The sequence below is a fragment of the Triturus cristatus genome, chromosome 10 (genome assembly GCF_964204655.1).
Source record: "Triturus cristatus chromosome 10, aTriCri1.1, whole genome shotgun sequence".
Lineage (NCBI taxonomy): Eukaryota > Metazoa > Chordata > Amphibia > Caudata > Salamandridae > Triturus > Triturus cristatus.
The window spans coordinates 46,634,581-47,788,013 of NC_140593.1; positions in this window are offsets into that span (position 1 = coordinate 46,634,581).

Consider the following 1,153,433-nt stretch of genomic DNA (forward strand, 5'->3'; position numbering starts at 1 on the left):
CCTGACCCAAGCCCTGAAAACTACCTCCAGCCCTGCCCACTTACCTCTCCGCATCTACTGGCTCTCTTCCTGGCATGTTCTTCCTGCTTCCACCCAGCAGCAGCTAGACCGTGCTCTGCCTTAACCACGCATATTTGTGGTTAAGGCAAATGTGGTTACGCTTGCGATGTCGGAACATGGGTGGCTGAGGCCTTGGTATTACGACTTTCCCACCATGGACACACACACATACACATATTCATGCCGGCACCATGGGCAAAACATACATAAACAGACTTATTTCAGCACCATTGACACACATATACAGACTCATTTCAACACCATGGAAGCTAAGACATAAACATATTCATATCAGCAACATGGACATACACAGACACATACAGATTCATTTCAGCACAATGGATGCTGTAGGAAACCATCTCTCTGTGCAGTGTACCAAAATGAAGTACACTGTGTAGAGAGTGCGAGAAATCCCCAAAAGGCAGGTAGAAAAGTAGATAATACTAACTCTTTTTATGGTAGTGTGGGAGAGTAGTTGGGCTCATCAGAGGGTAGTGTTAAGCATTCGTTGTACCCACAGAGGCAATAAATGAGACACGCACTAAAAAAAAATCCAAGACCGATTTGCAAAAATAATGTTGATTTTAACATAATTTTGAATAACATAAACCCAGTTCTAAGGTAAGTACTTTCAAGATAAATTTTGCCAAGTTTGATATATATATATATCACTTCAATGCGCAAATACGCACCATAGGAAACAATAGCTTAAAGCTGAAAAATGCATAGAAATTCAGGCAATGCTTTCACAAAGTTCACCTTCTCAAATTAGGTCGATGTCGTGACCAGGTCCATAGTTCGAGAGCATCCTGGATTGACCAGGAGGAGAGTGATGAGGGTCTTGGAAGCTGGTGTGCAAAGACGAAGGGAGCTGCTTGAAAACCCACTAGGCCGAATGATATTGCTGAAATCCTTTGTATTGAAATGATCCAAAATAAATTCAGTAATTCATATTGATATATTACCAATAGGCCGAATTATGTTATCAGAACTTTGACATTAAGAATATTAGGTATGAATTTGGTAATTCGTTGGGCAACCGATATTTGAAAACCAAATGGGCATCATTACAATATGTGCATCCTTTATTGCACTTTAAATAGACAGTATAGTGTCCAGATGTCGCAGAAGGTCCATCGTGAAAAATAATTGCTACTGTTAGGAAAGTTTTTCCTGATATTAATAGTTGACTTGCTACACAATTTTTTATTAAACTTTCCAATTTTCTTCCATCTGCTCTACAACGTTGTATCATTAAAATAATATATTGTCCAAATCTTTCTCTAAATAATGTTGATAACATTTCTGATTTGCAGTGTCTACACTCTATATTTTGATTAGCTGATTTAACTAATTTGTTAAAAGACACTGTTTTACAATCTGGTATTGTCAAATATATGAATCTTTCAGTGTCTATCTTAGTGGTAGAGGTAAATGTACAATTTTCACATTCATGTTTCCATGTATAACAAAGTCCAAACAGATTTTCAATTTGTATTCCTTCATCTTCCAATACTGCAAGCATATACATGTGAAATTCCTGAGCATCTTGTTGCACATTCTGTGTAAATTGCAAAGAACCAGAACATATATCCAGAAAATTCCGAATACCAGAAATACTTTGGATTTTAGTTTTATCAGTTCTCAATTTTTCAAAAATAGATTGCAACAATGAACAAAACCTTTTTTCTCGATTCTCCATAATTTGCTGACATCCACCGCTACATTAGCATAGTAGTTGATACCTGAACTATTTTCTAACTGATATCCAACAATCTCTTCAACACTGTCCCTTTTCTTTTTGTTTGGAATCTCAACATTGTCTTGATTTTTTTTCTTCTTTCCAACTTTACTACAGAGATTCTCATATCTTCATTTTCGACCTACTACACACTTTTCATATACAGGATATTCACCTAAACTGGGAGCATACAGTCTTCTTAACCGATTATACTCTCTTACACAATTTGCATCTGCACTCATTTTTCTCTCATCAAAAGCAATCAAATACAATCCAGATAAAGTTCTGACTCGGGACAATGCAACATATGCCATACCCTCTTTAAACACGATACTTCCAATGTTTACCAAAGCACTGTCTACACTTAAACTTTGAGATTTATGAATGGTCACCGCATATACTAAAGAAAGAGGAAACTGTTTTGTATGAACATACAAATCTTTAACAAGCAAAAAAGGAACAGAACAACGAGCAATCTGTTTTACTTCTTCAATCTGATCAAATTTGATCTTCGAAAATTCAATCCATTTACTGAACCTTTTTCCACATCCAAATTACGCCGTAAAATTACCCGACAGTTTTCACATACATATAAATTCTTTTCTAAACCAGCAGTTTTAGATATAGATTTTTCCAAAGAATCCAATGTTGTTTTTAATTTTTCCAACAAAATATTAGTAATTCCTTTGTGCTCTATTTTATCGATGGCTTCCATTTTTATTATTTGTTGTTTTTCCAGCTTTATAAGTTTTTCATTGAATGTAGAACACTCTTGCAGTGATGGCATTAGGCAGATTATAGATTTATTTTCTCAAATATTTTTGTATATTATTCTCGGAGCAACATTTCCATTAGGAAACACGTTTGTAAGTAGTCAACTTTGCAAAGCTTCTTTGCCATGTTCTGTCAATACACCAATTCTTATATCTTGAAGAATCCTTCCATAATCTTCATCACATGCTTGTCGCATATTATTAATAAGTTCTTTGTATTCAAATTATGACCAAATGTTCACGTTTCCAACACTTCCCAAAGACTTTCTGGTGTCTTCATGCACAAGTGTTTTAAATACTGGTTGCTTTTTACAGGAGTAAGTTGCAGTAGATCACCAAAAACTATCACATGTTTTCCTCCAAATAAGACATCGTATTCAGTTTTTAAAATTTGCTGCATTCTTAAATGCACAAAGGCAAACATTAAGTTTGAGACCACGCTCACCTCATCAATAATCAGAAGTTTCATTTTCTTTAGCACTCTTGAAACTTCATAACAAGCTTCTCCAGATAGCTTGTGATATTCCAATTTGTTTTCATGTTCAACAGGTAGCATTAGTAAGCGATGTAATGTAATCCCTTTAATGTTGTGTGCTGCTAACCCAGTTGGAGTGGTTACAACACAAGATAAATGTGATTCAGTGGTTTTCTGTAGATAACTGGTCAAAACTTTAATTAAGAAATGTTTTCCTATACCAGCTTGACCACTGATATACATTTGAATAGGTTTAAAAGATGTACATGTGCATTCTTTTTTTCATGAAGAAAACCATGGTCGATCTGTTGCCTCACTTGCTGATATATTTCTTTCTGTTCAATATTTAGTTGTTCTTCCAAGTTTCCTAAGTCCATAATATCATGTTGAGCTTTTGATGCATTGCTGTTTCCACTTCACTCATAGCGATTGCTGCTCCATTTTCAAGAATTGGTTATCCTAGTGGATCTTGACTTAGTGGAGCAGAACTTTGATTGTCTTAGGAACTATCTCTAGCAATCTCAGCTGCAATAGTAGCTTCCTGATCAATTTCTTCATTCAACATTTCGAGATAAAGTGGAAAAACTGAGCATTCAATGCTATCTTTGAATTACTGACAGAAACTCAACGCCAAAAATATTGACGTCAAAAATATCGGAGCAAAAATATGGATGTCAAGAATATCGAAGTCCCATCTACATTATGGTAAGTACAAAAATATCGAGAAAAAATATTGTTGTCAAAAATATCATTGAAAATATCTTTTTTTTTTAATATTAAAAATTAATGTAAAATAAAGTAAATGATACATATATTTAAAATAAACATAGTTAAAGATATGTTTAAAATGATAAGTAATACATATAATGTAAACAAATAAACATATATATACAAAATATAATATATATACTTACTTAATAATATTTACAATTATCTATTGTAATAACTTATAAATTGTTAAAAAACATTTTATAAATTAAAAATACATACATACACATACAACAATAATATATATAAAAATATAACAAATTCAATTAAAAAAAAACAACTTATACACTACATTAACTAAAACAGTAAATATTAGATAGCTTAGGGGTAAAAATTACTATTCCAACTCCAGAGAGTGCAACAGTAGGGAAAGTGTTGGATAGCTTAGGGGTTAAAATTACTATTGCAACTCCAGAGAGTGCAACAGTAGGGAAAGTGTTGGATTGCGTAGGGGTAAAAATTACTATTCCAACTCCAGAGAGTGCAACAGTAGGGACAGTGTTGTCTAGGTGGTTACAGGACTGCATGGATAGTGCACATGTGATTGTAGCACTGCATGTGTAAGTGCCTGGGTCATTGCATGCGTACATGGATAGCAGTAGGATACTTAGAGTGCTACAAGGAGAGTGCATGGTGAATTTATAAGTCCTTGGGTTGTGGCAGACTGATTGGATAAGGACATGGGACTGGCTGGGTAATTGGAGAAGTGCATAGGTAGTAACATGGAGATTACTAAACTGTATAGGTAGCACTCAAAGGACTATAAAAGTGCATGAGTTAGTGCCTGGGTAATTGCATGAGTACATGTGTACTGACTGAATGATTGGAGTACTGCAAGGAGAGTGCATGGTGAATTTCTAAGTGCTTGGGTTTTGGCAGAGTGATTGGATTAGTGCATGTTACTGCCTGGATGATTGGAGGAGTGCACGGGGAGTGACAGTGTGATTGCTGGACTGGATGGGTACTACCTGGGTAATTGGAGGAATGAATCAGTAGTGTATAGGTGGTTACAGGACTGCATTGATAGTGCACATGTGATTGTAGCACTGCAGGTGTTAGTCCCTGGGTCATTGCATGAGTACATGGATAGCGACAGGATACTGCAGGGGGGGTGCATGGTGAATTTATGAAGGCTTGGGTTCTGGCAGAGTGATTAGATAAGGACATGGGACTGGCTGGGTAATTAGAGAAATACATAGGTAGTAACAGGGAGATTAGTAAACTGTATAGGTACCACTCCAAGGATTGGAGAAGTGCATGACCTACTGCCTGGGTCATTCCATGAGTACATGAGTAGCAAGTGGATGATTAGAATGCTGCAAGGAGAGTGCATGGTGAATTTATAAGTGCTTGTGTTTTGGCAAAGTGATTAAATAATGACATGGCAGAGTGATTAAAAGAGTCCACAGGGAGTGACAGGGGGATTGCTGGACTGCATGTGTAGTGCTTTGGAAATGTTACCTCTGCATGAGTTAGTGCATGAGTCATTGCATGAATGCATGGGTAGTGCTTGGATACTAACTGGGTATAGAGTCAGTAAATCATTTCTCATGTACTTATAAAATCACATATTCACTACCTTTCCACTCCTGTAATCAGTCAGGCACATCTCCATAATTCAGTAAAAATACATACAACTATATAAATACAATCTGAACACATACACGAATCAATACATACTATCTAGTTAAGTAGATAACTACAATATACCAGAAAGAGTCAAATGTGGTGGTTAACTTTCGAGCTACAGCATGACCATGACATCTAGAAATATGCGACATCATCAAACTATACCCCTCAACAGACTTAAGAAAGAAGACTAATAAACAACACCTTTTATGAGCATTTCTAAAACCATTGTATCTAAAATTATGTGGCATCATTCAACTATACCTTAGCTAAAATGACAAAAAGAAGCATAATTAACAACACCTTATTTCACCATTCTATATTAAAACATATGGCATCATTTAACTTTAACTTCTGTACAAATTAATAACAAAAACGTAATTATTAACACATTATATGATCATCTTTCAAAACAGTACACTTGTGCTACATTTGACCAAACTATCTATAATTATGCAGTATCATTAAACTATACCTTTGTAGAAAGAACAAAAAATTATGACTAATAAACTACACTTTATATGAACATCTTTGATAATGCACATTTGTAGTGCATGTTCAACCAGCTATCCAAAAATAAGAGGCATCATTCAGCTATACCTTTGAACAGACTTAAAATTACATATATTACTGTACAGACTGTTTTTTAAACAAACTTCAAGTACAATAAAAACAATTTCGTTATACATCTCTACATTTAATAATATATTTCAAACATCACAGTTTTACAATAATGTCAAATCTTTTTTAAATAAACATCAAAAATACATAACTCACCTAGCAAATAAATCTGTGGAATGAAAAATCTCACACACTCAGACAGGATTTTCTTTTACACGCAGTCAACATAAATCAACAGACTCTGCAAGGTGAAATCAGTAATGGCAAGATTTCCCTCTCTTTTTCCATACAAATACAAATAAGCAACAAATGACATTGCTTCCCAGAGATTTTCAAATTGTAAAACACATTTCCATTGGTCACAAATAATATCCCTTATCAAATGACTTCTTCACCCCTTCTGCTTAATGTCAGTTTCCATAGCAACAGGTCATGCAACATTCAGCTTAACTGACAGGTAATAAGTTCACCACACAATGTTGCAAATAAGAACAGCAGGTGTGGTTGCCTTTGCAAAACATGACCTTATCTTTCTGCTGTACCTTTTAAACATTTTTTACTAACACATAAGAAACTTGCTTTTTAAGCAAAGTAAAATGCACCCTATTTTTGAATGTACAATGTTCTGAAACAGCCAATCAAATCTCTACTTTCTTTAAAACAGAATCTTGTCCACCATTTTAGATATCTCTCATTCTACCAACTGACTACCTCAGCTACAGACATCTTGGGCCCGATTCACAGAACTAACTTAAGACAAAATCCTAAACTTACTACCATTTTGGTATTCACAGAAGGCACTTACTCATTTTGGTATTCACAGAAGGCACTTACTCATTTCGGTATTCACAGAAGTTAGGAGTCCTAACTTTAAGACTCCTAAATGCCTTCTGTGAATACCGAAAGTCTTAAAATTAGGATTTTTCGCAGTTTAGTAGTAGTATAGTTAGGACTCCTAACTTTAGGACTCCTAAATTCCTTCTGTGAATACCGAAAGTCTTAAAATTAGGATTTTTCTCAATTTAGTAGTCCTAAGTTTAGATTTAGGACTACTAAATTGAGAAAAATCATAATTTTAAGAATTTCGGTATTCACAGAAGGCATTTAGGAGTCCTAAAGTTAGGAGTCCTAACTATACTACTACTAAACTGAGAAAAATCCTAATTTTAGGACTTTCGGTAGTCACAGAAGGCATTTAGGAGTCCTAAAGTTAGGAGTCCTAAATTTAGGACTACTAAATTGAGAAAAATCCTAATTTTAAGAATTTCGGTATTCACAGAATTCATTTAGCAGTCCTAAAGTTAGGAGTCCTAACTATACTACTACTAAACTGAGAAAAATCCTAATTTTAAGACTTTCGGTATTCACAGAAGGCATTTAGGAGTCCTAAAGTTAGGAGTCCTAACTTCTGTTAATACCGAAATGAGTAAGTGCCTTCTGTGAATACCAAAATGAGTAAGTGCCTTCTGTGAATACCAAAACGGTAGTAAGTTTAGGATTTTGTCTTAAGTTAGTTCTGTGAATCGGGCCCCTTTTCATTACCTACACTCATCACTTTAAGATGCTTTCAGTGTGGATTGTTGGGCACAGCTATGTTTTCTGGTGCAAAAGGTATGCTGAACACAGAGGTATTTACAAAAACCTAGCTTTGCAAAATGTAGACATTAAATGGATTGGACAGAGAGGATTAAAGTGGCACCAATTGATGCCTGTGGTTAAAACCTTTTTGCATCTCCAACTCCCTGACCTCATGATTGTGCACTGTGGTGGCAATGACCTAGGCACATTGACCGGGGTAGGTCTGGAACTGCTAATGAAGGACACCTTTGCACAATTGATGTTGCTTTTTCCCCAAACTGCCTTTGTATACTCTAACATATGCCAAAGACAGAAATGGAAGTGGTCTAATCAATTTTGTCCTCAGATTGAGAAAGCTAGAAAGAATGATAATAAAGCTGTTTCTGCTTACCTCACAGACCAAAGAATGGTATCCATATATAACAACAATATGCATTTCCATATGGAGGGCATCTACAGTAGTCAGGGAGTACACTTCACTGATGAATGGAACAGAGTGTTTTTTAACAACCTAAAGCTCTGCATCCGCACTTACATGTACCTGCAAGAAACTCATATTGAGTGCCACACACCCATCGCGTTCACACTAGGGGGCCGCGCTGTGCGCCGCGCACCCATCGCATTCACACTAGAGGGCCGCGCTGAGCCCCGCGCACCCATCACATTCACACTAGGGGGCCACGCTGAGCGCCGCACACCCATCGCATTTACACTAGGGGGCAGCGCACCTATCACATTCACACCACAGCACCGCGCACCCATCGCGTTCACACCAGGGGGCCGCACTGAGTGCCGCACACCCATCGCGTTCACACGCGCTAGGGTCACAACTCCAATTTTTTTTTTAAGCTGTCCACTTCTAATAATTTACATTCGCCCTGAGGACCCCATCCCTCAGGGCATGCCCAATTTTTTATTTTATTTTAATAAAAGAGGAGAGGGGACTGCCACCCCCCTCCCGGGCCATTTTGGGCACCAGGGACCCCATCCCCCGGGACCTGGCCTCATGGTTAGGGACCATGGGGGGAGCCCCAATGCCCCCACGGTCCTGCCGGCTCTCCGTCTCCTGTGGAAGCCGGCATTGCTTTTCCACACAGAGAGCTGCTGACATGCAGCTCCCCGTGTGGAAAAGCAATCTGCTTTGGATTTTGAAAGCGAGAGCAGGAAACCTGCTCTCGCTTTCAAAATCCAAGGCGGAGCCGCACGGTTGCTGCCCTGCCATAGCAAACAGCAGTGTCCCCGGGGTGGGCACCCGGTGCACTGCAGGAGCAGGCCCTGGGGGGTGGCGGTCCCCAGGGCCATCAAGGACTCCAGGAGGGGGGCTACGCGGCCCTCCTCCCTACTATTGCACAGCCCTGGGGAATGGTGGTCCCCGGGGCTTGGGGGTCTGTAATGGACCCCCACTTTTGCATGATTAGAGCCCCAGGGAGGTGGCGGTCCCCGGGGCATGTGTGTTTTTTTAAACAGCCCCAGGGGGCCATGTGACCCACACCAATATTTTAAAAAAGCCCCGGGGAGTGGTGGTCCCCAGGGTTGGGGGGCATTGGAGGCCCCCACACATTAAAACACAAGCCCCAGGGGTGGCGGTCCCCAGGGCTGCGGGGCAAACGCAGGCCCCTGCTAAGGAATTTATGGTGCCCCCAGGACCTGGCCGACCCGGGGGCTTTTTTTAAACGAAGCACGAGAGCCTGCGCTTTGTTTTTTTAAAAATGTTGGCGGGATTCGCGACCCCAGCGTGAATTCTGGCAATTTTTTTTTTTTTTTTTAATTCTTTTTTTGGCCCTAGGGGTCCTTGTGAGACCCCCTGAGCAGGCCTAGGGGATCAGGGTCTTTATACCCTGACCCCTTTTCTTGTTTTTCACCTTTGTTTCACTGTTTTCTAGCGACTCGGTTCTACCGAGTCACAAGATGGCTGCCAACACTTCCTAGTTTGGAGTGTTGGCAGCCAATAACAGTTAAGCTCGTGGTCAGGAGGGTTCAAAAACCCACTGCGTCTCTAGATATCAAGGGCCATATGTAGGAAGCCCAATACCGGTCGGGAACGGACGATTTTCGGTAAAAATCCCGTTACCGACCGGTATTCAGGCTTTTGGTATGTAGGGGGCACATTTCAGGATTCGGTAATTTACCCAATCGGTAAAATTACCGAATCGGTAATTTTACCGATTCGGTAAATACCGAATCCTGAAATGAGATGTAGGGGGAGTGTGTGGCTGTTGTGTGGATTCGTTATTTACCACCAACTAAAAGTTGGTGGTAAATGACGAATGGCTTTGAAAAAGCAATTGTTTTGCACTTAGAAGTGTGCAATGTGGCAGACATACATGCCCTTAGGGCATGTATGTGTGCCACATGTGCACGCATGCAGGAATCAGGGGTGCAACAGGGTGTCACTGTGACACCCTGGCACCCTTGATTGTGCTCCCCCCATTACCGAATCGGTATTTACCGATTCGGTAATGGTAACTGGCTTCCCATTGATTCCTATGGGCCTCCTGGCCCATAGGAATCAAAGGGAAGCCAGTTACCATTACCGAATCGGTAAATACCGATTCTAAAATACCGACCCATTCCGAATCGGTAAATATTACCGATGGATTACCTACATAGCATTTACCACTTCATAAATACCGAATCGGTAAAATTCGGTATTTATGAAGTGGTAAATGTTAGGCCACCTACATATGGCTCCAAGTCTTTTATTTTTTTAATTTCTCAGCAACTACTGAATGGATTTACACCATTTAAAAAATAGGTCGCTTTCTGAACCAAGCACTACCTTTTTGCCAAATTTGGTGTAATTCCGTTGAGCAGTTCAGGCTGTAGCCTTGGCTAAAGTTTCCTATGGGAAATTGATTTTCCAACTTTTATTTTTTGAATTTCTCAGGAACTACTGAATGGATTTACACCATTTAACAAAAAGGTCTCTTTCTGAACCAAGGGCTACCTTTTTTGCCAAATTTGGTTTAATTCCATTCAGCAGTTCAGGCTGTAGCTGTGTCTAAAGTTTCCTCTGGAAAATTACATGGGGAAAACATGTTTTGGGACCCCCTTTTTTCTAGGCCCCCATTTGGCGAATCACCCCGAAACATTCAAGACAGGAGCTGACCGGAGCTGATCACAAGTTTTGAAAAGTTGGCGAAGATTCGCCAACCGGCGCTAAAGTTATTGGAAAAACAAAAAACGCTTTTCCTATGGAAACTAGATCCTACCTATAACTACCTACTGGCGACCGCCAGTAGGTAATATATATAGGAATGTTAGTGCACCAAATAAACAGAGTGAATTGAGGACACTACAACTCCCAGAAAGCCTGAACACTGTCTCATTGGATCAGGCCCAATGGGGGCGTGTCATTATTTGCAACATTACAAAATGGGGGAGAGTGACCACCATAGCACACACCTTTCGCCAAAGCCTTTGATAAAGAGAATCCTCGAAATGCATCAGGCTCGCGTAAGGCTGTTCTATTTTTACTGGCTTGATGAACTCTGCCCATACCTGTGATTAAAAGGCTGGTAACCTTTCATTTCAGCTTGAGTGCTTCTCTAGGGTGGGTTACCTGTGTGTTTGAATATATTACCTACTGGCGGTCGCCAGTAGGTATTTATACTTAGAACCTAGTTTCCATAGGAAAATAATTTTTTGATTTGCTAATAACTTTGGAGTCGTTTGACGAATCTTTGTGAAATTCTCCCCAAACAAATTCTATCCAGGTCAGCTCTGATCCCGACAGTTTGGGGGTGATTCGTCAAGCGGGGGCTGAGAAAAAAGGGGGGTCCCAAAACGCATTTTCCCCATGCTAATTTCCATAGGAAATTTTGCGACGAGCTACAGCTGGAACTGCTGAACGGAATTACCCCAAATTTGGCAGAAAGGTAGAGTTTGGTTGCGACCTTTTTTTAAAATGGTGTAAATCCGTTCAGTAGTTTTTGAGAAATTAGAAAAATAAAAATTTCCATATCTGGACGGAGCTTACGTGCCGTGCACGAGCTTCACTGTGATTGGCTGCCGACACTCCAAACCAGGAAGTGTTGGCAGCCATCTTGTGACACAGTAGAAGCGAGTCTCCAGAAAACAGAGAAACAAAGATCTAAAACAAGAGAAGGGGGCAGTGTAGAAACACCCTGACCCCCTAGGTCTGCTGAGGGGGTCCCAAAAGGAGCCCCAGTGCCCAAAAAAAGCATTTTTAATGAAAAAAAAAATCGGCGCAATTGGCTCTGGGGTCACGGGTTCCCGCATTTTATTTAATGAGATTCCTGGGTGGGCATTTGTTAAAAAGTTTAGCAGGGCTTGCTGGGGCTACGGGGGCCCGCTGTGGTCCCCGCAGCTCCGCGGCTTCAGTCATGTTGGGCGGGGTGTTGTGCGGCTCCCCTCTTGGAGGCCTGCATGTGCTTATGACTTTGGCGTCGTTTGACGAAGGTTTACAAAATTATCCAAAAAGTATTCTTTTTTGATCAGCTCCTATATTGAAAGTTTGGGGGTTATTGGTCTAGTTGGGTTGAGAAAAAAGGGGGTCGCAAAACGTGTTTTATCCATGCAATTTCCACACGAAACTTTAGAGAACACTACAGGTGAAACTGCTTAACGGAATTACGCCAAATTTAGCAGGGAGAAAGGTGATGGTTCAGAAAGCACGCTTTTGTTTAAATGGTGTAAATCTGTTCAGTAGTTTTGGGGAAATATCAATATTTAAAGATATTGACCTTTTAGAATTCTGACCTCTGATTGGCTGAGGAGTTACGAGCACGAGCTTGCGGCTGATTGGCTGTGAACCATTAAAACTAGGAAGTGTTGGCAGCCATTTTGTGATTCAGTCCGTCAGCTCGCATTTGTCCATGTAGAAGCCATCAGGTTCGTAGCTTCACCTCTGCGAGGCAACACTGGTATCTGTGTCTGTGTGAGAAACCCATTTCACGCTGCCTCTCCCTACATCAGCAGGTTGCAGCTATGTCTTTACAAGCCAGTGTGTCGGCTCGGAGCTCTGTGAGTCAGTCTGTCGGCACAATCCGCTACACTACTGAAACCCCACTGCACTACCCTAAATCCTAAAACACTATTTCCAGCACGAACCTTCAAACACTACACAAACAAACTGCACTACTCTAAATCCTAAAACACTACCCGCAGCACAATCCACTATAGTACACAAACACCACTGTACTACCCTAAACCATAAAACAGTACCAGTCCGTCGGCTCGCAGCTGTGCATCTGCGAGCTGTCAGGCCCGCAGCTGTACATGTGCGAGCCAGTCCGTAAGGTCATAGCTGTGTCGCTGCTAGTAGGGCAGTTGGCCCGTTGCTGTCCCTTTGCGAGTTAGACCCGAGCTCTCCCTCTGTGAGCCAGCACGCTGCTGTGGGTTTGCGAGCGGATGGCCCGTAGTTCTCCTTGTGCGAGGTGAGCCCACAGGCTGCAGCTCTCCCTCTGTGAGCCTGCTCGATGGCCCGCAGGTCTCCCTGTTGTAGCCGGATCGCAGCTGTCAGTCTGCGAACTGATATTGGGATTATAAGGCGGCTCTAAAAAGAGCCCTTTTGTTTATTAGTTGGAGCTACATATAAGTGCGGATGCACAGCTTCAGGTTATTTAGAAAAACTCGATTTCCCTGATCTGTGAAGTGTACTCCATCACTTCTGTAGGTATGAGCCATATCAAAACGTATGTTGTTGTTGTAGATGGACCCCATTCTATGGTCTCTGAGGTATGCAGACACAGCTTTGTTAACATTCTTCCTAGATTTTTCAATCTAAGGACAAAATTGGTTTGACCATTTCCACTTCTGTCTTTGGCATATATTGGAATATACAAAGACAGTTTGAGGGAAAAGCAACACCAGTTGTCTAAAGGTGTCCTTCATAAGGATTTCCAAACCTACCCCAGTCAATGTGCCTAGGTCGTTTCCACCAAAGGTGCACAATCATGAGGTCAGGGTGTTGGAGATGCAAACAGGTTTTAACCAAAGGCAACAATTGGTGCCACTTTAATCCTCTCTGCAAACCATTTAATGTCCACATTTTGTAAACCTAGGTCTAAGTCAATACGTCTCTGTTCTGCATGCCTCTTGCACCAGAAAACATAGCAATGTCCTACGATCCATGCTAGCATTTTGAAGGTATGGATGGGAGGTATGGATAGATGTCTAGCTCATGCAGTCCATTCGTAGAATAAGAGATATGTTTAAAGATGGGGAACTACTTTTTTTCCCATACAAAACGAAAACTGATTGGGAGATGAAAAGTATTGTTTTTTAAAAGTAGGGTGCACATTCGTTTTGTGGAAAAGCATCTTTGAGATTGGTTAAGAAAAAGCAGTTTAAACGTGGAGTACATATCATAGGATAAAATTTGCTCAACTCAATCACACCTGCTACTTGCATTTGGAAGGCACTGGTCAAACTTAAAAGAATCGTGAACTTTTAACCTGCATGTGCCGTTAAATGTTTGAGAAAATGTTGCAAAAAAATATCGTTAGGTTTAAAAAAATTGATGAACTTTTAACCTGCGCGTGTTGTAGAATGTTATAGAAAGTTTGTTGATAGAATACGTTGCACTTCTGACTTCTATGTGTCCTTAAATATTTAAAAAACTGTTTATATGAAAAAATTCAAAAATATCCAATGGAGAGAAGTTTTGCAATCTAAAAGAATCAAGGAACTATTCTAATTTGTTCTTTACATGTATTTATGTGTGGAGCAACAAAATTACAGACAAAACAGCACCAGGAAGAGGAACAAGCAGGGAGTGGGGGGACAGAGGGAGATGGGCACAATGGCACACATGCACAATTAAGTACAGCACAACTACAGACAAACCATGGCCAAAATGAAACACAGCAAAAAGGAGCACAAGTCACACAACCCGCCAACATCACACCACTGAACAAGCACAGAAGTGAAAACCACACTCCCTGAAAGGGAGAAGGGTGAACAAAACCTCATATGAAGGGACATCTCACACACAATGCAGCACATTCACTTAGGAAGAAGAGCACACCAACATCCAACTAGGCCTGGGCGGTAAATTCCGTTCCGCTCGCGGAATTTGCGGAATTTTGGTAGTTACGCTTTCCGCGGATAACGCGAAATTGCCCAAAATTCTGCTTTCCGCGACTTCGCGAAATTTTTTCTTGTTCGCGTTCTCAATATGCGTGTTCGCGAGATATTTCTCCCCGAGCACGCAAACAGCAACAGTGAACAGGAAAAAAGCATCGCGAACAAGCAATTCCGCGTGTTCGCGGAATTTCTGCATGTTCGCGGAGATTTTTTACCGTTTCGCGGAGATTTGCGTAACGCGATTACGCAAATTCCGCCCACCCCTACATCCAACACAATGTTGTCCAAACACAAACATTCGCACAATCGAACACAGGACACAAATGCACTCACCTGTGGCGGATAAACGTCCAAAAGCGTCAGTATGAAACAGGCACATGAGAACGCATGAGTACAAACCCACAGTCTGGATGGGGTAGCAATTAACGTATGGTAGGCAGCCAGAGAGTCTGTGACACACAAATTGGCATACAAATGAAGACACAACACATTTGGAGACAATTGAAAATGTGGAAACGTTTATATAAAAAAGTGCGTGTCAGTACGGCCAAGAGTAGTGCCACGATATGCAGACAAATGCAGCAGCATGCCTGAATAAGGAACGTAGGAAAACATCCACGATCACCTTGGGGTAGTTCATCACCAACACACGTCAGTGTCAAGCAGCGTTGGTTGTCCGCGCCTCGGACATGAGTCGATGCCTATGCAGCCACGTCCACTGTCGTCTTGGGACAAGCATGACCCCCTATACTACCCAAACACCACTGCACTACCCTAAACCCTAAAACACGACCCCCTACACTACATAAACACCACTGCACTACCCTAAACCCTAAACACTACCCCAACACGATCCCCTACACTACACAAAAACCACTGCACTACCCTAAACCCTAAAACACTACCCCTACATTGTACAAGCACAACTGCACTACCCTAAACCCTAAAGCACTACCCCCAGCATGACCCCCTACACTACACAAACACCACTGCACTACCCTAAACCCTAAAACACTACCCCCAGCATGACCCCCTACACTACCCAAACACCACTGAACTACCCTAAAACATGACCCCCTACACTACACAAACACCACTGCACTACCCTAAACCCTAAAACACTACCCCCAGCATGATCCCCTACACTACCCAAACACCACTGCACTACCCTAAAACACGACCCCCTATACTACCCAAACACCACTACAATACCCTAAACCCTAAATCTTCCCCAGCATGACAACCTACACTACCAAAAACCACTGCACTACCCTAAACACTAAAACATAACCCCAGCACGACTCCCTACACTATCCAAACACCACTTAACTACCCTAAACCCTAAAACACTACCCCAGCATAACCCCCTACACTACACAAACACCACTCCTCTACACTAAACCCTGAAACACTACCCACCCCCAGCATGACCCCCTACACTACCCAAACACCACATCACTACCCTAAACCCTAAAACATTACCACCAGCACAACCCCCTACACTACCCAAACACCACTGCACTACCCTAAACCCTAAATCACTATCCCCAGCATGACCCCCTACACTACACAAACACCACTGCACTACCGTAAACCCTAAAACACTACCCCCTACATCACACAAACACACTGCACTACCCTAAACCCTAAAACACTACCACCAGCACGACCCCCTACACTTCCCAAACACCACTGTGCTACCTGAAACCCTAAATCTACCACCAGCATGACCCCTACACTACCCAAACACCACTGCACTACCCTAAACCCTAAAACACTAACCGCAACACGACTCCCTACACTACCCAAACACCACTGCACTATCCTAAACACTAAAACACTACCCCAGCACGACCCCCTACACTACCCAAACACCACTGCACTACCCTAAACCCTAAAGCACTACCCCCAGCATGACCCCTACACTACACAAACACCACTACACTAAACCCTAAAACACTACCCCCAACACGACCCCCTACACTACCCAAACACCACTGCAGTATCCTAAACCCTAAATCTACCCCGAGCATGACCCCTACACTACACAAACACCACTACACTAAACCCTAAATCACTACCCCCAACACGACCCCCTACACTACCCAAATACCACTGCACCACCCTAACCCTAAAACACTACCCCCAGCATGACCGCCTACACTACCCAAACACCAGTGTACTACCCTAAACCATAAAACACGACACTCTACACTACCCAAACACCACTGCACTACCCTAAACCCTAAACCCTAAATCTACCCCCAGCATGACCCCTACACCACTCAAAAATCACTGCACTTCCCTAAACCCTAACACTCTACCCCCAACACGACCCCCTTCACTACCAGAACACCACTGCACTGCCCTAAAACCTAAAACTCTACCCCCAGCATGACCCCCTACACTACGTGAACACCACTGCACTGCCCTAAACCCTAAAACTCTACCTCCAGCACGACCCCCTACACCTCCCGAGCACCACTACAGTGCCCTAAACCCTAAAACTCTACCCCCAGCACGACCCCTACACTACCCGAACACAACTGCACTGCCCTAAACCCTAAAACACTACCCCAGCATGACCCCTACACTACACAAACACCACTGCACTACCCTATACCCTAAATCTTCCCCCAGCACGACCCTCTACACTACCCAAACACCACTGCACTACCCTAAACCCTAAAACACCACCCCCAGCACGACCCCCGACACTACCCAAACACCACTGCACTACCCTTAAAACATGACCCCTACACTACACAAACACCACTGCACTTCCCTAAACCCTAAAACACTACCCCCAGCACAATCCCCTATACCACCCAAACACCACTGCACTACCCTAAGCCCTAAAACACTACCCCCAGCATGACCCCCTACACTACCCAAACACCACTACACTATCCTAAAACACAACCACCTACACTACACAAACACCACTGCACTACCCAAAAACCCTAAAACACTACCCCCAGCACGACCCCCTACACCACACAAATACCACTGCACTACCCTAAACCCTAAAACACTACCCCCTGCACGACCCCCTACAATACACAAACACCACTGCACTACCCTAAACCCTAAATCTACCACCAGCACGACCCCCTACACTACACAAACACCACTGCACTACCCTAAACCCTAAAACACTACCCCCGGCACGACCCCCTACACCACCCAAACACCACTGCACTTCCCTAAACCCTAAAACACTACCCCCAGCATGACCCCCTACACTACACAAATACCACTGCACTACCCTAAACCCTAAAACACTACCCCCTACACTACACAAACACTACTGCACTACCCTAAACCCTAAAACACTACCTCCAGCACGACCCCCTACACTACACAAACACCACTGCACTACCCTAAACCCTATAGCACTACCCCAAGCATGACCACCTACACTACCCAAACACCACTGCACTACCCTAAAATCTAAAACACCACCCCCAGCACGACCCCCTACACTACCCAAACACCACTGCACTACCCTAAACCCTATAGCACTACCCCCAGCATGACCCCCTACACTACTCAAACACCACTGCACTACCCAAAACCCTAAAACACTTACCCCCAGCATGATCCCCTACACTACACAAACACCACTGCACTACCCTAAACCCTATAGCACTACACCCAGCATGACCCCCTACACTACTCAAACACCACTGCACTACCCTAAACCCTAAAACACTTACCCCCAGCATGACCCCCTACACTACACAATCACCACTGCACTACCCTAAACCCTAAAACACTACCCCCAGCACGACCCCCTACACTACTCAAGCACTACTACACTACCCTAAACCCTAAAACACTACCACCAGCACGACCCCCTACACTTCCCAAACACCACTGCACTACCCTAAACCCTAAAACACTACCCCCAGCACGACTCCTTGTACTACACAAACACCACTGCACTTCCCTAAAATCTACATCTACCTCCAGCATGACCCCCTACACTACTCAAACACCACTGCACTACCCTAAACCCTAAAACACTTACCCCCAGCACGACCCCTACACTACACAATCACCACTGCACTACCCTAAACCCTAAAACACTACCCCAGCACGACCCCTACACTACCCAAACACCACTGCACTACCCTAAACCCTAAATCTACCACCAGCACGACCCCCTACACTACACAAACACCACTGCACTACCCTAAACCCTAAAACACTACCCCCGGCAAGACCCCCTACACCACCCAAACACCACTGCACTTCCCTAAACCCTAAAACACTACCCCCAGCATGACCCCCTACACTACACAAATACCACTGCACTACCCTAAACCCTAAAACATTACCCCCTACACTACACAAACACTACTGCACTACCCTAAACCCTAAAACACTACCTCCAGCACGACTCCCTACACTACACAAACACCACTGCACTACCCTAAACCCTATAGCACTACCCCCAGCATGACCACCCACACTACCCAAACACCACTGCACTACCCTAAAATCTAAAACACCACCCCCAGCCGACCCCCTACACTACCCAAACACCACTGCACTACCCTAAACCCTATAGCACTACTCCCAGCATGACCCCCTACACTACTCAAACACCACTGCACTACCCAAAACCCTAAAACACTTACCCCCAGCATGATCCCCTACACTACACAAACACCACTGCACTACCCTAAACCCTATAGCACTACACCCAGCATGACCCCCTACACTACTCAAACAACACTGCACCACCCTAAACCCTAAAACACTTACCCCCAGCACGACCCCCTACACTACACAATCACCACTGCACTACCCTAAACCCTAAAACACCACCCCCAGCACGACCCCCTACACTACCCAAGCACCACTACACTACCCTAAACCCTAAAACACTACCCCCAGCACGACCCCCTACACTTCCCAAACACCACTGCACTACCCTAAACCCTAAAACACTACCCCCAGCACGACTCCTTGTACTACACAAACACCACTGCACTTCCCTAAAACCTACATCTACCCCCAGCATGACCCCCTACACTACTCAAACACCACTGCACTACCCTAAACCCTAAAACACTTACCCCCAGCACGACCCCCTACACTACACAATCACCACTGCACTACCCTAAACCCTAAAACACTACCCCAGCACGACTCCCTACACTACCCAATCACCACTGCACCACCCTAAACCCTAAAACACTACCCCCAGCACGACCCCTACACTACCCAAACACCACTGCACTACCCTAAACCCTAGAAAAGTAACCCCCACCCAATGCCCAATCCCCCTTACCTCTCACTCCTCATGGTTCCTCTCTCCTCGTGGTTCCTGCTTCACGTCGTCTCTGAGGGGTGGTGCACATCATTGTGAGGAAACGGAACAGCCTCTGTTTCCTTACAACAACGTGGATCGTCTACATTTTTTTAGAACGCATGGTCATTTACCATACATACTTTTACACTGAAAGTCGTTGTAAAGGCATGCGTGGTAAATGACCATGCGTTCTAAAAAATGAGTAGTAATGACTTCATGATGTACAACGCATGCGTGGTAATGCATGCGTTGTAATGGTATCGCAAAGTAAAAAAGTAGTTGTAACTTCTGTTTACTGATCGAAGCTAGTCCCTGTTCTTCAGTGAGTCATTTATTTGATAAATTAGGAGGAAGGAATGTGTTTTCTTTACCGAAAAGTAGATTCCCGGCTGTTGTATTGTGAAAGTGTCTACGTGGCCTGGTCTCACTTCCGGTGAGAGAGTGGAAGAGTCTGTTTGAATCTGTTGTTGGACGGGGCCGGCGCAACACGTCATCAGAAAACACAGCTAGTGGAAAGCGTCCTCTCCGTAGTGTGGAGCAGTGCCATAAGAAGTCAACGAGTGTGCGTCCCACTGCAGTATGACCGTACTGCGTGACCCATGTGCCGCCTCCAGGGTACGGGAGGCAGAAGCGGCATACATCGCAGGTCCTCTTGAAGACCGTTGTAGCAATAATTCTACATTTTGGAACGAGGGCATTTTAACCTCGTTGTTCCTGCCAGATACAAAGAGAAGATCCTGTGTTATTCAGTGCCCTCATTACCTTTTTTGTGGGTAGTGGTGCTTGTCATTTCGCTGCCACGCCGGTGCACACGACTGGGCTCCCCACCTCGTGTGCCATCTGCAAGTCCTCTGCCCTCGGATCACTGGTTTCAGTTTCTGGAGTGGCAACATAAACAGTTGCTCTCAAAGGACTAGCCTGAACACTTAGGTGAATATCCCCTGCGCCAGCATTCCGCAGAAATTCTTTCCTAGCTCTCCCACATCGGCGAGGAGGTCATAATAGCACGGCTCTGCCCGCGACACCGTTTGACGTCATTGGAGCCATAGGAGGACCTCGTCGGCGTGCTGACGTCAGTTCTACCCATTTTGTCTGTGCCACCGAGGCAAACAGGCGGACCGACACATTTTCACATGTATACATAGTATACTAAATATATATATATATATATTACCTACTGGCGGTCGCCAGTAGGTATTTATAGTTAGGACCTTGTTTCTATTCAAAAAGTGTTTTTTCTTTAACTTTGGCGCCGGTTGACAAATCTTTGCGAAATTTTCAAAACGTTGGTCCCGTTCCAGTCAGCTCCTGTCCTGAATGTTTCGGGGTGATTCGCCAAGCGGGGGGCCGAGAAAAAAGGGGGGTCCCAAAACGCATTTTCTCCATGTTATTTCCCATAGGAAACTTTAGACACAACTACAGCCCGAACTGCTGAACGGAAGTACACCAAATTTGGCAAAAAGTTAGCCCTTGGTTCAGAAAGAGACCTTTTTAGGTCGAGGACCGCCGGTCTGCCGAAGGCAGAACCGGAAGTCGGAGATTTAATGACTTGGAGAAGAGGGGCTTGAACCCGCCCCTCTTCACCCCTGTTCTCCATTGGCTGGCCTCTTCAATGCTGGCCAGCCATTGGAGAAGAGGTCCCGTCACTCCGATCAGGCCCCGTCCTTTTCGGATCAGTGGGCGTGTTTTTTGCAGAAAGTCTAATGATCTCCTCCAGCCAATGGCAAGAGGAGATAACAGCAAAACACGCCCCCGAATCCGAAAACGACGCTGCGTTTCTCCGAGGCATTTCTGCTCTGCCTTGGAGAAAGGCAGTGGTGTGCTTGCCTTTTGCTCTGCCTCGTTTTTATGTATATACAGCTTCCTACTGCTGGAACTCGATCCTGAACGTATTGGAACCTTTACACGAGCACCAGTGCACGGGTAAATTAAATGATGGGTGGCATTTTAATATCACAGCGGAGCTAGGAGGTGTAATGTGCGTTATCTGAAAGGTAGATATTATCACAGAAACAAAATTCGAATTCTACATATTGTACAAATGTCACCATGGATTAAAACACCAAGGATGCTCCCAAAAGCATAAGTAAGCCAGGCTTTCCAAAATATCTGATACTATCTGATGATTGGTTGTTGCGACTGAACGACGACAGGCATCACTCCGTTTTCTAAAAGACCACGAACATACATGAAAAATACCACTTTTAGTCGGAGATTCACCACAGTAAACACGCTGAAAGGTGTGCATTCTGCTGCCAAATGTTATGCAGGGAGAACCAGAGAGCAATGGATGGGTTAGTGCACGTAAATCCGCTATGTCACGAACACGTATAACGACCTCATTGCGCGCAGCATATGTTCATTAATAGCGGCGGGCTGTTTGAGAGCACGAGATAGGCTACTCGGGATCCTGCTTGACGGCGGCCCGGGCCTGCGGTGCAACAGACAACATACAGGGTGTTTGCTAATGGAAAGGCAGGAGGTAGCTGTGCAGAGCGACACTTTGCAAGGACCGCTGGCTCCACGACACGGAGAGACTGCATCGGGCCAAATAGCGATATCTTACAGCAAACAATGCAACGAAAACATGCTTGGATCGGGGAAGCCGATGGTTACCTCAAACAAGCACGAGCAGCGCAACAAAGGTGACTCGTTAAGGGGCGTTGCGGCGGGCTGTTTGTGAGCACGAGATAAGCCACTCGGGAGCCTGCGTGACGGGGGCCCGGGCCCTGTGGGCCCGCGCAGCAGCTTGTCAGCAGAAAGCGTGCTCATGTACCAGTCCGGATGGGCAGGCCTAAAGGAGACAGGTAGGGAGCCAAAAAGTCACTTAGACAACGGGGCCAGGAGTTACGGGCACCACTTTCCCCGTCATGTCCCTCCACGGTGAACACGATTGACCCCCTCTGGGTGATGCATCCATTCAGGGACTGAACCAAGAGACAGAAAACAGAGTCGCCGCGGAACCACCATGTCAAGCACCGGGTAGAGCTTGGATGCCCGCCTGGGGCGAATGGATGCCATGCTGCGGGACCCTGCCAGCCAAGTCAATACCGACTGTCTGCTGGTAAGTGACCGGGTGGAGTGCATACCCAGCCGGGTGGTGGGCGGAGGATCCGGAGGGGGGGCAGGGGCGGCACAGAATATGGGCTGCACAGACCTGTACTTGCAGCTGACATCGGCCAGTGGGTTTGCAAAGTGAAGTTTGTCCCCGGCCGCAGTCGGGCTGCTTTCAATGTTTACTTTGCGTTAAGGTGGTGGGCTCAGGCGACCCCTCACTTTGGCGCTGCGCCAACTGTCAGTGCCCCTCCGGAGCGGCCCAGTGGGTTCCCAGGCCGGCCCGCTGGATGACAGCTCCTGCACGGTGCCGCCCGGGGTGTGACAGGGCGAGTCTGGCACCTGCGGGCGGGGACTGTTTACCTGCCCCCAAGCCGTGCTGCAGCTAGTGGTAGCACCTATCGGGCTCTCCCATCGACTCGACGTGAGTTCTGTGTCTGCTGCTTATTTGGACTGTAATTATCAAACCGATCATTGTTTCTGCATAAAATTAACCTAAAAGGAAACAGTCCTCGCTAACCCCCTCCAACAAGCATTTACAATGCAATGGTCTCGGCATTGGTAAAGTTAGAGCTATTGGCATTGCTCATGACATTATTTTTGTTTATGTTTTTGTTTTTAAAACATTTAAAGAAACGGCATTGTCATGAGCAATGCCAATAGCTCTAACTTTAACAATGCCGAGACCGTTGCATTGTAAATGCTTGTTTTTAAATTGTGTGAATATGTTCAGTAGTTGCTGAGAAATTAAAAATATAAGAGCCAAAAAATCTATTTCCAATAGGAAACTTTATGCAACGAAACAGCCGAAACTACTAAACGAATTTACCCCAAATTTGGCAAAAAGGTACTGCTTGGCTCAGAAAGCAACCTTTTTAAAAATGGTGTAAATCCGTTCAGTAGTTGCTGAGAAAATCAAAAATAAAAGTTTCGATATTTAGAGGCACGGAGGATCCGCTCACCCTCCCGATCACGAGCTTCATTCTAATTGGCTGTCAACACTTAAAAACCAGGAAGTGTTGGCAGCCATCTTGTGCCGCGGTAGAACCGAAGCACAAGAAATCAGTAGAACAATCGTGAAAAAAAAGAAAAGGGGGCAGGGTAGAAACACCCTGACCGCCTAGGCCTGCTTAGGGGGTCCTACCCCCAGGGCCAAAAAAAGTATATATTTTTTTAAACCGCGGGATGCGCGGAGTATCCGCACATGCGGACGCGAAAATAAAAAAAACAAAGCACGGGCTCCGCACTTCGTTATTAATTAGCCCCCGGGTGGGCCAAGTACCGGGGGCATCTCAAAAATATATTTGGAGGGGCCCAGGGGGACCCCCGCAGCCCCAAGGACCACTACCCCCAGGGCTTGTATTTTAAATGGTTGGGGGCCTCCAAGGCCCCCCAAGCCCCGGGGACTGCCACCCCCGGGGCTTTTCTAAAATATTTGCGGGAGCTCACGCCCCCCCGCAGCCCCAGGGACCGCCATCCCCAGGGCTGTGTAAAAAAAAAAAACTACCTGTGTGGGGGGGCTCGAGCCCCCCCCACACGCCCCAGGGACCGCCACCTCCCTGGGGAACTAAGTATGCAAATTTGGGGATCCGTTACGGACCCCCGAGCCCCGGGACCACCACCTCCCCGGGGCTTTGCTAATGTTGGGATGGGGGACGCGCGGCACCCCTCCTGGAGCCAGTGATGGTCCTGGGGACTGCCACCCCCCAGGGCCGGCTCCTGCAGTGTCCCGGGGTCCCCACCCCTGGGACACTGCTGTTTGCAATGACAGGGCGGGAGCCTCGCAGCTCCCGCCCTGTCAATGCAAACTCTGGTTTGGGTTTTGAAAGCGAGAGCAGGAAACCTGCTCTCGCTTTCAAAATCCAAACCACATTGCTTTTCCACATGGGGAGCTGCATCTTAGCAGCTCCCATGTGGAAAAGCAATGCCGGCTCCCGCAGGAGGCGGGGAGCCGGCGGGACCGTGGGGGAATTGTGGACTCCCCTATGGTCCCCAACTAGAGGCCAGGCCCCGGGGATGGGGTCCCAGGGGCCATAAATGGCCTGAGGAGGGGGGCCACGCAGCCCCCCTCCAATAATTTGATATTTTTTAGAAACATGGCCATGCTCCAGGGGATAGGGTCCCCGGGGCCGAATATTGCCTCGGGAGGGGGCCTCGCGGCCCCCTTCCAATTTTTTAAAATAAAAAAACCAATTATTTGCAATGCAATCGGTCTCGCCTTTGGGCCCTAATATGTATTTAGCTATGTGGCACATTAGCCTGGGTTCTGAAACATCTACTGTTCTTTAACACGGAGGGGAAGAAAGCACCAAACTGCGTGACACGCTAGGTATGGGAACACATGGAGAGAAATATTGCCTTTCAGCGGTAAATGGTATAGTCCAAAGCTCTGTTTTTAATATAAATTCAGGGCCTTGGGTGGTAATATCACTGAAAACAAAAGACACACAATTGATGGACGGAATGCAGAACAAATCAAAACATTCACCCCCAGTCAAGAGATCTGGGTTAAATCCATCATTCTTTGCTCACCATGCCACCCCAGTTTAGACCTGGCCATATGCAAATCAGTCTTGACCCTGTGCCTCATGGGAACAGTCCAGCCCGAACTGCCAAGCCAGGTCCTCCCTGGACCAGAAACAAGCATCCTAGGACCGGTTCGGGGTTTCACCCCTCTTCAGCCAGGATAGCTTGATTCCAGTGGCACAGTGAGCCCAGCACTCACGTCTGAGCATACCTGGCACACTTAGGGCGAGAAAGCAAAAGACACACAATTGATGGACAGAATGCAGAACAAATCAAAACATTCACCCCCAGTCAAGAGATCTGGGTTAAATCCATCATTCTTTGCTCACCATGCCACCCCAGTTTAGACTTGGCCATATGCAAATCAGTCTTGACCCTGTGCCTCATGGGAACAGTCCAGCCCTGCCAAGCCAGGTCCTCCCTGGACCGGAAACAAGCATCCTAGGACCGGTAGCAACAAACTGTACAATTAATACTTTCAATCAAAATGGTTCATTGCTCATAAAAGGGGAGCAAAAGGTGCTCTAAAATCACTATAAAACCTCAAGAGAGAGAATGCAATTATACCCAAAAGCTCTACCACACTGAGGGTAGCATGGGAAAATAGAACATCTAAACAACTGTTGCAAAACCCTCCAGGAGATTTCGCAGATGAAACCTTCCTTTCAATGTCGGAGAGAGAACCCTTCTCTGAGGGTGACTCTGAGGCAGAGATAGTCAAGAAGCATTGTTGTGAATCCTACTGGCTACTCCACTGAACTGGGACCCTGCAGCATCGGGGCTAAAGCCTCACCAGCAGCTACTCATCGACGGACCTCAAGAGCACGGACAATTCATCGACCTTAAACTGATCATGACATTCATGCAGCGACATCAAAAGAAAACACGCAGTAATATTTGAAACTTTATTGCTGAAAGTTTGAGAAACTGAAGACATTCAAGACTTCCTGAAACTGAACACTGCATCACAGACAGCCATAGACACAGAAGTTCTTTCAGCCCGAATTTGGTTTCAAAGTGAAAGAGAAGATCTTTACAACTGGCAAAGGAGGAATAATGTGCAAGTCTTTGCCATAAAAGGAGGAAGTGACAAAGGAGACACTCAGCGGCTTTATAAGTTTATGGCAGGATTGTTAGCTAAAGCTGTTTGGGTTCTAAAAGAGAATAACTTCACAAAATGAATTTAGAGCGCACATAGCATCCCACTGCAATCCTTCAAAGACACTTCTACACCTCACCCGTGTACTGTTAATGTCCTGCACTGTGGCCTGCTCGAGCTTCTGTGCAGGAAAGCGGCTCTCACAATTCAACAGGAGTAGACGACAGAACGTCTCACATGCCGCTGGCATGTGAGAGGGGTGACTGAAACCTTTAAAGCTAACCATGTAGAGGTAGTTGTACAGGAGCGACTAGACTAAAAGTGATGTATAAAGCCCAAGCGACTTTTTGCTTAATCTGAGCTGGCAACAACCGAAAAGGATAGAAAAAGGCCAAACAGAGCAGGCCAGGTGTGGAGTGACAGAAACGAGAAAGTATTGACAAGGAGCGATAGTCTCTTCTGTCAAGACTAATCCAACATGACTCTATAGTTGCACCGTAAATGCATCTCCCGCAAGTACAAAATACCGACCAGAACGACATTCTTAGATTTAGATGGAAGTCTTCGATAAAGTGAATTTCCAAGCCAATTTAAATACAGAGGGCAGAATGAGAGTGGTAATGCAGGGTTGCTATATGAAGGAAAGCGGGGTGCAGATGGGCCTCAGTGGCTGCAGGAGCTCCAGGAAAGGGCCACACACTGAGAGCAGGGGAAAAGGATGGGGGGGGGGGCGGGGTAGCTTTCAGAGAGCATGACGGTGCAGGAGAAGAGCAATGGGCACAAAATCAGCAAAATAATTTACATATTTGATAATATATATCTACTTTGTAATGACAAGCTTACTTCACTTAAATTAGATGTTGACTTGAAATAAGAAAGACAAATATCACTGATGACATATGTGTCTTTCTGAAAAAAAAAATATTTGTAATATATGTATAGCTAAAAATTAATGGAAGAAGACATGGGTAAATAACTGTCTAAATACAGTGATGTAATATCTGACGTCATCAGCAGAGGATTGCGGTCGCGTGAGTTATAGTTGCCTGCACTAACTATAACGGGGGAATTTCAATGGTTTTTCACGAGTGAAATGTCCAGCTAACTATAACATGTGTGAAACCTATGGTTTGTTAAGTGAATTTGCAAGGTTTTTTAAATGCTAATTCCTAACTATAACGTGTGTGAAACCTATGTTTTTTTCAGTGAATATATATATATATATATATATATATTCACTGAAAAAACCATAGGTTTCAGGGGTGTTATAGTTAGCTGGACTTTTCACTTGTACAAAACCATTGAAATTCCCCCGTTATAGTTAGTTCAGCTAACTATAACTCGCGCGCCCGCAATGCACTGCTGATGACGTCACATATTATATCACTCATGACATGGTCAGTGACATCACTCATGACATCACTGATGACATCTCAAATGACATCACTGATGACATCACTGATGACATCATCCAGTGAATGTGTGTTTTTCTGAAAATTAAATATGTTTTATATATGTATATCTCAAGGTCGAGGGAAGAATAAATGGGTATATAAGTGTCTAAATGGATGATTTGTTTTTGAAAAATTGATTGTGTAACTGACTGATTAAGTGTATCATAGTGAATACATGGCTTAGTGAGTAATGTTTAAATATGTAAATATCTGTATCAGTCTCATTTTGTGTATAAGTGGCTGCATGGGTTGGTGAGTAGCTACATGGGTGTCTATATAGGTTATTAGTTGGTTTTTTGAGTATCAGTCTGAGTGTCTGCGTGGTTCGGTGGGGGGGTATTACGTAGTGCATAGGTGCATGAATGAGTGACTCACTGTTTGTATGTGTTGAACACAGCATGTGTGCAGGACTGTATGGGTGGACGAGTGTGTGTATGGGTGTGTTAGTGAGTGAATGACTGTCTCAATAGTGTGTTTATGAGTACCTACATATGTTTTAAACTAGTATATGTGACTATTGGTGTATATATGTGAGTATATGTGAGAGTGAGAGATTGAAAGAGTTCCTGTATGAATAAGTATGTGTTTCTATAAGTGATTGTTAAAAAGACTAAGTATGTGTACGTTTCCGTAGAAGTAAGTGTGGTGGTGTGTGTATAACTGTATATGCAAGTAAATGTATGTTTGATTCTTTATTAGCATGAGTGACTATGTGTGTGAGTAACTCTATGGATGAGTGGCATTGTGTAACAGGATGTATAGGTGTATGAGTACATATGATGAGTGAGTACATGTATGAGTGACTGTATAGGACTGTTGGTGAATGAGTGGATGTGTATGTGGATCTTAGAATTACTGAAGAGGTTGTTGTAACTGGTATTGGTATGTCCATTGTTTTGAAAATTTTTGTCTCTATTTTTGAATGTGTGTATCAAAGGTTATATTAGGGTGAGAGGAGGTCTGCCACTCTATCACAAGGATGATGTCATCAGTGATGTCATCAGTGATGTCATTTGAGATGTCATCAGTGATGTCATGAGTGATGTCACTGACCATGTCATGAGTGATATAATATGTGACGTCATCAGCAGTGCATTGCGGGCGCGCGAGTTATAGTTAGCTGAACTAACTATAACGGGGGAATTTCAATGGTTTTGTACAAGTGAAAAGTCCAGCTAACTATAACACCCCTGAAACCTATGGTTTTTTCAGTGAATTTCTGAGGTTTTTTAAATGCTAATTCCTAACTATAACGTCCCTGAAACCTATGGTTTTTTCTGTGAATTTCAAAGGTTTTTTAAATGCTAATTTCTAACTATGCCTACAGAGATAGGACATGTGAAGAAAGAAGAAAAAATGCACAGAAAGAAACAAAAGAAGTGCAGAAAGAAGCAACAGAAGTCCTCAAATACGAAGATAAGTGCAGGAAGAAGGATAACGTGCAGAAAGAACAAAAAGAAGAGCAGAAAGAAGCCTTGTTGCAAAATCATCCTGTACCCTCAACTTTTTCAGACGGATACTGGTGGTAACTGAGTCTGACTAACCAGTCCTAGAGCCAGTGCTATGTTAAAAGACACTTAGAATACAGTGAAAACACCTACATACATTAGGGAACATTATGCGTTGGGGTCCCCCTGTGATTAGCATGACCTCCTCTGTAAGCCCCTAGTATATAATAGGGCATGGGGATTAAAACTACCTCTTAAAACAGGCCACAGGGCGTTTTTGCACACGTTAACTCAGGCCCCGTCCCCACCCTTCACCACTGTGTAAACACGCCCTGTGTCCGTTTTTAGTTGGGAGATTAAGTTCATTTGAATCCTGAGGGTCTCTAGGGTCCAACTAGCCCACTAGGTACCTCCAGTAAGTGCCACAGAGCTGCGTTGCAGAGAGGTGTAAAAAGTGGCACGGCCTGGACCACCTCTCTGCAATGCAGCTCAGTGGCGCTTACTGGAAGCACTTGGTGGGCTAGTTAGCCCCCAGGGTCCCTCAGTATTGAATGGAAATTATATCCCCAATTTAAAACGTGCCATAGTGCGTGTTTGCACACGTCACCTCAGGCCCCGTCCCCTCCCTTCACCACTGTGTAAACGCGCCCTGTGGCTGTCCTAAGTTGAGAGATTAAGTCCCCTTGAATCCTAAGGGTCCCTAGGGTCAAACTAGACCACTAGGTACCTCCAGTAAGCGCCACAGAGCTGCGTTGCAGAGAGGTGTAAAAAGGGGCTTGGCCTCAGAACACCTGTCTGCAGCGCAGCTCCCTGGCGCATACTGGAGATGCCTGTTGGGGGCGCATTTGCAGAGTGCTGCACGGAGGGGGCATGGCCTCCGGCACGATGCCAGTCTTTTATTTATTTTAATTTTTTAAGAAGGGGGGCTGTGTGGTTCCCCTTCTTATTCTAATTTATTGGCCCTGATGACCCCATCCCCCAGGGCCTGTCTCCTAATTATATTTTTTTGACCCCAATCCCCAGGGCCGGCCACTGTTTTTTGTTATTTTTTAAAAATATATATTTATAGACACACCTAGGACATGCTGGACAAACCGTACGTACCTATCACCATGACGATTTGCGTGATATTCATTAAAAGGCGACTATGTATGCAATGAATCCACGTGGAATGTATTTACACCACTAGTGAAGCTCTGACATGTCTGATGCCCTACCGTGCCTAATCCCGGTATACACCCTTGTCGTTTATTTATACAAACATGGATAGCTATTGACGGGCACATTTAATACACATGCACACCAAGCCATTCAAAGGGGATTCGACAAAAATTCGACCAAAACTATGCAAGAAACCCCCCTCACGGTTAATAAAACACACATCCACTGCCGGATGTGTAATACTTTTTATTTTACTCTCTGGAAATGGGACGAACATCACTTGAGAGTCACAGCGCGCTCCTGACAGAGCCCAATGCTGTGTTACACCCACCATTGCCTGCCGAGTGCCACACACCTCTGTGTTGTATTCCACTAGCTAGTGCATATGCTATGACACTCTCTAGCCCATGTGCACTGTAACACCACCCCGTGAATATGTCATGCCACACTTGTCTTCGCATGGGTTATATTGCCCTATCAAACGTGCCTTCCTCGATGCCTATGTTATAACGCACAGTGCTATGCCATACATATTACAATCTGGGATCCATATCTTTGTCACAGTGCATATGCAACGTTACACTCCCCAGCACATATTTTATATTACAACTTTAGAGACTAGTTAGGTTACACAACACTGCCCTGTGCATATTACACTCCAAGGCGCATATCGCATAGCACGCGCTAGTGCCTGTGCTATCTCGCGCTCTCCAATGAATCTGTCATTGCACACAATGTATTGCATATTATATTTCACGCCCAGTTCATCTTATATCACACTTTTTGGTGCATAGTTTATACCATGCACTATATCTAGTTTTCATTTTCAATCGTGCTCTCAGGACTATGTTCTATATAACACTGTGTTCACCTACCCTTTTCACGGGCATTACATTTTGCGATAGGGGGTGGAGGGTCAGGGGGTGTTTCTGCCAAGTGAGCCCGGAGTCACAGTCACAAACGTCCTCTTCTTCCTGAATAAAAGTGAGATTATGCTGCATACTTGTTCATATTTTAAGTAGTTCGCACAGACACAATGTTTTAAAAACAATAAAGTTCCTAATACCCGCCTTCTCTGAACAGTTAGCTTGCTGCCCCATCCCCCTCCTCCCTATCCTCTGTTGTGTGAATCCATGGACTAGCCTCCTCCCTCGTGCCATGCATAGTCTGATGTGCTGCCACTTCCCTCAATTTAGTATGATGTACCAGTCCACTCCTCCTGCCCTCCATTGCCCAATTCTATGCCCCATCATTGACCTCCTGCTTAAACTCTGTGCTTAGCTTGCTGCCCCTATTCTCCTTCCCCCTGCCCTCCGATGTCTTTGTGCATGCCCCTGCTCCATCCTTTTTGCCCACCATGTCCCATGGACCTGCCACTCCTATCTACTCTGAGTGTTCTGTTGAGCTGCCACTCCCCTCCCACCTGCCTAGCATTGTCAGATGACTGTATGGGTATGCTCAGACGTGAGTCCCTTGCTCACTTTGCCACTGGATTCAAGCAAGCCTGGCTGAAGACGGCTGAAATGCCAGAAACCGGTCCTAGGAAGCTTGTTCCCGGTCCAGGGAAGACATGGCTTGGCAGTTCGGGCTGGACTGTTCCCATGAGGCACAGGGTCAGACTGATTTGCATATGGCCACGTCTGAACTGGGGTGGCAGAGTGGGCTAAAGAACGGTGATGGATTAAACCCAGATCAGTTGACTGGGGGTGAGTGCTTGCAATGTTCAACACTCCGTCCATCATTTCCTTTGGTTTTTGCTTTGTAACCTGTCCCTGCCACCTCCACCCTGCCTGTCCACATGCCATGCCCCTATCCTCTTCCTCCTGTCCTACATGGTCCATTGTACTGCCACACCCTTCTGCCCTCCCTGGTCTGTTGTGCTGCAACTGCTCCTCCTGCCTGCCCCGTGTGGTCTGTTGTGAGGCCCCTTCCCCTGAACTTTCTTGTCTGTGCACAGGTCCTGACCCTCCCTTCTATCCTCCATCGTCCTTTGTGCATGCCCCTGCACCCTCCTTCTTGCCCATCATAGCCATTGTGCTGCCACTAACCCTCCCACTTGCCATGCATGGTCTTCTGTGCTGCCATGGCCCCTCCCACCTTCCCTGTGTGGTCAGTTAGCTGCCCCTGACCCCCTCCCACCTCACCTTCCCTCCATGGTCTGTGTGTATGCCATCACAGTCTCACTGTTGCTCTTCATGGTGTGTCTTGCTTCTAGTGCCCATCCTGCCTGACCTCCATGGCTATCTTGCTGCTCCTGCCCTGCCCCCTTGCCCCCAGCCCTCTGTTTACATGTGCATACCCCTACTCTTTCCCATCTGTTCTCTGTTGTCCATGTGCATGGTCCTGTCCCCTCCCTCTTGCTTTCTATGGATTGTTGTGCTGCACTCCCGTCCCGCATGCGCTGTGTGGTGTATTGTGCTGCTGCAAACCCTGATGCCTGCCCTGTAGGGTCAGTTTGGTGCACCTTTCCCCTTTGAGTTACATTGAAAAAGAGGAGATTGTAGACAGGAGACAGATCAAATAAAGCCCATTTGAGCTTAAAAACATTGGACGTTTCCTGGCTGAATCGGGTCTGTTGGCATGTATAGTTGTACTACCATTGCCTCTTCCTTCTGCCCACAATGGTCTATTACATTGCCACAGCCTCTCTTGCAAGTCCTGTATTGTTGGTTTGTTGCCCCTGCCCCCCTTTCCACTGCCCTCCATAGTCTGTTGTGCTTCCACGGCCCTTCCTGCCTGCTCAGTGTGGTTAAATTGTTGCCTTTGCACCCTCCTACCTGCCTTCAATTTTCAGAGTCCGTGCCCCTGGCCTCTGCCTCTCAACAGTATCCTAATGAACAACTAGATTGCTAACATTCTATATTTATTACAAAAGTGTGGAACGCCTGACATCATCTTGATGTAATCAAAACTGTAATACCTAGAGCATTTCCTTTAGAGATTACATATATGAGAGGGTCTTATTGGCATCAAAATTATGGTTAGTGCTCTAAAAGACTAAAATAAGGACATATTTTCTGAGTTTTCAAATAGCGACAAAGCACTTTTAAATTATTTGTTAAATTTATGTTTTTTTATCCAGTTGACCACTTGATTGCATGTTGCACTTAGGGGAGAGGATGTGGTGTTACTTCCAGAACTGCAGACTTTGCAACTGGGGAACCAGGTTGAAGTTTCTGCTTCAGCTCGACATTTTGTGATTCTGGTCAAATCACTTAGTCTCCCCCATGTCTACAACCAAAATGAATTTGTTCTTGTGTGATGTAACCAATGCTCATGTAAAGCACTCCAATACCTGACAAGTCTGCACTATATAACACTGCAAAAACACAAAATAATAAGTGTTTTGCACACTTCTGTCATTGGGCTATATTTGGGCTACATCTGGGTGATTTTGGGCTACATTTGGGCTCTTTTGTCTCCGGTGGCCATCTTGGGAGATTTATTTGTTATGAAGTTTCCTAATTTCCTCATGTACTGCAGTCTCCTCGGTAGGAAATGCTTTCAGTTTTTTACTTTGATTCCATCATGAAGGTATTCAGATATGTCACACATTTGCCATAAATTCTGAATGTTAGCACTCTAGTTGCTCATTAGATCACTGTAGTAAAACTACTGTTCACCATGGAAGTCTGCTCCTGGTATTAAAAGTGCATGTTTCAGTCTGCATGTCAGAATATTTTAATGAAATAGAAGAGGATTTGAGAAGTCACTCAAAATATGCCCTCATTTTCTTTCTTCAGCATTAATCATAATTTCTATGGCAAAATGAACCCAATCATTGTGTTCTTTTTTAAATTAAATGTTTTAAGTGTTACCAGTTTATTCCAATCAAGATGGCTTCAGGTGTGCCATACTTTTGTCATAATGAAGACAATAAGCGCTCTAGTTGTTTTTAAGAACATTCTGGGACATTCTGTCATTGGGCTATACTTGGGCTACATCTGGGTGATATTTGGGCTACATTTGGGCTCTTTTGTCTCTGGTGGCCATCTTGGGAGACTTATTTGTTATGAAGTTTCCTAATTTCCTCATTTACTGCAGTCTCCTCAGTAGGAAATACTTTCAGTTTTTTACTTTGATTCCATCAAGAAGGCATTCAGATGTGTCACACATTTGCCATACATTCAGAATGTTAGCACTCTTTTTGCTCATTAGATCACTGTAGTAAACCTACTGCTCACCAGGGGAAACTGCTGCTGGTATTGAAAGTGCATGTTTCAGTCTGCATGTCAGAATTTTTAAATGAAATAGAAGAGGATTTGAGAAGTCACTCAAAATGTGCCCTAATTTTTCTTTCTGCAGCACTAATCATACTTTTTATGGAAAAATGAACCCCCTCATTTTGTTCCTTTTTAAATTAAATGTTTTAAGAGTTACCACTTTAATCCAAGCAAGATGGCTTCAGGTGTGCCATATGTTTATCAAAAGTAGGACTGTTAGCGCTCTAGTTGTTATTTGGAACACTCTGGGAAGCTGCAGTAGAACACAAAGGAATCAACTGACAGTCTCTGCCCTTGTTGGATGTACATGTTTTACTGAGAATGTCAGACTTCATTCTCACATGACTGAGAAAGATAATGTGAATTTACAGAAAATAAGCTCTCAGTTTAGCTTACAGATCACCTTCCAAACCTCTGTGATAAAAGCATGAGAAAATATTTTTCTCTCAATCATGATATCCCAGCAGAAGGCTTTTTCACATGGTGAAATCACCTTAGAACATACCACAATTCCTAAAATGAGTATGGTACCATCAACAAATGATTTATAATGTAACTAAAGTCTTAAAACCTTCTATTAACTGCAATGCTTTTTAATGAGGTGCTATCATGTATATTGGTCCCAAGATGGCTGCCAACACTTCTTGGATGAAGTGCTGACAGCCAATCAGATCTCAGGATGAGATGTGTGGTTAGGCTCCGCCCACATATATATATGCTTTTAAATGCTATTTTCTCAGGAAATACTGAACAGATTTACACCAGACCTACGAAAGGCACTTCCTTGACCTTATGGCTACCTCTCTGCCAAATTTCAAGTAATTCTGTTCAGCCGTTCGGGCTGTAGCTGTGTCTAAAGGTCCTATGGAAAAATGCATGGGGAAAACGTGTTTTGGGACCCCCCTTTTTTCTCGGCCCCCGCTTGACGAATCCCCCCGAGACTTTCAGGGAAGGAGCGGAGCGGAGCGCCCCACCTATTTTGAAAATTTCACGAAGATTCGTCAATCGGCGCCAAAGTTATTCCAAATAGAATGTTGCGGATTTCCTATGGAAACACGGTCCTAACTATAACTATCTACTGGCGACCGCCAGTAGATAATATATTACCTACTGGCGGTCGCCAGTAGGTAGTTATAGTTAGGACCCCTTTTCCATAGGAAAACCTCAACATTCTATTTTGAATAACTTTGGCGCCGGTCGATGAATCCTCGCGAATTTCTCAAAATAGGTGGGGCGCTACGCTCCGCTCCTACCCTGAAAGTCTCGGGGGGATTCGTCAAGCGGGGGCTGAGATAAAAGGGGGGTCCCAAAACGCGTTTTTCCCATGCATTTTTCCATAGGACCTTTAGAACGAGCTACAGCCCGAACGGCTGAACAGAATTACTAGAAATTTGGTAGAGAGGTAGTCCCTAGGTCAAGGAAGTGCCTTTTGTAGGTTTGGTGTAAATCTGTTCAGTAGATTCTGAGAAAATAGCCTTTAAATCAATATATATATCTGAGCCCGCTTACGGTACGCTTACCGTACGCTTACCGTAAGCGTACGGTGGCGTGCGCGAGCGCGATTCTGATTGGCTCTTAGATCTTAGTAAACATTCGAATCGGCCGAAACCAGGAAGCGGCGTCCGCCATTTTGTCTCTCGCACTGAGTGTTGTTTATCAAACATGATGGCCAAAAACATGTTACTGGGCTGTTATGACAACTCCCTCCCACATAGTCATGTTGAGGGAGTCCCCAAACATCCCCCAAGAGCAAAAACGGTTTTATTTTTTTTTCGGCAATTTCGCCGAGTACGCTTACCGTACGCTTACCGTAAGCGTACGGTAAAAAAAATAAAATAAAAAAAACACTATCCACACTTACCCCACCCCCTGTGCTTTTGGTGGCCGTAGGCCACCAAATGTACAGGGCTTATTAATAGGTAAAAAAAACTAAATTTTGACAACATGAAATTATAAAATCGAAATAAAAAAAACACTATCCACATTGACCCCACCCCCTGTGCTTTTGGTGGCCGAAGGCCACCAAATGTACAGGGCTTATTAAAGTTGATAAAAACCGTGCACGGAACAAACTGCGTTAAGTGGGCGCGCACGCCTCGAATGGCGTAAAGTAACTTAGCATTTAAAAAACCGTACAAATTCACTGAAAAAACCATAGGTTTCACACATGTTATAGTTAGCGGAAATTTTACTGATAAAAAACCAGTGAAATTGCCCCGTTATAGTTAGTGCTGGCAACTATAACTCACGCGACCGCAATCTTCTGCTGATGACATATGTGTCTTTATGAAAAAAAAATATTTGTAATATATGTATAGCTAAAAATGTATGGAAGAAGACATGGGCAAATAAGTGTCTAAATACAGTATTAGCATCAGCAGAGGATTGCGGTCGCGTGAGTTATAGTTGCCAGCACTAACTATAACGGGGCAATTTCACTGGTTTTTTATCAGTAAAATTTCCGCTAACTATAACATGTGTGAAACCTATGGTTTTTTCAGTGAATATATATATATATATATATATATATATATATATATATGTATATATATATATATTCACTAAAAAACCATAGGTTTCACACATGTTATAGTTAGCTGGGAATTTTCCTCGTGAAAAACCAATGAAATTCCCCCGTTATAGTTAGTGCAGGCAACTATAACTCACGCGACCGTAATCCGCTGCTGATGACGTCAGATATTACATCACTGTATTTACACATTTATATACCCATGTCTTCTTCCTCTTTTTTTTAGCTATACATATATATTTTTTTTTTTTCAGAAAGACACATATGTCATCAGTGATGTAATATCTGACGTCATCAGCAGCGGATTACGGTCGCGTGAGTTCTAGTTGCCTGCATTAACTATAACGGGGGAATTTCATTGGTTTTTCACGAGGAAAATGCCCAGCTAACTATAACATGTGTTAAACCTATGGTTTTTTAATTGAATTTGCAAGGTTTTTTAAATGCTAATTCCTAACTATAACGTGTGTGAAACCTATGGTTTTTTCAGTGAATTTGTACGTTTTTTTAAATGCTAATTTACTTTACGCCATTCGTGCGCGCACGGTGCGCTTCGCGCACGGTGCGCGCACGGTGGTGGGCACGTGGTGCCCTTTGCGCACCACGCGCTCACTTCACGCAGTTCGTTCCGTGCGCGCACGGTGAGCACGCGGTGCACTTTGCGCACTGCGCGCCCACTTTACGCAGTTAGTGCCGTGCACGCACGGTGCACTTTGCGCACCGTGCACGCACGGGGGCACGCAGTGCGCTACGCGCACCGCGCGCCCACGTTACGCTTAATGGGCCATGTACGCACGGTGCGCTTTGCGCACCGTCCGCACAAGGAGGACACATGATACGCTTTGTTGTTAAGGGTTTTGGCATAAACTGTTATGTCTTTTTATGCCATGCACTCACACTGCGGTGCGCGCAGCGTGCGCACACGGGGGGACTGACATGGCAATTTTATTTTAAAGCATTTACACCATGCACGCACGCTGCGCTAACATCGCGGAATTTTTTTAAGTTCTATAGTACGCGCACGCTTCACGCACTCGGCGATTTACCGAAAAAATGTAAATTTTTTTATTTGCCCTTGGGGGACCTCCTGGGACCCCTTGACCCCTGCTAGGGGGTCAGGAACTGTCCAGCGTGCCCCCTTTACATGTTTTTCTCCTTTGTGTTTCACCCCCCTCTCAGTGCGAGAGACAAAATGGCGGCCGACACTTCCTGGTTTCGACCGATTCGAATGTTTACTAAGATGTAACAACCAATCAGAAGTGCGCTCGCGGACGGCCGAGTGCGCGCACCCTGCGTACACGCTGCGCGCGTATAGATATATATATTGATTTAAATGCTATTTTCTCAGAAAATACTGAACAGATTTACACCAAACCTGCAAAAGGCACCAAATGGACCTTATGGCTACCTCTCTGCCAAATTTCACGTAATTCTGTTCAGCCGTTCGGGCTGTAGCTGCGACTAAAGTCCCTATGGAAAAATCCATGGGGAAAACGTGTTTTGGGACCCCCCCTTTTTCTCGGCCCCCGCTTGATGAATCACCCCAAGACTTTCAGGGTAGGAGCGGAGCGGAGCGCCCCATTAGTTTTGAAAATTTCGCGAAGATTCGTCAATCGGCGCCAAAGTTATTCAAAATAGAATTTTGAGATTTTCTATGGAAACTCGGTCCTAACTATAACTATCTACTGGCGACCGCCAGTAGATAATATATATATATATATATATATATATATATATATATATATATATATATATATATATATATATATATTTTTTGTAAAAACATTTTTTATTGTTTTCTCAACAACACAACTCCCCAGGGCCCCCGAGGGTACCAACAGGTCACAAAAGAGTATCATATGAGTCCGACTACACAATTATACGATGACATAAATACTCTTCCCTTGTGGGACCCCCCCCCCCTCCACCCTTGTCAGTGTGCCCCCTACCCCTAGTCTTCCATATGCATAACCAATAAAGGCATAAAGAAATAGCAACAGATCAAGCATTTCTCACTATTAAAGCATACGCATGATTAAGACATATTAAAAACATTCATGCCAAACAGTAAATTCATCTTTTTGGTATAAACAGGTGGACAATGGGGAGGCGGGTGGGACAGTGAGGAATCCACAGGCAGATACTGTATCCACCAGAAAAAGCATTACCAAAGGTAAGTAACTTGTTCTTCTGATGGATACTTCTGCCTGTGGACTCCTCACCTTTTGAATAGAATCCCCAAGCCGTACCTCACTCGGAGGAGGGTGTCCACCTGACTAGACCAAAAAATCTTGCAAAACAGATCGAGCAAAATGACAATCCCTCCTAACCTCCGAATCTAATAATAATCTAATAATTTTTTGGCGAAATTATATTGAAAATAATACTTTAAAAATACTTTTATTAATAAATGTAGACAAACACTTAAAGGAAAACTTTTATTTATAATTAATTTAAAGATATATCATACTTTACAAATTACGCCGAAGTCACGACCCCAGCGCAACTTTTCAAAATGGCTACCGGAATGTGCGCAGCCATTGTGTAGGGTGCGCGAAGGGTGCGCGACTTCTGTATAATATAAAAAAAAAGAATGAATATAGTTTTCCTGACCAAAAATTAATCACAATTTTTTAAAATATATTTATATGAATATATATATATATATATATATATATATATATATATATATATATACACACATATATATATATATATATATATATATATATATATAATAAAAAAACATAGGAATTAGGTACATTAGACTTACACATTTGCATTTAAAAACCTTTGAAATTCACTGAAAAAAACATATTTTTCAGGCACGTTATAGTTAGAAATTAGCATTTAAAAAAACCATAGAAATTCACTGAAAAAACTGTTATAGTTAGAAATTTGCATTTAAAAAATATAGAAATTCACTGAAACAAACATAGGTTTTAGGAACGTTATAGTTAGTTGGACATTTCACTTGTACAAAACCATAGAAATTCCGGCGTTGTAGTTAGTTCAGCTAACTATAACTCGCGCCCCCGCAATGCACTGCTGATAACATCACATATTACATCATTCATGACATGGTCAGTGACATCATTGATGACATCTCAAATGACATCACTGATGACATCATCCACGTGAAAATCTGATGCACCTCCTCACACCTGAACATCACCTTTGATACACCCACTCTAAAATACAGACCACCATTTTCGAAAAAATAGACACATCAATACCAGTTACTAAATAAGCACTGACTGATTCCTAGGTCTACACACACATCCACTCATTCACCCATACAGTCACTCATACATGCAGTCACTCATAAATACAACACTATCAAATGCACTCATATAACTATATAGACACTCACACACTGCCACATATTCAGAGTTACTCACACACCTAGTCAGTCATGCAAAGAATCAATCATACTTCCATTTACTCACCTATACAGTTATACAGACACCACCTCACTTATTCATACAGATATTGACTACGGGTGGGCGGAATTTGCAAAAGTGCCTTTCGCAAAATATCGCGAAACGGCAAAAAATCTCTGCGATCACGCGAAATTTCACGTGATCGTGGAGATTTTTGTGTACTGATTAAGGCTTTACTGAATTTGACCTTCAACTCGGGCATCTGCTTTATTTATATCTGTAAGACTTACAGATATAAATAAAGCAGGTGCCCGAGTTGAAGGTCAAATACTATAAGTGCTTCCTGTTGGGGTTTAATTTTTGTGACAGGAGCATCGTGCCAGAATGAATCCTGCCCTGCCTTCATATTTATCCAAGAAGATGCCACCGTTTTTTGCAATACCTCTACTCAACTGGAGTACTTTCTACTGGCTAATCAGTAAGTGCTATGCTACCTCGTTGGGTAAATGTATAGTGCTTTTCCTACACTACAGCTGCGTACAGGTCCAGAAGAGTTGTCTACAGCGACCATGCCACAGCGCCGACGGGAGCCGGGGTCCCCCGAGTGAGCTGTCCATCATAGTGGGGGAAAGGGCGGGAAAACGTTGCACACAGCTGGTGTGTGGGCCGTTGCCAGACTGGCGGGGCTTCCATGCAGTTCACATGCCTCTTGTTTATAAAGGGCCAGAGACCGATCAGAGCAGCAGATGAGGAGTCAGAACCTCCTGGTGTCAGGAACTACACGGGGATTGCGCTCGAGAAACTCATGGGTGCACAGAGCTTCATCAAGGATTACAGCAAATTGTTGACGGTAGATATGGGGAGAAAGCACACCTGCCGAGCCTCCACTGTGTGCTGATTAATGCGTTACTGAAAGTGACCTTAAACTTGGGCACCTGCTTTATTTATATCTGTAAGACTTACAGATAGAAATAAAGCAGGTGCCCGAGTTGAAGGTCAAATATTATAAGTGTTTCCTGTTGGGGTTTAATTTTTGTGACAGGAGCATCGTGCCAGAATGAATCCTGTTCTGCATATTTATTCAAGAAGATGCCACCGTTTTGTGCGTGCAATACCTCTACTCAACTCCAATATTGCATTACAGCGCATTTTTATACAATTGTATTGTAATAAAATGCTATTTTTATTACCACAATCCAATATGACTGGTAGAATGTGCTCTAAAATGTACTACGTGCAACAGTATTTCCTGGTTCAGTACCAAGGTAGTACTGAAGCAGTGTGTTGAAAAGTCTTGAATTGCTGCCATTTAATGTGGGTCACGTTTCTCGCTAGCTTCCCCCGCCTTTTTTTTTGACCCGCCTGACCTCGGTTCTGTGCCATACCAATGACGGATATTACCAGCAGCACAAACAATGGCTGCTTTGGAACGTGAAAGTGATTCGCTCACTACATTAAGCAGCACAGAACAAGGCGGTGTTAACGAGGGGATGTGGCCATGCGTTTCTGTAATTGCAAAGGACTACATTATGAATTACTCACAGCAGAACAGGCCGGCTGAATACGTCCTTGTCATTGTCCACCCCTTGAATTGTGAAATATGTGGTCCCGTCATCGCCCCTCCATGGCCCTATTCAAAAGCAGTTCATTTCATGGATGGGTTTTAACTAGGGTGGGCGACAATTTCCGTTCCCTCGCGGATCGCGGAAGTTTTGACATTTTCGCGTTCCGCGCAGAACGTGAAAATGTCGAATTTTCACAATTTACGTGAGCGGAACAGAAATTGTTACCCACCCTTAATACTGACACATAATTACTCTCTTATAAAATCACTGATACAAATACACACTCATCCATGCATCCATACTCACAATTACTGACTCTCACATATAGTTATTTATATACACCATCACTCACATATACTGCCTTTTACATATGTAGTTACTTGCACATGTACCATTGAGATATCCATTCACTCACCAACACACCCATATACACACTCACCCACCCATACAGCTGTTTACACATGCACTCTTGAAGCCATACACCCAGTGAATCAACCACTCACACATCTATGCACAGAGTCACACACCTCCCACCCACCCACACACACACTCAAGCAGCCATACAAATACTCAGGCAAGCAATCAATAACCCATATAGACACTAATGCAGCTACTCACCAACCCATGCAGCAGCTTACACAACAACAGACTGACTGATACAGACTTTAAACAGTTTAGTCGCTAACCCATGCATTCAGTAAGAAGCATTTAATCACTCACTTATACAGTCAGTCACATACCTACTAAAGCCTCCATACAGACACTTATACATCCAGTCATTCTTCAATACAGCTTGGCATATATATAAAACAAATTTAAACTTTACCGAAACACACAGTCATTGGATGATGTCATCAGTGATGTCATTAGAGATGTTACTGACCATGTCATGAATGATGCAATATGTGACGTCATCAGCGGTGTATTGTGGGGGCGCATGTTATAGTTAGCTGAACTATTTGCATATGCATATGGCTGTGTCCAAACAGGGGTGGCGTAGTGGGCAAAATAATGATGGATTTAACCCAGATCTCTTGACTGGGGAGAATTTTTGAATCATTCAGCATTCCGTCCATCATTTGTTGCAGTTACACTTTTCGCCCTAAGTGGGATGGGTATGCCCAGACGTGGGTCCCTTACTCACTGTGCCACTGGATTCAAGCTAGTCTGGCTGAAGAAGGGTTACATACCCTGAAACTGGTCCCAGGATGCTTGTATCCAATCCAGGGAGGACCTGGCTTGGCAGTTTGGTCTGGACTGTTCCCATGAGTCACAGGGTCAAGATTGATTTGCATATGGCTGGGTCCAAACTGGGGTGGCGTAGTGGGCAAAAGAACGATGGATTTAACCCAGATCTCTTGACTTGGGGAGAATCGTTGATTCATTAAGCATTCCGGCCATCATTTGTTGCAGTTACACTTTTTGCCCTAAGAGGGATGGGTATGCCCAGACATGGGTCCCTTGCTCACTGTGCCACTGGATTCAAGCTAGTCTGGCTGAAGAAGGGTGAAATACCCTGAATCCGGTCCCAGGATGCTTGTTTCCGTTCCAAGGAGGACCTGGCTTGGTAGTTTGGTCTGGACTGTTCCCATGAGACACAGGGTCAAGACTGATTTGAAGATGGCTGGGTCCAAACTGGGGTGGCGTAGTGGGCAAAAGAACGATGGATTTAACCCAGATCTCTTGACTGGGAGAGAATGTTTGAATCATTCAGCATTCCGGCCATCATTTGTTGCAGTTACACTTTTCGCCCTAAGAGGGATGGGTATGCCCAGACGTGGGTCCCTTGCTCACTGTGCCACTGGATTCAAGCTAGTCTGGCTGAAGAAGGGTGACATACCCTGAAACTGGTCCCAGGATGCTTGTATCCAATCCAGGGAGGACCTGGCTTGGCAGTTTGGTCTGGACTGTTCCCATGAGTCACAGGGTCAAGACTGATTTGCGTATGGCTGGGTCCAAACTGGGGTGGCGTAGTGGGCAAAAGAGCGATGGATTTAACCCAGATCTCTTGACTGGGGGAGAATGTTTGAATCATTCAGCATTCCGTCCATCATTTGTTGCAGTTACACTTTTCGCTTTAAGTGGGATGGGTATGCCCAGACGTGCGTCCCTTGCTCACTGTGCCACTGGATTCAAGCTAGCCTGGCTGAAGAAGGGTGGCATACCCTGAAACCGGTCCCAGAATGCTTGTTTCTGATTCAGGGAGGACCTGGCTTGGCAGTTTGGTCTCGACTGTCCCATGAGGCATAGGGTCAAGACTGATTTGCATATGGCTGGGTCCAAAATGAGGTGGCGTAGTGGGCAAAAGAACGATGGATTTAATCCAGATCTCTTGACTGGGGGAGAATGTTTGAATCATTCAGCATTCCGTCCATCATTTGTTTCAGTTACACTTTTCGCCCTAAGTGGGATTGGTATGCCAAGACGTGGGCCCCTTGCTCACTGTGCCACTGGATTCAAGCTAGCCTGGCTGAAGAAGGGTGACATACCCTTAAACCGGTTCTAGGATTCTTGTTTCCGATCCAGGGAGGACCTGGCTTGGCAGTTTGGTCTGGACTGTTCCCATGAGGCACAGGGTCAAGACTGATTTGCATGTGGCTGGGTCCAAACTGGGATGGCGTAGTGGGCAAAAGAATGATGGATTTAACCCAGATCTCTTGACTGGGGGAGAATGTTTGAATCATTCAGCATTCCGTCCATCATTTGTTGCAGTTATCTTCCAATAAAAACAATCATATTGTGTCGGCCCCAGTAAAAACTGTAATAAAAGAACATCATTGTAAAATACAAACATGTGCAAAATTTTGACAAAATACAGTACCAGTTAACCTCAGTAATCAAGTCGAATCCGTCAAGATTTTCTAAAGTGCTTGCACAAACAGTTGCAAGTAAAGTGCATTATGTAAACTTTGATTACAAAAAGTGTTGAGTGCTTAAATTATTATATAAAGTGCTAGTGCGATAAAACCCCTAGTGTTCAAAAACTACAAGAGCTAAAAAATGAATGACTTGATATTAAAAACGACTGTGTTATCGATTGGCCGGGCAGCTATTTCCAAGTTGTTACCGTGTGCCGAGGACAATAATTATGTAAATACATGTTGTCTTCGCCCCTGGTGGTGTCCATAGCCTTTTACCTTATGAACCACTGACTATAACTATAATATTTGAGTTCTTTGGGATTCGATTTATGTGTTTCCCCAAACTGCAGTGCCACCAGGAATGTCTGATCTTGTTTTTTGATGGCTATAATATGTTGCAGTATCCTCTTGTGCCCCTGTAGTTTGGTGCTTCCCACACACCTTAAATCACAAGGGCACTCGAGTACATAGACGACATACTCTGTCTTGCAAGTTGGAGCCTTGTTGATGCTCCTGGCTTCCAAAGGGTGTAACATAGGTTGTTCTATTGGATCCATGCTGGCAGGCTTTACAGGATTTACATTTAAAGAACCCTTTTCTTTGCGCCAGCCATGTACTGGCTGTTTTGCTGTCAGGTTTGTTCTGCACCAGGTAATCTTTCATGGAGGGCGCTCTAATGTGGGTGGTGGCTAATTGGCTGATAACAAGTGGCCTATCGTAGGGTCATTCAAAACAATTGGTCAATTTCTGCGAAGGATTTGGTTTATTGCTTTTTCTTGTTTGCTGTACCCAAATATTATTCTGAATGTTTCTCCTCCTGTTTCTTGCCTGTTGCTGGCTTCCATAGGTGCCTGAATCTGTACCTGGTGTTTGGAGTTCTTGAGTAAGTCCTCCCTGTGTAATGCCTGATTCTTGGTGATGTCTGTATTGATACATTTGTTGATGTACCCTCTCTCAAGAAAGTTTACTTTGCTTGCTTGTTGTGCTAACCTTAAATCTTGTTGGTTACTGCAAATTCTGGTTAGGTTGATCATTTCCCCATAAGGGATTCTTTGTATGAGGTGCCATGGATGTGCACTGGCTGAGTGACAGAGTTGCCGGCAGTGGGTTTTCTATATACCCTTGTTTCAATCTTGCCCTCTTTTATGTATACCTGGACATCCAGAAATGTTACTGTTTCTGCGCTAATATTGGCCGTAAATTGCAGATTAATGTCATTTTTATTAAGACCCTCTATGAAACTTTGTGCAACTGACAAGGTCCCTTGACAAATTAGAAACAGGTCATCAATAAATCTTACCACAGTTTTACATTGTTATGCAGTATGAATTCAAAAGATTTTCGTAGGACCAACTCCTCCCACCAACCCAAGTGTAGGCAAGCGTAGCTGGGGGAGACGCTGGCCCCCATTGCTTCACCACGTAACTGCTGGTATATATATACACACAAACACAGCGGAGAAAGCCCTATGCACTATGTAGATATAGACAATGCGGACTCTGTACTTATAGACGCAGTGGGGAGAGCCCTGTGTATTATGTAAATATAGACACAGCGGGAGTGCCTTGTGCACTATGTACATGTAGACACAGAGGGGAGAGCCCTATGCACGATGTACATATACATGCAGCAGGAAAGCCCTATGCACTATTTACAAATAGGCAGAGAGGGAATACCCGAGCACACATGGGAGTGCCCATGCACACACTATATACATATAGAGACAACTGAGAGAGCTCTATGCACTGTACATATAGACACAGAGGGGCAAGCCATGTGTACTATGCACACATAGACACAACGGGGAGAGCCCACGCTTACACTGCGTACATATAGACACAGCGGGTAGAGCCCAATGTACATATAGACACAGCAGGAAGTTCCCTCTCCACTATGTGTATATAGACAGAGTGGTAGAGCCCATGCACATACTACGTACATATAGACACAGCATGTAGAGCCTACATATACACTATATACATAAAGACACTGCAGGGCTAGCCCTGTGCACTCTGTACATATATACACAGTGGGGAGAGCCCTATGTACTGTACATATAGACAGAGCAGGCAGAACCCTATGCACTACATATATATAAACACAGCGGGGAGAGACCTATGCATGACGTATATATAGACACACTGGGGAGAGCCATGTGCACTATGTACATATAGACACAGCAGCCAGAGCACTATGCACTACATATCTATAGACACAGTGGGGATATATATATATATATATATTACCTACTGGCTGTCGCCAGTAGGCAGTTATAGTTAGGACCTATTTTCCATAGGAAATCCGCAACTTTCTATTCCCAATAAGTCTGGTGCCGGCTGACGAATCTTCGCGAAATTTTCGAAACCTTTGGCCAGCTCTGGTCCCCTCCTATCCTGAAAGTTTCGTGGTGATTCGTCAAGCGGGGGCTGAGAAAAAAGGGGGGTCCCAAAACGCATTTTCCCCATGCAATTCCCCTTAGGACCTGTTGACGCAGCTACGGCCCGAACTGCTGAACGGAATTACACCAAATTTGGCAAAGAGGTAGTCCTTAGTTCAGACTCGTGCCTTTTGCATAAATGGTGTAAATCCGTTCAGTAGTTCCTGAGAAAATTAGACTAAAAAAGATAGATATATCTATTGCCTCGGAGGATCCGCGCACCCTCCCCGCACCCTAAGCGCACCCTCTGCGAACCGAGCGTGCACCCTCCCGATCACGTGCTGAATGCTAATTGGCTGTCAAGTGTCTGTCTACATTCGAAACCAGGAACTGTTGGCAGCCATTTTGTGCCTTGGTAGAAGCGAGGCTGATTAAGTAAGGGAAATAAGTGTGTGAAAGATGTAAAGGGGGCAGGGTAGAAATACTCTGACCCTCTAGTGTTGCGTAGGGGTTCCCAGAAGGACACCCTGGGGACCCTTTTTTTTTTTTTTTTAAACGGCGAAATGCGCGCAGGGTGTGCGGATCGGGTCGGAAAAAAAAAAATACCCAAAGCGCGGGCATACGCGCTTTGTTAATAATTAGCCCCCGGATGGGCCAAATCCCGGGGGCAAAATCTTTATAAATTAATGGGGGAGGGGGGCTGCGTGGCCCCTCTCCTGGAGCCCTCGAGGGCCCTGGGGACCGCCACCCCCCAGGGCTGGCTCCTACAGTGTCCTGGGGTGCCCACCCCCAGGACACAGTTGTTTGCTATGAGAGGGCGGGAGTCTCCCGTCCTCCCATAGCAAACTTCATTAGAATTTTGAAAGAGAGAGCAGGGAAACATTCTCTCTCTTTCAAAATCCAAACGATATTGCTTTTCCACATGGGGAGCTGCATGTCAGCAGCTCCCCATTTGGAAAAGCAATGGCGGCTCCCGAAGGACACGGGGAGCCGGATTTGACCGTGGGGGCGTTGGGGCTCCCCCCACGGTCTCCAACGTTTTTTTATAAGCCCCGGGGGATGGGGTCCCCGGGGATAATAAAAATTAGTGATAGGTGTTATTTTTTTTTTACGGTAAAATTAGGAGTCGCGCATCCTAACGCGTTGGGTGCACGATTTCTCTCGCGCTGGGTGCGCGGTTCCTAACGCGTTGGGTGCGTGAATCCAAGGAAATAGGAAAAAAAATAATAATAAAATATTGAAAATATAGTTTAAAAAATATTTTTAAAAATATTTAAAACATTTGTTTACAAAAATTACTTTTTTTTTAAAACATTAAAAACAAATAATATTTTTTAATTTTTAAAAGAATTAATTGTAAAAATAAGTTTAACGAATGCTGAGAAAAAAGTATTTTAAAAAAACATAATTAAAGGAATTGACACACTGAATTAGAAAAATTTAGAAATCCAATGAAAATCATTAAACATCATAGATTTAGAGATAAGTTATAGATAGGAATTAGCATTTAAAAAACCTTTGAAATTCACTGAAAAAACCATAGGTTTCATGCACTTTATAGTTAGGAATTGGCATTTAAAAAACCTTAGAAATTCACTGAAAAAAACATAGGTTTCAGGGGCGTTATAGTTAGCTGGACATTTCCCTCGTACAAAACCCTAGAAATGTCCCTGTTATAGTTAGTTCAGCTAACTATAACTCGCGCCCCCGCAATGCACTGCTGATGACGTCACATATTACATCACTCATGACATGGTCAGTGACATCACTGATAACATCACTGATGACATCTCGCGTTTTCCCCATGCAATTTTCCATAGGGACCTTTAGTCCAAGGTACAGCCCGAACGGCTGAACAGAATTACTTGACATTTGGCAGAGAGGTAGTCCTCAGCTCAGGGAAGTGCCTTTTGCAGGTCTGGTGTCAATCTGTTCAGTAGTTCCTGAGAAAATCAAAAGTAAAATCATATATATATGTGGGCGGAGCCTAACCACACATCTCATCCTGAGATCTGATTGGCTGTCAGCACTTCATCCAAGAAGTGTTGGCAGCCATCTTGGGACCAATATACATGATAGCACCTCATTAAAAAGCATTGCAGTTAATAGAAGGTTTTAAGACTTTAGTAACATTATAAATCATTTGTTGATGGTACCATACTCATTTTAGGAATTGTGGTATGTTCTAAGGTGATTTCACCATGTGAAAAAGCCTTCTGCTGGGATATCATGATTGAGAGAAAAATATTTTCTCATGCTTTTCCCACAGAGGTTTGGAAGGTGATCTATAAGCTAAACTTAGAGCTTATTTTCTGTAAATTCACATTATCTTTCTCAGTCATGTGAGAATGAAGTCTGACATTCTCAGTAAAACATGTACATCCAACAAGGGCAGAGACTGTCAGTTGATTCCTTTGTGTTCTACTGCAGCTTCCCAGAATGTTCCAAAGAACAACTAGAGCGCTAACAGTCCTACTTATGATAAACGTATGGTACACCTGAAGCCATCTTGCTTGGATTAAAGTGGTAACTCTTAAAACATTTAATTTAAAAAGGAACAAAATGAGGGGGTTCATTTTTCCATAACAAGTATGATTAGTGCTGCAGAAAGAAAAACTAGGGCACATTTTGACTTCTGAAATCCTCTTTTATTTCATTAAAAAATTCTGACATGCAGACTGAAACATGCACTTTCAATACCAGCAGCAGTTTTCCCTGGTGAGCAGTAGCTTTACTACAGTGATCTAATGAGCAAAAAGAGTGCTAACATTCTGAATTTATGGCAAATGTGTGACACATCTGAATGCCTTCTTGATGGAATCAAAGTAACAAAACTGAAAGTATTTCCTACTGAGGAGACTGCAGTAAATGAGGAAATTAGGAAACTTCATAACAAATAAGTCTCCCAAGATGGCCACCAGAGACAAAAGAGCCCAAATGTAGCCCAAATATCACCCAGATGTAGCCCAAGTATAGCCCAATGACAGAATGTCCCAGAGTGTTCTTAAAAACAACTAGAGCGCTTACTGTCTTCATTATGACAAAAGTATGGCACACCTGAAGCCATCTTGATTGGAATAAACTGGTAACATCCTCTTCTATTTCATTAAAAAATTCTGACATGCAGACTGAAACATGCACTTTTAATACCAAGAGCAGACTTCCATGGTGAACAGTAGTTTTACTACAGTGATCTAATGAGCAACTAGAGTGCTAACTTTCAGAATTTAGGGCAAATGTGTGACATATCTGAATACCTTCATGATGGAATCAAAGTAAAAAACTGAAAGCATTTCCTACTGAGGAGACTGCAGTACATGAGGAAATTAGGAAACTTCACAACAAATAAATCTCCCAAGATGGCCACCGGAGACAAAAGAGCCCAAATGTAGCCCAAAATCACCCAGATGTAGCCCAAATATAGCCCAATGACAGAAGTGTGCAAAACACTTATTATTTTGTGTTTTTGCAGTGTTATATAGTGCAGACTTGTCAGGTATTGGAGTGCTTTACATGAGCATTGGTTACATCACACAAGAACAAATTCATTTTGGTTGTAGACATGGGGAGACTAAGTGATTTTACCAGAATCACAGAATGTCGAGCTGAAGTAGAAACTCCAACCTGGTTCCCCAGTTGCAAAGTCTGCAGTTCTGGAAGTAACACCACATCCTCTCCCCTAAGTGCAACATTTAATCAAGTGGTCAACTAGATAAAAAAACATAAAGATAACAAATAATTTAAAAGTGCTTTGTCGCTATTTGAAAACTCAGAAAATATGTCCTTATTTTAGTCTTTTAGAGCACTAACCATAATTTTGATGCCAATAAGAGCCTCTCATATATGTAATTTCTAAAGGAAATGCTCTAGGTATTACAGTTTTGATTACATCAAGATGACGTCAGGCGTTCCACACTTTTGTAATAAATATAGAATGTTAGCAATCTAGTTGTTCATTAGGATACTGTTGAGAGGCAGAGGCCAGGGGCACGGACTCTGAAAATTGAAGGCAGGTAGGAGGGTGCAAAGGCAACAATTTAACCACACTGAGCAGGCAGGAATGGCCGTGGCAGCACAACAGACTATGGAGTGCAGTGGAAAGGGGGGCAGGGGCAACAAACTAACAATACAGGACTTGCAAGAGAGGCTGTGGCAATGTAATAGACCATTGTGGGCAGAAGGAAGAGGCAATGGTAGTACAACCATACGTGCCAACAGACCCGATTCAGCCAGGAAACGTCCAATGTTTTTAAGCTCAAATGGGCTTTATTTGATCTGTCTCCTGTCTACAATCTCCTCTTTTTCAATGTAACTCAAAGGGGAAAATCAATACCCCAGTGTTTTTTCAAAATCTCCCTCTTATCAAGTTCAAAATGTTCGCAAGTATGGTACATTGGATCATGGAAGGAAATGGGGTAGGGACATGGACTTGGATAACAGAGGACAGGAGGGACATGGAGAGGTGCACCAAACTGACCCTGCAGGGCAGGCATCAGGGTTTGCAGCAGCACAATACACCACACAGGGCATGCGGGACGGAAGTGCAGCACAACAATCCATAGAAAGCAAGAGGGAGGGGACAGGACCATGCACATGGACAACAGAGAACAGAGGGGCAATTGATTGTGTAACTGACTGATTAAGTGTATCATAGTGAATACATGGCTTAGTGAGTAATGTTTAAATATGTAAATATCTGTATCAGTCTCTCACTTTGTGTATAAGTGGCTGCATGGGTTGGTGAGTAGCTACATGGGTGTCTATATAGGGTATTAGTTGTTTTTTTGAGTATCAGTCTGAGTGTCTGCATGGTTCGGTGGGGGGTATTACGTAGTGCATAGGTGCATGAATGAGTGACTCACTGTTTGTATGTGTTGAAGACAGCATGTGTGCAGGACTGTATGGGTGGATGAGTGTGTTTTTGGGTGTGTTAGTGAGTGAATGACTGTCTCAATAGTGTCTTTATGAGTAACTACATATGTTTATGTGACTATTGGTGTATATAAGTGAGTATATGTGAGAGTGAGAGATTGAAAGAGTTCCTGTATGAATAAGTATGTGTTTCTATAAGTGATTGTTTAAAAGACTAAGGGCCTCATGTAGGTAAATAAAAATTACCGATTCTTAAATACCGAACCGTACCGAATCGGTATTTAAGAATCGGTAAGTTATATGTAGGTAAAAATTCGGTAATAATTACCGAATCGGTAACATTCGGTAATCAAGAATCGGAATTTACCGAATCGGTAAATACCGAGGTGGTATTTACCGAATCGGGAAAAAAAATCACATGACTGGATGAAACAGCCAATCCTGTGCAACCACACCCCACCCAACCAGGAAGTGGCCACACCCAGGCAGGTGCACACAATTAACAGACTCTGGAGAGGCTTGGAGTGCAGAGGAGAGGCAGGGAGCCAGTGCCTGTTTGTGCAGCAAAAAAACATCATGTCGATGCAGAGGACAGTGAGAGATGGAGGGGAAAGGAGGAGGAAGATGAAATTCAGCCCCAAGGAACTCCAGGTGCTGGTGGAGGAGGTGGTGAAGCAGCACCAGAAGCTGTTTGGGAGGCAGTCCCTGCAAGTGCCTGAGGCTGAAAAGCGCAATATTTGGCTGGCCATCCAGGCGCAGGTCAATGCTGTGGGAGTGACCCACAGGGACATAGAGGTCCTCAAAAAGCGCTGGTATGACCTGAGGATTGTAACCAAGAGGAAGATGGGGGAAATCCAGAAGGAGGCCAGCCAGACTGGAGGTGGAACCAACAGGGCACCTGCCCTCACCGAACTGGAGGAGCTGGTGGGGGCCACAATCGAGAATGAGAGCGTCGTAGGCCTTGGGGATGCTGACAGCTCTGGCAGAGCCGCCACCCAACAAGGTAAGACGAATGCACAGCAATGTAGCCCCCCCTACCCCTATCCCACATCCCCCATTGTGAAATGAGTATCCCACTCCAGTCCATGTGTTAGTGCAGACAGGCAATGCATTCTGGGAGATGTAGTCAGGGAAACCCCAACCATGAAGTAAATGGCACAGGACAACAAGGCATGTTACACACATTAGCCAAAAGCAGGCAGAGGACAAATTTAGAGTGTAACATGATTTTATTGTGATGTTTGCAATGCAGCCCTTCAGGTACACTGAGCCGATGTTGCATTTCTGTCCACAGATGTGACATCGCGCAGGACAGGACATGCTGCAGGAGAGAGGGCACCCCGGCCACACAGATCAGCTCTGGCCAGCACAAGTTCAGCCCAGGGAGCAGTGCCACAGGCAGCCGCACCACTAACACAGGCAGCCTCGCCTCAACCAGAGCCAGCCTCACCTCAACCAGAGCCAGCCTCACCTCAACCAGAGCCAGCATCACCTCACCCAGAGCCAGCATCGCCACTCATGTTTGAGTCACCGGCCACATCACCGCCTGCATGTGTGAGAACGAGGAGGCGTGCTGCCGCCAGGCTGCGAGCCTTAGACACCTCGTCTGACGACAGCAGGGGCCCTGAGCAAATTACTATGCCCCAGGATGGGAGCCATGCCACTGTGCCCTACACCTCACAGGCAGAACAGACGGGTGCAAGAGGGCGCCGCAGGTCGCGTGTCCAGAGTCCACCAGCAAACATTGACAGCCATGGTGTCTTCTCGGGGCTCGAGGGCCAAATGTTAAAACAACAGCGCCTGCAAACAAAGGCAGTCATGTCAGTCTAGAGGCAGATGCGGTGCATGAAATCTACATTAGTCAACATGGACAATAACAAATGTTAAAATGCTTTATTTCGACAGTTAGTCATAAAAGCACAACAATACAACACATAACGCACAATAAATAAGACATAATACAATACAGTTACAAGATAAAATAATTATTAAATTCCATATACTGTCGGATATCTAAAAGTTATTAAAAAAGGATATTACTGTAACAGCTGTTTCCTTGCAGATCTTATCCTCCAAGCCCAACCCAAAAATTTAGCTAAACAGCAGGCAAAGAAGGGACGAGCGTCAGAGTGCAATATGCGTAAAGCTTCCAAGTATGATCTTGTACGTAGGCTCCTACATAAAGGCTTGAGCCATCTCGACCTAGGCACAGAATAAGCATGGCACTCGAACAACAGATGAGCTATGGACTCGACCCTTAAATTACAAAAGGGACAGTAAGGGACAGTTTGGTATGGAGGTTTCCAGGTAGACGTAAAAAGACCTAGGGGAAGAACACCCACCCTGAATTTAAAGTATAATGCTCTATCACCTGGGTTGGAGATTGCATCCAAATAAGGTTCTCTGAAAGGGATCTCCTTAACTAACAAAAACTGGGCGACAGATTTGCAATGATTGGGGTTACACAACCTCTCATTATCCACCCAGAGCCAATAGATCTTCTTGAGCATTTGTTTTGAGGGTGCTGTTCTATTGACCCAAGCATCTCCTAAACCCAGGTCATAGAGAAGTCGCTTAACCTCCCTGAGCCAGATTACCTTATGCCAACCGGATGAGGATAAGATTTCGCTCAGGGCATCTGCGTAACTACTCAATTCAGGGACATTCCATATCCTGGCCCATAATAAAAGGGGACGTAGCCTGGCTTGCTCGCTGATTGAGCGTGTGCCTGCGTCAAACAGGAGGGGAATTGTGGGGGTACTGTGGGGTAATTTCATAAGGTCTTTATGAAAGTTGTTTTCAAGGTGTGTCAAAATGTCAACTCTTTGTATACCCCATAATTCCGCACCATACAGAGCTGCACTCACCACCCTTGCCCTGTATATATCAAGAAGTGCCCCAATCGGTTTTAAAGCTGAGGCACGTTGTTCCTTGAGCAGGGCCCCTGTGACCCTCTGGTGGGTCAAGAACACCTTTTGGTGGTGCGCCTTCCAGCTCATATTGGCACATAGACGGATACCTAGATAGTCAAATTCGTTGACTCTATCAAGGGGAACAGAGTCCAGGGAAGGAGGAACAGCCGCTTTCCTGGGAGGGTGAAGAACAAGGAATTTGGTCTTGCTTATATTTATGGACAGGCCCTTGGTATCACAAAAGGCCTTAAAACTAGAAAGCAACTTTTGGATACCTGCTGGTGACTTTGAGATTAGGAGGGTATCATCCGCAAAAAGGAGCGTAGGTACTTTTCTGCCAGCCAAGGATGGTGCGTCTGACGGCTGTTGGAGCAGATGCTCCACCACTCCGTTAACATAAAGAGAAAACAGAGTGGGGGCAAGCACACATCCCTGGTGGACGCCCCTATCTACGGAGATACGAGATGTTTTCTCCCCCTGGGTACCCCACCTAATCTGGGCAAAGTTGCTTTCGTGAAACTTTATAAGCAAGGCCAACAAATAGGGAGGTAAACCCAACCTACCTAAGACATTCCACAGTTGGACTCATGGGACCAGGTCGAAGGCAGTTCGCAAGTCTATAAAGACTAAATACAAGCTGCCCCCACCCAGCACAACCACTTTCCAATATATCATTAGAAGGCGAAACGTCTGCTCGATGGTACCCATTCCTGATCTAAAACCTGCCTGGAAGTCTGACAGAACCTGATTTTCTTCAATCCACTGCAGGATCCTACCTAGTACCACTTTGCCCGCAACCTTTTGTGTAGAATCAAGCAAGCTAATAGGACGATAATTAGCTGGGTCGTCCCGACAACCTTTTTTGAAAATAGGGACGACCTCAGCACCCCTCCATGAGTCAGGGAGAGAACCTCCCGACACAACCTCATTCAAAAGTGATGCAATTAACCTACTCCAGGATAATGGGTATTTCTTCAGCAAGTCACCCGGGATTCCGTCCGGTCCGGCAGCCTTGTTAGAAACAATACAACTAATTGCCCTTGCAACTTCCTCAGTGCTGAAGGGGCAGGGATTAATGGAGATCTCAGCTGATAAGCTGGCGAGAAGGCCCATGTTAGGATGGGGTACCCCACTTTGGGCAGAGTAGAGTTTAGAGAAGTGGGCAAACCAAAGATCGCCAGGAATATTGCAGGTAAGCAGGGAATCAAAAGGTTTGTCCCTAGCTCTCAGCAGCTCCCAGAACCCCTTGGAGTCTTTCCTGGAGCTTGCCTCCACTAAATCCCACCAAAAACTATAATCATGGGCCTCCTTTGCCTCTGCCATAACTTTTTTATAGCGTTTCCTCGCCCATCTAATGCTGCCTGCATCCTTACTTTTCACTGCAGAAATAAGTTCCCCCTTTGCGGCCCGACATTTAGAGGAATACCACTTGTTTCTTGCCCTCGGAGCACTTTTCGCAGAAACATTCGCGCTGGGTTGGGGTATAATAAACAAATCACTTAACAGCGCAATGGTTTCTGTGAATAATGATGAAACAGATTGGCTGGTGGTACCCAGGGCTTCAAGGCGCGTGCCCGATGCTGCCATAGTGGTCCCTGCCTGTGCCATCCTTTCCTCATCCGCTGCTACTTTAGCCCACTTTAGGCGCCTGCCACAGCGCGAAGGAGCAAGCTCATGGGAGGTTTTCCACTTGTAGGGGAACTCAGCTGTGTTCCCAGCCTGCCAGGGGGAAATCAATGTTAAGGAGAGAGGGTTGTGGTCGCTATCGCAAGACGCAATAACCTCCATATCGTAATGGAGTGACCACAAATTATAATTCAACAGAACATAATCTATTCTAGAAGTGTGTCCCATCCTGTTATAGGTGTGCGCACCCAAAGGATCCGATTTGGATCGACCATTAGATGATCTTAGGTCATATTCCATACAGAGAGCATTGATGTCTACCGCGCTCTGGGACCATTTAGGAATCGGGTCTAGGGTCAGGGTGGGAATGCCTCTCCTTATATCCTCATCCCAGGTATCCAAAATATCCTCCCTGGCCAATGGCTCGAAACAGCAATTAAAGTCGCCTGCGAGAAGAATATAATAATCAATACAGCAGGCGGATAGATCGTTACTTAATCCTGTGGAGGATAGAGTAGAAGACCCGCCCCTAGCCCCCCTTAAGTAGAGGTTAAAGACCTCCAGCTTCCTGCCCCCTGGGCATAGGATGGATATCCTCTGGAGATCAGGAGAATGCGTAGGCTTTTGGGTTACACTTAAACCTAGAGCAATATTAACCCATATAAGAAGGCCACCCGACGGGCGGCCTTTACGTCCATATTGAAGGGAGGCTGGAACAAAGTAGGTCGTAAAGCCCACTCGGTGCTTAGGTTCAAGGCACCACGTTTCCTGCAAAAGACAGATGTTATAAGGGTCCAAAAAGGCATTCCATTCAGGGATTTCAAAGTTACGGGCGAGCCCTGCTACATTCCAACTTATAATCTTTAGCAAAGGGACGTCAGGGGTAATCTCCCTTGGAGGATTATCTAGTGTGGCCAGAATGGACGCAGGTCCTACCCCCTCCGCAGTAGATCTGTTTAGCCTAGGTAGTGGCTCAAACTGGTGGTGATAGGGTGCTATTGCTACATCAGACAACCTCCTGATTGATGAAACATTTTGAATTGGCAAAACATTCTGAATTGGAGGCAAGGGGATCGTACAAGATGGATTCAGTTGATCCCCTACTACTTGGGAGTCGGAAATACATGGCGTATACAAACTCTCCTCTATAGGTAAAACAAAAGACGTTCCCTCTAGACTAAGGGGGCTAACAACCGAAGGAACAGACACTACAAGAGAAGAGTCGTTGTGCCCCAAGACCTGTAATAAGGGGACCTGGGGAACCGGTTGGCATACGAGTCAATCTACCTCCTCAAGCCCAGCAAACCGATTCGAGGTGGAGAAACCATACCAATTTATACATGGATCTTGAACTTTTTTGGGATGGCTCCTCCGGTTATGGTGGTGTACAACAGACCAATTCTCTTCCCGTGTGTATCTAGGACACGGAGGGTAAAAAAAGGGCAATGGCCTTGGTGTAACAAGAGAACCTTCACCAGTAGGCCAGGAGCAGATGTAATGTGCCGTGTGAGGGTCCTCAAAGGTCACCACTATACAGTCCCCGGGACTAGATTTCTTTGAGGGGCCCACCCAGGGGGTTCTGCGTACCATCAAGATTCTACTTCTCTGTCCAATAGGGATTGGTCTATTCACGTTAAGCCAATGAATTGTCTTGTTCTTCAGAGACTCATAGTTCTCATGAAGGCCACTTCCTAACTCGGGGACACCCGTCAGCACAACCACATGATCATTGGCCTCTGGAGGGAGATCAATGTAACCCCCTCTAAAGTTGTTCTTAGCAGGAGGGCTCTTAGATGAATGTAACGCCACTTCGCTAGGAGGGGGCCTACGCGGTGCACCAACTTTGGATTTAGCTAATAGTTGAGGGATAGGACGCTTTAGAGCCTTAGGTATGGAGGCGGTGTTAGTAGGATCCACACCCACAGTCCCTGATGTAGGAATCAAACGTGCAGTGGCGGGGACAGGAAGGGAGGTTTGCGGGACTTGAGGGGTTAAACCATGAGGGGGTGGCTCAACAGCAGGAAAACCCTGGTTTTCTAGACTTCTCAGGCCGAGAGTGGCCAGAGCAATGATGCTCTTTTCCATCTCGAGCAGATTATTCTCAATACGTGAGAGTCTAAGATCGAGAGGAGTAAGAAGTTTTTTGAGGGTTTCCCAAACTAAACCTATGAATTCTCCTTCATTACTTTCCCCATTCTCTACATATAGGCCCTCAACCTCAATCTCTGGCTCCGTGACCGTAGAGGCAGTCAAGGGAGCAGAGACTGGACCCTCTTTAGCTCCCACATGATGTGGTTGTTCCCTGGGCACACGCCCTTCTATAGAATTTAATACCGGAGCACTAGTCAAATTCGGGTATTGTGCAACCACAATTTTGGCCTTCTTGCGACCGTAAGCAGACCGGGAGGTGCATCTTTTTTTGGGTTGATATTTTTTACTAATAGAGCGCCTGAGTGGAAACATAGCAGGGGTAGAATTGTTAGAACTAACATCCTGCTTAAAAGGCGTATTAAGAGAATTCATTGCACTATCCTGAGTCAGTGGCTCTAAAGTGGGGGGTAATGTGGGGAGAACCGGGGTGTGATGAACATCAACCTGTGCAACTACACAATGGGGGATAGGTGGGCGCACCGGGGTAACCGCAGTAGCTATATGGCCTAGGGAAGATTTTTTTGACTGATCAATTACCTGGGACAGTCTCCTAGCGGATGCCAGTTCCAGGGAAACTCGAGTCTGGAGTTTAGAAATCTCATAGTCTATGGCTGTGTTAGTACGAGTAATAAAATCGTCCATAGGACCAATGATTGAGGGGCCGCCATTTGCGGCCTTGCTCCGTGTTTGCCTTGTAGACATAGCTTGGTAAACACAACAACGGCAACCCCCTGACTAGACTGTGGGTAAAAAATAGTAACTAATTAACAAATAAGGAGCAACAGAACTGTTAAAATGATATACAAAAGAGGGTAGCCCCGACCTGACCTCACTGACCTCGAACGGCCTCAAACGGCCCGCTCTTTGCCCGGTCTTAGCCCCGTACATTAGTCAACATGGACAATAACATCAGCACAATGGCAGCGGGCATTCGGGACATGTCCCAGTCAATCCAGCAGTTGTGCAGCAAATTAGATGCTGACATCGAAGCACGGCGCCGGGAACGCCAGAGAAGGGACACTACCACCAGGGCACTCAACCGTCTGGCAACTGCCACTTCTCTACTCTGCCGGCGCTCTGTGTCGATGCAGGAGGGCCTGACACACTGCTGCAGCGACGTGTCTCGGGGGATGGTGCAGGTGACAAGTGCACTAGAGGTGCTATTAACAAGTCAGGCGGCCACAACTGCTGCAGGGGATGCTGCGGAGAGCATCGACTCCAGCAGCAGGAGCAGCATCACACCCCCCGTCCCAGAAGCACGCAGGAGCAGCAGGCGGCTTGGGGTTGGCTGTAGTGAGGAAGCTCAATCCGTGCCATCCCACACTGCAGCGCGTATGCGCAAACATTGATGCAGCCCTGCGTAGCCAATTCCCAATGGGTGACGTAACCCTGGACTTACTCCTTGTAAATATGCTATGTTGCCAGATTGGCTTGATCTTGTTTTCATGGCGTAGTGCCGCATTAAAACTACGTCATGACATACCACAACTGGCTGTGTCCCCTTACTTACTCAGAAATAGTTGCATGTGATCTCTGCCCGTCTCTCTCTCCCATCTATTGCAGTTGGCACTCCAGCTGCGTTGCCCTCTGGCTGGCCTGACTCTTCCTCGTTGTCCTCAAAATCTGTTATTTCCACCTCTGTTCCTCTCTTCGTGGCAAGGTTGTGCAGCATTGCACAAGTGGCAATGATCTTGCAGCAGTTGATCAGTGTGTACTGGCGTGCGCCTCCGCTCTTGTGGAGGCAGCGGAACCTGCTTTTCAGTAGTCCAAACGTGCGCTCCACCACATTGCGTGTAGATTTATGTGCCACGTTATATCGTCTCTCACTCTGGGTTGATGGGTGTAGGTAGGGAGTGAGGATGAATGACCGGCAGGCATATGCACTGTCGCCTAGGTGAGTAAAAGGGAACCATCAGTCACATGCCTCTATACACTATGATTTGCAGGTTTCATGGGGCGTCACTGTTACTTACCTAGCAGGTATCCCTCTCCAAGTTCTCCGGCAATCAGTCGTGTGTAGATCCCACTGTTCTGGAAGATGTAAGAGTCGTGGGTGCTCCCAGGAAACTTCGCTACAATATCAGTGATGATGATCCCTGCATCACAGATCACCTGCACATTGATGGAGTGGGTGGACTTTCTGTTCCTGTAGATGTGCTCAGTGTCAGCTGGTGGGCAGATTGGGATGTGTGTGCCATCAATACAGCCAATGACATGGGGGAACTGTGCCATGTGATAAAAGTCAGTTTTAGTTTTCTGCAGTTCAGCCTGTGTGTTTGGGAAGCTGATGTAGTGGTGCATTCTCTGCCTCATGGCATCCAGGAACTTCCTGAAGAAACGGGACAGGCAACTCTGGGATACACCGCCCACCGCAGCTATCACCCCCTAGTAACTGCCAGATGCCAGTAGATGTAGGCTGCAGAGCACCTGCACATGTGGTGGTATGGCATGCGCCCTTCTTGTTGGCTGGTCCAGGAGTGGGTGCAGGTCCCTTATCAGGTCCATGATGGTTTGGGGGTGTAGCCTGTACCTTTCATGTATCTCTGCATCAGTCAGTTGGAAGAGTGTGATGCGCTGTCTGTAGATGCGTTCCTCCCATCTCCAAATCCTCAGACCTGCTGCCTGTAGACGTAGGCGCCTTGCAATGACATACAGAGCGGCCATGTTGTCCACGCTGTTGCATTTTGGGATTGCTTATATGGTCTGTTGATGGTTACCACCTGCTTTCACTCAGTGTTAATTACCGACTCTTAATTACCGAATTTCATGGATTTCTTAATTACCGATTTTTCCTACATGTCATTTTCAGTTTTACCACTTCATATTTACCACTTCATATTTACCGATTCATATTTACCACTTCATATTTACCGAATCGGTAAATATGTATTCGGTAAATATGAATCGGTATTTTAGAATTCGGTAATTATGAATCAGTATTTACCGCTTCATATTTAACGAAAACTTGTTTTTGGCCTCCTACATCTCACTTGTCTAAATACCGGTCGGTAACGGCATATTTACCGAAAATCGGCTGTTACCGACCGGTATTTGGCTACCTACATGAGGCCCTAAGTATGTGTAAGTTTCCGTAGAAGTAAGTGTGGTGGTGTATGTATAACTGTATATGCAAGTAAATGTATGTTTGATTCTTTATTAGCATGAGTGACTATGTGTGTGAGTAACTCTATGGATGAGTGGCATTGTGTAACAGGATGTATAGGTGTATGAGTACATATGATGAGTGAGTACATGTATGAGTGACTGTATAGGACTGTTGGATGTGTATGTTGATCTTAGAATTACTGAAGAGGTTGTTGTAACTGGTATCGGTATGTCCATTGTTTTGAAAATTTTTGTCTCTATTTTTGAATGTGTGCATCAAAGGTTATATTAGGGTGAGAGGAGGTCTGCCACTCTATCACAAGGATGATGTCATCAGTGATGTCATCAGTGATGTCATTTGAGATGTCATCAGTGATGTCATGAGTGATGTCACTGACCATGTCATGAGTGGTGTAATATGTGACGTCATCAGCAGTGCATTGCGGGCGTGCGAGTTATAGTTAGCTGAACTAACTATAACGGGGGAATTTCAATGGTTTTGTACAAGTGAAAAGTCCAGCTAACTATAACACCCCTGAAACCTATGTTTTTTTCAGTGAATATATATATATATATATATATATATACACTGAAATTATAGGTTTCAGGGGCATATATTCACTGAAAAAACCATATGTTTCAGGGGCATTATAGTTGGCTGGACCAATCGTTTTTTCGGTGAATATATATATATATATATATATATATATATATATATATATATATATATATATATATATACACATATGCCACAAGGAATCGCCTCACCAAAAGCACAACGTATAAGCGCAAGAGACGAACACGGACCCAAAGTAAGTGCTAGTGGTTTTTATTTTATCCAAAACCCAAAAGCTGCCATGACGCGTTTCGGCCTTCCAGAGGCCTTGATCACATGACACTGTCTCGGGAAGCCTGAGCTTTTAAAGTGCAAGTGCAAAGGTTGATCATGACATCATCACAATGAACATAGAAGACAGAATATGTAAAATACATCTGTGCAAATACGCAAGCAATTATAAGCATTTTTTCATATTGTCATTCTTTCTCTAATAAATTCTTTGTGCCAACCAATGAAAGTCAAATACAAAGACATGTGCACCGGCCAAAGAAAGTTAAATGGCTAATGAGACGATATGTGCAGCAAAATCAATCCAATGTATTAACCAACAAATTTTAGTTTGTATAGGTTTCACTGACGGAGGTCCATTTAGATATATTGATAATGAATATCACATGGACCCCCTAATTTATGTGTGCACACGACAAAGGCGTGATAAAAAAGCCTAAAATAGGAACATTCCATCAATGGTATATCTTGTTGCGTGTGATTGGCAAAGGCATCCTAGGTTAACAATTGCCTGCACGAATAGACAGAAATAACTGGATCAATCCGGTTATAATTATTCGCAATCTTGCCTCATACCCATTAAGTCAAAAGGAAAGAATTATAAAAACCATGCATGTGTGAAAATGTACAAAGTGATGGTCTGATCATTATAAAAAGAATACAAAATTATTCTGTGTGATAGTGCTCACTAGTGTAGAGGAGGAAACATAAAAGAAAAACGACAACATTGTAAAACATGTGACAGACAGATGGACATAGCTGTCATTATAATCAATATACTCAGGAGGAAAATTTCTTATTCATGTTGAAAATTAAAGATTAAAGATTAAAGATTGAAAATATGCAACCCAGAATACGTCAGCAATAGAAAGCAAACAAGAGCTGTTATAGCCAGGTATAAAAGTCCTCGCTCGAATTCAACCCATTGGGTACCTTGGAGTCTAGCTCAAGAATGTACCTTGTCTCCAATCTTCTGAGCATGGCTTCCCTATCACGCCTAAGTGGAGGTATTGTGTCGATGACAAAGTAGCTGAGGTCCTCTAGGTTACTGTTGTGTTTTTCACCGAAATGCCTGGCTACTGGGTAAGAAACATCATGATTAATGATGGCCCTCATGTGCTGGAGTATACGTTTGTGTGCCTGCAACTTGGTGCTCCCAACATATTGCAGGCCACACGTACACTCCAGCACATAAACTGCAAAATCGGTCTTGCAAGTGAGTTTTTTAGAGATTCTGAAGGGAGTACTGGAGAATGGAGAAATGTAGTTTGACGTACTTTTACCTAAGGAACAAGCCTTGCAAGTGGAGCATTTAATGAATCCCTTGCTGGCCTGTAGCCAATTGCCTGTATTGCTCTTGAGCTCTGGACTGCTTTTGACCAGCATGTTGCTCATAGAACGAGCCTTGCGAAAAGTGATGGTGGGGTTCTTCGCTACACTGTTGCCAATCACAGGGTCTAGTTGAATCAACGACCAATTCTTCTTGATGATTTTGCGCAAGTTATTGTGCTGGCGACTATAGGTTACAATTAGTCTAGGTGTGTCATCTTGGACTAGTGCTGAGCTGGGGGTGCTCTCAAGGCTCAAACTAGTGGTATTAATACCCAGAATCTGATCCCTGACTAGAGCCCTAGTCCGGGATATAGCCTTTTCAATAATAGTTGGAGAATAACCCCTGGCGAGGAACCTGAGCTTGCTGTGTTCCTGAGCAACCCTGCAGTGTTCATCAGTACTACAGATCCGTTTTATGCGCAGCATCTCCCCGTAGGGGATGCTGCGTATAAGATGGTTGGGGTGGTGGCTATGTGCATGCAACACGGTGTTGCCCGCAGTTGCTTTGCGAAACATATATATATATTGAAAGAAAAGGTTGCCCTTGCTCGGGGCAGAACAACCGATGAGTATTGCACTTCTTTTATTGGAGGTTGTAGCACAGTGCACAGGAAATATTCAGAACTCTTCTCACCACCTAACGCGTTTCGGGCTGTCGCCCTTGCTCACAGGTGTTCTTCGAGGTGATTGGGAACAGTGCGCAGCCATCTTTAGAAAGTCCTCATATGCCCGCCCACATGGGCGTGTCGCTAGTGCTCAAGAATTATGGTACTTGTAGTCCGCAGCACCGCATCCCAAGTGGGGTTCTACTTCACCTCATATTAAAATTGTCATAAAGCCCATGTGGGTTGATGAATGGCTCACCGCACAGCCTGCCACTCATAAATATCCTCCAACAATGGCCCCATCGTCCAAAAATGATGACTCGCCCTCGGCGTCAACTCAGGTCCGCTTCTGCTGCGGCGGTGCTCCCCCACAGCTGGACAGGCCGTAAATATTGAAAGAAAAGGTTGCCCATGCTCGGGGCAGCACACCCGATGAGTATTGCACTTCTTTTATTGGAGGTTGTAGCAAGGTGCACAGGAAACATTCAGAACTCTTCTCACCACCTAACGCGTTTCGGGCTGTCGCCCTTGCTCACAGGTGTTCTTCGAGGTGATTGGAAACAGTGCGCGGCCATCTTTACAAGTCCTCATATGCCCGCCCACATGGGCGTGTCACTAGTGCTCAAGAATTATGGTATCCCCAGATGCTTAAGGAGTGGGCAGAAACCAATTTGGAATCTTCCCAAAAATTAGTGACGCTGCTAGTAAAATATGCCGAGTCAGACCGTCTTAAGCTACAGACACAAATAGACACTTTGAATGTCGAAATAGCGGACATGGATCAGAAAACGGAATCTGAAAAATTAAGAGAGGAAATGCAGTTACGTTTAAAGAAAGAAGAAGATAAGATCAGAGAACGTAAAACCTACAAATATCACCGCGACAAAGCCGATTATGAATGCGGTCGCATTTTCACTTTCGCAAAAAAAATACGAAAATATGAAAATTTCTAAATTCAATTAGGATTCGCAAACAAGATCCATGAATCATAAAGGAACACATCAAGTTGCCTCATCAACATCAGACCTAAGTTCCGCAATTGAGAGTGAAACAGAGGCAGATATTCGTGATAAAAGAGTCCCAGTATCCATATCTCTTGCGGAGGAGCTTGATTTTTTAGTCGAAGAGAGAAAACAAACACTCCGACCAAAAAGAAAACCGCAGCAAACAACAACAAACAAACAATCAAGCGCAGAGAAAGGAGAAGGGCAAAGCAAAGGAGACACGTCCAGGCGGTATCAAACTCGCAGGTGGAATCGGAAATAGATGACGTCCCAGTTCACACGCAGAACATCACAGTGACCAACCTAACATCATTGGCCCTCAATACCGCCGAGCTACAATTACTATCACTGGGACTCTCATATTGCCCAGAAAGCTCTTTCAATTATGTGGCGACCAGAATTGATGTATATAAAACCATTCGCAAATTGAAACTTAGAAAATACCACCTGTTGAAAGGAACCAAACCTAAAAGTACTACATCAACATCGCCTTTGCGTAGTGAATTCCCCCAAATCCACGGCCTAACAAATGAGGACATGCCACTACTCCAAGATATGCAATCATTGGCCGCATGCACTGGTACTCAAGACGAAGTAACAACTATAAACATTGCAGAAGCTGAAAAACTAAGAAGCTTATCTAAGTTTAAACCACGCTCAGTCTTTGTACCCATCATGCCAAGGAATGCTATAGATGTTTACCACGAGCAAATAATCTTGGGCTTAAAAAATCTGAACGTAAAGATCAACAAACTAAATCATGAGCCCAGCAACACCAAAAAACGTAAACACAACATAAAATACAATCAACTCATGAAAAAGCTGTCTAACAATCAAGACATTGTGATAAGAAATGCCGACAAGGGTGGAAATCTAGTAATTTGGTCCAAGGAAGACTACAACACGGAAGCGCTCAGCCAACTCTCAGACACTAAATGCTATCGCAGAAGCGATCCCTTAAAACTTAAGATGACTTATGAGAGTTACTACAGCAAACTGATGGCGTGGAGAAGCATGGGGCTCATCAACAAAGAGGAATATGGTTTCCTACGAAATAATACTCCTACCACCCCTGAAATTTACTTCATACCCAAATTACACAAAAACCCAAATAAACCTCCAGGGCGCCCTATTATTTCAGCAAAAAATAGTCTAACAGAAAACACGTCTCAATACATTGACTATTTTTTACAAGAATACGTACAGGCACTTCCTTCATACCTTAGAGACACTGGGGATTTTTTAACCAAAATCTACAATTTCAAGTGGAAAGAAGGGTACCTACTAATAACAATGGACATCACAGCTTTATATACAAGCATCAATCACTTAGATGGTTTGAAAGCAGTCCAGCATTATCTAGACAAGAGAGCACCTATCTACAAAGCTCATAGTAAGATGCTCATAGACATGATTGATTTTTGTTTACACAACAATTTATTTTTATTTCAGAACAATGTCTACCAGCAATTACGAGGAGTGGCAATGGGCGCGAGCTTTTCACCAAGCTACGCCTGCCTCCACATGGGGTGGTGGGAAGAGTATATTCTACACAGAAACTTTTCGGACATTCTTAACAACAATGTAAAATGTTGGTGGCGATACATTGATGATTTGTTTTTAATATGGGATGGAACTGAGTTGGAGGCTAAATCTTTTGTTGAGAAGCTCAATACAAACAATATTAATCTAAATTTCACATACGACATCAGTGCCTCAAAAGTAAATTTTTTTAGATGTTGAAATTTACATACAAAATTGTAATATTGAAACAAAAATCCATCGCAAACCTACGGCGGTCAACTCAGTCCTCCACGCCAACAGCCAACACCCCAAACATTTGGTTTATAGCATTCCCTATGGCGAAATGATTCGGTTAAAGAGAATCTGTAGCACAAAAGAGGAACTATTAAAAGCACAACACAATAGCCGCTTAAGGTTCCTCAAACCTGACTACTCTAAAAAATGCATAGAAGCAGCTATCACCAAATGCGCAAAGATTGACAGAACAGCTCTCCTTAAAATCAACTCTAACGAACCACCAATCTCCACTCCAAACCCCACACTTTGCTCCGAAAATGAAGAATTTCGGATGATATTGAGATATAGTAGACAAAACGCTGAAATTAACAAAATTGTACAGAGTAGTTGGCCTTTGATTAGAAATGACCCCATTTTAGGCCCCACTGTCCCTGCTAAACTGTCCATTACCAACAGAAGGGCACCAAACATGCGCGACAAACTGGTACAGAATAATCCAACGATTAAATCCAAAGGTAGCTGGCTCAATCAGCGAAAGGGCTTCTTTAAATGCAGCAGTTGTAAAGCCTGCCAATGTGGGGTCAACACACTAACATACAAAACTGCATTTAGTGATTATGAACACACTATTAATAAAGCCCTTTTCTGCAAAACTGAATGTGTTGTGTACGTCCTGGAGTGCCCCTGCAAGCTGAGGTACGTGGGAAGTACCAAGCTGCAGGGACACAAAAGGATATTACAACACATTCGAGCAATTACAAATAAAGACCCTACATACCCGGTGGCTCGCCATTTTGCTGAGCACCATCACTCTAATCCTAAACTTCTTAAATACTTCATAATCGGCAGTGTGCCATTAAATAAACGGGGCGGCAACAGAGAGAAGATTTTTAGACAATTGGAGACTCGCTATATTTTAGAACTTGACTCCAAGAGCCCCAATGGCCTGAATGCAAATGAAGACATGTATACCTATCTATAAAATGGATTAATATACATGGCAAATATACTGCAGCACCCCAAAACCATATAACTTTATCTCCTTTGATATATCTCTGTAACACAACATATTAGTGGTTCACAACAGACACTTCCTGTTGTACTTCAGCCGAGTTGACCTTTGTCCTGGCACAGATGATATTTCAATTCAGGACATTGTAATACAAGCGGCCTCACCATCTTATGAAGTCCCAAAAGTTGCAGGATATCCTAATTGTTTATCCAGCTTTTAAAATACATATAATTTTATGGTTACATTTGGGTGTATTTTATTTAACTTTTTTGTTGAAAGGCTTTTACCATTAAATTAGATAACCTACGCCCACCTTTGCACTTATCTTTCACACTATTTTCTTTTTTCTTTTTTTCACTCACTTAAAAATTGTTTTTAAACCCGGGGGCTATTAACTGATCTCATTGGAAAAACACATAAATACCATTTTATATTGATAAATTCACACATACAGAGATAAAAAGACACAAATATGGTATTTAAACCGAAATTGTGCAGCTATAACACAAGGATATCCAAACAAAAGTTGAGATTAACATATATATAGTATTATCCACTTTTTATCCTTTTTATAGTATCTCTGATATTTTAACAAAACCTATATTCGTTTTTTTAATATTGATATGTGTGATAAATGCTATTTATACATATTTATCTATTTATTTATTTATGTACTCTATGCATTTATGAATATGTGATTTTCAACTGGTGTGATTTATTGCTATTTTGCACACATGTACGGCTGTATATGTATGGTTTCCTTGAGATCACGGTATTTTACCGAGATGTGCTTCAACTAGCCCCGCACGCAAATTGTTAATCATGCACTATCAGCACTGTCACTTTAATCTAAAACGGAAACTGTAAGTTAGCAAAAAGAGAAAAAAAGCGGAAAAAACTTGTATTTAAATGATCAGGTGACTTCATGGCGTGTCATGTGATCAAGGCTCCACGGAGTCGAAACGCGTCATGGCTGGCTTACCTCGAATGTAATAAACAATCATCACGACCATCAAACTGTGGTCCGTGCTCCTTTCTGTGAACTTGCGGGCGCTTTCCGAAGCGGTGGCGTAGGAGTGCTCTGGATATATATATATATATATATATATATATATATATTCGACAATCCAGTTCAAGCAATTATTGAAGAGGCGCTGACTGTATAAACACTGCGCACTTCAGGGCACGGTAGAGCGGACCTAGCGCTCACGTGACCCGAGCACCGGCTGCCTTCGCCGCTGGACACGCCCCCCGTGAGGCCACGCCCACTTCCCGCCTTTAAAAGCGCTGATTTGCGAGCGCTCGGTGTGAAGCTAAGACTCCTGAGGCGGAAGCCGGGAGAGGTTGTATTTTTGCTTATTGCACTGAATTTTAAAAAAACTCACCTTTTAAATTGTGATAAACCTGTATAAACACTGCGCACTTCAGGGCACGGTAGAGCGGACCTAGCGCTCACGTGACCCGAGCACCGGCTGCCTTCGCCGCTGGACACGCCCCCCGTGAGGCCACGCCCACTTCCCGCCTTTAAAAGCGCTGATTTGCGAGCGCTCGGTGTGAAGCTAAGACTCCTGAGGCGGAAGCCGGGAGAGGTTGTATTTTTGCTTATTGCACTGAATTTTAAAAAAAACTCACCTTTTAAATTGTGATAAACCTGTATAAACACTGCGCACTTCAGGGCACGGTAGAGCGGACCTAGCGCTCACGTGACCCGAGCACCGGCTGCCTTCGCCGCTGGACACGCCCCCCGTGAGGCCACGCCCACTTCCCGCCTTTAAAAGCGCTGATTTGCGAGCGCTCGGTGTGAAGCTAAGACTCCTGAGGCGGAAGCCGGGAGAGGTTGTATTTTTGCTTATTGCACTGAATTTTAAAAAAACTCACCTTTTAAATTGTGATAAACCTGTATAAACACTGCGCACTTCAGGGCACGGTAGAGCGGACCTAGCGCTCACGTGACCCGAGCACCGGCTGCCTTCGCCGCTGGACACGCCCCCCGTGAGGCCACGCCCACTTCCCGCCTTACGGCCCCACAAATATGTGTAACTTCAGAACGCGCAGCGGGCGAGCGCAGCGGGCGCGCCGTTGGCGCGCCGAAGGCGCGCCTAAGGCAAGCCCGTCTGCGCCCGTCTGCGACCTGCCGGGACCCGGGGCCACAAAACTTGGATCTCATGATATCCATAGTGGGACTTACAGCTCGGCGGCCCTACACAGTATAGGTAGGATTGTCACTTCTCAGTGCCCCCACACTTTTGCGCCGTTAGAACTACCCGCCCGTTGTCCAGGGTGCAAGCACTCATTCCGCAAACCCCCGTTAGCCACAACACAAACGTACCGCATGTACATGTTAAACTGCCGCTCCTTGCCCAAACACAGTACACAGATTGCCATGCTGCTTGAAGAACATAAGCCTGACGCGGTATTTCTGACAGAAACGTGGCTCACTGTCCACTCTGTACCAGACGTAGTTCAAGCCTTACCCGCAGGATATTATATCCTTAGAGCAGATAGACCGTTAGGGAGAGGCGGAGGTCTGGCGATCATTCTGAAGAGCCAGTACCGATGTCATACCACAGCAGAGACTACTATTCCTGAATGTGAGAGCATAGCCTTCTGCATAGAGTTTAACGCCAACAACACTTTCTCTGGTACCTTGATATACCGCCCCCCGGAACCTGTAAAAGAGTTTCATAGGTCTCTTCCTGAGACCATAGCGGGAAGAATTCTCTCTGCCGCCAACTACACGATCTTAGGAGACCTTAATCTCCATTTTAACTCCCCCTCAGACCACATTGCTCAGGACTTACTAGATGATCTGGAAGCCCTCCAATTGTCCCAACTGGTTGCTGCCCCGACCCATGAAAAAGGAAATTTACTCGACCCCATATTCAGTAACTGTCCGGATTTAATTGCCGATCAACCCATCCCTCTCCCATGGTCGGACCATTTTTTGGTCCCTTTTACCTGGGTCAAACACAAAACCCCCCAGCTCCCTCCTCAAGTTTCCTCTAGGAGGAACTGGTCCAAACTTCCTTTGGAGTCCTGGCTGCTCAAACTAGACTCCACCCTCCCTTCACCTGGCCCAGATCCTAATGTGGCCAACTCCCACTACGAAAACTGGATCACCCATTCGTTAGACTCGATCCTCCCGATTCGCAAATCCGCGTCTAATAGATTACAGAAATCTGCCCCCTGGTTTTCTGACTCTCTAAAACAACTAAAACGCCTCTGCAGGCAACGAGAGCGAGCCTGGTGCCTAGATTTCCTCCCAGACAAAAAGGCCTCCTATAAAGAGGCGATCAAAGTCTATAAAGAAGGGATCAAAACGGCCCAGTCAACTTATTATTCTGAGAGAATTTTAGAAGCTAAATCTAAACCTAAGGAAATTTTCCAGATCATAAAACACTGTTCCATCGCCAATACGGCACCCCCATCCAACAAAACCAAGGATCAATGCAACGAGCTTGCGGATTTTTTTCATAATAAAGTCACAAAAATGTACTCCACCTTCCCCACCTCAGACATAACTCTGGATATACTTCACTCTTCCCCCCCTAAAGCACTTCGGCACCCAGATCAGCCTTCCCTTGAGCATTTTGCTCCTCTGGACCTTGACACTCTAAGCAAGGTGGCACGACAAGTAAAATCTGGCTCCCCCCGTGATCCCGCCCCTCCAGAAATTCTATTGCAGGCAAGCCCAGCCACTCTGCCTGTCATCCGGGATCTTTTAAATACTTCTATTTCCGCATGCTCAGTCCCCACAGTGTAGAAGCAGGCCATGGTACGGGCGCTGCTGAAGAAGCCCAGCCTGGACCCAAACGACTATTCCAACTACCGTCCCATTTCACTTCTCCCTTGGACCAGCAAGGTGTTAGAGAAGCATATAAACGCGCAGCTAGTCCAGTTTTTGGAGGACCACTCCCTACTACACACATCCCAGACAGGCTTTAGACCAAAGCATGGGACCGAAACCGCCTTGCTAGCCGTCACCGAAGAAACTCGAAGGATACTGGACCAGGGAGGATCAGTGGCAGTGATCCTCCTTGATCTAAGTGCCGCCTTCGATACGGTCAGCTATACCACTCTGCTTGACCGTCTCCATAACATCGGAGTTTCAGGTGACGCTTTAAGGTGGTTCGATTCCTTTTTGTCTGGGAGGTCGTTTCAGATCTTCGACGGAGAGATGGTGTCCTCAAGTAAACCTCTGAGCTGCGGAGTACCACAGGGCTCTTCTCTGAGCCCTGTATTGTTCAACATATACATGAGGCCGCTGGCGGGTGTTGTCGAACCATATGGCATTAAAATTGTGTCATATGCCGACGACACCCAGCTTGTGGTCTCGTTGGCCACGAAGAACAATAGGCATTCCGCAGCCGACCTCCTGAACTGCCTGGTGGACGTCAAGGGATGGATGACCAACTCCTCCCTAAAACTAAACGGTGATAAGACGGAGCTTCTGCTCCTAGGCCCTACCTCTCCCGTATCCTTCACTTCTCTGTGGCCCAGCGTTCTGGGCTCCCCTCCCACCCCCAAGGACAGTGTCAAAAGCCTGGGGGTGTGGCTGGATAATAAACTCTCCTTCTCTACTCAGGCCAAAAAACTGTCTTCCACCTGCTTTGGCCTACTTAGGATCTTGAGGAAGGTTCTCCCGCTACTCCCCTTAGAGGCTAAAAAGGTGGCGGTACAAGGCCTCATCCAGTCTCGTCTGGATTCGAACAATGCCTTATATGTAGGGGCACCGGAGATAACCCTCCGAAAACTGCAGGTCGTTCAAAATTGTGCAGCCCGCACATTGCTAGAAATCCCGCGCACTCACTCAGCCAGACCTGCTCTGAAAACCCTTCACTGGCTGCCAGTGAGGCAGAGAGTTACCTTCAAGGCGCTGTGCTTGGCGCACCACGCCTTCTGGAAAACAGCCCCAGCCATAAACTCCGACCTTATCATTCCTTATCAACCTAACAGGAACCTTCGGTCGACGGAGGCGTTCCTTGCTGTTGTTCCCAGAGTGAAGCGAGCCAGGTCAGGGGGCAGGCTGTTCTCCTTGAACACCGCTAAACTCTGGAATGCCCTCCCAATCTCACTCCGATCCAACCCTGACCTCCTCTCATTTCGTAAAAATTTAAAGACCCTATTGTTTGCCAAATCCGACTCCTCCTAGTTTGCCTCTAGTTCACTCTCTGCTTCTATTCAGCGCTTGGACGCTTTCGGGCAGCAATCGCGCTTAACAAGTACTGTTACAATTACAATTACAATTACAATTACTCCGTGGGAGATTCCGTCAAGAAAAATGTTTATTCACGGAAAAAAACATAGGTTTCAAAGACTTTATAGTTAGTTGGACATTTAACTCATATAAAACCAGAGAAATTCGCCCGTTATAGCTAGTTGATCTAACTATAACTTGCGCGCCCGCAATGCATTGGTAATGATGTTACATATTACATCACTCATGACATGGTCAGTGACATCACTCATGACATCACTGATGACATCTCAAATGACATCACTGATGACATCACTGATGACATCATCCAATGAATGTGTGTTTCTGTAAAGTTTAAATATTTTTCATATATATCTATGCCAAGGTGTATTGAAGAATGAGTGGATTTACAAGTGCCTGAATGGATTATTTAGTAGGTGCGTGACTGACTGTATAAGTGAGTAATTTAACGTGTCTTACTGAATGCATGGGATAGTGACTAAACTATGTCAAAGTCTGTATTAGTGTCTCAGTTGGTGTATAAGTGGCTGTATAGGTTGGTGAGTAGCTACATGAGTGGCTATATGGGTTATTGATTTGTTGTCTGAGTATCTGTATGGGTGCCTGAGTCTCTGTGTGGGTGGGTGGGGGGTGTGTGACTCTATGCTTAGATGTCTGAGTGGATGATTCACTGGTTGTATGAATTCAAAAGTGTATCTGGGAAGGGCTGTATGGGTGAGTTAGTGTGTGTATGGGTGTGTTAGTGAGTGAATGAATGTCTCAGTGGTATATGTGTGAGTAACTACATATGTTTTAAGGCAGTATATGTGAGTGTTGGAGTATATAAATGACTATACTTGAGAGTAAGTTATTTGAAGAGTGGGTGTATAAATGCGTGTCTGCTTGTATCAGTGATTGTATAAGACAGTAAGTATGTGTTAGTATATGCATAAATAAGTGATGTGGTGTGTGTATACATAACAGAGTTGGTGTATATAACTTTATACATGAGTACATGGGTATGTGCTTGATTCTTTGCATGACTGACTAGGTGTGTGAGTAACTCTATGGATGAGTGGCAGAGTGTGATTGTATGTATTGGTTTATGAGTGCATATTATAGTACTGTATTGATGAGTAACTGCATGTATAAGAGACTGGATGTGAGTGTAGACCTAGGAAATAGTGGGTGGTATGTAGTATCTGGCATTGTTGTGTGTATGGTTTCAAAAATAATAGTCTGTATTTTAGAGTGCGTGTATCAAAGTTTATACTAGGACATAAGTATGTGCATCAGATTATCACGTGGATTATGTCATCAGTGATGTAATCAGTGATGTTATTTGAGATGTCATCAGTGATGTCATCAGTGATGTCACTGACTATGTCATGAGTGATGTAATATGTGATGTCATCATCAGTGCATTGCGGGAGCGCGAGTTATAGTCTGCTCAACTAACTATAACAGGTGAATTTCTCTGGTTTTAAATGAGTCAAATGTCATTTCAGTGATTGAAGATACTGCGGACACAGCGCCGCACCTACCTGGGCTCCGGAAAGCAGCCTGCACATCCCTCTGGCCGTGAGCTTTCCCCGCCGCCTCCTACCACCCGAGGCCGCAGTTGGGTGAAAACTACAGGCCCCAGCATCCCTCTCCGCCACGCCTACATCCGCCGGACAACGCGCCCGGAGGCGCTACTTAGAACGAGGCTCCCTCGGTGAAGCGGGGGGACATTTCAGTGATTGAAGATACTGCGGACACAGCGCCGCACCTACCTGGGCTCCGGAAAGCAGCCTGCACATCCCTCTGGCCGTGAGCTTTCCCCGCCGCCTCCTACCACCCGAGGCCGCAGTTGGGTGAAAACTACAGGCCCCAGCATCCCTCTCCGCCACGCCTACATCCGCCGGACAACGCGCCCGGAGGCGCTACTTAGAACGAGGCTCCCTCCGCGTCGCGGGACGCGCGCGGGCGGCGCCGGGCTGAGCCCGGGCAGAGGGCGGGCCGTCTGTGGCCGTCAGAGGCCGAAGGAGGTCAGGTCGGGCCACCCCCCTTGGATGGACAAAGGACATGTAACGTATTGAGTAACATTTGGGTATTAGTTTCAAACCTCTGATTGTGTTAACTGTGCCTGCAAGTTAAAATAGTATTTTTACATCTCCATCAATCATGGTTAAGCGGGGAGCTGAAGTACTAGCTGATTCAGCTCGGAACACCATTGATACCTACTTAGTAAAAGCAGTTAGTGCTCTTACCGAAGAGATAGATCGGACAGAAAAAAGATTATCCATGAGTTCAAGTACACTACTGCCAATTAATCAAGGTAATCCCAGTGATAACTCTCCTCACAATACTGAAATACTCACTGCTTCAATTACTTTGGAAAGAGATGACTTAAATGCTAGTAGTCAATCAAAACTTTCGAATACCCCCAGATTGTCTGTTACAGAAGATAGCCCTGCCCCGTTAAAATCACCATTGGTTAATCAAAAAGGGGGGCGGAATAAACCCACAGGACAGAACATCAGACTGAAGAAAAAGTTTAAACAACTTCCTAACATTGAGCACAAGATTATAACACGCACAAGGGCTAAACAAACTTTACTGGAAACCCCTAGTATGGAAGCAATTCTTGAAAAATTAGTGGAGCTTATCAGGCCACTACATGAAAAAGTGGATAATTTAGCCAGAGAGATCCATAAATTGCAAGGATCCATTGACAAAATTGGGAAGCGTGACCTACAAACAATAGGTGTAGAAATACCCGCTATACCAGAGGGTACTGCTGTCGGGAAAGTCGTTGTAACTAATGTGCTTACAACTAAATCACCCATTAATCAACCTCGGGGTATCTTAACCACAAGTTTGCAGATACCTTCAGAAAGGAACCTACCAGTAAAAACGAATCAGAGAGGGCAGCCTAACATAACAACGTCACCTATAGAACAAACTCGTAAGGTCAAGGAAGCAAATATGTTTCCATTAAACACCAATAACCCCCCTCCCTGCATTAATTTACCACCAGAATGCAGTGCGTATGTAGCAGTGCTGGCTAACATCCCTAAATTAAAAAATGGCCAAGTGGAGAACCATGATCAACTGAAGAATAAAACCCTCCACTGGTTGTCTACTAATTGTAACTACCCTATGGAAGGGGCCAGTCAGATTAATCTAGTACAGAGAGTGGGATGGATAGGCCCCCTTAGAAAAAACTTCGAGGGAGATTGCATTATAATTAATTTTAAATCTTGTCAGTGGGCCAAAAATACACTTTTAAATGCGCCACCACCATCAACACGGGAATTTAACATCACATTATTACCATTAGGCTATTTTTACAGGTATTTAATGGAATTTACCCACCCATGTAACATTGACTCTGTAAACTCCCTGAGACCTTGTCAGAAATTTCGTATCCCTACATATAATAGATTTCAGGTTTTTGACTCCTTGGAGGATATTGATTGACATACTCTGCCAAAATCCTTAACACAGGTTATTCTTCCACTAAATTCTAGATTACGCACTGGTTTTTATACACGGATAGGAGTAAGGGGATACGATAAACAAGTTACATGTGCTTTGCCTAGTAAAGCAGTGGTTGTTCAATCGTCCTCCTTACCTAAATTTAATACAGTGGAAGTTGATAGTGTGATCGCTGGAGCCCAACGGATTTCGACTACAACCATGCCCCCCATGATCCCTTTTTAAATCCAGATTTCTGGAGGAGCCTAGCGCGCAACCAAGATGGCCGCGTAGGTGCGAGGCTCCCGAGGACCTCCGCAACCTCCTACGTTTATCCTGTCTTCATCCTGCATTGGTTGAGGGGACTGTGTCGGGGAGCCTGAGCCGAGGTGGTACCCGTTTTCCGTTTTTGAATCGGACCCCGGGTGCCGGGGTGAGCACCGACTGAAGTTTGCAGCCTACTTCCCTCCTGACCCCGGATTCGAGTTTGGGGGTAACCCAGTGGCGAAGTGAACAACAACGGCGGGCTGGGCCTGGCGAGTTGCGCACCCCGCACTTTCACTTTCGCTTTTGACTCCCCTCGCCGTCATCGCAGGTGGGATTACGGCGTTTCTTTGTGTTGGGGTGGCCTCGCTGGGAGACCCTGCCTGCCTGCCTGCGGTGGCCCGCTCTGCCGTCCTGGGGTGACCCCCGGGGCTCTCGGCCTTGATTGATTGCTTGCTCTCCACTGCGTACCTGGTGAGGTCGCGAGCCACACGACGATGGCCACGAAGCAGGAAGGGGATCGGTTGAAGGCCAAGTCTACCCGGCGTGGCACCGCGCATCAGGCCAACATTATGGACCGCTACACCCTCCCGAAGGGGTCTCCCGGCGGATCGCACAAGTCCTCCGAGTGCCCCTCGGATGCCCCGGATTTGCCTGCGGATCTGACTTTGCAGGATGTTATGCGCGCCATTGCTGAGATGAAGACCTCAGTGGGCCAGCAATTCGACACCTTGGCACATAAACTCGACGCGGTCCTCATCGATGTCAACCTTGTTAGAGCCGATCTCTCTAAGACGAATGAACGGGTTGACTCATTGGCCCACACCGCGTCGGGCCTCACGACTGAGGTAGCGGCCCTTCAGACGGAGGTGCATCGACTCCGTCAGGCAAGTGCGCTCCTGGATCGGCGCCTGGAGGACTCCGAGAGCAGGGCCCGGAGGAACAATATCCGCATTATTGGAGTGCCCGAGGGACGGGAGGAGTCGGCGGCGGATCTCTTTGTGGAGGACCTGATCTCTACCCATCTCCAGCCTAAGGGGCTGAGTAAATTCTTTGCGGTGGAGAGGGCCCATAGAGTTCCCGGAGGCAGGCCGAAGGTCGGAGCCCCTCCTTGGCCTCTTATTGCCCGTATTTTTAACTTTCGGGACAGGGATGCGATTCTGCAAGCTTCCAGACTGCAACCCTGGAAAACAGGGAGGTGAACTTTTATCCTGACTTCACGCAGGCAGTCCAGAATCAGAGACTGAGCTTCCTGGGTGTCAAGCGGCGGCTTCGGGACATGAACCTAAAATATGCCATGCTCTTCCCGGCCAGGCTGCGGGTGGAGGCGGATGGTCGCACTCACTTCTTTGACCGTCCTGACATGGCCGGGGACTGGCTGGACACTTTGACTGGGGGACATGGTCGGGATGGGGGGGGGGGCGACGGGAGGTGATCGCTCACCGGACCGGGTCTGAGGTACTGACACCGTGGCTCAACCCGGGTGATGCCACTTTTGGCCATGCTGAGGGTCTTTTGCCTATTGTGCCTTGTTTCCCCTCCATGGGAGGTTGTGCTGGGTCTCGAGGGGGTTCTCCCTCCTCCTCTAGGGGGTCTTAGTAGTTCCATTTATAAAGGGGCGACAGGCACACTGCAAGTTGGGGGGGCTGTTTGGGCTCATGCAGGGGTGCAGGGAGGGGGGAGTTTTGTTGGGGCTGTTGGGTTGGGGTTGGGTATTGTTTATTTGTACCACAAGGCAGATGTATTGTTGTGCTACTTCTACAGTGCTCCCTGGGGGGAGATGGCTCGATTTCGGTCATGATGGGGGGTAGGGGACTGAGTCTTTTGTCCTGGAATGTCAATGGACTGGGGGACAGGATAAAACGGGGTGTGGTCCTGCAGTTTTTAAAACGTATTTCTCCCGATATAGTATTTCTGCAGGAAACGCACCTCATTGGAAATTCCTTTTGTGCTATGAATAGACGGGGCTATCGCCTTATAGCCCACTCGGGCTTCACCTCTGGTTCGAGGGGCGTGGGAATTATGGTTAAAACTTCGCTCCCGTTTGAGATGGATGAGGTGTTCCACGATGACAGGGGACGATATACGGCTCTGGTGGGTAGATTGGAGGGTAGAGTGATTGTTTTAGTTTCTGTTTACGTACCGCCAGGGTTGCAAACAACTACTTTCGCTGATCTGGGACGCCTCCTCCTTGGCCTTCCGGAGGGGATTCTAGTGGTTGGGGGAGATTTTAACGCTGTAGTTTCCGGTACTGAGGACCGTCACCCTCCTAGAGATCTCCCCCGTGCCCAAGCGTGGCTTTCCGGCCTCTTGGATACATTGGGGCTGGTGGATTGTTGGCGGCTGAAACACCCTACGCAGATTCAGTACACCTTTCATTCCGGGGCTCATGGCAGTCTTTCTAGGCTTGATTATGTTCTGATGCCAGCGGCACAGGCGGGGAGGGTTGGGGACGTACGACATTTGGCGCGGGGTATTTTGGACCACTCCCCGCTCCTGCTGCATTTCGATATTGTCCCGAGGGGTGAGGGGAGGGTGGTCCCGATCAATCCCTGGTACCTGCGTGACCCCACAATTCACGCAGATTTGGTTAAATCTCTGGAGCGGTATTTTGAAGATAATGTGGGGTCTGTATTGTCTGCGGTCTCGCTGTGGGAGGCGTTTAAGACGGTAATCCGGGGGGAGGCCCTGTCCCTCATTTCCCATTCCCGGAGGCGCGGGCGGGAGGAGGTGACCCGTATTGAAACTGAGATAACTGAATTGGAGGGTGATCTGGAGTGTGGGGTAACGGATGATAAACTGCATGCTCTCCGACTCAAACAGGCGGACTACAAGGCCCTAGTCACGGAGGCAGCCAGGGGCCTGAGTAGAGAGCAACAAGGGCGAATGTATGATGTGGGTGATAAGGCTGGTAAATTGATTGCGTGGCTGGATAAAAAGGAGAGAGCGAGTCGAGTTGTCCCGTCCATTGAGAGACTGGATGGTGTGTGTGTCACTGAGCCGGAGGAAATTGTTGAATGTTTCGCTGAGTATTTCCGTGGGGTGTATTCCCCGGTATCTTCCCGTTCGGAAGAAGATTCCCATGACCTGCTTAAAGACATTGCGCTGCCTTCCCTTTCGGAAGAGGATAAAGTGTCGTTGGATGCCGCCCCTACATCTGAGGAGATTGCCCTCGCCATACGGTCGGTCACTTCCGGCAAGGCCCTGGGTCCTAATGGCCTTCCCATCGAATTGTACAAGCTGCGACCGGATACGCTGGCGCCACATCTTCGCGCTATGTTCCTCGCGGCCCGTTCGGCGGGCTCCCTCCCGCTGGACCAGCGTCTGGCCACTATCGGGGTTATTCATAAGGAGGGGAGGCCGCGGGATCGGGTCACGTCCTACAGGCCCATTTCTCTGTTGAATGCGGAGCCCAAAATTCTCGCCAAGGTGCTGGCTAATCGGCTGGTTAGCGTGGTGTGCGATCTGATTCACCAGGACCAGTCCGGCTTTATCCCTCACCGCAACACCGCGCTTAATCTGCGGCGTTTGCATGGGGTGCTCGCGCGGGTCCCGTTCATGCGAGAGCCGGCCATTTTGGCGTCCTTGGACGCCACTATGGCGTTCGACACGCTTGAATGGCCATATATTTGGTCGATGCTGGCGAAGTTTGGTTTTGGCCCGGGATTCATTGGCTGGGAGAAACTGTTATACTCCGGACCTCTGGCGCTGGTGGTGGTGAACGGTAGAGTGTCGGCTCCGTTTGAGCTGGGCAGGGGTACGCGGCAGGGCTGCCCGCTGTCGCTGCTCCTCTTCGCGCTTGCCTTGGAGCCCCTGGCGGAGTGGCTGCGGTGGGAGCCTTCCATTCGTGGTCTCCGTTGGACCCCTGAGTATGAGGATCGCGTATCTCTTTACGCGGATGATATCCTTTTATACCTTGCTTCCCCGCGTAAATCGCTGATTGTATTAGTGGATGTTTTGCATTCCTTTGGCCGTAATTCTGGCCTAGTCATCAACTGGGCTAAATCCTGTGTGTATGTCCTCTCCGGGGAGACTCCTATCCTGCCGCGGGGCTGCCCTATCTAGGTCGCCTCGCAGGGATTTAAATACCTGGGTATCTTCATTACCCTGGATGCTGAGGCCCGATATAAACGAAATATGCTCCCCCCCTCCAGCGCCTGAAGGAGGACGTGGCGCGTTGGAGGCGCCTGCCGCTCTCGTCGCTTGGCCGTGCGGCATTGTTTAAGATGATGTCGCTGCCACGTTTCCTATATGCTTTACAGAACACGATGGATGTTGTCCCGGCGCGCTACTTTCGCGAGGTAGAGAGTTTGCAGCGCCAACTATTCTGGGATGGGAGACCGCGTATCGCCCTTGCGAAGCTGACACTCCCGTGGTATGACGGGGGGTCGCCCTCCCAGACATCAGACGGTACTACTGGGCCTCCCAGCTGTCCGCGATAAACCACGGCCTTTACGGGCCTGCTTTAAACCCGGCCTTTGAGATGGATAAACTATTACTGCCAGGTGGTGACTACAATCGGGCGCTTTATTCTCGATCGCTCGACGCGCGTCTGACGGGCCCTACGCGGTTCATGATACGGGTGTGGCACGCGGCAAACTTGGCGATGGGGTGGAAGGATCGCTTGACCCGGGCGACGCCACTGTATGCCTCTGAGCGGCTGGGCTCCCTGTGGACCTCGAAGGGTTTTGAGAAGTGGGACATGATAGGCATCAGCAGGGTGGGCGATCTCTGGACGAGGGGGGGATTCAAGACATTCGATGTGCTGCAGACGGAATTCCAGTTGCATGACAGAGAGTACTTTCGATATCTACAGGTCCTTCACGCGCTGGTCTCCGTATTCCCGGATGTTGCCTCCATCCCGGAGTACTCCCCTCTGGAAGATAGAGTGCTAGATGGGCATGTGCCGGATGGCACGATTTCCTTGATTTATAAAAAGCTCATCAATGATCGCTCGGGACTGTTGACTAGCCTTCGTGAGGCGTGGGTCGCCGATGGATTGGAGCTGGACGACGAGGACTGGGTGTCTGCGGTGGCCTCCCCGAAAGAGGTGGCCATACCGGCCCGCCTTCGCTTCGTCCAGCTCAAAATACTCCATAGGGTCTATGTTACGGGGCCGGGTTTGCTGCGTATGGGATATTCCGTGGATGGGTTGTGTAAGCGTGGGTGTGGTTCAGTGGGGACCTTCGTCCATATTTTGTGGGAATGTCCGGAGGTGGCGCGATTCTGGCGTGGTGTGCATGCGGTGTTGCGGGCGGTCACACATGTGCCGCTGCTCCCTGAGGCGAGGAGGTGTCTGCTAAATGTGTGGGAGCCGACTGATTACTCAGTGCCGCAGACGTGGTGGGTGACTGGGCTATATGGTGGCAAAGCGTGACATAGCGCAACTGTGGGGTTCCCAGAGGGCGCCTACGGTCTCGGCATGGAAGGACAACATGGATTGGTGTATGTTTCGGGAAAAAGTGGTGTATGTCGCGAGAGGTAAGCCTGGGAAATGGGTGAAAGTGTGGGGCCCCTGGAACTCCTACCGTGGCGGAATTTGTACCCCGCCGCTGACGCCTGAACTGGCACTGGCCCCGTCTCCCTAGTCTCCTTGTCTCTTTGGTTCTGGGTACGGAGTCCGCTTTGTCTCCGCTCTGGCCTGTCCCCCCCCGCTTTTCCTGTGTATCGGTAGGGTCCTCCCCGGGGGAGCGCATATTGCTGCTTCGATTTTTTTGCTTGCTTGTGGATTTGTTTGCTATTTCTTACATAAAAATGGAACCGCCATCTGGGGGGTCCGGACGGTGTGGCCGCCAATGTCTTTTCTTTCCAACTCCTGTGATCTCTCTCTCGCTGCAGCGTGTGTTTCTCACTTGTATTCTATGTTCTTATCGTTTGCTAGCGGCCGGCCCGAAGGTTGTAGGCCCATCTTTGTAACTCTTTTGACTTCTGTAATAAAGGTTTAAAAAAAAAAAAAAAAAAAAATCCAGATTTCTCCCCTGAAGATCCATCAAACGATTGTATAGTTGCTAACTGTGACTCAAATACAGGTTACAGTGTCGTTACATGGAATATTGCAGGATTGAATAGAAAATTGGGCTCCCCTTTCTGGAGGGATTTTATTAATATAGGGTATGACATAATATGTCTCCAGGAAACCTGGTGCGAAGAACCCATCTTTATCGAGGGCTATTTAGCACACAGCTTGAATGCGGTGAGCTCAATTGCTGGCAGAGCCAAAGGAGGCCTTTTGATTTTAATATCAACTAAATTAAATTCCTGTAAAATTAAAAGTTGTGTATCAGTGGACGTTTATTCTCAGGTATTATGCCTAGAGTTTGACAAAGGTAAAGATTTGCTACTGATTAATTTCTACAATAATGTATTCACTGCTGACAGAGGTAAAATTTTGACCCAGCTAGAAAAGGAAATTGAGAGGACCCAGGCATTATCAGGTCACCAGTCGATTATACTCTGGTTAGGTGATTTCAACATAAGCCCCTGCCCATTTGCCACGAGTAACTTATGTGGATTAAGAAGGGAATGTGGATATATGGAGGAAACCGATTGTTTACACTTCCCACATTGTGCATATGGCACGGCCCTAAATACGATGCTAGCCAAGTTTGACTTGGATATGTTAAGTTGCACGAAAAATAGTGCAAATACAAATTGCCCAACTTTCACTGGAAGAGGTGCTAATTCCTACATTGACCACATTTTACTTTCTAATGATAGTGCTTATTCTAATTTGTGTGTTAATGAGCAAACTTTAAGCGATCATAATAGCATCTCTTTATCACTGTATTGTTGGGGTAATAAACATACGGATGCCAATAATTGTATTAATCATGTCGAGGCAGTAAGACCTAATGGGTTTAGGATCAAATGGACAAAGATTGTCCCACACAAATTGCTGGAGGAGGTATTAAGAAAATGTAATAAGGAGGTAAATTATTGTCTTGGTGATGAGGTGCATTCGCATATTGTACTCAATCACCTACTTACAATTAATGAAACAATCGATAACCTACTCACGAAAACATATAAGGGGAAAAAAGAAACCAACGCGGGCTGGTTTGACCAAAGCTGTACTCAGGCTCTTCATGCCTTAAAACAAGCTTTGAGCTCTAAACCCCGAAATCCCACAACTATTAAAAACTGTCGCGTTGATTATAAAACATCACTTATTAAGAGGAAAAGAGCTCTACAAGAGGAGGCCTGGAATAACCTCAATCTGGCGGCAGATACAAACGATAGTAAACTATACTGGGATACCATAAATAGTCCCTTTCTGAAAAACGACATAGTGCCTGAAATAACCTCCCATGTAGACTGTAAATCGTGGATGCATCACTTTTTAAACATTTTTAATCCGGATAGGTTAGTTTTAGATTCCCCTCAGGAAAATGACTATACTTGGCCAAGATTACCCCTGGTTATTAGTCTGGACGAGGTCTACGAGGGTCTAAGCAACAGTAAAGGTGGCAAAGCACCTGGCCCGGATGGGGTCCCGCTGGATTTATATAAATCCGAGTTACATCTGTGGGCCCCCATTCTGACCAGATTTTTCAATGCAACAGTGGAGGGCCAGATACCAATTTCTTGGGGCCAGTCTATAATTATTCCCCTTTTTACGAAAGGCTCCAAGTCTGAGGCAAGCAACTATCGCCCCATCTCCCTACTGGACGCGTCCATAAAAATCATGAGTAGAATAATTTTAAAAAGACTTGAGACCTGGGCCAAGGATAATTCGATTATATCAAAGGCACAATATGGATTTAGAAAAGGTCTGGGGACGTTGGAGCAGTGCGTTAATCTTGACCTCCTTATACATAAATATACTGTTGCAAAGGATGGCAATCTGTTCCTCTGTTTCGCAGACCTGAGTAGTGCCTTTGATCTTGTAGACCACAATATTCTATGGGACATCCTGTTAGAACTCGGTGCCCCCAAAGAGTGTGTATATTTTTTGGCACGGCTTTACTCTGGTCTTTCATGTAAAAGTTCGTTATGGTCCTCAGGGGGAATGTACACCCTTTTTTAAAGTTGCTAGAGGGATTCGTCAGGGTTGCGTCTTGGCACCGTTTTTATTCTCTTTATTTATTAATCAAATTGACTCAATTTTAAGAAATTGCCTTCAGATGCCCCTATGATTGACGGAAGTGTTACCCCAATTTTATTATATACAGATGACGCTGTTCTTTTATCACGAACACAGAATGGTTTACAACGTCTTATAGATAGATTCGTGCTATTTATTAATGACAGGAAACTGGTAGTCAATAAAACTAAGACTTTTGCTATGACCTGTGGAAAGAAGGTGAAATCAAAATCCACCTTCTATATTGATAAAGACAAGATACAATTGGTCAACAGTTTCTGTTATTTGGGGATATCATTCTCTGGAGACGGGAAATGGACCAAAGAAGACGAGAACGTGAGATTGAAGATGAACAGAAATACCAGTAGTATTTTTAGATTTGCAGCTAAATTATGGCAAAGGAGGATAAAAGATATGCTGGCTATCTACAAAGCTAGGTGCATTTCATCAGCATTGTACGGGGCATGTGTATGGGGCCACCATCCTGTTAATCTTTTACAGAATGATGAAAATAAGTTTTTGAAGAAATTGTTATGCGCCCCCCCCTCAGTTCCAAATTTGCTAACTCACATGGAAGCCGGTATCGACTTCATTATGGACCTAGCTGCATTACACCCATTATTACTCTGGCGTTCCATTTGGTCTAAAACAGAGACAATATTTACACAAACAATTATTAAAGACTGTTGAACCTCGATAATTTATCACGTATACCATGGCTGAGCTATATTTATTATTGGTTTAATCTTCTATTTGATTGCAATATCCGTCTGAACCCAGAAGCAGCCGCACTGATACCAAAGAAAGAGATAAAACTAAAGTTTCTAGCATATAAGAACGCGGCTAGAGAGAGTCAGTCCAGTAACTTAATAACTGTTGCTTCCTACCTTGGTTTGAACCTAAGGAGAGGTTTTCAGACATATCTTGCGACTGTGACTTATAATTCTCACCGATTTGTCCTAACCCGCTTAAGGCTGGGGATTGTGCACCATTTAGTCTCATTCCCGCACATGAAGATTAAACCCAATACACTGTGTCCTTGTGATAACATTTCAAAACAAAGCTGCTGTCACTTTTTATTGTTCTGTAAATTTTATTGTGATTTTAGGAAGTTTTACCTTAAACCTATCTTTTTAAAATATAAGGTTCGGTCCACCAAATCTGCAATGAAGCTTTTAATATCTTTGGAAAGCCCTGATATCTGTTTTTTTGTGGCATTATATGTGCTAAAATGTATAAATATTAGGAAGTCTATAGTTTGCTCTGTTTAGCTCTAATCATCCTATGTACTTTGAACATTTATGTATCGCTCAGACTTTTTTTATGTACTTTTAAAGTTCGAGATGATTCTGGATATACATCGCATTGCTGTTATTGTTTTTATACATAGCACTTTTTGCATATTTATAACGCACTAGACACTTTATGCGGAATCTGCATCTTGCCAAATAGTACTGAAGATGTTTTGTTAGCAACTCCCAAGCTTAATTCTGAACTGTTTAAGGAAGCACACTGCACTTTAATAATGACCTTTTCACACAGTCTTCTGTAATGTTCAGCGTATAAGATACTTTAGTTTGCTATGTATTTTATGTGTTTTATGTTTTTCGTTCTGCTTATATGGTTGTATCTTTCATACCGAATAAAGCTTTTGAACTTGAACTTGAGTCAAATGTCCAACTAACTATAACGTCTCTGAAACCTATGTTTTTTCAGTGAATATAGATATATATATATATATATTTATTATAGACAGAGTGGGGAGAGCCCTGTGCTCTATGTGCATATGAGAGCCTCAAGCACTCTGTACATATATAGACACATCAGGCAGAGCCCTATGCACTATGTATATATATTGAAACAGCAGGGAGAGCATTGTGCACTACATATATATAGACACAGTGGGAGAACCCTGTGCACTGCATATATATAGACACAGTGGGGAGAGCCCTAAGCACTATGTACATATAAACACAGCAGCCAGAGCCCTATGCACTATGTACATATAGACACAGCAGCCAGAGCCCTATGCACTATGTACATATAGACACAGCGGGGAGAACCCTGTGATCTATGTGGATATAGACACAGCGGGTAGAGCCCTAAGCACTATGTACATATACTCAAAGTGATAGAGTCCATGCACATCCTATGTACATAGACACAGCGGTAAGAGGCCCACACATACACTATGTACATGTTGACATAGCAGGAGAGCCCTCTGCACTATTTGCATATTGACACAGTAGGGAGAGTCCTGTGCACTGTACATTTAGACACAGCGGGGAGAGCCCTATGCACTACGTACATATAGACACAGCACGGGAGAGCCCTGTGCACTATGTACATATAGACACAGAGGGGAGAACCCTGTGTACTGTACCTATAGACAGAGCAGGCAGCACCCTATGCACTACATATATATAAACACAGTGGGGAGAGACCTACGCATGATGTATATATAGACACAGTGGGAGAGCACTGTGCACTGTGTACATATAGACACAGTAGCCAGAGCTCTAAGCACTACGTATATATAGACACAGTGGGGAGACCCATATGCACTACGTATATGTAGACACAACACAGAGAGCCCTGTGTACTGTGTAGATATAGACACAGCGGGGATAGCCCTGTGCTCTATCTGCATATAGACACAGTGGGTAGAACCCTAAGCACTATGTACATATACACACAGTGATAGAGCCCATACACATCCTATATACATAGACACAGTGGGAAGAGCCCGCACATACACTATGTACATATTGACATAGAAGGGAGAGCCCTGTGCACTATTTGCATATTGATACAGTAGGGAGAGTCCTGTGCACTGTACATATAGACACAGCAGGCAGAGCACTATGCACTACGTACATATAGGCACAGCAGGGAGAGCACTGTGCACTACGTATATTTAGACACAGAGGAGAGAACCCTGTGCACTATGTATATATAGAAACAGTGGGGAGAGCCCTGTGTACTATGTACATATAGACACAGCGGATAGAGCCCTAAGCACTATGTACATATATAGACACAGCAGGCAGAGCCCTATGCACTACGTATATATATATATATAGACACAGCGGGGAGAGCGCTGTGCACTACGTATAATATAGACACAGAAGGAGAACCCTGTGCACTAGGTATATATAGACACAGTGTGGAGAGCACTAAGCACTATGTACATATAGACACAGCAGCCAGAGCCCTATGCATTATGTATATATAGACACAGCGGGGAGAACCCTCTGCACCACGTATATATGGACACAGCAGGGAGAACCCTGTGCACCATATACATATAGTCACTGTGAGTAGAGCCCTATAAACTATGTACATATAGACACAGCAGCCATAGCCCTATGCACTACGTTTATATAGACACAGAGGGGAGAACCCTGTGCACTACAAATACATAGACACAGTGGGGAGAGCCCTGTGTACTATGTAAGTATAGACACAGTGAGTAGAGACCTAAGCACTATGTACATATAGACACAGCAGCCAGAGCCCTATGCACTACATATATAGACACTACAGGGAGAGCCCTGTGCACTGCATTCATATAGACACAGCAGGCAGAACCCTGTGCATTATGTACATACAAACACAGTGGGGAGAGCCCTGTGCACTACGTATATATAGACACAGCAGACAGAGTCCTATGCACAACGTATTTATAGACTCAATGGGGGAGCCGTATGGACTACGTATATATAGACACAGCAGCCAGACCCCTCATGCACTGCGTATATAGAGACACATTAGAGAGAGCCATATGCACTACGTATATATATATATATATAGACACAGCAGCCAGAGCCCTATGCACTCCATCTATATAGAAACAGTGGTGAGAGCCCTGTGCACTATGTACATATAAATACAGCAGGGATAGCCCTGTGCACTATGTGCATATAGACAGCCATTAGAACCCTAAGCACTATGTACATATATACAAAGTGATAGAGCCCTGTGCACTATATATATATAAAAACAGCGGGAAAAGCCCTATGCACTACATATATATAAAAACAGTGAGAAAAGCCCTCTGCACTACATATATATATATAGACACACTGGGGAGAGTCCTGTGCACTATGTACATATAGACACAGTGGGGAGAGTCTGTGCACTACGTGTCAATAACAGTGAAGATAATCGTCATCAACAAACTATTATCATTAATTAGGTGTTGTTAAATATTTATGTTTTTGTAATTTTGTTAGTCTTGTGAACAATTTTGTATAATATTTATTGTTATAACCCTTTCTTTTCTGAATATTTATGTCTCATGTCTTTGTATAGTTTTGTATTAACAAAATATGTAATCATTTTGATAAAAAAAAAAAAAAAGAAATAGAAAAATTATTTATTCACCAAAAAAAACCATTTGAAAAGCAAAAATTTAAATAAAAAAAGAGGAAAACTTATATTATGTGTAAGTCGATGATTGGTTTTGTCAAATTATTGTTACATAATAGCATTATTTGTATTAGAAATTAAGGGTTCTTTTTGTTTATGGTTGGTTCACTCTTCGTATGCACACCTGTACTATCATTATTTCTCCCTAATTTTACCTATTACACCACGTACATATAGCCACAGTGGGGAGAGCCCTGTGCACTATGTATATATAGACACAGTGGAGAGAGCCCTGGGCTCTATGTACATATGGACAGAGCAGGGAGAGTCTTGTGCACTATGTACATATAGACACAGCTGGGAGAGCCCTGTGCACTGTGTATATATAGACACAGCGGGGAGAGCCCTGTGCAGTGTGTATATATAGACACAGTGGAGAGAGCCCTGGGCTCTATGTACATATGGACCCAGTGGGGAGAGACCTGACCACTATGTACATATAGGAACAGCAGACACAGCCCTGTGCACTATGTAAATATAGACACAGCAGACAGAGCTGTGTGCACTATTTACATATAGACACAGTGGGGAGAACACTATGCACTATGTACATATAGACACAGCATGGAGAGCCATGTGCATAATGTACATATAAACACAGCAGTCAGAGCCCAGTGCACTATGTATATATAGGCACAGTGGGGAGAACCCTGTGCACTATGGACATATAGACACAGAGGGGATAGCCAAGTGCACCATGTGAATACAGACACAGCAGGGAGGGTCCTGTGCACTATGTACATATACACACAGTGATAGAGCCCACACACATCCAATGTACATACACACAGTAGGGAGAGCACTGTGCACTACGCACATATAGACACAGCAGCCAGAGCCCTGTGCACCATGTACATATAGACACATATAGACACAGTGGGGAGAGCCCTGTGCACCATGTACATATAGACACAGTGGGGAGAGCCCTGTGCACCATGTACATATAGACACAGTGGGGAGAGCCCTGTGTCCTATGTACATATAGACACAGTGAGGAGAGCATTGTGCACTATGTACATATAGACACAGTGGGGAGAGCCCTGTGCACTGTGTATTTATAAACGCAGCAGGGAGGTGCACGGGTCCTACGTCCACGCAGACACCGAGGGATGCGCCCTGTGCTCCAGGCACGTATAGACACGCTCGTACACATATAGTCCCTCTCGTGCACCGTGCACCTATGGCCCTATAGGCTCTCATTAGCAGGGCCTCCTTTGTTCCTGTTTTCCACGAAGCGGAAAGCACATTTTCATAACAGGCCTTGGCCGAGCGGAGCTATGAAACTTTAATGAAGTCTGGAGGCTGAGTGCAGCCCGGGGGGGCTTTCAGAGCATCTCACACAGCATTAGCTGGGCGCCCCCCTCCCCCTGCACTGCTTGTCCCCGCCCCCTCCCGCTTGGATCCCCCTTCGGCATGTACTGCCCCCTCCCTGCCGCTCTGTGATTACCACATCGCTGCCTCTCCACACCCATCCCTCAGCAACAGGACTGTTTACCCCCCACGTACTGCCCCCAGTCCTGCTGCACTGCCCGTCCCACCCCTACAGCACTGCCTGAGGCCTCCTACACTGCCTGCCCCACTCCTAGGGCACTGCCCCAGTCCTCCTGCCCTGCCGTTCCACCCCTATGACACTGCCCCAGTCCTCCCGCCCGGCCGTTCAACCCCGACGGCACTGCCCCAGTCCTCCCGCCCTGCCGTTCCACCCCGACTGCACTGCCCCAGTCCTCCCGCCCTGCCGTTCCACCCCTACAACACTGCCCCAGTGCTCCTGCCCGTCCCACCCCTACAGCACTGCCTGAGGCCTCCTACACTGCCTGCCCCACTCCCACGGCACTGCCCCGGTCCTCCCGCCCTGCTGTTCCACCCCTACGGCACTGCCCCACTCCTCCCGCCCTGCTGTTCCACCCCGACGGCACTGCCCTAGTCCTCCCACCTTGCCGTTCCACCCCTATGACACTGCCTCAGTCCTCCTGCCCGTCCCACCCCTACGTACTTCCCCAGTTCTCAGGCCAGCTTCACTGCTCGTCTTGCCCCCACAGCACTGCCCCAGTCCTCCCGCCCTGCTGTTCCACCCCTACGGCACTGCCCCAGTCCTCCCGCTGCCCCAGTCCTCCCGCCCTGCTATTCCATCCCTATGGCGAGCAAGCAAAAGACACACAATTGATGGACGGAATGCAGAACAAATCAAAACATTCACCCCCAGTCAAGAGATCTGGGTTAAATCCATCACTCTTTTGCTCACCATGCCACCCCAGTTTAGACCTGGCCATATGCAAATCAGTCTGACCCTGTGCCTCATGGGAACAGTCCAGCCCTGCCAAGCCAGGTCCTCCCTAGACTGGAAACAAGCATCCTAGGACCAGTTTCAGGGTTTCACCCCTCATCAGCCAGGATAGCTTGACTCTGGTGGAATGGAGAGCACGGACTCACGTCTGGGCATACACGTCCCACTCGGGGTGACAAATGCAAAAAGAACAATTGATGGACAAAATGCAAAACTATCATACATTCACCCCCAGTACACAGATCTAAAGGGCCTAAATCCATTGTGTTTTTTGCTCACCATGCTAGGCACAGATTCCCAGCGCCGCCTGCCCACACCTGTCCCAACCTCTGCCTGACACTTACATTTACAGCACTGCCCCTCCGCACAGCTCCTCGGCGTCGCCTGCCCGAACCCGCCCCAATGCACTGCCAGCCCCTGAAAGCTACAGCACTGTCCCATATACACAGCTCCCCGCGCCGCCTGCCCACACCTCTACCAACCCTATAGTCCTGCCTCCTCACTGCCCCCACAGCACTGTCCATCACCTCTGCCCGCTCACACTGCCTGCCCACTCACACTACCTGCCCAAATGACCCCCATCCCAACAGTACTGCCCGCTCACAGACTCAACGCACCGGTCCTTAAACCCCCCTCAGCCCACCTGTGCCTTCATGTACTTCAGTGCCGCCCAGCAGTGGGGGTTAACCTCCAGGGCCGAGGCCCAGGGCGTCACAATTCCAAGGGGCGCATGGAGATGTGGGCACGTGGAGCTGTGTGAGCTGTGGGCGCGTGGAGCTGTGTGAGTTGTGGGCGCGTGGAGCTGTGTGAGCTCTGTGCACGTGGAGCTGTGTGAGCTGTGGGCGCGTGGAGCTGTGTGAGCTGTGAACGGTGGATCTGTGTGAGTTGTGGGCACGTGGAGCTGTGTGAGCTGTGGGCTCGTGGAGCTGTGTGAGCTGTGGGCGCGTGGAGCTGTGTGAGATGTGGGCGTGTGGAGCTGTGTGAGATGTGGGTGCACAGAGCTGTGTGAGCTGTGGGCGGTGGAGCTGTGTGAGCTGTGGGCTCGTGGAGCTGTGTGAGCTGTGGGCGCGGGGAGCTGTGTGAGCTGTTGCCGCGTGGAGCTGTGTGAGCTGTGAACGGTGGAGCTGTGTGAGCTGTGGGCGCATGGAGCTGTGTGAGCTGTGGGCTCATGTAGCTGTGAGCACGTGGAGCTGTGTGAGCTGTGGGCGCCTGGAGCTGTGTGAGCTGTGGGCGCATGGAGCTGTGCGAGCTGTGGGCTCATGGAGCTGTGTGAGCTGTGGGCACATGGAGCTGTGTGAGATGTGGGCGCGTGGAGCTGTGTGAGATGTGGGCGCACGGAGCTGTGTGAGCTGTGGGCGGTGGAGCTGTGTGAGTTGTGGGCTCGTGGAACTGTGTGAGCTGTGGGCGCGTGGAGCTGTGTGAGCTGTTGGTGCGTGGAGCTGTGTGAGCTGTAAACGGTGGAGCTGTGTGAGCTGTGGGCGCATGGAGCTGTGTGAGCTGTGGGCTCATGTAGCTGTGAGCACGAGGAGCTGTGTGAGCTGTGGGTGTCTGGAGCTGTGTGAGCTGTAGGCGCATGGAGCTGTGAGAGCTGTGGGCGCATGGAGCTGTGTGTGCTGTGGACACATGGAGCTGTGCTAGCTGTGGGCGTATGGAACTGTGTGAGCTGTGGGCGCATAGAGCTGTGGGAGCATGGAGCTGTGTGAGCTGTGGGCTCACGGAGCTGTGCGAGCTGTGGGCGCACGGAACTGTGTGCATTCAGGTTATGCCAACAGCAGCGCCCTCGCTCCAGCCTTGTCCGTGTAGATGTCCGCTCGGTTCTGCTTCTCTTTGATTTGAGAGTTTAAAGAGGCTTTACTCCTTCATCATCATAACGTGGGTGATTCTTTTAACACCCCTTTAGCCCCCTTCCCTGCCCTTCATTCGCCCTCTGACCCCTGCTGGCACACATCAGCCCTCTTCTATGTGAGGTATCTCTGCTATCCCTGGTTGAGGTGAGATGGGGAGGGCCGGGGGTGAGGGGTGTTTGTGTTCAGGGCCAGACCCTGCTCCTCCAGGTACTGACCAGTGAACACAGAACCCCCCTCCCTCCCTCCCCCCCACCCTTGCTGCCTCGTTTAAGTCACTACCGCCAGCAAGGGCACCACCTTCCTCTCAGCCCAGGGCGCTATCTTAGCAAAGGCCGGTTTGGTCACCTCCATGCCCTTCCTTGCCCCGGGTGCCCCCGCCATGTTCACCCGTACTGCCGAGCCGTAGGGTGGCACCTCTATGTGCGTCAGTGATGCCCAGCCCGGAGAGGGGGGGTCACCTTCATGCCCTCCCATCCCCCAGGGTACCCGTCTATGTGCTTCAGTGCTGCCCAGCCCGGGAGGGGAGTTACGCCCACTCTCTCCCATGCCCCTCCAGGGGCCCCTCCATGCTCTCCCGTTCCGCCAGAGTGCCCACTCCATGTGCGTCAGTGCTGCACCGCGGGGGGGGGGTCACCTCCATGCTCGTCCTTGCCCCACGGTTGCCCCTCCAAACCCTTCCGTGCTTCCAGGCCGCACCGTGCAGTGCGCGGCGGGGGCGGCACCCTCTTCCAGAGGAGCGCGGGGGCTCCGGAGGGGCTGGGGGAGACAGGTGGTGCTCCCTCCACACACAGCCCGTCCGCCCTCGCACAGCCCGCTAGTATTAAAAGTTTTAAATGCAGCGATGCAATATTTATCACCTGAGATAATAAAAGCAGCCGGCATTTGTGAGGCACAAACTCGAGGAGCGGCCGGGAAGCCTGCGGTGGGGCTCTCGCCTGCGGGGACCGGGCCCGGGAGCCAGGGGCTGGGATCGGAGGTGCCCGGGTATCCGCACAGGTGAGCGGACAGAGGCTCTCCGCCTGCGGGGACCGGGCCCGGGAGCCAGGGGCTGGGATCGGAGGTGCCCGGGTATCCGCACAGGTGAGCGGGCAGAGGCTCTCCGCCTGCGGGGACCTGGCCCGGGAGCCAGGGGCTGGGATCGGAGGTGCCCGGGTATCCGCACAGGTGAGCGGGCAGAGGCTCTCCGCCTGCGGGGCCCGGGACCGGGAGCCAGGGGCTGGGATCGGAGGTGCCCGGGTATCCGCACAGGTGAGCGGACAGAGGCTCTCCGCCTGCGGGGACCGGGCCCGGGAGCCAGGGGCTGGGATCGGAGGTGCCCGGGTATCCGCACAGGTGAGCGGGCAGAGGCTCTCCGCCTGCGGGGACCTGGCCCGGGAGCCAGGGGCTGGGATCGGAGGTGCCCGGGTATCCGCACAGGTGAGCGGGCAGAGGCTCTCCGCCTGCGGGGCCCGGGACCGGGAGCCAGGGGCTGGGATCGGAGGTGCCCGGGTATCCGCACAGGTGAGCGGGCAGAGCAGGTGAGGGCTGCTGGGGACTGACTGCGAGCAATGGGAAGACAGGGGCTGACACCAGAGGTACCCGGGTATCCGCACAGGTGAGCGTGAGCGGGCACAGCAGGTGAGGGCTGCTGGGGAGTTGGGGGGGGGGGCTGACTGTGAGGACTAGGGAGACAGGGGCTGACACCAGAGGTACCCTGGTATCCGCACAGGTGAGCGTGAGCGGGCACAGCAGGTGAGGGCTGCTGGGGGGTTGGGGGGGGGCTGACTGTGAGGACTAGGGAGACAGGGGTACCCGGGTATCCGCACAGGTGAACAGGCAGAGCAGGTGAGGGCTGCTGGGGGGGGGGGGGGGGAGGGTCTGACTGCGGGGACTGCAGAGACAGGGGCTGAGACAGGAGGTACCCGGGTATCCGCACAGGTGAGCGGGCAGAGCAGAGACGGGACTGGAACCAGAGGGTCCCGGGTATCCGCACAGGTGAACAGGTAGAGCAGGTGAGGGCTGCTCGGATTGGCGCTCCTGAAAGGTGTGTGTAGGGGGTGTACCAGCCCGGTGAGGCAGATGACATTTTGTGACTAATACGGACCTGAGGGGGGGGGGGGGAGGGGTGCCTGTGGGGGTGGTTCCAGCACAGTGTGGTAAAGGGTATTATCTGAACAATAACAACCAGCTAATGGGAGGGGCTGCTTTTAAAGGAATCAGAAATATCTGTGTGTTACCCCTGACCATACAGGCCGGAGGTGCTGTCGGCGGAGCAAAAAACAGATGAACAAGAGGGGTGGAGTGGGGGGGGGGAATCATATCAGCCTTTATTAACAGGGCGTTAACCAAATAATAGTGACTCGATATACGGAGGAGGCTGTCTTATGTAGAAATCAGAAACATGCTAGTGGCAGAGTCAGAGAGGAGCTGCACTCGAAGGGCGGGGGAGTAAGAGGGTGACAGACAGTATGTGGTAAACCGACATTACCGAATAGTAGTGACCCGAAGATCAGAGGATGGGCTGTTTAAGTATACATCAGAACCAGCAGCGTGTCACCCCGGGGAGCAGTGTGGTGCTGGTGGCAGAGCAGGGACGGTCTGTTCAGGGCGTGGCTTAAGAAGAGTCGAACTGCATGTTGTAAAAAGTGCATTATTCGAATAGGGGCGATTTGACGAGAGAGGGAGGGCCGATTAAAAAAAAAAAAAAGAAATGTATGTGTGTGCATATGTGTGTGCATGCGTGTGTTTGTGTGCATGTGTGTGAGTTTGTTTGTGTGTGTGTGTTTGTGTGTGCATGTGTGTGTGTGTTTGTGTGTCTCCCCCAGTAAACAGGTTGGTGCTGGCGGCAGAGCAGGTGTAGTCTACCCTACGGGCGTGGGGGCTGGGCGGGCTCTACAAAATGAGTTATCCGAATAATTTCGACCTGATAATATCGATCTCAATCTGCGAGTTTGTTTCTTCGTGAAAGATGAAAGGCGGAGTATAGACACTGCGAGAGGAATGACAGAGACAGACACTGCCTGCCAGGGTCCCAGAGAGGAGTGCTGGGGTGCGTTGGTCCAGCGTTACTCGTGAGTTCACCATGAACGCGAATGGGTGTGAGTGCTGCTGTGTGTTGTGGCAGTAGGTGTGCGCTAGTGCAAATGTGCCAATATGAAGCAGTGTGTGTGCCTTAGTGATGTTTGTTAGTGTGTGTCTGCTGGCGGTGTGTGATTACTGGTTTAAGCAGGGCAGTTGTGCGAGAGAGAGGCTCTGTGTGGTACTGTTAAAGAGTGTGATTGTGCGTGGTTGCCGAGGAAGTGGTTGTTAGAGTGCGTGAGATTGCGCGTGTATATTGCAGTGGGTGTGCCTTGGTGGTGTTTGCTAGTGTGTGTTTGGTGGTGGTGTGTGATTAGTGGTGCAAGCATGGCAGTTGTGCGAGAGAGTTACTGTGTGTGATACTGTTAAAGTGTGTATGGTTGCCGAGGCAGTGGTTGGTAGAGTGCGTGAGATTGTGCGGGTATATTGCAGTGTGTGTGCCTTGCTGGTGTTTGCTAGTGTGTGTTTGGTGGTGGTGTGTGATTAGTGGTGCAAGCAGGGCAGTTGTGCGCGAGGCTATGCCGAGAGAGAGAGTGCGTGCACGTGTGTGTGGTGGGCCGAGGCCTTTGCATGCTCCCAGTTCTGCTGAGAGACGGGAACGCGGCCCTCCCCTGACTAAACATGGACGAGCCAACATATGACAGGGCGAGCCGAGCCGAGCCCGAACCGACCCAAGTGCCTCCTAAAAACTTCGAGCCATAATCAAAATGGAACATTTGTTTATAAATTAATGTACGTTTATAACCAAAGTACATCCTTTACACCTGCCAGGAATCCACATGCCTCAGCCCACCCACACCAGCAGACAACCCAACCGTGAGCGCAGAGATCAACACATTTGTAAAACCCACTCCAGAGGAAGGAAGTGGGCATTCTAAGGCACACCTTGTATTGGACTTTTGTGCACACACACAAACACGACTGTTTGTGGAAATTAACACACTCCTTCTGACCCCTACCACCCAGGAAATGGCCAGAGACTTACTCCAGCGCAGGGCTAGCGCAGCGTCCCTTCCAGGGTGGGGAGGGGCACCGATCACCCCCATATTTGCTGGGCTTGCCCCGTGGGAACCATCTTTTCTCCATGTTAAATGGCTGGAGGGACCGGACTCCATCTGTGCCGAGTTCCCCACTGTGGAGAACTACATGGGGAACAGGAGTCCCCTGGAAAGGCCGCCTGACCGCTGCAGAGTAGATCTGGAAACCTGCGTTTGACACAGCTTTCGAGGCACCCTCCAGGGAACAACGGAGAATAGGGGTGACTTTGAAAAGGACATTCAGGCAGCGATCTGCTCCCCTACCTTTGAGATTGTTTGTGTAAATCAAATGAGCCCCTATACAGTGAGCTCTTCTCGATTCAAACACATGTCAATAAATACGCACCGCACACAAATATAGCTTTAAATATTGTACACTTAAAATGCACAGAGATATATTATCTATCTATCTATCTATCTATCTATCTATCTATCTATCTATCTATCTATCTGTCTGTCTGTCTGTCTGCCTGCCTGCCTGCCTGCCTGCCTGCCTGCCTGCCTGCCTGCCTGCCTGCCTGCCTGCCTGCCTGCCTGCCTGCCTGCCTGCCTGCCTGCCTGCCTGCCTGCCTGCCTGCCTGCCTGCCTGCCTGCCTGCCTGCCTGCCTGCCTGCCTGCCTGCCTGCCTGCCTGCCTGCCTGCCTGCCTGCCTGCCTGCCTGCCTGCCTGCCTGCCTATCTATCTATCTATCTATCTATCTATCTATCTATCTATCTATCTATCTATCTATCTATCTATCTATCGTGCTACAATACAGTGGCGGATACTGTTATAAATCCACTTTGGTGCAGTATACTTTGGTACACCGGAGGGGAATACAGTGTAATTGGGTATACTAGAGTGGTGTGCACAGCAATGGCATACAGCAGAGCGGTGTAGAGTGGAGTTATGTACAGTGGACTGGCATACACTGAAGTCGGATGCAGTACAGTGGTGTTTACTGCAGTGGCATAGACTGTAGTGGCATACAGTGCAGTGGTATACAGAGGGATAGCATAGAGTGGAGTGTGGAAAAGTGGAGTTACATCCTGTAAATATTGTAGAGTGTATTTACGGAGACTGTAGTGGTGTACAGTGGAATGCTATAGAGTGGATTGTTGTATATTATAGGGGAATACAGTGGAATATCTTATACTAAAATAGCATACAGTTGAGTGGCGTGCAGTGGAGAGCGGTAGAGTGGTGTGGGGTAAACTGGAATAGCGTACACTGGAGTGGGACACAGTGGGGTGCCGTACAGTGGAGTGGCATACAGTTGAATGGTGTACAGTGAGCTTAAGTAGAGCCTAATGTCGTACAGTGTAGAGTTGTAAAGTACAATTGCAAGAAGTGGCGTATATTGGCGTATATTGTAGTGCCTTATAGTGTGGTGGTGCAGAGTGGAGCAGCATGTGATACAGTGGTGTACAGTGAAATAGAGTACAGTGCAATGGTGCCTATTGAAGTTACCTAAAGTGTGGCACCAGACAGCGGAGCAGCATCCAATGAAGTAGTGTTTACTGTAATAACGTAGTCTTGAGATGTACATTGGAGGGGCATATAGTGAAATAGTGTACAATTCAATAATAATAATTATATTACATGATATAAGCATAGAGTCCAATGATGTACACTGAAGTGGTGTTTAGTGGAGCGGCACTGAATGCAGATTTGTTAAGTGAAATAGCATACAGTACACTGTGGTACACTGCAGTCGTGTATACTGCATTTGATTTTAGTCAAATTGAGCGCCACAGAGTGGAGTAGCGTATACTTGAATAGCATACACTCCAGTACTGTATGACAAAGTGGGACACAGTGCATTAGCATATAATGGAATAGTGTACAGCAGAGTTGCGTACAATGGAATAGCACACAGTTGCGCCCAGTACAGTGAGGAGTTGGCCAGTAAACTGGAACAGAAGTGTAATAAAATACAGTCTTACCAGTATAATAGCATAGAGTACAGTGGTGTAGACTAGTGGAGTTGGGTGGAGTAGAGTGGAGTAGCGAATTGTGGATTAGCATGGAATTTATGGTGTAAATTGGAGTGGCATAAATTGGAGTGGCATACTGTAAATAGCGTAGAATGCAGTGGCATAAAGTCAACACTTATGCACTGGAATGGTGTAAAGTGGAGTGTGTAATTAAAATGAAAGGTACCGTAAAATTATGTGAAAATATGTGAATGTCATGTCTAAAAAATTTGAATTTTATTATCTAAATGTTAATTTTATGGATGTATATTTAAATAGTGTAAGTATGTGTAAACTTATACAGTCTGTGAAACGTAGTTATAAATCGTGCTATAGTGTACCATGCAAAGTTCACAGTACACCACAGTGCATGGGGCTTAGAACTGGTGATATGATTGGTTGATGGCTGTGTTTACCAAAGGTAGAACTCAGTCATGTGTATTTATGAGAAATTTGCATTATTGTATGGTCAGAGTTTGGCTGACTTTTGTGTTAGGATGTTAAATATAGTTAGTAATTAAGTTTTAATATAGTTAACAACCTATTACAACCTTCATGAGATAGTAATAGGTTAATGTTTTTGTTTTGAAAATTGTATATATTATCGATCTACTGATTAAAACAAATAAATACTGTAATAACTTTGCATCATTTGAGGAATTTCTGCACATTTTAGCAGACTTCTTTCCATGCTTTAATCCAGGAAGCAGATAAAGTTTTGCAGAGTTGGCTGACAGGGATGTGAAGTTAAAACCTGCGTAAATCAAATGTAATTAAAATAAACTTTTACATTTTGCATTGAGCGAAAACTGGGAGTCATATTTTGATTAAATTTGGTAGGATTACATATTATTGTTTGCACATGTTTATTTTTGTTGAGCGGGTATGTAATGTAATCATTTTGATTGTTTTAATGTATTTAAAGTTAGTGATATTTGTTATGTTGGTATTTTTGTGAAATGTGGAGGTATTTCGCGGTGGTACCATGGTACATAGTTATCACAAATCATTAGCTGATAAGGTAATCATTGGCTTTACAAAAATGTTGTTTTAGGAACACATTCCCTGTGTTGTGCATTACGCTTTCTTATGTAGGTAAGTATTAGGTTTGGTATTTTTTTTCCTAACTATTACCACTTTAGCAAAGTGCTAATAGGTATAGAAAAATATTTATATGTTTCTAAAAAAAAATTAAAAAAATTACGAAGTAGTGCAGGTGTACTGTAGTACCCAAATATTTTTCTAAGGTTAACATTTTGTTTATATATTTTTCTATATTTTTATACCCGTGTACGGTGAACTATGATTTTTTTTAAGTCGCATGGTAATTATTACTGATTAATGAGCGACTCCAAGCCCTTTTGTGTGCATATTTAAATACATAAACATTGAAAAAAAACACTTTAGCTTATGAAATCATTAAAATACAGTGTCTTATAGTGTATTTCCATTTTTTTCTCAATACTGCGGTGCTCCTGATTAAAAAAACAAAATTTATATTTAAACTTTTAAATATTTTCCTACCTATTACCATTTTACTAAAGGGGTAATAGGCATTGGAAAAATAACAAACCTAATACTTGACTACAATGAATATCAAAACTCAGAACACAGGGAAACTCAAGGTAAAAACAAGATGGCTGCCTTTAACTTTTGTAAAGGCAGTCATTAGCCAATCAGCTTATGACTTGTCATCAATATATACCTCCGGAGTACCACAGTACTACCGCAGCCACAGATATACCAAGACTAAAACTACTTAAAACTTATTAAATATTTACCCTACTTACCTGTAGTACCCCACAGAATCATCTATGCACCATAATATATAATCCTTTAAAATGTCATCAAAATTAGGGGTGGGCGGAATTTGCGTAGTCGCGTTACGCAAATCTCCGCGAAATGGTTAAAAACTCCGCGAACACGCAGAAATTCCGCGAACACGCGGAATTGCTTGTTCGCGATGCTTTTTTCCTGTTCGCGACCGCTGTTTGCGTGCTCGGGGAGAAATATCTCGCGAACACGCATTTTGAGATCGCGAACAAGCAAAAATTCCACGAAGCCGCGGAAAGCAGAATTTTTGGCAATTCCGCGTTCTCCGCGGAACGCGAAATTACCTAAATTTTGCAAATTACGCGAAAGGAACGGAATTTACTGCCCAGGCCTAATCAAAATCCGACTGATGGGGTTCGTGTTATGCAAAATTCAAAAGTCTATGTAAAATACATTTGATTTTACACCCGCATTGGGACCCCTTTTTTTTTCTTTCCACCCCTTGAAAAAATTCTATAATACTTTTAAGACTCCAAGAATTAAACAGGGGTACCAAATCTGCAAAGTTTTACTGACATTTGCCAAACAGGTGCAAAGTGATTAAGGGAGAAAACCTTCTATCCCTTGTCACCCTAGCTATAACTACAGAGTGGCTACTGCTATACTGAAATATATATATATATATATATATTCCATCAAATGCCACCAATCTTTGCCGAACTCCTTTCGTGATGGGTGCCTCCTACGTGCGTGTGGCATGCACAAATTTAAATAAGTCAACAAGGGGTCCCTCCTTCAGGAACACCACCGGAGCACTCTTGGGTTTTCAAATTACTTTTATTACACCAAGCATGACGCGTTTCGTCTGCCTAGACTTTTTCAAATGCTGTTTGGTGAAACACGACCTGTGGCACCCAGGTGTTTAAATGCCTCATTAGGCTTCCCCTGCACAATGTTCAGCAAGAGAGGACTACTCTTTCGACATGATCTCCTCTCTTTCTTTTTCGCCGCCATCTTTTTGTGTCTATTCCTTTCATCACAGTCCCATAGTGCCTAATGAGGCATTTAAACACCTGGGTGCCACAGGACTTTTTCACCAAACAGCATTTGAAAAAGTCTTGGCAGACGAAACGCGTCATGCTTGGTGTAATAAAAGTAATTTGAAAACCCAAGAGTGCTCCGGTGGTGTTCCCGAAGGAGGGACCCCTTGTTGGCTTTTTTAAATTCGTGCATGCCACACGCACGTAGGAGTCACCCGTCACGAAAGGAGTTCAGCAAAGATTGGTGGCATTTGATGGAATTGCAAATTGAATCTGCTTGAACCGCCGCGGCCAAATGAACGACAGTATCTGCTAACTAAATGTTGGGACATGACTTCATGGAAGAGTGCGGATTACTGAAACCAACACTCTCAGGTACAATTGAAACGGCAGTAAAGTGGCTGACGAAAGGGTTTGTGAGATTGCAACTTCAAACATTGAGGCTCCAAAAGACACACTGCACAGTAGGTCAGTGACAGTGTGATCTGCGAGGTATTTCCCATTACCAAATGGAGGTGTACTACACAACTCTGACTATTTTGAAAATAAAAAATACCACTATGGGACTGTGATAAAAGGAATAGACACTCAAAGATGGCGGCGAAAAAGAAAGAGAGGAGATCATGTCGAAAGTGTAGTCCTCTCTTGCTGAACATTGTGCAGGGGAAGCCTAATGAGGCATTTAAACACCTCGGTGCCACAGGTCTTTTTTCACCAAACAGCATTTGAAAAAGTCTTGGCAGACGAAACGCGTCATGCTTGGTGTAATAAAAGTAATTTGAAAACCCAAGTGTGCTCCGGTGGTGTTCCTGAAGGAGGGACCCCTTGTTGGCTTATATATATATATATATATAAATATATATATATTATCTACTGGCGGTCGCCAGTAGATAGTTATAGTTAGGACCGTGTTTCCATAGGAAATCTCAAAATTCTATTTTGAATAACTTTGGCGCTGGTTGACGAATCTTCGTGAAATTTTCCAACCTAATGGGGCGCTCCGCTCGGCTCCCACCCTGAAAGTCTCGGGGGGATTCGTCAAGCGGGGGCTGAGAAAAAAGGGGGGTCCCAAAACGTGTTTTCCCCATGCATTTTCCCTTAGGACCTTTAGTCGAAGGTACAGCCCGAACGGCTGAACAGAATTACTTGAAATTTGGCAGAGAGGTAGTCCTCAGGTCAGGGATGTGTCTTTTGCATATATGGAGTCAATCTGTTCAGCAGTTCCTGAGAAAATTGCAGTTAAAAGCACATAAATATCTATAGCCGCGCACCGTGCGCGCACCGTGCGCGCACCCTAACGTGCGCAAGCGTAATTCTGATTGGTTGTTACATGTCAGTCAACGTTCGAATCGGTCAAAATCAGGAAGTGTCGGCCGCCATTTTGTTTGTTTTCAGTGCGAGAGTGGAAAAGGAAGGTGGCGAACGTGAAAAGGGGGCAGGGTAGAGAGTTCCTGACCCCCTAGCCTTGGTCAGGGGTCCCTGAATGACCCCGAAGGCAGAAAAAAAGATTACATTTTTTTTTTTAATCGCGGAGGTGCGCGCACGGTGCGCGCACGGTGAAAAACCATAAAAATATCAAATAAAAAATTTTAATACGTAGTTTATTGGAAAATAAATATATAAAAATAAATTATAATACATACATAACTTAGCATTTAAAAAACCGTACAAATTCACTGAAAAAACCATAGGTTTCACACACGTTATAGTTAAGAATTAGCATTTAAATAACCTTGCAAATTCACTTAAAAAACCATAGGTTTCACACATGTTATAGTTAGGTGGATATTTCACTCGTAAAAAACCAATGAAATTCCCTAATTATAGTTAGTTGAGATAACTATAACTCGCGCGACTGCCACTCTATCACAAGGATGATGTCATCAGTGATGTCATCAGTGATGCCACTGACCATGTCATGAGTGATGTAATATGTGACATCATGAGCAGAGGATTGCGGGCGCGCAAGTTATAGTTATCTCAACTAACTATAACGGGGGAATTTCATTGGTTTTTTACGAGTGAAATATCCACCTAACTATAACATGTGTGAAACCTATGGTTTTTTAAGTGAATATATATATATATATATAACAAAGAGTTACCCACGTGGCCGGCACTCACGGGCAGATAGGATAAAGACTCTTGTCAGGCTAGCATTGATCAGCGTCACCACCTCTTGTGCGCTGATCCGACATGTTTCGGGAACAATCCCTTCCTCACGGATCATCAAAGAGTCAATGCGGCAGGCAAAAGGGCTACACAGAGTCCAACTTTTATTTCATTAAATTTACACAAACAGGAAGTCTGTCTCAAGTGAGCCAAAAAAGTATTATGGGACAAGTAGTCCATTGAGGTAAGTAACTCCCAAGTGGGATGTCTGCCACAGAGCAACTTGAAGCAAAAAGGTATTTAAAAGAAGGAGCATGAGCACTGCTGAAGCCGTTTACAAGGTAGACTCCTGGCCACCGGTACCGCTACCCTGTCAAGTGAAACAGGAGTGGCTCCGCAAGGATCTCACAGCGGTGCCATACTGTGGCCGGGTGAGAGCCATACATTACTGAAACAAAGAGTTACCCACATGGCCGGTACTCATGGGCAGATAGGATAAAGACTCTTGTCAGGCTAGCAATGATCAGCGTCGCCCCCTCTTTATGGCTGCTCCTCAAATGAAATTAAGAAATTTACTTGCACTAATCTTGTGGTCCGTGCTCCATTGTTCGTGATAAGGGCGTCGCATGACATGTGGAGTGCCTTTGATGTATATATATATTACCTACTGGCGGTCCCCAGTAGGTAGTTATAGTTAGGACCTAGTTACCATAGGAAAATTGTAACATTCTTTTCCCAATAACTTTGATGCCTGATGACAAATCTTCTTGAAATTTTTAAAACTGGTGGGGCACTCCGGTCAGCTCCTATCCTGAAAGTTTCGGGGTGATTCGTCAAGCGGGGGTTGAGAAAAAAGTGGCGTCCCAAAACGCGTTTTCTCCATGTTATTTCCCATAGGAAATTTTGGAACAGGCTACAGCCCGAACTGCTAAACGGAATTACACCAAATTTAGAAAAAAGGTAGCCCTTGGCTCAGAAAGAGACTTTTTTTTTAAATGGTGTAAATCCGTTCAGTAATTCCTGAGAAAATCGAAAAATAGAGTTCAAAAAATCAATTTTCCATAGGAAAGTTTAGACATGGTTATAGCAAAGACTGCTGAACGGAATTACACCAAATTTGGCAAAAAGGTACTGCTTGGCTTAGGAAGCAACAGTGTAAACAATGGTGTAAATGCGTTCAGTAGTTTTTGAGAAATTAAGAAATAAAGATAGTGATATCTATGGCCGCGGTGGTTCCGCGCACCCGCCCGACCACAAGCTTCATGCTAAATGGCTGTCAACACTCCAAACCATTAAGCGTTGGCAGCCATCCTGTGCCTCGGTAGAACCGAGGCACAAGAAAACAGAAAAATAAACGCGAAAAACAAGAAAAGGGGGCAGGGTAGAAACACCCTGACCCCCTAGGCCTGCTCAGGGGATCCCACAAGGACCCCCAGGGCCGAAAAAAGTATTACAAAAAAAAAAAAATCGTTGAGATTCACGCTCCCAGGGCGAATTTCGGCCAACATTTTTTTAAAAATCAAGCCCGCGCTTCATTTAATTAAAGCCCCCGGGTGGGCCAGGTTCCGGGGGCATGCGAAAAAATATGTGGGGTGTCCCCAATTCCCCCCACACTGCCCCGGGGACCACCACCCCTGGGGCTTTTTATAATTATTTGTGGGGGGCTCACGGCCCCCCGCAGCCCTGGGGACTGCCACCCCCGGGACTTTCTTTATGTGTGGGGGCCTCCAAGGCCCCCCAAGCCCCAGGGACCACCACCCCCAGGGCTTTTATTAATTATGTTGCAGGGGGGCTCACGCCCCCCTGCTGCCCCAGGAACCGCCACCCCCGGGGCATTTAAAAAAAAACATATAGCTGTGTAGTGGGGGCTCGAGCCTCCCCACACGCCCCAGGGTCCGCCACTTCCCCGGGGCACTAATTATGTAAATTTGGGGGTCCATTACCACCACCTCCCCGGGGCTTTGCCAATGTAATGGGAGGGGGGCCACGCGGCCCCCTCCTGGAGCTTGTGATAGCCCTGGGGACTGCCACCCCCCGGGCCGGCTCCTGCTGTGTCCCAGGGTGCCCACCCCCAGGACATTGCTGTTTGCTATGGCAGTGCGGGAGCCTCGCGGCTCCCGCCCTGTCATAGCAAACTCTGGTTTGGTTTTTGGAAGAGAGAGCAGGGAACCTGCTCTCTCTTCCAAAAACCAAACCAGATTGCTTGTCCACACGGAGAGCTACATCTTAGCAGCTCCCCGTGTGGAAAAGCAATGCCGGCTCCCGCAGGAGGCGGGGATCCGGCGGGACTGTGGGGTAATTGGGGACTCCCCATGGTCCCCAACGATGTGGCCAGGCCCCGGGGGATGGGGTCCCTGGGGCCAGATCTAGCCAGGGAGTGGGGCTACGTGGCCCCCCTCCCACATAATAAAAAATATATATATATATATTTTTTTTTTTTTAAACTGCAAAGGCAGGCCCCGGGGGATGGGGTCCCCAGGGCCATAAATGGCCTCGGGAGGGGGGCCACGCAGCCCCCCTCCAAATTTAAAAAAACAAAAAAACAAAACCACTAGCCATGGCCCGGGGGATGGGGTCCCCGGGACCAAATATGGCCTCGGGAGGGGAGCCACGCGGCCCCTTCCGTTTTAATAAAAAAAACTAAAAGGGGTCAGGCCTTGGGGGATGGGGTCCCCAGGGCCCATAAAATAGAAAAGGAAGGGGGGCCACACAGCCCCCCTTCTTAAAAAAAAAAAACACGCGATCGTCCCAGTGGCGCATTTTAAGTTGGGGAATTAATTCCCCTTCAATACTGGTGGTCCCTGGGGGCCAACTAGCCCACCAGGAGCCTCCAGTAAGCGCCACAGGGCTGCGTTGCAGAGAGGTGGTCCAGGCCATGCCCCTTTTAATACCTCTATGCAATGTAGCTCTGTGGCGCTTACTGGAGGTACATGTTGGACTAGTTGGCCCCAAGGGACCCTTAGGATTCAAGGGGACTTAATCCTCCAACTTAAAACGTGCCACAGGGCGTGTCTGCACAGTGGTGAAGGGAGGGGGTGGGGCCTAATGTGACATATGTGCAAACAGGCCCTGTGGCGCGTTTTACGGTGGGGAATGAATTCACTTTCAATCCTGAGGGCCCCTGGGGCCAACTAGCCCACCAGGTACCTACAGTAAGCGCCAGAGGCCTGCGTTGCAGAGAGGTGGTCCAGCCACGCCCCTTTTTACACCCCTCTGCAATGCAGCTCTGTGGTGCTTACTGGAGATACCTCGTGGGCTAGTTGGACCCCAGGGACCCTCAGTATTCAAGGGGACTTAATCCCCCAACTTAAAACGTGCCATAGGCATGTTTGATCAGTGGTGAAGGGAGGGTGCGGGGCCTGAGGCGATGTGTGCAAACACGCCCTGTGGCACGTATTCAGTTGGGGAATTAATTCCTCTTCAATCCTGAGGGCCCCTGGGGACCAACTAGCTCACAAGGTGCTTCCAGTAACCACCACTGCGCTGCGTTGCAGAGAGGTGGTCCAGGCCATGCCCCTTTTTACACCTCTCTGCAACGTAGCTCTGTGGCGCTTACTGGAGGTATCTGGTTGGCTAGTTGGACCCCAGGGACCATCAGGATTGAAGGGGAGTTAATCTCCCAACTTAAAGCGGCCACGTAGCGCGTTTTAAGAGGTAGTTTTAATTGCCCTGCCCTATTATGTACTAGGGACTTACAGAGGAGATCATGCTAATCACAGGGGTACCCCAACGCATAGTGTTCCCTAGTTTATGTTGGTGTTTTCACTGTATTCTAAGAGTCTTTTAGCATAGCACTGGCTCTAGGCCTGGTTAGTCAGAGTCAGTTATCACCAGTACCCATTTGAAAAAGTTGTGGGCACAGGATGATTTTGGAACAATGCCTCTTTCTGCTCCTCTGTTGGTTCTTTCTGCACGTCTTGCTTCTTCCTGCACTTTTCTTCGTCTTTGTGCGCTTCTGTTGCTTCTTTCTGCATTTCTTTTGCTTCTTTCTGTGCGTTTTTTCATCTTTCTTCACATGTCCTACCTCTGTAGGCATAGTTAGAAATTAGCATTTAAAAAACCTTTGAAATTCACTGAAAAAACCATAGGTTTCAGGCACGTTATAGTTAGTAATTAGCATTTAAAAAACCTTAGAAATTCACTGAAAAAAACATAGGTTTTAGGGAAAGTTATAGTTAGTTGGACATTGCACTCGTACAAAACCCGTGAAATTCCCCCGTTAAAGTTAGTTCGGGTAACTATAACTCGCGCCCCCGCAATGCACTGCTGATGACGTCACATAGTACATCACTCATGACATCATCCAGTGACTGTGTGTTTCTGTAAAGTTTAAATATGTTTAATATATATAGGGAAAGACGTATTGAAGAATGAGTGGGTATCTAAGTGTCTGAATGGATGATTTAGTAGGTGCGTGACTGACTCTATAAGTGAGTGATTAAACGTATCTTGCTGAATGCATGGGTTAGTGACTAAACTGTGTGAATGTCTGTATCCATCTGTCTGTTGATGTGTAAGCGACTACATGGGTTTGTGAATAGCTGCATGAGTGTCTATATGGGTTATTGATTGGTTGTCTGAGTATCTGTATGGGTGCCTGAGTGATTATATGGGTGGGGTGTGTGTGACTCTGTGCATAGATGTGTGAGTGGGTGATTCCATGGGTGCATGGTTGCAAGAGTGCATCTGTGATGGACTGTATGGGTGGGTGAGTGTGTGTATGGGTGTGTTAGTGAGTGAATGTTCTTCTCAGTGGTACATGTGTGAGTAACTACATATGTGAAAGGCAGTATATGTGTGTGTTGGAGTATAGAAATGGCTATAAGTGAGAGTGTGTGATTGTGATTGTGAGAGTGGCTGTATGGATGAGTGTGTGCTTGTATCAGTGGTTGTATGAGAGCGTAAGAATGTGCTAGTATTTGTATGAGTGATTGAGCTGGTGTGTGTATAACTGTACAGGTGAGTAAATGGCAGTGTGATTAATTATTTGCATGACTGACTAGGTGTGTGAGTACCACTATGGATGAGTGGTGGTGTGTGAGTGTTTATATAGGTGTATGAGTGCATATGATAGTCCTGTACTGAGTGACCATAAGTATGAGTGACTGTACGGGTGAGTGAGTGGATGTGTGTGTAAACCTAAGAATCGTTGAGTGTGTATGTAGTTATTGCTGTTGGAGTGTCTATGGTTTTGAGAATGGCAGTCTGTAATTTAGAGTGGGTGTGTCAAAGGTTATATTAGGGTGTGATAAGATGCATCATATTATCACATGGATGATGTCATCAGTGATGTCATCAGTGATGTCATTTGAGATGTCATCAGTGATGTCATCAGTGATGTCACTGACCATGCCATGAGTGATGTAATATGTGACATCATCAGCAGTGCTTTGTGGGGGCACGAGTTATAGTTAGCTGAACTACATAAAACAGGGGAATTTCACAGGTTTTGTACGAGTGCAATGTCCAACTAACTATAACTTTCCCTAAAACCTATGTTTTTTTATGTGAATTTCTAAGGTTTTTTAAATGCTAATTTCTAACTATAACGTGCCTTTAGTGAATATATATATATATATGCATGTATGTATGTGTATATATATGTATGTATGTGTATATAAACCAGGCCAGTGAGCAAGGGAACTTTACCTGAAACGCGTTTGGCAAGTGGTGTAAGATCACGCTGGGAGAGCTTTTGCTGGCATTGTTGCTGTCTCCCAATAAAGAAGGCTTAAACGTAAGTTGTGTGTGGCCCCTCAATGCTTGTGAGCACCGGTCTGCTCTGACCGTGGGGAGCCGAACTGCAGACAGCAGCAGGTCCGTCCTGCTTGGAAAAAAGTTCCAGCGCACAAGAGGAAAGACGTGACCACATTGGAGGGATGGAAATGAGCAGCAATTCTGCTTTGCCCCAACAGCAATTCATTGTTATTTTATTTTGGAAGGGAAATTACAGCAGCATCCAGCATGGTGACAACGAACTATAAAGACCAAGATGCAAAGCTGCAACACGCCTACTAAAGGCGGGACTGATGGCTTACAATCGCGAGTGCAATTTCATTCACAGCAGCTGTTCCCCCCGACACCAGGCCAGTGAGCAAGAAAACTTTACCTGAAACGCATTTGGCAAGTGGTGTAAGATCACGCTGGGAGGGCTTTTGCTGGCATTGTTGCTGTCTCCCAATAAAGAAGGTTTAAACGCACGTCGTGTGTGGCCCCTCAATGCTTGTGAGCACCTTCGTTTGAAATATATATATATATATATATATATCACCACAATTTCCTCTTTTTGAGAAAGAATCCACATGCACTCACGGGCAATTTTATGGCACGCTCCTCGATTTAATTTAAGCAGCAACATTCTCCAACCACCTGCAAGAACCCAACGCATTTCAGTCTGCCCTCAGACCTTGCTCACGGGTAGCCAGCGCTTCAATTGCAATTCTATTTAAATGAATCACATGACATTATGTCACATCCTGTTTTTCTAGTGCTTGGTCTTCTGGTAGATGTAGTTTCTTAAACATTTATAAACAATAACAGTGAGTGAACGTGAACAAACTGTGCAAACAAAATCCGTGATAATGACGTAAAGATACTGTGTATATTACATCAATTGTCGTTTGTACGATGTACTATTATTATTATGCTGTCACCCAGTAGAGTGGACAAGAAGGGAAGGAGCCAATACAAAGGGTGAGTTTACGTAGGTGGTTTATTGAGGCAAGTGTAAACAGAGTATAGCAGTCCAGTTAGCTCCTATCCTGGTCTTCCTTCATGCAGGTTTCCCCCTTCTTCCCCGATTCCTCGGCGCTCTCCGGTATTCCTCATGGGCGGCAACGGAGGTGAAATCATAAACAAAACAAAAAGAGAACAGGGCTTTAGGTGGACGCTCACGGAGACTATTTCTGTTTAGGGAAGGGAGTGCGGGGATTGCCAGCTCACCAAGGACCGCCACCAAGAGTGATATGTCATAACCTTATTTCCCTAAGGCGAAACAACCCTAGGCAGTCATGCTCCTCCCCCTCCCCCTGGATAGCCCTTCCGCAATTCACCTGCTTCCCCCTTGAAACGAGAAAAGCCCCCGGATCCTCCTGCGTACCTGGGGTAGCCACACTTCTCCTGAAGTGTGGCTGGGCGATGCGTGGTGGACTCGGCCTCCTGGCCCTTCTCCTGACGGTTCGGCTCTGCTCCCGGTGTCCTTTCCATCGTCCCCGGTGTGCTCCCGTCTCCTCCTCTCTTCCGGCTTCTCGTTCGACTCTCCTTCATTGTCCACGGCTTCCGCGCTGGCGTCTTCCGGCTCGTCCCTCTTCAGAGACGTTGAGGCTCGGGATAGGTTGACAAAGGCCGACATCACGGGGGCAAACTCCGCCTCCTCAGAGTCCGCGTCTTCTTTAAAGGGCCAGTCCTGATTCTGCAACAAAGATAGAGAGTCACTTTCCCTATCTGTGTCATGAGCTCCGTCGAATCCGTCACAAATCTCCCCCCTAAGCTTTCTCCGATCGGGAGAAAGAGGGTAACGAGACAGGAAGTCAGCATTGGTCTGATCGGTACCCTTCCGATGGTGAACCGAAAAATTGTAAGGCTGGAGAGAGAGAAACCAGCGCAATATTCGATTGTTCCGGCCCTTGTTGTGGTGTAACCAGGTGAGGGGAGCATGGTCCGTAAAAAGAGTGAAATGCCGACCCTCCAAATAATATCGAAGCTTCTCAATGCCCCACTTCACAGCCAAGCATTCTTTTTCGATCGTGGGGTAGGCTGTCTCTCTGGGATACAACTTACGGCTCAAGAAGAGTATGGGCCGTTCATTATGGTCCGCATCCAATTGGGAGAGGACAGCCCCTAGGCCAACCCCAGAGGCGTCGGTTTGTAAAAAGAAAGGCTAAGTGAAATCCGGGGTCATCAGCACGGGGGCTGATGTTATAGCGCTTTTAAGGGCTTGGAAAGCGGTGGAGGCCCCGGGAGTTGGAGCCTTTAGATGGATGGTCGTGGAAGTGTTTTTCTTTAGGAGATCTGTCAGAGGGGCGGACAGAGTGGCGAAATGGGGGATGAACCGCCGATAGTACCCCACCAACCCCAAAAAGGCTCTTAGATCCCTTCTAGTGGCGGGGAAGGGCTGGGACTGTATGGCTCTCACTGTTTCTTGTTGAGGGGTTATGTGACCGTCGCCTAACATGTATCCTAGGTATTTCACCTCTGTAAAGGCTATTCGGGATTTCTTTGCGTTTATGTGCAGGTTTGCATTGTGCAAGGCCGTGAGGACCTGTTCTAGATGGTGTAGGTGTTCAGACCAACTAGGACTAAAATCACTATATCGTCTAAATATGCTGAGGCATATTTGTGGTGGGGGGCCAGGACAGTATTCATGAGACATTGAAAGGTTGCTGGGGCTCCATGCAACCCGAAAGGCAGGACGGTAAATTGAAAAAGACCATCTGGTGTTATGAAAGCGGTCTTTTCCTGATCTTTCTGATGAAGGGGAACTTGCCAATATCCCTTGGTGAGGTTGATTGTTGTTATGTAGCGGGCCTCACCAAGGCGTTCGATTAGCTCGTCTACCCTTGGTAGGGGGTACCCGTCTTGTTTTGACACCCTGTTGACTGCCCTGAAGTCTATCCAAAATCTAGTCGTGCCGTCTGGTTGGGGGACTAGAACAACGGGAGAGGACCAGTTACTCGTCGAGGGTACTATAATACCTGCTTTCAACATCTGTTCGACTTCCTTTCTTATAGTCAAACGGCGGGCTTCAGGTATTCGGTACGGTTTTTGTTTTATTACTACTCCTTCTACAGTAGGAATAGAATGGACAGCCAAGGTGGTGCAGCCTGGCTGATCTGAAAATATCAGGCTGTGGTTCATAATAACTGTTAACAATTCTTCTCTCATGGTTTCTGTGAGATCAAGGTTTATAACAGTGTTCCCTACTGTGTGAGATATAGGTGTATGGATAGGAAAAGCGGTGGCTACAGGCTGGGTAGAGCAGGGAGGAGGACCTAACCACTTTTTAAGGATATTGATGTGGTATATTTGAGATCTAGAAGGAGTCAATTGTACCTCGTAAGTGGTTTTCCCGATAGTCCGCTTTATTTGATATGGGCCTTGCCACTCCTTTCTCAGTTTGTGAGTCGAGGAGGGTAGGAGAACAAGGGCCCAATCACCCACATCTAGGTGCCTCCATTTTTTTCCTTTGTCATAAAAATGTTTTTGTTTTTGTTGGGCCTTTTCTAGGGTTTCCTGTGACAGAATTCTAAGTTTGTGTAGTCTGGTTTTCAATTGATTAGCATAGTCAAGCAAGTCCTGGGCATCCTGCGCCCCTTCCTTTTCCCAACTATCCCTCGTGATTTCCAGGAGTGTACGGGGTTTCCGACCGAACAGGAGCTTGAATGGGGAGGCCCCCAGACTGCTTTGGACCTGGCTTCGTAGCACAAACAATGCTAAAGGAAGGAGTTGATCCCATTGTTTCCCATCCCTGGTTAGTAGTTTCCTTAGGGTTGTTTTTATAGAACCATTGTAACGTTCTACCAGCCCGTCGGTTTGAGGGTGGTAAACCGATGTGCGAAGATGTTTTATGTGTAACAACCCACAGATTTGCTTCATCAATCGGGAGACAAAGGGTGTGCCTTGGTGTTAGACCTGTCAGCCCTTTGGGTGGTCCCTCCTCATCATTATTTATTTTGTCCCACTTTTGCCTTAAACCCTGTTTGAATTTTTCCTTTTTGGGAACCACCAGACTTTTTCGTGTTGCTGCAGATTCAGGGAGCCATTTTAGCTACCCCTGAAACTTCTGTCTGAGGGCCTGGAGCACAAAATGGTGGCCACCTGTGACATCACCAGCATCCACTGGAACCTGCTAGCACCTTCCAGAACATTCCAGAACCCTGTGACAGTTGGAGGCGGTTTAGAATGTTGGGAAGCTAAGACAGAGAGTTGGCAGTTGGAGCTGGCAGTTGGCACCTGACTGGTGAAGAGTGAGCAGCAGAAACCTGAAGGAGGAAGGAGTGAGGCAGCAGGGGTGGAAACTTGTGCCTGGAGTGGGGTCCATAAACCCACCCTTGATACTAGTCCCTACTGACTGAGCCCAGCCTGGAGCCCTGTGTGGGAAGAAGCCAGAAAAACCATCCTAAGGACCTGGACAGCAGGAACAGGCCTTAGAAACAGAGAACAGCAAGATCCTGACCTGGAAACTGGTTTCCCTGGAGTCCGACGTCGAGTAGCCTGAGACCTGGAGCCCGAGGTGGAGAAGCGGCGCTGACTGGAAAAGCAGACGTCGTACCCGGAGCCGCCGGAGGTCGAGAGAGGGCGCCGTCAGAGGTCGTGAGGAGTACCAGAGGTCGAGGAGGAAGTCACCCGAGGTCGAGTGAGCGGCGTCATCGGAGGAGTGAAGTCCGCCCTCCGGAGTCGTCGGAGACCGAGGTGAAGTGTAACGGAGGTCGGGAGTGAGGATCGCACTCCGGAGTCGCCGGAACCTGTGAGAATCGTGCCGGAGGTCGGGAGTGGAGGTCGCACTCCGGAGTCGCCGGAAACCTAAGGAGAGGAGCACCGGAGGTCGGGAGTGAGGATCGCACTCCGGAGCCGCCGGAAGTCGACATCGAGCCAAGGCCGGCCGACGTCATCGAATCCGAGGTCGCCATCGGACCGGAGCCGCCCGAGGTCGACATCGAGTAAAGACTGCCCGACGCCATCGAATCGGAGGTCGAGATCGAGCAGAGGCCGCCGACATCGAACCGGAGCCGCCTACCGGTGTCGTCAAAGAACTGACATTGTGCCGAGGCCGCCGACATCAAACTGGAACCGCCTCACGGCGTCGACACGACTCCAGCGGTGTCGGAGCATCAGAAAAAGGGCAGTAAGTGGAGTAGAGGGCGCCTAAGGCCCTGTGGAGACCTGAGAGACTGCTCTAAGGGGCTAGGGAGGTGCTGGAACCAACCTGACTGTGCCAGGGGTGAGCTGGGACTAATCTAGAGAAGTTGTGTGGAGGGAGAGAGCCAGGTCTCTGGTATTCCCCCCTTGATCTACCTCAGTTTAGGCCTCAGCCTTGTCCAAGCCAGGGAGTAGACACCCCCAAGCCTTCCACATCCCCACAAGCTGTGCCTGGGCCAAATCAGCCCTTAGGAATTCAAAAGTGAACTAATTCTATGAGTGTCACTGTCAGCTTTTAAGTATTTATTAGGGGCACTGTATTTATTGTATTTAACCTATTTATTGCTTCACTGTATTTATTGGTCCACAGTATTTATTGATGCACAATATTTATTGGTTTACAGTATTTATTGCCTCAGAATATTTAATTGCCTGTATGTATTGCACTTTTATTTATGCCTTCAGTATTTATGATCACCCCTATTTATTGAATCATTAAGCCAGTATTTATTTGACCCGCCCTATTTAAAAAGCTTGTATATTGTGATTGTTATTTATTTTATCCAATCAGCAACTAAGAGAAAAAGAAGATAAAGAAAGATATTTTCATAATTTTTACGGTGTAGAGTCGTTTTTGGAACGGATGCACGCATGGTTATTGTTTGGGTATGTCGTATGCTTAGCACGGAGCCTGATTCCTGACCACTCGAGCCAAGCTACCACAGTGTGTCCGGAAGACCACCACCACCCTTCCAGGGTGGGAGTGGTTTTCTAACATAAATTGGTGTTCAGTGGTGGGATAGAGCTGTGCCTACGTATACTCAACAATAACTGTGGGTAGTCCATAGGCCTACACCGGGAGTTTTCTCAAAGCGGCCTTCCTAATTGTGGGTTTTTGTTTTTTCCAAATTTACTCTGGTGGTGGGAGGAGGTATTATTAAAGGTACCCCCCTGCATAGTTACTGCCCAAAACCTGTCCTCTAACCTGAGTGGGCGAGATGGAGTTTGTACTAGAAAATCTAGAAACGTACACTGTGGCCCAACTCAGGGAGTTTTGCCAGCGGGAGGGGGTGTACTGTCCCCCAGGAGCAAAGAAGGGTGCACTCCAAACCAGCTTAAGGGCTTGGGGGGAGGCACGACGGGAAAGCAAGGCTGAGGAGGAAGACAGGGAGGGAGAGCCTGACCCCGAGGGGGCTGAGATGTACCAACCTGAGGTGGGGAACCTGTCAGCGGGGCCCAGAACCATTTCCAGGAAGGGCAGCAGTGCCTCTAGCGGTGGCTTGTCTGAAGTGGAGTTAACAGACCGGAGGGAGAAAAGACAGCTCACATGGGACTTAGCAAGGCTGGAGAAGGAGAAGGAGGAGCAGAGGATGGCCCATGAATTACGACTGAAAGAAATAGATCTTCAGATCCTGAGAATCGGGGCACAACCTGTTCCTAATGGTGGCAGCCAAACCCAAGAGATCACCAGGGAACCTAAACCCTACCTGCCAAAGGACATAGTAGCTAGCTATGGGGCGGGTGACGATATCGCCAAGTGGCTAGCAGCCTATGAGGTCTCGTTAAGGGCCCATGGGGTTCCAGAGAAGTACTGGGAGGGGGATTGTACAAGTACATGCCTCCAGCTGGTAGGGATGCTTTATTGGCCCTCGAAGAGGATGAGCAGACCCACTACCCCACCATGAAACTGGCGCTCATAAGGAAGTTTGGACTAACACCCGAAAAGTACCGACAGAAGTTTAGGGGTAGTCACAAACTGGCACACAGAATTGGGTGGACTTCCTGGACTATGCAAAGAAGGCACTGGAAGGTTGGATTCAGGGCAGTGAAGTGAGGAACTACGAGGGGTTGTTTGACCTAGTACTGAAGGAACACCTGCTCGAGAAATGTTTCCCTGAACTGCGGCAACACCTGGTGGATAGCAAGCTGACCAGTCCCCGGAAGCTTGCTGAGGAGGCGGACATTTGGGCTAGTACCCGGGTGTCCACAAGGGGGACTGGAGGGGATACTCAAAAGGCCGGACAGGGCGCCCCCCAGAAGAAAGAGGGAGGGGAAAAGAAAAAGGAGTTCTCCAAAGGCCCCCAAAGTAACTTCCAAGGGAAGGGAACAGGATTCACCCCTAGGGCTAACCCACCCAGAAACCCTAATCCTGGCCAGAGTCAGCAGCCAAGGGTTGTCCATTGCTATGAGTGCGGTGGCGTTGGACACTATAAAGGAGATCCGAAGTGCTTGAAACGACCACCCCCTCCCACTGGAGGAAAGACCCCCGGAGTAGCTAGTGTAGTGCTCGGGGAGGAGATGCCCTTAACTAAGGGAAGGGAGTGGGCGGGTGTCACTTTAGTGTCCCTGGGAGAACGGGAGATGGTTCCTAAGATCCAGGTGCCCGCAAATACCGCAAAGTATGGGCAGTGGGTCACCATCAACGGCCAAAGAGGGGAGGCTCTGAGAGACACAGGAGCCAGTATGACTATGGTGCGTAGCCAACTGGTGTCTCCCGAGCAGGTAATTCCCGATGTACTCCACCCAGCCACGATGGCTGACGGCAGAACAGGCCACTATCCAGTGGCCGAGGTTCCCTTTGAATGGGGGGGGGTTGCAGGTTCACTTCGAGTTGCCGTAAGCCCTGCCGTGCCAGTTGATTGTCTGCTGGGGAATGACATGGAGCACAACGCTTGGAAGGAGGTGGAATACCGGACTCACACCGAGATGCTGGGTACACCTGATTGGGCCTGTGTTAGCACAAGGTCCGCGACTACCCGAAGAGGGAGTTCATTTCGGCTGGAGCCTGGAACAAAGGCCCAGCCAGCTGCCAGTCAAGGGAAGAACCGAGGACAGGAGGAGCCTGCCTCGGCGTCCCCACCCCGTAGGACGGATAGGCCACCGGAGGTGGTGGACCAGGAGTCTGCGGTGGGGGACGTTACCAACCTGGAGGACCTACCCATCCCGGCCGAGTGGCACGTGGAGGGAGGCCCGTCCAGGGAGGAATTCTGCCAGGGCCAGAGGGAGTGCCCTACCCTTGAGGGGCTGAGGCGACAGGCCGAAGCCCAGGCAGCAGGGAACGTTGAAGGGAACTACAGTGTTTACTGGGAGGATGGCCTCCTCTACAGTGAACCCAAGGCACCCCTACATGGATCGTCACGAGCCTTGGTAGTTCCTCAACGTTATCGAGCCTTCCTTCTGGAGTTGGCTCACGAGATACCATTGGCAGGACACCTGGGGCAAGACAAGACCTTCGCCCGTCTTGTCCCACACTTTTATTGGCCTCAGATGAAAGTGTCGTCCGATACCTACTGCCGGACATGTGTGTCTTGCCAAGCCAGTGGGAAAACAGGGGTGAAGCTGAAAGCTCCCCTGGAACCACTTCCTGTCGTTAGCACCCCCTTTGAAAGGGTGGGCATCGACATTGTGGGTCCGTTAGATCCACCAACTACAGCTGGTCACAGGTTTATCCTGGTTCTGGTGGATCATGCCACACGGTACCCAGAGGCAATACCTCTGAGGACCATAACAGCACCTGTTGTGGCTAGGGCCCTGATGGGAATCTTTACCCGAGTGGGTTTTCCAAAGGAAGTTGTGTCCGACAGGGGGACCAACTTCATGTCAGCGTATATGCGGGCGATGTGGAAGGAGTGTGGAGTGACATACCGGTTCATCACTCCTTACCACCCCCAGACCAATGGTCTGGTGGAGAGGTTTAACAAAACCTTGAAGGGCATGATCAGAAGTCTGCCTGAAAGCCTGCGGAGGAAATGAGACGTCCTCCTACCCTGTTTACTTTTTTCCTACAGGGAAGTGCCACAGAAGGGAGTGGGCTTCAGCCCCTTCGAGCTTCTGTATGGGCACCCTGTACGTGGACCTCTCAACCTGGTGAGAGACGGATGGGAAAGAACTCCCAGAAAGCTTCCCCAGGATGTGGTGAGCTACATGCTGGCCTTCCGGAGCCAAATGGCTAAGTTGTGGAAGCAAGCTTCTGACAACTTGGAAGCCAGCCAAGCAGTGATGAAGGCGTGGTATGACCACAATGCTCACCCGGTGGAGTTGGAGCCTGGCCAGAAGGTGTGGGTGATCGAACCAGGAGAGCTTAGTGCCCTCCAGGATCGCTGGTCAGGACCCTTTGAGGTGTTGGAGAAGAAGGGTAAGGCTACCTACTTGGTGGACCTGAAGACCCCTCGTCAGCCCCTGCGGGTGCTGCATGCCAACCGCCTCAAACCCCACCACGAGAGGCCCGAAGTCATCTTGATGATGGTGACTGACGGAGGAGAGGACGTGGAAAGCGAGCCTCTCCCGGATCTGTTTGCGTCTCAAGAGAAGGATGGGTCGGTGGAGGGAGTGATTCTCTCCCCATCTCTAATTCCTGAACAGCAGGAGGACTGTCGCCAGGTCCTGGGGCAGTACTCCTCGTTGTTCTCCCTTGTCCCAGGTAGGACTCACCTGTGCGTCCATGACGTGGACACAGGAGACAGCCCACCTGTGAAGTCCAAGATCTACCGGATGTCAGACAAGGTGAAGGCCAGCATTCATAGTGAAGTCACTAAGATGCTGGAGCTAGGAGTGATCGAACCTTCTAGCAGCCCCTGGTCCAGTCCGGTGGTGTTAGTACCAAAAGCTGCACCACCGGGTGCCCAACCAGAACTGAGGTTCTGTGTGGACTATCGGGGACTGAATTCAGTAACCAAAACTGATGCTCATCCGATCCCTAGGGCGGATGAATTGATTGACCGGCTGGGAGCTGCCCAATATCTAAGTACCTTTGACCTTACTTCTGGGTACTGGCAGATCTCTTTGACTGATGGAGCAAGGGAAAGGTCAGCCTTCTCCACGCCCAATGGCCACTACCAGTTCTGTGTGATGCCCTTTGGGCTCAAGAACGCACCTGCCACGTTTCAGCGCCTGGTAAACCAGATCCTCACCGGAATGGAGAGTTTCTCTGCTGCTTATCTGGATGACATAGCCGTCTTCAGTAACAGCTGGGAGGATCACTTGCGTCACCTGCAAGCTGTTCTCCAGGCCCTGAGACAAGCTGGATTGACGATCAAGGCCAGCAAGTGCCAGATCGGGCAGGGGTCGGTAGTGTACCTTGGACACTTGGTGGGTAGGGGAGCGGTGCAACCCCTCCAGGCGAAGATCGAGGCCATCATGGCCTGGGAACCCCCCAAGACACAGACTGAGGTCCGAGCATTTTTGGGCCTCACGGGATACTACCGTCGCTTCGTGAAGGGATACGGTACCATCGTAGCCCCCCTCACGGAGCTCACGTCCAAGAAACAACCTCGACGGGTAGTCTGGACGGAGGCTTGTCAGCAAGCCTTTGAGAGATTGAAGAAAGCCATGTGCGAGGCCCCGGTCTTAAGGGCCCCAGACTTTTCCAAGGAGTTCATTGTCCAGACAGATGCATCAGAACATAGCATTGGGGCAGTGTTATCGCAACTCAACGAAGAGGGTCTGGATCAACCCGTGGTCTTCCTATCCCGGAGACTACTTCCCAGGGAACAGAAGTGGAGTGCAATAGAGCGTGAAGCCTTTGCAGTGGTATGGGCTCTGAAGAAGTTGCGGCCATACCTGTTTGGCTCTCACTTCCTAGTTCAGACCGACCCCAGACCCCTTCGTTGGCTGATGCAAATGAAGGGGGAGAATCCCAAGTTGTTGAGGTGGTCTATTTCCCTACAGGGAATGGACTTTCAGGTGGAACATCGGCCTGGAGTGGACCACGCCAATGCAGACGGTCTCTCAAGGTATTTCCGCCTTAGTGATGAGAACTCCCAAGGGGTTGGGTAGCTCTCCCCACTTTCAGCTGGGGGGGACGCGTGTTAGACCTGTCAACCCTTTGGGTGGTCCCTCCTCATCATTATTTATTCTGTCCCACTTTTGCCTCAAACCCTGTTTGAATTTTTCCTTTTTGGGAACCACCAGACTTTTTCGTGTTGCTGCAGATTCAGGGAGCCATTTTAGCTACCCCTGAAACTTCTGTCTGAGGGCCTGGAGCACAAAATGGTGGCCACCTGTGACATCACCAGCATCCACTGGAACCTGCTAGCACCTTCCAGAACATTCCAGAACCCTGTGACAGTTGGAGGCGGTTTAGAATGTTGGGAAGCTAAGACAGAGAGTTGGCAGTTGGAGCTGGCAGTTGGCACCTGACTGGTGAAGAGTGAGCAGCAGAAACCTGAAGGAGGAAGGAGTGAGGCAGCAGGGGTGGAAACTTGTGCCTGGAGTGGGGTCCATAAACCCACCCTTGATACTAGTCCCTACTGACTGAGCCCAGCCTGGAGCCCTGTGTGGGAAGAAGCCAGAAAAACCATCCTAAGGACCTGGACAGCAGGAACAGGCCTTAGAAACAGAGAACAGCAAGATCCTGACCTGGAAACTGGTTTCCCTGGAGTCCGACGTCGAGTAGCCTGAGACCTGGAGCCCGAGGTGGAGAAGCGGCGCTGACTGGAAAAGCAGACGTCGTACCCGGAGCCGCCGAAGGTCGAGAGAGGGCGCCGTCAGAGGTCGTGAGGAGTACCAGAGGTCGAGGAGGAAGTCACCCGAGGTCGAGTGAGCGGCGTCATCGGAGGAGTGAAGTCCGCCCTCCGGAGTCGTCGGAGACCGAGGTGAAGTGTAACGGAGGTCGGGAGTGAGGATCGCACTCCGGAGTCGCCGGAACCTGTGAGAATCGTGCCGGAGGTCGGGAGTGGAGGTCGCACTCCGGAGTCGCCGGAAACCTAAGGAGAGGAGCACCGGAGGTCGGGAGTGAGGATCGCACTCCGGAGCCGCCGGAAGTCGACATCGAGCCAAGGCCGGCCGACGTCATCGAATCCGAGGTCGCCATCGGACCGGAGCCGCCCGAGGTCGACATCGAGTAAAGACTGCCCGACGCCATCGAATCGGAGGTCGAGATCGAGCCGAGGCCGCCGACATCGAACCGGAGCCGCCTACCGGCGTCGTCAAAGAACTGACATTGTGCCGAGGCCGCCGACATCGAACTGGAACCGCCTCACGGCGTCGACACGACTCCAGCGGCGTCGGAGCATCAGAAAAAGGGCAGTAAGTGGAGTAGAGGGCGCCTAAGGCCCTGTGGAGACCTGAGAGACTGCTCTAAGGGGCTAGGGAGGTGCTGGAACCAACCTGACTGTGCCAGGGGTGAGCTGGGACTAATCTAGAGAAGTTGTGTGGAGGGAGAGAGCCAGGTCTCTGGTATTCCCCCCTTGATCTACCTCAGTTTAGGCCTCAGCCTTGTCCAAGCCAGGGAGTAGACACCCCCAAGCCTTCCACATCCCCACAAGCTGTGCCTGGGCCAAATCAGCCCTTAGGAATTCAAAAGTGAACTAATTCTATGAGTGTCACTGTCAGCTTTTAAGTATTTATTAGGGGCACTGTATTTATTGTATTTAACCTATTTATTGCTTCACTGTATTTATTGGTCCACAGTATTTATTGATGCACAATATTTATTGGTTTACAGTATTTATTGCCTCAGAATATTTAATTGCCTGTATGTATTGCACTTTTATTTATGCCTTCAGTATTTATGATCACCCCTATTTATTGAATCATTAAGCCAGTATTTATTTGACCCGCCCTATTTAAAAAGCTTGTATATTGTGATTGTTATTTATTTTATCCAATCAGCAACTAAGAGAAAAAGAAGATAAAGAAAGATATTTTCATAATTTTTACGGTGTAGAGTCGTTTTTGGAACGGATGCACGCATGGTTATTGTTTGGGTATGTCGTATGCTTAGCACGGAGCCTGATTCCTGACCACTCGAGCCAAGCTACCACAGTGTGTCCGGAAGACCACCACCACCCTTCCAGGGTGGGAGTGGTTTTCTAACATAAATTGGTGTTCAGTGGTGGGATAGAGCTGTGCCTACGTATACTCAACAATAACTGTGGGTAGTCCATAGGCCTACACCGGGAGTTTTCTCAAAGCGGCCTTCCTAATTGTGGGTTTTTGTTTTTTCCAAATTTACTCTGGTGGTGGGAGGAGGTATTATTAAAGGTACCCCCCTGCATAGTTACTGCCCAAAACCTGTCCTCTAACCTGAGTGGGCGAGATGGAGTTTGTACTAGAAAATCTAGAAACGTACACTGTGGCCCAACTCAGGGAGTTTTGCCAGCGGGAGGGGGTGTACTGTCCCCCAGGAGCAAAGAAGGGTGCACTCCAAACCAGCTTAAGGGCTTGGGGGGAGGCACGACGGGAAAGCAAGGCTGAGGAGGAAGACAGGGAGGGAGAGCCTGACCCCGAGGGGGCTGAGATGTACCAACCTGAGGTGGGGAACCTGTCAGCGGGGCCCAGAACCATTTCCAGGAAGGGCAGCAGTGCCTCTAGCGGTGGCTTGTCTGAAGTGGAGTTAACAGACCGGAGGGAGAAAAGACAGCTCACATGGGACTTAGCAAGGCTGGAGAAGGAGAAGGAGGAGCAGAGGATGGCCCATGAATTACGACTGAAAGAAATAGATCTTCAGATCCTGAGAATCGGGGCACAACCTGTTCCTAATGGTGGCAGCCAAACCCAAGAGATCACCAGGGAACCTAAACCCTACCTGCCAAAGGACATAGTAGCTAGCTATGGGGCGGGTGACGATATCGCCAAGTGGCTAGCAGCCTATGAGGTCTCGTTAAGGGCCCATGGGGTTCCAGAGAAGTACTGGGGAGGGGGATTGTACAAGTACATGCCTCCAGCTGGTAGGGATGCTTTATTGGCCCTCGAAGAGGATGAGCAGACCCACTACCCCACCATGAAACTGGCGCTCATAAGGAAGTTTGGACTAACACCCGAAAAGTACCGACAGAAGTTTAGGGGTAGTCACAAACTGGCACACAGAATTGGGTGGACTTCCTGGACTATGCAAAGAAGGCACTGGAAGGTTGGATTCAGGGCAGTGAAGTGAGGAACTACGAGGGGTTGTTTGACCTAGTACTGAAGGAACACCTGCTCGAGAAATGTTTCCCTGAACTGCGGCAACACCTGGTGGATAGCAAGCTGACCAGTCCCCGGAAGCTTGCTGAGGAGGCGGACATTTGGGCTAGTACCCGGGTGTCCACAAGGGGGACTGGAGGGGATACTCAAAAGGCCGGATAGGGCGCCCCCCAGAAGAAAGAGGGAGGGGAAAAGAAAAAGGAGTTCTCCAAAGGCCCCCAAAGTAACTTCCAAGGGAAGGGAACAGGATTCACCCCTAGGGCTAACCCACCCAGAAACCCTAATCCTGGCCAGAGTCAGCAGCCAAGGGTTGTCCATTGCTATGAGTGCGGTGGCGTTGGACACTATAAAGGAGATCCGAAGTGCTTGAAACGACCACCCCCTCCCACTGGAGGAAAGACCCCCGGAGTAGCTAGTGTAGTGCTCGGGGAGGAGATGCCCTTAACTAAGGGAAGGGAGTGGGCGGGTGTCACTTTAGTGTCCCTGGGAGAACGGGAGATGGTTCCTAAGATCCAGGTGCCCGCAAATACCGCAAAGTATGGGCAGTGGGTCACCATCAACGGCCAAAGAGGGGAGGCTCTGAGAGACACAGGAGCCAGTATGACTATGGTGCGTAGCCAACTGGTGTCTCCCGAGCAGGTAATTCCCGATGTACTCCACCCAGCCGCGATGGCTGACGGCAGAACAGGCCACTATCCAGTGGCCGAGGTTCCCTTTGAATGGGGGGGGGTTGCAGGTTCACTTCGAGTTGCCGTAAGCCCTGCCGTGCCAGTTGATTGTCTGCTGGGGAATGACATGGAGCACAACGCTTGGAAGGAGGTGGAATACCGGACTCACACCGAGATGCTGGGTACACCTGATTGGGCCTGTGTTAGCACAAGGTCCGCGACTACCCGAAGAGGGAGTTCATTTCGGCTGGAGCCTGGAACAAAGGCCCAGCCAGCTGCCAGTCAAGGGAAGAACCGAGGACAGGAGGAGCCTGCCTCGGCGTCCCCACCCCGTAGGACGGATAGGCCACCGGAGGTGGTGGACCAGGAGTCTGCGGTGGGGGACGTTACCAACCTGGAGGACCTACCCATCCCGGCCGAGTGGCACGTGGAGGGAGGCCCGTCCAGGGAGGAATTCTGCCAGGGCCAGAGGGAGTGCCCTACCCTTGAGGGGCTGAGGCGACAGGCCGAAGCCCAGGCAGCAGGGAACGTTGAAGGGAACTACAGTGTTTACTGGGAGGATGGCCTCCTCTACAGTGAACCCAAGGCACCCCTACATGGATCGTCACGAGCCTTGGTAGTTCCTCAACGTTATCGAGCCTTCCTTCTGGAGTTGGCTCACGAGATACCATTGGCAGGACACCTGGGGCAAGACAAGACCTTCGCCCGTCTTGTCCCACACTTTTATTGGCCTCAGATGAAAGTGTCGTCCGATACCTACTGCCGGACATGTGTGTCTTGCCAAGCCAGTGGGAAAACAGGGGTGAAACTGAAAGCTCCCCTGGAACCACTTCCTGTCGTTAGCACCCCCTTTGAAAGGGTGGGCATCGACATTGTGGGTCCGTTAGATCCACCAACTACAGCTGGTCACAGGTTTATCCTGGTTCTGGTGGATCATGCCACACGGTACCCAGAGGCAATACCTCTGAGGACCATAACAGCTAGGCCTGGGTGGTAAATTCCGTTCCGCTCGCGGAATTTGCGGAATTTCGGTAATTTCGCGTTCCGCGGAGAACGCGAAATTGCCCAAAATTCTGCTTTCCGCGATTTCGCGAAATTATTTCTTGTTCGCGTTCTCAAAATGCGTGTTCGCGAGATAATTCTCCCCGAGCACGCAAACAGCAACTGTGACTAGGAAAAAAGCATCGCGAACAAGCAATTACGCGTGTTCGCGGAATTTCTGCATGTTCGCGGACATTTTTTACCGTTTCGCGGAGATTTGCGTAACGCGATTACGCAAATTCCGCCCACCCCTAATAACAGCACCTGTTGTGGCTAGGGCCCTGATGGGAATCTTTACCCGAGTGGGTTTTCCCAAGGAAGTTGTGTCCGACAGGGGGACCAACTTCATGTCAGCGTATATGCGGGCGATGTGGAAGGAGTGTGGAGTGACATACCGGTTCACCACTCCTTACCACCCCCAGACCAATGGTCTGGTGGAGAGGTTTAACAAAACCTTGAAGGGCATGATCAGAAGTCTGCCTGAAAGCCTGCGGAGGAAATGGGACGTCCTCCTACCCTGTTTACTTTTTTCCTACAGGGAAGTGCCACAGAAGGGAGTGGGCTTCAGCCCCTTCGAGCTTCTGTATGGGCACCCTGTACGTGGACCTCTCAACCTGGTGAGAGACGGATGGGAAAGAACTCCCAGAAAGCTTCCCCAGGATGTGGTGAGCTACATGCTGGCCTTCCGGAGCCAAATGGCTAAGTTGTGGAAGCAAGCTTCTGACAACTTGGAAGCCAGCCAAGCAGTGATGAAGGCGTGGTATGACCACAATGCTCACCCGGTGGAGTTGGAGCCTGGCCAGAAGGTGTGGGTGATCGAACAAGGAGAGCTTAGTGCCCTCCAGGATCGCTGGTCAGGACCCTTTGAGGTGTTGGAGAAGAAGGGTAAGGCTACCTACTTGGTGGACCTGAAGACCCCTCGTCAGCCCCTGCGGGTGCTGCATGCCAACCGCCTCAAACCCCACCACGAGAGGCCCGAAGTCATCTTGATGATGGTGACTGACGGAGGAGAGGACGTGGAAAGCGAGCCTCTCCCGGATCTGTTTGCGTCTCAAGAGAAGGATGGGTCGGTGGAGGGAGTGATTCTCTCCCCATCTCTAACTCCTGAACAGCAGGAGGACTGTCGCCAGGTCCTGGGGCAGTACTCCTCGTTGTTCTCCCTTGTCCCAGGTAGGACTCACCTGTGCGTCCATGACGTGGACACAGGAGACAGCCCACCTGTGAAGTCCAAGATCTACCGGATGTCAGACAAGGTGAAGGCCAGCATTCATAGTGAAGTCACTAAGATGCTGGAGCTAGGAGTGATCGAACCTTCTAGCAGCCCCTGGTCCAGTCCGGTAGTGTTAGTACCAAAAGCTGCACCACCGGGTGCCCAACCAGAACTGAGGTTCTGTGTGGACTATCGGGGACTGAATTCAGTAACCAAAACTGATGCTCATCCGATCCCTAGGGCGGATGAATTGATTGACCGGCTGGGAGCTGCCCAATATCTAAGTACCTTTGACCTTACTTCTGGGTACTGGCAGATCTCTTTGACTGATGGAGCAAGGGAAAGGTCAGCCTTCTCCACGCCCAATGGCCACTACCAGTTCTGTGTGATGCCCTTTGGGCTCAAGAACGCACCTGCCACGTTTCAGCGCCTGGTAAACCAGATCCTCACCGGAATGGAGAGTTTCTCTGCTGCTTATCTGGATGACATAGCCGTCTTCAGTAACAGCTGGGAGGATCACTTGCGTCACCTGCAAGCTGTTCTCCAGGCCCTGAGACAAGCTGGATTGACGATCAAGGCCAGCAAGTGCCAGATCGGGCAGGGGTCGGTAGTGTACCTTGGACACTTGGTGGGTAGGGGAGCGGTGCAACCCCTCCAGGCGAAGATCGAGGCCATCATGGCCTGGGAACCCCCCAAGACACAGACTGAGGTCCGAGCATTTTTGGGCCTCACGGGATACTACCGTCGCTTCGTGAAGGGATACGGTACCATCGTAGCCCCCCTCACGGAGCTCACGTCCAAGAAACAACCTCGACGGGTAGTCTGGACGGAGGCTTGTCAGCAAGCCTTTGAGAGATTGAAGAAAGCCATGTGCGAGGCCCCGGTCTTAAGGGCCCCAGACGTTTCCAAGGAGTTCATTGTCCAGACAGATGCATCAGAACATGGCATTGGGGCAGTGTTATCGCAACTCAACGAAGAGGGTCTGGATCAACCCGTGGTCTTCCTATCCCGGAGACTACTTCCCAGGGAACAGAAGTGGAGTGCAATAGAGCGTGAAGCCTTTGCAGTGGTATGGGCTCTGAAGAAGTTGCGGCCATACCTGTTTGGCTCTCACTTCCTAGTTCAGACCGACCCCAGACCCCTTCGTTGGCTGATGCAAATGAAGGGGGAGAATCCCAAGTTGTTGAGGTGGTCTATTTCCCTACAGGGAATGGACTTTCAGGTGGAACATCGGCCTGGAGTGGACCACGCCAATGCAGACGGTCTCTCAAGGTATTTCCGCCTTAGTGATGAGAACTCCCAAGGGGTTGGGTAGCTCTCCCCACTTTCAGCTGGGGGGGACGCGTGTTAGACCTGTCAGCCCTTTGGGTGGTCCCTCCTCATCATTATTTATTTTGTCCCACTTTTGCCTCAAACCCTGTTTGAATTTTTCCTTTTTGGGAACCACCAGACTTTTTCGTGTTGCTGCAGATTCAGGGAGCCATTTTAGCTACCCCTGAAACTTCTGTCTGAGGGCCTGGAGCACAAAATGGTGGCCACCTGTGACATCACCAGCATCCACTGGAACCTGCTAGCACCTTCCAGAACATTCCAGAACCCTGTGACAGTTGGAGGCGGTTTAGAATGTTGGGAAGCTAAGACAGAGAGTTGGCAGTTGGAGCTGGCAGTTGGCACCTGACTGGTGAAGAGTGAGCAGCAGAAACCTGAAGGAGGAAGGAGTGAGGCAGCAGGGGTGGAAACTTGTGCCTGGAGTGGGGTCCATAAACCCACCCTTGATACTAGTCCCTACTGACTGAGCCCAGCCTGGAGCCCTGTGTGGGAAGAAGCCAGAAAAACCATCCTAAGGACCTGGACAGCAGGAACAGGCCTTAGAAACAGAGAACAGCAAGATCCTGACCTGGAAACTGGTTTCCCTGGAGTCCGACGTCGAGTAGCCTGAGACCTGGAGCCCGAGGTGGAGAAGCGGCGCTGACTGGAAAAGCAGACGTCGTACCCGGAGCCGCCGGAGGTCGAGAGAGGGCGCCGTCAGAGGTCGTGAGGAGTACCAGAGGTCGAGGAGGAAGTCACCCGAGGTCGAGTGAGCGGCGTCATCGGAGGAGTGAAGTCCGCCCTCCGGAGTCGTCGGAGACCGAGGTGAAGTGTAACGGAGGTCGGGAGTGAGGATCGCACTCCGGAGTCGCCGGAACCTGTGAGAATCGTGCCGGAGGTCGGGAGTGGAGGTCGCACTCCGGAGTCGCCGGAAACCTAAGGAGAGGAGCACCGGAGGTCGGGAGTGAGGATCGCACTCCGGAGCCGCCGGAAGTCGACATCGAGCCAAGGCCGGCCGACGTCATCGAATCCGAGGTCGCCATCGGACCGGAGCCGCCCGAGGTCGACATCGAGTAAAGACTGCCCGACGCCATCGAATCGGAGGTCGAGATCGAGCCGAGGCCGCCGACATCGAACCGGAGCCGCCTACCGGCGTCGTCAAAGAACTGACATTGTGCCGAGGCCGCCGACATCGAACTGGAACCGCCTCACGGCGTCGACACGACTCCAGCGGCGTCGGAGCATCAGAAAAAGGGCAGTAAGTGGAGTAGAGGGCGCCTAAGGCCCTGTGGAGACCTGAGAGACTGCTCTAAGGGGCTAGGGAGGTGCTGGAACCAACCTGACTGTGCCAGGGGTGAGCTGGGACTAATCTAGAGAAGTTGTGTGGAGGGAGAGAGCCAGGTCTCTGGTATTCCCCCCTTGATCTACCTCAGTTTAGGCCTCAGCCTTGTCCAAGCCAGGGAGTAGACACCCCCAAGCCTTCCACATCCCCACAAGCTGTGCCTGGGCCAAATCAGCCCTTAGGAATTCAAAAGTGAACTAATTCTATGAGTGTCACTGTCAGCTTTTAAGTATTTATTAGGGGCACTGTATTTATTGTATTTAACCTATTTATTGCTTCACTGTATTTATTGGTCCACAGTATTTATTGATGCACAATATTTATTGGTTTACAGTATTTATTGCCTCAGAATATTTAATTGCCTGTATGTATTGCACTTTTATTTATGCCTTCAGTATTTATGATCACCCCTATTTATTGAATCATTAAGCCAGTATTTATTTGACCCGCCCTATTTAAAAAGCTTGTATATTGTGATTGTTATTTATTTTATCCAATCAGCAACTAAGAGAAAAAGAAGATAAAGAAAGATATTTTCATAATTTTTACGGTGTAGAGTCGTTTTTGGAACGGATGCACGCATGGTTATTGTTTGGGTATGTCGTATGCTTAGCACGGAGCCTGATTCCTGACCACTCGAGCCAAGCTACCACAGTGTGTCCGGAAGACCACCACCACCCTTCCAGGGTGGGAGTGGTTTTCTAACATAAATTGGTGTTCAGTGGTGGGATAGAGCTGTGCCTACGTATACTCAACAATAACTGTGGGTAGTCCATAGGCCTACACCGGGAGTTTTCTCAAAGCGGCCTTCCTAATTGTGGGTTTTTGTTTTTTCCAAATTTACTCTGGTGGTGGGAGGAGGTATTATTAAAGGTACCCCCCTGCATAGTTACTGCCCAAAACCTGTCCTCTAACCTGAGTGGGCGAGATGGAGTTTGTACTAGAAAATCTAGAAACGTACACTGTGGCCCAACTCAGGGAGTTTTGCCAGCGGGAGGGGGTGTACTGTCCCCCAGGAGCAAAGAAGGGTGCACTCCAAACCAGCTTAAGGGCTTGGGGGGAGGCACGACGGGAAAGCAAGGCTGAGGAGGAAGACAGGGAGGGAGAGCCTGACCCCGAGGGGGCTGAGATGTACCAACCTGAGGTGGGGAACCTGTCAGCGGGGCCCAGAACCATTTCCAGGAAGGGCAGCAGTGCCTCTAGCGGTGGCTTGTCTGAAGTGGAGTTAACAGACCGGAGGGAGAAAAGACAGCTCACATGGGACTTAGCAAGGCTGGAGAAGGAGAAGGAGGAGCAGAGGATGGCCCATGAATTACGACTGAAAGAAATAGATCTTCAGATCCTGAGAATCGGGGCACAACCTGTTCCTAATGGTGGCAGCCAAACCCAAGAGATCACCAGGGAACCTAAACCCTACCTGCCAAAGGACATAGTAGCTAGCTATGGGGCGGGTGACGATATCGCCAAGTGGCTAGCAGCCTATGAGGTCTCGTTAAGGGCCCATGGGGTTCCAGAGAAGTACTGGGGAGGGGGATTGTACAAGTACATGCCTCCAGCTGGTAGGGATGCTTTATTGGCCCTCGAAGAGGATGAGCAGACCCACTACCCCACCATGAAACTGGCGCTCATAAGGAAGTTTGGACTAACACCCGAAAAGTACCGACAGAAGTTTAGGGGTAGTCACAAACTGGCACACAGAATTGGGTGGACTTCCTGGACTATGCAAAGAAGGCACTGGAAGGTTGGATTCAGGGCAGTGAAGTGAGGAACTACGAGGGGTTGTTTGACCTAGTACTGAAGGAACACCTGCTCGAGAAATGTTTCCCTGAACTGCGGCAACACCTGGTGGATAGCAAGCTGACCAGTCCCCGGAAGCTTGCTGAGGAGGCGGACATTTGGGCTAGTACCCGGGTGTCCACAAGGGGGACTGGAGGGGATACTCAAAAGGCCGGATAGGGCGCCCCCCAGAAGAAAGAGGGAGGGGAAAAGAAAAAGGAGTTCTCCAAAGGCCCCCAAAGTAACTTCCAAGGGAAGGGAACAGGATTCACCCCTAGGGCTAACCCACCCAGAAACCCTAATCCTGGCCAGAGTCAGCAGCCAAGGGTTGTCCATTGCTATGAGTGCGGTGGCGTTGGACACTATAAAGGAGATCCGAAGTGCTTGAAACGACCACCCCCTCCCACTGGAGGAAAGACCCCCGGAGTAGCTAGTGTAGTGCTCGGGGAGGAGATGCCCTTAACTAAGGGAAGGGAGTGGGCGGGTGTCACTTTAGTGTCCCTGGGAGAACGGGAGATGGTTCCTAAGATCCAGGTGCCCGCAAATACCGCAAAGTATGGGCAGTGGGTCACCATCAACGGCCAAAGAGGGGAGGCTCTGAGAGACACAGGAGCCAGTATGACTATGGTGCGTAGCCAACTGGTGTCTCCCGAGCAGGTAATTCCCGATGTACTCCACCCAGCCGCGATGGCTGACGGCAGAACAGGCCACTATCCAGTGGCCGAGGTTCCCTTTGAATGGGGGGGGGTTGCAGGTTCACTTCGAGTTGCCGTAAGCCCTGCCGTGCCAGTTGATTGTCTGCTGGGGAATGACATGGAGCACAACGCTTGGAAGGAGGTGGAATACCGGACTCACACCGAGATGCTGGGTACACCTGATTGGGCCTGTGTTAGCACAAGGTCCGCGACTACCCGAAGAGGGAGTTCATTTCGGCTGGAGCCTGGAACAAAGGCCCAGCCAGCTGCCAGTCAAGGGAAGAACCGAGGACAGGAGGAGCCTGCCTCGGCGTCCCCACCCCGTAGGACGGATAGGCCACCGGAGGTGGTGGACCAGGAGTCTGCGGTGGGGGACGTTACCAACCTGGAGGACCTACCCATCCCGGCCGAGTGGCACGTGGAGGGAGGCCCGTCCAGGGAGGAATTCTGCCAGGGCCAGAGGGAGTGCCCTACCCTTGAGGGGCTGAGGCGACAGGCCGAAGCCCAGGCAGCAGGGAACGTTGAAGGGAACTACAGTGTTTACTGGGAGGATGGCCTCCTCTACAGTGAACCCAAGGCACCCCTACATGGATCGTCACGAGCCTTGGTAGTTCCTCAACGTTATCGAGCCTTCCTTCTGGAGTTGGCTCACGAGATACCATTGGCAGGACACCTGGGGCAAGACAAGACCTTCGCCCGTCTTGTCCCACACTTTTATTGGCCTCAGATGAAAGTGTCGTCCGATACCTACTGCCGGACATGTGTGTCTTGCCAAGCCAGTGGGAAAACAGGGGTGAAACTGAAAGCTCCCCTGGAACCACTTCCTGTCGTTAGCACCCCCTTTGAAAGGGTGGGCATCGACATTGTGGGTCCGTTAGATCCACCAACTACAGCTGGTCACAGGTTTATCCTGGTTCTGGTGGATCATGCCACACGGTACCCAGAGGCAATACCTCTGAGGACCATAACAGCTAGGCCTGGGTGGTAAATTCCGTTCCGCTCGCGGAATTTGCGGAATTTCGGTAATTTCGCGTTCCGCGGAGAACGCGAAATTGCCCAAAATTCTGCTTTCCGCGATTTCGCGAAATTATTTCTTGTTCGCGTTCTCAAAATGCGTGTTCGCGAGATAATTCTCCCCGAGCACGCAAACAGCAACTGTGACTAGGAAAAAAGCATCGCGAACAAGCAATTACGCGTGTTCGCGGAATTTCTGCATGTTCGCGGACATTTTTTACCGTTTCGCGGAGATTTGCGTAACGCGATTACGCAAATTCCGCCCACCCCTAATAACAGCACCTGTTGTGGCTAGGGCCCTGATGGGAATCTTTACCCGAGTGGGTTTTCCCAAGGAAGTTGTGTCCGACAGGGGGACCAACTTCATGTCAGCGTATATGCGGGCGATGTGGAAGGAGTGTGGAGTGACATACCGGTTCACCACTCCTTACCACCCCCAGACCAATGGTCTGGTGGAGAGGTTTAACAAAACCTTGAAGGGCATGATCAGAAGTCTGCCTGAAAGCCTGCGGAGGAAATGGGACGTCCTCCTACCCTGTTTACTTTTTTCCTACAGGGAAGTGCCACAGAAGGGAGTGGGCTTCAGCCCCTTCGAGCTTCTGTATGGGCACCCTGTACGTGGACCTCTCAACCTGGTGAGAGACGGATGGGAAAGAACTCCCAGAAAGCTTCCCCAGGATGTGGTGAGCTACATGCTGGCCTTCCGGAGCCAAATGGCTAAGTTGTGGAAGCAAGCTTCTGACAACTTGGAAGCCAGCCAAGCAGTGATGAAGGCGTGGTATGACCACAATGCTCACCCGGTGGAGTTGGAGCCTGGCCAGAAGGTGTGGGTGATCGAACAAGGAGAGCTTAGTGCCCTCCAGGATCGCTGGTCAGGACCCTTTGAGGTGTTGGAGAAGAAGGGTAAGGCTACCTACTTGGTGGACCTGAAGACCCCTCGTCAGCCCCTGCGGGTGCTGCATGCCAACCGCCTCAAACCCCACCACGAGAGGCCCGAAGTCATCTTGATGATGGTGACTGACGGAGGAGAGGACGTGGAAAGCGAGCCTCTCCCGGATCTGTTTGCGTCTCAAGAGAAGAATGGGTCGGTGGAGGGAGTGATTCTCTCCCCATCTCTAACTCCTGAACAGCAGGAGGACTGTCGCCAGGTCCTGGGGCAGTACTCCTCGTTGTTCTCCCTTGTCCCAGGTAGGACTCACCTGTGCGTCCATGACGTGGACACAGGAGACAGCCCACCTGTGAAGTCCAAGATCTACCGGATGTCAGACAAGGTGAAGGCCAGCATTCATAGTGAAGTCACTAAGATGCTGGAGCTAGGAGTGATCGAACCTTCTAGCAGCCCCTGGTCCAGTCCGGTAGTGTTAGTACCAAAAGCTGCACCACCGGGTGCCCAACCAGAACTGAGGTTCTGTGTGGACTATCGGGGACTGAATTCAGTAACCAAAACTGATGCTCATCCGATCCCTAGGGCGGATGAATTGATTGACCGGCTGGGAGCTGCCCAATATCTAAGTACCTTTGACCTTACTTCTGGGTACTGGCAGATCTCTTTGACTGATGGAGCAAGGGAAAGGTCAGCCTTCTCCACGCCCAATGGCCACTACCAGTTCTGTGTGATGCCCTTTGGGCTCAAGAACGCACCTGCCACGTTTCAGCGCCTGGTAAACCAGATCCTCACCGGAATGGAGAGTTTCTCTGCTGCTTATCTGGATGACATAGCCGTCTTCAGTAACAGCTGGGAGGATCACTTGCGTCACCTGCAAGCTGTTCTCCAGGCCCTGAGACAAGCTGGATTGACGATCAAGGCCAGCAAGTGCCAGATCGGGCAGGGGTCGGTAGTGTACCTTGGACACTTGGTGGGTAGGGGAGCGGTGCAACCCCTCCAGGCGAAGATCGAGGCCATCATGGCCTGGGAACCCCCCAAGACACAGACTGAGGTCCGAGCATTTTTGGGCCTCACGGGATACTACCGTCGCTTCGTGAAGGGATACGGTACCATCGTAGCCCCCCTCACGGAGCTCACGTCCAAGAAACAACCTCGACGGGTAGTCTGGACGGAGGCTTGTCAGCAAGCCTTTGAGAGATTGAAGAAAGCCATGTGCGAGGCCCCGGTCTTAAGGGCCCCAGACGTTTCCAAGGAGTTCATTGTCCAGACAGATGCATCAGAACATGGCATTGGGGCAGTGTTATCGCAACTCAACGAAGAGGGTCTGGATCAACCCGTGGTCTTCCTATCCCGGAGACTACTTCCCAGGGAACAGAAGTGGAGTGCAATAGAGCGTGAAGCCTTTGCAGTGGTATGGGCTCTGAAGAAGTTGCGGCCATACCTGTTTGGCTCTCACTTCCTAGTTCAGACCGACCCCAGACCCCTTCGTTGGCTGATGCAAATGAAGGGGGAGAATCCCAAGTTGTTGAGGTGGTCTATTTCCCTACAGGGAATGGACTTTCAGGTGGAACATCGGCCTGGAGTGGACCACGCCAATGCAGACGGTCTCTCAAGGTATTTCCGCCTTAGTGATGAGAACTCCCAAGGGGTTGGGTAGCTCTCCCCACTTTCAGCTGGGGGGGACGCGTGTTAGACCTGTCAGCCCTTTGGGTGGTCCCTCCTCATCATTATTTATTTTGTCCCACTTTTGCCTCAAACCCTGTTTGAATTTTTCCTTTTTGGGAACCACCAGACTTTTTCGTGTTGCTGCAGATTCAGGGAGCCATTTTAGCTACCCCTGAAACTTCTGTCTGAGGGCCTGGAGCACAAAATGGTGGCCACCTGTGACATCACCAGCATCCACTGGAACCTGCTAGCACCTTCCAGAACATTCCAGAACCCTGTGACAGTTGGAGGCGGTTTAGAATGTTGGGAAGCTAAGACAGAGAGTTGGCAGTTGGAGCTGGCAGTTGGCACCTGACTGGTGAAGAGTGAGCAGCAGAAACCTGAAGGAGGAAGGAGTGAGGCAGCAGGGGTGGAAACTTGTGCCTGGAGTGGGGTCCATAAACCCACCCTTGATACTAGTCCCTACTGACTGAGCCCAGCCTGGAGCCCTGTGTGGGAAGAAGCCAGAAAAACCATCCTAAGGACCTGGACAGCAGGAACAGGCCTTAGAAACAGAGAACAGCAAGATCCTGACCTGGAAACTGGTTTCCCTGGAGTCCGACGTCGAGTAGCCTGAGACCTGGAGCCCGAGGTGGAGAAGCGGCGCTGACTGGAAAAGCAGACGTCGTACCCGGAGCCGCCGGAGGTCGAGAGAGGGCGCCGTCAGAGGTCGTGAGGAGTACCAGAGGTCGAGGAGGAAGTCACCCGAGGTCGAGTGAGCGGCGTCATCGGAGGAGTGAAGTCCGCCCTCCGGAGTCGTCGGAGACCGAGGTGAAGTGTAACGGAGGTCGGGAGTGAGGATCGCACTCCGGAGTCGCCGGAACCTGTGAGAATCGTGCCGGAGGTCGGGAGTGGAGGTCGCACTCCGGAGTCGCCGGAAACCTAAGGAGAGGAGCACCGGAGGTCGGGAGTGAGGATCGCACTCCGGAGCCGCCGGAAGTCGACATCGAGCCAAGGCCGGCCGACGTCATCGAATCCGAGGTCGCCATCGGACCGGAGCCGCCCGAGGTCGACATCGAGTAAAGACTGCCCGACGCCATCGAATCGGAGGTCGAGATCGAGCCGAGGCCGCCGACATCGAACCGGAGCCGCCTACCGGCGTCGTCAAAGAACTGACATTGTGCCGAGGCCGCCGACATCGAACTGGAACCGCCTCACGGCGTCGACACGACTCCAGCGGCGTCGGAGCATCAGAAAAAGGGCAGTAAGTGGAGTAGAGGGCGCCTAAGGCCCTGTGGAGACCTGAGAGACTGCTCTAAGGAGCTAGGGAGGTGCTGGAACCAACCTGACTGTGCCAGGGGTGAGCTGGGACTAATCTAGAGAAGTTGTGTGGAGGGAGAGAGCCAGGTCTCTGGTATTCCCCCCTTGATCTACCTCAGTTTAGGCCTCAGCCTTGTCCAAGCCAGGGAGTAGACACCCCCAAGCCTTCCACATCCCCACAAGCTGTGCCTGGGCCAAATCAGCCCTTAGGAATTCAAAAGTGAACTAATTCTATGAGTGTCACTGTCAGCTTTTAAGTATTTATTAGGGGCACTGTATTTATTGTATTTAACCTATTTATTGCTTCACTGTATTTATTGGTCCACAGTATTTATTGATGCACAATATTTATTGGTTTACAGTATTTATTGCCTCAGAATATTTAATTGCCTGTATGTATTGCACTTTTATTTATGCCTTCAGTATTTATGATCACCCCTATTTATTGAATCATTAAGCCAGTATTTATTTGACCCGCCCTATTTAAAAAGCTTGTATATTGTGATTGTTATTTATTTTATCCAATCAGCAACTAAGAGAAAAAGAAGATAAAGAAAGATATTTTCATAATTTTTACGGTGTAGAGTCGTTTTTGGAACGGATGCACGCATGGTTATTGTTTGGGTATGTCGTATGCTTAGCACGGAGCCTGATTCCTGACCACTCGAGCCAAGCTACCACAGTGTGTCCGGAAGACCACCACCACCCTTCCAGGGTGGGAGTGTATTTCCAACACTTGGTCTGTGACCAATTCCCTTGGGAACCCCATTCTGGAGAAAAGCTCCAGTAGATGTTGGGCTATTGCTGCTGATGTGGCGGCTTTTAATGGAAATGCTTCCGGATACCGGGTAGCGTAGTCCACCACCACCATGACATATTGGTAACCTCGTGTTGATTTCGGGAGGGACCCACTATGTCTACCCCTACCCTGTCAAACGGTCTCCCAATAATGGGCATGGGTACCAAAGGAACCCTAGTGGGTAAATAAGGGTTCCGTTTCTGGCAGATACTACATTCCTGGCAATATTTCTTAACTTGTGCATATATCCCTGGCCCAAAAAAATTTCGGGTAATAGACTCAGTAGTTGTTTCGGTACCCGAATGGCCAGCCAATAAGTGTGCATGAGCGAAAAACATGATTTGGTCCCTGAATTCAGTAGGCACTATCAGTTGAGGGTGGGCCTTTTCACTCCCTATTCTATACAGGAGCCCTTTTTCCTCAATAAAACAAGGGTAGTTCAAGTTCCTTTTGTTTTTATTATTCTGAGCGTCCTGCCAGGCGGGAACAAGATTGGCATCATTTAACTGGGCAATTCTGAAGTGTGTGTCGGTGGCCCATGGTTCGGTTATTAGGAGTCCTGCCTTGGGAAGCCCTGCCTCCGTGAGAGCTTTGGCCATAAGATGCGAAAAGCAGGGGTTATCTGTTCCTATAATAAGGGATTCTGGTAGCTCTGTCAGAACTCCCAACTCACATAGTGCCTCGTCCCCCTGTGTGGTAGTGATGGTTACTCTAGCTATAGGATAACTTTTGACGTCCCCGTGTACACATCGTATCCCAACCTTGCGCCCTGGCAATAGAGATGATGGGTGGACCAGGTTTTCTTTTACTACAGAATGTCGACACCCTGAATCCAATAGAGCCCTAATGGGAGTGTTATTTAGAAGAAGTCTTACATAAAAGGTGGGTCCTGTTTCGTGAGCATAGAGGAGGGTTCGGGGCACATATCCTACATCCATGGGTTCTTCCTCCCCCTTTTCTTTTCTTTTCCGGCAGTATCGGGATACATGTCCCCACTCGCCACACTCATAACATTGCGGCCCCGTTGCCATCGGGCTCTCGGGTTTAAGGATTCTGAGTCGTGGGGGAATGTCATGGAGGGCCTTCAAGCTCTTTTTCTCGGGTTTCATAAGAGAGGGGGGTTTGTTCGGTTTGTCTAGTTCTTTAGGTGTATATGTTGATTGGGCCAGAGAGTAGGAATTAGCCATCTCAATGGCATGTTCTAGTGTCAGTCCCGCATGTTGCCTGAGCCACCTTTGGGTTCCATAGGGCAAAGCTTTTAGAAACTGCTCTAGATACACCTTGTTCATAACATCTTCCATTGATGATTCTAAAGGCTTCAGCCATCTGTCAGCAGCGTCTTTGAGTTTAAAGAAGAGAGTCCTTGGCGTGTCTCCTGGGGTGCCCCTTTCCTGGCGGAACCTCAGTCTATGACTTTCATCATCCACCCCCCAACCTGTCTAACACAAACTGCTTAATGTGTCCATAAGTACCGGTCCCATCTCTGTTAGCGAGTTGGTAAGCGGCTTGGGCTTCGCCCGTCAGCAGGGGGGCTAAATAGAATGGCCACCTCTCTCCAGGCCATGCGCTGGCCCTAGAGGCTCTCTCGAAATTCCAAAAGAATGTTAGTGGGTCATCTCCTGGTATATACTTCTGAAGCGGAACCACCGCGCCTGGGGGAGCGGCAGACCTTGTTTGGCTTATGGTGGCCAGAAACTGGGTTTGAGCTTCAGCCAATTTCGATAGGCTGTCGGCTTGCGTCTGGATGGCGGTGGAGAAGGTTATCCTGTCTTGGTCTGCTTGATTTGTGGACTGTTCGACAGCCCATTCCAGTTTGGCTTGTCCTTCCCTCATTTGAGTTAGCAGGTTCTCCATTTTGGACTTAACGTAGCACTCCTATCTGGCTCGCCACTTGTCACCCAGTAGAGTGGACAAGAAGGGAAGGAGCCAATACAAAGGGTGAGTTTACGTAGGTGGTTTATTGAGGCAAGTGTAAACAGAGTATAGCAGTCCAGTTAGCTCCTATCCGGGTCTTCCTTCATGCAGGTTTCCCCCTTCTTCCCCGATTCCTCGGCGCTCTCTGGTATTCCTCACGGGCGGCAATGGAGGTGAAATCATAAACAAAACAAAAAGAGAACAGGGCTTTAGGTGGACGCTCACGGACACTATTTCTGTTTAGGGAAGGGAGTGCGGGGATTGCCAGCTCACCAAGGACCGCCACCAAGAGTGATATGCCATAACCTTATTTCCCTAAGGCGAAACAACCCTAGGCAGTCATGCTCCTCACCCTCCCCCTGGATAGCCCTTCCGCAATTCACCCGCTTCCCCCTTGAAACGAGAAAAGCCCCCGGATCCTCCTGCGTACCTGGGGTAGCCACACTTCTCCTGAAGTGTGGCTGGGCGATGCGTGGTGGACTCGGCCTCCTGGCCCTTCTCCTGACGGTTCGGCTCTGCTCCCGGTGTCCTTTCCGTCGTCCCCGGTGTGCTCCCGTTTCCTCCTCTCTTCCGGCTTCTCGTTCGACTCTCCTTCGTTGTCCATGGCTTCCGCGCTGGCGTCTTCCGGCTTGTCCCTCTTCAGAGACGTTGAGGCTCGGGATAGGTTGACAAAGGACGACGTCACGGGGGCAAACTCCGCCTCCTCAGAGTCCGCGTCTTCTTTAAAGGGCCAGTCCTGATTCTGCAACAAAGATAGAGGGTCACTTTCCCTATCTGTGTCATGAGCTCCGTCGAATCCGTCACATATGCATTGGCTTTTTAATCATCAACTATGTTGTATCCTGCCCTCTAGTAGGCATACCTCACAAATCAATTCTTTTTTAATATGTTCTAGTATAATACCAATAACTCTATCATTTTGCCCTCTAGTGGGCTTTTGAGGAGGTGACTTGTCAACATTATTGCGTATTTAAGTCCATCGCAGTAACCAGTGATGTGCATGTGTGATTAAAACCAAATTCCAAAGTTCCTTTATACTTTTGTTACCAAAACCTGTGTATAGAGAAAAAGCCTTAATCAATACATTTTCGGGAACCAGGTTCCCATATTTTCATTTTTTTTCATTTTGTGTCCAGTTTTTAAGAGACTTGCACTCATATGCTTCATTTACAATTTATCTTCTGATATCATTACAGGTGGGACTACATCTCCTCATCCTTGTTGAGGCCAAAAGGAACCAGGGTCCTGAAAGATAGAATATGACGTGATTCCCTTTGTCTTAAGGTCTTTTCTCGATTGGCACCTCTCACATGGCAATCGACCATTCCCACGGCATAAAATGTTATTTTCTTCCAGTCCCCTTCATGACATTTCTCCATGTGTTCAGCCACAGCATAACTTCGATCCTTGTTCACCGGGGCCCTTACATACTCCAGTATTTGTTTTTTGAGTTCACAAACAGTGCTCCCTGTGTACTTCAGTTTGCAGGGGCACTCAATGATGTAAATCACAAACTGACTTTTACAGTTTATTAGTTGATTAATTCTCCATTTCTTACGGTTTGCCATTGTTATTTCCTTCGTATTAAGTGCAATTTGACACACTTTACATGTTGAGCATTTAAGGAAACCCTTTACATTCATCCACGTTTTCTGTTATTTTGTGCCGAAGTGACTATGAACTAGTTCTTTTAGATTTCTTGCTCTCCTGTACGTAATTTTTGGATGACTTCCGACAATGTTTGCCATTGTTCTATCCAAAAATAAGATGTTCCAATTTTTACGAAGGATGTTTTCAATTTGTTTTGACTCCGTTGAGAAGGTTGTAATTAGTCTTATTGTGTCTTTGTCTTCGTGGGGCTGTTTCTGTTTTATTATTTCAGACCTTGATTGTTTTTCAGTTCTTTCAAGACAAGCTTTTAATACATTTTTGTTGTATTTTCTGTTTTTAAATCTGAGCATTGATTGTTTGCTATGTTTTTTCCATTCGTGGTCTTCCGGGCATATCCGTCTTATCCTCAATAGCTCACCATATGGTATATTTCTAATCAAAGAGGATTGGTGGAAACTTTCTGCATGCAATGTTGCATTGCTTGCTGTTGCTTTCCGATGTAGAGTGGTGTGTACTTTATTTTCCACAATGTAAATTTCAGTGTCCAGGAATACCACTTGAGTTTCGCTGATGTTATACGTGAACTGTAGGTTGGTGTTTGTATTGTTGAGGATATCAAAGTAAGTTTTGAATTCTTCCATAGAGCCATCCCAGATGATTAAAAGATCACCTATGTACCTGAACCAAGATATTATTCTTTTCAACATACTGATCACTGTTGGAATTCTATGCCACCTTTTGCTTCCACCAACCCATTGTCAAACACGCATAACTAGGACTAAACGAAAAACCCATCGCAGTCCCGTCCTTTTGTAAAAAGATCTCATCTCCAAACATAAAAACATTTTGTGTCAAGCATACCCCAATCATCTCCATTACCATTGCATTGTGGTCGGCAAATTGCATGTTACGATCCTTGAGAAAATATTCACAAGCTGTCATTCCGATTGTGTTTTCAATGTTGGTATATAACGAAATCACATCCATTGTGATCAATTTATAAGTTGATTCCCAATTTAATCCTTGTACAATCCTTAGAAGGTCGCTCGTGTCTCTTAGTTAAGATGTTAAACCTTTAACATATGGTAATAAATACCCATCCACAAAATTGGCGATTGGCTCCAGCAATGACCCCTTCGCTGAGATGATTGGTTTCCCTGGTGGTCTTTTGGGGTGGTTGTGTATCTTTGGGAGAAAATAAATTGTTGCAGTGATAGGATGGTCGGTCGTGAGATACTTTTTCTCATCATGGTCTATTAGTCTCTTTTCCCACCATTGTTGTATTTTTTTGTCCAGATTTTCCTTATATAGCAATGTTGGATTTTCTTTGAGCTTTTCGTAATGTCTTATGTCCTTTAGTTGTGAGTAGGCTTCCTTGACATAAAACTCCTTATCCTGGATGATAATATTGCCCCCTTTGTCCGCCATTTTTATTACAATTTCATTGTCAGATTTTAACGTCTTAAGGGCATTACGTTCTCCCGCTGTCAAATTGAACTTCTTTTTCTGTTTCTTTTTGAGTTGGTATAAGTCCTTTATTACTGCTTCATGGAATATTTCAATTTTATTTCCAGTTGGCATTTGTGGGTAATATTTTGATTTAGGTCTGGTTCCTTACCCCAGTTGGGTACAGTACATCTCCAATTCCTTTGGTTGCTCATTTCCCGCCAGGTTGAGTTCCATCAGTGTTACAAAGGGATCTGCATCCGCCACTTTGAGGTCCATTGTAGGTGCTTCTTTATGTTTCCTTGAGTCATTCAAATCAGGACTTTTATGGAAGGTTTTTGCCAGCTTTAGTTTTCTGATATACTTGTATATGTCCATCCGTGTTTGAGCCAGGTCCATTTTATTTGTAGGGCAAAAGGATAGGCCTCATTGTAGAACTCGAGTCTCAGTTTCTGATATAGTCCTTTTGGACAAATTAACAACTTCCAGTTCTTGAATACTTTCTAGGTCTTCCCAGCCCTCTTCTGTCTTATGCTTCTTGTCCAAGTTCCTGTTTTTTTGGGGTCTGTTGAGCCGCTTGCCTCTTCTAGTTTGTTTCCTTTTGGGCGGCCTCTTCCCCTGCCCCTTCCATTGTTTATTCCTGGTTGTGCCCCCATTCTCTTCTCCCAGTTCCGTTGTTGGAGGGCCAACCTCATTTCTCCTAAAAAAATCACATTTTGGACGTGCCCCACCTTGTTCCCCTTAATTTTCACTGGCTTCAGTAGATGTCAGAGATGACAAACTTCCAGATGCATTTGTGGCTAGATCTAGTTTGTCTTGTTGTTTGAATAGGTCGAATTTTCTTGCATATGTAAATATGCGTCCCTCTTGATAATCCTACTTGTCCCTCTGAAATTTAGTTTGTTTTTGTAATTGTACTGATTCCTCATGTCTTTCGATCTGATTTTCCAGTTCTTGTTTGAATTTACAGATCCGAAGTTAGTTCAATTTTTTTTAGCTCCTTCTCCAGTTCCCTTAATTGTGCTGTTGTTCTATCCAATGCAATTGTGATGTGCTTAATCAGAATCTCCATTAAGCCCATTGAAGATCGGAGGATGTGCTCTCACCCGCTCATGGAGCAAATCATTACTTGTATCTTGACGATTTGGCATCAGATTAATACGTAATCCCCTGGGGACTCTTTTGACCTCTAGATATTTTTTCAATGAGGTGACTTCCCACCATTTGTTTATTTCTTTTCTTGATAATCTTTCCCATGTTCTTAATTTGCTTCTAATGTCAATATTGCGTGGTGCTATTTGTGCTCCATCTCCTCAACGTGAGACACTCTGTTCCTCAAAGAAAGTATTTATTATTTCACTTCTTTTGGCCTCTCTTTTCTCCATACTTGTGCTGGTTGGTATTAGAGTTGCTATTATTTATATATATTCCCGTTATTTCCATTCCATTAGCTTGCTGTTCAAATTTATTATTGTTTTATTTTGCCTGTTTCCCTGCAAAACACGCTTCGCTTAGTTAAACAGAATCAGTCTGGGGCACATTTGTTTGTGCCACTTATAATCACTGTAGCGCGTTTGCTCTATGAAAAATCAACCGGCCCCTGACAGACAAGACTTTCTAATACAATTGAAACAATGTTGTCTCTCGCACTCACCTAATCGTAGGCTTTCAATTTCTCCTCTGTCCTCTGGCTTTGTGTTCAGTGTCCCCCTCCTTTCAGCTTCCGTGCGATATGATTCAGTGTTTGTAATCCGGCCAGCATTCACCGATGCCGATCCTTCTTAAATCCACACACAAAAGACTTGTTCTTGTGGCATTTACGGCGCTCTGTAACGGTGCGGTCCATGGAAATGGACCGCACCATTACAGAGCACCGTAAATGCCGCAAGAACGAGCCTTTTGTGTGTGGATATGTATATATATATATATATATATATATATATATATATATATAAGTCAAGTGGTCTGGTTTTCGCTGGTCTCTGCTGTGGCGGATTTCTTTTGTTTCCAAGTGATTGGATGAACCAGTATCCACCTCCAGGTCCGGGAGAAGAGAAGGCGGTGTTGGAGTTATTACTCCACACTGGGTGGTATGGACCGCCATTCCTACCCCCGCCGGATGGATTCCTGAACCTTTGGGGGTTGATGCGGATGGGGACCCAGGGGGACGCTTTGTTTCCAGTACTTTGAAAGCAGGAAATTGGTCTTGGTGACATCGTGGTGCCCTGCATTCCGCGCAATCATTGGATTTTCCACCCCTTACCTACCTGGATAAACAACAGCATTCTGGGAACTGTGGTTCACAGTCACCGTGTGAGCTGCAGCAGGTGAGCGAAAGGCAATTGCCTTGGGGGTGGAGCGGATCGCAACCAATCATCTTGTGGCAGGACATTGAAATGCACGAAGTCAGTCACACCTCCTGAATACTGTTGGCGCTGAGGAAGGATGTTCCAGCCGAAATGCATTCGCCGTTGTACTTTTGAATAAAGATGCCCCCGTGGTCTCCCCTACTGTGGCCTCTTCTCTTTCTTTAGAGGAGTTTACGGTGATATATATATATATATATATATATATATATATATATATATATATATATATATATATATATATATATATATATATATCTCAGAAACAGCTGCTTCTCGCCTTCGCAGAATTTTCCATCAGCAAAGCAGACACAGACCCCTAATTGTGTGCTTAAGTTCGCAATTCGACTGCCATTACGCGTTTCAGTCCCGAACGGACCTTGATCACATGACAACGCTGTGAATGTCAGCAGACCATTTAAAGTGCTACATTTTACCACGTGATGGGTGAGATACAATAGAACTAGAAAAAATACTCCTCAGCCCAAAAAGCATACGTTATAGTCTCACTTGGTCACATTAGAAGAAATTCTTTATTGTTTAGTAAACGGTAAGACATTGAATACCATCTCTCTTAATTAAAAAAACTAAATCTAAAATCCTTAAATAATTCATTCATAATAGATCATTTTGGTTAAAAAATAGCCTGTATAAACATTTCTAATTCAATAAATAATTAATTAATATATTCAATTTTGATAACAAAAGTAAAAATACTCATCAAAATTTAAAAGGTTTCCTAAAAGAAGGCATATTTTCCTGAGAGACCTAGGGGCCGATTCCGATCCTGGAAAAACCGGGTACGAATCGTCGGACGGAGCGTTTTTTCCGTCCGACTCGTACCCGGGAAAAATACCTTACAAACATGCAAGTACGATTCGTACGGAAACACCATTTCCGTACGAATCGTAAAAAACACCGACCGGCATAAAAATACCCACAATTCGGATCCGGGACACCGCGGACGCGACATTCGCACGGAGTCAGGCAGCGTTTTACGGATCAGCAAGTACGATTCGTACCCACAGCACTTCGCACTGCAAAAATTTTACGGGACCCAAAAAGTGCCGGAAAAGCTAAGTACGCCGCGATGCACGACGAAAAGGGGGCCTGGTATGCACCGTACCCCCATCCCTGTACGTCTGCACCATACCCCCAGCCCCCATGTACGCACCGTACCCCAGCACCCATACATGTACGCGCCGTACCCCACCTCCGTACCACAGCCCCGTACCTGTATGCACCGCATGTACGGTGCGTACCCCCCGTAGGTACGGTGCTTACCCCCACTCCGTGTAGGTACGGAGCGTACCCCCGTAGGTACGGAGCGTACCCCCACCCCATGTAGGTACGGAGCGTAACCCCACCCCGTGTAGGTACAGAGCGTACCCCCACCTCGTGTAGGTACGGAGCATACCCCCACCCTGTGTAGGTATGGAGCGTACCCCCACCCCCCGTATGTACGGTGCGTACCCCCAGCACTATGCGCTGGGGGTACGCACTGTACATGCGGGGGGTGGGGGTACGCTCCGTACCTACACGGGGTGGGGGTACGCTCCGTACCTACGGGGGGTACGCTCCGTACCTACACGGGGTGGGGGTACGCTCCGTACATACAGGGGTGGGGGTACGCTCCGTACCTACATGGGGTGGGGGTATGCTCCATACTTACAGGGGTGGGTGTACGCTCCGTAGCTACGGGGGGTACGCTCCGTACATGCGGTGCATACAGGTACCGGGCTGTGGTACGGAGGTGGGGTACGGTGCGTACACGTATGGGTGCTGGGGTACGGTGCGTACATGGGGAGGGGCTGGGGGTACGGCGCGTACATGGGGGGGTGGGCTGGGGGGGTGTTCGGCGCGTATACAGGCACATGTTTGGACGTCTCCATGGTTGCTATGGGAGTTCGCTCCGTACGGTGTTTTTTCCATACGGTTGTGCATTCAGACGGACGGGACGGATCGTACTTGCGCGCTCGGACTTAGTTTACGATTCATACGTAAAACTGTCCGGGGACGTGTCGGACACTTTTTCCGACCCGAGGACATGTCGGGGAATTTTCCCAATGCGATTCGTATGGATTTTTTTACATGCGAATCGTACTTGCCAGTTTGTACGGGACTTGTACGATTCGTACGTAAAAAAATCCAGATACGATTCGTACGGGGAATATTTTTAACGGATCGGAATCGGCACCCTAATGTAAAGGTATTAACATGTAAACAATTCTGGGATCAATCCCCAATTTGACATAATGCAGTGTTAGCATAAATGCATTATATATATGTCTTGGACTGAATTAGAATAATGCAAAATTCTGTTCTATTGAGAAAAGGGCTGTGTGCTACCTGAAAATACCCCCATCTTTCTACTCATCGTAGATGAATAAAAACAAGTGTTGATTAATAAAGTGCAATAAGTGTAGCTTGTTAAAAAAACAGAATATTGACTGGTTAAAGTGGTTTGGCAGCCTTCAATAAAGTCATAAGTATTTTTCCCATATATTGCCATTTTATTTTTAAGTGCATATCCGTTATATTAGAAAGCAATTAGTTTAAAAATAGATATGGGAAGACTAGAGAAAGTAAAATGACATGGTACTGATCTGAAAAATCATAAAGATAATAGCTTTATGTTATTGCGTGAAAAAAGGTTGCGCGATGTCAGGGGATGGGCAGGACATGTTTACAAACAGGTGTATAAATCTTCTGTATTGTTTAATCCTCCTGGTGATTTACTATTTAAGTTGAGAATGTAACGAGTCTCAAGTTTTCTAAGCTGATAGTCCCTGTCGCCCCCACTTTTGGTTTTAGGTATGGCATCGATTACAAAATACGAAAAATCTTTTAAAACGTTTTCGTGAACTTCTCGAAAATGCCTGGCGACTGGGTAGGTAGGGTCACAGTTATTTATAGCCCTAATATGTTGCAAAATTCTTTTGCTAACCGGCAGCTTCGTGCTTCCTATGTACCTGAGTTGGCATGTACATTCTAGCACGTATACTGCATATTCGGTTTTGCAATGGAGGGGTTTGTTGATTTTGATCTCCTTGTTGCAAAATGCAGTGTAAGAGCCCTTTCTGTTATTGCCATATTGACATGCCTTACATGTCTTACATTTAGTAAAACCATTTGGAACGGTCAACCAATTACTAGTATTGGATGATTCTGGTCTGAAGGAGACTAGACTGTTGTACATAGAGGGCTCTCTTTTGTAAGTAATGCTGGGTTTAGTTGGAAGCTCGTGTCCTATCACTGGGTCATTTTTAACAGTGACCCAATTTCTATGTATGATCTTTTTTATAGCTTTCTCTTGAGCATTGTAGGTGATAATAAGTCTCAACTCATCGAGGTTTTCATTTTTTGTTTGCGGCACTGTTTTGGCTTTTTTGGGAATTAATAGATCATTTCTTTCCAGATTTTGTGTTTTATTTATAGCCCCTTGTATGATGTTAATAGGGTACCCCCTGGATAAGAATCTCATCTTGCTTTTGTGTTGAGCTATAGTTAGGTCTTCTGGGTTGCTGCAAATTCTTTTGAGATGCAGCATTTCCCCATAAGGGATGCTGCGTACTAGGTGTCGAGGGTGAAAATTGGATAAATGTAGTACAGCATTACCGGCAGTCTCCTTTCTGTACAGCCTAGTTTCAAGATTATAAAAATATATAATATATCTGTTTTGCTGACAGTCATGTGCTCATTATTGTTAGATCCCAGCACAAGGATTTTACGATATAACTTGTCATATAAATAGAAAAAAGACTGCACCATAATGTTAACAATATAGTCAGGTCCATAGTATTTTGTCTATGTCTACTATCCCACGTGGTGAACACAAAGCATACTTTAAAAAATGGTGGAATATGTACTGACGATCTGTGAGCAAGGGCAACCGCCCGAAACGCGTCAGATTTCTTGCAACTCTTCAAATAAATAACATCTTGCCTTATTTTTGGGATTCGTGGTGTCTCTGTTCGCCGAGGAGGAGGTGCAGGGACATCGTGGCTGATTCATATATATATATATATATATATATATATATATATATATATATATATATATATATATATTACCTACTGGCGGTCGCCAGTAGGTAGTTATAGTTAGGACCCTGTTTCCATAGGAAATCCGCAACATTCTATTTTGAATAACTTTGGCGCCGGTCGACGAATCCTCGCGAATTTCTCAAAATAGGTGGGGCGCTACGCTCCGCTCCTACCCTGAAAGTCTCGGGGGGATTCGTCAAGCGGGGGCTGAGATAAAAGGGGGGTCCCAAAACGCGTTTTTCCCATGCATTTTTCCATAGGACCTTTAGACAGGGCTACAGCCCGAACGGCTGAACAGAATTACTAGAAATTTGGCAGAGAGGTAGTCCTCAGGTCAAGGAAGTGCCTTTTGTAGGTTTGGTGTAAATCTGTTCAGTAGATTCTGAGAAAATAGCCATTAAATCAATATATATATCTGAGCCAGCTTACGGTACGCTTACCGTAAGCTTACCGTACGCGTACGGTGGCGTGCGCGAGCGCGATTCTGATTGGCTGTTAGATCTTAGTAAACATTCGAATCGGCCAAAACCAGGAAGCGGCGGCCGCCATTTTGTGTATTTCACTCCGGTAAAAAAGAGTGATATCTTGAAAAGGGGGCAAGGGAGAGAGTTACAGACCCCCTAACATTTGTAAGGGGGTCAAAGAAGGACAGAAAAGTACAAAGAAAACATTTATTGATTTTAAAAAAAAATCGCGGGGTACGCGTACGGTAAGCTTACGGTAAGCGTACGGTAAAAAAAAAAAAAAGAAATGAAATTCAGATTTAAGTGTTTAGATATTAGGGGGCTCTAAAAAGAGCCGTTGTGTTTATGAAGTGATTTTTTAGTGGTACCTACAAGTAAGTACCGATGCAGAGTCTAAGGTTCAAGAGGAAGACTCTGTTCCCTTCATCATTAAAGTGCACACCATCTCCTCTATAAATGTCTTGCATGTCATAACGCAAGTTGTTGTGGTAAATGGAACCCATACCATAGTCACGGAGGAAAGCAGAAACAGATTTGTTGACGTGCTTTCTTGCTTTGTCAATCTGCGGACAGAAATGATTGGACCAGTTCCATTTTTGCCTTTGGCATATGTTAGAAAACACAAAGGCAGTTTTAGAGAAAAGTGAAAACAGTTGTGCAAAGGTGTCCTTCATAAGCATTTCCAGACCTACCCCAGTCAAAGTGCCTAGGTCATTGCCACCACAGTGCACTATTATGAGGTCAGGGTGTTGGATTTGCATGAAGGATTTCACCAATGGCATCAATTGGTGCCACTTTAACCCTCTCTGACCAATCCATTTAATGTCTACATTTGGCAAAGCAAGGTCTCTCACCATACCTGTTTTCTCTGCAAACTTTTCACTCCAGAAGACATAGCTGTGCCCTACAATCCACACTGTGAACATCTTCAAAGGAGAACTGGATGCACTCAGGAGGTGTCTTTCAGTAGAATGGCAATATGAAAAGAAAGACAGTTTGGAAATGGAGGCATACATATTTTTAAAAAAAAAAAAAAGAACTGATTGGCTGTTTCATACCATTCTAGAATAAAAACTAGGCTGTATGTGTAAATTAATAGAAGCATGTTTTGTATTGGTACAGAAAAATGTGTTACCAAAGAACAGTACTATGGATTTGCTGTTAGGTTTGAAAAGTCAAGCACTCTTGCTCTGTGGAATTGAAACATTGTTTGGCGAACTTCTGACCTGACTCCACACAGCAGTGTTCCATGAGCTGTTGCTATGGTAGCAGGCAGAAGTCAAGTTGGGGGAAGGGTACTAGGCAGAAGTCAAGTTGGGGGAAGGGTACTTTTGGAAAAGGGTTGGTTTTCAACCAATAGAAATGTGTGATTACATTTGAAAAAAAGGGGGAAGCACTGAGATTTGAAACTTACATGTATATGTGTGGAAAAATAGAGGGAAACTTTGCCATTATCTGGTTCTGCTGAGAGGAGAGAGGTGTAGAGAACAGAGATCCTGGCTCTGATAATCTGCTGTTTGAGTGCCACATTTCTTTCACAACTAACTAATTTTAAAGGTGAGTTTAGAGTTTGAGAGGAGATGTATATGGTAAATTAAGAAATGAATAATAGAAATGTAATTCTTTTTGTTGAAGTTGTGTTTATTATTTTCTGTTTTGGGAGAAATTTAAATGTGAGGAACATGTAAAATAATATGGACTATGTTTTCACGATAAATTAAGGTGTATTGGTATAAAAAAAGAATAGTTTAAGGGTTTGCGGTTGGACTCAGTAATGCAAATACATTCAGCATCACTAAGGCTGGTTGCCCTTGCTGGAGTGTAGGCAGTCACCCAGGATACACATGGTGGTGGTCTGAAAAAGCAGTCTGGACATGGGCTTTTTAAAAAATCTGAAAAGTGGATTCATAATGTGTCAGTCTGTAAAAGTGATTATCACTTGCCAAAAAAAAGAGCAGTAAGTGTGCTTTCAAATTGGCAAACAAATTTCGTTTTGTGACTAATGTGAAAACATGACTCTGTGTGCAAATAGGAATTACAGGCAGAGATTTATTGCGTTTTGCTCTGGTGATTTCACAGTTGCATTAGTAGGAAAAAGGGGGAGCGATTTTTTGGTGCAGAAGCAGACTCTTAGCACACACCCAGCTCCTTTCCATGTATAATCATGCACAGTATTTACAAGCGAGTGGGGTTTGAGGTTTCAGTCTGTAATGCAAATACATTCAGCATCACTAAGGCTGGTTGCCCTTGCTGGAGTGTAGGCAGTCACCCAGGATACACATGGTGGTGGTCTGAAAAAGCAGTCTGGACATGGGCTTTTTAAAAATTCTGAAAAGTGGATTCATAATGTGTCAGTCTGTAAAAGTGATTATCACTTGCCAAAAAAAAAGAGCAGTAAGTGTGCTTTCAAATTGGCAAAGAAATTTCGTTTTGTGACTAATGTGAAAACATGACTCTGTGTGCAAATAGGAATTAATGGCAGAGATTTATTGCGTTTTGCTCTGGTGATTTCACAGTTGCATTAGTAGGAAAAAGGGGGAGCGATTTTTTGGTGCAGAAGCAGACTCTTAGCACACACCCAGCTCCTTTCCATGTATAATCATGCACAGTATTTACAAGCGAGTGGGGTTTGAGGTTTCAGTCTGTAATGCAAATACATTCAGCATCACTAAGGCTGGTTGCCCTTGCTGGAGTGTAGGCAGTCACCCAGAATACACATGGTGGTGGTCTGAAAAAGCAGTCTGGACATGGGCTTTTTAAAAAATCTGAAAAGTGGATTCATAATGTGTCAGTCTGTAAAAGTGATTATCACTTGCCAAAAAAAAAGAGCAGTAAGTGTGCTTTCAAATTGGCAAAGAAATTTCGTTTTGTAACTAATGTGAAAACATGACTCTGTGTGCAAATAGGAATTAATGGCAGAGATTTATTGCGTTTTGCTCTGGTGATTTCACAGTTGCATTAGTAGGAAAAAGGGGGAGCGATTTTTTGGTGCAGAAGCAGACTCTTAGCACACACCCAGCTCCTTTCCATGTATAATCATGCACAGTATTTACAAGCGAGTGGGGTTTGAGGTTTCAGTCTGTAATGCAAATACATTCAGCATCACTAAGGCTGGTTGCCCTTGCTGGAGTGTAGGCAGTCACCCAGGATACACATGGTGGTGGTCTGAAAAAGCAGTCTGGACATGGGCTTTTTAAAAAATCTGAAAAGTGGATTCATAATGTGTCAGTCTGTAAAAGTGATTATCACTTGCCAAAAAAAGAGTAATAAGTGTGCTTTCAAATTGGCAAAGAAATTTCGTTTTCTGCCTAATATCAAACCATGACTCTTTAAAAATTTTTTAGAAAAATATGTAAATATGTGTACTGTATTATAAAATGTTGTATTAAATATTAATACTTTTTTCTTTTTTTTCAGATTGAGATAAAAAAAATTCGAAAACTAGAACCATTTTTAAAGCAATTAAAATTAAATTTAAATTAATAAATATTTTTTTGAGTGGGTATGGTAAGTCAAAAATGTCATGGTCCCTTTTTTCCACTTCTCTACAATCACATTTTCAATTTTTAATTGTAGTCTCTCAAGGATCTTGTAATGTGATAATTGATTTTTAGTGTTTTTTTAAAAAAAAAAAAAAAAAATACGCGCACCGTACGCGTACGGTAAAAAAAAAAAAAAAAAGTTTTAAAAAACATATATAAAAAAAAGATGAAATATAAGGTTGGCTCTTAAAAGAGCCGTTGTGTTCATGCAGGGACAGAGGAAAGAAAGATTGGGAAAATTAGTCTCTGCGACAAGTGTGCTGATCTATTTTGAGGTTCACTAGGGAAACACTGGTCTCCCTATGACAAATTAGATCATGACAAGAGGCGCATCGAATATCAACCCTCAGAAATCTAGGGTTAATTTCCAGAGGGCCAGCAAAAGGAGATGCTCCCCCCACAGATGAAGGGCTCACCTGACCTGCAGAAGAAGGACTCGGCACTGCAGATGATGGTCCAGGCTGAGCTGCTGTGGATGTGCTTGGTTGACTTACTGAAGGGTTACCTCCAGTAAGTCGAGCATGTGTCCTTTTGTGTACATCCTTGAGGTGCCTCATCATGGTATGATTCCCAAAGGAATACTTCCTGTCAGGATTACCTCTTGAAAGTACACGCTGACACAGCTTGCAAGTCACTAAGGGTGCATTTACCTTTTGCTGGCCTTCAGGAAAAGTAAAATAATCCCATACATAAGAGGTCTTTTGTTTCCTCGCTCTCTGCCTCAAGGTAGTGCTGCTAGTGCTAGCCTCACTCTCAGAAGGGCTCTGCTGTTCTGCCATCGTATCACAAAGACAACCCAGCTCCTTCTCCTAAGGGATCACAAGCAGAAATGAGGGGAATGGGTGTGGTGTAGGAGAGTTCTAGAACTGAAAGTAGTTTCAACCAATCAAAAGTTGTGTTTCATGATCACATGACCTACCGTACGCTTACGGTACGCTTACGGTGCGCTTACGGCAAAAAGTACGCATGCGCGTAAAAAAGACACGCGCTTGCGCGCATGCGCTTAACAGTCACTCCCCGACACTTCCGCGTAACGTGCGCGTGTAGCGTACACGCGTACACGTCCCGCGCAGAGTACGCGCGGCTACGCAAATTGCGTAAATATACGCAAACAGCGTAGATAAATTACGGACGAAGCGTAAACCGTATGCTTACCGTAAGCTTACGGTACGCGTACTAAAAAAAAAAAAAAAAAAAAAGGAAATGTATTGCTAATAAATTGTACATGTTTATTTTATAAAATATATTAAAAAAAACATATTATAGAATTTTAAAAATTTAACCATAGTCTTTAAAAAAGGATAGAAAATTTAAATAAAAATATGTAAAAAAAAATTGAAGAAAAAAAAAAAAATTTGCATTTAAAAAACCTTGCAAATTCACTGAAAAAACCATGGGTTTCACACACGTTATAGTTAGGAATTAGCATTTAAAAAACCTTGCAAATTCACTGAAAAAACCATGGGTTTCACACACGTTATAGTTAGGAATTAGCATTTAAAAAACCTTAGAAATTCAATGAAAAAACCAAAGGTTTCACACATGTTATAGTTAGCTGGACATTTCACTCGTAAAAAACCAATGAAATTCCCCCGTTATAGTTAGTTCAGCTAACTATAACTCGCGCGCCCGCAATGCACTACTGATGACGTCACATATTACATCAGTCATGACATGGTCAGTGACATCACTCATGACATCACTGATGACATCTCAAATGACATCACTGATGACATTATCCTTGTGACAGAGTGGTAGACCTCCTCTCACCCTAATATAACCTTTGATACAAACATTCAAAAATAGACACTAAAATTTTCAAAACAATGGACATACCAATAACAGTTACAACAACCTATTCAGTAATTCTAAGATCCACATACACATCCACTCATCCACCAACAATCCTATACAGTCACTCATACATGTACTCACACATCATATGTACTCATACACCTAAACATCCTGTAACACAATCCCACTCATCCATAGAGTTACTCACACACATAGTCACTCATGCTAATAAAGAAACAAACATCCATTTACTTGCATATACAGTTATACACACACCAGCACACTTACTTTAACAGAAACTTACACATACTTAGTCTTTTTAACAATCACTTATAGAAACACATACTTATTCATACAGGAACTCTTCCAATCTCTCACTCTCACATATACTCACTTATAAACAACAATAGTCACATATACTAGTTTAAAACCTATGTAGTTACTTATGAAGACACTATTGAGACAGTCATTCACTCAATAACACACCCATGCACACACTCATCCACCCATACAGTCCTGCACACATGCTGACTTCAACACATTCAAACAGTGAGTCACTCATTCATGCACCTATGCACTACGTAATACCCCCCACTGCACCATGAAGATACTCAGACTGATACTCAAAAAACCAACTAATAACCTATATAGACACCCATGTAGCTACTCACCAACCCATGCAGCCACTTATACACAAAGTGAGAGACTGATACAGGTATTTACACATTTAAACATTACTCACTAAGCCATGTATTCACTAAGATACACTTAATCAGTCAGTTATACAATCAACTTTTCAGAAACAAATCATCAATTTAGACACTTATATACTCATTTATTCTTCCATCGACCTTGAGATATACATATATAAAACATATTTAATTTTCAGAAAAACACACATTCACTGGATGATGTCATCAGTGATGTCATTTGAGATGTCATCAGTGATGTCATGAGTGATGTCACTGACCATGTCATGAGTGATGTAATATGTGACGTCATCAGTAGTGCATTGCGGGCGCGCGAGTTATAGTTAGCTGAACTAACTATAACGGGGGAATTTCATTGGTTTTTTACGAGTGAAATGTCCAGCTAACTATAACATGTGTGAAACCTTTGGTTTTTTCATTGAATATATATATAGATAGATAGATAGATCTATGTGTATATATATAAATATATGGGTGGGTGCGTGTATGAGTGTCTTAGTGGATCTGTGAGTGAGTGCATGAGTCTCTCAGTGGGTCTATGAATGTCAGCGTGGGTGTCTGAGTGGTTCTATCAGTGGGTGTGTGGATCTATGAATGCGACTGTGTGTTAGTACATGAGTCTCTGAGTGTATAACTAACTGGGTCCATAAGTCTGTGAGTGGGTCTGGGAGTGGCTGTAGGAGACTCTGAGTGGGTCCGTGTGTGGATGTATGAGTGTCTTAAAGGGTCTGTGAGTGAGATCATGAGTCTCTGAGTAGGTGAGTGAATGGGTGCATGCATCAGTGTCTGAGTGGGTCTGTCACTGGGAGGGGAAGTGTCTGAGTGGGTCTGTGAGTGGATGCATGAGCTTTGACTAGGTGAGTGAGTGGGTGCGTGTATATCTGTGTAAGTCCATGAATGGGTGTGTGAGTATATGACTTTGTGACTAAGTGCATAAGTCTCTGAGAGGTCCTGCGACTGAGGGTTGGAGTGACTGTATGGGTGTGAGTGGGTTTATGACTGTCTGAATGGAGCTATAAGTGGGTATATGTGTTTCTCAGTGGGTCTGTGAGAACGTACATGAGTGTGTGAGTGGGTCTGTAAGTGAGTGCATGGGTCTCTGAATGGGTCTGTACATGGATGCATGACTCTCAGAGTTAGGCTGTAAGTGGGTACATGAGTATCTGAGTGGATCTAGGAGCGGGTACATGACTGCCCAGATGGGTCTGTGAGTGGTTGTAATAGTCACTAAGTGGGCATGAGACTGTGCGCTTAAGTCTATGAGTGGGTCTCTAAGTAGGTGAATGAGTCTGAGTGGGTCTGCACATGGATGCATCACTCTCTGAGTGAGTCTGTAAGTGGGTGCAAGAGTACCTGAATGGATATGTGAGTGGGTGCATGAGTATTTGAGTGGGTATGTGACTGAATCTATAAGGGTGTGAGTGGGTATGTGAATGGGTGTATAATTGTCTGAGTGAGTTTGTGAGTGCATACATGAGTGTGTGACTGTGACCAGCGAGTGTGTACAAATATTTTTCAATATGTATTTTCACCAATATTTGCAATGTCGTCACGATAGTTGTGATCTCCCCACGACGGTACACAGAGGGCTGTGCTGGCGATCACAGTGCCATTGCAAATATCGCACGCAATTAAAAAAAATCCATTTTGGACACATAACTTGTGTCACTAACACACCCATTTCTCAAACATGGGGTCAGAGTATCTCCAATCTAACCCCTTATATGGGCTTTCACACAAATTTTCACCCCTGGGAACCGTTCCCAGACTATAAAATGGTGGGTGCAACTTTCTGTTGAGGTTGCGTCCAGCCAATCAGAGCTTTCACTTTGGCACGCGCATTCTCAAATTATTAGTAAATTATTACAAAACCATTGTGAAACATCTATGGACAGAGATATATCTATAATTTTCAGCTTAAATTCCTCAAAAACTACTGGACAGATTTGCACCACATAATAAAAAGCACAACCTGCGTAACATCTACAATTCTGCCACATTTGGTGTGATGCTGTCCAGTGGTTCGGGCTGTAGGTTCGACAACGCGTTCCAACGGGAAATAACATTACAAACACACCCTTTGTTTGCTCCACAATTTCTCTGTCCCCTCTGCACGAAGCATCCCCAAACATTCCACGGCAACCAGAACCTACTTTGGCACTTTTTTGGGAAAATTTCTTGAAGATTGGTCAAACAATGCCAAAATTATAGCCAAGTCAAAAAATGGAAACTAGGTCCTAACTATAACTATCTACTGGCATATATATATAGCCCAGTTGAAGGCTCAAGCTGAAATGCGTAGGCTTCTCTTTTGGGGTGTTGCTGAGACATTTGTTCACATGTAATAATAAAATAATAAAATTCACCGAGCATTTGGACCTGGCGCTACGCGCTGTCGTTTTTATGGATATGAGGGAAAGTGCTACTGGACTAACCTGAGTGTATATATATGCACTAGACATTAATTGCCTTTGAAAACACATTATAAAGGTGGTTAGACAGCAGTGACCCACAAGGGTTATTATTGACACTGCCAGTCCCATAATGCAATGGTCTCTCACTTGAACATGATCATTGAAATAAAAGAGGGGGATATATATACTGATGCGTGTGCTTCCAGAAGAAACTCGTCAGACAGAGAGGATTACAGGAGGAAGAAGGTCAATGGCAGCGGCTCTTGCACACGAGCCTTTACCTACCTGAGAGTGCAGTTCCATCGAGGGGCAACTCTTAATTTGTGTGTGTGTGTGTATATATATATATAGATGTTCTCTGACACCCTCCCGGGTACAAGCAATGCAACGGAGCCTTTACCGGGTAAAACAAATACAAATAATTCTGTAAGGGACTTGTTTAGAAAACTTGAGAAAAAAAAAATGAAATCTGAAATGAGCAAATGGTGGGAATCTAAGTCGCTACAAGGATATATTGATGTGAACAGGATACCTAGAGGCTTACGCATATTAATGGCACCGAGTTACGAGGAACCCAATCCTGAACTAATGAAAGAATGGGCGGAATGCAACCTAGAATCTTCTAGGAAACTGACTTTGATTCTAATTAAATACGCAGACATTGACAGAGCCAAGCTCCTGAGTGAAATAGATGAAATAAACGAGGAGTTGGAAAAACATGAACATAAGGATGAGCAAAACAAACTCAGGAATGAAATGATAATTCGCTTACAAAAAGAGGAGGAAAAAATCAAAACCAGGAAAGCATTTAAATTTCAGAGAGACAGAACGGATTATGAGTTGGGCCAAATCTTCACTTTTGCCAAGCGCTATGACGCAATGAGAAGGTCGAAATTTCACAATGTAGACAGAGTAGCACCAATGTCTAAACGCAACGAGGGCCAATACAATCCAAGGCTAAATACCCCCCAATCGGAAGTCAGCTCAGGGGGAAGTAGCGAATTTGAATCCGAGATGCGTAACCCCACAACGGCGGGGGCCAATCCCAGACCATCCCCAGGAGAAGAACTCAATTTTTTATGCCAGGAACGCAGACAAACTCTGCGTCCAAGACCTCCAACAAGTCAAGTACCTCCAACTACAAACGGCGGCAGAGGCGTAAGGCCAGCAACAAACGAGCAAAAACCAACAAGAAGGAGAGGACGGGGATACTGGAGGAACAAATAATAATGGATGAACAAGTAGAAAATACCATCATCAATTTGTCTAATGTTATGTTGAGGAAACAAGAAACCAACATACTAAGACTTGGCCTCTCGTATGCGCCACAAAACAACTTTGATTACGCAGCAACCAGACTGAATTTATATAAAGGGGTACGAAAATTGAAATTGAAAAAACATTTTCTTGTCAACACACATAATCAAGCAACTAACAAACAAGCTCCTACAACTGAGATCAGACAAGTGACAACGACTTTGACACAATCTGATGCACCCCTTCTACAAGTTTTGGAAGATTTAAACGACGAAAGCAATCATATAAACCAAACGTCGAAAGTGAGCCCATTCAAACCTAAGTCTTCCTTCAATCCAATAATGATTTGTGATTCCATCGATATTTTTCATGAAGCAGCAATCACACAATTAAAGGAACTACACAAAAGGATACAATCCAAAACCAGACATTACAACAAAGTAGATCAACAATATCGATTATTAACTTCTAAATTGCAGAAAAACAAGGAGATTGTAATCCGCAATAGCGATAAGGGCGGCAACATTGTAATATGGCCAATAACCTTATATAACAAAGAAGCATATAAACAACTTAATGATTGTGACTGCTACACAAGGATCACTACTGGTAATATGAAAATTACACACAAGGAATTCCATCATAAGCTCGTCAAATGGAATAATGCGAAATTGATCAGCAATGATGAATTCAAATTTTTAAAACATGACAATCCAACAACACCGACCATCTATTTTATTCCAAAGATTCACAAGAACTACAATGAGCCTCCTGGAAGACCAATAATCAGTGCTAAAAGTAGTCTGATGGAAAACACAACAAGATATATAGACTATTACTTACAAGAGCATGTACAGAGTCTACCTTCCTATGTAAAGGACACTAGTGACTTCCTTAGAAAAATTTCGAACTTTGAATGGCAAGAGGATTACTTACTGATGGCTTTGGATGTAACCTCTCTATACACCAGCATTGAACATACAGATGGGTTAACAGCAATACAACATTATCTAGCACAGAGATCCACACAACATCTAGAACACAGCAAAATGCTTGTGGAAATGATTGAGTTTTGTCTGCGCAATAACACCTTTATGTTTAATAGCCAGCTATACCAGCAAACCAGAGGGGTAGCTATGGGGGCCAGCTTTTCACCGAGCTACGCTTGTCTGCACATGGGCAGATGGGAAGAGCTGGTCCTCAAAGAGGAATTTAGTGATATTTTCATGAACAATGTTAAAATTTGGCTCAGATACATTGATGATTTGTTTATAGTTTGGCACGGTACATCACAACAAGCAAATGAGTTTATTCAGAATGTCAATGTTAGTTAATAACATGAATTTGCACTTCACCGCCACAGTCAGTCCATCTCAGATTGAATTCCTAGATACCCAAGTCTACATCAGTAAAAACAAAATTGAAACCCGATTATATAGGAAAAAGACAGCGGGTAATTCCACCCTTCATGCGTCCAGTGCGCATCCCAAGCACCTTATCAATAGCATCCCCTATGGGGAAATGCTACGCATAAGGCGCATATGTAGTAATGATCAGGACCTCAAGGTGGCACAGGATGAAAGTAAGAACCGCTTCTTGCAACGTGGGTACAAAAACAGTGTTATTGACAATGCGATTAAAAAATCTATGGCCTGGAGCAGGCAGGAAGCTATCAAGGATAAAAAAATTGATGATAAATCTTTTGATAAATCTAGGATATCCAATCCTGACAATATGACCCAAAACAATACAGACAGTACAAATTCGAAAGAAGAATTCCGACTGATTATCCAATATAGTCAACAACACACAAGTTTAAATCAAATTATTCAGCGATATTGGCCATTGGCACTCAGTGACCCAGTAATAGGACCCCTGCTCCCGCAGAGGGTGTCCATTACTTACAGTAAAGCGCCCTCAATGAGGGACAAACTAGTCCACACAAGTCATGAAGTGATCAACAACAGTAGCTGGATACAATCGGTCAAAGGATTCTCTAGATGTAAAACAGGCAAGGCATGCATTCAGGGAGTCAATACCAGCACATACAAAACCCCTTTCAGCGATCACAACTACACTGTCTCTAAATTCTTAACATGCAAGACAGAGTACGCTGTTTATGTCCTCTCATGCCCATGTAATTTACAGTACATAGGCAGCACAAAATTACCTGTCTTTAAACGCATCCTCCAGCATCTAAGAGCTATCACAAATCAGGATAATACGTACCCCGTTACACGCCATTTCAGGGAACAACATAAATCTGACAACCATTTCCTCAAATATTTTGTCATAGATTCAATTCCACCAAGAAGGAGAGGGGGTGACCGTGAAAATAAATTAAGAAAACTTGAAACACGGTACATCCTACAACTGGACACTAAGCATCCTGCAGGTCTTAATGCCACGGAGGACATGTATACTTGTCTGATCTAAAACAACACACTTGCAGACAGTAGAAGTCAATCAGATGCAGCCCTATCTCTTAAATACCTACTACAATTCGGTTTCGTTTTTAGAGTTTTTATCATTGGTCATTTACCTTTTATCAACAAATCCTCTCATGTCTTTTTAAAAATACGATATTTTACTATTTTATAATGTATTTTTATTGACATCTTGTAAATTAAAGTTTTATTGTATTTACTTTGGTTATAACATAATTGTTTTTAGTGGCACCTATCTAGGTGAGAGATTATGTAGATAGGTCGATAGATATAATTTCAAGGTTAAATCACCTTTTTATTTATTCGTTGGCATATTTTGCACACACTAAATTGCACTGACATGTATGCACTTTACAGGTGCGGTCGGTTCACCTTGAATGAATATTGCTATACCTGGCAGTTGATCAAGGTCTCTATCCATCAGTAACACAAGACAGAGGATTTGCATAAAAGATATGACCATAATTGAAAACGACTGTATTATTAACAATGAATGTAATTATTACTAGAATACAGGTATAGGTATTTCACAAGTACACACAATTTTCTTTTATATCTTTATCCTATACGAGATTGTAACAACTTAAGGCATGCTCTGAATCCCGCCTCATGTAAAGATGACAAATCATTTCTTAAAATAGCACAATGAGGTCCAAATCATAATATATTATCTATAAGAACTCCTGAAATCCAGTTTAGTCCCATAAATTACTGAAATTTGATTTATTTATTTATTAGGCTACATTTGCACACATATTGCACTTTACACATTGCACTTTTACAGAAACAATTATCATATGTTTTTATTGTTTTTGTTTTTAATTCATGTACCACGAACTATGTATTTGCGTGTTATCAAAAAACAGACATATCCACATCATATGTTTATACTCAGACAAGCATGGGCAAATAATGGACATTATGAACAAAATGATGATATTTCACCTAGATGTACTAATTGGACTAATATGACCAAGTGAAAACGAAAGCAAATAAAAGGGCATTAAAATGCACCTTTGGCAGTAAAATTGCATCAAATGTTTAAATGTTTAAATATCATTTAGATATTATACAAGTTTCACACAATACGTACAAGGTCAAGCTTTTTTCTATGTCCATTCAAAATCTAAAACGTCATGCTTGTCACGTGGTCATGTTTTCACTTGCATTTGCACTTTAAAAGGGAGTTACCTCCATTAGGCCACTGTATTTGTGATCAAGGCTCTGGTGAGCCGAAACGCGTTATGGCGACAATGGAATAAAAGAATACTTTGCACAAATTTCGGGTCTGTGTCCATCCTTCGGGAGAACCATCTGGGAAGAGTCAGCGGAGGAACACTCGCAATATATATATATATATATATATATATATATATATATATATATATATATTCACCGAAAAAACCATAGGTTTCAGGGGCGTTATAGTTAGCTGGACTTTTCACTCGTACAAAACCATTGAAATTCCCCCGTTATAGTTAGTTCAGCTAACAATAACTCGCGCGCCCGCAATGCACTGCTGATGACGTCACATATTACATCACTCATGACATGGTCAGTGACATCACTCATGACATCACTGATCACATCACTGATGTCATCATCCAGTGAATGTGTGTTTTTCTGAAAATTACATATGTTTTATATATGTATATCTCAAGGTCGATGGAAGAATAAATGGGTATATAAGTGTCTAAATGGATGATTTGTTTTTGAAAAATTAATTGTATAACTGACTGATTAAGTGTATCTTAGTGAATACATGGCTTAGTGAGTAATGTTTAAATATGTAAATATCTGTATCAGTCTCTCACTTTGTGTATAAGTGACTGCATGGGTTGGTGAGTAGCTACATGAGTGTCTATATAGGTTATTAGTTGGTTTTTGAGTATCAATATAAGTGTCTGATGTCTGTATGGTTCGGTGGGGGGTATTACGTAGTGCATAGGTGCATGAATGAGTGACTCACTGTTTGTATGTGTTGAAGACAAAATGTGTGCAGGACTGTATGGGTGGATGAGTGTGTGCATGGGTGTGTTAGTGAGTGAATGACTGTCTCAATAGTGTCTCTATGAGTAACTACATATGTTTTAAACTAGTATATGTGACTATTGGTGTATATAAGTGAGTATATTTGAGAGTGAGAGATTGAAAGAGTTCCTGTATGAATAAGTATGTGTTTATATAAGTGATTGTTTAAAAGACTAAGTATGTGTAAGTTTCTGTAGAAGTAAGTGTGGTGGTGTGTGTATAACTGTATATGCAGGTAAACGGATGTTTGATTCTTTATTAGCATGAGTGACTATGTGTGTGAGTATCTCTATGGATGAGTGGCGTTGTGTAACAGGATGTATAGGTGTATGAGTACATATGATGAGTGAGTACATGTATGAGTGACTGTATAGGACTGTTGGTGAATGAGTGGATGTGGATGTGGATCTTACAATTACTGAGTAGGTTGTTGTAACTGGTATTGGTATGTCCACTATTTTGAACATTTTAATTTCTATTTTTGAATGTGTGTATCAAAGGTTAGATTAGGGGGAGAGGAGGTCTGCCACTCTATCACAAGGATGATGTCATCAGTGATCTCATCAGTGATGTCATGAGTGATGTCACTGACCATGTCATGAGTGATGTAATATGTGACGTCATCAGCAGTGCATTGCGGGCGCGCGAGTTATAGTTAGCTGAACTAACTATAACGGGGGAATTTCAATGGTTTTGTACGAGTGAAAAGTCCAGCTAACTATAACGCCCCTGAAACCTATGGTTTTTTCAGTGAATTTCTAAGGTTTTTTAAATGCTAATTCCTAGCTATAACGTGCCTGAAACCTATGGTTTTTTCAGTGAATTTCAAAGGTTTTTTAAATGCTAATTTCTAGCTATGTCTACAGAGATAGGACATGTGAAGAAAGAAGGAAAAACGCACAGAAAGAAAAAAAAGAAATGCAGAAAGAAGCAACAGAAGTCCTCAAAGACGAAGAAAAGTGCAGGAAGAAGTATAACGTGCAGAAAGAACAAACAGAAGAGCAGAAACAAGCCTTGTTGCAAAATCATCCTGTACCCTCAACTTTTTCAGACGGATACTGGTGGTAACTGAGTCTGACTAACCAGTCCTAGAGCCAGTGCTATGTTAAAAGACACTCGGAATACAGTGAAAACACCTACATACACTAGGGCACACTATGCGTTGGGGTCCCCCTGTGATTAACATGACCTCCTCTGTAAGCCCCTAGTATATAATAGGGCAGGGGATTAAAACTACCTCTTAAAACTCACCACAGGGCGTGTTTGAACACGTCACCTCATGCCCCATCCCCTCCCTTCCCCACTGTGTAAACACGCCCTGTAGCCGTTTTAAGTTGGGAGATTAAGTCCCCTTGAATCCTGAGGGTCCCTAGGGTCCAACTAGACCACTAGGTACCTCCAGTAAGCGCCACAGAGCTGCGTTGCAGAGAGGTGTAAAAAGTGGCACGGCCTGCACCACCTCTCTGCAACGCAGAGCAGTGGTGCTTACTGGAAGCACCTGGTGGGCTAGTTGGACCCCAGGGTCCCTCAGGATTGAAAGGGAATTATTTCCCCAACTTAAAAACGCGCCACAGGGCGTGTTTGCACACGTCACCTCAGGCCCCGTCCCCTCCCTTCACCACTGTGTAAACGCGCCCTGTGGCCGTTCTGAGTTGAGACATTAAGTCCCCTTGAATCCTAAGGGTCCCTAGGGTCAAACTAGCCCACTAGGTACCTCCGGTAAGTGCCACAGAGCTGCGTTGTATGGAGGTGTAAAAAGGGGCGTGGTCTCAGAACACCTGTCTGCAACGCAGCTCCCTGGCACATACTGGAGATACCTGTTGGGCTAGTTGGCCCTCAGGGACCCTCAGTATTGAAGGGGAACTAATTCCTCAACTTACAACTGGCCAGGGGGCGCGTTTGCAGAGTGCTGCAAGGAGGGGGCGTGGCCTCCGGCGCGATGACGGTCTTTTAATTTTTTTAGAAGGAGTGCTGTGTGGCCCCCTTTCTTTTTCTAATTTATTAGCCCTGGGGACCCCATCCCCCAGGGCCTGCACCCTAATTTTTTTTTAGAAAAAAATTAATTTGGCCCTCCCAAGGCCCCCGGGTCATGGCCTATTTTTTTTTTTTTTATTCTTTAGGAGGCGGGCTGTGTTGCCCCCCTCCTCAGGCCACTTATGGCCCCGGGGACCCCATCCCCGGGGCCGGCCATTGATTTTTAATATTTTTTAAAAATATATATTTATAGAAACACCTAGGACATGCTGGACAAACCGTATGTACCTATCACCATGACGATTTGCGTGATATTCATTAAAAGGCGACTATGCATACAATGAATCCACGTAGAATGTATTCACACCGCTAGTGAAGCTCTGACATGTCTGACACCCTACCGTGCCTAATCCCGGCGCCCCCGCTGGTGGGTACTCTCCAAGTAGACATCCTTGTCGTTTATTTATACAAACATGGGTAGCTATTGACAGGCACCTTTAATACACATGCACACCAAGCCATTCAAAGGGGATTCGACAAAAATTCGACCAAACTATGCAAGAAACCCCCTCACGGTTAATAAAACACACATCCACCGCCGGATGTTGTAATACTTTTTATTTTACTCTCTGGAAAGGAGACAAACCTCACTTGAGAGTCACAGCGTGCTCCTGGCTGAGCCCAATGCTGTGTTACACCCACCAGTGCCCGCCGAGTGCCACACACCTCTGTGTTGTATTCCACCAGCTAGTGCGTATGCTATGACACTCTCTAGCCCATGTGCACTGTAACACCACCCCGTGAATATGTCATGCCACACTTGCCTTCGCACGGGTTATATTGCCCCATCTAACGTGCCTTCCTCAATGCCTATGTTAAAAGCACAGCGCTATGCCATACATATTATAATCTGGGATCCATATCTTTGTCACAGTGCATATGCAATGTTACACTACCCAGCACATATTTTATCTTACAACTTTAGAGACTACTTAGGTTATACAACACTGCCCTGTGCATATTACACTCCAAGGTGCATATCACATAGCAAGCGCTAGTGCCTGTGCTATCTCGCGCTCTCCAATGAATCTGTCATTGCGCACAATGTATTGCATATATTATCTTTCAAGGCCCGGTTCATCTTATATCACACTTTTTGGTGCATAGTTTATACCATATACTATATCTAGTTTTCATTTTCAATCGTGCTCTCAGGACTATGTTCTATATAACACTGCGTCCACCTACCCTTTTCACGGGCATTACATTTTGCGATGGGGGGTGGAGGGTCAGGGGATATTTCTGCCAAGTGAGCCCGGAGTCACAGTCCCAAACGTCCTCTTCTTCCTGAATAAAAGTGAGATTATGCTGCATACTTGTTCATATTTTAAGTAGTTCGCACAGACACACATTTTAAAAACAATAAAGTTCCTAATAGCCACCTTCTATGACCAGTTAGCTTGCTGCCCCATCCACCTCCTCCCTATCCTCTGTTGTCTGAATCCATGGACTAGCCTCCTCCCTCCTGCAATGCATGGTCTGATGTGCTGCCACTGCCCTCCATTTAGCATGATGTACCAGTCCACTCCTCCTGCCCTCCATTGCCCAATTCTATGGCCCATCATTGACCTCCTGCTTAGCCTCTGTGCTTAGCTTGCTGCCCCTATTCTCCTTCCCCCTGCCCTCCGATGTCTTTGTGCATGCCCCTGCTCCATCCTTTTTGACCACCATGTTCCATGGACCTGCCACTCCTATCTACTCTGAGTGTTCTGTTGAGCTCCCCTCCCACCTGCCTAGCATTGTCAGATGACTGTAACCTGTCCCTGCCACCTCCAGCCTGCCTGTCCACATGCCATGCCCCTATCCCCTTCCTCCTGTCCTCCATTGTCCATTTTACTGCCACACCCTTCTGCCCTCCCTGGTCTGTTGTGCTGCAACTGCTCCTCCTGCCTGCCCCACGCGGTCTGTTGTGAGGCCCCTTCCCCTGAACTCTCTTGTCTGTGCCCAGGTCCTGACCCTCCTTTCTATCCTCCATGCTCCTTTGTGCATGCCCCTGCACCCTCCTTCTTGCCCATCATAGCCATTGTGCTGCCACTTACCCTCCCGCTTGCCATGCATGGTCTTCTGTGCTGCCATGGCCCCTCCCACCTTCCCTGTGTGGTCAGCGAGCTGCTCCTGACCCCCTCCCACCTTCCCTCCATGGTCTGTGTGTATGCCATCATAGTCTCACTGTTGCTCTCCATGGTGTGTCTTGTTTCTAGTGCCCATCCTGCCTGACCTCCATGGTCATCTTGCTGCTCCTGCCCTGCCCCCTTGCCCTCAGCCCTCTGTTTCCATGTGCAGACCCCTATTCCCTCCCTCCTGGCTTGTCGGTTCCATTGTAATGCCCCTGATCCGTCCCTCCTGCCCTTTATGGTCTGTTATGCTGCAGCTTTCTCTCCTGTCTGTCCATTATGGTCAGCTAGCTACCATTGCCTCTTTCCCCTCTGTTGTCTGTTGTCCATGTGCATGGTCCTGTCCCCTCCCTATTGCTTTCTATGGATTGTTGTGCTGCACTCCCGTCCTGCATGCCCTGTGTGGTGTATTGTGCTGCTGCAAACCCTGATGCCTGCCCTGCAGGGTCAGTTTGGTGCACCTCTCAATGTCCCTCCTGTCCTCTGTTATCCGAGTCCATGCCCCTACCCCAATTCCTCCTGCCTACCATGATCCAATGTACCATACTTGCGAACAGTTTGAACTTGGTAAGAGGGAGATTTTGAAATAAAACTGGGGTATTGATTTTCCCCTTTGAGTTACATTGAAAAAGAGAAGATTGTAGACAGGAAACAGATCAAGTAAAGCCCATTTGAGCTTAAAAACATTGGGCGTTTCCTGGCTGAAACGGGTCTGTTGGCATGTATGGTTGTATGACCGCTGCCTCTTCCTTCTGCCCACAATGGTCTATTATATTGCCACAGCCTCTCTTGCCAGTCCTGTATTGTTGGTTTGTTGCCCCTGCCCCCCTTTCCACTGCCCTCCATAGTCTGTTGTGCTGCCACTGCCCTTCCTGCCTGCCTAGTGTGGTCAGATTGTTGCCTCTGCACTCTCCTACCTGCCTTCAATTTTCAGAGTCCGTGCCCCTGACCTCTGCCTCTCAACAGTATCCCAATGAACAACTAGATTGCTAACATTCTATATTTATTACAAAAGTGTGGAATGCCTGACGTCATCTTGATGTAATCAAAACTGTAATGCCTAGAGCATTTCCTTTAGAAATTACATATATGAGAGGGTCTTATTTGCATCAAAATTATGGTTAGTGCTCTAAAAAACTAAAATGAGGACATATTTTCTGAGTTTTCAAATAGCGACAAAGAACTTTTAAATTATTTGTATTCTTAGTTTTTTTATCCAGTTGACCACTTGATTAAATGTTGCATCCAAGGGGAGAGGGTGTGGTTTACTTCCAGAGCTGCAGACTTTGCAACTGGGGAACCAGGTTGGAGTTTCTGCTTCAGCTCAACATTCTGTGATTCTGGTCAAATCACTTAATCTCCCCATGTCTACTCTACAACCAAAATGAATTTGATCTTGTGTGATGTAACCGATGCTCATATAAAGCACTCCAATACCTGACAAGTCTGCACTATATAAAACTGCAAATACACAAAAAATAAGTGTTTTGCACACTTCTGTCATTGGGCTACATTTGGGCTACATCTGGGTGATATTTGGGCTACATTTGGGCTACATTTGGGCTCTTTTGTCTCTGGTGGCCATTTTAGGAGATTTATTTGTTATGAAGTTTCCTAATTTCCTCATTTACTGCAGTCTCCTCAGTAGGAAATGCTTTCAGTTTTTTACTTTGATTCCATCAAGAAGGTATTCAGATATGTCACACATTTGCCATAAATTCTGAATGTTAGCACTCTAGTTGCTCATTAGATCACTGTAGTAAAGCTACTGCTCACCACAGAAGTCTGCTGCTAGTATTAGAAGTGCATGTTTCAGTCTGCATATCAGAATTTTTTAATGAAATAGAAGAGGATTTGAGAAGTCACTCAAAATGTGCCCTAATTTTTCTTTCTTCAGAACTAATCATAATTTCTATGGCAAAATGAACCCCCTCATTGTGTTCCTTTTTAAATTAAATGTTTTAAGTGTTACCAGTTTATTCCAATCAAGATGGCTTCAGGTGTGCCATACTTTTGTCATAAGTAAGACAGTAAGCGCTCTAGTGGTTCTTAAGAACACTCTGGGACATTCTGTCATTGGGCTATACTTGGGCTACATCTGGGTGATATTTGGGCTACATTTGGGCTCTTTTGTCTCTGGTGGCCATCTTGGGAGATTTATTTGTTATGAAGTTTCCTAATTTCCTCATTTACTACAGTCTCCTCAGTAGGAAATACTTTCAGTTTTTTACTTTGATTCCAACAAGAAGACATTCAGATGTGTCACACATTTTCTATGAATTCTGAATGTTAGCAGTCTAGTTGATCATTAGATCACTGTAGTAAAGCTACTGCTCACCAGGCAAGTCTGCTGCTGGTATTCAAAGTGCATGTTTCAGTCTGCATGTCAGAATTTTTTTATGATATAAAAGAGGATTTCAGAAGTCAAAATGTGCCCTAGTTTATCTTTCTGCAGCACTAATCATAATTTGTATGGCAAAATGAACCCCCTCATTTTGTTCCTTTGTAAATTAAATGTTTTAAGTGTTACCACTTTATTCCAATCAAGATGGCTTCAGGTGTGCCATACTTTTGTCATAAGTAAGACTGTTAGCGCTCTAGTTGTTCTTTAGAGCACTCTGGGAAGCTGCAGTAGAACACAAAGGAATCAACTGACAGTCTCTGCCCTTGTTGGATGTACATGTTTTACTGAGAATGTCAGACTTCATTCTTACATGACTGAGAAAGATAATGTGAATTTACAGAAAATATGCTCTCAGTTTAGCTTATAGATCACCTTCCAAACCTCTGTGGGAAAAGCATGAGAAAATAGTTTTCTCTCAAACATGGTTCATGATATCACAGCAGAAGGCTTTTTCACATGGTAAGATCACCTTAGAACACACCACAATTCCTAAAATGAGTATGGTACCATCAACAAATGATTTATAATGTAACTAAAGTCTTAAAACCTTCTATTAACTGCAATGCTTTTTAATGAGGTGCTATCATGTATATTGGTCCCAAGATGGCAGCCAACACTTCTTGGATGAAGTACTGACAGCCAATCAGATCTCACGATGAGATGTGTCGTTAGGCTCCGCCTAGATATGTATGTGATTTTACTTTTGATTTTCTCAGGAACTACTGAACAGATTGACACCATATATGCAAAAGGCACATCCCTGAGCTGAGGACTACCTCTCTGCCAAATTTCAAGTAATTCTGTTCAGCCGTTCGGGCTGTACCTTGGACTAAAGGTCCCTATGGAAAATTGCATGGGAAAAACGCGTTTTGGGACCCCCCTTTTTTCTCAGCCCCCGCTTGACGAATCCCCCCAAGACTTTCAGGGTAGGAGCGGAGCGGAGCGCCCCACCTACTTTGAAAATTTCGCGAGGATTCGTCAACCAGCGCCAAAGTTATTCCAAATAGAATGTTGCGGATTTCCTATGGAAACACGGTCCTAACTATAACTATCTACTGGCGACCGCCAGTAGATAATATATATATATATATATCATGAGACAAATCCTCCCTTTGAAAGGACAAACGGAGCACACTCCCGAAAGGTTTTCTCAGCATTTATTCATCATCCATGAGACCTTGAACCGTGACCAAGGTCTCATGGAGGCCGAATCGCGTTGGTTTGGAACTGTGGATTAACCCGTGTTCTATGATTTGGATGATTAATAAATGCTGAAAAAACCTTTCGGGAGTGCGCTCCGTTTGTCCTTTCAAACGGAGCATTTGTTTCATAATAATTCACAGCTGGGCTCAGTCGAGGAGCAGTGCACCGCACTAAAGAGCGCCGCCAATTGCAGCGAAAACTGAGCCTTGTTTGTTGAAATATATATATGTATTTTGCTATGATAAAAAACAAAAGTTAGTGGGTGGGACATTATAGTTAGTATAGTTAGGCTGACATTTCACTCATACAAAATCACAGCAATTCAGCAGTTATAATTACCTAAGCTAACTATAATTGTTGCCCCCACAATGCACTGCTTATGACCTCACATATTACATAACTCATGACATGGTCAGTGACATCACTCATGATATCACTGATATCTGAAATGAAATTACTAATGACATTTAAAATAACATCACTGATGACATCATCCAGTATTTGTGAGTGTTTTCTAAAAGTTAATATGTGTTAAACATAAAGAGTAAGATAAATGGCTAAGGGAGTGCCTGTATGGGTCAGTGAATGGGTGAGTAAGTGGGGTATAGAAGAGTTAGTGGGTATGTGAGAGACTATACATGAGTAAGTGGGTGTAAGAGTTTTTGCATGGGTGAGTGAATGGGTGTGTCAGTGGGAGTATGGGTAAGTCAGTGGCTGTGCGAGTAACTGTATGGGTAAGTGAGTGGACATGTAAGTGAGTGTAATGGTGAATGAAGTGCTGAATGAGTGACTGTATGAGTGAGAGTACTGGTGTATCAGTGACTGCACATGGTGAATGAGAGGGTACATTAGTGGGTGACTGAGCAGATACATAAGTGCCTGTATGGGTGAGTGAGAGGGTACATGAGTGGCTGTATGGCTGCATGAATGGGTGTGTAAGTGAGTATATGGGTGAGTGGGTGTGTCAGTGGCTGTATGGGTGAGTACATGGGTGTGTGTGTGGTTGTATGGGTGAGTAAGTGAGTGTACAAGAGGTTGTATGGAAGATTATGTGCTTGTTTCAGTAATTGTATAGGTGCGTGAGTACATTTGTTACTGTATGTATGAGTGAACAGGTATATGAGTAACTTTATGGGTGAGCGAGTGGCTGTGTGAGTTAGTAGGTGTGTGAATAGCTGTATAGGTAATGGATGCAGTGTGTGAGTGGCTTTATAGTTTGTGTGTGGGTGTGTAAGTTCCTATGTCTTTATGACTAGAAGTGGTAGTGGCTGTATTAGTCAGTGAGTAGGTGCATGAGTGGCTGCATATGTGAGTTAGTGGTTGCATTAGTAGCTGCATAGATAAGCAGATGTGTGAGTGCCTCTATGGATCAGTGAGTAGGGGTGTTGGTGTTTGTATGGGTCTGTGAATGGGTATGTTAGTGGTTCTGTGGGTGTGTGACATTTCCTAACTATAACATCCCTGTAACCTTTGTTTTTATGCAAATTTCTAAGGTTTTTTTAAAATGTTGTTTTCTAACTGAAACTTCTATCCTTTGAGAGTCAGTGTTTGAATGAGTGCATGAGTGTTCTAAGTGGGTGTGTGGGTGTCTCAATGGGTGAGTGACTGGGTGTGTAAGTGTCTGAGTGGGTCTGGGTGTACCTGCATAAGTGTCTCACTGGGTGTGCGAGTGTCTGACTGGGTCTGTGAGTGAGTGCATTAGTGAGTGGGTGCATGAGTGTCTGAGTGGTTCTGTGAGTGGGTGCATGAGTCTCTGAGTGGGTCTGTGAGTGGATGCATGACTGTCTAAGTGGATATGTGAGTGAGTGTCTGAGTGGGTATGTGAGTGGGAGCATGAGTGTCTGAGTGGGTCTGTGAGTGGGTGCATGAGTATCTGAGTGCGTCTGTGAATGGCTAAGTGGGTCTGTGAGTGGCCACACCACCTTTGAATGGTGGTGGGGGCTTCACAGCCCCCCTTTCTACGCCGATTAGGCCCCAGGGATCCCATCCCCGGGGCCCAACCACAATTCAATAGTGAAGACGGACCACTCTGACCCGCTCCCTGGGCTGTTTTCATCACGAGAACCACATCCCCTGGGACCCGCCAATAAAAAACGTGGGTGGGGGGCCACATGACCCTCCTTCCTGTGCAATTAAAGCCCTGGTGACCCCATCTCCCAGACCCCAGCCTTAAATCAATGGATGAGAGGAGATCCATGACTCCACTCCCTGATCCAATTATGGCCCCAGGGACCCCAACCCCTTGGGTCCGGCCTTTTAAAATATATTTTCAAAAGGGGAGGGGGGCTGTGAGGCCCCCCTCCCTGACCCAATTTAGGAACTGGGTACCCCACCCCCCAGACCCAGCTGGACTAGGTTCGAGCCCCTTACGGGTGCGATTGCACACACCCAACCTGCGACAGTGGGCACCTTGCCGTTAGCACTATGTGCGTAAGCACACAGACACAGGCCTGTCATGGCAGGCCTGACCGAGGTGTTAGAACACCTGGGGATGCAGGTATGAACTCACCCGCCTGCAATGGCAGACCGGGCACCTAAAAAACAAAAAGGAACCGGGGTAGATCCCATGCAAGATGCACAGCCATGGATGCATCAAATGAAGCAAAGTCTCTATTTTAATCCTCTGTTTTGTTTTTTTTACTTGTTAATCCGTCACTTTTTCAACCATTTACTCTGTGTTTTCAATTCATTTTATACATCCAACTTCCCTTGAAAGGGTCTTTTATAAAGCACAAAAGAGTACAGCGTTTCCACAAGTTGCATAATATGTTTTAAAAATCCAATGCATTTTGGGAATTGTTCCCTTCGTCAGGGATATCTAAAATACAAATAAATCAAAAAAGACAATCTGTATCATCATCCCACTCCTCACCCGATTACCATTACCAGTGTTTTATGTTGTGCCAACAATATTTTTGCAAACTATATTAAGGAGTTCTATATTGTTAAAATCAGTATTACTTACCTTTAAATCAATATGTTTGACAACAATATTCCTGTACACAATATTACTTGTATGACGATATTTCAAACTCAATATTTATGTTTGACGATATTTAATTTTTGATATTTTGTCTGAATACCATGCAAAATTCCAGGAATTACATGCATTAGGCAGTGTGATGCAAATTTCTCCCGGGCCTACGTAAAGGCAGTAGAAGTAGACCTAGTGCCTGATTTCATGTATGGCGGTGTGGGCGTGGACCACCATGCCGGCGGCCCACCCCCACACCGCCAAACTCGCTCACCAACCACCCGCCAGATTAGGAGTTTTCTCCTGGTCTGGCAGGCGGTCCTTTAGTGGCCGCAGGCGGTGAGCCTTAGAAAGGCATTGCAATGGGAACGCAAAAGAAGGTTCCTGCACGGCATGGACTGTTAAGTCTGTGTCATGCCGGACCTGGGGCTGCATGCATATGGGGGCATACCCTGCATGCATCCCCTGGCCCTGAGGCAACAGGGGGCCCATCTCCCCCACATGAGTTTTCCCAAAACGGTGATCAGTGAGCCATATTACGTAATGGCAACCATAATATATAATTTTCTATGACAGCCAGCCAATCACAGTAAGGTGGGATTCTCAAATCTGCAGTCGGATTTGCGAATCTACAATAGACTCCAGGAGATAAAGCTCCCTAATCCACTGGTACGCCTTTATCCTTTTGAATGGATTCAGAAATCCTCTTTGTGATCTGTGGAGGATTCACAGAGGATCCATAGAAGAATAGTCCAATCTCTCTAAAATGGAACCTCTTCATGCCTAGACTGGAATACTTTTTAAAAGTTATTTCCTTGAAAGCTACTGAATAGATTTACACCAAACCATTCAAAGGCACTTCATAAGTAAAGTTCATTTTTCAGGTCAGTTTTAGTGTCATTCTGTTCAGCTGTTTTTCAGCATCAAGTAGTAAAGAATCCTTAAAATGGAAAATGTTTATTTTGGTTCCCCCATATTTTTCCCCTAGTTGACGAGTCTACATTCAACTTCACAAGAACACAAAACAAAAAATGCCTTTTCAGTGGAAGGTCGGACCTAGCCATAACCACACACATTCTATCGCTGCTGGTGTAACATATCGGGGTTCAGGCGGTAATGAACCCCTCCGCCTGTTGCTGCCCTGTTGGCTCTTTGGGAGTTGGAGCCCACACCCCGAGGGTCATAATCGGGTTCATAGCATCTTCTAATTCGGTAAAGATTTAGGAAAGTCCCTCTGGCCTTGGGTTTGAGGGTGAAATCTAAACATTGGCACAGCATAAGAGAGCACAACTCTTAAAGATGTTTGGCTTTGCAGCCATAATCTAAAGTTGTGTTGAGTTTTGGAGAGTGAAGGCGCCCCAAAAAGTTGCACAATAAACCTTTTTCAAAGAATAAACCTGACCAAATGGTATATTTCTCTAGTAGCCCAGTTCTGCTCCTGGTCAAAAAGCCAGGTGGCTGTGTGCTGAGCTCCTGATGTCACTGTGTCATTACTGCGTGGCCAGATGTGTCTGTTTGGCTGGATGCGTCTGTTTGGCTGGATGTGTCTGCTTGGCTGGATGTGTCTACGTGGCCGAAGAGTCTGTTTGGTCAGATGTATCTTATAGTTGGATGTGTCTGCGTGGCCAGATGAGTCTCTTTGGCCGGATGCGTCTGCTTGGCCAGATGCGTCTGCATGGTCAGATGTGTCTGCTTGGCCAGATGTGTCTGCTTGGCCGGATGCGTCTGTTTGGCCGGATGTGTCTGCATGGCCAGATGTGCCTGTTTGGCTGGATGTGTCTGTTTGGCTTGATGTGTCTGCTTGGCCAGATGTGTCTGTTTGGCCATATGTGTCTGCTGGCCTGATGTGTCTGCATGGCCAGATCTGTCTGTTTGGCCGTATGCGTCTGTTTGGCGGTATGTGTCTGTTTGGCCGGATGTGTCTGTTTGGCCGGATGTGTCTGTTAGGCTGGATGTGTCTGCATGGCCAGATGTGCCTGTTTGGCTGAATGTGTCTGTTTGGCTTGATGTGTCTGCTTGGCCAGATGTGTCTGTTTGGCCAGATGTGTCTGCGTGGCCAGATGTGTCTGCGTGGCCGGATGTGTCTTCATGGCCAGATGTGTCTGTTTGGCCAGATGTGTCCGCATGGCCAGATGTGTCTGTTTGGCCAGATGTGTCTGCATGGCCGGATATGTCTGTTTGGCCGGATGTGTCTGCTTGGCCGGATGTGTTTGCATGGACGGATGTGTCTGCGTGGCCAGATGTGTCTGCGTGGCTGGATGTGTCTTCATGGCCAGATGTGTCTGTTTGGCCAGATGTGCCTGTTTGGCTGGATGTGTCTGTTTGGCTGGATGTGTCTGTTTGGCTTGATGTGTCTGCTTGGCCAGATGTGTCTGTTTGGCCAGATGTGTCTGCTGGCCTGATGTGTCTGCATGGCCAGATCTGTCTGTTTGGCCGTATTTGTCTGTTTGGCGGTATGTGTCTGTTTGGCCGGATGTGTCTGTTTGGCTGGATGTGTCTGCATGGCCAGATGTGCCTGTTTGGCTGGATGTGTCTGTTTGGCTTGCGTGTCTGCTTGGCCAGATGTATCTGTTTGGCCAGATGTCTCTGCGTGGCCAGATGTGTCTGCGTGGCCGGATGTGTCTTCATGGCCAGATGTGTCTGTTTGGCCAGATGTGTCCGCATAGCCAGATGTGTCTGTTTGGCCAGATGTGTCCGGCCAGATGTGTCTGCTGGCCTGATGTATCTGCATGGCCAGATGTGTCTGCTTGGTCAGATGTGTCTGCGTGGCCAGATGTGTATGTGTGACCAGATGTGTCTGTTTGGCCAGATGTGTCTGTTTGGCCAGATGTGTCTGGCCAGATGTGTCTGCATGGCCGGATATTCTGTTTGGCCGGATGTGTCTGCTTGGCCGGATGTGTCTGCATGGACGGATGTGTCTGTTTGGCTTGATGTGTCTGCTTGGCCAGATGTGTCTGTTTGGCCAGATGTGTCTGCTGGCCTGATGTGTCTGCATGGCCAGATCTGTCTGTTTGGCCGTATGTGTCTGTTTGGCGGTATGTGTCTGTTTGGCCGGATGTGTCTGTTTGGCTGGATGTGTCTGCATGGCCAGATGTGCCTGTTTGGCTGGATGTGTCTGTTTGGCTTGCGTGTCTGCTTGGCCAGATGTATCTGTTTGGCCAGATGTCTCTGCGTGGCCAGATGTGTCTGCGTGGCCGGATGTGTCTTCATGGCCAGATGTGTCTGTTTGGCCAGATGTGTCCGCATAGCCAGATGTGTCTGTTTGGCCAGATGTGTCTGGCCAGATGTGTCTGCTGGCCTGATGTATCTGCATGGCCAGATGTGTCTGCTTGGTCAGATGTGTCTGCGTGGCCAGATGTGTCTGTGTGACCAGATGTGTCTGTTTGGCCAGATGTGTCTGTTTGGCCAGATGTGTCTGGCCAGATGTGTCTGCATGGCCGGATATTCTGTTTGGCCGGATGTGTCTGCTTGGCCGGATGTGTCTGCATGGACGGATGTGTCTGCATGGTCGGATGTGTCTGCATGGCCGGATGTGTCTGCATGGCCGGATGGGTCTGCTTGGCCGGATGTGTCTGCTTGGCCGGATGGGTCTGTTTGGCCGGATGTGTCACTTTGGCTGGCTTAAGCTAGACCTGCTCAGGGTGGACATTGCACAGAGACTTTTCTAGGGCACTTGGATGGCCTGCTGACCCTCTTACCCCCTGAGGGTGTGCTTTAGTTCTTTCCTGAAGAGGAGAGCATTCACTAGAGCTTCTGTGGCCAAGGAGGTGTATCAGAAAACAACACAGCTGCAGCCACTCCACATAGGCTATTTAAAAAATAAAAACTTTTGAACTTGAAAGTTAAAAAATTGCACACATAGATGCTTTGTTCCTGCACTAGAGAAAGAAATGACATAACATGTGTGCTGGTGATGGGCCCAGACCCACGTGGGCAGCTTGGAGCTGGATCCAAGACCCCGCCTCCTTTGTAGTGCAGTGCCTGGCAGCTGCTACCATTCTCAGGCCACTATAAGACCACCCCTTGGGATGGGAGGTCCATGTAAGACCACCCCCCGGGATGGGAGGTCCATGTAAGACCACTCCTTTGGGATGGGAGATTCATGTAAGACCACCCCTTGGGATGGGAGGTCCATGTAAGACCGCCCCTGGGATGGGAGGTCCATCTAAGACCCATGTAAGACTACCCATCGGGATGGGAGGTCTATGTAAGACCACCCCTTGGGATGGGCGGTCCATGTAAGACCACCCCTTGGGATGGGAGGTACATGTAAGACCACCCCTTGGGATGGGAGGTCCATGGGTGGGGACGGACAGCGTGCACTTCACACCTGCAAGCAGACCCACTATAAGCATTGGGATCCTGTGGGCAGCCCACGGAGGGGCAGTCAGGGTCATCCTTCTCAGGTCCAGGCTTTCTGTGAGTCTCGCACTCCTGCAGCCAACATCTAGTTGTCAATTTCTAAAGCAAAACTGCCTTCTTTATCCAAGAGGAGACAGGTGACGACGCCTCTTCCACCTGATGACCAACATGTGGCTCTGCCATGTTTCTACTTCCCCTACAGGATATTTACTCTGAAGTTAGAAACAAGCCCTCCTCCTGTGAAGGTCCTGCTTCTTCCTTTACACGTCTGACCTGCCTGCCAGTGCGTGGGGATTGGATGGGGTGGTCTGACACGCTCCCGTCATTCCCGCTAAGGGCAGCCTTGAGGGGCAGTAGACACACTCTGATGCCTGCTCAGGAAATACATCCAACCATAGGCAGCCCTGCGGGGAAGAACTAACCTTCACCTGGGGCACAGCAGGGTAACTTCACCCCCCTGTGAAAAGGACGAAGGTTCTCGACTTCTCCCAGCTTTGCTAGCAGGGTTTGAACTTCACTACGCTTCCAGAGTACTGAATGCCCACAGAAATGCTACGAGCAGCATCTGCCAGGACACACCTTGACGGAAATTAAAAATACAACTACATACAACTTGGGGAGAGGATGTAGCCTTACGGCCAGAGCGATCGACCTCAAAGCTGAGGAACCGGGTTTGAGTCTCGGCAACGACGCTCAACATCCTGTGATTCTGGACTAATCACTTTATCTCCCCGTGCCTAACAAAAATGAATGTGTTCATCTATAACGAAACTGGTGCTCATGTAAAGCGCTCTGATACCTGATGTCTCGGTTCTAGTTCACGCTATATAAAACTATTTTTTTTAAAACAACAAAAAAAACTAACAGATCATCTCTGCTCAAAGTCCTACAAAGTGAGGCAACCTCCAACCTACAGGCCAGAGACGACCCTTGCACGCCTTAGACCCACCCCTCCAGGAGAAACAAGTGCACCTGTGTCACCGCTCCCCTTTCACCAAAAAAACCTGAACCAGCTGGATGTGAAACCATGTGAGTACCGGCACTTTTTTATTCTAAGAGGGAGAGTACCGGCACTTCTCAAGAGAAATGCTATACTTTTAATTGGAGAGTACCGGCACTTCTCAGAAACAAGCAGGTACTCTGGTGCAGAGTACCTGCATTTCTATTTTTCCATTTAAAGCACTGGAAACCACAGACTCAAAAAATAGACCACCAAAACCGTGACCACCCTAAAGATGCCGACTGCAGCCTGGATGTATTGCCATCATAAAGCACTTGACCCTAAATATTCTGGCACTGAATTAAACGGCCCTAAAGGAGGTGGGAATGCAGTTTGGTTGGATATAGGATTAAATGTAGTTTGAATTTTCTAGGGAGGTGTTTGTGTCAGCCTCAAGACATATAATACAACATAGCACGTAACATTAGATAACATGACACACATAACATGCAGCATGACATAAAACATAGCAGACTATAACACCACAAGAAAACACCTATAACATATGATAGTAGAACACATATTACAAACACGAAATATAAGATATCCCACATAACATTGCTGGCTAGGTCCTCGTCTGGCAGTGCACCAAGGGCCCTGCCCTCCCCGTTCAGGCCAGGAATGCCTCCGCTCTCCTGTCCTCCTTGGGATATCCCTACAAGCTGCTCCTTGAGAACCCCTGAAGCCATGAGCCTGGGGGAGTGAAGCCCCCCGAACCCCCAATCTTCAGGCGGCACCTTCTTTCCATCTGTGTATTGATCTCCGTCGCGTGCCTCTTCCCTCACGCACCGTCCAACCAGCGACTGCGGCTTCTGTTCTCCCATCCCCTCTTATCCAATCCCAGACCGTCTTCTCTCCTCCAGCCGCTCCCCTCATCCCCTCTTATCCAATCCCAGACCGTCTCCTCTCCTCCACCCGCCCCCCCCCCCCTCAGTATCCCTTCCAAGCATCACCTGTGCTCCTCGACGCAGCCTGTAATGAGCCCACTGTGTTTTTATGTCAGCTCAACCTGCCGTCATATAAATAATGTACCGGGGTATTATACAAACATGCCAATATGTTTGTCTTCGCTTGTGAAGGCTGCACCCTGCCCCAGAGCCCTCCGGGTGAAGTGTGTGCTTTAGAAAACAACTGTAAACAGCCTCCTTTAGAAAAGGGCACATCAGAGGCTGACTCACACTTTTACTAAAAGCAAGAAAAACAGAGAATCTCCCCAAATGAGTCTGTTTGTAAAAGAAGCAGAAAAAACTCGCGAGACCACCTGGGAAATGCAGATAAAGACACAAAGCAAAGCAAATCGGCGCAGATTGACAGACAGAACGCCTTCACCAGTGGAATAGATAATGAATGAAGAACAACAAAGTCTGACTGCTGGGGAACCCCCTTTTTCTTCAGCTCTAAATTGATGAAGCGCCCTGAAACTGCCCAGGAAGCAGCTGAGGGGGATGATGCTTTTTGTGGAAATTTTTGTGAAGATTTGTCAAACTGAACCAAAGTTATTAGCTAAATACAAAAAAAGTCTTCCTTTGGAAACTAAAATATAACTATACATAGAATGTCTCTCACTCACACTCTCTCTCTCTATATATATATAATGTCACTCGATTTCTCTTACCGCAAGAAGGACACAATACCACAGGCCCGACGCTGGTGGAGCAGTGATTTCTTTAGTCTCATCTAGGGTCGCGGACCCAGCACGTTTCGGCTCATCTTCCGAAGCCTTGCTCATGGTTGGGAGCCATTTTCAAAAGTCAACTCTTAACATACTGCACAAGTCTAGATATAAAAGAAAGGTGTACAACATAGGAGGTCTTTCGAATTTCAAAACATGATTTTCAAGAATCAATTATAAATTCAAACTTTCAAAATTTGTACCAAAAAATACACATAACTGATGTGTTAGTTATGGGTGGGCAGAACTCGCACAGTTCCACTCTGTGGAATTAGCAGAGTTACATAAAACTCTGCGAGATCCTGCTAAGTCCCGCCAATGGGCATAAAATCTGCAGCTTGTGCATCTCGTGCCACAATTGTGTGCCAGTAGCGCTCGCGGCACTGAAAATCATCTCAAACGGCACCATGAGTTGTGCAAGATCCCGCGGCCATTCAAGTTGATTCTGCTGCAGCTCAAGTAGAAAATCAACCTGAGCGGCAGCAATTCTACTCAGTGGCAGCCCTCTTACCTTTACCGTTCACAGCAGCCCGTGTTAGACAATCACGCTAGCTCGTGGGGCATTCTCTGGAGCCTCGCAGGAGAAAGATTTTGCCAGGAGATGATTGGTAAAATTTGGCCAGAACTCCAAGCTTTTTTTTGGGTTGAGTTTTATATAGTTCGAACTCAACCCGTAGGTATCAGAGTGCTTTACATGAGCACCAGTTGTGTTACAGATGGGCACATTCATTTTTGCAGGCAGGGGGAGATTAAGTGATTTGCTCAGAATCTCAGGATGTTGAGCCTCCCTGTCCAGACTCGAACTCATTTCCTCAGCCTGAGGTCTACCGCTCTAGCAGTGATCAAACCCACAAACGGAGAGCTTGTTTTTGAAAAAAAATTATCCCCTACACCCTGCGAGTTTTTTCCCTCTGGATTTGAGTCATTGCTTTTTTTTCTGTCCCGCACTGCCTGCCAGGTTTTCCTGGTAGTGATGGACACATAAAAGGGACCTCACCCCATCCATCGGCTGAGCCAAAGGGCCTCCACTGATGGAAAGCTAACCGGTCCACCCTTCTCTTAGTGAGGCGGGCAGACCAAAGCTTTGGTGGAGAGGGTATTTAATTGCCAAATTCTAAATCAGCCCTTTTGTTGATAAGAAAAACATCTTAAAAGAATTCTAAGTTTGACATGGGGGAAAATGCAGGCTAACACGGGACCTCGAAACATGATGATTTGTTTCGGTCCACGCGCCTCTCTCACTGCACAGTCATGTACTCACTGAAGCCGGCGAAGCCGAACCTTCAGAACCTTCAGAACCGGCAGAGAGAAGATTACAATAAGAGGCAACAAAAACCACGAGGCAGCGAGCTACTCCAGCGCCTTGAGACCCTCACAGGTGATTTGCCAGGCTTTATAAAACCCTGATTGAATGATTGATTGATTGAAGAAGCATGCTTGCCCATGAAGTCTAGTAGGACTAAAAACAAAGGGCTTTTACAACACTTTTAGCTGATAAAAACAAAGAGCTGAGAGTCCAGAAGAGAACCACTAGAGATTTAACAGACTCATCTGGAAGAGGTGCAGGTCCCAATTGTAGGGGGCAGAAAGGGTTTATCCAGACCCCTGTACAGTCACCCTGCTATGAGGCATGATTGAAAGACGTATGGCATGATAGTCATAACCTGTCCTCTGTGAGTCACTCTGACAGGCATGGACATAAGAGTTATGGAAAGATATTAATACCCTCCCCCTGTAAGTCACTCTGCTAAGCGGCATGACTAAAAGAGGTACAGAATGATAGTCAACCCCTACCCCCTGCAAGTTACTCAAAGAGGCATGCCTGAAAGAGGTATGGAATGATATTCATGCCCTACCCCCTGTAAGTTACACAAAGAGGCATGCCTGAAAGAGGTATGGAATGATATTCATGCCCTACCCCCTGCAAGTTACTCAAAGAGGCATGCCTGAAAGAGGTATGGAATGATATTCATGCCCTACCCCCTGTAAGTCACTCAAAGAGGCATGCCTGAAATAGTTATGGAATGATATTAATACCTTACCTTCTGTAAGTCACTCTATGAGACATGACCAAAAGAGGTATGGAATGATATTCATACCGTGCCCCCAGTAAGTCACTCTAAGGGACATGGCCGCAAGAGGTATGGAATGATATTCATACCGTGCCCCCTGTAAGTCACTGTAATACACATGGCCGTAAGATGTATGGAATGATATTGCTATCCTGCCCCAACGTGGTTACTCTAAGAGGCATGGCCAAAAGAGGTATGGAATGATATTCATACCTTACCCCCTGTAAGTCACTCTAAGTAACATGGCCATAAGAGGTATGGAATTATATCCACACCCTACCCCCTGTACAGTCACTCTAAGGGGCATGGCCTTGAGAGGGATGGAATAATAGTGCTATCCTGACCCTGCAAGGTCACTATAAGAGACAAGGCCATAAGAGGTATAGAATGATATCCATACCCTACCCCGGTACAGTCGCTTTAGGAGGCGTGACCGTAAGAGGTATGAAATGCTATTGCTATCCTGCCCCGGCATGGTCACTCTGCTGTGAGGTATGATTTAGAGGTGGAGAGAACTGGGTGTAACATTGTTACTTGCCCTGGTACAACCACTCTAAGAGGCATGACTGAAAGAGGTATGGAACTATATTCATACCCTACCTCTTGTAAGGAACTCTAAGAGGCTTGACTGAAAGAAGTATGGAACGATATTCATACCCTAACTCTTGTGAGTCACTCTAATAGGCATGACTGAAAGAGGTATGGAATGATATTCATACCCTAGCCCCTGTAAGTCATTCTTAGAGACATGACTGAAGGAGGTATGGAATGATATTTATACCCTTCCCCCTGTAAGTCACTCTAAGACACATGGCCGTCAGCGGTACGAAATGATATTGCTAACCTGCCCCGGCAAGGTCACTCTGCTGTGAGGTATGATTGTGAGTTGGGGAGAACGGGGCGTGACATCTTTAACTGCCCCGGTACAGTCACTCCTCGTGATCTCAGTGAGAGGCGTGGGGTGACATCATGGACTATCACACTCCGCAATGACACAAGACTGTAGGGAGGGAGCGACCTCACAAGCTGCCCTGTACAGGTATTCTGCAATGAGATACCATCATAAGCATTACATCCGTACCCTACCCACTCACCCCCCATGGATTCATCCTGCCACAGACCCCGCCTCTCTCAGCCATGACAGCCTCCCCTCAGCTGCACCCGGACTCAGCCCTGCAGAGCAGCTCTTCTGCACCTGCAGCTCTATCCAACACCACCTGAGGCAGCACCCGGGGCAGGTGCCCTCAGAGTTTCAGTTGCCACCTTACAGAGGCAATGTAACATAGCGCTGCGAGCCAACAGACGCGCGGCGGACGGAGCTGCAGTGTAACATGTGCCACTTAGAACAACTCCGGGGCAGACAGAGCTGCAGTGTAACATGTGCCACTCAATACAACTCCGGGGCAGACAGAGCTGCAGTGCAACATGTGTCACTAAATACACAAATCTCTGTGGCTGACAGAGCTGCAGTGTAACATGTGTCACTTAATACACAAATCTCTGTGGCAGACAGAGCTGCAGTGCAACATGTGTCACTTAATACACAAATCTCTGTGGCTGACAGAGCTGCAGTGTAACATGTGTCACTTAATACACAAATCTCTGTGGCAGACAGAGCTGCAGTGCAACATGTGTCACTTAATACACAAATCTCTGTGGCAGACAGAGCTGCAGTGTAACATGTGTCACTTAATACACAAATCTCTGTGGCTGACAGAGCTGCAGTGTAACATGTGTCACTTAATACACAAATCTCTGTGGCAGACAGAGCTTCAGTGTAACATGTGTCACTTAATACACAAATCTCTGTGGCTGACAGAGCTGCAGTGTAACATGTGTCACTTAATACACAAATCTCTGTGGCAGACAGAGCTGCAGTGTAACATGTGTCACTTAATACACAAATCTGTGAGGCAGACAGAGCTGCAGTGTAACATGTGTCACTTAATACACAAATCTCTGTGGCAGACAGAGCTGCAGTGTAACATGTGTCACTTAGTACATACAACTCCATGGCGGACAGAGCTGCAGTGTAACATGTGTCACTTAATACACAAAACTCTATGTCAGACAGAGCTGCAGTGCAACATGTGCCACTCAATACAACTCCGGGGCAGACAGAGCTGCAGTGCAACATGTGTCACTAAATACACAAATCTCTGTGGCAGACAGAGCTGCAGTGTAACATGTGTCATTTAATACACACAACTCCAAGGCAGACAGAGATACAGTGTAACATGTGTCACTTAATACTACTTCGAGGCAGAGAGGGCAGCAGTGCAACATGTGTCACTTAATACACAAATCTCTGTGGCAGACAGAGCTGCAGTGTAACATGTGTCACTTAATACACAAATCTCTGTGGCAGACAGAGCTGCAGTGTAACATGTGTCACTTAATACATAAAACTCTGTGGCAGACAGAGATACAGTGCAACATGTGTCACTTAATACACAAATCTCTGTGGCAGACAGAGCTGCAGTGTAACATGTGTCATTTAATACACACAATTCCTTGGCAGACAGAGATACGTTGTAACATGTGTCACTTAATAAAACTTCGTGGCAGAGAGGGCAGCAGTGTAACATGTGTCACTTAATACAACTTCATGGCAGACAGAGACACAGTGTAACATGTGTCACTTAATACAACTTTGTGGCAGAGAGGGCTGCAGTGTAACGTGTGTCACTTAATACAACTCCATGGCACAGAGAGCTGCAGTGTAACATGTGCCACTTAATACAACTCCGTGGCAGACAGAGATACATTAAGTGTAACATGTGTCACTTAATTCACACAACCCCGTGACAAACAGAGATACAGTGCAACATATGTCACTTAATACATAAAACTCTGTGGCAGACAGAGATACAGTGCAACATGTGTCACTTAATACACAAATTTCTGTGGCAGACAGAGCTGCAGTGTAACATGTGTAATTTAATACACACAACTCCGAGGCAGACAGAGATACAGTGTAACATGTGTCACTTAATACAACTCCGGGGCAGACAGAGCTGCAGTGCAACATGTGTCACTTAATACACAAATCTCTGTGGCAGACAGAGCTGCAGTGTAACATGTGTCATTTAATACACACAACTCCTTGGCAGACAGAGATACGGTGTAACATGTGTCACTTAATACAACTTCATGGCAGAGAGGGCAGCAGTGTAACATGTGTCACTTAATACAACTCCATGGCAGACAGAGATACAGTGTAACATGTGTCACTTAATACAACTTTGTGGCAGAGAGGGCAGCAGTGTAACATGTGTCACTTAATACAACTTTGTGGCAGAGAGGGCTGCAGTGTAACATGTGTCACTTAATACAACTCCATGGCACACAGAGCTGCAGTGTAACATGTGCCACTTAATACAACTCCGTGGCAGACAGAGATAAATCAAGTGTAACATGTGTCACTTAATACACACAACCCCGTGACAAACAGAGATACAGTGCAACATGTGTCACTTAATACATAAAACTCGGTGGCAGACAGAGATACAGTGTAACATGTGTCACCAAGTACAGACAACTCCATTGCAGACAGAGCCACAGTGTAACATGTGTCCTTTAATAAACACAACTCCGTGGCAGACTGAGATACAGTGTAACATGCATCGCCCAGTACACACAACTCCATGGATTCATCCTGCCACAGACCCCGCCTCTCTCAGCCATGACAGCCTCCCCTCAGCTCCACCCCGTTTCAGTTACCACCTTACAGGGGCAGTGTAACATAGCGCTGCGAGCCAACAGCCGAGCGGCGGACGGAGCTACAGTCTAACATGTGTCACTTAATACAACTCCGTGGCAGACAGAGCTGCAGTGTAACATGTGTCACTTAATACAACTCCGTGGCAGACAGAGCTGCAGTGTAACATGTGTCACTAAATACACACAACTCCGTGGCAGACCGAGATACAGTGTAACATGCGTCACCCAGTACACACAACTCCAATGGATTCATCCTGCCACAGACCCCGCCTCTCTCAGCCATGACAGCCTTCCCTCAGCTCCACCCGGACTCAGCCCTTCAGAGCAGCTCTTCTGCACCTGCAGGTCTATCTGTGGGGTTATCACCTGGGGCAGGTGCGCTCAGAGTTTCAGTTACTGCCTAACAGGAACAGTGTAACATAGTGCTGCTTGCCAACAGCCACGTGGTGAACGGAGTTGCAGTGTAACATGTGTCACTTAGTACACACAACTCCGTGGAAGACAGAGCTGCAGTGTAACATGTGTCTCCTAATACAACTCCGTGGCAGACAGAGCTGCAGTGTAACATGTGCCACTTCATACAACTCCGTGACAGACAGAGCTGCAGTTTAACATGTGTCATGTAATACAACTCCATTGCAGACAGACTTGCAGTGTAACATATGTAAGTTAATACGACTCTGTGGCAGACCGAGCTCCAGTGTAATGTGTCACTTAGAACACACAACTCCGTGGCAGACAGAGCTGCAGTGTAACGTGTAACTTAGAACACACAACTCCGTGGCAGACAGAGATGCAGTGTAACATGTGTCACATAATACACACAACTCTGTGGCATACAGAGATACAGTGTAACATGTGTCACTTAGTACATACAACTCCAAGGAAGACAGAGCTGAATTGTAACATGTGCCACTTAATACAACTCCTTGGCAGAGAGAGTTGCAGTGTAACATGTGTCACTTAATACAACTCCGTGGCAAACAGGGCTGCTTTGTAATATGTGTGTCTTAATACAACTCCGTGGCAGATAGAGCTGCAGTTTAACATGTGTCACTTAATTCAACTCCGTGGCAGACAGAGGTGCAGTGTTAAAATATGTGACTTAATACAACTCCATGGCATACAGAGAGACAGTGTAACATGTGTCACTTAATGCACACAATTCCGTGACAAACAGATACAGTTTAACATGTGTCACTTAATTTACACAACTCCGTGGCAGACAGAGATACAGTGCAACATGTGTCACCCAGTGCACGCAACTCCATGGCAGACAGAGCCACTATGTAACATGTGTCATTTAATACACACAACTCTGTGGCAGACTGAGATACAGTGTAACATGTGTCACCCAGTACACACAACTCCATGGATTCATCCTGCCACAGACCCCGCCTCTCTCAGCCATGACAGCCTTCCCTCAGCTCCACCCGGACTCAGCCCTGCAGAGCAGCTCTTCTGCACCTGCAGGTCTATCTGTGGGGATATCACCTGGGGCAGGTGCGCGCAGAGTTTCAGTTACCACCTTACTGGGACAGTGTAACATAGCGCTGCATGCCAACAGCCGAGCGGCGGACGGAGCTACAGTCTAACATGTGTCACTTAATACAACTCCGTGGCAGACAGAGCTGCAGTGTAACATCTGTCACTTAAAACACAAAACTCTGTGACAGACAGAGATGCAGTGTAACATGTGTCACTTAGTACATACAACTCCGTGGCGGACTCCGCTTCAGTGTAACATCTGTCACTTAATACACAAAACTCCGTGGCAGACAGAGCTGCATTGTAACATGTGTCACTTAATACAACTCCGTGGCAGACAGAGTTGCAGTGTAACGTGTCACATAATACAACTCCGTGGCAGACAAAGTTGCAGTGTAGCATGTGTCGCTAAATACAACTCCATGGCAGACAGAGCCACAGCGTAATATGTGTCAATTAATACACACAACTCTGTGGCAGACCGAGATACAGTGTAACGTGCGTCACCCAGTACACACAACTCCATGGTAGACAGAGCTGCATTGTAACATGTGTCACTTAATACAACTCCGTGGCAGACAGAGTTGCAGTGTAAAGTGTCACGTAATACAACTCCGTGGCAGACAGAGTTTCAGTGTATAATGTGTCACTTAATACAACTACTTGGCAGACAGAGCTGCAGTGTAACATGTGCCACTGAATAAAACTCTGTGGCAGACAGAGCTGTAGTGTAACATCTGTCACTCAATACACAAAACTCTGTGACAGACAGAGCTGCGGTGTAACATGTTTCACTTAGTACATACAACTCCATGGCGGACAGAGCTGCAGTGTAACATGTGTCACTTAATACACAAAACTCTGTGTCAGACAGAGCTGCAGTGTAACATATGTCACTTAATACAACTCTGTGGCAGACAGAGCTGCAGTGTAACATGTGCCACTCAATACACTCCATGGCAGATAGAGCTGCCGTGTAACATGTGTCACTTAATACAATTCCGTGGCAGACAGAGTTGCAGTGTAACATGTGTCACTTAATACAACTCCGTGGCAGACAGAGCTGCAGTGTAGCATGTGTCACTTAATACCAATCTTCGGCAGACAGATATACAGTGTAACATGTGTCACTTAGTACACACAACTCCGTGACAAACAGAGATACAGTGTAACATGTGTCTCCCAGTATACGCAACTCCATGGCAGGCAGAGCCACAGTGTAACAGGTGTCATTTATTACACACAACTCTGTGGCAGACAGAGATACATTGTAACATGTGTCACCCAGTACACGCAACTCCATGGCAGACAGAGACACAGAGTAACATTTGTAATTTAATACACACAACTCCGTGACAGACCGAGATACAGTGTAACATGAGTCACCCAGTACACACAACTCCATGGAAACAGAGATACAGTGGTGACATGTGTCACTTAATGCACACAACTCCATGACAGACAGAGCCACAGTGTAACATGTGTCAGCCAGTACACACAACTCCATGGTAGACAGAGCTGCATTGTACCATGTGTCACTTAATACAACTCTGTGGCAGACAGAGTTGCAGTGTAAAGTGTCACGTAATACAACTCCGTGGCAGACAGAGTTTCAGTGTATAATGTGTCACTTAATACAACTACTTGGCAGACAGAGCTGCAGTGTAACATGTGCCACTGAATAAAACTCCGTGGCAGACAGAGCTGTAGTGTAACATCTGTCACTCAATACACAAAACCCTGTGACAGACAGAGCTGCAGTGTAACATGTGTCACTTAGTACATACAACTCCATGGCGGACAGAGCTGCAGTGTAACATGTGTCACTTAATACACAAAACTCTATGTCAGACAGAGCTGCAGTGTAACATATGTCACTTAATACAACTCTGTGGCAGACAGAGCTGCAGTGTAACATGTGCCACTCAATACACTCCATGGCAGATAGAGCTGCCGTGTAACATGTGTCACTTAATACAATTCCGTGGCAGACAGAGTTGCAGTGTAACATGTGTCACTTAACACAACTCCGTGGCAGACAGAGCTGCAGTGTAGCATGTGTCACTTAATACCAATCTTCGGCAGACAGATATACAGTGTAACATGTGTCACTTAGTACACACAACTCCGTGACAAACAGAGATACAGTGTAACATGTGTCACCCAGTACACGCAACTCCATGGCAGGCAGAGCCACAGTGTAACAGGTGTCATTTATTACACACAACTCTGTGGCAGACAGAGATACATTGTAACATGTGTCACCCAGTACACGCAACTCCATGGCAGACAGAGACACAGTGTAACATTTGTAATTTAATACACACAACTCCGTGACAGACCGAGATACAGTGTAACATGAGTCACCCAGTACACACAACTCCATGGAAACAGAGATACAGTGGTGACATGTGTCACTTAATGCACACAACTCCATGACAGACAGAGCCACAGTGTAACATGTGTACACACAACTCTGTGGCTAATAATCTAGTGCCTTTACCCGTACCTATACCAACCACTTATAACCTAGTACCTCTACCTAAACCCATTAGAACCCCTACTATTACTTTAGTGCCTTCAACCTTACCTAAGGCAACCAGTACCCCTATCTATACCCTAGTGTCTTTACCCTTACCCAAGGCCACTATCACCCCTACCTATACTCTAGGATCTCTACTCTTACCTAGGCCCACCAAAATCCCTACTAATACCCTAGTGGTTTTAACCTTACATAAGACCACCAATACCCTTACCTATATCCTAGTACCTCTACCCCTTACTGACGGCCACCAGTACCCCTATTTATACTCAATTACCTCTACCGAAGCCCACAAGTACCTCTACTAATACCCTACTGCTTTTACCTTTACCTAAGCCCACCAGTACCCTGGCCCGTACCATAGTGCGTCTACAATTGACTATGCCCACCAGTACCCTACATATACTATATTACCTCTACCGAAGCCCACTAGTACCCCTACTAATACCCTATTGCTTGTGCCCTTACCTAAGCCCTCTAGTACCCCTACATACACCCAAGTACCTCTATCCTTACCTCAGCCCACTAGCACACCTGCCAATACCCTAGTACCTCTTCCCTTATCTAAGCCCACATGTACCCCTGCCTGTACCCTGGTACCCCTTTCCTTATCTAAGCACACATGCATCCCTACCTATACCCAAGTTCCTCTTCCCTCATCTAAGCCCACATGTACCCCTGCCTATACGCCAGTACCTCTTCCCTTATCTTAGCCCACTTTTACCCCTGCCCATACCATAGTACCTCTTCCCTTATCTAAGCCCACATGTACCCCTGCCTATACCCTGGTACCTCTTTCCTTATCTAAGCCCACATGTACCCCTGCCTTTACCCTAGTACCTCTTCCCTTATCTAAGCCCACATTTACCCCTGCCTATCCCCTAGTACCTCTACGCTTATCTGAACATTACCAAAGCCTTCTAGTACCCCTAGTTATTTCCTGCTACCGCTACCCTTACCTAAGCCCACCAGTACCAATACCAATACCATCGTACCTTTACCCTCACCTATACCAACCAGCATCCCTAGCTATACCCTCGCACTGGTACCATTACTTAAGCCCACCAGTAGTCCTACTACTCCACTACTGTGTTTGCCCATATCTAAGACCCCAATACCCCTACCTCTATCCTAACAACTCTACCATAACACACATCCACCAGCACACCTACTTATACCATCGTACGTCTGCCACTACCTAAGCCCACCTGTACGGCTACCTATACCCTGAACCTCTAGCCTTACCTATGCCTATTAGTATCCCTACTAATATTCTAGTGCCTTTACCATTGCTAAGCCCACCCGTATCCCAGTCGTTATTCTAGTACCTCTACTCCTACCTACATCCACCAATACCCCTACACATATCCTAGTACCTCTACCCTTACCTATGTCTCAGTGGTATCCTTACCTATACCCAGTACCTCTACCCTTACGTATGTCACAGTGGTATCCTTACCTATACCCAGTACCTTTACCCTTACCTATGTCACAGCGGTATCCTTACCTATACACAGTACCTTTACCCTTATCTATGTCACAGCGGTATCCTTACCTATACCCAGTACCTCTACCCCTACCTATGTCACAGCGGTATCCTTATCTATAGCCAGTACCTCTACCCGCTTACCTATGTCACAGCGGTATGCTTACCTATACCCAGTACCTTTACCCTCTTACCTATGTCACAGCTGTATCCTTACCTCTACCCAGTACCTTTACCCTTACCTATGTCACAGCTGAATCCTTATCTATACCCAGTACCTTTACCCTTACCTATGTCACAGCGGTATCCTTACCTTTACCCAGTACCTCTACCCTTACCTGTATCACAACGGTATCCTGACCTATAGCCAGTACCTTTACCCTTACCTATCTCACAGTGGTATCATTACCTATACCCAGTACCTCTACCCCCTTACCTATGTCACAGCGGTATCCTTACCTATACCCAGTACCTTTACCCCCTTACCTATGTCACAGCGGTATCCTTACCTATACCCAGTACCTTTACCCTTACCTATGTCACAGCGGTATCCTTACCTATACCCAGTACCTTTACCCTTACCTATGTCACAGTGGTATCCTTACCTATACCCAGTACCTTTACCCTTACCTATGTCACAGTGGTATCCTTACCTATACCCAGTACCTTTACCCTTACCTATGTCACAGCGGTATCCTTACCTATACCCAGTACCTCTACCCTTACTTTTATCACAACGGTATCCTTACCTATAGCCAGTACCTTTTCCCTTGCCTATGTCACAGCGGTATCCTTACCTTTACCCAGTACCTCTACCCTTACTTTTATCACAACGGTATCCTTACCTATAGCCAGTACCTTTACCCTTGCCTATGTCACAGCGGTATCCTTACCTTTACCCAGTACCTCTACCCTTACTTTTATCACAACGGTATCCTTACCTATAGCCAGTACCTTTACCCTTACCTTTATCACAACGGTATCCTTACCTATACCCAGTACCTTTACCCATACCTATGTCACAGTGGTATCCTTACCTACCTATATCCAGTACCTTTACCCTTACCTAAGCCCACCGGTTCCACCAGTACTCTCACCTACTCCCTAGTACCTCTACTCTTACTTAAGCCCGCCCATTGCCTTGACTGAGACAGACAAACACCAGACCCCCCCCCCCCCCCCCCAGGGAGTGGCGGCTCACAGCAGAGCCTGAATGTGAGGGGTGGGTGCAGGACTCCAGGCTTCTATAGGGCAATGGTGACCCTATTAATCTGTCCATATGAGCACAGACATGGAGCCCTGCTGAGAGTGACCCCCCCACCCCCGGTGACTGACATGTAGCTTGAGAGGGAGGGGCCTGAATACCTGCCTTTCATTGGAGCGATTCTTCTTCTCCAAAGAAATATTTGAAGGAAAACAGGGTCAAATGGAAGTTTCCACAGTACAATATTTGCGGAAATTGGCTGAAATAGCCAGAATTTTTGAAGGGGCAGTAAATAAAAAAAGCCATCTGTTTGGAGATGTGTGACGTCAAGCGCTACCCACCTGTTAATATCTGCCCACTGCATCGAGATAATCCAGGAACCAGGGACAGGGACCTGTTAATATCTGCCCACTGCAGTGAGATAATGCAGGAACCTGGGACAGGGACCTGTTAATATCTGCCCACTGCATCGAGATAATCCAGGAACCAGGGACAGGGACCTGTTAATATCTGCCCACTGCAGTGAGATAATGCAGGAACCTGGGACAGGGACCTGTTAATATCTGCCCACTGCAGTGAGATAATGCAGGAACCTGGGACATGGACCTGTTAATATCTGCCCACTGAATCGAGATAATCCAGGAACCAGGGACAGGGACCTGTTAATATCTGCCCACTGCAGTGAGATAATGCAGGAACCTGGGACAGGGACCTGTTAATATCTGCCCACTGCAGTGAGATAATGCAGGAACCTGGGACATGGACCTGTTAATATCTGCCCACTGCAGTGAGATAATGCAGGAACCTGGGACAGGGACCTGTTAATATCTGCCCACTGCAGTGAGATAATGCAGGAACCTGGGACATGGGCCTGTTAATATCTGCCCACTGCTGTGAGATAATGCAGGAACCTGGGACATGCACCTGTTAATATCTGCCCACTGCAGTGAGATAATGCAGGAACCTGGGACAGGGACCTGTTAATATCTGCCCACTGCAGTGAGATAATGCAGGAACCTGGGACATGGGCCTGTTAATATCTGCCCACTGCAGTGAGATAATACAGGAACCTGGGACAGGGACCTGTTAATATCTGCCCACTGCAGTGAGATAATGCAGGAACCTGGGACAGGGACCTGTTAATATCTGCCCACTGCAGTGAGATAATGCAGGAACCTGGGACAGGGACCTGTTAATATCTGCCCACTGCAGTGAGATAATGCAGGAACCTGGGACATGGGCCTGTTAATATCTGCCCACTGCAGTGAGATAATGCAGGAACCTGGGACATGCACCTGTTAATATCTGCCCACTGCAGTGAGATAATGCAGGAACCTGGGACATGCACCAGTTAATATCTGCCCACTGCAGTGAGATAATGCAGGAACCTGGGACATGCACCTGTTAATATCTGCCCACTGCAGTGAGATAATGCAGGAACCTGGGACACAGACCTGTTAATATCTGCCCACTGCAGTGAGATAATGCAGGAACCTGGGACATGCACCTGTTAATATTTGCCCACTGCAGTGAGATAATGCCAGAACCTGGGACACAGACCTGTTAATATCTGCCCACTGCAGTGAGATAATGCAGGAACCTGGGACAGGGACCTGTTAATATCCGCCCACTGCAAGGAGATAATGCAGGAACCTGGGTCAGGGACCTGTTAATGTGACGTCTGCCCACTGCAGTGAGATAATGCAGGAACCTGGGACATGCACCTGTTAATATCTGCCCACTGCAGTGAGATAATGCAAGAACCTGGGACATGCACCTGTTAATATCTGCCCACTGCAGTGAGATAATGCAGGAACCTGGGACATGCACCTGTTAATATCTGCCCACTGTAGTGAGATAATGCAGGAACCTGGTACAGGGACCTGTTAATATCTGCCCACTGCAGTGAGATAATGCAGGATCCTGGGACACGGGCCTGTTAATATCTGCCCACTGCAGTGAGATAATGCAGGAACCTGGGACAGGGACCTGTTAATGTGACGTCTGCCCACTGCAGTGAGATAATGCAGGAACCTGGGACAGGGACCTGTTAAAATCTGCCCACTGCAGTGAGATAATGCAGGAACCTGGGACAGGGACCTGTTAATATCTGCCCACTGCATCGAGATAATGCAGGAACCTGGGACAGGGGCCTGTTAATATCTGCCCACTGCAGTCAGATAATGAAGGAACCTGGGACACAGACCTGTTAATATCTGCCCACTGCAGTGAGATAATGCAGTTACCTGGGACAGGGACCTGTTAATATCTGCCCACTGCAGTGAGATAATGCAGGAACCTGGGACACGGACCTGTTAATGTCTGCCCACTGCAGTGAGATAATGCAGGAACCTGGGACATGCACCTGTTAATATCTGCCCACTGCAGTGAGATAATGCAGGAACCTGGGACATGCACCTGTTAATATCTGCCCACTGCAGTGAGATAATGCAGGAACCTGGGACATGCACCTGTTAATATCTGCCCACTGCTGTGAGATAATGCAGGAACCTGGTACAGGGACCTGTTAATATCTGCCCACTGCAGTGAGATAATGCAGGATCCTGGGACACGGGCCTGTTAATATCTGCCCACTGCAGTGAGATGTGTCAGGAACCTGGGACATGGACCTGTTAATATCTGCCCACTGCAGTGAGATAATGCAGGATCCTGGGACACGGGCCTGTTAATATCTGCCCACTGCAGTGAGATAATGCAGGAACCTGCGACAGGGACCTGTTAATGTGACGTCTGCCCACTGCAGTGAGATAATGCAGGAACCTGGGACAGGGACCTGTTAATATCTGCCCACTGCAGTGAGATAATGCAGGATCCTGGGACACGGGCCTGTTAATATCTGCCCACTGCAGTGAGATAATGCAGGAACCTGGGACAGGGACCTGTTAATGTGACGTCTGCCCACTGCAGTGAGATAATGCAGGAACCTGGGACAGGGACCTGTTAATATCTGCCCACTGCAGTGAGATAATGCAGGAACCTGGGACACGGACCTGTTAATGTCTGCCCACTGCAGTGAGATAATGCAGGAACCTGGGACATGCACCTGTTAATATCTGCCCACTGCTGTGAGATAATGCAGGAACCTGGGACATGCACCTGTTAATATCTGCCCACTGCAGTGAGATAATGCAGGATCCTGGGACACGGGCCTGTTAATATCTGCCCACTGCTGTGAGATAATGCAGGATCCTGGGACATGCACCTGTTAATATCTGCCCACTGCAGTGAGATAATGCAAGAACCTGGGACATGCACCTGTTAATATCTGCCCACTGCTGTGAGATAATGCAGGAACCTGGGACATGCACCTGTTAATATCTGCCCACTGCAGTGAGATAATGCAGGATCCTGGGACACGGGCCTGTTAATATCTGCCCACTGCAGTGAGATAATGCAGGAACCTGGGACAGGGACCTGTTAATGTGACGTCTGCCCACTGCAGTGAGATAATGCAGGAACCTGGGACAGGGACCTGTTAATATCTGCCCACTGCAGTGAGATAATGCAGGAACCTGGGACAGGGACCTGTTAATATCTGCCTACTGCATCGAGATAATCCAGGAACCTGGGACAGGGGCCTGTTAATATCTGCCCACTGCAATGAGATAATGCAGGATCCTGGGACACGGGCCTGTTAATATCTGCCCACTGCAGTCAGATAATGCAGGATCCTGGGACATGGGCCTGTTAATATCTGCCCACTGCTGTGAGATAATGCAGGAACCTGGGACATGCACCTGTTAATATCTGCCCACTGCAGTGAGATAATGCAGGAACCTGGGACAGGGACCTGTTAATATCTGCCCACTGCAGTGAGATAATGCAGGAACCTGGGACACAGACCTGTTAATATCTGCCCACTGCATCGAGATAATCCAGGAACCAGGGACAGGGACCTGTTAATATCTGCCCACTGCAGTGAGATAATGCAGGATCCTGGGACACGGACCTGTTAATGTTTGCCCACTGCCGTCAGATAATGAAGGAACCTGGGACATGGACCTGTTAATATCTGCCCACTGCAGTGAGATAATGCAGGATCCTGGGACACGGGCCTGTTAATATCTGCCCACTGCAGTGAGATAATGCAGGAACCTGGGACAGGGACCTGTTAATATCTGCCCACTGCAGTGAGATGTGTCAGGAACCTGGGACATGGACCTGTTAATATCTGCCCACTGCAGTGAGATAATGCAGGAACCTGGGACACGGACCTGTTAATGTCTGCCCACTGCAGTGAGATAATGCAGGAACCTGGGACAGGGACCTGTTAATATCTGCCCACTGCAGTGAGATGTGTCAGGAACCTGGGACATGGACCTGTTAATATCTGCCCACTGCTGTGAGGTAATGCAGGAACCTGGGACATGCACCTGTTAATATCTGCCCACTGCAGTGGGATAATGCAGGATCCTGGGACACGGGCCTGTTAATATCTGCCCACTGCAGTGAGATAATGCAGGAACCTGGGACAGGGACCTGTTAATATCTGCCCACTGCAGTGAGATAATGCAGGATCCTGGGACACGGGCCTGTTAATGTCTGCCCACTGCAGTGAGATAATGCAGGAACCTGGGACGTGGACCTGTTAATATCTGCCCACTGCAGTGAGATGTGGCAGGAACCTGGGACAGGGACCTGTTAATATCTGCCCACTGCAGTGAGATAATGCAGGAACCTGAGACAGGGACCTGTTAATATCTGCCCACTGCAGTGAGATAATGCAGGAACCTGAGACAGGGACCTGTTAATATCTGCCCACTGCAGTGAGATAATGCAGGAACCTGGGACACAGGCCTGTTAATATCTTCCCACTGCATCGAGATAATCCAGGAACCTGGGAGAGGGACACTGTTAATATCTGCCCACTGCAGTGAGATAATGCAGGATCCTGGGACACGGGCCTGTTAATATCTGCCCACTGCAGTGATATAATGCAGGATCCTTGGACATGGAGTTGTTAATATCTGCCCACTGCAGTGAGATAATGCAGGAACCTGGGACAGGGACCTGTTAATATCTGCCCACTGCAGTGAGATAATGCAGGAACCTCGGACACGGACCTGTTAATATCTGCCCACTGCAGTGAGATAATGCAGGAACCTGGGACATGCACCTGTTAATATCTGCCCACTGCTGTGAGATAATGCAGGAACCTGGGACATGCACCTGTTAATATCTGCCCACTGCAGTGAGATAATGCAGGAACCTGGGACAGGGACCTGTTAATATCTGCCCACTGCAGTGAGATGTGGCAGGAAACTGGGACACGGACCTGTTAATATTTGCCCATTGCAGTGAGAGGTAGCAGGAGGGTGTCATGGGGGGCTCCTCATCTGCTCCTTGCAGTGAGACATAGAAAGAAGATATCACAGGGGGGCTCCATGTCTGCTCCTTGCAGTGAGACAGGGCAGGAAGGTGGGACAGGGGCATCCATATCTGCCCCTTGCAGTGAGATGTGGCAGGAAGGTGGGACAGGGGCCTCCACATCTGCTCCTTGCAGTGAGATAGGGCAGGAAGGTGGGCAGGGGCCTCCATATCTGCCCCTTGCAGTGAGATGTGGCAGAAAGATGTCACAGGGGCCTCAATTTCTGCCCTTTGCAGTGAGATGTGGCAGGGAGATGTCACAGGGGCCTCCACATCTGCCCAATGCAGTGGGATGAGGCAGGAAGACTCCACAGGGGCCTCCATATCTGTCCCTTGCAGTGAGATGTGCCAGGGAGATGTCACAGGGGCCTCCATATCTGCCCTTTGCAGTGAGATGTGGCAGAGAGATGTCACAGGGGCCTCCACATCCGCCCAATGCAGTGAGAGAAGGCAGGAAGATGTCACAGGGAACTCCATTTCTGCCCCTTGCTGTGAGACCTGGCAGTAAAAACTCCAATGGGTAAAAGCTGAGGTGTGACATTCTGGAGTGAAACAGGTAATATTTCCACACATTTCTTCCAAGAAACAACTGAACACCCTATGTATTTCAGACAGGCACAACTCTAACAATGCAACCTCTCTCAGCCCATCATTCATCTAAATATATATGCTGCACTTTTCTTCGCCTCATCTCCCCTCCTGCCTCTGACATCCTGAATGTTGCCAAGAATGGCCAAAATGTGTGCGCTGGGGGCCATCATTAAGCCATGGGTAGGCAGAGAGTTGCCAAGAACGCCCACTAAAAGACAGACTTAGAGTTATATTTTCGAGGCGACAGCGCCACCAGAGCGTCACTTTTAGCGATGTTTAGGTGGCGTTATGCCCTTCTCCATATTTACAAAGCAGCGTAAAGCCAGTTTTTGTGGCCTAATGCCACCTTGTAAATACGGCCCCTTTACACTCATCACTTTGCGTGAAAGGGGTGTGCAATGGGTGTTGCTGTGGCCGTTCCACCTCAACACCCATTGCTTTTGACGCTGTCCTAGATGTACAAGGATGTGTAAATCTGAGTCAGTGCCACCAACTAATGCCATGCAAGAGCAGGCGTAAAAATGGCGCAACAAGGAGAAATACTTTTATTTCTCCTCGTTTTTGCTTTTTCTATGCAGTGCTACATTCTGCAGCACACATAGAAAGAGCAAAACACCATTAATGATTGTTTATGTGCAGGAAGGTGTGTCTTGTTCCTGCACATAAACAATCATTAAATAATGGTGATTTGCTACCTCTGTATGTGCTGCATTCTGCAGCACAATTAGAAGTAACAAATCACCATTATGGATTGTTTATGTGCAGGAAGGGACACCTTCCTGCACATAAACAATAATTCCCTGCAACTCAGACACCCTTGTACTATGGTGCAAGGGGGCCTGCATTGGTGCTAGGCAGCTAAATTTGGCGCCAGCATAGAGAGAATGCAGGGGTGCGCCATGTTGTTGTAAATACGGCACATCCCTGCGCTTTGGAAATGTTGCAGCATAGTTTACTAAGAAGATAGGATATACCAGAATGAGTCCAAGAATGCCAGCATATGTTAAGAATGGATCACTCTTATGCCATGTGTAGCAGTAATGGTGCCCCTTCAACCCTCAGTGTGTCCTGGATGGACCATGTTTGTGCCAGGAACAGTCAACATGTCACCAAGAATGTGTCAATGCCAGAGTGGTACGCACCATCATGGAGCAGCTGTCATGACTGACCTGATGATTGTCCCACGTCTCCTTCATCAGCAGATGAGGGATGAGTCGAGGGAGGCGTGCGGCCGAGGATGAGTGGTTCTTGAACCACCCCTCACTCGAGCAAAGGCTATTTTACCTGCACCCTGTATTAGCCATTGGTGATTACCAAGGAAGATGGCCCATGGTCAGTCAGGCCCCAGCTTCGCCTAGGAGCTCCTATGATTGGTGGATGGAATGAGGTGGGGCGCGTAGCCACAGTGCCCATCTTCCTGCGCTCCAGCAGTACCGGCAACATGGTGCTGCATGAATGGCAAACACTGGGCTTGGCCCAGAGTGACCCTTGTTTTATGGTGTTTGTGGTCTCACAGCAGAGTTGCAACCTTTGGTCTCCATTGGCTCAGTGCCCGTCCGCCCAGCTGTGACTCAACACATCCAGTTTAGGAGCTCCTGCAGAGAGCACCAGCAGGCTCAATTCTCTTCCTTTAATAATGGGGCACCTCTGTAATACATCACTTCCTCTTAGCTGAGAGGGCAGAATGACGTTGCCCATCCACGGGCTCTTTACCTGAACCTAATGCAGGATTGCCGAAGGTCTGTGAAGGCATCTCTAGATGGGGTGGGCAGTAAACTCAGCTCCACCGGCAGAGTTCAAAGAGTTTTGCCTACTCCGCTCTCTGGGCTCCGCCTGAAACGCGGAGTTCCAGAAAAATATACATTAGTTTAAGTTGTTGAGCGAAAGCAACAAAATTGAACGTTAGGACGAGTCTCGGCACGATTTCTGAACGCGGGCGGTTGCGGCGGATTGCTACTGTTCGTGTTTAGAAAGCTGCAGTTCGAGTAGAAAATCTACTGGAGCGGCAGAAAGAATCAGCGACCTCTAGCGCACTGCGTGGCGTCCTTCGCACTCATTTTACAGCATGGAAAAAGCTCCCAGTGCGACAAATCAGCGCGGCATGCTGAAATTCAGCCACTCGCGGAACGCCGCGGAATCTGGCAGAGTTTTTATAAAACTCCACGGAATTCCACGGAGTGAAACTCCTTGAGTTCAGCCCACCCCTAATCTCCAGACATTCATGCCTCCAAGTACTCGCCTCCTGTTATAAGATTCCCAGAGGGAAGTAGGAGGGAGTCACTTTCTCTCTTTACTGAGAGCTTATAAGCAGTTTTGAAAAAAGTATATAATTTTATAAAAGACAGATTAGGCTAGGCCAGGCAAAGATTCTGGCTGGCATAATCTCATGTCATTTAGGTAATTTACACTTGTTGTGAGAAATTTCTGAAATTATGCTATTACACCCCGTCGCATAATCATGGGCCATTCACAACAAAAATGTAGATCGAGCACACAAGACCAATGAGAATGAACAGAACGTGAGCAGCTGCTGTTTACGGCGCCTGTGTTTTTTAACTTCTTTTTTAACCACCAAATACGGCGAGGTTGCCTTTCATCTTAAAATATAGACCAAAAAGTCGGTTTTGCTTTCTAAGCAATTATTTGTAATTTGTCATTTTTCAGAAATTTCGTGTAATTACCCCAAAAAAATGTATATGAATTTCACACACCCCTAATTAAAAGACACAGGGGGATATATACAATGAAGTGGCGGAGCGTGTCGTTAGCCTCCTTGGCTTAACAACCCGCTCTGCCACATCTGAAACGCAAGGCTGCACCATATTTACAAGAATGTGGTGCAGCCCTGCGTTTCCCCCGCGATGGCGCTAAGTTTAACAACTTAGTGCCAACGCAGGCACCCTTCCACCAGAGTGCAAGGGTGTCTGCGTGCAGGGTAGGATTGTTTATGTATAGGGAGATGCCCCTTCCTGCACACAAACAATCCTAAAATGCCAGTTTGTAATTTATGTGTGTGCTGCTTCATGCAGCACACATGCAAGTTACAAAATAGAATTTTTTAAAAAGGTTTCTTTATGTACAGGAAGAGGCACCTTCCTGTACATAAAGAAACCGTGGCATTTTTCTTTTTCCATGTGTGCTGCACAAGGCAGCACACATGGAAAAAGAAACAAGCATTTACAATGCAATGGTCTCGGCAATATTATAGGTAGAGCTATTGGTATTGCTCATTATTTTTTTATCATTTTTGTATCCCTAAATAAATGGCATTGTCATTTCTATTGGCATTAGTTTTTTTTTGCATATATGATACCTATTGCATTAGCAGAGAGAGAGTGAGACAGTGAGATAGAGAGAGAGAGTGAGGTATTGAAATAGAGAGTGAGGTAGTGAGAGAGAGTGAGGTAGATAGAGAGTGAGGTAGTGAGATAGAGAGTGAGGTAGATAGAGAGTGAGGTAGTGAGATAGAGAGTGAGGTAGATAGAGAGTGAGGTAGTGAGATAGAGAGTGAGGTAGATAGAGAGTGAGGTAGTGAGATAGAGAGTGAGGTAGATTGAGAGTGAGGTAGTGAGATAGAGAGTGAGGTAGATAGAGAGTGAGGTAGTGAGATATAGAGTGAGGTAGATAGAGAGTGAGGTAGTGAGATAGAGAGTGAGGTAGATAGAGAGTGAGGTAGTGAGATAGAGAGTGAGGTAGATTGAGAGTGAGGTAGTGAGATAGAGAGTGAGGTAGATAGAGAGTGAGGTAGTGAGATATAGAGTGAGGTAGATAGAGAGTGAGGTAGTGAGATAGAGAGTGAGGTAGATAGAGAGTGAGGTAGTGAGATAGAGGTAGATAGAGAGTGAGGTAGTGAGGGAGAGGGATGTTGTGAGGTAGTGATATATAAGCATAGAGTGATGTGGGGATGTAGTGAGATAGAGAGAGAGGTACATGCACCAGAGTGAGACAGAAATAGATAACACTCTGTCGCGGCAGCGCTCTAAAGAAGTCACGAGCGAGAGAATACGCCTTCAGGCGTTTTACTTCAGCGACCAGCAAATGAATGAGCAAAGCTGCTCTTCCCATGCTACACTCACCTCCTCTCACTCTTTTTCCCCGGCTCTCTCTCTAGTCTACCGCAATGCAATAGGTCTTGCAATTACGCGACTTTGAGCTATTGGCATTGTAAATCACAATGCCTTTTATGTTTTGGTTTTTAAAGCATAATTAAAAGGCATTGTCATTTACACAATGCCAATAGCTTAAACACGCGTAAATGCGAGACCGATTTCAATGCAAATGCGTGTTTTGGCAAGCAGGTGTTGCACGAGACACCTTCTCGCACCAGCCCCTCCTGATGTACCAGGGACCGCGCGCCTCTTGTTAGTAAAGATTCGTAACACGGGGCCCTTAACTCTTGACTTGCCTGCAGTGTGTAATGAAAAGAGCTTTTGTACGTGTTAGTCATACAGCGTGTGATATCAGTGCAAATGAAAGGGGCAGTCCACGCTCGGACGGCCCTTTGTCGGATTGGAGTCTCAGATTTCCCTTGTTCTGCTCAAACTGCTCTTGGCGCCAGTTACACCGAGGACGACAGAAGAGCTGTGGTGGATTCCTTTGCTCCGGCGAAACATTTCATAAGCCACTCTTCTTTTACTACATGTGCACGAAGCCTTTTCCAACCCATCTGCTCCTGGTGCTTTGTCTGGAGGACCACTACATTCACGCAGTTCAAAGTGCCGGCACTTATTTCATTTGGAAGGGCCAGTACTTGCACCTTTCAGCACGGATGCAATAAGTATAATGTGAAAAGCTTAAGAGGCAAACCCGTCACAAAAGGTAAAGCAGGTACCAACAAGAGCGAGAAAGAGAGCAGTGGGCGTCTGGTCGTGGATTTTAGACTAACAGCCTTTGTATGAGTCGACGTTTAAGTGCACCGGCCGCCGACTTGTGACCACAGTTTCGGGCACCGGCACTCTTCCGTTCGCAAATTAAGCACTGCCAGTACTTACTAGCAGCCAGGTACAGTAAGAACCTGCAGTTTTATTGTTACATTTCAATCGCTGCATATAGGGAAGTAACGAGGGTATTTTATATCGCTGCCGTGTGTCCCTGTTCCTGGGAAAGTACTCAATCTGCGGTGGGTAATACAGAGCAGTAAGTATCAGTCCGTGGGTGTTGTGTACAGATAGAGGAGACAGGTCACTCTGATGGGGGTTCGGAAGAGCTGGTGTGCAGGCAGGAGTTCTTAGGATTCACAACTTCTGTGTTTTATCTCCTACTCAGGGCAGCAGCAAGCGTGCAATGCACAAAACTCTCACACGCATGTGTGAATGATACATCGGTGTCACCATGGTGACATCACATCCTGTCCAGCTGCTTTGCCCAAATACAGCTCTCGCACACTCCTCTCCAAACAGTTTTCAATGCCGCCCGAGTCACAGCTCCCAACTAGGGCCCAAGACAACCACGACACACACCCGAGTCCAAATAAAACATGCCCGTGCCCTGAAGCAGAGCCCCCTCACTCCCAACCCAAACAGAACACTCTCACACCTAAACGCAAGCAGTGCGCATGCGACGGTGCCAAAAGACAGCTCTCTCAGAGACACAACTGAGCACAACTCTCCCACACACCAGTACCTAAATCACCATGGTCTTATCGCCATGCCCAAACACAACTCGGGCACACCAGTGCCCACAAGCAAGCCTCTTACACAGCACTGTCGTGTGTGACCAACTTGACACTCGCGGAGCCATGCGCCGCTTGTGCATGGGCTGTCACAGCCGTCCTCACCGTGCAACACACTCATCCGCGTGCACAGACCCAACGCCCCCACTCCAGCCTCCTTTGGAACATCCAGTGACACACGACAACCACGCACAAACACAAGCAGGCACTGCCGCGCCCAGAAAACACCCTCGCAGCCACACAGCCATGGTGAACACACAATACTACTGAAAACACTCTTTTTCACTGTGATCCACCCAGACCTTGAAGGCAAGTGCTATAAACAGGCATCCGTCGAGCCCTGCTAGTTAACGGGGAATGGGCTGCAGTCACTGGGTCCGAAGCTCAGCTTCACCAGCTGATCTCTAAGGTGACGTGAAAAGGGCCCAACGTAGGTCAAATATCCATTCGGTGGGGTGGCCCGTGTCAGCGTGCAGCGAGAAGCTTTTGTGGTGGACGGCCAAAAACGAGTTACGAGCCCCTGCCCCAAAGAATTTTGTTTCAATCCCAGCTTCACCAAACTGTGTGACCCTGGGCAGTTGTCACGGTAATACGAAAAACAAGCGCTGTTGATAATCAAATAGTCGCATAGCGCTTTACCATTCAAGCTTCTAAGCGCTGAAAGTGACGATATTAGTAGCCAATTGCATTGCTTTCATCGGGCTCAGACAAATAAAATGCGGAGTCTCTTCAGGTTCCTCACACATCTCGGACGCAAGTGCACAGCTCGCTGTGCTACCTCCCGTCAAGCTCTTGGCCTTCCAGTGGGGACGTCCGTCAGGCCTTAGAAATCGCTGAGAATGTAACTCCAATTATATGAACAATGTGTCAGGGAAGTGTGATGGGGCAAGGGGAGAGGACAGGCACACCACTGCCTTTCTCCGAGGCGAAGAAGAAATGCCTCGGAGAAACGCAGTGGCGGTTTCAGATTCGGGGGCGTGTTTCTTTTTCTCTCCTCTTGCCATTGGCTGGAGGAGAGAAAAACATGCCTGAGAAAGGTCGTGGCTAGAAAGTGGAAAGAACAGCAAGGAACACGCCCCCGAATCTGGAAAAGACGGAGCCTATTTGGAGGGACGGCTCTCTCCTCCAATGGCTGGCCTCCGTTTAGAAAGCCAGCCAATGGAGGAGAAGCTAAAAGAGAGGCGGGCTAAATAGCCACTCTAAAAAACATTGAATCTCCGACTTCCGGTTCTGCCTTCGGCAGACCGGTAGTCCTCGACCTAAAAATGAGGAGAAATAACACATTTCTCCTCGTTTTGCCAACTTAAGACCAGGGTTTTCCTGGTCTTAATTTTGGCGCTGCCTCCTATCTACGCCATCCTTGTACATGGAGGGCAGTGCAAATACAACGGGTGTTGTGGTGGAACGCCCACCACAACACCCACTGCGCGCCCCTTTTCATGCTGAACATAGCGTGAAAGGGTGCCTTACGTACAAGGGAGTGTTAAGCCACGTTAAGTGGCTTAACGCTGCCTTGTACATATGCCACACACTTATTCAAAAATAAAATGGAGTTATATATTCATCAATTACAATTTTTTTAATGAATTAGGTACTTTCTTTTTTTATTGGAGATTGGACCGTAACATGTATGGTGTAAAACCTCTTTTATTTACCTCCCCTTTCCCACTGCTGAATAATTTAAAAGGCCATTCCATACATTGGACAGCTCGTGTGCAGTCCTGAGCGGTGCTGTCTTGTAGGGTTAGCAAATATGCCAACCGGCCTATGGAATGAATGCAATATGAACCCCTGCCTTCAGTCACTGAACTCTTATGGACATGAATCCTGGGCCGACACAAAGAGAATGTGTGCGTGTCCCTGGAAACTGCAGGCAGCCTTCAGTGCAACAGAGTCCAGCAGCTTTTTTTTATCAAAACAATGGCGGCAACATTGTAGACACTTGTTTCGTTTACTCGGAGTCAATGGTGTTGTTATAAATCCCCCGGATTGCATATGTTTGGGGGCCACAGACACCCCAGCTTGGTCCTCGACTATAGTTTGAGGTCAGGTCGTGGTTAAAGTTCTGGGACTTAATGACGGGTTTCACTGACGCTTTAAATTCACAGGTGCACACATTGTCATGAGCGCATAATGCAGAGCGATCACGGTGACGAAGTAACTTAACCGAGCAGAATCTCCTCCCAGAGCAGTGACCGGAAGGATAGCGCCTGCCTCTGGCCTTCTGTTTACAGTCTCCCGGAAGTCACCACGGGACACTCTCACGGTTGCTGTAGAGCAGCGGTTCATTCATGGGTTGGACTCCAAACCACATGATTTAGAAACCTTCTCCTCTAGGTCACTTCCTGCAGCTCAGTGACGTCACTCTTGTCCTGAGCTCTGACATTTAGAGGATGTCAAGGGCTGGAGACAGCTATAGGTCGCTGCCTCTGAGACTAATGTTTACATTAAAATGGATTTGTGTCTGCTTGGTTCTTGTGTCTGGACTCATTCTTGGCCTCCTTCTGAATCCCTACTCGGATCTAACAATGACCCCTGGCAAAACACAATGTTTGTGTGGCAAAGGGGCTCTGTATGCCGGATTGTTTCAAGGCGGAGGAGCCAACCTTCCATCAGGGCAGCTCTGTGGTCACCTTAGAATCCACCGTTGGCCTCCAGGGACCGCACACCCTTCTCCTAAAGGAACGGAGGAGGTAAGACAATTGCGTGAAACAGTATGTCCGTCTACACGGGGTTGTCTTGCTCACAACGTCTTGGCAGTAGACCTGCCCCAGCCTGAGGACACTCCAGGATGGACCGTCGAGCAACGCCTCTTCCCGGGCCCTGGGACCTGGAGTCTCCCTGTCTCACAGTCAGGAATCCTCAACACACCCCTTCCTTCTGGCTCCAAGACGGATCACTGACATAATATCGACTACAAAAATATAGACTTACAAAAATATCGATGCAAAAATATAGAATACCAAAATATCGAAGTCCTATCTCCAAACAGGAAATTACACAAATATCGAATCCAAAATATCGTTGTAAATAATATAGTTAGTCAAAATATCGAATTTTTTAAATGTTTTAAAAGTAATGTTAAATTAATGAAATAATACATATAATTACCTGACACATACTTAAAAATACTTAAATAACAGTAAACTTAATGAATATTTAAAGTAAGTAAAAAAAAAAAATTAATACATATATCTTAACGTGATATTAATTAAAAATATTCAATATTTTCTGTGTAGGATAGCGGGCGCGTAAAATTTACTATTACCACTCCAGTAAGTGCAATAGTAGGGAAAGCGTTGGATAGCGGGAGGGTAAAAATTACTATTCCCACTCCAGAGAGTGCAATAATAGGGAAAACATTGGATAGCGTAGGGGTAATAATTACTATTCCTACTGCAGAGAGTGCAACAGTAGGGAAAGCGTTGGATAGCGAGAGGGTAACATTTACTATTCCCACTCCAGTGAGTGCAACAGTAGGGAAAGCGTTGGATAGCGTAGGGGTAAAAATTACTATTCCCACTCCAGAGAGTGCAACAGTAGGGAAAGCGTTGGATAGCGGGAGGGTAACATTTACTATTCCCACTCCAGTGAGTGCAACAGTAGGGAAAGCGTTGGATAGCGTAGGGGTAAAAATTACTATTCCCACTCCAGAGAGTGCAACAGTAGGGAAAGCGTTGGATAGCGGGAGGGTAAAAATTACTATTCCCACTCCAGAGAGTGCAACAGTAGGGAAAGCGTTGGATAGCGGGAGGGTAACATTTACTATTCCCACTCCAGTGAGTGCAACAGTAGGGAAAGCGTTGGATAGCATAGGGGTAAAAATTACTATTCCCACTCCAGAGAGTGCAACAGTAGGGAAAGCGTTGGATAGCGGGAGGGTAACATTTACTATTCCCACTCCAGTGAGTGCAACAGTAGGGAAAGCGTTGGATAGCGTAGGGGTAAACATTACTATTCCCACTCCAGAGAGTGCAACAGTAGGGAAAGCGTTGGATAGCGGGAGTGTCAAATTTACTATTCCCACTCCAGTGACTGCAACAGTAGGGAAAGCGTTGGATAGCGGTAGGGTAAAAATTACTATTCCCACTCCAGAGAGTGCAACAGTAGGGAAAGCATTGGATAGCGTAGGGGTAAAAATTACTATTCCCACTCCAGAGAGTGCAACAGTAGGGAAAGCGTTGGATAGGGGGAGGGTCAAATTTACTATTCCCACTCCAGTGACTGCAACAGTAGGGAAAGCGTTGGATAGCGGTAGGGTAAAAATTACTATTCCCACTCCAGAGAGTGCAACAGTAGGGAAAGCGTTGGATAGCGTAGCGGTAAAAATTACTATTCCCACTCCAGAGAGTGCAACAGTAGGGAAAGGGTTGGATAGCGGGAGGGTCAAATTTACTATTCCCACTCCAGTGAGTGCAACACTAGAGAAAGCGTTGGATAGCGGTAGGGTAAAAATTAATATTCCCACTCCAGAGAATGCAACAGTAGGGAAAGTGTTGGATAGCGGGAGGGTAAAAATTAATATTCCCACTCCAGAGAGTGCAATAATAGGGAAAGTATTGGATAGCGTAGGAGTAAAAATTACTATTCCCACTCAAGTAAGTGCAATAGTAGAGAAAATAATAAATGTATTTTTTTTTTTAATTAATTAATTATTAATACAAAAACAAGTATTACAATTAATTACCAATCACACAAGAATTGAATATTTATAAATACCAATAAATTTGTGTTTAATTAATTAACTATTAATAATTAATTAACAAACAATTGTTTTTCAATAACAAACATTAATAAATGCAAATAATACCAATTAATAATTAATTTATAATATATTAATTAAGGATATACACAAATTATTTAAATAATTATTTTTTTCCAATTATATTACTTCCCACCATATTCCCCTATAAACACAGTACCCGCTACAAATATTAATTGAATACAATTAACATAATTATCAATTAAACTATTAATACTAATTAATTACCAATTAATACTAATTATTTACCAATTAATAATTAATCAACAACCAATTAATTTGCAAAACCAATTAATAATTAACTAATAACAATTAAATTACTTCCCACCCTATTCCCCTATAAACCCACAACCCGCTACAGAAGTAAAACGCAAAATTAAATTAAAGATATATTAATTAACAATATACACAAATAAATTAAATACTTATTTATTTACAATTATATTACTTGCCACCATATTCCCCTATAAACACACTGCCCGCTACAAATATTAAATGAATACAATTAACATAATTATCAATTAAACAATTAATACAAATTAATTACCAATTAATACTAATTATTTACCAATTAATAATTCATCAACAACCAATTAATTTTCAATACCAATTAATAATTAACTAATAACAATTAAATTACTTCCCACCCTATTCCCCTATAAACCCACAACCCGCTACAGAAGTAAAACGCAAAATTAAATTAAAAATAATTAATAATTCCTATAAATTATTATTTAATAATCTATAATTAAATTACTTCCCACCCTATTCCCCTATAAACCCACAACCCGCTACAGAAGTAAAACGCAAAATTAAATTAAAAATAATTAATAATTCCTATAAATTATTATTTAATGTACTATAATTAAATTACTTCCCACCCTACTCCCCTATAAACCCACAACCCGCTACGGAATTAAATTACAAAAAAAGAAAAAAACATAAAATTCATTAATTTAAAAATATTCTAACATACATTCCAATATTAATACATACTTTTAACACATATACTAACACTTAAAACACTATAAAAAATTCGATATTTTTAACAACTATATTATGACTGTCGATATTACTTACTTCTATATTATTGCAATCGATATTTCTTACCTGTTTTTCGATATTCTTCACCACTATATTTTTGCAAGTCGATATTCTGTCCATTCGATATTAAAAACTCGATATTCTGGCTACTCGATATTTTTTTTTCGATATTATGTCTAGTTACCCTCCAAGACATGAGTGTTCTGAGAGGAAACGCTCTTCTGTCCAAGGAGTAGGAGCAAAACTAAGAAACTGGCAGACACTGTCAAGATTTCATGGGCATTTAATATACCTGATCAGAAGAAACAGGGGCTGAACATCTCCATGTTCCATGTGTGAGAAATGTCACCAGTTCTTTTATGCACAAAACCCACAAAAAGGTGTGTAAACATACATCTAATCATAGTACAGAAAATGTGATTTCTTCACTATTATGGACAAATACAAGGTGTGTTGCTGATGAGAGGATACAAGTGTTACGCAAGCATTGAGCGTCTAGCCAATCATAGTGAAACAACACCTCATGGTGCAGGCATGATGCGGATGGCGACAGGTAATAATGTCTACATATTCTAATGGCAGGGATCATCAAATGTCTTTCCTGTATATGACCATAGATTGACGCATTCCTTGTTCGAAAAGTATGGCATCAACTTGTTACGGGGGATTGTACATCTTGTAATATTTCAATGTGTAAGCTGAAAGAAGGACATAAGTTCAACCTTAGGTATATTACTAGTTCCACACGTGCCACAGACCAGACCTTATCATCATCACAGGACAAGACTACAAGAACAGAATGGACTCCATACTAAATAAAACAGGATTCCAGATCCCCTCCTCTGGTGATCAATGATGACACGGTGTCCGTAATTCTCCTGGCACTGCCCCGTAACAATCAATGTTTAGGTCTATATATTATGTCCGATATATGTGCTACTGCTCGCTTATTACTATTGCTGGGTCTCCTCATGGCCAGTCCATGACTGCATAGTGTACCGCTGTTTGTAAGAATTCCTGTCTACTACATGTGGCCACGATGATAACAGTAATGTTCATTCACATATGCATCTATTAAAAGCATATCTGCTGTCAGTTTAAACCATATTTGTATGATATGGGGAACCTATAACTTTCCTCGAGGGGGCTGAAGTGCTGCCGGGGGCATATGTACCCTTTGCATATGTACCCATCGCATATGTACCCATCGCATATCTACCTATCGCATATGTACCCTTTGCATATGTCCCCATTGCATATGTACCCATCACTTATGTAACCATCACATATGTTCACACCTGTTTTATTTCTAAATTAGGGAAACCAGTCCTTATGTGTGATGGGCCGGTTCACTGATGAAATATCGAAGTAAAAATATAGAATGCAAGGGGGGGCGCTAGGTGGCGCCAGACCAAGATGGCCGCACCTTCGTGAGGCTCTGGCAACCTGGCCCATATATCCGGCATTTATTAGCGCTTCACACACTCCCTGTGCGCTACAAAGATCAGCCTGCGTTGAGGGAGGAGACCGTCACCCTCGTTGCGAGTTTCAGCCCGATTGGTGGTGAGACGGCGGTGCTGTGGCCTTGAGTGACTGGCGGGGAACTGAGCTGTGGTCTCCCCTGGAGCGGGTTGCCGGGCGCTGACTCTGCACGAGACCGGGGCGGCCATGAGGGACGAGGCCGCGGGCTGCCGGCGGCGCGCTTGCTGCCTGAGTGCGGAGCCGCTCTGGACCCGGCTGGAGATTGATCGTACGACGCACCCGGGAGCCGGTGTGATCAGACGTGAGCCGTGCAATCCTGGTGAAGATGGTGGCTGCACTGTCCTCCTGGCCCACCGAGCATCATAGCGGGGCTGCAGCGCATCCTGGGGGTCGTGCCTCCCGTGCGGATGAGGGGCCCTCCGAGAGCTCTGTAGCGGGCTTTGTCTGCGATCAATGGGAGAGAGGGTCACGTCGGTGGAGACCCGGTGAGTGCGTCATCACCCCTAGCACTGCTGGCACTTACCTCCTGGCGCGCCCCCTCCGCTTCCTGAGGTGCTGAGCATCATGGGGCATATCCCCCAGGACCCCCGCTGGATGGCGGCGACGCCTCCCTGGCCGCTGTGTGGCTCCTGGTGTGCCTAATCTTCGGGGCACGGTATACTTCTGGGGGACCGCGCTGAGGCGCTGTGGATGGCTTGGGGTGCTCTCTGGTGCAGCGGGGTGCTGTTTGCGTGCTCCTCACCTCTTCATGATCCTGCAGTCATAATCCGGCGCCCCGCAGTACCCTGGGCGCCCCCCCTACAACCTTCGCATTCTTTCAAGCTGCCTCCCCCTCCGATGGTTGGAAACCTACTGGACTTTGAGAGGAGTGGGGGAGAAGTGGTGGCGGACGTTGGGCCTCTACTACATGCGGTGTGATTAGCGTGGTTTGGCGCGGGCAAGCTGAGGCGGCCGCCCCGGGGATCGCTGGCTCTGCCGTGGCCTGTGGTTGGGAGATGCCCCTGTTCTCCCTCTGATCGGGTGTTGGCATGCTCTAATTGGTCCCATTGTGATTGCGGGGGGGGCCACCGGAGTGTTGTTAGACGAGGACCGGCGCACGCCTCTGCAATTGATACCCCCTGAGAGAGGCGGACAACTGATAACGCACGACCACCCCACCAAATAGGGTGTCCTGACGGGTCGGAACTGGCCTGCCGAAATGGGGAAGACAGACGGTCGGCAACAGCGGCTACACTTTGAATCTAAGAAAGCGGGCACTCGCTCTGTGGCCGAGGGGCCCCCCAGACAGGAGTTGGAGCCGTCGCCCGCTCCGGCGGCGAGCCCGGAAAATGAGGTCAAAGAGATGCTGAAAGTGCTGCAACAGAGTATGAACGGTCTGTCGGGGAAAATGGACACGATAAATAACAGGCTCGACTTTCTCGTGTTAAAAGTGGACAAGCACGAAGAACAACTGAAAGAGGTGGAGCAGCACATTTCTGATAATGAGGACCGCACAGGTACCATGGACAAGCAAATGGCACAGATGGACCGCCTCCTAAAAGTGATAGCGGCAAAGAACGAGGACTTAGAGGCCCGTAGCCGCCTGAACAACATACGCCTCACTGGGATCCCGGAGAGCACCAATACTGGACGGATGGAAGATTATGTGGGGAGGCTCCTCGTGACGACGTTTGGTGCAGATGCATTCTCGTTCCATCTGATTGTGGAATGGGCCCACAGATCGCTTGGTCCTCGGCCGCCGCCGGGCGGGCCGCCTCGACCTATTGTGGCACGCATACCTAATTATAGGGACCGCGATGTGGCCCTGAGGAGGGTGAGAGAGCAGCAAAACTTGCAGTTTGAGGGTACTGCGTTCTCTATATTCCAAGACTTCACCATGGCTGTTCAGGAGTCGCAACGGAAATTTGCGGCTGTCAAACAAAATCTGCGCAAGGCCGGCGTTGAATACGCCCTTCTTTACCCCGCAAAATTGCGCATCAGGCACCAGGAGCGCACGATCCTGTGCATGACCCCTCAGCAGGCGGAGGACTTCCTTAAGACTCTGCGGCGCCGCTCGCCCGGCCGGGCAGCAGGCGAGGTGGGATCGCCTCCCCCTTCGCCTGCTCCTGAGGCGCAGGGGGGGAGTGAGCATCTTTACTCCTTTGCATTGGCGTTGCCTCCGCTGCTGGACTGACTGTTACATGGAGGCCAGAGGTGAGAAGGTGATGAGGGGATGGTATTGCAGACTCCTAAATGTATAAAATTGGTCTACCCCTCTCCATGGTGTACAGGCGGGAAGAGGATAGCTGCGTACAATCCTTCTGAATACTAGTATGGATGATCCCCTAGCGCTCACCCGCCTGCGAAATAGATGGGATAAGGGAAATGTGTGAATCTTGTTATAATGCCAGGCCCCCTCCCAACACTCCCTCTCCAGGCTCCTGCCTTGTTGGCGGGTATTAGACCACCAAGAGGGAGAGAGGAAGGGAGGGATCTCTGGGTCCACAGGCGCCCCCACCATGGGCAGTCCCCTACAGGGTAGGAATGTTCTTGATCTACAGTTGACCCAAATGTTGAGGTCGCTAGGGTGTTGGGGTGGGGTGGGACATATTGATACCGGCACGGTTGGGGTGCTGTTGTGGGAGGGAGGGGGCACAGTGCTTGGTTTGTTAGTATCTTTGAGGAGAGGGTGGACGGGGGGGCGAACTCAGAAACAGCTCAGGCAACTACGGATGTTGGAGACCATGATATTCAGGGTACCTATTCACATGGGCTGGGGACGACACTGGGTGTTTGGCCTCTATGTTGTAATCCATTGGGCATTTACATCACTGTATGCACGCACGCCCTGCATTGACCAAATTGATCTTGCTGACCTGGAATGTGAGAGGGCTGGGTGACCCCCGAAAGCGGCGTCAGATCCTTTCATACCTTGATAGGAACCACGTCAATATAGCGCTCCTCCAGGAAACACACGTGGATCCTAGGGACACCCCGAAGTTTGGGAGCAGATGGGCCTCAGAGCGAGTGTTCTTGTCCTATTCCACATACGCCAGGGGCACTGTGATCCTCATAAAACGTGGCACCCCGTTTGTGTGTGCGGGAATGAAGAGTGGTAGGGATGGGAGGAGTTGTATGATGTGGGGCACGCAGTCTGTTGTGCTGGTGAATTGCTATGGTCCAAACACTGACGACCCAGACTTTTTACACTCGCTCTGGGGACAGATCACGGGGGTGGGGGCCACACATGTGTTGTGGGCTGGGGACTTTAATACCGTAAGTGACCCCCAGACGGACAGATCCGGTGCGCTCCCACACCATTATACCCGTAGTCAGGCGGCGATGGCTGGGCTCCTCGCACATGAGGGACTTACCGACCTCTGGCGATACACTCACCCGGCGGGACGAGAAGGTACTTATTACTCAACGGTGCATGCGGCATGGTCAAGGCTGGACTACTGGCTGAGGTCCAGGGGGTTGTGCCACTGGGTTTGTGCGGTGGACTACCTTGCACGCACTTTTTCCGATCACTCGCCAGTGTGCCTCACACTGGAGATACCGAACCTTGTTGTCACTCCCAGAAGCTGGTGACTGGTCCCTGGGGCACTTCTTGATGAGGTGTTCAAAACCAAGCTAGAGGAGGAGATAGTGGATTTCATGACCCGCAACAAGGGGACAGTGGCACAGGTGGGCACGCTGTGGGAGGCCTTCAAGGTCACAATCAGGGGCACTTGTATGGAGAAGAGCTTTGGAGATTTGAGGGACATGGGCGATGTCTTAGACTGCTCGAGGGTCAACTAAAAGTTCTGGAGGCTGACATCTGGCGTGAGAACTCGGGGGAGGGGAGGGCTAAATTGCGCGACACCATTACTGACTACACTTCCACAGCTGACCGGGAGGCGAGGTTTAGGGGGCAATATGTTACTGCCAGACGATATGGCGAGGGGGGCAGGCCAGGGCGCGCTCTGGCCCGCGACATTAGACGACCACGGTACACCAATTATGTGCTGGAAATAGAGGATGCGCAGGGGGATAGACACAGAGATGGCTTAGAGATTCTGAATACGTTTACTGCATTCTACGAATCACTGTATATGACCAAAGGGGTGAATACGGCGGATTTTGCTGCCTTCTTTTGGGACATAACCTTGGGGTATCTTAGTGGGAGGCAAAGGGAGTTTCTTGCTGCCCCATTTATGCTAGAGGAGATTCGAGACGCAATCGCCCAGTTGCCCGCGGGGAAGGCGCCCGGCTCCGATGGCCTGCCGGCTGACTTCTATAAATTATATATTGACCAGCTTGCACCGGTGTTGCTAGAGGTCTACTCGGAGGCGCTGGAGGCGCAGGTATTGCCCGCCACAATGAGGGAGGCCCTTATCATATCTCTGTTGAAGCCTGGGAAACCCCCTGACAAGTGTGATTCCTACAGGCCCTTATCGTTAATTAATGTAGACATTAAAATCTTAACTAAAATGATAGCGAATCAATTGAATCTCCTCACGGATAAGCTGGTGTTTCCGGACCAGGCAGGTTTCATCCCTGGGAGAGCGACGTCTCATAATTTGCGCACTCTCTTCTCTATCATGTATCAGGTTGCCCCGCACCTCCCCTTGGCTGCCGTTTTTTTGGACGCCACGAAGGCGTTCGATTCGATTGAGTGGGATTATCTCCACGCGGTCCTGCGCAACATGGGGTTCCCGGTGGGCTTCTCTGCCTTGATACGGTTGCTGTATACCGCACCAGTGGTTAAAGTAATGATAAATGGACACACCTCCACCGCCATACCACTCTCCTGGGGTGCCAGACAGGGGTGTCCGCTGTCGCCACTGTTATTCGCGCTTGCTGTGGAACCATTGGCGGCGCGGGTGCGGCAGTATCACCGGGACAAGGCGCTCAGCTGCCCCTTGCGTCCTATACTCATTTCACTCTACGCGGACGACATGACCCTCTACGTAAAAGACCCTCAGACTAATTTAAATCCGCTGCTGAGGGAGTTTGTACGGTTCGGGGGACTCTCGGGTATTCACATTAATTGGGCTAAGCCCAGATTTTCCCGCTTACTTCGGCCGTATCGCGTTTTGTGAGAAGTTGGCCTGGTATATGATGTTCACTAGTTAAAGTGACCACCTTGTACCATGCCAAGCAACCCTTATGGTGTGGTTGTAAGTCAACCTTTTCGGACTAGCTGCCCTAGTGGTAGCGTAGGCTAAGCAGTCTTTGAGGCTAAACTTGTGAAGCGTGTTAAGCCAGCTGTTTTACCAAATGCAACCCCCTTTTATACCATTGAAAGGACACCACACAGATATATATTCAAAATATATATGTATTTATTTCTCAAAGTAACCCCTAGTCTCTTTATGAGCACAGGAGCACAAATCGTCAAACAAGATTACAGTAGAATACACAGAAGTTGCACTTTATATGGATAGGCCCTGGTGGCCACTCGAACCATATACTAAAATAGTGGTATAAGTACCACGAACAGAAAAGGGAAAAGGCCTAGGGCCTCTAAAATCGCTGGGCCTACAAGGAGCTAACTTCAGTTAGTGACCAGGAGGTCCACGAGTGGCGTGTGCAGAGCAAATAGTCACACGCGTGCTCCCATAGGTTTCAATGGGTGCGTAAAAAGTACAAAGTTACTGCAAAGAGGATCTTCCGGATGGACTAGGAACTCAAGATTTGGAACACAGGCACTAGAGATGTAATACTACACTTGGGCACAGGTGTGCCAGCTTTACCTCACCCACAGGAAGCGGGTGCATAGGCCTCGAAGTGCGTCGGGTTTCTTCTATCTGTTCCGTGGAGCTTGTAGACAAAGATGCTGCAGGCGGTCGGTCCGGGAGAGATGCAGTGGATCCAAGAGTGGATCGGAGATGTTGAAGACCTGTAAGCAGAGGGGACAGTGTTCACAGTCACTAGCCAGTAACCAGCGTGGCACCAGGTGGGTACCAGGCAATGTCGGGTGCAAACAGGAAGAAAGGTGTAGCTTGTCTCTGCAGCCACGTGGTCCCTGGAGGTCGACGACGTCCAGGAGTCGGTTCACGAGCTGTCCCACGCAGGCTCTCGCTGTCGGCGGTGTCGGCGACTTGATCGAAGCAAACAAGCCTTGGCAAAAGCAATTGTTGTAGGAGATGAAATAAGCTGATTGTTCTGACCAGCAAGGTCAGAGGGACTGCTCCTTTGGAGGGGAGCAAGGGCCAGTCTGGAGCAACCAGACCAGCGGTGTATTTTGTAGAGTTCGTCGCCAAGATGGCTACTAGCCAGCGGGCCAGCAACCGGTTAGGCGCGTCGAGTGGCAAAATGCAGAAGGGCCCCACGCAGATCGTGGAGATGCTGGAGGGCTCACCTTTGGTGCAGATGCTGCTCGGGTGTTGGGCTTCTCAGATCCCAAAGCACAACTTGGAGGGAGCCTCGGTTGTTGCACTTGTCAGCTTGTCGTAGTCGTTCCAAGATGGCTGGCTCCACGTGTCTCGGTGCCTCCACGGGTCTCCTCTTTTCAGGGACTGTGGATCGGGCGGTGAGAGGTCTGGAGGTCCAGGTCTTGTCAGTCTCTGGGCTCGGGCTCCGGCGGGAGGCGGCGGCAAAGCAGACGTTGATTCGCTGGATGGTGCTTGCGTTAGCAAGGTGGTCACTCCATGACCACAGGGGAGATGGCTTCAGTCCTCTGTGCAGCAGAGCGTTGAAGTTCCCGTCTTCTTCTTAGTGTTAAGTTGATTCCAGGATGTCTGAAGTCTTAGGACACAGCTCCTACCTTTAAGCGGATTCTAGGGGCCGGACTACCTGCTAGGTCCCTCCCTATGGGTGGGACCAGGAAGGGGGGTGGTTACACCCCCAATCCTTTGTCCAGCTCGCCCCAGGCCCGGGACTGGTGTGCCCCAGGACCGGTTTGAACTGGCATATGCACCGAGGCTCCTTGTGAGCCACAGGCATGTCTGGTTTCTTTCAAGCCCTACCTGACCAATACACAAAATCCTGTCTGGGGTGGTGCACGCACCTCCCCTGGCAGGAAACCCTTTGTCCACACCTCCCAAGCTGGAAGGACTCCCAGCAGCAGGAGGGCAGACTTGTGTCTGTGGTGGCAGCATCCATTTTGTGGAGCTGAGGCTATGTCTGATTTTACCCGGGTTTCAGGTACTGTACATGTCGTGTCCCTCTAGAAGGGTGGAATGCTAACCCCGTCGCCAGAATTGGCGAGGGGGTTAGTATTCCAATTCGTATGACACCTTACTCGACATGTTTTGATAAAGCCAAACCAAAGATAGCATTTAACCGCGAGGTTCATAATGCACTTAAGAGTATATGGTATGACGATATCTGGAAACAGTAGAAGGAAGTTGTTCCGACCACTGCAGACAGGCTCAGCTCATGCCAGAGCACCATCTCACATGGAACCAAGCACTCTACCTTCAGGATTGTTAAGGCCTGCCATAGGAGTGACTTATAGGTTACCAGGTGTCCCATTTAAGGTTAGGTATAGGTATACTACACCTAAGTAAGAGGTGATTACACCAACTTACCCCAGCTGAGTGATCAGCCAGTTGTGTCAAATTGTTAGGCCAAGCCAGGGGTGGCACAATACATGCTTCAGCCCCTGGTAGGCCTTGGGTACACCTATGCCCTGGGTACCCATGGTACACTGTACAGGGGCTGATAAGGTGATCCCTCCCAATTGGGTATGTACCTAGGGTACATGGAGTCCATTTTGCAGACAGAGCAGATAGCCTGAGAGCCTAAATGGCAGGATCTCAGGCCAACTAAGTCGAAAAACCAGCTAGACACTAGGCAAAAATTTGGGGGTAACCATAGTCAGATATCCACCTTCCTACACAACCCCCCCCCCAAACGAAGGGAGATACGGCTGACCTTGACCAGGTAAGCCTATATTGCCCAAGTGGCCATATAAGGAGGAACCAGCACTGGCATGGTTACCCCCTGTCTCATGGTCCACTAAGCAACCCCTCACCCTAAGGGTATCAGAGGGTCTCCACCATAGGGAATCTCTACCTTTGGTGTGTCTTGGCAAAGTAAAAGGCTGGTGTTGAGATGGAGTACTGAAGTGAGTGTCCTCAAAGTGAGGCCTCAGCTTCCTCCAATCATCCTCCACCATGGATGCCTTTCTTTCCTTAACTGAGTTGCACTGTGCTCTCAGGGTCAGCCTCTGGCTACCTAAAGCTAGAGGCTGGGTCCCTTTTGTGGGCTTACTGGAGGGACAGGTCAGGTCTGGGGTCCTAAGGTTCCATGTTTGCCTGTGCCCAACAGAATCCCTCTGGGGGAGGTCCCTAACTACCTGTAAAGGAGATCCCTCAGGAATGTTTTTACCCATCACCTGGCTAGGACTACTAGCCAGGCAATCCTCATTCTTTTGATGGGGGGGTTCTTGTGGACAGGGGCCCTCTGGGGGTCCACTGGCCTCCCTGACCTCTGCAGCCCTGGGCTGACTGAGGCAGGGTAGAGAGAGGCAGGCTACCTGCACCAGACTGGGTCCCACCTTGGAAGGGGCCACTGACATCAGAGGCTCTGCCAGGCCAGGCCTGGCTACCTCTGGGGCAGTTCCTTCACAAGGGGTGAGGTCAGCTCCCTGAGGAGGCTGACTTTTTCCTAATGTCTGGGGAGAGGGAGACTTTTCTTCCTCCCCACTACTCTCTGTTTGTGTGGAGTGATCCATAGTTTCAGGCTTCACTACACCTATGTCAGTCTGAGTATAGGCTGAGACCATTACAGCCTTGCCAACCTTTTCAGGGGGGCACTCAGTTTGTGTTTGAGCTGTGACTTTCACAGCTCTGCCAGTCTCTACAGGGAAGTCTGTCTGTGCCTGGGCTGTGTCTACCACTGCCCTTCCAACCTTTCCAGGGAGGAAATCTATTTGGACAGGGGTTGTGAATGGCACAACCCCACTACCCTTTTGTGAAAGGCCTACCATTTTAGAATGGGTGTCTTGTTCAACTCCAGCCCAGGCTGAGAGTTCTAAGTCATTCCCTAGTAAGCAGTCCACAGGCAAGGTTGGGGACACTGCCACCCTTTTAGGGCCAGTGACACCTCCCCAGCTGAGACATACCTCTGCCATGGGATGACTGTTCTGTTTGCCATCAATGTTAGTCACCTGGTAGGAGAAACCAGGCAAAAGCTGCTCAGAGGGAACTAGCCAATGGGCCACCATTGTGATGCTAGCTCCAGTGTCTCTGTAGGCCTCAGCTTTGGTACCATTGATGTAGGGCTCCTGTCTGTACCTACCCAAAGTGTTGGGACAGGCAGTGAAGTTGGCAAACCCCATGCCACCATCACAGACAAGAGTAGTTGCTGTAGGGGAATTGGCTAAGCCAGGGTCCCCCTGTGTTCCCCAAGTGAACCCACCCAGATTTCTGGGGGCACTCCCACCACCTGGGGGATTACTGCTGACAGTAATAGGTGGTGTGACAGGAGTAATTGGAGGAACAGTTTTGTTTTTAGCCCTTGGGCAACCGCTGTCAGTTTTCCAATGCCCAGGAGTTTTACACTCATGGCAGTAGGGCTTTTTAGCTGTGGTAGAGGAGGGAGCTTGGGACCCACCACCCTGTGTGGAGTTTTGGGGCCCTGAGGAAGATTTCTCTTTTGCTTTATCCCCACCCTTCTCTTGAGGCTTGGTGGTATCTTTCTTTTGGTCACCACCCTGGTTTTTAGGCCTGATCCTGGTCCTGACCCATTTATCTGCCCTCTTTCCCAATTCTTGGGGAGAGGTCAAATCTGAGTCTACCAGGTGTTGATGGAGAAGCTGGTTTTGACAATTACTTAAAATCTGCTCTCTCATCATCAAATTATACAATCCTGTAAAATCAGATACCTTACTTCCCAGCAACCAACCCTCCAAAGCCTTAGTTGCACATTCAATGTATTCAGACCAGTCCTGAGTCTGTGTCTTTTGGGTGTCTCTGAACATTAACCTGTACTGTTCAGTGGTTAAGCCTAACCCATCAACTAGGACACTCTTCAGGACTCTGTAGTTTCTGACATCCTCTTCTCTAACAGTGAGGAGTCTGTCTCTGCCTCTTCCTTCAAAGGAGAGCCAGAGGATTGCTGCCCACTGGTCTTCAGGAACCTGCTGTACTTTGCAGGCTCTCTCAAGAGCAGTTATCCACTTGTGGATGTCATCCCCACTTTTGTAGGGGGGCACAACCTTAGACAGGTTCCTATTATCAAAGACCCTATCTTTGTCCTTAGGGACAATGCTGCCACCAGTGGGTATAGACCCACTCTCTCTAGGTTGCCTAGCCTTGTTCAGTTTTTCTTCCATCAGGGCTACTTCTAGCTCCTGCTTCCTGATCCTCAACTGGGCTTCCTGCATTCTGGCCTCATGTTCCCTCCTCTGAGGGGTGGTCATCCTTTTCCTGGAGTGACCTTGAGAGCCTCTACAGCCATGAGAAGCATTGGATTCACCTGAGCGATTCCTTTGCCTCCCAAGCCCTGTGTTAAGTCCACTGGGGAGATCCAATGGGGTAAACCCACTGTCAGTCCCCAATAGCCTTAGTTTAGCTGGGCCAAGTATAACACTTGGCACTGGGCTAGTTCTCCCTTCATCCTCACTCACATCTGTATACCCCTCACTTTCCTCCCCTGTAGTATGATTCTCATCTAAGGGATGGCTATTGGAACTGGGTACCTCTGTAGCATCTTCAGAAGGGGGGCCTCCTGTTCCTGACCCTAAGGGGGCTAACTGGGAAGCGTTCCTGAGTTCTCTCTGATTCTCATCATTTTGCAAGAGTTCTCTGAGCTCAGCAGAGGTAGGGTTCTTGGGCTGTTTAAGGCCTCTAAGAGTTGCCAAATGCCTGAGCTCATTCTGATTAGGGGTAGCAAAGCTGGATGGTGCCCTCTGGGGGTCACTCTCAACAGAGATGGGTACAGTGGGCCCCTCTGCCCCAGCCATTGCTCTTAAGTGTGGGTGGATGTGTTGCAATCTACCTACACTTGGGTTTACCTACTAAACCTATCTAGTAGTTGTAGTCAGGGTGTGCTACTCCCTTTGCTCTACAACAACTAAGTTCAGTAGAACTTATGTATATCTAATCTTGTTCTATATGTACCTACAGGTACCTATGTGATCTTTCAATTGGTAACCAAGAGATTACAATGGTAAAACACAGCAAGCTCAAATCCAACCGCTGCTCACCAATGTGAGAAGTTGGCCTGGTATATGATGTTCACTAGTTAAAGTGACCACCTTGTACCATGCCAAGCAACCCTTATGGTGTGGTTGTAAGTCAACCTTTTCGGACTAGCTGCCCTAGTGGTAGCGTAGGCTAAGCAGTCTTTGAGGCTAAACTCGTGAAGCGTGTTAAGCCAGCTGTTTTACCAAATGCAACCCCCTTTTATACCAATGAAAGGACACCACACAGATATATATTCAAAATATATATGTATTTATTTCTCAAAGTAACCCCTAGTCTCTTTATGAGCACAGGAGCACAAATCGTCAAACAAGATTACAGTAGAATACACAGAAGTTGCACTTTATATGGATAGGCCCTGGTGGCCACTCGAACCATATACTAAAATAGTGGTATAAGTACCACGAACAGAAAAGGGAAAAGGCCTAGGGCCTCTAGAATCGCTGGGCCTACAAGGAGCTAACTTCAGTTAGTGACCAGGAGGTCCACGGGTGGCGTGTGCAGAGCAAATAGTCACACGCGTTGTTGGAAGGCGGACCCCGAGGAGTCGGTGAGACCACCAAGGGGGGCCCTCGCACTGCACGAAGTAGCCGAGCGCTGCCGAGAAGTCTCCTGAGAGATCCTTCTCCTATCACGTACTAGCACAGTAACACCACCACACCGGACTCAAGGAGGTTGTCTCAAGACAAGCAATTCTTTATCATCAATAAAAGGTTACGAGTTCAATATTTACACGAAGGGATGGAGGGATCCACCAAAAGTCTCAATGTCTCTTTGGAAGGGTAGGGGTAGCGGGACAGTCTTTGGCAGGAATGTGGTACGAGGGTACCTGGGGCCCAGTTCTTATCCTCAAGCTGGAGGACCTCCGATCTCGGAGGGGTCGAGCCGCGACGGCGTCAGCAGGGCTCTGGCGTACAGTTCGTGGAGAGCCGCGATTCAATCAGCAGGGCTCTCAAGATGGTTTCTGCTCAGCTCGAGCCGCGACGTCGTCAGCAGGGCTCCGAGGAAGGTCTCAGCGAGGTGGGGCCGCGACGGCGTCTGCAGGGCTCCGATGTTCCAGGTGGTTCAGGAAAGGTTCACAAGAGGGAGCCGCGACGCAGTCAGCAGGGCTCGTGATGGTTCCGACAAGAGTTCTTCTCCGTAGGGTCAGCCGCGATTCGATCAGCAGGGCTCTCGACTCCGGGATACAACTGCCGAGCTGTGGTGGGGTCGCCCCAGATATAGGTCTGGAGCCCTTTGATGTCCGGACCCTTGCGCCCGAGGGGGCGGAGTGGCCGGGTGGAGGTGGCCAGACGCCCAGCAGGAGAGGCGCCAGGCCCATGGGAGTTTGCAGGGCGATCACACCTCGAGAGGGGAGGACAGTTGGGGGTCCCAACGATACCGTCCTCCGCCGGGGGCGATGAATGGTTCCTGCGGCACCCCCTGGCCAGTCCGTGGTGCCTCGAGGTCGGGGCTTCGCTGGGGTCGAGGCCGGGTTGAGCGGGGTCGCGCCGGCTGGTGTACGGGGTGACGTAGATGCCAACAAGATGGCGGAGCCATGAGGAGCATGCGACCACGTGCAGTTCCAGGTGAAGGGCCTTGGAGCAGTTCAGACGGGTGGCCCGTGAAGGCCGGGGCGGGGAACGGCCACAGTCCAGGGGGGTTAAGGACCACGCCACGAGGCCGGGTCCAACAGGCGTCCCCCCCAGCCGAAGGCATGGAGAGTCACCCATCTCCTTGGGGATTCTCCTCGTCAAGGCGGAAGAAGCGGGACAGGCCGTCGGCGTTGGCGTGGTCATTGCCGGGCCGGTATTCGACGTCAAAGTCCATCCCTTGTAGCGAGATGGACCATCGCAGCAGTTTGGGGTTCTCGCCCCGCATTCGCATTAACCATTGCAAGGGCCGGTGGTCGGTCTGGACCCGGAAGTGGGCGCCAAAGAGGTAGGGCCGGAGCTTCTTGAGGGCCCACACCACAGCGAAGGCCTCGCGCTCAATAGTGCTCCAGCGTTGCTCCCGGGGCAGTAGTCGCCGGCTGATGAAGGCCACTGGTCGGTCGAGCCCCTTTTCGTCAGTTTGGGAGAGAACGGCCCCGATCCCATACTCGGAGGCGTCCGTCTGTACCACGAACTCCTTCTGGTAGTCCGGGGCCTGCAGCACCGGAGCAGTACACATGGCCGTTTTGAGGGTGTCGAAGGCTGTTTGGCAGCGGGGTGTCCAGTGTACCTTCTTGGGCTGCTTTTTGGACGTTAACTCTGTGAGGGGGCCGACAATGCTCCCATAGTCCCGGATAAACCGTCGGTAGTATCCGGTGAGGCCCAGGAAGGCCCGGACAGCGGTCTGGGTAGTGGGGGGTTCCCAGGTCTGGATGGCATCTATCTTTGCTTGGAGGGGGGCCACCTGCCCGCTCCCCACTTGATGGCCCAGGTAGGTCACGGATCCGTGGCCGATTTGGCATTTGCTGGCCTTGATTGTGAGCCCGGCCCGCTGGAGGGCGGCCAGGACGGCCTTTAGGTGGAGGAGGTGCTCGGCCCAGTGGTTGCTGTACACGGCAATGTCATCTAAGTAGGCCGCGCTGAAGGCCTCAAGCCCGGCCAAAACTTTGTTCACCAGTCGCTGGAAGGTGGCCGGGGCGTTCTTCATTCCGAAGGGCATCACCCGAAAGTGGTAATGCCCATCCGGAGTCGAAAAGGCGGATCTTTCTTGGGCGCCGGGGGTGAGCTGGATTTGCCAGTACCCGGCGGTGAGGTCCAGCGTGCTCAGGTAGCGAGCGGCCCCTAGGCGGTCGATGAGTTCGTCGGCCCGGGGTATCGGGTGTGCGTCCGTCTTGGTTACTACATTCAGGGCTCGGTAGTCCACGCAGAATCGCAACTCCGGGGGGTGGCCGGGAGCTGCGGCCTTGGGCACCAGGACGACAGGGCTGGCCCACGGGCTGTCGGAAGGCTCGATGACCCCCAGGGCCAGCATCTTCGCTACTTCGGCCTGGATGCAGGCCCGCACTCGGTCAGGCACCCGGTAGGCTCTGTGTCGTATGGGGGGGTTCTCCCCGGTGTCGACGTCGTGGACGCACCAGTGGGTCACCCCCGGGGTGAGAGAGAAGAGGGCTGCGTAGTCCCGCAGTAATCGCTGGCAGTCGTTGCGCTGTTCCGGGGTCAGGGACGAGGCGAGTTGGACCCCTTCGATCGATCCATCGTGAATGTCGGCTTGCAAGAGGTCGGGCAGGGGCTCGGAGTCGTCCTCGCCCCCCTCGTCGGTCGCCAGCAGCAGGCTCAGTTCGGTCCGGGCGAAGTGGGGTTTTAGCCTGTTAGCATGTAGGACCCGGAGGGGGTTCCGGGGGGACTCCAGATCGACCAAGTAGGTGACGGGACTTTTCTTCTCCACCACCTTGAAGGGCCCGGTCCACTTGTCCTGGAGGGCGCCGGGTTCGACCGGGGCCATGACCCATACTTTCTGACCTGGCTCGAATTCTACAGTAGAAGTGTTGCGATCGTACCACCGCTTCATGTCCTCCTGGCTGGCCTCGAGGTTGGCTTCGGCGAGGGCTCGGAACTTGCGGGTCTGGTTTCGGAGGGTCAGGAGGTATCGGTAGACGTCAGGAGGGGCGCCTCGGGGCTTCATCTCCCAGCCCTCCTTGACCAGACTGAGCGGTCCGCGGACCGGGTGTCCATACAATAGTTCAAACGGGCTGAACCCCAGGGACTTCTGCGGGACCTCCCGATAGGCGAACAGGAGGCAGGGCAGCAGGACATCCCATTTCCGCCTGAGTGGTTCTTCCAGGCCCTGGATCATCCCTTTCAATGTTCGGTTGAATCGCTCAACCAGTCCGTTCCCCTGAGGGTGATATGGGGTCGTGAACTTGTATGTGACCCCGCACTGTTGCCACAGGGACCGCATGTACCTGGAGATAAAGTTCGTGCCGCGGTCGCTCACCACTTCGCTGGGGAATCCCACTCGGGAGAAGATCCCCATCAAGGCCCGGCCTACCACAGGGGCCGTTATGGTTCTGAGCGGGACCGCCTCCGGGTACCTGGTGGCGTGGTCCACGAGGACCAGGATGAAGCGGTGGCCCAGGGCGGTTTGGGGGTCCAGGGGTCCCACAATGTCGATTCCGACCCGTTCAAACGGGGTGCTGACGGCGGGAAAGGGCTGGAGGGGGGCCTTGACCCGACCCCCCGTCTTTCCGCTGGCTTGGCAGGTCTGGCAGGACCGGCAGTGGTTGTCCACATCTCTCCGCATCCGGGGCCAGTAGAAGTGGGTCACCAGACGACTGTACGTTTTGTCTTGCCCCAAGTGTCCGGCGAGGGGCACATCATGGGCCAGGTTGAGAAGAAACTCCCGGAAGCGGAGGGGGACCACCAACACGCGGCTGGCCCCGAGTTCTGCTACTTTCTGTTCACTGTACAACAGGCCCTCGGCCCAGTAGATCCAGTGGGTGCCGGTCTGGTCACCGTTGGCTTGCGCGGTCGCCTGCTGCCGGACCCCTTCGAGAGAGGGACAGGACTGTTGCTCTTGCTGGAACTGCTCTCGGGTGGGGCCCCCTTCGTGTTGCCATTGCGTTCGCTCTGGTAGGGCGCTCGGAGAAGTCATCTCTTCGGGGGAGGATTCGCTGGACCCAGGGTCGGTGTCCGCCTCCTCCTCGCTGCTGGTGGGAGGGGGTGTGAGCCCCTCGGGTTGGGCGGTCCCGGAGGTCGAGGATGAGCGGGGGGCCTGGGCGGTCATGGACCGGGAGATGGCGCAGGCCCAATCAGCCAGTCCCAACATTCGGAGGTGCTCTCGTCGTTCTACTTGAGCCCAGGGGGAACTCTCCAAGTCGTTCCCCAGGAGGCAGTCGACCGGGGCGTCGTCGCGCACTGTCACCTTCAGCAGGCCCGTCACCCCTCCCCACTCGAAGGGGACCAGGGCCATCTGGCATAGGCTTTCACTGTTGTCGGCCGTCCGGACAGGGCACAGCACATTCGGTAGAATCTGTTCAGGGGTCACCAGGTGGCAGCGGACAGCAGTGATACTGGCGCCGGTGTCGCGAAGGGCTTCGGCCCGTTGTCCGTTGACCGTGACCTGCTGCCGGTACTTCTGGGTGTTGGTTGGGATGGGGGTGCAGGGTACCATCTCCCGGCTACCCAGGCAGACCAGGGACATGGCTGCCGGCTCCCACTCAGTGTTTTCTCGGTCGAGGGCCTCTTCTTCCTCTTCTCCTCCCCCCAAGGCGGCGGCTGTCAGCTGCCGGGGCGGGGGCCCGCCGGCCCCGTTTCTTCGGTTCAGAGGGCAGGCCGGGTCGCTGGCAAAGTGTCCGGTTTGTTGGCAGCCATAGCAGGTCACTGGTGGCCGTGGTCCGGGTCGGGCCGGGCCCACCCTTCGTGCTAGGCTCGGGGAGAGATGTGGCTGCGGTGGCCCTCGAGGGGGGCTCCTGGGGGCCCCAGCGGGAGGGTCTCGGTTCCTGTTCGGCCCTCCCCCCCCACCGCGCTGGCGTGGGGGTCCGTTGGGGTTCCTCTGGTACTCCCCCATTGAGCTCCGGGGGACCCGGGAGTTGACCCATCGATCGGCCTCGACGGCCAGTTTCCGCGGGTCGGTCATTTTGCTGTCGAGGAGGTGCTGTCTCAGCTCCACGAAGCAATTGTTGGAAAGATGTTCCCACACGATGAGGTCGACCAGCTGCCCGTAGGTGGTTACTTTGCTGCCTTTGATCCACCCTTCTAGGGCCCGACTAAAAAAGTCCACATATTCCACCCATGTGGTACCCGGGATTTTCTTGCAGTCTCGGAACCGCTGGCGGTACATCTCCGCTGTTAGCCCGTAGCGGGTGAGCAGGGCCTCCTTCATGTGATCGTAGGAGGTCATCACTTCCTCCGGTAGCTGGAGCAGCGTGTCCCGCCCTTCACTCAGGAATCGCCCCCACAGGCCTGCGCCCCAGTCTTTTCGGGGCACTCGATGGGAGGTCATGGCCACCTCATAGGCCTTGAACCATTGTTGGATATCGTCATTTTTGTAATACTCCTTGACGACCTCCTTCGGGATATGTACTTTGGCCTCGGCAGGCGGTAGAGTGTCTCTCGTACTGGGGGTGTTGGTCCCTCCGTTCTTGGCCTTGATCTCGAGCTCCTTGAGGCTGCGCTCGTGCTCAAGGGTGAGCTTCTTTTCCTCCAACTCCCGGTGTCGTCTCTTCTCTTCTATCTCTTCTTGAAGGCGTAGCTGCTCGAGGGCCAGTTTCTTTTCTGCCAGCTGGAGTTCGCCGTCCAGTCGCAGTCGGGCGAGCTCTAGCTCGTGGCTCCGGACCTTTTCCCGCTCTCGTATTTCTTCTTCGGAGAGGCCGGTTTCTAGGCTCTTTCGTCCTCCGGTTGCCGGGGTCAGTGCGGTTGCTGTGGTCTCCGTCAGGGGCAAGGGCCCTTCTTCCTGGGAGGGGCCTGCCCTGGCCTCCAGCCATGTCCTCAGAGCTTTCTGCATCTCTTCCTTGGTACCGAGGCTGGTGGTTGCAATGCCTTTGTCTCTGCAGAACTGTTTTAATTCTTTGTGCGTATATTCTTCCAGCCGTTCGGGCTGGAACTCCATTGTCGCGTTGTTTTCCTGGCTGCTCATGATGCTATTCGTTTGGATGGGTAGCTAGTGGGTACTGGCTGGTACGTACTGCGTTCGGCTCGGATCCCGTCGCTGGCCACCAAATGTTGGAAGGCGGACCCCGAGGAGTCGGTGAGACCACCAAGGGGGGCCCTCGCACTGCACGAAGTAGCCGAGCGCTGCCGAGAAGTCTCCTGAGAGATCCTTCTCCTATCACGTACTAGCACAGTAACACCACCACACCGGACTCAAGGAGGTTGTCTCAAGACAAGCAATTCTTTATCATCAATAAAAGGTTACGAGTTCAATATTTACACGAAGGGATCGAGGGATCCACCAAAAGTCTCAATGTCTCTTTGGAAGGGTAGGGGTAGCGGGACAGTCTTTGGCAGGAATGTGGTACGAGGGTACCTGGGGCCCAGTTCTTATCCTCAAGCTGGAGGACCTCCGATCTCGGAGGGGTCGAGCCGCGACGGCGTCAGCAGGGCTCTGGCGTACAGTTCGTGGAGAGCCGCGATTCAATCAGCAGGGCTCTCAAGATGGTTTCTGCTCAGCTCGAGCCGCGACGTTGTCAGCAGGGCTCCGAGGAAGGTCTCAGCGAGGTGGGGCCGCGACGGCGTCTGCAGGGCTCCGATGTTCCAGGTGGTTCAGGAAAGGTTCACAAGAGGGAGCCGCGACGCAGTCAGCAGGGCTCGTGATGGTTCCGACAAGAGTTCTTCTCCGTAGGGTCAGCCGCGATTCGATCAGCAGGGCTCTCGACTCCGGGATACAACTGCCGAGCTGTGGTGGGGTCGCCCCAGATATAGGTCTGGAGCCCTTTGATGTCCGGACCCTTGCGCCCGAGGGGGCGGAGTGGCCGGGTGGAGGTGGCCAGACGCCCAGCAGGAGAGGCGCCAGGCCCATGGGAGTTTGCAGGGCGATCACACCTCGAGAGGGGAGGACAGTTGGGGGTCCCAACGATACCGTCCTCCGCCGGGGGCGATGAATGGTTCCTGCGGCACCCCCTGGCCAGTCCGTGGTGCCTCGAGGTCGGGGCTTCGCTGGGGTCGAGGCCGGGTTGAGCGGGGTCGCGCCGGCTGGTGTACGGGGTGACGTAGATGCCAACAAGATGGCGGAGCCATGAGGAGCATGCGACCACGTGCAGTTCCAGGTGAAGGGCCTTGGAGCAGTTCAGACGGGTGGCCCGTGAAGGCCGGGGCGGGGAACGGCCACAGTCCAGGGGGGTTAAGGACCACGCCACGAGGCCGGGTCCAACACGCGTGCTCCCATAGGTTTCAATGGGTGCGTAAAAAGTACAAAGTTACTGCAAAGAGGATCTTCCGGATGGACTAGGAACTCAAGATTTGGAACACAGGCACTAGAGATGTAATACTACACTTGGGCACAGGTGTGCCAGCTTTACCTCACCCACAGGAAGCGGGTGCATAGGCCTCGAAGTGCGTCGGGTTTCTTCTATCTGTTCCGTGGAGCTTGTAGACAAAGATGCTGCAGGCGGTCGGTCTGGGAGAGATGCAGTGGATCCAAGAGTGGATCGGAGATGTTGAAGACCTGTAAGCAGAGGGGACAGTGTTCACAGTCACTAGCCAGTGACCAGCGTGGCACCAGGTGGGTACCAGGCAATGTCGGGTGCAAACAGGAAGAAAGGTGTAGCTTGTCTCTGCAGCCACGTGGTCCCTGGAGGTCGACGACGTCCAGGAGTCGGTTCACGAGCTGTCCCACGCAGGCTCTCGCTGTCGGCGGTGTCGGCGACTTGATCGAAGCAAACAAGCCTTGGCAAAAGCAATTGTTGTCGGAGATGAAATAAGCTGATTGTTCTGACCAGCAAGGTCAGAGGGACTGCTCCTTTGGAGGGGAGCAAGGGCCAGTCTGGAGCAACCAGACCAGCGGTGTATTTTGTAGAGTTCGTCGCCAAGATGGCTACTAGCCAGCGGGCCAGCAACCGGTTAGGCGCGTCGAGTGGCAAAATGCAGAAGGGCCCCACGCAGATCGTGGAGATGCTGGAGGGCTCACCTTTGGTGCAGATGCTGCTCGGGTGTTGGGCTTCTCAGATCCCAAAGCACAACTTGGAGAGAGCCTCGGTTGTTGCACTTGTCAGCTTGTCGTAGTCGTTCCAAGATGGCTGGCTCCACGTGTCTCGGTGCCTCCACGTGTCTCCTCTTTTCAGGGACTGTGGATCGAGCGGTGAGAGGTCTGGAGGTCCAGGTCTTGTCAGTCTCTGGGCTTGGGCTCCGGCGGGAGGCAGCGGCAAAGCAGATGTTGATTCGCTGGATGGTGCTTGCGTTAGCAAGGTGGTCACTCCCTGACCACAGGGGAGATTGGCTTCAGTCCTCTGTGCAGCAGAGCGTCGAAGTTCCCGTCTTCTTCTTAGTGTTAAGTTGATTCCAGGATGTCTGAAGTCTTAGGACACAGCTCCTACCTTTAAGCGGATTCTAGGGGCCGGACTACCTGCTAGGTCCCTCCCTATGGGTGGGACCAGGAAGGGGGGTGGTTACACCCCCAATCCTTTGTCCAGCTCGCCCTAGGCCCGGGACTGGTGTGCCCCAGGACCGGTTTGAACTGGCATATGCACCGAGGCTCCTTGTGAGCCACAGGCATGTCTGGTTTCTTTCAAGCCCTACCTGACCAATACACAAAATCCTGTCTGGGGTGGTGCACGCACCTCCCCTGGCAGGAAACCCTTTGTCCACACCTCCCAAGCTGGAAGGACTCCTAGCAGCAGGAGGGCAGACTTGTGTCTGTGGTGGCAGCATCCATTTTGTGGAGCTGAGGCTATGTCTGATTTTACCCGGGTTTCAGGTACTGTACATGTCGTGTCCCTCTAGAAGGGTGGAATGCTAACCCCGTCACCAGAATTGGCGAGGGGTTAGTATTCCAATTCGTATGACACCTTACTCGACATGTTTTGATAAAGCCAAACCAAAGATAGCATTTAACCGCGAGGTTCATAATGCACTTAAGAGTATATGGTATGACGATATCTGGAAACAGTAGAAGGAAGTTGTTCCGACCACTGCAGACAGGCTCAGCTCATGCCAGAGCACCATCTCACATGGAACCAAGCACTCTGCCTTCAGGATTGTTAAGGCCTGCCATAGGAGTGACTTATAGGTTACCAGGTGTCCCATTTAAGGTTAGGTATAGGTATACTACACCTAAGTAAGAGGTGATTACACCAACTTACCCCAGCTGAGTGATCAGCCAGTTGTGTCAAATTGTTAGGCCAAGCCAGGGGTGGCACAATACATGCTTCAGCCCCTGGTAGGCCTTGGGTACACCTATGCCCTGGGTACCCATGGTACACTGTACAGGGGCTGATAAGGTGATCCCTCCCAATTGGGTATGTACCTAGGGTACATGGAGTCCATTTTGCAGAGAGAGCAGATAGCCTGAGAGCCTGAATGGCAGGATCTCAGGCCAACTAAGTCGAAAAACCAGCTAGACACTAGGCAAAAATTTGGGGGTAACCATAGTCAGATATCCACCTTCCTACACGTTTCCATACTGACTTTCCGTTAGAGTGGTGCGATTCTACCGTAAGGTACCTTGGGGTGCAGATCTCTGCGGATCGGGAGGAACTCATGAGAGACAATTATAGGCGGGCGTTAGAGGCAATGAAAGACACTATTACACGCTGGATTGCCTTACCTCTGTCCCTTGCGGACAGAATATCCCTGATCAAAATGGTGATCCTGCCGAAAATCCTTTACTTCTTCACGAATATCCCCTATTATCCGGGAAGGGTGTTTTTTGCTGCCCTGCGCACTGAACTCTTGCGGCTGGTGTGGGGAGGGAAGCATGCCCGTATCAAGTGGGATGTTCTGGCTCGACCATATGTGGCAGTTGGCTTAGACCTGCCCAATTTTGAATTGTATTATCAGTGCGCCCAGGCTCATTATGCGCACTATTGGACGAGCGGTCCGCGGTACACGGCGCATGTGGCCACGGAGCATTGGCTTGCTGACCCCGTACCGCTGGCTGGGGGGTTGTGGCGGCACACCTCCTGTCGAGAGCGCAGCCCCGACACGGTGGAATGCACGGGGCGCGCTTGGGAGTGGATTGTGTAACAGACGGGAGTGCCTTTGTTGTACTCCCCGCTGCTCCTGCTCGTGTAACATCCCCGCATGCCTCTTTTGCAGGAGGGAGTTTTTAACGTACTGAGGCAGCATAGAGGGCTACATACGTGGGGGGACCTATATAGGGACGGTAGATTCTTCACGTTGCAACAGCTTTGCTCTGACCCTCCACCCACCACAATAGAAACCTTCCTGTACATCAGGCTCCGAGCTGGAGTTCAGGCCATCACTCCGGACTATCTGTTAGAACCGGCGACATCGCCCCAGTTACATGCAGTGATGCGGGCTGCGACTGCCTCTCACCTGGTGTCGGCCCTATACTGGTCAATATACTCTGGGACGGAATATGCGCAATGTGCTGCGCGCGGCAAATGGGAGGAGGAGCTGGGACAACCATTGACTGATCGTGACTGGCTCTTTAGCTGCAAACAGACGAAGCAGGTGGCCGCTAACAGCAGGCTCCGTGTTACGCACTATAAGTTCATTCAACGTTACTACTACACCCCCGTGAAACTGCATCGGTTTGGGCTGAGGGAGGACACTAGGTGCGACAGATGCGGGGCTGTGGATGCGGACATGCTGCATCTGGCGTGGGCATGCCCCTCTGTGTATGATTTTTGGTCTCTGGTATTTGACGTGGTTGGGAAAATGATTGATACCCCTCTGTCGCCGGCCCCACAAATGGGTATTTTGGGATGTACGGAGAGAATTCCGGCTTCTCATAGACAATACGCCTCTTTTTGTCTTCTCCTGGCCAAGCGTAAAGTGGCCTGCAGATGGGGGAGGGGACGTGCTCCTAAGTTCAAGAGCTGGCTGGAGGATCTGATACGCTGGCAGGAAGAACTAACTTTATATGCGGACCTTCTGCCGGCAGCCTCCAAACCCAAGGACATGTGGGACCCTTTAAGAGGGTACCTGCTTCGGACCCCTCAGACACGGAGTACTGCTGCTCCTACTACATGTTGAGCTGACTGAGCGCCGGGGCCGTTTGGGATGGGGGGTGGAGGTGCGGGGCCCCTGCCGCCGGGTCCCTTCTGCTTGTGCGGACAGTTTGGGCCCCTGTGGCCTAATATTGGTATAGGAGTGTGTAACTGGCATGGGTGCGGTTGTGCCGGGGGCATGGCCTCTGGGCGCGTATGTTGGCGGGGGTTTGGACCCAGTGTGGGTGTGACAATTGTATCCCTCCTCAATGGTCTAGTGTATTTATTTTTATATATATATAATGTGGTGCCACTGATTGGTTTTTTTTGTTTTTTTTTAGCTGATATTCGTGTTGCATGGTGTTGTTCTGACTATATGCTTTCATGCGGTCGGCCCTGTTGGGTTGTAGGCGGCATGCTGTGTCCACACTACAAACTGTGATGCTATATAATTAACGGATATTGCTGCCGGCCCAGGTGGGGTTGTAGGCGAAAAAACGGCTGTGTCAGCATTGCTGTTCTTTTTTTTAATAAAGGTTTTAAAAAAAAATAAAAAATTATAGAATGCAAAAATATCGACTCCCTATACTTAAACAGGTAAGTACAAAAATATTGAATCCAAAAAATCGATGGAAAAAATATCGATTTTTAAATATATATAAAATAAAATACAATGTATTAAATATATTAAATATTAATATTATTTTTAACAAAACAAGTTAAATTTAACATACATTTTAACTAAATATTACAAATGAACGTAATTTAAGAAAATATAAAGACACAAACATAATAATTTATACATATACATATATTTACTTAAAAATAATTTATTAACAGTTATCTGTATTTAAAAATAACCATTTTATAAGTAATACAAAATGTAACTATTATAAAAAAAATTGCAACGTACATTTCACAGTACAATAAATACAACAGTAGGGAAAATGTTGGATAGCGGAGGGGTAAAAATGACTATTCCCTCTCCAAGGAGAGCAACAGTAGGGAAAGTATTGGATAGCGGAGGGGTAAAAATTACTATTCCCACTCCAGTGAGTCCAACAGTAGGGAAAGTGTTGGATAGCGGAGGGGTGAAAATTACTATTCCCTCTCCAGTGAGTCCAACAGTAGGGAAAGTGTTGGATAGCGGAGGGGTAAAAATTACTATTCCCACTCCAGTGAGTCCAACAGTAGGGAAAGTGTTGGATAGCGGAGGGGTAAAAATTACTATTACCTCTCCAGTGAGTTCAACAATAGGGAAAGTGTTGGATAGCAGAGGGGTGAAAATTACTATTCCCACTCCTGTGAGTCCAACAGTAGGGAAAGTATTGGATAGGGGGGGGGTAAAAATTACTATTCCCTCTCCAGTGAGTTCAACAATAGGGAAAGTGTTGGATAGCGGAGGGGTGAAAATCACTATTCCCACTCCTGTGAGTGCAAGAGTAGGGAAAGTGATGGATAGCGGAGGGGTAAAAATTACTATTCCAACTCCAAAGAGTGCAACAGTAGGGAAAGTATTGGATAGCGGAGGGGTAAAATTTACTGTTCCCACTCCAGTGAGTGCAACAGTAGAGAAAGTGTTGGATAGCGGAGGGAAATAATTTATTATTCCCACTCCAGTGATTGCAACAGTAGGGAAAGTGTAGGATAGCGGATAAACAAAAATTGATAATAAGATTTAAACAATTGAAATTTTTTAATTAATCCCAAAAATAAATGAAGAATAGTTTTAAATTATGATTAAATATATTAAATATTAACATTAAGGTGCCGATTCCGATCCGGTAAAAATAATTTGCGTACGACCCGCATCCGTATTTTTTTACGTACGAGTCGCACAAGTACCGTACAAACTGGCAAGTACAAATGGGACGTGAAAAATAACTACGAATAGTGTTGGGAGAAGTCTACGAGCGTGCGTCGGAAAGTGTCCACGTCCGAATATCGTCTGGAAAAGTGTACAAAAGTGATGCGGACAGTTCAACTTACAAATCGTAAAACACAAGTCCGAGCGCGCAAGTACGATCCCGACCGCCCGTCCGAATAAACAATCGCACGTAAAAAGGCCCGTACGGAGCCAACGCCGAAGCACACATGTACACGGGTAAACTCATGCCCGTGTACGAGCCGCACACCCCCCCCAATATGTTTGCACCGTACACCACCCTGTCCGCACTGTACCCCCAGCCCCCCACTGCATTTACTTGCCGCACACCAACACCGTACCCCAGCACCCCCACACAGCATCGCGAATGTAAGGATCGTACCTACGCGAAAAAGACACATACAGAACCAGGACAGTGGAAAACAGCACAAGGTGGGCCAAAGCGACTCGCACAAAAACACAAAACACGTCTACACGACAAAATACAACTCAATGACTGACCTGCCACATCCAAACTGGCCAACAGAGGCCCCAAACACAACCACCTCTTATAACATACCCACCAAAATTCAAACACAGCCACACCCACTAATTGACCAATAAAAAGGGCCCCCACACACAAACCATGAGCCCTTGCAACAGACCTACTGCGGACAGAGCTCACACACAAAACACCCCACATAACTCAAACCTTAGCTACACCGCCACTCACACACCTCCACACAACCTCACCCACAAACATCCCCCTCTTCACATTCACACACACACACATTCACACCCACACACCCACAACCGCCCACACCCACACCCCACACCATGCCCACAGACAAGAATCCAAAGATCACTACAGCGGAGCTGGAGCTCCTCGTCAACAAAGTCATCAGAGTCGAGCCACAGCTGTTTGGAACAATGGTCAGACAGACCAGCATAGCTGAAAAATCTGCCATGTGGCAGAGGATCGTCGACAAGGTGAATGCTGTTGCGCCCGTTCGAAGGACCAGGCATGAATGCCAAGCCAGGTGGTACGATCTGCGCAGGGCGGTCAAGAGGAAGATGAATGAAGAACATGCCCAGACCAACATCACTGGAGGAGGGCCGCCCTGCAGACCCGTACACTACCATCCCTGGGAGGATAAGGTGATGGCCATGCTACCGCCGGTGGGACTACACGGAGTGGAAGGAGTCGCAGAGCCTGGTGAGTACACAAACAACTCACGTAACATGGGGGGAATGGCATCCACAACCCAACAACAACAAATGCACGCAACTACCCCCAAGCACTCACCGCACACAACCACACTCAATAACCACGCCCATGCCATGAACGTCACCATCAGCCCTTCACAACTCAAGGCAAGGCCATGTCCAAGGCCACAACAACCACAACCACAAGACTGGATGTCCGGGAGGCTGGGAGGATGGGCCCCACACAACACATCGTCAAAATGAGCCGCAGACAACAATGCCCTCAGCCCATATGGCATAGGGACATACCCATGAACAATGCACAGGGACTGGCAAACTACTAACAAGGTCGCTGACACTGGGCCCTGCTGTATGCAGCACAAGGCCCTCCTGGGACCGCTGTACACTCAAACACCAACTCCAGAAGCACAGGTATCTAGCACAGGAACTCACACACACTGTCATGCCAGCATACACCATGAGGGGACACACACATCACCTGGGAGACCCAATGACAACTCACACTACACACAACAGCACGCCCGGTAACACCCCCACCCCCCTAACACAAGCACACACCCCCGGGGCAGGCAACGGAATCACACATTCCCACAATGGACATGTGACCCAACAAGACCAATCCAGAGCCAAGTGAGCATCAGAGCCAGGCGGGCAACTAGAGGCAATTTCCGGCGGGGGGGGGCAGGAAAATATTTTGGGGGGGGCTAAATCCTCCAGCCATAGGCAGAGTGGCTGTAAGAAGGGGTGAAAACACAACAAAAGCCTCATTAACGAGTAAATGGTCTTCCAAAGACCTGTGAAGTACTCGGGTCTGGCTGCAATTAGACAGACGCCAGCCCGCGAGGCTGTCTCAGCCGGGCTGACACATATGAGGGGGGCGGTGAGCCCAATGGGTGTTGCGCGCCTGATCAGAGCCAACTATCTACAGGTCACACACTCAGGAGAACATCCCAAACTGTCCCCCGCAACATACCCATCCCCAAGTGGACACTGAGAGGAATGCTAGGGACATCCAACTACCTGGGGGAACTGTGTCAACTTGAATATGCATGAAACATGGATGTGGCATGAAACAGCATTAACATTGTCTCTCTCTCACACACAGGGCAACGTCGACGATCTCCCCCCAACACTGGGGGGGAAGAATCACAGTCCCAGGCACCGCGTGAAGATGATCCCACCGGCAGCGACGACTCTCACCACTCCGTGGATGACCCCGACCAACCTGGACCCTCTGGTGTACAAGCACCTGCAGCACCTGCGTCAGGTACATCTGTGCCAACCACCACCCCCATTCCCGCCACATCCCAGGACACACCAGGGATCCCTGCTCGCACTGAACAACACAGCCAGTCTGACCAGGAGGGACAAGGTTCTGCGGGCACCTAGGAGGAGGCAGGCAACCCTGCAAATGCCAACCCTCAGGGGTCCCGTAGACCCGATGTTCCCACAAGGGCAGGCCAGGCTCAAGTGGGCAGGGGTGGTGGGAGTGGAGGCAGGCAGAGGCACGAACCTGACCAGCCAGCTCAGGAGCCCGGTATTGCACACATACGCAACATCCTGGACTCATACCGGCGTGACACCAGAGGCATGGACCAGGTCGTGTCCAGACTTTCCGGTGTGCAAGGGACCCTCGATGAGATTAAGAACCTGCAGGTCGAGCATCATGCCAGTCATCAACAACACCAAGGACGGATGGAGGCACGACTGGCTGAGCTCCTGGCGGTGCACAGGGACGTGAGCCAATCACTCCGGCAGATCGCCCAAAGTCTGGCAAACCCTCCCTGTGCCACCAGGCGTAGACCAGCACCAGACACAGGGAGGGTCCCCGGAGGAAGGTGGGTCGTCCACGTAAAAGATCGTGAGAGTCAGCGGACCATCGCCATCTCCCAGGTCACCTGGCCTGGCACCTGGCCCTCTGGCGCAACTGCAGCACCTCAATGACATTCTCTGCCACATGGACTTGCTGGTCACAGTCTGACCAATGATGACCAACACTGTGGTCTGGACTCTGATGACTTCCAATGCCAAGGATGCCATCTCCCCCAGTTAACTTTGGATTCTATTCCCCCGGTAGAGCACCTTCGCACATCTACCAAAAGACTCACCACCCCCAAAATAAATTCACATTGTACTGCACATGAAACGTTGCTGTCATTTTGCATTATTCTACGACAAATGTGTGTGGAAATGTCTAACCATGCCTGAGTGTTGATGAACCAACTCCGCCCATCCATCCTCTGGGAACAGAGTCTGGTACAGGACACACATGGGTCACAGGTATCATGCAATGTAGGCATGGAGCACAACACTCACCTGTGATGGCCTCTGGCTGCTGAGGGGGGGCTTGCTAAACTGTGCGGACAGACCTATTTGGGAGATCATCATCAAGGCGTAGAGGACATGGCCCATGTGGAGGTACCCGGGGAGGGATTCCCAGGTATGTGTGGCCAGGTGGGAGAACAATGTCCTGTATGCTGGAGTACGGTGGATGTGAAGAACGGTGGCCAGGGCAAGGTTGGATGCACGGAGATGGACCAACGGGTTCTAGGATGACAGACGTACAAGGTTGGTGTGGGGTCGGGTTTGTGGACTGCCTCCTGAGTGTGGGTGGGGAGTGTGGAGGTCATCCTGCAGCAGACAGTGATCCATTGCAGCTATCTATGGTGGACGGTGAGGTGGCTGGGGCGCAGGGTGTTGAAGCTGAGGTGTGCAGATGCCCCCTGGAAGTGAACCAGTTTCTTTGGAGTTTGGATGTACTTGCTCCGTAAAGGGCAGGGCAGTATATGAGATGGATGTCGTAATGGACCTGGGGGATGGTCTGTCGTAACTTGGAGTGGATCATGTGCATGACGCAGAGGGCGTTACAGCTAGGCCTGGGCGGTAAATTCCGTTCCGTTCTCGGAATTTGAGGAATTTGGGTAATTTCGCGTTCTGCGGAGAACGCGAAATTGCCCAAAATTCCTGTTTCCGCGACTTTGCGAAATTTTTGCTTGTTCGCGTTCTCAAAATGCGTGTTTGCGAGATATTTCTCCCCGAGCACGCAAACAGCGATTGTGAACAGGAAAAAAGCATCGCGAACAAGCAATTCCGCGTGTTCGCGGAATTTCTGCGTGTTCGCGGAGATTTTTTATCGTTTCGCGGAGATTTGCGTAACGCGATTACGCAAATTCCGCCCACCCCTAGTTACAGCATGAGGTACAGATGCAGTGGACTAGCATGGCATATGTGTGACGAGCCAAACATGATGTACAACATCTTGTGTGTGTGGCCACTGGGTGCCTGTGCAGGGCCTGCAGCATCAGGCGCCATCTCCCTGCCAAATGGCCCATTTTACACAAAAAGACTAGGATGTCAGAAGGACAACTGCAACAGGCGCGTGTGTAAAGTGAGGAGTGTCCAGTGTCACATGGCACACCCAGAGACAATGCATGCACAATCACCAAAGAACCATTACACCGGATCAGGAAACTGAAGGCCGACCTGCGCACTGGAGACACACCCTGAGCAACTGGTGATGGCCCATTGTGTGGTTGACCTCGCTAAAAAACATACACAACCATGTACTACATGCCCAATAGGGAGCCTAATCCATGAACAACTGCATGCATGTCGCTAAACTACACATGGACTCCTATGCATTATCTACAGCAAGTATGCCAGAGATGCCGCATGCCAAGTGGCAAGAGACCAGCATTGACAGAGACGAGGCACCTTGGAATATGACGAACACCTTTATTACTCAGCCTCACATTAATGGAATTGCATCCATTGGAACAGAATCATAGGTCATTCGGTTGAACATGTGTGACCCACACTGGACACCCCCTGCAACACACAGATGTGGTAAATCCTACTGAGCTGGCACACAAGTGAAGGGGTTGAGCCTCACACCCCTTGCTGCACACGGCGAGTCTACAATTCCACATTGAGCCTCATATGGGGATGTCCCACACCATGTCCAGCATGACCATCCCGTATGTTCCTGAGGGACGTTAGACACACATTGATGCCTTCATCATAATCCACAATCCATGACAGATGACTGTCAGGAAGGGTGACTATCAATTCATGGGAGCCATGCAACACGTCACGTGGCCCATGGTGAGTCAACATGTATGCATGGTAACACAACATGCACAGGAGCAGTCCCCACATATCACAAACATGTACCACCCACAAAACGCCTTGCTGCACTCCTTACCCAAAAAGACTTTTCACCATCTCTGTGCATGTAACTGATCCAGCACACGTTGCAATACTCATGAGGAATAGCAGGAGTGCAATGATGACATGAGCAGACGACAGCTGCAGGAACCTGGGGAGGACAGACACACAACAAGTCAGCGAGGAGCTAGTAATCCGCAGACATGTACATGCACTCTACAGGATTGATGTTGTCACCATGGAAATAATGATTTTTGTGTTCCTGCACAAATATGGGGAATGACATTAGCACTTGTATGACACATGAGAACAGAACCTCCAAGTCACTTGGCACACAGTCAGCTCGACACACACATTGCAACACATGCCACACAAGGCACTAAGCGTGCACACTCAGACACAGGGACTCACCATCATGAGAAGAAGTTGCGGATCAGCTGACTCCGGATGTTCTCATCCTCATCCTCATCCTCACTTGCCCCATGCCGAAGCCCTTCATCCTCCACGGGTGGATGATCTTGCTCATCAGGATCCAGGATGAGTGGCACGGCCTTCTCCACTGCCATGTTGTGCAGCATGCAGCACACAAGGAAGATTTTGCAGACCTTCACCGGGGCATATGGGAGGGCGCCGCTGGTCTCGTGGAGGCACCGGAATCTGCTCTTCAGGAGTCCAAACGTCCTCTCAATCACACGCCTCGTCTGCCCATGGGTGTCATTGTACCGGTGTTCTGTGGCTTTACTGTGGTTGCGGAGAGGTGTCATCAGCCATGGCATGTTGGGATAGCCAGCGTCCCCTACATGGAAACATCATGGACAGAAGTGGGTCAGGAAAAGCAGTAAGATATGAAGAAACGGCTAAATACAGGACTAACAGATTATACCCACCAACAAGACATGCACGTTCGTTGCGCAGCTGCAGCATCATTTCAGGCACCCTGCTACGCCTCATGATGTAGGCATCGTGTGCTGATCCTGGAAAACGGGAACAGACATGGGATATCATCATGTTAGCAAGACATACCACAAGGGCATTGATGGAGTGGTAATGCTTGCGGTTACTGAAGGCTACCTCCTGTGCGTGTGGTGGCACCAAAGCCACATGTGTCCCATCAATGGCCCCAATGACATGGGGCATCCCTCCCAGGGCATAGAACTCACCCTCGACGCCTGTCAACTGCTCACGAGTTGGAAACGTTATGAATTCATCCAGGTGTACCAACATGGCCTCTAACACATCATGCAGGACACGGCTGAACATGGTCTGGGACATGCCACCTACATCAGCTATGGTCAATTGAAACGTACCCGTGGCAAAGAAATGTAGGGCTGCCATCACCTTCATCTTGGGGGTCAGTGCAGTAGGATACCTGTGTAGCAGTTGGAGGTGTGGCTCGAGCCTTGTGGTCAAGTCGTCAATCAATGGTTGGGAGAAGCGGTAGTGGCGTATACAGTCACGTTCCCTCATGGCAGCCAAGTCTGGCATTGGTCGGGGGAGAGGTGGTGCCCTGCAGAAATTTGGAAGGAATAACGAAGATTGAGTACAGCACCACACTACTGACAATGGACTGAGCACATTTTCAACAGCCACTACACATATCCTACATACAGAGTCTGTACTGTGCAATGCATCCAGGACACGAATGCCAACCAGGTAACACCCCTAACAACGGTCAGCTACACACGTGGGTGCGCAAGGTTAACATGACATGCCATGGAACTAGCTGTGGGCCAGTGTAAGTGAAGAGGCTGACGCATTACAGGAGTGACAGACATCCACATATGTGCATAAGAAGAATGTATTATCACACAGACCGGTTGCGGGACACTAGAGGCACAGGTCGCATGTCCTTGAAAGAGGACAGTCCACACACCTTGCCATGAAGGGGTACATGTCAGGTATGATGACACACACATTGAGACTACGCAGATATGTCCTTGTCTCGCAAGTCCATGTGCGATGCATACATACACCCGTTACGTCTGTTTCCACATGTGGCCTGGTGTGCGTAATAGTGTGCCATGCCCATCGACACGCACACACATGTTGGATGCAGCAAATGCAGATGCATGTCACGGAACTAATACAGCTAGCTCATGGGAACACATGACACTCACATGACATAGTCACAGCGTGCAACGCCGGTAGTTACATGTGAGGTGTCATTATCCGTGTCCCTGGCATCGGGGGACAGTTGTGGGTGTAGGTGACTGTGCCATGCCAGTGATGCAGTGCTCGACTGTCCCCAGTGAGTAGCTCCTCTGTATCGATTTAGGACAAGTAATTTTCTGTTGTGTCATGCTCCCCATTGTTTCCCAGTGGCATGGTGGGTAAACCAACTGTGTGGTGCAGGGCCTACATATGTTTGTAGTATTGTAGATGTCACTCATGTTGCCGTTCATGCTATGCGCTGTGTCCTATGTAGATTGGACTCATGTGTCATATGTATACAGGTGTCTGGTCATTTCCTGTCTCTTCACCTTGGCCACAGCATCGTCGGGGAAACCGAGGGAGACACTGGCACGGACATGGGGGAGGTAGCCAGCACCGGGGCCACCAGTGCTGGGGAGTCTGGCGCAGCAAGTGGCACGGAGGCCGAGGGGAGTCAGGCGGAAGACCTGTCCAGTCCCAACACCGACTATGACGCTGACGGGTCCGAGGGTGAGCTCCCAGAGGGGGTGGAGGCTGCTCCCAGAGCTGAAAGCAGCACTCCATCTCTCGCCGCACGCTCCATTCTCACCACCGCCCTCCCAGTTGCTCGGGTCCCTTGTGTCCATGGTAGGCGACAACAGGTGTGTGAGAGACGGCAAGGAGGTGTATTTAAGAGGTGAAGGGTGCACTTCCACTCCGGATCATTCTGTGGTGTGTAGGCACATTCAATTGCATGGTGCTTGTTACATGCACGCTTATGATGTAGGTTGTATTCTGTAAGGGATTCGTGTGCCAGTCATGACCCCGTCTTGTGCGCTGCTTGCTAACGGTAATTATGTGCTATTCAATGCTGAAGCTTGCTGTGGGATGCTTCCGGCAATTCCTGACATCGTGACTGTATCACTACGAATGGTTTTCTGTCATTACGACCTTTTCCCACCCCCACATGGCCGGCTGGATGTATCCATCTGGCCTTCCATTCCAAACCTTGAAAGCGGAGCTCAACAAGATGAGCAGTATAAGGGCTGCATTGTCTCAAAAACAAGTCATGTTGACTTCATCCCGAGAAACATTTGGCCTTCACGTAGATCACACGCGCACAGAGGTGCAAGCGCTTTTTAACACTGATCTCCCACTACATATTTGGGACTCGGATTCAGACTATCTTTCATGCCTCGTCAACGAGTGGCCTGGCTGTTTTTTTCTACATTGTGGGCTCCGGCCTCGTGACCTCCTTCCAAACTCTGTTTGGTGTTATCCCCGCATTTCATCATTCGATTTTGTTTACCGTCTTCGGAGGTGTCCCTTTGCTTCTCGCCCTCGTAGCTGGGGTGCCATAATTGATCTGCGTATTACGCTGTGGCTTCACAACTTGCGTTGCAAGACAGCATGCACCGGCTGCTCCATCTTCAGAACATGATGCTTGAATTCTACGGCACTCTGCCGCTGGCGACCTTAAGCAGTGCCTATGGATTGTCCTTCCGGTTTCCTTTCTTTACCTGCGTGCAACCTGTCTTTCATTGCCTAGATTGTCCATTCGAATGGGCTCTGGATTTGTGCCTGTCTAACTCGGTGGCTCCTGACCCGGATTTTGATCGACTGATGAGCCCCTTAGTGGCACATGAGTTGGACTGTTCTGGTGTCAGTGTCATGGCCTGTGCTGCTGCACATGGAGTCCTAGGGAATTGGGACATCAGAACGGCAGCAAATGAATTCTTATCCAGAAGTTATCTTGATGTCCCCACCTGTTGTCCACAAATTGTGCTGGATGGCCCGATTGTTGAGGAACACGTGTGTTCTTTCCCCCTGCTGAACTGGATGGCAGACAATTTTTCGGGACGTGCAGATGATTTCCTCTTGGAAGCTGTTGCAACTTATAGTGCCTATGCCTTGATGGATTGACTTTAGCCCTGCTCATTTCATGGTGCATCCGTCGATGTGATATTTTTCTACCCTTTTACATGGTTACTTGCCCTTCAACATCGTTCATAATTGACATTTCTTTTCTGACTTTTTCGCTTCCCTCCTATGGACTTCCAGTTCATGCCCTTGGTTCCGTTCTATCAAACTTGGACTCTGCGTTCTCGAATTTGCGCCCCTAGTGGTTAGTGGTACAAACAAGGGGGGTGTAGTGACGATTCCTATCTCCCTATGTACAATGCTAAGTTGGCACCACCGCATTAGTTGTCAGTAAGCCATCTTGCCACTTTTTCTGCTTTTGCACGCGACACTGTGGTTGCGTGTTATTACTTTTGAAATGCCTACTCGAGTTTACTTCACATGTGGACTGTGTGTTGATTGACATCTTTCACAGTGAGCAGTGAGCTTGTACTGTACATTGTGTACACACACAGTCAGGGTGACTAGACGGTGCATGTTGTTGTGTGCAGGTTGATCGTCCCACTAGTTAGCCATTACATGCACGCAGCTGCAGATACCTGATAGACGAGTGCTTGCCATATTGCAGTGCAGCACGTTTTCGTTTCATTGTGATGGAGGACTTTTGCAGGAGATGGGACTAGATGATACCGTGATGTGATTCCACTGAGCTGATCTGTACGGTGGGGGGTCCCCCGTTCTAGCTTAGGGACCTTCTATTAGTCGAATGATACTACTATTAGTTTACTGGCGACAGGAAGGTTGCTGTTTCCACTGTCAGTTTCTTATGATTGCTCCTTTCAATGTCTATGATATCGTAACAATGCTGATGTTTCTGGCCTTAACCATTTGTCTGCTTATGTTGGCCACGGTCCTGCATCTTAGGACGCGAGGTTCATTGAATGTACTCATTAAACTTTACCTTGTCTGTGTCTATTCTGTTGTGGACTGATCTGTGAATCATGACGAACAGGTATGTCTGATTCCCACCATTCCTGAGGATGTTGTAAGTCGCTTGTTCTGGCTTGTCTATACATTGGGACCGCCGAGCCCAACCTCGGATGTCGAATGGGACACTTAGCTAGTCGGATGTGGGGTTCTGGGTTCTGAGTGGAGTTTGTGGTACACCAAACATGTCTCCTTCGTGCCAGGCACCGCACCCCCTGCCCCTGTCTCCCCTGCTGCCATCAATGCAGAGTCTGTGGACATTCATCGCCAGTTGCAGGGTGCCCGGACGTCGCAGCTGCGTGTCCTCCATGGCCACACCAGACTGCTGACACGGATGGTGTCGTACATGGAGGGCATGTAATCAGCGATGTCTGACCACCGGATGTTGCTGAGGTCCATGGACTCGTCACTGACGGCAGCGGTGGGCCTCCTGCAGCGCTCCATCCACCCCCTACCCCGGCACCATCCGCACTTCCCACTCCCATGCCTGTCCCATGCACACCCAGACGTCCCCATGCACGCACCCCACCGGACACAGGCAGCACACAACCAGGGAAGGCCAAGCGCACACCTCCTGTCACGCACACACAGGGGGGTGAAGGCACAGGCACTGGGTCGGGGGGCAAACAGCAGCCTCGCTGTCACAGTAGGAGTCCGCATTCCTCATGACACACTACCTCCAATACCACTCATCCTTGGCTCTCTTGCCCAACAGTCAGACAGACTCTCCTTCATGGCCCCCCTTCTGTGGATGATATGGTACAGTGTACTGTGCAGGCGAGCCTGGAGAGAGGCGTCCCTACGTGTCCCCCCTCCCGGGACTTCGCATCTGGTGTGGCCTATGTTGAATGGTGTCCTGTGGCTACTTTTCTTCGAGATGCTGAATGTGGTTGTTATTTTATCCTTTGCACACTATTTCTATTCTGGTATTGCTGCTGGTGCTGCTGCTCCCTGAGTTGGGGTAGTGATGATGTGTTGGGTGTCTGGTATATGTTGTTGTGTTTTGCTCATGGGGTGGACCCTGGTATCTGCATGCCGTCACAAGGTGTCTGCATATATTCGTAGGTCATGTTAGCTCTTCCTGCATGGTGACATTGTCCCAAGGTGTGTTCCTTCCTCTGTGGCACCTGTCATCTTCCCTGCAGGGTGTTTCCCAATTGTTGTGCTGAGCTGTGTCAACATTGCCTAGGTGTGTGACACATCCCTTCGACTTTGGCCATGCATGCTCTGCAATGTCTCCACCTGCATCGTTTGTGGCATCCTTGGTGGGCACTGTACTTGTGTATGGCGTATATTGACATGACTTCATGTGGACATTTTCCCTTTTCCGCACTTTGCATGTGTGTACTCCCTTCCTCACACACATGTGTTACATGTTCTGCAGGGTATTTGGGCACCTGCCAGACAATTGTGGGCATTGTATCTGTGTGTACTCCACCCTTTCACTTCCATGGGGGGCGACGGCTTGTTGGCTGCCCCGGCACCTGTAAATTCCAATCATTCGTGGAATGTGGCTTACAGTGTGTGCTCCCTTTGGCTCTCTTTGTTTGGTGGTGTTTGACATGAGGGTGCAGTCTTGTGGCATGATCTCAGTGTGTGTATTGTGTTGCCTCTGCCAGGGGTGGGTATGCCTGTGTAATTTGTCCTCACACCCACATGTGGTGTGTCATGCAGTGGGGGTAGGACGACCATCCTCCTGGGAGTGGGACACTGCTGTCAGTGATGTGTTGTTATGGCACTATCATGATTGTCCTAAGTTAGGGATGCGTACATTCACCCATGGAGCTGTGGTCATCTGATAATGATGTACACCCCCCCATGTCTCTGTCCACTGCTGGGGGACCCCTCATATGTCTGGGCAATGCTGGGAGTGATGGGCACCCACCCCTCATATGTCTGGGCACTGCTGGTAGTGATAGGCACCCACCCCTCATATGTCTGGGCACTGCTGGGAGTCCTCTGCACCCACCCCTCATATGTCTGGGTACTGCTGGGAGTCCTCTGCACCCACCCCTCATATGTCTGGGCACTGCTGGTAGTCCTCAGGACCCACCCCTCATATGTCTGGGCAATGCTGGGAGTGATGGGCACCCACCCCTCATATGTCTGGGCACTGCTGGGAGTGATAGGCACACACCCCTATGTATCTGTCCACTGTCGTGGTACGAGCCGTGCCCATGCGCTGATAGCCTGGGTGGGGCCCGTACTCCTAGGGCACCCCAACTTTGAGGGTGCGGCCCGTACCCATGCCTTTGGGACGTGGGTACAGGCTGTACTGGCGTAGTTAGTGTGACGTTGGGGTGGGCGTGGTATGTGCCGTGCCCACGCGCTGATAGCCTGGGTGGGGCCCGTACTCCTAGGGCACCCCAACTTTGGGGGTGCGGCCCGTACCCATGCCTTTGGGACGTGGGTACAGGCCGTACTGGCGTAGTTGGTGTGACGTGGGGGTGGGCGTGGTATGTGCCGTGCCCACGTGCTGATAGCCTGGGTGGGGCCCGTACTCCTAGGGCACCCCAACTTTGGGGGTGCGGCCCGTACCCATGCCTTTGGGACGTGGGTACAGGCCGTACCGGCGTAGTTGGTGTGACATAGGGGCGGGCGTGGTATGTGCCGTGCCCACGCGCTGATAGCCTGGGTGGGGCCCGTACTCCTAGGGCTCCCCAACTTTGGGGGTGCGGCCCGTACCCATGCCTTTGGGACGAAGGGTACAGGCCGTACCGGCGTAGTTGGTGTGATGTAGGGGTGGGCGTGGTATGTGCCGTGCCCACGCGCTGATAGCCTGTGTGGGGCCCGTACTCCTAGGGCACCCCAACTTTGGGGGTGCGGCCCGTACCCATGCCTTTGGGACGTGGGTACAGGCCGTACCGGCGTAGTTGGTGTGACGTAGGGGTGGGCGTGGTATGTGCCGTGCCCACGCGCTGATAGCCTGGGTGGGGCCCGTACTCCTAGGGCACCCCAACTTTGGGGGTGCGGCCCGTACCCATGCCTTTGGGACATGGGTACAGGCCGTACCGGCGTAGTTGGTTTGACGTAGGGGTGGGCGTGGTATGTGCCGTACCACCATTGTGGTGGTGACGGGTACGCGTCCACGTCCACTTCCGTTGTGGCGGGACGTGGGATTGGTGGACACGCCCCCCGAAGTGACCAGTCCATGGTGGTAATTGCTGTGCATGATGTTGTAGTTATTTGTGGGGTGTGGGTTATGTTTCCTGGCCCTTGCACACACACACACACCCCTTTGCCCCTGGGGGTTGTTCTGACCTTCTGCGGCGTCTGCGTTGGTTTCTGTATACAAAGTGGTAGGCTATGAGGGCTGGGATGACGCGTAGGTTGGGGTCCATCGCTGTCCCTGGCGTGCCGGGGCTCCTTGTTTGCGTTGTCCTCACTTTCCCGGCAGTTTTTGGCTCCCGTAAAAACTGCTGCGTGCGGAGTGACGTCCGCACGAATCGTACTTGCTGGTCCGTGAAACGCTGCCTGACTCCGTCCGGACGTCGCATGTGCGCCGTCCCGGTAGGGATTTGTATGTAACAATTTTGCCGGTCGGTGTTTTTTCCGACTCGGACGGTGTTGGTATTTCTGTGCAAATCGTACTTGCGAGTTTGTAAGATGTTTTTCCCGGGTACCAGTCGGACGGGAAAAACACTGCGTCCGACCATTCGTACCCGGGTTTTACAGGATCGGAATCGACACCTAAATATATTAATTAGATATAACAAAAAGGTACAACTATTATTAAATACATTTATAATCAATATATATTTAAAATAAGCAAATATTAACAAACAAAAAAAAGATTAAAAACATAAATGTATTAATTTTATTTCCTAACCTATATAAAAAAAAACATTTTTATTTACATTAATTTCCGTAATTAACATAATTAATAATGATTTACAAATTATTAATAATAACAAAGATAATAAGCAGTCATTGGATACGCATTCTTTAACACTATACTATGCAAAACACACACCTAAAATAAATGATACAATTACCATAAGTAATTAGTAATTAATTAATTTTTAATAATTAACAAATAATTATTAATTCATCAATTAAAAATAAATTACTTCCCACCATTCCCAACATTTTCATCTATAAAAACCACAACACACACCTAAAAATAATTACACAATGAGTGTAATTAATTGCCAAACAATTCGTTAAAATTAATTAACAACAAATTATTAAATAATTAATAAAAACATTATTTACATATTTAACAAATCTCAATTGAACAAATATTAATAAATACAAATTAATCAATGAATGTACTGCAATGAAATTACTTCCGACCCTATTACCCTATAAACCCACAACCCGCTATGGAACTAAAAATGCAAAATTCAAACAAAAAAGATTGACTAACTACTAAAATTTTAACACATATAATAAAAATACAAACAATTCTTATATAAACAATACATGCATCACACACATATCAAATATATACTAAAATACATGACATTAATAAAAAATCGATATTTTTAACATCTATATTTTTGCATACAATATTAAACACTTCAATATTTTTTACATCGATATTAAACAGTTTGACATTTTTTACATCGAAATTACTTACCCAAAATCGATATTCTACAGCACGATATTTTTTCTTTCGATATTCTTGACCAACTATATTTTTACCACGATATTTGTGCATATCGATATTTTTACAGCGATATTCTGACTGCACCAGCAGTAGGCTCTGTCCTCTGTACACCACTGCATAACTTTGAAAGAATAAGGTGTGTTGAAACATGACATCTAATTTGTACACGAGGATAACAATTTTCTCTTTCTCTCGTGACTGCTTGACGTGACATTTGCAACATAAAACGTCTCCAATTATACTTGTTAAGGAATAGGAAGTGAAAGAATTAGAAAAACAATTCGCCATCACCGTGAATAGCCAATCATAGTATCATATTCATATACTTCTATTTCTCAATCACAAAACCCTTTTTTATCCTCCTTCCTTACCTTTCCCACCTCTCCACTCTGATCCCATCACAGACCAACTCCATCAGTGAAGCTGGGAGGAAGCAAAAGTTGAGGCAAGGACCACACTGATGACATATCGAAGATCCAAGGGCACCCAAGCAAGAGTGTGTGGGCCTTCCTTCCAGACAGCACAACTCTGCTCACATGGATTAATAGAACCAAAGAGAAGGTTTGTATTTTGTTATGATTGAAGCTGTGTAAAGTGGAGCCTGCAATGTGCGGACCGCGGCGTTATCTGCACACTTCGCAGTTTGGACCATGAGTAGATGGAAGGAGAGAAGAAGCAGGAAGCTGAGACAACATCAGGGGTTGAGAGGTTGGGAAGGAGAGAGGTTCTAAAGAGGAAGGCTAATGGAGGACCTGGAGAGTAGGGGGGAGGAAGTGGAAGGGGTGACATTGTTGGGGGAGCTTGAAGTCTTCGATGTGTGAAGAGGAGGGCTCAGAGAAGGGGTGGAGAGATGAGGCTCTGGAGAGAGAAACACATCAAAGTGTAGAGTAAGCAGGAGAAAGAGGATGCGCTATGAGCTGGGAATAGACAGAGTCAGGGGTGTCTTAAAAGTCAGTGAAAAGATAGGTCAGGTGGAGGTGATGGAAGAGGGACAGCATAGACCAAGCCTGGCACGGAGGAGGCAGCAGGACGTCACAGGCATAGAAGAAGATACAGGATGGACACGGAAGAGGCAGCGGGATGTCACAGGCATAGAGGGAGATACAGGGTAGACAAGGAAGAGGCAGCGGTATGTCACAGGCATAGAGGGAGATACAGGATGGACACGGAAGAGGCAGCGGGATGTCACAGGCACAGAATGAGATACAGGACGGACACGGAAGAGGCAGCGGTATGTCACAGGCATAGAGGGAGATACAGGGTAGACAAGGAAGAGGCAGCGGTATGTCACAGGCATAGAAGAAGATACAGGATGGACACAGAAGAGGCAGCAGGGTGTCCCAGGCATAGAGTGAGATACAGGATGGACACGGAAGAGGCAGCGGGATGTCACAGGCACAGAATGAGATACAGGACGGACACGGAAGAGGCAGCGGTATGTCACAGGCATAGAGGGAGATACAGGGTAGACAAGGAAGAGGCAGCGGTATGTCACAGGCATAGAGGGAGATACAGGGTGGACACGGAAGAGGCAGCGGAATGTCACAGGCACAGAATGAGATACAGGATGGACACGGAACAGGCAGCAGGGTGTCCCAGGCATAGAGTGAGATACAGGCTAGACACGGAAGAGGCAGTGGGATGTCACAGGCACAGAATGAGATATAGGATGGACACGGAAGAGGCAGGCGCTGTCCCAAGCATAGGAAGAGATACAGGATCGAAATAGAAGAGGAAGAAGGGTGTCCAAGGCATTGAATGAGATATAGGATGGACACGGAAGACGCAGCAGGGTGTCCTAGTCACAGAATGAGATACAGGATGGACATGGACATTGCAGAGGGGTGTAACAGGCATAGAATGTGATACAGGATGTACACAGAAGAGGAAGCGGGATGTCCCAAGCATAGAATGAGATACAGGGTGGACAGGATGAGGCAGCGGGATGTCACGGGCACAGAATGAGACACAGGATGGACACAGAAGAGGCAGCGGGATGTCACAGGAATAGAATGAGATACAGGACGGACACGGAGGAGGCGGTGGGATTTCCCTCGCATAGAATGAGATACAGGATGGACACGGAAGAGTTGGAGGGATGTCACAGGCATAGAATGAGACACAGGATGGACACAGAAGTGGCATCAGAAAGTCACAGGCATAGAACGAGATACAGGATGGACATGGAAGAGACAGATGGATGTCCTAAGCAAAGAATGAGATACAGGATGGAAGAGCAAGAGGGGGATAGTACGAAGAGAGCCTCACACGAAAGAGAGGAACTTAGCTGCAGAAAAGACTTGGTGGATTAGTTAGTTTAGGTAAAGTTCAGCCAGACATGTTCCAGTTTTCTTCTGAATGACAACAAGGTTTCGGAGAGTCTAATCTTCGTTGGAGAAGAGTCCCGGAGTGTGATCGACTCCCTAAAGCAGGGTCGCTTTGCCGCTTCCCATGTGTTGCTTTGGACTCAACAGATCTTGGCTTCCACCAGGCAGTTTCAGGCTTGTGGTGGGTGAGGGTTTGTAGTAACACAAGCCAGCATGAACTTTCTTCTGCTTCGAGTGGGAGCCAGTGCAGGTCTTTGGGAGTGATGTGATGGGACATGTTGCGGCTGTGGTGGTGGTGTGCGCCGGATGAGTTTGCAGCAGTGCACCAGCGCGTTGATGGGTTCTAAGGCAGATACAGGAATGGCAGCGGAGCCGCCTTCCCAGGGTCCAGATTGAAAGGGCCAGTGATTGTACAACCAGTGAGGAGCTTTTGGCTTGAAGGACAATTTTGAGTTTTTGATGATACAAAAACGTGGGCTTTGCATGAAGTTTGCTCAATGTTGTAAGTCAGAGATGGATGTGAATCATTTCTCATGCGTAAAAATGTCACTTGCAACTGTAGCCCCGTGGCGACTGAGATTAGAGGATCACGCGTCATCGGCGTTCGATGTTTAATCCGATTGGATCCACTTCTGCCAGGGTTAGTGTGAGGAGCTTGGGGAATAACCAGTCTTGAGTTCCCTAAGACCGCCAGTGGTAGACACCGCCTCTGAGGATGAGATTAGGGGATTTACTTATCTTTGGAGGCTTTTGTTTGAAGTGACGTGGATAGCGCAGCACCACCATGGGAGGCCAGGAGCAGAATGCCTACATTACAAGGGTACGGGGCGTGGCATGGAGGGAGAGAGCCATTATCAATGGCCAGCGTTCAGTCCAGGGTTTGAAGCGAGTCATACACTGAAGGGGCAGAGACTGGTAGCGGCACACATAGAAATCACCATATACTTGAACCAGGAGACACGGGAAGAGTTTAGAGGGCAGCAAGGAAAAGAGAAATGTGAGGGGCGAGCGGGTGGATAGACTTGAGAAAAGCAACAAACAAAATGAAAAACAGAAGAGTCACCCGTGCAGAAACAAGCGAGGCGAGACATAAACAGAACCGGGAAGAACAAAACGCCTGAATGGAGGCAGTGGATGGAGAGCCAGGGACAGTCAGGTGAGCGGGGCAGGACATCAGGTGAGCTGTCAGTCAGGAGAATGGAGTGAATGCTCAAATTCTTTCAATATTATCGACTTGAAACACCAAACCTTTCTTCATACTAACTCAGTGAAGAGTTCAAGAAGAGTTCAAGGTTTGGAGCAGAAGAAGAACAAGGAGGAGTGGTGTGTGGAGGAGCGATGCTGGTGATGCCGGAAGACGCAGTGTCAAGGTTTGGGATGTCGGATTTAGGACATTTCTTGCATTTTCTTCCTAAATCTCAAAGAGACACCGATAGCAGAGAGCCTGGCATGGGGGAGGGACGAGACTGAGGGAGAACACTGGGGACCTCTGCTTAATACAATGTCACAACCTCCTTTGTATTCGGGGTGAATAATGGATAAAGATGGGGGGAATGTGGAGGACAAGCAGACAAAACAGTGAAGGGCTCCGGTCTGCCGGAAGCTTAAAAGGCATGAACAAAACACACAGCTGAAGGAGCCCAGACCACACCTGTGAGGGCGAGGGCGGTGGGGGCTCCTGCTATAAGGAAAGAAACATCCGTCTGGTATGGACTCACTGCGGTCATGCTGCCTGCTCGGATGAACCAGCGATATTCGAGGAGGCATTACACCAAATCCGATCACTGTTGAAATGTTTTTTGAATACCCTGACACAGTGGTAGCCTGCAGCCCCCAAGAAAAGAAGCACACAACATAGAACATTCAGCAAAACATGCTCGTGAGATGCAAACGTGTCCCCTGCGTGGCTCTGGTTGGCGCGTGCCCTCGCCTCCAGGTCAACATACACATTCTGCAGCTTCGGTGACTTTGCTCACACAGTGATCATGCTGTAAGCTGAGGGGCTCCTGTATACATACTCGTTTAGTTGTCATGTATTTTAGCCTGAGGTTCCAACTGCCCGTTTCTACTGAGTGCCTGGTGGGTCTATGGTCATTCTGCGGCGCTGCTGTGGCTACTTTGCATTAAACGGACTTTAAGCGTCGAGACCTGGTGCGTTTTATTTGGGGATGGTGTAGAAAGGGAAAGGGCAGGAGGACGCTTGATCGAACTCCACAGGTTGACCCCCAGCACCAGAGGTAGAGGCAAAGTCTCTTTGGGGGACCTGCAGTGGGGGAGGGCCACGCCCAGAACCTGGCGATCGCCTCAAAGGAGCATGAAACAAACCAACATTTTAGGTCAAGTTTGAGGGGCGGATTTACAATCACTGGAACACGCCTGCGTATTAGCAGGGCTGCACCAGTTATTTTGTGTGACGTAAAAAAACCCTTGCGCCACCATGGATGCGCCGTATTTTCAATGCGGCGCACCATGGCGCAAGGATAGACAGATGCGTGACGCAACTGTCGGTATAAGAGTGACCCAGTGCTGGAGTCATGCCGCAAGCGCGACGCAACTCCAGCACTGCTAAGGGGCGGCCTATACTTGCTGAGCTGCGTCGCTCCTTACGCCTTCTACAAGCAGGAGTAAGATTTTGACACAGAGGGGTCGTAAGCGTGACCCAGGGAAATCTTGTAGATTTCACCGCGTCACTTTTACAAGGCTTCCTTGCGACGGAACGCCCACCCTGCATACATTATACCTGACGCAGGTATAATGTAGCGCAGGGCTTTACAACGTGACGCATCTCTCTAGATGCGTCACCTTGTAAATATGTTGTATAGTGACGCATTGTTTACAATGCCGCTGCGTCAACAGTGTCGTAAAGATGTCGCAAGGGGCTTGCAAATCTGCCCCTAAGTCTGTTTACCATATATGTGTTGCTTGCTTACACAGCTTATCTTGTTTGAAACCAAATGTGTTGTAAAACAACAGTGCGCACAATTGTCGTCTTGGTAGGGCATGTTGGGGCAAAAAAAAGAAAATGGTTGGGAAGGGGGTGCTGGGAGGGAGGGCTGGGAGGGCTGGTTGGGAAGGGAGGGCTGGGAGGGCTGGGGGGGCTGGGAGGGCTGGTTGGGAAGGGAGGGCTGGGAGGGCTGGGAGGGCTGGCAGGGCTGGGAGGGCTGGCAGGGCTGAGAGGGCTGGGAGGGCTGGGAGGGCTGGGAGGGCTGGGTGGGCTGGTTGGGAAGGGAGGGCTGGGAGGGCTGGGAGGGCTGGCAGGGCTGGGAGGGCTGGGAGGGCTGGCAGGGCTGGGAGGGCTGGGAGGGCTGGGAGGGCTGGGAGGGACAAACGCAGAATGAGAACGAGCGCGAACCAATGATACAGAGGAAGCGGGCTCTAGAAATGGTGCCCTAGTGATGACGAGAGGCGGGAGGAAGGATGACTTGAGAGAGAAGAGACCCTCTGACCCAGCCCCCTGAACGCCATCATGAGACCCTTCAGCTGTAGAGTGACGGCACGTCGAATGCAAGGGGGTCTTTGGGTACCTTCCCCCTCCCCACGTGACTGACGGGAATCCCATCCCACTAATGCAAAAGGTGATTATTAGACAACTTTATCAATTTCGTCCGGATAAGCAGATATTGGATCCCTCACATTCAGTCTTTAGGGCCGCGCATAGTAAAGGGTCAGCTCTTGCAGCAGTCACAGGTCCATCAGGGTTTCCCTTGATAAGGGCTGTGCAGTGACCTCCACTTTCCATTTAGTTTCATCCATGGGATGGGCTGTGGGCACAAGGCCTGCCAACCCTTCTTCCTTTACCCAAGTGTGAGCAGATTACAAGAAATCATTATGGGGGTCACACAATCTCAATTTAGCAAGCCCCCACTTAAAGGGCCTCCTGCCTATTCTATGTATACACAATATGGTAAATGCACGGCCGCCCCTCATCCAGTGACAGGAGGAGGGGCACAAACGCAAGCATGAGTCCTACATCTGGAGCATGATAGACGCTCAGGAGAAGTTGGAATACCCAATCAGCCACCTTAGGGACAGGGCAGGGCTTGCGCTTCACACCCTCCCTTCCCCAAGGTCAGTAAACAACAAGAGGAGAAGAAGGAAAGCGAAGATCTGAAGGAGAAGGATTTATTCTACGTATTCCTGATGCCGGCCGATTGGGCGAGGGATGTAGATGGAGTTGTACCCGGAAACGGAGGGCACTTGCAGGACCGCCGGCAGCTGGAGCGCAAGGGGTTAATGCGTAAGCAAACAACACAAGAACTAGGAGTGTGTGAAGCTGTGTACATTTCTTTTGCGTAATTAGGTAAAATTTCAGCAAAATTCCCCATAACTTTATAAAATGCAAATCGGTCACTGCAGTTATATTTGAGCATGAAATGCATCCTTCCATCAATTTGTAAAGGGAGGACGCGTTCCAACAAAAGCACCACGAGCAAGTGCCACCCGCCATCTGTTGCTCCCATGCGTTCACCGTACACTTTTACCACAAATGGCACCAATTGTGGTAAATTTGTAACATGAATGGCGCATAATGACACAAATTGGCATAAAGAAGTAATTTAGAGAATTTCACCCAACAAGCATTGAGCAAAATTCTCAGACAAACTTCCTAGGTAGGGATATCCTCTCAAATACAATTGTATCATGTTTTGTACCCTATATGGGGTGTTCTTGAATATTCCTCGAAGACTAGAGAGTAAGGTACTTGCATTATTATGTGATAGCTTTAGTTGCCCAAGGTGGGTAAAACCAATGGCTACAGGTTTGTGGAAGATCCTAGGGCTATTAATAATTAGACTAGTTCCTCTGGGGGCTACAACCGCCTCTCTGAGAGGGAGGAGCTCAGGGATGTTTTGAATAGTTAGTAGGATATTCTAAATCCACATATGAAGAGACAGCTGTGTGAATGAGGGCGCAGCGCAAAGAAACAAAAAGGTGGTGAAAGTGAAGTTAAAACTGGCTAAGGAGCGTAAAAATGATACTTTATTTGGATATGCCCCCTGCCAGGATTAAAAAACAGTGCACCAGCGGTATGGATTTAAACCGCAACGGTGAGATAGAAAGTGATGGTCAACATGTTTCGGCCGTAAACCTATATTTAGGTGAGGCTTTCATCAGGACCTATGATGCTGCTGCTGGATAAGTGTAAGTGATACAACAAAAAAGGATACAAGGACAAAAACCGTTCTTAATCTGTCTGTTCCATAGGGAAGAATTACCTATAATCAAAGAGGAGAATCCAAACACAATTGATTAAAACAGGTAATTATAAGCATATAACACAAGTAGATAACTAGTTCTGTAAAGTAAAACAAAAATGCCTTACCCGCCACTTGTGGGTAAGCAACCACACCTCTACCTGGCGACAGCTCAGGAAAAGGCGCACCGCTCTGTAAAAAACGGTGTGTCGAGTCATTAACATCATGTCCCATCCATAGCCAAAGGTTTATGATAATAATATCAATATCCCAGATGGGCATGTGTTGTGGAGCAAATTTAAAACAAGGGAGACACAGGGAACACATACTATTATACATGAAACGCAAAATTTGTCAAAGGAGCCCTATCTTATAACTCAGAATAGAGTCTAGAGGACTCCATTGTGAAAATGATCGCGGGCAGACAGAAAGAAGGTCAACCTCACGGGTAAGGGGCTTAGATTGTAACAAGGATATTCATATACCCCTTAAAGTAAACCCAACTCAGAAAGCAGGTTAAGAATACGTAACCTTATTGCTAAAAGAATAGCAGCAAACCTACAAGCCAATGCCCAAAGATCAAAATAGACAGATGCAGGTCAGAAAGTACCGTAGCAAGCCTATAACTGACTATGAAACCAAGTATCTGAGAACACCGGTATATTAGAAACTAGTAAGCAAGGCAAGAAGAGCATTGGGGAAACACTCACCTCTCCGTCGGTACGCCGGCACGAAATGAGCCTGTGCCCGGAGGTGAGCGTTAACCGGATACAGCCTTCTTTTATGGTGCAACGAGAGCGGTTAATTGGCTCCAGGTGAACACAAGTACATCGCAAGCTGACGTCTGCGCATCTGTCAGCTCAGAACACTAATTCCCCATGCATGCGTGCTCGGAAATAGTGTAAATAAGCCTTGGAAAAATCTCAACACTTGATTGCTTTCGCAAAAATGTAATGAATGGTGCGAGCACAATCGAATGCAAACAGCACCTCACTCAGTAGCTAAATGGCAAAAAAAGGGGAAATAAGGCGTAAATAAACGTTGGCCCATCTAGCGCTGTAACGGCGCGCATGCGTCTAAGTAAGACGCGTGCCTAAGGTAACGCGCCTGCGCGTGAATGAAACACGCGCCCAAGGCAACTGTGATACACCTTCTGATAGCGCCTGCGCAGACTAGGATACGACAGCTCACACGCTGGCACAGCTAAGCAGCCCCTAGATATGAAGCCAAATCAACACTGCCCAAACATCACATACAGTTAAGTTGACAGAGAAAATAAAAAATCAACAGTACTGTAGTGAAGACTGCATAGCACAAAAAAAGCTCTTGTGTGCTGCCCTTTAAGTAAAAGTATCTGCCTTCAGAAACATATATGTGTCTCAGTGCACACATAATACTTTGTATAATGTACGATCAAAGGTATGAGTGTGCACCTGGTATCAACAAAACGTAGAGAACAGAGTGTGCCCAGGTCACAAGAAATACCTAAAGGGAAGGTGCGGCACCAACTAACTTCAAAGAGCCAAAACCACAAAGTCTCTTCAGGGGTACCAGTGTCAATCTAACAAAGTTCATTAGGTGAACCTGATCAAGGCTAGAACAGACCGATGTGTAAGTATAATGAAGGGTTTAGGGACATCAATATTACAGTGAGACCCATGGAATCTCATCATTCAGGCCTCCAATATCGGTCTGCAGTTTATGGACCCACCATTGTTCTCGTCTGAACTAGGCCTGGGCGGCAAATTCCGTTCCGCTCGCGGAATTTGCGGAATTTGCGTAATTTCGCGTTCCGCGGAGAACGCGAAATTGCTCAAAAGTCTGCTTTCCGCGATTTCGCGAAATTTTTGCTTGTTCGCGTTCTCAAATTGCATGTTCGCGAGATAATTCTCCTCGAGCACGCAAACAGCAATTGCGAACAGGAAAAAAGCATCGCGAACAAGCAATTCCGCGTGTTCGCGGAATTTCTGCGTGTTCGCGGAGATTTTTTACCGTTTCGCGGAGATTTGCGTAACGCAATTACGCAAATTCCGCCCACCCCTAGTCTGAACAAATAAGTTGTAAAGTCAGTGATGTGGGGTGAGATTAACGGTCTTTCTAAAACTGTCCACTTCAGGTCTTGTGAACCGTGCTGGACTGAGAGGAAATGCTTGGTTAGTTTAGTCGAGGACTTTCTGCACCTAATGGTGGGTCCATAAACTGCAGACCGATATTTAAAACATGGCCTTTAATATAACCTTTTCCTGAATGCCAGGCTGAGATATACCTCTTGCCTCTTCCTCCTCATTAAAGCTGTTAGGGCTGAGATACTTCATACATAGTGAGCTGTGTTTTGTGCTATACTAAAACGCTATAACACAACATAACATTTCTTTGATCAACACATATTCTTAACAAATTATCCCTCTTCTGGGCAATAACGATTGCACTCAACCACTCTGTTGCTTCCACATGTTCGCACACACCATTATTCAAAAACTTGTCCACTTGCTCCTTGTTCTATGGTAGTGATGGGTATCAGCCGCATTATGTGTACTACTGGTTCCACAATATGCAGCACAGTTCTACGATACCTTGAATCAACACTATTCACAGTTAAGTTAGATGTTTACATCCCAAAAGAGTAATTCCTTTCTTTGCTACATATACCTCTCCTACAATTTGCCTACCATTAAACTTGATCCTTCATACTTTGTAATGCCATGTGGGAATGGGAACTGACCCAAAACCATTCAAATTAATATCTAATAGCTTCAAATCCTCATACTTCCTCTTCATTCACTCCTAAAAGGCTTCAGGTGACGACTGTTTACACTGACCCTGAATCAGCCATGGCTTGATCAACAGTTCGAAAGAAGGTGGAGGCCCTTCATCTTCACTATCTTCATCAATTAATTAATCTCTAAGCTCACTGTCCATATTTAGATTTGTAAAGCATTAACATCACACCATGTTCTATATTCACATCTAATAGACATAGCTTAGAAGATTCACACTTTTCATGCACCTTAATTAAGCTTCAAATCCACCACTGTGGCAGACTTTTGCAAAATCCCCCCTGGCTGGAAAGGTCATCTACACCTCTACCCTGAGTGCCACACCTGTACTGATGTCTGGATCCCTAATGCTGCGTTGTTTTGCTGTAGGCAAACACGGATAATGCATGTGCACCATAACATGTGTCACTGGAGTGAGGCCTACTCATTCAAAGTTCTGCTGCTGTGTGCTTAACTCACCTTTGGTTTACATCTGTTTGGTGTGTTGTGATGCACAGTGCAAGAGTGATGTATGTGCGCTGGGTGTATGTGTGTCTGAGAAGGGCACACTACAGGGATAATGCAGTACTGTGCAGTTTGTGTACATTAAATGCATGTGCTGGGTGTATGTGTGCCTATGAATGGTACAATACATGAAGGATATAATGATGTGCAGTGCGTGCATGATAAATGCAATTGCTGGATGTATGTGTGTCTGTGAGTGGTACAATACACGAAGGATACATTGCTGTGCAGTGCATGTTAAATAAGTGCATATACTGGGTGCATGTGAGCCAATGAATGGTATAGCACATGGCAGACTATTACTTCCATTTTGGAAGTGCCTGGCCGGCATGGTGAAACATAAGTAGAGGAGGTAGAGGAATCCTCCAAGACAGATTTGCGTATTGTTAAATTCCTGTGCGCTGGGTGGGGCACACTGGAGAAGCCAAGCGTTCCCCGTATACTTCAAAGAATGCTCTCTTATTCAGAGAGAGATCACAAGGAATGGGTCTGGGCACTTCTCAGGAAGGAGATGCGGCTGATAAGAGAATCATTAAGAGTAACCGTTGGGTGGGCAGATGAGCGGGCACTTCAAAAGGAAGCATACCCCCAACATAAACTTCAAATACTAGCATTCTAAAATCATATTTGGTGTCTGGAAAAATTGTCAACTGTCAAGCAACTAAACGGGCTGTGCAAGGAGGAAAAGCTTTGCAAGATTCCTTCCTGTGGCCAGGACTGGAGGCCGGGCCTGATAGTCACCCAGGGAATCCACGGCCATCTGCCCTGGAGCACTAGCACCTTCCTGCTTGCCAAGACCACTGTGCCCTGTGAGGAAGAGGAGAGCGTTGCAGAGAGTGAGGTCCTGTGGGGAAACCTGCCAAGTGGATTCCCTGAGTGAGGTGTGAGGAAATGGCTGTTGCACCGATTGGGTAATTGCCCGTGTGTAGGATAGAGTCAGTGACCCCTATATGCCAGGGGAGGACCACCGTGAAGAGAGCCATGGAAATCGCTGTACCAGCTCGGGCTGGAGTCTGTATGCAGTGAGGCATCGGCCACCCTACATGCCAGGATGGGCCGCCTCAATGTGAACTACCATCATCATTGTGCCGATCGGACCGCAGCCGGTGTGCAGTGAGGGCTCAGGATCCCATATGCCAGGAAGGGCCACTGTGGATGGATATCTACCTGGAGTGGCCGTACCTAGGGGTGGGTGGAACTTGTGGACTTTCACTCCATGGAATTCCGCAGTTACAGAAAAACTGTATGAGATTCTGTGGAGTTCTGCTCCGCCATACACCACACTCGTCAAACACCCCTTCACCATCCATCAAACCTCAGAGTAACACCCTTGCACATCACAGCGACAGCTGTATCACCCAAAAGCCTTCACCCAACAACACAGGAAGCTATGGATGCCTACAAAATGAGCACACACTTCCTAAAACTCTTGGGGTGCTGCTGTGGTCTATGTATCCCCGACGTGAGTATTAGGCTCAGGCTGCTCAGGAGAAGATACACAATGGGGGTTCAAGAAGGGGCAGGTACACCACTCACCTAACTGTGGCACAGGGAGGCGCAAAGAGGAAGTAGGCATCAGAGGGAGGGGCACAAATGGGGCAGGGAAAGGGAGGTTCAACCTGCTGCTGTTGCTCTGCGCTGTGTGACAGCAGGAGTCACTAAACCTAAAGACAAACTTGATGTGCGACTGCTAAGCCACCCCCACGGTGAGGTGTCCCGGAATTCGCTGTTCTACCCTTCTGGTTTATTATCCAGAGAGATGAGCACAGCACAGCCAAGTGGAGAGCGGGGAAGCTGGGGATATCATGAGTTGACTCACAAGTCATACGACAGGTGAGCACAAGCAATACACAAAAGCAAAGCTACTTCAAACTATGACTGAGTCACACTACTGAACGCATCAGCAACACAATGTCCCTTGTCTAAGAGTTCAAGATTTACATGCCAGTATTTTCCAAAGATATTGATTCAGGAACTTCACACCACCTTCTCTCTACTGAGGGTCAGACCAAAAAGGCAGGAGGAGCCGTTAGGAACCTTAGGTTTGCTGTGGGAGCTGACCGCAAGTGAGGAAATTCAGGGGTCAGCGAGTGTATCCCCCCTGGGCCGAATGCAGTGAACTCACTTGAACCAGTCGCTGCTAAACTGGCACCCACCGAAGGGGTGTGCTCAGGATCTCTGGACACCTCGATTCTGCAGGTGTGGGCAAGACTGAATTCAGTTTGGGAAAAAGGGGGTGGTGATGGACAGAGTTTCTGAATGATGCAGAATACTCTTACCAAGTCAAGAGATCATGGTTTTAATCCATCACCGTTTTTTAGCTCACTGCACCATCCCAGCTCAGAACCTGGCTACATGCAAATTAGTCTGTACCTGTCCCAGTGCATGATGGGAACAGGGCAAACCAAACTACCAAGCCAATTCTTATACTGGGAAGGAAACAAGCTTCCGGGGACCGGTTTCTGGCATCACAGCCTTCGTCGGCCCGGCTTGCCTGAATCCTGATGGTGCAATGAGCAAGGGACTCACGTCTGAGCATACCCTCCTACACTGAGTGTGGATAAAATCGATTTGGGAAAAAGGGGGTGGTGATGGACAGAGTTTCTGAATGATGCAGAATACTCTTACCAAGTCAAGAGATCATGGTTTTAATCCATCACCGTTTTTTAGCTCACTGCACCATCCCAGCTCAGAACCTGGCTACATGCAAATTAGTCTGTACCTGTCCCAGTGCATGATGGAAACAGGGCAAACCAAACTACCAAGCCAATTCTTATACTGGGAAGGAAACAAGCTTCCGGGGACCGGTTTCTGGCATCACAGCCTTCGTCGGCCCGGCTTGCCTGAATCCTGATGGTGCAATGAGCAAGGGACTCACGTCTGAGCATACCCTCCCACACTGAGTGTGGATAAAATCGATTTGGGAAAAAGGGGGTGGTGATGGACAGAGTTTCTGAATGATGCAGAATACTCTTACCAAGTCAAGAGATCATGGTTTTAATCCATCACCGTTTTTTAGCTCACTGCACCATCCCAGCTCAGAACCTGGCTACATGCAAATTAGTCTGTACCTGTCCCAGTGCATGATGGGAACAGGGCAAACCAAACTACCAAGCCAATTCTTATACTGGGAAGGAAACAAGCTTCCGGGGACCGGTTTCTGGCATCACAGCCTTCGTCGGCCCGGCTTGCCTGAATCCTGATGGTGCAATGAGCAAGGGACTCACGTCTGAGCATACCCTCCCACACTGAGTGTGGATAAAATCGATTTGGGAAAAAGGGGGTGGTGATGGACAGAGTTTCTGAATGATGCAGAATACTCTTACCAAGTCAAGAGATCATGGTTTTAATCCATCACCGTTTTTTAGCTCACTGCACCATCCCAGCTCAGAACCTGGCTACATGCAAATTAGTCTGTACCTGTCCCAGTGCATGATGGAAACAGGGCAAACCAAACTACCAAGCCAATTCTTATACTGGGAAGGAAACAAGCTTCCGGGGACCGGTTTCTGGCATCACAGCCTTCGCCGGCCCGGCTTGCCTGAATCCTGATGGTGCAATGAGCAAGGGACTCACGTCTGAGCATACCCTCCCACACTGAGTGTGGATAAAATCGATTTGGGAAAAAGGGGGTGGTGATGGACAGAGTTTCTGAATGATGCAGAATACTCTTACCAAGTCAAGAGATCATGGTTTTAATCCATCACCGTTTTTTAGCTCACTGCACCATCCCAGCTCAGAACCTGGCTACATGCAAATTAGTCTGTACCTGTCCCAGTGCATGATGGGAACAGGGCAAACCAAACTACCAAGCCAATTCTTATACTGGGAAGGAAACAAGCTTCCGGGGACCGGTTTCTGGCATCACAGCCTTCGTCGGCCCGGCTTGCCTGAATCCTGATGGTGCAATGAGCAAGGGACTCACGTCTGAGCATACCCTCCCACACTGAGTGTGGATAAAATCGATTTGGGAAAAAGGGGGTGGTGATGGACAGAGTTTCTGAATGATGCAGAATACTCTTACCAAGTCAAGAGATCATGGTTTTAATCCATCACCGTTTTTTAGCTCACTGCACCATCCCAGCTCAGAACCTGGCTACATGCAAATTAGTCTGTACCTGTCCCAGTGCATGATGGGAACAGGGCAAACCAAACTACCAAGCCAATTCTTATACTGGGAAGGAAACAAGCTTCCGGGGACCGGTTTCTGGCATCACAGCCTTCGTCGGCCCGGCTTGCCTGAATCCTGATGGTGCAATGAGCAAGGGACTCACGTCTGAGCATACCCTCCCACACTGAGTGTGGATAAAATCGATTTGGGAAAAAGGGGGTGGTGATGGACAGAGTTTCTGAATGATGCAGAATACTCTTACCAAGTCAAGAGATCATGGTTTTAATCCATCACCGTTTTTTAGCTCACTGCACCATCCCAGCTCAGAACCTGGCTACATGCAAATTAGTCTGTACCTGTCCCAGTGCATGATGGGAACAGGGCAAACCAAACTACCAAGCCAATTCTTATACTGGGAAGGAAACAAGCTTCCGGGGACCGGTTTCTGGCATCACAGCCTTCGTCGGCCCGGCTTGCCTGAATCCTGATGGTGCAATGAGCAAGGGACTCACGTCTGAGCATACCCTCCCACACTGAGTGTGGATAAAATCGATTTGGGAAAAAGGGGGTGGTGATGGACAGAGTTTCTGAATGATGCAGAATACTCTTACCAAGTCAAGAGATCATGGTTTTAATCCATCACCGTTTTTTAGCTCACTGCACCATCCCAGCTCAGAACCTGGCTACATGCAAATTAGTCTGTACCTGTCCCAGTGCATGATGGGAACAGGGCAAACCAAACTACCAAGCCAATTCTTATACTGGGAAGGAAACAAGCTTCCGGGGACCGGTTTCTGGCATCACAGCCTTCGTCGGCCCGGATTGCCTGAATCCTGATGGTGCAATGAGCAAGGGACTCACGTCTGAGCATACCCTCCCACACTGAGTGTGGATAAAATCGATTTGGGAAAAAGGGGGTGGTGATGGACAGAGTTTCTGAATGATGCAGAATACTCTTACCAAGTCAAGAGATCATGGTTTTAATCCATCACCGTTTTTTAGCTCACTGCGCCATCCCAGCTCAGAACCTGGCTACATGCAAATTAGTCTGTACCTGTCCCAGTGCATGATGGGAACAGGGCAAACCAAACTACCAAGCCAATTCTTATACTGGGAAGGAAACAAGCTTCCGGGGACCGGTTTCTGGCATCACAGCCTTCGTCGGCCCGGCTTGCCTGAATCCTGATGGTGCAATGAGCAAGGGACTCACGTCTGAGCATACCCTCACACACTGAGTGTGGATAAAATCGATTTGGGAAAAAGGGGGTGGTGATGGACAGAGTTTCTGAATGATGCAGAATACTCTTACCAAGTCAAGAGATCATGGTTTTAATCCATCACCGTTTTTTAGCTCACTGCACCATCCCAGCTCAGAACCTGGCTACATGCAAATTAGTCTGTACCTGTCCCAGTGCATGATGGGAACAGGGCAAACCAAACTACCAAGCCAATTCTTATACTGGGAAGGAAACAAGCTTCCGGGGACCGGTTTCTGGCATCACAGCCAGGTTCTGAGCTGGGATGGTGCAGTGAGCTAAAAAACGGTGATGGATTAAAACCATGATCTCTTGACTCAGGATTCAGGCAAGCCGGGCCGACGAAGGCTGTGATGCCAGAAACCGGTCCCCGGAACGTTGTTTCCTTCCCAGTATAAGAATTGGCTTGGTAGTTTGGTAAGAGTATTCTGCATCATTCAGAAACTCTGTCCATCACCACCCCCTTTTTTCCCAAATCAAGACTGAATTCAGGCCAGTCACCCCAGGGAACTGACTTGCTAGATAGAGCTGCAGCGCCAGAACACCTTTGACTTTGATACAGAGTCAAACTGGACTCTTGGGACTCTGACTACTGGACGTGTCCTAGATGTTGTCTATAGTGAATGAATGCAGGTAAGTGCCTCTTTTACATGGTTAGCACCAACCTTTTGCCTGATGCCTGATGTGATTTCAAACTGGAAGTGCACTGGGTCCCTGCTAACCAGGTCCCCAGTGGCAGATCTCTTTCCCAAAAACACTGTACCACGAGTCGCACAACTTTAGCTACCCCTGTAAGTTCCTACTAGTAAGTGGTACCCCTGGTATCCAGTGCATGGGTACTGAGGAGGGTCCTATGCAGCTGCAGCACTGGTTGTGCCACCCCAGGCCCCCCTCACCAAGGCTATGCACTCTGCCATCGCAAGCTATGTGTCTTGGTACAGGAAAATCTGAAGAGTCGACATGGCATAGAGCCCTGTGTGCCAGGGCAACTGTACACTGCATAAGATGTAGCCAAGTCACCCCTACTGCAGGCCTTTAGCCCTAAGGCAGGGTGCACTATATCCTGTGTGTTGGCATTTCAGCATGAGCAGATATGCCCCTTCAATATATTTTCATTATGTGATGCTGTAAGTGAACAGGAAGCCACAAAGGTTGCATGGGTTGAATACTTGTCATCAGGAGTTTCCTGGCTCCATGATGGCTTCTTTGATTTCTAAGATGTGTGGTACCACTGGTGCCAGTGTTAGATTCATTAATACATTCTCAGAGGGAACCCTTTTAGGGGAACCCGTGAGAACTAACCAAACACTATTGGGGTCTCTGGCCAGTTTTCACCAGCCTGCAACCACCAGACATGTTTCTGACCTCATAGAGCCAGTGCTCTCAGAGGGCAGAAACAATACCTGCTGTGGGTGGAGGTGCCTCACACCTTCTCCAGGACAGGATGGCCTTCACGTATGGGAAGCTTCAAAGGAAATTCACCCTTTGAAATCCTACGAAGGAACCCCAGATAGTGGTGGAGGCCAAGCCCCCTTTTCTGCTCCACTTTTGGTGAAAGCAAAGGCAGCAAAATTAGTTAGATGATGATGTGGGTCCCCTCTCAGCCTGCTCCACACCTAGGGTGGGGCAGGCATGGTGGACCCCTCTCCCAAAATTCAATCTTCTTGAGATGGTGAGAAAACCTCCAATCAGGGCTGGGGTAGTGCATCTTTGCACAGGAAGAGGTCACTAGAGGGTGTAGACACCCTAAAGGCCGATGTCCCACTGGCTATTACCTGTCTCCCCCTGTAAAAACTCCAAATTCAGAATTTAGGTGGCTCCCCAGGACCTGAAACTCAGAGTCATCGGACCAAAGAAGAAGAAAAAGGTGCCAAACCCTGCTAGCTGCTCCAAGGACTCAACAATCGCTGCCTTCTGTGTCGTCCTGAACCTGCAAGGACTCCAAGAGCCCCAGAGCTTCAACAACCTTCGAGAAATACAAGTCCTGGGCATTTACTTTATTAAAACGTGTATATAGTTTAATTTTACAGAAAATGTAATAAGTAATTATTTTGTCTATTTGCAAAAAAGCACATGAAATCCTCAAGATATTCTAAATGCACATGACCGTTCAATGAAAATGTATTTATAAATTAGGAGATAAAAGAAGGAAGATTCCTCAAACCAAACCAGTCATCATTTACCAAATGTTTAACCCCATCGAGCGAGGCGCAGATGGATACATTTGTCAGGTGTGACATCAGTGTGTTCAAACCTTTCCAGTAGAATAACTTGTTTTGTGATTTGTTCGCTCCTTGAATTCTTCTAGTTGTCTGACTCTCTTCTGACTCGAAACGTCGATAACGTTGTGAAGTTCGATGGTGCCCGGAATACTGACGAACGACGTTATCTACAACCCCCCCCCCCCCCCCCAAGTTCAGAGTCAATGCACCTTTCTGTTCCCAATTACTCATTTCTTCATGTTGATCACTGCGCCTCCTGTGTTGTGTTTCTGCATGTCCCTTCTTTTCTTTTGTGTTTGAGTCACTCTTTCTCCATGTCTCCTCTGCGGCGTCCCCTCTTACTTCCACGGTGGTTTCTGCTCCGAGAGTCGTAGGACAAAAAAAAACCTAAAAGAGGTTTAAAGGAAATCAGTGCCTTTGTTTACACTCATCGGCCGATTTGCAAATAGATCTAGAGCGAAAATTCGAAAGAAAAAGAAAATACGTTTGAATGTTGCATCTTCCGGTCAACGTCCTGCACTGGGTTACAACAGGGGAGTAACGCAAAATGACGGGGACCCCCCTGCAGAATGGGTACCACATCCTTCCACCAGTGCATATTTACTCTACACACTGTAGTTTTAAAAGTGTTGGAGTGAAAGTACAGATTTTTCTGATTAAGACAAAACCACCCAAAACAAGAGCGAAATTCAAATGTGTGCCTTGCACACGTGTCGAAAAACAATACAGAAAAGGAGCCAGGCTGAGCCATCCAGCATCCGGCGCTGTAAAAGCGTGCTTAGACAGTTGGAGAATGGTAGAGTCAATGAACATGGTCATTTTGAGATGAATTTTATTACAAATTACTTATATTTTTAACAAGATGTTGTGAAGATGAAACAAAAAAAACTTAGCATTTCTTGCAGAATGACTTGACAACATATGTTGGTGCAAAACTTTTTTGTTACATGTTAGAACTTAAAAAAGTGTGACATAGATCCCTAATAATATGTAGATTTGAATATATGGAAACGATTTTGACCAAATGCTTTAAAAAAGTGTATTACACGTTGCTATTTTATAAATGTAGTAGTAGACCATAATCACAGTTGTGCATTTATGTGAATTAATTAAACATTATAGTGTGCTTATATATGATATATTTGAGTGATTTTATAATGTCTTTTCACATAAATTAGGAGTTTTACACTAAATGAAATATGAGTTTAAAGATGCTTGAATGAACTTTTCTCTACAGGCTGCCTCTTTCCATGGCCTGACGCAATGACCTTTGACACGTTTCCAAATGTTGATCATCGTTCTGATCATGTCACATTCCCTAAAGGACAAACTGGACACTTTCCCTCAATTCTCTTCTGTGTGGATTCCATGAGAACCGAACATTCTGATGTGTCCGTGGACAAGGCAACAATGTTAAAGTCTTTTATGACAAACCTGTGAGGATGCAATGTACTGTCTTTACTCATAAATCCTATGGGAAAACTTCCTGGGGTCTCAATGTGTCCCTGCTAAAGGGAAGAGTGACCACATGGGGTCACTCCACAGTGGACTGACAACGACGCCGTGATGACAGATACACACCATGAAGGCTGTTGGATTGAGGCGTGCGCCGGGCTCCTCTGCTTCCTCGGTCTTGGCTGCCACAGGACTCTTTGGCCACACTCTTGGGCACCGTGGCTGTTACCATTGTTCCGTCACTTCCTTGACTCTATTCTGCTTGCCGCATACTATCTTATGTTCCTATTGCCTTATGTCTTATGCTAAAGAACTTACTTGCTGGGCTATTTGGAGCTGTCTGGTGAGACTCTAGACCTGAACCTTTGATAAATGCTCCGTTTCCTCTACTTACGGACTTTGCCCTGGTGGACTTTCACTCGAATCCTGTGTCCCTGTGAGAGATTTCTAATTGAACCATTCTGTTCCCTTGGAAACCATCATTTGCATTCTTTGATTTCATTTACTTTGGTTCTGATTACTATGTCGGGCGGACCTCAACCGACCGACCATCGGTTGCAGTCCGCACGACATCTACCCCTGCGGTCTGCCCAAAGCTTTATGATGCGGCGGGCCGCTGCATTGAGCAGAGGGACCATCCGCTACTGTTCCTATGGGCTCACAGAGCCCATCGGAGCATCAGAAAGAGTCACAATCCGATAATGGCGTTTGAGCCAGGCTCTGCCATCGGGATTATGATGTCACTTTCCGACAGCCTTTGTGGTCGGCCTTTCCAACATAGAAAGGCTGTCGGAAAGTGACTTGGGGGGCCCTAGGAGGGCCCCCGTTCCCCCGAGGCTCCGCTATGGGGCACCTATGATGCCTCAGTAAACATCCCTGCACTGTGTGGCAGGCACCTCATGGTACCTGCCACACGGTGATGCGATGTTCCCAAACATCCATTTTTCAATGGCAGCTTGTGCTGCGGGCCTTTTCTGTCCGCCGCACAAGCTGCCATTGAAAGATGAATGTTTGCGTGGTTTCATCCAAATTGTGCGGTCAGAACCGCTGACCTATGGTCGGTGGCTCCAATCCGCAACGGAGTCAGGCGGATGCAAGTCCTCCCTATATCGTAATCAGGCCCTAAATGTTTAAAATATTTCTGCATGCATTAGTATTCAATTATAGATTTGCTAAAGATGCTACTTACTTGTATTAATTTTGAATTTCTAATACAGTAATTCATTTATTTAAAAAAAAACATTTGAGTTATTTATCTGAGATTAAAGTTCTTTCTTTGAAACTCTGCTTGGGAATTGGCTACCAATTAATGGGTAGGCCTAGATTCCACCCTTTACTATGACATAGAAAGATCCATCAGAAGTCCAATGCCTCTGTGGTAAGCTAAATCAAGAAAAGATTTATAATTCAGCACTCCTATGGGCCCGCTGCTATCAATAAGAGGGTCTTTTAAATCTTAACTTGCCCCCCAGGGGTCTCCAGGCGCTGGGGTTCTGTGAGCCTCTGTTGGGTGGATGTGGTGGTTGAAGAGCCAGGTCTTGAGCTTCTTTCTGAAGTCCTCCAGAGAGGGGGAGGTGCGCAGGTGGAAGGGGATGTCGTTCCATGACTTGGCAGCGGGTTTGATGGATGCTCGGGATGTGGGCCAGGGTGAGGGTGGAGGAGGTGGACTACCTGTTTTTGTTTAAAAGTGCTTCTGTTGCCACAATAGCAATGTGCTACTGTATGTCAAGTGCGAGCAATATTCCTACTCTTCATATATACATTACTTGGTCTCTTCTCCACTGTACTACTCCAGTATTGTCTGAGCTGATATCTTGTACCAGTCACATAGGACATTGGTAAAAACAAGGACGCGTATACTTACATAGGCCCTAATAAGGATGTTGGTCGGAGTTGCCTCCATCTGATATCCCTGCGATTTTGGAACTGACAGACCTTGGCTCGTTGGACCGAAACCGCAATTGTGATGCGACTGCACCTAGTGTGGTTGCAGACTCCCATTTTCCTATGGACTTGTGCAGCGGTCAGAAACCGGCTGCAGCACAAGCTTACGTAGAGATAACGGGAGTCACTGTAATTCCCTGCACAGTGTGGCAGGCACCTAATGGTGCCTGCCACACGGTCCAGCGATTTACGGGGGGGCACCTATGGGCACCATAGGTGCCTCCTCAGCCCCCAACTGGAGGCAGCGGTTGAAGGGGACCCCTGCGAGGGGCCCCCAAAGTCTCACTGCGACAGGCTCTAACTGTCGGAAAGTCTGACATGGAAAGCCTGTCGGAAAGACATCATAATCTCGGGTGGCAGAAACGCCATCCGGAAGGAATTATATTCAGTTTCCGACTGGCCCACAGGCTCCTTGAGCCCATCGGAAGCCATCCAGATTGATCGGCCAGTTTGAATTCCGACCGCTGTAATCATAACATGGCAGTCGACATTCAAACCAAGGATGTCGGTTGGTAATCCTCCGATGAGCGTTCGGAGGATTACCGACCGACATCCTATTTAGGGCCATAGTGTCAATACAGTACTCCAAAAGCCTGAGTTCGAGTTTTGCGGATGGGTTACTCTGTCACAAACATCACTGATATCCTGTCTGCCTTATTACAAGTGTGTTAGCAAATAATGCACTTGTAATAAGGCGGACGGGTGACGAGCACTTTATTAGAAATGCATTAAGTTAAAATGGACTTGTGATACAACTGTGGCATATCCGCCACGTCGGGACAGAGTAACCCGTCCACCAGACTTTAAATCAGGCCCTAAGACTGTAAGCCGTTGTTCATCATCGGCAGGGGCCTTTGCTCCATGTCAGGGATGCTCTTTGTTTGCCTATTAGTGCCAGTGCTATGAACCGCCTGGTGATCACCAGTACCTCTTGGACATAACTGAATAACATATGTGCCGTTTCGACCATCATATGTATATCCCTAAATTTATAACTCCTAGGCATGTCCATAAAGGTGTATAAATCTCAAAGCATTTCTGCATGCAGAGCTGTGACCACATATAAATATCTGCATGCGGACCTCTCACTAGATATACATAGCAGCACACAAAGCTATGACCAAACACACATCTCCACACACAGAGCTGTGACCAGATACACATCTCCGCATGCAGAGCTGTGACCAGATACACATCTTCACATGCAGAGCTGTGACCAGATACACATCTTCACATGCAGAGCTGTGACCGGATACACATCTTCACATGCAGAGCTGGGACCAGATACACATCTCTACATGCAGAGCTGTGACTATATACACATCTCCACATGCAGAGCTGTGACCAGATACACATCTTCACATGCGGAGCTGGGACCAGATACACATCTCCACATGCAGAGCTGTGACCAGATACACATCTTCACATGCAGAGCTGGGACCAGATACACATCTCCACATGCAGAGCTGTGACCAGATACACATCTTCACATGCAGAGCTGTAACCAGATACACATCTCCTCATGCAGAGCTGTGACCAGATACACATCTTCGCATGCAGAGCTGGGACCAGATACACATCTCCACATGCAGAGCTGTGATCGTATATATGTCTCCACATGCAGAGCTGTGACCGGATACGCATGTCCACAGGCAGAGTTGTGACCACTGACCCTGGTTTAGGGTTTCGAAACGGGTAGAAGTAAAGGAAGGTAAGAGTATTTAGGGTTCAGGTGTGGTTAGATGTGAAGGGATTTAAAGGTGCTTTAGTGTTCAGGGCTATGTAATGTAAACGGAGGTAAGAGGTTTTAGGGTTCAGGAGTGGGTAGAGATAAAGGAAGGTAAGGAGTTCTTGCAACAAAATGTAGTATGAATAAGCAATATATTTTTTCAAAGACTAGCGCTGCATAGTTACTTTACATTGTGGTACATTACTAGGCGCTGTAAAAGTAAGCATGGTAACGAACGTGTTGAAATGTACCACGATGTAAATACTTTTGAAGGAACGTCTGGTATTCAGAATCATTTCTGCATGCAGCTTTGTGACCCTATATGCATTTCTGAGTACAGAGTTGTGACTAGATACACATCTCCGCGTGCAGAGCTGTGACCCGACATAAGTTTCTGCGTGCATGTAGCCTCAAATATCCATGCACAGTTACCTTTTTATGTTTCTCTGCAGGGGAAGCGGTTTTCCTCATGGACACTAATACTCCAGGGCAGTCTGGGAAGTTTCCCCTTCATTTCCACTGTGCAGTTGGTCTCCATTTCCAGGGTGAAAACTGACAGCTACAGGTTTACCACATGGGAATCTATAAATACTGGGACACTTGGCAACCTTTACAGGTGGGCTCATGAAGGACCCTCACATCTACCCCCGAGGGTACATTTGAGATACTCAGATATTGCAAAAATGTCTTCAAATTTATATACATGAAATCCCACCTTTAAGAGTAAAATCAGGAATCCGGAATGGAATGTTGCATTTGACAGCTATATATATTTTTGATGCAAATAAGTAGGGATTAAGTGTGTAACAAAAGACTGAGACTGCAACTCTGCTCACCTCAAATGTCTGTTTTTTAGCAGGGTTTTTAAGCAGAGGACTGGCACAGTGGTGTCCATGCCAAGCTTGAAAGTGGTAAGGCCTTCTACCACTGCAGGTAGAACTTTACAGCTTTCCATTGTCAAAATACAATCCAGGCCATCCTGGAATGAATAACGACCCCTGACACGGGTTTCGCTCTATTTAGAGCTCACCAGGGAGGCCTAGCTTTGTAGTTCAGTGTGGATTGAGCTACGCTAATCTTATGCCTTAAATCGCTGCTGTAAAACAGAAATTTGGGGTGAGCTAAGTGTTGCTGCTGTTGTACAGTGCTCCACAGATAGGAGCTGCTCTCTGCCTAAACTTGAGACCTACTCTTAGCGGCATATTTACAAGCCCCTATCGCCACCAGAACGTCACTTTTAGTGATGTTGTGGTGGCGATAGGGGCTTTTTCTTATTTAAAAGGCAACATCAAGCCACTTAACGTGGCTTAACGCCGCCTTGTGAATAAGGCCCCCTTTCATGCTATGCTTAGCGTGAAAGGGGAGGGCACTGGGTGTTGCAAAGGTCGTTCCACCGCGACACCCATTGGTTTTGACACCGCCCCATATTTACAAGTGTGGCGTAGATATGGGGCAGCGTTAAGACCCAAAATAACCTGGTCTTACCCTGGCAAAACGAGGAGAAATGCTTTATATCTCCTCGTTTCTATGTGTGCTGCGTTGTGCAGCACACATAGAAACAGCAACACGCCATGCATGATTGTTTATGTGCAGGAAGGTGCCCCTTCCTGCACATTAACAATCATTTTAAAAATGACGAGTTGCAACTTCTATGTGTTGAAATTCCAAAACGCCATGTATGGTTGTTTATGCGCAGGAATGGACACCTTCCTGCACATAAACAATCATTCCAACAACGCAGGCATCCTTGCACAATGGACAAAGGGTGCCTGCGTTGGAGCTAGGCAGCTGCAATTAGCGCCAGCGCAGGGGGGAAATGCAGGGTGCACTGTACTGTTGTAAATACGGCGCATCCCTGCGTTTTCAAAGATGGCGGACAGCGGCGTTAAGTGTAGAAAGCTAACACCGGTGACAATGCCCCTTAGTTCCTTGTTTCCTTAAATGCTTGAATATAACTATAAAAGCATGCTATTTTAACATTTATTTTACTAAGTATGCTGTTCACTGTTTTTAACAAACATAATAAAACATGACACGTTTCTCATAAACATATTATTTGTATGTTTGCATTTAATAGAACATGAAAAAGTAGACATTATTATAATATATTTTACTTTGAAAAGTCGTTTAATTGACGTGGCATTGCTCATATATATATTGTGTATACATTTGATCGACATTGCTCTATGGTGTATTTCTGTATTATACATTTGGGTGATCTGGGTGTATATATATATCTGTATATATATGTGTATATATGCGGGTGATCTGGGTGTATATATATATCTGTATATATATATGTGTATATATGCGGGTGATCTGGGTGTATATATATATCTGTATATATATATGTGTAAATATGCGGGTGATCTGGGTGTTCGCATTTTTCTCTCGCACAGAATGCTCTGCCTGCAGTGCCCGCGTGAGTGGTGATCCGGGCCCCCTGCTCGAGGCCACAGATGGGCCCCCGTGAGTGAGACGTCGCTGGGCTTCGCTCCTCCAGGGCAGCTTTCTGCCTGGGCTCGAGTCCCCTCGCCCGTGAGAACCTAATGGCCGCATCAGGGGCCTCGTTTCTGGGGCTTCACTTCTGTCTCGGCGCGCCCCCGCTCCTCAGGGGGGCCGTTTAAAGCCGGGGCGGGGGCAGGCAGGGTGACTAATTGAACATATTGTTATGTCCGGTACCGGACGGATAGTGACAGCGGTATGCAGGCGGGTAGCAGATGCTCCGGGATCCGGAGCAATGAAAATAACACACACCTACGCTTGCTAATGCGCTTCGGTGCACTGACCCGGATCATCCGGTCCAGCCCCCATTTATTTGTTTAGGCCCTTCCGGGTCACAGACGGGACCACCCTCGCGTAGGCGTGGGGGTGTTCCCTTGAACATAACATTCCTCCTTTATCATGGCACAACAAACGAAAACACAATACCGCTTGGCAGAATGCTCCAGTTCAAAAATGAGAGAGAGAGAGAGAGAGAGAGAGAGAGAGAGAGAGAGAGAGAGAGAGAGAGAGAGAGAGAGAGAGAGAGAGAGAGAGAGAGAGAGAGAGAGAGAGAGAGAGAGAGAATATAGAGAGAGAGGGAGAGAGGGAAGAGTAGAGAAACAAAAGGAAAATGGGAAAACATTGCATTACTGTTCTCTAGTCCATTACAAAACCTCTCAGTCGAGACGACACCGTTGGATTGGCTCTAAGATGATATCTGTGTCCACCTCGACCTTCACTCGCTCCTCTCCGGCTTTCTGCTCCAGCCGCCCCTGGCGAATGTTCCACAACTGCCCCAGGCAGAGGGGGGGCTGGCCCTGGTGACTCACTCTCCTCGTCAATATCGTCGCCCGTCGGATCGCCACCCTCAGGCTCTGGCACCACCTCCCGGGGTGGGGCCGGGCACCGGTATTTTTTGAATTGGGAAATGTTCCTGGTGACTGTCTCATGGCCCCTCTGGGCAGTGACCATCGTGCCCTTAACTGTCTGGACCACCCAGGGCTCCGGTTCGAACGGAAGGGAGAACTTCCCTCGTGGATGTCGATTTCTCACCAGCACCCGTTCGCCAGCCACCAACACACTGCTCCTGGCATGGCGCCTCTGGGACATTCGGTCGTTCTTGGCCCGCCTCTGTTGGAGGCGTACGGATACTTGACGATACGCAGGCAAAGACGGTGTCACTTGGGGAAAAACATCATTCAGCACCCGTTGATTGCACAGAGAACCAGGGCTGGCCATGGTGGTTGAGTGAGGCGTAAGTCTGTATTCCTTCACGAAGTTGTACAGGGCGCACTCCATGTTCTGCTCTCGAGACATAGCTATCCGGAGCACTTTGTTCAGGGTGCGCATGAAACGCTCGGCCTCACCATTAGCCTGTGGCCACCGTGGTGTGATCTTTACATGACGGATGCCTCTTGATCGGAGGTATTCAGAGAACTCATGGCTGGCGAACGGCGGGCCGTTGTCCGTACGTAGCTCCTTGATTAGCCCATGGCTGGCCATGATTTTCTCGAATCGAGGTATGGTGTTGCTCGCCGTGATGGAGTCCAGTACCTCAACCTCAGGGTATTTTGAGAAATCGTCAATGACGACAAGCATGTGTCGGCCATCGGGTAGGCTCCCAAAGTCGGCACTCGCCCGGTGCCACGGGTGAGGAGGGATATCTTCCGTCACGATTGGGGCCGGCGGATCTGCTGGGCCTACCGCTTGGCAGAGTGCGCAAGACCGGACAGTCCTCTCCACCACACTGTCCAGATCAGGGAACCACACCTTGCTCCTCAGACGGGACTTTGTCTTGACTACCCCTTGGTGCGCAATGTGAGCTAAGTCCACCACTCGCTGTTGTAAGGACCTGGGGATAACCAGACGCGTGCCTCTCATCAGACAACCCTCGGGGGACACGGCCAATTCAGACCGGACGTTGTGAAGAGCCCTTAACGCCAGTTGTGCATCATCCGTGCGGTGCGTTAGGTTCTCCAACAGGGAGTGCCACCTTCCTGATCCAATCGCGGAGATCACCAACTCCCAGCAGTCATCCTGTTTGGTCGCCTCCAGGATGTCCTCGAGCCTGATGGGCAGGGGTCGGGAGCGTTCCACCACCAACCTGACATACTCCTCCGTCTCCTGCGCTTCAGATTCTTCTTCTCGGGTAACTGGCCGGGCATGCCTGGAGAGGAAGTCTGCAGGATTTTGCGTCCCCGGGCGGTAGACCACTTTGAATTGATATTCCTGCAGCTGCAGGATCCACTTTTCGATTCTTGGGGGTGGTTTAGACGACACGCCCATGAAGAGAGGAATCAGCGGTTTGTGATCAGTATGGACCGTGAACGGCTGCCCATAGAGGTAGAGGTGGAAGTGGCGACACCCCCAATGTATCGCAATCGCCTCCTTTTCTATGTGGGAGTACCGTTGCTCAGTGTCTGTCAGGGCCCGGCTCGCGTAGGCAACCGGGGCCCACTCCCCGTCCAGTTGCTTCTGGGACAATACAGCACCCAAACCGATGGGACTGGCATCCACCGACAGTTCAGACTCCCGGGTGGGGTCAAAGTACGCTAGGGTGGTTTCGGCGGACAGAGCATGTTTGGTGTCTTGAAAAGCCTTCTCTTGACTGGGGCCCCATTCCCAGGTTGCGGCGTTCTTGGTGAGGTCCCGTAGAGGTGCTGTTAGATTCGTGAGATTCCGGATGAAGCGACCACAGTAGGTGACCATGCCCAGGAAGCTTCTCACTCCGGTGACTGTGGTCGGGGCTGGAGCCGTCTGGATGTCTCGAACCTTGGCCGGGTCGGGCGACACTCCTTGTTGCGAAAAGTGATAGCCAAAGAACGCTATCTCCTTTTTCAGGAACTCGCACTTCTCGCGATGTAGCGTGAGACCACTGTCCTGGAGTCTCCGGAACACGCATCGTAGGCAGTTCATGTGTTCCTCCAGAGTCGGTGCATGTACAAGAATGTCATCACTGACGTTTATGACTCCACTGAGGCCAGCCAACACCCCTCTGATGGTGTCCTGAAACACTTCCGCCGCGCTGGACACCCCGAAACTGAGGCGCTTGTAGCGGCGCAGGCCCACATGGGTGGAGAAAGTGGTTATGGCTCTTGACTCGGGGTCCAGCAGGAGTTGATGGTAGCCCGCCCGAAGGTCCATCTTCGAGAACCAGCGCGATCCGCTGACCTCCGCAACGATGTCGTCGACAGTGGGCGTCAGATGGCGTTCCCGCTTGATGGCGTGGTTCGGCAGACGCATGTCCACGCATATCCGGACTTCACCTGGTTGCTTTGGTTTCCGGGCAATCACAATGGGGGAGACCCAAGGGGTTGGTCCGTCCACTTTCTCGATGATGTCAGCGGCCTCCAATTTCCTTAGTTCCTCTTCCACCTTGGGCCGCAGATGAAACGCTACTCTCCGATGCTTGAGAGCAACCGGTTGCACTGATTGGTCTATGTGCAGCCGCACCAGGTGGTCCTTCAGGCATCCAATGCCGTTGAACAGGTCCCGAAATTCTTCCACCAATGACTCGACATCCTCCCGGTGCACAGCGAACGCAAAAACCACCAGTTGCAGGTGTTCCGCCGTACGACAGCCCAACAGCATTCCCGTACCCTCCTTGGTGACGTACACCTTGGTACGGACGGAGTTGATCTCGTGAGCAATGTCGGTGGTGAAAACGCCTACCACAGTGAGTGGTGTGCCGGAGCCATAAGCAAACACCTGTATGGACGTTAGCTTCAGGACGGGCTGAGTTGGGAAGGATTTCAGCATGGACTGGGCCATTATGTTGATGGACGCACCTGTGTCGATCAGCACCGGCGTTAGATGCCCTGCAATCTTGACGTGACACTTCGGTGCCCTCCGTCTCGGGCATCCATCAGGCTGTAGAGCGTGAATTACATGGACCGTGCCTTCGTCCTCATCGTCATCCATGTCGTCTTCCTCAGTTTCGGGCGGAGGGGCATCCACCGCATTGACCTGCCGACTTTGTTGCCGCTGACGTCCCGCCGATCGGCACACTTTGGCTAGATGGTTCAGGCGACGACATGCCGAACATCTTTTCCCTTGCGCCGGGCATACACCTTGGTGTGGGTACGAGCCTCCGCACATGTAGCAGGTGCGGGATGATGGTGGTGGAGTTCCGTGGTCCGGCTTCTTTTTAGACGCTTTCTTCGGGGTAGTCGCCACCACCGCGTTGACTGGCTCTGTTTTTACCTGACGTTGGAGGGCCGTTTCCATATGTGCGGCTCGCACTTTGGACAACTCCTTAGACCGGCCCATGGTGAGGATATCTGTCATGGAGATCCCGGGCAGTTCGAGGACTCTTTCTCTCAGCTTCACGGACGAACAGCCTTGGATGAATTGCGCCCGCAATTCGTCATCAGTGTCCGGTAGAGTACAGGTGATTGCCAGTTCTTTCAGACGAGCATAGAAGGTGTCAACAGACTCCTCGGGTTGTTGCCTTGCTTGGCGCAGGAGAAAACGTTCGTAATCTGGATTCGCTAAGGGCTCAAAATGTGCGGTCAGGGCCGCCTTGAGTGTGGCATAGGTGAAGGGAGGACCGGTTTCCACCACGGACTTGGCCAAACGGTGAATTGCAGCACCACCCAGATGCAGGAGCATGGGCCGATGGCGTTCAGGCTTGAGGCCGACTGCGGCAAAATAATTCTCCAGGCGCTCCAGCCACTCTTTCCACTTGGCCGCCTGGGCGGAAGGCGGGCCATCCACAACGAACGCTTCCACCGGGGACACCGTCGTCATCTCGGCGCTGACTGGTGGATGCAGATTTTAAGAACGTCAGATGAGGCGCTTCAGGGGTTAGACACAGCCACAGCGGCCAAAACGCAGTACTTCTGGCGCAGGCCGCGGTAAAATTCGGCCTCCAGGCACCCAGCAGCCAGGCCACAGGGACCAGGCGTCGAGCGTCGATGAAGCGCACACCACGTGGCACCAGGCGGCAGCAGGTAAGACCCCCGGGAAGGAATCAGCAGCCACGGGCCCCCTCCGTCTCACAGCAGCCTCAAAACGCCACCCCGAAGCCACCACCACAGCCAGCAAAACCCCCGCAGGGACACAGACAGGCACTGACCGGGAGGGGCAAACTGCAGGTGTGCGTCCTCCACAGCAGCTCACGAGGGTGCAGAACCAGGCAGCAGGCCGGTCGAAGGGGGCGTGTCCTCCTGAGCAGCGCACGATGGTGCAGACCAGGCAGCAGGCCGGTCGATGAAGGGCGCTCCCACGCGCAGGATGGCAGCTGTGACGCGGGCCGGGGACCGGGAGACAGCAGGAAGGCGGCCGGGACAGGCCGCGCGTAGACGCACGTGCGTGTGAAGATGAGCGCTCCGTGTGGCGGCCGCCACCGGAGCGGGTCAGGCAGCGAGGATCCAGCCGTCGAAGGAGCGAGAGTCCGGAAGAGACCCCCTCGTCGCCAGTTGTTATGTCCGGTACCGGACGGATAGTGACAGCGGTATGCAGGCGGGTAGCAGATGCTCCGGGATCCGGAGCAATGAAAATAACACACACCTACGCTTGCTAATGCGCTTCGGTGCACTGACCCGGATCATCCGGTCCAGCCCCCATTTATTTGTTTAGGCCCTTCCGGGTCACAGACGGGACCACCCTCGCGTAGGCGTGGGGGTGTTCCCTTGAACATAACACATATGTTGCTTCAGCAGGTCACAGCAATAGTCATTCACCAGTCACTGGTGCCGGAGGGACAGCGCTTGGAAATCTGGTGGGGGTGAGGGGTGCCCCCAGGCTGCGCCCCCTCCCCTGCTCGCTGCCCAGAAGCATATTTTACACCTTTCGCACACACGATAACAAGGGGAAAGTCAGCGCTAGAAATGGAAACTGTGTTTTCTGGGAACTGAAGATCAGAGCGCGAGAGTGACAGGAGGGGCGGGCCTAAGCGGCCGTGGGCGGGGCAAAGGGAAAAAAGCAGACAGCGGATAGGAGGACTGGATGCAATGCTTGAGAATACCCAATGAAGCCATTGCATCGGTACTGGCACCTCGTTGAGGGCTGCTGCATTTAAAGTCTCAGTGCCAGCACTTCTCAGCAGGGCTACTGTACTAGTAATGGACAGTGACAGTATTTCTCACCAAGACTGCTGTACTAGTGATTGGCAGTACCAGCACTTCTCAGCAGGGCTGCTGTACTAGTAGTTGACAGTGCCCGTTCTTCTCAGCAGGGTTGCTGTACTAGTGATTGGTAGTCCCAGCACTTCTCAGCAGGGCTGCTGTACTGGTAATAGACAGTGCTTGCATTTCTCGGAAGGGCTGCTGTACTGGTAATTGACAGTGACAGCACTTCTCAGCAGGGTTGCTGTACTAGTGATTTGCAGTACCAGCACTTCTCAGCAGAGCTGCTATACTTCCTATGGACAGGACCAGCATCTCTTGCCAGGGCTATTATACTAGTAGTGGACGGTGCCAGCACTTCTTGCCAGGGCTGCTGTACTAGTAATTGACAGTGCCAGCACTTCTTGCCAGGGCTGCTGTACTGGTAATTTACAGTGCCAGTACTTCTTGCCAGGGCTGCTGTACTGGTAATTTACAGTGCCAGCACTTCTTGCCAGGGCTGCTGTACTGGCAATTTACAGTGCCAGCACTTCTTGCCAGGGCTGCTGTACTGGTAATTGACAGTTCCAGCACTTCTTGCCAGGGCTGCTGTACTGGTAATTTACAGTGCCAGCACTTCTTGCCAGGGCTGCTGTACTGGTAATTTACAGTGCCAGCACTTCTTGCCAGGGCTGCTGTACTAGTAATTGACGGTGCCAGTGCTGGAGTGGGGTTTTCTTTAAAAATCGTATACCCTCTCCATTTTTGTATGTTTAGATTAATAAAATTAATTAATTAATAGTAATTATACTGATGGTTTGCAGTGTGAATTAATCAACATTACTAATATAAGAAATACACGTGGGATTTGCATTTGCATGGCCTAATTATTAACGTAAACTAAGTGTGTACGCATATTAATATTAGATATTAAGAAATTACATGATTATATGTTGCTTTCGTGTTGTATCTGTAATTTGTGCTTTATTAATGTGAATATAACCCGCATTAAGTGTTGCTTCTGCTACATAAATACATACACATATGGGTATTAGTAAGGGGATAACAGATTATTAGTCATTTCTATGTATTAATTACATTTTTGTGTTTCTTTGCTTAAGTTGACCATTTGGTGGCCACAAAATGGCCGACGTCCCTGTTAGACGAGAACAACTCCATTATGAGCATCTCTGGGTGAAGTGCGCATGCGTCGCCATCAGCTGCCGCGGCCTTTACATGACCCCGACTCAACTGTGACAACCAAGGCTATTTCCCGGGCTTTCGGCCAAGCTGCTCTGAAAGAAACAATTAAAAGATACTATTGCGGGGATTGGAACTATATCTAAAGACACATTATATGTATGGGAAAGAAGTCGAACTTTTCCCAACGGACCAATCAAACTTGTTCAAAATATTAAATGTTACACTTTGGAATGTAAATTCACTATAAAAATGGTAGAATAGAGAGGCTTAAAAAGTTGATTTTCCCGAGGCTTACAAGCGGTCGAGACCCTTCAGAAGATTTTCGATTTCCTGACGTTATGCTGACAGAGAGGACGGTGACACTGCAGGACAGCTGTTTCCCAAAGACTCTGACAGTATGAACTGATGACCAAGATTTTGACTTAGAGGGCGACTTTAGCCAGAATAGGTAACTATGGTAATCTATTTGCTTGATTAAAACCCAGAGACTCGAATTTGAATTATTTAGATAAAATTTAATATTCATTATAAGAACTGTGTGGGTCATTATTAATTGAGGAAATGTATTTATGTAAATAATGTTATAGATCACTGCAACCTGCAACTAGTAGATCCATGGCCTATTCATAGGAGGAGTACTAAAGGTGAAGTCTAGATCTTTATGAATAGGGATCTGTGAGTACTCTCTTCCATTACAGCGAGTGGAACAATTACCTCCTTGAAACAGGTTATTAGTAGTATGTATGTTGGTGTTATGGGCCCCACCAGCGAATGTAGTTGATTGTGTGTGTGTAATCTCTGATCTGTGACGAAGGGAAGGATTTTGCATTCCGCGCTGCAACACCACCTCTTCTTGCCAGGGCTGCTGTACTGGTAATTTACAATGCCAGCACTTCTTGCCAGGGCTGCTGTACTGGTACTTGACAGTGCCAGTACTTCTTGCCAGGGCTGCTGTACTAGTAATTGACAGTGCCAGCACTTCTTGCCAGGGCTGCTGTACTGGTAATTTACAGTGCCAGTACTTCTTGCCAGGGCTGCTGTACTGGTAATTTACAGTACCAGTACTTCTTGCCAGGGCTGCTGTACTGGTAATCCACAGTGTCAGTACTTCTTGCCAGGGCTGCTGTACTGGTAATTTACAGTGCCAGTACTTCTTGCCAGGGCTGCTGTACTAGTAATTTACAGTTCCAGTACTTCTTGCCAGGGCTGCTGTACTAGTAATTTACAGTGCCAGTACTTCTTGCCAGGGCTGCTGTACTAGTAATTGACAGTGCCAGAACTTCTCGGAAGGGCTGTATGCTCGTAATAGGCAGTGCCAGTACTTTTTGCCAGGGCTGCTGTACTAGTAATTGACAGTTTCAAACAGAGAGAGAGGGACCCCTGTACCAAGGGAGAGGGGTGCCAAGCAAGACCGTTAGTCAGAAAAAGGAAGATCTCCCTTGGATCTATATATGCCAACAATCATTCAAACACATAAAACTTTCAATAAAATTTTTTTTTTTTTTAAATGGCAGGGCAAGAATCGGCTTCAATGAAACAAACAAACTGTACAAAAATTCATTTATTAAAATAATTCACAATAGTATCCCACCCAGCAAGCAGTTGTACATATCAGTTAAAAAACAGTTGAAAAATAGTTTCACAAACATATAAACAAATTAAAATCAATTGGAATTTAACATATGAAAAGGTGGCACACAATAAAACAAAGTACCAACAGTGAAAATCAATATCAATACATGATTGAATAATTCATAAAAACAAAAGAATTGGGAAAAAGAAGAACGAAGAGGGAAATTATTCCCGCTCAACAAAGAAAATCACTAAATCAAAGATTCATCGGTTGTGATCCCAATAGAAATATGATTACATTGCATATATGACACAACCCATATTGTCATAGATTTTATCCGATTTTCTTTTTTTGTTAAAGCATCGACGCGTTTCGGTAGGCCACAGGTTAAAGCCAACACCTTCCTCAGGATATATTGCTGATCCCAATTAAGTTCTGAAAAACATGTACAACAAACCAGCATAAGTGTCTCCCCTTATTGTGGCATAAATCGACATGTTTCAATGAACCCGACCCTGCCCATGCTCTAGGCGTTTAAGTGAAAACACACATATACTCATTCATACAACAATCTACACATCTACTGTGTTATCTTTCGATATAAAAATCTTTGGGTTTAGGAAAAACCTTTTCTCCCCCAAGAACAAATTATTTTAAATTTTTTTTTAATTTTTTGTAATATATATATTCATTCAGCTACTCGTTCATGATAGTGTAAGTTAGGTAGCTTGTGAGAGAATATTTCCTTTCTCCTAAATACGTCTTTCATATAAGACAGCATAGCTTTCAATGTATCACTTTTTATTCCGTGATCACTGTGGCAAACTTCTTTTCATTAATATATATATATTACTCCTCAGCACAAAAGTGCTTTATTATGCTATTTACAGATAATAGATTTGAGTGTTCTTTATATATCTAGAACTTTAAAAATATTACTGGGTATTACCTTAAAGGTTCCTTTTTCTTTTATGAGTTCTTTTGAGCTTGCATAAATAGTGGTGCCATAGGGCTAGTATTCCATCGGTTGACTCATGGACAATATTCTCATAGAAGTCTGTTACCTATTAAAGATACCAATAACAGACAGATGTATGTTTAAAATTGACACCCACCCATAGGCTAGGTTCTATCTCTAATTAATCTGATCACAGTTGTTGCAGTCATACGGTCCTATATTTACCGATATATCCTTAGTGCAGCCAGGTTGTATAAATACACTTCCTTGACCAAGGTTTTCTAAGTTTGAAGGAATCGTAGGTCGTTGTCCTATCAAATATCTAAAACAAATGAAGACACAAAGGTCTGTAACTCATAATAGTGTCACAGAGCTTTCAGGTGTTTATTCATCAGCCACTGTCATGAAAGACTAAGAACTGTTTTCTTTAAACATCTAGAGTAGTATGAAATAGATTTACTTGACAGGGCTATGTATTCACAAGTATTATAAGCATCACTGCCATAGGAGGTGACCATGAGGTGCGCGAAGACCTTGATTTACGTAAATATTCGTAAAGAGCGAGTCCAACCTTATAATCAAGCATTACGGGCATATTGATTACTGCTATAGCCCTCAGAGGGACCCAGATTACAGACTACTCCCTCACTGTATTAATAGATAGACCCCGTATTTGTAGGTACCTTTGAGACTACTAACACACTTCCGACATGGAGTGGATGGAACCTCCGATATAGAGCGTCCCTACAGGGAAAAGAACACAAGTGCCTCGATTACTCCTATAGCTCCCAGCGATTACATCTACACTAGTAGACACCCTCAGTATAAGTAAGTTCCTTTGATTAATTCAAAAGCCCTTCCAGCGTGGTTAAGATAGACACTTAGATCCAATGCGTCCCTACAAAGGAAAGATACAGAGCATGAATGACCATACCGACCCCTTATTCAACGAGAATACGAGATATTTTCTAATGCTATCTATATTCACATACCTTAACAGGGCTCAATGCGGTCCACAAGATGGATTCCTTCAAATATATTGAACAAGGAAATCGTCCTTTCTCCGGCTTAAATATCACCTGGGAGATACAGACCGCGGAACTGAAAGAATCCACTTCCGGGTCACAAAAAGTAGAGATAGAAATCGAAAATGCCAGCTCGTATGTCCGCTCGTATGTCTGTGACTGGAGACGCCATCTTAGTACTGTATTGATACTGTTAAAATCATGTATTAAAGCCTGTTCTTTCTAATATATTGAAGATGTTGATGTCTCACCCAGTTCTATAACTTAGAAAGGCATCGATCTTCTCCACTATGCCAGATAGAGTGAAACGAAAATCACAGCAACATGAGCGCAAGAGATTATGCATAACGACCCAAAAAGCAAAGAAAAGAAGGCAAGGCCGCGAGATCACCTTACCTCCTGTGAGCGAATACACTAATTAGTTGGTAAATATCTCAATGTCCCGATAGAATGTGTAGAATGACAAAGTCACGTAAAGGGAAATTAGCTAAAGGAATCATCACAATACAGATTCTTGTTATCCACACCTACTTAATTTCTATGTGCCAATACTACGATTTACACTAATTCAAGCAGCTCGGCTGTCATTAGAGAGCGCTCATCTTGAACTGTTAGCATTATTCACTTCGTTATGGCAGTATCTTTTATAGCGTGAAGATTTTAATAATAAGTAAGAAGACCTCAAGCGCCGGACCAGAGAAAATGAAAATGAAAAGTGCCAAGCAACGGATACCAATAATTGCCAGGCTAAGAAATACAGAATCACCTTACTAACAAAGATTCCCACTCTTCACGTGAATTGAGGCCTTTCCTTGTGGTATTAAACTGAGAAATGTACCATTGTTCACGGGCCTTACGTTTACAGGTCATGTTGCCACCTCTCTTGTCAAGCTTAACTTTCTCTAGGATAAACCAAGAGAAATCATTCTCTCCATGTCCTGCTTCAAGGAAATGTGGTACAAGGGGTGCTGTCACTTTTTTCATTTTTATAGCTGACCTATGCTCTTGCATTCTCACTCGGATTTCCCTACCAGTTTCCCCTATGTATCCGAGATCACAGGGGCAGCGTAAGAAATAGATCACGTTTTTGCTCCTACAATTATTAAGCGTTGTGGATCGAGTAGTAAAACCATTGTAGGAGATTTCTTTTGCTTGTATGCACAATGGACACACATTACAGGTACCACATCTCACATTCCCAACTGCTGGAAGGTTGGTGATCGTCCTTTGTTTCAAGTCATTCTCCTCACGATATGTATGCACCAGCATATCTCTTAAATTGCTATTCCTTGTAAATGCAAATAGCGGTTTATCCAATTTAGTTTCTTCATCGTAATTAATAATGTGCCAATGTTTATTGACTACATTTTTGATCTGATTACTAAGATGGGAAAATTTACTGACAAAGACAACTTTGTTAGGAGGTTCTTTTCTGACTGCAGGTTTATTGACCAATGCTTCGCGATCATAAAACCTAGCACGTTTGAGGGAGTGGGACAAGAGTTTATTCGGATAACCTCTATCCTTGAACTTACGCTTCAAGTCTCCTGCATGTCTATAGAAGTCCTGTAAATCAGAACAATTCCTTCGAAGATGAAGGAATTGGCTGAACGGAATGCTTTCTCTTTGGGACTTTGGATGGAAGCTAGAAAAGTGGAGGAGAGTATTCTTAGCCATTGGTTTAGTGAACAAATCAACATCAAGGCTCCCTTTAGATTCTTTTATGGTGATATCGAGAAAGTCTACCTTGCTATTACTATAATGTGATGTAAACCTCAAGTTGGGATCACCCTGATTTAACCAATCCAGAAAGACATTTAGTTTCTCGATGTCACCATCCCAAATAAAGAAGATGTCGTCAATGTAGCGGTACCAGCCCGCTACATTTTCGAAAAAGGGGGCCACCTCATTATAGATGTGTTCAGCCTCGAATTGGCCAACATAGAGACAGGCCAAGCTGGGAGCACAGGTGGCCCCCATGCTGGTCCCTTTAAGCTGTTTGTAATAGTTATCCTTGAATAGAAAAACATTATTTTTCAAAATCAAACTGACACAGCTAACAATAAAGTCAGCATTGGCTCCGCCTAAATCTTGATCTCTCAAGATATCACGAATGACCTCAACTGTGTCATTTTGTGGAATATTAGTGTAGAGAGACTCAATGTCCAGAGTGACCAGACACTGAGTCTCTCCACAAAAAGGAAGTCCCTCAACAAGCGAGATAATGTGAGCCGAATCTCTCACATATGATCTTAGGTTACACACAATGGGGCGTAAAAAATGGTCAACATACTTGCTTACGGGTTCTAGAAGAGAGTTAATACTACTCACAATAGGTCTCATTGGTGGGTCAGTGGCATTTTTATGTATTTTGGGTAGGCCATATATGGCAGGGGTTTTAGGTTCCATATTGTTTAGAAACTTAAATTCATCTTCACAAATCCAAGATTTCTCTCTAGCCTCTTTCAGAAGCTCCAGACATTCTCTTGCCACCACATCTAAGTTCTGTGCATTTGTGCGCTTATAATGTTCCTCAACATTAAGCAACTTGAGCATACGATGTTCATAATCAATGGTATTGAAAACAACAACCCCCCCACCTTTATCTGCAGGTTTGATGGTCAGGCATCTATCTGCTTTTAAGGAGTTAAGGGCTTGTCTCTCATACCTATTCAAATTTTGTTCAGGACCAATTTTATTCTGTCTGCCAAGGATGTTACTAATGCCACTCTCAACTGCTTTTTCAAATGCTTCAATATTTTTCCCTACCATGGCTAAAGTTGGAGTAAATGGTGACTTAGGTTTGAGGCCGGATAGATTTACCCGTTCCTGACTTTCCCGATTTTCAAAAAATCTCCTTAATCGTACTTTACGGAAGAAGGAGCGCAGATCTTTTTCTAATTGAAATTTGTCAATGGTAGTGGATGGAACAAAACTAAAACCCTTACTGAGGATATTGATTTCCATATTGCTAAGTAGTTTATCTGACAAGTTGATTACTGGTGCTCGGTCTGTCGCCAGTAACGTTGACATCTTGTCCGCATATATTCCTGCTGTTGTGGAGGGCCCCTGTTCATCTGACCCCTTCCTGAGTTCCCATTGTAGCGCTGTCCTCTCCTCGGGCGCGAGTCTAAAAAAGGAATGTAATCTCTAGTGTTACCTCTATTTGTAAGATCATCTCTCATTTCGTTCTCTTCTTCACTGCTAGATCCCGAGGTCTCAGAGAAGGTGACTTGTTTCCTCCCCCCTCTATTATATACTTGTCTCTGTGGAGGTCTTTCCCAGATGTTCTCATTTCTTTGTTGAAAATAATTCTCCCTCAAAAAAGGGTAGACTTTTTCTTGGGAAAAACGATCCATATCTTTTCTTAGTTTGTTGGTTTTTTTATTCAACAAGTAGTCCCTGTAACCATCTACATCTCTGTTGATATCATCTAATTTCTTCTTGGCTTCCTCTAATGCAGGACAATTTTTTAGTTCTATTTCTAGTTTGTCAATTGCCTCTTTCTCTATAATAATGAGCTCTTGGGCAGTCTCGATGATGAGGAGCATCCAATCACGGCTGCATCTATTTGAAATCAAGGCCCATGTTTCAAGAAATTTTTTATTTTCTGTGAATAGGCCTGGTTCATTCCGGACTTGAAGTCCGATGGGGATTGTACCCGACTTGACGTACTCTATCAGAAATTCGGCATGAGCTTCTGTACGTATTAGCTTCTTTTTGAGGTTAAGTAATTTACCCCAATTTTCACCTTTACTAGATAATACCGTAATCTTATTTCCATTTTTTGTGTTAATTATCCTATTTAGTTGGTCTTCACTGAAGCCAAAGGTTCTAAATTGATCCATGAACAGGTCAAAAGATCTTGTTCAGGCTACATAGGATTATTGAGTAAACTCTCCAGCCACAAGGGCTGTACTCAAAGTTTCAAACAGAGAGAGAGGGACCCCTGTACCAAGGGAGAGGGGTGCCAAGCAAGACCGTTAGTCAGAAAAAGGAAGATCTCCCTTGGATCTATATATGCCAACAATCATTCAAACACATACAACTTTCAATAAAAAATTTTTTTTTTAAAAATGGCAGGGCAAGAATCGGCTTCAATGAAACAAACAAACTGTACAAAAATTCATTTATTAAAATAATTCACAATAGTATCCCACCCAGCAAGCAGTTGTACATATCAGTTAAAAAACAGTTGAAAAATAGTTTCACAAACATATAAACAAATTAAAATCAATTGGAATTTAACATATGAAAAGGTGTCACACAATAAAACAAAGTACCAACAGTGAAAATCAATATCAATACATGATTGAATAATTCATAAAAACAAAAGAATTGGGAAAAAGAAGAACGAAGAGGGAAATTATTCCCGCTCAACAAAGAAAATCAGTAAATCAAAGATTCATCGGTTGTGATCCCAATAGAAATATGATTACATTGCATATATGACACAACCCATATTGTCATAGATTTTATTCGATTTTCTTTTTTTGTTAAAGCATCGACGCGTTTCGGTAGGCCACAGGTTAAAGCCAACACCTTCCTCAGGATATATTGCTGATCCCAATTAAGTTCTGAAAAACATGTACAACAAACCAGCATAAGTGTCTCCCCTTATTGTGGCATAAATCGACATGTTTCAATGAACCCGACCCTGCCCATGCTCTAGGCGTTTAAGTGAAAACACACATATACTCATTCATACAACAATCTACACATCTACTGTGTTATCTTTCGATATAAAAATCTTTGGGTTTAGGAAAAATCTTTTCTCCCCCAAGAACAAATTATTTAAAAAAAATTTTTTATTTTTTTGTAATATATATATTCATTCAGCTACTCGTTCATGATAGTGTAAGTTAGGTAGCTTGTGAGAGAATATTTCCTTTCTCCTAAATACGTCTTTCATATAAGACAGCATAGCTTTCAATGTATCACTTTTTATTCCGTGATCACTGTGGCAAACTTCTTTTCATTAATATATATATATTACTCCTCAGCACAAAAGTGCTTTATTATGCTATTTACAGATAATAGATTCGAGTGTTCTTTATATATCTAGAACTTTAAAAATATTACTGGGTATTACCTTAAAGGTTCCTTTTTCTTTTATGAGTTCTTTTGAGCTTGCATAAATAGTGGTGCCATAGGGCTAGTATTCCATCGGTTGACTCATGGACAATATTCTCATAGAAGTCTGTTACCTATTAAAGATACCAATAACAGACAGATGTATGTTTAAAATTGACACCCACCCATAGGCTAGGTTCTATCTCTAATTAATCTGATCACAGTTGTTGCAGTCATACGGTTCTATATTTACCGATATATCCTTAGTGCAGCCAGGTTGTATAAATACACTTCCTTGACCAAGGTTTTCTAAGTTTGAAGGAATCGTAGGTCGTTGTCCTATCAAATATCTAAAACAAATGAAGACACAAAGGTCTGTAACTCATAATAGTGTCACAGAGCTTTCAGGTGTTTATTCATCAGCCACTGTCATGAAAGACTAAGAACTGTTTTCTTTAAACATCTAGAGTAGTATGAAATAGATTTACTTGACAGGGCTATGTATTCACAAGTATTATAAGCATCACTGCCATAGGAGGTGACCATGAGGCGCGCGAAGACCTTGATTTACGTAAATATTCATAAAGAGCGAGTCCAACCTTATAATCAAGCATTACGGGCATATTGATTACTGCTATAGCCCTCAGAGGGACCCAGATTACAGACTACTCCCTCACTGTATTAATAGATAGCCTCCGTATTTGTAGGTACCTTTGAGACTACTAACACACTTCCGACATGGAGTGGATGGAACCTCCGATATAGAGCGTCCCTACAGGGAAAAGAACACAAGTGCCTCGATTACTCCTATAGCTCCCAGCGATTACATCTACACTAGTAGACACCCTCAGTATAAGTAAATTCCTTTGATTAATTCAAAAGCCCTTCCAGCGTGGTTATGATAGACACTTAGATCCAATGCGTCCCTACAAAGGAAAGATACAGAGCATGAATGACCATACCGACCCCTTATTCAACGAGAATACGAGATATTTTCTAATGCTATCTATATTCACATACCTTAACAGGGCTCAATGCGGTCCACAAGATGGATTCCTTCAAAAATATTGAACAAGGAAATCGTCCTTTCTCCGGCTTAAATATCACCTGGGAGATACAGACCGCGGAACTGAAAGAATCCACTTCCGGGTCACAAAAAGTAGAGATAGAAATAGAAAATGCCAGCTCGTATGTCCGCTCGTATGTCTGTGACTGGAGACGCCATCTTAGTACTGTATTGATACTGTTAAAATCATGTATTAAAGCCTGTTCTTTCTAATATATTGAAGATGTTGATGTCTCACCCAGTTCTATAACTTAGAAAGGCATCGATCTTCTCCACTATGCCAGATAGAGTGAAACGAAAATCACAGCAACATGAGCGCAAGAGATTATGCATAACGACCCAAAAAGCAAAGAAAAGAAGGCAAGGCCGCGAGATCACCTTACCTCCTGTGAGCGAATACACTAATTAGTTGGTAAATATCTCAATGTCCCGATAGAATGTGTAGAATGACAAAGTCACGTAAAGGGAAATTAGCTAAAGGAATCATCACAATACAGATTCTTGTTATCCACACCTACTTAATTTCTATGTGCCAATACTACGATTTACACTAATTCAAGCAGCTCGGCTGTCATTAGAGAGCGCTCATCTTGAACTGTTAGCATTATTCACTTCGTTATGGCAGTATCTTTTATAGCGTGAAGATTTTAATAATAAGTAAGAAGACCTCAAGCGCCGGACCAGAGAAAATGAAAATGAAAAGTGCCAAGCAACGGATACCAATAATTGCCAGGCTAAGAAATACAGAATCACCTTACTAACAAAGATTCCCACTCTTCACGTGAATTGAGGCCTTTCCTTGTGGTATTAAACTGAGAAATGTACCATTGTTCACGGGCCTTACGTTTACAGGTCATGTTGCCACCTCTCTTGTCAAGCTTAACTTTCTCTAGGATAAACCAAGAGAAATCATTCTCTCCATGTCCTGCTTCAAGGAAATGTGGTACAAGGGGTGCTGTCACTTTTTTCATTTTTATAGCTGACCTATGCTCTTGCATTCTCACTCGGATTTCCCTACCAGTTTCCCCTATGTATCCGAGATCACAGGGGCAGCGTAAGAAATAGATCACGTTTTTGCTCCTACAATTATTAAGCGTTGTGGATCGAGTAGTAAAACCATTGTAGGAGATTTCTTTTGCTTGTATGCACAATGGACACACATTACAGGTACCACATCTCACATTCCCAACTGCTGGAAGGTTGGTGATCGTCCTTTGTTTCAAGTCATTCTCCTCACGATATGTATGCACCAGCATATCTCTTAAATTGCTATTCCTTGTAAATGCAAATAGCGGTTTATCCAATTTAGTTTCTTCATCGTAATTAATAATGTGCCAATGTTTATTGACTACATTTTTGATCTGATTACTAAGATGGGAAAATTTACTGACAAAGACAACTTTGTTAGGAGGTTCTTTTCTGACTGCAGGTTTATTGACCAATGCTTCGCGATCATAAAACCTAGCACGTTTGAGGGAGTGGGACAAGAGTTTATTCGGATAACCTCTATCCTTGAACTTACGCTTCAAGTCTCCTGCATGTCTATAGAAGTCCTGTAAATCAGAACAATTCCTTCGAAGATGAAGGAATTGGCTGAACGGAATGCTTTCTCTTTGGGACTTTGGATGGAAGCTAGAAAAGTGGAGGAGAGTATTCTTAGCCATTGGTTTAGTGAACAAATCAACATCAAGGCTCCCTTTAGATTCTTTTATGGTGATATCGAGAAAGTCTACCTTGCTATTACTATAATGTGATGTAAACCTCAAGTTGGGATCACCCTGATTTAACCAATCCAGAAAGACATTTAGTTTCTCGATGTCACCATCCCAAATAAAGAAGATGTCGTCAATGTAGCGGTACCAGCCCGCTACATTTTCGAAAAAGGGGGCCACCTCATTATAGATGTGTTCAGCCTCGAATTGGCCAACATAGAGACAGGCCAAGCTGGGAGCACAGGTGGCCCCCATGCTGGTCCCTTTAAGCTGTTTGTAATAGTTATCCTTGAATAGAAAAACATTATTTTTCAAAATCAAACTGACACAGCTAACAATAAAGTCAGCATTGGCTCCGCCTAAATCTTGATCTCTCAAGATATCACGAATGACCTCAACTGTGTCATTTTGTGGAATATTAGTGTAGAGAGACTCAATGTCCAGAGTGACCAGACACTGAGTCTCTCCACAAAAAGGAAGTCCCTCAACAAGCGAGATAATGTGAGCCGAATCTCTCACATATGATCTTAGGTTACACACAATGGGGCGTAAAAAATGGTCAACATACTTGCTTACGGGTTCTAGAAGAGAGTTAATACTACTCACAATAGGTCTCATTGGTGGGTCAGTGGCATTTTTATGTATTTTGGGTAGGCCATATATGGCAGGGGTTTTAGGTTCCATATTGTTTAGAAACTTAAATTCATCTTCACAAATCCAAGATTTCTCTCTAGCCTCTTTCAGAAGCTCCAGACATTCTCTTGCCACCACATCTAAGTTCTGTGCATTTGTGCGCTTATAATGTTCCTCAACATTAAGCAACTTGAGCATACGATGTTCATAATCAATGGTATTGAAAACAACAACCCCCCCACCTTTATCTGCAGGTTTGATGGTCAGGCATCTATCTGCTTTTAAGGAGTTAAGGGCTTGTCTCTCATACCTATTCAAATTTTGTTCAGGACCAATTTTATTCTGTCTGCCAAGGATGTTACTAATGCCACTCTCAACTGCTTTTTCAAATGCTTCAATATTTTTCCCTACCATGGCTAAAGTTGGAGTAAATGGTGACTTAGGTTTGAGGCCGGATAGATTTACCCGTTCCTGACTTTCCCGATTTTCAAAAAATCTCCTTAATCGTACTTTACGGAAGAAGGAGCGCAGATCTTTTTCTAATTGAAATTTGTCAATGGTAGTGGATGGAACAAAACTAAAACCCTTACTGAGGATATTGATTTCCATATTGCTAAGTAGTTTATCTGACAAGTTGATTACTGGTGCTCGGTCTGTCGCCAGTAACGTTGACTCCTTGTCCGCATATATTCCTGCTGTTGTGGAGGGCCCCTGTTCATCTGACCCCTTCCTGAGTTCCCATTGTAGCGCTGTCCTCTCCTCGGGCGCGAGTCTAAAAAAGGAATGTAATCTCTAGTGTTACCTCTATTTGTAAGATCATCTCTCATTTCGTTCTCTTCTTCACTGCTAGATCCCGAGGTCTCAGAGAAGGTGACTTGTTTCCTCCCCCCTCTATTATATACTTGTCTCTGTGGAGGTCTTTCCCAGATGGTCTCATTTCTTTGTTGAAAATAATTCTCCCTCAAAAAAGGGTAGACTTTTTCTTGGGAAAAACGATCCATATCTTTTCTTAGTTTGTTGGTTTTTTTATTCAACAAGTAGTCCCTGTAACCATCTACATCTCTGTTGATATCATCTAATTTCTTCTTGGCTTCCTCTAATGCAGGACAATTTTTTAGTTCTATTTCTAGTTTGTCAATTGCCTCTTTCTCTATAATAATGAGCTCTTGGGCAGTCTCGATGATGAGGAGCATCCAATCACGGCTGCATCTATTTGAAATCAAGGCCCATGTTTCAAGAAATTTTTTATTTTCTGTGAATAGGCCTGGTTCATTCCGGACTTGAAGTCCGATGGGGATTGTACCCGACTTGACGTACTCTATCAGAAATTCGGCATGAGCTTCTGTACGTATTAGCTTCTTTTTGAGGTTAAGTAATTTACCCCAATTTTCACCTTTACTAGATAATACCGTAATCTTATTTCCATTTTTTGTGTTAATTATCCTATTTAGTTGGTCTTCACTGAAGCCAAAGGTTCTAAATTGATCCATGAACAGGTCAAAAGATCTTGTTCAGGCTACATAGGATTATTGAGTAAACTCTCCAGCCACAAGGGCTGTACTCAAAGTTTCAAACAGAGAGAGAGGGACCCCTGTACCAAGGGAGAGGGGTGCCAAGCAAGACCGTTAGTCAGAAAAAGGAAGATCTCCCTTGGATCTATATATGCCAACAATCATTCAAACACATACAACTTTCAATAAAAAAAATTTTTTTTAAAAATGGCAGGGCAAGAATCGGCTTCAATGAAACAAACAAACTGTACAAAAATTCATTTATTAAAATAATTCACAATAGTATCCCACCCAGCAAGCAGTTGTACATATCAGTTAAAAAACAGTTGAAAAATAGTTTCACAAACATATAAACAAATCAAAATCAATTGGAATTTAACATATGAAAAGGTGTCACACAATAAAACAAAGTACCAACAGTGAAAATCAATATCAATACATGATTGAATAATTCATAAAAACAAAAGAATTGGGAAAAAGAAGAACGAAGAGGGAAATTATTCCCGCTCAACAAAGAAAATCAGTAAATCAAAGATTCATCGGTTGTGATCCCAATAGAAATATGATTACATTGCATATATGACACAACCCATATTGTCATAGATTTTATTCGATTTTCTTTTTTTGTTAAAGCATCGACGCGTTTCGGTAGGCCACAGGTTAAAGCCAACACCTTCCTCAGGATATATTGCTGATCCCAATTAAGTTCTGAAAAACATGTACAACAAACCAGCATAAGTGTCTCCCCTTATTGTGGCATAAATCGACATGTTTCAATGAACCCGACCCTGCCCATGCTCTAGGCGTTTAAGTGAAAACACACATATACTCATTCATACAACAATCTACACATCTACTGTGTTATCTTTCGATATAAAAATCTTTGGGTTTAGGAAAAATCTTTTCTCCCCCAAGAACAAATTATTTTAAAAAATTTCTTTATTTTTTTGTAATATATATATTCATTCAGCTACTCGTTCATGACAGTGTAAGTTAGGTAGCTTGTGAGAGAATATTTCCTTTCTCCTAAATACGTCTTTCATATAAGACAGCATAGCTTTCAATGTATCACTTTTTATTCCGTGATCACTGTGGCAAACTTCTTTTCATTAATATATATATATTACTCCTCAGCACAAAAGTGCTTTATTATGCTATTTACAGATAATAGATTCGAGTGTTCTTTATATATCTAGAACTTTAAAAATATTACTGGGTATTACCTTAAAGGTTCCTTTTTCTTTTATGAGTTCTTTTGAGCTTGCATAAATAGTGGTGCCATAGGGCTAGTATTCCATCGGTTGACTCATGGACAATATTCTCATAGAAGTCTGTTACCTATTAAAGATACCAATAACAGACAGATGTATGTTTAAAATTGACACCCACCCATAGGCTAGGTTCTATCTCTAATTAATCTGATCACAGTTGTTGCAGTCATACGGTTCTATATTTACCGATATATCCTTAGTGCAGCCAGGTTGTATAAATACACTTCCTTGACCAAGGTTTTCTAAGTTTGAAGGAATCGTAGGTCGTTGTCCTATCAAATATCTAAAACAAATGAAGACACAAAGGTCTGTAACTCATAATAGTGTCACAGAGCTTTCAGGTGTTTATTCATCAGCCACTGTCATGAAAGACTAAGAACTGTTTTCTTTAAACATCTAGAGTAGTATGAAATAGATTTACTTGACAGGGCTATGTATTCACAAGTATTATAAGCATCACTGCCATAGGAGGTGACCATGAGGCGCGCGAAGACCTTGATTTACGTAAATATTCGTAAAGAGCGAGTCCAACCTTATAATCAAGCATTACGGGCATATTGATTACTGCTATAGCCCTCAGAGGGACCCAGATTACAGACTACTCCCTCACTGTATTAATAGATAGCCTCCGTATTTGTAGGTACCTTTGAGACTACTAACACACTTCCGACATGGAGTGGATGGAACCTCCGATATAGAGCGTCCCTACAGGGAAAAGAACACAAGTGCCTCGATTACTCCTATAGCTCCCAGCGATTACATCTACACTAGTAGACACCCTCAGTATAAGTAAGTTCCTTTGATTAATTCAAAAGCCCTTCCAGCGTGCTTAAGATAGACACTTAGATCCAATGCGTCCCTACAAAGGAAAGATACAGAGCATGAATGACCATACCGACCCCTTATTCAACGAGAATACGAGATATTTTCTAATGCTATCTATATTCACATACCTTAACAGGGCTCAATGCGGTCCACAAGATGGATTCCTTCAAAAATATTGAACAAGGAAATCGTCCTTTCTCCGGCTTAAATATCACCTGGGAGATACAGACCGCGGAACTGAAAGAATCCACTTCCGGGTCACAAAAAGTAGAGATAGAAATAGAAAATGCCAGCTCGTATGTCCGCTCGTATGTCTGTGACTGGAGACGCCATCTTAGTACTGTATTGATACTGTTAAAATCATGTATTAAAGCCCGTTCTTTCTAATATATTGAAGATGTTGATGTCTCACCCAGTTCTATAACTTAGAAAGGCATCGATCTTCTCCACTATGCCAGATAGAGTGAAACGAAAATCACAGCAACATGAGCGCAAGAGATTATGCATAACGACCCAAAAAGCAAAGAAAAGAAGGCAAGGCCGCGAGATCACCTTACCTCCTGTGAGCGAATACACTAATTAGTTGGTAAATATCTCAATGTCCCGATAGAATGTGTAGAATGACAAAGTCACGTAAAGGGAAATTAGCTAAAGGAATCATCACAATACAGATTCTTGTTATCCACACCTACTTAATTTCTATGTGCCAATACTACGATTTACACTAATTCAAGCAGCTCGGCTGTCATTAGAGAGCGCTCATCTTGAACTGTTAGCATTATTCACTTCGTTATGGCAGTATCTTTTATAGCGTGAAGATTTTAATAATAAGTAAGAAGACCTCAAGCGCCGGACCAGAGAAAATGAAAATGAAATGTACTAGTAATTGACAGTGCCAGCACTTCTTCCCAGGGCTGCTGTACTAGTAATTGACAGTGCCAGCACTTCTTGCCAGGGCTGCTGTACTAGTAAATGACAGTGCCAGTACTTCTCGGAAGGGCTGTATGCTCGTAATAGGCAGTGCCAGCACTTCTTGCCGGGGCTACTGTACTAGTAGTTGACAGTGCCGGCACTTCTCGGGAGGGCTACTATGCTCGTAATAGGCAGTGCCAGCACTTCTTGCCGGGGCTACTGTACTAGTAGTTGACAGTGCCGGCACTTCTCGGGAGGGCTACTATGCTCGTAATAGGCAGTGCCAGCACTTCTTGCCAGGGCTGCTGTACTGGTAATTGACAGTGCCAGCACTTCTTCCCAGGGCTGCTGTACTAGTAATTGACAGTGCCAGCACTTCTTGCCAGGGCTGCTGTACTAGTAATTGACAGTGCCAGCACTTCTTGCCAGGGCTGCTGTACTAGTAAATGACAGTGCCAGCACTTCTTGCCAGGGCTGTATGCTCGTAATAGGCAGTGCCAGCACTTCTTGCCGGGGCTACTGTACTAGTAGTTGACAGTGCCGGCACTTCTCGGGAGGGCTACTATGCTTGTAATAGGCAGGGCCAGTACTTCTTGCCAGGGCTGCTGTACTAGTAATTGACAGTGCCAGTACTTCTCAGCAGGGCTTGTAGTACAGTAATCATCAATAGCAGCTCTTCTTAGCAGACCGCCGTTGTAGTAATGAGCAGCACCAGAACTAGACCTGGGCAAATTGTTAATTATGCCAGAGTACTCAGAGTAACTTTAGTAATTACGCATTACTCTTGTGACGCAAAATCACCAAAATTACGAGATTACGCCAGCTTGAGTAAGTGAGAGTAATTTTTGCTACAAATCCTACTGCAGGAGTACAAGAAACACGAACACAGGGGCATATCTACAAGGCGGCGATAAAAAATGATCGCCACTTTTGCAGCCGTTTTCGGCCGAAAAGCGGCGATAATTTTATTGCTATATCAGCAAGGTCACGCTATCGCGTGAATCCTTGCCTTAGCGCCTGTTTTCTGAACGCCCAGCTTTGCATCTCTAATGAGATGCAAAGTGGGCGTTCCTTCCTGAAATAACTGGAGAAATGTCGCTAACCGACATTTCTCCAATTATCAAGGAAATCGCTAACAAGCATAGCGAGAAGAAAAGTAGCGCTAACCATGGTTATCGCTACTTTCCTTACGCCTGCTTTTCAACTGACTTAGCCATGGTATCCTATGGAAGGTGGATATCATGGCTAAGTCTACCTTGCCCCATCAGCAAGCTTTCGCCAAACGTTGTGCGATTATCTCTGGATTCCCAGCGATAATCGCACAGTTGGCAGCTTGCGCGTTGAATTTTATCGCTTTGGAGATAAGCGTTGCTGATAGCACGCTATCTCCGCGATAAAATTCAGCATTGGCCAGCGATAATTATCCTAGAGCTAAGTGCGCTTAGCGATAATTATCGCCGGTTGTTGCTGATATGCCCCTCAGAGAGAGCGAGCGGCGCTGGTGGCTGCTGCGCGTGTCCTGTAGCACTTAGTGCTGTTTTCTTGCACAAAATGCAGCCGTGGGCCCATTTTGGATTACATGCATTTTGAAATAGAGTTAAAGTCTGGTGTACACTTGTCATACCATTTGCAGCATTTCAAGTCATTTTTCTGTAATTACAAGGAATTGCACTGGAGAGGATGGCACCAAATACCCCCACTCCTAACCAGAACCTATCTCATATACCCCAGCAGTTTTCTGGGAGCAAATTTTCCGATTTTAAATTATCCTGACCCTATTTTTCAGTGATTTGATATACATAAATGTTACACATCTTTGAGTGCTACACAATGCAACGTGTCAGAAGAGAAGACATTCATTATTACTGCTTGCAAAATCAAGTGCATTTAATGTTTACTGTTCCTGTTTCAGCCACGAGACCCCGAGTGCAGGCTGTCTGCGCTCACCTCCCACACTACACAGACTTACATTCTGTTTACATTGACGTCGAGAGCCCCCGGGGCTACACGCAGCAGTGAACCCTCTCCCTTGCACTGCAGATCCGAGGGGGGGGGGGGCCTTGTGCATCACCCATACACATGGTGACAAAGGAGACAAAAGTATCTCTCTCTGACAGGCCCCGGAGCTGCACACGGACTCTAGCGCCTCAGGAGGGACCTGGGTCCATGAAGCACTCTAGGCTGGGAGGGGCTCTTACCAGGGACACCAGTGACAGCGCAGCCTCATCACAACCCTGATTCGCGTCTCTGTGTCCAGAGCTGGACCAGCAGCCAGTCATTGCCTCTGACCACATTATTGGCCCGCTGCAGTGTGCATTAATGCTCTGGTGATTGGTTTGCCAGGGGTACCTGACATGTCTGCAGCGTCCCGAGGATTGAAGCGTGATGAGCACCCCCTCTCTTGGTATGTCGTGGTCCCCCTGTCCTGTCTCACTGCTGACAGGAGAGATCTGAACTCAGAAGGACAGCAGACATCCTTTCCTAATGAAACGATCAGGCCCACAGAGGCATCCGGGAGTGAAAGGGTGTTTACAGCACTTGCAGTGAGTGTGCCAGTGGGCACAAGAGGCCGGAGGCCCGCAGGGCTGGCACAAGCATTCATGGCTACAAGAGCCAAGCGCTCCTCCCGGACCCCTGCCTGCTGTCTGAGCCTTTAACAGAGTAAAGTGCCACACACTGTCCACAGCGACTGCTGCATGTGGCTCTGAGTCCAGCGGCACACACTGTCCACCTCGGCTGCTGCACGTGGTTCTGACTCCAGCGGCTATCACTGTCCACCTCGGCTGCAGCACTTGGCTCTGAGTCCAGCGGCTATCACTGTCCACCTCGGCTGCAGCACGTGGATCTGAGTCCAGCAGCTATCACTGTCCACCTCGGCTGCAGCACGTGGTTCTGAGTCCAGCGGCTATCACTGTCCACCTCGGCTGCAGCACGTGGCTCTGAGTCCAGCGGCTATCACTGTCCACCTCGGCTGCAGCACGTGGTTCTGAGTCCAGCGGTTCACACTGCATACTTAGGTTGCAGCCTGTGGCTTTGAGCTCAGAAGCACACCCTGTCTCCCCTGGTTGCTCCATGTGGTTCTGTGTCCAGCGGCTCACACTGTCCACCTCGGTTGCTGCATGCAGTTTTGAGTCCAGCGGCACACAGTGCACACCTCAGCTGCTCCACATGGTAATTAGTCCAGCGGCACACACTGTCCACCTCGCTGCTGCATGTGGCTCTGAGTCCAGCGGCACACACTGTCCACCTCGCTGCTGCATGAGGTTCTGAGTCCAGAAGTTCACACTGTCCACCTCTGTGCTGCATGCGGCTCTGAGTCCAGTGGTGCACACTGTCCACAGCGACTGCTCCATGTGGTTCTGAGTCCAGCGGCTATCACTGTCCACCTCGCTGCTGCATGTGGTTCTGAGTCCAGCGGCTATCACTGTCCACCTCGGCTGCAGCACGTGGCTCTGAGGCCAGCGGCTATCACTGTCCACCTCGGCTGCAGCACGTGGTTCTGATCCAGCGGCTCAAACCGTCCACCTCGCTGCTGCATGTGGCTCTGAGTCCAATGGTGCACACTGTCCACCTCGCTGCTGCATGTGGCTCTGAGTCCAGTGGTGCACACTGTCCACCTTGGTTGCTGCATGTGGCTCTGAGTCCAGAAGCTCCCACTGTCCACCTCGCTGCTGCATGCGGCTCTGAGTCCAGAAGCTCACACTGTCCACCTCGCTGCTGCATGCGACTCTGAGTCCAGAAGCTCACACTGTCCACCGCGCTGCTGCATGTGGTTCTGAGTCCAGAAGCTCACACTGTCCACCTCGCTGCTGCATGTGGCTCTGAGTCCAGTGGTGCACACTGTCCACCTCGCTGCTGCATGTGGTTCTGAGTCCAGTGGTGCACACGTCCACCTCGGTGCTGCATGTGGTTCTGAGTCCAGTGGTGCACACTGTCCACCTCGCTGCTGCATGTGGCTCTGAGTCCAGTGGTGCACACTGTCCACCTCACTGCTGCATGTGGCTCTGAGTCCAGAAGCTCACACTGTCCACCTCGTTGCTGCATGTGGCTCTGAGTCCAGTGGTGCACACTGTCCACCTCGCTGCTGCATGTGGCTCTGAGTCCAGAAGCTCACACTGTCCACCTCGCTGCTGCATGTGGCTCCCAGTCCAGTGGTGCACACTGTCCACCTCGCTGCTGCATGTAGCTCTGAGTCCAGTGGTGCACACTGTCCACCTCGCTGCTGCATGTGGCTCTGAGTCCAGAAGCTCACACTGTCCACCTCGCTGCTGCATGTGGCTCTCAGTCCAGTGGTGCACACTGTCCACCTCGCTGCTGCACGTGGTTCTGAGTCCAACGGCTATCACTGTCCACCTCGGCTGCAGCACATGGTTCTGAGTCCAGCGGTTCACACTGTACACCTAGGTTGCAGTCTGTGGCTTTGAGCTCAGAAGCTCACCCTGTCCACCCCGGTTGCTCCATGTGGTTCTGTGTCCAGCGGCTCACACTGTCCACCTTGGCTGCTCCATGTGGTTCTGAGTTGAGTGGCACACGTTGTCCACCTAGGTTGCTCCATGTGGTTCTGTGTCCTGCAGCTCACACTGCCCACCTCGGTTGCTGCATGCAGTTTTGAGTCCAGCGGCACACAGTGCACACCTCAGCTGCTCCACATGGCAATTAGTCCAGAGGCACACACTGTCCACCTAGGCTGCTCCATGTGGTTCTGATCCAGCAGCTCAAACTGTCCACCTCGCTGCTGCATGAGGTTCTGAGTCCAGAAGCTCACTCTGTCCACCTCGCTGCTGCATGCGGCTCTGAGTCCAGTGGTGCACACTGTCCACCTCGTTGCTGCATGAGGTTCAGAGTCCAGAAGCTCACACTGTCCACCTCGGTTGCTGCATGAGGTTCAGAGTCCAGTGGCTCACACTGTCCACCTCGCTGCTGCATGAGGTTCTGAGTCCAGAAGCTCACACTGTCCACCTCGTTGCTGCATGTGGTTCTGGGTCCAGTGGCTCACACTGTCCACCTTTGCCTTCGGCTTAACAAGTCGTATGATATAAAACAGATCTTTGCCTCTACTTCACCAGGAGCTTTAAACATACAAAACACTTTCAGAGAAAAGGGAAGGACCAGAAGTCTGAGTTACAAAACGGTTCGTGCTTGCCAGCCTCACTTGCTTACTTCTTTGGGTTTCTCGTCTTTCTGTCTTAATTTCTTGTATTCTCGTCTTGCCCCTTCTCTTTGAATTTTCTCTCCCTCTTTTTCTGATCATTGTCTCTTTATGTTTTTCCGAAATGTCTCTTTATTTTACTGCATGCATTTTTAGGTCTCGCCTGGCGTAGGCTGCGCGCATGCGCAGTCTCGCTGGTGAGATTTAATGAGATGTGTGTATTTTCTGTAAGGGACATTAAGCCCCGTACCTCTTTTCCATTGGCTGGCATCACTGTTTATGCTAAACGGTGGCTGTTAGACCTGGCACCTTGGCGTGAGTTCCCCTTCCACTTTTTGATGGTGTGCCTCGATTGTTTTGCTGGTGTTGTCCGCTCAGGGCGCCGCGCCACGGCTAATCCGTGCCGCAGCGCAAGTGCTCCCTAGATAAAGTGTGCATAATTGATATACATGATTGGGTTATTGGATTCACTGTCAGTCCCCAGTAAAGTGCACCCGGCGTGCTAGGGCTTGTGGATGCCAATGCCGCTAGTGGGCTGCAGCGCTGGTTGCGCCACCCACAACAGCGGCCATGAAAAATGTGTCCTGGGTCTGCCACTGCAGACACCGCGTGCAGTCCCGTACTGTCCCGCCGGCTGGGCAAGTGCCCACACTTGCCAGCCTCCAGAACCTACCCTTAGCCTCATGTTAGTCACCCCTATGGTAGGCCCGCGGGCAGGGTGCGTTGTAGGTGTAAGGTAGGACAAGCCCTGGTTATGTGGCCTGTCCTAGTAGTGAATTACCGCCATATTCATAGTTCACTATTGCAAGGCTACCTGTTCCCATTAGGCCAGACGAGCTGCTGGAATTATTACACCCTATAATCCCAGCAGGCTCAGGGAACATGGTAGAGAGATATGTTTCGTATGCCTGAACTCGGAATGATAAAATACTTCTTGTAGCCAAGTTTATTTTACTATCCTGGGTTTGTAAATACGACTTTTAGAAAGTCAGTATTTACTCGCTTAATCATTTCAGCCGCCTCTGCTGTGCGTGTATCTGACTGTCTGGGCTATGTGAGTGACAGGGCTGGGGGGATGACAGGTAGCGAATGGCAGGAGAACACCTTGGTGGGAGGTGGGAGTGCCCCTTGGACTCTGAATAGGGCAGTGCTCCACTACCACAATGCTGGCTCCGCCCCCTGGGGAGCGACTGATGACTCAGCCTGCACCTGGCCCAGGACGGGCGAAGCGCTGTCCACAAGGTGCTCCTGAAAGTACTTGCCCCCTGAATGCCAGCTCCACCTCCTGTGGAGCGGTTGATGTGCCTGCCCCTCATACTGAAAGCAGAAGTCAGAGTACCCCCAACAAAGTGCTCAGGACTGAGAACGGTTATGCGAAGGCCCCCCTGGCCTGAAAGAACAAAAGAAATGTGGTATTAAAGTAGGAGCCCTGCTCCTTGCAAATCAGAATCCTGTTTACCACAAAGAACCTCTGCCCGACTAGGAGGAGAAGAAGACGCTGGAAGGACTGGCCTGCTGCTTGCCTTGCTGAGAAAGGAGAGGAAAAAGACTTGCTGAAAAGACTTTGCTGCTTTGTGCTTGAACATTCTCCAAGGGCTTGATTTGAGCTTGCCCCCTGAACTGAACCCCAGGACCAGTGGGTTCTCTGTGCTTTTGCTCGTCCTCCAATTCGAGCCGTGTGTGCATCCCGCTGGAAAGAGACTGCGCCCCTCATCCCCCCCTCCTAGGGCCGTGACACTCAGGAGCTTGCCTGCCTCAAACCCGTGAGAGCCCCGCTCCGTCCGGAGCCGCTCTCTGTTCCCGGGCTAGGTCGCCTGCGCCCATGTCACCGCCTGCCACTGGAGCGCGCTGAAAGCGCTGTCACCCCTCCCGCCGGAATCCTTCCGACGATCGTGATCTTTGCCGAGTCACCAGCTGCACGGACCGTGCCCTGTGACCCCGCTTCGCGATCTGGCCCTGAGATCAGGCCACACCGCCCCCGCTAAGGAGACGCCCGCACTGCCGTGCTGAGGGTCGTGGCCGCGCCTGCCTGACGACACGCACCCGCTCAAGAGGATCCAAAGGTGACCCCATCATCGCTGAGTCGCACCCTCCCGTGCCGACTCCCAAAAGCAACTACACGTTCTTAAGAATTCCAGTATCGGGCTCGGGGCCCGCAACGCCTTATTTCCCCGTCCGCAGGAACTGATTTTCTGTAAGTACTGGAACCACAAGTAACATTTGCGAGAGACTGCAGAGTATCCATTTGAAACTGCGAACAAAGACCATTTGCCTGCTTTACGATCTGGTGGCATAAAGAAAAACGTTACTAGTCTTGTGATAAGTCTGCATATTGAGATAACTATTTTTTATATAAAGAAGCGTATTTTCACATACCTAAGCCTGGTGTCCGTTTCTGGGGGGATTGATGTATTTACTGTGTGTGTGATCATAAGTGCTTAACCAACAACGCCTGAAGAATCGCCTTGGCTGCTCACACCACGCACCTAGAGGGTGAGCAAGGGTCATTCCAAAAGGGGTTATCCTTTGCCCTGACATAGAGGAGAGGGTTTCTGCTTGACACAAGGGCAACCTTGCGCCAACCAGAGACCCCCAAGTCTAACATTGGTGGCAGCGGCTGGGATTTCGGATTTGCATTTGTAATTTACATACAGTGAATTATTAATCACCAGATAGTGAGAGCAGACCAAGTAACGCAGCCACAGGTTTTCATTTCCTGAACTTTGTTGAGACATCTGCCATTATTGCAACCATGCCTGGCTCACTCCCTGCTGGAAGAGCACTCTCTGTGATTTCTGGAATGGATGAGGTGGATTGGGAGAGACTGGAAGGCTACACACAAGAGCAATTGAAAGGCTACAGTGTAAAACTCCGAGTTCCCCATGCTGGATTCAAGAGGAAGATCCAGTACACCAAGGCGTTGAGAGCCTGGAAGGAGTCAAGAGACCCACAGAATGCGGGGGACATCGTTCCACCCGACAACCTTGGGGAGCCCAGCAGAGTCCTGTCGCCAGAGGAGCTGGCAAACAGGGCAGCAGACAGGGCGCATGTAATGGAGATGGCAAAGTTGGCAGGACAAATGGAAATGGAAAAGCAGAAGTTGGCCTTGGAGGCACAACAACGCCAAATGGATCATGATATAAGATTGAAGGAGTTGGAGCTGAAGGCGAAAAGTTTGGACACAGCTCCTTCTGGTGGCAGCACTCCGCCGGTGCAGGTAGAGTCCAAGGTGTACATCCCCAAAGATGTAGTTAAGGAGTATTTTAGAAAGGATGACATAGGGCAGTGGTTTAGAGCCTATGAGGTAGCCATGTCTTCACACCGGGTCCCTGAGAAAGACTGGGGAGCGGGGTTGTGGGGAAGGTTCCTTGCGGAAGGGCGTGACACACTGTTAGATTTGCCCCTAGATCTCCAGGCCTCATACCCCCATATGAAGGAAGCTTTAATGACCAGGTATGGGTTAACTCCGGAGCTATATAGACAGAGGTTCAGGGAGACTAAGAAGATCCCTGAGAGTACGTATGTGGAGTATGTAACTTTTTTCTGCAGAGCACTGGATGGTTGGGTGAAGGGTAGCAAAGTGAATGATTATCAAGGGCTGCTTGATTTAATTGCATGGGAGCACTTGTCCAGTCAATGTTTTCCTGAGCTGCGCCAGCACCTGATTGATAGCAAGCTATCCAACCCGAGGAAGCTTGCAGAGGAGGCGGACCGCTGGCTCAGCACCAGGGTCCACAAGAGTCAAGTGGGAGACTCCGCCAAAAGTGGGCAGGGTCCCCAGAAGAAGAGTGGGGGGACAAGGGTAAACAGAAAGGGTTCCAAAAAGGCCCCCAAAGTAATCCCCAAGGGAACCAGCAGAAGGGTTCTCAGCCTCCCCCACCCCCGCAGCAGAATGGGGCCCCGACAGGTAGGCCTGTTCCAAAGGGGCCCTTCAATTCTTACAGGTGTGGTGACCCGGGTCACATTGCCTCTGATCCTAAGTGTCGCCTGTTTGGTAAGACAGCACCCACTGGTGCTCCACCCAGGCAAGTAGCTCATGTTAATTTTGGGGAGGAGGTAGCAGTCCAGGGGGGTGGGGGTCCTGCGCATATGACCCTAGTCTCGCTAGGAGACAGTGAGATGGTCCCTGAAACCTACTTACCCTCTAACACTAAGAAATATGGGCAAGTAGTGACCATCAATGGAAAGAAGGTTGAGGCTCTTAGAGATACAGGAGCCAGTGTGACCTCGGTGAGGCAACACCTGGTGTCTCAAGAGCAGATTGTACCCAATGCCTACTGTAGGGTTGTCAATGCTGACAACATAGAGAGTCGTTGTCCAATGGCTCAAGTTCCCTTTGAGTGGGGGGAGGTCTCTGGTACTCTACAAGTCGCTGTGAGAACTGACATGCCTGTAGACTGTCTGCTAGGGAACGACCTGGAGAGCTCCCCTTGGGAAAAGGTGGAGAAGACCACACATCTGAGGATGGTGGGTCTACCCGACTGGGCGTGCGTGACCACCCGGTCCATGGCAGCCAGTAGGGGTGTTGAGAGGGTCCTGGAGCCTGAGGGAGAGGTCCAGGAACCGGCCTTAGGGAGAAGGCGCAGGAGGTGCGGGAAACCGGCCCCCGAAGTTCCCACGGCCCAGGAGGAAGCAGACCCTGAGGGGGATGATCTGGAGCCTACCGGGGAACAGATTGCCAAACTGGGAGACCTGCCTGAGCTGACCCATTGGCAGCAAGAAGGAGGTCCCTCCAGGGAGGAATTCTGCAGGGAGCAGAAAGAATGCCCTTCTCTCGTGGGTATGCGGCAGCAGGCTGCAGACCAGGCCAATGGTGTTCAGGCCAAGACACACTACGTGTTCTGGGAGAGTGACCTCCTGTATTCAGAGCCTAAGGCTGCTGAACCTGGGTCAGCCCGTGTGCTGGTGGTACCCCAGAAGTTCAGAATCTTCCTACTGGGGCTGGCTCATGATGTGCCTTTAGCAGGACATTTGGGGATGGACAAGACCTATGACAGGCTTGTCACCCACTTTTACTGGCCCCAAGTGCACAAGAATTCAGATTCCTACTGCAGAACCTGTCAGACTTGCCAGGCAAGTGGTAAGAGCGGAGGGAAGCACAAGGCTCCTCTGCAGCCCTTCCCCGTGGTCGGTACGCCATTCCAGCGAGTGGGTATTGATATTGTGGGGCCTCTGGACCCCAAGACAGCCCTGGGCAACAGGTTCATCCTGGTCTTGGTGGACCATGCCACCCGGTACCCTGAAGCCATCCCTCTGAGGACAGTGACGGCCCCCGTGGTGGGACGGGCACTGATGGGAATTTTCTCCAGAGTGGGATTCCCTCTAGAGGTGGTGAGCGACAGGGGGACCAATTTCATATCCACATATATGAAATCCCTGTGGAAGGAGTGTGGGGTAACTTACAAGTTCACCACTCCTTACCACCCCCAAGGAAATGGGTTGGTTGAGAGATTCAACCGAACCCTCAAAGGCATGATCATGGGCCTAGACGGTCCAATGAGGCGTAAGTGGGACGTCCTCTTGCCATGCCTGCTCTTTGCTTACCGAGAGGTGCCACAGAAGTCTCTAGGGTTCAGCCCCTTTGAGCTTCTGTATGTCACCCGGTAAGAGGACCGCTGAGTTTGGTAAAGGAAGACTGGGAGCAATCTCCCAGGAAACCTCCCCAGAATGTATACAGTTACATGCTGGCCTTCCGAAACCAGACTAGGCGTTTCAGGCAACTTGCTGAGGCAAATCTGGAAGCCAGCCAGGAGGAGATGAAGCGGTGGTACGACCGGAATGCCACTCTGGTAGAGCTTCAACCTGGACAAAAGGTGTGGGTCTTGGCCCCAGTGGAGCCTTGTGCACTTCAGGATAAGTGGACAGGTCCATTTGAGGTTGTGGAGCGCAAAAGTCCTATCACCTACTTGGTGGACATGCAGTCTCCCAGGAACCCTTTGAGGGTCCTACATGTTAACCGCCTTAAGCCCCACTTAGAGAGGACCGAAGTGGGCATGCTGCTGGCCACTGATGATGGAATGGAAGAGGAGACTGAGCCTCTTCCTGCCTCTTAGTAGCCTCTGAGAAAGATGGGTCAGTGGATGGAGTTAACCTCTCACCCAACCTGACGCCCGAACAACAGGAAGATTGCCACCACTTGCTGGGGCAGTTTCCCGATAGGTTCTCCCTGGTTCTTGGTGTCACAGATTGGTGCGTCCATGATGTGGACACAGGAGACAGCTTACCTGTGAAGCACAAGGCTTACAGGGTAACTGACAGGGTCAGAGCTTGCATCAAGGAGGAGGTCTCCAAAATGCTTGCTTTAGGGGTGGTTGAGTCCTCCAGCAGTCCTTGGTCCAGCCCCGTGGTCTTGGTCCCCAAAGCTGCTGCGCCGGGAGCCACACCTGAACTCCGGTTCTGTGTGGACTACAGAGGACTCAATTCAGTAACTAAGACTGACGCGCACCCCATCCCCAGAGCTGATGAGCTCATTGATCGGCTGGGGGCTGCCCGGTTCCTCAGCACGTTTGATTTAACATCTGGGTACTGGCAGATCGCCTTGACCGATGGGGCCAAAGAGAGGTCAGCATTCTCTACACCAGATGGGCACTTCCAGTTCCGGGTCATGCCATTTGGAATGAAGAATGCCCCTGCCACCTTTCAGAGGTTGGTCAACCAGGTATTGGTTGGGCTGGATGAGTTCAGTGCCGCCTACCTGGATGACATCGCAGTGTTCAGTACCACCTGGCCCGAACACCTGCGCCACCTCTGGGAAGTGTTGATGGCTCTGCGCCGAGCAGGCCTCACGATCAAGGCGAGCAAGTGTCAGATCGAGCAGGGTTCCGTGGTGTACTTGGGACACCAAGTGGGGAGTGGCAAGGTGGCACCCTTGCAACCCAAAATTGAGACCATCCTGGCTTGGGAACCCCCCAAGACACAGACCGCAGTGAGGGCCTTCCTGGGGCTCACTGGGTACTACAGGAGGTTTGTCAAGGGCTATGGAACGATTGTTGCCCCCTTGACAGAGCTGACTTCCAAGAAGCAGCCCAGGAAAGTGATCTGGACTGACACCTGTCAGAAAGCTTTTGACACCCTGAAGACTGCCATGTGCACGGCGCCCGTGCTCTTGGCCCCTGACTTCTCCAAGGAATTCATAGTGCAGACAGACGCTTCAGAGCATGGTGTAGGGGCTGTTCTCTCACAGATGACTGAGGAGGGCTGGGACCAACCCGTAGCCTTCATCAGTAGGAGGTTACTTCCACGGGAAAGTAGGTGGAGTGCAATTGAGCGAGAAGCATTTGCTGTGGTCTGGGTGCTGAAGAAGCTAAGACCCTACTTGTTTGGGTCTCACTTCCGGGTTCAGATGGACCACAGACCCCTCAGATGGTTGTTGCAAATGAGGGGTGAGAACCCAAAGCTGTTGAGGTGGTCCATCTCCCTACAGGGTATGGACTTTACGGTGGAACACCGTCCTGGTACAGATCACGCCAACGCTGACGGTCTGTCCAGGTATTTCCACCTTAGTGACGAGGAACCCCCTGGGCAAGGGTAGTTCTCCCCACATTTCAGCTGGAGGGGACACGTGTTAGACCTGGCACCTTGGCGTGAGTTTCCCTTCCACTTTTTGATGGTGTGCCTCGATTGTTTTGCTGGTGCTGTCCGCTCAGGGCGCCGCGCCACGGCTAATCCGTGCCGCAGCGCAAGTGCTCCCTAGATAAAGTGTGCATAATTGATATACATGATTGGGTTATTGGATTCACTGTCAGTCCCCAGTAAAGTGCACCCGGCGTGCCAGGGCTTGTGGATGCCAATGCCACTAGTGGGCTGCAGCGCTGGTTGCGCCACCCACAACAGCGGCCATGAAAAATGTGTCCTGGGTCTGCCACTGCAGACCCCGCGTGCAGTCCCGTACTGTCCCGCCGGCTGGGCAAGTGCCCACACTTGCCAGCCTCCAGAACCTTCCCTTAGCCTCATGTTAGTCACCCCTATGGTAGGCCCGCGGGCAGGGTGCGTTGTAGGTGTAAGGTAGGACAAGCCCTGGTTATGTGGCCTGTCCTAGTAGTGAATTACCGCCATATTCATAGTTCACTATTGCAAGGCTACCTGTTCCCATTAGGCCAGACGAGCTGCTGGAATTATTACACCCTATAATCCCAGCAGGCTCAGAGAACATGGTAGAGAGATGTGTTTCGTATGCCTGAACTCGGAATGATAAAATACTTCTTGTAGCCAAGTTTATTTTACTATCCTGGGTTTGTAAATACGACTTTTAGAAAGTCAGTATTTACTCGCTTAATCATTTCAGCCGCCTCTGCTGTGCGTGTATCTGACTGTCTGGGCTATGTGAGTGACAGGGCTGGGGGGATGACAGGTAGCAAATGGCAGGAGAACACCTTGGTGGGAGGTGGGGGTGCCCCTTGGACTCTGAATAGGGCAGTGCTCCACTACCACAATGCTGGCTCCGCCCCCTGGAGAGCGACTGATGACTCAGCCTGCACCTGGCCCAGGACGGGCGAAGCGCTGTCCACAAGGTGCTCCTGAAAGTACTTGCCCCCTGAATGCCGGCTCCACCTCCTGTGGAGCGGCTGATGTGCCTGCCCCTCATACTGAAAGCAGAAGTCAGAGTACTAAGTACAATACAGCCCACTAAACAATCCCTAAGGCTACGTAGAAGATGGGACAATCTTTCCTCGGCGGCATTTAATGAGACCTTTTCCATGTATAAATCAGACAACACTAGAGATATTAGTGAACAATTGGAAATTTTTAATTCTGCACTGGAAGGAGCTTTGGACAAAACTGTCCCAAAGAAGTTAGTGAAATCTAGGCCCCAGAGAGATTCTACTCCCTGGTTCTCAGGTACATTGAAGCTAGAAAGGTCTAGCTGCCGGCACCTGGAAAGGAGATGGCGCTTGGACAAATCAGAGGAAAATAGAACACTATATAAGAGGGCTTTGTCCAAATACCACCTGAACTTAAAGGTTGCCAGACAGCACTATATTATTGATCAAATCGATAATGCGAGCAACTCTCAGAAAACCCTATTTAAGGTTGTACGGGACTTTGTCTCGCCAAAAGCCTGCAGACAGCGGCCCCCAGAAACACAAGAGCTATGTGACTCCCTGGCCTCCTTCTTTCGGGAAAAAATTTTGAACATCTATGCTAATTTCCCCACCACTATTAACTCTCAGATGGCTTCCTTTCAATCGCCCCGGAATCAAAATAACACAAATGCATGTTCCCTCAACTGCTTTTCATTGGTTACAGTTGAACAGGTGATTAAAGCTCTCTTGAGAGCGAAATCGGGCTCACCATGGGATATCTGTCCTCCCAAAATCATGGCAGATCTGGCCTTAAGCTGTGCCCCCGCTATCCGAGATTTATTTAATAATTCCATCACTTCGGCCACAATTCCGACTGCTTGGAAAGAGGCGGTCGTCTGTTCCATACTGAAGAAATCATCGGCTGACCCCTTGATCTTGGCTAACTATCGCCCCATTTCCCTGCTACCTCTCCTAGGGAAAATCTTGGAAAGTCACATTAACAGCCAACTTAGCCTGTACTTAGAGGAAAACCATCTTTTAGATCCATCTCAGTCCGGTTTTCGTCCCGGATTTAGTACAGAGACGGCTGTGCTGGCCGTTACCGACTCTCTGAGGCTAACTGTTGATAAAGGAGGATCAGTTATTCTGATTCTCCTTGATCTCTCCGCAGCCTTCTATACGATCTCACATTCGAAGCTGTTGGAGAGACTCCAGGATTGTGGCATTAAAGGTCAAGCCTGGAAATGGCTAGAACAGTACCTATTGGGTCGCACGCAAACTGTTATGCTGGGACCGTTTGTCTAAAAAAAAATGCTGCTGGACAGGGGAGTCCCTCAGGGCTCTTGCTTGAGCCCTACTCTCTTCAATTTATATATGGCTCCTCTGGCAAAAGTAGTCGAGCATCTGGGTTTCGAAATTGTGTCATATGCTGATGACACCCAGCTAATGTTCACAATGGGTACGGACCCAGAACTCGACAAATCCCGCTTCGCCGCCGGTATGCTGGCCATCTTTGACTGGATGTCGAGAAACTGCCTCCAGCTTAACCCCGGCAAAACGGAGGTTATGCTTTTAGGTAAAGCAAATAACAGCTGGTCGGATGAATGGTGGCCCAATCAACTTGGTCCCCCCCCCACTCCCCAGAAGTTGGTCAAGACCCTTGGGATCTATTTGGACCAGACCCTATCTATGAAAGATCAGGTAGCGGCAACAACCAGCTCTTGCTATTACGGGCTAAGGTTGCTTAGGAAAATCTTCCCATTTCTCCCTATTTCTCAGCGCAGAACCTTAGTCCAGGCAATGGTTATCAGTCGCTTAGATTATGGAAATGCGATGCTGGCTGAAGTGAGCCAAATCCACCTGGCTAAACTTCAGGTTATCCAAAATACGGCAGCACGGCTTGTCTTGAATCGCCCTCCAGGCTCAGCCTCTACACCTTTGCTGAGAGAACTGCATTGGCTGAATGTCAGAAATCGATCTATCTTTAAGATCTGCAGTCTGACTTACAAGGCTCTAAGGGGAAGTGGGCCTCACTATCTTCGTAAGAAAGTGGTCAAATATTCCTCTCAGAGAAACCTTAGATCCAACTCTCTGGACCTCCTTCAAGTTCCCAGAATCCGCCTCACGCGGACGGGAGGCAGATCCTTCTCATTCTTGGCCCCTAACTATTGGAACAAACTTCCGTTAGCAGTCCGTAATACTCAGTCACTGACTGCCTTCAGGAAGAAATTAAAAACTTTCCTGTTCTAATCGGTTTTCCGGTCATTGTGGTTACTTTTTTCTCTCGCATTCTCCCAGTTAAGCGCCTAGATGCCCCAGGGTGAGTTGTGCGCTCTATAAAAAACCCCTACCAATACCAATACCAATACCCCCAACAAAGTGCTCAGGACTGAGAACGGTTATGCGAAGGCCCCCCTGGCTTGAAAGAACAAAAGAAATGTGGTATAAAAGTAGGAGCCCTGCTCCTTGCAAATCAGAATCCTGTTTACCACAAAGATCCTCTGCCCGACTAGGAGGAGAAGAAGACGCTGGAAGGACTGGCCTGCTGCTTGCCTTGCTGAGAAAGGAGAGGAAAAAGACTTGCTGAAAAGACTTTGCTGCTTTGTGCTTGAACATTCTCCAAGGGCTTAATTTGAGCTTGCCCCCTGAACTGAACCCCAGGACCAGTGGGTTCTCTGTGCTTTTGCTCGTCCTCCAATTCGAGCCGTGTGTGCATCCCGCTGGAAAGAGACTGCGCCCCTCATCGCCCCCTCCTAGGGCCGTGACACTCAGGAACTTGCCTGCCTCAAACCCGTGAGAGCCCCGCTCCGTCCGGAGCCGCTCTCTGTCCCCGGGCTAGGTCGCCTGCGCCCCTGTCACCGCCTGCCACTGGAGCGCGCTGAAAGCGCTGTCACCCCTCCCGCCGGAATCCTTCCGACGATCGTGATCTTTGCCGAGTCACCAGCTGCACGGACCGTGCCCTGTGACCCCGCTTCGCGATCTCGCCCTGAGATCAGGCCGCACCGCCCCCGCTAAGGAGAACCCCGCACTGCCGTGCTGAGGGTCGTGGGCCGCGCCTGCCTGACGACACGCACCCGCTCAAGAGGATCCAAAGGTGACCCCCATCATCGCTGAGTCGCACCCTCCCGTGCCGACTCCCAAAAGCATCTACACGTTCTTAAGAATTCCAGTATCGGGCTCGGGGCCCGCAACGCCTTATTTCCCCGTCCGCAGGAACCGATTTTCTGTAAGTACTGGAACCACAAGTAACATTTGCGAGAGACTGCAGAGTATCCCTTTGAAACTGCGAACAAAGACCATTTGCCTGCTTTACGATCTGGTGGCATAAAGAAAAACGTTACTAGTCTTGTGATAAGTCTGCATATTGAGATAACTATTTTTTATATAAAGAAGCGTATTTTCACATACCTAAGCCTGGTGTCCGTTTCTGGGGGGATTGATGTATTTACTGTGTGTGTGATCATAAGTGCTTAACCAACAACACCTGAAGAATCGCCTTGGCTGCTCACACCACGCACCTAGAGGGTGAGCAAGGGTCATTCCAAAAGGGGTTATCCTTTGCCCTGACATAGAGGAGAGGGTTCCTGCTTGACACAAGGGCAACCTTGCGCCAACCAGAGACCCCCAAGTCTAACAGTGGCCAGCCATTGTAAAAGAGGTGTCTGTGACGTATTTGCTTGGTTTTCTGAGCCGTCCCATTCGGGCGGCCTCGCCAGCTTTGCATTCGTCGCAAAACGTTTCTTATCTTTATGGGGCCAAACACATGGCCCCATAAAGACAAGAAACCATTTGGCAGGCGAGGCCGGCAGAAAAAGCCGAGCAAATACGTCATGGCGTAATGGCGTCCGCTTGGCTTCTAGGCGTGGTGTTTACTGGGGGCTTGAGTCCCCTCTGGCAGCAGGAGGCAGCTGGCAGCAGAATGAAGCAAGTTGCGGGCTCCAATAAGTACATAAATCACATCAATAAAGAGCTGTTCCTTGTACTGGGGGCCAGGGTTACAATTCCTTTCATGGATTACTTAAGCGAGGCAGGTTTTGAGGGCTGAATTACTGGGGTACAATCTTTATCCTGAGTCTCGCAGAGCACATCTACCCTGATCTCCTGACAGGTATCGTAAGAGCCACTAAACAATCAGATCGTGTCTTGTCCGAGTTCAGACTCCAATATCCATGGTCTCCACAGAATCACTCCCCCGTGTAATCTCAACAATGGTGTCACTATTTAAAGCAAGCCCCAAGGCGATGTCACCGGTAGAGGTTTGCCCCCGTGATCTTTATACTGCATGAGTATGTGAAACGGCCCCCTCTGTTGTTGTCAGGGAGTAGCGAAACAAAGTGTGCCCCCGTAATGTCGCAGGTGCCCCGGCCGCCACCAATCTCGGACAAGGTGCGGTTACTACTAGAAAACCCCTTCCCAGTTACTACAAGACGGTAATGGGGCTTCGGGACGCGTTGAAACTCCGCCACCGCCTCTGCTGTTCGTGTCTCTCTCGGGCACCTCCATGCTCCGAGGCTCTCCCCCACACCCCCTTCCCCGCGGGAGCCAACACCACTCCCACCGTCGACGTGAAAAAGGAGGGCCGTTCCGCCCCCCAACCTCCGGCTTCTGCTTCGCAGCTACCAGGGCCTCGGATGCCTCCTTGGTAGTAACAGGACTCCCGGTCCAGGGGAAAACACCGCTTCGCAGTTCCCTATGGCGGCACTGTGTGGGGGAAGGCGCAGTTGCTCAGGGAAGGGGAGAGCACTCCTCACTCTCCCGCTGCTGGCGACCTGCTGGGCGAAATTTTAAAGTCGTTTACACCAAGCAGTAAATCGAAGCGGCAAGTCTGTGTGCCCCAGAGTACAGGGGGAGATTAATAGCTGAGATGCCGTGAAACGTCTTTTTAGCAGGAAATATTTTTCGCACTATATTAATCAAACTGAGTTATGCATTGTTTTCTCAGCTTCTTTTGCGGGGCCCATGTGAATGTCGAGGTTGCCAACACAAAGCACAATACAAAAACGTTATTTATTGCATTTACTAAATGTAGGTTTCTGAGCTAACATTGAATAAAGGTTTAGAGGCAATAAGAGGACTAAAGTAGCACCCGCTCACACCAGGTACCATCCTGGGCTGGTTCTGGGAAAGGTGAAATTTGCTTTTCCTCTCCTAAAAATAAACAAGCATTTGCAATGCAATAGGTCTCGCATTTACGCGAGTTTGAACTATTGACATTGCAAATGACAATGCCTTTAATTTATCTTTTAAAAACAAAAATAAAAGGCATTTCCATTTGCAATGTTAATAGCTCAAACTCTTGTAAATGCGAGGCCTATTGCATTTGTAATGCTTGTTCTCTCTCTTCCTCTCAATCTCTAGCTCTCTCCCCCCACCTTATGCTCTGTCTCTGGAAGTCCAAGCAGTTGGGAGTGGGTGGGGTGGGTGGTGATCAGCCAGGTTGAGGAACTTGTTGCACGTGAAGGCCAGTGTGAGAGGCTTGGGGGTCCCAGCTTGGGGGTCACAGCTTGGGGGTCACAGCTTGTGACAGATGGACACAGACGCTGGGTCTTCAAGGACTCATAGTGGACACTTGTGGGTTTCTTTACAATCTTTGTGCATAGGACAGTGCTGCAAGCCGTCTAGCTGCGCTACCCTATGTCAAAAGAGAAGGGCAGGAATGCACCATATCTACAAGATACAGCGCAGTCCTGTCTTTTCTGACAGGTGTTTGTTTTGGCGCTACCCTGGATATGTGCTATGTTGTATATCTGGGGCAGTGTCAAAAACCATGGGTGTTGCGTTGGAACACCCACAACAACACCCATGGAACACTCCTTCCATGCTGAGTAAGGCATTGACTTACTCCATATTTACAAGGACATAACAAGCATTGGCATAGCCAATAGGTCTCGCCTTTGGGACCTTATAGGTGCATAACTAAATACTTATAAGGTCCCAAAAGCGGCCGCTAAAGTGAAAGTAATCACGGTAAACCAAGGCGCGCGCGCCCGCGCACATGCACTGTAGCTCTAGGCTGGCCTGGTAGCACTTTTTGGAGCCCTCTCAATAAGTCTCGCCAGTCCAGCGCATGCGCTGGGTCAGGCGAGACCTAAAAAGCTGTGTAGGGTGACTTTGTATAGCCTTGCAAATATGGTCCGGCACACTGCGTCGGCTCCTCTGCTAAGGCACAGGAGTGTCTCTCCATTGCCCCAGAGAAGTTGAAAAGGGAAAAATCATATGATACTAAGGCAATTTTATTATCATTTTATATTTCTGTACTTGCTGAGTTCTCAGGTGGGGCGGAGCTGGGCTGTGCAGAGCAGGGGAGGAGTCGGCCGGCCAAACAGTAATGCACACTTTGCATGTTCTTCAGCGGGATGTAAAGCACGGACTGGTTGGAGAACATGCACAGGCTCACAGTCCCCATCGGAGTGTCGAACCGCGGTGCTCGGACCAATCACAGCACTACTGTCATGGTGAGAGCAGCGTCGTGATTGGCTTAGGGGAGCCTGTGAGCATTTTGCTTCGGACCGTGAATCAGAAGAGACGAGGAGAAGCAGCGTCACGGCGACTGTACCCAGGTAAGTTATTTTTACTTTTTTTTTCACTCTTTCCCCAACCCCCCCCCATTCAGTTGCAGCTGCCACTGTCCGGAGCATCACAAAAGTGATGCTTCGGCAGCGTAAAAGTGCTGCAGGGGGCATTGTAAATATGCCCACCACATACATGAATCTTGTTTGGGGCACACGTAGGCAGTGTGAATAGATCAAGGCACATGGACAGGCAGGGGGGTAAAGGAAAATACCGCCCTGGATTATTTTTCTGCAGGAAGGTGTCCTTTCCTGCTCAAAAACAATCATGCCAACAACAGAGACACCCCTGGCACCATGCACCCTGGCACCATGGTGCAAGGGTGCCTGCGGTGGCGCTCGGCTGCAGGTTGTGCACTAGCAGAAAGGGCAGGAATGCGCTGTATCTTGCACATACGGCGCACTCCTGCCCTTTTCTTTTGCCGTAAAGCAGCGCAGCTTGAAGGTTTGCGGAGCTGCCCTGTGCCTAAATGTTGTAAATATGCCCCAGAGCTTGGAGATAGTCACGCGACGGAGTACAGCAGCCTCCAAAGCTCTCCACATCCCATCACCTGAGGTTTAAGCTCCTAGAGGTGGTTCTGCTCAGTGTGCGCTATATGACAAATATACGTCACTTCCTGTTCCTCCACCCTTCATGATGTACAGTGAGGCGCCACAATTATTCTTAATAGCTCCAGAAATGCTATGACACTAACACCCTTTGCTCCTTCCAAGAGAGCCTGTCCGTGCAGCGCCCTGAAGACATGTTGATACTGCCAGCGCTTTACAAATTGATAACAACTTTTGGAGATTGTTTCTGGGAGAACTTTCACAGATGGTTTGAGGTTTTTCCCTCTTTCGCGTGTTGAGCACCCGCGTTTCTCATATTCTTTCCACATCTGTTGCAGGTTGGATATCTTTTCTGCTTTTTCCTTAAAAATAAGCTGAGTCCTGTGAGCTGAGCTGCGCTGTGAATTGTGCACCTCGGTTTGTGGGTATCAGAGGCAGGGGTCACAGGGCCAGGAAGATGAAAAGGGTCAGGTCGTTGAGAGGGGGAGAGGGGGCCATTCTCTGGACCTGTGGTGAAATGTGCCGCGTGTTGGGGTGACCCCTCAGGTAATCTACCATGTAGGGGGCACGTGCAATCGACTTCTCTTTAGGACACTAATGGCGCTGTGGTCAGGGCCAGGAGGAAGGAAATTTTAGGTGTCGCCTGAGCCAGCGCTTTAGCGCTGCCCTCGCGAGAGCTTTTGTAAACGGGGGATTTGGAAGGGCAAACTAGTGCTTTCAGGCCTCTAAATACAGTGCATGTGCGCAAGGCGCACGAACCATTTGGCAGCCTCCGTGATCATTTTGTGGCCGCTTTGATGTTTTCAGTGAGCCGCGCGGCCACTGAGAACATCAAAGCGGCCGCGAAAGTGCTCACCATTTGCCAGCCTGAATGTCTCCACCCCCCCTCTGTGTCACTCTCTGTTGCACAACTGCTGCTCCCCTTCCTTTTGCACTCACTCAACTGTGTGTATCTCACCATGGATTCCCAGCGCTCTCTCTCTTGCTTCCCAAATCCTGCGTTGCCTTAGCTCCTGCCGTCCCAACCCTCTTGTGTTGCTGCAGTGTTCCTTCCATGCCCCCCAACATCCCGTGTTCCTTCGCCATTCTAACATTTATCACAACTTCCGCCAGGCTGTCTCCGCTCACTCCTACAGCACACTTTAAAAAATGCACATTTTATTTCGATTTTTTTACCGAACCAACTAGGATCAGTAACTAAAAAGAAATAAAAAAAACCTCCATAAAAAATAAATAAAAGAATACGAAAAAACTTTTACCATGCTGCACGGCATCATGTTACCACAGCGCAGATGTTTGGCAGTCTTGCTAAAAGCCATCGGCACTGCCAGTAGGTCACAAAAGTGAGACCTACTGGCTTTAAATATACTTTTTGTATACCTCTAAGGTCTCCTTCATTGCTGCTTCCCAATCTGTATTTGAGTCCTTCCCCTACACACTTTCTCCTCTTCCAAAAGGCCGCGTGCTGCTCTGGTCTCAAGCTTGAGAAGGCACATACTGCTGTCATCCAAGCGAAGTTCTGCTTGGCACCCTGGAACGAGGTCTGTGTAAGTACACACTCAAAGTAAACAAGCATTGGCATTGCCAATAGGTCTCGCCTTTGGGACCTTATAAGTGTTTAGCCATGCAACAGTTATAGGATATTGTGCTGCATAACTAAATACTTATAAGGTCCCAAAAGCGAGACCTATTGGCTATGCCAATGCTTGTTTTAAATTCACATTAAAAAGCTGTCACTTTTAATAAATGCCTCCCAATGCAGTGATACATCATCTGATGTACATGTACTAAGGCGAGATGCTTCATTGCGTTATTCACTATTTTTGAATTTCGATTTGACGTTATCATATTTTATAGGATGTTGTTTGATGCAAGAATTACATCCAAATATTCTCTGGATAAGACTGGCTGTGCGTCAGGACATCAGCTTTTGGCAAAATCAGTCACTGGGCCAAAAAGAATGTCCACTAAAGGCCAAAAAAGGTGCCACAGAGACTGGCCCTGTCAGGCAACCCATCTGGCAGTGCCCGAGTGCCCTACGTGCTAGTCCGACGCTGAACTGTAATAACTTAGCACAGCTCCTCCTACAGGCCAACATTTAACACTGGAAAACAGGAGATTAAAAAAAAAGACATTTATTGTGTCTGTTAACTTGCATTGAAGTCGATGGAACTTTAGGCGACAGACAGTTAAAATAAAGCCATTTTGTCTTTAAAAAGTCGGCAGTCTCCCTCGTGAATCGGCCCTCTTGACATGTGGGGCTCCTGACAGGGGTGGAGATGTGCTGGCCGCCTGGGGCCCCAGGGTCCAACATGAGCAGGGGAGGGGCCTGGGGATTGTAAGTGTGTGCCGTTGGGAGTGACAAGGAACCCGGAAACCCTCCTGCTCTGAAGACTCCCACGAGGAGGCCCTGGACACCGCAGTCGGCGCCCCTCCGAAAACACAACTTGAGCCCCCATTGAATGGAGATCTGTGAGTACGCTGTGGGGTAGGGGGGGCTGCAGCCCCCTTGAAGCATGGATCCTCTTTCAATGCATGCAGGTGAGGGCACACCTCCCCCGAGCCACCAGGTGTGAACCTGAGGCTTGTGCTTTGTATGCAAAGTCAAAGAGGGCTATTCTCAAGAACGTGTGATAACTACCGCAAGAGCAGCGTAACGCAACTCCTCACATCGCAGTCTCTCGCGGGAAAATAACACCTTGTCAACATGGTATTCCCAACACGGCGGTACCATGCGATAGGCCCACGATAACGCGTTAAAAGTCTGTGACAAAGTCAACGCGACGCTGCAAAACCACAAAACACCAACGCAAAAAATGCTGCAATGATGCCAAGCGCGATACAAAAATCAGCGAAAACCAGCCACAGGCCTGTAACCCAATGTCTCAATCTAATCAACACTCATCACAGTTGTACACTGGTGAAGTTGCATAGACTTTATTGGCATGTGCGTGTCAGTACGGGCAAGTGATGAGACACAACAGGCAGAGAGATGCTTAAGACACTTACAGGCAGAATGGGAACGTGTCGAGGTGCAAGTAATGCGATGGCAAAAATAAACACTTATCCTTATGGTTGGCAACGGTCTCAGCCCACGTTGCCTTGCTGGTCGAGTCATGTGGTGTTTGGCATCTGCTCATTGCCCCTTGTTAGGGGACACGACTCAGAGCCCATTGGATCTGCATTGAGCTGTACCACGGACTGCGCTGTCTGCTCATCTGACAGTGAGCAGGTGACAGGGACCAACAAGGTCACATGTCGTGCTACATTGCCATGTGTGTAGTCTCCCTCCAGCAGTATGTCAGATTTAGGAACGTTGCAAAGCGACGCTGTGCAGCTCCGCCCATGGGGCTGCAGCACCTTGCACAGGTGTGTGACAACACACGTGGGTGCACGCACATGCATTCTGAGTCCGAGCGAATGCAGACATGTCCACTGTTGTTCTGGCTTATGTGACCATTCCTCCACGATGCAACACGGTGTTGGGACTTGTGCTCTGGGTGTCAGTCAGTTGTGGCTGCAGGTAGGTAGTTATTCGTCCATGAATGCGAACGCTGCTTCATAGGCAATCAGCTCCAGGAGTACGTCGTTCTCGAATTCAAGGAACGCAAGGGAGAGCCACTCCATTAACTGGTCCGGACAGATGTGCTCCGACCAAGCTGTTTCACCAATCTGCAACACAGCCCAATAGGGGGCGCCTCGATGTGGTCACTGCACACAATGATTTGTGCAATCTCCCATTCACTGCTGCCATCACAGACACCACAAATCAGGCATCCCATGCCCGGGTATCCCCATTGCACTCCTGTTTGTGGGCCAACAGGGGGTGCACAAACAAGTCATAATCCAGTTCAGCTACCATTGTGTTGGATAGGCAGGCCTCCATGGGCCACTCGAATGTGCATGATCGACAGTGGAACCATGGCTGGACGCAGGTGACGTACACATGCCGGAAACTCAGACGGTAACTGATTCGCAAAACTGCCATTGGCAGAGCTCCCAACAGATGCAGCATTCGTGCATGGTACACGTGATTGCCTGCCATTGCGTTTGTTGGTTTCGGTCCACCGGCACTTCTCAGCCCGGCGGCAGCTCAGTGGACGATATGCCACAGCTCTGAGCAATGGGTCGTAGGTGTGTTCGACGTTTGGACGTATGGGTTGTCTTCTTTTGCAGATGTGTTGGGGGCATGCCATGCAGGTGCAGCTTGAGCAGGGACAAGTGTGTGTGGGGTGTGGACACGTTGTTCTTGCATTAGCGCAGTTCATGGTGTGGGAGTCGCCAGAGTCTGGTTTGGTATCTCACTCAGGGGGTGCCGGGCGCATTGAAGACCAAGGTCGGTGGTTCGGATGTCCTTCCGCCTTGTGTATTGAGACAAGGGAGCTTTCATGCCTAAATTTAGTCTGACTACTGCTTGCATTTCTGAAATGTGATGTGGCCTTCGCTCTGGATTTGTTGCCAGGCCTTAGATTTTGGGTGCACCATTTGCGAGACACACGCAACAGTTGGCATGTATGTGCCAAGGGCCCAATTGTCCTTGCGCTCCTTATTCAGTCTTTCTCTCTCTCTCTCTCTCTTTCTCTCTCTCTTTCTCTCTCTGTGTCCTTTGATGAGTGCCTGACACACCTTCTTATCTGGGATATTGTCTTACAGGCTGTCACTTATGGATTGTCCAGGGATGACCCGCCATGACTCTTCCAAATAGTTGTTTGGTTGGAAATTTGATTGTGATATTTTGTTTGGACTCTCAATGGTTAATGGTTGGTTCTGCTTTTTCTGTGCTCACATGACTGTTAGTTGTTGTGATTCTGCGGCAACAGGTGAATGATTTTGTTCATGATTTTGTGACGTTGATGTGGAATCTCTTGGTCTGGGGGAGGTGAGGGGTGCCTGGAGGAGGGCCCCGGGGGGTGGGGGGAGATACGGGGGTGATTGGTGGTGGGTGGGCTGGCCCTCTTGGGTGTCCGATATGCATGATCATGGCATCTGTTGTTCTTCAGGTGTTGCTGTGGTCTGGGCTCCCTTTTCTGGTGCAGGTTGTCGTCCGACTTTGAACCAGGTCAGAGCAGGTGTTAATTTCCTGCTGCTAACGCGCCGTATCGCAGGTTTTGTGATCTTATCGCCGACCTGGCTGGTCGTTGAGAATGTAGTGGAGTGGTGTTGTTGCGGCTCTTTGCTCAGGAAAGCCTATTCTGCATCTCATTAGCAATAGTTGCCGGGGTCAGATGTGGCGATGTTTTTTGAGGATGCTATCGCCGGAAAACTGGTGATATGGGCTGTTAGCACCGGCTTGTGAATGGGGCGGTAAATTTATCGCGAGTTTGGCTGTGATAAAGTGCCAATAACTCGGTGATAGCTCCTTGAGAATATGCCCCAAAGTCTTACCCCAGAGAGGTGTGTGGCCCCAACACACGCACAGTTCGCCTTCAGCGACCGAGCACTGTCTTTAGTTTCATTCAGAGGTTTAGGTTTAGATGCTGCTGCCGCTGACTGCTCCCAGAGTTCTGGAAAGGGCTTTCCCCAAACCCTGAGCACCGGCATCAACTGATGCAACACAGCTTCTTCCATTAGAGGGGGGCCGCAAAGCAAGAATGTTGGTGATTTGTGCCTTAAGATAGTCAACACATCCTGCTGTTCCTGCTCCCACATAAAGTTACCCTCTTGCGCAGGACTTTACGCGAAGGTCCCACAGCAGAAGCCAAACCCTTCTCAATCTTCCATTGCTCAGAGTCCCGTGAAGGACATCATCTCTTCTTTGTCGGGTGCTGAGGGGTTCTTTGTGGCACCCACCATTGACTCTTGGGTACCACTCCTTTCACTCAATGGTGTGGCCAAGAGATTCCATTTGTGAACTCAAACAGGGTTTAAACTCTCTGCACTCCTCATTGTGTCCAGCGTCCCCCTCAGCTGCTTCCATTTTAGGACAGGTCTGAACATCTCCTGTCCTTGAGATCCAAGGGAGTGCCAGGGAGACATGCCCTCTCTACAAGCATCCCGGGGGCATCCGTCGCGGCTGCGGGTGTGAGGAACTCTTGCTTCCTACCCTCGCACCGGAGCCGCGCCTCTCCTGTGTGCTGCAGACCTTGGGTTGCCTGAGCTATTCTTAAAGATGATATAATCTAGAAAGAAAAGCTGTAGGCAATACACGTCTGGGACTCCTGAAGAATGTCCAATAATGGTCGTTGAAGCTTGAACACTTGACAGAACAAAATCCACTCCATGTCAGCTGAAGGATTGCTGAAATAAGTTGCAAATAACGATTTTATTCTATTTTTGATTTATTATATACATATATTTGTGTATACGAGTCAATGAAGGTCACTTTTAAACAGTAGACTCAAGATAGTGGTGAGAAAATACATGACATTATTTGAGATTTAATTATTTTTCACTGAAAAAACTCCTCATTTTTATTAAAAAATCTTACCATTACATAATGGCCTCCACGATGGTGGAATGCAAGTTTGCCATTGCACAACATTGTATTCAAAATGGCGCCATCAATGTCAAGTCAAGTCTTCAACCACCATGTGGCGCAGAGAAATATCTTCAACATATTTGAGGAGACGCCTTCATGGAAAGGTGGTACCTTGAAAGAGAAGATACAGCCGAGGAGACGCCTCTCTTCATCATCAGGACACGCCAGCAAAGGCAGGCCAGACAGGTGACCGCTCCCCATAAACCTAACACTTTTTCTCAGTACTAAATCCGCTGCCTGACTGCGCACTACCATGGGGGTCACCGGTCTCCTTCATCCTCGTCACCAAATTGTGAGCTGATGGAAGAAACAAAACATAGAAAAGGTCAGTAGAGACTTTATTCAGCACGTTTGTTCACTTCAGTTGTGAGTATCCCAGAACCAGGAGCCTCTCCTCACCAGGGGCGGCTGGCATGGCTTGCAGGCGGGGGAGCAGGTGCGGGGGCTGTGGGAGTCGTGGGAGGTGTCGTGGGGGTGTGTGGGGGGTATTGTGCGGGAGGAGCAGTGTTTAGAAATTAAAAAAAGAATTAGCTTGAGGCCATCTCTTGCGTCTTCTGTGCTCCTGCTCTCGTGCGTCCGCTTCCAGGAACAGGAAGCAGGCAGCCAGGCTCCCACCCCTAAGCCAATCACAATGCCCCAATGGAGCATTGTGATTGGTCTGAGCGCCGTGACACGGCGCTCAGCCAGGGCCTGTGGGGGTGGGCATGTTCTCCATGCAGGCTGTAAAGCTGCCTGCATAGAGAACAGGGAAGTGAGCGTGACTGCTTTGGGTGGCCCGAGAGGGCCGACCAAACCGTCACTGCGCACATGAGTGGGCAAAACACTCCGCCTCAGCCCTGCTGAGTGAGCAGAGCGGCCCCGCCCAACCTCCCACCCGTAAAGAAAACATAACAGGATAATAACTGAAAGTTATTTTCATGTTATGTTTCCTCCTCTTGCACTGCTTGAAAGCAGTGGGGCGACGCTCCTCCGCCATAGCACAGCAGCCGCCACTGCCCCCACCTTTGAATGTCCTTAATACCAATGTTCCGATTGAACCCACAGTCCAGGGAAGGAAGGGGGAGTATTTCAGCAGGAAGAACTAACAGGAAGTAACAGGGCATGGAACACCAGACTGGCGAATAATCCGGGGTCCTGGCGCATCTTCACGTCAGGTTATGATAGGTGAACAAGGTGTCCACTATTTGTGTACATTATAAACAAATAGTGAATGTGTTCGAAAACTCTTTGCTTTTCCATACAGAGCAAAAATATATATGTTTTGTCACAAATCGGTGAGTTAATCTTCATCACTAGAATTGGACACACTGGTTGTGAAATCTGATTGCAGGGATTCCAAGTAGGAGGGTTGACTTGTGGTAACAAAAAACTGATCTCAATGATGGGAGACATAAAAACAAATAAAAAATGTATTTAATGAGGCACCAAAAGCGTTTTGTGCAACATTCTCTTTAGACATGGCAACCTTTTGTGGGTGAAAATGGAAAGCAACGGGTATTAAAATCACCATAAATCTTTGATTTTCATGTAAAAGCTCAAAAGTGTAAAAGTTTGCATCCTTGATAGTTATCAGATACTTGTGCTAATGTGAGAAAAACCTGCCTAGCTTGAAGCAGCCCTGACTAAAGCCCGGGCTGCATCACACTCTGCAACAGATGCTCAGCAGAGGAGACCAGTTAGAGCGCTTCACGGTGCTCCTCCCAGTAGGCGGCGGCTTGCATCCATGTCAGGGGTGTAAGCCAGCTGCGAGAATTCATTTCCATGAATAATATTGGCATATTTGAAGGAAAACATTACTGGATCTATAGAGGACTGACCCGGCTCAAAGAAGAAGCCTGCAGTTCACCCGGTGATGAAACGCTACGGAACATTGATCTGCTAATAGAATAATTTATTAAATGAAGGCGCGTTGGCTCAACTCAAACCAACTGAAATCCATTTCTTACAGAGGAGGACGCCTCTTAACACAAGTGAATCGTTACACTCGTGTCCTGTAATGATCGCCGCCCGCCTGTCTGAGTGATGCGTGTACAGAAGACCGACTCTCCGGCGATGCGCACCTTCTGAAAGGCTTCGATCACTCGCCGCAGAATTTACATTTCAAAATATGGATGGTCAAGACGAGGAACCGCTGGGGAGAGGAGGCAACGGAAGCCGTCACGGGACGCCCCGGACGCCTCTGTGTGGTACGCGTCGCTGCGGGAAAGGGAAATGGAAGTGCAAGTAATGGGACTGCTGCAATGAAAATAACAGTAATAACATTTATAATAATGGCGGTATTATCACCCCTCATGCTAATAACAGTGACAATAAGCGACAAAAATGTGACAGTAGCAACAAAGCAAATTAAAATAACTATGATAATCACAACACCAATAATAACATTAATCAGGACAATATTAACCCCTTCAGTGCCCGCCCCTTTCCCCGCCCAGTGCCGGCCGTTGCATTAGCGGGCGGGGTCTATGACGAGCTGGACTCGTCATGGGCACAGCGCCACCGCGGCCCATGACGAGTCCAGCTCGTCATGGGCACTGAAGGGGTTAATAATACTTTTAATGCTATCCCTGGTAATAATATAACAGTTTTATTGCTGTAAGTATTGCTATTATTGCCATTTATAATACCATGATGCTACTACTGTCTTACTTATTCATCGAGTACAATAAGCTCAAGTGAGTACACACTGGTAGGAGTAAGTCAAAACATGTTTAACTTACCTGTATGTAGGTGTGTCCTAGGTGGACACCAGGACACTGTCAGGTGACCGGAAGTTCCTCTACCGGTTATGAAAAGAAGTGGGAGGGGCCTGAGATAAGACAGGAACGTTTACAAAAGAATATATGGTTTGCTAAAGTAAGGTGAGTGCAACGGAGACAGTGTGTAGAGACTGAGAGGAAAGCAGCAGGAGAGGGGCCCCTGGAGCCTGGCCCCCAGAACAAGCATCACCAGGACACATGTTGGAGGGTAACAAGGCAAGGACGCACCATGAGAGGGGCCTGTGGAGCCTGGACCCCAGAACAAGCATCACCAGGATAGATGTTGGAGGGTAACAAGGCAAGAACACACCATGAGAGGGGCCCCTGGCCCCCAGAACAAGCATCAACAGGACACATGTTTGAGGGTAACAAGGCCAGAACACACCATGAGAGGGGCCCCTGGCCCCCAGAACAAGCATCACCAGGACACATGTTGGGTGGTAACAAGATTAGGACACTTCCTCAGAGGCGCCCCTGGAGCGTGGACCCTAAGACAAACATCACCAGGACAGATGTTGGAGGGTAGCAAGCTGAGGATGCACCCTGAGAGGGGCCCTTGGAGTTTGGTCCCCAAGACAAGCCTCACTAGGGCAGATGTTGGAGGGTAGCAAGATGAGCATGCAGCATGAGAGGGGGCCCTGTAGCGTGGACCCCAGTAAAAAGGTTATCAGGGCTCATGTTGGAGGGTAATAAGGTGAGGATGATGTACAAGACGGGACTCGGGCGTGTGGACCCCAGGACAAGTGTAAGCCATGCGGATGTTGGAGGGTGACATGGTCAGGATGGCAGGGGCCCTTGGAGCATGGGTCCCAGGACAACCGTCATTTTGACATATGTTGGAGGGTAACAAGTTGAGGATGCAGAAGCAGCGTAGGCCCCAGGACAAGCCTTACCAGGGCAGATGTTAGAGGGTAACAAGATGAGGATGCTGTCTGGGAGGGGCCCCAAGTGAGTATGCACCATGAGAGGGTGCCAAGGAGCGTGGACCCCAGGATAAGCATCACCAGGACACATGTTGGAGGGCGGCGGGGTGTAGATGAGAAGGAAGCATGGAGCAGGCAGGGCACGTGCCAGGCAGGAGAAAAATAATAGAGTAGGTAAAAGAAAATGGAGAGGGGAGAGTTGAAAGGAGGCAAAAGAAAAGACATTACATCCCCAAAAATGAGGGCTGAGAAAGAACACACTACAGATAACGGGGTCTGAAGCAGAAAACATCAAAGTGCACTTAGGTAAATAAAGGACAATTTTATATCTTAAGAAAGAAATATTGAACAATGAGTCCCAGTGAATCCTATGATATTAGACCTCTGTCCCAGCACAGACATGCATCGCTTCTACACATGTGAGAACAAGATGATTGAAAGGTAACATGGATGAATACAGCTCTAGGCGAGGCTGCCCCTCGAGCATCCCCCATGGAGACAGATCCACGCGAGGCTGCCCCTCGAGCACCCCTGATGAAGAGAGTTCCACGCGAGGCTTCCCCTCGAACACCCCCATGGAGACAGTTCCACGCGAGGCTTCCCCTCGAGCACCCCCATGGAGACAGTTCCACGCAAGGCTGCACATCGATCACCCCTGATGAAGACAGTTTCACGCAAGGCTTCCCCTCGAGCACCCCCATGGAGACAGTTCCACGCGAGGCTTCCCCTCGAGCACTCCCATGGAGACAGTTCCACGCGAGGCTTCCCCTCGAGCACCCCCATGGAGACAGTTCCACGCGAGGCTGCCCATCGAGCACCCCTGATGAAGACAGTTCCACGCAAGGCTTCCCCTCGAGCACGCCCATGGAGACAGTTCCAAGCGAGGCTGCCCCTAGAGCACCCCCATGGAGACAGTTCCACGCGAGGCTGCCCATCAAGCACCCCTGATGAAGACAGTTCCACGCGAGGCTGCCCATCAAGCACCCCCATGGAGAGAATTCCACGCGAGGCTGCCCCTCGAGCACCCCCATGGAGACAGTTCCACGCGAGGCTGCCCCTCGAGCACCCCCATGGAGAGAGTTCCACGCGAGGCTGCCCCTCGAGCACCCCCGATGGAGACAGTTCCACGCGAGGCTGCCCCTCGAGCACCCCCGATGGAGACAGTTCCACGCGAGGCTGCCCCTCGAGCACCCCCGATGGAGACAGTTCCACGCGAGGCTGCCCATCGAGCACCCCCGATGAAGACAGTTCCACGCGAGGCTGCCCCTCGAGCACCCCCGATGAAGACAGTTCCACGCGATGCTGCCCCTCGAGCACCCCCGATGGAGACAGTTCCACGCGAAGCTGCCCCTCGAGCACCTCTGATGAAGACAGTTCCATGCGAGGCTGCCCCTCGAGCACCCCCAATGGAGACAGTTCCACGCGAAGCTGCCCATCGAGCACCCCCGATGAAGACAGTTCCAAGTGAAGCTGCCCCTCGAGCACCCCTGATGAAGACAGTTCCACGCAAGGCTGCCCCTCGAGCACCCCCATGGAGACAGTTCCACGCGAGGCTGCCCCTCGAGCACCCCCGATGGAGACAGTTCCACGCGAGGCTGCCCCTCGAGCACCCCCGATGGAGACAGTTCCACGCGAGGCTGCCCCTCGAGCACCCCCATGGAGACAGTTCCACGCGAGGCTGCCCATCGAGCACCCCCGATGGAGACAGTTCCACGCGAGGCTGCCCCTCGAGCACCCCCGATGGAGACAGCTCCACGCAAGGCTGCCCCTCGAGCACCCCCATGGAGACAGTTCCACGCGAGGCTGCCCATCGAGCACCCCTGATGAAGACAGTTCCACGCGAGGCTGCCCCTCGAGCACCCCCGATGAAGACAGTTCCACGCGATGCTGCCCCTCGAGCACCCCCGATGGAGACAGTTCCACGCAAAGCTGCCCCTCGAGCACCTCTGATGAAGACAGTTCCATGCGAGGCTGCCCCTCGAGCACCCCCAATGGAGACAGTTCCACGCGAAGCTGCCCATCGAGCACCCCCGATGAAGACAGTTCCAAGCGAAGCTGCCCCTCGAGCACCCCTGATGAAGACAGTTCCACGCAAGGCTGCCCCTCGAGCACCCCCGATGGAGACCGTTCCAAGCGAAGCTGCCCCTCGAGCACCCCTGATGAAGACAGTTCCACGCGAGGCTGCCCATCAAGCACCCCCCATGGAGAGAGTTCCACGCGAGGCTGCCCCTCGAGCACCCCCGATGGAGACAGTTCCACGCGAGGCTGCCCATCAAGCACCCCCCATGGAGAGAGTTCCACGTGAGGCTGCCCATCAAGCACCCCCCATGGAGAGAGTTCCACGCGAGGCTGCCCCTCGAGCACCCCCCATGGAGAGAGTTCCACGCAAGGCAGCCCCTCGAGCAACCCCGATGAAGACAGTTCCACGCGAGGCTGCCCCTCGAGCACCCCTGATGAAGACAGTTCCACGCGAGGCTGCCCCTCGAGCACCCCCGATGGAGACAGTTCCACACGAGGCAGCCCCTCGAGCACCCCCCGATGAAGACAGTTCCACGCGAGGCTGCCCCTCGAGCACCTCTGATGAAGACAGTTCCACGCGAGGCTGCCCCTCGAGCACCCCCGATGGAGACAGTTCCACGCGGAGCTGCCCCTCGAGCACCCCCGATGGAGACAGTTCCACGCGGAGCTGCCCCTCGAGCACCCCCGATGGAGACAGTTCCACGCGAAGCTGCCCCTCGAGCACCCGCGATGGAGACATTGCCTGAGCAGTCACCCCTTCCTAGTGTCACCAGTGGCCCAGGGTCTGAGATAGACCCAACAGTGGGGCTGCTCGAGGGCAATCAAAGTCCAGGGTGGGACCACCATGCCCACGTCATCTGCATCTTGTTCCAGCTGCTGGCCTATGGGTCCGCAGATGGTTTATCAGGTAGGTCCTATGGGTGGTCCCGTGGGCAAGAGCGAGGGTTTTAACCTTGAATGCCCTACGCTGGGAATCAATGAAGTCTTGCCACGCTAGGCTGGCACAGTCTCTTGCCTTTAATCTGTAATCTTTGATCGCTCCAAGACTCTGCCCTGCATGAACCGCCCCCTGTGGGCTGGAGATGTCTTCTGCTGGGCGGCCACCATGGTGAGATTCGTACCAGGGACCGTGGATCCGATAACCTGCAATAAGCTATTCATGAAATGTTAAATATTTGTGCTTAAGGTTCACGCATCCCCATGTATACATGACCGCACATGCGGTCTTCTTTCGGCCATTGTGTGCTCTTGTGGAGTTATTGATTTCGCTTGAGCGCACAATGGTTTTCCCTTACATTTAAAGCAGAATGCACATAAACTAACAGATGTGGTTTTCTTTCAGTTTTCTCCTCCACCCTTTCGCACATTGAACTGGTAGATTCATGGCCGCCGAGTTCATGAATTGCTTATGTGTGACATTTTCATAGTTCAGAGCACTTATGAGTGACATTCAACGGCTAAATGTGTGACACTCGGAGTGACACTTTCTTGTGATCATAACTAAGCAATGAAGTCAATGAAAACAGGAAACTATCAGAAATGACACACTTTGGAGAATCAATAAAGCTTTAAAAACATCTTCAAACTGGTGCACAGCACCTGAAATTGAATGCCAGCAACCTGCTGCCCTCTGTAATACCCCACCTTTCTCTTTACCTTTCTGCCGTCCATATTCTCCTTCAAGACACTCTTCTCCAATATGCTGCCATATGCTTGCACAATCTCCTCACATCCTACATTTTACTCCTGCTCCGACCACTGCACCTTCTTACAGTACCAGGCAAAAATCACATCGCTGTCCCCGACCAATGTAAAATTGCCAGATGATGTTTGGCTACCTTTGACACCTTATCACAAACCGAAACTCCTTCCGGTCATTGTATTGAACCTCTCCAAAGAGATCCCTCTCCTGCCAGGTCTTGCTCGCCATCTGTACCAACTGCTGGGAGATGCTGGAAACATGAACTGGCACTGCCTGTACTATGTCAGAGTGGTCACGTGGCATCCACTCACACATCCACCTTCACACCCACACAAGCACTCGCACACCCACTCACAAACCCATGGAGCCACTTACACACCCACTCACACATTCACACACACGCATACACAGCCATGATAGTGTGGTCATGTGGCATCCACTCACACAACCACTTACACACCCACACAAGCACTCACACACCGATGGAGCCACTTATACACCCACTCACATGTTCACACACCACTTACACAGCCATGACAGTGTGGTAATGTGACACCCACTCATGCACACTCACACAAGCACTCACACACACACCTATAGACCGCCAAAGCCACTTACACACCCACTCACACATTCACACACCTCCTTACACACCCATGAGAGTGTGGTCATGTGCATCAACTCACACACCCATTTACACACTGTAAGATACTGCCTCTCCGCACATTGTCCTAAAATGAAGTGCACTATGTAGATAGTGCAAGAAATCCCCAGAGGAAGATAGATGCAAAAAGTAGATAATACTAACTCTCTTTTTGTGATAGTGTGGGCAAGCAGTTAGACTTATCAGAGGACAGTCTTAAGCATTTGTTGTACTCACAGAGGCAATAAATAACAAACACTAAAGAATAAATCCAAGACCAATTTGGTATAAAAATAATACGATGTTTATGTACGTTTTGATGTTGCAAGACTTCAAAATATCAAATAAATATGTTGTACAGTTTCAATACTTGAATAAACACTTTGTATGCACGTGAGGATCAAAATAAATGCAGTGCAGTCCAAAGTATGAAGTACTTTCAGTATCTATGCTCTCAGCAGTCGATACCGTCAAATATTTACCATCACGGACATCGAGGAGCGCAATGGAAGGTCATAGTTGCAATGGAGTTCAGTTGGCATCCAACCCGGTTACCATCACCGTCGCCAGCAGCAGGTCACTGAAAGCCCATGGATTAGGAGCACCATCAACCCAGCAGTCGCGGTTTCTGGAGGGTGGTGTGGAGTTTTGGTACCGGAGGTTCGCCAACTCAGTTATCATCGTAGTCACTACAGCAGGACTCTGCCAAGGAATTTCGAATGACCACGTTCCTTGGAAGGTCAGAGGTGATCTTGCCCAGAAGGACGATGGTCTTTGGGGGCCCAGGACTCGGGTACCACAGGCAATCAGGTTGGACGTGGATCAGAGTTACCGGGGGTCGTGGGTGTTGGTTTTAGAGATCACTGGCAGCAGTCAGGCCCCAGGTGTTATGCAGGGCAGATTACCCCAGATGAAGCGGCCATGCCAACGTTACCTCTTTACTCCGTTGACACCATTGGCAAGAGGGTATGGGCTCTCAGGAGCGGGGCTGGTTTCAGTGTTGGTGGCTGTGCAGGGAGGATCCCTCGAGTTGATGGAGGTGTGCAGGGGTCTATTCCACGAGACCGGTGAACCAACAGGCCTGGTAAGCTGCAAGGTTTCTGTTCAGTGGTGAGTTGCATTGACACGGAGTGTGCCGGTCCTTGACCTCAGCGGTTTCTATACCGGCGGATGCCGGGGACTGGAGCCTCAAGCCAAAGGGAGGTTCTTGACAATTTGCAGAAGGCTGGAGGACTCCAGGGTTTCTTGGAGGCCTCACAGGTTTCAGGAGAGGCAGCAGGTTGCATTTGTCGAGTTCTCAGCAGCAGCAGCGGTTTGTGTCAAACTCTTCTGCTTCTGGTCCCCGTTCTTGGAAAGCAGCGGTCTTCTTCCGTCATCTTCTTCTGTCTGAAGAAGTCAGGTTCTCGGGGAGCCACGTAATTCTGAATTTAGGGGCGTTTTTAGGGTGGCCAGGTAGCAGCCAATGGGCTATCTACCTGTAGAGTATGGACACCCTCTTTATGCTCACCACACGTGGGGGTGGGCATACCCTGACTTCTGATTGGCTACTATCCCCATCCTAAAGATGGCGGATAGTGAAAAGGGTGGTCTACCTTGCCTACTCCACCTAAGGGGTGGTTCAAAGAGGAGGTAGATCCACCTCTTATTTTACCTAATTCTCCCGCCAGTCCTCCTGCCAAAAGTGGAGCAGGACCGGGGGGTCGCCATCTGCTTCTGAAAGCAGAGGGCTGGGGGCTCGGTTCAAACGTGGTATGTCCTTTGTAGCTCCCACTTCTGCCGAGGCAGATCCAGAAGAGGTGTGGGGGGGGCGTCCCCACCTCTGCCCAGAGCAGACATTGTCTCTGGATCCGGATCTCTACCCAAGGGTCCAAAAACATGTCTGTTGATGGCAGGCTGGCTAAAACCAGACAGCGGCAACACCAGTGGTTGGTAAGGTTTCGGGAGACCTTCTAACTTAGTCTCCTGTGTGAATTTCTTGATAAATCAGATACTGGAAACAGTAAGGATTTATTAAGACAAGAGGGTTGGTACCAAACATCTTAGAAATCAGTGAAGTCATCATGGATCTAGGAAACTTGTGTTGACAAGTATCCAGCCTATGTACTCTTTATGGCTTCCATATACACATAAAACATCTCAAAATAGAACGGACATTGTAAGGGCATATCTGCTCATGCAGGTAGGCCCTCACATAGGATACTGTGCACCCTGCCTAAGGACTCAATGCCTGTGTTAATGTAGTGTAGGGGTTGCATGGTGCACAGGGCAGTGTGCCATGTCTACTCTTCGGTTTCTCCTGCACCTGGACTCGCAGCCTGTGACAGCAGCACCACCTGATCCAAGTGAGGGGTCTCTAGATAGGTAAAATTAAATGAAAAAAATAATAAAACTACTTACCTTGCACTTGCCACATCACCAAGTACAAGGTAAGTGGTGTTTTTATTTGTTTTATTCAATTTTACCTTTCTCGTCGTCTGTCAACTTCCCACCCTGCCCCACAGCTCTTACCTGTGCCAGCCGTGCCTGACAAAATCCCACTCCAAAATGGCCACCATTATAGGGTCATGAACATAAAAAGATGATAAGTGAATTCCCTCTGGAATGGGAACAGTATCCTCTGCATTGAGGATGAGTGGAAGTTTGGACGCCGGTTATTTGTCGATTAGGCATTGAATCAAGCTGCTGAAAGTTACAGCGTTCATCCCAGGCTGTCATTGGTGGATATCAACGCATTGCGCATCCTTCAGTGTCTGAGTCAGGGCCACTGGAATTATGTGGCAGGGGAGGGTCAAAATATGCTAATGGTTGAGTAAATTATGCTGCAAGAAAAGGCAAATAATGCAGCGTAATGCGGCACATTTTTATAGTATTACTTCACTGTTGTGTCATTTTCACACTTGTCAACACTGTCTGGACATAGGTTGCCCCTCATTAGTACCACTTTAACACCCAAATATATCAACAAGCAACAGAAGGGTGACCAGTCAACATTTGCATAGGACCTTAAAATGTCGGCTGTTTGTGTGCTAGTGTGTGTATGTCTGAATGTGGGTGTCTGTGCAAGCAAGTATGTGAGTGAAAACGATGGTCAAAGGGCATGTAAGGTCACTTCCGCTACCTCTGTCTTTTTTTGTGAATTGAAGTTTATTCCGGAGTGTCTGCCTCGGGGGCCAATAACCCTGCGTGGTCACAGTCGGCAGGTGTGCCATGTCAGACAATACAAAAATGCAAAATGCCACCCCCTGGTTCCATGTGGGGCACTGATTGTCTGTTTATCAAAAATAACAGTTTTGACAGCTAGGCGTCGAGAAGAGACGGCCTCAGGGAGCTATGGTGATGTATGTGATTCACCTGCACGCTCAGGGGCTTGGCTTGATTCGTGCGTGTGCTCCAGCGCAGAGTGCAAAATCCCTCCCTCTATCACAGACCAAAGATCTCACATACACATATTATCCATACATTCACTGGTGGGGCCCATAACACCAACATTCACTCACCATTAGTCCGCGTGGGAGGCGATTATCTTTCAAACGCTGGTATGAGAAGGAAATACCACTTTTACCCTAACGAGTGACAAATCTTCACCACCTACTGTTGTTCATTTAGGCCTTATATTCCATCTCTGGTATCCCTCCCATAATCTTGGCGGTGGATCTGCTAGTTGCTGTTTAAATGATTATCTAATTATCTTCTCCCTTCACATTAATGCATTTTCATAAATAAACAAACCAACTCAATTCCGTAATGACTCAAATATGTTTTATCTAATTAAATGCAAATAAATTCATTAGTTGTTCAAGCAGCTGACCATCATATTTACCTATTCTGGCTAAATATCATCTTCTAGGTCAGATCCAGTAGTCTCATCAATCTAAGCCCGTCAAATTTGAAATCTCAGTTCATCAGGAAATTGGGCATCCGATCAGTCTGTCAAAGATTCAGGGAAACGGCTGTCCTGCAGTGTCACCGTCCTCTCCGTCAGCATAACATCAGGAAATTGGAAAACGACGTGAGCAAGTACCTCTCTATTCTACCATAATTTATAGTAAAATTGATGTCCCCTCTGCTTTCAGGTTCATCTTTATCTTCTCTTCATCTTCAATCTTCACGACTTCAACGACGCTTTCAGCTAGCAGCAGTTTGGACTACTTTTCCATAGAAAATCAGCCCGCGACCCGACACCAGAATCGACCTATGCACCCGGCTTCCCTGGGGCAGGTAACAGTGGTACTTCGGTACTCCCGTGGTGGTGGGCTCTCCAAAGCCTTAAGTCTCAAGCCTTAACTTTGTACTGTTGCTAGAAGTGTCCTTAAACTTTAAATATTCAACCGCGACATTCTCCATAGGCTAACATTGCGATCCCGATAGCAGCTCTTTGCACTGCACGCGTCTCCCGTGGGTCCCCTTCCTCTTAACTGTGGGTGGATTCTGAAGGGGCAAGCGATCCTGAATGCCCTAGGCATTGCCTGTAGAATTGTCGTGGTTCTTATACCACTATTTTAGTATATGGTTTGGTCCCCCCCTGGAGCCCATTGATTTCTGTGCTATTTATTGTGTTTATAAATGCTTGTTTGAGTTGTAACTTTGCCACTAGCCACATAAAGTGACTGTGGGATTCTGTCTAGAATAAATACATATATTTTATATATATACCTGAGTGGGCTACTCTTTCATTTGGTTATTCAAGAGGTTATTATGGTAAAACAATAAGCTTAACACTCCTTCAAGACTTAGCCTGAAGGCTGCTCTCCACAGCTACCACTAGGATAGCTTTCTTTAAAGGTTGTCTTAAACCTATCATCAATAAGAGTCGAATTGGACTGGTGCAAGGTGTCCCTATAACTAGGAACAGCATATGCCAGGCCAACTTCTCACAACAAGTATCAAAATTTGGGCATCCGAGTTCGCTGATTGGACAATCAGGGATCACCCTTTTTAGGTTCTCACGAAAGTGTCTTGTGGGTTATGACCCTTGTCAGTTCCGGTTCACACAACAGTCTTTGTTTGGAATATGTGGCTGATGTCCCAAGCTGTCCTTGGAAGGTACATGTTCATCTGGGGTCAGGTCCAGGCCACAGTTGCTAGCGGTGACGCATGCGCACTTCACCCAGGACCTTGAGCAATGGAGCCGGTTTCATCGGGTACAGGAGTCAGCCATTTTGTGGCCACTCGGAATGGTCAACTTAAGTAAAGAAACACAAAAACTTAATTAATACATAGAAATGACTAATTAAATGTTATTCCCTCGCTAATACCCATCTGTGTGCGTATTTATCTAGCAAAAGTAACACTCAAGTGCGATTTATAGTTACTAAATAAAGCACAAATCACAATTACATCACAAAAGCGACATATATCATGCAATATTCTAATTGTCTATCATTAATATGCGTACAAAATTTAGTTCACGTATTAATTAAGCCATGGAGATGCAAATCCCACGTGTAATTCATATATTAGTAAGGTTGATAAGTATTTTCTACATCACTCCAAACCATTAATTCGATTATAATTAATTAATTAATCTAATTAATAAAATAACATGCAAAATGGGGTGGGTATACAAATTTAAGCATTACCCACTCCAGCACGTGCAGCAGTCGCACTGTGGGTCGAATGTTTATGATTTCTGACTCGAGCGACCAGTTTTCGTGATTGAGATGTGCGATTGCTTGCAGCACACATACATCGCGGCGCACTCTCTGGAGCTCCTCCTAGCGCATCTCAGGTGGTTTGGAGTGCGCTGTACCTGCATGACTAAAGTATTTTAGTGTGGCGATGCAGACACTAGCACTAAAATACGGCCGTCTAACCCCTGATGCGTGGTACTTGGCAGGGCTGTGGATTATCATTGCAACTTCCGCTGTTGGAAGTTCACATGCATGCTCGCGTGCGTGTCTTTTAGAGTTTCTTGTGAACCGTAAGGAGGAGCCATGCTTCTTTACTTCTGTGAACACCTTGCCTAAATAACAGTGGCGGCTCCCCCATTGGGGCGTGGGGGCGTCGCCTCACTGCTTTTTCGCGGTGCGAGAAGGCAGAAACATAAATGGTAATAACTACCTGGATGTCCTCAAATTGGAAGGAGCTGGCTGCTGTGTTCAAGGCTCTCCTGCACTTTGCCCATCATCTGAAGGACGTGTGGGTTCAGGTCCGGACAGACAATCAGGTGCCCCGTGCCTACTTGAATCATTTGGGGGGCACTCGCTATCCTCTTTTGGCTCTCCTGGTGGATCCGATTAGGTCATGGGCGGAAGCCAATCTGCTGGGTCTGACGGCTATCTATCTGTCGGGGAGGGAGAATGGGCGAGCGGACCAGCTGAGTCGCCTTCTTCCTTCTTCGATTTCTCTGTCCCCTCCGGACTTTCGGGAGCTGTTGGAGAGGTTCTTAAGGCCCTGGTTGGATCTCTTTGCGTCCCCTCAGGATGCTCTTCTGCTGAGGTTTTGCACCCTTCTTCCTTGTGGGGAGGCATGGGGGGTGGATGCTCTGAGTTTCTCTGGCCTCAGGGTCTTCTCTATGCCTTTCCTCCCCTTCCCCTTCTCAGCAGGGTTTTGGCCAAGATCAGGGTGGAAAGGGTGGTGGTGCTGTTGGTGGTAAGAAGTAAGTCAGACATGCAAGGAGGCCTTAACATTTATTTATACCACCACAGTACCAATGGAGCTTGCACATGCTGGGAAGTTCTTTGCTGCAGCTGGAAAGACTTTATGCCAAATGCAAGAACCCAAAAAAAAACAACAACAGTAGAATAATACACTAACTTTATACTTACTGCCGGTGTGCACTAACTTTACGGCATAGCACGCCATTAGTAATCCTGCACTATGCCTTACAGCTAAGATGTACAAATTACAGCTCTCTGTTGTATATCACAAATTTATCACCACCACTGCATCACCTTGCACTAGGCCTTATCTATTAGATGCACTAAAATCATTGCACTGTTTGATGACTGTAAATGTTATTAGCAGTTTTTAAAACCCTTTTTAGATGCTATTTTATTAACCCATTGCTTTTAGTAATATGTATTGCAATTGTAAATGATTTTAGTTAATCATACAATAAAAGTGACTACTACTACTGTTGGTGGTTCCCTTTTGGCCTCGCCAGCCTTGGTATCCTCTCCTTCATTTGGCGGTTGCTCCCCCGTGGAGGTTCCTGCTGTCCCCTTCTCCGCTCCGCTTTCCTCTCCTGTCTCGCCAGGCTCTCAGCCAGTTGGCGTTTGGGGTTTGGAAGTTGAAAGGCGTTGGCTAGTTTCTTTGGGTTGTTCCTCTGTGGTGGCCCTGTCTATACAGAATTCTCGGAAGAGCAGTACCCTTAAGGTCTATGAGCATCACTGGCGGAATTTCTCTGCTTGGTGTTCTTCACGGGGGTTTCTCCCTGATACCTGTGAGGGGGGTTCTGTGCTTGAGTTCCTCTGGGATGGGTTTTTCCTTGGGCTATCGGTCTCTACTCTCCGTAGCCAGTGGTCCACCATTAAGGTATCCGGGGTGCCTCTCTCGTCTCCTTTGAGTCCTTGGCTTCTCGCCTTCTGGGCAGTTTTTTTCTTCGACGGCCTGTTGTTGCTTCTCCTGTTCCCCCTTGGGACCTTCCTTTGGTCCTTCATGCCTTGCAGCTTTCCCCGTTTGAGCCTTTGCCTTCTGAGTCTCTGGAGTTTCTAACCATGAAGGTTTGTTTTCTGGTGGCCATTGCCTCTGGACGACGTTTGGGGGAGCTTGGCGCTTTGCTTTGCCATCCTCCCGTCTTGCGTTTCTTTCCTGGCAAAGTGGTCCTTCATCCTGACCCGGCCTTTCTTCCCAAGGTGTCCTCCACTTTCCATTTGTCCCAGGATATTGTCCTTTTGGCCTTTTTTCCTGCCCCCTCTAAGGAGGACGAGATCCGGCTCCATTCCCTGGATTTGACTATGGTGATCTACCTTGAGCATGCCGCCTCCCTTCGCAAGGTGGATTTTTTGTTTGTCACCTTTGGGGCTTCCCGGCAGGGTCATCGGCCTACTACAGCTACTCTTTTGCGTTGGGCTCGGTCCGCTATCTCCTTGGCCTGTGGAAATTTAGTTTGTATCTGAACATTATCTGCGCCATCTTGTCTCTCCCCAAGCGCCACACGCAGAAAACGCGAGACGGCCATTTTAGGCACCATGGTCTCATTGCCGATCGCCAGCGCGTCCCTCAGGCGCTGCAAGCATCACCCTCGCGCCGGCCACCCCCGCTCTCTCATACATGGGCCATAAACCCTCTCCTTCTGCGCGACCCTGCCATGGAACCACATCCCGCGCCTGACCAACACCTCCTTTCATCCCATACATGGTCATACATCCTTTTGATAACCCCCTTCCTCTGCGCCCGATTGTCCGAACCGATCCCAGGCCATCACCTAGCCCTGCGGATGCAGTTTATTGCCCCTACTGTAAGGGAAACACCCCACATCAAAGGGATTACAGTAGATCAACACCCCACCCCCTGAGACCCGACCAGTCGCACACACCCCCGGGAATTGGCGGAATGTCCAGCTGTGTGATAGCCATCTCCTACTGTGGGTGGGGTGGGGACTTCCACTGTAGATATGTGTGGGAACGAGCTTGAAGTGGGGATTCCAAGGATGTCTTTCCGTACATCAAAGTCTCAACAAGAATGTGTAACGTGTAATAAAGCAATAAACCTGTGTATAAGAGGCCAAGCCTCAGAGATGTGGTTAGAGCACCTCGAGACGATACCTTGCTGTCCGATCTGATGTGTTCTGTTATGACGGAATAAAACTTTGTTTCCTGCCTTCCAGTCTCCGGCGCCTGCCTCTTTTGTTGGTTAATCATCGAATGGTATAAGAGGCGATTACCGCCGGGCAATACTTGAAAGGTTATCGACTGAAACTGCCGCTACCATTTAACAGGCCTACCTGCATTCAGGGGTCTCTCTTCCCCCAGTCATTCTGGGTCGTTCCACCCGGGGTGTGGCTTCCTCCTGGGCCTCTTTTAAGGGGGCCTCCTTGAAGGATCTTTGTGCTGCAGCGACTTGGTCCTCGCCCCATACCTTCATCTCCTATTAAAAGTTGCGGATGGGGGAGGTTTTCTCTGGGGATTTTTGTCCCGCTGTCCTTGCGGCTGTTCACTGATTGTGGGTGCTTGTCTGCACTAAAGGTTCCTTGGCATCTTTGGTGTCTATTTCTTTTGTTCGTCTGGCGCTTGGGTATACGCTCCTGGCTGACTGTGATGAGGAAAACGGAGGAGGAAGGTAATGACTCGGTTACATACCGGTAATCTTCTTTACTCCGAGTCATATTGTTCCTCGTCACAGTCATATTCCCTCCTGCCCGCCCTTGGTTGTGGGGGGACGAACAAAATGTTTTGATTCGTTTTGTTGTTTTTCTCTGCTTGTGTATTTCAGGATGTTTCCTGATTTGCCCCACCCTTATAGGTCAGGTGACAGGTACTTCCTGTCAGGTCACCATATTGGGTGGGGACTTTTTTTATATGGGTGAATGCTGTGCCTGGAACACGGGTGCTCCTGGGTGACTGTGACGAGGAAGACTATGACTCGGAGTAATGAAGATTACCCGTAAGTAACCGAGTCATTTCTACTCCCAAAGTTAATAACAAATTCAGGGTGTAAAATAACTTTTGTATTATTTCTAAGTGTGCACAAAGTAAAAGATGTGTGTATACTCACCACATTCGCAACGGCTACCCCGCTATCTTCCCCTTTCGTTGCCATGGTAACATTCAATGACCCGTCAAGGTAGCCTTACCGTTGTTTGTCGCCATTCTACCTGGCGCCAGATGATTGCGCTCGTCTCTCTACGACTAACTTTTAACTTTTTAAATATTGACTGTCACTTGATTTGTTGTGCACAAAATTGCCTTTACCAGCAGAAAACGTTGTATATTCTCTACTAGGAACTATTACCTGATCACTTGCTCGGCAGCGCACAGTCCTTCCGGTTGCTCCCCGGTCCACCACGGGTCCTAGTCCCTATTGAGTGGAGGGAGCCTACTTCCGGTCCAGGGTCAGCGCTCTAGTTCCTTCCCCCCTCACTCCATAAAAACGTATGCAGAGCGAAGCGCGCAGCGGACGCGTCAAGGTAGCCTTACCGTTGTTTGTCGCCATTCTACCTGGCGCCAGCTGATTGCGCTCGTCTCTCTACGACTAACTTTTAACTTTTTAAATATTGACTGTCACTTGATTTGTTGTGCACAAAATTGCCTTTACCAGCAGAAAACGTTGTATATTCTCTACTAGGAACTATTACCTGATCACTTGCTCGGCAGCGCACAGCCCTTCCGGTTGCTCCCCGGTCCACCACGGGTCCTAGTCCTGATTGAGTGGAGGGAGCCTACTTCCTGTCCAGGGTCAGCGCTCTAGTTCCTTCCCCCCTCACTCCATAAAAACGTATGCAGAGCGAAGCGCGCAGCGGACGCGTCAAGGTAGCCTTACCGTTGTTTGTCGCCATTCTACCTGGCGCCAGCTGATTGCGCTCGTCTCTCTACGACTAACTTTTAACTTTTTAAATATTGACTGTCACTTGATTTGTTGTGCACAAAATTGCTTTTACCAGCAGAAAACGTTGTATATTCTCTACTAGGAACTATTACCTGATCACTTGCTCGGCAGCGCACAGTCCTTCCGGTTGCTCCCCGGTCCACCACGGGTCCTAGTCCCGATTGAGTGGAGGGAGCCTACTTCCGGTCCAGGGTCAGCGCTCTAGTTCCTTCCCCCCTCACTCCATAAAAACGTATGCAGAGCGAAGCGCGCAGCGGACACGCGCAGCGGGCGCGCCGGCGGCGTGCCGAAAGCGCGCCAAAGGCAAGCCCGTCTGCGCACGTCCGCGGCCGACCGGGCTCAGGGCTTAGGAATTCTGGCTCAGACCCCCTAACTTCTGTTGCATACTCCAGGGAAAAACTGCTTGACATCAGGGAACTCTCTAATAGCTGCTGTATCCATCCCCTGCCCTTGGAGATTGCTAAAGAGAAGTGCCCTCACTGTGGATACAACTTTGCCCTCATACCCAATACCCTGCCACTCGCAAGGAAGCAACGGAATATGGCCCCGCTGAATTGCAGATCCTTGCCAAAACACGCTACAGAAATCTTCATTTTACTACACGAGTCAGAAATAGACGTTCTATTCCTCACAGAGACCTGGCTATCACATAACTCAGATCCTGATGTGATTCAGGCACTTCCCCCGGGCTACCTTATCCAACGCTTAGACTGAGTAGGCAGCAGAGGTGGAGGAATTGCTATTATTTATAAAGACCGGCTAATTTGCCGTATCCTAGCTACCCCTCTGCTAGACTGTGAAAATGTTCGCTTTTCCATCCAACTCACCCCCTCAACCACCTTTTCGGGGATCCTCCTATATCGCCCTCCAGGAACTCATGGAAAATTCTGTAGCTCGCTACTCGAAACTACATTAAATTTAGCTAGCACTTCGTCCAACTTTAATTTGCTTGGAGATTTTAACCTTCACTTTGACGAGCTCTCTAATAAAGTGTCGACTGACCTTACCCATGACCTCGCAGCATATCAGCTGCTTCTGAAAAACCATCTCGCCACTCATTCGATGGGCCATCTTCTTGACCCTATTTTCTCCAATATAATGGAGTTAGAGGGATTGGATCCTATCCCCCTTCCTTGGTCAGACCACTTTTTGATCCCTTTCACATGGCACCCCCTCCAGACACACACTCATCTGCTGTCATCTCGAACCTGGGCACGACACTGGCCCAGACTCAATATCAAGAATTGGACCCACGAACTTGAACGGACCATTCCTAGCCCCGACCCCAATACCATAACTGCAAATAGAAAGTTTCACTCATGGATAGAAAGCTCACTTAATACAGTACTTCCTCGCAAAAACAGCCTACAAAAAAGCGGTCCTCACAAATCTCCCTGGTTTACTGCTAGCCTTCGCAATTTAAAACAACAATGCAAAAAATTAGAACGAGCCTGGAGGAAAGATTATTCAAGCGAGAAAAAATCAGCCTCCAGATCATCTATCACATCCTACAAAATAGCAATTAGAGCAACACAGGCTGCCTACTATGAGGAAAAAATTCAAGCATCCATCAACTCCTCCAAAGAAATCTTTCGAATTGTAAAAAAACTCACCCGAACCCCTGACCCCCCTCCGGCGGCCGATCCTACCAGCCGTCACTGTGAAGACCTGGCAGGCTTCTTCTCCACAAAAATTAAAAATATCCTTAATCTCCTCCCACCCAACATGACGGACCCTATACTGATTCCTGAACCCCTGGAAAACAACAGTTGCCTCAAAGCATTCGCTTCTCAGTCTGAGGAACTCCTTTGTCACATCATAGAATCATAAAAAGTGGCTCCCCAAGCGACCCCGCTCCCTTCAAAATCCTGAAACAAGCAATGCCCACTATTACCCCTCCCATCACCAACCTAGTCAATGCCTCCTTAGCCTCAGGCATAGTCCCTCGTGATTGGAAAAATGCCATGGTAAGGGCGCTCTTAAAAAAACCCACCTGGATCCCCTGGATCTGGGCAACTATCGACCGATTTCGCTTCTTCCAGGCATTAGCAAGGTCGCAGAAAAATATGTTAACCAGATACTCTCTGCTCATCTGGAAACCTTTAATCTGCTCCACTCCTCACAGACAGGCTTCCGCCCTGGCCAGGGCACCGAGACTGCATTAATTGCGGTACAAGAAGAATCACGGAAGATTTTGGATGATGGAGGACCTTCAGCTATCATCCTTTTAGATCTGAGCGCCGCCTTCGACACAGTGAATCACCGTATTCTGATTCACCGTCTCAGAAATGTAGGAGTAACGGGTAAAGCCCTATCGTGGCTGGAGTCATTTCTGGAAGAAAGATTCTTCCAGGTATTTGAAGGGAACGCTCAGTCTCAACCTGTTTCCCTTCAATGCGGAGTACCCCAGGGTTCCTCCCTGAGCCCTACCCTTTTTAATGTATATATGTCCCCATTAGCACAGATAGTCGCCCCATTTGGAATCCAACTGGTCACCTACGCAGATGACACCCAGCTCATTGTGGCACTGAACCAAGAAGAGCAGTCCTCCATCAATCTCTGCTCATGCCTCAAAGAAGTTAACCGTTGGATGAGCTACTCTCACCTCAAGCTCAATGGCGACAAAACAGAGCTTATGCTGCTGGGTAATCAAGCTAGCTTCATTCCCAGCAAATCATGGCCAACATGTATGGGGCCTGCACCATTACCTAAACAGGAGATAAAAAGTTTGGGCATATGGCTCGATCATGATCTTACTTTCAGAACACAAGCAAGGAAAACTGCGGCCACCTGCTATGGTATACTCCGCACCTTACGGAAAGTACTTCCTCTCCTGCCCACCCATTCAAGAAAGCTTGTGGTCCAGGCACTTGTCCTTTCCAGGTTGGACTATGGCAATGCCCTCTATCTGGGCGCACCGAGAGCAGTGATTTCAAAACTTCAGATCGTCCAAAACTCAGCCGCTAGACTTCTCACTGACACCAATAGCCGCAGCTCAGCCAAGCCTGCCCTGGACGCACTACACTGGCTGCCAATACAAGAGAGAATCCATTTCAAGACCCTCTGTATCGTGCATAAAACCCTTCACAATAAAGGCCCCCCCCGCCATCAAAAACCTACTGAAACCCTATAAAGCCACAAGAAATCTCCGCTCAGACCAACTTCATCTAGCGGTGGTCCCCAGAATCAGAAGGGCTCGAGCAGGAGGCCGCCTCCTTTCCTACAATGCCCCGAAACTCTGGAACACTCTTCCTCTCTCCCTTCGTAGGGAAGCCAACCATCTGTCATTTAGGAAACAACTTAAAACCTGGCTATATCCATAATTCCACCTCCTCCTTGACTCGCACTCCACAGCGCTGGGATGCCTCCGGGTAGCCATGCGCTATATAAGCACATCTTCATTCATTCATTCATTCACTGCACCCCTAATTTTCCGACTATAAAAATACACAATGTCAGAAATGGAATTTGAGGTGAGAAAATGTCCTGAGATTCTGAAATGAGTGGGGATCTGGGAATTACAACCGCGAGGCCAATAAACCATGAAGCCATCACTCATCAGTACAGAATAGCTGGCATGTGCGTGACATCAAACAGTTTCTGTGGTCACATGTTCATTGCAATGGGTGGGACCGCAAGCGAAGTGTGGGACAACATGTGAATGCATACTTTATCTAGCGGTATTATGCATGTTTGGGTATTGCTGGCATCTTTTAGGTCTGGTTCACTCATAGTGTTTGCCTATTTCCCTCATATAATAATTATAATAAAAAATACCTCTTGCTTGAACATGTGCAAAACCACTTAAAAATAACCCCCCTCCATTGCAATGGGTGGTGGGCTGGTACTTTAGTCTGCCAAAGCTTTTTTTCCCATTCCTTAGCCTTAGTTTATGTTTTTTTAGTTATCCTTGCATGCAATCACTCAAAGTGAAGTTAGCCAGTGGCTGAAGTGGGCTGGCCCCCTGCCCCATGCTTTCAGCTGCTGCGGGCGGAAGCAAAATAAGTATCTTATACGTATATATGTATTTTAAAAAAATCTAAAGGGTTCGCTGACGCCAGAGCTAAACATCTGTGCATTAGATAGATGTCTTCTGATGGCGCTGTACCCTTCTCACAAAGGAGCCAGATTAAAGGGTCCCGCCCTTGGAAACGTCTACAAGGGTTCAGTTATACGTTTTAAAACCTTTCGGTACAAGCAGCTTTTCCAGCCGAAGAATGACTGGCCAATCCAGTGTTACAGAGGCTGCACTGAAATGGAGGCGGCTCACTCCCGAGGCTTGGACCACAGACCTCAAGTCCAAACACAGAATAAAGAAACAAGCATTGGCATAGCCATAGGTCTCGCCTTTGGGACCTTATAAGTATTTTGTTATGCAGTACAATATCCTTGGTGCAACAACATCAGCTGTTGCATGGCTAATCACTTATAAGGTCCCAAAGGCGAGACCTATTGGCTATGCCAATGCTTGTTTTTAAATTACCTATTCACAAAAAAAGCATAAATCCACATTCAAACTTACACTCCATTGTATCATCAACCAACTGTGTGAGCCCTGTGCAAAAAACACACATGCACATGATACAAGGGAGTGTATGTTTCAAAGTGGATTTATGATTTTTGTGGATAAATGAAGGGAAGGCTTTTTGGGTGATTCGGTTTGTTAATCATGTCCCCTTGGTTTGAGAGGTTGCTCTCTTTTGTTACTGTTTTTTTTAAAAAGTATATGAGACAGGCTAAACAGTTAAAGCAGTCTCTGAGCAAGGCCTAACACGGACTGGTGCAGAATGGTACGTGTCATAGAATTACAAAATGGAGGGCAGCCTGACTCAAAAGGAAACACATGCCTGACCTGGAAAAGACACTACTCGACTGCAAGTCCTGCCTGAACTGTTTGACACACAACCTTAGGGGAGCACAGTGTGTGGTCTAAAACTGTGTGCACTCTAGACATCTTGTCTGGCCTCTTCCAATTAGCAAACTACGCAGCCCTCTGGCCACACTACCTGGTCCAACATAACAACTCCCCCCGTTAAAGATGCTAGCTGCCTGACCCAACAACAGCACCCAACGGCGATGCTTCCCTGGCACCCATGATCCACTCAATGTCAGAAACACACCACCCCAGGACAGGGGCAGATTTTCACGTTTTGCAAATGTACTTGCAGCCAAGGTTTTCCAATTATTTGTGCACGAAGTGCATGCTTGGTGGAAGCAGTGTAGGCTGTGCGGCGGAGACTGAAATGTAAGACCCAAGGATGAAGCAACACTTTCCGAGCTAAAATAATTTCAGACACCGTGTCTGTTCTCATATCAGAAGCAGAACCTTCAGAAATTCTTTTTCCCACATGCGTGATGCACCTGCTTCCATCTAATTCCATATGCATATATTTAAATGAAAAACCCTCGTTTCCTGATTCATTAAAAATGCTCAGATAGCAAATTCCGCCCAAGATGCTGCCATGTCCCATGTCTCCGTTTGTCTTCAATTTACTTAAACCGAAACTCGACTTTTTTTATTTTTAAACAATCAGATCAACAGCTCTATAGTGCGCTTTTGAGACACACAGTGTATAATCTGCCTGCTCTGTTGCTCCTGAAATGTCCAAGCCTGGCCCTTCGACGGGCTTCAATGGAACTCCAAGAGATCTCATTAAGTGCAAAACAAATCTCTCTTTAGAAAAATTCTAATGTTGGCAGGTGTACGGTTAACTCAAGAGCGCCCACAACATCACAAATGAAACACCTGAAACACAAAAGAAGAAATAAAACGCACCTTTTTCCTCAGCCTGACATGTCACTACCTTCGCAGTCCCGGGAGCTCGAGGTAACAGGTTAAAAGTCCCAGTAGCCGCCCGGCGAGAAGCACCTTCCGTCCCAGTCACCAGCTCTACCTCTTGTCTCACGGGCTCGCGCATCGTCATTGGCCGCTGGGCTGCGGACATTATACATTCCTGGGAAGTCATTTGCTGAGGGCACCTGGAACAGGGCTGAGGGCGCAGGGCTTTGGAGGGCGGGGCAAAGGTGGCGAGCTGCCATATGTACAAAGTCGTAGCAGTTTGAAAATTAATAGAAATCCTGCCTGGTACTTTAAATGTAAAAAAAACTTTAAGGACATGAAAGTGGGACACAAGTTGCTTGGTATTTTCACACTGAAAGTGATACAAAAAATATTTGTCACCCGCAATTCTAACTTGTCAGTTGGGGGAGGGGCAGAGAGCCTTAACTGGAAAAAACAAACACCATCCTAGCACAAAAAATGCAGAGCAAACAGTAATAGGAGGTGTAATCCCCTCTAACAACCCCGCGGTGTACACAGTAAGCAGCCAGGTGTGCGACAAGAGTGCCGGGAAAAGCAAAATAGAAAAAGCTTCACAAGATGGCGGCGGACTGTCCACGGCAAGCTGCATACGCAAAGCGGCATTTTTGTTGCTATGACAATGAAAGCTTTTCAAGATGGCGTCGGACTGTCCACAGTCCCTACGGACACGCGCATGCTGTTTGCTATGGACAAATGGTGAGAGCAGCCATGTTTGCCCATGCAGACGCGTGCATGAAAGCCCTCGACAGAATTGATTCCAAAAGGTACCCTCAATAGCGAGTTCAGCGCATGCGCTGCTTTCGCCAGGCGAGACCTAAAAAACAGGCATGAAATGTAAGTGGGAAACTGATTGCATATGGGGGCACGAATAGGAGAGATGGGAATGTTAACTTAAATTATTTAAAATATTTTAAAATATAAATAAATATAATTTAATGTTAAAAATATCTAAAAATATAAAATGTATTGTGTACTTGCATTCTGCACAGCTTGGACAGTACCACAGAACCCTCTCTTCACCACAGAACCCTCTCTTCCAGGCATGAGTGCCTCATGCCTGCCATCCGGATCCCCCTGCAGCTCTTATGCCTCCAATACACACCACGAGAGGCCCCTCACTGCAGAGCGCCCCTTCCTGGCCAGTAGTCACAGGTGGTTTATAGTGGGCGCTAGGCCTCCGACTCACCAACACAAGAAGATTTATGCAGCCTTGTGCAACATAAAGGAAACAGACCAAATGACAGGCATGTCAGTTTGCCTGTTTTCATTACCAAGGGCTGTGCTGTTGACAATGCATAGTGCACACCTTGGAAGCATACGCATGGGGCTGCATCAGGGCTCCATGGACATCCTATGTGTGAAGGGCGCTTTTCAGTTCCCGCCCCTATCGCACATTCGCATTCCATAAACATACTGCGCATTCCCTGTGCAGTGCAGGCATGCTAACAGTATGAGCCTTCTTGGCAGTGATACATTTTCATCACAGTCGCCCACAGCCCTATCAGAAGAAAGGACCGAGCGCGGAGAGTGAGAAAGAGTAATTATTGTCCTGCCTTTCGATAGGACAGTAAAGCAGCAAACAAACGGCCAAGCAGAGCCACATAAACCAGAGGCGCGGAGCCCCAATGAACCCACCAGGCTGAAATGGACCCCACCACATTCACACCAAACCCTAACCCCATCGCATTCATACCAAACCCTAGTCCCACCACACTCACACCAAACCCTAACCCCACCTCACTCACACCAAACTCTAGTCCAACCACACTCACACCAAACCCTAGTCCTACCACACTCACACCAAACCCTAGTCCTACCACACTCACACCAAATCCTAGTTTCCCCAGACTCACACCAAACCTTAGTCCCACCACACTCACACCAAACCCTAGTCCTACCACACTCACACCAAACACTAGTCCTACCACACTCACTCCAAACCCTAGGCTCACCACACTCACACAAAACCGTAACCCCACCGCACACACACCAAACCCTAGTCTCACCACACTCACACCAAACCCTAGTCCCACCACATTCACACCAAACCCTAGTCCTACCACACTCACACCAACACTAATCCTACCACACTCACACCAAACCCTAGGCCCACCACACGCACACCAAATCCTAGTCCCACCACACTCACACCAAACACTAGTCCCACCACACTCATACCAAACACTAGTCCTACCACACTCACACCAAACCCTAGTTCCACCACACTCACACCAAACCTTAGTCCCACAACACTCACACCTAACACTAGTCCCACCACACTCACACCAAACCCTAGTCCTACCCCAATCCCACCAAACCCTAGTCCTACCACACTCACACTAAACCTTAGTCCCACCGCATTCACACCAAACCCTAGTCCCACCACACTCACACCAAACCCTAGTTCCACCGCATTCACACCAAACCTTAGTCCCACCACACTCACACCAAACCTTAGTCCCACCACACTCACACCAAACCTTAGTCCCACCAAACTCACACCAAAGCCTAGTCCCACCACACTCACACCAAACCCTAGTCCCACCGCACTCACACCAAAGCCTAGTCCCACCGCACTCAGACAAAACCCTAGCCCCATCGCCCTCACACCAAACCCTAGCCCCACCACACTCACACCAAACCCTATTCCCACAGCATTCACACCAAACCCTAGTCCCACCACACTCACACCAAACCCTAGTCCCACCACACTCACACCAAACCTTGGTCCCACCGCACTCACACCAAACCTAAGTCCAGCCACACTCACACCAAAGCCTAGTCCCACCGCAATAACACCAAAGCCTAGTCCCACGACAGTCACACCAAACTCTAGTCCCACCACACTCGCAAAGCCTAGTCCCGCCACACTCACACCAAAGCCTAGTCCCACCGCAGTCACACCAAAGCCTAGTCCCACCGCACTCACACCAAAGCCTAGTCCCACCACACTCACACCAAAGCCTAGTCACACCACACTCACACCAAACCCTAGACCAGCCACACTCACACCAAACCCTAGACCAGCCACACTCACACCAAACCCTAGTCCTACCACACTCACACCAAATCCTAGTTCCACCAGACTCACACCAAACCTTAGTCCCACCACACTCACACCAAACCCTAGTCCTACCACACTCACACCAAACACTAGTCCTACCACACTCACTCCAAACCCTAGGCCCACCACACTCACACAAAACCGTAACCCCACCGCACACACACCAAACCCTAGTCTCACCACACTCACACCAAACCCTAGTCCCACCACAATCACACCAAACCCTAGTCCTACCACACTCACACCAACACTAATCCTACCACACTCACACCAAACCCTAGGCCCACCACACGCACACCAAATCCTAGTCCCATCACACTCACACCAAACACTAGTCCCACCACACTCATACCAAACACTAGTCCTACCACACTCACACCAAACCCTAGGCCCAACACACTCACACCAAACACTAGTCCCACCACACTCACACCAATCCCTAAACCCACCGCACTCACACCAAACCCTAGTTCCACCGCACTCACACCAAACCTTAGTCCCACAACACTCACACCTAACACTAGTCCCACCACACTCACACCAAACCCTAGGTGTTTGACAGGCCACACGAAGGGCTTGCTCCCTCCCCGCACGACAGGGCCCGAGCCCCGGCCCACCAGGCCCAACCCACGAAAAGCACCTGTACCCCGTCTCACGACGGATCTTCTGCCCTCGGACCTCTACTCATCACGGGGCCCAGCCCCACCGGCTCCCCCGGCCGGTTCCATCCGCCATCTTGGGCCCTGCACCACGAGGCCGCGGGGCCTAGCCCCGACCCTAACCCCGGGCCTGGCCGGCCCCGACATCCCGGCACCACCATCCACCCGGGAGGTGAGCGGACCACTTGGCAGGTCAATGGGAGGACGGAGTGTCAAGGGCTCGTCCCCCGCCAGGTGCCTATCGCCTCCAGCTCCCCCAGGCCCCGGCTCCACCCCCTGCTGGGTGTCTGGACACCTTCATCCCGGGCCCTCCGACCTCCAAGTGCGAGGGTCCGGACATCAAAGGGCGGTTGCCCTATAACTGGGGCAACTCCGGAGCAGGAAGGCAGTTGTATCCTGGAGTCGAGAGACACCGAGAGAACTCAGCCTTGATGGACTACTGGCGCTGCCGTAGCCCGCTCTTGTGAACCATCGTCCTGCCTGCTGGCGCTGCCGCGGCCTTCTACAACCTCCATCCTCGTCGGGACCTGCTGGCGCTGCCGCGGCCCGTTGTAACGACCATCCTCACCGGGACCTGCTGGCGCTGCCGCGGACCGTACCTCGACCATCTCCACTGGGACCTGCTGGCGCTGCCGCGGCCCGTGTACTGATCATCTCCACCGGGACCTGCTGGCGCTGCCGCGGCCCGTACCAACTAAGCTCGAGGATTGTGAGCTAATCATCATCTCATCCAAACTACCTGACTGGTAGACAGACTGTCCCGCTACCCCTTACCCTGCTTTGAGAGACTTGAATCGAGGGGACCCCTGAGTCCAGACCTCCTTGTACCATTTAACCGTACCCTAAGAAGTGCTTATAAAGAACCCTGAACCTTATCCGTGTGTGGTATCTGTCTGTGGGGGGGGAAGTTACTTGTCTGTACGATCGCTGGAGACGGCTCTCCCCGGAGACCTCTCCTCCTGACCCCGGCCGACCCTCCCGGTCCGTCTACCCTTTCTAACATTGGTGGCCAGCGGCGCGATCCGAATCAACGCGTAATCGTACAGAGAGTAGCTCACCCCACGACAAAAACACGATGTCAGCCAAAGATAGCAACTCCACCGAGAAATTCCAAATGGATAAAATAGAGGAATACAACCACCGCGAACTGAGACAATTCTGCATAGAACTTGGCATTGCTACCACCGGCCTGAGTACCAAAGATGATCTAAAACACGCCCTAGAGTCGTGGACAGAAACTGGGGTCGCCGGACCCTCCGACCAAAGCAGCATCACACCAGAGGGGAACGCCACGGCTCCCGAGGAGCGGGGAACGGGCCTCTCGCAGGAGGAGATCCGAGAAAGAGAAAGAACCAGATTGCACGAGTTGGAAATGGCACGACTCAAGATGGATGGGGAACTCAAGTTAGCTGAACAGAAACTCAACCTCGAGCACATGCGGCTCCGAGATGAACGAGAAGAGAAGCAGAGACAGAGAGAGCTGGAGGAGAAAAAAATAACGCTCGAGCACGAGCGCCAACTGGCGGAGATAGAACTTCGGAAACAGAATAAAGAACTGGGGGTGCCTGAGCGACCACACACCCCGGGGCCAATCGAGAAAAAAGTCCACATCCCCAAGGATGTTGTCCGCGAGTATGTCCGAGAAGACGACATACAACAGTGGTTTAAAGCCTACGAGATCGCCATGACCTCCCACCGGATCGACCGGAGTGATTGGGGAGCCGGACTTTGGGGGAGGTTTATCAACGAGGGTCGCGATGCCCTACTGCAGCTCCCAGATCACCAAATGTCGTCCTACGACCACATGAAGGCTGCCCTCCTCACCCGCTACGGCCTCACACCCGAGATGTACCGCCAGAGGTTCAGAGATTGCACCCGGATCCCAGGTACAACTTGGGTAGAATACGTGAACTATTTCAGCCGTGCCTTCGAGGGTTGGATAAAGGGGAGCCAGGTCACCACCTACGAACAACTCTTTAACCTGATGGTATGGGAGCACCTGTCAAACAACTGCTTCGTCGAGCTCAGGCAGCACCTCCTCGACAGTAAGCTGACTGACCCCCGGCAGCTCGCCGCCGAAGCTGACCGATGGGAAAGCACCCGAGTGGGCCGGAGGGGGCCACACGAGCAGAACCGAAACAACCAAGGCCAGCACCGTCCTCGGGGAGGAGGAGGGGGCCAGGGGCGAGGGAGAGACGCCTTGCCCGCAACACCCGTGGCCAGCACCCCGGCTCCGGCCGGTCGGGGCAACCCCCCGTGGCGTCCTGGGGTCCGAGCCAACGTCACGTGCCACCGATGCCAGCGAGTCGGCCACTACGCCAATGACCCGAGCTGCCCGCAGAACCAAACACCCAAGCCCCGCCAGGTAGCTGCCGCCGCCCTGGGGGAAGAGCGATCATTGGAGGAACCAGAGGAGTATGAGCCGGCCCAGCAAGAGTGGGAACCGGCCGCCATGGTCCTGGCGTGCTTAGGGGGAAGAGACATGGTCCCGCGGGCTCCCCTACCCGCTAACACCAGGAAATACGGTCAGTGGGTGACCATTAATGGACAACGAGCCAAGGCCTTGCGTGACACAGGCGCCAGTGTGACGGCCGTCCGCTGTCACCTGGTGAAGCCCGAGCAGATCCTGCCGAACATTCTCTGCCCCGTCCGCTCGGCAGACAACTCTGAAAGTATGTGTCAAATGGCCTGCGTCCCATTCGAATGGGGAGGGGTCTCCGGCCTGTTAAAAGTGACGGTCCGGGACGATGCCCCCGTGGACTGCCTCCTGGGGAATGACCTCGAGAGTTCCCCGTGGGCCACCATCGAGAGAAGAGAGCACCTGGGGATGCTGGGCCTCCCGGACTGGGCCTGCATAACCACCCGGTCCATGGCCGCCCGTACCGTCCCTCGATCAGAAGAACCAGAATGGCCAGCACCCCCGCCCCCAGTCGCCCCAGTAGAAGACAACGACGAGGCCAGCCTCCCAGACTCGACGACCGAAGGGGACGCGCAACCCCAGGACCTTCCTGACCTGGCTCAGTGGCGTCAAGAAGGGGGGCCCACCCAAGAACAGTTTCGCCAGGAACAAAAGACCTGTCCCTCCCTCGAGGGACTCCGCCAACAAGCCAGCGCCCAGAACACAGGGGACTCCACCGGAACTCACTGGGTCTACTGGGATAACGACCTGCTATACAGCGAGCAAAGAATCGCCGAGCTGGGGGCCGGTCGAGTACTGGTGGTACCTCTCCGCTTCAGAGACTTTCTGCTCAACCTGGCCCACGATGTCCCCCTGGCTGGACACCTGGGCCAGGATAAAACGTACAGCCGCCTAGTGACCCACTTTTTCTGGCCGAAAATGAGGAACGACGTCCTGAACCACTGCCGATCCTGCCCCACATGCCAAGCCAGCGGGAAGAGTGGTCGGAAGCTGAAAGCCCCTCTGCAACCTTTCCCTGTGGTCACCACCCCGTTCGAAAGGGTGGGGATAGACATCGTGGGGCCTCTGGACCCCCGCACGGCACAAGGACACAGGTTCATCTTAGTACTGGTAGACCATGCCACCCGCTACCCCGAGGCGGTGCCCCTACGGACCGTGACAGCTCCGGTGGTTGGCCGGGCCCTAATGGGGATCTTCTCCCGGGTAGGCTTCCCCCGAGAAGTCGTCAGCGACCGAGGCACGAACTTTATATCCAAGTACATGAAGTCCCTCTGGCAACAATGCGGGGTCACCTACAGATTCACGACCCCCTATCACCCCCAAGGGAACGGACTAGTGGAGCGTTTTAACCGCACCCTCAAGGGGATGATTGGGGGATTGGAAGAGCCCCTCCGTCGCCAGTGGGATGTACTACTCCCGTGCCTCCTCTTCGCTTACCGAGAAGTTCCCCAGAAGTCCCTCGGTTTTAGCCCTTTCGAACTCCTGTACGGGCACCCTGTGCGAGGGCCCCTCAGCCTAGTAAAAGAAGGTTGGGAGATGGCCCCCCTAAAGACCCCTCCAGACGTCTTCAAATACCTCCTGGCCCTACGCAACCAGACCCGGCGCTTCAGAGAGATGGCCAAGGCGAACCTCGAGGCCAGCCAGGAGGACATGAAGAAGTGGTATGATCACAATGCCTCCTCCGTTGAGTTCGAGCCTGGACAACAAGTATGGGTGATGTCCCCCACCGAACCATGTGCCTTGCAAGATAAGTGGACGGGGCCCTTCAAAGTGGTCGAGCGCAAAAGCCCCGTCACTTACCTCATCGACCTGGGGACCTCCCGGAACCCCCTTCGGGTCCTCCACACCAACCGACTCAAACCACACTTTGTGCGCTCAGAACTCAGCCTCCTGATGGCTACGGACAGTGGGGCCGAGGAGGACTCCGAACCCCTCCCGGATCTTCTGAAGACTCAGGAGAATGACAGCTCCGTGGACGGGGTCCGGCTCTCTGACGCCCTCACTTCGGAGCAACGCCAGGGCTGCCGGAACCTCCTGCTGCAGTTTGCTACCCTGTTCTCCCTCACCCCTGGGGTCACCCCTTGGTGTTTGCACGACGTGGACACCGGGGACAGTCCCCCTGTCCGACACCGGGCCTACCGCGTACCAGATCGGGTACGGGCCTGCATACAGGAGGAGGTGGCCAAGATGCTCACAATCGGGGTCATCGAGCCCTCGGACAGTCCCTGGGCCAGTCCGGTTGTGTTGGTCCCCAAAGCCGCTGCCCCCGGCACCGCACCTGAACTGAGATTCTGCGTCGACTACCGGGGCTTGAACGCTGTCACCCGGACCGACGCTCATCCGATCCCCCGAGCAGACGAGCTGATCGACCGGCTGGGGGCCGCCCGCTACCTCAGTATCTTCGACCTAACAGCGGGCTACTGGCAGATCGGCCTCACACCCAGGGCTCAGGAACGGTCAGCTTTCTCTACCCCCGATGGCCACTACCAATTCAAGGTCATGCCCTTCGGCATGAAGAATGCCCCCGCCACGTTTCAACGCCTCGTGAACCAGGTCTTGGCGGGGCTCGAAGAGTTCAGCGCTGCCTACCTGGACGATATCGCTGTATACAGCCGCCACTGGCCCGACCACCTCCGTCACCTCCAAGAGGTCCTACAGGCCCTCCAGCGGGCCGGCCTCACAATTAAGGCCGGCAAGTGCCAAATTGGCCAAGGGTCTGTGACCTACCTTGGGCACCAAGTGGGAAGCGGGCTGGTGGCCCCGCTACAACTTAAGATTGCTGCCATCCAGTCCTGGCAGCCCCCCGTCACCCAGACCGAGGTCCGAGCCTTCTTGGGGCTCACCGGCTACTACCGGCGGTTCGTGAAGGACTACGGCAGCATCGTGGGGCCCCTCACGGGTCTCACGTCCAAGAACCAACCGAAGCGGATTAACTGGACCCCCGATTGTCAAGCGGCCTTCGAGAAGCTGAAGGCCGCCCTGTGCACCGCCCCTGTGCTCCAGGCCCCCGATTACAGTCGGGAATTCGTGGTACAGACCGACGCCTCCGACCACGGCATCGGAGCCGTCCTTTCTCAGTTAAACCCCGAAGGTCATGACCAGCCGGTGGCCTTCATCAGTCGACGTCTCCTGGCCCGAGAACAGCGCTGGAGCACCATCGAGAGGGAGGCCTTCGCAGTGGTGTGGGCCCTCAAAAAGCTCCGGCCCTATCTCTTCGGTACCCATTTCCGGGTACAAACCGACCATCGACCCCTGCAGTGGCTGATGCAGATGCGGGGGGAGAACCCAAAATTCTTGCGCTGGTCCATTTCCCTGCAGGGAATGGACTTCACTGTGGAGCACCGACCAGGCCAAGACCACGCCAACGCGGATGGCCTGTCCCGCTTTTTCCGCCTCGACGAAGAGAGTCCCCAAGGAGATGGGTGACTCTCCCCGCCTTCAGCTGGGGGGACGCATGTTGGACAGGCCACACGAAGGGCTTGCTCCCTCCCCGCACGACAGGGCCCGAGCCCCGGCCCACCAGGCCCAACCCACGAAAAGCACCTGTACCCCGTCTCACGACGGATCTTCTGCCCTCGGACCTCTACTCATCACGGGGCCCAGCCCCACCGGCTCCCCCGGCCGGTTCCATCCGCCATCTTGGGCCCTGCACCACGAGGCCGCGGGGCCTAGCCCCGACCCTAACCCCGGGCCTGGCCGGCCCCGACATCCCGGCACCACCATCCACCCGGGAGGTGAGCGGACCACTTGGCAGGTCAATGGGAGGACGGAGTGTCAAGGGCTCGTCCCCCGCCAGGTGCCGATCGCCTCCAGCTCCCCCAGGCCCCGGCTCCACCCCCTGCTGGGTGTCTGGACACCTTCATCCCGGGCCCTCCGACCTCCAAGTGCGAGGGTCCGGACATCAAAGGGCGGTTGCCCTATAACTGGGGCAACTCCGGAGCAGGAAGGCAGTTGTATCCTGGAGTCGAGAGACACCGAGAGAACTCAGCCTTGACGGACTACTGGCGCTGCCGTAGCCCGCTCTTGTGAACCATCGTCCTGCCTGCTGGCGCTGCCGCGGCCTTCTACAACCTCCATCCTCGTCGGGACCTGCTGGCGCTGCCGCGGCCCGTTGTAACGACCATCCTCACCGGGACCTGCTGGCGCTGCCGCGGACCGTACCTCGACCATCTCCACTGGGACCTGCTGGCGCTGCCGCGGCCCGTGTACTGATCATCTCCACCGGGACCTGCTGGCGCTGCCGCGGCCCGTACCAACTAAGCTCGAGGATTGTGAGCTAATCATCATCTCATCCAAACTACCTGACTGGTAGACAGACTATCCCGCTACCCCTTACCCTGCTTTGAGAGACTTGAATCGAGGGGACCCCTGAGTCCAGACCTCCTTGTACCATTTAACCGTACCCTAAGAAGTGCTTATAAAGAACCCTGAACCTTATCCGTGTGTGGTATCTGTCTGTGGGGGGGGAAGTTACTTGTCTGTACGATCGCTGGAGACGGCTCTCCCCGGAGACCTCTCCTCCTGACCCCGGCCGACCCTCCCGGTCCGTCTACCCTTTCTAACACTAGGCCTACCCCAATCCCACCAAACCCTAGTCCTACCACACTCACACTAAACCTTAGTCCCACAGCATTCACACCAAACCCTAGTCCCACCACACTCACACCAAACCCTAGTTCCACCGCATTCACACCAAACCTTAGTCCCACCACTCTCACACCAAACCTTAGTCCCACCACACTCACACCAAACCTTAGTCCCACCAAACTCACACCAAAGCCTAGTCCCACCACACTTACACCAAACCCTAGTCCCACCGCACTCACACCAAAGCCTAGTCCCACCGCACTCAGACAAAACCCTAGCCCCACCCCACCGCCCTCACACCAAACCCTAGCCCCACCACACTCACACCAAACCCTAGTCCCACCACATTCACACCAAACCCTAGTCCCACCACACTCACACCAAACCCTAGTCCCACCACACTCACACCAAACCTTAGTCCTACCGCACTCACACCAAACCTAAGACCAGCCACACTCACACCAAAGCCTAGTCCCACCGCAATAACACCAAAGCCTAGTCCCACGACATTCACACCAAACTCTAGTCCCACCACACTCACAAAGCCTAGTCCCACCACACTCACACCAAAGCCTAGTCCCACCGCAGTCACACCAATGCCTAGTCCCACCGCACTCACACCAAAGCCTAGTCCCACCACACTCACACTAAAGCCTAGTCCCACCACACTCACACCAAACCCTAGACCAGCCACACTCACACCAAACCTTAGTCCCACTGCACTCACATCAAACCTTAGTCTCACCACACTCACACCATATCCTAGTTCCACCAGACTCACACCAAACCTTAGTCCCACCACACTCACACCAAACCCTAGTCCTACCACACTCACACCAAACACTAGTCCTACCACACTCACTCCAAACCCTAGGCCCACCACACTCACACAAAACCGTAACCCCACCGCACACACACACCAAACTCTAGTCTCACCACACTCACACCAAACCCTAGTCCCACCACAATCACACCAAACCCTAGTCCTACCATACTCACACCAACACTAATCCTACCACACTCACACCAAACCCTAGGCCCACCACACGCACACCAAATCCTAGTCCCATCACACTCACACCAAACACTAGTCCCACCACACTCATACCAAACACTAGTCCTACCACACTCACACCAAACCCTAGGCCCAACACACTCACACCAAACACTAGTCCCACCAAACTCAAACCAAAACCTAGTCCCACCGCACTCACACCAAACCCTAGTCCCACCACACTCACACCAAATCCTAATCTCACCGCACTCACACCAAACCCTAGTCCCACCGCACTCACACCAAACCCTAGTCCCACCACACTCACATCAAACCCTTGCCCAGCCAGGTCTTCCACGGTGCCCACTCCGCTGCAGGTGAGCAGTGCCCCCTGCACCTTGGACATGGGGCTGTCAGCACCTCTTCACCCCTCCTCGAAGACTAAAGCCCCAGGGGATTTTTTTAACGGGGAGAAACTTTCTGCAGGCTCCTCTGCATTTGTATGTGCACATACATGTACTTGTACTGATTTTACAACAGTACATGTGTTCAGTAATCTGTCACTGGGTAGATTTAACGCCCCAGACTTCTCAGATTCCCACTATAGAGACGTACAACACTGTTTAAGCATGCCTCAATAGACCAATGGGAGGGAGAGTGTGAGCGCACATGTGTGTAGCAGACCAATCGTAGTGTGTGTTTGTGAGCATGCATGTGTGTGTGTGCAACAGACCAATGGGAGGGAGTGTGTGAGTGCGTGTGTGTGTGTAGCAGACCAATGGGAGTGTGTTTGTGTGTGTAGCAGACCAATGGGCGTGTGGGTGTGGGTGGGTGTGTAGCAGAGCAATGAGAGTGTGCATGTGTGTGTAGTTGACCAATGGGAGGGTGTGTTTTAACATTTCAAAATAAAGCAGAATCTCCTAACTTCTGTAAAGTATGTTTAGTGCAATTGATCGCTTTAAAGTATTTACATTACCACACACTTCTATTTACACGAAAGCTCAATGCTACCTTAGTATTGATTGTGAGACATTAATCTGAATTAAACAGAATTAAACTGAATTAACCTCGGCTTTCAATATGTTATTTAATATGAACAGTGATACCTCCACAGCTCACATATGCAGTGTGTGTGCCGATGTCCTTGGCGAGTTGGTTAAGGCGCTACATTCTGTTCCCGGGCCTGTCCTTTACACAGTATGTCATGAAACACGCCATGTTCATATCTGCACAACGGCGGGTGCCTTTGCAAGCGTGTCTAGTGACATGACACTCTGGGAGTCAGTCTGCTCACATGTGTGTTCTGGAGGGCTCAGCTGTTCACAGTCAGTCGTGTGCATGCTTTGTACAATGTGCCCCCAGGCCAGTCCTTTGAAAATGTATGTAAACCTGCTTCTTTCAAAGCTGCCTTACTTTGATCTTTTTACAGAGTTCGCTTGGCACACTTCAAGCTTCTGACACATGGCGCATCAGACAAACAAAATGAAACAGCATGGACACAACAAAACCTCCAGACGGATAACTGTCAAACTAGCAGCAGAATAAACGAGCACTGATGGTGTCTGCATGACTCTGGATGAGTTATACGCACGGCCTGTTTACAAACCAATGGAGCTCCGCATACACAAAGGGTCTTACATGGGTGGGCCTGGAGCTAAATGTATAAATGAAGAAGTCCCAGGGGTTTGCTCAGAAGCCATCAGGGTGCCGAACACCTCCTGCTCCCAGAATCCACCACCAGGCGCTCTCTGCCCCTAGAATCCACCACCAGGCACTCCCTGCCCCTAGAATCCACCACCAGGCACTCCCTGCCCCTAGAATCCACAACCAGGCACTCCCTGCTCCTAGAGTCCACCACCAGGCACTTCCTGCCCCTAGAATCCACCACCAGGCACTCCCTGCTCCTAGAATCCACCACCAGGCACTCCCTGCTCCTAGAATCCACCACCAAGCACTCCCTGCCCCTAGAATCCACAACCTGGCACTACCTGCTCCTAGAATCCACCACCAGGCACTCCCTGCTCCTAGAATCAACCACCAGGCACTCCCTGCCCCTAAAATCCACCACCAGGCACTCCCTGCCTCTTAAGCTCACTCTGGCAGGTTCTTTGTCGTCCCTGCTTTTTCCCTCCTACACATTTTGCCTTTCTCTTCTGCTTCTCACCCCCCTGTGTGTTTTTCTCTCTCTTGTCGGTCGCAAGACGTGAGTGCCGATGGGTCCCACCTGCAACCACTGCCTCTAATGAAGCACTTGATGTACCAGGTTGAAAAAACTTGTCTGGTAAATTTACACAAACTCTAAAGCTTTTTAAAACGTGTGAAGCTTTCAGGGTTATAAATGAAACAGGGATAGAAACTGGCATTCTTACAGTGAGCATGCGCCGTATAGGAAAAGGTTTCTGATACCACTCAAGGCCTTGAGTGGCAACAGGTCACCTGGCACAGGAGGCAGGGGCAGGTAGTATAATTCAGAAAAGCTCTGGCCTGTACCTCGGCTCAGATAGAACAGACACATTTTGGCTCTAGGCACCCCCAAATGTTACAGCATGCACACTGTTCTAGAAAGGTTCCCAGCGGATCATCAATATTTGATGCTCCGCTGAGCTCAAATCTCTCCTCAATCGTGAATTGAGACAACCACCTGACAGACGTTTGTGGCCTGTCCTCCCTGTGCCTCCTCTCTGAGGGAACGCATTGTACTCCCCATACCTACCCTCTGAGAGCTGCAGCATGCACTGCCCTCCCTGCACCTTCCTCTGAGGGCAGCAGCACCCACTGCACTACCTGCACCTCCCTCTGAGGGCTGCCACACATTCCCCTCCCTCTAAAGGCTGCAGCACCCACTGCTCTCCCTGCACATCCCTGTGGGGGCTGCAACACACACTGCCCTCCCTGTACCTCTCTCTGAGGGCTGCTTCACACACTGCCCTCCGTGCATCTCCCTCTGAGGGCTGCAGCACGCACTGCCATTCCTGCATCTCCCTCTGAGGGCTGCCACACCTTCCCCTCCCTGCACCTCCCTCTGAGGGCTGCAGCACCCACTGCTCTCCCTGCGCCTTCTTGTGAGGGCTGCTGAACACACTGCCCTCCCTGCATCTCCCTCTGAGGGCTGCATCACACACTGCCCTCCCTGCACCTCCCTCTGAGGGCTGCAGCATGCACTGCCATCCCTGCATCTCCCTCTGAGGGCTGCCACACATTCCCCTCCCTGCACATCCCTCTGAGAGCTGCAGCACACACTGCCCTCCCTGTACCTCCCTCTAAGGGCTGCTTCACACACTGCCCTCCCTGCATCTCCCTCTGAGGGCTGCCACACATTCCCCTCCCTGCACATCCCTCTGAGGGCTGCACCACACACTGCCCTCCCTGTACCTCCCTCTAAGGGCTGCTTCACACACTGCCCTCCCTGCATCTCCCTCTGAGGGCTGCAGCACACACTGACCTCCTTGCACCTCCCTCTGAGGGCTGCTGCACACATTCCCCCCTGCACCTCCCTCTGAGGGCTGCATCACACACTGCCCTCCTTGCACCTCTCTCTGAGGGCTGTCATGCACATTCCCCTCCCTGCACCTCCATTTGAGGGCTGCAGCACACACTGCCCTCCCTGCACCACCCTCTGAGGGCCGCATCACACACTGCCCTCCCTGCACCTCCCTCTGACGGCTGCAGCACGCACTGCCCTCCCTGCACCTCCCTCTGAGGGCTGCCACACATTCCTCTCCCTGCACATCCCTCTGAGGGCTGCTGCAAACACTGCCCTCCCTGTACCTCCCTCTAAGGGCTGCTTCACACACTGCCCTCCCTGCATCTCCCTCTGAGGGCTGCAGCACACACTGAACTCCTTGCACCTCCCTCTGAGGGCTGCTGCATACATTCCCCTCCCTGCACCTCCATTTGAGGGCTGCTGCACCCACTGCTCTCCCTGCGCCTCCCTATGAGGGCTGCTTCACACACTGCCCTCCCTGCATCTCCCTCTGAGGGCTGCAGCACACACTGAACTCCTTGCACCTCCCTCTGAGGGCTGCTGCACACATTCCCCTCCCTGCACCTCCATTTGAGGGCTGCTGCACCCACTGCTCTCCCTGCGCCTCCCTATGAGGGCTGCTGCACACACTGCCCTCCCTTCACCTTCTTCTGAGGGTTGCAGCACACACTGTCCTCCCTGCACCTCCCTATGAGAGCTGCCACACACATTCCCATCTCTGCACCTACCCTCTGAGAGCTGAAGCATGCACTGCCCTCCCTGCACCTTCCACTGAGGGCTGCATCACACACTGCCCTCCTTGCACCACCCTCTGAGGGCTGCCATGCACATTTCCCTCCATGCACCTACCCTCTGAGAGTTGCAGCATGCACTGCCCTCCCTGCACCCCCCTCTGAGGGATACTGCATACACTACCCTCCCTTCACATCCGTAAGAGGGCTGCAGCACACACTGCCCTCCCTGTACCTCCCTCTGATAGCTGTTTCATACATAACCCTTCCTGCACCTCCCTCTGAGGGTTGCAGCATGCACTGCCCTCCCTGCAGCTCCCTCTGAGTGCTGCTGCACACATTCCCCTATCTGCACCTCCCTATGAGGGCTGCATCAAAAACAGCCCTCCTTGCACCTCTCTCTGAGGGCTGCCACACAATCCCCTCCCTGCACCTCCCTCTGACGGCTGCAGCACCCACTGCTCTCCCTGCGCCTTCTTGTGAGGGCTGCTGAACACACTGCCCTCCCTGCATCTCCCTCTGATGGCTGCATCACACACTGCCCTCCCTGCACCTCCCTCTGAGGGCTGCAGCACGCACTGCCATCCCTTCATCTCCCTCTGAGGGCTGCCACACATTCCCCTCCCTGCACATCCCTCTGAGAGCTGCAGCACACACTGCCCTCCCTGTACCTCCCTCTAAGGGCTGCTTCACACACTGCCCTCCCTGCATCTCCCTCGGAGGGCTGCCACACATTCCCCTCCCTGCACATCCCTCTGAGGGCTGCAGCACACACTGCCCTCCCTGTACCTCCCTCTAAGGGCTGCTTCACACACCGCCCTCTCTGCATCTCCCTCTGAGGGCTGCAGCACACACTGACCTCCTTGCACCTCCCTCTGAGGGCTGCTGCACACATTCCCCCCTGCACCTCCCTCTGAGGGCTGCATCACACACTGCCCTCCTTGCACCTCTCTCTGAGGGCTGTCATACACATTCCCCTCCCTGCACCTCCATTTGAGGGCTGCAGCACACACTGCCCTCCCTGCACCACCCTCTGAGGGCTGCATCACACACTGCCCTCCCTGCACCTCCCTCTGAGGGCTGCAGCACGCACTGCCCTCCCTGCACCTCCCTCTGAGGGCTGCCACACATTCCCCTCCCTACACATCCCTCTGAAGGCTGCTGCAAACACTGCCCTCCCTGTACCTCCCTCTAAAGGCTGCTTCAAACACTGCCCTCCCTGCATCTCCCTCTGAGGGCTGCAGCACACACTGAACTCCTTGCACCTCCCTCTGAGGGCTGCTGCACACATCCCCCTCCCTGCACTTCCATTTGAGGGCTGCTGCACCCACTGCTCTCCCTGCGCCTCACTATGAGGGCTGCTTCACACACTGCCCTCCCTTCACCTTCTTCTGAGGGCTGCAGCACGCACTGCCCTCCCTGCACCTCCCTATGAGAGCTGCCACACACATTCCCATCCCTGCACATCCCTCTGAGGGCTGCTGCAAACACTGCCCTCCCTGTACCTCCCTCTAAGGGCTGCTTCACACACTGCCCTCCCTGCATCTCCCTCTGAGGGCTGCAGCACACACTGAACTCCTTGCACCTCCCTCTGAGGGCTGCTGCACACATTCCCCTCCCTGCACCTCCATTTGAGGGCTGCTGCACCCACTGCTCTCCCTGCGCCTCCCTATGAGGGCTGCTGCACACACTGCCCTCCATTCACCTTCTTCTGAGGATTGCAGCACACACTGTCCTTCCTGCACCTCCCTATGAGAGCTGCCACACACATTCCCATCCCTGCACCTACCCTCTGAGAGCTGAAGCATGCACTGCCCTCCCTGCACCTTCCTCCGAGGGCTGCAGCACACACTGCCCTGACTGCACCTTCCTCTGTGGGCTGCATCACACACTGCCCTCCTTGCACCACCCTCTGAGGGCTGCCATGCACATTTCCCTCCATGCACCTACCCTCTGAGAGTTGCAGCATGCAATGCCCTCCCTGCACCCCCCTCTGAGGGATACTGCATACACTACCCTCCCTTCACATCCGTAAGAGGGCTGCAGCACACACTGCCCTCCCTGTACCTCCCTCTGATAGCTGTTTCTAGGGGTGGGCGACAATTTCCGTTCCGCTTCCGGAAATTGCGACAATTCGACATTTCCGCGTTCCGACCGGAACGCGGAAATGCCGAATTGTCGCAATTTCCGGGAGGGAACGGAAATTGTTGCCTGGCCAAGCACTTACAGATATAAATAAAGCAGGTGCCCGAGTTGAAGCTCAAATTCAGTAACGCATTCATCGGCACAATACATTCGGGAGCTAGGTCGAGGCTGGGCAGGTGTGCTGTTCTCCCCATATCTACCGTCAAAAACTAGCTGTGGTCCTTACCTGTCGCGCAATCCCCGTGTAGTTCCTGACATCAGCTGCTCTGATCGGTCTCTGGCCCGCGGCGTCTCTGGCCCACGGCATGTGAACTGCATGGAAGCCCCGCCCCACACACCAGCGGTGGGCAACGTCTTCCGCCCTTTCCCCCACTACGATGGACAGCTGACTCGAGGGACCCCAGGGACGTCGGCGCCGTGGCTGGCAACGTACACAAACTGTAGCGGGCGGCAGCGGCAGGCCGGAAGCACCAATTTCCGCGATCACGGAAATATCGCGTGATCGCGGAAATTGCTTGCATTCTCGCGAGAATTGGCGGAAGTGCCTTCCGCCAATTCCGCCCACCCCTAGCTGTTTCACACATTACCCTTCCTGCACCTCCCTCTGAGGGTTGCAGCATGCACTGCCCTCCCTGCATCTCCCTCTGAGGGCTGCCACAGACATTCCCCTCCCTATGAGGGCTGCATCAAACACAGCCCTCCTTGCACCTCTCTCTGAGGGCTGCCACACACATTCCCCTTCCTGCATCTCCCTCTTAGTGCTGCATCACACACTGCCCTCCTTGCACCTCCCTCTGAGGGCTGTCATGCACATTCCCCTCCCTGCACCACCCTCTTAGGGCTGCAGCACCCACTGCTCTCCCTGCACCTCCCTCTGAGGGCTGCTGCACACACTGCCCTCCCTGCACCTCCCTATGTGGGCTGCCACACATATTCCCCTCCCTGCACCTCCCTTTTAGGGCTGCAGCACCCGCTGCTCTCCCTGTACATCCCTGATGGGGGGGCTGCACACACTGCCCTCCCTGCACCTTCCTCTGAGAACTGTAGCACACACTGCCCTCCCCGCACCTCCCTCTGAGGGCAGCCAGACACATTCCCCTCCCTGCACCTCTGTCTGAGGGCTGCAACACACACTGCCCTCCTTGCATCTCTCTCTGAGGGCAGCCACACAAATTCCACTCCCTGCACCTCCCTCTGAGGGCTGCTGCACACACTGCCCTCCTCGTAACTTCCTCCAAGGGCTGCTGCACACACTACCCTCCCTGCACCTTACTCCGAGGGGTGCAGCACACACTGCCCTCGCAGCACCTCCCTCTGAGGGCTGCCACACACATTCCCATCCCTGCACCTACCCTCTGAGAGCTGAAGCATGCACTGCCCTCCCTGCACCTTGTGTGTGCAGCAGCCCTTGGAGGAAGTTACGAGGAGGGCAGTGTGTGCAGCAGCCCTCAGAGAGAGGTGCAGGGAGTGGAATTTGTGTGGCAGACCTCCCTGCACCTCCCTCTTAGGGCTGCAGCACCCGCTGCTCTCCCTGCACCTCCCTCTGAGACACACACTGCCCTCCCTATGAGGGCTGCCACACACATTCCCCTCCCTCCAACTCCCTCTAAGGGTTGCAGCACCCACTGCTCTCCCTGCGCCTCCCTGTGAGAGATGCTGCACACATTCCCCTCCCTGCGTCTCCGTCTGAGGGCTGCATCGCACACTGCCCTCCTTGCACCTCTCTCTGAGGGCTGCCACAGAAATTCCACTCCCTGCACCTCCCTCTGAGGACTACTGCACACACTGCCCTCCTTGTACCTTCCTCGAAGGGCTGCAACACACACTGCCCTCCCTACACCTCCCTCTGAGGGCTGCACACCCAATCCCCTCCCTGCACCTACCTCTGAGGGCTGCATCATAAAGTGCCCTCCTTGCTCCTCACTCTGAGGGCTTCCAAACATTCCCCTATCTGCACCTCCCTCTGAGGGCTGCAGCACCCGCTGCCCTCCCTGCACCTCCCTGTCAGGGCTGTTACACACATTCCCCTCCCTGCACCTCCCCTTGAGGGCTGCATTACACACTGCCCTCCTTGCACCTTCCTCCGAGGGCTGCAGCACACACTGCCCTCACTGCACCTTCCTCTGAGGGCTGCAGAACCCACTGCTCTCCCTGCACCTCCCTGTGAGGGCTGCTGCACAAACTGCCCTCCTTGCACCTTCCTCTATTGGCTGCCCCACACAGTTCTCTCCTCACCTCTACTTTGGGGGCTGCAGCACGCACTGCCCTCCCTGAACTCCCAATGAGGGTTGCAGCATGTAGGGGTGCAGCGCAAGGCTTTGTAGTGTGGGGCAGGGGGTCAGGCTTCCCCATCCCAAAGGAGGCCCCTCAGCCACCTCTGATGCTGTAAATGGAGGTGGAAAGGCAAAAACATTTATCTGCAGCTACTGTGCATTGCATGAGCAACAGAATATATAGTCAGACGGTCGGGACCCAGCAAAAAACAACAGCCACCTCTATGAGTCCCCTTTTCACTGAACATCCTGCCTGAGAAAGACCACAGCGGAGGGCCAGGTAGGCCGAAAGGCAGGTGAGAGGCAAAAGACAAGCTGAGGAAACAGAAAGAAAGGGATGTGGTAGACAGAGGCGGTCAGAGAGGAGGAGACAGTGACGGATTGTAAAGGGATAACACAAACAGGTAGGGGCAACAGGAAATGGAGAGACGACAAACAGCAATAGTCTGATGGTCCAGAGCAGAAAGAACAAGCAATGGTAAAGCCAAAAGCTCTCAGCTATGCGAGAGCTATTGGCGTTATTAATGTGAATATCTTTTACCCATTCTGTGTAGCTGCACATCTGCTGTTCAGCATGACTGAAAGTCAAGGAGTAAAGAACTATTACATGGCCAGCATTGGCCACATCATAGTGCATTTTTGTCTGGCAGTATGGGTGGACAAGGAACACAACACGGGGTGGGGGGAGATGGAGTATGCGCTGGTTAGCTGAGTCCTAAAATGAATGCGTCCTTGCATAGCATGACTGTTGTAGGAGAGTAGGATCTGCTTCACATGGGTACCCCCACTTTTTGCTGGTGTTTCACTGTTTTTTTACCTTAGTCTGTCTGTGGCCCTGCTAATCAGGACCACCGCCTAGCTGCTTCCTCTCTAAAATGGTTTACATGTACATTAGGTACATATCTAATTGGATTCTGGAGTGCCTTATAAGCCCCTAATATATGGTATGCTATGTACCTAGGGCATAGGTACCTAAGAGGCCTACCAGGGGCTGAAGTATGTATAATTCCACCCCTGGGAAGCACTCCAAAATGGCACCACAGGTCTGCTACTGCAGCCTGGGTAAGGGTGTGCTTGCGCCCCTTACTGTGGTATAGGCTACCTATATCATTATCATTGCACACACATATAAAGTCATTCCTATGGCAGGCCTTAACAATCCTGAAGGCAGAGTGCTTGGTTTTTATGTGAGAGGGTGCCCCTGCATGAGCAGAGCCCCTCTGCAGCGTTCGGAGTACCTCCTCTGATGCTGTTTGTGGTGCAGCCTGACCATATACTCTTAAGTGCATTATAACCGAGGTAAATGTTAACTTTGGGATGGCTGCACGGAAACATGTCGTGTTTGGTGTCAAACGCTTTGGAATACTACTACCCCCCCCCCCCGTCAGTTCTGGCAGTGAGGGTAGCATTGGTCTAACCCGGTAGGACATTCTTGAGCCCTGACATCACAAAATGGATTCCTCTGCCACAGACACGGGTCTGGACTCATGCTGCTGACCGAAACTCCGGCAGGGAAGGCCTGGATAATAGGTATCCTGTCCCAGGGAGGTGTAACCACCTCCCCAGACAGGCAGATGTGTATTGGGGCAGGGCGGGAGCACTCTCTGGTGCTTTGAAGTCCTGCACTGGGGGCACATTTGGTGTTCCTGTGCATTGTGCAGTTCAAATCGGTTGCAGGGGCTACCTGCCCCTGCTCTGGTGTGAAATTGGACAAAGGAAATGGGTGTAACCACCCCTCTTTCCAAACCCTCCTATAGGTGGGTCCCTAGTATATGTCCAACCCCCAAACTTAGTATAAGTATGGGAACTCAGTCCTTGCGACTTTAGATTACCCTGGACGAAACTCTGCAACATATATCCTGGACCTTCGGCGTTCTACTCTGACTAGAAGACTGAAGAAATCTCCCTTGGGGTCAAGGAGTGACTTCCCTGCTTGGCAAGCACCAAAGAAGCAACTGACCGGTCTGCATCGCTGAAGCTCCCGCTGGATGCCGAAGTCTTTGCATCACCAGAGATGGAATTCCAGACTTCCTCGAGGCTACCCTGAGTCCACAGCAAAGCTGAGGCCCGTGGCAATCGTGGGCGACGTGGAACCGTGACCCCTGGACACCGTAAACTTTTGCAGCAATACTATCTTCCTGGTCGTTCTCGAAGTTGTGCTTTGGGCTCAGAGTAGCCCCAGCCTTGAGCACCTCCTGCACCGAAGATTGCTGGCCTCCACTCCACGAGTGAACCATGGGCCAGTTTCAAGGGCGACCGCTCGAGGATCCTTTGCGATCGCTAGCCCGTTGGCTAGTAGGTCCCCACGAAGGCAACTCCTCTTCTACTTGGGCTTCCCTAGTTGTGCCAGACGTGCCCCAACATACCCTTGCTGGGTGAGTTCCTCAGACCTTGCTGGTCTGCACCGCAATCCTTTCTCTAAATTCCTGTGACTTGCCGTTGCCAAGGCTTGTTGGGTCCAACCTGGTCGCAGATACCGCAGCACTCGACAGACTTCATGGAACAGCTCGAATCCAGCTCCTAGTCATCATCGGCACCTTCTGGACCTCGTGGCTGAAGAGTCAAGACACGCATCAACTCACCTGAAGCACCCAACATCTGTGGGCATTGGTCCATCCTGCCCTCGGTCACTGACTAGTGACCCAGACTCTGTCCCCTCTGCTTTCAGTTTCCTTCCCTTCTAGATTCAGGCTTGGATCTCTTCGGACACTTCTCCTCTTCACGGCAGCAGCAGTTCTTCGCCAACTTCCATTGTAATCAACGACACGACCGACACCAAAAGACACCTATGCACCCGGCTTCCCTGGGTGAGGTAACTCGAGTACTCCTGTGCTCCCATGGGTGCTAGCCCTAGAACTTCTTAAGTCCAAAAGGGTTTGGTCCTGACTCGATTCTAAGTGTCCCTAATCTTTAAATTTCCAACCGCGACATTTCCCATAGAAGCTAACGGGAACCCGCGGTTGTTTTTACACACTGCATACAGTCCCCGTGGGTCGCCTGTGTCACTACCTTGGGTGGTTCCTTGGGGTCCCAGTGATTCTACAGGCTCTAGGCCTTGTGTCTAGTTCAGTCGTGATTCTTACACCACTTTTCTGGTATTTGGTTTGGTACGCCCCTAGGGCCCAAACGTGTATTTGTGCTATTATTGTTGATTGCTAAATTTTAAATTAGGTACTTCAAACTCCAGTCTCATAAAGAGACTAGAGGGGTGTGTTTTAACCTAAATACATATATTTTGACTATATACCTGGTGTGGTTGTCCTTTCATTAGATCATTCAAGAGATTATAGACTGGTAAAACAAGCTGCTTCACATTCCTTCAAGACTTAGCCTGAAGGCGGCTCTCCATAGCTACCACTAGGATAGCTTTCAATAAAGGTTGTCTTTAACCTATCACCATAATTGGTTGTTTGGACTGATACAAGGTGCCCACTAGAACTAGTGGACAGCATATATCAGGCCACCTTCTCACAACTGTTGATCGTGTACTGCGCTTCAATACCTTCACGCTGAGTTTGCGCTACAGAAAACAGAAAAAATAAAGTGGTATCAGTGCTGCCTTCAACAGAAAGGAGGAGACACATCTGGGATCTTGTCCCTTCATTTGACAGCCTAATAGTATCTAGGGTGTGGAGAGAAATACAAAGAGGGTGGAGGAAGGGCAAGACTGGAAAGTGTAAAGGGAGGGGCAACGCTTTAAACTACAGGGAGCAGTGGATGGATAGAAGCATTTGGTCCATGCTCCAGGAGAGGGACAAACAGAAGAGGCATGATGTATGCATGCTATGGACAAATAGGAACAAAGGAAATGAGAGTGGCCTTAAAGCAAACAAATGATAAGCTATGGGCGGACTATAATACCACTCTTTGTAAACAACATGTCTCGCAGTGACAGCGATGCGCTGTCTAGCACAGACATAACAAAAATGACCTTTACAATCAGTGCAAGCTTCCCTCACACAGAACAGGCATAGCATGGACAGCAGAAGTGTCCCTCATGCAGAAGTGGTGGTGCAATCCTCGCTCACAAAGCAGGTAGAACTGTGGTGTCTAACTTAGGAAACAGTTACTTAAAATAAGTGGAGGCACAAACCTCCGTAGCACTAAAGGGGGCCAGAAAAAGAAGCATTTGTGCAAGCAATTTTCAGAAAATAGACAGCCCTTAGGAATTCTTCACAAACTACATATTACCAGAGACCAGCTGTAGGCGAGTCCTGAAAAAAACTGTACATAATGGGACGAGCACACAAAAGTGGTATAGCATGGACAGCAGTTGTGCATACCTTAATCAGGAAACACGTCCTGCATAGGCAACTGCTGTGCATGCTTTCATCAAGCCTGGGCAGCAGCAGAAATCACAGGAAACTACACAGCACTTTGATAGGGTGAGCAGCAGCGCCCCCTGCCCAGTCAGGTTTGTAATCTGTGAGCTACAGATATGTTGGGTTGTAAAGGGAAAGACCAAAGTGACATGAGAACAGGAAGCCACTTCCAGTATTATGGTGTTATTCACTGGGACCATTTACTGTGGGATGGAGGTAAAATCACTTTGGGTTTTGCCTCCCATCTTTGGATGTATGACGTTACAACACATGCTGTTACAACGCATGCTGTTACAACGAAAGTTTTACAACGCGAGTGCATTGACAACGCAGGACATTACAACGCAAGTCTTTACATCAACTTGCACTAGATGGCGTGCTAACATTAAAAAAGTGTAATTTACTATACCAACTCCAGTCCACGTAACAGTAGGGAAGGTGTTGGGATAGTAAACTACACTATTTTTAATGTTAGCACGCCATCTAGTGCAAGTCGATGTAAAGACTTGCGTTGTAATGTCCTGCGTTGTCAATGCACTCGCGTTGTAACAGTTTCGTTGTAATGGTAGTGCGTTGTAAAAGTTGCGTTGTAAAGGTTGTTCCCCCCTATATTTACTCCACTTCGATTTTACCTGTTCTCCTACTCTGGTTCTTAGGTTTTTCTCTTTACTGAGCTTTCTTTTCACTGCCCCACTGCTCTCATCATTCTTTTGTTCTTTACCTCTCTCTTACATTTCTTTTTTTATCTATCACACACTTTCTATTTCCCATTTGTCATCTCTTCTCATGTCACTTTGACCCTCAAATGTTATAGTCTATTATATTATAGTTAGTTCTGGAAATTTATGGTGGTGAAATTATAACCTACACTTGTAGCATCTTGAAAACCCCTTGGGCTTCATTCCATACAGCGCCTCAAGATCAAGAATGCAACAGGCCTGTGCACCCATATTCGGCGCCCCCGGGGCACTGTGGTATTACAGCCAGGACCACAGAGCCACGCGCAGCCTGTTCTGTAGTACCCATAGTGCCAGCACACACGTTGTGCCAGTCCTATTCCAAGGGCCATTCCCTCGCTTGCCACGGGATGTGTCCCATTGCAAATAAAGGAAACAGTATGGCTCCGTGACACGCGCCGTATGATGAGCATGGTCACAGAGACAAAGGGGCCACCAGGATGTACACTGACTGTGCACCACAAAGAGGCGGAGCACAGCCCTGCACCCCATCTGGGGGCCATGTGTAAAGGGTCCCAAGGATCCCCAGACAACCCTCTGTATTCACTGCTCCTGCCTGCAGGGGAATCTCTGATTCCTTTCATTCACTTTAAATCGCAGGCCGGTGCCGCCTGCAGAGTGAAAGGAGGAGCGGCTCCTTCCAACAGCCCTCTGTCTTTCACTGTTGGAAAGGGGGTTATTATTACTGGTAAATATGCCTCTTCCACCCGCAATAGGGCCACTAACACAGCCTGGGGCTCAGTACAGGTCTCAATAAATGAGCCCCATGCTCAACCCTGGGCAGCTTGGCTGTGAGGAGGCAGGCTCAAATTAAGAGACAGGTACGTAAAGCATTTAAAAACATCAATTCAGTTAATAATTAAGACACAATATACAATAAAAATTCAACACCAATTTATAAAAAAAGGAAATATTTGTATATTTAAGATGGCTCCAAAACAACAACAATCCAATGTAGTGTCCCAGATATATGAATTTTTAAAGAATAAATACCCTCAAGCATTTAGTCACCTTATGGATTTTTTTTCCCCAAAGTTGTTCCAAAAGTCTACAAACTTCTGGAACTTCTTCCTGAAGTTCCTCTTAGGGTCCAAAATACAATCTAAGGGGCTGGAAGCTACAAGATGGCCCTGGAAAATTTGGGACCAAAATTCCCACAATGCACCTGGCCAAAACCCTTAAAAGTCCCCTGGATGCTTTTTAGGCAGGGAACTCTTGGTGGAGTTGATGCAGGTGAGCTCTGTTAACCTGCAGCTTGCAGGAAGCCCACTCTTTATTCCTCTTGAAACAAGCTACATCCAAAGGCCTGCAGTTCCAGATAATGCAGCAGGTGAAGTCAGTCAGAATGCAGGACCTGATGGTGCAAATCAAGTTTCCAGCTTGGCGTCCACTTTTTTTATTCCTTTTTTTTTGTTTACTTTTAATTGTAGCACGAATATAAAATATTACACAGTACAAAAATGCAAAATACAAAAAAGCATCCTGCATAGCTCTAGTTGCGCATATACAGTATTCATAGTTCATAATCCATTTTTTAAGACAAAAAGACCACCATCCAAACATTTCATAAATAATAATTGCACAAAGAAAAACATGATGGAAAGAAAAATAGAAGCAAGATCAGATGTGCTTTGGTTTTAGCGCTGCAGGTGAACCATAAAAGAAAACTCAAAATATACTAAAAAGCTCTTGACCTACTAAGTATAGAAACCCTCATGAATTATAATAGAATAGTGCTTGATAAGGGCGTGGCTTGGCTGCCGAGCGGAATGGCTGCCTGAAACCGCAGCTCCGCCGATCGAGCACAGAAATCCTTCAATTATTAGCTGAACTGGGGTGCGAGCTCGGTCCTCCCCGCCCGAGACGGTAGTCCTGGGTGTCCGCCCTGTGCTCTGGCTTTTCTGACCCCGTCGGCGGCTTGTGGACGGAGAGCGGCCCGCGGGCGGCGCGGAGTCGTGGCGGCCTACACCATTCGCTAGAGCCGGGGCCTTGCGTGTGGAGTGCCCGAAACCTATCCGAGGGGTGAGGCAGAGGCTGTTCGCTCGCCCAAAGAAAAGCGCACCCCGGCGAAGGTCTCACCCCCTACGGCTGTCGGAGTGAAGCTGAGGAAGCGGCGGCTGGTGTGGAAGACCGCCGAACGTCCGCCCCTGGATTGCACGACGGCGCACGGCGACGGGCCCGGGCGGCTGATCGCAGTGGCGGCCATTTTGCCTGAAGCAGAAGTCCCATGGTCGAAGGTTCCAGGGAGACGATCGGAGAGACGAGGCCGGCTGCCGTACATGCCCCGACAATACTGTGGTGAGGTTGGAGCGTTGACCTGTGATGTGGAAAGTGCACGGCTGTACTAGGGTTGTCCTGCTCCGGCGGCCTGCGCTGTGACCCTCCCCGCCTGCTCTGCTTAGGGTGCGCGCCCCGCTATTGGAGGCCCAGCCATTCAGCCTACCTACTGGGACTAACCGACCTGCTGCCCTCGGTGAGACGCTGAGGGTCGGCGACTGGCGGCGACTGGTCGCGACCGCCAAGGCATACTCGCGGCGCCGGGTGGCGGCTGGTGAGTGGCCATGGGCAAACCGGACACGCGGCAGCCGAAAATCACTTTCGACAAGTCCAAGCAGAAGCCGCCGGACCCAGACCCAGACCTCCGTGAGGCCGAATCTTCTCGAGCGGACCAGAGTGGTGCTCAGGAGGCGGACATTAAGGCCATGTTTCAGGAACTGAAAACAAGCTTACATGGCATCGATGGCAAAATGGATGCGCTGGCTGCCCGCATGGACGGTATCACGTCCCGCATGGACAAACAAGAGGGGAGAGTGGAATCGCTCGAAACACGTGTGGCCGACACGGAGGAAAATCAGACCGGCCTTGCCGGCCAACTTCGGGGCATGGAGAAGATTCTAACACTCATTCAGCAGAAAAATGAGGATTTGGAGGCGCGCTCGCGGCGCAACAACGTCCGCATCACGGGCGTGGCGGAAACGACGGACATAACCAGCATGGAGCTCTTTGTCGAACAAATGTGTAAGGATCTGTTTGGGTCGGGATTGTCTCCGATGTTCCTGGTCGAGAGGGCTCACAGATCACTGGGGCCCAGGCCTAAACCCGGTGCACCGCCCCGGCCTATTATTGCACGAATCTTGAATTATAGGGACCGGGACGTGATCTTACGAATGGCAAGGGACATATCGGACTTGCAATACAGGGGCAACCACATTGCACTATACCCGGACTATACGATGCAGGTGCAAGCCGCTCGAAGGGAATTTTTGCCGGCGAAGAAACTTTTTCAACAGGCGGGCACCAAATACTCCCTCATCTACCCTGCTAAACTCCGGGTCCAAGGTCCCGGTAAGCCATCCTTTTTTGTTGACGCTAAGGCGGCTATGAAATATGCCAAACAACTGTTAAAGGACCAAAAGGCTCAGACACCGGCAGTTGACCCGGACCAGCGGGACAGGCTAAGTGACGTTGAATGACTACTCCTGTTTGCTTCTTGTTAAATCGCTGGGTGTCGCCTGTCTACGCTGTGCTGGGCCATATTGAGAATGTTTAATTCCCTGGAGTTCCAATTTCAGATGCTATGAGGGAGCTGAGCGGGGCTGCGGGATTGGGGGGGGATGGTCCTTGAGCTGGTACACTAGTCTCGTGCTCGATCGCCCTGTCACAAGTACAGGGCCTGTAGGTGGCCAACCTGCGTACCTCAAGGGATGATTCCCATTCACTGTCCACATTTAGAGACTGTAGTTACAGTTGTTGTAGTTGGGAGGGGGTCCAGGGAGTTCATTGCACAACCTGATTGGGGGGTTGGAGCGGGAGGGTTAGGGGTTTGGCTGGGGCTGGGGGTTTTTGTTGTGTTTTATTTCAGTTTCAGAGCCGGGTCGGAGGTGGCGAAAACTGCTATTGAATCGCACGTTGTGCGCAGCGCGCTGTCATGTCGACAGTCACCTAGCAAGAGGTGTACTGGCATTTACCGGGCAGGCTGCCCAGCTGGCCGGGTGGGATGTGTGTTGTCTGACAGGGACGGGCTGCAGGAATCGATGCAACGAGGAACGGGTCCGTGGCCTGCTCGAGTTCTATTTCCCTGCTTGGTGCCTGATGGAGGTTCCCTGCCCTGTTGGCGGGCGTACGGATTGCTGTGGCATTGCCGCCCTCATATATTGGGACCCGCTGGATTGGAAATGCGTGCTTCGAGAGTTGGTGTGACTTGGCCGGGTGACTGGGGGGTAGGTGTATGCTTGAGGCTTGCCCGAACTCTGTTAACACGTATGGTGCGGTGAATAGCATAAAGTGTATTACCTGGAATGTACGGGGCATGAATGATAGGCGGAAAGTGAGACTGATACAGGCCTTTCTGATTAGGAAGGGTGCGGACATTTGCCTTCTGCAGGAGACGCACCTGACGGATAATGCTGCGCAGCTGCTCAGACACAACCGATGGGGTGAGGTAGTTCACGCTCACTACTCTAACTACTCTAGAGGGGTGGCGATACTTATCAGAAAAGGGCTTCACTGGAGGACGCATGAGGAAATCAGGGACGTGGGGGGCAGGTTTGTTCTGTTGGTAGGTTCGCTGTGCGGCGCGAGAGTGATTCTGGTGAATGTTTATGGCCCGAATGACGATAATCCAGATTTCTACGAGGGATTGTGGCATAAGGTGCGGAACTGTGGACCTGCTGCGATACTGTGGGGAGGAGACTATAATGTGGTACTGTCAGATACTGCAGATAGGCAGGGCACCACTCGGGAACATCACCCTAGGGCGTCGGAGGCGCTTGGCCATATTATGCAAGAGGCAGGGCTGGTGGACTCCTGGAGGACACTGCACCCTGAGACCCGCGCCGGTACGTGTATCACAGCTCATCGTGCGGCCTGGTCCAGATTGGATTTCTGGCTGCTGTCCAGAGATCTGCACTCATCGGTGTTAGAGGTGACTCACTTGCCGCGGTCACTTTCTGATCATGCCCCGGTTTGCTTAACGATATCCACCCCGCCGCAGTACATTCAGCCGTTTAGTTGGAGATTCCCGTCCCGGGCTCTGCGCGACCAGGTCTTCCAGCACTCTTTGCGGGAAAAACTGGAGGAATACTTCGCACTAAACGAGGGCTCAGTAGATTCACCTGGCGTGCTCTGGGAGGCCTGTAAAGCTGTGACAAGAGGCCACTGCATGGCGCTAAAAACTGGGGTTTTACGCTCCATTAGAGCTACTCTCGGCAGGTTGGAATCTGAACTGGCTCGGCTTGAGGCTGCGATGGTGGCAACCCCGTCTGGTGGTGCGAGTGCAGACTTCAGGACGAAACTGACCGAGTATCAAGAGGAGGCTGAGAGGGAGGTCAGGTTCTTGTCCAAAGATTCTCAGGCCAGGCGTTACGGAGAGGGTGATAGAGCTGGCCGAACACTAGCAAATCTGCTGCGCCCGCCACGCGGGTCGGAGCATATTCTTGAGATACAGGAGTCGGGGGGTGCAGTAATTCGAGATCCTCCGGCTATACTGGCGGTGATGACAGACTACTATAAGGACTTGTACACCTCTAAGGTGTCCCCTGACGACACTATTATTAGTGATTACCTGGACACCATAGCTCTTGCGTGGTTCAGTAATAGTGCCCGACAATATATGGACCTCCCCTTCACGCAGGAGGACATTCGAGCGGTTATAGCCGCTATGCCGCTCAGCAAGGCACCAGGCCCAGACGGGCTGACGGCAGCCTTCTACAAGGAATACGCAGACCTACTGGTCCCTCGCTTGCATAATGTTTTTGAGGAAGCGATGGAGGTTGGCATCCTCCCTGCCTCGATGCGAGAGGCCCTCATCATTACGCTGCTTAAACCTGGCAAGAATCCTGTTACCCCGGACTCATATCGCCCACTCTCGCTAATTAATCTTGACGCCAAAATCTACGCGAAACTACTCGCTGACCGCCTGAAACTTATGCTGCCTCAGATAGCGTTGTCCGATCAGTCGGGCTTTGTGATGGGGCGGTCCACTTCCCACAATCTTAGAGTGCTGTTTGGGCTCCTGCATTATTTGGATCCCAAGGTACAAGCCGCGGCCGCATTGCTTGACGCCACTAAGGCGTTCGACTCACTAGAGTGGAAATTCCTACGGGCGTTATTCACTCGCATGGGTTTCAGCCCCTCCTTTGCCAGGCGTATTGGAATAATCTATAATCACCCGACGGCTAGGGTACGGGTTAATGGTCAGACGTCTTCCCCGATCCTCATAACAAGAGGCACTCGGCAGGGCTGCCCCTTGTCGCCACTGCTGTTCGCTATTGCGACGGAGCCGCTGGCGGCTCGTTTGCGCCAACACCACACTCATCGCAGTATCGGCTTCACGTCGCGTGGCCTGCTGGTCTCTATGTACGCCGACGACATAACCATATATATGATGACTCCATCGGAAAACTTCGACCCACTGATGCGTGAGGTGACAAGGTACAGCGGCCTCACGGGTATCGATATCAACTGGTCAAAGTCGGCGATGTTCCCGCTGACGGACGGTACGAGTCAATGCCACACGGAATTCCCGATTGACTGGGTCACTGATGAGATTAAATACCTGGGCATACGGTTTAGCCGATCGATACAGGACATATGGCTGGCCAATTTTGGGGTGGCCGTGGAATGGCTGGAGTGCAAAGTGAAGCGCTGGAAAGCGCTGCCACTATCTCTGATGGGCCGCATAGCAATTGCTAAAATGGTGGTCGTTCCTAAGTTTCTTTACTTATTCGTAAACATCCCCGTGCCACTCACTAAGTCGTTCTTTCGCCGGCTCCGCTCCGCCTTGATTGAACTGGTCTGGGCGGGTAAGCAGCCCAGAGTGGCCTGGAACCTCCTCACACTTCCCTTCCGTCAGGGGGGACTCGCGGCCCCGGACATGGAGCTATATGCGTACAGTGCTCAGGCCCAATATCTGCACTACTGGCAGCACCCGATCCCTTACCAGCCGCACGTGGCCATCGAGATGGATGTTGCGGCCCCCTGCCCCCTTCGTGCAGCGGCATACCAGAGATACAGACGCTCCAGGTACGACATTGACACTGTTGAGATGGTACGCTGGGCCTGGTCAAGCATTGCCAAACGTGCAGGCGTAGATGACTTATATGCGCCGAGTATGCCCCTCGCGGATAATCCACTATTGGGGCCATTGACGGACGCGGCGGTGGCGCGGCGGGCGCAGGCCTGCGGACTGAAGGTGGCGGGAGACTTGTACCCGGACGATACCTTCCTCACAGTGCGGGACATGGCGGCAGCGCCGGAACCGACGGCCTCGGAGCTTCTTCTCTACTATCAACTGCGGTCCGCCTGCAAGGGCAGGTACCCTATGTTTCCAGAGGCTCCGCCGACGATTGCGGCCTTGGAGGACGTACTCTCGAACTCCTCCGCGCGCAAACTGATCACACGGATCTATAGAGCTACTCAAAGCACGGCTCCGGTTGCGCACACTGACTCCAGATCCGCGTGGGAACTTGAAGCGGGTATATCTATTACCGAGAAGCAGTGGGAGTACTGTTGCTCCCAACTTGAAAACCTATCCCCTAATTATAGGCTGCGGTTGGTACACTTCAACTATCTGCACCGGACCTACCGGACGCCCATTCAATTGTGTAGGATGGGTCTGCGGTCTGATGCGTGCTGTTGGAGATGCGGTGCGCAGGATGCCGCGTTCTATCACCTTGTCTGGGTGTGTGGCCCCATACGCGACTTCTGGATTGCAGTCTTCGATGCCGTGGGGCAGATCGTGGGGATGGTACTGGGGCCGGACCCACTTGTGGCCCTATTGGGATTCGTTAGAAATGTGCCCAAGACCTCACGTAGGCTTGTGGCCATTTTATTATTACTTGCTAAGCGTCAGGTAGCGCTACACTGGAAGAAGACAATGCCGCCAAACGTGAAGGCCTGGATAAGATCGGCGGTGTACTGTAGGGAGCAGCTGACCTCATACTGGGACCAGCTGCCGCAGCGCTCGCGGCCTGTAGATATCTGGCAGCCACTGGTAGACTGGTTGGCTAGTACGACAGCGTTGGAAGATGACCAAGCGGGCTGATCGTGGCTTAAATGACGTGGAGAGGTTGGAGTTCGACTGTGGGGTGCTGTAAGTGGTGATCCGCCTGGCATAAGTGATCTGGGATATGGGGTTCGTTCGCTGAGAGGGGTTGTCTGTCGCTTGCTCTGTCTGGGCGGGCTGTGGGCGCAGCGTGAAGATGATTATGTCGTTTCGATCATTTACTGTTTGCTTTCCTTCGACTCGGGCTCTTTATTAGTTCTGTTTTGTTTGTTCCATTGTAAAATGCTGTATTGCCGTTTGAAAGTACGATCTCAAATGCTTGGGCGGAGTTCCGCCTCGTATACTAGCTGCCTGCCTCCGGGTTGTTGGCTGAATAGCGGTGTACTCTTCGATGGAACAATAAAGGTTTTTGAAAAACAAAAAAAAAAAAAAAAACAAAAAAAAAAAAAGAATAGTGCTTGATAAAATATTAGATAGAAAAACAATTCAATTCCAAAACCGCCAGATTCTTTGCAGTTTGGTAAAGGGACCGACCCTTTTAGCATAAATGGATTATCTATTAAAGAATCTCTGCGTTTTTGAAGTCCATTGAGAGATCGTCAGGACCACCTTGGACTTCCAGTTTGCTAAGATAAGTGATCTTTTTATACCAAATAATGGGGTAACCCTTTGTCCCTCAGAACCTGGGTATATTTATTATATGGATACAATGGTTCTGTCGGGGATTTTCAATTGCTCTGGATTGTTCATAATTTAAATACGTTATATGTAACACGTATCCATGATTTAGGAAAAAAAGAAAAAAGAAATGACAACACCCAAGCAATACTTTTCAATCGATATTTTTTAAGAAAGAGAATAATGAATAAGTTGGGCTACCACAATACAATTGAAAGGAATATGAAGAAGAAGTGACATGTAAAGGTGAATACAAACGATACACTTAATACAATTAATATAACAAAAACACTTAAGCAGATGTAATTTTTGATGAATGAGTCCATATGTTTGATCACATACACATCATGTTCATGTATGAATTGATTTTTGAACTGAGACGTTGCGTAGACTCATAGTATACGTCGAGGTTTCGACCCTATGTTAGGCGCAAAATTTAATAAGCGTCACGGCGGGTCTTCCTCAGGACGAAGGGGTAGATATGTAGCCCTGCGCAAAAGTCAATCACTGCACGTGAGTTAGGCTTCTAAATACAGCAAAGGTCGGTATGAATTGACCTCCAAAAGGGCATGAGTTGTGAAAGTCTGGGAAAGTTGCCAGGCAATTTAATCCTTTAATGCCAGTCGGGTAATTTTACATGATCTGGTGAATTAACATCTCTCCAGCTCACTGCTTCGGACTGAGCGGCAGGTAGTGTCTTGCAATGTCAATGGTTTCAATAATAGAGTTAAGAGACGATCTATGGTGGCTTGGTTTAGATCTTTTCAAGCTGCTGTAGTACTTTTACAAAAGACCCACTATAAGGAGGGCTTCCCTGTAGATAAAGCCCCTGGCTATATTCAACATGAATGTTACGTCTCCTCTAATGCAGCTGTTAGAGGGGTTGCTATTTTAGTAGCTAAGAAACTCCAATGTGAGATCTTGTTGGTTCATAAAGATCATAGAGTGCCAGGTGGCTTTGGGTACAGATGAAGATTCCAGACCAACTTTTTAACCTTGTGAGTTATTATGGCCCTATTGATAGGGGCGTAACAAAAGCCCCCGTAGCCCCCTGAGTGCGGAGGGGCCCGAGATCCTGTGGGCCCCCTCAGTGCAGGACCCTGGTCAAAGAGATCTCGAGTAAGTCAGGAAGGAGGCCCCTCAAGTTTCCTTACGCCACTGGCTGCGGGCCGCCCCTGAATGCAGCTTCAGTTCGTGACTAATATTAATGGGGCTTTTCGTGGGGCCAGAGGAATTTGGCAGTACTGCTGACACTAATACAAATCCCACAGCTATCAGGGAAATATTGTAGCACACAAAAGAGGAACTTATAGTGATAACGAGGAGTGTCAAAATGGCGCCATGTCATTGAAAAATGTCATGAAAGTAAATCATTACTTTTGTGAAACTGCACTTTTAAAAAAAAGTGGTTGGCAGGTATCAGACAGATTTCCTTTTTCACGCGAGAGCGCACTTTGCATAAAAAGTCTTTAAAGGTACCGGCATGAGATTGGTTTAATCAGAACGTGTCCATCGGTGAGGCACTTCATGCACAAATGAGCCTCCTGTGTGCAAAAAAGTACAAAAAATTGTACACTGACAACTTTTGGGAAATTTTACACAAAACACAATTTGGAAATAGTTTAAATATGGCTGCCAAATTCATACATTCACCCAGGCCTCATAGTACACATTCCAGGCAACTCTCACCTGCTGCAACCAGAGGGAAATGAGTAAAGGGACAGGATCCTGATGGGCCCTCTGCAAGTCGGTTCAAGTTCTCCAAACAGAACCGGCCGATGGGTCTACACGGTGGAGCGGGAGAGCCACTGACTGCTCCAGCCTGGCTCTGGGACAGCTCGAGATCCTCTTGGAACCTCACGCCCAAGACGAGCCAAGCTTACATGTGGCTTCTGCCAGCCACCCACGCTGTAAACTAATCCGCCAAGAATTAAGAAAAATCATTAACATTTGATGTGAAACATAAGAGGGAAAAAAAACAATTTAGAGGGTAAATGGCACAATGTAAATCAGAAAGCTCAGGATTTTTCCCGGCTCCCTTCTTGACCAAACTGTGTGTTCTTAGGCAAATATTTTATGTAATCACTGTGCTTTCTTTTTGCGTTTGAGCACTTTAAAATATGCGATTTTGGGATGTACGTTTGCAACCACCTTTCTTCTCTCTGATTTAAATAGACTATAAGGTTGCTCCGTGGGAAAATCTAGGAAACATTCAAGGTGCACATGACAACTGACTCGCCTTTTAATTCACTAATGGCATTGTTGTCATGGCGAGTGGTGGGAGGGGTATGAATGTTTTTAATTTCATGTTTAAAAATGGTTATTTTTAATGTGTTTTAAAGCAGTGATATGATCTGATGTACTAAATTAAAAAGCTTCTGCAATGCACGGTGCTTCATCGTATTTGTTGCACAGTTCACAGGCCAAACATTCAGGGACCGGCTCATGCATGGGCTCTTAGAGCCGAGCAAGACCCTCGGCTTGGATCTGGCTCGCCTCTCCTTGGTAATTTGTTGGCTTACCCACCTCCACCACACAGCACCCAGCAAGTCAGGATCTGTTTATTTGTTTCCTAGAACTCTGCTCCTTCTGTCTTCAGTTAGTGAGTCAGAAGTCCTAAAGTGGCCACATGGTATGAACCAGAAAAGACCTCCCCTCAGTCCCCAGGTCTCCCACGCTCGACTAGAATGATGGATGTTTCAGAGGCGTAAGGCTATCTGTCAGTGAGGGCCAACATAGCTCACTCGCAGGGGCAGCCAGCACAGCTCGTGGGTGGGCATTGTGATTGGTCTGAGCGCCATGACACATCATTCAGCCAGTGGCTGTAGGGGTGGGCATGCTCTGTATGCAGGCTGTAATACAGCCTGCATGGAGAAAAGGGGAGTGCGCATGAGTGTTTTGGGTGGCCAAACAGGGCCAACTAAACAGTCATTTTGCACACGAATGTTCGACCACTCCTCCCCTGCAGCTCCGCCCCACCTCCTCACGCACTGTCACGGCATAAGGAAAAAATAAAACGATAATAACATTCCGATAGTGTAATTTTATTTTTTGATTCCTTTGCTGCTCCTGGCAGTGGGGCGACACTCCTCTGCCGTAGCGGAAGACCCGCCACTGCTCCTTCGTGTGATTTAATGAAAGACTCTTCAACCCTCTCACTGCACTCACTGTCCCGACCCAAGACCAAAGTGAAGTAACTTCCCATACTTAATGACCATCGGTGGTTCCCAGCAGTAGCGTTACAAAAGCCCTGGCAGCCCCCGCGGTGCGGTGGGCTCCCGGGCCTCCCTCAGAAAAAGTGATAGGCGGTGGGCCGTGGAGGGGGGACCCTCCATGTATTTTGCAGGGGGCCCCCTAAAATTTCGTTATGCAACTGCCTATTGAGGACTCTCCATTATCCCTACAGTCCCTGTATGATTTTGCAACAACTCAATCCGGGTATCTTGTACTAGGGGGGGATTTTAATTTACTTATTAACCCAGCCGTAGATTGTTCTCGGGCCAATAAGAATCAAACTAAACCCACATCCAGAAAGCTGTACCAAGATCTTATAAGGGACTTTGCGCTAGTAGACTGTTGGAGGGACCAATATCCAGACAAAAGGCCATATACTTGTTATTCAGGTAGATTTCATTCCTCTTCTAGGATTGACTTTTTTTTATCTCACATACTCTTTTAAAGACTGAGTCTGAGATTCGTGAAAATCCTTTTTCAGATCATGCTCTGATCACTGTGAAGTTTGAAATTAAGATTCAAACTAACATTAGGCCCAGATGGTGTAAGAAGTTGGCCTGGTATATGCTGTCCACTAGTTATAGTGGGCACCTTGTACCAGTCCAAATGACCCTTATTGATAATTAGGTTAAAGACAGCCTTTATAGAAAGCTATCCTAGTGGTAGCTATGGAGAGCAGCCTTCAGGCTAAGTCTCGAAGGAATGTAAAGCAGCTTGGTTTACCAGATTATAACCTCATGAATGACCAAAGGAAAGGAGAACCACACAATGTATATATATAAAATATATGTATTTATTACTAAACACTCTCTACTAACCTTTTTATGAGATTAGAGAGCAAGGCACACAATATTACAGTTCTAAAACGACAGTAAATAGCACAATATACAATGGGCCCCAGGGGGAGACCAAACCATATAACAAGAAAGTGGGATAAGAACCACGACTTGACTAGACACAGTGCCTAGAGCACGTAGAAACGCTGGGACCCCAAGGAACCACCCAAGGTAGTGACAGCGGGGACCCACGGGGGACGTGTGCAGTGTGAAAACACAGCCGTGAGCTCCGTACAATTCTATGGGAAAGTCGCGGTTGGAATTTTAAAGATTAAGGACACTTAGGAGAGAACTTTGAGCAAACCCTCTCAGACTTAGAGGGTTCTAGGGCCAACACCCACGGGAGCACTGGAGTACTCGTGTTACTTCACCCAGGGAAGTCGGGTGCATAGGTGTCAAATGGTGTTGGAAATCGTCATCGTTTTCAATGGTGATGTGCTGCAAAGTGCTGCTGCCGTGGAAAGGAGAAGTGTCCGATGTGATCCAAGCCTGAAGCGAAGATGTGAAGAACCGGAAAGCAGAGGGGACAGAGTCTGGGTCACTTGCCAGTGACCAGGGCACGATAGACGAATGCCCACCGATGTCAGGTGTTTCAGGTTTTCAGGTGCAAAGAAGTGAAGCTTGACTCCACTGCCATGGGGACCAGGAGGCATCAACGATGACCACAGTCCGCCGGCGAGCTGTCCCATGAAGGATGTCGAGTGCTGGGGGTTCAGTGTCCGGATTGGAGACCAACAAGCCTTGGCAACGGCAACCCACGCAGTGAGAATAAAAAGGCTTCGGTGTGGAATAGCCAGGTCCTGTTGCCTCCTCAAGCGAAGGAGAGTCAGGGCACGTCGGGAGCAACCAGGTAAGCCCACTGAAAGTAAGAGTACCCTTCTCGGGGACCCACAAGTCGACGGACAAGGGATCGCGAAGGGACCTCGAGAGAAAACACAAAGGGTCAGCTCACGGAACACTCGTGGAGTGTAGGCTGGCAATCTTCAGTGGAATTGCTGCTCGGGGTCAGAGCTACAAGTAACCCAAAGCTCAGCCTCAGAGCTCGCCTCAAAGCTGATGCTTCTGCAAATGGTCACGGTGTCCAGGGGTTTGGGTTGCACGGTCTCCACGAGGGATACAGGCCTCAGAGTTGCAGAGCGCACAGATCGACCTCAGAGACCACGGGAACCCACCTCCTGTGTTGTAATATTCTTCGGAGTCCTCAGGAGCTTCGGAGATGCAAACCGGACAGATGAGTCTTTGGTGCCTGCCAAGCAGGGGAGTAACTCCGTTACTCCAAGAGAGATTCTTCCGTTATCTAGTGCCTTGTAGATCACCGAAGTTCCAGGATTCTGCAGCAGAGTTTCAATCAGGTAAATCTAAAGTCCTGTAGCCAGGGGTTCCTACTTTATACCCAAGAAAGGGGTGGGACAAACTCTGGGGACCCACCTATGGGAGGGTCAGGACAAAGGGGTGGCTACACCCATATCCATTGTCCAGTTTCACGCTAAGGCAGGGGCTGGCAGCCCCTGCAACTGGTTTTAGCTGGACTATGCACAGGGATACCAAATATGTCCCCAGAGCAGACTTCAAAGCACTCTTGGAGTGCACCCACCCAGCCCCATTACACTAAAGCCTGTCTGGGAGGTGGTCACACCTCCCTGTGACAGGAAAACTATTGTCCAGCCTCCCCTGCCGGAGTTTCATCCAGCAGCAGGAGGGCAGACTCGTGACTGTGACTGGCGCATCCATTTTGTGATGCCAGGGTTCTGTTAAGCTGGTACCGGGTATACCGGTGGTGCCATGTTTCTCCCTCTAGTAGGATGGAATGATACCTCCCACACCAGTTACTGTAGCACAGCTAAGAGGCTCTCCCCCTCTCACCCTCCCATATACTTAATCAGTGTTCTCTAGGGCACTCCTGTCCAATGAGTTACAGGGCAACACCCAGACCATGACCACCTCCTCCAAAGTGTGATATAATGGTCTGCCAAATAGCTCTATTCCTCCAAAATTCAATGTTATGTTATGTTATGTTACGGTTATTTATTGTGCGCACAGATACTCCAGCCAAGGAGCGTCCTGGCGCAGAGACAAGGAAGCACGTAACATAACCACAGGCTAAAAACAGATACTAAAAGAGGGCTAAAACAAGAAGGTTTTTATAGCCCTCCGAAAGGTCAAAAGGTCCTCCAACATGCGAATCTCAACAGGCAAGGAGTTCCATGCTGACGCAGCCATAACCCTGAACGAGCGGCCTCCCATTCTGCTAAGCCTGAATCTGGGAACCACCGCAAGGGCCTGACCCTGAGAGCGAAGGCTGCGGGCAGGAACATAGAACGACAGACAGCTCGACAAGATCTCCGGACCTGTACCTCGCAAGATTTTAAAAGCAAGACACAGTACCTTGAAGAGGATGCGCTTCCTGACCGGAAGCCAGTGTAGGGAGCGAAGAACACCAGTCACCGAGCAGAATCTGGGCAGGCCCACGATCGCCCTTGCCGCAGCATTCTGAACCCGTTGTAGACGGGTTAGTTCAGACTGATTAGCCCCAGCCAGGAGAGAACTGGCGTAATCCAGGCGAGAGATGATGGTAGCCTGGATTACCAGTTGCCTGGTCGGGGCATCAAAGAACTTGAGAACAGGTCTCAAACCCCTCAGAAGACCGAAACAACAGGCCGCGGTTTTTTTAGTGTGGCCAACAAAAGAGAGGCCCGCATCCATCCATACCCCCAGATTTTTCACTTCCGATACCGGGATCGGAGTAGGTCCCAACTCTGACGGCCACCAGTGGTCGCCCCACAGCTCCACTCCCTTCCCGACGACCATCACCTCTGTTTTACTGGCGTTAAGCTGAAGGCAATTGCCTGTCAGCCAGCTAGCCACCGCCTTCAGTCCGGACTGAAACCTGGGGGCCTCAATCTCCGCATCCCCGCTGAGAGTAACCGCCAGCTGAGTGTCGTCAGCATATGAGACTAAGGTAAGGCCCCACTGCCTAGCGACATCTGCCAGCGGTCTCACGTAAAGATTGAACAACGTGGGACTCAGCGAGGACCCTTGCGGAACCCCCATGGCCAGTGGTTGGTAGTTGGACTTGAAGGGAGGGATGGCAACACAGAAGGAACGGTCGTCTAAAAAGGAGCGGAACCATTGCAACACCCGACCGCCAATGCCAGTCTCCTCGAGCCGACGCAGGAGGATGCTGTGATCTACCGTATCAAAGGCGGCGCTAAGATCTAACAGAATAAGCGCCGCCGTTTGACCAGCATCCAACATTGCCCGGAGATGTTCCACCATCACAAGTAACGCAGTTTCCGTACTGTGCCCAGCACGGAATCCGTTTTGTGAGGGGTCGAGGGCATTGGTCCGAGTCAAATGTTCAGACAGGGCCAGATTAACATGGGCCTCCGTAATCTTGGCTGGCCAGGGCAACAACGAAATGGGGCGATAACTTTCAGGCTTAGAAGGGTCCAGGGTGAATATGGCTGAAATCTCAGCAGAGGAGCAAGAACTAGTTAAACCAACCTCCAGCACAGCTCATTTCCATAGCCCTCCTCCCCTTGACATCTGCAAGTTCCTTCCTTGAGCCTGCCATCTGGCTGAGTTCAGAGGGCTGGGGGTAGCTGGACCTGGTATTCCCTGCCTGTCCTAACCATCTTTGAAACTCTATAGTTTACGACCCCTTCCTTCTGTGCTTGCATTCCTGTGGAATAGGGTCCTCTTACAAGAGATATCCCCTCTCCCAGGGTGCCACATATCACTTCATCAAAGCAGCCTGGCTGAGCTTCTTAACTCTGACCAATCAGGGGAGAGAGACCACAGGAAGACTGAATTTTGCTTGACAGACCAATACGTCTTACAACTTCTTTTCCATATACTTTAGGATAAATTCAACAATAGCATATTGTTGGAATTATCTATGCCTGTTAGAAGGTGGTTCTGACACTATGGGCCACCCGGATTATTCGCTTTTCGAGCACCTAATTGTTGAGCTTTTACTGTGGGGGAGCCTCATAAGTTGGGACTCACCCACAGTGAACTCAGGATGTAAGAGACTGCATGGGGATTTTACTGGTGTTCCCCTGGCTTGACCAGGCCACTGTTTCAGCAGCTGGAGTACGGGACACCGGGCTGGTTACATGCAGACACATGTGTACATGCGTGTGCACACATGTACAGGCTGCGCAGGGGAGATTCCTAGCATGCGCAGTCCAGGAGTAGCTACAAAGTGAATGGTGTGGCAGGACTTATGCAGTATTGGGTGGTGACATGGAATAGGCTTTATACATTGGAAAGAAACATGCCAGGGAAAGTCAGTGTGTCTTACTGTTTTTTTCACTTCATTATTCCCCTATGGGAATGTGGAGCCAGGCGCTAGATTAACTTCCATTAGGCCTACAGATTCCAGACACGCACTTAAGTCCAATGTAGCAAATGTGAAAAGAAGTATTCTGCAGAGTCCAAAGTCATATTTGTACTGCTTTTGGGTCATCCAGAACTGTCATATTTCTCTGAGCCTGCCATGACCAGACCCAGGCTGTGGGCTGACCTCAGCTGGATGGATTGATAACCTTTCTTCCACAAGCTAGGGCCTCCTCTCCATGAAGAGAAGATGGGTGGGGCTACAGGCTCATCCATTAGCAGCTGTCACTGGGTGCCAGGCACCAGGCTGCACCAAGGAGGGAAGGCAGCGTGGGGATGAGGCTTCAGAGACATGTGGCCAGAGACACTGGACGCCACCATTTTGAACAAACCCAGAGGCTGGACAAGAAGGAGGAAGCAGGGGCAGGGACATGATGTGTCGCTGTTTGATAGGACCAACAGAGACTTCCTGCCAGCCCCCTACTCAACTTTTAAAAAGTGCTTGCACAGGAAGAGAAGCTCTCTCGGGGTGTCGTCTGCTGAGGCTGAAGGTGCTGGAGCCTGGCGCAATGGGCAGTTGGAAGGAGAGACCCCCTGACTGCCCCCAGGACCCTAACAGCACCAGAAGAAGAGCCCAGGACTGGTGCGCAGGAGCAGTGGCCTCTGCGCAGGGAGAAGAGAGGCCAGGGAGGAGAGCCAGGCGAAAGGCTGGCGCAGGGAGCCAGTGAAGACAGCGCCCTGCTGAATCAGAGACGCCCGAGGGCAGAGGAGAGTGTTCCCAGTTGCTGGGGCTGGTAAAGAGGAGCATGAAGCACCCCATAATGCCTCGCCAGGCATTTGGAAATCTGCTGTTTTGGTGCTTTGTGGCCCCCAGAGGAGGGGGGTCACCCTCACTTGCGAAAAGGTGCTGGGGGAGCTGCTGGAGAAGCGCAGTCTTTCCCCCCCCCAGCACGAAGAAATCTGCCGTTTTGGGGGCCTGGTGGCCCCCAGAGGAGGGGGTCACCCTCATGTGTGAAAAGGGGTACAGGGGGGCTGCAGGAGCACCGTAGCCTCCCCCAGCATAAAGAAGAACAGTCCACCCATAAGTTTCACGGGGCATCTGAAAGAATAACCCCTCAAGGGCTCAGCTAGCCTTTAACACCTTCTAGGCTGGAACTTATGTTCTACAGCTGAGGGTGTACTATGAAGGGCATCATGGAGTGAAGGGCTGAGTTGGGGATGTCTGGAGAAGGGCATCCCCTGGAGGTGAAATGGTGTAATTGCACCGAAATGCATTTACTATTGGTTATTTCTTTTTAGGTGGACTGAAAGTCACATGTGTAAAGTGAAGTACCTGTGTTAGGTGATGTTAAGCTAAATGGAGTTATGTTGCTGGACCTTCCTGCTAGGGGGTCTGGCTGTATTTATGTAATCCCATGCTTTTACCTGTGATTCCTTTTAAAGTGAAGAGGCACACTGCAGGAGAAGTGTAGTTGCCAGGAGTACTTCTTTTGAAGGGACTGTAAGTCACATGTGTAAGGAGATGTCATAAGCCAAGTGGGGTTATGTTGCCAGACAGTCCTGCTAGGGTGTCTGACTGTATATGCGTAATCCTGTGATTTCATCTGTGATGCCTTTAGGGGCTGTAATTGCAATGCATTCAAATGATCAACCAAGGTGATGAGTACTGTCATTCTAAAGTGTGCGTAAACATGGATTCTTGCTGCTGCGCTTAGGTGAAGTCTCCAGACTGCTAGCCCTTAAGATATAGAGGTGCATACTTTATGGTCAGTAGGAGAGGCTCAGTCAGGGTCATGTGTCACCAAGGCAGGTTTACCCCTTTTTAATGCTTGTTGAGGTAATGGGGTGAGTCGCCACTGGGATGGTGCCAGTGCGCAGGGCCCTCGCTCCAGGTTATGTTCAACTATCTGCATTGGGAGCAAGTTGATGTGCATACATGGGAGTGGTGGTACTAGACCCCACCCCCCCTTTGCGGGAGGGGTGGAGATGTTATGCAATGTCACAAAGTAATTCTAACAGCTTATGTATATTTGTAAATTGGTGCATAGTATTGAGTAGTGTGTGTGTTTAATAAATGTACTCTTACTTTTACAAAGCAAAGTACAGACTGGACAATCAATTATTGAGTGTTATTTTTGTGCACCTGCAAATGGCGATTACTAGCCCACACCACCTCCCTTGAGTAAGCCTCAGACTGCTCTGCAACGCTACCCTCTGAGAGTCAGGCGCTACAATTGGGTGTTTGGTTCCCAGTGAAGGACAAATGTAGTCATGTTATTTGTGCAGGCCTCACAGATGCTGCCTCGTTTTCCAACATTGGTGTCTAGCGGCGGGAAACATAGTATCCCATTCTGGTGCGCATTTATAGCATTTGATAAGTCCAGTTTTGCCACACATTACCTATGCAGCAATGAGCAAATGGAAGAGCGCAAGGCTCTGAGAAGGGTTCAAAGTTTTGGTTATGTGAACTAAAGGTATGGGAAAGGAAAGCCCCGCGCCCATATGGGTCATGTGAAGTTATTATGGTTTAAATGTAAGCTGTATTGATATGACCGCGCTATGTTGATTACAATGTGCTAGCGGGATGGTGCTTTCCAGGAAATGATTGCATACAAATGTTCTAAGCCATATTGTACACCTTTGAACCCTAACACTACATACACTACACCTGCATGAGGAGGGTGTCTCCTCAAGAGATAGGGACAGCAACTGATACCTACATCACAGGTGGGGGTGTAGGGGTGGATTGACCTTCAAGGGGGACAGGAGAAGTAGGGGTCCTGGGAGGTTCCCGCGCTTTTTAAGGGCAGGGAGGGAATCCACAGGAGGGGCCCCAGATATCCTTCCCCCACTGGAAGTTTCTTGCTAATGGCGCAGGCCAAAACCACTGGAAGGGTGGGGCAGGAGGTTTCTTTACCCCGGGTAGTAGCGCCCCAGGGGTTCCCATGGTGGGGGACCCCATGAAACTTTTCCCACGGTGGGAGGAGGGTGTGGTAGAGTTGAGTGTCCGGCAGGTCCCCCAGGTTAACTGTTGGGGAGGTGAGCAACTCAGGGGTGGCCCCTGGCAGTGGGTGGCCCCCAACGAGGGTAGTTCTTGAGTGATGGTGTGTAGTGGTAGCCACTAGGTACCCTAGGTGGGCTAGGTAACTGACCCAGTGGAGATCTGAGTGGGGGCGATGTGCTCCCTAGTTTTCAGGGGAAGGGTTAGTGGTGGACCCTGAGGTGTCGGGGTCGGATGGCCGGTGACCAGTCCGGTAGGTCCGGTGGGACTTGAACCCCAGGACCAGGAGCTGGTGGAGGGAACATGAAGTGGTGGCTGGGGTGATGCCTAGACGGTAACCAGTCAGGTAGGTCCTGTGGGACTTGGACCCAAGGACCAGGAGCATGGGGGTGGTTCCCTAGCTCGAGGCAGGAGGTGGACTTCTGCCAGGTTGTACCACCCTGAACACAGGTGGGGCCTATCTTAAGTGAAGGGACCCTGTGTTTCGTGAAGGGGTGGTGCAGGCCTAGCTGGGATCTTTAGGGACCCTGGCTGAGAGTGGTAGTACCACCCTGAAGGCAGGTGGGGCCTATCTTAAGTGAAGGGACCCTGCTCTTCATAAGGGGTGGTGCAGGCCATCCAGGGACCATGTAGGTCCCTGGGCAGTCTCCCAAGGCGCTGCAGGGAGTCCAGGGAGAGCCATGAGAGGTGGGCCTCGGTCTAGCAAACTCGGGGCCCACAGGCTCTCTAAGGGTACTCCGGGAGGAGAGCGCGCCTCTCGGAGGGAAGGGTACATAGGCCCTGTTCTCGCAGCGGAGAACAAGGAAGGGGTCTAGGTTCCCGGGGTAGTTTCGGGTGGAGCTACTGACGGAGGGGAATGAGCGATAGGATCTCTGATGAGGCACCCTCAGTGTTCCTCCCTGGCACTGCCAGTGTGGTGGTGAGGCCGGTCTGAGCTCCTATCAGGGAGCCAGGCCAGTGGCGAAAGGGTGCTTTTCTGTGTAGGAAAAGCATGAATGACTGTGCTTTCTTCAGGGAAGACAGTCATCCCGAAAGGGTGGTGGCAGCAAAATGACCTCAGCAGCAGGCTGAGGGTGAGAGTCCAGAGAGGTTGCATCTTTGGGGTGCAAGGACCAAACAGAGAGAGGTTACTGATTGGAACAAACTCTGGAAGGGAGACCAGCTAGTGACCCAGGGGATGGGATTTAGACCTATCCCAGAAGACCGCTTCGGTGCTGAGGCACTGTGCCCTTGTCCAGAGAAGTGGTAGGCATAGTGTTGCATGCCCATGGGCAAAGGTGGGCCTAGTTAGGCTGAGTCCATGTAGACCATGAGTGACCTAGAGGTATCTAACCTAGAGCCCGGAGGGTTCTTAGGGTAGTCTGGGATTCCTGTCATGGGTGGAGATTTCATGGATGGGAGGAGTAGGTGGTCTGAGAGGATAACTGGTCAGTAAGGGGGGGTCTGGTCAGAACCACTTATAACTAGTTATCGCTGACTACAGGAAGTGTACCCATGCAGAGTGGCTTCTTCTTCCCTGTGGGAATCAGCTTGGCGCGGCGTGTGTTAGAAGGTGGTTCTGACACTATGGGCCACCCGGACTTTTCGCTTTTTGAGGTAATGGGGTGGGTCACCACTGGGATGGTGCCAGTGCGCAGGGCCCTCGCTCCAGGTTATGTTCAACTATCTGCATTGGGAGCAAGTTGATGTGCATACATGGGAGTGGTGAAACTAGACCCCACCCCCCCTTTGCGGGAGGGGTGGAGATGTTATGCAATGTCACAAAGTAATTCCAACAGCTTATGTATATTTGTAAATTGGTGCATAGTATTGAGTAGTGTGTGTGTTTAATAAATGTACTCTTACTTTTATAAAGCAAAGTACAGACTGGACAATCAATTATTGAGTGTTATTTTTGTGCACCTGCAAATGGCGATTACTAGCCCACACCACCTCCCTTGAGTAAGCCTCAGACTGCTCTGCAACGCTACCCTCTGAGAGTCAGGCGCTACAATTGGGTTATTGGTTCCCAGTGGAGGACAAATGTAACCATGTCATTTGTGCAGGCCTCACAGATGCTGCCTCGTTATCCAACAATGCCTTTCTCCTAAGTCCTTCAATTATATTGCTCAGTAATCCCTAGTAATAGTTCTGAGTTCATAAACTATTGCAATGTTAACCTATGTGGCCCGGGGATCTACAATGGGGAAAATGAAATGTCCAATGTCTCCAACACCATGGCCCATAAAACATCTTTTATAAGGACCCTACTTCTAGCTACATGACCCCCCACCCGTGGGATACCCAGGTGAACATTTATAGGTCCTGAATATGCAACATTAATGTAGATCTTCACTCCACAGTGTACCTACCACAAAGGTTGATTTTGGGAAGCACTTTACAACAATGGGGAAAAAGAAATGTGCAATTTCTCTATCCGCAGGTCATATAAAACCTCTTTTATAAGGGTCCTCCTTATAGGTACATGACCCCCCCAAACCCCTGGGACACGTAAAGGAGACACTGGGGGTACATAAAATGCCAAAATATTCGAATTGGAGAACAATTTACATTTAAAAGCAGTGCTGCATAACAGGGTTGCTCTTAAAAGGATCTCAGCAGTGCATACATACAAGTGCAGAAAAGGCTACTGGCTTCTAAACTGTCATGCCCTATTATGCACTAAGAACTTAAAGGTAGTTTTAATGCCCCTGCCCTATTATGTGCTTTGGACTGATAGGATAGGACATGCCAATCATAGGTGTATCCTAACACAGAGTGTACCCTAAAGTTTGCATATGTTTTCACTGTGTTTTCACCATAGGGCTGGCCCTGGGCCTGTTTAGGCAGTGCAGCCCAAGGACAGTCAGAGTCGGTTACCACCAGTACCAGTCCGCAAAAAAATGGGGGGCGGGGGCAGGGCTCAGGATGACTTTGCAACACCAAGGTCCATCTCTTCGCCTTTGTGTTGAAAAAATAACTTCCTCAGGTCATCTGTGCTGTCAAATGAGAGAGTCCTCCCCTTATAAGTGACTTTGAAAAAAACATGGAAGCACAAGACCATATCTAGCGTTCATAGAATGTAGGGCAGGGTAAAAGAAAAGGAATTCCTTTTGACGAGTGGCAGTTGCATGAGTCACATCCTGTGAGAAGAAGATCCTCTGACTAGACCATAAAATTTTCTTCCTTTGCTTAGCCGCTGAGAGAACCATGAGTACTTCAGTATATTCCAAAAAAAAGAACAATTATTCCTGTTGGACGACCTGATGTTGAAGCTCCGGAAAATGTAAGGCCAATTCGATGAGCAAATTAAGAGTTGTTTCCTCCTTAAGCCCCATCATGTACGGGATTTGTAACTTTAAAAAAGGCAAATGTGTCAGAGCCCTTTCCCCTTTTGGTATGCCATCAATTCTAAGATTATTGCATCTGTTGCAGTTTTCCAAATCCACAGATTGTTTTTTAAGAAGCGATATTTCCTTAGACATACCATCTATCTTGGTAAGCGCATCTTGTACATCACTAAGCGGTAGTTCAACATCTGACACCCTGGATTCAAGATTAGACCATTTATCCTCTAACAGCTGAAGTGTAGAGTTGGTTTCCAAAATTAAAGGTTTCAGGAGCTGTATTCCTTCCATGAGGTCGTCAAGGGTCAAAGGTAATGGAGACTTCGTAGGAGGTCCAGGATTCTTATTTTGTTGCGTTGTGTGGCAGTGATGAAGCCTTTGCAGACAGAAGACATGTTTCCAGATGAGTTAGCCACCTTTTGACAGGATGAGGATGAGGAGGAGGACTCCATAAATAAAAACAGAGCAAAGTCTAAAGCCACAGGAGAAGAACAGTTGCAGATACCGTAAATGTGCAGGAACAAATGCAGCAAAAAGGAGCCCTTAGCCCAAAAGCTCCTGACTTTATTGTATACATGAAAGTTAAGGCTACAAAGATTGCTGGGGGAGGAGGGAACTGCTCAAGAGACCATCGAGGTATAGCCAGCTTGCAAGCAATCAAACAAGGCAAACCTCCAGCCAGTTCAACACATTTCTGTATTGATATGCAGTTGCCGAGTTATTAACTGTCCAAACAGCATGTGAAGAGGGCAATAGGCGATATGAAGGCGAAAGGAGCTGGTGTATCAAACAACCAGCAGTATTATTAATGCCTAGTACTGCTTTAAAACAGAACCCAATACAAATATCGGGCAAAGGTGGCCGTCAAAACATACCTTAGTCAGTAAAAAAGTGTTCTCATTCACTAAAAATAACTTTCTGGAAAGCAAGTCAGAGCAGAGAGATCAAAGTGCTGTTATGTGCCTGAGTTAGGCCCATGTACCAACTTTGCACATTTTCTTATATTGGCCTCTTTTCTGCACAATAGCATTATTGTTGTGACCTTGCACACATATTTGAGAGTGTGACAATGTTGGTTTGGTTTCTCTGAAACACGTTTGCTTACACATCTGGCTTCACAAAACATTATCGTGATGCCTCAAACACTGAGTACAAGGCCTTTACGCACGATGTACAAATGTTGTTCTATCTTTATCCACGGGGCGACAGGGGAATCTCCATATCCATAACAAAGCTAATGTTCATGTACACTACAAGGATGCTTTTTATTATAAATAAGGAAGCATTTCCGGGGGTTGGCAGAGGAGACACTTCCGCTGACATCGAAAGATCCTGCATGCTGAGGCTTTGCCAAGCTGCTGTCTGATATCTCCGTGAGGGGTGCCCAATTCATGAGTGAGACAGGGTCCTACATTTGTCCCACCAGGTAATGGGGTTGGATCATCTTGAAGAGAGATTCTTGGCTCTACACATACATACACCCTAGACATACACAGAGTAGGGATTGCATAGTAGGAGTACACCCGATTACTCTCTTGTTTTATATGTTTGTATATATTCACTGTCACAGCACGATGGTGGAACTATATCTGCTATTTACTCTTTTGGTGCTTGTAATCACTTTCATCTGCTAATGTCTGCTGATCATCACAGCACATGTATTCTATGCAAGAATAAGGTTGGTTCAATAAATAGATTGAAAACATCCCATTGCGTATTCCTTGTATATCAGGCCACCGGCCTGATCATTGCGGATGAGGGGCTGCCAAGGCTAGAGCACTGACTTGGTGCAGTTAAGATCCGTGCAGTCCCTACTGGTGCTGGGTCTGTGATGCTCACAACAGCGCTTTGCTAGTTATCCAGGTACAGGAAACAGGCATGGCTGTGGGACTTCACAATCCTTCCCCAGCCAAAGAGGCCAGATCAAGCTTGCCTCCTTCTTCGGCACCTCAGCCCCGGTTGTTGGGGTCCGGTCCGTGATGGAGTTTAAGTACACAAGTTATATGGCTTGCCTCAGGCCAGCACATAAAGGGTGGGGCTCATGCCTTGAAGACTCCGGTTTTGTACCCCCCTTCCAACCTCGGGCAGGGGCTATTTTGGGGATCTTCGTCTCAAGCCCTCACTAGAACACCTCTCCTCACAAGATGGCGCCTGGCATACTTTCCAGCCTAGGCATTGATCCAAAACAAGACCATGGGAATCTTACCCTCTCATTAAAATAAAGGTTGGAGGCCCTTCCTTCAATCAAAAGCAAAAGAGGACTGGCCTCACCCAAACTCACACCAGAATAAAAAAAAAAAGGAAGGACATAGGCAAGCAAAAAAGCAACAAGGGATATACGACTGCAGTCACTCTACCGAAGCAAATACTTCCTGGCCTAAAGTGTTGGCCATCTTGGAACAACAGTGGCTATTCATACCTTGAATGCATTATCTGCAACAAACCTGTAATTAAGAAGATCCCAGACACACACCTCCCAACTAAGTTGCTTCATAAATTATACACGGATACCCACCTTTTTAGGGTTAGGCTGACTCAGTTCTCAGTTTGCCAGTTTCCCGACAAGCTACCAACGTCTATCATATTGTAAGCATCCCCTCCACACAACTGAGGACTCCCACAAGGATTATAGTTTAGGACATATTATCAATGATGCATGCATTAACTCTCCAAATACACACCTACCTAAAAGTCCAATAGTCCAACAGTAATCATTAGACTCACACATACCTTTCCTACTATGATTTTTACAACCCCCTGAGGATCACAAGAGCTCCCTTCAGACATGGACCCCCGTCATACTTCTCACCAGACAAAATCATTGAATCAGCTGGCCACAGCACGCATAAAACCAAATACCCACCTAATCTAACAAAAAAGCCCACCAAAGCCCTCAAACACTGACTTCTCAAACAGCACCAGAAACTCTTATATAGCAGACCCATACTTCTGCACATCTAAAGGAGCCATAACTAATTAACTCATATTTTACACACACAAAAAGCACCCAATGGAGAAAAACCCTCTACTCGATGCTTTCTATCGCTACATCCTGGAAAATCTCACACAGCCTAAGACTTTCAGTAGCCCTCTCACCCGCCCTCAATGCAAAATTAACTATCTCCATTTTTAACAATGGGATTATTATCACACAGCCATCTGATCACAACCTCGACTTATTTAACAAATCCTTCTCTATCATCAAACAGGAGGTACCTAATAATAAGACAGACCCCTCTCTAGACCACGACAAATCTTCACTCAACCAGCGGGAGCCCCAAGACTTAGCTTCTCACAGCTTTACCACCATAGACAGTCCACCCCTTTCACCACCATGCACCACCACACCAATCAGACCACATATTACCAACTCAGCCACCCCTCCAGACTGTCTCGTCTCATCACACCAATCCATGCTTGCTCACCCCTACTAGAAGGGCCATAGAGCGACACATTGACAAAAGTGTATCCACCACCACTTCCCCACATCCTAGTCCTGATAACAAGCCCCAAAGCCCCACCACACTTACTTCTCCCCTCCTACTCTCCCGACAAAAATATGCACAACAACGAAACTCAGATAAAACACACACCTCAGTACTCCATGCCCCAAACCCCATCCTCTAGTTACCACGCTGAGATTGAGTCCAGACTTAGGGAAATGACACAGGTACTATTGCAACTCTAATCTGACCTACAGAATCTAATGAGCATCGCAACTGAGCTGGCCTACAACTGGAGTCCCTTAAAGATACATGTGAGTAATAGGCCGATACACCCTAATAATAATATACACCTTTCTCACCTCCCAATAAACACTTTCAACAGGTCCACTGCCTTCCAGCCACCCCTGGTCAAAAAATTGCTATCCATACCCTGCCACAACTCCTCCTCAAGACTGGCCAGGACCAAGGTCTCTCTATCAGACAGTGACACCCAAGCACTTCTTCTCACGTGCAAGATGGAGCACCATACCCTCCCACATTGCCTGAATCCCATCTTAACAATTCCCTCGAACCCACACAGAGAACAGAGACCAAACTCTAGAGAGGTAAACAAAGCCAACCTCAAGCCAGTACTCATCACAGAGAAAGCCGTAATGGACACCAAACCTCACCTGAAGTGCATGCTCCTAAATTGCAGATCGGCAGTGAAGCATGCTGCGGACATAGCAGACCCCATCCTTATGAATGATCACATTGGCTAAAGAATGACTCTGCACCAACCCTTGACATTCCAATCCCTCCAGGCTGTGGCATTATTAGAGCAGACAGACTAGACAGACCAAAAAGAACTGGGGGTGGCATAACCTATATACATCTCATTAACCTTATGGTAAATAAGTTACAAAACAACGACCTTTCCGCCTGCGAATACCTATGCATAAACATTGTGACCAACAACAGTCCCTTTTTTAAATTACGCTTGATCTACCACCCTTCAGGCAACAACCACAATTCATCGAACAAATCATGGAAATCATCTGTTCCAACGTGGGGCAACACTGCTCCCAAATCTTCCTCAGAGACTTCAACCTTCATTGGAAAGACCACAACGACCCCACAGTTAATTGCCTAAAACTCTTTGTTACTGACCTCAACCTGATCCAAATCTGCAACAGCCTGATGCACAACCTGGGTGCTTCACTGGATCTTGTCATTGCTAGCACAAACTCCATCAAACATGAATCGATCATCCCATCTGACTGGATGGACCACCACTGCATCACCTGCCTTATCACCGAACCAACTAAGACACATAAACCCCAACTTAAGAAACCCAAACAATGGAAAAGGAACACTCGCTACATTAACCTCAATGATTTGCTATTCCTCAGCAACAACGTGCTGACACCCCCACTGGACATGGCAGATGTCCATGACCTCACAACCCACTATAACAACTCGATGACTAGAATTCTTGACACAGTTGTGCTCTGTCAGCTGAAAAGATTGTCCTCCGAAGACTCCAAACCATGGTACAATGGGAGCCTAAATGAACAAAGATGCAACCTGAGACCAGCTGAATGGGCTTGGAGATCCTCACCGTCCCTAGAGCACCTTAAGCAACTAAGATCAAGGAAATGCAACTACAACAAACACATTATAATCTCAAAGCAAATTTCTTCCAAATTCAACTAAACAACGCCATAAATTGAACAAGAAAACTGTTCAAAATTATCAAACAACAATCCTCTCAACAACCCAACACCTCCACATTAGGTCCCAACTCGCAATCAAAATGAAAAATATATTTGCCTCCTACTTCCTTGAAAAATCTAAAAATATAGAAAATGAACTCCAAACAGCAAAGGAACACCTCACAATGATACCTCACTTATCCTCCATGTGCTGCGCTCTGTACAAACCCCTAACCAACTCAGACTTACCCTCAACACAAAGCGTCTTGTAACACTTTCAAAACTTTTGAAAAAATTGCCATTCTCAAGATCTCAACAACACTTAAACCATCAAATCTCTTCTGCGACCCTTCTAGAGCCAATGTCTTTAGCAAGATCCAAATTTCTCTAATACCCCTCTGGACAAAGATAGTGAATGCCTCACTACTGCAAGGAAACCTTCCAAACTGCCTAAAAGCAGGTCAGGGAACCCCCATTTAAAAAACACTGCTGACCACACAATCCCAGATAACTACCGTCCAATATCCACTATTCCTACCCTTGCAAAGCTACTGGAGAAATGCGTCCATTCCCAACTATGCAACCACATAGCTCAATTCCACCTCATTGACCAGTTCCAATCAGGCTTCCGTCAGGACCATAACACGGAAACTGCCATGACACACATTGGAGATGACGCACTCAGAATCCTAGATCAAAATGAATCCTGCCTCCCAATCCTCCTAGACCTATCATCAGCCTTTGATACGGTCAAACATAACAGTCTCCTGGACTTACTTGAACACAGAATGGGTTTATCATGGGCTGTCCTAAAATGGTTCTTTCTTAGACAGCCCAATGCAAAGAATCAAGATTAACCAATCACTGTCCACTACCATGGCGGTCACCCTGGGAGTCTTCCACAGTTCCTCCCTATCACCTATCCTCTTCAATCTATTCATGGAGCCCTTACCTGAAACTCTGAAACGCTCCAATGCTCATTACCACATGTATGTGGATGATACCCAACTATACCCTAAAAATATCATCCCAGATTATAGCCGTTTACTCAAGTCAACTCTACAAAAAACCCACAACTGGCTGACAAGAAACCACCTCCAACTTAATGAGCTCAAATCCGAATTCCTCCTAATTACCCCTCCATGAGCACATAGCAACATTGAAGACTGGATGAAACACTTAACAGCCTTCAACTGCACAACACACATCATAGATTCCACAAAATCACTGGGAATATCACTCAACAAGAATCTCACCATGCAGGAACACACCAGCACAGCCACCAGAGGAGCAAACTTCCATATGAACATTATCAGAAAACTAAAACCCTTCCTGCCAGCCGACGACCTCAAATCAGCCGTGCAAACTCTAGTGATACCCAGAATAGGCTATGGAAATACAACCTTACGTGGTCTGTCGAGAGCCAGACTGGCTCCACTAAGAGCCTCCCTCAAAGCGGCCGCAAGACTTGTCACCAGCTGCAAAAAGATCAACCACTTCACCCCTGATCTAAAGGCACTGAACGGGCTCCCTTATGAGGCAAGAACACAGCTAACGATTGCCTGCATGGCACACAAAGCTTGACACTTCAACACACCAAGGTTTCTAGCCAATAAACTGGAATTATCAGAGTGTGGCAGAACGTCGAGAAGTATCAGCACCTTGCTATTGAAACCTTAAATATTACAGGCAAAGAAAACATACAACCGTACTTTATCTGGACTAGCACCAAGGATCTTGAATGCCTTGCCCCCGGAAATCAGAATGAACCCTTCAAGCACTTCCTTAAAAAAAAGGACAAACTGCTTTTAATGAACAAATTCCTTCCCCGATCCCAACACTTGATAAAGCTCACCAACCAGGGTTTGCACCTGATTCTAAGGATGACTGGCTAACATACTCTTGAGTACCCTCTGGATCCACTACTTATATTCACATCACTTATGCTTACTTTGCTATCTACTTCTATTTTTGTTCCTAGTGTATCGAGATATCTATTTGATATACCATTTGTAAAGCGCTCCAATACCCTTCCAGGGTCTAGTTTGCGCTATATAAAACTTTTTTAAATAAACATGTCTCTGAGAACAAGAGAACACGAGAGACTGAGCCGGAGGGTTCTGATCTGTTACCATGATCTCTGAGGGGTCGGGGTTGTCACGTTCAGTGGTTGCCAGAAACCACTCACTCCCTGGTAAGGTTAAGGGGGTTTACGGTGGCAGGGTGAGCTAGCTGGTCTCCCGGCCAACATATGCTGCGGGGGTGCTTGGAATCAGTCCAGGACCTCAACCAAAGTTTATGTTGACCAAAACACGCAGGCCCTATGGATTAGTGGGAACTACACGACAGCGCCACTGCGCACCTTAATTCACTTAATGACCGCCAAGCGTGAGTGATGCGACGAGGGGGAAAACATTGAAAACGGCTTTGAAAAAGCCGAAAAGGAGTAATACGTCATTCCCCCACGTTCGCCTGAACTGTCTGCTCATGTCATGTCTCGAAGGACGCCCTCCTTTCGGTTTAGTGTCCCTTACCACAATTCTAGTGATATTTGTTCCTTTGTTTGGGAAGCTTTCTGCCCCCGCTCAGCATTAGCTAAAGCCTTATAAGGCTCCAGTCCAGATTTCTTGGTTGTGTGCACTTGGGGAGAGTGCGAAGGAAATATAAGAAAGTTCCAGTGTCCCAGACAGTAATGTCCATTCCCAGCATTGATTGTTCCAGGACAGTTTGATATTGGCACGCTGACAGTATCGTGCACGCGGTACATGCCGCAGTGGGTCAGCAGGAGCTCACCTCATCTGCTATGTGATTGCTGTGGGCCAGGCCTTCTGCTTTAAAACTGAAAACAGCAGCTTGGTGACAGCCCCTTGGTGGATGGTGGCAAGTGGAATCACAGGAGAGTGGTACTGCAGAAAAGAAAGAAAACGTGAGAAGAATGAGAACAAAGGGTGTAGTAGTTTCATGATGATGGGAGATGAAGTGTTGGGTGTATCAAGAGCAGGAGAGATAGTAGGTATCCAAAACTCTATCATCTCACACCATTATGAAACTACTACACCCATCCTCCTCCTGTTTCTCCATGCTTCCTTTCTTTTCATACAGTGTCTCTCTCCTGACTTTTCCATTCAAACTTATTCATTACATTAACACACTGCTGTATAATTACTGAAATAAAAGAAAAGGGCATTGAAAGAAAACGCAAATAAATGGTTTATTTTGTATTGTTTTATGAAACTAAAGATGTGTCGTTAACAGGTCAACATAAAACATGGAATCTCCTTCCTCCGCTTGTGTTCATTGCACAAGCAGGAAACCCACCAATAGAATGGGAGGAACGGGTGGACATGTTTGAAAATTACCTAGTGGCCCTGGATGACCAAGACTGTTACACAGGCAGGAAATAAGCAATGCTATTAACCACACTTGGGAAATAAGGGCGGCACGGTTCAAGGGTGGGGGGGCTGCTTGTGCTCTCAGTGGTGGCCGGCACGGTTCAGGGGTGGGGGGCTGCTGGTGCTCTCAGTGGCGGCGGCACGGTTCAGGGGAGGGGAGGAAACAGTGTAAAAAAAAAAGCATGCCTTCTCGCTGCGTCTCTCCTCTGTAGTACCTCGCTCTGGACTGGAACAAGAAGCACATCCTGGCTCCCCTGACCAATCACAACGCAGTACAGCGTTGCGACTGGTCTGAGCGCTGTGGTTCGGCGCACAGGCAGTGGGAGCCTGGGCATGTTCTCCACCCAGACTGCAATACATCCTGGTGGGAAACATGCAAAGTGCGCATGCCGGTTTGGCCGACCAAACATTCATGCGCACTAAAAAGGGTGCTCACCACTGCCCCGCTCCTGTCCTCCGAGTAGCCCCCCCACCCTGCAAAGCTGCTGCGACAGGAACAAATACAATGAAAATAAGCTTGAGTTCGTATCGTTGTATTTATTCTTCATTTAACTGCTAAAATGCAATGGCGTGACCCTCCTCTGCCTTAGTGCAGGAGTCGCCACTGTGTGCTCTACTCTTATTATGAATAAGCCTTGGCAAAACCAATCATTCTGGCCTTTAATATTCGGTTTCAAATCTACAGGCTTAACCAATACTTGCTTTTTGGGTGTACTTTATTATTCATTTATGGTACCAAGATAGCGACGCTTTGCGTTTAATGTGCCAACCTTCTTCGACCAGTAAAGTAAGGATAAACATTGTGAAAAGAACAATCAAAGATGGCCGCCCGCGCATGCATGCACAGCCTTCTTAGAATGTTTTTGGTTTCCTTTTCATAGGAAGACGTGAGCCATCTCAGAATAGTAAAGAATTATAAAGTATTCCAAAGACATTCTACGACAGAAGAGTGTCTGCAAACACAAACAGGCAGACATTGTTGAAAACTTTCTTTATAATTCATTAACATTTCAAGATGTTTTCTGTGTGGAAATTATTCATTCAATCAATCAATCATTTGTAGAGCGCATTAATCACCCGTGAGGGTCTCAAGGCGCTGAGGGGGCGGGGGGGGGGTGCTACTGCTCGAACAGCCAGGTCTTGAGAAGTCTCCTGAAGGTCAGCAGGACCTGGGTCTGTCGCAGGTGGGGGGGAGGGTGCTCCATGTCTCGGCGGAAAGGAAATAATTAAACTGTAACGAATGACAAATCATTTCACAAAGGGGTTGAAAGATGGGCATCAAGGTAGGACCCTCACTTGATGCACCAACCTGCAAGCAGCAGTGACCAGCCCGGTAGCACTTTGTGGGGGCTGCTGATCTCTCACACAAGGAAACAAGCATTGCCCAAACCAATAGGTCTCACCTTGAGGACTAAGAACACCCCTCCTTCATTATGTAAAGAAAGTAATATCAGAGTCTAACCTACCCATCCTCAATATATAAACACACACATATACCGGAGACTGAAACACGTAACCCTCATTATGTAAAGAAAGCTATATCTGAGACTGAAACAGACCCCCCCCACACCTGAAACTAAAGTGCCCCACCATCATTGGGTAAGCAAGACAGGAAGGTGCATGTTGGCCATTCAGCTACTACTTTTAGCTGTATGTCTCCTTGCGCCTAGGAGAGGGAGTGACTTGTGTAAATCAGTGTAGCCTAATCACACAGAATTACATAAAAATACAGCAAGATTACGCATAATTACGCAAGAAGAGTAATTCTGCATTTAGCGCTATTTCTTAACACAAAAATGCCCCCTTGCATCCAAACTAGGTGTCAATTGCCACATATGCATCGAAATGTCCATTTGGGGTCTCTGCGCAATGAAGGGGCTCCGTGGCCAGTCTTGGCTGGCTACACTCCCATTTCTCGCCCAGACAGCTGAACACATGTGGAGGTGGAAGTTGTGTTCAATTACGCAGTCACCTTATACAGGTGACTTGTACAGTTTGTACAATGCACATTGGGCTCCAGACTTGCTGTCACAGCAGGTAGGACCTGCCGCTCCCCCACAACCCACATCCACTCTGACACCTGCTACTCACCCGGCGCTTACCACGGCCGCCCCTGCTCTTAAAGGAAATGTGGGAGAAAACACATCTGCCCTGGAGACACAACATCTGTGGAGAACCCAAGAGCGGGGGGTTGATCCTGTAAACATAAGTTGTAACCCCCTCCTCTAAAGCAACACTTGCAGTAGAGAGATTTAGCACAGGATGGCTACAAATAGGAAACCACAGAAATGAGCAGAAAGGAACCCTCAGACATGCACACGCGAGACCCTGGAAGTTGAGCGGCTTCCATCAAAGGCGCGCGCATTAGATCTGACGACTTTTCCCAAATGGTCGGCAGATTCATCGCCATGAAACATTAAGGCTTTTAACATCAGATCTAAGGACGGGCGCAGAGTCTGAACAGGCAGGGGGAGAGGACGGAATTTTAAAAACTACATTATTTAACCCAATTACACAGCTCGTTCAAGCATTATGGGAAATGAAAGAGATAAAGTAATGACTTACACCTACCATAATATCTGCCATGTGTTCTGCAAATGTGTAGACTCCTGAAAGGACAGCTATTCAAACTCTGCGCGACCCTAGGATGCATTGACCGTCTCTGTCCATCAGTTGACCTGAAGTCAACGCTTTGGGTTCTTGTCTTAAATAGGTTAGGAAATGAGCTCAGCGGGTTTAGAGCTCAATTCCAAAAAGTTTTAGGGCCCTGCAGGAGTCAAGGTAGAGCTCAGGGACAGCCGACTCAGCCTTTCATCCTCAAGAGACTTGGGTAATTAGAATGGCAGGCTTTATTGGCAGCGGTCATCTTTCGTTGTGTAGGACTATACCATCTTCTTTCAAATGCATAGTCTGTGCCACAAGGGGATGTCCCAGCGTATAGCCAAATATTTTTTTTTTGGGGGGTTCAGTTATTTTAATATAAATGTAGCTAAGACCAGAAGATGTGAAATAAAACCATCCAAAAAGAAATATCTTACCAAAGATTTATATTAATACAATAAAAAAGTGTATTATGGTATAAAAAGTAACAATGGTCCCAAAAAACTTGAGGGTTTATCAAGTGATTGGGAATGGAAAGGACATATCATTTTGAAATGTGGTGGCATGTGGCGCCAAGTACAGGTAGCCTGAGCAGACAATTCTTGGCAGTCAGGAAATTTGTAAATGTTCCAAGATTGCCCAGTGCACTGCTCCCAGCCTAATTGGTTCAGCGTTTCCAAGGTGATGCAGATAAGCATGTTGATGAAACATTCCCTCAATGTTGACCTGATTATGCATACCATGCAGTCATCGCCACTCTGGTGGGCAATGTAACTTAGTGGGATATTTCTCCTCATCCTCAAGGAAGGGCTAATACCGACCTCCAGGACCACGCACTCAATTCAGCGAGGACATCGCCGACTTCGTCAGCCCGCAGGCCCTCCCCTCCGCTGACTACATCCTCCTGGGGGACCTCAACTTCCACCTGGAGAACAACAACGACCGCAACACCAGCACCCTGCTCGACAACCTCGCCAATCTTGGACTCAAGCAGCTGGTGTCCACCCCCACCCACCTCGACGCAGTCTTCTCATCCAGCACAGACATCGCCTTCAGCCACGCCACAGAGCTTCAATGGACGGACCACAGCTGTGTCCACTTCACCTTCAGAAGAACGACGACCCACCACCACCAGCAACAGGTTGCCCACAGAAGCTGGAACAAGATCACAGCCGACCAGCTCGCCACCTCCCTGAGCCAGCACCCTCCTGCCAGCTCAGCGAACCCCAGCCAGGCCGCCGACAACCTCACGAAGTGGATCAGCAACTGCGCGGACGAACTCACCCCGCTGAGGACCCCGCCCAGCAGACCCGGCAGCAAGAAAGCCCCATGGTTCACCGACGAACTCAAGAGCTCCAAGAAGAACTGCCGAGCCCTCGAGAAAGTCTGGAGAAGGGAACCAACACCGGACAACATGACCACCTTCAAGCTGGCCACCCGGAAGCACCACCAGCTGATCCGCGCCGCCAAGAAAACCGCATTCAAGGACCGGCTAGACAACAACGCACACAACTGCAAGGAACTCTTCAACATTGTGAAAGAGCTATCCAACCCCAGCGCAGGAAACAACGACATCACCCCATCGCAAGACCTCTGCAACTCCCTCGCCTCATACTTCCACAACAAGATCGCAGACATACACAACAGCTTCAGCACCCAACCAACGCACACCACGACCGAACCACCGCCCCCCACCACCACCCTCTGCACCTGGACTCCGATCAGCACCGAAGACACCATCCGCATGATGAACTCCGTCCACTCCGGATCTCCGACCGACCCTTGCCCTCACCACGTCTTCAACAAGGCCGACGCTGTCATCGCACCCCACCTGCGGGACATTATCAACACCTCCTTCGACACCGCCACCTTCCCTGAGAGCTGGAAGCACGCCGAACTCAGCGCTCTACTCAAGAAACCTACAGCGGACCCCACCGAACTTAAGAACTACCGCCCCATCTCGCTCCTCCCGTTTCCAGCCAAAGTCATCGAGAAGACCGTCAACAAGCAGCTGGCCGCCTTCCTTGAGACGAATGGATCCCTCGACCCCTCACAGTCTGGCTTCCGAGCCAACCACAGCACCGAGACCGCCCTCATTGCTGCCACCGACGACATCCGAGCCCTGATGGACAACGGAGACACAGCGGTCCTCATCCTCCTAGACCTCTCCGCGGCATTCGACACTGTCTGCCACCGCACCCTAGTACACCGCCTCAGCTACGTCGGAATCCAGGAGAAGGCACTGGAATGGATCATCTCCTTCCTCGACGGAAGAACACAGAGAGTCCGCCTACCACCGTACAAGTCAAAAGCCTCCGAAGTCATCTGCGGCGTCCCTCAAGGTTCCTCCCTGAGCCCCACCCTCTTCAACGTCTACATGAGCCCCCTCGCGGCCATCGCACGCAAACACAACCTCAACATAATCTCCTACGCCGACGACACCCAGCTGATCCTCTCCCTGACCAACGACCCCGCCGCCGCCAGAGCCAATCTGCACGAAGGGATGAAAGATGTAGCCGAGTGGATGACGACCAGCCGCCTGAAGCTGAACTCAGACAAGACGGAGGTCCTCATCCTGGGCTCCTCGCCCTCCGCCTGGGACGACTCCTGGTGGCCTCCCGCCCTGGGCTCCGCACCCAAACCAACAGACCACGCGCGCAACCTGGGCTTCATCCTGGACTCCTCCCTCTCCATGACCAGGCAAGTCAACGCCGTATCCTCGGCGTGCTTCAACATCCTACGCATGCTACGGAAGATCTTCTGGTGGATCCCCACCGAGACCAGGAAGACCGTCACCCAGGCCCTCGTCACCAGTCGACTGGACTACGGCAACGCCCTCTACACCGGTACCACCGCCAAGCTCCAGAAGAGACTCCAGCGGATCCAGAACGCCTCAGCCAGACTCATCCTCGACATCCCACGAACCAGCCACATCTCCAGACATCTAAGAGACCTGCATTGGCTCCCCGTCAACAAAAGGATCACCTTCCGCCTCCTCACCCACGCACACAAAGCCCTACACGACCAAGGCCCGAGCTACCTCAACAACCGAATCAACTTCTACGCTCCCAAACGCCACCTCCGATCAGCCAACCACGCCCTCGCCGCCGTCCCCCGCATCCGAAGAGCAACAACAGGAGGAAGGTCCTTCTCCTACCTGGCCGCCAAGACCTGGTACTCCCTCCCTCCCGACCTGCGCCGGACCCAAGACCACCTCTCCTTCAGGAAGAAGCTGAAGACCTGGCTGTTCGAGCAGTAACGGCACCCCCCTCCCCCCAGCGCCTTGAGACCCTACGGGTGAGTAGTGCGCTCTATAAATGTCATTGATTGATTGATTGATTGATAAGATCATATGTGAGGTGAGGACGCGGCGTAGCCCTAGTCTTAGTCTCAGCTTGAATCACCGGCCTTTAGATGCTTCCACCTGAAGTAGATTGGATTCTCCCAAATGGACATGTAATCAGACTGCAATGTAGTTTCAACTTGCTCCTTACCTGCTCCAAGCAATTGACGTACGCCCTTAAAGTCTGACTCCATCTAATTTATTCCCTGACTCTCTTGGCTATTGGAGATCGCCATCTTTTCTAATTTATGCAAAATCATTGTTATGTCTGCCCTTAGACACAGATGTCGCCAGACCTGACCTTTCTTAGAACTGTGAAAGCATCTTACTATGTCAAACTACCCATCTCTCTCCTACCCTTCGCTGCCAAAGTCACTGAGAGGCTCATAAACGCCCAAATGACCGGCTTCATCGAAGAGAACTCCATCCTGGACGCCTCCAAGTCCAGATTGCGCATCAACCACAGCACTGAGACGCCCTCCTCGCTGCCACTGACGACATCTGCATGCTACTTGACCAGGGACACACCACGGCTCTCATCCTTCTGCACATCTCCGCAGCCTTCGACACAGTTTCACATCGCACACTTGCAGCCAGACTTCACGACGCGGCGATACAAGGAACCGCCCTCGAATGGATCCGCTCCTTTCTCACCGGCAGAACTCAAAGGATCAGACTCCCACCCTTCCACTCTGAACCCACAGAGATCAACTGCGGAGTACCCCAAGGATGCTTGCTCAGACCCACGCTCTTCAACATCTACATGGCCCCCCTCGCAGCCATTTTTAGACAGCATGGGCTCAGCATTGTATCCTATGCCGACGACACCCAGCTCATCCTCTCACTCACGAAGAAGTCCGAAGACACCAGACTCTGTTTCCAGGAACGAATGAAGAATGTGGCAGCCTGGATGAAAGACAGCTGTTTGAAGCTAAACTCTGAGAAAACCGAGGTTCTCATTCTCGGACCCTGCACCTCCGCCTGGGACAACACCTGGTTGCCCGCTGCCCTCAGTGGCCCGCCCGCCCCCACAGACCACGCACAAAACCTTGGCATCATCCTCGACTCCTCCCTCTCCATGAACCGCCAGATCAATGCCGTCGCCTCCACCAGTTTCAACTGCCTACGCATCCTACGCAAGACTTTCAAATGGATCCCCCCCGATTGCAGGAGAACCGTTACCCACGCACTCATAACCAGCAGATTGGACTACGGCAATGCCCTATACAGCGGTATCAACAGAACCCTTCTACACAAACTCCAAACCATCCAGAACGTCGCAACCAGACTCGTCCTCGGGACACACGCATCACGAACACATGACCCAATACGTACGAGCCCTCCATTGTCTCCCCGTCGAGAAGAGGGTCACCTTCAAACTCCTCACCCATGCCTACAAATCACTTAACAACATCGTACCCAAATACCTCAACAAGAGATTATCCTTCCACGCACCCAAGACGAACCTCCGATCCGCCGACCTTGCCCTGGCAGAAGTCCCCTGCATCCGCAGAAACAGAACAGGCAGGAGAGCCTTCTCCCACATCGCAGCCAAGACCTGGATCGAGCTCCCTGTGAACATAGACTACCCTGACCCTGCACACGTTCAGGAAGGACCTCAAGACCGGGCTCTTCAACTGATCTGGAGCTGCCGCCCCCCAGCGCCTTGAGACCCTCACGGTAAGTAGCGCGCTTTATAAAACCCCGATTGATTGATTGAAGGTTGAATAAGAACACAGGCAGTCATATAACCAAAATAGTGATCTGATTTGATGTCCATTTACCTTACATGTTTATAAGGTAATGTCTGGGATGAACACGTTGATGCACATAATCTATGTCAGACTTTCCTAAATTTATGTCAGAAATTCCAATTTCGGATAACATTTATTATATAGAAACTACAACTTAAGCACATGTAAGGCGAGGTCCTTCGCCTACAATATTGCCTGAGTTTCTGCCAGAGATGGTCTTACCTACAACCAGAACACTTCACAGATGCTACATTTTACCTGAAGTTGATAAAGTCAAGTCCCGGACTAAGACTGACTGACTGCTTTGTTAGGAACACTGTCTTCACGCTTGCACTGATAAAGACAGCTTTTGCTGTCAACAAGGTATGCAACGCATCACTTCTCCCTAAGAAACTCTAGACAGCAAGTTGCTCTGCCTTCCATACTCGCTTAGTGTAGCGCATGGAAGTAGGCATTAGGGTGTTAGGCTATAGATGGCATTTTTAAAATGTTAGTGATGTTCATTTTGTCTTGTTAATAATAACGTTCCTTCATGCTGGTTTTTGTAATATTCTATGAAGTTGTTTTAGACATTCTAAGAAATTGATTATTCCTGAGGTAAAGAATATGTTTTACTTAAAAGTGTTCATTCTTCTTAGTACAGTGTACCTGTGATATTGTGACTAACAAAATGGGTTTGTTACTGTTACCATGGTGCTTCTCATCCCTTCATTAGATTGTTAGTAGCCCAAAAGCAATACTTCCATGTCAGTTACACACTTAGGGGTTGATTCCGACTCCGGAACAGTAGCCTCCAACCGACTTGTATTGGAAGCGGCGTCTTTCAATCGACAAAGTATGATGCTCAAAATCCCTTACTTACCGAAAGACTCAGTCACTTTGAATCAGTCTCCACTTTCCCAACGAGAAGCCTCCGTAAACGCTGAATGGAGTTGTACGGAGGCCTATTCCCAGCCCGATTACGGCCAGCCAAGTACGATGCGTACTTCCCATGCATCGAATCCATCACCACTTCCCACACGTCAGAGCATCCGGAAAAGGAGTATTTGAGCTCCGAAGCTCGCCACAACACGATTCCTGCGAACAAGACGGTGCAGCCATGTATCCTATAGCTCACATCAAACCTATACTCTACGCTTATGGTCAATACTACAACCCCAACCGACGAGTTCTTCACAGATGGTAAGATAGACACCTACCACACACAAAAATGCCACAACCCAGTGAAAGGCAACATTACACACAGCTTCTGAGAAAGCACAGTCACCCTTGTGGTGGGGGGAATACTCGCAGAATTGTCTACCCTATGGGGGTGGATGCCTAACACTCCCAGTAATCTAATGCCCATAGGGGTGGATGGCTAACACTACCAGCATTGTCTACATCATAGGGGGTGGACGGATATCACTCCCAGTATTCGCCAAACCATAGGGGGGTGGATGGCTAACACTCATAGCAATCTAATGCCCATGGGGGGTGGATGGCTAACATTACAAGCAATCTAATGCACATGGGGGGTGGATGGCTAACACTACCAGCACTGTCTACCCCATAGGGGGTGGATAGCTAACACTAAAAGCAATCTAATGCATAGGAGGGGGGTGGCTAACACCACCAGCATTGTCTACCCCATAGAGGAGTGGATGGCTAACACTACCAGCAATCTAATGCCCATGGGGGGAGTGGATTGCTAACACTACCTGCAATCTAGTGCACATAAGGGGTGGCTGGCTTACACTACCAGCATTGTCTACCCCTTAGGGGTGTGGATAGCTAACACTACCAGAAATCTAATGCCCTTGGAGGGGGGGGGGGTGGATGGCTAACACTACCAGCAATCTAATGCCCATAAGGGGTGGATGGCTAACACCACCAGCATTGTCTACCCTATTGGGGGGTGGATGGCTAACACTCCCAGGATTGTCTACCCCATAAGGGGTGGCTTTCTAACACACCCAGCAATGTCTACCCTATAGGGGGGTGGATGGATAACACTCCTAGCATTGTCTACCCCATTGGCAGGTGGATGGCTAACACTCCCACCCTCCTAATGCCCATAGGGGGGTGAATGGCAAACACTTCCACCAAACTAATGCCCATAGGGGGGTGAGTGGCTAACATTACCAGAAATCTAATGCCCATAGGGGGGGGCCTAATACTACCAGCAATCTGATGCCCATGTGGGCTGGAAGGCTGACACCACCAGCATTGTCTACCTCATAGGCGGGTGGATGGATAACACTCCCAGCAATGTAATGCCCATAGGGGGGGGATATCTAACACTACCAGCATTGTCTACCCTATAAGCGGTGATGCCTAACACTCCCAGCATTGTCAACCCCATCGGCAGGTGGATGGCTAATACTCCCACCAATCTAATACCCATAGGGGGGTGAATGACTAACATTCCCACCAATCTAATGCCCATAGGGGTGGATGGCTAACACTCCCAGTAATCTAATGCCCATGGGGAGGAGGGGGGTTGGCTAACACTATCAGCATTGTCGGCCCCATAGGGGGGTGGATGGCTAACACTCCCAGCACTCTAATGCCCATAGGGGGGTGGAAAGCTAACACCACCAGCAGTGTCTACCCTATTGGGGGGTGGATGGCGAACACTACCAGCAACTTCATTCCCAAAGGGGTTTGGTTGGCTAACAGTCCCAGTAATCTAATGTCCATAGGGGTGGATGGCTAACACTACCAGCACTGTCTACCCCATAGGGGGGTGGATGTCTAACACTCCCAGCAATCTAATGCCCATAGGGGTGTGGATGGCTAACACTGCCAGCATTGTCTACCCATAGGGGGTGGATGGCGAACAGTACCAGCAATCTAATGCCCATAGGGGGTTGAATGGCAACACTACCAGCATTCTAATGCCCATAGGGGAGGATGACTAACACCACCAGCATTGTCTACCCTATATGGGGAGGATAGCTAAAATTCCCAGCATTGTCTACCCCAATAGGGGGGTGAAAGGTTAACACACCCAGCAATCCAAATCCCATGGGGGTGAATGGCTAACACTCCCAGTAATCTAATGCCCATAGGGATGGGTGGCTAATACTACCAGCATTGTCTATCCCATATGGGGGGTTGGCTAACACTTAAAGCATTGTCTACTCCATAGGGGCATGGATGGCTAACACTACCAGCAATCTAAAGCCCATAGGGGGTGGATGGCTAACACCACCAGCATTGTCTAACCTCTTGGGGGTGGATGGTTAACACTCCCAGCATTGTCTACCCCATAGGGGTGGATGGCTAACACTCCCAGATATCTAATGCCCATAAGGGGTGAATGTCTAACACCACCAGCACTGTCTACCCTATAGGGGGTGGATGGCTAACACTCCCAGCAATCTAATGCCCATAGAGGGGTGGATGGCTAACACTACCAGTAATCTATTGCTTATAGGGGTGGATGGCTATTACTAACAGCATTGTCTATCCCATATGGGGAGTTGGCTATTAATTACAGCAGTCTACTCCATAGGGGCGTGGATGGCTAACACTAACAGCAATCTAATGCCCATGGGGGGGGGGGGGGGGGTGGATGGCTAACAGTACCAGCAATCTAATGCCCATAGGGGGGTGGATGGCTATCACCATCAGCATTGTCTACCCTACAGGGGTGGATGGCTAACACTACCAGCAATCTAATGCTAATAGGGAGTTGGCTGGCTAACACTCCCAGTAATCTAATGGCCATATGGGTGGATGGCTAACACTACCAGCATTTTCTACCCCATAGGGGGTGGATGGCTAACACTACTAGCAATCTAATGATCATAAAGGGGACGGTGGCAAACACCACCAGCATTATGTACCTTATAGGGGGGGAGGATGGCTAAAATTCCCAGCATTGACTACCCCAATAGGGGGGTGAAAGGTTAATATTCCCACCCATCTAATACCCATAGGGGGCTGAATGGCTAACACTCCCGCCAATCTAATGCCCACAGATGGTGGATGGCTAACACTCCCAGTAATCTAATGCCCATAGGGTGGATGGCTAATACTACCAGCATTGTCTATCCCATATGGGGGTTGGCTAACACTTACACCATTGTTTACCCCATAGTGGGGTGGATGGCTAACACTACCAGCACTCTAATGCCCACGGGGGTGGATGGCTGACACCACCAGCATTGTCTTCCCTAAACAGGGGTGGATGGCTAACACTCCTAGCAATCTAATGCCCATGGGGGTGGAAAGCTAACACCACCAGCACTGTCTACCCTATAGGGGGGTGGGTGGCAAACACTACCAGCATTGTCTACCCCATAGGGGGTTAGATGGCTCACACTCCCAGTAATCTAATGCCCATAGCGGGGTGGATGGCTAACACTTCCAGCAATCTAATGCTCATGGGGGGATGGCTAACACTGCCAGCATTGTCTACCCTTTAGTGGGGTAGATGGCTAACACCACCAGCACTGTCTACCCCATAGGGGGGTGGATGGCTAACACTACCAGCAATCTAATGCCTATATGGGGGTGGATGGCAAACACTACCAGCATTGTCTACCACATAGGGCAGTGGATGACTAACACTACCAGCAATGTGGAGACAATATGGGGTGGGGGGGCGAACCCCACCAGCAATGTGGAGACAATATGGTAATTGGGGGGCTAACCCCCAGCAAAGTAGAGACAAAATAGGGTTTGGGGTCTAACTGTAGGAGAGTAGGATCTGCTTCACATGGGTACCCCCACTTTTTGCTGGTGTTTCACTGTTTTTCGACCTTAGTCTGGCTGTGGCCCTGCTAATCGGGAACACAGCCTAGCTGCTTCCTCTCTAAAATGGTTTGCATGTACATTAGGTACATATCTTATTGGAGTCTGGAGTGCCTTAAAAGCCCCTAGTATATGGTATACTATGTACCTAGGGCATAGGTACCTTCGAGGCCTACCAGGGGCTGAAGCATGTATTATGCCACTCCTGGGAAGCACTCCAAAATGTCACCCCAGGTCTGCTACTGCAGCCTGGGTAAGGGTGTGCTTGCACCCCTTACAGTGGTATAGGCTACCTATATCACTACCATTGCACACATATATAAAACCTATAAGTCACTCCTATGGCAGGCCTTAACAATCCTGAAGGCAGAGTGCTTGGTTTTTATGTGAGAGGGTGCCCCTGCATGAGCAGAGCCCCTCTGCAGCGTTCGGAGTACCTCCTCTGATGCTGTGTGTGGTGCAGCCTGACCATATACTCTTCAGTGCATTATAACCTTGCGGTAAATGCTAACTTTGGGATGGCTGCACGGAAACATGTCGTGTTTGGTGTCAAACACTTTGGAATACTACCCCCCAACCAGTTCTGGCGGCGGGGTAGCATTCCACCCTTCTAGAGGGAGAGACATGTTCACAATGGTCTAACCCGGTAGGACTTTCTTGAGCCCTGGCATCACAAAATGGATGTCTCTGCCACAGACACAGGTCTGGCCTCCTGCTGCTGATCGAAACTCCAGCAGGGGAGGCCTGGACAATAGGTTTACTGTCGAAGGGAGGTGTAACCACCTCCCCAGACATGCAGATGTGTATTGGGGCTGGGCGGGAGCACTCTCTTGTGCTTTGAAGTCCTGCACTGGGGGCACACTAGTTCAGTTCAAACCGGTTGCAGGGGCTACCTGCCCCTGCTCTGGTGTGAAACTGGACAAAGGAAATGGGTGTAACCACCCCTCTTTCCAAACCCTCCCAAAGGTGGGTCCCTAGAGTATGTCCAACCCCCAAACTTAGTATAAGTATGGGAACCCAGTCCTTGTGACTTTAGATTACCCTGGACGAAACTCTGCAACAGAAATCCTGGACCTTCGACTTTCTATCTCGGCTAGAAGATGGAAGAAATCTCCCTTGGGGTCAAGGAGTGACTCCCCAGCTTGGCAGGCACCAAAGAAGCAACTGACCGGTCTGCAATTCTGAAGCTCCCACCAGATGCAAAAGTCTCTGCATCCCCAGAGGTAGATTTCCAGACTTCCCCTAGGCTACCCTGAGCCCACAGCAAAGCTGAGGCCCGTGGCTATTGTGGGTGACTTGGAACCATGATCCCTGGACACCGTGAACTTTTGCTGCAACACTATCTTTGGGGACTTCCTCTATGTTGTGCTTTAGGCTCCAAGTAGCTCCAGCCTTGAGAACCTCCTGCACCGAAGATTGCTGGCCTCCACTCCACCAGTGACCCGTGGGCCATTTTCAAGTGAGACCGCTCAAGGCTCCTTTACAATCACTAGCCCGTTGGCTAGTAGGTCCCCACGAAGGCAACTCCTCTTCTGCTTGGGCTTTCCTAGTTGCTCCAGACGTGTCCTGACTTACCCTCACTGGGTGAGTCCCTCAGACCTTGCTGGTCTGCACTGCAGCCCTTTCTCTGAATTCCTGTGACTTGCCGTTGCCAAGGCTTGTTGGGTTCATTCTGGTCACCGATACCACTGCACTCGCCATACTTTGTGGGATAGCTCGAATCTGGCTCATGGACTTCGTCGACACCTTCTGGACCTTGTGGCTAAAGAGTCAAGACACCCGTCAACTCAACTGAAGAACCCGACATCTGTGGGCATTGGTCCATCCTGCCCTCGGTCACTGGCTAGTGACCCAGACTCTGTCCCCTCTGCTTTCAAGTTCCTCCCATCCTAGATCCAGGCTTGAATCTCTTTGGACACTTCTCCTCTTCACGGCAGCAGCAGTTCTTTGCAGGCTTCCATTGAAATCGACGACGCGACCCGACCCGACACCAAAAGACACCTGTGCACCCGGCTTCCCTGGGTGAGGTAACTCGAGTAGTCCAGTGCTCCCGTGGGTGCTAGCCCTAGAACTTCTTAAGTCCAAAAGGGTTTGGTCCTGACTCGATTCTAAGTGTCCCTAATCTTTAAATTTCCAACAGCGACATTGCCCATAGAAGCTAACGGGAACCCGTGGTTGTGTTCACACACTGCATACAGTCCCCGTGGGTCCCCTGCGTCACTACCTTGGGTGGTTCCTTGGGGTCCCAGTGATTCTACAGGCTCTAGGCCTTGTGTCTAGTTCAGTTGTGGTTCTTATACCACTTTTTTGGTATATGGTTTGGTACGACCCTATGGCCCAAACGTGTATTTGTGCTATTACTGTTGATTGCTAACTTGTAACTTAAGTACTTTGAACTCCAGTCTCATAAAGAGACTAGAGGGGTGTGTTTTATCCTAAATACATATATTTTGAATATATACCTGGTGTGGTTGTCCTTTCATTTGATCATTCAAGAGATTATAGTCTGGTAAAACAAGCTGCTTTACATTCCTTCGAGACTTAGCCTGACGGCTGCTCTCCATAGTTACCACTAGGATAGCTTTCAATAAAGGTTATCATTAACCAATTCACCATAAGGGGTTGTTTGGATTGATACAAGGTGCCCACTAGAACTATTGGACAGCATATATCAGGCCAACTTCTCACACTAACCCCCTGTAATGTAGAGGTAAATATGGGGGTTGGAGGTGTCAAACACCCCAAGCATGGCATAGTCATAAGGGCTGTGGGGGGGGGGGGGAAACCCCACCCGCAAGTTAAAGATTATTTGTGTGTTGGGGCCAAATACCCACAGCAATGTACAGGCAAGCATCGTTTGGGAGGTTACATACACACAGCTATGTGTAGCCAATCTGGTGTTTGGGGGTTAACACTCCCAGCAATGTGTACGTGGACAATGTATCATTTTACCATCCAAAATGCATCAATACACACATTTAGAGTACAAGCTGCTGCAAAAACACAAAATTCTCACTCTGAATGACACGCAGTCCGACACCGCGACATTAACATTGAGTGGCAAGCTCAAAGAATGGCCAGAGCGCAGATGTTGGAGGCCCAGGGCCAGGAGAAGAAAAGAACAAAGAGCAACATCCACTCAATGCCTCTCAAATGCAGGTGAAATACACCAGTGCTGATGCACCAAGGTAACAGCCCAGCCACACACAAAATATCAATTTCAACATGTGTGTGTAAGCTGTGTCAGCCTGGCATGACACACATGATGGGGGTGCAGAACTCCACTGAGCCATATGTGTGTTGAGTCCAATCCGGAAGTGGCCTGGATCGGCCTTAGATTGGCAATGTGGCAATCAGTCATTTGTCAATGAGCGGTTGTACCAGGGTCACCTGCGGCCCAAGCTGTGGGTGGCCTCCAGCAACGACATCAAGAGACTGATTCACTTCCCAAGTCCCCACCAGGCCACAGCATTGTGGTGCTCGTATCTGGTCCACTGAGCTGCTGTGCTGCAAATTGATGATGATGACCAGACTTCAGAGCAGACACTCTGTTGCACCCTGTCACGTGGCTTTCAGGGCATGGCAGGGAGGCTGTATTGGATGTAGGGGCCTTGCAGGTAGCAAAGTCAGTATTGGGCAGTCTAACCCGCCCCCCCTTGATCAGCAGCATTGTGCCTCATTGAAAACAACTTTGAACAGTGACGTTGTAGAGGCCACCATGACAGTGAAGATCAGGGAATGTATGGCAAGAAGTCCATGAATGCCCAGGCATCATTGTGATTCAAATCTGACCAATGGTCCATAGCATGTTGAGTCTGACCAATGAGGTAATGTCAGCATCGGGTAGGTACACCCAGCACACTACATACTATGACAAACCCACATTTGACAGTGGAACAGGAAGTGCCAGACCTACACATATGTATGTGACACATAGTCCAAGCATCTGTCTACCACAACACACACTCAAACCTCCCAGGGCAACAGGAGTATACACTCTCACAGAAGGATGACAATGGGATGAGTCTGTATACACGGGAGCACAAAGGATGCAAGACCCAACAGCACACAAGTATACAAATAATCAAAAATAATTTATGAACCTCCCACTACAACCAGAAGTGTTTGTGTCACAGTTGTCAGAGCCACATCTGTAGACTACATTCCTACTTGCAATGAAGAAAATCATAGGACCAACAACAATGTTGGAGACAGTCCCAATGGGTGTTGTGGTGGTGCTGCACACAACTCTAAATCATAACATGTACACTGTCTACTTTGGTGCATATCATTCACAGCAAGTCTGCACAAAACTACAAAAGCTGAAGTATGTGCAGCTAATGACTAATGCCATTTCGATAATGCAGATTGTGTACTGCAGAAAAGTTAGATGACACATGAGTCACTGGACAGAGTATACACCAACTGGCTTTGGAGACTCCAATGCACAACCACATTTTTAAGAGAATGTGACAGCCCTGGTGAAGACGCTGGGGGGATCAATCTGTGGCTTACATACACTATCCACATATCTATCCGCAAGATAGTGAAAATTACTACATCTTGTGAGGATGGTGAACATGTGCAGAATGAGATCTGGCTTGGCCACATTTTGTACTTAACACTGTTTCAAAATCCATTAATCAGTAAAGGAGAACCAGAACAAAGACATATGTACCTCAAGCTCCAGGTCAGGGTACACCGTTCTAATTGGGAGCCCTCATTTACACCTAAAAGTCCCACCCTTGCCATATCATACTCATCTGAACACATGAAGCGCACTGCCAAGCAACATACATCACAGCACCCCTAGTCCAGAGCAATGCGACCAGGCAGAGCATCAAGCATATATCAAAAGGACAACATTAGTGGTCAAGCACAAATTAAAACCTACACACAAATCTCATGATCATTTACAAATGGTGTGTGAGTGAAAACATGATGTTAAAGATTGCAGAGACAAAAAAACAGCATCAACATGAAGTATCCAGGCAAAAGCAGGATGGAACCACACACATTTGGATGAGAAAGCACTGGACTAGTAAGACAGTGGAAACCTTGCCAAACAAGAACATCTTCATAAACTTGAGTATTTCAAGGCAACAGGGTGTGAAGACTGTCAGATTCCTGTTGACTTCACACACACCATGGGCTCAGGATTTGTCACAGATGGTCACACTGCCATGATGGAAATTCCCTACAGTGGAACCCACCTGTGGCAAGCTTGTCATTGGCAGGGGCATACCAGATCAAAAGGAGACACAGATATGGCTCCAACACTATCAAGTCACATGATTGCTTTTGGACCAATACCTTGTGTAAATGGTTGTGTCCAAAGTCATCACCACTTACACAAAATCCAGATGTACCCATGTCTACTGACGAAACAGGTGACTTGCTGCATATCACAAACGTAATCTGCAAGCCGATCATAAACTGTTGCACTTTGCAACACTTGCACTATGGTAACATATGTCAGCATGACCTATGTGCAAAGGTGAAATAAAAACATGGAAGCTTGGCAGATTCATGTCACCTTCAGGGTCCAAAATGATATGGATGATGATACCCTGCAAAGGTAAACTATGCCGACTTGTATACAAACTGTAATAGGTCATATACTCCATGGACCACATACAGTCCATGACATAACAATCTCATTGTAAAAACACCACAGAATTGTAAATGAGTGACAGTGACTTATAAGCAAGTTGTGGGACACAGAAATCAACATTAAGAAACTTCCAACATGCTTTATTCAGCATCAAAATGCAATGTAGTCAAGCTCTAACATAAGGCCAATGGCCAGTCCATATTTGTAAAGTCAGTGAGGGGGTGAGGGGTAATCCCCCTCCGGCACTGGCTTGCACTGCATGCGCAAGGGGACACCACCCTTGGGAGAGGCATCTTGGGGCATGCCAGGCACCAACGGAACTGGACTAGGGAAGACTGTGTTGGGTTGTGGTAGGGATGGGATCTGGAGGGGTGTGTGGGTCCACTGCAGTGGATGGGCCAGATTGAGGGGTGTGTTGGTTGACTGCAGTGGATGGGCCAGATTGAAGGGTGTGTGGGTCCACTGCAGTCGATGGACCAGATTGAGAGGGGGAGGGTCCACTACAGTGGATGGGCCAGATTGAGGGGGAGTAGGGTCCACTGCAGTGGAAGGGCCAGATTGAGGGGTGTGTTGGTCCACTGCAGTGGATGGGCCAGATTGAAGGGTGTGTGGGTCCACTGCAGTCGATGGGCCAGATTGAGAGGGGGAGGGTCCACTGTACTGGATGGGCCCGATTGAGGAGGGGGTCCACTGCAGTGGATGGGCCAGATTGAAGGGTGTGTGGGTCCACTGCAGTCGATGGGCCAGATTGAGAGGGGGAGGGTCCACTACAGTGGATGGGCCAGATTGAGGGGAAGTAGGGTCCACTGCAGTGGAAGGGCCAGATTGAGGGGGAGGAGGGTCCACTGTACTGGATGGGCCCGATTGAGGAGGGGGTCCACTGCAGTGGATGGGCCAGATTGAAGGGTGTGTGGGTCCACTGCAGTCGATGGGCCAGATTGAGAGGGGGAGGGTCCACTACAGTGGATGGGCCAGATTGAGGGGGAGTAGGGTCCACTGCAGTGGAAGGGCCAGATTGAGGAGGAGGAGGGTCCACTGTACTGGATGGGCCAGATTGAGGAGGGGGTCCTCTGCAGTGGATGGGCCAGATTGAGAGCGGGAGAGTCCACTGCAGTGGATGGGCCAGATTGAGGGGGCGGAGGGTCCACTGCAGTGGATGGGCCAGAGTGAGGGGGAAGAGGGTTCACTGTACTGGATGGGCCAGATTGAGGAGGGGTCCACTGCAGTGGATGGGCCAGATTGAGAGGGGGAGGGTCCACTGCAGTGAATGGGACAGATTGAGGGGGAGGAGGGTCCACTGAAGTGGAAGGGCCAGATTGAGGGGGAGGAGGGTCCACTGTAGTGGATGGGCCAGATTGAGGAGGGGGTCCACTGCAGTGGGTGGGCCGGATTGAGAGGGGGAGGGTCCACTGCAGTAGATGGGGCAGATTGGGGGGCCGCGTGGTCCACTGCAGTGGATGGGCCAGATTGAGGGGGCGGAGGGTCCACTGCATTGGATGGGCCAGATTGAGGGGGCGGAGGGTCCACTGCATTGGATGGGCCAAATTGAGGGGGAGGAGGGTCCACTGCATTGGATGGGCCAGATTGGGGGCCGGAGCGTCCACTGCAGTGGATGGGTCAGATTGAGGGGGCGGAGGGTCCACTCCAGTGGATGGGCCAGAGTGAGGGGAAAGAGGGTTCACTGTACTGGATGGGCCAGATTGAGAAGGGGTCCACTGCAGTGGATGGGCCAGATTGAGAGGGGGAGGGTCCACTGCAGTGGATGGGCCAGATTGAGGGGAAGGAGGGTCCACTGCAGTTGATGGGCCAGATTGAGGGGGAGGGTCCACTGCAGTGGATGGGCCAGATTGAGGGGCAGAGGGTCCACTGCAGTGGATGGGCCAGATTGAGGAGGAGGGTCCACTGCATTGGAAGGGCCAGATTGAGGGGGGAGGGTCCACTGGAGTGGATGGGCCAGATTGAGGTGCAGGAGGGTCCACCGCAGTGGATGAGCCAGATTGAGGAGGGGGTCCACTGCAGTGGCAGTTTCAGACTGAGGGGGACAGTTGGAGGGGGGAATGTTCATGGGAGAGAGGGAGGGGTTGGGCCTGACTTTCTTTGGATTTGTGTATTTATGGAGGGGGAAACCTGTGATGGGGATGGACTCTGGATCTTTGGAAGGGGGGACTTGGATTGGGATGAACTTTTTATGGCTGGGGAAATATGGGTCGGTGGTGCGGTTTTTGATTTGGGACTCCGGTGGATGTTCTGTGGTTTTTTTGGGCTATTTGGGGGTGGGGTGGGGTCAGGTTTCGATGTCAGGGGGTTCCTCTTTCTCTTGGGAGGGGGACAGATGGGTCTTTGGGGAAGAGGTCAAGGTCACTGAGGAATAGCTTCTGGGCAGAGGAGGGTGCAGTAGAGTCAAGGGTAGGGGTTTTGGAGGCAGAGGGATTGAGGCATGCGGAATGCCTGTGGATGCATGTTTGTGTTGTCTAGGCCTCTCCCTGATGTGTGTGCTGTCAGTCCCCTGAGTGTGCGTGCATGTGTGTTTGGAGTTGTGTGTGTGGGGTTGTGTGCTGCATGTAGATGTGTGCATTTGCATGTTTGCGTGTGGTTGGGTCAGGTAGGGTAGTTGGGGCTGTGGATAGGGAAGAGGCAGGAGGGGTGAGGGACTGCTGGATCAGGGACACTGCTGCCGTCAGTGTGGAGGCCAGTGCCTTGTTTGATCTCTGTAGGGCAGATGTCCGATTCAATGCCCTCCATGAATGACACCAATTGTGTCAAAAGACTGGTATGTGCATGGAGGACATTCAGCATGGATGTCTGACCCACATGGATCTGCTTCAGCAAATACACGGCCTCCACACTCAGGGCGGCAGGGGAACCTGGTGCATAGGGTGCGGTGCCTGGCCCAGGAAGACATGCTTCCCTACATGGAAGTGCCCACGGACACTGGGCATTGGAGCAGCTGGGAGGGTGGAGATGGTGCTGATGGTGGTGGCAGACTCAGTTGTAGTTTGAACCAATCCTGGCTCACCCACCACCTCAAGGGAGTCATCACTGGAGGTGTAATTTTCGGCAGCTCCTTCTGATGGTGATCTCTGGAGTTGCCCTCAGTGTGGCTCCCCCCACCCTCCCCACCACTAGGCCCCTCCTCCTCCTCCCCAGCACTGGACCCAGTCTGGTGAGCTGCTTCACCTTGGTCCATGGCACTCCCTTCTCTGGTAGCCAGTGCTGATGATGTGAACAAGAATGCCAAAGAGATTCACATGAGTCATCGGCATGTACTTGACACATGAGTATTATCACAAATCATCACAAAGCAAGCATATACATCATTTGGACTGCAGCTTTCTACTCATGACACATGTGTACATGGCTCTTGCCAGTCTGCCAGTTAACTATGGTTTACAGACACATGATGTCATGTGCAACATAAATTAGATCAATGTCAAAGCCCACAACCACACTGTTAACTCCTACACTATGTAGCATGTGGTCTGATTTGTAAAGCTCCTGGCGGTCTTGTGTCATTACATACTGAAGTACTGGGTATTTTAAGCCCAGCGGTGCAGGGGAACACACCCTATGACTTCGGGGTTCTTCCTGTTTCAGACCTACAGAAACACAGAGTCTTCTGGGTGAAGTCAGAGATCAGTTTATTGGCTGCAGACCAATTACAGGTATCCTAGAAGTACAACAGCGTGTATGTTCTCAGGAGACTGCTAAAAATCACAGAAACGGGCTTCTCCTTAAATACAAAATATCCTGCTTTTCACACACATTCCTTGGTTTACGATATGGCCATTACATGTATACATTACAAACGAAAATGCAGAGTCATGATGACCATCCCACATTCCAGTTAAGCCAGCCCGCAATTATTTACCCAGCAAGGCTTAGATCCCACATCAGATATCGATAGGCCCCAATAAACATGAGCCATCTCCTGTTTGGAAAACAAGCCATAAAGCAGGAATAGTCAGGTGCGAAAGAGATTAGCTGGAGGCTTGTGTAGGAGGAAAAGGCTTTATGGTGTGTCAAGCCCTGATGCTAATCACAGGTGGCCAGAGGACGGGGAACTCGTGAGACCGGACTGACCTGGGGCAGCGGAGCCAAGCTGCCCAGGTCACAGAAAAGTCAAGGAAAGGCACATGTGCTCTAAAAAGCCCGTATTGGCTTCATGCTATGTAGCCTATGTGAGGGCAACCATAAGATGGCCACCGCTCTAAAATGGAACCCACGTAGTGATGTATAATAGCGTATACACAGTGCATTCATAGCTAAAACGTTACGCAAAGCACTTGTACATACCGCATTAACCACTCGCGGTTCGCTAATACCGGGATAGACAGGGGTAGGGCCCTGCCTCCTACGTGGTCCCAAATTCTAAAGTACGACAGACCCTCCTTTTGCCCTTACATAGGCAATAACTATACTCATTTCAATCCGAGTCTAGGTCAATATTCACGAAGTCATGGAGATGTTGCTGTAGCATCATCCTATTACTTAGCTCGTCCCTCGATACAGGTTTCCTTACACATAATGTAGCACAGAGGCCACATATCGCAGGAGCACACTGTATGCACAGACAGAACAGGAAAAGGATGGCTAAGATCATTCCAATGACCATCAGAACTTTCCAACCCCAGGCAGATATCAGTTCCCAGAACCACCCCACCAGTGACCAATCTCCTTTATCCACGTGTATGGACTCAGATATTTTCTGCAGTTTGGAGATGGCTTGATAAACTGTTGGAGCGTTATCTGGTATGAAAATGCAACAACTAGATTGGATAACCTTACATACCCCACCACGGTCTGCAAGTATAACGTCTAGAACCATGCGGTTCTGCAAAGTCATGAGGCGATCCGCTTGGAGCTCAGCTGTCAAATTACCAAGGGCACCAGCCGTAACATTAACAGTGGATTCAACCACACGAGTCAGTTGTCTCAGGTTCCTACTATTGACCATAGGTCCCCAAAACGGCAAGAAACCCAAAAAGAAGTCTCCCGCTTCCTGACCGGCAGTATCCTCCTTACTAATCACGCCTCTCACAACTCTGGTCTTGTGATAGTCAGAGGCGGCAGTAAATGTCGGCGGTAGCAGATTTGCAATATAACATGTGCCCGAGAAATCAGGGGGCAACCATGTATATGCTCGGTCATTGCAGATAAAATATGTACCCTTGGCAGCTAAAAACGCAGGGGAAAACTGTGACGGAAAAGTGTACGTTTCAGTACAGTCACTTCTCCCCAGTTGAGCTCTTGGATTCTGACCATTACCTTGTAAACAGAACCGACCTATGTGGGGTACGACCCAGATTGGGGATGAGATTTTTCGCTGTCTTTCACCCATACTAATACTATACCCCGTCGCGTTCCACCCTACATAAGCTCTCAACTCTTCTTTGGGAATAGATGAGTATGCATCGATATCTCTGCTCATATCGGCAACTCCTTTCATTAGGGCTTTATTATTGGTGCTAGGTCTGATGGAACGCGGCTGTCGCGGGGAGTAGGCATCTAGGGCAAAGAGAAACATGGTCTGGAATGCCCATGACGATCCATTGTAACTAAACGGCAGCACTAGATAAGGAATACCCTTATTAATGGTATGTGGCATTAAACCACACACCCAGCAATTCGTTGTATTCATAACTAGTTGGTGCTGGTGCTGGTGCAGGAGCTGAATAAACGAGTTGTTTACAAACTCAGACCGTCTAGCTTGTTCATGTTCAGGCAGAGGGTGAAAAGAGTGTGAGGAGACAGTAGAAGGAGGCATAGGCTGTACAGTGGGTGCAATGGGCTCTTGAGAGGAGAAGAATACAAATCCTACAGTAAACACTACCATACTACATAATACAAACAGGCATAAAAATACAAAACGTTTGCTCTTCATTATTTTACACATTCTTGCTTTAAAGTTCATTTCCTCAGCGGATCTCTCCATCTTAAAAAACTCCATCCTCTAATCGTGCCGCTCGCGGCGGGTGAGTTTCTTCTGCTAAGGGGTACGCCTGTTAGTCCAGGGAACGCCCTAGACCAACCAGAACCGTTGACCTAACGTCTTCGGCCTGTACCCCAAAGTCTTGACACCGCGACCCTGCGGCTGAACCCGGATGGTGGTTCGAAAAACAAAAATCAAGAAAGTCCTTCAGATGGGAGAGCTCTGGTTATCAAAAAATAAAAAGGTAAGAAAAAGAATATTTATTAGTCCATAGACCTTGGTCTCAGATTGTAATGAAAACGGCCAGGTACTGTCTGATCTTGAAACAAGAGTTCAGGCTCTGTGGTGTCCAATCGAATTGACGGTGGCACAGCTTCTTGCAAAATATTGTCACTTCCCTGTGCTGAAGTTGTGCCTTTTATGCGTGCATCACTGAACGGCACAAAACGAGGTACAGTGTCTGTTTCAGAGTCAGCGATACCCTCCTGGACCCACTGGTCATACGGCAGAGGCAAAGGGATCCTTTTCACGTGGGCGCCGTGGATCCAGTTCTTCTTCCCCTTTACTCGAACAGCTGATCTTGTAGACAGTAGTACGAGATGAGGGCCAATCCAGCGGGGCTCATCGTTGCTTTTCCGCTGGAAGTTTTTGATGAGGACCCACGTGCCAGGGTCAATGGGGTGTCCTGGAGCCTCAGAGGCCGGGGGGAGAGTATCATGCACCTGTTGGTGTAAAACACGCAGTTTAACCGTCAAATCATACAAGTAATCAAGCAGTACTGGATGCTCGATTTCACTGAATTTTGTAGGTCTTGGCACACCCCATACATTGGCCGGGCGGCCAAAAACTACCTCATAAGGACTAAGTCCCACTTGTGAGTGTATGGTCATTCTTGTGGATAGGAGTGCTAAAGGCAGAGCGTCAGGCCATTTAAGACCGGTGCTCGCCTGGATTTTGGCCAATTTAAGTTTTAGAGCGCCGTTGTAGCGCTCTACTAATCCAGCTGATTGGGGGTGATTTGCAGCGTGGAACTTTTGCTTTATACCTAGTCCCTCACACACATTCTTCATCACTTTACCCACAAACTCACTTCCATTATCACTCCACACCATTCTTGGCATTCCAAACCTGGGGAGAAATTCTTTCACAAGGGCTTTGGCTGTGGATAAAGCAGTATTATCTTTTAGGGGATAGGCCTCTATCCATTTTGAAAAAGCGCAAACAACCACCAATACATATTTCAGGTTGTTGCACCTTTCCATGTAAATAAAATCTAGCTGCAATACTTCAAATGGATATGATGGAGGCGCAAAATGACCAGCTGGAGTTGGGGTTCCCCTACCAGGGTTGTACTTCAAACATACCATACAATTCTTGACCACATTCTCTGCACACTTGGGAATTCCAGCATTCTGCCATACTGGAGCCAATAACTTACAAATTTCTTTCGTACTGATATGTGCCATTCCATGTGCCATAGTGACCACTGGAAGCACATATGCATCAGGTAACAACCATCGCCTATGTTCTGACGAATCAACCCAACAACCATTCTCATCCAACTTACCCATACTTTCTCTCCACTTGCTCAACTCTTTCTCTGTGGCTTCAGCTTGAAGGGACTTTACACTTTCTATTGTGTTTTCACACATTCCAACATCACTAACCCATCTTGCAGGGCCTGCAACATATATTCGAGTCTTTACATCTTTTGCTGTTTCTTTCGCGACTTCATCAGCAAACGCATTACCACGACCAACATCATCAGTGATTTTCCTGTGCGCACTGCATTTCATAATCGCAACTTGTAACGGTAGGGTCAGCGACTCAAGGAGATCATTCACCAACTTGCCATTCTGAATCTTAGCTCCATGCGAAGTCAGGAACCCACGTTCCTTCCATAATCGCCCAAAACTGTGGGCCACGCCTAAGGCGTACTAGCTATCCATATATATGTTCACTTTCATTCCTTCAGACAACACGCATGCTCTCGTAAGGGCAATTAATTCTGCTGCTTGAGCCGAATTTTGTGGCACACGTGCAGTTTCCACAATCGTGTGCAAAGTAGTGATAGCATATGCAGCAGTCGTATCACCATTCGGGAACTTGAAACACGAACCATCCACCCATAAGGTACCATCACACTCAGTCAGGGGAGTATCTTTGAGATCTACTCTCCCTTTCATCTCTTCTTCTGTTCTGAACAGACAATCATGTTGCTCAATCTCATCTAGATCTGCTGGAATTGGGAATAATGTAGCTGGATTCAACGTGTTGCATCTCTTTATGTGTATGTGATTTGCTAACAGTGTCAGCTCATTTCCAGATAATCGCGCACTAGTTAAGTGCTGCGTCTTGGTCCTGTTTAACAATGTGTCCACAGCATGTGGAACCATGACAATCAATGTATTATCCATTACTAGGCCAGCAGACTGTCGAATAGACATAGCTGCGGCGGCTGTGGCTCTCAGACAACTTGGCAATGCCCTCGCTACAGGGTCCAAGGTTGATGAAAAATATGCGCATGGGCGCTGTCTGTCGCCAAAAGGCTGTGTCAAGGACTAAGTCCCACTTAGAAGAAGAGATGAAAGGGAGAGTAGATCTCAAAGATACTCCCCTGACTGAGTGTGATGGTACCTTATGGGTGGATGGTTCGTGTTTCAAGTTCCCGAATGGTGATACGACTGCTGCATATGCTATCACTACTTTGCACACGATTGTGGAAACTGCACGTGTGCCACAAAATTCGGCTCAAGCAGCAGAATTAATTGCCCTTACGAGAGCATGCGTGTTGTCTGAAGGAATGAAAGTGAACATATATATGGATAGCTAGTACGCCTTAGGCGTGGCCCACAGTTTTGGGCGATTATGGAAGGAACGTGGGTTCCTGACTTCGCATGGAGCTAAGATTCAGAATGGCAAGTTGGTTAATGATCTCCTTGAGTCGCTGACCCTACCGTTACAAGTTGCGATTATGAAATGCAGTGCGCACAGGAAAATCACTGATGATGTTGGTCGTGGTAATGCGTTTGCTGATGAAGTCGCGAAAGAAACAGCAAAAGATGTAAAGACTCGAATATATGTTGCAGGCCCTGCAAGATGGGTTAGTGATGTTGGAATGTGTGAAAACACAATAGAAAGTGTAAAGTCCCTTCAAGCTGAAGCCACAGAGAAAGAGTTGAGCAAGTGGAGAGAAAGTATGGGTAAGTTGGATGAGAATGGTTGTTGGGTTGATTCGTCAGAACATAGGCGATGGTTGTTACCTGATGCATATGTGCTTCCAGTGGTCACTATGGCACATGGAATGGCACATATCAGTACGAAAGAAATTTGTAAGTTATTGGCTCCAGTATGGCAGAATGCTGGAATTCCCAAGTGTGCAGAGAATGTGGTCAAGAATTGTATGGTATGTTTGAAGTACAACCCTGGTAGGGGAACCCCAACTCCAGCTGGTCATTTTGCGCCTCCATCATATCCATTTGAAGTATTGCAGCTAGATTTTATTTACATGGAAAGGTGCAACAACCTGAAATATGTATTGGTGGTTGTTTGCGCTTTTTCAACCCCAGCGCAGGAAACAACGACATCACCCCATCACAAGACCTCTGCAACTCCCTCGCTTCATACTTCCACAACAAGATCACGGACATACACAACAGCTTCAACAACCAACCAACGCACACCATGACCGAACAATCACCCCCCACCACCACCCTCCACGCCTGGACCCCGATCAGCACCGAAGACACCATCCGCACGATGAACTCCATCCACTCCGGATCACCGACCGACCCCTGCCCTCACCACGTTTTCAACAAGGCCGACGCTGTCATCGCACCCCACCTGCGAGACATCATCAACACATCATTCAACACCGCCACCTTCCCTGAGAGCTGGAAACACGCCGAACTCAGCGCCTTACTCAAGAAACCAACAGCGGACCCCACCGAACTCAAGAACTACCGCCCCATCTCGCTCCTCCCGTTTCCAGCCAAAGTCATCGAGAAGACCGTCAACAAGCAGATGGCCGCCTTCCTCGAGACGAACGGATCCCTCGACCCCTCACAGTCCGGCTTCCGAGCCAATCACAGCACCGAGACCGCCCTCATCGCCGCCACCGATGACATCCGAGCCCTGATGGACAATGGAGAAACAGCGGCCCTCATCCTCCTAGACCTCTCCGCGGCATTCGACACGGTCTGCCACCGCACCCTAGTACAGCGCCTCAGTAACATCGGAATCCAGGACAAGGCGCTGGAATGGATCATTTCCTTCCTCGACGGAAGGACACAGAGAGTCCGCCTACCACCATACAAATCAGAAGCCTCCGAAGTCATCTGCGGCGTCCCTCAAGGATCATCTCTGAGCCCCACCCTCTTCAACGTCTACATGAGCCCCCTCGCGGCCATCGTACGCAAACACAACCTCAGCATTATCTCCTACGCCGACGACACCCAGCTGATCCTCTCCCTGACCAACGACCCCGCCTCCGCCAGAGCCAACCTGCACGAAGGGATGAAAGAGGTAGCCGAGTGGATGACGACCAGCCGCCTGAAACTGAACTCTGACAAGACGGAGGTCCTCATCCTGGGCTCTTCCCCCTCCGCCTGGGACGACTCCTGGTGGCCTCCAGCCCTGGGCACCGCACCCAAACCAACAGACCATGCACACAACCTGGGCTTCATCCTGGACTCCTCCCTCTCCATGACCAGGCAAGTCAACAACGTCTCCTCGGCGTGCTTCAACATCCTACGCATGCTACGGAAGATCTTCCGGTGGATCCCCACCGAGACCAGGAAGACCATCACCCAGGCCCTCGTCACCAGCCGACTGGACTACGGCAACGCCCTCTACGCCGGTACCACCGCCAAGCTCCAGAAGAGACTCCAGCGGATCCAGAACGCCTCAGCCAGACTCATCCTCGACATCCCACGAACCAGCCACATCACCGGACACCTGAGAGACCTTCACTGGCTCCCCGTCAACAAAAGAATCACCTTCCGCCTCCTCACCCACGCACACAAAGCCCTACACGACCAAGGCCCGAGCTACCTCAGCAGCCGGATCAACTTCTACGCTCCCAAACGCCACCTCCGATCAGCCAACCACGCCCTCGCCGCCGTCCCCCGCATCCGCAGAGCGACTACAGGAGGAAGGTCCTTCTCCTACCTGGCCGCCAAGACCTGGAACTCCCTCCCGACCGACCTGCGCCTGACCCAAGACCACCTCTCCTTCAGGAAGAAGCTGAAGACCTGGCTGTTCGAGCAGTAGCGGCACCCCCCCCCCCCCAGCGCCTTGAGACCCTACGGGTATGTAGCGCGCTCTATAAGTGTCACTGATTGATTGATTGATTGTCAACACTGATAATGCGCAACCATCTTTCTCGTGAACATACAATGTAAAAGGCTTGCTGTAGTCAGGGGTACCCAACACAGGAGCTGAACATAGTGCATTACGCAATTCCAAAAAACTTTTCTGACACTCTTCAGACCATGGGATAGGATTCGGTGTGTCTTTACATGTTAATGCAAACAAAGGTTTTGCCAACAAGGAAAAATTAGGAATCCAATGCCTACAGTATGAAGTAATGCCCAAGAAAGCACGCACTTCTCTCTGTGTTCTTGGCACACTCAACTGTGCAATGGCTTGAATTCTTTCTGGGGTCAATTTCCTTCCCTCCTTCGATAAGAGATGACCTAAGTAGGTCACTTCTTGTCGACAATATTGCAGTTTTGAGAGAAACACTTTGTGATGAAAGGCAGACAAATGACGCAACAATGACAAGGTAGCATTTTTGCAAATCTTTTCAGTATCCGCGGCGATTAGTAAATCGTCAACGTACTGAATGAGGATAGCGCCACTAGGTAAAACCAGTGCATCAAGCTGCGCTTTTAACCCCTTCCATGCTGCGCAGATTCCGCCGCTGTGCTGGCGGAATCTTGCGCGGGCGGGGTCATGACGGAATGGTTCCGTCATGAGCACAGCTCAACCGTGGGTCATGACGGAACCATTCCGTCATGAGCACGGAAGGGGTTAAAGCTTGGCTGTATATTGATGGGCTTTCACAGTAGCCCTGGGGAGCATGTTTAAAGCGGAAGCTTCGGCCTCCTAAACTAAAGCCAAAAATGTCTCTGCTCTCCTCTGCAATTGGGATGCTAAAGAAAGCATTCTTTAAATCGATCACTGAGAACCATGCAGCGGAGGCTGGAATCATGGTTAACAAGGCAGTTATATCAGGGACAACTGGAAACTGTGGCACAACAATCTTATTAACCTCTCTAAGATCAATCACAAATCTGTAAACAGGTGGCTGTGAAGGGTCCGTTCGTTTTAAGACAGGTAAAACAGGACTATTGCAAACATTGCCTCTTGTCTCTTCAATTACACCCTTTTTAATCAAATCACTGACAATTGCTATCAACGCTTTCTGACCTTCATTGGAGATCTTGTACTGGGGAATACGTGGCAATCTGACATTGGCTTTTAAAGTGACCACATATGGCGGTATTTCCAGGAGACCCACATCATTGGGACCAGTAGCCCAAAGGACATCCGGAAGGGATGACAATTCAGGTGGCATTGCATTCTTAGACAAATACATCAGGGAAATCACTTTCTTACCTAATGTAAGTTGTACTCCTGAGGGAGAACAATATAGTGTTGCATGCAATCTTTTTAGCAAATCTAATCCTAGCAAATTCTCACCACAACCTGTTGTTAGAATGAGGGGTGCTTTTAGCTCACAAGGTCCAACAGAAAGTGACATAGGACTAGAAATCGGGTTCCTAACTGGGGCGCCAGAAAAACCTACTGAAACATTCATTTCGCCAGACAAAGGCGCGCCAGGGAGTTTTGAATGCATGATTGAACTCTTTGCAGCACCAGTATCCAGCAGAAAGGGCTCCGTTACATTTGCTGTAGTTACTTTAACATAAGGTCCGCTCTGATCCACTGGCACTGAAACAACTCCCTCTCTCTGTCTACGGCCGTCCTAGTAATCGTTATCTTCTACATTGTCATCTTCTGCATAATAATCATTATTGTAGTACTGAGCTGTATTACCAGTCGCGTTGGCTTGCTGATCAAAGCTATTTATGGTATTCTGAGGCGGAAGAGGACGCGCGTTCTGGGGAGCATTTCCACTCCCTCTACCTCTAGGAGCTTGCTGACCACCTCTACCTCTTGCGCCATACGCATTACTGTTACGCTGCATTAATTTAGGGCAACTATATTTAAAATGACCTTCCTCTTTGCAATATGAACATTGGTTGGGACCTACAGGGATTCGTGGTTGATAATACCCGTTCATTTGCTGATTATTCTGAAACTGTTGGGTTGCTGATAGATACCTTGTGTTTGCCTATAATTATTCTGTCCTCCACGTGGCGGGTAGGCCTGCTGCAAGAGGACCTTTGTTTTTAGTTCTTTCGTTTTCTTATCTGTTCTATCCTTCTCATCTTTGTCTCTATTCTCATAATACTGTGCAGTAGCCAGTATTTGCGCTGAAGAGGAAACAGCCCAAGAACTTTCTGAGTCTTTAAATTTTTTACACAACTCGGGAAGTAGATTCTGCACAAATTTATCAACAAATAACCGTTGGCCACCTTCAGTGCTCATGTCTTGACCACTGTGGTCGATAAATGTTTCTTCAAACCTGGTAAAGAAATCAGACACTGTCTCATCTTTCTTCTGCTTACATGCGGATAATTTATCCCAATTTACGCGCATCGCGGGCATCATAGTTTTCATGGAGGTAATAATTCGACCAGGGAGTTCTGCTACTAAAGGCTCAGGTTTTGCACCACCAATTTGTCTAGTGTCTGCGGCAATAATATTAGCCCATGTAGCACCTAGTTCGCATCGTGATCTACATTGCGAATTGACCCCCACAAAGGCTGTGGAACAACATTTCCAAACAACATATCAATGTCAGCTAGATTCATGATACATGATCCTGCAGTTTGTGATAACTCCTTATAATATCCTGCAGGGTTTTTACGGGGATCAGGCAATGTCTGTTTAAGCGCTATTACTTCAGATCGTTTCCAAGGGACATGCACCCAAACACGCTGAAAATGTGCTGGCATAGCAGCAATACCATGAGCGGCATCAGCCGCAACAGCTTCCTTCCATACCGGAGGGACTTCTCTCATGGGGTATTGTCGCGCTTTTCCCTTTCTCCCCACAGGGAAATCTGGTTCAAACAACGACTGTTGACAATCATCATTCCTCAAGGATAATAAGATCGCAACTGCTCTATTGACTTTGGGGCCCACAATCGTACCTTTTCCAAAATCGAATCTCACTCAACACAACTCCTGCGGGCTTGGATCTCTACCATGATCATCCAATTCCTCACAGAGGATTTCACACATTTTCTCGAACACATACCTCTGTTTCGGGGCATCCCATTGGTGAAAAACGTCAACAACCGATTCCACATCATAGAGTGATGAAAAAATAATCCACCTACGCGCCATATGATCTAATGTCTTTTTCTCTTCAGGATCAGGCAGCTGACTGCGCAATTGCTTACGCTGTAAGGCAGGAGTCGCACTAGATGACCCAAAGAGAGGCGACATTAGACTAGTCACTACATTAGCTAGTCGTTGTCGTGCTGAAGGATAAGTTGAAGCGACAACGGGGGGATAGACAGAGGGAAGAAAAACAGATTCAGATACAGGTACCTGGGTAGTGTAAGAAGGAGCGCCAGGGGAAGCCACTGGCGTGCTAGGCAAAGTCGCAGGAAGCGCGGGGGTAACAGGTAACAAAACTGGCGGCCCTTGAGAGGGCTGCACTGCAGGGATAGGAGCCGGCTGAGGAGGAGCTGGCGCCTGTGGGAAGGCTTGCGGCATATTTACTGGAGGCTGCGCATTTACAAGCTGTGGAGGTGCGGTGGCGTTTTGCGCATATGGGGTTGGCGAACTTAGCAAATGGGACATTAGGGAATCTTTCTCATTCTCTTTTGTCTCATCTTGCACAAGGGGTGACAAAACAGGGTAACATTTATCAATCCCTAGTTTGCGCTGTCTGTGCAATTGCTCATTCATTTGTTCCTCCTCATTATCTTTAAATTGCACAGCTGCTTGCATCACTGACATACCTCTCTCTCTCTTATTTCTTTTCGCTAGCTTAATTTCCTTCTGTTTGGCTTTCTTTCGCCATAGGCGGAAAGAATCAAACATCGCCGGCCGGGCTTTCTTTTTAAACAATTTCATTTCCAAATTATCTAAGATATCTGTATCGAAACTACCATTTTGGGGCCATTTTAAAACACCGTCCTTTCTGGTGTATCGGATCCATACTTCATTATATGCAATGGGGCCCACGCCATGTTTTACATAAAGCTCATAAATTGGAGTTCCAATTGGAGGAACCGGACATGAATCCTCTAACTGGAAATCCCTTCCACAACCCAAACAAAATAATCTACCAAATACACTAGAACCAGGCATCTTTGCTCACTAGTCTAGCTCCAAACTTCAAAGGATTATCGATTACGATAGTCTTGTGAATACACGAGTCCTCTGGCTTTGGGGTTTGCAAACTCCAAATCAAAATAATCCCGAAGGATACCAAGTTCAAACTGGGAGACGCTCCACTTATACTTAACTGAATATCGATGATCAATGGCGTCACCAGAAGACTCTCTCGATTGTTTCGCTCTACCAAAATCGTCAAGGGTCCAAAACAGGGCGATTAATCAGGGCAGCAGTCCTTCGTAGCCGTCGGGACGCGGAGAACCTCGCAGAAAAGACTTTCGGACCACGTCGACATGCAGGGGTCGATGAAGTGGTGGCCTTCCTCCAGAATTTCCACACGAAGCTCCTCACGAACCTCTGGCTTGGACCGGTACCGCTGAAATCGCGCCGAGTTGGGCGCCAACTGAAGTACTGGGTATTTTAAGCCCAGCGGTGCAGGGGAACACACCCTATGACTTCGGGGTTCTTCCTGTTTCAGACCTACAGAAACACAGAGTCTTCTGGGTGAAGTCAGAGATCAGTTTATTGGCTGCAGACCAATTACAGGTATCCTAGAAGTACAACAGCGTGTATGTTCTCAGGAGACTGCTAAAAATCACAGAAACGGGCTTCTCCTGAAATACAAAATATCCTGCTTCAGGCACACATTCCTTGGTTTACGATATGGCCATTACATGTATACATTACAAACGAAAAGGCAGAGTCATGATGACCATCCCACATTCCAGTTAAGCCAGCCCGCAATTATTTACCCAGCAAGGCTCAGATCCCACATCAGATATCGATAGGCCCCAATAAACATGAGCCATCTCCTGTTTGGAAAACAAGCCATAAAGCAGGAATAGTCAGGTGCGAAAGAGATTAGCTGGAGGCTTGTGTAGGATGAAAAGGCTTTATGGTGTGTCAAGCCCTGATGCTAATCACAGGTGGCCAGAGGACGGGGAACTCGTGAGACCGGACTGACCTGGGGCAGCGGAGCCAAGCTGCCCAGGTCACAGAAAAGTCAAGGAAAGGCACATGTGCTCTAAAAGGCCCGTATTGGCTTCATGCTATGTAGCCTATGTGAGGGCAACCATAAGATGGCCACCGCTCTAAAATGGAACCCACGTAGTGATGTATAATAGCGTATACACAGTGCATTCATAGCTAAAACGTTACGCAAAGCACTTGTACATACCGCATTAACAACTCGCGGTTCGCTAATACCGGGATAGACAGGGGTAGGGCCCAAATTCTAAAGTACGACAATACTGTCTCATCTCCTGCAAGGGAGTCTTGAACTGACACTGTAAATGGGATGCACACATTTTAAATGTGACATGGTAAACATTCTTCCATCCCCAGTCATCAAATTTGGAATCCATGGCTATGGCCTAACTGGGAAAATGATCAGCCTGCAATGCAGCAGGCTTCCATAGTCAGTGAATGACTCATTTCACACAGATGACAGTGATAGTGGTCATTTGTCCACTGTCTTTGGTCCTCTGCTGTCAGGTCACACATCTGATTCTCATTTTGTAAACCACAAGGTGTTAGGCCTAGCTAGGATGAGAGGCACTTGGCCCACTGTCTTGTGTCAGCCATGGACAGTGTTAGAGGGATTCTCCAGGATGTCATGCACATTATATACAGTCCAACTGTTACTTATTTGTACAATGTCAAACACAAATTGAAGACCAATGACTGCATCATTACAGTGCTTCATGTGGTACCCTATGCCACTGTCCTATCTGGGTGCACCATCTATATGGACCAGTAGTACAGAACCTCAACATCACATGATTCCAGTTACCAACGTGTACCAATCCTGTCTAGACTACTTCAGTCCACATCTCTGTCTTCCAAGTCTACATGTCCCTTATGGGGTAGACACAATTTGCATACTTTGACAAGCTGCCATTGTTCATGTTCACCATCAGAGTTTGTGAACTCGCAAACAAAATTGGATGCACAGTTGACATCTATCATGATGAAAGTAATGCAGCATACACATGGATGACCAAGCTACAAGTATGTATAGTCAAGAGATTTTACACACAAGTAAACAGTTGTGTATGCGACACATAAACAATACATTTGAAGTGTGACCTTGTTTCCAACAGTGACCACCTGTGTCTGTCAAAGATTGTCACGTGTAGTCACTGTAACAGAGTCTGACACATGGATTCTCTCATTTTAATGGGTAAAAAGGAATAACACATACAAACATGTGATAGGCCAGTGACACAGTTGCCTGGAAATGGCATACCTCCCCTTGGCCCATGGGATACATGTCATTACGCTGAGCACTACACCTGGGACAAAAATTTGCCAGAATGAGCAAGATAAACTCAACAAGGCATCCACATTAGGGTCACGTGCAGCCAGAATGTATAGCATTGGCATCACAAACCCGTGTGCTCCACTTGCAACATACAGCACATATATGTTTGAACCACACTGAGTACAGGTCATACATTAGTCACTCTGTTGACACATGTCAGACAATTACATCACTCTTGACAGTCATCACCGTGCACATGTTGTTGTAGATTGTGCTAATCACATGAGCATGGGACTACAGTTACTACCCTGGACATAAGTGACCCACATGTCACAGATGGAAAGGGGCACAACAGGGAATTCACTAGTCATGGTGCATATGCATCTTGTGAGACAGAAATGTGTTTGGATGACTTATGAACTGTAAGAAGGGCAGCAGGGTGAGAGACTGCAACATGCATGTTGAACATAGGTGTGTGACATCGCACATACTCATCCCTCCTTGCTGCTGACTGGTCTTTAACTGCCCATCCATGTCAAGGAAGACCACCACCAGAATCCGGAGCATGTGGAGGGTTAGGGTCAGGCATCCGCCCCTCTTGCGTGGAGGTGACAGGTTCAGTTTGGCCCGTTCAATCTTCCAGTTCCAGCTCCGGAGGTCCTTCCACCTTTTCTAGCATGTGACGAACGCGTCACTTGGTGAACCTCACTGATCTAACTGTCTGGGCGATGGTCTGCAAAATCTTTGCCTTATGATGGGAGTCGACCTGTGAGGATGACATGGTGACAGTCCATTAAGTCACATGCTACATGTTTCAGAGTCACACAACTTTACACATTGTTCAGGATAAGATTGCCAACAATGTGTAAGGGGTAAACAAGTGGCATTATGGGCAGTTGTCCTGTCTGCACTGATCCCTCCATTCCATGTGAACAGTGCTGAGAAGTCAACACCACCCAGTACACACACTTCTACTGCAGTGTACCTGCCCAGAACACAATTCTACACACAGCAAAACACAGGAACTCTGTTTGCCTGCTTGCCCTTGAGATTCCCAATGCTAGCAGTACACGGTTTTGCACATGTCCAAAGAAAAGTCAGTGGAATCATCACTAACCTGCTGCTCTGGTGTGCCGTACAGCTGCCTGTACAGAGGAAGGAGACTGTCCAGCAGGGCCTGGTTTTCCTCCTCAGTGAATGCTAGGGCCCTGACCACCAAATGTGCCGCAGTAGCTCCCAGAGGATGTGGAGACATCAGCAGAGAGATGGGGAGATGCAGGTCATGTACAGGTAGTGCAGACAAGTGAGGTCTGAAGGGAACAGACAGACTTATCTGTACAGCAGAGGCGGTCTCTTTTCCATGCGGACAAAGCGATAGGTCCGACTCAATCGCATCGTCCAAATCTGTCCAATTCATATCATTGCCAGCATCTGACACCCCGACCCCGACGTTTAAATTACCAGCATCGGCCCTTTATTGAGTTAGATACATTGGTGATGGAAGGTTACCGATTTGTTTTGCACGTGAATCGGACACAAATCAAAATGCGTGTCTGTCACCATGACGACCAACAACCAATGGAACTGACAGACTCGGTCCGGATGTGGCTACCGCGTCCTTTGAATACTTACACGCGTTGTTCATTATGATGACCGACAGCAAATGGGTGTGACAGACTCGGTTCGGATGCAGCTACAGCGTCCTTTGAGTACTCACCCGCATTGTTCACCATGATGACCAACAGCAAATGGGTGCAACAGTCTTGGATCGGATGTGGCTACCGCGTCCTTCTACTAATCGGCCGGCAGGGAAGACACTAGTGCAAATGAAGATGTTCTTGTGCCTTACATGTGTGGGGACAGTGTTTTCATGATATATTGTACATTTGAATTGATAGCTCACACTCCAATGAGGAGCTAACCTTGAGAGGCACACAGCACACTGTTTGTGAGTCCAATTACAACATTGAGAGTACACTTCTCGGATTACCCTCCTAGGCTTGGTCACAGTTCCAGGGGATAATTTGTGAAAACGTGTTTTGGCCACACATATTCACTGCTTTGGTGGACTGTGTGATCCACTGTGCATTGGGAAGTTTCTGACTGTGAATCAGCTGTGTCTGAGTCATGTACAGCGCAGTCAATTTTGAATTTTTGTACAGTGACATTTATCTGCCATATCAACTTGTGTATGTTATATGAGTTGCTGTTGTGTATTTGTGTTCCAGGCTTACGTGGATGATTGGAAACTTAATGCCACCCCTACATTGTAGGTGTTCAGTGTATGTGATTGTACATGTTTGTCAGACATGACATCATGACAGTGTCCAACCTGTGACAGTGGTCTGCATGTTTCTCTTGGTGACCCACTGTATGTATGATGTGTAACATATATCTGGCATTACATGATCCTATTGAGTGGAGAAACAGCGTTTACAACGCTGCTATTAGAATGCAGGTAGGTAACAACACGGTTGTTATAACTACCGCGTTGTTACCACGCGTTGCTTTACATCGCAAGTCGTTTCTACGACTTGTGATAGGTGGCATGCAACATCAGGGAATGTGTTGGATTTTAAATCCAACACATTCCCTGCTGTTGCGCTAACTGGAGTAGGATAGTCATTTATACTATTCCTAAGTCCAGCGCGCCACCTAGCGCAAGGCTAATGTGTTTGGCTGGTTGTTGACTATGTGATGGCTGCTCACATGTACAGTGACAGACCCTAGTGACTATTTACAGTACAGCACTCACACTGCTGTGTAACCATAGTTTGGTGACATGTCTGGAAAGGGAACTAATGCTGTGCTTTGTATCTAGGCTCAACAGTTATCCTATCAATGTTCATTTCCAATGTCCTGGGACTTCATTTTGTTCAGATGTCATGTTACGTGTGTTGTAATGCATGTAGCTTTGTACATTGTAAACTTACATCAACTGTGTTTACACTCTACACATAGGTAACGCCGAAGACCTCCAGTCTACAGGCCCTTCCCCGACCTCCAGACCATGGAAGAACATGACTGCACCCGTGGATACCGCTTTACCGGGCCACTTATTGTGGAGCCGGCTGACCCGTTGGCACCACATATGCAGCCTGGATGCCCACATCCCACTGTGCTGGACCCCAAGGTGAAGTTGATGGCGGCCCTACATTTCTTCACCACGGGTTCATTTCAGTATACTCTGGCAACATCAGGTGGCATGTCACAGACCATGTCTAGCCGTGTGCTTCGTGATGTTTTGGAAGCATTGCTACATTTCCTGGAACAAAACATGCAGGGCCCGATTCACAGAACTAACTTAAGACAAAATCCTAAACTTACTACCATTTTGGTATTCACAGAAGGCACTTACTCATTTCAGTATTCACAGAAGGCACTTACTCATTTCGGTATTCACAGAAGGCACTTACTCATTTCGGTATTCACAGAAGGCACTTACTCATTTCGGTATTCTCAGAAGTTAGGAGTCTTCACTTTAGGACTCCTAAATGCCTTCTGTGAATACCGAAATTCTTAAAATTAGGATTTTTCTCAATTTAGTAGTCCTAAGTCTAAACTTAGGACTACTAAATTAAGAAAAATCCTAATTGTAAGACTTTCGGTATTCACAGAAGGCATTTAGGAGTCCTAAAGTTAGGAGTCCTAATTATACTACTACTAAACTGCGAAAAATCCTAATTTTAAGACTTTCGGTATTCACAGAAGGCATTTAGGAGTCCTAAAGTTAGGACTCCTAACTTCTGTGAATACCGAAATGAGTAAGTGCCTTCTGTGAATACCAAAATGAGTAAGTGCCTTCTGTGAATACCAAAATGGTAGTAAGTTAAGGATTTTGTCTTAAGTTAGTTCTGTGAATCGGGCCCAAAGTTCCCAACACCTAGACAATTGACAGACATCAAGGTCTATGTCTATGCATTGGGGCGCATGCCACATGTCATTGGCTTAATTGATGGGACATATGTAGCTTTGATCCCACCACAAGCCAATGAGCAGACCTACATGAATTGCAAACATTATCACTCTATCAATGTCCTGACGGTATGTCTGGCTGACATGCTGATCTCCCATGTGTGTGCACATTTCCCTGGATCAGTACGACGTGTACATCATGAGGAGTGGTGCTATCCCCCAGTTGATGTCTCAGCTGCAACTGAGCGTGCCTGTCTTGTTGGTAGGTTATGTTCTATATTTATGTTGTGTGTGGCTTGTATATCAGATTGTTCTGTTTTGAGACAACTGAAGTATTTTCTGTGTTCAATGTAGGAGACTCTGGATACCCCAACATGCCTTGGTTGCTGACACCACTCCGGAACCCCTGTCACCCCAGATGAGATTCATTACAATGAGGCCAATGGGAGGACCAGGTGAGTGATTGAGCATACATTTGGGCTGGGTTGGAGGAGGAGTGTTAGCCCTGACTACATCTACCAGCAGGCCCTGTCCCACACACACTCCTCTCACCCAGCCCAAACAGCACACCTGTGACTATGCAGTCCCTGAAAGTGAATGGAAATATACTGGCAAGATGTCTGACACTGGCACCTTGTGTTTGCCGATGCCCATAACTCCCAGCAAGGCCTTGTGTTCCCCACACCAGTTCCCAGTGTCAGCCATCTTGTCAGTACATTTCCAAGAGGTCCAGAGTGATCCAGGATATTACCAAGTGGACACAAAGCCAGATGCAGAACACGCTCTGTTATCATCAAGTGGATACATAGCCAGGTGCAGACCACATGCTGGTATTACCATGTGGAGACAGAGCCATTTGCAGATGGACACAACTCCATGTGCTAGCCACACTCAGGTATTTTCAGGTGGACACAAAGCCAGGTGCAGCCCACACTCTGATGTTACCAGATAGGCACAGAACCAGGTTCAGATCACACTCCGGTATTACCAGGTGCACACAGAGCCAGGTACAGTCCGCAATCTGGTATTACCAGGTGAACACAGACCCTGGTATTGACTACACTCTGATGTTACCAGATAGGCAGAGAACCAGCTGCAGATCACACTCCGGTATTACCAGGTGCACACAGAGCCAGGTACAGTCCGCAATCTGGTATTACCAGGTGAACACAGACCCTGGTATTGACCACACTCTGATTTTACCAGATAGGCACAGAGCTGGGTGCAGACCACCCTGTTATATTACCATTCCTTCCCCAGCCCTTTCCTCACATCCTTTGTTCCTCATCCATTATTTATGCCTCTGGCTCGAAGAGCACCTTTCGCCTTGTATACCTTGTGTGGGTTTTGAAATATAGATAAAAGCAAGGGCCGCTTGGAATGAGCAGTCTGACAGATGCTGCCTCGCTCCCCCAGCTGCAAGTTATTCAGCTGCTGCTCACAGCAATGTGAGTTTTACGCATTACATATACAGAGTGATGCACCGTTATATACACTGTGCTTTTTACATTACATACAAAGAGTTCTGCACTGTTATATATATTGTGTGTGTTTTATACAAAACATATACAGGGTGCTGCACTGTTATATACACTGTGCTTTTTACATTACATACAAAGAGTTCTGCACTGTGATATATATTGTGTGTTTTAAACATTACTTATACAGAGTACTGCACCGTTATATACACTGTGCTTTGTACAATACATACACAGAGTTCTGCACTGTTATATATATTGTGTGTGTTTTATACAAAACATATACAGGGTGCTGTACTGTTATATATATTGTGTGTTTTTATACAACACATATACAGGGTGCTTCACTGTTATATGTGCTGTGTGTTTTATACAAAAGATATACAGGGTGCTGCACTGTTATATATACTGTGTGTTTTATACAAAACATATACAGGGTGTTGCACAGTTACATATATTGTGTGTTTTTATACAAAACATACACAGGGTGCTGCACTGTTATGTATACTGTGTGTTTTATACAAAACATATACAGGATGTTGTAATATATACTGTGTGTTTTATGCATTACATATACACGGTGCTGCACTGTTATACATAAGGTGTGTTTTACGCATTACATATACTTATATACTTTGTGTTTTTATACAAAATATATACAGGGTGCTGCACCGTTAAATACACTGTGTTTTGTACATCACATACACAGAGTTCTGCACTGTTATATATATTGTGTGTTTTTATACAAAACATATACTGGGTGCGTTGTTGTTATACATACTGTGTGCTTTATGCATTACATATACAGGGTGCTGAACTGTTATATATACTGTGTGTTTTATACAAAACATATACAGGGTGCTGAACAGTTAAATATATTGTGTGTTTTTATACAAAACATATACAGGGTGCTGTTATATATAGTGTGTGTTTTATGCATTATGTCTACAGGGTGTAAAACTGTTATATATACTGTGTGTTTTACGCATTACGTATGCAGAGTTCTGCACTGTTACATATATTGTGTGTTTTTATACAAAACATATACAGGGTGCTGCACTGTTATATATACTGTGTGTTTTTTATACATTACATATACAGGGTGCTGCACTGTTATATATACTGTGTGTTTTTTATACATTACATATACAGGGTGCTGCACTGTTATATATACTGTGTGTTTTTTATACATTACATATACAGGGTGCTGTTATATATACTGTGTGTGTTATACACTGCATATAGAGAGTGCTGCACTGTTATATATACTGTGTGTTTAATGCATTACATATACAGAGTACTGCACCGTTATATACACTGTGCTTTGTACAATACATACACAGAGGTCTGCACCGTTATATGTATTGTGTGTTTTTATACAACACATACACAGGGTGCTGCATTGTTATATACACTAAGATTTATTCATTACATATACAGAGTGCTGCACTTTTATATATGCTGTGTGTTTTATGCATTACATACACAGGGTGCTGCACTGTTATATACACTAAGATTTATTCATTACATATACAGAGTGCTGCACTTTTATATATGCTGTGGGTTTTATGCAGTGCATATACAGAATTCTGCACTGTTATATATAGTGTGTGTTTTATGGATTGCATATGCATATTGCTGTACTGTTATATTCACTGTGACTGTGTTTCTCTCTCCTTTGTACCACTGTAAGGTACAAACCCAAAATGTAAAACATGCCTGAACTGGGGTAGAGGTGTGGGAGCGTCAGCTCAGAACCTGCAAGGAAACAACTCAACTTTTCGAACTTGGCCAAACTTGCAGTTTCTGTTGATTAATCTGTTTTCTTTGCTCACGTGAGAGCGTAATATGTTGGATTTTGAACCTAATTGCCATAGAACAGTCTCACCTGACACCCCCTTGACATTTTACTCATCAGGAATGTGTTACCTGCTGTGTCTCAGCCACAAACATTCCTCTCACTTACTCTGGACCCTCTTCCACAAACGTACACAAAGCCTTACAACGCCACGGCCTCCTTCTCTCATGATACTACAGGCAAGTATCACACCTGCAGAGTTTCCCCAACAACAATTCTCCTAATTCACTCATTGTATCACCATTCTGTTACCCACTTCACACCCTGTTGGAGATACGTCAAGCTGACTTTCCTTTAACTCAGGTCCCTTCCTTCTCTAAATGTCTCAAACACTCAGTTTCAAAGACTCTGTAATGCACCTTCCATCTTCGCTCTTGCTTGGGGCACACATGTTCAACCTGTAGTAAATCTACCTGTATCAGTGGGTGTGTTCACACTGAGATGTCCCTAGAATGCCACGAGGCTGCTACTGAACATGGGTTGACCTGAAATACTCCGCCACCCCAGCTGCCCTTCACACGGAGTGTGCCACTTTCTCCAACATATACAACCACTGTAGACGGAGGTGCCATCATCCTCAGTGAGTCGGCCTCACGTATCCCTATTCCCGTACACAATGCTTCACCATCTACTCTAGACTCCTACTTCATCACTGCCATTATCTCTCTAGTGTCCACACTGCGATCCGTTGCCACCCTTGGAACATCGTGGATTCATCCTTCAATGTCTAGGACAACATCTTCGATCGTCTATCACCTCCCACCCATCATCATTCAAGCTTGATTTCAATCACCTTTTTAACTTGACCATCTCTCCTCCATTGCTCTCCAACCCTTGGGTTGTAAACAGTATCAATCAAAACCACTTTATTCGATTAATTAAAATCATAAAAGTGTACAATTCAATAATCAACAATTAAAAACATTTCATCAATTACTTAGTTAAAAAGGAAATTAAATAATCCTGGTGGTACAGATTTATAAAAACTAATTGATTTCCTCCAAGGCGGCCAGTCTAGACCTCCTTGGCCTAATAGAAGCAACTAGAAAACTGGCTACACAAAACATAGTTGTGGGCGATTCCATCAATTGTAAAAACATTAGAGCAGGTTTAACTTGGACGAAAGCTCCCTCTCTCAGAATAGGAAGAATAAACCTTTTCCTAGCTTCAAGGTACAAAGGGCAAAAAAACATAAAATGCATTGTATCCTGAACAGAAAAATCGTCACAACTACATGGGACCCCATCTTCCGGCTTAAACCATCCCTCTGGGACACTTAATACTAAATGAATCTGACTGAAACGGAATTTGGTCAAAAGCCATCTATGATAAAAGTTCGTAACAGTTGACAAATATGGGTGCATATCCATAGATAGATTAAGCAAGAGGTGAGCCCTTACTGAAGATTTACCAAGCTCATGGGATTCACGCTCAACCTCGCAGTGCTTAATATAGTATGTCTTGACCCACATTATATCGTCTTTACAAAGACCTTCAGGATTGGTGAAGAGCTCAGGGCGTCCTAACTCCTTAGTAATCATTTTAATATAGGACAACCACTGTATTTCCTTCCAGTTGTCAAGTTTAATGCAATCTTTCAGAATGCTATGATTCAATGTTAAATCCGAGTTCAGCCAGATTCTGATCCATAACAGAATTGGAGCTATTTTTAAAATGTCAGAAATATATCCAATGCCTAATTCTAGATGGACCGAATGTGTTGCAGTAGATTGAGGGAGGCCAAGAAGAGCACGTAAAAATTTGTTTTCTACTATTTGAATGGGTTCCGGGTTAATATACCCCCAAATAGCAGCCCCATACCTAGCTATAGAAACAGTTTTTGCTTGGTATATTTTTAAAATAGCTTCACAGGGTTTCCCTCCCAACCTTTTTGCAAAATCCAATATTGCAGCCGAGGAGCTACGTACCGCTTTCACCTTGGTGTTTACTTGGGATGTCCAGGTACCCTTATCATTGAAGACAACTCCCAGGTAGGTGAATACTTTCACTTTAGAAATAACAGCACCATTACAGTAACATGTTTTAAGGAGGTTTTTTCCCTTACCTAGTGCCATGATATGGGATTTATCATTATTAACCACAAGGTCCAATGATTTCATAAAATTTCCAAAGGAAGTCAATAATCTTTGAAGACCAAGCGGAGTCCGGGCCAATAAAACAGTGTCGTCCGCATAAAGGAGTATGGGTATGGGAATTCCGTCGATCCGTGGGATATCGAGGGAAGCAGCTAACAAGCTTTCTTCAAGGGAATTTATGTACAATGTAAATAGCATAGGGGCGAGGATGCAGCCCTGACGTACCCCTCTACCAGATTTAAAACTGGCTGTACATTTCCCCTCCTGAGACATCCTTATTGAGGCTTTCAGATCTTTATGTAATTCTGCCAAAAAGTACACAAGGGGCCTATCCAGACCCAGTTCCAACAGTTTAGACCATAGCTTAGACCTGTTAACCAGGTCAAAAGCCGTGGACAGGTCCATAAAACCTAAAAAAATCGATCCCCCAGAAGCTTTAGTGTACTTTGCCACAATTAGGTGTAAATTAAGACATTGGTCCTCTGTACCCCTCCCTGATCTAAAACCATACTGTGCATTAGAGATTACACCCTTCTCTATTGCCCAATCATTAATCCTAGCCAGAATAACCTTTCCTAAGATTTTAAACGAGGAATCCAGCAAGGATATGGGCCTATAACATCTAGGGTCACCCCTTTGGCCCTTCTTGAACACAGGGATTATGATTGATAAGGACCACGACTTCGGGGGGTCTACTGCGGCCGCTGAGTTAAAAACACTTAACAGAATTTTGGCCCAGTATTTAGGGTTAGCCTTGTACATATCCGAGGGCACCCCGTCGGGACCTGGCGCCTTACGCCCGGCTGTACCCTCAATTGCTTTCACTACCTCATCAAAAGTAAAATTGATAGGGGAGAGGGGAGGACTAGAAGTTGGTTTCGCAAAGGCTTCCAGCTCAAGGTTACTTCCATACATTTTTTCGAAATGGCCTAACCACTCCTCCTCAGAAATATTCAGTTCTAGCACCGAATTCTGTGATCCGAGTAGCAAAGGGGAATTAATGATTTCCCAGAATTTAGAGCTGTCTTTCAAAATGGCATTATCCATTAAAGCTACCCATGCCTCCTGTTTGATTTCCCTTTTCCGTGCCAGTTTTACTTACGAATACTCTTTCCTTAACTGTATAATTAGCCCTTTATTTCTCGGTTTCTCATTGAGGGCATTTTTAAGTTGGTTCAGGGCTAAGGTGCAACTATGGTTGAACCAACCACAGGCAGATTTGCTTTTGACCTCTCTGCCTTTCGTGGTAAGTTCATTAGCCACTTGAGAGCAAATTGCTTCAAAGGCTAATATTATATCCCTACCATAGGAGGACGGATCGGCACATGTGTTTAGGTATGGGCCAGCCTTTAAGGTGATTAAATTAAAAAAGTCTTCTGGGATTACCTTACTCCATTTAAGTCTCCGCCCTTTGTCTTTGGCGTTCACAGAAACCACAGCTTGAGTCAGGGCACACTTGTTCATGAGTGGGAAAACATTAGCTAAAATCAATACCACCGGGTTATGATCACTAAAACAGGACCGTAAAGCATTATAAAAAAACACATATTTTAAAAGTCCTGCGGATAAAAATATGTAATCAATTATAGATTCACTATCCCTTGCAGCATAAGTAGGGACACGGATATTCTTATCCAGGAACTCAACTTCATACAAATCATTGTCTGACAGAAGGGACTCCATGGCTTCCCCCTTCGAGCTGTGTTCGAAATGCTGAGGGATTGTGAATTGCGGGCCGTCCTTATCCCTAAAATGGCATTTTAGATTACATAAATGTACGTTAAAATCACCCATCAAAATATAATAACAAAAAGTGGTTTGATTGTCCTTATAGGATTCTAAAAATGTGGACAGCCAGTGAATATGCTCATTGGGGGATTCTTCTAACTGTGAATTATAACAGTTAATTAATATAAGCTTGGTATTATTTGCCAGACTTACTTCCAATATAAGACAATGATGGGAGGAACTTGCAATCTTCTTGGTACTTCCCATAATATTTACTGAGATGAGGAACATGAGGCCACCCCTATCTCTACCCGCTATAGAACTCTGAGCTGGCACAAAATAGGAGGTGAAACCATCCATCCAAAAATCACAGTCCCTATCCCAAGTCTCTTGTAAGGCTATAATATCATATTGTTTTAATGTGTCTAGCCAACCACTATCACTCTTTTTAGACCGTAAGCCCGCAATATTCCAGCTTAACATTTTTATTAAATCCCCAGGGTCAAATACAGTGCTATCAAAATTAAGTTGTGAACTTCTAGGATTCGTTATAACTTCAGGGGAATCACTGGTATCTAGGGTGACCGTACTGACACTCTCCTGATTTTCTGAGTCCTTACGTCAATCACACGCCTCCAAACCCGAAAGTGCCCCAAATCGATTATAGGTGGTGATGTTGGGTCCATACCCACAAAGGTTGCCCACGTTAAGCCCTTGAGTGGCTACGGGCCTCTGAGGTTCCCTGAATATAAATGGTCTAGATCTCACACAATTCGGGGGTCTATTATTATGCATGTAAAAGTAGCCCAGCGGGCGCGCACAAACACTGTGGGCATCGGCCACCAGAAAGGCTGCACGTAACAGTACTCTATTTACATGTTGCGGATATCTAAAATTAACTATAACACAGTCCCCGCAACTGCTTTTCCGGGATGGACCAACCCACTTCGTCCTTCTAGTAGACAAAATGTGATCTGCGAGTTGAATGGGAAAACCACATCTTTTATTGAGCCAGGATACAGTTTTATTTTTTAATGACTCATGAGTTTCCTCACAGGGCTGGGCAAGCTGATTTTCTAAAGTGGGTACATTTGTCAGGACAACCACAAATGGTGCACACTCCGGGGGAAGGTTAGTATAACCAGTATTTATTTCATAGCCAAAGGTAGGTGTACCACCCTGTCCAGCAGCGGAAGATTTAACTGGACCATTACATGGTAAGGGGTCAGAGGGGACAGTTTCCGGTAAGGCAGGAGACTGGGGGGTCGCAAAGAAGAGTTACCTAATTTGTTAACATTGGCACCAGCAGTACCGGGATCAGATGTGGAGGTTATCCCATTACCTGCTAAAAGTTTCACTACGAGGTCCCCAAGCCTCTTCACTTCCATGTTGGCATTGTTTAATTGGGACAGTAAAGATTGAGTATGCTCGGCTAACTTAATTTCACATTTTGCCTCAAGAGTTGCTACAAGTAATGCAAACTGGTCTGGTGCTAAATTACAACAAACAGAGCTGTTACCTTCCTGCAGTGCAATACCAGAAGCATTACTAACATTACTATTTTGGGCATGATGTGAAGCTTCCACTCTTCTTTTAGTGTGCTTCCTCCCCCTTATATTGGGTTGTTTTCTACAAGCTCGCACAGGTCTGGGACTAAGGGGAGCTTCCTCCAAAACAAAAGTAGACAAGTCCTGAGGATCCACCGGGCACTCAGAATAAACCAGAGCTTCGGCCGTTATAACCAAACGGGTACTCAGACTGTTAGAATCCTCAGGTGGGCTATCAGACTCACAATTAAGGGAGGCATCGCAAGAAGCAAGAGGGCCCCCCTTACCAAGGGATACTCTACGGTCATTATTAATTTTATTGACCACTTTAACTAAATAGTTATCCATTAGCCCACTTCCAGATACCAATTTGTCGTGTTTACTGCTAGGCGTGATCAGTATTACGATATTAACTATAGAACAGCAACGGTTACCAGTTGGAGAGCAACAGCGCTACAATATACGTACAGACTATTTAGAGAGGCCACACAGAAATGTGTAGTATAAATCTAACACCACAACAAGCAATAATCCCCTGTGTCGGGTGAGCTCACATGAACAGTAGTCCACGACGCACAGTCAATTTCAGTAGCCCAGACCAGCCTCGTCCAACCACGGACGGCCACAGACGGTCCCGCCCTTGTCCCGGGCTTCTCCCGGCGCCGACCCGCGCGGACCCGCGATGCGGTGGCACGGGTGTGATTTAAGCGCCTCCAGGCGCGAAAGAACGTCCGGCGGCTTCCGGGTCCGCCGCTAAGGCTGTAGGGGATTGTAGTCCAGGCTCGCCAAGACCGCAGCGGCGAAATGAGGCAGGCTGCCAGGGACCACACCGCACACCAGCAAGACAACACCACCTCAGGTAACAGGGGCCAGGCAATGGGAGTCAGCAGAGGTAAACAGTAACTCTCACCCAACCCAGACTCATGATAAGCCCGGCCATCTTATGTCCATCTCTGATACTCTCTCAGAATCATTACCATACAGTACATGATCACCGCCAGAGACTCTTTGACTTCCTATGCACGTTAGGACATATTCATACGTCACAAGAGCAATGAACAAACGACACGCTCTCTAGTGGACTGTGTCATTCAGCACAAGTCGTCATCATTAAAATCAACCGTACAACACCTAGTTATCAAACTAAAGTCCCCTCTGCCCAAGAGTCCTACTCCATTGAGTGATGATGACACCCCAAAGACAGTCTCAACCACCATTACCTTCTAGGTCCCTTCAGCCACTCCCTCTCCACCTCCTCAGCTCTAGCTCTGTCCTTCTAAGTAAACTAAAAAGACAACATTTTGGTGTTCCTCTGCAAACTGCAGAATAAAAAGACACTGAACCCCCAGGAAAGGACTACAAATTAGCAATGAGCCAACTCAGATCTGCTCCAAACACTAACCAATGTATACACTTTCAAAATGTAATCATTTACCTGTGCTCTCACCCACGGTGACTCATTTGTACCATCAAGAGCCTTTTCTGCCAAACTCACCTCTCATCAGCCACTCTTTTCTATTCCAAATTCATGAACCTACAACAGCACCTCTGGATGCTCTGTTGACATCCTGCTTTCCAGCACCTCTGGATGCTCTCTCGACATCCTGCTTTCCAGCACCTCTGGATGCTCTGTTGAGATCCTGCTTTCCAGCACCTCTGGATGCTCTGTTGACATCCTGCTATCCAGCACCTCTTGATGCTCTGTTGACATCCTGCTTTCCAGCACCTCTGGATGCTCTGTGACATCCTGCTTTCCAGCACCTCTGGATGCTCTGTTGACATCCTGCTTTCCAGCACCTCTGGATGCTCTCTCGACATCCTGCTTTCCAGCACCTCTTGATGCTCTGTTGACATCCTGCTATCCAGCACCTCTGGATGCTCTGTTGACATCCTGCTATCCAGCACCTCTTGATGCTCTGTTGACATCCTGCTTTCCAGCACCTCTGGATGCTCTGTTGACATCCTGCTATCCAGCACCTCTTGATGCTCTGTTGACATCCTGCTTTCCAGCACCTCTGGATGCTCTGTTGACATCCTGCTTTCCAGCACCTCTGGATGCTCTGTTGACATCCTGCATTTTCAGCACCTCTGGATGCTCTGTTGACATCCTGCTTTCCAACACCTCTGGATGCTCTGTTGACATCCTGCTTTCCAGCACCTCTGGATGCTCTGTTGACATCCTGCTTTCCAACACCTCTGGATGCTCTGTTGACATCCTGCTTTCCAACACCTCTGGATGCTCTGTTGACATCCTCCTTTCCAGCACCTCTGGATGCTCTCTCAACATCCTGCTTTCCAGCACCTCTGGATGCTCTGTTGAGATCCTGCTTTCCAGCACCTCTGGATGCTCTGTTGACATCCTGCTTTCCAGCACCTCTGGATGCTCTGTTGACATCCTGCTTTCCAGCACCTCTGGATGCTCTCTCAACATCCTGCTTTCCAGCACCTCTGGATGCTCTGTTGACATCCTGCTTTCCAGCACCTCTGGATGCTCTCTCAACATCCTGCTTTCCAGCACCTCTGGATGCTCTGTTGAGATCCTGCTTTCCAGCACCTCTGGATGCTCTGTTGACATCCTGCTTTCCAGCACCTCTGGATGCTCTGTTGAGATCCTGCTTTCCAGCACCTCTGGATGTTCTCTCGATATCACGCTTAGCAGCACCTCTGGATCTTCTCTCCTCTCCCACCTGGTGTTTGCAAGGACCCGTCCTGGGTCTCTGCTTCGCTCCTTGCTCTTCATCCCTGGAGATGTCATCTTGTGACTCGGCTTCTCTTAGCACTATGTGCTGAGGAGAGACACATTTTCTTCTCCTTCTTCCCAACACTCACCCCAGAGCTCCCGTTGAAGGGCTCCAACTCCCTCATGTCCGTTTGTGCCTGGATGAGAATCCCTTCTGCTCCCAGACAGAGATCACTCACCTCCCTGATTCCTCAGAGCCCACGGATCCGACAATCCCTGCTCTGGCTCTTGAGAACGGAGAGAGGCTTCAAGGACCACGTCTTCCAGGGACCGAGGGGGTTTACAATGCAAAGCGGATTTTTCTAAAACGGTCAATTCTGAACTGCATATTTAAATATGTTCTTCTTTTCTCTGCAGTCAACAAAAAAACTCTACAATCCAATATTTGCCTCCCTGCTTTAAATAAACATTTCCTTGTTTAATAAGAAAACACATTGTAATTACTAAGTGTAGCAAAATCAACCCGTATTATAAAAAGTGTGCAGCTTTAAACATGCAACCCCGCGCTACTGCGTCAATGGTTTCTAAAAAAAAGTTCAGGAGGTCTCTTCCTGGACATTAATGCCTTAAATCAGTTTTAGGAGAGGCTATCCTCGAGGTATTGAACCCTTTACACCTCACGTTTTAAGCATTACTTCTGTGGGAGACTGCCGCCTCCTTTTTTATTTATTCTCAAATATCATACTTCATGCTGGATGGTGATTTCCAATGTGTTTCTTTATTGATATATTTTCATAGATCCATTTCTCTTTTTTATAAAATCAAGTTCCTGAAAAGATCCTGCACAGCCCCGTGCACCTGCGCATAAATGCCTCTTCATGTCTCCATTGCATCTGGCTGATGCCTGAAGACGCCACTGCCAGGGCTCCGATTCCGTCACGTCTCTGGGTCATGCATGAGAAACAGGCCTGGGTAGAGAACTGCACAAAGTGACCAAAAAAACTCTGCCACGCAATGCGGAGTTACACAAGCGCTGGAGTGCGTTTAGTCATGCCGTTCGAGTTGATTTTGTGTGCTGGGTTGTTGTACCGCACTGTAAAATCAGCGCAAACAGCACCATGCGCAGTGCAGAGGGTCCCGCTTCTTTTCTTGCCTGGAGTAGATTTTCTACCCGAGCGGCAGCATTCTCAACACGAATGGAAGGTTTCTCAACATGAGCGGTCACGGCCATCCGTGACCTCCCGTGTTCAGAAAACTTCCAAGGAGGTGGATTTTCATTTCACTCCATCTTGATGTTGGATAAAAACTCTCCGCGAGTTTTTCGGTGCTCCGCGGAATGCGGAAATCTCTGCACACTCCGCGAACGCAGCAGAGTTCACCTCCCAGGCATATGAGAAAGACCGGATGTGTTTGTAAACTAGACATCAGTGTGGATAAAGACAAGCTGTGACCACCAACGAGCTCTCTCTATCGAAGCAACGACTCGGGGAGAGGAAGGAGTTATTCAAGCCCCCGTCAGGCCTTTTAGTGCTACAAGCACCAAAGCCCCTACGGAACCCTCCTTATCCTGGGTCAGGAACGTGTAGGAAAAGGCTTTATTAACCCGGCTCAGGGGGGAACTGTGCATAGTCTCCTGAGTTTTCATTACTCTTGGCCCCCCCTCAATATGACTCGTCAGCGAGGAGGCGACGCTCGGCCCTGCATCCCAAGACTTGCACTTTTCACAGAGTCCGCCGGCATTTTTATATCGACAGATGTTGCTCAGCGAGCTGATGTGCTCCTCTGTGACAAGCCTTTTAGGGGCAACATGGAAACAACCTGATAAATTAGAAAGTGTTTCAAATACCGATGATCGGATTAAGTTGCAGATGTTATGTACGAAAGTAATTGATAATCTATACTGTATGTGTTAAACTTTAATGGCTCTAGTTAACCGAATACATACATGTAAATAATTAACTACACATTATAAATAACTATATTGAAAGATCAATTATTATCAGTTTTTTAAAATATGTAATGTTCTTAGAAAAACACAGAGCGAGACACTTTGCTGCATGACGGGGTCACAGATAAGACATACCTCACAGGGCAATTCAAGTAGCGCCCCAGCACTGACACATCGCCCCCGTCATCAATTAAAACACGCCCCAGCCCCCCGCCCGATCTCTCTATATTCTGCTCCAGAGGGAGGTCGATGGTTTTAAAACATTGTAGGTTCATCGTGTTCCTTACACCTGGTACCACTTTTCGAATTTGTAAGACGCTCCGACCAACGAAGGGAAGACTGCTCAGGGCTCACGAATGATATGTTTGTGAGAAAGTAGAATGGGAAACAGTCTTTACAACGCGATTTTTACATCACAGGCCGTTTCCCACGCATTTATTGCCACGCACGTTTGTACCGCGTATAGGGCTTGACCACGCATTGAAGATAAGAATAGAGGTTTCGGGGGTCTCCCTCACAAAGATAAAAATTCAATATTTATATAAATATATTTATTTATACTTACCTTATTAATACTTACCTTAGTTAGACTAATAATGTGTGGTAAATGCCAGGCGCGCAACACCCATTGGACTCAAAGGGCTTCAGCCCCCCCCGTCGTGTGCGGCAGCCCGGGATGAGACACCTTCCCAGGCAAAAAAGCAGCCGCACCCGAGCACTTCACAGGTCTTTAAAAGACCATGTGCATGTTAATGAGGCCTTGCTGTTGATTCACCCCTTCTAAGAGCCCCTGCAGCTCCACTCTGCCAATTGCTTAAAGTTCAGCCCCCCCCCCCCGAAATTTTTGCTCAGCCCCCCCGAAATTTGGCTCTAGTTGCGCCTCTGGTAAATGCATACCACATACAAGCATATGGGTGCATAAAAAATGCGGAGTAAACAGTGCGTTGTAAAGGCATGTGATGTTTTCGCCTGCGTTGTTCCGTCATACAACCGTTGTTTGTATATTAAGCTGACGAGCACATGAATGAGTTCGAGTATGTCTGCTAAGCTGCATGTTTTAACAGTGCCCCAAGGCCATCTTATTTAATGTTGCACAATTGCACATTTACGGCACCGTGCAGTAGTGTAACCTTGTGTTGTGCATTGGCACCAGAGGTGTGAGTTTTCAGTTGTGACGTCCGCGCTAGTTTTTGTCTTCTGTGTCTGTTCTTCAAGGATCTTTCGAGATTCTTTCCGGTGAGAAGATGGCGCCATCTGCTCATTGTTCACTTTGTTTTGTTTAGTTACAGCATTGATCGCGTGACTTTGCTTTCATTCACTTTTTGCATGAAAAGCGTGCTCAGAATGTATGGATTTTAGCCTTGGATGCTCCAGTGACTGAGGCGGGAGCTCTGGGGCAGCCAATCATGGACCGCAGGCTCCTGGAACCTCTTCAGAGCTGTTCCTGTGAAGGGATGTGCAGCGCTTCTGGAGACGGTGGCTGGGTTTCTAGCAGCATTTCTCTTGATATTAGAGTGCGTCACCCCTAGCAGGAGGTAGCTGCTAGGGGGGTCTTCAGTTTTAGAGACCGGTGCCCGGATTCTCCTCAGAGGTCTGCTGCACTCAGGGTGTCACTGGAAGGATCCAGTCCTCTGTGACAGAGATAGGAGACACCTCATGGTCTCTTCAAAGAGACGAAGCAAGGCTCCTCATTTCAGCAGCCCCACATCTTCACCATCTTTGTCGCATCATCTGCCAAAGTGTCTTTTTGGACGTCCTTCCAAAAACTCATCTGAAGAGTAACCATTTTCCTTTGCCAAGAGACAAACGGGCAAAGGATTCATGACCGAGGGACAACAAGAACTCCCACCCAAACATCCTGATTATGCCAGGAATGCAGTCGTGGCCGGCATGGCTCGCGGGTGGGGTTACAGGGCGGGGGGGGAGGGGGCACAGGTGTTCACTCAGGGGGGTTTAATTGAAAAATATTAATAAATATGTAAATTTACCTTGAGCACAGGTCCTGCGTCTTCTCGGCTCCTGCTCTCCTGCCTCTGACTGGAACAGGAAGCAGGAAGCCAGGCTCCCTCCCCTAAGCCAATCACAACATTGCAAGCAGCGCTGTGATTGGTCGGAATGGTGTCCAGCCAGGGGCTTATGGACTGGGCATGTTCTCCATGCAGGCTGAATTGCAGCCTGTATGGAGGTCAGAGTGCGCATGACTGGTTTGGGCAGCCCGAGAGGGCCGGACAAACAGTCATTGCGCACTTAGGAGTTGGCACACCACTCCTCCCCTGCCCTGCTCGCAAAGCAGAGCAGCCCCGCCCAACCGCAACTCAAACATAAAATGGTAATAACTAAATGTTATTACCATTTTATGTGTCTGCTTCTCGCACTGCAAGAAAGCAGTGGGGCGACGCTACTCCGCCCTAGTGGAGGAACCGCCCCTGCAGGAATGGCCTTGATTGGTTGGTAGGAGGATAAATAAATCACTTCATTATGGCTTGGGAGTAATCCACTTCTGAATGTTGGGTTCTGTGCACAGCGAGTGAAGGGCACACCATAGAGGTTTCTTCAATTCCTTTTTTATTTTTTGCAGTTTTATATAGCGCAAACTTGACCCGAAGGTATCAGAGTGCTTTACATGAGCATCAGTTGTATTACCACATATTTTACACATGTCCCAAACTTCATAATGCACGAGTCACTTTACTTAGAAAAGTTTTCAATGCGAGATGTCTCAAGGACCTGTAGAGCTGCAATAATTACAGGGCCGGACCCCTCGGACCCTCAATTGAACTGCAAATTGATCAGATTCCTTAACTCCTTCGAACAGGCCCTGGAAACTTCCTCATAAGTATCTAGGTAGAAGGTGGTAATCATGCCTCCTCATAAGTTATGCCAGTGACTTAAGTTTTCAATCACAGACCATGTCCGCATACTGAACCGTGATCAGCTGAAATGGTTGGGATTCCATTGAAGTAATTAGATGGGATTCTGGGTAACAATTTGAGAGTGTTTAATCAACAGTTTTTTTAATATATTGATTGGCAACAAACTGATGTTATGTTTTAAAAATTTGCAGACTTAATCGATTGTTTTATAAGTTCTTTTATTTTGTAATGTTAAGGTTTTAATTAACTAAACAATAAACTTACTTTGACAGTTGTATTACAGATGGACAATTATTTAATTAGGCACAGGGACATAAGTAATTTGCCCAGATCACAAGATGTTGAGCATCCCTTGCCGAGACTCTAACCCAGTTCCCCAGCTTCGAGGTTGACCGGTCTAGCCATTAGGCTACATCCTCTTGCCCCTGCGATCCCACAAAAAGGAATGCCATGTCAGCAATCCACAAATGCCTGCAGAAGAAACAGACCCTCTCTTTTCCAAAGCTGAAGTAAGGAAAGGGAAGCTACCCAATCATTATTTCTGATTCCAAGCCATCTGAGGATTTTAGACTGTGAGAAATCTACAGAATGTGAATTGATGGCTATAGAAGAGCCCGTTTAAGATGGAGGCTCGGGCGTGGCTTCGGTGCCGCCGGAGATGGCCGCTGGAGTGGGGAGCTCTGTGGTGCTGTAGGGCGTCAGACATCCTCCTGGCTTCTGTGTTTGTGTCGTGGACCCCGTTTTTGACGCAGATGTATCAGAGTCCTGCTGCACCACTCGCGACCTTCGCGGATGACCAGGGTGAGCCCAGAAGATGCTTTTTTGACTTTGTTTGCCGGCCGCGGCTCTATGTGTAGTCGCGGCCGCCATTTTGTATTCTGGTAGTTCCTCCCGTTTGCCGCCTGACGACCTGGGGCGCCTTTTCCCTCGCAATAAAATGCTTCTGAATCACTTCTCCAGCGCTGCCTCCTCATATTTTTCAGTGCTCTTCCCCTATTAGTAATTTCCCTGTGCAATCGAGCTTCTGGAAAATAATTATTTATTTTACTTCCCTATTTCACCTCAGAAGCACAAGTAATATGTGTTTTAACACCTATATAGGAGTTTGGTTATATTGTCAACTCAGCTTTCTGCAGTATCATTTGGGAGGTCTCTTTTATTTTTATTTTCCATGACAAAACCCCGCTCTAACCGCAGTGGTGCTCAGCACATGGATCACATGGAGTATAACCCTTTTAGTGTCTTGCAAGACATCATGGAGGATCTAGTTTCTGGACCTTCTGTTACAAGTGGCTTGTCTCCTACCACGTCTTGACCTAACTCCAAATCAGGGTCCAAAATACCCTCTGCGTCCGGCTCTACGCCAGGCAAGCGAGTTAAGAAGGACCCGCCTTCTCCTACGTCTCCTCCCTCTTCAATTTCTATGGAGTTGCTTCTCGAAGAAATTCGTGCCCTTAAGCCTTACATGGAGGAAACCAATATCCGTCTCCAGAGCCGTGAAGATAATTGGTCAAATACAGAGCAAAAAGTTAAAGATTTAGAGAGGCGAGTTGATACTATTCAAGGAACCACCAAACAGGGTCCCTCCATGCATAGAGAGATAGCTCTTCTTAAACAGCAGGTGGAAAATTTGGAAAATCGCAACAGGCGTAAAAACCTATGCATTTATGCCCTTGTTGAAGGTCTCGAAGGTTCTGACCCTCTCTCCTTTTTCAAATCCTTTCTGCCAACTCTTCTTGGTTTTCCTGAGTCCCCACCACTGAATATTCAACTAGCTCATCGTCTGGGACAGGGCCCTCGCTCTTCTTCTTCTTCAGCGAAACCAAGAGGAGTTGTTTTGTATTTTCTGGAGTACACCGATCTGCTTAAAGTCCTCCATGCCGCCAAGCAGAAGGGAAATGTTTTTGGGAATGGTTCTAATCTCTCTTTCGTCCAGGACTATGCCAAAGTGACAGCGGACCGTCGAAAACAGTTCTTCGTTATGAGACCAGCAACTTGAATGCTCGTTATGGGTTGTTCCATCCTTGTCTTTTCAAGGTGACTTATCATAACAAAACAACAAATTAGGAGGACCCTGCACTTCTTCAGCGCTTCTTGGACACCTGTAGAGATGAGTCCATGGACATTCCTCGACCATGAATAATTTAATTGTAACATTAATGTTTGCCATTACTTTCTATTTTTCCTCCTTCCTGATGTACTTTTTTGTTGTATTGTTATGCCTTGTTGATACTTTCTTTTTTCTTCTCTATCAGGTGCGGTTTTGTGGTCCCTCGATATGTGTCCCCTCTTGTTTACCAGAAAATCTCTATTTGAATTACTAACTGAAAACCAGTAAAGGTACTCAAGGTACATATAAAGTCAAGCTTAGTATCAACAAGTTCTACTGAACTTAGAGCTGTGTGTCAAGGTATAGAACACCCTTGCTACAGCTCAAGCTAGGTTCAGTAGGCCACAAACTAGTGTAGGTAGTACAACACTGCACAACACTAGAATGTCCTTAAGGGCTGGAGCCAGTGGGTCCACCCAACCTCAGTATAAGGACATGACTTTCTTTGACTTGAAAGCCATGTGTGCTGCGAGGCACCTGAGGATAGGACAGAGTCCCTCCACACTACACCTGATAGATCTGCTGACAGCAGATGACCTTAAGTTAGCTCTAGGAGCTAAGGGGTCTGAATCAGGAGGTGGGTCAGCCATAGTCTCTGGGTCAGGTGATGAAAATCAAGATGACCTGGACTCTGTGATTGAAGGGCCAGATCCACAGGGATCTGAAAAGGACAGAGGAATTATCCATAAGAGTGCTGATAGAGTGGAAGAGTGGCCCAGGTCCCCTTCAAGGGAATCTGACCACTCTGGCAGGGAATCTGTCCAGCAGAGGAACTCATACTTGAATAGAAGAGAAACCTCCTCTGAAAGAATGTACAAACTGCTACAGTATGAGGAAGCAAGAGTTGCCCTCAGGGACAAGCAGTTGGCATTAGACAAAGAAGCCTTTGAGCTCCAGAGAGCTTCTATGAAAGAGGGGTTACAACCCCCTGGTGGCAGCAACAGTGTCCCTAGAGTCAGAGATTACATTCCAGACCACAGGAACCTGTCCAATGTTGTTCCCCTCTACCAGACTGGGGATGATATCCACAAATGGATAACTGCTATGGAGAGTACCTGTAGAGTACAACAAGTCCCCCAGAAACAGTGGGCAGCAATCGTGTGGCTCTCCTTTTCTGATAAAGGTAGAGACACTGTTAGAGAAGAGGATGCTGATGACTATGAAGCCCTGAAGAGTGCAATAATAGATGGGTTTGGCTTAACCACTGAACAGTACAGATTGAAGTTCAGAGACACCCAGAAAGCACAGACTCAGGACTGGACTGACTTTGTAGATTGTGCAACCAAGGCTCTGGAGGGTTGGCTGGTTGGTAGTAGAGTTGCTGATTTTAAGGGATTGTATAATGTTATGATGAGAGAACAGATCCTTAATAATTGCCAAAACCAGTTGTTGCATCAGTACCTGGTGGGCTCTGATCTGACCTCTCCTCAAGAATTGGGAAAGAAGGCAGACAAATGGGTCAGAACCAGGGTGAGGCAGAAAAACCAGAACCAAGGTGGTGACACTAAGAAGCAGGATTCTAAGGGCTCTGAGAAAGGTGGGGATAAGTCAAAAGACCAGAAGTCTTCACAAGGGCCCCAAAAATCTGCAAATGGTGGGGATTCACAGTCCAACAAAGGGAAAGGCCAAAAGAAGCCCTGGTGCAAATTCTGTAAACAGAAAGGGCACTGGACGTCTTATTGTACCAAGTCCAAAGACCAAACCACCACCACTCCTGCCCCTAAGGCAACTGTTCCCCCTAGTTCAGCAACCGGTGGAGGTGGTACTCAGAATAAGGGTGTAGTAGGGTTGACCCTGGGTTCTGAAGTGGACTCTGGCCTAGTCAGAGTACCCACTCATGCATTGCTGATTTGTGATGGAGACATTGATATGTCATTTCTAGTGAGCCCCAGTAATATGGGCAAATACAAACAGCAGCCTGGAATAAATGGCAAAGAATTAGAATTAGAATTAGAATAGGATTTATAGAGCGCGTAGCTACCCGGGGGCGTCCCAGCGCTGATACTCGACCTGCCAGATCCAGGAGGGGGGTTGAGGGGGGAATGGCCAGAATGTCAAGATACAGAAGAGAGAACGTTTTAGGGGAATAACCAGGTTTTCAGTCGCTTACGGAAGGACAACAGGTCAGTGTCCGTTCGAATGGAGAGGGGAAGGGCGTTCCATAGCTTAGGGGCATTAAATGCGAAGAGACGACCTCCTGAGCGTGCTCTTCTTATTCTAGGGACGCTGGCCAAGGAAAGGGTACTTGACCTCAACTGCCTAGTGGATTGATGGGGTTTGATAAAAGGTCTCAGTATAGGTGGGCCTCTGCCGTAGAATATTTTGTGGGTGATACAGAGGGTTTTGAAGGTAATTCGTTCCTGTATTGGAAGCCAGTGAAGGGATTTGAGGGCAGGTTTCGCAGAGCATCTGGGTTTTGTCCCGGTGAGGAGCCTGGCGGCTGCATTCTGGACATGTTGCAATTTGTTGATAACTGAGGTAGGGGAACCTAGATACAGGGCGTTTCCGTAGTCCAGTCTTGAGATGATCAGGCCTTGAATTAGAAGCTTTCTGGACTGAAGGGGGATTAGGGGGAACATTTTCCTCGCAGTCCGCATAAGGCCGAAACAGATGCCGGCGGTATTCCTGGCTTGGACTTTGAAGTTCAGGTCTTGGTCCAACCAAATGCCTAGGCTCTTGATTTCCTTTTTTGGGGTAGGGGGGGTCCCCATACAGGGCGGCCATGAGAGAGAAGTAGGGATTTTGCGTGGATCACCAAGTAATAGGATCTCAGACTTCTCTCCGTTGAGTTTGAGGCGAGAGTCACGCATCCATTTGGATATATTCTGAAGGCAGGAGGCCAGGTTCTCCATGCAGTGGGCTGACTGATTTAGGGAGACGACTAGTTGTGTGTCGTCGGCATACATGACTACCTTTATTCCAAAAGGTGACTGTGACGGATCCTTTCCCCCGGTCCCCAATCCCTCACGCCCACCACCCGGATTACCTCCTCTCCGGAACTGTCCCTTCCCGGATTCCCGATTCCGAAGGATCTCCAAAGCGTCCGTGACAACGGAATCCCCACCCCTCTCTCTCTTTCAGGGTCCAATCAGGAGTGACGACGGTGCGGAAGGAGTCGCCCGATGCCCCGGAAGTCCCGCCTACCTACAACCAGACGCCCACAGAAAAAGCGGATCCGAAGAGACTGGAGGGGTCGAAAGATCGTGGCAGGAACTCTCGGCTGGCGAGCACGTGGAGAACGAAGACGGAAGTGGAGAACTCGAGGAGTGGTCAGAAGAGTGGTGGAGTCCCACGGAGGAAGCTGGAGAGCGGCCGTAACTCGGAGGAGAGTTACGGCGGAGCGCGTGAGTACCTTCCACCATACCCTCAGTCTGTTAGAGTACTCTATGTACCCATATAATCTTCCCTTATATATAGCCTCTCTCTCTTCACCATCCCGTCCCGCCACCTTGTAACTTATGTACAGCACCCTACACCGTGTACAGACCCTGTTCTCACGAACCTTCCGAGCACTCTTCCTTTACCAACCCCTGCCTTTCCCCCTCTTACCCTTTCCCCACACAGTCTGCTTACTCCTCTTCACCTTGTGGTAACGGGGCCTGCGTCTTCATCTGAGTCCCAGCAGGACTAACGGCTCCTCTTTCTTTCTCTTCCGGTCCTCCGAGGAACTTCCACACTGTCTAGGGTCGCCGATTACAACCCAGAACGGAGACGTCCCTGAAACACCGACCCCGACGACCCGACCGCGACGAGGAGTTCTTCCACAGCTACATCAAAACCCTACACCTGTGTAAACAGAACTTCTGTTCAATAAAACAACACTATAGCCCACTATATCTGGCCTCCTCGTCTGACTTTCCGGCCCGCAATACCCACACGCCGACAGTGACACGATGTCTTCAAGGGGGGACATATACATGTTGAAGAGTGTGGGGCTCAGGGAGGAGCCCTGGGGAACCCCACACTGAAGGGGGAGATCTCTGGAGTGTGAATGTCTGTCAGCCACCTCGAAGGTCCTGTGTTCCAAGAAGGATTTAAACCAGGCCAGTGCGGAGCCGGTGACTCCTGCCCTAGAGAGACGGTGGACAAGAATGGTGTGGTCCACCGTATCGAAGGCCGCACTTAAGTCAAGGAGGATCACTGCCACTGATCCTCCTGTATCCAAGATAGTTCTTGCTTCTTCGATCACTGCTAGAAGGGCGGTGTCGGTGCCCGGCCCTGGTCTGAACCCTGTCTGGGAGTGACAGAGGAGAATATTGGACTCTAAGAAGGTGGAGAGTTGCTGGTTCACAATTTTTCAGCCACCTTGCTGATGCCTGGGAGGAGAGAAATTGGCCTGAAATTCACCGGATCAGAGAAGTCGAGGTGGGGTTTCTTCAGGAGGGCACGGACTATAGCTCTTTTCCAGTTAGTAGGGACGATACCTTGGGTAAGGGAGGCATTAATTAGTTTGGTGAGTAAAGGGGATATCATAGGGGCAACTAATTTTAGTTTGTTCATGGGGGCTGGATCTGTAGGGTCTCCGCTCTTTACTGAATTTAGGGTAGTAAGTAATGTCTCTGTGGATACTAGGGAAAAGGCGTCAAGGTGAGGGGCGTCAGGGCAAGTGGGAAGGAGTACCGAGTCTGGAAAAGTGATCTGGGAGGGGAGTGTTTTTAAAATATTAGTGATTTTGGAGGAAAAGAACTGAGCTAATTGGTTACATCTGAAGCCTGAGGAATCGGTGGTGGGCAGAGGATCTGGGGCTTTCATTAAGGAGCGGATGATCCGGTATGTTTCTTTGGAGGAGTTGGCTGCAGCTCGTATTTTACCTTCGTAATAGGTGGCTTGGGTGTTTTTTAAGCAAGTTTTATAACTTGCTTAAGTTATAAAGTTACTTGCTTACAAAACTTCATCGCTGATTTATATTCTCCTTTACTCTTTGCTTCCCAGTCCTTTCTCCAAAGGCGTTCGAGTTTTTTACAGCTCTTTCTTAATTCGCGCAGCTCAGATGTAAGCAAAGGGGATTTCAATGTTTCCTTTTTGCTGGGGAGCAATTTATTAGGAAGAACTGAGTCGAGGGATTTAATGATCCAGGAACGGAATTGGTGATCCGCCAGAGTTGGGTCTGGATCAAGAGTGGGAGTGGAGGCTAATAATTTGCCGGTCCAGACTTCTATGTCTAGTTTTGACCAGGGGCGGGTTGGAACCTGGGGGGGGGGATCTGGTTGGGGCTTCCATGGAGATCGGGTACTTGAAAGGGATCAGGTGATGATCTGACCAGGGGATAGGAAGGGGCTCGGTTGCGGTCAGTTCAGGGATGTTCGGGAAAATTGGGTCCAGGAGGTGGCCCTTAATATGGGTAGGGTATTGGCAAACAGGCTTTGGCATTCAGGGACACAGGTGCTAGTGTCACCATGGTGGCAGAGGATCTTGTGGACTCTGGGCAGATCATCCTGGGTGAAATGTACCAGGTTACCAATGCAAGCAATGTCAGGACCAACCATAGTCTGGCAGTTGTGAATTTCTCCTGGGGAGGGGTAACTGGCCTCAAGAAAGTAGTAGTCAGTGCAGAACTCCCTGTCAAATGTCTATTGGGCAATGATCTAGAGACTTCAGCCTGGTCTGAAGTAGAGTTATGGACTCATGCTGAGATGTTGGGCATACCTGCAGAGGTATTTGCTGTGACCAGGTCACAGGCTAAAATGCATAAAGCTGAACCAGCTCTGGATCCTGAAACTATGGACCAGATGCTACCCAAGAAGAGGAGCAGTAGGGTTAAGGAAGTGCCTTCCCCTCTGTCTCAGATCTCAGATTCCCCTCCTGAGGGAGGAGAAGCAGATCCTGAAGAAGGAACTGCCCCAGAGGGACTTGAGCCTGATCAGGTTGAGTTCTTGGGGGCAGGGGGACCTTCCAGGGAAGATCTGAGTAAGGAGCAACAGTGCTGCCCCTCTCTTGAACCCCTCAGACAGCAGGCTGCTGCTGAGGCTGCTGGGAGTGCTAGTGCGTCCCATAACGTTTACTGGGATGAGGGACTCCTACATTCTGAGGCTAGAGATCCTACCCCTGGAGCCACCAGGAGGTTGGTAATACCTCAGTAGTTTAGGGGGTTCCTCTTGACCCTAGCACATGACATCCCTTTAACAGGACACTTGGGCCAAAACAAGACCTGGGATAGGCTTGTTCCACATTTTCATTAGCCACATATGTCAGAGGACACAAAGGAGTTTTGTTGCTCCTGTGTCACTTGCCAAGCCAGTGGCAAGTCAGGTGGCACAACAAAGGCTCCCCTGATACCACTATCTATGGTGGGGGTACCCTTTAAAAGGCTAGGGATTGACATTGTTGGTCCCCTTGATCCTCCAACAGCATCTGGGCACAGGTTTATCCTGGTGGTAGTGGATCATGCCACCAGGTACCCAGAAGCAATTCCCCTGAGGACCACCACAGCCCCTGTGGTGGCAAGAGCCCTCATTGGAGTTTTCTCCAGAGTGGGTTTCCCAAAGGAGGTTATATCTGACAGAGAAACCAACTTCATGTCAGGGTATCTAAAAGCAATGTGGAAGGAGTGTGGTGTAACATATAAATTCACTACTCCCTATCACCCACAATGCAATGGGTTAGTTGAAAGGTTCAACAAAACCCTAAAGGGAATGATTAAAAGCCTCCCAGAAAAGCTTAGGCGAAAATGGGACCTTTTACTTCCCTGCCTTCTGTTTGCATACAGAGAGGTCCCACAGAAGGGGGTTGGCTACAGCCCTTTTGAACCTCTGTTTGGGCATCCTGTAAGAGGTCCATTATGTTTGGTGAAGGAGGGCTGGGAGTTACCTCTCAAACCTCCCAAACAGAATGTGATGGACTATGTACTTGGTCTCTGCTCCAGGATGGCCGAATACATGAAGAAGGCAACTAGAAACATGGAGGCCAGCCAAGAACTACAAAAAACTTGGCATGACCCAAAGGCTGTGCCAGTACCAGCCAGGACAGAAAGTGTGGGTGTTGGATCCTGTGGCCCCAGCAGCTCTCCAAGACAAGTGGAGTGGCCCCCATACAATTGTTGAGCAAAAGGGAGAAGTCACCTACTTGGTGAATCTTGGAATTCCCAGGAGCCCCCTTAGGGTGCTCCATGTCAACAGACTGAAACCATATGTTGACAGGGCTGACAAGGGCTTGCTCATGGCAACTGATGAGGAACAGGAGGAGGAGAGTGACCCTCTCCCTGACATGCTCTCACAGAACCCTGATGATGGGTCAGTAGATGGTGTTGCTTTGACAAACAGCCTCACTGATCATCAGCAAACTGAATGCAGACAAGTTCTGCAACAGTTTAGACATATGTTTAGCCTGACCCCTAGTCAGACTTCCTGGTGCACCCATGAGGTGGATACTGGAGACAGTCTGTCTGTCAAGAGTAAAATCTACAGGCAACCTGACCATGTCAGGGACTGTATCAGGACTGAAGTCCAGAAAATGTTGGAACTAGGTGTAATTGAGCCTTCAGATAGCCCTTGGGCTAGTCCAGTAGTCCTTGTGCCCAAACATCATACCCAGGGTGGTAAGAAAGAAATTTGGTTTTGTGTAGACTACAGAGGCCTCAATGCAGTCACCAGGACTGATGCCTATCCAATTCCCAGGGCAGATGAAGTGATTGATACTTTGGCCTCACCCAAATATCTAAGTACATTTGACCTAACAGCTGGCTACTGGCAAATCAGGTTAGCTGAGGATGCCAAGGCCAAAACTGCATTCTCAACCCCTGGTGGGCACTACCACTTTGTGGTGATGCCCTTTGGTTTGAAAAATGCACCTGCCACTTTTCAGAGGTTGGTGAACAAAGTTCTGACAGGAATGGAAACTTATTGCTCAGCTTATCTAGATGATATTGCTATCTTTAGTTCCTCCTGGGAGGATCACCTGGTCCACCTCAGAAATGTTTTGGAGGCTCTGCAAAAAGCAGGCCTCACTATCAAGGCCACTAAGTGCCAGATAGGGCAGATTCAGGTTGTGTACCTGGGCCACCTTGTAGGTGGAGGCCAGGTTCAGCCTTTGCAGAGCATAATCCAAATCATCATGGAATGGGTTGCTCCAACCACCCAGACACAGGTGAGAGCCTTTTTAGGCCTGACTGGGTACTATAGGAGGTTTGTTAAGGGATATGGATCCATAGTGACCCCCTTAAATTATCTTACCTCAAAGAAAATGCCAAAAAAGGTTCAGTGGACAGCTAGCTGTCAAAAGTAAGCCTGGGCGTTGAACTACGCTCCGTTTGCGGAGCTTGCGAAGTTTAGGTAACTTCGCGATTCGCGTAGAGCGCGAAGTTGCAGATTGCTACGCAATCTAGCGCGTAGCGTTGTAGTTTTACTTCCTCGCGCGCTCAATATTCATTCTCGCGTGCGCGGTAACGTCTTACCTTGATTCTGCGATCGACAACTTGCTTTTCTGTCCGTTCGCGAGCGCCAAGAGATTTGTAATATGGCTGCCCAAGCCTGCGAGAGTGTGTGAACCCGAACACGTCATTGGTGCGCGCGAGCTGACTTCGGGCGGCTGTTTTGGTAAGATCGCGATCCCGAACATGGAAAAAGTGCAATCTGGCGAAGAATATCTCGCGAGCTTCATAAAACCTTCTCTAAAATGATCATTTTGCTAAGAAAACTCCTCAGATTGTGATCTTGCTGTAGTCTTTTGTGTAAGAAAGAGTCCTTTAATTTTTTTAACTCTTTTTTTTCAAGAGGAAGGAAGTGCCCCTGAGTCTACAACTTCCTGTTCCTGTCCAGCAGGCTCCTCCCACGTGCTTTGTGCATGTGTTGTTCACTTTCATTTGGATTTGGAGCTGGAAGGATCACTTTTTGTGTCTGTCTGCTGCATCATACCATTGGATTGGATTTATTTGAGGAATTTTTGATTTGAGATTTAATTGACTACAAGTAAGTTGGAGAATTGGTGTGTTTGTTTCATTGGGGCTTGTTTGTACCTACATTTTTCTGGGATTTTTATTGTTTTTAAAAATTATTGTTGTGGTGGGTGGCCTGTACTACTTTCAATAGGGGCCTAGTTGTTTTTCTCTGCAATTTCAGCCAGTAGGGTACCCATGGGTCCATGTTTTGTGGTGTCTGTAAAATTTCTACATCATGTAGGGCATGGATGGCATAGGATTGAAATGCTAAACATGGCTGTGGTGTATTTCACTGTTGGTGTGTGTGTGTGTGTGTGTGTGTGATTTACCTTTGTTGGATGTGTGTGCTTGATGTGTGTAACTTCTTTCCAATCCTTTCGTAGCCCTGTTGATTTTCATTTTGGAATTAAAGCTGTGTTGTTTAGCAGGCCTCCTTGTCCGGTCATATATTATAGGCCTGCTTCAGTTCATAGTTTTCCATGGCATGTTGTGACTGTGAGTGCCCATGTGGCTTGTGGCAATTTTTGTGGTGGTAGTTTAGTAGTGTGTGCTTCTTTTTCCATAAAGGCCTGCATTTCTTTTCTTTGTTCCCCTTGGCTTATGCTTGTTGTTGTGTCCTCCTGGCCATGTGTGTGGTGGCCATTTTGTGAAGCCATCCAAGCAGTGTGCTTGCTTTTGCCATCCGGTTCCAAGCTTGTGGCTTAGTAGTCTTCCAGTAGGCCCAGAGGTAGTCAGCCTCCAATCTGTGGTGCGTGATTTAAATGTACAGTTGTTGTTGTCTGCCGATTTTCCTTTACCCCATGGATGGCTTTGGATTTTATTGCAAAAGGTGTGTTTGGGGTGGAATAGCATTTTTTGGGTGTGTGCTAAATAAATTGGGCTTTTTAGCCAGTATGTAAGGCAAGGGATTCAGCTCGCGAACTTTCGGTAACTCTGCACAGCGCGACAACGCGGACTTACAGTTTTTGTCATTTTCGCGCTCGCAATATGCGTGTTCGCGCACGCGAGAAAGCCTTTTTGTACAGTTCGCGATCCCGAACACGCAGCTTTTGCAATCTGGCAAACAATATCTCGCGAGCAACATAGACCCTTCTCGAAAATGCTTTTTTGTGCATTTCTGCACAAAAAACTCCTCAGGCTGTCATTGAGCTGTAGGTTTGGAGCAGGGAGAAGCTTTTATTTGTCTGGAAAACATTTTTATGAGAGGGAGTAAGTTCCACAGACACTACAACTTCCTGTTCCTGTCCTTTGTAATCACTTTTTGGTTATTATTGTGGTGGGTGGCCTGAGCATGTGTGTGGCGGCCATTTTAGGAAGGCATGCATTGTGCCTTTGCCATAGGCGTACATTGACTGTCTCCCATTTCTTGTGGTTGTGGGTGTGTGGCGGCCATTTTGTGGAGCCATCCAAGCAGTGTGCTTGCTTTTGCCATCCGGTTCCAAGCTTGTGGCTTAGTAGTCTTCCAGTAGGCCCAGAGGAAGTCAGCCTCCAATCTGTGGTGCGTGATTTAAATGTACAGTTGGTGTTGTCTGCCGATTTTCCTTTACTCCATGGATGGCTTTGGATTTTATTGCAAAAGGTGTGTTTGGAGTGGAATAGCATTTTTTGGGTGTGTGCTAAATAAATTGGGCTTTTTAGCCAGTATGTAAGGCAAGGGATTCAGCTCGCGAACTTTCGGTAACTCTGCACAGCGCGACAACGCAGACTTACAGTTTTCGTCATTTTCGCGCTCGCAATATGCGTGTTCGTGCACGCGAGAAAGCCTTTTTGTACAGTTTGCGATCCCGAACACGCAGCTTTTGCAATCTGGCAAACAATATCTCGCGAGCAAGATAGACCCTTCTCGAAAACTCTTTTTTGTGCATTTCTGCACAAAAAACTCCTCAGGCTGTCATTGAGCTGTAGGTTTGGAGCAGGGAGAAGCTTTTATTTGTCTGGAAAACATTTTTATGAGAGGGAGTAAGTTCCACAGACACTACAACTTCCTGTTCCTGTCCTTTGTAATCACTTTTTGGTTATTATTGTGGTGGGTGGCCTGAGCATGTGTGTGGCGGCCATTTTAGGAAGGCATGCATTGTGCCTTTGCCATAGGCGTACATTGACTGTCTCCCATTTCTTGTGGTTGTGGGTGTGTGGCGGCCATTTTGTGGAGCCATCCAAGCAGTGTGCTTGCTTTTGCCATCCGGTTCCAAGCTTGTGGCTTAGTAGTCTTCCAGTAGGCCCAGAGGTAGTCAGCCTCCAATCTGTGGTGCGTGATTTAAATGTACAGTTGGTGTTGTCTGCCGATTTTCCTTTACTCCATGGATGGCTTTGGATTTTATTGCAAAAGGTGTGTTTGGGGTGGAATAGCATTTTTTGGGTGTGTGCTAAATAAATTGGGCTTTTTAGCCAGTATGTAAGGCAAGGGATTCAGCTCACGAACTTTCGGTAACTCTGCACCACGCAACAACGCGGACTTACAGTTTTCGTCATTTTCACGCTCGCAATATGCGTGTTCGTGCACGTGAGAAAGCCTTTTTGTACAGTTCGCGATCCCGAACACGCAGCTTTTGCAATCTGGCAAACAATATCTCGCGAGCAACATAGACCCTTCTCGAAAACGCTTTTTTGTGCATTTCTGCACAAAAAACTCCTCAGGCTGTCATTGAGCTGTAGGTTTGGAGCAGGGAGAAGCTTTTATTTGTCTGGAAAACATTTTTATGAGAGGGAGTAAGTTCCACAGACACTACAACTTCCTGTTCCTGTCCTTTGTAATCACTTTTTGGTTATTATTGTGGTGGGTGGCCTGAGCATGTGTGTGGCGGCCATTTTAGGAAGGCATGCATTGTGCCTTTGCCATAGGCGTCCAAACTTGTGGCCTAGTCATACAGTAGGCCCAGGGGTACAACTCAGCAATCATCACGGCGGATGCATGGAATGTAAACAACTGTTTTTGTGTTGTGCATTGAATTTCAACATCATGTATGGCTTTGGATTGAATTGTAAAATGTGGCCTATACTTTTTTACGGGGTTAGATTTCACTTTTTGGGTGTTGTAAATAAATGCCTTTAGTTTTTGTGTATATGTTTGTTGTGTTGTTGCTCCCTGATGCTGCATCCATCCCATAAGATTCACACTTTTTTATTTAGGTCAAACAGGCTAGACTACATTTATGTTTTTGTTCCTTGCTATTCTTCTTCCTCAGTGTAGACAGTACAAATTCAACAGGATCCCTGGCCTTCTCAGTCTCTTAATGGCTGGCTATACTGGTGATGTTGTTCACTGACTTCATAAAATTTAATAATTGTGATGACCACCCACCAGACACTAATAAGTTATATATTAAATTATGGATCTTTTGACTGATGTTCTTCTGGCTTTTTTGCTTTTAGGTGCACAAAAGACAGAGGTGTGTCATCATCATCCACTGTTGTGGTGCCAGACCGACATCCTGCTGCTGTACACAACGTGACGTGTCAGTGACCTGACCAGGCATCTCTGCAACTTGTGCAACTGAGTGCTGTTTTGACATCTGTTGAAGATGCCCCCAAAGAAAGCAGGTAGCAGGTCCTCCGGTACCAAGAAAGTTGCAGTGGAGAAGAAGGAACAGAAGAAGAAGGAAGTGTCACTTAAGTCTAGTGTGCCTCCCAAAACCTTTTTTGGTACACCAAAAATGACGCCTGCAGCAGCGGTGTCGGGGGGCCAAGCTGGGGGCAGCACCTCCACATCAGTGGGCCCAACCCGCCAACCCATGCCCAAGCAGATGAGTGTGGAAGAGGTAGCCAGCCTTATGGTGGAAAGCAGTGATGCTGAGCCTGAACTAAACTTATCGCTATCTCAAAGTAGTACACAATCAACGCAGGAGGGAACATCATCAACACAGCAGATAAGTGGTCAACAGCCGCAGCCACCGCCTGCAATAGTAGCTGTTGTTCCTCCCGAAGTAAGGGCAGTTCAGGAAATTGAGCCTCATGCAGAGGAAGAAGAGGAAGCCACTCCTTAAGAAGTTGCATTGCCTTTTAAATCCCCAGCAAGGAAAAGGAGGGTTAGTACATCAAGTTCTTCACCAAGCCCCCCTTCTGATGATCTAGATGTCACTTGGAAGCCACAAACTGAGTCTGAGAGGGAAACACATCACAAGAGCAGGCACGGGAAAAGGAAGGTTCCAGAAAGCCTTACACTTATGGATGTTGATGTAGAAGAGCAGGATGATGATGATGATGATGATGATGATGAGCCAGTCATCACAAACATCACTCCCGGGCCTGAGGAGATGGAGACCAACATTTTTACACTATCCAAAATGGATGCGAGGGATGTAGCACGCATACCTCCAACACAGGTAACACCAACACGACCTCCAGCTTCCATATTTACATTAGCAAAGGGCCGGCAGCGTCCTACATCCAGCACAACAAGCACCACCTCAGCAGAAGTAGGTAGTGGTCCTGCACAGAGTCAAATTCAACACACAACCTCCAGTTCATCCGGCATTGGAAGTGGGAGTGGCACCTCCAGCAAGAGACAAAAGTTAAGCTCCCCAGTGTGGGACTTCTTTACGGTTAGCGGAAAGGAGGAGAACATTGCTGTATGCTCCGTTTGTCATACCTCTGTTAGTCGTGGAAAGCTTGGTACAAACTATGGTACCGGAGGCCAAATGACCCATCTGAAAAAACACCACGCAATCCAGTGGGAGGAGCACCTTAGGCTCATCAAAACTGGAACCACTGCTGTTGGGCTTAAACGAGTAGAAAGTCCACTCACGGTGGAACAGGAAGAAGAGGGAGACATTCTCTGTGCTAGTGGTACACAAAGTAGCCCTGTCCCCAGCACTGCAGTGGTAACGCCCACATCCTCAGCCACATCTCATTGGCACAAGAGTAAGAGTCAGCCTGAGACACCAAGGAGCACTGCTGGCCCAAAAAGTGCGACGTTGACCACAGGAAGGAATACCATGCAGCCTACCATTCTTAGCATGTTTAGTAGGCCGGAGGGGCAGTACGAACGCAACCACCCAATAGCACGTTTGTACAATGCAAAGCTGGCAAAAATGTTAGCACTGGACCTTCTCCCTTTTTATTTTGTTGAAGGGGTGGGTTTTCTTGAGTTTGTGACCACCATCTGCCCAAAATGGAAAGTTCCCAGCCGCTACTATTTCGCAAGAGTTGCTGTTCCAGCACTACATCACGACGTGCTGGAATTGCTTGGAAAAGCCTTAAAACAGAGTGCTGTTCAGAGTATACACCTGACAACAGACATGTGGACCAGTTGCCATGCCACTGATTACATGTGCATCACTGCACACTGGGTCTCTTTTTCGGGTGTTAAAGATAAGATATCTGACGGTGTTGTTGACACCGCTGAGATTTTTAAAGACACTCGCAAACATGCAACTGTAGCCATGTTTGCTATGGAGAAATCTCATACTGCTGCTAACATTTTGGATGAGTTTAACAGCAAGGTGTTTGAGTGGCTGCGACCAAGAGGTCTTACCATTGGTTTTGTTGCCACGGACAATGGCAGTAATGTAGTTAGGGCCATGAAAGATGGTGGCTATTTCAGGGTGCCATGTTTGGCACACTGCATTAACATTGTTGTTCAAGACTTTCTGAAAAATGAAAGCAAAGTCAGCAGCTTACTGACCACCTGCAGAAGAATATGCACACATTTCAACCATTCTTTTAAAGCCCGGAAGGAGCTGAGGGTCATTCAACCTGACCATAAAATGCCAGTCAAAGCACTCATCCAAGAGGTGCCAACAGGTTGGAACTCAACGTATTACATGCTTGAGCGTCTGTTTGAGCAGTACATACCACTTAATGCTTATGTCATGAAAAGGTCAGGGGATCCTACTGTGAAAGGCATGAGAGTTGAGATGACCCAATGGGACCTTGTCAAAAGCCTGACAGAGATGCTACTTCCTTTTGAGGTCTTCACACGTGAAGTGAGCAGGGAGGACTGTACTATGGGCCAAGCTATCCCATTGTTGTACATGCTAGAGTAACAGCTGAAGGAGGTGTTAGAAATGTACGCAGGTGTGGATGACAAAGTAGACGCACATTATTTGGCAGACACCTTATCCGCTCGCTTATCTCACAATACAAGGATTCAAAATAACATTCTGTCACATCCACATTACATTACTGCCTCAATTTTGGATCCACGTTACAAATTATTGCTGCGCAGTAATGAAGTCATTCCTTTTTCAGAAGTGAATGTTGCCCAGTACAAAACTTTGATAGCTGAGGAAGACACTGAGTTTGAAAACGAAAGGATCTCCATTAAAGGCCCACCCCCCCAGGGCCGAAAAAGTACTGCAGGGCACCCAGAACAAAGTTCTACTTCAGAGGCCAAGAGCAGTGCGTTTGCCTCCCAGCAGTCAACAACACTGCCAGCAATAACATCAACAGCACCAACAGGATCATCAGGCACATTTACAAAAACGGCAGGCGATTGGTTTCTACGGAAAGGGTATTGCACATCCATGACTGATGCAAAGGCAAAAGAGGCCCAGGAAATCGGAGCACCCTTGAACATTGAGCGGATGGTTCAGGCCTATCTAGATGACACAACAGAGGTCTACATGGAGCAAAGCCCATTGGTGTATTGGTATGGGAAAAGAAGCCAATGGCCAGTGCTCAGCAGGCTGGCAATTAAGTATGTGGCTTGCCCTGTTGCAAGTGTCTCTTCAGAGCGTGTTTTCAGTGCTGCTGGTGCCATTGTTACTGTCAAAAGGACCAGTCTCTCGCCCAAAAGTGTTGAGAGGTTAACCATGATCAAAATGAATCAACACTTTATACCACCAGAGTACAAAATACGTCAATCACAGGAGGAAGAGGAGAGCGACTTTGATGACATAAGTAGTGGGTTGTTAGACGTACTTCTGTCCGAACCACCAGAGTTTGAGGACGAGCTCCTCTTCCCTGACAACTAGGCTTTCAAATTGGTCTCCCTTCCTTTATTTGTGTGTGACTGTGTGTATCTGTTTTTCTGGTTCAAAATCTACATTCACAACAAATCCATCAACAGTCTCCTCTTTTTATTTCCCTATTGGAGTTGCACGTCTGTGCATAACTGTCCACTCCACTCCTCAGGGTCCTGCTCCATGTTCCTTACTCTCCCTAAGTACATTTCAAGCAAGTCAGACATTGGATGGAGATGGAGAATATAGTACAATACAGGTTGCCTCTAACAGTCCCTCCATAAGAAGTGAAACGTGACTCCACCTATATTCCATTTTGTTTCCAAGCCGAAAGAAACTCATCACTGACTGGCAGTAGGCTAGGCAGGCATCAGATCAGACAGCCAAAGAGAACACCAAGACAGATAATGAGTGATTATTGTGAATGATGGTGGCATGCATTGCATTGGATGCTGGCTGACTACGAAGAATTGTGCATGCCATGAAGTAGAACTATACTAGTTTATCGACAAAGTAAAAGTGACTCAGGTGTGGTGACAGTTAATGTTTCCTTGTTGTTTAATAATGACCACATTGTACTCCTACCACTGCAGGTGCCGGCCAATATCCGTTGCAATTTGGTAATATGGAATATATTATAAACTTAATCAGTCACTACAGACTGAGTTGGTGTTGGAGAATACGTACCACACGGTCACCATCATGATGATGCTGAGCATACTATCTTTGCACACAGTCAGTTGGATTGGAGAAAATTGATGGAATAACTGTGTTTCATGGGCTGACTTAAAAGGTAAAACGTTTGAACAAGAACCACAGCAGACCTAGGCTAGATGTCCGTGTAGTGGTGTGGACTGGAGTAGAGTGTAGTGGTAGGAGGGACAGTGGCGCATTGATTTAGTCACTTCATTTGGAAAATTCTAGGTTGCTGCAGTGCATATGACATTTCTCTGGCTCGGTCAAAATGTAAGTAAGGGGTAGGGTGCCTGGCCTGTGCCGCGGTTCTCCTGCTCTGTGGCTGTGCTGGCTCCTGAATCCTGTCCCGTTGTTGTTGTACCTTAATGCTGTAGAGTAGACACTATGCAGCCTATCCAAGCTGCCTCAGTCTGAAAGTGTTCTCTCCAGAGTGTTGTCTTCTCGTCTTGCACTCCACTGTAATTGAGTTTATTGTTGTAAATGCTGTAATTTTTCAATACCCCGTTTGTTTTTCCATCTACACTTACAGGCCGGCCTTTACCCTGTGCTACAGTGGGAGAAACGACTCACACGTACCTTACCAATCCGCATCAGGCAGGCAGTGGTACCCAAGTTTGATGTGTGGAGTGTCCATGGAAGGGAGGACCAAGAGGAATGACGAGAATGATGCAACTCCACATTTGGACCAGGATAATACAGTAACTTTAGTACCATTATTCGTCTTTACATTTATTTGCTTGCTTTTTTCTCTTCCATCATTACGACTGTTTGTTGTGGTTTGTTTGTTAATTGAGCCAACTTTTTTTAAATTTCCTTAGCTAGCTTGAAAAATTAAAGTAAGCCCGGAAAAGCATGTAATTGGGTTCGGTCTGAGCTCTGAGGGCGGCAGACAGGCAAGGCAAATTTCAATTTCGTCCCTGACTGTACTGTCTCATTGGGTCATAGTAGTTATAGTACAACTCATTATCATTAACCATCAAGTTATCTTCCTCAGCATGCATGCATTTGCTTTCTCTCACTTCATACTTTGATTTCTTTGATAATGGATCATGGTCGTCTTACAAGATTGTGTTTTACTTTTGTTGTGTCCATGCATATTGTCTGTTTTTCTTTCTCAAACCTTTCCCAAAACCCCACTTCCCATCCAATCATCGATCCCTAACCCTCTTCCCCCGGGCTGTGTGATTTATATTGAGGTGTGATGTGATGACTATGTACACCAATTGATCACACGCTTGCTGGGGCAGATGTGGTGAAAGCAACACTAATTGAATTTCAACTAAGGCAGGGCAAGGATCTTCTTCTGCTTGACCACCCATGCTGTAGTTTACTTTGTGTTCTGTTCTACTACTCCTCCCACAGTCTCAGTCAAGTGACTTTCTCTTTCTTTTTTCAAACGCTATTGCCAGTGTCTACTACTACCACCACAATAATGGCATCTACTCCATCAATTTGGGAAACCCACCATGCAGCCATCAGTGTGCCGAACTTCATCATCAATCACAGGTAAGATAAGTTTGGTGGGAGGTATGAACTAGGAGGAGAGACTGACAGTACTATTATGACAATTAAAAATAACTCAGTGAGGGGTACTGCATCTATCGGTTTGTGTGTTACAAAATCGGCAGATCTTTTAAATCAAACACTGGCTGTGGGCATGCAGCAGCACGGAAACAAAGTAAACAACCATGTAACTTACATTGAATTCGGAAAACTGTAACCCACCACAAAACATTAACATCGTATAAATAAATAGTAAGTATATTTTTAATGTCCCCTAACAAAAATAAACTATCCCGCTCTGACCTAACCCACCCCCCTCCCTAACCCCAACAAAACTAAATGAAACGAAAGTCCAAAGTCCCAATGTCCGTAGAAATCCCCAATGCCCACAAACCCACCCACCAACAAAAGGAATTAAAAAAGGGGCAAACGACGAGGTCCTCTATTGTCGGCGGGCCTTAAGGTGTTTGTCCACCAGGATCTTTACCCGCTCCTCCATGTTCTCCTCCAAGCGGGCCATCCGGCGGATCAGCTGGCGGCGAAATGCCCTACAGTTACATCCAGGGTGGGGGGCAGCAGTGCTGGAAATAGAGGCACGGCGGCGGGCGGATGCCGGACCACGGTGCCGTGAAAGTGGAGGCCGGGCCTGACTGGGGCCCGGGGCATTGGAGGAGGCTGCAGCTGCAGCAGCCGCCTCCTCCTCCTCCTCCTCCTCCTCCTCCTGAGCCACCAGCCGGCGATAATGCTCGCAGATGGCCTCCAGTTTCCGGCGCCGGGCCCTAGCGGCCAACTCCTTCCTTGTTGGTTTAGTGGAAGGAGTATCATCTATATCAAGAAAGAAAAAGAACCTGTTGGAGCTAATACTCTTAGCAAAACAGGAACACTAAAATCATTCAACACATAGTGTCACAGTATCACTAGCAAGCACAGTTCATAACATTTGGGATTTGGTGGTGGTAAGTATCTCTAATCCTACTTCCTTGGACTCTAACATTTGTGACAGTTTCCGACATTATTCATAAATATAATCGTACTATGTATGTACTCCGGTACACCAGTCGTGCTGTTCTTATCTGTAGTTTAGCCCAATTACATAACCTGGTTGTAGGCGGCATGCCAGCTCCATCAGCTAAGCTTGCACCCAAGAGAAACAGATATGAGCCACATGATGCAGACTCACGTTAGTTTTATTTACTACTACTGTCTGCAGGTGGGGAAGCTCATCTTTTTGTCTGACGCCTTACGGCCGTTGGCACTGGTCATACTCTGTTACATGAGGGCAAATGGCATGCACAATTTCACTTCCACCCTGCCATGGGTACTACAAAAAGGCTGATTATTTATCGGATCCAACGATCATTGCTTATATTCATATTATAGATGCTGCTAGTGCTAATACGATATACGACATCAGGTCGGTAGCGGTCGGTGGTGGGAGTGCTGCCGGTCGGTGACGTGGGAAGGTACAGGGTGGGGATAGTAAACAATGGATTAAGGACATTCACAGGTAATTAAAGAATACATAAAAAAAAAAATTGCTGCACACAGTAGCACACACTGCATCGCATTCGGCAGTGCAGTGCGCACCTTGAAAATAATGTTATTTATTTTTATGTTGATTACCTGTATTTGGCCGTAATACACAGTTTACTCGCCAGTGCCACCCATCCGTCCCCTCCCCATGTCACCGCCCGCCAACACTCCCACCACCAACCGCTACTGCAGAGGGTACTTTGCTTTCATTGATTGTGTAACCAATATCCATAAACAACAGATAGGCCACCCTTTGCAGGCTGGCTGCCCCAATCGAAAATACATTAATAATAATAGGTAGGGAGTGGTCCCCAGAGTGGGAGGAAGGGGTTTCCGCTTGATAATATATGACGTGCTTGCAAACTACTGCAAGTGTACTGTATGCTCATAATACTACCTTGATTCCCCTAGGCTTGCTACTGTCGCGCAGTTTCTTTTACATTTTTCTTCAAAGTAAGAATCTCCAGTGACACTTTCCACCTATACTGTCTCTTGGTGATAGTACATCCAGGCATACATCCATTAAAGTAAACGTCTATCCTTTTTTATATATCTCTTAACAAACCTTAGTTGGTTTCACCAACAAACACCCATGCTTCTGCTCCTTCCTTCCTTGCCTTGGCTTTGAGTTTGAAACAAAAACACCGCTGATTCTTGCTATCTAGTACTATCCACCCATACTGTGTCGCCCACCCAGACAGGCATTCTTTCACCTTCCACCCATCCTTCAACAACCCATACATCTGATTACTATCAGCCACCTATGCATGCTTCCAACAACATATCCTTCTCTGCCAGTCAGTCATATTGTTTATCTCGCCCGTCCTTCCACCCTTAGTGCTTTCCCTCTTTGTTCAACACATCCATGAAGGTCATCTGATCTGAGTTTGTCTTCTCCATAAAACATTCACAGCTGATTTTGGAGTCAAATAGAAGAGGCCATTGGTTACTCTACTCACGCTGGTAATGCTACGTAAAGGGTGTCTTCTTCAACCGTTGTATAATAAGTCGCACAGTACAGTGAAATAGTGAACACAGTTCCGTCTAGCTGTAATGTCAAGAAGTAATGAATATAACTTACCGCCGCCGGCCACTGCTGCTGGATCCCCCCTGGGCCTTGTGTCTCCTGCAGGTGCCGCCAGTTCGCCTGCCCCCTCCGGAATGGCCGCATCGCTGGCCCCGACGGCACTGGTGGATGGTAGTGTGCCTAGAAAAAAGCATCACAAATTTTTTAGATGCCTGTAAACCTCCCCCTATTTTAAGTGTTCACTTGGAACATTGAAAAAAAAGTTCATGCGATGCAACATACATCAGCACTAGACAGTAAGTACAGTCAGTAGACAGACACTGGTAGGATATGGTTCCACTTCCTAGGGTCATCTAGTCCTACTCTACTCTTTTGAAAGATAGCCTGAGCCATGAGTAACCCTTTTAGATTCATCATGTCGACTACTACTCTTTTAGTGCATATTATACCTGCCAGCTTATTGACATGTGCAGTAGATGCCTTTAAGGCCGCTGGACTGTTGCGTACAAGTGAAGAGGTCGGAAAAAAACCAACTTATTGACTTTGTTTAGTTTATATTGCTTAGCCATCACACATACATGTTACACTTTTTGGCATGCCTGCAAAATGCTAGCATTCACCAGTATACTATCTAACGGCTAACTCGCAGCGTTTTTCTCATATATCATAGGCGGAAGATTCCCTTCTACAAACCAGAGATTTACAGAGCATATTGGATGCAAGATGATGTAACCAGTATTTCTACGTTCTACGGTGAGGGGTCTTCCAGGATTCAAAAGATCTTGGCTCTTGTTCTTGTTGTCAATCATGCACTTGTAAATGTTTACTGTTTTAATGTTAGGCTTTTTGCTGGCTTATTGACTATGGCTGTAGTAAATAAAATTTCATATTAACGATGTACAGAGTTTGATACTTGTTTCAAATAAACCTTTGGAACTTACACATAGACTCTGTGGTATTTGGTGTGGTGGAGTGGACTTACACAAGTGTGTGAGCAAAATGGTGTTTGTTATTATGTTCTGGGTTGTCTCTGTCTCAGTCATCATCAACATTGTGTATCGTCTTCGTGGGGGGGGGTCGGGAGTGGGACCCTAATGTGAGACACTATAGCTAGTCGGTCAGGGGATCCTGGGTACTTCGGACTGAGGTGTGATCAGTAAGATCCATCCTCCCATCAGCAACATCCTATTTTGTTGTGCATAGTTCTTTATGTGGCTCTGCAGAATCCTAGACAATAGTAGTATCATGTACTATCCAATCAAAAATACTAGTCAAATATCTGGTTGGGCATTTTGTTTGTGGTAATTGTCAAAGCCTCAACATTGAGAAGACTTGAAGAGGACAACCCAAAGGACAGGACCCAGTGGCTAGAGCTATTGGTCAATCAGAGTTTTATTGTTGCAAAGAAAACCTTCTATTAAAGAGTGGGCAACTGTGCAAGCTTCGCTACACACAGAGTAATAATAGTAATAGTAGTAGTAGTATTAGTAGTACAGAGAGTCATAGCAGAGGGAGTTAGAAGCAACTTAGAGGCAGGGATAAACAGAATTAGTAAACAGATAGTCAAGGTCAAAGAAGTAAGCTTTTGTAAAAAAGAGATTCAGAAAGTGGAACCATAATTTAGAGTTTGGGAAAAAAAGATGCAGTAACATAACATTTAGGGAAATATAAATGTCAATCTAACCAATGGAGGACTTACTGGGGCCAGCTGCAGGAGCCTCAGTAGAGGAGCGGTCCTGGGGTTCCCCCGCCGACTCCGACCCCGTCTTCTTGCCCCTGGGTGGTGCTGATGATCATGTAAAATATAATAAAGAAAGAGACCAACATTAAGGAGTGCTGTGAGAAAAATAATAAATCATTTGGAAAAATAAGTCAAAGAACATTTTAGGATAAAACAAGTGCAATAAAATTGACCTATCTAATCAGATGGATCGACTACTGGCTGCTTCCCAGTGCATTTACGGATCGTCTACTTATTTATGAACACTCCAGTGTTCCATGATCATTCTGATTCCAAATACTAACAAAGCCTAGTAAGTACCACCTGACCTACACCACCTATTCCAGACGGGCCAATTGTTCACTAAGTCTGCACTTCAATTTTTTTCAGCCATCAAATGCATAGATGAGATGGAGGACACATGCATAGTTGCATACATTAGTGCATACATACAACAAATTGTGGGTTGGTTGCATAATTCTGATCTAGTTCTGCTACTGACTGACCATGCTAAGCCTACCACTCACTAAACAAAGTACAAAAGGTTCGACGGAGGACTGGGGTAAGCAGCACTCAGTGACAGAGGATGCGTCACGCAGACCGCATAAAACAATTAGTAACTACTACTAACAAACTAAACCTAGTATCCAATATCCATCCACCACTATTTCACAGTAGGACAATGGAAGGACTAGAGTCTCTCTAGCAAATCGCATTACCTAACTTCAGTTCTGTAAAGTAAACTCTTACATAATCAGCATCAGCACAAGCTAGCGCAAACTAAGTTGCAAACAAGTAAGAGTACCACCGTGCACCTGGGTCCTTAAATCAAAGAACATTTTGCTTTTTGGAACGTAATTTACCAGCAACGCTTGGCACGCAGCAGTAATCTTGTTGTTCATCTAATTTAATATACACAATCAGTTACTCACCAAGCCCGACGACCTCGACACCTAGCAGGTCCAACAGGTCCTGCTCCCGGTCCAGGATGTCGGACCACCGGTTGGCTAGCTGGTTGTGGGTGCGCCGGATCCCAGAGCACCGGAACACGGCCCGGCGCACCATCGCCCACCGACGGTGCCGCTCCTGGGTAGCGTACCCGGAGCCGGGCCTGCCGCCTGCTGCCAAGGTCAAGGGGAGGAGGCGCTGGATGAAGAAAACAAGAGCCGCCACCTCCTCCTCCCCAGTTGCCGGGCCTGCACCCCTGCAGGACTTATTCTGCCGCAAGGCAGGCGGCGCTTCTCTGCTCCTGCAGGTCCCTTGCCCTTGGGACTTGGTGTGCCCTTGGCCATGGTTCTGGGGTGGGTGGGAGGCGGAAAAGAAAAGTCCGAAGGGGAAAAAAAGTTAGGGGGAAGAAGATAGAAAGAACTTTATAAAAGTAACAAAAACACAGTAAAAGTAGAAATAAAATGCAAAATATAAACTGAGGCAAACAGAGAGATAGATAATAACTAAAAAAAGTCAGGAAAAAGGCTTTAAAGACAAAGGATTGCTAAGATAAAGGGAGGATACAAAAGTAGGCCCAGAACCATGGCATAGAGTGAAAAACCAGATGGCCGCGCCCATTTGCGACCGCGTGGGTAAGTTTGCGCGATATTTCTCGCGAACATGTACTATTCATCGCGAACAAGTAAAATGCGCTCCCGAACACGTCAATGCACATCGCGAACACGCTATCCGCGACCTGGAACAGGAAATAAGGCATCGCGAGCGGGCGGGACAATAGAAAAACAAGATGGCCGCGCCCATTGGCGACCGCATGGGTAAGATCGCGAGATATATCCCCCGAGCATGCAAATAGCTCCCCGAACATGCTTACCGCGCTCGCGAACAAGAAAAAGCCATCGCGAACAGGTTGCCACAAGCAACTACGCAAGCTTGCGAAGCTTCGCGAAGGTCGCGTAGTGCAATGACATCTTCGCGAAGCTTCGAGAAGCGCGGCTACGCGAACTACGTCCAGGGTTAGTCAAAAGGCATTTGAAGACATAAAGCAGGCCATGTACACTGCCCCCATCTTACAGAGTCCAGACTACACCAAAAAGTTAATTGTCCAAACAGATGCTTCTGAGCTGGGTGTGGGAGCTGTACTGTCTCAACTGAATGATGAAGGTCAAGACCAGCCAGTAGCTTTTATAAGCAGAAGGCTGACCCCTAGAGAGAAACGTTGGTCAGCTATAGAGAGGGAGGACTTTGCTGTGGTGTGGGCCCTGAAGAAGCTGAGGCCATACTTGTTTGGCACTCACTTCATAGTTCAGACTGACCACAAGCCTCTCCTATGGCTCAAACAGATGAAAGGTGAAAACTCAAAACTTTTAAGGTGGTGCATTTCCCTACAGGGGATGGACTATGCAGTAGAACATAGACCTGGGACCCAACATGCCAATGCAGATGGACTTTCAAGGTATTTCCACTTAGAACACGAAGACTCAACTGGTCATGGTTAGTTTAGTGTCCCTGCGTTTGGGGGGGGGGGGGATTGTGTAGGAGAGTAGGATCTGCACTTATGTTGCTCCAACTTTTTTTCTGATGTTCACACAACTTGGAGTGCATATTAGATGCACTAGTGATTGGATACTGTGGTACCTTATGAGCCCCTAGTATATGGTACCTTAGGTACCAAGGGTATAGGTAGTTCACAGGTCTACCAGGGGCTGAAGCATGTATTATGCCATCCCTGGGAAGCAGACTAAATCTGACACCACAGACCTGCTACTGCAGCCTGGGTGAGGTAGTGTTAGCACTCCTCTCTGAGGTATAGGTTTGTATATCTCACCATACACACACATATAAACCTATCAGCCACCCCTAAGGCAGGCCCTATCAATCCTGAGTGCAGGGTGCTTGGTTTACGATGTGAGGGGGTGCCTCTGCCTGAGCAGGGCCCCTCTGCAGCCCTCAGCGTCTATTCTCTGTAGCTGTTTGTGGATGCAGGTAAACCATATACTCTTAAGTGCATTATAACCTAGCGGTAAATGCTGACTTTGGGATGGCTGCATCAAAACATGTCGTTTTTGGTGTCAAATGCTTTGGAATCATACCCCCACACCAGTAACTGGTGTGGGAGTATGATCCCACCCTTCTAGAGGGGTAGACATGTACCCACTGTGGAAACACAGTAGATTCCTGAAAGAGCCCTGGCATCACAAAATGGATGCCACCAGCACAGACACTGGGCTGCCCTCCTGCTGCTGACCGAAACTCGCAGTGGAGGAGGCCCAACAATAGTCATCCTGTCACAGGGAGGTGTAACCACCTTCCAGACAGGATTTAGTGTATTGGGGCTGGGAGGGTGCACTCCTAGAGTGCTTTGAAGTCCTGCACTGGGGGAGCAGTAGGCTCCTCTGTGCATACGCCAGCTCAAACCGGTTCAGGGGCTACAAGCTCCTGCTCTGGCGTAAAACTGGACGGAGGGAAGTGGGTGTAAGCACCCACCCCCTGACCGTCCCATAGGAGTGGTCATAGAGCTAGTCCCTCCCTTCCTTGTAGTATAAGTTAGGGAACCCTTGCCATTGCAAACTAGATATCCCTGGACGACGCTCTGAAGAAGAATCGTGGACCTTGGACGTTCCACTACCTTTGGAGGACTGAAAAATCTCCCTTGGAGTCAAGGAGTGACTCCCCTGCAAGGCAGGCACCAAAACTGTGAATCAACGGTCGCAAACTTTCCCGCTCCCGCTGGAGTCCCAAGTCCCTGCTTGTTTCCAATTTGAAGTTATTAAATGTAGGGCTACTGCTAATAATAAATCTATTAATTTAAAGTTAGAAGGAGATTGGGGCCATTGAGGTGATAAACAACTTAGGAAAATATTAGAAAGGGAAAAAGGTACATCACTTTTAAATATTTTATTAATTTGATTCCAAACTGAATGGCAAAAGTGAGAAATAGTGGTACAATCAAAAAGCATATGTTTTAAGTCAGCAGGTGTATGAGGACAGGACCAACAAGTAGAGGAAGCATTCGGAGAGAAGGATGCTAATTTTGCAGGAGTAAATAAAAGACGTTGATTAACAAAATAAAGGGTTCGAGAAGTATTTGCAGCTCTGGATGTTTTGTGAATCTTGAATCAGATTTTATCCCATATGAGGGTCGACCAGCACTGAGATAAGTCCTTTTCCCTTTCCAATTCAGCCTTTGTTTTGTTTCTGTATGAGGAAAGAAATAAGAGATTATCTAAAGAGGAAGCAGAAGAGGAGGAAGTTAATAAGGGAAAAAGAGTCAAACTTCTCATGGGTGGTTTAGAGGCAGATGATAGAGAGAGAAGATATTGAGTAAGAGCAGGAAGTAAAAGATTATATTGTGATTTACAAGACAACGGCAATTAATATTTTGTTTGAAGGTCAGCGAAAGATAGAGGTACGTCATTAGCTAATAATTGTGAAATCCAAAACAACCCTTTGTGTCGCCAAGACTTCCAGTAAATGGTGAGATTCTTTAAACGTAATAAATTATTGTGCCATATGGGTTGCTGATCTAGAGAAGAAGGAGAAGGATAAGAGGATGGTAAAAGAGGGATGAGATTTGAAATCAGGGAATTTAGGACCACCATTAGATTTGTCTGTCTTTAAGGAGGATAGAGCTATCCGAGGAGATTTGCCTTTCCAGAGAAAGTTTGGTAAGAGTCAATTTAAAAAAAATAAAATCCAGGAATGTGTACAGGGATCATTGATAATGTGTATAGAATCAGGGGAGAAAGCATCATCTTGATGGAATCCAATTGTCCCCACCAAGAAAGAAAGAGCGAATGCCAACGTTCAATAGTATCATTTAGAGTTTTGGTAATATGGTCAAAATGTAGTGTCAGTGTGTCTGAAATATTAGAAGAGAACCATAGACCTAAATATTTTATTTTAGAAGGCTGCCAAGAGAAACCGGTATGTACAAAAGAATGTTTAAGGCAAGTCACATTGAGAGGCAGAACCTCGCATTTATCTGAATTAAGGCGGTATCCAGAGAGTTGAGAAAATATATCAACCTGGTTAAGAAAAGAAGGGAAGGAAGCCTCCAATAGTGCACGGTACCCGGGTATTGCTGTTCCTCGTTACTCCTGGGGTCCACTTGCCTCAGCTCTGCTGGGAACTCACGATGGCCATCGAGAAGTCAGGAAATCTACTTCAAATTGGAAACAAGCAGACAAAGGCACCTTTAGAGTCTGGTGGAACGCTATATGTTTTCATCACAGGCTTGACACAAATTACATTACCCTCATATCCTTATCTATTAAAAGAGATCTTTTGTGGCTCCCTCTGACTACCTATTTAACCTGTGTTGCATCATCTATTGTTCCACCTATTTCCACTTCGGATGAAGTTCGGAAACCACCATAATCCACCGTGTTGTTTTTTTCTTTTTTGAAATAACATATCATTATTATCCCTTATTTAGTTTTCTGTATCCGAGTATGATAGTTCTTTAATCATTTTTTATGCTGACAGTAAATATTTCCATATGCTATTTTCGTTTTAATGTTATTAAGTTATGGTGTGTTCTTCAATCCCTGTTTTTCTCCCCCCCTCCCTCCCTCTCCCCTTCCTTTCCCTTCCTTCACTTCTTATTTTGCGCAGCATGTTTTCTGATAATGATTGTATTTTGATTCTTATTTTTCTCTTTACCATATCTATACATATATGAGATGTACCATATTTTTTCTACATTCTGTTTTAATTTGCTTCTATTTCTTCATTGTTTAACCCCTTCGCCGCGGCATGAATTTTGCCGCGGCGCTCGGGGGGTTTGGGGGCAGCGCGGCGCCCCCATGCTCGTGACGGAACCACTCCGTCATGAGCCACGGGCGCGCTGTGCTCATGACGGAGTGGTTCCGTCACGACTCCGCCCACTCGCGCTAATCGCCCGCACAGGCGGGGAATCAGCGCCGCGTGGGCGGAGCGGCCGCCAACGGCCGCAGCATGACGGAACCACTCCGTCATGAGCACACGGCGCCCATGGCTCATGACGGAGTGGTTCCGTCATGAGCAGGAAAGGGGTTAATAAACTCAAACTTTAAAAAAAAAACTGATGGAGGCTCTCCAGAGGACAATTCCGTAATGGCGGGAGAGGTATTCATGAATAATGATTACAATGGATGCTTATTTTTACATCCAAAGACCAAAAGATTACCAGAAGTATCTAGGAGTCTGCCCCCTTGGGAAGCTGTTTCAGTTCCAGATTCTGCCCTTTGGTATCGGGTCTGCCCCGATGGTGTTTACAAAGATGCTGGAGCATCTGGTTGCATGCTTAGACCTTTAGGGCTGGAACGTCTTCCATTACGTGGACGATTCCCTTCTTCATGCACCATGTAGGGTTGGCCAGCGATGATAGACTATCTTCAACATCAAAGTTTACTAATCATCAGCAAAAATGCAATTGGATTCTGGCTCAGGAGCAATTGCAGGCCAGACATGGGGATGGAGTTTATTCCAGTAGAAAGAACAGCCAAATTAAGAGCAGGACTGCCTCGTCTAATGTCTCTGAGTCAGGGCCCAACACACCTGTGGCTGAAGGTATAAGGACACATGGCGTCCTGTGTGTCTGTGGTTCTATGGACCAGACTGCATCTGGGGCGTCTGCTGATACATCTACAGAGGAGCCTGAAACCTGCTTTGTGTGTTTGCAGCAACAGTGGAATCTCCTTCTTCTGATTCATCAAACCCTACGGTAGTGGTTGAATCCAGTGTCATCGGGCAAGTGATGGCCTCATGGGTCAGGTCCTCTAAAGTTTTCAACAAGTTAAGTCAGTTCTTGGGTGTGGTGCACCTTCATGAGACATGTCAATGCAGAGGAGATGGATCGATCAAGGAGAGAGTGAGACATCCAAAGAGGAGGCAGGTGACAGCAATAAAGTGTGCACTAGGGCACTTCGAGCCATCACTAGCCCACAAGCCTTTGTTAGCAAGGACAGGCATGGTGGCAATGCCCTCCATGAACAGACATGCAGAAACAACATCCTTCACATGCAGACAGCAAGGAGCAAAGCCCTCTGCTCTCTACCTCACAGCTCTGAAGATGGAGACGTTGGCCGAGAAACATCTTCTATCCATGGACACTCTTGGACAGTGGTTGATGGAGTCCATTGTTAGACAGCTACATGGGCGGACCGCTCACTTTTGTTAGACATTATAGAATTGAGGGAGGGGCGTTGTGAGAAGTTGGCCTGGCATATGCTGGTCACTAGTTATAGTGGCCACCTTGCACCAGTCCAATTCCACTCTTATGGTAGATAGGTTTAAGACAACCTTTTAAAGAAAGCTATCCTAGTGGTAGCTGTGGAGAGCAGCCTTCAGGCTAAGTCTCAGAGGAATGTAAAGCAGCTTGTTTTACCTTATAATCTCTTGAATCACTAAATGAAAGGACACCACACAGGTATATATATAAAATATATATGTATTTATTTCTAGACACACTCTACTAATCTCTTTATGAGATTAGAAGTCAGGAATACATGCACAAATCAATGTTTCACAAAAAATTAGGCACTTATATGGCTGGGGCCCTAGGGGCGTACCAGACCATATACTAAAAAAGAGGTATAAGAATAACGACTTGAGAAGGGAGAAGGCCTAAGGTCTTCAGAAGCGCTGGGGCCTCACTAATCCACCCAAGGCAGGTAAGTAAAGGACCCACGGGAGACGCATGCAGTGTGAGAACACAGCCGCGGATCCTAATAGACTTCAATAGAGCAAGTTGCGGTTGGAATTTTAAAGTTTTAGGGTACTTTGGGAGAGTCTACAAGCAAGTCACTTACAGGGTAAGTAGTTTGAGAGCCATCACGCACAGGAGCACCGGAGTGTACGAGTTACCTCACCCAGGGAAGCCGGGTGCATAGGTGTCTTTTGGTGTCGGGTCGCGGCGTTGTTTTCAATGGGAGCCAAAGACGACTTGCTGCTTGTGAAGACAGGAGAAGTGTCCGGTGGAATCCAAGGCTGGATTCTCAAGAAAGAAGACCTGAAAGCAGAGGAGACAGTGTTCAAAGTCACTTGCTAGTGACCCGGGGCCAGGAAGATGGATGCCCACGGTAGTCGGGTGATTTCAGGTGATTCACGGGTTTCTTGACTCTTCAGCCACGAGGTCCAGAAGGTGTCGACGATGACCAGGAGCTGGATTCGGAGTGTCCCACGAAGTCTGTAGCTTACTGGGGTGTCGGCAACCAGATTGGAGCCAACAAGCCTTGGCAACAGCAAGTCTTGTGGAAAGTGAAGAAAGTCAGATGTGCAGACCAGCAAGGTCTGAAGGATGCACCCAGAAAGGGTAAGTCAGGGCAGGCCTGGAGCAACCAGGAGAGCCCTTCGGTCTGATAGAAAAGTCTTCAGGGGACCAACAAGCCAATCAGCAAGGGATCGCAAAGACGCCTTAGGAGGATTCGCTTCACAGAAGTCCGCGGTCACTCAGGACTGTAGGGCGTGGTCTAAACTGGGGTGGCATAGTGGGCAAAAGAACAATGGATTTAACCCAGATCTTTTGACCGGGGGAGAATGTTTGCATTGTCAGCATTCCGTTCATCATTTGTTTGCTGTAACACGTTGTAGGGTTAGAACTGTATAAAAGAATATCATCTGCATAAACAGACATTTTGACCTGGCAGGTATCGAGTTGAAAACCAGTAATCTGAGTATCTCGTCTAATCTTGGTTAAAAAAAGGTTCTAATGCTACTACAAATTATAAAGGTGATAAGGGACAACCCTGTCTGACTCCTCTGAAGAGAGGAAAATAATCTGAAATCTTACCATTAACGAAAATAGACGCTTTGGGGCCTGAATATAATAAAGGAATAAAATTAATTAATTTTGGAGGAAACCCTATCCATTTTAAGGCCTGAAACATGAAATCCCATCCAATCCTGTCAAAAGCTTTTTCTGCATCTAAAGCTATAGCAGCAATAGGATGGTCAAGAGAGGAAGCTTTGCTAAGGATGTGGAAAAAAACTCTGGAGTTATCGGATGATAATCGACCTTTTACAAAACCTGATTGTTCAGGGCCGATAAGTTTAGGTAATAAAGGATCAATACGGAGAGCAAGAATTATTTAAATATTTTATAATCAGTGTTTACTAAAGAAATGGGACGATTATTTTTGCAAAGAGATGGGTCTTTATTGTCCTTAGGAATCAAACATATCATGGCTTCTTGAAATGTTCTACAAGAAGAAATATTTGTAACAAAAGAGTTAAATAAAGATAAGAGATTAGGGAGAAGAAGGTTAGCCAAATGCGCATAAAATTAAATCATAAATCCATCCGGTCCAGGGGCTTTCCCTCTCCTTAACACCGAGACAGCATGAGTAATTTCTGTTAAAGTGATATCATTTTCCAAAGAGATAAATGATGAGATGGGGGGGGGTCAACAGACTAAGAATAAGAGGAAAGATATAATGAAGATGGTTGCTTTCAGGGGTATATAGCTTTTTGTAAAAGGAGACAAACTCATTTAAAATATCGCTGTCCTTAAATAATGAAGTACCGGCAGTATTCCAAAAAGAATCTATTTTAGTCCATTCACGTCTTACCTTCAAGTAGTTAGCCAACAATTTCTGAGAACTACTTTTTAAAAGATAGGAGGAGGCAGCTTCTGTGGATAATTTGTTGAAAGTGTGTTTTGCATCAATAAGATTTTTTAAAGAAGATTCAGTTTTCGAATGATAATAAGTATTTTCCAGATGTTTGATCTTAGAGAGTAATTGGGCAGTTTGAGCTTCAAAATATTTCTTTTTTTTGTGAAACAAAACTTATTATAAAGCCTCGGGCTGCGGCCTTAAAAGAATCCCAAACCATTACAAGAGAAGAGTCTGAAGTTGAATTGAGAGAAAAGAATTTTGAGATAAAAGTGCTGAATTGACTAGCTAAATTGGGATCGGTTAATAATGTATTATTAAAGCGCCATCTACCAGCAAAAGGTATAAAGTCAAAATCAACGTAAACTGGAGCATGGTCAGATATGAAAATAGAACCTATTTGTGAATGAATAACCTCCTTAGATAGGGATTTACTTAAGAAAAGGTAATCAAGTTGGGATTGTGATTAGTGTGGGGGGGAGTAGAAACTATATTCTCGGAGGTCTGGATTACAAAGTCTCCAAATATCAATTAAGGATTTGCGACGTATGGTGGAGGTACATTGTGAGTGCATCTTTGTATTCACAAACTTAACTGAGGAAAGTCTATCTAATACGGGATCTAAAATTTGATTACAGTCACCGCCAAAATCAATATAATCATCATCCAATAAAAGAAGTTTATCAGAGATTTGAGTCCCAAAAACTTTATCAACATTAACTGGACCATAAACATTAAAAATAACTAATGGCATCTGATTAATAAGAAGTTTAACTATTACCCAACAGCCCTCTGAGTCCGATTCTTGATGGGCAACTGAAACCTGAAATTTCTTGTGGCAAAGGATTGAGACTCCATTCTTCTTATCTAGAGCTGAGGAAGAAAATACATTGCCTACCCAACATCTTTTTAGTTTAGAGGCCTCGGATTCAGATATGTTGGTTTCTTGAATTAGAGCAATGTCTGTTTTCAATTGAGCTAAATGGGTTAATACCCGTTGTCTTTTTATAGAGTGACTTATTCCCTTAACATTCCATGTAGTAACTCTAAATATGACAGATACATTTTAACATTAACAATAACTATGCAAACAGCAAAACCATCAAATTCACTATTGAGAGAAAGCAAAAAGAATGAAAAAGTGAAAATAGAAATATTGTTTTAGGATGGAGAATAGGGGAGAAGGGGAGATAAGATAAATGTCATGAAGAGCGAAGGGAAAGAATGTTATGAAGAAAAAAGGTGAGGAGAAGGGGAGAACATAACAAAGAACAAAAAGACAATAAAAATCAAACATTTGATATTGAAAAAGGATATCCAAAAGACATACCACAAAATGACAATAAAAGCGGGGTAGGAGAAGCCACATAGGGGAGAGAGTACGCCGAGCAGAGGACTCCAGGATGAAGATGGCAAAGGGGGACATTCTAGATCTAAAATATGGATCACTTTATGAGCGAGTGGATAAATGGGGCCAGTGTGGGCTATTGCTTATAAGATTCTGTAGTGCATTGGTTTTGCTTTCGCCACATCCGCCCACCAAGTGTGTGATCCATTGATGGTATGAATTAGGCCACACCTCAATAAATCACATAGCCTGGGGGAAGAGGGTTAAGGGTTTGATGAATGGATGATTAAGGGGATTTGGGGAAGCTTTGACAAAGATAAACATTACACAAGACAACATTCAACTGGGCAATAAGCAACAGCACACCATTCATCATCAATCTGTTGTGGAAGGCAACAAAGGAATGTGTGTTGCACAGTACAGTTAAATGCATTGCAAACAGTCAAGCCGCAGAGACCTAAGTTATCAGATATCTAAATGTTTTATCTACTAGGTTAGAAAAAATAAAATAATGGAGGAGTGAACCCACCCACCCAGTTCTCCAAATATGATTGTTAAAAGAAAAAATATACTGTATTGCAAAATTAGGTGGTGCATCTGCATTATCTTTGGGTATGTCCATCACTCTTGGGTGCCTGTCTGGACTGGTCCGGTAGGTAAGCATGAGTTTGAGCTCAGCTTTTGCCTTTCGTTCGTGCAGGAGAAGCGAAGGCCTGTGGATTGTAAATTGGAAACTGTATTTTAAAGTCAAGGAGCAGGACAGAAGGAAGGTAAGCTTCATGAGGAGTGTACCAAGAACACTCGGAGGCAGAGCAAAAAAAACAAGAGAGGGACTCAGAGTTTCACTTTTACCACAAGTGCAATACACACACACTCACGTAATTGTTATGTTATTATTTTTTTTTATAAAATGTTCGATTACCTAAAAAGGCGTCTTGGTGCTAGCTGAATTTACTGAGATGAAGAAGCCCCACAGTGTGAGAGTTATTGTGCAGAGAAAAAACACGTTTTCAAGATCTTCTGGAAGGCCAGCAGATTAGGCATGGGTTTAATGTCTAATGGGAGCGTATTCCATGCCCTTGCGGCTCCCAGCACAAAGCCTCTACCATCCCAAGACAAGCGATGAAACCTGGGCACTGCTAACAGTGTGGCGGATCTCTAACACACTTTGAAATGGACTGGTATTTGACAATTTTAAACAGAAGCCGAGCAGCTGCCTTTCGCAGCACTTGCAACTTATTTATGACGTGCTGATGAGCAGTAAGATATTGCCCATTGCAATGGTCAATCTTTGCCATTACCAAGGAAGAAACAGCTGATTTCTGCAAGTGGGCAGGAATAAATGGCAGAATCTTCTCAGCAGTGTAAGTGTGAAAAACACAGCTGATGTAACTACATTGGCTTGATCAGAGAATGGCAATGTGTTGTTGAACATAACTCCCACATTCTTTGTTGTCCTGACAGGAGTAGGAGGAGAGCAGAGTTTAGATGGCCACCAAGAAGGAGACCAAAATTAAGGTTTAGCCCCAAAGATCAGAACCTCATTCTTAGCTGAGTTAATTGAAGGCAGTTACTGGCCATCCACTGACTTACAGCCTGCATACAATTGTTGAATCTGCAGTCACTATAGACATGACGATTTGTGTGTCATCTGCATATGATGTTAGAGAGAAAACATATGATCTTATAAGCTCAGCCAGCGGTGTAACATATATATTAAAAAGGGTCAGGCTGAGAGAAGAGCCCTGCTGGACGGGAATATGCAATAGAGGAGAAACCTATTTGTTCTTGGTCACTAAGAAATGAGTTCAGCAGTTTCCAGGCTGCTCCTACCACACTATCCTGCTCAGTCGATCCATCAACAACCCATGATTGACTGTATCAAAGGCTGCTGAACAAGGGCAGCCCTTCCTCCATGGTCCAGTGTATATATTCCTAATCTCCTCAGAGGCTTTGCTCGGCACAGAAGCCAAACTGAGAAGAATCCAAGCAGTTATTAGTCTGAACATATTCAACCAATTGCCTCTTCAGCACATTCTCAATTAATTTAGATGGGAAGGGGAGGCAGGAGATTGGACGAAAATTGCTGTGGATCAAGAGATGTTTTTTATTTGGTGCAGCACCGAGTCTTTCTTCCACAAGATGGGAAAGAAGCCAGAGACATGCATCTGATGAAAAAAAATGCTGTCAAAATGGTAGCAATTGTTTCAGCTACTAAGCTGATCAGCCTAGGTGGACAATGATCACACGGTGAGCCTAACTTTGATGAGTCAATCAGTTTTGTGATCTTCTCTATAGTAGAAGTGAAGCTCTCAAGCTTAGTGTGTGCAGCCTGAAGGATTGGAATAGGGTCTTAAAATAATTATAGATATTCTCCTAATTGAGAAGAAAAGCCTCTGCTGGGGTGTTACAAACGTTCTGAGAGCAGTCCTTGAGAGAATTGGAGCTGATAGAAGTTAATTTTTTGATAACTGAAAACAATTCTTTGGAACAGTTAGTAGCTGCTTCGATCTTCGTTGTGAAGTATGATGTTTTTTCCTTATGACTCTGCACCTTATACATGACTAGACATTTTTTATACCTGTTTTTTTCCAGTAGGCTGAACGCCAGTTTTTTTTCTTGTCTTCTGCAGTTCTGCTTGAGGATCCTAAGATCCTCCAAGAACCACTGGGCTGAATTTTTTTTTAAATCCAACATCTTTTTGACTGGAGCCAGAGATTGAGACACACCATCTAGCCACTGGGTGTACTGGGAGGCTGCTGTCTCAGAGACAATAGCCCTCCACAGGGCTTGGTCGCCCCACTCACTGCTGCCGCTCCTGCCTGCCTTTGCCGCCTCCTGCCTGCAGATTTCTTCGCTCGCTGCCCGCTGCTCCTGGGAATTTCCTGCTGCTCCTGGGAATTTCCCGCTGCCCGCTGCTTCTTGGAATTTCCCGCCGCTGCCTCCCTGCGGCCCCGCCCCCCTGTGATTCCATTCGCCGCCCCGCTCCCACCACCCAGCTGCTCCTCCCTCCCGGCTCCTTACTTATGACGCCCGCAGAGCGACCGCGCAGCAGACGCGCGCAGCGGGAGTGCCGATTGAGCGCCGAAGGTGCGCCAAAGGTAAGCCCGTCTGCGCCCATCCGCGCCTGGACCGCACCCAGCGCCAGACCCCCTGGTCCTCGCCAGCACACCCTGCACATCTACGACGCCAAAACCCTCCACGCACTCAACGCCGGCCGAAACACCGCCTGCTACCGAGCCACCCCGAGACGCACCCACGGACCCTTCACCTGCCTGACCTGCAGCTTCACCGGCCTCCGACCCAACACCGCACCTGCTAAACCGAGCCCCAGCAACAAACACCTGATGTGCATCCTGCTCAACACCCGCTCCGTTCACAGGCATGCCGTCGAACTCTGGAACCTCCTCGACTCAACAGCACCAGACATCGCCTTCCTGACGGAAACCTGGATGAACGCCTCCTGAGCGCCCGACGTCGCCATCGCCGTCCCAGAAGGCTACAAAATCACCAGGAAGGACCGCGTCAACCAGACAGGAGGAGGCATCGCCATCATCCACAAGAACACCATCCGCATCACGACCAACTCCGATGACACCTTCACCTCCGCCGAACACCTCCACTTCCAGATACACACCGACCCCAACACCACGCTCAGAGGCACCCTCGTCTACAGACCACGGGGACCAGGCACACAGTTCAGCGAAGACATCACAGACTTCGTCAGCCCGCACGCCATCAATTCCACCGACTACATCCTCCTGGGGACCTCAACTTCCACCTGGAGGACAACAAGGACCGCAACACCACTGCTCTGCTGGACAACCTGGCCAACCTCGGACTCAAGCAACTGGTAACCACCCCCACCCACTACGCCGGCCACACGCTTGACCCAGTCTTCTCATCCAGCAAATACGTCACCTTCAGCCACTCCACCAATCTCCAGTGGACTGACCACTGCTGCGTCCACTTCAGCTTCAGTAAAACGACGACCCACCAGCACCCTCAACAAGCCCCCCGCAGGAGCTGGAACAAGATCACCGGCGACCAGCTCACCACCTTCCTCAGCCAGAACCCCCCCACCAGCTCAACGGACCCCAACGAAGCCGCCAACAACCTCACACAGTGGATCACCAACTGCGCAGACGCCCTCGCACCACTGAAGAAGAACCCCCCCAGCAGACGCGGCAGCAAGAAAGCCTCCTGGTTCACCGACAAGCTCATCACCTCCAAGAAGAACTGCCGCTCCCTGGAGAACACCTGGCGCACCAACCAGACCACAGACAACATGACGGCCCTCAAACACGCCACCCGCAAACACCACCAACTGATCCGCGCCACAAAGAAGACAGCCTTCAAGGAACGACTGGACAACAACACCCACAACAGCAAGGAACTCTTCAGCATCGTCAAAGAGCTCTCCAACCCCGACGCCAGAAACAATGACATCATTCCCTCGCAAGACCTCTGCGACTCCCTCGCAGCCTTCTTCCACGACAAGATCGCCAACATTCACAACAGCTTCGGCCCACCAACCACGAACCCCACCACCGAACCGATGCCCCCCACCGCCACCCTCCACACCTGGACCCCAGTCAGCACCGAAGACACAACACGCACAATGAACACCATCCACTCCGGATCCCCTATGGACCCCTGCCCACACCACATCTTCAACACGGCCGACCATATCATCGCACCCCACCTCCGCGACATCATCAATGCCTCCTTCAACACCGCCACCTTCCCGGAGTGCTGGAAACACGCCGAGATCAGTGCCCTGCTGAAGAAACCAACTGCAGACCCCTCCGACCTCAAGAACTACCGCCCCATCTCGCTCCTACCGTTTCCTGCCAAAGTCATCAAGAAGACCGTCAACAGACAGCTAGCCGCCTTCCTCGAGACCAATGGATCCCTCGACCACTCGCAATCCGGCTTCCGAGCCAACCACAGCATGGAGACCGCCCTCATCGCAGCCACAGACGACATCAGATCCCTATTGGACAACGGGGAAACTGCGGCCCTCATCCTCCTGGACCTCTCCGCAGCGTTCAACGCTGTCTGCCACCGCACCCTGGTACAGCACCTGAACAACACCGGCATCCAGGAGAAGGCCCTGGAGTGGATCACCTCATTCCTCGCCGGAAGAACCCAGAGAGTCCGCCTCCCCCCGTTCCGGTCAGCGGCCACCGAAGTCATCTGCGGCGTTCCACAAGGGTCATCGCTCAGCCCCACCCTCTTCAACGTCTACATGAGCCCCCTCGCATCCATCGCACGTCAACACAACCTCAAGATCATCACCTATGCCGACGACACCCAGCTGATCCTCTCCCTCACCAGCGACCCGGAAACCGCCAGAGCCAGCCTACACGAAGGGATGGAAGACGTCGCCGAATGGATGAAGAACAGCCGCCTGAAACTGAACTCAGACAAGACGGAGGTCCTCATCCTGGGATCATCACCCTCCGCCTGGGACGACTCCTGGTGGCCCCCCGCCCTGGGAGCCACCCCCAAGCCAACGGACCACGCACGCAACCTAGGCTTCATCCTGGACTCCTTTCTCTCGATGACCAGACAAGTCAACGCCGTCTCGTCTTCATGCTTCAACACCCTGCGCATGCTTCGAAAGATCTTCCGGTGGATCCCCATCGAGACCAGGAAGACGGTCACTCAGGCCCTCGTCACTAGTCGGCTGGACTACGGGAATGCCCTCTACGCCGGCACCGCCGCCAAACTCCAGAAGAAACTCCAACGGATCCAGAACGCCTCAGCACGACTCATCCTGGACATCCCCCGACACAGCCACATCTCCGGACACCTGAAAGACCTGCACTGGCTCCCCGTCAACAAAAGAATCGCGTTCCGACTCCTCACCCATGCACACAAGGCCCTCCACGACCTGGGCCCCAAGTTCCTCAACAGCCGCCTGACCTTCCACAAGCCCACCGGCCAGCTCCGCTCCACCAGCCTCGCTCTCGCCACCGTCCCCCGCATCCGCAGAGCCACCGCCGGAGGAAGATCCTTCTCCTACCTGGCAGCCAAGACATGGAACTCCCTCCCCATCCACCTCTGGACAACGCAAGACCATCTCGCCTTCAGGAAGCAACTCAAGACCTGGCTGTTCGAGCAGTAGCGTTCCCCCCCCCAGCGCCTTGAGACCCTCCGGGTGAGCAGTGCGCTATACAAATGCCTGTGATTGATTGATTGATAGAGTTATTTAGCCTTAATGTAAACTCTTCAGCTTGGATTTTATGCCATGCACAAAAGGTCATCCATACTGGACAAGCTGGGGGATCCTGACCAATATGTACATTGTGGATCTCAAAAAGAAACATCCCTATGATCCGTCCAAGTTAGAAGCACATTTTTTATGTAACCTAGAGCAGTATTGTTAGAAAAAATCCAATCGATGGTATAGCTCCCTACACGAGTAGGACCTACCAATTGAGACAAGCCAAAGGCTGACATTGTAGAGAGGAGAGACATGGTATCAGGATCAACTAGCACCTTCAAATAAAATTTCAAGTCACCTAAGACTGTAAGATCACCACGCACAATATCAGCCTCTAAAAGATTGCCTACGTCTTGGGCAAAACTGGCCCATGATCCTGGAGGCTGGTAAAGAAGAATCCCTTTTAAAACCTGATATTTTGACATTTCAACATGAAAAAAAGGCAGCTTCACAAATGGGAGTAGGCAAAGATGAACAATGAACCATAAGATCAAATCGATAAACTATTGCTATTCCACCTCCCCATTTACGAGAACGGTCTATCCTACAAATGGAAAAGCCCTGTGGAATGGCTCTAAGTATCTCTGGGCTTGAGTCCCCATTCGCCCATGTTTCCGTAATAAAGGTAGGCAAGGGCTTATAGGTGTCCATAAAGAGTTTGATAGTTCATCAGACCACTACATGAATCATCAATCATCAATCACAATCACCCACTCACAGTTGCAGTAGTTGTAGTTACCTCTTCCAATCCAAGCACGGGTAGGTTAGGTAATAGGTACACAATTCATCCTTGATGCAGGCAACACATTGGAATTTGGTATTGGCACTCTTTTAAATCAACAATTTTCTGAGACATCCCAGCTAAGTGATGCACATGCGAGGGAGGCAGGCATCGTCTCCAATGTCATGAAGGAATTGTGGAGGCTTCTTCAATGTACACTGATCCAGCTGCAATTGGGAAATATATATGTGACTAAAAATGGCAGGCAGCATAAATCTGGCACAAAAATAATAATGATCCACTAGCTGCTTTTTTTGTGGGGGCAAAGATAGAGGTCCACTGACAAATAATTGAAACGTTCTATGGGGGCACTGGCATATTCAGTCCGGGATGTAGAGCTTTTCCTTAAAATCAGGTGGCTTTCCCAGAAGTTGGTCAGCTAACACACTTGAATCTGACCAATCCTCCTCCTCCTCCTCCTCCTCCTCCTCCTCCTCCTCCACTGCTGCTTCATGAACGGTGTATTGTGTGGCATGAACTGTTGGCTCATTTTGATCATATTCAATATCTCCATATTTAGAGACAAAAGACTGGTCCTTCTCACTGTAATAACTTCACCAGCTGCATTGAGCACACACTCAGCAGACAAACTGGCTGCAGGACAAGCCAGATACTTTATTGCCAGCCTGCTGAGCGCTGGCCATTGGTGCATCTTCCCGTAATAACAAAACAATGGTCTTTTGATCAACATAGACCTCTTTTGGATCATCCAGATACTCCTGGAACATCCTGTTGATGGTCATTGGTGCTGCCACTTGCTCAAACTCTTGCCATCACCTCTGCACTGAACATGAGCCCAGCCAATTAAAACCACTACAATGCAGAGGTTGGGTCTGGTCCTTCTGTTGCTGTTGTTGCCAGTACACTGGTTGATGGCATTGTTGGCTGCTGTAAGACTAAACTGTCCTCTCTAGAAGTTGAAGGCAGCACCCCACACCTGCAAGGTGGCACTCTAAGTTCCAGCCATTCATCCAGCTTTCTCAACAATCCACCTCTTGTATTTTGAAACATCCCCTTCAGGAAAAGGAAGGAAAGTGGATAGAATCTTTTTGTACCATGAATCAAGTAGTGTGGCACAGATGTACTGTTTGGATGAGATGAAGCCATATTGCAGCCTTGTATAGCAAGCTAAGTGAAGGATTAGGCTCGCAATCAAGACACGCACATCTGGGTTTTCATTCACACCTACTGGGATGAACCTTTCAGGCACTTTCTTTATCTGGTCCTATAGCAGACGCAACAACCGGATAGCATGGCCCATCGTACTGTCCTCCTTGCTAACTTCCCATGTGAAAACCTCAAAAGGGAGCAGCATGTGTGTCAGGCATTTTGCTAGGCCCCATTTGTCCGCATCCGTGTACTTAGCTTTCCCAACTGCATCCCCTCCTTTTCAAATGACAGTCATAAATCTGGTTGTAATGCTCAAACAGATGTTTCAACATGTAAAAGGCTGAGTTCCAACGTGTGGGGACCTCCTGTATCATGGCTTTAATTGGTGCTCTATTAGCATGCTGACTAATCCGCAACTGCTTCTGAGCTTTAAAAGAATGGCTGAAACAAGTGCAGATTCTTCTGCAAGTGGTCAGTATGTTGCTGACTATGTCTTCTTTTTTTAGAATGTCTTGAACCAACAGGTTGATTCATTTGGCCAAATACAGAACCCTTAAAAGGCCATTGTCTGACAAAGCCTTGAATATGTTACTGCCATGTCTCTGGCAACAAATCCACTTCTGAGACCTTTGGGTCACAGCAATTCATACACCTTGCTGTTGCATTCATCCAAGATGTTTACAGCTGTATGCGATTTCTCCATTGCAAACATGGCCACTGTTGCATGCCGCCAAACGCTCTTAAAACTTTCTTCAGGGCCAAGACCAGTAGATATATTTTGCTTTATCCCCGCAAAAGAGATCCAGTGATGCACATGTAATCAGTCGCCCCCGACAACTGATCCACATATCTGTCGTCAGGTGGAGAGTGTGAACAAAAATTTGCTGCAAACCTTGTCCAATCAATTGCAACACATCATGATGCAGTGCTGGAAAAGCAACTCTGGTAAAATAGGTTTGACTGGGAGCCTTTGATTTAGGCAGATGGCTGCCACAAATTCTAAGAATACCACTCTTTCCACAAAAAGATAAATGGGAGGACGTCCAGTGCTAATATTTTTTACCAAATTCCCATTGTATAAATGTGCCATTAGGTGTTTGCGGTCATAGTGCCTCTCCTGCCTAAACATGTCCATAATAGTAGCCTGTATTTTTCTCTTCTTTTCTGGGGCCACTGACGCAGGTGACACTTGAGAAGTAGGTGGTGGTAGACTCAATGTGCACCGTAGTGGGGCAGTCACTGTATGCCGTGGTAGCTCCATCTCACTATGAGTCTTCTTGTGCTATTGTGAAGTCACTGAGGTGGGTGATTCTGCTGACACACTGCTGGAGACAGGGCTGCTTTGCATGAGGATGTCACCCTCTTCATGCAGACATGCAGGCCCATGGCAAAAGTACATTGGCTGGCTACACAATGGCCACAACAACAACCAGCAAGGAGGCATGGCCACAACAGAGAAGACATACAGGTCTATGGCAAAGCAAACTGGCTGCCTTCACAAAATGGCCACCAGCCATATGGTTCAAGAAGAAGCAGGAGGTATGGAAAACAAAGAACACATACAGGACTATGAACACTGACTATACAAAGAAATAGGCCCTGGCCACATAGCATAGGGAACAAAGACAAATGGTGGTCTATGGCAAACACACTCACATACTGGCCAGACAAAGAGAGGAGGCATGGAAACACCTAAGAAAACAGCCTTAATTCAGAAATGACAAAAACAAAAATTAACTGGGCTAAATTTTTCACAACAATAAACATACTCCAAAGGCATCAACTACATTACTCCACCTCTACACTGTTTGCAGGGGGGGTGAAATACCCCCCAAAAACACATTTTTTTAATGTAATCATCCTCACCCTCCGCCTGGGACGACTCCTGGTGGCCTCCTGCCCTGGGCACCGCACCCAAACCGACTGACCATGCACGCAACCTGGGCTTCATCCTGGACTCCTCCCTCTCCATGACCAGGCAAGTTAACGCCGTCTCCTCGGCGTGCTTCAACATCCTACGCATGCTACGGAAGATCTTCTGGTGGATCCCCACCGAGACCAGGAGGACCGTCACCCAGGCCCTCGTCACCAGCCGACTGGACTACGGCAACGCCCTCTACGCCGGTACCACCGCCAAGCTCCAGAAGAGACTCCAGCGGATCCAGAACGCCTCAGCCAGACTCATCCTCGACATCCCACGAACCAGCCACATCTCCGGACATCTGAGAGACCTTCACTGGCTCCCCGTCAACAAAAGAATCACCTTCCGCCTCCTCACCCACGCACACAAAGCCCTACACGACCAAGGCCCGAGCTACCTCAACAGCCGAGTCAACTTCTACGCTCCCAAACGCCACCTCCGATCAGCCAACCTCGCCCTCGCCGCCGTCCCCTGCATCCGAAGAGCGACTACAGGAGGAAGGTCCTTCTCCTACCTGGCCGCCAAGACCTGGAACTCCCTCCCGACCGACCTGCGCCTGACCCAAGACCACCTCTCCTTCAGGAAGAAGCTGAAGACATGGCTGTTCGAGCAGTAGCGGCACCCCCCCACCCCCAGCGCCTTGAGACCCAACGGGTATGTAGTGCGCTCTATAAATGTCACTGATTGATTGATTGAATGCAGTCCATTGCCTAAATGATGTTTCAATTCAACACACACCACAGAAACAGTTGCTTCATGCACCCATGACTAGTAATAGGCCCATTGGCAAAATAGGCCACATAGTGAATTAAGTGAATATTACAAAAAAAACTTAAAATATGGAGAAAATGTAGTAAACTATGCCACATTTTTCCATTACAAAACAAAAAAATACATACAAAAAAATAATTGAAACCTATTGAAACTGCAGGACACCCACCACAATACATAACAAATACAAAAATAATCATTGAGTAAAAGTACAAATAAATCCTGGTGCATGCCCCCAATCAAACAAATAACACCATATACAACAGTTTTTTTTTTACTTACTTGTGAAATCTCAAATCCAAAGTCCTTAAGTCTAATGGTATATTTGCAGCAGACAAGGAGAGCGATCCTTCCAGTTCCAAATCAAAATGAAAAGTGAACAGGAGATGGACAAAGCAGGACCAGTAATTTGGAGTCTCTTGGTCACTTCCCTCAAGTTGGAAAAAAAGGCTCTTCACACACAAAAAAAGACTCCAACCACCCGTTGAACAAGACAATCCACTTGAAAAACCTCTCAGCTGCTTCTCAAGCACAAGAGCTGCTCAAGCGGTGCGTTCACGATCTCCACTACATTGGCGCCTTCGCAGCTGGAAGCTGTGCAAGCAAGCTTGAAGTATCACACAAGCGTGCTAATGGCCTAAGATTATCTTGGCACGAGCACCAAAACAAATCACAAGTGTGGAAACCGGAAAAATAACTCCACTTCGCACCCGGGAAGGTAGAATTCAGGAACTCTGCGCTCCTCCGCATAGGGCAGAGTGCCCAAATTCTGCAAACTCCGCGAGTGGTGCGAATGTTACCACCTCGGTCAAGCAATTATATCATGAGATTGTATTTCTCAGTATGCTTTTTTTTTTACATACAAGAAATAACACTGACATGAAAATGATCTTTAGTGAAGTATTCCTCAAGAAATGAAATCACTCAGCACAAAGCTGAAGCAAAATGATTGATGTGTTTGTGGTGTCATCATCAAATGAAAACAAAAGGTGAAGTAATCTTCATTTTGAACTCGCCAGGCCTAGTTTCTAAGCGGTGCTGATGACTTTAAGAGCTTGAAGATGTGGGAGGACTTAGGGGTGGCTTCAACAGTAATGATTTCAGACATGGGCCCCTAGAGCCAGAAAGGACTGAGCAGACCATCTTCCAAACCAGTTCCGGGCATCCAGGATCCTAAGGTGACTGTCAGACCACGTTCAGGAGACCACAGGGCAGGCGGGGGCTACTGGAGCACAACCGTAGAGGCTGAAGACTTTCACCTCCACTGTCCCAAGGTTCGCCATTCCGTGGCTCTACAAACTTGGCCCAGCACAACCCTTTTTGCACTGGACTCTCAGTGGTAGCATCTATGAGCAGTCACTGGATTCTCATGGAGATAAATATGGGGGTACTCATGCTCAGTAATCAGCATCACCCTACTAGTATCACAATAAATCCTATGTCCAACCCAGTGCTTCTCTTTATATCAAAGACAAGCACAGAAACAAAAGTTACGACATCACACAGAATAATGCAAAGATACCTAAGAGTGTGAGGTTTTATGCTGCAAGGGGCCTTTTCCGTCAAGCTCAACTACTCCTCTCCCTGTCCCTTAGGTGACCCACCCTTCCACCATTTCTGTGGATGACCCCCCCCCCCTCAAGTTCCATAGTTTGTACTGCCTACATGTGCAGCTCGTACTCCCCTGCCATGTTTGTCACTCAGCCTCCATCATAGAGCTTTTTAGACTCTCAATCACTTCGTACAAGGGGCGCCGGACCCTGTTCGGCCCTACTATGGTAGTGATAGCTCACCGGTAGCAGGGAGATTCAAGGTGGCACACAGCAGTCTAAAAGGGTGTCGTACAGCAGCCGGTCATACAGCGCGTCACTTGGAGGGTCACAGAAGGAGCACCTGCTTCTGTCAGTGGTACTCTTCCGGGTGACTGGGGGTAGAACTCTGCTCATGGCGCGGTTCACTCCAGCACTACGGTGAGTACTCAGTGCTTCTTCTTTGAGTGCAATGACAATGCACCAACCTGTGAATGTTCTTCTGTACCGTGGTTGCCAGATGCTATCTTCAGCATGCAGTACATAAGGCAACAACCTCGATTCTCCATGAGGCACCCCAGGGGTACCTCTCACATCACTTGCTCTTTAGCTCTCGTCCCGATCCAGCATCATACTTTGGCAGGGATGTGATCACGCAGCCCACTTGTTTGGCATGCAGGCCACCAGCAGGCACTTATGCTGGATTTGGTCTGGCCTATCACATGAGCACCCAGCTCCAGGTGCTTTAGTAGCTATGATGGGGATAAATGATGAAGATCGCAGTGCCCGGCATGCCAGTGCCTCGATTCCTGCCGCACAGCTGCTTAGCGAGTCTTGGTCAAACGGACCCTATGTCAGGATCAATTGTGCCAGTTTCTTCTGCGAACGGCTCCTCCGCAGGGTTGGTGCTCCCTTCCCATGCTCACCAACGGGATGACTTGACACCCATAAGAGTCCAGCAATTCCTTTTTCCAATTGGACTCTAGGCGATGTCCCTCACCTCTCAGGGGTTGGTTGTCAGTGTGACAACAACCCGTGGCTGCTTAGTGGTCCTGCAGTATTCTATTGAGTACCCCTCCTCAGTAGAAGAGATCATAGGAGCGGACACTGATGGGTCTTAAGCTCTGATCTTTACACCGATGTCACAGACCCAGGATGTGTATTCCAGGTCTGCTTCCTTGGAACTTGTTTGGGTCGGCTCCCCTTTCATGGGTCCTGGACAGGCCACCTTCCAGTCCTGGCCTTTGTCTGCAATGATGCTCTGCCCAGCAGGACAGTCTCCAGATAAAATGCCCACCACAGAAGTGCAAAGAGGAGTGAAGAGGCTGCACCCAGCTGTTTATGACCCCTCCTCACAGAGATCAGGAAGAGACACGAGAATCTGTGCCCATTCAAAGGACCCTTTTTCATATCAACAGATACTTTATACCTCACACACCCTACACCTACTTAGGTACTGCAGAGTCATTTGCAGGCCCATATTTCAGAAAGGCCCTGGCCCTTCCAAAGAAAGCTTGTCTCATCTTTCCTCGCTATACTCTGGCGTCCCCCTCATATAGCAGATGCATACATTCAGGGCAAAGTCCTAAAAATAGAAGTGAGGGGACTAACCAGGTTAGGCAGTATGCAAGTAAAATCATGATCCGTGCCATCACAATGCATGTTGTCACAACGCATGACATTGCATGCGACATAACAGGAAGTGACCTCTCTGGATGTGACATCACAAGAAGTGATATCAGATATTAAGACCTCATATTTGCTTATCAGGTATATTATGAGTACATTTAAGCACATTATGAGGTTTAACAAATGAGATTTGGCGAACGGGTTGTGCCAAAAAAGTGGCGCAATCCTGATGCAAAATCTGGGCCTTAACTAATATATTTATTTTTTAAACCCTGTCACAAAGAAATTGGCAACAATGAGAACCATGGTGGTAGATCCGTTCTGCTTAATGTGTAGCAGAGTCTGCATTTTTAAATATTTGATTAGGTTAAGACATCTGCTGAGAAGGTGCCCAGTAAATCTCAGGGAATAGTAATAATGGTGAGATAACTCTGGAGGTGAACGCGCTTGTTGGAGAGATCTGTGTTTTGTGAAGTCCCAGATTTGAATCAAAGTAGCATAGCGGGTTAATGTGTCTCCTGCAAAGCACATCACGTTACATGTGAATAACAGATTTTTATTTTATGTAGATAGTAAAGTGGGCTACTGTTCTTAACACGGAGATCCTTTTGTTTTCTGCAGTTCAGAAATTGTAATCCTTGTAATATAGCACAGTGAGCTACGAAGGACATGTGACTCCTACACCTTGTAACCCTGTCTCGTGTAGCTCATCATGTAAATGGTGTATTGTCGATGTATAGTGTGTATGTTACGTAAAGAGCTCTGACACCCTGCACTGGGTTGCGCAGCGCTACAAAAGAAATAAAATAGTGCTATTTAAATTGTTATTTGTGTAAATACTGGGACAGATCAACACACCCGACATTCTCACAGTGCAGGCATCTCTTATATACAAGGACTGAACTAAGGCACCATCATGCCTCTCTTAAGTACCTGTGAAGAGATAACAAGCTGTGCGCCTTTGTTTCCCCTCCGTGGCATTTACATTTAAGTGTGAGGTTCCAGGCTGCCTCCACTCAGGATATTCAAACAAAATAAGGCCTGAAGGCCCCTAACTTTGGCACAGCTGGAGGTGAAACAAGCATTTACAATGCAACAGGTCTCCCAATTGCGAGATTTTGAGCTATTGGCATCGTATAATATTAAACGGCATTGTCATTTACAATACCAATAGTTCAAACTTTGGCAAAAGCGATACCTATTGCATTGCAGAGCGAGGTGTCCGTGAAGCGGGTGCTGCGCTCACCATTAAAGTTAAAAAAATGTAAAAAAGAAAAGAAACAGATCGTGGGGTCCCGGAGGCAGGCGTAGCACTCAACCTGAAAGTTTTAAAAAATGGAAACTGAGCGGAGTGTCCCTAAAGTGGGCGCCGCGCTCAGCATGTAAGTTAGAGGTGCATAGCACTCCATAAGAAAAGCGCCCGCCATTGTCCTGTGTGTGCACGCTGCAGATACAAAAAGCAGCCGCCATTGTCCTCATCAGTGTCAATAAACAAAATAGTGCTCACCGACTTATAATGCAAGCCAAGTAAAAGGTCGAGTCGTTATGGGAGGTAACAAATGCAGATAAGGCAGTACAAAAGAGGGACTAACAAGCCTATTTACAAATCAGAAGCCAGCATTTACGAAGGACAATAACACAAGCCAATGACAAATGTGGGTAGAAAGTGGGCGGGGTTTCCAGAGCATACTCCAGTACAGCATGCCTCGCAGAGCGAGCAGCGCATGTGCGCTGCCGCTAGGATCGAATTAAAAAAAGCTCCCTCGCTGCCTGCACATCGCTGCTGGGAAGGGAAAGGAGTCAACGTACAGGTGTTGCTGAACATGTCCCGGTGTCTGAAAATGACACCAGGACAAGTTCAGCATATTTCTGTGGGGCCCAAGTTCCTGGCAGTGGGGGCGGCATTCACCCTGTGAAAATAGTGGGTGGACGTTGTGTGCCTGCGTGTACACCTGACTTGTGACCTGCATACATGCCAAAACACCTGCTACAGGCGGGATAATTGTGTTTTTTGAAGCCAAAAAGTCTTAATTTTAGCTATCTCCCAGCTAAGATCGCCATTGCTTCAATGTATGTCAATGAGGAAAAATGAAGCACCCCTCCATTAATATTTCAAAAGCCCCCTCTTTCTAGTATCAAAATGTTGCCATGTATGGAGAGGCCAGCAATACATATATGTATCAGAGGAAAGCAACTGTTCCTCCATCTTGTATTCTGGTCCAGGCTGTGGGCTTCCAAAATGGAGCTCGCGGGTCTGTATCACGCATGTATGGCACGCTACCAAACCTAGCACATATGTGCAATGCGCACACACACACACAACACACAGGGTGTTAGTGTTCAGGGTTCATCTTGAGCAGCAGAACTGTAGAATGATTACCTGTAAGTGCACATGCATGTGTCACAGGTAACGGTTCCTTTCACTATATTTCACCAAACATGCTGTATGGCCACCCCACTCCACGCATGAAACCCGTGACAGGGAAGGTAATCCTCTGTCACCATGAGGGTGAGCAAGGCCCAGGACATATCATCTTCAAAGACAGGGCCTAGGTGAGCCTGTGAACACAGGGTCGGTAGGTGGGAATGGGATGATAAAAAATCAAAAGCCAAGATCACAGGTGCGTGCGGATAGCTCACTCATGGCAGAGAACACGACCGTACGTACATCCTTCCAGTCCTGGGCTTCCGTGCGATAGCCTAATGCATTATGGGTGTCGTAGTCTTGTTTTGCTTCTATAGAACTCATTGGACCAGCACCTCTGAATGACTTGTGGATGAAAGGTTCAGAACCGGAAACAGTGTCTGCACTGACATATCGAGAGGTGGCCCCCCGTAGTTTGGAGTGTAACCAAGCCCAATCACGTGCACCTTTCAAGGGTAGAACGGTGATGTAAACGGGATATCTCCCCCCCCACCCCACAACTCCACCCCCCATCCTAGGTATGGTTAGTCCCCTTCCCGGACCCTCTCCCCCCTTCTCCTCAACCTCCGCACCCTGGAGTGAACGCTGTAGTCCCTAGAAGTGGTAATGCCTCCGGATCAGAGGGCGAGGCTGCGCGGTGCCCGCTCCTCTGAGGGCACACGCGGCAAAAGCACCTCAGAGAGACGATCGATGCGATCAATTGGCCAGGACCCTACAGGTCAGAGAGGGCGCGCTGGGATTCTGCTCCATATTCAGTGTTCACGGGCCCAGGCTAGTCCCGCATTCTTCTGGCTCGAGAAGTGCCGTCCCTGGGACCCTTTGGTGCACACAGCACCTCATGGAAGGACTGACTGCCTCAACTCTGTCTGTGACGCGCAGCCTCTTGACAGGTTTCAGTCATTCTTATTTACAGCGACCTTCCACAGGTGGTGCTGCCAACATAAACAAGTGTACCCTTCCTGCGTCGACCGATGGTCAAACAGCGTCCACCACAGCCAGCCTCTGCGTCGTGCGCCTTGGCTGTGCGTCACAAGCGCTGGGTCCGGTCAATCAATCCTCCTTTTTAGTCAAAAGCAGGCAGCATGCTGGGACTTGCAGCCCATCCTTGGAATGTGGAGAGTTAAACCACAGGTCCCAGCATGCTTTGTGGTGGTGAAATACCAGGGCTGGTGATTGGGCCAGTTCACAGCAATGTTCTGCACCTGCAAGGGTGCACAGTTCCGAATATCTGACAATGGGTGGGTTACGGCGTAGCTGAGACTGACCAGGGATATTGCACAGCTCTGACCAGGTGTCACTGTTACACACCTTCCTAGATGCGCAGGGATACTAATGCACAATTTACAAGATAGGGAGTCATATTGCATAACTCTGGGCCTAACTGCTGCACTCCTTCCAAGCTGGGCAGGGACATTGCACATCTCTGACAGGACATAACTTCTGCACGCCTTCCAAGATGTGCAGGGACATTGCACACCTCTGACAGGGCCTAACTTCTGCACGCCTTCCAAGATGTGCAGGGACATTGCACAGCTCTGACAGGGCATAACGTCTGCACGCCTTGCAAGATGTGCAGGGACATTGCACACCACTGACAGGGCATAACTTCTGCACGCCTTCCAAAATGTGCAGGGACATTGCACACCTCTGACAGGGCCTAACTTCTGCACGCTTTCCAAGATGTGCATGGACATTGCACACCTCTGACAGGGCATAACTTCTGCACGCCTTCCAAGATGTGCAGGGACATTGCCCACCTCTGACAGGGCCTAACTTCTGCACGCCTTCCAAGATGTGCAGGGACATTGCACAGCTCTGACAGGGCATAACGTCTGCATGCCTTTTAAGATGTGCAGGGACATTGCACACCTCCGACAGGGCAGAACTTCTGCACGCCTTCCAAGATGTGCAGGGACATTGCACAGCTCTGACAGGGCATAACGTCTGCATGCCTTTTAAGATGTGCAGGGACATTGCACACCTCCGACAGGCCATAACGTCTGCATGCCTTTTAAGATGTGCAGGGACATTGCACACCTCTGACAGGGCCTAACTTCTGCATGCCTTCCAAGATGTGCAGGGACATTGCACACCTCTGACAGGGCCTAACTTCTGCATGCCTTCCAAGATGTGCAGGGACATTGCACACCTCTGACAGGGCATAACTTCTGCATGCCTTCCAAGATGTGCAGGGTCATTACACACCTCTGACAGGGCATAACTGCTGCATGCCTTCCAAGATGTGTAGGGACATTGCACACCTCTCACCGAGCCTAACTGCTGCACGCCTTCCAAGATGTGCAGGGACATTGCACACCTCTGACCGAGCCTAACTTCTGCACGCCTTCCAAGATGTGCAGGGACATTGCACACCTCTGACAGGGCCTAACTACTGCACGCCTTCCAAGATGTGCAGGGACATTGCACACCTTTGACCGAGCCTAACTTCTGCACGCCTTCCAAGATGTGCAGGGACATTGCACACCTCTGACAGGGCATAACTTCTGCACGCATTCCAAGATGTGCAGGGACATTGCACACCTCTGACAGGGCCTAACGTCTGCATGGCTTCCAAGATGTGCAGGGACATTGCACACCTCTGACAGGACATAACTTCTGCACGCCTTGCAAGATGTGCAGGGACATTGCACACCTCTGACCGAGCCTAACTACTGCACGCCTTCCAAGATGTGCAGGGACATTGCACACCTCTGACCGAGCCTAACTGCTGCACGCCTTCCAAGATGTGCAGGGACATTGCACACCTCTGACAGGGCATAACGTCTGCATGCCTTTCAAGATGTGCAGGGACATTGCACACCTCTGACCGGGCATAACTTCTGCATGCCTTCCAAGATGTGCAGGGACATTGCACACCTCTGACAGGGCATAACTTCTGCACGCCTTCCAAGATGTGCAGGGACATTGCACACCTCTGACAGGGCATAACTTCTGCATGCCTTCCAACATGTGCAGGGACATTGCACACCTCTTACGGAGCCTAACTGCTGCATGCCTTCCAAGATGTGCAGGGACATTGCACACCTCTGACAGGGCATAACTTCTGCACGCCTTCCAAGATGTGCAGGGACATTGCACACCTCTGACAGGGCATAACTTCTGCACGCCTTCCAAGATGTGCAGGGACATTGCACACCTCTGACAGGGCATAACTTCTGCACGCCTTCCAAGATGTGCAGGGACATTGCACACCTCTGACAGGGCATAACTTCTGCACGCCTTCCAAGATGTGCAGGGACATTGCACACCTCTGACCGAGCCTAACTGCTGCACGCCTTCCAAGATGTGCTGGGGCATTGCACACCTTTGACCAAGCCTAACTGCTGCACTCCTTCCAAGATGTGCAGGGACATTGCACACCTCTGAGAGGGCATAACTTCTGCACGCATTCCAAGATGTGCAGGGACATTGCACACCTCTGACAGGGTCTAACGTCTGCATGCCTTCCAAGATGTGCAGGGACATTGCACACCTCTGACCGAGCCTAACTGTTGCATGCCTTCCAAGATGTGCAGGGACATTGCACACCTCTGACTGGGCATAACGTCTGCACGCCTTCCAAGATGTGCAGGGACATTGCACACCTCTGACTGGGCATAACGTCTGCACGCCTTGCAAGATGTGCAGGGACATTGCACACCACTGACAGGGCATAACTTCTGCACGCCTTCCAAAATGTGCAGGGACATTGCACACCTCTGACAGGGCCTAACTTCTGCACGCCTTCCAAGATGTGCATGGACATTGCACACCTCTGACAGGGCATAACTTCTGCATGCCTTCCAAGATGTGCAGGGCCATTGCACACCTCTGACAGGGCCTAACTTCTGCACGCCTTCCAAGATGTGCATGGACATTGCACACCTCTGACAGGGCATAACTTCTGCACGCCTTCCAAGATGTGCAGGGACATTGCACACCTCTGACAGGGCACAACTTCAGCACGCCTTCCAAGATGTGCAGGGACATTGCACACCTCTGACAGGGCATAACTTCTGCACGCCTTCCAAGATGTGCAGGGACATTGTACACCTCTGACCGAGCCTAACTGCTGCACGCCTTCCAAGATGTGCAGGGACATTGCACACCTCTGACAGGGCATAACTTCTGCATGCCTTCCAAGATGTGCATGGACATTGCACACCTCTGACAGGGCATAACTTCTGCACGCCTTCCAAGATGTGCAGGGACATTGCACACCTCTGACAGGGCATAACTTCAGCACGCCTTCCAAGATGTGCAGGGACATTGCACACCTCTGACAGGGCATAACTTCTGCATGCCTTCCAAGATGTGCAGGGACATTGTACACCTCTGACCGAGCCTAACTGCTGCACGCCTTCCAAGATGTGCAGGGACATTGCACACCTCTGACAGGGCATAACTTCTGCATCCCTTCCAAGATGTGTAGGGACATTGCACACCTCTGACCGGGCCTAGCTGCTGCACGCCTTCTAAGATGCACAGCTTTACACTAAGACTTGGGTGTGTGTCATCCCTCGTGGGGTCAAATGCGGTTTTCTCTTGGTGCAGCTGACTGCGGCACCATTGTCCAGTACTGCATTCTGGGAGTTGTAGTCTGGGTTCTTTTCACCCTCACCCATTGGATTGGCGTTCCTGGAAACAATGATTTCTCCTCGGACTTCGACATGTTGTAAAGCCAATGTGAAGCCTCAAGTCCTCATTGAGGTGGTGTCTTCCAGTTTTATGCACATTGGGTTCACGTTTCAAACGTGTGGGGCACCTGCCATACAAATGTAATGGTGTATTCAGCAAGCAGGATATGTTAACGTTTTGAGGGGTTGATATTCGAGTTCAGTTTCCGGTTGCATGTTTCTTTCTCGGGGTACTTTACCGTCACCTCTTTTTAGGTCTCGCCTGAGCCAGCGCATGCGCTGAATGAGAGACATTTAGTTAGTGGGCTTTAAAAAGCCTACCACAGCTTTTTTGGTGGCATATTGCGTGCGGTTACGCGCACAATGACGAGCAGAGGCACCATCTGGCTTTCCTCTCTCATCATGGTGCGCGCACACCATTTGCTAGACGTGGCGTTGCAGCTGCTTTCACTTTTGCTGTCTCGTACGTGTTATTTATTTATTCATTTTTTCTCTTTTCTTTTAGGGTACGCGCGCGTGCGCGTCGTGCGCACCAGTCGCTTGTTTTTTTTACTGTACACTGGACATGCCTGGTTAACTTTGAGCTAGACGAGTGCTGTGCTCATAGTGTACACACCTACATTGTACGTGTTCTGGCTGCCTGCACAGAATGGTGCGCTCTGTGAAGCTTCTGCGTGGTGCTTTATCACCCCCTGCCCCCCGCACACCACCAATCCTTTTAGTGTCGGACTATAATTGTGAAGAGACGCAGCGTGCGCCTGCGATTCCTTGCCTACTGGGGTCTCTGACCATCTCTTGTAGCGGGGACATTACCACCATGGAGCGGCGCTCTATGAGACCGGGATCCCTGCCTTCCGCAGAGCCTGCCAGTGAGTCACAGCCAAGCGGCAGCCACTGACGTCACACGCCACTTGTCCTCGCGGCTGCGACTTGGCTCTGCTGTATTTGTGCGTGTCAACAGCGCCCACTAGCAGCAACTTGCAGGCCGCCGACCGCGAGCGAGGAGTCCGCACTGCCCCTGTGCTTCCAGCTTAAACACCGCTGGTAAAATGCTACCACTAACGCTTCTGCCGGGTACACTGCGCCCGCCCCTCCCCCATCACAGAGCGCGTCTCATGGCCGCGCGTCTAGTTTTACTTTTAGCGCGCGCACTCCCCCCACCCCTCCCACTTGTTTACTTCTTCAAGCCTCAAACTTTCTTCTCTGTAAGGGTGTGTGTTTCCTGCAATTAAAGGCTTTTCAATTTTCAAGCGTGACCCTCTGTCCTTCTGTGTTCTTCACTCTGCGTGCGACTGTTATTGTGCGTCTTATTGTCTCTGTGTGAATTTGTTCGTGTTTGCATGTCCCTGAGCGTATTCCTCTATGCACTGGTTCTTTTGTATTTTCTTTACTTTGTGTGCATCTGTCCCTGGGTGTTACTGAGTGCATACTCCTGTGCGACTGCTACTGTGTGTCTTCTTGTCCCTGTGTGCAGTTTTATTCCTGCTTGCATGTCCGTGCGTGCGTTTCTATATGTATTGATCCTTATGTATTTTCTTTCTGTGCATGAGCCTGTCCCTGTGTGTGCATGTGTGCATCCCTCTGTGTCGCTCTTATTGTGTGTGTTCTTGTCTCTGTGTGCATTTATTGCGTGTCTCCTTCGATGCACCTGTCTGTGTCTGTAGGTATGTGCCATTGTCTGATTTCCTGTTTGCTGGTACCCTTATTTGTCCGTGTCCATCCTGTGTGTGGCTGTTTCTTTTTTTGTCCATCACTATTTGCCTGCTGTATGTTTGTGTATGTACTGATGTCCCTATTATTTTCTCATTTGTTGTGCTTGAGAGCGTCTCTGCAGTGTTGTTTGCCCCTGTGTAAGTGTCCTTGCTTGTTTGTGTTTGTGCGTTTACATTTATGACTTTGTTCCTGATTGTGTGTGGATGTGTCCCTGTTTATGAATGTGCTTCTGTTTGTGTGACGATGTGAATTTTCTTTTGCTCTGCGTGTGTCCTAAATGTGTTGTTGCATTTTTCATCAGAAACTTGGCAAAATTCACAGGGTCCATTTCTTTAAACCTTTTCCACACATAAATCTGAGTCGCTCGTGGCAAAAATTGCAAAATGTGCTCTCCGGATTCCTAGCCACAAAGTCAGAATCTGCAGAGGTTTTGGTACAGAGATGTACTCTGCGGCTGCACAGTATTAACTACGTGTTTGAAATGCTGCCAGTAGTGGCACTGAGTGCACGAGTAGTGCCGATTCCCAGCTGCACTTTTGCTGGTATTCAACAATATGTGCTATGTCTTAGTCACTCTCTCGTGCAGTACTGAGTTCACTCCAATCACAAGTGGGGCAGGAACAAAGCTCACACCTATTGTAAGTGGGTCTGAGAAAAATAAGTCTTACCATGTAAATTGTGTTCTATTTTTAAGGAAAAAAAGGGATTTAACTTAAGGCTACACCGTAGATTTTCCTTGATGACGTTTCACGCTAGCAGTGTTGTAGACTATGTGCATCTAACAGGCAGTCTGTGACAATCACACATTTACTGGGCGTGTGCATGGGGATTGTGGATAGAGTGTAAGGAGGGGGGCATCTGCATAAGTTGCAAACGTATGACTAGGTCTGCGGAGGCTCCAGACAGTGCTGTGATGCTCAAGCTATCACGGCTGGTACCCCTCCTATATGACTCCCGGTGGCTCACACCTGCAGAAAGGAAACCATCAGACTAGAGACGAACAAGTGTAACAAAAAAACAAGCATTGGCATAGCCAATAGGTCTTGCCTTTGGGACCATATAAGTGTTTAGCCATGCAACAGTTGATGTTGTTGCACCAAGGATATTGTGCTGCATAACTAAATACTTATAAGGTCCCAAAAGCGAGACCTATTGGCTATGCCAATGCTTGTTCACCAGGGTGTTTTGCACGACTCTAGTGACCTGGCTAGCCAGGTTTATCTAAGTGCTCGTCTGTGGGGGAGCCCCTGTGCCCCTTCTGTGCTGTTCGTTCTTTGTTTTTGGGTGGGGCTGCCACAGATCCACCTGTTGTTTGAAACCTGTGTGGGGTGTGTTCAGGGCGGCTGCGCTTGGCCCCAGGTGTCTCCTTGTCTGCTTTGTGTTGCACTGGGAGGTTTAGGGGCTCTACCCCCTCCCCTCTTTGATGCTGCATTTGGGTTGATGTTACGTCATCGCTCACCCTGCTCGTGATCCTCAGCATGGGTCAGTGTTCCAGAAATGCCAGCCAGAAGCAGGAGTACGGTAGTGTTGTGTGGAGCCACCCAGCGTGCCACGGGGTGTGTGCGCCCCTCACAGAGGTGCCCTCTGTGCTCGAGCCAAGGACCTGATCTGACCGAGGATCTGTGGTCCAAACGCTGGGGTCTCTAAAGAAAAGAAAAGGAGAAAACACATCAGACATGGGGATAAAAACACGAGACCAAATGAGAAACACAACAGACAAAGAATATAGTTACAAACATTTAAATAGTGGTGGATCTCCAATGCTTGAACTGAATTGTGGATTGTAACGTAATCAGCTTTTAAAGGAGATCTCATGAGATTTACAAGAACATTGAGACCGAAAATATATTGAGTTTCACATATTAACAGCGACTAAAGTACAACACTCCTACCATAACTGATGGTGCCCTTAATCATCTAGAGCCCAGAGGAGTGACATTCCCTGCATATTTAGGTGTTGAAACGCGCACTCACTATGAAGACATTGCCAACAGTAGGACTATTGGAACCTCTGTGCCTTCTGGGGGGCTCTGACAAGCGCAGCTTCATGTGGCCCTAAGTTACCACATGAGAATGGCATTTATCTGTTTCCTGAACTTGTAATGAATAGGTTCCACAAACTTCATGTGTTAAAAACTAGAGGAAATTCAAATAAAACAGAAGATAGCCCTGGGATCCTTGAAATCTGACCTAAGTATTATTATCAGACAAGCAGAAAAAGAAGGAAACATGCTCATGATTTTTTAGATTATCATTTAGAAGCTTGACAACGATTGCAAGACTTTAGTATTAATTAGCGGGCATTATTCTCAAGTATTAAAGTCCATGTAAATTACATAAAGAGACCTGCAACTAACAGGTGAAGATGGATATAGGTACATCAATTTATTGCATTCAAATACTACTATTGTTTATTTCTTGCCAAAGATCCATAAAGGTTGTAGTTTTACCCACTGCCACCCAATCATAGCAGGCGGTGGATCCTGGACCGAGAGAGTATCACAGTATACAGGCAAACATCTAGCACCTTTTTTCATGTAATAAATACACCAAATACCTTTTGAGACATTAATAGGATATACAGTGGCAAATTTAAAAAAAATTGTTAATATGGCTTCATGAGTCTTTACACCATTTTTGGATCACATAGAAGACTTAAAATCCATTAAAACGCCACATCTATAAGTTATGTAACACTCTGAAAATGATTTTAAACGTAGCCAAATTAGTCCTCTTAGTTACTTAGTATATCGAGCAATCAATCAATCAATCAATCAAAGCATTTGTAAAGCGCACTACTTACCTGTGAGGGTCTCAAGGCGCTGGGGGGTGGGGAATGCTGCTACTGCTCGAAAAGCCAAGTCTTGAGGAGTCTTCTGAAGGACAGCAGGTCTTGGGTCTGCCGTAGGTGGATGGGGAGAGTGTTCCAGGTCTTGGCAGCGAGGTGGGAGAACGATCTGCTGCCGGAGGTCGCTCTTCGGATACGGGGGACTGTGGCGAGGGCGAGGTCGGCGGAGCGGAGCTGGCGGGTGGGGGTGTAGAAGCTGAGTCGGCTGTTGAGGTACGCTGGTCCGGTGTTGTGGAGTGCCTTGTGTGCATGGGTGAGGAGCTTGAAGGTTATTCTCTTGTTAACGGAGAGCCAGTGCAGGTCTCTCAGGTGGGGTGTGATGTGGCTGCGGAGAGGAATGTCGACGATCAGGCGTGCCGAGGCATTCTGGATGCGTTGGAGCCGTTTCAGGAGTTTGGTCGAGGCTCCAGCATAGAGGGCGTTTCCGTAGTCCAGTCAAAATGAGCTATATAATCAAAAGAGAGACACCGCAGTGGGTGACAGTTTGGCACCCTCTTATGTTAATCTATTGATGAGGTGGCATGAGGGGGGCATAATACACAGAAGGGAGCAAAAGAGGGGCACCCTCCACTCAACTAATCATATTAGACAAAAGCCCCTAGTATGGCACGCACATCAAACCCTTTTTAGATAATGAGGATGGTGCTGTCTCTAATGTATATCAAGAAAAATATCCCAGAGTACGTGTGAAGTGTCGAACACTTTCTGTATAATATGAGGGGAGCATGCCTGAAACAGATCACTTAAAAATACCAAGAAAAATTGGGGGGTACAAACGTTTATGATATTTTATTAGTATGGAATGCCAAAGTTCATGAATGAGAAGATTATCATTGCTTTTTTGGCAATAATGTTATAATGTGAAATTATGATTAGTGAACCATCAAGAGAATATAACATTTTTAGATTTTGAATTATATGAGTCTAATCACACACTTTTCAGCGTATTCTACTTAAAATCAACAGTCCTTCGTGATGGCTCGCGCTGTGAGGGGTTCCCTCCAGTTGTTCCGCAGCAATGAATATGGCCAAATGAAGCTGCAGTGGAAGAGAGAAAGGCAGTCTCCAAGGATCAGTTCCATGCACTGTAGCATCCGTGTTTGACCTGGCCCTACCTGTGCATGCTTGCCAACAACCTGTGACCAAATACAGGTAGGATGCTTTGATCTTTTTAGCATGAGCATGAGATCCTGAGAAACGCCAATACATGACATTTAATCCTTTGATTACATCACAAGAAATCATCACCTTTCAGAACACCCCACAGTTTCCAGAGATCTGCTGGGGTGTTAAATCTCTTCCCACTCTTCGATCTATCTGATTTCCCCCGTTAACATATTTTATCAGTAGCTTCACCAAATGTAGCTGGGTGAATGTGAGGGATGTGTTATGCTGTAATGATTCTCACAAACGCATTTGTAGAAATGCCTTGGATTTCAGGTAAAGCAGCTTCAACACCATGCCCACCCCAATACTGAAACCCACAGATTTAATTTGGTCTTCTCACAACCAAGGGATTGAGGTGAAATGGGAATGAGAGAGCAGCTGGTGGAGATGTAAATAACAACCTCACAGGTCACTTGATTTCCTACACAAACGGGTATATCATAGTTAAAGTGGATAAACGTATAGATTGTTATATGACATTGGTATAAAAATGAGTGCACCTTGAGTACCTGGCGGTGTACTATCTGTTTCTCAGATATTTGCCTTTCTTGATTGTTCTTGACTGTGGTGACCTGAAAAGAAAAATTATTCTATGTACTTACTAATGTCCCGTTTTCTATTCCAAACTCCGGTTTACTCTAATAATTGTTAGAATCTAATGTGCCATTGCCCCCATCCCCCGTATCGTATACTGTGTCATGTTAGCATTCATGTAGCTATTTTATATTGATCGCTATTGCAAATGTGCATGATCAACCCCTTCTTACATTGTGCAGGCTAAAGTTAGCATCTGAGATGCCATTTTCCTTGCATGTAGACGCCATGTTACGCTGTAATCAAAGCCCAGCCTCTGTGCTCCAGCTCTCTGATTGTCTCAGCAGAAGCTGCTGTTCAGTAATTCCCTCTTATCTTATTCAAGGTTGGAACCCAGATGCACTAAGAGAATAGTTTATTCAGCTTTGCATGCCTATCCCTAGACATAATTATGCTCCTACACTAGAGAGAGCTGAGACCGAGGAAGATGACCTTGGGAGCCTGATAATGTGTACCCATTCTGCAGGTTGTAGCTCATCCCTCTGTGCCTTCTTGGTTCAGTTTTTGTCTAAGCTGTATCTTTCCATCAGGGGAGGGACATGAGAGGTTTTGGAAGGCTTATTTTGTGTTACCAAGTATTCTGAAGTCAGTGGGGCTAGAGCCTGTCTTCTTGTCTTGGTACAGTCTCCGGACTGGCTGGTACAGTCTCTGGACTGTCTTGTCTTGGTACAGTCTTTGGACTGTCTGGTACAGTCTCTGGACTGTCTTGTTTTGGTACAGTCTTCGGACTGTCTGGTCTTGGTGCAGTGTGCGGGCTGCCTGTTGGATTTCCTTTGTTTGGTGTGTTATTTGCTTCATGTGAACAGTGAAAGTGTCATATTAAGATGCCTTGTCTGAGTAGATTGTGGTGTGTTGGTGCCGCTGTTGTTGCCCTTTAGCTAGATGCTGTGTGTTTTCTGGTTTTAGAACTGTGTATCCTTTACCCCTGCTAACCAGTAGTAAAGTGCCTGTGCTACCCCTTTAAACATGTTTGAATTGACATATTCCAGATTGGTACATTTAACGTACATTTAAGACCGTCATATATGGTACAAAATGTACCCAGGGTCTGTAAGTTAAACATCACTTGTGGACTGTATCACCTATTGTGTTATCCATTACAGAGACAGTGTAAAACACGGCTTCAGGACTACCATTGTAACAGTTTAAACACAGCAATTCAACCTATCAAAATAAACCGTTTTAACAGGTCAAAACTTCCCTTTTAAATATTAATAAGTCACTCCTATGGAGGCCTTGTCGCTCTAAGGCAGGGTGCATGGTATTTAAAAGTAGGACATTAAGTAATGTAATGTTAATGTATCCTTACAGTGACTAGCACTCACAAGCTATATTTGACTGGAAGGCATAGTTGTCATATGTGGAAAACTAAAGTACAGATTAAAAAACACAATATTGTATCTCAGGAATGTAACTAACTACAAAATTATTTAAACAACTATGTTAATGGTTGTTACAAATCAATTTCAGTCTTATTTAAAAAAAATATTAAGTAAAGGGTAGGTTTCGGAAAGTTACTTTTCCCCTACCTGAAGTTCCTGGAAGCTAAATATGCATGTGCTCTCCTACTTCTACCAGCCAATAATTAGCATTTGAAGAGTTGTGAAAACTGGTCTCAGACCAGAGAACAAAGGCCTGGGTGTGGGGTGGTGTTGTTCTCTTAACAGGATGACCAGAGGGGTTGCACCCAGGAACTGAATTTACTTCAAAGAGGCTTCCCCTGTCACAGACAAATTCTAGCTGACACCTAAGCAGGACCCTTCCTTTGTCCCCCTAGCCAGGTAGGCTCCAATCACAGCGGACCTCTTTTTGACATTACAATGCCAAACCGTGCTGGAGTGTTAAATCCTGCTTGGGAGGTCTGCTGGGTTTTTACATATAGCATTGGGGACACTCTTGAAAGAAGGGGCAACAGGATGTCAAACAATTCTTACGTATCTACTGTCTGGCTGCTGGAGCACCATGCTTTCTTCAACCAGACTTTTGAGTTTGGGCTTATTGGGGGCGTAGTGACTGTCCCAAACTGGATTTTAGTGTTAGATGTTGGAGTATACTAAGTTTACCATATTAGACTGCCCACATGCACTTCCAACCCTCAGACCCCAAGTTTAATATGGCCGAAGACTTCCACCATCTTGAAAGTGGGTAGGATGGCCCCAGGAACTTTCATACCATTGGCTGGGGCATGTCTAGGAGTCATTCCCACCCAATAGCTTGTGTTTGGAACAAATGTGGCATCACCAGGCACGTACCTCAGAAGAATTCCGAGATGAGGAAGATCAGAAGAGGATTGGACCTGCTGTCTGTGACCTAAGAAGAGTCCTGGTGGACTGGACCAGTTCTCTCTTGTATCCTCCAGTCAAAGCTACAGGGGCTCTACAAGACACATTTTCCTACAACTGCCCAGCTGACCAGTGTCAACTGGACCTGTACTGGATCCCCCTGTTTGGCCTCTGCCTGCCACCCTGTAAGTCTCTAAGTGCCTTCACAGAGGGGCTTTGAAAGTGTACTTCTCAAGATGAAACTGGTTGGTTTATCCAACCCACACTCCATAGTGGTCAGCATCAAATTGTGCTAAGTCCCTGTTTACTGCGACCATTTACCATCATTGGCACTTTATACTTCTTAGTGCTATTCCTACTTAAACCTTTCAAAAATCATATCTTCAGTTCCTCGTGGTGAATTTTTACCATTTTGATGTCCTTTACTTCATGAATGTTTACTCTATTTTACTAATTCGATTTGGGATTTTTATTGTGTTGCATTTTGACTTAGTTACTATTTTGGCTCTGCATACATACTGTACACATTGTCCTAAGTTAAGCTTGTCTGCCCTGTGCCATAGCTACCAGTGGTTGATCTCGGGATAATTAGGTGAATTTATCAGTTTACCTCGATAAGCATATAATACCGTGTTCCAGGTCCATCATCTTATAGTTCTTCATTAGTCCAGACAGGTAGCTGTATATGCCAGGGGTCTCCAGCAAAGGGAAGGCTGTACCTAGCAAATACCCTATAACAATAATAACCCGGTATTTGTAAAACGCGAACCAATCACCCGTAAGGATGCCAAGGTGCTGGGGGCCGGTGAGGAGATTAAGAGAGCTGTTGCCCAGAGTTACATGATGCTGAGCTGATCCTCTTCCAGCACTGGGGATCGAACCGTGAGCCCCACGCTCCAGAGTCAACTGCCCTGGCCACTGCGCCACATCTCTCCCTCTCTGTGCCATCTTCATAAAATAAATGCCCCATATTTGTGTGGCATTTGGTGATTCCTTGGATGCTCTTCTGATGGTCTTTGGTAGATTCTTCAGAGTATAGTCTATGGCTGTACAATTCCCCTCCTATATGTGCTCCGGGCCCAGGGGGTAATCTACAGCCCACAGAGCCTGGCAGTATGTACAATAACTTGTGAGTTACTTCACTGCCACTCTTCGGTTGACGTCTCAGAGCATATTGCAAAGCTGCTTGTGTACTGCCTGTATGTGTGGGCATCTCCTTTGCCACTCCTCAGTGGACCCTCAAAGATTATACCATGGCCAGATGGATGCTACCACACCCAGGGTATATACCATGCAAGATGGATGCTGCCCACACCCAGCAGCTTCTCTTCTTCAACTCCTCTGTGGACATTGTGGGTATATACCATGGCTTGGTGGATGCCGCTCACACAGGGGCTTCTCCTCCACTCCTCGGTGGACACTCAGAGTATATACCATGTCTATGTGGATGCTACCACAACAGGAAGAGTAGGATTGCGCACACTGAAAGGTGTAACACTGATCAGATTGTAGCGTGCGTCTGGGGTATCACCCTCTTGTCGGGGTGTATGAAGTAAACAGTAAGACCAGCGTCTCCTGAATAGGGGACGTCCCCATGAGCACTGCAGAAGTCCACCAACAGTGGATGTAAGAAAGGATGAAGGATTCACTTATGTGTCAATCAATAATTTGAATCTCAAGATGCAAAGTTCCAATAGTTTAATGTAAATAGGTCATTGATATTCCAGCTTAAGCTGACTAAGGTATTCGAACTTGCACAGACTGGAGCGCCTGGTAAAGGGCTCCCTGTTACCTCATTCTGCTGCTCTGTTTTAAATTGTATTTACTTTGCATTACTCTGCACTTTTAATGAGCGCCTGGTAAAGGGCTCTGACGTTTTAAAAGTATTTAATTTTTTCATTTGCACATTGGGTTCTACCCACGCTTGATTCAACACTCACCGGGTATTCTCCCCGGTCCAGCACGGATGGTTCCGATTGTCTGGAGGGAGGCGCCCAAAACCGGAAGTGAATTGTGACCTCTTCCCCTCTATCTCCTCGGAGGGTTAGCACTCTAGCATTTCACTCTATATCAACTCATGCCTAGTCAGACGCGCAGCGGATGCGCGCAGCGGGCGTGCCAAAGGCAAGCCCGTCTGCGCCCGTCCGCACCAGGACATCGCCAGGAGCAGGAACCCCTGCTGGTCCTGCCCATTTTCTGCCCAAACAGGTGAGGGGTCATCTTACTTACACCAGTAAAGAACTGAGGACGATCAGAAACTCCAATATAAACAGAGAGATGCCCACTAATATCTGCCCCAGCCCCAAAGAAGTAATGGGTCCATTCTCTTGCAAGAAATGTACTTACCAAACCGCCCTAGCCCCTCCCATGAGAGCTAATACCAAACCTAATCAACACTCAGACGCTACTTCTTACCACACATTAACCGGACACTCGGCCAACACAAATTCCAGCATGGACGGGAACTGCTTCCTGGCCACTGTAAGATCCCTCCCTAAACATGCGGCCAATATATGGGACCTGCTGTCCTCAAACAGTCCCGAGATAGGTTTCTTGACAGAGACGTGGACTAAACCTTACTCCAACCCAGGCATAGCAGTAGCCCTCCCAGAGGACTATCACATACTAAAATTAGATAGACCACATAGGATGGGGGGAGGAATGGCCATAGTCTATAAAAATTCTACTACTATTTCCATATTAGACAAAATAAGTCTAGAGTTAATGATCTTTAGTATGAATATACACCACACTATCTGCTGGAAAGGAGCCTTAGTCTATCGACCACCTGGACCACTAACCGATACCACCACACAGCTTATTGAACTTATCTCCCCACACGTAATCTCCTCTAGAAACTTTCTTCTCCTCGGAGACTTCAATGTACATAGTGAAATCATAGACAACGCAGAAGCCACACCTCTTTTGTCTGGTCTGGCCGCACTCAACCTGACGGTAATAAATAAGGACCCGACTCACCAGGCAGGGCACACATTAGACATCATCCTAACTAACTCGCCCGATCTATGCTACATAGCTTCAACCCCCCTGACATGGTCCTACCACTCCATGGTCGAATTTTGGATCAACACCCACAATACTCTCCCGGATCCCAAATGCTACCCCAATAAAATCTATAGAAAGTGGGATTTGATCACTCCCACACTCTTTGAAGATGCTTTTTGCCCACCCCATCACGCAGAAGCAGACAAGGTTGAGAAACGCCTAGCCACCTTTAATGCTAGCCTGCTTGTTACTTTAGATAGCTTAGCACCCCTGAAACAATGTCGCTCTTTCATCAAACGGTATCAGGCCTCCTGGTACTCGAGTCCCCTACGACTAGAAAAAAGATCCTGCAGGAGACTGGAACGACCTCTGGCGCCGCTCCCAACAACCCTCAGATAGAGCTAAATTCAAAGCAGCTTTGAACCACTACCACCGCAATCTAAAAAAGGTGAGGAAATGCTACATCGCAGTCTCTCTTGAACAAGCTGGGAGCTCTCAAAAATGCCTCTATCAGATCCTAAAATCCTTTACCAACCCTTTGGCCTGTGACTCGGCACCTGTGCCATCCCAAACACTATGCGATAATATCGATAACCATCTCAAACAGAAAATAGATTTAATCTATAACAAAATCACGGCAACCACCAATCCCCAAACAAAATCAGGAACCAAACCCTCACACATCCCACCTGCCAACAAATTTTTAGACAACTTTCCTCCTCTTACCATAGAAGACACTGAAGCTCTCCTAAAAAGCATGAAATATGGGTCCCCACTTGACCTGATACCGGCTAAACTTTCCACCATCTTGTCCAAACAACTTGCAGACCCCATCTGCAATATTCTCAATAGCTCTCTGAAGGAAGGAGCTCTCCCTCCCGAATGGAAAGCTGCACAAATTCTCCCGATTAAAAATAATCTCAAAATCTCACCGGAAGACGTCACTAATTACCGTCCCATCTCGCTTCTTCCCCTTCAAACTAAAATCTTAGAAAAACACATTAACACACATCTCTCCAAATACATTGAATCCACCAAAAGCCTGGATTCCTCACAATCTGGATTCCGCCCCAGATATAGCACTGAGTCCACTTTAGTAGCAGTGACGGACAATATTAGGATGCTGCTGGATAAGGGTCAGGCTGTGCTTCTTGTACCGCAGCATTCGACACCATATCCCATCAGATTCTTATCAGAAGATTTGGTGAGATAGGCATTACAGGGAAAGCACTGAAATGGCTAACCAACTTCCTATCAGATAGAACACAGACCGTCAACCTAGGCCCCTACCACTCCAGTACCACCAAAGTCACCAAAGGAGTGCCCCAGGGATCCTGTCTAAGCCCCACCCTGTTCAATGTTTACGTGGCTCCCCTGGCAAGACTACTGAGAAAACTGGGCTTCACCCTCATATCATACGCCGATGACACCCAGTTACACCTTCCGCTCGATAAATCTGACTTTAAAACACAAGAACTCTTCTGTGACGGATGACATCCATAGAGGAATAGATGAAAACAAATTTTCTTCATTTGAACGCCACAAAGTCCGAGATAATGCTATTTGGTGATGCCAATATCAGGTGGTCACCTAGATGGTGGCCAGAAGAACTAGGCCCCTCCCCTTGCCCCAAACCTGTGGTGAAAAACCTTGGGGTCCGTCTGGACCAAAAACTCACCCTGAGAGACCACGTCTCGACCACCATCGGAGCCTGCTTTCACATCTTTAGCATGCTCAGGAGAGTCTTCCCTTTTCTTTCACTATCTTAGAGAAAAACCCTCATTCAGGCATTGATCTTAAGCCAACTAGACTACTGCAACGCGCTTTTGATCTCAGCCAATGAGAAAGACATAAACAAATTACAGGTCGTCCAAAACATTGCGGCTCGCTTGGTGACCAATGATCCCCCAAGAACAGCCTCCCTCCGTTTGTTGAAGGAACTGCATTGGCTTCCCATTCGTAAAATGATTCATTTCAAAGTTTGCTGTATGGCATACAAAGCAGTATGCAGATTGGGTCCCAGTTATCTTAATAACAAATTTGGTAACTATGTGCCCCCTAGACCTCTCAGATCAGGTGAGAACTGAGAAAGCCCTGATTTCAGTTCCACGCTTTAAAAAGTCTCGTCAAGGTGGCAAAGCTTTCTATCACCTTGGCCCACGCCTTTGGAATGATCTCCCCATCCGCCTGCATCAGTGCACTGACTACCCAACCTTTAGGAAACTGCTGAAGACTTCACTCTTCTAATCCGATCTCCTTTTTCGCTTCTGTGGTCCTAGCGCTGAGATACCCTAATGGGGTGATTTGTGCGCTTTACAAGTGAAATAATTAAATAAATAAATAATTCATATCAATCCCATATATTTTCATATGCAGAAGATCATGTCAAGCGTTTCAAGATGGTCGGAGGACGTACGAAGGAAGACTGGAGACAGTGTCTCTTTGGAGTAAGTGTGACGACAAGAGCACCCTCCCCCGCAGTCCCGGGTTCAGAACAGTACTCGTAGACTCTTAATTGTACATCCTCTTGGAAATCCCAAAATAGAGTGACGCTGGGGTAATACCCAGATTGAAAAGGTAAAGAATACCCGGGTAGCGGTATAGACCATTGAATAGGGACCAACACCCTGATGAATGCCAGAGTGATGCGGTTGGGCACATAAAAAGCTGGCAGAAACATGTTGGTTTTTGCAGTGGGGATTGAAGGGTCGTTACCTTCCCTGAATACCCCATTTTGTTGATTTTAATCCTGCCAGAGGTTGACAAGAATAAAATTTGTGGGTTAACCTCGAGACAGTTTTATATCTATTTCTGCACCTCTTTTGGTCCCTTCTTCCAGGAGAAAATTTGTTTTCCTTTTTGGTTTCGAGTTACACTTTTGTGCTTGATTTTTGTCTGTCTTCTTTACTATACTTTACCCTCACCACTTCTCTTCATCGTATATACTAAAAAACTGCGCTCCATCCAAGGTGTTGGTCTGCACCTGGGTGTATGATGCGGCCCAATGATGAAGCATGACACTACCAAGTGTGTGAGGGCAGTACTAAGACATCTGTTGATTTTCCCATGTGTAGCGTCCAGCACAGTTATTTATGTTACTGATTGTTTCTCTGTCGTGTGAGACTAAGTATTAGTGAGGGAGTCAGAGAAAGCTTAATCCCTTGTCTATCCTATCTTGTGTTTTTAAGCGTTTCAAGATCCCTATGCATTTCGGGCTCTCACAGCCCTTCGTCAGGGGACAAATGATCTAAAATAACCAGCAAGAATACAATGAAAAAAACGAGTTCCGTCCAGCATAGATGTAACATAGATACTTGTGAATGATAATGAATGAAAAGAATACAGTGATCTCACTGATGGTGAAACTGCGTACAAGACACGTCGTGTCATGCGATAAACACTACCTGAAATGTCGAAGTGCAAATGGCACACCTAAGTGCCAGGTGAACGAAGCCGAAAAAAATTGCATATCGCTAAAACCATGAAAAAGTAATGCAGTAATGGTGAGTAAATGTCAACCAAGTGAAATGACATGCCACTGAGAGACTCTTGAGCCATGCCCCTGCAGTGCAGATAGTGAAACCAAATATCAATGAATGTGAAGAGCGATCACACTTGCAGGCCACACTCTCAATTGTAACCATAAATTGCATGCATACCGATAGGAACACTCAAATGTAGACACTTACTGTCGTGCATTAAGATTCGGCGTCTACGCGGGTAGTAGAGTGCATCCGAAGTATGAGAAACGCCATGCTAAGTGTGCAGGTATATAAGATAAAAGAAGGACTGAAACGAACAAAGGTGTAACAGAAACGCGGCGGCCATCTTGGAGAGTCCAAAACGACACGCTAGTGAACCTGTTAAAACCCGAAGTGAACAGGAAAGTGTACAAAAGGTGTGGAATGGACACCTTGTATAAAAAGTAATTGTGCTAATAAAAACAAAATAGTCGAGACGACTATCAACCATATCAAGTGAAAACAGTATATCCAAGAGGTGAAGTAAGACGTATAAACTGAAAATAATGGACAGAAGTGGGAAATCTATACACGTAAAACAAAAGAGGGATATACCATGAACAAACTGAATCCGAACAGAAGTTTGCATAAAAGATAAAAATGTAGAGTGATAAATAAATAAAATGAACGAATACAAGAATCAAAACTGGAAACCAGCTGTACAATATACCACACAGTGTAACCAATAACAGAAAAAAGTGAAGCACATGATTCGGTAAACACATACAAAAGCATTTCATGGCCAGTTCAGAGAAACCAAGGAGCTAAAGATAGCAAGAAAACTCCATTCAGTCATTCAAACCAAAGTTGATTGACACATAAGTGAATCCTTCATCCTTTCTTACATCCACTGTTGGTGGACTTCTGCAGTGCTCAGGGGGACGTCCCCTATTCAGGTGATGCTGGCCTAACTGGATGCTTCCACACCCAGGGTATTTACCATGCCAAGATGGATAGTGCCCACACCCAGGGCCTTTTCTTCTGACACTCCTCAGTGGCCGCTCAGACCATATACCATGGCCAGGTGGATGCTACCATACCCAGGGGCTTCTCTTCTTCAACTCCTCGGCGGACACCATGTCACTGCCACACCGGGGGTTCTCTGCTAGCACTCCTTGGTGAGCCCTCACAGGATAGACAGGCCAGATGGCTGGCACCCACAGACAGGGGATTCTCTTCTCCACTTCTAGGTGGAAACTCAGGGCATGAACCATGGTTGGCTGCACACTGCCCACACCTAGGGACTTCTCTTCTCCACTCCTAGGCGGACACTCAGACAATGTACCATGGAAGTGTAGATGCTGCTCACATCTAGGGGCTTCTCTTCTCCACTCCTTGTAGATACTCAGACCATGTACTGTGGCAGGGGGGATGCTGTTCACAGCTAGGGGCTTCTCTTCTCCACTCCTTGTAGACCCTCAAACCATGTACCATGGCCGAGTGGGGGATGCCCACACCTAGGGGCTTGTCTTCTCCACTCCTTGTAGACCCTCATACCATATACAATGGATGGGTAGATGCTACTCACCCTTAGGGGCTTCTCTGCTCCACTCCTTGTAGACCCTTACACCATGTACCATGGCAGGGGGGATGCTGCCCACACCTAGGGGCTTCTCTTCTTCCACTCCTAGGTGGAAACTCAGTGCATGAGCTATGATCGGGTGGACACTGCCCACACCTAGGGACTTCTCTTCTCCACTCCTCGGTAGACACTCAGGGCATGAACCATGGCCTGGTGGATGCTGCCCACAGCTAGGGGCTTCTCTTATCCACTCCTACGTGGACACTAAGACCACATATCTTGGTCAGGTGGAGGCTGCCCACATCTACGGGCTTCTCTTCTTGGTGAGTCCCACAAGGATATACAAGCTGGAAGGATGCCATCCACACCTGGGGGCTTCTCTTCTCCACTCCTTGTAGACCCTCAAACCATATACCATGGCAGGGAGGATGCTGCTCACACATAGGGGCTTCTCTTCTCCACTCTTTGTAGACTCACAAACCGTGTACCATGGCAGGGGGGGGGGGTGCTGCTCACACCTAGGGGCTTCTCTTCTCTACTCCTTGTAGACCCTTAAACCACGTACCATGCCAGGGAGATGCCACTCACACCTAAGGGCTTCTCTTCTCCACTCCTTGTAGACCCCCTGACCTAGGGTCAGGGGCATTAGGACCCTGCACTCAGACTCAGGCGAGGGGCCAGGGACCGGACACCACTTCCGGTCAGGGAGTGGGGCAGGCACTTGACCCGAGGAGAGCAGAGGGCACGGATGTGCATGTGGGCACGAGAAGAATAATAATAAAGTAATGAAGAATCACTTACTGGTCTCAGCGTCTCTTATTAAGCAGAGACACGACAACTGGCGACAAAGGCGGGATCGAGAGCCACCACAGGAAACCACCTCGCCATCACATCCACGCGGAGGCAGGAGCCCACCCTGGTCTGCCGACCAACGAGACGACGTCGAGAGCAAGAAGAAGACGAAACTCAGGAGCCTACCCTGGTCCGCCGGCACCGAAGAGGAGAGGAAGCGAAATCGGGAGCCCACCTCGAACGCAAAAGAAATGGAGCCAGTAGCGCACCCTGGTCCATGTGCGTGGCATCCACAGCGACATTGGGAGCCCACCCCGGCCCCACCAAGGAGAGTGAGGAGAGGGAAGCGCGAAATAAGCCCCCGATCGTGGAAGAGCCATCTGCCGACTGAATGAAAGCCTGAGCCTGAGATTTCAACTCGAAAACTCGGGAGAGCTCGGCGACCATCTTGAAGTCAGGCGGGACAGCCAATGAGGAGCTGAGGAAGGCCTGGCGGCCATTTTTAAGTCAGGCAAGGCAACAAATAGCAAATCTTGACCACAGAAGCACCAGCGGCCATCTTAGAGTCAGGCTGAGCAGAGAATGAGAGCCCAGAGAGGGCAAGGCGGCCATTTTGAAGACAGGCAGTAATAAAAAGAAAGGAAAAAATTGAAAATAAAGGAATAAAATAATAAAAAAGAAAGGAAAAAGGTGAAAATAAAGGAATAAAAGGAAACTACAGCATGAATAAGGAAAAGAAACGCAGCACTACAAGAGGCAGACAAAGGAAAGGAGAACAATTGCAGAATGAAAGTGTCAAACCCAGCGCCCAGGCAATATTTCGCAGACCACTACCGTTCGGCATATCGGAACCCCAAACGGGCACAAGATGGGAACGCTGGATTCGGCAATTCGAGCACTACATGCGTGCCACTGACGTCGCAGAAGCCAAACACGTTGACCTCTTCTTGAATCTCGCAGGGGATGAAGTAGAAGACCTGCTCACAATATTCCCCAGCGACAAAACAGCACCGTATAAAGGACTGATCCAGTGTCTCACAGAGAAGTTTGACCCGCAAAGACATATCGACTTCGAGAGATACACATTCAACACTGCATGTCAAAGAGCAGAGGAGTCCCTAGATGACTTTGCGACAAGGCTGCGCAAGCTAGTAATGTACTGCGAGTTTGACAAGTTTGACAACGAACAAGCGATACGACTACGCATCATCGAAGGCTGCCAGTCTGTGGAGTTCCGCGTACATATTCTGAAGGAACCAATGACGCTGGAGAAAATTCTGACGATGGCCCGAGCAGAAGCAAGATCAATGACACATGCCAAGGAAATGGAGCAGGGCAATGACAGAAGAACAGAACAAGCAAATTGTGTAATGGGAAGCACCAAGAAATATGACAGCACACCGCCACCGCCAACGAAAAGACAAGAAAGAACGTGCTACTGGTGCGGCCTCGACTTCCCACATTTCGGTGCATGCCCGGCAATGGGCCAGAAATGCAGAAAGTGCAACAGAGACAATCACTTTGCGAGTGCCTACATGAGTAGACAATTCAGAAATGAGCGAGGAAGAACAGCAAGACCGCGAGCAGTAGCGAGCAGGCATTCCAGACACATGGAGAGGCAAATCACAGCTCATCAGGTGAATCAGGAGGAACAGTCGCGTCGGAAAAGGCAGAACGGCTCTATTTGATGGCAGAGGCACCCAAAGAAGAACGAAGGCCAGAGCACATCAACGCTGTGGAGAAGCGACAAATAAAGAGAACGGCAACTGTAGAGATTGAAGTGGGGTGCCACAGCACATGCTTCGTGCTTGACAGCAGGGCCACGTGCAACATCATGTGCGCATCGGAATACGAGAAGATGCAGGTCAGACCGCCACTATCACCATCGAGTGTCGATGTGTTCACCTGGGGCTCGAAGAAACCGGTGGGGAACTTGGGGAAGTTCACGAAACACTAAAGTACAAGGGCCGGTCAGACAGAGAAGAGATACACGTACTAAGAGAAGTCACACCAGCACCAAGCGCAGGTAATGGGCCTCCTGGGCATTACCTACCACATGGCAGAAAAAACGGAACATTCTACAAGAACACACGGCCATACTACAAGGCCTAGGGAGACTAAGAGGGAAACAAATAACATTGCACATTAACGAGGCAGTCAAACCTGTGGCGCAGCATCACTAAGGGAGTGCCCATACACCTACATCCTCAGGTTGAAGATGAAATACAGAGCCTGCTGGCACAAGACATCATTGAGCCTGCAGAAGGGCCGACTCCCTGGGTGTCCCCCATAGTGGTGGTGCCTAAAAAGAACACCTCGAAGATTAGCATCTGCGTGGACATGAGGATACCAAACACCGCCATTGAAAGAGAACGACACCCTGGGCCCCACCTAAACGACATGATAAGCTGTCTCACAGGAGCATGCCAATTTTCAACGCTGGACCTGTGCAAAGGGCACCATCAACTGGAGCTCGATGAGCAAACGAGATACATCACCACGTTCTCCACGCACAAGGGCCTGTTCCATTACAAGCGACTGAGTTTCGGCATCTCATCAGCTGCGGAGATATTTCAGGAGATAATAAGACAGGTGATCAGGGCAGTAAAGAACAGTTTAAACGACAGCGATGACATCCTGGTGTTTGGTCGGTCTGAGGAAGCACATGACCACGTACTACGTGAAGTATGCCTGCAGCTGGAACATGCAGGACTAACATTAAACGCTGACAAGTGCGAGCTGGGAAGAAGTGAACTGGTGTTCTTTGGACATATCTTCTCCAAGAAAGGAATGAGACCAGACCCCAGCAAGGTAGAGACATTGAAAAAGGTGAATCCTCCAATAGATGTTGCAGCAGTGAGGTCGTTTCTTGGTCTTGCATGTTACTGTGCCTGCTACATAAAGGACTTCGCCAAGGTGAGCACATCACTGCGGGACCTAACAAAGCAGGGTCAGAAGTTCGTCTGGTCACAAGAGTGTGGCTGGGCGTTCGAAGCCATCAGACAAGCAGTGATTGCCGTAGACCACCTCGCCTACTTTGATCCGCTACTATGTACCGAACTGACTGTAGACGCCAGCCCGGTAGGACTGGGTGCAATATTAGCACAACGTCTGCCAGGGAGAGACTCGCCAAGAAGAATTGTCGCATACGCAAGCAAAAGTCCGTCTGATGTTGAAAGAGCATACTCCCAACCTGAAAAGGAGAGTTTAGCAGTGGTCTGGGCGTGCGAGCACTATCACATGTTCATTTACGGAAAACCGTTCACCATTGTCACTGACCATCAGGCTCTGGTGACAATATATGGAAATCCGAATGTGAAGATGCCGCCTCGCATTGAGCGCTGGGGCATAAGACTAATGGACTACGATTTCAAGATAATATACAAACCGGGCAAAGAGCACAACCCTGCTGACTACATGTCTCGACACCTCTTGCCACAGGCATCAGAGAAGACCTCAATGGCAGAAGAACATCTAAATTTCCTACTAAAACCGAACACGCCAGCAACGATAACAATGGCTGAACTAGAACAGGAGACAGAAAAGGACAACACAATGCAAGCAGTGAAAGCAACAAGACACCAAAGATGGAAACACATAAACAATAACGGCACACTAGGAGACGGAGTCAACAAGGAGGAAATGCTAGCATTCAAAAAGATACACGACGAGCTATCAGAGACTGAAAATGGCATAATAATGCGAGAAACAAGGATAGTAATGCCTAGAGGGCAACGTCGAAGGACTGTCAATTTGGCGCATGAAGCACACCGAGGCATAGTAGCGACAAAGAGGATGCTACGGGAGAAGATATGGTTCCCTGGCCCAGACAAAATGGTGGAAGACACCATCATGAGCTGTCACATCTGCCAAACAACAGGCCAACCGGCGAAGCCGGAACCACCACAAATGTCCGAACTTCCAAAGGCAGTATGGACAACGTTGGCAGCAGACTTCTATGGGCCACTAGACACAGGGAACTACCTGCTCGTGATCATTGATGAATACTCACGGTTTCCCATAGTACGCCACCTCTCCTCGACATCAGCAACCGCGACATTACCGGTACTAGATGACATCTTTGCAGCCTGGGGATCACCAGAGACACTAAAGACAGACAACGGTCTTCCATTCTCAGGGGAGGAGTTAAAAAAATTAATGAACTACTTGGGCGTTCACCACAGGAAGATAACGCCTCTGTGGCTACAAGCGAATGGCATTTTAGCAAGGTTCATGGGCAACATAAACAAAGCTGTTCAAAGAGCAAAGCTGGCGCAGATCTCCATAGGACAAGCACTCTGTCAAATACTACGAGATTACAGAAACACCCCCCACAGCTCCACAGGGAGGTGTCCAGCTGAGTTAGTGCTAGGAAGGACCAGTGTCAGAAGACCAAACAACCTCCACAGGAGTCGACGATGGTCCCAACGCCCCACCGCTAGTACCCCCACCAGCAAGACAAATCCTGGTGATGGCAACAGCAGGGGCGAAAGGGGAAGTGGATAGAAAAAGAGACTGCCTTGGAAGATATGTTCACTGGACACCTCCTGCGCCTCATCTTCACTGTATGGGACTAGACATACTGCATCTGCATAGGGAAGAAACAGAGTCATGCAACACACCTTCTACCAAATTCCTTCTATATGCTTATTACAAATCATTACACTTTCATACCCCACTGTTCAAAGGCTTTTGCTTCTCTCTATGTTTAAGAGATATTCTCTATTTAAAGTCTCTTGGAATACCTCTTATCAGTTTGCTTGGTCTATACTCAATTTCAGTCTTTGTAGATAAATTGACTTAGCACGAAGTTCTTGTGAAAACTCTTGTGAGACCAAAGAATAGTTTCTAGCTTCCTGCTACTGAGTCCATAAAATAATGACTATGTCCTTGTGAAATTCAAATAACGGTACCTTATCTTCCTGCTGGAATCCACTGGATACAGTCTTACCAAAACAATGTCTTCTGCTTATATTGCGGACTCTTTCTTGTGAGGCACCTTAACACAACATATGAGTTAACACTCTTGTCAAAATTACTTCAGAAGAAAGGGAAAAAAAAGGTAGTTACGCGCTTGCAGGGAAACAGCCATATGACCCTTTCATCAGCGCATAAAGGCTAGGATAGTATTGTCTTCATTGCGCATGCGTTTAACCTCGACTGCATACACTGGTACTCGAGGGAAGGGAAAATATTGCTCCGCCGGTTTCCGAATTGTGACACTCTCCAACGCGCCTCAATAAATCTTCCTCAGAAGGCAAATTCGGATGTAAGATGCAGCGCGTCTCACGCTACAGTTGAAGTGCACTTTTTCTCTCTGAAACAAGCTTGTTTGAATCTCCTGGCTCTCGTGCGCTGGGAAACACTTGAGCGCTGACCCAGGACTGTCATATCCAATCCTCTGACTGTCTCCTTCTCCATTTGCAAGTTCTTGACTAAGCTGGTTAACAGTCTCCTGCTTGAACCATGTTGCCTTTTCTAATGTGGATATTTAACTGATGCCTGAAAATGCCTACTCGCCTTCCTGTCATTCCCACACATACAGGCACTCACCACCACGGTCCTGACAGTACCTCCCTCCAAAAGGGGGTCCCCAGTTTTTGGTTTCTTAGGATTCTCTCTATGAAATTTCTGTAGTAGTCTAGGGGCGTGAATGTGAGAGGAAGGTTCCCAGGATCTCTCCTCTGGCCCATATCCCCTCCACTCAACCAGATAATATAATTTACCTTTGGTCACTTTTGAATATAAAATTTTAGTAATTTCAAATTCTTCTTCTGATGCCACAATCACTGGTGGGGGATTTCTTTTTAATCTGACATTAGGAGGACTTTTCTTCAAAAGGGAGACATGAAAGACTGGATGAACTTTAATTTGATTTGGAAGTTGTAATTTTACCAGAACTGGGTTAATTATCTTTTTGACTTTAAAAGGACCAATAAAACGTGGCTGAAATATTTTATTTCCTTTCAGTCTAAGGTGACGGGTGGATAGCCAGACTTGATCCCCTTCAACATACTCTGGTCCCTGTCTCCTTTTCTTATCAGGGTGTCTTTTGTATGACTTCTTGGCTCTTGATAAATTTTCTTCAACCTTTTTATATGTTTCCTCTAAATTCTTAACTAGTTTTTTAACTGCTGACACCGATTCCTCACTCTTGCCAATCATGATACATGGATGTCTTCCTGAATTTAAATAGAAGGGGGTATAACCGGTGGAATCGTGAACTGCATTGTTGTATGCAAACTCTGCAGTCCAAAGCAATTCCGACCAGTCTAATTCCTCTTCTAATAAATACAGTCTCAAATATTGCTCCAGCTCTTGATTTACCCGCTCAGTTTGACCGTCCGTCTCTGGATGATAACTGGTGGAAAATCGCGTGTCTATTCCCAAGTTGTGCATAAAATTCTTCCAGAATCACGAGACAAACTGGGAATCCCTGTCTGAAATGACTATTTGTGGCACGCCATGAGCCCTAACGACATGGTTATTAAACAACTGGACTACCTGAATAGCTGTGGGAACTCCTTTGAATGGAACAAAATGGCTCATTTTAGAAAATGAATCCACTAAAACTAATATTGTGTTATACACTTGACTGATTGGAAGGTCTACTATTAAGTCCGGGGTTACTGTATGCCATGGATGAGGAGCATTAGGCAAAGGTTGCAGATATCCCTGACGGGCCTGTTTACAAGGTTTTCCTTTGATACACAGCTCACATGTCACCACGTACTGTCTCACCCGAGCGGCCATGTTGGGCCACCAAAAATGTCTTTTTAACAATTTCAAGGTCCTTTTAACGCCCTTATGACCCGCCAACCGGTCATCATGACAATTATTTAAGGGTTTTTCCTGTAAATCCAGAATTGGCAGATACAATGCATTATCATGGTAACGAACGCCTTCTTTAATCTTTCTTTTCGGATCTGCTTTCGCCCATTCCTCAAGTTCTTGTAGTGAATTCGACTCCTGTATTGAACCAAGAAATTCTTCCAAATGAGTAATCCCTACAATTTTGTTGGGTGGTATGATTAGATCTACTTGAGACACTCTCAATTCGTCAGATGCATCCATTCTGGATAAGGCATCCGCCTTTTTATTTGTATTTCCAGGTTTGTAAGTGATTACAAAGTTGAATTCCGAGAAATATAACGACCACCTCAACTGACGGAAGTGTTTTTGCTGATTTCAGGAACTGAAGATTACGATGATCAGTGAAGACGGTCACACAATGCTTTTCTCCCTACAAATAATGTCTCCAATCCTGGAAGGCTTCCTTCACAGCTAATAATTCTTTATCAGCTATTGAATAATTTATCTCAGGATCGCATAACTTTCTAGATCGGCAGGCAACCGGATGTAATTGCCCAGTCTGCTTGTTTCTTTGTGAAAGAATGCCGCCCGTAGCAAAATCTGATGCATTTGTTTCAACAAAAAATGCTTGCTCTGGGTCTGGATGCATCAAAATAGGAGCGGAGATAAAAGCCTTTTTCAAAAACACGGCTTCCTCTGACCACAGAAACTTTTTTCCTTTCTTCAACAACTGAGTGATCGGACTTACTTTGGCAGAGATGTTGGGAATGAATCGTCTATAAAAATTTGCAAATCCCAAAAAACTCTGGATATCTTTGACATTTCTGGGAGTGGACCATTCCTTAATGACCTCTATCTTTCTTGGATCCATTTCAACTCCTTCTTCAGATAAAACAAATCCAAAGAACTCCACCCTTTTGGCATGGAAGGAACATTTTTCTAATTTTACAAAGAGGTGGTTATCCAGAAGTTTATGTAAAATTGCTCTGACATGCTGCACATGATCTTCACTATTTTCTGAGTAAATTAGGATGTCGTCTAAATAGACTACCAGCACTCTATCTAAGAATTCACATAGGACGTCATTTACCAGATGTTGAAAGGCCGTCGGAGCATTGCACAATCCGTATGGCATGACTTGGTATTCAAAGAGACCATACTTGGTCCGAAAGGCAGTTTTCCATTCATCACCTTCGGCAACTCTCACCAAATGGTATGCCCCTCTTAAGTACAGTTTTGTATACACCTTAGCATCCTTGACCTGATCTAACAATTGTGAAATCAACGGCAGAGGGTACCGGTTCTTGACTGTTACTTGATTGAGAGCACGATAGTCAATACAAGTGCGGAGACTTCCATCCTTCTTCGGAATGAAAAACAAAGGCAAAGAAGCCGGAGATTGAGAGGGGCGGATAAACCCATTTTTTAAGTACTCATCCAAATAAGTTTTGAGATATTGATTTTCCGCCTCAGTAAGTGCATAAATCCGACTACATAGAAGTATTGCTCCTGGCTCCAGTTCAATTTTACAGTCGTAATCACGATGGGGTGGCAATTTTTCCGCATTCTTTTTGTCGAAAACATTTGTCAGATCTTGATATTCATCTGGAATTTCAGTTAAATTCATTACACAAATGTGATTTGATATTTGAGCCAATTCTGTCGCCGGAGACTTTTCTGACGAGACCTTTTCAACATGAAATCAATTTTTGGAACACTATTCCAAAGTCATCCCTACAGTTCGGGTTTCCCAATTGATCTTAGGGTTATACTCTGTTAACCAGGGCAAACCCAAAATCAACTGAAATTGAGAAGCATCAATTAAGGTGAACCTCAGAAATTCGCGATGACCCTGCAACCCTGTTAATTCAATGGTTTCAGTTTCTTCGGTGATAGGGCCTGAAGTGAGATTTGACCCATCAACTGCTCTAACAATTTCCAAATGTTTCTTCTTTATGGCCTGAATTCCTCTTTCTTTTGCATACTTCAGATCACAGAAGTTGCCCGTGGCTCCTGAATCGATCATGACTGACACACCCTGAATTTCCGTAGAACCAAAAGAAACTGTGAGATATGGAGCTGCAGACTGCAACATGTTTGCAACTAATTGACCTTCGGGAGTTGTCTCTTTTTCTGATCCCACCAGGGCAACCCTCCTACTAATGGGATTTGTCTTTTAACCCAAGATTCGATTTGGGCTTCTTGGTACAATCTTTTAGTAAATGACCTGAAGCTCCACAGTACATGCATAAATTCTTCACTCTTCTTTTTTCATGTTCCTCATTAGTCAATGGGCCTCTTATGGATCCAATTTCCATTGGTTTTTCACCAGAGGTTGAGTCAGATTTATTAACCTAGCTCTATCATAATGTGGCACAAAAGAACGAAGCTCCTTCTTTCTTTCAGATTTCCTCTCAAATAAATGATGGTCAATTTGTTGCACCAAATCAATAAGCTCCAAGACGTCTTGTGGTCGATTCGGAATTTGGGCCAAGGCATCCTTTAGCTCATCTTTCAGTCCTCGGTAAAAATGGCTGATCTTTTACACTCTGGCCATTCGGTTTCCACGATTAACTTATTGAACTGTTCAATGTATGCCACGAGATCTCGATTTCCTTTCTTTAAATCTAATAATTTGCTGTCAATGGCTTCTTTGGCAGCTCATCTATCAAAAATTCTCAAAAATTATTTTTGGAAAAGTTCAAAATCACACAACATTGGATCATTTCGAGAAATCAAGGGCATAGACCAGGCAGCTGCATCACCGCTCAAATAAGACAGCACGAAGGCAACTTTAGTCTGATCTTCGGCAAATATTAATGAACTACATAAAAAATGCAAAGAGCACTGTGTGAGGAATATTTGAGCCTTATGGGGGTCCACTGTATACCTCTCTGGATTGGCCAAGGGAACGATTGGATATACAGAATGAATAACCTGAGTGGCTACCTCAGAATCAGTCTTTTTGCTAGTTCCCTGACCTGGGAGTGGAGAAGAGCCTGCAATTAATTGGTCCATTTTTTGTCTAATGATATGTGATTCTTGTTGGGATCTTTTGACCTCTTCTCTTAAATTTTTATTTTCCTCAACTGTTTGGGTTAACTGGATCTGTAAACTCTCTAATATACTAGCCAATGTCTTAATGTCTAACCCCTCCGCCATCCTCGACTCAGGTGGAAAGCGCGGCACTTCAATCAGTCAGAAGACCAAACAACCTCCACAGGAGTCGACGATGGTCCCAACGCCCCACCGCTAGTACCCCCATCAGCAAGACAAATCCTGGTGATGGCAACAGCAGGGGGGAAAGGGGAAGTGGATAGAAAGAGAGACTGCCTTGGAAGATATGTTCACTGGACACCTTCTGCCCTCAGCTTCACTGTATGGGACTAGACATACTGCATCTGCATAGGGAAGAAACAGAGTCATGCAACAAACATTCTACCAAATTCCTTCTATATGCTTATTTCAAATCATTACACTTTCATACCCCACTGTCCAAAGGCTTTTGCTTCTCTCTATGTTGAAGAGATATTCTGTATTTAAAGTCTCTTGGTATACCTCTTATCAGTTTGCTTGGTCTATACTCAATTTCAGTCTTTGTAGATGAATTGACTTAGCACGAAGTTCTTGTGAAAACTCTTGTGAGACCAAAGAATAGTTTCTAGCTTCCTGCTACTGAGTCCATAAAATAATGACTATGTCCTTGTGAAATTCAAATAACGGTACCTTATCTTCCTGCTGGAATCCACTGGATACAGTCTTACCAAAACAATGTCTTCTGCTTATATTGCGGACTCTTTCTTGTGAGGCACCTTAACACAACATATGAGTTAACACTCTTGTCAAAATTACTTCAGAAGAAAGGGAAAAAAAAGGTAGTTACGCGCTTGCAGGGAAACAGCCATATGACCCTTTCATCAGCGCATAAAGGCTAGGATATTATTGTCTTCATTGCGCATGCGTTTAACCTCGACTGCATACACTGGTACTCGAGGGAAGGGAAAATATTGCTCCGCCGGTTTCCGAATTGTGACACTCTCCAACGCGCCTCAATAAATCTTCCTCAGAAGGCAAATTCGGATGTAAGATGCAGCGCGTCTCACGCTACAGTTGAAGTGCACTTTTTCTCTCTGAAACAAGCGTGTTTGAATCTCCTGGCTCTCGTGCGCTGGGAAACACTTGAGCGCTGACCCAGGACTGTCATATCCAATCCTCTGACTGTCTCCTTCTCCATTTGCAAGTTCTTGACTAAGCTGGTTAACAGTCTCCTGCTTGAACCATGTTGCCTTTTCTAATGTGGATATTTAACTGATGCCTGAAAATGCCTACTCGCCTTCCTGTCATTCCCACACATACAGGCACTCACCACCACGGTCCTGACAGTACCTCCCTCCAAAAGGGGGTCCCCAGTTTTTGGTTTCCTAGGATTCTCTCTATGAAATTTCTGTAGTAGTCTAGGGGCGTGAATGTGAGAGGAAGGTTCCCAGGATCTCTCCTCTGGCCCATATCCCCTCCACTCAACCAGATAATATAATTTACCTTTGGTCACTTTTGAATATAAAATTTTAGTAATTTCAAATTCTTCTTCTGATGCCACAATCACTGGTGGGGGATTTCTTTTTAATCTGACATTAGGAGGACTTTTCTTCAAAAGGGAGACATGAAAGACTGGATGAACTTTAATTTGATTTGGAAGTTGTAATTTTACCAGAACTGGGTTAATTATCTTTTTGACTTTAAAAGGACCAATAAAACGTGGCTGAAATATTTTATTTCCTTTCAGTCTAAGGTGACGGGTGGATAGCCAGACTTGATCCCCTTCAACATACTCTGGTCCCTGTCTCCTTTTCTTATCAGGGTGTCTTTTGTATGACTTCTTGGCTCTTGATAAATTTTCTTCAACCTTTTTATATGTTTCCTCTAAATTCTTAACTAGTTTTTTAACTGCTGACACCGATTCCTCACTCTTGCCAATCATGATACATGGATGTCTTCCTGAATTTAAATAGAAGGGGGTATAACCGGTGGAATCGTGAACTGCATTGTTGTATGCAAACTCTGCAGTCCAAAGCAATTCCGACCAGTCTAATTCCTCTTCTAATAAATACAGTCTCAAATATTGCTCCAGCTCTTGATTTACCCGCTCAGTTTGACCGTTCGTCTCTGGATGATAACTGGTGGAAAATCGCGTGTCTATTCCCAAGTTGTGCATAAAATTCTTCCAGAATCACGAGACAAACTGGGAATCCCTGTCTGAAATGACTATTTGTGGCACGCCATGAGCCCTAACGACATGGTTATTAAACAACTGGACTACCTGAATGGCTGTGGGAACTCCTTTGAATGGAACAAAATGGCTCATTTTAGAAAATGAATCCACTAAAACTAATATTGTGTTATACACTTGACTGATTGGAAGGTCTACTATTAAGTCCGGGGTTACTGTATGCCATGGATGAGGAGCATTAGGCAAAGGTTGCAGATATCCCTGAGGGGCCTGTTTACAAGGTTTTCCTTTGATACACAGCTCACATGTCACCACGTACTGTCTCACCCGAGCGGCCATGTTGGGCCACCAAAAATGTCTTTTTAACAATTTCAAGGTCCTTTTAACGCCCTTATGACCCGCCAACCGGTCATCATGACAATTATTTAAGGGTTTTTCCTGTAAATCCAGAATTGGCAGATACAATGCATTATCATGGTAACGAACGCCTTCTTTAATCTTTCTTTTCGGATCTGCTTTCGCCCATTCCTCAAGTTCTTGTAGTGAATTCGACTCCTGTATTGAACCAAGAAATTCTTCCAAATGAGTAATCCCTACAATTTTGTTGGGTGGTATGATTAGATCTACTTGAGACACTCTCAATTCGTCAGATGCATCCATTCTGGATAAGGCATCCGCCTTTTTATTTGTATTTCCAGGTTTGTAAGTGATTACAAAGTTGAATTCCGAGAAATATAACGACCACCTCAACTGACGGAAGTGTTTTTGCTGATTTCAGGAACTGAAGATTACGATGATCAGTGAAGACGGTCACACAATGCTTTTCTCCCTACAAATAATGTCTCCAATCCTGGAAGGCTTCCTTCACAGCTAATAATTCTTTATCAGCTATTGAATAATTTATCTCAGGATCGCATAACTTTCTAGATCGGCAGGCAACCGGATGTAATTGCCCAGTCTGCTTGTTTCTTTGTGAAAGAATGCCGCCCGTAGCAAAATCTGATGCATTTGTTTCAACAAAAAATGCTTGCTCTGGGTCTGGATGCATCAAAATAGGAGCGGAGATAAAAGCCTTTTTCAAAAACACGGCTTCCTCTGACCACAGAAACTTTTTTCCTTTCTTCAACAACTGAGTGATCGGACTTACTTTGGCAGAGATGTTGGGAATGAATCGTCTATAAAAATTTGCAAATCCCAAAAAACTCTGGATATCTTTGACATTTCTGGGAGTGGACCATTCCTTAATGACCTCTATCTTTCTTGGATCCATTTCAACTCCTTCTTCAGATAAAACAAATCCAAAGAACTCCACCCTTTTGGCATGGAAGGAACATTTTTCTAATTTTACAAAGAGGTGGTTATCCAGAAGTTTATGTAAAATTGCTCTGACATGCTGCACATGATCTTCACACTATTTTCTGAGTAAATTAGGATGTCGTCTAAATAGACTACCAGCACTCTATCTAAGAATTCACATAGGACGTCATTTACCAGATGTTGAAAGGCCGTCGGAGCATTGCACAATCCGTATGGCATGACTTGGTATTCAAAGAGACCATACTTGGTCCGAAAGGCAGTTTTCCATTCATCACCTTCGGCAACTCTCACCAAATGGTATGCCCCTCTTAAGTACAGTTTTGTATACACCTTAGCATCCTTGACCTGATCTAACAATTGTGAAATCAACGGCAGAGGGTACCGGTTCTTGACTGTTACTTGATTGAGAGCACGATAGTCAATACAAGTGCGGAGACTTCCATCCTTCTTCGGAATGAAAAACAAAGGCAAAGAAGCCGGAGATTGAGAGGGGCGGATAAACCCATTTTTTAAGTACTCATCCAAATAAGTTTTGAGATATTGATTTTCCGCCTCAGTAAGTGCATAAATCCGACTACATAGAAGTATTGCTCCTGGCTCCAGTTCAATTTTACAGTCGTAATCACGATGGGGTGGCAATTTTTCCGCATTCTTTTTGTCGAAAACATTTGTCAGATCTTGATATTCATCTGGAATTTCAGTTAAATTCATTACACAAATGTGATTTGATATTTGAGCCAATTCTGTCGCCGGAGACTTTTCTGACGAGACCTTTTCAACATGAAATCAATTTTTGGAACACTATTCCAAAGTCATCCCTACAGTTCGGGTTTCCCAATTGATCTTAGGGTTATACTCTGTTAACCAGGGCAAACCCAAAATCAACTGAAATTGAGAAGCATCAATTAAGGTGAACCTCAGAAATTCGCGATGACCCTGCAACCCTGTTAATTCAATGGTTTCAGTTTCTTCGGTGATAGGGCCTGAAGTGAGATTTGACCCATCAACTGCTCTAACAATTTCCAAATGTTTCTTCTTTATGGCCTGAATTCCTCTTTCTTTTGCATACTTCAGATCACAGAAGTTGCCCGTGGCTCCTGAATCGATCATGACTGACACACCCTGAATTTCCGTAGAACCAAAAGAAACTGTGAGATATGGAGCTGCAGACTGCAACATGTTTGCAACTAATTGACCTTCGGGAGTTGTCTCTTTTTCTGATCCCACCAGGGCAACCCTCCTACTAATGGGATTTGTCTTTTAACCCAAGATTCGATTTGGGCTTCTTGGTACAATCTTTTAGTAAATGACCTGAAGCTCCACAGTACATGCATAAATTCTTCACTCTTCTTTTTTCATGTTCCTCATTAGTCAATGGGCCTCTTATGGATCCAATTTCCATTGGTTTTTCACCAGAGGTTGAGTCAGATTTATTAACCTAGCTCTATCATAATGTGGCACAAAAGAACGAAGCTCCTTCTTTCTTTCAGATTTCCTCTCAAATAAATGATGGTCAATTTGTTGCACCAAATCAATAAGCTCCAAGACGTCTTGTGGTCGATTCGGAATTTGGGCCAAGGCATCCTTTAGCTCATCTTTCAGTCCTCGGTAAAAATGGCTGATCTTTTACACTCTGGCCATTCGGTTTCCACGATTAACTTATTGAACTGTTCAATGTATGCCACGAGATCTCGATTTCCTTTCTTTAAATCTAATAATTTGCTGTCAATGGCTTCTTTGGCAGCTCATCTATCAAAAATTCTCAAAAATTATTTTTGGAAAAGTTCAAAATCACACAACATTGGATCATTTCGAGAAATCAAGGGCATAGACCAGGCAGCTGCATCACCGCTCAAATAAGACAGCACGAAGGCAACTTTAGTCTGATCTTCGGCAAATATTAATGAACTACATAAAAAATGCAAAGAGCACTGTGTGAGGAATATTTGAGCCTTATGGGGGTCCACTGTATACCTCTCTGGATTGGCCAAGGGAACGATTGGATATACAGAATGAATAACCTGAGTGGCTACCTCAGAATCAGTCTTTTTGCTAGTTCCCTGACCTGGGAGTGGAGAAGAGCCTGCAATTAATTGGTCCATTTTTTGTCTAATGATATGTGATTCTTGTTGGGATCTTTTGACCTCTTCTCTTAAATTTTTATTTTCCTCAACTGTTTGGGTTAACTGGATCTGTAAACTCTCTAATATACTAGCCAATGTCTTAATGTCTAACCCCTCCGCCATCCTCGACTCAGGTGGAAAGCGCGGCACTTCAATCAGTCAGAAGACCAAACAACCTCCACAGGAGTCGACGATGGTCCCAACGCCCCACCGCTAGTACCCCCATCAGCAAGACAAATCCTGGTGATGGCAACAGCAGGGGGGAAAGGGGAAGTGGATAGAAAGAGAGACTGCCTTGGAAGATATGTTCACTGGACACCTTCTGCCCTCAGCTTCACTGTATGGGACTAGACATACTGCATCTGCATAGGGAAGAAACAGAGTCATGCACACAAACATTCTACCAAATTCCTTCTATATGCTTATTTCAAATCATTACACTTTCATACCCCACTGTCCAAAGGCTTTTGCTTCTCTCTATGTTGAAGAGATATTCTGTATTTAAAGTCTCTTGGTATACCTCTTATCAGTTTGCTTGGTCTATACTCAATTTCAGTCTTTGTAGATGAATTGACTTAGCACGAAGTTCTTGTGAAAACTCTTGTGAGACCAAAGAATAGTTTCTAGCTTCCTGCTACTGAGTCCATAAAATAATGACTATGTCCTTGTGAAATTCAAATAACGGTACCTTATCTTCCTGCTGGAATCCACTGGATACAGTCTTACCAAAACAATGTCTTCTGCTTATATTGCGGACTCTTTCTTGTGAGGCACCTTAACACAACATATGAGTTAACACTCTTGTCAAAATTACTTCAGAAGAAAGGGAAAAAAAAGGTAGTTACGCGCTTGCAGGGAAACAGCCATATGACCCTTTCATCAGCGCATAAAGGCTAGGATATTATTGTCTTCATTGCGCATGCGTTTAACCTCGACTGCATACACTGGTACTCGAGGGAAGGGAAAATATTGCTCCGCCGGTTTCCGAATTGTGACACTCTCCAACGCGCCTCAATAAATCTTCCTCAGAAGGCAAATTCGGATGTAAGATGCAGCGCGTCTCACGCTACAGTTGAAGTGCACTTTTTCTCTCTGAAACAAGCGTGTTTGAATCTCCTGGCTCTCGTGCGCTGGGAAACACTTGAGCGCTGACCCAGGACTGTCATATCCAATCCTCTGACTGTCTCCTTCTCCATTTGCAAGTTCTTGACTAAGCTGGTTAACAGTCTCCTGCTTGAACCATGTTGCCTTTTCTAATGTGGATATTTAACTGATGCCTGAAAATGCCTACTCGCCTTCCTGTCATTCCCACACATACAGGCACTCACCACCACGGTCCTGACAGTACCTCCCTCCAAAAGGGGGTCCCCAGTTTTTGGTTTCTTAGGATTCTCTCTATGAAATTTCTGTAGTAGTATAGGGGCGTGAATGTGAGAGGAAGGTTCCCAGGATCTCTCCTCTGGCCCATATCCCCTCCACTCAACCAGATAATATAATTTACCTTTGGTCACTTTTGAATATAAAATTTTAGTAATTTCAAATTCTTCTTCTGATGCCACAATCACTGGTGGGGGATTTCTTTTTAATCTGACATTAGGAGGACTTTTCTTCAAAAGGGAGACATGAAAGACTGGATGAACTTTAATTTGATTTGGAAGTTGTAATTTTACCAGAACTGGGTTAATTATCTTTTTGACTTTAAAAGGACCAATAAAACGTGGCTGAAATATTTTATTTCCTTTCAGTCTAAGGTGACGGGTGGATAGCCAGACTTGATCCCCTTCAACATACTCTGGTCCCTGTCTCCTTTTCTTATCAGGGTGTCTTTTGTATGACTTCTTGGCTCTTGATAAATTTTCTTCAACCTTTTTATATGTTTCCTCTAAATTCTTAACTAGTTTTTTAACTGCTGACACCGATTCCTCACTCTTGCCAATCATGATACATGGATGTCTTCCTGAATTTAAATAGAAGGGGGTATAACCGGTGGAATCGTGAACTGCATTGTTGTATGCAAACTCTGCAGTCCAAAGCAATTCCGACCAGTCTAATTCCTCTTCTAATAAATACAGTCTCAAATATTGCTCCAGCTCTTGATTTACCCGCTCAGTTTGACCGTTCGTCTCTGGATGATAACTGGTGGAAAATCGCGTGTCTATTCCCAAGTTGTGCATAAAATTCTTCCAGAATCACGAGACAAACTGGGAATCCCTGTCTGAAATGACTATTTGTGGCACGCCATGAGCCCTAACGACATGGTTATTAAACAACTGGACTACCTGAATGGCTGTGGGAACTCCTTTGAATGGAACAAAATGGCTCATTTTAGAAAATGAATCCACTAAAACTAATATTGTGTTATACACTTGACTGATTGGAAGGTCTACTATTAAGTCCGGGGTTACTGTATGCCATGGATGAGGAGCATTAGGCAAAGGTTGCAGATATCCCTGAGGGGCCTGTTTACAAGGTTTTCCTTTGATACACAGCTCACATGTCACCACGTACTGTCTCACCCGAGCGGCCATGTTGGGCCACCAAAAATGTCTTTTTAACAATTTCAAGGTCCTTTTAACGCCCTTATGACCCGCCAACCGGTCATCATGACAATTATTTAAGGGTTTTTCCTGTAAATCCAGAATTGGCAGATACAATGCATTATCATGGTAACGAACGCCTTCTTTAATCTTTCTTTTCGGATCTGCTTTCGCCCATTCCTCAAGTTCTTGTAGTGAATTCGACTCCTGTATTGAACCAAGAAATTCTTCCAAATGAGTAATCCCTACAATTTTGTTGGGTGGTATGATTAGATCTACTTGAGACACTCTCAATTCGTCAGATGCATCCATTCTGGATAAGGCATCCGCCTTTTTATTTGTATTTCCAGGTTTGTAAGTGATTACAAAGTTGAATTCCGAGAAATATAACGACCACCTCAACTGACGGAAGTGTTTTTGCTGATTTCAGGAACTGAAGATTACGATGATCAGTGAAGACGGTCACACAATGCTTTTCTCCCTACAAATAATGTCTCCAATCCTGGAAGGCTTCCTTCACAGCTAATAATTCTTTATCAGCTATTGAATAATTTATCTCAGGATCGCATAACTTTCTAGATCGGCAGGCAACCGGATGTAATTGCCCAGTCTGCTTGTTTCTTTGTGAAAGAATGCCGCCCGTAGCAAAATCTGATGCATTTGTTTCAACAAAAAATGCTTGCTCTGGGTCTGGATGCATCAAAATAGGAGCGGAGATAAAAGCCTTTTTCAAAAACACGGCTTCCTCTGACCACAGAAACTTTTTTCCTTTCTTCAACAACTGAGTGATCGGACTTACTTTGGCAGAGATGTTGGGAATGAATCGTCTATAAAAATTTGCAAATCCCAAAAAACTCTGGATATCTTTGACATTTCTGGGAGTGGACCATTCCTTAATGACCTCTATCTTTCTTGGATCCATTTCAACTCCTTCTTCAGATAAAACAAATCCAAAGAACTCCACCCTTTTGGCATGGAAGGAACATTTTTCTAATTTTACAAAGAGGTGGTTATCCAGAAGTTTATGTAAAATTGCTCTGACATGCTGCACATGATCTTCACTATTTTCTGAGTAAATTAGGATGTCGTCTAAATAGACTACCAGCACTCTATCTAAGAATTCACATAGGACGTCATTTACCAGATGTTGAAAGGCCGTCGGAGCATTGCACAATCCGTATGGCATGACTTGGTATTCAAAGAGACCATACTTGGTCCGAAAGGCAGTTTTCCATTCATCACCTTCGGCAACTCTCACCAAATGGTATGCCCCTCTTAAGTACAGTTTTGTATACACCTTAGCATCCTTGACCTGATCTAACAATTGTGAAATCAACGGCAGAGGGTACCGGTTCTTGACTGTTACTTGATTGAGAGCACGATAGTCAATACAAGTGCGGAGACTTCCATCCTTCTTCGGAATGAAAAACAAAGGCAAAGAAGCCGGAGATTGAGAGGGGCGGATAAACCCATTTTTTAAGTACTCATCCAAATAAGTTTTGAGATATTGATTTTCCGCCTCAGTAAGTGCATAAATCCGACTACATAGAAGTATTGCTCCTGGCTCCAGTTCAATTTTACAGTCGTAATCACGATGGGGTGGCAATTTTTCCGCATTCTTTTTGTCGAAAACATTTGTCAGATCTTGATATTCATCTGGAATTTCAGTTAAATTCATTACACAAATGTGATTTGATATTTGAGCCAATTCTGTCGCCGGAGACTTTTCTGACGAGACCTTTTCAACATGAAATCAATTTTTGGAACACTATTCCAAAGTCATCCCTACAGTTCGGGTTTCCCAATTGATCTTAGGGTTATACTCTGTTAACCAGGGCAAACCCAAAATCAACTGAAATTGAGAAGCATCAATTAAGGTGAACCTCAGAAATTCGCGATGACCCTGCAACCCTGTTAATTCAATGGTTTCAGTTTCTTCGGTGATAGGGCCTGAAGTGAGATTTGACCCATCAACTGCTCTAACAATTTCCAAATGTTTCTTCTTTATGGCCTGAATTCCTCTTTCTTTTGCATACTTCAGATCACAGAAGTTGCCCGTGGCTCCTGAATCGATCATGACTGACACACCCTGAATTTCCGTAGAACCAAAAGAAACTGTGAGATATGGAGCTGCAGACTGCAACATGTTTGCAACTAATTGACCTTCGGGAGTTGTCTCTTTTTCTGATCCCACCAGGGCAACCCTCCTACTAATGGGATTTGTCTTTTAACCCAAGATTCGATTTGGGCTTCTTGGTACAATCTTTTAGTAAATGACCTGAAGCTCCACAGTACATGCATAAATTCTTCACTCTTCTTTTTTCATGTTCCTCATTAGTCAATGGGCCTCTTATGGATCCAATTTCCATTGGTTTTTCACCAGAGGTTGAGTCAGATTTATTAACCTAGCTCTATCATAATGTGGCACAAAAGAACGAAGCTCCTTCTTTCTTTCAGATTTCCTCTCAAATAAACGATGGTCAATTTGTTGCACCAAATCAATAAGCTCCAAGACGTCTTGTGGTCGATTCGGAATTTGGGCCAAGGCATCCTTTAGCTCATCTTTCAGTCCTCGGTAAAAATGGCTGATCTTTTACACTCTGGCCATTCGGTTTCCACGATTAACTTATTGAACTGTTCAATGTATGCCACGAGATCTCGATTTCCTTTCTTTAAATCTAATAATTTGCTGTCAATGGCTTCTTTGGCAGCTCATCTATCAAAAATTCTCAAAAATTATTTTTGGAAAAGTTCAAAATCACACAACATTGGATCATTTCGAGAAATCAAGGGCATAGACCAGGCAGCTGCATCACCGCTCAAATAAGACAGCACGAAGGCAACTTTAGTCTGATCTTCGGCAAATATTAATGAACTACATAAAAAATGCAAAGAGCACTGTGTGAGGAATATTTGAGCCTTATGGGGGTCCACTGTATACCTCTCTGGATTGGCCAAGGGAACGATTGGATATACAGAATGAATAACCTGAGTGGCTACCTCAGAATCAGTCTTTTTGCTAGTTCCCTGACCTGGGAGTGGAGAAGAGCCTGCAATTAATTGGTCCATTTTTTGTCTAATGATATGTGATTCTTGTTGGGATCTTTTGACCTCTTCTCTTAAATTTTTATTTTCCTCAACTGTTTGGGTTAACTGGATCTGTAAACTCTCTAATATACTAGCCAATGTCTTAATGTCTAACCCCTCCGCCATCCTCGACTCAGGTGGAAAGCGCGGCACTTCAATCAGTCAGAAGACCAAACAACCTCCACAGGAGTCGACGATGGTCCCAACGCCCCACCGCTAGTACCCCCATCAGCAAGACAAATCCTGGTGATGGCAACAGCAGGGGGGAAAGGGGAAGTGGATAGAAAGAGAGACTGCCTTGGAAGATATGTTCACTGGACACCTTCTGCCCTCAGCTTCACTGTATGGGACTAGACATACTGCATCTGCATAGGGAAGAAACAGAGTCATGCAACAAACATTCTACCAAATTCCTTCTATATGCTTATTTCAAATCATTACACTTTCATACCCCACTGTCCAAAGGCTTTTGCTTCTCTCTATGTTGAAGAGATATTCTGTATTTAAAGTCTCTTGGTATACCTCTTATCAGTTTGCTTGGTCTATACTCAATTTCAGTCTTTGTAGATGAATTGACTTAGCACGAAGTTCTTGTGAAAACTCTTGTGAGACCAAAGAATAGTTTCTAGCTTCCTGCTACTGAGTCCATAAAATAATGACTATGTCCTTGTGAAATTCAAATAACGGTACCTTATCTTCCTGCTGGAATCCACTGGATACAGTCTTACCAAAACAATGTCTTCTATTTATATTGCGGACTCTTTCTTGTGAGGCACCTTAACACAAGATATAAGTTAACACTCTTGTCAAAATTACAGTAGTTACGTCGCAGACACCAGGCTGTTCCCCCTTCCCCCCCCGCCCCCCGTCCTGCCAGTTGGCATGTCCTAAACGTCTGTACAAGCTTATGACTTTCTGAATGTGAAACATGATGCCGTACATGGTTCTCCTGTACAAATGTTTAAATTCAAACACAATAAAAACAGAATTGCAAAAAAAAAAAATTACAGTAGTTACGCGCTTGCAGGGAAACAGCCATATGACTCTTTCATCAGCGCATAAATGCTAGGATATTACTGTCTTCGTTGCGCATGCATTTAACCTCGACTGCTTACACTGGTACTCGAGGGAAGGGAAAATATTGCTCCGCCGGTTTCCGAATTGTGACACCCTTCAACGCGCCTCACTAAATCTTCCTCAGAAGGCAAATAAGGATGTAAGACGCAGCGCGTCTCACGCTACAGTTGAAGAGAGCTTTTTCTCGCTGAAACAAGCGTGTTTGAATCTCCTGGCTCTTGCGCGCTGGGAAACACTAGAGCGCTGATCCAGGACTGTCATATCCAATCCTCTGACTGTCTCCTTCGCCATTTGCAAGTTTTTGACTAAACTGGTTAACAGTCTCCTGCTTGAAGCATGTTGCCTTTTCCAATGTGGATATTTAACTGATGCCTGAAAATGCTTACTCGCCTTCCTGTCATTCCCACACATACAGGCACTCACCACCACGGTCCTGACAACCAGTAAAACAAGGCTACCACAGTTAAAAGCAAAGAGGTTGCCAGTACACAGCAGCATTGCTGTCAGAGACTAAGAGGCGACAGAGAAAATGAAGACGTACGCGGACGCCAGGAGACATGCCACCACCCTGCACCTCAAGCAGGGAGACCAGGTGTTAGTGCGCCAGAGGCAAAGGAGAAAGTCTGACAGTCCATTCTCCAAGGACCAACTGATAGTAATGGAGGTCAAGGGGCCAATGATCACAGCGGAGGCTGGCCCATACCGGATAACAAGTAACAGCTCTCACTTCAAAGGAGTGAAGACCATCAATGAAGGTGGAGAGGACGCATGCAATAGAGATCACAGGAACACTGGAGAGAAACAGAACAACAGACAAGGAAGGAAGATGGACGGATAAGAATGAAGGACAAGAAGAAGAATCACAAAAAGAGGAGGAAGAGACTTGCCAAAAAAGAATGAGCAAAAGGACAAAAAGACTGATTGAAGAAATGTAGCGATGGAGATGACCACATATCTCACCATCTTTTCCATTTTCCATACCCCTCTCTCTCTCTCTCTCTCTCTCTCTCTCTCTCTCTCTCTCTCTCTCTCTCTCTTTATTCTTCCCTGTTCCCCTATCGGTTCTATGCAATACATAAAGAACCATCTCTCTGTCCTCACATTCTTTCGTGACAAATGGGGAGATGTAGTGACCTAGGGTCAGGGGCCCTCAGGGGAGGGGCCAGGGACCGGACACCACTTCTGGTCAGGGAGTGGGGCAGGCACTTGACCTGAGGAGAGCAGAGGGCACGGACGTGCATGTGGGCATGAGAAGAAGAAGAATAAAGTAACGAAGAATCACTTACTGGTCTCAGCATCTCTTATTAAGCAGGGACACGACAGGGGGGATGCTGCTCACAGCTCGTCGCTTCTCTTCTCTACTCCTTGTAGACCCTCAAACCATGCACCATGCCAGGGAGGTGCTGCTCACACCTAGGGGCTTCTCTTCTCCACTCCTTGTAGACCCTCAAACCACGCACCATGCCAGGGAGATGCCGCTCACACCTAGAGCTTCTCTTCTCCACTCCTTGTAGACCCTCAGACCATGTACCATGGCGGGGGGGGGGAGGCCGCTCACACCTAGGGGCTTCTCTTCTCCACTCCTTGTAGACGCTCCGACCATGTACAATGGCAAGGGGGAGGCCGCTCACACCTATGGGCTTCTCTTCTCCACTCCTTGTAGACCCTCAGACCATGTACCATGGCAGGGGGGAGGCCGCTCACAGCTAGGGGCTTCTCTTCTCCACTCCTTGTAGACCCTCAAACCATGTACCATGGAAGGGGGGCAGCCGGTCACACCTAGTGGCTTCTCTTCTCCACTCCTTGTAGATCCTCAAACCACACACCATGCCAGGGAGATTCTGCTCACACCTAGGGCTTCTCTTCTCCACTCCTTGTAGACCCTCAGACCATGTACCATGGCCGGGGGGATGATGCTCACACCTAGGGGCTTCTCTTCTCCACTCCACTTCGGACCCTCAGACCATGTACAATGGCAGGGGGGAGGTCGCTCACAACTAGGGGCTTCTCTTCTCCACTCCTTGTAGACCCTCAAACCATGTACAAGTGCAAGGGGGAGGCCGCTCACACCTAGGGGCTTCTCTTCTCCACTCCTTGTAGACCATCAGACCATGTACCATGGCAGGGGGGAGGCCGCTCACACCTAGGGGCTTCTCTTCACCACTCCTTGTAGACCCTCAAACCATGTACCATGGTAGGGGGAGGCCGCTCACACCTATGGGCTTCTCTTCTCTACTCCTTGTAGACCCTCAAACCATGAACCATGGCAGGGGGGATGCTGCTCACACCTATGGGCTTCTCTTCTCCACTCCTTGTAGACCCTCAAACCATGAACCATGGCAGGGGGGAGGCTGATCACACCTAGGGGCTTCTCTTCTCCACTCCTTGTAGACCCTCAAACCATGAACCATGGCAGGGGGGATGCTGCTCACACCTATGGGCTTCTCTTCTCCACTCCTTGTAGACCCTCAAACCATGGCAGGGGGGGAGGCTGCTCACACCTAGGGGCTTCTCTTCTCCACTCCTTGTAGACCCTCAAACCATGGCAGGGGGGAGGCCGCTCACACCTAGGGGCTTCTCTTCTCCACTCCTTGTAGACCCTCAAACCATGAACCATGGCAGGGGGGATGCTGCTCACACCTATGGGCTTCTCTTCTCCACTCCTTGTAGACCCTCAAACCATGATCCATGGCAGGGGGGAGGCCGCTCACACCTAGGGGCTTCTCTTCTCCACTCCTTGTAGACCCTCAAACCATGAACCATGGCAGGGGGGATGCTGCTCACACCTATGGGCTTCTCTTCTCCACTCCTTGTAGACCCTCAAACCATGATCCATGGCAGGGGGGAGGCTGATCACACCTAGGGGCTTCTCTTCTCCACTCCTTGTAGACCCTCAAACCATGAACCATGACGGGGGAGGCCGCTCACACCTAGGGGCTTCTCTTCTCCACTCCTTGTAGACGCTCCGACCATGTACAATGGCAAGGGGGAGGCCGCTCACACCTATGGGCTTCTCTTCTCCACTCCTTGTAGACCCTCAGACCATGTACCATGGCAGGGGGGAGGCCGCTCACAGCTAGGGGCTTCTCTTCTCCACTCCTTGTAGACCCTCAAACCATGTACCATGGAAGGGGGGCAGCCGGTCACACCTAGTGGCTTCTCTTCTCCACTCCTTGTAGATCCTCAAACCACACACCATGCCAGGGAGATTCTGCTCACACCTAGGGCTTCTCTTCTCCACTCCTTGTAGACCCTCAGACCATGTACCATGGCCGGGGGGATGATGCTCACACCTAGGGGCTTCTCTTCTCCACTCCACTTCGGACCCTCAGACCATGTACAATGGCAGGGGGGAGGTCGCTCACAACTAGGGGCTTCTCTTCTCCACTCCTTGTAGACCCTCAGACCATGTACCATGGCCGGGGGGATGATGCTCACACCTAGGGGCTTCTCTTCTCCACTCCACTTCGGACCCTCAGACCATGTACAATGGCAGGGGGGAGGTCGCTCACAACTAGGGGCTTCTCTTCTCCACTCCTTGTAGACCCTCAAACCATGTACAAGTGCAAGGGGGAGGCCGCTCACACCTAGGGGCTTCTCTTCTCCACTCCTTGTAGACCCTCAGACCATGTACCATGGCCGGGGGGATGATGCTCACACCTAGGGGCTTCTCTTCTCCACTCCACTTCGGACCCTCAGACCATGTACAATGGCAGGGGGGAGGTCGCTCACAACTAGGGGCTTCTCTTCTCCACTCCTTGTAGACCCTCAAACCATGTACAAGTGCAAGGGGGAGGCCGCTCACACCTAGGGGCTTCTCTTCTCCACTCCTTGTAGACCATCACACCATGTACCATGGCAGGGGGGAGGCCGCTCACACCTAGGGGCTTCTCTTCACCACTCCTTGTAGACCCTCAAACCATGTACCATGGTAGGGGGAGGCCGCTCACACCTATGGGCTTCTCTTCTCTACTCCTTGTAGACCCTCAAACCATGAACCATGGCAGGGGGGATGCTGCTCACACCTATGGGCTTCTCTTCTCCACTCCTTGTAGACCCTCAAACCATGAACCATGGCAGGGGGGATGCTGCTCACACCTATGGGCTTCTCTTCTCCACTCCTTGTAGACCCTCAAACCATGATCCATGGCAGGGGGGAGGCTGATCACACCTAGGGGCTTCTCTTCTCCACTCCTTGTAGACCCTCAAACCATGAACCATGGCAGGGGGGATGCTGCTCACACCTATGGGCTTCTCTTCTCCACTCCTTGTAGACCCTCAAACCATGGCAGGGGGGGAGGCTGCTCACACCTAGGGGCTTCTCTTCTCCACTCCTTGTAGACCCTCAAACCATGGCAGGGGGGAGGCCGCTCACACCTAGGGGCTTCTCTTCTCCACTCCTTGTAGACCCTCAAACCATGAACCATGGCAGGGGGGATGCTGCTCACACCTATGGGCTTCTCTTCTCCACTCCTTGTAGACCCTCAAACCATGATCCATGGCAGGGGGGAGGCCGCTCACACCTAGGGGCTTCTCTTCTCCACTCCTTGTAGACCCTCAAACCATGAACCATGGCAGGGGGGATGCTGCTCACACCTATGGTCTTCTCTTCTCCACTCCTTGTAGACCCTCAAACCATGATCCATGGCAGGGGGGAGGCTGATCACACCTAGGGGCTTCTCTTCTCCACTCCTTGTAGACCCTCAAACCATGAACCATGACGGGGGAGGCCGCTCACACCTAGGGGCTTCTCTTCTCCACTCCTTTTAGACCCTCTAACCATGTACCATGGTAGTGGGGGAGGCCGCTCACACCTAGGGGCTATTCTTCTCCACTCTTTGTAGACCCTCAAACCATGGCAGGGGGGAGGCTGCTTACACCTAGGGGCTCCTCTTCTCCACTCTTTGTAGACCCTCAAACCATGGCAGGGGGGAGGCCGCTCACGCCTAGGGGCTTCTCTTTTCCACTCTTTGTAGACCCTCAAACCATGTCCCATGGCTTGGGAGGCCGCTCACACCTAGGGGCTTCTCTTCTCCACTCCTTGTAGACCCTCAAACCATGTACAAGTGCAAGGGGGAGGCCGCTCACACCTAGGGGCTTCTCTTCTCCACTCCTTGTAGACCATCAGACCATGTACCATGGCAGGGGGGAGGCCGCTCACACCTAGGGGCTTCTCTTCACCACTCCTTGTAGACCCTCAAACCATGTACCATGGTAGGGGGAGGCCGCTCACACCTATGGGCTTCTCTTCTCTACTCCTTGTAGACCCTCAAACCATGAACCATGGCAGGGGGGATGCTGCTCACACCTATGGGCTTCTCTTCTCCACTCCTTGTAGACCCTCAAACCATGAACCATGGCAGGGGGGATGCTGCTCACACCTATGGGCTTCTCTTCTCCACTCCTTGTAGACCCTCAAACCATGATCCATGGCAGGGGGGAGGCTGATCACACCTAGGGGCTTCTCTTCTCCACTCCTTGTAGACCCTCAAACCATGAACCATGGCAGGGGGGATGCTGCTCACACCTATGGGCTTCTCTTCTCCACTCCTTGTAGACCCTCAAACCATGGCAGGGGGGGAGGCTGCTCACACCTAGGGGCTTCTCTTCTCCACTCCTTGTAGACCCTCAAACCATGGCAGGGGGGAGGCCGCTCACACCTAGGGGCTTCTCTTCTCCACTCCTTGTAGACCCTCAAACCATGAACCATGGCAGGGGGGATGCTGCTCACACCTATGGGCTTCTCTTCTCCACTCCTTGTAGACCCTCAAACCATGATCCATGGCAGGGGGGAGGCCGCTCACACCTAGGGGCTTCTCTTCTCCACTCCTTGTAGACCCTCAAACCATGAACCATGGCAGGGGGGATGCTGCTCACACCTATGGGCTTCTCTTCTCCACTCCTTGTAGACCCTCAAACCATGATCCATGGCAGGGGGGAGGCTGATCACACCTAGGGGCTTCTCTTCTCCACTCCTTGTAGACCCTCAAACCATGAACCATGACGGGGGAGGCCGCTCACACCTAGGGGCTTCTCTTCTCCACTCCTTTTAGACCCTCTAACCATGTACCATGGTTGTGGGGGAGGCCGCTCACACCTAGGGGCTATTCTTCTCCACTCTTTGTAGACCCTCAAACCATGGCAGGGGGGAGGCTGCTTACACCTAGGGGCTCCTCTTCTCCACTCTTTGTAGACCCTCAAACCATGGCAGGGGGGAGGCCGCTCACGCCTAGGGGCTTCTCTTTTCCACTCTTTGTAGACCCTCAAACCATGTCCCATGGCTTGGGAGGCCGCTCACACCTAGGGGCTTCTCTTCTCCACTCCTTGTAGACCCTCTAACCATGTACCATGACGGGGGTAGCCGCTCACACCTAGGGGCTTCTCTTCTCCACTCTTTGTAGACCCTCAAACCATGGCAGGGGGGAGGCCGCTCACACCTAGGGGCTTCTCTTCTCCACTCTTTGTAGACCCTCAAACCATGAACCATGGCAGGGGGGGAGGCCGCTCACACCTAGGGGCTTCTCTTCTCCACTCTTTGTAGACCCTCAAACCATGGCAGGGGGGGAGGCCGCTCACACCTAGGGGCTTCTCTTCTCCACTCTTTGTAGACCCTAAAACCATGAACCATGGCAGGGGGGGAGGCCGCTCACACCTGGGGGCTTCTCTTCTCCACTCTTTGTAGACCCTCAGACCATGGCAGTGGGGAAGGACGCTCACACCTAGGGGCTCCTCTTCTCCACTATGTGGTAAATATTTCATTACCGGTACTATTTTTTATGCGGTAAAGTCTAGTAAGAATAACTCAGTAAATATAAGAGGCAGAATCCGTGGTATTAGAGGTTCTAAAAGGCTTTATTCCTCTACAAAGGAAATACAGTTCGAACTGCAGGCTTCACATTCCATCACCATGAGGGTTCAGGAAGGAAGACAATACATTATTGACAAGTAACGGTATTTATATGGAAAGCATTACATTAAGACAGATGCAAGAGGCGTAACAGCTGATAATACAGATATAATACACATACGTAACGAAAAAAGGCGTAAACATGGGTGTAACTAAAATACGTCATTAAACATGATGTCACAAGTGGGTGTATCCATAAGAGAATCCTGCAATGTCAGCAGAAATACTTGGCAGAGATGCGCGCGCAGCCGCATGACGTGTGATTGACGTGCAACTAGAGGGTGAAGGGGACTTGACATTTAGCTCTACATGTGGAGACAGAAGTCTGAGGGGTCATGTCAACCTAATCCCAAATCATATCTAATATCTTATGTTTAAAGAACTGTATTATCCGAAAGGAAAGGTCTCTAGGACGGAATCTATTCTATACTGACTGTTAGTGCGTGTACAAGCTTCTACATGAAATGCGAGGGGGCAGGAATCTTCCATGGTAACAGGGGCTATGAATTACTTGCATGAGGATAGTGAGGCCTGGCCCTTTGCACGGTAGCTGGAAGAATGTTTACCTAAACTACTAGACAGGAATGCATCGGATGAGGAGCGGAGCAGATAATCTTGAAGGTGAAATACAGTTTTTGGCAGGCAACAGGCTGGATCAGGCACCGTTAGCCGCGCAGGGAGTAGGACAAAGTTCATGGATACAGATGCAGGCTCGGACTGGAGCGTTCAGAGGCAGAAGGCAGGAAAAGGCTTGATGACAGAATTCAGGGCCTACTCGCCTGAATCTTTAGAATGTGGAAAGTGAACCACATAAAGTCGGTGGCCTTTCATACTTAGGAATGGAATATCTGACCCATTCATGGCGGACCTGAAAGAGGACATGTTGACGGTGGACGCACATGTATTTGCGTCTTCATAACTGGAACTGGAGGGAACATACATGTACTTATAGCATGCACATGGAGCCGTTGGGGTCTACGATAGGGGACATAACTGATCACAAAATTCATATTTCCTCATTCCCTCCTTGTCCCCTACGGACCCTCAGGAGATATCGATCTTCATCAATCCATCGATCTGTTCATATAGCATCATTTGTTCTTCTTTCTTCTTCCGGGATCTTGAACGAAAACTTGGATGCGGGATACACGATGTGGCACACAGACCACAAATCTCTGGCCCACATTGTAGACATAAGCAGCAACTGAATAGTATGAGAAAGCCAATACCTAGGAAGGATAGGATCCTCCATCCCCAGGCTGACAACACGCTCCAGAACCAACCGGACCAAGTCCAGGTGCCTGGACTCTGGTGTATCTGGCTTATAATCTTATGAAGGCGAGTTATGGCTTTATATACTGACGGCGAGTTTTCTGGTATGAAAACACAGCAACTTGATCCGATGACCCTACAAGCTCCGCCCCTATCAGCCAGGATGACGTCAAGGACAAGACGATTTTGAAGCACAACAATCCGCATAGCAGACTGCTCTTCTGTTAAATTGCCTAAGGCGGACGTGGTCTCGTTTACTACTGCTTCAAGGGTTCTAGTTAATCTACGTATCAGTTTACTATTAGTGACTGTTCCTATATAAGGAAAGAAACCTTTATTGAAATCTGTGTATTGCTCCCATGCCGTTTCAGTGTAATCGACAATCGGGAGATCTCTCTGCTGTATATTGTGTACTAAATGGGTATTTCTGTGATAATCAGGAGGGGCTAGGAAAACAGGTGGCAGAAGGAACGCAATGTAACAGGTACCATCCCAGTCTAGAGGTAAACGTATATATGCGGTCTGGCCACATATGAAGTAGGAATGACAGGAAGCTCTAAACGTGGACTTGCCTTGATCACTGAATTTTATTACAGTGGTGCATTTACTATGGCCCATGTGTATGGAACCATTCTTTCTTACACATAATTCCCCTTTAACTGGGAATACTGACATAGCGGGCAAGATTGGTGTAGCTTCGGATTCGACATTCAGAATCAGGAGGTTAAGTGTAAAATTACCTAATCCATATACTTCATTTTCTAGATCAGTTCCTGTTCTTTTGGGAAGTCCCTCCTTGTTAGGGTAGCAGACTTTAAGCAAAACTAGGTTCAGGTTTCCCCATACCCAGTTGTCTTGATAAACTACGGCATTTGAATCTAGGGAATTAATCAAACTAAACCATGCTCCACAGGAGCCATTGTGTGTGAACGGATATGGAAAGAGGGGCAAAACTCCCTTATAGTTCTGATAGGGAGGGAGTCGGCCACATATCCAACAATTTGTAGCATTGCTGGTCTGATGGGAGTGATGTAACATACTAATGAATGTGTTGTTGCGCAGCGCAAATCTATAAGACAACTCATGCGGAGGTAATTCGCTAAAAGAATGTTCGGCAGTAACATTGTAAGCAAGTTTAGAAATAGGGTAATACATGTGAAGCAATATACTAGTCACAATGATCAAAAAACTTAGAAAAAACAAAAATTAATAATGTTACTGTGCAATGACTACGAAGTGATTTACAATACGCATGCTTTTTAAGCTGCATCTGTTGATGTCTTTCTCTATTCCGGTCTAGAGGATACATGTCAGAGACAAATTCAACCGATTCACCTTGGAGAGGACTTAAACAATCAAATTGTCTGACTTGCTAGACCTTAATTTTAGTTTATAAAGTTCAGTTTCCGTTGGTTCAACCAAGGGGAGCTTTGAATCAGTCTGTGAGGGAATACAAGGCTGAGTGTTCACATCGGTCGGTAGTCCATAAAATTTCTTGATATGACTCGAGTGCAACCACCCTTTACGTCCCTCGATCTTCACGGCTGTCCTTGTTGTTAGCAGAACGAGTTTAGGCGATTTCCACCTAGGCTCCAGTTGGGTCTTCCGGTCGAAATTCCGTACCAGAACCAGGTCACCTGGAACCACGTCATGGGGCTTCACCTCAGTGTTATCGGGAAAAGCTGCAGCTACCTGTGAACGACAAGATTGTAGTGCAGACATCAAGGAAGCCAGGTAATCTGTCAGCATATTACAGTCAACATCAGTGATTTTGCGAGGTATAGGCGTCCCCCACATATTTGGTGGTCTACCGAAGATCACCTCGTACGGGGATAGCCCTGTTCGAGAATGTGCTACCATTCTCATGTAAAAGAGTGCAACTGGTAATGCTACTATCCAATCGACACCTTTTCCTCTACATATTTTGGACAATCTAATTTTCAGAGTTTGATTATGGCGTTCCACGAGACCTGCTGCCTCAGGATGTCGGACACAGTGGAATTTCCATTGGTAGCCTAACAAAAGTGAAACGTGTTTCATTAGTTCGGATGAGAATGGCTGGCCGTTATCTGAGTAGACAACACGTGGCAAACCATACCGTGGGAAGAATTCTCGAACTAACTGTTTGGCAGTAGTCGGGGCAGTGTAATCTGAAACCGGGTAGGCTTCTGTCCAACGGGAAAGAGCACAAACAACTACGAGAACATATTTGAATCCTCGACATCGTTCCATCTGGATATAATCCATCTGGAGGACTTCAAAAGCATGATCGGGAGGTTGAAATCCACCCTGCTCTACGGGGATGCTTTTACCTGGATTAAACTGACAACATATCATACAGGTACGTACTTTCTGTTTGGCTGCTGCTCGCAAGTGTTTGTTGAACCAAATGTGTTGAATACTGTCTAGCATAGCTTTTTCTCCTAGGTGCGCTGGACTATGTATTGTGTTAATGATGACTTGAACCATGGAATCGGGAAGAAACCATATAGATTTTTCCTTCGTCATCCATCCTTGATCCGTTTGGATCCCTCCTAATTCAGTCCATTTCTTTATTTCTTCTGGTGTAGCATGTGTCTGTATGTCAATTATATCAAGGGCGGGATCCTTAACTGTCATGCAATGTGTTGGTGTCGGAACTATTGTCTTTGTCGCGTCAGTTGTATGAGTCTGGTTCTGAGCAGTCTGTTTAGCTGTTCTGTCAGCTAGGTCATTACCCTGAGAAATGATATCGGTAACTTTTGTATGAGCTTTGCATTTCATAATCGATATTGCAGTAAGTAGATGAATCGCGTCTAATAGGGCTTGAATGAGGGATCCGTGTTGGATGTGGGCACCGTGAGAAGTTAAATAACCTCTCTCTCGCCACAGTACGCCGAAGTCATGGACGACTCCGAATGCATAACGTGAATCTGTGTATATGTTGACTTTCTTATTTTTAGCTTGAATACAGGCTTGTGTCAGAGCGATGAGCTCTGCTGCTTGAGCTGACAAAGTGTTAATACAATTTGTTTCAATGACTTCAGTGTCTGTTGTGACTGCGTAAGCGGCCACTAACTCTCCTGTACTTGTTCTCATACATGAACCATCTACATACAATGTCAAGTCTGGATCTGATAAAGGGATGTCTGTCAAGTCTTGTCTGGGTTTCGTCGTGATAGTAATGACTTCAATACAATCATGTGCTAATGGATCTGTTCCATTTACTGGCAAAAGTGTGGCAGGATTTAACGTATTACAACGTCTGATTTCTATGTGTGGCTGAAACAATGTCAATTCGTAACCGGTGAGTCTCGCTATAGTCAAGTGTTGTGTTTGTGTGCGGTTCAAGAGAACCTCTACTGCGTGTGGTACTTGTACTGTCAATTGATGTCCTAACACTATGGCATCGCTTTGTCTAATTGCTAAAGCTGTTGCTGCCACTGATTTCAGGCACGCAGGAAGAGCCTGAGCTACTGGATCTAATGTACTAGAGAAATAAGCACATGGTTTGTGTGATCCTGCTTGTTCCTGAGTGAGTACTGACAAGGCAGTACCTTCGCGTTGTGTAACAAAGAGTGTAAACTGTTTACTGTAACATGGTGTTGCTAAAACAGGTGCTTGACATAAAGCTTTCTTTAAGCTTTCAAAGGCATGTGTATGTTCTTGAGTCCAAGGGAGGACAGTCGATGTGGCTGCCTCCTGAGTTGTCAACTGGATAAGTGGTTTTGCTAGAAATGCATATTGAGGGATCCACTGCCTACAGTATGAAGTGAGACCTATAAAAGCCCGCACCTCCTTTTGTGTCTTGGGTGGTGACATGTTAGCAATTAACTGGATGCGGTCGGGTGTAAGCTGTCTTCCCTCCTTGGACAGCGAGTGCCCAAGGTAGACAACTCGCGGGACACAGAATTGCAGCTTAGAAGGGGACACCTTGTGCCCCTTGTCGGCCAGAAATTTTAAAACCGTCAGTGACGCTGTTTCACATTCAGGTTCGCTTCGGGCGGTGATCAGCAGATCATCGACATATTGAAGCAAGGCAGTGTTAATTGGCATGTGGATACTGTCAAGTTCTCGTTTCAGTGCTTGGCTATAGATGCTGGGGCTTTCTGTAAATCCTTGAGGTGCGCGTGTGAATTTAAAACTTCGTCCATTTAAACTGAATCCGAACAGATATTGACTTTCCGGATCTATTGGGACGCTAAAGAAAGCATTCTTGAGATCAATTACAGTGAAGAACGTTGCTTCTGAGTCAATAGCTGTTAGTAATGAAGAGATATCTGGGACCACAGGGTATTGTGGTACAATACATTTATTTAATTCGCGCAGATCAATAACTAATCGATATACTGGTGATGCTTTTGGATCCGTTCTTTTAAGAATCGGAATTATCGGGGAATTACATACATTGGAGTCGGTTTCTACAACCACTCCTTGTGCAATGAGCTCGTCAATGATTTGCAGCAAAGCCACAACAGCATCTGGTGGTAACTTGTATTGTCGCATTCGTGGTAGTACCACTCCTGTTTTTAGTGTGACACGATATGGTGTAATGTTCATGCAACCAACATCAGTGGGGCCTTGTGCCCATAAATGTGTAGGTAAATTCTGCAGCCGGTGATCCATGTCTCTGGACACATAGTGACCTTTAAAGTCACGTAAAAATAATCGTACTCCTTCCGGAGAACAACATATTATAGCTCCTAGAGCTTTCAATGTTTTTATACCTAACAAGTTTTCTGGACATGATTTAGTAAGCAATAAATCTGTAGTTCGTGTCAATAGACCAACCGTAAGTGGAAGGGGTTGCGTAACTTCATTAATGATAGGTTTTCCTGAGAATCCAAGGGAAATATTCTGTGAGCCTGAGAGAGGTGCCCCTGGAACTTCACTGCGTCGTATGGTTGTTCTGCTTGCCCCTGTATCAAGTAAAAACTTTCTGTCTTCCCCTAATAGTTCACTATGTACATAAGGTCCCTCTTGATCTACAGGAACCTCAATAAGGGGTAAGCCAACTTCCCTCTCTAGGCTATTTCATGTGTATCGCTGATAATCGGGATAATCTGCTTGTGCATACTGATACATCTGTTGCGTTGTTGCTTGTGTTGCAGCAATAGGCTGCGCTTGTGGTGTTGCTACGGTCTGTTGTGGAGCTGCCTGTTGCGGAGCTAGTTGTTGCGGAGTTGACCTATGTTGTGCATGCTGAGGGATTTGTTGTTGATTCTGATCCTGTCTAGGTGGACGTGGTCTTTCCTGTGTTCTACCTGTGGCAATATTATGTTTCAGTACTGGACAATCGTGTATATAATGACCTTGTTGTTTACAATAGTTGCATGTCCCTTTCACCGGACCTGTGGCATCACCCTTGTGATGACCATCAGCTGGAACTGACTGAGCAACAAGCATTTTCATTTTTGTATCTTTCATACGTCTTTGTTCATGTTCTTGTTCTTCTCTAATTCTATTGTGGTGATATTGCAACATCTGTAACATCTGTGACGGGGTGTTACCTTGCCAGGTACTCTCGAATTTCAATACTCTATTCTTGACTTGCGGTAGGGAATTTTCAACTAATTTTGTCACAAACAGATGTGGATATGACTCGCTACTTGCTTTTATGCCACTATTTATACCAAAACATTTTTCAAATCGGGAATAGAAATCACTAGTGTCTTCATCTTGTTTTTGTTTACAGGCTGAGATTGCACCCCAGTCCTCCTTTTTCGTAGTTAATAAACGTGGCAGTACCTGCACTAGTAATCCTGGTAGTGCTGTAGTCTTTTCCCCAAGCCCTGCTCCTGCAGCTCGGGCCTTTTCTTCGTTTTCTAATGCTGTCCAATCTATCTTTTGGTCTCCCACCTCCCATTCCTTTTCTTTGTGTTTCTCGTAAACACCGGCAGGCATTAATACTTTCAGTATTTTCATAATGTCGGGGTAGGTATACTCTCCCGAGTAACATGTCCTTTATCTCACGGTGGAAACCTGCTGGATCCTTGTCATGGCTGGGTACTACTTTCTTCATTTCTAGTAATTCAATTTTAGTTATAGGCGTGTACACAAACACGCGTGTAAAGTTATTACCTTCACCTCTGATTGGGTGTACTTCGCGTAACGGATTCAGTCTATCTATGTGATACATTTTTCTTCCCATCGTGGGAACTGGAACGTGTTCTGGGCATACGAAAATTATATACTGGTTTCGAAATTCTAGAATTTCTTTAATCAAATCAGTACCTGAACCTCTCCATTTATTCGTGAGTAATTCGGTCAATATGTCAGGTAAGGGTCCTGGATCGGAGTGTTGGCTTTTATATAATATAAGGAGGTGTTGAATCATGTATATACTAGCTAAACGCTGTTCGTCTGGGGCAAGATTCAGAAACGTGTGTGCTAGTGCATCATCACTGTATTTGCTGGGACTGTCAGCCCATTGTACTGCTGACCTAGCTAATTCTTGCTCGTCCATGGAATCGAGCATATGGTACCCCCTTCGGTCTCGGAGTAGTTTATCAGCAGCTTGGAATAGGTGTTCAGGGGACCTTGTATTTAACATAGGGTTTTGAAAGTGTCTGTTACATTCTGGACGTATCGGACGTATCGGATCATTAAAGCCTCTAGTATTATTATGGTGTCTTCCTTTACCTACGTAAGCTATCGTTTCTAATTGTTCTGACTCTTGCTCCTCCTCTCCCTCTGATTCAATTCTGTCTGCTTCTCGTCTTTCTTTATGTATTCGTTCTACTTCCTTGCGGATTTTTCGATACATGGCGATTATACACGCCTGTCTATCATGTTTCTCGTCTGATATGTTCTGACCCCATTTGGCAAGTTTTTGCATGGTATCATGATCTGCCTCAGGCCTGTCTTGGTTCCTGATCACGCAGTTTATGAAAAAACGTAGTAGTTGTCTTTGTACATCCACTTTCTGGTATTCCATAGCTTCGTTAATACTTTCTGGGCCTCGCCCTGTTTGGACAAAGTGATATATATTGTCTAGGTGTTCAACCATTCCTGGTATCGTCATTAAATACAATGTAGCTCGTCGTATACGTAGTGATGATATTAGCAATCTGTCCTGTTTACCTGGCACTGGATCGTATCTACAATCCACAAGATGTTCTTTAAACATGTCGGATGTCACTAGTTGGGGTGTACGTTGTAGTGCTAAATCTCTAAGGGTCTGTTTATTTCGCGGCGGTGTGGCAAACATGTCTGTCGTACCTCCTGTAGCACCATCTGAGGTACTGGGCAAGAAAGGATTCGTTGGACGTAAGATAGAAATTGTAGATGCGGGAAAAACAGTAGAAACGGACGGACCTGTGGGAATGGGCGTAGGAGTTTGTTGTTGTGGGGATACAGACGGATGCTCTTGGTGTTGTACACCATCGGCAAGCGGTGTGTGTGGTATGGGATTAGCATACTCGGGAGCTACGTCATCTAAATAAGAGGAAAGGAAAACGTCTTTTGCTGTTTTAGGATGTGCTTTTATCGGGAGTAATGGGGGAGTCAAATCTTTTGGTATTTCCGGGGTAGCCTTAGGTAATCCTTCGGCCAGAAGAGGATACATACCATTCATAAGAGTGTTTCTTTGTCTATCTACTTGTTCTGATTTAACTCGGGTACCTTCCTCAATTAATAGATTTTCTCGGGCTTTATTTGAATTCTCTCTACCTTTCTCTTCCTGTCTGAGCGCTTTTTCTGTACGTCTATATGATTCTTTACGCCATAATTCAATGGCATCTTTCTGTGACTGTCTGGCTTTCTTTTTCCATAATTCTTCTTCTACTCTCATGATGCAATCTGCATCCCAGGTCCCCGCTGCGGGCCACCTCTGACTTTCTGGCAACTCTTTGGTGTAGTCCACCCATAAATCAAGAAATAACACGGCATCTAGGCCATGCTTATGATACATAAAGTATCCTGGAGTGTCCCTAGGTGGAATGGGAACAGCTTCTTCGAGTACCCCTTTTCTAGTTTTGATCTGTCTTAATTTCGAAAAGAGCGGCATTTTTAGATCTGGTTACTTAATCTTGAACACACTTAATACAATAAACACAATAATGAACAGTCATTCACACCACAATGTATAGAACGTATTATAACATTTAACATTATAACATTTAACACTTAACAGTTTTAACGAACGATGATAACTAATAGAAAACTAGTTACTGACATAATACTAACACTAGATAATACTTAATTATATGCAAGACATACTAGATATACTGCTAAACAGTACAGATACACTGCTAAAACAGTGCAGACCGGATTTGTGTACCCAAACCCGTCTTGACCGGCACAGACTATGTGCACGTTTAAATGCCTCCCCGGCAATGGTACTCACCGGGTAGCGCGGAACGGAAGGCCTCGGAACTGAACTGAAACTGGACCGGACTGGACTCGACTCGACTGGACTCGGAGCTTCGGAACCTGGTGGGCCTCTGTATACCTCGGATCTTGCTCTCTCAGCTAGGCTCTGGTCGGGATACTTCGCACTTCTCACCGCCTCGTCTGGGTGTTGATCGCAGCCTCAGTCGCCCCCGCTTGGCCGGAGGGAGATACAGGAAATCCTGCGGGTACGCGTTTTTGTCCGTTCAGCTGTGGCAGGAGACCGGGCCTGCAACGCACCTCCGGCGCGTGAGATGAGAAAGTGTCCCTATTCGGGCGCCAATTTATGTGGTAAATATTTCATTACCGGTACTATTTTTTATGCGGTAAAGTCTAGTAAGAATAACTCAGTAAATATAAGAGGCAGAATCCGTGGTATTAGAGGTTCTAAAAGGCTTTATTCCTCTACAAAGGAAATACAGTTCGAACTGCAGGCTTCACATTCCATCACCATGAGGGTTCAGGAAGGAAGACAATACATTATTGACAAGTAACGGTATTTATATGGAAAGCATTACATTAAGACAGATGCAAGAGGCGTAACAGCTGATAATACAGATATAATACACATACGTAACGAAAAAAGGCGTAAACATGGGTGTAACTAAAATACGTCATTAAACATGATGTCACAAGTGGGTGGATCCATAAGAGAATCCTGCAATGTCAGCAGAAATACTTGGCAGAGATGCGCGCGCAGCCGCATGACGTGTGATTGACGTGCAACTAGAGGGTGAAGGGGACTTGACATTTAGCTCTACATGTGGAGACAGAAGTCTGAGGGGTCATGTCAACCTAATCCCAAATCATATCTAATATCTTATGTTTAAAGAACTGTATTATCCGAAAGGAAAGGTCTCTAGGACGGAATCTATTCTATACTGACTGTTAGTGCGTGTACAAGCTTCTACATGAAATGCGAGGGGGCAGGAATCTTCCATGGTAACAGGGGCTTTGAATTATTTGCATGAGGATAGTGAGGCCTGGCCCTTTGCACGGTAGCTGGAAGAATGTTTACCTAAACTACTAGACAGGAATGCATCGGATGAGGAGCGGAGCAGATAATCTTGAAGGTGAAATACAGTTTTTGGCAGGCAACAGGCTGGATCAGGCACCGTTAGCCGCGCAGGGAGTAGGACAAAGTTCATGGATACAGATGCAGGCTCGGACTGGAGCTTTCAGAGGCAGAAGGCAGGAAAAGGCTTGATGACAGAATTCAGGGCCTACTCGCCTGAATCTGTAGAATGTGGAAAGTGAACCACATAAAGTCGGTGGCCTTTCATACTTAGGAATGGAATATCTGACCCATTCATGGCGGATCTGAAAGGGAACATGTTGACGGTGGACGCACATGTATTTGCGTCTTCATAACTGGAACTGGAGGGAACATACATGTACTTATAGCATGCACATGGAGCCGTTGGGGTCTACGATAGGGGACATAACTGATCACAAAATTCATATTTCCTCACTTTGTAGACCCTCAGACCATGGTAGTGGGGGAGGCCGCTCACACCTATGGGCTTCTCTTCTCCACTCTTTGTAGACCCACAAACCATGGCAAGGGGGGAGGCTGCTCACACCTAGGGGCTTCTCTTCTCCACTCCTTTTAGACCCTCTAACCATGTACCATGGTAGTGGGGGAGGCCGCTCACACCTAGGGGCTTCTCTTCTCCACTCTTTGTAGACCCTCAATCCATGGCAGGGGGAGGCTGCTCACACCTAGGGGCTCCTCTTCTCCACTCTTTGTAGACCCTCAAACCATGGCAGGGGGGAGGCCGCTCACACCTGGGGGCTCCTCTTCTCCACTCCTTTTAGACCCTCTAACCATGAACCATGGCAGGGGGGGAGGCCGCTCACACCTAGGGGCTTCTCTTCTCCACTCTTTGTAGACCCTCAGAACATGGCAGCGGGGAGGCTGCTCACACCTAGGGGCTTCTCTTCTCCACTCTTTGTAGACCCTCAAACCATGAACCATGGCAGGGGGGAGGCCGCTCACACCTGGGGGCTCCTCTTCTCCACTCCTTGTAGACCCTCTAACCATGTACCATGACGGGGGAGGCCGCTCACACCTAAGGGCTTCTCTTCTCCACTCTTTGTAGACCCTCAAACCATGGCAGGGGGGGAGGCCGCTCACACCTAGGGGCTTCTCTTCTCCACTCTTTGTAGACCCTCAAACCATGAACCATGGCAGGGGGGAGGCCGCTCACACCTGGGGGCTCCTCTTCTCCACTCTTTGTAGACCCTCAGACCATGGTAGTGGGGGAGGCCGCTCACACCTAGGGGCTTCTCTTCTCCACTGTTTGTAGACCCTCAAACCATGGCAGGGGGGAGGCCGCTCACACCTGGGGGCTCCTCTTCTCCACTCTTTGTAGACCCTCAGACCATGGTAGTGGGGGAGGCCGCTCACACCTAGGGGCTTCTCTTCTCCACTGTTTGTAGACCCTCAAACCATGGCAGGGGGGGAGGCTGCTCACACCTAGGGGCTTCCCTTCTTCCACCCCTCTGGGGCTCCTTCAGACCTGGTTAGATGGACCAGTTGTGTGTTGCTGCCTCTGCTGCCCCTGTGGGCTGGTCAGAGGGTGCACCATGACAGGTTGGATGGACGCCCTCCTTTGCCTCCTTTGCATAGGCTCATCGGTGCATAGTGGCGCTGTATGCTCCTTCGTGGAGTCCTGGGAGCACACTCTGCGACCCGTTCTATAACCCCCCTTCCTGTGGGGTGGCCGTGTCATTCTGGGGGGAACTCTTTGGGACAGGCACCACGCTGGGTTGTATCTACCTGTTGGTCTCCAAAACATGCCCTATAATTAATGCAGGCTTGCCCCCCCCAACCACAGCCCCCTACACCTCCCACGCCCCTTCTGTGGGGTTTGCACTGGATGACACAGGCCAACGCGAGCCTGTTCGGTGCTACCCTGCACGGACGGCCACCCCTGTATCCACACTTCACTGCCACAACCAAGCGAAGAAGGGGCAGCTGCCCGGGTTGAGCAGTCCCTGCACACAAGTGCGACGACACTGACACACGTCCCATGGTGGCCACTGTGCACTAGCGTTTAATGAGTGCGCCTCACACCTTTTCACATTCAATTCACTCTTAGGCTCAGCCCCAAAACACAAGAACAGCACGACTCGGATTCTCACGCACGTCTTCAGGGTCTTGGCTGTTTTTGTCACTGGTGGGCCGGTTTTTACTGTTGATTTTCCAGATATAAAACAAACATTGCCTCCAGCATGCTCAGATCCTTACAGCCCCCCCCCCCTCCTGCCCTGACAACCCTCTTGCCTTTACAAGTTCAAAAGTGACCCGGGTTGCACACCCGGGTTGCACAGACGCCCTCGCCCACCTGTAGCAAGCACTCTTGTGGTGCTACGGAGCAGCGCGCTAGCATCTGCTCGGCGCCTCACCAGGGATATGAAGCGCTACATAAAAGCAGTTGCAACGGAATGCAATGCCAAAAGCGCCTCTTCGGGCCCAGTGTAAGTCACCAGCCCTGACCCATCGAGGCAGCTCGAAGACCCCTCGCTATCCAAGCCCTGCTACCGGCCAGAAGATCAGAGGGCCGCCTCATGAACTGGTGCTTCGATGGAGGCCCCTCGGCACTATGATTAAAGCACCTCTGATAACAGTACTTAGATGGAGCCCTCTCGGCACTATGACTAAAGCGCCTCTGATACACGTGCTTAGATGGAGCCATCTCGGCACAATGACTAAAGCGCCTCTGATACACGTGCTTAGATGGAGCACTCTTAGCACTATGACTAAAGCGCCTTTGATACACGTGCTTAGATAAAGCCCTCTTAGCACTATGATTAAACGACCTCTGATGAGGGCAGCTCCCTCCTCCTGACGTCCGGCTCCTGCAGCTCTGGATGTCAGGCCAGATTATCGTCTGAGACCACCCGGCCGTCCGGACCGACCCCCGGCTCCCGCTCCAGGGCCTGCGGGCTCATCCCCGCCTTATTACCCCTCTTCCGTCCGGCCCCTACCGGGGATTCTCGACAAAGAACTTCAGGCAGGCCGGCCATTGATCCTCGGCAGGGGCCCGGGGGCCGGTGCGGGGCGGGGGTGGGGGCCACTGGATAATTCACAAAGAGAACACTGGCTGCACGGAATCAATACCTCCACAGCAGCGCCTGCAGACAAATGAGGCGGCCCGGGCGGTGCTGGGGGGCGCGAGGTGCGGGGGGGCTGGCTGAGGGTAGGGGAGAGGCCGACGGTGAGAGGGGGAGTGCAGCAGAGGCGAGAGCTGGGGGTGGAAGAAGAGAGGGAGAGACGGGGAGGGATCATGTAGGGAGGAGAAAGAGAGGGGGAAGAGGGTATTGTAGGGAGGAGGAACGGAGAGTAGGAGAGAGTAGGGGGAGAGCCAGGGGAGGGATCATGTAGGGATGAGGAAGAGAGAGTGGGGAGTAAGAGAATGTAGGGAGGAGGAACTGGGAGTAGGTGAGAGTAGGGGGAGAGCCAGGGGAGGGATCATGTAGGGATGAGGAAGAGAGAGTGGGGAGTAAGAGAATGTAGGGAGGAGGAACTGGGAGTAGGGGGAGAGCCAGGGGTGTCATGTAGGGATGAGGAAGAGAGAGCGGAGAGTAAAAGACAGTAGATAGGAGAGAACTGAGAGTAAGGGCCAGGGGAGGGATCATGTAGGAAATAGAGGGGGAAGAGGGTATTGTAGGGAGGAGGAACTGAGAGTAGGGGGGTAGGGGAGGGATCATGTAGGAAGGAAAAGGAGACAGGGGGATTAAGAGACTGTAGGGTAGAGGACCCGAGAGTAGGTGAGAGTAGGGGGAGAGCCAGGGGTGTCATGTAGGGATGAGGAAGAGAGAGCGGAGAGTAAACGACTGTAGGGAGGAGGAACTGAGAGTTGGGGGTAGGGGAGGGATCATGTAGGGAGGAGAAGGCAAGATGGGGAGTAGGATACTGTAGGAAGGAGGAACTGAGAGTAGGTGAGAGTAGGGGGCACCTTAGGAGAGATAATGTAGGGACGAGGAGGAGAAAACAGGAAGTGCAAGTCTGTAGAGTGGAGAGAACCCAGAGTAGGTGAGAGTAGGGGAGAGCCAAGGGAGGGATCATGTAGGGAGGAGAAGGAGAGCGCAGGGAGTTCCAGTCTGTCGGGGAGGATATCTGAGCGCAGGTGAGATTAGGGGGGCAGGGCAGGGATCATGTAGGGGGAGTAGGAGACGGGGAGTAGAAGACTGTAGGGAGGAGAGAACCGAGTGCAGGTGCGAGTAGGGGGGCCAGGGGTGCGTTCATGTAGGGAAGAGAAAGAGGGAACAGGGAGTAAGAGACTCTAGGTAGGAGAGAACTGAGTGCAGGTGAGAGAAGAGAATTGAGGTAAGAGACCAATGTGGAGAGAACTATTGGGCACAGACCTTTAGAGGAGCAGTGGGTAAGAGTGTGGAAGGAGAGAACTGAACTAAGAAAGTATAGGAAGGGGAAAGCAAGGTAGTGGGCAGAGGAATCAGGTAGGGATGGGCAGTAAACTCCGCTCCTCTGGGGGAGTTAGTGGATTTTTGCACCCTCTGCGCTCCGCTTGGAGCACGGAGCTATGGAAAAACTCCATCAACCACCACATGGCTGTGTTATTTCTCGATCTCGAAAAAGGATTCCCTTTTAAGCAACCATCCTGAGTGGGATTCAGGTTTGCTTACCAAGAAACAATGAGAATGCACTAAACCATCATTTATACAACATATAGCCTTTTCACATTTAAATAATAATCAATGAACTCTGACTCTCTATGTAGGGATATTTCAACATTTATTTTATAATATCCAATTGTATATTCTGCATTAAATCATACACATATATTAAAAAGATGCTTTCCACATTCAGACCTTTTCCAAACCAATCTTTAGAGCCTAAGATTACACGTCGAAATGTTATTTCATTTCATATAAACAGTTTAAAAGCAATTTACAAAACAATTTTAAAACAACTTGAGCAATTCTGTTGACGCAGCGTTTCAGTGGTAATCCAAATGGTTCACACCACCTTCTTCAGGACAAAATTTAGAAGTTGTGCACAATTTCTTTTCACTCTTTCTGCGGAACTCAATCTTCCATGCCTTAGTGGCTTAATTATTCCCTGGATTCACTCTCGGGGACTATGTTCTTCTGTAGGGAGCTGTATTCTTTCTGCTGCCGGGCGAGTATGTGCTAATTCCTACTTTTCGCTTTCCCACTTAAATTTTTGGGTGAAATAACACGCTCCCTTTAATTGACGCCAACCTTGTGTTTCCTCTCGTGTTTCTATGGCAGTACCTTCTCCTTTTTAATCTTTAATACCTGGGAAATCTGTATTCTCTCAGTATTGTTTCCATATATCAAAATTGAAGCTAAAACTCATACGGCTGCTGTAGTCTTCTCGATCAGTATCAGCTACTTCCATAGAATACGAGAGAAAACGCGAGGCTGTGGCCAAATAAAGGGATTGTAAAAATGTCACCCCGAAATTTACGTGGGACAGCGGAAAGAAGGAATTAACACACCCTCACACCACAGAGGAAAGAATACAGCTCCCTAGGGAAGAACACAGTCCCTCAGAGTGAATCCAGGGAATAATTAATCCACTACGGTATGGAAGACTAATAATTGTTGCAGAAAGCGGAAAAAGAAATTGTGAATTACTTGTAAATTTGTCCAGAAGAAAGTGGTATTAACCATCTTGATTACCACCGAAACACCACTTCAACAGAATTGCTCGAGTTGTTTTTAAATTGTTTTTAGACTGTTTTTATGACATGAAATAACATTTTCGTGTTTAATCTTAGGATCTTAAGATGTATTAGAAAATGTCAGAATGTGGGAAATATGTTTTTCATATGAGTGTATGATTTTATGCAAAATATACAACTGGATATTATAAAATAAATGTTGGTATTACTATATATAGTGAGACAGAGTTTATTGGTGCTTATTTGAATGTGCTAACGCTATCTATTGTATAAATTATTGTTTAATGTGTTTTCATTTTTTCTTGGTAATCAAACCTGAATCCCACTTAGGTCTGTTGCACAAACGAGAACCCTTTTTCTAGATCGATAACAACCTTGTACCTATTAGCGTTAAACGGTGCCTCTCCCTGTATTAAGGAGTTTTTTCTCACATACGGCTCGGCAACGTTTAGTTGGCAAGCATGAGCCAGAAAATAGAGTGCTAGACTGCCTCCCGGCGAGATTTCTCGACATGGGCAGTCACTACAGGTCGCTGCCACTCACGTTGAGAAAGCTGCCGCTCGCATAGAGAAGACTGACGCATGCATAGAGAAGGCTGCGGCTTGGGTTGAGAAAGCTGCAGCTCACATAGAGAATGCTACCGCTCGCATAGAGAAGGGCTCGCAGAGAGAAGGCTGTTGCTCGCATTGAGAAAGTTGCTGCTCGCATAGTTAAGTCTGCCGCTTGCATAAAGACGGCTGCTGCTCGCAGAGTGAAAGCTGCCGCTCGCATAGAGAAAGCTGCCGCTCGCACAGAGAAAGGTGCTGCGTGCATAGAGAAAGCTGCCGCTCGCATAGAGAAGGCTAATGCTCGAGTAGAACATCTACTCGAGCAGCGGAAAGAAGCAGCACCCTCTGGCATTCTGCGTGGTGCCATTTGCACTGATTGTAACACACCTGCTCCTGGCACTAAAAATCAGCATAAGCAGTGTGACGTATTGACTTCCAGCGCTTGAGGAACTCCTCAGAATCTCGCAGAGTTTTTAGGTAATGCTGTGGAATTCTGCAGGGTGAAACGCCACGAGCACTGCCCACCCCTTGAAATAGGTTGTATGGTTGTTGGAGGGAGAGATGTGGGGTAGGAGACTGTGGAAGTGAGAGCTGAAGCAAGTGCATTAATAGATTGTCAACAAAGTGAAAGCTGGGAAAAATAAGAGACTTCCAAAGAGGGAGTGAGAGTAAATGTGTCCCAGAGACACAATATGAGTGAAAAATGAGTGAGTGAATGAGAAAGATGGATTGAGAGGTAACAACAAGAATTTATGTAGGGCGGGTCCTAACTGTGCTCAGAAAGTGGCATTGAAATGGGTCCTGAGTGGACCCTACTTTTGTGTCCTTAAAGTCTAAAAAAATGATCTCGTACCGGACAGTACGTGCAAGAACCTTTGAGGTAATCCAAGTCCATGATATAGGCCTTTTGCTTCAGACTACATGGTATATATGTACCCATGTCCCTAAGAACAGTTCCTTCTCCCAGATGTTGTGTTTGTTTATTTATTTTTTATTTTTTCACGCCCACCCAAGTCTCGAATGATTGCCTGGAGCGATTCTTTTGAGGGTAAGGGAGACTACGAGGGATACTACGAGACTACGAGTTCCCTGGTATCTCAGAGCGTGGAATTATCCGGTCTGCAAACTCAAGAACCAATAATGGCGGATCTTGAGACACAGGCCTGGACTCGTCGTAGGACCTGAGGAGGCCGCAGCCAACTGTGGGAGGCCCAGGACCGACCCACATGATGCGGCATGGGTGTTGAAAGAGCTCATGAAGGTGTTCAGAATATACGACCATCCAATCCTTGGCCTCTCTACAGGGCACACAGAGCAATGAATAGTTAGACACGTACAAACTGTTAATATGATCTCACAGAAAGTTTGTGAATAAGGCCTGGCCCTGTTGAAGAGGGTGTGTGAGGGATGGTGGAGTGGACGAGATAAACGAACGCACACTCAAGAGGGGAGTGTGTTAAGGGAGCAGCTGAGAGGAAGAGGGAGTGTGAGGAGGAGTGCAGATGGAGTGACTTCAGAAGAGAGAGTTTTGGGGCACCTTGTGACTCATATAGAGGGCGAGACTGAAGAGGAAAGAGACGTCACTGGCTGAACGGGAGTAGATGAGACACCCGGGCCGCGCTCCCTTCCACAGACCTCAGTGATAGTTAATTCAACATCCCATTGTTTGGAGGCCCCTCAGCTCTGTGCCTATTGGACACGCCCCTTGGGTCACGTGGGATGGGGTCAACCCTAGACAGGGCTTCGTAGTGTCCGACTTCACAATGACTCCTCCTATGTGGGGTAATCCTAAATGTACTCCTGCAAAACAGGGACGGCAGTGCCAGGAATCGGTGACCTGCGACCACCACAGGGCGGAGGGGCCTCTGGACTCCGCAGATCTCTAGTAAAGGGACAGGTTTAGAAATCAGCAGGTCAGACTCTGGGTCCGTCACCCACCCGTCGAACCCTGCCAACTTATTGTCTGAACTGGGGTGACAGAGTGGGCTAAAGAACGGTGATGGATCAAACCCAGATCTGTTGACTGGGTGTGAGTGTTTGATTGGTTCTGATGCTCCGTCCATCACCACCCCCTTTTGTACCGCTTTGTTCGCCATAAGTTGGCAGGGTATGCTCAGACGTGAGTCCCTTGCTCACTTTGCCACTGGATTCAAGCAAGCCTGGCTGAAGACGGCTGAAATGCCAGAAACCGGTCCTAGGTAGCTTGTTTCTGGTCCAGGGAAGGCATGGCTTGGCAGTTCGGGCTGGACTGTTCCCATGAGGCACAGGGTCAGACTGATTTGCATATGGCCATGTCTGAACTGGGGTGGCAGAGTGGGCTAAAGAACGGTGATGGATCAAACCCAGATCTGTTGACTGGGTGTCAGTGTTTGATTGGTTCTGATGCTCCGTCCATCACCACCCCCTTTTGTACCGCTTTGTTCGCCATAAGTTGGCAGGGTATGCTCAGACGTGAGTCCCTTGCTCACTTTGCCACTGGATTCAAGCAAGCCTGGCTGAAGACGGCTGAAATGCCAGAAACCGGTCCTAGGTAGCTTGTTTCTGGTCCAGGGAAGGCATGGCTTGGCAGTTCGGGCTGGACTGCTCCCATGAGGCATAGGGTCAGACTGATTTGCATATGGCCATGTCTGAACTGGGGTGGCAGAGTGGGCTAAAGAACGTTGATGGATCAAACCCAAATCTGTTGACTGGGTGTGAGTGTTTGATTGGTTCTGATGCTCCGTCCATCACCACCCCCTTTTGTACCGCTTTGTTCGCCATAAGTTGGCAGGGTATGCTCAGACATGAGTCCCTTGCTCACTTTGCCACTGGATTCAAGCAAGCCTGGCTGAAGACGGCTGAAATGCCAGAAACCGGTCCTAGGTAGCTTGTTTCTGGTCCAGGGAAGGCATGGTTAAGTGTTGCTAATTTGAATTATTAATTGTTTTTGATTGCCTTTGTAAAGAAAAATGTAAACCTTGATTGTATGTTGCACTTTATGTTATTTGTCTGTTTAGGTTTTTTCATTGGGACACCACTTTGTAAATCGTATGTATAATGTCAATTTGTATTGTGCATTTATGTCCACTTCCTATGTAAATATTCTTGTAATATAAAAGAAAAACATTCTTCACGAAAAGACCTAATGTGTATGGCTTTGCCTTTTCTTCTGACATCTCTTTTAACCCCCTTTCTTTGATCATTATTACAGAGTATATACTATATTGATATATATTAATCCACACGAGCTATTGTTTCCTCACAACACATAATACCCAGGCTCCTTGTGGGTAGGGTCCCCTTGTTTCTCAATCAATTGCCTCCAGTTATGCCAACTTGTTGATGGGCCTGTGGGGCACATTGTCTTGAAATATTATCTAAATGCCTGAAATACACTGTTCTGGTCATGTGATCAAGACTCAGAGGAGTTAAAACTCATGTTTTTGTCTCCCGAGAATAAATATATCTTAAAATTATTGACATTGTCAGGGTGGTTGTTTTTCCTCCCCAGAGGACGACTGGGGTTCGAATTCCTATTCGTATAAACTAGCAGTGGCATCCGCTGACACAGCCCTTACCCACCTGACTGGATGTCTTCATTACCACCGACTGTCTTCTGGAAACAAAAAAACTATATACACATATATATATACCTCAGGGAACTCTACTCTCCATGCAGGGAGCGCTCACCCGCAGCACCTCATCCACAGTATCCCATACGGTGAGATGTTGCGGATGAGGAGACTTCATAGCAATGACAAGGATCTCCAACAAGCCCAAGAAGACAGCAAATTGAGGTTTTTAGCGAGGGGTTACACACCTAACATCATTGAAGCCGCTATTAAGAAATCTATGCTTCAAACACGAGCTGAATTACTTAAGGACAAAAAGAACCACACATGCGAGAATCTCACTACACCAGATCCAGAGAACAGCATTAGAGAACCAAATACATTGAGAGTAGTTCTACAATACAGCAGACAGCACAAAGAAATCAAAACTATTCTACAGAAGAATTGGCCATTGGTGGTAAATGATCCAATCATTGGACCTGAATTACCGTCTAGAGTGTTGGTAACTTACAGCAGAGGGCCATCTATGAGGGACCGTTTAGTCTCAACAAATCCTGAAACTATTGAGAATTCCAGCTGGCTTTCTCAACATAAGGGTTTCTTTCGCTGTAAAACGTGTAAGGCCTGCCAACAAGGCATAAACATGACTGAATATAAAACCCCTTTCAGTGACAAAAAACGTGTTATACGTAAACTACTCACATGTAAAACTGACCACGTAGTTTATGTCCTTATTTGCCCCTGCAATTTATCATATGTAGGCAGCACCAAGCTCCCTGCACATAAACGCATACTACAACATCTCAGGGCAATTAACAACCAAGACAACACGTATCCTGTTGCACGCCACTTCAAAGAACATCATTCATCAAACAACAAAGAACTTAAATACTTTCTGATCGACGCTATACCACCTAGCAGACGTGGCGGCAACAGAGAGAGTGCCCTTAGACGTTTGGAAACACAGTATATCCTCGAACTTGACACTAAACAACCCAACGGTTTAAATATTACGGAGGACCTGTACACCTGTCTATGATATACAATTAATGCATTTGAGAATTACACCACGTCATAGACAAGTCAAGACACAAGTTACCAAGTCAGCCCAAACCAGTATTGTTAGAACACATGTTTCATCTCTTGACACGAGTATAGACATTATATGCATTAGCAAGGATACACGACTAAATACTCACACATGTGGAAGCACATTGCAATGGAGGAATATAGCATTACATACAAAGCATACATTGATTATTTATTACTACAACTAATTTTTAACATTGGGATTTTAGGATTATTTATTATAAATAACTGTTTAGGTTTTAAACATTTTCCTGTACCATGTTATTGAATATTGTTATTTATTATTTTAATAATTTATAATATTTATTGCTATTTATTGTCAATGTACAAATATTGCACTGTATGTAGGCCTACTTTCTGCTACACACAACGAACACTGTGCATTTCCATGTAAAAACGGGCTAACTTTGCATCTTAACATCGTCCTTGTTCAGTACTTGCATATATCTTTTTATCTATGTATTTTACACATACATCTCAATGACTTGACCTATTAAGAATTTAGACATATACCCTCTTTTGGGGGTGTATCGTTGGTTTTAACATCTGACCTAGAACTATCATTTATATTTTTTAACACTTATATTACAATCACTAATGCCCAAATGTTTCTGCACATTCCTTTACATTTTTTTATTTTTCACATTTAGCACTACAGTGAGGGCGCATACCACTAAGGTCCAAATCTTGTCATAGAGTCGAACGATGGTGACTCAGGACACAAATTAATTGTTAAATTGTTTATTGACTTGATACGCTTATGTTTTGATATATTGTTGTATTTTTAGATTTTTAACATTCTAATATGTGTCTTTTATATCAGCATATGTCGTTAATTAGCCGCAAGGCACTCACAAGTCTTTCTACCTTGTCCATGCGCACCTCATTGCACTGTCACTTTAAATACTGTAAGGTTACGCTGTACCCCTGTCATGTGATCAAGGTTCATTTTTCGAACCGAAACGCGTCAGACCGAACAAGCTAAATAAACCACACTATCTGGCACTTAACTGTGGTCCGTCTCCGTCTTTGGCGCGAAGCTGCAGAGGGACGGAGTATTTTGATATATATATATATATATATATATATATATATATATACTATACATGTGCCAGTTAGTTGCATTTGGTTATAGTAAAACCAGCTTAAACTGGAACTGTGCCGATCTGCGGCTAGTGCTGTATGTTGTGGCAGGAAGAAAAAAGGTACTTTTATTCATCGGTATGTATATTTACTAATATTTCTTTAAGAACCCTTTTGGTTGGCAGGACAGTCGCAAAATAGTACTAATTCAAGTCATTTCTAGATGTTCATGTCGAGTCAACATGTTCGTCTTGAGTGATGCAAAAGCTTCAATTGTCCTTCACAAAGCTGAGGGAGCATGGAAACAGCATGTGCATTTTCATATACACTTTCGCTGTTTAAAGATTTGGGATGCTTTTCTATAGGATAAATAAATGTTCCAAAGCTGGTTTATGATAATGAGTCAAAATTGCAACTTCCAAAACTTTTCTTGAGTGTAATTGAAGGAGGTGATCACACCGTACTCTACATAGTTCTAGTAACCACCTTCACATTTCTATCATTGGTGGGCTTTTGTTCAGGTAGATGTGAGCATGTGCCGATCCAAAGCACAGGCATGCGTGCCGATCCAAAGCACAGGCATGCGTGCCGATCCAAAGCACAGGCACGCGTGCCGATCCAAAGCAAAGGCACGCGTGCCGATCCAAAGCAAAGGCACGCGTGCCGATCCAAAGCACAGGCACGCGTGCCGATCCAAAGCACAGGCACGCGTGCCGATCCAAAGCACAGGCATACAGCGGCTGAAGTTTGATGTGTGTTGTGATGAAAGAAAGCATAATTTGAGTAACATTTGAGCAGCCTTATTGATAGGGAGGGTTGGCTAAAATCTCCTCTACATGTCTGCCTTTCCGTATAATTTTTTTTTAGAATCCATAAAGTTGATAAAATAGCTAAAGCTTTGTTTATGTCATGCCTAATAATAAAAACAGGTCCAAAAAGGACACTGTAGAGGATAGTTTGCATGTAAAAATGTTAAAAAGATGTACATTCTGAAGGAGCTCTGGTGATATAGTCCAAAACCTTCGTTGCGTTCCAAGCAAGCTTGACCTTCACCAGGGTGACAAGGATAGAAAGGTAGAGGGTTATGGAGATGGTGAGCTGGACGGGGTGGGTGAGTGGCATGGGGAGGGTGAAACGGACAGGGAGGGGTATGAGAAGGGTGAAGGGGCGGGTGACAGGGATGGTACAGAAGAACCAATTACTTACCTTCAGTAATGCTCTTTCTGGAGAATACTCTGTCTAACTGCAAATTTATCACATTGCGAATATTCCCCAAGATTCAGACTGGATCGGGACAAGACTAAAGAGGTATTTCTGCACACTGGTGAGAAGCATCATGCAGCTCCACACAAACAGCTTTCAACTCCAGAAATGACAAAAAGAGTCATATGTAGGCGCCTCCCATGCACACTTATGTCAGTTTATTTTGTAGGCTTGCCCACGCCCTCGCATGCAGAGTCCATCAGGCTCTGGAGACTCTTGGACTCTATTCACACTGCACCTCACTTTGGTGCAGTATATATGGATCCAGTTTCTTGCAGCTGGTCTCTTAATTGGAACCTTTTTAGATGGGAAAGGGTCATTCAAGAGAACGGTGCGATGGGCACCGGGGTGTTATCTGAGGTTAGACAGGGTATCCACTTGAAAGAGCATTACTGAAGGTAAGTTACTTCTAAGCACACATTCCTCACCGTGTGAACAGATACGAAAGCAGCGCCTCCCAAGGAGGTGTGTCTGTGGAATGGCTCCGACCAAAATTCCTGCCCAGCCGAACGGCAACATGCCTATCCCTTTGGACCTGAGTGTTGACACAGTAGTGCGTTGTGAGTGGGTGAACAGATTACCACACAGCAGTTTGATACCAGGACTGGCACTCCGCATGCCAATGCAACAGTGGCAGCCTTGGCACGAGTGGGATGAGCCCGTCACCCTGCAGGGGCTGCTTCTTAGCTATTGTGCAGCAGATTTTAATGCTTCGGACTCTCTGCCTAGAGGTGGTTCATTCTACGCTGCCGTTCCTTTCTTTGACCCTGATATTTGATATTTTTAGATACTGAGACAATTGCCTATAAAACCAATGGACATCTATAGAATTCAGTATCACAGTGACTCCATTTCAAATTCAACATCATCTGAATTTCTCAAAGGTTTGAAAAATTGTCTCAAACCAACTGTAACATCTAAAAAAATGCACATTGGACAAACGATCTGCAGTATTAGAATGCATATAAACCCTATGTTTTAAAAGCAAAGGCGATAAAAATGTACAGCACAAATTTGAAAACAGTAGACAATCATTTAACATATGGGCTGCAATAATGAATTTCACCCTTTGAAGACAAATACACAAATCCTCCTCAGAGCCGGGCCGGAAGAAGGATGGGGGGGGGGGGGGGGGGGCTCAGAGAGCGCATTCCCCACAGGGCCCTGCTCCTCTCAGAAGGGAAGAGCTGACTGGGGAAGGAGAAGGTTTGCAGCGCCCTCCAGGAACAGACTCTGATCAGACGCATCGGAAGGTACACAATCAGGGGCCTATCAGTGGTGCAGCCAGTGCAGTGGCACCGGGGTTCAGGAGCGAGGGGGGCATCTTGCCTGTAATGACTGCATATATTTTACTTGCTGGCTCCTCAGATCAGTGTTTTTCCTCTTATCTGCCCTGCACCAACCTCTCTGTTTCCACTCGCTGGAGAGAAAGAAACTGGAGGGACAGGTAGAAAAACAAGCATTTGCAATGCAATAGGTTTCGCAATTGTGAGATTTCAAGCTATTGGCTTTGTAAATGACAATGCCTTTTATTTATTTGTTTAAAAAACAACAGATAAATAAAAGGCATTGTCATTTACAATACCAATAGGTCAAAGTTTCGAAAATATGAGACCTATTGCATTGCAAATGCTTATTCAAGTTTGTGTTGTACTGTGCACAAATATTTGTTATTTGCATGATTGCTCACTAGCGAGCACTGCATGTACTACCCCCGGATATTTTTTTATTGACACACAACACTATGCACGGCGCGCACACGTCATCCCCAGTGAGCCATGAACTCACTCACTGCACACAAATAGTTTTACATTGGCACATACACCTTTGCCAGTGAGCACTGCATGTACGGAGTCCAGATAGGTTTACATTAACTCACACAGCCCTGTATGCACTGCACTCAGATATGTTTATATTGCCATACACATCTTTCCTAGAGAGCTCCGTACGTCCTGTGTCTAGACAGTTTTACATTCACACGTCTTCTCTAGAGAACTCTGTATGATCTGTGACTAGAGAATGTTACATTGACACACACAGCTTTCTCTGCATACGGTGAGCAGAATGTTTTACATTCACACACAAGGCACTGTGTGTGTTGTGCCCAGATAGTTTTATTTTCACACACAAGGCACTGCATTCACACACAAGTCACTGTATTCACACACAAGGCACTGTGTGTTGTGCCCAAATAGTTTTACTTTCACACACAGGGCACTGTATTCACACAGAAGGCACTGTATTCACACACAAGGCACTGTATTTACACACAAGGCACTGTATTCACACACAAGGCACTGTGTGTTGTGCCCAGATAGTTTTACTTTCACATACACGGCACTGTATTCACACACAAGGCACTGTGTGTTGTACCCATATAGTGTTGCATTGACACACAAGGCACTGCGTGTGCTGTACCCATATAGATTTACATTGGCATATACATCTTTCCTAGTGAGTGCAATGTGTACTGTGCCCAGATAGTACCACATTGACAAGAAGCTGTCTCCTATTGAGTGTTGTATGTATTGCAACAAAATAGTTTTTCATTGGCATACACATAGGTAAACTGTATGTTCTGTGCTCAGATAGTTTCTCATTTACATGCACTTGTCCTCAGATGTGAAGTGTGTACTTTTCCCAGAACATTTCTCATTGCCACGCACGTCTTCTAGCAGGTGTAAAATTAACTGTGCCTAGATAGCTTCACAATGACATGCACACGTTTCTTCTGATTCTACTTTGCCCAAATAGTTTTTCATTGTCATGCACGTCCCCTACAATGTGTTTCTTGTTAACATGTATGTAGCCTTGTATGTGCAGTACGTCCTGTGCCCAGATTGTTTCACATTGATGTGCACTTGTCTTCTGGTATGTGAAGGACTGCCCAAATAGCTTCACATTGGCACGCACGTCTCCACTGTCTAAGTGAGATCTGTGTACGAAGGATTTCACATTGGCATATCCACGTCTCCTAGTGTGTTGTATGTTCCGTGCTCAAAGAGTTCCACATTGGCATGTATAGCATGTAGTATGTGTAGTGACCTGCTGGTCGTATGTACTGCGCCAGCTAGTTTCTCTTGCTCGTCTCCTTCTATGTCCTGTGCCCTCTCGATGGGCCCATGTCTGTCAGCGTTGCATGCCCAACACCATGCCACTTGAATTAACCCTGTGACACTGTGCAAATGTTTTACACAACACGCGATTCCTTTTGTGTGAAGAGTGTAACCCCCTCCCCCAGCTATGTTTCAAGTTGACAAACCTTCAAAGGAGAAAAGCAGGGGAGATTCGAATAACGCTTTCTGACCTCGACGAGTCGTAGCTGAAGCGCGCCAGGGTGGGAGTGAAGGGTACCTCTCGCTCCTTCAAGATTTCTTGTGTGGTTGTGCAGACGATCATCAGGTCAGCTACGATGTATCAGTCGCAAGTACACAACATGCACTTCACGCTGGAAAGCTTTTCTAATGAAAGCCATGGTGCCACTGCCGATGGGGGAGGAAGGGAAAGAACCGGGGCAATGGCCAACCTGATGCCCCGCATAAACAAGCATTTGCAATGCAATAGGTTTTGCATTTACCCGAGACCTATTGCATTGCAAATGGTAGGCATCACTGACATAGGGAGGGAGGGCGGGGCGAGAAGTCACGGACAACAAGAGGGAGGGGGGAGAAGGCACATACAACGGGAGGGCGGAGGGAGGGGAGAAGGCACGGACAAGGGTGGAAGCAAGCTAATGAGAAGGAGATAAATGGAAAGAATGAGAATAAGTGAGGCAGAGAGAGAGAATGAGAGACGAAGGGTGAGAGAACTAAGAAGAGAAGAAGAAGACTTTGAGAGAGGGAGAAAGTGAGAGAGAAGATACTGTGAGATCAAAAGAGAAGACATGTTTTGTGATCTGTTCATGAATTTGAATCTCAACTAGGCCAAGTCATAGTTTCATCTTTTTGAGGTTGGTAAATTTGTACAGTAATGCCTTTGAGACTGTAGAAATACAGAACAAAGAAACACTTTATTTTAAGAGGTGCCTTGAAGTGAAGAGGGTTATCAGAGAGTTCTGCAGACCAAAGGAGAGTGAAATAAGTTTACATTGTTTGAGAGTAACAGCGAAAATCTAAGACCACAAATCTGAGAAACCTTATGTTGATGGAATATTATATTAACAATGTTAGAATTTAAATGTTTTGCTGACTCATTGATGTTTTATGCTTCAGATCTTTTTATTTATTTATCCAGGAACAAATACTCTAATCTAAATCCAAAGGCCGATTAGGTAGAACAGTGAGACATAACAGTGGGAAAACAGAAAAAGGAGATAGATGGCGAAGAAGGGAGGATACCAGGGGGGACTGGGAAAGGCGGGAGGGGAGGGATAAAATATCAGGGGTTGTCACCCAGGGAGCATCACCTCTTTCACCAGAATTAGCTCTTTCGCAACATATTCAATGTCAGCAGGCTGGGTCTTTTAGTGTGTCATACCCACTGCGGTCAGTCTTTGTCTTGCTGATACGGCGTGCCCCCTCGTCCTGTTAGCTGGCGTACTCATAAGTAAAGAGGACTAGTAAGTTCCCAAAAGTCCTGTGCCAGAGACTGGATGCATGGGCCCCTCATTTTGACAAAGTGTATCAACTTGTTCTGCAGGGAAGCAGTAAGCTTTTCCATCCCTGTGAGGTCCCACAGTTTATGCAGCCAGTCAAAGTGAGACGACGATGTATCTCTGCCCCATTTGGCTTTGATGACATGTTTAGCCCCGCACACAGCCAAAGCCATTATCATTGCCTTCCCTTCGTTAGAGTGTAGAGGGTGTGTCGGGCATTGAGGAGTCTCAGTAGGACGTAGCTAGAAAGACAGGGTATATCTGTTGCAAACATTTCATTGATGTCTTTCAGACGGCCTACCAGTAGCGTTTGAGTTTGGGACAGGGCCAGAGGAGATGAGTCAGCGTGTCTGGGTGGCCGCAGTTGCGTTGACAGCCATTAGGACTGTTGAGTTTCCATTTCACCTTTTGGCTGGGGTGTAGGACCAATAGTGAGTAATCTTAAGCATTGCTTCTTTTCCCGAGGCACAGAATGAGGAGGTATGCTCTTTGTGGAGGATGTCAGTCCATTTCTTTTGGATGAAGTGAAAGTCCAGCTCAGCCTCCGAGCTGCGGGACTAGAATAGTCGCCCGACTCCCATGTTTTGAATCGTGTACCCAGACCCGCCTTATCCAGTATTTCCCACAGAAAAAGACCAGAGCACTTGATCAAATGCCTTGTCCCTCTCAATTGACAAGAGAAGTGCTGAGACTCACTCTACAGTGAATGTGTGCCTGTCTGTCAGTCTCTCAGACACCCTGGAAGAGAAAGTTGCACAGTGTGAAAGATTATGTTTGTGGCTGATTCTCTTTGTCTTTATCGATTTAAAGAAATTTGAGGAAGACACGTTGGATTGTTTCTGCAGGACGGTAGGTTGGAGAAAGAGGTCGGTCTTAGTTTTGGGCTGATGATCAATAAACCAGGAGTTGGGGAAACTAGTGAGTCTTGAGTAGTGGCATCACATGTTGGTAGGCTGGGTGTTGGCAGGAGATCCTTGAGTTGTTCTCTGAACAGTAGCAGGTTGGACGGGTTGTGATGCTCTATAGGAAGTCTGGTTCAAGGGCTGTTGTCAAACATTAAATGGATCAGCCCTCTGCGGAGTATTTGTAAGTGAGTTATTGAGAAGACAGTGTGTGGTTGGAACACAGCTTATTTTTTGGGGTGATTTTGACCTTGATCGACAGTGGTGCTTATCAGTACATGGCTTTGTGAGGTAGTGTCATGGAAGTTGAAAAAGAAGCAAGAGCGAGTTGTTAGCATCCAGGAAATACAACAATGGATTCTTTAAATACATCTGTCCAAGAATGGTAACATGTGTTAAAAACCTTAGCCCTGCCTGGTCTTTATAATTTATTATCATAGTGTGGACACCTCCAAAATTAAAAGGCAGCAGGCAGAGATTCCAAGACCAGGTTTACTAATGACACAGCTGATGGAAAACGTTGATAAACGTACTCTGACCACAAGAAAAGTGTAAATCCTCTTTAAGCCAATGTGCTGACCTAAATGATGCACCTCATGCATTATACTATTTTTTACCTTTTCCTCTGTGGGAATATGCCTGTTTTTTGAGGGGGAGTTGTGTCAATGTGGATGTCTCTAGGTATGAGGTATCAACCTGCTGAGAGATTTTTTTGGTTTGCATAAGAGTCCACAACAACATTTCTATGTCACTGTACCAAATACAACGAGAATGCTGTATGAGTGATATGGGAAGTGAACGGGTATGAACAAGGCTATTATACAAGTCCAAAACAAAAATTGCTTGTGGTGGGTCAGAGGTAAGGATGTGTCCCCCACTCCAGCAAAATCCTCTCCTACATCTGTGGCCTTTTTGTATGTGTGTGCATGTGTATGTAGATATATATAGAGAGAGATTAAAACATTTTAATCAAACAACACTGATTTGCTACAAAAGGTAGTTGGACGATTTAAGGTGTGTGGCAAGGTGCAGTGTCTGTTTTTTCCGTGATATCACCCAATACATCGAGCAGCTGTGGTGGTGGGCACTACGGAAGCCAGGACTAATAGCGCTGAGGAACTGGCACCCAGGGCCTCTCTAGAGACACCAGTGAAGACTCTGGAGTAAACAAATACAACCTTTGAGGCTAGAGGTTCTGGGAGAGTATGAGGAAGAAGAAGGGCAATAAGGTCTGTTCAGGATTGATGAAGAGCACAGTGATAGATAAGAAGGCACTGGAAGCGCTAATCAAGGGACCCAGCGAGAAAGTATGAAGGAAAGAAATCACGAGGGGCTATAAGGACAAGGTCAGCTGGAAAGCTGATAAGGAAGAGAGGGTGGGGTATAAAAGAGGAAAAGAGAAAAGAGAAAAAGGGAATGGAGAGGGTGAGAAAATAGGGGAAGGAAATACAAAGCAGATAGCATAAAAAGAGCCAAGAAAGAGAGTGAAATACTGCACAGGATATAGGAAAGCATAGTGGAATGATTTCAACTGGATGGGAGAGAAAAAGTTGGAGATAAAAGTGACAGAGAATAGAAAGAAAAAAGGCAGGGATGAGAATAAAGAAAAGATAGGATGCTCAGAAACTATGGAAAGGAAGAGATAGAAAGCAAGAGGGAGGAAGGAGGTGTGAAAGAGAAGGAGCAGGGGATGCACTTTTCGCAAAACTAAACGATGAGTGGTCCCGATGTATATCATGACAGGAGTCCGCATCAGGAAACCCACCTAAAATACGGCAAACTTTCTCTGCGTACTGATGGCAGGGACCCTGTAGTGGATAGACCACCACCTATGATAGACTGCTGGCAGAGTGTACCCAACTATTAACAACACTATCCAGGTTTACTTATAACGGCTGTATTAATAACAGTGGCGTAACAATAGCCCTGCAGCCCCTGCAGTATGCGGGTCGCTGGCCTGAGAGCTCTTGTCTGGCGCGGAGAATGGGGGAGCCCCCTCCATGTACTATGCTGGGGGGCCCCCTCAAGTTTTGTTACGCCACTGCCGTGGAGCAGAATTCTTTAGCCACCCCTAAATGTCTGGTCACGCAACTCTACCTAATTTAAAAGCTGTTATTACTTAATTTATGTGCTTTAAAGAAAATAAACCTATTATGTCTTTGACCATTTTATGCAAAGTCTCTAAATCATTGGGGGGAACCACTTAAATTGCTTAGATGTTAAACCCTTTCTTTTCACTTTTCATATAGGATAGCGCCACAGCATTTACATCAAATATATATTTTTTTTTTTTTTTTTTTTTTTGAAAAACCTTTATTGACATTGCAACCAAAGACAAGTATGGGCCTACAACCCTCGGGGCCGGCCGCTAAGCAGTTAAAGTAACAGCAAGCAAATCTTAATCACACGCAGCACCTCGGGAAGCAGATTCTCCATGCTAGTATACTCTAGTCCAGTGAACAGCCCAAAGGGGAAACCAGGATATAAAAGGTTTTCATTTTACAATAAGGGATAGAAGGATCAGGTGCCAATCAAGTTCTCAGCAGCGAAAAATGGCAGGCAGAGTAGTGAACGTCAACAATGAACAGCAAGCTATCAAGTCACTGGCGCTGAAACAGGAGGTTCAGGATGTGGAGGAATGTCACGAGACGTTTGCGCCTGCAGTCCCCTGCCCTAGGACCCAGAAGACATCACGGAAATTGATGCACAAATAAAAAACAATGATTGGCAACGAAGGAAACCTACCGTACTGACCCCAGAAAAGAAAGACAAAGAAGAATAAGAGAAGAAAAAGGAGGCCATAGGAACAAAGTAAAGGACTAAAGAAGCCCCTCCCCCAACCCCCCACCCTGCACCTCTGCAGATGACTACGGCCCCCCCCCCCCCGCAGTGTGCCTGTCGCCCCAGAACCAGACCCGAAATATAGAAGAAACAGAGAAAAAGGGGAAAGAGAGGAAACCCCCCCTAACAGAGAAGGGGAGAGAGTAGTAATAAACTGGAGGAGGGCCTTCAATCATGCCCCTGGCTTCTCCCTCCCGCACAATATATTCCTCCCCAAAACAAACAATAAACAACCAAAATTCGACCATGTCTAAGAGAAATGGGGAGCATTATTCACAGACTACACTATTAGTTATGCCGTGAGAGCACACAACCCCCAAGCCCGCCCGCCTATTAAATGACAACCTCTGAAGGATCAGCCTTATCCTTGGCCACGCTTTGCGAATCCACCAATGCATACCCAGCGACCCATTATCATGTCCAACGTTACAAGGAAGAGGAGCGTCCAAAGAAGACCAGGAAGGGACACACACATGTAGGGAGAATGTCTCTGAACACCAACACAGTCATCGTCATGGAAGATCACCTTTCCCAGTACTGCCCCAGGGCCTGCGCCGCACACAAGGTCCAGGAAGGAGGAATCAGCCAGAGCAAGCGACCGCTGCGGGAAGATCGCCCGGGTCGCCGGAGGCCGCGCATGGGACAAAGTCACCACCTTCTGCTCAAGTCCAAAATCTCCGGACCAGGCCGACCCCACAGCCAGCCGACCACCCGCTGCCACAGTGTCCGAAATTTCCAGCTGTCCCTTATTCACAGAGGCGGTCACGTTACTTTCCTCCTGTGTAGGGTGAAGCAGATCCTTGTGTACCTGGGGACAGGCAGACCGCAACTGTTCCGACGCTGACGCAATACCATCCAGCTTCCTCCCCAATACCCGGGCGCCGTGAACCAGGGTGAAATGAAGGGCTCCGAGAGCGTCGAGAAGGTCACCGTACCCCAGCACAGCCCCCTGCGCTCGCTCCGCTCCGCTCCTCCGCGCCACACACTCCCAATCTTGCTGTGACCCAATGTACAGGATGATAGAGTCCATCCCATCAAGATGGCCGTAGGGCAGGGCCACCCCAGATGGGAACCGGGACTCAGGCACAAGCGCATCAAGTTCCATGGCACTGCAAACAGGGTTCCGGAGGCAGGCAAAATATGCATCCAGTGTGTGGTCACAGGTAACAGTCGTTCTCCTCCTGGGCCAGTGCCCGCGAAAACCGGGAGCAGCCCGCGCAAATCGGGACGAGCCACAGGCCGCGTCAGATCAGTTCACTGGCGAGGGCCCAGGCAATCGCCGAAAGACCCTGGAATCGTCACCCCGGGTATGCACCCGCTACGCTACGCTCGATGGTAGGAGCGACCACAGCGAGATTCAGGCCAATATTCGCTCCGCTTCGGTATTCCGACTCCACCCGGTCACCAATGGCCGCTGTTGTTGAACTGCCGCCCGGCCATGTTGTCCACCCGAGGTCCCGGCTCCAGGGCTGCACAGGCCGCAAACTTCAAATGAACATTTCTCAGACGGTACCGCCGCCAGAAACTTCAGGATCACACGATCGGTTGCCGCTCTCAATCACCAACACGGGCATGTAGCGCAGGCTGAGGATCACATGCAGGATATCTGTGCGGGATGTGGAGGTTCACGGAGCCGGGAGCCTACGCTGCCGTCCCGGTCGCCATCTTGGCTCCTCCCCCAAAATATATTATTTTTAATCTCCAAATTGGTTTCCAGGCCCCCTTCTATATCCTTCCATCATTTCATTCATTTTTTCATTATAAAACTTCTCTTTCTTGGTTCGTACAAGCCTCTTACATTGTCTTTTCAAGCCTTGTATTTGTTCTGGATAATGAACCTTGATGCTTCCTAGTATATGTTCGCACGCGGCCACACCATCACTTAGAGACGCACACAAGGCTAATATGTCCACACGCGGCCACACCATCACTTGGAGACGCAAACCTGGCTAGTATGTCCACACGCGGCCACACCATCACTTAGAGACGCAAACCTGGCTAATATGTCCACACGCGACCACACCATCTCTTAGAGACGCACACAAGGCTAATATGTCCACACACGGCCACACCATCACTTAGAGACGCAAACCTGGCTAATATGTCCACACGCGGCCACACCATCACTTAAAGATGCGCACCTGGCTCATATGTCCACATGCGGCCACACCATCACTTGGAGACACAAACCTGGCTAATATGTCCGCACGCGGCCACACCATCACTTGGAGACGCAAACCTGGCTAATATGTCCACACGCGGCCACACCATCACTTGGAGACGCAAACCTGGCTAATATGTCCACACGCGGCCACACCATCACTTGGAGACGCAAACCTGGCAAATATGTCCACACGCGGCCACACCATCACTTAGAGACGCACACCAGGCTAATATGTCCACACGCGGCCACACCATCGCTTAGAGACGCACACCAGGCTAATATGTCCACACGCGGCCACACCATCACTTAGAGACGCAAACCTGGCTAATATGTCCACATGCGGCCACACCATCACTTAGAGACGCACACAAGGCTAATATGTCCACACGCGGCCACACCATCACTTGGAGACACAAACCTGGCTAATATGTCCTTGTGGGAAAAGAAACTTCACCATCGCTCAATGGAGAATCAGGGGTTCTGCGAGCACCTGAATGTGCCTTGGGCAAGTCACGTTTTTAGTCCTCTGGGAAAGTCCATTTCTAATATTAATGCCTTATTGATTAATGCTACTACCTTTGAAACAACTGTACTCTGAAACACCCGGTGATTGCCCTCGTCATGCTTTGTTACATTAAAAGTGAGACCAAAATTAAAAATATGATAAACGACAAACACATAATTGATGGGGCAATGATGAGACCCGAAGTAAAAAGTATCTACTAGAAGGCAATCCTTATCAAATCAGCCATGTAGGCTCCATATTCCATGTCTACCCAGCCAATCACAGACATGACGATTAATTCGAATACATCTCTGCAGGGAACGTGGCATTTGGGGCGGGACACATGTCAAGGAGATCACACGATGCTTCATCAAGTTATGTTGGATCGATTTTCAGATCCAAATCTCCGGCAATGAACAAGATTCTTTCTGCATATTCTGATCTTAGCTTGGGTGACATGATTTTAAGTTTATCCAGAAACTAGGTTGGAATTTAACTCTCTTTGTAAACAGATATTCACCAAAACCAAACTGTACACAAATTTACTGCCATTATATTTCACATCATCTCAATAATCAAATCCATTCCAAATACAGAGGTTCGCAAACTCGCTGGCAAATGTTTAAATACGGTAAATACATATTTATAAATATGCTTCTTCTTATAAACTCTTTTGAACATCTGCTATTTTGATGTTTGTTGAATAATGATAGGCGGAATGTCAGCAGAAATGCTGGTTCCTTAGAGGCTGTTATGATGGATGCCAATTTTTAGAAGTACAGAAGTTTGATTAAGGTATTAGTTTGTTAAAAGAAAATGCCCTTTTAAAATATGTTTCGGTTTGATAACTTTAGTATTTTGTCAATAGGAAATTAGTTGTTTTGATTAACATAATGTTTCACAAGTGAGCATTTATGTACTTAGAGATGATTTCAGAAGCGCTATTTTAATCAGTGTCAATTTTATATCTTTTTGTATTGACCCCTTTGTTTTGTGATGAAATTCAACACTATGCGCATGAATATTATGTCGGTCGGATCGCAACCGACGGCCTGTCGGTTGCGGTCTGACCGACATGTGTCCCGGCATCCCGCCCTGCATTATAATGTGGCGGTAAGAGGTAGCATGTGGAGGGACTGACCGCTGCTGTTCTGACAGGCTCAAGGAGCCCATCGGCCTAGCGTCAGAATGTAACCCTACAATGAGGACAGTGCCTTCTCAGGCACCGCCGTAGGGATTACAATGTCTCTTTTGGTCTGCCTTTCTATGGTGGCTTGACTGCCATAGAAAGGCAGATGGAAACAGACTTTGGGGGCCCCTAGAGGGGCCTTGTCCCTCTGTGGCCTCCGCTACGAGGCCTGGTGTGCAGCTGTTGTACCCCCCAAACACCCATGGCTCGCCCTCCCAAACACCCATTCACCTTGTGGCAGGCTCGCCCTCTCGAACACCCATGCACCTTGTGGCGGTCACACCCTCCCAAACACCAATGCACCTTGTGGCAGGCACGCCCTCCCAAACACCCATGCATCTTGTGGCAGGCACGCCCTCCCAAAGACCCATGCACCTTGTGGCAGGCACGCCCTCCCAAACACCCATGCACCTGTGGCAGGCACACCCTCCCAAACACCCATGCACCTTGTGGCAGGCACGCCCTCCCAAACACCAATGCACCTTGTGGCAGTCACGCCCTCCTAAACACCCATGAACCTTGTGGCGGCACCATGTGGTGCATGCCAAACTGTACATGGATGTTTGCAGTGATGAAGGAACAGTATCCTTTGGACAATATTATATTATCTAGACATCATCCATTCTGTACATTTATTCAAACCTGATTTCTTACCTCCAATGGTACCTGGTCCATACTCAAGAAGATTAAGCCATATACCGCCAACAGATAATCGGAACACATCAAATTATGCAAAAATACAAATCGATTTATTGATTTAAAAATTCATAAAAGACACAATCTTTTTTTAAAAAAAAGAAACGGTTGACATAATCCATAACATGATTAATCGACAACATTCCCTTACTCAGTACACTGTCACAAAATGCTAAATCAAAGACTATGAACAAGTTAAAAAAGAGAGTACCTAACATAGACAAAAACAACATGTCATTTACGTGATACACATCCATGATAAAACAATGTCATGGGAGTGGAGCCTGGTACTTTTTGATTTATAAGATACTCGTTGACCACAGCCCATGACCACGGATTGTGTGATTTACTAAGCGTCGACGCGTTTCGGTGGATATCTTATACCACCGTCTTTATCAAGACAAAGGTTTTGACTCTCTAACATAAATCTTGAACTTGATCAGTTAAAAACACCTGTATAATAAAACACAAATATCAATCAGTCGTCCCTGAGAAGCAACATAATTCAAACTGTCATATTAATACATGCTAATGTTTATGACTGCCACCTGGGCGGTCGCATCCAAATTCATCGGATGGAACCGCCAACTGCTTGTTGGTCGGTTTCCATTCCGACATAATGACGGTCAGATGCTCTTCCGACTGACATCGTAACTGGGGCCTATGTCTGATTATACTCAAAACATTTATTAGCCATTCCTGAAGAAAGTGGAAAAAAAGGTGAGATTTTCCACTGAAAGGTATGTTGACATTTTGAGATGTCCACTGTTGGCAGCCTGTGAAACAAACACATGTTGATTGCCAATTGGATGAGGTTAGGACTAACCCTGGGCGTAGTGTGCGTAGTGGGGCTACGCGGAGGTCTACGGAGTTGCAAACAAACTCCGTTGAACTCCGTGGAGCTCTGGTACGCCGCCCACCTCCACCCCCTTATTAAGAGGTAAGATAACAGTAATAAAAAATAAACTTAATATCACTTACCTCTTTACAGCGGCATCCCAGGGCTGCTGTCCTCCTCTTCCGCCCCATACTGGTAATGCTTAAGAAAACTGTGCATGCGTGTGCGCCTGTGCATGCGCATTTCTTGCAAGAAAAGCATATGCGTGGGCATCCGCGCATGCGCAGTTTTCTTCAACATTACCAGTTCGGCGAGGAAGAGGAGGAGGGCAGCCCAGGGACGCCGCGGTAAAGAGATAATTGGTTGTACATTTATTTTTTATTACTGTCATCTTACTTCTTAATAGGGGATGGGGTCAGGGGCTGGCCAACTCCGCTCTGCTGCGGAGTGTGCGGAGATTTGCCGTGGAGAAGGCAAATCTCCTCACACTCCGTGGGTGGAGCGGAGCTCTCCGCCCGGGGTTAGTTAGGACTTGTTGTTGTTGAACATGGACTTGTTTTTAATGGATTACAGACTTTTTTCGATAATTTATTATGATGTATTTGATTTGGGTACCTCATGACGACATTTATATGAGTGTTGTTTTTGATGATTGCACACATGAATTTTGATTATAATGTTTTGTGAATATTTGCTGGTGAAGTTTTACTATCTATTATCTGATTTAAAAAAAGAAATCGGAGTTCAGCTAGATGAGAATGTTCCTGGATTCATATGAAAGAGAAGGTAGGAGGAGAGAAAGTTCTTGTTTTTTGTGACTCGAGCGGGCTCTACTTCACCTATTCGGCGCCCCACTCTCTTCAGTTGCTGAGACCTTAACAAGCTTGGAAGCCATAATGCTTCAAGATGTACATTGCACATTTTTCGGTAATGAAGTGAGATTTTGTGAGAGTCATGGCGCAAGCATTACTTATGTAAATAACATCTCACCTTTGAAGCTGCATTGAGCTTCCTTAGATCTTGATACCTGCACATTAGATAAGTTTTTGGTAAAAGAAAATTGTATACCAGGTTTATTTGCCATGTTTTGCGTTGTTAGCTGCAGCTCTGCATTTTCTAGCAGGAGCCCTGGCCATCTGAAATCCACACCTGCTTCTTTTCCAGCACACAGCCGTCCACGCTGAATCACACATTGGTCATTCTTAAAACTTGTGTCTCTTGCAGACCTGGCCAACATCCTCAACACCCTCAAAGCCATCTCATGCAAAAATAAAGTATTTCCCTTATCCTTCGCCAAAGCTGTCCCAGGAGAAGTTCTCACCCCTTCACACCAGTGTCAGTATCTCTTTCCTTCAAGGCATCTTCCCAGAGCTCTCAAAACAGGCAAGATTCTCTCACTCCTGAAGAGAAACCGATTACCTTGCCAACTACCGCCCATCACTGGCCTATTCTTTGTTGGCAAAATCATCTAAAATAATCTACACATTATTCTGAGACCACCTCAAAACCAATTATCTTCTGCACAACTACCAGGCAGGCTTTAGTTCATTCTGCAGCATAAACACAGCAATCTTACAAATCATAGACCACGCACTCCCGACCACAGAGAAAGGTGACCCCTGCCTCCTGCTACTGTTAGACCTTCCAACTACCTTAATCACTGCTGATCATCCCACCAACATCCACACCCTGGAGTCTCAAAGAGGATGATACGGCCATGTTCTTTACTAGTTCTCCCTTTACTCTTCTTTGTGAATGGGCTGCATCCAGAAATAAGTGAAATGATTAAGCAGCATACAGTGGACTGGCAAAATAGGAAAATAGATGAAGTACTGAGACATGCCAAATATTTTAGTGATGAAATTGAAGCCAAACAGCGTAAGTTAAAAGAAAAAGCTATGTGGGCACAGGTAAAAGTGGCATAAACACAGGAAGCTCAATTGATTGAACAGGCAAATGGTGCAAGTCTGAAACCTAAATTTAATGTTGGAAAAGGAAAGGGACAATTTAATATAGAAGAAGCCAAAAAGAAGTGGTCATGTCATAATTGCGGAAGAATAGGGCACTGGAAATATGAGTGTAAATTTCCCCCGAGTACTAATGGTGATAATGCATCATTGAATTCGCAGGTGCAGAAAGAGGTGAGTTGTCTACCACAGCGACAGCAGCAGTTTGTTGCCCAACAGAATCAGGCGCCAAAACCGCCTTTTCCACAGAGCGTAAATCCTCAGAAATACAGTAATGAGACAGGATTCTACAACGAAGAACAGGTAACTAAGCTGCCGTGCGCTAGTGCTGTTTCGCAGTATTGGCTACAACGCGATGAGAGTGAGTCAGAAGAAAGCTAGTGACGGTGCCGAGGGGAGGAAGAAGAGTGCGTACTTGGCGCAACTCTAGAAGTAGACCAGACAGGCCCTTTTGTCGATGGAAGGGTAAATGATGAAAATATTACTTTCCTAGTAGATACTGGTGCTACTCGTTCAACTGTCAGGTTAGCTGATGTTAAAAACCTTCCTCTTTCGGATGAAACAATCCAAGTAGTTGGGGTATTCAACAGACAGATTAAAGCATATCTCACTGAACCAGTAAAAGTTAACATACGGAAATTTTCTGAAATGCACCGCTTTGTCGTGTGTGGTTCAAGCCCTGTAAATTTGTTAGGAAGAGATTTATCGTGCAAAATGAATTGCACCATAGTTTGCACTCCTGATGGTATAGCATTTAAGACCCCTGATGAAGATGTACTATATAAAATGACTATGGCTAATATGGAACCTGAGATTACTGAGGCATTTGCTGTATTTAACCCTGAAGGACTACCGAAGGAACTGAAAAAGACAGTAAAGGCAGAGGTCTGGGATTTCACAGGAGAAGATGTAGGATTAATGAAAAAGGTGGATCCTGTAAAAGTGACTATAAAGGAAGGAATAAGTTACCCAAATATTCCTCAGTATAAATTGACACCCGAAATAATTGAAGGAGTTACTCCTATAATAGAGAAAATAATTAAACAAGGTATTTTGAGAGAAATAATGAGTAGTCCATGTAATTCACAAATTATGGGCCTGAAAAGGCCTAATGGAACATCTAGAATAGTGCAAGATTTGAGAAAAATAAACAAAATAGTTGTCATGTTGTCCTATTGTACCAAATCCATCAGTCATTTTGTATCAGATTCCACATGATGCAGAATGGTACACAGTGATTGACCTGTGTCATGTTTTCTATTCCATCCCATTGCATCATGACAGTCAGCAGATTTTTGCGTTCCGGTTTGGCGAACGTATTTTGGCATGGTGCCGAATCCCACAGGGGTATACAGAGAGCCCCTCAATATTTAACCAGATATTGAAAAAGTCCTTAGAAGATCTAGAGATGTCCGAGAGCTCAGTACTAGTCCAATACATTGACGACCTGCTTGTGGCGTCAAAAACACGAGAAGCTTGTGTACTGGATACCATAGCATTGATAAATCATCTAGCAGATGAAGGACTTAAAGTATCCCCATCGAAATTGCAATTCTGCCAGAAAGAAGTACAATATTTAGGCCATAAAATTGAATAAGGACTGAGGAAAATAACTGCAGAAAGAATCAAGATAATAAAAGGAATGAGAGCACCAATGACGCAAAGAGAAGTGAGAATGTTTCTTGGAATGGTAGGATATTGTCATCAGTGGATAAGTAACTTTTCCCTGATTGCAAAACCTTTGGTACGCCTGACAAGAAGTGATGTAAAAGATCCCATTGCATTGAATAAAACAATTGAGAGACAGTTTGTGTGAGGCACCAGCACTTGGTATGCCTGATTATGAAAAGGAGTTTGAACTATACTGCAGCGAGAGGAATGGATGTGCACTCTCTGTATTAATACAGAAACATGGAAAACTGAGAAGACCAATTGCATATTTTGCAGCTATACTTGACCCAGTAGCTGTAGCGTTACCTGGTTGTCTGAAAGCAGTGGCTGCCACTTGTAAGAGTCTGGAACAGAGCGAGGGAATTGTGATGGGATATCCTGGGCGAGTATTTGTACCTCATGATGTGGCAATGCTTTTAACAAGGAGCCACACTCAGTTCATGACACATAGTCGGCTGAATAAATATGAAAATGTCATATTAGGTGCAACAAATATGAGCCTTGTAAGATGTCTGAATGTGAATCCTTCAACGTTATTGCCGGATGCTGAGAATGTGGAAGTCAGGGATGATGTGGATCATGACTGCTTGGATGGTCTTGATTTCTGTACCAAACCACGACCTGCTATAAAAGATGTACCTTTGACAGAAAGTGACTATGTGATGTTTGTGGACGGGTCATGCTTGAGAACAGATGAAGGAACTTTGAGTGCAGCATATGCAGTATGCACAGTAGCAGCGGTAATGGAAGCATCTTATCTAAAGGGAGTAAAGTCAGCCCAAGTTACTGAGCTATTTGCTATAACCAGTGCATGTAAGCTGGGAAAGAATGTGAGAGTGACTGTGATAACTGATAGTCAGTATGGCTTTGGTGTTGTGCATGATTTTGGCCAAATTTGGTCACAGAGAGGATCTTTGACTTCAAGTGGAACCCCTATAAAGAATGCTGAAGTGGTTGGGAAATTGCTTGAGGCGATACAGCTGCCTAAGCAATTGGCTGTTGTGAAGTATGCTGCACACTCCAAGAACGGAGATTACATCACAGCTGGGAATCAGTATGCAAACGATATGGCTCAAAATTGTGCGCGAAACCAGAATTCGGTAAACAGGGCAAAAGAGAAAGAAATGAATTCATGTCCCTTGTTGTTTACTAACATTGTGAATACATGGGAAGAAGTGAGGCAGTTACAGGAAGAAGCAGGAGATGAGGAAATGAGACAATGGGTCAAGGCAGGATGTGCACCAAGGGAAACAGATCGTGTGTGGGTCTATCGGGATGGAAGACCAGTTATGCCTGATAGCATGGTGTCAGCCATGGCCCGGATGTATCATGGACAAGCACACGTAGGGAGAGATGCAATGCTTAGACTATTTAAACAGACATGGTACAATGCAAAATTCAGACTTGTAGCTGAGAGTCTTTGTCAACGATGCCTTATATGTCAGCAGTTCAATCCTGGAAGAAAAACAGTGGTAAGTCTAGCAACGATAGGTCGAGAAGGAGGGCCTTTCACCAGAATGCAAATCGATTTCACTGAGATGCCCCCCTGTAACAGGTTGAGGTATGTTTTAGTGATGGACTGCCTATTTTCTAGATGGGTAGAAGCATACCCAACAAGAAGAAATGATGGAATCACAGTAGCAAAACTGCTTTTGAGGGAGTTCATCCCTAGATTTGGGTTTTCCAGTCACAATTGAGTCAGATAGAGGAAAACATTTCAATAATGAAATCATGAAGCTGATTTGTGAAGCATTGAATGTACAACAAAAACTGCATTGCGCTTATCGGCCAGAGGCTTCTAGTGTGGTGGAACAGGTAAATGGCACTAATAAAAACAGATTAGGAAAGATGTGTTAAGCCACAGGACTGAAATGGCCTGATGTCTTGCCTCTGGTACTTATGACTATTAGATCAATTCCAGATAGGAACATGGGTTTGAGTCCCCACGAGATAGTGATGGGGAGAGCAATGAGGCATGTATTCATACCAGTCAACAAGTTATTGCCTATCTCTGATGACTTGGTGTTGGATTACTGTAAGGGGCTGGCTGAGGCCGTTCATTCTGGGGCCGATTCCGATGGCCGGTCGGACAGCTGTCCATAGCCTTACCCTGCGACCGACACGTACCCAGACCCGGTCCGTCCTGTATAGGAAGTACGATGCACATAACTGCCAAAAACACGACCGACACGTAGGCTGTGAATCCAAACCCATTCTCCGTCTGAGCCGTAACTCCCAAAGAGGAACCGTGTCGCCCGGAAGCAGTATCCATAGCAGTTTCCGGTATGACAAGTACGATGCGTACTTCCTACGCGCCGGACGGGTTGTCACGTACGGCACATCACAGCATCCGGAAAACAAGCATATCAGCTATGATTCGCGCCACAACTCAATACACGGCTACGAGATGGAACAGCTTGCAGTGGGTACGAGACGGAGCAACAAGCAGCGTGTATGACATGAACACATCATGAATCCCATCGCGCAGGTCATACCAGTACTCTACAGCTATGACCGGATCAGGGACCGACGCAGACGGTAAGTCAGACACCTACCACATAAACAAACGACACGTACCCACAAAATGGCACACACACACAGGGGATACATATCCTGGCCACTAACAACAGCCCACCATAGGGGTTGCATGGCCAGAACCACTAACACCCCCACCCATAGGGGGCCTGTTGCCCATCACCCCTGCCACCCCCATTCACAGGGGACCTGTTGCCCATCACCCCTGCCACCCCCACTCACAGGGGACATGTTGCCCATCACCCCTGCCACCCCCACTCACAGGGCTTATGTTGCCCATCACCCCTGCCACCCCCACTCATAGGGGACTTGTTGACCATCACCCCTGCCACCCCCACTCACAGGGGACCTGTTGCCCATCACCCCTGCCACCCTCACTCAAAGGGCTTATGTTGCCCATCACCCCTGCCACCCCCACTCACAGGGCTTATGTTGCCCATCACCCCTGCCACCCCCACTCACAGGGCTTAAGTTGCCCAATACCCCTGCCACCCACACCCATAGGGGGCTTGTTGCCCATCACCCCTGCCACCCCCACTCACAGGGGACCTGTTGCCCATCACCCCTGCCACCCCCACTCACAGGGCTTATGTTGCCCTTCACCCCTGCCACCCCCACTCATAGGGGACCTGTTGCCCATCACCCCTGCCACCCCCAGCCATAGGGGACCTGTTGCCCATCACCCCTGTCACCCCCAGCCATAGGGGACCTGTTGCCCATCACCCCTGCCACCCCCACTCACAGGGCTTATGTTTCCCATCACCCCTGCCACCCCCACTAACAGGGCTTATGTTTCCCATCACCCCTGCCACCCCCACTCACAGGGCTTATGTTGCCCATCACCCCTGCCACCCCCACTCACAGGGCTTATGTTTCCCATCACCCCTGCCACCCCCACTCATAGGGGGCCTGTTGCCCATCACCCCTGCCACCCCCAGCCATAGGGGACCTGTTACCCATCACCCCTGCCACCTCCACTCACAGGGCTTATGTTGCCCATCACCCCTGCCACCCCCACTCACAGGGGACCTGTTGCCCATCACCCCTGCCACCCCCAGCCATAGGGGACCTGTTGCCCATCACCCCTGCCATCCCCAGCCATAGGGGACCTGTTGCCCATCACCCCTGCCACCCCCACTCACAGGGCTTATGTTTCCTATCACCCCTGCCACCCCCACTCACAGGGCTTATGTTTCCCATCACCCCTGCCACCCCCATTCACAGGGCTTATGTTGCCCATCACCCCTGCCACCCCCGCTCACAGGGCTTATGTTTCCCATCACCCCTGCCACCCCCAGCCATAGGATGGGTGATGCGCAACACATCCAGCATACCCAAACATCGGGTATGTCTGCAAAATACATCCCCCACGACATCATGACAACAGTGTGTAGTCTGTGACAAATGCCCACAACAGTGAATATGGCTACGAGCATACAATGTAAGTAACAGCACATGTGTGACCAACACATGAGTGTGACATACACAAGGCAAGCATCACCATACCACTGTGGCAATGTAAAAAGAACGTCCCCTCACTGTGTAGAACAGAAGTCAAGTGGGGGCTCACAAAATGCAGCAGATGTGGAGCATTGTGGTGATGGGGACCAAACCCCCCTCAACACAGTGACCAAAAGGTAAGTGTCATCATGGTCAAAGCTGCAAATAACTAACAGCATGTATGATCCCTGCTCCCTACACATCAAACACTTCTGGGGGGAAATAGTGGTTGTGTCCCATACACACAGAGATGTGTTGAGGTAAACAGTGCTGTGAAAACATAACACTCTCGGCCATGTGCAGACAAGCACCACACATGGGGGCTGACAAAGCACACAGCGTACAATGACACAACAGCAGAAGTGACCATCACCAAGCATCCACACATCTCGAAAATAGACACACCAACCAAAACAACATATGTAGACTGTAGGTGTCAGCTCACTAACTCACATTCCATGCCAGCAATGGCACCCAACAACCAGGATGAATGTGCACAATGATGTGAAATGACTCACAGGGACAGCATGCAAAATAACAGAAACAGCATCCAGACAAAGGCCCACAACAGCAATACCAATGCACTGGTGCAGATGCACAAACACAAACAGGCAAACTCACACTGCACATCGGACACAACATGTGTGTGTGTGTGTCACAGTATCCACAGGCAACTACACAACACATGAGAGGGGCTGAACCACAGTGACACAGATGTGGACAGAGTGCCATACAAAAGTAAACCATCATTGGGACACCCTCAATGGGCAATCAGGCGTTGGGAGATGAGAGGGAGCACAACAGACACATGTGACACTAGCTGGAATAAACATCAACTAACACAGCAAGAGACTGACACACAACAGCACAATCCCCAGGGACAAGACATTGGTGTGACACAAGCATGCATGACACCTCCACTGTGATGACAAAGGCAGATGTCGTACAAACTGGGAAACCCAGACATGTGTCCTCTGCCACAAACGTACATCACACATACACAAACACAAATCACCCAGCATGGCCCCTCATCCATGGACAAACGGGAGCTAAGGGACCATCCATGCAAACATTCACATCAGTCCACCATCAACACCACACACCTGAACTGCAACAATGTGTATCTGTGAAGCCCACATGGACAGGTGACATTGCACATGCCCACATGACAAACACAGGAATGTTGGCAGGAACTAAGGTGCACACACACATCACACAAGGACTGTTTACAACCCTGGGGAATGACAGACACACTGCACAGCATGTTACATGGCCATGACCTCAAAGCTTATGTGAGCTTCACAATCCCTGCCACTGTCCCAGCACTATGCAGATGCCAAGGAGGAACACAAGGCACCCATGCTGACACCTGCCAGCATCGCTGCCGTGAACCCGACAAGTGGGAGCAGTCACACACACATACAAATGTCTCAATCACTGAAAACTACCACCTAGGGACAACTACATGATATTGCGAACAAAAAAGTGCCTTGAGGAACCCTCACTGTGTCCCATCTGTGTCTGACAACATCATCAACACTCAGAACTGACAAATCACCAATTAACAGGAGTGAGTCATGCACCCACACATCTGGTAGCCCATTGGAAAAGTAGTGGGATTGACCCAGTACCACTCAGCAAGCATCAACAACACGAACATATCAAGGGAACACTGTCTGTGTATGAACAGGGATGTGGACACACACACACATGCACATACAATACACACCATGAGCCCAGGCCATGTCACTGGACAACACACTAACTTGAGGGGACACAACTCCTGTGGGAGCCCAGCTGTGCCAAACATATTCACTGCAAGTCCCATTCATGTCTGCAGAACACTTGGTCAGTCAACCATCAGTTACCGCACAATGAAGGCTCTGGTCACAATAGCCTGGGAACGTGAGTCTCCCTTAAGTCATCTGCACATACTCAATACATATGTACAGCAAGTTGCACAGAGGACCCAGTTGCTCCTATACCAATGATGCCCACACCTGTAGGGCAAGTAGTGATGAGCACGTAGTATGCGGAAGTGACAATTTGGACATTGGGAAGCACATCACATGTGCAGGGGTGCAAGCCACAGATGTGACCATGGCAATTAAATGCTCACAGAGAGATGTACACAAATAGTTGATCCTGACACACCCAGGTAGCTGCAAAGGATGACATGGATACCCACCAGAATAGGATACATATCTCATGGACCACAGGGAGTACCTCACATCAACACATCAGTATGCAACATTGTAAACCAAGCATTACAGGTGCAAGGGCATCTAAAAGAACCTCAACATGATGTACAGCTAAATCAAGTTCACAGGGACAAAGTAAAAAGCTTTATTCAGCATATGAAAAGTGAAACGTCTGTAACAACAAAAGGCCAATGGCCAGTCCATGTCCAAATGGCAAGGAGTGAACTAGAGTGACAAATTCAGTATATGAAATTCGAAACGTCTGTGCAACCAAAAGGCCAATGGCCAGTCCATGTCAAATTGCCAAGGAGTGAACTAGAGTGACAACTGTCACACCTTGCTTGCCTGCACTGCTACGGACCGGGGTCATCCCCTCGGAGGGGCATACATGGGGGCAGGCCAGGCACCGCAGGGACAGGATCAGGGCGCAGCAGAAGGAGACAGTGAAGAGGTGGGGGATGGAGGCGAGACACTTGCAACTGCAGTGGAGATGACTGAAGTGGTGGGTGTTGTCACAACTGTGAGGCACAAGTCAGATGGGGTGGGTGCCGACACAACTCCAGTGGGCAGGTCAGATGGAGTGGATTGGCTCACCACTGCAGTACCCAAGTCAGACGGGGTGGGCATGGACTCCAAAGCAGTGCCTACATCCATGGGAGCGCAATGGGGGACAGGTGAGGTCTGCAGGGCGGGGGGGGGGGACATGGTCCCCACATCAGTGGCAGCAACTGTCTGACCAGGTGTGGAGGAGCAAGTGCTAGGGGGGGATGGCCTTAGCATTTTGGGGATGGTGTATCTGTGTGTGGGGGAACCTGGGGCAGGGAGTGGCGGGGGAACCTCTGGAGTGGTAGCCTGGGGGATGGAGGACAGAGACTTTGCCTTGGAGCTGCGAGCTGGCGGGGGGGTGTCTTGCTCTTCTTGCGCCGGTGGGACTTGCGGGTGGGCGTCTCGGTCTGAGTGCGCCTGGGGGAGGGTGTCCGGGTGTGAGGGGCTCTCCCTTCTGTGTGTGGGGACTTCCTCTTCCCCTTGTAATCAGGATCAGCTGGGTCGGTGGGGAAGAGGCCAAGGTCACAGAGGAAGAGCTTCTGGGGGAATGGGGTTGCAGGTGAGGCAAGGGAAGGGGGCTGAGAGGGAGAGGTCTCGGAGGACTGTGGAGTGGTTGTGGATGACTGTGTGTGTGTCAGCAAACCAGCCCCTGTGAGTGTGGAATCAGTCCCCTGCGCTTGCTTGTGTGCACGTCTAGACCTTGGTTTGTGGGTTTCGGGGCTTTGGACAGGTAGTGTGCTAGGAATTGTGGGTGCTGCAGGGGTAGGAGGGGTGTGGGACTGTTGGAGGAGGGACACTGCTGCCGTCAGGGAGGAGGCCACGGACTGGTTGGTCCTCTGTAGGGCAGACATGCCAGAGGAAATGCCCTCCATGAATGGCACCAGTTGTGTCAACAGACCTGTGTGTGCATGGAGGACCATCAGCATCGACGTCTGCCCCACATGCATCTGTCTAAGTAAGTCCACAGACTCCTCACTCAGGGCAGCAGGGGACACAGGGGCAGGGGGTGCGGTGCCTGGCACAAAGGAGACATGCTCACGAACACGGGAGCCCACAGGGACCTCTGGGATGGGAGCCAATTGGAGGGGGGTGGTGGCGGAGACTGCCTCACTAGCTGGGGTTTGGTGGCTGCTGACACTCGCCTCCACAGGGGAGTCATCCTCAGAGCTGCTGTGGCCTTCAGCTGGGGGGGGATGGTGCTGACGACTCCTCTGTGTGGCACATCACAGGGCAAGCCCTGGCATCATCAGCTGAACACAGCTCAAAGTGCCAACACTGTTTACAATAAGACAATTGTCATTTCCAACATCAACCATGGCACACATATCCCTCCTTGATTTGCACACATATGTCTGTTGCATGTTGGATGCTAATACCCCAATGTGACAACATGCACCACCCACATCTTAGTTGTACATGCAAGTGAACATGTAGGAGTTTGTCACTAGACCCACAGCACATCTCTTGCGACTGACTCAGCACAGGTGTCCGGATGAAGGGATGGGCAGAGACTCATTTCACATGCTTGGGATGCATGCCAGCAACACACACTATGATGTACTCATGTCCTGATGGGCAAGGCCACAATAGGGTGCATGGTGCACACTTGAACACAACACAGGCTCACTCATAGCAAGTTCAATGCCATGGCACTGGGATGGCCTGTAAGTCAGTCAACACTGTCTCCTGTCACAGGAGCAGGGCATCCAGACAACAACAATATGCACTGACTCACAATCCTAGCTCAGGGGCAAATCTGACTCTGCAGATGACCGGCGCACTTGCCCATCCCATGCAAACAACATATCCAGGACCCAGAAGACCCCACATCATGAATATCAGACATATGACTCTCAACAAACACAACTCCATGTACATTAAAACATCACAGTCTGCCGTGCATATAACCCAGCTGCATGAGGGACAGTGTTGCATACACCATTGTGCGCTGTCAGATGCTCACACACCTATATGTCACACAGGTCTTGTCTCCCACAGTCACATTGCAGATGTCATGCTGACCCTCGGAATCATGGACACCCCAGTTGTACGTAGCAACAAGCCACACCCTAATGCCACAGAGGCACCCACCTGAGGGCACATGTCATGAAGCAAAACCTGCAATTTCACACACAGGAGTGGGATTACAGTGTGTTTCTGAATGCCCTTGAGGGGGCAGGACTGGGCAGGACTAAGTGAAACAGTGTTTTGCCCCGGACAGTAGTCAGGTGGCTAAGCAATTGTGGCATAATTGCCATACCTACTCCTGATGCCCAAAAATTGGAATACCCTGCTGCATGGTTTTGTATTGAATACCCCAGAAACATGTTGCGAGTCAGACCAGCAATTGGTACACATCTCAAGGGCACACACAGTTCACATGTCAGATCTCAGGCATTGTGTAAACAATTGACCCACCCATGATACACACAACATAATCATGGGAACTGATGCTGACTGGTACCTGGTACATAGCTGACTGCAGGGACACAGTGCCCTAGTGACACAATCCAAAGACTGTAGGGGTCACACCTGTGGAACAGATGAGGAGGGTGCATCACACAGATGAGGGACCTGATTTGGGTACTACAAGACCTACGTAATGTGGAAGTGTGACCCGGACAAAAGACTGCTATTTGCATGTCAGACATAGTACACAGATCAGGCATGGACTTACCCCCTTCCTGCTGCTGTTTGGCCTTCAGCGGCCTATTCAGGTCTGGGAAGACCACCACCAGTATCCGGAGCATGTGGGGAGTCAGGGTCCGGTGTCCACCCCTCCTGCGTGGAGGTGACAGCTTCAGCTGGACTCTAGCTATCCTCCGGGTCCAGCCACGAAGGTCCTGCCACCTCTTCTGGCAGTTGCGGATGCGGCGCTTGTAGACCCCCACAGAACGAACAACCCGGGCGATGGTCAGCCAGATCTCCTGCTTCTGGTGGGCATCAACCTGTGAGGAGGACAATGTGAAAAGTACATTAACACACATGCCTCAGATTTGTGCAGCACACAATTAGATATACATGTCATCATCACAAAGGGAAAAAAATTACACAGGTAGTGCAACCATGGGGAATGAAAACTCACATGCATGTCTGACATGTTAACAATGCATGGATAGTCTAAGCTGGCAAAAATGCACTTTAGCAGCAGGAAAAATATTCAGTACATGTTCCTACACACTTTGGGGGATGAAAGTAGTCAGTGATAATGCTTGCCACTGCTGTACACACTGCTAGTACTGCTAGTTAGACAACATGCTTAATTAGGAAGGCAGTGGACAGCACACTCATCTGCTCCCCTGGTTTCCCATAGAGCTTTCTGTACTCTGGAAGGAGCCCGTCCAGCAGGGCCTGGTTCTCCTCCTCAGTGAAGGCTGGGGCCCTCTCCAGTGTATGTGCCATAGCAGGAGCCAGAGGATGCAGAGACAGCAGCAGTGGTAGCAGGGATGTGGTCCAGTAGCATGTAGTGCAGGCAAGTGAGCTCCCTGGGGTCCAGCCAGCCTTATATCTGTGCTGCAGAGGCAGACTCTGTGCCATGTGCCCAAAGTGATAGGTACAACACGGTTGCATTCTATGAATCTGGCCAATCCATTTAAAAGTACGACTCGTACACGCCTTCCACATCGTTCAAATCTTCACCTTCATGGAACACTTGAAATTGCAACATTGTTGTAGGCATCCAACTGAATTTCCAGTGCACAACTCGTACAAGTTTTGAATCCGCATCCGTCTCCATGACAGTCCTGAGCCAATGGGTGCGCCCGGCTCGTTCAACTGATTGTACAACACGTATTTTGAATGTACACATGCACCCGTCTCCATACGATTCAATGGCCAAGGCGTACGCACGGCTCGGACATGACCCGTGCAATGCATACGCATTGTCACCCACGTCGGACCTCATTGCATTCAATGACAAGGCGTACGCACGTCTCGGACATGACCCGTGCAATGCGTATGCATTGTCACCCGCGTCGGACCTCATTGCATTCAATGACAAGGCATACGCACGGCTCGGACATGACCCGTGCAATGCGTACACATTGTCACCCGCGTCGGACCTCATTGCATTCAATGACAATGCCTACGCATGTCTCGGACATGACCCGTGCAATGCGTACGCATTGTCACCCGCGTCGGACCTCATTGCATTCAATAACAAGGCCTACGCACGGCTCGGACATGACCCATGCAATGCGTACGCATTGTCACCCGCGTCCGACCGCATTCCATTCAATGACAAGGCCAACGCACGACTCGGACAAGACCCGTGCAATGCGTACGCATTGTCACCCGCGTCGGACCGCATTAGTGTGACTATTAGACGGATGCAACACACATATACTGGCCATGGACACCTGCACACACCTGCCACACTATAGTATTGGCCACACAGTGTCCCATGGCATGTGAGGCTGCATTCCCTGGGTGTTTGAGGGGGCCACAGCAGTTTTTTTGTCTGGCACTTCGTGCAGCCACTCCCAGGCTGTTATCTTGTACATGGGGGGAGAGTCCTTTGTTTGTTGTGCACATTTGCACTGTGATGTGCAATTGGACAGTAATTGGCATGAGTGAAGGCCACAGTGTCAGGTTGGATATGTTTGGGGCATGTCACATACACCCTGAGTCCTGGGGGTGATGGCATGTACGTCACAGTGAGACGTGTAGCCCCAATACTGATGTGCACCCACAGTCTGTGTGCATGTTCTGTCTCACATGTGTTTGATCACATGTTACCAATGGGTGACAGTCTCCACATCCATGTGGTATATGCATCAACCTTGATGTGGTGTGTGTCTAAGAGACGTACATGTAGGGCCGGCATGGACAACAGTGGCCACTACCTGTGGGACTTACGCTTGCCTTGTGGTGTGTACTTGCTACGCCATGTCCATTGCTGTGTTGATGTGGCAATACAGGGAGCCTGTGTTTCTGCATGGCAAAGATCTGTGATGCCTGGGAGACATGAGTCCTCATTAGTCACTGGGGTGGGTTTTTTGAACGTTGCAGCATCACATAGGTTGGGTGACACAGCCAGATGATTAGCCCATTGCACTACATGGGACTCATGTGGACATGTGGAATTAAGATGTGAGGTGGTGGTCTTGAAGGTGACATATGTGTCCATGACCAACAGCACACACCTCAGTACATTGTGTAATGTCATGAACTAGCATGTGAGAGTGATCGTGGTCATGGCCACATGGGGGGATGTACTGACAATCTTCCTTTGTGCATCTCTGTACTGCAGGGCACCAGCTGTGCATCGTCCATTCCCAGACCTTGCAACCATGCAGGAACGCGACAGCATCAGAGGGTACCGCTTCACCAGGCCAATGATTGAGGAGTTGGCGGAGCAGTTGGCGCCACGTCTGCTACCTGGCCGGATATACCCTACAGCACTGACCCCAGAGGTGAAGGTGATGGCAGCCCTGCTCTTCTATGCTACTGGTACCTTTCAGTACACTGTGGCTACTGCTGGTGGTATGTCGCAAACGATGTTTAGTCGGGTGCTACGCGATGTCTTGGAGGGGATGTTGCAATTCCTCGACCTGTAGATCAAGTTCCCGAGCCAAGATGAACTCCCTGAAATTAAGGATGCCTTTTATACACTGAGGAGGATGCCAAACGTCATTGGATCCATTGACGGGACACATGTTGCACTGATACCACCACAGGCACATGAGCAGGCATACCATAACAGGAAGCACTACCATTCGATCAATGCTCTGGTGGTCTGTCTTGCTGACATGTTGATCACACATGTGTGTGCACGGTTCCCTGGTTCGGCGCACGATGCCTACATAATGAGGAGTAGTCACATTGCAACGCAGATGTCACAGATGCCAGCTCAGCGTGCCTGGCTTGTCGGTGTGTACTGACTGTTTCTCATTGTGTGTATTTGTCATAGTTGCATTCCACACTCCTACCAAACTCATCTACTTGTTCATTTTTGTGTGTGTAGGTGACTCCGGATACCCCAACATGCTGTGGTTGCTGACACCCCTCAGGAACCCTGTGACACCAGCCGAGCTGTGCTACAATGAGGCACATGGTCGGGGCAGGAGGGTGATTGAGCGGACATTCGGCCTCCGGACAAGCCGGTTTCGCTGCCTGGACAAGACCAGAGGGGCCCTCCCATATGAGCCTGCAAAGGTGTGCAAAATAATACTGGTCTGCTGCATGCTACACAACATGGAGGTGCGGAAGGAGGTGCCTCTCATCCTGGATGAGGATGATGACGACCAACGTCCGGCACCTGTGGAGGATCCCGGCCTGGGCCAGGATGCCAGTGATGATGAAGATGATGGTGACGTCCGCTCCCAGCTCATCAACAACTTCTTCACCTGAAAGTGAGTTTCCAGGAATGTGTTGAGCCAGCTCTGTTGCTGTCTGAGTGTGTCTGTGTGCCACTTGACTGGATGCATGCTGTGATGTGTCCATTCAGGTGGTGTGTACTCCACAATATGGTAGTACTGCTAACTAGTGTTTGTGTAGGTGTTTTGCAACATGTTTTGTGCATGTGTATTGCATTTCTCTCCTGTTCGTCTGTGCTTTTGACTGTATCTTGTCTGTCCTTCCCAGGGAATTCCCATCAACTGATGTACCACACATCCCTGGACTTCCATTCTCCAAAACATAATGAGCGTGTGTCCACTGTTACGTAGAATTACCGTGCAACTATTGTGGAATAAACGCGTTGTTGGTGTGTAATGAACCTGTGCTACTCTTTGTTATGTGCGTTGTCTGCCTTCCCACATCTGAGTGACATCTGCTTACCTCACCTGTGGACTTGTTACCACTGACTGTGCTTGGTGCTGTGTCTGTGCATGCCAATGTGTTTCAGGTCAACATCATTGTGTGCGATGAGTCACATGGCCATGGTGAGTATGTTTGGTGTTGCCATAGTGGTGTGTCTCCCTCACATGTGTCACATCCCCATGACTGACCTTACGTTGGTCACATTGTTGCAGTATTTGGCATGCACTGTGTTGTGTAGCAGATCGACTTCGCCCTGAACATGACAAGTTTGAATCACAACAGAGGCAAGTTTGGTGTACTGGTGAGTTTATTTACAAACATGTGTGAGTGAGGTGCACAGGATGTTCGGTGCTGTACAGTGGTTTGGGAATCCAAAGTTCACATTTGAGTTGGACGTGCTGGTAGATGAAATGTCCAGAGTAAAGTCCACAGTCATCTGATCTTCCGGGGGTGGGATCCTCATGTGCAGGCCTCTGCGGTGCAGGGGACTTTCTGCCAGAGTCTTCCTCCCTCCCTGTGGTGCTGGCAGATGGTGTTGCGACAGATGTTGTGGGCACACAGGGGGGTGGGGCCAGGTTGGTGTTGATCTGGCGGAGGCATTGTAGTATGTCCCGATGCACCACAGTAAGGGCATCCCACTTTGCCTCCATGCGGGCATGGTGGGCGACCTGCTCCTGTTGCATGTCCTTGAGGATCCCCACTACCTGGCCAAATCCTCCGGTGCTATCCTGGTACGCATCTATGATGCGTGCCAGTTGGGGGTCATCATGCAGTCCAGACCCCTCTGCAAGGCGTGCCCTGTGCCTCCCACCCCTCCCAGCACCCCTCTCCACATGGGCAGGACCAGCGGCGGTACACACAGGTGAGCCTGGGACCCCTTGGGTGGTGTTGCTGGTGGTGTTGGCTGTAGCTTCCGGGGGGTCCTGTGTCCCTGTGCTGTGGGTGTTGATTGTCCTTGGTCTGTCTGTGTTGGCGGGGGTGCCCTGTCAGTGTCCAGATGGTGGAGGTGTGGGTACAGGGGGGGCAGAAGTTGCTGCTGCTGGTGCTGCATGATGGCTCACACCGGAGGGGCCAGGTTGGTCATCGTCATCCGAAGAAGACAGTGAGAGAGTCAGACCAGAGAGCTCAGTGTCCAACAGAGTCTGGGACTGAGAATCCTTGTCATTTGTCAGTGGGTGCCCAGCACGACCTGTGTTTGGAAGAGACACACAATGTGATTTATGTTTCTACATGCATCGTTGGTTCACAAACATGACATTTTCTACTTTTATAACAGATGCCTGGCTGTACACTGCTTTTTCCCAGCTTGTCACGGACAGAGTTTGATATTGTTGTTGGCCATTTCCCAGCATGGCCTTGTGCTCCCCACAACAGAGCCCAGTGTCAGACATCTTGTCGGTCCCTTCCCACTCCCTGTGAGGCAAGTATGGTTCAGGTTGATCTTGCTGGGCCATATGGGTGGGTGTAGGTTGCGTGTGACTGCGAGTCCCATCATACTCTTGGCTACACCCCCGTACCCAGCATGCCCATGCTTCCTCCCTCTTGACTCTGCTTCCCTGTGAGGGGGTGTGACAGCAATGGCAAGATGGCTGACTGTGAAATCCTGGTGTTTGTTTGGCTACAAGTCCCAAGTGATCCCCTGTGCTTTACACAGCAGCAGCCAGTACGGGGGATCTTTTGCTGATATTTCAATGAGGTGTGTGTCAAAGCATTGTACCCGGTGAGTTGTGTGGAGTTTGTGTTGGGGGGTGTCTCCCCATGCTGATTAGTATGGTCAGTGCTGTCAGTCCTCCTTCCTATCATGAAACGTGCTTCCATTGTAGGGCGTGCAAGTTGTCTTTCAGGATGTCAGTCAGTGGTGTCCTGCTTCTGATTTGCACACAACCCCTAGCAGGAGCCAGTGTCAGCCATCTTGTCAGTCATTTTCGACTCCCTGCGATGTGGGCATGTTTCAGAGAGGTCTTGATGGGCCAATGAGGAGGGGGAGCATTATCTGTGACTACAGGCCCCATCATGCTTTTGGCTACACTCACTTCACCTGCATCCCCACTATTCCTTCCTGACAGTCAGCTGCACTATGAGGTGGGGTGTTTGTGGTGGCAAACTGTCTTGCTGGATGTATTTGGCTTAGTGCCAGTGGTTTGCTCTATTTGTTTGTAGGTTGGTGCATGTCATGACAAAGTCCCCAGTCACTATGAGATGGCAGGTATTGTGTTTGTGTGACTGGCATACACATCTTGGGTTGATTATCTATTGGTTAGTGTAGGTTTGCTTGGGGTGCATGGTTTCACTGTCCCCTTGCCAAACAATCTTGTGTTTATTGTTTGTGTACTCACCAGTCTCTGGGATGTCTGTTAGGCCATGGACGTTCTCTGGTGGTAGGATGTCCCGCACCTTCTCCTCCCAGGTCCTAAAGAAGACTGGTTTGGCAGGAGGGCCACCGCCGGTGCGCTGACTCAAGGCGTGATCTTTCTCGATGAGTTTCTTGACCCTCCTACGCACGTTATACCACCTGTTCTGGATATCGTCCTTTGTGCGCAACGTTGGTGCTTGTGCATTCACCTTGTCTACAATCCTCACCCACATCTTTGTTTTCTGTGTGATGGGGGTCCTTTGAAGCAATGTACCAAACAAATGTGGCTCTACTCTGATGATCTCGTCTACCAGCACTTCTAACTCACTATCTGTGAACTTTGGATTCTTCTTTGGGGGCATGGTGATGGGTGGTGGTGGTGAGGGATATGTGTGTGAGGGTGCAAGTGATGTTGGTTTGGTGTTGGTTTTGCTGTGTGTATGTGTGTGTGCTTTTGTATGAGGTGCTGATGGTGTGTGAGTTGTGTGATGGGTGAGTTGTGAGTGTGTCTGTGGTTGCTGTGTACTGGTGTTTGCTGCTGGCTGTGTCTCCTGCTTGCAAGGGATGATGGTAGTGATTGTAGTCCTTTATATAGTTGTAGTTGTGGGTGTGTCTTTGTCCAATTAATTTGTGTTGGGTATTTATTGGCTTAGTCATTGCTTGTTTGGTCCTTTTTTTGTGTTTTTTCCTTTGTGTTTTGTAGGCATGTAGGAGACGTCTATGTGACAGAAACGGACGCTGCTGTTGTCTCGTGCCGGCTTCTCCACCTCGTTAACGCTGCCTGTCTTCTGTGTTTGGTAGGCGTTGTTCGCGGCAGTCTCTATTGCTTGTGTGCCGGGTTGTCTGTGCGTGTCGGTCGTGCTGCTTGGTCTCCGTGCGAGTCGGTCTGGTTTTACATGCATTGCATCGTACTGCGCTAATCGTACATCGCGGGTACGGGTCGGTCGGGTTGATTCCGGGTTCGTGTCGGTCGGTGAATATCGTGTCGGTTTTCCGGCCGGATCACTATTGTCCCTCTGGCTCGGTCGTACGGCTTGTATTCCGTACGTGTCGGTTGTAATTCACTCGCGTTGCATCGTACTGCACGGGTCGTACGGCGCTGGTCCGTGTCGGTCGGTATTCGGTCCGGGTCCGTGTCGGTTGGTTCGTTTTACGGCCGGAATCGGCCCCTCTTGGTTTCATCAGGTTGGATCGGATGCCACCACCCTTGAAAAGAAGCCAGCTCATGATCTGAGCCCAAGTGACTGGGTGAGAATTAAAGTGCACAGAAGCAGGAACTGTTTGGTCCCACGTTGGGGAAAACCACGACAAGTGATTTTAACTACAACAACAGCTGTAAAGTGTGCCGGAATAAAGAACTGGATCCATGCCAGTCATACCTTGCAAATTCCAAACCCAGTAGATAACAAGGAAGGAGAGTATTTTGAAGAATCAGAATCCAGCTCTGAATCTGATACTGAAGACACTAGAACAGGATAAAACTCTGAAAGGGGGGAGTCAGAACCAAATTTGACCGTTGCCCCAGAAAACATTCCCTTGAGAAGAAAGTTGCAGATCTCAGACACCAGCTCAGACTCAGAAACTTAACAAGCCAAAGTACATACAGGAAAAGAGAAAAACAGTGAAGAGACAATTAAAGAAGTTCTCGATAAAGAAATTCCTGATGGAAAGTTGAGAGAAATTCCACCTGAAGTAACAAAATCAGATGGTCAGGTGACAGATACAGAAAGTGAGGGAAAGGTTTTTGCGGAAGACCCCCGAGGAGTTGTAGGGAATTCAAACATCCAGTTAGAGGAAGGGACAGTTAGACAGCAGGAAGATTGTGTGCAAGAAACACGAGGAGGGACAGAAGTAGGGAAAATAAAAGAAGTGGTGGAAAGAAAAATAGCTGAAAGTAAAAGTCAAGTTGAAGCAGAATCAGAGGACAGTGATGAAGAAGTACCAGAAGGTCGAGTTCTGAGAAAAAGAGCATGGAGAGCTGAGAAAAACGAAAAGGGAAATAAATTGAAAAGATCAGCAAGAGATGAAATCTGGCCAAACAAAATAAAGAGATTGAGATACCGACTGACACGAGTAAATTCATCCAGAGCTGAACAAGTGAATGAAGTATCTAGTCAAGAAAAATTGAAAGACGAGGGAAAAACGGCAACCGAAGAAAATAAGCGAACTAGAAAACCTAACCAGAAGTATAAGTCACCGGAATGGCACCGAAGTTCTGGAACTCCCTTCCCCTGATCATCAAATCGAGCAGCTCCCTCCTTCATTTTAGGAAGCTGCTCAAAAACTCTCTTTTTCCCCCACCCTGCTAACCCTGCATTAACCCCAGATTGTGTATCACCTTTGTCCTATAGCGCCAGGAAACCCATGGTGTCAGTGCGCTCTACAAATTTCATTTAATAATAATAATAATAATAATAATGGTCATATGTGGCACTGCCTGAAATAAAAGAAGAGGCGGATAGCCAAGAAAATCCAGAGTTGACTGTACCAGAAGTGGTTGAGGAAGACGAAAAATCAGAAATCCTGAGAGTTATCTTGTCCGACATTGGAGAAGAAACGGATGTTCAGGAAGTTCTGCATCAAGATTGTGAAAGAAATGTGAAAGACGATCAAATGCCAAACTGAAAAGACCAAAAGTGATACCAATGGAAAGACAATAAAATTACTGGAAGAGACATAACTGATAGAACCAAGTAGGTGTTTAGAGCCTTGGGTTAGACAAAACTAGTTGTGAAGTAGAAGAGGCTAAGCCAAAAGACACTGATCATTTTTCGAAATGGCAAACACAGAGAATAGAAAAACTAAATGTATATTTCTTAGAAGGTGGTTAAAAATGTGTTGTTGTTGTACAGGATTACTAATGCTTCTATGGAGCGCTTTGGCTTTGATGTTCTCATTTAAAGTTACACTAGATACAATAGAAGAACAAAGTGAGAATAAAACTAATGTAGAAAAGTTTCAGAAAGTATATCCGACTAATATAGATAGAAATTACTTACATAAAGACAGGTCTATAAATGATTTCTCTAACAATGTATTTTCGAAACTACTATATGAATATGTAAAGACAATGAACGTGAGGGACTGCTACGTCTGCATGCAGTTACCTGCATCTGTATCTGAGGGAGTGACCTATCATCACCTCCCAGTAACGTATGGAATAACATGTAGTGTAATAGCAAGTTTGTTTTACAAAATAGGGAAATTAGAATATTACTTTTCAGATGTAGATAACATATTTTCACAAGTACCTGTAATTAACAAATTGAATAAAGTAAAACCTGCAAAGGTATTAGGTGAATGTTTCCTAGAAACTAAAGAATTAACATTAGAGTCTATATTTAGAAATAATGTAACTTGTAGTTTAAAGAAGGAGGAGAAAGTGTTCTTGGATATGGTTGAAGAAAGGAGATTAAAAATGCAAAATAAAGTATCTGAGGGAAGAGAGGAAAGGACAGTCTGGGATGTTGAAAAGGAAAAACATTTGAAAGGAGAAGCTGGTCCAACAATGGCTCTAGATTGGCCTCAGAAAGGAAAGTTGTGTATTAGAAGAAATCAAACTGTATATGATAAATATTTTGTAGGTAACAGTGATTGCCATGATACACATCGAATCATGGGTGGATGGGGATTTAAAGGAGGAAATGATCCAGTTTTTCCTGGATTATATTTTATCTGCGGGAACAAAGCATATTATCGATTACCAGATCACTGGTTTGGCACATGTTATGTGGGCCTGGTTTTCCCAAAGATATTCCATGTGGGAAGAGGAAGAGATGGTGTACATGATTTAGGTAGACAATTAACACGTAGAAAGAGAGAATCTTGGTCAGAAATTGTGGGAGATATTTTTGGAGCATTGATAGCAGCAGTGGGAATATCTCTGAATGCACACAAAATTAGAAAATGATCAACAGTAGTGGATCGCTTGTCAACAAGCACCGCTGGAGGATTTTTATTGGTAAACACAGAAATGGTTGCCATGCGCGCCATGGTAATGCAAAATCAACTTGCCCTTGATATAATTTTGGCAAAAGAGGGTGGAGTTTGTGAAATGCTGAAAGTTCAACATTGTTGTACTTATATTCTGGACGAAAGTCAAGATCTAAAGTCATACATTAAAAATATAACTGATTTGCATGAGGAAATTGCACCACTGGAGGTTGAAGGTATCTGGGAAAAGATTGGAAAGAAATTATCTTCTATTAAAGAGTTCTTATTAAAATTAGGTAGTACATTTATAGGTAAAATCTTATTTCCATTAACCTGTGTAATTTGTCTAGTATTAGTTATAAGACTAGGATGTTTCTGTTGCAAAAGAAAGAAAATACAGAAAAACTTAAAAAGAGAAACTTTGAAAAAGAAAGAGAATAAAAGACGAGAAAGAGAATTTGAAGAAGTAGAATTAGAAGAAATGAAAGTTAGTATGTATAGAAAAGCGAGAGAAGAAGAAATTGGGGAAACAGAAATGTGAACTAAAATTATATTAATTCATTTTCTTTTCATAATAAATTTACAAAATTTTAGGTATTGTGGTGATAAAATCACCAAAGGGGGGATTGATGGAGCAGGTAGTGCAAAATTTTGTATGCCTCCTCTATTTTTGCATGAAAATACTCATTATATAAACTATTATTTATAATATTATTAAACAAGTGTTGCATGTATACTAATCAACATTATTAATACAAAAATACACATGGGATTTGCTAATTGCATGGCTAAATAACTCTTATAACTAAAATCTGTACGCATATTAACAATAGTATATGTGGTTTTAGAATACTGCATGATATATGTTGCTTTGTGATGTTGAACCCTTGAGGAGGATCGAAAAAGGTGAATTTAATTGCTTTAAATGTCGCTATATGCTAGATAAATACAAGCACATAGAAGGATTAGCAAGGGGTTAATATTAGGATCACCATTTCCATGAATTAATTATTCTTTTGTGTTTGTTTCGCTTAAGTTGGAATTTGGGCCTAAATCCAATATGGACGCTGTCACCACACGCAGAAGTGGCCACTGTCTCATGAGGCGCGGAGTGAACTGCGCATGTGCAAGAAATCTCCTAAACCTCGTAGCGACCTTTGCACAGTCAAGGAGACGAAACGGGACACTCGCCAAAACACGGGAACAATCAACCTTACAGTAAACCGGAACAAGCCGATACTTCGCTAACCAATTACCTCACCCCTCGAACTGTACTGAAAATCTTGAAATATTAGTCGTACAATCTCAACCAGACAATCACGACTGTTCTAAAGTTTAAAATTGTATCTTCTATGACTTGTTTTATTATAAAAGGGGTAGTAGACTAGGGAGGGCGCAGATGATGATCTCTCTTTTCATTTATCATTTTCCACGTTCGTTGTGACGCCTTTTCTGAAGATCCAGATGCTGCCCGACCGCTTGATGACTGCAAACTTTTTCTAAAAATCCACAGGCTATGATATATGCTTGCACGATTTCTGGTCCTTTGATAAATTGGGACAGTAGCGTGCTGAGCAGAGGACTTTGAGCTTTGGCCTGCTTTTCGTACAATTTACGACAAATTTTGGTTATGCAGAGCCAATGAATTAGAGGCCTTCAAATAGCCAGATTAGGTAAATATGATGTTCTGTGATTTATTTGAATTGATCTAAAACTCTAAACTTTGGCGAAACAAAAACAAATATAAATCATTATGAAAATTTAGATAAACAGATATTGATTAGCAAGAAATATGAGTCTGTGGTTAATTAAGGGAAATAAGGATTCTGAGTCTTAAATTGTGTTTCGCTGGTTCTAAATCACCATCAACCAATCCAACTAAAATGGTCCATTGACCAGGTGGGTGGAGTGCCTTGATGTTTGAGACTAGGGATCTATAGGCGAAGGATACTAATGTATATTTTGTAAAATAACTTTTCTCTCCCTATAGGTTATATAAGGTATTTTCACCCACATGTCCAGCGCTTGAATTATTCATTCCTCCTGTGTGCAGACTCTTGAATGGAGATGTGTGAGTGTTGGTGTTATGGGCCCCACCAATGAATGCATGTATGAATGAGTGTGCGTGACGATGGGTCTGCGACGCGGGGAGGATATCGGTATATGTTTTTCCCCATTTCCCAGTCTTGAGCTGGATCAATCGATTTAAGTCCTTACCCTCATTATTTGATATGGGAGGGTGTTTTGCTACCAGTGGGTGGAGATGTGCGGTGCTGGACTTGCTCCAGGTTAGGGCTAAAGTTCATTTGTATCTGTTTTGGGTTTGTTTTCGTTGTAGTAACTTTATAAGTGTAGATGGTGAATAAGAATGGGCCATCCTATCGGGAGTGGGTGCATGTCTCAACCATGTCATGTTATATCCCCCTTCCTAACCCTTCCTTAACCCCACATTACTCCTTGCTAGACCTCTCCCATTCATTTGTAAGTCTTCCCAATCCTCCTGCTGCTCCCCATGTCCCTCCCACATTTAATATAAAGACGGATGTGTACGTGTACGGAGACTCCACAGTCGGCACAGACATCTCCGCATAGAGAAGGTAGGAGAGGCAGAGACCGCCAAAGGTAGGTTAGTGAATAGCATTTTGTAACTCATGAGCAGCGAATATTAACCACACTACAAAATGAAGTTTGTGAATAAGCCTCTAGGTATAAGAGGAATACTGTCAGCATTGTGATCAACCCACTGAGACGCTTCTATTTAAAGTACCGCCAGGACAACGTCAGACAGTGCTGGACTTTGAGGTCCAATGGGAGTGACGGTGAGAGGAAGTGGAGCACTCGAATGCTGGGCCCTCAGAAGGTGAATAAATGGTGCTAATGATCCGGCCGTTGAACAGAAGGCGAGAGAGTCGACCCATTTCAGTACTGCTAACGTGACCAGTTCAGAGTGGACTGCACTGGAGAAACTCACAAAGTAGATTGGGCCTGGTCATCTCTGTGGCAGGCAGCTCCTCTCCCTCACCGGCACAGCAGTACCCTCTTGGTGGCCATACCACTCCTCACTTAATGGCTGGGTCTGGAAGCTTTGAGAACTGACGAGTACCCTGTAGGGGCCTGCGTTTGACCTGATGGTCGCAGCTTCAAATCCCAATGGTTCCACTCAGCCTTTAGTCCTTCGAAGGTCGATAAAATGATCACCACTGACTTGGGTAACAATAAACATCTGCCATTCAGCACCAAGATACCCTTCTGGGTGAATGTGCACTTTACAAATAATGTTATGTTATGTTCTTATGTTATGTTATGTTAAAGGAAACACGAGAAGCCTGGTTATGATCTGATGGAGAGGTGGTGAGTATCCATTCTATGGGTCTCCTGGAAGCAGATGGGAGAGTACCTAGAACTGACCTCAAATTTGCACATGCTGTTACAAAGAGGATTGACTGACTCATATTACATTTAGGGCCCGATATCGATGTTGGTTGGAATTCCTTCTGCCCGACTCCGACTCGGTCATGGGATCAACTGTCACCCGGTCGGCAGTCCCAACCGCCCCATTAGGATGCGACCGAACACTGTTCAGTCGCATTCCTATATTTCACTATGGGAGCATGGATTACAGCCACAAACCGGCTGTAATGCATGCTGCCATAGTGAAATGGGAGGTGCGGTTCACCTCTAGTAATCTATATTTTATCCAATCACTGTCTTTTTCACCTTTTGACAGAAAGTTTGTCCGGTGCCAGCATCAATCTGTTTAGTACTTCCATCCCTCTCCTTCTGTTGAGAGCTCTGATTTCACATCATTACCTATTGATTTTTAAATACGACGAGGTTCTTATACAGGTGTGTACTCGCTTTCATATTTAAACATGTAGTCGCAGAAGGAAGCGGATATGCTGAGTTCATATAGTGTGTACTAGTCTGTCTAACTTTGTGTATTTTTGTCGAGTTTCAAATCGTACAAATAGCTTGTGGGGGTCTCTGGCTTCCAGCTGTGATTCAGTGGGGTCCACAGAAGTCAAAAGATTAAGAAGCTCTGCTTTGGGCCATCGCCACCTCACGGGGGCTTCGGACCCGATGTCTGATGACTCTTCTAGGTGGAATCATTAGTTTGTCAGAGAAGAATCAAAGAGCCTGGAACAGCGGATCATTGAGAGATTGGATCCTATGAATTTATTTTCAATCAGACAAGCTCATTGTGTGCTGGTGTGCCCGAGACACCCTGCCTGGCCATACTACGGACGAGCGCGACTGTGGCTTGATTTTGCAGAAAACGCTTAACAGAAATGTCAAAGTAGAAAACAGCAAGGACTTGATCTGCACTGATTACACAATAGCAAGACATCATCTGTGTTCATGATTTCTGACAGTGAAAAGAACATTGTGGGATAAGAGGGTGCAATACGCGCGACTTTTCCTGGCAAAGGTAAAAATAATGGTTGAGGACAAGGCATTATTTTTCACCCAAGTCTGACGAGGAGTGATTCTGGGTGGAGAAGCACAATGGGTGGATGGAAGACCACTGCTTGTCTGGTACACATTGAGAAGACGCCAACAGCAGAAGTCCAGACTCCGCATGATGGGAAATGGACCTATCCCTGAGCACAGAAGGGCAGGGATGGAAGTAGTTAACAGATGAATGCTGGCACCGGACAAACTTTCTGTCAAAAGGATAAAAAGAATATGATTGGATAAAATCTAGATTACTTGGGGTGAACTGCGCCTCCCATTTCACTATGGCAGCATGCATCACAGCCGGGTTATGGCTATAATCCATGCCGGACCTATCCTCGAGCACATGGAGCAAAGGATGCAGCAACATTGCTGGTCACTGAGCTAGGGAACTGCCGGAAGAGAGTGACTAGATAGGGAGTGACTCCACTGATGGAGGTCTGTCTCAAAGCATTCGATGGGCTGCCAAGAGGGTCCTCCTAGGATCACCCTGTGGTCTACTGGTGATCTGCTGTGATCTTTCTGCGCCCCAGATTCTCCGAGTCTGTGTTATGATTTCATCTAGGGCTATATTTCATGTTTTAATGTAGTGGGTGTTAACAACGCTGCCAGCCCCAGGGTTGTAGGTGGATAGCTGTGTATGCGAATGTTCTGTTATGGCTGTGAATAAACAGAATTGATCCATAAATGTGATATGTGCAGATCTTCCCAATAGTGATGCTTCCATTAGCATCTGTACTAAGGGTGCAACTGGCGGTGACCAATGCTTTCGCCACTCGAACTTCCCTGCTCCTGGCCCAGCATCAGTGGCTGGGGAGGTTGGAAGCTTTCTTTTGGAGGTTTGTGGCTGGGTAGCCATTGCCTGCGGGTCAGGATTTGTCTTGTGTGGGTCTGCAAGGAAATGATGTCCATGCTACAACTGAAATTCTGGAAAGCTGCAAGGTAAAATTGATGTTAATGTCAGAGTGCCTCATAATTCTTTTACAGAATTCTCATTTTACAAGGTCTAAAAGCAATAACCTACACAAATGCTAGAGGGCTCAGTAGTTTGCAACATGATTTTCATGGTATGCTTGTGCAGTGTTGATCTGGGTACATCCTGGGGTCCCTTTTGCATCCCACAGGGTGATAATTGTCATATAGGAGTGATCTATAATGGTAATAGGCACATTAAATGCCACAGGAGCAGTGCTAGTGAGTGCCTATCCTTCCAATGTTCATGAACCTGACTGTTATGATGTGCTGTTGAATGGCCTTTCACCTTGGTCCATTTACCTCTCATATTGTGTACGGAGATTTTAACAGTACCCCAGATGTTGACCTAAGCATGCCATACCTATCATGCCTAACACATCTGTGGCCAATGTAGGCCAGTCTCTGCAGGCATGGGTGGATATCTGGGGGATCGTGGGTGCAAGGAGCCTAAAGCAATGTCTGCACCTCAGCAGACCTGGAGGGAAAACACCCACTTGAAGCTCAACCCACCAAGACATAATTCAGATTTTTTGCCAAGAACAAGAATCAAAACCTAGTCCAAATCAAGCTCAACAATATGAACCCAGACAGATTCAAACCCCAAATTTCACCAAATGCCAAGTGACTCATCTCTCTACTGCCTACACCAACATCACCCTCAAGAAAGACATCACCAAGATATCCACTAGGAATCTAGAGTGAGACCATTTCAGCCTAGGGACACAGACTGATACCACTCCAACGTATGGACCTAGGGCAAGGTCATTCCAATCTGGGGACTTACAATGCAACCATTGTACCCTAGGGGCCTAAAGTGAGACATCAAAGCTTGGAATGTAGAGGAAGAACATTCCACTCTGGGGATCTAGAGTGAGACCATTGAAACTTAGGGACCTTGGGCAAGGTATTTCCATTCTGGGGAGTTACAATGCAACCATTGTACCCTAGGGGCCTAAAGTGAAACCATTAAAGCTTGAAATGCAGAGGAAGAGCATTCCACTCTGGGAATCTAGAGTGAGACCATTCCAGCCTAGGGACACAGACTGATGCCACTCCAACGTACGGACCTAGGGCAAGGTCAGTCCAGTCGGGGGACTTACAATGCAACCATTGTACCCTAGGGGCCTACAGTGAGACATCAAAGCTTGGAATGCAGAGGAAGAGCATTTCACTCTGGGGATCCAGAGTGAGGCCATTCCAGCCAAGGAACATATACTGATACCATTAAAACCTATGGACCTAGGGCAAGGTCATTTCAGTCTAGGGACCTCAATGAGACCTTTGTACCATAGGGGCCTAAACTGAGACCAGTAAAGTTTGGAATGTAGAGTAATAGCTTTCCAAACTGGAGATCTAGGGTGAGACCATTCAAACCAAAGGACCTAGATTACAGCCATTCCAACCTGTGAACTTACAGCGAGACCAGATCCTGCCCCCGGCCTAAAGTAAGACCATTCTAGCTTTGAAACCTAGAGAAAGCCTATTCTATCATAGGGACCTGGAATGAGACCATTCCAACCAAGGCATCAATAGTAAGACAATTACAGAATGGACACTTACAGTGAGACCATTTCTGCCTAGGAGCCTAGAGTGAGACAATTTCCACCTGGAATGTAGTGTGAGACCACCAGCCTGAGCACCTGCAATTCAGAGTAAGTCCTTTTCAGCCTGCGGATCTAGAGTGGTGCACAGCTAGGAACATGATAAAATAAAATAAAAACACAGTGGTCGAAGACAGCACTGAGACACCGGATATGAGCTGTGGCGTTATGTCTAGTGGAGGAATGTAGATTTGGTGGAAGGCGGCACTGGGACTCCAGAGACTAAGGGTGGAGTCAGGTCAGGTGGTGGTACATGGGTTTGGAGACAGACAAAACTGGGACTCCGGAGATGAGGAGTGGCGTGAGGTCCGGTGAGGGGATGTAGGTTTAGCCGAAGACAGCACTGGGGCTCCGGAGATGAGGTGTAGAGTGAGGTCCAGCAATGGGACGTAGGTTTAGCAGACAACAGCACTGGGGCTCCGGAGATGAGGGGTGGAGTGAGGTCCGGCGAGGGAATGTAGGTTTAGCAGAAGATAGCACTGGGTCTACAGAGATGAGGGGTGGAGTGTGGTCCGGTGAGGGGGGTAAGTTTTTCATAAGACAGCGCTGGGTGTAAGGGAATATATACTGTTACTTCGCATGCGTTATATCGCGTGCTTTTATAACGCGGTTGTTACAACAACCGCGTTGTTACAACGCAAACCATTACATCGCAAGTCATTTTCACGACTTGCTGAAGGGGGTGCACTGGACTTTGGAATAGTATAATTTACTATTCCTACTATAGTTTGTGCAACAGCAGGGAAGGAGTTGGATTGCAGATCATACACCAGTGAACCCCCTACAGCAAGTCATTGAAATGGCTCACGTAATAACAACACAGTCGTTGTAACGACTGCGCTGTAAAAGCATGCGAAGTAATGCATGCGATGTTATGGCTGTTTCCCGGTGTAAGGAGATGAGAAGTGGAGTTAGGTCGGAAGGGGTACCTAGGTGATGTGGAAGATAGCACAGAAACTCCAGAGTCATGGAGTCTTCTAGGGTCACTTAGGAGTAAGAATTATGAGATGGCTCTGAAGTTCCTTCCAAAACTGCCAAAAGGGAAGAAAAAAGTTTGAAGGTGAGTTGGGGACAGTGCTAAAATCTAGGAGCATAGATTGAGAAAATGTGTTGTTTAGTTATTTCTTTTTTGCTTTTTTTGACCTGCAATTTCACTCTGCTTTGCCGGAGGCAGAGGGAAACAGGAAGGGAAGGCCGGGAGAGAAGCTAGTTTAGTGGCTTCGCCTTGATTTTAACCTTTGATGAGACAGGCTGGAGAGCCTTTCTTAACAAAGAACCTGCAACCTGCCTCCTGGCTGTAAATTACTAGGCAGTGGATGTGACAGGGAGAGCAACACCCCACCACCCACCTCATGGCTGTCAATACAAGGCAGGTGTGAAGACAGGGAAAGCAACACCCCACCAACCACTTCCTGGCTGCCAATAATCAGGCTAGGGTGGAGACAGGGTGAGCAAGATCCCACCAACTACCTCCTGGCTGCCAATAACTAGGCTGGGGTAGAGACTATAGGGCAGATTTACAAGTCCCTTGCGTCACTTTTGCACTGTTTTTGTGTCACTTTTGTGACGCAGCGGCAACGTAAAAGTTGCGGCCCCTCTAAGGAGATGCGTCACATTGTGAAGCCCTGCCCCACATTAAACCTGCGTCAGGTTTAATGTATGCAGGGTGGGTGTTCCGTCGCAGGATGCCCCGTAAAAGTGACTCAGTGAAATCTACAAGATTTCACTGAGTCACTTTTACGTCCATTCTGCGGCAAAACCCTGCGCCTGCTTGAAGCAGGCGTAAGGATTGACGCAGCATGTTAGGCATAGGGCGCCCCTGAGCATTGCTGGAGTTGCATCGTGCTTGCTACTCGACTCCAGCAATGCGTGACTTTTCCATCAACAAATGCATCAGAATTTCTGACGCATCTGTCAATCCTTGCGCCATGGTGCGCCGTATTGTAAATACGGCGCATCCATGGTGATGCAAGGATTTGGCATGTTGGCACAGGGAAAGTGACGCATCTCTACAGATGCGTCACTTTCTTGTAAATCTGCACCAGGGAGAGTAAGACCTACCAACCACCTCCTGGCTGCCAATAACCAGGAAGGGCTAGAGACAGGGTGAGCAAGACCCCACCAATCACCTCCTGGCTGCCATTAACCAAGCCTTCTAGAGGAGATAGACACCATCTTAATGCCTCTTTTGGTGTTATAAAGGACTCACCTTCAGTCTATAAACCACTGACAACCATAACTCTGGAAGAACAAACTATAACTCTGGAAGAACAAACCATAACTCTGGAAGAACAAACCATAACTCTGGAAGAACAAACCATAACTCTGGAAGAACAAACCATAACTCTGGAAGAACAATCCATAACTCTGGGAGAACAAACCATAACTCTGGAAGAACAAACCATAACTCTGGAAGAACAAAGCCTGCAAACAGTGCTTTAAGCAGGCCGGGTTCACCCAGTGCTCAGCACCTGCAGTTCTAAAAAGCAGGTGCTGCGATGGGTCACTATCAGGCTGTTCATTTTTGCCCTCACCATCGAGGTGAAAAAAAAATGTTAACTGTGCACCCTTCGCTGCTTTTGATGTAACTTCAAAAAGACTCGTTATAGTTCTTTCATGGTCTCATCATTTCAGAACAGAAGCATTTTCAATAATATATACAACAAAGCAATAGTTGTTGCTTGTTATTATCTCTTGCAACTCACAGCCATTGACAAAGCCGACTGCCCCGGCTTGTTGTTGTGTAATGTTACTTGTTGTGTTATATATCTGGATGCAATGACAGAAGCAGAAAAATATCAATCGGGTGGCATGCTGTGCTATGCACAGATTTATAGCTTACATGTTTTAAGCCACATCTTTAATAACATTGGCCACGCCCATTTGGAAGACCCCCAGTGTTTTTATCGCACTTAAAGCCCTGCCTTTAAACATAGTCCAACTCCAGTGGGTTTTTAGGTCTCGCTGAGACAGCAAAAGCTGTCTCTTAGAGACATTTTGTAAGTGGCCTTTCAAAAGTGCTACCCACATGGTTTTGCTGGCCTAGGGCTTGAGTGCACGATGGCGTGCACGTGCACAGCTGCTCCTTGCATTCCCCCCTCCCTTCTCACCCAGCCCTTTGATGCTCTGCTCGATTACTTTCACTTTAGCCGCTTTGACCCTTGCATTCCCCCCTCCCTTCTCACCCAGCCCTTTGATGCTCTGCTCCATTACTTTCACTTTCGCCGCTTTGATGTTTGGATAAAATAAGGATTAAGCTACTTTGCAGGCACTGATGTTAAGCCCAACTCTATGTTACACTGCGGTTACTTCACGGATTGGAGACAACTTTATGTAATGGGCTAATGCTTTCGGTGAGAATATTAAGGTAGAGTGACTACGGAACTGTTCATTGCCTACATCAGATTTGGGTGCATCTGACTAAAGCAGGTGAGGTTACTTTAATATGGGGGCTGGGTTATGTTACAATTGCAAGCCACTTAAGAGTCCACTCTCTGACCCAGACAGTTCCTCTCGCCATCCTTCTGTAGTATTCTGTGCTGAAAGATAACATTTCACAAGTCTGAAAATGCACATTTGAAGCAATATTTTAACAGGTATCTCCTATGATATAATCAATATTCATCAATCATTTACAAAGCTCAATACACAGCTACTAAACAAGCTGTAACTACTTGTTAGGATTTGATTCGTGCGGAACAGACTACAAAAAAAATGTGTATTATTCTTTTGGGAAAGAAATAGAGCCATTTGGATTATACGGCCATAAACCAAATTGTCTGTCCATGCTGAAATCAAATGAGCCTTAATTATCCAACTCAACGATGTCCTTTTATCAACTTCATTTGGGTTGACAGTCAGCATTTAAACTTACGAACTACAGGTTATACACAGATCTCCGCCATTGATGTTCAGCTCACTGAGCCAGCTATTTTAACAACTTCTTGTTCAAAGCAGAAACACTATGAATAACATTCATTGGTTGCATCTGGTGAGAAACAAACAATCCTCTGCAACAGTGCAGGGTGAGAAAATAAAGTTGACCTCACAAAGTATGCATTACCTTCACATACCTTGAAAAAAACCACTAATAAGCGCCGACAAACTTTACATAAATGGCACCTTAATTTCATTTTTTCATTAAAACAAATTCCACAACTAAAAAACTAGCATCAGCTACCTAGCAACACCTTCTTAAAGCTTGAAGAGGTAGGTTGTTTATATCATCGGGGGTGAGGGGGGTCCACATATATGAAAAGATATTACCTGCTGTCACATGCAAACCTATTAAGCTGCAGCAATCTGAAAACTGTGGCAGCAATTTTACTAATTTAGATCCACCGATTGAGAGGCCTACATACCCAGAGTGAATGACAAAAGGTGACTATCGCAAGGATACATTACTCTTGCATAAAAGCTGTAACCGTATAAAATACACTAAAAGTATATGGGATAACTTATTCCTAAGAATGACTATGAAACGATCAGAGAAGCGACTAAAAACCCCTCTGCAACTCTTCAAACACTTAAATAACTTAAGCCTAGAGCTGCCATCACAGTACCACAAGCACCAAAAACATTTCAAGGGCAAGGTAAGCAAAAAACAGTCTTTGCACAAAAAATAAGCACTCCAACAATACTTTAGTATTGTTTCGATTCTTTTTGTCTCTGCCCTATCTCTTGGCTGCGTCCTTACTCTCTCCCATCTTCTCTCTCCACCTCTTTGCTACATGTTCTCTCGTAATGTTTTCATTTTCCCCAACTCTCCTCTTTACTCTCTCTAATTCTTTTTTTGCTCCTTTTCTGTCTCTGTCCCTTCTCTCCTCTTTCTCTCCCCACCTGTCCCTTCTCTAACCCCACTCCTCTTCCTCTGCCCGCCCCCCATCCCTCTCTCTCGCAGTACTGCAGCATAGGCAGCACCAGGTCTCTGATGCCTTCTCAGTGTTGGCCCTGGGGGTGAAGTCAACCCCCCAAGTGAATCCCATTATCAACAGATAGTGAACCTCTATTTACCAACAAGTACGGAGCGGTCTTGGGTGACGGCTGATGCGAACAGTGATCTACTCTCGGCCCCGGCAGGGCATGTGGGGTGGGGGCGTTACCTTACACTAGGAGATGAAGTAAAAGTGATATCCTCCCCTCCCCCCCACTCCACCACTGTCTCTCCTCACCCTCCACCTCTCTCTCTCCTCCACTTCTGATTCCCTTCCAACTCGGTCTCTCCTTACCCTCCACCTCGGTCTCTCCTTACCCTCCACCTCGGTCTCTCCTTACCCTCCACCTCGGTCTCTCCTCACTCTCCACCTCGGTCTCTACTCACTCTCCACCTCGGTCTCTCCTCACCCTCCACCTCGGTCTCTCCTCACCCTCCACCTCCGTCTCTCCTCACCCTCCACCTCCGTCTCACCTCACCCTCCACCTCGGTCTCTCCTCACCCTCCACCTCCGTCTCTCCTCACCCTCCAACTCTGTTTCTCCTCACCCTCCACCTCACCCTCCACGTGTCTCTCCTCACCCTCCACCTCACCCTCCACGTGTCTCTCCTCATCCTCCATGTCTCTCCTCACCCTCCACACGTCTCTCCTCACCCTCCACACGTCTCTCCTCACCCTCCACACGTGTCTCTCCTCACCCTCCACACGTGTCTCACCTCACCCTCCACACGTCTCTCCTCACCCTCCACACGTGTCTCTCCTCACCCTCCACACGTGTCTCTCCTCACCCTCCACACGTGTCTCTGCTCACCCTCCACATGTGTCTCTGCTCACCCTCCACGTGTCTCTCCTCACCCTCCACACGTCTCTCCTCACCCTCCACACGTCTCTCCTCACCCTCCACACGTCTCTCCTCACCCTCCACACGTCTCTCTCCTCACCCTCCACCTCACCCTCCACACGTGTCTCTCCTCACCCTCTGTGTCTCTCCTCACCCTCCACGTGTCTCTCCTCACCCTCCACGTGTCTCTCCTCACCCTCCACGTGTCTCTCCTCACCCTCCATGTCTCTCCTCACCCTCCACGTGTCTCTCCTCACCCTCCACGTGTCTCTCCTCACCCTCCACACGTCTCTCCTCACCCTCCACACGTGTCTCTCCTCACCCTCCACACGTCTCTCCTCACCCTCCACACGTGTCTCTCCTCACCCTCTGTGTCTCTCCTCACCCTCCACGTGTCTCTCCTCACCCTCCACGTGTCTCTCCTCACCCTCCACGTGTCTCTCCTCACCCTCCATGTCTCTCCTCACCCTCCACGTGTCTCTCCTCACCCTCCACGTGTCTCTCCTCACCCTCCACACGTCTCTCCTCACCCTCCACACATGTCTCTCCTCACCCTCCACACGTGTCTCTCCTCACCCTCCACACGTGTCTCTCCTCACCCTCCATGTCTCTCCTCACCCTCCACACGTGTCTCTCCTCACCCTTCACACGTGTCTCTCCTCACCCTCCACACGTGTCTCTCCTCACCCTCCACACGTGTCTCTCCTCACCCTCCACACGTGTCTCTCCTCACCCTCCATGTCTCTCCTCACCCTCCTCACGTGTCTCCTCCTCAACCTCCACATGTGTCTCCTCCTCACCCTCCACAGGTGTCTCCTCCTCACGCTCCACATGTCTCTCCTCACCCTCCACACGTGTCTCTCCTCACCCTCCACATGTGTCTCTCCTCACCCTCCACACGTGTCTCTCCTCACCCTACACGTGTCTCTCCTCACCCTCCACGTGTCTCTCCTCACCCTCCACATGTCTCTCCTCACCCTCCACGTGTCTCTGCTGCACGCCTCACACTGCTGCACGCCACACACTGCTGCACGCCTCACACTGCTGCACGCCTCACACTGCTTCATGCCTCACACTGCTGCACGCCACACACTGCTGCATGCCGCTGCACGCCACACACTGCTGCACGCCTCACACTGCTGCACGCCACACACTGCCACACACTGCTGCATGCCGCACACTGCTGCACGCCGCACACTGCTGCATGCCGCACACTGCTGCATGCCGCACACTGCTGCATGCCGCACACTGCTGCACGCCACACACTGCTACACGAAACATTGCTGCATGCCACACACTGCTGCACGGCACACACTGATGCAACCGGCACACTGCTGCATGCCACAACACAGCTGCACACTGCTGCATTACTCACTGCTGCACGCCGCTGCACGCCACAGTGCTGCATGCCTCACACTGCTACACGAAACACTGCTGCACGCCGCACACTGCTGCACACCACACACTGCTGCACGCTGCTGCACGTCACAGTGCTGCATGCCTCACACTGCTACACGAAACACTGCTGCACTGCACGCCCCACTCTGCTGCACGCCGCACACTGCTGCACGCCGCACACTGCTGCACGCCGCACACTGCTGCATGCCGCACACTGCTGCACGCCGCACACTGCTCCACGCCGCACACTGCTGCACGCCGCACACTGCTCCACGCCGCACACTGCTGCATGCCGCACACTGCTGCACTCCACACACTGCTTTTATGCGAGTTTATGCTACTGACATTGTAAATGACAATGCCTTTTATTTGTTTTAAAACCAAAACATAAATAAAAGGCATTGTAATTTTACAATGCCAATAGCTCAAACTCTTATAAATGCGAGACCTATTGCATTGCAAATGCTTGTTGTCTTTCTTTCTTGTCATCAGCCGAAAAGCCCTTGAAGTCTGAAGGTTGACAGATCACACAGGGGAACCTTCTGCAAACACCAGTTGTTACATTTGACTTTTCAGCGGGTTCACCACCAGACTTTCTGCTTTTTGGCCACCTGTTTTTTTGTTGGTTTTAGAACTCTGGGCACTTTACCACTGCTATTCAGTGCTAAAGTGAATATGCTCTCCATGTAGATTGTGTTTATGGATTGGTGATCTCATGCTTGGCTTATTTGATTTACTAATAAGTCCCTAGTATACTGGCCTGTGTGAGCCCAGGGCCTGTAACTCAAACGCTGCAGGTGGGTTTGCAGCACTACTTGTTCCACCCACACAAGCAGCCTTTCAAAGGTGTCTCAGGCCTGCCACTTAACTGTCTGCGTGTAATTTTTAACTGCCATGTTGGCCTGACAAGTACACCTATTTGTCTGGCCATAACACTCCCTTTTCTTACATGTACGACACCCCTGAGGTAGGCCTAAGGTCCCCCCAGGGGCAGGGGGCAGTGTATGTGAAAGGTAGGACATGTGCTGGTGTGTTTGACATGTCCTGATAGTGAAATACGGTGTATTACGTTTTTCACTATTGAAAGGGAGATACTTTTTAACATCTTACAATCATAACTTTCCAGTGGGACAAGATAGAGAAATGAAGTTTGGGCTCTCTGAACTCAGAATTTAATAAAAACATCTTTTAGTAAATATGTTTTTTAAATTGTGTGTTTGACAATGCCACTTTTAGTAAGTGGACACAAGGAGATGTGTCCATCTTCCCCTTGTGTTTGCTTTGTTTGTCCTAAGTTGGCAGGGTGTGCCCAGACGTGAGTCCCTTGCTCACTTTGACACTGGATTCAAGCTAGCCTGGCTGATGAGGGGTGTTACCACGAAACCGGTCCCAGGATGCTTGTTTCCGGTCCAGGGAAGATGTGGCTTCACAGTTCGGCTGGACTGTTCCAATGAGGAACAGTGTCAAGACTGATTTGCATATGGCTGGTTCTAAACTGGGGTGGCGAAGTGAGCTGAAGAACGATGATGGATTCAACCCAGATCTATGACTGGGGGTGAGTATCTGAAAAGTTTCAGCGCTCCATCCATCATCTCCTTGTCTTTAATTTGTTCGCCCTAAGTTGGCAGGGTATGCCCAGACGTGGGTCCCTTACTCACTTTGCCACTGGATTTATGTTAGCCTGGCTTATGAGGGGCGTTACCCCAAAACCGGTGCCAGGATGCTTGTTTCAGGTCCAGGGAAGATCTGGCTTGGCAGTTTGGGCTGGACTGTTTCTATAAGGAACAGAGTCAAGACTGGTTTGCATATGGCTGGGTCTGAACTGAGGTGGTGAAGTGAGCTAAAGAACGATGATGGATTCAATCCAGATCTGTGACTGGTGGTGAGTGTCTGAAAAGTTTCAGCGCTCCGTCCATCATCTCCTTGTGTTTACTTTTAGAAAGTGGACATTTTCTTGCTTAACCATCCTATGTGCCTCTGTTGGGGTGTGTATTGACTGTCTGGTTTTGGAGTGACAGGGGCTTGGAATGTGCATTCACTGCAGGCAGCCACTGGGGCGGGGTGACGTGTGTCCTGCCTTTCCTGTGTGACTCAGAGCTGAGCTGAATAGATTTGGGTGGCGTTTAGAGTAGTGGGAGGAGTTTTCCTTGCACCTGAACAGGCCCTGTCACCCATGCCCAAATGATCTCTCCACCTCCTGCCAAGAAGCTGGACCAGAGAGGACAAAACTGATTTAGACTGAGCTGAGAGAACTTTTTCACAAGTGAACAATATTGGGGCCCAGACCCCAGAACTTTAGAACTCTTTTGGATCCAAGAACCTGTCAAGAAGAAGAGCTTGAGAAGCTGTGAGGAGAGGCCAACACTTTGCTGTGTGCTCTGTTGTGTTGGCCTGCAGTCGCTGCTTCTGTCTTGGGCAGTGACAGGACTGGACTGCACTTTCTGCAACTTCTTTTTGTGAGTTTCTCCAAGGGATTGAGGTAGAGCTTGTCCCCTGCTCAAGTAGTCTCAGAAACAGCAAAGACTAAAAGTTCATCTGCTATCAGCACTGGGAACTGTGTGTTTTGTGCTGCAATAGAAGAACAAGAAACCCCACGCTGTCAATGAAGCCACTGCTGGCTCCATGACCTGAAGGCACTGCAGAGGGCACCGCTACACTTCGCACTGTAACTCTGGTCTACTTATGATGCTGGAGCAGAGTTTTCTGTTGAAAATTTATTGGGTTTTTTAAGCTCTAAGTTTTGTTTATATGTCTTGACTTAAAATACTAATCCATAATCAATAATTATTTGTTTTGTGTGAAAATTCTGACTAACCAACATGATTAACAAGAAAACTACACGTGGGAATGCATATATGTTGCTTAATAATAATGTGCGGTTATTTAATAAGTGTGCTATTTGTTTTGTGTTGATGCTTTTAAATAATAATGTGTACTAATGCTTAAATATGTTGCAGATGGCTAGTTAATTACATACACATAAGGGTATTAGTGGGAATTAACACTGTTTAATCATTGCGATGATGTAGTAATGTTGTTTGTGTTTCTTTCAATTAAGATGGTTCGTTTTGGCCTAAGAAAAGATGGCTGACATTTACAGCCTGTGCTCGAGTGAATATGAGATGACGAGAGGCCTTGTTGAAAGTCACCTGACTATGGCTTCTGCTGGAGTTTTGAAAGTTTCCGTGATGACAGCGACTCCAGGCAAGCATCCAAGTAACCTTGGAGGGAAAGAGAGCCACAATGAACTTTGTGATTACAGTGGTGGTTTCGTTATGGTTCCGAGGAAGAACATTTACAAAAGTAACATTTGCAAACTCGAGTTTCCTTCTTCCGTCTTTTTATTTTTGTGATTTTTCTGAGCGGAGATTTTCCAAATGTAGCGATGCTACATCCTTTCCTGCTCGCTCTGCTCAGCGGCTCAACGGAAATTTAGAACATTTTATGTTGCTTTATTTTGTAAGTTCTATTATAAATATTGTTAGACTAGAGAGGGTCTAAGGCCACTTCTTCCCAAACTTGCGTTGGTGAGGATCGATGCTGTGAGGACGGCGACTCGGGAGACTTCTACTGAGAGACCTGTCCTGACCCATTTATGACATTTAGCTAGAATAGGTAATTATGAGAATAATGATTTTGCTATTGGTTGACTTTCATTTGAACTAATTTTAGATAAAGTACCATTATTTTAAATACAGTGTTGGTGGTTATTTCTTGTCGTTTTATTGAATACTCTAATGTAATTATTGTTGTTTATATCATGACTCAGGACAAAATCAATTTGGTCGCATTGACCTTACTGTAGATGCGGGGTGTTTAGGAGGTTTCTCTCTCCATGGTTGGCACTGATAGAGTAATCCGAGTGTATGTTAGTGAAATGGGCCCAAGCGTATGATGAGTGCATGTGCGTGTATCTGTGAAATTACTCTATCCGTGGAAGTAGGGAGAATTTGTATGCCCTGATCTGGATCAATTTCCTGGTAGCAGAATTTGATGATTTTGATTATTGTCTTGATCTGATTAGATTGCTTGTACATTGGCTTTTTGATTTATTGATTATTGATTGATGTTGGTATATGTACTAATACTATATGTTGGAATCGTCGTGTTGAGTTTTATGTAGTGCTTCTGGAACTTGGGAGCTGGTAGCAGTTCCGTAGTAGGGCAGAGGGAAGTATATACTGCTCTCGGGAAAGACGGGATTGTTGGTCCTGTACGTATGCAGGAGAAAACGTGTGACAATTGAAGTTGCGCATCACATTGTCTGGGTTCGGAATCAGTGACATCGTCGTGTGTTACAATTAGGGATATATTTCTGGTAAAAAGAGTGTGAATGGTAGCGAAGGTTATCTGTGAAACTCTGGTCTTAAGTCCCAGGGATCCGTAAGGTTCACCGTTAAAGCTTATTGCGGGAGAAGTAATAGGTATTCTCTGAGCTTGTCTGAAGGACTGGGCAGAGGTAAGCGCTGCTTGGTTAACGTGTGTTATAATTCTGTAGTATGGCAGACTGATTGCTGTTCTCGGAAAAGCAGGATTCTGTGTGTATGTACTATATTTTCTTGAATGAATGTGCGTGAATGTATGAGCATTTAGTTGATTGTAAAACTCTTTGAAGCAGTCCTAGAGGAAACAGTTAATGAATGCATGATAGAAGGGCAGAGTAGAGGGATGTGCTACTGTGTCAACGAAAGTATTAATTCCATAGTGGAGCAGAAGTGAGTGCTGTTTCAGAGAAAAGACGGGATTCTTGTGAAATAGATTTTCTTTACTATTCTGTGCTTAGCGAAACAGACAATGGAGATGTTTATATGTTGTAACTAATAGATTTTGTAGAATTTGACACGAAGTCTACTGAGAAGACTTTGTAAAGGAGGGGTAGACGAGTGACAGGAGACAGGAGCAGGAGCGACTGCAGCGACTGCTGACGTCAAACAGACCGCGCTCTGATTGGATATTGGATCAGAACAGTGTTCGCTCCAGGATTGGTGCGCTGGTGTGAGTCGCGCTGTTATTGGATGAAATATCGTACTGTACAGTTGTATTACGGAAGGGATTAGAAAGTTTTGGTAAACGCTAAAATGTATTACCAAGAAGAGAAAAAGAAGAAATCCTTGTTCGGAAAAATTAAAAGATGGTTTGACAAGGATAAAGATGTTAAAACAAGAGAAGGTGAATTGTTGCCTCCAACGAAAACGCCTGCATCCTTCATGGTTGCGAGATATGGGTATCATACCTGTATATGGTTGGAGAATTGGGTTAGGTATACTAAGGAAGATGGTGTCCTGGCATTCCCAGAACATGGTTCATTTAATCTGGCCGTGTTGAGAAATTTACGGGAGAAAATGATGAGTCTAGAGCCTAGACCAAGGCCGACACAGTTTGAGGCTTTGGTGGAATGGGAAGAGGAAGTACATGAGCGAGAAAAACAGAGGTCTGGAGGAAACTATAGGTACATGTTCAGGAGGAAATATGATCGTGAAACTCATCATGATCGAATGAGGAGATGGCGAGATGCTAGTATGTCAGAGGGATTATATCCTATGAGAACAGTTGACGAGAAGGAAGAAAGGAAGGGTACGGAAAGGGTTCCTGAGGCAGAAGTGAAAAGATATGGAGTTAATGATTATGAGGATGAGGTCTTGGATGACATGATTTACAAGAGACCACCTCCATATAGACCAGAACCAGAAGAGAGCACACCAGTTGCTTCTCCGATAAGAGATACATTGCGTATCATTGAGACAGAAGTTGTGACACCTGATTTAAGAAGTGGTAGCTCTTTCAGAGAAAGAGAGAGAGAGAAAAGATGTGGTGACGAGAATACGAGAGAATTAGCCAGAACTACATCTGAACTGACTGAAAAGATTAGAGAACTGACAAAGAATTTGGAAGCTGTTACGGTGCCTGTAACCATAGGTCCGGTTATGCCTATTTTTGATAAGCAGAGGAAGGGTGAAAATGGTTTGGTGGTTCCATATGTTGGGAATAAGTTGACAAGTTTGGCTGGTCCCTCAGGAGAGTCAGGAAAAAGGACAGGGAGTAATGATGATTTGAGACAATCCAGACGTGACACATGCAGTGGAGGATTAGAGGTACAGTCTAATTCGAGATTGGAAACTAGTGATACTAGTTGTTCAGGGATGCCAATTTTAGAACCACAAAGGATGCCAGAGAAAGTGGTTCCAGTAAAAAAAATCTACTGAAATAACAGCTGAAGATTTGAATGAATGGATGAGAGTTCTTCAAAAGAGGGATAAAGATTCACAGGCAATTGATGTGGCCAGGTTACGCATAGAATTAGAGGAGCTTGTTGTAGGGACAATTCCTACAGACATTCTAAAAAATCATCATGATGGAGAATTATTGTTCATGTGCAAAAACATTACCTGGAGAGCTAAAAATACACATGACAGGTTAAGAGCAATAGCGAATGAGCAGGGAGTTGACATTGATAAGGTGAAAGCATTGCAGAAGTCTTACAGGATGGATTTCACGGACAAAGATATTGAAAATCTGAATGGTGCTGGTGGAACAGGACAGATTAAGTAAATGATTGCCTTATTGCGAAAATGGGGTGATGCAGAAAAGTGGAAGGATAGGTGGTACAAGAAAAGGGAAGAATCAGTGGACAGGACTTATTCAGCATTTCCTGTGAGAGAAAAAGAGAAAACAGTGGATGCTTATCCTATGAGAGAAATACCTGGAGGAGGATATGTACATGTTCCATGGACCAGACAGGATATTTTATAATTTACGAATGATTTCCCTCGACTGAGAGAAAAGCCCGTCGAGTGGTATAGGCAGGTAGACAGGTTTGTGAAATTGTCAAAAGTGCTGTGGATTGACCTGAATAGTCTGTTTTATATAATTGTTCCAGCAGACTTATGGGCTGAGTGTAAAATAGTTGTAAGTTGGCCTACTGAGGAATATCCAAGAGATCAGAGAACAGGAGCACCAAATCCAGAGGTAATGAGAAAATATGATCAGGTGATTGTATACCTGAAAAGTAAAGTACCTCCAAAAGAGACAGACTGGGTTAAGATAGATCGAACACATCAGGAAGCAAAAGAATCAGTTCATGCTTTTTATGAGAGGCTGATACTGGCTTTTAAACAATTCAGTGGGGATGAACACCTGGGTGACAAGGATTTGAGTCATTTTGTATACAGATTTGTATATGGCCTGAGACCTGAGATTAGTGAGAGAATTCGTGAGCATACAGTGGACTGGCAGAGTAAGAAAATAGATGAGATTCTGAGACATGCGAAGTACTTCAGTGATGAAATTGAAGCAAAACAGAGAAAGCTGAAAGAAAAGGCAATGTGGGCACAAGTAAAAGTTGCGGAGAGACAAGAAGCACAGTTGGTGGAACAGGCAAATAATTCAGGGAATAGGCCCAGATATGCAGGGAAAGGAAAGGGGAATCTGGAGGAAGCAAAGAAAAAGTTCCCTTGTCACAACTGTGGCCAACTGGGACATTGGAGATCTGAATGTACCAATCCACCATTAGCGAATAATGAGAGTAAACCCTTAAATCAACAGGTGCAGAACGAGGGAAATAATCAACAGCAGCAACAACAGAAGGTTGTGAGACTGCAGAGCCAAGAGCCAAAACCGCCCTTGCCGCAGAATAGAGGGTCACAAAAGTACAATCAGGATTCAGGATTCTACAATGAGGAGCAGGTAAACAAACCAAGGCGTTCTAACCAGGTACAACAGTATTTGTTAAAGAATGAAGGGAGTGAGTCTGAAGGTGACTATTGACGGTGCCGAGGAGAGGAGGAAGAGTGCATACTTGGTGCAACTCTAGAAATAGACCAGGCAGGACCATTTGTAGATGGGAAAATAAATGAAGAAAGTGTTACTTTTTTAGTAGACACAGGTGCGACAAGATCAACTGTCAGGTCAGCAGATATTAGAAATCTTCCTCTCTCGGATGAAGCAATCCAAGTAGTTGGTGTAGCCAATACACAAATCAAGACACGTCTTACTGAACCAGTAAGGGTAAGAATAGGGAAATTTTCAGACATGCACAGATTTGTGGTCTGTGACACTAGTCCAGTGAACTTGTTAGGCAGGGACATGCTATGCAAGATGAATTGTACAATTTTTTGTACTCCGGATGGAATAGCTTTTGAAACACAAGATGAGGATGTTTTGTACCGAATGACTCTAGATAATAGAGAAAATGAGATGGTTGGTACATATGCTGTGTTTAATCCAGAGGATTTGCCTCAAGAGCTGAGAGACACAGTGAAAAAGACAGTTTGGGATTTTACTGGAGAGGATGTGGGATTGATGAATAATGTAGATCCTGTGAAAATTTCAGCGAAAGAGGGAATTACTTATCCTAACATTCCTCAGTACAAAATGACACCAGAAATAATTGAAGGAATAACTCCTATTATTGAGAAAATGATTCAGCAAGGAGTTTTGAGAGAACTACTGAGTAGCCCGTGTAATTCACCGATAATGGGGCTAAAGAAACCTAATGGGAAGTTCAGGATTGTACAAGATTTGAGAAAAGTTAACAAAATTGTGGTGGCATGTTGTCCCATTGTGCCAAATCCGTCAGTGATTTTGTATCAGATTCCACATGATGCTGAGTGGTACACAGTGATTGATTTGTGTCATGCTTTCTTTTCAATTCCATTGCATCATGACAGCCAGCCGATTTTTGCATTTAGGTTTGGCCAGCGTATTTTAGCATGGTGTCGTATCCCACAGGGGTATACAGAGAGTCCTTCGATATTCAATTAGTTATTGAAAAAATCATTGGAGAGTTTGATTATGCCTGAAAGCTCAGTACTAGTGCAGTATATTGATGACCTACTTGTGGCATCAAAGACACGTGAAGCTTGTGAAGTAGATACTATAGCTTTACTGAATCATCTGGCAGATGGAGGGTTAAAGGTATCCCAGCCAAATTGCAATTTTGCAAGAAAGAGGTGCATTATCTTGTACACAATATTGAAAAGGGTCTGAGAAAAGTGACTGATGACAGGATCAAAATTATCAGGGGAATGAGAGCCCCAAGGACCCAGAGAGAAGTGAGGATGTTTCTGGGGATGGTTGGTTATTGTCGTCAGTGGATTAGTAATTTCTCCCTGATAGCAAAACCACTGATTAAGCTGACAAAGAGTGAGAGGAAAGACCCTTGGAACTAGATGGAGAACAAATGGCAGCATTTGAGGAGTTGAAGAGCAGAATGTGTGAAGCCCCTGCTTTGGGTATGCCAGACTATGAAAAAGAGTTTGAGTTGTACTGCAGTGAGAGAAATGGATGTGCACTTTCAGTGTTAATCCAGAAGCATGGACAACTGAGAAGGCCTATTGCGTACTTCTCATCGACACTTGACCATGTAGCTGTGGGTTTACCAGGTTGTCTGAAATCTGTGGCTGCAACATGCAGGAGTCTGGAACAGAGTGAGGGAATCATAATGGGATATCCTGTAAGGGTATTCGTACCTCATAATGTGGCAATTCTTTTGACAAGAAGCAGGACTCAGTACATGTCACATAGTCGGCTGACTAAATATGAGAAAGTTATTTTGGGAGCATCAAATGTGACTCTTGAGAGATGTGTGAATGTGAATCCAGCAACATTGTTGCCGGATATTGAAAATGTAGGTGTGAAAGAAGATGATCACAATTGTTTGGATGTGCTGGATTACTGTACAAAACCGAGACCAGACATAAGGGATCTTCCGTTGCCTGAGAGTGATCATGTGCTGTTTGTGGATGGATCATGTCTGAGGAATGATGAGGGTGTGCTGAGTGCAGCATATGCAGTGTGCAAGGTTTCAGAAGTGATGGAAGCTTCATCATTGAAAGGAGTAAAATCTGAACAAGTTGCTGAATTGTTGGCATTGACGAAAGCTTGTGAAATTGGGAAGAATCTGAGAGTGACTGTGATGACTGATAGTCAGTATGGATTTGGAGTTGTGCATGATTTTGGCCAGCTTTGGCTACAGAGAGGTTTCTTGACGTCGAGTGGGACTCCAATAAAGAATGCTGAAGTGATTGGAAAATTACTTGAGGCGATACAGCTGCCTAAAGAATTAGCAGTTGTAAAATGTGCTGCTCATGGACAAGGAGATGATTTTGTAACACTTGGAAATCGTTTTGCAAACGATATAGCACAATATTGTGCTAAAAATAATCACTCGATTAATAGGGAACGAGAAAGGGAAATGTCTTTTTGTTCTGTGATGTTTACTAATGTCCTAGAAACGTGGGATGAGGTGAAACAGTTGCAGGATGAGGCAGGAAAGGAAGAAAAGAAAGACTGGATCAAGGCAGGTTGTGCCCCAAGAGAAACAGACCATGTTTGGGTCTATAGAGATGGCAGACCAGTTATGCCAAACTCTATGCTGTCGACAATGGCAAGGATGTATCATGGCCAGGGACATTTGGGAAGGGATGTGATGATCAGGTCTTTTAAACAGACTTGGTATAATGCAAAGTTCAGGATGATTGCAGAAAGCATTTGTCAAAGATGTTTGATTTGTCAGCAATTTAACACTGGGAAAAAGACAGTGGTGAGTCTGGGAACGATAGGCAGAGAAGGTGGTCCTTTTACGAGAATGCAGATTGATTTCATTGAAATGCCACAAGTGAACAGATTGAGGTATGTTCTAGTGGTAGTCTGTTTGTTCTCGAGGTGGGTGGAGGCCTATCCGACCAGGAGAAATGATGGAATAACAGTGGCAAAGTTACTGTTAAGAGAGTTGATTCCTAGGTACGGGTTTCCAGTAACGATTGAGTCTGATAGAGGTGGACACTTCTATAATGAGCTCATGAGTTTAATTTGTGAAGCATTGAGCATACAGCAGAAGCTACATTGTGCATACAGACCAGAGGCTTCTGGCGTTGTGGAGCAGATGAACGGCACGATCAAGAATAGGATTGGTAAGATGTGTTTAGCCACTGGAATGAAATGGCCTGATGTCTTGCCTCTAGTGCTAATGACTATTAGATCTACTCCAGATAGAACTACTGGTTTGAGTCCACACGAAATTTTGATGGGACGTGCAATGCGTCATGCATTTGTGCCTGTCAATAAGTTGATGACCATAACTGATGACATGATTTTGGATTACTGTAAAGGCCTGGCTGACGCAGTTCATTCTGTGTTTCACCAGGTTGGAGAAGACGCTACTACACTTGAGAAGAAGCAAGCTCATGATCTGAGTCCAGGGGACTGGGTGAGGATTAAAGTGCACAGAAGAAGAAATTGCTTGGTCCCAAGGTGGGGAAGGCCAAGACAAGTTATTCTGACTACGATGACTGCAGTTAAGTGTGCTGGTGTGAAAAACTGGGTACATGCAAGTCATACTCTGAGAGTTCCAAATCCAAAAGAAGGAACTGGCAAGGAGTATTTTGAAGAATCAGATTCAAGTGATGAAGAAGAAGCTGAACCAGTGAGGAGGAATCAGAATTCTGGAAGGAGTGAAGGAGAAAGAGGGTCAGGTGATTCTTTCTTTCCAGGAGAAGCTTCAAGAGAAACATTGAGAGTCTCAGAAGGGAGATCAGATTTTGTAAGAGAGCCTGAAGTTCCAACAAGCAGTGGAGAAGAAAGAAGAGAAAAGAGCAGTTCCACGGTAACTACTTCTGAATCAGATGAAGAAGTTGAAAATCCACTTGAGATTACACCTGAAGAAGCAGGGTCAGAAGAAGTTAGAGAGGGACAGATTGCGGAAGACCCCGAGGAGGTGTAGGGAACATTTCTGATAAGCTAGGTGAAGGGACGAGTAGACAGCAAGAAGATTGCGTGTCGGAGACCCGAGGAGGGAAAGAAATAGGGAAGTCTCAAACAGTGGTGATAAAGAGTGTGGAGCGAAAGAAAACTGCTGAAGAACAAGAGGTATTTGAAACAGAATCAGATGAGAGTGAGAATGAGAAATCAGAAGGTCGAGTTCTGAGAAAGAGAACTTGGATTGGAGAAAGAAATAATAAAGAAACAAGACCAAAAAAGGTTGTAGGAGGAGATCTTTGGCCTAACAACAGAGTAAAGAGGCTGAGATACAGACTGACAAGAGCAAATACATCGAAAGCTGAACAAGTGAATGAGGTGTCGAGTCAAAATCCAGCAAAAGGTGGAAAACAAGAAGAATTGAAGGAGCAAGGAAGAATCAAGAGAATTAGACAACCCAACCAAAAGTACAGATCACCGGAATGGTCTTATGTGGCACTGTCTGAAGGAGAAGAAGAAGAAGCAGTGAATCAAGACAATCCGGAGGGGATCTTGAGAAAAGTGGTTGAGGGAGAGGAAAAGTCTGTTGGAATCTTAAAAGTTATTTTGACTGACATTGGAGAAAATTCGGATACTGAAGATGTTGTTGGAGATCTAATACAATTTGATGTTGAAGAAGTCAATGTAAAGAGTGATGATTTTCCAAATTGAGTGAACTGAAGCAATCACTTGGAGAAAAGTGAAAAGAAAAAAGTCTGAAATTTAGCTGTCTGAAGTAATCCAGAAATAAAGAATTGCAGTAGTGGAGTAGTAGAGGCTAAGTCAAAAGACACGGTCAAAGTAGTAAAATGGCTAACATAGAAAATAATCAAAGTAGATGTGCCTTCTTAAAAAGATGGTGTAGAATGTGCTGCTGCTGTACTGGATTATTAATGCTATTATTGGGAGTTTTAGCTTTATTAGTTACATTTAGAGTTACAATAGGTACATTTGAGATACACACAGAGAATGTGACTAATGTAGAGAAAAATTCACAGAAAGTAGTTCCAACTAGAATTAGTAATACTTACATACATAAAGATAGGTCAATTAATGATTTTTCTAGTAATGTTTTTTCAAAATTGTTGTATGAATACGTGAAGACAATGGAAGTAAGGGATTGCTACGTATGTATGCAGCTACCTGCATCCGTTTCAGAGGGTGTTACTTATCACCATTTACCAGCCACGTATGGAATTTCATGTAGTGTGTTGAGTAGTGTTTTTTATTTGTTAGGGAAAATAGATTATGTTATGTCTAACAAAGATAATATTTTTGGGCAATTGCCTATGAACAAAAGGCTGAATCCAGCTAAAGAAGCTAATATTTTTGGTGAAATTTTTATTGAGAAAGAAGAATTAACATTAGATTACATTTTTAAGAACAATTTAACTTGTGGTTTGAAAGAAGAGGAGAAGGCTTTCCTAAACATGGTAGAGGAAAGGAGAATGAGCATGCATGAAAAGGCAGGGAAATATAAAATGAGTGAGACAATTTGGGACATTGAGATGGGGAAAGAATTGAGAAATGGGGCTAGTCCAACTTTAGCTCTAGATGCACCACAGAAGGGTAAGCTATGCATTACAAGAAAGAGATCCCAATATGATACATATTTTGTTGGGACTAGTGAGTGTCATGATACATACTTCATTGCAACAGGATGGGGTTTCAAGGGAGGAGAAGATCCAGTTTTCCCAGGAGTGTATTATGTTTGTGGGAATAAGGCTTATTACAGGTTGCCTGACCATTGGTATGGCACGTGTTATGTGGGCCTGATCTTTCCAAAGATCTTTCATATAGATAGAATAGAAGATGTAGAACATATTAATTTACTAACACGTTTTAAGAGAGAAACTTGGTCCGAAATTGTGATTGTTGCTTTATTGATACTAAGATTGGTGTGTTTGTGTTGTAAAAACAGGGGAGGGAAAAAGGGATTAATTAAAAGGAATATTGAAAAGAAACATAAAAGGCCAAAAAGAGATCCACAAGAAATAGAATTAGAAGAATTGAGGGAGAGTGTTTACTTGGAAACGAAGAGGGATGATGAAAGGGAGTCTGGTGTGTAGTGTTGTGGAAAGAAAAAGACATTTTCAATTTCTCCTAAAATGGGACTAAAATTCAAAACATTTTTTTTTTTTTTTTTGGGTTGTTTATTTGGTGATAAAATCACCAAAGGGGGGATTGCTGGAGCAGAGTTTTCTGTTGAAAATTTATTGGGTTTTTTAAGCTCTAGTTTTGTTTATATGTCTTGACTTAAAATACTAATCCATAATCAATAATTATTTGTTTTGTGTGAAAATTCTGACTAACCAACATGATTAACAAGAAAACTACACGTGGGAATGCATATATGTTGCTTAATAATAATGTGCGGTTATTTAATAAGTGTGCTATTTGTTTTGTGTTGATGCTTTTAAATAATAATGTGTACTAATGCTTAAATATGTTGCAGATGACTAGTTAATTACATACACATAAGGGTATTAGTGGGAATTAACACTGTTTAATCATTGCGATGATGTAGTAATGTTGTTTGTGTTTCTTTCAATTAAGATGGTTCGTTTTGGCCTAAGAAAAGATGGCTGACATTTACAGCCTGTGCTCGAGTGAATATGAGATGACGAGAGGCCTTGTTGAAAGTCACCTGACTATGGCTTCTGCTGGAGTTTTGAAAGTTTCCGTGATGACAGCGACTCCAGGCAAGCATCCAAGTAACCTTGGAGGGAAAGAGAGCCACAATGAACTTTGTGATTACAGTGGTGGTTTCGTTATGGTTCCGAGGAAGAACATTTACAAAAGTAACATTTGCAAACTCGAGTTTCCTTCTTCCGTCTTTTTATTTTTGTGATTTTTCTGAGCGGAGATTTTCCAAATGTAGCGATGCTACATCCTTTCCTGCTCGCTCTGCTCAGCGGCTTAACAGAAATTTAGAACATTTTATGTTGCTTTATTTTGTAAGTTCTATTATAAATATTGTTAGACTAGAGAGGGTCTAAGGCCACTTCTTCCCAAACTTGCGTTGGTGAGGATCGATGCTGTGAGGACGGCGACTCGGGAGACTTCTACTGAGAGACCTGTCCTGACCCATTTATGACATTTAGCTAGAATAGGTAATTATGAGAATAATGATTTTGCTATTGGTTGACTTTCATTTGAACTCATTTTAGATAAAGTACCATTATTTTAAATACAGTGTTGGTGGTTATTTCTTGTCGTTTTATTGAATACTCTAATGTAATTATTGTTGTTTATATCATGACTCAGGACAAAATCAATTTGGTCGCATTGACCTTACTGTAGATGCGGGGTGTTTAGGAGGTTTCTCTCTCCATGGTTGGCACTGATAGAGTAATCCGAGTGTATGTTAGTGAAATGGGCCCAAGCGTATGATGAGTGCATGTGCGTGTATCTGTGAAATTACTCTATCCGTGGAAGTAGGGAGAATTTGTATGCCCTGATCTGGATCAATGACACCACCGGACGCAACCACCGAGCCACTGCTTGCAGAGTGGCCTGTGTGCACCACACTTTGCACTGCCTTGCTTCACAGTGCCGCCCTGGTATCCACAATGATGCAGCTCCAAGCTGACATCAATGCCGCTGCTTGCACAGTTGAGGGCACTGCTCGTAAGTTACTCGACGCACTGCACTGCCCCACACCGCAGCCTTGGTCTACCGACGCCGGCACCATCAACTCTGGTTCATTAGCCAACAACAGCGCTGCAGCAACGATGACACCACTGCCTTCACCTTGACCTGCTAGCACTACAACGAGCACAGCACCTCTACAAACCACAGCCCTAGTCTCACCGACGCCACTGGGACCCGTCACCGAGCCACTGCCTGCACCGCGACCTGAGTGCACCACATGCCGCACTCCTGCACTCTGCACCACAGACCTGACACCCGCTGAAGCCAGCTCAAGTTCCTGATGACTCTGGCACCATCCCCTGGAACCGACACCTGCAGTGCCGATGCTGGCTCTTCATAGCTCACCGCGAGGTCCCCGTCATCCTACATTTCTTAAGGAAGTGCTTTGCAGGTCTTCCCAACACCGATGCTGGCCCACGGCACCTTGGTCAGCCGGAACTGTTTAGATTTGTTGTTCACGACTCCATGATAGCCTCAGGCAGAGCTATCGACTTCAGGGAACAATATTTGCAGCCTATATTTGCTTATTGATATTTGTAAGAACCGTATGGTGGATCTTTCAGAATTCTTGGTCTTGTTTTGAACAGATAAAATATTGGATATTTTTCTAAAACTGGTGTGGTGTCCTGTCGTAGGATTTTCACTGTATTACTGTTGGTTATGTGCAAATTGTAGGAGGCTGGCTTGGTATATGGTGCACATATATTCAAGTGTAGCACCCTGCACAATTCCAGACAACCCTTATAGTGTTTTAAGTGGGTTAGACAACCCTAGAAAGCTCTCTAAGTGGTAGCTGTGGGGTGCAGCCTTCAGGCTTGGTCTAGGAGGAGTGTAAATCAGCTTGTTTCACCAGTATCTAATATTATTGTGAACATTAAGTGAAAAAGAACCACTACCCGGAGATATAATTAAAATACACACAATACTTTGATTATAGGAGGGCTGGCGGCGACATTAAATAAAACAGTAACCAGTTATCCATAATGTATATCAGTGGAAAGTAGCCTGCCCTAGTCATGCGATGTTTCTGGAACAAGACATATGAAGTAAAGTGAAAAAGAAGAAACCGATAAGGAAAGAAAAGGAAAAGTGATAGAAAAACAAGGGAGAGTCCCCTAACTACTAAAATACCACACCCTTCTACTTCCCCCCTAATCCCCATCTCTCCTCCGTCTCCGATGTAGATTCCAACTCCCGCCTGTCATGTCAAATATAATCGTTCTTTAGCCTTTCGTCATGTGACCGTGTGTTGGGTGGTGGGAATGAGGCACAACACTCTCAAGAACCTGGGACAGGTCACTTCCCTGAATTCCTTAGTTAAAATCGGAACAAATGGTGCTCATAATTCCATGTGTGCATCAGCTTTATTTTCCGCCGCCATAACATGTCCTCCATTGCTAATGTAGACCACAGCCTTCTCAACCAGGCTGAGTGGTCTGAAACCACTGTAGACCCCCAGTGCGATAAAAATTCCAATCTAGCAGCATTAAGAGTTAAAGCCATCTGCCTCCCTATAGGAGAGGGGAAGGTCAAGGGAATGGGGAGACCCAGCAGCATGTAGGCAGGAAAGCACGACATATCAGTGCTAAAGGCTTCATTTATGTTGTTCAGAATTGTTTCCCATTATCTCACTAGCTTAGGACAATGCCAGAGCAGGTGAATCTGTCCGCATCCCCTCCAGCAATCAGCCGAACGATCCTAACCATTAACCTATCTAGGCCATTCCCCTTCCAATGGACCCAAATACAGAGCCTCTTCCTTCCCAGGCGTCTCTTTCTTCTAAGTCAGATGGTTCATGAGTAATGTAGGTGATAGTTACAACATATCTGCCGGCTGGTTATCTACTCCAGGGATATAGGTGCAACATTCCCTAGCACGAATCACCTTACAGACTCCGCCTTCCTTCACCAGAAGCGTATCTAAAGCAAGCCTATTTTGGATTATCACGGCAAGCAATTTTTTGTTACTCACTGTTAGCGAGCACCAGTGTTAGTAACAAGCCTTTCTACAAGGGTTGATCATTTTCTAATCTTCACATCATTTAAGGCCACCCTACCGATGGTATTAGTGCTCCAAAGATGTTGCTAAATATCTGCTTAAAGTTGCTCTGTCTTCAGTTTATATAACGGTCAAGCTAGAGAGCTATCTCATTAGCGAAGAAAGTTATGGGGCAGACTAAGGCTGCATAACAACCACCCACCCCATGGTGCGGCAGCTGAAAGTAAGCTGACTCACCACCCACATAGTATATGCCTTTAATACTTACCTCTAATTCAGCAAAGGTTCTCCCTTTAACAAAGTAAGCATGCTCACACTCGCTCCACTCCACCACTTCAACAATCTTGTTTTCCTGCCGGTCTTTTTATCATGCATAAAGTTCCTTTCTTAGCAACATCAAGACTTAACTTTGGAAGTTGATCATCTACATTTTATTTACTCTTCCCCTTGCCAGGTACTGCTTTAATTCTCTTACTTTCCTTCTCATTGTATTGCCTTATTCTTTCATTTAATTCATCTATAAAAATCCTCTCATCCTCACAGAACTTGAAGGTTAAAGTATGCTTGCTTTGGTTAGTGGTACTCGTGTTAGTCACAGGAACAAAGAATTTCATGATATACTCACGCTGATCCCTTTGTTTAAACTCCTTAAAGAAATAAGAAGCATATTTACTAGACCACAAATGCATAACTCCATCTGTCACAATCGGTACATCTTCTAAAGGCTTTTCATAATTAGTATAAAACAATTTAATAAAGTAGAACATGGGTAAATGGAAATATGCTGATCCCTCAGCTACAGAGGCTGGAATATTGGAACACACAAAACTATTTTCTACCTCCATTATTTTGACATATTCGGCTAACATCTGTAAATAGACATTATAACTATAGATACTTTCAAAATGGAGAGTATGTGAGATTCTACCTTCATGCATTTGCTTTCTAACAGCTCTGTTAATAGTTAGATTTGTCAGCATATGGGAAACATTTCCCTCCAGTCAATAAACATCTAACATCCACCCAACTATAGAAACAGAAATACCAACTACCAAAACTACAAGTACAGTTTTTCAGTATTGCCTCACCATGTTAGCTTAAAGAATGGTTTGGTATGTTGATTGAAGAGGTTAGCACCTCTACAGCTACCCTTTCGTCACTACCATATCTCGAAATTTATAGTGATTTTTATTCTGTTTCAACTGGAGGCCTAAGACGCTGTTGTCTTCTGACCGTCACCCTATCTGTCTGTCTGTCTGTCTGTCTGTCTGCCTGTCTGTCTGTCTGTTCTCCTCGATGTTATCCACAGTTTGTGCAAGTTGAGCCCTGTTTGCCTCCGGCCCAAGTAGATTCATCTATATATCAGTCAGACTTTCAACAGGTTCAGTGTAAGATCTTGCAAAGTACGTCCAACCAGGACCTGAATATTTGTGATTTATCTTTCTCTCTCTCCTGGGTCTTTTAGTGACCGTCTGATCTAGGCTCTCGTTACCAGTACCCTGTCATTTGGGAAGTTCTTGAGCCCCTAACTCACTAAACTCTGTTATTGTCTCTGGTCTTGTAGTAGCTGTCAACAGTCTCTTTTGTCTACTGTTTGTCCTTGGCCAAGCATCTTCCGTCAGTGCCCAATTTTGAGATGTACTTGATTTTCTGGTTCAGAGGAAGGTGATTCACTTTCGGAGGTGGAACTTACTTTTTCAGCCTCGCTCTCTGTTTCTGGTGTAACTGCTCCAGGTTTATTCAATTTAGTTTGCCACAAGTTCTTGCTGTTTCTTCAAAGACGCAACCTTAGTCCGGTGTCTGGCGCCTCGGTTGCACCATCATTCCACTCTCGCCAGTGTTGAGGTTCTGCTACAGGGAACTGCAAAGTTTCAGACTGGTCTACCTCTCCTTCTTCTGATGCCTAAGAAATCTCAAACCTAGGCGTACTTGAGTAATCAGTGGATGTGGGCTCTGCATCTTAGGTCGCGCCTAGCACAACGCTCATGCGCTGCTCTGTGAGACTTGCTGTATCTGGCATATGTGGTTCAAGAACCGCCCATCTTTTCAATTGGCTTTTGTTAGTGCCATTCTTAAATGCCTGCTTTTTTCTGGTGAATATGCCTAATTAGTCCTGGCTTTTAGCGTTTTGGACGCTCCCTTCCGACTGTCCCTGTTACTGTGGAATGACTCTTGTTTTAATATACGTTTGTTCCTTCTGCACTCTCTTTTTTGTTTTGCTGTCCCTCTGCTTCACCGATGTCGCGCTTCATGTTTTGGACAGCATTTCTGGCAGTTAATTTACAGCTGGCTTATCTTTCCCTTCCCTCGCTGCCTCTTTATATTTTTTGCTTTCCCCTTCCTCCTCATGTTAGGAGCCCTCCCCCCACTCTCTGAGCACAAACGCAGCTGTCAGTTTTTCATTACATGTGTTGTGAGGTTTTTGTTTTGTTTTTAAACATTAGCCATGCTGTACAGTATGCCCAAAAACTATTTGCAAAGCCAATAGGTCCGAAAGGCGAGACCTATTGGCTTTGCCAATGTTTGTGTTTATTTCAGCAAAACGTGCTCCTTCCCCGACTCCGACAACGCCCTCTAAAATCGTTCAACTTGCTACAAAATAGCGTATATTTAGGCTTTCCTGTTTTCAGTTTCTATTTTTGGTATATTCTGGTGGGGTTTTTTCAGTGTTTTCCAGTGATTTCAATACCTTAAAAAAACAGTGGTTATCAGTGGTTACACATTTTCGCGCCATTAAAAACTATACAAACAGTGTTTTACCGGTGTTTATGGAACGTTTCACTTTTATTATTGCTTCTTTGGTCATGTGCGCTCGCTCTTTCCTTCCCAAGTAAACTTCTATGAAAAGGCCCTTTCAACATTCGCACTTGAGATGGGCAACTCAAAAACAGCCAGTACACAATTTGTTAACTCTGGCCACTGACATTGGTTTCCATGCCAATACTGGTTCACTCGAAGATTGAGATTCTCAGGGCAGGTTCTGCAACATTTGCGCTGATCTGGCCCGGCGCTTATGCCCTCAGAGTTATTGTAGCAGTCAAAAATGAAGAGGCACTTTTGAAACTACAAAGGAAATTCCCCTTTACGGAAGGGATCTAGAACAGAATACCAGAGTGAGGTTTCATTGACTTCAAATGCCATTGGCGGTGAAGGGACTTTTCTAAGCATCATTGCAAGCCATTTCTCATACATTGTAAAATAAAAGTTCCTGAATTGCTCTTCACCATTGCTTTGCTTACCAAGTGGCAAGCACTCTAACATAGAACATGTTGCAGTGCCAAAGTCACTAAAGGTATCACCCAGCCTACTCTCAAGGAGATGTTTCACATCTACACCAATTATGCTGAATACTTGGCAGACAAGGGTGTTTTCAGACTCTAGTGTTTTATTGTGTCCACTACAGCAGTCGTGTTTTCCTGTAAAAATCTAAGAATGCAGTAGAGTGTACTTTTTTCACATCACTATCAATATGTAACCAAAGATCCTCACATTTCTTGCCTTTGGCATCATCACTGGCACATGGATAATATAGAATTCATAGCCCCTTGGACTGAAAACCATCAGCTAAGGGACACAGTTGGGATGACTCTTTCTTTGATGCCACACAAAGCACAAAATGATAAATATTTGCGTTTTAGTTCCTGTGCATAGGAAGACAGTGCACCAGAATGCACTAAAAAAGCCAATAGCATTCCTCATTAACTCTGAAGATTGTAAAGATGCTTTCAGCATATCATCTAGCAAGTGGCAACGATCTCTTACAGGAAAGCACTTAAGCTCAGGTGTCAATTTTGACAGGTCATCAGACAACTTTTTCATATACGTAGCTGAATCACTGCAAATACAAACAATATCACTCCAATCTTTGTTGAACTTGGAAAGAACCTTTTTTTGCAGAGCATTCCAAGTGACACTGCGTTCCGTGTTTTCCAAAAGTCTGGTGTCATGTTTTAACCACTATCCCAGATGCTTGGCGATAGCGCTCTTTTCACATATACTTGTCACTATACCTTGCACTGAATGTTTAAAGCCTGAGGTGTTGGCAATTCGCTTACTATCAATACTGACTCACTAGTAATTAGGGGCTGATGTTTTAAGGGTTTTTACCCATACTCTGTGGGTAAATGTTATGACACATATTAGGAAAGATTCTTATGAAACCAGCCATTTTGCCGATCAGTGAAAGAATCAAACACAGCCAAAAAATCAAATATGATTTTGATATTTCCTGATTCTCTACAGTTTATAAAATAATTAAACAAGGCCTAAAACATGCTTCTAAACCCTGCATCTTTAGACCAAAGACCACAAAACTGAAAAAAACAAAAGGAAGAAGAAACAATATTTTAGTGGCATCCCTAACCAACAAAACAAATTACTCTTTCACTCTCTTCTTCCTTTCTTTGAATGGCATTTAGTTTGTGGTGGTGCAGGTGTTTTTTCAGTGTTTATATGTTTTCACTGGTGAGGGCTATTTCTCTTTCAGTGGGGTTTTATCAGTTATTATAGGTTTAAACCTAAAACCGGACAGCCTACGTATATTATTGAGTGACCTGTCCTTCCAAGTTAGACCTTCATTTGTTTTTCTTTATTGATGTTTGTTTGGAAACAGTAAATGTGAAGGTGGTTTATTGGGTTTGATTAAAATAATTACGTCAGAAAAAAAAATATTATCATTCCAGAATAGTCAAGATCAACACATTTTCAAAGATACAAATATTTAAAGGGCCATCTTCAAGATTCATCACTAACAATAAGAACTGGGGAAGTCATTTCCGTTAGTTTTAGGTCTCGGGTGGTAAACGATTCCATTTGAACTAAAACATCTTTATTCTCGCATCTTTGGCGTTCATCGTTGCAAAAACCTTGCATAGTCTGTATCAGTCTTAAGTATATTTTCGACAGTAACAATAATGCTGAAAAGGAAGTTGTGAATGTTATCTGAAAGTTTCTTTGAGAACACTGGCTGCCCGGCAAGGTTCCAGCATGTGCCTTGAGTTGAGTCGGTGTTTTGATGCCGCCTCCGCCTGTGATTCTGCTTTCAAGAAAGGTTTGTTAGACAAATACTTGCCTCTCGAGCCTGACGCTGGGAAGCAACCAATGGGGACGGGTGAGGGTGTTTTTTTATTAATTACACAGCATGAATCTAGGATTTGTGAAAACGTGATTAGACTAGAATGATCAATGTTTGTATGGGATCACACCAGGCGCGCAACAGCCATTGGGCTGAAAGGGCCTCAGCCACCCCCCCCACCCGATCACATCAGGCGCGCAACAGCCATCCAGGTCCTCCCAAAAAACTTTTGAAATGGTCCCTATCTGCTCTAGCTGGTGTACCATTTTGAGGATTTTCCCTCAATCTGGGAAGAGAATTTGGGAAGTGGAAAAGATCCACTCGGACCAGGGTAGATGTACATATGTTCCTCCCTGTATGTCTCTCAAGGGGAATTCCTTTATCGCACCCTGTCAAGCGGTTTCTTCCGCTTCACTCTCACTCTTTCTTAGGCCACAGCTCCCTACATTTTTGCAGCTCACTCCAATCCCAGATGTTCTTGATCAATTCCCTCATCTGCATCTATAACCATCTCAGTTTTAACAGCATCAACTCCTTCTCACCCATCATCATCCTGAAATTTCTTTCTCTGTGCTAAATCAACTCCTCATTCATCTACCACTCTCTCCATTCACGCACACGCCTCACTCACCACTTGCGCAGCTTCCTTATTCATGTAAAGTAATTCACTCTCACTGTAATGCCCTAAAATGTCCATCCCTATATTACTATTTATAGTTTCTTCAAACTCAGCTTTACTTGTGTGACATTAAGGGGCCTATTAGGATGGCAGGCGGATTGCCACCGCCGGCCCAGCGGTGGCGGTCCGCCCACCATCCATACCTGAGTGCCCTTCCGCCATATTAGTATGGCGGGGGTACCGCGGCGGATGGAAAGACCGCCCACCGCTTTTCCGCCGGTCACCAATCGGCACGATTGCCGGCCGGGCGGAAAAGTCTCACAATATGGTGGTGGTACCTTGCAGGCACCGCCATCCATATTATGATACATGCGGTGGGCATGCCTTTCCATGGAGGAGACTCTGCGATGGAAAGGCATGCAGTTAATCACTTTGGGGGCCCGGTGTGGTCCCCGGTGGGGTGGGGAGGTGGGTGGCTGAACTTGGGGAGTACCTATAGTACCCCCCTTCATTGCCCTGCACAAGGTGGCAGGCACCGCACAGTGCCTGTCATGTTGTGCATGGCAACGCACAACATGCACATTCAACATTGCGGCGGGTGCTGCTTACAGCAACGTTGAAGATGCTTTAATAGGAAAGAAAAGTGTAGCTGACCATGGTTAAGCACATCGGTTTCAAAGTCACTTATGAATTCTTGGTTTGTGCACGGAACATCCGGAGCACACCACTCTTATGCTCCACTGTAGAAACAGATACAGAACTGTAGAAGAGCAAGGACGGTGCACAGCGTAGCACAATTCAAGGAGTTTTAAGGTCCTAGTACTCCAAGCAATATAGTAAATCGATCTCAAGGTGTAGTAGGGCAACAGTAATCTCCAAGGTGGAACAATCATTCAGTCCCACCCGAGTTTAAAGTTGCTGAAGCTTTTCGCGGTTGGACCGATATAAAGTCGACCAGGGAGACTCACCAGAAAAGAAATATGTAATCGGGTGGGACTGAATGACTGTTGCGTCTGGTGATGATGCTGCAAAATGCGATGCGCAAAGGAATTCGTTTTTTTTATTTAAATGTGTACTTACCTCCGTTCATCCATATTCCGGTGTTTACATTTCCCGCCCCGCCTCTCTGCCCCACCGAACTCCCTCCACGGACCGCTACTGGATTTGTCTTTTAAAAGGGGGACAAGTGGTCCCTCTAACAGTGAATAAGCAGCCCCTTTTATAGGACTTTAAACAAAGGATTTTGTGCATTGACTACACAAGAACATAGGGGCATATCAACAACAACCGGCGATAATTATCTCTAAGCGCACTTAGCGCTAGAATAATTATCGCCGGCTAGCGTATATTTTTATCGCTGAGATAGCGTGCTATTAGCAACGCTTATCTCAATAGCGATAAAAATTCTCACGCTAACAGGCTAACGTGAGATTATCGCTGGAAACCCAGCGATAATCTCACGTTACCTTGTTGATAGGGACAGGCAAACTTAGCCATGATATCCTCCTTCCATAGGATATCATGGCTAAGTCAGAAAAATACCAGACGTAAAAAAGCAGCGTTAACCACGGTTAGCGCTGCTTTTTTTGTCTCTAACAGGGTTAGCGACATTCTTGATAATAGGAGAAATGTCGCTTAGCGACATTTCTCCTATTATTTTACTCTGGAACGCCCCCTTTGCATCTCATTAGAGATGCAAGGGGAAGCGTAGAGTAAAAGGGTGCTAACATGCAAATTTGCGTGTTAGCACCCTGTTGTTGATAGGGCGCTAGTTTTATCTCTGCTTTTTTGGCTTTTAAAGCCAAAAAAGCAGAGATAAAGCCCTTGTTGATATGCCCCATAGTTCCCAAGATGTGCACCAATGGGGAACGAGGTAGAACAAACATTTTACTATAGAATACATTTGAAGATTCTCTCATAAAACAATAACATTGGATCCAGAGGTACTCAGAGTCTATTTAGGTAACATGAGTTGATACATAGGGTGCCCTACAACCTGGGAAAAGCCTGGTTGTCTTTGAATCAGTACATTGCATTCAATTCAGGGGGGATCACTGACAGAACATCGACGGACCGAATATTGACTTACAAGAATATCGAGTACAGAATATCGATGGTCAGAATATCGACATCCTATCTCTACAGAGGTAAGTACAAAAATATCGAAACCAAAATGTCGTTGTTTAAAATATTGTTTTTTTAAAATGTCTTAAAAATAATATAAAATTAATTAAATAATAAATATAATTATTAAAAACAGAGTTAGAATTATTTAAAAAAGTTAAAAATGATAAATAATAAATGTAATTTATAAAAAAATTAAACATACATATTTAAAAACATTTATATTATCTACTGGCGGTCGCCAGTAGATAGTTATAGTTAGGACCGTGTTTCCATAGGAAATCTCAAAATTCTATTTTGAATAACTTTGGCGCCGGTTGACGAATCTTCGCGAAATTTTCAAAACTAATGGGGCGCTCTGCTCAGCTACTACCCTGAAAGTCTCGGGGGGATTCGTCAAGCGGGGGCCGAGAAAAAAGGGGGTCCCAAAACGCGTTTTCCCCATGCATTTTCCCATAGGACCTTTAGTCGAAGGTACAGCCCGAACGGCTGAACAGAATTACTTGAAATTTGGCAGAGAGGTAGTCCTCAGGTCAGGGATGTGCCTTTTGCATATATGGAGTCAATATGTTCAGTAGTTCCTGAGAAAATTGCAGTTAAAAGCACATACATATCAATAACCGCGCACCGTGCGCGCACCGTGCGCCCACCGTGCGCGCACCTTAACGTGCGCGAGCGTAATTCTGATTGGTTGTTACATGTCAGTCAACGTTCGAATCGGTCGAAATCAGGAAGTGTCGGACGCCATTTTGTTGGTTTTCAGTGCGAGAGTGGAAAAGGAAGGTGGCGAACGTGAAAAGGGGGCAGGGTAGAGAGTTCCTGACCCCCTAGCATTTGCTTTTTAAATCGCGGGGGTGCGCGCACCGTGCGCGCACGGTGAAAAACCATAAAAAGAAACCAAAAAAAACATTTAATACGTAGTTTATTGTAAAATAAATATATAAAAAAAATAATAATACATATATAACTTAGCATTTAAAAAACCGTACAAATTCACTGAAAAAACCATAGGTTTCACACACGTTATAGTTAGGAATTCGTTTTTAAAAAACCTTGCAAATTCACTTAAAAAACCATAGGTTTCACACATGTTATAGTTAGGTGGATATTTCACTCGTAAAAAAACAATGAAATTCCCCGTTATAGTTATTTCAGATAACTATAACTCGCGCGACCGCCACTCTATCACAAGGATGATGTCATCAGTGATGTCAAGAGTGATGCCACTGACCATGTCATGAGTGATGTAATATGTGACGTCATGAGCAGAGGATTGCGGGCTCGCGACTTATAGTTATCTGAAATAACTATAACGGGGGAATTTCATTGGTTTTTTACGAGTGAAATATCCACCTAACTATAACATGTGTGAAACCTATGGTTTTTTAAGTGAATATATATATATATGAAACCATGTTCCCTTCCTCACTGAAAGTAACGAGCCCACACGGATACTTCAGGGGAAGCTCGCTTTATTAGAACAGAGAGGCATGATGCGTTTCGTCGCAATGACTTTTTCAAATGCCTTTAAATTAAATGTTCCAAAAATGTCCACTTTAAAAACAGTGTGCCTCATTACGATTGGCTGAAGCACTCTGAACAGCCAATGGGAGGATGTCCAGAAACCCGGCACTCCGAGTTTCTTTTGAAGCAGTATCCAGCGTCCGTACTCCCCAAGTGGGTGGAGACTGCTTCTTCTCTCCCCATGCATGGATCTTATGTGGAAGAAAAGCGGCTATCCTGGACCCTCATCCTGCCGCAGTAATCACAACCTCAGTCCGGAAACATCACCTCAGTAAGTATGGTTCCCTCGTGCAGTCACGGCCCAATTGTTTGGCAAGCTGTCGCTGCGAGCTGCGGTGGTTCGGCGGTTCCCCCGTTCAAGAGGTAAATCCAAAACACAACACCACTAAATCTGCCGAACTACTTCTGGGATGGGTGCTCAATGTGCTGTGGCCGCACACCATATACAAAACCATGTTCCCTTCCTCACCAAAAATGTCCACTTTAAAACCATATATATATATATATAACTATAATATTAATAAATAATTATTTAATTTAATTATAAAATGTTAGAAACATATTAAAAATGATAAATACATATATATATATATATATATACATAAACCTGTAATATAAATATAAAAATAAAATATATCTAATAATATAATTAAAATATTAATATTTATTTGTAAAAAATTATTTTACACTACAATAACTATAACAGTAGGGAAAATGTTGGATAGCTTAGGGGATAAAATTACTATTCCCACTCCACAGAGTGCAACAGTATGGAAAATGTTGGATAGCGGAGGGGAATCATTTACTATTCCCACTCCAGCAAGTGCAACAGTGGGGAAAGTGTTCGATAGCGGAGGGGGATAATTTACTATTCCCACTCCAGTAAGTGCAACAGTAGTGAAAGTGTTGGATAGCGGAGAGGTAAAAATTTATATTCTCACTCCAACGAGTGTAACAGGAAAGAAAGTGCTGGATAGCGGAGGGGTACAATTTACTATTCCTACTCCAGTGAGTGCAACAGTAGGGAAAGTGTTGGATAGCGGGTGAGTAAAAAGTACTATTCCCACTCAAGTGAGTGGAACAGTAGGGAAAGTGTTGTATAGCGGGGAAATAAAAATGTATACTCCCACTCCAACAAGTGTAACAATAGGGAGAGTGTTGGTTAGTGGGTGGATACAAATTACTATTCCCACTCCAATGAGTGTAACAGTAGGGAAAGTGTTGGATAGTAGAGGGGTAAAAATTACTATTCCCACTCCAGTAATTGCAACAGTAGGGAAAGTGTTGGATAGCGGGTAGGTAAAATTACTATTCCCACTCCAGTGAGTGCAACAGTAGGGAAAGTGTTGGATAGCAGATGGGTAAAAATTACTATTCCCACTCCAGTAAATGCAACAGTAGGTAAAATGTTTCATAGCAATGGGGTAAAAATGACTATTCCCACTGGAGTGAGTGCAACAGTAGGGAAAGTATTGGATAGCGGGTGGGTAAAAATTACAATTCCCACTCTAGCGTGTGCAACAGTAGGGAAAGTGTTGGATAGCGGGTGGGAATAATTTACTATTCCCACTCCGCCAAGTGTAATAGTAGGGAAAGTGTTGGATAGCGTAGGGGAATAATTTACTATTCCCACTCCAGCAAATGAAACAGTAGGGAAAGTGTTGGATAGCCAAGGGGAATAATTTAGTATTTCCAATCCTGCAAAATAATTAACATTTATTAACAAATAATTAATTTGTCAAAAATAATTAACCTCCCACCATATTCCCCTATAAACAACACCACCAATATTACAAAATATTACACAATTAACATAGTTAATTAACAATTAATTAATGAATAACAATTAACAAGCAAATTAAAAACCATCAAAAATAAACTAGATCACACAATTAACACTATAAAATAACTTTAAATAAATGCTATATAAAAAAATAATACAATTTGTATTAAAATTAAATTACATCCCACCCTACTCTCCTATAAACCCACAACCCGCTCCTAAACAAATTACACAATTATCATATTTACAAATTAATTAGTAATAATTATTATCCAATTAATAACTAATTAATAACATTTTAACACAATTAACAATATAAAATATTAATTACATAAATATGAATTAATAACATTATTAATTAATTAATTATAATTAAATTACGGCCCACCCTACTCCCCCTATAAAACCACAACCCGCCCCTAAAAAAAGTACACAATTAACATATTTACCGATTAATTACTAATTATTAATAATTAATTAAAAATTAATTAAAAACAAATTACTTAACCCAATTAACAATATAAATTATTCAATTCAAAACTATTAATTAATACAATTATTAATTAATGAATTTCAATTAAATTACTTCCCACCTTATTACCCTATAAACCCAAAACCCGCTGTGGAACTAAAATACAATGTATATTTTTTTCTTAATTAATATCTTCTAAAACATTATTAATTAATATATTATTTTTAATTTACTTCCAACCCTATTCCCCTATAAACCCGCTAAGAAACTAAAATACGCAACAATTAATTAAAATAAAATTACTAGAAAAATAAGCTATACTTTTAACACATACTAACATACAGAACACAAAAAAAAATCGATATTATAAACAATCATATTTTTACTTAACGATATTACTTACTTCGATATTAAGTAAAACGATATTTCTTACCTGCATGTCGATATTCTTGTTGACGATACTCTGTCACATCGAAATGTAAACATCGATATTATGGCATATCGATATCTAAAACTCGATATTATGTCTGCATACCTTCAGGGGGCGGTACTGGCCTGCTTTGATCCTACGGACATCAGTCTGAACTGTGCCATGATTAAATCCCTACAGAGATTTGAAAAGAAGACTGGGATTTGCTTGAGAAGTTACCAGGAGTATTTATTTTCTTAAACTCTCACAATTGCAGCAACCATGCCCCAACCATTTGCCTAATCCCTGAAGTAGGAATTAATTGCACCTTGACTCTGAACTGTACCACCTTGACCGCGTTGATGACCACTCTACCAGCTCGGACACAGCTTCTAAGCCCGGTGATCAGTATTTGTCTCAACATCTAGAAAAATGAATCTTATAAAACCATACCTTACACTTTAATGTAATTGCTTATTAATGCTCGCACCGTTTTCAAATTTTGCATTTTATTCTTTCAAAATAACACAAATACATTTTAAATGTGTTTTAATTGAACTAAATGCAGTGAAGTGGATCCTTTTATGTGTTTTTGTATAGGTGTTTTATCATGTACTATATTGCAAAGGTTTTTATTAATTATGCAATAAAGACTTACTTACTTACATTTAGTGTGACAGGGAACACTACAGTCTTTCAGTGTAAAGCTCACAGTTCTTTATTACAGCAAGGGCGGTGATCACGTGGTGTATTACGATGTCACATTCAAATTGGAACAAAGCATGAAACTGGCTTATGTTAGCGTAGGCTTATTTTTAATGCACGAAACACAATAGTTCAAAGACAGATTCCACAATGTCATTTGTGTCAAAGGTCATGTGAGTTCACTTCCTGTGAAGTCATGGGGTGCTAGTCTATGAGTGTGTGATGTCACTTCCACTACCTATAGCCATTTGGTGAATTGGCATCCATGCGTGCCTGCTAATTGCAAGGCAGGGACGGTGACCATCACTCAGATGTCCACTCCGACATTTGAACCAGGGGCCAGGACAACAACCACCATCTCAGAAAGTGGTGGTAGTGCTTGTCGTCAGATTCTAAAATGGCAGCGCAGAGGTGAAGGATGGTGGCGGTGTGTCAGTCAGGCTCGCAGCTCAAAGCTAGGGTCAACCCTGTCTACTCTCCCCAATGCTCTTAGAGTCCCACGTGAGAGGGCATTGGCTCCCACAAGCCTGGCATATCAGAGAACCATGGGAGAGGGAAAGAGAGAAAAATCAGGTACTTGGAATGGCTGGTAGATCAGGCAGGCAGGGGGAGTCCAGGATGATGCCAGACAGACTCAAGAAAGGAGTTTGAGGAAAAGCTGCAGACAGGCAAGTAGGTAGTTGAATGGAGACTGAGTGACAGTCAGGCAGATAAAAGGCAGAATGACATAGAATCATATATTTAGAGTGAGCCTAGGAAGGTGACAAAGCTAGCCAAATATGAAGTGGGAAGAAGTGTGAGAAGTTGGTATAAAGTTAGGTAGGTAGTTAGAGGGAGACGTGCAGAGAGAAATTAATAGATGGAGGGATGTGACAGGGTTGACAAAGTGGGCCTGGAAGGTAGGAAGAGGAAAGGGAGCAGAGAGGCATGTTTGTAGTTAGGAGGCTTGCAGAGACATAAATATACTTGGGGGGAAAACTGGTAGACAGGATCATTTCAGTATATAGAGAAAGGCTGGCAAAGACAGACAGAAGCTGGAAGAGAGGGTCAGTAAGTAGTTATACATGGCCCACAGCGCCCTTCATTGCTGTAGGTGACCAATGGTTCTCAATACGTGGACTTTGGAGTTTGGACTAAGCCCTGAATATGGCCTCTGCAGTCTGCCCTGGAGGCTGGCCTCTGCAGTCTGCCCCAAACACTGGCCTCTGCAGTCTGCCCCAAAGACTGGCCTCTGCAGTCTGCCATGGAGGCTGGACTCTGCAGTCTGCCCTGGAGGCTGGCCTCTGCAGTCTGCCCTGGAGTCTGCCCTCTGCAGTCTGCCCGGAGGCTGGCCTCTGCAGTCTGCCCGGAGGCTGGCCTCTGCAGTCTGCCCCAGAGTCTGGCCTCTGCAGTCTGCCCCGGAGGCTGGCCTCTGTAGTCTGCCATGGAGGCTGGCCTCTGTAGTCTGCCCCGGAGGCTGCCCTCTGCAGTCTGCCATGAAGGCTGGTCTCTGCACTCTGCCCTGCAGGCTGGCCTCTGCAGTCTGCCCCAGACACTGGCCTCTGCAGTCTGCCCCGGAGGCTGGCCTCTGCAGTCTGCCATGGAGCTTGGTCTCTGCAGTCTGCCCTGTGGGCTGGCCTCTGCAGTCTGCCCTGTGGGCTGGCCTCTGCAGTCTGCCCCGGAGGCTGGCCTCTGCAGTCTGCCCCGGAGGCTGGCCTCTGCAGTCTGCCCCAGAGGCTGGCCTCTGCAGTCAGCCCCGGAGGCTGGCCTCTGTGGTCTGCCCCGGAGGCTGGCCTCTGCGGTCTGAGCTGGAGGATGGCCTCTGCGGTCTGCCCTGGAGGCTGGCCTCTGCAGTCTGCCCCAGAGGCTGGCCTCTGCAGTCAGCCCTGGAGTCTAGCCTCTGCGGTCTGCCCTGGAAGCTGGCCTCTGCAGTCTGCCCCGGAGACTGGCCTCTGCAGTCTGTCCTGGAGGCTGGCCTCTGCAGTCTGTCCTGGAGGCTGGTCTCTGCAGTTTAACCTGTGGCCTGGCCTCTGCAGTCTGCCGTGGACACTGGCCTCTGCAGTCTGCCCCGTAGGCTGGCCTCTGCAGCCAGCCCCGGAGGCAGGCCTCTTCAGTTTGCCATGGAGGCTGGTCTCTGCAGACTGCCATGCTGACTGGCCTCTGCAGTCCACCCCGGACACTGGCCTCTGCAGTCTGCTCCGGAGGCCGGTCTCTGCAGTCAGCACCGGAGGCTGGCCTCTGCGGTCTGCCCTGGAGGCTGGTCTCTGCAGTCTGCCCTGCGGGTTGGCCTCTGCAGCCTGCCCCAGACAATGGCCTCTGCAGTCTGCCTCGGAGGGTGGCCTCTGCAGTCAGCCCTGGAGGCTGGCCTCTGCAATCTGCCCCAGAGGCTGGCCTCTGTGGTCTGCCCTAGAGGCTGGCCTCTGCAGTCTGCCATGGAGCCTGGTCTCTGTAGTCTGCCATGGAGGCTGACCGCTGCACTCTGCCTCAGAGGCTGGCCTCTGCAGTCGGCCCTAGAGTCTTGCCTCTGCAGTCTGCCCGGGAGGCTGGCCTCTGCAGTCTGCCCCGGAGGCTGGACTCTGCAGTCTTCCCTGGAGGCTGGCCTCTGCAGTCTGCATTGGATGCTGGCCTCTGCAGTCTGCCCCGGAGGCTGGCCTCTTCAATCTGCCATGGAGGCTGGCCTCTGCAGTCTGCCCCTGAGGCTGGCCTCTGCAGTCTGCCCCAGAGGCTGGCCTCTGCAGTCTACCCCGGAAGATGGCCTCTGCAGTCTGCCCCGGAGGCTGGCCTCTGCAGTCTGTCCCAGAGGCTGGAGTCTGCAGTCTACCCTGGAGGCTGGCCTCTGCAGTCTGCATTGGATGCTGGCCTCTGCAGTCTGCCCCGGAGACTGGCCTCTGCAGTCAACCCCGGAGGCTGGCCTCTGCGGTCTGCCCCGGAGGCTGGCCTCTGCGGTCTGCCCCAGAGGCTGGCCTCTACGGTCTGCCCCGGAGGCAGGCCTCTGCAGTCTGCCATGGAGGCTGGTCTCTGCAGTCTGCCCTGCGGGCTGGCCTCTGCAGTCCGCCCCAGACACTGGCCTCTGCAGTCTGCCCCGGAGGCTGGTCTCTGCATTCAGTACCGGAAGCTGGCCTCTGCGGTCTGCCCCGGAGGCTGGCCGCTGCGGTCTGCCCCAGAGGCTGGCATCTGCGGTCTGCCCCGGAGGCTCACCTCTGCGGTCTGCCCTGGAGGCTGGCCTCTGCAGACTGCCACGGAGGCTGGCCTCTGCAGTCTGCCCTGGAGGTAGACCTCTGCAGTCTGCCCTGGAGGCAGGCCTCTGCAGTCTGCACTGGTAGCTGGCCTCTGTAGCCTCTGCAGTCTGCGCTGGAGGCTGGCCTTCGCAGTCTGCCCCGGAGGCTGGCCTCTGCTGTCTGCCACAGAGGCTGGCCTCTGCAGTCTGCCCCGGAGGCTGGACTCTGTTGTCTGCCATGGAGGCTGGCCTTTGCAGTCTGCCACAGAGGCTGGCCTTCGCAGTCTGCCCCGGAGGCTGGCCTCTGCAGTCTTCCCCGGAGGCTGGCCTCTGCAGTCTGTCCCAGAGGCTGGACTCTGCAGTCTGCCCTAGAGGCTGGCCTCTGCAGTCTGCGCTGGAGGCTGGCCTTTGAATCTGCCCTGGAGGATGACCTCTGCAGTTTGCCCTGGAGACTGACCTCTGCAGTCTGCCATGGAGGCTGGCCTCTGCAGTCTGCCCTGGAGGCAGGCCTCTGCAGTCTGCCATGGAGGCTGGTCTCTGCAGTCTGCCCTGTGGGCTGGCCTCTGCATTCCACCCCGGACACTGGCCTCTGCAGTCTGCCCCAGAGGCCGGTCTCTGCGGTCAGCACTGGAGGCTGCCTCTGCGGTCTGCCCCGGAGGCTGGCCTCTGCGGTCTGCCCTGGAGGCTGGCCTCTGCAGTCTGCGCCGGAGGCTGGCCTCTGTAGCCTCTGCAGTCTGCCCTGGAGGCTGGCTTTCTCAGTCTGGCCCGGAGGCTGGTCTCTGCAGTCTGCCCTGCAGGTTGGCCTCTGCATTCTGCCCCGGAGGCTGGTCTCTGCAGTCTGCCCTGGAGGCTGGCCTCTGCAGTCTGCCCTGGAGGATGGCCTTTGCGGTCTGCCCTCTAGGCTGGCCTCTGCAGTCTGCCCTGGAGACTGGCCTCTGCAATCTTCCTTGGAGGCTGGCCTCTGCTGTCTGCCCCGTAAGCTGGCCTCTGCGGTCTGCGCCCGGAGGCTGGCCTCTGCAGTCTGCCCCCGAGACTGGCCTCTGCGGTCAGTGCCGGAGTCTGGCCTCTGCGGTCTGCCCTGGAATCTGGCCTCTGCGGTCTGCCACGCAGGCTGACCTCTGCAGTCTGCCCCGGGGGCTGGCCTCTGCCGTCTGCCACAAAGGCTGGCCTCTGCGGTCTGCCCCGGAGGCTGGCCTCTACGGTCTGCCCCGGAGGCTGGCCTCTGCAGTCTGCCACGGAGGCTGGTCTCTGCGGTCTGCCCTGGAGTCTGCCCTCTGCAGTCTGCCCGGAGGCTGGCCTCTGCAGTCTGCCCGGAGGCTGGCCTCTGCAGTCTGCCCCAGAGTCTGGCCTCTGCAGTCTGCCCCGGAGGCTGGCCTCTGTAGTCTGCCATGGAGGCTGGCCTCTGTAGTCTGCCCCGGAGGCTGCCCTCTGCAGTCTGCCATGGAGGCTGGACTCTGCAGTCTGCCCTGGAGGCTGGCCTCTGCAGTCTGCCCTGGAGTCTGCCCTCTGCAGTCTGCCCGGAGGCTGGCCTCTGCAGTCTGCCCGGAGGCTGGCCTCTGCAGTCTGCCCCAGAGTCTGGCCTCTGCAGTCTGCCCCGGAGGCTGGCCTCTGTAGTCTGCCATGGAGGCTGGCCTCTGTAGTCTGCCCCGGAGGCTGCCCTCTGCAGTCTGCCATGAAGGCTGGTCTCTGCACTCTGCCCTGCAGGCTGGCCTCTGCAGTCTGCCCCAGACACTGGCCTCTGCAGTCTGCCCCGGAGGCTGGCCTCTGCAGTCTGCCATGGAGCTTGGTCTCTGCAGTCTGCCCTGTGGGCTGGCCTCTGCAGTCTGCCCTGTGGGCTGGCCTCTGCAGTCTGCCCCGGAGGCTGGCCTCTGCAGTCTGCCCCGGAGGCTGGCCTCTGCAGTCTGCCCCAGAGGCTGGCCTCTGCAGTCAGCCCCGGAGGCTGGCCTCTGTGGTCTGCCCCGGAGGCTGGCCTCTGCGGTCTGAGCTGGAGGATGGCCTCTGCAGTCAGCCCTGGAGTCTAGCCTCTGCGGTCTGCCCTGGAAGCTGGCCTCTGCAGTCTGCCCCGGAGACTGGCCTCTGCAGTCTGTCCTGGAGGCTGGCCTCTGCAGTCTGTCCTGGAGGCTGGTCTCTGCAGTTTAACCTGTGGCCTGGCCTCTGCAGTCTGCCGTGGACACTGGCCTCTGCAGTCTGCCCCGTAGGCTGGCCTCTGCAGCCAGCCCCGGAGGCTGGCCTCTGTGGTCTGCCCCAGAGGTTGGCCTCTGTGGTCTGCCCCGGAGGCTGGACTCTGCGGTCTGCCATGGAGGCTGGTCTCTGCAGTCTGTTCTGGAGGCAGAACTCTACAGTCTGCCCTGGAGGCTGGCCTCTGCAGTCTGCCCTGGAGGCAGGCCTCTTCAGTTTGCCATGGAGGCTGGTCTCTGCAGACTGCCATGCTGACTGGCCTCTGCAGTCCACCCCGGACACTGGCCTCTGCAGTCTGCTCCGGAGGCCGGTCTCTGCAGTCAGCACCGGAGGCTGGCCTCTGCGGTCTGCCCTGGAGGCTGGTCTCTGCAGTCTGCCCTGCGGGTTGGCCTCTGCAGCCTGCCCCAGACAATGGCCTCTGCAGTCTGCCTCGGAGGGTGGCCTCTGCAGTCAGCCCTGGAGGCTGGCCTCTGCAATCTGCCCCAGAGGCTGGCCTCTGTGGTCTGCCCTAGAGGCTGGCCTCTGCAGTCTGCCATGGAGCCTGGTCTCTGTAGTCTGCCATGGAGGCTGACCGCTGCACTCTGCCTCAGAGGCTGGCCTCTGCAGTCGGCCCTAGAGTCTTGCCTCTGCAGTCTGCCCGGGAGGCTGGCCTCTGCAGTCTGCCCCGGAGGCTGGACTCTGCAGTCTTCCCTGGAGGCTGGCCTCTGCAGTCTGCATTGGATGCTGGCCTCTGCAGTCTGCCCCGGAGGCTGGCCTCTTCAATCTGCCATGGAGGCTGGCCTCTGCAGTCTGCCCCTGAGGCTGGCCTCTGCAGTCTGCCCCAGAGGCTGGCCTCTGCAGTCTACCCCGGAAGATGGCCTCTGCAGTCTGCCCCGGAGGCTGGCCTCTGCAGTCTGTCCCAGAGGCTGGAGTCTGCAGTCTACCCTGGAGGCTGGCCTCTGCAGTCTGCATTGGATGCTGGCCTCTGCAGTCTGCCCCGGAGACTGGCCTCTGCAGTCAACCCCGGAGGCTGGCCTCTGCGGTCTGCCCCGGAGGCTGGCCTCTGCGGTCTGCCCCAGAGGCTGGCCTCTACGGTCTGCCCCGGAGGCAGGCCTCTGCAGTCTGCCATGGAGGCTGGTCTCTGCAGTCTGCCCTGCGGGCTGGCCTCTGCAGTCCGCCCCAGACACTGGCCTCTGCAGTCTGCCCCGGAGGCTGGTCTCTGCATTCAGTACCGGAAGCTGGCCTCTGCGGTCTGCCCCGGAGGCTGGCCGCTGCGGTCTGCCCCAGAGGCTGGCATCTGCGGTCTGCCCCGGAGGCTCACCTCTGCGGTCTGCCCTGGAGGCTGGCCTCTGCAGACTGCCACGGAGGCTGGCCTCTGCAGTCTGCCCTGGAGTCTGCCCTCTGCAGTCTGCCCGGAGGCTGGCCTCTGCAGTCTGCCCGGAGGCTGGCCTCTGCAGTCTGCCCCAGAGTCTGGCCTCTGCAGTCTGCCCCGGAGGCTGGCCTCTGTAGTCTGCCATGGAGGCTGGCCTCTGTAGTCTGCCCCGGAGGCTGCCCTCTGCAGTCTGCCATGGAGGCTGGACTCTGCAGTCTGCCCTGGAGGCTGGCCTCTGCAGTCTGCCCTGGAGTCTGCCCTCTGCAGTCTGCCCGGAGGCTGGCCTCTGCAGTCTGCCCGGAGGCTGGCCTCTGCAGTCTGCCCCAGAGTCTGGCCTCTGCAGTCTGCCCCGGAGGCTGGCCTCTGTAGTCTGCCATGGAGGCTGGCCTCTGTAGTCTGCCCCGGAGGCTGCCCTCTGCAGTCTGCCATGAAGGCTGGTCTCTGCACTCTGCCCTGCAGGCTGGCCTCTGCAGTCTGCCCCAGACACTGGCCTCTGCAGTCTGCCCCGGAGGCTGGCCTCTGCAGTCTGCCATGGAGCTTGGTCTCTGCAGTCTGCCCTGTGGGCTGGCCTCTGCAGTCTGCCCTGTGGGCTGGCCTCTGCAGTCTGCCCCGGAGGCTGGCCTCTGCAGTCTGCCCCGGAGGCTGGCCTCTGCAGTCTGCCCCAGAGGCTGGCCTCTGCAGTCAGCCCCGGAGGCTGGCCTCTGTGGTCTGCCCCGGAGGCTGGCCTCTGCGGTCTGAGCTGGAGGATGGCCTCTGCAGTCAGCCCTGGAGTCTAGCCTCTGCGGTCTGCCCTGGAAGCTGGCCTCTGCAGTCTGCCCCGGAGACTGGCCTCTGCAGTCTGTCCTGGAGGCTGGTCTCTGCAGTTTAACCTGTGGCCTGGCCTCTGCAGTCTGCCGTGGACACTGGCCTCTGCAGTCTGCCCCGTAGGCTGGCCTCTGCAGCCAGCCCCGGAGGCTGGCCTCTGTGGTCTGCCCCAGAGGTTGGCCTCTGTGGTCTGCCCCGGAGGCTGGACTCTGCGGTCTGCCATGGAGGCTGGTCTCTGCAGTCTGTTCTGGAGGCAGAACTCTACAGTCTGCCCTGGAGGCTGGCCTCTGCAGTCTGCCCTGGAGGCAGGCCTCTTCAGTTTGCCATGGAGGCTGGTCTCTGCAGACTGCCATGCTGACTGGCCTCTGCAGTCCACCCCGGACACTGGCCTCTGCAGTCTGCTCCGGAGGCCGGTCTCTGCAGTCAGCACCGGAGGCTGGCCTCTGCGGTCTGCCCTGGAGGCTGGTCTCTGCAGTCTGCCCTGCGGGTTGGCCTCTGCAGCCTGCCCCAGACAATGGCCTCTGCAGTCTGCCTCGGAGGGTGGCCTCTGCAGTCAGCCCTGGAGGCTGGCCTCTGCAATCTGCCCCAGAGGCTGGCCTCTGTGGTCTGCCCTAGAGGCTGGCCTCTGCAGTCTGCCATGGAGCCTGGTCTCTGTAGTCTGCCATGGAGGCTGACCGCTGCACTCTGCCTCAGAGGCTGGCCTCTGCAGTCGGCCCTAGAGTCTTGCCTCTGCAGTCTGCCCGGGAGGCTGGCCTCTGCAGTCTGCCCCGGAGGCTGGACTCTGCAGTCTTCCCTGGAGGCTGGCCTCTGCAGTCTGCATTGGATGCTGGCCTCTGCAGTCTGCCCCGGAGGCTGGCCTCTTCAATCTGCCATGGAGGCTGGCCTCTCCAGTCTGCCCCTGAGGCTGGCCTCTGCAGTCTGCCCCAGAGGCTGGCCTCTGCAGTCTACCCCGGAAGATGGCCTCTGCAGTCTGCCCCGGAGGCTGGCCTCTGCAGTCTGTCCCAGAGGCTGGAGTCTGCAGTCTACCCTGGAGGCTGGCCTCTGCAGTCTGCATTGGATGCTGGCCTCTGCAGTCTGCCCCGGAGACTGGCCTCTGCAGTCAACCCCGGAGGCTGGCCTCTGCGGTCTGCCCCGGAGGCTGGCCTCTGCGGTCTGCCCCAGAGGCTGGCCTCTACGGTCTGCCCCGGAGGCAGGCCTCTGCAGTCTGCCATGGAGGCTGGTCTCTGCAGTCTGCCCTGCGGGCTGGCCTCTGCAGTCCGCCCCAGACACTGGCCTCTGCAGTCTGCCCCGGAGGCTGGTCTCTGCATTCAGTACCGGAAGCTGGCCTCTGCGGTCTGCCCCGGAGGCTGGCCGCTGCGGTCTGCCCCAGAGGCTGGCATCTGCGGTCTGCCCCGGAGGCTCACCTCTGCGGTCTGCCCTGGAGGCTGGCCTCTGCAGACTGCCACGGAGGCTGGCCTCTGCAGTCTGCCCTGGAGGTAGACCTCTGCAGTCTGCCCTGGAGGCAGGCCTCTGCAGTCTGCACTGGTAGCTGGCCTCTGTAGCCTCTGCAGTCTGCGCTGGAGGCTGGCCTTCGCAGTCTGCCCCGGAGGCTGGCCTCTGCTGTCTGCCACAGAGGCTGGCCTCTGCAGTCTGCCCCGGAGGCTGGACTCTGTTGTCTGCCATGGAGGCTGGCCTTTGCAGTCTGCCACAGAGGCTGGCCTTCGCAGTCTGCCCCGGAGGCTGGCCTCTGCAGTCTTCCCCGGAGGCTGGCCTCTGCAGTCTGTCCCAGAGGCTGGACTCTGCAGTCTGCCCTAGAGGCTGGCCTCTGCAGTCTGCGCTGGAGGCTGGCCTTTGAATCTGCCCTGGAGGATGACCTCTGCAGTTTGCCCTGGAGACTGACCTCTGCAGTCTGCCATGGAGGCTGGCCTCTGCAGTCTGCCCTGGAGGCAGGCCTCTGCAGTCTGCCATGGAGGCTGGTCTCTGCAGTCTGCCCTGTGGGCTGGCCTCTGCATTCCACCCCGGACACTGGCCTCTGCAGTCTGCCCCAGAGGCCGGTCTCTGCGGTCAGCACTGGAGGCTGCCTCTGCGGTCTGCCCCGGAGGCTGGCCTCTGCGGTCTGCCCTGGAGGCTGGCCTCTGCAGTCTGCGCCGGAGGCTGGCCTCTGTAGCCTCTGCAGTCTGCCCTGGAGGCTGGCTTTCTCAGTCTGGCCCGGAGGCTGGTCTCTGCAGTCTGCCCTGCAGGTTGGCCTCTGCATTCTGCCCCGGAGGCTGGTCTCTGCAGTCTGCCCTGGAGGCTGGCCTCTGCAGTCTGCCCTGGAGGATGGCCTTTGCGGTCTGCCCTCTAGGCTGGCCTCTGCAGTCTGCCCTGGAGACTGGCCTCTGCAATCTTCCTTGGAGGCTGGCCTCTGCTGTCTGCCCCGTAAGCTGGCCTCTGCGGTCTGCGCCCGGAGGCTGGCCTCTGCAGTCTGCCCCCGAGACTGGCCTCTGCGGTCAGTGCCGGAGTCTGGCCTCTGCGGTCTGCCCTGGAATCTGGCCTCTGCGGTCTGCCACGCAGGCTGACCTCTGCAGTCTGCCCCGGGGGCTGGCCTCTGCCGTCTGCCACAAAGGCTGGCCTCTGCGGTCTGCCCCGGAGGCTGGCCTCTACGGTCTGCCCCGGAGGCTGGCCTCTGCAGTCTGCCACGGAGGCTGGTCTCTGCGGTCTGCCCTGGAGGCTGACCTCTGCAGTCTGCCCTGGAGGCTGGCCTCTGCAGTCTGCATTGGATGCTGGCCTCTGCAGTCTGCCCCGGAGGCTGGCCTCTGCAGTCAGCCCCGGAGGCTGGCCTCTGCGGTCTGCCCCGGAGGATGGCCTCTGCGGTCTGCCCCGGAGGCTGGCCTCTACGGTCTGCCCCGGAGGCTGGCCTCTGCAGTCTGCCACGGAAGCTGGTCTCTGCGGTCTGCCCTGGAGGCTGACCTCTGCAGTCTGCCCTGGAGGCTGGCCTCTGCAGTCTGCCCTGAAGGCAGGCCTCTGCAGTCTGCCATGGAGGCTGGTCTCTGCAGTCTGCCCTGCGGGCTGGCCTCTGCAGTCTGCCCCGGACACTGGCCTCTGCAGTCTGCCCCGGAGGCTGGTCTCTGCATTCAGCACCGGAAGCTGGCCTCTGCGGTCTGTCCCGGAGGCTGGCCGCTGCGGTCTGCCCTGGAGGCTGGCCTCTGCGGTCTGCCCCGGAGGCTGGCCTCTGCGGTCTGCCCTGGAGGCTGGCCTCTGCAGTCTGCCACGGAGGCTGGCCTCTGCAGTCTGCCCTGGAGGTAGGCCTCTGCAGTCTGCGCTGGAGGCAGGCCTCTGCAGTCTGCACTGGAAGCTGGCCTCTGTAGCCTCTGCAGTCTGCCCTGAAGGCTGGCCTCTGCAGTCTGCCCCGGAGGCTGGACTCTGTTGTCTGCCACGGAGGCTGACCTTTGCAGTCTGCCACAGAGGCTGGCCTTCGCAGTCTGCCCCGGAGGCTGGCCTCTGCAGTCTGCCCCGGAGGCTGGCCTCTGCAGTCTGTCCCAGAGGCTGGACTCTGCAGTCTGCCCTCGAGGCTGGCCTCTGCAGTCTGCCCTGGAGGCTGGCCTTTGCAATCTGCCCTGAAGGCTGGCCTCTGCAGTCTGCCCTGGAGACTGACCTCTGCAGCCTGCCCTGGAGGCTGGCCTCTGCAGTCTGCCCTGGAGGCAGGCCTCTGCAGTCTGCCATGGAGGCTGGTCTCTGCAGTCTGCCCTGCGGGCTGGTCTCTGCAGTCCGCCCCGACACTGGCCTCTGCAGTCTGCCCCAGAGGCTAGTCTCTGCGGTCAGCACCAGAGGCTAGGCTCTGCGGTCTGCCCCGGAGGCTGGCCTCTGCGGTCTGCCCTGGAGGCTGGCCTCTGTGGCCTGCCCCGTAGGCTGGCCTCTGCGGTCTGCCCTGGAGGCTGGCCTCTGCAGTCTGCCACGGAGGCTGGCCTCTGCAGTCTGCCCTGGAGGCAGGCCTCTGCAGTCTGCCCTGGAGGCAGGCCTCTGCAGTTTGCGCCGGAGGCTGGGCTCTGTAGCCTCTGCAGTCTGCCCTGGAGGCTGGCTTTCGCAGTCTGCCCCGGAGGCTGGTCTCTGCAGTCTACCCTGCAGGTTGGCCTCTGCATTCTACCCCGGAGGCTGGTCTCTGCAGTCTGCCCTGGAGGCTGGCCTCTGCAGTCTGCCCTGGAGGATGGCCTTTGCGGTCTGCCCTCTAGGCTGGCCTCTGCAGTCTGCCCTGGAGACTGGCCTCTGCAATCTTCCCTGGAGGCTGGCCTCTGCTGTCTGCCCCGTAAGCTGGGCTCTGCGGTCTGCGCCCGGAGGCTAGCCTCTGCAGTCTGCCCCTGAGACTGGCCTCTGCGGTCAGTGCCGGAGTCTGGCCTCTGCGGTCTGCCCTGGACTCTGGCCTCTGCGGTCTGCCATGCAGGCTGACCTCTGCAGTCTGCCCCGGAGGCTGGCCTCTGCCGTCTGCTACTGAGGCTGGCCTCTGCAGTCTGCCCTGGAGGTTGGCCTCTGCAGTCTGCCCCGGAGGCTGGCCTCTGCAGTCTGCCTCGGAGGCTAGTCTCTGCAGTCTGCCCTGGAGGCTGGCCTCTGCAGTCTACCCTGGAGGCTGGCCTCTGCAGTCTGCCTCGGTGGCTAGTCTCTGCAGTCTGCCCTGGAGGCTGGCCTCTGCAGTCTACCCTGGAGGCTGGCCTTTACAGTCTGCCCCAGAGGCTGGCCTCTGCAGTCTTCCCTGGATACTGGCCTCTGCAGTCTGCACCGGAGAGTGGCCTCTGCAGTGTGCCCCAGATGATGGCCTCTGCAGTCTGCCCTGCAGGTTGGCCTCTGCAGTCTGCCCTGGAGGATGGCCTCTGCGGGCTGCCCCGGAGGCTGGTCTCTGCAATCTGCCCAGCAGGCTGGCCTCTGCAGTCTGCCCCGGAGGCTGGCCTCTGCAGTCTGCCCCGGAGGCTGGCCTCTACAGTCTACCCCAAAGGCTGGCCTCTGCAGTCTGCCCCCGAGGCTGGCCTCTGCAGTCTGCCCCCGAGGCTGGCCTCTGCAGTCTGCCCCGGAGGCTGGCCTTTCAGTCTGCCCTGGAGGCTGGCCTTTGCAGTCTGCCCCTGAGGCTGGCCTCTGCAGTCTGCCCTGGAGACTGGCCTCTGCAGTCTGCCCCGGAGGCTGGCTGCTGCAGTCTGCCCCGTTGTCTCGTCTCTGCAGTCTGCCCGGATTCTGGCCTCTGCAATCTTTCTGCACTGATGTGAATTTCCCCATGTAAGTGTGCACTTTACATCCACAACACTTCAGATGTAATCTCGTCTGTAGATGTTCTAGGAGAGTTCACTGACTATCACATCTGAAGGGCTGGTAGGGCTTTGTCAGAATAAATGACATGCTCGGTTGCAGGTCAGAAAATAGGGCTTGATTAGGATGGTGGTCGGACCACTACTGATAGGCCATCGTTGGCGGTCCGACCAACATCCAGCATAGCGGGCCAACTGCCGCATTATTATGCAGCCAGTCTGACCGCTACAGTCAGAGGGACCGACTAATGCATCCGACAGCTCAAAGAGCCCATCGGGCCATCATTTGGATCGTAATCTCTACAACAGGGGCGGTGCCTGTGCAGGCACAGCCATAGGGATTACGATGTCCCTTTCCGACAACCTACTCATAGCGGTCCGACCGCCATAGAAAGTCTGCTGAAAAGGGAATTTGGGGCCCCTAGCAGGGGCCCTGTCCCCGTGGACCTCTGCTATAAGGCCCGGGGGGCATCTGTGGTGCCCCCACAAAAATCCACCACATGGGGCCTAGCACACAGGGCGTGGATGTTTCAAAACATCCAATTTTCCACTGTCTAGTGCTGGGGCCTTTTTCTGGGCTGCAGCACAAGTCGCAGTACAAAAGGGGATGTTTCCGAGCACCTACACGGCAGTCGCATCTTTATTTGGTAGATGGAACTGCCGACTACATGTTGTCCGATCGTCCGACTGCCATCATAATTAGGCACATTGTATGCCGAAACATCCTCCAACATAATTACATTGTTCTAAATCTTCTTTACAAACATGGTCCCACTGGGTATATATATATTACCCATTAATGACCAGGCAGTCTACCCTGGAGGCTGGCCTTTACAGTCTGCCCCAGAGGCTGGCCTCTGCAGTCTTCCCTGGATACTGGCCTCTGCAGTCTGCACCGGAGAGTGGCCTCTGCAGTGTGCCCCAGATGATGACCTCTGCAGTCTGCCCTGCAGGTTGGCCTCTGCAGTCTGCCCTGGAGGATGGCCTTTGCAGTTTGCCCTTGAGGCTGGCCTCTACAGTCTGCCCTGGAGGCTGGCCTCTGCGGTCTGCCCCGGAGGCTGGCCTCTGCAGTCTGCCCCGGAGGCTGGCAATGACCAGGCAAGTCAACAACGTCTCCTCGGCGTGCTTCAACATCCTACGCATGCTACGGAAGATCTTCTGGTGGATCCCCACCGAGACCAGGAAGACCGTCACCCAGGCCCTCGTCACCAGCCGACTGGACTACGGCAACGCCCTCTACGCCGGTACCACCGCCAAGCTCCAGAAGAGACTCCAGCGGATCCAGAACGCCTCAGCCAGACTCATCCTCGACATCCCACGAACCAGCCACATCTCCGGACATCTGAGAGACCTTCACTGGCTCCCCGTCAACAAAAGAATCACCTTCCGCCTCCTCACCCACGCACACAAAGCCCTACACGACCAAGGCCCGAGCTACCTCAACAGCCGAGTCAACTTCCACGCTCCCAAACGCCACCTCCGATCAGCCAACCACGCCCTCGCCGCCGTCCCCCGCATCCGAAGAGCGACTACAGGAGGAAGGTCCTTCTCCTACCTGGCCGCCAAGACCTGGAACTCCCTCCCGACCGACCTGCGCCTGACCCAAGACCACCTCTCCTTCAGGAAGAAGCTGAAGACCTGGCTGTTCGAGCAGTAGCGGCACCCCCCCTCCCCCCCCCCCCACAGCGCCTTGAGACCCTACGGGTATGTAGCGCGCTTTACAAGTGTCACTGATTGATTGATTGATTAATGCCAGTCGGGTAATATCTTTGTAAACATTATTTGGGACACAATATTTGTCAGGTGGTATTCCGACAGCTTTATATTCTGCTTGCATACGATCAGGATTTGAGATGATATTGAAAGAATGAACTTTCCATGCAAGCCGAAGTTTTGAGAGGCAGGTACGGCCGGGCGGAGTCCATTTAATTCAAGCTCTGGTGTACAGTGAAATAAAGAGATGCTCTCACAAGGCCAGAACCCCTGGTGTGACGTGCAGAGCTAGGCTCACGTCCCAGCTGTAACTCTGCTGCACCCCCGGTGTGACATGCAGCACCAGGCTCTCGTCCTAGCTGTAACTCTGCTGCACCCCCGGTGTGACGTGCAGAGCCAGGTCTGCACCGCCGTCCTTTCTCTGATTCCAAGTGACTTGCCGTTGCCAAGGCTTGTTGGGTCCAATCTGGTCGCCAACATGTCAGCACTCGACAGACTTTGTGGGACAGCTAGAATCCCGCTCCTGGTTGTCATCAGCGCCTCCTGGACCTCGTGGCTGAAGAGTCAAGACACCCATCAACTCACCTGAAGCACCTCACATCTGTGGACATTGGTCCATCCTGCCCTAGGTCACTGGCAAGTGACCCAGACTCTGTCCCCTCTGCTTTCAGGTTCCCTCCATCCTAGATCCAGGCTTGGATCGCTTCGGACACTACTACTCTTCACAGCAGCAGCACTTCTTCGCCAGCTTCCATTGAAATCGATGACGCGACCCGACACCAAAAGACACCTATGCACCCGGCTTCCATGGGTGAGGTAACACGAGTACTCCGGTGCTCCCGTGGGTGCTAGCCCTAGAACTTCCTAAGTCCAAAAGGGTTTGGTCCTGACTCATTTCTAAGTGTCCCTAATCTTTAAATTTCCAACTGCGACATTGCTCATAGAAGCTAACGGGAACCCGTTCACACACTGCACACAGCCCCCATGGGTCCCCTGTGTCACTACCTTGGGAGGTTCCTTGGGGTCTCAGCAATTCTACAAGCTCTAGGCCTTGTGTCTGTTGGACAGGCCACACGAAGGGCTTGCTCCCTCCCCGCACGACAGGGCCCGAGCTCCGGCCCACCAGGCCTAATCCACGAAAAGCACCTGTACCCCGTCTCCCGACGGATCTTCTGCCCTCGGACCTCTACTCATCACGGGGCCCAGCCCCACCGGCTCCCCCGGCCGGTTCAAGCCGCCATCTTGGGCCCTGCACCACGAGGCCGCGTGGCCTCGCCCCGACCCTAACCCCGGGCCTGGCCGGCCCCGACATCCCGGCACCACCATCCACCCGGGAGGTGAGCGGACCACTTGGCAGGACAATGGGAGGACGAAGTGTCAAGAGCTCTTCCCCCGCCAGGTGCCGATCGCCTCCAGCTCCCCCAGGCGCTGGCTCCACCCCCTGCTGGGTGTCTGGACACCTTCATCCCGGGCCCTCCGACCTCCAAGTGCGAGGGTCCGGACATCAAAGGGTGCCTGCCCTATAACTGGGGCAACTCCGGAGCAGGAAGGCAGTTGTATCCTGGAGTCGAGAGACACCGAGAGAACTCAGCCTTGACGGACTACTGGCGCTGCCGTAGCCCGCTCTTGTGAACCATCGTCCTGCCTGCTGGCGCTGCCGCGGCCTTCTACAACATCCATCCTCGTTGGGACCTGCTGGCGCTGCCGCGGCCCGTTGTAACGACCATCCTCACCGGGACCTGCTGGCGCTGCCGCGGACCATACATCGACCATCTTTCCGGGACCTGCTGGCGCTGCCGCGGCCCGTTGTAACGACCATCCTCACCGGGACCTGCTGGCGCTGCCGCGGACCGTACATCGACCATCTTTCCGGGACCTGCTGGCGCTGCCGCGGCCCGTACCAACTAAGCTCGAGGATTGTGAGCTAATCATCATCTCATCCAAACTACCTGACTGGTAGACAGACTGTCCCGCTACCCCTTACCCTGCTTTGAGAGACTTGAATCGAGGGGACCCCTGAGTCCAGACCTCCTTGTACCATTCAACCGTACCTTAAGAAGTGCTTATAAAGAACACTGAACCTTATCCGTGTGTGGTATCTGTCTGTGGGGGGGAAGTTACTTGTCTGTACGATCGCTGGAGACGGCTCTCCCCGGAGACCTCTCCTCCTGACCCCGGCCGACCCTCCCGGTCCGTCTATCCTTTCTAACATTGGTGGCCAGCGGCGCGATCCGAATCAACGCGTAATCGTACAGAGAGTAGCTCACCCCACGACAAAAACACGATGTCAGCCAAAGATAGCAACTCCACCGAGAAATTCCAAATGGATAAATTAGAAGAATACAACCACCGCGAACTGAGACAATTCTGCATAGAACTTGGCATTGCTACCACCGGCCTGAGTACCAAAGATGATCTAAAGCACGCCCTAGAGTCGTGGACAGAAACTGGGGTCGCCGGACCCTCCGACCAAAGCAGCATCACACCAGAGGGGAACGCCACGGCTCCCGAGGAGCGGGGAACGGGCCTCTCGCAGGAGGAAATCCGAGAAAGAGAAAGAACCAGATTGCACGAGTTGGAAATGGCACGACTCAAGATGGATGGGGAACTCAAGTTAGCTGAACAGAAACTCAACCTCGAGCACATGCGGCTCCGAGATGAACGAGAAGAGAAGCAGAGACAGAGAGAGCTGGAGGAGAAAAAAATAACGCTCGAGCACGAGCGCAAACTGGCGGAAATAGAACTTCGGAAACAGAATAAAGAACTGGGGGTGCCTGAGCGACCACACACCCCGGGGCCAATCGAGAAAAAAGTCCACATCCCCAAGGATGTTGTCCGCGAGTATGTCCGAGAAGACGACATACAACAGTGGTTTAAAGCCTACGAGATCGCCATGACCTCCCACCGGATCGACCGGAGTGATTGGGGAGCCGGACTCTGGGGGAGGTTTATCAACGAGGGGCGCGATGCCCTACTGCAGCTCCCAGATCACCAAATGTCGTCCTACGACCACATGAAGGCTGCCCTCCTCACCCGCTACGGCCTCACACCCGAGATGTACCGCCAGAGGTTCAGAGATTGCACCCGGATCCCAGGTACAACTTGGGTAGAATACGTGAACTATTTCAGCCGTGCCTTCGAGGGTTGGATAAAGGGGAGCCAGGTCACCACCTACGAACAACTCTTTAACCTGATGGTATGGGAGCACCTGTCGAACAACTGCTTCGTCGAGCTCAGGCAGCACCTCCTCGACAGCAAGCTGACTGACCCCCGGCAGCTCGCCGCCGAAGCTGACCGATGGGAAAGCACCCGAGTGGGCCGGAGGGGGCCACACGAACAGAACAGAAACAACCAAGGCCAGCACCGTCCTCGGGGAGGGGGCCAGGGGCGAGGGAGAGACGCCTTGCCCGCAACACCCGTGGCCAGCACCCCGGCTCCGGCCGGTCGGGGCAACCCCCCGTGGCGTCCTGGGGTCCGAGCCAACGTCACGTGCCACCGATGCCAGCGAGTCGGCCACTACGCCAATGACCCGAGCTGCCCGCAGAACCAAACACCCAAGCCCCGCCAGGTAGCTGCCGCCGCCCTGGGGGAAGAGCGATCATTGGAGGAACCAGAGGAGTATGAGCCGGCCCAGCAAGAGTGGGAACCGGCCGCCATGGTCCTGGCGTGCTTAGGGGGAAGAGACATGGTCCCGCGGGCTCCCCTACCCGCCAACACCAGGAAATACGGTCAGTGGGTGACCATTAATGGACAGCGAGCCGAGGCCTTGCGTGACACAGGCGCCAGTGTGACGGCCGTCCGCTGTCACCTGGTGAAGCCCGAGCAGATCCTGCCGAACATTCTCTGCCCCGTCCTCTCGGCAGACAACTCTGAAAGTATGTGTCAAATGGCCTGCGTTCCATTCGAATGGGGAGGGGTCTCCGGCCTGTTGAAGGTGACGGTCCGGGACGATGCCCCCGTGGACTGCCTCCTGGGGAATGACCTCGAGAGTTCCCCGTGGGCCACCGTTGAGAGAAGAGAGCACCTGGGGATGCTGGGCCTCCCGGACTGGGACTGCATAACCACCCGGTCCATGGCCGCCCGTGCCGTCCCTCGATCAGAAGAACCAGAATGGCCAGCACCTCCGCCCCCAGTCGCCCCAGTAGAAGACAACGACGAGGCCAGCCTCCCAGACCCGACGGCCGAAGGGGACGCGCAACCCCAGGACCTTCCTCACCTGGCTCAGTGGCGTCAAGAGGGGGGGCCCACCCAAGCACAGTTCCGCCAGGAACAAAAGACCTGTCCCTCCCTCGAGGGACTCCGCCAACAAGCCAGCGCCCAGAGCGCAGGGGACTCCACCGGAACTCACTGGGTCTACTGGGATAACGACCTGCTATACAGCGAGCAAAAAATCGCCGAGCTGGGGGCCGGTCGAGTACTGGTGGTACCTCTCCGCTTCAGAGACTTTCTGCTCAACCTGGCCCACGATGTCCCCCTGGCTGGACACCTGGGCCAAGATAAAACGTACAGCCGCCTAGTGACCCACTTTTTCTGGCCGAAGATGAGGAACGACGTCCTGAACCACTGCCGATCTTGCCCCACATGCCAAGCCAGCGGGAAGAGTGGTCGGAAGCTGAAAGCCCCTCTGCAACCCTTCCCTGTGGTCACCACCCCGTTCGAGAGGGTGGGGATAGACATCGTGGGGCCTCTGGACCCCCGCACGGCACAAGGACACAGGTTCATCTTAGTACTGGTGGACCATGCCACCCGCTACCCCGAGGCGGTGCCCCTACGGACCGTGACAGCTCCGGTGGTTGGCCGGGCCCTAATGGGGATCTTCTCCCGGGTAGGCTTCCCCCGAGAAGTCGTCAGCGACCGAGGCACGAACTTTATATCCAAATACATGAAGTCCCTCTGGCAACAATGCGGGGTCACCTACAGATTCACGACCCCCTATCACCCCCAAGGGAACGGACTAGTGGAGCGTTTTAACCGCACCCTCAAGGGGATGATTGGGGGATTGGAAGAGCCCCTCCGTCGCCAGTGGGATGTACTACTCCCGTGCCTCCTCTTCGCCTACCGCGAAGTTCCCCAGAAGTCCCTCGGTTTTAGCCCTTTCGAACTCCTGTACGGGCACCCTGTGCGAGGGCCCCTCAGCCTAGTAAAAGAAGGTTGGGAGATGGCCCCCCTAAAGACCCCTCCAGACGTCTTCAAATACCTCCTGGCCCTACGCAATCAGACCCGGCGCTTCAGAGAGATGGCCAAGGCGAACCTCGAGGCCAGCCAGGAGGACATGAAGAAGTGGTATGATCACAATGCCTCCTCCGTTGAGTTCGAGCCTGGACAACAAGTATGGGTGATGTCCCCCACCGAACCATGTGCCTTGCAAGATAAGTGGACGGGGCCCTTCAAAGTGGTCGAGCGCAAAAGCCCCGTCACTTACCTCATCGACCTGGGGACCTCCCGGAACCCCCTTCGGGTCCTCCACACCAACCGACTCAAACCACACTTTGTGCGCTCAGAACTCAGCCTCCTGATGGCTACGGACAGTGGGGCAGAGGAAGACTCCGAACCCCTCCCGGATCTTCTGAAGACTCAGGAGAATGACGGCTCTGTGGACGGGGTCCGGCTCTCTGACGCCCTCACTTCGGAGCAACGCCAGGGCTGCCGGAACCTCCTGCTGCAGTTCGCTACCCTGTTCTCCCTCACCCCCGGGGTCACCCCTTGGTGTTTGCACGACGTGGACACCGGGGACAGTCCCCCTGTCCGACACCGGGCCTACCGCGTACCAGATCGGGTACGGGCCTGCATACAGGAGGAGGTGGCCAAGATGCTCACAATCGGGGTCATCGAGCCCTCGGACAGTCCCTGGGCCAGTCCGGTTGTATTGGTCCCCAAAGCCGCTGCCCCCGGCACCGCACCTGAACTGAGATTCTGCGTCGACTACCGGGGCTTGAACGCTGTCACCCGGACCGACGCTCATCCGATCCCCCGAGCAGACGAGCTGATCGACCGGCTGGGGGCCGCCCGCTACCTCAGTATCTTCGACCTAACAGCGGGCTACTGGCAGATCGGCCTCACACCCAGGGCCCAGGAACGGTCAGCCTTCTCTACCCCCGATGGCCACTACCAATTCAAGGTCATGCCCTTCGGCATGAAGAATGCCCCCGCCACGTTTCAACGCCTCGTGAATCAGGTCTTGGCGGGGCTCGAAGAGTTCAGCGCTGCCTACCTGGACGATATCGCTGTATACAGCCGCCACTGGCCCGACCACCTCCGTCACCTCCAAGAGGTCCTACAGGCCCTCCAGCGGGCCGGCCTCACAATTAAGGCCGGCAAGTGCCAAATTGGCCAAGGGTCTGTGACCTACCTTGGGCACCAAGTGGGAAGCGGGCTGGTGGCCCCGCTACAACTTAAGATTGCTGCCATCCAGTCCTGGCAGCCCCCCGTCACCCAGACCGAGGTCCGAGCCTTCTTGGGGCTCACCGGCTACTACCGGCGGTTCGTGAAGGACTACGGCAGCATCGTGGGGCCCCTCACGGGTCTCACGTCCAAGAACCAACCGAAGCGGATTCACTGGACCCCCGATTGTCAAGCGGCCTTCGAGAAGCTGAAGGCCGCCCTGTGCACCGCCCCTGTGCTCCAGGCCCCCGATTACGGTCGGGAATTCGTGGTACAGACCGACGCCTCCGACCACGGCATCGGAGCCGTCCTTTCTCAGTTAAACCCCGAAGGTCATGACCAGCCGGTGGCCTTCATCAGTCGACGTCTCCTGGCCCGAGAACAGCGCTGGAGCACCATCGAGAGGGAGGCCTTCGCAGTGGTGTGGGCCCTCAAAAAGCTCCGGCCCTATCTCTTCGGTACCCACTTCCGGGTACAAACCGAGCATCGACCCCTGCAGTGGCTGATGCAGATGCGGGGGGAGAACCCAAAACTCTTGCGCTGGTCCATTTCCCTGCAGGGAATGGACTTCACTGTGGAGCACCGACCAGGCCAAGACCACACCAACGCGGATGGCCTGTCCCGCTTTTTCCGCCTCGACGAAGAGAGTCCCCAAGGAGATGGGTGACTCTCCCCGCCTTCAGCTGGGGGGGACGCATGTTGGACAGGCCACACGAAGGGCTTGCTCCCTCCCCGCACGACAGGGCCCGAGCTCCGGCCCACCAGGCCTAATCCACGAAAAGCACCTGTACCCCGTCTCCCGACGGATCTTCTGCCCTCGGACCTCTACTCATCACGGGGCCCAGCCCCACCGGCTCCCCCGGCCGGTTCAAGCCGCCATCTTGGGCCCTGCACCACGAGGCCGCGTGGCCTCGCCCCGACCCTAACCCCGGGCCTGGCCGGCCCCGACATCCCGGCACCACCATCCACCCGGGAGGTGAGCGGACCACTTGGCAGGACAATGGGAGGACGAAGTGTCAAGAGCTCTTCCCCCGCCAGGTGCCGATCGCCTCCAGCTCCCCCAGGCGCTGGCTCCACCCCCTGCTGGGTGTTTGGACACCTTCATCCCGGGCCCTCCAACCTCCAAGTGCGAGGGTCCGGACATCAAAGGGCGCCTGCCCTATAACTGGGGCAACTCCGGAGCAGGAAGGCAGTTGTATCCTGGAGTCGAGAGACACCGAGAGAACTCAGCCTTGACGGACTACTGGCGCTGCCGTAGCCCGCTCTTGTGAACCATCGTCCTGCCTGCTGGCGCTGCCGCGGCCTTCTACAACATCCATCCTCGTTGGGACCTGCTGGCGCTGCCGCGGCCCGTTGTAACGACCATCCTCACCGGGACCTGCTGGCGCTGCCGCGGACCATACATCGACCATCTTTCCGGGACCTGCTGGCTCTGCCGCGGCCCGTTGTAACGACCATCCTCACCGGGACCTGCTGGCGCTGCCGCGGACCGTACATCGACCATCTTTCCGGGACCTGCTGGCGCTGCCGCGGCCCGTACCAACTAAGCTCGAGGATTGTGAGCTAATCATCATCTCATCCAAACTACCTGACTGGTAGACAGACTGTCCCGCTACCCCTTACCCTGCTTTGAGAGACTTGAATCGAGGGGACCCCTGAGTCCAGACCTCCTTGTACCATTCAACCGTACCTTAAGAAGTGCTTATAAAGAAGACTGAACCTTATCCGTGTGTGGTATCTGTCTGTGGGGGGGAAGTTACTTGTCTGTACGATCGCTGGAGACGGCTCTCCCCGGAGACCTCTCCTCCTGACCACGGCCGACCCTCCCGGTCCGTCTATCCTTTCTAACAGTGTCTAGTTCAGTCTTGGTTCTTATACCACTTTATTGGTATATGGTTTGCTACGCCCCTAGGGCCCAAACGTGTATTTGTCCTATTAATGATGATTGTTGACTTGTAACTTAAGTACTTCGTACTCCAGTCTCATAAAGAGACTAGAGGGGTGTGTTTTATCTTAAATACATATATTTTAAATATATACCTGGTGTGGTTGTCCTTTCCTTTGGTCATTCAAGAGATTATAGACTGGTAAAATAAGCTGCTTTACATTCCTTCAAGACTTAGCCTGAAGGCTGCTCTCCATAGCTACCAATAGGATAGCTTTCAATAAAGGTTGTCTTTAACCTATCACCATAAGGGGTTGTTTGGACTGATACAAGGTGCCCACTAGAACTAGTGGACAGCATATATCAGGCCAACTTCTCACAACGGGCAGAGCCAGTCTTGCGTCCTAGCTGTACCTCTGCTGCACCCCGGGTGTGACATGCAGGACCAGGCTCAGGTCCTAGCTGTAACTCTGCTGCAGCCCCGGTGTGCAGTCCTAGCTGTAACTCTAATGCACCCTCGGTGTGCAGTCCTAGCTGTAACTCTGCTGCGCCCCTGGTGTGACGTGCAGAGCCAGGCTCAGATCCTAGCTGTAACTCTGCTGCACCCCCGGTGTGCAGTCCTAGCTGTAACTCTGCTGCACCCCCAGTGTGATGTGCAGAGCAAGGCTCATGTCCTAGCTGTATCTCTGCTGCACCCCCAGTGTGCAGTCCGTTATCTCTGCTGCACCCCCAGTGTGCAGTCCGGTATCTCTGCTGCACCCCCAGTGTGCAGTCCGGTATCTCTGCTGCACCCCCGGTGTGACGTGCAGAGCCAGGCTCACGGCATTGCTGTAGCTCTGCTGATCCCCCGGTGTGACGTGCAGAGCTAGGCTCGTGTCCTAGCTGTAACCCTGCTGCACCCCCTGTGTGACGTGCAGAACCAGGCTCTCGTCCTAGCTGTATCTCTGCTGCACCCCTGTTGTGACATGCAGAGCCAGGCTCATGTCCTAGCTGTAACTCTGCTGCAACCCCGGTGTGACGTGCAGAGCCAGGCTCAGGTCCTAGCTGTAACTCTGCTGCACCCCCGGTGTGACATGCAGAGCCAGATTTGTGTCCTAGCTGTAACTCTGCTGCACCCCCAGTGTGCAGTCCTGTATCTCTGCTGCACCCCTGGTGTGACGTGCAGAGCCAGGCTCTCGTCCTAGCTGTATCTCTGCTGCACCCCCGGTGTGACATGCAGAGCCAGGTTTGTGTCCTAGCTGTAACTCTGCTGCACCCCCTGTATGACGTGCAGAGCCAGGCTCTCGTCCTATCTGTATCTCTGCTGCACCCCTGATGTGACATGCAGAGCCAGGCTCATGTCCTAGCTGTAACTCTGCTGCAACACCGGTGTGACGTGCAGAGCCAGGCTCACGGCATTGCTGTAGCTCTGCTGATCCCCCGGTGTGACGTGCAGAGCTAGGCTCGTGTCCTAGCTGTAACCCTGCTGCACCCCCTGTGTGACGTGCAGAACCAGGCTCTCGTCCTAGCTGTATCTCTGCTGCACCCCTGTTGTGACATGCAGAGCCAGGCTCATGTCCTAGCTGTAACTCTGCTGCAACCCCGGTGTGACGTGCAGAGCCAGGCTCAGGTCCTAGCTGTAACTCTGCTGCACCCCCGGTGTGACATGCAGAGCCAGATTTGTGTCCTAGCTGTAACTCTGCTGCACCCCCAGTGTGCAGTCCTGTATCTCTGCTGCACCCCTGGTGTGACGTGCAGAGCCAGGCTCTCGTCCTAGCTGTATCTCTGCTGCACCCCCGGTGTGACATGCAGAGCCAGGTTTGTGTCCTAGCTGTAACTCTGCTGCACCCCCTGTATGACGTGCAGAGCCAGGCTCTCGTCCTATCTGTATCTCTGCTGCACCCCTGATGTGACGTGCAGAGCCAGGCTCTCGTCCTAGCTGTAACTCTGCTGAACCTCCGGTGTGACATGCAGAACCAGGCTCACGGCATTGCTGTAGCTCTGCTGCACCCCCGGTGTGAAGTCCTGTAACTCTGCTGCACCCCTGATGTGACGTGCAGAGCGAAGCTCGTGTCCTAGCTGTAAGTCTGCTGCACCCCCGGTGTGACGTGCAGAGCCAGGCTCGTGTCCTAGCTGTAACTCTGCTGCACCCCCGGTGTGACGTCCAGAGCCAGGCTCAGGTCCTAGCTGTAACTCTGCTGCACCCCTGATCTGACATGCAGAGCCAGGTTTGTGTCCTAGCTGTAACTCTGCTGCACCCCCTGTGTGACGTGCAGAGCCAGGCTCTCGTCCCAGCTGTATCTCTGCTGCACCCCTGATGTGACATGCAGAGCCAGGTTTGTGTCCTAGCTGTAACTCTGCTGCACCCCCTGTGTGACGTGCAGAGCCAGGCTCTTGTCCTAGCTGTATCTCTGCTGCACCCCTGATGTGACGTGCAGCAGGCTCTCGTCCTAGCTGTAACTCTGCTGCACCCCCGGTGTGACATGCAGAGCCAGGCTCACTGCATTGCTGTAGCTCTGCTGCACCCCTGGTGTGCAGTCCTGTAACTCTGCTGCACCCCTGATGTGACGTGCAGAGCCAGGCTTGTGTCCTAGCTGTAGCTCAGCTGCACCCCTGGTGTGACGTGCAGAGCCAGGCTCGTGTCCTAGCTGTAACTCTGTTGCACCCCCGGTGTGACATGCAGAGCCAGGCTCGTGTCCTAGCTGTAACTCTGCTGCACCCCCGGTGTGACATGCAGAGCCAGGCTCGTGTCCTAGCTGTAACTCTGCTGCACCCCCTGTGCGACGTTAATAGCCAGGCTCTCGTCCTAGCTGTATCTCTGCTGCACCCCTGATGTGACATGCAGAGCCAGGCTCTCATCCTTGCTGTAACTCTGCTGCACCCCGGTGTGACGTGCAGAGCCAGGCTCACGGCATTGCTGTAGCTCTGCTGCACCCCCGGTGTGCAGTCCTGTAACTCTGCTGCACCCCTGATGTGACGTGCAGAGCCAGGCTCGTGTCGTAGCTGTAACTCTGCTGCACCCCCGGTGTGACATGCAGAGCCAGGCTCATGTGCCAGCTGTATCTCTTCTGCACCCCAAGTGTGCAGTCCTGTACCTCTGCTGCACCCCCGGTGTGACGTGCAGAGCCAGGCTCGTGTCCTAGCTGTAACTCAACGGCACCCCTGGTGTGACGTGCAGAGCCAGGCTCAGGTCCTAGCTGTAACTCTGCTGCACCCCCGGTGTGACATGCAGAGCCAGGTTTGTGTCCTAGCTGTAACTCAGCTGCACCCCCGGTGTGACGTGCAGAGCCAGGCTCACGGCATTGCTGTAACTCTGCTGCACCCCCAGTGTGGCATGCAGAGCCAGGCTCTCGTCCTAACTGTAACTCTGCTGCACCCCGGTGTGACGTGCAGAGCCAGGTTTGTGTCCTTGCTGTAACTCTGCTGGATCCCCGATGTGACGTGCAGAGCCAGGCTCTCGTCCTAGCTGTAACTCTGCTGCACCCCCGGAGTGACGTGCAGAGCCAGGCTTGTGTCCTAGCTGTAACTCTGCTGCACCCCCAGTGTGATGTGCAGAGCCAGGCTCTCGTCCTAGCTGTATCTCTGCTGCACCCCCGGTGTGACGTGCAGAGCTAGGCTCAGGTCCTAGCTGTATCTCTGCTGCACCCCCAGTGTGCAGTCCTGTATCTCTGCTGCACCCCCGGTGTGACGTGCAGAGCCAGGCTTGTGTCCTAGCTGTAACTCAGCTGCACCCCCGGTGTGACGTGCAGAGCCAGGCTCTCGTCCTAGCTGTATCTCTGCTGCACCCCCGGTGTGACGTGCAGAGCCAGGCTCAGGTCCTAGCTGTAGCTCTGCTGCACCCCCAGTGTGCAGTCCTGTATCTCTGCTGCACCCCCGGTGTGATGTGCAGAGCCAGGCTCTCGTCCTAGCTGTATCTCTGCTGCACCCCCGGTGTGACGTGCAGAGCCAGGCTCGTGTCCTAGCTGTAACTCTGCTGCACCCCCATTGTGACGTGCAGAGCCAGGCTCTCGTCCTAGCTGTATCTCTGCTGCACCCCCAGTGTGACGTGCATAGCCAGGCTCTCGTCCTAGCTTTATCTCTGCTGCACCCCTGATGTGACATGCAGAGCCAGGCTCTCGTCCTTGCTGTAACTCTGCTGCATCCCGGTGTGACGTGCAGAGCCAGGCTCACGGCATTGCTGTAGCTCTGCTGCACCCCCGGTGTGCAGTCCTGTAACTCTGCTGCACCCCTGATGTGACGTGCAGAGCCAGGCTCGTGTCGTAGCTGTAACTCTGCTGCACCCCCGGTGTGACATGCAGAGCCAGGCTCGTGTCCTAGCTGTAACTCTGTTGCACCCCCGGTGTGACATGCAGAGCCAGGCTCGTGTCCTAGCTGTAACTCTGCTGCACCCCCGGTGTGACATGCAGAGCCAGGCTCGTGTCCTAGCTGTAACTCTGCTGCACCCCCTGTGTGACGTGCATAGCCAGGCTCTCGTCCTAGCTGTATCTCTGCTGCACCCCTGATGTGACATGCAGAGCCAGGCTCTCGTCCTTGCTGTAACTCTGCTGCACCCCGGTGTGACGTGCAGAGCCAGGCTTACGGCATTGCTGTAGCTCTGCTGCACCCCCGGTGTGCAGTCCTGTAACTCTGCTGCACCCCTGATGTGAAGTGCAGAGCCAGGCTCGTGTCGTAGCTGTAACTCTGCTGCACCCCCGGTGTGATATGCAGAGCCAGGCTTGTGTCCTAGATGTAACTCTGCTGCACCCCCTGTGTGAAGTGCAGAGCCAGGCTCTCGTACTAGCTGTAACTCTGCTGCACCCCCGGTGTGATGTGCAGAGCCAGGCTCAGGTCCCAGCTGTATCTCTGCTGCACCCCCAGTGTGCTGTCCCGTATCTCTGCTGCACCCCCGGTGTGACGTGCAGAGCCAGGCTCGTGTCCTAGCTGTAACTCAACGGCACCCCTGGTGTGACGTGCAGAGCCAGGCTCTCGTCCTAACTGTAACTCTGCTGCACCCCGGTGTGACGTGCAGAGCCAGGTTTGTGTCCTTGCTGTAACTCTGCTGGATCCCCGATGTGACGTGCAGAGCCAGGCTCTCGTCCTAGCTGTAACTCTGCTGCACCCCCGGAGTGACGTGCAGAGCCAGGCTTGTGTCCTAGCTGTAACTCTGCTGCACCCCCAGTGTGACGTGCAGAGCCAGGCTCTCGTCCTAGCTGTATCTCTGCTGCACCCCCGGTGTGAAGTGCAGAGCTATGCTCAGGTCCTAGCTGTATCTCTGCTGCACCCCCAGTGTGCAGTCCTGTATCTCTGCTGCACTCCCGGTGTGACGTGCAGAGCCAGGCTTGTCTCCTAGATGTAACTCAGCTGCACCCCCGGTGTGACGTGCAGAGCCAGGCTCTCCTCCTAGCTGTATCTCTGCTGCACCCCCAGTGTGCAGTCCTGTATCTCTGCTGCACCCCCGGTGTGACGTGCAGAGCCAGGCTCTCGTCCTAGCTGTATCTCTGCTGCACCCCCAGTGTGACGTGCAGAGCCAGGCTCGTGTCCTAGCTGTAACTCTGCTGCACCCCCAGTGTGACGTGCAGAGCCAGGCTCTCGTCCCAGCTGTGTCTCTGCTGCACCCCCGGTGAGACGTGCAGTGCCAGGCTCTCGTCCTAACTGTAACTCTGCTGCACCCCGGTGTGACGTGCAGAGCCAGGTTTGTGTCCTTGCTGTAACTCTGCTGGATCCCCGATGTGACGTGCAGAGCCAGGCTCTCGTCCTAGCTGTAACTCTGCTGCACCCCCGGAGTGACGTGCAGAGCCAGGCTTGTGTCCTAGCTGTAACTCTGCTGCACCCCCAGTGTGACGTGCAGAGCCAGGCTCTCGTCCTAGCTGTATCTCTGCTGCACCCCCGGTGTGACGTGCAGAGCTAGGCTCAGGTCCTAGCTGTATCTCTGCTGCACCCCCAGTGTGCAGTCCTGTATCTCTGCTGCACTCCCGGTGTGACGTGCAGAGCCAGGCTTGTTTCCTAGCTGTAACTCAGCTGCACCCCCGGTGTGACGTGCAGAGCCAGGCTCTCGTCCTAGCTGTATCTCTGCTGCACCCCCAGTGTGCAGTCCTGTATCTCTGCTGCACCCCCGGTGTGACGTGCAGAGCCAGGCTCTCGTCCTAGCTGTATTTCTGCTGCACCCCCAGTGTGACGTGCAGAGCCAGGCTCGTGTCCTAGCTGTAACTCTGCTGCACCCCCAGTGTGACGTGCAGAGCCAGGCTCTCGTCCTAGCTGTATCTCTGCTGCACCCCCGGTGTGACGTGCATAGCCAGGCTCTCGTCCTAGCTGTATCTCTGCTGCACCCCTGATTTGACGTGCAGAGCCAGGCTCAGGTCCTAGCTGTATCTCTGCTGCACCCCCAGTGTGCAGTCCTGTGTCTCTGCTGCACCCCCGGTGTGACGTGCAGAGCCAGGCTCTCGTCCTAGCTGTATCTCTGCTGCACCCCCGGTGTGACGTGCAGAGCCAGGCTCATGTCCTAGCTGTAACTCTGCTGCACCCCCAGTGTGACGTGCAGAGCCAGGCTCTCGTCCTAGCTGTATCTCTGCTGCACCCCCGGTGTGACGTGCAGAGCCAGGCTTAGGTCCTAGCTGTATCTCTGCTGCACCCCCAGTGTGCAGTCCTGTATCTCTGCTGCACCCCCGGTGTGACGTGCACATCCAGGCTCTCGTCCTAGCTGTAGCTCTGCTACACCCCCGGAGTGACGTGCAGAGCCAGGCTTGTGTCCTAGTTGTAACTCTGCTGCACCCCCAGTGTGACGTGCAGAGCCAGGCTCTCGTCCTAGCTGTATCTCTGCTGCACCCCCGGTGTGACGTGCAGAGCTAGGCTCAGGTCCTAGCTGTATCTCTGCTGCACCCCCAGTGTGCTGTCCTGTATCTCTGCTGCACCCCCGGTGTGACGTGCAGAGCCAGGCTTGTGTCCTAGCTGTAACTCAGCTGCACCCCCGGTGTGACGTGCAGAGCCAGGCTCTCGTCCTAGCTGTATCTCTGCTGCACCCCCGGTGTGACGTGCAGAGCCAGGCTCAGGTCCTAGCTGTATCTCTGCTGCACCCCCAGTGTGCAGTCCTGTGTCTCTGCTGCACCCCCGGTGTGACGTGCAGAGCCAGGCTCTCGTCCTAGCTGTATCTCTGCTGCACCCCCGGTGTGACGTGCAGAGCCAGTCTCATGTCCAAGCTGTAACTCTGCTGCACCCCCAGTGTGACGTGCAGAGCCAGGCTCTCGTCTTAGCTGTATCTCTGCTGCACCCCCGGTGTGACATGCAGAGCCAGGCTCAGGTCCTAGCTGTATCTCTGCTGCACCCCCAGTGTGCAGTCCTGCATCTCTGCTGCACCCCTGGTGTGACGTGCAGAGCCAGGCTCTCGTCCTAGCTGTATCTCTGCTGCACCCCCGGTGTGACGTGCAGAGCCAGGCTCAGGTCCTAGCTGTATCTCTGCTGCACCCCCAGTGTGCAGTCCTGTATCTCTGCTGCAGCCCCGGTGTGACGTGCAGAGCCAGGCTCGTGTCCTAGCTGTAACTCAGCTGCACCCCCGGTGTGACGTGCAGAGCCAGGCTCTCGTCCTAGCTGTATCTCTGCTGCACCCCTGGTGTGACGTGCAGAGCCAGGCTCAGGTCCTAGCTGTATCTCTGCTGCACCCCCAGTGTGCAGTCCTGTATCTCTGCTGCACCCCCGGTGTGACGTGCAGAGCCAGGTTCTCGTCCTAACTGTAACTCTGCTGCACCCCCGATGTGACATGCAGAGCCAGGCTCTCGTCCTAGCTGTAACTCTGCTGCACCCCCGGTGTGACGTGCAGAGCCAGGCTCAGGTCCTAGCTGTAACTCTGCTGCACCCCCGGTGTGACATGCAGAGCCAGGTTTGTGTCCTAGCTGTAACTCTGCTGCACCCCCTGTATGACGTGCAGAGCCAGGCTCTCGTCCTAGCTGTATCTCTGCCGCACCCCCGGTGTGACGTGCAGAGCCAGGCTCGTGTCCTAGCTGTAACTCTGCTGCACCCCCAGTGTGACGTGCAGAGCCAGGCTCTCGTCCTAGCTGTATCTCTGCTGCACCCCCGGTGTGACGTGCAGAGCCAGGCTCAGGTCCTAGCTGTATCTCTGCTGCACCCCCAGTGTGCAGTCCTGTATCTCTGCTGCACCTCCGGTGTGACGTGCAGAGCCAGGCTCTCGTCCTAGCTGTAACTCTGCTGCACCCCCGGAGTGACGTGCAGAGCCAGGCTTGTGTCCTAGCTGTAACTCTGCTGCACCCCCAGTGTGACGTGCAGAGCCAGGCTCTCGTCCTAGCTGTATCTCTGCTGCACCCCCGGTGTGACGTGCAGAGCTAGGCTCAGGTCCTAGCTGTATCTCTGCTGCACCCCCAGTGTGCAGTCCTGTATCTCTGCTGCACCCCCGGTGTGACGTGCAGAGCCAGGCTTGTGTCCTAGCTGTAACTCAGCTGCACCCCCGGTGTGACGTGCAGAGCCAGGCTCTCATCCTAGCTGTATCTCTGCTGCACCCCCGGTGTGACGTGCAGAGCCAGGCTCAGGTCCTAGCCTTATCTCTGCTGCACCCCCAGTGTGCAGTCCTGTGTCTCTGCTGCACCCCCGGTGTGACGTGCAGAGCCAGGCTCTCGTCCTAGCTGTATCTCTGCTGCACCCCCGGTGTGACGTGCAGAGCCAGGCTCGTGTACTAGCTGTAACTCTGCTGCACCCCCAGTGTGACGTGCAGAGCCAGGCTCTCGTCCTAGCTGTATCTCTGCTGCACCCCCGGTGTGACGTGCAGAGCCAGGCTCTCGTCCTAGCTGTATCTCTGCTGCACCCCCGGTGTGACGTGCAGAGCCAGGCTCGTGTCCTAGCTGTAACTCTGCTGCACCCCCAGTGTGACGTGCAGAGCCAGGCTCTCGTCCTAGCTGTATCTCTGCTGCACCCCCGGTGTGACATGCAGAGCCAGGCTCAGGTCCTAGCTGTATCTCTGCTGCACCCCTAGTGTGCAGTCCTGTATCTCTGCTGCACCCCTGGTGTGACGTGCAGAGCCAGGCTCTCGTCCTAGCTGTATCTCTGCTGCACCCCCGGTGTGACGTGCAGAGCCAGGCTCAGGTCCTAGCTGTATCTCTGCTGCACCCCCAGTGTGCAGTCCTGTATCTCTGCTGCACCCCCGGTGTGACGTGCAGAGCCAGGCTCGTGTCCTAGCTGTAACTCAGCTGCACCCCCGGTGTGACGTGCAGAGCCAGGCTCTCGTCCTAGCTGTATCTCTGCTGCACCCCTGGTGTGACGTGCAGAGCCAGGCTCAGGTCCTAGCTGTATCTCTGCTGCACCCCCAGTGTGCAGTCCTGTATCTCTGCTGCACCCCCGGTGTGACGTGCAGAGCCAGGCTCTCGTCCTAACTGTAACTCTGCTGCACCCCCGATGTGACATGCAGAGCCAGGCTCTCGTCCTAGCTGTAACTCTGCTGCACCCCCGGTGTGACGTGCAGAGCCAGGCTCAGGTCCTAGCTGTAACTCTGCTGCACCCCCGGTGTGACATGCAGAGCCAGGTTTGTGTCCTAGCTGTAACTCTGCTGCACCCCCTGTATGACGTGCAGAGCCAGGCTCTCGTCCTAGCTGTATCTCTGCTGCACCCCTGATGTGACGTGCAGAGCCAGGCTCTCGTCCTTGCTGTAACTCTGCTGCACCCCGGTATGACATGCAGAGCCAGGCTCTCGTCCTATCTGTATCTCTGCTGCACCCCTGATGTGACGTGCAGAGCCAGGCTCTCGTCCTAGCTGTAACTCTGCTGAACCCCCGGTGTGACATGCAGAACCAGGCTCACGGCATTGCTGTAGCTCTGCTGCACCCCCGGTGTGCAGTCCTGTATCTCTGCTGCACCCCCGGTGTGACGTGCAGAGCCAGGCTCGTGTCCTAGCTGTAACTCAGCTGCACCCCCGGTGTGACGTGCAGAGCCAGGCTCTCGTCCTAGCTGTATCTCTGCTGCACCCCTGGTGTGACGTGCAGAGCCAGGCTCAGGTCCTAGCTGTATCTCTGCTGCACCCCCCAGTGTGCAGTCCTGTATCTCTGCTGCACCCCCGGTGTGACGTGCAGAGCCAGGCTCTCGTCCTAATTGTAACTCTGCTGCACCCCCGATGTGACATGCAGAGCCAGGCTCTCGTCCTAGCTGTATCTCTGCTGCACCCCTGATGTGACGTGCAGAGCCAGGCTCTCGTCCTTGCTGTAACTCTGCTGCACCCCCTGTATGACGTGCAGAGCCAGGCTCTCGTCCTATCTGTATCTCTGCTGCACCCCTGATGTGACGTGCAGAGCCAGGCTCTCGTCCTAGCTGTAACTCTGCTGAACCCCCGGTGTGACATGCAGAACCAGGCTCACGGCATTGCTGTAGCTCTGCTGCACCCCCGGTGTGCAGTCCTGTATCTCTGCTGCACCCCCGGTGTGACGTGCAGAGCCAGGCTCGTGTCCTAGCTGTAACTCAGCTGCACCCCTGGTGTGACGTGCAGAGCCAGGCTCGTATCCTAGCTGTAACTCAGCTGCACCCCCGGTGTGCAGTCCTGTATCTCTGCTGCACCCCCGGTGTGACGTGCAGAGCCAGGCTCGTGTCCTAGCTGTAACTCAGCTGCACCTTTGGTGTGACGTGCAGAGCCAGGCTCGTGTCCTAGCTGTAACTCTGCCGCACCCCCGGTGTGCAGTCCTAGCTCTAACTGCTGAGGAAGCACAAACGTTGCCCGTTCTTTACAGCGCTTGCTGGATGACGTCAGTGAGTGACAGAGGTTCTCTGTTCCCCACCGTGCACCACTGAGGAAGCACATGCGGTGCCCGTGCTTTACAGCGCTTGCTGGATGACGTCAGTGAGTGACAGAGGTTCTCTGTTCCCCGCCGTGCACCACTGAGGAAGCACAGGCGGTGCCCGTGCTTTACAGCGCCTCGTGGATGACTTCAGTGAGTGACAGAGCTCGCTGTTCCCCAGCCATGCAGCCCTCGTGCAGAACGGCGCCCCCTGGGGTTAGATTTCATGCTGTTTCTTCTCTCCACCTCGCCTGAAGAGCTGGGAGGATGGGACACTGTGTGGGAACATGTTGCCTCCCTGCGACCCCTCTCGACCCCTCCGCCCGTGAGGGGGGCAGACAAGTGATGCGCCCCCCCACAAGGCAGCGGAATCTGCTGACCCCCGCCCCCCACTACCACCGTCCAGCCCTCGCCCCACCACCCCTGCCCCTCCTGTCCTCCTGTTAATAAGGGCACGGAAGGGAGCGCACAGAAAGGTGTAAATTATTAATTGGCGCTATCATTATATGTCAGTGGTGCGCGCGTGGCCGTGCGCGCGCCCTGGGCCGGGGCAGGAGTGCGCAGGGCGCGCAACACAATGGCGCGAGGCGGGCATTAAATATTGATACGCGCTAATTGGCTACAGGGGCTGAGGCCGGCGGGGACTTTGTTGGCATCATTTGTATGCCTGCTTTGGAAGAAAGACAAAACAAACCCTACATGCCGATCCCCGGGTCGCTCCGTCCCCTCCCTGCGCCCCTTCCCACAAACTCCACTCCCCAGACCTTGGCACCACAAGCCCCCATTAGCGCCTTTCCCTTGAGGCCGCAAATTAACATGGATTCACCTCCCAGCGCTCGCCTCCGCCTGCACAAGCGATGTGTAACTCTAAGCAATTAGACACGCAATGCTGAGTGCCACTCAGGGCAGGCGGGGCCCCAGCCCAGCTGGCTGGGCACCACTGTCCCCCTTCTATCTGCCTCCGGGGGCAGGCGGGTCCCCAGCCCACCTGGCTGAGCACCACTGCCACCTTTCTGCCTGCCCCCCCGGGGCAGGAGGCGCCCCAAAGCAGCTACCTGAGCACCGCTGTCCCCCTTCTAGCTGACCCTCGGGGCAGGAGGCTGTCTAGCTCCCAAGCTGCCTGAGCACCACTGTCACCCTTCTATCTGCCTCCGGGGGCAGGCGGGTCCCCAGCCCACCTGGCTGAGCACCACTGCCACCTTTCTGCCTGCCCCCCGGGGCAGGAGGCGCCCCAAAGCAGCTACCTGAGCACCGCTGTCCCCCTTCTATCTGACCCTCGGGGCAGGAGGCTGCCTAGCTCCCAAGCTGCCTGAGCACCACTGTCAGCCTTATATCAGCCCCCGTGATCAGGCGGGGCCCCAGCCCAGCTGCCTGAGCACTACTGTCGCCCTTATATTAGCCCCCGGGATCAGGCGGGCCCCAGCCCAGCTGGCTGAGCACCGCTGCCCCCCTTCTATCTGCTCACAGGGCAAGAGGCGCACCAACGAGCACCACTGCCACCCTTCTATCTGCCCCTAGGAGCAGGAGGCGTCCCAGCTCAGCTGGCTGGGCACCTCTGCCACCCTTCTATCGCCCCCCCCCCCTCCCCGCAGGAGGAGCACCAACGCAGCTGGCCGAGCATCGCTGCCCCATTTCGGCCCCAAGAGGCTGCGTGTGAACAACTGCCACCCTTCTATCTGCCCCTCGGGAAAAGAGGAGCCCCTGACCAGCTGTCTGTGCACCAATGCCACCCTTCTATCTGCCCCCCTGGGGCAGGAGGCTGCCCTGTATCTGCTTCTCAGGGCAGCCATGCCCAGGTGCCACACACCGTGTCAGTGCCCCTGCCCATTGCCCTCAGCAGCGCCTGCAGCCCGGCCAGGCTTCTGTCTGTCCCTTTTTTAGTTTTTTACTTGATGCAATTTTATATAGTGCGGAGTTTACTCAAAGGTGTCAGAGCTTCACAATAGAACCAAGACCGCTACAGGAGGAAATGTACAGACTTACACTTTACAGATACACACGAGAGAGATGTAAGAGTAAAACACAACAATGGATGGCAGTCGCACAAAAATCAAAAACACAATAGGATTTGGATCATACAGGCATAGATTACATATTTACAACACTGTAAGAACTTCTTTGAGGGGCATGAAAAGGGATGCATTGATTCTGGAAGTGTCTTTGGAAGAGTAGAGATTTGAGGTCAGCTTTGAAAGACCGGGTAGAGGTGGTGGAAGGAGTTCCAGATTCTGACACAAATGCCTGAGAAGGATTGAGCCATCCATCTTTCCCTTTTGAAGGTGGGGGGCTCAAGCATTCATTATTCCGCATTACGTGAAGGTCTAGAGCCGCCTAAGATTTTAAGTTTATTCGCCAGGTATCGAGGGAAGGACGTGTGCGCGGCTTCATGGGTGACACAGGCAAGTTCACACCAGAACATGGGCTTCTATTGGAATTCTCAAGGGCATGTTATCAAGCCCATTATCGCCGCTTTAGCGACAGTTTCCTGCCACTAAAGCGGCAATAATTTTAACGCCGTTCTTGATAATATGCCCCAAAGTTCGCAATGGGTGAATACTTCTGGAGCAATGTTACTTTCGTCTGTGTTGCATTCCCGAGAGGTCTTAGCTCACAACGAAGGTTCACATGGGATTTCCTTCTCCCTTCTGAAGGTGCCTACGACAATTCTGCTTTTCCTCCCAAAGATAGCGCCTCGAGTGGTGATCCAGGCTACTGCAACTCTCTGTATCTGGGAGGGATGTGAGCCAGCCGCAGAGGGCTCGGAAGGGCTCGGGGACAGAGCGTGTCTCCTCTGCTTCAGATGCGTGGAATCCTTGCACCGGCTTCCGGTGGATATACGTCAGTTTTTACCTCTCTGCCATGCCTGTAAGTCCGTCCCTCGCGCTGGCCCGGTCTGCCCATCACAGAAGTGTTTCCGATACACCCCTACACTCTGCCTACGCTCCTTCGAGGCCCTACTGCAGGCTCAACCCAGATCCAAACATAGTCACTCAGGGTGAAGGTCTGTCAGTCACTGAGGGCAGTCAAGGTTCGGAATGAGCTCCTTGTGTCTTGCAGAAGTTTCCGCCTTTATTACATTTCAGGAAGACCCCAAAGATAAGGCTTTTCAGGACGAGGGCTTTGTATCAGATAATGGGATCCATTCTCTTGCATGTCCATGCGCTTGATTAATTTAAAGTAGTTTTATTATATATTAATAAAAAATAATGTTACATTCACTTCAAATTCCAAAAAAGGTTTGTTAAACTATCTTACTATTAAATAATAAGTTGGATTTATATTTACTTTTCTTAAAATTAAATTAGACATTTCTATTGATTAATTTTACTTATTTTCACATTATTTCCTGTCGGGTTTTGTTTTGAGTGCCTATCACCATTCGTTTCTATGGCGGGTTTTGTTTTGAGTGCCTATCCCCATTCATTTCTATGGCAGGTTTTGTTTTGAGTGCCTATCACCATTCATTTCTATGGCGGGTTTTGCTGTGCCAGCAGTTGGCCATGTATGGTGCTGGACTTACTCCAGCTCTGAGTTGCTGGAGTAATTTACTGGTTTTGTTGGTTCCTTTTTAACCTTAGTATCTTTAGAAGTGACCTTTGTGAGTAGCAAAGGGCACCCTCCTTTGTGGATGGGTGCATGTAACACTAAACCCCTCTCTAATACCCCCAAACCCCCCCCTTACTTCTCCCTCAAATCCTTCCATTTAGAAGCAAGTATTCTCCCTTTTCCAGCCTCCCACACTTACTACTAAGTAGTACCCTTACATGTGTGAGGATCTCCCTATAGAAAAGACAGGAGAGGAGTTAGGTATAAGTGTTGGCTGAGGTATGATCCCTGTGGGACTCTGCAGACGAGGTCCTTGGGTTCTGATGTGAACGGCCCGAGCCTGACTCGTTTTGTTCTTCCAGAGAGGAAGGAAGCTAGCTCCTCGAGTGCTGGTCCTTGTGTTCCCACTGTGTTCAGTCTAGCGATGAGTGTGTGATGGGATACAGTGTTGAAAGTGGCAAGAGATCGAGGAGGCTGAGGACAGCGGTCTGTCCGCAGTCGAGGATGGTGCGTATCTTGTCTGAGGCAGCGATGAGGGTTGTTTTGGTACTGTGGATTTTTCGGAATCCTGAGTGCGAGTCATCCAGTAGTTTTTGGCATTCTTGCTGGTCAAAAAGTTATTTCCTAATGGTCTTCTCGATGAAGTTGGCTGGAAAGGGGAGTAGTGAGATGAGTCAGTAGTTGCTGAGTACTTTGGGGCCGGCCGAGGGTTTTTTGAGGAGGGCAGTGACTTTGGTGTGTTTTCAGCTATCTGGGAAAGTGGCTGTCTCGAGGGAGGTGTTAATGTTGGACGTAGGTGCAGGTCTGATTGTGGCTCTTCCCAGGTTGTAGATGGGTGGGGTCAGGGAGGGTTATGTGCGCACCCTTAAGTGGACTGTCTTCACTATTGCTGCAGTGTCCTCGATGGAAAGAGGGTTCCATGCTGTCATTTGGTTGTCTTTGGTTGGTGTAGTTAGCAGGCTAGGAAGATTGATGGAGGGTGGCTGGGGTTTGAAGTTGCTGTAGATTTTGGTGATTGTTTCATGGGCAAAGTCAGAGAGGTTGTTGCAGAGTTCTTGTGTAGGGGTGATGGTAGTGGTTGCTGCTGTTGGGTGGGTGATCCTTGATGATGGCAAAAAGTCCCCTGCAGTTGTTGGTGCTAGATTTGATTCTTAGGGCCTTTTTCTTGGTCTCTTTCACTTGATGGTGATTGTGTCTAAGTCCAGCCATGTAGGTGTCTCTTGCAGTTATTGCTTGAGTGGTTCTCCATTTCCTTTCAAGTTATTTGCAAACTCTCTTGGACTATCTGAGGTCAGCGCTGTACCAGCTAACTTGTTTGTTGGATCTTTTGGGCTAGGTGTTTTTAATGGGTGCCAGGGTATTGACGCAGGAGGTGATTCAGTTGTTGAAGTTTTTTGTTGTTGATGAGTTCATTGGTGGGGTACATTTAGGGTAGCTGGAGGGTGTTGAGCCAGTCTGGTTCTGAAGCTTTCCTCCAGCAGTGGTTTGGGGTTTTGCTAGACTCTGTAGGGGGAATTGGTGGCCCTGTTCTGTGGAAGTGGGCAAAAGAGTGGTACGTCCATGTGAGTTGAGTGATGTGACTAACTTTCACCTTGTCACTGGTGGAGAAGATGGGGTCTTGGTTTTTTATGGCAGTGTGGGTAGGGCTTTGTAGGTTCTGTAGATTTACAAGGAAGTCAATGGAGTTTTAGTACGTGGGTTAATCAAGAAGAAAGTTGAGATCGACTAGGAGTATGAAGTGTTTGGTGCCCATTACAAGGGGTGGCGAGGTCGGTGAGGAGGTTGCTGAAGTGGGTGCAAGGTCCTGGGGGCCGGAAGGTGAGGGTGCCTTTGATAGTCAGTTCAGTTCGTTTTTATTTCGATAATTAAAAATCATCATAAAAATACAATTTATCACATTTCATTCCTGAACTTCAACAATTTAAAAAGAGAAGGATTAAAAACATATACTAGGGACATGATTTGTGGGTCAGGGGCAGAAAGGACATGTAAATACGATTATATTAGTTCCTTGTATTCCTAAGTCTAACAGTAACTTTTAGGAAATTTGAGATAGCATAGAGAGTATACATATCATTTGCTTTTTGTAAAAACAACAGGGCTGCTTTTGCTTGGCGTATTTTCTGGTTTTTCAGTATTTGGACCAGCCTTTGATAGTCATTCTACTGTCTGTCTGAAGCTTAAAGCTTATGTGTTCCATAAAAGTGGCTTCTGAGTCAATGTAAGAGGTACACTTGAGGGTGTCTCTGGGATGATGGCGAGTCCTCCTCCTAGTTTATCAGGCCGGTCCTGCGGCTGAATTTTGCATGCAGTAGTGATGGCTGTGGCGATTTCCAGCGCTCTTGTGGGGTGGAGCCAGGTTTCGATGAGGAAGAGGCGGCCCAGTGCATTGCAGTCAATAAGGTTCCAAATTTCAGAGGCATGCTTGTTGAGTGAGCGTGTGTTTTGGAGCATGATGTGAGTGAGCGTGGTTGTGCGGGGTGGATGTGTGTTCCTGAGTTAGAGCGGGTCTTAAGTTCTGACTTGGTGAGGGGTGGTGTGTGTATGTGGGCAGTGGGAGCAGATGTGTGGAGGCATGTCAAGTGGCAATACATGTGGGCAGATAGGCCCTCTGTGGACTGATGTGTGGTACGGTGGCAGCGTCTGTGGCAGCGTCCAGGGTTGAGCAGGTGGAGCTCATCTGCTGGGCAGGACAAGGGTCATCATGGCTGTCATATTAGCACCTAGTTTAGTCCTCATCCTTTCTACGTCTTTCCTATCTTTGTTCTGTGTGTTCTGTGTGTTCATTATTTCACTCTCATTGTGCAGGATGGAGTGTGCGTAAGTTGCCAGGTGATCACAGCGTTTACCTGGGGACTAAGGACAAATGTCTGTTCCAGTACATAAGGGACCGGGGGCTCCAGGCAGACATCCTTCTGGACTTCTCACTCTCTCTGCTCGGAGCACAGTGTCTTTTCAGGTGCATATCACAAAATGTGTCATTACCAATGCCCACAGGGAAGTTGTAGTTGGCTGCCAGATTTAGGGAGCTTGTTCCAGGAGTAAATTCCCGTCCACCATGTCTATGCTCTCAAGTGGACAGAAGATGGATGACATTGTTATAGTACAGCAGGGGGTGACCACCGGGGTACCATTTTAAAAAGTGCAAAGGGGACACTAGCTAAAGCTGCCTTCGAGGAAGACCATTGGAGACAGGGAGTGAGGAGACTGACTCAAGCTGAAGCCCAGATCACTTTTTATTTCAGCAGAATGTGCACTTTTGACCAGCTCACAGGGCACAGGGCAACTGGCAACTACAGAGAGTGTTTGTTGTAAGGGAGTGAAGGCCATTTTAAAGTCCAAAGTACAGCTTCCTGGGGTGTCATTGTATTAGCTGTTCTTCTCATGTTCCTAGTGATGGTGTCATCTGTTAGTGCGATGAGCCATAAGTGTAGATGATCATTCCCTTCGAAGAAATGAGCAAAGATGGTTTCAGTTTCCCATACCTTACTAACTCCCTTCCACCTTCCCCTCCAGGAGCTTCTCCTCAGCCAGTCTGTTCTCATTCCCTCGGCGTCTATTCACCTCCTCATCCACCGGAATGGTGCTAGTAAGTGGGTTTGTACTGCCAAAACCTCCTCCAACATCTCCCAACTCACCTCTTTCCACTCGATGGTGGCTGGGAGGGTCCACTGCCTCTAGAGCCCCTGAGTCTCTTTTGTACCCAGGCCACTGAAGGCCACCAGGGCAGGACTCTTCATGGCAGAGACAAACACTGCGGGGTGTGGAGATGGGTCGGAAGCCCTAGGAGAGCAGTTCTCTCACAGAGGGCCAAGTATGTCTGCACCATGCACCTCTGCCTGTCACTGAAGGCCCCCAGGGCAGGGCTCATCATGGCACTGTGCGGGGCGTGGAGATGGGTCGGAAGCCCTAGGAGAGCAGTTCTCTCACAGAGGGCCAAGTATGTCTGCATCATGCACCTCTGCCTGTCACTGAAGGCCACCACGGCAGGGCTCATCATGGCAGAGACAGACACTGCGGGACATGGAGATGGGTCGGAAGCCCTAGGAGAGCAGTTCTCTCACAGAGGGCCACGTATGTCTGCACCATGCACCTCTGCCTGTCACTGAAGGCCCCCAGGGCAGGGCTCTTCATGGCACTGTGCGGGGCGTGGAGATGGGTCGGAAGCCCTAGGAGAGCAGTTCTCTCACAGAGGGCCAAGTATGTCTGCACCATGCACCTCTGCCTGTCACTGAAGGCCACCAGGGTAGGACTCTTCATAGAAGAGACAGACACTGTGGGGCGTGGAGATGGGTCAGAAGCCCTAGGAGAGCAGTTCTCTCACAGAGGGCCAGGTATGTCTGCACCATGCACCTCTGCCTGTCACTGTAGACCACCAGGGCAGGGTTCATCATGGCAGAGACAGACACTGCGGGCGTGGAGATGGGTCAGAAGCCCTAGGAGAGCAGTTCTCTCACAGAGGGCCAGGTATGTCTGCACCATGCACCTCTGCCTGTCACTGAAGGCCCCCAGGGCAGGACTCTTCATGGCACTGTGCGGGGCGTGGAGATGGGTCGGATGCCCTAGGAGAGCAGTTCTCTCACAGAGGGCCAAGTATGTCTGCACCATGCACCTCTGCCTGTCACTGTAGACCACCAGGGCAGGGCTCATCATGGCAGAGACAGACACTGCGGGACATGGAGATAGGTCGGAAGCCCTAGGAGAGCAGTTCTCTCACAGAGGGCCAAGTATGTCTGCACCATGCACCTCTGCCTGTCACTGAAGGCCCCCAGGGGAGGGCTCTTCATGGCACTGTGCGGGGCGTGGAGATGGGTCGGAAGCCCTAGGAGAGCAGTTCTCTCACAGAGGGCCACGTATGTCTGCACCATGCACCTCTGCCTGTCACTGAAGGCCCCCAGGGCAGGACTCTTCATGGCACTGTGCAGGGCGTGGAGATGGGTCGGAAGCCCTAGGAGAGCAGTTCTCTCACAGAGGGCCAAGTATGTCTGCACCATGCACCTCTGCCTGTCACTGAAGGCCACCAGGGCAGGGCTCATCATGGCAGAGACAGACACTGCGGGACATGGAGATGGGTCGGAAGCCCTAGGAGAGCAGTTCTCTCACAGAGGGCCACGTATGTCTGCACCATGCACCTCTGCCTGTCACTGAAGGCCACCAGGGCAGGACTCTTCATGGCAGAGACAGACACTGCGGGCGTTGAGGAACTTCGATTTCCGATCGCGATCGAATCGACCCTCTATTTTGTGCTCCGCCGCCATTTTGTGTTGCCATCACTCAGGCAGCACGGCGAACAAAGTCTATTCTGCTTTTTCTGCAGCTTCATGTTAAAAACAACCTTTCTGCCTCTATTTGCAAAGCTGGTGTTAGGACTGGCCGAGTACACTAATCCCCGTCTGGTTTTCTAATCCCCGTCTCAACTATCTGTTGTTTCGCAGGAACCGAGCTCGAGAGGCTGGCGCTGCCGCCGCTCAGGATCGGTTGAAGCTGGGCTCTTTCCTTCGTGCAGAATGCATCCTCCGGTGCATTTTGGAAGCGAGGGCGCATTTTGCACCTAGAAAGTAGCATTAAATGCAGGGTTTCACTCCTCGTTTAGTTCCACATAATCTTTTGTGAATGCAGTGTTCTCTGGCTGCAGGCCGGGCTGGGAAGGGGCAGTGCATTCTAAGGTTGGCAGGACCCCTCTCGTCATGGCATACAAACAGCCATGCTGCCCGCATCATCATGCGAAGCTTCAGGCAAGGGCCTTCCTTGGGAGGAGGTTGTGCAGGTGGGGCAGCTGAGCACTGTCCTTTGGTAGTGGCGCGTCCTCTTCAGCTTGTAGGTGCAAACCCGCTTCTTTTTCAGTGGAGAGGTTTCTAGCGCTTGCATCCTGATTGTTTTCTGCAGCTTCCAGCTGGAGCACATGTATTTTTACAGTTGCACATGTATGTCCATGATGGAAGGCATTGGCGCTTGACCGCTGTATTAGTGGTAAGTGGCACCAGGGAGGGACCCATCTACCTGTCAGTCAGCCCTGTTGATGACAGGGCTGACTGGGTTCCTTGAGTAAGTGCTTGAATGCAAAGTCTGTACACAACGTATTAAAGCGCAGCAATAACCCTAGACAATGGCACGAGCCATGTCTATATCTGACAGAGATGGGGGCACCTGTGGCACGGCAGGATTGTCACTCTGCCCATTAGGACAGCAGCCGGCTAAGGCCTGTTTTTCTATTTGCTGTAGCTGGCATGCTCATGAGAGCTAGGGGCACTGTGCCAGGCCATCTGAGGTCAGTTTCTAATCTGCACAGATCTTTGCAAGTTTGTTTCTAAGAACTCCATTGTTTCTCTCGACCTTCCCCTCTGACTGGGGATGATACACAGCGGAAGTTGTGTTGTATTTGAAGGTCCTTGCAATTGTCACACATTATTTTGGGAGTGACATCAGTTCCGTTATCACTGTTCATGTTTAGCACAAGTTAAAAGTATTTCAGCAGTATTTTTGTTACTTTCTTTGAATCAGCTTTAATATAGGGTTATCCTTCTACAAACCCTGTAAATGTGCGAATAATAATAAGAACATATCCATCAATGAAACCCGCCTGCATATTTACAAATGGCCTCGTGGTGGGGGATGGGCGGCCTGTGTGGTTCTGGCTGTCTTCCTGCATCGTAGACGTGACAAATGATGCAGGCTTTGCAATACTGCTGGGACACTGTGGAAACTTGAGATGAACCAATGATGATTTACAGCCACAATCACCCCCTCCCCCCTTTGCAGACATGCACCATTCCATGATACATGTGAGCACGGCATGAGAGCAGGACCCCTGGCGCTACCAAGCGGGCATCTTGGAAATGTAACCAGCACTTTCCACTCCCACTGCTGTTTCCACCCTTCTGCTGTGGTGTTTCGTAGCTCAGCAACTACCTGCAAGGTTGCCCGTTGGGGATTCACATTGGGGGCAGAGAGGCGGGACCATAGGAGCCCGGGGGAGTGAAAGGGCCACAGCTCTAGCTGCTCAATCAGTTAGAGCATCGTCCATGAGTAAGGTCATCAGGCCCAGGCTTTAATACACTGATTTCAGAGTGGAGTTGAAGGACATACCCAGGGCAGCTACACAGGGGCCATATTTGATTTGCCTGCACTGGAGGTGAGGAAGCCCCTTTGCTTCCATGATGGTCCATAGTCATGTACAGGCATCAGAGAGCCCCTGTAGATGTTGGCTGATTCACCTTTAGTCAAGATACAAGCTCTTGTGAGAGCGTGAAGCGCAGCCACCTGAGCGGAGTAGACAGTGGGCCAATGGCTGCTGTCCATGTCCTTATGCTGGGAGCATAAAGCATAGCAGGCCACCAGAGAGCCATGATCACTGTGTAAACAGCAGCCATCCGCATGAAGGGCTTGGTCGCAATTGCGCCGCTGGATGTCTTTGAGATCACTGTGACGCATCATCAGGTGGGCTGCGATGATGATGTCATCATGCTTCTCACCTTCCTCTGAGCTAGGTTAGAAAAGATCTCGTTAAAGTAATGTGACCTGCAGACAGTGCTTAATTTCTAAAGGAATCGCTGCTGGTGCCCAAAGCTCTGCTATGAAGCCTGCCGAAGGTGCAATCAGATGTTGGCGTGCAGAATACCACGGCGGCTTGGTCTTGAATCCACCTCAGGACTCTTTAATCCACCGCCAGACACTCCCTGCTCCTGTACCCCACTCTTGCAGGCTCCTGCTTTCTCCCTTAGTGACAGTTTTCTCTCTTTCTCTGTCTTCCTCTTTGTCTCTTTTTTCCTCTCGTGGGGGCATATCATCATGGGGATTATTACGGCTCTAGCGGCACTTTTTGCCGCTAAAGCGGCGATGTTTTTATCGCCCTATCAGCAAGCTGTCACTAACAGCTGTTACCGACAGTTTACTGGCAATAGCGCCCCTTGTCAGCATGCCTCCAATCGCATCGCTAATGAGATGCAAAGGAGGCGTGCCTGACCAGACTCCCTTGAGAAAATATTGCTAGCCCAGCTTCGTCATATTGACAACGAGGGTTAGCGATATTTAAAATCAGGTTAAGTATGCCTTAACGCAGGAATTTAACGCCTGTTAAATTCCTGACTAAGGCATACCTAACATGGGGGGTGGATTGTGTGGCTAAGACCACAGGCCCTATCATCTAGGATATCGCCGTTTTCCACCATGGAAAGCGGCGATATCCCTACTATCTCTGGAATTTTTATCGCCTCGGCGATGCGCGTTGTTGATAATGCGCTAACCGGGCGATAAATTCCAGAGATAGCCGGCAATAAATATGCAAGCGCTAAGCGCGCTTTGAGATATTTATCGCCGGCCCTTGTTAATATGCCCCCTGGTCTCTGTAAATGTCCGATGTGGGAAAATAAATGTTGGCCACCAAAAATGAGTGCCGGTGGGCCACACCGGCAATCACGGCCTCAGAATAGTTGCTGCCTGCAGATAACAATGGGATTTCATGTGAGGTAAGTCGGGCAGTAGATAAATATTGGGTTTTGGAGGTCAGTAAAAGGGACACTCCTGCTTTCGGGCAGCTCTAGTGAGGGTGGATCCCAGGACTATGGTCTCAAGAGTTCAGCCCCGGTGGCAGCCATGGCCGCTGTACGTAGACACGGTGGCATGGCCACTGAGCTCCATAACCTCAACCACGTGCTACCATGCAGATTGCATTGGTTGATTCCAAATATATTGATCTTTGAATAACGAGATGAATCCCTAATTACGATGTAGCCTAAGGTCCAAAGAGAGGTGAAGGATTTTATAGACCACGGTGGCCATTCCATAGGTTTTGAACTTCTTTTTCAAAGTGGCCTCTGGACCCAACCACAAGGTACTCAGCAACCATAGTACCCCTGGGGCACCTGATTCTGTTCAGCAAGATAAGACCATTGAATATAATTTGATAATGAGATCATGGACATAATGTCATGACTAAAAAATACAGAGGAAGAAAATATCAAGAATAGGAATTGTGTTTTATATTTTTTTAACAATAATATCAATGCTTTAAATATTGTTTCTTTTTTAATAGAAAACCTTAATGCTTTATAATATAATGTTTACTAAATGTTTTTTAATTGTAGGGTTTATTAGGGCACTGAGTGGCTAGCGTTCCATTGCAAAAATCTAATAATTATTAAGTCATTGTTTTTACTTAATGGTAATTATTTTAATTGGTAACTTTTTTATTTATATGTTTATTTTTTTATTATAAAAATAAAATGTTTCTTTTTTTATGTGTTTGGTTTATTCGGGCATTAGGTGGGTAGTGCTTTAATAAAAAGATACATTAATGTATATTTTCTTATTTTAAATCAATGGTAGTTCTTCAATTTGTTAATATTCAATTCATATGTTTAATTATTTGTAAATTAATTTCGCCCAAAGTTTAAGGGACTGGAGTTAGAATAGTAAATATGATTCTCCCTAAATATATGTGCTTTCCACAATGCATGTGATAATGGAGTAAGAGTAGAAAGAATGTCTCTCCACCCACCCCTCTTTAAAGGAGGCGCGCTGTCCCTAATGTTTATAGGTCCTCAAGTTAGAATACGGAATCTGAGTGCCCCTCATTCAAATATACCCATGCTACATAATGTTTGTGGGATTGGAGTCAACATGTTTAATATGACCGCCCCTAAATATTTCCCAAAGCTTGTGATATTCGAGAGACTGTGTGGATTTGGAGGTTAAAACAGTATATATAACCCATACATTATATGCAATTTCTCCAATGTTTGTGGGACTGGAGTTAGAATATGTATTTAACCCCACACCTTCAAATCTATGCACTTTCCATATGTTTGTGAAAAAGAGAGTGAGAATAGTAAATGTGAACCCCAAAGCCCTCCAAACACAAGCTGTTTCACCAATGTTTGCACGAGTGGAATTCGACTAGTAGGTATGATCCCACCCTCAAATGTATGCACTTCGCCCAGTGTGTGTGGGACGGGGTTAAAATAATGAATATGCTCCCAAATGTATACATTCTCAATGTTTGTAGGGTTGAATTTTAGAATAACAAATGCTGCCAACTCGCCCTTCCGCGTTATATGCACTCTCCCCAATGTTTGTAGGGTTGAATTTTAGAATAACAAATGTTGCCTACTGCCCCTTCCGCGTTATATGCACTCTCCCCAATGTTTGTAGGGCTGCAGTTAGAATATTCAATCTGGCGTCCCCCCAAATGTATGCACTTTCCTCGGTGTGTATGGGGCTGCGTTGCGCCTTCTCTCACCCTCTCCACTATAGTCACTCTCCCCAGAGTTTGTCGGACTAGAGTGAGACTATTTAATCTGACCCCTTGCCTACCTCAAAATACAAGCACTTTCCCAGATATTTGTGGGACTGAAGTTGGAACAGTAGATCTGACGCCCACAAAGATGTGCATGCTTCCTCAGACCTGTTATTTTAGAGTTAGAATACAAATGTCGACCCCATCACATTACATACATTTTTAATATTTGTAGAATTGTAAATATTGCAATATACTTTAGAAGTTTTTCATACTATATTTTTGTTTTTTTGTTGTACCTTGAAAGTTGGAAGATACTTTTTTAATAATATGTTATTTGTTTGCATTTAAAAAGGTGTGAAATTAAATAATGTATTTTTTCAGTTATTTATAACGGTTGATTGAATATTGAGTGTGCGCTTTGAGATATATGTGTTTATGTTTAAATATTACATTGGATTCCATTTCCATATTGTTTCTGAGGAGCCCATGGACTGTGGGGGGCAGCCCACAGTAGGAGCAGAGGAGAGCGGCCCCTCACCCTTGGGCATGGGGGTGAGGGGGGGGGGCAGAGACAAAGACCCGATTGATTTCTGGGGAGAAACAGCAGATGAAGAGAAGCCATAACTCCCTCCAGTCTACACCAGCCTGTCCTTTCCAGGCCTTGAGACTCTTTAATTTTTGATAAAAACAGGAACAATGTTCTCTGAAGGGGAAGCGCACTGCTTCAAAGGTGCTGTCTGGATACCGTCTCTGCAAGACCAGCTCTCTCTCTCTCTCTCTCTCTCTCTGTCTCTCTCTTTCTCTCTCTCTATCTCTCTCTCTCTCTCTCTCTCACTTTCTCTTCCTCTCTCTCTCTCTCCCCTCTCTCTCTCTTCCTCTCTCTCTCTCTCCCCCTCTCTCTCTTTCTCTCTCTCTCTCTCTCTGGTTATTACTCTCTCTTTCTCTGTCAGCCTTCTCGTCATCTTCCTCTCTGTTTCTCTCCTCCTTTTCATCACACTCCTTCTCGTTTGTCTCCCACTCTGCCTTCACTCTCTATCACTCTCTGCTTCAAGGATCTGTCTGGATACCGTCTCTGCAAGACCAGCTCTCTCTTTCGCTTTCTTTCTCTCTGTGTCTCTTTCTCTCTCTCTGTCTCTATCTCTTTCTCTCTCTGTCTCTTTCTCTCTTTTTCTTGCTCTCTCTCTCTCTCTGTCTCTGTCTCTCTCTTTCTCTCTGTCTCTCTCTCTCTCTCTCTCTCTTTCTCTCTGTCTCTGTCTCTCTCTCTTTCTCTCTGGCTCTCTTGCTCCCCCTCTCTTCCTCTGTCTCTCTCTTCCTCTCTTTCCCTCTCCTGTCAGCCTTCTCTTCATCTTCCTCTTTCTTTCCCTCCATCTTCTTTTCAGCGCTCTCCTTCCCTTTTGTCTCCCGCTCTGTCTTCTCTCTCTATCACTGTCTGCTTCTTGCACACACAGTCCACACATTCGCCCATTGTCTTCTGTTTCGTATTTCATTCTCAATAATGTATTCCCTTTCGCTCGCCCTCCCTCCTGCCTTTCTTTCATCCCTCCTTTATTCTCTCTTACTCTTTCTGTTCATTGTTGCACAACCCCCCCCCCCCCCCTTTTTGGGCTCCCTTCTTTGCACTCCTGTCCTCGTGCATGCTGCCTCTACCTGTCAGCTCCTCGCTTTGCCATATAATACATATACTCCTGTATTTCATGGCCTCCTCCCTTCTGCTCCTTTTTAGGTCTGGCTCGACAGAGCAGCTCTTGCCATATGTTACATCATCCACCGAAGACGAGCTTCAAGAAGTAGTGCTGCGAAAGGACACTGCTGAAGGGCTGATGCAGCATTTGATTGGACAGCCCTTGTGCTGCTATTGAAAGCAGCGCCTGTGTCGCAGCCCGAGCCTGTGGGACACGTGTGCTCAGAACACCGGGGTGAGCTGGCGCTGGTGGCACCAGTGGGGAAGGCTGCAGGTGTGATCTGTTTATCGGGAAGAGTTATGATAAAGGCAGTAGGCCGCACATGTTCATTCTGAAAAGGAAAGGTTACTGCCAGCATGCATGTGAGGGTAATTGCCACGTCTCTGTATTGAACCTGCAGAGAGGTGTTTTGGTACATGGAAGGGTTCTGGTGTTTGTCACCCCTGGCATCCCGGGAGGGGGGGGGGGGGACTTGCACTGTGATTATCCTTGCTAAGCCCCTCTCGGCTCTGCTTTGTCACCTCTAACTCTATATGCATTTGTCATTTAATAACCGTACACCTCGTGGTCGCCTTCACAGAGATCCTACGCTCAGTCCAGTAAGCCTGCTTTGATGACGTTGACAGGCCGGAGATAGAGTCTGGAGCTCTGATTGGTTCACAGGGAAACGTTCCATCCGACGCCAGAGGTCTGAGCTGTTCATAAATTCTGACAAAGACAAGCGGCCTGCCTTATTTGTTCTGAGATGCATTTGTTAAAGCCAGTAGGACTTTGGCTGTGGATTGTTATCACACTGTGTTGCAAGCTGTAGACAGGTTTGTGATGCATTAAATCTCTCAGATCACCACTGGGCGAGGGCTCCATGCTGGCCGCCTCCTCTGGCAAACATGGTTGGACATTTTGACTGGAACACTCCTTGTCGGACCCTTTTGTCAGGCGGTGGATATTGTTGGCCCAACACACATTTTGTAACATTTGTAATGTTATTACCCTGTGCACGACGGTCGCCGGCTTACGTGCTCTTCGGTGGGTCTGGGCTGGTTATGGTGTCAAGTCAATCGCAAAGGCCGCGGACCACATGGACTCATTGGGGAAAGTGACCAGACTCCAGAGTGGATCTGTTTATTATGGAAAGTTGGGGGAAGTGACCAGACTCCAGAGTGGATCTGTTTATTATGGAAAGTTGGGGGAAGTGACCAGACTCCAGAGTGGATCTGTTTATTATGGAAAGGTGGGGGAAGTGACCAGACTCCAGAGTGGATCTGTTTATTATGGAAAGTTGGGGGAAGTGACCAGACTCCAGAGTGGATCTGTTTATTATGGAAAGTTGGGGGAAGTGATCAGACTCCAGAGTGGATCTGTTTATTATGGAAAGGTGGGGGAAGTGATCAGACTCCAGAGAGTGGATCTGTTTATTATGGAAAGGTGGGGGAAGTGACCAGACTCCAGAGAGTGGATCTGTTTATTATGGAAAGGTGGGGGAAGTGATCAGACTCCAGAGTGGATCTGTTTATTATGGAAAGGTGGGGGAAGTGATCAGACTCCAGAGAGTGGATCTGTTTATTATGGAAAGGTGGGGGAAGTGATCAGACTCCAGAGAGTGGATCTGTTTATTATGGAAAGGTGGGGGAAGTGACCAGACTCCAGAGTGGATCTGTTTATTATGGAAAGTTGGGGGAAGTGACCAGACTCCAGAGAGTGGATCTGTTTATTATGGAAAGTTGGGGGAAGTGACCAGACTCCAGAGTGGATCTGTTTATTATGGAAAGTTGGGGGAAGTGATCAGACTCCAGAGTGGATCTGTTTATTATGGAAAGGTGGGGGAAGTGACCAGACTCCAGAGTGGATCTGTTTATTATGGAAAGTTGGGGGAAGTGACCAGACTCCAGAGTGGATCTGTTTATTATGGAAAGTTGGGGGAAGTGATCAGACTCCAGAGTGGATCTGTTTATTATGGAAAGTTGGGGGAAGTGACCAGACTCCAGAGTGGATCTGTTTATTATGGAAAGTTGGGGGAAGTGATCAGACTCCAGAGAGTGGATCTGTTTATTATGGAAAGTTGGGGGAAGTGATCAGACTCCAGAGAGTGGATCTGTTTATTATGGAAAGGTGGGGGAAGTGATCAGACTCCAGAGAGTGGATCTGTTTATTATGGAAAGGTGGGGGAAGTGACCAGACTCCAGAGTGGATCTGTTTATTATGGAAAGTTGGGGGAAGTGATCAGACTCCAGAGTGGATCTGTTTATTATGGAAAGGTGGGGGAAGTGACCAGACTCCAGAGTGGATCTGTTTATTATGGAAAGTTGGGGGAAGTGACCAGACTCCAGAGTGGATCTGTTTATTATGGAAAGTTGGGGGAAGTGATCAGACTCCAGAGAGTGGATCTGTTTATTATGGAAAGGTGGGGGAAGTGATCAGACTCCAGAGAGTGGATCTGTTTATTATGGAAAGGTGGGGGAAGTGACCAGACTCCAGAGTGGATCTGTTTATTATGGAAAGTTGGGGGAAGTGATCAGACTCCAGAGTGGATCTGTTTATTATGGAAAGGTGGGGGAAGTGACCAGACTCCAGAGTGGATCTGTTTATTATGGAAAGTTGGGGGAAGTGACCAGACTCCAGAGTGGATCTGTTTATTATGGAAAGTTGGGGGAAGTGATCAGACTCCAGAGAGTGGATCTGTTTATTATGGAAAGGTGGGGGAAGTGATCAGACTCCAGAGAGTGGATCTGTTTATTATGGAAAGGTGGGGGAAGTGACCAGACTCCAGAGTGGATCTGTTTATTATGGAAAGTTGGGGGAAGTGATCAGACTCCAGAGTGGATCTGTTTATTATGGAAAGGTGGGGGAAGTGACCAGACTCCAGAGTGGATCTGTTTATTATGGAAAGGTGGGGGAAGTGATCAGACTCCAGAGAGTGGATCTGTTTATTATGGAAAGGTGGGGGAAGTGATCAGACTCCAGAGAGTGGATCTGTTTATTATGGAAAGGTGGGGGAAGTGACCAGACTCCAGAGTGGATCTGTTTATTATGGAAAGTTGGGGGAAGTGATCAGACTCCAGAGTGGATCTGTTTATTATGGAAAGGTGGGGGAAGTGACCAGACTCCAGAGAGTGGATCTGTTTATTATGGAAAGGTGTGACACCGCCACAAGGCCTGGTTTACTTATTGTGAGAGGCTTGTGCTACAGAAAACTCGTTTCTCGGGGTGTATTTGTTCCACTGGGTGAAAGCCGGCAGTCCCAGAGATTGCCATCGCAGCGCGGGGTTCTGTCGCTGGTGGCCCCTAAAAACAAGCCATGAGGATGGATGGTTTGCGCTGTGATGATTCTTCGAAGGTGCTATTTTGACAAATGATATTTTGAAAATATTTGTCATTTTATTATGATACCCCACCGGATGGCTGTCCTATGGGAATAGCTGTGCTCAATACTCTACGTCTGAGTTGATTACTGCCCTAAAATAATCCTAAATGCTGCATGAGTGACCGGTTCATTGGTAAAAGTTATGTCAGATGCCATAGGTCTGATCTCTTTATTATGAAAGTTACGACTAAGGTAGAGTGACACATTTGTTTTTTATGAAACATTTTTCATAAGAGGCAACAGTCCTTTAAGAGTGCATTGAATTTGAGCCCACAGATGTGTTTTGTTACATGAAATCTAAAAAATCAGAGTGTGTGTGTTTGTTTAATTGTGAGAGAATGCAAGAATGGGTCAGTGGGAGAATGAATGGCTGCATGAGTGCATAGATGAGTGATGGAGTGAATGTATGACTTATTAAGTGTCTAAACCCATCAATGGTTGAAGAGGCACTTTCATTTTAAGACAGACCTATCTGCATTGCCAATGCTTGTTGCAATCCAGCTGTCACCTCCCGGGTTGATTGCGAAAGAGTTTCATTTTGGTCAAAAAAACATAAAACATCATATGCCATTCAATAATTTGATTGCAGTTTAAGAAGGAGATGACCAGTGGCGGCCTGTACTTTTACTACGAAGAGGGGTAGGTGGGTATACATGCACGCATACACATTCGCTCACACTCATGCATTCACACATGCACGCACACACACACATCCATTCACAACACTCACTCCCACACATTGGTGCACACATGCACCAAACATTAAAAATGAAATCATACCTGTGCAGCTCTTCCTCAGAGATCCCAGGATGGTTGGGACCGCTGCATTCCCTCATTGGCTGACCTTAGATCAGCAAATGAGGGAAGGCAGCAGTCACTCACTCGTCACAGCGTGGGATGAGGTCAATGATAATGCTGACGCGCCCCACTCTGTGATGAGGTGTAAGTAAATGACACTGAGCCCTCAGCACATCAAGGCTTAGAACTGAAGATCCCAGGCAATCAGTGACGCTTTGTCACAAGGGGAGGGCCTCGAGGTGGTCTGCCAGACTGAAGATGTCACGCCCACGGGAGTAACGACTTCTTAAGTGAGGCAAAGTTCAGCTCAGGCAGCCAGAAGCCTGTGCATTTAGAGCATGTCCGCCGGGAAGAGCCGTGCACGGCGCAGACGCGCCCACGCCCGATGCGTGAGCCGCGGTAGGGTCCGGACCAAGTCGTGTGTGGAACCACGAAGGAACATTGCTAAAGACTAGAAAGTAACCATTTGACACTGCAACAAAGAAACCATTTGCCTATTTTAAACCTCAGGTGGCATAAAGAAAAACGTTACTGGTCTTGTGTTAAGTCTGCATATATATATATAACTATTTTTACATAAAGAGCGTATTTTTACATATCCAAGCCTGGTGTCCGTTTCTGGGGGGATTAATGTGTTTACTGTGTGCGGTTACAATTGCTTAACTAACAACGCCTGAAGAATCGCCTTGGCTGCTCACGCCACGCACCTAGAGGGTGAGCAAGGGTCATTCCGGAAGGGGTTATCCTTTGCCCTGACGTGGAGGAGAGGGTCCCTGCTTGACACAAGGGCAACCTTGCGCCAACCAGAGACCCCCAAGTCTAACATTGGTGGCAGCTGTGGGATTTCGAATTTGCACTTGTAATTGGCCTACAGTGAATTATTAATCACCAGATAGTGAGAGCAGACCAAGTAACGCAGCCACAGGTTTTCATTTTCTGAACTTTGTTGAGACATCTGCCATTACTGCAACCATGCCTAGCTCACTCTCCGCTGGAAGAGCACTCTCTGTGATTTCTGGAATAGATGAGGTGGATTGGGAGGGATTGGAAGGATACACAGTAGAGCAATTGAAAGGCTACAGTGTAAAACTCCGAGTTCCCCATGCTGGATTCAAGAGGAAAAACCAGTACACCAAGGCGTTTAGAGCCTGGAAGGAGTCAAGAGACCCACAGAATGCGGGGGACATCGTTCCACCCGACAACCTTGGGGAGCCCAGCAGAGTCCTGTCGCCAGAGGAGCTGGCAGAGAGGGCAGCAGACAGGGCGCATGCAATGGAGATGGCAAAGTTGGCAGGACAAATGGAAATGGAAAAGCAGAAGTTGGCCTTGGAGGCACAACAACGCCAAATGGATCCTGATATAAGATTGAAGGAGTTGGAGCTGAAGGCGAAAAGTTTGGACACCGCTCCTTCTGGTGGCAGCACTCCACCGGTGCAGGTAGAGTCCAAGGTGTACATCCCCAAAGATGTAGTTAAGGAGTATTTTAGAAAGGATGACATAGGGCAGTGGTTTAGAGCCTATGAGGTAGCCATGTCTTCACACCGGGTCCCTGAGAAAGACTGGGGAGCGGGGTTGTGGGGAAGGTTCCTTGCTGAAGGGCGTGACACACTGTTAGATTTACCCTTAGATCTCCAAGCATCATACCCCCATATGAAGGAAGCTTTAATGACCAGGTATGGGTTAACTCCTGAGCTATATAGACAGAGGTTCAGGGAGACTAAGAAGATCCCTGAGAGTACGTATGTGGAATATGTAACTTTTTTTTGCAGAGCACTGGATGGTTGGGTGAAGGGTAGCAAGGTGAATGATTATCAAGGGCTACTTGATTTAATTGCATGGGAGCACTTGTCCAGTCAATGTTTTCCTGAGCTACGCCAGCACCTGATTGATAGCAAGCTGTCCAACCCGAGGAAGCTTGCTGAGGAGGCGGACCGCTGGCTCAGCACCAGGGTCCACAAGGGTCAAGTGGAAGACTCCGTCAAAGGTGGACAGGGTCCCCAGCAGAAGAGTGGGGGGGACAAGGGTAAACAGAAAGGGTTCCAAAAAGGCCCCCAAAGTAATTCCCAAGGGAACCAGCAGAAGGGTTCTCAGCCTCCCCCACCCCCGCAGCAGAACAGGGCCCCGACAGGTAGGCCTGTTCCAAAGGGGCCCTTCAATTGTTACAGGTGTGGTGACCCGGGTCACATTGCCACTGATCCTAAGTGTCGCCTGTTTGGTAAGACCGCACCCACTGGTGCTCCACCCCGGCAAGTAGCTAATGTTAATTTTGGGGGGGAGGTAGCAGTCCAGGGGGGTGGGGGTCCTGCGCATATGACCCTAGTCTCGCTAGGAGACAGTGAGATGGTCCCTGAAACTTACATACCCTCTAACACTAAGAAATATGGGCAAGTAGTGACCATCAATGGAAAGAAGGTTGAGGCTCTTAGAGATACAGGAGCCAGCGTGACCTCGGTGAGGCAACACCTTGTGTCTCAAGAGCAGATTGTACCCAATGCCTACTGTAGGGTTGTCAATGCTGACAACAAAGAGAGTCGTTGTCCAATGGCTCAAGTTCCCTTTGAGTGGGGGGAGGTCTCTGGTACTCTACAAGTCGCTGTGAGAAGTGACATGCCTGTAGACATATCCACATATATGAAATCCCTGTGGAAGGAGTGTGGGGTAACTTACAAGTTCACCACTCCTTACCACCCCCAAGGAAATGGGTTGGTTGAGAAATTCAACCGAACCCTCAAAGGCATGATCATGGGCCTAGATGGTCCAATGAGGCGTAAGTGGGACGTCCTCTTGCCATGCCTGCTCTTCGCTTACCGAGAGGTGCCACAGAAGTCTCTAGGGTTCAGCCCCTTTGAGCTTCTGTATGGTCACCCGGTAAGAGGACCTCTGAGTTTGGTAAAGGAAGGCTGGGAGCAATCTCCCAGGAAACCTCCCCAGAATGTATACAGTTACATGCTGGCCTTCAGAAACCAAACTAGGCGTTGTAGGCAACTTGCTGAGGCAAATCTGGAAGCCAGCCAGGAGGAGATGAAGCGGTGGTACGACCGGAATGCCACTCTGGTAGAGCTTCAACCTGGACAAAAGGTGTGGGTCTTGGCCCCAGTGGAGCCTTGTGCACTTCAGGATAAGTGGACAGGTCCATTTGAGGTTGTGGAGCGCAAAAGTCCTATCACCTACTTGGTGAACATGCAGTCTCCCAGGAACCCTTTGGGGGTCCTACATGTTAACCGCCTTAAGCCCCACTTAGAGAGGACCGAAGTGGGCATGCTGCTGGCCACTGATGATGGAATGGAAGAGGAGACTGAGCCTCTTCCTGACCTCTTAGTAGCCTCTGAGAAAGATGGGTCAGTGGATGGAGTTAACCTCTCACCCACCCTGACGCCCGAACAACAGGAAGATTGCCGCCACTTGTTGGGGCAGTTTCCAGATAGGTTCTCCCTGGTTCCTGGTGTCACAGATTGGTGCGTCCATGATGTGGACACAGGAGACAGCTTACCTGTGAAGCACAAGGCTTACAGGGTAATTGACAGGGTCAGAGCTTGCATCAAGGAGGAGGTCTCCAAAATGCGTGAGTTAGGGGTGGTTGAGTCCTCCAGCAGTCCTTGGTCCAGCCCCGTGGTCTTGGTCCCCAAAGCTGCTGCGCCAGGAGCCACACCTGAACTCCGGTTCTGTGTGGACTACAGAGGACTCAATTCAGTAACTAAGACTGACGCGCACCCCATCCCCAGAGCTGATGAGCTCATTGATTGGCTAGGGGCTGCCCGGTTCCTCAGCACATTTGATTTAACGTCTGGGTACTGGCAGATCGCCTTGACCGATGGGGCCAAAGAGAGGTCAGCATTCTCTACACCAGATGGGCACTTCCAGTTCCGGGTCATGCCATTTGGAATGAAGAATGCCCCTGCCACCTTTCAGAGGTTGGTCAACCAGGTATTGGTTGGGCTGGATGAGTTCAGTGCCGCCTACCTGGACGACATCGCAGTGTTCAGTGCCACCTGGCCCGAACACCTGCGCCACCTCTGGGAAGTGTTGATGGCTCTGCGCCGAGCAGGCCTCATGATCAAGGCGAGCAAGTGCCAGATCGGGCAGGGTTCCGTGGTGTACTTGGGACACCAAGTGGGGAGTGGCAAGGTGGCACCCTTGCAACCCAAAATCGAGACCATCCTGGCTTGGGAGCACCCCAAGACACAGACCGCAGTGAGGGCCTTCCTGGGGCTCACTGGGTACTACAGGAGGTTTGTCAAGGGCTATGGAACGATTGTTGCCCCCTTGACAGAGCTGACTTCCAAGAAGCAGCCCAGGAAAGTGATCTGGACTGACACCTGTCAGAAAGCTTTTGACACCCTGAAGACTGCCATGTGCACGGCGCCCGTGCTCTTGGCCCCTGACTTCTCCAAGGAATTCCTAGTGCAGACAGACGCTTCAGAGCATGGTGTAGGGGCTGTTCTCTCACAGATGACTGAGGAGGGCTGGGACCAACCCGTAGCCTTCATCAGTAGGAGGTTACTTCCCCGGGAAAGTAGGTGGAGTGAAATTGAGCGAGAAGCATTTGCTGTGGTCTGGGCGCTGAAGAAGCTAAGACCCTACTTGTTTGGGTCTCACTTCCGGGTTCAGACGGACCACAGGCCCCTCAGATGGTTGATGCAAATGAGGGGTGAGAACCCAAAGCTGTTGAGGTGGTCCATCTCCCTACAGGGTATGGACTTTACGGTGGAACACCGTCCTGGTACAGATCACGCCAACGCTGACGGTCTGTCCAGGTACTTCCGCCTTAGTGACGAGATACCCCCTGGGCAAGGGTAGTTCTCCCCACATTTCAGCTGGAGGGGACACGTGTTAGACCTGGCACCTTGGCGTGAGTTTCCACTTTTTTGATGGTGTGCCTCAAATGTTTTGCTGGTGTTGTCCGCTCAGGGCACTGCGCCACGGCTAATCCGTGCCGCAGTGCAAGTGCTCCCTAGTTAAAGTGTACCTGTAATTGATGTTCATGATTGGTTTATTGGATTTACTGTCAGTCCCCAGTAAAGTGCACCAGGGGTGCCAGGGCTTGTGAATGCCAATGCTGCTGGTGGGCTTGCAGCGCTGGTTGCGCCACCCACAGAAAGCGGCCTTGTAAAATGTGTCTAGGGTCTGCCACCGCAGACCCTGCGTGCAGTCTGGGACTGTCGCGCTGACTGCGCAAGTGCCCCCACTTGCCAGTCCCTAAACCTTCCCTTACCTACATATTAGCCACCCCTCTGGTAGGCCCAAGGGCAGGGTGCATTGTAGGCATAAGGTAGGACATGCCCTGATGTGTGTGGCATGTCTTAGTAGTGAATTACAGCCATTTTCGTTTTTCACTATTGAAGGCTACCTGCTCTCCATAGGCCAGAATGGGCTGCTGGAGTCGCTACACGCTGTGACCCCAGTGGACTCATAGAGCATGGTAGAATGTCAAGTTTAGTATGCCTGAACTCAGAATAATAAAATACTTCTTGTAGTCAAGTTTATTTTAATATCCTGGGTTTGTAAATACTACTTTTAGAAAGTTAGTATTTACTGACCTGGCCATTTCAGTCCGCCTCTGCTGTGTGTGTGTGTTCTGCCTAGCAACAGTAAGGAGCAGGGTTGGGTAATCCCCAGAGACAGGTTGGCTGCCAGGTGGTGGGTAGAGAGATTACACCAGGATGGGTGGGAGGAGTACACCTTGACTCTTGAATAGACCTGTGCTCTGCCACCACAAAGCCGGCTCCGCACCCTGTGGAGCGGCTGATGTCTCTGCCCTGCTGCTGAAAGGAAAGAGCAGAGTCACCATAACAAAGTGCTCCAGAACTGGACTGGGCCAGGCCCAGGCCCCCTGGCGCTAAAGAACAAAAGAATCACTGTATAAAAGTAGGAGCCTGGCTCCTAAGAAATCAGACTCCTGTTTTACCACAAAGGACCTCTGCCCGACTAGAAGGAGAAGAAGACGCTGGAAGGACTGGCCTGCTGCTTGTCTTGCTGAGAAAGGAGAGGAAGAGACTTGCTGAAAAGACTTTGCTGCTTTGTGCTTTAAACATTCTCCAAGGGCTTGATCTGAGCTTGCCCCCTGAACTGAACCCCAGGACCAGTGGGTTCTCTGTGCTTTTGCTCGTCCTGAAACTCGAGCTGTGTTTGCATCCCGCTGGAGAAAGACTGCGCCCCTCATCGCCCCTCCTAGGGCCGTGACACTCGGGAGCTCGCCCGCCTTTGACCCCGTGAGAGCCTCGCTCCGACCGGAGTTGCTCTCTGCCCCCGGGCTAGGCTACCTGCTCCTCTGCCACCGTTTGCGACTGGAGCGCGCTGAAGCGCTGTCATCCCCTCCCGCCGGAATTCTTCCGACGATCGTGATCCTCACCGGGTCATCAGCTGCACGGGCCGTGCCCTGTGACCCCGCTTCGCTATCCCCGGAATACCCCAGGCCGCGCCGCCCCCGCTGTGGAGACCCCCCCCCCCGCACCGCCGTGCTGAGGGTCGTTGGCCGCGCCTGCCTGCCTGCATACACCCGCTGACTAAGGACCCAAAAGTACTCCCCGAAACACCGAGTCGCACTGACCCGTGCAGACTCCTAAAGCAACCGCAACGTTCTTCAAAGAGTTCCAATATCGGGCTCGGGGCCCGCAACGCCTTCTTTCCCCGTCAACCGGAGCCGATCGTGCCAGAGGACTGGGCTTCCTTCAACGATCCCCTAGGTGAGTGAGAGCGAGCGCTTTTTCCCCGTCCTCACCCCTGGGATCTGGAGCCCTCTGACAGTTACCGGGTGCCCGGTAACCCCCACCGCATGCCCGTCTCGGCTCCCGCTGCACCAGAGCCGCCGGGAAGAGCCGTGCACGGCGCAGACGCGCCCACGCCCGATGCGTGAGCCGCGGTAGGGTCCGGACCAAGTCGTGTGTGGAACCACGAAGGAACATTGCTAAAGACTAGAAAGTAACCATTTGACACTGCAACAAAGAAACCATTTGCCTATTTTAAACCTCAGGTGGCATAACGAAAAACGTTACTGGTCTTGTGTTAAGTCTGCATATATATATATACCTATTTTTACATAAAGAGCGTATTTTTACATATCCAAGCCTGGTGTCCGTTTCTGGGGGGATTAATGTGTTTACTGTGTGCGGTTACAATTGCTTAACTAACAACGCCTGAAGAATCGCCTTGGCTGCTCACGCCACGCACCTAGAGGGTGAGCAAGGGCCATTCCAAAAGGGGTTATCCTGTGCCCTGACGTAGAGGAGAGGGTTCCTGCTTGACACAAGGGAACCTTGCGCCAACCAGAGACCCCCAAGTCTAACATGAATGAAACCCATCCCAGGACTGCATCTTCACTGAATGAAACCCATCTCAGGACTGCATAATGACAGAATGATACCCGTCCCAGGACTGCATCGTTACTTATTAGAGCCCATCCCAGGACTGCATAATTACTAAATGAAACCCATCCCAGGACTGCGTCATGACTGAATGAAACCCATCCCAGGACTGCATTATGACTGCATGAAACCCGCCACAGGACTGCATCCTTACTCAAAAATACCTGTCCCAGGACTGCATAATTACTGAATGCAACCCGTCCCAGGACAGCATCATTACTGAATGAAACCCGTTGTAGGACTGCATCATTATTTAATAGAGCAAATCACAGGATTGCATCATTACTGAATGAAACCTGTCTCAAGACTGCATAATGACAGAATGAAACCCGTCCTAGGACTGCATCGCTACTTAATAGTGTCCATCTCAGGACTGCATCATTACTGAATGAAACCTGCCCCAGGACTGCATTTTATTACTTAATAGAACCCATCCCAGGATTGCATCATTACAGAATGAAACCCATCCTAGGACTACATTACATTACTTAATAGAACCCATCCCATGAGAGCCTCATTACTGAATGAAACCCGTCTCAGGGCTGCATAATTACAGAATGAAACCCATCCCAGGACTGCATCATTACTGAATGAAACCCGTCTCAGGACTGCATAGTTACAGAATGAAACCCGTCCCCCAGGACTGCAGAATTACAGAATGAAACCTGTCCTAAGACTGCATCATTACAGAATGAAACCTGTCCTAAGACTGCATCATTACAGAATGAAACCCATCCTAGGACTGCATCATTACTTAATAGAACCCATTTCAGGGCTGCATCATTACTGAATACAATCTGTCTCAGGACTGCATCATTACTTAATAAAGCCCATCCCAGGACTGAATCATTACAGAATGAAACCTGTCCGAGGACTGCATCTTCATTTAATGGAACCCATCGAAAGACTGCATCAATAGTGAATGGAACCTGTCCCAGGACTGTATTATCATTGAAAGGATCCAGTCCCTGGACTGCATCTTCATTGAATGTAACTCACCCTAGGACCGCATCATTATCAAAAGGATCCTGTCCCAGTACAGCATCATCATTAACTAGTACCCATTCCAGGACTGCATCATCATTAACTAGTACCCATTCCAGGACTGCATCATCATTAACCAGTACCCATTCCAGGACTGCATCATCATTGAATGGAACATGTCCCAGGACTGCATCATTACTGAATGAAACCCATCCCAGGACTGCATAATGACAGAGTGATACCCATCCCAGGACTGCATCATTACTGAATGAAACCCGTCCCAGGACTGCATCATAACTGAATGAATCCCGTCCCAGGACTGCATCATTACTGAATGAAACCCATCCCAGGACTGCATAATGACAGAGTGATACCCGTCCCAGGACTGCATCATTACTGAATGAAACCCGTCCTAGGACTGCATCATTACTGAATGAAACCCATCCCAGAACTGCATAATGACAGAGTGATACCCGTTCCAGGACTGCATCATTACTGAATGAAACCCATCCCAGGACTGCATAATAACAGAGTGATACCCGTCCCAGGACTGCATCATTACTGAATGAAACCCGTCCCAGGACTGCATTGTTACTTATTAGAGCCCATCCCAGTACAGCATCATTACTGAATGAAACCTGTCCCAGGAATGCATATTTACTAAATGAAACCCATCCCAGGACTGCATCATTACTGAATGAAACCCATCCCAGGACTGCGTCATTACTGAATGAAACCTGTCCCAGGACTGCGTCATTCATTACTGAAAGAAACCCGTTTCAGGACTGCATAATGACAGAGTGATACCTGTCCCAGGACTGCATCATTACTAAATGAAACCCATTCCAGGACTGCGTCATTACTGAATGAAACTCATCCCAGGACTGCGTCATTACTGAATGAAACCCATCCCAGGACTGCGTCATTACTGAATGAAACCCATCCCAGGACTGCGTCATTACTGAATAAAACCCATCCCAGGACTGCGTCATTACTGAATGAAACCCATCCCAGGACTGCGTCATTACTGAATAAAACCCATCCCAGGACTGCGTCATTACTGAATGAAACTCATCCCTGGACTGCGTCATTACTGAATGAAACCCATCCCAGGACTGCGTCATTACTGAATGAAACTCATCTCAGGACTGCATCATTACTGAATGAAGCCCATCTCAGGACTGCGTCATTACTGAATGAAGCCCATCTCAGGACTGCATCATTACAGAATGAAACCCGTCCCAGGACTGCGTCATTACTGAATGAAACCCGTCCCAGGACTGCGTCATTACTGAATGAAGCCCATCTCAGGACTGCGTCATTACTGAATGAAACCCATCCCAGGACTGCATCATTACAGAATGAAACCCGTCCCAGGACTGCGTCATTACTGAATGAAACCCGTCCCAGGACTGCGTCATTACTGAATGAAGCCCATCTCAGGACTGCATCATTACTGAATGAAACCCGTCCCAGGACTGCGTCATTACTGAATGAAACCCGTCCCAGGACTGCGTCATTACTGAATGAAGCCCATCTCAGGACTGCATCATTACTGAATGAAACCCATCCCAGGACTGCGTCATTACTGAATGAAGCCCATCTCAGGACTGCGTCATCATTGAGTGGAACACGTCCTAGGACTGCATCATTACTGAATGGAACCCACCCCAGGACTGAATCATCATTGAATGAAACCTGTCCCAGCACTGCATCTTCATTTAATAGAACCTGCACCTGTCCCAGAACTGCCTCATCATTCAATGGGACACTTCCCAGAACTCCATCAGTACTGAATGGAACTCATCCCAGGACTGCATCATTATCTAAAGGAACCTGGCTGAGGGTGGCATCTTTATCTACTGGAACCTGGCCCAGGAGGACTGCATCAATTACTGAATGAAACCCATCCCAGGACTGCATAATGACAGAGTGATACCCGTCCCAGGACTGCATCATTACTGAATGAAACCCGTCCCAGGACTGCATAATGACAGAGTGATACCCATCCCAGGACTGCATCATTACTGAATGAAACCCGTCCCAAGACTGCATCATTACTGAATGAAACCCGTCCCAGGACTGCATCATTACTGAATGAAACCCGTCCCAGGACTGCATAATGACAGAGTGATACCCGTCCCAAGACTGCATCATTACTGAATGAAACCCGTCCCAGGACTGCATCATTACTGAATGAATCCCGTCCCAGGACTGCATCATTACTGAATGAAACCCATCCCAGGACTGCATAATGACAGAGTGATACCCGTCCCAGGACTGCATCATTACTGAATGAAACCCGTCCCAGGACTGCATCATTACTGAATGAATCCCGTCCCAGGACTGCATCATTACTGAATGAAACCCATCCCAGGACTGCATAATGACAGAGTGATACCCGTTCCAGGACTGCATCATTACTGAATGAAACCCATCCCAGGACTGCATAATGACAGAGTGATACCCGTCCCAGGACTGCATCATTACTGAATGAAACCCGTCCCAGGACTGCATCGTTACTTATTAGAGCCCATCCCAGTACTGCATCATTACTGAATGAAACCTGTCCCAGGACTGCATTGTTGCTTATTAGAGCCCATCCCAGGACTGCATCATTACTGAATGAAACCCGTCCCAGGACTGCATCATTACTGAATGAAACCCATCCCAGAACTGCATAATGACAGAGTGATACCCGTTCCAGGACTGCATCATTACTGAATGAAACCCATCCCAGGACTGCATAATAACAGAGTGATACCTGTCCCAGGACTGCATCATTACTGAATGAAACCCGTCCCAGGACTGCATCATTACTGAATGAAACCCATCCCAGAACTGCATAATGACAGAGTGATACCCGTTCCAGGACTGCATCATTACTGAATGAAACCCATCCCAGGACTGCATAATAACAGAGTGATACCTGTCCCAGGACTGCATCATTACTGAATGAAACCCGTCCCAGGACTGCATCGTTACTTATTAGAGCCCATCCCAGGACTGCGTCATTACTGAATGAAACTCATCCCTGGACTGCGTCATTACTGAATGAAACCCATCTCAGGACTGCGTCATTACTGAATGAAACTCATCCCTGGACTGCATCATTACTGAATGAAACCCATCCCAGGACTGCATCATTACTGAATGAAACCCATCCCAGGACTGCATCATTACTGAATGAAACCCATCCCAGGACTGCATCATTACTGAATGAAACCCATCCCAGGACTGCGTCATTACTGAATGAAGCCCGTCTCAGGACTGTGTCATCATTGAGTGGAACACGTCCTAGGACTGCATCATTACTGAATGGAACCCACCCCAGGACTGAATCATCATTGAATGAAACCTGTCCCAGCACTGCATCTTCATTTAATAGAACCTGCACCTGTCCCAGAACTGCCTCATCATTCAATGGAACACTTCCCAGAACTCCATCAGTGCTGAATGGAACTCATCCCAGGACTGCATCTTTATCTACTGGAACCTGGCCCAGGAGGACTGCATCATTATTGAATGGAACTCATCCCAGGACTGCATCATTATCTAAAGGAACCTGGCTGAGGGTGGCATATTTATCTACTGGAACCTGGCCCAGGACTGCGTCATTACTGAATGAAGCCCGTCTCAGGACTGCGTCATCATTGAGTGGAACACGTCCCAGGACTGCATCATTATTGAATGGAGCCCATCCCGGGACTGCATCATTGAATGGAACCCATCCCGGGACTACATTTGAATGGAACTCATCCCAGGACTATATTATTATTGAATGCAACCATATCCCCGGACAGCATCATCATTGAATGGAACCCGTCCCAGGACTGCATCATTATTGAATGGAATCTCAACCAGGACTGTATCAATTTTGAATGGAACCTGTTCCGGGACTGGATTATGATTGAATGGACTGCATCATCATTGAATGAAACCTGCCACCGGACTGCATCCAAAAGGAACCCGAACCAGCACTGGATCATTATCAAATAGAACCCATCCCAGGACTTCATCGTCACTGAATGGAACCCATCTCAGGATTGTATCAATATTGAATGGATGTAATGCTATTCTATCATGTGAATCAATTGATTTGAAATAAAGACTTTTCGAAACACTATACCGATTCTCTGGACTTCACTACCTGACGCACGCCCACCCCTCACTACAATCAGGATCTGGAACACAGAGGCATCACTTGATGGCTGGCGCCGGGGTTTGTTGCGCAGGACTCTCACTGTATATGAAACTAGCATGAGGTGCAAAAATAACAGACCGCTGTCTAGGTTTTTTCCTTCAATATTGAATGGAACCTGTACCAGGACTGTATCTGATAGGAACCCGTCAGGGGACTGGATAATTATCGAATGTAACTCATCTCAGGACTGCATCATCATTGAATAGAACCTGTCCGAGAACTGCATCTTCATCGAATGGAAGCTGCTCAGGACTGCATCATCAGTGAACGGAACTCATCCTAGCAACGTATCATCATTGAATGGAAGCTAACCCAGGACTGCATCTTCATTGAATGGACCTATCCCAGTACTGCATCATTATCCAATGGAACCTGGACCAGGGCTGCATCATCATCGAATGGAACCCATCACTATTGAATGGAATTCATCCCAGTACTGCATCGTCATTGAATGGAAGTTGTCTCGGGACTGCATCATCATTGAATGGAACCTGTCCAAGGACTGCATCAACATTGAATGGAACCTGTCCAAGGACTGCATCATCATTGAACGGAATCTGTCCAAGGGCTGCATCATCATTGAATAGAACCTGTCTGAGATTTGCATCATCATTGAATGGAACCTGTCTGAGAATTGCATCATCATTGAATGGAACCTGTCTGAGATTTGCATCATCATTGAATGGAACCTGTCTGAGAATTGCATCATCATTGAATGGAACCTGTCTGAGAATTGCATCATCATTGAATGGAACCTGTCTGAGATTTGCATCATCATTGAATGGAACCTGTCTGAGATTTGCATCATCATTGAATGGAACCTGTCTGAGAATTGCATCATCATTGAATGAAACCTGTCTGAGATTTGCATCATCATTGAATGGAACCTGTCTGAGAATTGCATCATCATTGAATGGAACCTGTCTGAGATTTGCATCATCATTGAATGGAACCTGTCTGAGAATTGCATCATCATTGAATGGAACCTGTCTGAGAATTGCATCATCATTGAATGGAACCTGTCTGAGAATTGCATCATCATTGAATGGAACCCATCCCAGTACTGCATCAACATTGAATGGAAGCTGTCCCAGGACTGTATCTTTAATGAATGGAAGCCATCCCAGGACGTTATCAATGTCGAATGGAACCTTTTCCAGGACTGGATTATTATTGAATGTAACTCACCCCAGGACGGCTTCATCATCGAATGGAACTCGTCCCAGGAATGCATCGTTATATTATCCAATGAGGAACAAGCAGCCTGTCAGAGGCTCTTAAACAAAGCAGGGAGATTGGAAAGAGAATTGTCCTCTCCATCCATTCAAGAGGAACCTTTCAGATCCAGGCCCCTCCTCTTCCGTGAGGCGAGCTTCGGTTTGAAGCTGGAGGCGCCGCCCCCTTCCACTCTTGCTGTACTGAGTCGTTGTCTGAATGTATGTTTCTTACTGGCTAACCCCAGGGTAGGCCCGCCCCATCTTCAGCTGTGAGGGTGCCCCCAATCTTGGGGTATCCGTCCTTCCAGTTCATGCACTCTCCCTAGTATAAAACATGTCATAAAGCTTCACCGATATTAATCGCATTCTGTTTTTGTTCTTTAACAGATGCATCAAAGTCCGCGGTCAGAAATGTGCTTAAATATAAAAGGCTTAGAGTCTTCGCTATGTTTAAATTTCGGGGAACCCAACTCTTATCCACCAGTGGTGTGGGGGGGGGGGGGTTAGGACTAGCTCAGTGCCCAGGGCTATTGTAATTCGGAAGATCCAGATGTGTTGGAAATGATGCGGTATATGTCAGTGACCATTGGCTTCCAAATACTAATCAGTGACCTCTGACCACAAAACAACTAATCGGTAACAGCTACCACCAACCACTAATGAATTACCACTGAATCCCTACCACTAATTAGTGACCACTACCACCAACCCCTTATCAGTGACCGCTACCACCAACCACTAATCAGTGACCGCTACCACCAGCCACTAATCAGTGACCACTAACACCAAACACTAATAAGTGACCACTCACCCCCAACCACTAATAAGTTACCACTGAACCCCAACCACTAATCAGTGACCAATGACCTCCAAGCACTGATCAGTTACCACTGAACCCCAACCACTAATCAGTGACCAATGACCTCCAAGCACTAATCAGTTACCACTGAACCCCAACCACTAATCAGTTACCACTGAACCCCAACCACTAATCAGTTACCACTGAACCCCAACCACTAATCAGTGACCAATGACCACCAAGCACTAGTCAGTTACCACTGAACCCCAACCACTAATCAGTGACCAATGACCTCCAAGCACTAATCAGTGACCGCTACCACCAACCACTAATCAGTTACCAATGACCTCCAAGCACTAATCAGTGACCACTACCCCAACCACTAATGAGTGACCACTGATCCAACCACTGAGTGACCACTGACCTCCAACCACTAATCTGTGACCACTACCACTAACCACTGAGTGACTACTCACCCCAACCAGTAATGAGTGTCCACTGACCCCAACCACTAATGAGTGACTACTACCTCAAACACTAATCAGTAACCAGTACCCTAACTACTAATGAGTGACCACTGACCCCCAACCACTAAGAAGTGACCACTGACTCCAACCACTAGGATCTCGGTGGCCCCAATAACCCCGACTGGTTGGAAAATGTCAAACACGGCCACTAGGACCTGATGAAGCGGTGATACTAGAAAGTTAAGTTACAGTGTGGGACTCTCACTTATATTAAAATATACAGTAAAGGGAGACCAAGAGCCCCAGGGAGACTGAAAAACAACCCCCGGTCCTGCCGTCCGAATATGCCTCCCTGTGACAGTAGGCTGCCTGCCCCGAGCTGCTTCCGGAGACTTCCAGTTTACATCGTGCAGCACCAGGGACAGCTCCAGGGCGATCCCTCCGGCCGAAGGGTGAACAACATGTGACCCCGTGCGGAATCACTCCCGGGGTCATCGCCGCGTCATACAAAACAAAAACAAGCAAAGGCAAGGCCAATACAGCTGATTTCCAGTAAACTCGGGCATTCACAGACGCTGTGTACACGCGTTGCATGCTCCAAAGCTGTTTATCACATTAAAGTTGCCCCACGGGCTTTGCAATGGGGGAACAAGGAGCAAAGCAGGCTTTGGGGAAAACAGTGTCGACTTCGCCACCGACTGGCTTTGACAATGTCTATTGGACCTGACATAGATTTAAAAAAGCGGCGGTGTCATTTTGTAGGTGAGCATATGCTTTATGATGTGTGCGTGTGCGTGCGTCATTACACTCATTACACAAAGGTGCCGTGCATGTGCATACGTCATTACACTCATTACACATGCGTGCCTACCAAACAACAAGGGTATCATTTTGTTTTAGTTTTTTTTTTTAAAAATGGAAAAGAAGTAGAACAAAGGCGCTTTGTTAAATTGGAGGGGTTGGGGGTAATCTGCTGCCTGGTCCTCCCTTCAAAATAAATTTAAATTTAAAAAAGAGAGTGGGCATGGGGCAATGGAGGAGCGGGGGGAGGGAACGACATGGAACAGGCAGGGAGAGGGGAAAAGCTGTACTCAAGGAACAGCAACATAAAGAACGAAGGAAGCATATTACCCAGAAAGCAACAGGGACCAGAGGTAGGGGGGTGTGGGGGGGGGGGGGGGTTTGGGGAAGAAGCACACAGGAAAGAAAGGTTGCAACACAAGGGAGACAGAAACAAGGAAGGCAGGGGCTGGTACTTGGAGGGGAGAAAGAAGCCGAGAAGGGAGAGGGATGGAAAACACATGCTGTCTCATGGACTGCCTAAGCCAAAAGATAGAAGTAGTTCCCTAAAAGTGAATAGAGGAGAGATAAAAGCCAGACAATCAGAGAAATTGTAAATAGGCTATGCTTCAGGGGAGGAAAAACAAGAGATGGGCATTCTGCGACAAGAGAGCCATTGAATAAGAAGCAAGCAATTGAGAGTCGCAGTAAAGCCAACCAATGGAAAGCAATAGGGTGGGTTGTAAGCCACAGTCTGGTCTTGGTAAGCCCACAATAGCTCATCTGCAACCAAACAGCTTGTGCAGTGAGTAGGTAGATAGACTGTCAAACCCCCCAAAGAGTAGGCTGTTTGATCCCTATGGGAAGCTGCCGCCTTCTAGCCCTTGTCTCTTTTGGCATTGGATGAAAAGTTCAAATGAACCAGTTGCAAAAACAAAAATTAGAAAACTGAAGTTGCAAAAATGTGTTTATTTACTTACAATGGGCCTCATTTATGAGAAGTGGTGCATCGCCGCGTGAAAGCAGCGATGCGCCACTTCTCAGTGCGCCCTCCTTGCGACACTAGCGATGCGTCATATTTACAGCATGACGCATCATGTCGCAAGGAATGACAGATACGTCAGTATTACTGACGTATCTGTCGGCGCAAAAAGTGGCGCATTGCTGGAGTTGTCTCGGAAGCCTGACGCAACTCCAGCAATGTTCCTTTCACATGGGGCAAGACCCATGTGAAAGGCCCTGCGTCACCCTTACGCCTGCCATGAGGCAGTCGTAAGGTTTGACTGATTGGCGGCATAGAAGTGTCGTATTGAAATCTCATAGATTTCACTGCGACACTTCTACGGGGCTTTGCTACGACAGAACGCCCACCCTGCATACATTGTACCTGACGCACGTATAATGTAGCGCAGGACTTTACAAGGTGACGCATCTGCCTAGATGCGTCACCTTGTAATTTGTCGCAACGTGGCGCAAGTTTTACGCCGCCGCTGCGTCACAAAAAGTGACGCAACGTCAGCGGCGCAAAACAGGTGCCAGGGCTCATCAATAAGCCCCAATATTTTTGGAGCACTACACTCGTCCACAAGGGGATATCAAGGCGCTAGGACGCTCCCTATTCTTTCAACTGTGAGAACCACACTGAAGTCGATCATATACAGGAGGAATATTATCCCAAGGAAAGGCAGGTTTTTAATTTTTTTCTGAACCAAATATGGTTATCGGTGAGGCGGAATCAAGAGCTGAAGGGTTCCACTGGGCTGCAGCCCAATCCGAGAATGAACGGCCGCCTGTTCTGACTTTACTTATTTGTTTGGCTTTGGCTGGAGCTACATTACGGGATCTGAAGTCATGCCTGGGTTTATGAAACTTAAACTCTAGCCTGGTAGATGTCAGGCCCAATAGTGTACAAAGTGTTCTGGGCATGGTATAGAAGTTTGAAACTAGCTCTTGTTCGCATTGGTTGTCAGTGTAAGGTTGCCAGGCAAGCCGATGCTGATCTGAATCTGTCCATATTACTAATCAGCTTGGCAGCAGCGTTCTGAGTTACCTGTAATCTCGTGTATGGGGTAATCAGCCGTGCCTACATACAGGGCATTGCCATAGTCCAATCTGCTTGTTCGAAGAGCTTGGGCTGTGGGTCTTCGCCAGGCTATCGGTGTCCACTTAAACAGCCTTCTCAGGAGTTTGGGGATGCCAAAGCAGGTACCGCAGGGAATGCATGGAGAGAGAGCCATCAGGACTGACCCGAGAGTTTAGCCCATCTGTTGGGAGTGGGCGCATGTCCCCGTCTGTCCCACCACCAAGATGCGCCCCAAATCCGATGGGCCCCAACGAAGAGCCGGATCTCTATTATGTCAGCGTTTAGTTAATGAACAGGTTCAAAGAAAAAAGTGAGGGGGAACAGCTGGCAGCCATAAAAATATTCCAAAAAATTCAAATACATTTCAATGATGCTGTTTTGGTGAGATTACTAGATTCATTTAGGGTGTAGGTTGTGGTGAGGTCGAAGTCGAGGGTAAGTATTTGCGTTAGGGAAGGGAAAGGTTATCTTGAGGGTTTGCAAAGGTTTGCAAACACCACAAAGTTAGGAGGGAGGGAGTTCTCACCTCATTTGAGAAGGATTTGGTGTTTTTACAGAGGAGACATTTTTGCAGAATTACTGCTTGGAATGAGGGAGAACATATGGAATTTAATTTATCGTGCATAAGTCTTGACTCGTCTTCTCCATGGAAATCTCCCCTGGTCTTAAGTAGAAAAAATTTGCTTCTCTGAACAGAGCCCCATTACAGCTTCTCTGAACAGAGCCCCATTGCAGCTTCTCAGAACAGAGCCCCATTGCAGCTTCTCTGAACAGAGCCCCATTGCAGCTTCTCTGAACAGAGCCCCATGGCAGCATCTCTGAACAGAGCCCCATTGCAGCTTCTCTGAACAAAGCCCCATTGCAGCTTCTCAGAACAGAGCCCCGTTGCAGCTTATTGCAGCTTCTCAGAACAGAGCCCCATTGCAGCTTCTCAGAACAGAGCCCCATTGCAGCTTCTCTGAACAGAGCCCCATTACAGCTTCTCTGAACAGAGCTCCATTGCAGATTCTCTGAACAGAGACCCAATGCAGCTTCTCAGAACAGAGCCCCATTGCAGCTTCTCTGAACAGAGCCCCAATGTAGCTTCTCTGAACAGAGCCCCATTACAGCTTCTCTGAACAGAGCCCCACTGCAGCTTCACTGAACAGAGCCCCATTGCAGCTTCTCAGAACAGAGCCCTGTTGCTGTTTATTGCAGCTTCTCTGAACAGAGCCCCATTGCAGCTTCTCTGAACAGAGCCCCATTGCAGCTTCTCAGAACAGAGCCCCATTGCAGCTTCTCAGAACAGAGCCCCATTGCAGCTTCTCAGAACAGAGCCCCATTGCAGCTTCTCTGAACAGAGCCCCATGGCAGCATCTCTGAACAGAGCCCCATTGCAGCTTCTCTGAACAGAGCCCCATTGCAGCTTCTCTGAACAAAGCCCCATTGCAGCTTCTCAGAACAGAGCCCCATTGCAGCTTCTCAGAACAGAGCCCCATTGCAGCTTCTCTGAACAGAGCCCCATTGCAGCTTCTCAGAACAGAGCCCCATTGCAGCTTCTCTGAACATAGCCGCATTGCAGTTACTCTGAACAGAGCTCCATTGCAGCTTCTCTGAACATTGTCCCATTGCAGCTTCTCTGAACATAGCCGCATTGCAGTTACTCTGAACAGAGCCCCATTGCAGCTTCTCAGAACAAAGCCCCATTGCAGCTTCTCAGAACAGAGCCCCATTGCAGCTTATTGCAGCTTGTCTGAACAGAGCCCCATTGCAGCTTCTCAGAACAGAGCCCCATTGCAGCTTCTCAGAACAGAGCCCCATTGCAGCTTCTCTGAACAGAGCCCCATTGCAGCTTCTCAGAACATAGCCCCATTGCAGCTTATCATAACAGAGCCCCATTGCAGCTTCTCTGAACAAAGGCCCATTGTAGCTTCTCTGAACAGAGCCCCATTGCAGCTTCTCAGAACAGAGCTCCATTGCAGCTTCTCAGAACAGAGCCCCATTGCAGCTTCTCTGAACATAGACACATTCCAGTTACTCTGAACAGAGCCCCATTGCAGCTTCTCAGAACAAAGCCCCATTGCAGCTTCTCAGAACAGAGCCCCGTTGCAGCTTATTGCAGCTTCTCAGAACAGAGCCCCATTGCAGCTTCTCAGAACAGAGCCCCATTGCAGCTTCTCAGAACAGAGCCCCATTGCAGCTTCTCAGAACAGAGCCCCATTGCAGCTTCTCTGAACAGAGCCCCATGGCAGCATCTCTGAACAGAGCCCCATTGCAGCTTCTCTGAACAGAGCCCCATTGCAGCTTCTCTGAACAGAGCCCCATTGCAGCTTCTCAGAACAGAGCCCCATTGCAGCTTCTCTGAACATAGACACATTCCAGTTACTCTGAACAGAGCCCCATTGCAGCTTCTCAGAACAAAGCCCCATTACAGCTTCTCTGAACAGAGCCCCATTGCAGCTTCTCAGAACAGAGCCCCATTGCAGCTTCTCAGAACAGAGCCCCATTGCAGCTTCTCTGAACAGAGCCCCATGGCAGCATCTCTGAACAGAGCCCCATTGCAGCTTCTCTGAACAGAGCCCCATTGCAGCTTCTCAGAACAGAGCCCCATTGCAGCTTCTCAGAACAGAGCCCCATTGCAGCTTCTCTGAACAGAGCCCCATTGCAGCTTCTCAGAACATAGCCCCATTGCAGCTTATCATAACAGAGCCCCATTGCAGCTTCTCTGAACAAAGGCCCATTGTAGCTTCTCTGAACAGAGCCCCATTGCAGCTTCTCAGAACAGAGCTCCATTGCAGCTTCTCAGAACAGAGCCCCATTGCAGCTTCTGTGAACATAGACACATTCCAGTTACTCTGAACAGAGCCCCATTGCAGCTTCTCAGAACAAAGCCCCATTGCAGCTTCTCAGAACAGAGCCCAGTTGCAGCTTATTGCAGCTTCTCAGAACAGAGCCCCATTGCAGCTTCTCAGAACAGAGCCCCATTGCAGCTTCTCAGAACAGAGCCCCATTGCAGCTTCTCAGAACAGAGCCCCATTGCAGCTTCTCTGAACAGAGCCCCATGGCAGCATCTCTGAACAGAGCCCCATGGCAGCATCTCTGAACAGAGCCCCATTGCAGCCTCTCTGAACAGAGCCCCATTGCAGCTTCTCTGAACAGAGCCGCATTGCAGTTACTCTGATGGTTGCCCTTTTGCTAGGAACTCTGAGCCCAGTTCCACTACAGCTTCTCTGAACCTATCTCCAGTGCCTCATACTCCGAGTCCAGTTCCACTGCAGCTTCCCTAAACCTACCTCCAGTGCCTCATACTCTGAGCCCAGCCCCACTGCAGCTTCCCTAAACGTACCTCCATGTGCCTCATACTCTGAGCCTAGCTCCACCGCAGCTACCCTAAACCTACCTCCAGTGCCTCATATTCTGAGCCTAGCCCCACTGCAGCTACCCTACACCTACCTCCAGTGTCTCATAATCTGCGCTAGCCCCACTGCAACTACTCTAAACCTAACTCCAGCGCCTGATACTCTGGGCCTAGTCCCACTGAAGCTACCCTAGACCTACCTTCATGTGCCTCATACTCTGAGCCTAGCCTCACTGCAGCTACCCTAAACCTATCTCCAGTGCCTCATACTCTGAGCCTAGCCCCACTGCAGCTACCCTAAACCTATCTCCAGTGCCTCATACTTTGAGCCCAGCCCCCACTGCAGCTACCCTAAACCTAGCTCCAGTGCTTGATACTAAGCACCTAGCACCACTGAAGCTACCCTAAACCTAGCTCCAGCACCTGATACTCTGCGCCTAGCCCCACTGAAGCTACCCTAAACCTTGGTCCAGCACCTGATACTCTGCGCCTAGCCCCACTGAAGCTACTCTAAACCTAGCTCCGGCGCCTGATACTCTGCACCTAGGCCCACTGCAGCTATCCTAAACCTATCTCCAGTGCCTCATACTCTGAGCCTAGCTGCACTGCAGCTACTCTAAACCTAGCTGCAGTGCCTGATACTCTAAACCTAAATCCACCGCAGCTTCTCTAAACCTAACTCCGGTGCCTCATACTTTGAGCGTAGGTCCACTGCAGTTACCCTAAACCTACCTCCAGGGCCTCATACTCTTAGCCTAGCCCCACTGCAGCTACCCTAAACCTATCTTTAGTGCCTCATACTCTGAGGCCAGCCCCACTGCAGCTTCTCTGAACCTATCTCCAGTACTTCACACTCTGCGCCTAGCCGCACTGCAGCTTCTCTGAAGTGATCTCCAGTGATTCATACTCTCAGCCTAGCTGCACTGCAGCTGCCCTAAACCTAGCTACAGTGCCTGATACTCTAAACCTAGCTCCACTGCAGCTTCTCTAAACCTAACTCCAGTGCCTCATACTTTGAGCCTAGGTCCACTGCAGCTACCCTAAACCTAGCTCCAGCGCCTGATACTCTGCGCCTAGCTCAACTGCAGCTAACCTAAACCTACCTCCAGTGCCTCATACTCTGAGCCTTGTTCCACTGCAGCTTCTTTTAACCAATCTCCAGTGCCTCATACTCTGAGCCCAATCCACTGCAGCTTCTCTGAACCTATCTCCAGTGCCTCATACTCTGTGCCTAGCCGCACTGCAGCTTCTCTGAAACTATCTCCAGTGCCTCATACTCTGAGACTAGCTGCACTGCAGCTAACCCCCTAAACCTATCTACAGTGCCTGATACTCTAAACCTAGCTCCACTGCAGCTTCTCTAAACCTAACTCCAGTGCCTCATACTTTGAGCCTAGGTCCACTGTAGCTACCCTAAACCTAACTCCAGTGCCTCATACTTTGAGCCTAGGTCCACTGCACCTACTCTAAACCCAGCTCCAGCGCCTGATACTCTGTGCCTAGCCCCACTGCAGCTACCCTAAACCTACCTCCAGTGCCTAATACTCTGAGCCAAGTTCCACTGCAGCTTCTCTGAACCCATCTCCAGTGCCTCATACTCTGAGCCTAGCCCCACAGCATCTTCTCTGAACCTATCTAAAGTGCCTCGTACTCTGCGCCTAGCTCCACTGCAGCTTCTCTGAACTTATCTTCAGTGCTTCAAACTCTGTGCCTAGCCCCACTGCAGCTTCTCTGAACCTATCTCCAGTGCCTCATACTCTGAGCCTTACAAAAGGGGGTGGTGATGGACGGAGCATCAGAACCAATCAAACACTCACACCCAGTCAACAGATCTGGGTTTGTTCCATCACCGTTCTTTAGCCCACTCTGCCACCCCAGTTCAGACATGGCCATATGCAAATCAGTCTGACCCTGTGCCTCATGGGAACAGTCCAGTCCGAACTGCCAAGCCATGCCTTCCCTGGACCGGAAACAAGCTTCCTAGGACCGGTTTCTGGCATTTCAGCCGTCTTCAGCCAGGCTTGCTTGAATCCAGTGGCAAAGTGAGCAAGGGACTCACGTCTGAGCATACCCTGCCAACTTATGGCGAACAAAGCGGTACAAAAGGGGGTGGTGATGGACGGAGCATCCGAACCAATCAAAAACTCACACCCAGTCAACAGATCTGGGTTTGATCCATCACCGTTCTTTAGCCCACTCTGCTACCCCAGTTCAGACATGGCCATATGCAAATCAGTCTGACCCTGTGCCTCATGGGAACAGTCCAGCCCGAACTGCCAAGCCATGTCTTCCCTGGACCGGAAACAAGCTTCCTAGGACCGGTTTCTGGCATTTCAGCCGTCTTTAGCCAGGCTTGCTTGAATCCAGTGGCAAAGTGAGCAAGGGACTCACGTCTGAGCATACCCTGCCAACTTATGGCGAACAAAGCGGTACAAAAGGGGGTGGTGATGGACGGAGCATCAGAACCAATCAAACACTCACACCCAGTCAACAGATCTGGGTTTGATCCATCACTGTTCTTTAGCCCACTCTGCCACCCCAGTTCAGACATGGCCATATGCAAATCAGTCTGACCCTGTGCCTCATGGGAACAGTCCAGCCCGAACTGCCAAGCCATGCCTTCCCTGGACCGGAAACAAGCTTCCTAGGACCGGTTTCTGGCATTTCAGCCGTCTTCAGCCAGGCTTGCTTGAATCCAGTGGCAAAGTGAGCAAGGGACTCACGTCTGAGCATACCCTGCCAACTTATGGCGAACAAAGCGGTACAAAAGGGGGTGGTGATGGACGGAGCATCAGAACCAATCAAACACTCACACCCAGTCAACAGATCTGGGTTTGATCCATCACCGTTCTTTAGCCCACTTTGCCACCCCAGTTCAGACATGGCCATATGCAAATCAGTCTGACCCTGTGCCTCATGGGAACAGTCCAGCCCAAACTGCCAAGCCATGCCTTCCCTGGACCGGAAACAAGCTTCCTAGGACCAGTTTCTGGCATATAAATTTATCCTTTATAGAAGAGGAGCCCTCACACACATTCAAGATTTATCCAAGAACTCCCTCCTTCCGGTACAGTCTTTAAGGAGGATGAGTCTGCCCTGATGGCATTGTCTTATCAGGGAGGGGAGAGGATACCGATGATGAAGCATGACACTATTATGTGTGTGAGTGTTTGAAATGGCCCTTTTTGCAGGGTTATCCCCAAACTTTTTGCTTCTTCCTCCTACGTTTTCCTGCCCTATTTGTGTTGGTTTTAGGGCTCTGGGCACTTTACCACTGCTAATCAATGCTAAAGTGCATATGCTCTCTGTGTAAATTGTGTTATGGATTGGTGTTTCCATGATTGGGTATTTGATTTACTTGTTTGTCCCTAGAAAAGTGCACTGAGTGTGCCAGGGCTTGTAAACCAAATGCTACTAGTGGGCGTCCAGCACTGATTGTGCCACCCACATGAGTAGCCCTAAAAAGGTAAACTCAGACCTGCCATTGCAGAGACTGCGCGCAGTTTGTAACTGCCATGTCGACTCGGCCATTGCACACACTTGCCAGTCCGTAACCTTCCCTTTTCTACATGTTAGTCACCCCTAAGGTAGGCCCAAGGTACCCCTGTGGTCAGGGTGCAGAGTATGTGAAAGGTAGGCCATGCCCTGGTGTGTGTGGCATGTCCTGATAGTAAATTACAGCTCATTTCGTTTTTCACTATTGCAAGGCTACCTGTTCCCCATAGGACAGAATGGGAAGTTTGTTTATAACATCTTATAAACATAAGTGGCCCTGGGAACTAGGTAGGAAAATGAAGTTTAGTATGCCGGAACTCAGAATCTAAAGATGCATCTTTTAGTGAAGGTGATTTTTACATTCTGTATTTGAAAACACCACTTTTAGAAAGTAGGTATTTTCTTGCTCAGTCATCCTGTATCGCTCTGCTGGAATGTGGATTGCCTGTATGGATTTTGGATGACAGAAGGCTGGGGAGCAGCAGTGGCTCCAGATAGTCTAGGTAGGGTCAGGAAAGGGCTATATACACCTGGGCTGCAATGGGGGAAGGAGGAGGAGATTTCCTTGCACCTCAAAGGGCCTGGTCTGCCTCTGACAATGTCGTCTCCACCTCCTGCCAGAAAATCACACCAGAGAAGGCAGAACTGGTTCTGGCTGGGCACAGACACTCTCTGACTAAGAGATCAAAGGATTTTTGGATATAAATATTGGGGCCCATACCTCTGAACTTTAGAACTCTTTTGGATCAAGAAGACTGCCAAGAAGAGATAAAGAAACTGTGAGGAGGAACTACCACTTTGCTGTGTGCTTTGCTGTGTTGGCCTTCAGTGGCTGCTTCTGTCTTGGGAAGTGAAAGGACTGAACTGAACTTTCTGCAATCTACTTTGTGAGTTTCTCCAAGGGCTTGAGGTAGAGCTTGTCCCCTGTTCAAGAAGTCTCAGGAACATCAAAGACTCTTCTGCCCTCAGCACTGGGGACTGTGTGTTTTGTGCTGCAACAGAAGAAAAGCAACCCGACGTTGTCTACGACACCGCTAGCGACTCCGTGTCCTGAAGGCACCGCAGAGGGCACCACCGCAATGCCGCACCGCGACCCTGGTCTCATCGACGACGCCTGCTCACGTCACCACTGACCCACAGCTAGCACCGTGACCTGTGGGCACCGCACTACGCACCACTTTGCTTCACGACGACACCTTGGCACCGCAGAGGGCACAGCCGCAATGCTGCACTGCGACCCTGGTCTCACCGACGACACCTGCTGATGTCGCCACCGAGCCGTTGCTCGCACCACGACCTGTGGGCACCACACTCCGCACCACCTCGCTTCACGACGATGCCGTGGTATCCTCGACGAAGACGCTCCATGCCAAAATCAACACTGCTGCTTGCACCGTGGTTCGAGGGCACCGCTCGTAAAGTTACACAATGCACCGCCCTCATCCCGCAATGCAGCCTTGGCCTACCGACGCCGGCGCCATCGACTCCAGTTCGTCAGCTGACGGCAGTGCATCAGCAACAACGAAGCCGCTGCTTGCACTGTGACTTGCCAGCACCGTCACGAGCACCGCCTTCATCTCGCACCTCGACCCTGGTCTCACCGATGATGCCATCCAATGCCAACACCGAGCTGCTGCTCGCACCGCGTTCTGGGGGCACCGCACGCCGCACCGCTGCACTTCGCCCTGCAGCACATGACGCCTGCCGACGTCAGCGCTCCTGACTCCAACAAAGAGGAGATCGACCTGCAATGTGTGTGACTTCGAGGGCCCCGACGACTCCTGCACCGACCTCCAAAACCGACGCCTGCGGACGCCGTGCTCTCAGAAGCTCAACGAGAGGTCGCCGATGCCCTGCATTTCTAAAAGGTACTGTTTGCGGGTCTTCCCAACACCGTAGCTGGCCCGCGACACCGCGGCCAGCCAGCAGTGTTTGGATTTGTTGCTCATGACGATGTGATAGCCCCGGACAGAGCTATTGACATCAAGGAACTATTTTTAAAGCATATTTTGATAAGTGAAGATTTTGAAGTACGGTATTGTGGAAATGAAGATGATGTTAGACCATGATATTAAAATGAGAGAGCTTGACTGGGTAGCCAGTAGGGCTAGACCCAGCCCAGATGGTGGCAGCAAAAGTGTTAGTTCCAGTACTGAGGATGGGGTACACATCCACACACAGATTTGGGTCCCTGCTTCAAGGAGGGGGTTAACATACACCAGGGGGTTCAGGATTGTGAGGTTACTCCAGTGGTGAGCAGTGTCCCTGGGGTGGATTGGGGAACTGGCACAGGGGATCATTTTCCTGGTAGTGGGAGGGACATTCTACTGACTCTAGAGGAGAGGTGCAGGGAGAGAGGTTCCCTTATGATAGAAGCCCTAGTAAGTGAGTATGGAGACCAGCCAGAAGAGTATGAGTTCAGAGACAGCACAGTCAGACACTGTCGCCCCAGTCTCTTGAGAATGATGTGGGGTATTTTTCTGAGGCACTGGATGGTTGGGAGAAGGGTAGTTTGGTTAACACCTGTGTGTGGCTGTGTTATTCAGTGCTCCTGACTCCAACAAAGAGGAGTTCGACCTGCAACACGTGTGACTTCGAGGGCCCAATGACTCCTGCACCGACCTCCAGAACCTACGGACGCCGTGCTCTCGGAAGCTCAACAAGAGGTCGCTGACGCCCTGCATTTCTAAAAGATGCTGTTTGCGGGTCTTCCCGACACCGTAGCTGGACCGCGACGCCGCGGCCAGCTAGAACTGTTTGGATTTGTTTGCTCACAACGCCGTGATAGCCCCAGACGGAGCTATCTACATCAAGTAACTATTTTTAAAGCGTATTTTGATAAGTAAAGATTTTGAAGTACTGTATTATGGATTGTTATCGTTTTTGGTCTTGTCTTAAGTATAAATAAATATTGGCTATTTTTCTAAACTGGTGTGGTGTCCTTTTGTAGTGCTTACACTGTGTTACTGTTGGTTATGTGCAAATGCTTTACACACTGCCTCTAAGATAAGCCTGACTGCTCGTGCCAAGCTACCAAGGGGAAAAGCAGGGGTCATTTTAGGAGTGTAACTCCTTTATCCTGACTAGAGTGGTGGTTTCTGCCGGGCTTTGGCACATGCCCTAGCCTGCCAAAAATCCCATTTCTAACAGTGAGACATCCTCTTCCATAAAGGATGACGTTCCGTAGATAGGAGACAACATTTTAGTCACTTCCATAATCTGATACTACCTGGCATCACAATGTCCTCAGAGAGGGCCGGGTGAGGACAGGGCAGTTGGTCTGCAGTGATGAGGGCTGGAAAGGAATAAGTGAGGAAGGAAAAGTGAAGCAGGGTGGGGGACATCTCAGAAGGAAGAGGCTCACCGCCAGGTACACGTTGACCAGAGTTGCACCCAGGCAATCCAGGCACAATGTCTGATGCATGATATGAGTAATAATAATACTAATAATCCACATTTGTAAAGCACGAACAATCACCCGTAAGGGTCTCCAGGTGCTGGAGGCCGTCAGGAAGATTAAGCAAGCTATTTCCCAGAGTCACATGGTGCTGGGTTAATCTGCCACCGGCGCCAGGGATCGAACCGTGATCCCCAGATTCCAGAGTCAGTCACCCTGGCCGTGGCGCCACACCTCTTCACACCACATTGTCTTGGTCACACACAAAGGGTTTAAAAAACCAGCACCTACCTCAGAAGGAGGTACAGCGTCCGGTGCACAGTGATACTGGTGGTACTAGACAATTCGGGCACACCGTCTGGTGTGCGATATTACGAGTTGCACCAGCCCGGTCTGGCCACACACAATGAAGATTTGCAATTTCGTACCTCCCTGGAAATGAGGCACAACATCTGATGCACATTGATATTTGTCACACCAGACAATGCGGGATCACACACAGGCACAAGTTCAGCAATGCCTATTGAGGTAAAATAGGCACTACTATGGCTACGCCTCTACCTCCGAGGACCACTAACTGACACCGCACACAATGAGCATGTAGTCAGCATGTTGCTCGAGACAGATGTGGGGCGATTGATGAATCGGGCCACTTTGGATCCCGCAATTGGTAAATACGCTCGCCACCAACAAGACACTTATGCATGCTGAGGTCCCCTTGATGAGGGGGCCACATGCTTTTGATGCAGACAAGACGTCTAGACTCCACACAAGGCAATTCAGTCTCCAGGCACTTTTCTGAGTCTTCTAGCCACGCTGCACTACCAGTTGGATTCCAGCCAGCGATGTGGGCACTTGTGATGTCACTGCTCTCTAGGTGTCAGGTAGATGGTAGGAGTCCTTTACAGGAGAACTATGATGTCCCTGAGATTTTGAAGAACAGGGGACAAGCTTCACAAGTACCTGGATTGGCCCACTCCAGGGTGCCACACAGTAGCGGATAGATGGCCCAGGCCAGCTACTATTCAGACAGGGCATGCAGTCCCTTTGAATGACAGTAATCCTTCTTGTACACAACAGATTCCTCTGGCAGTGTGCACCATACAGTTCCAAGTTCACTGGTCCCGCGTCCCCTTCAAGAGTATCTCACTCTTCACTCAATCCGAATAGACACACCGCCCTTCGCCTTCAGGCCCAATCACTGAAGCCCTGATTCAGCAAATACCGGCCCCGCTGTTCAAATTAGACCTTCTACTCAGCGCTTTTCGAAGTAACTGGATAGGCAGTACCTTTGCCTTTGTCTATTTTGATTAATTCCAGACTTAGCGTCCTCAGCCCCGATAAGTTGTAACACGCTTCGCTGGTTAGATATCGCCAAACCAAGTGGCCACAGCGCACATGGACCCCCCTTAGTTGGCAATATTAGACCCTTCAAACGGGCTCTCCTTAACCAGACTACCATGTGGATTCAGCTATAGCCCCCTGTGTCGGCTTCACTTCAACCTTGAACCTTGGGTAACCCACCTCAGAGGCGCTGACACAATTGCCCTCCAATGGCACCATTTTGCTTTATTTCTTGTGTATTGGTAATCATTCCAACTCAGGGTGTCGGAGAGCTTTACATAACAAGTACACATTATACAGTGACAATAAATCATATGAGTGTAAAACTTTGAACAGGACGTGTCATAGAAGACAGCGACGGTTACAAGGTGTAGGAGTTACAAGTAAGCCTAGGCAGAGCAGAACTGTGCAAAGTACCCAAAAAAACTCTGTTGCGCTGTACGGAGTACCGCGAGCGGAATAGTGTGGTAAGTCGTGCTGCACACACCGATTTTTAGCACCGGGATTTTAACACATACTGTAAAATCACTGTGAAGGGCACTACGCATCGCTCCAGAGGGTGCCGCATCTTTCTGCTGCCCAAGTAGATATTCTACTTAAGCGGCAGGTTCCCCAACGCGAGATGTCTCAACACGAACGGTCTTGACATGCCGCGACCGCCCGCATTGAGAAATCTCACCGGGAGGAAGTCTAGTGCATGATTTTTCTGACTCGCGCTTGCCAACGGAGCGTGGAGTGGGCAAAACTCAGCAAACTCTGCCGGCCGAGTGGAATTCTTCACCCACCCCTAGTTAACAGCCCTTCATAGCTCTCTGTACTAACAGAAGGATAACAATTTATGAATTGCAAGTAACAAAAATATCTTTGTGTTAAAAGCAGTGACCCACTTACCCATCTACATAAAATACAAATCTGTCATCTGCGAGTTACATGAGGATACAGGACACATATTAACCTTTTATGCTACTTTGATTAAAAACTGGGACTAGACAAAACGCAAATCTGTCCAGCAAGTGCATTAACCTCCAGTTATCTTCCACCAAGTTGGTCGCACACTGCTCCACCCACTAGCGTGTTACCCCAAAGAATTGTGGTCCCTGTAGTCAGCGTCGGCGGGTACGCCTATGCTCAGTGGTGCGTGCAAGTCAGAGTAGCGTTAGCCATCCCTGGACACGTGTTTCGCGGTAGTTGCCGCTCGTCAGCAGGGAGTAGGAAGAGTGCAGGGTTGCTTGTGTAGGCTGCTAAAATCATATCAGGTCTGTACCTCTCGTAGCGAACGCAGGTGCGTAACCATGAGCCCGTCGACTCCGGGGCTCAGAGAGCCACTAAATATGTATCACCAAGTTGGTCGCACACTGCTCCACCCACTAGCGTGTTACCCCGAAGAATTGTGGTCCCTGTAGTCAGCGTCGGCGGGTACGCCTATGCTCAGTGGTGCGTGCAAGTCAGAGTAGCGTTAGCCATCCCTGGACACGTGTTTCGCGGTAGTTGCCGCTCGTCAGCAGGGAGTAGGAAGAGTGCAGGGTTGCTTGTGTAGGCTGCTAAAATCATATCAGGTCTGTACCTCTCGTAGCGAACGCGGGTGCGTAACCATGAGCCCGTCGACTCCGGGGCTCAGAGAGCCACTAAATATGTATCACCAAGTTGGTCGCACACTGCTCCACCCACTAGCGTGTTACCACAAAGAATTGTGGTCCCTGTAGTCAGCGTCGGCGGGTACGCCTATGCTCAGTGGTGCGTGCAAGTCAGAGTAGCGTTAGCCATCCCTGGACACGTGTTTCGCGGTAGTTGCCGCTCGTCAGCAGGGAGTAGGAAGAGTGCTGACGAGCCCTGGTTCTGCACCTGCGCGCCATGAGAGGTATTTGACCTGTTTTAATTACATTTTGGCAGTCCACTCGGCACCCCTTTACATTGTCTTGCTCCCTGCTGACGAGAGGCAACTACCTCGAAACACGTGTCCAGGGATGGCTATATGCAACACATACTGTTTTCCTTTTACACATCGTGGCATAGGCGTACCCGCCGTCGCCACTACATTCACCACAGTCCTTTGGGGCAACTTGCTGGTGTGACGAGCAGTGTGCGACCAACTTTTGTTCAAATTATTACGGCTCCCGTGAGCTATCGGGCTGACGAGCCCTGGTTCTGCACCTGCGCGCCATGAGAGGTATTTGACCTGTTTTAATTACATTTTGGCAGTCCACTCGGCACCCCTTTACATTGTCCTGCTCCCTGCTGACGAGAGGCAACTACCTCGAAACACGTGTCCAGGGATGGCTAAATGCAACACATACTGTTTTCCTTTTACACATCGTGGCATAGGCGTACCCGCCGTCGCCACTACATTCACCACAGTCCTTTGGGGCAACTTGCTGGTGTGACGAGCAGTGTGCGACCAACTTTTGTTCAAACCTCCAGTTATCTTACCTTTTATTATTATTCCCTGAGATTTACTGGGCATATGGAATTCTATGCAACAGGTCACTTAACTCCATAAAAAAAAAATTCAATACAAACTTTGCAACAAATTGAGCAGAATTGATTTACTGTTACGTTTCATCATGTTGCCAATTTCTTCGTGGCAGAGTTAAAAAAATAATATATAATTTGAGGCCCAGATTTTGTATCAAGGTTGTACATATTTGTGGCACAACCCGACACAAAATATCCTTTGTTTAGTCTGGCAATGCCCTCAAATGATAGACCTGCTGAAAATATGTGTGAGGTGTTAAGATCTATGGCACCTCTTTTGATGTCACTTCCTGTGAGGTCCTCTTGTGATGTCACTTCCTGTGAGGTATGGGTTGTGATGCCCAGTGGCATAACATAGGCCCCCCACAGCCCCTGCAGTGCAATGGGGGCCTCCAAACTCCAGGGGCCGCTCAGCACAGTACCCTGACCTGAGAGCTCCTGATTAGGTCCAGAGGGGCCCCTCCATGTACCTTGTAGCCCCCCCCCATGTTTCATTGCCCCACTGTTAATTCCACTTCCTGTGATGTCTGGTACTGTGATGTAGTGTCCTGGTGTCACGCACCATGATGTCACTTGCATACTGGCTAACATGGCTAGTGCCCCACTTCTTTTTAGCACTTGTGCCCGGGTAGGATATTTGGAGAGCCCTCCACACCCACACTCATGGGGTCGGGCTGCGCTGTGCAGTTACCCCTCTTCTGGACCCTACGAGCGCCTACACGAGGACTTTACCTCCCTCTGTCCCCCGGGCCCTCCAGTGCCTGCAGCTGAACAGAGGGTGGAATGATCCCTTGAGACCGCCAGATGTGTCCCATCCGACCCCCTAGGACTTCCAGCTTTATGCTAGGACCGAGGCAGCCTGGCCTCATCCAGGGTGCCCTCAGTCACCACTCACTTGTCACTCAGCAGCACTAGCTGCAGCCGGTCTTCAGTCGGACCCCGGAGACCCTGGTCAGTGGCCCCTGCTTGGATCACATCAAACCTGCCCTGAAAGCCCTTCCCCGGCGCCCACTGGAGGAAGGATTCAAACCCAAGGGTCTCTCTACAATGCACACAGAATACAGGCCAAGGGACAGCAGGGTCAGACTGGCCTGTAGGGCACCCTGGCAGTGCCAGAGGCAGGGTCGGACTGGCCTGTAGGGCACCCTGGCAGTGCCAGAGGCAGGGTTGGACTGGCCTCTAAGGCACCCTTGCAGTGCCAGAGGCAGGGTCGGACTGGCCTGTAGGGCACCCTGGCAGTGCCAGAGGCAGGGTCGGACTAGCCTCTAAGGCACCCTGGCAGTGCCAAAGGCAGGGTGGGACTGGCCTGTAGGGCACCCTGGCAGTGCCAGAGGCAGGGTTGGACTGGCCTCTAAGGCACCCTGGCAGTGCCAGAGGCACGGTCGGACTGACCTGTAGGGCACCCTGGCAGTGCCAGAGGGGCCAGTCTGACAGGTCAGAGTGAGGCCAGTTTTGTGACTGCGAGTGGGGCGGTTTAAAGGTGTGGTGGGATGGTTGTGTCTTGTGTGGGCTGGTGTTGCAAACAACTCTAACTAAATAAAGACTAGGCAGCACTAAAAAGCAGCGCTGTGCAGGCTGTGGGGAAAGAAGCAGCGCTATTGGGGCTGTGCATGTAGGAAGCAGTGCTGTGCAGGCTGTGGGTGTAGGAAGCAGAGCTGTGGGTGTAGGAAGCAGTGCTGTGCAGGCTGTGGGTGTAGGAAGCAGAGCTGTGTAGGCTGTGGGTGTAGGAAGCAGAGCTGTGGGTGTAGGAAGCAGCGCTGTGCAGGCTGTGGGTGTAGGAAGCAGAGCTGTGCAGGATGTGGGTGTAGGAAGCAGAGCTGTGCAGGATGTGGATGTAGGAAGCAGTGCTGTGCAGTCTGTGTGTGTAGGAAGCAGAGCTGTGGTGGCTGTGGGTGTAGGAAGCAGACCTGTGGTGGCTGTGGGTTTAGGAAGCAGCGCTGTGAAGGCTGTGGATGTAGGAAGCAGAGCTGTGCAGCCTTTGGATGTAGGAAGCAGAGCTGTGCGGCTGTGGGTGTAGGAAGCAGAGCTGTGCAGGATGTGGATGTAGGAAGCAGAGCTGTGCAGTCTGTGTGTGTAGGAAGCAGTGCTGTGCAGTCTGTGTGTGTAGGAAGCAGAGCTGTGGTGGCTGTGGGTGTAGGAAGCAGACCTGTGGTGGCTGTGGGTTTAGGAAGCAGAGCTGTGCGGCTGTGGGTGTAGGAAGCAGAGCTGTGCAGGATGTGGATGTAGGAAGCAGAGCTGTGCAGTCTGTGTGTGTAGGAAGCAGAGCTGTGGTGGCTGTGGGTGTAGGAAGCAGACCTGTGGTGGCTGTGGGTGTAGGAAGCAGAGCTGTGCAGTTTGTGTGTGTAGGAAGCAGAGCTGTGCAGTGTGTGTGTGTAGGAAGCAGAGCTGTGGTGGCTGTGGGTGTAGGAAGCAGACCTGTGGAGGCTGTGGGTGTAGGAAGCAGAGCTGTGCAGTCTGTGTGTGTAGGAAGCAGAGCTGTGCAGTCTGTGTGTGTAGGAAGCAGAGCTGTGCAGTCTGTGCGTGTAGGAAGCAGAGCTGTGCAGGATGTGGATGTAGGAAGCAGAGCTGTGGTGGCTGTGGGTGTAGGAAGCAGACCTGTAGTGGCTGTGGGTGTAGGAAGCAGAGCTGTGCAGTCTGTGTGTGTGGGAAGCAGAGCTGTGCAGTCTGTGGGTGTAGGAAGCAGAGCTGGGCAGGATGTGGATGTAGGAAGCAGAGCTGTGGTGGCTGTGGGTGTAGGAAGCAGAGCTGTGGTGGCTGTGGGTGTAGGAAGCAGAGCTCTGCAGTCTGTGGATGTAGGAAGCAGAGCTGTGCAGTCTGTGTGTGTAGGAAGCAGAGCTGTGGTGGCTGTGGGTGTAGGAAGCAGACCTGTGGTGGCTGTGGGTGTAGGAAGCAGAGCTGTGCAGTCTGTGTGTGTAGGAAGCAGAGCTGTGCAGTCTGTGTGTGTAGGAAGCAGAGCTGTGCAGGATGTGGATGTAGGAAGCAGAGCTGTGGTGGCTGTGGGTGTAGGAAGCAGAGCTGTGGTGGCTGTGGGTGTAGGAAGCAGAGCTGTGCAGGATGTGGATGTAGGAAGCAGAGCTGTGGTGGCTGTGTGTGTAGGAAGCAGAGCTGTGCTGGATGTGGATGTAGGAAGCAGAGCTGTGGTGGCTGTGTGTGTAGGAAGCAGAGCTGTGCTGGATGTGGGTGTAGGAAGCAGAGCTGTGGTGGCTGTGGGTGTAGGAAGCAGCGCTGTGAAGGCTGTGGATGTAGGAAGCAGAGCTGTGCAGCCTGTGGATGTAGGAAGCAGAGCTGTGCGGCTGTGGGTGTAGGAAGCAGAGCTGTGCAGGATGTGGATGTAGGAAGCAGAGCTGTGCAGTCTGTGTGTGTAGGAAGCAGAGCTGTGGTGGCTGTGGGTGTAGGAAGCAGACCTGTGGTGGCTGTGGGTGTAGGAAGCAGAGCTGTGCAGTCTGTGTGTGTAGGAAGCAGAGCTGTGCAGTCTGTGTGTGTAGGAAGCAGAGCTGTGCAGGATGTGGATGTAGGAAGCAGAGCTGTGGTGGCTGTGGGTGTAGGAAGCAGAGCTGTGGTGGCTGTGGGTGTAGGAAGCAGAGCTGTGCAGGATGTGGATGTAGGAAGCAGAGCTGTGGTGGCTGTGTGTGTAGGAAGCAGAGCTGTGCTGGATGTGGATGTAGGAAGCAGAGCTGTGGTGGCTGTGTGTGTAGGAAGCAGAGCTGTGCTGGATGTGGGTGTAGGAAGCAGAGCTGTGGTGGCTGTGGGTGTAGGAAGCAGAGCTGTGGTGCTTGTGGGTGTAGGAAACAGCGCTGTGCAGGCTGTGGGCGTTGAAAGCAGAGCTGTGGGGGCTGTTGGTAGAGGAGCAGGGAGAGTGGAAGACCCGAATGACAAAGGTAAATTTAGACGAAAAGTCTTACTTTACACCTAGCATCTCACCTTTGGGAATGCCGAAAAGTAGCAAAGTTGGACTATTGGACTAAGTTAGATTTTTGGTCTAATGTTACCTTTGTTAATACCGGGATGGGGTTAGTTTAGCAGCGCAGTGCATGCTGGAGAGGTGGTTAGAATTGCAGTGTGTGCAGCAGGTATGGTTAGCAGTGCAGTTTGTGCGGTCTATGGGTTATTAGCAGTGCAATGTGTGTAGGAGATGTGGTTAGGAGTGCAGTGTGTGTTGGACATGTGATTAGCAGTGCAGAGTGTGCAGGAGATGTGGTTAGCAGTGCAGTGTGTGCAGGAGAAGGGATTAGTTTAGCAGTGCAGTGTGAGCTGGAGATGGGATTAGTTTAGCAGTGCAGTGTGAGCTGGAGATGGCATTAGTTTAGCATTGCAGTGTGTGCAGGAGATGGGGTTAGTTTAGCAGTGCAGTGCGTCCTGGAGATGGGATTAGTTAAGCAGTGCAGTGTGTGCAGGAGATGGGATTAGTTTAGCAGTGCACTGTGTGCAGGAGATGGGATTAGTTTAGCAGTGCAGTGTGAGCTGGAGATGGGATTAGTTTAGCAGTGCAGTGTGAGCTGGAGATGGCATTAGTTTAGCATTGCAGTGTGTGCAGGAGATGGGGTTAGTTTAGCAGTGCAGTGTGTGCAGGAGATGGGATTAGTTTAGCAGTGCAGTGTGTACAGGAGATGGGATTAGTTTAGCATTGCAGTGTGTGCAGGAGATGGGGTTAGTTTAGCAGTGCAGTGTGTGCAGGAGATGGGATTAGTTTAGCAGTGCAGTGTGTACAGGAGATGGGGTTAGTTTAGTAGTGCAGTGTGTGCAGGCGATGGGGTTAGTTTAGCAGTGCAGTGCGTCCTGGAGATGGGATTAGTTAAGCAGTGCAGTGTGTGCAGGAGATGGGATTAGTTTAGCAGTGCACTGTGTGCAGGAGATGGGATTAGTTTAGCAGTGCACTGTGTGCAGGAGATGGGATTAGTTTAGCAGTGCAGTGTGTGCTGGAGATGGGGTTAGTTTAGCACTGCAGTGTGTGCTGGTGATTGGTTAGCAGTGCAGTGTGTGCAGGAGATGTGGTACCTGTGAGGACAGGTATCCCTGGGAGGACTGGCTATCCCTGGGAGGACAGGCTGGACAGGCTATCCCCAGGATGTCAGGCTATCCTTGGGTGGACAAGCTATCCCTGGGCGGACAGGCGATCCCTGGGAGGACAGGCTGTACCTGGGAGGACAGGCTAGCCCCTGGAAGACAGGCTACCCCTGTGAGGACAGGCTATCCCTAGGAGGACAGGCTATCCATGAGTGGACAGACGATCCCTGGGTGGACAGGCTATCCCTGGGAGGGCAGGCTATCCTTGGGTGGACAGGCTATCCCTGGGCGGACAGGCAAACCCTGGGAGGACAGGCTGTACCTGGGAGGACAGGCTAGCCCCTGGAGAACAGGCTATCCCTGGGTGGACAGGCTATCCCCAGGAGGTCAGGCTATCCTTGGGTGGACAGGCTATCCCTGGGCGGACAGGCAATCCCTGGGAGGACAAGCTGTACCTGGGAGGACAGGCTAGCCCCTGGAGAACAGGCTATCTCTGGGAGGACAGGCTATCCCCAGGAGGACAGGCTATCCCCAGGAGGACAGGCTATCCATGAGTGGACAGGCTATCCCTGGGTGGACAGGCTATCCCCAGGAGGACAGACTATCCCCAGGAGGACAGGCTATCCATGAGTGGACAGGCTATCCCTGGGTGGACAGGCTATCCCTGGGAGGACAGGCTGTACTTGGGAGGACAGGCTATCCCACAGTCGGTCATGGGCCAGTCAGTGCCTCCTTCTGTAGCCCTGCAGTTGCCCAGTCCATAGAAGCAGTAGTCCACAGCCTGTATCTATTATGAAAATGTTCATTACACATATTCTCCAAGTATAAGACACCCCCAGACTCCACAAAGGGAACGAGGGGGCTGCTCTGCTAATCCTCTCGAGGGTCCATGGGCAGGGCTGAGGAGGGGTTGGGGAGGGGGGGGGGTCGTTTGTGAAATCTGCGCCGCTTTACTCCACGCGCTCATTGCTATAATCAAAGTGACAGGAGTGGAGGGTGGGCGCATTGTGTGGTGAGGGCGGGAGGGTGCGGGGATGCACCGCAATGGAAGGGGCTGCAAAGTGCTCCCACCTCTCTGATTAGACGTGACAAGACCCCACCTGCTGTCTGCAGCAGGCGGCAATTAGCGCCGCTCTCGGGCGGGAGATGCGCACATTAGAGGCGCAGCTCCTTAGCATAGCGCCGGCGTCAGCAGCGCTACGATGCGTGAGAGGTGCGGGCTCGGCCCGCGTGAGAGGGGGAGGCCCAGCACGCGTGAGAGGGGCAGACCCGGTCCATGTGAGAGGGGCAGGCCCGGTCCTCGTGAGAGGGGCAGGTTTGGCCTGCGTGAGAGGGGCAGGCTCGGCCCGCGTGAGAGGGGCAGGCCCGGTCCATATGAGAGTGGCAGGCCCGGTCCTCGTGAGAGGGGCAGGCTCGGCCTGCGTGAGAGGAGCAGGCCCGGTCCATGTGAGAGGGGCAGGCCCGGTCAGCATGAGAGGGGCAGGCCCGGTCCATGTGAGGGGGGCAGACTCGGCCTGCGTGAGAGAGGCAGGCCCGGTCCATGTGAGAGGGGCAGGCTCGGCCCGCGTGAAAGGGGCAGGCCCGGCCCGCGTGAGAGTGGCAGGGTGAGAGGGGCAGGCCCGGCCCGGGTGAGAGGGTCGGGCCCGGCCCAGGTGAGAGAGGCAGGCCCGGTCCGGGTCAGATTCCAGGGGTGAGAGGGGCAGGCCCGTCCATATGAGAGGGTCAGGCCCAGTCCGTGTCAGATTCTAGGGGCTCTTGTGTCGCTGATGTGGGGACCCTGCCGGAACCTCGTGGTGGCAAAGTTAAGGCCCGTTAATCAAATAACAACACGGAACCAGAATTGTAAAATGACTGCTCCGCGTGGGTGCGCCCACTGATGTCACGCCCGCGGAAGCCTCTTTATTCCTTGAAGGTCACCTGACACAGGAGCCTACCATCAGCCCTGTGGGAATGGGGGCAGCACTGCTCACACCCCTCTAAATTACTGTGCTGTTTGCATCCGTTTCGTCATGGCTGCAACATTACATTCCTCCCCAAAAATAAACAAACATGCACAATTCAAGGCACTGACATTTATCAGAATAAACACATGGGTATTGTTGGAAAGGCGTTCGCCGGAAGGGGGTTCGATACACGTCCTGCCCACCCCTCTGACCCACCTCTCCCAAATAAGCCGAACCAGGCGCGCACACCCTGAACTGCACTGTGAACAGAGGGACACCACACGTATTCTTTGTAGGACGATAAGTTCTTTTATCGATGATTTCAAGGGATCTTTATGACCCAAAAGGCGAATAGTACAGCAGTGGCACAACGTACCACAAGTCAGTCGTGGGGAATGGGGGTAGCGGGACAGTCTTTCAAGATAGTGTCTCTGCGTAATACCCTGCGGAAGCTCACAATCCTCGAGCCGGAGGGTGTCGTGTCTCTGGGCGATCTCTTCCTGAGTCGTCCTCAAGGGGAGCGCCGCGAGTCTCTCAGCAGGCACAGGTGGTCGGAGTTCAGGAGCCGCGATTCCGTCAGCAGGGCTCAGATGGTTCAATAGCTGGGGGCCGCGAGTCACTCAACAGGCCTAGGTGGTTCAGTGTTCGGGAGCCGCGACCTAGTCCGCAGGGCTCAGATGGTTCAATAGCAAGAGGCCGCGAGTCACTCAGCAGGCCCAGGTGACTTCAGCGTTCAGGAGCCGCGACAGCGTCTGCAGGCTCAGATGGTTCCAGGTCTTCTCTGTCCTTGTTTCTCCGGCACCCCTTGTTATACTCCGCTGGTTCTTTGAAGTCCGGAGTGCTCGCAGAGGGGGGACTGGGGTGACGGAGGGGGTTCGGCGGGATTTCCTGCCGCTCACTTCTTTGGTCTTTTCAGGTGGGCCTGGGAGGGACCCCAGACGCTCGGTAGGGGAGGCGCCTGCTCCCCAGGGGCCTGGTGGCCGATTGAGTCCTCCCGGGGAAGGCGACCCGAGGTGTGACTGGGCTGGCGCCTCTGGGTCTGTGTTGAGGCTCCCGCTTCCTTGGTGGGACATGCGTGGTAGGGTGGTGAGTTGGTCAGGCCTCTGGCCGGCCCGCGGATCGGGGGTGGCTGGGGCGGCCGGAGTCGGGGATGTCGTGTCTTGAGGGTGGTTGCAGGTTGGCTGGATGATGGAGAGGGCCACGCCGTGAGGCCGGTCTCACAGGTATAAACTAGAACAGTCTTACCTGAAGTAGTTCTTCAACTTTCGAGTCGGCTCATGATTCTGCCGGAGGCGGTACTGAAAGCTGCCACGCCCACTCAGTTCTCCTCCTGTGACGTCACCATGAGAAGCTCCTATCAGCTCAGGAGTGCTTCTTGCTGGTTCAAGTCCCCTATCATCAGTGGAGGCTTCATCCAGTACAAGTCCATTACTGGCAGTAGGACTTTGGAGGCCACTGGGCCCAGGTTCTTCTTCATTTCCAGATTCCAACCTTCCTTCCGCTCCAGACTGGGTCAGGCTGAGATCCCTGGACTCTTCCTGCACGGGGTAAAAAGTCTTGAAGTCTGAGATGTTCCGGGTCACTGTCTCACCATCCCTCCTGGCCGTGACACGAGTGCCCTTCAGGTGGACGATTACCCAGGGACTCTTCTCGTATGGTAGCTGGAACTTGTTGCTTGTCAGACGATTCCTTAGTAGCACAGTGTCAGCTACTTTCAATTGCGCTGGCTGAGCTCTCCAACGTCGACTAACTTGGGCATTGGCACGCTGCCGGTGAGCATCAACCTGGTCATCGTTCGGACCTTGCGGACGCCACCTTGGGTGATGTGGCATTGAGTCGGTAACTACCGGGCCCATAGACAGATGTCCAGGGGCAACCCCTGTAGTGGAGTGAGGTGTTTGTAGCTTCTTAGAAACGTGAAAATGGTGAGCTCCACTGACTGGTGTCGTTCATGGGCTATTCTTATCACCTTGTTCAAAGTTCGCATAAATCTTTCCACCTCACCGTTGGCTTGCGGCTAACAAGGGGTGACTTTTCAGTGCTTGATACTGAGGGACATCAGATATGTGGCTGTTTCCTGACCCTGGAATGGGGGTCCGTTGTCTGTTTAAAATTCTTGAAAGATGCCATGCTTCGCCACCGTCTTTTCTATCTTCGGAATGACTTCAGTGGCACTCAGCGACGTGAGTATCTCCACCTCTGGGTATTTTGAATAGTCATCAATGGCCACAAAGGTGTGCCTCCCGTCCGGGAGACTTCCAAAATCCAAACTTACACGCATACAGGGCCGCCGGGGCCTAGGCTCAATTATTATCGGCGCAGGGTGAGTAGGGTGAGTAGACTCCCCTGTCACCTGGCATCACTGACACGATCAGACCACTGCTTCCACATGTTCATCCATTAGCGGAAACCACACCTTGGTCCGTAACCGGGATTTTGTTTTGACCATGGTGGCCAATATGGGCGAGTTGGACCACACGTGCAGTTAGGGATGACGGGATGACCACACGATGACCTCGCAGTAGGCACCCAGTAGGGTCCTCAGTTAGCTTCTCCCGGACATGATAAAGGCTCTCCATGATGCGTCTTGCCTCGGGTGTCAGTATTTTCCACTCCTCTCGCGCCCTGTGCCAATTTCCTTGATCCAGGGCTCGCTTGACTCTCTGCAGGCACTCATCCTTCTAAGGCCGCTTTGATGTCTTGGAATGCCTTTACATGTTCCTCATTCCAGGCCCACGGGATAGCATTCTTCATGAGTTCCGTTGTGTGAGGACCCTGATGAACCGACCACAATAGTTCACCATGCCTAGAGAGCTCCGAACTTCAGTTGCATTAGTGGGCGCTGGTGCATTCTTGATATCTCGGACTTTGTCGGGATCCGGGTTCACCCCTGCTGCAGAAAACACATAGCCGAAGAACTGAAACTCACATTTCTCCCGGTGTAGCATGAGGCCCACTTCTGAGATCCGTGGTAGCACTTGGGTCAACCGGGTGTTGTGCACAGCAATGGTCTTGGCGTGGATCATGATGTCATCGCTGACATTTATTACTCCCAGGATGTCCATGAGCTCATGATTGACATTTTGAAAAACCTCTGCCGAGCTGGATATTCCAAAACTCAACCGGGTGTACCTTCGGAGGCCAACATGACTGGAGAATGTCGTTATATATCTGGATGCTTGATCCAGCACCAGCTGATGGTATCCCGACCGTAGGTTAAGCTTCGAAAACCAACACGCTCCAGCCATTTCTCTGATCAAGTCATCAATTGTGGGGTTGATGTGATGTTCCGGTTTAATGGCCACATTAGGTAACCTCATGTCCACACACATCCTAACGGCGCCCGGTTGTTTAGGCTTCCGGGTGACGACAATAGGGGATACCCACAGAGTCGGTCCGGTCACCTTCTCAATTATGCCGGATTCTTCTAGCTTGGTCAGCTCTTTCTCCACCAGTGGGAGCAGATGGAAGGCCACTCTCAGATGGCACAGGGCTACTGGTTGTACCGTGGGGTCTATGTGGAGGTGGAATTGTTTTCCCTTGAACTTTCCAATCCCTTCGAACACTGCTGTAAACTCCGCTAGGTTGTGCTGGAGTGCTGGACGGATTCCTGATGAATTCCAAAAGCATAAGTCACAACGCCCAGATCTTCCGCTGCTCTGAACCCCAGTAGCATACCCTGTCCATCCTCCGTCACATATACCAGGGACGTGATGGATCGTGTTTCATGGGTGATAGTTGTCTTGAGTTTTCCTTTCATCTTCAATGGCCAGTCCTGTCCATATGCGAATACGGTGATTGTCGTGGGTCCTAATGAGGGAGCTGGCTTCATGGTGCTCTCTACGGCCACCAACATGATGTTTATGGTGGCCCCTGTGTCCACCACCGCAGTGATGTCCTGCTGGTCTACCTTGATGCTGCACTGGTGCAGCTGTCGTGATCTTTGCGTTATCGTTCGGATCATGTGTACCATGTGTACCATCCGTTCCTCTCCCTCATCGTCATCCATGTCACTTGTCTACCCACTCCCTTCCGGGATGAGGTTGACCAGTGGCCTTGGCTTCCTGTACCGCTTCGAACGGCATACCTTCTCAAAGTGATTGTATTTCCCACAGCTGGTGCATCTTTTGCCCTTCTCTGGGCAGTCTGCCGCACTATGAAGTCCTCCGCCACAATAACCACAATTGCAAGTGTTCCTGGGTGGAGTATTTACTTGTTCACTCTCGCTGTGCATAGCCACTGGCTTAGTCGCCACCACATTAACCGGTTGCACCTTTACGGGCGTCTGCAACGCCGCCTCCATGTGAGCTGCTCTGGCTTTGGACAACTCCTTGGTGCGCCCAGTGTCAGTATGTCTGTCAGTGACTTCCCTGACTCCTCAAGGATCCATTCTCTGAGCATCGCCGACGCACAGCCCTGAATTATTTGCCCTCTGATCTCCTCTGTTTCGTCGCGGAAACCGCAGGTGCTCGCAAAGTTCTTCAGTAGAGCATGGTAGGTGTCCAGGGACTCCTCGGGTAATTGAAGCGCCTGGCGAAAAATGAAGCGCTCATAGTCTTGGTTTGCCATCGGCTCAAAATACCCTGTGAGGGCATTGATGAGGGTGTGGTGCGTTTTGAGTGTGGCCTCTTCAAGGGTCTTGGTGATCCTATGAATGTCCTTCCCTCCCAGATGGAGAAGCAAAGCCCTCTTCTGGTCGTTGTGGACTTTCGTGGCCTCAAAGAATATCAGCAGGTGTTCAACCCACTCCTTCCATTTGGATGCTTGTGCTGAAGGGGGCCCCTCTACTACAAATGGTTCAATTGGTGGAATGGTCGACATTATTTATGCTGAATCCTCCGTGTGCAGGAGCACAACCTGGACGTGTTGCCAAATGCTGCCCACAAGCCGATCAGCCCCACCAGCCAGAGAGGGACCTCTAGAATTGCCACCAGTCCCAGGAAAGAAGCTCATGCTCGGACCTACCGGCCACTGTGATGCTGAGGCTGCGCAGGAAAGGAATGATGCCTGATGTGGGAGCACGTGACTGCAGGCCCAATGCGGAGCCGCGGGGTGCCAGGACAGAGACCGGATGGCTCTCACCTCCCACAGGATGTGGGGCCAACACACCGACAGCTGACACCTCCGGTCGGGGAATCGCGGGTTAGGCCGCACCACCGGTGGGCGCGGTCTGACGCGCGTATCTGTGGCACGAGCACCGCGGGGCTTGGAACACCCGAGCGGGGCCACCACAGAGCTGGGGAGCGGGGTGCGCCCGCCCTCGTTGCCAGTTGTTGTGTCACTGATGCGGGGGACCCTGCCGGACCCTCGTGGTGGCAATGTTAAGGCCGTTAATCAAATAAGGACACGGAGCCAGTATTGTATGCTAAGTGCTCAGCTTGTGTGCGCCAACTGACGTCACACCTGCGAAAGACTCTTTATTCCTTAAAGGTCACCTGACACGGGAGCCTGCCATCAGCCCTGTGGGAATGGGGGAAGCACTGCTCACACCCCTCTAAATAACTGTGCTGGTTGCCTCCATTCCGTCATGACTGCAACATTACAGGGGCGAGAGCGAGGTGCAGGCCCGGCCGGGGTCAGATTCTAGGGGTGAGAGGGCAGGCCCGGTCCGGGTCAGGTTCTAGGGGCGAGAGTGAGGGGTGTAAAGTGCCTGCCTTTCAGGCTGTGGGGCATAAGCTAGGCCGCTTAGCGCGGAGCCGGCAAATACACAAGTAGCCCAAACCGTGTAGTTCGTTTGGAGACCACGCCCCAGAGCGGGTGGCTCCTTTTATTTGGACCCCGCAGGCCACGCCAGGCCCACGGATGCAGTGCGCCGGTCTCACAAACACTAGACCGTGAGACACTACATCCCTATACAACTTGGTCAAAAATGAAAACACAATCACAACTCAAAAGTTCAGACAGTTCAACCACAAAGTGGTGGTACTTGCGTGTCTTCCGTCTGCTGCCTCGGGAGTCGGGACCTCTTCAGCATGCGAAGTCCTTCAACCGTCGGCTGGGACGCGGATTCAGCCTCAGACTGTACCGTTGCGGAGAGCCCCGCAGTCGCGGAGTGGTGGGGGGTCTGCTCTCCGGGGCCGGGCTGACCACAGATCCGGTGACGGTCTCCGTGGCCTGTGGTGTCGGTGCCGGTGCGCCCTCTGTTGGTCCCTCGGTGTTCCCCTCGTGGTGTTCCGGAGGCCCTTCCTTGAACCAGGATACGTTTCGGGATATCTCCTCTCCTCCCTTTTGGGCGGTTACCATAGTCCCGCGGTTCGCGGTGACTGTCCAGGGCCCTGGTTCATATTTCGTTCTAAATTTTCCTCCCGGTCGGCGGTCTTTCAGGAGGACGGTGGTCCCCCGGTGGAGTGTCCTCGGTGTGGCCCGGCGACGGAGACTTGCCCGTTTATTTCGTTGGGCTCACCGGTTTTGCACGTCCTCTGCCTCCAGTGGGGGTGGCGACCACCCTGGGCAGGTGGGAAGTAGATCTCTCCGTGGGTCATGAAGCATCAGTGCCCACGGGCTTCTCGGAGTGGTGCAGTGCGGTGAGCTTTGGTATTCCCTCAGAAATTCGTGGAGTCGCTTTTCCGGGTCTGCTTGCTCCACGCCCGCAATGCGAAACACTTTGTTCAGTGTGCGCATAAAGCGTTCTACATCGCCGTTGGCTTGCGGCCACTGAGGGGTTATCCGCCGATGATGTATTCCTCTTTGTCCTAGAAAAGCGGCAAACTCGGCTCCCTTAAATGGTGGTCCGTTGTCGCTGCGGATTTCGTGCGGGAACCCGAACATGGCTAACACCTTCTCTAGGATGGGTTCTATTTGGGCGAACGCTGTGGATGCCACTGGCTCTACCATGGGATACTTCGAGAACGCATCCACGAGTACTAGCGTGTGTTTCCCTCCGGGGAAACTCCCAAAGTCTATGCTTACTCTTGACCATAGGACGGTGCATGCGTCTTCGGTGATTACCGGAGCGGGTTTTTCTGGGCTGCTGGTCAGCTGGCACAACGAGCATCGCCGGACATATTCTTCCACCATGTTCTCCAGCTCCGGGAACCAGACTTTCTCCCTCATTCTGGCTTTCATTTTGGTGATTCCTTAATGCCCTCCGTGGGCCAGCTGTGTTGCTCTGTGCCTCAGGGCTCGCGGTATCACCAGCCTGGGTGCTCGGAGCAGGATTCCTTCGCTTGTGGCGCTGAGCTCGTTTCGTATGTGCCAAATTTTCGCTGTGTGTTCTCTCTCTTCCTGACTCCAAGAGTTAGCTTGGCGCAGATAGTTTGTCCACGATCCTTCCTGGACTGCCTGCAGAGTCTTCTTGTACACCACATCTGTGGTGGCCGCCTCTTTGATGTCCTCCAGAGTCATGTTCAGGGGTCAGGCCGCCGTGGATATGAGGTGCACATACTGTTCGACGTCTTCCATGTCCTCCTGTGTGTCAACCGAGGCGGGGTGTCTGGATAAAAAGTCTGCAGGGTTTTTTGCTCCTGGTCGGTATACCACCTCCATTTCATACGGTTGTAGTTGAACTGCCCATCTCTCGATGCGTGGAGGTGGGTGCGGCGCCGTCCCTCTAAAGAGTGGCACTAGTGGTTGGTGGTCTGTGACCATCGTGAACGGTTGTCCTTTTAAGTATAGATGGAAGTGGTTGCAGACCCACTTAATAGCTAACGCTTCATGCTCAATTTGAGCGTATCTGGTTTCCGTAGGTGTCACGGACTTGCTGGCGAAAGATAACGCTACCCAGCGACCTGGTTCATGTTCCTGGGCCAGCACTGCGCCGAGCCCTACTGGGCTTGCGTCCACGAGGACTTCCGTTTTCTTCGTTGGGTCAAAATATACTAGCGTGGCTTCTCCTAGAAGAGCATCTTTGATTCCTTGGAATGCTTCCTCCTCTTTCTGCTCCCATTGCCACTTTGCGTCTGATCTTGTGAGAGCTCGCAGTGGTTCTGCTCGAGTGGCCAACCTTGGGATGAATCTCCCGTAGTATGTGGCCATACCTAGAAAGCTGCGCACCTCGGTCGGTGTCGTCGGTGCGGGTGCGTCCTTGATAGACTGTGATTTCCTTGGGTCTACCTGGATACCTTCCTGGTTGAACACGTATCCAAAGAATTCCAGGGAGGGCTGAAAGAACTGGCATTTGTCCTTGTGTAAGGTCGCCCCGTGTTCTCTAGGGTGTTGCGGAGGTGTCTGTAGTGATCCGCGGCCGTCGCGGAGTGGATTAGGATATCGTCGCTGACGTTTAACACCCCGGGTAGACCTGACAACATTTCTCGTATCGTGTTTTGGAACACTTCCGCCGCTGAAGATATTCCGAAGTTAAGTCTTTTATATCTTCGTAGCCCCAGGTGGGTTCTGAACGTGGTGATGTAGCGGCTTTCCTTGGATAATGGGAGCTGGTGGTATCCTGCGTTGAAGTCGATTTTCGAAAACCACTTTGACCCGTTTACGTCCGCGATTATATCATCCATTGTTAGCGTGATGTGGCGTTCCCTCCGTATCGCTTTGTTGGGCAGCCTCATGTCGATGCAGAGTCGTATTGCCCCTGGCTGCTTCGGCTTTTCTGCGATGACCATTGGGGACACCCAGGGTGTCAGTCCCGACACTTTCTCAATTACACCTTGTTTCTCCAGGGTCTCTAGCTCTTTTTCCACCAGCGGCCGCAGGTGGAATGGGACTCTTCTGTGTCGCAGGGCGACAGGGATGACTGTTTTGTCAATGTGCAGTTTGATTGAGTCGCCTTTGATATGACCTAGTCCTTGGAATAGCTCAGGGAACTGATTGAGCAACTCCTCTACTTGGTGGGTCTGGATCCTCCTTGCGAAGGAAATCAAGCCAAGGTCTTCTGCGGTGTCACTGCTTAGTAGGGTGTCTGCTTCCCTATCAATGACGTGTATTGTTGTTGTGACTTCCAGGTCATCCACTTTGACGGGAACTGTGATCTTTCCTTTCAGTGGGAGGGGGTATCCGCTCCGTAGGCGTATATTTTGGTTTTGGATGGCTTCACTGGAGGGCAAGGCCTCAGGCGTCGATATTGTTGGAGGCCCATCACATTGACAGTGGCACCTGTGTCGATGACTGCTTTTACTTCCGTTCCCGCCACGTGGACCACGCACGTTGGCTGAGGCCTGCGGCGTAATTTAAGCTCCCGCGCAAACGAGATTAGGTACGCTTCTCCCTCGTCATCGTCCGACGAGTCTTCACTTGCCTCCTGGTATCTCCTACCCTTCCTTTTCAGGTCCTCTGGTGGCATTCCTTCCGTCACTGATAGCTGCCTTATGGCCTTTGTCGGAGGTCTTCGGTTCCGGAATTCGCGGCCTCTCGTGCGCCTACGGCATACGGAGGCAAAGTGGTTGGGTATTCCACAGTTGGTGCATGTCTTTCCTTGCGCGGGGCAGTCTTTTGCAGCGTGTGGTTCATCTCCACAGTACCCACATCTTGGCTTTGTCCCTTCCGGCTTCGGGCTTCTGAATGAGTCTCCTCTTGGCTTGACTCGGAGAGCGTCTGCCCGTTCTGTTTTGATGGGTTCGGATCGGCCTTGGGGTTTGATAAGTGCCTGGTCCATCTCATTCGCTCTAGCTGCCGATAGGTCGTGTGACCTTGCTAGTACTAGCATATCTTCGAGCGCGCTCTTCGGTTGGCGCAGGATGAGTCCTCTCAACGTCTTATCTCGGCACCCTTGGATCAGTTGCGCGCGTATTTCTTTGGGCTGGTCATCTTCTGTGCATGTGCTGGCGAGTTCACGGAGCCTGGCATAAAACACGTCCATCGATTCCCCTTCTCTCTGTCGAGCTTGGCGCAACTTAAACCGTTCGAAGTCTGGGTTCAATTGGGGATCAAAATGGGTGTCGAGGGCGGCCACCGCCGCATTGTAATCAGCGGCTGCTCCTGTGATGGGCAAGTGCTTGAATAGCTTGAAGATTTCGTCCCCCGCGTAATGCAAGAGTAAGGATCTCTTCACCGCGTCGTCCGTCTCCCTGGTTGTTATAAAGTAGTTGTTGAGTCGTTCTATCCAGATCTTCCATCAGGGAGAGGCTGTTGCCGGGTCCTCCAACTCACTGAACGGGGGCAAAACTCCAGATGCCGCGTGTTGGAACGGAGCGTGGGCTGGCACTGCTGCTTGGCCTGGTGCGGCCCCTGGGCCTGGTGCTGCCCCCTGGTCGTTGTCTCCCATTGTTTTCGTGGGGCAGGTAGTTTACCCCTCCTGTGCTTGCCTGCGATATCGGTTGTGGTGGCTCAGAGTGCGTAGCGACACCTTGTACCATGTGACTCTATCTTTTTCCTTTTTCCTTCTGCCTTCAGCAACCTCCCTTGGGGCTCAGTTTACTGTTGGTGTGCCTCGTGCTTGTTTGTGGCTCCTTATGGTAATAGGCTGGCTGTCTCATTAGTCTCCCTTGGGGCTCAGTTTACTGCTGGTGTGCCTTGGGCTTGTTTGGGGCTCTCTCTGGTAACAGGCCTGCTGTCTTTATGGGGACACGTGTGAGGATGCACTCACCGCCTTCCTTCCCTCTTTCCGGCAATGCTGCTAGGCCGGGTGCCTTCTGTGAGGCCTGGAACACGTGCGCGCGCTGACTGTCGGCGCTCCGATCCGCTTACGTTTTTTTTTCTCGTTTCTTCCTCCGGTGCGTGGCGGGCGTTCAGTAGCTGGGGCGCGGGTCTTCAGAGATCCCGCCTCGTTGCCAGTGTAAAGTGCCTGACTTTCAGTCTGTGGGGCATAAGCTAGGCCGCTTAGCGCAGAGCCGGCGAATACACAAGTAGCCCACACCGTGTAGTTTGTTTGGAGACCACGCCCCTGAGCGGGCGGCTCCTTTTATTTGGACCCCGCAGGCCACGCCTGGCCCGCGGATGCAGTGTACCAGTCTCACAAACACTAGACCATGAGACACTACAAGGGGCAGGCCCGGCCGGGGTCAGATTCTAGAGGTGAGAGGGGCAGGCCCGGCTGGGTCTTATTCTAGGGGTGAGAGGGGCAGGCCCAGCCGGGGTCAGATTCTAGGGGCGAGAGCGAGGGGCAGGCCCGGCCGTGGTCAGATTCTAGAGGTGAGAGGGGCAGGCCAGGCCGTGGTCAGATTCTAGAGGTGAGAGGGGCAGGCCCGGCCTGGGTCAGATTCTACGGGTGAGAGGGACAGGCCTGACCGGGGTCAGATTCTAGGGGTGAGAGGGGCAGGCCCGGCCCCGGTCAGATTCTAGAGGCGAGAGCGAGGGGCAGGCCCGGCCCGGGAGTCTGGGTCTCAGAGGCTCATGAAGAAGCAGGAGTGGGAGTAAGGGAGTAGAAAGAGCATTAAAAGACCCCCCTCTTGAAATACACCTCTAACCAAACGTGCAAAGCGAGCAAAGGTGCCCCTCCTTTCTATCTGTCCGTCCATTTACCCTTCATCTACTCATCCATCTGTCCATCCCTTCCACTTTCTATCTTCCCACCTATTACTACATCCATTCATCCATCCATCATTCACCTATCAACTCGTTAATATGCTCATGCATCCATCCATTTTAACCAACCATCCATGCACTCCTCTCTATCTGTCCGTTCTTCCATCCTTACAACCATTCACGCTTTCACCAGTCAATCCCTTCACTCTCCCATCCGACCTTTGACCCTTCAAACTATCAATCCTTTCCCACACCCATCCAGTCATTCCTTCACCCTTTCCTCCTTCCTTTCACATTTCTTCCTTCATTCCTTTCACGTTTCCTTCCTTCCTGTCTTTTTTCTCGCATCCTTACATTTTTCATATCTGTATCTCTTATGCTTGTTGTTTTTCTATGTATTCCTCTCTTTGCTTTCCCCCCACCTTAATGTTTTTCTTTTTGTGTTTCCTTCCCTATGCATGCCACTGCATGCTCACAGACCTCTCATGGTATTTCCTTCCCTATGCATGCCACTGCATGCTCACAGACCTCTCATGGTACTTCCTAGCACTGTTCTCATTTTGTCTGTGGACCTGCAGACACAACAGGCCCCAAAACAACAAATTCATGTTCATGTGGACCCAGTTCACAGGGTATCAGGCTTAATGGCAGCCTCCACTTAAGCTGCTCAAGTGGGGGGTTCCCTACTCCACTGGGGGTGGGGTACAGGCCCCCTTCCAGGGTTCTGGCTCTCAGAGGGTCATGAAGAATCAGGGGTGGGAGGTGCAGGTCCAGGACTCTGAGAGGTGGACGGTCAGGCTGTGTTCCAGGATTCTGGGTCTGGGTAGGCCATGGAAAAGCCCGGGGGTTCGCAGGCCCCCTTAACAAGATTCTGAGAAATGGGCGGAGTTCACGAAGTTCCGCCGTATGGAACTCCGCTAAGTGACAAAAAAACTCTGCGGGGTTCCGCAAGTGGCTGAGTGCAGCTCAAACTGCTGTTCATGCTGATCTTCCTGCCGCTCAAGTAGAAAGCGAGCGAGGAAAACATCCCCTGTGCTATGCAGAACAGAGTTTTCTGCACTATGCGAGTTCTGTGGAGCACGGAGTGCATAAAAAACTCAGCAAACTCAGTGAACGGAGCAGTGTTCACCGCCCAGGCCTAGTGGGAAGGTGAGGCTCCATTTCAGGAGTCTGCATCTGAGAAGGCCAAATAAAAAGACAGGTGAGAGGGGGAGAAACTATTCCAGGTCAGAATCTGGGTCTGGGAGGGCCACGGAGAAGCACAGACGGCAGAGGCAGAGCCCATTCCAGGGAGGGCCATAAAGTAGCACAAGAGGGAGGGGCAGGCCATAAAGTAGCACAAGAGGGAGGGGCAGGCCATGAAGAAGCTCAAGAGGGAGGGGCAGGCCATGAAGAAGCTCAAGAGGGAGGGGCAGGCCATGAAGAAGCACAAGAGGGAGGGGCAGGCCATGAAGAAGCTCAAGAGGGAGGGGCAGGCCATGAAGAAGCACAAGAGGGAGGGGCAGGCCATGAAGAAGCACAAGAGGGAGGGGCAGGCCATGAAGAAGCACAAGAGGGAGGGGCAGGCCATGAAGAAGCACAAGAGGGTGGGGCAGGCCCCGAAGAAGCACAAGAGGGAGGGGCAGGTCATGAAGAAGCACAAGAGGGAGGGGCAGGACATGAAGAAGCACAAGAGGCTGGGGCATGCAATGAAGAAGCACAAGAGGGAGGGGCAGGCCATGAAGAAGCACAAGAAGGAGGGGCAGGCCATGAAGAAGCACAAGAGAGAGGGTCAGGCAATGAAGAAGCACAAGAGGGGAGGGGCAGGACATGAAGAAGCACAAGAGAGAAGGGGAGGCAAAGAAGAAGCACAAGAGGGAGGGGCAGGCCACAAAGAAGCACAAGAGGGAGGGGCAGGCCATGAAGAAGCACAAGAGGGGAGGGGCAGGCAATGAAGAAGCACAAGAGAGAGGGGCAGGCAATGAAGAAGCACAAGAGAGAGGGGCAGGCCACGAAGAAGCACAAGAGGGAGGGGCAGGCCACGAAGAAGCACAAGAGAGAAGGGAAGGCAAAGAAGAAGCACAAGAGAGAGGGGCAGGCCATGAAGAAGCACAAGAGGGAGGGGCAGGCCATGAAGAAGCACAAGAGGGAGGGGCAGGCCCCGAAGAAGCACAAGAGGGAGGGGCAGGTCATGAAGAAGCACAAGAGGGAGGGGCAGGACATGAAGAAGCACAAGAGGGAGGGGCAGGACATGAAGAAGCACAAGAGGGAGGGGCAGGCCACAAAGAAGCACAAGAGGGAGGGGCAGGCCATGAAGAAGCACAAGAGGGGAGGGGCAGGCAATGAAGAAGCACAAGAGGGAGGGGCAGGCCATGAAGAAGCACAGGAGGGAGGGGCAGGCCATGAAGAAGCACAGGAGAGAGGGGCAGGCAATGAAGAAGCACAGGAGAGAGGGGCAGGCAAGGAAGAAGCACAGGAGAGAGGGGCAGGCAATGAAGAAGCACAGATAGGAGGAGAAGGCCCAGTTCCAGGATTCTGGCTCTGAGATGGACAAAAGAAGCACAAGTAAAAGGGACAGACTATGTTCAAGAAAATCTGGGTCTGTGAGGGCACTTTGCTCACTGTGCCACTGGAATCAAGTGAGCCTGGCTGATATGGGGTGAAACCCCAAAACCGGTCCCAGAATGCTTGTTTCCAATCCAGGGAGGAGCTGGCCTGGTAGTTCGGACTGGAATGTTCCCATGAGGCACAGGGTCAAGACTGATTTGCATATGCTGGGTTCAAACTGGGGTGGCTTAGTGAGAAGAAAAATAATGATGGATTAAACCCAGATCTGGGACTGGGAGTGAGTGTCTGAAAAATTCAATCAGTCCCCTCACGCTACAGCCTATTTTGTCCTTTTTAGGTATGGCATTAGCCAAGACCTTTCGATTTTACTATAATAGTATGCACAATATACTTATTTAAAGGGACTTTCAGCCACCTCTCTCCACCCGTTGGTCTATTGTTGTGTCATTCACATTCTGCTTCCACCCACTACAGCATACAGCATGAGCAGTGGGTCAGCCTGCGTAAACCTCTGGTCAATGTCACTTTGAGTGACTGCATTTTTCTCTTTCACAAGGTGCACAATCGCACACAAGGAGTTCTCTTTAATGCCAATGTTTCCTGTTGTTATAGTAGGCACATTTCAAGTGTGCACAGGGCACATTCCAGCTTTATCAATTCCATTTTCCTTCCAATGGCCTTGTATATTCCTTTTGAAGAGGACTGCTGCTGTTTTACAGCTCACTATATTGTGTTCCTCGACTGTTTCACCAATGGTTTAATTTGCAGAACACTTTGAATAGTTTTATATAAACAGAGGAGGGATGTAATTTGGGTGTTGGTATGCACCAATTTATACCGTGAACCTTCTTTCTTTCCATCTTTCTTTCTTCCCTTTTATTTTTCTTCCTTCTCTTTTTCCTTTTTTCCTTCTTTCTTTTTTGCCTATCCTTCTTTCGATACTTCTTTCTCCCATTTCCTTTCTTACTTTTTACATTCTTTCATTCTTTTTCTTTCTTTTTTGCCAACTTTCCTTTTTCTTTTTTATTTCCTTTTTCCTTTCATTCCTTCCTTTTTCTTTCCTTCATTCCTTCTTCTTCTTTCTGTCTTTCCTTCTTTAATTCTTGTTTTTATTCTCTTTTTCCCTTCTTTCTTTCTCTTTTCCCTTCTTTCATTTCTTCTTTCTTTATTGCCTACTTTCCTTTTTATATTTAGCTCCTCTTTCTTTTTCCCTTTCTTTTTCCCCTCTTTCCTTCTTTCCTTCCTTCCTTCTTTCCTTTCTTTTTTGCCCTCATTTCTTTTTATTTCTTCCTCTTTCCCTTTGTAGCATCTTTATTTATTATCTTCTTTACTGATTTCTTTTTTCTTTCATTCTTGCTTTCTTTCCTTCTTACTTTCCTTTTCTGGTATTTCTTTCTTGTCTTTTTTCCTTTCATTCATTCTTTCTTTCTTTTTTCCCTTCTTTTTTCTTTTTGTCTTCTTTCCTTCGTTCTCTATTTTGACTTCTTTCCATTTTGACTTCTTTTTTTTGTTTTTTCTTTGTATTCTTTCTTTCATTCTCTCCTTCTTCATTTATTTTTTCCTTCTTTCTTACCTGTTTCCCTTCATTGCTATTTTTTCCTTATTTCGATTTGCAGTCTGTTTTTACTTCTTTTCTTTTTCTTCTTTCTTTTTGCCTTCTTTCCTTGTTCTTTCTGTTTTGCCTTCTTTATTTCTTTCTTGACCTTTCTTTTATTTTTCTTTAATTCTTCAATATTTTTCCTTTTTTCCTTCTTTCCCCCTTTTTGACTTCTGTCCATTTTGCCTCCTTCCCTGCCTTCCTTTCTTTTTTTGTCATCCTCACTTCCTTTTTTGCTCGTCTTCTTCCTTTTCTGCCTGTCTTCGTTCATTTCTGTTTGCCTTCCTTCCATTTTTCCTTCCTTCCTTTACTTTCTTGCCTTCTTTCTTAAAGGCAAGACCAATGGCTTTTTTTTTAGGTCTATGTTACCCAAGTCAGAATTCATCCATTAGTCTGTAATTATGTCATGCACAATTTTCTTCCACCCACTCTGGCATGAATCAAAGGGTCATGTTAACCCACTTCAGCCATTGACTGACTTCACTATGAATTACAGCATGCTGCCCTTTCACAAGGAGCACTTCCACACACAAAGTAGTTGCCTTCAATGCCAGGTGTATCATGGTAATGTGTACTTTTTTGAGACCAGAATTTTTTTTCTCCCATTAGCCTTTTTACCAGATTTAATGAGGGCCCAGCAACATCCTAAACAATTACATTTTGCAAAAAACATGACAAATAAAACAAGAATTGAGAAAAGATTGGCAGCCAATGTCGGGTCTTTTGGCTTTGCAAATGCTGGTTCTATTTTGCTTTGTAAATAATTACAAATGGCACCCAAGTTGGACGCTCACGACGCGAGACACACTGCTGCAGATTACTCTGCTGGAAACTATTACAGTAGTAAGAACCTTAATGTCACCTTCTTTTTTAGCATATGACCTCATACTTCTCCACTTTGGATTCTCATATTTGGTAATGTTAATTTACTATTCCTTTTTTGCAGTATAATGAATTTTGAGCCATTGCTTTCTTAACCCTACTCATCACTGCCAACATGGTGCCTACTTCAAATTATGAGATCATTTTGTGTCCAGTGAACCAGTATATGATCTCTTGCCCTGTGCTACACATAAACCCTTAATTTTTAGACTTTTACCGTACAGATTAGAATTTAATAGGTGCAATACTGTTACAGTTTGTAGTTGGAGTGCATCACGTTACTAAGAGGTCATGCTCTGATAATGCAATATAGCTGCATTTGAAACCCTCCGCTCACTTTATCTATTCATGACCCAACAGCATATGCAATGATACTATGTGAGAAGTTGGCCTGGTATATGCTGCCCACTAATTAAAGTGGGCACCTTCTACCAGTCCAAACAACCCCTTATGGCGAATGGTTAAAGACAACCTTTTTTGAAAGCTATCCTAGTGGTAGCTACGGAGAGGAGCCTTCAGGCTAAGTCTTGAAGGAATGTAAAGCAGCCTGTTTTACCAGTCTACAATCTCTTGAATGACCAAATGAAAGGACAACCACACCAGGTATATATTCAAAATATATGTATTTAGGTTAAAACACACCCCTCTAGTCTCTTTATGAGACTGGAATTCGAAGTACTTTGTTTCCAAGTCAGCAATTATCAGTAATAGCACAAATACACTTTTGGGCCCTAGGGGCGTACCAAACCATATACCAAAAAAGTGGTATGGAGAGCAGCCTTCAGGCTAAGTCTTGAAGGAATGTAAAGCAGTTTGTTTTACCAGTCTATAATCTCCTGAATGACCAAGTGAAAGGACAACCACACCAGGTATATATTTAAAATATATGTATTTAAGATAAAACACACCCCTCTAGTCTCTTTATGAGGCTGGAGTTCGAAGTACTTAAGTTACATGTCAGTATTCAACAGTAAAAGCACAAATACGCGTTTGGGCCCTAGGGGCGTACCAAACCATATACCAATAAAGTGGTATAAGAATCACGACTGAACTAGACACAAGGCCTACAGCCTGCAGAAGTGCTTGGACCACAAGGAACCACCCAAGGTAGTGGCACAGGGGACTCACGGGGGACGCATGCAGTGTGTGAACACAGCCACGAATCGCCGTTAACTTCTATGGGGAAAGTCGTGGTTGGAAATTAAGAGTTTAAGGACACTTAGAGGATGACTACAGGTGAACCCTTTTGGACTTAGAGGTGTCTAGGGCCAACACCCACGGGAGCACCGGAGTACTCGAGTTACCTCACCCAGGGAAGCCTGGAGCATAGGTGTCTTTTGGCGTTGGGTCGCGTCATTGTTTTCAATGGAAGCTGGCAAAGAAGTGCTACTGCCGTGAAGAGGAGAAGTGTCCGAGGAGATCCAAGCCTGGATCGAGGATGGAAAGAACCTGAAAGCAGAGGGGACAGCGTCTGGGTCACTTACCGGTGACCAGGGGCACGATAGTCCAATGCCCACAGATGTCCGGTGCTTCAGGTGAGTTGACGGTTGTCTTGACTCTTCAGCCACGAGGTCCAGGAGGCGTCGACGATGACCTGGAGCTGGATTCAAGCTGTCCCACAAAGTCTGTTGAGTGTCGCGGTGTGGGCGACCAGGATGGACCCAACAAGCCTTGGCAACGGCAAGTCACATGGAAATAGAAAAAGGTCGTCGGTGCAGACCAGGAAGGTCTGGGGGACTCACCCAGCGAGGGTAAGTTGGAGCATGCCTGGAGCAACCAAGAAAGCCTAATTAGAAGAGGAGTTGCCTTTGTGGGGACCCACTAGCCAATGGGCTAGCGATCGCGAAGGAGTCTAGAGCGGTCGCACTTGAAACTGGCTCACGGGTCACTCGCGGAGTGGAGGCCAGAGATCTTCGGCGCAGGAGGTGCTCTAGTGCTCTAGGCTGGGGCTACGTGGAGCCCAAAGCACAACTTCAAGAAAGACCAGGAAGATGATGGATCGGCAAAAGATCACGGTGTCCAGGGGTCACGGTTCCACGTCACCCACGATAGTCACGGGCCTCAGCTTTGCTGTGAACTCAGGGTAGCCTCGGGGAAGTCTGGAAATCCACCTCTGGTGATGCAAAGACTCCGGCGTCCGGCGTCCGGCTTCTGGCGGGAGTGTAGAAATCAAAACCTCCTCAGGGGCTTCACTGATACACCTGGTCCTTTTAAATCAACAAAGAAGAGATTGGCACAGAAGCTGTAATATAAAAGACTTCTTTTTATTTAACCTCTGAAGAGGGAAAAAATGCGTCACACAGTATTCTCAAATCACTGTATGAGACATTTTCTAAGGAGTACAGAGAACAGGGGCATTATATACCCACACAGGGGCTGAAAAAAGGCGGTACAAGTACACATGAGAAGAGTTATGAACATAGATGGTCATACAGAAACTGCACAGTCAACAAGTAGGAGGAGTAATAAGTTGCTGACATCAGTTAGAACAGCCTGACAGTTCTATATTAGGAACAGGTGCATTCTACTAGCTAGGCCCATCTGAGCATGTGCAAGACTCTGGGAGAGGGAAACAGCAAATGTCCAGCACATAGCTAACTAAAATGGCTGTCAAGTACAAAATGGCTTTCAGCTCATGCTAAGAGATTAATGCAATCTTCAACAGATGGTCCTTTTAGCATGAGCTAAAGACATTTCCCATAATCCAGTAGGAAATATGTATATTAATTTTTTTCATAAATTTATCAATATCCTAATTCATTGCTTGGTGGGCATTTCTCATTCTAAATATTGTTAAGCGGGTATGTATAAGGTATAAGCAGGAGTACAAAGGGAACAGAGAATTGGGTCATACAGATAGCAGGAGAGAGTAATTACTATTATCAGAAACAGAACTATTAGCTTTCTAGTCCTAAGCAAATCCTAGAACCATCCAGTAAAAACATTTTCAAGGCTCCTATGCATTTCAGTGACCATCCATTTCAACTTCAAAATAGCCAACAGCACATATCTAATAAAAACATTTTCGCTAGACTAGAGTATCAATCAAGGAAAGGGTAAAGTAATATTTGTCAACTGCTCAGAGGAACTTTTCTCTCGTAGAATAAACATTATTCCTAATACAAACAGGACCATGAGAATTAGGACGAAGAGCTGCAAAGGGATGCTCCTCCTCAAAAATGGGACGACCAATGGGGTACATTTTCAACAAAAAAGAAAAAGAAGTCCTTGGGAAATTAAAGCTGCTATACAACTAACCAGAGGGGAGTCTTCTCCCTGTGTCCGTTTGAGCCTCACAGGCAGGCTCTTGTTGTTCCCACGGTGGACCTGCACAACTCGCAACTCAGGAATCACGGCCCAGTTTCAAGGGAAAAGTTTATTCTTTCAGGATAGGGCAATCACCCACCTGAGCAAATGCTCTTAGCGATCCTGTCCAGTGTCTCAGGCAGTGCACCAGTTTTCTTCACTTTAATCTAACAGGCACCAGAGACACAGCACCTGTACCCTGAACTCAAGTCCTTCCCTAACTCCTGTATTGCTCTGCTGGCACACTGCTCTTTCGTTGGGGCCATAGATTGCATTCAGTGTGCCCAGGTATCTCTTGAGCAACAAAGGTGAAGACTTTACAGCCACTTTGGGACCAGGATTCAGAGGCCTGATGCTAGGATCTCTGAAGCAACCCTTGTTTCAAAGGGGGTCACCTCAAGCAAAAACTTTCTCGCCTTCCTGGTCGGTCTGTGACTCTCGGCTGGGCATCAAAAACTTGATCCACGATTTCTCCTTTCTGATTTGTGACCCCGTCTTTCGCCCAAGACAGTGGCTGGGGTACACACTTCACATCCCAGTGCTTCCGGCCTTCTACCTTCACTGAGGTCCTGGTTGCCAGCAATGCCTGTGCTGGTTACCTTCACTTTGACTTCAAGCTGGACTGGTGCTGACTCTCCAAGCTGGATCTGATGTCCGCGCCCCTCTGGCAATGGTTGTAAGGCAGCAAATATCTATTGGTGGACAGAACAAAAGGTCTTTAGACAAGGCACAGAAATAATCTATCAACAGAGAGGTTAGTCTCAGAATACTTCCTAGTCTAGGGACGCCCCATATATTAGCAAGGCACCCAAGAACCACTTTCATCTATGTGAGAGTAAAAAAAACAACAGCCTCGACCTATTGGCAAGTATAAAAGGAACTCTTTGGTGAACTGACAAGAGTAATACGTCACCCAATCCCAAGCAGCCAAGGAAGTCTGTGTTCATTTACTAAATTATGAGGAAAAGAGAAAAACAATACAGACATACTCCAAATCCTTACATCTGTATATTCCTATCTTAATCATCTAAAGACATTCAAGAAAAAAGGAAATGTTCTACACTTTTACTCATAGACTTTGCATTACTTGTACAGGACTGCAGACACTTCTAAAATGATTTCTCTTAATAAAAGCACCTACATTGTATGCTTAGGACCATGCTCTCATGTTATAGGAGCAACAGGAAAATCTAAAACTGCTAATTTAGCAGGGATTCCTATTACATAAAGAACTAAAAACTTCAACATAATGGGTAAATTTTCTCCAGTAGAACATCTTGTGACAAACAGACTCCTATAAAACAATATTTTCCTCAAAAATGTTTGCTAAGGATCACATGGGCATCTTCTCTGCATTCTATTTTTCACAATTCAAACTATGCAACATCAGCTCTAGTAAGGACTGTCTGTTTATTTACACAGACTAGCTAATAACAAGCATTTACAATGCAATGGTCTCGGCATTGGTAAAGTTCGAGCTATTGGCATTGCTCATGACAATATTTTTGTTTATGTTTTTTGTTTTTAAAACATTTAAAGAAACGGCATTGTCATGAGCAATGCCAATAGCTCTAACTTTAACAATGCCGAGACCGTTGCATTGTAAATGCTTGTTACTATGACCTGCTGGCTAGCTGTTTTTACGAGTCGAAATGATGCAGAGCTGAAGGAGTTCTCTCATTCCTCTCGGACTGGGCAAGCAAGTGGGGAGTTGAGAGCAGCGGCTAATGCTTCCGTCATCCCCCTGCAAGGCGGGGAATGGACATTGTTAGACCTTAAGACATCCTGAAGGCACTGATTGGGACAATCACCAGAGCGTCATTACCCAAAGAGAGGAGGGCCCTGAAGCACAGTTGGCTGGCTGGAGTACCCAGAAGGGGAAGGAAGGGGAAAGGAGAAACAGAAATGGGAAAAGGAAGGTAATTTAGAAAGGAAGGTAGAGAGAGTCAAAGAGAAAGCTATTTCTGGTCCAAGAAAGGAGGACACATTTTCACAGACTATGGTTTTTACGAGTATGGGTGCTGGACATCAGTGTCAATTACACCGAGTGCAGGAAGGAATCAAAGCGACACTGATGCAAAAGAACCCATGCCGTCATCTACTGTGAAACTTGGGGAAAATCTCATAAAAGACACTTGTTAAAATGTAGTAAGAAAACGTGCGAGAGAGCTGAAGTGGTAAGGTCGAAGTTCTACACTCACCCACACTTGCATTCCTTCTTTCAGGCCCACAGTTCACTGGCAGCATCTTCAGTGCACTATTCTCCAGCGTTTTGGGGCTTATGGTAGACAGTCTACAACCTCCAGGTCCACCGCCCGCCTGCAGTACATCCAGCCACCAGCCTTTGACGGGGGGAGTCCTGCCAACAATAATCCCATCAGCGCGAGTTCACCGATATATTCCACAATAAGGCCTACACTTCTGTCTCTTCCTGTTTCTGTCCCTCTCTGACGCCTGTCCGCTACCTTTAATCACTTTCCACCCCGTTTGCCCTCACTGTCCTCGCCGCCTGCCCTTTACCTCTGCCCTGTTTCTGCCCTTGCTCCTCGTGCCCTGCCCCCGAGTGCCCGGACCTGCAGCTCAGCAGCAGCGCTCTCTCCACAGCCCAATGAAGCCTATCCTCTGCCCAGGGCTGTCCCAGACACCAAGGTCCGGGGGCGTGTGTGTGAATGGGCGCGCACTTAGGGGCCTTTCACAAACAAAAGTGACACTCGGGAGGGAGAGCGCGGCGGAGTGGGCGGGGGTTAGGAAAGGCCAAAGTGAGAGCAGAGTCACCAGCAGCCCAGGTGCCCCCATATCTCCGCAGAGATCACGCTGCCCCCACCCCACCCCTTCCGAGGAAAACACACACATACACTATGCACCGGGTCTGACCCGCAAGGGGCTGCTTTCCAACCCCCCAGAGCAGGGACCACCAGGGGGGCCTGCCTGGGAAAACAAGCACGCCAAATGGGAGGACGTCTGAGAAAATGGGCTGTAGTGGGGGAGAGGGGCTCCTACAAATCAAAACGGGATGGGGGCCGCCTGCAAATTAAACGTCTGCGGCCAGAATGTCAATTCAAAAACACGTCACTACAATAATACCACGTCCAGTAACTGACGTCACTGTGACATCATACAACCCATGACGCCCCTCACCTGATGAAGTGCGCTGATGCCATCGACGTTGGTGCTGTTGAGTAGGTCGCTCCCGCCTTTGCCCTGTAGCATGGCCTCGGCTTCTTCTAGGTCGCCTCCTGCGCAAGCTGCCAGAAATTCGCCGGCTCTATCGAAGCGAACTGCCCGGCCATCCAAGTTATCGTTCGCCTTTCAGCAGGCACGGGATCACGCATTAAAGCCGCCGCGAGCGTCTGCCCGAAACAACCGCAAGTGTCCATGGGAACTGCAGTTTGAACCCTGTACGAAGAGAGGGCCTTGCCAATCACACAATCGACAATCGTAAACCACAGGTCCCAGAGTTCCATGCGTTGAGCGCTTGAAACAACAGAGACAATGAACCCCACAGATTTTTTTGTTTTGTTAAAAAGCAGGTTTATTTTTAGTCGCTCTTGAGGGGTGAAAATTAAACAACCAACAGAACCACGCACGTCTTAGCTTTCACGCCTATTTATGTGTAAATGTTTGTCAAACAATCCAAGGTGGCCAAGAAGCAGTCTCGATCTTGAAAGAGCTGACTGAAATCAGTAACAGTGTTTGACCTGCGGTAATGCCGGTGTCAGGGATTTCGCACACACTAACCTAATATTTTATGACAAGTGTATATGTTTGCCGCTCTTTTAATGATTCTTTACGTGATGTCGCTTAAAACAAGGCAGAGCAAAAGGCACACCACCGCCTTTCTCCGAAGGCAGCGTCCTTTTCGGATTCGGGGGCGTGTTTTGCTGTTGTCTCCTCCCTGAGACTTTTCGCAAAAAACACGCCCCCCGATCCGAAAAGGACGGGGCATGATTGGAGTGACGGGACCTCTTCTCCAATGGCTGGCCAGCATTTACGAGGCCAGCCAATGGAGAACAGGGGAGAAGAGGGGCGGGTTCAAGCCCCTCTTCTCCCAAGTCATTAAATCTCAGAGCGAGACTGCGCAAGCGCAGCCTTCGCAGCCGAGACCTAAAAACTAGCAATGCCCTTGCAAAACTGTATGTAGCATGAGAATAACAAACAATAGTGGTGTTATCACCTGAGAATTTTAGAACAAAAACTACCCACAGCTAGTTCCCCTTAAAGATCAAATAAGGAAACAGCAATCTAGACTACTCATCCTTTCATAATTTCATCAGACAGGATGGGCAGTAACATAGCAAATTTATTTATTCATTTTATTAATGCTAATAATGTTTAAAACAGTATTACTGAATAGCCAATTAAATGTCTCATGGCTATTTCACAGACAGTTTAGACAGGCTCAAAAGAAATTGAGAAAAAGAGAGAGAAAACATAAATGTGCCTACCCTTAATTTGTAGAGGAGCTAGCCTCTTTCCCCCATTTTTGACAGTAGGAAACCTGTAACAGGTTTCATTCTGTCAACACTATCAACCCCAATTTGCAGCAACTGGGCATAAACAAACTCTGAGGAGCTAAATAGCACATTGAGCTAGCTAAAGAACATATTCCTTTAGCAAATGTACAAGTGTAACACAAGGGCACATGAATTCAAACTAAATCCCATTGCTTTCTTAATTCAGCCCTAAAAGCATTAGTGCTATACATATGGCAGAGCCATTGTCTTAATAAGAGCTCACATATACCATTAGTATTCAATCTGTTCATATGAGTGAACAAAAACTTGCTTTTGCCAAAAAAAAGTAAGCTAAACCTCTTTCTGTCCCTGCCCTGCCATTTCGTCTTTCAAATGTCGAAATGTCAAAGCAAACCTTGCTCTGAGCCCTGCTAGGCTTCTAAATGTAGAACTTCGACCTTTAACCTATTCGCAGCTGTTCCATCTTGTGTGCAAGGTTTTCATGCAGTTTTACCAATTCAAACTGACCCTGGAGACTGAGAGCGCAACAGCAACCCACTCCATTCCTGTCTACCAGCAATTCAGAGGTAAGCTTAATAACTTCTGCCAGTTTTTTGTACATATTTATATTTGTAAGCAGTGTGCTGAGTGCTTGTCTAGCAGTATAGATGTCAGCTATTCATTCTATACTTACATATGTGCATTTACTGGAGCCTAAGGCAGTTTAAAAGCTGCTCTGATTGGAATAACCTCATTTAAATAGTGAATTTTACTCAATTTCGACTTTGATGTTTGGGGCACTTAAAAATGAATATCCTACAATGTTTTTGCATAATAGTCATCCCCAGAATGTCCTCTACATATCCCAGATATGTGGCATCAGAAATGTATAATGTATACCCTTATAAAAATAAGTTTTGTACGCCTGGGTAAAGTGACATTTCACATGTAAGTGACCCCCTATTGCTGTATAGAACGGCTTAAATTCAATTTGGATGCTAGGTGGTCACAGCATCATTATTAGGCATTATAAATATTAAAAAACGAATTTAATGCACCTATTTTAAATAACATTTTTTATATAATCAATTTTTTATTTATTTTTATAAATCCAATCATTTTGATGAGTCCACATATGAAAAGAAAGCTGCATCCCTTGCCTATCATATTTAAATGCATTCATTCATAGCCCTAAGAACAGAAACCTAATTTGAAAGTCTGCGCCACCTTTAAAGGACAGTCATTATTATTTAACATCAAAAACCACTCTTATCCTTATTTAAAAAGGCATTAAGAAAAGAAATCCCTACTGTCAATCTGTCCTCTGTTTATCAAAAATAATGAAACTATATTTCTAACTTCTAAAACAGCAGTCTGAAATGCAGGATTTTACTCCGTGTTTGCACTGACTTAAGATGTAGTCGACTTCAGCTGTTTTCTGTGGCCGGAGTCAGAAATAGTCTAATGTTTACACAGCTGCTTGACACGAAAAGGCGTCAAATTCACAAGCCTTTCAAGTCAGCCTTTCGAGCCAGCACAAATCTGTCGTTCTGTAATGTGTACTTAGTTCAGCAACAACCAACTCACTCAGATAATGTGAATGCCTTTTAATACCTAATACAGAAGGATAAATGCTGTGACATTTTGTATCTTAATTTTATCTATTGCAAAACACACAATTTCGTTTTTTGAAGCTTTTTTATTCCTATTCAATGTGCATTCTAATTTTATCTTTAACATTGTGGCAATTTGCACACATGTATAGTGTCTTACTCTGTCAATTTAATGATAGCGTGCAGCTATTTAGCATATATTATATAATTCATTGCTGGATTCTTTTAAAATATATTTTATTTTAATGATATTTTGCATAACAGAATGATGACAAAAAAAAACCATTGAGCTCATTCCAGAAATTTTCAAAACGGTGTCATATACTCAGAACACATAACACAGAGAGCTTAAGGCGAGCCATTCTTGCACCAAGAGCGCAATCGCTACTTACTCACACAAGTACCACTAATTATAAACCACAGACATTTAAACACACATTTAACCCACAGATCAACACTTAGGAGAGAAACAAAAGACAGCCCACAGACTGTACTTAAACCAAACCATTTGTAAATACTAGTTATAAGTCATATTCACTATTTGGCTGGCAGAACACCAAGAAAAAAAACGCTCTGCATATCACCACTTATGAATGTTACTAAGTACACAGACCAGGATCCTTTCTACGTACATATTTAGTTCCTCGGGGTACTAGTCCCCAAGGAAGAAATACGTTTTTATACCTAAACCTAGTTAAGTATCCCCTCTAGGGGAGCCGGCTAATTATATACAAGTTCCAAAGGGTACCTTCAAGAAAGCAACACATTCTACGATGTGTGCTAAGAACAGGCATGCCAAAAATATTGCAGCATATACAATATTATACACAAAGTAGCACTTAACTCAAAGTGTGCCGTTCAAGTTTACAAAAGTTTCTCATTACCTGCCTACATAAACTGCAGTTTCCATATTTCCAAATTCCAAATATTGGCCAATTTCCATACAAATCCAAAAAGCGTCGCAACAAACGACCTTACCAAGCACAAGTTTCCAGATTCTAACTGCCAAGTTCTGAGTGACCAAACGGTCATTTTTAGAATACTCACACCAAAAAATGTTCTCAGTCAGGAGTGGTAAGCAGTTGGAGGAGTCCAATCAGGAAGACCAGAAATATACTGGGCTGCAGAGACAGAATCTCAGTTTTAGGGTACCTTTTTACTAGAGTCCTGTTCTGTCCTCCTCAGTAGATTCCTGTCTCCCATCAGGATCACTCCCTTGGATAGCCACTTCTCTGATGAGCCTCACAGAGGGCACCAATTGTAGAAATCAGAACCTTCTCAGGGGCTTCACTGATGCACCTGGTCCTTTTAAACCAACAAAGAAGAGATTGGCACAGAAGCTGTAATATAAAAGACATCTTTTTATTTAACCTCTGAAAAGGGAAAAAATGTGTCACACAGTATTCTCAAATCACTGTATGAGACATTTTCTAAGGAGTACAGAGAACAGGGGCATTATATACCCACACAGGGGCTGAAAAAAGGCGGTACAAGTACACATGAGAGGAGTTATGCACATAGATGGTCATACAGAAACTGCACAGTCAACAAGTAGGAGGAGTAATAAGTTGCTGACATCAGTTAGAACAGTCTGACAGTTCTATACTAGGAGCAGGTGCATTCTACTAGCTAGGCCCATCTGAGCATGTGCAAGACTCTGGGAGAGGGAAACAGCAAATGTCCAGCACATAGCTAACTAAAATGGCTGCCAAGTACAAAATGGCTTTCAGCTCATGCTAAGAGATCAATGCAATCTTCAACAGGAGCTTCAGAGTTGCAGACCGGACAGTTGCTTCTTTGGTGCCTGCCAAGCAGGGGAGACACTCCTTGGCCCCAAGGGAGATTTCTTCAGTCTTCTAGCAAAAATAGAAAGTTGAAGGTCCAGGATATATGTTGCAGAGTTTCGTCCAGGGTAATATGAAGTCTCAAGGACTGGGTTCCCATACTTATACTAAGTTTGGGGGTTGGACATACTCTAGGGACCCACCTATGGGATGGTTTGGAAAGAGGGGTGGTTACACCCATTTCCTTTGTCCAGTTTCACGCCAGAGCAGGGGCAGGTAGCCCCTGCAACCGGTTTGAACTGGACTATGCATAGGGACACCAAGTGTGCCCCCAGTGCAGGACTTCAAAGCACCAGAGAGTGCTCCCGCCCAGCCCCAATACACATCTGCCTGTCTGGGGAGGAGGTTACACCTTTTCCCTGGGACAGGAAACCTATTGTACAGGCCTCCTCTGCCGGAGTTTCGGTCAGCAGCAGGAGGCCAGACCCGTGTCTGTGGCAGTGGCATCCATTTTGTGATGCCAGGGCTTTAGAAAGTCTTTACCGGGTAGAACAGTGTGAACATGTCTCTCCCTTTAGAAGGGTGGAATGCTACCCCCGCCGCCAGAACTGGCGAGGGGGGGTAGTATTCCAAAGCGTTTGACACCAAACACAAAATTTTTCCGTGCAGCCAGTCCAAAGTTAGCATTTACCGCAAGGTTATAATGCACTTAAGAGTATATGGTCAGGCTGCACCACAAACATCGTCAGAGGAGGTACTCCGAACGCTGCAGAGGGGCTCTGCTCATGCAGGGGCACCCTCTCACATCAAAACCACGCACTCTGCCTTCAGGATTGTTAAGGCCTGCCATAGAAGTGACTTATAGGTTTTATATGTGTGTGTAATGGTAGTGATATAGGTAGCCTATACAACTGTAAGGGGTGCAGGCACCACCTTACCCAGGCTGCAGTAGCAGACCTGTGGTGTCATTTTGTAGTTCTTCCCAGGGGTGGCTTAATACATGCTTCAGCCCCTGGTAGGCCTCTGAGGTACCTATGCCCTGGGTGCATAGCATACCATATACTAGGGGCTTCTAAGGCACTCCAGAATCCAATTAGAAATGTACCTAATGTACATGGAAACCATTTTAGAGAGGAAGCAGCTAGGCTGGGGTCCTAATTAGCAGAGTCACAGCCAGACTAAGGTCGAAAAACAGTGAAACACCAGCAAAAAGTGGGGCTACCCATGTGAAGCAGATCCTACTCTCCTACAGTGATTAGTAGACTTAGTAGGCACCATGGACTATTTCCTACTTACCATTTCCATAGTTATGCACGTGGGTAAGTCAGGCAGTTACTGCATAAAAAGTGGCTTCTAATTAAATAGATATGTGTCTGTGTGGGTGTGTTCATGCGTGAGTGTGTGCATGTGTGTGTGTGTGATTTATTTACTTACAATCTATATCATTTTGCCCACACGGTATACACAGATAAGGTAAGATTTGACACTTTACCTGCCACCATGCCTATACACAGAGTTCTGTAGACTATGGCTGTCTGCCACCTTTGATAGATGGTTTCTGACTTGGGACCTTCTGTGGATATGATTGAATGTCTCACCCATAGCACTTTAGCATGCAGTATAGAACTTCCCTCTAAATTGTATCAGTAACCTTTAAGAGGAAATTAGGCTCATATGTTCAGACACACTGGACTTCAGAGAAAATTGTGGTGTTTCCCCTGAGCATTCACCAGTCATCAGAAATAATTTGACCGAATATGCGGTCGAAGGTAATCGAAATATAACCATGTCGTGTAGTCTGTCTTGAAGACCCCTTATTGGTTTATTAATAGATTACTGGATTGATTTATTCAAGATCTGTTCCTGAAGTTGCATATTAATCCGAATATCAGAATTAAACAAGGCCAACGCGTGTTTCGTGAATTGAGAATCACTTTATCAGGGCCACGATACTTAAAGATGTTGAGTGGGATATACAACAACCACTTCAGATACTTTATAAATTTTGTGTGCCAAGAAATGTCAAATCAATATGGGCCTGATTTAGTTTTCGGCGCCGTGTTACTCCGTCACAACGGTGACAGATAAGATATACCGTCCGCCAAAATATAAATCCCATTATATCCTATGGGATTTATGGTTCGGCTGATGGGATATGTGCACTGTTGTGATGGAGTAACCCATCTGCCGAGATCTAAACCAGGCCCTTAGTCTTCTAGATGTTATTTGGACATCAGGTTTTATTTTCACAATCATAGGTGCAGACGAGTGATGGATCCTTTCAAATCAGCATGATAACCGATTCTCTCGTGGTCGGGGACACTTCAGTTCTCCCACCTGTTTGTGGCAGGGTGTTTATGAACGAGATGTTTACAATGAGCCTGATAGACACCTGCCAATTTTTGAGCCAAATGTCTGTGCTTCTTGACGCAATGTTAGACTTTTCTTCACTTTAATAATTTTTCATTTTGATCCTTGAGGCATTGCTTGTGACACCTCCTTGAACATACCTGAGCCCTGTGCTTTTGGTGTCTGGAATCACTGACGCAAACTATATATTGATGTATACATTAGAGGGATTTATTGCATACTTGTCTGTGTCTTTTCCCGCCCTGGGGAAGTCACTGGGCTCCGGCCTCCTGATCAAACACACGTTGGCTTGTCAAAGCATGATATATATGAGAGCTGTGGAATAAAGAAAGATTCTTGAAAGGTCAGATTTATTTATCCCACCCAGAAGTGAGCAATAGTGGTGAAAGTGTTGGACTTTTAAGGGGGTAGATTTACTATTCCCACTCCGATGTAAGCAACAGTAGAGAAAGTGTTGGACTTTTGAGGTGTCCAATTTACTAGTCCCATTTCAACATAAGCAATAAATAGGTAAAGTGTTTTGAGGGGTCATGTATACCATTTCTATTCCAACATAAGCAACAGTAGGAAATGTTTTCGACTTTGAGGGGGTCAGAACTACTATTACTACTCCAGTGTAAGCCACAGTAGCGAAATTGTTTCACTTTGGAAAACTCCTATTAGCCTTTCCTAACCCTCAATACTAATCAATGAAATGTGTATAAATAAACTAAAGAAATATCAAATATATTCCCACAAACATACAAACACAATAATATTTTTTTAAAGATTTTTAAAAAGATATATAGTGTATATAATTAATTTAAAAAATGCAAAACACTCCATTAGCACTTACAATTTTTCGAAAAATTGATCAAAAAATGATATCAATTAAAAAATTAAGAAATAGATGTCAAATAGTTCCACCCAAATATTCTACAGTTCCAACAACCACAAAATCAAATTAAATTAGCAATAAAAAATACCTATATACAAAATATGTTAAAAAGGAATGCCACTATAAAATGCATTATTATTAAAAAAAACGAAAACATAATACAATTAGTTAAAATCCAAAGTATTCACAAAACCACATGAAAAAATCAATTATCTAATGAAACAAGGAACAATTAAAAACGAATGAGTATATTTTTTACATTATAGATAAAATATTTTAACCTGCATAATTAATAATCAAATTAATAAATTTAAGCATATGAAAATGATTAATCAATTAAAAAATACATTAAAAAAACTTCCCACCTATTCCTATATAAACGTAATAAGCCCCCCAAAAATTGTCTTAAAAGACCTTTAAATATATTACCAAATCATAAAAAACAAAATAACATTAAAAATAATTAAACATGCTTAACTTAATAATAGTGATCGTAATAAAAACGTGTTATACAAAAACGAATAAAACAAAACATAATAAATAAAATAGGATAATATGCCCAACTATGTTTGAAAAAGATATTAAAAACTTTTGAATTGCAAATTTTTGGTTATTTTATTATTTCCTCCATTTTAAGATGGCGACCATGGTGGAGGATTGGTATTCTTTCACTTCACGTCCGGCTTGTTTTTACCGTAGTTGCACCCTTTTTCATTTTCCATTATCACGGGCACTTATTGCGTCAATCATCCGGCACCTCAAATTGAGTTTAACCTCCGTTCGATTGCGGAAAAACTTAACGGATCTTAGGTAACTTTTTTTATACATCGAGTATCATTTTTGAGCTGTAGACGCACTCACAGCTCGTTAACAGCATTGGTGAACACTCACGTCCTATGGACACGTTTTGTTGTCATTTACAATACGTTGCGAGAAAGTAAGTCTGCAGCATTTAAATTCGCGCAATAAACAGACTACGCTGATGGTTAAGCGTAAAAGGCCATTTAAACAGGACCAGGCTACACAACATCTCAAATAAACAATAACATCAAATAACCAATACAAGCCTCCCAACATCAAACTTCATCCATTCACTCCCTTCACCCACTCCGTCTCACCTCTCATTCCACTCCATGCCCGTTCCGTTCTTCACCCATTTCTTCACTTCCCCTCTAGCATCCTCCCCTGTATCACCAGGCATTACACTCATGCCTCCATCCCCCCATCATTCACTCTTCAACCCCGAGGGATGGGTGCACCCACCAGAGACTCCCCCACCCCTCCCAAGTACCGCCACCCTTGCAACCTGTTCTAAACTGGCAACGCTCGGCCTACCCAACTCCCGAACCCTAGTAAAACTGTAAGGTGGACGTGTGGAAATTTAGCTCGCAAACTGAACATTATCTGCGCCATCTTGCCCCTCCCCAGCGCCACGCACAGCGAATGCACGGCCGCCATTTTAGGCACCCCACTCTCTCCCCGCTCACTCTCGACCGCCAGCGCTTTCCCCTGGCGCTGCGAGCATCCCCCCGCGCGCCGGCCACCCCCGCTCTCTCAAACAGGCCATAAACCCTCTCCTTCTGCGCGACCCTGCTACAGAACCACTTCCGACCGACAACCCATACATGGTCATGCCTCTCCTTTGATAACCCCCCTTCCCCTGCGCCCCATTGTCTGAACTGGTCCCAGGCCATCACCTAGCCCTGCGGATGCAGTTTATTGCCCCTACTGTAAGGGAAACACCCCACATCAAAGGGATTACAGTAGAATCAAAGCCCCTACCCCCTGAGACCCGGCCGGTTGCACACACCCCCGGGAATTAGCGGAATTCCCTGCTGCGCGATAGCCATCTCCCACTGCGGGTAGGGTGGGAACCTCTACTGTAACCATGTGTGGGATCGGATCTGAGCCGGGGCTTCAGGGGATATTTCCCCGCACATCAAGGGAATCTCAAGAATGTACTATGTATAATAAAGCAATAAACCAGTGTATAAGAGACCAGGTCTCAGAGATGCAGTTAGAGCACCTCGTGACGATACCTTGCTGTCTGATCTGATGTGTTCTGCTCCGACGGAATAAAACCTTGTTTCCTGCCTTCCAGTCTCCAGCGCCTGCCTCTTTTATTGGTAAATTATCGAGTGGTATGAGAGGCGATTACCGCCGGGCAAATACTTGAAAGGTTATCGACTGAAACTGCCGCTACCATTTAACAGACGTGTGGCCTTTGCTAACTAAACCCTCCAGACAGTGCCAGGATGCAGGAAGAGGAAGTCTCCTTTCTCCCCTGCCATCTTATACCCACCCTTCAAACCCCACCCCGTGACCCCAGCCTGGCCCTACCATGCGAAAGACCCCGGGGAAAGAATAGTCTGCGACTCTGCTTCCCCCGGGGCCCAACATCGCGCAATAAACAGACCACGCTGATGGTTAAGTGTAAAAGGCCATTTATTAGGACCAGGCTGCACAACATCTCAAATAAACAATAACATCAAATAACCAATACAAGCCCCCCAACATCAAACTCTTCATCCATTCACTCCCTTCACCCACTCCGTCTCACCTCTCATTCCACTCCATGCCCCGTTCCATTCTTCACCCATTTCTTCACTTCCCCTCTAGCATCCTCCCCTGTATCACCAGGCATTACACTCATGCCTCCTTCCCCCCATCATTCACTCTTACTCCCCTGGGGATGGGTGCACCTGCCAGAGACTCCCCCACCCCTCCCAAGTACCGCCAACCAGGGAACCCCCTTTAGGGCGGTTACCTGCCCCCCCTTGGAATCGCCTGTGCATCTTTCGCCCTCTTTACTCACTCAACCCTCTTGCACCAAATAGCCTCGTACCACAACTTGCTGACCGCATCTCTCATCTCCATCATATAATACACGTTTCCCATTCTCGAAAGATGCACACCATCACATCATCCCTGAACAGTAGCGGTTCCTCCAGTCGCTGTCCTGTATGAGTGATCACTTTAATGTCCTTCTCCACGCACAAAACCCTCATCGCTCTGTTAAGCTTTCTTCGAGCCTTCTCAACAGCCCCATGTTTAATTGCCCTTCTCCATACTCTCCGTGGAACAAATTCTGCCCAAGCAATGCAGGTCTCTGCCATTCTTTGTTTCATGATCTCCAAGTCTCTTTGCATCAGCTGTAAGAGCGCCAAACCCGACAGCCGAATAAAAGATCATTCTCACCCAAGTGCAGTATTAACAAGTCCGGGCATCCTTTCTGTGAGACCATCTTCGCGAGCCAGGGCAATAGTATCCCCCATCGCATACCCCTCTTACCCCACCAATGCACCTCATGATAACTTCCTTTGAGTCCCAGGTTACGGCCGTACACCTGTTGCTCTACATACTTGGAGGCCCAATGCACAAACGATTGACCAACAATCCATGTGACCGTCTTGGCCCATGGACCTCCCACGCAACCTACGGTGAGAAAAAAGCATTAAGTATCACCCTCCCGAAACCCCATCTTCCTCCCCCCAGGAACCGCCCGACCCTTCATTTACGCACATAGCGCTCGCAGCACCTAGATTTCCATTGTCCAATCTGCTGAATCCTATCCCAGGACCAACCCAGACGCGCTGCAGCTGTTGCCGCCCCGATACAGAAAGAGTGAGTCGCAAACCCCGCCGGATTCACATCTAAACATCTCAGAGCCATGCGCAACACCGCCAACAGTTGAGCCGCTGTCACCCTCGTCCCAGACGCATGACAGAAAATCTCACCTCTTGGATCCTGCACCGCTTGTAGGAACCTCCGCCATTCATCCACTGGACACACTCCCTCACAACCACTCTCACGCAGTCACACCCATTTACCGCGCCCCAACTGATCCATCTTGGACTGTCCCAACCAACCCCCCAGGTGACCCGCATCCAACCGATAATCCTCATAGCTCCTTCCTCCCCTCCCTCTTGTCCCCAACAACTCGGACACCCTGAAAGCCCCGAAAAACATCCACACCATACAAAGGCGAAAAACCGCAACCTCAAAACCATCATAACAACAGAGAGGCAACTCCGCAACCAGCCGAACCAGCAAACCAAACGTAATAGCCTCTCTCAAAACCCTTTCCTCCCCCCCGATCCCCTCTCCCTGCCCCAACCCTTGAGTACCCTGCCAATGATCACATCCTTTGTCGGATCAAACCCAAAAAACAAACTGCAATAAAAGGACACACCAGCCAGCTTCTCTGCAATCGTCGCAGAAGACAAACCTTTGTCAATGCAATGCAAAATAAACTGCAACACTCCCTGTTCCATAGTGGAGCGGTCTCCCATCGACGTCTCCCCACACCAGCCCATAAAGGATCCAGACTCTGCCCAGGCCAATCTGTGAGTTCGTCTCGTGGTATCAGCTATAGATTGCTCCGCAAGGCCTATCACCCTCATTCCCCCCAGGCCCAGATGCCGTCCGGCAGCTCGGTCTTGTACTGATCTGGTCCAGGTGCCCGTTGCCGGAACCGTCTCCACCGCGAACGAGACAAAGCATCCGCAATGTCATTATTCGCCCCTGGGATATGCTTCGCTCGAAACACCACATTCAATCTCAGACATTGCAGCATAAAGCTCCTCAACAATCTCAGCACTCTCAAATCCCTTGCGCACTGTCGGTTGACCAACTCGACTACAGTCATGTTATCGGTGCAAAAGAGGGTGGTGATGGACAGAGCATCAGAACCAATCAAACACTCACACCCAGTCAACAGATCTGGGTTTGATCCATCACCGTTCTTTAGCCCACTCTGCCACCCCAGTTCAGACATGGCCATATGCAAATCAGTCTGACCCTGTGCCTCATGGGAACAGTCCAGCCCGAACTGCCAAGCCATGCCTTCCCTGGACCGGAAACAATCTTCCTAGGACCGGTTTCTGGCATTACAGCCGTCTTCAGCCAGGCTTGCTTGAATCCAGTGGCAAAGTGAGCAAGGGACTCACGTCTGAGCATACCCTGCCAACTTATGGCGAACAAAGCGGTGTAAAAGAGGGTGGGGATGGACAGAGCATCAGAACCAATCAAACACTCACACCCAGTCAACAAATCTGGGTTTGATCCATCACCGTTGTTTAGCCCACTCTGCCACCCCAGTTCAGACATGGCCATATGCAAATCAGTCTGACCCTGTGCCTCATGGGAACAGTCCAGCCCGAACTGCCAAGCCATGCCTTCCCTGGACCGGAAAAAAGCTTCCTAGGACCGGTTTCTGGCATTACAGCCGTCTTCAGCCAGGCTTGCTTGAATCCAGTGGCAAAGTGAGCAAGGGACTCACGTCTGAGCATACCCTGCCAACTTATGGCGAACAAGCGGTGCAAAAGAGGGTGGTGATGGACAGAGCATCCAGGCTCCACGTCAACAGGCGTCCACATCACCTCTCTCACAAATCTTTTCACTCCTTTACTCGCTTGCGCACTCATGCCACCACCTCCTGCCACACACGATGCCGTGATGCCGTTGCCCGCCTCCGCACTGGAGGGAAGGCCGCCGTGGACCGCCCTACTGCTTCAAGCTGGCATCCAGAGGATGTCTTGCGCCCTGCTGTGCCACCCCACACTCTGCCGACCTCCGCCGGCTTGGAACCCCCTCTACCCCCCAGGTCGCTCCAACCTGGGTGGGCCCCGGAACCATCGGGCCTCAGAGCCGTCCTGGCCGTCCCTTTCTTAGGCTGCAACCCCCCTTTGCTACCTACCCACTCCCACCTACCCCTCACCTCCCTGTCCCTCTCCTCCTGCTCTGCCCACCTCTCCTCTTCAGAAGTCGGCATGGGGTGCCCCACCGCCTCCTCCTCCCAAACCGCCCCACCCCTGGCAGCATTCAATTCTGCCCTGCGCACCTCTGTCACCTGCACAAGGAGGCACCGCTCCCTGATCCTGTCTGACACTGACATGGCCTCCCACCGGAGGAAGAGGGGGGACAGTACCCCCGCCCTCCCACACCCAGCATCTGCACCCAGGGCCCAACCCCACTCCACTGCCCGGGGGCCCCCCACCCCCTGCCCCGACAATCAAACTTGCCCCACCCCACCGTGCCCCCCACGCACAGGAGCGCCCACTCGTGACCCACTGGAGAGGTCATTGGGAGCATCCTCCCATTGCCCTTCCTCACCGCCAAAATCCATGGAGCACCCTGCCCTGGCAGGCTCCATAATTGCACTCACGGAGGCCTCGCCCCCCTCCCCCCTACTCAGTGCCCCTACTACCGACTCGCTGCCCTGCTGAAACTGTCTCTGCCAGGTCTGAAGGGGGCACAGCTCCCACCCCCCTCCCTTTCCCAACAGTACGGGCCTGTCACTCGACCCCAGCAATCCACCAGGGGGCCCCGCCACCCAAGCAAGCCCCCCCAACCCGGCCTCATTGAAATCCAAACACGGAGGCAGGCTCTTGCGCCGGCCTCCACGCGCTGACTCCCTCTTGACCCCACCCCGCCCCCTCCCATACACGCTTCTCCCCGACGGTGGTGGCTCTTCCATGCAAGCCGCCACCGCAACACCTTCAGAGGCCATGCGCGGAGCCCGCGACATCCCCACCCATGCCTGATCAAGCATGCCTGGCCGAGGAGATCCTCCCGGCCGTCGCGGCCCAGTAGTCTCAGGGCATCCCTCATCTGTTCTGCAGACACGTCTGCCATCGCGATCTGCCCGCACCGACCAGCGCACTCACCTCGCTGCCAAACACCACCGACCAGTGGTGCCGCCTCGACCGTCGCCCGCCTGACACTAGACTCTAACTAGGCCTAACACTTTCCCCCTTTGCTAACTAAACCCTCCTGACAGTGCCAGGATACAGAAAGACGAAGGGGCAGATCTATATCGGAGATGCGCCACTTTTACGCCGCCGTTGCGTCACTTTTGTGACGCAACGGTGGTGTAAACCCTGCGCCACGTTGCGCCATATTTACATCGTGACGCATCTAAGGAGATGCGTCACGATGTAAAGCCCTGCGCCACGTAAAACCTGCGTCAGGTTTCACGTGGGCGTGTCGACGGAGGGGGGGGCGTTCCGTCGCAGGAACGCCCCTGAAAAGTGACTCAGTCAAATCTATAAGATTTGACTGAGTCACTTTCCCAACGCTGATGCGCCAAAACCCTGCGCCTGCTTGAAGCAGGCGTAAGGCTTGACGCACCATGTTAGGGATAGGGTAGGTTGGAACAGTGCTGGAGTTGCGTCGCGCTTGCGACGCAACTGAAGCACTGCGCCAACCTTACGCCATCGGATGCGTCACGCATCTGTTTATTCCTGCGCCATGATGCGCCGCATTGTAAATGCGGCGCATCATGTGTGGCGCAAGGGTAAACTTGCGTGACGCATCATTCCTGGCGCATCCTTGCTGATTTGCAGGGATGCGCCAGGCAACATAAATCTGCCCCGAAGTCTCCTTCCTCCCTCCTCCCTTGCATTCTTATACCCATCCCCCAAACCCCACCCTCTGACCCCAGCCTGGCCCTACCGCACGAAAGACCCCGGGGAAAGACTAGTCTGCCACTCTGCTTCCCTCGGGGCCCGACATTCTCACACACCTCAGCAAGTTTCTATATCTCCTTCGCGATAAGGTTTCAGTTTATTTAGGCACCCACTGATTTTACCTTCTAAAGGTTTTAGCAAGTATTTGTTTTCCACGTTTAAAATCTGCAGCATGCAATGTTCTCGGACACTTTAGCACGTTTCTATATCACGTTCATGATATGGTTTTCGTTTATTTGGGCACCCGACGGTTGAAATCTAGGATTTCACTTGATTATTTGCACACCCTTATTTGCGGTCGTTCACTCAGCACTTTCAACACGTTTTTCAATCTACTAGCCATTTAGGCTAGGACTGTTTGCACACCCGTTTGCTTTTATGAAAACTCAGTCACTTTTTGCATGAAGGAACTTCGTTGTCTCATTTCGTCTTTTTTGTTCCTCCAGGAATTTACCCCCTGAAGAAGGGCGGTATACATACACTGCCCGGAATGCATTGGGGCTTACATTAAAGTGTTACAAACAACATGGATAACTATTAATGGATTTATGTGAACCACGAAATGATCTCATGGATTTAATGAGTATAAACTATTGCACAATACATTAAAAAACATTATTGATTGCAACTTTGGATTACTGTGGAATACTTTAGCGTAATTGATTGAAACCGATCATCTCTAGCAGCTTCTTCAAGGTCCCCGTGCTTCTCCGTCGCCCTCAGATCTAAAATCCTAGCAACACCCATTCATATGAAAATAAAGTGTCTATTCTTTTTCAAATAATTACATTTGGATATTGACCTTATTATGTCCAAATATTTGTGTCATACAGTATTCAATTTTCCAAACCCTTTCCCACCTCCTTCACTAAGCCCTAAGTGCCTTACCTTGTGGAAACTACTGCACAAAGGGGTATGCTTGTTATCCCACTGAAGTGCAAAAATCACTGACTTGTCAAGGACCCAGAAAAAGGGTCTCACATAGGTCCACCATTCCCATCCATTACTCTATTTTTGTCTAAGTAAACATATCTTTTGGTATGGTTATTACCCGGTGTGACTGCTGGCCTGACTGTTCTTCTGTGCTCAGCAACACCTCACTGTCTCTCCTGGCCTGACTGTGCTTCTGAGCTCCACCAGCACCTCACGGTATCTCCTGGCCTGGCCGTGTTTCTGAGCTCTAGCAGCACCTCGCTGTAGCTCCTGCCCTGGCCGTGCTTCTAAGCTCCAGCAGCACCTCGCTGTATCTCCTGGCCTGACTGTGCTTTTGAGCTCCAGCAGCACCTTGCTGTATTTCCGGGCCTGACTGTGCTTCTGAGCTCCAGCAGCACCTCACTCTATCTCCTGGCCTGACCGTGCTTCTGAGCTCCAGCAGTGCCTCGCTGTATCTCCTGGCCTGACTGTGCTTCTGAGCTCCAGCTGCACCTCACTCTATCTCCTGGCCTGACTGTGCCTCTGAGCTGCAGCAGCTCCTCGCTGTAGCTCCTGGCCTGACCGTGCTTCTGAGCTCCAGCAGCCCCTCGCTGTAGCTCCTGGTCTGGCTGTGCTTCTGAGCTCCAGCAGCCCCTCGCTGTATCTCCTGGCCGGGCTGTGCTTCTGAGCCCCAGTAGCACCTTGCTGTATCTCCTGACCTGACCGTGCTTCTGAGCTCCAGCAGGGCCTCGCTCTATCTCCTGACCTGACTGTGCCTCTGAGCTCCAGCAGCACCACGTTGTATCTCCTGGCCTGACCGTGCTTCTGAGCTCCAGCTGCACCTCACGGTCTCTCCTGGCCTGACTGTGCTTTTGAGCTCCAGCAGCACCTTGCTGTATTTCCGGGCCTGACTGTGCTTCTGAGCTCCAGCAGCACCTCACTCTATCTCCTGGCCTGACTGTGCCTCTGAGCTGCAGCAGCTCCTTGCTGTAGCTCCTGGCCTGACCATGCTTCTGAGCTCCAGCAGGACCTCACTGTAGCTCCTGGCCTGACCGTGCTTCTGAGCTCCAGCAGCCCCTCGCTGTAGCTCCTGGTCTGGCTGTGCTTCTGAGCTCCAGCTGCACCTCGCTGTATCTCCTGCCCTGACCTTGCTTCTGAGCTCCAGCAGCACCTCACTCTATCTCCTGGCCTGACTGTGCCTCGGAGCTGCAGTAGCACCTCTCTGTAGCTCCTGGCCTGACCGTGCTTCTGAGCTCCAGCAGCCCCTCGCTGTAGCTCCTGGTCTGGCTGTGCTTCTGAGCTCCAGCTGCACCTCGCTGTATCTCCTGCCCTGACCTTGCTTCTGAGCTCCAGCAGCACCTCACTCTATCTCCTGGCCTGACTGTGCCTAGGAGCTGCAGCAGAAACTCTCTGTATCTCTTGGCCTGACAGTGCTTCCGAGCTCCAGCAGCACCTCGCTGTATCTCCAGACCAGGCTGTGCTTCGGAGCCCCAGTAGCACCTTGCTGTATCTCCTGACCTGACCGTGCTCCTGAGCTCCAGCAGTACCTCGCTGTATCTCCTGGCCTGACTGTGTTTATGAGCTCCAGCAGCACCTCGCTGTATCTCCTGGCCTGACTGTACTTCTGAGCTCCAGCAGGGCCTCGCTCTATCTCCTGACCTGACTGTGCCTCTGAGCTCCAGCAGCACCACGCTGTATCTCCTGGCCTGACCGTGCTTCGGAGCACCAGCTGCACCTCACTCTATCTCCTGGCCTGACTGTGCCTCTGAGCTGCAGCAGCATCTCGCTGTAGCTCCTGGCCTGACTGTGCTGGCCTGACATCTATTGGCCAACTCCTTCCTATCCAGCCACGCCAACAACTTACTAGCTTTATCGCCAATATTGTAAAGACAGTGCTGTGTGGCTCGATAATGGGTCCGTATTCTTTCTGCTTTATAGCCAATGTATGGGAAACTTCCGAGGATGCGGAGGCGACCATATCGGCTTCTAAAGTTGTCACTTCCTTCTCTATATCCTGTAGTTGTTTACATTTCTTCTTATGCCCTGCCACAGCTGCCACTCCGCACCCACGGATCACAGTCTTATATGCCTCCCACAGTATTACGTCAGAGGCGACAGAACCATAGTTATCAATCAAGTAATTTTGGGTGGTGTTCAGCAATTTGGCCCGTACCGCTGGTACGCAAAGATACCAAGGCGGGAGCGTCATTTTGCGGCCATTGGGGGTGGGGGGGAATGCCTCCATAATAGGTAAAAATAGGTGAATGGTCGGAAATACCCCTCGGAAGAAAAGTAATCTCCCCAAATTGTGGAAGCTGGGTTGCCTTGCAAACAAATAATCAATGCGAGACATACTCCTGTGTACCCCGGAGTGAAAAGTGTATTGCCTGGACGTTGGATTACATACACGCCATACATCAATCAAGCCTAGGGTGTCTAAAAATTTCATTAAGTGCTTGCCAGGTGACTCCCCCCGTTTAGGCGGCAAACGATCAAGGTCACCACTAAGGGCCGAGTTACAGTCACCACCCACCTACATGTCACCCTCCGGTAAATTGAGCAGCTGTGAGTCAAGATCAGTCAGAGTGGACGAATGAAGCTTGGGGGGGACATAAACAGATATTACATTTAAAAGCCTCCCCTCCCACTGCCCAGGGACCGAGACGAATCTACCCAGGGGGTCAAAAGTGATTTTAGACACCTGAAGTGGGAGGGAGGTGCGTACCAGAATGCCCACCCCTCTGGACCCACGGGTATAGCCCGCATGTGCAATCAGTTTGTAGCCCCACCTATTAAGTGCACAGTAGGAGGTACCCTGAACATGTGCCGCCTGAAGCAAAATCATGTCTGGGGCCTGTTGTTTTAAATATTGCAACACTATACCCCTCTTGATGCGGTCTCCCAAACCGTTCACATTCCACAAGAGTATTTTGAGGAGGCCCCTGGATGGAATAGGATTACAGTTTTGACTCATTAAAATATGTGAAGGCGAGTGAAAGAGCACACTTAAACATTCTACTCTGGCACAGGAGACACAATAATGAAAAGCCGTAACAAATGAGCGTTGAAAATCGCAAAAACCACATACCCAGGACCCAACTGGTGTTGCAAATAAGATTGTTCGAGAAACTGCACCAAGTAAAACAAAATGAATAAAAACCTTCAAAAAACCACAAAAATCCCATATCGTAACCCTGGATCCCCCCCACCCTGCCTCACTGCAACCTGGACTCAAAACTGCCCACCCCCCAATTTGCCGAGCGCCTATCCCCGTTCATCTAAACTAAGGAGGGCATGTACGCTGCCGAGCCACCCACGTGACCGCGCAACAGACCCCCTAAACAAAATAATGGCGCAGCCGTTACACTTGCTATCAAATCCTGAGGCCCTGCAGTGTATGCAAATAAAGTACTACTCAACCCCAACCCCTCATAACGCAGCAAAACAAAATGACAGATTAGTATCAGTCCAATAGGGTTTAAGTCCCAAAAACAAGTGCAAGTAGAAGGACGTTAGCCCCCCCACTCCCTGACATGCGAATCAATACTCATCGTGACTGGATAACTGTCTGGGTCCAACACAGTTGCAACACTTTGCTCAGGTCGTGGACGCAGTGGACGGACTTCGAGGATCAACCAGTCCCATTGCCACCTGAGTGCTCCTGTGGACTATCCAGTCCGTGCCCCTGAGTGGGGGACGAACGGTGACGGGCAGGAGAAGCACGCCAGTCCCAGGTCTCCTCCGGGGTCTAAAAGAAACGTGTTTTCCCATCCGCCAGGACTCACAGCTTTGCTGGAAAAAGCATTGCATTCTTGAGGCCCTCCTCTCGGAGGGCTAGCTTGACCTCCAGGAAGTACCTCCGTTGTTGTTGCACTTTAAAGGTGAAGTCCGGGATAAAGGTAATAGTGGCGTTGTCAAGTTTCAGAGGCGGACCAGTCCTGGCCGCCTGAAGAATTATATCCTGATCCCGGAAGTTGAAAATTCATGCCAGCAAGGGTCTTGGAGGGGCTCCTGGCCTTGGGGAACCCCCGGGCACTTGATGCGCCCGTTCCACGGAGAAGTATTTTGAGAGGGATCGAGGTTGCAGATGTTTCTGTATCAACTCCTCCACAAACAAGTCTGCGGTCTGCCCCTCTGATTTTTCAGGAACTCCCAAAATATGGATGTTATTTCTCCGAGCACGCCCCTCATAATCCTCCAGCTTCGCCTCGAAGATGGACGCTTGGACTTCAGGGCATTTGGCTGTAGCTTCAAGGGACTTTGATGCAGCTGTTAAAGTTTTGACAGAATCCTCCGTTTCCTTGACTCTGTCCCCCATTTTGCGAAGGTCAGCGCGGATGAAAGTAATTTCAGTCATGGCGGTATCTATTTTGGCCTCCAACGCTGTGCACACTCCCTTGATGGCCTCCATTATGTCCACGAGGGATGGGTCCTCAGTCGGCATCGGTGGCTTCTCCCCAGTCCCCGCCTGTTCATCCTCCGCAGCCCCGGTCTTTTGAATGTGCGAACGTCGTCAATTTGGCCAGGCCCGATTGTCGAGTCCCTTTATTGGTAGTCATATAGCCAATGACGCAACTGACGACTGAAAATTGTGGGCAAAGCTGGACATCAGCGAGCTCCAAGAGAAGAGAGGGGGGGCCCGTGCCCCACGCGGGTCAGACCGGAGACCGTGTCCGCCACCACCCTGTATCCAACTACGTAAGAAGGGAGGGGAGAAGCTGTTACTGCGTCACTGCAGTGGTCCCACCAGGGAAACTGGCCCGCAACTTGCCTGAGCTTGAAATGATCCCCTGCGCCGGCTCACCTCGTGAGGGAAACACTGTCCAACTGTCCATTAGCAGGTGGGGGGTGAGCACTGCTGCACAAAGTCCTTCTCAGCTCCCAGTGTTCACCCCCGCCTGTAGAGTGAGAGAGGGGGGGGCAAGGATCAGGGGCCGAATACCACGCTTCTAGTGTCCTGTAATCAGGCCGTGCTGGAGTCCGCCCGGAACACAGCCGCGTCCCACTCCACTTGTGTTGGGTCATCCAATCTCAATGTTAACCGCCGAAGTTAAAATATTGGCCAAAGTACTGGCCAATCGCTTAATCCCCATCATATGTAAGCTTTTACACTCTGACCAATCGGGTTTCATGCCCGGACGTAACACAGCTCTTAATCTCCGAAGGTTGCATGGAGTGATGGGGAGAACTCACACGATTCTCGAAGATGCAGCATTACTGTCACTGGACGCAAAAATGGTGTTTGGTACCATTGAGTGGCCTTACCTATTTGCCCTCCTCGAACGTCTGAGATTTGGCCCACACTTCATAAAATGGGTCAAACTATTGTATACAGGCCCAACAGCTCAGGTAGTCGTCAACCAACATACTTCCCGTCGCTTCCATCTAGAGAGTGGGACTAGGCAGGGTTACCCCCTGTCACCCCTCATATTTGCCTTACTGCTGGAGCCTCTGGCGACCTGGGTCAGGGGTGACCCCTTGATCAGGGGGCTCAAATGGACAGATCAACACAAAGACAGAATCTCCTTCTACGCTGATGATGTCCCGTTGTACGTGGCAGCTCCATCGGCTTCCGTTCACAGGATTCTGCATATTTTTTGCAATCTTCAGCGCCCACTTGGGTTATACAATTAATTGGACAAAGTCTGTCCTTTTCATGTTGCGGGGTTCCCTGCCTTGGATGCCTAAGGTCACCAATATTATAGTGGCTACTAAGGGATTCCGCTATCTTGGCATTTATGTCACTAAACACCCGGCCCAATTCTATGACGTTAATCTTAAGACCTCACTGACCAGACTGCGCAAGGATGTGCTCCACTGGCAGTCGCTGCCCCTCACTTTGCTTGGTAGAGCAGCATTGTTTAAAATGCTGGCCTGCCTCGATTTTTGTTCGTTCTGCAGAACACCCCCCACAGAGTCCCAGACGCCTGTTTTATCAGTGTGGAGAGCGAGGTTAGGACTCTCCAATGGGATGGGAAAAATCTGCGTATTGCAACACACAAACTGACCTGTGGGTGGTACAACAGAGGAATTGCGTTGCCTGACCTGAAACAATACTATTGGGCATTTCAGCTCGCGGTGGCCAATCAGTGGGTCTTTGCCCCACCGTCCACGCCAGCATACCGCACAGACAGATGGGTACTGGCCCGGGGGGATATCAGCGTGCACTTTATTCAAATCCCAAACGACAACACCTCACCGGCCACACAGCCCACACAGTTGCACTCTGGCACCACGTGACATAAAAACTGGGGTGTCACAAGAAATTGACACTGCTCACTCCCCTGTGGGAATCTGAGCAACTTGGTACACTGAGTAGATGCCCGGGCTTTGATAAATGTGACTTAATTGGTATTTCCGCAGCGGGTGATCTGTGGAAGCGAAACAAGATAATTTCATTCAAAGATCTGCAAACAGAATACCAACTGGAGGTGTCCGAGACGTTCCGCTACCTACAAATCCACCTTGCACTCACCACTGTTGTTGCTAACAGTGAGGCTTTACTCAAGGCCTTCCCGCTGGAAGATCGGCTTCTGACAGACCCCCTGATACGCAAAATGATTTCACTCACCTACCGTAAATTGATAAACAACATACCAGATGCTTTAATTCGTCTTCGACAGCTATGGGAATCAGACCTGGGATACTTGAAGGACGATGACTGGCAGGAGGCCCTCTCCTCCCTCAAGGAAGTGGCCATCCCAGTGAGGCTACGACTCATTCAGCTTAAAATCCTGCATAGATACTACCTGTCCGCACACACACTGGTCAAGATGGGTCGTCGATTGGATCCTGGGTGTCTTAGATGGTGCACAGCAGAGGGTACCTTTTTTCACATGATCTGGGAGTGCCCAAATATCCAGCCATACCGAGTGAAAATGAATTCGAAATTAGCGAGGGTAAACGGGAAAACCATCACTCACTCCCCGCGACTGTGCTTACTAAATGTGTGGGAGGCCACGGATCGGACTCAAACTTTTTTTTAATAAATTTCTTTATTACCAACATGAAAGAAAAAGAAAGATTAATACATTTTATACAATTCAATAAGTTCTAGGCAAATAAGTACAGGCATAGGAACAGGTAATTATATCATTTCTATAAATATATTATCCTTCATATCTACCTATATAACTATTAGCCCTCATTGCAGGGGAGAGGGGGGGGAGGAAAGAGAGAAAAAAAAAAAAAAAAAAAAAAAAAGGGGGGGGGAGGGGGAGAGAAGAGGGACCCCTTTTGCAAACATTTTCAGAATAGTGCACCCCATATCTTATTTACTTTACATAATGCCTTCATCCCTCTCGTTTTTGCCAATGCTAGTTCCATATCATATGTTTCTTTAACTAATCCCCACCATTCAATGGTCGATGGAGGTGTGGGTAAGATCCATGCACGGGCGATTGTTAACCTTGCGCTAGCCAGTAGTATTGAAATTAAATCTTCATATCTGCTTGTAGTGTTCTGGGCTCCAGTTAATACCTCTGTTGCTGAGATCGTCATTACACTCCCTAGTTTTTGAGAGATCAGATCGGTTATCGTTGACCAAAACCTCTCTAATGCAGGACATAAAAAAAACATATGTTTTAGATCAGCAGACTGTAGATTGCACTTTGGACATTTTGTGCGTTCGCTAAGAGAGCCATGGGAGGACCATTTTGATATTCTTTCTGGAGTGTAATATAATTGACAGATTGTTTTAAATTGTTGTATCCTAAGGTTGGAAGAATATACAGAGTTATTAAGCCTAGAGAGAGCCCGTGTTATGGTGTTAGCTGTCACTGATGCCCCTACACTGCGTCCCAAGTGCTCAGCTAATCTGTGACAGTCATCTGGCTTAAATGAACATAAGATTTTGTAGCCAGTGCTAATTATTGATTTTAAGTTATCTTTATGCATATAATCCCATATAAGCGAACCTGAGATGTTTGTCAGTTGCATTCTACGGATAAGATAATCTCGAATTTGAAAGTATTTAAATTGCATGCCTGACGTTATTTTATATATAATCTGTATTTTTTCGAAAGTCATAAACCCATTTTGATCATATATATCGCCCAGGTATTTTATGCCCAGGCTAGCCCATCGTTTACCCTCCATGTCTTGAAAGATTTCTGGCAAACCTGGGTTGCCCCATATGGGCAGCTTATCGTGATAAAATGATGTGTTACAATTAGAAGTAATTGCAAACCATATATTGACAACATCGCGTGCCACCTTGAATCTGACTCGCTTAAAATAGTTTGGATCGTTAATTCTGAACAAAAACATTTCGTATTCCTTACCGAGCATAAGCTTAAAGAAAAAGGGTGCGTTACATCCTACGGGGTGTATTAAACTTCTCAGTCGTTTGATAAAAGCTGCCCAAAAGTATAATTTGAAGTCCGGAAAATCCAGACCTCCTTGATTATATGGGAGTTTAAGTAGTCTAATAGCCCTGCGGGCTTTTTTATAACCCCATATGAAACTGCCGCAAATACCATCTAATCGTTTAAAAAAGGACACATTTAATCTTAGCGGAATAGACCGGAATAAATAAATAAATTTAGGTAGTATTTTCATTTTGATTATGTTTATACGACCCCCAATACCTATAGGAACCTTATGCCATTTTTTAAGTAGTGTTGCAGTCTCCTTAAGAAGAGTCTCGTAGTTTATTTCTATTATTTTATCTATTCTAGTGGTTATCTTGACCCCTAGGTAGGTAGCCGTGTTGCATAACCCTGTCGTTATTCCTACGTCTTTGTAATTCATTATTATTTGAGTTTTGTTGATATTAAGTCTGTAGCCAGAGACCAAACCATACCTTTCCGCTTCTTTAACCACCTCATTTAGTGCGGTTTTAACATCCGTTGAAAAAACAGCTATATCATCGGCATATGCCGTAATTTTTAGTTCATTTGAGTTATGTATAAAAGGTATGATCCGAGTTTGCGATTGTAGTGCTAATATAAATGGCTCTATTGATAAAGCAAATAAGAGAGGTGAGAGAGGGCAGCCCTGACGGGTACCCCGTGAGATTGAAAACATATCAGACTGTAAACCTGCATAAGCTAACCTAGCTGTAGGATGTTGATATAGTGATTTGATCATGTGTAAAAATTTACCCTTAATGCCAAATGTATATAGCGTGACCCAGAGAAAGTCCCATCCCACTCGGTCAAATGCTTTCTCTGCATCTAATAATATCATACCGAGTGGGGTGGATCTAACTTTAGCAATATCAAACGCTGCTATGGACGTATTCACGTGGGATGTAGTATCCCGTCCTAAAATAAACCCGTGTTGTTGAGGTGAAACAAGTTTCGGCATTATGGGTGCTAAACGAGTTGCCAGAATTTTAGCATAAATTTTTGCATCTGTATTTATGAGTGATATCGGCCTGTAAGACCCACATTCCTCTGGAGGCTTATTCTTTTTTAGAAAAAAAATTATCCGAGTCGTATTCCAGGAGTCTGGGGCGTTCCCCCCTGCTTCGATATATTTAATGACTTGGGAGAAAGTTGGCAGTAGCTCATCTAAGCATTTTTTATATAATTCTAAAGGGATTGAATCATCTCCGGATGCTTTTCCTGACGGCAAAGAAGAGATGGCGGCTCTAATCTCGTCATGTGCGATATCATCCAGCAATGTTGCTGACACTTCATTAGCTACCGATGTTTTTTTGATATACTTCTGGACATATTTTATAATATCAAGCATTTGTGACTGAGCCTCTGGCGTATATAGATTTTTATAATATGTGACAAACTGCGCTAATATCTGGCTTGGTTGTTCATATATCTCGTTGTTTAAGCCTTTAATTTTCTTTATTTGTGTCTTAGCTTGTTCGTCGGCTACTTTATAGGCTAAAAGCTTCCCAATTTTTTCCCCGCTTTCGTATTGAGTTAATTTGTATTTATTAATTTTAACCGCTATTTTCTCCCTGAAAGTTTGTTTAACTGTTGATTTTAAGTTTATTAGTTCGTATCCTATAGTTTCTAAATTTAGAGAGCAATTTAGTAATGCTTCTGCATATTGATCCTCCATGATCTTGACATCTTTAAGAATCCCATCTATTTCTATCTTGCGTTGCCTATTCTGTATCCAAATATATTGCTGTGTGAACCCCCTGATGCTAGCCTTACACGAATCCCAAACTATTGTTGGTATCGCAGAACCATTATTAATTTCTAAATATTCCCTTAAGTGTTGCTTAATGCTAGATAAATAAGTTTCGTCTGTTAGGAGATATCTAGGAAATGAGAAGCCCCTAATCTGTTTCCTTGCTGTTACTATCTTAAAGTTCAAAAGGATGGGGTTATGGTCTGAGGTAACCCTGGGGCATATCTCCATAGTACATAGTTTTATAATCTCTTCTGATGCCCAGGCCATATCTATACGAGAGCAGAGTTTATGTGCCGCAGAGTAATAAGTATAGCCCGGTATATTAGAATGTATTGTCCGCCAAACATCTTTAAGACCATGTATTTGCCCTAGCTCATTGATTGCTGTGCGTGTCGATCGGACTCAAACTGAGCGCAGATGGGCTTTCCTGGGCTTGGCCCTTGCCAAGAGGAATATAATGCAAGTATGGGGAACCAGAGTCTTGCCTAAATTCCCAAAATAGGCCAATGACATGGATAACGCGATGATTGCTGAAAAAGATGTATTTAAACACAGGGGTTGCCCCGTGAAATGGAACCACAAATGGGCTAAATGGACTACATCACAAGGTGAACTATGTGTATCTCCTCCAGTTGAACTGCAGAGGGCTGAATCAGACATTGACCGGCTTACTGTTTGTTAGAAGGGGTTCCCCGGGGAGGCTGCGGAATGGGTTCCTGACCACCCTGAGGCCCACCCTTCCCAGATATAGGCCGAGCAAGAGCAGGGAGGCCCTTCCTGGAAGGGTCTCGCACCTAGGATCGCACGCGCTGCGCTACTTTCTCTTCGGATAGAGGGACACCACACAGTAGTCGGTATTAGGCTTTTATCGGTAGTTGTCAGGGATCTTTATGATCCGGCAGGCAGGTGCAGAATTAATGCCACAAGCGGCAGCGATCTTGTGATGAGGGAAAAGGGGTAGCGGGACAGTCTTTCAATTAGTGTCTCTGCGAGGTATCCGGCGCACAGCTCTCAATCCTCGAGCTGAGGGGATGTTGCTTCTCTCGGCGATCTCGGCCGATTCTCTTGGAGGAGCGGGCCGCGAGTCACTCAGCAGGCACCGGAGGTTCTTAGTTCAGGGAGCCGCGACGGCGTCAGCAGGGCTCAGATGGTTCAGAGTTCAGGGAGCCGCGACAGCGTCAGCAGGGCTCAGATGGTTCAGAATTCGAGGAGCCGCGACGGCGTCAGCAGGGCTCGGATGGTTCAGAGTTTAGGGAGCCGCGACAGCGTCAGTAGGGCTCAGATGGTTCAGAATTCGAGGAGCCGCGACGGCGTCAGCAGGGCTCGGATGGTTCAGAGTTCGGGGAGCCGCGACCGCGTCAGCAGGGCTCAGGTGGCTTCAGAGTTCAGATAGCGTTCTTCTGTTCGGTGAGCGATCGAGCCGCGACCAGGTCCGCAGGCTCTCGTCAGTCCAGGTCTTCTCTGCCTCTCGTCCCTTCAGCACCCCTTGTTATACTCCCCCTCCTCTTTGAAGTCCGGAGTCCTCGCGGAGAGGGGTCTCGTGCCTGGGGGCGAGGTGTCGGGGTTTCCTGTCGGCTCAGCCCCTTGTTCTGTTCAGATGTGTCCGGGAGGGACCCCAGACGCCCAGCAGGAGAGGCGCCCGCTCGCCGGGGGCCGGGTGGCTGATCGAAACCTCCCTCGGGAAGAGTCCAGAGGTGTGACAGAGTCGGCGCCTCTCGGTCTGGGTTTGGGGGGGTTTCGTTCTCCCTCGGCCGGGCATGCATGTTGGGGATCTGGTCGGCCCTCGGGATGTTGGTCCACGGAGGCCGGGAGGCCGTGTCCACGAGGTTCGGCGTGGTTGTCGTGTAACTTGCTGGTCGGGAGGGCCCACGCCACAAGGCCGGTCTCACACGTGCCCCCCCCAGCTGAAAGGCAGGGAGAACTACCCATCCACTTGGGAGTTCTCCTCGCTGAAGCGGAAGAATCGGGACAGGCCGTCCGCGTTGGCGTGGTCAGTCCCGGGGCGATGTTCCACAGTGAAATCCATTCCCTGGAGAGAGATGGACCAGCGTAGCAGCTTGGGGTTTTCCCCTCGCATCTGCATCAACCACCGCAGGGGTCGATGGTCCGTTTGCACTCGGAAGTGTGTTCCGAACAGGTAGGGCCGTAGCTTTTTGAGGGCCCAGACTACGGCGAACGTCTCACGTTCGATCGTGCTCCACCGCTGTTCTCGGGGCAGTAACCTTCGGCTGATGAAGGCTATGGGTTGATCGATGCCCTTGTCGTCGTATTGTGAGAGGACTGCCCCGATGCCGTGTTCCGAGGCATCCGTCTGGACCACAAACTCCTGGGCGTAGTCGGGTGCTTTGAGTACTGGAGCCGCGCACATGGCGGCCTTTAGGGTGTCGAACGCCTTCTGGCAGGCGGGAGTCCAGTGTACTTTCTTGGGGTGTCTTTTGGAGGTTAGCTCTGTGAGAGGGCCTGCGATGCTGCCATAGTTTTTAATGAACCTTCGGTAGTAGCCGGTGAGGCCCAGGAAAGCTCGGACTTCCGTTTGGGTGGTAGGGGGTTCCCAGGACAAGATGGCATCGATCTTCAGCTGGAGGGGGGCGACCTGCCCACTCCCCACTTGGTGCCCCAGATAAGTTACGGAGCCGTGCCCAATTTGACATTTGCCAGCTTTGATGGTGAGGCCGGCCCGGCGTAGAGCCAGCAGGACTTGACAGAGGTGCTGGAGGTGCTCGGTCCACTGGGAGTTGAAGACCGCTATGTCGTCAAGGTATGCTGCACTGAACCCCTCTAGTCCGGCCAGGACCCTGTTCACCAGCCGCTGGAAGGTGGCCGGGGCATTTTTCATTCCGAACGGCATCACCCTAAAGCGGTAGTGCCCATCCGGGGTGGAGAAGGCGGAGCGCTCCTTGGCTCCCTCGGTGAGGGCAATCTGCGAGTACCCACTGGTCAGGTCGAAGGTGCTGAGGTAGCAGGCGGCCCCAAGGCGGTCAATGAGTTCGTCGGCACGGGGGATAGAGTGAGCGTCTGCTCGGGTGACCGCATTGAGGCCTCGGTAGTCGACGCAGAATCTCAACTCGGGGGCCACACCCGGGGTAGTGGCCTTCGGAACCAGGACTACCGGGCTAGCCCAGGGGCTGTCGGAGGGTTCAATCACCCCAAGGTCCAGCATCTTTGTCACCTCGGTCTGGATGCAGGTCCGGACCCGATCAGGGACCCGGTAGGCCCGATGTCTCACTGGCGGGCTGTCTCCGGTGTCCACGTCGTGGACACACCAGCTGGTGACCCCGGGGGTCAGGGAGAAGAGATCCGCGAACTGCCCAAGTAGCTGGCGGCAGTCGTTGGTCTGTTGGGCTGTGAGGGCGGTCGACAGTTTCACCCCCTCCACGGATCCATCGGCTTCCTTCGCCCCCAGGAGGTCGGGGAGGGGCTCGGTGTCTTCTTCGGCCCCATCGTCGGTGGCCAGGAGTAGACTCAATTCAGTCCGCACAAAGTGGGGCTTGAGGCGGTTCACATGGAGAACCCGGAGGGGGTTCCGCGGGGACTGCACATCGATGAGATAGGTGACTTGGCTCCTCCGCTCGACCACCTTGAAGGGCCCAGTCCATTTATCTTGGAGAGCGCAGGGTCTCACCGGGGCCATGACCCAGACTTGTTGGCCCGGCTGAAACTCGACCAGCGTAGCATTCTGGTCATACCAGCGCTTCATCTCTTCTTGACTGGCCTCGAGGTTTGCTTCTGCGAGTTCCCTGAATTTTCGGGTTTGGTTGCGGAGCGCTAGGATGTATCGGAACACGTCTGGAGGGGTCCCCCGGGGGGTTGCTTCCCACCCCTCCTTGACCAGGCTCAGGGGCCCTCAGACGGGGTGTCCATATAACAGTTCGAATGGGCTGAACCCCAGGGATTTTTGGGGGACCTCCCGGTAGGCGAACAGGAGACATGGGAGGAGGACGTCCCACCTCCGGCGTAGGGGTTCCTCGAGGCCCATGATCATCCCCTTCAGTGTCTTGTTAAAGCGTTCGACTAGGCCGTTTCCTTGGGGGTGGTACGGGGTGGTGAACTTGTACGATACTCCGCACTGTTGCCAGAGGGACTTCATGTATCGGGAGATAAAGTTCGTCCCCCGGTCACTCACGACTTCGCGGGGGAAGCCCATGTGGGAGAAGATCCCCATCAAGGCCCGCCCCACCACGGGGGCCGTTACGGTGCGGAGAGGGATGGCTTCGGGGTAACGGGTGGCATGGTCCACCAGGACGAGGATGAACCAGTGGCCCTGGGCGGTCTTAGGGTCCAGTGGTCCGACAATGTCGATTCCTACCCGCTCAAAGGGGGTACTGACGACGGGGAAGGGTTGGAGCGGAGCCTTGCGCTTGCCCCCACTCTTTCCGCTGGCCTGGCACGTGGGGCAGGATTTGCAGTGGGCCTCCACATTGGCTCGCATCTTGGGCCAGTAGAAGTGGGTGACGAGTCGCTGGTATGTCTTATCTTGGCCTAAGTGTCCGACCAGAGGCACATCATGGGCCAGGCCCAGGAGAAGACTTCGGAAGCGTAGGGGTACGACTAGTACTCGGGCCGATCCCAACTCGGCCGACTTCTGTTCACTGTACAGCAGTCCGTTCTCCCAGTATACCCAGTGGGTGCCAGTCTGGTCGCCGGCTGCTTGGGCCTCGGCCTGTTGTCGGGGTCCAATGAGGGACGGGCAGGTGGATTGTTCTTGGCAGAACTCTTCACGGGAGGGGCCCCCTTCGCAGGGCCACGGGGCTAGTTCTGGCAAGTCCCCGAGTTGGGTCGGTGTTGCGGGGTCGGAAGGCCCGGATTCTTCGCTGGGAGCGGTTGGTTCGTCCAGGAGGGGGTCGTTGGCCTCTGGTGGGGTATCCTGGCTCTCGGGGGTGGTGGCGGTGTTCAGGGGCATGGCCTCTCCCCCCTCGGAGGAAGGTGCCCGGAGAGTCATCGAGCGCGTGGTGGCGCATACCCACTCGGGTAGGCCCATCATTTCTAGGTGGGCCCTTCGCTCCACTTGTCCCCACGGGGAGTTCTCCAGGTCGTTGCCCAGGAGGCAGTCCACGGGCTGGGAGGTTCTGACCGCTACTTTTAACTTGCCGGTGACTTCCCCCCATTCGAAGGGGACTAGGGCCATCCGGCAGAGGCTCTCGGAATTGTCTGATGAGATAACGAGGCAAAAGGCGTCAGGCAGGATTTGGTCCTCAGAAATCAGGTGACAGTGGACCGCCGTGACACTCGCCCCCGTGTCCCGGAGCCCCTCGATGCGGTGACCATTGACCGTCACCTGTTGTCGGTACTTCTTCGTGTTGGCGGGCAGGGGCGTTCCGGGGACCATCTCCCGGTCCCCTAGGGAGACCAAAGCCATGGCGGCTGGTTCCCATTCTTCGGAGTCTTCCATCTCTTCTCCCAGGGCCACAGAGGCCATCTGCCGAGCCGGCGGGGTTGTGGTGGTGGTCCGCTGGTACTGGGGACACTGAGGGTCACTGGCATAGTGTCCGGTCTGCTGGCAGCGGAAACATGTGATCCTCCCCCTGGTGGCCCAGTGCTGGCCGGAGGCGGAGCTGGGAATGGCGGAGATTGTCCTCGGGGAGGGCTGCGCGGGGGTCCCCCCGGGAGCTCCCTTTGCCGGCTGTGGTCCCCTCCGCCCCTCTGGCGGGGGGGTCCCTGATTGTGGCGACCGTAGTCTCCCACGGGGCCCCGGGAGGTCCGGGTGTTCACCCACCGGTCCGCTTCGACAGCCAGTTTCCGAGGGTCTGTGAGTTTACTGTCCAGGAGGTGCTGGCGCAGCTCTACGAAGCAATTAGCGGCCAAGTGTTCCCATGCGATCAGGTCGAACAGCTCCTCAAAGGTGGAGACCTTGCTGCCCTTGATCCATCCGTCCAAGGCCCGGCTGTAAAAGTTCACGTACTCCACCCATGTGGTACCGGGTATCTTTTTGCAGTCTCTAAACCGTTGCCGGTACATTTCAGGGGTGAGCCCATATCTGGCTACCAGGGCCTCTTTCATGTGGCTGTAGGAGTTCATCACGGTGGAGGGCAGGTCCAGCAGGGTATCTCTCCCCTCGCTCAGGAACCGGCCCCACAGCCCAGCCCCCCAGTCTTTCTGCGGGACTCGGTGAGAGGTCATGGCGACTTCGTAGGCCTTGAACCATTGCTGAATGTCGTCGTTCTTATAGTACTCTTTCACCACATCTTTGGGGATGTGGACCTTTGTTTCCACGGTGGAGGAGGTGGGTTGCGTTTCCGAGGGTCGGGTCTCCGCCCGCTTGGCCTGCAGCTCGATCTCCTTCAGGCTGCGTTCGTGCTCTAGTTGGAGTTTCTTTTCTTCGTGTTCTCTCTGTCTTTTCTTTTCTTCTAGTTCCCCGTGTAGGCGTAATTGTTCCACTGCTAGTTTTTTCTCAGCTAGTTTTATCTCTCCTTCGATTTTTAGTTTTGCTAGTTCCAGTTCGTGGTTGCGACTTCTTTCTCGGTCCGCTAGTTCCTCTGGGGATAGGCCCCCCTCGGGAGCGCCGTTCCTCCCTGGGCTGCTTCGTGGTTCGTTGGGGTGCTCTCTTTCTGTTTGCGACCGGGGAGTTTCTGCCTCGGCCCAGGTCTTTAATGCCCCCTGGAAGTCCTCTTTTGTGCTTAGTCCGGTGGTAGCGATTCCAAAGTCTTTGCAAAATTGTTTCAGTTCTCGGTGCGTGTACGATTCTAACTGGTCCTTTTGAAATGCCGTGCTTGGGTTGGTGCCTGCGGCACCTAGGGAAGTTTCTCCTTCCATTCTTCTTGGTGGTGCGTCAGCTGTTTACTGCACGATCTCTAGGTGTTGGCTCGGATCCCGTCGCCTGCCACCAAATGTTAGAAGGGGTTCCCCGGGGAGGCTGCGGAATGGGTTCCTGACCACCCTGAGGCCCACCCTTCCCAGATATAGGCCGAGCAAGAGCAGGGAGGCCCTTCCTGGAAGGGTCTCACACCTAGGATCGCACGTGCTGCGCTACTTTCTCTTCGGATAGAGGGACACCACACAGTAGTCGGTATTAGGCTTTTATCGGTAGTTGTCAGGGATCTTTATGATCCGGCAGGCAGGTGCAGAATTAATGCCACAAGCGGCAGCGATCTTGTGATGAGGGAAAAGGGGTAGCGGGACAGTCTTTCAATTAGTGTCTCTGCGAGGTATCCGGCGCACAGCTCTCAATCCTCGAGCTGAGGGGATGTTGCTTCTCTCGGCGATCTCGGCCGATTCTCTTGGAGGAGCGGGCCGCGAGTCACTCAGCAGGCACCGGAGGTTCTTAGTTCAGGGAACCGCGACGGCGTCAGCAGGGCTCAGATGGTTCAGAGTTCAGGGAGCCGTGACAGCGTCAGCAGGGCTCAGATGGTTCAGAATTCGAGGAGCCGCGACGGCGTCAGCAGGGCTCGGATGGTTCAGAGTTCATTGAGCCGCGACAGCGTCAGCAGGGCTCAGATGGTTCAGAATTCGAGGAGCCGCGACGGCGTCAGCAGGGCTCGGATGGTTCAGAGTTCGGGGAGCCGCGACGGCGTCAGCAGGGCTCAGGTGGCTTCAGAGTTCGGATAGCGTTCTTCTGTTCGGTGAGCGATCGAGCCGCGACCAGGTCCGCAGGCTCTCGTCAGTCCAGGTCTTCTCTGCCTCTCGTCCCTTCAGCACCCCTTGTTATACTCCCCCTCCTCTTTGAAGTCCGGAGTCCTCGCGGAGAGGGGTCTCGTGCCTGGGGGCGAGGTGTCGGGGTTTCCTGTCGGCTCAGCCCCTTGTTCTGTTCAGATGTGTCCGGGAGGGACCCCAGACGCCCAGCAGGAGAGGCGCCCGCTCGCCGGTGGCCGGGTGGCCGATCGAAACCTCCCTCGGGAAGAGTCCAGAGGTGTGACAGAGTCGGCGCCTCTCGGTCTGGGTTTGGGGGGGTTTCGTTCTCCCTCGGCCGGGCATGCGTGTTGGGGATCTGGTCGGCCCTCGGGATGTTGGTCCACGGAGGCCGGGAGGCCGTGTCCACGAGGTTCGGCGTGGTTGTCGTGTAACTTGCTGGTCGGGAGGGCCCACGCCACGAGGCCGGTCTCACACTGTTTAATGCTGTATTGAGATGGGGCTTATTTTGGGAGCATGCTTATGAACCTTTACCACAGTTTGTTCTTGCTTTGTGGCCGTGTGGCCTACCACTGTACCATCACCACTTTTTATTAAAAAGAGAATTGAAAAAATAAAAAATGGAATCAGTGGCTCTCAGGACCATGAGTGCCATGCTATGCCCATGCCATGGCAACAGCAGTAACTGCAGCACCTGAGCGTCATGTGATGCCCAGATGGGGCAGTACCAGGAAAAGCAGTGCTTATTTTGAGCCGGTGGTTTCCGGTGCTTGGCACTGGCACTTAATTGTCAACACCGGAGCTTGACAGTCTGCCACAAGGTGTCGCTGTGTGGCTAATTAAGACATTACCACAATAACAGTTAATTATTTTACTTGCCGCCAAAGCCATTATTTAGCTTTGGGGGCCTAAAATCATTCGAACTGTCAAACTTGTAGGAGTGTGATGGTTAGTAGTTGTGTTGATTGTCATTGGCAGCACGGCAGGGGCAATGTGTGATGGAAGCTGCAGTGGCCTCTTGACGAGAGCCCTAGCGCTTATTTCTTTACAAATTAAGCACTGAGGAAAAGCCATGCCATGCCAGTGATTTCCGAGACAAGTGAGGGCAGCGACAGAGAGGTCATTGGCAGGACCTTATGTGTAGAGCGCCACATGGTGTCCACTGAACTCACTGCCTTTCAGTGCCCATATAAGGACTGTTGGAACCAGCAGTATTTGGTGGGCTGAAGGAATTCCTGCAGCCGGACAGAACGACCGCTCTTGTCAAGAGCAGGTGATTACACTTGCTGTATAATCCGTGATCACCCATGGGTAGCTTGGCACTGAGCAGTCAGGCTCACTATAGAGTCAATGTGTAACGCAGAGGCACAGCAGCCACACGCGATAGATGCACTGAGTGTCACAAAAGAGAGTTCACACAGGATGTACGTAAAAACGTTTATATGCAACACACATATTCAATCATTAGAACATGAAGATCGAAATATTACTAGCAGTCCTAGGCCCACTCATGTTGTTATGATATCAATATTATGCACACTGTGGGTAATTCCTAATCTAACCTTCCTCCCAATTTAGAGAGAGCACCCTAATGCAGTGTACAATATCAAAATTATGCACATGCACGAAAATAGAACACTTTTTAGCAGCACCACGGGCTGGAGCTATGCAAGAAAACCCAATGCCAAAACATATTATGCTTTTGGCAACAATCAACATATAAAATGGCACCTTTTGCCAGTATCGTCAATCACAAGAGGTCCACACATGATCACTTCCACTCACACACTCACAGACTCTCACTCTATACCATTACGCAATGTGACAGGTATCAACCAGTCCGTACGGCACGATCTAACACACACATATGTACTCATCACCCTAATGTGGTGCCACTGGTACCCAGCAGGTCAATGCTTCACCCTCTACAGACTCCATGGGCGAAGCCTCCTTCAACCCTCTAGTTCACCCCGATTGTCCTATAACCGTGGATGGAAGATGACCAACTGCCTCTTAGACACTGGGCCGCAAGCAGCCATAGTCACACTTAGTGTAGGTCCTGGGAGAGCAGGTGGGAAAATCTAGCAGTTTTAATTCGGAGATAGACGTAAACAAGGGAGAGGTTAGCAGCCACTATGAAAGTTCACCCACAGGTCTAAAAACACAAAGGAGGCATGCAGTCTCGTCAAAGGCTTCCAAACCATCTCTGAAGCATTTCTTCAACCCAGTCAGTCTTTCTTGCTACTAACTGGTGCCAAGATGTCTTCGGGATGGGCCAGAGGTGGAGGGGGCAGTTGATCTACCGCAATGAGGGTCAACAAGGGAACAACCAATGAATGGGGAGTAACAGGGGAGCCTCTTGATAGGATGAGGTGCCCCAATCGGTACACGATGATCCGGGTTGTGCCCAGGCAATGCGGGCACAGTGTCTGGTACATGTGGGGATGAGTTGTACCAAACACTTCAGATTTCACATACGATGAGTTGCAAATTTCGCACCTCTCTGGAAAAGAGGCACAAGGGCCGGTGCACATTGAGTTGGGTTGCACCAGGCAATTCCAGTCACACAAAGCAAAGAGTTGCAATCCTTACCTCCCTGGAAAAAAGGCACAACATCGGGTGCACGATGATACATGTTGCAGCAGACCAGTCCAGCCATACATAAACAGGCACTAGTTCAGGAGAGCTACATGAGGTAGAATGAGGCACAGCTCCGGGTACATTTTCACCTCCGAGGATCGAACCATGTAATTTGGACACCACACGCAATGAGCAAGCAGTTAGCGTGTCGCACAAGAGAAATGCGGTGTTGAACATGATACTTGTCAGGTAGCGTTTCCCTAAATGTTTTTCTGCTTCCTCTTATGTTTTGCGGTTCTCACGTGGAGGCACTGAACTGCAGTGTGAAAGTGTGTGCACCCTTCTGACACATGTTAGGAAGTGGTGCAGCCATGATGTTTGTAAACGTAGGTCAGGCCTGACTTTGTGAGCTAGGTGTGCACTTGCACCGCTGGTGTGGTTTAGGTAAATGTCCGACCTGCCATTGTGTGCCCGAGTGTCTGACCTGCCACAGACGTTCTGTGAGAGCGCTGTGCACGTGGACTCTGGCTGGCCTGTAACAAACCCGGTCCAGACGGAAGAGGGCCTTTCACCTTCACTCGGATGGAAGGTGAAGGGCTGGGCAGGCACCCACGGATGATTGCTGTCTAGGTAGTATGGAAGACCCATGAGGGTTCCCCTAACAACGAGGCTTGGTCTTCCCTTAAGTTAGCCTGGGGAAGGGGGCACCTGTATTTCAAGCTGCAATAATGGATTGCATTGGTGCAGCGTCGTGGTGGTTCCTAACAATGGATTTGCTAGGCAAATCTATTCTAATGGTAACAGTGGGTTTGGCATTTCTTGCTTGTAAATGCCATGTATGGAAAGTAGACATTTCTATGCATCAAACTCTTTGTCTGCTATGGTGTTTGGCGCCAGTCAACACCAGAGGCTGGGGAGAGCATCTGGGCATTCCCTAGTGACAGCCATAGACCATTGGGGATTATATGGGGAGGGGGGCAGAGATTGTGACACCTGGCCTCTGGGGCCAGATCACGGACCACATAAAGATGAAGATCTGCATTCCATGGCCTCATCGCAGACAAGATATAGAATTTAGGGGACACATCTGGGGTTTAAAGGCATACTAGTTGAACCTTACCCCAACTTCAAAGGGCCACTAGGGTACAACTACCCAGTGCCACCCCACCAAGGGGAGAGAACCGCTTGTAGGGACACAGGACCAGAGAACATCAGCTGCATGGTGCACATTGCCATAGGACTCTGTTATACACAAGGAGGATTACTGCCCGTGGAAAGGACTGTGTGCCTTCCTGAATAGTGGCTGGCCTGGGCTGACGACCTGCTGATGTGTGGCACCCTGAAATGGGCTCCCACGGACCAGTTGACTGGTATCCTCTACTCTTGGATGTCTCAGGCACATCAAAGATCGCCTAAAAGAGGCCCACACCATCTAAAGGTGACATGATCGATGCCCTCTAAGTGCCCAAATCACCTGCTGAAAGCTGGACACCGCGGTGTGAGTTTGGAACTACAGAATCATGTCTGGAGACTTGAGTGCCTAGTGCAGAGTTCAAGGCGATGCCCGCATTTACGGTGAAATGGTTCCTTTACTGAAGGGACCCCGGCATCTTGTTGGTGGTGAGCGGATTCACTGGTAGTGGGATCCAAAGAGGCCGCTTTGTCGACTGTGCCACATTTCTCCAGAGCACCACGCCAACTGCATGCTCATTGCATGCAGTGTCCGATTCACAGGTTGCTACCCTCGAAGGTGGGGGATGCACCCATTGCAGAGTATTATCCTACCTCATGAGGCACTGCTGAATTTGCACCTGTGTGTGTGTCTGAAATCGTCTGGTGCAATTGACATCAAGGTGTGCCGGACATAGTGCCTCATTTCCAGGGAGGTACAGAATTGAAACCCTACTTTATGTAACTGGAAGTGTCTGGTGCGACTCATTTCATCGTGCACCAGACATTGTGTTGGGATTACTGGGGCACCACTTGGATCAACGTATACCAGACGAGGTGCCTCCACAAGCCGAGAGGCTCCCCTTTGTGTTGCTCCCCATATACTGCTTGTTCCCTCACTAGCCTCATAACAGTGGACCAACTGCCCTCTCCCCATCTAGCCCTTCTGAAGACTTTGTGGCACCAGGTAGGAGTGAGATATATTGACTAGGCTGGAGGGAGGCTTCCGAGTAGGTCCAGGAGGAGGTCAAGAAAATATGTGACCCCCTGTACTTCGCAGAATTGTGCTGATGCCAGAAGGCTCTGGTGAATCCCTGTTTGTAACTAACTGCTGATCTTGGCCTGTTTCTGCTAGCAACTTGTTGGTGATCTTCCTGAGTGGTGCCAAGACCCCTTTGTTTACATCTACCTCTTGTTTATGCATACCGTCTAGCCCCACCTGCTTTCTGGGGACCCAGACGTGGTGTGACCTCAGCTATGAGTGCCTTGTGCTGGAGGGAGGGGCTGGCGGCCTTCCATCCAGGGTGTCTGGGACAGTTTGGGTGAAGTGGAGGATGGCGGGAGACTTGGATCCATGGGGTTTGCAGCGTGTTATCTATTGAGCTACTTGGTATCAGTGGCACCGCATTAGGGTGTCTAGTGCATATGAATGTGAAAGTGTTCATACGGACCGGGCTGGTACATGTTGCATTGCGTAATGGTGCACAGTGAGTGTGAGTGTGGGGAGTGACCATCTGTGGACCACCTGTGTTTCATGACACTGGTCAGTGGTGTTGGTTTATGCATTTTTCTCTTGCAAAAAGCACTTTACCACTCAACAGTGGGTTTATCTGTGTGGCTTCGTCCCACAGCGCTGGTAAAAGTGTTATAATTCTGTGTATGCACATATTACTGATATTGTTGTAGCCTAGGGTGCCCCCCATAGCTGGGTGAAATTGCATGATTAAGATTGTGAGGATTGGGCCGGGGGGCTGACTACATGTTGCACCGCACAAGGGGGCTGTGCGGGGTTTCAAATAGGACTTTTCCCATGTGTGCATGTTGTCGAGATCTGACCAACATGAATTGGGCCTAGAACTGCTAGTAATGTTGCCAGGTGTAATCTATGCCCAGAACGCCATGATATTCATGTTACATTGTTTAATGTGAGTGTTGAATATAAACGACCTTTCTAGACATCAAGTGTGAAGTCTCTCATTGGTGTCGTGCAGAATATTTATTGTGCTCGTGTGCTGTCTTTTTGCTTTACACATTGCCTCTTTAGTGAGCCTGACTGCTCAGTTAGAAGCTACCCAAGGGTGAGCATGGGTTGTACAGTGTATGAAATCACCTGCCCTTGATGAGAGCGGTTCCTCCTGCCTGACTGGGGCACCCTCTCAGCCAACCAGACAGTGATGGTTCCAACATATGGCACAATCAAAGAAATGGGCCCCACGGGGTCCCACAACTGGTGAATTCACTCACCACCACTAGATGCTTATGACTGTTGAGGTCCCCGCAGTACGGGAACCAAACACCTTAGATGTGGGCAAGATTTCTGGGGCTCCACAATAGGCAATCTGGTCTCCAGACACAAGTCTTAGGTGCATGCTCACACCACGCTACCAGTTTGGATGAAGTAGCCGAGGTAGGTAATTGAGAGGGCACCACTATCCAGATATCACAGCTAGATGGAGTAGGTCCCTCGGCGCAGATCTTTGATCTCTTTGAGATCTCGAAAAGAACAGGAGGCCCGCGGTCGTGCCCTTGGAGAGCACAGTTCAGGGAGATACACTTCAGCAGGTCCTCGGCACAGGCCAGAGTCTATTCTGACAGTTATCCTCCATGTGCACAACAGAGTCCTCTGACAATGTGCACGACGTAGTCCGGGGTCTCTGGTCCCATGTCACCATAAGTGTATCTCACCCTTTGCTGAAGGATGGCACTCATAGTTATACTGTTGTGTGTCTTTGAAGTTGGGGTGGTTTAGGGGACTTTCCCTTTGAACCCCAGATGTCTCCTCTAAAGTGTAGGTCTGGCTGCCATGGGGCCTTGGAATGAAGATCTTAATATTGGGCCATGATCTGGCCCATTGAGTCCAAGTGTCACAACCTCTATCACCAATCTATCCCCTCAAATGGCAGAGATCTGCGGTTCCTATGGGATGCCCACGGTTTATGGCTGTTGACTGAGGAATGCGCAGATGTGCTCTCGTCAACCACTGGTGTCCACTTGAGCCAGACACCACTGTCCCAAGACTCTTGGAGCATAGTAATGTCCATATTCTGTAAGTGGCATTTCAAAGCGAGTTATGCTAAAACCCCCTTTACCTTTGGAAAGGGTTTGGCATTGCGAACGCATTGATATGAAACATCATGATGCTGCTCCATTACAATCCACTATTGCTGCCCAAAGTAATGTCAACCACTTCCCCATATTAACCCATGAGAAGAGCAAACCTCATAGGTAGTGAAAACACACACAGGTATTCCTCACTACTTGGGCGCATGTGTTCTAGTGCGCACACAGGCCCTTGATGTCAGGTTGGACACATAGTCCCCAACACCAGGGGTGCAAGTGAAATGTAAAAAGAGGTAGTTGTGGAGATGGAGGGGCACTGGCATCTCTATAGGGGATGTATAATGTGTAGGCAATGATTACCGGAGACATGGAAGCATCATTTTAAACGGGAGGGGGACACATCCATATTACAAAATATACAAGTACAAAAACGAGAGTAAGCATGTATCTTTTATCATGTATTATACATTACAGACTCACGTTTGGAGCGAAGCAAACGGTGCCTTGAACGCGCACAGAGAGCCGCAAGGTCCTAAGGGTAAAGGTATGCCCAACGCGGGCAAAACCCTGGTAAATATATGCCATATGGGGGGTTCTATAAGACCAATAGGACATTCGCCCTATTTCTAACAGGTTACCAACCCAGTTGTGCTGTTGTGTGTGTGTATATTCTCTTTTTGTCTCCCACAGAATGGTTTTTAAACGAGAACATTGAGGTGCAGGGTGAATGGAACAGACCCCACGCCCTGAAGAAGTTACCGTGAGTGTTGTCCAATGGTAACGAAACATGTCGGCATTTTAACACATGAGCTATCACGCAGCTGAGAATAAAGTATACAAGCCAGTGTGATTCAGCTCTTTTAGATATTATTACATATCACTAAGGGGTTGAGACGTGCACATATTCTAGCACAGTTTCTTTTTCTTTCTTAAACATACACCCTAGCACCTATTTAGTTTATCACTAGTATCAGACACTAATTCTTGCTTTTGGAGTGTTGGTAGCTGATGATGAGAAATTGAGGTAGCAGGCGAGTACCATCCTGCTTAACCCTCTTTGGTGGCGCTACCGTGAGGCACCAACACTCCTCTCACTCCCTTTTTTTCTTCTTTTTTTTTTTTTTTTTTTCTTCCATTTTTCACTTCACCATATTTGGGTGGGGGAGACATAGGACTAGTATACACAGATAGCCATTCTGACATACCACGTAGACAATTTGTTTTTCGTCCTCTTTTTGTGAACTACACCGTAAATTAGCTTAGACGATAGCATCGCAAGCTACAAATGAGGGTCTAATATTCATAGCCATCAATACGGATGTATAAACTATTGGTTCACATTGTGAGCAGGTCCTTGTTGTTTATAATGTACTGAGTGGGGGATGACCTGCTTTCTGCCCCTTAGCTCCTTTATATAGATTAGGTGCAAGTGAGCCTGCCTGAGTCTGCAACGGCAGACTGTACATGGGTTTAAGCAATACGTGTGTCTGTGATAATGCACAACCCCTGGTGGCATACAGAACACGCCAGTGTGCACTCATCAATCAACAATGACAGATCAGCCTGTGTTTCAGAACATTGAATCAGTGCCACTTCCCAACACACAGATAGGAGGGGCGTGCGCTCTTTAACACCGTATTTACAGTGGGAAAGTGCCCAAAGCCTGAAGCACACACAAGAGAATCTGCAAAACCCAAGTGGAAAAAGAATAAAAGTACAGAGAACTGCCACCTGACGAGTGTCAGGTCTAACGAGGAAACACCAGCTTAATGGCCTTCAGACTTATCAATGCCATGGCCCCTGCCTAGGGCCCGCTCCACAGAACGAGACACAATAATTCTATACAATAGTTAAAAAGTCAAACATTGCAGCAATGTATGGTTCTCCTTTTACAAATACAGTCAAATTCATGATTGCCAACATGCGGCTGCAGCCTGGTCTCCTTGGAAGTGCAGATGTGTTCACAGTGTCAGGCAGTTCAGTGGATATTTTGTTCTCCCCCCTCCAGCTTTGACACAGACTAGAGAAGTGACAGGAAGTGGCCGATGGCCCTTTCCAGAGAGGCTCAGTGTTGTGTTCTAGTGAAGGAACACAAGAGTGGCACTGTCTGAAGCATGGCGCTTGTCCTGGTTCCCCAGGGCCATAGTAAATGACAATCTTGCCCAGAGCTTGCAGCCTTACCCCCCAGATCATTTCTAGTCCCTCTCCCTGGGCCATGGGGCTGTGAGGGGGAGGTGTACCGCACAGATTGAAGACCCTGTACAAGATCATATCAAACCCTCTGTGTGCCACTCCATGACTCTGGCTCTTAACAGCCTGTGATGCCAACACCAGTCAGCACCCTCTGACTGCTACAGCATTTAGCCCCAAGCGATGCCCTCAGCACTGAACAGCGAGCAATGACTAACTCATAAACTGAGCACCTCTCTCTCATACTTCATCCGTCACGCTGCTTAGAGCTGCGTCCCATAACACGATAACCACACCTCGCTGCTCCTCCATCACTGTCAGGCGATGCGTCCCATAACACGATAACCACACCTCGCTGGTCCTCCATCACTGCCAGGCGATGCGTTCAATACCACGATAACCACACCTAGCTGGTTCTCCATCACCCTGCCAGGCACTGCTTCCCTTAACACAATAACCACACCTCGCTGGTCCTCCATCACACTGCCAGGCAATGCGTCCCTCAATACAATAACCACACCTCAGTGGTCTGCCATCACACTGCCAGGCACTGCATCCCATAACACGAGAACCACACCTCGCTGCTCCTCCATCACCCTGCCAGGCGATGCGTCCCTTAACACAATAACCACACCTCAGTGGTCTGCCATCACACTGCCAGGTGCTGCGTCCCATAACAGGATAATCACACCTCGCTGGTCCTCCATCACACTGTCAGGCACTGCTTCCCTTAACACGAGACCACACCTCACTGGTCCTCCATCACACTGTCTGGTGCTGCAAACCATAACTCAATAACCACACCTCGCTGGTTCTCAATCACCCTGCCAGGCGATGCTTCCAATAACATGATAACCACACCTCGCTGGTCCTTCGTCACACTACCAGGCGCTGCGTCCCATACCACGATAACCACACCTCGCTGGTTCTCCATCACCCTGCCAGGCGATGCTTCCAATAACATAATAACCACACCTCGCTGGTCCTCCATCACGCTGCCAGGCGATGTGTCCCTTAACACAATAACCACACCTTGCTGGTCTTCCATCACACTACCAGGCGATGTGTCCCATAACACGAAACCACACCTCGCTGGTCCTCCATCACACTGCCAGGCGCTGCATCCCATAACACGATAACCACACCTCGCTGGTCCTCCATCACACTGTCAGGCAGTGCAACCCAGAACACCATGATCACACTTCGCTGGTCTCCATCACACTTCCAGGCGATGCATCCAATAACACTATACCCACACCTCGCTAGCCCTCCATCACACTGCCAGGCACTGCGTCCCATAATGTGATAACCACACCTCGATGGTCCTCCTTTACACTGCCAGCCACTGCATCCCATGACATGATAACCACACCTCGCTGGTCCTCCATCACACTGCCAAGCGATGCATCCAATAACACGATAACCACACCTCGCTGGTCCTCCATCACACTGCCAGGGACTGCGTCCCATAACACTATAACCACACCTCGCTGGACCTCCATCACACTGCCAGGCACTGCATCCCATAACACGATAACCACACCTCACTGGTCCTCCATCACACTGCCAGGCAATGTGTCCCATAACACGATAACCATACCTCGCTGGTCCTCCATCACACTGCCAGGCGCTGCAAACCATAACACGATAACCACACCTCGCTGGTCCTCCATCACACTGCCAGGCGATGCACCCAATAATACGATAACCACACCTTGCTGGTCCTCCATCACACTGCCAGGCATGGCATCCCATAATATGATAACGACACCTCGCTGGTCCTCTATTACACTGCCAGACACTGAATCCCATGACATGATAACCACACCTCGCTGGTCCTCCATCACACTGCCAGGCAGTGCGTCCCATATCACGATAACCACACCTCGCTGGTCCTCCGTTACACTGCCAGGCGATGCGTCCCATAACACTATAACCACACCTCGCTGGTCCTCCATCACACTGCCAGGCGATGCGTCCCATAAGACGATAACCACACCTCGCTGGTCCTCAATCACACTGCCAGGTGGTGCGTCCCATTTCACGATAACCACGCCTCGCTGGTCCTCCATCACACTGCCAGGCGATGTGTCCCATAACACGAAAACCACACCTTGCTGGTCCTCCATCACACTGCCAGGCGCTGCATCCCATAACACGATAACGACACCTCGCTGGTCCTCCATCACACTGTCAGGCAGTGCAACCCATAACACCATGATCACACTTCGCTGGTCCTCCATCACACTTCCTGGTGATGCATCCAATAACACGATAACCACACCTTGCTGGTACTCCATCACACTGTCAGGCAATGCATCCAATAACACGATAAACACACTTCGCTGGATCTCCATCACCCTGCCAGGCAGTGCGTCAAATAACACGATAACCACACCTCGCTGGTCCTCCGTCACACTGCCAGGCAGTGCGTCCAATAACACGATAACCACACCTCGCTGGTCCTCCATCACACTGCCAGGCGCTGCGCCCCATAACACGATAACCACACCTCGCTGGTCCTACATCACACTGCCAGGCAATGTGTCCCATAACACGATAACCGCACCTCGCTGGTCCTCCATCACACTGCCAGGCGCTGCAAACCATGACACGATAACCACACCTCGCTGGTCCTCCATCACACTGCCAGGCGATGCACCCAATAACACGATAACCACACCTCGCTGGTCCTCCATCACACTGTCAGGCATTGCATCCAATAACACGATAACCACACCTCGCTGGTCCTCCATCACACTGCCAGGGACTGCATGCCATAACACGATAACCACACCTCGCTGGTCCTCCATCACACTGCCAGGCAATGCATCCCATAACACAATAACCACACCTCGCTAGTCCTCCATCACACTGCCAGGTGGTGCGTCGTATAACATGATAACCACACCTCGCTGGTCCTCCATCACATTGTCAGGCGATGCATCCAATAACACAATAACCGCACTTCGCTGGTCCTCCATCACACTGTCAGGCAATGCGTCCAATAACACGATAAACACACTTCGCTGGTTCTCCATCACCCTGGCAGGCAGTGCGTCCAATAACACGATAACTACACCTCGCTGGTCCTCCGTCACACTGCCAAGCGATGCATCCAATAACACGATAACCACACCTCGCTGGTCCTCCATCACACTGCCAGGGACTGCGTCCCATAACACTATAACTGAAGTACTGAGGAATTTAGTACCCCAGCGGTGCCAGGGGTAGCACCCTATGACTTCGAGTTCTTCCTGTCTTGGACCACAGAAACACAGAGTCTTGTGGCGGCGTCAAAGATCGTTTTATTATTGACTGCAGCCAGTAACAGCAATCCTAGAAGTACACACGGGTATGTTCTCAGGAGACTGCTCGAAGTTACAAAACCAGTCTTCTCCTTATATACAAAATATCATGCTTCAGGCACACATTCCTCGTTTTACGATATGGTCATTCATATGTATTCATTACAAACGAAAAGGCAGAGTCATGATGACCATCCCACATTTCAGTTCAGCCAGCCCACAATTATTTACCCAGTGAGGCTCAGATCCCTCATCAGATATCAGCAGACCCCAATAAGCACGGGCACCTCCTCTTCGTAAAACAGGCCATAAAGCAGGAAGCAGAGTCAGGTGTGAAAGAGATTAGTCGGGGGCTTGTATGGGATGAAAGGCTTTATGGTGTGTCAAACCCTGATGCTAATCACAGGTGGCCGTAGGAAGGGGAGCTCGTGAGACCGGACTGCCCTCGGGCAGTGGAGCCAGTTCGCACAGTTCACAGAGAAGTCAATAGAAGGTACATGTGTTCTGAAGGCCTGTGCTTGTCCTTAATGTGCAGCCTATGTGAGGGCAACCATAAGATGGCTACTGCTCTAAAATGGAACCCACGAAGTCAATGTGTAATATCGTATACAAAGTGAATTTATCGATGAAATGTTATGCAAAACACTTGTACATACCGCATTGGCCATTCGCGGTTCGCTGATACCGAAATAGGCAGGGTAGGGCCATGCCTCCTAGGTGGTCCCAAAATTCAAAGTACCACAGACCCTCCTTTTGCCCTTACATAGGCAATAACTATACTCATATTAATCCGAGTCCAGGTCTATATTCATAAGGTCATGGAGATGTTGCTGTAGCATCATCCTATTACTTAGCTCGTCCCTCGATACAGGTTTCCTTACACACAATGTAGCACAGAGGCCACATATCGCAGGAGCACACTGTACACACAGACAGAACAGGAAAAGAATGGCTAAGATCATTCCAATGACCATCAGAATCTTCCAACCCCAGGCAGATATCAGTTCCCAGAACCACCCCATCAGTGACCAATCTCCTTTATCCACGTGAATAGAATCAGATATTTTATGCAGTTTGGAGATGGCTTGGTAAACTGTTGGAGCGTTATCTGGTATGAAAATGCAACAGCTAGATTGGATGACCTTACATACCCCACCACGGTCTGCAAGTATGACGTCTAGAACCATACGGTTCTGCAAAGTCATGAGGCGATCCGCTTGGAGCTCAGCTGTCAAATTACCAAGGGCACCAGCCGTTACATTAACAGTGGATTCAACCACACGAGTCAGTTGTCTCAGGTTTCTACTATTGACCATCGGTCCCCAAAACGGCAGGAAACCCAAAAAGAAGTCTCCCGCTTCCTGACCGGCAGTATCCTCCTGACTAAAAACGCCTCTCACAACTCTGGTCTTGTGATAATCAGAGGCAGCAGTAAATGTTGGCGGTAGCAAGTTTGCAATATAACATGTGCCCGAGAAATCAGGGGGCAACCATGTATATGCTCGGTCATTGCAAACGAAATATGTACCCTTGGCAGCCAAAAACGCAGGGGAAAACTGTGATGGAAAAGTGTACGTTTCAGTACGGTCACATTTCCCCAGTTGAGCTCTTGGATTCTGACCATTACCTTGTAAACAGAACCGACCTATGTGGGGTACGACCCAAATTGGGGATGAAATTTTGCGCTGCTTTTCGCCCAGACTAATGCTATACCCCGTCGCGTTCCAACCTACATAAGCTCGCAATTCATCCTTGGGAATAGATGAGTATGCGTCGATATCTCTGCTCATATCAGCAACTCCTTTCATAAAGGCCTTATTGTTTGTGCTAGGTCTGATGGAACGCGGTTGTCGCGGGGAGTAGGCATCTAATGCAAAAAGAAACATGGTCTGGAATGCCCATGACGATCCATTATAGCTAAACGGCAGCACTAGATATGGGATACCCTTATTAATGGTATGTGGCATTAAACCACACACCCAGCAATTGGTTGTATTCATAACTAGTTGGTGCTGGTGCAGGAGTTGAATGAACGAGTTGTTTACAAACTCAGACCGTCTAGCTTGTTCGTGTTCAGGCAGAGGGTGGAAAGAGTGTAAGGAGACAGTAGGAGGAGGTATAGGCTGTTCAGTGGGTGCAAATGGCACTTGAGAGGAGAAGAATACATATCCCACAGTAAACATCATCATACTAAATAGTGCAAACAGACATAATAATACAAAACGTTTGCTCTTCACTATTTTACATATTTTTTTCTTAAAGTTCATTTCCTCAGCGGGTCTCTCCATCTTGAAAAACTCCATCCTCTAATCGTGCCGCTCACGGCGGGTGAGTATCTTCTGCTAAGGAGTACACCTGTCAGTCCAGGGAACGCCCCAGACTAACCAGAACCGTTGACCTAACGTCTCCGGCTTGTACCCCAAAGTCTTGGCATCGCGACCCTGCGGCTGAACCCGGATGGTGGTTCAAAAAAAGAAAAACCAAAAATAAGAAAATTTCTCAGATGAGAGAGAGCTGTACTGTCAAAAATATCAAAGAAAAAGAATTTTTATTTGTCCATAGTTCTAGGCCTCAAGTTATAGCGTTCTCGTCCGGGTACTGTCTGATCTTGAAACAAAAGTTCAGGCTCTGTAGTATCCAATCGGATTGACGGTGGCACAGCTTCTTGCAGAATATTGTCACTTTCTCGCTCAGAGCTTGTTCCTTTCACACGCGCATCGCTAAAAGGCAGAAAACGAGGCACGGTCTCAGTTTCAGAATCAGCGATCCCCTCCTGGACCCACCGGTCATATGGCAAAGGCAAAGGGACCCTTTTACAGTGGACGCCGTGGATCCAGTTTTTCTTTCCTTTCACTCGAACAGCCGATCTTGTAGAAAGAAGGACGAGATGGGGGCCGGTCCAACGGGGCTCATCATTCTTTGCCCGTTGAAAATTTTTCACCAGCACCCACGTTCCAGGATTGATAGGGTGTCCTGGAGCTTCAGAGGCTTGAGGCAGAGTATCGTGCAACTGTTGGTGTAAAACACGCAATTTAGCCGTCAATTCATGCAGATAATCAAGCAGTATTGGATGTTCGATTTCACTAAATTTTGTAGACCTTGGCACTCCCCATATATTGGCCGGACGGCCAAACACTATTTCATAGGGACTAAGTCCCACTCGTGAGTGCACAGTCATTCTTGTTGACAGGAGTGCTAAACGCAGCGTGTCAGGCCATTTAAGACCAGAGCTTGCTTGAATCTTGGCCAATTTAAGTTTTAAGGTGCCGTTATAGCACTCTAATAATCCAGCTGATTGGGGGTGATTTGCAGCGTGAAATTTCTGCTGAATCCCTAGCCCCTCACATACTTCTTTCATCACTCGACCCACAAATTCACTCCCATTATCACTCCAGACCATTCTCGGCATTCCAAACCTAGCGAAAAATTCTTTGACAAGTGCTTTAGCTGTGGACAAGGCAGTATTGTCTTTTAAGGGGTATGCTTCTATCCACTTTGAGAAGGCACAGACAACAACAAGTACATATTTTAAATTGTTGCACCTTTCCATGTGGATGAAATCTAGCTGCAAAACCTCGAACGGATACGTTGGAGGTGCAAAATGACCAGCTGGAGTTGGGGTTCCCCTACCAGGATTGTATTTCAGACACACCATGCAATTCTTGACCACATTCTCTGCACATTTGGGAATTCCAGCATTTTGCCATACTGGAGCCAACAACTTGCAAATCCCTTTTACAATAATATGGGCCATTCCATGAGCCATCGTCACCACTGCAAGCACATACGCATCGGGTAACAACCAACGCTGATGTTCTGACAAATCGACCCAACAACCTTTTTCATCCAATCTACCCGTACTTTCTCTCCACTTGCTCAATTCTTTCTCTGTGGCTTCAGCTTGAAGGGACGTCACGCTCTCTATCGTGTCTTCACACATTCCAACATCACCAACCCATCTTGCAGGGCCTGCAACATACATTCGATTATTTACATTCTTTGCTGTTTCTTTCGCAACTTCATCAGCAAATGCATTACCACGACCGACATCATCGGTAACTCTCTTGTGCGCACTGCATTTTACAATCGCAACTTGTAGCGGCAAGGTCAGTGACTCAAGGAGATCATTCACCAACTGACCATTCTGAATTTTGGTTCCATGCGAAGTCAGGAATCCACGTTCTTTCCACAAGCGCCCAAAACTATGGGCCACGCCAAACGCATACTGACTATCGGTGTATATGTTCACCTTCATACCTTTTGACAACACACATGCTCTCATAAGTGCAATTAGCTCTGCTGCTTGAGCCGAGTTATGTGGTATACGTGCGGTTTCAACAACCGTGTGCAAAGTCGTGACAGCATATGCAGCAGTCGTATCACCATTCGGAAGCTTGAAGCATGAACCATCCACCCATAAGGTGCCATCACACTCAGTCAAGGCAGTATCTTTAAGATCCACTCTCCCTTTTGTTTCCTCTTCTGTTCTGAACAGACAATCATGCTGTTCAATCTCATCTGTGTCTGCTGCAATTGGCAATAAGGTAGCTGGATTCAATGTGTTGCATCTTTTTATGTGTACATGACTCGCTAATAGTGTCAACTCATAACCTGACAATCGAGCACTAGTTAAGTGCTGTGTCTTGGTCCTGTTCAACAACGTGTCCACTGCGTGCGGAACCATCACAATTAACGTGTTATTCATTACTAACCCAGCAGACTGTCGAATAGAGACAGCTGCTGCCGCTGTGGCTCTCAAACAACTTGGCAAGGCCTTAGCTACCGGATCCAAGGTCGATGAAAAATACGCACATGGGCGCTGTTTGTCTCCAAAAGACTGTGTCAACACTGACAATGCACAACCTTCTTTCTCGTGAACATACAATGTAAAAGGCTTGCTGTAGTCGGGAGTGCCCAACACAGGAGTTGAACATAATGCCTCGCGCAATTCAGAAAAACTTTTCTGACACTCTTCAGACCATGGGACGAGATTCGGTGTATCTTTACATGTCAATGCTATTAAAGGTTGTGCCAGCAAAGAAAAACTTGGGATCCGCTGCCTACAGTAGGAAGTAATACCCAAGAAAGCACGCACTTCTCTCTGTGTTCTTGGCACGCTCAATTTTGCAATGGCCTGAATTCTGTCTGGGGTCTATTAAAGGTTGTGCCAGCAAAGAAAAACTCGGGATCCACTGCCTACAGTAGGAAGTAATACCCAAGAAAGCACACACTTCTCTCTGTGTTCTTGGCACGCTCAATTTTGCAATGGCCTGAATTCTGTCTGGGGTCAGTTTCCTTTCCTCCTTCGAAAAGAGATGACCTAAGTAGGTCACTTCTTGTCGACAATATTGCAGTTTTGAGAGAGACACTTTGTGATGGAAGGCAGACAAATGACGCAACAATGACACCGTAGCTTCTTTACAAATCTCCTCAGTATCCGCGGCGATTAGTAAATCGTCAACATACTGGATAAGGGTAGCACCACTAGGTAAAACAATTGCATCAAGCTGTGCTTTTAAAGCTTGACTGTATATTGATGGGCTTTCACAGTAGCCTTGAGGAGCGCGTTTAAAGCGGAAGCTACAACCTCCTAGGCTAAAACCAAAAATGTCCCTACTTTCCTCTGCAATCGGGATGCTAAAGAAAGCATTCTTTAAATCAATCACTGAGAACCAAGCAGCGGAAGCTGGAATCATAGTTAACAAAGCAGTTATATCAGGGACAACTGGAAACTGTGGCACAACAATCTTATTTACCTCTCTAAGATCGATCACAAATCTGTAAACAGGTGGCTGTGAAGGGTCAGTACGTTTTAAAACAGGCAAAACAGGGCTATTGCAAACGTTACCTCTTGTCTCTTCAATTACATCCTTTTCAATCAGATCATAGATAATTGCTAGCAACGCTTTTTCACCTTCATTAGAGATCTTGTACTGGGGAATGCGTGGCAATTTAACATTGGCTTTCAAAGTTACCACGTATGGCGGTATTTCCAAAAGGCCCACATCATTAAGACCAGAAGCCCAAAGAGCATCCGGAAGAGACAACAATTCAGCTGGCAGTTTATTCCTTGACAAATACATTGGAGAAATCACTTCCCTACCAAGTGTAAGTTGTACTCCCGAGGGGGAACAATATAATGTCACATGTAATCTCTTCAACAAATCTAATCCTAACAGGTTTTCACCACAACCTGTCGTGAGGATAAGGGGTGCTTTCAGCTCCCAAGGTCCAACAGAAAGGGTCATAGGACTGGAGATCGGGTTCCTAACCGGGGCGCCAGAAAAACCTACTGAAACATTCGTGTCGCCAGACAAAGGTGCGCCAGGGAGTTTTGAATGCATAATTGAACTTTTTGCAGCACCAGTGTCCAACAGAAAAGGTTCTGACACACCCGCTGTAGTCACCTTGACATACGGTCCACTCTGATCCACTGGCACTGAAACAACTCCCTCTCTTTGTCTACGGCTATCCTAGTGATCATTACTTTCTACATTTTCATCCTCTGCATAATAGTCATTGTTATAGTACTGAGCTGTCCCACCAATTGCATTGCCTTGCTGATCAAAACTATTAATCGTATTTTGAGATGGAAGGGGACGCGCGTTCTGGGGAACATTCCCACGTCCCCTACCTCTAGGAGCTTGCTGACCACCTCTACCTCTGGTGCTAAAAGCGCCATTAGCGCGCTGTAACAGAATAGGACAACTATACTTGAAATGACCCTCTTCCTTGCAATATGAACATTGATTAGGGCCTACAGGAACACGTGGTTGAGAATACTTGTACCTTTGCACGTTTCTCTGAAACTGTGGTGGTTGCTGATAATTACTTGCTGTAAAAGAACCTTCGTTTTTAATTCTTTCGTTTTCTTGTCTGCTTTATCTTTCTCATCCTTATCTCTATTTTCGTAATACTGTGCAGTAGCCAGTATTTGCGCTGATGAGGAAACAGCCCAAGAACTCTCTGAATCTTTTAACTTCTTACACAACTCGGGAAGCAAATTATGCACAAATTTATCAACAAATAATCGTTGACCACCTTCCGTACTCATATCTTGACCACTGTGGTCAATAAACGTTTCCTCAAACCTGGTGAAGAAATCAGACACTGTTTCATCTTTCTTCTGCTTACACGCAGACAATTTATCCCAATTCACACGCATCGCGGGCATTAAAGTCTTCATGTAAGCAATGATTCTAGCAGGGAGTTCTGCTACCAAAGGGTCAGGCTTGGCACCACCATCTTGTCTATCATTAGCAATAATAATATTAGCCCATGTGTCACCTAACTCTGCAGCATGATCTGCATTACGAATCAATCCCCACAAAGGCTGTGGAACAACATTTCCAAACAACATATCTACGTCAGCTAGATTCATGATACATGATCCTGCCGTCTGTGACAACTCCTTATAATATCCTGCAGGGTTTTTACGGGGATCAGGCAATGTCTGTTTAAGCGCTATTACTTCAGATCGTTTCCAAGGGACATGTACCCAAACACGCTGAAAATGTGGAAGAACAGGTGGAACAGCATTCGCATCACCAGGTCTCCAAACTGGTGGAACCTCACGCATTGGATGTTGTCGCACTTTTACCTGTTTCCCTTCAGGGAATTCCTGTCCAAACAATGACTGCTGACAATCCCCATTCCTGAAAGACAGCAGTGTCGCAACTGCTTTCCCAACATCAGAACCCACAATCGTACCTTTTCCAAATTCAAATCGCACTTGACACAACTCCTGCGGACTGGAGTCTAAATCATTCTCTTCCAACTCTTCACATAGGATTTCACACATTTTCTCAAAAACGTACCGCTGTTGTGGCGCTTCCCACTGATGAAAAACATTAACAACAGATTCTACATCATATCTAGAAGGATAAACAATCCATCTACGTGCTATGCTGTCTAATACTTCTCTCTCTTCAGAACCAGGCAACTGACTACGCAACTGCTTTCGTTGTGAGCCAGGGATCACACTAGATAACCCAAGGAGAGGCGACACAAAACTAGTAACCGCACTAGTTATGCGTTGTCGTGCAGAAGGAGAATCTGACATAAGAACAGGGGAGAAAACAGAGGGAAGCACAGTAGGTGTAGATGCAGATGCAAGGACAGTATCGGGGAGAGCGCCAAGGGAGGCAGTTGGTGGGGCAGGCAAAGTCGCTGAAGGCAAAGGAGATGCAGGCAGCAAAATCGGCAGCCCTTGAGGGGGCTGCACCACAAGAGCAGGTGCCGGCTGAGGAGGAGCTGGCGGCTGCAGGAAAGCTTGCGGCACATTAACTGGAGGCTGCACATTCACGAGCTGTGGAGGCGCTGTGGCATTTTGCGCATACGGGGGTGGCGAACTTAGCAAATGGGACATTAGGGAATCTTTCTCTTTTGACTCATCTTGTGGAAGGGGTGACAAAACTGGGTAACATTTATCGATCCCTAGTTTACGCTGTCTATGTAACTGCTCATTCATTTGTTCCTCCTCATTATCTTTAAATTGCACAGCTGCTTGCATCACTGACATACCTCTCTCTCTCTTATCTCTTTTCGCTAGCTTAATTTCCTTCTGTTTGGCTTCCTTTCGCCATAGGCGGAAAGAATCAAACATCGCCGGCCGGGCTTTCTTTTTAAATAATTTAACTTCCAAATTGTCTAAGACATCTGTATCGAAACTACCATTTTGGGGCCATTTTAAAACACCGTCCTTTCTGGTGTATCGGATCCATACTTTATTATATGCAATGGGGCCCACGCCATGTTTTACATAAAGCTCATAAGTTGGAGTTCCAATTGGAGGAACCGGACACGAATCTTCTAATTGGGAATCCCTTTTACAACCCAAACAAAACAAGTTTCCAAATATACTAGAACCAGGCATCTTTGCTCACTAGTCTAGTTTCAAACTTCAAAGGATTATCAAAACGCGATAGTCTCGTGAATACACGAGTCCTTCGGCTTTGGCGCTTGCAAGCTCCAAATCAAAGCGATCCCGAAGGGATACCAAAACTAAGAACCAAACTAAGAATTAGGAGGCGCTCCACTTATACTTAACTGAGGTATCGATGACGTCACCAGAAGACTCGGTTAATCGTTTCGCTCTACCAAATTATCAAGGGTCCAAAACAGGGCGATAGTCAGGGCAGCAGTCCTTCGTAGCCGTCAGCAAGCGGGGAACCTCGAAGCAAAGACTTTCGGACCACGTCGACATGCAGGGGTCGATGAAGTGGCGGCCTTACTCCAGAATTTCCACACGAAGCTCCTCACGAACCTCTGGCTTGGACCAGTACCGCTGAAATTGCCCCGAGTTGGGCGCCAACTGAAGTACTGAGGAATTTAGGACCCCAGCGGTGCCAGGGGTAGCACCCTATGACTTCGAGTTCTTCCTGTCTTGGACCACAGAAACACAGAGTCTTGTGGTGGCGTCAAAGATCGTTTTATTATTGACTGCAGCCAGTAACAGCAATCCTAGAAGTACACACGGGTATGTTCTCAGGAGACTGCTCGAAGTTACAAAACCAGTCTTCTCCTTATATACAAAATATCATGCTTCAGGCACATATTCCTCGTTTTACGATATGGTCATTCATATGTATTCATTACAAACGAAAAGGCAGAGTCATGATGACCATCCCACATTTCAGTTCAGCCAGCACACAATTATTTACCCAGCGAGGCTCAGATCCCTCATCAGATATCAGCAGACCCCAATAAACACGGGCACCTCCTCCTCGTAAAACAGGCCATAAAGCAGGAAGCAGAGTCTGGTGTGAAAGAGATTAGTAGGGGGCTTGTATGGGATGAAAGGCTTTATGGTGTGTCAAACCCTGATGCTAATCACAGGTGGCCGTAGGAAGGGGAGCTCGTGAGACCGGACTGACCTCGGGCAGTGGAGCCAGTTCGCACAGGTCACAGAGAAGTCAATAGAAGGTACATGTGTTCTGAAGGCCTGTGCTTGTCCTTAATGTGCAGCCTATGTGAGGGCAACCATAAGATGGCTACCGCTCTAAAATGGAACCCACGAAGTCAATGTGTAATATCGTATACAAAGTGAATTTATCGATGAAACGTTATGCAAAACACTTGTACATACCGCATTGGCCATTCGCGGTTCGCTGATACCGAAATAGGCAGGGTAGGGCCATGCCTCCTATGTGGTCCCAAAATTCAAAGTACCACATAACCACACCTCGCTGGACCTCCATCACACTGCCAGGCACTGCATCCCATAACACGATAACCACACCTCACTGGTCCTCCATCACACTGCCAGGCAATGTGTCCCATAACACGATAACCGCACCTCGCTGGTCCTCCATCACACTGCCAGGCGCTGCAAACCATAACACGATAACCACACCTTGCTGGTCCTCCATCACACTGCCAGGCGATGCACCCAATAATACGATAACCACACCTTGCTGGTCCTCCATCACACTGCCAGGCATGGCATCCCATAATATGATAACGACACCTCGCTGGTCCTCTATTACACTGCCAGACACTGCATCCCATGACATGATAACCACACCTCGCTGGTCCTCCATCACACTGCCAGGCGGTGCGTCCCATATCACGATAACCACACCTCGCTGGTCCTCCGTTACACTGCCAGGCGATGCGTCCCATAACACTATAACCACACCTCGCTGGTCCTCAATCACACTGCCAGGTGGTGCGTCCCATTTCACGATAACCATGCCTCGCTGGTCCTCCATCACACTGCCAGGCGATGTGTCCCATAACACGAAAACCACACCTTGCTGGTCCTCCATCACACTGCCAGGCGCTGCATCCCATACCACGATAACCACACCTCGCTGGTCCTCCATCACACTGTCAGGCAGTGCAACCCATAACACCATGATCACACTTTGCTGGTCCTCCATCACACTTCCAGGCGATGCATCCAATAACACGATAACCACACCTTGCTGGTACTCCATCACACTGTCAGGCAATGCATCCAATAACACGATAAACACACTTCGCTGGTCCTCCATCACACTGCCAGGCGCTGCGCCCCATAACATGATAACCACACCTCGCTGGTCCTACATCACACTTCCAGGCAATGTGTCCCATAACACGATAACCGCACCTCGCTGGTCTTCCATCACACTGCCAGGCGCTGCAAACCATAACACGATAACCACACCTCGCTGGTCCTACATCACACTGCCAGGCGCTGCATCCCATAACACGATAACCACACCTCGCTGGTCCTCCATCACACTGTCAGGCAGTGCAACCCATAACACCATGATCACACTTCGCTGGTCCTCCATCACACTTCCAGGCGATGCATCCAATAACACGATAACCAAACCTTGCTGGTACTCCATCACACTGTCAGACAATGCCTCCAATAACACGATAAACACACTTCGCTGGTTCTCCATCACCCTGCCAGGCAGTGCGTCAAATACCACGATAACCACACCTCGCTGGTCCTCCGTCACACTGCCAGGCAGTGCGTCCAATAACACGATAACCACACCTCGCTGGTCCTCCATCACACTGCTAGGCGCTGCGCCCCATAACACGATAACCATACCTCGCTGGTCCTACATCACACTGCCAGGCAATGTGTCCCATAACACGATAACCGCACCTCGCTGGTCTTCCATCACACTGCCAGGCACTGCAAACCATAACACGATAACCACACCTCGCTGGTCCTCCATCACACTGTCAGGCGATGCACCCAATAACACGATAACCACACCTCGCTGGTCCTCCATCACACTGTCAGGCATTGCATCCAATAACACGATAACCACACCTCGCTGGTCCTCCATCACACTGCCAGGGACTGCATCCCATAACACGATAACCACACCTCGCTGGTCCTCCATCACACTGCCAGGCAATGCATCCCATAACACAATAACCACACCTCGCTAGTCCTCCATCACACTGCCAGGTGGTGCGTCGTATAACATGATAACCACACCTCGCTGGTCCTCCATCACATTGTCAGGCGATGCATCCAATAACACAGTAACCGCACTTCGCTGGTCCTCCATCACACTGTCAGGCAATGCGTCCAATAACACGATAAACACACTTCGCTGGTTCTCCATCACCCTGCCAGGCAGTGCGTCCAATAACACGATAACTACACCTCGCTAGTCCTCCGCCACACTGCCAGGCAGTGCGTCCAATAACACGATAACCACACCTCGCTGGTCCTCCATCACACTGCGAGGTGCTGTGTGCCATAACACGATAACCACACCTCGCTGCTCCTCCATCACACTGCGAGGAGCTGCGTCCCAGAACACTATAACCACACCTCGCTGGACCTCCATCACACTGCCAGACACTGCATCCCATAACACGATAACCACACCTAGCTGATCCTCCATCACCCTGCCAGGCAATGTGTCCCATAACACGATAACCGCACCTCGCTGGTCTTCCATCACACTGCCAGGCACTGCAAACCATAACACGATAACCACACCTCGCTGGTCCTCCATCACACTGTCAGGCGATGCACCCAATAACACGATAACCGCACCTCGCTGGTCTTCCATCACCCTGCCAGGCGATGCGTCCCATAACACGATAATCACGCCTCGCTGGTCCTCCATCACACTGTCAGGCAATGCGTCCCATAACAGGATAACCACACCTCGCTGGTCCTCCATCACACTGCGAGGTGCTGCGTCCCATAACACGATAACCACAACTCGCTGGTCCTCCATCACACTGCGAGGTGCTGCGTCCTATAACACGATAACCACACCTCGCTGGTCCTCCATCACACTGCCACACGATGCGTCCCATAACACGATAACCACACCTCGCTGGTCCTTCGTCACACTGCCAGGCAGTGCGTCCAATAACACGATAACCACACCTCGCTGGTCCTCCATCACACTGCGAGGTGCTGTGTGCCATAACACGATAACCACACCTCGCTGCTCCTCCATCACACTGCGAGGTGCTGCGTCCCAGAACACTATAACCACACCTCGCTGGACCTCCATCACACTGCCAGACACTGCATCCCATAACACGATAACCACACCTAGCTGATCCTCCATCACCCTGCCAGGGGATGCGTCCCATAACACGATAATCACGCCTCGCTGGTCCTCCATCACACTGTCAGGCAATGCGTCCCATAACAGGATAACCACACCTCGCTGGTCCTCCATCACACTGCGAGGTGCTGCGTCCCATAACACGATAACCACAACTCGCTGGTCCTCCATCACACTGCGAGGTGCTGCGTCCTACAACACGATAACCACACCTCGCTGGTCCTCCATCACACTGCCACACGATGCGTCCCATAACACGATAACCACACCTCGCTAGTCCTCCGTCACACTGCCAGGCAGTGCGTCCAATAACACGATAACCACACCTCGCTGGTCCTCCATCACACTGCGAGGTGCTGTGTGCCATAACACGATAACCACACCTCGCTGCTCCTCCATCACACTGTGAGGTGCTGCGTCCCAGAACACTATAACCACACCTCGCTGGACCTCCATCACACTGCCAGACACTGCATCCCATAACACGATAACCACACCTAGCTGATCCTCCATCACCCTGCCAGGCGATGCGTCCCATAACACGATAATCACGCCTCGCTGGTCCTCCATCACACTGTCAGGCAATGCGTCCCATAACAGGATAACCACACCTCGCTGGTCCTCCATCACACTGCGAGGTGCTGCGTCCCATAACACGATAACCACAACTCGCTGGTCCTCCATCACACTGCGAGGTGCTGCGTCCTATAACACGATAACCACACCTCGCTGGTCCTCCATCACACTGCCACACGATGCGTCCCATAACACGATAACCACACCTCGCTGGTCCTTCGTCACACTGCCAGGCAGTGCGTCCAATAACACGATAACCACACCTCGCTGGTCCTCCATCACACTGCGAGGTGCTGTGTGCCATAACACGATAACCACACCTCGCTGCTCCTCCATCACACTGCGAGGTGCTGCGTCCCAGAACACTATAACCACACCTCGCTGGACCTCCATCACACTGCCAGACACTGCATCCCATAACACGATAACCACACCTAGCTGATCCTCCATCACCCTGCCAGGCGATGCGTCCCATAACACGATAATCACGCCTCGCTGGTCCTCCATCACACTGTCAGGCAATGCGTCCCATAACAGGATAACCACACCTCGCTGGTCCTCCATCACACTGCGAGGTGCTGCGTCCCATAACACGATAACCGCAACTCGCTGGTCCTCCATCACACTGCGAGGTGCTGCGTCCTATAACACGATAACCACACCTCGCTGGTCCTCCATCACACTGCCACACGATGCGTCCCATAACACGATAACCACACCTCGCTAGTCCTCCGTCACACTGCCAGGCAGTGCGTCCAATAACACGATAACCACACCTCGCTGGTCCTCCATCACACTGCGAGGTGCTGTGTGCCATAACACGATAACCACACCTCGCTGCTCCTCCATCACACTGTGAGGTGCTGCGTCCCAGAACACTATAACCACACCTCGCTGGACCTCCATCACACTGCCAGACACTGCATCCCATAACACGATAACCACACCTAGCTGATCCTCCATCACCCTGCCAGGCGATGCGTCCCATAACACGATAATCACGCCTCGCTGGTCCTCCATCACACTGTCAGGCAATGCGTCCCATAACAGGATAACCACACCTCGCTGGTCCTCCATCACACTGCGAGGTGCTGCGTCCCATAACACGATAACCACAACTCGCTGGTCCTCCATCACACTGCGAGGTGCTGCGTCCTATAACACGATAACCACACCTCGCTGGTCCTTCGTCACACTACCAGGCGCTGCGTCCCATACCACGATAACCACACCTCGCTGGTCCTCCGTCACACTGCCAGGTGATGCGTGCCTTAACATGATAGCCACACCTCGCTGGTCCTCACGCACAGAGGTCAAAGTGAGCAGGATCAGACAGGCTCAATGTGCCCATACTTTTTTAATTTATGAAAAACTGTTACTCTAATTGTGAAAAGATAACCGTCCAGGAGGGTTAATTCCGTAACCAATAGTTTAAATGCTTAAGCTTCAGTGAGCTTGTGCTATGAACCCTAAGACAACTTAACAATAAACAAGCCTTGCCATGGTGCCTGCTGCCTGCAAGAAATCCAAATATGTGTAAGTGGTTAATCTGCAAATGTAAAGGATGCTTGGGAGCCGGTGATGGCTTTAATTGGTAGAATCACTTCAAGCATTGCGATGACAAAGATTTTTTTCTTTTTGAGTGGTAGTGTAAGGGAATTACCAGCTGAGTGTGAAGTTCGTGCTTTTAAGTGACATTTATATTTTTTACATCACATTGCGTACAGTCTGAGAATAACTAAAATCTGTATTTTGGAAGAATATGTCATCTTAAATCTATTTGCAGTTTTTGTAGCAGTCTTATACGGTGTGTGAGGTTAAAAAATGGCTTACACATTCACAGCGCTTTCTGTCCACAGGTTGGTACCTTGTATCACTAAAAATACACTTGTCACTATTCTCCAAGAAAAACAAAGATTTAATTCTGCGACTCTCTGGTTACACACAGCCCTCTGCAGGGCATTAACTAATAGAGGTTTCATAATGCACTATAGTGCCATTCCCACGGATTACCTTAACTTTGTTGTATTTATTCTTCATTTAAGCTGTGCGTTATTTTATATGTAGCTATCTGAAGGATGAAAGACCCAAAAAGGACAGAATATTTCTTTTTTTTAGCCTTACCTTTGGCCCCGCCCCCACGCTAACTGACCCCGCCCCATTGCTTGCAGCATCACAGTTCCTGTACTTTTTTTAATGCACAACGATGGCTGCTCCCGCACAACAAGAAAACACTTCCCTTATAGGCTCAAAGCAAAGACAAGATGCTTCCAACCACAAACCCTACATGGTGTAGCAAGCTACGCATACAGGCAAGCGCTTCACTGCCTGATACAGAGCGAGTAAGCGCTATTTAAATGTTGCAGTACAACACTATGTGATGCCCACGGCATTCGGTGGCGCCAGTGCATTGTGATGCCAGTGCCATTGACTCAGGCCTTGCGATGCCCGCAGCATTCAGGGACACGCCTTGCCCATGTCAGAACGCACCAACTGATATATGAGGCCAAGGAGTGTCGACAACAATCAACACCAAGCGGTGTTCAAGAGTGGGCACACACACACTCACCCCTGGGCCCATGCACTGCCCACAGCACCAAGTGCAACATCAACAAATGCATGACCTTCCACCAACCGAGCAGACACCGAAGATCCCCCTCCCTTTGCCTCACAGTCGCCCCTGAGTCCGCCGCAGAAGGAGCAGAGGACGCTTCTTCTCACACCTGGCGGCAAAGCTTGGACCCACCTTCCCTGCCCCTCAGAACCCCCGCATCGCTCCGGGTATTCAGGAAAGGACTCAAGACCTGGCTGTTTGAATGAACAAATCACCACGAAGCAGAGAGCAACTCCAGTGCCTCGAGACCCTCACGGGGGTTCACAGCGTTTTATTAATCCTTGATTGATTGATTGATTGAGTGCCAAGCACTGCCCATGGCAGGACAGACCAGGACCACTAAGGCCAAGTCTCAGCCACATCAGGGCACCCAAGCTTCTATCTCAGGCCATACTATGCTCACAACACTCAGCGCCAACTGGTGACAATGGAAGGGCAGAGAGGCCATGTGATGCCCAGAGTATTAGCGCCAAGTATTATCCCTATCAGTAGACACCGGCTAACATCTCAGATAATGCAATGCCCACAGCGCCCAGCTCCAACCGGTGCCCATGCACACCTCTCAGGCCATGCAGTGCCCACAGCACTCATCACCATGGGGTGCCCATGCACACATCTCAGGCCATGCAGTGCCCACATCACTTTGAGCCAGAAGGTGCCCATACACACATCTCAGGCCATGCAGTGCCCATAGCACTCATTGCCATGGGGTGCCCATGCACACATCTCAGGCCATGCATTGCCAATAACACTCATCACTATGGTGTGCCTGTGCACACATCTCAGGGCATGCAGTGCCCACATCATTTTAAGCCAGAGGGTGCCCATGCACAAATCTCAGGCCATGCATTGCCCATAGCACTCATTGCCATGGGGTGCCCATGCACACATCTCAGGCCATGCATTGCCCATAGCACTCATCACTATGGTGCGCCCGTGCACACATCTCAGGCCATGCCGCGACCACAGCACTCATCGCCATAGTGTGCCCATGCACACATCTCAGGCCATGTAGTGCCCACATCACTTTGAGCCAGAGGGTGCCCATGCTCACATCTCAGGCCATTCAGTGCCCATATTACTCTGTGTCAAGCAAAGCTCATGCCAGCAGGGCACAAAGGCCAAGCACTCAGTTCCAAATGTTGACCATATCAGGACACACTGGCTCACATCTCATGCCATGCATTGCCCACAACACTCTGCGACATATGGTGCCCAAACTCACATCTCAGGCCATGCAGTGCCCACAGCACTCAGAGCCCAGTAGGCCAACACCAGGGTCCATAGGCTCTCATCTTAACCTTGCAGTGCCAACAGCGCTCAACGGCAAGCGTCATGCCAAGGAGCACATGCTCATATCAGGTCATGCAATGCCAGCAGCACTCAGCGCCAATTCATGCCCATGCTAGTGAATACCGGCCAGGTGATGCCCAGACACTCAATGCCAAGGGGTGTCCATATTAGGACACACTGGCTCACATCTCAGGCAATTCTTTGCCCACAGCATTCAGCGGCAAGTGGTGCCCATGCCAGGGAGCACATGCTCATATCAGGTTATGCAATGCCATCAGCACTCAACAACAGGTGGTGCTCATGCCAGGGCACACCGGCCTGGTGATGCCTAGAGCACTCAATGCCAAGGGGTGTCCATATCAGGACAAACTGGCTCACATCTCAAGCCATGCTTTGCCCACAGCACTCTGCGGCATATGGTGCCCATGCTCACGTCTCAGGTCATGCAATGCTTACAGCACTGAGCGCCAAGTAGCGTCCACACAAGAGTACACGCGTCACATGTTGTCTCGAGTGCTAAGCGCTTCATCTTAGCCACATTTGGACACATAGGCTGATATTTTAGGCCAAGCAGTGCCTGCAGCACTCAGGGCCAAGCTATACTATGCCAGGGCACAATGGCTCAGCACTCCGTGCCAAGCAATAGCCTCAAAAGGTCACACATATGACATCTCAGGCATGCAGTGCCCACAGCATTCAGTGTCAAGCTGATCCAAAGCCGGCTCATGGCAGGACACAGTGTCTCACATCTCCGGCCTTGCAGCGTCCCCAGCACTCAGAGCCAAGCAGTGCCATGCCAAGGCCCACCGGCTTACACCTCTGGCCATGCTGCGTACCCAGCACTCAGGGCCAAGCAGTGCCATGCCAAGGCCCACCGGCTCACATCTCTGGTCAGGCAGCGTCCCCAGCACTCAGAGCCAAGCAGTGCCATGCCAAGGCCCACCGGCTCACATCTCTGGTCATGCAGCGTCCCCAGCACTCAGAGACAAGCAGTGCCATGCCAAGGCCCACCGGCTCACATCTCTGGTCATGCAGCGTCCCCAGCACTCAGAGCCAAGCAGTGCCATGCCAAGGCCCACCGGCTCACATATTAGGACATTCACTACGCACAGCACTCAGAGCCAAGCAGTGCCATGCCAAGGCCCAACGGCTCACATATTAGGACATTCACTACGCACAGCACTCAGAGCCACACAGCGTCATACCAGGGAACATCAGCTCACATCTGTGGTCATCCAGTGCCTACCGCACTCAGAGCCAAGCAGTGCCATGCCAAGGCCCACCGGCTCACACCTCTGGCTATGCAGCGTACCCAGCACTCAGTGCCAAGCAGTGCCATGCCAAGGTCCACTGGGTCACACCTCTGCCCATGCAGCGTCCCCAGCACTCAGAGCCAAGCAGGCAATTCCAGGGTCCAAAGGCTCCCGTCTCAGCCATGTGGTGCCAACAGTGCTCAATGTCAAGCGTCATTCCAGGGCACGCAGGCTCGTGTCTCCCTTCACACAATGATGGCAGAACTCACAGTGCACACAGACTCGCATATCAGGCATGCAGTGCCTACAAAGGCAGTGCCAAGTGCAGCCGTGCCAGGGATCACAGGCTCGCATCTCATCCCATGCAGTGCCAACAGCACTCAGCGCCTGTGAACACAATGCAGGTAACACAGCCAGGCTCACATCACAGACCATGCAGCACCCCATGTGCCATCACCACTCAAACACACAGCACCCTGCTTCTACACACAGCACCCCGCATGCCATCCCCGCTTCGGCACACATCACCCTGCGTGCCATCCCAGCTCCGACACACAGCACCACGTGTGACATCCCACTTCTACACACATCACCTTGCGTGCCATCCCGGATTCTACACACAGCACCCTGTGTGCCATCCCTGCTTCGACACACTGCACCCCGTGGGCTGTCCCCACTTCGACACTCAGCATCCCGTGTGTCACCCCACTTCGGCACGCAGCACTGCGTGTGCCATCCCTGCTTTGACACACAGCACCCCGTATACCATCCCTGCTTCTACACACTGCACCCCGTGTGCCATCAACGCTTCGACACAGCACCCTGTGTGCCATCCCCGCTTCGACACACAGCACCCCTTGTGCCATCCCCACTTCAACACACTTCACCCCGTGTGCCATCTCCACTTCAACACACAGCATCCTGTTTGCCATCTCCGCTTTGACACAGCAACCCGCGTGCAATCCCTGCTTCGACAAACAGCACCCTGTGTGCCATCACCGCTTCTACACACAACACCCTGTGTGATCCTCGCTTTCACACACAGAACCCCATGTACCATCTCCACTTCGACACACAGCACCCTGTGCGATCCTCGCTTTGACACACAGCACCCCATGTACCATCTCCACTTCTACACACAACACCCTGTGTGATCCTCGCTTTGACACACGGCACCCCATGTACCATCTCCACTGCTACACACAGCACCATGTGTGAACCCTGCTTTGACGTACAGCACCCCGGTTGACATCACTGCTTCTACACACAGCACCCCGCATGCCATCCCTGCTTTTACATAGTGCACACATAACATCGCGTACCATTCCCACTTCTACACACACAGCACCCTGGGTACCATTACTGCTTCTACACACAACACCCCATGTGCCATCCCCACTTCGACACAACACCCTGAGTGCCATCCCCACTTATTCACAGAGCACCCTGTGTGCCATCCCCGCTCTGACACACTGCACCCTGGGTGCCATCCCCGCTTCTACACACAGCACCTCGACAGACAGCACAGCGTGTGTCATCTATACTTCAACACACAGCAACCCACGTGCCATCCCCGTTTGCCACTGGATTCAAGCTAGCCTGGTTGATGAGGGATGTTACCCCAAAACCGGTCCCAGGATGCTTGTTTCGGGTTCAGGGAAGGCATGGCTTGGCAGTTCGGGCTGGACTATTCCCATGAGGCACAGGGTCAAGACTGATTTGCATATAGCTGGGTCTGAACTGGGTTGCCGAAGTGAGCTAAAGAACGATGATGAATTCAACCTGGATCTGTGACTGGGGGTGAGTGTCTGAAAAGTTTCAGCACTCTGTCCATCATCTCCTTGTGTTTGGTAAGTTGGCAGGGTATGCCCATACGTGGGTCCCTTGCTCACTTTGCCACTGGATGCGAGCTAGTGATGAGGGCTGTTAGCCCGAAACTGGTCCCAGGATGCTTGTTTCGGTCCAGGGAAGACATGGCTTGGCAGTTCCGGCTGGACTGTTCCCATGGGGCACAGGGTCAAGACTGATTTGCATATGGCTGGGTCTGACCTGGGGGTGGCGAAGTGAGCTAACGAATCCTAGTTTCAACGCTCCGTCCATCATCTCCTTGTGATCGTTTCTCATGTGCCATCTCTGCTTCTACACACAGCACCCTGTGTGCCATCCCACTTCTACACAGAGCCCCAAGTGTGCCATCTCCGCTCTGACACACAGCACCCCATGTGCCATCCCTGCTTCGACACAGAGAACCCCGTGTGATCCTCTCTTCTACTCAGACGTGAGTCCCGTGCTCTCCGTGCCACTGGAGTCAAGCTATCCTGGCTGAAGAGGGGTGAAACCCAGAAACCGGTCCTAGGATGCTTGTTTCCAGTCCAGGGAGGATCTGGCTTGGCAGTTCGGGCTGGACTGTTCCCATGAGGCACAGGGTCAAGACTGATTTGCATATGGCTGGGTTCAAACTGGAACGGCATGGTGAGCAAAAAAACGATGGATTTAGGCCCAGATCTCTGTACTGGGGTGAATGTATGACATTGTTCTGCATTCTGTCCATCAACTGTTGTGTTTGCATCCTCTCTTCTACACACAGCACCCCGTGTGCCATCCCCACTTCGACACACAGCACCGCATGTGCCATCCCTGCTTCAACACACAGCACCCCGTGAGCCATCCCCACTTCGACACACAGTACGCTGTGTGATCCTCGCTCTGGCACAAAGCACCTCACGTGCCTTCCCCCGCTTCGACACACAGCACTCAATGTGCCATCCCCTCTTCTACACAGCACCCTGTGTGCCATCCCCGCTCTGACACACAGCACCCAATGTGCCATCCCTGCTACGACACACAGCACCCCACGTGCCATTCCCACTTCGACACACAGCACCCTCCGTGCCATCCCCTCTCTGACACACAGCACCCTGCGTGCCATTCCCGCTTTGACACACAGCACCCCGAGTGACATCCCGGGTTTGACACACAGCACCCAATGTGCCATCCCTGCTACGACACACAGCACCCCACGTGCCATTCCCACTTCGACACACAGCACCCTCCGTGCCATCCCCTCTCTGACACACAGCACCCTGCGTGCCATCCCCTCTGTGACACACAGCACCCTGCGTGCCATTCCCGCTTTGACACACAGCACCCCGAGAGACATCCCGGCTTTGACACACAGCACCCGTCTGACATGCTCGCAGCTGCGCAGGACTGACAGGGAGGGAGCTGGAGAGCGATGAAGCGGGTGAAATAATTGATGGGACTTGAAGAAGAGGAACGAGCCTCGTATGCAGAACGGACACGAGGCCTGTCTGTGAGCCGCCCTGCCCCGGAGCCTCCCCGCGGGCAGCTGTCCAGCCTCCCGGGCGGACTCACACACTTCCAAACTAATGCTAAAATCGATGTGTTATCGCTCCAGAGCCCCACAGTGACAGCGGCTCATGAAAAGGTAACGAGGCGATAATCACTCCCAGGGGTGCCCTCCCCCACTCTCAGCGCTGCCCAGGGCTGGGATCTGTGCGCGCAGGGTGATCTGGGCAAGCCGTGGGCACCAGCACTGCCCTGGACTGGGATCTGTGCGCACAAGGAGGCCTGGGCAAGCCCTGGGGCAGACAGCACTGCCCAGATCTGGGGTGTGTGCGCACAGGGCGGCCTGGGTAAGCCCTGGGCACCCAGCACTATCCTGGGATGGGGTCCGCGCGCACAGGGTGGCCTGGGTAAGCCCTGGGCACCCAGCACTGCCCAGAGCTGGGGTCTGTGCAAACAGGGTGGCCTGGGCAAGCACTGGGGCACCCAGCACTGCCCAGAGTTGTGGGTATGTGCGCACAGGGTGACCTGGGCAAGCCCTGGGCACCCAGCACTGCCCAGAGCTGGGTCTGTGCGCACAGGGTGGCCTGGGCAAGCCCTGGGCACCTAGCACTACCCAGGGCTGGGGTCTGTGCGCACAGGGCGGTCTGGGTAAGCCCTGGTCACCCAGCACTACCCAGGGCTGGTGTCCGTGCGCACAGGGTGGCCTGGGCAAGCCATGAGCACCAGCACTGCCCTGGGCTGGGATTTGTGCGCACAGGGTGGCCTGGGCAAGCCCTGGGGCACCCAGCACTGCCCAGAGCTGGAGTATGTGCGCACAGGGTGGCCTGGGCAAGCCCTGGGCACCCAGCATTGCCCTGGGCTGGAATCTGTACGCACAGGGTGGCCTGGGCAAGCCCTGGGCACCCAGCACTGCCCAGAGGTGGGGGTCTGTGCACACAGGGTGGTCTGGGCAAGCCCTGGGCACGCAGCACTGCCCAGAGCTGGGATCTGTGCGCAAGGGCGGCCTGGGCAAGCCATGGGCACCCAGCACTACCCAGGACTGGGATCTGTGCGCACAGGGTGGCCTGGGCAAGCCCTGGGCACCAGCACTGCCCTGGACTGCATTCTGTGCGCACAGGGCGGCCTGGGCAAGCCCTGGGCACCAGCACTTCCCTGGGCTGCGGTCTGTGTGCACAGAGTGGCCTGGGCAAGGCCTGGGCACCTAGCACTGCCCTGAGCTGGGGTCTGTGTGCACAGGGTGGCCTGGGCAAGGCCTGGGCACCTAGCACTACCCTGGGCTGGGGTCTGTGCGCACAGGGTGGCCTGGGCAAGCCCTGGGCACCAGCACTGCCCTGGGCTGGTACCTGTGCGCACAGGGCGGCCTGGGCAAGCCCTGGGCACCCAGGCCCAGCTACCCTAGGAATAAGCCCGGCAAACAGAGTGGCAGTGGCCCCTGCGCTGCTGCATGGACAGGAGGAATCTGGCTCGGTTCAGGCACCGACTACTGGCAAGAGGAGGGCTACAGGGGCCAAGGTGGACCCGCTCTATTAGGTCAAAGGGGCTGGCTGGTCTGTAGGGGCTTCCCTGGTCCCCCGTGGGAGGGCATGGTCTGCAGTTAGGACCCCTGAGTAGCCATCGAAACGGGTCTGTAGGGATTCCCCTGGTTAGATGTGTGGAGCTGGTTTGAAGATGACACCTCTAGTTACTTGCAGAAACGTCTGTCTTGTGAGCGACACCCCTGGTAAGGTGTGCGATGGAACAGTCGGTAGGAGATACCCTTGACTAGCTGTAGGGACGGCTAGTGTTAAGGTAACACTACTGGTTAGATGTGGTTGGTCTGAAGATGACGACTTTGGTTACTTATAGAAGAAGCTTTTTTAAGGGGGACGCCCCCTGGTCAGGCGTGGGATGGGGCGGTCCAAAGTGACACCGTTGACTAGCTGCAGGAAAAGCTGGTGTGTAGATGACGCCTCTGAGTCGAGCATTGTGTAAGTGCACCCCTGGTTTACTATGGGAAGGGGGTTTTATGTAGTTGAGGATATCTGTGGGAGGAGCTGGCCTATAGGTGACACCTATGGAATCCTCTGGGAGAGGCTCTTCTATGAGTGACACCCATAGTTATCTGTGGGAGGGGCAGGCCTATATGTGACACACCTGTTTAGCTTTTTGGAGGGCTATTTCAGAGGGTGACAATGCTGGTTAGCTGTAGAAAGGGCTTGTCTACAGATGACACCCTCGATTGCTGATGGGGCGTCTGGTCTGTAAGGGACACCCATGAGTATCTGTTGGTGGGCTAGTATGGGTGACACCCATGTCTCTTCTCTGTGTGACACGCATCATTATCTGTGGAAGGATCCGGTCTGTAGGTGAAATTCCCATGTCATGTTTGAAAATCCAAGTCAGAGACACCACAGTAATCCTGATAGGAAGGGACAACAGCAAAGAGTGAGCAGAAGAGATCCCTCTCTCTGTCCTCCGTACTCCTCCTTACTCCTGATAACCCCTTCTTACTCCTGCTTACGCCTCCTTGCTCTTCCTTACTCCTCCTTATCTTCCTTACTCCTACTTTCCCCTCCTTACTCTTCCTTACTCCTCCTTACACACCATCACTCCTCCTAACTCTTCCTTACTCCTCCTTACTCTTGCTTACTCCTCCTTACTGTTCCTTACTCTTCCTTACTCTTTTTTACTCCTCCTTACTCCTCCTAACTCTCCCTTACTCCTCCTTATTCCTCCTTACTCTTCCTTACTACTCCATACTCTTGCTTACTCCTCCTTAATCCTCCTTACTCTCCCTTACTCCTCCTTACTCTTCCTTACACTTCCTTACTCTTTTTTACTCCTCCTAACTCTCCCTTACTCCTCCTTATTCCTCCTTACTCTTCCTTACTCCTCCTTAATCCTCCTTACTCTCCCTTACTCCTCCTTACTCTTCCTTACACTTCCTTACTCTTTTTTACTCCTCCTTACTCCTCCTTACTCTTCCTTACCCCTCCTTACTCTTGCTTACTCCTCCTTAATCCTCCTTACTCTTCCTTACTCCCCCTTATTCCTCCTTCCCCCTCCTTACTCCTCCTTACTCTTCCTTACTTCTCCTTACTCAGGCTTACTCCTCCTTACTGTTCCTTACTCTTCCTTACTCTTTTTTACTCATCCTTACTCCTCCTAACTCTCCCTTACTCCTCCTTACTCTTGCTTACTCCTTCTTAATCCCCCTTACTCTTCCTTACTCCTCTTTACTCCTACTTACTCTTGCTTACTCCTCCTTACACCTCCCTACTCTTCTTTACACCTCCTTACTCCTCCTTACTCCTCCCTACTCTTCTTTACTCTTTCTTACTCCCACTTACTCTTCCTTACTCCTCCTTACTCTTCCTTACTCCTGCTTACTCACCCTTACTTCTCCGTACTCCTCCATACTCCTACCACTCCTCCTTACTCCTCCCTACTCTTCCTTACTTCTCCTTACTCTTGCTTACTCCCCCTTACTCCTTCGTACTCCTCCTTACTCTTCCTTACTTCTCCTTACACTGGCGTCCTCCTTAATCCTCCTTACTCTTTCTTACTCGTTCTTGCTTCTCCTTACTCTGGCTTACTCCTCCTTACTCTTCCTTACTGGTTCTTACTCATCCACACTCCTCCTTACTCTTCCTTACTCTTCCTTACTCCTCCACACTCCTCCTTAGTCTTCCTTACTCCTGCTTATCCCCTTGCTCCTCCGTACTCCTCCTTCCCCTACTTACTTCTCCTTACTCTGGCTTACTCCTCCTTACTCTTCCTTACTCGTTCTTACTCCTCCAAACTCCTCCTTACTCTTCCTTACTCCGCCACACTCCTCCTTACTCCTCCTTAGTCTTCCTTACTCCTGCTTACCCCCTTACTCCTCCTTACTCTTCCTTACTCTTCCTTAATCTTCCTTACTCTTCCTTAATCTTTCTTACTCCTCCTTACTCCTTCTTACTGTTCATTACTCTTCCTTACTTTGCACACACAAAATAACACTTGTGACTAGACGAGGGGTCTGTGGTCGCTGCCCTGTCCTACGACCCGATGATGCTCCTCTGAGGTGGCACTCTGCCCACTACATAATGTCTATCAGAACAGGGCAGCTGGCTGTAACTGAAGGAAGGACTAGCCTCTCTCCCAAAGAGGGGTTGGGAGCACTCTTAGTGGGGTGGGGGGGGGGGGCTGACGGGTAAAGTGTGCGTTCTTGGTCTTCGAATTTCTACGTTTTTGTTTTACAAATAGACGAGGGAACTCACTTCTTTCCCCATGTTCTACCTACTAGTGCATTTGTCTAGAGATAGCTCCTCTGGTTAGATGTAATGATTGTTCTAGAGAGTTAGCTGCAGGAGAAGCTGTTCTGAAGGCTCCTCCTGGTTGGGTATGGGAGGACCTCTTCTAAACAAGGTTCCACCTGATAGCCTGCAGGAGGAGGCGGTCTAGACATGATTGCCCCTGTTTAGCAGTAGGATGAGCAGTTCAAGACATGGTCTGAAGGGACTGTTCTAGAGATGGTCCCCTTGGTGAAGTGTTTGAGGAGCTGTTCTTATGATGGCACCATTTGTTTAGCTGTAGGTGAAACTCCCGGGAGATGGCACCCTCTGTGCAGAGCTTGGTTGGCAACCTCAGGAAACATGTAGGAAGTGCTGTGTTGAGAGGTGACACTCATTTAGAGGGAGGAGGGGCAGCTCTATAGATTGACCCCCGGGGAGTTGCTTTATAGATTGCTCCCCCAGTTAGCTGTTGAAGGAACTGTTCTGGAGAAACTGCTCTGGTTAGCTGGGAGAGGAGCTGTTCTACAGAGGAAAATGCTATGGAGTCAAGTGCTCTGTATGCAAAATCTTAAAGTGCCTCATCCTAAATCGAGATGGTCATTTTATGATATCAGTTAATGAATGATGATCCCCTCAAACATGTGTTCAAGTGTCAGATATTGACACAGATGCTAAATACCCTATACACCTTGTTTGCAAGATCGACTGGTGCTACTCACTCTCAGGAACAATGGGTTAATAATTCCCAAAGCCCAGTATCCATTGAACTCAGCTTTCAGATTAAGGGAATAGCCACCTGTCAAACGTGATGTAGTGCAGGTAGGTACACTCATTACATTTTGAAGTTATAGAGAGTTTAATTTACTTATGTCACACTTCCTCCATAATTTCTCAATAAGTATGTTTGAGATCAGTAGTAAGGAAGGAAGGAAGCAAGAAAAAGCATCAGGATGAACAAAGCAACACATACAATTGGGTCTATTATACCATATGGAACAGCAGAGATTAGAGAACCAATGGTAGGAGACACAGGGAACAAATAGAACACAGCAGTGTACATAGCGGGAATAAGGTGGGTGTAGAAAGAGAAGGTGGACAAGCCTTGTGGGAAGAGGGACAATCCACACCATGACAGGTAGACAATGTAAAGTAAAAGGAGGAAGTGACGCAAGCTTTGTGGTAAGAGGCTACACCTCTGGTAGGAAGACATGCCCCAGTAAAAGACACTCACCATGCGCTAAGTAGGACACATCTATAATAAGGCGAACACAACAGGGGCACAGAGGATCATGTGGCATGATAAGGGCACTCCGCATGGTAAGAGAGGTTGGTAAACGGTACTAACATTTTATAAGACACACACCATCTGATATGAGGGGTACATCATGTAATAAGAGGGATATGTCAGGTAGTTTGTAGGACATAACATGTAATAAGAGGAAAACACCTGCAGGTTTGAGGGACGCACCATTTGATAAGAGTTGGTAACTCAGATTCACAAAATTTACCATGTGATAATAGGGGCACACCTGGTTGCAAAATGGATGCACCATATAATAAGAGAGATCCGCCAGGTGGTCTGAAGGACATACCATGTCAAGTCAAGTCAAAACCACTTTATTCGATTATTTAAAATCATAAAAGTATACTACACAATTAAAAACATAAAATCTTGCGATTCACAAATCTACAGTTAAAAACAGTTCCTAATGAAATTTCATAATAGACCATAATCAACATGCGATCATTAGTACAGAATCAAATTCCATATATCAAATAGGCTCCACATCCTGTATTGGTTTTAGTCTAACCCTCCTTTCTCTAACAGCTGCCACCAGAAAACTAGCGACACAGAACATAATTAATGGACAATCAAGCATGCTTAGGAACAATAGAGCTGGTTTATACTGAGTAAAATTCCTACTCTTTAACAAAGGAATAATAAACCTCTTCCTGGCATGTTTAAAAAAGGGGCAGAATAGCATAAAGTGCGTAGTGTCTTGTGGAGAAATATCATCGCACTTGCAAGGGGCGACATCTTCAGGCCTATTCCAACCAGCCACATCCCAAAGAACTAAGTGTAATTGGTTGAACCGGAATTTAGTCAACAACCATTTGTGAAAAGGGTGGGTTACCACTGTAAGATATAAAGACAACCCTGAGGACTGAGATACCAGGACGTGTCCCCTGACAGAAGGTTTACAAAGTTCAACTTCTTCCCGCGCGGCCTCCCTTAGCTTCGTAAAATTGGATTTTACCCACTCAAGATCTGCCTTACAGAGAGTTTCAGGGCTAGAAAAAATTTCCGGTCTCCCAATGTAGGCAGATAACCTCTCAATATTTGACAGCCATAGAATTTTATTCATGTTGTCAAGTCGAGTGCAGTCCTTTAGTATTTTGTGGTTTAAAATAAGTTTCGGGTTTAGCCAAATTTTAATCCATAGCAATAATGGGGCTAATTTAATCATGTCTGCTATGTAACCTAACCCGAGTTCCAAATGGACTGAGAAAGAAGCGGTTGATTGTGGGAGGCCAAGGAGGGTACGAAGAAATTTATTTTCTTCCGTTTGGATCGCGTCGTGTTTAATGAAAGCCCAGATTGGCGCCCCATACCTTACAATGGAAACTGTTTTGGCTTTGTAGATTGTTAGTATTGCCTCTGTCGGTTTTCCTCCCAGCCTTTTTGCAAAGCCAAGTACAGCCGCAGTTGAGCTTCTTATTGAGTTTACCTTTATGGAAAGCTGGGGGGACCATGAGCCCTTGTCATCAAAGACTACTCCCAGGTAAGTGAAAGTCTTTACTCTTGAGATTTCGACTCCCCTACAAAAAAAAGGCTTTACCTTATTTTTCGCAAGACCTAACGACATAGCGTGAGATTTGCCGTTATTAACCACCAGATCCAGGCTATGCATAAAGTCCCCGAACGAGTCCAGCAATCTTTGCAGCGCCAGGGGAGTCCTGGCCAGCAGGACAGCATCATCCGCGTATAGGAGGACCGGTATCAGGGTACCTCCCATACGCGGGATATCCTGCGTTGCGGCCAGCAGATTTTGTTCCAGGGAGTTTATGTATAGGGTGAACAACATGGGCGCAAGAATGCATCCCTGTCGTACCCCTCTGCTAGACTTAAAGCTGGCCGTACACTTCCCCTCCGTCGTCATCCGTATCGAGGCATTCAAATCTTGGTGGAGCTCTGAAAGAAAATACACAAGGGGAGGGTCGAGTCCCAATTCCAGAAGCATTGTCCACAGCTTTGACCTATTGACAAGATCAAAGGCCGTGGATAAATCCATAAAGCCCAGGTAAAAGGAGCCCCCGGCGGCCTTAGTGTATTTGTCTATTATTAATAGGAGGTTCAGACATTGATCCTCCGTGCTCCGGCCGGCTCTGAAGCCATATTGAGCATCGGACAAGATGTTATTATCCGAGGCCCAATCGGTTATCCTAGCAAGTATGACTTTCCCCAGGATTTTTATAGAGGAGTCTATCAAGGATATGGGCCTATAGCATTTAGGGTCTGCCCTTTGGCCTTTCTTAAACACCGGTATTATAATAGAATGTGACCAGGATTTGGGAAAACCTACGATAGCCGAGGAGTTAAATACATTGGTTAATATATTGGCCCAAAACACCGGATTTGCCTTATTCAAATCGGTGGGGACCCCGTCCGGTCCGGGAGCCTTCTTACCAGCAGAGTCTTCAATTGCTTTTAAAACTTCTACTGTATGGAAACTAACTGGGATTAAAGTAGAAGCCGAATCTTGCCTGTTTATGGGTTCTAAATCTAAGTCACTACCATATATGATTTTAAAGTGACTTAACCAGTCCTTCTCTGCTATATTAGTATCCAACACTCCATTTTTAACATCAGAGAATAAAGGAGTGTTGATAATAGACCAAAATTTCGCACTGTCTTTTAATGTTGCCTTATCCATAAGATCGGCCCAGGCGTTATGTTTAATTTCTTTTTTCCGGACCAACAGTGCTTCTTTATAGTCGCTCCTTAACTGCGACACTAAGATTTTATTCCTCGGGCTGGCCTGGAGTGCATTTTTAAGGTTATTAAGAGCTTTAGTGCAGTTATGGTCAAACCAGCCGGAGACTCCTTTCTTATGTACTGGTCTACTTTTACTAGTTAGGTCCTTTGACACTAGGGAACATACGGCTTCAAACGAGGAAATTACTTCCTTCCCTGTAGAAAGTTGGTCCCCACAAATTTCCAAGTCTAGGGCCGCCTCTAGCTTTAATGAGTTGAAAAAATCCTCTGGGACTACCTTAGACCAGTTTAGCCTTCTTCCCTGATCCTTTGCCCTAAGATTGGTGTCCAACATGAGTGAGGTAAGGGTATTTAAGAGAGAGAGGCCATCTAACATTTCAATTACCACCGGATTATGGTCACTAAAAATAGATGGAATCGCATTATAAAAACATACATATTGTAAAAGTCCAGATGAAAGGAATATGTAGTCAATAATGGTGTTACTATCCCTTCCAATAAAGGTGGGCACCCGTACGGTTTGTTCGTGAAAGCCTGGTTGATACAACTGGTTTTCAATAAGAAGTTTTTCCAGAGCTTCACCCTTACTTGAGTGCTCAAAATGTTGTAGGGATGTCAGGTCTGGTCCATCAATATCAGATAAACAACAATTATGACTACATAAGTGTACATTAAAATCACCTAGCAAAATATAATAACAGAAAGTGGTTTGCTTCAAAGAATAAGTTTTTAAAAAATTCGCCAACCATAGCAAGTGTTCATTCGGCAGGACCTCTTGTTGAGAATTATAGCAATTTACCAGTAATAACTTCCAATCATTGGAGAGTTTAAATTCCAGTATAAGAAAGTTGTTACATGAACAAGTTATCCTGCTAACGATTCCTTTTAATTTCACCGAGAGCATAACCACTAAGCCTCCTGAGGCCCTTCCGGAAACTGATTTAGAAGCTGGGACAAAATGAGATGTAAAACCATCTAACCAAAAATTACTTTCTGTTTCCCAGGTCTCTTGAAGTGCCAAAATATCAAAGTCCTTCAAGAAGCTTAACCAGGATAAATTATCTCTCTTGGCACGTAAACCGGCAATGTTCCACGTTAACATTTTGATCAAGTTTTTTGGTGAACCCCCCTTACGGTCATCGGCAGGCAGATGACTAACAACAATCTCTGAAGATAATGCGGGGGGCTGATCCTCTACATAGAGGGCCTTAACCGGTGATGACTCGTCCCCCCCCTGTATACCAACCTCCTGTCAGTCGCACATATCTAACAGAGAGAGTACCTCAAAACGATTAGATGTGGATATATTTGGCCCACCCATAACCTGGTGGGGAGCACCTACCCCCTGGTGAAAAAAAGGCATCGAATTTGATGCTGGGATGAGATTTCTCTGTCTAATCAAATGGAAACAATCTCTCGGTGGAAAGTGAGTGTAAAAGAATCCAAGGGGACGTACTTGAATACTATTAGTATCTTGTGCCAATGCTGCTGCTCTCAATAAAACAGTAGCCACATGTTGTGTGTGTTTAAAATTGACTATGACACAATCTCCATTTGATGATTTTTTGGAGGGCCCAATCCAGTTTACCCTGCGAGTACTTAAGATATCATTCGCCATGTTAAGAGGGAATCCACACTTCCTATGTAACCACGACACTGTCTTTTGCTTGAGGGAGTCGTGCGATTCCACTTGCAAGGGAACTGCCAACCTATCCTGGGGTGGAACATTGGTTAAGATCACAACGTAAGGGGAGCAAGCCGGGGGTAGGTTAATAAATCTAGCTTTCGTTACCGCCTCTCCTTTAAGCACTGGAACCCGCTCCTTTTCTATTGGGCAAGCTGTGTTTAAGGCTATAGTAATCATAGGAGATGTTGGCGTGGCAATAGCATTAAAGCTAACGGGCTGAGATGAAATTTGTGGGTTTTCTACTCTATCTAGATTGTCGTGCCCAGCTACGCACTGCCCCTTCTTTTTATTGCTGTCTACCCAGTCTAGATGTTTTGTTAATAATCCTCCCAACCTTTTTACCTCATCAGCGACCATATCGAGTTTCCGTACCAGAGGTTGAAAAAGTAGATCTAATTTTGTATCAAGTAAAACCTCAAAGGAGCTAAACAATTTTGAAAAATGGTCAGGGAATAAAGGAGTTGTTGCACCAAAACTGCTGTTTAAAAGCTCGTCTGGGTCGATATGAGATTTTTCCCCAATATCTTCCCTTTTTTTTCCTTTGGTAGAAGCCCCCCCCTTATTACTTTGTTGCTTTCTACAGTTCCTAACTGGTCTGGGAACATGTGTAGCCTCGACTGTCACATCACTCGCAGAGTTCACATCCAGATCCAGATCTAAAGGGTCCATATGAACCTGGGCAGTGGCCGTAACAGTAGCGTTTGCTTGAATAAGGGGAGGGGAGACACAGATAACTTTGTCCAAAGGGGAACTCTCATTGTTTATAGGGTTTTGGGGGCTCACCTGGAGGCAATCCATCCCCAGGGAAGCCCGTCGGTCACTGTTAATTTTATTGACCTTTTTAACTAAATAATTGTCAAGAGGGCCTGACCCCATTAGTCCTGGTTCCCTTAAGCGTTTAGGCATGGTCAAGGCAGAAAAATGACAAATGTCAATAACCAAAGGATTTATCAATGAATAATAGTTCGACTGTGCAATCCACCCTTTGACGGGATTACCAGCTTAGATGTCTTCAGCGTTCTGTGGCTCCTAGGGTCGATATACAAGGTGGGGCCCAGCCCAGCCTCGGACAGTCCCGGACTGTCCCAGACTGTCCGCCCTTAGTCCGCGCGCGTCCGCTGCGCGTAAGCGGCGAGGCGCTTTAAAGGCGCCTGGCAGGAAGGCAAAGTGAGACCAGGTGCGGGCTATGGCAGCAGGCCCCCTGGGATCTGTAGTCCTCCCGGAATCCTCGCGGCTGTCTGGCGAAGCGGCATACCATGTAATAAGAGAGGTGTGCCAGGTGGTAAGAGGAACAGATCATGTGAGAAGAGGGATATACCATGAAGAAAGGGGAACTTGCTATGTGTAGCAGGAGGGACAGAACACATGATAAGAGGATCACACGAGGTGGTAAGAAGAACTCACCGTGGGGTTAAATTGACGCATCACTTTTCAGAAGACACGCCCCATTTGATGATGTGAGGGACAGAACACTTGGTGAGAGGGGCTCACTATCTGGTTGAAGGGACACCTCATTTTGTAGGAGACACCAATTCGTAAGAGGGGCACACCATCTGACGACGTGACGAACCCGCCAGTTCATAAGAGGGTCACAGGTCGGGCAGGAGGACTCACAGTGCGGTAAAACGGTGAAATGATGCGGTAGGAGAGGCAGGTCACCTGATCGCCTTCCCTCTGGCCTCATCTATGGAGGGGCTGACCCCGCAGCCTGCGCCGAGAGCTAGAGATGCGCGGCCCCGACGCCTCCTCTGTGGAGGGCCCCGCAGCCTGCGCCGAGAGCCAGAGATGCGCGGCCCCGGCGCGCCTCATCCATATTTTAAAGGCCAGTTAACAAACAAAAGCGCGGCCCGGAGAGGCAGGGGAGGCCTTTTGTCATATCAAAGGCGCTCCTGCGGGCCCTCCCCTGCCCGCGCCTCCTTGAAGGGGTGGGCAGGGGCAGGGGGCGGCGTGCCAGGGAGCTCACGGGAACCCCTGCCACCACCAGAGCGGGGCTGTCTGTCATTAACCTCGCAGCCTGGCCCCCCTGGGAGCTGCCAGTAGATCAAAGCGGCCCTCGCAGTCTGGGAGGGGGCAGTGGACGGGGCAGCACGGGGGGCCAGACGGGGCAGTGGACAGGGCCTGGAGGAGCAGTGGACGGGGCCGGGAGGGGGCAGCACGGGGTCGGGAGGGGGCAGTGGACGGGGGCGGGAGGGGGCAGTGGACAGGTCTGGGAGAGGCAGCACGGGGCCGGGAGGGGGCAGTGGACGGGGTGGGGGGGGGGACTTGGCAGTGGACGGGGCGGGGGGGGCAGTGGACGGGGGAGGGGGCAGTGGACAGGCCTGGGAGTGGCAGCATGGAGGTCGGGAGGGGCAGCACCAGGGGCGTAACACAGGCCCCGCATCCCCCGCGGTGCGGGGGGGGGCCTCCAGGGGGCCCCCTCAGCACCGCACTTTGGCTGGAGAGCTCCAGATAAAGTTCGGAGGGGGCCCCTCCACGTACCCTACAGGGAGGCCACCTCAAGTTTCGTTACGCCACTGGGCAGGACGGGGGCCGGGAGGGGGCACCCCGGAGGCTTAATTGATAAAGGAGGGGGTGCGCTGTAAGCCGGAATATAAATGTTCACGGAGGGGGGGGGGGGATACCAGAAAGAGGCGTGGAGTAGGGATCAGACACGCATCTGTGGAAGCCGGTGAAGTCTGAGAGGGGGAAGGATGTGGGGCCGCCAGGCCCGGCGGGTCTGAGGCAAATGTCAACTGACCCCAGACCCCGTCCAGGAGTCCTCGGCCGGAGAGCGTTGTCTGTGCACTGGTGTATGCATTCAGGCCGGGCCCACACTGGTCCTGACCAAACTACTGAGTGCCAGGGCAGGGGTCCGAAGAGACCTGGGTGCCAACACCAACTGAGCATCTTGAGCCGAATGTGTGATCCTGGGCAAGTCTCTGTGCACCCCAGTTCTATCGTATACCGATGGAGCACTTTACTAAGGACCACATACACCGAGAGGAGAGGCAGGTGGCCGCTGAGGAAAGCGCTTGACTTCTAGGCCGACCAGACTTTGATGACCGAACAGGGCCGGAGCTTGAAGCACAGTCAGGAAGATGCAGGCACAACATGCCATGGAGCTGACCCTGCCCCAGCCCTACTCACCCGTCAGAGCCTTGGTGTGTCGTGATCGTGAAGCGTCCTGGCTATCACAGGTGCTCCTCCGGCTTCATACAGGATTTACCGTGTGACGCAACAGTGACGTGAGGATATATGAAAACAGGAAGGACGGTGGCGCATTTGATATTCACAGCCCTTGTTCAATGAGCAGAAAGGTCTGTTCTGTGGATGACAATCCTGGCCTGGGATGAGATGTGTGAGGCGTAGGCAGCCCTTCCTGTAGGAAGAAGCAGTGATGTGTGAGGCAGGCAGGCCTTGCTGTAGGGAGAAGCAGTGCTGTGTGAGGAGCAGGCAGCCCTTGCTGTAGGAACCAGCAGTGATGTTTGAGTGGAGGCAGCCCTTGCTGTAGGAACCAGCAGTGATGTGTGAGGTGCAGGCAGCCCATCCTGTAGGAAGAAGCAGAGATGTGTGAGGTGCAGTCAGCCCTTGCTGTAAGAAGCAGCAGTGATGTGTGAGAAGCAGGCACCCTTGCTGTAGGAAGCAGCAGTGATATGTGAAAGGTAGGCAGCCCTTCCTGTAGGGAGAAGCAGTGATGTGTGAGGTGCAGGCAGCATTTGCTGTAGGAAGCGGCAGTGATGTGTGAGGTGCAGGCAGCCCTTGCTGTAGGAAGAAGCAGTGATGTGTGAGGCAGGCAGCCCTTGCTGTAGGAAGAAGAAGTGATGTGTGAGGTGCAGGCAGCCATTGCTGTAGGGATAAGCAGTGATGTGTGAGGTGCAGGCAGCCCTTGCTGTAGGAAGAAGCAGTGATGTGTGAGGCAGGCAGCCCTTGCTGTAGGAAGAAGCAGTGATGTGAGAGGTGCAGGCAGCCCTTGCTGTAGGAAGCAGCAGTGATGTGTGTGAGGTGCAGGCAGCCCTTGCTGTGATGTGTGAGGTGCAGGCAGCCCTTGCTGTAGGAAGAAGCAGTGATGTGTGAGGCAGGCAGCCCTCGGTGTAGGAAGCAGCAGGGATGTGCGAGGTGCAGGCAGCCCTTGCTGTAGGAAGAAGCAGTGATGTGTGAGGTGCAGGCAGCCCTTGCTGTAGGAAAAAGCAGTGATGTTTGAGAGGCAGACAGCCCTTGCTGTAGGAAGCAGCAGTGATGTGTGAGAGGCAGGCAGCCCTTGCTGTAGAAAGAAGTAGTGATGTGTGTGAGGTGCAGGCTGTCATATTTGTAGGAAGAAGCAGTGATGTGTGAGGTGCAGGCAGCCCTTGCAGTAACAAGCAGCAGTGATGTGTGAGGTGCAGGCAGCCCTTGCTTTAAGAAGCAGCAGTGATGTGTGAGAAGCAGGCCGCCCTTGCTGTAGGAAGCAGCAGTGATGTGTGAGAGGCAGGCAGCCCTTGCTGTAGAAAGAAGCAGTGATGTGAGAGGTGCAGGCAGCCCTTCCTGTAGGAAGAAGCAGTGACGTGTGAGATGCAGGCAGCCCTTGCTGTAGGAAGAAGCAGTGACGTGTGAGATGCAGGCAGCCCTTGCTGTAGGAAGAAGCAGTGACGTGTGAGATGCAGGCAGCCCTTGCTGTAGGAAGAAGCAGTGACGTGTGAGAGGCAGGCAGCCCTTGCTATAGGGAGCAGCAGTGATGTGTGAGAGGCAGACAGCCCTTGCTGTAGGGAGCAGCAGTGATGTGTGAGAGGCAGGCAGCCCTTGCTGTAGGAAGCAGCAGTGATGTGTGAGGCAGGCAGCCCTTGCTGTAGGAAGCAGCAGTGATGTGTGAGGCAGGCAGCCCTTGCTGTAGGAAGAAGCAGTGATGTGTGAGGCAGGCCGCTCTTGCTGTAGGAAGCAGCAGTGGTATGTGAGGTGCAGGCAGCCCTAGCTGTAGGAAGCAGCAGTGAAGTGTGAGAGGAAGGCAGCCCTTGCTGTAGGAAGCAGCAGTGATGTGTGAGAGGCATGCAGCCCTTGCTGTAGGAAGCAGCAGTGAAGTGTGAGAGGAAGGCGGAACCAGCCCTTGCTGTAGGAAGCAAAAAGAACGATTGATGGACAGAATGCAGAACATTGTCATACATTCACCCCTGTACAGAGATCGGGGCCTAAATCCATCGTTTTTTTGCTCACCATGCCATTCCAGTTTGGACCCAGCCATATGCAAATCAGTCTTGACCCTGTGCCCAATGGGAACAGTCCAGCCCGAACTGCCAGGCCAGGTCCTCCCTGGACTGGAAACAAGAATCCTAGGAACGCTTTTGGGGTTTCACCCCTCTTCAGCCAGGATAGCTTGATTCCATTGGCATGGAGAGCACGGGACCAACGTCTGAGCATACCCATCTGTGAGAAGTTGGCCTGGCATATGCTGGTCACTAGTTATAGGGGCCACCTTGCACCAGTCCAATTCGACTCTTGGTAGATAGGTTTAAGACAACCTTTTAAAGAAAGCTATCCTAGTGGTAGCTGTGGAGAGCAGCCTTCAGGCTAAGTCTCTGAGGAATGTAAAGCAGCTTGTTTTACCTTATAATCTCTTGAATTACCAAATGAAAAGGACACCACACAGGTATATATATCAAATATATATGTATTTATTCTTAGATACACTCTACTAATCTCTTTATGAGATTAGAACCCAGATACACATTCAAATGTCAACACTTCTCAATAAATTAAGCACAAATATGGCTGTAGCCCTAGGGGCGTACCAGACCATATACTAAGAAAATGGTTTAACAAACTCGACTTGCAAAACGAAAAGGCCTAGGGCCTTGGGAATCGCTGGGGCTTCACTTCTGCAGTGTTAGCAGGTAAGTAACCAGCCCACGGGAGACGCGTGCAGTGTCTAAACACAGCCGCGGTTTTCCAATTGGTTTCAATGGCACAAGTCGCGGTTTGTAATTTAAAGTTTTAGGGCACTTCGGAGAAGTCAACAAGAAAGCCACTTACAGGGTAAGTATTTCGAGGGCCAACACACACTTGGACACCGGAGTGCACGAGTTACCTCACCCACGGAAGCCGGGTGCATAGGTGTCTTTTGGTGTCGGGTCGCGATGCTGTTTTCAAAGGAGATCACTGAAGACTTGCTGCTTGTGACAACTGGAGAGGTGTCCGCTGGAATCTGAAGATGGTTTGAAGTTGAAGAGGACCTGAAAATTGAGGGGACAGAGTTCAAAGTCACTTGCCAGTGACCGGTGGCCAGCAGGATGGATGACCACTGATGTCGCGTCGCTTCAGGTCGTCAATGGTGATTTGTCTCTTTGCTCACGGGGTCCAGGAGAGATCGACAATGACCAGCAGCTGGATTCGGAGGGTCCCACAACGTCTGCAGCTGATGACAGTGTCGGCAGCCGGATTGGAGCCAACAAGCCTTGGCAACTGCAAGTCTTGGGTGGAATGAAGATTGAAGATGGTGCAGACTAGCAAGGTCTGATGGACTTACCCAGCAAGGGTAAGTGAGGGCAGGCCTGGAGCAACCAGTAGAGCCCTTGAAGTTGATGAGAAAGTCTTTGGGTGAGTCACTAGCTAACAGGCAAGCAACCGCGAAGACGCCTTTGCAGGAAAAGTTCCACAGGAGCCCACTGTCACTCGGGACGGGGTAGGCTGCTGATTTTCGGTACCAGACCTGCTAGGGACTTTGACTACAGATGGTCCAAAGCACAAGTTCGTAGAACGTTGTTTAGGGTTTGCACTCGAAATCAGTGCACGGTTCCCTGGTATTGCTGTTCCTCGTCACTCGTGGGGTCCAGACACCACAGCTTTGCTGGGGACTCAAAATGGCCGTCGAGAGGTCAGGAAATCTGCTTCAGGGGACGCAGGGACTTCGGACTCCGGCGGGAGCGGTGAAGTTTGCAACTGTTGATCAAGTTACTGGTGCCTGCCAAACAATGGAGTCACTCCTTGACTCCAAGGGAGATTCTTCAGTCTTCCAGAGATAGTGGAACGTCGAAGGGCCAGGATTCTTCTTTGTAGAGCATCGTCCAGGTGTAATCTGAATTGCATTGTTAATGCTTGGTATCTTATAGTGAAGATAGGGGAGGGACTAGCTCTATGACCACTCCTCTAGGAGGGTCAGGGTAGTGGGTGGTTACACCCACTTCCCTTTGTCCAGTTTCACGCCTGAGCAGGGGCAGGTAGCCCCTGAACCGGTTTGAGCTGGCATATGCACAGAGGAGCCTACTCTCCCCCAGTGCAGGACTTCAAAGCACTCTAAGAGTGCACCCACCCAGCTCCAATACACTAAATGCTGTCTGGGAGGTGGTGACACCTCCCTGTGACAGAATGCCTTTTGTTGGGCTTCCTCCACTGCGAGTTTCGGTCAGCAGCAGGAGGGCAGCCCGGTGTCTGTGCTGGTGGCATCCATTTTGTGATGCCAGGGCTCTAGAAGATTTCTACCATGTAATACAGTGGGTACATGTCGTCCCCTCTAGAAGGGTGGGATCCTACTCCCACACCAGTTACTGGTGTGGGGGTAGGATTCCAAGTTGTTTGACACCAAACACGACATGTTTTGATGCAGTCATTCCAAAGTTAGCAATTACCGCGAGGTTATAATGCACTTAAGAGTATATGGTTTAACCGCATCCACAAACAGCAGTAGAGAATAGACTCTGCCAGCTGCAGAGGGGCCCTGCTCAGGCAGAAGCACCCCCTCACATAGTAAACCAAGCACCCTGCCTTCAGGATTGTTAGGGCCTGCTAGAGGGGTGACTGATAGGTTTATATGTGTGTGTATGGTGAGATATAGGAACCTATACCTCAGTGAGGAGTGCTAACACTACCTCACACAGGCCGCAGTAGCAGGCCTGTGGTGTCAGATTGTGAATGCTTCCCAGGGGTGGCATAATACATGCTGCAGCCCCTGGTAGGCCTGTGAAGCACCAATGCCCTTGGTACCTAGGGTACCATATACTAGGGGCTCATAAGGCACCACAGTATCCACTCACTAGTGCATCTAATATGCACACCAATCATTTAAGGGAGTAAGCAGATAGGCTGGGGTCCTGGTTAGCAGGATCCCAGCCAGACTAGTCAAAAACCATTCAAACACCAGGAACAAAGTGGGGGCAACCATATAGTCAGATTCCACCTTCCTACACCATCCCACTCGGGGTGACAAGCAGCAGTAATGTGTGTGTGGTGCAGGCAGCCCTTACTGCAGGAAGCAGCAGTGATGTGTGTGAGGTGCAAGCAGCTCTTACTGTAGGAAGCAGCAGTGATGTGTGTGAGGTGCGAGCAGCTCTTACTGTAGGAAGCAGCAGTGATGTGTGTGAGGTGCAGGCAGCCCTTGCTGTAGGAAGCAGCAGTGATGTGTGTGAGGTGCAGGCAGCCCTTGCTGTAGGAAGCAGCAGTGATGTGTGTGAGGTGCAGGCAGGCCTTGCTGTGGGAAGCAGCAGTGTTGTGTGTGAGGTGCAGGCAGGCCTTGCTGCAGGAAGAAGCAGGGATGTGAGAGGCGGTGCTGTTGAAAGATGCACTCATCAGGGGTGTGATGTGCGAATAATGCCTCCTGTTGAAAGGATAGAGTCAGTAACAGAATCGATAGGAACTCTTCAGAGAGCCGCGGGAGTCGATGTCTAAGAGCGCGGAAGGAGTGGTGTTGCTGCTGCCTGGCTCGGTAATGCATTATTCATGCCTGGATGTGTAAGGAAGAGAGCAGTGCAGAGGGGTCAGGGGTCAGGCGAGGGAGGCATCAGGAATGCGGGTCACATCCTGGCACCTCCTTAACGCCAGGTGCCCGTCACCTACCTCGGATATCTATGGAGCATTAGTGCGAGGGGGCGAAATAAATTAACCCTTTCCTGCTTTAAGAACTCTGCACCAGTCAGCAGGAGGAACATCTGGCAGCGCTTAGAAGGCTGATCTCACCGGAGGGTGGTTGGCCCGTGGAAGGGGAGGGGCCCGTGGAAGCGTTGGGGGGGGGGGGTGGAAGGGCTGGGTGTGATGGTCCCAGGGATGGGCTGGGGGGGAGGGCGTGGAAGGGCTGGGCGGTTGTGTGGGCCCGTGGAAGGGGAGGGGCCCGTGGAAGCGTTGGTGGGGGGGGCGTGGAAGGGCTGGGTGTGATGGTCCCAGGGAAGGGCTGGAGGAAGGGCGTGGAAGGGCTGGGCGGTTGTGTGGGCCCGTGGAAGGGCTAGGGAAGGAAGGGAGGTGGCCCCGTGGAAGGGTTGGGGGCTGTGGAAGAGTTGGGGAGGAGTGGCCCTTGGAAATGCTGAGGGAGGGGAGTGTGGTGGGCCCGTGGGATAGCTGAGATAGGGTGACCAACCGTCTGTAAATGTCACGTTATTTTGGAATGACGCCCGTTGGTCACTCCTTTTACAGACTCCATGTGTCCGTAATATTGGGGATGGCAGCAAGCTGTGCTGGAGACGCCCTAATAAAAGTTTCAATATTATTGCTATGGGGGCAGCTCGCCTTCTCAAACTGCAGAGGCTGCGGCAGCCCCTCCCCCACGTCACACAGACTGAGGCTGGCCCGTTGTCATTAAGACGGTGACTTCGGCTGATTGTCACACACAGAATGACAGCGGGTCCTTGGGCAGTGCCAGCAGGGGGCGTCCGCCTTCTCCGGCATGTGCCCAGGGCGCGGCAGTCTGCTTCTGCCGAGGAGCCGCGCTGGAAGCACCAGCAGAATCCGAGTGAGTGTAGACCAATGTTTTCATGAACTCGGTGAAGGCATTTCGTTCATCTAGATGTTTACCTTACATCAATGTCATACCAAGCGACATTTAAAACACGTTTCATGTTATAAGTCTTCCAATAGAAAAACCTGACTACTGCTCCTTTCAAGAGACAGAACCCCTGGTGGACGTGGCCATACACGGGACTCTTTCTCCCGGGATCTGGGAAAAAAGGTTCGAAACCCACATGTAAGATGTCGCTGGACTCTGGCATATGTAGGGTGACCTATGTCAAAAGAAAAGGGTTTTCAGCAGTCATTGACAGTACATTCAACATGTCATCCTTACAGCTCAGAACATAGAACACCACATGATGACACAAGCTCAGCTGAAGGTCACAGGGGTGACCCACCGCTGCATAGGTACATTTACTGATATATTGGCCATGCAAGTTTTATCTGCATTCTCCATACTGAAAACTGTGAAGTGCACGATTGTCTCAACCCTATATAAACTTATTTTGACCTTTACTTATGTTGGTTGTCTAGTTACTTAATTATATACTATTGCACGACCTCCTCTGTGTCTGTAAAACATACCTTTTGTCCCAAATATTTGTCCTGAATTTTGAACTTTTGTCCTGAATTTTTGTCCTGAATTTTTACACTCATTGTCCTGAATTTACATCCATAGCAGTCGGTCACCCTAAGGTGAGGGAGACGGGGTGGGGACGTGGAAGAGCAGGAAGATGGGGAGTGGGCCCCTGGAAGGGTTGGGTGAGGGGGATGGGCCCGTGGAAGGGCTGGGTGAGGGGGATGGGCCCGTGGAAGGGCAGGATGGTAGGGAGTGGGCCCCTGGAAGGGCTGGGTGAGGGGGATGGGCCTGTGGAAGGGCTGGGTGAGGGGGATGGGCCCGTGGAAGGGCAGGAAGGTAGGGAGTGGGCCCCTGGAAGGGCTGGGTGAGGGGATGGGCCTGTGGAAGGGCTGGGTGAGGGGGATGGGCCCATGGAAGGGCAGGAAGGTAGGGAGTGGGCCCCTGGAAGGGCAGGGTGAGGGGATGGGCCTCTGGAAGGGCTGGGTGAGGGGGATGGGCCCGTGGAAGGGCAGGAAGGTAGGGAGTGGGCCCCTGGAAGGGCTGGGTGAGGGGGATGGACCTGTGGAAGGGCTGGGTGATGGGGATGGGCCTGTGGAAGGGCTGGGTGAGGGGGATGGGCCCGTGGAAGGGCAGGAAGGTAGGGAGTGGGCCCCTGGAAGGGCTGGGTGAGGGGATGGGCCTGTGGAAGGGCTGGGTGAGGGGGATGGGCCCATGGAAGGGCAGGAAGGTAGGGAGTGGGCCCCTGGAAGGGCAGGGTGAGGGGATGGGCCTCTGGAAGGGCTGGGTGAGGGGGATGGGCCCGTGGAAGGGCAGGAAGGTAGGGAGTGGGCCCCTGGAAGGGCTGGGTGAGGGGGATGGACCTGTGGAAGGGCTGGGTGATGGAGATGGGCTGCGGAGGGAAGTATATGCAAAATGGACTTATTTTCAATCCGGACATCACCCTCACTGGCAGAATTCAGTAAGAGACTCACGGCTACTGACTGAGACCTGAACCCAGCGCCTGTATACCCTCGCGGGTGATTGGTAGCACTATAAAAAATACTGGTTGATTGATTGATTGAAGAACCAAAAACATGAGGGTGCAGAAAGAGCTGCAGGGGCTGGGGAGGGAAGCAGACAGCTGTGGTAGAGCCCAGCTGCTGACTGGAGACAAAGAGAGACGAAAGAAGCAAAGCACGGAGTGAGAAAGTGATAACATCTGAAAGCAACACAAAGACAACATTAACAGAGGGGGGACAGGCACCGAGGTAGCTGGAGAAGATGGAGAGACGGGGGGACAAGAAAAGACAAGTGTGAGCATTCTGGAAGGACAGCACAGAAGGGATGTTTAGGAAGAGCCTCCTGCAAAGAGGAGCCAGAGGCGAGGCATGAGGAGATGGCATGAGGAGATGGCATGAGGAGATGGCATGAGGAGATGGCATGAGGAGATGGCATGAGGAGATGGCATGAGGAGATGGCATGAGGAGATGGCATGAGGAGATGGCATGAACAAAGGTCCTTTCAAGGAGGGAATATGGAAGGTGCAATCCTGCGGATATTGAACAACTGAAGTCGACACGTTTCTGATGACACTAATGCATTATAGATTGTTTTGTTCAATGTTATTTAATCACATTGAACAATCCTCAGTGCTGGTCTGTCAGCATATGGTTCAAAAAATATATTTACACAAGTGCCCCACAGTAGTGGGAGAGAAGAAGGGGAAGGGAAAAAGTGCATCAAGTGGGGGTTGTAAAGGTGTACGGCAAAGGTGGTGACATCGTTATCATCACAAAATTAATTACAGCGGAAGTGGCTCCAGTTTGCCACAAGAGATCGTGACCATTTTTAACATCGCCATGCTTGAAAACATATACAACATCACAGTTGTAATCCCTGCTGGTAGTGGCTGGCATGGAACAGAAACACAGTCGGCGTTTCGACCCCCAATATGGTGTAGGCTTTTTTGATCCTTACAGAGGGGTCTTCCACAGGACTAGGGAAGGGGCACCATGTGCCACCCTTGGCATGAGGTGGTTGAATTGTGATCAGGCCCGTACGCTCAATTGGACAAGGAGCGGAGGGTGGGCACTAGAACAGGTCGAAGCCGCAAAAGATTCTCCAAGTGTCAAAAGACATGGACCCAAAGGGTCACATACTCAGTTCGTTATAAAATTAAAATGCCTCTTGAATAGGCCCACGCGTTCATGACACCTTCAACCTGTCAGGCAGTCCGTCTCCCTGTGTATCTGATTTATGGAACTGAGTATGTGCACCTTTGGGTCCATGTCTTTTGACACTTGGAGAATCTTTTGCATGTACCTTAATCCCTGAGGGGAGCTCCTTCAGTCTCCTGTGTTAGTTGGCTTCTCGCTGCTGATTGCAAAACGAGAGGCTGCGCCTTTTGGGAAAAGAAATACAGCCATGCTCGTAACCCATTGGGTCGCCTTACCTCCGTCCCAGCTACTTGATAGCTAAGCGGGCTGAGGTGCTTCTCACTGGCGTAATGAAAAGTGAGGGGGCCTCCCTGCATGGTGTGTAGAGGGGCCCCCTCCGGGCTCAATCAGGAGCTCTCCGGCCGGAGTGCAGTGCCGAGGTGGCCCCTTGGAGCTTGGGCCTCCCACCCCCCGCACCGCAGGGGCTGCGGGGGCCTGTGTTACGCCCCTGCTGCTTCTGGGGGATGTAGTTTGACTTACGGCCGAAAAGGGACCACCGAACCACTTTGGAAAGAGCATGCTCTCTTCAGCCCTCCTGGTTGGATGCCTTGGCGAGTGGTGGATGTTGTAAACGCCTGCTTCAGGAGATCCGGATGGAGCGTGGAGGTCAAAAGGGGTGATGCTTCCATGTCATTACTAGGGGTGGGCGGCGGGGGCAAACTGCGCCACGCGTCAGAATCTGAGTTTTTTGCCAAACTCCGCGCTCTGGCAAAACTCCGCTCGCGGAGCTCCCCACCCACCCCCACCCAGGATCAGCCGCCTCTTGGCCCAGGAACTCCGTAAGTAAGGCCTTCATTCCCAACACTAGTTTTTTCGGTGTTCCGTGGCATGCAAACAAACATGTCTGTATCAAGTCTGTATCATGTCTGCAACTGCAACCCCTCCTTCTCCTGTTTGAAAAGGGACCTGAAAATCCATCTCCTTCACAAATACTTTCCTGACCAACGTCAACAAACCTAGACTTCAATATCCGAGTTGACGCCTCTCTCTTGACATTCAAGGATAGTTGGTGACCGGACTGTGTTAACCACCTTACCTTCCATGCTGTATTTTTTTTATCCCTGGTTTGCTTCCTTACTGGCTACTATGTAATGCAATTTCCGTCTGTTTTTTTTCTTTACAGTACGTATGTAAAGCGCTCTGATACCTACGGGTCAAGCTAGCACTATATAAAACTTTTTAAATAAAATAAATAAATAAGCTGACCCGGTGCCAGCCTTACACTTACTTCGAGGACTGACCTGAGGCCTGCAGAAGCAGCACCATGCCATGCGAAGGCCCATGAGCTCCTCAAGTGGACCAGGAGCCGGTTATTGCACTGGCCATGTCTATGTTTTATATTTCTGTGAGGTGAGCTTGCCTGGTGCCCTCGCTTCCCTCAGACGCAGCCAGAAGCACCAGCCTAGCACTGGTCTGCAGCTCCAGAAATGACCCAGAGAAGGGCGCGTGTAGCGCCAAATGATCTCCATGCTCAGCGCTACGCAAAGGCCCAACTCAGGTGGATTCAGAGCCATCCTTGCAGCGCGAAGCCCTGAGACCACCTTGGGTGGATTCTATGCCGTCCTTGCAGCGCGAAGGCATGGGAGCACCTCAGGTGGATTCAGAGCCATCCTTGCAGTGTGGAGGCCCGGGTCCACCTCAGGTGGATTCAGAGCCGTCCTTGCAGTGTGGAGGCCCGGGTCCACCTCAGGCGGATTCAGAGCCGTCCTTGCAGCGCGAAGGACCGGACCCACCTCAGATGGATTCAGAGCCGCCCCTGCAGCGCGAAGGCCCACCTCAGGTGGATTCAGAGCCGCCCTTGCAGCGAGAAGGCCCACCTCAGATGGATTCAGAGCCGTCCTTGCAGTGTGGAGGCCCCAGCCCACCTCAGATGGATTCAGAGCCGTCCTTGCAGTGTGGAGGTCCGGGCCCACCTCAGGTGGATTCAGAGCCGTCCCTGCAGCGCAAAGGACCGGACCCACCTCAGATGGATTCAGAGCCACCCTTGCAGCGCGAAGGACCGGACCCACCTCAGATGGATTCAGAGGCGTCCTTGCACTGTGGAGGCCCGGGCCCACCTCAGGTGGATTCAGAATCACCCTTGCAGCGAGAAGGCCCACCTCAGATGGATTCAGAGCCGTCCTTGCAGTGTGGAGGCCCCGGCCCACCTCAGGTGGATTCAGAGCCGTCCTTGCAGCGCGAAGCCCTGAGACCACCTTGGGTGGATTCTATGCCGTCCTTGCAGCGCGAAGGCATGGGAGCACCTCAGGTGGATTCAGAGCCGTCCTTGCAGTGTGGAGGCCCGGGTCCACCTCAGGCGGATTCAGAGCCGTCCTTGCAGCGAGAAGGACCGGACCCACCTCAGATGGATTCAGAGCCGTCCTTGCAGTGTGGAGGCCCGGGCCCACCTCAGGTGGATTCAGAGCCGTCCCTGCAGCGCAAAGGACCGGACCCACCTCAGATGGATTCAGAGCCGTCCTTGCAGTGTGGAGGCCCGGGCCCACCTCAGGTGGATTCAGAGCCGCCCTTGCAGCGAGAAGGCCCACCTCGGATGGAATCAGAGCCGTCCTTGCAGTGTGGAGGCCCCGGCCCACCTCAGGTGGATTCAGAGCCGTCCTTGCAGCGCGGAGGCCCGGGCCCACCTCAGGTGGGTTCAGAGCCGTACTTGCAGCGCGAAGCCCTGAGACCACCTTGGGTGGATTCTATGCCGTCCTTGCAGCGCGAAGGCATGGGCCCACCTCATGTGGATTCAGAGCCATCCTTGCAGCGCGATGGCCCAGGCCCACCTCAGGTGGATTCAGAGCCGTCCTCGCAGCGCGAAGGCCCGGACCCACCTCAGATGGATTCAGAGCCGTCCTTGCAGTGTGGAGGCCCCGGCGCACCTCAGATGGATTCAGAGCTGCCCTTGCAGTGCGAAGGTCCTGGCCCACCTCAGGTGGATTCAGAGCCGTCCTTGCAGTGCGAAGGCACGGGCCCACCTCAGGTGGATTCAGAGCTGCCCTTGCAGCGCGAAGGCCCGGGCCCACCTCAGGTGAATTCAGAGCCGTCCTTGCAGTGTGGAGGCCCGGGAAAACCTCAGGTGGATTCAGAGCTGCCCTTGCAGCGAGAAGGCCCACCTTGGTTGGGTTCAGAGCCGTCTTTGCAGCACGAAGGCCCGGGACCACCTCAGGTTGATTCAGAGCCTTCCTTGCAGCATGAAGGCTTTGGCCCACCTCAGGTGGATTCAGAGCTGCCCTTGCAGCGCGAAGGCCCGGGCCCACCTCAGGTGGATTCAGAGCCGTCCTTGCAGTTTGGAGGCCCGGGCCCACCTCAGGTGGATTCAGAGCCATCCTTGCAGCGAGAAGGCCCACCTCAGGTGGGTTCAAAGCCGTCCTAGCCGCGCAAAGGCCCAGGCTCACCTCTGGTGGATTCAGAGCCGTACTTGCAGCGTGGAGGCCCGGCCTCACCTCAGGTGGATTCAGAGCCTTCCTTCCAGCATGAAGCCTTTTTGAAAATCTAGGCCTGTGTGCACATTTTACTGCTACTTTGAAAATTAGTTTTTTTCTTTCTGTGAGGCCTACTCTTTTCCTATTTAGTGCCCTTTCCTAGGAAAAGTTAGTTTTAACATTACCATGTTACAATTATTATTTTTAATTTGATATAGGTCTAGCTATACTCAAAGGTTTCAGAGCGCTTTATTTGCTATGAGATAACATTTACAAGTGGTACATAAAACACGAGCAATCCTTAATACATCAATTATGTACAGAAACAAACACAAAATATCTTCTATGAACACAGGACAATGTATGCAACCTCCATTTTCTTTTTATAAGGAATGCTAGGCAATTCTGCCTCCAGTTTTAATTCTAATTTTTACCATTGTCGGAATATAATAATTCAATGTTCACGCATCTATACTTTATTACTGCTTTTACTCTCTAAAGTAGCGTGCAGCTGTGAACATATTTTATATCATTCATTCTTTTAAATTTAAAGTGTAATTCTTACCTTTATCTGCAGGGCCATCTGGTGATGATTTGTTTTGAACCTTTTTTCCTCCTGCCAGTTTTTAAACAATTTTCTAGTGGGCTTACCATGATTTTCTTCTGACATCCCCTCTCATGAAATGTGTTTTGTTTACTCACAATGTGCACTTGCCCTGAAAGATAAATACAAAAGGTCTCCTACAAAGGAAAAGTTGTTTGGTAGTGGATAAAATGTGTTAAAAAGAGGAAAATCAACAGTTATGGTCCAGCCAGAGACATCACATAAACCCATTTGCTTTTCTAATGCACTAATGCGCTCCATTTTTTATATAAATCAAAGAAACATTTCAAGGAAACATAGAGATCCAGTACTGAAGATCAATACCCTATTCAAATGCAGTCATTCATCCATGACATAACTACGCATATTTCAAAATCATTTCCCTGTGTTCCGGTGCAATCCGCAAATCAGAAGCTCCGCTCACTATATTCTGGGAGGGTTTCTTTTTGTGGGTAAAATCAATACCCCATCCTAGCATAGGGTCTCCTGCAATGGATTTTTATAAAACCCCCGAAGGGTCTCGCCATTTGCCAATATTTATTGACATAAAGTAACTTAGTTACTTATCAGTCACCTGTTTCACTACTTCTTATATGTGTAGGTACACATAAATTATTCTCTAACCCAGGCTGTCCTGCAGTGTATGCCACATATCGATTAGTGTATTGATACAGAGAATATTTTAAAAACATTCTCTACAGTCCCCTGTATTTTTCAAATGCCAGTCAATGCCCCTTTTATTAATACTTTGTGTTAAATACGCATTTGAAAGACTGAAAGGTCACTTTCAGCGAGGCAACTTAGTTATTTAGCCTACATCTCACTTACCGACTGGTGACCTCACAGTCCTCCAATGTCCCACTCTCTGACACCATTCTGGTGGGGAAATACTGGCACCCTCCCAGGAGCAAATGAATGACACTCACCAGACATAGAAGGTTTGCTCAGAAACAGAGTGAAATTTATTTATTGGTACCAAAAGCAGGCATCATTGCTAATCAGCAAGGAAGAAGTCAGATCTGCCACCTTAGGGGCTCTAAGATTGCTTCTTCCCAGAGTGGCTGGTTTCTGGGTGCTATATAGTTTATTAGAACATTGGAATGTTGGTAGCTCCATTGAAAACAATGGAGCGCTCCGGGCTTATAATGGCTGGTATAAGCCCGGAGCACCAACATTCCAAAGTGTCTTTGTCCACAGCTTTCTGGCTGTGAACAAAGACTTATGGGAGCCTGAGGGGATTTCAATCCCCTCGCACTCCCTGAACGCTTTGTTTTTTTAGAACATTCTGCCCTCTAGTGGCAGAATGTTCTAATAGCCTTATAGCCCTTTGTAGCAGGGCTATACCGGCTTTTAAAGTCCATCTGCTTTGTTAAAGTCCCTCGCCTTCGGCTCGGGCCTTTAACACTGCAGCGGCCCTTTAACAGCCGGTATAACCTGCTACGGCGGGCTATAAGGCTATAGTAATGCCATGTCAGCGGAACTAGAATAGGGCACCAAGCCAAATATGGCTAACATGGATGTGCAACGTCTGCACCATGAAAATTTTAAACAGCCAGATATGGCCAGACCAGAAAGGCTGGCTCGGCACTGGGTAAGCAACTTGCACAAAAAATAAGGAAACTTATGATGACGTCAGGACAAGGAAAGTGACCTTTAAGGCTGATACAGAATAGCTGCTGGAAGCTAGTCCAGGCAAGGTCAGATAGGAAGCCCTTCGGAGCTCTGGGCCTCATGTTAGTGTGAGTGCATACATATGAATTTAAATGGATATACATATATATTTTGCAACAGCCCAGGCCCACCTCAGGTGGATTCAGAGCCGTCCTTGCAGTGTGGAGGTCCGGGCTCACCTCAGGTGGATTCAGAGCCGTCCTTGCAGCGTGAAGGCCCACCTCAGGTGGGTTCAGAGCCGTCCTAGCAGTGCGAAGGCCCAGGCCTACCTCAGGTGGATTCAGAGCCGTCCTTGCAGCGAGAAGGCCCGGGCGCACCTCAGGTGGATTCAGAGCCGTCCTTGCAGCGCGAAGGCCCGGGCACACCTTAGGTGGATTCAGAGGCGTCCTTGCAGTGCGAAGGGTTCAGAGCCGTCCATGCAGCGTGAAGGCCCACCTCAGGTGGGTTCAGAGCCGTCCTAGCAGCGCGAAGGCTCTGGCTCACCTCAGGTGGAGTCTGAGCCGTCCTTGAAGCGTGGAGGCCCGGCCTCACCTCAGGTGGATTCAGAGCCTTCCTTGCAGCAAGTAGGCCTGGGCCCAACTCAGGTGGATTCAAAGCCGTCCTTGCAGCGCGAAGGCCCAGGCCTAACTCAGGTGGATGCAGAGCCGTCCTTGCAGTGAGAAGACCCCCCTCAGGTGGGTCCTTGCAGCGCGAAGGTCTGGGCCCACCTCCGGTGGATTCAGAGCCGCCCTTTCAGCGCGAAGGCCCGGGCCCACCTCTGGTCAACAGAGGCTACACAAATTTCGACACCCAGTCATCTGGTAAGTCCCCAATAATCCCCCTCAGGGGCAGATTGTTTCATTTTCTGACGAATTGGACAAACCTCATCGCGGATGCGTGGGTTCTCCACACAGTTCAGGGCTATCAGATACAGCTGTTAGACTCCCCATGTCAGTTGACCCCTCCCCGTCCTCTCCTTTTTTCCCTACAAGAACAAGCTTTTCTAGATTGCGAGCTGCGAGAGCTTTTGATCAAGCAAGCTATTGCCACAGGACCCTTCCTTCCCGGAGGTTTCTGCAGCAACATTTTCTTGGTCCAAAAGAAGAGAGGAGGACAGAGATTGGAGTTAAATCTCAGGGAGTTCAATCCCTATGTGGTATACAGGCATTTCAAGATGGAGAGGATCCATCTGTTGAGAGATCTTCTGTTTGAAAAAGATTGGATGGTACAGTTAGACCTGAAGGATGCCTACCTCACAGTGCCCATCTGCCACTCCCATCGGAAATTTCTTCAAATTGCCTGGGAGGGGCAATGGTACCATTATCGCTCACTTCCCTTCAGACTATCTTCAGCCCCTTGGGTGTTCACTAAATCGCTAAAACCTGTGATAACGCGCTTACGAGAAATGGGAGTGAGGTTAATAGTCTACCTCGATGATATGCTGATCCTAGGTCAGGATCGGGACCTTCTCCTCACTCACTTGGAGGGGACGATGTCCCTGCTTCAGGAGTTGGGCTTTGTAGTAAATACCAAGAAGTCCATGGTGATCCCGACCCAACAGATAGTGTTCCTGGGATTTCAGATAGATTCAGTTTCTGCTCAGCGTCTGCTTCCCATGACAAAGATCAGGTCTATCAAAAGGGAGATAACTTCCACCCTGTCCAAACAGATGATCTCGTTAAGGGTGTTAGTGAGGATTGTGGGCCTCCTGGCGTCATCTATCCAAGCAATTTTCCAGGTCCCCTCCAATACAGGGCCTTACAAAGGTTAAATATTTATTATCTACAAAAAAGGTTTTCTAACGACCACCTGATTCCGTTATCCCCGGAAGCTCGGGAGGAGCTTCAGTGGTGGTTGGAACAAATGACAGCATGGAACGGAAGAGCTATTTTTGGCGCCTCTCCGGACATCATTATAGAGTCCGACGCCAGCTGCTGGGGTTGGGGCCCTCGATATGGGGACTTTGCCACCGGTGGACATTGGTCCGCCGACGAGTTAAAGTTGCACATCAGCTGCTTAGAGTTACTAGCGGGCTCTTTCGCCATAAAGTCAATTTCCCCGTTGAAGAGCAACTGCTGTATCCTCCTTCGGATGGACAATGTGTCCGCGATACGATAAATCAATTGTCTCGGCGGGACAAAATCACGGATGTTAGCCAACATTGTGAAGGAATTTGGGCATTTTTGCCTGGACCACAAGATCAGTGTGGTATTGGAATATCTGCCGTGGAAACTCAATCAGGTAGCGGACTGGAACTCCGGATTCCTGAGAGATTTCAGCGATTGGAGGCTTCACCCCTCGTTGTTTGCAGAGATCATGGTTCTGCGAGGCCCGTGTCTGATAAACCTTTTTGCCTCTCGCCTCAACTCTCACCTTCCCACCTTCTTCAGTTGGATGCCGGACCCGATGGCGAAAGGAACTGATGCGTTCCTTGAACATTGGGGACCACAGAGGAATTCTGCCTTTCCACCATTTGCTCTGATCCCGAGGGTGGCGGCGCATATTTGCTGGCAGATAGCGTCAATAGTGTTAGTCACACCCTTGTGGAAGACTCAGTCTTGGTTTCCGACACTATTGGAGTTATCAGTGGATTTACCGTTTCAGCTCCCGGTGTTCCCGACGCTTCTCCAGGACCCAGTGGGAGCTCCACATCCGCTGGTCCTGCAGAACCAGCTGTCCCTCATGGTCTGGACGCTCTCAGGCGACACACAAGCAAATTGAGGGCTTTTCATCGGCGGCTGCCGAGTTTATACACCAAGCTTGGGCTCCATCCACCCACAAACGGTATTCAGCTTCATGGAAACGATGGATGGGTTGGTGCCTTCAACGGCAGGTGGATCCCGTGGGATCGGATTTAAGGGAAGTATTGAATTTTTGTCAGAATGTGCAGAATCTGGCCTGTCTTATAGGTCTGTGAATAATTTTAGGTCTGCCCTTTCAGCTGGACATAATCATGTGGATAGTAGGCCGGTGGGGATGCACCCTTTAGTGTGTAAGCTTCTTAAAGGCATTAGGGTGGCTCGACCACCACGACCTCGTAATACCATGCTGTGGGATGTTTCTAAGGTTTTGTCTTTGTTGGAATCTTGGCCTGATAATAAAGATTTGTCTTTAAAACAGTTATCGGCCAAGCTCACAATGCTCTTGTGCCTGATCTCCTGTCGCAGGGTTTCAGATGTTCATGCACTAGATTTGGCTGAACTAATTTTTTCGTCATCTCCAGACGTACCAAGACCATGTCATGTTCGGTTGAGTATCCTGCTTTTCCACACAATGCTAAATTATGTGTTTTACAATGTTTAAAGACTTATGAAGAACATACTCTTGCTCATAGAACTGATCCCCTGGGTCAATTGTTGTTAGCAATTCAGAAGCACTTCCGACCTGTTTCGGCAGCCACGTTGGCGCGCAGGGTAAGATTGGTCATGGCAGAATCTTGCATTGATGTTTCGGTGTATGGTGCTCATTCAGCCAGAGGCGCTATGGCCTCTAAAGCATATATTTTGGGATCCAGATTAGAAGACATCCTTAAGGCAGTGGACTGGTCTTCAGATTCAATGTTTAAAGTGTTTTAATTATTACAAGCCTATTATGCATGTTTCTTCAGTTGTTGTTGGTGAGCTTTGAACCAGCCTAATCTGAAGCCTCCGGTCCTGCCATAGAATACAAACTTTTCCAGCTATCGCAACAAGAATTTTTGATTCTATTAAGGACACGGAGGCGAGGATTATCCCACCCAATGGGACATGTATGATGTAACTTTGTCATAATGCATGACATATAATTGAACATGTTTGCCCTCCCTGTTATATTGAACCGCTGATGGGTTCCAGATTTTTATGACTGTTTCTGTTTTCAAGAACCGACTCTACACAAGCTTAGTGTCCTGTGCTTTCCGGGCATGGATCTTTCTGTTGGACGATGTCTTCTGTTTCCAGGATCCTGGATCGTGTTCTCCGTTGAGAACGAACCCTGGTGTTAGTACTCTCCATTGAGAGTCAGGACTGTTATTTGGTTTTTGGACATTTAAAGACTGGTTTGTAAAGAAAGAGGAAGCCAAGATGGTGCCTCATTATTTTGTAGAATGTAATGTGTGATTATTGGTTGTTACAGGAGGCGTGGTTAAAAGCCTCATGGGAAATGAAGTTTTTTACTAATGTTAATGTTTTTTCATTGGTTGCCATGAGTCAGTAAAGAAATTGAGACAGCATAATCCTCGCCTCAGTGTCCTAAATAGAATCAAAAATTTGTGTCGCAATAGCTGGAAAAGTTTGTATTCAGAGCCGTCCTTACAGTTCGAAGGCACGGGCCCACCTCAGGTGGATTCAGAGCCGTCCTTGCAGCGCGGAGGCCCGGGCCCACCTCAGGTGGGTTCAGACCCGTCCTTGCAGCGCGGAAGCCCGGGCCCACCTCAGGTGGATTCAGAGCCGTCCTTGCAGCGCGGAGGCCCGGGCCCACCTCAGGTGGGTTCAGACCCGTCCTTGCGGGGCAAAGGCCTGGGCCCACCTCTTTTGGATTCAGAGCCGTCCTTGCAGAGCGGAGGCCCGGGCGCACCTCAGTTGGATTCAGAGCCGTCCTTGCAGCGCGGAGGCCCGGGAGCACCTCAGGCGGATTCAGAGCCGTCCTTGCAGCGCGGAGGCCCGGGCCCACCTCAGGTGGATTCAGATCAGTCCTTGCAGCACGGAGGCCCCGGCGCACCTCAGTTGAATTCAGAGCCGTCCTTGCAGCACGGAGGTCCGGGAGCACCTCAGGCGGATTCAGAGCCGTACTTGCAGCACGGAGGCCTGGGCCCACCTCAGGTGGATTCAGATCAGTCCTTGCAGCACGGAGGCCCCGGCGCACCTCAGTTGAATTCAGAGCCGTCCTTGCAGCACGGAGGTCCGGGAGCACCTCAGGTGGATTCAGAGCCGTACTTGCAGCACGGAGGCCTGGGCCCACCTCAGGTGGATTCAGAGCCATCCTTGCAGCGCGAAGGCCCGGGCCCACCTCAGGTGGATTCAGAGCCGTCCTTGCAAAATGGAGGCCCGGGCGCACCTCAGGTGTATTCAGAGCCGTCCTTGCAGCGCGGAGGCCCGGGCCCACCTCAGGTGGATTCAGAGCCGTCCTTGCAGCGCGGAGGCCCGGGCGCACCTCAGTTGGATTCAGAGCCGTCCTTGCAGCGATCCAAGAAGTTGAAGTCTGACCCAGAATCCCTCGCGAGAGAAGCCTGATTTCCCTGCGTTCAGCACCAGGCGAAGGGCAGGCCCCACTTCCGCCCTGGGAGCTCACCTTCCTCAGCCTGGGGCGGAAGTAACGAGGCCTGCGGAGGCGGGGAGCCGAGCACACCCCTCTGACCTGCACGCGAGGCCCAGATCCCAGGGTAAAATGTTAGAGTTTAACCTGCGGAAGCCCCTCGGTCCCGCCCTGGGAGCGCGCGGGCGCTGGAGGGGGCCTCGCGCCGCTAAGTGCACTCGCTGCCGCAGTCTTTTTTATATTTTCTGTTGTGTTAACAGAGCATCTAATGTGACTAAATAGGACAACCTGCTCTCCGATCGCCATGAAAAATATATGATGTGCTCCGTTTACTCAGCTCAACATCTCCCCTCCCCGCGCCCCCCTCTCCGCGGCCCCTCGCCAGACCCTCGCCCCCTCCACGCATGCACACACGGCCTCTCCGGGGGGCTGTTTCCCAAACTCTCGAAGTGTAATTAATGCAAGCTTAAGTAAAATTTAGTAGAGGTAGAAGGCAGCAGAGGGGGCGCGGCGAAGGGGGGGGGGGCGCAGCGCGAGGGCATCCATGTGCAGAACCCGACCAAGCGGCAGATCACCGTCTTAAATATTAATCATTTCTGTTTTTGCAGTTTCGGCGCTGCGTCTAGGCCAACCGCTGCTAAATTTTTCATTATGGCCACTCGCTTCCAGCGGCACGGCACCCCTCTTTGGAGGCCTCGTGGACGGCGCAGCCAATGGCAGCCCGAGTTACAGCCCTGCCCCCTGAACTTCCTCGAGCCCAAGGATAGCCTCTGGGGTCGTCTGCTTGGCTCGCCATCTCTACGTCATCTCCGGCTCCATCTTCATCCAGTTTACTGCTGAGGGTGGTCTGCTTGGCACTACCCGGTGCAGCCCCTGGCCCTCTTACAACCCGGCATTCTCCAACTCTCTGTGCCACATAATATAACTCTGGAGACCCTTCGCCGGGTACCAATCCCTGATGCCAGCACCCTTACATGTCACTGACACTGCACTCTCTGTACCACCCAATGTCTCTCTGCAGGCCCTTCACCTGGTGCCTCCCTCTGATGCCAGCACCCTTACATGTCATTGACACTGCCCTCTCTGTGCCACTCAATGTATCTTTGATGACTCTTCACTTGGCACCCCCCCCCCTGCCCAGCGCCTTAAACACCTGCCACTCTGCATCCCTCTGTGCCGCCCAAAGAATCTCTACAGGCCCTTCGCCAGGTGCCACCCTCTGATGCCCAACACCCTTACATGTCATTCACACTGCACTGTCTGTGCCACCCAATGTATCTTTGATGACTCTTCACCTGGCACCGCCCACGCCTGCCTAGCGCCTTAAACACCAGCCACTCTGCATCTCTCTGTGCCACCCAAAGAATCTCTACAGGCCCTTCGCCAGGTGCCAGCCTCTGATGCCCAACACCCTTACATGACTTCCACACTGCACTGTCTGTGCCACTTCACTTGGCACCAATGGCACCGCCGGCACCTACCCTGCGCCCTTAAACACCGGCCACTCTGCATCTCTCTATGCCACCCAGTGAATCTCTAAAGGCCCTTCACCTGGTGCCACCCTCTGATGCCCAACACCCTTACATGTCTTCCACACTCAGTGCTTTAAATGGGCTGGTACTGAGTGCCAGAACCTCTTTATTCTGAAATGGAGAGTACCTGCACTTCTCAGCAGTGCTGCTATACAGTCAATGTCTTGGGGAGCCACCTAAATTCTAGTTTAGGGGTGTTTTTAGGGGAGAGCAGGTAGTAACCAATGATGTGCTTACTTGTAGGGTGCCTGCACCCTCTTTATGCATAGGCCACGTGGGGGGTGGGCATATCCTGACTCCTAATAAGCTACTAGCCCCATCCTCAAGATGGTGGATAGTGAAAAGTGGGTCTACCTCTCCTGCCCCACCTGAGGGGTGGTATGGGTTAAAGGTAGACCCACCTCCTACTTTACCTAATTATCCAGCCAGTCCTCCCACTGAAAGTGGGGCAGGACCAGGTGGTCGCCATCTGCTTCCACAGCAGTGGCTGGGGCAAGGTTCAAAGGCAGCATGGCCTTCGAAGTTCCCTCTTCTGCCAAGGCAGATCCTGCAGGGGTGAAGGGGGGACCACCTTCCCCCAGAGCAGGCTTTGTCTCCATATCTGCAGAGTGCTGGCTCTCTACTCACGGATCCTGAACCATGTCTGGCGATAGAAGGCTGGGTAAAGGTAGACAGGGACCACACTAGTGGTTAGTACGGTTTCTGGTGAACCTCAAAAAGGGTCTCCTCTGTGAACTTATTAATAAATCTGACACTGGCATCAGCAAGGATTTATTAACACAAGAAATCAGTGAAGTTGTCATAGAGATAGGAAACTCGTGTTGACAAGTATCCAGCCCATGTACTCTTTATGGCTTCCCTGTTCACTTACAACATTTCAGAATAGACTGGACATTGTAAGGGCATATCTGCTCATAGTGATATGCCCACACATAGGATACAGTGCACCCGGCCTTAGGGCTCAAGGCCTGCCTCACGGGTGGCTTACCTATATTTAATGCAGTGAAAGGGTGGCATGGCTCACAGGGCTATGAGCCATGTCGACTCTTCAGGGTGCCCTGCACCTGGACATGCACCTTGTGACAGCAGCATCACCGGGTCTGGGAGGGGGGTCCCGAGGGGTGCCATTTACTGGGGCTCACAGGGGAAGCAGAGTGCCAATCGTGGTACAGTTTTAGGGAAAAGAGATCTGGCACTGGGAACCTGTTTAGCAAGGACCCACTGCACTTACAGTTCGAAATTCCATCAGTCATCACGCAAAAACTGGGGGGCTAATCATGGCTAAAGAGGCACTTTCCTACATCCCTCATTAAATGTGCTGCACCCCTGCAGAGAAGTGCAAGAACTCTTCCTAACAAAACAAAATAAAACGCAAGTACTCTTTACCTGTGGTACCTGCCCATTTGAAGCGATGCCGATACCACCCACTCCTTTTGCGAAGGCCCACCAAGTGGTAGCAGCCCTATTTGCCAGAGACTGCCACACTCCAGCTGTCTGTGCCATCATTGCTGTGATAACCCTTTAGCTGCCATTGCCCACTCTGACTGTCCCTTTCAGTAGTGTCACAATTCTCTCTGCCATCACTGTAGGTGCTTTAGCTGGCACCACCTGTTCAAGCCTTAGCCACATCAAAAGGATGCCGTACCCATAGTGTCTGTGCCACCCAAACCTTTTCTGAAGGTATTTTGCTAGGTGCTGCCAACTCCTGCCCCAGGCCCTCTGCCACTCATCATTCATCTCAACCGACGGATCTTGAAACCCTTCATTTATCACTTGTGGAGCCACGTCCAGTCCAAGACCCTTACTCCTGTGCCATGTGGATTGCCCTGTGCCAGCAGTCTTTTCACTGATAGAGCTCGAGCTGCTGCATCCAGAACTGCCCATGCCATGCCCAATTCTTCTGCAGCCAAGAATCTAAGGGCTTGTGAGGAGATTCCAAGTACATGAGAACAAAATCGCCGGGGACTTCCCTCCAGCATCATCCTCGGTACCTCCTGGTCCTGGCAGACAAGGGGATTCCAGGGACCAAAGAACACAGGCTTCCCTCCAGCACCATCACTGGCACCTCGGGGTCCAGACAGAGCAAAGGATTCAGAGAATTCCTTCCAGCGCTATCACCATTTCCTCGTGGTCCAGGCAGGGACTTCTCTCCAGCACCATCACTGGTGCCTTGTGGCCCTGGCAGACAAGGGGACTCCAGGCACCATACAACTGAGACGTCCTTCCAGCACTGTTAGTCCTGGCACCTTGGCGTGAGTCTCCCTTCCACTTTTTGTCGCTGTGCCTCATGTGTTTTTATGGTGTTGGCCGCTCAGCGCTCTGTGCCACTGCCAACCAGTGCCACAGTGCAAGTGCTCCCTATATAAAATGTATATGTTGGTTGGATTCCATGATTGGCTTATTTGGTTTACTATCAGACCCCAGTAAAGTGCACCCGGAGTGCCAGGGCGTGTAAATACAAATGCCGCTGGTGGGCTTGCAGTACTGGTTGTGCCACCCACAGAAGCGGCCTGGTAAAATGTGTCTAGGTCTGCCATTGCAGAACCTGCGTGCAGTCTGGTACTGACATGCTGACTGGCAAGTGCACCTACTTGCCAGTCCCTAAACCTTCCCTTAACTTCATGCTAGTCACCCCTCTGGTAGGCCCAAGGGCAGGGTGCATTGTAGCATAAGGTAGGACAAGCCCTGATGTGTGTGGCATGTCCTGATAGTGAATTACAGCCATTTTCGTTTTTCACTATTGTAAGGCTACCCTGTTCTCATAGGCCAGAATGGGCTGTTAAGATTGTTACATCCTATGATCCTAACAGACCCAGGGAAATGATAGAAATCGAGTTTAGTATGCCTGAACTCAGAATAATAAGGTACATCTTTTAGTAAGGTTTATTTTAATATTCTGCGTTTGCAAATCCCACTTTTAGAAAGTTGGCCTTTGCTTGCCTGACCATTTCAGCCCGCCTCTGCGTGATGTGTATCTGCTGCCTGGCTTGTGTGAGTGACAGGGCTGGGGAAACCCAGATGGGCAGGGCTAGGTAGCCTGGTGGTGAATAGAAAGATTGACCTATAGATGGGTGGGAGGAGTACACCTGGACTCTGAATAGGGCTGTGCTCTGCCACCACAAATGCTGGCTCTGCCCCCTGTGGAGCGTCTGATGGCTCTGCCCTGCACACTGAAAGCAGAAGCCTGCATCGCATCAACAAAGTGCTCCAGAACTGGACTGAACTAGGCAAGGGCCCCCTGGCCTGAGAGAACAAAGGATTTGTGGTATAAATGTAGGAGCCCTGCTCCTAAGAAACTAGATCCTGTCCTGCCAAGAAGAAACCTCTGTCCGACCTGAAGGAACTGGAAAAGCTGCATGGAGGAGTACTGTCCCTGACCTGGGGGATTGGCCTGCAGTGGTTGCCTTGCTGCTGAAGAAGAGGAAGAAAAGACCCAAGAAACGTTTATTTGACTTGTGCTGAGAGATCTCCAAGGGCTTGTGAGTGAGCTTGCCCCCTGAACGAAGTCCCAGGACCAGTGGACTTCACCGCCGTGAGATCGCCTTGGAAAACGGACCGTTTTCCCCGCATCTTTGACTCGAACTGCTGCGTACGTCTCGATGATCGCAGCGTACCCCCTAAAAGCTGGTATCCCGCTGACCGGCCCGAACAACGTGACTAAGGCCCCTCTACGAGCCGTAGCTCGCACCGCAAAGGAAGGAATCGTCCGGCCAGAGCAACGCGACTAACAGGCCCCTACGAGCCGTAGCTCGCACCGTAACGGAAGGACTGCAAACCGTACTTGCTACTATCCCCTACGAACCGTACTGCCAGCGTACGCTCCTTTCCCCTGCTTTGGAAAGGCTGCGGTGCGTACGGTAGTTGCGTATGTCTCCCCTGTACGGAGCGTACTGTTCGCTTGTATCCAGCGCTTCGAATCAAGATTGCCGCTCTCATGGTACGGCACGAAAGCCGTGACAAACTTTGAATGCACCGTACCTACGCACCGTCCCCTGAAGCCCTGCACGCCCAAGGTCTAACGTACCGTAGTATGCATCGCCCTAGGAGGACAACGCACCGTACATCGCGCTTGATGTCAGCGCAGCATCCGTGACGAACTCCCAAGTAAAGGTACTGTGCCTGTTCGCACCGTAGGGTGTACGCTTCGTCCTGAAGCGCCTACAGTGTGTGTGAGACCCGTTCCCAAGCAGTTTTTACCGCGTACGAAGCGTACGCCTAGGAGCGAAGCTCACAGCCTGTGAAACTACGCTAAAACCAAGAACTCTTTGCAAACCAGTATTGTGGTCATTGTAAACGTAACTTTGGTCTTGTGCTAAGCCTGATAAAGAAAATATAAAGCATTATTTTCTATATATATCCCGGTGTGGAGTCCATTTGTGGAGGGTCACTGGATTACTGTGTGTGTGCTCACAAACACTTAACCTAAACGCTCTGGGATAGGCCTTGTCTGCTCGCGCCAAGCTACCTAGAGGGTGAGCAGGGATTATTGTAGAGTGTGCCCCCCTTTCCCTGACTGGAAGAAGGACTCTCTGCTTGTCCCAGGTACCTACCTGTGCCAACCAGAGAATCCGGATTCTAACAAGCACCATCCCTGAGGCCTCAATGTCCAGGCCGACCAGAGAATTCTAGGGACCGTATAATAGAGACTTCCCTCCAGCACCATCCCTGTGCCTTGTGGTGTAGGATGCCCAGGGGAATCCAGGATCTTGAGAACATAGACTTCCCTCCAGCACCATCCCTGATGCCTTGTGGTGCAGACCAGGGAATTAAAGAAACCAAAGTACAGAGACTTCCCTCCAGCACTGTCTGTAGTGCCTTGTGGTCCAGGCAGACCAGGGGAATCAAGGGACCATAGAACAGAAACTTCCCTCCAGCACCATCCCCGATGCCTCATGGTCCAGGCAGACCAGGGGATTCCAGAAACTGAAGAACACAGACTTCTGTCCCGCACCATCCCCGATGCCTCATGGTCCAGGGCAACCAGGGATTCCAGGGACCGTAGAGCTGAGACTTCCCTCCAGCACCATCCAAGGTGCCTCATCGTCCAGGCAGACCAGGGGATTCCAGGAACTGAAGAACAGAGACTTCTATCCTGCACCATCACTGGTACCTCCTGGTCCAGGCAAACCAGGGGATTCCAGGAACCAAAGAAGACAGACTTCTGTCCTGCACCATCCCTGGTGCCTCCTGGTCCAGGCAGTCCAGGGGATTCCAGGAACCGAAGAACACAGACTTCTGTCCTGCACCATCCCTGGTGCCTCCTGGTCCAGGCAGACCAGGTCTGCTCAAAGCTCCCCAGCACCCATCAGCATCCCTAGCTCAGCTGTAATACGGAACGCTCTGTCAGGAGATGCTGACTGTGGATGTAAATAAGTACCCCTTGGCTACCCGAATGCAAAGAATATAACTGATTTGAAAACAAAACTGAAGAGCATGTGAAAAGTTGAATATATACTTTAATTAAGTAAATGCATACATATTGATTTGATGGGGTCTAAAAACGTCCTAACATGTACAAATAATCATGAATTCATACAATACAAACAAAGTGCTCAAAAAATATAACAAAGTACAAAGACATTGAGGATAACAGAAACAGTACAGGAGATCGATACTATAAATAAATGATCTATAAAGCTAAAAATGTGCAAATGTTATACACAGTCAAAAATACTGAAACACGATATAATCAAATGACCCCTTCTGTACTCACTTTGCATGAAACAACATATAGTACAGATTCCAATGTGAACTGTAAACGTGGCAGCAAGTAGGGCTTGTTCTACACGCGTTTCCGCGAACTGGGTCTCCTTCTTCAGGAAAAAAGCCACATCATATACTTTGGGGCATATTTATAATAACTGACGCACCCCTGCATATCAGCAGGGATGCGCCAGTTATTTTGCGCCCCAGCTCCGCCATCATGGATGCACCGCATTTATAATGCGGCGTACCATGGGGCAAAAACAGCACAGATGCGTCACGCATCTGTGCCGTAAAAGTGGCGCATTGCTGGAGTTGCGTCGCAAGCGCGACGCAGCTCCAGCAATGCTCTGGGGGGCCCTATCTGCACAGTGCTGCGTCAATCCTTACGCCTGCTTCAAGCAGGCGCAGGGTTTTGACGCAGCATGGGCTCAAAAGTGACTGAGTGAAATCTTGTAGATTTCACTCAGCCACTTTTAGGAGGCGTTCCTGCGCCGGAACGCCCCCACCTGCCCTGGAACGCCTACATGTGGCGCAGGGCTTTACAACGTGACGCATCTCCCAGATGCGTCACGTTGTAAATACCCCGCACCATGGCGCAGGATTTGCGCCGCTGCTGCGTCACAAAAGTGACGCAATGGCGGCGTAAATGAGGCGCAAGTCAAACATAAATCTGCCCCTTTGTACCCAAGAGAGAGTGTGGAAGTAAAACTCTTGAATATAAGTCAAATCTCAATGAATGGTTTCTGATGTCAGCATGTATGGGGTCACCTGATGGACAGGAGCCGCCACCGGGGCTCCAGAACGGACAATGCTCATCAATTAAACCGATCCAATGACGTGTCTACTCGGTACTCTTCAGTGCTGAGGTCCGACTCTGTCACACAAGGGTAAACTTTATTGGTAAAGGGGGAAAGGACGGACCTCCAAGCAGCTGTGTCAAGGCACGGAGTTGTGAAAATGTCTCCGAAAAATGCGTTGCGACTGATGCCGGACTCGTGCAGGGAAGGCTGCCGTTCGGAACCGGTCAAGGCTCCGTGTGTGATGGAGGAGACACCCTGGAACACACGGGATCGTTTCACACAAAGTATCAGGTCTATCCAGGCGCGCAACACCCATTGGACTCAAAGGGCTTCAGCCCCCCCCCCCCACCCCCCGTCGTGTGTGGCAGCCCGGGATGAGAAGCTTCCCGGCACGCACACAGCCGCACCCGAGCACTTCACAGGTCTTTAACAGACCATTTGCATGTTAATGAGGCCTCGCTGTTGTTTCACCCCTTCTTAAGCCCCTGCAGCTCCACTCTGCCTATTGCTTAAAGATTCAGCCCCCCCCCCCCCCGAAATTCTTTCTTAGCCCCCGAAATGTGGCTCTAGTTGCGCCTCTGGGTCTTTCCTGGAGTCCATTTTAAAAGGCAAGTCTTCGTCATCAATATAAGACAGACAAAGGGTTCATTTCAGAAGGGGTTAATGTCTGCCACGTGGATTCAAAACAAACCCATGCAACGACAAAACCAGAGATAGTGAATGAATGAATTTTGCTCCTGATGAGCGCGCTGTCACTCGCCATGGAGCATCCTGGCGTTGTGCTGAAAGGTAACATGAGTCCCTATATGAGAATGTGTGGCTCTGGACTGGAGAAAGAGAATGAGTTCGACGAGGGAGAGACATAATGCATTGGGGCAAGAAAGAGCAAGGTTTGGAAGCATCTTTAAAAAGTTTGCTTTGTTATCAATGAACCGGAGCGAGATGGAGAATAGGTCCCAGGCATTGAGCCCCAGCACCGTGAAGGACTTTGCCCCTCGAGAGTTGAGTCTGTAGGATGGGGTCTCAGAAGGTTGGTCTCGGAGGATCTTAATGTTCTTTGGGGGATATTCTCAAGAACGTGTGATAACCATTGCAAATGTAGCTTAACGCAGCTCTTCACATCGCAGTCTATCGCTGGAAAACAACTCCGTGGTAACGTGGTATTCCAAACACGGCGGTACCATACGATAGTCCAAAGATAACGTGTCAAATGACAGTGTTAAAATTAATGCAATGCCGAAAAAACACAAAACACAAATGCAAAAATAGTAGCAATGAGGCCAATCGCGATACAAAAATCAGCGATAACCAGCGATACGCCTGCAATTTCTACGTGTCATCCAGGAAAATGCACATAAAAGCAGAGTAAATAAACGGTGAGATGACAATGTACAAGTACAACCCCACATCCGTGACGTAGAACAAATGACCATTGTCCCGCATCACAGAGGCATCTCCTCACAGTCACAATGTACATTGACATGCAGTCTGCATGTAAACAGCGCCAATGCTGAAACATGCATGGAACACACTGTGAAACCGCAACTCCCCTTCACATTGCAGAGGGACAAGCAACCCCTCCTGCACACAGATGTGTCATGACCATAATCAATCAATTATGAAAGCGTGGACGAATGTAGGGGCAGTGACTCACGCTTACGTACATGTTGCCCATGCTGGGGGACTTGAGTCACAGGGGGCATCCCTGCATCATGGTGGTACATATCTGACCCCAAAAGGAGCCCTGTTGTCACCTGTAGGCCACAAATGGCAGCCGAAATGGAATGATCTTGGACACATGTGGAACGCCGAATAGTGGGATACCCTACTAACTGTGACACACAGAACTGGCATATCGAATGCGGGACACCCCAAACAGCCTCTCTGCACAGAGGTGACACACCCACCATCCATGAACACATCATAAAATCGTTATCAACACATGTCGCACTCACACTTGTCTGAGTGATGTGCCTGAACAGATGAGTGACATGCACTCAGGGAATGTGTTTCGGAATGCATTTATTTGCACATGCTGTGCCTGTGGTCATTTTGTACTGTCCCATGATTGCTAAGGACAGTCACAATGTGACGTGCTCATGTGAAAAAATTGTCAATAATGGTGTCCCTGCGGGCTATTCCTGCTGCGGCTGTAGTGGGGCGTGGTCCACCTGCCTCATCCCCATCCTCATCATCTGGTGCATCTGGCACTTGTATCCATGGGGCATTGCTGCATACAGATATGTTGTGCAACACACAACATGCAACGATCATCTTGCACACGATGTCTGGGCTGTACAGGAGCCTTCCACCTGTGACGTTCAGGCACCTGAATCGTGACTTCAACACGCCAAATGTGCGTTCCACGATGCCCCTGGTGCGTTTGTGGATCGCATTGTACTGCCTCTGGGCTTGTGTGTTCGGGGCTCCGAGGGGTGTCATCATCCAATCGCAGAGTGCATATCCTTGGTCACCTGTGACAGTGCAGAGAGACATGAGTCAATAGTTGGTTCTGCATTATGTGTTGGCAGGCTCATTGGTGTGTGATATGTGTGACTTTGTGATTCCTGTATGACATGTACTGCTTGGTGCAAATGAGCGGCATCAATGTGTAGTACGTGGCTTCACTCCTGATCCTCCCTCCCTCCGAGCCTATTCACTAGTGTGCGCAGCGCGGATGCATCCCTTGCACCCCTACGGCACACCATTGTCATGCCCGTCTGCGCATGTCCACAAGCCTGACAACGGCACAGTGATGTTGTGCGCTGAAGGTGGGCGGCCACGTATGTAGGTCTATGGTAAGGACAGGAGGGACACAGATGTAGAGTTCATGCCTGGCTCAACTCGCCATGCGGTTGAGGGTAGACCTTTGGCTAATGCTGCGGAAATAGCGACACACACAACAGTTAGCATGTCTGATCCCTGACCCCGAGCGGGCTTGCACACCCTCATTTATCCCTCGGCCGAGCCCGCACTCCGGAGGCATGCTACATAGCAACATTGTATATTGCGTGTCGGGTGGCGCCGACACTACACCAGAGAAACACGCATTAGTTACTTCCTTGGCAAGGCCTAAACTTAACCACACCCAGAGCCACGTGTTGAATGACCACACCCCTACGCCAAACTGCCATATTCCAGTCCTCTCCCTTATGCTCACACACGGCTACATGTCCCAGGTCTACCCCACTGCCCGAAGTGACAAGGTTGCACCCGCTGTACACAGCACAATGTAATGTGGAATGGCCCGGGGCCCTCATGCATACATAATGACCACACGGACACACTGAGATAATTTGTGGAACTGGCTATGGGCACGTGCGCCCGACACCTTTCATTGCCAGGGTCACACGTCCAGTGACGGCTGTGCTGGATGTTGTAGGAGAGTAGGATCTGCTTCTTATAGTTACCGCCACTTTTTTGCTGATGTATCACTGTTTTCGACTTAGATTGACTGGGATCCTGCTATCCAGGACCCCAGTCTAGCTGCTTTCTCCCTAAATTGGTATTGCATGTACTTTAGGTACACTCCAGTTTGGATTCTGGGGTACCCTTATCAGTCCCTAGTATATGGTATACTATGTACCCAGGGAATAGGTACCCCAGAGGCCTCCCAGGGGCTGCAGCATGTATTGTGCCACCCCTGAGAGACCATTCAAACGGACACCACAGGTCTGCTACTGCAGCCTGTGTAAGGTGGTGCATGATCCCCTTACTTAGATATAGGTTCACTATATCTATTCTAAATCACTGCACATATAAACCTATCAGTCACCCCTATGGCAGGCCTTATCAATCCTGAAGGCAGGGTGCTGGGTTTTATGTGAGAGGGTGCACCTGCATGAGCAGAACCCCTCTGCAGCCTTCGGAACCTATTTTCCGGGGTTGTTTGTGATGCAGCCAACCATATATGTGTAAGTGCATTATAACCTCACGGTGAATGCTAACTTTAGAACGGCTGCTTAGAAACATGTTGTGTTTAGTGTCAAACACCTTGTAACCTTGTAATCATACCTCCCCACCAGTAACTGGCAGGGGAAGTATGATTCCACCCTTCTAGAGGGCATATGTGACACACCGGGCTACCCGGTACCAGCTACCTCGATATGGGCGTCACAAAATGGATGCTGCCAGCCACAGACACGAGTCTGCCCTCCTTCTGCTGAGCCAAGCTAGAGCAGAAGAAGGTCTGGACAATAGGTTTCCTATCACAGGGAGGTGTGACCACCTCCCAGACAGGCTTTAGTATATTGGGGCTGGGTGGGTGCACTCCAAGAGTGATTTGAAGTCTGCACTGGGGGCACATTTGGTGTCCCTGTGCATAGTCCAGCTCAAACCGGTTGCAGGGGCTACCAGCCCCTGCTCTGGCGCGAAACTGGACAAAGGACATGGGTGTAGCCACCCCTCTGTCCTAGCCCTCCCATAGGTGGGTCCCCAGAGTTTGTCCCACCCCTTCCTTGGGTATAAAGTAGGAACCCCTGACTACAGGACTTTAGATTTTTCCTGGACTAAACTCTGCTATAGAAACCAAGTACTTCAACGAGCTACACTACGCTGGATGACTGAAGAATCTCCCTTGGAGTAAAGGAGTTAGTCCCATGCAAGGCAGGCACCTTTAACGCATCTGACGGGTTTGCATCTCCTGAGCTCCTGAGGACTCCGAAGATTTCTGCAACACAGGAGGTGGGTTCCCCAGCATCTCTGAGGTTGATCTGCTTTCTTAGCAATCCTGAGACCAGTATCCCTCGTGGGGACCATGCAACCCGAACCCCTGTGCACCATGTACTTTCGCAGCAGCATATACTTTTCTGTGATCCCTGAGGCTGTGCTTTGGGCTACTTGTAGTTCTGACCCCGAGCCATATTTCCACTGAAGATTTCCAGCCTACACTCTAGTGTTCCGTGGGCTGGTATTTTGTGATTCAGCTCGAGGTCCCTTCGCGATCCCTGGTCCGTTGGCCTGTGGGTCCCTGTGAAGGTAACTTGGACTTTCAGTGGGCTTACCTGATTGCTCCAGATGTGCCCTGACTCTCCATATCTTGGAGAGTCCCCAGGACCTTGCTGGTCCTCACCGAAGCTCATTTACTCTGCTCGCGTGGGTGGCAGTTACCAAGGCTTGTCAGTGTTTCATCCGGACACTGACCCCCCCAGCACTCGACATCCTTTGTGGGGCAGCTCACCCCCAGGCTTTGGTCATCATCGACATCTCCTGGTCCCCGCGGCTGCAGAGTCAACCTTCACCTCTTCTCAACAGAAACACCTGACATCGGTGGGCAATCGTATATCATGCCCCTGGTCACTGTGAAGTGACCCAGACTCTCTCCCCTCTGCTTTCAGGTTCCTCTCAGCTCTGATCCAGGCTTGGATCACACCGGACACTTTTTCTTTTTCCGGCAGCAGCACTTCTTCGCAACCCGCCATTGAAATCAACAAGCATTTCCGACACCACTTGATCCCTATGCACCCGGCTCCTCTGGGATAGGTAACATGGGTATCTCTGTACTCTCAAGGGGGCTGGCCATAGAACTTTGTATGTTTGAAAGGGTTTGCTTAAAGTCCTCTCCGAAGTGTCCTTAATCTTTAAAATTCCAACCGCGACTTTCCCATAGGATTGTACGGAGCTCGCGCCTGTGTTCTCACACTGCATCAGTCCTCCATGGGTCCCCTGTGTCACTACTTTGGGTGGTTCCTTGGGGTCCCAGCGATTCTACGTGCTCTAGGCACGGTGTCTAGTTAAGTCGTGGTTGTTATACCACTTTCTTAATATATGGTTTGGCCTCCCCCTGGAGCCCACTGTGTATTGTGCTATTTACTGTCGTTCTAGTGATTTAATATTGCGTGCTTTCTGCTCTAATCTCATAAAGAGTTTAGTAGAGAGTGTTTAGTTATAAATACATATATTTTATATATCTCTTGTGTGGTTCTCCTTTAATTTGGTCATTCAGGAGGTTCTAATCTGGTAAAAAAAGCTGCTTTACATTCCTTCGAGACATAGCCTGAAGGCTGCTCTCCATAGCTGCCACTAGGATAGCTTTCAATAAAGGTTGTCTTTGACCTAATCATCAATAAGGGTTGTTTGGCCTGGTACAAGGTGCCCACTTTAATTAGTTGTCAGCATATACTAGGCCAACTTCTCACACTCTTTACCCCCCAACATAAGATCCACCGACATCCACCTTATCTTCAGAAAACTACTCAAGAATTGGCTCTTCCCCACATAAGCACCATACGCAAACAGAAATTTACAGCATATCCCTCTGTATATAAGCATTTTTTTCACTATAGATATGTACCCATCTTTGTGTATTGCTTTGTATAAACATGTAGAATAATTATGCTGAAGGCTGCTCTCCATAGCTGCCACTAGGATAGCTTTCAATAAAGGTTGTCTTTAACAATTCACCATAAGGGGTTGTTTGGACTGGTACAAGGTGCCCACTTTAATTAGTGGTCAGCATATACCAGACCAGCTTCTCACAGATGGGTGTTGGGCAGTGTAAGCCACCCCTTAGGGGTTGGTTGGTGCTGGCAACAACTACAACAGTGATCAGACAATCAGAAGTTCAAAGTACAAACAGCAAGGGTCCATGACTTGAGCTGCACAGAGTTAATGGCCCCGATGCACTGCGGCCGGCACAGGCACACCCGCAAGGGACAGTGACTTGTGGTGCACTGAGGTAGGGCCACGAGAGCTGAGCGGGTCCTCGTTGTTGTCCAAGGAGAATGTCACGGAGTGTTACGGGGGACAATGGAAGGTGTCCATCCAGGGCATGATGCAGAGGGCAGAAGCAAGTAGAAACAGGCAATATGGAGGAGTTGAATGCTTCAGTCTCCTTTTTCCGACCATGTCAGTATCAGCTACATGATGATGAAGACAACCCCCAGGCCATAGACTCAGATGCCACCAAAGTTCAACCAGAGAGTGTCCATGACTCCCGTGGCACAGAGTCAGTGGCACCAGAGCTGGAAGGAGTTGCATTATGCCATGAGGCCTGTACAATGATATGAACTCTGCCATGAAGAAATCAAGACTCAGTTCCAATTGCGTGTCCTACTCGACCGCAGTGTGTGCCGGAGGCAGCGGTCAGCAGTGGCCCACAGCCATGTGTCGTCGGCTTGCGATGCACAGTCACTGGTACCAGTGCAGTTGTAGGTAGTGTTCGATCACCTCCGTAATGGAGATCCTTTTGTCCTCTGGACTGAACCGCTTCTTCCTCTTACTCCTCTGCTTGCGTACTGTGATATGAACTATGCCATGATGAAATCAAGACTCAGTTCCAATTGCGTGTCCTACTCGACCGCAGTGTAGGCCGAAGGCAGCGGTCAGAGCGGGTCAACCGCTGTGCAGCCAGTTCCTCCTGGATCTCTAACACACGGCGTTGAAATGGCATGTGGAGAAGATTTCTGGTTGACGGAGGTGGAGGTACCAGAGCTGAGCAAGTGTGCACTCTGCGACGATGCCGTGTCCTGCCTGGTACAGACTGTATTGGATTGGTGTGAGGCCTGCTGGACCGCAGTGTAGGCCGAAGGCAGAAGTCAGCAAGGGCCCACAGACACGTGTGGTCAGAATTCTATGCACAGAGTTGGTGGCACCACATCGAAGAGAGTATAGTGACATAAACTCAGCCATAAAATATGTACTCTGTCATTGTGTAATCAAGACTCAGTTCCAAATGTGTGACCTACTTGTCCACTGTGTATGCTGGTGGAGTACGTCAACGAGAAAGGGCCTTGCTCGCGGAGGCCGTGATGGTCTGAGGAGGCTGCCAAGGTCGCGGGCCTCGGGCTTTGAGCTTGCACCGGCATGTGGTGGGCCCTCTTGGAGACATGCCGGTGTCGGCAGGTGAGCAGTGAGGCCTGGATGCGCAGGGGTGGACAAGACTGGTTCGGGGACCAGCGGCCCGGGCTGCGGCAGGCGCACAGGATCGCAGGCACCGCCGCACACTGTGTCAGCCTCGTGGCGGGGTAAGAGCTGCTGTCCTGGCAGACACCTTGGCCATTTGGGAAGAGAACCACGCCCAGGGCTACGTGCTTTTTTATTCACACCCCTACGCTAGCCTGGCATACGCAGGGCCAGCCCACTCTGCACATCCTTACAGGGGGGACGTAACAAGTTACATTTCTGAGATCTTCCCCTCTGGCTGGGGTGACATGGTTGTGTCCACTGTCCACAACACTACCACCACCAGCAGTATATGTCGACATGGATATGTCTGTGGTTTGCATACTGCAGTCTGTCCAGCACATCCACACCACACTTGGCATTGTGTGCATTCTCATTCATGGGTCACTTGCCTCCTTCGCACATGCCTGATTCCGACCTCTCCCCACATTCTGCTATTGTGTGGCTGAGGTGCCATGCCATTGATGGCTCATGTACATGGCTATCCCAGGTTCCCGCAGTACGTTGTGCTGTCATGTATGGTGGATGGGCATGTTGTTTGGCATGTTGTATGTGAGTTTGTAACATGTGCATTCCCAGAGTTGTGAGTTGCATGATTGTGGAGTTGAGGTGTGTGGTGTGTTCATTCGGTACTTACCAACGAGCAGTGCATTTCCGTAGGTGCCATCCTGGATGTGCCGGTTGATGATGGACTGTCGGAAGATGTATGATTCATGCACACTGCCTGGGTAGTTGGCGACGACATTGGTGAAGTGTCCCCGGTGGTCCACTATTGCCTGCACATTGATGGAATGCATGTGCTTTTTGTTGCGGTAATTGTGTGCAGTGTCGGCAGTGGGCACAAGTAGGACATGTGTGCAGTCAATTGCCTCCAACACGTGCGGGAATCCAGCTATGGCGTAGAAGCCGTGCTTGGTCTCCAGCTGTTCCTGCGCAGTGTGGGGGAAGTATAGGTACTGAGGTACCGAGCTGAGGATGGCATCCAGGATAGGTGTGAGGAACTTGGACAGGGCTGGCTGTGGGACTCCTCCGACTCTGGTGGTTGTTGGTTGGAAAGTCCCAGAGGCCAACAGGTGCAGCACAGCCAGCAGCTTTGTCTGCGGAGGGATGTTGGTTGTCCACTGTGTTGGTACCATCAGCCTGTGGGCAATGATGGTCAGGATGCGGAGGATGGTTGTCCTTTTGAGCCTGTAGTGGGCAATGACATTCTCTGGTGTTAAGTCTGTGAGGCTGGTGTGTTTCCTGAAGGTCCACTGCCTTTGTCTGCGCTGCCTCTGTGGTGGTCCCGGGGGGGGGGGGGGGTTGGCAGGTCTGGGGGTGGTTGCGGTGGGTGTTGTGGCCCTGTTTGGGATCTGAGCTGCATGATAAGTAGCTCCATGGCATCTGTTGTTCTTCAGGTGTGGCTGTGGGCTGGGCTCCCTTTTCTGGTGCAGGCTGTCGTCCAACTTTGCACCAGGTCAGTGCAGGTGTTAATTTCCTGCTGCTAATGCGCCTTATCGCCTGTTTTGTGGTCTTATCGACGATCTGGCTGGTCATTGAGAATGTTGCGGTGTGGTGTTGTCGTGGCTTTTTGCTCGGGAACGCCTACTCTGCATCTTTTTAGCGATAGTTGGCGGTGGTCATCTGTGGTGATGTTTTTTGCGGCTGTGATCGCAGGTAAACTGGTGATATAGGCTGTTTGCACCAGCTTGTGAATGAGGCGATAAATGTATTGAGACTTTGGCTGCGATAAAGTGCCGATAACTCGGCGATAGATCCTTGAGAATATGCCCCTTTGTGTCGTATGGTGGTAAACCCGGGCAGTAATGTATTTGGGTCTGGAGTTGGTCTAAAGACTAGTTGTAGGAACTTAAAAAGGATCCTTTTGTGGATGGTTAACCAATGCAGTTTCTTCAGGGGTTTATGGTCTGAAAAGACACTCTACACAAGAGCGCTGTTCTAGGGATGCAGACATCCTTCCCCACCAATCAGAATTCAAGGATGTGCCCATACGATACTCTCGGGTGAAGAAATATTATGAGATTATTAAATTCGCCCGAAGGTCCCTGAAAGTGCGGGAAGGGCTAGTTTTCCCTTTGGCAGCTTGATGTGCAGCAACAGTGGCCACCTCAGGGCTGGGAGGTGTTCACCCAAGACATCCTCCGCCGCATGCCACGAGGCCACCGCTGGATAAACCTCTGTGACGGGAATGCTATGCCCATATTGCTTCACAACGTGATACGGGAAGATGACGCTCAAATTGTCCACTCAACAAGTGTCCCTTACAGGGGAGCATGTGAGCAGTCCCAGGCAAGACCATCAGTAACGAAGCAAGGATGCCATGGACCAATGGGCCAGCAAGGAAAATGCCCCTCTGACTACTGTTAGGGTAGTAAAGCATAGCAATTTTCAGGGTTCAGTGAGCCACGGTGCCACTGCACCTACTGCTCCATAGTATGAAGACCACAGGAGTTTATAGAAGGACCTGCAGCGGAGGAAGTGACAGTAGACTGACAAGTTGACTTTGGACAGGTGGACTGGCACAGTTGTTGGTGGTTTCCGGCTGAATCAGTGATTATCATTTATTTTATAAAGCGCTCAGGTACTCTGGTCAAGGCGCCTTTGCACCAGCCACGCCGCACCGGTGAATTTCAGCGGAACCAAGGACACAGGCATGGAGTATGACAGACCAAACTAGAAGTGCCCAGGTCAGCACAAGCCCTGGCTGGGGCCATCACAAAGAGTAGAGTCCCCTCGAATGAGGGCCCCTCCATCTGAGGTGAGGTGAAGTGCGCTGATGTCCATCCAAGGAGCACTGGAGCATGTGTGTTGAGTGTTAAGCGAAGGTTTACTACTGCTTGATGGATAATCAGTTGAGTACGTCAACGTCGGCGTCGGCGTCGAATGTACAAGTAAACTACCACAAAGTTGGTGCTTCCATCGGCAGAGCCAGTGGGGCTCTGACAGGGGGAAGTCAGTCTTTGCTGTCCCCATAAAAAGGTGGGGTGTAGACAAGACTTCTACCTGTTACTGGCAGACGTGCTGATGTTCCACTCGGAAGTGACGTCAACTTCCACCCTCAAATGAAGCCCGGAGTCTCAACATGGGACTCACAGTGGAGTCAGGGCCGTTGCCATGGGAGGGGGGGATTTGAGGGCCCGGCCAGCCCATACTTTTCTTTGGCCCCCAAATGACCGAGACAGCTGGCACAGAATTTAAAGATGCGTGAGTTCCAAAGGTGAATGAGCAATAAAAATGCCTTTAAATGTTGATTTTATCTTGTTATTTTGCTGCGTGTTCTAAGACAGGATACATGACAGGCTTTATCTTCTGAAAAATTGCGTGGAGATTTTGTTTACTTTTCTTTCTTTGACTGCAAAGTGAGAGGATTTTGTAAGGTGAACTGTCTGACAATGTTGCTGGGGTGCACAAAGGGCCACCGGAATTCTGCGACAGGGGAGGCCTAAATTTTGTGGCAATGTTGAGTAAATTATGTGGCAAGAAAACACAAAATATGCAGCTTAATGTGGCACATTAGGTGGTAGTATCACTTCATTATTTTATCATTATTACAAGTTAGGGCTGTCATGATTAGGCCTAGCTGGTTAATTCCGCTCCGTTCGAGGAGTTTGCAGATTTTTTCGCACTCCGCGCTCAGCGGAATTCGGAAGGGGTGCCTTCCTGCATAAAAACAACCACGAGGGGCATTTTCCTTGTTCTATATATGCTGCAGAACGCAGCACATTTGGAAAGAGGCAAAAACAAGGAGAAATTTAAACATTTGGGGAGGTGCAAGTTTTTCGCGCTGCCCCAGATTCACGCTATGTTTTAAATCTGAGGCAGTGTCAAAATCCATGGTTGATGCATGGGACCACCCACAGCAACACCCATGAAAGGCCTCCCTTCCTCAATGTAAGGCAACACAGCGACTTGCGCTGCGTGGCCCTACACCTTATCGACAAGGCCCTGAAAAGCCACGGAGGGCGGCTGTGCATGGCCTTGTAGACATGGGCCTCCACCCTGCACCACAGGAGCAAAAAGTGACGCTCCGGTGGTGCAGGGGCTTGTAAATATGCCCCAATATTTCCTACATTTGTGTGAGGTAAGGTTTATCCTTTCTGGCCATCCAGGTGTGATCATTTCCTGATGCAGAATGCCCCGGGTAGGATATCTGCCAGCAAAACAACTTGGAGTGTTTGAGGCTGGAGACTGGAAACCCATGCCTGAGGTAAGAGATGTGGGATGGAGGTCTCAGAGCCGAGGCCATGTGATTTAAAAAAATAAATTACTTGATCATTTTTGCATTGGACAAAGCTTGAACAGTTTAGAAAATCCACAAAGTTGCAAGTCAGACTTGCATCCTTCTACTTTAAATGCCATCTAATTGATAGGATTTAAAGTTGGATTGTAGAAAGTTGATTGAGCGTGCTTTAATATGTATCTTAAAAAAATCCATGCATTCCTCCACACAGAATCGCCCTGGTGTGCACCGGAACATCGATGGCACAGAATATGAGGACAAAACATTGACCAGTAAATAAGTATATGTTTTCTATACCTTACTCCACATATATGCACCTGAACGCTAAATATATCTTCAGGATATGTAGATGAGGAGTTAGGAATAGTAATTCTATACGGCCTATACATGCACGCACCTTTCCACATTCTGCCCTCGATATTCTTTCACCACAATCTTCTAGGGGTCAATATTTAGCAGGACAACCAGCAGGTGGTAAATAATCCACCTATAGCGCACTGCTTTAATGTATGGTCATACCTGAGGGCCACGCCCCCCTAAAGATACACTTCTGGCGACAGACCTGACCGGAGTCCAGGGGCGTCTTAAGCCATGAACAGAGTGGGCGATCGCCCAGAACCCTCGCCTTCCCTGGGGTCCCGGGGAGTGAGCGCTCCCTCTGTCTCACCTCGGTCTGTCTCTGGATGTCAGCCTCCCTCCTCTCTGCCTGCCTCTAACTCTGTCTCTCCTGACCCACAGTCTCTCAAGGGATTTTGGAGTCCTGCGCAAAGCATATTTATTTAGAACACTTTTTATTGATGTTATCCTATTGCCAATAGGAAAAGTAAGCATTTCCATCAATATAGGGGCAAGACATATTTCAGCCCTGTTTGACTGATCCCATTTCTATACATTTGAGATCATGCAGACCTAAATTACCCGAAAATGGGCAATAAAATGCAAAGTTGTTCCACATGGGCCCTCAAGATATGTCTTACCTGGGCAACAAAAATCCAGCAGACAACAGTGGTGCGATGAAGCGCTGAGCCCGGCCAGGTGAGGGGTCCAGAGCCTCGCAGCCAGGTGTTACTGACGTCACAGAAGAGCCCTGGTTCAAAAGTAAAAACTTCAAGACCCCAGAGGGAGTCTCAAGGAAGGGATCTCAGGGTTCATTGATACAGTGGACTATCGACTCCCCTGAGACGCCCCTCAGAGACGGGAAAGGGGGGGGCTTCTTCCTGTGGGCACAAGTGTACACCACAGTGCCCCCCTCCACATGCTAGCCCTGGAATCACCTCTTTGACTAATGTCCATTTTATTAATCATATTGACGAATAAGGAGGCCCAATGAACAGAATGGAACAATGCATGACATGGAAATAAAAGGTACTTTACACGGTCATCAAATGACACAAATGGGCAGGGGGCCTCCTACAACATGTCCTTATGACCAGCATATTCACTCTCCGGCTCCTACAGTTTACATCCCAAAAAGAGTGGGGTGACATGGGCATGTTAGGAGTGTGCCAGCGATGGTATTGTCATGAGTGATGTTATATGTGAGGTCAAAAGCAGTGTGAGGCGTGGACAGGGGCTATGGCTAGTTTACCCAACCATAAGTGGCGGCTTTCTGTAGATTGCAGTTTGAAGTCATAACTTCACTGTAACTGACTTTTGTTCAGTGAATTTCAAGGTTTTTAACACACTTTGTAAACAAAGAATATAATTGTATCTTCACATTTACTTCGTTTTTCAGTGAATTTCAGTTTTTATATTGAATTCTGCATAGAACTGTTTTTGGGCCTCAACCTCTGTGTCCGGCAAGCCATCACTGTGCATAGATGTTGGCCTTGTGCAGTGGGACTGGCTGCAGAGCCTGTGACCAAACTTTGTGATTGGACAACTCCTACGCATGGCCACGCCCTGCTGCACTCAGCGTTTGACATGTGCGTCAAGGGTTGTCCACAAGGTCTGATCCGTGGCTGGGCCCTGTCCCCACCCGTCATGTCCACCCAACCCTCATTGTGCACGGCAGGGCCCTGTCCCCACCCTTCATGCCCAGTCAACCCTCACTCCTCATGGCCTCGGGTGTTAACCGCAGGGTCTGATCTCTGGCCGGGCCCGGTCCCCATCCTTCATGCCCAGCCTACCCTCACTGTGCATGTCCTCGGGTGTTAACTGCAGGGTCTGATCTCAGCCAGGCCCTGTCCCCACCCGTCATGTCCAGCCAACCCTCACTGTGCATGGCCTCGGGTGTTAACCGCCGGGTCTGATCCGTGGCCGGGCCCTGTCCCCACCCGTCATGTCCAGCCAACCCTCACTGTGCATGGCCTCGGGTGTTAACCACGGGTCTGATCCGTGGCCAGGCCATGTCCCTACTCTTCAAGTCCAGCCAACCCTCACTGTACATGGCCTCAGGTGTTGACCGCGGGGTCTGATCTCTGGCCGGGCCCTATCCCCACCCATCATATCCAGCCAACCCTCACTGTGTATGGCCTCGGGTGTTAACCGCCGGGTCTTATCTCTGGCCGGGCCCTGTCCCCACCCTTCATGTCCAGCCAACCCTCACTACTCACGGCCTCGGGTGTTAATCACAGAGTCTGATCCCTTGCCGGGCCCTGTCCCCACCCTTCATGTCCAGCCAACCCTCACTCCTCATGGCCTCAGTGTTAACTGCAGGGTCTGAGCCCTGGCCGGGCCATGTCCCCAGCCTTCACGTCCGGCCAACCCTCAATGTGCACGGCCTCGGGTGTTAACTACGGGGTCGGATTTCAGCCAGGCTCTCTCCCCACCCTTCATGACCAGCCAACCCTCACTGTGCATGTCCTCGGGTGTTAACTGCAGGGTCTGATCTATGGCCGGGACCTTTCACCACCCGTCATGTCCATCCAACCCTCGCTGTGCATGTCCTCAGGTGTTATCCGCAGGGTCTGATCTCTGGCTAGGGGCTCTGTTCCCACCCATCATGTACAGCCAACACTCACAGTGCATGGCCTTAGGTGTTAACCGCATGGTTTGATCTCAGCCAGGCCATGTCCCCACCCGTCATGCCCAGCCAACCCTCACTGTTCATGGCCTCGGTTGTTAACCGTGGGGTCTGATCTGTGGCCGGGCCCTGTCACCACCAGTCATGTCCAGTCAACACTCACTGTGCATGGCCTCGGGTGTTCTTTGCAGGGTCTGATCTCTGGCCGGGCCCTGTCACCACCCGCCATGTCCAGACAACCCTCACTGTGCATGGCCTCGTGTGTTAACCGCGGGCTCTGATCTCTGGCCAGGGGGACTGTCCCCACCCTTCATGTACAGCCAACCCTCACTGTGCATGGCCTTGGGTGTTAACGGTATGGTCTGATCCCTGTCCGGGCCCAGTCCCCACCTGTCATGTCCAGCTAACCCTCACTGTGCATGGTCTCGGTTGTTAACCTTGGGGTCTGATCCCTGGCCGGGCCCTGTCCCCACCCTTCATGTCCAGCTAACCCTCACTGTGCATGTCCTCGGGTGTTAACCGCCGGGCTGATCCGTGGCCAGGCCCTGTCCCCACCAGTCACGTCCAGCCAACGCTCACAGTGCATGGTCTCGGGTGATAACCGTGGGGTCTGATCCCTGGCCGGCTCATGTCCCCACCCTTCATGTCCAGCCAACTCTCACTTTGCATGGCCTCGGGTGTTAACCGCGGGGTCTGATCTCTGGCCGGGCCCTGTCCCCAACCTTCATGTCCAGCCAAACCTCACTGTGCATGGCCTCGGGTGTTTACTGTAGGGTCTGATCTGTGCAAAAAGAACTGTTGATGGACAGAATGCAGAACAATGTCATACATTCACCCCAATACAGAGATCTGGGCCTAAATCTATCGTTTTTTTGCTCACCATGCCATTCCAGTTTGGACCCAGCCATATGCAAATCAGTCTTGACCCTGTGCCCTATGGGAACAGTCCAGCGCGAACTGCCAAGCCAGGTCCTCCCTGGCCTGGAAACAAGCATCCTAGGACCAGTTTCGGGGTTTCACCCCTCTTCAGCCAGCATAGCTTGATTCCAGTGGCATGGAGAGCACGGGACTCACGTCTGAGCATACCCATCCCACTCGGGGTGACAAATGCAAAAAGAACTGTTGATGGACAGAATGCAGAACAATGTCATACATTCCCCCCAGTACAGAGATCTGGGCCTAAATCCATCGTTTTTTTGCTCACCATGCCATTCCAGTTTGGACCCAGCCATATGCAAATCAGTCTTGACCCTGTGCCTCATGGGAACAGTCCAGCCCGAACTGCTAGGCCAGTTCCTCCCTGGACTGGAAACAAGCATCCTAACTTGATTCCAGTGGCATGGAGAGCACGGGACTTGACACCCGTCATGTCCAGCCAACCCTCACTGTGCATGGCCTCCGGTGATAACCGCCGAGTCTGATCCGTGGCCGGGCCCTGTCCCCACCCGTCATGTCCAGTTAACCCTTACTATGCATGGCCTCGGGTGTTAACCATGGGGTCTGATCTCTGGCCAGGGGGCCTGACCCCACCCTTCATGTCCAGGCAACCGTCACTGTGCATGGCCTCGGGTGTTAACCGCCGGGTCTGATCCCTGGCCGGGCCCTGTCCCTGGCCGGGCCCTGTCCCCACCCTTCATGTCCAGCCAACCCTCACAGTGCATGGCCTCGGGTGTTAACCGTGGGGTCTGATCTCTGGCCGGGCCCTGTCCCCACCCTTCATGTCCAGCCAACCCTCACTGTGTATGGCCTCGGGTGTTAACCGCCGAGGCTGATCCGTGGCCGTGCCCTGTCCCCACCCTTCATGTCCAGCCAACCCTCGTGTGCATGGCCTCGGGTGTTAACCGTGGGGTCTGATCTCTGGCCGGGCCCTGTCCCCACCCTTCATGTTCAGCCAACCCTCACTGTGTATAGCCTCGGGTGTTAACCGCAGGGTCTGATCTCTGGCCGGGCCCTGTCCCCACTTGTCATGCCCAGCCAACCCTCACTGTGCATGGCCTCGGTTGTTACCCGCCGTGTCTGATCTGTGGCCGGGCCCTGTCCCCACCCGTCATGTCCAGCCAACCCTCGTGTGCATGGCCTCGGGTGTTAACCGCAGGGTCTGATCTCTGGCCGGGCCCTGTCCCCACCCGTCATGTCCAGCTAACCCTCACTGTGCATGGCCTCGGGTGTTAACCGCAGCATCTGATCCCTGGCCGGGCCCTGTCCCCACCCGTCATGTCCAGCTAACCCTCACTGTGCATGGCCTCGGGTGTTAACCGCAGCATCTGCTCCCTGGCCGGGCCCTGTCCCCACCCGTCATGTCCAGCCAACCCTCACTGTGCATGGCCTCGGGTGTTAACCGCAGCATCTGTTCCCTGGCCGGGCCCTGTCCCCACCCGTCATGTCCAGCTAACCCTCGCTGTGCATGGCCTCGGGTGTTAACCGCAGGGTCTGATCTCTGGCCAGGGGGCCTGTCCGCACCCTTCATTTAAAAAAATATATATATCTTTTATTAATTTTTTCAATACAATTAAACATACATTTACATATGCATCATACATGTTAGAAGAAATGTTGTTATGGCCTTGTATACATAAAGTCGGGAATTACCATTACACAGTTGTAGCCATAGGTACAATCACAGCGTGTGTGTCTGTATATTTGTGAAGAATATTATTTTCTCTTTTTTACCTTGTGCACGTGGCTACCTCTGTGACTGGGGGTGAATGTTTTGCCATTGTGTAACATTCCGTCCATCATCTTGTGTGTTTTGCTGTTCACCCTATGTGGGAAGGGTATGCCCAGACGTGGGTCCCGTGCTCACTACGCCACTGGAGTCAAGCTATCCTGGCTGATGACGGCTGATAGCCAGAAACTGGTCCTAGGATGCTTGATTCCGGTCCAGGGAAGACATGGCTTGGCAGTTCGGGCTGGACTGTTCCCATGAGGCACAGGGTCAAAACTGATTTGCATATGGCCATGTCTGAACTGGGGTGGCGTGGTGAGCAAAATAACGATGGATTAAACCCAGATCTGTGACTGGGGGTGAATGTTTTGCCATTGTGCAACATTCCGTCCATCATCTTGTGTGTTTTGCTGTTCACCCTATGTGGGAAGGGTATGCCCAGACGTGGGTCCCGTGTTCACTATGCCACTGGAGTCAAGCTATCCTGGCTGATGACGGCTGATAGCCAGAAACCGGTCCTAGGATGCTTGATTCCGGTCCAGGGAAGACATGGCTTGGCAGTTCGGGCAGGACTGTTCCCATGAGGCACAGGGTCAAAACTGATTTGCATATGGCCATGTCTGAACTGGGGTGGCGTGGTGAGCAAAATAACGATGGATTAAACCCAGATCTGTGACTGGGGGTGAATGTTTTGCCATTGTGCAACATTCCGTCCATCATCTTGTGTGTTTTGCTGTTCACCCTATGTGGGAAGGGTATGCCCAGACGTGGGTCCCGTGCTCACTACGCCACTGGAGTCAAGCTATCCTGGCTGATGACGGCTGATAGCCAGAAACCGGTCCTAGGATGCTTGATTCCGGTCCAGGGAAGACATGGCTTGGCAGTTCGGGCTGGACTGTTCCCATGAGGCACAGGGTCAAAACTGATTTGCATAAGGCCATGTCCGAACTGGGGTGGCGTGGTGAGCAAAATAACAATGGATTAAACCCAGATCTGTGACTGGGGGTGAATGTTTTGCCATTGTGCAACATTCCGTCCATCATCTTGTGTGTTTTGCTGTTCACCCTATGTGGGAAGGGTATGCCCAGACGTGGGTCCCGTGCTCACTACGCCACTGGAGTCAAGCTATCCTGGCTGATGACGGCTGATAGCCAGAAACCGGCCCTAGGATTCTTGATTCCGGTCCAGGGAAGACATGGCTTGGAAGTTCGGGCTGGACTGTTCCCATGAGGCACAGGGTCAAAACTGATTTGCATATGGCCATGTCTGAACTGGGGTGGCGTGGTGAGCAAAATAACGATGAATTAAACCCAGATCTGTGACTGGGGGTGAATGTTTTGCCATTGTGCAACATTCCGTCCATCATCTTGTGTGTTTTGCTGTTCACCCTATGTGGGAAGGGTATGCCCAGACGTGGGTCCCGTGCTCACTACGCCACTGGAGTCAAGCTATCCTGGCTGATGATGGCTGATAGCCAGAAACCGGTCCTAGGATGCTTGATTCCGGTCCAGGGAAGACATGGCTTGGCAGTTCGGGCTGGACTGTTCCCATGAGGCACAGGGTCAAAACTGATTTGCATATGGCCATGTCAAGTCAAGTCAGTCAAGTCATAAAATTTGTATAGCGCACTACGTACCCAGAGGGTTTCAAGGCGCTTAGGAAGGGGAGGAGGATTATTTGTCAAATATCCACGTTTTAAGCTGCTTTCTGAACGCTAGGTGGTTCTGGGTGAGGCGAAGGTAGGCGGGGAGTGAGTTCCATGTTTTAGCAGCCAGGTATGCAAAGGATCTGCCTCCCATGGTGGTCTTGTTGATGCGAGGTATAGTGGCGAGGGCTTGGCTGGAAGATCGTAGTTGGCGGGAGGGGGTGTAGAAGGACAGTCGAGAGTTGAGGCAATCTGGTCCGATGTCGTAGAGTGATTTGTGTGCGTGGGTAAGCAGTCGGAAGGTGATCCTCTTATTGACGGGTAGCCAGTGGAGGTCTTTAAGGTGATCAGAGATGTGTTCGTTGCGAGGGATGTCTAATATGAGCCTGGCTGATGCGTTTTGGATTCGTTGGAGTTTCTTCTGGAGCTTTGCGGTAGTACCCGCGTAGAGGGTGTTTCCGTAGTCCAGTCGGCTCGTGACTAGAGCGTGGGTAACTGTTTTCCTTGTTTCGAGGGGGATCCAGCGAAATGTTTTTCTGAGCATGCGAAGAATGTTGAAGCAGGAAGAGGATACGGCGCTGACTTGTCTGTTCATTGAGAGTGAAGAATCCAGGATGACGCCTAGGTTCCGTGCGTGGTCTGTCGGGATGGGTGCTTTTCCGAGGGCTTCAGGCCACCAGGAATCGTCCCATGCAGAGGGGGATGTACCTAAGATGAGGACTTCAGTTTTGTCTGAGTTCAGTTTCAGACGGCTTTGTTTCATCCATTCGGCAACTTCTTTCATTCCTTCGTGTAGGTTAGTTTTGGCGGTGCTAGGGTCATTGGTGAGAGAAAGGATTAGTTGAGTGTCGTCCGCGTAGGAGATGATGTTGAGGTTGTGTCGGCGTGCGATGGCCGCGAGGGGGCTCATGTATACGTTGAAGAGGGTGGGACTGAGTGAGGATCCTTGAGGGACGCCGCAGATGACTTCAGAGGCCTCGGACTTGAATGGAGGAAGGCGGACTCTCTGGGTTCTTCCGGTGAGGAACGAGGTGATCCATTCAAGTGCTTTTCCTTGGATTCCGATGTTATTGAGGCGTTGTAGAAGGGTGCTGTGGCAGACTGTATCGAATGCTGCAGAGAGGTCGAGGAGGATGAGGGCGACTGTGTCTCCGTTGTCCAGTAGAGTTCGAATGTCGTCTGTTGCTGCGATGAGGGCGGTCTCAGTGCTGTGTTTGGCTCGGAAGCCGGACTGTGAGGAGTCGAGGGATTTGTTGGCTTCGAGGAAAGCGGCGAGCTGGTTGTTGACGGCTTTCTCGATGACTTTGGCCGGGAATGGAAGAAGCGAGATGGGGCGGTAATTTTTGAGTTCGGTGGGGTCCGCTGTTGGTTTTTTCAGAAGGGCAGTGAGTTCGGCGTGTTTCCAGTCTTCTGGGAAGATAGCGGAGTTGAAGGAGCAGTTGATGACGTCTCGGAGGTGCGGTGCTATGACGGAGTCTGCTTTGTTGAAGATGTGGTGAGGGCATGGGTCTGTGGGGGATCCTGAGTGGATGGAATTCATCAGGCGGATGGTGTCCTCAGTGGAGATTGGGTTCCAAGCGTTAAGGGTGTTCACGGGGGGAAGGTGGTCAGCAGATGGTAGGGTGGGTTGGTTTCCGGGTTGGTTGTCAAAGCTGTTGTGGATGTCTGCAATCTTGTTGTGGAAAAAAGAGGCTAGGGAGTCGCAGAGGGTTTGAGAGGGGGTGATGTCGTTGGAGTTGGCCGAGGGATTGGAAAATTCCTTGACGATGTTGAAAAGTTCCTTGCTGTTGTGGGCGTTGTTGTCAAGTCGATCCTTGAAAGCTGTTTTCTTGGCTTTTCGGATCAGTTGGTGGTGGGTGCGGGTGGCGCTTTTGAAGGCGTCCTTGGTGCTGGTGGTTGGGTCTTTTTTCCAGGCCTTTTCAAGGGAGCGGCAGAGTTTCTTGGACTTCTTGAGATCATCGTTGAACCATGAGGCTTTCTTGCTGCCAGGTTTGCTTTGACGTTTTTTCAGTGGAGCTAAGGTGTCGGCGGTGTTGGATAACCATAGGGTGAGGTTGGCGGCGGCTTCGTTGGCGTTAGAAGAGAGGGCTGGGGAGTTTCGAAGGAGCGATGCGGAGATTTGGTCCGTGGTGATTTTATTCCAGTTTCTTTGCAGGGTAGGTTGGGAGTGGATGATGGGTTTCGGCTTGTTGTAGATGAAGTGAACGCAGCTGTGGTCGGTCCAGAGGAGATCCGTAGTGTGGCAGAAGGAGATATGATTGCTGGATGTGAAGATGGGGTCGAGTGTGTGACCTGCGATGTGGGTGGGGGAAGTGACTAGTTGTTTAAGTCCGAGGTTGGCGAGGTTGTCCACGAGGGTGGAGGTGTTGTGGTCGTTGGTCTTTTCAAGGTGAAAGTTGAGGTCTCCCAGAAGGATGTAATCTTTGGAGGGGAGCGCGTGTGGGGTGATGAAGTCCGTGATGTCTTCACTGAATTTTGCGCGGGGTCCTGGTGGTCTGTAGAGGAGAGTGCCTCTGAGTGTTGTTTTGGGGTCGATGTGGATCTGGAAGTGAAGATGTTCGGAGTTGGCGAGATTGACGTCAGAGCTGGTTGAGATGCGGATAGATTTCTTGTGGACGATGGCGATTCCTCCTCCTGTGTGGCTGGTACGGTCTTTGGGGGTGATCTTATAGTCTTCAGGGATGGCAATGGTGATGTCTGGTGCGGAGGAAGCATTCATCCATGTTTCCGTAAGGAAGGCGATGTCCGGGGAAATGGTGTCTAGTAGATTCCATAGGTCAATGGCATGCCTATGGACCGATCGGGTGTTGAGAAGGATGCATTGTAGGTGGTTGGGGTCGGGAATCTGTGGTGTGGACGTAGCAGAGATGTTGTCGGTGCCGCTGAATTTGCAGGAGTAGCAGGAGAAAGGGCCATGGGTGTGTCCAGGAGCGGCATGGACGCAGTTGGGGGCGCGACCGGGGTCGAGGGCTAGGAGGGAGGCGGCATCGTAGGTAATGCGGGAGGGCTGGGCAGCTCGAGGGGCAGGGGGTCTGGCGCTGGGCGCGGTCCAGGCGCGGACGGGCGTAGATGGGCTTACCTTTGGTGCACCTTCGGCGCGGGTTGGGCGCGGACGCTGCGCGTGGACGCTGCGCGCGGGAACTACTGTCATATATGGATAGCGGAGGGGGAGGGGCGAGGGCGGCTCAGCTGGGAGGCGTGGCGGGCTCAGGGGAACACAACAACAGCAGGATCAAAATGGAGGGGAGGTCAGAGCAGGGCGCCGGGGGAAATCACACACAACAATGCAATCAAAGCAATGTAAGCGCTGTGGGATAATAGCGCTATGAAATTACGAAGCTTACTAAAAATGGAGCTATGCAGATATCACAACTTGGTTACAATGCAGCAATACGATACCACGCTGTGAGGAGCAGCGAGGGGAGCGATCACTCAAGGCGGAAGCAGCGAGTGAATCACAGCGCTGCGAGGTTTGGGGAATGCTTTTGGGTGCTTGTGGGAGGGCGGCTCAGCTGGGAGGCGTGGCGGGCTCAGGGGAACACAACAACAGCAGGATCAAAATGGAGGGGAGGTCAGAGCAGGGCGCCGGGGGAAATCACACACAACAATGCAATCAAAGCAATGTAAGCGCTGTGGGATAATAGCGCTATGAAATTACGAAGCTTACTAAAAATGGAGCTATGCAGATATCACAACTTGGTTACAATGCAGCAATACGATACCACGCTGTGAGGAGCAGCGAGGGGAGCGATCACTCAAGGCGGAAGCAGCGAGTGAATGTCTGAACTGGGGTGGCGTGGTGAGCAAAATAACGATGGATTAAACCCAGATCTGTGACTGGGGGTGAATGTTTTGCCATTGTGCAACATTCCGTCCATCATCTTGTGTGTTTTGCTGTTCACCCTATGTGGGAAGGGTATGCCCAGACGTGGGTCCCGTGCTCACTACGCCACTGGAGTCAAGCTATCCTGGCTGATGACGGCTGATAGCCCGAAACCGGTCCTAGGGTGCTTGATTTCGGTCCAGGGAAGACATGGCTTGGCAGTTCGGGCTGGACTGTTCCCATGAGGCACAGGGTCAAAACTGATTTGCATATGGCCATGTCTGAACTGGGGTGGCGTGGTGAGCAAAATAACGATGGATTAAACCCAGATCTGTGACTGGGGGTGAATGTTTTGCCATTGTGCAACATTCCGTCCATCATCTTGTGTGTTTTGCTGTTCACCCTATGTGGGAAGGGTATGCCCAGATGTGGGTCCCGTGCTCACTATGCCACTGGAGTCAAGCTATCCTGGCTGATGACGGCTGATAGCCAGAAACCGGTCCTAGGATGCTTGATTCCTGTCCAGGGAAGACATGGCTTGGCAGTTCAGGCTGGACTGTTCCCATGAGGCACAGGGTCAAAACTGATTTGCATATGGCCATGTCTGAACTGGGGTGGCGTGGTGAGCAAAATAACAATGGTTTAAACCCAGATCTATGACAGGGGGTGAATGTTTTGCCATTGTGCAACATTCCGTCCATCATCTTGTGTGTTTTGCTGTTCACCCTATGTGGGAAGGGTATGCCCAGACGTGGGTCCCGTGCTCACTACGCCACTGGAGTCAAGCTATCCTGGCTGATGACGGCTGATAGCCAGAAACCGGCCCTAGGATTCTTGATTCCGGTCCAGGGAAGACATGGCTTGGAAGTTCGGGCTGGACTGTTCCCATGAGGCACAGGGTCAAAACTGATTTGCATATGGCCATGTCTGAACTGGGGTGGCGTGGTGAGCAAAATAACGATGAATTAAACCCAGATCTGTGACTGGGGGTGAATGTTTTGCCATTGTGCAACATTCCGTCCATCATCTTGTGTGTTTTGCTGTTCACCCTATGTGGGAAGGGTATGCCCAGACGTGGGTCCCGTGCTCACTACGCCACTGGAGTCAAGCTATCCTGGCTGATGATGGCTGATAGCCAGAAACCGGTCCTAGGATGCTTGATTCCGGTCCAGGGAAGACATGGCTTGGCAGTTCGGGCTGGACTGTTCCCATGAGGCACAGGGTCAAAACTGATTTGCATATGGCCATGTCTGAACTGGGGTGGCGTGGTGAGCAAAATAACGATGGATTAAACCCAGATCTGTGACTGGGGGTGAATGTTTTGCCATTGTGCAACATTCCGTCCATCATCTTGTGTGTTTTGCTGTTCACCCTATGTGGGAAGGGTATGCCCAGACGTGGGTCCCGTGCTCACTACGCCACTGGAGTCAAGCTATCCTGGCTGATGACGGCTGATAGCCCGAAACCGGTCCTAGGGTGCTTGATTTCGGTCCAGGGAAGACATGGCTTGGCAGTTCGGGCTGGACTGTTCCCATGAGGCACAGGGTCAAAACTGATTTGCATATGGCCATGTCTGAACTGGGGTGGCGTGGTGAGCAAAATAACGATGGATTAAACCCAGATCTGTGACTGGGGGTGAATGTTTTGCCATTGTGCAACATTCCGTCCATCATCTTGTGTGTTTTGCTGTTCACCCTATGTGGGAAGGGTATGCCCAGACGTGGGTCCCGTGCTCACTACGCCACTGGAGTCAAGCTATCCTGGCTGATGACGGCTGATAGCCCGAAACCGGTCCTAGGGTGCTTGATTTCGGTCCAGGGAAGACATGGCTTGGCAGTTCGGGCTGGACTGTTCCCATGAGGCACAGGGTCAAAACTGATTTGCATATGGCCATGTCTGAACTGGGGTGGCGTGGTGAGCAAAATAACGATGGATTAAACCCAGATCTGTGACTGGGGGTGAATGTTTTCCATTGTGCAACATTCCGTCCATCATCTTGTGTGTTTTGCTGTTCACCCTATGTGGGAAGGGTATGCCCAGATGTGGGTCCCGTGCTCACTATGCCACTGGAGTCAAGCTATCCTGGCTGATGACGGCTGATAGCCAGAAACCGGTCCTAGGATGCTTGATTCCGGTCCAGGGAAGACATGGCTTGGCAGTTCAGGCTGGACTGTTCCCATGAGGCACAGGGTCAAAACTGATTTGCATATGGCCATGTCTGAACTGGGGTGGCGTGGTGAGCAAAATAACAATGGTTTAAACCCAGATCTATGACAGGGGGTGAATGTTTTGCCATTGTGCAACATTCCGTCCATCATCTTGTGTGTTTTGCTGTTCACCCTATGTGGGAAGGGTATGCCCAGACGTGGGTCCCGTGCTCACTACGCCACTGGAGTCAAGCTATCCTGGCTGATGACGGCTGATAGCCAGAAACCGGCCCTAGGATTCTTGATTCCGGTCCAGGGAAGACATGGCTTGGAAGTTCGGGCTGGACTGTTCCCATGAGGCACAGGGTCAAAACTGATTTGCATATGGCCATGTCTGAACTGGGGTGGCGTGGTGAGCAAAATAACGATGAATTAAACCCAGATCTGTGACTGGGGGTGAATGTTTTGCCATTGTGCAACATTCCGTCCATCATCTTGTGTGTTTTGCTGTTCACCCTATGTGGGAAGGGTATGCCCAGACGTGGGTCCCGTGCTCACTACGCCACTGGAGTCAAGCTATCCTGGCTGATGATGGCTGATAGCCAGAAACCGGTCCTAGGATGCTTGATTCCGGTCCAGGGAAGACATGGCTTGGCAGTTCGGGCTGGACTGTTCCCATGAGGCACAGGGTCAAAACTGATTTGCATATGGCCATGTCTGAACTGGGGTGGCGTGGTGAGCAAAATAACGATGGATTAAACCCAGATCTGTGACTGGGGGTGAATGTTTTGCCATTGTGCAACATTCCGTCCATCATCTTGTGTGTTTTGCTGTTCACCTCTGTAGACAGACAGGGCCTGCATAACATGAGTGCACAGTTTCACCCGATAGCGTACAGGTACACTTCACACATAACACATATCGAAACTCTGCAAATAGTAACACATCAGCGATGTTCGTGTACATGTATGAAGGTGATAGATATTATTATTTTCAATGGAAAAACCAAAAACTCAGGAAAAAATAACAAGAGAGATCAAATCTGACACCCATAGTGAAGGCAGTGTGAAAGGTGCTGTCTAGAGTGTGCTGTAACGAGGTCACACTGTTTGTGGTGAGGCAGAGCTGCGTTTCCTGTTTTGTGCGTGACCGAAGGAGTGTCAGGGCGGCGTATGTCAAAGTTTACTTATGCGGAACGTGTCTCAGACATGCAAGTTCGGCCATGTCACGACAGATGCTCCAGGTTTCATCAGTACGTTGGGTGTGGTGGAATCACTGAGTGTTATTCCATCATTATCTCCTGCCTGCTGCGCGGGAGACGTGTGTCCCGCAGCATTAGGATGTGTAAGTGCTTTGATGATGCCATCCCTGGACTGCGCTATTGGACACGTGCGCAGCCCTGCCGTTTCTTCCCTGTGAAGGACGGTGCTCTCTGCCTGTGCCCACACTTCTAAGGATTCCAACCAGCTAACTGCCGCAGGGGGATCCTTACGCTTCCATCGTTTGCTGATCAATCTTTTTGCGGTTATGAGGCCCAGGTCGCGAAATCTGGAGCTCACCCTATTGTCTTTGGTGCGAGTATAAAACCCCAGGATACAGACCTCCCATGGTGTCCCCACCCTTCATGTCCAGCCAACCGTCACTGCGCATGGCCTTGGGTGTTATTCGCAGGGTCTGATCTCTGGACAGGTCCTGAACTAACCCATCATGGGTGACCAACCCTTCTGTCTTGCACAGGGGGTTGGCCACAGGCCCTGTCTTTCAACCAAACCATGTGTCCAACCATCTGTGGGTGCACGATTCATGCTGCACAGAAAAGGTTGGCAGCAGGGCCAGGCCTCCAGCACAGTCTGACCCTCCCCCTGCAGCAAAGCCACCGGAGCTACGCATTGCACTTGTCACACTTTATAACTCGTTCAGCCCACCATTTTGTTTTCTTGATAGTTCTTTTCTTTTTCCGTACTATTGAAAATTCATGTCACTCACACCCTGGTCACCAGCAGGCTCGACTACGGCAACGCATTCTATGCCGGAATAAACAAAAACCTCAGTCGCAAGCTACAGAACATCCAAAACGCCGCGGCAAGACTGGTCCTCAACCTGCCAAGACACTGCCACATCTCCCAGCACCTGCGCACACTTCACTGGCTTCCCATCGAAGAATCACCTTCAAGATGCTAACCCACGCTCACAAGGCCCTCCACAACACCGGACCAGCATAACTGAATAGCCGACTCAAATTCCACGCACCCCAAAGAACCCTACGATCAACCCAGCTCTCCTACGCCGTGGTCCCCCGCACCAGAAAGACCACATCGGGAGGCCGCTCCTTCTCCTTCCACGCGGCCAGAGCCTGGAACGACCTTCCGCTCCACCTCAGACAGATAACATCGCTCCCCATCTTCGCAAGGAATCTCAAAACCTGGCTCTTCGACAGACCCCCTCCTTGATGGACTGGAACCTGCCAAACCCCCCCCTCCACACACACACCCCAGCGCCTTGAGACCCTTACGGGTGAGTAGTCGCGCTTAACAAACACCTGATTTGATTTTGATTTGTGGGTGGTATGAGTTATGCCGTGTGTTGTGTGTATTGGTAACCATCACTAGTGAATTTCAGTGGTCTTGTGCCTCTGAGCCAGAACCATAACTCAGCTTTTAAGTGTGTTTATTTCAGTAAACTTTTCTGTTTATGTTGTGCCTCTGACCATGCGGAGTGGCGTTTGGCCATAGGGTCTGCCTTGTGGCCAGCCAAAGTCTCTGATCCAACACAGGTGGTCAACCCTCCATGCGCATGTTCTTTGGTCAGGTGCAGAAGAGACTGGAGGCTGGGCCCGGCCTGTCACCCACTGACACTGCACACGACCTTCAGCCAGTTGCTCTCTGGCTTCAGTCAGTCAGATCTTTCAGGATTATGGTTCACACTAGGGAACCACAGTTCCAGAATAATTGAAGAAAGAAAGAGCCCCCTTGTTAAATCAGACCTTTTTTTTTAATCTCAGATTTAGGAATCCCAAACAGCAGAGATATACAAAGGTTTTAAACCTTTTAAGAGTGCTCTGCAACAGTTTAATTTCTCAAAAACTATTGAATAGATTTGCACCAAACCAAGTAAAGCACCCTTTCTGAGTAAAGTTCTACTTTTTTCCCACGTTTCTTGGTAGCGCTGGGACACTCTTGAGTAGCCGTGCGTGCTACAAATGCCAATAACATAACATAGTGGTGAGGGGTACCTGAACACGTGCAAAAAATATAAGGCAGTTCTAAGAAAAGAAAAACCCGGAGTTAACAGTGGCCATTTTAAGTGTTATATTCAGAACCACATAATTATGAGATTGTGCGACAGGTGCATTTTTTGCATAATAATGGATTTGTCGCATTTGCCACATAATCCATCATCTGCTGCATAATCTGCAGATTTTACCAAAAACAATTGTTTCTAGCACAAGTGGTTCAAATGTTACTAAAAACACAGCAACACATATTGCTGTCTAGTGGAAGAACCTTTTGCAAAGGTTGAATCATTACCTTTCTGTTGCTTATTGCTATATTTCGGACTTAAACTGGTACTAACAAGGTGCAAGCTATGCCCAGACAGTTTTGGCGACTGTAAAAATGAAAAAATATTGAAGCAACACTATCACAACATGTGCTTCATTATGCCACATAATTTCCAATGATTCTTTTTCGTGATATGGTTGTCTGATCTACCTTCACCAACCACTTATGGACATCAAAATGTCCCCCCAAACTTGCCACCTTAGCGGGGTGCTGTTTTAACCAATATGCCAGAAGAATTTCTGCTTGAGTACCAGAAGGCGATACCTCATCTGAACGTCTGTATAAGGTGAGTGGGGACAGAAAGCATACAGTTAGAGAACATGGTGTCAGGAAACATGTGCAACCTTTATATGTAGGAAGACCAGAACAGCTCTCTAAATCGAGAAAACCTCTTAGGCGTTTGGCTCCTTGATGTGGTAGCACCTTTCAAAATCAAACATGAATAACAAGTGCAGCTGAAAGAACTCAACTTATTTAAATGTAGGTTCCAACTGAGAAGGCGGTGCACTCAGGCAGAACTTGCACCAGCTGCCAAATGGAAACAACAAATGAGTCATCAGAGTCAAAACAAACAAATGAGTCACATAGATAAGCTCCTTACTGGCATGAAACAATAACAACAAAAACATTACAGTAGTACTATATATCTTGTTGTTTACGCATCTGAATATTATTGGTACACACATGCTGGATCTGAGGTGCCCTTATAAGTCCCTAGTATATGGTATACTATGTACCCACGCATAGGTACCCCAGAGGCCTACCAGGGGCTGAAGCATTTATTATGCCACCCCTGGAAAGCCACCCAAAATGACACCACAGGTCTGCTACTGCAGCCTGGGTAAGGTGGTGCATGCACCCCTTACTGAGATATAGGTTCACTATATCTCAGCATATACTGCACATAGAAACCTATCAGTCACCCCTATGGCAGGCCTTATCAGTCCTGAAGGCAGGGTGCTTGGTTATATGTGAGAGGGTTCCCAGACATGAGCTGAGCCCCTCTGCAGCCTTCGGAATCACTTCTCCGGGGTTGTCAGTAGTGCAGCCTGACCATATACTCCTAAGTGCATTATAACCAAACGATAAATGCTAACTTTGGACTGGCTGCACGGAAACATGTTGTGTTTGGTGTCAAACACCTTGGAATCATACCCTCACCCCAGTAACTGGTGTGGGAGTATGATCCCACCCTTCTAGAGGGAGAGACATGGCAGTACTGGGTTACCCGGTAGAAACTTAATAGAGCCCTGGCATCACAAAATAGATGCTGCAGCCACAGACACGGGTCTGGCCTCCTGCTGCTGACCGAAACTCCAGCAGGGGAGGCCTGGACAATAGGTTTCCTGTCACAGCGAGATGTAACCAGCTCCCAGACAGGCTGATGTGTATTGGGGCTGGGTGGGAGCACTCTCAGAGTGCTTTGAAGTCCTGCACTGGGGGCACATTTGGTGTCCCTGTGCATAGTCCATCTCAAACCAGTACAGGGGCTTCCAGCCCCTGCTCTGGCATGAAACTGGACAAAGGAAATGGGTGTAGCCACCCCTCTTTCCAAGCCCTCCCATAGGTGGGTCCCCAGAGCTAGTCCAACCCCTTCCTTTGGTATAAGTAAGGAACCTCTGTAACCAGAACTTTAGATTACCCTGGACGAAACTCTGAAGCTGAATCCTGGACCTTCGACGCTCTGCTAAAGATCAGAGGACTGAAGAAATCTCCCTTGGGGTCAAGGAGTGACTCCCCTGCTTGGTAGGCACCAACAAAGCAATTTGCTGGTCTGCATTTCCGAAGCTCCCGCTGGACTCTGAAGTATTTTGCAGCCCAGGAGGAGTATTTCCAGACATCTCACTGGCCGACCCGAGACCCCAGCAAAGCTGAGATCCGCAGCCCTCGTGAGTAGCGTGGAACCGGAAATCCTGGTCACCGTGAACTTTTGCAAGTGCATTGAGTTCTCGACGTCTCCTGAAGTCGTGCTTGGGCTGACTTGTAGCCTCCACCTCAAGCACTGAATCCACCGAAGATTGTTGGCCTGGTCACTCCGAGTGACCCGTGGGCTGCCATTTTGTGTTTCATCTTGAGGTCCCTTTGTGATCCCTGGTCTGTTGACGGGTGGGTCCCTGAGGGGGTAACTTTGAATTTCCTTGGGCTTCCCTGGTTGCTCCAGCAGTGCCCCAACTCCCTACCAAGTGGTGAGTCCCTCAGACCTTGCTGGTCTGCACCGAAGCATCTTTCTTGTTTCTGCATGGGTTGCTGTTGCCAAGGCTTGTTGTGTCCAATGTGGGCACCGACACTGCACCACTCAACATCCTTTGTGGGACAGCTCAAATCCAGCTCCTGGTCATCTTCGACACCTCATGGTCGTCGTGGCTGAAGTGTCAAGCTTCACCTCTTTCACCTGAAATCGCCCGACATCGGTGGTCATCTGCCTATTGCCTTCCTGGTCACTGACTAGTGACCCAGACTCTGTCCCCTCTGCTTTCAGGCTCTTCTCATCTTCGATCCAGGCTTGGATCTCTACGGACACTTTGCATCTTCACGGCACAAGCCCTTCTTCGCCAGCTCCATTGAAATTGACGACTGGACCCGACACCAAAAGACACCTATGCACCCGGTTTCCCTGGGTGAGATAACACAAGTACTCCGGTGCTCTCGTGGGTGTTAGCCCTAGAACTTCTAAGTCCAAAAGGGTTTGGTCCTGACTCAATTCTAAGTGTCCCTAATCTTTAAAAATGTAACCGCGACTTTCCCCATAGAAGCTAACGGGAGCTCGCGGCTGTGTTCGCACACTGCACACGGCCCCCGTGGGTCCCCTGTGTCACTACCTTGGGTGGTTCCTTGGGGTCCCAGTGATTCTACAGGCTCTAGGCCTTGTGTCTAGTTAAGTCATGGTTCTTTTACCACTATTTTAGTATATGGTTTGGCTCGCCCCTAGGGCCTGACATGTATTTGTGCTAGTTTACTGTGATTATTTAAGTGTAACTTATGTGTTTTGACCTCTAGTCTCATAAAGAGACTAGGAGGGTGTGTTTAGTAATAAATACATATATTTTATATATATACCTGGTGTGGATACATTTCATTTATGAACTCAAGAGATTATAGACTGGTAAAACAAGCTGCTTTACATTCCTTCAAGACTTAGCCTGAAGGCTGCTCTCCATAGCTACCACTAGGATAGCTTTCAATAAAGGTTTTCTTTAACCTATCACCATAAGGGGTTGTTTGGACTGATACAGGGTGCCCACTAGAACTAGTGGACAGCATATATCAGGCCAACTTCTCACATTGTCTTTTAAATCTCATGCCTTTTACTTTCATTATCATATAGACTGTCTGTGTCTACCCCTTCCATGTTAGCCCCTGCCTACATCTACTGTATGTGATAGAAAACAAGTCTTTAATGGATCTCAGATATCTAGTGGGCGAGGTGACGGCGGCAACAATTCCGCGTAGATCAAAGTTTGTTCCTGCCAAAATAACAAATCATGGATCCAACCTTTGAATTTGGGGGCTCTACTCCGTCCCCATCTGCAGGCCACTTTCCGTTGAGCTAATAGCAGCCCAAGTGCTACAAATTTCCTGTATCCCACATGTATCTATGCAGTAGTTCCCTATGCCCTATAGTGCAGTCAATCCACATGGACAAGAGGGGAAAAACAATTAAAAGTTGGAATAGCACGATTATGCGAAAGATTACAAGTTAGATGATGTAACCCCTGCTCAATGACTGGACTTGATTTATAAAAATATCCATGGGGTACCGCCATAATAGGGCCACTGGTGATACTACTACAGAAGAGCCTGTCCATAATGGAGTGCATCAATTACCTATTTTTAAAGTTGACAACAACACAATCACCAAAATCCGTTTTAGGCTGTGTGCCCACCCATGAAACTCATTCAACATTGTTTATGTTCCGAATAAGTCTTCACTCTTGGTCCAGTCCGTGGCTTTTGCTAGCCAGTGTACCTTAACTGCGGCAAGTCTTCCTACTTGTTGGGTGGTACATTCTTGAGGACTATTACCAGCGGACTTGCTTCCGGTGGAAGGTGGAGAATGCTATCATGACTTTTCCTTGATTGAACATGGCGATTGACAACTGGTTTAGAGGCTCCGGCAACATTTACCCCATTTAAGATTGTTGAGTGGCCTCCAGCCGCAACAGACGCTGCACGTGTTTGAGATTAAGAAGAGCGAGGTAAGATATTAGTGTTACCAGCGGGGCAGCGACCAGGAGCCGGGTCCAAATCAGAGGGAGCTAACCTCTGGGGGGGCAAAGTAGTGCGACGCAAAGACAGAGAATCAAAGTCTGTTGCGTTGTTGGACCCAGTGGTTAAGCTGAATAGACTACAGCCGATCAGAATTTTCAATGAGATGTCAATGCTATTAAGAATACTTAGAAAAGGGTCAAGAAGGGATTTCGCTACTGTTTCAAGGGATCTGACGAACTGTGCATGCGACAGTGAATCTCCATTTTCCGTGGAACCTACATCAGCTTCCCAATCAGGAGCCCATACGCTCTTCCTCGCGGTGGGCGCCAATGTTTTTTCCCATTTTACAGGTGGCAATACCTCTCTCCTTGATTTGCTGCATGCCTATGCCTTTTTAGGGGGGGCATGAGGTATCAAGATCATTGGGTGTTATAACACCCGTGGATGAGTTAGAGCCCCTAGGCTGTTGACTCTGTGATGGGCTTATTGATTCTACCAGTGAGCTTGTGTGTAGAGTCCACTTTGAGGCCCCAATCTCTCCTCCACACATTTAATCCCAATATTGATGGCCGCCATGGCAGTGGTGAGGAAGCTGGTAATGGTGGAAGTTAGTGGGCGGTCCTTGGCAGGAGGCATAGTTAGTTTGCGTTTCCCCATCCTCTTACCTGTGGTAACAAATAACCCACCACACGACGAGGCTGTATCAACAAACCAAGAGATGGGGCCCGGCCTTGTGCGGGCGTGGACGGGCCCGCCCTTGGCCCAGGCGTTTTCCAAGGCACGCCTGCGCGCGTCCTGCACTGTGGGAGCACTTTGCCGGATTTAAAGCGCCTCCTGGCGCACAAGGGTGACGTTGCCGGCAGCAGGCCACGGGGCAGACCGGATCTTGTGATCTCGACCCCTCCAAAAGCAGCAAAGAATGATCGGGTGTCTCATTAAACATTTGTGCATATGATGACGGTGTTTGTACAGAGCCACACTTTGTCTCCAGGTGAGTAAGTAAGAACAGGCTGTCGACAATGGTCAGCCAATTGTTTGTACTGAGTCTTGGCCTTCATGACATTGCAACACTTTGTCTGTGCTAGATGGGCCATGTGCTTGAGGTGCGGGGCAAGTCTAGGAATAGAACTGTGATGTAAAGTCTGTAATAAAGGTAGTCAACTAGGTGATATCCATAGTTTGCATAGAATGGTGACATGCGAAGGGCTGTATAATACGAGTTATTGTATGCAAACTCTGCTTCCCAAAATAACTCTATCCATGAGGAAATAGACCTGAGGGCAAAGCAACAAAGGTATTTCTTCAGATCTTGGTTAACCCGCTCAGTTTGCCCATCTGGTTCTGTATGGAAAGATGGGATTGGAGTTTCTAAGCTATACACAATTTTTGTAAATTGAGGGCCTTGTCTGATGTTTTAGTCTTGGGTAGCCCACGCAGATGGACCAGAGTCACAGAGTCACTAGCAGAAGGAAGACCTTTGTAGGCTATAAAGGGGGCCATTATGGAGAATCTGTTGACTACTACTATAATGGTAATGTAAGATGATCCTCAGGGAGACCGGTGATGAAATCCAAGGAAATATCTTCCCAGATCTAGTTAGGAATGGGTAAGGAATGTAAAATTCATTTCTTTTTTTGAGTGGTCTGATTTTGCTTGACTACATATGTCACATTGCTGAACGTAGGCAAAAACATCTTGTCTCCAGCCTGGCCAGCCAAAATTGAGGTTTACTAATTCCAAGGTCCTGGTACGAACTGGGTGCCCAGCTAATGGATGGTCATGACACCATTGAAGTACCCTTGATTGTAAGTTCTTACTGGTCCATAAAGTTTATTCTCCTGAAAGAGTAACTTGTTACAAATCTTACAAGTTGAAAATTGAAATTTCTAGATTATTCTTTTTTTTTTAGGCGTGCATTTTTTTATTTCATCAAGGAAATCCTCTGTGTTAGTTACTTCAATAATCTGATCTTGGGGTAACCTTAGGCGTAAAACTCTGCTCCGCTCGTGAAGTTTGCGGATTTTTGGCAACTCCGCGTTATGCGTGGAATGCGGAGTTACCGAAAACTCTGAGCTCCTCAGCGGAGCAGAGGTTTTCTTGAGTTCACGTGCTCAAAATGCCGTTTTCTCGCACGTGGAAGCGATTTACCGGGATGCCTGCGATCGCCGACGAGATTTCCCATCCGTTCGCGAGCGCCACATGTTTTGGTACCGGGTCGCACGGTCCCACAAGAGTGTGCGATCGCGAACACATAATTCGGGCACGCCATCGGACTTCCGGTGGAAGTTTGTGAAGATCGCGATCCCGAACAAGCAGAATTTTCAATTTGGAAAAGAATCTCTCTCAAGTAGCATTAAAATCTTCTCGAAATGATGACTTGGATTAAAAAAACTCCTCAGATTGACATTTGGCAGTGCTTTTTTGTGCAAGGAGTCTTTTTTACTTTTTTTTTAGGTCTCACCTGACCCAGCGCATGCGCTGGTCTGGCGAGACTTATTGAGAGGGCTCCAAAAAGTGCTACCAGGTCAGCCTAGAGCTACACTGCATGTGCGCGGGCGCGCGCGCCGCGCTTGACCGAGATTACTCTCACTTTCGCTGCAGCACGGCTCTTGGCATAGCCAATAGGTCTCGCTTTTGGGACCTTATAGGTATTTAGTTATGCAACTGTTGCATGGCTAAACACTTATAAGGTCCCAAAGGCGAGAACTATTGGCTATGCCAATGCTTGTTTAAAGAGGAAGGGAGTGTCCCAGTGTCTCCAACTTCCTACTCCTGTCCAGCAGGCTCCTCCCAGTGGTTTGTCCATCTCCTGTTCACTTTTCATTTGAATTTGGAGCTGGAAGAATCCCATTTTTTGTCTGCTGCGTCATATATCATTGGATTTGAGGACGTTTCATTTGAGATTTCACAAATAAATTGGAGAATTGTTGTTGTTTGTTTGATTGGGGCATTGCACATACATTTTTTTGTACTTTTCAGCATTTTTTAAAATGTATTTTGATGGGTGGCCTGTAGTTCAAGTAGGGGCCTAGTTGTTTCACAGATCACAGATGTAGAAAGACCACAACCGTATGGCACTCAGTGAAAAAATTTGCAAAACAAAGTAGCACCTCACGTGAGCAACACCAAAGCGGGCTTTGCTGGTTAAGTATCACCAGTTATGCCACGTTTATCACCATAGGTTGCTACCCTGTAAAACAAAAAACGTAAAACAAAAAAGGTGTGCCAGAAAAAAGTAGTGAACTAGGTGAACATATGTGAAAGCATCATGTACTTCAGCCCTGATTAAAATTGAGACAGATCCACAGCAACCATACTTTATTCTCAGCTCGTGGATCAATTCAAAATAAAAACGTGCTGCATGTTAACAGACCAAATAACGTTGGGCCGACATGTTTCATTGCCTTTCTCTCATGGCAATTTCTTCAGGGCACCAGGACTTCGTCCACCTTCTCTGGACACTTGTTACGAACTATCAGTGACCCTTGCTAGCCAAGGCCAATCGTACCAGCTAACAACCGCGTCACACAGGAACTGCTTTTTCCCAGTGGTCCTGTATCTCACACCGACACTTATGTTGTCATAGTTCGCTAGTTACTGGCGAGAGAAGCTTTGTTTTGCACATTTTTTCACTGAGTGCCATACGGTTGTGGTCTTTCTACATCTGTGATTTCACTGGGTATTTTTAAGAATCTGTTTGAAACACAGTGACTGTTGACTTTGGATATGGTTCTTGGTTTTTTATTCATTCACGGTGTCTTGTGATTTTGGGACCATTCTCTCATATGTAATTGATGGAGAGTGGTATAGAAGAAGGAAATATAGTATCTCTTATTCCCATTCACAAAGTATTTAACGAATTACCGTACTACCAGATTGGGCCTTTTTTGTTGTATCATTAACTTGAGTGGGGGGCGACCCAATTCTGTTTCCTTCCCCCTGGAGCTCCTTGTTGATTTGACATACCAAAAATTGTTCCTGCAGATGCGGTGTCCAGGGAGCAATCTGGGAGCAGCACACCCGCATCAGTGGACCCACCCTAACCACCTAGCCCCAAGCCCATGTCTGTCTCAAAGGCAGCCAGTCTAATCAAGACAACGCCGACAAGCAGTGATGTTGAAATTGAGTTATCATTATTGCAAAGTAGTGCCCAATCAATGCAGGGAACTGAGATAAGTGTGCAACAACAGCTGCAACCTTCCCCAATAGTAGTTGTTCCTTCCAAAGTAGGGGCAGTTCGGGAGATAGAGCTTCCTGCAGAGGAAGGAGTGCAAGCCACTCTTTCAGAAGATCAATTGTCTTCCAGATCCCCAGCAAGGAAAAGGAGGGTTAGTCCATCAACTTCTTCTGTAAGCCCCCCTTCTGATGATCTAGACGCCAATTGGATGCCACCACCTCAGCCTGACAGTGAGACATGCCACGAGACAAGGCTAGGGAAAAGGAAGGTTCCAGAAAGCCTTAGAGTTATGGAGCTAGATGTAGAAGAGGAGGATGACGAGCCAGTCATCATCATGGACATTAGTCCCGCCCCAGTGGAGACCAACATTGCTGTTAGATTTGCGGGTCTCTAGTTGGCAGAGGTTTGACAAATAGGGACCCTTGCGTCTAGTCAGGGTAAGGGGGTACACTCCTAAAATAACCCCTGCTAACCCCCTTGGTAGCTTGGCACGAGCAGACAGGCTTATCTCAGAGGCAGTGTGTAAAGCATTTTTGAACACACACAGTAATCAAGTGACAACACTACAGATTGACACCACACAAGTTTTATATAAAAAATAAGTATTCTTTATATAGACTTATCACAATACCACAAATGACAAAAATCCACAATGCTGTACCTAAAATGGTGGAATTAGCTTAGTTCTCTTTAGATGTGAAATTGCGACACTTTAAGTTCAATGTACCTTAAGATGAGTAACGCAATACAACAAAAGTGTTGCAGGGACGGTGATATGTTGGTTCCTTACACGCAAGAACAGTGATGCGTCGGGTCCCTACTGCTGCGTAGGGGATGCACCGGTTCTTCACTGCGAGGGGAGGTGATGCGTCGGTTTCTTACTGCGCTTCCGTGGCGATGCGGTACGCAACGCCATGATGCAATGCAGATCCGGTGCAAAGAAACAAAGATGGCGTCCTTTCTTGATGCGACACGATGTGGACCGCGACAGGCCCTGCGACACGCTTCTCGGTGACGCGGCGACATCTGCTGTGACCTCGATCCTCTTCTCCGATGGTGCGGGATGCTCCGGCAACAATGCGAGCCGCGACAGGCCCTGCGACACACTTCCTGGTGATGCGGTGGCGTCTGATGCAACATTGATCCTATTCTCCGGCGATGAGAGTTGCTTTGACAATGATGCGAGCCACGACAGGCCCTGCGACACGCTTCCCGGTGATGTGGCGGCGTCTGCTCTGACGTCGATCCTCTTCTCCGGCGATGCGAGGCACTTCGGGGACCTGCGATGACTCAACGGTTCTTCTGGGCCGCGACAGGTCCTGCGACACACTTCCCGGTTTTGCAGCGGCGTCTGATGCAACGTCGATCCTCTTCTCCGGCGATGCGAGGCGCTTTCTCGTTCTGAAGCGACAGCGGCAGTGCAGCGACATGCTTCTTGCTCGTGAGTCGCACTTCCTGCTCTTTGCGATACGCAGTCCCTCAGAAAGCCTTGCAAAACAGCAGGCCCTTCCAAAGAACTCTTGGGGAGCTGGTGGGTGAAGTCTGTTGTCCCTGAGACTTCTACAGGAGGCAAGCTCTTTTCTCAAGCCCTTGGAGATCCTTCACAAGTTGAATAACGTACACAAAGTTAATTTCTCCTCTCTTTGGCAGTCAGGCAACCCCTGCAGGCCAATCCCTCAAGTTTAGGGATAGTCTCTCCTCAGTCTCTCTGGTTCCTCGTCTCAGAAAAGGTTTCTTCTTGTTTCCCAAAGTGATCTAAAGTTCTTGGGTTTGGGTCCCAATATTTATACTCAGTTTCTCTTTGTTCTCTTTCTTCGGGTCAGTCCTGGAGCACTTTGTTGACAAGACTCCTTCTTTCCTTTCAGAGTGCAGGGTAGAGGCATCAGACTCACCACAGGAGGTGGAGCCAGTATTGTAGAAGGAAGGCACAGCCCTATTCAGGTCCCAGGTGCAACTCCTCCCACCCATCGAGATGCAGATCTCGCTATTCAGCCCTGTGCTGGCTCACCCTGTCTCCTGCAATCCCCCAGTCCCTGTCACTCAAACTCCAGACAAGGAATACACAACATAGCAGAGGCAGGTTTGGATGGTTAGACAAGAAAATACCTACTTTCTATAAGTGGTATTTTCAAACACAGAATGTTAAAACCAACTTCACTAAAAGATGTATTTTATCATTCTGAGTTCAGGCATAATAAACTCGAATTTCCACCATGTTCCCTGAGTCAGTTAGGATTATAAGATGTAATAATCAAACTACCCATTCTGGCTAATGGGGAACAGGTAGCCCTGCGAAAACGAAAATGGCTATAATTCACCATTAGGACACGCCACACACGCCAGGGCATGTCCTACCTTATACTTACAATGCACCCTGCCCTTGGGCCTACTATAGGGGTGTCTGATATGAAGAAAAGGGAAGGTTTAGGGACTGGCAAGTGGGTACACTTGCGCAGACTGCACACAGGCTCTGCAATGCCAAGCCTTAGACACACTTTAACAGGATGCTTCTGTAGGTGGCACAACCAGTGCTGCAAGCCCACTAGCAGCATTTGGATTAACAGCCCTGGGCACACCTGGTGCACTGTACTAGGGTCTGAAAGGTAAACCAAACCAGCCAATCATGGACTCACTAATCCATACATCAATTTACCATAGGGAGCACTTGCACTGTGGTACTGGATAGCAGTGGCACAGTGCCCAAAGCATCTAACACCAGCAAAAACATATGAGGCAACAGAAAAAAATGGAAGGGAGACCCACACAAGGTGCCAGGTCTAACAATTACCCATCCCAAATTGCTGTGAGGGATGTGGCACGGATACCACCAACACAGATCATACCACAACACCACCTCCAGCTTCCATATTTCGCCGGCAGCCACGTACATCCACCACAAGTACCACCTCAGTAGAAGTAGGTACTGCAGAGAGTCAAACTTCACGCCCACCTACCAGTTCATTGGGCATTGCAAGTGGCACCAGCAGCAGCTCCAGAAAGTTGAGTTCCCCAGTTTGGGACTTCTCTTGGTTAGCACGAAGGAAGTGAACATTGCTATATGGTCCATTTAAGGACAAGGTTTTAGTCGGGGTAAGCTTGGTACAAACTATGGTACCAGAGGACAAACACCACGTGATCCAGTGGGAGGCCACCTTAGGAGGCAGAAAACTGCACCCATTCCTGTTGGTGGGAATGAAGAAGAAGAAAATGCAATAGCAGTGGAAGGTGAACAAGAGGGAGACATTTTCTCTGGTACATAAAAAGTAGGCCTGTCCCCAGCACTGCAGTGGTACCGCCCACATCCTCATCAGCAACATCTCAGTGGCACAAGAGTAAGAGTCAGGCTCAGACACCAAGGGGTCCCAGGCAAGAGAGTACCACAATGAAAAAACCTGCGTTGAGCCTAACAACATCTGGCATCAAGAAGTAACTTGCATCAGTGGCACCAGAAAAGAAAAAATCTCGCCTACCATTCTCACCATGTTTAGGTCGAAAGGGCAGTACGAATGCAACCACCCAATGGCACGTTTGTACAATGCGAAGCTGGCTAAAATGTTAGCGCTTGACCTCCTTCCTTATTCTTTTGTGGAAGGGGTGGATTTTCTTGAATTTGTGACAGCCTTCCGCCCAAAATGGAAGGTTCCCAGCTGGTCCCTATTTCGCCAGAGTTGGTGTTCCAGCACAACATCATGGCATGCTGTAATTGCTCAGACAAGCTTTACAGCAGAGTGCTGTTCTCACTATCCACCTGACAACAGACATATGAACCAGTTACCAAGCTGCTAATTACATGTGCATCACTGCACATTGGATCTCTTTTGTGGGGGTTCAAGAAAAGATATCTGCAGCATGTGTTGTAGACACTGCTGAGATTTTTAATGCCACTCAGAAACATGCAACTGTAGCCATGTTCGCTTGGAAGACTTTGACAGCAAGGTCTTTGAATGGCTGCACCCAAGAGGGCTTAACATTGGTTTTGATGCCACGGACAATGGCAGTAATATAGTTAAGGATGGTGGCTATTTCGGAGTCCTGTGTTTGGTACACTGCATTAACATCATTGTTCAAGACTTTCTGAAAAAAGGAGACTGAGTCAACAACTTACTGACCACCTGCAGAAGAATCTGCACAAATTTCAGACATTGTTTTAAAGCCCGGAAGCAGCTGAGAATCATTCAACGTGATCATAGAATGCCAGTTAAAGCACTCATCCAGGAGGTGCCAACACGTTGAAACTCAACTTATTACATGCTTGAATGTCTGTTTGATCAGTACAGACTAATCAATGAATATGTCATGCAAAGAGGGGATGTTACTGTGAAAGGCATGATCATTGAGATGGACCAATGAGGCCTAGTTCAATGCCTGACAGAGATGCTACTTTCTTTCGAGCTCTTCACACGTGAAGTCATCAAAGAGGACTGTACTATGGGCCAAGCTATCCCACTGTTGTGCATGCTGCAGGAACAGCTGAAGGGGGTGTCTGCAATGTACGCAGGTGTGGAGGAAAAAAAATAAGCATACGAGTTGCTAGAGAGCTTAACCCTTCGCTTATCTGAAAATCCAAGGGTGCAAAGAGGGCTTATGTCATTCAACTATTACATTTCTGCCACAATTCTGGATCCACGGTACAAACAAGTACTGAACACATTGATTCATTTTTTTGAAGGGATGTTGCCAAGTACAAAACTTGGATAGCTGAGGAAGCCAGTCGCTTACAACAAGAACGGCTGGTAATTAGAGGGCTGCTACTCCAGGCCACAACAAGTACTGCGGTGCAGCCGGCGTCATGTTCAACCTTAGAGCCTGAGGTCAGTGCGGTTGGCTCACAGCAGTCAAAACCACCAACAACACCAAGAACAACATCAACAACAACAAGAACAGGAGCATCGACCCCATCAAAATCAGCACAGGAATGGTTTCTACAGGAAAGACTTGTTAGGTCCAGTGCTGAGGCAAAGGCAAAAGAGGCCGAGCAAAGCAGAACTCCCCTGAGCATTGAGCAGATGGTCCAGGCCTATCTGGATGACCCAACATAGATCTAGATTGATCAAAACCCATTGGTGTATTGGTATGGGTAAAGGCACCAATGGCCAGTGCTCAGCAGGCTGGCGATGAACTATCTGGCTTGCCCTGTCGCAAGTGTCTCTTCTGAGAGTGTTTTCAGTGCTGCTGGTGCCGTTCTGACCGGAAGAAGGACCAGTCTCTCGCCCCAAATGTGGAGAGGTTAACCATGATCAAAATTAACCAGCTCTTTATACCACTGGATTACACCATACCTGAAGTAGCACAGCAGGAAGATGATGACGGCGACTTAGGTCATGAAAATAGTGTTATAGATGACCTACTTCTCGGTGAACAGCCAGAGTTTGAGGACGAGCTCTACTTCCCTGACAACTAGGCTTTCGAGTTTCAACTTGTTTCTTTCTTCCTTTTATTATTTTTGAGTGTCTCTGTCTTTCTGGTTTGAATCACAACAAATCCATCACCACCATCTTACTCTTTTCTTGCCGGATTGGAGTTGCAACTGTGTGCAGTCAGTGAAGAAGTAAATACACTCCTCCGAGCCCTGCTCCAGTCCACTCCTGAGTCCTGACTCACCCCAAATCCATTTCCGTCCAGCCAGACATTGGTTGGAGAATAGTACAAGAAATGTTTGCCTGCCTCGTCGAGCCCCTCCAAAGAACCTGACTATAGCTATCCTCCTTTCCGAGCCTAGAGGGACTGCCCCTTGAGAACAGATGAATAATGTAATGCGTTGGACGCTGACTCTAGAGTGATTGGTGTTTGTGTTGTTGTTGTGCATGAAGTCTACCAGTATAATCTACACACAAAAAAGTGGCTCAAGTCAATGTTTCCCTTCTTGTTGTTTATTAACAAAATTTTACAACTGCAGGCTGATCCATTGTATTTTTTAATCTGGACTCACTCGGTACACTACAGAGTTGGACACCATGATGACCATATTATACTCGCAGTCAGGCAGTAGGATCGGAGTTGATTGATTGAATAACTTGGGGCATTTCATGAAGTGGCCTAAAAGGTCAACTCAACAACAACAACACCAGACCTACATGTCTATGTAGTGGTGAAGGCAAGTGTAGTGGTATGACTGACAGCGGTGCATTGATTTAGTTACTTAAATTGGAAAATGCCACGTTGCTGTGTGTGTATGTGTGCTTAGTGCTGTCTGGCTCAACATCTAAGCTAAGTAGAGGTTGGGTGGGCGCCGCAGGCCTACTTTCTCCTGTTGTTATTGTAGCTTAATGCTGGAAACAGAGTAGACATGATTTAGCCATGCCGCCTCTGAAGGTATTCTTGTTGCACTCCTCCTTAATTTATGCATTTTAACTTTACTTTCTCCTTGACTTTTCAATATCCCTTTTGTTTTTCCATCTACACTTGTTACAGGCTGGCTTTTACCCTGTGCTATACTGGGAAAAACAACTCACACTTACCTTACCAATCCGCATCCGCCAGGTATGCAGTGGCACCCAAGATTGACGGATGGAGCGTCCATGGAAGGAAGGATCAAGAGGAATGTCAAGATGCAACTCCCAATTTGACCGTAAAATAGTAACTTATAGTATTGTCATCTTTTAATATTCTTTTTTCTCTCCAATTATTATGACTGTGTGTGTTGTTGTTTATTATGTTTGCTTATATATTTGACCCCTACAGCTATGTTTCAATTTTCTTTGCTAGCTTTAAAAGGAATCCCGGTACAACAGAACATAAAATGTATGCAATTTGGGTCTTTCTGGGGGCAGACAGGCAAGGCAATTGCATAATAATAATTAATAATATACTGCTGCCCTGTACTACTAGTCTAGTTCTACTCATCATTAACCATCAAGTCATCAACATCATGCATGCATTTCCTATTTCTCCCTTAACAGATTTATGATGTTCGTCTGCCAAGATTGTGTGTTGTCCATGTGTAGTGTTTGTCTTTGTCAAACCTTTCCCTCAAATACCCCTTCCCAACCATTCATCAAACCCTAACCCTCTTCGGGCTGTGTGATTTATATTGAGGTGTTTCTAAATTAAATTTACACCAATAATTGATCACACACTTGCTGGGGCGGATGTGGTGAAAGCAACATTAACTCAAGCAGGGCGAGGATCTTCTTCTGCTTGCCCACCCATGCTCAGTAGTCGTGAGTAAATTCTGTTTCCAGAGGAACATAATCCATCATAATTATAATTGCCAGCATCGATTCATCATCCTTCCAGCACGAAAGGTTACTCTTGTACACTTCATAGGTCGAGTCAACTTTAGTTTGTAACTTGTACTAGGCTATCCCCATCACCATTATGTTTTATTTTACTTTAGCATGGCTTATCATTCATCATCATGGTTTCTTGTTTGCCAGTCTTCATGTGTACTGTACTTTTACTACTCATTCCCGAGTCTCCCTCAGGTGAGTGACTGCCTCATTTTGTTTTTTTCCAAATGCTACTATCACTGTCAGTGTCTACTACTACTACCACCACCACCATGGCATCTTGGGAAAACAAACCATCATCACCATGAAGCCATCGCTTTGCCTAAGCAAGAATAAACATCAATCACAGGCAAGAGAAGACGTTTAGGGGAGGCATAATTAATTAATATGGGAATTAATTAATTAATTCACACACCCACACCCTTCCATGTCCAGTTGCAGACTGCATAGACTAGGAGCAGAGACTGACAGTACTAGTAGGACAAGTCACAAGTGAGGGTACCACATCTATCTGTTGGTGTGTTACACTATCGCAGATTATTATTTCAGTCAAAAACTGGCTGTGGCCCTGCAGCAGCAAAGGAAAGCGTGTGAAGTAAAAGAATAACCCCCCCACAAAACATTTGTATTGTATGTAAAGTAAGTATAAATAATTTATTACCCTAACAAAATAAACTATTGGAAAAGCCCACAACACCTGACCCACCCCTCTCCCTAACCCCAACCAATGGCCAAAGATTGTCCACTCGAAAAGTCCATTGTCCATATAAACCCCAACATTGCACCAACGCCCCACCACTCACCCAAATAATTTTTTTTAAAAGGGGCAAGGTGACGGTGTTCTAGCAGCGGGCTCGCAGTCGCCGGTTAATCTCCAGGACCTCCTTTACCTGCTCCTCTAGGTGCGCCATCCGGAGGAGCATGTGGCCCTTGAATGCTCTACAATTGCATCCACAGGGGGCAGCGGTGTTGAATGAAGATGAAGTGCAGTGGGCAGCTGCCAGACTGTAACGCCGAAAAAACTGGGGTGGCCTGGCTGGGGCCCGGGGCAGTGGAGGAGGCTGCAGCTGTTGCTGCCTCCTCCTCCTCCGCCGCCAAAGACACCTGCCGCTGATATTCTCTGCAGATGGCTTCCAGCTTCCGGCGCTGGGCCATGGCTGCTAACTCCTTCCTGTTTGGTTGGGAAGGAGTAGCTATATCAAGAAAGAAAAAAACAGACAATTGTAACCAATACTCTTAGCAAAACTGTAGCACAAAATTAATTATACACATAGTGGCATAGTGGCACTAGCAAGCACAGTACATAACATTTGTGATATCTTCCCACTTCCTTGGCCTCAAACATTTGTGGGAGAGTCAGGCATTACTACTACTAGGCACTATGAAGTAGACAAGTCTTTCTCTTTCTCTCTCCTTGTTTAGCTAAATTAACCTTGCAGGCAATTAGGCATGCCAGCTCAGTCAGCTTGCGCCCTAGACAGACATACTTGTGTCGCAGACTCATATTATTTTATTTGCTACTGTCTGCAGGTGGGGCAGCTGTAGTCTACAACTACACAATTATCTTATTTTTCTATTATAGCCATACTCTGTTACATCAATGGCAACTGCTCAATTTCACTTTCACCCTGACTACTACAACAAGGCAGATGATATCTCATCCAAATGATCATTGATTATATATGAGACAACGGCCACCAATAGGCCATCCATGGTAGGCTGACACAGTCGAAAATGACATAGGTGGGGACTAGGGAGTGGGCCTCGGAGTTGGAGGGAGGTGCTTGATAATGGTGGGTAGGCATGGGTACATACATACACAATATATATTCTGTGCTTGCAAACTATTGTTTGTCAAGGGAGTATTCTGAAATACAACCTTGAATCAAAAACCTTTAAAAAAACTGTTTTAGTTTCCCCTACTACCATCCAGGAATCTATCCATTTAAAGTAAGCAGGGCTATCATTCTTCTTAAATAATCTCTTAACAAGCCTTTCACCAACAACATACATTTTTTATATTTTTTTTAACCACCACCCATGCGTCCTTCCTTTCTTGCCTTTGAGTTTGACCCATGAAACCCCTCGGAGGATTCTTCCTATTACCCATACAGTTTCACCCATCCAGGCAGGCATCCTTTCTTTTACCTTCTACCCATCCTTCAACCACCCCTGCATCTGATCCCTATCAGCCACCTATGCATACCACGCATCCTTCTCTGACAGTCATATATATAATATATGCCCGACCTTCCTCCTTCCATCCTTCTTTCTCTTTTCATTCAAACCATTCATCAAGGTCGTATGACTCTTAGTCTTCTTCATAAAACTTTCCCAGTTGAGTTGGAGTCAGCTAGAAGAGGCTATTAGTTACTCCACTCTGCCGCTAATGCTATTGCTAATGCTAAGTAAAGGGTGTCTTCTTCAACCGTTGTTCACAACAACTTTGTCTCTATCAACAGTACAGTAAAGTACACCCTTGCGGCGACTGTGTAACTATTGTCAATAAGTAAGGGATATAAGTACAACTTACCACCACCCGCCACTGCTGCTGGCTCAGCCACCCCTGCAGAAGCTGCCGCATCTGTTCCCTCCTGGCTGGCGTCCCCTGCCCTGCTGCTGGCCCCGGCACTGGTGGTGGGTATGCCTAGAAAAAACAATACACATTTTTTAGATGGCATATACGCCTCCCCCTATTTCTTTTTTTTCACTAGCAAGATTGAGAAAATACAAAACATACATACATATACCACATACATCACTACAAATTGGGTACTATAGTAGAGTGGACAGTAGTATGTCCTATCCTATCAAAAATAGTAAAATATCAGGTTGGGCATTTTGTTGGTGGACATTGTTAAAAAACTTCTCAAGATTAAAAAGAGGCGATATTGCTCAACTGTGGGGTTCCCAGAGGTCCCCGACTGTTTCGGCCTGGAAGGAAAATATGGACTGGTGCATGTTTCGGGAAAAGGTGGTGTATGTAGCGAGAGGTAAGCCTGGGACATGGGTGAAAGTATGGGGCCCCTGGAACGCCTACCGCGGGGGAATCTGTGCCCCGCCGTTATTGCCCGATCCATTGCTTGCCCCGTCCCCTTAGCCGGTTTATCTCTCCGGTACCGGGCACTGAGTCCACCCAGTCCCTGTCCTGACCTTTTCCCCCCCTTGATACTCCTATGGATTGGTAGGGTCCCCCTTCTAGGGGAGCACATGCTGCTGTTTCCGATTGTGGGTTGCCTTGTGGATTTGTTTTTTGTTGTTATTTATGTTAAAAAGAAACCGTTATGTGGGGTCCGGATGGTGTGGCTATCAACGCTGCTAACTCCTGTGCATCTCCCTTTGCCGCAGCACACGTTCCATTGTGTGTATCATATGCTCCTTTTGTTTGCTAGCGGCCGGCCTGAAGGTTGTAGGCCCATCTTTGTATATTTTTTGAATTTTGTAATAAACGGTTTAAAAAAAAAAAAAAAAAAAGATTAAAAAGAGGAAAACCCAAAGGACTGGACTCAGTGGTTAGAGCTATTGGTGAATCTGAGTTTTAAAACTTTTTAAAAATAAAGAGTGGCCAACTGGGCAAGCTACAGACAGACTAACAGCGGTAGTACAGAGTCAGAAGCAGTTAAAGGCAGGGATAACAAGAATGTAAAAACAGATAGAACAAAAATAGAATTTGGAAACGGAAATAATAGTTCGGAAAAAATAAGGTGCAGTAAAAGTTAGGGAAATATATTTATTAATATTAACAACAGGAGGACTTACTGGGGCCAGCAGCAGAGCACTCAGTAGAGGAGCGATCCTGGCCCTGGGGGGCATCTCCAGCTCTGAGTCCCGCCACAGACGACCCCATTGTCTTCTTGCCACTGGATGCTGATCATGTAAGATAAAATATAGAAAAAAAAAATTGATTGGTGTGAAACAAATAAAATATTTTTTTTTAGCTCTCTAAAAACATGTTTGGACTGGAAAGAACAATTGCAATTAAATTGACTTCTCTAATCTGATCGACTAGTAGTAGTATCGCAGACTGTCTAGGTATTATTTACTAATCCAGTGTTCCATTCCGATTCCAGAATCCTAAACCTGTGAGTAAGTACCACTAGCCTAGCCCGCCTATTCCAGAGACATTGGCAATGAATTCAATTGCTGAAAAATATATTTGCTTCTTCTAAGACTTTCAATCTCATTTGAAATCAGATCATCAATGAATCAACCCACTTTGACGGGCCAATTGTTCATTAAGTTTGCATTTCCATTTAATTTAGTCCTCAAAAATGCATAGATGGACGCATGCATATTGCATTCACCAAATTTTTGGTTGGTTGCTGCTAATGTGCTGATAAGTTGCTATATTACTCACTCACTAACAAACTACAAAGGGTTCCACTAAGGACTGGAGTCAGCAGCACGCATAACGCAAAAATATTACCATCTAATACTAAGTAACTAAACTACCTACCAATTCACCACTATCTAGGTGACAGGACAAAGGAAAGGACTGGAGTCTCTCTAGCATTACCTAACTTAAGTTCTCTAAATTCTCTTACATAATCAGCCCAACTGAGCGCAAAGTTGCAAACAGGTAAGATTAGTAGCGCCTAGCACCTGTCTAGTGTCTAGAAGAATAACAATCACATAATCTAAGATTTTTAAATGTAACTTTCCTGCATGTAAGCAGCAGCCTTTTTGCTATTTCGGAAAAAATTAATATTTGCACTAACACAGAACAGAACACACAATACTACTATAATTAGCTACTCACCAAGCCCCACAACCTCAACACCTAGCAGGTCATGCAGGTCCTTCTCCTGGTCAAAGATGTCTGACCACCGTTGAGTCAGCTGGTTATGGGTGAGCCGGACCCCAGAGCAGCGAAACACTGCTCGGCGCACCCTCGCCCATTGACAGTGACACTCCTGGGGAGCGTAGCCGGAGCTTGGCCAGCCGCCTGCTGCCAAGGTTAAGGGGAGGCGGCACTGGACAAAAAAAAACAAGGACAGCCACCTCTACCTCGGAGAAAAGGGCCCGTCTGCTATAAGGAAATGCAAATTATACACTTAGGGAGAGAGAGGGATAGATTATAAATAAAAAAGATCAGAATAAAAGTGCAAAAAACAAAGGTTTGAAAAGATTAGGGAGGGATGAAACAGGCCACAGAACCATGCAAAGAAGAGTAGGAAAACAAGATGGCTGCGCCCATTGGCGACCGCGTGGTGAAGTTTGTGTGTTATTCCCCCCGAACACGCAATCCGCGTTGCCGAACGCCAAAAACATCTTGCGAGCATTCGGAACAAGCAACTCCGCATGCTCGCATAACTCTGCGTAGCATTGCGGAGTTTTTTTGCCGTTTTGCATGGCCTCACGTAGTGCAGCTACGTGAACTCTGCCCCGGGGGGTAATCATGGGTGGTGATTGATTGATAGTTTCTGTCTCCTCAAGGTAATATAGGGATAAAGCATCCATTTTTGGTTATCACTTTTATGGCATTAAGTGATATTAAAATTGAACTCTGCAAAGAACAAGGTCCACCTTAAATCTCTGGGTGATGGTGCTTTGTCACACCTGATAAACTGGAGGTCACAGTAGTCAGTAAAAACTGTAAAAGTAAATTTGGCCCCAAGCAAATAATGTCTCCATTCCTTGAAAGCCTGTTGAATAGCCTGTAGTTTGTTTCAGCTTTTAAGATTTTTTTTTACAGATAAGCAACAGGATGTAATCAGAATCCCACAGAGAAAGAATTGTTCCAATGGCTCCATCAGAGGCATTTGCTTCAACTATAAATGCTTTAGACAAGTCCGGATGAAACAGAATTGGGGTGCTAGTGAAGGCCATTTTCAACTCTTCAAAAGCCTCGTCACTCTAGAAGACAAATTATCAATTAACCTCCTATAAAAATTGGCAGACCCCAACACATATTGGACATCTTTTGAGGTTGTGGCCAATCTGTAATGGTCTTAATCTTACTCTCACCCATGGAGATGCCTTGAGGAATTAGGAGGATCCCTAAGAATTCCACCTTGGTGGTGTGAAACTCACATTTGGTGCGTTTACTGTACTGGCTATGCTGTCTGAAAGTTGTTAGGATAGTTTTCACATGGATGATGTGCTCATTTAGGGACTGTGAATAGATAAGAATGATGTCAATGTATATTATAACAAATATATCCAGACATTTGCATAGTACATCATTGACCACAAATTGAAATGCTGCAGGAGCAAAACATAGTTCAAACAGCATCACATATTACTCAAACATCCCATAATGGCCACGAAAAGCCATTTTCCAGTCATCTCCGGGCTTAATGCAGACCAAATGGTATGATCAAGTTCAGTATAAACGTTAGCGTCTTTAACTTGATCCAACAGTACTGGAATGAGTAAAAGAGATACTGGTTCTTTACAGTGATGTTCTTGTGAACCCTGTTATCAATGCAGGACTGAAGATCCCCACTGCTTTATTTGACAGAGAATAAAGGTGAGGCTGCCAGAAATTTTGATGGTCGAATAAATCCATGCTGGAGTAACTCTGTAGGTATATGTTCTCTTGCTCTGTGAGGGTATAGATCAAACTGCATTGTATTTTAGAGCCAGGAAGCCGATTAATTTGACAATCATATGCCTGATGAGGAGATCAAATCTTCCTTGCAGTGAGGAAAGACTCGAATTTCAGGCTGACTCCTCTCACCTACGGATAGCCTATGGTCTAAGTATAAGACAAGGTCAACCAAATTGAACCAATTGTGAGATTAAGGATCAGTCTGAGCTATCATGTCTTTTAGCTCGTCTCTAAGTCCTCGATGGAACACTGCGGATTATTCGCTTCCAGCCAGCTGGTTTCAGCAATCAGGCAGTTAAGCTGTGCAATATATGCCTGCCAGTTCCTTACCTCCTTCTCCGAAATCTAACAACTCTCTATTGGCTGACCCTGTGGAAATATGTCGATCAAACATTTACTCAAATTGCCTTTTAAAATCTCTCCAGTTGTAAAGAAGAGGGAAATCAGAATTTACCAAGGCTACAACCCAAGCAGCTGCATCCACACTCAGGTACGTGATCACAAAGGCTATATGTGACTTTGCATCTAGAAAGGCTGCTGGCCGAACCATAAAATGGAGTTGCACCTGAGTAAGGAAGATCTGGGTTTGAATCATCCCCCCTGAAAACCTCCCTGGTGGAGCCAAATGTAACTGAGACCATCTGGGGAGTTGATGCCGCAGTTACTAATACTGGGGTTACCGGGGAGGCCTTAGCTAGACTCAAATGACTCTGGATTTGAGCCACTTGAGTTGAAAGAGCTGAGGTTTCTGTACAGGCCGCCATCAGATCTTTCTGCATGTTTACAAGTATTCTACACAACTCCTCCATGGATGACTTCTTAAAAAACCCAGCTCAGGAGTAACAAATACCGTTGGGATTGCTATTCTGCCAGGCCCAGTTCCATAGAAGCGATGCTCTCAAGATGCCATCCTTCTGGCAGCGCGGACTCTGAGTTTTATATTTCACAAGAGCATCAATGTGGCCAAAGGAGGGGAAGGGAAGTTAGAGTGGGTACTGTAGGAAAGGAGACCTGGAAGGAAAATGATTATTATTTGTTTTATTTCATGAAGAATGTTTTTTACATTTCACACAAGAAAACACTGGTTGCTCCCACTAAGAGAGCAAAGTCCAGAATTACAGTTTCTTATGTTAATTAACACAACGTTCTTGACATTCATGAATAAAAAGCTGCAACAGTTCTTTTTAAGGTTCATTGCGAGTTAATAAAACAAGTCTATATATTAACCCCGGGCGTAGCACTACGCTTCGCCCACGTAGTGTACGTAGCGCTGCCTGCTTCGCACTTTCCGAAGTAGGCGAAGCAGGGCAGCGCTACGCACACGCCGAGGGCGAAGCGTAGCTGCTTGCCACCCGCCACCCACCTCCCGCCTGCCCTCCTTTTAATAATATAAGCAATGAAAAATAAATTAAAGTAAGTCGACTTACCGTAAGCGCGGCGTCTCCGGGGCTCCCTCTTTCTGTTTCTAATTTCTTCTGGCAAATGCGCATGCGCGGACACCCGCGCATGCGCATTTCTCGCGAGAAATGCGCATGCGCGGGCGTCCGCGCATGCGCATTTGTCAGAAGAAATTAGAAACGAAGAAGAGGGAGCCCCGGAGACGCCGCGCTTACGGTAAGTCGCTTTACTTTAATTTATTTTATATTGCTGATATTATTTAAAAGAAGGGCGGGCGGGAGGTGGGTGGCACGTAGTGGGGCTACGCGAAGCGCGTAGTGTGCGTAGATTTGGGCACACTACGTGCTGCTTCACGTAGCCCCACTACGCCCACTACGCCCACCCTTACTATATATCCAAAGACAAATCTCTACTGAGGGGGAACTAGGAGTTAGTTCCAAATGTGTTATTTTGTGTTGTGGTTGGTCGATCTCCCTTCATCAACCTCTAGTGCAGACCTAAAGGGGCCCCTCCCAGCTTGCCACCTTACAGGAGTGCTGTTTTTTCTAAATTTGCCAGAAGAATTTCTGCTGGAATGATGGAAGGCGATACCTCATTTGAACGTCTGAAGAATGTGAGTGGGAACTGCACGAAGTTAGAGAGCATGCTGTCAGGAAACACGTGCAGCATTGATCTATAGGAAGACCGGAAGAGCTCTCTGAAATTGAGAAAACCTCTTGGGTGTTTGGCTGCTCCATGTGGTATCTCCTTTCAAATCCAAACATGAATAGCAAGCCCTGCTGAAAGGACACAACCTCTTTAAATAGAAGGGCTGCCAAAGGGAAACAACAACAAAGTCACCAGAGTCAGCACAAACTTATGAGTCATCAGGGTCAGCCGGTCACTTGAGCATGTTCCTGAACTGACACCTACTGCCAAAGGGCAACAGCAAATGAGTCATCAATGTCATCACAAACAAATGCGTCACATACTGAAGCCCCTTACTGGCATGAGTGTTAAAGCACACAAAAAAGAAAGACATTACAATAATACAACATATCTTGTTTAAGCATTGGAGCATTATTGGTACAAACATGCTGATGAGTTGGACTTTTAATAGCTGTTTTAATGCACGCAGCAAGGTGTTTGTGACAGGTGGTCTGGAGGGCGATTTAGTCCTTTTCTCTCCATCTGCAAGGCAGGGCATTACCGATAAGAACAGACAACGGGGTGGCTATATATATTCTATCTAAATCATCAGTTTGGGGCAGGGTCTTTCACTCTAAATCAATTAACATGTCAGATTTGTTAGTGGGGCAAGCACAATTTACTCGGCCTGAGAGAAGTTTATATCAAGGGGACTTTAAATAGAGAAGCAGAATACTTAATCAGAATATTCCTGAGTTCACAAATGTTTATTCTTCACCTGGTAATATTTCAGTAGATATCCAGAGGTGGGGAGTCCCTCTTGGTGGCCTGTTCGCCAATCAACACAACAATCATCTCCCGAGATATCTATTGAGATTACAAGAACCTCAGTCAGCAGGGGAGGATGCCCTATTCAGTCATTGGCCGGATGACCTTCTCGGCTCTTTTGTCCCCAATTCCATGAATCCCAAGAGTTCTTTAGGGCTTCTGAAGAAGCTGGTGGAGATGGTGATTGTCCTTCCACTCTGGAGAAGGAGGCCTTGAGCTCCTTTACTTTGTCACCTGGTGGTGGAACAGAGCTGGGTACTTCCATTGTCTCCTCCTACCCTGAATCATCAGGGCTTCCTGAATACGGGTCTTTATGTTACAGTTGCTAACTTTTTGCAGGTCTCTAGAAGGGGATGATCAAACAGGGCCCATAGTCACCATTGGTCGTCTTTAGGTCCTGGTGTGTTACTATGTCTTTGTCACTAACTTCAGCTCATGAAATACTACAATTTTTACAAGATGGCTTTGAAAAGGAATTGTCCTTAGCCATCCTCGGGTTGCAGTGGGCATCTATTAAATCTTTTGGAGAACCCTAGGGAATCCTGTCCAATGTTGAACATTTAGTGTCAAGACTCTTCAGAGGGCTCAGCTTTTTACTCCCTAAGGTAAAGAACCCGTTTCCACCATGGGATCTTGCTTTGGTCCTCTCGGACCTCCAAGATCCACTATTGGAGCCGTTGGACTCAGCATCATCGATGTTCATTTCTTTCAGGGTTCTTTTTTTGGGTGCAATCACCAGGGCAAGGAGGACTGGGGTGACTGGCGTATTAGTTTGTCGACACCCCTATCCTAGGGTTTTTGAGGATAGGATTTTTGACGATGATTTCTCCCGAAGGTTAATTCGAGGTTCCATAGAACATCTTGGTTACTGACACAAGTTCTCCGATTCTATTCTTCACCCTCCAGATGAGATGCTGACAATTTAACTAAAAAGACATGTAGAAGATAGACAGCCAGAGAGTCTTCTCATTAACTTTGGTCCTGTTAAAATGGGAGAGAAGTAATCTTCGTCAACTCTGGCAAGATGGGTCAAAGCAGTCAATTCTTCAGCTTATCAGGGCAAAAACATCCTTTTACTATCACAGCTCATCTCACTAGGGGCATGTCTACCTCTTGGTGAAAGTGGGATCGGGCATCAGCAGCAGATGTATGCAAGGCGGCCACTTGGGCTTCCGCGTTCACGTTCATTTCTCATTTCAGATCAAATATGGCCCAAAAGTCTGAGCTATCGTTCGGCTACTTGTGTTATTAAGAGTGCCGGTTACTGAAATAAAGTCATTTAGCTACGGAAATTAGTTTGTATTGCGATACGTATGTTTTGGAAATATGAATGCACACTTAGGGAGGGTTGTTGAATGGGTGACATGTGCTCCCTTTCTGTGAGTGGCCTGGTCTGCTTTGGACCTAGTGGTGATGGGATCGGGCCAGCAAGGTGCAGAGGCGGTAATGGGACAAGTGAGGAAGAATCGGAGTAATGAAGATTACCAGCAAGTAATCCAAGCGTTCACCCTCCACAAGGAGGCGGGAAGAGAAGGCGGCGCGGGAGCCGGTGAGGGAGGCCACGTTCCGGCTTCCGCGCCGAGATGTTTGCAATGCGCAGTCGGGCTTTGGCGCCAAGGCGCTTGCGATGCTGTCTGCTTGGGAGCAGAGAGGCCTCCTTTCAAGTTTCGAGCCTCTAACGAGCGCCCTTCAACGCTCTGACATGCAGCACACACGTCCCACTCCCAGGACCGGATGCGCTCGCGAGGGGCTGGTCTGATATCCATTTCAAATGTGTGTCTGATCCGGAGCCAGGTGTGTGATGTGCCCTCCCCGCGCCTCAGATACCTGCAGAATGTCAAACCCGGCCGGGCGCAGGCGGTACTGCGCCTTCCCGCCAAATTCTGGCGCCTTCACTGATTCCCGGCTGCAGAGATGGGCTCCACCCAATACCTTCATTGTATCTTTAAAAGGCCCTGTTTGCGCGCGCGGCTTTACTTTCTAAGCATAAAAGAGAAGGAAACCCAACATGTTAAGACAAAAGCAAAGTAAAAGAAATACATGCGCCGGGTGATGAACGCCCAGCGCTGTGTCTCTATGTGTGACTAAAGCATACACACAGCACACACTTCCTGGCGCTAATTGTGGTCCGATTCCTCCCACTCTTGGATGTAACTGACGAGATGCCACTGAGGCGCCGATCTTTACCCGCTCAGAGGTGTGAGAGAGCAGTGGAAAGCGAAGCAAACGGGACGCCCGCTCCACTGCGGAGCTACTCAGAGGAGCCCAGCAGCACGAGAGGGGGAGGAGGAAACCTCGCCCCTGAATCCCAAAGACCAAGCAATATACTACCCAGACCGACCAGAGGAGCTTCGAACCCCTTCAAGGCGCTATACAGAGTAATCCCTGCGCAGCAATGCTCAGCTGCCACTGACCCACCCTTCTCCCAGAGGCTCAGTAAGAGAGACCCCTCCCCGTTTCCGGGAGAGTATTTCTAAAGGTTTCTCCCGGGTGGGACATTAGGGCCATCCTGTTCCCATAGCCTGGGAGCCGAGCTTCCCCGGTGAGGGGCGTCTCCTGCTGGAATATTCTACGCCCTCGTCAGTTACGGCAACTAGTTCTGGCCACCATCCCTCAGCCTTACCCAGGGATGTCAGTCCAGCTGGGATTGTGAATGAGCTCTGCGCATACCTGGACCTAGAACTGATCGTCCATTCCAGCAGCCGCATGGAGGCGGGGCTGAGGCTGAAGCGGGCCATGAGTGGAGCAGACCTCTTCGAGTGTGGAGAAGCAGGTAATTAAACCACCCTTCATTAGCCCCCCCACAACAACTCCCTCTTGGTAAAACTGCTCAAGAGACTTGTCTACCCGCAGGTAGAGAGACCAGGATACGGACCGGGTAACAGGACACAGCTGCTTGGCTTTCATAGCTGGATGCAGTGCTTAATTTGTGAAAAAATAAGTGCTGGGGCCCTTGTCACGAGGCCACTGCAGCTTGCACCACTTACAGTCCCTGCAATGCTGCCAACGCCAGTGCCAACACTTCTACTGAGCATCCCTCTCCTCCAAGGCCCCCAAAGCTATATCAATTTCTTGGAAGGTAGGTAGTAGCCATTTAAGGTATATTGAATTAAAAACAACTGTTGCTTTGCTCGTCTCTATATTAGACAAACAGCGCCATGATGTGGCAGACTGTTATAAGTGCTAGTGTTGACAATTAAGTGCCAACCAGGCCCGGCTCCAGGAATTTTTATTTGGGTGCGCCAAGGGTGCATTTGGGTGGGCCACTGCGGGCTCGGTTTGTCGCATATATGTTTAGGCAGGCCTGCTTCAGGGCCCTCCTTTATCTCTTCTTAGTTTTACAAGGCCCAGTAAAACGCACTCTTTTCCAAATCTCTTTCTAAATATTATCACTCTCAAAAAGTGTTTTTTCCATGTAATGTTCCTTTGATGGGAAGAGGAGGTTTCTGAGGTGGGAGTATCAGGCAAGTGACACTACTTGGGCTCCCTCTGTGCGAGCCTTCAGGGAGAATCCCTCTTCATTACTACCTCCACCTGACCTCGGACTCTGCAACGCACTCCCTTACAGGCTTGATTATCCACTTTTCTACCACCCCTCTCCAGTGCACCTTATCGCACAGCTGACCTTGGGCCTCAGCCCTCTATCAGGCACCATCTTTCATTTTTCCCGGTAAAAACATTAGTAAAATCACCTTCAAACTTAAAACATTGAACATAGCAGTAAATATAATTAGCACGCACTTTAAAGTATGTTCCACAGTATCCCTTATGACCCGACTGCTAATTAAATAAACAAAAACAGAAAGGCCATGACGGGGCCGGCTTTAGCGCTAATGCAAAAGTCTTTTTTGGCGCCACACTAATAACCTATCTCTCCGTAAATACCTTTACTACCACCATCCACCTTCCTTGGCCCCCCTATTGACCTCCTTCTCAGATTCCCTCACTGCCTCACGCCACAAGTGCCCCTCATCTCCCCATAGCACCTCCACCTCATGACCTACTCCTCGGACTCCCTCACTACCACCCTCCACCAGTGCCCCTCATCTCTCCCTAGCTCCCCCTCCACCCCATGACCTCTTCTTCAGATTCCCTCACTGTCACCCAGGGCACAAGTCCTAAAAAAAGAAGCGGGGGCCGCTGATGTCACGACAGGAAGTGACGTCACGAAAGGTGGCTTGCACCATCAGACTCATTGCCTCCCCTCACTCACCCCTTAGATGCCATTGCATCAGAGAAGCCAGCGCGTGAGCAGCATTCTGAATGAGCTCCGATCTTGCCCCAGAGAGGCCAAAGAATGAATGTGTGGCTCCATTTGCTCCAGTTATCGAGCTCCCGGTAAAATAAGTGGGGGTACACCGTCCACCTGCGTGGTACCCCGACTCAAGCCCTGCTGTCACCCTCCACCAGTGCCCCTCATCGCTGCATAGCCTCTCTCTCATATGCATTTCATTTGTTGTACAGCGCTACTCATATCAGTGTAGTGTGTGTCAGTACTTTACACCACGCACACATTATACAGAGACAATGAATTATACAAGTATGTAAATCAGTCTACAGGGAATGTCACATAAGGCAATGAGGATTACAAGGTGTAGGAATCACATGTCATCCATACTGGTGGGCAGTATATTTTGAGAGGGTTTGGTCTGGGGAAACACAACCTTAGGATTTAAAGAGTATTCCATGGGGGTCAGCTTAACTGATAAAAATATATATCCGCCCAAACATACTCATTTTAGCAGCATTAGAATAATGAAAGACTGAGGAAGTTCTAACTATACCATTCATGTTTGCATGCAGCTCTTTGATGACAGTTCATTGGTCACTGTCCTATGTTAGGATTGTAACTTCTGAACTGCAAGTAGCACAAGGATCTCTGTGACAAAGGCAGTAACCCACTGAGCTTCCACATAAAATACAGTTCATCTGCATTTAAAAACTACTAACAGACAAATGATTGCTCTCCTGCAGGATCAGTAATCACCAGCGTTATCTGGGCATTTTGTATTGTCTTATTGTTGTCATGCATCGGCCATGATTATGATAAAAACGGTTTAAATGAAGCACACACGAAGTATGTGTCCTGCTGGCCTGTGCAGATTTTAAAAGAAAAATAAATAGTGACACATTCTCTTACCTACTCCATGAGTCAAACTTTGTGTTACAGCCTGATGTGATAAGCAGCTGCAGGGGTCCGGAAAGGTGAATAGGAATAAACAAACTTCTTTTCTCCTGTTTTGCATAGAAAAAGAAATATCCACGCAGCAGGACAGTAGGCAAAGGTTACTGCGGCCAAAGAAAGGATTTGTCCCTTTCGCCATGTGGAGATGAAGGGGTGAAAAAATAAACAAACCCTCGTTAACATGTAAATGGTCTTTTAAAGACCTGTGAAGTACTTGGGTGCGGCTGCGATAACCTCAAAAGCTGTCTGTGTGTGTGCGCCCCCGGGAAGCTGTCTCAGCCTGGGCGCGCACACACACAGACAGCCCTTTGAGCCCAATGCCTTGTGCGCCTGCCTTCAAGCCCTCACTGCGAGGGCCAAGGCTCCTGCTTGGGTGGGCCAGGCGCATGTTTGGGTGGGCCTGACCCACCCGGCCCAACCGCTAGAACCGGGCCTGGTGCCAACACCAAGCATCGGAAACTACCTGCTCAAATTAAGCACTGACTGGATGACCCAAGGAAGTTCATGGATGGGGTGAGTTTAGAGTACCCATATAAGACCTCGTGTCAGCCTTTCATGTCAACCAATCTCTCCTTTCGGCAACTTTCGCTGTATGAGGCCGACACCGGTCTTATGCCGCTTGTGTTCCGGTTAAAGGAGGACCTGGCCCAGCAGGTCAGGCTGGACTGTTCCCATGAAGAGCAGGGTCACGACTCATTTGCATATAACTGGTTCCCATCCAAGGTGGCCTTATGGGCCGAAAAACGATGGGCTGGAATGTGGCCCTAGGAATTACCAGTGCTCCCACCCGTCACTTCCAGGTATTTTCTTGTCTTCATTCCTTTAGCGGTGGTAGTCCTCTCCCACCCCCCCCCCCCCGCTAGTTCCCGAGTTGGTTAAACTCATCTTTGATGCACAGAGCACAGCTGGAAAAGGCCTAAAATGTGGTTATTTGCTGAACAGGCTTCATTTTCTAGGTTCTCGCCTATCTTCTCTACGTTTGTAATTTGTGTGAACACCAGTCGTTGAAATAAGAAGCTGTGCGAGGGAGTGATCGGTGAATACCAATAAGAGAATAACTATAATACAACATGAAATAAAGGGCGGAGACCCCTACACTAGAGTACCCCTGATATACCCGGTCACTTGGGTCAGTGGCACGTGACCTGGGTCCGAGGCCTTCACCCTTCCCCCACAGAAGCCTCCCCAGCCTGGTGTTTACACGGGGCACACGCTTCACAGGGAAACTTACACTTACCTCTACTGCCCCCCAGCGGCCACACTGTAGCATGCCACTGGCTGCCTTTGTGCCACATTCCCATGTTGGTGGCCTGCCTGGGAGTGTCGTGTTCCCACCCCTTGCGTGAGACTTGGAGTGACACAATCTCTCTTACTGACAACACTCGATATATGCGTGATGGCCCACTCCACTTCCTCCTCACTACAGACCACCTTCAAGCTCCCTCAGAGAGAAGAGGCTGACCCACCCCCCCCACCACCATCACCTATCCCCTCCGTGGGATGACGCAGAGGTGGAGTGGTCACCCCTTTAAGTAGCATTTCCAGTGCCTCGGGTGCCAAAAAAGGCAGTAAGTGAGGAAAGATTAGGAAAAGCGCCTAGAAGGGATTTCTAGCTGATAACCGGAGGCAAACTGTGCAGCCTTCAGTTCTGATTAGTCTGTGGAGTTTAATGCCAGCATTTCCACCCGTCCTCCCTCACTTCTCTGCAGCCAATGGGAGTGCGGCTGATGTCATCATCACAGATTCAGGTTCACTCTTTTACATGGTGGAGAAAACAAGACGGGGCTGTCTGTTGCAAGACACATTGTGGCTCATAAAGAACATACAGGGGACTGGAGCCCGCCCATTGCTTGCCATTGGTTAACTTTCCTTGTCACTCTTATTTGCCTGCTTCTTATTCGTGTCCCAGCTTGTCAATCTTGTGTTTGTCCATGCCATGGAGCATTTCCTCTCTACATCAGTTTTGATTGGTTGCCTTTGCTGATTCCACTGCTTACTTTTCAAGAACCTCTTTTTTCTTTTGTGTTAAGCTCTCCATGAGAGTGCATGTGTTTTCCAGCTGCCTCATACATGCAGTGGTGGCCGGCATTGCTTGTGGGTGGCAGGGGCAGGCGCATGGGGGTCGCGTGTGGGGTTTTGAGCAATATTTAAAAAATGAATACAATAAAATAAACTTACCTTGCTGCCGGGTCCCGCGTCTCTACTCCTGCCCTCCTCATCGAACTCGAGGAACATACAGCAAAGCCAGGCCCCACTGACTAACCACTCCTCCCCTGCTTTGAAAGCAGAGCAGCCCCGCCCACCCACCCACCCGCAAAGCAGCACAAGCATAAAATAATATTAACTCAAAGTTATTATCATTTTATGTATCTACTTCGAACTGCTTAAAAGCAGTGGGGCGGCGCTCCTCCGCTATAGCGGAGGGGCCGCCACTGCATTCATGGTCTTTTCTCACCCCGCACACTGAGATTAGGGGTGGGCAATAAACTCTGTTCCACCGGCAGAGTTCGATGAATTTTGTCCATACAGCCATACGCTTGTAACGCGGACTTCCAGCCAAACTCCACCAACCATCGTGTGGTGGAGCTTTTTCTAGCGCATATTTCGCCAATGGTAAGTTGATGAGCATGTGTGAGAATTGGCGTCCCTAGCTTGTTTTTCAGGCGCAAGGAGGGCACCTGTGAGATTTTCTTAACATGAGTGGTCGCGGGCAGCAGCGTCTGTTCGCAGTAAGAAAGCTGCCGCTCCAGTAGAAAATCTACTCAAGAGGCAGCAAAGAAGCAGCGCCCTCTGGCCCACCGCGTGTTGCTGTTCAAGCTGGTTTTGCAGTACGGAGCAAGCTGCCGGAGCTAAAAATCAGCGTGAGCAGCGTGACGTGCTGATTTTCACCCATTCAGGAACTATGTAGAATATCGCAGAATTTTCATGTAAACAAACAGTGTTGCTTTTCAGTTGAGTGGCATAAAACACTGCACAGGGCTCCTCAGTGTAATTCCAGCTGCTGACAGGGGTAGTGCCTCAATCATTTCCTAGTACCACACTTCCTAAAAGGCGCTATTTCATGAAAGAAGCAGTTTCACATAAGCACAAGTGTTCTTAAATCATAGCAGAGATTATGTCACGGGGGGGCCTGTGAAATGGGAATGTCTTAAGAGTTATGACTGGCTGCCCATTGGCGTGAGATCCGGACCATTCAGGCAGTGAAGGACCATCATCTGCTGAGAACCAACATCAGAAGAGTGAAGGACCATCATCTGCTGAGAACCATCACTAGAAGAGTGGAGGACCATCATCTGCAGAGAACCTTCATTAGAAGAGTGAAGGGCCATCATCTGCCGAGAACCATCACTAGAAGAGTGAAGGATCAGCATCTACCAAGAACCTTTACTAGAAGAGTGAAGAGTGAAGGACCATCATCTTCCGAGAACCTTCACTCTCCTTCACCAGAAGAGTGAAGGACCATCATCTGCCGAGAACCTTCACTAGAAGAGTGAAGTACCATCATCTCCTGAAAACCATCACTAGACGAGTGAAGGACCATCATCTGCCGAGAACCATCACTAGACGAGTGGAGGACCATCATCTGCCGAGAACCATCACTAGACGAGTGGAGGACCATCATCTGCAGAGAACCATCACTAGAAGAGTGAAGGATCATCATCTGCCGAGAACCAGCACTAGACGAGTGGAGGACCATCATCTGCAGAGACCCTTCACTAGAAGAGTGAAGGACCACCATCTGCAGAGAACCATTGCTAGAACAGTGGAGGACCATCATCTGCTGAGAACCTTCACTAGAAGAGTGAAGGACCATCATCTGCCAAGAACCATCACTAGAAGAGTGGAGGACCATCATCTGCAGTGAACCTTCACTAGAAGAGTGAAGGACCATCATCTGCCGAGAACCATCACTAGAAGAGTGAAGGACCATCATCTCCTGAGAACCATCACTAGACGAGTGAAGGACCATCATCTGCTGAGAAACTTCACTAGAAGTGTGAAGGACCATCATCTGCCGAGAACCTTCACTAGAAGAGTGAAGGACCATCATCTTCCGAGAACCTTTACTAGAAGAGTGGAGGACCATCATCTGCCACGAACCTTCACTAGAAGAGTCAAGGACAATCATCTGCCGAGAACCTTTACTAGAAGAGTGAAAGCCCATCGTCTGCAGAGAACCTTCACTAGAAGAGTGAAGGACCAGCATCTGCAGAGAACCACCACTAGAAGAGGGAAGGACCATCATCTGCCGAGAACCTTCACTAGAAGAGTGAAGGACCATCATCTGCCGAGAACCTTCACTAGAAGAGTGAAGAGTGAAGGACCATCATCTGCCACGAACCATCACTAGAAGAGTGAAGGACCATCATCTGCCGAGAACCTTCACTAGAATAGTGAAGAGTGAAGGACCATCGTCTTCTGAGAACCTTCACTAGAAGAGTGAAGGACCAGCATCTGCAGAGAACCATCACTAGAAGAGTGAATGACCATCATCTTCTGAGAAACTTCACTGGAAGAGCGAAGGACCATCATCTGCTGAGAACCTTCACTTGAAGAGTGAAGAGTGAAGGATCATCATCTGCTGAGTACCAACATCAGAAGAGTGAAGGACCATCATCTGCTGAGAACCATCACTAGAAGAGTGGAGGACCATCATCTGCAGAGAACCTTCATTAGAAGAGTGAAGGGCCATCATCTGCCGAGAACCATCACTAGAAGAGTGAAGGATAAGCATCTACCAAGAACCTTTACTAGAAGAGTGAAGAGTGAAGGACCATCATCTTCCGAGAACCTTCACTCTCCTTCACCAGAAGAGTGAAGGACCATCATCTGCCGAGAACCTTCACTAGAAGAGTGAAGTACCATCATCTCCTGAAAACCATCACTAGACGAGTGAAGGACCATCATCTGCCGAGAACCATCACTAGACGAGTGGAGGACCATCATCTGCCGAGAACCATCACTAGACGAGTGGAGGACCATCATCTGCAGAGAACCAACATCAGAAGAGTGAAGGACCATCATCTGCTGAGAACCATCACTAGAAGAGTGGAGGACCATCATCTGCAGAGAACCTTCATTAGAAGAGTGAAGGGCCATCATCTGCCGAGAACCATCACTAGAAGAGTGAAGGATCAGCATCTACCAAGAACCTTTACTAGAAGAGTGAAGAGTGAAGGACCATCATCTTCCGAGAACCTTCACTCTCCTTCACCAGAAGAGTGAAGGACCATCATCTGCCGAGAACCTTCACTAGAAGAGTGAAGTACCATCATCTCCTGAAAATCATCACTAGACGAGTGAAGGACCATCATCTGCCGAGAACCATCACTAGACGAGTGGAGGACCATCATCTGCCGAGAACCATCACTAGACGAGTGGAGGACCATCATCTGCAGAGAACCATCACTAGAAGAGTGAAGGATCATCATCTGCCGAGAACCATCACTAGACGAGTGAAGGACCATCATCTGCCGAGAACCATCACTAGACGAGTGGAGGACCATCATCTGCAGAGACCCTTCACTAGAAGAGTGAAGGACCACCATCTGCAGAGAACCATTGCTAGAACAGTGGAGGACCATCATCTGCTGAGAACCTTCACTAGAAGAGTGAAGAGTGAAGGACCATCATCTGCCGAGAACCATACCTAGAAGAGTGAGTGACCATCATCTGCAGAGAACCATCACTAGAATTGTGAAGGACCATCATCTGCCAAGAACCATCACTAGAAGAGTGGAGGCCCATCATCTGCAGTGAACCTTCACTAGAAGAGTGAAGGACCATCATCTGCCGAGAACCATCACTAGAAGAGTGAAGGACCATCATCTCCTGAGAACCATCACTAGACGAGTGAAGGACCATCATCTGCTGAGAAACTTCACTAGAAGTGTGAAGGACCATCATCTGCCGAGAACCTTCACTAGAAGAGTGAAGGACCATCATCTTCCGAGAAACTTTACTAGAAGAGTGGAGGACCATCATCTGCTAAGAACCTTCACTAGAAGAGTGAAGAGTGCAGGACCATCATCTGCCACGAACCTTCACTAGAAGAGTGAAGGACAATCATCTGCCGAGAACCTTTACTAGAAGAGTGAAGAGTGAAAGACCATCGTCTGCTGAGAACCTTCACTAGAAGAGTGAAGGACCAGCATCTGCAGAGAACCACCACTAGAAGAGGGAAGGACCATCATCTTCCGAGAACCTTCACTAGAAGAGTGAAGGACCATCATCTGCAGAGAACCATTACTAGAAGAGTGGAGGACCATCATCTGCCGAGAACCTTCACTAGAAGAGTGAAGGACCATCATCTGCTGAGAATGTTCAGTAGAAGAGTGAAGAACCATCATTTGCCAAAAACCTTCACTAAAAGAGTGAAGGACCATCATCTGCGGGGAACCATCAATAGAAGAGTGGAGGACCATCATCTACCAAGAACCTTCACTAGATGAGTGAAGAGTGAAGAACCTTCATCTGCCGAGAACTTTCACTAGAAGAGTGGAGGACCATCATCTGCGGAGAACCATCAATAGAAGAGTGGAGGAACATCATCTGCCGAGAACCTTCACTAGAACTGTGGAGGACCATCATCTGCGGAGAACCATCACCAGAAGAGTGAAGGACCATCATCTGCAGAGAACCTTCACTAGAGGAGTGGAGGACCATCATCTGTGGAGAACCATTACTAGAAGAGTGGAGGATCTGCCTCACTCTGCAGCACAGGCACGCATCTGCCTCACTTGGCAGCAGAGACAGAGTTCTTCATCTGCCTTACTCTGCAACACAGACAGTGACTCATCTGCTTCACTCTATAGCAGAGACAGATAGTCACTCATCTGCCTCACTCTGCAGCACAGCTACTCAGCTGTCACAGTCTGCAACACAGTCACGTACTTGCCTCACTCTACAGCAGAGACAATCACTCATCTGCCCCACTCTGCAGCACAGACGCTCAGCTGCCTCACTCTACAGCAGAGACAGACAGTGACACGTCTGCCTCACTCTGCAGAAGAGACAGTCACTCATCTACCTCGCTATGCAACACAGACACCATTGTTGGAACTGGTACTTTCTGGTTGGCTGAAGAGATGCCCCCAGCCAGGCAGAACCTACTATTCCCGTCGAGGGTGGGTGATTACACTTGCTGTATAACCTGCACTCACCCTATGGAGCTTGGCACTGACCAATCAAGCTTCCCTTAGAGGGAATGAGTAAAGCAAAGGCACAGCAGTCACTCGAGATAAATACACAGAGCATCCCAAAGACTTCAAACATGGATGTATGTAAATAACATATATATTCAACACTCACATTCAATCATTATAAGAATAAAATGATCGAATTTTGTCATAAAACGCATTTGGAAATATTACTAGCAGTTCTAGGCCCACTCGTATTGTTATGATATCAAAAGTATGCACACTGTAGGACAATTCCTAATATAACCCCTCCCTCACAGACAGAGAGGACCCTAATGCGATGCAACCTACTGCCCACCCCAGCCCCACCCTAGCAACTCTGATAAAACAGTCCCACACAATTATAGGGTACACCCCGGGTCACAACAATATCACAAATATGTACATACAAGAAACTAGAACACTTTTTAGCAGCACCGTGGGTCAGAACCACATGGGTACACCCAATGTCAAATATATTGTATTTATGGCATGAAACCAACGTATGCAGTGGCACTGCTGGCCTCATGAGTCACAGGTGGTCTGCTGACTATCACTCCCTCCCACACACTTACTCCGCACCACTACACGGTGTAACAGGCACCAGCTCAGTCCGTACAGAACCCTCTCGCACACACATGCACTCAACACCCAAATTCGGTGTTACTGGTATGCAGATTCCATGGCACCAGCTTCTCTCCACCCTCTAGTTCACCCCGTTTGTCCCATACCCTCGGATGGAAGAAACCAGCCCTTCCTCCTGGATACTAGGCCGCACAAGGCCAAAGTCACACTTAATCTGGGAGCAGGAGGGGATATGTAGCAAGTTTTTATTAGGAGGCAGACATAAACAAGGGGAGTTTAGTAGCCACTCCGGTAGTTCAACCACAGTTCTCAAAAAACAATTCTCATGTAGTCTCTTGACCTGCTTCCAACAGTCTCGTAAGTGTTCCTTCAACCCAGTCGCTTCTACCTGGTGCCAAGATGTCTTCGGGTGGGCCAAGAGTGGAGAGGGCTGTTGTTCTGCCACAACGAGGGTCAAAGGGGAAATACTGATGAAAGGGGAGTAACACAGGGAGGAGCCTCGCAATTGGAGGAGGCACCACAACAGGTACATGTTGATCAGGGTCGTGCCTAGGCAATCAGGGTACAGCGTCCGGTGCATGTTGGTATGGGTCGCACTAAACACTTAAGGTCTCAAACACAAAGAGTTCCAAATTCCGTTCCTCTCTTGAAATGAGGCACAATGACCAGTGCACGTTGAGATGAGCTGCACCAGGCAATTCCAGTCAATCCCAATGAAGAGCGTCAAATTCCGTACCTCCCAAGACAGGAGGCACAATGTCCAGCGCACAATGATACAGGTTACACCAGAGCAGTCCCGTTGTGCACACAAGTTCAGCAGAGCCACATGAGGTAGAAATGAGGCACTACTATGGATACACAGCCACTTCCGAGGGTCGCACCCTGTGTACCTGACACCGCACGGAATGAGCATGCAGGCGGTGTGTCACACGAGCTCAATGCAGCCCAATCGACAAAATTGGCCAAGCAGGGTCCCACAACCAGTGAATCCACTCACCACCAACTGGACACTAATGACTGTCAGGGTCCCTGGAGTACGGGAACCACACGCCTTAGATGCAGGCAAGATTTCTGGGGCTCTTCACTAGACAATCTGATTTCCAGAAACAAGTCTTAGTTCTAGGCTCACCCCGCTCTATCCCAGGGGATTCAGTTGCCGATGTGAAACTTGAGAGAGCACCGCTCTCCAGATGTCACAAGTAGATGGTGTAGATCCCTCGCAGGAGATCATTGATGTCCCTGCGATCTCCAGGAGAACAGGAGGCCCACCAACGGGCCCTTGGAGAGCACACTTCAGGGCGCCACACTTCAGCAGGTCTTTGGCTCAGGCCAACTACTATTCAGAGAGGGCACACGGTCCCCTTCATGTGCAGTATTCCTCCATGTACACAACAGAGTCCTCTGGCGATGTGCACCACGCAGTCCGGATTCTCTGGTCCCGCGTCCCCTCAAGCTTATATCCCCCTTTGATGCTGGATGGCACCAGCAGTTATACTTTTGTGTGTCTTTGAAGTTAGAGGTGGTTTAAGGGGTTTCCTTTTGAACCACAGATGTCTCCCCTAAATTCCAGGCCTGTCTGCCATGGGGCCGGTGAATGCAGATCTTAATCTTGAGTAGGGCAATGATCTGGCCTCAAGAGGCTATGTGCCAAAACCTCTCTCTCCAGTCTATCCCACCGGCCTTCAAATGGCAGGGGTCTTGTCCCACTACTAGCTCTTGCCGTACCCACCCTGGTATGTGGTGCACCTGGTTGCGGGGCGCATGGAGATACAGTACCTAAACCCATCACATACGCACCCCCTGCCTGATGCGGGCGAGTAATTATGTGCACCTTCCTCTACAGCACAGGGGGAAGGTGCACAGAGTACTATGGTCATGCTGATAGAGTCGGCAAAGATTAGGAGAAAAAAACAAAAGGGTTTGGGGTAAATTCCTTTAAGAAGGGCCATGTCCAGCAGTCACTAACCCGCCTCAGTCTGCAACACAGTCACTCATCTGCCTCACTCTGCAGCAGAGACAGGACGACACTCATCTGCCGCACTCGGCAGCACAGACAGCCAGTCACTCATCTGCCTCACTCTGCAGCAGAGACAGCCAATCACTCATCTACCATACTCTGTGGCACAGTCACTCATCTGCCTCACTCTGCAGCAGAGACAGAGAGACACTCATCTGCCTCACTCTGCAGCAGAGACAGCCAATCACTCATCTACCATTCTCCACGGCACAGTCACTCATCTGCCTCACTCTGCAGCAGAGACAGAGAGACACTCATCTGCCTCACTCTGCAGCAGAGACAGACAACCACTCATCTACCATACTCCGCGGCACAGTCACTCATCTGCCTCACTCTGCAGCAGAGACAGAGACACTCATCTGCCTCACTCTGCAGCAGAGACAGAGAGAAACTCATCTGCCACAATCGGCAGCACAGACAGCCAGTCACTCATCTGCCTCACTCTGCAGCAGAGACAGCCAACCACTCATCAACCATTCTCCGCGGCACAGTCACTCATCTGCCACACTCTGCAGCAGAGACAGAGAGACACTCATCTGCCTCACTCTGCAGCAGAGCCAGTGAGACACTCATCTGCCACACTCGGCAGCACAGACAGCCAGTCACTCATCTGCCTCACTCTGCAGCAGAGACAGCCAATCACTTATCTACCATACTCCGTGGCACAGTCACTCATATGCCTCACTCTGCAGCAGAGACAGAGAGACACTCATCTGCCTCACTCTGCAGCAGAGACAGAGAGATACTCATCTGCCACACTCGGCAGCACAGACAGCCAGTCACTCATCTGCCTCACTCTGCAGCAGAAACAGCCAATCAATCATCTACCATACTCCGCAGCACAGTCACTGATCTGCCTCACTCTGCAGCAGAGACAGAGAGAGACACTCATCTGCCTCACTCTGCAGCAGAGACAGAGAGACACTCATCTGCCCCACTCTGCAGCACAAACAGCCAGTCACTCATCTGCCTCACTTTGCAGCAGAGACAGCCAATCACTCAACTACCATACTCCGCGGCACAGTCACTCATCTGCCTCACTCTGCAGCAGAGACAGAGAGACACTCATCTGCCTCACTCTGCATCAGAGACAGAGAGACACTCATCTGCGGCACTCGGCAGCACAGACAGCCAGTCACTCATCTGCCTCACTCTGCAGCAGAGACAGAGAGACACTCATCTGCCTCACACTGCAGCAGAGACAGAGAGACACTCATCTGCCGCACTCGGCAGCACAGACATCCAGTCACTCATCTGCCTCACTCTGCAGCAGAGATAGCCAATCACTCATCTACCATACACCGCGGCACAGTCACTCATCTGCCTCACTCTGCAGCAGCGACAGAGAGACACTCATCTGCCTCACTCTGCAGCAGAGACAGACAATCACTCATCTACCATACTCCGCGGCACAGTCACTCATCTGCCTCAGTCTGCAGCAGAGACAGAGAGACACTCATCTGCCTCACTCTGCAGCAGAGACAAAGAGACACTCATCTGACGCACTCGGCAGCACAGACAGCCAGTCACTCATCTGCCTCACTCTGCAGCAGAGATAGCCAATTACTCATCTACCATACTCCGTGGCAAAGTCACTAATCTGCCTCACTCTGCAGCAGAGACAGAGAGACACTTACCTGACTCACTCTGCAGCAGAGACAGAGAGACACTCATCTGCCACACTTGGCAGCACAGACAGCCAGTCACTCATCTGCCTCATTCTGCAGCAGAGACAGCCAATCACTTGTCTACCATACTCTGCGGCACAGTCACTCACCTGCCTCACTGTGCAGCAGAGACAGAGAGACACTTATCTGCCTCACTCTGCAGCAGAGACAGCCCATCACTCATCTACCATACTCCGCGGCACAGTCACTCATCTGCCTCACTCTGCAGCAGAGACAGAGAGACACTCATCTGCCTCACTCTGCAGCAGAGACAGACAACCACTCATCTACCATACTCCGCGGCACAGTCACTCATCTGCCCCAGTCTGCAGCAGAGACAGAGAGACACTCATCTGCCTCACTCTGCAGCAGAGACAGAGAGACACTCATCTGCCGCACTCGGCAGCACAGACATCCAGTCACTCATCTGCCTCACTCTGCAGCAGACACAGCCAATCACTCATCTACCATACTCCGCGGCACAGTCACTCATCTGCCTCACTCTGCAGCAGAGACAGAGAGACACTCATCTGCCTCACTCTGCAGCAGAGACAGAGAGAAACTCATCTGCCACAATCGGCAGCACAGACAGCCAGTCACTCATCTGCCTCACTCTGCAGCAGAGACAGCCAATCACTCATCTACCGTACTCCACGGCACAGTCCCTCATCAGCCTCCCTCTGCAGCAGAGACAGAGAGACACTCATCTGCCTCACTCTGCAGCAGAGACAGCCAATCACTCATCTACCATACTCCGCGGCACAGTCACTCATCTGCCTCACTCTGCAGCAGAGACAGAGAGACACTCATCTGCCTCACTCTGCAGCAGAGACAGACAATCACTCATCTACCAAACTCCGTGGCACAGTCACTCATCTGCTTCAGTCTGCAGCAGAGACAGAGAGACACTCATCTGCCGCACTCGGCAGCACAGACAGCCAGTCACTCATCTGCCTCACTCTGCAGCAGAGACAGAGAGAAACTCATCTGCCACAATCGGCAGCACAGACAGCCAGTCACTCATCTGCCTCACTCTGCAGCAGAGACAGCCAACCACTCATCAACCATTCTCCACGGCACAGTCACTCATCTGCCACACTCTGCAGCAGAGACAGAGAGACACTCATCTGCCGCACTCTGCAGCAGAGACAGAGAGACACTCATCTGCCACACTCGGCAGCACAGACAGCCAGTCACTCATCTGCCTCACTCTGCAGCAGAGACAGCCAATCACTCATCTACCATACTTCGCGGCAGCACGGTCACTCATATGCCTCACTCTGCAGCAGAGACAGAGAGACACTCATCTGCCTCACTCTGCAGCAGAGACAGAGAGATACTCATCTGCCACACTCGGCAGCACAGACAGCCAGTCACTCATCTGCCTCACTCTGCAGCAGAAACAGCCAATCACTCATCTACCATACTCCGCAGCACAGTCACTGATCTGCCTCACTCTGCAGCAGAGACAGAGAGAGACACTCATCTGCCTCACTCTGCAGCAGAGACAGAGAGACACTCATCTGCCACACTCGGCAGCACAGACAGCCAGTCACTCATCTGCCTCACTTTGCAGCAGAGACAGCCAATCACTCAACTACCATACTCCGCGGCACAGTCACTCATCTGCCGCACTCTGCAGCAGAGACAGAGAGACACTCATCTGCCTCACTCTGCATCAGAGACAGAGAGACACTCATTTGCGGCACTCGGCAGCACAGACAGCCAGTCACTCATCTGCCTCACTCTGCAGCAGAGACAGAGAAACACTCATCTGCCTCACACTGCAGCAGAGACAGAGAGACACTCATCTGCCGCACTCGGCAGCACAGACATCCAGTCACTCATCTGCCTCACTCTGCAGCAGAGATAGCCAATCACTCATCTACCATACTCCGCGGCACAGTCACTCATCTGCCTCACTCTGCAGCAGCGACAGAGAGACACTCATCTGCCTCACTCTGCAGCAGAGACAATCACTCATCTACCATACTCCGCGGCACAGTCACTCATCTGCCTCACTCTGCAGCAGAGACAGAGAGACACTCATCTGCCTCACTCTGCAGCAGAGACAAAGAGACACTCATCTGCCGCACTCGGCAGCACAGACAGCCAGTCACTCATCTGCCTCACTCTGCAGCAGAGACAGCCAATTACTCATCTACCATACTCCGCGGCACAGTCACTAATCTGCCTCACTCTGCAGCAGAGACAGAGAGACACTTACCTGACTCACTCTGCAGCAGAGACAGAGAGACACTCATCTGACTCACTCGGCAGCACAGAGAGCCAGTCACTCATCTGCCTCACTCTGCAGTAGAGACAGCCAATCACTTGTCTACCATACTCTGCGGCACAGTCACTCACCTGCCTCACTGTGCAGCACAGATAGTCACTCAGTTGACTCACTCTGTAGCACATCCAGCCAGTTACTCACCTACCTCACTCTGCAGCACAGGCAGTCACTCACCTGTCTCACTCTGTAGCACAGAAAGTTACTCAGGCCCGTTCCCCCCTGGCTGAAGGTGGCTTTCCTGCTGACACTGAGTGCCAGGAAAGATGGGCAGTGCCCCCTGAATGCAGATACCCCTGGGCATTAGTATTCTCTCTGCTCCTGACAATAATGGGCTATTTTAATATTCTGAATCAAAGGAACTTTAAGAGAAGTCATTTTCCATCACCAGTCCTCCTCGGCTCTCCGCCTCTTCCGCTGACCTCTGACTGCCTGCTGCTCTCTCTGTCTCTCCCCAGGTCACCTCTCTCTCCCCTCTCTGCCTGCTGCTATCTCTCTCTCCCCATGTCCCCTCTCTCTCCCCTCTCTGCTTGCTGTTCTCTCTCTTCCCAGGTCCCATCTCTCCCCCCTCTCTGTCTGTTGCTCTCTCTGTCTCTCTCTCCCCTGGTCCTCTCTCTCTCCCCTCTCTGCCTGCTGCTCTCTCTCTCTCCCCATGTCCCCTCTCTCTCCCCTCTCTGTCTGCTGCTCTTTCTATTCCCAGGTCCCCTCTCTCTCCCCTCTCTGTCTCTCTCCCCTCTGTCTGCAGCTGCTCTCTCTGTCTATCTCCTCTATGTCTCTCTCTTCTCTCTCCCCTCTCTGTGTGCTGCTCTCTCTCTCTCTCCTCCCTCCCCTCTCTGTCTCTCTCTCCTCTCTCTCTGCCTGCTGCTCTCTCTCTCTCCCCCTCCTCTCTCCCCTCTCTGACTGCTCTCTCTCTCTTTTTCACCCCTCTCTGTCTGCCGCTCTCTCTTTCTTTCTCTCTCTCTCTATTTCTCACCAGGTCCCCTCTCGGTCTGCTCTCTCTCACACACATACACCAGGTCCTCTCTCCTCTCTGTAATGCTCTGCTCCGTTGTCTTGCCTTAGCCTGCCCGTCTCACTCACTCTTCCTGCCTCCGTCCATTAATAACTGTATTCTTCCCTCCATCCACCCTCTTCATCTCGTATCACGCTACCCCCCCCCCCCCCCCCCCCGCCTCACTCACCAGGGAGGGCCTGGGCTCATGGAGAGATGCCATTCAAACAGGTTCCAGGGAGGCCGCACATCATTAGTGGATGTTGAACTCTGAACTGTGTGATGGTTCCTGGTCTCTGCCTGTGATGGAGGGGGAGGGGTGGGGGCTGGGGAGCAGCCCCCCTAGAGAACTGGCGCGCTTCTATCCCCATGCATGCATTAACACTCAGGACTTCAAAAATCCACTCCGGCTCCTTTGAAGAGCCCCTCTCTCTTTCTCTCTTAGTCTCTTTCCCCCTCTCTCTCTATTTCTCTCACTTTCTCGTTATCTCTCTACGTCTCTCTTACTGTCTATCTCATCCTCACTTTTTTCTCTCTATCACTCTCTCTTTCTTTCCTACTCTCACTCATTTCCTCTATCTCTCGCTCTCTCTTTCCACTCTCTTCCTCTTCCTCGCCCACTCTCCCTTGCGGTGTAACTCACGTCTCTCTCTGGTTTTTCCACTTTTCCCTCTCATCCTCATTCTTCCACGACCTCTCGCTCTCTCTGTCTCTCTCGCCGCTCTCTGATTCTTCCTTGTTCTCTTTCGATGTCTTTCTCGTTCTTCCACTTTTCTTTCTCACCATGTCTCTTTTTCTCTCCGCCCTGTCACTCTCTTTCCCTTCTCTTACACTTTTTTGCCACCCTCTCTCACTCTTTATCTCCCTTTTTCTCTTGCCCTCACCATCTCTGTCCTTCCTTTCTCTTGTACTCTTTCACACCCTTTATCTTTCTCCCATGTGTTTTCTCTTTCCCTATCGTCTCCCTCACTTCCAACTTTTAGTCCGTCCCTCTCACATTCTCTTCAACCCTTCCCCATAGATTCTATATCTTTCACTTTCTCTTCAACCTTTCCCATACCATTTTATCTCTTTCACTCTCTCTTCAACCCTTCTCATCCCATTCCATTCTCTCTCTTTCACCCGCTCTCAACCCTTCTATTCTCTCCTTCACTATCTCTTCAACCATTCCCCTTCCATTCTCTCTTTCACTCCATATTTAACCCTTCCCCTTACATTTTCTCTCTTTCACTCTCTCTCCAACCCTTCCCTTTCCATACTCTCTCTTTCACTCTTTTCTAAACCTACCCCTTCCATTCTCTCTCTTTCACTCTCTCCTCAACCTTTACCCTACCATTCTCTCTTTTTTCACTCTCTCTTCAACCCTTCCCCTTCCTGTCTCTCTCTTTTACTCTCTCGTCAGCCCTTCCCCTTCCATTCTCTCTCTTTCACTCTCTCTTTCACTCTCTCCTTCACTCTCTCCTTAATCTTTTCCTTCTGGTGTCTCTCTCCTCCCCTCTCTTGTCAGACCTTCTCCTTCCATTCTCGGTCTTTCACTCTCTCTATTCAACCCTTCTCCTTCCATTCTCTTGTCAGTCCTTCCCCTTCATTCTCTCTCTTTCACTCTCTTAAACCCTTCCCCTTCGTTCTATCTCTTTCACTCTCTTTTCAACCCTTCCCTTTCGCTCTATCTCGTTCACTCTCTTTTCAACCCTTTCCTTCCATTCTCTCTCTTTCACTCTCTTTACAACCCTTCCCTTCTATTCTATTCTCTCTTTCACTCTCTCTTTACCCCTTTTTCTTGCATAATCTCTCTTTCACCCTCTTTTCAAACCTACCCCTTTCATTCTCTCTATTTCACGCTCTTTCAACCTTCCCCTTCCATTCCATTCTCGCTCTCTCACTCTCATTTCAACCCTCCCTCTTCCATTCTATCTCTTTCACTCTCTCTTTTCAACCCTTCCCCTTCCAGTGGCTCGCTTTCACTTTTTCTTCTGCCCTTTTCATTCCTACTATCTCTTCCACTATCTCTTCAACCCTCACCCTTCTCCTCCCAGTCGCTCTCTTTCACTCTTTCTTCTACCCTTTTCATTCCATTCTATCTCTCCCACTCTCTCTTCAACCCTTCCCCAATTATTCTCTCTCTTTCACTCTCTCTAGTCAACCCTTCCCCTTCCATTCTCTCTCTTTCAATCTCTCTTCAACCCTTCCCCTTCCATTCTCTCTCTTTCACTCTCTCCTCAGCCCTTTTCCTTTGGGTGTCCCTTTCCTTCAATCTTGTCAGTCCTTTCCACTCCATTCTCTCTCTTTCACTCCCTTAAACCCATCCCCTTCATTCTGACTCTTTCACTCTCTTTTCAACCACTCCACTCCCCTTCCATTCATTTCATTTTCCATTTTCTCTCTTCAACCCTTTCTTTCATTTCTTTCTCTTCCACTCTCTCTTCAACCCTTCCCCCTTCATTCTCTCTGTTCCACTCCCTCTTCTACCCGTTACCTGTTCTCTTGAGCTCTTTCTTTCTATGTCTCTCCTTTCATCTCTGTGTTCTTGCTTACTTATGTTTTCCTTTGCTTTCTCTATCCACAGTCTCCCTTTCTGTCACTCACTGCCTCTTTTTTAACTCCTTCGGTTTAGCTCTAACTTTCCTTCTCTTACACGCATACACACCTTCCCTCTTCCAATTCTATTCTCTATTTCGCTCTCTTGTTACTTATTATAATCTCATTTTTTTACATAATCACTTTTTCTTTCTATCTCTCGCTCACAGTTTCCCTCCCTCAATCTTTCTCTACCTCAGTCCCTCCCTCGAGCACCGCCTCTATCTCCCTCGCGCATATATGCTCCCTTTGTCAACGCTATCTTCTTTTTCGTGTTATTTCTCTCTCTCACTACCCCTTTTTCAATCTTCCTGTCTCCAACACAAACTTACTTTCATCCTGTCTCCGAAATCCATCTCCTCTCACTCTCTACGGATCTTTTCCTCTTTCTCACACTATACATTTCTCAGCACAGTTTCTCCTCGATTTCCCCCCCCCCCCCCTCTTTGTTCCATTTTGTTCCCTACTCTCCTTCACTCTTTTTTGTCTCTCCATCACAGATAGTTTTCCTCTCATGTCCTAATTTTTGTGTCCGCGGACACAATGTCCATCTAATGCATACACACTTCACAGCGCACACCCACTGGGCTCCTTCACCCACCCTAACCCCTGACGGGTGTGGATTGCTTCTGTGTGCCAGTGGGCCTTTCATATCAACTAGCTTCTCTAGCCGTAGGGTGCCTCTGTCTTTGCTACCCTGCGCCACCAGAAACAGTTTGATGTCTGTGGCTTTCGTGCGATCTTTGGGTGTATCGTGGTGTCTGTTATTCTCTGGTGTCTAAAGTTGTATTTTAATATTTTGTTAATTAATTTGTTGATCTTCGAGTGTCCAGCAGTTTTTGTTTAGGGAGTTGGATTCTTTGTGCCTGCCAGTAATCATTGCCCTTCAGGTGTCTCTGTAGATTCGGGTGTTTGTTAGTCATCATTGGCCTTCAGGTGTCTGTAGATTCGGGTGTCTTCTACTCATCCTTTGTCTTCAGGTGTCTCTTTAGATTCTAGTGTCTGCTAGTCATCCTTGGTCATCAGGTGTCTGTAGATTCTGCTGTCTGCTAGTCATCATTGGCCTTCAGGTGTCTGTAGATTCAGGTGTCTGCAAGTCATCATTGGCCTTCAGGTGTCTGTAGATTCAGGTGTCTGAAAGTCATCCTTGGTCTTCAAGTGTCTGTAGATTCTAGTGTCTGTTAGTCATCCTTGGTCCTCAGGTGTCTGTAGATTCTGGTGTCTGCTAGTCATCCTTGGCCTTCAGGTGTAGATAGATTCAGGTGTCTGTCAGTCATCCTTGGTCTTCAGGTGCCTGTAGAGTCAGGTGTCTGCCAGTCATCCTTAGTCTACAGCTGTCTCTGTAGATTCTAGTCTCTGCTAGTCATCACTTGCCCTCAGGTGTCTGTGTAGATTTGGAGTGTCTGCTACTCATCCTTGGTCTTCAGGTGTCTGTAGATTCTGGTGTCTTCTAGTCATCCTTTGTCTTCAGGTGTATCTTTAGATTCTAGTGTCTGTTAGTCATCTTTGGTCTTCAGGTGTCTGTTGATTGTAGTGTCTGCTCGTCATCATTGGCCTTCACGTGTCTGTAGACGCCAGTGTCTGTTAGTCATCCTTGGTCTTCAGGTGTCTGTAGATTCTAGTATCTGCTAGTTATCCTTAATCTTTAGGTGTCTCTAGATTCTGGTGTCTGCTAGGCATCATTGGCCTTCTGGTGTCTGTAGATTCTGGGTGTCTGCTATTCATCATTGGCCTTCAGGTGTCTGTAGATACTGAGTGGCTGCTAGTCATCATTAGTCTTTATGTGTCTGTACATTCTAGTGGCTGCTAGTCATCGTTGGCCTTCAGGTGTCCGAAGATTCCAGTGTCTGCTAGTCATCCTTGGCCGTCAACATTGTCTAGATTCTGGTGTCTGCTAGTCATCATTGACCTTCAGGTGTCTCTAGGTTCTGGGTGGCTGCTAGTCATCATTAGTCTTTATGTGTCTGAAGATTCCAGTGTCTGCTAGCCATCCTTAGTCTTGAGGTGTCTCTTGATTCTGGTGTCTGCTAGTCATCATTGGCCTTCAGGTGTCTGTAGATTCTGGGTGTCTGCTATTCATCATTGCCCTTCAGGTGTCTGTAGATTCTGGGTGTCTGCTAGTCGTCATTGGCCTTTCGGTGTCTGTAGATACTACTGTCTGCTAGTCATCATTAGCCTTCAGGTGTCTGTGTAGATTCAGAGTGTCTGCTACTCATCCTTGGTCTTCAGGTGTCTGTGTAGATTCGGAGTGTCTGCTAGTCATCCTTGGTCTTCAGATGTCTCTTTAGATTCTATTGTTTGCCAGTCATCACTGGCCTTCAGGTGTCGGTAGATTCAGGTGTCTGCCAGTCATCATTGGTCTTCATGTGTCTGTAGATTCTAGTGTCTGCTAGTCATGATTGGCCTTCAGGTGTCTGCCAGTCATCCTTGGTCTTCAGGTGCCTGTAGAGTCAGGTGTCTGCCAGTCATCCTTAGTCTTCAACTGTCTCTGTGGATTCTAGTCTCTGCTAGTCATCACTTGCCTTCAGGTGTCTGTGTAGATTCAGAGTGTCTGCTACTCATCCTTGGTCTTGAGGTGTTCTGTGTAGATTCGGAGTGTCTGCTACTCATCCTTTGTCTTCAGATGTCTCTTTAGATTCTAGTGTCTGTTAGTCATCTTTGGTATTCAGGCATTTGTAGATTGTAGTATCTGATAGTCATCATTGGCCTTCACGTGTCTGTAGACGCCAGTGTCTGTTAGTCATCCTTGGTCTTCAGGTGTCTGTAGATTCTAGTATCTGCTAGTTATCCTTAGTCTTTAGGTGTCTCTAGATTCTGGTGTCTGCTATTTATTATTAGCCTTCAGGTGTCTGTAGATTCTGGGTGTCTGCTATTCATCATTTTCCTTCAGGTGTCCGTAGATATTGGGTGGCTGCTAGTCATCATTAGTCTTTATCTGTCTGTAGATTCTAGTGACTGCTAGTCATCGTTGGTTTTCAGGTGTCTGTAGATTCTAGTGCCATTTAGTCATCCTTGTCCGTCAGGTGCCTGTATATTCTAGGGTCAGGCAGTTAGTCATCCTTGGTCTTCAGGTGTCTGTAGATTCTACTATCAGTTAGTCATCATTGGCCTTCAGGTGTCTGTAGATTCTGGTGTCTGCTCATCATGATTAGTCTTCAGGTGTCTGTACATTCTAGTGTCTGCTAGTCATCATTGACCTTCAGGTGTCTGTAGATTCTAGTGCCATTTAGTCATCATTGGTCTTCAGCGGTCTGTAGATTCTAGGTTAGGTTATTCATCACTGGTCTTCAGGTGTCTCTAGATTCTGGGTGTCTGCTAGTCATCATTGGTCTTCTGTTCCTGTAAATTCTAGTGTCTGCTAGTCATCATTGGTCTTTAGGTGTTTGTAGATTCTGGGTGTCTGCTAGTCATCACTAGTCTTCGGGTGTCTGTAGATTCTGTGTGTCTACTAGTCATCATTGACCTTCAGATGTCTGTAGATTCTAGTGACTGCAATTCATCCTTTGTCTTCAGGTGTTACAATAGATTCTAGTATCTGCTAGTCATCCTTGGTGTTCAGGTGTCTGTAGATTCTGGAGTCCACTAGTCATCATTGGTTTTCAGGTGTCTGTAGATTCTGGGTGTTTACTGGTGATCATTGACCTTCAGGTGTCTGTAGATTCTAGTGTCATTTAGTCATCATTGGTCTTCAGGTGTCTGTAAATTCTAGTGTCTGCTAGTCATTATTGGCCTTCATGTGTCTCTGTGGATACTGGTGTCTGCTAGTCATCCTTGGTCTTCAGGTGTCTGTAGATTCTAAGTGTCTGCTAGTCATCACTGGTCTTCAGGTATCTGTAGATTCTAGCGTCTTCTAGTCACCATTGCAACTCTTCAGGTGTCTGTAGATTCTAATGTCCGCTATTCATCATTGGTTTTCAGGTGTCTGTAGATTCTAGTGTCATTTAAACATCATTGGTCTTCAGGTGTCTGTAAATTCTAGTGTCTGCTAGTCATCATTGGCCTTCATGTGTGATGTAGACTCTGTGTGTCTGCTAGTCATCATTGGCCTTCAGATGACTGTAGATACTGGGTGTCTGGTAGTCATCATTGGCGTTCAGGTGTCTGTAGATTCTAGAGTCTTCTCGTCATCATTGGTCTTCAGGTGTCTGTAGATTCTAGTTTCAGTTATTCATCCTGGTGTTCAGGTGTCTGTAGATTCTGGTGTCTGCTAGTTATCATCAGCCTTCAGGTGTCTGTAGATTCTGGGTGTCTGATAGTCATCCTTGGTCTTCAGGTATCTGTAGATTCTAGAGCCTGCTAGCCATCATTAGTCTTCAGGTGTTTTACTAATGAACAATGTGCTGAACTAGATGCTTTTCTCCTCTTGCCTCTAGCTTACTGAATACATATCATTTCGTGCGACTCATTGTCGCCTACCATATTGTCTTGTTTGCTCTTGATGTTTATTGCCCTACTTTTCGTTCTCACCCAACCTGCTTCCTATGTCCACCATAATATCCTCTTGCTCCTGTTGTATATTGTCCCACTGTTACCTTGATTTTTCTCCCCTAGCTGTTTTCCTATGCCTTCCTCAACTGTATGTAAAGCGCTCTGATACCAACTAGGGTCATGTTCGCGCTATACAAAAACTTTAAATACATAAATAAGGTGTCTATACATTCTAGTGTCTGATAGTCATCCTTGGCCTTCAGGTGTCTGTTGATTCTTAGTGTCTGCTTGTCATCATTGGTCTTAAGGAGTCTCTGTACATACTGGTGTCTGATAGTCGTCATTGGCATTCATGTATCTGTAGATTTTGGGTGTCTGCTAGTCATCCTTGGTCTTCAGGTGTCTGTAGATTCTGGTGTTTGCTAGTCTTCATGGGCCTTCAGGTGTCTGTAGATTCAGGTGTCTGCTAGTCATCATTGGTCTTCATGAGTCTCTGTAGATACTGGTGTCTGCTAGTGATCATTGGCCTTCAGGTGTTTGTGGATTCTAGTGTCAGTTAGTCATTCTTGGTCTTCAGGTGTCTGTAGATTCCAGTGTCAGTTAGTCATCATTGGTCTTTTGATGTCTTTAGATTCTGGGTGTCTGCTAGTCATCGGTGGCCTTCAGGTGTCTGTAGATTCTAGTGTCTGCTAGTGATCATTGGCCTTCAGGTGTCTGTGGATTCTGGGTATCTACCAGTCATCACTGCATCACTGGTCTTCAGGTGTCTGTAGATTCTAGTGTCCGTTAGTCATCATTGGCCTTGAGGTGTCCGTAGATACTACTGTCTGCTAGTCATCATTGTTCTTCAGGTGTCTGTAGATTTGATTGCCTGCTAGTCATCCTTGGTCTTGAGGTGTCTGTAGATTCTATTGTTTGCTAGTTATCCTTGGTCTTGAGGTGTCTGTAGATTCTGGGTGTCTGCTAGTCATCCTTGGTCTTCAGGTGTCTGTAGATTCTGGGTGTCTTCTAGTCATCATTGGTTTTCAGGTGTCTATAGATGATAGTGTCTGCTAGTCATCAGTGGTCTTCAGGTGTCTGTAGATTCTAGTGTCTGCTAGTCATCAGTGGCCTTCAGGTGTCTGTAGATTCTAGTGTCAGTTAGTCATCACAGGCCTTCAGGTGTCTGTAGATTGTAGTGCCTGCTAGTCATCACTGGCCTTCAGGTGTCTGTAGATTCCAGTGCCTTCTAGTCATCCTTGGTCTTCAGGAGTCTCTGTAGATACCGGTGTCTGCTAGTCATCATTGGTCTTCAGGTGTCTGTAGTTGCTAGTGCCTGCTAGTAATCCTTGGTCTTCAGGAGTCTCTGTAGGTACCGGTGTCTGCTAGTCATCATTGGTCTTCAGGTGTTTGTAGTTGCTAGTGCCTGCTAGTCATCCTTGGTCTTCAGGAGTCTCTGTAGGTACCGGTGTCTGCTAGTCATCATTGGTCTTCAGGTGTCTGTAGATGCTAGTGCCTGCTAGTCATCCTTGGTCTTCAGGAGTCACTGTAGGTACTGGTGTCTGCTAGTCATCATTGCCCATCAGGTGTCTGCAAATATGTAGGGCACGATTTACTAAATTATAGCAAATCTCAGCATATTTATTAAATATGGACAGCAGCAGCTCTCTCAGTGCCAACAAATAATGTCTTTTTATCTGCTTTTTATGTTTTGCCTATTGACTTTGCCACCATGGGGAAATCTTTGCATTAATTATATAAAAAATGGTCTCCTGTCTGGAATTTATGAAAATCCTCAAGTTGCATATAATATAGTGTTAGTAATCACGTATAATAACCCAGTATCTATCAGCAAGTTTAACAAAATATGAATGTGGTTTTATAGTTGTTCAAGCGCTTCCTGGGCACTGAATCTGTTTGCTAATTTTCATGTAGGATTGTAACCCACCGGGCTAGGGTTGCCCCTTTGCATATTTCCATCAGTGCAGCCTCGCTTTCACACTTGGAGCCCTTTCAGTTGGGTGCGGCCTGGGTCCAAGGCTCACTGTGCCACTGGAACCAGGCTGACCTGGCCGAAGAGGCCCAACCCGGCTAAACCGGTCCTGGGTTGCTTCTGTTTCGGTTCAGGGAGGACCTAGCGTGGCAGTTCGGGCTGCACTGTTCCTATTGGAGCAGGACCGAGGCGGATTTGCATATAGCTGGGTCCAAACTGGGCTGGCATGGTGGGCACAAAAGGATGGATTGGAATGCTCCCCGGTGCAATTGCCAGTGGTTTAGGCTGTTGGGAGGCAGTTCTCCCATCACTTTTTATGTGCAGGGTATTAAAAAAATTAAACAGCTGCAATCTTAAGTAACGTCCCTCCTCTCTCACCATCTTAACAATAAACTGAATTCTCAAGGTGGGCTGGGCATTGATTTATAATGGAATTGATCACCTCTCACTAAATTGAATACCTTACACAGAAGGCCCCTTGGTTAGAAAAGGACAGCTTTACAACTTTGGTACTCAATTCTTCAAAGTGCGGATGTGTGAGTGCCCTAGTGTCTCTGCCAGGGCAGTACCAGGAACAGCATACCTGCCAACTCACACAGTACCACCATGTGACACACGATATCAGCTCCCATCACACGGTCTCCCGGAGAGGAGGTGGTATCACAGGGTGGCAGAAAAACAAGCTGAAACCACTGTCAATAGTGGCTTTCCAGCTCGTTTTCAAGAGGCTTTGAATTGCTGACGTCCATTAAGGGGAGTGAAAACACCCCAGGACACCAGCACCAGCCTCAGCAAGCTTCTTTTTTTTGAGGGGGTGGGGGGCTTGAAGGAGGGGTGGGATTCAAAAGTGCCTGGTAGGTACTTCTCAACACAAGGCCCCACCCTCTTTAAGGCCCGCCCCTCCTCACACTGTAAGATTGTTCTTCAAGTTGGCAGGTATGGAATAGAGGCTTCTCTGCATCCAGTTCCTTCACCCCCAAGAACGCTCTGCGCATGCGCGGTGCTGCCGGGACACACACCGGCCTGGGCGCTGCAAGATACACATGGAAAGGTACAGTTTCACCATATGCTGCCATTAGGGTGACCAACCGTCTGCAAATTTCATGGACCGCCCTTTATTTGGGCCTCTTGTCCGTTGTCCGTGAAGAATTCTTTCACAGACGTCTTTTGTCCATAATTTCAGACGTTAGAGCGAGCTGCCGCCTGCGAGCAGCCTGAGACTTCGGTAACTCTCACTGCAGGGCCAGCTCGTGCTCCTGCTGTGATCAGGGCCTGCATACAAAAATACACGTAATGCGTAGGAATCAATCAATACTAAACTGTAAGTTGAAGGACAACATTAATTATTCCTTCAAAACGAGGTGCACTCTCTGAATTAATCATACATTAATCAATATCATTGCCAGAAAACAGCTTTAGACAAAAACTTTGTATGTATCAATATGCAAAAAATGTCAACACATCATATGTTCGAATATACATTCAAATATGGCACACAAAAGAAAAGTAAATCAAAAAAATCTAAAAAATTGTAATAAAGAACTCAAGCAAAAACTAAATACAAATAAACAAGGAATATATCCTCTATTCCTTATTCCCCTATTAGTGAGTGTGGATACTTTCACTTTTTTAATACGAGCATTCCATTGCTTCAGATAGCCCTACTCCGTAGTACTAAGAGGAAACAACACTTTATACCTCTAAACAATTTTTTTCTGTTCTTTATATATCAATTGTACAAATAATCTTGATTTGTCAAATGCTTCTTCAATTCAAACAGTCGACGCGTTTCAACACAACTTGCTTTGGGCCTCATCAGGACTAGGGTATACAAGGATATCTTTCCTTAAAGACACCTAAAATACAAATATCTTGTTTTACTTATAGATATATAACATATTTACATCTTTTTACAAATATATACACCATATGTACAAATAGCCGATTGCACAGGAACAAAGGTATAAACCTTGTATTTACAAGAAACTCCTCTCTTGAGGTGGCAGACCAAAAGTATATGAAATATTTATACCAGGTGCAGTAAGTGCAAAAAGATAGATACCTTATCACCTTGAGAATTATATCACCTGTGACGAAAATAACCAAAAAACTGAATAAAGTGAAAGACTATTCAAGGGGACGAGTGCAGATGCCAGGGGTCTAATGCTAAAGAAGTGCCACATAGCCAAAGCAAACTATTTAGTGTCAAAAGTGTTCAACCATATGAACCCCCTCTAAGAACTAAAAGGTTACCAGTCTAGTCGAGTAATCCCGGTTCAACAGCATAGAACAGCCAGGAATTATTAATGTCCACCAGACAAACGGCGGAATCCCACTAGTTCTGTGGGCATAAAGGCATAAAGCACATCTAAATGTAATATATACATCAACGGCCGTAACGGCATCAAGTTAAACAAGTAAATGGACCTAGCGCAAGACTAAATTGCACAAGAGGTCTTTCCAATGAGTGTAGTTTAAGGTGCCACGTCTTATTGTCGCCTCGCAAATCGTATCCCAGGGCTTAACTTCCTGACTCCTTGTTCATTTTATAAAGAGATTGACCCAAAGAAAATTACTAAATAACAAATATTCTCAAGAGAAGTAAGGTCTAACTAATTATTTAAAACGTCTGCGGCCAGGTAAGCGATTAATCTTACCGTTCACTCCGTACGATGTGCGCGCTAACTCCTCCGCCTCTCAACTTAGTTCCGGGTCCCTGAAAACAATCACGTGATCGGGGCTGTGTCGTTACGAATAAAAGGGGCTAAGGGCTCATTCAAAATGAGACGTGCAATGAACTATGAAGAAAGACTACTGGCAATCCTAGAATTATGTATCGATTAAGTGTTAGTAAAATAAACAATGAGGCACTAATGAAAATAATAACAAAAATGAAAATTAATAATAATTAGTAAAAGTATCGCCATCCAAGGTAAAAAAATAATAATGTGAATAAAAATTCACTACAACTCGTGTCCCGTAATTACTCTGCCACTCCGCACAATATTACTAGTCATGCCACAAAATCAGTACAAGCCATATCTGCTTCATATTATTTATTTACCATACAGTAAGGGCTTCAGATGTATTTGTAAAGCTAAACAAGCATTCCAAACTACTGTAACAATGACCACACTTCATCCCGGTCATTAAGACCATGGTTTGCCGTGTGGTATTTTTCAATCAACCTTGCTTCTAATCTGTTTAGTTTCGTTTGAAGTTCATCTTTCTTAACATTTTGAAGCACCATCAATACAGACCAGTGTATATCATTTTCCGTGTGATTATTGTTCTGAAAATGTTGGACTAAGGGCTCCCTGTGTCCTGCCCTTGATTTTTGATTTGCGCTGCAAAATCAGTTTCTTAACTATCTGAGTAGTTTGACAATATAAAACTTATTGCATGGACATTTTAGACAGTATATGATATTGCTGGAATTGCAATTTAAAAATAAACTCTTTGTTCATGCAAGCCTTAAAGACTATTTGTTTCGAATCCACTTTCAATTTGCATGCCACACAATTTTGACATCTATAATGGCCTGTTACAGGTGGTAAACCCAATAGGCTCCTTAGATCATTTTTAGGGGGTTCTGTATTTCTTGCTGCTCTCCCCAGTTGTTGTCGAATATTTTTGCCTTTTTTAAACACAAACAGTGGTTTTGGAATATCTAGAGTGTCGATTAATTTCCAATTAGATTGGATGATTTTCTTGATCTTATTTGCTTTCGACCCATATGTAAGTACGCATGTCAGGGGTGAATTATCTTTATGCTGTTTAGGAGTGAGTAGTTCCTCTCTCGGCGTAAACCACGCTCTTTTCAATGCTGTTTTTATCAATTTTTTAGGATATCCACGCATGATCGATTTGTTCTGTAAAATTTCTGCATTGGAGAAATAATCTTCCTTATTGATGCAATTCCTCCTAATTCGCAGGAATTGCCCATATGGAAGATTTTCTTTCAAAGTGCGTGGATGGCCGCTGGTGAAGTGTAATAATGTATTACGGCCAGTAGGTTTAGTATATAAACTGACTACCAAGTGACCATTTTCATGTTGGATAAAGACATCTAAAAAATTAATCTTTTCACTATGTTTAGAAACTTTACATTTTGGTTCAAGTGTTCTTGTATTTAGCCAATTATGAAATTCCGTCAATTTAGCTTCATCTCCTTCCCAAATCATAAATATGTCATCAATATAGCAGCACCAAAAACCTACCTGGGTTTTGAATGGGTTGGTGTCGCTATATATCCACCTTTTTTCAAATTTGTCCAGGACTAAATTAGCTATCTCAGGAGAGAAGCTACAACCCATTGCTACTCCTATTACTTGCAAGTATAAAGTCTATTTGAAATTAAAAAAATTGTTCTTAAGGCATATTGTCGCTAATGATATTATAAAATCTGTAGGAACCTGGTGTGGTCGTTCTCTTTGTTCTAATTTGTGTCTCATAACGGCCAAAGCCTCATCTTGAGGTATATTCGTATACAAAGATTCGATATCGAAGGATACTAAAAGTTGGTTGTCTGCATTGTAAGGGAGATTTTCCACTTTAGATATTAAATCCATTGTATCCCTTACATAAAATTGTGTTTCTTTAACCAAAGGAACTAGAAAAGTACCAATATACTTAGCTAATGGTTCTAATAGTGACCCACAAGCGTACACTATAGGTCTTCCGGGAGGGTTAATAATGCTTTTGTGTACCTTGGGCAAGACATATATATTGGGTATTCTATGGGTATCTGTGTTAAGAAAATCAAATTCGTTCTGGCATAACCAGCCTTGATCTAGTGCTTCCAAGGTGATTTCAAGAATTTCTGATTTCAACTCTCAAGTGGGGTTCTCTTCTGGTAGCCTGTAGTGTATAGGATTAGATAGCTGTCTCATGACTTCTTCGTCGTACTTGTCCTTATCCCAATTCCTCCCCCCTTATCTGCTGGCTTGATGACAATAGCCGAATTTTCAGATAAAGTTTAAAGGGCTGATGTTTTTTGTTTAGTTCAGTTTGAAATATAGAAAATCTTTTTTTCTTGTAAACTGTCTAATTCTTTTAAGATTTGGTCTTCAAATAATAAAATCTCAGCTTATAATAATGCACTTTCCGGAATAAATTGTGACTTATTCCTAAGTCCACTTACATTAATTTGTTCATTACACTCTCTTTCGAGGAAAAATGCCTTAAGTCTAACCTTTCTCAGAAAATGTAACACCTCTGTGTTAGTGTCCACCGGGTTTTGCAGTACCGTAGGGACAAAAGACAGGCCCTTATAGTCTACATTCATCTCCAGCAAGCAAAAGTATTATTAGAATCAGTTGATAAAACAAACGCTGAGTTTAAGATTCATACCACAAATCAGAAAACAACGAAACTGGCAAGGGACATAAAAAAACGTCAAGACAGAAGAAATATATCCTTATCTGAAAGAAGATTTTTTTCACAATAACAGCCCTAGTTCCCTTAAACTTCAGTATAGAGGACAATCACAACGAAAGTTTATCACTTTCTCGGACACGTCCTCAGACTCTGAGCAAGGATCCTTTAGAGGTTACCACCCATACCCCCTGTACCCAAGAGCCCAACCTTTTTTTGGCAGAGGTAGATACAAAGGCAGAGGGGAAGGTACGACATGGAGAGGTTACAATCAACAACCAGGTCAAAACCAACAACAGGGCCAATACCAAAATCCAGAGCAATATAAGAACCAAGACTCCGATCTCTTCCGAATACGGAGGAAAACATACAGACGATAAATTCTTATAATAGAGAAAGGGCAGAAATATCCGAACCCATTCCGATTTACAATTTATCTAACTATACACCATCTGAAATGGAGATGAATGTACTCTATAAGGACCTGTCTTTTGTCCCTATTGTACTGCAAAACCCGGTGGACACTAAAACAGAAGTGTTACATTTTCTGAGAAAGGTTAGACTTAAGACATTTTTCCTCGAAAGAGAGTGTAATGAACAATTTAATGTAAGTGGACTAAGCAATAAGTCACACTTTATTCCGGAAAGTGCATTATTACCAGCTGAGATTGTATTATTTGAAGACCAAATCTTAAAAGAATTAGACAGTTTACAAGAAAAAAAGATTTTCTATAATTCGAACTGTACTAAACAAGAAACATTAGCCCTTAAAACTCTATCTGAAAATTTGGCTATTGTCATCAAGCCAGCAGATAAGGGGGGAGGAATTGTTTTATGGGATAAGGACAAGTACGACGAAGAAGCCATGAGACATCTATCTAATCCTATACACTACAGGCTACTAGAAGAGAACCCCACTCGAGAGTTGAAATCAGAAATTCTTGAAATCATCTTGGAAGCACTAGAGCAAGGCTGGTTATGCCAGAACGAATTTGATTTTCTTAACACAGATGCCCATGGGATACCCAATATATATGTCTTGCCCAAGGTACACAAAAGCATTGTTAACCCTCCCGGAAGACCTATAGTGTCCGCTTGTGGGTCACTATTGGAAACATTAGTTAAGTATATTGGTACTTTTCTAGTTCCTTTGGTTAAAGAAACACAATCTTATGTAAGGGATACAATGGATTTAATATCTAAAGTGGAAAATCTCCCTTACAGTGCAGACAACAAACTTTTAGTATCCTTTGATATCAAATTCTTGTATACGAATATACCTCAAGATGAGGCTTTGGCCGTTATGAGACACAAATTAGAACAAAGAGAACAACCACACCAGGTTCCTACAGATTTTATAATATCATTAGCGACAATATGCCTTAAGAACTATTTTTTTAATTTCAAAGAGTCTTTATACTTGCAAGTAATGGGAGTAGCAATGGGTTGTAGCTTCTCTCCTGAGATAGCTAATTTAGTCAAGGACAAATTTGAAAAAAGGTGGATATATAGCGACACAACCCCATTCAAAACCCAGGTTGGATTTTGGTGTCGCTATATTGATGACATATTTATGATTGGGGAAGGAGATGAAGTTAAATTGACGGAAGTTCATAATTGGCTAAATACAAGCACACTTGAACTAAAATGTACAGTTTCTAAACATAGTGAAAAGATTAATTTTTTAGATGTCTTTATCCAACATGAAAATGGTCACTTGGTAGTCAGTTTATATACTAAACCTACTGACCGTAATACATTATTACACTTCACCAGCAGCCATCCACGCACTTTGAAAGAAAATCTTCCATATGGGCAATTCCTGCGAATTAGGAGGAATTGCACCAATAAGGAAAATTATTTCTCCAATGCAGAAATTTTAAAGAACATATTGATCATGCGTGGATATCCTAAAAAACTTCATAAAACGGCATTGAAAAGAGCGTAGTATACGCCGAGAGATGAACTACTCATTCCTAAACAGCATAAAGAAAATTCACCCCTGACATGCGTACTTACATATGGGTCGAAAGCAAATAAGATCAAGAAAATCATCCAATCTAATTGGAAATTAATCGACACTCTAGATATTCCAAAACCACTGTTTGTGTTTAAAAAAGGCAAAAATATTCGACAACAACTGGGGAGAGCAGCAAGAAATACAGAACCCCCTAAAAATTATCTAAGGAGCCTATTCACTTTACCACCTGTCACAGACCATTATAGATGTCAAAATTGTGTGGCATGCAAATTGACAGTGGATTCGAAACAAAAAGTCATTAATGGCTATATGCATGAACAAAGAGTTTTTTCAAATTGCAATGCCATATACTCTCTAAAATGTTCATGCAATAAGTTTTATATTGGTCAAACTACTCAGATAGTTAAGAAACAGATTTTGCAGCACAAATCAAAAATCAAGTGCAGGACACAGGGAACCCTTAGTCCAACATTTTCAGAAAAATAATCACACGGAAAATGATATACACTGGTCTGTATTGATGGTGCTTCAAAATGTTAAGAAAGATGAACTTCAAACGAAACTAAACAGATTAGAAGCAAGGTTAATTGAAAAATACCACACGGCAATACATGGTCTTAATGACCGGGATGAAGTGTGGTCATTGTTACAGTAGTTTGGAATGCTTGTTTAGCTTTACAAATACATCTGAAGCTCTTACTGTATGGTAAATAAATAATATGAAGCAGATATGGCTTGTACTGATTTTGCGGCATGAATAGTAATATTGCACAGAGTGGCAGAGTAATTACGGGACACGAGGTGTAGTGAATTCTTATTCACATTATTGTTTTTTTGACCTTGGATGGTGATACTTTTACTAATTTCTATACATTTTCATTTTTGATATTATTTTCATTAGTGCATCATTGTTTATTTTACTAACACTTGATCGATACATAATTCTAGGATTGCCGGTAGTCTTTCTTCATAGTTCATTGTACGTCTCATTTTGAACGAGCCCTTAGCCCCTTTTATTCGTAATGACACAGCCCCGGTCACATGATACTTCCCCCACTCAACCTACCCCCCTCTCCCACACTCAGCACTTAACCTCACCTTCAATGCCTGGCTCGTAAAACTCCCTGCCCCACTTACTCCCCAGTCACCACCGACACCGTTGCCTTATAGCTCTCCCCCCCGGTGCACCCCTCCCATCCACACCCCCCCGGAACTGCACCTGACCCACTAACCCTACTGCCCAGCACGACTGCATCAACCTATGTGCCCTCCTTAGATGGGGAACCTTTTCCTCTGGAGCCCTCCGCTCCTCTCCCCCCTTACAATCTTTATACCTCTGACTCGTTCTCTTCCGCCACCTCCCTATCGCATGACCCGGCCTCACCTGACACTAACTCCCCTCAACGCTGTCTCCCTCCTCCACAGAGACTGCGTGATAATCATGTCTCACCTCACCCCCTTTCGGCTACTACGCTCCTTTCTGAACAAACCACCCTCCATCCTTTCCCCATTCCTGTACAACAGGCATCATCCACAACTTTACAACCCCCCACTCAGCCTCCCGCAGGCACAACACACCCTCCTACCTCTCACTCATCCGCATCAGATCCTAGACTAGACGAAATTATGACCGCCTTGCACCAAATTAAAGCGGAGCTACATTCGTTCAAGGTGATGCTGTCAAGACATTCATTGCGCTTCACGCCATCAAAGTCTTATAAATCACACGAGCACCTGGACCTCATTCCACCTGCCTCCAAAATGCCCCCTCCCTGTTGGAAAACAGTTCCTTCCCACAACGCTCGAACACGCCCTATGCGCACCACCAATCTGCTCTCGGAGAGCGATCTCCTCTCTCTTCTGCACTCTTACGAACCCTCCCTCCCCAACTCCCTTCCATCCTCTCAGACTACCATCCCGACTATTCCCCTCAACCCTGGCAGACTCGCCACACACAACAACAGAGGAGTCTGTGCTAATAACCTTAGAAGAATCCTTGTCCCTCAAGACCCCTCTTCTTCCCTCACTGCACCCCATCTGAAATGCACTCTTCTAAATTGCCGATCAACCTCCAGACATGCTGCCGACATAGCTGACCTCATCATCTCCAAGGAGCTTGACATCCTATTTCTTACTGAAACCTGGTTAACAGATTCATCCACCCCGCTCCTCGACATCCTCGTTCCACCTAACTACGACATCATTAGACTTGATAGATCGGACAAGATAGGGGAGGCATAGCTTGTATACATCGCAGCAACATCATCATAAACAGAGCCATTTCGCCCTTTTTCCCATCCTGCGAATACTTATGCCTAAACATCTGCTTCAAGGGCAAAACTGTATGCTCACTCCACATCATCTACCATCCCCCAGGAGACAACCTCCTCTTCATCGAACACCTCATGGATTTGATCTCCTCTAACAACGGGCGGCAAAACACCCAAATATTCCTAGGCGACTTCAATCTCCATTGGAATGACATTAATGACTCAGGGGTCAACAGCTTCAAAAACTTCCTGGTTGATCTAGCCCTCATCCAATCCTGCAGTGGTCCGACACACAATAAAGGATCAACCCTTGATCTCATTATCTCCAAAGCTGACGTCCTCCAGGTGGATTCGATCCAACCATGCGACTGGTCGGACCATCACATTATTGCCTTTCACATCAAAGAAACCTTTAAACTCAACTCATCGCAACCCACAAAACCAAAGATCTGGAAAAGAGACTTGAAGAAAATCAACCCCAACTCACTACCCGCCTCCAGTTATAACCTTCTCCAGCCCCCTGTAAACACCTCTGACGTTCATGTTCTCACGAATCACTATCTCAACGCTATGACCTCGATAATTAATGAGGCAGCCCCCCTGCAACTTAAGAGAGCTCCCATTAAAGATTCCAAGCCCTGGTACAACGCTCTACTTAATGAGGACAGACGAGCCCTCAGGTCCTCAGAACGCAATTGGAGAGCAGTCCCATCGGCTCTCCACCTCAAACTCCTTAGGAAAAAGAGAAATGCATACTACAAAAAAATTAAGCGCACTAAAGCTGACTTCTTCAGCCACCAACTAGACCAAGCTAAAAAACGGCCAAAAAAGCTCTTCGAACTTGTCAAAAATCAATCCAAGGAAGCTCCCCAACGGGCTCGAGACCTAGCTCGCCCACAACCTAACTGTCAAGAATTCTCCACCTTCTTCAATCTGAAGACTTTACAACATCATAAAGGAGCTCCTTAATGACAGACCACTACACACTGCTCCTCATACGGTAATCACCCCCTTATTTACACCCATCCCATGCCATTCCCCCCTTAAGGCCTACCCTAAAAACGAGGCAGCCTGGTCTTCCTTTGAGACGTACACTGAAGACGACCTAGGCAAGATTCTCAGCAACCTGAAACTGGCCAATCACTTCACTGACCCTCTCCCGGCTAATGCAGTCAAAGCCCTTTCACCTTGGCTTCTTCCACTCTGGACCAAAATCATTAACAGCTCACTCCAACAAGGCTGTATCCCAGACTCCTTCAAAGTAGGCCAAGTCTCACCTATCCTAAAGAAACTCACTGCTGACCCTACTGACCTTAACAACTACCGTCCCATTTCCAATATCCAATTGCTGGAAAAATGTGTATATCGACAACTGACCAATCACATAAATCACTTCAACCTACTAAATAAACACCAATCAGGCTTCAGAGCTGGTCACAGCACTGAATCGGCCATGACACACATTCTTGATGATGCGCTACAAATCCTTGACCAGAATGGTTCGTGCTTACTCATCCTACTAGACCTCTGATCAGCCTTTGATACGGTCAAACACCAGAAACTATTAGATCTCCTGGAGCATAGGATGGGTCTGTCTGGCACAGTGCTAAAATTGTTTACATCCTTCCTGCATAACCGTACACAAAAATTCAAGGTTAACAACGCGCTCTCCAATTCCTCTCCTGTATCTCTTGGGGTGCCGCAAGGGTCCGCACTCTCTCCGTCCTTATTCAACTTGTTCATGGAAACGCTCACTGAAATCCTGCAAACATCCAATCTTCAATTTCATATGTATGCGGACGACACACAACTATATCTCAAGATCAACTCCATAGAGGACATTAATATGCTCAACTCCACACTCAAGATCACCCAGTCTTGGTTATCAGAAAATCATCTCAAACTGAACACATTAAAAACTGAACTCCTCCTCATAGCACCACCGGCCAAGATCCCTTTAATGCACGACTTGATCAAACAGCTCACCGCGTTCAACGTACAACCAACTATCGTGGACTCAGCAAAATCCTTGGGGATCACTCGACAACAACCTCATGATGCAAAAACACATCAGTAACGCTACAAAGAGAGCTAATTTCCAGATAAGTACCCTAAGGAAGCTAAATCCCTTCCTGCCAGTCGAGGACCTCAAGTTGGCAGTACAAGCGCTAGTTATCCCTTGTGTGGATTACGGAAGTGTCTCCCTGTGTGGCCTACCAAAAGCTGCAACAGCGCCCTTAAGAGCGTCCATCAACGCTGCAGCAAGACTCATCACTGGCTCGAAAAGAACTGCGCACATTACCCCGGACTTAAAATCCTTGAACTGGCTTCCATTTGAAGCTAGAATCCACCTAAAAGTGGCGTGCATGACTCATAAAGCCTTACACCACAACTCACCCAGTTACCTCGCGCAGAAACTGACACTCTCTGGTGGTCTAAGGTCCTCTGGGAATGCTGAAAACCTTTTACTGAAACCTCAAAGGTTCAACAAAATGAAAACATATAATCGATCCTTCTCTGGGATGGCGCCCAAAATTTGGAACAGTCTTCCCCCCGAAACCAGCCGGAATGCCTCCTCCGCCTCTTTCAAAAAAGAAGTCAAAGCGTTTCTCATGGCAAAATTTACATGAGCACTATCTCCTCAGAACTGAGTTCTCTAGTTCCTGTTATAATAGACAGCACCATGCTTTAATCCTCCTACTATATTTGAACTTATTATGGTTTTATATGATTGTTTACTTGCATATTTTTGTTTTGATCTTCTTACAGCCAGTTGTTATGTAAAGCGCTCTGATATCCGCAAGGATCTTGTTCGCGCTCTATAAAACTTTCTAAATAAATAAATAAATGATTGTTTTCAGGGACCTGGAACTAAGTTGAGAGGCGGAGGAGTTAGCGCGCACATCGTACTGAGTGAACGGTAAGATTAATCGCTTACCTGGCCGCAGACGTTTTAAATAATTATTTAGATCATACTTCTCTAGAGAGTCTTTGTTATTTAGTCATTTTCTTTGGGCTCAGTCTCTTTATAGAACGAACAAGGAGTCAGGAAGTTAAGCCCTGGGATACGATTTGCGAGGCGCCAATAAGATGTGGCACCTTAAACTACACTAATTGGTAAGAACACTTGTGCAATTTAGTCTTGCGCTAGGTCCATTTACTTGTTTAACTTGATGCTGTTACGGCCATTGATGTATATATTACATTTAGATGTGCTTTATGCCTTTATGCCCACAGAACTAGTGAGATACCGCCGTTTGTCCGGTGGACATTCATTCCTGGTTGCTCTATGCTGTTGAACCGGGATTACTCGACTAGACTGGTAACCTTTTAGTTCTTAGAGGGGGTTCATATGGTTGAACACTTTTGACACGAAACAGTTTGTTTTAGCTATGTGGCACTTCTTTAGTATTAGACCCCTATCATTTGCACTCGTCCCCTTGAATAGTCTTTCACTTTATTCAGTATTTTGGTTATTTTCGTCATGGGTGATATAATTCTCAAGGTGATAAGGTAACTATCTTTTTGCACTTACTGCACCCGGTAAAAAATATTTCATATACTTTTGTCTCCCACCTCAAGAGAGGGGTTTCTTGAAAATACAAGGTTTATTCATTTGTTCCTGTGCAATCGTTTATTTGTATATATGGTGTATATATATGTAAATAGATGTAAATATGTTATATATCTGTAAGTAAAACAAGATATGTGTATTTTAGGTGTCTTTAGGGAAAGATATCCTTATATACCCTAGTCCTGATGAGGCCCAAAGCAAGTTGGGCTGAAACGCGTCGACTGTTTAAATTGAAGAAGCCCTTGACAAATCAAAATTATTTGCACAATTGATATATAAAGTACTGGAAAAATTGTTTAGAGGTATAAAGTGTTGTTTCCTCTTAGTACTACGGAGTAGGGCTATCTGAAGCAATGGAATGCTCATATTAAAAAAGTGAAAGCATCCATACTCACTAATAGGGGAATAAGGAATAGAGGGTATATTCCTTGTTTATTTGTATTTAGTTTTTGCTTGAGTTCTTTAGTATAATTATTTTGATTTTTGGATTTAATTTTCTTTTGTGTGCCATATTTGTATGTATATTCGAACATATGATGTGTTGACATTTTTTTTTTTTTTTTTTTTTAAAAAAACCTTTATTTACGTCAACATGGTACACAGCTATTCAGCCGACATCCCGGAGGTTCGGCAGCACGATGGGAACAATACGTAGGAAGGTCCATATCCGTACATCAGGAGTAACAAAGGTTTAGTTTTAATGTAAACCAAAAAATAAAAACACGAGCAAGGCAAAGCATATAATAAGCATGCGCTAGTTCTCAGCTGGGGCGAGGTCCCACTCCCATCAGCGGAGCGGTAGACCACGCCAAAGAAGCGAGGGGAAAGCAGGGGTACGGACTCCAGGTTATGAACAGTTTACGTATATAGTTGGGAGTAGAGCTAGGGGGAAAGTTGCACATCGAGCATCTCAGCAACCGGGGGCACACAAATATCTCCCCTATAGTGGTTCCATTGCCCCCATATCTTATGCCACTTCTTAGGGCGACCACGGGCACTGTACACCGTTTTCTCCCGGAACATGCCCCAGTCCATATTTTCCATCCATGTTACCAAGGTGGGAGGTCTCTGGGATCCCCACAGCTGCGCAATATCTCGCTTCGCCACCATATTCCCCAGAGTCACCCATTGGGTCTGAGCGGCATCATAGTCGGTGGGGCCCCAGACATTCAACAGGCATCGTCTTGCCTCCGGGAAGAGTGCGATACCCGTGACCTCTTCCATCACATCATGAATTTGTTTCCAGAACTCTACGATCTCCCCACACTCCCAAATAATGTGTAGAAAGGTGCCCAACATCCCACAGCCTCTCTTGCATAAGCCATCATCAGAGAAACCCATATGAATCAGGCGGGGCCCCGTGATATAAACCCTGTGAAGTATCTTAAGCTGCACCAGCCGCAGTCTAGCCGGGATCGCAACCTCCTTCGGAGAGGAGACGGCATATTGCCAGTCCTCATCGTCCAGTTCGAGACCATCCCTAGTCCATTGTTCTCGCACATCAAGGAGGAGGTCGGTCCGGACATTTACAAGCTTTTTGTAAATCAAGGAGATTGTACTCTCCGGCATATGACCATCCAGAATCCGATCCTCCAAAGGAGAAGACTCAGGCATGGCCTCCCCCTCGGCACGAACAGATAGCAGAGCGTGACGCACCTGGGCATATCGAAAGTATTCAGTACCCCCTAATTCGTACTCCGTCTGCAGCGTCTCAAACGATTTCACCTTACCCTTAGTCAGCAAATCCCCAACTCTAGAAATCCCAATTAGGTCCCACTTCTCAAACCCTTTCGTGTGCCATAATTTCCCTAGGATATCGGATTCAAAAAGCGGAGTAGCCTGGGTAAGTCTGTCCTTCCAGCCCAACGAGTTTGTAACCGCCTTCCACACATGCACTGCCATCTTGGTCGGTCCTGTGAGGGACCCATCCAATGATTTGGAATACAGCGCCCTAAGGTAATTACCCCCGCGCAACAGCCACCGATCCATAGCAAACCCTGGGTTTAACGCCGGACCGTAAACCCCATGGTTGATCGCTCCCAATTGGGTAGCCCAATAATATCTTCTGATGTCAGGGAGTGCTATCCCTCCGTCATACCATGGAAGGGTCAACTTTGCTATAGCTATACGCGGTCGACCGTCCCATAACAGCGAACGCTGGAGGCTCTCCACCTCACGAAAATAGCAGGCAGGAACTAACTCTAGGGTGTTCTGTAAGGCGTAGAGAAACCGGGGAAGAGACATCATTTTAAACAATGCGGCGCGGCCTAGGAGGGAGAGCGGTAGCCGCCTTCAACCCGCAACATCCCGTCTCAAGCGTGACAGCGGAGGGAGGAGGTTCTTCTCGTATCGGACAGAGGGGTCTGTGGAAATATATATCCCCAAGTACAGAAAGCCCCGCTGGGCGATCTGGATGGAGCAATCCCGCGGGACGGTAGGGGTGTCCCCACTGAGAACATATAGGTGCGACTTTCCCCAGTTAATGGCGAGACCCGAGTTACTACCAAAAGACTTCAAAACGTCACAGACCACTATGAGGGATTTCCGAGGTGAGGTCAAGTATAACAAGATGTCGTCTGCATACAAAGAAATGCGGTCCTCGTGGTCTGGCGACCATCGGATCCCTCTTATGTCTGGCTGCCATCTAATCCATGCCGCCAGCGGCTCGAGGGCGAGAGCGAACAGTAGTGGCGACAGAGGACAACCCTGCCGGGTGCCCCTCCCAAGCATGAACGGAGATGACGCCCTACCGTTCACTGCGATTTTAGCCAAAGGTTCCTCATAAAGTAGCCTAATCCAGCCTATAAAACCCGGTCCGAAGCCGAATTTTGTGAGCGCTGCCCACAGATACGGCCATTCCACAGTGTCGAAAGCCATCGTGGCGTCGAGTGACACCAAAATGGCCGACTCCCGCAGCGTCTCAACCCTCGCGAGCACGCCATGAAGTCGCCTGAGGTTCAACGCAGTGTTGCGGTGTGGGATAAACCCGGATTGGTCGGGTGGATCAAGTCCCCAATGACCCTGATCAGACGGTTAGCCAACAGTTTGGCGAGGATTTTGGGCTCAGCGTTGAGTAGGGAGATCGGCCTATACGATCCGCATCTGTTCCGGGGCTTGCCATCTTTATGTATAACCACTATTGTCGCCAGACGTTGGTCAAATGGAAGACACCCATGCTCCCGCGCCTCTACAAACATATCTCGCAAATACGGAGCAATCTTATCCGGTCTGAGTTTATACAACTCGACCGGCAAGCCATTCGGGCCCGAGGCCTTGCCCGGGCGTAGCGAGCGGATAGCAACTGCAACCTCATCCGCGGTGATGTCACCATCAAAGTCCTCCCTGTCGACGTCGGATGGACAAGGCAGGGCAATGTCTCGCAGCAGTTCATGCGAGTCTTCCTCCGGCTTGTCCGACACAGACGTATAGACCATGCGGAAGTGGTCCGCGAAACACTGGACTATCCCATCGGGTTCAGTGACAATATCCCCGCCATCCGTCAGTAGTTCTGGCACAACTCTATTCACTCGTTCTTTCCTGTCTAACCACGCTATTAATTTCCCAGCCTTGTCGCCCACATCATACAATCGCCCTTGTTGGTCCCTGCTAAGAACCTTAGCCGCGTTTGTCACCAGTGCTTTATATTCAGACTGTTTTAATCTCAACTTATGCAGTGTTTCCGCCGTAACCTCGTCTTCCAGGACAGACTCTAATGCCACTATCTCAGCCTCGATCTGCGCCACCTCCGCATCTCTCCGACGTTTGACATCCGCTATCAAGGAGAGGGCCTCCCCTCTCAGTACTGTTTTAAACGCTTCCCACAAAGACACCGCGGAGGTAACCGAGCCAAGGTTCTCCGAAAAGTAAAGATCAACCGCTTTCAACAACGCTCCACGAGTCTTAGGGTCACGGAAATACCAGGGGTTAATAGGGGCAACCCTACCTGCCGCGCCACGGCCAAAATCCATACTAATCCACACCGGCGAGTGATCGGAGATGCCCCTGGCCATGTGCCTAGCCTCAAACACCAAGGAAGCGTGGGCAGCCAAGGTGAGAACATAATCTATTCTAGAGAGACTGCTGTGCGCCCCAGAGTGAAAAGTATACTGCCGCTGAGCGGGGTGCAGCAGCCTCCAGCAGTCAACCAAACCTAGTGTATCAGTAAAATCTGGGAGCCATCTCTGCGCCCCCCCGGGGTCCCTTGGCAGATGTCTGTCTAGTAATCCGGAACCAACTGCATTAAAGTCACCACCCATTACCAACACACCCTCGGGGAGATCCAACATGGCCCTCCCCAAGTCGGCAAATGTGGCGGCCTGCAGGCCAGGAGGGACATAGACAGAAACCAAAACCAGTGTCCTGCCCTCCCATCTCCCCGCAGCCGCCGCAAAGCGCCCCCTCTCATCAACAGTAGTAGAATCAATCTCCAACGGCAGCGAGGTCCTAACAAGTATTCCTGCCCCCCGAGATCCCGAGGAAAACCCAGAGTGGGCAATGAATTTATAACCCTTTCTATTCAGAGCATGACACGTGTTGCCTATTAGGTGCGTCTCCTGCAGCAAAACTATGTCAGGAGAGCACCTCTTCAGAAATTGCAGAACAATCCCCCGCTTAATATGATCCCCCAAGCCATTAACATTCCAACTAAGTATATTCAAACCCCTACCCCCCATCACAAACTGGCAGGAGACCCCCGCCCATCCCCGAGAGCAGCACACGAGACTTGCATTGCGATACCTTGCAAAACGAAAAACAACAACAAACACTCCAACAAGCCCAAACCACCCCCCACCCTGCACCCCTGCATAAGCCTAAAAGCCCCCCCAACTTGCAGTGTGCCTGTCGCCCTAGCAGAAGCTAATCTACAAGAAGAAACCCCGTAGGAGGAAAAAGATCCCATTGCGCCCTCGCCACCCCCGGACAATAGCTAGCAATGAAAACAAATCAGCGAACCACTTTCCCGAGCTTGACCAGAATGGTCGATCACCAGAGTCCTCACTCTTTTGCGACATGGCCTCCTTCCGCTCTGCCAGCATGATCCCCGCTAGTCCGCCGCTGAGGCAATGTGTCGAGCAATTCCCCAACCTCGTCTGGCAAGTCAAAGAAAAAGGTTTGTTCTTCGTATTCGACGCGCAACTTGGCTGGGAAGAGAATGGCATACTTCAGGCCCCTCTCACGTAGCCTCCTCTTAACCCCCAGGAAACTCTGCTGTTGCTTCTGCACCGCCTGGGTGAAGTCAGGATAAAAACTCACTGCAGTGTTCTGGAAAGTAACCGGTCCGGACCCCCGTGACGCCTGCAGAATGGCATCGCTGTCCCTGAAGTTGAAGATCCTGGCGATGATCGGTCTCGGGGGGGGCTCCCACCTTGGGCCTCCCGCCCGGGACTCGGTGGGCCCGCTCGACCGCAAAGAACTTGTTGAGGCCCTTAGGCGCCAGATGGTTAAGCACCAAGTCCTCGACAAACAGGTCCGCCGATTGCTCCTCCGATTTCTCCGGAACGCCAACTATGCGCACGTTATTGCGCCTCGCCCGGCCTTCAAAATCCTCCATCTTGCGGGCAATGAGGTCGTTGGTAGTCCTCAGCGTGCGGACCTCTATTTGCAGATCAGAGACGTCCCCCGTGAGGCTAGTGGTTTTTTGGTCCAATGATTTTACTCTCTCATTAGTTTTCCCCAGGTCAGCGCGGAGCAAATTAACGTCGACTGAGATGGTGTCCACTTTGTGTGCCAGGGCCTCAAACTGTTGCCCAATAGAGGACTTCATCTCCTCAATGGCGCCCATAATATCTTGCAGTGTCAATTCCGGTGCGGGGACCGAGCCGTCTCCCGATGATTCCTGTAGCTTCCCCGGTCCGCTTGGCGATCCCTTTTGCTGGGCATAGCGATCCATATTGTTGGTTTGGGTGTAGCCCCCCCGCCTGGTATTCTTGGGCTTCTGTTTGTCGGCCTCCGATTTGGTCGACATCCTCAACCCCGGAACAGTCAGCGTCAAAAACAGGCCGCTCAGCCACGCAATTGACACGAGGTCCGCTGGATCCGGGTCTCCGATGCAAGCCCATGCATATGCAGGCCGAGCTAGAGGCAACTGTTGTCCAAGACACTCACGGGCCGAGGCACGTAATTGTGAGAGAAAACGAAAGTGAAAGTGGAAACAGCCCCCCTACGATGATCCGCACCTCACACGGCCGCTGTTGTTCAATTAGTGTCCGGGCCCATGCCAACGCGAGACCCGGGCACCTCCCGGGGGATAGGCCGCAAACTTCAACCTGTCACAACTTCGGTCTCCGGTGTACGATTTCAGTCCGGACAACGACGCTCGCCTCAGCAGTAGTTCATCTCCAGTATTCCGGATATTTGACACAGGATTTTTCCAGGATAATTGCCGGAGGGAACGAGGGTTGCGGGAGCTCTGTGCTCACGCGGCCATCTTGGTCACCGCGCTAGGCTCCTCCCATGTGTTGACATTTTTTGCATATTGATACATACAAAGTTTTTGTCTAAAGCTGTTTTCTGGCAATGATATTGATTAATGTATGATTACAAGAGTGCACCTCGTTTTGAAGGAATAATTCATGTTGTCCTTCTATTTACAGTTTAGTATTGATTGATTTGTGTATTTTTGTATACTTGTTAGCCAGATGCGGTTGGATTCACGGGGTTACCCCCTTCAGCTATTGTGATCAGGGCCTGCAGCAGCCCCTCCCCGAGTGCGTGTGACCCAATCGCTCCCCTCACAGCAGGGTCGGAATGGAACGAATCGCCACAAAGATATTTTTTTTTAAGTCTCTCTCTCACTTACCTATATGTTCTTTAGGTAGTACGGTGCCACATTTCAGACGGTGCAGTTCACAGCAAACTGGGACAGCAGCAGTGGGGAAAATGTGTATAATTTTCAAGGGACCTTCACATGAATGTATATGTTTTTTTATAGAGGATTTTTGGACATGAGTGGCAAATCGCTCACTTTAAAACACATTCGGCCCGTCTCATTGGTGAATGCAGAGGAACAGCACACACGCGATATCGGGCAGGAGGGAGGGGTGTTCTTTTTCAACACATTGGGGCATATCAGCAACACCCGGCGATAATTATCGCTAAGCCCACTTAGCGCTAGGATAATTATCGCCGGCTAGCGTGGATTTTTATGGCTGAGATAGCGTGCTATTAGCAACGCTTATCTCAATAGCGATAAAAATCCTCACGCTAACAGGCTAACGTGAGATTATCGCTGGAAACCCAGCGATAATCACACGTTACCTTGTTGATAGGGACAGACAAACTTAGCCATGATATCCTCCTTCCATAGGATATCATGGCTAAGTCAGAAAAATACCAGACGTAAAAAAGCAGCGTTAACCGCGGTTAGCGCTGCTTTTTTTTGTCTCTAACAGGGTTAGCGACATTCTTGATAATAGGAGAAATGACGCTTAGCGACATTTCTCCTATTATTTTCCTCTGGAACGCCCCCTTTGCATCTCATTAGAGATGCAAGGGGAAGCGTAGAGTAAAAGGGTGCTAACATGCAAATTTGCGTGTTAGCACCCTGTTGTTGATAGGGCGCTAGTTTTATCTCTGCTTTTTTGGCTTTTTAAAGCCAAAAAAGCAGAGATAAAGCCGTTGTTGATATGCCCCCTTGTTAGTAAACATGGTGATAAAAAGTGCATTTGGAAGTACGCACGACCGCTTACTAATTACCTAAACTTGATAGGATTTTACAAGACAACTTTACAGAGGGCTGGGCAGGGCTAGGGGTTCACTTCCCGCGAGAAATAGGGTACAGGTGCAATGAATGTTCCAATTTAATCCGATCCGTCTCCGTCTCCGTCTCCATCTCATCCCATTTTGGCTCTGCCCGCTTCCATCCTTCCTTTCTCGTCTCTCGGTCTCCACTGCTCTACATTCCCTCTGTCCCCCTCTGTGTTCCGCTCTTCACATTCCATTCCACCGAGGCCATCATTCCCCTCTCTCTCTCCACATTCCCAGTCTATTCTCTCTCCGCGTGATGCCACCCCTCATACTCCCCGTCCCTTTCTGCGTGCCTGAGTTTCTCCACTCACTGTATTCCCTCTGCCCATCTGTCTCCCCAGTCTCTGTCATCTCCCCATTTCCATGTATCCATTCCCGCACAGCACATCCGCTTTGGCGCCCATTCTCTCCAGTCTCTGTGAGCGTCCAGCTCTCTCCGTGCTCTCCTCATCTCTGACCCCTTGCCTTCTGTTCATCTTCGTTCATCCCCTCAAGTCCCTCTCTTTTTATGTCCCTCTCTTTTCTGTGTACCCCCTACATAAATCTCGGCCCCTCCTCAGCGTTTCCCCAATGCCTTGGCTCTGCCAGTCCAGTCTCTTCTCAGTTCGATCAGCTTCACCCGTTTATAAATCCCAAGCACCCTTGTTCCCTTACTCCCGCGCCCACCTTGCTCTCTACCCTTCGCCCCCAATTATTTTTTGACCCTCTTCCACCTTTCTCCTCAGTCCTCACTATAGCCTCACTCTCGCCATCCACGGCTCCCCTGGCCTCACTCCATCCCTCTGCCGCTTGCCAGATACCCTATCCTTTTCCCTGACTTGCATCAAAAGACAGGCTACATTTTGGGGGTGGTGGGTGGTAAACACAGGATACCCAGTTTCCTACAGCTGGTCACTCAGAGGACTGCACTCTAGTCCAGCACTGCAGGTGCCAACTAGCTATATTTTATGCGTCCCACTTTACACCTCACAATGACACTCAGACATGAGATGCTAGTGACACAGTCCATCCGAGCAGACCTTCCCGACCACCTCTCTCACCAAACACGCCTGCTCAGGACCATGAACTGTAAACGAAATATCAGACTGCACGACCCGTGCAGGAACCCCATAAATAGATTATTATCATATGAAATACCACAAAAAGACCTGCACAGTTGTTCAAAGCTGCACGCGCACCAAAAAAACAGGAAGTGCACAATTGTCTCAACCTTATATAAATATTTTGACTTCTACTTGTGTTGGTTGTCTACTTATGTAATATTGTGCAACCTCCTCTTATGTGTCTGTAAAACGTTCTTTTTGTCCCGAATTTTGACCTTCTGTCCTGAATTTTTTGTCCTCAATTTTGACCCTTTGTTGTGAATTTTTACACTTACCATCCTGAAATTGCGCACATGCCAGTTGGGCACCCTAGCTGGCATCTCCACTGTGTGAAATGCAGGGGGATTGCAAGGCATGAGCGAAGTAGGCAATTGCCTTGACCCCCTCTTTAACCCCCCCTGCTTAGAGTGTCATTAGACACCTCCCTGTGTCTGGCCTGAGAGGGAACCTTATCTGTCTACCAATAGCCCAATGTTCACAAACGTGTGCCTCATGACGGACAAAATGCCCTCTCAGAGTCCATGAAATACTGTTACTTGCACCTGGCCCTTGCAAGAGCTGCAGTGTGGGGCCGTGCAGTATGATGGTCATGGGATATGACACTTATTACATCCAGGCCACTGAGGACAAGTGGGGTGTTGGATTCTGATATGGTCAGTGTCCCTGGTTACCGCTCATAGCCAACTTCCGCACAGGTAGACAATACCGCACGAGGAACTTGTAACAGGTAAGAATCACTACAGTCAGTAAATTCACCTCACGATGGCCCTGCTGCGATGTGTGTGTGAGGGGGCAGGGAAAGCTGAAAGATTGCACCCCAAGTATCCTTGCAAACATTCGTGTTAAGCGAGCCACAATATTATCTAAAGCGTTCAAATCTCTTAGTCACACCAAATCTGCGGCTGACCGTGGCACAAGCAGTGGGCCACCTAAAAGGGCGGCCACCGTAGTGCATCATTAGGCTCTAAGTCGATGGGACCATGGGAAGGCACAGATGGTTGGTGCGAGGTTTTTATACCTGGCCCTGCCCTTCTGCCGCCCTCTTTTGATCTGGACACGCCGTCTCCTGCCCTACCGCATACCCGGTGTGTTGGCTGGTGAGTACGGTTAGGTAGGACGGTTTCATGTTTTATTTTGTGTTGCAGCTGGAGTTATGAGGCGATCCGGAGGTGGATGGGTACAGAATGGTACCTCTTCAGGAGCACGATAGGGGTGCCAGGGCCAAATCCCAGGAGTCTTTATGACAGGTCCCTGGAGGAAAATCGTTGGCATCCCGCTAGTCCTTAGGGCGGTTGTAAGCCTAGGCAAACGGGGGCTTGCCTTGCAACGCTCCGCCTGGAAAAGGGTGTGAATAAAGTGGTGGACCAGTGGTCCACAGGATTCACTGTCACGGGAGCGGGATCCCCTCATAACTAGTAGCACTGATTGAGTTGGCCATGGTGCAATTTGGCTCATCAGGCAGGCACAGCAGCATAGGTCAGTCACGCTGCCTGCACTTGGATCGCCCGTAAGTTAACCCACTATGTTCGCATACTTTTGTATGGAATAAACCTGCAGCAAACTTTTCCCGACAAAGATTGTGTTGTGTGATTATTTATTCCAATGTGCATGCTAGGTTGGGGGCGTGGCCGAACCGCGGACCAAGATGGTCACGTAGTCTCGGAACTCCGCCAAACTCCCCGGAAATGACGGCCATCCCGGAGCCCACACGCCGATATGCAACATGGATTTATGTGGCTGCACTCCCCAGGGCCTCCTGTTCACAGCGGCATCTCTTTCCTGGACATCGGAGGTCGGGGATCACTGCGCCCGTGCTGTGCGTACTGTGGCCTACATCGCACCACCGAACCGCGGTCTCAAATGCGGCCTGTCTGCCGTCTGGAGCAGAAGACGATGCCCCCTTGACTTCGGTGTGTTTGCACTCTGGCGGTGACGGTCGGCGGTGAGGTGCACACAGTTTACACGTTATTCTCATGCTGCTGCAAACACCACACAACGCTCCTAATCTACGCGGGCTCCCCGGTTGGCAGAGGGTAAGCCTGCGTGTGTATCCTGCGGTCTAAGACACACCACAGCCCTCATTGAGGCCTCGATTATCTCCAGTAGCCCGGGCTGAAAGACGCTTCCCCTCCCTTGCCGGTCTTTGGCTCTCCACATAGCCCCGCAGGTCACAGTGCCCTCCCGCTATTACCGGGCAGCGGGGTAAAGCATAGAGGTGCTCGGCAGGCTCATGGTGGCAGTGGATCTCAATGCTCTCATCAAGGTGCCTGTGGGGGGCCGGCCCCCCCTTTCTGTGAGCCCCCAGCTGTGGTGGGATCCCTGAATTGTGGCTGATGCGGCCTGGTGGACTTGGCTAGCAACAGCCAGAAGGCCCCATTGGAGGTAACCACGCATGAAAGCAGCGGGAGGTGCATCAGGGAGATCGCTTTCTCCTTAACAGACCGAGCCTAGATTGGGGCAATTACAAGACGACTAGCTCAAGCTGTGCCAGGGCTACTGTGACACTATCCCTTGTGACCCCATCCCAAGGCCGTGGGGGATCCAAAGCAGTGGAAATTAACCTTTGAAAAGGCAGGTGGAAGCACTGATTTGACGAGCTTCATGATGGCAGAGGGAGGCGATCAGGCTGCTGCCCCGTCACAGCCCAATGCGCAGGGCAATGAGGCACTCATGGCAGAGCTTAAGGTGGGCTTCCGTGCACTGGACACTCGCTTTGATGCTCTCGACAAATGCCTCAATAGAATGGGGGCCCGACTGGATCAGCAGGATAAGAGATTTGACACCGTTGAAGGCAGGATTTTAGATTTGGAGGATGGCTCGGACCAGGCAACAAAACGGTTGGAGAGGATGGAAGGTCTATTGAAGAATACCACCATAAAATGAGGACCTTGAAGCCAGGGGGCGACGCAACAACGTTTGTATTATGGGTGTGCCTGAGTCAACGAACACCGGACAATTAGATGCGTTTGTTCAAGCCTTTCTTATTGTCTTATTTGGTCGGGAGTCCTTCACTGCTACTTTTGTTGTCGAAAGGGCGCACAGATCCCTCGGTCCACGACCTAACCCTGTCTATCCACCTTGCCCCATCCTGGCATGGCTTCTGAACTTTAAAGACAGGAAAACTGCATTGCGGATGGCATGAGAACGTGGGTCGCTGGAATGGCAGGGCTCTTCCATTTTCCTGTACCCAGACTTCATGGCGATGGTTCAGGAGGCCCGCCGAAAATTTACAACAATCAAAACCATGATACACAAGGCCGGTTTCCAATACGGTATGCTGTACCCTGCGCGACTAAAAGTTGGCGTAGATGGCAGGTCAAGGATTTTTGAAACTCTGGCTGAGGTCCAAGAAATTCTAAGAATCTGAGCCAATGCTGGGCCGCCGAGGAAATCGCCCATGCCAGAACGATCACCCCCGATGCTGAACTCTGGCTCCAGTATGGAAATGTTTTCAGCGAGCTGAAAGACTTTACCATGGCATAACGTTCATAAGTATTAAGTGTATTTTTTTAATTCTTCCTCCCTGCTTTTTCCTCTTCACGATAGTTCAAGTATTGGACTCTGGACTCTGGCTCTATTGTACTCCTTTTTCAATACATGTTTAAAGGTTTACGGGGATAAGGCGAGGCGTTGCCTCCCCCCTAGTGTGTTAGCACATTTCTTGCTACGTCTACATTTGGTAATAATGATATTTGCTTTAAACTATTACCGGGTTGTGGGATTTCCCCTAGGTCTCGATTGTGGGTATGGTTGGGTGGGGGGCAGGTGTTTCTTTCTTTATATGGTATCATTTGTTCCTGACACGACTGGTTTGCCATGATGTTCCGTGTGCTACTATTGACACATTCATGTTCTTTACAGCTATGACCAATAGTGATGATGGCGGGTAGTCTCTCCACTATCTCTGACATTAACTTCTTTACGTGTAATGTGTGGGGTCTGAACAACGCCAGGAAGGGGAAGAATGTGCTAAACTATTTGAAGTGCCATAAGGTTGTTTTTTTGCAGGAAACACATTTGTCCCCCTCCTCCCCTACAACGTTTGCCTCTAGCTGGGGTGTACACCTCTACTTTGCGAATTACAGCACATATTGCAGGGGAACTGCCATACTTATACACAAACGGTTGCCCTTCCAACTATATGAAGTGAACATTGATAGAGCCGTTTCACATGGGTGACAGGGAAGCTTATGGGTTCAACATTGCTTTAATGTGTATTTATGCACCAAATGTGGATGACCCTGATTTCTTTCACTCTCTGCATGCCCTGTTGCTTCCCTTAGGCGCTGACTATGTTTGCTTAAGGGGGGATTTTAATCTTCTTTTGCAGCCTACATTAGACAGTACGGCTGATTCCCCTGCCAGGAAACCCCGAGCCAGTAAGATACTTTGTGACTCTATTGGTTTAGTGGACATATGGCGCATGCGTTGCCCGATTGACACTGAATATACACACTATTCAGACCCCCACGAAACTTGGACATGCCTGGACTTTTGGCTGGTCTCCCATACTATGGCTCCCTAGTTTCGATCTATGACCCATTTGCCTACAACGTACTCTGACCATGACCACTCACCGGTCATTATGCATATCCGGATTCCCAGACCAGAGGGTAGTGAAAGGCAGTGTAGGTTCCCGGGGCAGGCCTTAAACGATGCGGTATTCTCTACTGAAATTCGGAAGTCAATAGAGGCTTATTTTGATCTAAATGAGGGCTCTCTCAGCATGTGGGTGACTGTGTGGAAGGCATTCAAGGCGTACATAAGGGGAAATGCATTACCAAACATGCGGGGGTACTGAAGTCACTGAGATGCACAATTGCTCGCATAGAGGACCGTCTAACAGTCTTGGACGAAGAACAACTTAAACACCCAGACCCGGCTAAGCAGGCCAGTCGCTTGTTGCTATTGACAGAATTCAGGGAAGACGCTGAAATCGAAACACATTTTCTGGGGAAATACGCCACCGCCAGGCAGTATGGAGAGGGGGCAGGCCGGGACGCACTCTGGAGCAACTGTTGTGGCCTTGTGTGGGGAAGGCTTTTATTGCATCTATCTGCTCTGATGACGGGCAGATTCACACGAACACAGCTGCAATCAGAGATGAGTTCCATTGATATTACACAAATGTATATACTACACGCGTGAGGCATGAGGACGATGATTGCAGGCTTACTTAAATGAGGTCGCTATGGCATGGCAAGAGGACGATATGCAGAAATTTTTAGCGGAGCCATTTTCTAAGGAAGACATTGTTAGCGCCATAGATGCCTTAAACGTTACTACAGCACCAGGGCTAGATGGCTTCACAGGCATATTTTACAAAAATTATAAAGATATACTTGCCCCTTACCTTTTGAGGTTTATAATGAAGCCCTGGAAAATAAATCATTGCCTCCCACACTCTGTGAGGCAGTAATTGTCTTGCTGCCCAAACCTGGCAAGGATCCATTGAGCTGCGGCTCCCATGGGCGGCTATCACTTTTGAACTTGGACTACAAAATCCTCGCTAAAATGATTGCGTTGAGGCTCGCGTTACTCTTGGATCGCATTACATCCCCAGTGCCATCTGGCTTCGTTCCCCACAGGTCCACTGCGCTGAATCTGCGTACATTGTTTACGGTGCTTCACAGAATTGCACCAGAGATTCCGGCTGCGGCGGTCCTGCTGGATTCAGAAAAGGCGTTTGACTCCTGGAAATGGCCTTTCATAAGGGCCGTGATGAGGAAATTAGGTTTTGTAGACCTCACGGCATTACTTTACGCCTCCCCCACAGTGAAATTCCACTTGAATGGCACACTATCCACCCCATTTACACTTACACGTGGCACCAGGCAAGGTTGCCCGTTATCTCCTTTACATTTTATACTGGCACTTGACCCTCTGGTCCGCCACTTTCAGGAGAAACATCTCCATAGAGGTATACAGTTCAATACAGGCCCCGTTCTCGTCTCGCTCCATGTGAACGACATTGTGCTGTATGTCCGCTGCCCGCAGGCCAATCTTGACCCACTCAACAGAGAGATTCTTCGCTTTAGTAGATACTTGGGATTGGGTATAAACTGGAGCAAGTCAGAGCTACTCCTTTTAACAAAGGGGCACCATTGAATGGGAATGCGAATTCCCACTGAAATGGTGTCACAACTTGGTCAGGTATTTAGGTATTTAGATTCATAGAGAAGCGGAACAGATGGTGCGGCTGAATTACAGCTCAGCTATAAACAACCTCGAAGAGCAGACAGAACTCTGGCTCCCGCTTTCTATGTCTGGCAGAATTGCACTTATGAAAATAATAGTTCTTCCGAAGTTTCTATACATGTTACACAATATCCCCATTCCGCTCCCAGATAGTTTTTTTAAGACTCTCAGGTCATACCTTGTCAGGCTCGCATGGGGGGGCAAAAGACATAGGATACAATGGGAAACCATGACTTTGCCATATGAAAGGGGGGGTTGGGGGCCCCGCACTTCAAGAATGTATTACATAGTGGCACAGGCTAGCTTTGCCCATTCATGGTACCATCCGGATGCGCACATTCCCTAAGGTAAGCCTGAATCTGACTTGATGCTCCCGACTCCGCTCCACGCCATTTTGCCCCAGGGCTTTCCTCGCTACCCTAGGGACATTGAGACCGTGTCCACCACAAGCTGGGCGTGGCGCAAACTATCACAAGTCAGTAGAAGCGGATCCCTGTACTCTTCCGAAATCCCTATACCGCACAACTCAAGGCTCCCTGTCACAGAAGAGAAATTAGTTTTGCGGGTGCTTAAATCCCATTCCATGATAAAGTTTGGTGACCTGTTCCTGGACGGGCATGTATTTGATGGTGCTGGGTGGGTAGGGGAGCCGGATTGATCTTTCTGGATCAGTTTAATTTCAGCAGGGTTTGCAGGGTGCTGCGTGCTAAAATATCAGCATATCCGCTTGAGCCACAGTCCTTCGAACCTTTAGCCCTTTTAATAACAAACTCTGATGGGAATTAATTGATTTCAAAGTTATACAAGGCCAGTGTGACTCTGATTCCATGCCACTGTACTAAGATTCGAGCTGCCTGGGAGCTGGACCTGGGTCATCCTATCCTGGATGACCAATGGGCTTTCTGCTGTGCACAAATTAGGGGAATTTCCCTCAACAGCAGGCATAAGCTGATACACTTTAAATACCTATGGAGAGCGTACATGACTTCAGCCAAACTTCACGCTATTGACCCTTCCCGACCTCACAACTGCTGGAAATGCAACAGCCATTATGCCGATTTTCCTTCTTTGACATGGACTTGCCCCAAGATTGCGGCGTTCTGGGTAGCCATCTTCGAAATAATATCACAAATGACACTGCTGGAACTAGACCCCACCCGGGAGTTTGCACTCCTGGGATACGTATACAACATGTCCAAGAAATTATGCAAGTTTATTGCGCTAGCGCTGCTTTCAGCTAAACGCGAGATAGCACTTAGTTGGGGCAGCAAACTGCTTCCTACAATGGATGCATGGCTTGCTAGTCTCCCATTTTGCAACACAAGTTGCGAACTGTATGCCACCCAAGTCCCGAGCAAAAGATATCTGGGGTCCGCTCAAGACATTTTTACAGAACTTGGAGCCTGACGCCCTAAGCCATACTCCTTTCTTTTTTTAAATTTTTGTTTAGACATCATACATCATACTTAAAAACCAACTCATACAAAACCGAGTATTCTTGATGTCTAAATTTACACTTACATTACACCCTGGCCCCCCCAGCCCCTCCCCCACCCGCTGGATCCAAAAGACAAAAAGTTAAATATTTTAAAGCTACTTTGCATAATCTTTAGATATACATTCCATATTTTGCATTTATATTTATATTGCCACACTGCTAGATTCCTATTTTATCTGATCAGAATTCATTAGATCCACATCAACGTTAATCCATCTAGGAATAGGTTCCCAGATTCCGAGACCTCTTATCCTAGCTATATATCCTCTTCTTTTATATACGGCAGTTTCCCACCTGTATATTGATAATAGTTTCCCAAACCAATCATTGTGTGAAGGAGGGACAGGATCGAGCCATGCACTAGCCAGGCATAGCCTTAACACCGTCATTGCTATGAATACCAGGCTCCTATTTGATTCACCCATTTCCTGATTACTAATCCCCAATAGTATAACCTGGGGGGTTAGTTCGACTGAATGTCCCAGCAAATTATTGAGGCTTTGCTAAATTTCAGTTATCAGTTGGGCCAGCCTTGGACACGTAGCAAACATATGAACGCTATCAGCGGCCAACATTCCACACCGAGAACAGTGTATCCCTGAAGTCCCCCCCCCCCCATCTGTAAATCCGTGCTGGAGTAATATATAAATTACACCAAGTTTTAAAACATTGCACTTGGAGGTTAGCCGAGATAAATGCTGTCTGACTCAACTGCAGAGAATCTTCACAATCTCCCGGCCCCGGTACCGAATCTTGCCACCTATTTGTATGTTTGACAAAATCATCCCCCATTTCCTTATTGATTATTTTATATATTGTAGACATAGATGGACGTGTCCCCCATACCAGATCTAGTAAAGGGATTTGATTGCAGCAAGTTATCTTTTTGGAGAGAAAGTCCCTCAACTGCAGATATTTGAAGAAATGATTATTCCCCATTCCATGTTTCCTTAATTAAATCAAATGAGAGAATTTCCTTATCGACCATTAAATCCCCCAAGTGCAGCACCCCTTTCTCAATCCAAATTTTCATATAACCATCGTGGAATATGTCTGGGAGTAATCTATTATTAGCTACAGGAGAATATCTGTTGATTCTGCCGATCTGCAATTTTTTCCGGACTGTCGTCCAGACTTTGAACGCATCCACCAAAACCGTAAATATGACCCTCTTGAAATAGGTAAAATCAATATGACGCAACAGAAACCCTTTGGCTTCAACCCCGTGGATTAGCTCATAGATTGAAATTTCTCCAGAATCCCCGAAATCCCTTCCCAACAGGTCAGCCATTTGTTTCAAAGCTGCAACCCAATAGTAAACTTGAAAGTTAGGGACAGACCACCTCCATCTGTCTCTAGATAAAGTCATATATTTTAATGCTCTATGAGGTCGCTGACCTGCCCATAAAAACCCAGAGATCAGGTGATTCAACTTTAAAAACCAAGATTTACTTATTTCCAATGGGATAGCTCTAAAAAAGTGTAGGACCTTTGGGAGAAATAGCATTTTAATTACATTGCATCTACCGTCCAATGTAAGATGTAAATTATTCATCCTGTTAGAATCCGTCTTCAACTTATGCATTAGTGGATCAAAATTAGTGTCAACGATCTCTTCCACGTTTGCACTGATCTTAACCCCTTGAAATTTAGCACTCCGGACTATTTGGGGATCATCTATATTCGTTTTATTATTCATGACAATTTTGATTATACATTAGACATTAAGTTTATACCCTGAGAGCTTGCCGAATGTTTTTTTTTTTTTGCATCTTTTATATAGCGCGAACTCGACCCGAAGGTATTGGAGCGCTGCACATGAGCATTGTATTTACATTACATATTCAGGCACGGGGAGATTGAGTGATTTGCCCAGAATCACAGGATGTGGACGCGACCTCGAGGCTCGAACCCTGGTTTCCTGCACCAAAGTCGGCAGCGCAGCCGAAGGACCACTCGTCAGCTTATTTATTTCCAGAAGGGCATAATGAGGAGTGGGCGTGATTATCGTTAGGTCATCTGCGTGGGCAAGGATTTTAGTTTCCCCTCCACTGGCGCACAGAGCTTGAATTCTATGGCTCTCCTCAATTTTCCTGACTAAGGGGTCGATGTAAATGGCAAACAGTAGAGGGGAGCAAGGACACCCTTGTCTCGTGCCCCCGTGTGATCCTTATTATATCAGAGGAGACCCCCATCAGGGCTATCCTAGCAATTGGTTCCCGATACATACTTTTGATTGCCTTTATAAATCCCTTTCCTAGGCCGTTTTTTGCCATAGTTGCCCACAAAAAGGGCCAGGAGACCCTATCAAATGCCTTTTCGGCATCTAAGAGTATTAAAGCCATAGGGTCTCTCATTACCTTAGTGTAGTCAAATAGGGCAATAGTCTGGCGAATGTGGTCGATGGTCTCCCGTCCGGGGACGAATCCATGTTGGTGAGGAGAGACAAATTTCTTGATCACCGATGCCAATCTATTGGCCAGGATTTTTGCATAAATTTTCGTATCGCTATTAATCAGCGTGATAGGTATATATGACCCAGGTTCGTTTGCTGTTTTTTATTTTCAAGAACACCACAATATTAGCTGAGTTCCAAGTTTCGGGGGGTGCCTCACCAGCTTGGACTCATCTAAAAATCTCTAGCATTGTAGCCAATAGTTGATGACATTGACAAGTGGCTAGCAGCTTTTGAGAGGGCCCTTAAAATGAGTAGGGTCCACTCTAGGTATTGGGGTGCACTCCTGTGGGAGTTGATTCCAGTAGCTGGGAGGGATAGGCTCCTGACCCTGAAGGGAGAGGATGCAGAATCATACAAGCAGATGAAGGCATGCTTAGTCAAGAGATTTGGTCTGACTCCAGAGCAGTACAGGGTGAAGTTCAGAGGCACCCAGAAATTGAGTTCAAAGTCTTGGGTAGACTTTGTGGACATTTCAGTGAAGGCACTGGAAGGCTGGATTGTTGGTAACACAGTTGGCTCATATGAGGGATTGTATAATTTGTTTTTGAAAGAACATATTTTGACTCATTGCGCCGAAGAGAAGTTACGCCAGTATCTAGGGGACTCTAAGCTGACAGACCCCAGAGAGCTGGGAGAAGCAGCTGATGAGTGGGTGAGAACCCGGGTTTCCATTCAGCACCAGGGGGGTGACCAGAAGAAAGGAGGACAGGTCCCTTCCCAGGGGAAAGCCCAGGGAAGGGAAGGTCAAAACCAAGAGTCCTCCAAAGACCCACAAAAACCTGCACAAGGAGGGGGGGCCCAGAGCCAACCCAAATTCAAAGGGAGGGGGTATCAGGGAAAGAATGGTAGGTTCTTTGATCCCTCAAAGGTGGGTAAGTGCTTTGACTGTAACCAGCCAGGGCACAAACAGGGAGATGCTGTCTGCGCCAAGAAGCTCCCCCCTAAGGGGCCATCCACAGGGATTGCCAGTGTCAGTGTAGGGGTGGAGAGTGGTGCCCCAGAGAGGGGTAGTCAGGTGGTGGAAGCAACCTTAGTGTCCCTGGGTGGGGTGAATATTGCAACCCTTGCTCCCTTACCTCCAAACATGGACAAGTACAGGCAGAGGCCTAAAGTGAATGGGGCTGAGGTTGAGGCTATCAGAGACACTGTGTGCTTGATTATGTGCTAGGCCTGAGATCTAGAATGGCAGAGTACATGTACAAGGAAAACAGGAAACTGGAGGCCAGCCAGGAGCTCATGAAGCACTGGTATGATCAAAAGGCTACTATGCCTGAGTATAGTCCAGGACAATTGGTGTGGGTGTTGGAGCCCGTGGCTCCCAGGGCCCTCCATGACAAGTGGAGTGGGCCCTATCCAATCTTAGAAAAGAAGGGTGAGGTTACTTATTTGGTTGACCTTGGCACCCCCAGGAACCCTCACAGGGTACTGCATGTGAATAGATTGAAACCCCACCATGACAGGGCAGACATGACCATGTTACTGGTCACTGATGAGGGTGTGGAGGAGGAAACTGAGCCTGTGCCCGACCTCCTCTCCACTAATGTGCAAGATGGGTCAGTGGAGGGAGTTGTACTCTCTCCCAAATTGACAGACCAGCAGCACAGAGACTGTAAGCAGATGCTGGAGCAGTTTGCTGGCCTGTTCTTTTTGACCCCAGGCATCACTGAGTGGTGTGTGCACCACATTGACACTGGTGACAGCCTACCTGTCAAAAATAAACTGTATAGGTTGTCTGATCATGTCAGAGCCAGCATTAAAGCTGAGGTTGCTAAGATGCTGGAACTGGGGGTAATTGAACCGTCTGAGAGTCCATGGGCCAGTCCAGTGGTGCTGGTACCTAAACCTAATCCCCAGGGGGGACCCAAGGAGTTAAGGTTCTGTGTGGACTACAGAGGTTTGAATGCAGTCACAAAGACTGACGCTCACCCTATACCTAGAGCTGATGAGCTCATTGATAGGTTAGGGGCTGCTAAGTACCTGAGTACGTTTGATTTGACTTCAGGTTACTGGCAGATTGCCCTCACTGATGGAGCAAAGGAGAGGTCAGCATTCTCCACCCCAGAGGGACATTATCAGTTCAAGGTAATGCCCTTTGGATTAAAGAATGCACCTGCCACCTTCCAAAGGTTGGTGAACAGGGTCTTGTCTGGGTTGGAACAGTTCAGTACAGCTTACCTGGATGATATAGCTGTATACAGTTCTACCTGGGGGGATCACTTAAACCACCTAAGGGAAGTGCTTCAGGCCATGCAGCAAGCAGGCCTGACTATTAAGGCAAGCAAGTGCCAAATAGGGCAGAGTTCTGTGGTGTACCTGGGCCACCTGGTAGGTGGGGGCCATGTACAGCCTCTCCAAGCTAAAATCCAAACTATTTTGGATTGGACAGCTCCTGTTACCCAGACTCAGGTCAGGGCATTCCTTGGACTGACAGGGTACTATAGAAGGTTTGTTAAAAATTACGGGACCATTGTGGGGCCCCTAACAGAACTGACTTCTAAAAAGAGGCCCAAAAAGGTGATTTGGACCCCAGAGTGTCAGAAGGCTTTTGACACTCTGAAAGCTGCTATGTGTTCAGCACCAGTGTTACTGGCCCCTGACTATACAAAAGAGTTTGTAGTTCAGACAGATGCTTCAGAGCAAGGGATTGGGGCAGTGTTGTCACAGCTAAATGAAGGGGGCCTTGATCAGCCAGTTGCCTTTATTAGTAGGAGGCTTCTTCCCAGAGAGCAGAGGTGGAGTGCCATTGAGAGAGAGGCTTTTGCTGTGGTGTGGTCACTGAAAAAGTTCAGACCCTATTTGTGTGGGACTCACTTTCGTGTTCAAACTGACCACAGACCTCTCAGGTGGCTCATGCAGATGAGAGGGGAGAATCCCAAGCTGTTAAGGTGGTCCATTTCCCTACAGGGAATGGACTTTACAGTGGAACACAGACCTGGGGTTGCCCATGCCAATGCAGATGGACTTTCCAGGTTTTTCCACTTAGCTGATGAGGACTACCAGGGTGTAGGTTAGTAACCCATCACCTTTCGTTTGGGGGGGGGGGGCTATGTTGCAATGTCATCCTGTGCCCTGGGCACCCCCCAACTTTTTGCTGACTGGAACTGGTGGTAACTGACTCTGACTGACCCTGGGCTCTGCCTAACCAGGCCCAGGGTCAGTGCCAAGCTGAAAGGAACACATTAGATTTATATAATAGGGCAGGGGATTGAAACTACCTAGAGGTCCCCAGTATCCTGGGGCATGGCAGTTTAGAGGCCAGCAGCTTTTCTGCACTTGCATGTGTGCTCTGCTGAAGCCTGGGGTCAGTTTAAAACCAGCCCTGGTTGCCAGGACTGCTTTTAAAAAGGGCTGCTCAAATTCGACTTTGATGCTAGAAGACCTGGTTAAGGACGATCTGCAATATTTCTGCAGATTCAGAACCCCTAAAGTCTCCCTTACTTGCACAGGGGGTGGGGGTCCTGTAGAGATTAGGGAAATACTTATAAAATCTGTTTTTATAAGCCCTGGTGCTAGAAAACTGACCCAAGTCATTTTTCCCCATTGCAAACCCCATGGCCCATAGGTTAACATGGTAGGAAGTTAAAGATTAATAAATAGTGAAAGGAGAGGACTAGCCGGACCATTCAAAGACTTCCCAGAATGGTAGTAGTAAATCCAACAATATTATATTGTTGAATTCCTCCTAAAGTGTACATACAAGAAGTTATAAGACTTTCTTGTTTGTAAGTCCAAATTCAGCCTTCCAGTGGTCTGCCCTGATTGGTCAGAGTTAAGTGGATTAGCCAGGCTGCTTTGAAGAGGTGATAAAGGACCACTCTGCTGGGAGGGCAGTGTGCTGGTCTATAGTTATTCCAGGCCAGGAGGTGGAGTCGTAAACTATGCTCTTCAAAGGCAGAGGGGAGGCCTGGGTGTAAGTTTCCCTCTGACACTCTTGACCAGGAGTCAGGGCTAGGCTTAAGGAAGGTATGTGCAGATGGTAGGGGGAGAGTCCATGGAAATAAGCCATCCCAGGGGGTGTGTTTAGCCAGCTCTTACCTCCTTGCTGGAAAATCAGCCATTATGGATTTGGAAGAAAGATGCACTCTGGGACAACATAATGCCACACTCTGCCGGATGTGGTCATAACTATGAGGAGTTACCCTGCTTTCATTGGTCAGAAGTGACCTGTGGCTTGACCCAGAGAATTGTGAATAAGTATCTGAGAGGGGCAGAGCCCTCCAGATCTGCTGCTTGAAACTTACTTGAAGCAAGACGTGCCCTGCTGCGAAGTTCTGCTGTGCAAAGACTTCTAAGGCCTGACCTCTGAAAACTGCGCCATCTGAACACTGCAGCCCTGTGGATTACCTTGCTACAAAAGGACTAAGAAGTAGACTCCCTGCAAGCTACAGGTTAACAGAGCTCACCTGGACATCCCCACAAAGAATCCCCAGCCTGGAGTGCCAGTGGATTTGAAAGGGTTTTGTTCAAGTGGATTGCGGAATTGAAGTTTCACACTTTCAAGGACCCTCATGGAGATTCCAGAACCTTGGACTGTGTGTTGGATACTTTGGAACCCGCAAGCAGAACTTCAGGAAGGAGTTCTAACTGGACCCGCCTGCTGGAGAAGGCGGCACTGCACAGTGGTGAGACATTCTCCAGAACCGTTTCTAAAGGTGTGTCCCTGTCAGAGAAAACAAAATGACTAAAAGGGGCACTGTTGGTTTCTAAGCACTAGAAAGTGACTAATCTTTAAAAATTCATAACTCTGGTTCCCTACAGTGGATTTTTTTCGTTTTGGTGTCATTTAAAAGATACAAATATTACATATTTTTATAAATTGGTGTTGGATTTTTATTTTGTGTTGTGTCTTAATTATTTACTGAAATGGTGTTTTTGAATGCTTTACATACCTGTCTTTGAAGTTAAGCCTGTCTGCTCGCAGCTACGTTACCAAGGGTTGAGCATGGGAATAATTTTCTAAGACCTATGCTGGGTCCTATTATGTGTTGGTGGCCTTATTGCCAGTGGCAGACCGACATTTGCCCCTACCAATAACCCACCTTCCAACAATCTCCCAGCCATACTAAGAGGTCTCTCCCCTGATGCCCGCCTTTAGGGTGTCCTATACAGTTTGTATACTAGTGCTGCCCAGATTTTCATCGATGAACCTGGGGATTCATCGCTCCATATACTGTATATAGCCCTGATCACTCAGCAAAGCCCTGTTGAATGTCCATTGAGTTACTTGTGTTTCTTTCTGAATATCGATCTCCAGGACCAAAGGATTGTGATCTGACATTACCCTGTGATACAGAGTTATTTTACTGCACCATTGGTAGAGATCAGGGTGTGTACAATATCCCCACTACCACGGATAGAGTAATCTCACAGTTACACGCACATGCATACATCATACGCTAGGGCCCATTTCACTAACATACGCTCAAATACTCTACCACCAACCTGTGGAAGGAAACACTCCTAAACACCCTGCATCTATACCGAGGTCGATAAGACCTGGTTTTTGTGACTGTCCCTAAGCATAACCTATACAATATATACAACAATAATCAATAATGCAAACCCAATAATTGACAAGAAAGAATATCCAACACCATGTTAAAATTATATTGCTTTATCTAAAATTAGTCAAAGGAAATCAATCAGAGTAAATCATTTCTCATAGTTACCTATTCTAGCTAAATGTCAGAACGGGTCAGGACAAGTCTCTCGGTAAATGTCTCTCAAGACGAAGTCCCATCAGCATCAATCCTCAGCAACGCAGATTCGGTACGCGGCAAAGGCAAAATGGCAAGTGGCAAATGGCCTCTCTAGGCTAACATCTCTTATAGTTTCTAAACAATAGAAAGATACATTGGGAACATAGAAAAAACTATAATGTCCGCCGGACTTGCTGAGCAGAGCGAGAAGGAAAGGATGTAACATTGCTACATTTGAGAATCTCCGCTCAGGAAAAATACACATAACGAAAACTACGGAACAGGAACCAAGAAAATAAAACATGTATCACAATTATCCTGATTCTCCTCGGCCATCGAGCCACAGTTCAGAGCTTCTCTCTAAGGCTCCTTTGTTTCCCAAGGCTGCCAAGGACACTTTCACTTCTCTTGGAGACTTCCCAAAAACTGCTGCTGTCCTCATGGAAAGTTTTTCAACAAGGACCATGGTCAGTTAGCTTCAGGACCATTTCCAGCAGGGGTCTCCCTCGTCACAGTTTTCATATTATAATCACAGCCAGGCTCATAATTCGGCCATCTTTTCTTAGGCCAACATAGGCCTTAATAGACCATCTTAATTAAAAGAGACAAAAACAACGTTACTACAGCATAGTGATTAAACAGTGTTAACCCCACTAATACCCTTATGTGTATGCATTTATCTAGCACTTGCAACATAGAAAAGCATTAATTCGGAAAGCGTTTTGTGCTAAAAAATAAACAGCACATAGCAACGTTTAAACATGAAAACACGCACGTTATTTTTTTTAGAACAGCACATTTATGCACACTCACGTGTAACTCTCTCTTGTTAGGACAAACGGATTGATTAATATAAACGCACTTGCACAAGACAAATAATTAATTATTAATTATTAATAAATTAATACAACGAATAGACATGCCAGAGCTTCAAAAGCCCCAGAATTTTCAAACTGAAAACTCTGCTCCAGCAATCCCCCCTTTGGTGATTTTATCACCAAATAAACCCAAAAAAAAAAATTAGTGAAAATTTAGCCCCATTTTAGGAGAAATTGGAAATGTCTTTTCCCCTTTACACAACATTAAACACCAGTCACTCTTTCATCATCCCTTTTTGTCTCTAAGTAAACACTCTCCCTCAATTCTTCTAGTTCAATTTCTTGAGGTTCCCTTTTCAACCTCTTGTTTTTCTTTTCTTTATTCAATTTCTTCCTCCCTCCCCTGTTTTTACAACACACACACACCAATCTTATTATTAATAAAGCCACAATTATACAAGACAAGGGAAACAATATTCTACCTATAATAGTACTACCTATTTTTGCAATAAAATCCTTAACAGCTATCATTTTATTAGCTATTTTAGTCCATAAATTTTCAGCTTCAAGTGGTACTAATTCTTCATGCAAATCAGTAATATTTTTGATATAGACTTTTAGGTCTCTGCTTTCGTCTGGAATGTAAGTGCAACAATGTTGAACTTTCAGCATTCCACAGACTCCACCCTCCTTGGCCAATAGAATATCAAGGACAAGTCGATTTTGCATAGACATGGCACGTACGGCACTTAATTCCGTATTCACCAAAAGAAACCCTCCAGCGGTATTTGTCGATAAGTGATCAACCACTGTGGACAGTTTCCGAATTCCATAAGCATTCAAAGAAATTCCCACTGCTGGAATCAAAACCCCAAAAATATCACCCACTATTTCAGACCAAGTTTCTCTCTTAAAACGCATTAGTAAATTAATATGTTCTACATCTGTTATTTTATCTATATGAAAAATCTTTGGAAAAACTAGGCCCACATAACATGTGCCATACCAATGGTCAGGCAACTTGTAATAAGCCTTATTCCCACAAACATAATATACTCCTGGAAAAATTGTATCTTCTCCACCTCTGAAACCCCAACCTGTTGCAATGAAGTATGTATCATGGCACTCACTAGTCCCGACAAAATATGTATCATATTGGGATTTCCTTCTTGTAATACAAAGTTTACCCTTCTGTGGTGCATCTAGAGCTAAAGTTGGACTAGCCCCATTCTTCAATTCTTTTCCCATCTCAATGTCCCAAATTGTCTCACTCACTTTATATTTTCCTGCTTTCTCATGCATGTTCAATCTCCTTTCTTTTACCATATCCAGGAAAGCTTTCTCCTCTCCTTTCAAACTGCAAGTTAAATTATTCTTAAAAATGTAATCTAATGTTAATCCTTTTTCTTCGATAAAAATCTCACCAAAAGTGTTAGCTTCTTTAGCTGGATTCAGCTCTTTGTTCATTGGCAAGTGCCCAAAAATACTATCTCTGTTAGACATCTTATAATCTACTTTCCCTAACAAATAAAAAACACTACTTAAAATACTACAGGAAATACCATATGTAGCTGGTAAATGATGATAAGTAACACCCTCTGAAACAGATGCAGGTAATTGCATACAGACGTAGCAATCCCTTACTTCCATTGTCTTCACATATTCATATAACAGTTTCGAAAAAACATTACTAGAAAAGTTATTAATTGACCTATCTTTGTGTATGTAAGTATTACTAATTCTAATTGGAACTATTTTTTGTGAATTCTTCTCTATATTTGTCACATTCTCTGTATGCATCTCAAACTCTACTTTAAAAGTAACTAATAAAACTAAAACACCCCATAGAAGCATTAATAATCCAGTACAGCAGCAGCACATCCTACACCACATCTTAAGAAAAGCACATCTATTTCTATTATCCTCTATGTTAGCCATTTTAGTTTAGCCTCTACTACTCCACTACTGTTTGAACTTTTCAATTTCAATTCTCCAGCAATTCTTCAGCTTTCAGTTTATCCAAATGATCTCTTTGTTCACTTAATCCAAGTGAATCCTTCCTTTATTCAGTTTGGATACTTGTCATTCTTCACTTCAATTTCTTCAACATCAAATTGTATTAGATCTCCAACATCAAAATCTTCAATACTCGACTCTTCTCCAATGTCAGTCAAGAGTACTTTCAGGATTTCACCAATATCTTCCTCAACCACTTCTCTCAAGATCTCTTCCGGATTATCTCGAGTCACTGCTTCTTCTTTTCCTCCTTCAGACAGTGCCACATAAGACCATTCCGGTGATCTGTACTTTTGGTTGGGTCTTCTTACTCTTTTTATTTCTACTGGTTCGTTTGACTCCCTTGATTCTTCTCCTTCAGCTTTTGAACTTTGACTCGAAACTTCATTCACTTGTTCAGCTTTCGATGTATTTGCTCTTATTATTTTGTATCTCAGCCTCTTAACTCTGTTGTTAGGCCAACGGTCTCCTCTTAACACCTTTTTCGGCTTTATTTCTTTATTACTTCTTTCTCCGATCCAAGTTCTTTTTCTCAGAACTCGACCCTCTGTTTGTTCATCTTCATCATCTGTTTCAAGTGCCTCTTGTTTCCGTTTTTCAGCAGCTCTCTTCTTTTCCACAGATTTTTTCACCACTGTTTGAGACTTCCCTACTCCTGTCCCTCCTCGGATCTCCGACACGCAATCTTCTTGCTGTCTACTTGTCCCTTCACCTGGCTCATCAAGAATGTTCCCTACACCTCCTCGGGGGTCTTCCGCAATCTGTCCCTCTCTATCTTTTTCTGACCCTACTTCTTCAAGTATAATCTCAAGCGGTTCTTCAATCTCCTCCTCTTCTGATTCAGGAGTAGTCTCTGTGTGATTTCTCTTTTCTTTTCTTTTCCCTTCACTGCTGTTTGAAACTTCAGGCTCCTTTACAGAATTTGATCTCCTCTCTGATACTCGCAGTGGTTCATTCGAAGCTCTTCCTACTTCTTTCCCCACTGATTCTGTATCTTCATCATCACTGGAATCTGACTCTTCAAAATACTCTTTACCAGTCCCTTCTTTCGGGTTTGGAACTCTCAGAGTATGACTTGCATGTACCCAGTGCTTCACTCCAGCACACTTTACTGCAGTCGTCGTAGTCAGAATAACTTGTCTTGGCCTTCCCCACCTTGGAATCAAGCAATTTCTTCTTCTGTGAACTTTTATCCTCACCCAGTCTCCTGGACTCAGATCATGGGCTTGCTTCTTCTCAAGTGTGGTAGCTTCTTCTCCAACCTGGTGAAACACAGAATGAACTGCGTCAGCCAGGCCTTTACAGTAATCCAAAATCATGTCATCAGTTATTGTCACCAATTTATTGACAGGCACGAATGCATGGCGCATAGCACGTCCCATGATTATCTCGTGCGGACTCAAACCAGTAGTTCTATCTGGAGTAGATCTCATAGTCATCAGAACTAGAGGCAAAACATCTGGCCATTTCATGCCAGTGGCTAAGCACATTTTCCCAATTCTATTCTTGATTGTGCCATTAATCTGCTCAACCACACCAGAAGCCTCTGGTCGGTATGCACAATGTAGCTTCTGCTGTATTTTCAATGCTTCACAAATCAAAGCCATGAGCTCATTTTGAAAATGTCCACCTCTATCAGACTCAACTGTTACTGGAAACCCGTACCTAGGAATCAACTCCCTTAACAGTAACTTCGCCACTGTTAATCCATCATTTCTTCTAGTCGGGTAAGCTTCCACCCACCTTGAAAACAAACAGACTACCACTAAAACATACCTCAGTCTGTTTACTTGGGGCATTTCAATGAAATCAATCTGCATTCTTGTAAAAGGACCTCCTTCTCTGCCTATTGTTCCCAGACTCACCACTGTTTTTTTTCCAGTGTTAAATTGCTGACAAACTAAACACCTCTGACAGATGCTTTCTGCAATTGTCCTGAACTTTGCATTGTACCAGGTCTGCTTGAATGACCTAACCATCGCGTCCCTCCCCAAATGTCCCTGGCCATGATACATCCTTGCCATTGACGACAAGATGGAGTTAGGCATCACTGGTCTGCCATCTCTGTAGACCCAAACATGGTCTGTTTCTCTTGGAGCACATCCTGCCTTAATCCAATCTTTTTTCTCTTCCTCTCCTGCCTCATCTTGCAACTGTTTCACTTCATCCCAGGTCTCTAGGACATTAGTAAACATCACAGAGAGTAAAGACATTTCCCCTTCTCTGTCCCTGTTGATGGACTGATTTGTTTTTGCACAATATTGTGCAACATCGTTCGCATAACGGTTTCCGACCGTTATAAAATCCTCCCCTAATCCATGGGCAGCACATTTTACAACTGCTAACTCCTTAGGCAGCTGTATCGCCTCAAGCAATTTACCAATCATTTCAGCATTCTTTATTGGAGTTCCACTCGATGTCAAGAAACCTCTTTGTAGCCAAAGTTGGCCAAAGTCATGCACAACTCCAAATCCATACTGACTATCAGTCAACACAGTCGTCCTCAAATCTTTCCCAATTTCGCAAGCTTTTGTCAATGCTATCAATTCAGCAACTTGCGCAGATTTCACCCCTTTCAATGGTGATGCTTCCATGACCTCTGAAACTTTACACACCGCATATGCTGCACATAGCACACCATCATCATTTCTCAGGCATGATCCATCCACAAACAACACATGATCACTCTCATCCAAGGGTAGATCTCTTATGTCTGGTCTCGGTTTTGTACAGTACTCAAGCACATCCAAACAATCATGATCATCTTCCAACTTCACACCCACATTTTCAATGTCTGGCAAAAGCGTCGCTGGATTCACATTCACACATCTCTCGAGAGTCACATTTGATGCTCCCAGTATCACTTTTTCATATTTAGTCAATCGACTATGTGACATGTACTGAGTTCTGCTTCTTGTCAAAAGAATTGCCACATTGTGAGGTACGAATACCCTTACAGGATATCCCATTATGATTCCCTCACTCTGTTCCAGACTCCTGCATGTTGCAGCCACAGATTTCAGACAACCTGGTAAACCCACAGCTACAGGGTCAAGTGTCGATGAGAAGTATGCAATAGGCCTTCTCAGTAATCCATGTTTCTGAATTAACACTGAAAGTGCACACCCATTTCTTTAACTGCAGTACAGCTCAAATTCTTTCTCATAGTCAGGCATACCCAAAGCTGGAGCCTCACACATCTTACTTTTGAGCTCTTCAAATGCTGCCATTTGTTCTGCATCTAGATCCAATGGATCTGTCATTTCACTTTTTGTCAGTTTAATCAGTGGCTTTGCTATCAAGGAAAAATTAATTATCCACTGACGACAATAACCCACCATACCCAGGAACATTCTCACTTCTCTCTGGGTTTTTGGAGCTTTCATTTCTCTGATTATTCTGATCCTGTCAGTAGTCACTTTTCTCAGACCCTTTTCAATATTGTGTCCAAGATAATGCACCTCTTTCTTGCAAAACTGTAATTTGGCTGGAGATACCTTTAACCCTCCATCTGCCAGATGATTCAGTAAAGCTATGGTATCTACTTCACAAGCTTCACGTGTCTTTGATGCCACCAGTAGGTCATCAATGTACTGCACTAACACTGAGCTCTCGGGCATGATCAAACTTTCCAACGATTTCTTCAATAACTGATTGAATATCGAAGGACTCTCCGTATACCCCTGTGGGATTCGACACCATGCTAAGATACGCTGGCCAAACCTAAATTCAAAAATCGGCTGGCTATCATGATGTAATGGAATTGAAAAGAACGCATGACACAAATCAATCACTGTATACCACTCAGCATCATGTGGAATTTGATACAGGATCACTGATGGATTTGGCACAATAGGACAACATGCCACCACAATTTGATTAACTTTTCTCAAATCCTGTACGATCCTAAATTTCCCATTGGGCTTTTTTAGTCCCATTATCGGTGAATTACACGGACTACTCAGTAGTTCTCTCAGGACTCCTTGCTGAATCATTTTCTCAATTATAGGAGTTATCCCTTCAATTATTTCTGGTGTCATTTTGTATTGAGGAATGTTAGGATATGTGATTCCCTCTTTTACTGCAATTTTCACTGGATCTACATTATTCATCAATCCCACATCCTCTCCAGTAAAATCCCAAACTGTCCTTTTCACTGTGTCTCTCAGCTCTTGAGGCAAATCCTCCGGATTAAACACAGCAAATGCACCAATTAACTCACTTTCTCTGTTTTCTAGAGTCACTCGGTACAAAGCATCTTCATCTGGTGTCTCAAAGGCTATTCCATCCGGTGTACAAAAAATTGTGCAGTTCATCTTGCACAACAAGTCCCTACCCAATAGGTTCACTGGACTCGTGTCACAGACAATGAATCTATGCATGTCTGAAAATGTTCCTATCTGTACTCTTACAGGTTCAGTAAGACGTGTTTTGATTTGTGTATTGGCCACACCAACTACTTGGATTGCTTCATCCGAGAGAGGAAGATTTCTAACATCTGTTGACCTGACAGTTGATCTTGTCTACCAAAAAAGTAACACTCTCCTCATTTATTTTCCCATCCACAAATGGTCCTGCCTGGTCTATTTCTAGAGTTGCACCAAGTATGCACTCTTCTTCCTCTCCTCGGCACCATCAATAATCACCCTCAGACTCACTCCCTTCACTCTTTAACAAGTACTGCTGTACTTTGTTAGAACGTCTTGGTTTGTTTACCTGCTCATCATTGTAGAATCCTGAATCCTGATTATACTTTTGTAACCCTCTATTCTGCGGCAAGGGCGGTTTTGGCTCTTGACTCTGCTGTCTCACAACTTTCTGTTGTTGCTGCTGTTGATTATTTCCTTCGTTCTGCACCTGTTGATTTAAATTTTTATTTTCATTACTCACTAATGGTGGATTAGGACACTCCGATCTCCAATGCCCCAATTGGCCACAGTTGTGACAAGGGAACTTTTTCTTCGCTTCCTCAAGACTTCCTTTTCCTTTCCCTGCATATCTGGGTCTATTCCCTGCATTGTTTCCTGGATTATTCGCCTGTTCCACTAACTGTGCTTCCTGTCTCTCTGCAACTTTCACTTGTGCCCACATTGCTTTCTCTTTCAGCTTTCTTTGTTTTGCTTCAATTTCATCACTGAAGTATTTTGCATGTCTCAGGATCTCATCTACTTTCTTACTCTGCCAATCCACTGTGTGCTCACGAATTCTCTCACCAATTTCAGGTCTAAGGCCATATACAAATCTGTATACAAAATGACTCAAATCTTTGTCACCCAGGTGTTCATCTCCACTGAATTGTTTAAATGCCAGTATCAGCCTCTCATAAAAAGCATGAACTGATTCTTTCGCTTCCTGTTGTGTTCGATCTATCTTTACCCAGTCTGTCTCTTTTGCAGGTACTTTACTCTTCAGGTATACCATCACCTGATCATACTTCCTCATTACCTCTGGATCTGGTGCCCCTGTTCTTGGGTCTCTTGGGTATTCCTCAGTAGGCCAACTCACAACTATTTTACACTCAGTCCACAAGTCTGCTGGAACAATTATATCAAACAGACTATTCAGGTCAACCCACAGCACTTTTGACAATTTCACAAACCTATCTACCTGCCTATACCACTCAACGGGCTTTTCTCTCAATCGAGGGAAATCATTCGTAAATGATAAAATATCCTGTCTGGTCCATGGAACATGTACATATCCTCCTCCAGGTATTTCTCTCATGGGATAATTATCCACTGGTTTCTCCTTTTCTCTCACTGGAAATGCTGAATAAGTTGTTCTATCTTCAGTCTCATCTCTTTTCTTGTACCACCTATCCTTCCACTTTTCTACATCACCCCATCTTCGCAATAATGCTACCATTTCCTTAATCTGTCCTGTTCTACCAGTAGCATTCAAATTTTCAATGTCCTTCTCTGTAAAATCCATCCTATAAGTTCTTTGTAAAGCTTTCACTTTATCAATGTCAACTCCCTGTTCATTTGCTATTGCTCTTAGCCTGTCATGTGTATTCCTTGCTCTCCAGGTAACACTTTTACACATAAACATTAGTTCACCATCATGATGACTCTTCAGAATCTCTGTTGGAACTGTTCCTGTGACAAGCTCTTCTAGTTCTACACGTAACTTAGCTACATCAATTACTTGTGAATCTTTATCCTTTTTCTGTAGAACCTTCATCCAATCATTCAAATCATCAACTGTTATTTCAGCAGTTTTTCTCACTGGAACCACTCTCTTTTGCGGTTCTAAAATTGGCATCCCTGAACAACTAGCTTCACTAGCATCCAATATTTCACTACATGTGTTATGTCTTGATTGTCTCAGGTCATTTCTTTCTGCTCTTTTGCCTGAATCTCCTGAAGGACCAACTGAATTTGTCAGATTATTCCCAACATATGGAATCACCAGTCCATTCTCACCTGTCCTCTGTTTGTCAAACACAGGCATAACTGGACCTATTGTTACAGGCACCGTAACAGCTTCTAGATTCTTCGTTAACTCCCTAATCTTCTCTGTCAACTCTGTTGTAGTTCTGGCTAATTGTCTGGCATTCTCATCAAGGTAATGATCACTTCTCACTTCAGGTGTTTCATTTTCCGTCTCACTAACACAAACTGTATCTCTTATCGGAGAAACAACTGGTGTACTTTTGTCCGGTTCTGGTCTATATGGAGGTGGTCTTTTGTAAATCATGTCATTCAAGACCTCATCCTCATACTCATTAACTCCATATTTTCTTATTTCTGACTCAGGAACCCTTTCTGCTCCTCCTTCAACTGTTCTCATCGGATATAATCCCTCTGACATACTAACATCTCGCCACCTTTTCATTCGATCATGATGAGTCTCACGATCATGTCTCCTCCCAAACATATACCTATAATAGCCTCCAGATCTTTGTTTCTCTCTCTCATGTACTTCCTCTTCCCATTCCACTAAAGCCTCGAACTGTGTAGGTCTCGGTTTCGGGTCAAGACATAGCATCTTTTCCCGTAAATTTCTCAACACGGCCAGATTAAATGAACCATGTTCTGGAAAAGCTAGAACACCATCTTCTTTAGTATACCTAACCCAATTCTCCAACCATATACAGGTATGAAACCCATGTCTTGCAGCCATGAAGGATGCAGGTGTTTTCGGTGGAGGTAACAATTCGCCCTCTCTTGTCTTAACATCTTTATCCTTGCTAAACCACTTTTTAACTTTACCAAAAAATGTTTTCTTCTTTTTCTCTTCTTGGTAATACATTTTAGCGTTTACAAAAAACTCTCTACTCTTTCCGTATTATAAATATACAATACGAATTTTCAACCAATTACAGCGCGACTCACACTAACGCACCAATCCTGGAACGTCTACGTCACTAATTAGCTCTTCCAATCCTTGCGCGGCTCACACTAACGCACCAATCCTGGAACGTCTACGTCACTAATTAGCTCTTCCAATCCTTGCGCGCCAATCCTAGCGCGAGCACTATTCTGATCTACCATCCAATCAGAGCGCGGTCTTTCTGACGTCAACAGTCGCTGCAGTTTGTCTTCTGTCACTCGTCTACCCCTCCTTTACAAAATCTTTTCAGTAGACTTCATGTCAAAATTTCTACAAAATCTATTAGTTACAACATAAAAACATCTCCATTGTGTGCTTCGCTAACCACAGAATAGTAAAAAGAGTCTATTTCATAAGAAACCTTTCATTGACACAGTAGCACTTCTTCTACTCTGCCCTACTAACATACATTCATTAACTGTTTCCTCTAGGACTTGTCCAAAGAGTCTTACAATCAACTAAATGTACAAACATTCACGCACATTCATACAAAGGAAATATAGTACATACGCACAGAATCCTGCTTCCCGAGAACAGACAATCTGCTCCACTACAGAATTATAACATACACCAACTAAGCAAGCTTTCTTTGCCCAGTTCTTCAAATAAGCTCAGAGAATACCTATTACTCCTCCCGCAATAAGCTTTAACGGAAATCCTTACGGATCCCTGGGACTTAAGACCAGAGTTTCACAGATAACCTTCACTATCATACACACTCCTTATATACCAGAAATATCTAATAGTAACATACGACGATGTCACTGATTCCGAACCCAAACAATGTGACGCGCAACTTCAATTGTCACACGTTATTCCTCACAATTCCGTCTTTCCCGAGAGCAGCATTTACTTCCCTCTGCCCTACTACGGAACTGCCACAGCTTTCAAGTTCCAGAAGCACTACATATAACTCAACATTACGACTCCAACATATAGTATTAGTACATATACCAACATGAACCAATAATCAATAATCAATAAAAACAATCTTATCTAATCAAGACAATCATCAAAAACCATCAATCTCTGCTACCAGGAAATTGATAGAGATCAGGGTGTGTACAATATCCCCACTACCACGGATAGAGTAATCTCACAGTTACACGCACATGCATACATCATACGCTAGGGCCCATTTCACTAACATACGCTCAAATACTCTACCACCAACCTGTGGAAGGAAACACTCCTAAACACCCTGCATCTATACCGAGGTCGATAAGACCTGGTTTTTGTGACTGTCCCTAAGCATAACCTATACAATATATACAACAATAATCAATAATGCAAACCCAATAATTGACAAGAAAGAATATCCAACACCATGTTAAAATTATATTGCTTTATCTAAAATTAGTCAAAGGAAATCAATCAGAGTAAATCATTTCTCATAGTTACCTATTCTAGCTAAATGTCAGAACGGGTCAGGACAAGTCTCTCGGTAAATGTCTCTCAAGACGAAGTCCCATCAGCATCAATCCTCAGCAACGCAGATTCGGTACGCGGCAAAGGCAAAATGGCAAGTGGCAAATGGCCTCTCTAGGCTAACATCTCTTATAGTTTCTAAACAATAGAAAGATACATTGGGAACATAGAAAAAACTATAATGTCCGCCGGACTTGCTGAGCAGAGCGAGAAGGAAAGGATGTAACATTGCTACATTTGAGAATCTCCGCTCAGGAAAAATACACATAACGAAAACTACGGAACAGGAACCAAGAAAATAAAACATGTATCACAATTATCCTGCTTCTCCTCGGCCATCGAGCCACAGTTCAGAGCTTCTCTCTAAGGCTCCTTTGTTTCCCAAGGCTGCCAAGGACACTTTCACTTCTCTTGGAGACTTCCCAAAAACTGCTGCTGTCCTCATGGAAAGTTTTTCAACAAGGACCATGGTCAGTTAGCTTCAGGACCATTTCCAGCAGGGGTCTCCCTCGTCACAGTTTTCATATTATAATCACAGCCAGGCTCATAATTCGGCCATCTTTTCTTAGGCCAACATAGGCCTCAATAGACCATCTTAATTAAAAGAGACAAAAACAACGTTACTACAGCATAGTGATTAAACAGTGTTAACCCCACTAATACCCTTATGTGTATGCATTTATCTAGCACTTGCAACATAGAAAAGCATTAATTCGGAAAGCGTTTTGTGCTAAAAAATAAACAGCACATAGCAACGTTTAAACATGAAAACACGCACGTTATTTTTTTTAGAACAGCACATTTATGCACACTCACGTGTAACTCTCTCTTGTTAGGACAAACGGATTGATTAATATAAACGCACTTGCACAAGACAAATAATTAATTATTAATTATTAATAAATTAATACAACGAATAGACATGCCAGAGCTTCAAAAGCCCCAGAATTTTCAAACTGAAAACTCTGCTCCAGCACCATCTCCTGTGACACAAAAAAATAGTCTAATCTGACATGAATTTTGTGAGGGGCGGAGAAGTATGTATATCCCGGGTCGTCCTTATCTTGTTCTGCCCACATATCTGACAGCCCGTGTAGTACTCTTAATTGAAGCAGAGATTTAAAAACTTTAGGTTTCCGCCCTTGATACCTTATCCCAGGATAATTTGAAACTGAGCAGCTCATATTTATATCAAAGTCTCCGCACACAATAATGGGAAGGGGCCACCTAACTCATTCAATATTCAGCCAATCAAACAGTGCTGGATCATCTAGCACTGATCCATAGATTGAGCAGAGTGTAAAGATGCTCTTGTCTGCCCCACATTGTATAGTTGCCCACCTTCCCATTTTATCCGCAGTGCAGCGTGAAAAACTTGCCAGACCCCTCCGGGCGAATATGGCCACCCCTCTCGTCCTAACTTCCTGTGTAGTGCAAGAGATCAATTGATAGCCATCCAGTTTCTGTAAGTGTTCCTTGGCCTGGATTTCTGAAGTGAATACTCTAGTGTTCCCTTTATGGATAACCTTGAGTCGAGCGGGGTGCGTCAGAAATACTTCACAGCCAAGCCTCTGGAACGGGCTGATCAACTGATGAAGCCTCCATCTTCTTTCTACCGTTGAATGACAGAAATCTGGTCGTACAAGGAAAGATTGTCCTTCGGCTGATCTCCTGGCGTCTGGTCGTGCTTTCTCAAATATTGTTTGTCGTAAGAGGAAATTTCCAAAGAAGATAAGGATAGCTCTGGGTTTATCGCTTGCACCTGTTCTGTTCCTTTTCAGCATCAGTGGGAACCTGTGTACCCTCTGCACCTCGGTTTCCCAATCTCACTGGGATCGCTCCGGAAAGGCACCTTTGAACAGTTTGATTACAAAGCCTCGTATGTCATCACCTTCAGTGTTTTCCTCTATACCCAGCAGTCTCCGATTATTTCTCCGCTGCCTGTTTTCAAAATCCTCTAACTTCCAGAGGACATCACCCACCCTGGGGGGGTTTGCATCATCAGAATCTAGCACGAGCTGAGTGGCAGAATAGTCCCATTGTAGTTGGCCTGTGTGACTGTTATCCAAGTTTGAGCCACTGTCTTTGTTTTCCGCCTTCGTACTCCTTCTCTTAGATTTTTTTAAAACCCTCCTCTGTGTATCCGTCTAAGAGGGGGAGCTGCTGCTATCTCCCCTGTGGCCTTGGGCTCTGAACCCTCCACTTCGCTCACATTGGTGTGGTCAGATTCGTCAGTCAAAGAGAAAAATGTATCTCCATCTGGAATTCTGTCGGGATTTGCAGGTGCAGTGTCTGTATCATTGTTGCAAATCCGCTCTACGTGTGTGGCCAGCATACTGTTTCGCAAGTTATTAATAAACAGCCGGGCTTCGTTGCCCATCATTCCGTTAAACTCAGTGTTTAGAGTATCAGTAATAACTTTGTTAGTTACAGAAATCTCTGACATTTCCTTTTCCCGTGATGTTTTAAGGGCTGTTTTTACCTTAGTTGGAGGACCTCAAGATGGTATCTCCGTATCTGCAGTGCCAGCCGCTGTCTTGCTGGACGTTTTGCCTCTCATTGGCATTTTTGCCTGCATGCCACTGTTCCCGCGACCGGAGAACATCCCAGGCACCATCTGATTTTTGGGCCTTGTTGCCAGGTCGACAGGACGCTTTTCGCGCCCAGGCGTCCTGCCGTCGATCTGCTCCCCCCCCCCCGGAGAAAGCGTGGGAGCAGCGTCTCTGCCATTCAGCTCAGCGGTCTTCCTTGCCACGAAGGTTGCCTTCATAGCGGCCAAGGCGCCGTCCTTCGCAGGCTGTTTCGTCTACGGGGGCATCTCGAGCTCACCAGGCCCACCCGAGTTCCTTCGTGCAGCGGCGAGGATCAGAAGAGCCCTTCCACGCCAAAGGTACGTGCCGAGTTTCAATCGTTGTATGTCGATACGGAATGTTTGCACTGTCCGTATTAACAGATCCCCAATCCTCATGCTGTACTCAGCCAGAGGCATTGAATATCGTGTCCGAGTGCTTGCGACATATTCCTCAGGTTCTAATATTATATTTCACGGGGTCCCTCTGTAACCAGGCTGCTGCATGGCAGGGGAGGGGAGCAACGTCCGCAGCGGTCAAGCAGCCGCCATCTTGCCCCCAGTCTGGACCCTGTTTCAATGCCCTAAGCCATACTCCTGATGGCATAGTTCCGACTGGCGTGGGTTGAAGGGCAGATGTGAAACCGAATTGTTTATAGACTTCAGGTAACTTCTGTGGATGGAGACTTGCTGGCTCTGTGATGATGCGTCAAAGGGAAAGACTAACATGTACCGGTCATACTTTGTCACTTTTGTGTCCCCGGTCCCATATTTTGTGTACAGCATAACACGACAGTACCATACATTTGGAACTGTTAACATATTTGTGAAGGAACAACTGTAAATATGACATTGATATGTATAAGTCAGAAAATGATAAATAAAGCTTTTAAAAAAAATCTGCATGCCAGGTTCAGCAAAGGTGGGGAGGGCTGCCTATATGAGCATTATGAAAATATTCCTTGAAAAGTTCACAAGCATCTCTCTCCCTGAAGCTGGATCCTACGAGATGGGAACTCCCCCCGCCTGCCCCCCCCCCCTCTCTTCCCGCATTCTGAAGGTCAAGACTAAGTTCCTAGAACAGATTCCCCATCAAGGCTCACCCTGTCAGACTTCACTATGCACCACGGAATAACAACATGGCCGCACATTTCCACCCTGTGAACACTGCTTCATCCAGCTCCTTCTCAGGAGACCGAGCCAGACCCTGTATATCCCCTCAGACTCCGTCACCGTGTTTCGGACCCCGGTTCATTCACATCTCTGTGGTTGCAACACTCCCTAGAAGCCTCTCACGTCTGTCCTAGCTCCTCGAGGGCAGCCTGCCCGCTAGCGCATGCGCGGTCACAGGCACAGAGACATGTGACCCCAACACTCTCATTCCAAGAGATCTCCAGGGCCTCCCCTGGAACACAAAGTCCACTTCAAAAGACTGTGTATCATGTACAGATCTGCGCACCTGTGTCTGCGCACCCCCGGAAGAGCAAGCGCCTGCAGGGGGCAGAAGACACTAGAAGCAAACTCCGCCCCCTACTCGGAACCCCCAAAGCAAAGAACTCTAATGACCAGAACCGGGCCGTCGTTGGCCCTGTTCTAACAATCTGGAGCCCCCAACCCCAGGCACTCCGACTCACCCCGATCCCGGAGAGTCCAGCTCTGAAGAACTCACTTGGAATCAGAAGTTTCACACAATGGAGGGCGGTGCTTCCACCAATCAGAAACCTTGAATGAAGGGTTTCGTTGTAGCAGCATTCAGCCCTGCAATGCCAGTACCAAGCCTTACTCTATTTTTAGGCAAAAAGTGACATTGCCATTATGTTCCTAGCCTCTGCTCTCTAACAAATCTATCATGGAATCGTAGCTGTAGGACAAGCTCCACTGGGCCTTTCTGGGGCTCAGTCTCTGCTTCTCTTCTCTCACACTTCACTCCTTCATTGAAGCATTCACTCGTGAATTAAGGCACGGTGGGAGGTCTGACTGGATCCTTTGACTTCTATAATAACAAGCCTTGGCATAGCCAATAGGTCTCGCCTTTGGGGCCTTATAAGTGTTTAGCCAGAGCTATTGACTTTGCCAATGTCTTTACGCTGTGCTGTACAGAAGTGTGGCTGCTGTGCAGCTTGCTGAAAAGTTTTAATAAAAAAGTGTCAGAGCATTTTTGTTACCTTATATATGACCAAGAAGGCATTATGTACAACTGACCGACCATATTAAAAAAAGTATTTACACTAAAAAATGTCCTCAGTTTTCTTTTGTTCTTGCAATGCTGGCAACTTTTTTCTGCCTATTCCAATGGTTGTTTGTTAAAGCTTTTTTTTGAGGGGGCATAAACAATCGGAGAGTGAAGGTTGGGAACTAGTATCTGTATTATCACACTAGCAGCGGCCAGACGCTAGGGGAGAGTCAACAGATGCCAGATTCCGAGAGCAGGCTGAGGTTGTGCTGAGTGATGCTGAGGTGGTGGTGGTGGTGGTGGTGGTGACTGGTGCTGAGACGATGCTGAGGTGATGCTGAATGATACTCAGGTCTTGCTGAGTGATGATGATGTGGTGGTGTACTAGTGCAAAGGCGATGCTGAGTGATGCTGTGGTGGGGCTGAGTGATGCAGTGGTGGTGCTGAGTGATGCTGTTGTGGCGCTGAGTGATGCTGTGGTGGTGCTGAGTGGCTGTGGTGGTGCTGAGTGATGCTGTGGTGGCCCTGAGTGATGCTGTTGTGGTGCTGAGTGTTGCTGTAGTTGCGCTAGGTGATGTTGTGGTGTTTCTGAGTGATGGTGTGGTGGTGCTGAGTGATGCTGTGGTGGCGTTGAGTGATGCTGTGGTGGTGATGAGTGATGCTATGGTGGTGATGAGTGATGCTATGGTGGCGCTGTGTGATGCTGTGGTGGTGCTGAGTGATGCTGTGGTGGCGCTGACTGATGCTGTGGTGGACCTGAGTGATGCTGTGGTGGCCCTGAGTGATGCTGTGGTGGTGCTGAGTGATGCTGTGGTGGTGCTGATTGATGCTGTGGTTGTGCTGAGTGATATTGTTGTGGCGCTGAGTGATGCTGTGGTGGCCCTGAGAGATGCTGTGGTGGTGCTGAGTGATGCTGTGGTGGTGCTGAGTGATGCTGTGGTGGAGCTGAGTGATGCTGTGGTGACCCTGAGTAATGCTGTGGTGACCCTGAGTGATGCTGTGGTGATGCAGAGTGATGCTGTGGTGATGCTGAGTGATGCTGTGGTGGTGTTGAGTGATGCTGTGGTGACACTGAGTTCGTTACACTGTGCTTAAAAACTGCTGTATAAGGGGAGCTGATTTCCGTGTGAAGCGCTATAATGACCTTGGTTCAAGTTTGCGCTATAATTATGCGGGACAGGCAAGCAGGTATGGCCTAATGTAATGTAATTGGACAATATCAGGTGAAAGCACTACATATTCACAGCTCAGGGAGTGATTCTCCTTATGACAAATCTTCTAATATCACACCTGTTGCGGTTGTGAAATTTTGTGAATTAAGCAATGATCATTTTTTTGCACGGGTGTATCAATCATTTTCTGTAAATTATGGAATGTATAGTTTAAGTTCACGCATGGTAATTATTATTTATTTCATGTTTCACTAGGGGTCAAACTGTTTAAATTTATGATAGTCCTGAAGATGGTCTCATGGACAAATGCATAGAGACTGAAACGTCGACATTCACACTCTCTTTTGGAAAATAATGTGCAATGAGAAGAAGTGTTTACAATAGTGACATTGAAGGATTATACAATTGTATTTATTTTCCTCTTGTTACATTGTTTGTATAACTGTGTAGTACCCTTGATAAATTTCAAAAGATAAAATCTTTTTCTATATATACCCGTGTTTTGAATATTTATTGTTTTGTGATTGGTCCATTGGTTTTTATGTCCTCACAAGGAACAAAAATATTTCTTAGTTACATTTGAATAATATCTCTCTGGCGAGTTTATCAATAATTCTTGCAGTTAAAAATATATATCAAAAGCAATAGAACAGAGTATTCCAAATAAATCCCTTAAGCATGGTGCAACAGCAGCGTTGCGCATGAGCGAATCTTGCTCCTCAGTGACTCGGCACCCTGAAACTCCAGGGCCATACAATATGCTGCACTTCTAAATCCTTATAAGGTTCCAAAGGGGAGACCGATGGCATTGCAAATGCTTGTTTTCTATTATTATTTAGCCATGCTGCACAGCATGGGTAAGTGGGTTACTGATTTTAACACAGAGATGCTTTTGTTACCTGCAGTTCGTCAATTGTAATCCTTCACCTATAGCAGAGTGAGCCATGAAGGCCACGTGACTCCTACATCTTGTAACCCTCACTGTCTCGTGTAACACATCCTGTACATTGATTTACACACATATGATTTATTGTCAATGTATAATGTGTATGTGTGATGTAAAGCGCCTGGTAGCCCACACTGGAATGAGGAGCGCTAGAAAAGAATAGAACAGAATAGTGGTATTTAAATTGCTATTTCTGTACATACCTGGGCGGCCGACACACCTGACATTCATACAAACTGGGGCTGAAAAAAGTCAAAAGCTGCGTCTCTTAAGTACCGCTGTGCGCCTCTGTGTCCCCCCCCCATCGGATCTGCCTCTAGGTGTGAGGCTCCTGAGAGCTTCCAGGGAGGATAGAACAAGGGAGTGCTGATGGCCCCTTAACTTCGGCCTTTGTTTTGGCTCCAGCTCCGCCCCCTCGCCACCTGCACGTTGCTACTGGAAATAGAAAGCAGACAACATGCAGGTGCTGCTGAATGCATCCCAGTGATGGAAAATGACACAGGTGCAAGTTCAGCAGATTTCAGTGACGCCCAACTTTTTGGCAGGGTGGACCTCGTTCTCCCTGTGAAATAAGTGGGTGCACGTCGTCTGCCCGCATGTACCCCTGACGTGTGCCCTGTAAAGCAGGATGGGGAAAGGGAGAAACTGTGCCATCCCTGCACCAGCTGGGCATAGATACAGTTGTCTGCTATAAAAATGAGCATTACCATGCAAACAGTTTATATAACGAGCAGCGAAGTGTTAGTGGACGCCAAGCAGACTACTCGAAGTAGATCTTACAGAAAAAGGTGTCTGTTGGAGACGCAACTGGGCTAATGCACCCTAAGCCAGTATTATACAGAGGGCGCGCTGTGCCAGTTTGCAGCACGGCACACCCTTCAAAAGGTGCTCCTGGTGCACCTAGGGCAGTGCGCACGATTATCACGAATGCACAGCCAAAGGGCAGCAGCGCACTCGTGCCTGCCCAGGGGGCAGTGCATTCAGTGAAAAAGAGAAGGGAAAGGGATGCTGTCTGCACTTCAAAGAAGAGAAACAGATCCCTCTGCAGGAGGGTGCAGTGAGTGACTGCACCCGCCTGCAGGAGGATGTCTGGGGGGTCCATGGAACCCCTTGTCTGCCCTCACTGGGCACTCGGATAGTGCATCACCTCTTTGTGGTGCACTGTTGGTGACAAATGCAAAAAAAAACAAAAAACAGTTGTTGGACAGAATGCAGAAAGAACAATGTCATACATTCACCCCAGTACAGAGATCTGGGCCTAAATCCTTCGTTTTTTTGCTTGGGATGAATGTATGACATTGTTCTGCATTCTGTCCATCAATAGTTCTTTTTGCATTTGTCACCCCGAGTGGTACGGGTATGCTCAGACGTGGGTCCCTTGCTCTCCATGCCACTGGAATCAAGCTATCCTGGCTGAAGAGGGGTGAAACCCCGAAACCGGTCCTAGGATGCTTGTTTCCGGTCCAGGGAGGACCTGGCTTGGCAGGGCTGGACTGTTCCTATGAGGCACAGGGTCAAGACTGATTTGCATATGGCTGGGTCCAAACTGGAATGGCATGGTGAGCAAAAAAAGGATGGATTTAGGCCCAGATCTCTGTACTGGGGTGAATGTATGACATTGTTCTAGATTCCGTCCATCAATAGTTCTTTTTGCACTGTTGGTGAACCTGCAAAGGCGCTGTCTGCCTCTGTGCCCGCAACCGCAATAAGGAGCGGGCACAGAGGCAAAGGCATTGCTAGTGTGCCAGGGGTCACACCCTCATGCAAATGAGGAAATACCCTCTTACGACACAGCATGTGCACCAACGCTATCAGTATTACAAGTGTCTGCGGCCCCTCCTGTAACACCAGTGTGCCGTTTGGATGCACAAAGCACGTGCACATGCCTGATGCATCCCTGCGGGGCAATGTGCATGATACAGCCCCCAGTGTGGACTGTGGGTAGTCACAAACACATTGTCATCCAATTCACACCCTGGAGACAGCTAGAGATTTACACCAATGACAGAAGGACTTCTGGTTCCATGATGGGAAAGGGAGCGAAATCTCCTCCAAAACTGGTGAGGGTGTAGGGTTTGATGTCTCTTCAAGTGGAAATTTTTTTTCGGTGTAGCAAAAAAACAAAAAGAAGCAAATTGGTGTTTGTTAAACCCTTACATTCGCTTACATTTTAAGAAGGGAATGCTCGGTTGCATCTTCCTACGAGCACTCTTGGAAGCCTTGTTGAGGTCTAAAAATATATAAATGTGTAATCACACGTAGGTGTCCATCCAAGGGTATACATGTATTTTTCGGGGTCGGGCGGGGGGTGGAAGTGAGTCCAAAGGCATTAGCTGATATAGATGCGTCAATGGCTATATTTATTGCACTGCTAGAGTTCATTACAAGAAAAACACAATTTATTTGCATGCTGCCACACATTCACAACTGTACATGCATTTGAAAGTGACTAAGGGCCTTATTTAAATCTCGGCTGATGGAATACTCCGTCACAAACGTGATGGATATCCCGTCCGAAGGGCTTAATTTGAGCCAGCGGTTTCTGGTGCTCCGCACCTGCACTTACTTGGTTTCCGGTGCTGGGCACTGGCACTTAATTGTCAACACCACACTTATGAAAGTCTGCCACATGGTGGCGCTGCTCATCTAATTTAAAGATGAGCCGAACAAGGGTTGTTTATGAATACAATATACATTAAAAACAACCAATCCCTGCCTCTGCAGCCATTCCTGCAGCTTTGGGGACCTGGAATAATATGAACTGTCGCATGTGCAGGCGAGAGAGATGGTCAGTCGTTGTTCTGGCAGCGTTGACAGGGCGATGGGTGCTGAAAGCCGCAGTGGCCTCCCTGCCAGGGCCCTGGTACCTAATATTTTACAAATTAAGCACTGCCAGTCGGTCGTATTACAATCTCGATAGGATATAATTTGATCATAATACGGCGGACGAGATATCCGTCATGTTTGTGACAAAGTATTCCTCTCCGCCAAGATCCACCTCAGGCCCTTAGATTGAAATGACGCTCTACGGCATAAAATGATGTTGAAACTAATCAGAGGCCTCGCATTGTTAGGTTCGCTTTCACGGCGCTGCTTTCACTTGAATGCTTCAAATCTTTCGGGGTTGAGGGAAGGGTGCTGGAGGGACCGTGTATTTTAAAGAATAAAATACCCCACTGTAGAAAGATACTGCGAGTCACCTCAAAGTTCTGGGGCTACTTAAAACAACAACAAAATTCTCCTCTACATTGACACTGGACTCCTCTATAACCTGCATTGTGCTTATGACGTGCTGTAGGGGGTACTTTATCTCATATGTTCTTACCATTTTAATTTTTGGATTGTATTTGTGATACCATGTGGGCCTCAACTGTGCCCCACCCAGAAGGATGCGAATAGAGGTTTCTTGTCTGCTAGGACCCCCACTCAATGAGCAGAGCATAGCCACGCCCCTCTCATCTTAATTAGGAGAGGGAGGCCCCCCGCCGTGAGGGAGAGGCACGCGCCCCTTACCCAAGATGGCCGACGCTCCCATTGGCTGCCCTGAGAGAAGCCTGGTGAACAAGGCGGTCGGGTGCGCTCATAATCAAAAATTAATAGCTGTACATATGTATTATGAATGATGACTTGTGTTTTCTCGGGCCGCGCGATGCCTGCCGTCGCCAGAATGAATTCATTTGATCTTTTAATCTATTCTGAGTCTATTAATTTCCATTTAAGATTTTTTTTAAACTTCGTTAGCCGTGGTGCCTCGAGGAGCAGCGAGCTCTAAGGGTGGCTGGGAGGGCACGGGCCTTCACCGCCGGCCTGCCAGGGAAGGGATAAGGCTGAATAAATGGCTGCAGGTGCTTGGCAGCGCTGGGCAGAGGCTGCCACAGCTAGCCCGTCCATGCCACGGGGGGCTCTGGCAGTGCCTGGCAGCGCTGGGCAGAGGCTGCCACAGCCCACAGCCAGCCTGTCCATGCCACGAGGGGCTCCGTCAGTGCCTAGCAGCGCTGGACAGAGGCTGTCACAGCCCACTGCTAGCCTGTGCCACGGGGGCTCTGGCAGTGCCTGGCAGCGCTGGGCAGAGCTGTCACAGCCCACTGCTAGCCTGTGCCACGAGGGGCTCCGTCAGTGCCTGCCAGCGCTGGGCAGAGGCTGCCCCAGCCCACAGCTAGCCTGGCCATACCACGGGGGCTCTGGCAGTGCTGAACAAAGGATGTCACAGCACACAGCTAGCCTGTCCATGCCACGGGGGCTCTGCCTAACAGAGCTGAACAAAGGATGTCACAGCACACCGCTAGCCTGTCCATACCACGGGGGCTCCGGCAGTGCCTGGCAGCGCTGGGCAGAGGATGTCGCAGCCCACAGCTATCCTGTCCGCACCAAGGTGGGGCTCTGGCAGTGCCTGGAAGGTGCCCGTCAGGACTGGACAGAGGCTGCCACAGCCCACAGCTAGCCTGTCCATTCCACGGGGGCTTTGGCAGTGCCTGCCAGCGCTTGGCAGAGGCTGCCACAGCCCACAGCTAGCCTATCCATGCCACGGGGGCTCTGGCAGTGCCTGGCAGCGCTTGGCAGAGGCTGCCACAGCCCACAGCTAGCCTGTGTATGCCACGGGGGCACTGGCAGTGCCTGGCAGATTTGCAGAGGCTGCCACAGCTAGCCTGTCCATGCCACGGGGGCTCTGGCAGTGCCTGGCAGCGCTTGGCAGAGGCTGCCAAAGCCCACAGCTAGCCTGTGTATGCCACGGGGGCACTGGCAGTGCCTGGCAGATTTGCAGAGGCTTCCGCAGCCCACAGCCAGGCTGTCCACGTCATGGTTACTGGCCTCTGGCAGTGCTTGGCAGACACCTGACCGCATCTCATCTGCATAATCATAATTCCCTAGTCCAGGGTCTCCCAGACTCCGGACTGACACCCCTCAGGGCCATTCTCTTCGCCTCAGCACCTCATCCAGGGCCTGAAGATCACATCACCCCCTTCCTGATGGAGCTCTATTGCCCCCCCCCCCCCCCCGCTGTCCCACATCATCATCAAAACCAGCTGTGTCATTTACGAAGTCATCATGACCAGCACCCCCACTTACCCTGCAGACTAGCTCGCCACCTCTGGTGGGCCTTGGCACCCCGCAGACAGGGCACTGTCAGGCTGCAGACTCAGAGGTGTGAAAATGAAAAAGCAAGACAGGCCTTTTCCAACCATTCACCCCGGCTATGAAACAACACCCCAGCGTCCATCAGGACGGCCCCAGCGCTGCTCCAATTTAGGAAACATTTCAAGATGCAGCAGTTTAAAGAACACCACACCACAGAGCATTGACAGCCACAAACCAGCTCCTCTCCTGTCACTCAATGAGTTTATGCTTGTCTTTGACCATGTACAGGGCTCCGCTGCCTTTTGGATAGGATTGTGCTATAGAAATACTACATACACACATACATATATACAAACACACATACATACACACATACACATACACACATACACAAATACACACATTCATACATATCTACATACATGCACAAATACACAAATAAACACATACAAACATAAACACACATACATACATACACACGTGCACATACATATACATAATCAGATACATACACACATACATACATACATACATACATGATATGCCCTCCAGCAGGCCTGGAGCAGGGCCCTTTACTGTCGCCTGTGTTTTTTTTAACTTCGATCATCCTTTTATCCTGGTGTGTCCAACACTCAAGCTTTGACGTTTTGATCATTTTAGGTTTTGTCTTTAGCTTTGAGAGCTAATGTCGCAATTGTTCAAAGTGGGGGTGGTTTGTGATGAAAGAAAGGAAGGTGAAATTGTTGGTGGTGCTGCTGATAGTAGTGGTGCTGATGGTAGTGGCGCTGATGGTGGTGGGCGCTGATGGTAGTGGCGCTGATGGTAGTGGCGCTGATGGTGGTAGCGCTGATGATGGTGGAGCTGATGGTGGTGGAGCTGATGGTGGTGGAGCTGATGGTGGTGGCGCTGATGGTGGTGGCGCTGTCACTGCCAGTGTTGCTGATTCTGGTGGAGCTGATGGTAGTGGCTCTGATGGTGGTGGCTCTGATGGTAGTGGCGCTGATGGTCGTGACGCTGATGGCGGTGGAGCTGATGGTAGTGGCTCTGATGGTGGTGGCTCTGATGGTGGTGGCGCTGATGGTAGTGGCGCTGATGGTGGTGGCGCTGATGGTGGTGGTGCTGATGATGGTGGTGCTGATGGTAGTGGCACTGATGGTGGTGGCGCTGATGGTGGTGGCGCTGATGGTGGTGGAGCTGATGGTGGTGGTGCTGATGGTAGTGGCGCTGATGGTGGCGCTGATGGCGGTGGAGCTGATGGTGGTGGCGCTGATGGTAGTGGCGCTGATGGTGGTGGCGCTGATGGTGGTGGTGCTGATGGTGGTGGCGCCGATGGTGGTGGCGCTGATGGTGGTGGCGCTGATGGTAGTGGCACTGATGGTGGCGCTGATGGTGGTGGATCTGATGGTGGCGCTGATGGTAGTGGCGCTGATGGTGGTGGCGCTGATGGGGGTGGAGCTGATGGTAGTGGCGCTGATGGGGGTGGAGCTGATGGTGGTGGAGCTGATGGTGGTGGCGCTGTCGCTGCCAGTGTTGCTGATGGTGGTGGAGCTGATGGTAGTGGCTCTGATGGTGGTGGCTCTGATGGTGGTGGCGCTGATGGTGGTGGCGCTGATGGTGGTGGCTCTGATGGTGGTGGCGCTGATGGTAGTGGCGCTGATGGTGGTAGCGCTGATGATGGTGGAGCTGATGGTGGTGGAGCTGATGGTGGTGGAGCTGATGGTGGTGGCGCTGATGGTGGCGCTGATGGCGGTGGAGCTGATGGTGGTGGCGCTGATGGTAGTGGCGCTGATGGTGGTGGCGCTGATGGTGGTGGTGCTGATGGTGGTGGCGCCGATGGTGGTGGCGCTGATGGTGGTGGCGCTGATGGTAGTGGCACTGATGGTGGCGCTGATGGTGGTGGATCTGATGGTGGCGCTGATGGTAGTGGCGCTGATGGTGGTGGCGCTGATGGGGGTGGAGCTGATGGTAGTGGCGCTGATGGTAGTGGCGCTGATGGTGGTGGCGCTGATGGTGGTGGCGCTGTCGCTGCCAGTGTTGCTGATGGTGGTGGAGCTGATGGTAGTGGCTCTGATGGTGGTGGCTCTGATGGTGGTGGCGCTGATGGTGGTGGCGCTGATGGTGGTGGCTCTGATGGTGGTGGCGCTGATGGTAGTGGCGCTGATGGTGGTAGCGCTGATGATGGTGGAGCTGATGGTGGTGGAGCTGATGGTGGTGGAGCTGATGGTGGTGGCGCTGATGGTGGTGGCGCTGTCACTGCCAGTGTTGCTGATGGTGGTGGAGCTGATGGTAGTGGCTCTGATGGTGGTGGCTCTGATGGTAGTGGCGCTGATGGTCGTGACGCTGATGGCGGTGGAGCTGATGGTAGTGGCTCTGATGGTGGTGGCTCTGATGGTGGTGGCGCTGATGGTAGTGGCGCTGATGGTGGTGGCGCTGATGGTGGTGGTGCTGATGATGGTGGTGCTGATGGTAGTGGCACTGATGGTGGTGGCGCTGATGGTGGTGGCGCTGATGGTGGTGGAGCTGATGGTGGTGGTGCTGATGGTAGTGGCGCTGATGGTGGCGCTGATGGCGGTGGAGCTGATGGTGGTGGCGCTGATGGTAGTGGCGCTGATGGTGGTGGCGCTGATGGTGGTGGTGCTGATGGTGGTGGCGCCGATGGTGGTGGCGCTGATGGTGGTGGCGCTGATGGTAGTGGCACTGATGGCGGCGCTGATGGTGGTGGATCTGATGGTGGCGCTGATGGTAGTGGCGCTGATGGTGGTGGCGCTGATGGGGGTGGAGCTGATGGTAGTGGCGCTGATGGTAGTGGCGCTGATGGTGGTGGCGCTGATGGGGGTGGAGCTGATGGTGGTGGAGCTGATGGTGGTGGCGCTGATGTTGGTGGCGCTGATGGTGGTGGCGCTGATGGTGGTGGCGCTGATGGGGGTGGAGCTGATGGTAGTGGCGCTGATGGTAGTGGCGCTGATGGTGGTGGCGCTGATGGGGGTGGAGCTGATGGTGGTGGAGCTGATGGTGGTGGCGCTGATGTTGGTGGCGCTGATGGTAGTGGCGCTGATGGTGGTGGCGCTGATGGGGGTGGAGCTGATGGTGGTGGAGCTGATGGTGGTGGCGCTGATGTTGGTGGCGCTGATGGTGGTGGCGCTGTCGCTGCCAGTGTTGCTGATGGTAGTGGCGCTGATGGTAGTGGTACTGTCGCTGCCAGTGTTGCTGATGGTAGTGGTGCTGATGGTAGTGGTGCTTTCATGGGCACTATTGCTGATGGCTGTGGTGACTTTGCTGATGGTGGCATTGCTAAAGCTGATGTTACTGATGGTAGTGGCGCTGATGGTGGTGACACCGGAAGAGATGGGCTGAGGACTTCCAGGCCTATGCAAGGCTTGGCAGGCATGCCTGAAGAGGCACTCGCAGCATGTGACTGACTCTGCCCACCCCTCCTGCCTCTTAAAAGACGGATCTGTCTGAAAATCCCCCGTTGCCTATGATTAAGACCTCTGGAAGGGAGGCTGGGAAGGGGAAAATATATGATATGGGTGACCGAATTAATAATCCATCAGGATTTGTATAGCGCTGCTAATCACCATTTAGGTATCCAGGCACTTGCAGGTCCCGGAGGCTCATTCAAAGAGCTGGGTCTTTGGGACCCGTCAGAATTCCGGAAGTGAGGTGATGGCCGGAGGTGCGTGGGGAGGATGTTGCAGGGTTGCGCTGTGATAGGGGCGTGGGGAGGATGTTGCAGGGTTGCGCTGTGATAGGTGCGTGGGGAGGATGTTGCAGGGTTGCGCTGTGATAGGGGCGTGGGGAGGATGTTGCAGGGTTGCGCTGTGATAGGGGCGTGGGGAGGATGTTGCAGGGTTGCGCTGTGATAGGTGCGTGGGGAGGATGTTGCAGGGTCGCGCTGTGATAGGGGCGTGGGGAGGATGCTGCAGGGTTGCGCTGTGATAGGGGCGTGGGGAGGATGTTGCAGGGTTGCGCTGTGATAGGGGAGAAGGAGCTTCCTCCACTTTGCTTCGGTGGATGTGAGGACAAGGGATATGGAGGCAGAGCATAAACGTCTCGATGATCGATGAAGATAAGGCGGCAGTTGATGTAGGTGGGTCCTTGTGTGTGTAAAGCCTTGTGTGCACGGTTCAGCCGCTTCAATTTGCATCTGTTCTGTACGGGGAGCCGGTGGAGTCGCCCCAGGTGGGGTCTGATGTGGAAACATCTGAGGAGGTTGAGGATGAGTCTGGCTGCAGCGTTCTGTTTGTACGTAGAGGGCGTTGCTATTGCCCAGTCAGCTGGTCATGAGAACCTGTGTTACGTGTGCAGGAAAGTGTCTCTTTTGACACGGTTACCCCCCACTTTTTGCCTGGAATCTGATGCACTTTTGACTGAGAGTGTGGTGGGTTCCTGCTAACAAGGTCCCCAGCACCAGTGTTCTTTCCCTAAACTATTCCACAATTGACACAACTTCAGCCTCCCTGTAAGTCCCTCGTAAATAGTACTTATGGTACCTAGAGCATTGGTACTGAGGAGGGTGCACCCGAGCTGCAGTGCAAATTGTGCCACCCTAGTGACCTCTAACCAAGATCATTCAAACTGCCACTGCAGGCCGCGTGTCATGGTGCAGACACAATCGAAGAGTTGATATGGCACACAATCACACAGCCCTGTGTGCCCTGTCCTCACACACTGCATGAGATATAGGCAATCCACCTCTACAGCAGGCATTACAGCCCGCAGGCAGAGTGCACTATATCCCATGTGTGGACATAGCCTGAGCAGATATGACCCTGCAATGTCTAAGTCAATTCTTAGAAATTGTAAGTGAACAGGGAAGCCATATTAAGTACATGGGCTGTACACTCATTAATACGAGTTCCCCAAATCCATGGTGGCTTCACTGTACCCCAAGATGTTTAGTACCAAACATCTTGTCTTAATAAACCCACACTGATGCCAGTGCTGGATTTAATAAATAAGTGCGCACAGAGGGCACCTTAGAGGTGCCCCCTGAAAACCTATAGACTACTAGTGTGTTGACTGACTGGTCTCGGCAAGCCTGCCACAACGAGACATGTTTGTTGCCTCCCAGGGTAATAACCTTCACTCCCAGAGTCCGGTCACAAAGCCTGCTCTGGGTGGAGGTGTTCATACCTCATCCAAGCAGGCACTGCCTTCCAGGGCGGGAAGCTTCAAAGGCCATGCAACCCTTGTCTCTCCAGTTAGTGGAAGATACCAGCCCCCTGTCCTGAGCCAACGTTTTGGCAGCAAGATAGGCAGGACAATTATTTAGATTACGAGGTGTGCCAACACATTGCCAGCACCACCCCTAAGATGGGGAAGCTGATGTGGATCCCCACTTTTTAGAATCCTCCCTCTTGTGCAGGAGAGAATTAGCCTATTAGGGTCAGGTTTATGCCCACTTTCCACAGAAAGTGGTAATATAGAGGGTGTAGCCACCCTAAGACAAGTAGCCCATTGGATGCTACCTGGTACTCCACTTAACTCCCATAAATTGAGTATTTAGGTATTTAGATGGCACCCCTCAACCCAGAACTTCATATTCGACAGACCTAGACAAGAACTGCTGAATCCGAGACCTGAGTGCCTGCCACAGAGTTTTGCCGCAAACCCCTGCCTGCTGCTTTAAGACTTGACAATCAAGGTAAATTGTCTCATCCTGCTGCTGTGTGGCATCTAAGAACGCCAGTGGACTATCAGCCTTCACAAACTGCCCAAGAACTCCCTTGGAGTAGAGGAACTACTCCCCTGCAGACCACAGGCACAGAACCCACAGAATCCGGGACACTGACTTGCAGCTCCCCTGACTGAACAGCACAGCAACCAACCAGGAAGAGGTACCCATGCTCTGGAAGGTCAGAACTATCTACCCACTGAGTTTGGAGGCACTAGGACTTACCAGAGCCGTGCAGTACCAATCCTGGGGTACCGGACTCCCTGCAACCAAGACTGGAATCGAAGAGTCCAATTGCAACTCCAACTGTACGAGAGCCCAGCAGCTGCTGAGGGACTTCAAGAGTGGCCCCGCAGTCCTGAATTTGCCCCTGCCAGCTGTTGGCCCCTGACCGCGAGGAGCACCTTAACGGACCGGAGCGGGGCAACCTACCTGCTCTGCACCCAGCCCTTCCGGCCTAGGTAATAACAAACCAGCTGTGCACCATTGTCCCTAATGCCCTTGTGACCTTGGCCCCCTTTTTCGAGCTCTCGGACTTTCCTGAAAGTACCCTTGTGCCGTCTGTCTTTAGAGGGCCCACTTCCCCGTAGCGCCATTTACCAACTCCGCCAACTCCCTGCTCCCGGCGGAATTCGAGATGCACCAGAAGAACTGTTGGTAAAACATTAGACCTTGACTTCCTGCTACCCTAAACCTGGATGGTGAACCTCTACAACTGTCTGTGCTGTGTGTTTTACCTACCTGCTTTTTCCTCCCATAGGACTGTATGGCGCGTAATTGCACACAGCTTTGAACTATTTGCTTGTCTTTGAAATTTCATAAGAAATACGGTAATTACATTTGAACGTAGTTTAAAAATATATATAAATTTTTTTTATTTTTCTAAATTGGTCACCGATTTATTCCTGAGTGTGTATCTCATTTATTGCCTCTATGAGTACAACAAATGCTCAGCACTACCCTCTGATAAGACTTACTGCTCGCCCACACTACCACAAAAAGAGCGTTAGTATTGTCTACATTTGCCTCTGTAAACCAATTGGGACCCACTGGACTCTCTGCACAGCGTCTTTTGTTTTAGTGCACTATATAGAGAGCCAGCTTCCTACAATGGGCGTCTCGTGTGCAGGGTTAGCCACTTGAAGATCTTCGATAGCATGCTCAGAGGGAGGAACCAGGCGGAGGTGACGGCGTTAATCTGTGATTTCATGGTGAGCTGGCTATCATTGATGATTCCGAGGGTTCTGGTGTGGTGGTTGGGTATGGGTGCAGGTCCCACGTCTGGGGGCCACCAAGAGTCATTCCAGGGTTGCTGTTGTTGCTGAAGATCAGTACTTCTTCTTGTCCACGTTCAGCTGTGGGCAGGTGCTCTTCATCCCGTCGGCAACGCTTGTAATGCATCTGTGAAAGTTAGTCCTGGTGGTGGTAGGGTCATTGGTGCGGGAGAGGATGAGTTGGGTGTTGTCTGTGTGGGATATTATGTTGAGACCAGGTCATCTGACGATGTTGGCCAGTGGGTTCATATATGAGTTGAAGAGAGTAGGGCTGAGGGATGAGCCCTGGGGTACGCTGCAGATGATATCCTTGGATTCGGAGGTGAAAGATGGCAGGACCCTCTGTGTCCTTCCAGGGAGGAAGCAGGTGATCCATCTGAGCGCTTCCCCTTGGATGCCGATGTGGTGGAGTCTTTAGATCAGCATGTGGTGGGAAAAGGTGTTGAAGGCTGCTAAGAGGTCGAGGAGGATTAGGCCTGCTGTTTCTCCTCGGTCGAGGAGGGTTCAGATGTCATCGTTGGCTGTAATCAAGGCGTAGAAAGGCTGATAATGTGGTATATTGTTCAAATAATGGTAATTCATGGGTTATTTTATGTTAGACTGTGATCAATTATGATATTATAGCACGCCTCCGTTTTGATCCAAAAACAGACCTCAGTGTATTGGAAAGTGCATGTTTAATGGAAGAAAGGAATTTGCGCACATTCAGGACAAACAAGTAATTACTGATTTATATTGCTTTGGAACACTGAATCAGTTTTCTTTTTTCAAAGGGTTCTCTTAGCCCCTCAGAACAAACTATTTTTTGTAAAATATATGCAATCCTGCATTCCGAAGGGCAAAAAATGGTGCGCTCCTTTCATTCCACCCATTATGTTGTAAAAGATGCTCCAGGATGTCGCAGTGGGGTTTGCTCTGTTTTTTACAGTTGATGCCAGAACTGTGGGCCCGATTCACAGAACTAACTTAAGACAAAATCCTAAACTTACTACCAGTTTGGTATTCACAGAAGGCACTTACTCATTTTAGTATTCACAGAAGTTAGGAGTCCTAACCTTAGGACTCCTAAATGCCTTCTGTGAATACCGAAAGTCTTAAAATTAGGATTTTTCTCAGTTTAGGAGTAGCAAAGTTAGGACTCCTGAATACCGAAATGAGTAAGTGCCTTCTGTGAATACCAAAATGAGTAAGTGCCTTCTGTGAATGCCAAAATGGTAGTAAGTTTAGGATTTTGTCTTAAGTTAGTTCTGTGAATCGGGCCCGGCGTTCTCTATTTCTGGCAAGAAACAGCCACCCTGGAGGTAGTGTTAATAGCTGTTGTTTGAGTGTCTCACTCGGAGGAGGCCTGTAAGATCGGATATCCCATCTCAAACATACTTACATCATTGGACGTTCTGGAATATTGCATAGTGAATAATGTTACTGCTTTTCAAACAGCACAGTTTATAATGAACTGCAGCAGCAGCTACACAAATCTTTTTAACAAAGCAAGCTTAATATGTGTATATATTTTTTAATTGTGTTTTATTAAGGGAGCTGGAGACCTTTCTCAAGTAACAACCACAATTCTTGTCAGGGTGAACAACAAAACATCAAAAAATTAACCTTTGCTCAACCCTCTGGTAGCTTAGCACAAAAGTAGTCAGAATTAACTTGGAGGTACACTGTAAAGTATTTATACAGCAAACAAATAGGTAATGAAGTGACAACAAAACACAAGTAATACCCCAATTTAGAAAAATAGAATACATTTGAATAAATAAAGCAATGCCAGAATGCCAAAAATCGAATCAGTAGTACCGGTGATATGTAATTCCCACGTTTTATGTAAGTATAGCGCCTAAGAGCAGAAAGTGTCACTCACGGTCATCTGGTCATGCTAGTCTGGGGAAAGTCACAAGTTCAGAATGACTGTGATGGAGCGCGGACCAGCTAAAAGCACCAGGTTAGTCCCATTGAAAAAGATACCTTCTCAAGTCCGGTGCTAAGAGTCCAGTTTACGGTGGAGAAGGCTGCAATGGGGCAGGGACAGCGTCATGGACGGTCGTTGCTGCAGCGCGAAGAGCAGCCCTAGAGTTGTGGACAGTCAGCCCTGCAGCGCAAAGATCTGGTTGGGTATCGCGGACAGTCAGTGCTGGAGCTTCACGTTGGCGGTCAGCGTGGGCTGCAGATCTCACGATGCCGGTTGACGCTGGCGGTCACTGTAGCGCAAAGATTCAGGTTCACCAGAGCTTTGCGTTGGATGTTGTCGCTGGCAGCAGAGCCTTGGCACAAACGGGCCCATTCGCGGTCGCAAAGAGCCTGAAATGTCAGGGCTCTTGGCACTCTGATGCCAACTAAAGGTCCAGGAGCTGGGGTGGCACCTCTTGGGGATTAGGGACTCACCCTAGCAGGGGCTAGCAGGGTTTAGGCCGGTCCGGTTTCAGCAGGCAGCTAAGCAATTACAGTGAGGCCTCTGCAGCTTGTTCTGTCCCTGTAGCTCAGACCAGGAGGTCAAATTACAGATCCTGGGAGTCACTCTGGTAGTCCTAGGTTTAACCCCTTCGCTGCCAGGCCTTTTCCCCTCCTGTGCTAAGCCTTTTTTTGGCTATTTGGGGTAGTCCGCGCTTAGGCCCCTGTAACTTTTTGACCACATAAGGTATCCTCGCCAAATTTGCGTCCGTTTCTTCTAACATCATGGGGATTCTAAAGGTTCCCAGGGTTTGTGGATTCCCCTGGAGGGGACCCAGAAATTGGCCAAAATACAGCTAAATGTTGTTTTTCTTGGGAAAATTGGAAAAAAGTGATGCAAATGAAAGCGTCTGGATTTTTCCCTGCAAATGGTATAAAAAAAGGGGTTGTGGGGCTAAGATCACCATTTCCCCAGCTTTTAGGGAATTACAGACTTTTGTCAGAAAATCAAAATGTTTAACACAGTTTTTGCATTTTTCTGGGACATTGCTATTTTTGCTAATTTTTGTGCTTTCAACCTCCTTCCAGTTAATGGTAGAAATGGTTATGAAAGCAATAATGGATCCTGGAAAGCTATACATTTTAGAAGAGTAGACAAAATATTGAATTCAGCAAGGAGTCATTTGTGTAGATCCTTCAAGGTTTCTTTGTAGAAACTAACAGTTACATATAGGCAAAAAAACAAATTAGTTGAAAAAAACAGCCCTTTGTGTCAACGTTTTCACCTGTAACTTCTTCTAATTATGACAGCTCTTTGAAGGCAATATACCGTTACATCCGCTGGACCTTCCTGGTTGTGGGGATATATAGGACTTGCAGGTTCACCAAGAACCCGACGAACCCAGAGTCAAAAACTGAGCAGCAACTTGCAATGGTTTTTCATTATGTGCCAGGTATATAGCAATTATTCTGGGAAAATGTATACATGGAAAAATCGGTATGAAAGACACCTATGTATTTATGAAATGGGAACAAAACATAGAGTTTAGAAACAGTAGATATTTGCACATTTCCGAAATTGGGAATACTCATACTAGCATGAGAATTATTGGTCATTTTTCAAAATGACTTCTTTTTTATACATTGTCTTTCATTTGGAAGGCTGAAATACATTAAAAGTCAATAGGTAATAACAGTTGCTCTACAAATCTGAATTACGCTAATTCTCCCGATAAAAATGGTAACTCACATGTGTAGGTAGATCTAGTGCCCACGACAGGAAACAGCTCAAAACGCAACGTGAACACATCACATTTTCACACTGAAAAATTACCCTTTTTTTGCAAAGTGCCTAGCTGTAGTTTTTGAACCCTACTCTGCTGGCACCTACGAAAACAGAGGAAACCTATACATTTTTTAAAACTAGACACCCAGGGGAATCCAGGATGGGGTGACTTGACTGGCTCTCACCAGGTTCTGTTACCCAGAATCCCTTGCAAACCTAAAAAAAATGTCAAGAAAACCAAATTTCGCTCACATTTCTGTGGTGGAAGGTTCTGAAATCTGCGTGGATCCACAAAATTTTACGCACCCCACATTCCCCAAAGTCTTACGAGAAAAATGGTACCTCACTTGTGTGAGTAGGACTAGTGCCCGCAACAGGAAACAGCGCAAAACGCAACGTGGACACGCCACAATTTCACAGTGAAATATGACCCTTTTTTTGGCAAAGTGCCTAGCTGTAGTTTTTGAACCCTAGCTCTGCCGGCACCAAGGGAAACCTAGCAAATCTATACATTTTTAAAAACTAGACACCCAGGGGAATCCAGGAAGGGGTGACTTGACTGGCTCTCACCAGGTTCTGTTATCCAGAATGCCTTGCAAACCTAACAAATTGTCCAAAAAAACACATTTTCCTCACATTTCTGTGGTGGAAAGTTCTGGAATCTGCGTGGATCCACAAATTTCCACTCGCCCCGCGTTTCCCAAAGCCTTCTGAGAAAAATGGTGCCTCATTTGTGTGGGTAGGCCATGTGCCCGTGACAGGAAATGGCGCAAAACGCAACGCGGACACACCACAATTTCACAGTGAAAAATGACCCTTTTTTTGCAAAGTGCCTAACTGTACTTTTTTAACACTAGCTCTGCCAGCACATAGGAAAACCTAGCAAACGTATACATTTTTGAAAACTAGACACCCAGGGAAATCCAGGATGGGGTGACTTGACTGGCTGTCACCAGGTTCTGTTACCCAGAATCCCTTGCAAACCTAAAAAATTGTCCAAAAAACACATTTTCCCCACATTTCTGTGGTGGAAAGTTATGGAATCTGCGTGGATATACAAAATCCCACCCACTCCGCATTTCCCAAAGTCTTCCGAGAAAAATAGTACCTCACTTGTGTGGGTAGGCCTAGTGCCTACGACAGGAAATGGCACAAAGCGCAACGTGGACACACCACAATTTCACAGTGAAAAATGACCCTTTTTTTGCAAAGTGCTTAGCTGTAGTTTTTTAACTCTAGCTCTGCCGGCACCAAGGGAAACCTAGCAAATGTATACATTTTTAAAAACTAGACACCCAGGGAAATCCAGGATGGGATGACTTGACTGGCTGTCACCAGGTTCTGTTACCCAGAATCCCTTGCAAACCTAAAAAATTGTCCAAAAAAACACATTTTCCTCACATTTCTGTGGTGGAAAGTTATGGAATCTGCGTGGATATACAAAATTCCACCCACTCCGCATTCCCCAAAGTCTTCAGAGAAAAATAGTACTTCACTTGTGTGGGTAGGCCTAGTCCCTGCGACAGGAAATGGCCCAAAACGCAACGTGGGCACACTACAATTTCATAGTGAAAAATGACCCTTTTTTTGCAAAGTGCCTAGCTGTAGTTTTTTAACCCTAGCTCTGCCGGCACCTAGGGAAACCTAAAAAACATATACATTTTTGAAAACTAGACGCCCAGGTAAATTCAGGATGGGTTGACTTGACTGGCTCTCATCAGGTTCTATTACCCAGAATCCATTGCAAACCTAAAAAATTGTCAAAAAAACACATTTTCCTCACATTTTTGTGGTGGAAAGTTCTGGAATCTGTGTGGATCCACAAATTTTCACCCACCCAGCGTTCCCCCAGGTCTCCCGATAAAAATGGTAACTCACTAGTGTGGGTGGGTCAAGGACCCGCGACAGGCAAGGGCCCAAAACCTATTGAGGCGACATCAAAATTACCTATCACAAACCAACCTGGTTTGCAAAGTGATTTTTTTTAGCAAAATTTGCGGTTTGCAAGGGATTCTGCAGTGGCGGCTGGTGGCATTTGAAAGTGGTGGGCATAAACATTCGCGATGAGTGCCTTGTAGTTAGAGAGCAAGCCCAACCGGCATAATAAGAGTTTGGGGGAGGGGGTTCTCCCCTCCCTAGAGAAAATTTTGAAAAAAGAATGGACAAAGGGTGCATTTTCAAATAAATTTGAGAAAGCAAGAAGGTTTTCACAATCTCTATGACTTCAGTCAGTCAAGCAGCATTGATGACATCACCCCCACTCTAAAAATTGTGCCAGCACTTCCACTATCTCCTCAGCATCCCTAAAAACCTTCTGCTCGGTATGAGATAAACCAGGCCAGACAGCATCTCTTCTGCAAAGGCATCAATAACAAACACGATACTCAACTTCTTTCGAACCCCAGCAGTTTTTAATGTATTACTTATACTTCCTTACACTACATTCTATTATAATTCATCTTAGCCTGTGCCTATCATACCAAATACCTGTAGTGTCAAAGACCAGAAAAGCAGGGAAGTACAAACCCAGGATCACTTCATTATACCGGAAAACAATTATATAGTGTTTTCACTGTGCGCTGTCATATCAGCCTCGCTCCTCTTAACACTGAAAAAGCGGCCCGAGAAAAATTATTTGCAGCACTTGGAGAGCCTGGTGTTAGCTGCCTCCCTCCTCAGAGCTGCAGTAAAATAGCTGTAGCAGCTTCCCTGCGCCCGACACAACCGGGCACTAGTCTAGGGAAAGATGCAGGTTCCCACAAAAGCCTTCAGTCTCTGAGGCAAGGCGGCTGAGGAAGACAGCCTGTGGCCAGGTTAGGGAGGCTGATGGTTCTGAAAGGAGCACTGGGGCGGAGCGTGCCGCTTGTGAGGCTCACACACAGACGAATCCGAAACAGCGATCACTGAGAGGGCTGGGGCACCATCAGTCATACTGCAAGCACACATCTATATGGGGCTTCTCTAGTGCTTGAGATGGGACACTGAGGGGCAGATTTACAAGCCCCTTGCACCTCATTTACGCAGCCGTTGCGTCACTTTTGTTACGCAGCGGCGGCGCAAATCCTGTGCCATGGTGCGGGGTACTTACAACGTGACGCATCTCCCAGATGCGTCACGTTGTAAAGCCCTGTGCCACATGTAGGCGTTCCTGTGCAGGGGGGGCGTTCCAGCGCAGGAACGCCTCCTAAAAGTGGCTGAGTGAAATCTACAAGATTTCACTCAGTCACTTTTAGGCCCATGCTGCGTCAAAACCCTGCACCTGCCTGAAGCAGGCGTAAGGATTGACGCAGCATTAACAAAATAGGGCCCCCCAGAGCATTGCTTGCGACACAACTCCAGCAATGCGCCACTTTTACGGCACAGATGTGTCACGCATCTGTGCCGTTTTTGCCCCATGGTGCGGCGCATTGTAAATGCGGCGCATCCATGGTGGCGGAGCTGTGGCGCACAATAACTGCCGCATCCCTGCTGATATGCAGGGATGCGCCAGTTATCATAAATATGCCCCTATGTGTGGGAAAAGATCACCGAGAACAACGAAGGAATGAAGTTTGCAGGCCAGGCTGTGGCTGATTCTACCCCAGCCCTCACACCCGTTCACACCTAGAGGTGGCCACAGATGTCCGAGAAATAACTGAATCCAAACAGACACACACACACGTCTCTGCCTTTACAAACATACATTTGATTCCACCAACTCATGCTTCGCTGCCCTCCCTGCCCAGGGTCACGGGTCTCATCAGCCACTTCCAATTCACCAATCCTCACTACGCTACCTCCCACTTCTATCAGCTTTGCTCCTCTTTACACTGAAAAGGCGACCATAGGCGCCATAGCAAACTTATTTGCAGCGCTTTGTCAGTCTGCCGAGCCTTGTCACGCCACCGTCTATTTTTGACCATAGCCGTTGGAAAGTTCTAGAAGCGCTTACTGCTACTTCCAAAAGAAGTGCCCGCAGTCGCACTCAATCACGTTTTACAAATCTTTTCACATTTGTGATATAAAAGATTTGTATGAACTGAGTTCATATAAAACTTTTCTAACACAAATCTGAAAAGATTTGTAAAGCGTGCACTTCTTTTGGTAGTAGCCGTAAACGATTCTAGATCTCGAACTGAGGTGTCACCCGATATCTTGCCACTAGGAAGGAAGGCTAGGATAGTGCAAAATAGTCCGTAATTAATTCGAACAAACTTAGGCCTGACCCAGTTTCATGTTTGCAGGCATCGGTGCGTCCTGAGAGTTACCTTGGAAGACGTTGCTTTTGAAAGAGGGACGCCATGCCAGACAGCGATAAAAGGAATGTGGGCTGGGAGGGGGTCTAACAGTGATCACAGCGGGCCCATTTCATAACATGTTTCAATGCACACCTATTGGCAGAGGAATTGAACAGAGGACCGCCTTGCAAAAAACGCACCCCGCTTCTCTTTCCCTCTCCGTTCTCTGTTTCAGTCGCGGCCGGCATGACGGGAGGGTGTGTGGGGAATTAGGTAGTTGCAGGAGGGGGATGAGGGAGGCGGGAGGGGTTTAATTAAAAAAAAATATATATATAACTTACCGTCCAGACTCCCGTGCCACCGCTTCTTCTGGATGGTCCGACTCCCGCCTTCCTGCGTTTTTGAATTCCAGAAGCTCTCATCATCTGGAAAGGCAGCCTCCCTCCCTCCCCTCCACCAATCACAATTGGTGAGGCGCAGCGGAGAGCGCCCGGGCAGCCAGGCCATTTTCTCCACATAGAGAAAAAGGGAGAGTGGGCGGTCCTGCTCGAGGGCAGGGGGGGAGTGGCTGCCCCCTGTTGTGGGTACTGACTGTTTGGTCGGCCCTGGTGCCGCCCAAACAGTCAATACCCACAACAGTGGGTAAGCCACTCCCCCCTGCCCTCGAGCAGGGCCGCCCACCCTCCCACCCCAGCCAGGCTCTTCTGCTCTCTCACTGTGCGAGAAGCAGAAACATAAAATGGTAGTTTTTACCATTTATGTTTCTGCCTTCTCGCACTGCAATGAAGCAGTGGGGCGACGTCACCACGCCTCAATGGGGGAGCCGCCACTGGGATTCTGGGTAGAAGAATGTTGGAGGACCCACGCAAGCCATACCTCGCTGGACTCCCCCCGGTAGTCTAGTTTTCAAAAATGTGTGGGTTTGGTAGGTTTCCCTAGCTGTCTGCAGAGCACGGGGCCAAAAACCCAGGTGACAACCCTTGCAAAACCAGGTCATTTTGAGATAGGCAATTTTGATGTTGCCTCAATACGTTTTGGGCCCTTGCCTGTCGCGGGTACTTGGGCCTCCCACACAAGTGAGGCACCATTTTTATCGGGAGACCCGCAGGAACGCTGGGTGGTAGGAAATTTGTTGTTTCTTTCTGCAGCATGAAAACTGGCACAATAATGCAAGGAAAAGGTGACACACACATTTTGAGGTTTGCAGGACACTGTGGGTAAGATAACTTGTTGGGATCCACAAGAGAGACATCACATGTAATCCCATGGGTGTTTAGTTTGGCACAATATCTACAGTTGTTAGGTTATTCTTAGATGGCAGAGAGACTAAAAAGACAAAGATTACTGCACAGCCATCTATTCCTCAAGCACACACACATAATGGTTGGATTTGGCACGAGCGCGAGTGATGGTTCAGTATATAAAATTTTATTAACAAGAGATTTCACAAAAATGAAATACACTGTCAATAACTGAAAGGACAAAAAACTGAACCAGTGACTCGCAGCTCACGAGCTGTAAAGCCACGTCAAGGCCCCAACCGCTTTACAGGCCATTCACCCACCTTTCATACGTGATACACAGAAGACCATTCACACCACCAGGCACGAAACCAACACATTACACCATTCACAAAAAGGGACAAGGTACACCCTGCTTGAGAAAGACAGAAAAGACAAATATTTCTGAACAACTACTTATTCTTCAAGCACACAGACATACTGGTTGGATTTGGCAAGAGGGTGAGTGATGGTTCAGTATATACCGTTGTATTAACCAGAGATATCACAAAAATGAAATGCACTGTTAATAATTGAAAGGACAAGAAACTGAACCATTGACTCACAGCTCGTGAGCTGTAAAGCCACGAAAAGGCACCAACTGCTTTACAGGCCATTCATACACCTTTCATATGTTTGACACATACAAAACCATTCACACCGCCAGCCGCGAGCCCAGCACATTACAACACTCACACCAGCAGACAGCGCCATTCAAGGGTCCATCACTTTCACATGCCCACATTCCTGATACAGCAACCACACCAGCTTACGGATTGCATGGAGTGGCGTATAGCTAACAGTGTGTGTAGTGACCAGCAGTAAGTCACTACTCACACATGGCCAGCCAAGCGCCAATCCACGCACACCGCCAGCCAAGTGCCAGTCCACTCACCGCCAGCCAAGTGCCAGTCCACGCACACCGCCAGCCAAGCGCCAGTCCACGCACACCACCAGCCAAGCTCCAGTCCAATTGCAACTAAATACAAAACTATAACTACAAAAACAACAGCAGTAACTAAAGACATTGTATTGCCAAACGTTAAACTGAACAACTATATAAAACCATACAGACCAGGAAGTACACTATAAGACTCATGGTTGCTCCCAAACACTCTTTTGAGTGTGATACAATCTAAAACATGTGGGCACACACAGCCCAGGATTAGAAGGACAATCGGCACAGTGCATACGACTCTCCTTCCGCACACCTCTTCGCAAGCAGACTCTACATTTCTTACAGGGATTGGTTTTTTTGGGCATGGGAGGAATTATATCAGGAAAGTGGCGATCTTTCAATCTAGCCACATCCTCCACCACTCCAACTCTATGAACACTTGCCTGTTCCACAACAACAAGGCTGCCTATCAACCTGAAACTGAACAAAAGTCATCTTTGACGCAGGAGAACACTCCTTGTACACAATAAAAGCATTGAAAGTTGCTAAATTGAGAGCTACATTTTCTGTGCTTTGTTGCATCGCCAGACAGTCATTTTCCTTCTTAGTGCCAACTTCTAACTGCTCTACCTCCGTGACCACGGCACCGTGAGGCTCCAGGGAGAGACCTCGGCTTTCACAATTTCACCACTATCCCATTCTCAGCAGCAGAGTTGCGCTCCCCACTTCCCTCCACACCTCGCGGGGAGGGGAGGACATCCACCTCTCTCAGTTGCCTACTGTTAGCCAGAACATCCGCTGCACCTCTCAACAATGGAGTGTCCCGGGTCTCTTTCCGGCTCACCTCCTGATTTTGTTTGTTCTTCTCCCCTATGACAGCTCCCTACAATGCCTCTTTCGGGTGTTGTAGGAGCTCAGCCACCGAGGGGCCGGCAGGACGGAGTTTCCCAGTTCCCCCGCCTCTTCCTCTCTTCACCAATGGGGGCTCGTCGCTGGGAGTTTGAGGGTGCTGTACACGTCCCGAATTTTGGTCCGGAGAGTCATGCTCTGCAGGGTTTTCTCCGCGGAACTTTCGATTTCCCACCAGCTTGGATACAGCAGAGTTCGCAGCTGCTTTCGGACCCATTTTTCCGGGGGTCGCAGGCAAACGGTGTTCCAAGCGGAACGGATGTTTCACTGCGGCACGCTTAAGAATCCGTAATCCAAAATCAATCCAGTCGGCCCAATCTCTGCAGCAGCAACGCCGGGATCTCTTCATCGAGGGGCCTCTTAGTCGGTAAGCGATTTTCCTCTAATCGTACGGGGTTTCACTAATCTATACAGCCATGGGTCTCTAGTGCTGCTGCCAGCCTCCTAAGCAGCCGCCATCTTGTCTGGAGATACAACAAAGCACAGAAAATTTAGCTCACAAAACCAATATAGTGGTCTGGGGAAGCGATCTGAATCTGGCTGCAGACCTGGTAGCAGGGGATAAAAGCAGAGGAGAAATAGACAAAGAGCCAAGCAACTGTTTTTTTTCAGTCTCAGAGGGGGCAGAATGGTCGAAGGAAGGGTTTAGCACATCATCGGAGGCAAGTAATATAGACACTGATCCTGAGGATAGTGACAAAGCACAAACTATAACAGCGAAAAAATTATCCAACACCTTAGTACACAAAGACGAGAAAGAAAGGACCTAAAGTGGGATTTCTCATCTGCGACTCAGCTGTCCGGCTCCTTGTCTGGGACAACCCCCCTAGTTCGGCTCCCCCTACATTGGAAGTAATACATCAGGCTATTTTATCGCACAGGGAAGAAACACTCCAAGACAGCCGGAAAGCGCAGGCTGCTTTGCGAAAAATGCAAGGGGTTGTTAGGAAGCTCTCCAAATCCTGTGTCAATATAGGGGAAAGGGTGACCAATCTCGAGGCAAGAATTGTCTCTACGGAAGCGGAGGCTACAGGCGCTGCGACCCATGCGGAAGCACAAGGCTCCCAAATCAAAGATATTCAATGGAAACTCGAGGAGTTTGAGAACAGACAGAGGAGGAACAATCTCAGGGTGTTAGGGATCCCGGAGGGTATGGAAGGGTCCGACACCAGGACATATATAGTCGGGCTATATAAATCTTTGTTCCCTGAGTTATCAGATTGGAACTGGGCAGCAGAAGTCCAGAGAGCACATCGCAATCCTTTTAAACCAAGGATACAAGCAAGAGAAGGAGCCAAGCCACGCACGATTCTTGTGTTCTTTGGCAATTTTCTCCTCCGCCAGGCAATCTCAGATAAGGCAAGACCCGATTCTAAGAGAATAAGTGGGGAGGTCTCGTTCTTTGCGCGCCCAGATTTCTGCCACACCACGGTGGAGAGACGGTGGAGGCTAAGGCAGCTCATAAAATCCTTTCAGGAGAAAAATATCCAGATCTATTTGATAAATCCAGCTCAGCTCGAAGTGATCCATGATGGGCAGACACGTTACTTCACGTCGTAAATAAAAGCAAAGGAATATTTGGACACTCTTGACAAATAAAGTTATGATTGGGAAAAAAAAAAAGGCTTTTTTATGTTTAAAGTGATTTAAGATCATACCCCGTAATGTAAGACGTTTTCTCCCTAGAATCTCCTTAGAGTTAGTAATAACGATTTAAAAACAAAAAAAGTTTAAAATAAAAAGGAAATAAGGAAAAAGGAAAAAATTGTTTAGGAAAGACGAATGAGTTTAAAAATAGGAAAGTAATGGAGAAGGGGAAATAAAGGGAAAAAGGATAATGTCATGAATGTGTAGAATTAGACCTATAAATTAATCGGACCAGTCGGGGTAATTTAAGACAATCTTGGAATAGGATCAGCCATGTCACTAAAGCTGCGAACATCCTATGCACAGACTAAGGTCTGAGCGCTTCAACAAGGAGATGGGGGGGTCACAATAGAGGGGAGGGAGGAGGGCGGGGACGGGGGGGTTGGAGGACTGGGTAGGGGGTCGGGGGAGGTGGAGAGGGTCACGGGGAGGAAACGAATACCCGGTATTTTATAGAAAGATGGTTGAAGGTTCTGCAAATAAAACAGTTTATTAATGAGAGTAGTAATGGATGGTGCAATCATATAAAGGAGAATGGGAAAACTTAAGATATGCACTGTGAACATAGGGGGCTTAAATGATTGGAGGAAGAGGCAACGGCTGGGGGAATTCGTAAGGTCAAACTATTTTGATTTGGTCTGTCTGCAGGAGACTCATTTACCCTGGGCAAAAAGAAATGTACTGGATATAAAAGGATATGATTTATTGGCCTGTTCTTCCCAAACTTCTACCATCAGGGGCATAGCAATATTGGGTAAGGTGGCTCTTGGTGGTGCGAAACGCAAAATAATAAATACCCTCGGTAGATGGGTGGTGGTGGAGCTTGGAATTGGAATTACCTTGTGCACAATATATGGGTCAAATCAAGACGATCCTGAAATTTTTGATCACCTGGAAGTTGAGTTGACGACATGGGTCCAGTGATATTATGTGGAGATATTAATATTGCCGCTGTCCTTGTTAATAATGTGTATGCTTGGCGAAAACCCAAAGCATACCGTGCTCTGAACTCCTTAATCACCAGCCATGGGCTGGTAGATGTTTGGGGGAACAAAGAACCAAACAAGGCAGGATTCACATATTTTTCATGCCCGCACTAAAAATATACAAAGTCGGATTATTTTCTGATATCTGCGACAGTAATAAAGAAAGCGAGGATTAAGAAATTGCCAAAAGCAATATCAATCACAATCCACTAGTATTACATTTAGAAACTGAATCCCCTAATAAGAGCTACGCAAAATGGACCTTCAATAGGAAGGTATTGGTCAATCTGAATTATTTAGAATACATGAAGAAGTGGGCCCAAGACTTTTTTGATATGAACCGATATAGTGCCTCCCGGAATACAGTCTGGGACGCATTCAAAGCCGCTTTTAGAGGAGAAACAATCAGCTTTACTGCTAGGTTAAGGAAAGAGGCTCAGACGGAAAATGACAGATTGCTAAGAGAGTTAATGATAGCAGAGGAACAACATACGTAGGTCAGGGAAAAGAGGTTCTAGAGGCGCAGCACAGGATCCTGACCATAAAATCCGAGCTGCATAAATGGTTAGCTCAGAAAGCTGCAGATGATTATCAAACTCATAGGGGCAAGTTTTATGAGACGGGGGAACAGGCAGGCAAACTTTTAGCGCTCTGAATTAGACAGGAAAGCACCAGAAATATAATCACAGATATACGGGAGGAGGATCAGGTGTATACGGAGCCTAAAGACATACTTAAGATATTCAAGGACTATTATCAAAAGCTGTATAAAGAAGAGACTCTTATGGAAGTTTCCAATATGGAGGTCGTGGGAGCAGGCCCCCAGTTAGACAGTCAGACAAAAGAAGAACTAGAGAAAGATTTCTCGATAGAGGAAATAAATGAAGCTCTTCAGGAACTGTCACTAGGAAAGGCAGCCGGCCCAAACAGCATTCCCCTGGAAGATTATAAATGTATCCAGAGTGTGATAGCCCCTATTATGTTAGATTTATTTAATGGTATATTACATACTGGTAAGAACCCAGAATCCTGGAAAGAAACTAACATAGTTGTGTACCATAAAAAAGGAAAACCAAATGATAACCCAGAATCTTATCGTCCAATACCCCTCATTAATGCAGATACTAAAGTATACTCAAAGGTGCTGGCGAAGAGGTTGGGAAGGGTCATAGGCGGTTTGGTCTCCCCGTGGCAGCATGGGTTTATCCCAGGGCGCTGAACAACTGAACATATAAGGCAGACCATCACACTTTTCGATATACAGGCGGCCACGGGGGGCTGAATGGCCATGATCCTTCTTGCTGCAGAAAAAGCCTTTGACCGAGTAATGTGGACATATTTGTGGGGGATATAGGAACAAAAGGGGTTTGGCCCAAGAATATCTAAGGCCATTAAGGCAATGTACTCGGATCCACAGGCCGGAATACAACTAATAGGGGGCAGCTCTGATAATATCTTTATTTCTAAAGGGACAAGGCAGGGCTGTCCCTATTCACCAATATTGTTCGCCCTATATATTGATCCGCTGATAGAAAGACTATTGAGGTGTTAAGACATCAAGCCTATAGTCACCAATGACTTTGAGACCAAGTTGTTGGCCTACGCAGACGACCTGGCTATACTAACTCCGGCTCCAGTTAGAGCTATTAGTGAAATTACTGAGATTGCCAGGGAATTTGGGCAGAGGTCTGGTTATTTGCTGAATGAAGGCAAGACCCAGATAGTCTGCACTGATAATATCAAAATGAACGATTCAAGATGTATAGAAAGTGCAATCTATTTGGTGGTCAGAATTAACCCAGCAATTGATACAATAATAAAGGTTAATTTTGATCCTCTGGTGAAGTCAATCTCAGCGGATCTAAAAAGGATAGATGGTATGCATCTGTCTATAATCGGGAGGGGCAACGTATTAAAAAGGACTATACTCTCCAAAATTTTGTGGGGCATATTATCAAGCACGGCGTTAAAATTATTGCCGCTTTAGCGGCAGAAATCTGCCGCTAAAGCGGCGATTATGGGCTTGATAATATGCCCTGGAGAATTCCCATAGAAGCTCATGTTCACACTAGAACACGGACTTCTATTGGAATTCTCCAGGGCATATTATCAAGCCCATTATCGCCGCTTTAGCGGCAGTTTTCTGCCGCTGAAGCGGCGATAATTTTAACGCCGTTTCTTGATAATATGCCCCTGTATTTGTTCCGATCTATCCCACTCATGATAGACAAATCAATTATGAAATTAATTGAGTCAACATTTATGAATTTCATGTGGCAATATGGGAAAATCAGACGCACCATGAAATATCTGTCTCTCCCGCAGGCAAGGGGAGGGCTGGGGATTCCGAATGTTACATTTTATCAGTGGGCCTGCCTTTTGAGTCAGATGGCAATATTACTCGACCCGTAGAGGAGTAAAACGATTATGGTAGCAAGTAGTCACACCCTCCCAAAAATATTTGAGCTGATGTTAGGCAGAGAGGCCATAGGGCTCTTGCTCCGTAAAACAGACAGGCGATATTACAGGACAATGCGGTACAAGGTAATGGTAAGCACCTGGGAGGTTTGTAAGGAAATACAAAAAACTTTGGCAATCCCAAAAATAAATGATTACACCCCTCTTTGGAAAACAAGTGTACTGCCGCAATTAATATACAATAGGATGGGTAGGATCTGGGATCAACAAGGTATAAGGAAAATTGGTGATATATTTGAAGGAGATCAAATGTTGGGATTTAGCGCCATGCAGCAGAAATGTGGGCTTCCTGCAAGTCAAGGCTTCAAATTTATACAAATTCAGAAAAACGTATCGGGTCTTAGGCCACGGATCTCTCCGGGGGGTAGAATTAATTTGATTAGGTACTTAGTAGGGGGTGGAAGCAAATAAAGATGATATACAGTTACTTACTCCTGAGTTTACAAGATGATATGGAAAAATTTGAAGCCACCTGGGTAATTAAATGAAACGATCCTGATATAGATATGTATAAGGCGCTGCATTTAGCAGAAAAGTTATTCCGCTCTACTAATTTAAAAGCCCAACATTATAAAACCCTCTTTAATCTCTATTTTACTCCAGCTAAACTGCATGATTGGGGCAAGAGAGAAGACGACAAATATCCGAGGTGTGGAGAAGGGCCGTCCGATCTGATACACATGTTTTATCAATGTGGAAAACTAAGTGCAATTCAAGGAGAGATTGGGGTCTTTTGGGAGGGGCTGCTAGGATTTAAGATCGACCTATCCCCTACCCTAATGTTAATGGGGCATGATAGCAGCTTGGGCCTCAGTAAGGAAGAGGAATCCTTCGTTTTTATATGTGTGGCAGTTCTCAGGATACTTCTAGCAGCAGGATGGAAGGACCCCATTGCCCCCACCTTTCAAATGTGGCTTGCATGCCTCCTAGGGATACATAATCTGGAATCTTCCCTATATACAAGCAGAGGTAGGAAGATGAGGGAGTTGGGGTTGAGAATTCGGGCCCCCATTAAGAGATGGAGAGATAATGTTCAGCGCCCTCTTACTATCGAAAGCGAGGGAGTGGGCTAGGAGTGGCCAGATATGACACGATATGCTTCTAGGTTAAAGGTGACTGGCTGTAGTCATATAAAGTCTAGAGCAATAGTATTGAATGTCTGATGGTACATACATCTTTGTTTGAAGGAAGCTTCCCTGTGTTGACAGGTTGCTTTTACCATTGATTGAACTGCAAGACAATTTAACTTTATCTATGTTCTCTTTTCATGTTTTATTTCTCACCAACCATATCAACTGTCTAGAGAACCTTTTAGTTTTATGTACTTGCTGGATCCTATATTTTATACTTTTTAGTACAGAATGAATTATAAAATGTATCCATAATTGGTATGCCGGGTATTTAACAAAATTAAATAAAAAAAAAAAAAAGAAAGTTGCTAAATTGAAGAGATGGATGGCCAACTTCTTATACCAAATGTAAGCCTTGCGAATGGCAGTGTAAGGTTCCAACCTCTGATCTACTCTGTCAACACCACCCATGTGCTTATTGTAGTCTAAAATGCACACAGGTTTGCGCACTTCACCAAGCTGGCCCCAAACAGTCACAGGTGAAGTACTCTCATCATGAATGGTAGTCAGCATGTACACAAACCTCCTGTCCACAAATTTCACAGCTAGCAGTTCCTCACTGCGCAAGGCACTGCACTGTCCCCTCTGAAGCTTTTTGCAAACAAGCTCTTTCGGGTAACCTTTACGGTTAGAGCGGATTGTGCCACAAGCAAAAGTGTCCACTTTGAACAATTCCTTAAACAATTGCACAGCAGTGTAGAAGTTATCAAGGTACAAATGGTGGCATCTGTTATACAGTCCTCTAGCAAGATCCCACACAATTTTCTCTGAAACTCCAAAAGTGGACGGACAACCAGGGGGGTCAATAGTGGAATCTCTACCAGTGTACACCCGGAAATTAAAGACATATCCTATCCTACTCTCAGACAACATATACAGCTTAATTCCATAACGTGCCCACTGCTAGGAATGTACTGCCTAAAAACCAAACGGCCCTTGAACAGGACCAAAGACTCATCAACAGATATTTCTTTGCCTGGGGTATAGATCTCTGAAAATCGATCTACAAAGTGATCAAGAACAGGTCGAATCTTAAAAAGACGGTCACAGTCAGGGTTATCTTGTGGCAATACCAAAGCATTATCAACCAAATGCAGCATCCGAAGCAAAAGTAAATACCGATCACGACTCATAATTGCAGGAAATATGGCCGTTGCCATCAAGGGACTGGTAGACCAATATGAAGCGAGGGACGGCTTCCTTATCAAGCCCATCAAAGAAGTCAAACCCAAAAACTTCTTTATCTCATCCAGATTTGTGGGAGTCAACCGTGTAGCTCGAGAGTGGGGCCTATGTTTGTCACTGTTGTCCTTTAAAAACTGTTCAGCATACAAATTAGTCTGCTCAACAATCTCACCCAAAAATGCATCATCCATAAACAACTGAAAAAACTGTATAGGCAAAAGAAATTCACAATCCACTCTACACCTTGCATCACCATCACCACTAAAGGCAGGCAACACCGGCTGCACCATGTTTGGATCAACCCAGAGTCCAGCACTTCCGGTAGGAAACCTGGCAGCCTCAGGCTGCAATCCAGATACCTCTTGCACCATCGGCACAGCAGTGTCCTCCTCTAAAACAGGCACTGCATCCGCACTAAGAGTAGCTTCATCCACACCGAGAGTAGCTTCATCATCCGATGATTCCATGTGGAGAGAAAACTCACTGCCTGAATCTTCCCCTCCCTCCTCTCCCTCAGACGCACTGTCAGTCTCATAATCCGGATCAGAGGAAGATTCAAAAAGCATACCAACCACCTGCTGAGCAGTAATTCTACGGCTAGCCATAATCCTTACTAATAAAGGTAACTTGTCAAACAAGTCAACAACAACAAACACTTTGTAAAATACGTAATAAACAAAATGCGTCTTTATCAGAAAGACCTATATACTCCAAAACGATACCACTCACTTGCCAGAAGCAGTTAGACTCATCACCACCTAATCTGCACAGACGCAGTAAGGATCAACAATATCCCACTAAAAAAGTAAGAGAAAAGAAAATTACACATAAAACAATGCAAAACACATCGCAAAGAATGTCATGCTCAAAACACTAACTAAATATGCTGCCATTATGACACCACTTACAAAAAAATTCATTCATGCATGACAATAATACTCATTTGGACTAAATACAACAAAAAAGTTTTTCTTACCAAAAAAATGCAACTACGTAAAACTGCAGAACAACCTCTGCCGAAACCGCAAACAGGAATCAAAAAACATTACAATCACATATGCAAATAATGCACCAGTCCACACACAATCCACCAGCCAAGCTTTAGGGGTAGGTGGGCCTAAGAGTATAAATACAATATTCACCCACCCCACGTAAAAGGGGAGCAACCCTTGCCCTTGAGGCCACTCCCCAACACAAAAATTTAAAAACCACTGATGTCTAGTAGCTTCTGCCCCCCTTGGGGGCAGATGGGCCTAAAAACATACTGCTAATCTGCCACCCAAAGAGGGCAGAAATTGTCCAAGGGGCCGCTCCCCAACATTAAAAAAAAAACCCGGTGGCCTAGTGGCCCTACAAAAAAAGAAATCAGCCAATCTGCCCCTCAGGGTGGCAGAAACTGCCAAATTAATGCTCCCCAAAGGGGAGCTGCCCTTTCCCAAGGGGCCACTCCCCACCAACAAATCCCTGGTGGTCTAGTGGGCCCAATTTTAAAAAAACATGGCGATCTGCCCCCCTGGGGGACAGACACAGCCACAAATCTTGCCCCCAAAGGAGAGCGACCCTTGGCCAAGGGGTCACTCTCCACAAATAAATCCCTGGTGGTCTAGTGGCCCTATATAAAAAAAATGGCGAGATCTGCCCCCCCCCCATGGGGGCAGACAGCCACAAACAATACCCCCAAATCTTGCCCCCAAAGGAGAGCGACTCTTGCCCAAGGGGCCACTCCCCACAATTTATTCCCCGGTGGGCCAGTGGGCCATTTCTTAAAAACAAATGGTGAAATCTGCCCCCAGGGGGGCAGACCAAGCCAACCAACATTGCCCCCAAAAGGGGAGCGACCCTTGCCTAAGGGGCTACTCCACCCAAACAGAAAAGGACTTGTCCCTTTCAAAAAATACATCCCTGGCATCTAGTGGGCATTCCTGCTGCACGATCGCACGATCATGCAGCAGGAATGCACAAAACAGGCATCAGGGGAAAGGAAAACGCTTTCCTTTCCCCCGATGCCTCTTTTGTTGAAATCCACCCCTCCCCAGAGGAGAAACTCACCTGTTTGTTCCCCGATGCGCTGGAAGCAAATGGCTTCCAGCGCATCAGGAAACAAAGGGAACCTCCAATGACGTCAGCACGCCTCTCGTGCTGACGTCATTGATGACATGGAGGGGGGGCGGGGGAAGGCAGGGGAAGGGCTTCCCCGGTGGGGGCACGTAGATGGGCGGCCCACGGGGGGAGCTAGGATGGCTGGGAGCCGTCCGACGCATGGAAAGGGTTAAGGAGAAGGTCCAGGCTTCCTTCCTCAGGCAGCAGAGTAGGAGGACAGTCCTTTCAGCAGCAGGGCAGCAGAGCCATCTTCCAAGTCTTTAACAGGTCCAGAAAAAATCTGGTTCAGGAGGTCCAAAATGTATACCTGGTGCCAGGCTTTGAAGTTGGGACACTCCCTACACTACCCCCACATCTTGTTTGGGAAACGTTCCCCCCTACCCTGTCAAGGCTCCAAGTAGTCTAGGGTGACAAAAGGTTGGTAGCAAGTTCCTCTGTGTGTGTGCTGGAGGCAGTCCTTTGAAATGTAAGTGGAGCAGGGGACAGGTCTGCCCCACCCATCCTGGCAGGATTGTCCTTCCTGCCAATAGCTAGTCCCTCACTGTCTGGGAGCAATACAGAAAGGTCAACTGCTAGCTACACCTAGGCATGTGCCCCAGGATACAGGCTGTAGGCACCAAATAGTTAGTACAAGAAAATGAAACTTTCTAAAAATGGCACTTTCAGAATTGTGATTTAAAATCCGACTTTATCATTGAAGAGGGTTTTAACTTATAATCCATCACTTATTAGGTGTAATAAGGTAACCTAATGTTATCCTATGAGAGAGTATGCCTTGCAGTAGTGAACAATAACTTGAGGAGTTTTTTACTACCAGGCTTTGTAAAACTTAAACCCACATATCCTAACTTTGAAATACAATGCACACACCCTTATGAACCTTTAGGGTCTACTTTAGGGGTGACTTATATGTAGTAAAAGGGACGGTTTAGCTGTGGCAAAAAGTTCATTTTGCCAGGTAGGAATGGCAGTTTGAAACTGCACTACAGGTTGCAGTAGCAGGCCTGAGATGTTTTAAAAGGCTACTTTAGGGGGGGGGGCGTGGCCTAGGAGCCAAGATGGTGGATGTGTGCTAGGCGAGCTCGGCCCAGCCTGCACACTCATCCTTCATTTATCCTTTCCTCTGACTCCGTGTGGAGGAAATTGCTCACGTCCCTGCTGGGGTGCGTTTGGGGGCTGAGAGCAATCCCTCTTTCGGCCTCGTACCTCGCCGGGAGGAGCCGCTGCTGGGACGGCATAAGGCGCAGCCCAGAGGAAGAAGAGAGATGCCATTTTCGGCATCGGCAGCTGTTGCGCTCCGGAGCAGCGGCTGAGCGGAAAGAGCCGCCCGCAATAGACGACTACGCGGTGTGGGGTAGAGGCGGCCTCTAAGTATCAGTGGTGTGAGATGGAGCCCGCCCTCCGTGCATGCTCTGGGATGGCGGCAGAGCTGTCGGTGGCCTGAGTCGGGCCACGGAGGAGTCGTGCGTGTGACACCCGGTGACTTTCTCGAGCCGCGGAGAGTGCTGAGGGTGATCTGCAGGCTTCGGTACTGGGACTGCCTCCCACTGGGGGCCGAGCCTATGCACTAACACTGCTGGCTGCTGGGGGGTTACAAGTAGTGGCGATCTCTCCTGGTGCCACCATGCCCTCGCACCGGCAGCCATTTCGGGTCACGCGGGGGGCGGTGGTGTAACTACGTAATGCCACTGCGGTTGTGGCTCTGCACCCCTTGGTTTGCCCCGGAGCCCAGTGGAGCAGCGGTAAACATACTTTGGGGCCCCTGGTGGGGGAAGGGGGGGTCCACCTGAACTTGGCCCTTGTGACTGGGTCTGCCCATGAGCACAATCTGAGGAGATGGCAGAGTGGCCTGTGTGGGGTGCATACCCCCCATTTTCCCCTTTGAGTCGGCCATCGTCCTTCCTCAGTGGTGTTGGGTGCGTTCTCTGAGGGCCCCTCCTGCTTCCTCCTTGAGATCTGTTGGGATCCCATGTTTGGCAGCCATATCGGGTCACGTTGGATCAGGATCTGCAGTATTTGGGCCCTTCCCGCCGAGTCCCTTAGTGTTCCTACGCCGGTGGTCTTGAGGTCCACAAGAGCCGCTGCTGGTCAGCTTGGCGTGGTGTGGTCGGGCGCTGGGAGGGCCCGGTGGACACGATGACACGCGATAAGCCAGGAGGGGGGTGGCTCAGCTAAGCAGAGTATGCTGGACAAGTTCATGGGCACTGGGACCGCCACGGCAATGCTGGTGGGAGGTCAAGGAGCAGTCCCGGAGATGCCGGACAATGCTGCGCTCATGGCTGAGATTACACAGTCTCATGATGCCCTTGATGCCAAGATCGGAGTGGTTGTCTCGGATGTTATGCTCTTCCGCCAGGACCTGCAGAATGCAGTGGCCTGCATCACGGAGATGGAAACGCGGATCTAGGGGGTGGCGGGCAATAATCTTCGCTTTGTGGGCTTTCCGGAGGGTTGTGAGGGGGGAGACATGGAGCGGTTCCTTACTCAATGGCTGGAGGGTTGGCTCCCCCCGGAGTCCCTGTCCCGCTGCTTTGTAATAGAGCGGACTCATCGTGCCCTCATGCAAAAACCACCACCTGGGGCCCGCCCGAGGCCAGTCATCACAAGGCTGCTGAACTATCACGACCGGGATGTTATCCTTAAGCAAGCCAGGGCCAAAGAACCATTGCTTTTTGAAAACGCACGTATTTTGATTTTCCCTAACTACACGAAGTTGGTCCAACAACGGAGACAGTCGTTCCTGGTGGCTAAGGCATGACTTCGAGATCTCAAGCTTCCATATGCATTGCTGTATCCGGCCCAGCTGCGGTGGTGTGTCGTTCCTGGACCCATTTCTTTGACACGCAGGAAGAGGTGTTTCAATGGACAGATGAGACGGTGTGACTGCGTCCTCACTCACCGCCGGGGCGAGACTCTGACTCTTCGTCCAGCGAGGCTGCTCGTAGGCAGTTTGAGCTGAACCCCAAAGATCATAGGCGGTCCAGATCCAATCACCGGTCTCGCTCCTGCAGTCTCTCTGCGCGGGCTGGCTCGGCCTCTCGGCAGGCCTCCTTGGATTCCTGAGCAGGAGGAGAATTCTCGGCCCCTGAAGACACAGATACTGTTGAAAGGATCGGAGGAGTTCATGAGAAGGCCGGCTTCTCTGTTGGGCTTCCAGCGGAGGGGCTGCCTGCCAACTTTGGGCTGTACATTGGGGATCCATTGGCTGAGGTGTGCCGGGACTCCCTGTTGGGGTCTGCAGGTGTCACCAGCTGCGACAGAAGCTTCATCGTTATTGAAGTGTAGGGTGGGGGGTTTGTTGGGTTGTGTTGAGTTATGTTTATGTTGTTGTTTTCAAGTTGCACTGCATTGCTACACTGCTAGATCACTAGGCACACACCACACGCCTTTTTCTGCACCTCCCCTCTTCTTCGGGGTTGTCCATGGCGGGTTCACCTGAGAAGGCCCGGTTCTCCCTCGAGACCCTCACAGTAGTAAGCTGGAATGTTATGGGTGCCCTGGATAAAATCGAGCACAGGGCAATTCTTCAATACGCTAAGAGGGCCCATGTAGACATCCTTACTGTTACAAGAAACACATCTTACAGGCTCGAAGGTGCTCTGCTTCCAGAGATATGGTTTTACTCAGGTGTTTCATGCTGGCTTTACACGAGGGTCACGGGGGTGGCCTTCTTGATCCAGCGCCACGTCCTTTACACACACATTAAGACGTGGGTTGATACTCAGGGGCGCTACTTGTTTCTGCGGGGCACACTCAGGGAGGAACCGGTGGTGTTGGGATGCGTCTATGCCCCCCTCCTTTGTCCTGGATACTGGTGGAGCGGCTTATGGCCACATGGGCGGATTTGCCGGATGGCTTATCCATGATAGGGGGGGATTGGAATGATGTCCTGGATGTGGCCTTGGATTACTGGAGACCCGGGAAGGGTGCAGTGGTCCACCAGAGCACGAAATTCTCCGCATTGGTGTCGGGGCTTGATTGGGTGGATCCCTGGTGCTGGATGCATGGCCTGGTCCAGAGCTACAATTATCTTTCTGCAGTACACAACTACTTCTCTTGTATTGACTATCTGTTTGTCTCGCTCGCGTTTGCAGCCCGGGTGGTGGAGGCGGATATTCTTCCAAGAGGCCTATCAGATCACTCGCTGATTGCTCTCGTGTTTTGTGAATGGGTTGGGCGCGACGGCCCTTCCGCTGGCGTCTCTCGTCGTGGAATTTGCAGAAGACAGATTATAGGGAGTGCCTTGAGAGTGCGCTGGATCAGTACTTGACGCTCAATGTGTGGTCGGTCTCGGACGCTGAACCTCTATGGGAGGCGATTAAGCCTACGTTGCAGGGTGTAGACATTTCCTATTGTGCGACAGCTCGTAAGACTTGGAGGGAGGCCCTGTTACAAGCTGTGGCAAATATTGGTGACCTCGAACATCGTAGCCAGAGCGGGGAGGGACAGCATATAAGGCAGCAGTTGCTACAGGCGCAACAGAATTACGCTGCCCTTCTTATGGATGAGGCTCGCCTCGCCTGGTTGGCCACCCGCAGCTGAATATATCAATGGGGAGATAAATCCAGTAAGATGCTCCATAGACTTTGTCAGGGGTTGTTTCACGCTCAGCCTCTTCCTGGGATAGTGCGCCCGGATAGACGGCCCCTTACAGATTCCCTAGAGATAGCCAAAAGTTTGTTCACATATTTCACGGAGCTGTATGCCCCCAAAGAATGTCTCTGTGAGGACGAGATTGGCCGGTTTTTGGATGACCTTCCCCCTCAGGCTCTACCTGCTGAAGTGAGCGTGGAGCTGGATCTTCCGCTTACGGAGGAGGAATTGGGCACAGCCCTGGGTGACCGCAAATCGGGCAAGGCACCGGGGCCTAACGGGTTCTCCTGTGAGTTTTTTAAGAAGTTCTTTTTGCAGTTATGACCCCACTATCTTAGGGTGGTGGAGGATTTGTGCGAGCGGGGTTGCCTTCCTCGGGACTGGAGGCTTGCTGAAGTTGTGGTATTCCATAAACCAAGCAGACCCCCGGATAGGCATGCCTCCTATCATCCCATCTCCCTCCTCAATGTAGAAGCCAAAATTTTGGCCAAGGCATTGGCTAATCGCCTGCAGGCGCATATCACTAGGCTTGTCCACTCAGATCAATCCGGGTTTATGCCCCACCTGGCGACATGGCTTGGCAGTTCGGGCTGGACTGTTCCCATGAGGCACAGGGTCAAGACTGATTTGCATATGGCCATGTCTAAACTGGGGTGGTGTAGTGGGCAAAAGAACGATGGATTTAACCCAGATCTCTTGACTGGGGGAGAATGTATGCATTGTCAGCATTCCATCCATCATTTGTTTGTTGTGACCCAACACAATATACGTTGCGTTCAAGTGGCTATTGAGGCCGTTCGGGGGCGGTGCGAACAAGCTGCGCTGCTACTAAGAGATATGGACTGTGTATTTGACTCCCTTAGCTGGGTGTACCTCTTCGCTCTGCTGCATCGCCTCAATCTAGGCCCGCGCTTCATGTCCTACCTGTCTTTGCTTTATACTGATCTTACTGCATCGGTATGGGTGGCTGGCACGGTTTCCTCCACTTTCTCTTTGGGGCGCGGTATCCGACAGGGCTGCCCGCTGTCTCCTTATCTGTCTGCGTTGGCAGTCGAACCATTGGCTGCCTGGGTGCGTATGGATGCAAAAGTGACGGGCTTCGAGTGGGATCATAGGTTGTCGGACCGCTTTATGCTTTATGCCGACGACGTGTTATTTTTTTAACGAATGTGAATAGAACCGGTCAGCGACTGCTACACATTATGCAAATCTTTGGAGAATCGTCTGGTTTCTATAAGAATCCAAGCAAATCCATGTTATGGCTTCTTGGGAATACGTCAGTTGTAGGCACTTGGGCTGAGTTGGTCCGGGTGGCTATTGATGGTATGAAGTACCTTGGGGTATTCTTATCTGACTCTCCAGCGGTGGCTTGTGAGAGGAACCTGGCTCCGGTCTGGGAACAGATCGGGAGGATTTGAAGGTCTGGTCACTCTATAGCAGATCCGCCATATTTAAGATGGTTGCGCTTCATCGCTTACTGTATCAATTGCAGAATTATCCCTACCCAATCCCGCCCCAATGGTTTAGACAGGTGAATTCGACACTGGGGCAGTTTTTGTGGGCGCGGTGAGAATTGCTTTGTGGACATGTTTCCTATCCACATATTGCAGTGGCTTGGTGACCTCGGATATCATGTCCTATTATATGGCCTCACAGTTACTCATCCTAAATGAGTGGTGGTATGGGAGTCGGGATGACCCAGCTTACGCAGTGGAGCGGCGCCTCATGGGGGATCTCTCCCTCCACATGATCCTTTATTCTGCACCGGCACACAGGGCTCTGCCGTCGGTGACTCGGGTGGTCTTCTGGATCTGGTGGCAGGCATTGCGGCGGATAGGGTGGTGGTACACGCAGACCCGGGAGACCCCCCTGTGGAACAACGGTCACCTGCTACAGTTAGCTGCATTACCGGGGTTTCAGGGTTGGGATAACATCGGCATCTCTACCCTTGGAGATGTCATGAGGGGGACCACCCTGAAGTATTTCCAAGACCTGCAGATCAACTTTCAGATGCCTAAGTCCCAATTTTATAAATACCTTCAATTTTGCCACGCCCTTTCTCCTAGTCTGGTGGGTCTGGAGACACTTGTCGAATTCACCCAGGTGGAAGCCAAGATATTTATGGGGGCTCTTCAGGACCACAACATTTCTAAGATTTACCAGACATCAGTGACACACAGCTCCCCCACCCTGAAAAAACTTAGAGAGACTTGGGAGGAGGATCTGGGTTCCTTGGATGAGGAAGACTGGACGGAGGCTCTGGCCGCCCAGCGAGGGGCAGCCATAGCGGTACGTCTATGTATTATCCAATTCAAATATCTTCACAGGGTCTACTTCACAAGGGTACGGCTGTGGAGGGCGGGCATGGTGGCTTCCCCGGTATGCCTTAGATGTGAACGGGAAGAGGGGACCCTGATACACACGTTCTGGCATTGCCTTTCCTTGGGGCGGTTTTGGAGAGGAGTGATGTCCTATCTTTCGGAGGTGCTGGGCTGGGACCTGCCCCGGTCACCAAAGCTGGTATTACTACACGTTATGGAAGGGATTGGGGGTAACATCTATAAACGCCATCTTATGTTGTTGGGTTTCACGCTGGCAAAGAGGGTTATCGCCAGGGCTTGGAAGGCGCCAGCGCCACCATTAGTGTCCGTATGGAAGAGGGGCCTGGACTTTTGTATGGGATTGGAACTCCCTATCTTCAAAGCCAAAGGTTTCCCACAGAAACATTATAAAATTTGGAAGCGGTGGACGGACTATCGAGGGCTGATGCTGGAGCCAATTGCTGAGGGGGGTCCCCCCCTTCCAGTTTGATTTTACCCCATGGGTGCAAATGGTACTTGATTGTATATATAGGTGGGTGGGGGCGGAGGGCGTGGTGCAAGGCCTTGTTCTAAATGTGATTGATTAAGAGATTGTTAGTGCAACTGGGGGGGGTAGTTGGGGCGGTTTCTAAAAGGTTTTTTTCATCTTCATTGCACTTCTATATCCTTGCTACATTCTCTTTTCCTTTAAAAAGTCAAACTCATGATGTTGTCTATTGATCGTGCAGAGGTCTCTGGGGTACAGAGCCCTGCGTTATATGAGTCACTTGATGAATAAAATCTGTTTTAAAAAAAAGGCTACTTTGGGGAGTGGAATAAAGAGTGCTGCAGGCCTACTAGTAGCATTTAATTTACAAGCCAGGATTCCATGGAGTACCATCTGCTAGGGACTTTTAGTAAACTATATGTGCCAATTTTTGTAGGCCAATTGGGCCATGTTTTTGGGAGAGGACACAATCACTTTAGCACTTGTTAGCAATGGGAAAGTGCACAGAGTCCTAAAGCCTACAAAAAGGAATTCATCAAAACAGGAGGGGTGACAGCAAAACATTTGGGGATGACCCTGCAGACAGGGCCAGCGCCAACACTATGGAACCACAAGGTTAGCACAACAGGTGCATGCACCTGGACACCTACAAATAGATACTGCTTACATTTTATGTGTCTTCCTGTCTTTGTCTTCTGCTGCAATGTTCCTACAACACTCTCTTATGACACAAAGCCAGTCATTATCTTTCAGACTAAAGGGGTTTATCCAGAGATAAGGCTACATCTGTGACATACATAGCGCAGGCTGGATAACGATTCTCAGTCACCCCTTTAATATCTGAAAACAGATGTTTGCTGCTAACAGTTGTGCAGGTGACTTGCATGAGTGGCTGGCATTGCATTTTTCAACTCAATGCAGCAGTCGTGTTCGTTGTTATGGGTTCATGCTAGAATGCCCACGTATGTTGTATTTCTGTAGCGTGAACCTAGACAAAAGGCAGTGGAGGCTGTACATGGTCAAAGGGAAGCTCAGATTCGAGGAGTAAGAGGAGAGGGATTTATTATTTCTTACGGACAGTTAATGCATCCAGATGTAGTGATCCTTTTACGAGGTGATTCTTCAAGTCCTTCCTAGATTGCAGCAGGTGGGTGCATAAATGGAAAAGGTCTGTTGTCTTATCATTTTTTCTTTTTATAATTTGTTAATCAGCAGCCTGATGGTGTACCAACTGTGGGTGTGCGAAGAACCACCAGATTTGGTGAGCTTGTCTGCAAGATAAGCATCAGTGCTGTTTGTGGAAGCTTTGCAAATGATGCAACTGGGTCTAAAGATGGTGCGGGCCGGCAAGGGGAGCCAATGGAGTTCCAGCAGGAGGAGGGGGTTGTGATCATATTTGCTCATGGCGCTGGAGGAGATATGCTGCAGCATGTAGGATGCTCCTAATGGTGCCAATGTGGCGTCTGGAAGGCCATGGATTAGCATTGCCACCTTTTATAAGTGACAGTGTGAGGGCTTGAACAGCAGTTCTGAAGTCGCATTCTGGAAGAAATGGTTTCAGTTTCTTTAGACAAGAGAACTGGTACCAGACCGTCTTTGGTTTTCTGAGAATGTTTTCCTTCAGGGCCAGTTGGTGTTCAGGGTGAATCCAAGTGACTTGGCATTGGGTGAACGTTGGGGTGCAAAGCCGGCAAGGTTCATAACATTGAGCCTGTTTTGTACTGTTTTTTATTTATTATTCTTGGCAAATAACAGGAATTCTGTCGAGTTTGGGTTGAGCTTCAGAGAGGCACTGGACAGCCAGGTCTGGAGGATGTGCATGCAGGGTTTGAGGCGTTGGACCTCTGAAGCAGAGGAGACTTTCAAGTAGAGCTGTGTATCATTGCAGTATTGGTGATTCTTGATGCTGTTATCTGTGTGTAGAGCACCAAGTGGTTTGATGTATAGATTGCAGATGAGAGGAGACAGTATGCAGCCCTGGGGGCCTCCACGGATGACAGGGATCTTTTGTGTCCTGGACGAGCCCATGTGAACCAACTGATGTTGGTTGAAAAGGAGGCTGGAGAACCAATGGATGTTGGTGGTGAATCCCATTCAAGACTTGAGGCCACATATGGTTGTGGGAAGGCCAACTGTGTCAAAGGCAGTCGAGAGGTCACGCAGTTTCCGGAAGTTGGGGTCACTGTCATCTGTAGTAAAGAAAGCATTGTCTGTGATGTACACTGTAGGGGTTTCCATGCTGCAGCTTGATCTGAAGCCAGGCGTGTAATTGCGCGGGAGATGTTTAGCTTTGAGGTGGTCTTGGAGTTGAGCAGAGACTGCTTTTCCAATGATCTTGCTGAAGAATAGTCAGTGAGTGATGGGCTGGAAGTTGACAAGATCATCAGGGTCCAGCTTTAGGAGAGGGAGGATCTGGCCTATCTCTTCTAGGACAATGCCTTGAGTGGGGGAGGCAATGTGTGTTTGCTTAAATCAGCCCAATTATCAAGCATGTAAGACACACATGCGAAATGTGCATTGGTTGCTGAACCCTTTAATTCCAGCGGTCCTGCAGCTGATACAAGATCTATGGTAGAAGTGTGGATTCCCTTTTAGGTCTCACCTATGTGCTTCTCCCACCTGTATGCTTCTCTCACCTGTGTGATTCTCCCACCTGTGTGCTTCTCCCACCTGTATGCTTCCCCCACCTGTGTGCTTCTCCCACCTGTTTGCTTCTCTCACCTGTGTGCTTCTCTCACTGTATGCTTCTCCCACCTGTGTGCTTCTCCCATGTGTGTACGTCTCCCACGTGTGTGCTCTACCCACCTGTGTGCTTCTCCCATGTGTGTGCTTCTCTCACCTGTGTGCTTCTCTCACTGTATGCTTCTCCCACCTGTGTGCTTCTCCCATGTGTGTACGTCTCCCATCTGTGTGCTCCACCCACCTGTGTGCTTCTCCCATGTGTGTGCTTCTCTCACCTGTGTGCTTCTCCCGCCTGTGTGCTTCTCCCACCTGTATTTCTCTCCCACCTGTGTTCTTCTCCCATGTGTCTGCATCTCCCACCTGTGTGCTTCTCCCATGTGTGTGCGCCTCCCACCTGTGTGCTCCCCCACCTGTGTGCATCTCCCACCTGTGTGCTTCTCCCATGTGTGTGCGTCTCCCACCTGTGTGCTCCCCCACCTGTGTGCATCTCCCACCTGTGTGCTTCTCTCACCTGTGTGCTTCTCTCACCTGTGTTCTTCTCCCATGTGTGTGCATCTCCCACCTGTGTGCTTCTCCCATGTCTGTGCGTCTCCCACCTGTATGCTCCCCCACCTGTGTGCATCTCCCACCTGTGTGCTTCTCCCATATGTGTGTGTCTTCCACCTGTGTGCTCCCCCACCTGTGTGCATCTCCCACCTGCGTGCTTCTCCCACGTGTGTGCTTCTCCCACCTGTGTGCTTCTCTCACCTGTGTGCTTCTCCCACCTGTGTGCTTCTCCCATGTGTGTACGTCTCCCACCTGTGTGCTCCACCCACCTGTGTGCTTCTCCCACGTGTGTGCTTCTCTCACCTGTGTGCTTCTCCCGCCTGTGTGCTTCTCCCACCTGTGTGCTTCTCCCACCTGTATTTCTCTCCCACCTGTGTTCTTCTCCCATGCGTCTGCATCTCCCACCTGTGTGCTTCTCCCATGTGTGTGCGCCTCCCACCTGTGTGCTCCCCCACCTGTGTGCATCTCCCACCTGTGTGCTTCTCCCATGTGTGTGTGTCTCCCACCTGTGTGCTCCCCCCACCTGTGTGCATCTCCCACCTGTGCGCTTCTCTCACCTGTGTGCTTCTCCCACCTGTGTGCATCTCCCACCTGCGTGCTTCTCCCATGTGATGTGCTTCCCCTCCTGGGTTGTTTCTCGTCGATGTTCTTCTCTCCTGCCTGCTCCACATTGCTCACTCTCTCTCCTGTTGTTTTTCTTCCTCACCGTGCTCCATTTTGCTCTCTCTGTCGCCCATTTGCTTGTCAGTGCCCTATCACCCCCCGTGTTGCTTCCACCCCCCTTCCTCAGTGTTGCTTCACTCCACCTGAGGCCTCCATGTTGATTCTTTCCCTTGCATTGCTCCTGCCCCGTTTTGCTTCCGCCTCCCAAGCCCCCCATGTTCCCTCACCTCCATCCAATTTAAAAAAAGCTTTCACGCATTTTTTTTCTTTTTATTCACCAATCCAACTAGTATTGATACATAAAAAGAAAAAATACGCGCCAGAGTGATAGGCTTTTTTTGTTTCCTATTCCTCATGAGCCATGCTGCACAGCTTTGGGGATGCTGCATCTCTAAAACCCAATGGGTCCCAAAGGTGAGACCTTTTGGCTTTGCCAATGATTGTTTTTAATCTGCCATAAAAGCTCGCTGAGATAACTCCCTGCATGTCAGGAATATTGATTTTTTTTTGTTTTTCACAAACAAACTCCCATTTGTGGAGTTAGATTGTGAAATACAACGATAGATGCTGAACCAGAGCAGTAAACATGACACCTGCTCATCTTTCAGCCCGGCTGAAGCGCATCGACTGCACAATGTTGACTCTGAAGGCAGCAAGATCGCTGTCAATCAGGAAGGGTGCCGCAATATAATGGGTCCCCGAGGCTGTAGCCTCCGCTGACCTGGCTACAACCTCTGCTGACCTAGCAATGACCTCCCCTGACCTGGCTATAGCCTCCACTGGCCTAGCTATGGCCTCCGTTGACCTGGCTATAGACTCCGCTAACCAAGTTATAGCTTCCACCTACCTGGCGATAGACTCAGCTGACCTAGCTACAGCCTCTGCTGACCTGGCTGTAGCCTACGCTGACCTAGATGTAGCCTCCACTGACCGGGCTATAGCCTCTGCTGAATTGGTGAGCTCTAATTGAGGTTCCAAATCTTCTCCTCAATCTAGGGTTTAATCAGTGAGGGCTACATAAGAGTCCCCCAGAATATATTATAGCACATCTTACACTCTGATGGCCACACATCTAAAGTGACATTCATACCACAGCATAACCTATGAAGGATCATGAACAGTGTATGTCTAGAGCGTACTTCTTGTCATTGTATGCATGTGAGCATCCTTATAACCTTTGTATGCATGTGAGCATCCCATACTTCGAACTTTTGTATGCATGTGAGCATGCTTCGTATCATTGTATGCATGTGAGCATCCTACATATCATTGTATGCATGTGAGCATCCTTATCCCCTTTATATGCATTATGCATGTGAGCATGCTTCGAACCTATGTATGAATGTGAGCATGCTTTGAACCAGTGTATGAATGTGAGCATCCTTCGTGCCATTGTATGCATTCGAGCATCCTTATTACCTTTGTATACATGTGAGCATCCTTCATACCACTGTATGCACGTGAGCATCCTTCGTGCCATTGTATGCATAAGAGCATCCTTATTACCATTGTATGCATGTGATCATTCTTCGTACGATTGTATGCATGGGATCATCCTTATTACCTTTGTATGGATGTGAGCATTCTTCGTACCTTTGCATGAATTATGCATGTGAGCATGCTTCAAACCATTGTATGAATTTGAGCATGCTTCGTACCATCATATGCATGTGGGCATCCTTCTTACCCTTGTTGCATGTGAGCATGCTTCGTACCATTATATGCATGTGAGCATACTTGGTACCATTGTAAGAATGTGAGTATCCTTCCTACCATTGTATGCATGTGAGCATGCTTCGTCCCATTGTATACATGTGAGCATCCTTCAAACAACTGTAAATATGTGAGCATCTTTCATAACACTGTATACATGTAAGAGTTCTTTGTACCACTGTATGCATGTGAGCATCCGTCGTTCCACTGTAAACATACGAGAATCCCTTGTTCCACTGTATATATGTGATCCTCCATTGCACCTCTACATACATGTGAGCATCCTTCTTACCACAGTATACATGTGCCATCCCTCACACCACTGTATACATGTGGGCATTCCTCGTTCCACTGTATAATTGTGAGCATCCTTCGTACCACTCTATACATGTGAGTATCCTTCAAACCACTCTATATATTTGAGCATCCTTTATACCACTCTATACATGTGAATATCCTTTGTACCACTCTATACATGTCGGCATCCTTCATACAACTGTATGCATGTGAGCATCCCTTGTACCACTGTATACCTGTGAGCATCCTTCGTACCATTCTATACATGTGAGCATCCTTGGTATTGTACCACTGTATATATGTAAGCATCCTTTGTACCACTATATACATGTGAGCATCCTTCGTACCACTGTATACTTGTGGGCATCCTTCGTACCACTCTAAACATGTGAGCATCCTTCGTACCACTGTATACATGTGGGCATCCTTCGTACCACTTTAAACATGTGACCATCCATAGAACCACTATATACAAGTGAGCATCCTTCGTACCATTGTATACATGTGGGGATCCTTCGTACCATTGCATACATGTGACTATCCTTCGTACTGCTGTATTTACGTGAGCATCTTTCGTACAACTGTATACATGTGGGCATCTTTCGTACCACTCTAAACATGTGAGCATAATTTGTACCACTGTATAAATGTGGTCATCCTACATACCATTGTATGCATGTGAGCATCCTTATCGCCTTTTTATACATTATGCATGTGAGCATGCTTTGAACCTATGTATGAATGTGAGCATGCTTTGAACCAGTGTATGAATGTGAGCATCCTTCATACCATTGAATGCATGTGAGCATCCTTTCTGCCATTGTATGCATACAAGCATCTTTATTACCTTTGTATACATGTGAGCATCTTTCATACCATTGTATGCATGTGGTCATCCTTCGTACAATTGTATGCATGCGAGCATCCTTATTACCCTTGTATGGATGTGAGCATTCTTCGCACCTTTGCATGAATTATGCATGTGAGCATGCTTCTAACCATTGTATGAATGTGAGCATGCTTCGTGCCATCGTATGAATGTGGGCCTCCTTCTTATCCTTGTTGCTTGTGAGCATGCTTTATACAATTATATGCATGTGAGCACACTTGGTACCATTGTAAGAATGTGAGTATCCTTCCTACCATTGTATGCATGTGAGCATGCTTCGTCCCATTGTATACATGTAAGCATCCTTCAAACAACTGTAAATATGTGAGCATCTTTCATAACACTGTATACATGTAAGCATTCTTTGTACCACTGTATACATGTCAGCATCCGTCGTTCCGCTGTAAACATGCGAGAATCCCTCGTTCCACTGTATATATATGATCCTCCATTGCACCACTACATACATGTGAGCATCCTTCTTACCACAGTATACATGTGGCATCCCTCAAACCACTGTATACATGTGATCATTGCTCGATCCACTGTATAATTGTGAGTATCCTTCGTACCACTCAATACATGTGAGTATCCTTCATACCACTCTATACATGTGAGCATCCTTTGTACCACTCTATACATGTGGGCATCCTTCATACAACTGTATGCATGTGAGCATCCCTCATACCACTGTATACATGTGAGCATCCCTCGTACCACTGTTTACATATGACCATCCCTTGTACCACTGTATAAATGTGAGCATCCTTCGTTCTACTGTATACATGTGTGCATCCTTCATACCACTGTATACGTGTGGACATCCTTTGTACCACTCTAAACATGTAAGCATCATTTGTATCACTGTATACATGTGAGCATCCTTCTTACCACTGTATACAGGTGGGCATCCTTCATACAACTGTATGCATGTGAGCATCCCTCGTACCACTGTATGCATGTGAGCATCCCTTGTACCACTGTTTACATATGACCATCCCTTGTACCACTGTATAAATGTGAGCATCCTTCGTTCTACTGTATACATGTGTGCATCCTTCATACCACTGTATACGTGTGGACATCCTTTGTACCACTCTAAACATGTAAGCATAATTTGTACCACTGTATACATGTGAGCATCCTTCTTACCACTGTATACAGGTGGGCATTATTCGTACCACTGTAAACATGTGAGCATCCTTCATACCTCTGTATTAATGTGAGCATCGTTCATACCACTTTATACATGTGATCATGCTTCTTACTACTGTATACATGTGGGCATCTTTGTACCACTCTAAACATGTGAGCATCATTCATACCAGTGCATACATTTAGGCATCCTTCATACTACTGCATACATGTGAGCATCCTTTGTATTGTACCACTGTATAAATGTGAGCATCATTTGTACTGCTGTATAAATGTGGTCATCCTACGTACCACTGTATACATGTGAGCATCCCTTGTACCACTGTATACCTGTGAGCATCCTTCGTACCACTCTATGCATGTGAGCATCCTTGGTATTGTACCACTGTATATATGTAAGCATCCTTCGTACCTGTTGGAAAGCGTTCCCCCGGGATGTTGCGGAATACGTTCCTGACCACCCGGAGGCCCACCTCTCCTCGAGTTCGGCCGAGCAAGAGCGGGGAGGCCCTTCCTGGAAGGGTCTCGTACCTAGGATCGCACACGCTGCACTACTATTTTCAGATAGAGGGACACCACACAGTAGTTCGTTGCAGGATAATAGATTTTATCATAGGTTATTAGGGATCTTTATGATCCGGAAGGCAGGAGCAGAATTATTGCCACAAGCGGCAGAGGTCTCGTGATGAGGGGTAAGGGGTAGCGGGACAGTCTTTGAATCAGTGTCTCTGCGGAGTACCCGCCGCACAGCTCTCAATCCTCGAGCTGAGGGGGTGTTGCTTCTCTCGGCAATCTCTGCCGGTTCTCTTGGAGGAGCGGGCCGCGAGTCACTCAGCAGGCACCGGAGGTTCGTAGTTCGAGGAGCCACGGCGACGTCGGCAGGGCTCAGATGGATCAGAATTCGGGGAGCCACGACAGCGTCAGCAGGGCTCAGATGTTTCAGAGTTCGAGGAGCCGCGACAGCGTCCGCAGGGCTCGGATGGTTCAGGGTTCGGGGAGCCGCGACAGCGTCAGCAGGGCTCGGATGGTTCAGCGTTCGAGGAGCCGCGACAGCGTCCGCAGGGCTCGGAGGGTTCAGTGTTCGAGGAGCCGCGACAGCGTCAGCAGGGCTCAGATGATTCAGAGTTCGGGGAGCCGCGACAGCGTCAGCAGGGCTCAGATGTTTCAGAGTTCGAGGAGCCGCGACAGCGTCAGCAGGCTCTCGTCAATCCAGGTCTTCTCCTTCTCCCATTCCTTCAGCACCCCTTGTTATACTCCCCCTCCTCTTTGAAGTCCGGAGTCCTCGTGGAGAGGGGTCTGGTGCCTGGGGCGGTGTGTCAGGGTTCTGGTCCTTTGATCTGTTCAGGGGGGTCCTGGAGGGACTCCAGACACCCAGCGGGTGAGGCGCCTGCTCACCGGGGGCCTGATGGTCGATCGAACCTCCCTCGGGGAAGAGACCAGAGGTGTGACCTGATCGGCGCCTCTCGGTCTGGTTTTGGGGGGGTTTCGCCCTCCCTCAGCCGGGCATGCGTGTTGGGGATCTGGCCGGCCCTCGGGAGGCTGGCCCACGGGGGCCGGGAGGCTGTAACATCGAGGTTTGGCGTGGTTGCAGGGCAGCTGGCTGGTCGGGAGGACCCACGCCACGAGGCCGGTCTCACACGGGCCCCCCCCAGCTGAAAGGCGGGGAGAACTACCCATCCACTTGGGAGTTCTCCTCGCTGAAGCGGAAGAATCGGGACAGGCCGTCCGCGTTGGCGTGGTCTGTCCCGGGGCGATGTTCCACCGTGAAGTCCATCACCTGGAGGGAGATGGGCCAGCGTAGCAGTTTGGGGTTTTCCCCTCGCATTCGCATCAACCACTGCAGGGGTCGGTGATCCGTTTGTACTCGGAAGTGTGTTCCGAACAGGTAGGGCCGTAGCTTTTTGAGGGCCCAGACTACTACGAAGGTCTCTCTCTCAATTGTGCTCCACCGCTGTTCTCGGGGCAGCAACCTTTGGCTGATGAAGGCTATGGGCCGATCTATGCCCTTGTCGTCGAACTGGGAGAGGACAGCCCTGATGCCGTGTTCCGAGGCGTCCGTCTGAACCACAAACTCCTGGGCGTAGTCGGGTGCTTTGAGCACCGGTGCCGCACACATGGCGGTTTTTAGGGTGTCGAACACCTTCTGGCAGGAGGGAGTCCATTGTACTTTCTTGGGGTGTTTTTTGGAGGTTAGTTCTGTGAGGGGGCCTGCGATGCTGCCATAGTTCTTAATAAACCTCCGGTAGTACCCGGTGAGGCCCAGGAAGGCCCGGACTTCCGTTTGGGTCGTGGGGGGTTCCCAGGACATGATGGCGTCGATCTTTGGCTGGAGGGGGGTGACCTGCCCGCTTCCCACCTGGTGCCCCAGATAGGTTACGGAGCCGTGCCCAATTTGACATTTGCTGGCTTTGATGGTGAGGCCGGCCCGGCGCAGAGCCAGCAGGACTTGTCGGAGGTGCTGGAGGTGTTCGGTCCATTGGGAGCTAAATACTGCTATATCGTCGAGATACGCTGCGCTGAACCCCTCTAGTCCGGACAGGACCCGGTTCACCAGCCGCTGGAAGGTGGCCGGGGCATTCTTCATTCCAAACGGCATCACCCTAAAGCGGTAGTGCCCATCCGGGGTGGAGAAGGCGGAGCGCTCCTTGGCTCCCTCGGTGAGGGTAATCTGCCAGTATCCACTCGTTAGGTCGAAGGTGCTGAGGTAGCGAGCGGCCCCGAGGCGGTCAATGAGCTCGTCGGCACGGGGGATAGGGTGAGCCTCCGCTCGGGTGACCGCATTGAGTCCTCGGTAGTCCACGCAAAACCTCAGTTCGGGGGCGACACCCGGGTAGCCGCTTTCGGAACCAGGACTACCGGGCTGGCCCAGGGGCTGTCGGAGGGTTCAATCACCCCGAGGGCCAGCATCTTCGCTACCTCGGTCTGGATGCTGGTTCAGACCCGATCAGGGACCCGGTAGGCCCGGTGTCTCACGGGCGGGCTGTCGCCGGTGTTCACGTCGTGGACACACCAGTTGGTGATCCCAGGGGTTAGGGAGAAGAGGTCCACGAACTGCCTTAGGAGTTGGCGGCAGTCGGCGGACTGTTGGGCTGTGAGGGTGGTTGATAGTCTCACCCCTTCCACGGAATCATCGGTCTCTTTCGCCCCCAGGGGGTCTGGAAGGGCCTCGGTGTCTTCTTCGGCCCCATCGTCGGTGGCCAGGAGCAAACTCAATTCTGTCCTTACAAAGTGGGGTTTGAGGCGGTTCACGTGGAGAACCCGGAGGGGGTTCCGCGGGGACTGCACATCGATGAGATAGGTGACTTGGCTCTTCCGCTCGACCACCTTGAAGGGTCCAGTCCATTTATCTTGGAGGGCGCAAGGCTTCACCGGGGCCATGACCCAGACTTGTTGGCCCGGCTGAAACTCGACCAGCGTAGCATTCTGGTCATACCAGCGCTTCATCTCTTCCTGACTAGCCTCAAGGTTCGCTTCTGCGAGTTCTCTGAATTTCCGGGTCTGGTTGCGGAGCGCCAAGATGTATCGGAACACATCCGGAGGGGTCCCCCGGGGGGTCGTTTCCCAACCCTCCTTGACCAGGTTCAGGGGTCCCCGGACGGGGTGTCCATATAGCAGTTCGAATGGGCTGAACCCCAGGGATTTTTGGGGAACCTCCCGGTAGGCGAACAGGAGGCATGGGAGGAGGACGTCCCACCTCCGGCGTAGGGGTTCCGCGAGGCCCATGATCATTCCTTTCAGTGTCTTGTTAAAGCGCTCGACTAGGCCGTTCTCTTGGGGGTGGTATGGGGTGGTGAACTTGTACGATACTCCGCACTGCTGCCAGAGGGACCTCATGTATCGGGAGATAAAGTTCGTACCCCGATCACTCACGACTTCGCGGGGGAACCCCACGCGGGAGAAGATCCCCATCAAGGCCCGGCCTACCACGGGGGCCATCACGGTGCGGAGAGGGATGGCTTCGGGGTAACGGGTGGCATGATCCACCAGGACGAGGATGAACCGGTGGCCCTGGGCTGTCTTGGGGTCCAGCGGTCCCACGATGTCGATCCCTACCCGCTCAAAAGGGGTACTGATGACTGGGAAGGGTTGCAGCGGAGCCTTGCGCTTCCCCCCACTCTTTCCGCTGGCCTGGCACGTGGGGCAGGATTTGCAGTGGGCCTCCACATTTGCTCGCATCTTGGGCCAATAGAAGTGGGTGACGAGTCGCTGGTAGGTCTTATCTTGTCCTAAGTGTCCGGCCAGGGGTACATCGTGGGCCAGGCCCAGGAGGAGACTTCGGAAGCGCAGGGGTACCACTAGTACTCGGGCCGATCCCAACTCGGCCGACTTCTGTTCGCTGTACAGGAGGCCGTTTTCCCAGTATACCCAGTGGTTGCCAGTCTGGTCGCCTGCTGCTTGGGCCTCGGCCTGTTGTCGGGGTCCAATGAGGGACGGGCAGGTGGATTGTTCTTGGCAGAATTCTTCTCGGGAGGGGCCTCCTTCGCAGTGCCACTGGGCCATTTCTGGCAGGTCTTCGAGCTCGGTCAGGGGTTCGGGGTCGGAAGGCACGAACCCCTCGTTGGGAACGGTCGCTTCGTCCGGAAGGGGGTCGTTGGCCTCGGGTGGCGCATCTGGGACCTCCGGGATGGTGGCGGTGCTCCGCGGCATGGCCTCCCCCTCCTCGGAGGAAGGCACTCTGAGAGTCATCGAGCACGTGGTGGCGCATACCCATTCGGGTAGACCCATCATCTCGAGATGGGCTCTTCGTTCCACTTGTCCCCACGGGAAATTCTCGAGGTCGTTGCCCAGGAGGCAGTCCACGGGCTGGGAGGTTCGTACCACCACCTTTAACTTGCCGGTGACTCCCCCCCATTCGAAGGGAACCAGAGCCATCCGGCAGAGGCTCTCGGAATTGTCTGAGGATATGACGGGACAAAAGGCGCCGGGTAGGATCTGATCTTCGGAGACCAGGTGACAATGAACCGCCGTGACACTCGCCTCCGTGTCCCGGAGGCCCTCGACGCGGTGACCGTTGACCGTCACCTGCTGTCGGTACCTCTTCGTGTTAGCGGGCAGGGGCGCTCTGGGGACCATCTCCCGGTCCCCTAGGGAGACCAAGGCCATGGCGGCGGGTTCCCATTCTTCGAAGTCTTCCATCTCTTCCCCCAGGGCTACGGAGGCCATTTGTCGAGCCGGTGGAGTTGTTGTGGCGGTTCGCTGGTACATGGGACATTGAGGGTCGCTGGCATAGTGTCCGGTCTGTTGGCAGCGGAAACAGGTGATCCTCACGCGAGGCCCCGGCCTCCCCGGTGGCCCGGTGCTGGCTGGAGGTGGAGCTGGAAAGGGTGGAGGTTGTCCTCTGGGGGGGCTGCGTGGGGATCCCCCCGGAAGTTCCCTTGGCCGGCCTCGATTCCCTCCGCCCCTCTGGCGGGGGGGGCCCTGACTGTGGCAGCCGTAGTCTCCCACGGGACCCCGGGAGGCCCGGGTGTTTACCCACCGGTCAGCCTCGACGGCCAGTTTTCGAGGGTCTGTGAGTTTGCTGTCCAGGAGGTGCTGGCGTAGTTCTACAAAGCAATTAGCGACCAAGTGTTCCCAAGCGATCAGGTCGAACAGCTCCTCAAAGATGGAGACCTTGCTGTCCTTGATCCACCCGTCCAAGGCCCGGCTGTAAAAGTTCACGTACTCCACCCAGGTGGTACCGGGTATCTTCTTGCAGTCTCTAAACCGTTGCCGGTACATTTCAGGGGTGAGCCCATATCTGGCTACTAGGGCCTCTTTCATGTGACTGTAGGAGTTCATTACCGTGGAAGGCAGGTCCAGCAGGGTATCTCTTCCCTCGCTCAGGAACTGGCCCCACAGCCCAGCCCCCCAGTCTTTCTGCGGGACTCGGTGGGAGGTCATGGCGACTTCGTAGGCTTTGAACCATTGCTGGATGTCGTCGTTCTTATAGTATTCTTTCACCACATCTTTGGGGATGTGGACCTTTAGTTCCACGTTGGCGGAAGGGGGTCGGGTTTCCGGGGGTCTGACTTCTGCATTCTTAGCCTTGAGCTCGATCTCCTTCAGGCTACGTTCGTGCTCCAGCTGGAGTTTTCTTTCTTCGTGTTCTCTTTGTCGTTTCTTTTCCTCAAGTTCTCCTTGTAGGCGTAACTGTTCTACCGCCAGTTTCTTTTCGGCCAGCTTTATCTCTCCTTCGATTTTCAATTTTGCTAGTTCTAGTTCGTGGTTGCGACCTCTTTCTCGGTCCGCTATTTCCTCTGGGGATAGGCCCCCCTCGGGGGCGCCGTTCCTCCCCGGGCTGCTTCGGGGTTCGTTAGGAGGCTCCCCTTCTGTTTGTGTCTGGGGAGTCCCCGCCTCGACCCAGGTTCTTAATGCTTCCTGGAAGTCCACTTTCGTGCTTAGTCCGGTGGTAGCGATTCCAAGGTCTTTGCAAAATTGTTTCAGTTCTCGGTGCGTATAAGATTCCAACTGGTCCTCTCGGAATGTCGTGCTCGGGTTGGTGCCGGCGGCACCTAGGGAAGTTTCTCCTTCCATTTCTTCTGGGTAGTGCGTTAGCCGTCTACTGCACGATCTCTAGGTGTTGGCTCGGATCCCGTTGCTGCCACCAATGTTGGAAAGCGTTCCCCCGGGATGTTGCGGAATACGTTCCTGACCACCCGGAGGCCCACCTCTCCTCGAGTTCGGCTGAGCAAGAGCGGGGAGGCCCTTACTGGAAGGGTCTCGTACCTAGGATCGCACACGCTGCACTACTATTTTCATATAGAGGGACACCACACAGTAGTTTGTTGCAGGATAATAGATTTTATCATAGGTTATTAGGGATCTTTATGATCCGGAAGGCAGGAGCAGAATTAGTGCCACAAGCGGCAGAGGTCTCGTGATGAGGGGTAAGGGGTAGCGGGACAGTCTTTGAATCAGTGTCTCTGCGGAGTACCCGCCGCACAGCTCTCAATCCTCGAGCTGAGGGGGTGTTGCTTCTCTCGGCAATCTCTGCCGGTTCTCTTGGAGGAGCGGGCCGCGAGTCACTCAGCAGGCACCGGAGGTTCGTAGTTCGAGGAGCTGCGGTGACGTCGGCAGGGCTCAGATGGATCAGAATTTGGGGAGCCGCGACAGCGTCAGCAGGGCTCAGATGTTTCAGAGTTCGAGGAGCCGCGACAGCGTCCGCAGGGCTCGGATGGTTCAGGGTTCGGGGAGCCGCGACAGCGTCAGCAGGGCTCGGATGGTTCAGCGTTCGAGGAGCCGCGACAGCGTCCGCAGGGCTCGGAGGGTTCAGTGTTCGAGGAGCCGCGACAGCGTCAGCAGGGCTCAGATGATTCAGAGTTCGGGGAGCCGCGACAGCGTCAGCAGGGCTCAGATGTTTCAGAGTTCGAGGAGCCGCGACAGCGTCAGCAGGCTCTCGTCAATCCAGGTCTTCTCCTCCTCCTTCAGCACCCCTTGTTATACTCCCCCTCCTCTTTGAAGTCCGGAGTCCTCGTGGAGAGGGGTCTGGTGCCTGGGGCGGTGTGTCGGGGTTCTGGTCCTTTGATCTGTTCAGGGGGTCCTGGAGGGACTCCAGACACCCAGCGGGTGAGGCGCCTGCTCACCGTGGGCCTGGTGGTCGATCGAACCTCCCTCGGGGAAGAGACCAGAGGTGTGACCTGATCGGCGCCTCTCGGTCTGGTTTTGGGGGGGTTTCGCGCTCCCTCAGCCGGGCATGCGTGTTGGGGATCTGGCCGGCCCTCGGGAGGCTGGCCCACGGGGGCCAGGAGGCTGTAACATCGAGGTTCGGCGTGGTTGCAGGGCAGCTGGCTGGTCGGGAGGACCCACGCCACGAGGCCGGTCTCACAGTACCACTATATACATGTGGGCATCCTTCGTACCACTGTATACTTGTGGGCATCATTCGTGCCACTCTAAACATGTAAGCATCCTTCGTACCACTTTAAACATGTGACCATCCTTCGAACCACTATAAACAAGTGAGCATCCTTCGTACCGCTGTATACATTTGAGCATCCTTCATACCACTGTATACATGTGGGCATCCTTCGTACCATTGTATACATGTGACCATCCTTCATACTGCTGTATTTATGTGAGCATCTTTCGAACAACTGTATACATGTGGGCATCTGTCGTACCACTCTAAACACGTGAGCATCCATTGTACCACTGTACATATGTGATAATCCTTTGTACCACTGTATACCTGTGAGCATCCTTCATACCACTGTATACATGTGGGCATCCTTTGTATCGTACTGCTGTATACATGTGAGTATCCTTCATACCACTGTATGCATGTGGGCATACTATGTATCCCTGTATACAAGTGAGCATCCCTCGTACCACTGTATACCTGTGGACATCCTTTGTACCACTCTATACATTTGGGCATCCTTCATACCACTCTAAACATGTGAGCATCCTTTGTACCACTGTATAACGTGAGCATCCTCCGTACCGTTGTATCAATGTGGGCATGCTTCCTAGCACTGTATCCATAAGGGCATCCTTTGTACCACTATATACATGTGAGCATTCTTCATACCACTCTAAGCATGTGAGCATCCTTCGTACCACTGTATACATATGGACATCATTCATACCACTCTAAACCTGTGAGCATCCTTTGTGCCTCTGTAAACATGTGAGCATCCTTTTTGGCCCTGTATACACGTGAGCATCCTTCGTACCACTGTATACATGAGAGCATCCTTCATATCACAGTATACATATGGGCATCCTTCATACAACTGTATACATGTGAGCATCCCTCATACCACTGTATACATGTCAGAATCCCTTGTACCACTGTATACATATGAGCATCCCTCGTACCACTGTAAACCTGTGAGAATCCTTCATACCACTGTATACATGTGGGCATCCTTGGTACCACTCTAAAGATGTGAGCATCCTTCATAGCACTGTATACATGTGAGCATTCTTGGTACCACTGTATACATGTATGCATCCTTCGTACCACTGTATACCTGTGAGCATCCTTCATACCACTGTATACATGTGAGCATCCTTCATCGCACCGTGTACATGTGTGCATCTTTCATACCACTCTAAATATGTGGGCATACTTCGTACCCCTGTTTACATGTGAGCATCCCTTGTACCACTGTATACCGATGAGTATCCTTCGTACCACTCTATACATGTGAGCATCCTTGGTATCATACCACTGTATACATGTGAGCATCCTTCGTCCCACTGTGTACATGTGGGAATCCTTCATACCATTGTATAAATGTGGGCATCCTTTGTACCCCTCTAAACATGTGAGCATCTTTCGTACCACTGTATACATGTGAGCATCCTTCGTACTGCTGTATACATTTAGGCATCCTTTGAACCACTGTATACATGTGCTCATTCTTCGTACCACTGTTTACATGTGGGCATTCTTCATACCACTCTAGACATTTGAGCATACTTCGTACCACTGTATACATGTGGACATCCTTCGTACCACGCTAAACATTTGACCATCCATCGTACCATTGTATACATGTGAGCATCCTTCGTACTGCTGTATACATTTGGACATCCTTCGTACCACTGTATACATGTGTGCATCCTTCGTACCACTGTATACATGTGGGCATCCTTTGTACCACTCTTACCATGTGAGCATCCTTCGTACCACTGTGTACATGTGGGAATCCTTCGTACCACTATATACATATGGGCATCCTTTGTACCACTCTTAACATGTGAGCATCCTTCGTACCACTGTATACATGTGAGAATCCTTCGTACTGCTGTATACATTTTGGCATCCTTCGTACCACTCTATACATGTGGGCATCCTTTGCACCACTGTATACATGTGGGCATCCTTCATACCACTCTAAACATGTGATCATGCTTCGTACTGCTGTATACATGTGAGCATCCTTCATACCACTGTATACTTGTGGTCATCCTTCTTACCACTGTATACATGTGAGCATCCCTCATACCACTGTATACATGTGGGCATCCTTCTTACAACTGTATACGTGTGAGCATCCTTTATACCACTGTATACATGTGGGCCTCCTTCATACCACTGTATACATATGAGCATCCCTCATACCACTGTATACATGTGAGCATCCTTCATACCACTCTATACATGTGAGCATCCCTCGTACCACTGTATACATGTGAGCATCCCTTGTACCACTGTATACATGTGGGCCTTCTTCGTACCACTGTATACATGTGAGCATCCCTCATACCACTGTATACATGTGAGCATCCCTCGTACCACTGTATACATGTGGGCCTCCTTCATACCACTGTATACATGTGAGCATCCCTCGTACCACTGTATACATGTGTGCATCCCTTTTACCACTGTATACATTTGAGCATCCCTCATACCACTGTATACAGTTGAGCATCCCTTGTACCACTGTATACATGTGGGCCTCCTTCGTACCACTGTATACATGTGAGCATCCCTCGTACCATTGTATACATGTGAGCATTCTTCGTACCACTGTATACATGTGAGCATCCCTCGTGCCAATGTATACATGTGAGCATCCCTCATACAACTGCATGTGAGCATCCCTCGTACCTCTCTATTCATGTGAGCATCCCTCGTACCACTGTACACATGTGAGAATCCCTTGTACCACTGTATACATGTGGGCCTCCTTCGTACCACTGTATACATGTGAGCATCCCTCGTACCACTGTATACATGTGAGCATCCCTCGTACCACTGTAAATATGTGAGCATCCTTCGTACCTCTCTATACATGGGAGCATCCCTCGTACCACTGTATACATGCTGTATACATGTGAGCATCCCTTGTACCACTGTATACATGTGAGCATCCCTTGTACCACTGTATACGTGTGAGCATCCTTCGTACCTCTCTATACATGTGAGCATCCATTGTACCACTGTATACATGTGAGCATCCTTTGTACCACTGTATACATGTGAGCATCCCTCGTACCACTGCATACATGTGAGCATCCTTCATACCTCTCTATACATGTGAGCATCCCTTGTACCACTGTATACATTTGAGCATCCTTCATACCATTGTATACATGTGAGCATCCTTCGTACCACTGTATACATGTGAGCATCCCTTGTACCACTGTATACATGTGAGCATCCTTCGTACCTCTCTATACTTGTGAGCATCCCTTGCACCACTGTATACATGTGAGCATCCTTCATACAACTCTATTTATGTGATCCCGGTGATGCACCATCACTTCACAGATTATCCCACATTTGCACTCTAAATGTTCATGAATGTTCTGCTGGAGCAGCAGCGCTCAGTGACTGACACAGAATATCACTCTCCATCTACATGGACAGTTCTGTAAAGAGCTGATATTCACCAAGGGGGATCTTGGCGCTATAGATTATTGTAGGAGAGTAGGATCTGCCTCTTATGTTGCCCCCACTTTTTTTCTGATGTTTACACTGGTTTCTGGCTGGGACCCTGCTAATTAGGGCCCCAGCCTCTCTGTTCTCTCTAAACGACATGGAGTGCATATTAGGTGCACTAGTGATTGGATACTGTGGTGCCTTATGAGTCCCTAGTATATGGTACCTTAGGTACCAAGGGCATAGGTACTTCAATGGCCTACCCGGGGCTGAAGCATGTATTATGCCACCCCTGGGAAGCAGACTAAATCTGACACCACAGGCCTGCTACTGCAGCTTGGGTGAGGTGGTGCTAGCACTCCTCACTGAGATATAGGTTCCCTATATCTCTCCTGCACACACATTTAAACCTATCAGTCACCCCTAAGGCAGGCCCTATCAATCCTGAGGGCAGGATGCTTGGTTTCCATGTCAGGGGGTGCCTCTGCCTGAGCAGGGGCCCTCTGCAGCTCTATTCTCTGGGGCTGTTTGTGAATGCGGTCAAACCATATACTCTTATGTGCATTATAACCTCGCGGTAAATGCTAACTTTGGAAAGGCTGCATCGAAACATGTCGTGTTTGGTGTCAAACGCTTTGGAATCATACCCCCACACCAGTAACTGGTGTGGAAGTTTGATCCCACCCTTCTAGAGGGACAGACATGTACCTACTGTGGAAATGCGGTAGAATCCTGAAGAGCCCTGGCATCACAAAATGGATGTGCACTGTAACTTTGTTTTCTTCGAGTATGAAAGTTTCCACCCTATCTACATGCTGCACCCGTCGCCAAATGGATTGAATGGACACATATTCACACGTGGGATGCTACATTCTTGTAAAAAGTGACGTGAACTGTGTTTTTACCGTCTTGAATTATGAACTTGTCGAGTTCTACATGTGTATAGTGACTTGAAGTAATGGACTATCGTAATGGTTACATTTCAGCATCAGCGTTTTTAACATCTTTTGGGAGGGCGGGGTACAGGGACATCACTGTCTGAAGGGAGGTTGTATTGAAGCTCTTGTTATCGTGTATAGTCACCATTATGAATGAGGGGGGTCCACATTTTTGGAGGTTTAAAGCTGTGCATTATGGGTAATGAAGTTTTCAAGAACCACAGAGTACGATCATGAGCAATGTGATTGGGTGTTGAAGAAGGGTGGAGTCACGATGTTTAAATTTAATTAATGGGAAGCAGGAGTAACGCTTTTGAAGCACCGCTTTCAGCAGTTAAGATCTTGCAGGGAAACAGACCACATCGCTTGAAATCACGAAGGTACAATGGGTGGCTTAAGGCTTGCTCTGATCTAGTAATGTGTACCATAAGTACAGGAGTATAAGATAAAGTGAGGGTTCATATGCTTGGGCTTTTACCTGTGGATGAGAGAGTGATAATGAGGTTGGCACAGACAGTTTTGTTGTTAGTGTGTATTTTATTAGAGGGAGAACGCTGAATTGGGTTAACTGAACATAATATGGTATATACACAAACAGTTCTTTTTTAAGATGGCATTTTAACACATTGTTCTTTTTACTCATAGTTAACCCCTGAAGAAGGGCCAAAGTCGGCCCGAAATGCATTGGGTACATGAAATTCTGTGACTGAGGATGTATTGAGTATTTATCACGTCAAGGTGAAATAAAAACCACGCTTGAAATTCATTTGGAATATTCTGGAACGATCATTTGGTTAAATCTGGAGTTTTAGACGAAGACATATGGTGAATGACGCTAAAGGCTGTGCACCGGACTGGAGTGGATATTTCTCTCCTCACTTTGATATTGTATCACAAAATGGATGCCACCAGTCACAGACAATGGGCTGATGACTGAAACTCACAGTGGAGGAAGCCCAACAATAGGTATCCTGTCACAGGGAGGTGTGAACACCTCCCAGACAGGGTTTAGTGTATTGGGGCTGGGTGGGTGCACTCCTAGAGTGCTTTGAAGTCCTGCACTGGGGAGCAGTAGGCTCCTCTGTGCATACACCAGTTCAAACCGGCTGAGGGGCTACCTGCCCCTGCCCTGGCGCGAAACTGGAGAAAGGGAAGTGGGTGTAGCCACCCACTCCCCTGACCCTCCCATAGGTGGGGTTATAGAGCTAGTCCCTCCCTTCCTTCCAGTATAAGTTAGGGAACCCTTGCCATTACAAACTAGATACCCCTGGACGTCGCTCTGAAGAAGAATCCCGGACCTTCGACGTTCCACTACCTCTGGAAGACTGAAGAATCGCCCTTGGAGTCAAGGAGTGACTCCCCTGCTTGGCAGGCACCAAAAACTACAAACTACGGTCGCAAACTCCAGCGCTCCCGCCGGAGCCCGAAGTCCCTGCAGCCCAGGAAGAGGATTTCCTGACATCTCCAAGACCATCGTGAGTCCCCAGCGACGCTGAGGCAAGTGAACCCCACGAGGGATGAGGAACCACAATCCCTGGGTACCGTGCACCATTTTCGAGTGCAACTCCTTCCCGACGTTCTACTAACCTGTGCTTTGGGCCATGTGTGGTCCAAGCAACTAGCAGGGATCCCTCCAAAGATCAGAGGCCTACCCCATCCTGAGTGACCGTGGGCCCCTGTTGAGTGGATCCTCCTGAGGCGTCTTCGCGATCCCTTGCCGGCTGGCTTGTGGGTCCCCTGAAGACTTTCCAACAATTCCAAAGGGCTCCCCTGACTTACCCTCGCTGGGTGAGTCCTCCAGACCTTGCTGGTCTGCACCACTGACTTTTTGTCCTTTCCACAAGACTTGCTGTTACCAAGGCTTCTTGGCTCCAATCTGGTCACTGACACCGCAGTAAGCTGCAGACTTCGTGGGACACGTCGAATCCAGGTCCTGGTCATCGTCAATGGCTCCTTGATCTCGTGGCTAAAGAGTCAAGACACCTGAGAACTACCTGAAAACACCCGATGACTGTGGGCATCCATCTTCCTTGCACCGGGTCACTGTCAAGTGACTTTGAACATTGTCCCCTCTGCTTTCAGGTCTTCCTTCTTCTGAATTCAGGCTTGGATTCCACTGGACACTTCTTCTTTCTTCACAAGCATCAAGTCTTCATTGGCTCTCATTGAAAACGACGCCGCGACCCGACACCAAAAGACACCTATGCACCCGGCTTCCCTGGGTGAGGTAACTCCAGCACTACGGTGCTCCTGTGGGTGTTGGCTCTAGAACTACTTACCCTGTAAGTGACTTGCTTGTAGACTCTCCTGAAGTGCCCTTAAACTCTTAATTTCTATTCGCGACTTGCCCCATTGAAGTCTACGGAGATTTGCGCCTATGTTCACACACTGCATGCGTCCCCCGTGGGTCCTTTACTTACCTGCCTTGGGTGGTTTTGTGAGGCCCCAACACTTCTAAAGGCCCTATGCCTTGTCCCTTTGCAAGTCGCTGTTCTTAAGTCTCTTTTTTAGTATATGGTCTGGTACGCCACTAGGGCCCCAGCCATATTTGTGCTTAATTTATTGTGAAACGTTGATTTGCGCATATGTTCCCGACTTCTAATCTCATAAGAGATTAGTAGAGAGTTGTTTAGTAATAAATACATATATATTTGATATATATAACTGTGTGGTGTCCCTTTCATTTGGTAATTCAAGAGATTATAAGGTAAAACAAGCTGCTTTACATTCCTCAGAGACTTAGCCTGAAGGCTGCTCTGCACAGCTACCACTAGGATAGCTTTCTTTAAAGGTTGTCTTAAACCTATCTACCAAGAGTCGAAGTGCACTGGTGCAAGGTGGCCACTATAACTAGTGACCAGCATATACCAGGCCAACTTCTCACTATTGTGTTCAATGTCAGAGAGGCTAATGCCAGGGTTGTTGGTCAGAACATCATGCATGTAAACATCGTCTGAAATGCATATGATGTGGTACTTGTCGTCCATAAGGTTTTGTCCCATTCTGTGCAGATTTTATATTATTAACTCAACGGGGCTATCATTGTGCAGGTGATATCTATGCAGGATGACTCGCTGATAATGGCATGCAGGTCCCGCGCCATTGAAGGGTGAGAGCCGGGCTCTCGAAGCTTCTCCCAACAGTAGCAGACGAGCCTCCACTCCCAGGAAACGAGGTGGTGTATTCCAGATTGAAGGACCCGAGGGGACGGTGTTCTTTAAAGCGCTAATTGATATTTATGTGATATTTTATATTAGTAAAGTGCGTCATATGCCCGAGGGTGTCCTGGCGCGAGCGGCTGCAAGAGAAACAAGGCTGTAAATGGCCAGATACAGAGAACACTACAGAGGGGACACAAGGGCCATGTTTGGAGCTGTCTTCTGAACATTGTGAGATGTGTCTGGCCTCTATGCTGCTGGGTCCAGAACTGGCCTGGAGTCGATGAAGCTTCTACCACCTCAGGAAGCCACGTGCATCTTGGGAACCATCGCTGTTTCCAAAGTTGCTGATTGGAGGCATCTTTTTGGAGAGAACCAAGAAAGACTATTTTCTTCTTAGATAGTCTGGGCCGGTTTGGTAGAGAGCTTTAGCGCCTATAGATTTATGGATCATTCCCGATGACTTGACCCTTGTCCTCTGGTGGGCCTGGAGCCAGTGCCTAGAGACCTGACCAAGGATAATATGGTTTCACCCAGAGAGGCCCCTGCAAGACCAGCAGCCAGGCTGTATATGAGAGGGAGCCCGTGAAACACAGTTTAGGGGAGATCCAAGTAAACCCCATGTCAGTGCTGCACATGGACAGCAGGGAGGCGTCCAAGGTCAAGCGTGTGTAGGGGCAGGACAAAGAGAAGTATTCTCTTCAAGGCGCACCGGTGCATGGAAAGGAACCTGCTGCCGAGCTCATCCGGAATCAATTTCCAGAAGATTTCCTGCACAGACCAGTGGTGTTCCGGATCCCCAAAGATCGGGCCAGGTGTGGCGCTGACAGAGGTGAGTGTTACTTAGGGGTAAGTTCCACTGCCCTCGAGACATTCAGCCCCAGATCTGCAAAGGGCTTGCATTGCCCTGGTGTCACACAAGGTGAATCAAGGCAACACAAGTCCTTTAGTGGGATTTACTAAACCACACAACGCCACCTTGTGTGGCTCTGCGTGGAACAGTAAATCCAGACTATTGCAGGCAGCACCAGGGACGGCCTTGCTTTACTCTGCATTGGGAAGGCATTGCATGGGCCGAGCATGGGTGTTCGCAAACATCCATCCATGGATTTTGACACAATCCCAGGTTTTCTAAGGTTAGTATAGCTGAGGTTGAGTCAAAATGGAACGCCTTCTCATAGGAGAATAGCTTTATTTCTCCTTGTTATTTTCATTTTCTACACGTATTGATGTACTGCATTCAGCAGCACGTGTAGAAAGAGGAAAATGCCTCTGTAAGACCATGTCTCCTTTTGTGTGATCACCCCCAAGTTTTCGGACTGACCAGGCCTCAGGGCCAGTGCCCTGACCATAGACAGGTGTGCCTAATTGGCTCATACCCAATTGGCTAAGCTAACTTGCCTGTAAGTCCCTAGTAAATGGAAGCATGGGCATGTAAGGTTAAGGGTTATCCCGGGGTCTGCTGCACTGGTTGTGCCACCCTGGGCGTGGCACGAGTATAATGAGACTCCCAGCCCGCCATTGCAGGCTAAAAGAGCAGTTTGAACTTCTGGCCCGACTTTGCGATTTAAAGTAATGGCAAAGCCAGACTTCTCCCAGTTATATGTGTAAAGCACCCCTATGGCTGGCCTATCGATTTCTACGGCAGGGTGCACCATACCTCACAGGTAGAACATGTATTTTACATGTTCTGATAGTAAACATGTGCAACTGTCATTTTTGCTGTGGAACGGCTTAGTCACCCAATTGGCGAGTACAGAGTTAAATGCTGACCCCTTATCTAATAGTGCGACCAAAGTGTGTCATCCCATGTGCTTGCCTTGATTCTTAGGCCAACATTAATGCAGCATGTTGCAGTGTGCCACTTTAGCAAAGTTGCCACTTTGGTGCTCTCAGTCCCCTGTGCCTATATTGGTTGCACGTGGAGTTTTTTCACCGAAACAGCTTTATGCACTCCTGGGGAGACATGTTAACCACTGCTAGGACGGGATACAATGGGGGCCTGCGCCGGAAAGAGATGGCACCTTCCTCCTGCAGGATGCCACAAGAGTGTTGGCCCAAATGGCAAGCTTCAGAGGAGATGCCATCTTTGAAGAGCAAATGGGTAACACATGGGAGAGGGGCTGCCCCATTGTTCAGACACACAGACTGGCACTATGGACAAGACAGGAGAAGCCAGGTGCTAAACCGGTTTTCCACCTTTGTGGCCACACCTCTGGGTTGGGCTAGGTAGCTCCACATGTCAGGAGAGGAGTCCTCCCAATTTGGAAGTGGGCAGAATAATGAATCCTGGCAGCCCAGATGCCACACTTCTCTGAAAGAGGTCATCAGGTAGGATGGAACATGGTAGCCAATTGGCCAACCACAGCCTACCTTGAGGGCATTTTCTGAGCTTAAGTAGAGCAACCCTGGTCCCCTGAACTCAGATCTTGACTGGACCAGAATAAGGTATGAAGAAGGACTTTCCTGCTGCACTGTGGAACTAGCAAATAGAGGCTGCACCGGCGTGGACTGAACCAGCTGAACCTGGTGGCTAGCAAAGAAGAGGGACTGTCCCTGCTCAAAGAGAAGTCATCTCCAGAGCCAGCCAATGCCAAGAGACTCCAAGAGCCACCTGACTGGCCTCCTGTTCGCAGCACAGGGACACAACAGCTGAAGAAGCCTGCTGGGGCAATGGTAGCACAAAGTCTTCAACCTGGTACCAACCACCGACATGCAGCTTCAGGGGCCACCACCCAGCTAGCAACGTTGCGCCCGGGTTTGCTGAGCCTGGGAGTGTCATCGAAGTGCCGCTGGGACTTCCAGAGGAGGAGTAATCGACCAAGGAAGGATTGGCCTGTGACCACGATACTGGGCGACTGGTAGTCGAAGAGCGATTATACTTCTGCCACCACCATGAGGACTTTGAGGGACATTGAGCATCCTTCATCCCTTGTATCAGGGCCACTTCTACTGGAAAGCCTTGCAACGGATAAAAGTGACTGGAACTGACTGAAGATTGCTTCACCTGCTTAGTTAACTGTTTCCGAGGATCTAGCTGGTCCCTCTGTACTGGTGTTATTCACCTAAAGTGACTCCAAGTGAACGCATTACATCTAATCCAAACTTTTAGTGAAAACATTTATGTGTCAAAATAATTGAATGTGCCATTGCTTGTTTGTATTTGAGTGAAATGCTTTGATTTACTAGGCGTTTGGACAAAATATTGAATAAAGAATATTGTGTTATAAAAATATCTTGTCAAGATTGGTGGGATGTTAAGAATATTGTCAGCAGAAATACTTAAGATAAAAATATCGTTTTAAGTGTTGTTTTAATATTGGTTTATGTAATATTTCTGTTATCTTGTATGTAAATCATTTTAGTATGTTACATTCTGTAAGGTTATTATTTTTTTGATTTGTGTTTTTCGTAAGATAATGTAATAATTATGGAATTGTTGAAATTTGTGTTTTTAGTATTAATGTATAAGCATGATGGATTTATAAAAAAAGTATCAGCAGGATAAGGGTGGGGAGATTTCTTAAAAAGTGGATATTTAAATTAAATTCAATGTTAATTGTTTTAGTGAAATGCAAATTAATTTTGTAACATTTATAAATGTATTTTGCTTCAATCATATTTTTTATCAATAATAATTTATAATTAAGTAAAATACGTACAAATTGTAATAAATCTAACAAAAATATTATTTTCTTTTGAATATTAAAATAAATATTTAAATAGAAAATGTAAATTAAAAATATATAAATTATGCATTTAATAAAGTCAAGTATTTCATCTTGAATGTTTGAATTTTTTAAATACTTTTTAATTTAAAAAATCATGAAAACATTAAAAAAAATTAATGTTCAAAGTTATTGGCATGATTATGATGTTGGCGGAAAGACATACTCCTGGCCATCGCACACTCTTTTAGCCTTATACTTAGTAATTGTTCACCCCTTGACGTTCGCAGCTCCACCATTCTTCGGGCAAGGAAGCACTCACCTCGCTAACTATTGAGATCTTGTTCTCCGACTAGCTGCATGCTCACCTTTCAGCATGCTTATTTAAACCCCAGGGGCCCGATTCACAGAACTAACTTAAGACAAAATCCTAAACTTACTACCATTTTGGTATTCACAGAAGGCACTTACTCATTTTGGTATTCACAGAAGGCACTTACTCATTTCGGTATTCACAGAAGTTAGGAGTCCTAACTTTAGGACTCCTAAATGCCTTCTGTGAATACCGAAAGTCTTAAAATTAGGATTTTTTGCAGTTTAGTAGTAGTATAGTTAGGACTCCTAACTTTAGGACTCCTAAATGCCTTCTGTGAATACCGAAAGTCTTAAAATTAGGATTTTTCTTAATTTAGTAGTCCTAAGTTTAGACTTAGGACTACTAAATTGAGAAAAATCCTATTTTTAAGAATTTCGGTATTTTACAGAAGGCATTTAGGAGTCCTAAAGTTAGGAGTCCTAACTATACTACTACTAAACTGAGAAAAATCCTAATTTTAAGACTTTCGGTAGTCACAGAAGGCATTTAGGAGTCCTAAAGTTAGGAGTCCTAAACTTAGGACTACTAAATTGAGAAAAATCCTAATTTTAAGAATTTCGGTATTCACAGAAGGCATTTAGGAGTCCTACAGTTAGGAGTCCTAACTATACTACTACTAAACTGCGAAAAATCCAAATTTTAAGACTTTCGGTATTCACAGAAGGCATTTAGGAGTCCTAAAGTTAGGACTCCTAACTTCTGTGAATACCGAAATGAGTAAGTGCCTTCTGTGAATACCAAAATGAGTAAGTGCCTTCTGTGAATACCAAAATGGTAGTAAGTTTAGGATTTTGTCTTAAGTTAGTTCTGTGAATCGGGCCCCAGAAATCTTCCCCTTCTCTATATCAACCCTTTCTCTTTACTTTCACAGGCAATTTCTTATGCTCAGGCCAGCAAATTATCTTGTCCTGATGATGATCCTAGTATTTCACGACAGGATCGAAACGTCGTCGACCTAAGCAAACAACGTGCACATTAAACCATTGTGTAAAAAAGTGCATCTGTTGTTGTATAAAAAGCTTCTAACATTGGATAATGTACATAAGCTCTGCCCTTCTTGCCTGAAATGCCTTTTTGTTCACTTGTATGTAATTGATCTTTATGTGATGTCAGTTCTCCCTGAAGGATACAGGACTGTGTCCCACAAAAAGTATGTTTTCGTAATTGTGATTATTACATTGAAGAATTAAAAGGGTTTGTCCGGCTGGACATCCCCCTAATATAGTATCGATTCTGGACTATATTTATTCTTTTAGTATCCTCATTGTTCTAAGGACCATTGTTTCTTTAAAAATACTATTACCCAAGGTCCTTGATTACCTCGTTTGGGTTTCCTTGTTTTTTCAAATATGGAAAGACATCCGACAGTTAGTCTGAGGCTTTCCGCCTGACATCATAGTTTTCCGTTCGACCGCTGTATTGTGATACTGGTTGTCGGAACGAAACCCGCAGGGGAATTCTGCTCCACTTCTGACAGGCTCAAGGTGCCCGTCGGCGCGTTAGAAGGATAGATAATCCCCAAATGGTGTCCGTGCCTGCTCAGGGACCGCCGTCGGGATTATGAAGTCCATTTCCCACAGCCTTTCCGTGTCGGCCTTTCCGACATGGAAAGGCTGTCGGAATGTGACTTTTGGGGCCCCAAGCAGGGCCCCCTTCCCCCTTGGTCCTTCGCTATGGGTCTGAGGGACACCTATGGTGCCCCCCCTAAACATCCCTGCCACACAGTGCAGGGATGTTTTAAAAGTGTATATTCTCTGTTGAGGCTGGTGCTGCAACCTCCAGCACAAGTCTAAATAGAAAATATACAGGTGCCGATTACGATCCTGTAAAAAAATTCCCCGTACGACTCGTATCCGGTCTTTTTACCGTACGAATCGTACAAGTGCCGTACAAACTGCCAAGTACGGTTCGCATGGGAAAAACTCCATACGTGTCGCATTGGGAATAATTCCCCACACGTCCTCGGGTCGGAAAATGTGTCCGACACCTCCCCGGACGATTTACCGTACAAACGTGAAAAGTGAAGTCCGACCGCGCAAGTACGATCCATTCCGTGCGTCCGATGTCACAACCGTATGGAAAAAACACCGTCCGCACCGAACTCCCATTGCAACCATGGAGACATATGCCCACATACGCGCCGTACTCCCAGCCCCCGTGAGTACGCGCCGTACCCCCCCAGCCCCTGTGAGTACGCGCCGTACCCCCCCAGCCCCCGTGAGTACGCGCCGTACCCCCCCCAGCCCCCGTGAGTACGCGCCGAACCCCCGTGTATGTACCCCCCTGTACGTGTCGAACCCCCCGTGTATGTACACCCCTGTACGTGTCGAACCCCCCGTGTATGTACACCCCTGTACGTGTCGAACCCCCCGTGTATGTACACCCCTGTATGTTCGAGTCGTACCCCCACCCGTGTATGTACACCCCTGTACGTGTCGAACCCCCGTGTATGTACACCCCTGTACGTGTCGAACCCCCCGTGTATGTACACCCCTGTACGTTCGAGTTGTACCCCCACCCGTGTATGTACACCCCTGTACGTGTCGAACCCCCCGTGTATGTACACCGCTGTACGTGTCGAACCCCCGTGTATGTACACCCCTGTACGTTCGAGTCGTACCCCCACCCGTGTATGTACGGTGCGTACCCACGATCATACACGGGTGGGGGTACGACTCGAACGTACAGGGGTGTACATACACGGGGGGTTCGACACGTACAGGGGTGTACATACACGGGTGGGGGTACGACTCGAACGTACAGGGGTGTACATACACGGGGGGTTCGACACGTACAGGGGTGTACATACACGGGGGGTTCGACACATACAGGGGTGTACATACACGGGGGTTCGACACGTACAGGGGTGTACATACACGGGTGGGGGTACGACTCGAACGTACAGGGGTGTACATACACGGGTGGGGGTACGACTCGAACGTACAGGGGTGTACATACACGGGGGTTCGACACGTACAGGGGTGTACATACATGGGTGGGGGTACAACTTGAACGTACAGGGGTGTACATACACGGGGGGTTCGACACGTACAGGGGGTACATACACAGGGGTTCGGCGCGTACTCACGGGGGCTGGGGGGGGTACGGCCCGTACTCACGGGGGCTGGGGGGGATGCGGCACGTACTCACGGCGGCTGGGGGGGGTACGGCGCGTACTCACGGGGGCAGGGGGGGTACGGCGCGTACCGGGCCCCCTATTCTGGTCGTTTTGCGGCGTACTTCGCTTTTCCGGCACTTTTTGGGTGCCGTAAAAATATTGCCGTCCTGACTGCTGTCGGTTCGAATCGTACTTCCTGGGTCGTGAAACGCTGCCTGACAGCGTCCCGACGTCACGTCGGGGCATTCCCGGATCACATTCGTATGTATATTTTCGTCGGACGGTGTTTTTTACGATTCGTACGGAAATGGTGTTTCCGTGCGAATCGTACTCCCATGTTTGTAAAGTTTTACAACCGGGTACGAGTCGGATGGAGAAAACGCTCCGACCGACGGTTCGTACCCGGTTTTTCCAGGATCGTAATCGGCACCACACTTTCCAACCACTGCGAAGGCGGTCGCATCATAATTATGGAAGCGGGACTGCCAACTCCTTGAGGGGCGGTCCGTTTACGCTACAATGTCGGTCGGATGCTCATCCGCCTGACATCGTAATAATGGCCTATGTCATTGTAAAAATATTTTTTATACCTTTATATTTAGAAACTGGTGCTAATTTTTGAGTATGATTTAATTTTGTATTTTATGGTTTAAAGTTTAGGAATGGTAACATAAATTAAAAAAATATATTAATCATTAAGGGGCCCATTAGGATCTCAGGTGGATCGCCACCACCCACATGGCGTTGGTGATCCGCCCAAGATCCGTCCCCAACCGCCACCCATTTCCCCCGGCCATATTACTATGGTGGGGGGACCGCGGCGAACGGAAAGACCGTCCGCCACTTTTCCGCCCGGTCAACAAGTCGACCGGGCGCAAAATAGTTTAATATGGTGGCGGTGTCTGTGAGACACCGCCAGCCATATCACTATGGGCGCGGAAACATGCCTTTGGAATGGCATGCGGGAATTGCTTGCGACGGCCCGTTGCGGGCCCCCAGGGACTCTGGGGGCCTGCAATCAGACCAATGTCCTGATCAGCGATAAATGTACAGTCAATTGCTTGGTGCATTATGTTAGACCCAAACGTAAGAGAGTGAATTAGCCATGTGTGTACACAAATTCCATGTCTTTAGCCACGTAAGGGCGTAGCAGAGTAGTGTGACAAATGTCCTAACTCTACGGTAGTGACGTGCTGTCCAAATGTGATACTACACATGCGTCTAATTCCAGAGACAAAAATATGTAACAGGATTAGCATAGTGCTAAACACAATGTGAGGCGTATGGTGCCTCCAACGTCTCAGATTAAATATACCAATATGGACATCTTTTTGTCTCTGGAATTAGACGCATGTGTAGTATCACATTTGGACATATGTATAATCATACAAATTAACAAATCAAATGCAAAACGTAATAACTTAACAAATTAATTTAATTTAAAGAAAAACAAAAAGACATTTACTAAAAATATTTTTTTACATTTTATAAAAAATATATATATAGACAAGTAATATAAAATTAAGCAAATATACAGATGATAATATTAAATATATTTAAACAATATTAAAAAGAATAGTGAAGTCTCAGAATAATAGATGTATTATTCCCACTCCAGTCTTTGCAACAGTAGGGAAAGCATTGGACTTCGGAGGCATAAAAGGTAATATTCCCACTCCAGTATCTGCAACAGTCAGAAAAGTGTTGGACACCAGAGGGGTGGCATTTACTATTCCCACTCCATTTTATGCAACAGTAAGGAAAGCGTTGGACTTCGGGGAATAGGTACAATTTACTATTCCCAATCCATTCTTTACAACAGAAGGGAAAGTGTTGGACTTTGCAGGGGTACAATTTGCTATTCCCACTCCAGTCTATGCAACAGTAGGAAAAAAGGTGGACTTCAGAGGGGTAAAATTGGCTATTCCCACTCCATTTCATGCAATAGCAGGGAACACACTTCACTTAAAACACATAGCATATATGAAACATAACCAAAGTAATTTATTAAAAGTATAAAACTCTTAATACAAACTTTTTTAATTAACCTACAAAAATATACATATAAAAATAACATACTTATTAAGCAATGTAATAATTAATTATCAATTTTAAAAAATTGGTCATTATTTATTATATAATTAACTTACCACAATATACCCTCATAAACCTAGCAGCCTGCACTTAAAATATAACAAAAATAAGTAAATATAACTCAATTATAATGATTAATAACTAATTAAATATTGATAAAGCAATTAATCATGAATCAATATTCAATTACTTTTTTATTATTTAATTTTTCAATCAATAATTATTTATTAATTAATATAATAATTGATAATCAACTTCCTACCCTATAGGCCTACAAACCCACAAATTTGCACTCAACAAAATAACTTACATATATAATTATTACAAAATGTAAATAATTCATCATCAATTAAATTAATAATAAATTGTTGATTAATTGTTAATTATTTTTTTCTTAATTAACTTCCGACTCTATACCAATACAAATACAGCAAAATACCATTATTACACAACTAACATAATTAATAAATGAAATAATTATAAATACATTGTTAATTGCTAAGTGATAACTACTTAATTTACTTTCCACCCTGTACACCTACAAACCCAGTAGTCCACACATAATATATAATTTTAAAAAAACGGAATTACACAATTAACATAATTAGTAATCAATTAAATTATTAATAATAAATTAATAATTATGTATTCATTAATTGTATTCAATTAACTTCCCACCCTACATCCCTACAATCCTAGCAACAGGCAACAACAATATAAATTACTAATATAATGAAATTAAAATGATCAATTGCTAAATATTGGACAATATATTTAAAAATATTATTAACAATTATACAAACAACAATAACCCAAACATGCATATATAAATTAACACACATAGAGATAATTCAAAAATAATATTTTTTACAACTGTATAATTGAAAACAATATTTACAACAATGATATTCTTGTAAATTATATTAATTTCATTAAAAAAACAATATTCTTGACTACGATAGTTCTACGTCATGATATTGGTGTATAACAATATATTTTTGCTCTGATATTTCTGCAATGGATATTTCCAACTCGATATTAGTCCATACATCACAGATTTCTGATCACTCTGAAAAAGTCTCATCCTTCTCTATCTGAGGCCTGGCGTGTGCACTCGAATGGTGCCTTCTTGGCGCCAGAAGACAAGGGTGTGAAGGTCCGGGATCTCTTGTCGTCTGTTCTCTAGTTCAGGGCAGCACTTGCAAGACAATGGTCCAGGGCTCAGTTCACATGGCATCCTAAATCTTTGTGGTAATATGGGCCATGTTACAGTCAAGCTCCTGGTCTCCGATGATCAAAGACTCATCACACTGTAGTCTTTTGGCCAATCAGAAGATTGAGCAGGCAGGATTTAGACAGAGAGCTTTACAGGGACAACAAGAAGTCGCCACTTTGCAATCCTAGTTCCTAGGCTCCTCGCCGGTCGTCAAATCTCTTCTTCAGGGATACGCTCCGATGAGAAGGTCTGTTGGGTTCTGGTTCCTTCCAGGGCTTTGCCATTGCTGCCTGGGGACCTTCAGCTTCTGCCTTTTGCTGCTCACAAGAAGCTGTTCTGCCTGTTTCCTGCCCTTCCCCTTCCTCCCGAGACAGAGCCATCAGTGCTGCCTGTGAGTCAACGGCGCAGTATTGGTCTATTTGACACAGCTGCTTCTATCTGCACATCTCACATGGACTCCTATCAGCACAGGAAAGATTCCATGGGACCCTTGAGCAGGTGGATGTATTTACCTCCTCCTCAGACTATCCTGTGCAGGTGCTCTCTTCCTGCAGCCACCCAGGGAGGGTCTTCTAGAGGACCTGCAAAAGATGGCATACATTTATTGAGGGAGGGGGTCCCTTGATTCCTATAAGTAAGAGGCAGCCTTTGAGCCTGCACAAAACTTCACACATCATTCGTGCTTATTACCTCTAGTCTTTCTGTTCTACATTCATTCATCCATTCATTGTTTATCCTCATAAAAAGTGTCTTCATACTTCCTGTAGCAAAAGCATAACCGCATTCATCCTTTTATTCAGTTGCTTATTTGAAAATAATTAGTTTGTGAATGCTGCTGTCATTCAGTGCTTGCACTCTGTGATATGTTGAATGTGTTGGTAATTGGATTATAAACGTGTATGCTCGTTTTTAATGTTTTGTTTTGCATGTAGTTGCTTCTGCAGTGAGTCCTTTGGTGAGTTCTACAGCCATCCTCTCAGTGCTTCTGCAGACAGCCCCCTGCATGCTTCTGTAGTCAGTCCTCAGGTTGCTTCTGCAGTCAGTCCTCAGGTTGCTTCTGCAGTGAGTCCTTTGGTGAGTTCTACAGCCATCCTCTCAGTGCTTCTGCAGACAGCCCCCTGCATGCTTCTGTAGTCAGTCCTCAGGTTGCTTCTGCAGTCAGTCCTCTGGTTGCTTCAGTAGTCAGTCCTCAGGTTGCTTCTGCAGCCAGTCCTTTGGTGAGTTCTACAGCCATCCTATGGTTGCTTCTGCAGACAGCCCCCTGCAGGCTTCTGTTGTTAGCTCCGCAGTCACTTTATTGTTATTGTTAAATTCGGTTTATATAGCGCCAACTCACCTACAGGTCTCTAGGCGCTCAAGACCGACGACAAAAAAAAGTAATGCAGAACGTATGAAAGGCAAAAAAGAGAGGCATTCAAAGCAGCTAATTAGGTGAGCCAAAAGCCTCCCTAAATAGAAGCGTTTTTAACAGCTTCCTAAAACGCAGGAGATTTACTTCTCTCCGAAGTGGTTCTGGAAGTTTATTCCATATCTGTGGAACCAGAACCGAGAAGGATCTCCCACCTTTGGTTGCTAGCTTATATCGGGGGCAAACCAAAAGCTGAGAATCAGAGGACCTAAGAATTCATTTAGGCTTATAAACCTTCAAGCGCTCTTTAATATAGGCCGGGGCCTGTCCGTAGATTGCTTTATGGACCGTACATAAGCTCTTAAACTCCGCTCTCTGCTCGATAGGAAGCCAATGTAACTTGAGCAGCAAAGGAGAAGCATGAGTTCGTCTAGGTAGCCTGAAGATTAATCGCGCCGCATCATTCAGGACAACCTGCAGTCTATTAGTCAAGGTTTTAGGCAGACCTAAATAGAGAGCATTTCCGTAATCCAGCCTCGATATAATCCTAGCAGAAACAACCATTCGAAGCATGGAGAAAGAAAGAAGGGGAACTAGTTTACGCATCAGTCTAATCAACCCAGTACACATCCCTACTACGGAGGCAATCTGACTGGCCATTGACAACTCATTGTCAATCTTGATACCAAGACTTTTTACTTTGTCACACGGTGTCGGTGTAGGGCCTAGTTCCTGGGGCCAATAAAGGTCATTCCAAGGTGAAGCTAAGGTCGAAACCACCAGAACCTCCGTTTTGTCCGGGTTTATCTTCAACTGGTTTGCAGTCATCCAGCCAACCGTATGTCTGAGTATGTTCTGGGCATTAGTTTGTGCCCAGGCCGTATTATCAATACTCAGCAGCAGCTGGGTATCGTCAGCGTAGTTAAACACACCACAGCCCATAGTCGCAAGAGATGCAATCAACGGTTGTAGGTAAAGATTGAACAGCAGTGGAGACAATGCAGAGCCTTGAGGGACTCCGCACTCCAAAATGCCTATATCGGAGATACAATCCCCCAGTTGGATCCTCTGCGACCTACTCGTCAAGAAGGACTGGAGCCATTTATGGGCCGGACCCCTTACCCCAAAAGAGGTCAATCTGTCCAATAACAGGGAATGGCTGACAGTATCAAACGCCGCCGATAGATCTAAAAGTATCAGGGCGCTTGGTTTCTTACTATCAGCCATACCTCAAAGCTCATCCAGCACCGAGAGCATCACCAGCTCGGTGCTGTGATGTGCACGAAATCCTGCCTGGCGCTCCTGGAGTAGATGGTGTGACTCCAGGAATAAAGAAAGGGACTTCAGCACATGTTGCTCCAAGACCTTGGACAAGAAAGGTAATTGGGATATCGGCCTATAATTTTTCAAAATGGTCAAATCGGCTCCTGTTTTTTTTTACAGAGGTTTCACTCGGGCCTCCTTAAGACTCGATGGTAAATAACCAGTCTCCATTGAACTATTGAGAAGGGAGATAATATGATCTTCTAAGATAGGACATGCCAGGCGAAAGACCCTGGGGGGACACGGGTCCGCTGGGGAACCTGATTTGGTGCTACTCATGAGCTGCTCAAGCTCCATGGGATCTATCTCAGGGAACCTTGATATGGAAACTTCCACAGAGGTTTGAACTTCCTGTACTGGAAGCGAACCATTCAGAGTACTATGCTCAATCTCAGAGAGAATAGTCTCAACCTTCTCCAAAAAAAACGTTGAAAAGTATCAACGTTTATTGTGGTTTCAGACGTTTCTGGTTTTTTACTCAACTCTGTCAGAATTTTAAATGTTTCTTTCTGAATATTCTCCGACTGCTTTATGAGGGTTTCGTAGAAATCTGCTATTGTAGCTACGATCAACTTTTTATATGAGTTAAGTGAGGTTTTATACGATTCCCGATCTACGCCATCTGTTGTTCTCCTCCAGTTACTTTACAAGACAGTACTCAGGTTGCTTCTGCAGTCAGTCCTCTGGTTGCTTCTGTAGTCAGTCCTCTGGTTGCTTCTGTAGTCAGTCCTCAGGTTGCTTCTGCAGTCAGTCCTTTGGTGAGTTCTACAGTCATCCTCTGTTTGCTTCTGCGGACAGCCCCCTGCAGGCTTCTGTTGTTAGCTCCGCAGTCACTTTACAAGACAGTACTCTGGTTTCTTCTGCAGTCAGTCCTCTGATTGCTTCTGCAGTCAGTCCTTAAGTTGATTCTGCAGTCAGTCCTCTGCTTGCACCTGCAGTTAGTCCTTAGGTTGATTCTGCAGCCAGTCCTCTGCTTGCTTCTGCAGTCAGCCCTATGATTGCTTCTGGAGTCAGTCCTCTGGTTGCTTCTGCAGACAGTCTTCTGGTTGTTTCTACAGTCAGTCCTCTGGTTCCTTCTGCAGTCACTCCTCAGGTTGCTTCTGCAGTCAGCCGTATACTTGCTTCTGCAGTCAGTCTTCTGAGTGGTTGTGTCTACAGTCAGCTCTCTGGTTGCTTCTTCAACAGTCCCCTGGTTGCTTCTGTTATCAGTCCGCTGGTTGCTTCTGCAGTCAGCCCTCATATTGCTTCTGTAGTCAGCCCTCTGGCTGTTTCTACAGTCAGCCCTCTGGCTGTTTCTACAGTCATTCCTCTGGTTTCCTGACCCATTTACTCCATGCAAGAGCTTTGCCCACAATATCCGAAGGGGGATCCAAGGAGAACAGAAAGTGAAAGAACAGTCAACTGGTGCAACAAAGTCCCCAGGAAGTGCTTCAACAAGATGCAAATTTTGCTCCACAAAAGCAGACAGGAAGTGATAAGGTATGTGGGCGGAGCCTGCTCTCTAGTCAATGAACACAAGGCAGATTGTTTGAGTGGAGAGGGTAGTTGCTAAACATCCCTGCACATGGTGCTTTAGAAAGCTAGAGAGGACAGATATGCCTTGCTATATTGTTTTGCAGTACATTTGACATAGTAACATGCAAACAACATGTCACTGTTGATAATCTGGACATGGCAGTAATAAAGGTTTACTGTTACACGCCTTATTTACTGATTCAACACACTGGTTTCTAGTGTGAAAAGCAGGATCTGTCCCACAAATAAACTTCTAGGAGCCTCAAGAGTCACTAATAGGGATTTACAATCTGCAAAGTCTGCTCTGTGGGAAGGTCAACCTAAAACAAGTGACAACCCTATTTGTTGCATCCCAGTCCCTCCGGTGAGCGGTATCTCTAAAGGTGAGGTCACTAAACACCCAACCAGGTGATGGTGAAAATCCTTGCACTACTCTTCCCGTCACCTTCCTTGTGACACCCACCTACCCTTCTATGGGGGGAATTTTAACCCTGTCCAGAAGGTGCTCATTTCCAGAACTGATAGATACCCCCTTACTTCTCCCTGGAGGGGTGCCGGGGCAACAGAAGCTTCCTGCCTGGGAATTGTTCCCACCAACATACTGCACATTATCTGCCATTGCTTCGCCATATTGATTTGACCCCTTTAACTGAGTTCTTCAATAATGCCCCCTTCCCTCTCAGTGTTCGTGTGCAATAAACCACAAAGTGGCACACCATGGATGGACCCAAATCACCAATAACCTACAGGCGCATTTAAACATTACCTCAAAGAAGAAGGGAGAGATTCGACGTTTGAGACGCCGCGTTCAATTTTCCTATCAGCTTTAAATATTCAAAAGGACATTATCTCCGATTCTGGGGCTAGACTGCCGATAACCAGGTCCAGCGTTCACCTTATTGGGAACGTTCAACGTAAATAAATCAGTGCCATACGCTTATGATTGTCACACAGTCTTCACTGGATAGAGCTTCACCATCAGTTTCATCGATTCACTGAATCCGATAGTTATTCCGTTATGTAAGTTAAGACCCCCCCTCCGTTTACCGATAAAGGATCAAGATTTATTGAAAAAGTACGAAGTTATTTCTCGAATCACAGGATAAGAATTTTCTGTAAATTCTAGCCACTTTTGCACGGTTTCAAAGGCATATCGTGACCTCTTCTCCTTTGCGGCCAGTAGGAATCCTCCAACTATCATTTAGATTACAATTACACAGCGACTTTTGAGACGGAACCCTGATGAAGGCAAGGCCGAAACGCGCGTAGTACAACAACATACCGCCAGTTCCTGTTCATTGTGTTTATTTGTTATCACACTGTTATACTGAGATCACGTGTATTCTTAGTGAATTGTCTTTTGAAAATAATTAGGTCCTTAAGACCTTAATACACTGTATCATGTATTATGAACTTGACTAGCACTACACTGAATGATTGAAATCTTGTTTTTAGAAAAATGAAATATGAATAGATCAACTTGATTGATGATAAATATGTAAAAAATACTTGTATATTCTCTCTTTATATATAATTCTACCCAAAAATATTTATTTTGAATATAAATCTTTAGATTGATTGTCAATGTTTCAGTTGAATTGAAATTGTTATGCCCGCGCATGTTGCTATTCACCTTGCCCAGGTGTTTTCTTACCCACCAATAAACCACATAGATCACTCACCCTCCATTCAAGCGCTGGAAAGAGAATGTTTTTCACATTAATCTCAACCCAAAAGTTGAAAGCAATATATTAATACAGTGTATTAATTACAACCATGTGACATAAACAAGCAAACACTTTTATGAAAAATACATATAAAGTAATGAAAGTAAGGCAAATGAAAGCAAATGTAAATACTTATATTTTTGTCAAAGCACAAATGTGCTCCTTTTCTGAAGACACAAAAAGATCCCACAGAGCAGGAAACACACACAATATTATATTCCATTGGGAGAAGTTTTGAGACAATTGTATAAGTAACTACCTTACCCCAGCGTCATCACTGTGTGAAATGTGCTGACTGTTGTTTCAGTCTTTCCACGACTAACCCCTCCCTTCTTCAGGGCACGCGCTTTGAGTGATTTCACAAACACACAACTTCAGGGCATCAGGCTTCCACTCACAGCACGGTGGAAGTAGATGATGGTCAGCTCCATTTACAACTCACCCAAGGGGGTCTCACCAAATGCAATGCCTCCATTACTGCCATTTCTATCGCAGATGTCAGTGTGTAAATGCAAATCCAACAGCAGCCTCAGTTTCTGTGAAAGAAAGTGGACTGCATTAAGCAGCCGCTCTCGTTGAGCCCCTAAATCCTCCCATCGGACCTCGGAACTCCCACTAGTTGTTAAATATGATCAAAACTTGAATCACTCTCTTCAGTATATGTGATCTCAAATGTAATCGCTCTCTTCAGTATATGTGATCTCAAACGTAATCGATGTCTTCAGTCAATGTGATCTCAAACGTAATCACTCTCTTCGGTCAATGTGATCTCAAACGTAATCGCTTTATTCAGTAAATGTGACCTCAAACGTAATCGCTCTCTTCAGTAAATGTTATCTCAAATGTAATCGATGTCTTCAGTCAATGTGATCTCAAACGTAATCGCTCTCTTCAGTCAATGTGATCTCAAACGTAGTCACTCTCTTCGGTCAATGTGATCTCAAACGTAATCGCTCTCTTCAGTAAATGTGATCTCAAACTAAATTGATGTCTTCAGTCAATGTGATCTCAAAGGTAATCGCTATCTTCACTAAATGTGATCTCAAATGTAATAGATGTCTTCAGTCAATGTGATCTCAAACATAATCAATGTCTTCAGTAAATGTGATTTCAAAAGTAATTGCTATCTTCAATAAATCTGATCTCAAACGTAATCACTATCTTCAGTAAATGTGATCTCAAACGTAATCGATCTCTTCAGTAAATGTGATGTCAAAGGTAATCGCTATCTTCAGTAAATGTGATCTCAAATGTAATCGATGTCTCCAGTCAATGTGATCTCAAACGCAATCAATGTCTTCAGTAAATGTGATCTCAAATGTAATCGCTCTCTTCAGTAAATGTGATCTCAAACGTAATCGCTATATTCAGAACACAATAACATTCCAAATACAAATAACAAAAATATCTAAAGAAAGCCCACATCGTTAGCCATCTTCTGTTCATAAAAATTTCTTACATACAGGACAGGATTCTTATGAAGCCAGGTCATCTGACCTCAGCGGTCAGGACTGTGACAAGGAGGTCATCTGACCACAATGGTCAGGAATGTGACAAGGAGGTCATCTGACCTCAGCAGTCAGGACTGTGAAACGTAGGTCATCTCTCCTCAGCAGTCAGGACGGTGACAAGGAGATCATCTGACCTCAGGGTCAGGACTGTGACGAGGAGGTCATCTGACCTCAGCGGCCAGGACTGTGACAAGAAGTCATCTGACCTCAAGGGTCAGGACTGTGACAAGGAGGTCATCTGACCTCAGCAGTCAGGACTGTGAAACGGAGGTCATCTCTCCTCAGCAGTCAGAACTGTGACAAGGAGGTCATCTGACCTCAGCGTTCAGGACTGTGACAAGGGGGTCATCTCTCCTCAGCAGTCAGGACTGTAACAAGGAGGTCATCTGACCTCATCGGTCAGGACTGTGACAAGGAGGTCATCTCTCCTCAGCAGTCAGGACTGTGACAAGGAGCTCATTACTCCTCAGCAGTCAGGACTGTGACGAGAAGCTCATCTCTCCTCAACAGTCAGGACTGTGACAAGGAGGTCATCTGACCTCAGCGGTAAGGACTGTGACAAGGAGGTCATCTGACCTCAAGGGTCAGGACTGTGACAAGGAGGTCATCTGACCTCAGCAGTCAGGACTGTGAAACGAAGGTCATCCCTCCTCAGCTGTCAGGAATGTGACAAGGAGGTCATCTGACCTCAGGGTTGTGCCTGTGACAAAGAGGTCATCTGACCTCAGCAGTCAGTACTGTGACAAGGAGGTTATCTGACCTCAGGGTTGTGCCTGTGACAAAGAGGTCATCTGACCTCAGCAGCCAGTACTGTGAGAAGGAGGTTATCTGGCCTAAGCAGTCATGACTGTGACGGGAGGTCAACTGACCTCAGCAGTCAGGACTGTGTCAAGAAGGTCATCTGACCCCTCAGCAGTCAGTACTGTGACAAAGAGGTCATCTGACCTCAGCAGTCAGGACTGTGAAACGGAGGTCATCTGACCTCAAGGGTCAGGACTGTGACAAGGAGGTCATCTGACCTCAGCAGTAAGGACTGTGACAAAGAGGTCATCTCTCCTCAGCAGTCAGGACTGTGACAAGGAGGTCACGTGACCTCAGCAGTCAGGACTGTGACACAGAGGTCATCTGACCTCAGCACTCAGGACTGTGACAAGGTCATCGGACCTCAGCAGTCAGGACTTTAATGAGGAGGTAATCTCTCCTCAGCACTCAGGACTGTGACACGGAGGTCGTCTGACCTCAGCGGTCAGGAGTGTGACAAGGATTGTTATATTCCAGATAGGTACCCTATATAGGCACAGGTAACATTGCAACCTTTCACCTATATCCTTTCTTACATTACGTACAGAACAGATCATAGGGACTGACCTTTTACCTAGATACAACACTGCATTCAGAACGCAGGTTTTTCCCTCGTTCAAATCTCATACATTATGCATGAGGCTTCTTGGAAGCACAGCGGGACTAACAGCAGGACAAACTAGGCCGACACAGTAACACAGCAAGGTAGGACCCCTGGGGAGACCTATGGGTATATATACATCATGTCTTGCTTAGACAGACAGAGGAGACCGTGACTTCCCGGCTGACACACTGACCAGAGACACTGAGGTTCCTGAAAGCAGACGCTCCAGCTAGCAGTGGTCTAACATCCCTCGTGGGGTGTCAAACCCAAGACCAGGACAGAGTCCCATATTCTTTCCTTACTCAGGTGATGGGGTTGACTAGATCCTAGAGGGATTCTTGGCATAACACCTACACCAATGCTAGGTACATTTAGGTACATGTAGTTAGGGAGGCATTGTAGGAGTACGCACTTTTTATCATGTGTTTTATGTACATGTACATATTCATGATTTCTGCACGATGGTAGAAATATACCATTCCTTTATGGTCGTAGTATTGCTAACCATATATCTCTGCTACTGTCTAATGGTTGTTGCAGCTCATCTATTCCACACTAGAATAACAACTGTTCAATAAATACTTATTGAAACACCAAGACTGCTTATTCGGTGTATCTCTGAGACAAACTAAGTGAGCTCGAGTGACTGAGCGAAAAGTAGTATATTGTTTCCACAATCCTGGGGGATCAGGGTTGTCATGTTCTGAAGTTGCCAAAAATGATTCTCTCCCTGATAAGATGAGATTCTAGTGGCCCTGTGAGCTAGCTAATGCAAACAGGCTAACGTATCTGGTGGGGGTGCTCAGCACAAGTCTGCCACCAAACCCACAGTTTATGTTATGTGCAGATCCTGTATAGGATATATAGGAACTACACACCAGGAGGTCATCTCTCTTCAGCAATCAGGACTGTGAAAAGGTGGTCATCCGATCTCAGCGGTCAGGACTGTGACAAGGAGGTCATCTGACCTCAGCAGTCAGGACAGTGACAAGGAGGTCATTTCTCCTCAGCAGTCAGGACTGTGACAAGGATGTCATCTCTCCTCAGCAGTCAGGACTGTGACAAGGAGTTCATGTGACCTCAACAGTCAGGACTGTGACACGGAGGTCATATGGCCTTAGCAGTCAGGTCTGTCACAAGGAGGCATTCTGACCTCAGCAGTCAGGACTGTGACAAGGAGGTCATCTGACCTCAGCAGTCAGGACTGTGACAAGGAGGTCATATGGCCTCAGCAGTCAGGACTGTGACAAGGAGGCCATGTTATAGTAGAATGTTTAGAATGCCTGCTCTTACTGTATTCTATTTCTATAGCTTCAATTACTGTGCCCTGTTTGTATATGTTTAAATGCTGCTTGTTGTTCCACGTTCTGAAGAGCAGTTCATCTTCAGTTACACTGCTGCTCTTCCGGAGCTGGATGCTTCAATCAACCACTCTACGACTTCAGAAGAACGTTTCTGTGGACTTCTTCTTATGACAGGTCATCTGACCTCAGCAGTTAGGACTGTGACAAGGAGGCCATCTGACCACAGGGTCGGGACTGTGACAAAGAGGTCAGCTCTCCTCAGGAGTCAGGACTGTGACACAGAGGTCATCTGACCTCAGCACTCAGGACTGTGACAAGGTCATCGGACCTCAGCAGTCAGGACTTTAATGAGGAGGTAATCTCTCCTCAGCACTCAGGACTGTGACACGAAGGTCATCTGACCTCAGCGGTCAGGAGTGTGACAAGGAGTGTTATATTCCATATAGGTACCCTATATAGGCACAGGTAACATTGCAACCTTTCACCTATATCCTTTCTTACATTACATACAGAACAGATCATAGGGACTGACCTTTTACCTAGATACAACACTGCATTCAGAACGCAGGTTTTTCCCTCGTTCAAATCTCATACATTATGCATGAGGCTTCTTGGAAGCACAGCGGGACTAACAGCAGGACAAACTAGGCCGACACAGTAACACAGCAAGGTAGGACCCCTGGGGAGACCTATGGGTATATATACATCATGTCTTGCTTAGACAGACAGAGGAGACCGTGACTTACCGGCTTACACACTGACCATCAGCGGTCAAGTCTGTGACAAGGAGGTCATCTGACCTCAAGAGTCAGGACGGTAACAAGCAGGTCATCTGGCCTCAGCAGTCAGGTCTGTGACAAGGAAATCATCTGACCTCAGTGGTCAAGTCTGTGACAAGGAGGTCATCTGACCTCAAGAGTCAGGACGGTAACAAGCAGGTCATCTGACCTCAGCAGTCAGGACTATGACAAGGACGTCATCTGACCTCAGTTGTCGGGACTGTGACAAGGAGGTCATCTGACATCAGCGGTCGGGACAGTGACAAGGAGGTCATCTGACCTCAGCAGTCAGAACTGTGAAAAAGAGGTCATCTGACCTCAAGGGTCAGGACTGTGACACAAAGGTCATCTGACATCAGCAGTCCGGACAGTGACAAAGAGGTCATCTGACCTCAGCAGTCAGGACTGTGAAAAAGAGGTCATCTGACGTCAAGGGTCAGGACTGTGACACGGAGGTCATCTGACATCAGCAGTCAGGACTGTGACAAGGAGGTCATCTGACCTCATAAGTCAGGACTGTGCCAAAGAAGTCATCTGACCTCAGCGGCCAGGTCTGTGACAAGGAGGTCATCTGACTCTAGCAGCCAGGCTTGTTACAAGGAGGGCATCTGACTTTAGCAGTTAGGACTGTGACAATGAGTTCATTGACCCCTCAGCAGCCAGGACTGTGACAAGGAGGTCATCTGACCTTAGAAGTCCGGACAGACTGTGCCAAAGAGGTCATCTGACCTCAGCTATCAGGTCTGTGATAAGGAGGTCATCGGACATCAGTGGTCAGGCCTGTGACAGAGAGATCATCCGACCCCTCAGCCGTCAGTGCTGTGACAAGAAGGTCATCTGACCGCTCAGCAGTCAGGACTGTGACAAGGAGGCCATCTGACCTGAGCAGTCAGGAGGTCATCTGACCTGAGCATTCAGGACTGTGACAAGGAGATCATCTGACCCCTCAGCAGTCAGTGCTGTGACAAGAAGGTCATCTGATCACTCAGCAGTCAGGGCTGTGACAAGGAGGTCATCTGACCACAGCAGTCAGGATTGTGAAAAGGTCTTCTGACCACAGCAATCAGGACTGTGACAAGGAGGTCAGCTAGCCTCAGCAGTCAGGACTGTGAAAAGGTCTTCTGACCACAGCAATCAGGACTGTGACAAGGAGGTCAGCTAGCCTCAGCAGTCAGGACTGTGACAAGAAGGTTATCTGACCTAAGCAGTCAGGACTGTGACAGGGAGGTCAACTGACCTAAGCAGTCAGGACTGTGACACGGCGGTCATCTGAGCTCAGCACTCTGGCCTGTGACAAGGAGGTCATCTGACCTCAGCAGTCAGGACTCTGGCAAAGAGGTCATCTGACCTCCGCAGTCAGGACGGTGATGACAATGTCATCTGACCTCAGCAGTCAGGTCTGTAAGAAGGAGGTCATCTGACCTCAGCAGTCAGGACTGTGAAAAGGAGGTCATCTCTCCTCAGCAGTCAGGACTGTGACAAGGATGTTATCTGACCTCAGCAGTCAGGAGCGTGACAATGAGGTCATCTGAAGTCAGCAGTCAGGACTGTGACAAGGAGGTCATCTGACCTCTACGGTCAGGGCTTTGACAAGGAGATCAACTTTTCTCAGCAGTCAGGACTGTGACATGGAGGTCATCTGACCTCAGCAGTCAGGACTGTGACAAGTAGGTCATCTGAACTAAACAGTCAGGACTGTGACAAGGAGGTCATGTGACCTCAGGAGTTGGGACTGTGACAAGGTGGTCATCTGCCCTTAGCGGTCAGGAGTGTGACAAGGAGGTCATCTGACCTGAGCAGTCATGAGCTCATCTGACCACAGCAGTCAGGACTGTGACAAGGAGGTCATCTGACAACAGCAGTCAGGGCTGTGACAAGGAGGTCATCTGACCTCAGCAGTCAGGATTGTGACAAGGAGGTCAGATGACCTCAGAAGTTAAGACTGTGACAAGGAGCTTGTCTTACTTCAGCAGTCAGGCCTGTGACGATGAGGACATCTGACCTGAGCAGTCAGGAGGTCATCTGACCACAGCAGTCAGGACTATGACAAGGAGGTCATCTGACCTCAGCAGTCAGGATGATGATGAGGATGTAATCTGACCTCAGCAGTCAGGACTGTAAGAAGAAGGTAATCTGACCTCAGCAGTCAGGACTGTGACAAGGAGGTCATCTCTCCTCAGCAGTCAGGACTGTGACAAGGATGTTATATGACCTCAGCAGTCAGGAGTGTGACAAGGAGGTCATCTGACCTCAGCAGTTGGGACTGTGACAAGGTGGTCAAGGTGGTCATCTGACCTTAGCGGTCAGGAGTGTGACAAGGAGGTCATCTGACCTCAGCAGTCAAGTCTGTGACAAGGATGTCCTCTCTCCTCAGCAGTCAGGCCTGTGACGAGGAGGTCATCTGACCTCAGCGGTTGGGACTGTGACAAGGAGGTCAGATGACCTCAGAAGTTAGGACTGTGACAAGAAGCTGGTCTTACCTCAGCAGTCAAGACTGTGACAAGGTCATCTGACCTGAGCAGTCAGGAGGTCATCTGACCACAGCAGTCAGGACTGTGACAAGTAGGTCATTTGACCACAGCAGTCAGGACTGTGACAAGGAGGTCATCTGATCTCAGCAGTCAGGACTGTGACAAGGAGGTCATCTGACCTCAGCAGTCAGGACTGTGACAAGGTGGTCAGATGACCTCAGAAGTTACGACTGTGACAAGGAGCTTGTCTTACCTCAGTCAGGACTGTGACAACAAGGTCATCAGACCTGAGCAGTCAGGAGGTCATCTGACCACAGCAGTCAGGATTGTGACAAGGAGGTCATCTGACCTCAGCAGTCAGGATGGTGATCAGGATGTCATCTGACCTCAGCAGTCAGGACTGTATGAAGGAGGTCATCTGACCTCAGCTGGCAGGACTGTGACAAGGAGGTAATCTCTCCTCAGCAGTCAGGACTGTGACAAGGATGTTATCTGACCTCAGCAGTCAGGAGTGTGACAAGGAGGTCATCTGACCTCAGCAGTCAGGAGTGTGACAAGGAGGTCATCTGACCTCAGCAGTCAGGACTGTGACAAGGAGGTCATATGACCTCAGCAGTTGGGACTGTGACAAGGTGGTCATCTGACCTTAGTGGTCAGGAGTGTGACAAGGAGGTCATCTGACCTCAGCAGTCAAGACTGTGACAAGGATGTAATCTCTCCTCAGCAGTCAGGACTGTGAAGAGGAGGTCGTCTGGCCTCAGCGGTTGGGACTGTGACAAGGAGCTTGTCTTACCTCAGCAGTCAAGACTGTGATGAGGTCATCAGACCTGAGACGTCAGGAGGTAATCTGACCACAGCAGTTAGGACTGTGACAAGTAGGTCTTTTGACCACAGCAGTCAGGGCTGTCACAAGGAGGTCATCTGACCTCAGCAGTCAGGACTGTGACAAGGAGGTCATCCATTGTTAGCAGTAGCTTATTTTTTGTTAATTAAGTTTATCAAATTCTTTTTTTCACATGTAAAGGTCCCTCCAGACTTGAGATGGGGGGTTCCCTTACAAGTGACGACTGGAATAGGGTTTAATCTCCCGATAGCTTGTTTATACTCGGAAAGAATTATAAGAATTATAAGAACTATAAGATTTGAGTTTAATGCTATTTGCACTTTGATTGCACTTTTATTGCTGATTTTGCACGAGTTTGCACGATTTTGCACAGCTGCTTGAAAAGGAGATTTTAGACATATGTTGCACATTTCTTGTATTTTTAATCCAGTTTTCTATAACTAGTGGCTGTTTTTGGAATTACGGTCTGTGTATTTTCCATAAAGGTTGTTTATATGTATGCATTTGCACTTTACTGTTTGTGCATTTCCGCACTAGAGATTGGTTATTTTCTAAAATACCTGAATCTATTGGTTTTTTTTTTTAGTATTAATGAGAAATAGGATGAAGTTTATGTCCTTTAACACAAATGGTCTGAATAACGTTCGTAAGAAAAATGCTATCGAATGTTGGTTAAGAACTCTCAGCCCCGATATTATTTTCCTCCAAGAGACCCACCACAGAACTTCTGAACAATCTGATAATATCTTAAAGGGTTGGGCGGATCACAGGATTTCATCAGTAGCTGGATTAGCACATAGGGGGGTGTGCATCTAAATAGGAAAGCACATAGGTTTTTTTTTGGAAGGGTCACTCACTGACCCGGGCGGAAGATGGGCATTTGCCTATGGTAAATTAAATCATGTAAATACAATATTAGCTACAATATATGCCCCAGTGATAGATGACCCGCTTCCAATTTTGCAGTTGAAACAAGCTTTGACGGGCATTCCCGGGCAAATAATATGGGGGGGGGGATTTTAACTTTTTACAGAATCCTTTAATTGATTCATCTAAAAAAGATCAGCGCCAGAATAAACCCCAAGTCGCCATCGCCCTACAGAGTTGTAAATCGGATCTAGATGTTATCGATCACTGGCGTTCTTCTAATACCCTCAAGCGTCAATATTCCTGTTATTCTGCAAAATATGATTCTGCATCTAGGATAGATTTTTTTCTTTCTTCATATGGGTTATAAGTTTACAAATGCGATCATCTACCGAATGCTTTTTCTGATCATGCTGCACTTTATATGGAATTAATAATAGGAAAGCAAGAATTGGCGTCAGCTAGAAGATGGTATTTTAATAAATTAAATCTTTCAGATTTACAATGGTGTTCAGATATTCAGGTAGAGATCGATGAGTTTTTTATGCGGAATAGAGGGTCTGCTCCAATTAACATGATTTGGAATACATTTAAGGCTACTTTAAGGGGAATAATCACTTCCAAAGAAATACCGAAGCAGAGGGCAAAAAGAGAGGAGAAAATTATGATACAGACAAATCTGGTACATGCGAATCAGGAGCATTACAGGGCAAGATCTTCAGCCTCGGCACAAAAGGTAGCAAAAGCAAAGAAAATGATGAAGGAATTTTATTATGATCTGGCTGACACAAATAGCAACCTCTATGCACAGAAACTTTACGAAGAAAGCGAATACACTGGAAAACTGTTGGCATGGCAAGCCAAAGAAAATCAAACCCGCAATAGGATAGATCAACTTTTTGATTCAGTTACCAAAGTCAAAGTGAAAACTCAGTATCCATAGGGTAGTTGTTTTTAAAACACTATGAGGGCCTCTATCAAACAAATATAAGTATAGGTGCTGCAACAGAAACTATTGGTGAATTTTTAGAGGCGCTTCAAATACCGAAATTACATTATGATGAGAAAAAGTTGCTGGTCGAGGAGTTTACAAAGGCCGAATTAGATGAGGTTATTCATTCTCTCCCCTGTGGTAAGGCTACTGGGGATGATGGGCTCCCTGTAGAATTTTTTAAAAAATTTGAGGGTACCCTTCGCAATGAGTTTTTAATTTTAGCAAATTATATATTGCAAGGAGGGCAACCTCCGGACTCTTTCCACACTGCGGTAGTGGTTAGCATCTTAAAAAAGGGAAAGGACAAGGAGAATACGAATTCTTACAGGCCTATTAGTCTGTTAAATACAGATTATAAAATTTTCACGAAACTTCTAGCGAACCGATTGAATAAAATAGTAGGGTCTCTTATAGACCCTGACCAATGCGGGTTTATAGCAGGAAGGCACCTTTACACGAATACAACATTTTTATTGGAGGCATTGGATTATTTTAAGATCAATAAGGTGGAAGCACAAATCTGGTTTTTAGATTCCGAAAAAGCATTTGACCTGGTGTCATGGGACTGTCTTTTTGCGATTTTGCACAGTTTCGATTTCCCGATTAATTTTATTTCCCTCCTGAAACAACTTTACGAGAACTCTAGGGCACAGATTATTATTAATAGCACAAATGTTGGAACTTGTCTAGTTAATAGGGGTACACGGCAAGGTTGCCCTCTATCGCCAATTTTATTTGCTTTATTTATTGAGCCTTTGGCGATTGCTATTAGGGAGATATCGATCGATACAGTACCTATAGTTGGAATGACAAATATAAAATTATATGCGGATGATATCGCTCTTTTTTTAAATCCAAAGTTTACAACTCAAGTAGCAATTTGGAAAAAAAATTCCGACTTTCAATTATTAGGAGGGTATAGGATAAATGTTAAAAAAACTGAAATCATTTTAGTCAATTGCACTGTAGACACTTTATTGCCAGAATTTAGGCAGATCCATAATACTGATCCAAAGAGATACTTGGGAATTTTTATCTCTGAAAATTTGGAAGATTTATATTCGTTAAATTATATACCTCTGTTAAAAAGGGTTGGTCTACAATTAGAGCGCTGGAATCAACTCCCACTATCAATAATGGGGCGCATCGCTTTAATTCGGATGTCTATTAAACCTCTGTTTAATTTTCTTTTTAGTGCTGCCCCTTGTGCAATTCAGATTCTATTCTTTAAAAAAATCGATGCTATGTTCTCTTCTTTTCTTTGGGCAAAAAAAACTCAGAGATTAGCACTTAGCACTTTACACTTTCCGTTCACACAAGGAGGGTTGTCCCTCCAAAATATTAGAGAATATTATTACGCTACTTTCGCACACCACAGTTTTCGTTTTTTTTTTACAGAAGATCACGAGGCAGACAATTTCTTCATGAGGAAAATGCTGTTGGAATCTAAAATTTTTGATCCCGTAAGAAGTACGAAAGATCCAAAAAAGGTCCGTTATAAGTCTCTCCAGTGGCTACTTAAGCAGAAAACCCAATTTATGAAATACTATAATATCTCTAGTATAAGTAAGTCAACGAGTTTAGATAATTTCAATATAGGGGTTGCGGGTTCCCTGGATAAAAATATTCTGAGTCTCTGGAAAGAGAATGGTTTTGAGAAAATTGAGGCCTTTCTACTAGGTAATAGATGGAAATCCTGGGAGGAAATCAAGGGGCAGATCCATCATTCAATCACTATATTGAAATGGTCCTTTTTCTCTCTCCATGCCGTGTTTAATGAGGTAGATATGGATAAGCTATTTTACAAAAGCGATATAACAGAAGAGTTGAACAATCCTACGCAAAAAAAGATTAGTTTTTGGATAAAAAAATTAAAAGCTGATAATTCAGCGGAATTGTACAATAAAGTCAGAGACAGATTGAAAAAGAGCGAAGATATAGAAATTGATAGACCAACGTGGAATAAAGTCAATAAGGCTCTAACTTTATACGTATGCAATTTTATAGTAAGTGGCTAATCTACAGAACACCCTCATTCCTACACGGTATATATCCCCATGTTATGGATAAGTGTTTCCGCTGTGAAGAAAAAGGTACATAGAAACACATAATCTTCGAGTGCCCTAAAATACAGGAGCTCTGGAAGGAGATAGGGAAATATCTCAGTAATATCATTAAAGCCACTATTACTTTTGATGAACTAACTTCAGTTTTTGGTTGTTCCTCGACTTCTACTTCTAACGATGAGGCCTTATTTATTGCATCTCTGATAGCAAAATCGCTCATTTTGCAGTGTTGGAAATCAGAGAAAGTACCAACCATACAAGCATGGAAGGCAAAATTATCCAAAATCCAGAGAAGGGAAAGAAAATATGCGTTGAGATCAGGGGCGCTGAGGAAATATGATAAATATTGGAGTATGTTTGAGTGTTAGATTTCCTCTGCTGGATAATGATTTTAACGTTTTTTTCACTTTGAATGTTAATTGACTGCATTATGCACATTGCACTTTATGAATATTCCCTTTAAAATTGTTTGATTTTGAATATATATATTTAACTGTAGTTAGTTTTAGCTGATTATGATATGAATTGTATTTTGCACTGTCCTAACTTTATTGCTAGGGGGTAAAACATATATGATATGTTATGTAATGTTTATCTCTGTCTATGAACTCTCAATAAAAAAAAAAAAAAAAAAAAAAGGAGGTCATCTGACCTCAGCGGTCAGGACTGTGACAAGGAGGTCATTTGACCTTAGCAGTCAGGACTGTGAAACAGAGGTCATCTGACCTCAGCAGTCAGGACTTTGAAACGGAGGCCATCTGACCTCAGCAGTCAGGACTGTGAATAGGAGATCATCTGACCATAGCAGTCAAAACTGTGACACAGAGGTCATCTGACCTCAAGGGTTGGTACTGTGACAATTAGGTCATATGACTTCAGTGGTCAGGACTGTGAGAAGGAGGTCATCCAACCTCAGCAGTTAGGACTGTGAAAAGGAGGTCATTTGACCTCAGCAGTCAAGACTGTGACACAGACGTCAGCTGACCACAGCAGTCAGGACTGTGACAAGCAGGTCAGATGACCTCAGAAGTTAGGACTGTGACAAGGAGCTTGTCTTACCTCAGCAGTCAGGACCGTGACAAGGAGGTCATCTAAGCCCTCAGCAGTCAGGACTGTGACAAGGAGGTCATCTCTCCTCAGCAGTCAAGACTGCAACAGGGAGGTCATCTGACCTCAGTAGTCAGGACTGTGACAAGTAGGTAATCTAACCTCAGCTGTCAGGACTGTGACGAGGAGGTCATCTGACCTCAGCAATCAGGACTGTGACTATGAGCTTGTCTTACCTCAGCAGTAAGGACTGTAACAAGGAGGTAATCTGACCTAAGAGGTCAGGACTGTGACAAGGAGGTCATCTGACCACTGAGATCAGAGGTCTTCAAACATTTTTACTCTGTGCCCCCCTCTAAGCAAAGGTTTTTGAGGTTGGTTCCCCCTCCAAAAGTTTAAGGGAAGGATTGGCGGAGCGGGAGAGAAATGGCTGCATGCAGGGAGCAGGGCGTATGAGATTATTTCTGTAATACTTTTTCTGCAGTTTATGAACCGCACTAAATATGAGACTCATAAAATAGCAAATGCATCAAACAAAAACAGATATCGCAAACAAACTGCTCCTCATAATTGGGGTGTTGTGAACCCCTCACACTATTTGACCCCAATGCAGCAATCAAAGGCAAATTATGCTGCATAATGCTGATATTTTGTGATAGCATTACTGCATTATTTTGCAATTTTTACACTTTTTAACACTTTCCCGGCCTTTATTGACCCTCATAAGTACCACATTAACACCCACATATAGCAATAAGCAACAGCAAGGTGACCAGTCAACCTTTAGAAAGGGCCTTCCACTGCGAGGTAACATGTGTTGCCACATTTTTAGTAACTTTTTAACCATTTAAGATAGAAACACATTTTCTTTTAATCTGCAAATTATGCAGCAGATGATGGATTATGTGGCAAATGCGGGAAATCCATAACTATGCCCTGTGTGTGCAGGGTGAGCGTGAAAGTGAAGGGTGAGAATGAGGAGTGAGTTGTCTGAATGCAGGGTGCATTCTCAGACACTAAAATCAGCATGTTATTGACAGCGGCGTAGGGTTTCAGATATAAATTAAACTACTGCTATTATGGCATTAATCAGGGATCGAGGGTAAAGGAAATAAATAATGTGCTGTTCCTGCAACAAACTTCCAGTCTTATGATTAGGGTTGCCAGCTCATTATTTTGATGTCGCAGACTGTACAAAAATAAACAGTCACTTTAAGCTGTATTTTCAGCACTTACCTGTGTGTACTTCGAACAGCAAATGTAAATAGAAAGCACTTTTAATTGTGTTCTAAGGCGGCCTGAATGATCCATGACTGATAATTAAAGGGGTCAAAGACAGAAAAGTCACATTACAAATGAATACATACTTTTCTATTTATAACCCTATTTAGTATCAAGACTATATATTTGAAGGTTCTTTACAGAACACATGGCTGGCATCTTTCTTTTGGCAACCCTACTTTATATTCCTTTTCATGAAATGCATTCTCACACTAGTAAATGTAAAATCAAATGTAAGGAACAGTTTACAAAGGTATATAAATAAGCAAATGATCTTTAAAGACCTGTGAAAAACACGGGTGTGCCGGAGATAAGACTCCAGACGCTGCCTGGCCGAGCCCACAGCAGCGCACTCACTGACCTCCAGCCCCACATCACTCTGATCTCACTTCAAGGGCTTCAGAGTAAATGAAGGCAGCCTGGAAATTCAGCAAATAAACATCGCCGCACTTCCAGGCCACCTTCATTTACATGTACTAGCAGAGGCATTTGCAGCCCCCTGAAAACCCATACACGCCCCACGGGGGCCCCCCCACAGTTTAAAGACATATGCCTTAGATCATCTGACCTCAGAAGTCAGGACTGTGACAAGGAGGTCATCTGACCACTTAGATCATCTGACCCCTCAGCAGTCAGGACTGTGACAAGGAGGTCATCCGACCTCAGCAGTCAGGACTGTGAAACGAAGGTCATCCCTCCTCAGCTGTCAGGAATGTAACAAGGAGGTCATCTGACCTCAGCCGTCAGGACTGTGACAAAAAAGTCATCTGACCTTAGCGGTCAGGTCTGTGACATGGAGGTTATCTGACCTCAGGGTCGGGACTGTGACACGGAGGTCATCTGACCTCACGGTCGGGACTGTGACAAGGAGCTCATCTGATCACAGGGTCGGGACTGTGACATGGAGGTCATCTGACCTCAGTGTCGGGACTGTGACACAGAGGTCATCTGACCTCAGGGTCGGGACTGTGACACGGAGGTCATCTGACCTCAGCAGTCAGGACCATGACAAGGAGGTCATCTGACCTCAGCAGTCAGGACTGTGACAAAGAGGTCATCTGACCTCAGCAGTCAGGACCGTGACAAAGAGGTCATCCGACCTCAGCAGTCAGGACTGTGACAAAAAAGTCATCTGACCTCAGCAGTCAGGACCGTGACAAAGAGGTCATCCGACCTCAGCAGTCAGGACTGTGAAACGAAGGTCATCCCTCCTCAGCTGTCAGGACTGTGACAAGGAGGTCATCTGACCTCAGCCGTCAGGACTGTGACAAGGAGGCCATCTGACCTCAGCAGTCAGGACTGTGACAAAAAAGTCATCTGACCTTAGCGGTCAGGTCTGTGACATGGAGGTCATCTGACCTCATGGTCGGGACTGTGACAAGGAGGTCATCTGACCTCAGGGTCGGGACTGTGACACGGAGGTCATCTGACCTCACGGTCGGGACTGTGACAAGGAGCTCATCTGATCACAGGGTCGGGACTGTGACATGGAGGTCATCTGACCTCAGTGTCGGGACTGTGACACAGAGGTCATCTGACCTCAGGGTCGGGACTGTGACACGGAGGTCATCTGACCTCAGCAGTCAGGACCATGACAAGGAGGTCATCTGACCTCAGCAGTCAGGACTGTGACAAAGAGGTCATCTGACCTCAGCAGTCAGGACCGTGACAGAGACCCTAGTTACACGGTCGCAAGACATTTTGGGACTCACCATCAAAGCAATAGGAACGTGCTGAGATACTTTTGTGTGGATCATGTGCCTCGAGACCTAAGAGGAGGTGACAGGGAGAAGAGATTATCCAGACTAGAGTCAAAATACATACTTGATGTGCTGACTAAGTCACCAATGGGTCTGAATAGTGGGGAAGAGTTAGGGGTGCACCTTTAAAGATGAAACATGAAATGCAGTAAGCTAACTAAAGATTTAGAGTATGAAGAAATCAAAGTAGTGGGATGAAGAACTGAAATATATCTGTAATCAAGGTGTGAGGGGAGTAATTAGTACTATAATTTAAGTGATTGGAACATTATCACCCATTCAGGTCTTAATCACAGATGCATTTAGCGATTAAATATTTCCTAAACATGGAATGTGTAAAATTTTACATATGATATATTGACAAATAATGAATTAAATGTTACGGATGGAATAATGCCAAGTTAAGGGGTTATGAATTTTCATGACATCATAATAGAATTTCGATAACTTTACCTGCGAGATAGTGTTAAATTAAAAATCATGCTTTCGCATTGTTTTTGTAAGTTAGCATTCGCGGCGCCATTTTGTGTGGAAGGCTGAGAGGTGGTCGTGAGTGTCTCAGGTGACCCTATTTGGGCCATTTCATTCAGTTGGTGCCCGAACAGGGACTCTTGGGTGAGTGACCCATCACCTTTCACGGACAGTGGTAAGGTCAAGACCATCGTCGGGTCAGAAGGACGGATCAGGGATACCTGCACAAAGAGTTCCTGACACTCACAACTGCCCCTCTTGTCTTGCCAGACAGTGCCTCACCCAGCGGACATCCCGGCTGGAGTCTTGAATGGCGAAACCCTTGGATCTGACCGTTTGGTCTGAATAGTCGGCAGTGGGGAATTAACTCGTTTGACCTGCATATATCAGATGAGTTTGTTTTGGTTCTTTGTGGATATGGAACCATTTTGGTTTGTATTTGGTACAGTCTAAGGACCGTCTTTTGGATGAAAACAATTGCAATTGTTTTGCTAGGCATCAAATAGTGGACTTGTTTTCTTTTGAGAATGCCTAGTATAAGCAAGCTGTTTTCCTTGTGCTGTAGTTGTTGTTCTACTGATGCTAGATTAGAAGAAATTCAGCTGGCGCCTCCAGAACGCACTCCGAATTTTGACATGTATGTGAAGCATGGTCCTGGCCCTATTATATTTAGTACATTACGGCACAAACATACGAGGGACAATGACGAGTTGCAGTGGCCATTGAAATGCACTTTTGATGAGCAAAAGTTTGAGTATTTACAAGAACAGTTGTTTAAGAGATGAAGTAAGCAGTCTATGTTTGATTCTCTCAGGACATGGCAGAAAGCAGCTAGACAGAAGTGATTGAAGGCAGAGAAGGAAGCCCGGAAGGAGGAAAATGCAGACGCTGACCCAGAAAGTGGTTTCCTATGATATGGAGAAACAGGAAAAAGGTGTGGAATGTGAAGATAGAAGGTTTTGATTACAAATTGATAGATCATATGTTGTTCAGGAAGAAGATGATGTTTTCGTGGAAGAGTTGCTAGACACCCAACCCCTGACTCCATATGCCCCACAAAGAATCTACCCCACTGTTCCGGTGCCCTCACAGCCGCCTGTTACAGTTGCGTCTACTGTTTCTGTCCCTGTATCTACTGCTGTTGTTTCAACGGCTGTGGCTTCAGCTTCTCCTCCTCCTCCACATTCTGTTTCTTTGCCGTCTGTGGCAACCGTGACTGTTAGTACCCCTGCCACACCTATTGTCTCAGCGCCCCTCTCGCCAGCTCTTTCCCCTGAGACGCAACCATCAGTGACTTTGGTACCTGTTACTTCTGTTTCTTCTACCACTATGGTTTTTCATCCTCCAACATTAGTACGTAGCAGGACACCCACACGTGGATTTGAGGATAGGGATTGGATGAAATTTAAGGAGTGCATGGGACCGCTAGTGCGATCTGATGTGGGAGATGATGAGAAGCAGATAATAGCTAGTCAGGCTGCACAGTGGGATCGTAATCCTATTTATAGTGTAGAGGATGTTTGGGCGACTATTAGAGATTTTGAGCCCTTTATACAGCAGCATGCCCTTAAACACATATGCACAACATTAATTGGTCTGTGGCAACAGTATTTTGAAGCAAAAGCGCATCAAATTTTATATGATATTAGAGATCGGGTGTAGTGAAATGGGGCCAGAACACGTTTTTTCTAATGTTACGACTATAATAGCTTATAAGGGAATACTACAGAAGAAAAGTCCTAAGTCAGTGTCCCAGTTTCGGATGAGGGAGGTCCATCCTATATCTCACCCTGAGATACCGGAGTTAACGGATGGTCCTGGTAATGTTACAAGGACGGGGGAGGCTGCCCGTTTCCAGGAACAATGGGTTTATACTCCATGGAAAGGAAGTGAAGTTTTGTCTCGTAAGACTCGTTTGCCTGATCCTAGGAAAAATCCCACAGCATATTATAAAGAATTGACTGAGACGGCCTCTTCTACTGTCTTGACTCTTGCTGATATTGAGATGTTTTTTGGTTTGTTGGTTCCAGTTGATATTTGGAGGCAGGTGCATACTCAGGATCATGTTGCGGAGTTAGGGGGTACATGGGATCAGATTAAAACATGGGATCAGGAAAGGAAGCCAGGAGATAAACCCCGAGTTGAGATTCTTGCTTTTCCCGGCCGCATTGCAACATATATGCTTTTTCTTATTCCGCTGAGAAACGTAGATTGGGATAAATTGTCCACTTTTAGAAAAAAGAAAGATGTGAGTGTGTCTGATTTTTTCACCCGGTTTGAAGACACGTTTTTGGATTACAGTGGGCAGGATTTGTCTATTGAGGGAGGTGTTTGTTGTTTGTTAATAGATTTGTTTCCAATTTGCTTCCTGAGATTGCGACTAGACTGCAGGATTCTGAAAGCACCTGGTCCACCTCTTCCCCTGCTGTTATTTTGAATATGGCACAGTATTACGAACACAGAGATAATGAAGAAATGGAGAGGACAGAGAAAAAGCATAAGGATTTTAAGATGAAGGTGTTGTTGCAGTAAGTTTTTAGAGGAAATGTTAGAGGACGTGGTGTACCTGCCCGACAGCTTCCACGCACTAGTAGGCAACCCAATACTATGCCTCTGGAGCCAAATCGGTGTGCGTACAGTAAAGAGGAGGGACATTGACATAGCGAGTGTCCCGTGCTTTTGCAGAAGGTGGCGGTCCCTAGAGGACTAGGTTCTCGTGGACGAGGTCGTGGAGCTGGTGGGGCAGATAGGGTTCAGAATGCTGCAACTTCGCAGGGACGTTCTGATAACAATTATTTCGATGACCCTCGGGATGGACAGTACTATCATGGTGATTATGAAGTGGATGAAGTGATAGGAATGTCTTACAGCCAGGACAGCCAGGGACAGAGTGTGGGACCAGTTCCAATTCCTGTAGATCAATGTGGCCCCTATGTAACAGCGGAACTGCAACATTCGACCAAGGATATTTGGTGGACACAGGTGCAATAAAAAGCTCTGTTTTTCAAAATATGGTCCCTGGAGCGGCTCTGTCTGGCCATAACAATGTTTCAGTAGGTTTTTCAGGTGTACCGGTTGTAAGCCCCATTTCCAAGCTTCTTGCATTGACTATTGGTCCTTTTACTGTGGATTCACGATTTTTGTTGACTTCTAATTGTGGTGAGAATTTGATGGGTTTGGATTTGTTGAAGAAATTGCATGCTACAATTTATTGTTCTCCGGCAGGTGTCTATATGACAATGGTCCCAGATGTAGTTCACGCTAAACAGTGTTTGTCTAAGGATGCACCACTTCCGGTTGAATTTGTTAACGTACCACCCACTTTGTGGGCCACAGGTGATACAGATGTGGGACTGTTGCAGATACCACCAGTTTAGATAAAGGTTAAGGATGGTGCTAATTTGCCTCGTATCGCTCAGTATAAGATACCACAGGTAGGGGAGTGAGCCTTATTGCAAATTATTCAGGATTTGATTAGGAAGGGAGTGGTTGAGGAGATATCTGCTAATATTTGCACTAGCCATATTCTACACATTCTTAAACGGACACCTTTGGGTTCCTCTGATGAGCATAAAGATGTTTATTGTTTTGTGATTGATTTACGCGAAGTTAATAAAATAGTGGTTCCTCAGTTTCCAGTGGTCCCAGACATTTCTACCCTTTTGACTATGATTCCTTCCACTGCTAAATTCTTCTGCATCATTGATTTGAAAAATGCATTTTTCAGTATTCCTAGTCATTCAGATAGTAGGTATCTGTTTGGGTTTACACTAGCTGGTAGGATCTTTAGGTTTTGTCAAGCTCCTCAGGGGTATACTGAAAGTCCTAGTATTTACAGTCAGACTTTAAAGTCTCAATTGTATTCTCTTTTGCTTCCTCCAGGTAATGTATTGGTGCAGCACATTGATGACCTTCTCATTGCCTCTGATACTGAGCAGGGTTGTAAAGATAGCACTGTACAGCTGTTATTGCATTTGGCCAAACATGGACATAACGTTTCTCTTCCTAAATTCCAGTATTGTCGACAGGAGGTCACCTATTTAGGTCACCTACTGTTGAAAGAGGGTAGGAGGCTGACCCCAGAGCGTATTAGTACCACTGTTAAAATGCCCATCCCACAGATTCAGAATGATGTGCGTGCTTTCATAGGTATCACCTCTTAGTGTCACCATTGGGTACCTAATTATTCCTTATTAATCAAACCCTTGCTTGCTCTAACCACTAAAGATGTACATGAGCGCTTGCCTTGGACGCCTGAATGTCAGCAGTCTTTTGAGCATTTGAAAACTGCGCTTTGTTCAGCTCCAGTACTTAGCACCCCTGAATATACTAAGTCATTTGCATTGTTCGTTCATGAGATGGCTGGTTGCACGCTTTCTGTTTAAACACAAAAATTTGGAGATAAGCAACAGCCGTGTGCTTATTTCTCTGCCGTTCTTGACACTGTCACAAGAGCCCTCCCGAGTTGTCTACAAGCAGTCGTGGCTGTGACTGTCTCGATAAGACAATCGACTGGACTCATACTTGATACTGATCTCACAGTCTTGATGCCTCATGCTGTAGATGCCCTTTTGAACAAGACAAAGACACAGCATCTCACCAGTGCACGTCTAACTGGTTACGAACTAAGATTGATTGCCAAACATATTATGATTAAATGTTGTGCCCCTCTGAACCCTGCCACGTTACTGTCCCTCCCTTCTGAGAGTGATGAAGCCGACAAACATGACTGCATCTTCCGAATGGAAGAAGACACGAAAAGACGGATAGACTTGCCTGATGTTCCCTTTATCTGAACCACAAGGGGAACTATATGTTGATGGCTCCTGGTTTAAATTACCAGATGGCCTAACAACTGCTGCCTATGGTATTACCATGCTGCGTACAGTAGTTGAGACATTCCAAGTCCCTTATCAGTCAGCCCAAGCTGCTGAGCTTGTTGCTTTGATACGAGCTTGTGATTTAAGTGAGGCACTGGTTGTCAATATTTATACTGACAGCCAGAATGCCTTCAGAGTTGCCCATAATTTTGGGCGACTCTGGGAGGAGAGAGGGTTTCTTACTTCACATGGCACAAAAATATAGCACAGTCATTTTTATATTGAGGCTTTTGTCCGCTTTGACACTCCCTAAGAAATTGGCTATAGTGAAGTGTAGTGCCCATCGGAAGGTTACTGATGCTATGAGAAGGGGTAATGCATTTGCAGGCCAGATACCCAAGGAAACAGCCCTGACTAAAATAAAAAGAATGTTTGTAGCAGGCGCCACCAGGTGGGTGCCTGAAGTTAACATGTTTGAAGACACACTTGAGAATGTAAAAGAGATACAAAGTGAAGCCACCATGGAAGAGTTAGCAGTTTGGCAGGAAAGCACAGCGCAGTTGAATGATGAGTGGTTTTGGATTGATAAGTCAGGAAAACAGAGTTAGATGTTGCCAGATGCATATGTTCTTCCTGTAGTTACGATGGCTCATGACCCAGCTCATATTAGTGCTAAGGGTATTTGCAAGTTGTTAGACCTGTATGCAGAATGATAACATGATGCACAATCCTGGTAACGGTACCCCTACACCGTCTGGTAATTTTGCACCACCCACTTTCCCTTTTGAGGTCCTCCAGATGGACTATATTGAGTTAGATCGGTGCAATAATGTGAAGTGCGTTTTGGTGGTTGTTTGCACCTTCAGTAAATGGGTTGAGGCTTATCTCACTACAGATAATACACCAGTAATGACTGCAAAGGTGCTCCTGAAGGAGTTCTTACCTTGTTTCGGCTTGCCCGAGTTCTTACCTCGTTTCGGCTTGCCCTGTTTGATCTGGAGTGATAATGGAAGTCATTTTAATATCAAAGTAATCCAATTAAGTTGTAATGGCTTGAGTTTCAAGCAAACGTTTCATGCTGCCAATCATCCACAGTCAGCAGGTTTGGTTGAGAAGTACAACGGTACTATCAAACTGAAGCTGGCAAAAATCAGGAGACTACAGGGTTATAGTGGCCAGATGCTTTACCATTAGCTCTTTTGTCCCGAAGAACAACGGCACATTCTAGGACAGGATTGTCACCGTACGAGGTTGTGTTTGGACGCCTGGCAAATGTCTGGGGCGTCCCCTGCCCTCAGAGGTTTTCAGATATTGAGGATCCATTGTTAATAGATTAACTTTGCCAGTTAACTGAAACTTTGCGTTCCATTTACCAACAGGTCCGCAAGTGTCTACCCACTACACCAGAGGGGCCGGGACACAATATCCAGCCTGGGGTTTACGTGTTAATACGCAATTTTCAGCAGAAGAAGCATTTGGAGCTGCGCTGGAAGGGATCAGAACAGGTCCTCTTATCAACATGTACGGCAGTCAAGGTTACTGGGCGAAAGAACTGGATCCATGCGACACACTGTCGCAGGGTCCCTTTACCGCTGCCCTATGATCAATGGACGAAGAATGGAGTAGGGGACTCCGAATGCGAGGTAGTGCCCCGGTTTGTCCCCTTCAGTGATGCAAGGTTGACCTGGACCAAAACAGATGAGGAAAATTATGAAGTGCTGAATGCAGCTGTTCCTCCAGAAATATGGGCAATTCAGGAGCCCCTTTTGTTGATCCTTTTGTGCCTGGAGTCACTAGGTACAATTTGCCCCCCCGGCTGAAAAACAGTGCCCCAAAGGAGAAATCAGCTTAGGTAGAGATGGACTGTGTAAGTTAGGGTGTACTTTGCTACAGTACCAAAGGAGTTAGTTTAGGGTAATGTGAGATTTGTGCACTGTTTAAACATTTGGACGTTTAAACATTAAAGTATTCCCTGGAAGGAGAGTACCTTATCCTGATTAATGTGGGAACCCGAGCTTAGGACAGAGCAAGCTCCACCAACGGTGCTCCAGAACACCAACGTTTTGATGGACAATAGGAGCCTGTACCAGTGAGGCTCTGACGGACACTGGGAACTTGTATATTCCCCTTGCTGGCTTTTCACCCTTTTGTTTATTATTTGCTATGCATCCCTTCAGCAGAATGTTTGTTGATGAAGAGCAACCCGTGATCTTCCCAGTTCATCCGTATGTATTCTGGTCAACCACGAGAAAAATGCTATGTGTCATGTTTGTGATTTTACTGTTATTGATTTTAGGTGGGGTGTCCTGGGTCCTTGAACAAGATCAGACTGCCTAATTAAATGTTGAGAACAAGGTTACTTCTCAAATTCAACCAAAAAGGACACCCGGAGTAATGTATTTTTAGACATGCATAAGAGATTTTTAGGGGCTGGTACAGCTTGTTATCCTACTGACTCTGTTACAAGTTCATGGGCTGCATACCCATTGTCACTTGTTAATTATACGTATACTCACCCAGCCCACGTCATAAAGGGTGCGATAATACCACTTATTGTGATAACTTGTATATGAAAGAGCAGAACATCACCCTAGTTGGCTGGCATTACCAAGATTTAACGGTTACTCAAAAGCTGGATATTACCCTGCATGTTGCCCGATAATTAATAGTACTGATGCGTTTTTGTATGTCAACTGTTCTGGAATAGCACTATTTAAGAACACAATGTCTTTAGCGAAAAAGAAGGATCCGAATACATCCGGAATGAATACTAGATTATCAAGGCCCACTATATGCAGATCCAGGATTTTATTTAGTGTCTAATGGTACGTTCTCAAATGTTCATAATGGTACTGATGCTGATGATTTTGGAATGGTGCTTCCCCTAGGTGTACCTTGTAAGTACAGTAAGCCTAGTATAAGATGGGTGAAAAGAACATTGACAGCAGAGTTTTGCGACAGAGTGACAGATTTGGAAGTCAATAATTATGGTAATGGTATTACCGTTGGGTATATTCTTTCTTCCAGCATTACCTTTGGTGGTACTGCCATGGCCAGAGGTGAAAGAGCCAGAGAATATTTTGGATGTGAGCTGTAAATATTGTCTAACTCTACAGTAGCTGCTTTGCGTGACATCACCACCCAATTGGAAAGTATGTGGATATATTCCGAGCAGACTAGATATGCTGTTGATTTCATTCTATCGAAGAGTGGTGGTGTGTGCGCTGTCGTAGGGGACCAGTGTGTAGTCGAGATCACTAATATGGAAAAGAATATTACCCAACACATTTTAGACATTTTAGAAAATGTTAAAGGAATGGTGAGTGGGAACTGGAGTGGTCGCCTTTTGGTAGTTGGGGTTGGATTCTTCAAAAAGGGGATTTATTTCATTGTAATTCTACTTTCCTGTTGTGTTCTAGTCCAGTGTCTCCCCTTATGTTGCTCTTATCTTACCACTCTTCTTGCCCTAAAGAGACTATCAATTAATGATACTAATGTGACAATTATGATTCAGAAGGAAATTGACGACCTCATGCAAATAGATGAGGGCATTTTTTATATTTCTTCCCTCCTTACTACTTCCCTTCCTGAAGCCGAAGATATGGAGTGCTCTTAAGAGAATTTATTCATGGCTTATTGAATTATATGTTTTCTTATTATAACACAAAATGACTTAGCTCATGCTAAAAGGAGGGTCTTTTGAATTAAAAATCATGCTTCCGCATTGTTATGGTAAGTTAGCATTTGCTGTGCCATTTTGTGTACAGGCGCCATTTTGTATCATGATCGAAAACAGTCTTTTGCCTATTCCGAGTAACGGCCTTCTCTGAGTTATGTTTCTTCAAAGCTGAGTTTTGCTACAACTAATGAATGCATTGTTCTAATTAGCACATACCTATCCCTTTAGATAAAAGCCTTCTCCCACTTGTCTAGTGGTGGGCACGGGCAGAATGACCTTGACTGATAGATAGTGTTTGTCCGGCCTCAGAACCGAAACTTACTCCTTTGTAATTTACTGTCCAGCTGCATTTGCTTGGAAAATTCCATGGCGGGCGTGTTTACACTGGTTTTGAAATGTACATAATGCATCGTTATGTTTACTGAAGTCAGTCCCTCTGTAGCACTACTAAGCGACTGGGCAGACCGGGCTCCGCTCTGAGTGTACTTCGAATAAACTACTATTGGTTTGTATTCTCTACTGTCTGACCGACTCTTCATTTGGTATGGAAGGCTGAGAGGTGGTCGTGAGTGGCCCGGGTGACCCTATTTGGGCCATTTCCTTCATAGTGGTGTTCCATAAATTGAGGAATATGATGGAGGACAATATTATTGAAATGAGTTAAACATATAGGAATACGCCATGATGGTTGAAAGATATGCATTACTCTTTTCTGCTTTAATGAATTGCTGAAATTAAGCAGAATTTGATTTGATTTACAACAGAAATTTTGGAAAAAACGTTAATGTGAATATCGTTTAGATTTAGATGAAATGGTTCAGGACATAGAATCAGTAATTATAACCTTCTTTCAGGCGAATCTCCACTACAAGATGGGGCTATGTTAGCACTGCATGAGTAATTTGCCTAACGGCTGAACTGTTCATCAATAAAAGAGGCATGCAACACGGCGGTCACCGACAATGATAAAGGTGATCCGCCGAAACTCGTTTTTTTAAAAATGAAGCAGTATGAATAAAATCTAGTAGAGGATTTCATCCCCCCCCCAGGCGAGTGCTGGTCTGATTGGAGGAGTAGCGGTGAGGTGAGGTAACCAGCCTGGAACAATCAGAGGAGGAAGGTGTCAATACCAACTAGGGCACCTCACGCCAGAACCTTTTTCACAAGGAATCCAATTTGATTTGACAGACATGGCTGAAGGCGGCAAAGGAAGACCACCAAAGTCAAAACCCATGGAGCCACGAGAAGGGGTGTCTGGAAACACCGGAACAAACACCAAGAACGGGCGAGGCAGGAATGCAAACAATGAGGGATAATTTGATGATCGTAAACCTAACAACAAGAGTATTAACCACTAATGAAGAGTCAATTTTGAGATTAGGTTTGACGTTTTGCGCGACAGAAGACTTTGAGTATACACAGACCCAGATCGATTTATGCAAATAAATTCGGAGTATAAAACTGTACAAATTTTTAAAGATGAGAAATTCGGGGCAAGTCAGAGCAGCAAGCAACATCACATCGGATGACATGCATATACTAACTGCAGGTGATCTGGATAATCTGGTTACCCTGGAGGAATTTAGGCATGAAGGAGGCACATACGATCTGATGGAGAGGAATATTTTGGATAGGCCTGAGGACTTTGGGGTAACTCAGTTGGGTGCCCTGAGTCCATTCAAACCTACCTCGAAATGTTATCCCGACACCTGTAGATGCTATTGACATCTTCTTGGACTGTGTGAACAAGGACCTACTGGGGTTAAGATCTAAGAGTAACAAACACAATAAATGGAATCTCACGTACAATCAAAGAGAAGCGATACAAACCTTGAAGGAAGACAAGACAATCATTGTGAAACCGTCCGACAATGGGAGAATATAGTTTTGCAGACGAAAGTGAACTATTGCAACGAGGCCCTAAGATAATTGGGGGACAAAGACAGTTGCTTTCTTGCAACAGAGATGGATTACAAATTAAGTGTACAGGCATTTGAACAGATGATTCAGAAATGGTTCTGCAGGGGCATTCTGTCAAAAGAAGAGTTCCACTTCCTACAGAACAAGCATCCCAAGATCCGCACATTCTACCACCTACCAAAAATCCATAAAGATGCCATTAGTCCACCAGGTCGACCGATAGTCTCCTCTATAGGGGGCTTAACTGAGAATTTATCGAGATAGTTAGACTATTCCTTTTTTCGCCTTGTGTTACAACTGTCTTTGTATACGAGGGACACAAAGGACTTTTTAAAGCAAATCCGGGGGATTAAGCGGGAACCAGATTTTGTAACGATCACTCTTATGTATTGAGCCTGTATACAAGCATCAGGCGCACAGATGGATTGGAGGCAGTATAGTATTTTTTGAAGGGACGGCCTCTTAAATTTCTGAAACATAACAATATGTAGGTGGAATTCATTACATTCTGCCTCAATAACAACATCTTTCTTTGCCAGGAACAGAGGAACAAGCAGATACAAGGTACGGCAAAAAGCACCTGCTTCGCCCCCAGTTACGCAAACTTATTCGTGGGCTGGTGGGAGAAGCAGGTGGCCTGGGCCGATACGATGGTAGAGTGGGTGGATACAATTGTTTGTTGTAGGAGATACATTGATGACCTCTTCATAATTTGGAGAGAGTAAATGGAATCGGCCAATCAATATATCTCCTGCCTGAATAATAACAACCTGAACTTGAAATTTGTTGGTGAGTTAAGCACCACACAGGTACATTTTCTGGACCTAAGGGTGTTTGTCAGCGCAAATAGAATTCATACAGCGCTATACAGGAAAATAACTGCTGGGAACTCTGTCCTGCATGGACAGAGTAGTCACCCCATGAATTTGATTCAAAGTATCCCCTATGGGGAACCCTTGGGAATCAATAGAAACAGCTCAAGAAAGGAAGACTATAAGCAAGCAGCTGAAGAGAGTATTGAATGTTTTAGAGTGAGGAGATATTCGATGAAAACACTAAAAACAGCACAAGTAAAAGCAGAAGGGAAAGATAGAGGTGAACTCACACAGAGTGAATGTAGACAGAAAAGAGAGAAAATAACAAATAATTTCAGAATGATAACACGCTATTCGAATGCAGCAAAAGAAGTCAGAGCCATTCTGCGAAAAAACTGGCAAATCATTAAAACAGATGCGATAATTGGGAAAGATCTGCCACCCCAGCCAGAAATAACATTCAGGAGATCAAGGTCTATAAAAGATCATTTGGTGGAGAGTCACCTTGTGACAATGAAACAACAACAAGGTCTACAAGTCCTCCACATCTCTTTCCCATGTGGGAAATGCAGGGCTTGTGCCAATAGAAAGAGTGTCACGACATACACAATACAGGGCATGACCAAAGAGAGAAAGATAACCAAATTTATGACCTGTAGTACCACATATGTGGTGTACTGCTTAGTCTCCCCATGTACCCTACGATACGTGGGTTGTACGATCAACCAAGTCAAAATGAGGATCTTGGAGCATCAAAGAGCCTTGCTACCATTGATACAAATTACCCTGTTGCACGACATTTCGATAGTCATCATAATAGCGATAGGGCACTCCTACAATACTTTTGTCTTGACCATGTACCCAAGGACCCGAGAGGGGGCGATAGAGAGAAACGACTAAGGAGGTTAGAATCACGCTTTATAATAGACCTTCAATCGAGGTCTCCAGAGGGCCTCAACAGTGGAGAAGAACTAGCTGTTCACTTATACATTTTACTGTAGTGGGAGAGGAGCTGCCGCTGAGCATTACCAAGGACATGATATTGAACAGCAGCCTAGAGGTGGAACAATCTGTGGTCTGAGTGTGGAAAGGCCCATCCAAGGCTAGTATAACGAACAACAGTGTCAAAATATTGATTAGGGATGGAGCACGAAACAGTAATGTAATTTGAATTTGATAGCGGTACAGAAGATGGCCTGTACAAGGCATTATGTTATGATGCGCCGTTCCCAGTAGTCAGGTTATTTACCGTGACGAAGGTGGTAGCCCTCAACTGGCGGCAAGGGGACGCAGGACTACGAGTATGGTATGGAGCCACTGTAACTGGGGCATATATACCTTTAAATTAACAATAATGATGGCATACCAACAGGTCTTCTGTACGCATGGCTAACAGCGATAACCTGGTTTTGACTCTTTTCAGTATTGTAAATAATGTAAATATTGATCATATGAAATGATGTATTGACCACAACTATGCAAGCATGCTTATGATGAATTTAATAGGCTGGTGGATGAATTGGCTATAGTAGTAACATGTTCCATGATGACGCTCAAATAATGAGTTACGATGCTTGTCCGTTTTTGCTTTGCATGAATTGACCATGTGTTAAAATATCGCCATAATTACGGCGCACGCCGACATTGACAAAGGCTAAATGCTGAAACACGTTTGTTTTGGAGATTGAATCGCAATAAATCCGAAAGTGGGATTTTACCAAGGTGACTAGTGGTCTGTTTACTTCTGGGAGTGAGGAGCAGGAGATATATATATATATATATATATATTCACTGAAAAAAACATAGGTTTCAGGGGCGTTATAGTTAGCTGGACATTTCCCTCGTACAAAACCCTATAAATTCCCCTGTTATAGTTAGTTCAGCTAACTATAACTCGCGCCCCCGCAATGCACTGCTGATGACGTCACATATTACATCACTCATGACATGGTCAGTGACATCACTGATGACATCACTGATGACATCTCAAATGACATCACTTAAGTCTGTCTTAAAACTGTCTTAAGTCAGTCTTAAGTTTGTCTTAAGACAAACTTAAGACAAAATCCTAACTTCTGTGAATACCAAAAGTAGTAATTTTGTCTTAAGTTAGTTCTGTGAATCGGCCCCTTAGTATTTAGAATAAATCGGAAAGGTGCACCTCGTGTCTTTTTGCACGGGAACGGCTACTCTCCATTTCACTATCAGCACTTTAGCGGAAGTAAGGTTGAGATAAATCTAACACACTATTCAGAAGTTGGTGCAAACTGCAGATATCACCAGTATTCCAGCGATAAGTGCCCCAAAATTTAACACCATGGTGGACTCCATCAAATAACATTAATAAGAACAAGAAAGAGTCACACAGCAGTTAAGAGAACAACCAAAAACGTTATTAATTTTTTTTTCAAACTTTATTTTTTATAATAATAAATATATAAACGATAAACTATTTTCAAACTTTTTATTAACATATATATGAACAATAAAATTAACATATATATGAACAATAAACTAATAAACAAAATGTAACAACAATAATACAAAACAACAAGGCGGAACACTCCTGTGGGGACCATGGATGTCGACGACAGACCTGGAAAATCAGAAAGATTGTTAAAAAGAAAACAACATGGTATTCTCAACAAAATACCACAAGAAACAAATCACAGATATATAAAATGCATACAGCTAACAAACTTTTATAAGTTTAACTTACAAAAACTGTAAATGTTGCCGCTTTAAAATATTTACCGAATCTGAGGAATTTTTTTTGCAGAAGGCACCACGCCCACAACGTTTTTCTTCAGTGGTGAGGAAATGTTTTACTTATCCCAAGGGGCAAACAAAGACCAATGCCACCTTCGTCACTCGCAAGATTTGCCAAAGAGTTCTGTTACGAGGGGATCCTAACAGAAAATACTCGTGCGGCACAGCAAGTATGTTGAAACACCTAAGGACCCTTCATCCAAACAATCTTGCACGAGAAGAGTGCAAACAGATGAGAAACACTCCTGTTCTGTATCTGTAAAAAAGAATCACAAATAAATGTATATTAATAACTTTCAAATTTATACTATTCCATTACTGTACAAACACATTTTATATAAAAACTGACTAAGAAACTATAGCCCTGAACCACAAGTGCGACGATGGTTAAAACACTACATGCATAGTGCATACTACTTTGGAGCAGTTTATGCCCTAAAGCCTACCTCACTAAAAGACTACATGCTAACTGACTAAATGATTACAGTATTATAAGGAGACACACAGGGTGAGTGACAGGGTGTTTGCTAGAAGAGTATGAATACTAACTAGGGAATAGAAGGTGTGAAACACAACTGTGTAGGTGATTAGAGGACTGCATCCATACTGCATAGGCATTTAAAGCAGTCCATGTGCTAAGGCCTGGCTCACTGCTTGACTACTTGGGTACTGACTGAATGATTAGAGTACAGCAAGGAGAGTGCCTAGGTGAATTTATAAGTGCTAAGCTTTTCGCAAAGGGAATGGATTAGTAGTTGGTTCCTTAATGGGTCACTAGAGGAGTGCAAAGGCAGTGACAAGTGCTGGACTGTATGGATACTGACTAGGACATTGAAAGTGTGAAAGACAAGTGTCTAGGTGGTTAGAAGACTGCATGCATAGTGCATAGGGGTTTGAAGCAGTCCATGTGCTAAGGCCTGGCTCAGTGTATGAATACTTAGGCACTGACTGAATGATTAGAGTACTGCAAAGATAGTATTTTGGTGAATTTATAAGTGTTTGGGTTTTAGCACAGTGAATGGATTAGTACATGGTGCTGAATGGGTCACTAGAGGACTGCAAAGGGAGTGACAGGGTATTTCCTGGAAGTGTATGGATACTGACTAGGGAATTGAAGGTGTGAAAGACAATTGTGTAGGTGGTTAGAGGACTGCATGCATAATGGATAAGGGTTTGAAGCAGTCCATATACTAAGGCCTGGGTCACTGGATGAGTACTTGGTACTGACTGAATGATTAGAGTACTGCAAGGAGAGTGCCTGGGTGAATTTATTAGGGTTTGGCGCAGTGAATGGATTAGTACATGATGCTGAACGGGTCACTAGAGGAGTGCAACGGCAGTGACAGGGTGTTTGCTGGAAGTGAACAGATACTGACTGGGGAATTGAAGGTATGAAAGACAAGTGTGTAGGTGGTTAGAGGACTGCATGCATAGTAGATAGGGGTTTGAAGAAGTCCATGTGCTAAGACCTGGCTCAGTGCATGAATAGTTAGGCATTGACTGAATCATTAGAGTACTGGAAAGAGAGTGTCTTGGTGAATTTATAAGTGTTTGGGTTTTGGCACAGTGAATGGATTAGTACATGCTATTGAATGGGTCTCTAAAGGACTGCAAAGGAAGTGACAGGATGTTTCCTGGAAGTGTATGGATACTGACTAGGGAATTGAAGGTGTAAAAGACAAGTGTATAGTATGTTAGAACACTACATGCATACTGCATAGACATTTGAAGCAATCTATTTGGTACTTAGAAACTGACTAAATAATCAGACTACTTCTAGGACAGTGCTTAGGTAAAACTTTTAAATTTTCAGTTCTGCCACAGTGAACAGAATAATACATGGTACTGCACCTTAGTGTCAAACCCTGACTCATTTTATCAACGCATAAGCAAAGACTAGCTTCTAATGCTACTAAAACTTGACAACATGAGAGGTTTTAAATTAGTTATCTGTCAGCAAATACACGATGTTACCAAATGCTTCTCTCACAGTGGTTCTCAAATGCACACAGACTCACAGTGTGATTCTAGACAACAACCACAATACCTAGGAGTTTACCAAAAATCATTCACTACTGTGGAAGTGGTAAGGGAACTGCACACAATCTTCATATTTCAGGACTGCACTTTTATGTCAAAGCCTGACTCATATAATCAAAGCATAAGCAAAGACTGGCTCCTAATGCTACTAAAACTTGACAACATGGCCAGTTTTAAAACAGTTATCTGTCAGCAAATACACAATGTTACCAAATGCTTCTCTCACAATCCTTACCCAAATGCACACAGACTCACAGTGTGATTTTAGACAAGCAACACTATCCTAGGAGTTTACCAAAACTCATTCACTAGTCTGGAAGAGTTAATGGTACTGCACACAATCTACATATTTAAGTACACCACATCAGTGTCAAAGCATGACTCATTTAATCAACGCATAAGCAAAGACTGGATTCTAATGCTACTAAAACTTCACAACATGACAGGTTTTAAAACAGTTATCTGTCAGCAAATACATGATGTTACCAAATGCTTCTCTCACAGTGATCCCAAATACACACTAACTCACAGTGTGATTCTAGACAAGCACCACTATCCCTATGAGTTTACCAAAACTCATTCACTACAGTGCAAGTGGTAAGGGAATTGCACACAATCTACATATTTCACAACTGCAATTTACTGTCAATGCCTGACTCATATAATGAAAGCATAAGCCATAACTGT